General features: G+C 44.1%; 187 protein-coding genes, 8 long non-coding RNA genes, 5 other non-coding genes and 1 pseudogene across 328 annotated transcripts in view; 89 read left to right on the forward strand and 112 right to left on the reverse strand.

Annotated features, from left to right (window-relative positions):
• Positions 1–5,991, forward strand: part of LOC6530018 (tyrosine-protein kinase RYK) — a 24,156-nt gene extending 18,165 nt beyond the window's left edge. Inside the window, exons 8-11 of the mRNA XM_002090928.3 lie at positions 2,024–2,463; positions 2,527–2,667; positions 2,769–3,065; positions 3,170–5,991. Coding sequence (XP_002090964.1) covers positions 2,024–2,463; positions 2,527–2,667; positions 2,769–3,065; positions 3,170–3,281 — 990 coding nt within the window. The 3' untranslated portion in view covers positions 3,282–5,991. The remainder of the gene's footprint in view (positions 1–2,023; positions 2,464–2,526; positions 2,668–2,768; positions 3,066–3,169) is intronic.
• Positions 5,992–11,716: 5,725 nt separating this feature from the next.
• Positions 11,717–12,223, forward strand: LOC6530019. Its single transcript, XM_002090929.4, has one exon. It carries the CDS (start codon positions 11,752–11,754, stop codon positions 12,088–12,090), a length of 339 nt encoding a protein of 112 aa, XP_002090965.1. The 5' UTR covers positions 11,717–11,751; the 3' UTR covers positions 12,091–12,223.
• A 2,007-nt stretch (positions 12,224–14,230) lies between these two features.
• On the forward strand, positions 14,231–14,762 carry LOC6530020. The gene has a single exon (XM_002090930.4). It carries the CDS (start codon positions 14,292–14,294, stop codon positions 14,628–14,630), a length of 339 nt encoding a protein of 112 aa, XP_002090966.1. The 5' UTR covers positions 14,231–14,291; the 3' UTR covers positions 14,631–14,762.
• A 5,063-nt stretch (positions 14,763–19,825) lies between these two features.
• LOC120321153 lies at positions 19,826–20,469 on the forward strand. Its single transcript, XR_005560739.1, has 3 exons — positions 19,826–19,992; positions 20,056–20,244; positions 20,332–20,469. It is a non-coding gene; the product is annotated as an uncharacterized LOC120321153 (long non-coding RNA).
• Positions 20,470–54,351: 33,882 nt separating this feature from the next.
• LOC6530021 (protein suppressor 2 of zeste) lies at positions 54,352–65,572 on the reverse strand. The gene is made up of 6 exons (XM_039372152.2): positions 65,259–65,572; positions 62,414–62,662; positions 61,971–62,226; positions 61,645–61,885; positions 57,659–61,061; positions 54,352–56,506 (listed from the first exon to the last, which is right to left on the reverse strand). The coding sequence occupies exons 2-5, from the start codon at positions 62,601–62,603 to the stop codon at positions 57,666–57,668; spliced, it is 4,083 nt and encodes a 1,360-aa protein (XP_039228086.1). The 5' UTR covers positions 62,604–62,662; positions 65,259–65,572; the 3' UTR covers positions 54,352–56,506; positions 57,659–57,665.
• Positions 65,573–67,651: 2,079 nt separating this feature from the next.
• On the reverse strand, positions 67,652–68,531 carry LOC6530022. The gene is made up of 4 exons (XM_002090932.3): positions 68,484–68,531; positions 68,274–68,429; positions 68,041–68,208; positions 67,652–67,979 (listed from the first exon to the last, which is right to left on the reverse strand). The coding sequence occupies exons 1-4, from the start codon at positions 68,529–68,531 to the stop codon at positions 67,824–67,826; spliced, it is 528 nt and encodes a 175-aa protein (XP_002090968.2). The 3' UTR covers positions 67,652–67,823.
• A 357-nt stretch (positions 68,532–68,888) lies between these two features.
• Positions 68,889–69,796, reverse strand: LOC26534723. Its single transcript, XM_015197348.2, has 4 exons — positions 69,749–69,796; positions 69,539–69,694; positions 69,320–69,487; positions 68,889–69,258 (listed from the first exon to the last, which is right to left on the reverse strand). Exons 1-4 carry the CDS (start codon positions 69,794–69,796, stop codon positions 69,103–69,105), a joined length of 528 nt encoding a protein of 175 aa, XP_015052834.1. The 3' UTR covers positions 68,889–69,102.
• Positions 69,797–85,489: 15,693 nt separating this feature from the next.
• Positions 85,490–100,895, forward strand: LOC6530023 (polycomb group protein Psc). The gene is made up of 5 exons (XM_002090933.3): positions 85,490–86,427; positions 88,330–89,267; positions 92,187–92,277; positions 96,405–96,608; positions 96,741–100,895. The coding sequence occupies exons 2-5, from the start codon at positions 88,391–88,393 to the stop codon at positions 100,384–100,386; spliced, it is 4,818 nt and encodes a 1,605-aa protein (XP_002090969.2). The 5' UTR covers positions 85,490–86,427; positions 88,330–88,390; the 3' UTR covers positions 100,387–100,895.
• An 11,621-nt stretch (positions 100,896–112,516) lies between these two features.
• Positions 112,517–114,078, reverse strand: LOC6530024. The gene is made up of 4 exons (XM_002090934.3): positions 113,952–114,078; positions 113,257–113,648; positions 112,951–113,112; positions 112,517–112,889 (listed from the first exon to the last, which is right to left on the reverse strand). Exons 1-4 carry the CDS (start codon positions 113,956–113,958, stop codon positions 112,590–112,592), a joined length of 861 nt encoding a protein of 286 aa, XP_002090970.1. The 5' UTR covers positions 113,959–114,078; the 3' UTR covers positions 112,517–112,589.
• A 1,265-nt stretch (positions 114,079–115,343) lies between these two features.
• LOC6530025 lies at positions 115,344–117,347 on the forward strand. Of its 2 annotated transcripts, XM_015197062.2 has the most exons (3): positions 115,344–115,449; positions 115,861–115,893; positions 116,399–117,347. In XM_015197062.2, exons 1-3 carry the CDS (start codon positions 115,446–115,448, stop codon positions 117,253–117,255), a joined length of 894 nt encoding a protein of 297 aa, XP_015052548.1. In that variant the 5' UTR covers positions 115,344–115,445; the 3' UTR covers positions 117,256–117,347. The 2 variants fall into 2 exon arrangements, with proteins under 2 accessions (XP_015052548.1, XP_002090971.2); XM_002090935.3 differs by lacking the exon at positions 115,861–115,893.
• LOC6530026 (protein transport protein Sec24-like At4g32640) lies at positions 115,346–119,745 on the forward strand. The gene is made up of 2 exons (XM_002090936.3): positions 115,346–115,449; positions 117,853–119,745. Exons 1-2 carry the CDS (start codon positions 115,446–115,448, stop codon positions 119,277–119,279), a joined length of 1,431 nt encoding a protein of 476 aa, XP_002090972.2. The 5' UTR covers positions 115,346–115,445; the 3' UTR covers positions 119,280–119,745.
• Positions 119,746–122,065: 2,320 nt separating this feature from the next.
• Positions 122,066–128,100, forward strand: LOC6530027 (multidrug resistance protein homolog 49). The gene is made up of 8 exons (XM_002090937.3): positions 122,066–122,212; positions 123,111–123,279; positions 123,345–123,538; positions 123,600–123,845; positions 124,240–125,801; positions 126,049–126,494; positions 126,555–127,163; positions 127,247–128,100. The coding sequence occupies exons 2-8, from the start codon at positions 123,178–123,180 to the stop codon at positions 127,994–127,996; spliced, it is 3,909 nt and encodes a 1,302-aa protein (XP_002090973.1). The 5' UTR covers positions 122,066–122,212; positions 123,111–123,177; the 3' UTR covers positions 127,997–128,100.
• Positions 128,010–131,588, reverse strand: LOC6530028 (Usher syndrome type-1G protein homolog). Of its 2 annotated transcripts, none has more exons than XM_002090938.4 (6): positions 131,387–131,588; positions 129,935–130,010; positions 129,702–129,845; positions 129,419–129,640; positions 128,354–129,349; positions 128,010–128,276 (listed from the first exon to the last, which is right to left on the reverse strand). In XM_002090938.4, the coding sequence occupies exons 2-6, from the start codon at positions 129,955–129,957 to the stop codon at positions 128,111–128,113; spliced, it is 1,551 nt and encodes a 516-aa protein (XP_002090974.1). In that variant the 5' UTR covers positions 129,958–130,010; positions 131,387–131,588; the 3' UTR covers positions 128,010–128,110. The 2 variants fall into 2 exon arrangements, with proteins under 2 accessions (XP_002090974.1, XP_039228136.1); XM_039372202.2 differs by having other exon boundaries at positions 131,380–131,588.
• LOC6530029 lies at positions 130,053–130,831 on the forward strand. Its single transcript, XM_002090939.3, has one exon. The coding sequence runs from the start codon at positions 130,159–130,161 to the stop codon at positions 130,762–130,764; it is 606 nt and encodes a 201-aa protein (XP_002090975.1). The 5' UTR covers positions 130,053–130,158; the 3' UTR covers positions 130,765–130,831.
• A 400-nt stretch (positions 131,589–131,988) lies between the features above and the next one.
• On the forward strand, positions 131,989–134,292 carry LOC6530030 (DCN1-like protein 3). 2 transcript variants are annotated; one of them, XM_039373133.1, is made up of 5 exons: positions 131,989–132,189; positions 132,254–132,744; positions 132,823–132,960; positions 133,024–133,357; positions 133,416–134,292. In XM_039373133.1, exons 2-5 carry the CDS (start codon positions 132,570–132,572, stop codon positions 133,771–133,773), a joined length of 1,005 nt encoding a protein of 334 aa, XP_039229067.1. In that variant the 5' UTR covers positions 131,989–132,189; positions 132,254–132,569; the 3' UTR covers positions 133,774–134,292. The 2 variants fall into 2 exon arrangements, with proteins under 2 accessions (XP_039229067.1, XP_002090976.2); XM_002090940.3 differs by having other exon boundaries at positions 131,989–132,744.
• Positions 134,293–134,437: 145 nt separating this feature from the next.
• LOC6530031 lies at positions 134,438–137,566 on the forward strand. Its single transcript, XM_002090941.3, has 5 exons — positions 134,438–134,847; positions 134,920–135,077; positions 135,153–136,728; positions 136,789–136,928; positions 136,988–137,566. The coding sequence occupies exons 1-5, from the start codon at positions 134,780–134,782 to the stop codon at positions 137,161–137,163; spliced, it is 2,118 nt and encodes a 705-aa protein (XP_002090977.1). The 5' UTR covers positions 134,438–134,779; the 3' UTR covers positions 137,164–137,566.
• A 271-nt stretch (positions 137,567–137,837) lies between these two features.
• Positions 137,838–139,798, reverse strand: LOC6530032 (zinc finger protein GLIS2 homolog). The gene is made up of 2 exons (XM_002090942.2): positions 139,342–139,798; positions 137,838–138,700 (listed from the first exon to the last, which is right to left on the reverse strand). Exons 1-2 carry the CDS (start codon positions 139,722–139,724, stop codon positions 137,956–137,958), a joined length of 1,128 nt encoding a protein of 375 aa, XP_002090978.1. The 5' UTR covers positions 139,725–139,798; the 3' UTR covers positions 137,838–137,955.
• A 4,379-nt stretch (positions 139,799–144,177) lies between these two features.
• LOC6530033 lies at positions 144,178–144,984 on the reverse strand. The gene is made up of 2 exons (XM_002090943.4): positions 144,494–144,984; positions 144,178–144,419 (listed from the first exon to the last, which is right to left on the reverse strand). The coding sequence occupies exon 1, from the start codon at positions 144,890–144,892 to the stop codon at positions 144,494–144,496; it is 399 nt and encodes a 132-aa protein (XP_002090979.1). The 5' UTR covers positions 144,893–144,984; the 3' UTR covers positions 144,178–144,419.
• Positions 144,985–145,095: 111 nt separating this feature from the next.
• Positions 145,096–150,578, reverse strand: LOC6530034 (eukaryotic translation initiation factor 4 gamma 2; the record flags this gene model as incomplete). Its single annotated transcript, XM_002090944.3, has 3 exons — positions 145,096–145,963; positions 146,032–147,866; positions 148,006–150,578. Coding segments are annotated over 3 exons (4,587 nt in total), but the record flags the coding sequence as incomplete, so codon positions are not given.
• A 43-nt stretch (positions 150,579–150,621) lies between these two features.
• LOC120321191 lies at positions 150,622–153,114 on the reverse strand. Its single transcript, XR_005560781.2, has 2 exons — positions 152,846–153,114; positions 150,622–150,865 (listed from the first exon to the last, which is right to left on the reverse strand). It is a non-coding gene; the product is annotated as an uncharacterized LOC120321191 (long non-coding RNA).
• A 17,669-nt stretch (positions 153,115–170,783) lies between these two features.
• Positions 170,784–185,528, reverse strand: LOC6530036 (protein vestigial). Its single transcript, XM_002090946.3, has 8 exons — positions 185,378–185,528; positions 183,632–184,514; positions 178,539–179,019; positions 177,430–177,807; positions 172,355–172,446; positions 171,956–172,149; positions 171,814–171,875; positions 170,784–171,453 (listed from the first exon to the last, which is right to left on the reverse strand). The coding sequence occupies exons 2-8, from the start codon at positions 183,725–183,727 to the stop codon at positions 171,395–171,397; spliced, it is 1,362 nt and encodes a 453-aa protein (XP_002090982.1). The 5' UTR covers positions 183,728–184,514; positions 185,378–185,528; the 3' UTR covers positions 170,784–171,394.
• Positions 185,529–185,577: 49 nt separating this feature from the next.
• On the forward strand, positions 185,578–187,737 carry LOC120321227. Its single transcript, XR_005560814.1, has 2 exons — positions 185,578–187,124; positions 187,253–187,737. It is a non-coding gene; the product is annotated as an uncharacterized LOC120321227 (long non-coding RNA).
• On the reverse strand, positions 187,628–190,577 carry LOC6530037 (aspartate--tRNA ligase, cytoplasmic). Its single transcript, XM_002090947.3, has 5 exons — positions 190,446–190,577; positions 189,956–190,056; positions 189,551–189,876; positions 188,279–189,303; positions 187,628–188,051 (listed from the first exon to the last, which is right to left on the reverse strand). Exons 2-5 carry the CDS (start codon positions 190,034–190,036, stop codon positions 187,888–187,890), a joined length of 1,596 nt encoding a protein of 531 aa, XP_002090983.1. The 5' UTR covers positions 190,037–190,056; positions 190,446–190,577; the 3' UTR covers positions 187,628–187,887.
• A 336-nt stretch (positions 190,578–190,913) lies between these two features.
• Positions 190,914–193,608, forward strand: LOC6530038 (protein lifeguard 1). Of its 3 annotated transcripts, none has more exons than XM_015197063.3 (5): positions 190,914–191,061; positions 191,598–191,691; positions 192,031–192,356; positions 192,423–192,671; positions 192,729–193,608. In XM_015197063.3, the coding sequence occupies exons 2-5, from the start codon at positions 191,652–191,654 to the stop codon at positions 193,086–193,088; spliced, it is 975 nt and encodes a 324-aa protein (XP_015052549.1). In that variant the 5' UTR covers positions 190,914–191,061; positions 191,598–191,651; the 3' UTR covers positions 193,089–193,608. The 3 variants fall into 3 exon arrangements, with proteins under 3 accessions (XP_015052549.1, XP_015052551.1, XP_015052553.1); XM_015197065.3 differs by lacking the exon at positions 191,598–191,691 and adding an exon at positions 191,519–191,544 and having other exon boundaries at positions 190,937–191,061; XM_015197067.3 differs by lacking the exons at positions 190,914–191,061; positions 191,598–191,691 and adding exons at positions 191,104–191,176; positions 191,519–191,544.
• A 109-nt stretch (positions 193,609–193,717) lies between these two features.
• On the forward strand, positions 193,718–195,540 carry LOC6530039 (protein lifeguard 1). Of its 2 annotated transcripts, none has more exons than XM_002090949.4 (4): positions 193,718–193,927; positions 194,492–194,598; positions 194,758–194,859; positions 194,923–195,540. In XM_002090949.4, the coding sequence occupies exons 1-4, from the start codon at positions 193,909–193,911 to the stop codon at positions 195,427–195,429; spliced, it is 735 nt and encodes a 244-aa protein (XP_002090985.1). In that variant the 5' UTR covers positions 193,718–193,908; the 3' UTR covers positions 195,430–195,540. The 2 variants fall into 2 exon arrangements, with proteins under 2 accessions (XP_002090985.1, XP_015052554.1); XM_015197068.2 differs by lacking the exon at positions 193,718–193,927 and adding an exon at positions 194,231–194,437 and having other exon boundaries at positions 194,516–194,598.
• A 78-nt stretch (positions 195,541–195,618) lies between these two features.
• LOC6530040 (beta-alanine transporter) lies at positions 195,619–197,906 on the forward strand. The gene is made up of 4 exons (XM_002090950.3): positions 195,619–195,882; positions 196,028–196,343; positions 196,410–197,471; positions 197,530–197,906. The coding sequence occupies exons 1-4, from the start codon at positions 195,770–195,772 to the stop codon at positions 197,851–197,853; spliced, it is 1,815 nt and encodes a 604-aa protein (XP_002090986.1). The 5' UTR covers positions 195,619–195,769; the 3' UTR covers positions 197,854–197,906.
• A 1,433-nt stretch (positions 197,907–199,339) lies between these two features.
• LOC6530041 (transcription factor BTF3 homolog 4) lies at positions 199,340–200,518 on the reverse strand. Its single transcript, XM_002090951.4, has 2 exons — positions 200,368–200,518; positions 199,340–200,295 (listed from the first exon to the last, which is right to left on the reverse strand). Exon 2 carries the CDS (start codon positions 200,293–200,295, stop codon positions 199,786–199,788), a length of 510 nt encoding a protein of 169 aa, XP_002090987.1. The 5' UTR covers positions 200,368–200,518; the 3' UTR covers positions 199,340–199,785.
• Positions 200,519–201,081: 563 nt separating this feature from the next.
• On the forward strand, positions 201,082–211,421 carry LOC6530042 (probable pathogenesis-related protein ARB_02861). 8 transcript variants are annotated; one of them, XM_002090952.3, is made up of 5 exons: positions 201,082–201,349; positions 201,417–201,557; positions 210,551–210,680; positions 210,740–210,811; positions 210,876–211,421. In XM_002090952.3, the coding sequence occupies exons 2-5, from the start codon at positions 201,455–201,457 to the stop codon at positions 211,033–211,035; spliced, it is 465 nt and encodes a 154-aa protein (XP_002090988.1). In that variant the 5' UTR covers positions 201,082–201,349; positions 201,417–201,454; the 3' UTR covers positions 211,036–211,421. The 8 variants fall into 8 exon arrangements, with proteins under 8 accessions (XP_002090988.1, XP_015052558.2, XP_015052560.1 ...); XM_015197072.2 differs by lacking the exons at positions 201,082–201,349; positions 201,417–201,557 and adding an exon at positions 202,297–202,390; XM_015197074.3 differs by lacking the exons at positions 201,082–201,349; positions 201,417–201,557 and adding an exon at positions 203,797–204,042.
• LOC120321009 lies at positions 208,475–209,233 on the reverse strand. The gene is made up of 2 exons (XR_005560555.2): positions 208,658–209,233; positions 208,475–208,589 (listed from the first exon to the last, which is right to left on the reverse strand). It is a non-coding gene; the product is annotated as an uncharacterized LOC120321009 (long non-coding RNA).
• A 220-nt stretch (positions 211,422–211,641) lies between the features above and the next one.
• Positions 211,642–212,776, forward strand: LOC6530043 (antigen 5 like allergen Cul n 1). Its single transcript, XM_002090953.4, has 3 exons — positions 211,642–211,947; positions 211,998–212,392; positions 212,450–212,776. The coding sequence occupies exons 1-3, from the start codon at positions 211,825–211,827 to the stop codon at positions 212,721–212,723; spliced, it is 792 nt and encodes a 263-aa protein (XP_002090989.1). The 5' UTR covers positions 211,642–211,824; the 3' UTR covers positions 212,724–212,776.
• LOC6530044 (antigen 5 like allergen Cul n 1) lies at positions 212,764–214,023 on the forward strand. The gene is made up of 3 exons (XM_002090954.4): positions 212,764–212,938; positions 212,991–213,379; positions 213,634–214,023. Exons 1-3 carry the CDS (start codon positions 212,810–212,812, stop codon positions 213,932–213,934), a joined length of 819 nt encoding a protein of 272 aa, XP_002090990.2. The 5' UTR covers positions 212,764–212,809; the 3' UTR covers positions 213,935–214,023.
• Positions 214,024–214,263: 240 nt separating this feature from the next.
• LOC6530045 (antigen 5 like allergen Cul n 1) lies at positions 214,264–215,364 on the forward strand. Of its 2 annotated transcripts, none has more exons than XM_002090955.4 (3): positions 214,264–214,429; positions 214,485–214,939; positions 214,982–215,364. In XM_002090955.4, the coding sequence occupies exons 1-3, from the start codon at positions 214,292–214,294 to the stop codon at positions 215,289–215,291; spliced, it is 903 nt and encodes a 300-aa protein (XP_002090991.1). In that variant the 5' UTR covers positions 214,264–214,291; the 3' UTR covers positions 215,292–215,364. The 2 variants fall into 2 exon arrangements, with proteins under 2 accessions (XP_002090991.1, XP_015052561.1); XM_015197075.3 differs by having other exon boundaries at positions 215,003–215,364.
• Positions 215,365–216,156: 792 nt separating this feature from the next.
• LOC6530046 (odorant receptor 49b) lies at positions 216,157–218,330 on the reverse strand. Its single transcript, XM_002090956.4, has 5 exons — positions 218,063–218,330; positions 217,234–217,742; positions 216,795–217,177; positions 216,535–216,744; positions 216,157–216,410 (listed from the first exon to the last, which is right to left on the reverse strand). Exons 2-5 carry the CDS (start codon positions 217,664–217,666, stop codon positions 216,309–216,311), a joined length of 1,128 nt encoding a protein of 375 aa, XP_002090992.1. The 5' UTR covers positions 217,667–217,742; positions 218,063–218,330; the 3' UTR covers positions 216,157–216,308.
• A 113-nt stretch (positions 218,331–218,443) lies between these two features.
• Positions 218,444–220,248, forward strand: LOC6530047 (probable cytochrome P450 9h1). Its single transcript, XM_002090957.3, has 2 exons — positions 218,444–219,219; positions 219,387–220,248. Exons 1-2 carry the CDS (start codon positions 218,500–218,502, stop codon positions 220,221–220,223), a joined length of 1,557 nt encoding a protein of 518 aa, XP_002090993.1. The 5' UTR covers positions 218,444–218,499; the 3' UTR covers positions 220,224–220,248.
• A 28,703-nt stretch (positions 220,249–248,951) lies between these two features.
• Positions 248,952–250,083, reverse strand: LOC6530048. 2 transcript variants are annotated; one of them, XM_039372948.2, is made up of 3 exons: positions 249,654–250,083; positions 249,464–249,599; positions 248,952–249,058 (listed from the first exon to the last, which is right to left on the reverse strand). In XM_039372948.2, the coding sequence occupies exon 1, from the start codon at positions 249,985–249,987 to the stop codon at positions 249,769–249,771; it is 219 nt and encodes a 72-aa protein (XP_039228882.1). In that variant the 5' UTR covers positions 249,988–250,083; the 3' UTR covers positions 248,952–249,058; positions 249,464–249,599; positions 249,654–249,768. The 2 variants fall into 2 exon arrangements, with proteins under 2 accessions (XP_039228882.1, XP_002090994.1); XM_002090958.4 differs by lacking the exon at positions 248,952–249,058 and adding an exon at positions 249,242–249,407.
• Positions 250,084–254,802: 4,719 nt separating this feature from the next.
• LOC6530049 (protein scabrous) lies at positions 254,803–268,169 on the reverse strand. The gene is made up of 4 exons (XM_002090959.4): positions 267,302–268,169; positions 263,789–264,182; positions 257,037–257,567; positions 254,803–256,862 (listed from the first exon to the last, which is right to left on the reverse strand). The coding sequence occupies exons 1-4, from the start codon at positions 267,838–267,840 to the stop codon at positions 255,897–255,899; spliced, it is 2,430 nt and encodes an 809-aa protein (XP_002090995.1). The 5' UTR covers positions 267,841–268,169; the 3' UTR covers positions 254,803–255,896.
• Positions 268,170–284,985: 16,816 nt separating this feature from the next.
• LOC6530050 (zinc carboxypeptidase) lies at positions 284,986–286,620 on the reverse strand. The gene is made up of 5 exons (XM_002090960.3): positions 286,426–286,620; positions 286,220–286,356; positions 285,690–286,165; positions 285,329–285,625; positions 284,986–285,264 (listed from the first exon to the last, which is right to left on the reverse strand). Exons 1-5 carry the CDS (start codon positions 286,585–286,587, stop codon positions 285,068–285,070), a joined length of 1,269 nt encoding a protein of 422 aa, XP_002090996.1. The 5' UTR covers positions 286,588–286,620; the 3' UTR covers positions 284,986–285,067.
• Positions 286,621–287,903: 1,283 nt separating this feature from the next.
• On the forward strand, positions 287,904–289,041 carry LOC6530051 (nascent polypeptide-associated complex subunit alpha). Its single transcript, XM_015197076.2, has 2 exons — positions 287,904–287,922; positions 288,208–289,041. Exon 2 carries the CDS (start codon positions 288,214–288,216, stop codon positions 288,865–288,867), a length of 654 nt encoding a protein of 217 aa, XP_015052562.1. The 5' UTR covers positions 287,904–287,922; positions 288,208–288,213; the 3' UTR covers positions 288,868–289,041.
• LOC6530052 (diacylglycerol kinase epsilon) lies at positions 289,010–291,089 on the reverse strand. The gene is made up of 4 exons (XM_002090962.4): positions 290,820–291,089; positions 289,754–290,761; positions 289,373–289,690; positions 289,010–289,319 (listed from the first exon to the last, which is right to left on the reverse strand). Exons 1-4 carry the CDS (start codon positions 290,976–290,978, stop codon positions 289,200–289,202), a joined length of 1,605 nt encoding a protein of 534 aa, XP_002090998.1. The 5' UTR covers positions 290,979–291,089; the 3' UTR covers positions 289,010–289,199.
• A 48-nt stretch (positions 291,090–291,137) lies between these two features.
• On the forward strand, positions 291,138–291,555 carry LOC6530053 (cytochrome b-c1 complex subunit 9). Its single transcript, XM_002090963.2, has 2 exons — positions 291,138–291,392; positions 291,459–291,555. The coding sequence occupies exons 1-2, from the start codon at positions 291,261–291,263 to the stop codon at positions 291,492–291,494; spliced, it is 168 nt and encodes a 55-aa protein (XP_002090999.1). The 5' UTR covers positions 291,138–291,260; the 3' UTR covers positions 291,495–291,555.
• LOC6530054 (39S ribosomal protein L18, mitochondrial) lies at positions 291,505–292,281 on the reverse strand. The gene has a single exon (XM_002090964.4). It carries the CDS (start codon positions 292,134–292,136, stop codon positions 291,576–291,578), a length of 561 nt encoding a protein of 186 aa, XP_002091000.1. The 5' UTR covers positions 292,137–292,281; the 3' UTR covers positions 291,505–291,575.
• A 46-nt stretch (positions 292,282–292,327) lies between these two features.
• Positions 292,328–295,682, forward strand: LOC6530055 (tafazzin). Of its 4 annotated transcripts, none has more exons than XM_039373243.2 (5): positions 292,328–292,754; positions 293,956–294,295; positions 294,572–294,808; positions 294,879–295,267; positions 295,340–295,682. In XM_039373243.2, the coding sequence occupies exons 1-5, from the start codon at positions 292,632–292,634 to the stop codon at positions 295,382–295,384; spliced, it is 1,134 nt and encodes a 377-aa protein (XP_039229177.1). In that variant the 5' UTR covers positions 292,328–292,631; the 3' UTR covers positions 295,385–295,682. The 4 variants fall into 4 exon arrangements, with proteins under 4 accessions (XP_039229177.1, XP_002091001.1, XP_015052565.1 ...); XM_002090965.4 differs by having other exon boundaries at positions 292,330–292,754; positions 293,953–294,295; XM_015197079.3 differs by lacking the exon at positions 292,328–292,754 and adding an exon at positions 293,455–293,628 and having other exon boundaries at positions 293,953–294,295.
• Positions 295,683–295,754: 72 nt separating this feature from the next.
• Positions 295,755–297,571, forward strand: LOC6530056 (serine/threonine-protein kinase mos). Its single transcript, XM_002090966.4, has 3 exons — positions 295,755–295,971; positions 296,027–296,240; positions 296,294–297,571. The coding sequence occupies exons 1-3, from the start codon at positions 295,845–295,847 to the stop codon at positions 297,045–297,047; spliced, it is 1,095 nt and encodes a 364-aa protein (XP_002091002.1). The 5' UTR covers positions 295,755–295,844; the 3' UTR covers positions 297,048–297,571.
• Positions 297,188–336,693, reverse strand: LOC6530057. Of its 6 annotated transcripts, none has more exons than XM_015196540.2 (9): positions 336,158–336,693; positions 326,975–327,716; positions 314,218–314,416; positions 310,634–310,702; positions 302,274–302,326; positions 301,145–301,214; positions 299,266–299,814; positions 298,454–299,206; positions 297,188–298,389 (listed from the first exon to the last, which is right to left on the reverse strand). In XM_015196540.2, the coding sequence occupies exons 2-9, from the start codon at positions 327,007–327,009 to the stop codon at positions 298,120–298,122; spliced, it is 1,998 nt and encodes a 665-aa protein (XP_015052026.1). In that variant the 5' UTR covers positions 327,010–327,716; positions 336,158–336,693; the 3' UTR covers positions 297,188–298,119. The 6 variants fall into 6 exon arrangements, with proteins under 6 accessions (XP_015052026.1, XP_039229173.1, XP_039229174.1 ...); XM_039373239.2 differs by lacking the exon at positions 336,158–336,693 and adding an exon at positions 332,178–332,194; XM_039373240.2 differs by lacking the exon at positions 310,634–310,702.
• Positions 336,694–341,685: 4,992 nt separating this feature from the next.
• Positions 341,686–342,530, reverse strand: LOC6530059. 2 transcript variants are annotated; one of them, XM_039372972.2, is made up of 3 exons: positions 342,416–342,528; positions 342,004–342,363; positions 341,686–341,945 (listed from the first exon to the last, which is right to left on the reverse strand). In XM_039372972.2, exons 2-3 carry the CDS (start codon positions 342,263–342,265, stop codon positions 341,794–341,796), a joined length of 414 nt encoding a protein of 137 aa, XP_039228906.1. In that variant the 5' UTR covers positions 342,266–342,363; positions 342,416–342,528; the 3' UTR covers positions 341,686–341,793. The 2 variants fall into 2 exon arrangements, with proteins under 2 accessions (XP_039228906.1, XP_043062894.1); XM_043206959.1 differs by having other exon boundaries at positions 342,004–342,530.
• A 7,460-nt stretch (positions 342,531–349,990) lies between these two features.
• LOC6530060 (epimerase family protein SDR39U1) lies at positions 349,991–351,326 on the forward strand. The gene is made up of 4 exons (XM_002090970.4): positions 349,991–350,137; positions 350,197–350,639; positions 350,698–350,928; positions 350,984–351,326. Exons 1-4 carry the CDS (start codon positions 350,101–350,103, stop codon positions 351,179–351,181), a joined length of 909 nt encoding a protein of 302 aa, XP_002091006.1. The 5' UTR covers positions 349,991–350,100; the 3' UTR covers positions 351,182–351,326.
• A 465-nt stretch (positions 351,327–351,791) lies between these two features.
• Positions 351,792–352,688, forward strand: LOC6530061 (general odorant-binding protein 67). Its single transcript, XM_002090971.4, has 3 exons — positions 351,792–351,868; positions 351,925–352,131; positions 352,197–352,688. Exons 1-3 carry the CDS (start codon positions 351,821–351,823, stop codon positions 352,578–352,580), a joined length of 639 nt encoding a protein of 212 aa, XP_002091007.1. The 5' UTR covers positions 351,792–351,820; the 3' UTR covers positions 352,581–352,688.
• Positions 352,689–352,827: 139 nt separating this feature from the next.
• On the forward strand, positions 352,828–354,015 carry LOC6530062. The gene is made up of 2 exons (XM_002090972.3): positions 352,828–353,250; positions 353,306–354,015. The coding sequence occupies exons 1-2, from the start codon at positions 352,887–352,889 to the stop codon at positions 353,941–353,943; spliced, it is 1,002 nt and encodes a 333-aa protein (XP_002091008.1). The 5' UTR covers positions 352,828–352,886; the 3' UTR covers positions 353,944–354,015.
• On the reverse strand, positions 353,954–356,246 carry LOC6530063. Its single transcript, XM_002090973.3, has 3 exons — positions 355,728–356,246; positions 354,991–355,174; positions 353,954–354,932 (listed from the first exon to the last, which is right to left on the reverse strand). Exons 1-3 carry the CDS (start codon positions 355,798–355,800, stop codon positions 354,077–354,079), a joined length of 1,113 nt encoding a protein of 370 aa, XP_002091009.1. The 5' UTR covers positions 355,801–356,246; the 3' UTR covers positions 353,954–354,076.
• Positions 356,247–356,650: 404 nt separating this feature from the next.
• Positions 356,651–362,859, forward strand: LOC6530064 (nucleoporin Nup188). Its single transcript, XM_002090974.3, has 8 exons — positions 356,651–356,786; positions 356,849–358,086; positions 358,152–358,261; positions 358,321–359,285; positions 359,342–361,415; positions 361,477–361,631; positions 361,689–361,902; positions 361,963–362,859. Exons 1-8 carry the CDS (start codon positions 356,761–356,763, stop codon positions 362,791–362,793), a joined length of 5,613 nt encoding a protein of 1,870 aa, XP_002091010.2. The 5' UTR covers positions 356,651–356,760; the 3' UTR covers positions 362,794–362,859.
• Positions 362,860–363,250: 391 nt separating this feature from the next.
• On the forward strand, positions 363,251–372,270 carry LOC6530065 (glutaminase liver isoform, mitochondrial). 13 transcript variants are annotated; one of them, XM_039372643.2, is made up of 8 exons: positions 363,265–363,347; positions 363,454–363,638; positions 366,824–366,930; positions 369,126–369,155; positions 369,718–369,957; positions 370,027–370,400; positions 370,455–371,485; positions 371,645–372,270. In XM_039372643.2, exons 3-8 carry the CDS (start codon positions 366,848–366,850, stop codon positions 371,816–371,818), a joined length of 1,932 nt encoding a protein of 643 aa, XP_039228577.1. In that variant the 5' UTR covers positions 363,265–363,347; positions 363,454–363,638; positions 366,824–366,847; the 3' UTR covers positions 371,819–372,270. The 13 variants fall into 13 exon arrangements, with proteins under 13 accessions (XP_002091011.1, XP_015052571.1, XP_039228571.1 ...); XM_002090975.4 differs by having other exon boundaries at positions 363,251–363,638; XM_039372642.2 differs by lacking the exons at positions 363,265–363,347; positions 363,454–363,638 and adding an exon at positions 363,762–363,881.
• A 519-nt stretch (positions 372,271–372,789) lies between these two features.
• LOC6530066 (plasma membrane ascorbate-dependent reductase CYBRD1) lies at positions 372,790–383,031 on the forward strand. Of its 5 annotated transcripts, none has more exons than XM_002090976.3 (6): positions 372,790–373,153; positions 375,053–375,208; positions 381,768–381,991; positions 382,059–382,281; positions 382,342–382,506; positions 382,646–383,031. In XM_002090976.3, the coding sequence occupies exons 2-6, from the start codon at positions 375,090–375,092 to the stop codon at positions 382,785–382,787; spliced, it is 873 nt and encodes a 290-aa protein (XP_002091012.1). In that variant the 5' UTR covers positions 372,790–373,153; positions 375,053–375,089; the 3' UTR covers positions 382,788–383,031. The 5 variants fall into 5 exon arrangements, with proteins under 5 accessions (XP_002091012.1, XP_015052578.1, XP_039228583.1 ...); XM_015197092.2 differs by lacking the exons at positions 372,790–373,153; positions 375,053–375,208 and adding exons at positions 377,316–377,414; positions 377,858–378,121; XM_015197093.2 differs by lacking the exons at positions 372,790–373,153; positions 375,053–375,208 and adding exons at positions 381,176–381,593; positions 381,647–381,704.
• Positions 383,032–383,553: 522 nt separating this feature from the next.
• On the reverse strand, positions 383,554–386,950 carry LOC6530067 (arylsulfatase B). Of its 3 annotated transcripts, none has more exons than XM_002090977.4 (7): positions 386,567–386,950; positions 385,508–385,630; positions 385,281–385,440; positions 385,138–385,225; positions 384,694–385,085; positions 383,839–384,583; positions 383,554–383,774 (listed from the first exon to the last, which is right to left on the reverse strand). In XM_002090977.4, the coding sequence occupies exons 2-7, from the start codon at positions 385,613–385,615 to the stop codon at positions 383,573–383,575; spliced, it is 1,695 nt and encodes a 564-aa protein (XP_002091013.2). In that variant the 5' UTR covers positions 385,616–385,630; positions 386,567–386,950; the 3' UTR covers positions 383,554–383,572. The 3 variants fall into 3 exon arrangements, with proteins under 3 accessions (XP_002091013.2, XP_039228580.1, XP_039228579.1); XM_039372646.2 differs by having other exon boundaries at positions 386,894–386,942; XM_039372645.2 differs by lacking the exon at positions 386,567–386,950 and having other exon boundaries at positions 385,508–385,816.
• A 224-nt stretch (positions 386,951–387,174) lies between these two features.
• Positions 387,175–390,119, reverse strand: LOC6530068 (zinc transporter 9). Of its 2 annotated transcripts, none has more exons than XM_002090978.4 (8): positions 389,801–390,119; positions 388,870–389,746; positions 388,676–388,802; positions 388,212–388,618; positions 387,832–388,160; positions 387,705–387,779; positions 387,531–387,644; positions 387,175–387,466 (listed from the first exon to the last, which is right to left on the reverse strand). In XM_002090978.4, the coding sequence occupies exons 2-8, from the start codon at positions 389,738–389,740 to the stop codon at positions 387,422–387,424; spliced, it is 1,968 nt and encodes a 655-aa protein (XP_002091014.1). In that variant the 5' UTR covers positions 389,741–389,746; positions 389,801–390,119; the 3' UTR covers positions 387,175–387,421. The 2 variants fall into 2 exon arrangements, with proteins under 2 accessions (XP_002091014.1, XP_015052023.1); XM_015196537.3 differs by having other exon boundaries at positions 388,676–388,817.
• A 305-nt stretch (positions 390,120–390,424) lies between these two features.
• LOC6530069 (methylglutaconyl-CoA hydratase, mitochondrial) lies at positions 390,425–391,739 on the forward strand. Its single transcript, XM_002090979.4, has 2 exons — positions 390,425–390,835; positions 390,898–391,739. Exons 1-2 carry the CDS (start codon positions 390,514–390,516, stop codon positions 391,473–391,475), a joined length of 900 nt encoding a protein of 299 aa, XP_002091015.1. The 5' UTR covers positions 390,425–390,513; the 3' UTR covers positions 391,476–391,739.
• Positions 391,740–394,864: 3,125 nt separating this feature from the next.
• On the forward strand, positions 394,865–402,269 carry LOC6530070 (proton-coupled amino acid transporter-like protein CG1139). Of its 2 annotated transcripts, none has more exons than XM_015197096.2 (5): positions 394,865–395,191; positions 399,212–399,330; positions 399,594–399,825; positions 400,785–400,906; positions 400,970–402,269. In XM_015197096.2, the coding sequence occupies exons 2-5, from the start codon at positions 399,212–399,214 to the stop codon at positions 401,928–401,930; spliced, it is 1,434 nt and encodes a 477-aa protein (XP_015052582.1). In that variant the 5' UTR covers positions 394,865–395,191; the 3' UTR covers positions 401,931–402,269. The 2 variants fall into 2 exon arrangements, with proteins under 2 accessions (XP_015052582.1, XP_002091016.1); XM_002090980.3 differs by lacking the exon at positions 394,865–395,191 and adding an exon at positions 397,954–398,059.
• Positions 402,270–402,328: 59 nt separating this feature from the next.
• Positions 402,329–406,316, reverse strand: LOC6530071 (chromatin-remodeling complex ATPase chain Iswi). 2 transcript variants are annotated; one of them, XM_015196536.3, is made up of 7 exons: positions 406,214–406,316; positions 405,960–406,107; positions 405,679–405,896; positions 405,358–405,612; positions 403,181–405,296; positions 402,953–403,113; positions 402,329–402,891 (listed from the first exon to the last, which is right to left on the reverse strand). In XM_015196536.3, the coding sequence occupies exons 2-7, from the start codon at positions 406,005–406,007 to the stop codon at positions 402,606–402,608; spliced, it is 3,084 nt and encodes a 1,027-aa protein (XP_015052022.1). In that variant the 5' UTR covers positions 406,008–406,107; positions 406,214–406,316; the 3' UTR covers positions 402,329–402,605. The 2 variants fall into 2 exon arrangements, with proteins under 2 accessions (XP_015052022.1, XP_002091017.1); XM_002090981.4 differs by lacking the exon at positions 406,214–406,316 and having other exon boundaries at positions 405,960–406,172.
• A 362-nt stretch (positions 406,317–406,678) lies between these two features.
• On the forward strand, positions 406,679–407,274 carry LOC6530072 (bolA-like protein 2). Its single transcript, XM_002090982.4, has one exon. It carries the CDS (start codon positions 406,776–406,778, stop codon positions 407,034–407,036), a length of 261 nt encoding a protein of 86 aa, XP_002091018.1. The 5' UTR covers positions 406,679–406,775; the 3' UTR covers positions 407,037–407,274.
• A 134-nt stretch (positions 407,275–407,408) lies between these two features.
• Positions 407,409–408,675, forward strand: LOC6530073 (mevalonate kinase). Its single transcript, XM_039372647.2, has one exon. It carries the CDS (start codon positions 407,414–407,416, stop codon positions 408,584–408,586), a length of 1,173 nt encoding a protein of 390 aa, XP_039228581.1. The 5' UTR covers positions 407,409–407,413; the 3' UTR covers positions 408,587–408,675.
• LOC6530074 (transcription elongation factor SPT4) lies at positions 408,592–409,232 on the reverse strand. The gene is made up of 3 exons (XM_002090984.4): positions 409,091–409,232; positions 408,869–409,031; positions 408,592–408,803 (listed from the first exon to the last, which is right to left on the reverse strand). Exons 1-3 carry the CDS (start codon positions 409,157–409,159, stop codon positions 408,685–408,687), a joined length of 351 nt encoding a protein of 116 aa, XP_002091020.1. The 5' UTR covers positions 409,160–409,232; the 3' UTR covers positions 408,592–408,684.
• A 97-nt stretch (positions 409,233–409,329) lies between these two features.
• LOC6530075 lies at positions 409,330–410,291 on the reverse strand. Its single transcript, XM_015197329.3, is given in 4 exon segments — positions 409,330–409,625; positions 409,627–409,838; positions 409,889–410,047; positions 410,102–410,291. Coding segments are annotated over 4 exon segments (663 nt in total). The 5' UTR covers positions 410,171–410,291; the 3' UTR covers positions 409,330–409,402.
• A 348-nt stretch (positions 410,292–410,639) lies between these two features.
• On the forward strand, positions 410,640–414,191 carry LOC6530076 (muskelin). Of its 2 annotated transcripts, XM_015197097.3 has the most exons (11): positions 410,640–410,706; positions 410,751–410,966; positions 411,036–411,248; positions 411,307–411,649; positions 411,703–411,841; positions 411,896–412,497; positions 412,559–412,777; positions 412,835–413,154; positions 413,207–413,363; positions 413,424–413,553; positions 413,609–414,191. In XM_015197097.3, exons 2-11 carry the CDS (start codon positions 410,773–410,775, stop codon positions 413,851–413,853), a joined length of 2,562 nt encoding a protein of 853 aa, XP_015052583.2. In that variant the 5' UTR covers positions 410,640–410,706; positions 410,751–410,772; the 3' UTR covers positions 413,854–414,191. The 2 variants fall into 2 exon arrangements, with proteins under 2 accessions (XP_015052583.2, XP_039229054.1); XM_039373120.1 differs by having other exon boundaries at positions 410,659–410,966.
• Positions 414,192–414,262: 71 nt separating this feature from the next.
• On the reverse strand, positions 414,263–417,195 carry LOC6530077 (G protein alpha q subunit). The gene is made up of 8 exons (XM_039373129.2): positions 415,934–417,195; positions 415,646–415,830; positions 415,422–415,576; positions 415,143–415,271; positions 414,955–415,084; positions 414,749–414,902; positions 414,574–414,681; positions 414,263–414,438 (listed from the first exon to the last, which is right to left on the reverse strand). Exons 1-8 carry the CDS (start codon positions 416,070–416,072, stop codon positions 414,356–414,358), a joined length of 1,083 nt encoding a protein of 360 aa, XP_039229063.1. The 5' UTR covers positions 416,073–417,195; the 3' UTR covers positions 414,263–414,355.
• A 31-nt stretch (positions 417,196–417,226) lies between these two features.
• Positions 417,227–418,863, reverse strand: LOC6530078 (G protein alpha q subunit). Of its 2 annotated transcripts, none has more exons than XM_002090988.4 (8): positions 418,731–418,863; positions 418,489–418,673; positions 418,273–418,427; positions 418,083–418,211; positions 417,894–418,023; positions 417,679–417,832; positions 417,456–417,563; positions 417,227–417,383 (listed from the first exon to the last, which is right to left on the reverse strand). In XM_002090988.4, exons 1-8 carry the CDS (start codon positions 418,852–418,854, stop codon positions 417,301–417,303), a joined length of 1,068 nt encoding a protein of 355 aa, XP_002091024.3. In that variant the 5' UTR covers positions 418,855–418,863; the 3' UTR covers positions 417,227–417,300. The 2 variants fall into 2 exon arrangements, with proteins under 2 accessions (XP_002091024.3, XP_039229064.1); XM_039373130.2 differs by having other exon boundaries at positions 417,227–417,400.
• Positions 418,864–422,291: 3,428 nt separating this feature from the next.
• On the reverse strand, positions 422,292–430,102 carry LOC6530079 (G protein alpha q subunit). Of its 7 annotated transcripts, none has more exons than XM_015196525.3 (10): positions 429,979–430,099; positions 428,483–429,310; positions 426,378–426,887; positions 426,070–426,254; positions 425,846–426,000; positions 425,587–425,715; positions 424,868–424,997; positions 424,650–424,803; positions 424,219–424,326; positions 422,292–423,696 (listed from the first exon to the last, which is right to left on the reverse strand). In XM_015196525.3, exons 3-10 carry the CDS (start codon positions 426,493–426,495, stop codon positions 423,614–423,616), a joined length of 1,062 nt encoding a protein of 353 aa, XP_015052011.1. In that variant the 5' UTR covers positions 426,496–426,887; positions 428,483–429,310; positions 429,979–430,099; the 3' UTR covers positions 422,292–423,613. The 7 variants fall into 7 exon arrangements, with proteins under 7 accessions (XP_015052011.1, XP_015052016.1, XP_039229062.1 ...); XM_015196530.3 differs by lacking the exon at positions 425,587–425,715 and adding an exon at positions 425,204–425,332 and having other exon boundaries at positions 429,979–430,096; XM_039373128.2 differs by lacking the exon at positions 422,292–423,696 and adding an exon at positions 423,792–423,987 and having other exon boundaries at positions 424,127–424,326; positions 429,979–430,102.
• A 680-nt stretch (positions 430,103–430,782) lies between these two features.
• Positions 430,783–449,266, reverse strand: LOC6530080 (amphiphysin). Of its 6 annotated transcripts, none has more exons than XM_039373122.2 (10): positions 448,800–449,266; positions 435,770–435,905; positions 435,507–435,697; positions 435,341–435,445; positions 435,110–435,280; positions 434,846–434,927; positions 434,660–434,782; positions 432,929–433,636; positions 432,090–432,232; positions 430,783–431,864 (listed from the first exon to the last, which is right to left on the reverse strand). In XM_039373122.2, exons 1-10 carry the CDS (start codon positions 448,866–448,868, stop codon positions 431,763–431,765), a joined length of 1,830 nt encoding a protein of 609 aa, XP_039229056.1. In that variant the 5' UTR covers positions 448,869–449,266; the 3' UTR covers positions 430,783–431,762. The 6 variants fall into 6 exon arrangements, with proteins under 6 accessions (XP_039229056.1, XP_039229055.1, XP_002091026.1 ...); XM_039373121.2 differs by having other exon boundaries at positions 432,929–433,696; XM_002090990.4 differs by having other exon boundaries at positions 430,783–431,843; positions 432,929–433,696; positions 448,800–449,263.
• LOC120321190 lies at positions 435,912–448,033 on the forward strand. Its single transcript, XR_005560780.2, has 2 exons — positions 435,912–447,269; positions 447,466–448,033. It is a non-coding gene; the product is annotated as an uncharacterized LOC120321190 (long non-coding RNA).
• Positions 449,267–449,873: 607 nt separating the features above from the next.
• LOC6530082 (paired amphipathic helix protein Sin3a) lies at positions 449,874–467,534 on the forward strand. 7 transcript variants are annotated; one of them, XM_039372852.1, is made up of 13 exons: positions 449,874–450,027; positions 450,310–450,429; positions 456,855–457,672; positions 457,741–459,026; positions 459,095–460,635; positions 460,969–461,281; positions 461,342–461,717; positions 462,280–462,788; positions 462,851–463,180; positions 463,297–463,503; positions 463,562–463,789; positions 465,817–466,224; positions 466,293–467,534. In XM_039372852.1, exons 3-13 carry the CDS (start codon positions 457,213–457,215, stop codon positions 466,806–466,808), a joined length of 6,174 nt encoding a protein of 2,057 aa, XP_039228786.1. In that variant the 5' UTR covers positions 449,874–450,027; positions 450,310–450,429; positions 456,855–457,212; the 3' UTR covers positions 466,809–467,534. The 7 variants fall into 7 exon arrangements, with proteins under 7 accessions (XP_039228786.1, XP_015052584.1, XP_039228788.1 ...); XM_015197098.2 differs by having other exon boundaries at positions 449,876–450,429; XM_015197099.2 differs by lacking the exons at positions 449,874–450,027; positions 450,310–450,429 and adding an exon at positions 453,749–454,199.
• On the reverse strand, positions 454,136–456,848 carry LOC120321139. Its single transcript, XR_005560715.2, has 2 exons — positions 455,454–456,848; positions 454,136–454,915 (listed from the first exon to the last, which is right to left on the reverse strand). It is a non-coding gene; the product is annotated as an uncharacterized LOC120321139 (long non-coding RNA).
• A 5-nt stretch (positions 467,535–467,539) lies between the features above and the next one.
• Positions 467,540–470,754, reverse strand: LOC6530083 (H(+)/Cl(-) exchange transporter 7). The gene is made up of 9 exons (XM_002090993.4): positions 470,439–470,754; positions 470,222–470,326; positions 469,937–470,138; positions 468,855–469,829; positions 468,625–468,794; positions 468,187–468,573; positions 467,966–468,124; positions 467,829–467,912; positions 467,540–467,765 (listed from the first exon to the last, which is right to left on the reverse strand). The coding sequence occupies exons 1-9, from the start codon at positions 470,682–470,684 to the stop codon at positions 467,643–467,645; spliced, it is 2,451 nt and encodes an 816-aa protein (XP_002091029.1). The 5' UTR covers positions 470,685–470,754; the 3' UTR covers positions 467,540–467,642.
• A 74-nt stretch (positions 470,755–470,828) lies between these two features.
• Positions 470,829–472,560, reverse strand: LOC6530084 (protein stand still). Its single transcript, XM_002090994.4, has 4 exons — positions 472,248–472,560; positions 471,901–472,173; positions 471,655–471,735; positions 470,829–471,487 (listed from the first exon to the last, which is right to left on the reverse strand). Exons 1-4 carry the CDS (start codon positions 472,458–472,460, stop codon positions 471,062–471,064), a joined length of 993 nt encoding a protein of 330 aa, XP_002091030.1. The 5' UTR covers positions 472,461–472,560; the 3' UTR covers positions 470,829–471,061.
• Positions 472,561–473,061: 501 nt separating this feature from the next.
• On the forward strand, positions 473,062–473,943 carry LOC6530085 (adenylate kinase isoenzyme 6 homolog). The gene is made up of 3 exons (XM_002090995.4): positions 473,062–473,228; positions 473,292–473,443; positions 473,502–473,943. Exons 1-3 carry the CDS (start codon positions 473,183–473,185, stop codon positions 473,829–473,831), a joined length of 528 nt encoding a protein of 175 aa, XP_002091031.1. The 5' UTR covers positions 473,062–473,182; the 3' UTR covers positions 473,832–473,943.
• On the reverse strand, positions 473,840–476,857 carry LOC6530086 (probable cytochrome P450 301a1, mitochondrial). Its single transcript, XM_002090996.4, has 7 exons — positions 476,276–476,857; positions 475,574–475,724; positions 475,314–475,426; positions 475,066–475,259; positions 474,793–474,994; positions 474,571–474,736; positions 473,840–474,513 (listed from the first exon to the last, which is right to left on the reverse strand). Exons 1-7 carry the CDS (start codon positions 476,539–476,541, stop codon positions 473,944–473,946), a joined length of 1,662 nt encoding a protein of 553 aa, XP_002091032.1. The 5' UTR covers positions 476,542–476,857; the 3' UTR covers positions 473,840–473,943.
• Positions 476,858–477,450: 593 nt separating this feature from the next.
• On the forward strand, positions 477,451–478,413 carry LOC6530087. The gene is made up of 3 exons (XM_002090997.2): positions 477,451–477,965; positions 478,040–478,207; positions 478,264–478,413. The coding sequence occupies exons 1-3, from the start codon at positions 477,735–477,737 to the stop codon at positions 478,411–478,413; spliced, it is 549 nt and encodes a 182-aa protein (XP_002091033.1). The 5' UTR covers positions 477,451–477,734.
• A 500-nt stretch (positions 478,414–478,913) lies between these two features.
• On the reverse strand, positions 478,914–513,683 carry LOC6530088 (neogenin). Of its 3 annotated transcripts, none has more exons than XM_015196520.3 (10): positions 512,904–513,683; positions 484,798–486,000; positions 483,531–483,738; positions 482,815–483,097; positions 482,540–482,749; positions 481,145–482,475; positions 480,842–481,086; positions 480,601–480,781; positions 479,817–479,950; positions 478,914–479,739 (listed from the first exon to the last, which is right to left on the reverse strand). In XM_015196520.3, the coding sequence occupies exons 1-10, from the start codon at positions 513,001–513,003 to the stop codon at positions 479,510–479,512; spliced, it is 4,125 nt and encodes a 1,374-aa protein (XP_015052006.1). In that variant the 5' UTR covers positions 513,004–513,683; the 3' UTR covers positions 478,914–479,509. The 3 variants fall into 3 exon arrangements, with proteins under 3 accessions (XP_015052006.1, XP_015052005.1, XP_002091034.1); XM_015196519.3 differs by having other exon boundaries at positions 483,531–484,164; XM_002090998.4 differs by having other exon boundaries at positions 483,531–484,191.
• On the reverse strand, positions 479,980–480,572 carry LOC26535891. Its single transcript, XM_015197446.3, has one exon. The coding sequence runs from the start codon at positions 480,456–480,458 to the stop codon at positions 480,045–480,047; it is 414 nt and encodes a 137-aa protein (XP_015052932.1). The 5' UTR covers positions 480,459–480,572; the 3' UTR covers positions 479,980–480,044.
• Positions 496,350–512,895, reverse strand: LOC26536205. Its single transcript, XM_015197471.3, is given in 4 exon segments — positions 496,350–496,390; positions 496,393–496,494; positions 496,547–496,795; positions 496,798–512,895. Coding segments are annotated over 4 exon segments (531 nt in total). The 5' UTR covers positions 496,937–512,895.
• Positions 513,684–519,770: 6,087 nt separating the features above from the next.
• Positions 519,771–521,931, reverse strand: LOC6530089. The gene is made up of 3 exons (XM_002090999.4): positions 521,746–521,931; positions 520,632–521,683; positions 519,771–520,575 (listed from the first exon to the last, which is right to left on the reverse strand). The coding sequence occupies exons 1-3, from the start codon at positions 521,858–521,860 to the stop codon at positions 519,922–519,924; spliced, it is 1,821 nt and encodes a 606-aa protein (XP_002091035.1). The 5' UTR covers positions 521,861–521,931; the 3' UTR covers positions 519,771–519,921.
• Positions 521,932–522,158: 227 nt separating this feature from the next.
• Positions 522,159–523,822, forward strand: LOC6530090. Its single transcript, XM_002091000.3, has 3 exons — positions 522,159–523,252; positions 523,314–523,447; positions 523,499–523,822. The coding sequence occupies exons 1-3, from the start codon at positions 522,276–522,278 to the stop codon at positions 523,681–523,683; spliced, it is 1,296 nt and encodes a 431-aa protein (XP_002091036.1). The 5' UTR covers positions 522,159–522,275; the 3' UTR covers positions 523,684–523,822.
• On the reverse strand, positions 523,798–525,698 carry LOC6530091. Its single transcript, XM_002091001.3, has one exon. It carries the CDS (start codon positions 525,638–525,640, stop codon positions 523,826–523,828), a length of 1,815 nt encoding a protein of 604 aa, XP_002091037.1. The 5' UTR covers positions 525,641–525,698; the 3' UTR covers positions 523,798–523,825.
• An 80-nt stretch (positions 525,699–525,778) lies between these two features.
• LOC6530092 (homeobox protein Mohawk) lies at positions 525,779–529,450 on the forward strand. Of its 5 annotated transcripts, none has more exons than XM_015197106.2 (9): positions 525,779–526,357; positions 526,911–527,042; positions 527,106–527,641; positions 527,701–527,849; positions 527,941–528,324; positions 528,414–528,515; positions 528,573–528,700; positions 528,766–528,939; positions 528,996–529,450. In XM_015197106.2, exons 2-9 carry the CDS (start codon positions 526,928–526,930, stop codon positions 529,112–529,114), a joined length of 1,707 nt encoding a protein of 568 aa, XP_015052592.1. In that variant the 5' UTR covers positions 525,779–526,357; positions 526,911–526,927; the 3' UTR covers positions 529,115–529,450. The 5 variants fall into 5 exon arrangements, with proteins under 5 accessions (XP_015052592.1, XP_039228923.1, XP_039228924.1 ...); XM_039372989.1 differs by having other exon boundaries at positions 527,112–527,641; XM_002091002.4 differs by lacking the exon at positions 525,779–526,357 and adding an exon at positions 526,732–526,826.
• A 749-nt stretch (positions 529,451–530,199) lies between these two features.
• Positions 530,200–547,393, forward strand: LOC6530094 (probable beta-hexosaminidase fdl). Of its 2 annotated transcripts, none has more exons than XM_015197108.2 (6): positions 530,200–530,718; positions 544,393–544,575; positions 544,638–545,146; positions 545,212–545,947; positions 546,015–546,333; positions 546,433–547,393. In XM_015197108.2, the coding sequence occupies exons 2-6, from the start codon at positions 544,412–544,414 to the stop codon at positions 546,685–546,687; spliced, it is 1,983 nt and encodes a 660-aa protein (XP_015052594.1). In that variant the 5' UTR covers positions 530,200–530,718; positions 544,393–544,411; the 3' UTR covers positions 546,688–547,393. The 2 variants fall into 2 exon arrangements, with proteins under 2 accessions (XP_015052594.1, XP_015052593.1); XM_015197107.2 differs by lacking the exon at positions 530,200–530,718 and adding an exon at positions 532,510–532,657.
• On the reverse strand, positions 533,714–540,126 carry LOC6530093. The gene is made up of 3 exons (XM_002091003.4): positions 538,991–540,126; positions 536,808–536,958; positions 533,714–535,257 (listed from the first exon to the last, which is right to left on the reverse strand). Exons 1-3 carry the CDS (start codon positions 539,374–539,376, stop codon positions 534,151–534,153), a joined length of 1,644 nt encoding a protein of 547 aa, XP_002091039.2. The 5' UTR covers positions 539,377–540,126; the 3' UTR covers positions 533,714–534,150.
• On the reverse strand, positions 547,147–559,445 carry LOC6530096 (diuretic hormone receptor). 3 transcript variants are annotated; one of them, XM_015196516.3, is made up of 12 exons: positions 559,036–559,445; positions 552,221–552,628; positions 550,496–550,613; positions 550,243–550,444; positions 550,086–550,182; positions 549,938–550,031; positions 549,719–549,879; positions 549,551–549,661; positions 549,292–549,477; positions 549,100–549,224; positions 548,845–548,895; positions 547,147–548,341 (listed from the first exon to the last, which is right to left on the reverse strand). In XM_015196516.3, the coding sequence occupies exons 2-12, from the start codon at positions 552,458–552,460 to the stop codon at positions 548,245–548,247; spliced, it is 1,482 nt and encodes a 493-aa protein (XP_015052002.1). In that variant the 5' UTR covers positions 552,461–552,628; positions 559,036–559,445; the 3' UTR covers positions 547,147–548,244. The 3 variants fall into 3 exon arrangements, with proteins under 3 accessions (XP_015052002.1, XP_039228927.1, XP_002091042.1); XM_002091006.3 differs by lacking the exon at positions 547,147–548,341 and adding an exon at positions 548,399–548,566 and having other exon boundaries at positions 559,036–559,444; XM_039372993.2 differs by lacking the exon at positions 548,845–548,895.
• LOC6530095 lies at positions 547,673–548,447 on the forward strand. The gene is made up of 2 exons (XM_002091005.3): positions 547,673–547,814; positions 547,888–548,447. Exons 1-2 carry the CDS (start codon positions 547,770–547,772, stop codon positions 548,215–548,217), a joined length of 375 nt encoding a protein of 124 aa, XP_002091041.2. The 5' UTR covers positions 547,673–547,769; the 3' UTR covers positions 548,218–548,447.
• Positions 559,446–559,978: 533 nt separating the features above from the next.
• LOC6530097 (neprilysin-1) lies at positions 559,979–562,128 on the reverse strand. The gene has a single exon (XM_002091007.4). It carries the CDS (start codon positions 561,972–561,974, stop codon positions 560,073–560,075), a length of 1,902 nt encoding a protein of 633 aa, XP_002091043.1. The 5' UTR covers positions 561,975–562,128; the 3' UTR covers positions 559,979–560,072.
• Positions 562,129–562,186: 58 nt separating this feature from the next.
• LOC6530098 (25S rRNA (cytosine-C(5))-methyltransferase nop2) lies at positions 562,187–565,287 on the reverse strand. Its single transcript, XM_002091008.4, has 3 exons — positions 565,093–565,287; positions 564,030–565,030; positions 562,187–563,969 (listed from the first exon to the last, which is right to left on the reverse strand). The coding sequence occupies exons 1-3, from the start codon at positions 565,187–565,189 to the stop codon at positions 562,359–562,361; spliced, it is 2,709 nt and encodes a 902-aa protein (XP_002091044.1). The 5' UTR covers positions 565,190–565,287; the 3' UTR covers positions 562,187–562,358.
• A 453-nt stretch (positions 565,288–565,740) lies between these two features.
• On the forward strand, positions 565,741–568,200 carry LOC6530099 (augmin complex subunit dgt5). The gene is made up of 5 exons (XM_002091009.3): positions 565,741–565,908; positions 565,976–566,253; positions 566,310–567,534; positions 567,601–567,788; positions 567,855–568,200. Exons 1-5 carry the CDS (start codon positions 565,760–565,762, stop codon positions 568,124–568,126), a joined length of 2,112 nt encoding a protein of 703 aa, XP_002091045.2. The 5' UTR covers positions 565,741–565,759; the 3' UTR covers positions 568,127–568,200.
• Positions 568,201–568,367: 167 nt separating this feature from the next.
• Positions 568,368–580,923, reverse strand: LOC6530100 (lachesin). The gene is made up of 2 exons (XM_002091010.4): positions 580,057–580,923; positions 568,368–569,548 (listed from the first exon to the last, which is right to left on the reverse strand). The coding sequence occupies exons 1-2, from the start codon at positions 580,592–580,594 to the stop codon at positions 569,007–569,009; spliced, it is 1,080 nt and encodes a 359-aa protein (XP_002091046.1). The 5' UTR covers positions 580,595–580,923; the 3' UTR covers positions 568,368–569,006.
• An 804-nt stretch (positions 580,924–581,727) lies between these two features.
• Positions 581,728–596,934, reverse strand: LOC6530101 (dystrobrevin beta). Of its 10 annotated transcripts, none has more exons than XM_039372532.2 (11): positions 596,701–596,934; positions 596,390–596,521; positions 585,999–586,361; positions 585,847–585,932; positions 584,960–585,786; positions 584,313–584,898; positions 583,836–584,027; positions 583,488–583,559; positions 582,858–583,172; positions 582,389–582,432; positions 581,728–582,115 (listed from the first exon to the last, which is right to left on the reverse strand). In XM_039372532.2, the coding sequence occupies exons 3-11, from the start codon at positions 586,331–586,333 to the stop codon at positions 582,050–582,052; spliced, it is 2,523 nt and encodes an 840-aa protein (XP_039228466.1). In that variant the 5' UTR covers positions 586,334–586,361; positions 596,390–596,521; positions 596,701–596,934; the 3' UTR covers positions 581,728–582,049. The 10 variants fall into 10 exon arrangements, 9 of the variants coding, with proteins under 9 accessions (XP_039228466.1, XP_039228467.1, XP_039228468.1 ...); XM_039372533.2 differs by having other exon boundaries at positions 596,865–596,883; XR_005560640.2 differs by having other exon boundaries at positions 582,756–583,172; positions 596,390–596,934.
• On the forward strand, positions 592,610–593,559 carry LOC6530102 (loricrin). Of its 2 annotated transcripts, none has more exons than XM_015197110.3 (2): positions 592,610–592,992; positions 593,060–593,559. In XM_015197110.3, exons 1-2 carry the CDS (start codon positions 592,772–592,774, stop codon positions 593,469–593,471), a joined length of 633 nt encoding a protein of 210 aa, XP_015052596.1. In that variant the 5' UTR covers positions 592,610–592,771; the 3' UTR covers positions 593,472–593,559. The 2 variants fall into 2 exon arrangements, with proteins under 2 accessions (XP_015052596.1, XP_002091048.1); XM_002091012.4 differs by having other exon boundaries at positions 592,903–592,992; positions 593,043–593,559.
• Positions 596,935–597,369: 435 nt separating the features above from the next.
• LOC6530103 (transmembrane protein 18) lies at positions 597,370–598,281 on the reverse strand. The gene is made up of 4 exons (XM_002091013.4): positions 598,121–598,281; positions 597,944–598,061; positions 597,722–597,870; positions 597,370–597,658 (listed from the first exon to the last, which is right to left on the reverse strand). The coding sequence occupies exons 1-4, from the start codon at positions 598,178–598,180 to the stop codon at positions 597,530–597,532; spliced, it is 456 nt and encodes a 151-aa protein (XP_002091049.1). The 5' UTR covers positions 598,181–598,281; the 3' UTR covers positions 597,370–597,529.
• A 285-nt stretch (positions 598,282–598,566) lies between these two features.
• On the forward strand, positions 598,567–602,961 carry LOC6530104 (ubiquitin carboxyl-terminal hydrolase 35). The gene is made up of 4 exons (XM_002091014.3): positions 598,567–599,929; positions 599,992–600,323; positions 600,591–601,413; positions 601,472–602,961. The coding sequence occupies exons 1-4, from the start codon at positions 599,123–599,125 to the stop codon at positions 602,048–602,050; spliced, it is 2,541 nt and encodes an 846-aa protein (XP_002091050.1). The 5' UTR covers positions 598,567–599,122; the 3' UTR covers positions 602,051–602,961.
• A 285-nt stretch (positions 602,962–603,246) lies between these two features.
• LOC6530105 (probable nucleoporin Nup54) lies at positions 603,247–605,898 on the forward strand. Of its 3 annotated transcripts, XM_015197111.2 has the most exons (6): positions 603,247–603,263; positions 603,335–603,464; positions 603,886–604,392; positions 604,454–604,820; positions 604,873–605,434; positions 605,503–605,898. In XM_015197111.2, exons 2-6 carry the CDS (start codon positions 603,410–603,412, stop codon positions 605,842–605,844), a joined length of 1,833 nt encoding a protein of 610 aa, XP_015052597.1. In that variant the 5' UTR covers positions 603,247–603,263; positions 603,335–603,409; the 3' UTR covers positions 605,845–605,898. The 3 variants fall into 3 exon arrangements, with proteins under 3 accessions (XP_015052597.1, XP_002091051.1, XP_039228471.1); XM_002091015.3 differs by lacking the exon at positions 603,247–603,263 and having other exon boundaries at positions 603,270–603,464; XM_039372537.1 differs by lacking the exon at positions 603,247–603,263 and having other exon boundaries at positions 603,270–603,464; positions 603,889–604,392.
• On the reverse strand, positions 603,471–603,882 carry LOC26536242. The gene is made up of 2 exons (XM_015197476.2): positions 603,662–603,882; positions 603,471–603,595 (listed from the first exon to the last, which is right to left on the reverse strand). Exons 1-2 carry the CDS (start codon positions 603,736–603,738, stop codon positions 603,487–603,489), a joined length of 186 nt encoding a protein of 61 aa, XP_015052962.1. The 5' UTR covers positions 603,739–603,882; the 3' UTR covers positions 603,471–603,486.
• Positions 605,899–605,974: 76 nt separating the features above from the next.
• Positions 605,975–607,446, forward strand: LOC6530106. The gene is made up of 2 exons (XM_002091016.3): positions 605,975–606,589; positions 606,648–607,446. Exons 1-2 carry the CDS (start codon positions 606,572–606,574, stop codon positions 607,350–607,352), a joined length of 723 nt encoding a protein of 240 aa, XP_002091052.1. The 5' UTR covers positions 605,975–606,571; the 3' UTR covers positions 607,353–607,446.
• Positions 607,354–608,878, reverse strand: LOC6530107 (deoxyribose-phosphate aldolase). The gene is made up of 3 exons (XM_002091017.4): positions 608,573–608,878; positions 607,926–608,509; positions 607,354–607,866 (listed from the first exon to the last, which is right to left on the reverse strand). The coding sequence occupies exons 1-3, from the start codon at positions 608,622–608,624 to the stop codon at positions 607,459–607,461; spliced, it is 1,044 nt and encodes a 347-aa protein (XP_002091053.1). The 5' UTR covers positions 608,625–608,878; the 3' UTR covers positions 607,354–607,458.
• Positions 608,879–608,912: 34 nt separating this feature from the next.
• LOC6530108 (putative ATPase N2B) lies at positions 608,913–610,801 on the reverse strand. Its single transcript, XM_002091018.4, has 4 exons — positions 610,244–610,801; positions 609,587–610,189; positions 609,279–609,530; positions 608,913–609,213 (listed from the first exon to the last, which is right to left on the reverse strand). Exons 1-4 carry the CDS (start codon positions 610,643–610,645, stop codon positions 609,091–609,093), a joined length of 1,380 nt encoding a protein of 459 aa, XP_002091054.1. The 5' UTR covers positions 610,646–610,801; the 3' UTR covers positions 608,913–609,090.
• A 1,045-nt stretch (positions 610,802–611,846) lies between these two features.
• Positions 611,847–613,916, forward strand: LOC6530109 (luciferin 4-monooxygenase). Its single transcript, XM_002091019.3, has 5 exons — positions 611,847–612,043; positions 612,108–612,315; positions 612,373–612,559; positions 612,619–612,735; positions 612,794–613,916. The coding sequence occupies exons 1-5, from the start codon at positions 611,903–611,905 to the stop codon at positions 613,746–613,748; spliced, it is 1,608 nt and encodes a 535-aa protein (XP_002091055.1). The 5' UTR covers positions 611,847–611,902; the 3' UTR covers positions 613,749–613,916.
• Positions 613,917–614,350: 434 nt separating this feature from the next.
• Positions 614,351–617,903, forward strand: LOC6530110 (annotated as a pseudogene).
• Positions 617,904–626,661: 8,758 nt separating this feature from the next.
• Positions 626,662–630,193, forward strand: LOC6530111 (4-coumarate--CoA ligase 1). Of its 2 annotated transcripts, XM_002091021.4 has the most exons (5): positions 626,662–627,499; positions 627,569–627,776; positions 627,834–628,020; positions 628,076–628,192; positions 628,251–630,193. In XM_002091021.4, exons 1-5 carry the CDS (start codon positions 627,359–627,361, stop codon positions 629,203–629,205), a joined length of 1,608 nt encoding a protein of 535 aa, XP_002091057.1. In that variant the 5' UTR covers positions 626,662–627,358; the 3' UTR covers positions 629,206–630,193. The 2 variants fall into 2 exon arrangements, with proteins under 2 accessions (XP_002091057.1, XP_039228472.1); XM_039372538.2 differs by lacking the exon at positions 628,076–628,192.
• LOC6530112 lies at positions 629,985–633,779 on the reverse strand. The gene is made up of 2 exons (XM_002091022.3): positions 632,957–633,779; positions 629,985–632,649 (listed from the first exon to the last, which is right to left on the reverse strand). The coding sequence occupies exons 1-2, from the start codon at positions 633,372–633,374 to the stop codon at positions 631,658–631,660; spliced, it is 1,410 nt and encodes a 469-aa protein (XP_002091058.1). The 5' UTR covers positions 633,375–633,779; the 3' UTR covers positions 629,985–631,657.
• Positions 633,780–634,699: 920 nt separating this feature from the next.
• On the reverse strand, positions 634,700–635,958 carry LOC6530113 (endocuticle structural glycoprotein SgAbd-2). The gene is made up of 2 exons (XM_002091023.3): positions 635,837–635,958; positions 634,700–635,566 (listed from the first exon to the last, which is right to left on the reverse strand). Exons 1-2 carry the CDS (start codon positions 635,846–635,848, stop codon positions 635,006–635,008), a joined length of 573 nt encoding a protein of 190 aa, XP_002091059.1. The 5' UTR covers positions 635,849–635,958; the 3' UTR covers positions 634,700–635,005.
• Positions 635,959–638,300: 2,342 nt separating this feature from the next.
• LOC6530114 lies at positions 638,301–639,040 on the reverse strand. The gene is made up of 3 exons (XM_002091024.2): positions 638,952–639,040; positions 638,567–638,884; positions 638,301–638,518 (listed from the first exon to the last, which is right to left on the reverse strand). The coding sequence occupies exons 1-3, from the start codon at positions 639,012–639,014 to the stop codon at positions 638,348–638,350; spliced, it is 552 nt and encodes a 183-aa protein (XP_002091060.1). The 5' UTR covers positions 639,015–639,040; the 3' UTR covers positions 638,301–638,347.
• A 309-nt stretch (positions 639,041–639,349) lies between these two features.
• LOC6530115 lies at positions 639,350–639,965 on the reverse strand. Its single transcript, XM_002091025.3, has 3 exons — positions 639,924–639,965; positions 639,550–639,864; positions 639,350–639,493 (listed from the first exon to the last, which is right to left on the reverse strand). Exons 1-3 carry the CDS (start codon positions 639,963–639,965, stop codon positions 639,350–639,352), a joined length of 501 nt encoding a protein of 166 aa, XP_002091061.3.
• A 458-nt stretch (positions 639,966–640,423) lies between these two features.
• On the reverse strand, positions 640,424–641,126 carry LOC6530116. The gene is made up of 3 exons (XM_002091026.3): positions 641,040–641,126; positions 640,656–640,979; positions 640,424–640,603 (listed from the first exon to the last, which is right to left on the reverse strand). Exons 1-3 carry the CDS (start codon positions 641,121–641,123, stop codon positions 640,424–640,426), a joined length of 588 nt encoding a protein of 195 aa, XP_002091062.2. The 5' UTR covers positions 641,124–641,126.
• Positions 641,127–641,541: 415 nt separating this feature from the next.
• LOC6530117 (cuticle protein CP14.6) lies at positions 641,542–642,262 on the reverse strand. Its single transcript, XM_002091027.4, has 2 exons — positions 642,009–642,262; positions 641,542–641,933 (listed from the first exon to the last, which is right to left on the reverse strand). The coding sequence occupies exons 1-2, from the start codon at positions 642,173–642,175 to the stop codon at positions 641,696–641,698; spliced, it is 405 nt and encodes a 134-aa protein (XP_002091063.1). The 5' UTR covers positions 642,176–642,262; the 3' UTR covers positions 641,542–641,695.
• A 1,097-nt stretch (positions 642,263–643,359) lies between these two features.
• Positions 643,360–644,087, reverse strand: LOC6530118 (endocuticle structural glycoprotein SgAbd-3). The gene is made up of 2 exons (XM_002091028.4): positions 643,947–644,087; positions 643,360–643,888 (listed from the first exon to the last, which is right to left on the reverse strand). The coding sequence occupies exons 1-2, from the start codon at positions 644,057–644,059 to the stop codon at positions 643,621–643,623; spliced, it is 381 nt and encodes a 126-aa protein (XP_002091064.1). The 5' UTR covers positions 644,060–644,087; the 3' UTR covers positions 643,360–643,620.
• Positions 644,088–644,931: 844 nt separating this feature from the next.
• On the reverse strand, positions 644,932–648,059 carry LOC6530119 (endocuticle structural glycoprotein ABD-4). The gene is made up of 3 exons (XM_002091029.3): positions 647,918–648,059; positions 646,534–646,661; positions 644,932–645,887 (listed from the first exon to the last, which is right to left on the reverse strand). The coding sequence occupies exons 1-3, from the start codon at positions 647,924–647,926 to the stop codon at positions 645,620–645,622; spliced, it is 405 nt and encodes a 134-aa protein (XP_002091065.1). The 5' UTR covers positions 647,927–648,059; the 3' UTR covers positions 644,932–645,619.
• A 3,257-nt stretch (positions 648,060–651,316) lies between these two features.
• Positions 651,317–655,603, reverse strand: LOC6530120. Of its 3 annotated transcripts, none has more exons than XM_015196506.3 (3): positions 654,924–655,603; positions 654,514–654,868; positions 651,317–654,460 (listed from the first exon to the last, which is right to left on the reverse strand). In XM_015196506.3, exons 2-3 carry the CDS (start codon positions 654,815–654,817, stop codon positions 651,387–651,389), a joined length of 3,378 nt encoding a protein of 1,125 aa, XP_015051992.1. In that variant the 5' UTR covers positions 654,818–654,868; positions 654,924–655,603; the 3' UTR covers positions 651,317–651,386. The 3 variants fall into 3 exon arrangements, with proteins under 3 accessions (XP_015051992.1, XP_002091066.2, XP_039228707.1); XM_002091030.4 differs by having other exon boundaries at positions 654,514–654,873; XM_039372773.1 differs by lacking the exon at positions 654,924–655,603 and having other exon boundaries at positions 654,519–654,631.
• A 565-nt stretch (positions 655,604–656,168) lies between these two features.
• Positions 656,169–657,108, reverse strand: LOC6530121 (odorant receptor 49a). Its single transcript, XM_039372774.1, has one exon. It carries the CDS (start codon positions 657,003–657,005, stop codon positions 656,226–656,228), a length of 780 nt encoding a protein of 259 aa, XP_039228708.1. The 5' UTR covers positions 657,006–657,108; the 3' UTR covers positions 656,169–656,225.
• A 1,835-nt stretch (positions 657,109–658,943) lies between these two features.
• On the forward strand, positions 658,944–659,756 carry LOC6530122 (cuticle protein AM1239). The gene is made up of 3 exons (XM_002091032.4): positions 658,944–659,072; positions 659,134–659,548; positions 659,607–659,756. Exons 1-3 carry the CDS (start codon positions 659,058–659,060, stop codon positions 659,681–659,683), a joined length of 507 nt encoding a protein of 168 aa, XP_002091068.1. The 5' UTR covers positions 658,944–659,057; the 3' UTR covers positions 659,684–659,756.
• A 789-nt stretch (positions 659,757–660,545) lies between these two features.
• On the reverse strand, positions 660,546–663,348 carry LOC26536008. The gene is made up of 5 exons (XM_039372332.1): positions 663,288–663,348; positions 662,161–662,248; positions 662,080–662,095; positions 661,500–661,663; positions 660,546–661,386 (listed from the first exon to the last, which is right to left on the reverse strand). Exons 1-5 carry the CDS (start codon positions 663,346–663,348, stop codon positions 660,945–660,947), a joined length of 771 nt encoding a protein of 256 aa, XP_039228266.1. The 3' UTR covers positions 660,546–660,944.
• On the reverse strand, positions 663,170–666,314 carry LOC6530123 (larval cuticle protein LCP-30). 3 transcript variants are annotated; one of them, XM_039372338.2, is made up of 7 exons: positions 666,169–666,314; positions 665,816–665,861; positions 665,302–665,328; positions 664,785–664,935; positions 664,704–664,719; positions 664,124–664,287; positions 663,170–664,010 (listed from the first exon to the last, which is right to left on the reverse strand). In XM_039372338.2, exons 1-7 carry the CDS (start codon positions 666,205–666,207, stop codon positions 663,569–663,571), a joined length of 885 nt encoding a protein of 294 aa, XP_039228272.1. In that variant the 5' UTR covers positions 666,208–666,314; the 3' UTR covers positions 663,170–663,568. The 3 variants fall into 3 exon arrangements, with proteins under 3 accessions (XP_039228272.1, XP_002091069.3, XP_039228271.1); XM_002091033.4 differs by having other exon boundaries at positions 665,726–665,861; XM_039372337.2 differs by lacking the exon at positions 665,302–665,328 and having other exon boundaries at positions 665,726–665,861.
• A 2,626-nt stretch (positions 666,315–668,940) lies between these two features.
• On the reverse strand, positions 668,941–672,116 carry LOC6530124. 2 transcript variants are annotated; one of them, XM_039372340.1, is made up of 3 exons: positions 671,897–672,116; positions 671,645–671,816; positions 668,941–669,622 (listed from the first exon to the last, which is right to left on the reverse strand). In XM_039372340.1, exon 3 carries the CDS (start codon positions 669,572–669,574, stop codon positions 669,116–669,118), a length of 459 nt encoding a protein of 152 aa, XP_039228274.1. In that variant the 5' UTR covers positions 669,575–669,622; positions 671,645–671,816; positions 671,897–672,116; the 3' UTR covers positions 668,941–669,115. The 2 variants fall into 2 exon arrangements, with proteins under 2 accessions (XP_039228274.1, XP_002091070.2); XM_002091034.4 differs by lacking the exons at positions 671,645–671,816; positions 671,897–672,116 and adding an exon at positions 670,173–671,137.
• Positions 672,117–672,878: 762 nt separating this feature from the next.
• LOC6530125 lies at positions 672,879–673,765 on the forward strand. The gene is made up of 2 exons (XM_002091035.4): positions 672,879–673,567; positions 673,629–673,765. Exons 1-2 carry the CDS (start codon positions 672,947–672,949, stop codon positions 673,713–673,715), a joined length of 708 nt encoding a protein of 235 aa, XP_002091071.1. The 5' UTR covers positions 672,879–672,946; the 3' UTR covers positions 673,716–673,765.
• A 206-nt stretch (positions 673,766–673,971) lies between these two features.
• On the reverse strand, positions 673,972–674,951 carry LOC6530126 (larval cuticle protein LCP-30). Its single transcript, XM_002091036.3, has 3 exons — positions 674,898–674,951; positions 674,333–674,838; positions 673,972–674,280 (listed from the first exon to the last, which is right to left on the reverse strand). Exons 1-3 carry the CDS (start codon positions 674,913–674,915, stop codon positions 674,028–674,030), a joined length of 777 nt encoding a protein of 258 aa, XP_002091072.1. The 5' UTR covers positions 674,916–674,951; the 3' UTR covers positions 673,972–674,027.
• A 1,031-nt stretch (positions 674,952–675,982) lies between these two features.
• Positions 675,983–676,798, reverse strand: LOC6530127 (endocuticle structural glycoprotein ABD-4). Its single transcript, XM_002091037.3, has 3 exons — positions 676,703–676,798; positions 676,431–676,640; positions 675,983–676,317 (listed from the first exon to the last, which is right to left on the reverse strand). Exons 1-3 carry the CDS (start codon positions 676,712–676,714, stop codon positions 676,105–676,107), a joined length of 435 nt encoding a protein of 144 aa, XP_002091073.2. The 5' UTR covers positions 676,715–676,798; the 3' UTR covers positions 675,983–676,104.
• Positions 676,799–677,817: 1,019 nt separating this feature from the next.
• Positions 677,818–678,178, reverse strand: LOC6530128 (integumentary mucin C.1). Its single transcript, XM_002091038.3, has one exon. It carries the CDS (start codon positions 678,108–678,110, stop codon positions 677,880–677,882), a length of 231 nt encoding a protein of 76 aa, XP_002091074.1. The 5' UTR covers positions 678,111–678,178; the 3' UTR covers positions 677,818–677,879.
• A 201-nt stretch (positions 678,179–678,379) lies between these two features.
• LOC6530129 (endoplasmic reticulum metallopeptidase 1) lies at positions 678,380–681,864 on the reverse strand. Of its 2 annotated transcripts, none has more exons than XM_015196505.3 (12): positions 681,781–681,864; positions 681,195–681,705; positions 680,964–681,138; positions 680,823–680,907; positions 680,546–680,666; positions 680,328–680,482; positions 679,887–680,270; positions 679,644–679,824; positions 679,405–679,589; positions 679,208–679,351; positions 678,644–679,135; positions 678,380–678,591 (listed from the first exon to the last, which is right to left on the reverse strand). In XM_015196505.3, exons 1-12 carry the CDS (start codon positions 681,802–681,804, stop codon positions 678,424–678,426), a joined length of 2,625 nt encoding a protein of 874 aa, XP_015051991.1. In that variant the 5' UTR covers positions 681,805–681,864; the 3' UTR covers positions 678,380–678,423. The 2 variants fall into 2 exon arrangements, with proteins under 2 accessions (XP_015051991.1, XP_002091075.1); XM_002091039.3 differs by having other exon boundaries at positions 681,195–681,708.
• Positions 681,865–682,488: 624 nt separating this feature from the next.
• On the reverse strand, positions 682,489–686,128 carry LOC6530130 (endoplasmic reticulum metallopeptidase 1). The gene is made up of 11 exons (XM_002091040.4): positions 685,437–686,128; positions 685,205–685,379; positions 685,061–685,145; positions 684,798–684,918; positions 684,574–684,728; positions 684,126–684,509; positions 683,886–684,066; positions 683,649–683,833; positions 683,449–683,592; positions 682,878–683,384; positions 682,489–682,810 (listed from the first exon to the last, which is right to left on the reverse strand). The coding sequence occupies exons 1-11, from the start codon at positions 686,062–686,064 to the stop codon at positions 682,643–682,645; spliced, it is 2,733 nt and encodes a 910-aa protein (XP_002091076.1). The 5' UTR covers positions 686,065–686,128; the 3' UTR covers positions 682,489–682,642.
• A 730-nt stretch (positions 686,129–686,858) lies between these two features.
• LOC6530131 (endoplasmic reticulum metallopeptidase 1) lies at positions 686,859–690,159 on the reverse strand. Its single transcript, XM_002091041.3, has 12 exons — positions 690,097–690,159; positions 689,560–690,037; positions 689,331–689,505; positions 689,190–689,274; positions 689,004–689,124; positions 688,784–688,938; positions 688,334–688,720; positions 688,095–688,275; positions 687,850–688,034; positions 687,651–687,794; positions 687,112–687,594; positions 686,859–687,061 (listed from the first exon to the last, which is right to left on the reverse strand). Exons 1-12 carry the CDS (start codon positions 690,115–690,117, stop codon positions 686,894–686,896), a joined length of 2,583 nt encoding a protein of 860 aa, XP_002091077.2. The 5' UTR covers positions 690,118–690,159; the 3' UTR covers positions 686,859–686,893.
• A 338-nt stretch (positions 690,160–690,497) lies between these two features.
• On the reverse strand, positions 690,498–694,016 carry LOC6530132 (endoplasmic reticulum metallopeptidase 1). Its single transcript, XM_002091042.4, has 11 exons — positions 693,913–694,016; positions 693,342–693,858; positions 693,113–693,287; positions 692,975–693,059; positions 692,733–692,853; positions 692,520–692,674; positions 692,080–692,463; positions 691,841–692,021; positions 691,598–691,782; positions 691,387–691,530; positions 690,498–691,332 (listed from the first exon to the last, which is right to left on the reverse strand). The coding sequence occupies exons 1-11, from the start codon at positions 693,931–693,933 to the stop codon at positions 690,664–690,666; spliced, it is 2,637 nt and encodes an 878-aa protein (XP_002091078.1). The 5' UTR covers positions 693,934–694,016; the 3' UTR covers positions 690,498–690,663.
• Positions 694,017–694,308: 292 nt separating this feature from the next.
• On the reverse strand, positions 694,309–697,739 carry LOC6530133 (endoplasmic reticulum metallopeptidase 1). 2 transcript variants are annotated; one of them, XM_002091043.3, is made up of 12 exons: positions 697,642–697,739; positions 697,077–697,587; positions 696,846–697,020; positions 696,712–696,796; positions 696,539–696,659; positions 696,329–696,483; positions 695,895–696,278; positions 695,652–695,832; positions 695,414–695,598; positions 695,218–695,361; positions 694,664–695,164; positions 694,309–694,600 (listed from the first exon to the last, which is right to left on the reverse strand). In XM_002091043.3, exons 1-12 carry the CDS (start codon positions 697,666–697,668, stop codon positions 694,433–694,435), a joined length of 2,637 nt encoding a protein of 878 aa, XP_002091079.2. In that variant the 5' UTR covers positions 697,669–697,739; the 3' UTR covers positions 694,309–694,432. The 2 variants fall into 2 exon arrangements, with proteins under 2 accessions (XP_002091079.2, XP_039228140.1); XM_039372206.1 differs by lacking the exons at positions 694,309–694,600; positions 694,664–695,164 and having other exon boundaries at positions 695,273–695,364.
• A 575-nt stretch (positions 697,740–698,314) lies between these two features.
• LOC6530134 lies at positions 698,315–701,611 on the forward strand. Its single transcript, XM_002091044.3, has 5 exons — positions 698,315–699,412; positions 699,468–700,178; positions 700,361–700,755; positions 700,826–701,060; positions 701,128–701,611. Exons 1-5 carry the CDS (start codon positions 698,426–698,428, stop codon positions 701,419–701,421), a joined length of 2,622 nt encoding a protein of 873 aa, XP_002091080.1. The 5' UTR covers positions 698,315–698,425; the 3' UTR covers positions 701,422–701,611.
• An 8-nt stretch (positions 701,612–701,619) lies between these two features.
• LOC6530135 (endoplasmic reticulum metallopeptidase 1) lies at positions 701,620–705,267 on the reverse strand. Its single transcript, XM_002091045.4, has 12 exons — positions 705,167–705,267; positions 704,594–705,110; positions 704,348–704,522; positions 704,206–704,290; positions 703,889–704,009; positions 703,676–703,830; positions 703,219–703,602; positions 702,979–703,159; positions 702,737–702,921; positions 702,538–702,681; positions 701,980–702,480; positions 701,620–701,915 (listed from the first exon to the last, which is right to left on the reverse strand). The coding sequence occupies exons 1-12, from the start codon at positions 705,185–705,187 to the stop codon at positions 701,748–701,750; spliced, it is 2,637 nt and encodes an 878-aa protein (XP_002091081.1). The 5' UTR covers positions 705,188–705,267; the 3' UTR covers positions 701,620–701,747.
• A 421-nt stretch (positions 705,268–705,688) lies between these two features.
• On the reverse strand, positions 705,689–712,083 carry LOC6530136. Its single transcript, XM_002091046.3, has 2 exons — positions 708,518–712,083; positions 705,689–708,449 (listed from the first exon to the last, which is right to left on the reverse strand). The coding sequence occupies exons 1-2, from the start codon at positions 711,977–711,979 to the stop codon at positions 705,939–705,941; spliced, it is 5,973 nt and encodes a 1,990-aa protein (XP_002091082.2). The 5' UTR covers positions 711,980–712,083; the 3' UTR covers positions 705,689–705,938.
• A 424-nt stretch (positions 712,084–712,507) lies between these two features.
• LOC6530137 (fatty-acid amide hydrolase 2-A) lies at positions 712,508–717,499 on the forward strand. The gene is made up of 5 exons (XM_002091047.4): positions 712,508–712,604; positions 715,327–715,620; positions 715,679–715,898; positions 715,968–716,542; positions 716,604–717,499. Exons 2-5 carry the CDS (start codon positions 715,438–715,440, stop codon positions 717,213–717,215), a joined length of 1,590 nt encoding a protein of 529 aa, XP_002091083.1. The 5' UTR covers positions 712,508–712,604; positions 715,327–715,437; the 3' UTR covers positions 717,216–717,499.
• Positions 717,500–717,598: 99 nt separating this feature from the next.
• On the reverse strand, positions 717,599–719,329 carry LOC6530138 (sentrin-specific protease 8). Of its 2 annotated transcripts, none has more exons than XM_015196503.2 (2): positions 719,107–719,329; positions 717,599–718,613 (listed from the first exon to the last, which is right to left on the reverse strand). In XM_015196503.2, exon 2 carries the CDS (start codon positions 718,532–718,534, stop codon positions 717,887–717,889), a length of 648 nt encoding a protein of 215 aa, XP_015051989.1. In that variant the 5' UTR covers positions 718,535–718,613; positions 719,107–719,329; the 3' UTR covers positions 717,599–717,886. The 2 variants fall into 2 exon arrangements, with proteins under 2 accessions (XP_015051989.1, XP_002091084.2); XM_002091048.3 differs by lacking the exon at positions 719,107–719,329 and adding an exon at positions 718,697–718,818.
• Positions 719,330–719,493: 164 nt separating this feature from the next.
• Positions 719,494–720,148, reverse strand: LOC6530139. The gene is made up of 2 exons (XM_002091049.4): positions 719,782–720,148; positions 719,494–719,718 (listed from the first exon to the last, which is right to left on the reverse strand). Exons 1-2 carry the CDS (start codon positions 720,064–720,066, stop codon positions 719,524–719,526), a joined length of 480 nt encoding a protein of 159 aa, XP_002091085.1. The 5' UTR covers positions 720,067–720,148; the 3' UTR covers positions 719,494–719,523.
• Positions 720,149–720,877: 729 nt separating this feature from the next.
• Positions 720,878–720,949, reverse strand: Trnah-gug. The gene has a single exon. It is a non-coding gene; the product is annotated as a tRNA-His (tRNA).
• A 163-nt stretch (positions 720,950–721,112) lies between these two features.
• LOC6530141 lies at positions 721,113–722,160 on the reverse strand. Its single transcript, XM_002091050.3, has 2 exons — positions 722,082–722,160; positions 721,113–722,027 (listed from the first exon to the last, which is right to left on the reverse strand). Exon 2 carries the CDS (start codon positions 721,993–721,995, stop codon positions 721,333–721,335), a length of 663 nt encoding a protein of 220 aa, XP_002091086.1. The 5' UTR covers positions 721,996–722,027; positions 722,082–722,160; the 3' UTR covers positions 721,113–721,332.
• A 237-nt stretch (positions 722,161–722,397) lies between these two features.
• Positions 722,398–722,469, forward strand: Trnah-gug. The gene has a single exon. It is a non-coding gene; the product is annotated as a tRNA-His (tRNA).
• A 737-nt stretch (positions 722,470–723,206) lies between these two features.
• On the forward strand, positions 723,207–723,278 carry Trnah-gug. Its single transcript has one exon. It is a non-coding gene; the product is annotated as a tRNA-His (tRNA).
• Positions 723,279–723,535: 257 nt separating this feature from the next.
• On the forward strand, positions 723,536–723,607 carry Trnah-gug. The gene has a single exon. It is a non-coding gene; the product is annotated as a tRNA-His (tRNA).
• A 123-nt stretch (positions 723,608–723,730) lies between these two features.
• On the reverse strand, positions 723,731–731,244 carry LOC6530146 (Golgi-specific brefeldin A-resistance guanine nucleotide exchange factor 1). Of its 2 annotated transcripts, XM_015196502.3 has the most exons (10): positions 730,786–731,239; positions 730,523–730,721; positions 729,481–730,466; positions 728,442–729,419; positions 728,165–728,373; positions 727,875–728,101; positions 726,589–727,819; positions 725,471–726,531; positions 724,836–725,089; positions 723,731–724,769 (listed from the first exon to the last, which is right to left on the reverse strand). In XM_015196502.3, exons 1-10 carry the CDS (start codon positions 730,885–730,887, stop codon positions 724,086–724,088), a joined length of 5,931 nt encoding a protein of 1,976 aa, XP_015051988.1. In that variant the 5' UTR covers positions 730,888–731,239; the 3' UTR covers positions 723,731–724,085. The 2 variants fall into 2 exon arrangements, with proteins under 2 accessions (XP_015051988.1, XP_002091088.1); XM_002091052.4 differs by lacking the exons at positions 723,731–724,769; positions 724,836–725,089 and adding an exon at positions 725,091–725,419 and having other exon boundaries at positions 730,786–731,244.
• A 178-nt stretch (positions 731,245–731,422) lies between these two features.
• On the forward strand, positions 731,423–735,042 carry LOC6530147 (protein HID1). The gene is made up of 3 exons (XM_015197114.3): positions 731,423–731,474; positions 731,554–732,889; positions 732,952–735,042. The coding sequence occupies exons 2-3, from the start codon at positions 731,647–731,649 to the stop codon at positions 734,220–734,222; spliced, it is 2,514 nt and encodes an 837-aa protein (XP_015052600.1). The 5' UTR covers positions 731,423–731,474; positions 731,554–731,646; the 3' UTR covers positions 734,223–735,042.
• Positions 735,043–735,052: 10 nt separating this feature from the next.
• On the reverse strand, positions 735,053–736,358 carry LOC6530148 (translation initiation factor IF-3). The gene is made up of 2 exons (XM_002091054.4): positions 735,943–736,358; positions 735,053–735,881 (listed from the first exon to the last, which is right to left on the reverse strand). Exons 1-2 carry the CDS (start codon positions 736,248–736,250, stop codon positions 735,491–735,493), a joined length of 699 nt encoding a protein of 232 aa, XP_002091090.1. The 5' UTR covers positions 736,251–736,358; the 3' UTR covers positions 735,053–735,490.
• An 88-nt stretch (positions 736,359–736,446) lies between these two features.
• Positions 736,447–737,045, forward strand: LOC120321228. 2 transcript variants are annotated; one of them, XR_005560815.2, is made up of 2 exons: positions 736,447–736,686; positions 736,736–737,045. It is a non-coding gene; the product is annotated as an uncharacterized LOC120321228 (long non-coding RNA). The 2 variants fall into 2 exon arrangements; XR_005560816.2 differs by having other exon boundaries at positions 736,746–737,045.
• A 549-nt stretch (positions 737,046–737,594) lies between these two features.
• LOC6530149 (spondin-1) lies at positions 737,595–741,634 on the reverse strand. Its single transcript, XM_002091055.4, has 6 exons — positions 741,379–741,634; positions 740,732–741,126; positions 740,460–740,672; positions 740,137–740,391; positions 739,903–740,074; positions 737,595–739,850 (listed from the first exon to the last, which is right to left on the reverse strand). The coding sequence occupies exons 1-6, from the start codon at positions 741,569–741,571 to the stop codon at positions 738,574–738,576; spliced, it is 2,505 nt and encodes an 834-aa protein (XP_002091091.1). The 5' UTR covers positions 741,572–741,634; the 3' UTR covers positions 737,595–738,573.
• Positions 741,635–741,925: 291 nt separating this feature from the next.
• On the reverse strand, positions 741,926–745,243 carry LOC6530150 (spondin-1). The gene is made up of 6 exons (XM_002091056.4): positions 744,822–745,243; positions 744,377–744,768; positions 744,107–744,319; positions 743,795–744,052; positions 743,580–743,745; positions 741,926–743,524 (listed from the first exon to the last, which is right to left on the reverse strand). Exons 1-6 carry the CDS (start codon positions 744,985–744,987, stop codon positions 742,143–742,145), a joined length of 2,577 nt encoding a protein of 858 aa, XP_002091092.3. The 5' UTR covers positions 744,988–745,243; the 3' UTR covers positions 741,926–742,142.
• Positions 745,244–745,380: 137 nt separating this feature from the next.
• Positions 745,381–749,177, reverse strand: LOC6530151 (spondin-1). Its single transcript, XM_002091057.4, has 7 exons — positions 749,161–749,177; positions 748,241–748,440; positions 747,773–748,161; positions 747,254–747,715; positions 747,017–747,188; positions 746,831–746,952; positions 745,381–746,773 (listed from the first exon to the last, which is right to left on the reverse strand). The coding sequence occupies exons 2-7, from the start codon at positions 748,416–748,418 to the stop codon at positions 745,475–745,477; spliced, it is 2,622 nt and encodes an 873-aa protein (XP_002091093.1). The 5' UTR covers positions 748,419–748,440; positions 749,161–749,177; the 3' UTR covers positions 745,381–745,474.
• Positions 749,178–749,487: 310 nt separating this feature from the next.
• On the forward strand, positions 749,488–752,923 carry LOC6530152 (girdin). Of its 5 annotated transcripts, none has more exons than XM_015197116.3 (11): positions 749,488–749,654; positions 749,717–749,784; positions 749,859–750,171; positions 750,236–750,484; positions 750,546–750,706; positions 750,771–751,153; positions 751,223–751,552; positions 751,619–751,853; positions 751,912–752,114; positions 752,193–752,269; positions 752,335–752,441. In XM_015197116.3, the coding sequence occupies exons 1-10, from the start codon at positions 749,636–749,638 to the stop codon at positions 752,227–752,229; spliced, it is 1,998 nt and encodes a 665-aa protein (XP_015052602.1). In that variant the 5' UTR covers positions 749,488–749,635; the 3' UTR covers positions 752,230–752,269; positions 752,335–752,441. The 5 variants fall into 5 exon arrangements, with proteins under 5 accessions (XP_015052602.1, XP_015052601.1, XP_002091094.1 ...); XM_015197115.3 differs by having other exon boundaries at positions 752,193–752,265; positions 752,335–752,426; XM_002091058.4 differs by lacking the exon at positions 752,193–752,269 and having other exon boundaries at positions 752,335–752,923.
• Positions 752,924–753,014: 91 nt separating this feature from the next.
• On the forward strand, positions 753,015–756,653 carry LOC6530153 (sodium-dependent nutrient amino acid transporter 1). 3 transcript variants are annotated; one of them, XM_002091059.3, is made up of 6 exons: positions 753,015–754,430; positions 754,491–754,773; positions 754,829–755,048; positions 755,109–755,486; positions 755,539–756,277; positions 756,344–756,653. In XM_002091059.3, exons 1-6 carry the CDS (start codon positions 754,305–754,307, stop codon positions 756,485–756,487), a joined length of 1,890 nt encoding a protein of 629 aa, XP_002091095.1. In that variant the 5' UTR covers positions 753,015–754,304; the 3' UTR covers positions 756,488–756,653. The 3 variants fall into 3 exon arrangements, with proteins under 3 accessions (XP_002091095.1, XP_039227810.1, XP_015052606.1); XM_039371876.1 differs by having other exon boundaries at positions 753,015–753,269; positions 754,290–754,773; XM_015197120.2 differs by having other exon boundaries at positions 753,015–754,773.
• Positions 756,517–776,127, reverse strand: LOC6530154 (AF4/FMR2 family member lilli). 11 transcript variants are annotated; one of them, XM_039371877.2, is made up of 9 exons: positions 775,378–776,122; positions 762,268–762,439; positions 759,928–760,329; positions 759,054–759,181; positions 758,728–758,971; positions 758,552–758,666; positions 758,336–758,477; positions 758,194–758,267; positions 756,517–757,920 (listed from the first exon to the last, which is right to left on the reverse strand). In XM_039371877.2, the coding sequence occupies exons 1-9, from the start codon at positions 775,543–775,545 to the stop codon at positions 757,722–757,724; spliced, it is 1,644 nt and encodes a 547-aa protein (XP_039227811.1). In that variant the 5' UTR covers positions 775,546–776,122; the 3' UTR covers positions 756,517–757,721. The 11 variants fall into 11 exon arrangements, with proteins under 11 accessions (XP_039227811.1, XP_039227814.1, XP_039227813.1 ...); XM_039371880.1 differs by having other exon boundaries at positions 760,168–760,329; positions 775,378–776,120; XM_039371879.1 differs by lacking the exon at positions 775,378–776,122 and adding an exon at positions 765,050–769,595 and having other exon boundaries at positions 762,268–762,914.
• Positions 776,128–781,934: 5,807 nt separating this feature from the next.
• LOC6530156 (calmodulin) lies at positions 781,935–797,489 on the reverse strand. Of its 2 annotated transcripts, XM_002091062.4 has the most exons (5): positions 797,388–797,489; positions 796,681–796,832; positions 792,076–792,250; positions 786,978–787,220; positions 781,935–782,729 (listed from the first exon to the last, which is right to left on the reverse strand). In XM_002091062.4, the coding sequence occupies exons 2-5, from the start codon at positions 796,681–796,683 to the stop codon at positions 782,701–782,703; spliced, it is 450 nt and encodes a 149-aa protein (XP_002091098.1). In that variant the 5' UTR covers positions 796,684–796,832; positions 797,388–797,489; the 3' UTR covers positions 781,935–782,700. The 2 variants fall into 2 exon arrangements, with proteins under 2 accessions (XP_002091098.1, XP_015051981.1); XM_015196495.3 differs by lacking the exons at positions 796,681–796,832; positions 797,388–797,489 and adding an exon at positions 792,315–792,332.
• Positions 797,490–798,156: 667 nt separating this feature from the next.
• On the reverse strand, positions 798,157–799,526 carry LOC6530157 (V-type proton ATPase subunit D). The gene is made up of 2 exons (XM_002091063.4): positions 798,894–799,526; positions 798,157–798,838 (listed from the first exon to the last, which is right to left on the reverse strand). The coding sequence occupies exons 1-2, from the start codon at positions 799,416–799,418 to the stop codon at positions 798,245–798,247; spliced, it is 1,119 nt and encodes a 372-aa protein (XP_002091099.1). The 5' UTR covers positions 799,419–799,526; the 3' UTR covers positions 798,157–798,244.
• Positions 799,527–801,113: 1,587 nt separating this feature from the next.
• Positions 801,114–802,874, reverse strand: LOC6530158 (dynein regulatory complex protein 10). The gene is made up of 4 exons (XM_002091064.4): positions 802,460–802,874; positions 801,807–802,401; positions 801,600–801,749; positions 801,114–801,538 (listed from the first exon to the last, which is right to left on the reverse strand). Exons 1-4 carry the CDS (start codon positions 802,461–802,463, stop codon positions 801,205–801,207), a joined length of 1,083 nt encoding a protein of 360 aa, XP_002091100.1. The 5' UTR covers positions 802,464–802,874; the 3' UTR covers positions 801,114–801,204.
• A 9,133-nt stretch (positions 802,875–812,007) lies between these two features.
• Positions 812,008–812,825, forward strand: LOC26535649. The gene is made up of 2 exons (XM_015197431.2): positions 812,008–812,292; positions 812,526–812,825. The coding sequence occupies exons 1-2, from the start codon at positions 812,058–812,060 to the stop codon at positions 812,612–812,614; spliced, it is 324 nt and encodes a 107-aa protein (XP_015052917.1). The 5' UTR covers positions 812,008–812,057; the 3' UTR covers positions 812,615–812,825.
• Positions 812,826–813,333: 508 nt separating this feature from the next.
• LOC6530159 (uncharacterized protein DDB_G0271670) lies at positions 813,334–814,309 on the reverse strand. Its single transcript, XM_002091065.3, has 2 exons — positions 813,895–814,309; positions 813,334–813,714 (listed from the first exon to the last, which is right to left on the reverse strand). Exons 1-2 carry the CDS (start codon positions 814,253–814,255, stop codon positions 813,524–813,526), a joined length of 552 nt encoding a protein of 183 aa, XP_002091101.2. The 5' UTR covers positions 814,256–814,309; the 3' UTR covers positions 813,334–813,523.
• An 88-nt stretch (positions 814,310–814,397) lies between these two features.
• LOC26535139 lies at positions 814,398–815,251 on the reverse strand. Its single transcript, XM_039372631.1, has 2 exons — positions 814,902–815,251; positions 814,398–814,844 (listed from the first exon to the last, which is right to left on the reverse strand). Exons 1-2 carry the CDS (start codon positions 815,182–815,184, stop codon positions 814,765–814,767), a joined length of 363 nt encoding a protein of 120 aa, XP_039228565.1. The 5' UTR covers positions 815,185–815,251; the 3' UTR covers positions 814,398–814,764.
• A 330-nt stretch (positions 815,252–815,581) lies between these two features.
• On the reverse strand, positions 815,582–816,270 carry LOC6530160 (uncharacterized protein DDB_G0271670). The gene has a single exon (XM_002091066.3). The coding sequence runs from the start codon at positions 816,017–816,019 to the stop codon at positions 815,645–815,647; it is 375 nt and encodes a 124-aa protein (XP_002091102.1). The 5' UTR covers positions 816,020–816,270; the 3' UTR covers positions 815,582–815,644.
• Positions 816,271–828,156: 11,886 nt separating this feature from the next.
• LOC6530161 lies at positions 828,157–832,860 on the forward strand. 3 transcript variants are annotated; one of them, XM_002091067.3, is made up of 4 exons: positions 828,157–828,370; positions 831,118–831,752; positions 832,121–832,657; positions 832,764–832,860. In XM_002091067.3, exons 2-3 carry the CDS (start codon positions 831,119–831,121, stop codon positions 832,645–832,647), a joined length of 1,161 nt encoding a protein of 386 aa, XP_002091103.1. In that variant the 5' UTR covers positions 828,157–828,370; position 831,118; the 3' UTR covers positions 832,648–832,657; positions 832,764–832,860. The 3 variants fall into 3 exon arrangements, with proteins under 3 accessions (XP_002091103.1, XP_015052607.1, XP_039228569.1); XM_015197121.2 differs by having other exon boundaries at positions 832,121–832,860; XM_039372635.1 differs by lacking the exon at positions 828,157–828,370 and adding an exon at positions 828,409–828,600 and having other exon boundaries at positions 832,121–832,860.
• A 10,133-nt stretch (positions 832,861–842,993) lies between these two features.
• Positions 842,994–843,388, reverse strand: LOC6530162. The gene has a single exon (XM_002091068.4). It carries the CDS (start codon positions 843,348–843,350, stop codon positions 843,042–843,044), a length of 309 nt encoding a protein of 102 aa, XP_002091104.1. The 5' UTR covers positions 843,351–843,388; the 3' UTR covers positions 842,994–843,041.
• Positions 843,389–846,077: 2,689 nt separating this feature from the next.
• Positions 846,078–848,601, forward strand: LOC6530163. The gene is made up of 5 exons (XM_002091069.3): positions 846,078–846,194; positions 846,253–846,486; positions 846,677–847,214; positions 847,344–848,035; positions 848,096–848,601. The coding sequence occupies exons 2-5, from the start codon at positions 846,267–846,269 to the stop codon at positions 848,449–848,451; spliced, it is 1,806 nt and encodes a 601-aa protein (XP_002091105.1). The 5' UTR covers positions 846,078–846,194; positions 846,253–846,266; the 3' UTR covers positions 848,452–848,601.
• Positions 848,602–856,348: 7,747 nt separating this feature from the next.
• Positions 856,349–857,833, forward strand: LOC6530164 (40S ribosomal protein S11). Of its 2 annotated transcripts, none has more exons than XM_002091070.3 (4): positions 856,349–856,436; positions 856,951–857,076; positions 857,150–857,355; positions 857,633–857,833. In XM_002091070.3, exons 1-4 carry the CDS (start codon positions 856,425–856,427, stop codon positions 857,754–857,756), a joined length of 468 nt encoding a protein of 155 aa, XP_002091106.2. In that variant the 5' UTR covers positions 856,349–856,424; the 3' UTR covers positions 857,757–857,833. The 2 variants fall into 2 exon arrangements, with proteins under 2 accessions (XP_002091106.2, XP_039229349.1); XM_039373415.1 differs by lacking the exon at positions 856,951–857,076 and adding an exon at positions 856,658–856,780 and having other exon boundaries at positions 856,403–856,436.
• Positions 857,834–858,340: 507 nt separating this feature from the next.
• On the forward strand, positions 858,341–864,860 carry LOC6530168 (proteasome-associated protein ECM29 homolog). The gene is made up of 9 exons (XM_002091072.3): positions 858,341–858,436; positions 858,559–858,689; positions 858,792–859,672; positions 859,725–860,210; positions 860,273–860,739; positions 860,793–861,155; positions 861,229–861,864; positions 861,929–863,160; positions 863,215–864,860. The coding sequence occupies exons 1-9, from the start codon at positions 858,409–858,411 to the stop codon at positions 864,652–864,654; spliced, it is 5,664 nt and encodes a 1,887-aa protein (XP_002091108.1). The 5' UTR covers positions 858,341–858,408; the 3' UTR covers positions 864,655–864,860.
• Positions 864,753–868,736, reverse strand: LOC6530169 (probable cytochrome P450 6t3). The gene is made up of 3 exons (XM_002091073.4): positions 868,512–868,736; positions 865,330–866,558; positions 864,753–865,272 (listed from the first exon to the last, which is right to left on the reverse strand). Exons 2-3 carry the CDS (start codon positions 866,551–866,553, stop codon positions 864,991–864,993), a joined length of 1,506 nt encoding a protein of 501 aa, XP_002091109.1. The 5' UTR covers positions 866,554–866,558; positions 868,512–868,736; the 3' UTR covers positions 864,753–864,990.
• Positions 866,626–868,925, forward strand: LOC6530170 (probable cytochrome P450 6g2). Its single transcript, XM_002091074.3, has 2 exons — positions 866,626–868,156; positions 868,219–868,925. Exons 1-2 carry the CDS (start codon positions 866,888–866,890, stop codon positions 868,504–868,506), a joined length of 1,557 nt encoding a protein of 518 aa, XP_002091110.1. The 5' UTR covers positions 866,626–866,887; the 3' UTR covers positions 868,507–868,925.
• On the reverse strand, positions 868,829–871,248 carry LOC6530171 (cytochrome P450 6g1). 4 transcript variants are annotated; one of them, XM_039373413.1, is made up of 4 exons: positions 871,079–871,248; positions 870,282–870,746; positions 869,420–870,220; positions 868,829–869,363 (listed from the first exon to the last, which is right to left on the reverse strand). In XM_039373413.1, exons 2-4 carry the CDS (start codon positions 870,744–870,746, stop codon positions 869,055–869,057), a joined length of 1,575 nt encoding a protein of 524 aa, XP_039229347.1. In that variant the 5' UTR covers positions 871,079–871,248; the 3' UTR covers positions 868,829–869,054. The 4 variants fall into 4 exon arrangements, with proteins under 4 accessions (XP_039229347.1, XP_015051979.1, XP_015051980.1 ...); XM_015196493.3 differs by having other exon boundaries at positions 870,282–870,779; XM_015196494.2 differs by lacking the exon at positions 871,079–871,248 and adding an exon at positions 870,918–871,039 and having other exon boundaries at positions 870,282–870,779.
• A 181-nt stretch (positions 871,249–871,429) lies between these two features.
• On the reverse strand, positions 871,430–873,688 carry LOC6530172 (methyltransferase-like protein 25). Its single transcript, XM_002091076.4, has 3 exons — positions 873,311–873,688; positions 873,058–873,249; positions 871,430–872,502 (listed from the first exon to the last, which is right to left on the reverse strand). Exons 1-3 carry the CDS (start codon positions 873,686–873,688, stop codon positions 871,594–871,596), a joined length of 1,479 nt encoding a protein of 492 aa, XP_002091112.1. The 3' UTR covers positions 871,430–871,593.
• On the forward strand, positions 872,586–873,046 carry LOC6530173 (small nuclear ribonucleoprotein F). The gene has a single exon (XM_002091077.4). It carries the CDS (start codon positions 872,705–872,707, stop codon positions 872,969–872,971), a length of 267 nt encoding a protein of 88 aa, XP_002091113.1. The 5' UTR covers positions 872,586–872,704; the 3' UTR covers positions 872,972–873,046.
• Positions 873,588–874,396, reverse strand: LOC6530174 (protein LTO1 homolog). Its single transcript, XM_002091078.3, has 2 exons — positions 874,257–874,396; positions 873,588–874,197 (listed from the first exon to the last, which is right to left on the reverse strand). Exon 2 carries the CDS (start codon positions 874,119–874,121, stop codon positions 873,693–873,695), a length of 429 nt encoding a protein of 142 aa, XP_002091114.2. The 5' UTR covers positions 874,122–874,197; positions 874,257–874,396; the 3' UTR covers positions 873,588–873,692.
• A 138-nt stretch (positions 874,397–874,534) lies between these two features.
• LOC6530175 (WASH complex subunit 1) lies at positions 874,535–876,310 on the reverse strand. The gene has a single exon (XM_002091079.3). It carries the CDS (start codon positions 876,231–876,233, stop codon positions 874,731–874,733), a length of 1,503 nt encoding a protein of 500 aa, XP_002091115.1. The 5' UTR covers positions 876,234–876,310; the 3' UTR covers positions 874,535–874,730.
• Positions 876,311–876,495: 185 nt separating this feature from the next.
• LOC6530176 (protein transport protein Sec61 gamma-1 subunit) lies at positions 876,496–876,913 on the forward strand. Its single transcript, XM_002091080.4, has one exon. It carries the CDS (start codon positions 876,600–876,602, stop codon positions 876,804–876,806), a length of 207 nt encoding a protein of 68 aa, XP_002091116.1. The 5' UTR covers positions 876,496–876,599; the 3' UTR covers positions 876,807–876,913.
• A 1,454-nt stretch (positions 876,914–878,367) lies between these two features.
• Positions 878,368–879,526, forward strand: LOC6530177 (endonuclease G, mitochondrial). Its single transcript, XM_039373414.2, has one exon. It carries the CDS (start codon positions 878,459–878,461, stop codon positions 879,389–879,391), a length of 933 nt encoding a protein of 310 aa, XP_039229348.1. The 5' UTR covers positions 878,368–878,458; the 3' UTR covers positions 879,392–879,526.
• LOC6530178 (T-complex protein 1 subunit epsilon) lies at positions 879,400–882,148 on the reverse strand. The gene is made up of 3 exons (XM_002091082.4): positions 881,927–882,148; positions 880,222–881,203; positions 879,400–880,147 (listed from the first exon to the last, which is right to left on the reverse strand). The coding sequence occupies exons 1-3, from the start codon at positions 882,032–882,034 to the stop codon at positions 879,609–879,611; spliced, it is 1,629 nt and encodes a 542-aa protein (XP_002091118.1). The 5' UTR covers positions 882,035–882,148; the 3' UTR covers positions 879,400–879,608.
• Positions 882,149–885,488: 3,340 nt separating this feature from the next.
• Positions 885,489–890,099, forward strand: LOC6530179 (ornithine decarboxylase antizyme). The gene is given in 4 exon segments (XM_002091083.3): positions 885,489–885,818; positions 888,520–888,676; positions 888,678–888,729; positions 888,788–890,099. Coding segments are annotated over 4 exon segments (804 nt in total). The 5' UTR covers positions 885,489–885,753; the 3' UTR covers positions 889,318–890,099.
• LOC120321248 lies at positions 885,825–887,108 on the forward strand. The gene is made up of 2 exons (XR_005560847.2): positions 885,825–886,190; positions 886,682–887,108. It is a non-coding gene; the product is annotated as an uncharacterized LOC120321248 (long non-coding RNA).
• Positions 886,711–888,137, reverse strand: LOC6530182 (small nuclear ribonucleoprotein Sm D3). The gene is made up of 2 exons (XM_002091084.4): positions 887,517–888,137; positions 886,711–886,990 (listed from the first exon to the last, which is right to left on the reverse strand). The coding sequence occupies exons 1-2, from the start codon at positions 887,833–887,835 to the stop codon at positions 886,854–886,856; spliced, it is 456 nt and encodes a 151-aa protein (XP_002091120.1). The 5' UTR covers positions 887,836–888,137; the 3' UTR covers positions 886,711–886,853.
• A 785-nt stretch (positions 890,100–890,884) lies between the features above and the next one.
• On the forward strand, positions 890,885–891,777 carry LOC6530183 (histidine-rich glycoprotein). The gene is made up of 2 exons (XM_002091085.3): positions 890,885–891,090; positions 891,228–891,777. The coding sequence occupies exons 1-2, from the start codon at positions 891,079–891,081 to the stop codon at positions 891,615–891,617; spliced, it is 402 nt and encodes a 133-aa protein (XP_002091121.1). The 5' UTR covers positions 890,885–891,078; the 3' UTR covers positions 891,618–891,777.
• A 503-nt stretch (positions 891,778–892,280) lies between these two features.
• Positions 892,281–893,158, reverse strand: LOC6530184 (neuropeptide-like protein 31). Its single transcript, XM_002091086.4, has 3 exons — positions 892,900–893,158; positions 892,781–892,840; positions 892,281–892,711 (listed from the first exon to the last, which is right to left on the reverse strand). The coding sequence occupies exons 1-3, from the start codon at positions 892,906–892,908 to the stop codon at positions 892,508–892,510; spliced, it is 273 nt and encodes a 90-aa protein (XP_002091122.1). The 5' UTR covers positions 892,909–893,158; the 3' UTR covers positions 892,281–892,507.
• A 581-nt stretch (positions 893,159–893,739) lies between these two features.
• LOC6530185 (pre-mRNA-processing-splicing factor 8) lies at positions 893,740–902,506 on the forward strand. The gene is made up of 14 exons (XM_002091087.4): positions 893,740–893,888; positions 894,060–894,691; positions 894,747–894,962; positions 895,022–895,234; positions 895,295–895,420; positions 895,695–896,114; positions 896,173–896,390; positions 896,447–897,498; positions 897,560–897,752; positions 897,993–898,566; positions 898,629–898,779; positions 898,841–899,017; positions 899,081–899,372; positions 899,435–902,506. Exons 2-14 carry the CDS (start codon positions 894,078–894,080, stop codon positions 902,377–902,379), a joined length of 7,191 nt encoding a protein of 2,396 aa, XP_002091123.1. The 5' UTR covers positions 893,740–893,888; positions 894,060–894,077; the 3' UTR covers positions 902,380–902,506.
• On the forward strand, positions 895,464–895,640 carry LOC120321272. The gene has a single exon (XR_005560936.1).
• Positions 902,491–903,515, reverse strand: LOC6530186 (dynein axonemal light chain 4). Its single transcript, XM_002091088.4, has 3 exons — positions 903,269–903,515; positions 903,121–903,204; positions 902,491–902,846 (listed from the first exon to the last, which is right to left on the reverse strand). Exons 1-3 carry the CDS (start codon positions 903,332–903,334, stop codon positions 902,682–902,684), a joined length of 315 nt encoding a protein of 104 aa, XP_002091124.1. The 5' UTR covers positions 903,335–903,515; the 3' UTR covers positions 902,491–902,681.
• A 542-nt stretch (positions 903,516–904,057) lies between these two features.
• On the reverse strand, positions 904,058–911,160 carry LOC6530187 (small RNA 2'-O-methyltransferase). Its single transcript, XM_002091089.4, has 3 exons — positions 910,879–911,160; positions 905,305–905,474; positions 904,058–905,213 (listed from the first exon to the last, which is right to left on the reverse strand). Exons 1-3 carry the CDS (start codon positions 911,107–911,109, stop codon positions 904,430–904,432), a joined length of 1,185 nt encoding a protein of 394 aa, XP_002091125.2. The 5' UTR covers positions 911,110–911,160; the 3' UTR covers positions 904,058–904,429.
• Positions 905,815–910,826, forward strand: LOC6530188. Of its 4 annotated transcripts, none has more exons than XM_002091090.3 (6): positions 905,815–905,970; positions 906,729–906,810; positions 906,864–907,271; positions 907,333–907,488; positions 907,545–909,529; positions 909,662–910,826. In XM_002091090.3, exons 3-6 carry the CDS (start codon positions 906,884–906,886, stop codon positions 910,154–910,156), a joined length of 3,024 nt encoding a protein of 1,007 aa, XP_002091126.1. In that variant the 5' UTR covers positions 905,815–905,970; positions 906,729–906,810; positions 906,864–906,883; the 3' UTR covers positions 910,157–910,826. The 4 variants fall into 4 exon arrangements, with proteins under 4 accessions (XP_002091126.1, XP_015052609.1, XP_039229346.1 ...); XM_039373412.1 differs by having other exon boundaries at positions 905,817–905,970; positions 906,726–906,810; XM_015197123.2 differs by having other exon boundaries at positions 906,729–907,271.
• Positions 911,161–911,496: 336 nt separating the features above from the next.
• On the forward strand, positions 911,497–913,832 carry LOC6530189 (protein OSCP1). Of its 2 annotated transcripts, none has more exons than XM_015197124.3 (2): positions 911,497–911,795; positions 912,811–913,832. In XM_015197124.3, the coding sequence occupies exons 1-2, from the start codon at positions 911,759–911,761 to the stop codon at positions 913,647–913,649; spliced, it is 876 nt and encodes a 291-aa protein (XP_015052610.1). In that variant the 5' UTR covers positions 911,497–911,758; the 3' UTR covers positions 913,650–913,832. The 2 variants fall into 2 exon arrangements, with proteins under 2 accessions (XP_015052610.1, XP_002091127.1); XM_002091091.3 differs by lacking the exon at positions 911,497–911,795 and adding an exon at positions 911,820–912,622.
• Positions 913,833–913,883: 51 nt separating this feature from the next.
• On the reverse strand, positions 913,884–916,336 carry LOC6530190 (SET and MYND domain-containing protein 4). Its single transcript, XM_002091092.3, has 3 exons — positions 915,765–916,336; positions 914,567–915,690; positions 913,884–914,459 (listed from the first exon to the last, which is right to left on the reverse strand). Exons 1-3 carry the CDS (start codon positions 916,026–916,028, stop codon positions 914,126–914,128), a joined length of 1,722 nt encoding a protein of 573 aa, XP_002091128.1. The 5' UTR covers positions 916,029–916,336; the 3' UTR covers positions 913,884–914,125.
• A 461-nt stretch (positions 916,337–916,797) lies between these two features.
• Positions 916,798–917,703, forward strand: LOC6530191 (S-phase kinase-associated protein 1). Its single transcript, XM_002091093.4, has 2 exons — positions 916,798–917,076; positions 917,149–917,703. Exon 2 carries the CDS (start codon positions 917,151–917,153, stop codon positions 917,637–917,639), a length of 489 nt encoding a protein of 162 aa, XP_002091129.1. The 5' UTR covers positions 916,798–917,076; positions 917,149–917,150; the 3' UTR covers positions 917,640–917,703.
• Positions 917,704–917,769: 66 nt separating this feature from the next.
• On the reverse strand, positions 917,770–918,321 carry LOC6530192. Its single transcript, XM_002091094.3, has one exon. The coding sequence runs from the start codon at positions 918,215–918,217 to the stop codon at positions 917,924–917,926; it is 294 nt and encodes a 97-aa protein (XP_002091130.2). The 5' UTR covers positions 918,218–918,321; the 3' UTR covers positions 917,770–917,923.
• Positions 918,322–937,277: 18,956 nt separating this feature from the next.
• On the forward strand, positions 937,278–969,473 carry LOC6530193. Its single transcript, XM_002091095.3, has 3 exons — positions 937,278–940,019; positions 964,186–964,346; positions 964,422–969,473. The coding sequence occupies exons 1-3, from the start codon at positions 938,561–938,563 to the stop codon at positions 964,479–964,481; spliced, it is 1,680 nt and encodes a 559-aa protein (XP_002091131.1). The 5' UTR covers positions 937,278–938,560; the 3' UTR covers positions 964,482–969,473.
• Positions 969,474–976,366: 6,893 nt separating this feature from the next.
• On the reverse strand, positions 976,367–976,951 carry LOC6530194 (selenoprotein BthD). The gene has a single exon (XM_002091096.4). The coding sequence runs from the start codon at positions 976,869–976,871 to the stop codon at positions 976,446–976,448; it is 426 nt and encodes a 141-aa protein (XP_002091132.1). The 5' UTR covers positions 976,872–976,951; the 3' UTR covers positions 976,367–976,445.
• Positions 976,952–978,630: 1,679 nt separating this feature from the next.
• LOC6530195 (D-beta-hydroxybutyrate dehydrogenase, mitochondrial) lies at positions 978,631–993,323 on the forward strand. The gene is made up of 7 exons (XM_002091097.4): positions 978,631–978,870; positions 980,937–981,182; positions 991,418–991,624; positions 991,695–991,848; positions 991,914–992,170; positions 992,618–992,719; positions 992,816–993,323. Exons 1-7 carry the CDS (start codon positions 978,847–978,849, stop codon positions 992,990–992,992), a joined length of 1,167 nt encoding a protein of 388 aa, XP_002091133.1. The 5' UTR covers positions 978,631–978,846; the 3' UTR covers positions 992,993–993,323.
• A 1,685-nt stretch (positions 993,324–995,008) lies between these two features.
• On the reverse strand, positions 995,009–1,001,901 carry LOC6530196. Its single transcript, XM_015196489.3, has 3 exons — positions 1,001,515–1,001,901; positions 996,146–996,355; positions 995,009–996,078 (listed from the first exon to the last, which is right to left on the reverse strand). The coding sequence occupies exons 1-3, from the start codon at positions 1,001,899–1,001,901 to the stop codon at positions 995,854–995,856; spliced, it is 822 nt and encodes a 273-aa protein (XP_015051975.1). The 3' UTR covers positions 995,009–995,853.
• A 3-nt stretch (positions 1,001,902–1,001,904) lies between these two features.
• LOC120320447 lies at positions 1,001,905–1,004,995 on the reverse strand. 4 transcript variants are annotated; one of them, XM_039372475.2, is made up of 2 exons: positions 1,004,607–1,004,995; positions 1,001,905–1,001,948 (listed from the first exon to the last, which is right to left on the reverse strand). In XM_039372475.2, exon 1 carries the CDS (start codon positions 1,004,982–1,004,984, stop codon positions 1,004,676–1,004,678), a length of 309 nt encoding a protein of 102 aa, XP_039228409.1. In that variant the 5' UTR covers positions 1,004,985–1,004,995; the 3' UTR covers positions 1,001,905–1,001,948; positions 1,004,607–1,004,675. The 4 variants fall into 4 exon arrangements, with proteins under 4 accessions (XP_039228409.1, XP_039228408.1, XP_039228410.1 ...); XM_039372474.2 differs by having other exon boundaries at positions 1,001,905–1,001,953; XM_039372476.2 differs by having other exon boundaries at positions 1,001,905–1,001,953; positions 1,004,603–1,004,995.
• Positions 1,004,996–1,006,180: 1,185 nt separating this feature from the next.
• Positions 1,006,181–1,006,900, forward strand: LOC6530198. The gene is made up of 2 exons (XM_002091100.3): positions 1,006,181–1,006,285; positions 1,006,342–1,006,900. Exons 1-2 carry the CDS (start codon positions 1,006,265–1,006,267, stop codon positions 1,006,765–1,006,767), a joined length of 447 nt encoding a protein of 148 aa, XP_002091136.1. The 5' UTR covers positions 1,006,181–1,006,264; the 3' UTR covers positions 1,006,768–1,006,900.
• A 793-nt stretch (positions 1,006,901–1,007,693) lies between these two features.
• LOC6530199 (DNA fragmentation factor subunit alpha) lies at positions 1,007,694–1,013,423 on the reverse strand. The gene is made up of 4 exons (XM_002091101.3): positions 1,013,131–1,013,423; positions 1,009,683–1,009,898; positions 1,009,126–1,009,397; positions 1,007,694–1,009,066 (listed from the first exon to the last, which is right to left on the reverse strand). The coding sequence occupies exons 1-4, from the start codon at positions 1,013,173–1,013,175 to the stop codon at positions 1,008,706–1,008,708; spliced, it is 894 nt and encodes a 297-aa protein (XP_002091137.3). The 5' UTR covers positions 1,013,176–1,013,423; the 3' UTR covers positions 1,007,694–1,008,705.
• Positions 1,013,424–1,014,982: 1,559 nt separating this feature from the next.
• On the reverse strand, positions 1,014,983–1,018,981 carry LOC6530200 (DNA-directed RNA polymerase III subunit RPC2). Its single transcript, XM_002091102.3, has 2 exons — positions 1,018,016–1,018,981; positions 1,014,983–1,017,966 (listed from the first exon to the last, which is right to left on the reverse strand). Exons 1-2 carry the CDS (start codon positions 1,018,896–1,018,898, stop codon positions 1,015,436–1,015,438), a joined length of 3,414 nt encoding a protein of 1,137 aa, XP_002091138.1. The 5' UTR covers positions 1,018,899–1,018,981; the 3' UTR covers positions 1,014,983–1,015,435.
• A 189-nt stretch (positions 1,018,982–1,019,170) lies between these two features.
• Positions 1,019,171–1,020,712, reverse strand: LOC6530201 (GTP-binding protein 128up). The gene is made up of 4 exons (XM_002091103.3): positions 1,020,553–1,020,712; positions 1,020,300–1,020,420; positions 1,019,406–1,020,246; positions 1,019,171–1,019,346 (listed from the first exon to the last, which is right to left on the reverse strand). The coding sequence occupies exons 1-4, from the start codon at positions 1,020,592–1,020,594 to the stop codon at positions 1,019,244–1,019,246; spliced, it is 1,107 nt and encodes a 368-aa protein (XP_002091139.1). The 5' UTR covers positions 1,020,595–1,020,712; the 3' UTR covers positions 1,019,171–1,019,243.
• A 200-nt stretch (positions 1,020,713–1,020,912) lies between these two features.
• LOC26536250 lies at positions 1,020,913–1,022,334 on the forward strand (the record flags this gene model as incomplete). Its single annotated transcript, XM_015197479.2, has 3 exons — positions 1,020,913–1,021,351; positions 1,021,669–1,021,797; positions 1,021,856–1,022,334. Coding segments are annotated over 3 exons (723 nt in total), but the record flags the coding sequence as incomplete, so codon positions are not given.
• On the reverse strand, positions 1,021,980–1,024,454 carry LOC6530202 (ADP-ribosylation factor-like protein 6-interacting protein 6). Its single transcript, XM_002091104.4, has 3 exons — positions 1,023,982–1,024,454; positions 1,022,546–1,022,768; positions 1,021,980–1,022,483 (listed from the first exon to the last, which is right to left on the reverse strand). Exons 1-3 carry the CDS (start codon positions 1,024,277–1,024,279, stop codon positions 1,022,381–1,022,383), a joined length of 624 nt encoding a protein of 207 aa, XP_002091140.1. The 5' UTR covers positions 1,024,280–1,024,454; the 3' UTR covers positions 1,021,980–1,022,380.
• Positions 1,024,455–1,024,957: 503 nt separating this feature from the next.
• On the reverse strand, positions 1,024,958–1,030,386 carry LOC6530203 (sister chromatid cohesion protein PDS5 homolog B). Its single transcript, XM_002091105.4, has 14 exons — positions 1,030,130–1,030,386; positions 1,029,719–1,029,821; positions 1,029,275–1,029,660; positions 1,029,004–1,029,211; positions 1,028,777–1,028,945; positions 1,027,972–1,028,713; positions 1,027,650–1,027,913; positions 1,027,497–1,027,590; positions 1,026,589–1,027,434; positions 1,026,387–1,026,523; positions 1,026,246–1,026,325; positions 1,025,919–1,026,184; positions 1,025,555–1,025,845; positions 1,024,958–1,025,491 (listed from the first exon to the last, which is right to left on the reverse strand). The coding sequence occupies exons 2-14, from the start codon at positions 1,029,797–1,029,799 to the stop codon at positions 1,025,399–1,025,401; spliced, it is 3,657 nt and encodes a 1,218-aa protein (XP_002091141.1). The 5' UTR covers positions 1,029,800–1,029,821; positions 1,030,130–1,030,386; the 3' UTR covers positions 1,024,958–1,025,398.
• A 373-nt stretch (positions 1,030,387–1,030,759) lies between these two features.
• On the forward strand, positions 1,030,760–1,032,931 carry LOC6530204 (metallophosphoesterase 1). 3 transcript variants are annotated; one of them, XM_015197125.3, is made up of 6 exons: positions 1,030,763–1,030,909; positions 1,030,971–1,031,222; positions 1,031,287–1,031,402; positions 1,031,463–1,031,725; positions 1,031,879–1,032,359; positions 1,032,420–1,032,931. In XM_015197125.3, the coding sequence occupies exons 2-6, from the start codon at positions 1,031,197–1,031,199 to the stop codon at positions 1,032,605–1,032,607; spliced, it is 1,074 nt and encodes a 357-aa protein (XP_015052611.1). In that variant the 5' UTR covers positions 1,030,763–1,030,909; positions 1,030,971–1,031,196; the 3' UTR covers positions 1,032,608–1,032,931. The 3 variants fall into 3 exon arrangements, with proteins under 3 accessions (XP_002091142.1, XP_015052612.1, XP_015052611.1); XM_002091106.4 differs by having other exon boundaries at positions 1,030,760–1,031,222; XM_015197126.3 differs by having other exon boundaries at positions 1,030,761–1,031,222; positions 1,031,293–1,031,402.
• A 275-nt stretch (positions 1,032,932–1,033,206) lies between these two features.
• On the forward strand, positions 1,033,207–1,035,540 carry LOC6530205 (tyrosine-protein kinase-like otk). The gene is made up of 3 exons (XM_002091107.3): positions 1,033,207–1,033,681; positions 1,033,750–1,034,243; positions 1,034,497–1,035,540. Exons 1-3 carry the CDS (start codon positions 1,033,612–1,033,614, stop codon positions 1,035,229–1,035,231), a joined length of 1,299 nt encoding a protein of 432 aa, XP_002091143.1. The 5' UTR covers positions 1,033,207–1,033,611; the 3' UTR covers positions 1,035,232–1,035,540.
• A 3,276-nt stretch (positions 1,035,541–1,038,816) lies between these two features.
• Positions 1,038,817–1,058,159, forward strand: LOC6530206 (tyrosine-protein kinase-like otk). Its single transcript, XM_002091108.3, has 7 exons — positions 1,038,817–1,039,802; positions 1,045,606–1,045,740; positions 1,045,808–1,045,969; positions 1,053,573–1,054,462; positions 1,055,355–1,056,787; positions 1,056,860–1,057,196; positions 1,057,404–1,058,159. Exons 1-7 carry the CDS (start codon positions 1,039,751–1,039,753, stop codon positions 1,057,494–1,057,496), a joined length of 3,102 nt encoding a protein of 1,033 aa, XP_002091144.1. The 5' UTR covers positions 1,038,817–1,039,750; the 3' UTR covers positions 1,057,497–1,058,159.
• A 9,788-nt stretch (positions 1,058,160–1,067,947) lies between these two features.
• LOC6530207 (glycerol kinase) lies at positions 1,067,948–1,071,153 on the reverse strand. The gene is made up of 4 exons (XM_002091109.4): positions 1,070,951–1,071,153; positions 1,070,768–1,070,896; positions 1,069,346–1,070,711; positions 1,067,948–1,069,213 (listed from the first exon to the last, which is right to left on the reverse strand). The coding sequence occupies exons 1-4, from the start codon at positions 1,071,026–1,071,028 to the stop codon at positions 1,068,996–1,068,998; spliced, it is 1,791 nt and encodes a 596-aa protein (XP_002091145.1). The 5' UTR covers positions 1,071,029–1,071,153; the 3' UTR covers positions 1,067,948–1,068,995.
• Positions 1,071,154–1,071,442: 289 nt separating this feature from the next.
• On the forward strand, positions 1,071,443–1,073,408 carry LOC6530208 (presenilins-associated rhomboid-like protein, mitochondrial). The gene is made up of 6 exons (XM_002091110.3): positions 1,071,443–1,071,602; positions 1,071,662–1,071,863; positions 1,071,929–1,072,223; positions 1,072,622–1,072,842; positions 1,072,897–1,073,096; positions 1,073,161–1,073,408. The coding sequence occupies exons 1-6, from the start codon at positions 1,071,556–1,071,558 to the stop codon at positions 1,073,249–1,073,251; spliced, it is 1,056 nt and encodes a 351-aa protein (XP_002091146.1). The 5' UTR covers positions 1,071,443–1,071,555; the 3' UTR covers positions 1,073,252–1,073,408.
• Positions 1,073,409–1,074,590, reverse strand: LOC6530209 (RNA-binding protein 48). Its single transcript, XM_002091111.4, has 4 exons — positions 1,074,085–1,074,590; positions 1,073,915–1,074,029; positions 1,073,714–1,073,858; positions 1,073,409–1,073,662 (listed from the first exon to the last, which is right to left on the reverse strand). The coding sequence occupies exons 2-4, from the start codon at positions 1,074,005–1,074,007 to the stop codon at positions 1,073,409–1,073,411; spliced, it is 492 nt and encodes a 163-aa protein (XP_002091147.2). The 5' UTR covers positions 1,074,008–1,074,029; positions 1,074,085–1,074,590.
• Positions 1,074,591–1,074,697: 107 nt separating this feature from the next.
• Positions 1,074,698–1,077,122, forward strand: LOC6530210 (ribonucleoside-diphosphate reductase subunit M2). The gene is made up of 3 exons (XM_002091112.3): positions 1,074,698–1,074,898; positions 1,075,045–1,075,293; positions 1,075,948–1,077,122. Exons 1-3 carry the CDS (start codon positions 1,074,848–1,074,850, stop codon positions 1,076,827–1,076,829), a joined length of 1,182 nt encoding a protein of 393 aa, XP_002091148.1. The 5' UTR covers positions 1,074,698–1,074,847; the 3' UTR covers positions 1,076,830–1,077,122.
• Positions 1,077,123–1,077,294: 172 nt separating this feature from the next.
• Positions 1,077,295–1,077,317, forward strand: part of LOC6530211 (beta-1,3-galactosyltransferase 1) — a 2,406-nt gene continuing 2,383 nt past the window's right edge. The window contains exon 1 of the mRNA XM_002091113.4: positions 1,077,295–1,077,317. This exon is cut by the window's right edge and continues 501 nt beyond it. The gene's annotated coding sequence lies outside the window, so the exon portion shown is untranslated.

Genomic DNA, 1,077,317 nt, shown 5'->3' on the forward strand with positions numbered 1-1,077,317 from the left:
ATGCCAATTAAATAAAACGATTTGCTTACGAGCTGCCAAGCAATTCCAATTTCTTCAGCATGAAGTCAAGGACTCCCTAACTCCATGGCATTTTTGCCATTTAATGCTGAAGCAACTAATCAAATTGTAATTACATTTGAACGGGGCTCATTAACGCATTCAGGCACACGTTCTGCCAGAGTTCAAGACATCCCACAAAGGATTCGGGATGCGGTCAGGATGCGTACTGTAAGCAGACACAGGTTCAAGGTCTGGCAGACAATCTCCGGATCTCTTTGCATGTGAATCCCTGAGGATTTATGGCTCAGCCAGGACATGCCCCACCAGTTGACCAATCGCAGCCAGCCACAGGACCTCCTGCTCCTCCTTTTCCTACTCGGTGGAACAGCTTTGATGATGGAGTGCGATATTGTTGCGTTTTAATTGAATTTTCTTTGTGGCCCAGAAGCAGCAGCAAACGCGGTGGCAGCAGCACGACAATCACAATAAAGGACAAACAGCAGGAATCGCAGGCGGGCATCGCAGGACATCGGGGGCAGCGACGTTTCCCCGCAGGAAAGTGGCAATGAAGGCAATAATGAAATGAAATTCACTAACAAAAGGCAGCCAACTATTGTTTTTATTGCCTTTTGTCGCTCCGGCGAATGTTGCGAATGTGCTGCAATTGTGTCGTTTGGCTTCCTCGCGGCGCCCGTGTCCTTTTGTTCTGCCTTTTGCGGGAGCTGTTGTCAGACCACACCAAATAATATAATTCCCGCATATTGCCGTCGGTGGCTTTTAATAAAAACGCCATCCACCTGCTGCTCCTCCTTCTGCTTCTCCTACTGCCGCTCCTCCTGCTGCTCCTCCTGCTCCTGGAAACTGATGGAGATTTAGTGTCCAGGGAAAAGCCACTCGGATCCACTTGAACCCGGCCGCAGTTATGCAGATTTCCGAGCGAGTTGTGCTGATTTTTCTTGTGTTTATTAGACCGAGTTCTGCTCGTTTTTATCTATTTTCTCTTCGGCCAACTGTTTCATATTGTGCGGGAATAAATGTGCTGTGTAGGCTGGAATTTAAGCGGGCGAACTGCGTTCGGCTCACTCCCCATTCCATGAGCGACTTCTGGTTATCTGGCAGCAGACTTTGTTTGCCCAAGACGAGTTCGCAATTTCCTACAGCTGAGCTCCCCACTTCCAGCTACTCCCCAGTTTCAGCTACTCCCCATTTTTCCCCCAACCAACGACGGCTGTGCAAACATAATGCTCGGCGAATTAAAGCTTTTTTGCCAGCCAATAAATTATTCATGCTGTAAGACAAGCGAGCTGAGTGGCGGGGTGAGGGGCTAAATTATAGCTGAAGAAGATGTGGGAGTGCCTTGGAGCGGAAACGGAACTCAATTCATTAAAATGAATGAACGGAGGAGCGCAGCCGAGTGCATGACTAACGGTAAACGGATGCAAGCTGAAAGATGCAAATCCGGCAGCTGAAATTGCTGTTTCTGTTGCCAAAGTTGCCGTTGCCATCGCCAGTTGGCCTTTTTTTGGGATCTTCTCTCTCTTTTTGGGTCCTTAGTTGGCCCAAATTAGATGGGGGCACGGAAATATGGAAATTTATACAGTTTCCTCGACTCAAGTGTCCTGCCACTGAGCAGCTCACTTGAGCGGAAACCCCTTCTCGGCGCATTGGAGTTTGGTAATCTTGATTGCAATATGGGATCAAAGTCACCTTTCACTGCTTATATATTAATTGCTGAATTTATTATTAATAGCCGTGTGTGTTGGATGCAAGCAACCCACATTTTACAAATTCAATGCTTAAATAGCAAGTTGAGTGAATAATTTTAATGCCAATATACACATTCGCTGCGATGTTGCAATGTTGCCTATGAAAAAGAGCTAGAATAATGAAGTGTGTGTGCACTGCATAAATTTGAATCCGGAACAACAAGCAAACATTAATTAGCAGCATAACAATGCCAGTGGTTTGTTATCACGGTTATTTATTCAGTCTTCAATTAAATTCATTTATTTTCGCTTTTTAGCCCTGCAGCCTCTCAACACCGAAGAGCATTCGCAGCAATGGGAATGGCAACTGCACCAGCGGAAGTGGCAGCTTGAGCCTTTTTGGGGGCATCCCCACCGGCAGCACCATCACCATGGCCAGTCACGGCCATGAGAAGGGCAACCAGCGGCTGCGACGGATACCCAGCGTCCAGCCGGGCGCCCTCAGCTATGAGGAGCTGGTCAAGGAGGGCACCTTCGGCAGGATCTATGCCGGCAAGCTGGGCGAGTCCTGCGAGGCGCTGGTGAAGACCGTCATCGATGGCGCCTCGCTCACCCAGGTGGCCTGCCTGCTGCAGGACGCCTCCCTGCTGATCGGCGTCAGTCATCAGCACATCCTGGCACCGCTGCTGGCCAACACGGAGCTGCCGGGTCCGCCGGAGATCGCCTATCCCCATCCATCCAAGGGCAATCTCAAGATGTAAGTAAAGAGGGAGGATCCAAGTGTGAGGATAGACTCGACCTTGTTCTTATGCTATCACAGGTACTTGCAAAAGTCGCGGGAGTCGAGCACGGCATTGAGTACGCGCCAACTGGTCGAGTTTGGGCTGCACATCACCAAGGGATTGGCCTATCTGCACTCCCTGGGCATCGTGCACAAGGACATTGCCACACGCAACTGCTAGTGAGTACTCATGAACATATCCCGTATTACACATTTCTTACTTTAAGCTTTAACTTAATATATAACTAATATCTTACCATTATTATTGCACTATTTTCCAGCCTGGACGAAGAGTCCTATGTGAAGATCTGCGACAGCGCCCTGTCCCGCGATCTCTTCCCGGACGACTACGACTGCCTGGGCGACAATGAGAACCGGCCGCTGAAGTGGCTGTCGCTGGAGTCGCTCCAGAAACGGGTCTATGCCACGCAGGGCGATGTGTGGGCCTTGGGGGTCACCTACTGGGAGCTGGTCACCCTGGCCCAGATGCCGCACGAGGAGGTGGACATATTCGAGCTTACCAATTACTTGGCCGCCGGCTTCCGGCTGGAGCAGCCCGTCAACTGCCCAGATGAATTGTAAGTAGTCCCTCACAACAAATGGCTGAATAAATGCTGAACAGTATAAATATAAATTTCACTCTTTCCACTCGATTCCACTCCTCGTTAACCAACCCCAATAGCTTTACGGTCATGAACTGCTGCTGGCACTGCGAGGCCAAACAGCGACCCACGCCCTCCCAGTTGCTATCGTATCTGCAGGACTTCCATGCGGATCTGGGCATGTACATCTAAGCGAGACGAAGGACTGACGCAGGATGAGCGGTATCCAGGTGGAGTCAAGCGGAGCGAAGCCCAATATAAATTAATTGAAACTTTTGCATTTTAAATGTGAGATTAAATGTGAATTTACCTGTTAGAGTTTGGCGCAAAACCAATTACACTGAGAGCCAGCTAACTTCAGATACGTAAGCACACGCATATACACACACCAGTACACTGGGGTGGACCTCTACCACCTGCATAAAACTATTAAACTAAATAAAAGCAGTTAATAGCTTTACATCTCAAGAGATATCTGTAATGAGGTATATCAACATAAGCCACACGGCGTATAAGCTATTTCAGTTAGAGCGCACAAATGAACATCGAATACTTTAAGGCTACACTGCGTATGAGCAATGTAGTTTGCTGGCCTTAAAGTTCCATCTCACTTCGAACATAGAGCAACTAAGGGCAACACACTGCGTATGCGTGATGCCCTTGAAAGCCGTGCATCAAAGCGAGTCAAAAGTCAAATAGCAACTGAGGTCCACCCAACAATAGAAGAGCTATCATTTTCCAGCCCGTTGACACCAGAGCCAGAGGTCGAAATGACCCCCGGGCAGCATGAGGGTTAAGCGTTAGATAAAACTGACATTTAAGTAGTTAGCAATTGAATAACAAACACTGACACGCAGCGAAACACACAGAAACACGCCGAAACATTGAAAACAACACACACGGACACAGACACGAAACTTAAATGATAAATGAATGTGAATTATTGATGTGCATATTTTATTGAATGTGTGTAGCGTGTAAGCCAAGCCACAGGACGAAGGATTGAGCGGGAAGAGATGCGACAACAGGATGCGGAATCTTTTGTTCACGAATGTTGTCCTCGAGATTGTTACGAATGCGATATATTTATTTACCTTGATTATTATTATTACTATTGCGTATGTCATAAGGGAGGAAGTTCAAAACAGAATCTGTATCAGGTGAAAAGCAAAAAGAGCAAATGTTAAACCGATGGCAAACAACCGATAAACATTATTCACACCCACACTCACAAAACTACACTCGCTTGCATAGAGCTCCCTTAGCACCTTAACCCCAGAATGCCCCACAACTTGCTCGCATAACGCACTAATTCACTTTCGGAGAAACTGGTCGCAATCGTTTCGTTGCTCAATTAGTTCGAAGCCAAAGGACAGGGGAATAATCTCCGCTTGTGACAGCTTGCGCCATGAAATATGCAATTTGCAATATGCACCTGGGTTTTCGCTCAGTGCATTTGTGAGTTTGTGAGTTTGTGAGTTTCACTGCGCTCGCTTCTCAACCTGTCACTTGGCCCCAATCCGAGCCAAAATCTCCAGCTTAAGACGTCCTTGCTGTTCTTGTACGCCTTTTAGTTGAATTAGCTAGAAATTGTTTCTGTTTCCGTTTCCGTTTCTGTTTCTATCTCTGTATCCATTTCCACAGAGTTATGTATTAATTTGCCTTTGCGTTAGCCAAGCCAGGCGGCAACTTAAAGTTGTCAAGCCCCAAAAAGCCCCACATCCCCACAAGACTTGGAAACTGAAGTGGGATGGGAGTAGTTGTGCCCAGAAGACTTTGCAGATGATTTATTTCAATGGAGCAGGAGCCACCATCTTCACCCATCCCACGATATTTTCCAATTAATAAATAGCTAAAGGCCGCCACCTAAACGTAGTTTAAATGTTCTCTGTAGTAATCAAAGCAAAAAAGAAACTGCAAGAAATGCAAATACGAACACAAAAACCAGTCACGCACCGAATTAACTAAGGTCGCAATAGAAAATAGTTCCAAACCAGCAGCTGCTTATTCGTCTAGCTACGTAAGCCATCTTCGATATTGTTTATTCTTAAGCTTCGCACTCGACTATGGAAATGTTACTAAGCAAATACTGATAATACGGAAATACGAAAATACGGAAATACTAAACTGTAAACTATCAAAGCTCTCTGCATTTAATAAATATCCCCAAAAAAGGCTGCCAGGCAGCCAACTCAGCACACTCACAGAAAACAACACCCACACGAAGAGGAGAACTTTAAATATATATTATAAAGCTAAGGAGACGGAGCTCTTGAATCAAAGGAGCAGCCCCACTACTATAACTAACTGAATGTGTTTCATGTTTATACATACATATATGTGTACGTGAGTGTATGTCTATGACTAAACGTATATTTTGTCGTCAAATTGAAAACCTACTGTAAAGGCTATTAAGAGGAAAAGCAACACCAACACTAGCAAACGTGTAAAGCCCGGAAGGAAGCGGCCAAAACACACACAAGCAGACACAGACACACACACACACAAAGCAGAAGCCTAGAAACCACAAAGCAAAACAAGTTGTCATTCACTCTACATATGTCTCACTCCTTAACTCTATATAGATGTATCCCTGTATCCTACTTTTAGATATACTCTAGCGTATGATTGTATGTGTATACAAAAACTCGAAACTAATGTGTTTTCGTCTACAAACGAAATGAAGAAGGAATATCTGCTAAGACACACACACACACACACTCGTAACTCTCTAAATACTCAAAACACACTAACACCTTTGAGACTCACCCCGCCCCACCCACCACCCCCTCTAACTATCCGAACGCTATTCTAAGTGGGCGTGGCACCAGGACAAAGCTAAGAACCAGAACGACAACCTTAAGCAGAAATTCAATTTTTGTGAAGAGCGGCAGCCGGAAACAAAAAGCAAAAAAAAAAACAGAAAATCTTAAAAACTCTGAAACAAAACAAACAAAAAACAAAGCAAATAAATTAAATGTTCCTTTTGAATCATAAACAAAAAGTTGCAAGCGAGCAATCGCAGTGCTTTATTAATCAACTGACGGGTTGTACAATCGAGGGCAGTCCGAGCAAAAAATCAGGATGCATCAAGGACTGGGGGGTGTAACCTCATCCGCTGGACGAACCTCATTCATTCCATGCGAGGGCACGTTCGCACACAACAGGAGCGGTTCAAGGACCCGCGGGTTAAAAGGGGCCCGCTAAATGAACCCACTTCGTATCTGTGCTATGTTCATAACAAACATTACTACTTAATGGCATTTATGGTGTTAAGCTCAAGTGAGGTAAGTAAAAGTGTGGTTCACTGGTAACCTTGGCCTCATGGAACCGCTCCTGGACAGGGCCCGTCCTCCTGCGAGCCAGGAAAACATATTTGCCGTGCGTGTCAAAAACTGAGCGATGCGCATTTGCTGACCCTGCTACCCTTTCTTCGTGGCCTACGCTTGTGCCGCTCTAATTACGAGGGATTTCAGGTCAAGGATACCGACTGTCGGTTACCCTACAGCGGAGAAATAGTAACAGGACAAACGTTAGTAGCTAAGCACAATAGGTTCCTTTGGCTTTTCTCTGAAATTGGTATTTAGACGCAATACGAAATTTGTAGATATATAAAAGCTTCTTATATTTTAAATGGCTTTTTAAACATCCGTGCCTTATTTTGAGTCAACTTAAAGTTTGATTTGGATTCACAGCAGAAAGAGCATCCAAAGGTGCCACATACCCATTGTGTAGACTGTACGCTTCTTTTCTCTTGTTGGGCGCTGTCACTGGACATTCGCTTTTTCAGCCATCCTCCGAACGACAAAGCTTTGAGTGGCAGTCCCCCCAGAGAGTGAGGGGGGCGTGTCCTGCGGGGGGTGCAGCTGCGTTATGTGTTTGCCTTTGATGCGGCAAAAAATGGAATCGGAAAACAAAACAAACTAAATGGGAAAATCCGGCCCAAGTTTGCCGTGGAACAACATCGTTGGCCAGCGTACGGGGAAAACGGAGAAATGGGAAATGGGAAATCGGAAGTGCGGGAAGCGGAAGTCTGCAACGCGGATATACGCATACATCGCACAGGCATCAACAGGTGTCCTTTGGGGGGTTGGGGACTATCCCATACCACTGGATTAAGTTTTGCAATTAGTCGCGTCTGATTGAATTGGAAATCATGTTTGGGAATTAATGAGCAATTAGTTGACGCATTATGGGAGCGTCTGTCTGATAAGATCGCCGTATTAGATGGGGCTTACAAATAAGTTGCTTTACACTCCATGAAGGAGGTGGCTTTAAAAGAATATAAAGATCAGCTATATTATGTACCATTACTTTTATGTAGAAGTAAAGATGCCTACAACTTTAAATGCAACTTTTTTTAGCTTTACTCTTCAAGAGTCGTCAGTTTACATGTTGAATATTTATGATGGTAATGATTGAACGAAACACAAGCATTTATCCTAAAAGTATTTAAGAGTACTTCAAAGTGCAACAGTGCAGGGTAATTTCAGAATAAGGGCATTGCATTCGCTGGGCTCAACAAGCCTATTTGGCAGGCATAAATCAGAATTCCTAATTGAGTTTATCGCTATTTTGCCATTTTAATCTATTTAGCATTTAATTGGCAGCCAGAGGAGCCGCGGAGCCGAGGAGCAGGCATGCAATATGCAAAACGCTTTTTAAATCATTTAAAAGGCTTTATTATTTATGAATTTTGATGGTTGTAGTGATTCTGGTGATTGTGATGATTTGTGGCACGATGAACGCTCCGGAAATCGATACCGCCAGGCACTAAACCAATTATATATGAGTAAACATATCAAGCGGACTTTGCTGGCCGTGATCGAAATGTTAGATTGCAATATAATGTATGTTTTTATGCTGCGGTTTTAACAGTGCATTTTTTACACGCCATTTTCAACTCAATCGGTTTAATTGTTTATGCAGTACGCGTTTCGCCTGGAATGTTAAACAAATTGCGGTATTGCGGGCACATTGCAGTTTTATCTGCTCCGCATTATGTGCACTGCCTGCAGCACATGTGTTTTTTACCGCTTTTAATTAAAATGATGTACAAACCCACATATGTATATGTATGTACTGTATATAGCGATTCCGCAGAACTGCAAAACCACAAAATAAATACACTCGCCATTCGAATGGCAGGAAATCGCACAACTGAAACTGCGATTATGTTTACGAGTTCTCTGGCACCGGCAGTGAGCACCAGGCTCACTGGATTGTTATTACAGCTTCCAGTTATCGCAGAGGATTTTCCATTTGATTAAACGTAAATATTGCACCAAAAACAATGGCCAAAACTACAAGCTGCCAATTGCGATGGCTTGCGAGAGAGTTCATCAATTTGACAGCAAAATGCAATGGCGTGGCCAAACTGGATGTGCTGCTCCTTGTTATAGCGTACAATACTCTGCAGCTGCATTAATTACAATTTTTCACCCCGCTGCACGGCGAGCAACAATAACCACTGGAATAATTCAACTTGAGCGACTTGATAGACAGCCGAACCCGCAATCAAGCACTCGCTGCGCCCAAGATCGAATCTAATGTTGTGTCTGCCACAACAGCAACAGCAACTGCCAACTTATCGCCAGCTGCAGCTCTTGGCCATTTGAGCCACCATTTGGGCCGCCATTTGGGCCGCCATTTGTGGGTGTGGGAAGCGCAGTGCCGACAGCGATGGATTGCAAAATCAGTAAAATAAATCACAGGGCCGCTTGCGAATGACTTGTGTATCACTGAAAGGCGAAACTATTTTAATTTATTTTTATTTAATTGTTACTATAGATCAAATGCAGTATTGTCCAAAAAAAAAGCTTACATTTTTGTAACCTTAGCAAGCTGCTCTTTTTATACACAACTTTTTAAGCGACTTGTTCAAGACAAAACTTTGTTGAAAACATATACCTCTAAAAAACTTAAATTTGTAATATTTTATTTGAATGAAATTCTTACACCCCTGAATCGTAATGCTTTCCATTAGTTACCTTTAAGCTCACAGCTTTTATGTTTATGTTTTTAGAGCTAGCTAGAAAACCGCCAAGTTCGCAGGCCTGCTGCCTCTCGGCTATTGATAAAATAAAATGGCAAAAGCAGTTTACAACTTTCGACCGTTTACAACTAACAAAGGGTCACAAATCAAGTTGGTCGGAGGGAGGGTTGGCTCGTGACTAACCGGAAGTCGCCATGTGCCAGTCATCTCACTCACTCCCCCACCTGCTGCACCACCCCTCGTTTTCCTAGTTGGGCCGCCTGCAGTGTTGCGATTTAATTAAAGCGCCATTAAGTCGGCAATTAACAACAACAGCGGCAGCAGCAACAACAGCAACCCAAACAAAGGGCAAACAACTTTGACGCCCCGGCTTCACTTCACTTCACTTCGCGTCGCTTCGGCTTCAGATTTTCCTTTTGTTTTGCCCGCTTCCGTTTCCGCTTTTCCCGCTCTTCCCGCTTTTCCCGCTTTCATTACGTTTGCATTTGCCGCTGTTGCCGCCGCTGCTGCTGGCGCATTAAATTCTTTTTGCCGTTTTATCGCTTAGAGAATTCATTAGCAATTGCAGGGGGCTCATTCATTGGGCCTCCCTTTTCTGTTCTGGCCAGAAACCATTTTGCATACTGCTGAAAAAAAGCAGAGGGATTCCCCACAGGAGTCACACGTTTGGGGAAAAGCCGCAACCCTTTGATTTTCCCGGCCAACTGCAGCGCACACCTTCGGAAATAAACCCTCATTATTCTGCATTTCTCCCGTTGGAACCTTTGAAATTCCAGGAATGTGACAAGTTCTCAGGGAATAAGTTTGAATTACTTGAATTGCTTTAAGAAAGAAATAGTACGCTTTAATTGGCAATTTAAACTTTTTTGCGCCATTTTTTTACCAACAAAACTAATAAATAAGTTTACAAAAATTAGAGCAACCATTAAAGCAACAATCTAGATTTCGCAGAGAGTGAAAATTAGTTTCCCAACGCGTAGCTTCAAATAGTTTACATTACATTACTTCGTTTAAATGCACAAAATAATGCAATTTTAGCTAAATTACACCTAAAACCCATAATTTGTGTTCGTGTTACAAAAAAAACCCATAAAACAGGTAAACAATATTTTGGTATTAAAACATGTAATAAAATATGCTAAAGTTACTAACGTTATTTGAATATTATTATTATCAATTTCATTGCTCGCCGTTTTGCGCAACTTATTCATATTATTTTGCGAGCATTAAAATGGAAAACAAATGAAAATGTTGTTATGGCAATTTGTCAGTAAAGAATGTACTGAAATATTATTTCAATGGAAGCCCGAAAGTTGCGGGCTTTTTGGCAACTTGAAGCATACTCAAGTGGCAATCAAACAAACACACGCATTTAAAGCCAAACAACATTTTGTGAAAACCACTCCAAAAATGAAAAATTCCTTGAATTTGAAATTGGAGTGAAGTAAAGGAGTCAACCCCATTGTGTGGATTATTATTGCGCCTTTCCATTGTTTAGCATAGCAACTAAACTCGATTTTCCTGCCACTGAAGGGGTGTGGTTTGGGGAGGGTGGAGTTTCTACGGGACAAAAAGCACATTAAAATCACAAAAAAGCATAAAATAAACCAGCCGCTGCTGCTGCTGCCATATTTCCCATTTTTCCTAATATTTGACTTTGTTCTTTGGTCCGACGAGAAAGTTTTATTAGGGGTACGTGTCAGGGTTGCCATGTGTGTCATGGGTGCCATGAGATGTCGGGGGGATGTTTAGGGTTGCCCCGTGCTGTCGGCGGGGTGCGAGGAATGAACTGAAACTGTCAAAAGTGCACATACCGCTCTTGACATTTTGCCAAAGCGCAGCTTGAACTCTGCTCTTCAACTGGAGGAATGAAAAAGAGGGAAGGGGGGGAAGGGCAATTGGGAAAGTGGGAAAGTGTCGTGCCAGCTATCGACATTGAAAGCGCAAATGAAAGGGAAGTCCTCTTGTGAATGGTACTGCCAGCTTGCGATGGAATCCCAGACATATCCCCATCCCCATTACAATCCGAATCCCAATCCCAAGGGGTGGAACCCGCCATCGCTGCAAAGTACTGACGGCACGCGTTCGTCCGCCGACCCCCTTCCCTTACCCCCCTGGGGGAGGCACGGCCCTGACGCCCCCCCACACCCCCTGACAAGCAGTTAAAAAAGGCTAAACGAGGACGAGGCAGAAACCCAGAAATTTGCTCTCTGTACGTTTATTGCTTTTAAATTTGCCAATTGTCGAATCTGGCGATGGTAAGTGCATGTGTGTGCACTGAAAACAAATTGTTAAGCCAACTCATTATAACGCCTTATACCCCTAGATTGCTCAGCATCCTGAATTAATGCAAAGCAAATGGTTTTATATGAGCTTAGAGATACAAAAGCATACAAGTGTTGAGGAAGCACCAAACACTTTCTAGATAAAGCTGCTATTTCTGCTTTTGTTCGTCATGCAAACGGAGATCATCACTTTTTATCAGTTCTTCGACGAAACACTTAATAACTTGCCATTTAGAGAGTACACATTCCCACTTCTTTGGGCCAGATAAGAGCGCCCTGTATAAAAAGTTAATTAAAAGCGCAGCGCCTTGTCCTATAAAAGCTCGGCACTTCCAACTGCTGCCAACAAACGATCCAAGAAACTCAAAGTAACCCAATCAACATGCGTCTCCTGCTCGTCCTCTCCGTTGTCCTGGCCGTGATCCTCGGCTGCCACGCCTACAGCGCCACCTGGGGGCGCAGGGTGAACAACGACTTCCTCCTCTCCCGCACCAGGGAAGTGCGCAATCCCATCAAGAACAACTACTGGAACGTGAACGTGAACTACCCCGCCGGATTCTACAACATCTCCGCGGTGATCGTGTACGACAACTTCAAGAACAACTCCGGCGCATCTCCCAGCCTCTACTCCGGCGGTCCGGGCTACCGATTCGCCACCGTGAATCTCCGTGGCCAGGTCAACCGCGGCATCGACTCCACTGTCGAGGTCTGGGGTCGTTAAGTGATCCTGGGAGTCTCTTGTAACCGCATGGAAGTCCCACTAAAACATAGAAGCTATAAGAAGAGCCCGTTACTTGGAAGAATTCAAATAAAATATGTAAAAAGTATAATTAAAGGGTGAATTCATATGTAAATTGTGTTTTTTTTTGTTAACTAGATTATTTTGATTTAAAGCGACGCAGCAAACCTTCACATTTTATGATCAAAAATGTGAAGAAAAGAATGATCAACTTATGATAGAAAAGTATAAAAAAAAGGAAATGTTGAAAAAAGATCAAAAGCTGTTAAGATAAAGCCCTCTTTTGTTTCACCAATTATTTGTTAAGTTTTCATCGCTTTTATACGGTTTCAATCGTAACGTTAAATAGCATTTATATCATTAATTTATATCTACCTTTTACGATCAAAAATGTGGAGGAAAGAATGGTCAACTTGGGATACAAAAGTAAAAACAGGAAATATGTTGAATAAAGATGTTGTTTTACAAAGATACTTGTTTCTGTAAGTTTTTCACCTTTTTTCTTACAGTGTGCGTCTTTCATGTTTGGGTGAGTCCACAACAAATTGCTTATCAGGCGGGCGCATGTAGCAGTCAAACTGAAAAGCTGAACAGCTGAAAAGGGGCCCTTTGCCAGGCCAAAAGCAAAAGCAAAGGCAAAAGCAGCCCTTAATTTGGCCAATTTAAAAATGGAAATCGACTCCCCCGAGAAGCGGCGATGTGTCAATAAAATGTGATTAACAAGTTGCTGCACAAAATGCCGACACAAACTGCAATCGGATAATGGCAATGGCAATGGGTACATAATGCTCCGCAGACATTCCCTCAGGCATTTGTATCCCGCTGTTTTGTATCTTTCAGATGTCATTGTGGGCTGCCTTCTCTTTTTTTGTTCATTTTTTTAACATTGTATTGGGGTACCAAACATCCTGGGAGCGTGGCGAATTATCCCTTTCATAAGTGACAAATACGTCCACCCTCATCAGCCACGGCTGCTGCAAGTAATGAGATTTTATGCCAAACCAAGTGACTGCCAGCCGTGGTAATTCGCAATAAATATGCAGCCAGGACGAGACCAGCCAGCTCGATAAGGATGCCACCCCAAGGATCTCCAAACTGTGGAACTGTGGAACTCTGATTCCATGAATGCATTCCTTCGCAGATTAAGCCACTCCAAGGACGCAGTGCCACAGGCATGAATGGAATAATCTTTGGACTTAATTAAGGTAGCGGCGAGTTCCGGTTCAAACCATGCTAATGACAGCTGGCAGCTTAGGATGGATTACATTAGGGATGATTAAAAGTTCGCCTTGACACTTTCAGTGGCAAAAGGATACCTGACGGGCGGAATGTTCGACGTAATCATGGCTTAAATCGACAGGCATTTAAATTTCCCACTGTACAGGCACTTCTTCGCCTTGTTATCAATGCTCCATATTGCTTCATTTAACTCACATTTTAATTACTTAGCACTAATTTAATTGCTTATGAATTCACCTCCCGCTTCAGTTGATGAACCAATACACCAAACTAACGACAGCTTCAGAAATACTTTGTATATTTTGGCATACACAAGATTATTGATTATTTATTAAATAAAGGATAATGCATTTTGGTTTCGCTTGCAAAACTAATGATTGCAAACTGGTCAGTTGAGATTCGGGGAATATGGACTGCTGACTAATAAGCGAATGTATGGTATGCAATTGTACTTTCCATGGAAAACTCCGATAAGTGGCCAATCAAGAGCCAGTATCTGTATCTGTAAGCTGAAATCTGCAGCAGAGATTCGTTTCCGATCTTCAATTCCAATTCCATTCTGGAGGGCTTAGCGCTCTGTGATAAGCACACAAAATCTTTTCCAGGAAGGCCAGCCAAAACTGTAGAAGCCGCCTTGTTTTTGCACAAATGCTGGCGTGAGTCAGGTAATCTTATCGTGCCACTTGATTGCCGGGGGGTTTCTTGTGCCTTGATTTCGCTTCGCCAGACTCTCGCCATGCCCATGCCACGCCCATGCCCATGCCCATGCCCACTTCAGGGGCTGCGATAAGCCCGCCCTGTAACAGAAGTTAATTAAAAGCGAAGCGCTTTTGTAAACACTGCCTTACTCATGCGAAGCGTTATAAAAGCTCGGCCATTCGCGGCACTTGATACCAAACGATCCACGAACGTCCAAGCAAACGTAAGCAAACGATCCACTCAACATGCGTCTCCTGCTCGTCCTCTCCGTTGTCCTGGCCGTGATCCTCGGCTGCCACGCCTACAGCGCCACCTGGGGGCGCAGGGTAAACAACGACTTCCTCCTCTCCCGCACCCGGGAAGTGCGCAATCCCATCAAGAACAACTACTGGAACGTGAACGTGAACTACCCCGCCGGATTCTACAACATCTCCGCGGTGATCGTGTACGACAACTTCAAGAACAACTCCGGCGCATCTCCCAGCCTCTATTCCGGCGGTCCGGGCTACCGATTCGCCACCGTGAATCTACGTGGCCAGGTCAACCGCGGCATCAACTCCACCGTGGAGATCTGGGGCCGTTGAGTGATCAAACGAATCTGTTATAGCCGAATGAACGTCGCTGGGATACTAACTGAAACATGTTTCTTGTGCAACTCAAAGCAGGAACTTAAATTCTGAAAATAAAAGCAACACAATATATGTGGCAGTATTAAAGAGAGTTATTTTCAATTAAGCCTTCAGCTTTCAATATCAGTAAGACTGTGTTTCTGCAGTAAACAAAATAATTCCCAACTTGCGAAAGTGTATCTAATCACTAAAATTCATTTACTTATTATCCAAAAAAAAGTTATGTGTAAATATAAGAGTCTTACTTATACAAGGTCGTAAAAAGGAAAGAAAAACAATTATTTCGCAAGTTGTGGCAAATATCACGGCAAATATCAAGATAAAGAGGCCATGATAATAAATATTTGATACCGAAAAATGCTGACATTAACAAACAGTTGAGTGCGCAAAGTGGAAATCGCAAATCGCAAAAAGTGTATCATATCCAGGCAATAAACGGTGGCTTTCCCTATCACTGTGTGCTGTCAATGGGAATAGCATATTGATGTATCCATCTCTGCCGGACTTTGCATAATCGCATATTAGCCCGGGGCCAATCCCCAAAAACTCCGTGCAAGTTTCGAATTTTCCCTTCACAAAGGATGAAAGTAGACCGCCCGAGGAGAGCGGAAACTTTTCCTTTTTGCCCGCCAGAGGCGTAGTCATCTAGCAAAGGAAAACATTCAATATTTAATAAACATCACTGAGTGTGTGTGGGTGTGTTTGTTGGCAGGAGTAAGTCGAAATTAAGGCTGGGGATAGGACTACTGGCCACAAATCCTGCAATCCTGTGAGGCCCAGACAGACGGCGAAAAGGGCTAGAGGGCTTAGCCAGCAAAAAAAAAAGAGAAGATGGGGAAAACTGGAGCCCAGCGAAGGGGAGACAGACTTATTGGCCTTGGCTCATTTGATTCCCGGGGATGGTGTAAAATTTGTATTTCAAATTGCCAAAAGCAGCCCCAAAAAATGAAAAAGCGAAGGGGGTCGATATGTTAGGCTGCACGGTCAAAAGGATGCGCCGCAGTCCCTTTTTTCTGTTCTGTTCATTTCTCTTCTCTTCTTTCTATTTCCGCAGTTTATGTATCGAATTTAAATTTCAATTTTAAACGTCTTGAGGCTACGGATAGGGATTCGCATAGCTGCCACCAATCGCCGGCGTGGCGGTAAATATTTGCACAGCGTGCACAAATGTTTGAAAAGTTGTCAACGAAAATGTTTCACTTAGTTAATATGCAAAGCGCGGCCGTTCGGCTGCGATGCAAAGCCCCGGATCCGGATATGTTTACGGATACGGCCACGGCCATGACTACGACTACGGATACAGCCGGCGGTCGGGATTCGTACCCCCCTCGACCCCCGACCCAGCCAAAGGGAAAGTTGTTCGATAAAAAATTGCCCCCAAAAAGTCACGTAACTGCAGTGTTCAAGCAAAGAGAGAAATGCCAGGAGCAGCAGCTGGAGCAGCAGGATCAGCAGGAGGTGGTGTTGCATCCGAATTCGATTTGTCCTGCTGCTCCGGGCTGCCCACTTTAAGAACTGCCAAATGCGACTGCCAACTGCCGAGTCTCGCTTCCGGGCGCATTCACTTGACATAACTCATACGCCGCGTGGCCGCCACAACGAAATGCCCAACGTAAGCCGCTTGCCGGCTAAGCTGACCACTACATCGGTGTCCCCGGGTAACCAGCCTGCCACACACACTCCCCCCCACTTCTCCACTCATCCAGGACCTTGTGTCACTCCCACTCACTCCGCCGCCCCCTTTGTCAGCGGCAACAGCTTGCCGAGCAATTACTTCGGACTGCCCGGAAATGTCGACCGAAAACCAGCAGCGACAGCAGTGGAGCTATGGCAGCTGCTTGGAACAGCTCCTGCCGGAAGCCCACCGCCTTCGCATTGGGGGTGTGGCATATGTCTGGCATATACGCTGCAAGGACAAGCAGGACATGCAGGACAAGCGTCGGCATCTGCTTACACTGGCCGCCGTGGCTGCGGAACATCGAAAATACCCGCCTCAAATGGGATTTCAATTAGCAGCGAGTGTCTCACACCAGCTGGCGATTGTGTTGTCCAGTGTTGCGGCTCACCCTGCCACGTGGACAGGACACAGCCAGGGTGACCCAGGTACACTGTTAAAAATGGAGGCAAAATGGGAGAACTCCTCTTTTGTTTAAGATAGGTTTAAGATAGTAACACGTACTAGTTTAACTATGTTGCTGGGCAGGAAATGTGTACATATTGCACTCATTCTTTGTAGACATAGAAGTTTTTTTTAATAAAATTACTGTAAGCTGTAAACATCTATATATTTAGTAAGTAATTTAAAAGCTTCAAAGCGAACCAACATTGCATATTTGTTTGGAATGAAAATAAAATATATGGCCCAAAGGCTAGTATTCAAGAAGAATACATGTGTTTCATGTACACAGAAGTGCTTCAATGAACTAATAAATATTATTTGCCAAAGCTGCCACCTTTTTTCTGCCAGTGTGCGGGGGAGGTGGTGGCAGGTGGTGTCCAAAGGACACGACATAAAAGGGTGTCGGACATGCTGTTAAGGCTGCTGAAATTGCTGATTTGCTGTTGCTGCTGCTGCTGCTGCTGGCGTTGTCGCCGTCCTTTGCGATCACGTTGGTGCCACGTTGATGGTCGTCGGTGGCCAGCAGCATTGATTTTTAATAAATAGCAATTTGGCAAACCAATCTGGGCTGTGATTATTTTAGCTGGCAGGTGGAAAAAGCATTTCAAATGTGCAGCGGACAAGGCCAAAAGCTGCAGCTAATGTGCATCCCACACACGGCCATCGACCGCAGGAGCCTTTGCCAAAGGTAATGAAGTATTTATGATCGGTGTGATGGTGTGTTGCATGGTGTGTGGCATGGTGTGTGGCATAGTGTGGTGTGGCAGGACTTTCAGGATATGCAGGACAGGCGAGGTGTCGCCTCGGCACCTCAATTTACGTTTTGACAGCCGCTGCTGGGGATTTGTGGCATAACAAATTTTCAGCGGCTAAATTGTAAAATACCTCTGCACGCAGCGCCAACTGGAGCAACTGGAGCAGCAGGACTCTGCCATCAATATTGATGATGGTCGGATCGAATCAAAGGACTACGTCGGTTTTGCATATCCCATATGCATTTACCACTTTCAGAATCAAAAACTGCTATTACAGCCATTTTCCACACAAAATCAAATAGAAATGCACAATTCATAAGTGAACTTTAAAATGTACTTCTTGGACATGAATTATAAAAGAATAAATGTTTATGATTTCCATATTGCAGAGTTTTACCTTCAACTATACCAGTCATATAGTAAAAATATTAGTAAACACAAATTGTGTTACAAAAAAACATTTGGTAATGTTTTAAAATATTTAACCATTTAAATATGTCCGAGTTTATTAACATACCTACTTTTAAATTACCAAAATAAGCCAATTCATGACTAAACATATAGTAATAATAGTAGTATTAATGGTAGCTATAATAAGAATAAACACAAATTGTGTTAAAATACATTTGATTATGGTTAAATTTATTTGTTGCATTTCCAGCATTACATAACACAGAATTCATTTACTTAGCTACTTTTAAAGTACCAAATAAATCAATTTCAAGGCTATACTCGAATGTTTAGCCTTGAAATTGATTAATTTGGTACTTTACTTTAAGGTAAATATTTGAGCGATCTATAATTTAATTCCAATTTAATTCTCGATCCTAAAATGGCTTTCATTTTTGCGAAATTTTTAGAATTGTTTCAAAATTAGCAGAGACTCCAACCATATAAAAGAATGTACTGCTTCAAGAAAAACCACTGCTTTGTTAGTTTGGCTTTCGGTGTATTTTACGTGGCAGCATATGTTTACGCGATTTGACACTGTACATACATAATCTGCTTTATTGGTTTGAAACCCTGATATTACAGGATTGCTTTACGTGTAAGTATGTTATTATTTTACATGCACATGTCTTGCTGGTTACTGCTTGAAAACTGCTTGTTGGCGCTAAAAGTGAAATTCAAATAATTTAATTTATTACTACAAGTTAAATAACAGAAAATTATTGCATTCATTCAATTTTAACCGAATAAATATCCAAGAATATTATAAACAAATATTTAAAAAAGAAGAAGTATAAAAACATACCTAACAGACTTATTTTGCCTTAACAAAGTACGTGCATATTTTTTTCGATATTTTTTTCAATTCTGAGCATTTCGCAGAACAGATTTTCTTCCACACAAAATTGTGAGCACCCATTTCAACTGCAACCGAAGATGATATTCTGCAGATACTTTTTCCTACACCGTTTTATTTGTCGCAGGACTTCGCCCAGTGCTTCAGTGCCTTCAATTGCCGGCGAACAACCCCGAAAATGCCACGAGCTGTATTATACATACACACGCAGCGACGGACGGATTTTCCCTTTGTTTTGACTACTCTTTGCTCACTTTGTTTGAAAAGATATCTTTCCATATGGCTGACTTTGAATGGAAGTGGTTTGCTTTTCTTCCCTGTCATGTTCGCCAAATGAATAATGAAGGGAAGACGTGTAGGTTTCGCTTTGGCCTTGAATGCAAAAAGACTTGGCATTGCAGACCTGGCTTTAATCGCAGCTCAGGTCGGCCAGGCACAACTGTACTTGAGCCACAGAGCCGGCATTAAGCCCAGCTCTCTGCTGGCATTTCAAATTCATTACCTGTCCATTTTCCCGACTTCCAGCGCTGCTGATGTATTGCTTGTTAATTTCCTGCTTATTCACCTCAACCACCCATTTGGCCCATCAATCAATATTCCACTTAGGCTGGCCCGAAAAGTCGCCCCCAGAAAAGGCAGAAAAACAACCACCCACCACCCAAACTTGGCAAACGCCCAAAACGAATCGAATCGAAGCCGTAAGCCAATCATTGAATCGAATTGCGATCGGCTGCACTCGGCTAACTTCGGCTCGCCTCGTTTTCCGCCAATCGGGTTCGCCCCTCAAATCCGACCAATCGCATTGCTTCGCTCCAACGACTCGATTTCGCCGCACGGCTGCTCTCTTCGGTTCGTCATCGGAACCGGTTTTCGCTGCGTTCAACGTTGTTTTCAGCTCTTCTCTCTCTCTCTCACTCTCTCGTTGAATTTTTTCACGAACATTGTTAGTTTGAACTTTCTATCACAATTTTTGATCTTCTGACTAATAGAAATTTGTCTTATAAAATAAAATATTATACAATACATTATATATATTAACTTTTATTCCACTATACACTACTTGCAATGAATGCAATTGTGCAATGTATTGTGTTGGTTTGGTATTATATTCAGCACGGATTTAGTACTTGGGAAATAGTAAGTACCACTATTTCATATACCCAATACAGGATTCGGTTAAAAATCAAATTGTAATTATAGATTTTAGCTTCCTGGAAAGTGGTTGTTTACCTCTCTCTTCTCTCTTTCGCGCCGCGCCCTCCTTCATTTTCCTCTAGCAAAAATGCGCTGCCTGTACTTTTTGCAGCGGCTTCCATTTTGAACGGCTGAATGCGAAGAACTTCTTTTTGGAAAATGTATCTCTTCCGCGGAATTCAGATCGATCTAGCGGTAAATATAAAATATATTTTCGAATTGCTTTTACTATGTAGAAATCTTGGATTAAAACGAGTGTATGTTGATAATGTAATATTTTAGTGGTGCAAAAGCAAAGAATTTTGTATATTCGACTTGGTAACGTCGCCAGTTTGCCATTTTATTTTTGCATCATAGGCGTAGTACTCCGATATAAGAACATTTTGTAACATTTATGTCAAATAAAATGTATTTTTAAAAAGATAATTTTTATAATCTATTATTTTGTCACTGGGAATCGATAACGGTTAGTCTTAAAAGCGATGTTGGTTTTTCTTAAAAGCGAGATTGCTTTATCTCTATGCAAAATTAGAGGCAGTCATTCGCAAACTGAGAATGGTTCGATCTCGATCTGAGAATGAGTCGAAATTGGCTAGATACTGATATTGATAATTACATACATAATTATGTTAATAAAGTTCGTTAAGAAGGTTTTCTTCTCTGATAGTATGTATCATCGTAGGCAGAACTTGAATGCCTGGTATAAATTGCAGCAATTATTACCCTGGAGCAATCCAGCAGATCATCCCAATTGAACTTCAGACTGTTGTCCCTGCTCCTGATCTGCATTGGCTTTGGCTGCTGGGAGCTGGCTGCTCTGACCACGCTCACTTTCGACCATCCTTCCGAGTGGCTGGCGAATGTATCTGACAGCTTTGCGATGCATGTCATCCGCCTCCCGACTTCTTGCGCCACTCCGCTCGCCCCTTAACCCCCTGCAGCCCTCATTTTGGGGTTTATGCTCGTTGGCTGTCAATCTGAGTTTTAGGATTCCGCAGTCGGTTCGAGTCGCTGGTTTTTGCGAGCCAAACACTGCCTGCCTGCCTTTGTGCCCGCTTCATTTTCTGCCACTGACTGACAGGCCATAAAATGGCTTCTCCGCCCCCGCTGCTCCCCCCCTCGGAACCCCCCGCTGATGCACGTCAGCGATGGCAGTTACAGCTGCTTTTTACTGCTCCACCAGCCGCCCCGCTGCAAATTAGCATTTTTGAGGAAGTGGCCTGTCGAAAGGAGCGATTTATTGAGGCTCCCGACTTGCGACCTCAGATTGGCGAAAAGTGCGGTAGTCGAGCTGGGGGCGTTTTTAGAGAGTACTGTACCTGTGTGCAGTTACTGATTGTTGTTGATGATAAAAACGGGGAATTGTCTGTAAAACGTCTTACATAAATTGAATTGCCTTCGTAATTCATCAAACTTTTTCTATTATTGATTAAAATAACTTACAGAAGAGTTTTACAGACAGAAAGTAAAGATACAGCATCCTTTAGATACACCAAATACTAGCAGATCGCTTGTTTTATGACAGCACTTCGTCTATTGTTATCTACAAAAAATACAGTAAGGTTAGTGAAACCCAGAACATTCCAACCATAGAAATCTCTAGAACTGCAGTTACCTGTGGTTGCAAATATTAAAAGATTTTATTTGAAAAGGTGAGGCAAATGTATTTGTAAATGTATATAAATGTATATCTGACAATGATGAAATTCAAGTTTAAGCTGATTTTCGTTTACTTTGTGGTGAGTAATGGTAATGGTATGGTAAAGAAGTTCTAAAATGCTCTAATCAATCTTATAATAAAATAAACTGTTATAAAAATAAGAAAATGTTTCGCTAATACCTCTCAAAATTAAAATCTGCAAGACGCTGTGCTATTTCTTGTGGTTTCTAGTTTTTCGGGTATTATTATTTTTATTTTAGCATTTTGTTATACAATGAATGAAATTCCATATATAGTGAAACTGGCTATCGATTTCGATTGCTGACGTCGATTGCCGCTCGATGAAACCGAACCGTCGACCGCAGAAAATGGCGTCAAAAGTGTTGGTCAGAGGGGGTTGTGGCTGCGGCATCGATTGACGTCACAGCGCCAGACGACGCACCCACACACTCACCATCTCAAACCCACACACACACTCTCAGCCACATGCATGGCAACCAACTGTAATCTCGAGAAACGAAAAAATCAAATATAATCGGGCGAAAAAATTGTTTATTCGCTTTAATTGAAAGCATAAATGCGCAATCGAAATGCGAAAGCGTCACGCAAAAAGTTCTATATTTAAATATTACCCAGGGCCGATCGCTCGAAAATATTTATATTTATAAATAAATGATGTAAGCAGAGAAAACGGGTGTGCAAATTAAATTATTGCAACGGAAAAGTGCGGTAAACTCATGGGGGGCGGCGAGTGAAAAGGGGGAAAACGGAAGGTGCCGAAGGACAGTAAATGAAAATCGAATTAAAATTTGCCAGCAGGTTAACTTAATAATCGTCATAAATGGCGCCAACGCGTAGTTCGTGCCCTGCAACCACCCCTTCGTGCCATGCCACTCCCACCGCCCAACGCCCCTTTTGCCAGTTGTTCGTTTTCGCCATGCTACGTAATAACTGAAAATCGGCAACAGCGCTCTATTAAAAAACCGAATTGTAGTAAGTGCGTTTGTTGGGTGTTCGTTTGTTGGTGTGTGTGTGCACGCTCGTAACGACTGACAAGATATTCGAACTCAATATTTTATTCGAAATTCGAATACGTTCTCCCTCTCTCGTGGCATCACAGCGAAAGCGAATTCGCCGCGCTTTTAGCCGGCTGTTGTGTGTGTGAGATTTCGAAATCAAAGCGAGAGCGCACGAATTCGGAGAGCATTTGCTCGAAAAACGCGGAAAATTTCACAAGCTTCTTCTTCGCTTCGCTGCGCGCCACTTTTCGTTTTTGGTCTTGCCGAAGTGAAAACCGGCAACGTCGCTTAGCAAATCCCATTTTCAGCTCCCCCCCAAAAAAAGCGAGAAAAAACCTGATGCGAGAATTCCGTGTTTTTCGGCTCCCCGCCAATGTTAATTGAACGTTTCGTTTCGAAACGACGCAAAAAACAGGCCTCCAAATGTGTTTTTCCCTCTTAATTTTTTTTTGTTGTTTTGTATCACGACTCCGCTAATTATATTTTTGCTGTGCTCTTTTTTGCTGCAAATGTAAGGGGGCGCAATGATGTTTTCGGCTCATTTGCCGCCTCAGTGGCCAAGAGTCCATTGTTTTTACCGCCCGTCTGCAAAGTTGGCAAAACGAAAAAGCCAACGAGCTCTGCGCCGTCTAACAAATTGGCCAAAATGCGGGGGAACTGCGCGATTTGAAAGGCGCCCGTTGGGGCAGAAAGAAAGAAAGCCTTTGGCGCTGACAAACTTCGCTCCCATTTACCACTTTCTCCGAATTAGCATGAATAGAAAACGGGAAATTCAACGCCAAACTTTTGCAATCCCAATGCTAAAAAGTGTGCAGACGCAGATACAGATGTCGTAAATTAAAACTGCACACACTCAAAAGTTTTTCCTTCAACTTTTGATGACAATGAAACAAAGCATTAACGGCAAGAAAAATATATAAATTATACAAATAAAATGAGATGTCTGTCTCTATTTTTGGAAACTTCTGTCGGCAAGGTGAGCTTAATGAAATTATATTGATTAAATAAGATGTTAAGCATGCAAGCAATTTAATTTTTCATATCAAAGCTGATCATTTAAAGGTACATAGTACTAATCTTATCTGCCATCTTTCCTTGAATTTTGTTACCGTTCGATTTTATAATAACCATCAACCTCTTTATACAACCTCTGTTTAACTGAACCTCAAGGTACCCAACAGTTGATAAGGTATAATGGAAAAGTTTTGAATTTATTAATTAACAATTATTAGCATTTTATGAAGATAAGAAGAAATAAATTTCATACAAGTAGCGAAAAATTACAATAAACTTTTTTCGTAAATGGGCACTTTTCTATCCACAACGTTAACAATTTCAACTCGACTGGCAGTATCTTCCCGAAAGATCGTTTTGGCCGTCTATTCGGCTAAATCCGAGGACGACAGCTCATTAGAAGAAGCTTCATATCGGGGATAGATTTTCAAAACCGTTCAGCATTCAGAATCAATAGGAGTATAACCTTTTCTAATGAGTAAATTTCCAAGCCCTAAGACTGTTGGAAAAAAGTACTATTTTCCGATGAAAGCATGTTTTGCATTTACGAAATCAAAGAAGAAGTTTTGTTACGGAGAAAAAGCGGAGAGGCTAAGTTGCCACCGTGAAATATGGAGGAAGCGGAATAATGTTGGCAAGTGGCGTCGAAATCTTCACATTTATCGAGTCAGTCGTGGATCAAGGACTCTATACAAACATTTTGAAAAACAATTTGAAGCAAAGTGCTGTAAAATTAAGATTGAAAAATGAATAATGGTGTCAGCACACTCATTAAATACAAAGCTTTGGCTGCTGTATAATGTCACAAATAAGTTGCGAACACCTCCCCAGAGTTCTGATCTTAATCTCATCGAGCATTTCTAGGATCTTTTTGAAAGAAAAATTCGGAAACAGACAATAACATAAAAAAATCCAAAAGAATTTTTTTTTTGGAGTCTAATACCATGGTTTATTTCATGCCGAAACGCCTTACCGAGGTTTTGCAGAGAAAATAATGCCCTACTAGTCATTAAAAACAGTCTACTTGTGGGTTTAAACAGTAAAAAATTTCGTTAAAAAATAAAATATTACAAAAATGTTACTTTAAACAGTTTTCGGCCACACAAAACATAAAACTTATTCCGGTTCAGGAAACTGTAGATCATATCAAAATTCCAGATGGATCTATTTGTATCTGCATCTTTAACTATCTGGCTACACATGTCTATATGCCCTTTGATTTTGCATCTGCCGTTCTTACAGTAGCAGACTCTATTTGTCTACATTTTCACTCACGCAGGAATCACAGGAATTTGTCGAAACTATTCTTTTGAGCTGAAAACCATCAGACAGGCCAACAAAATTGTCATATCCTGTGACATTTTCACAGGTGCCATCCGCCATTGGCTTCTATTGTGTCATCACCTTTCACAGAACCACCATCAGTAGACTTTTTAACAATGAGAACATCACCACATCTAGTCCCCATGCTTCTAAAGGGTTACCTTTTATTATTTTTCGAAATAATTAAAGTACCTCCAAATTTACACATGCTGTTTGCAAATAAAGAACAGTGCCCATTCTCTACCACAAATTTGTGGAATTGACACATTTTTGATTTTTTTTGTACAGTCTTAAATCTTGTTGCATCGATAGGCTCATGCTCGAAATGTAATCGATTAATTAAGCAGTTGAGAAAAAGGAACAAAGAAGGGGAATGTACACAAACCCGTTGAGTTATTACTAGATTAAGGATTAGATGATCTGAGAGTTTCAGTGTGTTTCATAGGTTTAAGGTTCTGATAGTGACTTTCATGTTTATATTCGAAAACGAGTAGCGGTATACACTATGAGGTAAACGTCTTTTATACGAATTTTTTTAGATAATCAATTAAGCTTTCTTTCCAAGGGGTTTTCGAGTAGTTCCTGATTGAAAAATTTGGGTTATTGACCGACAAGTTGGGAACTGTTTATAAGCTTAATCCTCTTTTTAATGTTACTCAATTCGCTTGGGCGTATTAACATATAAAATGTTTTTGCCTCAATTCAGAAGATAAGATCTTTTTTTCGTAAAACAGGGACATTACAAACATCGCAATGTAGCGCCAATGCAAGCGATTAAAAGATTAAAAAGCATAAAGGCCTAAAGTATGCACAAAAATATGTACATATGTATTTATTTATGTATGTACATATTTAAGTAAACTAAATGCTCAGGCACAAATCAAATCACAAAGAGTAGCCGCAAAATACGCACATAAATTTTGCGTTCATGTAAATGAATTTTTCGAATTCCGCTTTGCGTGGCTACTTTGCTGCGGCGACGGCGGCAAAGAGAGAGTAAAGTGAAAAAGCTCAAAGAAATAAACAGAAGCAGCGGCAAAACGCTGATGTTCCAATTCAGCGCAACTTTCGCTAGTTGTCGCCGCTGGGGCTTAAAAATGAGAAAGGGGGGAGGGGTTGTGGGATGTGGTGCGGTGGGGTGGGGTAACGGGCGCTGTGCAAACGTCATCAACATAATTTTCATCACTCAGAAATATGCTGATGAAAGAGGCCGAACCACGACGACACGAAGCGAAATACGAATGGCACACGAAGCCGAAGTCGCAAGCGAGAGAGTGGGAGAGCGACAGAAGTCCGAAAGAGAGTGTGTAACGGCGCAACTACACAGCAAGAAAATTAACGTTTCTAGGCTGTAGGTTTAAAATTGCCAGGTTATAATAGGGGTTTGCACAATAAGAATGAGTCGTAAAAATCAATAAGACAAAGTTATTAATTCTAAAACTGCAAAGTTAAAGCTTGTTGACCCTTAATTGATATGGATTTATTCTTTCTCCAGTGCATGTGGGGCGGCCGAGAGGCAGAGCAGAAGGCACAATGCAACGGAAGCAACTCATCGTGGCACAATGGGCAGACCTCGTCCGAGGGCGCCCCACCACCCCTCCCCTCACACAACAGCACACCTTTGCTCCCTTGCAACCGCCCTTCCCCCTCCCCGTCGACAAGCGAGTCTTTGCCGTGACACTCCATTTTTATTTTCCGACGCTGGCATGAAAGCAATTTCTGCAGCTACACCCATGCACACTCCACACTCTCCACCCCCCTGACCCGCCACTGCCCCACTGGTCGCCACACTAATTGGAACACATGATAAAGTAACTTTTGGAGGAAACACTGAAGTTCCAAGAGCGTCTGGCGCAGCACACAAATAAACAGGAAGAAAAAGTCCAAGATTGTGCCCTAAATTTGCAGATAAAAAAGTTGTTTAATATTTAACTGCTTTAAGAATAAGAAATTTATATATCCCCAACACTAATGATGGGGATTTTAGTTTCTACACACAAAGCTAAACTAATGTTTGGTTTTAACAAAAGACTGACTAGTCTTTTTATTTCAATTTCATCATTGTAAACAGATCTACATGGTTTTCAACTTTAAATAGGTTTAGCATAAGAATCTTAAATGTATGTATATATAATCTATTATATTAAAATATTATATTATATTCATGTTTTATCGAATTTAGAAATAAATGATGGAAAGGTCAAAGGCTCATTTAACTTCGTGCATTCCGAAACATGTTTAAATACAATAAGTTACATTTCTTTTTAAGCCCATAACAAAAACCCAAACCATATTCGTATGCATAATAACATTATAACTTATTAACTATATAAACTCTACTTTCTATAATTTTTAGTTTCTATTCTAGCTTAATGATATTCAGCGAGTTTTCAACATACCTACCTACTAAAAATCTTTTTAATTTAATGCCACTTTTGGCTGAAATGGTTTTAAAGAAACCTTCGAGCTGACACTAGTTTTAACCATTATTGCATAATATATTAGTTGAGATACTTTTTCAAAAGGTTTTGATAGAGGTCGTGAGTCATTACCGATGGCATTATTTTTCTCCGTGATGCCGCCCACGCAAAATTAACTTCCGACATTTGTCACGAAGGCTGCCAACTCCACTCGCTTCCTTTTGCCAGGCTACCCACTCATTTTGGGTTTTCTCTCTCCGGGTTTTTGCGCAAAATGTCAAAATATAAATCAATTAACTTTCCGGAAAAACTTTCGGGGGAAACTTTCAAAGCAAATTTATCGCTGCCACAACGAGGTGCACTTCCCAGCTCCCCGCTCCCTGCGAATGGTGGTGCACCGTTATTTATGCGGCGAGAGAGGGTCATTTGTGCGCCACGCGGAGTGATACACATGTGTGGTATCCTCAACCACTCGGTGGGTCGTCGTTGCCTGTCATTCTCCATTTTGTTGCTCGAGTGCTGCGGGCTTTCGAATTATGGAGTTATTTAGCCAAAAATGCCATTAATGTTGCTTTAAAATGGCTTTTAGATCAAACTTTTCACATAAAAGTGCAAATACTGTATCTGTTAGTTTGAAATATTAACTAGAAAAGGACTAAAACTCGTTGAATTCATGACCTTTTTGATTGCAATGTGGGTTATCATACTATAACTTAATCTAGATATCATTTGGTAAATTCTTAAATACCTTACAATGTTTGTGAAACTATTTTTCCGTTTGTTCAGATATGTTTCTACCAAGTCGGTTTCCACTACCCAAAATGGTGGAAATACCTGTTTGACACACGACGATCGTGGACACAAGGAAGCATTTTCATTTCTATCGCCATCGGCATCGACATCGGCTCACTGAATGTCTGTTATTTATGACACAGATCATTATCAAGAAGACCATAAAACGCTTGATAGATCCATCAATTCGCGGCCTTGACTCGTGCCAACTTTCATCCACAAACAAACAAATCTGAGCGCCGCGAAAGTTCATTAATTTCGACCATGTTCGGCCATAGAAAGTTGATCAGTGAATCGAGCGAGTATCGCGAGTATCTGTATCTTCAAAGGCCTTCATTCGCCAGCGCTGTGTGTATTTACAAACAAATACGAGGCACACAGTTATGTGCATTTATATTTGTTCATAATCGTAATTATTTCAGGCCCAGCAGTTGGACGCACTGAAGTAATGATAAACAAAGGAATCATTTCAAGCCCATTTTCAAGGCGAACGAATGTGTTTATGCGCAGATATGCTGCGATATTATGAGAGAAGTGAGTGCGAGATTGGGAAGTGGCAGAGGAAGTATTTAATCAGTGGAATTCATTAAGTCGAATGGAAACGAAAACATTGATATAAACAAATTGAAAATGCGTCTGGTAATCTCTGTGTCTGTGTTGATCTCTCCGGAATGCGAGCCCCTCAAAAGTGAATAAATTACTTAAAGATCTAGTTGATCGTATACTATCAGCTTCGTCGCAACTAATCTTATATAATGTCGCCTTAACTTTGTATCTCAATCTGGCTCCCAACCATTTTCGTGCTATTTGTTCATTTTGTTTGATCTCCCACTCGAAATTCGATACTTTTTGCCAAGGAGAGGAGGCAATCAAACAAACTAGCAAACTGGCAAACACACTCGCACAAACACTCGAAATCTGAAAGATACCCGGGAGAATTGGCAGTTCGAACCTGGTTTGAAATTGCGAACGGCGACTTCGAATTTAGATGCCGATAAGTAAAATGTATCTGCGGCCAAAGCTAAAAATCGAGGCGCAAAATTCAATGCGAGAGCGGCAAGAACAACAACTACAACAAGCCTCTACTAGGCACAATACGAAAAGCAGCAACAAACATCAAAAACAGCAAAAGCAACAACAAAAGCAATAATAATAGCTTGCATAAATGGAACCAGTTTTGAGGCCGAGGAGCCAAGCAAAAGTCGAGACTTTAGTTAGCGTCAGCTTTTGAGTAAATTTATGCGGCCAGTTGCCAGTTGGAAGTCGGCAGTCGGCAGTTGGCAGTTGAGAGGAGACTGCGCAGCCGGGAAGGGGCAAGAATTGTGGAGAATCTCGGTGGAGAATTCGGGGGCAGCGGCACACACTGCGACTGTGACTGCGACACAGACAGAGACAGACAGACGGCGGCCTCTGTTTAGACATCCAACTTCGGACCGGAGAGCCTGAATTTCAAACCAATTCCAGCGACTTCGTTTGAGGCCTCCGAGCCGAGGAAACACACGGCGAGAAATAGAGTCGCAGTTTTGTGTCTAAGTAGTATCTAAGAAGCTTTCTACATCACTACAAGATCATACGAACATGCTTAAGAATCTTTGGAATCTTTTCCAACACCATGATCTCACTATGGAACTTTTTTAGGATTATACAAACATGTTTTTGAATTGTTCATCCATCAAAATGGAATCGAATCCAACTGCTTGAAGTATTTTAGAACAATTTTGTTACAAACCCAAATATTATAATGAAATAAAAGATATTCCACAGCCAAATTATAACGAAATGTTAATTTAGCCAGTAAATTCAGAATCATTTGGTTCGGCAGAACAGAAGTACAAACCCATTTCGTTCTGAAAATAACCCATTATTTACGAGCGAGTGCAAAACCATCAGATTGCCTGACTGATAATAAAAAAAAGTTTGAGGTGCAACATAAATTATCCGAAAGTGAATAGCTGCTGGATTATGCACGTTTTTTTTACTGTGCAAAAACGACATGTGAATATTAATGCCGCCGATTCGGATCGCAGTGCCAAGTTGTGGTGACAAAATCTGTAGACTGTTCTTCCGCCTCGTCTTTCTTCTGCTCTCTCTCCCTATTCTTCCTGCATTTTCGTGCGCAATTTTAGCTTTTTCCGATTGTGCAAATCGCAAATGAGAACGTGAAATGCCAAATGGGATATGCAATGCAATGCGATGGGTTGGGATGCGTGTTAAGGATCAAACGGGTTTCATCCACAGACCATGTTGCAAAGACTCCGCAGTGCCGCTTGACAACTTGATAAAGATTTCATGCCTTTGATTAATATGTTAAGTCTCGACAAACGGCCAAACGGGACTCGCCAGCAAGAAGAAAAAAAAAAATAACACAGTTAAAACCACAACGGGGAAGGAAAAGTGGGGAAATTCAGGCAACACGCACGATGCCAAGGTGTCCGGAGTCCAGAACATGACAATAAATCAACAGCCAGTTGCAGTCGAAGGGAAAACGGAGGTGAACGGAAAACAAGGATGTTTTATATGGCAGTGAAGGATAGGAAAATAAGAGGGCTATTCGGAAAATTCAATTGATCATCGACCACTGACAATGCAAACATCTCATTTACCTTCGTTAGCCCGCAGGCGATTTCACTAGAGAATTAGGCCTAATACCCAGTTGGTTCCAGCAATCAGGAGGCACAGCAGTACTGCAAGTAATTTAATATTAGATTTTCATTCAACCTTTCATTTATTTTAACCAAGAATTAATCAATTTTTGCCATAGAAAAACGAGAAATACTTAAACCCGTCCAACCTGCAATAAACTTGCCTTTAAGTTTTCATAACAGCTTCCTATATTTACTTAAGCCACTCAAAAGTAGAAAAGATAAAAGTTATTATTCTTTCAAGAATTATCAAGAAAAAACTAGTATGCGAAAAATTCTTGAAAAGTCAAACAATTTGTGGAGAATCTAACTTTTGATTCCATTTTCCGGATTAACATTTACGTGTGCGCCTTATGTTATTTTTCCATAGTTTTCTATTGAAGCGCAGAGAACCAGAAATGTTTATTCTTCGAAAGTCCACAGTCCCGTTTGGAAATGCCCACTAGAGCATTGGGAAATTGATCGACCGGCGGAAAAGTTTATTTTCCGAAGCAGTCATTAACTCGCCTAATTGTAGCTCAGGGGATTCGCCCCTCGGCGGTCAGTGGTTCGCTCGTTTGGTAGAAGAAATCCGAAAATATCTATCGTAATATAATCAAATGTCGAACGTATAAAATGGAAATGGGAATGGAAATGGAAATAAAAGGAAAGGAAATTGAAAACGGACCCGGGCGCACAGGGGGTGCAAGAACCAACCCCAAAGTGCATCCAGCAGGGCATGCAATAATGTCCTTAACACAAAAAGTCAAAATCAAGCGAGAGCTGTCCACGTGGGTGTAGGTCTCTTTTAATGGGTGGGTGTGCGGCTGTGTGTTTGTGTGGGTGAATGCGAATGGGAGCAAGAGAATGCCTGAAGCGAAACAAGCAAACGGGCACAAAGCACGCGTCGAAAAGTTTCGTGTGCCCAGCCTCGGAAAAACAGCAAGCACACACACAAATACAAAGCACACTTACACACACACACACACACTTAGGGAGCGAGCAAGGAACAGGAACAAGGACAACTGCGAGGACAGCGCATCAAAGAGAAGGAAAAGTTTTTGCTGCTCTAACTTTCTGTCGCACTTGCTGTTATTGTTGTTGTTTCATATCCCTTCCACCCAACAAATCCTCCACCGCCCCCTCCACTCCCACGCCTTTCTCATGGGCAAATATTTAATTTTTATAAAGCCCTCGTGCTCTCTGCCCTCCTTCTGTCTCTGTGTGTGTGTGTGTCAATGTGTGTGAGCTAGAAAGGCTCCCTGGGCTTTAAAAATATTAAAGGATAAACGGCAAACGCACATAAAGTGTAAACTTTATGACACTGCAGAGGATATCCCGAAAGCTTAGCTCAGGGATAAAATGGACCCAGCTGAGGGGGAAAATTCGAAGGGCAGAGGGGTGGTGGTGGTGGCATGTCGTTCTCTATTAGCTCCAGTCCTAAATAAGTAAAGACCCTGAATAGTAGGGCCCGTCGTAAAATGCATGACTTGCGAGTTGCTCGAGCTTTACGTGCGACCTGCCCCTTTTCATTGACAGGCATAGCAGGTAACAGCCCATTTGCTAAGGGCTGTGTGCCTGCCAGTGTGACCAGCTTGGAGTAACTTAACCTTTAGTTGCCCTTTACTGTATGAGAAGAGGAAACCACAAGATAGAGAAGGGCATGCTTTCAAAGGATACATGAAGTTAAAAACAAGTAACACAAGAAAGGCAAAGGGTCGACGCATAATTCTGTCTTTAAACCGTTTCCATCTCACTTTCAATCCTCATTAATTTGCGTAAAAATTATTCAAAAGATGATTTACATATTCATTGAATTACTCCACCCATTCCTTTTCGAAAAAAAAGGTTTTCCAACACTTTGAGAGCTCTGGTCACCCTAAGCCGCCGCTTACAAAATGGAGTTCTGCCCTCCTGGCTCCCTGCCTTCGTACGTGGCGATGATGCTTGGTATTTGTGAGCGTGTTTGAGTCTACCAGGGGCTTGACTGGCATTCAAATTCATGCCGTTCAGCTCACTCGTTTTCGTAGTCCTATACCTATACCTCCTACCTAGGAATACAACCTATGCGAGAAGTAAAGCCACCCGAGCTCGAGCTGGTTGTAGTGGGGCAAGTGGAAGGGGCACTTTTGAAAAATGCTAAAAGGGGTTCCGAGGACGAGGACAACAAAACGGAATCGAAGGACGAGGCCGAAGCCACGACGAACAGCGGAAACATGTTCAATTATCTGTATTGCCGCCGCTACTACCCCGTTCAATATGACCGTTTATATGGAGTCAGTCCACCAAAGAGCCACATCCATAGCCATAGCCATAGCCATGGAGAACAACTGAGAGCGAGTCCTGGATCCTGGCTCCTGGATAGTCGAAATGCTTCGGGGTTACGCTAAATTCATGCAATGCGGTCGTCCTCGTTCTCCACACCCCTTCATCTGGATCTAGGCTGCGTGGTGGGTGGAAGGATGGCTGGATGGATGGATGGATGTATGGATAACTGGATGGGTGGATGGATAGATAGTCGGGCAGTCGATGGCTTAAGGGGTGCGGAGTGAGGGAAGAAGGGATAACGGGGAAAGGGGCTGACAAGGACTGTGTATGCAACATATGGAATTGGCGTGTCGAGTGTGACGAGGTCGTTCTGTGTGGGTGGGTGCTCCAAAAGTGGGCTGAGCAGACACACACCAACACACAGACACACAGACAAACACACAGAGCGACACACACGGACATAAAACACTCAACACGGCAGGGAAATCGGAATGGTTTGCCCACATGGAAAACACGTCACTCGTGAGCCGTAAAGCGCCCCTGGGAATTCGCCAGATATAATTTATTTTAAATCTCGCCCCGTTCAGTCGTCCGCTTTAAATGGAAATCATTTATTTATGCCCGCATTCCCCTTTTCCACCAACAACAACAACAATAAAAAAATGTTTCACAAAATGCTGGGGAAAATATTAAAAACGTTTTACACACAGATCCTAATTAGCTGGCGGGCTGCCTAATTGGCAAGGGGAAAATATATTGTTGTCGGCTTCTGGGCAATAATCGCCCATTTCTACATTAAATGGGTTTATTTTATGAACAGAGCAAGTTTAGCTGAAATGTAGAAGTGTTGAATGGATATTGTTTGAATAAGCAATTATCAGCAGAAGACATGTTTTTAAAATAACAACTGTAACATTTTAGGTTGACTATGTACAATTGGTATTCAGAACACTTTATTAACTTTACAAGGTGTTATATGGATATTAACACAAGTTCCAACTGGTTATGCACGAGGAATAACCTATACTGAATATGGTTAACTTTTCTTAAAACAATTAATTTTTAATAAACGATTTCTACTAATCATCCATCTATCGTTATTTTAAGATCTCGCATGAAATTAAGTAAGAAGATTTTATGACCATCTTTATTACAACTTAGCAACCAAGTAAAATGCGCAAGATGGAATTTTACCTGAAACTCCTGATTAAGTGCAGACTGTCATTATATTTGGTAATAATTTTGAAGTAAAAAGAAACCAATTATATTATTTTTTCGCATCATTAGGCCCATCTTAACCCCCAACAAGCTTGTGGCTGTGAGTGAGGTCTCGACCTCAGCATCCCGATTTAAATGATGATTTAATGTTTATTTTTTTCAGACACATCTACTAACGAAGTGGGATTTGGTGCTGACCCGACGGCTTAGTCCGGCTCATTTTCCGCCGTCCGTATAATCCGGAAACCCGTGAATGTGAATGTGAATGGGTTGTGCCACAGTCGCTGCTGTTTTTCTATCGACACAGCAGGTTTCCAGGGAGAACAACACACCACACACACACAATGGACGGGGCAGCCTGGCAGTTGACATTTGGCGTTGCCCCTTAACCCTCCACTGGGTTTCCCCTTATATTCTTTCGTGTTTCTTTTTTCTAGTGGCAGTCAGTCGGTGGTGCAATTAACCACAAAAGGTTTCCTTTTGTCACTCATTCGCTGGCACTCGAAAGAATGGGTTTTCTCTATTCGCTTCAGCGGGCACATGGCCAAGAAACGTTGGGTTAGCGTGGTTATCCGCCGCGTTTTGGCCACATTGCTTTAAGTCGCGGCATAATAACGGGCCTTTGGGCCACATAACTTTGGGCGGCATAACTTTAATGGTAGTGTTATTAACTTTCGTTGCGTCCGGAAAGTGCCCCGCCATCGGATTGATTGCTATTGTCCTTCCGCTGGCAACTCGACCTCTCCTCTCGCTTATCGCTCAACATGATTATTATTATTATTCGTTTATTTTGTCCTTTCCCGTTTGGCACTCGGGTAGCTCGACGGTTTTTCTCCGTTTTTCTCGGTTTTTCGCCGTTTTTCGGCGCTTTTCCAAACAGATTGCTACTGTCGCAAAAAGGAAATCAGGTTTATTTGTCAAGTGGGCACAATGCGCCCCAACGGCGGTGACTTCGCCCTTTGTTATTCCCCTCACAAAAAGGGGGCTTCTCTGCAATATTGCGCCAAACAAACAAGCCACTGCATGAGTTGTATTCTATAAATAATAATTGGGAAATATTTTTCGAGGGTACCTCAAAATAGGATTATTTGAGGGTCGCAACGTTATATTGTCCGAATTACGTTGAATTTAAAATGATCTTGACAATAACTGACGATGCTGAATGTTACAGCAAAAGCTTAACTTTTTTATATACATTATGTATTTTTTAGACTATCGGGAAAGCAAGTATTTTTGTATACAATTCTATTCTCATTGTAAGTATCTGTAAACACACTGTAAAGTGTCGCAATAATTTATATATCATATCTTATTGGTAATCTAAAACAATGTAATATAAATATAAAAGTTGAAAATTTGTTGAAAATCTATAAGAACTTAACTTCCTTACTTTTTCCTCATCTTTTACCACTCGTAAACTTCTAACAACCTTTGGAATATTCATAAATGGCGATGCGAGTGGAGGAAAATCACGAAATTCCGAGGAAGCACCATCAGAATCGTAGGAATTTCCCTTTCACACAATTAAATGGCAATTTCACTGCGGCAGCGGAAGCCGGGCAATTCGAAAACGATTTCGACGGCACTATTCTGGCCAAAGTATCTCTATTTACGAGTATGTATCTAATCGACGACGCTTGCCAAGTTTTTCAGTTGCCGAGGAAATGGACTTTTTGCATTTTATTTGCGGCCTTGCCACCGAAGCGAATCAATACAAATGCGAAATGGAATTGAAATCGAGTATTTGTATTTGAGTATGGCAAACATTACCTAATCAGAGTGTCAACAGACTGCCGATTGTGGAAATTATCAGTCGGCAATCAATAATACCCAATAATGCGAATTGCATTTGTGGAGCGAAACGGTCCATAAAACTGAAACGGTTTGCAAAAAAAAAAAAAAAAAACAAACAAACAAAATGCACAAGTCGTAAAGCGAGAAGAAAGTCATAAATTAAATAATTAATGCAATAAAATTTTATAAATACGGCAAATGTGTGCTTTAGTTGCACCCAGCGTGAGGTGGCAGCAACCAGTTTATGGCGGCGCAAAAATAAAATGCAAATGCAAATGCAAAAAAATGAAGAAAAAATGCAGATACACGAATACAGAAATACAAAACAAGGCGGCGTAAATAAATGCAAAAGGCCTTCGTTTTATTTGCAAGTACAACACAACAGCCACAACAAATGCGAAATTGAAATTGAAATTGAATTCGAAATGCAAATTAAAACGATCAATAAAAACGCGAATATGTCAATAAAAGTCAAATGCTAATTTGTTTCATGTTTTGAATGCAGCCAAAGAAACCGAAACGAAACGAGATGGAACTCAAATCCCTGGGGCGAAAAATTCTGGGAAAATATAAAGTGATTAAAACGTAATGTTGGAAAATTCATAGTTGCAACACATTAGACCAGACATCAAGTGAACTTGGCATTTGCCAAATTATAGAGAGCATCATACTGATCACTTGTAGTTGAGTCATCTGAAAAGCAGCGTATAAATAGCACTTTCGTTTCCCTTGACCATTTCCTATCGGCCAACCGATTTTCATATCAAAATACTTCTATAAAATTTATAGAGCTTGTCTTATCAGACTGTAGTTAACTCAATGTAGGCGTGTGACTTAGTTTTTAGTTGTAGTGATATCAGTTCTGATTATCGATCATTTACTCACTAGATTTACAATACAAAGAACAGCATTTTTAAGGTGGGTTGTGTTCAAGAATTGAACTTGCTTAAAAAATAAGAATTTATAAAAGTATTTTGGTTTACATTAAAAGAAAACTAATAACAATGCGTACCAAGTGCAGTCCATAAATCGTATCGATCAGCCAGCTGTAATTGAGTCTCCTCTCATAGGAAATCATAATATTTTAAATTTATCAGAAATTAAAGTCCAGAAGATAAAGAAAAACTTTTTAAAGCCCTCATTTATTTTGAGATATCTGGCCAGTTCTTTTGACTTATTTTTTGTTACATCTTGTTCTTGACTTCTTTAACTGCTGTAAGACTGCGATATTAAAGAATTCTCAATATCACGGAATCCAATAAGAAAACTAATAAACAGAGACAGGAAAGCGTAATGCAGAAAACCCAAAGAGAACCGACCATTAACTGATTGCAAATTACAGGACATTTTCCCGAAGCACCGGGTTGCAACTTCCAATCAAACGTGCCCATTACGGGTGGCATTCGAACCGCAATTCAATTTAGTTGGCTCATGGGCAAACCTCCTTAACCTCACGTGCTGGTGCTTTGGGCTCTTGGCTTTTGGGCCATCCCAGCGCCGAGAATCGAGAACCGAGGACTGAGAATCGAGGACCGAGAATCGAGAATCAAGAACTGAGAAACTGAGCAACGAGTGAAGGAGAAACCGCAGTGAAGCCTGGGCGAAACGATCGATTTGGGTGCAGTGGCGCCGTTTTCTGCGGCACAGGAATTTCAATGAGCTCTGTTTTATTTATTTATTTATTTTGGCTTTCTGTGCCCGCCGCGGCCCCATGGGTGTTAAAAATCGGCAAGCGAATAAATTTCCGTGTATGTATGTACTATGTGTGCAGAAAGAAAAAAAACGGGGGGTTCATTCGTGCAGTGCATTCCCTGCAGTTGTAGCGCCCACTTAGCGCAGATACAGATACACAAGATACGCAGATACATGCGGCGATATGTGTCTGGACCGGGCTAAAATCGAGCGACCAGGGCGACAGTGGCGGAAAGAGATGGGGCGAGTGCAACAGAAAGAGAGGGCCGGCAATCAGCGTCATTAGCAATTGGCGATGTGGAAGTCTGCCGACTTCTGGCCACTTCTGACCACTTCTGGCGACTTTGGGCCACTTTTCGCGTAGGCAGCCGTTGCAAATGGGGCAGTCGTCGCGTCGTTGCTAATTAAAAAATGCTCGCCACAAAATAAAACTTAATTGCGATTTCAATCGCGATACCAGCGAGCGGCGAGAGCAGCAAGCAGCAAGTTGCAAGTTGCAAGCCGCAAGTCGCAAGATTCAAGATTCGGTGCCGAAAGCCAGTTGCCAATTGCGACGGCACACGCGGCGTATGAGCGACAATTGCGGACACAACACAACACAACATCGCACAATATAAAAACTTGCCTCAAAGTTGCACTATAAACAGGTTTTTCCTTTTCAGCTTCTCACTGCCGGCGAGCTTGCACTTAATAAAGATTGATTTACACACATTGCCGTCTGCTGCTGACGGTGGGGAGTCGTCCCGTCCGTCCGCGAAGTGAGCAAAAAAGTCGAAAAGGAAAACTGGCAAACAAAAAAAAGAAAAAAAGGGAAAAAGTGTGCGAAAAAGCCTGGCTAAGTCCAAAGTTATTGCAAATGAAGCCCGCTCCCTGGGATTTCTTCCAGCCGGACAGCACAATGCACCGAAGCCACCGAAGCCACCGATGTCTCTGCCTCCAATCAAGCGGCTGCTGGCGCTGTTGCCATTTATGGCCTTGATTTATGTATCTCAGCTACTGGATCTCTAATGCGCACACAGATACTCCCCACACACACACAGAGACACACACATGTCGGCGGGGAGTCGCATGCATAAAAAACGTCAGCCAACAGGCATATTGAATTTATTTGCCATTTATTTCATTTCCTTGGCTTTTCGGCTGACTAAAAATCACGGCTCTCGAACGGAAGCCTCGGAAAGAGGAGAAGTATTGAGTGCATTTCTAAGTGTGTACACAAGGAGAAAAGGTTCAGCTACCTAGAAATAAGTGGATTCAAGGATTTAAAACAGTTTTTATGCCTTTACATGCCTTTTTCGGTAGATGCCATCGCTTAAATCGCACTATATTCCGGTAATAAGCCATCCTAAGAACCCGGAGCCCAAAAGCGGATAGCCAAATGGGCAGTACGCAAATGTGCCGCACTAAATACCCGCTTACGGTCATAGCTCAGTGGATTAGATTGGCACATCGTTAGCCGCCGTTTAGCAACCCCAAAACAAACCCTCTAAAATACCATGCCCTCGCAATAGCAATCGCAATCGAACAACCCCCGAATCGCTCAGCAATAATCGCACACAAAACCAAAAAACCAACCGAGTCGAGGACATTTTCCCGGAAGAGGACAAAGCAAATTGAATTTGAAGAAACCGATTCCAGATAGCCGAGCTTCAGGCTTTGAAGTCCTGTCTCCAAAAGTCGCCATTGTTGTGCAACTCCAGATATTCAGATATTCAGACGTCCTCTTTACTTGTTTTCATTCGGAGAAGGAAATCTGATACTTGATCAATGCAAATGAACCAATTGGGGAAAGGATTTATAGGTTTTTTAGCACTTTTACTTAGCACACCGATTTGTGGTTTTAATACATCTAATAAAACAATGTCCTATGGCATTTTACACCTTGCTGTTTGCATACACAAACATTTTATTTTAGAAGTTCCATCTACTTAGCATCTAGTGGTTTTAGAAGCAAAGTATTTTTTCATCACGCTGCCTTTTCTGTTTGCTAGTAATTTGGTGAGTCCACTCTGAAATTCGGCCGTTTTATTTTTGGTCAATATTGTGAGCCAAGCCTGGGGCTACATATTCCGAAATTGGAAACCATTTACTGAGAACAGCAAAAGCACTCCAAGCCCCGAAAATAGAGTTTGCTTTGCGCTCGAATATCGGGCAAACATAGTTTATTTTCGGTAAAGTCTACAGTCAACTTCAGTCTGCTTTTTCAGCACCCAAACGAGCTTAATGAGTGCAAAGTGATTTTTATTTGTGGCGCTTTTATCGGCATTTGCAAGTGGGTGCGAGATGTGGTGATGTGGCAAGCATTTGCGCACATATTTGCCTATTTTAAAGCGAAGCAGCTAAATGATGGAAATGCTTAGAGCTGCAAGTTCTTATCCGACTACTTTCCACTTCAACCTGTTCGGAGAGCGGCCTTTGAAATATGGTCAAAGTACGTGTGTTTCTATGGCAGATTCTTTAGATTGCAGACGCGCAGAAATTGCTTTGGAAAATTTGTGCCATCTCATGGCATTTAACGCGCTCGGAACAAAGCTGAAATTTTCTCCACCGGACGGGCGGCAAAAACCTCGTGATCCCAGAACCCCAGAACCCAAGCCAAAGAGTCGAGATCCGAGATGCGAGACCATCACCAGAGAAAAAGCTGCTAAATAACATGGCACGGATGGGCCAAAAGCAGGGGGATGGCCAAAAGGAGGGCACAAGTGGAGGTGGCTGAACAATGAAAACGCCAGAGTACAAAAAGCGAACGAACGAACTCAAAACGAAACTAAGGCAGCCACTAAAACTAAAAGCATACAAATGAGCATCTGGCTGAGTATATGGCTATGTAAATAAGTGCCCACAGTTGCGGTCAGCTGAATTGCGAAAAGGTTTATGGTAATGAATAACGCTTGAATGGCGGTCACAAACACCTTAAATAGTTAATGAATTTGCTTGACAAGCACCAACTAGTAAGTCACTTAAAAGCCACAATTCAGCACTGAGATGCCTGTAATGTAATACTAATTTTAACGGGAAATCGAGAAAGACAGTTATCTAGAATAGAATAGATTTGGATACAATTATAAAAACCCGTTTCAACCATACTTCTAGCCACATTTAGCATCGAAATAATAAATATATTTATTTGATAGTGCTATTAACTTGACCCCAATTGTATGTGCGAAATTCAACCGACGCGCGCGCACAGTGTTTTGCGGGAGTAAATAAGTTTTTCTATGGCTTTATTTTTATTGCACGACATTGCCTCAGGTCTAAATAAAAACCAGCCAACAACTGTGCGAATTATACGAAAAACAGCAGCTACGTAAAACTTTCTTATCTTTAGTGCCCTGCCGAAAGTCGCAAAAAGCTAAAGCAGCCGAAGTCGGTGGAAAACGTTGGCGGAAAAAGGGGAGCCGAGCGTTAAGTCGCTAACTAGCAACATGTCGCAAAGAATCTGAATCCGAGGTGGAGCCTCAGCACAATTGGCGCCCTTTTGAAAGGGAACACTAGTTTGCACAGAAATCCAAAACAACTATAAGAGGTGTATTCCATCCAGAGCTAGGAGAGTTATTCTTACTGAGCACTAATTGACACGTTGATATACTCCTAGAATACAGTTTGCCTCTATCTATGCATCTTTTCCAACACCTTTTTATTTTTTAGAGCGAAGCCTACTTTACTGTACTATTTTGAGTACAGTTTCATTGCTAAATAATAAAGGCCTCGTCCGTAGAGTTCCGCTTCGTCTGTCCGTATCTTTGTCCGTTACATTGATTCACTTCCCAAATTTTTAGGGCAAGCATTGGTTACGCTGTCTACCAGTCAGTAAATAGTTAATATAAGTTCCTAAAGTTTAAACTTGCGTGTCGTTGTCCGTTGGACTGTTGCTATGCAAGCAAGTCTCACATCTTCACAATTTGAAGATATTAGACAGCCAATAATAGTAGTGTGTGCATTCAAACTATAATAAACTTTTACAATAGAAAGATTTTAGATGTAGAGGTGTCGTTTGGGTACTGTTGAGGTAAGTAAACTTAAACTTAGCCTAAACTTTGTTATCCCAAAGCTGTTTAGAGGACAACTTAAACATAGTAAAATGGAAAAGTGAATACAATATAATCAGAAGTAGTCTTAAAAAGAGTTTTGTACAAATGTATATTGGTGAACCTAGCATTACTGCACGGGAACTCCAAGCTATGGTCCCCAAGGTCCAAAAGATCCAATCTGCCCTCTTGCTTGAAATCTTTTCGTACGCTTTTTTTGTGGGGGTTTTAATTTGCTTCTTTTTATCTCTGGGTCTTAGTTTTTTTCTTGTTTTTTATGTTTTCTTCGCACACTGAGCCCACCCACAAGTGTGTGTCCGTCCGAGTTTACCTGTCGTCGTCGTTAAAATGAATACATAAGTGAATGAATGAATGAATGAATGGGCGAGGAAGAGCGACAGCTGTACAACTCGCCTCTTCTGGCCGCCTGCATTCATTCGTTCTACTTAACGTCTGATGACTTTGTCGGGGTTTCGGAATCTTCTCATGAAATGGTATGTATAGTTTGTATATATGTGTATATGTGATGTGTGTGCGGCGAGTTCTACCTGCGAACCACTCCACTGCACTCTATTCCATTCCATTCCACTCCACTCGAAACAAGTAAACGGCGGGCGGTGGCGTTTTTATGGCATTTTATCTCCCGAAAGCATTAACACAGCAGCCAAGCAGCAACAGCAACAACAGCTACAACAACAACATCAGCTTTGTTGCAAGACCTCGGAAAGTGTGGATTTTGGTAAGAGAAACGAGCCACAGACCAGCGTCATTTGCTGACGCCATTTTATGTGGCAAAGGTCGAGGGGAGATGTTGCTCTATTGAAATTTGACGATATTATCCGGGGACATTCAAAGTTTCGCCATGTGTGTATCTGTGTATGTATGTGTGTAGTGGGCGGTGGGGCGTTGGGGCTGCAGAAGGTGTGGTGGTTGGTGATAAAACGTGCCGATTACCAGAGCTTTACGAGTGAAAATGGGCACCATGCATATCTTAGCAAATGATGGCAATTGTCGGCAGAAAAGGTGTTGTGGAATTACACTCGTCGCTTTGGGGATTGCAAATTGTGAAATGTGCCTCTTGAACGAACGAGTATTGAATTCACATTAGCCCGGGAATTATTATGCAAAGTGTCAGCATTTATGGGTTTTATGGTTCTGTTGGCTTTGGCCGAACAGGAGAAAAAGAGACATTTCTGGGGAATTGATATAGGGATTCGAATGAAAGGTGTGAAAAAAACTTGTGTGTGAAATGAGCCATAACAATTGCGATAAATTATGCACAATTGCCACCTGATAGCATTATTAGCTTGTGCTTTCATACAAGACATTCAAGGTTTTCCATTGAAAACAAGAGCGATGAAAAGCTGAGACATGCTAGTACCCCAAATCAGCGACACTGAATAGGAGAAAACATGTTTCTACTCAATGTTAATGAGATATCCATTTGCTAATAGCCTCGCGTAGGAAATTGACACTGTAATTATGTAATTATTATACACATACACTTTTTTTATAAGTCGTAGGCCTCGGATGGCCTTCGAGTTTGCCTGAATATCAATTCATTAAACTTAATGAATGTAATGAGCAGAGCACACACTCAATCACAAGCGGTGCCTGGTTTATTCATCTGAGCTTATAAGGCAGTCCAGCAATTTCAATTCCAATTTCGAGGCCTCTTTCCGCTCATCTCGTCGAGCTGAATATCAATTCGATGGACTTGGGGCTTTTTTATGGATATTCTGGCTGTCGCCAAATTGAATGCTTTCGGTTTCTATATTTGTCATAACTCAAGCGTTATGGCCAATAAAAAACGTCTCAAAATGGCCGCAGCTGGTTTTCATGTGCGTCTTCACTAAAAAGGCGCGATTTCACAGGCCGTCATTAAAGAAAATTGCCGTGCCGCACTAAATATGGAAAGATGTGCTGGAATATGAGTCTATGTGATAACCCGATACCCTTTTCAAGAGGTACATTGCATATTTGATTGGCAATTTGAGTAAACAGCGCCATTCCGTTTACCTGCTTTTCAATTGCCAACGGGAAATATGAATATGAATCACCTTCGTTTCTAAGTTGTGCTTAAAGATTCTTATTCTTACTTTATAAAGTACAAACATTATTACTACTGATTCAGCTTCAGCTGCTCAAAATTAAAATATACTTCACTACACCACCGAAAGCCTTTAAAGCTATTCAGTTGAAAAGGTATTCATATTCAACTGCCCAACATATTGCTATTCCTTTTGATTTGCAATATGATGTGGGTGCAAAAATGTGCAAATTTGATGGCCACGTCAGAAGTTTCCGTCTTGACCAAAGCCCGTATAAATAAGCCTTGAAGAAGTTCCGGCTTCCCCTCTTCACTTTTCAGGGACCTTAACAAGCTGTCTGCAACACAAGCTAACATTTGAAATAAGAAAAGTTGCCGCAAAGCTTAAAGTTAGCAAACTTGCCACATGTATACACTCACGCCAGTTCTGTGTGTACATTTAATATGCGATATATATGGATATAGAAGCGAAGAACAAAGCTCATAAAATACTTTTACAGATTTCAAAAATCAATTTCAGCGCAGCGCAGGGTGAGTAAATCGCATGCATAATTGAACTTCCTGGATGCTCAGATACTCAGATACTGGATGCTGGATGCTGGATTGTGGCAGATAGAAATACAGATGCAGCTGGATAGCGACGGCGGCGGCACCTGACTGCTGCACCTGATGTCCGACGCTCCTTTGAATGCCAATCAAATTGGCGCACGTCGCTCCAGGGGGCTATGCAACATTATGGTTTGCTTTGGGTTCTGGATCGGAGTCGGGGATCCTACGTGCTCGAGGCACCATCAAATGGCTGTCAGGAAGGAAACGAACGCCGGGCTAATGCGGATGCGAATGCGGATGCGGGCTGTGACGCCATTTTCGCATCAGTCTGCAGCTGCAGCAGAGCGGCACCAAACTTATTGCGTACCTTCCGCCAATTGTAATCACATCAATTTCAGTTTTTATCGCATCAATGTCGTATAATGCAGACCAACTTTGCGGATTAAAATGCCATTTATCCGTCGAGAAAGAATAGATGCAATGATTTTCAGTTTAAATAATATGGGTAAAACTGGGACTGGCGCACTTTTCAAAGTCAAAGTTCAGGGAAAACAACTAATCATAAAATCATTTTAATAAAAAGGCAATTTGGTGAGGAAGATTTTCGCAACGTAAATCGAATTTACACAACTTATAGCATTTAATAAATACATCTGAGACAAACAATGCAGCTACTTATTAGAGATATTTTCTAAGCAAAATAAGGGAAATATATCTGTCAAATTCTGAAATTGCTTTTTGCAAACATTTTGGTTTTTTTATGAGCTCTATAAATAAAAAACCTCTTCAATAAATAGTGTTATTTTAAATTAAAAAGTTTTGAAAAAAATGTATTCAAATATTGTAACAAAAATATGGCTTACAATTAAACTACAGTACGCATTGCGGAGTGCTAGCAAAAACTTGTATGCTAAAAATAAGAAAATACTTGGTATCTAAGAAGAAAACGAAGTTTTATAGTACATTTCCATAAATTAATGTGGAATTTCTTACCAAATGGAGTTTATATCTACAAGAATAATAGTTTAAAAATTGTATATATAAAGTGACTAAAATGTTATCATTGAACTTTTAGTAAAAAATAAGTTTTGCAAGAAGCAATAACCTATTTAAGTATAAATTATGTTCACAGTGACTGTAGATGATTGTTTGAAGAACACACATGTGTTGCGGAATAGGTTTTTCTCCGCTTCACTGAGTGAGAAAGTCGTTTGAGCCACATTTGCAAAGGGCCATCGAGGAGGAGGGAGGAGCGAGTAATTAAGCAGCGAACCCAGACACTAATTGCATTAACACTTGCGGTTAATTTGAATTTATGAAATGCTCTTCAAATGCTGAATAATGAAAAGCTCGCGGCAAAGTTAGCCCATCAAGTTGGGAGAGAAAAAAGGTGGCGTGGAAAAGGAAACTTTACGAATATAATTAAAACGATTTTCCATGAAATTTAAAATGAAATTTCGCTGCGCAAAAAGTTGCCAACAATAACAATAACAAAAGCGCGAGGTGAGGAGAGGCGGCGAATAAAAAAATAAATGAAATGCCAAATAAAGCGAAGCCGTTGGCTGATTACACACACCAGCGCAAACGGGCACACGAACACTCAGTCGCACACACCACACATACACACCTATACAGTACTCGGGTTGCTCTCCCACTCTCCATTCACCCCACCATCGCCCACCACCTACCCATCCAACAACAACTCAAACAGCCAACGAACTGCTGGCGATGAGAGTTGAAACGCTAGAAATTTGCCAAGGAGAGCGGGCTCTCTTGGGGTACAGAGCGAGAGAGAGAGTGAGAGGGGGAGCAGCAGCCAAAGAAAGAGAGCAATGAGGTTAAGAAAGTTGACAAGGGGGTGGTGGAAGAGAGCGGGTGGTGGCAGCAGCGGAGAGAGAAACAGTTTTGCTGCTAGCATTGCCACGTTTATGCGTCCCCGAATGAAACTACACGTCGTTCGAGTTAGGCAATCACGATATACATATACACTGATTACGTGTACAGCTCATATGTCATCCATGAATAAAAAGGTGAAACAAACACTTTTGGCTTGAAGCTGAAATGAGATGAAAACAGAAAAGCAATCGTAAATGTGGTTGCCCACCACTACAATTCTAGAGATGAAGAAAAATATCACCTTTTTTTCAATATATACTTACCTTTTTACAGCCTTTTGGAATCATTTACGGTCAAATGTCACTATTTTAGAAATAAGATTTGGGATGCCTTATTAAGCCTTTTATTATTTTTTTTAATGAAGATCAACTTAAAAGACAAAGCGACAATTAAAGTTTTTTAAGGTAGTTTTACTAGATGTTTAGATCTCTCGGTATGTTTGTCAATAAAGTAATTTTATAAATTACAGAAATTCTAAGTATAAAAAACTAAAACTTTTCTGTTCGGGATTAATCTTCTTTAGATCTACGTTGTCATATGCTTAGTTCTTGAATAAAAAATGGTTTACGAATACTACACAAGTTTAAGAAGTTACGCCGATGCATTTCTGATTCTTGAACCGTAAAACCATCGTGTAAACCGCATTTTACGACCAAAGAACTGAGCAACTGCTGAGAACAGCAAAAGGAATAGGCAAGGCAACGGTTGATGAATGGGATCCGAGAATCTAGCTGGGAAGGGGGTGGATAAGGGGCGTCATGGGGCGGAGTGGGTGGGCAGTAGCAGTAGCAGCACCAGCAACTACAACTACAGCAACAACAAAAGCGACACATGACAAATGGCGCAGACAGCGACGTCGACTGCAGAGCTGTGAAATAAAATGTCTCCGTGCGGGTGTGAGTGAGTTAGCAACTGTTTTGGCCATAGCCAAAAACCTTGAGCTGTGAAAACTCAAATAAAAATACTACAAAAAAAGAGCAGAAGCATAAACAAGAGACAGTAGCAACAGCAGCAACAACACCAACGAAAGGCGAGACGCTGCTCCATTTTTGGCGCGCACTGCAATTTAAAATTGCTGTCAGCCAGTCAGTCATGAAATGAAATACGCCGAACGGCAACGAGCAACAAAAGCCCGGCACTAAAAAACTACAATCACAAAAACAAAAACATAGCAAAAAGAAAAAAGCAATACAATACAACAGCACATCGCTTTCAATTTGTTCATACGAATTTATCGCTTGTCCGAGACGCTCTGGAATTTCGACCGAAACCGAAACTTTTTCGTGTTTTGCTTTGTGGTCGAAGTGCAAAATAAATGTTGCTCGAGAAATAAATATATATAGTATGTATATCTATATAGTGCCAACAAAGCTAACACTCTGAAAAAAACAGCATAAAAAACCGCATCGCTGCGTTGAATATTTCAAAACTTAATTTATCGCTCATCAACGGAGGGTTGCGACCTCGCTGCAAAAAAAAAGGGATGGGAAAATGCAAAATGGAGGCGCGACACTGAATCAAAAACCACATTGTGAATAATATTTATGGAATGGAATTTCGCATTAAAATGTCCGCCAAAATCAGGCAAAGATATTTTGTAATATTCTCTTAAAGCGATCATGTAACAATCTAGTCCACCTGGTTATTCATTATATTTTGCAAAAGTCTCGAAATAAAATAAAATGAAAAATCATAAAATGCCACTGGGCCGTTGAAAATGATTGCAATATAAGTCACCATTTGATTACTGCATGAATAAAATCTAAATACATTTTTTTAGTTCTTATGAAAACAACATTGGCTTGCCAAATTATATGAATTATATATGCTATATTAATTTATTTGCTGATTTAAAATGATGTTTGGCATAAACAATAATCTCTTTATAACTTCAACTTTCGACCAAATGACTAAACCCAATGAAGAAGAATACAACGTTTAAGAACCATCTTCACTTTGCTCATATGCCAAGTTTTAATTAATGTCTAACCGATAGAGATAAAACCTTTATTCGTCTGTTGGGTATTTGAACAAATGGCTAAATGGCAGCTTTTCATCAGACAGCATTTTCCAAAGTGCCCTTGGTAGGAAATGTAGATATTCGGAACAGAAATCAAACGAGAATATCGTAGGTATTGCATATTTCATTGCCAAGACAACATGAGGTCTCAATCAAGAGATTGACTTGATAGCTATGGGGGAATTAAATATGCAGTTGTAACAATCCAACTGGGGAATTTAAATGCAATTAATGCACAGACTTTTGTCCGACATAAATTGAAATGAAATTGACGTTCGATCGAGGGGAGCTTGCTGCAATTGAGAGCAATTTTGAATCAATTAGAAGTGAATTTTAGGAACTTGGAGCGCTGCTTTCAAGTAGCACCGCCACTTGATCGCTGCAGATACAAATACAGCTACAGATACATAAGTATCTTGAACTGATGCCGAGTGTATCTTCTCTCACGCACCGCGAAGCTACCGAGAAACGGAGAGTTCGAGTATTGGAGAATCAGAGAATCCGAGAAACGCCGCGCACTTCACAAATGAGTGCACATCATTTTCGAGCGATGCCGTGGAGCCAAAGCCGCAATAAACCAAAGGAACCAAAGGAATCAGGGGAACCGGAGGGCAACCGAGCGACTCGTATCATCTTCCATTCCCGCTTTTTGAAAAACACGCCAATTGGTCATGACTCCGACCTCCGTGGGGCCACCGATGTGTGTACGTACTACGTAGATATGCATGTATGCGTTGTATCTGTGGCTCGCAGTGCGTGTGTGTGCGCCTATTATTCGATTAACTCGAATACCCCTGCAGCGGCAATATAACCTCTGTACGAGTTACGGAGCTACGCCCTGCTCCGTGCACCATGCACCGGGGCATCCTATCCCGACCCAAAACCAGAACCGTCAGCAACCGTCGGCTAAAAGCCGAAGTTCCGCACAGAGGCAAAAGTTCAGAGAATGTGGCCAAAGAGGAGCGCAAGCGGCGGCAGACAGGTGCAGGCTCCCACACAAACTCACAGAAACCGAATACACACCCACACACACACTCACGGGCATCCACATCAAACAACGAGCTCTGATTGAAACACCTTCCGTTTACCTCATCTCGTCAGCCGTCATCAGCGCCACAGGAGATGCGATGACAGAAGGATTGGGAGCTGCAAAATGAACCCGGAATACAGAGAACCGGAAGCTATGGTACAGTGTTTTGTATTATATTACCTCTGTTTGTCTTAGGAGTAGTAACTAACTATTTAAGTAAATGCAATATATGTATTTGCACGTGCTAACTTCACTCTTAAACCTTAAATATACTTGTGCTTTTCCTAGAGATGCTGCTTTAAAGGCACTAGTTAAGTTTCCTTATTTGTGCTTCTGAATAACATAACTTAAATAACTTAAAAGTATGTTTAAAAGCTGCAGCTGTGTAGTAGTGCTAACACTGCTATTTATAAGAATGAATAAAAGTCATAATGGATTCAAACAAAGTTGGATTCATGGAAAACTACATAAAATTTACGTTAAGTCCAAAGTTATGAGCGATTCAATACTCACAAATGCTACAGAGTTAAACTAAACATTATAAAACATGCTTTTTGGTATGCGTGTAATATAGTATATAAACTGTGAAAAAGGCAATCCTTTAATAAAACCGTTTTCATCATTAATTCATTAATAATTACTTAAATTGTTTGATTTTTATAAGCCATGATGAGCTGATTCCATGTGAAAATGCAAATAAACGAAGTCATTTGCTGAGTGCAAACAGTCACCTCATGTATTGACGCACCAAAAACCAAAAGCGAAACTCCCCTTTACGGAAGGTTCATGGTTCAAAACTCGGCGAAACTGTGGAAAATTTGGAGAGCCGAAAATGCCACGTTCCAACCCCGTTGACCCCCGTCCCACGCATCCAAGTCGCCGCCTTTGGCATCCAATGAAGCCGCAAAACTGCGGTTCGTCCTCCTCGCTCGGCTTTGTACCCGGTTTTTCCAACGCCAACCCTCTACACCCCTCGCCACCCCTTGTCACCCCTCTACACCCCAGTGACTGCCCCTCGTAATGCCTGGTAACCCCTCTTAACCCCCGCCGTAAGCCCCTAGTTCCCAACCCTCGGCGCTGCGCTTCGATGTGTTCAAAATGGCAAATTGCCAACCTAGGCGAGGGGGGATCGGATCGCTTCGGATCGGCGGGAAGGAAGGGAAGGGAAGGGGTTGGTTAGCTTCACGGACTGAACTGAACAACTGATGCAGCGAAATCAAATTCGTTTTGCGTGTTTCGCATAACGTCTGAGCTCCCCCCTCCCTCACCAGGCACACCTTGGTGGAAGGAAATCGAAGCACCGCACCTCTCCCCCCCCTGGTGGCCACCGCCCCAAGTCTCCACAGCCACGTAACTCCTGGCCTCGTGTAAATTCCAAAACGTGCCGAGGATTCGCTTGGTTAACGCTCATTTTGTTGTTCCCCAGCCTTATACGCACATATCGCTGTCCCTTTCGCTCGGGGGCCCTGCATCTCGCTTGCTTGGCTCTTCATTAATTTTAATGGGTATACACGACGCATAATACCTTCTGCGGATCGGGGATCAAAGTTGAGCACTGGCGTTCCTCCTCTTATTTTCGGCACTTATCGCCGCCACCGATCTCGCTCGAAAGTCGCCGCGAAAATTGCCAACGTTTTGCCAGATTAGATTCGGACAATCCGGCTTTTATGGACACTCCAAAACTAATACGTTCTTAATTGGGAGTGATTTACGGCTAACGGGATTGGTATATACATATAGTGGTATATAGCACTGGAAACTTAATATCTTCGGGTGCCTTTTATAAGCTTGGCTACATATTGTAATGGATAATACACATAATAATGAAAACATCTGAAATAGGTTATGATCTAGATAGTTGCTGCTCGAAAAACTGAAACGAAACGATCAGCAAAAGCTGAAGATATCTGTTTTATAAGTTTTTCAGTATGATATGTGTGATATGTGAATAGTATTACAGTACTAAAGTGTAGAAAGCAATAGAAACACATTAATCGGTATAATCATATCACTGATATAGAAAAGTATCAACACTCCATACTTCTTAAAATCGTCAATACGCCTCGGAATATTGTAAACAGAATAGGTTTATGTTAAGAGCAGCTTTGGAATTCCTTTTGGGCTTAGAACTTGAATGAAATATTCAAAATATGCCATTTAGCAACAAGTTATAGATCGATTATATGGCCCTACCCACCCGGCACTAATTGCATATGCATACGAGTATAATGAGTGCAATCCATTAGCATTAATAACCGAGCGCGACAAATTGAAGGCACGGGCTGCGAAAGCTGCTATCAGTTACGTAAGCCAAGTAAGTGGAGTATAAAACACGTGATTAATTAGCATGTTTGTATTCGCGACAGCGCGGCAAATATTTGCGAAATTTGATAGCAAACTCAACTTAAGCCACGTTTACAGCCAGAGGTGCCAGCATTCAAAAGCCCACAATGCGCATTTAGAAACAAAGGAATAGTTTTGGGCATTAGCCGTCTGCCGCGACATTCGTCAACGACTTTGGGCATTAACATTTTAAGGTACTTATCAGTAAGATTGTGTGTTCACTGGCGATAGACATTTGATTAATTGGTTTTTAATGCCAATGCACTGGGGCAAAATATGGCGTAGATATGGGCTTTTATTTAGAAATATTGTATGGTGCTACATGGATCTTGAGAGCTATACATTTCTAGTTTATTGCTAATATTAATCCAAAACCATTTAATCTTAAAACATTATAATCAGTTCTTGTAAGCTAATCAAATTCGTTGTTTCAAGGCAATTTTATATTACACGTTCTTTGGTTTTTATCCAAGTTATTAGCATGCTTGTTACTTAAAACCCATAGAAACAATGCTAACTTGCTCGAAAGCAAACGTAAGAATTACCCAAAATATTGAAAAAACTGTTCAAATTTTAGATTGGCAATATTGTTATTTTATTGTTAAGCTTTTACACTAAATATAATTTAAAAACATCGGAAACAGCATGGTTAAAAAACCGCAAAGAACCCTTTTCTAAATAGAAAAACTTTATAATTAAGTTAGCCATTAATTGAGTTGGCCAGCCAGGTGAGGCGGCATTAAATACTAGTTATTATCGTGTGTCAGCGAATCAGTTACATCAGCAGCGACTGGGCAAATCAAACAGATAATAAATCATAGCGGCTAAGTGTTTTCAATTACCCAATTTACCAATCGCGAATCGCAAAGCCGGCACGTTCCCGCCAAAACAGTCGCAGCAACTACGAGTAATACTTAAATGCCATTTATCAGCGTGCCTTGTGCCGCGCACTAGTGCCTTTCCCGGGGGGTGGGGGGTGTGTTGTGGGTGGTGGGTGGCCGAGGGGGCGGCACAAGCCAAGGGGGTGGTCGGATGGAGCGGTACGGGGCGATGCGGAAAGCTTTCAGCCGAAGCAGGCAGTGGCAATGGCAACAGTAAAAGCAAAAGCAAAGCAAAAGCAACAAATACACTCTAAAGCTGATAAGTCTGTTTTCGCAAACGACGGCGAAAAGTCAAAAGTCCCGCTCCTCCCCCTTTTTCCCACAGCTTTTCCCGGGGGTGCGCAGTAAAGTGCGACATTTTGCTGCTGATTAAGTGGCGTTCGTTTTTAATAAAAGTCCGCCAAGCAAATAAAACAACAAGTTGCCTGAAGCAGCGATGACAGCGTGTAAGCAAATCGCATGAATCGTGAGTGCGGGAAAGTAACTGGAAAGTCTGTAAACTCCATTTTGTTAGGGGAAAATGCAGTGGGTTTTTTAACATTAAACATTTATTTTTGAGTTATATTGCCTTTAAATGAAAATCTTGGTAAATGCTCTACTTAATTACAATACGTACGCTTTTAATTTTGAAACCTTCATAATCCCCAAAATCCATCCAAATATCAACATGGTTTTCTAAAGGACTTGCTATGTTGGCTTAGTGGTTAGAGATGGCTTATAAACTTTTAACAAGCTTATCCTTATCACGCTGCCATCGCTGTTCCGAATTCGCTGCTGCCGTTGACTGGTGCACCTCACACACACACACACACACGGAATACACGGCGAGAAAAGAAGGAGCTCACAAGCTTCCTCCTTCGGCTCGCCTTCGTCCTTGTGCACGTCCTCGTGAGTCCTTGGCTTCGGCGGCAGTCGCCCTTGCAGAAGGTTACGCCGCCGGGCTGAAGCGGCCGGGTGAGGGGGTGGTTGTGGGTGGTGTGGGTGGCGTGGGTGGTGCGCTGGCACGTGTCCCGTTGTGTGGCAGCAACTGCGGCAGGACTCTGCGGCTTTGTGGGGGAGTCAGCGGGCACACTCGCGAAAAACGAATCTATTTGATTGTCTAGCAATCAAATAAAATTCTTGGTTAACTTCCTTTGGACGTGGCCAGTACCAAACGATTGGTAATCTTAAAACAAAATCAAATCAATTAGCTATCTTCTATAAAAGAACCTATGTAAGTACTTTTCCGTTTTGTACAGATGCAAAACTACTATCAGTGAAAATCGTAAGTTTGTTACTTCGAAACTTCAACTAGTTGGCCCCGATTGTTTGCAGTGCCGCCCACAGTAGCGGCGACAAAGGGCTTTGGTTTAGCGTGCTGCCATATGTTTCCGGCAAGTGGTCGCCCACCGCCCACCGCCCATTGCCACCCACTCCTTGATGGGCCATGAAAAGCGTTGAAATCCGCAGTGCCAACAAGTAAACTGCGGGCCAAGCGGGGTTGGCAAGGCATCGGTGATTTGTGGACCCCAAGGCCGAGGATGGGGAACTCACGAGGATGGCGGAGGATGGCACGATGGCACGATGCCACGACGGAACGATGGAACGATGGCTCTGTAATTTGAGCCGACTTCCTTGCAACGAGGGCGACACCTTCTGTCCCTGATTTATCCACAGCCCATAAAAATATAAAGCCACACTCGCATTTGTTATACACTGTGTTCCATTTTTCATGTTTTTATTGTTTTCGAAAATCAGCTAATTTAACTTAGTGTGTGAGGGGTGTGTGTGTGTGTTTGTCTGTTTGGTTTTTGGATTACATTTCGAGCGTTTTTCTAACAGTATTACATACAGATGTGCATACAATCAGATTTCTAAACATATATACGCGTTATATTTAAGTATTTATAGGTTTATTTAGTTAAGGTGTCCGAACAGTACAATAATATTCGCTTAAATAAGTCGAGCCTTTCGTTCAAAGTGCTCGCATATACAACTAGATATACATATATAGTGTACATATATATTTCAATAATAGGAATAAATAAATATACAACAATCAGGAGTCGAGCCAAAGTTGTTACTGGGGAATAGCTGGAGGTCGGGTTGCGTCGATCCGAGGCCTTCAATTTGCTTGATTGCCTGGAAATTATGTTAATTTCTCGCCGATCATGAGGGATGCCGCCAAACGGACGGACAGGGGTTGCAAAAAAGATACGGACAAACAATGGGGTGGATCTGCCACCAATGTACTTAGTCTAGAAATCCAGCTATTCCTCTAACTCATATAGTTCAGGGTTTCTTTGCTCCCCTTATAAACTTTATAATTCTTTCTTTGCTTAAAATATGTACAGACCATATACAAGATAACAAAAAAACAAAAAATATCAGCTAAGAGCAAGTGGAGAATTAATGTACGAAAATCTAAAGCCTTTTTCGAGTGTACGAATATCGTAAATATAAGAAGAAGTTTATCAATATTTGCATAATGCGTGTGTGTTTGCGTTTGTGTATGTATTACTAAATATTTCATTTGGTCGAAGCTCTAAAAAAATTAAAATTCATTTCCAAGGGTGCTGTGTGTTGTGTGCTTTTTGTTTTTGCCTGGCTTCGATTTTTAAATTTATGTACAAAATTCGTGCTGCAATTAAACGTAACGCGCTTAAACAACTAATGCGACAGAGTATCTACAAGATATATATATATATATGTATGCATATATATAATTATTTGGGTATATGTATAGAAATATACGCACTGTGGCAGTGCGAGTTTGTTGTTTTCATTATTCCGCTTTGTTTGCTTTTGTTTATTGTATATGCCCAAGTATTGTTTTGTATCTTTATGCCTGACACGCTCGCTCAAAGCGGCGCAAAATCGTTAAAATTTTATCGCCCCGCTGAGGAACGTGAGTGAGTGTGTGTACGAGTATATCGGGTCGGGTCGGGTATCTGGCTGTATCTTTCGCTATACGCGAGTGTGTTCCTTTCGAAAAAATCTAGCAGCTAGCCCAATACCACCACCGAATTTTCACACTTCGTGGCAGTTTTTCCGAAGGGTGTGGGCCAAGCACTTTCGGCACTGAGTGTGCTGTGTGTGTAATCAAATATTCCTGATGCGATTTCCGTTTTCGTATCAGTTTGTGGTTTTTCCTCTTCTTGGCTTTACCCTAAAACCGTTTTACTATCGCGCATTTGAAAATAATTTCGCTATTTATTAGTATTAGTACGTTTTACTTCATCGTTATTTCCATCGTTTGCACTTTCCCCAAAAAGCAAAAGGCCAAACGAAGATCTATCTATTAAAGGCATGTGTTTGTGTTTCTGTTTCTGTTCGTGTGACCTTATCGCGGTTTAACACATATTTGCTGTTGATATTTTATAATTAATTTTGTTGTTGCTGTTTTGCCTGCTTTCGAAAATGCCAGCGAACGCCAGCGCTTTTGATTATTATTCTCCTCCTCGCTTCTCTCTCTTTCTCTCAGCTGGGTTATTTATTAATGAATTTTGTTGCTGGCATTTTTGAAATTCGCTTGGATTATTTATTTAGTCGCGTACTAATTCGATTGCAAATGTTTGCATATACATATGTATGCAAATGATGCGGTTTTCGCATCCAACAGATACATTCCGCTGTGTAGATATTGCTTAGTGTTGTTCGGGTTAGTTCTAAGGCTTACGATCCATTCTACTGGTTGATTAAATTGCACTTCTTCTTCGGGAGCGAGGTTGTGGAAAACTTGTGCTACAGCAGTTGTTTATACGGCGGTTGTTTTTCATCACCTCAGTTGTTGTCGGTATTTCGCAGATTCTCCAGCGGCGCCACAAGATACATTTGCGTTCCGCACAGCCAAAGAAACGCTGCAAAAGACACGAAAATAGGAAGAAAACGAATGAAAATGTTATTCGCCTTTCTATGGGTGAAAATACAAAATGATGTAATGACTCTACTCGCCCGATGTTCATTAAAAGGCCAAACCAAAACAGAACAAAAAAAAACTAAAACCTAACCAAAACAAAAACAAAAAACGAAAATTAAAACAAGAATGTTTGTCAAATTCCAATGATACGACTACCAGATACTCAGTGTTTGTTATCTACGGGTTTTCTGCATTTTCTGTGAATTCATTTAATTGACTTTATCGTATATTATTATCACATATTTATGCCAAGAAATATGTTTTTGTCATTTGAGTTTCGTGAAAGCAACAGATTGCGTAATAAACATTAGCTTCGGCTTTATAAAACCTAGGGCTGAATAGTAAATAAAGTCCAGATGCTCAAACGGACGGACAGAGTTACGGACAGACATTCATTTCTGTCAAGCTGAAAACGTTTACACGAGTTCAAAATACCTTTAGTGCTCTACGACAAACGGGTATACAAAAAACACAGAGCAAAAGTCAAAACTCAGTGCAGTAACGTCTAAAATAAAAGCAAAGCGTCGTATGAATGACCGACCAAGACCGCTGTCGAGTGACGAACGACAAACAGAGCGAGATGGGAGACAGATAGAGAGAGAGAGGGAGAGGGCGAGAGAGTACGTGGAAGAAGATACATTATTTGTGTATAATGACTACTTGAGAAAAGCCAAAGCAGAAAAGGAACAACACAAACAACAACATCGGCCAGAAAATCGAGGCAAAGAAAACGCAAAACACGAAATGTAATTTGTATAATTTGAGACTCAATTCCATCGAGTGTGGGAAATGCGCCAAAAAGAAAAACTATACAGCCAACTCATAAGGGAAGTGGAAAGCACAACAGAACTAGCCCCATGCTCACAGGTTCGAGGCAACTGGCTCTAACTGAAGAGTTTGTTTTGTTAATGTAGCGTAGAGATGTTTAGATGATGAAGTTTTGAAGAAAATACCCAATACGGGAAGTTCGAGTTAAGTGACTTAAACTTAAGTTATTCACCAACAGATCATGCTAGTTATTCATGGAATGAGGATGACTCCATAGTATGGTTTCCAGACACCCTTATCCAATAGAAATCAGTGCAACACTCACCTTGTGACTAAGCGGAACTCGCCACCGGGGCATTGGCAATCTGTACGGGTGGCTTGGCCATGGATTCCGGGACTGCGGACACACCGGTGACCGCGGCTGGGATGGTCAGCAGTGTGCTGGCCGCCGACACAGTGATGGGCGTCTCCTTGGGCTCTGGCCGCGACGCCAGCGTTGTGGTCGTTTTGGCCAACTCCGGAGATTTGGCCGCATTGGAGCTGAGAACGGGCGGTGCCTCCTCGGCGAGAGCGGCGGCCTTGGCCTCGGCGCGAATATTCAAATTGGCCGCCACTTGATCGATGGTCGTGGGTTTCTTGGTCATTGCCCGCGGCGACGTGGCTGCACTGCATCCAGAGCTGCTGGCACTGCAGCCCGTGGTGTTGGGACTTAGAGATCCCGGATTGCTGGTGGAGACCTTTAGCTTTTCATCGGCACGAACCGTCAACGGTTTGCTGATGCTGGCTGCTGTGCTGGCCGCTGCTGGCTGATTGCGGAAAGCCAAAGCCGATGGATTGGGTATGCTCCTGACCGAGGCATTCTGTGGCCTCACCAGCGCATTGGCATTCTTGGGTTTGGCGGTACTACTGGAGCTGCCACTGCCGCTGCCACCGCTGGCTGCCTTTATGGAGATCTTCTCCCTGGCCGTTGCCGATTCCGAGAGCATATGCAGATTCTGCAGATCATCGCCGTTGGTAGTGCCATTCGGGTTGCCACCGCCAGCAGTGGTGGTCGATGGTCCACCATTGCTGTTCGCCGATATATTCTGTTTGATTTTGTTTAAGGCTGCCTCCAAGCTGTTGCTTGTGCTGTTGTTATTGTTATTATTATTATTCGTGTTGTTATTATTATTATTGTTGTTGCCAGCGGGCGGTGAGTTGGGCGCCAATTTGGCGTCATTGTTGCTCCTGCCCGGGTTAGCTGATAAATCAAGTATATCGGCATCCTTGGCTAACGCTGTTCCTGCTCCTGCTCCTGCTCCCGCTCCTGCTCCTCCCGCTGCACTGGTGGCCGATGTGGTTGCTGTGGCCGTTGCTGTTAGAGCCGCTTGCACTGCTGGCCGAAACTCGCGCAAACTCGTTTTGGACTTGTCCAATGCGGCAGTGCCATTGGTTTTGCCTTGGCAGCCAGCTGCTGGCGGGGATTTCTTTGAATTGGCTTCCACCTTTGGGCTCGACTTTGATGGAAACGAGTGCGGCTGTGGAGCGGCCGTGTTGCGCAGATTTATTAATGCAGGCGGTGATGTGCGATAAGCATTCGAGTTCGAGGAGCTGCCCTTGTTGTTCCTCTGGCCACTGAGCGCAACTGACAGCGGCGGCGACTTGACAATCGCCGGAATCGTGGTCATCGGCATGGGCAGCGGCAGCGGCAGCGGCAACGGCATTGGCATTGTCGGCATTTGGCAGCTCCGCTTGGCCGCACCATGTCCGCCAGCCTGTTTGGGCAGAGCCGCTGGTGGTCCCATCAGGCGGCCACTGGACGATGCCGGCGGGCTGAGTGGTGGCATCGTTAGACCCTTGCCTCCTGCGCTCTGCTTGCTCACCGGCAATCGCACTATTTCCAGCGCAGGCACATGGCTATTTGGCTCCGAGAAGGAATACACCGACGATGGTGTGGCTCTGGGACGCGGCGTAATCGTCACTTGGCCCGAACTGTTGGCCGGGCACAGCAGTGGCAGCGTTGGCTTGCCGCCCAGCTCGGGCAGGCCATAGGATCGCATCTGGGGATTGGGCAGAAAGGCGGCCGCCTGACTTTTGGCCTGGTTGCTCGTCTGCATGTGCAGCTTGGCCGCATAACTGCTGGCCATCGCCTGGGCCTGGCTCAATCGCGCCTGCTTGGCCGGATGCGATTCGTCCAGGGACATGGATCGCTTTGGCATCTTGTTGGCCGCACTGGCAATCGAGCTGGGCGTGGACTGGTAGCGCTGCATGTGGTACATGTTCCGGTGGGTTGGAGCCTGTGGCACCGCAAAGTGTCCGCTGTTCGGCTTGCGATTGTTGTTGCTGCTCAGCGGCGGTTTGGCGGTATTGGTTTTAGCCAGGCTCTGCTGTAGTACAGTCTGAGGTTGATGTGGCATTTGCTGTTGCTTGGATTTTCCGGGCACTGTGAGTGGCGCAGTTGGCGTTGTGCTGGGTGTATACGCTTTGAATAAACTGGGCGGCAGCGGTGGCGATGTGGGCAAGGTTAGCTCTTTCATTTTGGGCAGCAACACAAACTGCTGCTGTTGCTGCTGCTGCTGCTGTTGTTGCTGCTGCTGCTGTTCTGGTTCGGCGGTGGGCGTGGGCGGTGGTGTGGGTGCCCCACCCACAACCAGGCTGTTGATACTCCTCGCCTCCTCGCCGAGTGTGCGATTCAGAGCCTCTGAGGTGCTACTACTGTCCAGTTTCAGCTTCTGCAGGTCCAACTCTCCGCTGGCCAGCGAATGGGAGCGCTTAAAGTCCAATTTATGATTGGGTTTGGCCGTAATCTTCACCTTCATTTTGCCATCGGTTTGCGAGCTGATTTCCGCGTGCAACTTCTTTCGCTTGCCATTCGAATCCTTCGGCTCCTTGGAGTGCTTCTTCTTGCGCTTGCGATGGGAACTGGACGTGCTGGTCAATGTACTGGGATCGGCAGTGCCCATACTGCCGCTGGATCCATTGGTCGAGCTGGAGCACGAGGACATGGGCGAGGCATTGGGACTGTATTTGCTATCGGGATTGGATGCACTGTGCGGTAAAGGCTGCTCAATGGGCTTCAGGCCAATGTTCTTGGCATAGGTCTCCAGGTCGAGCTGTTGAGCTGAGGAAGGTGAGGAGCAGGAGGTATCCTCCAGTCGCGGACCCGCCGACAATGGCATACTCAGCTTGCTCTTCATGCTGTTCAGCTCGATCTTCAATTTGGGCAAATGGCCCACTCCCTTTCGATTTGCCGTCTTCAGCTCGAAGTTCTCGGCATCTACGTAGGATTTTCCGAGTTGCGAGGGTGGAATGCTAACCACGATATTGGTGTTGGCCTCCAGAGGCTGTTGTTCCCGTTCCCTCGGCAGAAGAAACTGCTCCTGTTCCGGCTCGCTTTTAACTTTGGACACGGCGTAATCACTGTACCGCATGTCGTTGCTACGCAGACTTTTGAAGTTGCTCACCGGACTTTCAGGTTCCGTTTCCCGTTTGCTCGTCGTCAATCGTTTGTTTTTCGACGAGGGAGAAACTTTTGGCGGAGTCTTGCACCGTACCTTGGAACGCGGAGAGCCGGAGTCCATTTCCGATTCCAGGTCCTCGGCAAAGGTCACTGATTTGGCCGACTTGGGGCGACGTACCGAGTGCTCTGGTTCAATGTCCTGGTTAATCCTGGATAGGTTGTTCTCATCGTTTTTTGCTTGCTCGTTGTCGTAAAGCAGAATCCGGTAGCAGAAGGCCATGGGCGATTCCTAAATACGGATGCGCGGAGAGGGGAGAAATAGATGGAAAAAGGGCAGGTTGACAAGGGTGGAAAATTGAAAGTGGACATTGAACGCTAAACTGCCGGCACAATTGGATTGGGTTGTTTCCCCTTCCGCAAATCTATTGGATTATTGGGATGAACCGCAAAAAGGGACAATACACCACCGCCCCCCAAACAGAAGAAAAAAGGGCGTATTTAACACTTAAAACTGACCGATAATGATAAGATGGATATGCTTTATGCTTTCAAGGTCCAATTTGGCAGCGGGACGACCGCAGATCGAGTCAGAATTTTCAACCCTGTTTTCTCCCCCTTACTGTTACGTAGTTTTTGTGATTTACTGAATAAAAATAAAATATGTTTCAATGCAATGAAAAATACTTTGCTTACTAAAAATTAACTTTAAGTTTTTAAAAAAGCATTGTCCCTTGGCAGGATACCTTTAGGTGGACTTAACTTAAATTTTTAACCCATTATCTACTTAAGAAGATTCCCAAGATAGTTCTATTAGTATCCCAGCAGCATCTTTCTCTTTGTGAGGGCATAATTATGGGTGAAACATCACTTACCCGACTCCAGTTGTAACAGTACGCCACGTCCATCAGCGTGAATTTGGAGGGCAGTACCTCATCCTTGTAGGTGACCTCCACTTCCACCAAACTGTTGTCCGCCTCTATGTTGTACTTGGAGCAGAGGAACCTTTTCAGTAGCTCCACAGGCAGTCCGGCGGCACATTGCAGGTAAATAGTGGGAGGCACCTCGCCAGGACCACACTGATGCAGCATGGCGGGATGGTATTCCAGGGACAAGCTGTTGAATATAGACAAACAAAATGAGGCAAGAAGTTGATTAGATTTACCATTGTAACCACTACATTCCTTCGGCTGACACATACCTTATGAGTTCCGTGGTGGTGAAGAACTCCTGCTCATCAGTCGTCGGTTCATCCACCAAATCCTCGTGCTGCTCCTTGAAATCAGCCAGCTCCTTGCACTCCCTTTGATAGAGTCCCGGCACCAGTTTATAGATCAGCGATCGCAACGTATCATCCGATTTCAGATTCAACTCATTGATTTCCTTGCCTCCGCTGGCTTTGCAATCCGGACAGTAAACCGCTCGCAGCAGGTGCTTTAGTATGCAACTCCGGCAATCTGTTGAGAAATTAGTGCATTTTGTGTTAATGGTACTTAATACTTATGTAATTCCCAAGTAATGCTAAAGATCCGCTCAGATACTTAACTTGAATGTACATTAATGACAACTAATAATATAAAGTAAGTGAGTGGTAAGTAAATGGGTTACTTCTCCATCAAATTAAGATGAAAGTAGACAACTTACAGGTGTGATAGCAGTAGTCCACTGTGGTTGGTTCGATCATGTAGCCGCGACAAAGTCGGCACGTTATCAGATCATGGAACTGCCGGACATCCCGAGATGCTGGGGATGCTGGGCATGCTGGGGTTGTGGACTCCATAGCGACGTGCGGTTCCACTGGTTTCACTGCGTTGTGCGTGTTTTGCAGGTGCATCTTCCTGCCAGTTCTGTCTGCCTCAATCCTTACTCGTAGCAGCCTCTTTCAATGGGGTCCTGGAAGGGGGGAGGACAAGGATCGGCGTTAGGACTTGGCATATCCATGTTTGGCATGTGCTCAACAAGTGACACAAGTGTGACAACTGATGATGGCTTATCAACTGTTGTTGGGGTCTTTTCCATAATTATGACGAAGGCACGGGGAGGGAACGGGGTAACAATGGCCAAGCGAAAAGTAGCAAAAAGACACCACAACTGTGAGAACCAACAGCCAGCACACAATCCCATCAAAAGCAACATCACCATCACCATCATCGTCGTCATCGTCATCATAATCATAATCATCATTGTTGTCGACATTTGTGGTCGTCGCTCGTCAACAAAAAAGCCACAGAGCCAGATATATCAACCGTGTATCTGTATCTTGTCCCAAAAGATACGGCAACGTCAGCACACTCGCACAATACAGAAAACTTTAGACTAGTAAGGCAGCCATCCATATCCATGAATCGGAACAATGTGCTTGCAGCTCACAAAAATATGAATAAAAAAATAGAATAAAAAGCAAAAGAACACAAAAGTAGCAACTTTGTGGGCGGGTGAAAAGTAAAGCGGGGAGGGGGGTCTCTGGGAGGTGGGGTCTTTGGTCTTTCGTACGCCCTTCGTGCCACAGAGGGCACCTACCGAGAGAAGCCGAGAAGAGCCGAGAGAAGCGCACCGAAAGCGATGTGCACTCGACGGTGTACTTGAAGCTAGTTTTAGCTTGGCGCCCCCCCCCCCCCTGCCTCCTTCTCTGCCCCCTCCCCGCCCATCGCCCGTAAAACTACGAAAATTACGCTTTTGTGCCCTGCACACCAGTGGAAACTGAATTTTCATCATTATGGCGATGCCCTGACGATGATTGCGAGTTGATGGCGCAGGCAGCCGAGAGTTCAGGGCAAAGTTCAGGGCATAGTGGATCAGCAGGTTGTTCGGTTACCTCCTAGGAAACTGGCAACTGGGAACACTTCAAGATACTCTTGTGTCTATTGAGGAACGCCTTGTGTTAGATATAATACAGGACATGGAATATGTAAGTCCATTTTCGCCTACAACTTCTGAAAAGTTTGATTAAATTGTATAACTCAAAACCATATTTTTTGTTTAAATGTACATATTTCCATATTTTTTACCATGAATGGTACTACTAACATAATTAATAAAAAATAAACTTTAAATGGATCAAAAAAACTGCTTTACAAAAATAAATACTTTCTCAAGTCGTACGTTATTTGTTAAATACATTTTATTATGAAACTTATAAAACGATTAATCTCTAGAAAGTACAGCAAAACAATACAATTATCATCAGTATGATAAAGAATTGTGCGCAAAGCAATTTGTTTTGGCTGAATGCTTTTTCTTAATTTGCATTAGAGATTCCAGCATTTGCATAATTAAAAAACGAAATTGCGAGAAACGATAATTTGTTTCTGAAATAGGCCATCTTTATTCGCCTCAGCTAACTGATAGTACGGCATGTAAGTTGAAGATTGTTGAATTGTGACTGAATTCGGCACTGCATTATTCATTATTCAACTAAGTATTCTTCAAATGGAAGCACTTCCTAATCCACAGCCACCCCAGCAAAGGCGCCCATCGCATCGCATCGCATAGCGCAACCAAAAGTCGCATCGCTTCGCCCATTTTTTGTCTCCGTCGTTGCCTTTTGATTATTTTCGTTTGCCGCTCACGCGAAAATGGCACGCAAAGAGGAGGGTGCAATGGTGGGGAGAGCGGGAGGCAGAAGAACGGAGGCTGTGCTAGCAAAACAAAAAAGCAAACAAAACAAAAACAAAAGGCCGAACGGCTTAAACTAAAGTTGGGCAGAAAAGTGGGTGGTTTGCGTTCGTGTGCCTACGCCCACTCAGCTGGAAAATGACAGTCCAATGTTTGCTGACGCTGTTAAATTGATGACGTCGCTGGCGAGCGCTTTTCTTGATTTTTTGATTTTCCTTAGCCCGCTTTCTGTTTATACGCCGCAATTTCGTAAAAGGCGCGCACTCTCACACCAACACACACACACCCACACACACATGGTCACAGCTTGAAAGTATCGGCAATGCAATAACAACAATAACAGTTAGACCGGCACGGGCGCCCGCAGGGTGGCTACACACATACACTTTACCCATTTCTCTCCCACTCTCTATCTCAACAACGTTCGCACACACACACACGCAACAAGCTGGCTGTTCGAAAAATGAACTCACAAAAAAAGTCGAAAACATGGACGAAAATCTACGTAAAATCGCTACAACACTGGGAATACGATTTTTCCGCGGCCGCGTCCAGAGTTCAACTGAAATCCAATTCGAGAAATCCCGACTGCCACTTGCGCGCTCAATTCGCCGTTAAGCGAGAGCGCACGACACACAAAATTGTATCTATTCGCCGCGGCGAGAGAGACGACAAACAAACTTTCTACTTTTGCGCGGGCGCATTTTCGCCGAAAGACGACGTTTTCGCCGCACGACGAAAATTCCAATACGCGGCGAGAATAACACGCACGCACACTAGAGCATTTGTGTTTACAAAATTTTCACCCATACATGTGAGAGGGAAAATTTCATGTTCCCCTTCCTTTTTTGGTTTTTATTTCCCGCATACGTACTCAAAGCAATTGCGTTGTTACTTCAAGAGTTTTCCTCTGTAGCATTTTCCCTTTGGATTTTCCATTAAACTAAATCCATTCGCCGACACCGACACACACGCGCTTTCGATTACTCCACTGCCTTCACGTCTTCTTCTTCTGTCACTTCAGCTGCTGTTATCGATTTCTCGTACACGCACAGATTTTCGCTGCCTCTTTGTCGCACACTCTCGCGCTCTCTCCCTCTCGCACTCGTTTGAGCTCGCGCCACGACAAAAATATATTCTCCGTTCCGTTTCACAAAGTGCACGGCACGAAAAGTTTCCACAGACTGATTCTGATTAGACCTGCTGGCGCTGTCGCTGCCCAAAATCGCTCTGCGTTTTACGTTTACGCGAAAGAGCAAGAGAGAAGCGAAACGAGAGATTCACGAGAGAGCCGCACGAGTGAAACACGAGAGAACAAGAACAACATCCACTGGCCTACCGCATCGCTGCGTGAGCGAGATGACAAGTGAGGGGCGCTCGGCAACAGCAGGCTATCTGCGTCGCACTCGCACAAATTGAGCTTACGCTGTGACTGTGTGGGTGGCGTCGTTTCTAATTGAATCCAACTGTCAAATGAGAGAGATTAACGCACATATTCGTATGTATGTGCGTGCAGTGTGCCCGTGTATTGGCCTTGGCGTTTATAATTAACACAAAAATGCCCGTTTTCGCAGATTTTTTCTCCTTTTTTTTGTTGGTCTGCCGTTCGCATTTCATTTTGTTGAAATCCGCGACGAACCTGTTTTTGGCCATATGCAAAGTGCGTTTTCTTGCATCATTTGCCGCCTCTTGATTTCCGATGCAAAAAAGGGGAAAAACGGTAAAACAAAATAAAAAAATTTGCATCTCAAAGGATTTAGGCATTGTCCTTGAATAATTTTTCACACTCTTCACACAGACAGCTTTTATGCACGAATCTAGCTTAGAGCAAAAAGGGGATAGAAAAAAGTATAGCGATTCATCAAGTGATGAAAATATATGATGATGACAATTCCGCAAAAAACTACCTGTTTTGCACAAATCCTTTCAGGGTAACACCTTCTCTATCTTGTATTTTAATTACGGTCTATACATAACATATATGTATGTATGTATAAACTGGTGTGTTTTACTACGCTTAATTGCAATCGCAATGAAGATCAGTACTGGGAGCAGGGATCAGATTTTTTGCATTTTGTTTTAGCAATTATTACAGATCCTTTGAAAAGAGGAGCTAGCTCACATTTGCTTCAGAAAAGTGCTGGTCGTATCCATCTTAACAATTTTAAAAAACCGATGGGCACTCAACCATTAGATAATCGTTACTCAAGTAGAATGGCAGTAGAAAAATACACGAGCTCCACATTGCTCATTTTTCAAATAAATTTCACACATTTGAAGTTAACTTTTTACTACGTTAATGATAAAATGTGGAAAACACATTGTATGAAACACATACAAAGTGTTAAAACCGTTAAAACCTATACTAATTAAGAAAAAGCTACACTAGATTCGGTGAAAAGTATGTAATAAGTAGAACCAAGCGCTTATGAATATATTCTTGATCAGGACCACTTGCAAAACTGATCTGGTCACGTCCGTTTGTCCGTCCGTATAGAACTAGACCTACTTTATGCCGTTTTTGCTCATTTTTGTTCATATTGGTCCTGCCAATTTCTATCTTTAAGTCAAAAACATTTTGGCCACGCCCATGCTAACGCCCACAAGCTGCAAAATGCAGTCTCGTCCATAATTTTATTATTTCTTTTGCTTCTTTTATATATTGATTTGCTTTGTAATGATTCGTAATGGGTATCTGCTAGTCGAGTAATTCCATTTAGCGTTATCTCGTGTGCTTTTAATAGCATTCATTTGCATGCAAATGCAAATGAATTTACCATTGATTGCATAGATCCACGAAATTAACCAGAACTTACACTCCAATTTTTGTTGAAGACGAAAGGCTTTCTTTTTTTATATAAAGAATTTCTCTTCTGATCAAAAACTTGGAAGGCAGCGAGAAAGTGTAGTTTCCATTCATCTTTAACGATAACTGTTTAGAATTACAAACAAAGATTTCGTTCTTCATACCCATTATTTTCTAAAACAACGCTTATATATATACAAATGTTACAAGAAACAGTTATTTACTAGAAGTATAAAACTGCTATAGATATTTAATGATCCTATCAACCTTGTCGAATCGACTGAATACATATATTCATTTGTTGAATTGCCGCGTTTAAATACCCATAGTTTTATAGTTTTCAGACAATATACCAATATGTTTTATACGAATAAAATTTTTATGATAATTATTAGTCATAATTACATTATCATTTGAAATACGTCTCAGTGTAGATATTTCCGAATTTTAAGCGTTCCGGTCTGTAAATTTTGAATGTTTATACGAATCCAATAATTGAACAGCAATTTATTTCCATTTATGTAGCTTGCTGATCAGATCTTTGCTTTTTGGGGAACATATTTAAGTTTGAGCTTGAGCGGTTCTGTTTCTGTTTATTTCTCTCTGTGTATGCTTAAATTGGGATTTTGGGTTTTATGTGATTGTTAAGTATAATCGAACTATAGCTCGGTTAATGCCATAAGCGATCCAGTTCATTTTTACCATATATACTCCCTCAGGAAAAGGAAGAATTTTGGTTACGTAATGATTAAATTTCTCTGTTGATAGCTTTTCCAGCAATATGTCATGCTGAAAAGGAAAACACATCTAAATCACAAACGAAATTCACAGTTCTTTTCGCTTTACGTACGTCGTAGGGGCAGGAATGGTTCATATTGGAGGCGTCTTTGAAAACACTGAAAATGAACTTAAAAATGGGATACGAGTTCTGATTTTTAATAAATTTGCAGCCATCTACAGTTACATTGTAGAGAAATGGCTTATAGCCACTCAAGCGTTTGTAAATGGCCGCATTCACCTGTGTACATAGGACGTAGAAATGTTAATAAGCTAGAAGGTATGTGTTGTACAACATACTCGTACCTTGACTGAGCTCACAGGAGTTTTGTAGAGATTAACTTTAAGGGAAATGTATTTGTACGTCCGGTTTACGGATTTTATGTGACAGTACTCGAACCCGCAAAAGTTTCTATCCAATGACTCACACTGGAAATTCGTGAATTCAACTAGAGAATGCGCCTACAATGAAGAAGCTGCAGTCGTATTTATCGAACAGTATAATTGAAGCTTTACCCCTTCGATCAGATACATAATGACTAGGAACGCCACGGAAAAATTCATTTTTCTACACACTTTAAAGCGGGAAGGTATATGGACAACTGATCGAAACTTCAAAACTTAGCTTTAAAGTTTGAACTGAATGCTATCAAGCAATAAACATCCAAAAACTAATTACACTACTTTCGGCAATTACCTAAAAGAGCAATTATCCATTGGAAACCGATTACCGATTAAATGGTGTAGATTTATATGTTCAGATACAAGATGGTGTAATTGCCTTTATTTACTTGATATACATATGAGGTACAATTTCAGTCAACGACTTACATTCGAATCACTGAAAACACATCGTCCCAAATATATAAAATATATATACATATGTATATCTGAATATAAAATAGAGCTTCTATGATTTAAACTAAAAGCCACAGTTATTTTTTTTAAATCGAAACAAAATAAGTTGCGCTACAAATTATGTAATTGTGCAAGGGAAACATAGCCTGTTGATTAGGAATTAGTTTAAAAAAAATTAATTTTACGTAGCTTGCCGATCAGATCTTTGCTTTTTGGGGAACATATTTAAGTTTAAGATTTTTTCTCTCTGTGTTTGCTTACATTGGGATTTAGGGTTTTATGTGATTGTTAAGTATAATCGAACTATAGCTCGGTTAATGCCATAAGCGATCCAGTTCATTTTTACCATATATACTCCCTCAGGAAAAGGAAGAATTTTGGTTACGTAATGGTTAAATTTCTCTGTTGATAGCTTTTCCAGCAATATGTCATGCTGAAAAGGAAAACACATCTAAATCACAAACGAAATTCACAGTTCTTTTCGCTTTACGTACATCGTAGGGGCAGGAATGGTTTAAATTGGAGACGTCTTTGAAAACACTGAAAATGAACTTAGAAACGGGATTCGAGTTCTGATTTTCAAGAAATTTGCAGCCATCTACAGTTACATTGTAGAGAAATGGCTTATAGCCACTCAAGCGTTTGTAAATGGCCGTATTTACCTGAAAGTTTGAAATGTTAACGAGCTAGGAAGTATGTGTTGTACAACATACCTTGACTGAGCTCACAGGAGTTTTGTAGAGATTAACTTTAAGGGAAATGTATTTGTACGTCCGGTTTACGGATTTTATGTGACAGTACTCGAACCCGCAAAAGTTTCTATCCAATGACTCACACTGGAAATTCGTGAATTCAACTAGAGAATGCGCCTACAATGAAGAAGCTGCAGTCGTATTTATCGAACAGTTTAATTGAAGCTTTACCCCTTCGATCAGATACATAATCACTAGGAACGCCACGGAAAAATTCATTTTTCTACACACTTTAAAGCGGGAAGGTATATCGACAACTGATCGAAACTTCAAAACTTAGCTTTAAAGTTTAAACTGAATGCTATTAAGCTATAAACATCCAAAAACTAATTACACTACTTTTCGGCAATTACCTAAAAGAGCAATTATCCATTGGTAACCGATTACCGATTAAATGGTGTAGATTTATATGTTCAGATACAAGATGGTGTAATTGCCTTTATTTACTTGAATGAGGTACAATTTCAGTCAACGACTTACATTCGAATCACTGAAAACACATCGTCCCAAATATATAAAATATATATACATATGTATATCTGAATATAAAATAGAGCTTCTATGATTTAAACTAAAAGCCACAGTTATTTTTTTTAAATCGAAACAAAATAAGTTGTGCTACAAATTATGTAATTGTGCAAGGGAAACATAGCCTGTTGATTAGGAATTAGTTTAAAAAAATTAATTTTACGTAGCTTGCCGATCAGATCTTTGCTTTTTGGGGAACATATTTAAGTTTAAGATTTTTTCTCTCTGTGTATGCTTACATTGGGATTTTATGTGATTGTATAATATACTCGAATTACAGCTCGGTTAATGCCATAAGCGATCCAGTTCATTTTTACCATATATACTCCCTCAGGAAAAGGAAGAATTTTGGTTACGTAATGGTTAAATTTCTCTGTTGATAGCTTTTCCATCAATATGTCATGCTGAAAAGGAAAATACATCTAAATCACAAACAAAATTTACAGTTTTTTTTCGCTTTACGTACGTCGTAGGGGCAGGAATGGTTTAAATTGGAGACGTCTTTGAAAACACTGAAAATGAACTTAGAAACGGGATTCGAGTTCTGATTTTCAAGAAATTTGCAGCCATCTACAGTTACATTGTAGAGAAATGGCTTATAGCCACTCAAGCGTTTGTAAAAGGCCGTATTTACCTGAAAGTTTGAAATGTTAACGAGCTAGGAAGTATGTGTTGTACAGCATACCTTGACTGAGCTCACAGGAGTTTTGAAGAGATTAACTTTAAGGGAAATGTATTTGTACGTCCGGTTTACGGATTTTATGTGACAGTACTCGAACCCGCAAAAGTTTCTATCCAATGACTCACACTGGAAATTCGTGAATTCAACTAGAGAATGCGCCTACAATGAAGAAGCTGCAGTCGTATTTATCGAACAGTTTAATTGAAGCTTTACCCCTTCGATCAGATACATAATGACTAGGAACGCCACGGAAAAATTCATTTTTCTACACACTTTAAAGCGGGAAGGTATATCGACAACTGATCGAAACTTCAAAACTTAGCTTTAAAGTTTAAACTGAATGCTATTAAGCTATAAACATCCAAAAACAAATTACACTACTTTTCGGCAATTACCTAAAAGAGCAATTATCCATTGGAAACCGATTACCGATTAAATGGTGTAGATTTATATGTTCAGATACAAGATGGTGTAATTGCCTTTATTTACTTGATATACATATAAGGTACAATTTCATTATACGATTATATATATGTATATCTGAATATAAAGTAACAGTAGAGCTTCTATAATGTAAACTAATAGCCACCGTTATTGGCATTTAATTGAAACAAAATAAGTTGTGCTACAAATTATGTAATTGTGCAAGGAAAACATAGCCTGTTGATTGGGAATTAGTTAAAAAAATTAAATACAGTAAACAAACATCATTATTAAATGAGCTTACTCGCACATTTGGATAATTTTAAAGAGGTCAACAGGTATGAGTTCTGCGAATGAAATAAATTAGGCGTTTCCGACCTTTTTAATTCCGTTTGACACTGTTTGACCCCTCCACTGTAGACGGTATCATAATTTTGGTAAACTCAGTTAAGCACCCCACTGCAATGTGTGTGTGGAAAGTGATTATGTATGCTGTCCCAAAAATGTGAACTGCACTTGCACCTAGCCACGTGGAAAGGCTGGCACTCGATGTTGCTGCGGGTGAATCCCTTGAAATCCTCTGGCAAAATGAATAATTAATGTTGCAACTGCTCTGTGGTTTTGTACGTGCGGTTAGCACAAGTACGAACGCAGCAAATACACTGAACTACACTTTGATGGGTGGGCATTGGGTGGCCAGGGCCTAATTACATTTACGCTTGCATGGGCCCTAAAAAGGGGGTTTTGGGTGATACATTGACCTTGCGGGAGCTTAGAAAGTAATTTACAATCGGAAATAAACACCGAATGGGTTTTCATCGAGTCCTGATACTATGATAATTGAGTGAGGAGTGTCGGACAGCGACCAGTTCATAAATATGCTAGTGAGATAGGATATTTGTTTGGCGAATGAGTAACGACTAGCCAGAAATAATATATATTATACACATATACATTTTTGTGTCAAGAAAGCGTTTTGATACTCTTTCTTTATAAAAAGGTGCTTTAAAGTTGCTTTCGATTTCGTATGTCGCGTTTCATTTTTGGTAATTAAACTTAAAATTCCAGAACCATATAGAGATCTATTAACGCACTTGAACTAGTCCATTTCCAAGGTCGAAAAGCTTTTAATTTTTCAGAGCCAACCCGAGTAAAGAGAGTGCCATCCCGGAAAATGCCTTTCCTATGACCTATTGCCTTGCCACAGCGTGCAGAATCACCTCACATAACCCATGTTGCACACGAAATAATTTTGACAGGTGTACTTATTACGCAGCTCTATGGCAATTACTTTCTGCCCGCCCACTTGGCGACCCACCCTGCCGCAATTAGTCGGCAAATGTATGCTCAAAGTGACATTTATGAAAAAAAAATAAAAGGGAGCATAATTTATGCGGCCGCTCATGTGTGCGAGCGGGAGAGTGAACGAGAGCAAGCGAAACTGAAGCCGAAAAAAGGGGATTCCGTTAAGGGTATGAAAGATGAAAGATCTGAATTGCTAGCAAATCTGTGAAGCGAACTCAAATATATATTTTTCATATTAACCCTCGAAAAAACGCGCACATTTCTTCTCTCCTCTCCTCTTCTCTCCTCTCGCCGTGCATTCGTAATGAGCACTTGCGGTACACGATAATGCGGGGTATAGTATAGTGCTTGTGCCTATTCCGATTTCGAATCCGAGTCTCGACGCTCGAGTGCAAGATACCGAGAGGCAGCAACAACAGCCGTCGCTCACACAGATACTCACTCGCCTTTCGCACACACATACACAACACACATACGCAAACGTCACACTGTTCGCTGTGTTTGCTGTTTTTGTTGCTTTGCCCTGGCTCTTGCCGCCCGTTCATCGTTCCATTTACGACTACGACGCCAGCATGCCATCCACACAGCACAGCACAGCATAGCACAAGCACAGCACAAGCACGAAGTGCCCCGTGTCCAATTCGGTGGTGGATATATAATTGGATAGTTGAGAAACGCTTATGTGCGTGCTTACTCCAGGTACAAACTGAAAATTACTTTATTAATTAATAACAATCAAACGTAACATTCATTTATGGAGCCTAAGTTATTATTATTATTAAACATTAATACTATCTTTATGTGCCTCTGTCGACCACAGCAACTGCGTTTTACAATATTTATTATAAATTAACTATAATATTTTTTAATCATACAAAACTAATTTATAAGAGTGCTTGGTTTTTATCCAGTGCAAATATTTATTTTTACCTCACTTGGTTGAAAGCAAAAGAAAGAAAAATCGAATAAATGGTTTTCTTAGCAGACCAAATGTAAACACTAAATAGTATAAAGTAAATTGTCAACTTTCCTCTGCCATTTCCAACCGGGCACTTTGTTTTCCTCATTTCGCCTTGCGTGACTCGGCGGTGGGTTCGAGCGGGGGACGGGGGGATGGGAAGGGTGTTGTTTGCTAGAGGGGCGGGGGGCATGGCTTTGGTATTGGCATATTTTCTGCCGACGTCGGCAGAGGCGTCGCGTCGTGCGCAAACATGGCGTTGCTTTTGCTGTTGCTTATTCTGTTTTTTGCATTTGCCTGGCCAAAAGTGCGCTTCCACACACACACACACACATGAACACACAATCACTCACACAGAGGCGCACACGAACAATATTTACTTTCGGATTGCAGGCCGGCCAACCCCCTCGCCCAGCCCCCCGCATCCCCTGCATCCACACGGCGAGCGAGCAACTGTCGGGAAATATTTACATTTTGATTGGGAAACTGCTGAGGCTCATTTTACGGCTACACTTGTGTGTGCGTGGGTGTAGTTTAGCATTCAGCTCTTGTCGTTGTCGTTGTCGTTGTTTTTTTCTTGTTCTCCTTTTCCGTTTCGATTCGTTTCGTTCACGTGTGTCTGTGGCCCGCTTGTGTGTGTGTGCGAGCGCTATCCGCTTTTGTCCAATTATAATTTGTTTCGATTTATCACACGATGTTTTATTGAGACACGCCAGCAACAACAAAGGGAGCAACGAGATGCCCGGCGAATGATTAATTAATCGAAGAGAGCCAAAAACTGCGATAATCTTATGACAATCGGCCATCTATTTATTATATCGAATTGAGCTATTCCAAATATTTTCCAAGTGGATAAGCCGCTTTGGGGCAAATGGAGCTTACGTAATCATTCAAAGTTGGGTTGGCATTTCTCATTTTTGTATGATCTTTTAATGGCCTTTGCAATCGTTTTTATATGTATCTATGTATAGGTTTCACTCTCTAATAAGTGCTTTATCATTTACCCCTTTTCAAGTTTATCCTAACATTATTTGCAATTTTTTGAAAACGCGTCCTTTTACGATTTGCAGTTACTACTTTTTTTTAAGGATCTTGATGTTTTACAGCTTGTTTTCAAACATCCGTAGGATATTCGAAAAAACTTGAATCTTTAAATGAGTTTTGTTACCATGAATAGCAAGTCAAAGTCCTTTAAAAGGATCCTAGCTTAATGTTATTCTGATAAAAACTAAATATTTCAATTTAGTTCACTATTCTTACCAATACTCCGTATTAGTATTGTTCTTTTTAAAGCATTATATATAAAAACGTTGTAAACATTGTTTTTTTCATCTTGTTTACAAATTCGATACCGTATAATTAAAGGTATTTTGACCTTTCCAAATAGTTTTTTGAGTATAAGCCTATATTTTTAATTTGACGAATGCCAGATGGCTAACTACTTAAACGGAAAGCTTTAACAGTTGACCAACCAACCATCAGAAATAAACGTTTATTTATTTTCTCCGTCGTCCGACATCTGTCAATCTTAATTTGAAAAACACTCTCGTTAATCGTGAGGCTTAAACCTTTTTTCGAAGCATCCTAAAATTGAATAGAAGCACCCTGAAATCCTGCAAATTTTTAAAAGTACAAATACCCTACTTAAAGTGCTTATTTGTTATAATTTAACTAAGAAATTCTCTTCCAAGGCAATGGGTCTTGCTCCAGCCATTATCAGACTGAACTTGTAGATCCGTGTAATGACAAAGCAATTTTTCATAATCATTGTGTAATATAACTCGGTGCGCCTTTGACAACCTGCGGGATTTGTCACACCCCTCAACTTGGGGGACCGCGCTCGAAAACCAGTCGCGACTTTTGAAATTATGTCACTAATTAGTTTATGCCAGCGATGTTCGGAAGAATTTTAAAGAGGGTTTGGCGGGTGGAAATTGAAATATGCCGCCAAGGACGAGGCAGGACGAGAAAGAGAGTCAGGCCGACTTCTCCACCCACCTTTTGACTGGGCCCTTTGCTTTCCCCGGGGATATTGCGAAATTTGCAATTTAAGGGCTTAAATTGTTGTTTGTTGCTGCAGCTTAATCTCTGACGCTGTTAACTTTAAAATTCCAATTAAAGTGGATTTAAATTGCTCGAGGAACAGGCCTTCTGTCGGGCTTTTTGCCAATACCCGTCGTCGCAAATTTGCATAATTATGGCCCAAACTTTCAATATAAAATGCCCAGTGGTGACTCGACTCGGTTTTCTGCCTTGATCAGCATTCAGCTTCAGTCCAAAGTTGCTTTTCGCCAGCTAATGATAAGTTTACTAAGTGGGTGCGGCTCACGGACTTGTTTTCATATAATGGCGCACATAAAACCATTCCTTACGAATAAAGTGGAGTTCTCTGATAGTTTAAAAACAACTGAACACCATTAAGTCGTAACGGTTGAACATTCTATGTTTATTTTGACTTTTACGTTAAGTTTTCTGGATATTTATACCCGTTACTCGGATACTATTTCGATTAAATAAATATATTCTTGATCTAGATCACAAGGCGATTCGATCTGGCCATGTCCGTTTGTCCGTCCGTATAAACGCTGTGATCTCAGGAATTCTATCAATTGCCTTAATTTCTATCGAGATGCGAAAAACATTTTGCCTACCGCTCAGAATCAGTCAAAGCGGTAACGCCCCCACTATTTTAAAATGATTTCATTTTTATACCCGTTACTCGTAGAGTAAAAGGGTATACTAGATTCGTTGAAAAGTATGTAACAGGCAGAAGGAAGGGTTTCCGACCATATAAAGTATATATATTCTTGATCAGGACCAATAGCCGAGTCGATATGACCATGTCCGTCTGTCCGTCTGTCTGTCCGTCCGTATGAACGCTGTGATCTCAGGAACTACAAAAGCTACAAAGTTGAGATTAAGCATACAGACTCCAGAGACATAGACGCAGCGCAAGTTTGTCGATTCATGTTGCCACGCCCACTCTAACGCCCACAAACCGCCCAAAACTGCCACGCCCACACTTTTGAAAAATGTTTTGATATTTTTTCATTTTTGTATTGGTCTTGTAAATTTCTATCGATTTGCCAAAAAACTTTTTGCCACGCCCACTCTAACGCCCACAAACCGCCCAAAGCTGCTACGCCCACACTTTTGAAAAATGTTTTGAAATTTTTTCATTTTTGTATTGGTCTTGTAAATTTCTATCGATTTGCCAAAAAACTTTTTGCCACGCCCACTCTAACGCCCACAAACCGCCAAAAGCTGTGTTTAAGACTCTCCTTCTCCCTTCCACTAACTGAGTAACGGGTATCAGATAGTCGGGGAACTCGACTATAGCGTTCTCTCTTGTTTTTATTCCATTTGTGAGTTTCTGCCCTTGATATTAGCTGTCAGTTTTTCAAGCAACTGAAAGACAGTGCACACAAACTTCTTAATGTTTTGAGTGGAACTATACTTGTAATTCTTTGTCCTTTAATTAAAATTAAAATTATAATTGATTATTAAAAATATTGTTTTTTATGTAGCATAAGAAGACGGATGCGAACATACAACTTTTGCTTAAAAGAATGGAAGCATTTTAAGCGGTGAATTATTACCATTTGATTGTACATATTAATGGAATGGTAATCAGAAATAAAACATTGTTTTACTGCAATACCAAAAATTTAATACACATTTTTGTTGTTATATTTAGAGTGCACAGTACTCCCACTGAATTGCTCACCGTTTATTGATGAATGTTTCGAATTTTTGGTAGATGAAGATAAATGTAGATGATTATTGATAAGAGAAACACAATCTCATTTATAATGTGACACATTTGAGTATATGATTTTAAAATAGTGCAGGTAATAGCGAGATAATTATATTCCAATTAATTCATATATGGCATATTCATAGCTTGACAATCGCTGCTAATGGGCATTGTAATCGTTTAAATCAAAGTTGCGCGGTGTGAGCGTAACTTAATCTCAACTTTAAGCATTTAAGACTTTCCGACGGACGGACAGACAGACGGAAAAGTATACGGACAGGCAGACGGACAGATAGACATACTGATAAACGGACACAGAGCCGGATAGCTAGTCGATCGGAGAGATAGACGGACATGAATAGATCGATTCGGCTAGTGAGCCCTATTAAAAATAAACGCTATCTCGGTTCTAACAGTTACTCTTTTTAAAAAAAATTTATACCTTTTAATCTACGAGCAACAGTGATAATATAAGTTTAACCTAGTTGCAGTAGTATAATACAAGTAAATTATATCTCAAAATGCCATATAAGTTTATTTACCACTGAAATTAGAAAAAAGTGTACGTGTGCATTTCTCTAGAAATTATTATTTAGACATAGAAAATTATACATTCATTCATCATCGACTCAAAGGGTTCATTTTGAAAAGTTTGCGCTCGGTCTTGAATGGTTTAAAGAATTGGCATTTGTATTTGAAAGGTTCTAACTACCCTCTTTCCCAAAACTCCCTGACATTCAATGTGTAACCCCGAGGCAAATATTCAAAGCATGTAATTGAAATAATCCTCTTATTTTCCAAGTCTTGCGGATCTGGTTTAGAACGGAAATCTGTAGATGTCAGAGAGTTTGATTATCCAACTCGGGTGTGTTTTCATTGCCTGAATGAAGTTGTCTTCTATCTATCAGAGGTATTTATAAAATCGTACATAAAAAGATTTTTTTGGTGTTTTTTTTTTTTAATAAAACAAGCGATACGTTTTTTTAAATTAAACTGAAATTTCAAAACTACTTTACTTTCAATGTGTTTACACTTACAAATATTATTGCAATATGCTTTAGGCAACTTGAATACTTTTCAGTAAGCAAAAATTGGCAGAAATAACAAACAGAAACAGTTAATGGATGGTAAACAGAAACCATGAATATGGAAAAATCGAAAATACAAACAAGCAAATGACAAACGATGTTAGTTTTAAACCGGATATCTTTTAAATGCTACCCCCCAAGTTTTTAGAAATCCGACTGAAGTAGCAACGCTTCGATTTGTTTATTCCGATACACTTTACACTCGCTTTGATGTTGCAGCCCGCATGAACATGTGAATCCATCGCAGGAAGTATTACCTGTAATTCAATAAGCTTTTGGCCAGGAAGCCCAGCATCGTGCTCTTATTTCTCGTCGAGATTTCGATTTAAGTTCCCGAGAAGGTTAACATGCCGCTGTCAAATCCGGCAAATTGATTTTGCATCTTTAAGTGCGTTCAAATCCGCTTTCAACTGTGAAATGGGCTGATTCTACTTCGGCTGCCAGCCAGCCAGCCTGCCATCTTCGAACTTTTGAGACCGGGACCCGTTCTCATTGATCCGCTGCCGGATTTCCCTTACGTGTTGCGTCGCATCCCCGAAAAGGCCCGACCTCCCATCCCCCTACTTGCCCCATCGAGCCGTTTCCTTTTGGGGCAAAGACATCGCATAAAATCGGCGTGAACATAAAAAAGTTGCACGACTTGGAGTGAACTTTGGCTCTGCTTGTTCAAGTTTTTAGGCAACTTTTTCTGTTCAACTTTTGCGACTTATAAATGGTGAGGCATGGAGTGGGAGCTTATGGTCGGGGCAGGGTAAATACAGTAGAGCTTCTTCATGAATGGAAAAGTAATTATCTTGATTTGTTCCTAACATATTTTAAAGCATAATTCCATAATAAAGAGGATTTAATTTTTAATATACTTATACACGCAGGAGGTGCAATACACAGTTCCTAAAAAACATATAGTTGAAATCATAAATAAGCAGTGTTCTATAGGAGCAATCGCCAATATTAGAAAAATGCAGTCGCTGACGCTGAATAAGATGTTTTTATAAAACTCTGATAAATTCATGCATTTTGACAAGTTTCTAACTTTATCAGAACTTTCATTCGGTTATTGACTCCAAGTTTTTCAGAATAGGTTCCAAATATTTAGTTTTCCAGAATCAAATTAAATTAAATGAAAAAAACATAAAATGTAGGAAAATGTCTTGAAATTACCGTTAAAAAATTGAATAATTGGTAAATTTACCGCCAACTTGAATCTACACAACTATTTTTCATTAAATGAAGAAACATATATGGAAAGTATATAATATAACACACATATTCCAATAGAAATTCATCCATTTTATCTGAACGATATTCATTACATCTCATTGGACTCTATGGTAAGATCGACCTGTGTGAGTGAAAACTGTATGCTTTGACTTCTGTAATGAAAAATGTAAAGGTAAGAGGACAGCTGGAATGAATGGCATTTGGTGGCAGTTAATCAAATAATTAAATATGAACCTAAATATTTTTGATTAATTGAGAGCCGGGACGACCGACAACAACAAAACAAGCGGCGGCTACCTTTTGTTTTCATGCTGCGCTCAGCATGGGAACGTCGCTGCCGCTGGCGGCGTCGCAGTCGGCGTCGCTGCTGGCGTTACCCAACCTTTTGGCCCCCCAGTTTTCTCGAATGTTTGTGTCTTATGTATCGGCCGCTCCGCTTTGTGCTTTTTTCCGCTTTGCTGCCCGCATTCGTTGCTGCTCTCCCTCTCCGCTCTTGCGTTCTCTCTCTCTTCCACTCTTCGCAGGCGCCAGCGACATACATACATTTATTTTGGAGTTTTGCTTTGCTTGCTTTTCGCCTTTTGCCTTATGTTTGGTTTTGCTCCCTCTCTCTTCGCCTCTCTCTCGTTCGCATATGGCTTCGCTCTGCCGGCGTTATTTCGCCCTTCTCCATTCCACTCATCTTCGTGCCCTCGCTGGCAACCAGTTTGCTATTGAACGTAAGTATGTACATATGTATGTATGTATGTTCGTGGTGTGTGTATGTACTGGATGTGGCTTGTTCCGTTTGGCCGTTTGTATTTCTATCTGGCATCGCTGGCAAGCTCGCTTTATAATTTTCAACATTATTTCGCATTATGCTGTCCCAATTCCTTCTTCCCTTCTGCTTATTACACCCATGCATTACCATGCCATACCAAGCCATCCCATCCCATCTCATCCTATCCCATCCCCCGTTTTCCGACCGGGAAAACTCGGTGTGCGTGGAAAGTGGTGGCAAAGCGGAGGCGAGAAAACTCATTATTATGCTCGCTGCGACGAAAGCAGCAGAAATTCTGACTCGACTGTTGGCCTGTGTGCTCGTAGATAAAAGCAGAGCGAGGCAATAACAGATTCCAGGGTTGTCGAGGGGCTCGAATAATTGTTAACTACAAAATAAAAAATTTTCAATTTAATTAGTAAATATTATTATAATTGCTAACATGTAATTGTAAAATCAATTTAAGTTTATTTAAAAATTTTCAATAAAATATAAATAAGTTCCAATTCAGTAGGAAACCCCCTTTTCTACATATGACTCCAGCGAGCTGACAACCCTGTTTGCACTATTGGCTGCTTGCTAGCACACACAGTTGCACCTTTTCACACACATACTCTCCGAAACACACACACGCGCACTCTACCGTTGGCACATAAACATCTGCTGTTGCGTTGCTATTGCTTTTGTGGCGATTGCGATGCGATGATGAACATGGTGATTATGACGATGCTGTTGCTGTTGCTCCTGCTGTTGATGCTCGTGACGTCAGAGCAGTGCGTATTGGGAAAACTCAACTGGTACATACAAACGCATGTATATTTGGATGTATGTATGTACTTTGTTGCTTTTGCTTTCGGCATGCGCCCTGAATGCACGACAACAACAACGAATACGAATCTCAAATGCTTGTGGGGATTGGGATTTCTGCTATGTGCGGTTCGTTTAAGAAAGAGGAGGGAAGGAGGACCTAAAGCAGAGAGAGGGAGTGAGCGCGAGTGAGAGAGAGGGAAACGAACGAGTGGCGACGTCGGCGGCACACAAATTAAACTTAAATGCCCCCCATTCACTTGGGATGCTGCTACCGGAGTTACTGTTGTTGCCCCAATCCTATTGTTGTTGTAGTCTCTCTTGCATTCGCTACGTTTAAGTTGTTGTTGTTATTGCCGCTGCGGACACGACTTTGGCTTGGCTCCATCGTCTTTTCACTGAGCGGCTCAAAACTACAGTGATGCCTCGATAGGCCCACACTAATGGATCTATATTTGTTATCCTGGATTCTAAGCTGGAATCCGTCTCTTGGCAATAGAACTTCGCATATTACGTAATAAGAAATGGTGATAATGGCAGACAGAGATGTAATTACTCTTCTGAAAAAGAATTAAATATTGATTTGGTCGTATAGTAACACAAACACTTAAAGGGCATCAAGCAACGCATATCTACTTATGTATGTACATACATACATGTTTTATAACCCTATTGGGTAGGGGATTCACTGTAACATTATATCTCTGCATAATTTCATAATTTCCGAAATTTCGGACATGTTAATATATGGATGTATTAAATCGGGGATGTGCATAATTAGTTATGTTCTTCTCTGGAACATACGTTACTGTCACCAATTTTAAAAGCAGATATAATATTAAACATTGAATTAACGTTGGTTTAATCGTTTTTTTGATTCCTATGATTTCGACTTCTTTAAAATGGGTTATAGCCATATTTTGTGTAAAACCCCTTGGTTATCCCCCAGTGGTTTAATACAGAGACCTGAAAATCTGATTTGCATAACCTTTCTCTTGCGGACAACAAACAGTTTGCCACTTGCGAGCTGGACTGTAGTTTCTCTTTCCCTAGCTGCCACGACTTCGACTCCAAGTCGGAATCCGAGTGCAAGACCGTCGCTTTATCGCATTTATTGCTTCATGGGGTCTCAATTAAGCTGTTAAAACCAGTTGGGGCAATCTATTGCCGGGCATTAAAGCCAATCAATAATTTACGTCCCTGTCTGCTGGAGTGGCACAGACCAGTGTCCAGCGTACAGGATGAGCTCAATCAGCCGCTGATGACGGCCGACTTAAGATGGCGTCCGTATGGGAGTCCAATCTTCTCCGGGTATCCCCAGTGCTCGGATATGCTTATACCCACAGTGGCCCGATGTCCGGCACACGCTGGAAGATTTCTACCAGGGATTAGCGTCAGTTCGAGTGGTTCTAATTGCCCAGAGAGACGGGCAATCGCCGGCGAATGGAATTGATACTCCATACTCCTGATGCGGATGGAAGCGGAGAAATTGGGCAAAAACGCGGGATATTCAATACACGTAATAAAACTCAACGGGGAGTCCGAATGCTTCACCCTCCCAATGCTAAAGGATCGCCTAATTGGATTTAACGACCAGTGCTGGAGGAAAAAGTACCTTTTAATTACATAATATCGATCCTAGTATGGATATTCCATGCTTTTAGCTAGCACAAATTGTAATTTACTTCCTAATTATACTTAAAAGGAACTGCAATTTGGTCAAAACATACTTCTTAACGAAAAGCTATGTATATTACACATAAACTGTGGAAAAACCACAGTTTTATTACAGAGATTACCCGCGAATTTAGTTTAAATCATATTTAAATTGTTTCTGAATCATTTGGCGTAGGTCCTGTAATTTTAACTTATTACCTCAAAACTCATAATTTTAACTAATTGCTGTTGTAAATACATTTTTAAAGTCACAAATATTTATAACATCTTTATAATCGCATATTTCGTAATAGTCATTTTCTTTTCGATCTTCGCACGAGCATTTCGTCCTCTAAAAGTATTACTCATCCAATAAAAATATTTCACTGTTTCTGATTCATAAGTTTACTAACTTATCGCATAGGATGACTCATATAATATAATCAAAGCTCCTGGAAAAAAACATTTTTTTTCAGATAATATTTATGAAGCCCAAAAAACCCCAAAAAAAAGTACGCCTTAAATTAATTACTGAAAGATAAATGGTTCACACATTTAATTGAAACCGTTAATTTGGTAAAACAAATATGTGTAGTGGTCTTTATTTAAGTCGCGAATGAATATTTAGTAATATAAAACTTAACAAATACTATTTTCAATATAAACGAGTAATATTGAATCAAATATTAAAAGGTTTCGGCAACTATTTAAAATAAATATATTTATATAAAATTATGTATATAATATATAAGTTAAATTTAAGTATTGTATTTAAAAACTTTCACTCAAATCTTTTCACCATCGGAATAATGTCTAAAATATTTTGTTTCAGCGGTGAAAAATAACATTGTGATTACTTGACTGATTACTATATGTACATATATTTACATATTGCGATTGTTTCATTACTTGGGTCCAGCATATAGCGCATTGTGGTAAAACCAAGTGAATTTTAACAATATATACGTACATTTACATATATGTTACAATACGTGTAGATATGAAGGAACTGAGGCTACCGAAAAAGAATCAAATTAATACCCGTCCAAAACGCTACTTACTTAGTCCATCACTACTGTAAAAAATGCTACACAAATCACAATACTATTATGATACTGTTAAAGTTGGTTTATTCACGCCAATTCTTTTTTTATACTTAGTTAAATTTTTTATCTAAAGAATTTTAAATATACCATAACATAATATTATAAATTACTATATAATAATATAAGATAATATACCAATAATATCATGTTATTCCATAATTCACAAGTTGTCAACATTACACGGTCGGCAGGTTAAGTATACTTAAGAGTATACTTATGTATACTTTCGAATCCTTAAAAAAGGTGGAAGAAAACGAAGTTCTGATTGAAAAACCAACTTGTCCTAAATCTTTACGGAACATACAGGTATCTCAATTCAATTCACACAATTTTTTACTGTCTTGGTGGTTAAATTAAAAAAAAAATTTTATATTAATGCATAAACATCGTTTTTTGCTTGCCGTATATTACTGCAAAGTAATTCTACAAATGTAACTATGTATATGTTTCCATCAAACTTTTACATTTAAAATTTCCAAACGGCTCTAGAGTTTCTCCCATTCTCCATTTTTAAATACTATAAGACTGGTTGAAGCAGAGGCTGTGTTTAAAATAAAAAATCTTAAAATAGGCTTTGTCTGTACCAAAATATCTTTAAAATAGGTTTATGTATGTGTATATGTATTTATAAATTTGGATCCTTTATAAAGGTATGACATAGCTTGTGGAAGAGGCTTAGACCATAACCAATCAATAAAAGTATTATAACAGAATGAAAAAAAGTTAACAAAATAGTTGCCGTTTTAAAACAACTCAAGATCTACGTACTTGATTTTTACTGCAATAAGACGAAGAGCAAATCTCATAGACGCTTTATCTGCGAGCTTCGAAGATTTGAGAATAATATTTAGTGAGAAAACTACTATTAAGAGGATAGGATCATTATAAATAAAAATATGCATAACGAACTCTTTACTCCCACGGCAATGATATTAATGGTGTTACTTTGCATTGAAAGTATCGTCATGGTACGGTTCCTTTGCTCGCAAATTATCCGTTAGATCTGCATTGTTACGTTACGTAGAGCAGTCTAACGGTTAATTCGCCAAGACGGAAACGAAGTTGCTGCTTTTATTGTTGTTGGCTGCCACTGATTGGAGAGCTCTTTCGCGCTCTCATTGTGGTTGTTGCTGTTGCTGCCGCTTCAGTGGGGGGCAAAACGTAAAAGGCAAAGGGAAAAGAAGCAAAAAGCCTTTCCAATTTGGGGGCAATAAAGAGTGTGAGAGCGAGAGGGGTGCAGATATAGACGTATGTACGCCTACGTGCAAATATGCGATTTCTGCTGACGGAAATTGCAAGTTGCGATTACATAGCCACTCATTCTACCTTGATTGCACATGGTCTTATGTATTCCGAAGTGTTTGCAGATGGATAAGAGCCCGTAAGAGTCATAAAACCTCTGCCATTTATGTGCAGCCCTTTGTTCTTTGTCCCCCTCCCTCTTTAATTTTCCGTTTGTACATAGAGCAACGAACAAAGAAACGGCTGGCAAAGCAAAAGAAAAAGAGCCAAATGACAACGTCGCAGTCGGCGTCGACGCAGGCAGTGGCAGCGAACGACGATGTGGCGACCGAAAAACAGAGTCAGCGAAGAGCGTTTGCTTCAGTGCAACACCAACATTCATCGAGAGCGGTTCGCCGACGCTTTGCGGAAAGATTTCAGAGCGAACGAGAGAGTCCGAGCGAGAGCGACGACGCCCCGCAACGAGAACAACACAAGAGCCGAGTGCGCGTGCGAAAGAGATAGCTAACGAGTTGTCCAGTGAGAGGCCGGCTAGAGCGAGACGGCCGATCAGTGTGCGAGCGACGAAAAAGAAAACAAAGATACTCGCCCAGAGCAGTTGGCTACCTGTCTTTGGCCTGGTATATAAGTGTGTGTATGCGAGAGAGAGTAAATAGCAGGCAACGCAGCAGTACATAAACGAAAAGCAGCGTGGTCGTTAGTCGAACAAAACTTCTCAAAGTGAACGGACGTGCGCGGTCGGTTGTTCCGATACTCTTGCTTTATCGCTATCCAAACAGAGTAAAGCGACCAATATAAATAACGAAACAAGAAACATGTGTTTATATGACAACCAGAGCTCAAAGCTTCAATTACAAAATAATATTTATAATAAATAAGCAATCTGAAGCCAATTTTCTTTGTGTGACAAATGCCGTAGCAGCGACAACAACAAGCACAACTACGTCGGTTGACTTATGTACGACGCGCGCGTTTAAGAGTGTGTGTGTGTGGGCAGAAAACATAGAGCAAAGCATAATACACAATAAAGGTGCCCGCAAAAGCAGAGCAGCCGAAAGTGCCAGCGCGTGTTGGTGTGGTTTGCCTGTGCAGGCGAAGTAGAAAGAAAATAAAATAAAATAAAAGTGAAGTGGAGTGGAGTGGAGTGGATTGGAGCATAGTGAAGAAAGAGAAGCAGAAACGCTGACTCAAAACTCAATTGTGGATTATTTACTTGGATTATTCCTCTTGCCATTGGATTCTATATGTTTACAAGGCGACCACCACGATGCCAATTAACTGGCTGGATTATTAGTGGATTAAAGATTGGATACAAAGGTACATGATTGGCGTTAACCAACACTTCTCTCGACCGGCAGCTGTTGCGCTCTGCCCCCCACCCAACACAGCCCCGCTCTCTGTGTTCCCTTCTCCCTTATGACCCCCTGTTTCTCTTTCTCTGTTTTTGTGAGAATTTCGATTGGACACACGGTAATTGAAAAAGGGGAGCATGAGAATTCGAGTGTGTGTGACTGATATTATTTTTTTACTGCTATTTCATTTGGCAACGTTTTTGTTTTATGCTTATGTACTTCTTTCTTTGAATGAAAGTAATATGCCAAAGTGTGTTTGTGTGTGTGTGTGCGTGCTTGTGAAAGAGGAGATAAAGCCGCAGTCTCGGTTCTGCATTCTCCGAATTTTCGCTGGCTTGTTGTTTTTGCTTTTGCTGTCACAGTCTCGCGTTTCCCTTCTTTCAACTTCCCTTCGCATCCCTACCCACACACATACACAAACATACGCGAGCACATAAACACACGCACACCATACACAAATGAGAAATTCCGCTGCTTTTTTTTATTATCCTTTTCATGTGGTACTCACTCACATTTTTTGCGCGCGCGAGAATCCCTGAGACTTTAAACACGGCAATGGAATGGTTTCGAAAAAAGAAAATAAGAAGGGAAAGGGCCAACAGAAGGGTTCCCTCTTTTGGCATAGCACTTAAAAGTGATGTAAAAAGGATTTAAAGAGGCCTGCTGGCAATTTCCTTGCGCCCTCTCGCATATACAGTCATTCATATTCCATTGCCATATTCTGTGCACAATATACTTTTCCATATTTTGTGTGCCCCCGGAGTTGAAAAAGTTGTTCCGAAAAGTTTACCGTACGTACCTTGACTTTTTACTGGCGCGTTGATGCAAAAACAACTTGAAGTTGTTTGAAATATACATTTTGTTCGACGCCCCCACATCAACCGCCGCCCCACCTCCTTCCACTTTCAATGTACTTGGCATCTGGTTAAAACTCCACTCGGCACTCTTCACTCTCCCCCCTCCTGCACTCCATCCATCCGTAATAAAACAAAGCACCCCTGTGCAGCTCAGTTCCCCCCTTTCGCTCCCCCGAGTGCTGTGCATTTCAATATATTCGACGTAGGCATTCCCATGGCAACTACAACATCCATTATCGAGGGCCCCACATCCATCGACTGATTGCAAATAATAGCTGCCAGATTGCGACTCCTTTCTGTCTACTGCTCAAGTCCCACAAGCTTTAATTTGGGACATCATGTCTGGGTATAAATGCATTTTGATTTCTTTGGGCTTAAGCGTCCTCTAGCGCATGAAACTTTCTTTACATATTTCATTAAAAGATAAAAATCAGTCAAAGCATTCACCATACTCTAGAAGTTAAATGATCTTTAAGTTCAATTAAAATTTGGCTTATTTAAAAGATAGAAAGTTCTTTAGTTTCATTATTCATATTGAGTCAGTCAGCGGTTTTAAATAACAAAAATAAAACATTTTCTAAGCAAATCTGTTATAATTTGTTATAACGATCATTGTAGAAACTTTATCACCATTCCAACTATGCATGCATATTAAAGCTGATTCACGAAGAATGATGGACAAGAGTAGATTGCAGCGAGGAAAAATACGATCCCACCGAGTTCATTAACTCTGCGAGTTTTCCCAGAAAATGTATATTTCCCTTGCTCCATTATTCTTTCGTAAACAGCGAGGGGCGATTGGAGCTTTAAGCTTCTCCCCATCAACGAAGCTACACAGATATATGTAGCTTCAGCTTATTGCTTTCTGCGGCTCAACCGCTGATTTATTAATAATCTTCAGCACGCTCTCGTCTCAAGTCGATTTTCGTTTTCATTTCATTTTCCATTTTCTATGCGCTCGCTCCTTTATTCGCATTTAATTCCAACTTCTGGCATTATCTATTTTGCAGATTGACGCTTGTGCGAAAAACAAAAGCGAATTTTTAGCGGCGAGAGTGTATTATTATTACTATGATGACGCCAGAGTCGAAAGCAATACAGCCTGCAGCAACAACAACAAAGCAAACAGCGGAGGCAACACCAGAAGCAACAGCAACAACAACAATGGCTCACACACAACAAAAGTCGCAGTTGTCAACGTTGGCGAAAGCAACAACAACATCAACAACATCATCGACAACGACAACGAATAAGGCGGCCAAAAGCGTTGTCAGCAATGCAAATAGCAGTGGCAACAATTCAAGCAAAAAGCTGGCTTTGTATCAGTCCCAGAAAACAACAACAATAACTGCGACGACGACAACAACAACACCAGCAGCAGCAGCAGAAACAGCAGAGGCAACAACTAATGCTGATAAAATGCAAAAGCAACAGCAACTGAAGCAGCTACTTTTTGCCGCCTGCAGCATTAAAGTAAAAAGTGAAAACACATTAGCAACTACTGCGAATGCAGCAGCAGCAGCAGCAGCAACAACAGCAACAGCAGCAACACAACTTGCCACGGGCAAAGCGGCAAAAACAATATTAGAAAACGGCATCAAGAAGGAATCCACGCCTCCGGCTGTCGAATCCGTTGAGGCCTCCTCCTCATCTTCATCCTCCTCCTCCTCGTCCTCCTCATCATCGTCCTCGTGGCCGACGACAAGGAGAGCCACTTCGGAGGACGCCAGCAGCAATGGTGGCGCCTCCGCCGAGGAGGAGAAGATGGAGGAGGATCAAACGGGGGCGGTGGCAACAGCGTCTTCAACGGCGACAACGACTTCCGATTTGGCCACAACTTCAAGGCCACGCCCCGTCCTTCTAACGGCCGTCAATCCGCACATCATCTGTCACCTGTGCCAGGGATATCTGATCAATGCCACCACCATCGTCGAGTGTCTGCACTCCTGTAAGTATCCTTCCGCCGATAAAGTTCATCAAATTGTATTCTAGCTGTGACGTGGACTTGCACAAGTCAATAACCTTTGAGTGGCCATGAGATACAGATACATATACATATATATAGATTTTTTGCACTTTATTTCGAACTCCTAATGGTTCTAATTCAAACTACCCTGTTAATGGAATTGAATGAATGCGTTCGTTATTCTTAGTCTCGCATTCATTTCACTTGAGCAGTTTCAAACGGAAACTTTAAGAACTTGGACAAGTTGTTAAAAGTTCGTCTGTACAATTCAGCTTGATTTAAACTATTACAAGTTAATCTATGAGTTTAATAAAATTTATAAATGTTTATATACGTTTGGATTCACTTTAAATGCTTACCGACTAATACGAAAATAATTGCTTTTCGTTGAAATCTAATTTTCCAAAGTTCCCCAACAAGTTTACATAAATTAAGACACAACTTTTTTCATCAAGATATTAAAAACGAGAGCTACAAGAATATGTAAAGCGGTTTTGTCGGTACATTTGCAGCTCAGAGTAATTAGAATTGGTATTTTAGGGGTATTTAGATTTTATCCCATAAAACCATCGCCCAATGTCCAGGGATTGGGAAAAGTAGCAGCTAGTAATCGCTGCGCCTTAATTATAATGCCAACTGCCGACTGCCGACTAAGGCCACCATCCCCGCCAAATTCCATTTCCAATACCCATACTCAAATGTCTAGATGTTCTGCAAAATTGCCTAGACGCGATGAGTTATGTTCGCTTCGGGGGGCGGAGGATTACGCCAGGGCGCGGAGCAGGAGCTGCATGGTGTGGCAGCAGAAAGTTAAGCAGAAGGAGAAGCAGGAGGAGGAGGTGGAGGAGCAGGAGCACGAGGGTTGGGCGGGTCGGGGCAGGAACACAGACGACACGCAGATGTTGCCGGGCGATAAGTTTGTGGGCACATTAATGGTCCCGGCCTCGAAAGTACTTAGCTCGATTGATTGAGAAACTGTTGAGGCGGTTGGGCGAGAGATGATCCTATCCTCTCCCAGAGCTCCGTTGGTAGAAACCCCGGTTGCGTTATCAACGGTACAGATATTAACACAACATTAGCATTCAGGCGGGGGACTAAACGCCATAAAACTAGCGAATGCGGCCATACATCAACAGCCATTCATTCGGTTCTCGGTTCGTTCAGATATTAAAAGTTTTCCCCTTTTTGCAGCGTAAGGTTAATTTCCCATTCAGCCGCTTCATTCTTGTTTTTTTTTTTCCAAACTCTGTTGTCCGTACGTCCGTCCGTCCGTAAATCTGGCAACCAATGTGTTGATAATGGACACTGGATACATTTGGTCAGGCTCATTTAAATCTGTTGGGTCGGCAGGGACGCAGAGATATACATGCTTACGTATGTAGAGCACCCGGGAGTCCCATCTAACTGTCAAACGAACCGAACCAAAACAAACCTGGGCGGAGTGGGGACGCCGGACACTGGACGGTGGACGGTGGACAGTGGACACTGGACATAGTGGACTGTCGGTGGACTGTCGGTTTACTGCTGACCGGACCTGGAACTGGGACCCAGGCAAAAGCAAAAGCAAACCAACGCCGAAACCAAAAGCAAAGCAAAGGCGACGCAGAGCAAGCAGAGCAAACCAAACCAAACCGAAAACCGGACTGTAGTAGCAACAGCTGCCTTCGCAGGGTGCACTGCGAGAAATTGGGAAACTGTTTCCAACATGATTGTAGAACTACTTGAGATGTGAAAGAAAAGACGTTGAATAAATAATATAAATATGTTATATTTAGTTTATAAACAAGATACTAGACTCAGAACATTAAACTCAGCATTACTCATTATCCTCAACCGTAACTGCTAGATGATGAGTATGATGTATTTAGTCAAATATTTTAAATATTAAATATGCTTATTAGATAGTTCATGAACTCATTAAAACTATATAAGAATAATTGTGATCGAGACAAACTTGTAGTTCGAAGTTCAAAGTGTGTTTGCACTTACCATAAGCGTATGGTATTTCTCTCAGTGCCCCGATGCTGCTGCAACTCTTGCAGAATGCTGGCTGCTGTTGCTCTCCCCATTCGAGGCCATTTGGCGGGCAGTAAAACCATTTTTTCTTTTTGCTGGCTTGCACACGCCACCGCCCCAAAAGCGCCCAACTGCCGCCCCACTAAACCGCCTGCTCTTTGTTTTTTTTTTGCCAGCTCAGTGCGAATTTTTGCTTGTATTTCGCTCGGTGTGTGCGTGTTTTTTTCATTATTATTATTTCGGCATTGGACCAAAACTGACGGACAAGCGTAACAGGCGGCGGGCCAGCTTGGACTGACTGGCTGACGGTGCTGGCGACCCCCAGTGGACTGTCCTTCGCCGCCTGCTTTATGCAGACCCCACCCACTGGGAATCGCCATGGTCTGCTGCTGGGTGACAGTTGTAGCGGGCAGGATATTCAGGGGAAAACTGGGGAAAAGTGGCCAGCAATGTGGCGGGGGGACGTGGCGGGGGAGCAGCTACGCAGACACGGAGGGAGAGACACTGCCCTGCCATTGACATTAAAGTCAAAACAACTTTTTTGCTGCACGCGGCACTCACTTTGCCTTGAAGGTTGTGTTTCCATGTTTAATGCTCTGCCCCTTGTTTCATCCTTCGTCCTTCGTCCTTAGTCTTTCGGCTGTTTGTGTTTTTTTTCCCTTTTGGCTTTGATTGCGTTTCCGTTCCATTTTATGGGGTGGTGCTGGGTGGTTGACTGGCTGTGTGGGTGTATGGATAACAGCAATGGTTTTACATCAATCGAAGCATCGAAATCTGTTGAGTTTACTTATTTCGAATGCCGTGTGCATCGTTATTTGCCCATTTACCTATTTCGCGTACCAAAAGCCCTCTAATTTATACTCGTCTTTTCCGCACTCTTTTCAGTCTGCCACAGTTGCCTCATTAATCACCTGCGAAAGGAGCGCTTCTGCCCGCGCTGCGAGATGGTCATCAACAACGCCAAGCCGAACATCAAGTGAGTATATGCAAGTGCTCTTATGTATCTGAATCTGAATCTGTATCTGTATATGTAGTAGCTACAGCTATGTGCTTGTAGCTGTAGCTATGTCGATGTATCTGAATCTGAATGGATGCTCCTCGCAATCGTCTGTCTTTGACAACAGGCGATTAGATGATAGATACATAATGCAAGGTCGTGGGCTGCGGGGGGGCGAAAGGTGCTTGAGATTGCGATTCGTCGCTGTCTGGCTGAAAGTAAGTGGTAGCTGCTCCAGCCAACCATTCTGACAGGCCCAGATGGATCTTTAATGGGCACAGCAGCGATGGCTGATAAAAGAGGGCTAAGTAAATTATTCAAGTTCTTAGCGAAAGTCGTCTGCTCAATATTTTATGCGTTGCAAAGATGACGATGTCAAAGGACGAAATGGGTTTTTGCTACTCTCATTAATCAATTTGCCTGTTTTCATAACCAGTTGACAAAAATGGTAATAAATTAAACCCGGAAGTACACGGTTAGTTGCGCATTATGTGCAGGTAAACTTCGCGAGGTAATTTCACTTCCTTGCCAAATAAAAGAGGATTTAAGCTGCTGGTCCCAAGGTCCACTTAATCCCACTTTTGTGCGGTGTCAAAGGGCCAATTGTGAATGACGTCTTTATTGAGAAGGTGTCTCGTCTCTGCGAAAAGCATTGTGTGTGAGATGATGTCTGCTGTGCTGACTAATATAATCAGAAAATCAGTACAAGATTAGTTCCTTTCATTTTCTCGCTTTTCCGCCGATTTTCCCGCCCACCGCCAGCGTCACGGGCTGTGGAGACTCGCTGTAGCTTATAGCAATTTGGTTTTAGTTCGCTGTGAGATTGATTTTCCCCTGGGGGAAAGGAACTTTTGGACCGGAGTAGTTTCTTCTTAAATGTTTCTTCTCGGACGCCACAACTTTTGGCATTTTGCGGTGGGTGAGCGAGCGGTGACGTACGGTATCAATGGTTTTCCCTCTACCAAAATTGCGAGCGGGGGAAAAACTTGATCAAAAACCTTTGGCCTAAGTGTGCTGGGTGCTGGTGGCTGATGGCTGATTGGGCCAAGAAAATGCCTGCCTGTGCGCTCCTATTCCACCTTTTTGCAGTAAACTTTTCGCCTGTGGTTAACTTTATTTGAGGCAGCCAGTCCAAGCATTTTCGGGAATCTCCAACTGTCTCGTCTGGCACGTTTCAATTCATTCCATTCCATTTCGCTGGGCGTAATGAAAAACACGTTTCATGTTCCGAGCCGAGAGCTGAACCAGCGAATATATCTATTTAAGCCTTGTGGCCCCCGGACAACTTTAATGGGAGTCTGTATAGAAAACCACCCGCTGGCGCTACCCCCGCAGACCCCCTTTGCCCTGCCTTCCTGGTTTACCCCATCCACAGTTCAAGTGGCACGTTGTAATCGCTGGCACACACAAAGAGATAATGAATACAAATTCAAAGAGCGGCGATATCGTGGGCAGAGGGCTGAGTAAATGAAGAGCAGGTGAATGAATGAATGAACGAACCTTTTTCGGCTGCTGCTGCCACTTCTGCCACTGCCACTGCTGGCCAAATGGTGTGAAGTGGTGCCCTATGGACTGGAGCCGGTTACACGGAGATAAAATAATGAGCCATGTACAATATAGCCCCGAAACCGAACTTGCATAATAACTCAAATTAAAGTTGAGGAACAACTTTCCCAAAGCGAAAGATTTGGAATGAAAACGTATTTTTCTTTTTACCTTTCGTGTCCTGATTAAATCAATATGTTGTATTTTTTCTTCAAAAAAAAAGTCGCATTCAATTTGTAATATTATTTCTTCTGCCAAAGTGCTCTTCATTGCTCGAAGCTCTTTAAATAGAAGTTAGATAAACAAACGCATACCGAGAATTATAAGAATCAACAAAGTTCGATTTGGGGATCGCGTTTACCTGTTGGCCCCTTTGCAAACGATCTTTCTTTCTCGCCGTGTAGATATAGTTGTGAAGATATAGCGGGGATTTCGGTGGGTTCTATAAACAAGTGCCCTTTGTACGCCGCTGGCCATGTTTTCCATGAATTTTTAGTAGTATTGTAGTGGAAGTCTCGAGTCTCCAATTAAATTTATTGCAAAAGTTTATTGTTTAACCCGCCGAACGAAGGGGAATCGAGGGGACATAAAAGGAGATGGAGATGTAGAAGGAGATGAGGGCACAGCAGCGGGATCACAAAAGAAAACTGGGCTCAGTTTGTCTTTACAAAGGTAAACACAAAATAAAAGCGCTGCGAAAAAACTAAGTAAAAGAAAAACAAAATGAAATGGAATGAAATGAAATGAAGTCCGCTAAACTGAACGAAGCGAAGCTGAACTGAAAGTTTCAACAGCTCTTTTGTATGTGTGGCAGGGGCCGGCCGGCCATGTTCTTATTGCTTTTACGGCCCCCAAATCAACTGATACTCTACTCGTTCGTATATATACCCTGCAAAAGCCAAGAGAAAAGAACAACACGAAACTGCAGCGACACGCAGTTCCAAGAAAACCGAAAACAAATCCAAGTGCGGCCGAGATAATTAACGGGCGTGTCTTGCTTGGCGATGGCTCGAATTTGCCGTCGGCCAAAAGCGACGACGACGACGACTGGCAGCAGCTGACAACAACAAAAGGCAACAAAAAGACAAAAAAAACAGAAACAGAAAAAAAAACCAGGAACTACCATGATAATAGCAGCTATAACAACAACTACAACTGCTGTGCTGAGTGACAGGCGCGCGAGCGAGGGAGAAAGAGCGAATGCCAAACAGTCTGGCTCCTGTTGAATTCCTTTCCTTACACAGGACTCCTTTTCTTCCTGCCATCCTTGCAACTGGCAGCCAAAAGTGCCAGCCAAGAAAGATAGAATAAAGCGAACGAAAGTCTACTTAGAATAATCGGATTGTTATAAACAGTGTTTTTAAACAATAAACGGAAACGTGTTCAAGGTGGTTTACCCAATAATTGCTCCAAGATAATAGTTCTGAAGTTCTTTATAACCTTATTGCGCGAGCAGGAGTATCTTTATTTGTATCTTATTAAATTCATTCAATGCCTTACGTTAATATAATCATCACAGTGATAAAATATCTCTTATGATCTTACCTAAACTGCGATATTATGTAAACGCATATATTTTACAAGCACCAACTAATTAACTAGATAAATACGTTTTCGAAACTGAAAGTTACTGGAGTAGGATCTCCTCCTTATCGCTCATCCCTCATTTGATAGTTAAATTAATATTATTGTATGTGAGAGCATACGCCTGAATAGATCGATTGGAGGAGATAACCCCTTGCCACTCGGCACTGATCGATAAATTTATGGCCCTGGGTTATGTAAATGGGACCCGGAGCAGTCGCCGTCGTGCCATTTCCACATCCAGATCCCAGATCCAGATCCCGAGTCTCCGATGCCTTGGTCCTCACCCCATCCCCCCTACGCCAGTGCCCATAGCCTTTCATCTTCCTCGGTTCTATTCAAGACCTTTTTCGGTCTGCGTCTTGCGTTATTTTGGTTGAAATGATTGAAGTGAGCGCCTGGCTGCCCGGGGCCGTAGATGTTTTTAAAGACGTCTTAGGGCCAGAGTTGCTCGGTTCCTGTCTCAGTTCGTCTCTGTGTGTGTGTGTGTGTAAGAGAGTAGTGTGTGAGTATCTGGGGGGAAACCACCACCACAGCACCACCACTATCACTACAACGACCATCTACCATCTACCGTCGTCACCAGCGCATGCCAAGGAATACATAGTACCGTCCCTTGCCTTTCCATCACTTCCCTTATTTTTTGTTCGCTTTTTGTGTTTGTTGCGTGCCATTGAAGCAATAGAAAATTGCATCTGCCGCCTAATTTGTACAGACTGTTCACTCGCTGTCCCTGTCTCTTTTCCTCGTGCGCTTTGTGTGCCTCATTTCCGCGCCAAGGAAGTTGCAAGTCCTGTCCCGACTCTTTGGCTTCTGTGTGTCCTCATCCACGGTGACTTTTCCCATTTCCCGCTCGCCTTTGTCTGCGTTCCATTTCACTAAGCATGCACGCAGGTACCCCATCCCGAACTCCAACCCCAATCCTTATTTATATATATAGCAAAACCTAATCCATCGCTCGCCTTCTTCTTTTGCAGATCGGACACCACGCTCCAGGCGATAGTGTACAAGCTCGTGCCGGGCCTTTACGAGCGGGAGCTGATGCGCAAAAGGGCCTTCTACAAGGATCGTCCCGAGGAGGCAGCCTTGGCCACGCCCGAGCAGCGAGGCGATGATACGGAGCATCTGATCTTCAGTCCCTCGGATGACATGTCGCTGTCGCTGGAGTACGCCGAATTGGGGTATGTACCATGTAGCTAATATACTTTATGAAACATATCCGAAAACTAACCCTGTATAAGCGCTAGTCATCATTCCTTTGCACTATATTAATCTGAGACTCTTTTCTTTCTACCCTTTGCTTTCGTCCCCAGGGAACTGAAAACCGATTCCGAGTCTGAGTTGGTGGACACATTGCGTCCGCGGTACCTTCAATGTCCGGCCATGTGCCGTGTCAGCCACTTGAAGAAGTTCGTCTACGACAAATTTGAGATTGATGCCCAGCGTTTTAGTATCGACATTATGTACAAAGTCAAGACCATCGTGCTGCTCGACTACTACACGCTTATGGACATCGCCTACATCTACACGTGGAAGCGGGATGCACCCATGCGGTTTTACTACCGTGTTTATGAGTCGCCGCAGCCGCTGGTTAAGCCGGCTCCTCGTCGAGTGCTGCCACTGACCCTGGAGAAGCAGGAGAAGGAGAATCCAGAGCAACAGCTGCCAGTGGAAGCCTCTTCTACGACGGTGGAACCTTTGCCCCTGCCAGTGGAGCAAGCAGTTAAAGCTTCCATTAAAGTGGAGGAGCAGGAGACCAACAAGGAAGTCGTGAAAGAAGTGGTTAAGGATGCGGCAACCGCACCCACGACGGAGACACTGAAGCTGGTGATCAATCGAAATATGCTGGACAAGCGTGAGAAGAGTCACTCTCCACAGATGAGCTCGAAATCGTCCTCGAAGAGTTCTCCCTCCACTCCCGTTTCGTCTCCCTCGGAGCCCAATATCAAGCTGAAGATCGATCTCTCCAAGCAGAACAGCGTCACCATTATCAATATGTCCGATCCTGAGCGCAGAGAGATAGTGAAGCCCCTCAAGCCCGAGAAGGAGTCCAGGTCGAAGAAGAAGGACAAGGACGGAAGTCCCAAGTCGTCAAGCAGCTCCAGTTCCTCTTCCAGTGGAGAGCGCAAGCGTAAGAGTCCCAGCCCGCTGACGGTTCCTCCATTGACCATTCGCACAGAACGCATCATGAGTCCAAGTGGAGTGAGCACCCTGAGTCCAAGAGTGACCAGCGGAGCGTTCTCGGAGGATCCCAAGTCGGAGTTCCTTAAGTCGTTTGCTCTGAAACCCATCAAGGTGAAAGTAGAATCACCGGAGAGGTCGTTGAACAACAGAGCCATCACCCCGCCTTCGCCTTCGGTGCAACAGTCCCCCTCACCCAAATCGAAGGGTAACTTGGACGACAGCATTCTCATGAAGCCGCCCAGCTGCATGCCTCCCAAATCCATTGCATCATCGAAGAGAAAGAGCAAAGAACCAGTGAAGGCGGTGTCCAAAAAGCCCAAACTATCGCCGCCTCTTCCAACGGTGGACTTTAAGATACGCCTGCCCGCCACCAATGGCAGTTCTCCAGGCTCCGCGTCTCCCAAAATAGAAAAACCGCTGATGCCACCGCCGGCAAAGCCGCCAATGTTGGCTCCCCGGAAACTGCAGCCCTCCACCCAGCTTGCGCCGCCTCCATCGCCAATGCATCATCATGCCGGCGTGCAGATGTCAGCTCCTGGTAACCGGACACCCATCGCCAAACGCTATCAGCCTATTTTACCCAAAGCTTCGCGTCCAAATCCCTTTGCCAATATTCCAAACGATGTCAATCGATTGCTCAAAGACGCTGGTACCGAAATCAAGTCCATTGGTGGAGGATCGGTGGAGAACAGCAGTAACTCTGCCCAAAAGCCACATCTGTATGGACCCAAGGGAGACGCTAAGATGGGACCACCACCGTTGCCTGCAACCACCCCAACTCAGGGTAACAAAAACCTTGGAAAGCAGGGAGGCAACTTGCCGATGTCAGCGCCCAACAAGGGTAACAGTTCCAACAACTATCTCAATCTGGCGCTGTTCAACTCCAGCAAGTGCAAGGGCAAGGAGGCGCCACCTGGCTGCCGCACGCCCATGTACACACCAAATTCGCCCATTTACTCGCCCAGTTCGCCGCAGTATGTGCCCAGCTACAATATTCCCACAATGCCCACCTATAAGTACACCCCGAAGCCAGCGGCCAATTCTGGAAGCGGAAACGGAGGCACTGGGAGCTACCTGCAGAATATGTTGGGTGGCGGAAATGGAAGTGGATCCCTTGGCGGATTGTTCCCATCACCGCCCACCAAGTCGGATCAGAATACCAATCCAGCTCATGGAGGCGCTTCTTCAGCTTCGCAATCTGGAAGCAATGGAATGGCGAATAACAATATCTATATGCCCAATGAAGATGCACCCGAAAAGCAGCAGGTGAAGGTCAAGTCTCTGCTGAACTCGTGCAACATCAATATCCCCTCCTCGCTTTCGATCACCATCTCTCGGGACAACGGCGATTCCTCGTCACCCAGTAATGGCCAGCATCCGAAACACAAAAGTCCGGTCAACAACTACATTGAGATCGTTAAGCTGCCCGATCAGCCACAGGATCAGGTCCAGGCTGCCAAGGAGGCTCAGAAACGGCAGTCACCACCTGCTGCCGGTCCAGGACCTCTGGCCGCAAAGTTGCCGCCGCCGCCACCATCCAAAGCTATTCCTTCGCCGCAACATTTGGTGTCGCGCATGACGCCGCCACAGCTACCCAAAGTGGCCACTCCTCCGCCTCCAAGTGCTCCTCGTGTGATTACACCACCAAAAACATCGCCTCCTGCCAATGCCGCAAAGGTAACGCCTTTGAAGCCAGTGCTCACGCCTACGCAGGCGGATAAGAAGACGCCCAGCCCGGAGAAGCGAACCGCCGCCCAGATGGGCAGTCATTCGCCAACTGCCAGTGAAAACAAATCGCCCAAGGGAGGAGCAGCTGGAGTGGCAAATTCGGCGGCGGGCGCCCAGAATGGAGATCCAGCGGCCAAGAAGTTCCGACCCATCCTGCCCCGCCAGAATGGCATGCCTGAGCTGGCACCGAAGCTTCCCACTCTGGCGCCCTTCGTCGGTTTCAACCCACTGCAAAATGCAGCCGCTGGCAAGAAGGTGCCGCCTAGCAAGAAGTCACCTAATGCCGGAGCCACTGTCCATCAGACCGGCCAGCAAAAGCTAGCCAATGGTGGACAACAGCAGCAGGCGCAGCAGAAAACCAGTCCGCCACAGAAGAATCAACAGCAGGTCAAGAAGGCGACGAAGAATCCTACGCCACCGCCTCCATCCTTGCCGGCAGTCGGTAAAATGATGCCCCATCCCGTGATGCACAGCCAGAATGCTCCGCTAAGTATCGCCTCCAGCGCCAGTGCTGCGGCAGTCGCCTCGGGACAATTGGACCTGAGCAACTTCCTCAAGGAGAACCTGAGGCGGGTGCATGCGGCGCAAGCGGCGCAGGCTGCCCAGGCGGCGGCCGCTGCCAACCAGTCGAATATGATGTACAACCTGGCCCAAATGGGTCACATGACTCCAGCGATGTACAACTACCAGCAGGCATACTTCATGGAGCAGTTGTCGCGGATGCAGCGCGCCGGAAACGAGGTATTCAACGATTACCTGCAAAAGTTAAAGACCGCCACTGCTGCAGGTGGAGGTGGTCCGGCAGAAGGGGAGCTTAAACCCATGCTGCCCACCGTCACGTTGCCCAGTCCAGGAGCCACTCCGCCGGCAGCCAGCCCCAAAACATCACCACTGCCCGCCGGAAAGCTTACGGCAGCGGCCACGGCACCCCAAAGCAAGACGAACAACAGCAGTGGAGCAAATGCACGGCAGCAGACGGCGGCCACCGGCAACAACGGAGCACCAGTATCCGCCGCCTCCTTGCCACCGGCCACCAAAAGCAAGTGAAGCAAGGAGTCGTCGCAGTTCCAGTCCCAGTCCCAGTCCCTCGTAGCTTGTAGCTCTAATTAATTTTTAAAGACCTTGTTTTAGTTATTCATTTACGTTACCCGTTTGTTCGTTGGCGCTATGGCAGAGTCCACGACCAGAACCAATTCCTCGCCCTAATTACGGTGGCACGGAATCCAACCCCTGCACCTGGGGGTGGATTCTCCTCACCCAAAAAAATGTTACACAGTCCAGCCGAGTGTATGCTGCCCTCGGTAGTAAGCCAACGCTCTGTATATATAAAGATATAAACATATTTCTAGATGTAAGAGAGTTGTATTAAAAATAAACGGAGGATAAGACAGCGATTCAGAATCGATATGTATGCAGATATACGAATACGAATTATATTTATTCATAGCCGTAAGCGAAGTTAATCCTAAGTGTACATAGCAGCCGTAAGATAGAATTTGTATAATCTTTTCTATGTAAAATCAAGCGGAAAAATAGAAATCTAATTTATGCGAAAATCGTTGACGTCTTTTACTGCCACTTCCTAATTCCCAATGACTTTAGCTCTCGCACACTTAAACACACACACACACGCACACACGCAGAGCTGGAGATGGACAATGGACTGGTCCAATCCCAACGCTAATCAACTGGCCAAGGTCAGAGGTCGACCTTCCCCGCAGACCGACCGCTGCGTTTCGAGCGTTTCTAATCTGCCAATTCCCACTGAACGTCTGGGCGACGGGGAAAAAAATGTCGAAATGTCTTTAAAATGAAAAATGTCCGAGCATTTTGAACATTCGACCATCGGACGGACACAAAGGGAGTTGGGAGTAAAGATTATATTGGGTTTCTCGACAGCACGGATGCGGACACCGTGAAACCGGGCAGAGGGACGGGAGAGGACGTGCTGGCTGGATTTTCTTGTCGCCGTTTCGAAAAATTCAATAAAAACGATTGGAAATTCTGTGGCCTTTGTTGTTGCTTCGCCCTTCGCCTTTTTACCTTTATCTTATTCTTTTCCTGCTTTTCTGCCGGTTTTTGCAAAGTTTCCGATTTCAGAAATAGGCAATTTTCACGAATGTGTCCCAAAAGAAAACCAATCCGACGTCTCGAACCTAATTCGTATAATGAATGTGATATGATAAGAGGCATTGGGATGAAAGGGATGAACCAAAGATCTTTCCAGAGGGGTAGAGATTAGGTGAAAATTGCTCGCCGCCTTCAGAGATTTATGTTGCACATGCGGTATGTGGTAACGTTCGCAGGCGGGGGCTCCACTTGGCTACGAAAACAATTAACATATGATTCCGAAAAGGAAAGCTATCTGGGGGATCATCATCTGGGCTCCATAATTTATACGATTGTGCGGTTTGAGCCAAAAACTCCAATTACAATAATTAAACAATGCGCCCCTTGGCGCAGCGTTTACCTTTTCTTGCCTCGCAAAAAAGGTGCAAACCGCACGCATGTGCCCCCAATTTCCCCCCTCCGTTTTCCACCAGCTCCATGCTCGTTTTTCCGCCCCAAAGTGGGCGGGGCCCATATGAATACGAGCACCAGCTTAATACGCCCGGCTTTTAGCGCATTAAATGAGCATTTATAAATCATTGGAGATGCGAAAGTGGGCAGCTCAGTGGCAATTAGACATGCAGCATGTCCCTCAGGTAGAAAGTCCCCCCCACGTGGGATACTTCCCATATGCTATTCGAAACAATAACAATGAATATTACATTTCAAGTGCTACGCAAGTTACAACTTCCTCAACGAGCGGGTGAACAAATAAAAGAAACATAACACAATATTTACCAATTTTACGAGATGGTTCCCCAATGTATGATTATTATGCAGCAGTAGGACAATATCTAGCTTAGCACATCATTTTCTTATAAATAATTCAGCACTCGCTTGGCATAAAAACGTTGGCAGGGATGTCCTACAAAACCATTTTTTATTCACTTGAAACTAATAAAATGATGGTATTGGGAATATAAAACAATCTACCGTTTCTTCGGAATATTATAACAATGCAATTGTTGGTTTAGGTTAAAGTGTTTATTTGGGAGCAATCATTAGAAAATTATTTGGAAAATAAAGTTGGTTTAAATGCCATTTACAATTTAATAATGATTTCTTTCTTGGATTAGCCTAAAATATGCTTAGGAATTTGAAATGTTCTTAATTCAGTGCTGCATTGGATCTTCGAGATCCTTTCTCAAAAAAACTTGAAGAAACTTTAACTTACTGTCATGCTCTTTGGTCTGTTTAAAAACGATTAAATTATGAGCTTCGTCTGCACTTTTCATTCATTGACAACCCCTAAAAACTGTATAAAGTATATGAATACAAACAAAATATTTAAAGTGAATCAAAATATATATCTCGCGACTCGCCTGGTGTTTGCATTCAAATTCTCGAGTCTCAAAAGCCATCCACAGTCTGTCGATTTCCAACCAATTTGCGCTGGAAAAAATGCGATTCATTTGCGATAAATAAAAGCTTTAGAATTAAACGAAGCCAATAAATCTAGCGGACACATGGAAGGTCTCACACCACCGAATTCCACTCCCTTCAACATTTCAACTTGTTGAAGCTTGAATCTTGAATCTTTTGCTGGTGTATTTGAATGAATTAATCCAGTTCAGTCGGCTGCATCTAAAGTGTCTCACCGGCAATTTGTCGTTGACATCGAAAAAGTGGCGCAATTCATTGACAGCCCGGCCTCACTTCACTTTGTGGTTCCTGAATGTTTTTCCTGGCCCAGGGGCATAATTAAATTTACACTTGGATAGATTAATAGCATAGGGTACTTTAAGCGGTGGCAGAATATTGATTTTATGCTTAAAGGACATTCCCAACTACTGCGCCGAGGTTATTGCAAACACTAAATAGGTTAGTATGAACTTTTGCCTAATGAATCTCACTTTTAATACACGTAGGTAAGTAAGAGTAAAACTGATTATAACTATAGTCAGAGAACTTTTCTCTACCAACTAATACTGTAACTGTGCTTATGAAAACTAAGTATCTTATTAATGGTGTGTCTTTATTTGTTAATTAGTTTAAGTTACAAATGGTAGAAGCTAACATGCATTCTCCAGTCTCATTAAATCGTTTGCATAATTTTCAAATTCACCTAATTTGTGTCCGTAAAATATCAAAATATGAAACTAGAAACTTGAGCTGAATTTGTAGAATCTTCATGGTAATGAGTTTGTATAACTACAGCTCTCCGAATAGAAAGATTTTGCTCCACTATAAACCCGACTTAGGAACCTAGGAACTCGTTCAACTTGTGTCTGCAAAATTGGAAAATATGACTAGAAACTTGAGCTAATTTCAAATAAGTCTCGAAATTTCCAAATGAGTTTGTATAAGTATAGCTGCTCCACTATGGAACTTGACTTAGGAACCTAGGAACTCAATCAACTTGTTAAGTGGCACATCGATCATCCATCAGTCACTTGTAGCACTCGCCATGGACGGACAGCCGTGTGATTGCTAATTAAATTTCATCTGGCGGGCACTTGAACTTGTCGTTGTTGGTGGGCTAATTTATTGTTATTATATAACAAATGGTAAGCACGTAAATGGCAGTTTAAGAGCACCCAAAACAAATTGCCCGAAGGACGTGCCCAGCCTTTCGACCTGCCGGGCTAAACTTCTGCCAAGTGGAAACTTTTGCCTCCAATCAAAGGCAGTTATGGCCAAGTTTTCTCCTCCTGCAATTTCCATGTGTGCCTAACTGTGTGGCACAGGTTGTTCCGCGTAATTCAATCTGAATTCATTAATCACCAACAGTTGGACAGTTGAACAGAGCATATGCATCTGATCAAAGCAACTGCGGCGAATGGTTATGAGAATGGGTAAATTATCGGAACGAGTCAATTGTTAGTTTAGATTGGTATTAATTTACGCGACAGTTGGCCGCTTCCGGTTGAGAGAGCTCAGGCGTCAAGAACACAAAGATATCAATTACCAGATGATAATCCCGAACTTGCCCCGTTTTGCATTTCCCTTCCCTAAACTCGCAAATTTGTTTAGCAAGTGTCAATGTCGGTAACACTTTTCCCACTTTTCGCGGTCTAATTGAATTCATCAGACATAATTCGGTCGTGTAATCAAATAAAATGCGAGAATTAAGATCCAATTAGTGTGCCATTATGAATATGGATGGCATTCGCACTGCGCAGCTCGAGTCTCAAGTTGGTTCGCTTTCCTCATCCCGCTTTCCCTTGGTCTTATTTTTTTGCGTGCCTGGGCAAAAAATGCGAGTCCCAAAGACTCGAAAAAAGTATCAATTTACCAACGGCGGAGGGCAGAAGGAGCGTTGCGTCAAGGAGACGCCGCAGCTCTTCGACGGACTCAAGACCAAGACGAGTCGCAATCATCGAGAATCCTGAACCGGAAACAGGAATAATAACTTCGAGAGTGCACTGTGGGAATAAGAAGGCTGCCGAAAATGAAGCTCTTGATTGAGGGATTCATTCTTTTGAAACCTTAATCAAAACGGTTGTTCTCCAAACTCGCACTTTGCATCTTAATAATCTCAATCTTAAGAACTTGCTCACTTCTTTTATGAGTTTTACTGCAGCGGTGCCCCATTGGAAGACTTTAGATATAAGGTGTCCTTTGCTGGACTAGAAGATTTGCTACATTTCTAATGCTGATTGATAGCTCCACTGTACAAAATATATAAGAAAGTTGTTTAATATAAAACCACATAGTCTGATGCTATTAATCCAAAAAAAAAGGTATAATAAATGGTAAAATATGATGTTTTTGCTACATTGACAGCAGATACCTTATGACTTAATTTTGGCAGCTTTTCAGTGCCGATTTCTCGCAGTGTTGCAGTTCGGGGAACGGCGCGCGCAATAAGTATTAGTCTTAGGAGGGGGTTTACCATTGAGTGGATCTGAGCACTGCCGAGAATTGATTGATTCGAGTGGCAGGGCCACTCAATTGTCTCAAACTGTTGGGGATTTGGCTTTCGCTTTCGTTTGCCAAAATGCTCGCCAATGCTTAAAAGTCACTTGGCCAAGACAAATGAGTGGGTTTTTGTCATGGGGCAGGGTTGTTGGCTGTTGGCTGCTGAACTGCTGATGATGCCTAATGGCGCCAGCATCGGTGGCTGTTGTAATTAGTTGATTACACAACTGAACTGAAGCGAAGCTCCAGCTCCTCTCTCCGATGGCTTTTTCTGTTTGCATTGCAAATGAAGTTGCCACCGTTCCGTAGTCCGTCGTCCGTCGTCCGGGTGGCGCTCTCTGTGGGTCGAGGGGTTCTGGGTGGCAGATGGATGGGTGGCTTGTGGTGCGCCTTGTGGTGTGGCATGGTGCGGTGTGCTGTTGTGTGGATCCGTGTGGAGTGGTGCAGAAGCTGATGCTGAGACAGCTGCATGACATTGCTATTTGCAGGCTGCTCAGCCGACTGAACGAGTGAGTATTTTTTTTCTTTTTCCCGTTCCCTGACCATAATGATGTCGAGTGTCGGTTGGGTCGAGAGTCCACACAAGCGCAAGGAATACGCCAAACGAACACACAAAGTACTTGGGCTTTTTCTTGTGGTTATGTTTTACCTTACAATCTATATAACCCGAACTTTATCCGAAGGTAAGGTAGGCTGCACTTCAAAGATTTGGGTTCTGAAGTTGTTCCAATTTGAAAGTTTTCAAATTCAAATTATAAGAGAAGAAATACGAAATTTGGTCATTGTTAAACATTTGTTCAGGACTTGCTTTTCATGGCTTAATTTATTCAGTCCACAGTCTTACCAATAATAAAAGCTTAAGCTTTACAAGCCTTAAAAAAAAACGTTAAAAAAGTTTTAAAAAAGCGGTATGCAGTCTAAAAAATGAACAGTATTTGTAAAATTCGAATTGAACCCTGGACAATTCCGTAAATAAACAATTCTTAATCCTCAGAAATGCTTTCCCGCACGCAAATTTTATTTTTTGTCTTTTTGTACATATATTGTCCTAAATAAGTGAAGGCTTAACAGAACACGTTTTGCTACTTATTGTTAAATTTTTTCACCTTGTTTTTCATATAAAAAAAACGACAGCAGGAATGGTTACCCTACGCCAATCCTTTTTTTTTTTGTCTTTAAAAAAGTTGTTCTTGTCTTTCATTTTTTTTATTGAGTAACGAAAAAATGAAAAAGGTCCTCATTTTGTAGCCAACTTTGGAAGTAGGACTGTAGCTACGCAGGAGCGACTCATCAACTTGGGCCTCAGTTTTCTGTTTTTTTGGTGGGCCCTGCTTATTGAATTATCAGCATGCCGCAGCGTTTTGAAGGGCTGTTTTTGTCGGCTGCAGGGGAGTGGTGCGGGGGGGTTCTTCATTGACGACTATGTGAACCACTCAGGCGATGCCGTTCTATGTACTCCGTATGTACAAAAAAGCCAGAAACCGCAGTGACGAAGGCAGTAACGAAAGCAACGCGCCAGTGAGCCAGTGAGCCGTGCGGTTTACATAGGCGATAAGTGCGCTCATATACACACATACACACACACGCACACATTCGCCCGCCCACTTGACGTCCAAGAACAACAACTGGGTAGGGGAAGGGAAAGGGAAAACGCTGAGCAGTTGCACGAAGGGTGCTTTTGGCCACAGGAGCGATTGAAAGTGTAGCAGCGGCAGCAGCGGTACTGCCAAAGGCAGCAAATGAACCTAATTTGATAGCGCACACAGCCAGCTGTACCTAAGTACGTGTGTGTGTGTGTGTGTGTGTGTGTGTGCATGTATGTGTATATACAAGGCAACAACAAAGGCCACGAATATATCACGTTGTTCTGGCAACGCGCTCATTAAATACTCTTTCGGCCGCCGATTTCGTTACGTTACGTGCGGACATTGGATGGGAATTTAAATTGGTAATGCGACCGTTGCCGAACTCTTGGCTCTTGTTGTTGTTGTTGTTGCTATTGTCGTTGTTGTTGCTGGCATTTTCCAACGTTAACGTTGTCCTCGACACTATCGCCGCACACTTGAGTACATAGCATACACAGCATATGCACATACATACCTACCTACCAAATGCTGTACATGGCACTTTGTACATACAAAGTCGCATGTGGCTGTGTATGCACAGCAAACTGCAAGATACAAGATACTCGGCCAGGGGCGCTGTGGCAAGGGGTTTCGAGGTTAACAGGGTGCGGGGAAGAGAATCGATGTACGATAGTATCACCTTCAAATAGGTTATTAATTGGAACTCGCGGTTTGGCAAACAAATAGAATAGAGCGGATATGTAATAGTTTAAATAAAAAAGTTTTTTTTTCTAATTTAAATACCTCCTAATATCTATTTCAAGTGAATTAATTATATACACCTAACAAATCACATGGATTTGCTTTTACATTAACGAAAAAAAATAAAAAAAAATTTTAACAGCACATTTAACAGTTATTATTTTGCTTTTGGTTAGGGAAATGTATTCAAAATAGGTAGAGCATGGTGAATCATATTTCAAGGGATTAAGAACCACTTCTGAAGTGGTACCCCCTGGTCGGCGCCCCTGTGCCGCACTCACTGTCCCATGCCCATGCTTCATGCTGAAATATGTATTTTCGAGGCGCACAAGCTGCGCACATAGTGCCCCCGAACCCCGCTCGTCCCGTTCCCTCTTGCCCACAGCCTCTGTGCGTTCCACTCTGCAGCACCCCCACCCCATGCCCCTGCCCCTTGCCACAGCACAGGCACAGGGTATTTGCGTCTGCCTCTCCGCCTCTGCTTTTGCTCTGCTTCTGCTGCTGGCTGTGGCGCTGCTGCTGCTCTGCTGGCGTCGTGGCTGCCTCGACCGCTATTTTTATGTACCAGCACAAATACATGCACATAAATTGTTGCCGTGGCGAAGGCAGCAGCAGCACAGCACAGGCAACAACAACTTTCTGTTCCTGCCACATCCAGGTTGGAAAAAAAGCAAAGCAGGGTTGCATGCAACATGGAATGGACATGGACATGGATGGTTTTTTTCTTTCCGTCTTCCCACTCTTTCTCTCCCTCTTTCTTTCTCTGTCCCTCTTTTTACGCATATTCCGCTTTGCTCTGGCCTTTCTATTGAGCAAAGACACTTTTCCTTCTTCCCTCTCCCCCTCTCTTCGTACCCCCTCCCTCCCTCCCCCCTCGCTTGTTTTCCTCCCTCTTTCGCATGCACTTCCGCTGCAACGCTGCTGCAGATCTGTTTGTTGTTGTTGCCGATTCACACATTCCTAATTGAATTATCACGCAGCAGATGAGAAACATGTACTATATCACTCTAACCCTCCCTCATACGCACCCGCTGCCCCGCAAATCCACTAAAACCTATTTTTAGACTCCGAAAACTAATTAGAAGAAGCGCAGTCGAAGTCTTCGCTAGTCGCCTACACTTGCCGCAATTAGATAGCTATTTCAAACTTGGATCTTGCATGGCCGAGATACAGCTTTCATTTTGAGTAGATCACATCACAAAGAAGACAATTTCTGAAAGGATTCCAGATTAATTTTCATAATTGCCAGCGATGCACTGCCAAAAATTACATGTACATGGTATCCTAACAAATGTAATAGGACCCACATTGACCTTAATAAAAGATATACACTCGCCAGCTAAAATTACAGAGGAGTATTTATATTTTTTGCGTAACATGCCTTGGAATAAGTCTAGCAATTTGTCTGAGTGTACAGTTTTAAGCGCTGCCTACGCTGGCGTCGCCGCTCGGATCGACGTAGGCGTCGAGTGCCGGGGTTTTAAATTCGAGAAAGGTTTTCGGTTTGGGTTTCGGTGTCGATTTATATACCGAAACGCCCATCGCCGTGCGTTCAACAAAAGCCTCTCATTTCCATTTTATGTAAATTTTTCAGTTTTTCGTTTTGCCCCGTTGTCCGCTAACGAAACAGGATGAAGACCCGCACTGCTGGTCCAAAAAGTAATACCTTCCCGGCAGCGACGTCGGCAGAGCAACCCTCCCTTTCACATCGAACACACACACCACACAACACGCACCACACACAGATATAACGACATCGAATCGCACTTGGGCTTTTCAACTAATTGTATCGCCTTTGTTGTATATAGGAGTTTCCACCTATGTATGTACCACACGGCATATGAAAACCAATGTACATAGGTTGGCAGTGCCCGTCTCCAAAACGGCTTCATTCGTTGCCAGCTAACCGCTGTGCCCTGCGAAAAGATACAGATACCGAGATACGGATACACATATACGGGCACGGATACGGATACACGCATAGAAGACGAGGCGCAGATACTGTGACAGCCCAGAGGCGAAATTTTGTCATTCCACTCGTCTGTAGAAACTGATAGTCGCCCCATCCCGTTGCCGTTGCCGTTTGTTATTGTTGCTTGGGCCCCGGAATGTCGAGCATTTTCACAGTTATTCCGAGGGTTGGCGGTAAAAAAGCAAAGGAGGAAGCTGCGTCAATGGGATGTGGTCTCTGGTCTCTGGTCTCCGATAGCATCAGAGTTGCCTTTTAATATCTCTTCTCCGTTCAAATAAATGCGAGATTTCACGTGGCACTGCTGCCGCTGTATGTCCGTCCGGATTACGAGTATGTGAGTGCGCTTCCTTTGCAATAGCGAAATTAAATTACAAGAATTTATATTGGCCGAGGGTTATTCGCCATAGCCAGGGGGTGGGTCCTTCCATGTCCCACTACCCATGCTCCTTGTATGGCTTTAAAGTTATGACTCTGCCGTTGCAGAGTCGTCTGAAATTGACAGTCGCCTGCAAGGCTGGTGCTTACACTTTGGGGTGTCTGATATTCAAATGAAAAAAGGGGTTTAATAAAAGGGGTAATGTACATACATGGTCAGGTAAAATTATTAAATTGGATTGCTTTTTCTAATCTGCAAAGTTATTTAAGATGTCATATCTGGGGTTATTGCATTTCTCGTTGCTGTTGTTGATATTTGCTATGGAGATGTTTCGTAAAAGGTGGGATCTGCTGGTACAGAAACCAGAAATGCATTAGAACCAAATAACATTTCAAACTTTAAGCAACATTTGTTTGTTAATTGCACTTAATGTACTAAAGATTTGCCACAAAACAAAAAAACATAAATGGATTTTACGGCGTTTGGCTTATGCTCCACTATGGACAGCCTTTAATCACTTGTTTAACTTGTGTAACCTCAAAATAATTTCTATTAAAAAATGCGAAAAAATAATGTTTTTAACTTAGTATTTGACTGAACATTCTTTAACGTGAAACTCTTTAGATTACTTAGCTTCAAATCAAATTCGTTCTTTAATTATATATAGTGTACGTTGAGCTAAATTAAACTCATCTAGACACTTCAATACACTTCATGTGTATTTAATATTAAAATCCTCATATCTAGTGGAATATCTCGTCACTACTTGGGATCCCGTCCACAATGATTATTAGACTTCCCAGTGCAAAAGCTAAATTTGTTTACAAATATTCTGCCTATACCGTTTTGCCATTCGTTTAGACGCAAGTGTGTAAGAAGCGACGGCATTTTGGTCAGCGGCCTACTAAAACCAGTTTGGAGCGGCAAGATTCCTCTTCGAGAATCTTTCGCATGAATATCAGCAAAATAGTACTTTTAAATCTAAAATACACCTTGGACAATGCCGAAATTATCAAGTCCTTGAGGCCTCTGGTGAAAATTAATTGGTAAATGAAATGCGATAGGAAACGCCTTGTCTTGGCCACCTGCCACTTTCAGTTGGCCACGTCCACAGCCTGAGAATTTTGCCACAGAAGACCAATGGAGTTCGCTGTCGGGAGCGGCTTTATTTCCAGTTAGCCAATGAGAACAAAGCGCTGCCGACGACGGAAACTAACGACCAATGGCAAGCAAGCAGTGACGGCGAGCGCGAGCGAGAGCAAACGAGTGCGCCTGGGAGGAAAAAAGAATAAGATATGCGACCCTGGGGGTGTATCTTTACATTAAGTCTACACACCATGTAGAGAGTCAATCGAAAGCTCTGGAAAAGCTTGCAAAACAAAGCATAACTTAAGGTGTAATGAATTTCTGCCTGTACGAGAGCGGTAGCCTTTAATGCCGACATCCATTAGGTCGTACTTATAGGAAATCAGCGGAGCCTAAATATAAAATCTAAATAAAATATATCGAGCTAAAGAAAGGCTAAGATGCACGTTACCAGCACAACCAACGATAAGTCGACGATCTAGAGACCTTAAAGTTGTCTGCAAACCAGTTTACCGACTGGCTTAACACTAAGTGAAACTACAAGAAACTTAAGCTATTACTGGAATAGCACCTTGATTAGAAGCATATTTTATTGCTACCCCTTACAATGTTCATAGCTAAGCCCTTCAGTTGGTGGCTCAACCCTCAAATTCAATTTCTCATTTCTCAATCGCCATGAGTCCGAAAAGCTTTTGTGATATTCCAAAGGTCTGGAGTCCTTTAAACTGGCAGAGAACCAGTCCACTGACTTCCTTAACTTTGAAACTAATCATACAATGATCGATCTACAAGTAAAAGATTTGGTAAGCAGATTCTTCATTGCTGTCATGTTATATAGAATGGACCTGGAATTGTCCTCTCTTTTGATAATTGGACCTTGCCGAAATTGGTCAACTGGAAGTCGAAAGACGTAGTGACCTCGGTTCCTCATCAACTCACGTGGGGCAGCTGCTAACAGACTTTTGCAGCTACGAAAATCAGGGAAGTAGCGTAGGTCCCATTATATGTTCCTTTTCTTTGAAAAAGGACAATGCTGGCACATATCCCTATTAGGAATCTCTAGAACAGGGCTTGCGAAAATCCTGTGCAAATTGTGGCGACAAGAGGAAACTGGCCGAAACAGTTGCTTCCATTGGACCCGTATATGTGGTCATCGATCAAAGCCACAGCTCTGATTACGAGTGTACACATCGGAAAGTTGCAAGCAAATATTGTGGCAAGGACTTGTGATGCACTCTTGCGGTATTAATGTCTATATGCAGATGTTTCAAAGTGCCAATGCCAATGCCAGACTTCATTCCGAAAGACATCATTGTTGGATAAATGTGTTATACTTGGCAGGCAAATATTATTTTCTCAAATATGCTTACGCAAATTTCTTGTGCTTAGCAAGCAAAAGCAAGAAGCTGTCTTCCCATTTCCCATTTCCCATTCAAATTGCGGACATTTGGTTTAGCGGTAGACAGTTTTAATGATGCAAGATGATTTATAAATTAAGTAGTCTAGTAGCAGTAGGAGCTTAGCCCTTGACCAGGACCTCGTAGTGGTCGATGCGGACCTCCTCGCCGCCGAATGGGATGTAGAGGCAGTGGTGCGACTGATGGATCTTGCCGGGAGTGAGGCTGCCGTGGTGGTGGGCACGGCCGATGAACAGGGGCTCTCCGTCGGCAGTGCGACCACAGAGAACGGCATTGCCGGGCACGTTGCCATGGCTGTCGTGCACCCATCCGTATCCGTATCCGGCCAGCAGTTCGTAGTCGTGCTTGACCACCTCACCGCCTCCGTAGGGCACATAGGCGCAGCCCTTGCTGGGGATCACCTGTTAGATAAGTGCAGAAATTTAGTGAGATGTCACGAGCTATACAATGTGAGGTCCTCACCTTGGCCGGCAGCAAATCGCCCTCGTGGTAGGCGCGACCCACAAAGATCTGGTCGCCATCGGAGTCGTGTCCGCCCACCACTGTTCCAGGAACAATGCCGCGTCCGCAAGAGGCTATCCAAGTTTCCGGCTGGACCAGCACTTCATAGGCCTCCAGACGGTGCTGAAAAGACATGTGCATTCGTTAGGTCACAGATTGAAGTGTTCGGTATGCGGTGCGATTCGTCACCACGTGGACTTTGAGCGTTATTCTTGAGGGGATGAAGGGAATCCATCAACATAAGAGCAAAGTGAGGGTTAGACCTACCTCCTGTCCGCCGTAGGGGATGTACAGGCACTGGTGCGAGGGATGGATCTTGCCGGGGGTAAGGCTGCCCTGGAAGTAACCACGACCCACGTACAGGGGCTCACCCTCGCCAGTCTGGCCCACTTGGATGGCGAAGGGCGGTACAGATCCGCCGCTGGCCGGGATCCAGGAGAAGTGATCACCGACGAGCACCTCGAAGTCGTGCTTGCTGATCTCCTGACCGCCCCATGGCACATAGGCCTGCTGCTTTCCGGGCACCACCTTCGCCGGCAGCATCTCGCCATTGTGGTAGGCGCGGCCCACATAGATGGGATCCTGGTCGGAATCGTGGCCGGCAATGATGGCACCTGGGGGCAGGGCTCCGTAAACGTTGGTGCTAATCCAGGTGTAGTCTGAGGGCAAATAAAGTGTATATATAGAGTAAGGTCAGAGGCGATAAGTTAACGTTGCTACGAGGGCCAACTGTACCCCATTAATCAGGCACAGTAGACACGACGACACACACGGTGTTTTTTTATCTGTCCGGGGGTAAAATCGCCGGATCTATGGAAAGCTACCAAAGCTCCGGGGGATTTCGGCTGTCAGGTGCGCGGAGTATCGATGACACTTGGCCACTTGTCACGACTAATTGCGACACAATGCTTTCCTTTTCGACGGAATTATCTTAGTCACAAACTTTGCACTTCAGTTCTCACCTCCCATGTTGTGTGTGTGTGTGAGTTTTGTGTGTTGTTGATTTAGGTCTGGAACGTGGTGCTATATACTCGCTGGCTCCGCTATGTTGGGGCTGACTTCAACGACTGTTCTCTACCCGCACATCGGTTGCGCCTTAAAAGCTGTTGTTCCCTCTTATCAGTCGGCCAAGTTAGCCGGCAGTGATAAGATATCTTAGTCACAGCGGCTTGAACTGTTCGATTGTGTGTGTGTGTGTGTGTGTTAGTGTGTGTATGTATTCCACAAATGTATCCTCATGTCATGCAGTGTGTTCGTCACAGCGACCAACTGTCAGGTGTGTCAGAATGGCCTTTTGGATGATTTTGCTTGGAAATAGCGATTTAAATTTTGTGTTAAACAGGAAGGGCGGCGACAATTACTCCATCGATCTTTTGCATGAGTGTGTGTTTTTGTTTTTTGTTTTTGCGGCTTTTATCTACAAGCAGTTGCCTACGAGTCTTATCGCCGGTAGTCAAAAATAAACTTGATCAATAAGTTCGTAAAAGAGTATAGGTACACGTATGTATGTTGCTGTCCATGGATCAACTATGAGCTCAGGAATGCTTTTCTAGAACAAAAATAATGCCTTGCATATAAGCAAATACCTTACCTTTTTGTGGAATATTTAGATTTTAAAGTTAAGGATTGAGAAACCTTTGGAAAACATCATGTGCATATGTTGTAAAGTGTAAATATGAGTCAATGGCGATATAAATATATTTATTGATATCGTTACCGCCTAGCTGAGTCACATTTAATTATACTTTTTACACACAGCTCTATGCCTTACATATGTTTTTGAAATCAGTTTGATTGTTTTTATAAAAGGGTTATTGTCCGCGAAATAATTGAAAGAAATAATATCAACAACATGTAGATAACAATAAAGGTTTAATATAAACATTTCTTAATCCGTAGGTAATGGAGAATAAAATGCGAATGATCCTTTTTCAAAAAGATAATATTGGGTTTGCCTTATCGCCTCTTCATCGGGGGGATTTTTTTGAGCATGGGCGCTTCAAGAAGGCGTCATAATATTTATGGGTTCATTAAATTGGGGTTCCACCTGTTGAGAGGGCCCAACAACATGATTAAGAACAATGTCCACATGCTTTGCTTTCTTACTCCAAAAAGTACCGCCTGTTTGGGGCAATGATTCATTCCCGATCGATAAAGGGAATGCTTTTCTGGAAATGGAGCTTTCGAGACTGGAAGTTAAGTGTAGTGATATCAATGGTCGCAGTATCAAATTCCCTTTTTTCCTATACAAATGCGAACTGATAGATAAAAGCTCGCTGATAAGGGGCAGTGACAAATCGGTCTGGTTCGGTTTTTAAACGTCAGGCTTTTGCGAACCAATGGTTTAGTGAAAACGCAAACATCAGTCTGTTCAGACGCTTTTTGGAGTCGGGAAAATAAGTAGACATAAGATACAACTTCCCAAAGGAATAACTCTTATCATCAATTAACACACAATGGGTAAGTAGAATGAGTAACCGCAGATAAGTGTAAAGAAAGTATTTTTGCAAGGCCACCGTCTAAAGGTCAAAATTGTAATTTGACCAGAAAGATTTAAAACAATATCGCCTCAAGGACCTAAACTAAATCAACCAAATCAGAAAATATATTGTTGATATGCTTAAGTATTCAATATATTTTTATTAAATTTTTTTTATTTTATTATTTGTGTGCTATACATTGCAAATTAGATATAATAATATATCACTAGTGTGTGGTAGATAAATCCCCATTTACGGGCGAAACAATTCAAAGTGCCGAACAATTCGGTGATTTGGCATTGCGATTTTTTCTCTGTGCACACTAGCCGGAAAAACAGCAAAGAGCATTGAGTGACTTTTACGGTTCTCCGCCTTTCTTTGCTATTTCCAGGCGCCGTGCAGCCAGGAGGAGTTGTGACCGTTGGTAGGACGAGTGCAGTGAGCCCAGGGTGACATCCCTACGCCTCTGTGAAACCCCCAATCCCACTTGATCCCCGCCCCCAGACCACCTAGACCACCCAAAACCCACAAAACCGTACAGCAAATGAAATATGTACACAGAGAGAAAGCTATGAGAGCTATGAGAGTAAGGAATGAATCACTAAGGTATTATCTGGTTACTGATTCGTATCCAATAGGTACTCAATTTATGCACTTAATGCAGGTGATTATTGTTTACCCTTTGAAAAGGTATAAAGTAAAAAATTCTTAAATTGTTCAATTACATTAGAGTAGTGTTGATATAGTCACCCTCTATCAAAACAATATCAAAACAAAAGTTATGAAAATGATTCAAATAATATTGTGCTTAGTAAGTAAATAAAAAAGTGCTCTCCAGGTTTCTCTCTGTGTACGGATAGGTTATCTTATCGCGAGGTATCGAACTTATCGCCATTCTGGCTCTCTCTCTCTCTTCTGGCTCCTTGCAGACAACACCTGGGTGCACTCGTCTCCACACAGCCCCCTGCCCCCTTACGCGGTGATCGGTGGCCATGACTCGGACCGCACGCCCATCTATGTGGGTCGATCCTTTCACGAGGGCGAGAACCTTCCGGCGAAGGTGATTCCGAGCAAGGGATGCGCCTACGTGGCCTACGGTGGTGCGGAGCACAGGAAGACGCACTACGAGGTGCTGGTGGGTCAGGGATTCGCCTGGGTGCCCAGTGCGAGTGGTGGCGTGCCACCGAACGCGGTGAGGAGTGGCACCACGCGCACCGGTGAGCCGCTGTACGTGGGACGCGGACATCATGCCGGAAGCTTGACTGTGGGCAAAGTGCATCCCTCGCACGGCTGCCTGTACATTCCGTTCGGCGACCAGGAGGTGCGCATCAACACCTACGAGGTGCTCATCAAGCAGCAGCACGACGTCTGGGTGCCGGCCTCGCCCAGTTACACTCCTCCGGGCGCAGTGATCGCCGGACACGACTCCGACCGCACGCCGATCTACGCCGGAAGGGCGCTACACGAGGGCGAGATGCTGCCCGCCAAGGTGGTGCCGAGCAAGGGCACCGCCTACGTCTGCTTCGGCGGTTACGAGTTCCAGAAACCCAGCTACGAGGTGCTCACCGGCTACGGTTATGTGTGGACCAACTGCGGCCACCACATTCCGCCCAACGCCGTGACCACGGGTCGCGCTCGCAATGGCGAGCTCCTGTACTTTGGGCGCGGACACTACCAGGGCAGCTTGACTCCGGGTCTGATCTCGGCCAGCCAGCGATGCCTCTACATTCCCTACGGCGGACGGGAGATTCGCGTCAACTCCTACGAGATTCTCTGCAGACAATAAGCCAAGGGAACGGAACCCTACAGATACCACATGCATTTAGCCCCGATCAAAATGTAATCGCACCCAATAAACCGACTGTTAATACCCAAGAATCTGTTTGCTTTTCGGTTCCTGCTATTTTGAAAATACCTGCCCCTTCAAATTTATTATACTGATATGGCATTAGATTAAACCAGGTTCCATATGGATGGTCTGGTATTACTGGTATTACAGAATTTATGAGCTAAGATAGTGGCTTTCAATGAATTTCATTTCCTTATCATAGTGGTCATTTGTAACTTACTTGTTTGAATTCCAGAAGAATTGAAGTAGTTGAAGTTATCTATTCAGAGAAGGTTAACTCCTTTTAAAAAGTGTGAATTACAATTGTGTCTATATCATGTAGATGATAATAAATATTATAGGAAATACTTTTCAGTCATTGAAATAGAAACCACTAGAAATTTAAATTGCATTTTTTATATTAGCAAATGATACTGTAAACCCTTTAGGTTTCTCTGTATTTAATTCATATTTTCAATTATTTTTATTAATTTTATATATTCATACCTACCACATTTTTAAGCTTATAACTAAACCTTCCCCTCTTTCTTCCAGCCTACAAGTGGGTTCAGTCCTCGGCCTACTCCTCCCTTCCCGAGGAGGCAGTGGTGGGCGGCAACGATGAGGACGGCGCCATGATTTACGTGGGCAGGGCGGAGCACGAGGGCGACATGTTGGTCTGCAAGGTGGTGCCCAGCAAGCAACTGGGATTCATTTCGCAGCGAGGAGAGGCCGTGCCCAAGGACATCTTCGAGGTGCTTTGCGGCCAGAACCTGGTGTGGATCAAGTGCTACGACCATGTGATTCCGGAGAACGCTGTGCTCTGTGGACGCACGTCGCTGGACCAGCCGGTGTACATTGGTCGTGGGCACTACGAGGGTCACCTGATTATCGGCAAAATCTCCTCCGTCCACCGGGCGCTGTTCATCGCATTTCGCGGCGCCGAACGTCGCCTGGACTCGTACGAGATTTTGGTGGAGGAGCGCAGAGTGGTGCCCGGCTGGCAACTGCCACCACCTCCTCCACTGGAGGAGCCGGAAAAGTGTCCGCTCACACCGCCGCCACCCCCATCTCCACCGGCAATGGCGCCGCCACTGCCAGCCAAACCATACCCCTATCCGCACTTGGCTGCTATGCCATTTCCTGACAGGCCTCCGGCTTACACACCCACTCCGGATCCACTGCCGCCCGTTGGAGGTGTGGCGGTGCTGCCGAGTCCAACCCCACCGCCACCAGCGGGAGGAGTGCTGGTCATGCCACGACCACCACCGCCAGCGGGTGGAGTGCTGGTCATGCCGCCTCCTCCTCCATCGTTCACTCCTGCTGAGGTCACCGCGGCGCCACCACCTTCATTTGTTCCTGCCGAGGTCACTGCAGTGTCCGTTCCCGCGGGACCATCGTTTACACCCGCTGCCACCTATAATCCCTACGAGGCCGGATGCTCGTCCTACACTCCGGCCGAATGTGCTGCACCATCGGCATATGACGCCTACAGCTATGGCAACAACTACGACGTTTGGGTAACCGCCGAACCGGGCTATTACTACTCCCCCGACGCCGTAATCGGAGGTCATGACAGTAACATGGAGCAATTGCTGGTGTGCAGGGCCCACTACCGCGGTGTCCATGTTCCGGGCAAGGCCATTCCCAGCCAGGGATGTGGCTACATAGCCCACGGTGGTCGCGAAATCATTGAGCCCTCCTACCAAATGCTGGTGGGCAGGGGCAAGTACCACTGGGTGCCATCCTACGGCGGAAACGTTCCGCCCGGAGCTGTTGTGGCCGGCACGACGCCTGGCGGAGCACCGCTCTACATTGGACGGGGTCACTACTGCGGCAGCCTGACCCCCGGCGTCATTGAGACCTACAACCGATGCCTCCAGATCCCATTCGGTGGCCAGGAGATCCGGCTGAGCAGCTACGAAGTTCTGGTCAGGAGCGATATCTACCACGGACAGCAGGCCATTCGCCTGGTTTACTGAAGTCACGTTCAATCTGAGAAGTCCGAGAGCAGCTAGCCCATAAAAAAAACCATATAAAGATTACTTATTCCTGATAATATCTTATACATATCTTTCAGTAATGTGAAAATTATTTATTCCTATAAATCCATGCAATCTTTGTGTATTATAAAAAAAAAAGATTATTTCTATAAATTCATGCACATCTTGTTTAATGTGAAAAAGTTTGCACTTAACTTTTAGATGCATTTTAACTATTAATTACTCATATTTATACACACACTGAATGTTAAATGCAACTATATTTGCATTTACACAAACACCATAAAGTGAAACTACCTCTGGAAATACCAGTTAAAAAAAGGCCCAATATGTAAACTGTTTTGGTAAATAAATATATTGTTTATTTACGAGCTGAGAACTTATGCACTAATTATATTGACTCACTTTTAAAGTTCGTTTTGAAATAAATGTTTTATTTATTAAATGACTTGCGGTTTTGATTCCATTGTTTGTTTTGGTTGGGTTTGTTATTATGTGGGTTCTACCACGCGTAAAGTATATTTCTTGGGCAAGTAATTATGTCATAAAAAACTCTTTTCCAAAGCGTATATGCAAAATCATAAAGTCCAAACTTCTTCCGCCTTAACCCAGAAATTATAATTAGCAGATGATAGCTCAACGATTTGCGGGCACGAGAGTTTAAGGTCAACCCAAAATTGTATCACGTAGAATATAAAACTAAGCTTAATGTGCGGAATTAAAAACGCTGTATTTCCAGCAAAGAACTCCATATGCTCGAAACCTCCTTGAACCCACATGGGGCTTACTATTAGCCAAACTGGCATTTCCCACAACTACCCGTTATTGGCCAACACCAGATTTCCTTAAGCGGTTCTGGTTTTTCGACGTCAACTCGGCACAAGATGAAAGAGATTAAAGAGAAGAAAGAGAAAGGCGAAACAGGTAAGAGTAAATATGAGCGAATGCGTCATAATCGTACTCTAGAAATACACCGTCAAAAATGGAACCATTTCTTGACCTTACAACTTAATCTTTTAGTTGATGATCCTTTTTATATTTAGAAATGTTCTTATGTAATTGTCTACGTATAATTATACTCGTTACTCGTAGATTAAAAGGGTTGACTAGATTCGTTGAAAAGTATGTAACAGGCAAAAGGAGTCGCTTTCAACCATAAAAAGTATATATATTCTTGATCAGTATCAATAGCCGAATAAATGGCCATGTCCGCCTGTCCGTCCGTTTGTTTGCCTGTCTTTCCGCATGAACATCGAGATCTTAGAACTATTGAAGCTAGAAAGTTGAGATTGACAGTTTCTCATTTGTTTTATTATACTTGTAGTTCAAACTATTGAAATACATTTAGGTTAATCATTAAATGCTCGAAATCAAAAAAATTTAAGTTATCATAATTAATGTAATTTTAACGATAACAAATATTGTCAAATGAAAATGCATTGTTGACACGAACAATAAGAAATGGTTAAAAAAATAAAGCCATAAGTCAGATTGAAGATTGCGCATATAAGCAATATGCTTCTGAGTACAGCGACAAATACTTTCGCCAATACTTGATATACACCTTTGTCCAATTTCTTTCCCACGTCTATAAATATGCACGAGTTTTTAGAGTACTAATCTGGTTTGCCATAGATAACACAGGTAATATAATCGCATTGGACTAGGTCCGTAACCAAGAGAACATTTGAACATGTGAATGGAACCGATTTCAATCGCCTGCCAAACTATTTCGCCATCTGATGCTAAATAGTCGAAAACACCAGGCATGGCCTCAATTATCTATTGAAGGAACCTTGTCTAAATTGGCCACAATTCGGCTTATCTGACTTGCAGAAGAACACAGTACCACAGTACCAGATGTGTTAGTGTTTTAATAGCACATTGTATATGTACTTTATTTTAGTGCGGTTATGGACAATAGGAGTGCTTACAACTGTCGATTAGATTGCAAGCGAGTTCCTCTAGGAAAATTTTTGTTTTGCAAATCGTATTGCTTGGAGATACCCTTTAATAGCCATTGAGGCAGTTTCCGTACTGAAATGGTGAAATACGAACCATAAACCACAAGATTGACGCGAAAGAATTGGACCATGCGCCGTACTGAATCACAAAGCAAAATTATTTGTATTTTATCAGACTAAGTAGTGTTTTATATTTGGATTGGGGAAGTCGCTGGGCAGCGTGAGAATGCCGCTACCACGGTTAAGCATCCAGGTATTTCACTGCACACCTGAGCGGCGGTATGAATCACGGTTTTCGCACGCGATACAGATACAAATATAGATACAGATACAGATTTCTTCTCGGTTAGTCCCCCGATCTTACGAATTCAGCTTAAAACCGTTCGAGAGGGGAAAACCATGTGCGCAAATGGATTACGCTTAGTCTTTTTTGTTTTGGCCAAAACCCGACTGCACTGTCCATAGATTTATGGACTTTTACTCGGCGCTGTAGAGTAAACAAATACCGGTTACGCGAGTGATAACAGACTGGCGTAACGCCGTATTGATGGTGCCTGGCCAAACTATCTAATCTGCATCAGCTTTATCGGCCATAATGGCTTTGTTTTGGTTACAGGACTGCGGCCAGGAACCAGTATCGTCCGCTGGCTGGACGAGTGAGTGGCAAGTGGTTGCCGGGGGAATGGGAATCCCGATTAGTTATACGATCGGCTTTATTGCCACCCGAGAACCGAGACCGAACACCGAAGACCGAAGATCCGAGATTCTGGAACCGAGCTGTCGTCGCAACCATTCGATCTTGGGTTAGTCCAGTTCAGATCGCGCACTCGTCGGCTCCAGACGTCTTTTTGCCCATAGAGAGCCAGAGGAAAAACAAATATAAAGTCTTTGGGCGAACGCGAGTTTCATCAGTTGGTTAAGTGTCCACCGAAGATCGGCACGTGCTCCGTAAGTGCCAAGTAGCAAGTGAATTTCCATGAAATTTCAATCAGTTTCGCAATACATTTGATTAGTGCGTTTCCAAATAAAAGTGAATAAGATGGAAACGAGTCTGAGTAGCCAGCCGAGTGCAGCTGAGTGGAGCTGAGGAGTGGGCTATGCCCAGTTCCTTGGGATCTTGAGTGCAAGCCGTTCGCAATTGACAATCGCAATCGACACAAAAATATCTCGCTTTCCAATTGCGCTTAATTTATTAATTTATGGACGCTTTTTCATTCGCGCAATCGAGCTAATTTCCTTAAATTGACTTGGGAAAATTGTTTTTGCTGATTAATCAGCCCTTTGCTCCGCGTCTAATAATTTCTGCGATATTTTATGTAACACGTTAAGATACATTAATTATCACACACTTAAGCGTGATAATTGCTCCCATTTTTATCAACATTACTTATGTTAATGGTATTATAATTACGTATTTCCAAGATGTTGCGATACATCGATTTCCATTTAATTAAGAGCAAGAAAAGTGCAAGTACAAGAAACTTACTGAAACTAATGAAAAATAGCTTGAAATAAGGATAGATTTAGATCATAACATACTTCGTTTTCCGTTAAGTTTTAATGGGCAAATAGTTGCAACATTTTTAAAAATGCAATCTTTCTGTTGCAAATCTACCCAGTAACTTTCCTGGGATAACAAGTTTATCTTAAGAGCACTGAACTCTTATTTGCGAATTTGAATTTAAGATAGTAATCAGACGACTATAGCTCAGTTTGCAGATAAAAAAGCCTCGACAACTGGGCGTGTTTGAGGTTCGCGTGGTTAAGTTCTTTAATTGATGGAGTCTAATTTATAGACCCCAATTTAAAGCTTAGATATCAGGCTGATTGTTAACTTTGTTCTTAGGCTTGATTGCTATAGCGAGTAGAGAGATACTTTACTGCCTTTACTGCAGTATCGCCTCATAGACACAATGGCGAAGAAGGAGGACTCACAGTTGCCCCAAGCTGGTGACTTTCAGCTGAAGGAAAGATCAGTCAGTGATGAGCCACGGAAGTACAGCTACTTTGATCTGGTAAGTGGTGCCTTCTTGTCAGGATCGATACACGTTCTATATCCTTTTTGTTCTCGTTTCCACAGTTTAGATACTCAACCATATGCGAGCGTTGCCTGATGGTATTCAGCATGGTGGTGGCCACCGCTGCGTCCGCATTCATTCCCTACTTCATGATCATCTATGGCGAGTTCACATCCCTGCTGGTGGACCGAACAGTGCTCGTGGGCACATCCTCTCCAGCCTTTGCACTGCCCATGTTTGGTGGCGGCAAGCAACTGTAAGTCCTTGATGATTAGATGGGTATCCAGGATTGTCTTATAACACCATATGTCCTGCAGAACAAATGCCAGCAAAGAGGAGAACAACCAGGCAATCATTGATGATGCGACGGCCTTTGGAATTGGCAGTCTGGTGGGATCTGTGGCCATGTTCCTGCTCATCACACTGGCCATCGACTTGGCCAACCGGATAGCCCTCAACCAGATCGACCGCATCCGAAAGCTCTTCCTGGAGGCCATGCTGCGCCAGGACATCGCCTGGTACGACACCAGTTCGGGCTCCAACTTTGCCAGCAAAATGACAGAGTGAGTTTGAGTTTCAGCTCAACATCTAACTAATGACCATATAATCATGATCTTATTACATTATACAAATTAAAAAAAGTCAGAAATTGAATATTCATTACCAAAACTAGAAAATTACGCAATCATAGTAGCAATGGCTTAAAATGATTGAACCAATTTATGACTATCGCGATTCCCAGCCAATTTAAGGAACCCACCTGCGAGTTTTTAATTTAATTGAATATATCATGTGAAATGCACAATTTATAATACAATTTATTCATTCAAATTTCTTTCAATTGTAAAATGTTGAACTAAAAACTAAATCTGTTGCTCATCATACATATTCTCATCTTTAAGAGTTTTTTTGGTTATTTTGATTTCTGAAACATCTCGATTATTTCCGAATTTGCAGAGATCTGGACAAACTGAAGGAGGGCATTGGCGAGAAAGTGGTGATTGTGGTTTTCCTGATCATGACCTTTGTGATTGGAATAGTGTCCGCTTTTGTCTACGGATGGAAGCTCACCCTAGTCATTCTCAGTTGTGTGCCCTTCATCATCGCGGCCACCAGTGTGGTGGCGCGACTCCAGGGATCGCTGGCCGAGAAGGAGCTGAAGTCCTACTCCAATGCGGCCAACGTGGTCGAGGAGGTGTTCAGTGGAATTCGCACAGTGTTCGCCTTCAGTGGCCAGGAGAAGGAGAAGGAACGCTTTGCAAAGCTGCTTATTCCCGCAGAGAATACGGGTCGCAAGAAGGGTCTCTACTCGGGCATGGGAAATGCCCTTTCCTGGCTGATCATCTACCTGTGCATGGCCCTTGCCATCTGGTATGGAGTGACGCTCATCCTGGACGAGCGTGATCTTCCCGATCGCGTTTACACTCCTGCCGTCCTGGTCATTGTCCTGTTCGCCGTGATCATGGGTGCCCAGAATCTCGGTTTCGCCTCACCACACGTGGAAGCCATTGCTGTGGCCACGGCCGCTGGCCAGACGCTGTTCAACATCATCGATCGTCCGTCGCAGGTGGATCCCATGGACGAAAAGGGGAACAGGCCTGAAAACACCGTTGGACACATTCGTTTCGAGGGCATCCGCTTCCGTTACCCCGCCCGGCCAGATGTGGAGATCCTCAAGGGTCTGACCGTCGATGTGCTTCCGGGTCAGACGGTGGCCTTCGTGGGCGCATCTGGGTGTGGCAAGAGCACCCTCATCCAGCTGATGCAGCGGTTCTACGACCCCGAGGCGGGCAGCGTCAAACTGGATGGACGGGATCTTCGCACACTGAATGTGGGCTGGTTGCGATCGCAGATCGGTGTGGTGGGCCAGGAACCGGTTCTCTTCGCCACCACCATTGGCGAGAATATCCGATACGGAAGACCATCGGCCACTCAGGCGGATATAGAGAAGGCGGCGCGAGCGGCCAACTGTCACGACTTCATCACTCGTCTACCCAAGGGCTACGACACCCAGGTGGGCGAGAAGGGCGCCCAGATCTCTGGTGGCCAGAAGCAGCGCATTGCCATTGCCCGGGCTTTGGTTCGCCAGCCACAAGTGCTGCTCCTCGACGAGGCCACCTCAGCCCTGGATCCCACCTCTGAGAAGCGGGTGCAAAGTGCCCTGGAACTGGCCAGCCAGGGACCAACCACTCTGGTTGTGGCCCACCGACTGTCCACCATCACCAATGCCGACAAGATTGTCTTCCTCAAGGACGGCGTGGTGGCGGAGCAGGGCACGCACGAGGAGCTCATGGAGCGAAGGGGCCTCTACTGCGAACTGGTGAGCATCACCCAGCGCAAGGAGGCCACTGAGGCGGACGAGGGAGCGGTGGCCGGGCGGCCTCTGCAGAAGTCGCAGAACCTGTCTGACGAGGAAACCGACGACGACGAGGAGGATGAGGAGGAGGACGAGGAGCCGGAGCTGCAGACATCGGGCAGCTCCAGGGACAGCGGATTCAGAGCCAGCACGCGACGCAAGCGTAAGTACCAAAAGCCAGAGTAAATAATGGTTTACTAGCCAATGTTTCCAGTTTTAAGATAAAGTGATCAGTTAAAACATATCTTTGTTCTAATCCTATATCTAACGAAGCTTAGTTATCTTGAATTGTTAAGGAAGTATTTCTTTAACTCATTAAGTATGATAAATTCCTTATTTAAATAGAAAAAATTAAATATTAAAAGAAAGTCGTACTAATATTCAGAAATCAATATTCATATAATTTACAGGTCGCTCGCAGCGCCGCAAGAAGAAGAAGGACAAGGAAGTGGTGTCCAAGGTGTCCTTCATGCAACTGATGAAGCTTAATTCTCCGGAGTGGCGTTTCATAGTGGTCGGAGCCATTGCATCCGTGATGCACGGCGCCACATTCCCGCTTTGGGGTCTCTTCTTCGGCGACTTCTTTGGCATCCTCTCCGATGGTGACGATGACGTTGTGCGAGCCGAGGTCCTGAAGATCTCCATGATCTTCGTTGGCATTGGCTTGATGGCCGGATTGGGCAACATGCTGCAGACCTACATGTTCACGGCGGCCGGCGTGAAGATGACAACGCGATTGCGCAAGCGGGCCTTTGGAACGATTATTGGTCAGGAAATTGCCTACTTCGATGACGAGCGGAATTCGGTGGGAGCACTGTGCTCCCGCCTGGCCAGCGATTGCTCCAACGTTCAGGGGGTGAGTTTCACGTTTCAAAGTCAGTTGCCACAGAATCACTAACGTTTCTCCATATTCCAGGCCACCGGAGCTCGTGTGGGCACCATGCTCCAGGCTGTGGCCACTCTGGTGGTTGGAATGGTCGTCGGATTCGTGTTCTCCTGGCAACAGACGCTCCTCACACTGGTCACCCTGCCACTGGTCTGTTTGTCCGTCTACTTGGAGGGCCGCTTCATCATGAAGAGCGCCCAAAAGGCCAAGGCATCGATCGAGGAGGCTTCCCAAGTGGCTGTCGAAGCTATTACCAATATCCGAACGGTCAATGGTCTTTGCCTAGAGCGACAGGTGTTGGATCAGTACGTTCAGCAGATCGATCGTGTGGATGTCGCCTGCAGGCGCAAAGTTCGCTTCCGTGGTCTGGTCTTCGCTCTGGGACAGGCGGCTCCCTTCCTGGCTTACGGCATCTCCATGTACTATGGTGGTGTGCTGGTGGCAGAGGAGCGAATGAACTACGAGGACATCATCAAGGTGGCCGAGGCTCTGATCTTTGGCTCATGGATGTTGGGACAGGCCCTGGCCTACGCGCCGAATGTAAACGATGCCATTCTGTCCGCTGGACGCCTGATGGATCTCTTCAAGCGCACCTCCACGCAGCCCGATCCGCCACAGAGTCCCTACAACACCGTTGAGGTGAGTCAACATTCCAGACCAACCCTTGACCCCTATCGAAACCGGACATTATGTTGGAAACTCAACTTTCATTGTCTTTTCAGAAATCCGAGGGAGACATTGTCTATGAAAACGTGGGCTTCGAGTATCCGACGAGGAAGGGCACTCCCATTCTGCAGGGCCTAAATCTCACCATCAAGAAGTCGACGACGGTGGCTCTAGTGGGTCCATCTGGCTCCGGCAAGTCCACCTGCGTGCAACTGCTGCTCCGCTACTACGATCCCGTATCGGGATCCGTGAATTTGAGCGGAGTGCCGAGCACGGATTTCCCGTTGGACACACTGCGCTCCAAGCTGGGCCTGGTCTCCCAGGAACCAGTGCTCTTCGATCGCACCATAGCCGAGAACATAGCCTATGGCAACAACTTCCGGGACGATGTGTCCATGCAGGAGATCATTGAGGCAGCCAAGAAGTCCAATATCCACAACTTTATTACCGCTTTGCCCCAAGGCTACGAGACCCGGCTGGGCAAGACCTCGCAGCTCTCTGGTGGTCAGAAGCAGCGCATCGCAATCGCTCGAGCGCTGGTCAGAAACCCGAAGATACTCATCCTGGACGAAGCCACCTCTGCGCTGGACTTGGAGAGCGAGAAGGTGGTGCAGCAGGCGCTGGATGAGGCCAGGTCCGGCCGCACATGTCTGACTATCGCGCATCGTCTGACCACCGTGCGGAATGCGGATCTCATCTGTGTGCTTAAACGCGGTGTGGTTGTGGAACACGGCACCCACGAGGAGTTGATGGCACTGAACAAAATCTACGCCAATCTCTACCTGATGCAACAGGTGTCGGGCTAACACAGCGAGGGGGTGATGATAATTAATTAGGCTTTAATTTAGTATGTACACTAGGCTAATTGAACATGTTGAAGTATTACGAAAAAATAGAATGATTAGGCCAACTACTGTCGACTACAGTCGACTGTCTACCAGGGGTCCGGGATTGGCCAGGGCGTTGCGTCTCTCCTGGATGGCGAAGGTGAGTTTACGGAATGGACCCAGCGGCAAGCCAAGTGACTTGAGGTCCGACTCAGTGAGCAGCATCAGGGTCTCCAAATCGATCTCTTGCTTCTGAAATCTGAAATAGTAATGGAACATGCACGCGAGTTTAATATACAATGCATTCCAGTCACATTTTGTGAGCAGCAAACTCACACTGGCAGGTATTCCTCCAGAGCCCAGACGGCCAGGAATCGCTGCAAGGCACTTCCTCCGGCCTCTCGGTCGTCGTCGTCATCATCGCTATAGACATCGTGACCGCCGCCCTCCGAGTCCGTATCATCCGAAAGGTTCAGGTACAAGCGACCCTTTCCACCGCCATTTCGTGACTTTGGTGGATTGCTGCCCGCATTCCGCATCGTGGATGTGGAACTGGTGTCCGTGTGTAGTTGGAGCTGACTCAAAGCCGCAGTTACGGATCGACGGAAGGCAATGCTGCCCAGCATGGTGGGTCTGTCAAAGAGTCCAACAGGCCTCTGGAGTGTCACTTCCTCGCTGAGTGCCTGCGTTAACTCTCCATCGCCCAAAATGTCCGGCTGAGAGAAGGAACGCGCCAAAGCCGAGCTGTAGCCACTGCGGCTATCGCTGTGGTCCAGCTCATCGGCCTCCATGCACTCAAACACATCGCTGATCTTGCCGCGCTTGCCGACACTGTCCTCGTTGGAACTGAATGTGCCCACGTACAGCACTTCGGAGTCTCGCTGCAGACCCGTCAGCGAAGTAATGGTCCGCTTGCCATCCGGCTCCACCTCGCGCACCTTGAAGCCACCGTCTGTGTCGCTGGACACCTTGGAGTGTGGACATGTGCTACTGTGCTGCTTTTGCAGCTGCGATGGTCTCTTTTGCACCGTTCCCGCTCGACTGGCTATCGTGGAGCCGCCGCTGCTGCTGCTACCGCTGCCAACCAGATCGCTGAACTTTGTGGGTGGCGGTGTATCCCTTGATGTCTTGTTTAGATTGCCCTGGCTGGACCAGATCTTCTGCTTGAGAGTGGAGAGCATGTTGCCGGTCTTGCTGAAGCCACTGGGTGGGCTTAGGTCTGAATACTCCGGATCCTGGCGCTGCTGTTGCTGATTCTGCCGTTTCATGTACTCCCGCACACGTTTCTCGCAGTTCTTCTCGGCCAATTCTTTCAGGGCCTTGCATTTTTTCCTGTGAATTAAAGCAGTATATTAGTCTATAAATTCTTGCAAACAAGCGAAAGACATTTCATAAGCTTACTTTTCGGTGGCCTCAAAGTTTGTGAAGGCCACATCCAAGTAGCGCAGGATCTCGTCCCTGCCATTAATAGCCGCCAGATCCTTGGCGCTGTGCTTATCGATATCCAAGGCATAGATGTTTACGCCAAATTTCACCAAAAAGTCCACGCAGTGCAAATGACCCTTGGCGGAGGCCAAGTGCAAGGCTGTGTTCCCGAACTGATCGCATTTGTCGGGGTCGCCACTGATGTGAGAATAGAAGATGATTAGGTAAATAAAGAATCATCAATTTATCAATTACGCACCCCCTGCCGCACAGCAGACGCAGTGCATCCAGACGGCCCTCGAAGGCTGCCCACATGACCGGCGTCATGGAATCACTGTCCTTGGCATTCGTATCCTTCCGGGTGGCTGCTGCCAGCACATCCAATAGCCCATCTTTGGCGGCTCTAAACACCAAAGATTGATCCAGAAAGTTAATGAGTCTTGTGCATTCCGTTGGCGATAAGATAGAGCCAAATTAATTGCATGTACTCACTTGTGAAAGCGATCCGATGACATACTCGTCTATGTTATCTTTCAATCAGGTTGGCGCTGAAAATTCTCGAATCGATCTGAAAGGAATCCAAGGCCAGATGAATAGGCTTTTCATTATATTTCTTAACATCACACATCTAAGATTCTGAAAAGTAGGTCACATAAGCCACACCTACAACACCAGACACATTCACACACAATCCTTGTTTGGTTCAATTAAAAACGATGTCTTTAGAAAAGTTGTCCTCCGAGCTGCATAAGATGATAATCTCAGACTTTCGAATCGAAGGATCAACTTCCCATAAATCAGAGACAACTTTGGGTTCCTACAGCAAATGCAAAGATTCAGGAATTGTAAAGCAAACAATGAAGCAAAAGGTGCTCCTTCGAAAACCAAGGATTCAACACCCCTTTAAAAAAAGCCGTGTCGAAGGACTGGATTGGGCGCACAGGATTCCAGACATCAAGGCAGAGGCGGAATCTAACTGGGCAACCGTCTCGGATAGAAAGAAGGGTTATGATAGTACCTACGACCTTAAAGCCATGATGAGCGAGTGCGAAAATATTGTTGGTTCCGGTAAAGCCATAGACTTGGCAATCCCAAAGGTGGACATGCCACAGGAACAGTTTAATCTGGTCCCAAAGGTTTTTGAAACGGCCTCCCCAACCTGTGAATGTGATAAACTAGATGATATTTTCCCTTATGGAGGCACAGATGCTCAAACCCAAAGTCCCGATGAAGTTAATGTCGACGAGCTGGCCTGCTACTTCGAAAATATGGCCAACATACCCAAGAGTCTATCGCTCAGTGCCGAAATGATGTACACCTGATATTGGGAACAGGAAGTGTAAATTGTTAGATTTGAAGGAATAAAAAGCTTGCCTATTTTGTACTACATTTTAGAGTCATGAAATTTGTTATTAGGGTAGATGCTCAAAGTAAGGCATATGCATTTCAATGTTGGGTGATGTTGTGGATCCATAATACAAATATACATCAGAACATATGTTGCTTGTATTAAATTTAGACATATATTTCACATACTTCTTTTCACATTCAGCTTTTTAATGTTTTTATCGCGTGGTTGGCCAATTAAAATGAGCCCGAAGATGATCCAAATTCCCCGTTGAACAGACCGCCCTTTTTTCTAGCACTTGTAGTACAAGTCTTGTACTAACGTTCACACGTTTCGAATTAATAATCCAAAAAAGAAAAAGAAAAGTGTAGCCGCGGCGAAGAATCACAGGCCCAGCACACACACACACACGCACACAAGGAAAACATTACCCATTTACTGCACACGACGGAGTTTGAGTTTGGCTTACATACCAACGGACAACTACCAAGTTCACTCAACCTTGCTGGCTGGTTTTCGAATTGCCCAAAACAACCGAAAATCGAGGCAGTCAACCATTTACTTATTTACCACGGGTACACACACTTACTTATTACCAGTTAGTTGTCCCGGTTCAAGACCACTTTTCAAATGCAGGATTTCAAATTGGATTTTCCCACTCGGTCAGCCTGACACTTTTCTTTTTAGCAATACGATCCGCAAGCTTTCCTCTGCGATCGGTAGAATATGCACGTTCCGAAAGCCGTTACCCGGAAGCACTTTCTACCGCTCCGACTGCATGTTGTTGAATGAAATTGTTAACTTGGCTCAAACTTCGGCGCTCACATTACGCACAGTGGTCGAGAAAAGTGCATATCCACTGTTGAGATGGCAAGTAAATATCTTAATGAGAAAATTTATGTATGCTCCTATTTATTTTTTAAAACATAAAATTATTAACTTTCAATAAATTTGTAAAAATATAATTGCATCTAATAAAAATTTAAATTTCTTAAGAAAATAGTGTTAAGTAAAGATCAGCATTAGTCGTACTTAAACACCTTTAAAATGTATTTGTTTGGATTTTTTTTAAATGCGAACTACTGTGCTAATTCAACTTTTTTGGCCCACTGTGACTCTCTCTAACGATAGGGCGTTGCCAGACCGAATTCGTGACGACTATCGCATACAAGCAACGTAGAGCAGTGCAGCCCTGGTTGACTAGTGCCGCCCTGGTCCGATTGCCAGAAAAAAACAAGACAAGTGAAAAAGCGAGATAAATCAAATTAAAAATATCGTACAAAATTGTAGTTAAACAAGCGCTGGAACACGGTGAACTGAAAATGTGAATGAGAACCATCAGCTAAGAGAGACGAGCGCGATTTGGTGGCACCAACTGCTGCAGTTGCAACCTGCACATGTATGTGTATACGCGTGAGTGTGCGTTTGCGTAGGAGGCACCAAAATAACAACAGCAATCGCAGTGACAACAAAGAATCGGAATCAGAATCGTACTTGTTTGTACTCGTAAAAAAAGTATTTGGAATCGGAATTGGATTCAGAATAGCCACCACCATATGCCAGAGGAGGGAATCGCAGTGCCAATGCATAGTTAATAAATTCCCAAGGAGCTATACGACCAGCAGACCTCACTTGCAATTGCACGCCCTCGACAAATCACAGTGTCTCAGCCAAAACAAAACTGGAAGCCATCAAGTGCTCCTGTTAAGCAAGCAAGCGACTGCAGGCGGAGCACGGGGGAGGAGAAAGACCTGGTGGTGCACCAAGCACGCCCGCACTATGGGCAATTGCCTGAAATGCTTCCAGTCTGCCGCCGAACAATCGATGCCAACGAACGCCTCGTCCCCCAATTCACACAATTCCAATTCCAACGCCTGCCAGACGGCCACCAGCCTTGCAAATTGCTACGAATCGGTGGGCATTAATCCCAATGCCAACGAGCGCTGCGCCTTAGGTGAGCATTCTAAAGTTAATAACCGCATTCTGATCCAAAGTCTAAGAACCCTCCTTTATTCCGCCCTACGCTTTTTAGAAACCGATGAACTGCTCTCTAGCCGAACTCCACTCAAGCCAGCAAAAGCAAACAATTGTGATACTAAGCGTAATAGTTTTAAGTCTTTAGGTTTGCTTAATGGCAGTGCGCCCACCATGAGCGATATCATAACAACTGGTGAGTTAGCGTTCATCCGAGTGCCTTGGCGGAATACTCATTGGATGTTGTATATTCTAATAGCTGTCAAGGAATCAATGGAGGTGTCGCACCAGACGCTGTGCAAACTATTCGACGCGTACAAAGATCCGGACGACGAGGACATGATACTCACGGACGGCATCGAGCGACTGTGCAATGACCTCAACTATCAGCCCGATGAGTTCGCAATTCTCGTCCTGGCCTGGTGCCTGGATGCCTCGCAGATGTGCCGCTTCACCAAGGTGGAGTTCATTGAGGGTCTGCACAAGATGAGGGCGGACACAATAGCCAGCATCCGTGTGCGTCTGGAACAGACAATCGAGATGCTCAAGGCGGACGCGGAGATGTTCAAGCAGTTGTACCGCTTCACATTCCGGTACGCTGTTTTCACCACATGAAAACATTCAGTATCTAAATAGCATCTCTTATTTCAGCTTTGGTCTGGAGCCCGATCAGCGCGTCCTCTCACTCGAGATGGCTATTGACCTGTGGAAACTCGTGTTCACTGTACAAACACCTGATCTCTTCTCCAACTGGATACACTTCCTCGAAAAGCACCCGAATATTCGCCGCATACCGAAGGATACATGGAACATGTACCTCAATTTTACGGAACAATGTGATATACAAAATTACGATGATACCGAAGCGTGGCCCAGTCTCTTCGACGACTTTGTCGACTATGAGAAAAACCGTGCGCTGGTTTCCGCGGGCATCCATGACGATGACAACAACAACGACGATCCCCTGCAGAGCCACGTGAAAGCCGAGGATCCAGGTCTCGTGTCATAGTAGCCAGTCTCCAGTCTCTTCAGGGCCAAGCAACGTTCAACTCGCCAATAGAAATTAAAGAATGTACATTTTCATCTTCACTGACGACTCGCTCTCTCTTGCTGCTGCTTAAGATCCCCTGTGAACGAACAACCTTAAAACACCCGTGGCCACTGAAAACGAACGATGCGGTGCTGGCGCTGCTTGAGGACGGACTCTCCAACTGCCATCAATAGCCAGCTCTTATTATGGCTGGCCAACATTCTGGCCGGAGCAACAACGGACGCATTTGTTTATGTAATTAAAGACTTATCGACAAGAATTTTGGAAAAGCTCAATCATCGGAAACCACTTGTGTATATAACTAATTGACTTGAAGGCGGAGCAGAAGGCAGACCGTATAATATTTAGCAATTAATTGATGTATTATTTTAAACAAGATTGCAACATTTTATGGCACTTAACTATTTAAATGCATACAATTACATACTTAACTGTAAGTAGTGGATGTGAATTAAATAAAACCAACTAAAAGAGTAATTAAATTGGCTTATTGGATTTGTTTATTATAGCGATAGATAGATATTCCAACATAATAGTTGGTTACTAATGGGGTTGCGTTTAAATCAACCGCCAATTGCCAAGTTTATCGATATCCATATCGGCAGATAGGACCGATAGAAATACGTTGACAATGCAACCGTGACACAAGTACATTAAATTGCTATTTTGGTTGGCCTGATAAAATTATAAAAATCATCGCGAACGCAGGCAGCTGGCTATGATTAAGTGTTGAGTGCACCGCACCTCCGCGCACCCCACTTGACCGAAGCCCCGCCAGGTGGAAATGATAGCCGTCTGCAGTGCATTTTCTATCCAGTGATTCACGGCGTTGACATTGAAAAACAAACGCAATGCCAGCACAGTGGGCGTGAGCAGGCGGAAGGGGTGAAATCGCCAGGAAGGGCAAGGATTCAGCGCAAGGACGCGGTCGATAGGAGCAGCTGGCCAGTGTCCAACGTCCACGATGCCCTGCGAAAGTTGCGGCGTGGAATTCACGGTGTTCCGTCGCAAGCGCGCTTGCTTCGACTGCAAGTGAGTAACGCACAGTGCATATGGTTGTCTTAGATTTCGGGGAATCACCGACATTTGCTAATCCCCCACTAGACGCTACTACTGTGCCAACTGCATTGCGTCCAGGCGATGCAAACGATGCTCCGTATTCGCCCAGCGTCCTCTGTCAAGGACAGATCTATTAAAGCTCAAGCCCAAGGACCTGATTTTCTATCTGCAGTCCAAACACATCTCCACTGAAGGCTGTCTAGGTGAGTTACACATCCGGGGGTACCCTGGTTAGGAAAACTTCAAGCACAAACTACTTAACACAACTTTTTCCACAGAGAAAGAGGAGCTTGTGGGACTGGTCCTCACCCATGTGGCCCAGGTTGACAGGAGCCGAGGCTCAAACGCCTCCTCCAACAGTCCGGGTCGCGGCCAGGCCAATCCCATTGACAGCCTTAAACAGTCGTGCCAAAACTTCTTCTCCAACCTAAGCGATAACATCAGTGATTCGCTAGCCTCCTTTGATTCCAAAGTTACCACAAAGCCGCCGGAGAGCAGGCAGCCGGAGGGTGTGCCCACCCACATTTTCGAGCAGCCGCGAGTATCTACGCGTGAGATTCCCACTTATGCCAGTGCCGTTAACGGCGGACCACAACGCGTGCATGTCCAACAGCAGGCCACAACCACCAATGGTGGCAGTCAAAGCAGCAGCAGTCCTTCAACTTCCACGCAGGCCTCAAATAATCGCGTTGCCAGCAGTAGCAGTCAGGCCCAGGTGGCCCCTCCGGAAGCAAACCATGAGGAGCAGGAACAGGAAGACGCAGAAAGCAAGTCCGACTGTGAGTGCTCAGACGAAGAGATTATGGCCACGTTCAGTGAGCGCGTTTCGTTGTCGCTCAAAACTGACACCAGTGGCCGGAGAGCTAATGCTGCCACTGCCACAGAGCCCAGTCCTGTTGGTCTGGCGACCGGAGAAAATGGACCTACAGGAAACACAGCACCTAGTCCGGGCTTCTCCAAGCCGGGCTCAAGCAGCTCCAAGGCGGATGCCTCCTCGCAATCAAGTTTTGAGGAGCTGGGCGCCATTGGCGGCATCTCCGACGAGAGCAAGGCCACCACAGACACCAACAGCAGTCACCTCGATCAATGGCAGGTGCTGGAGGTAAACCGGATCGACGCTGTGGAAGAGACGCCGACCACGAGTGCCGCTGAGGAGATTTTGGAGGTGACATTGCGCAGCAGACCGGCGGTCGAGGGCGACGAAAGTCAGATGGGCGAAAGCACTCAGACACTGAACATAGAACAGCGCCCGGCAAACCCAAGTCCGGCGTTCATTCCCGCCGTACCGCAGCGCACAAAGAAGGTCACCCGAAGACGATCCGATGGTTACTTGAATCGCCGCTACCACTCCAGCGATGACGAGTCACCTGTGACGCCAGGTGGACCTGGTCTAAGCCTCGGGCTTTCTACGCTGAGTGAACACCCAGAGCACGGCCTGCATCCGCACTCCCATCGCCAGAGCTGCCAGCGCTGCGGTAAAAACAAGACAAACATTCGTCGACATGTTGAGAAAATGCGACGCCATCTGGAGAACTCGCAAATGTCCGAAGAGGACATTAAACGGGAGCTCCAGGAGTTCCTCACGTACCTGGAGCAGCGCACCAAGTCGGTGGACGTCTCCGATGCGGACAGCCACGCGGTGTCACCTCTCAGCGTAGATGGCATCAGTGTGGCTGCTGGCGGAAGGTCACCAGACATGCCAATCACGCCGACAATTGAGTTTTCGCCAACGCAAGACGAAGATATCCGCTGGGACGATGACGAGGGCATTCATGTTTACGCCGCTCCGTCGGACTTCGAGCCGACAGCCGGCATTGACTCACGATTCGTCAATTTGGAAGACTTTGAGGATTTGTAAGTGCTCTGTTCTCTTAAAAATCTATGCATGATTAATGCCTCTTTATTGATTTATAGAAAAGACTTGGAGGGTTTGACAGTGAAGCAGTTAAAGGAGGTGCTCATGCTGCACCGCGTCGACTACAAAGGCTGTTGCGAGAAGCAGGAGCTTCTCGATCGCGTCAGCAGGCTGTGGAAAACCATGCGCGAGTGTCCAGGTGAGCTTTGGACTTTGCACTGTAATTTTGACCTAGTAATCATTGAACCATTTACGCAGCTGTTGAAAAACTCGCCACTGATGAGCTCTGCAAGATCTGCATGGACGCGCCGATTGAGTGCGTTTTTCTAGAGTGCGGGCACATGGCCACATGCACGAGCTGTGGAAAAGTGTTGAACGAGTGCCCAATTTGCCGACAATATATTGTACGAGTTGTAAGATTTTTTAGAGCGTAATGATATGGCTAATGGTAACTGGCCACCACAAGCCGCATCCAGCCCAGGTGTACAAGTGTACAGCAGATCCTGATGATGGGACTACAACGTATATGTTTCCTTAATTGACGCGAGTGCAACAATAATATTAATTTGATTATTTGGTTCTACTATGTAGTATGTTGCCAGTATATATGCCTATATATAGTGTACACCCTGATATCGCTTTCAAAGTGTATTCATCTATTTCAAATGTGAAATACTTTTGCTATTTATTTTGTTCGTTCGTGTTGTTTGTATAAAAAAGAGAGGTTATCTAGATCAACTAACATTCCTATAAACCGCAAAAAAAGATTAAATCTGTTATTAACAGTTGTGAAAAACTCGTCTAGATGCGCATTTAAACAATAAATATTTTCCAATATCCAGCGTTCTGTCGGCCTAGCCATTCGAGTTGGGGATTTTCCCCCAAACAAAGTTGAAGGTATGTCTGGATCATAAAGTCTTATCAAAGTCGATTAGGATTGTTCACTAGTTTTGCGACAGATCTGTCTGTAACTGGGGATTTTCCAATACCTTGAGGTATATTTTGATAAATTCGGTTTACTACCATGACCAGTAATCTTTTTGCCCAGAATCACTATGAAGGAACATAGAACAATCCCAAAGGTAACCCCAATGCCAAACTAGAGCAGTTCAATTACAACAGTCTTTAATCACGTTAAATAGTAATCTAGGTGTGGTGACAAGAGCTGGGAAACAGCACAATGACTAGAAGGGGAAGAGAGACGAGAGGCGAACCGGTTGGCCAGTTCAGATTCGATGGATGCGCAGGTCCAGCGGTGACTCCACGTCCATCTTAACGAAGAAGTCCTCGCCATGGAGGTAGCTATGCTGTCGTTCGCCTAGCCAATAGCTTGGCGAGAATTCCGCATCCTGTTTGGGTTTTAGCGAGTAATCGCTGGGCTCATTGTTGGAGTCATCGTAATAGCGGGCGGAGGAGGAGGAGCTGGTGGACTCCACGCTGCCGGCAGCGGGAAGACACGTGAACGCTGATTCGCTGCTGGCCTCCAGCAGACAGGGTACGCTGGGCAGGGTGAGCGGCTGGCTGGCGATCAGGTGGATGCTGTGCTTGAAGGTTTTCACGTGCTTTCGCAGCGAGGAGGGATCCGTGTAGCGCTTCTGGCAGCCGGCCACCTTGCACATGTACGGCTTCTCCATCGAGTGGGTGCGCGTGTGCTTGAACCGATCCGAGGAGTTCGAGTACGCCTTCTGGCAGCCCTCGAAGCTGCACTTGTAGGGCTTCTCGCCCGAGTGCGACCTGATGTGGATCTTGAGGTTCTCCGCCCGCGAGAAGGACTTCTCGCACAGGTGGCAGCGGTGCGGCTTCTCCTTGGTGTGGGTGCGGGTATGGACGAGCATCTTGTAGCGGGCATTGAAACCCCGCTCGCTGCGCTGGCATCCCCTCCAGCGGCAGTAGTAGAGTCCGTCTGTGAGGCTGGCGATCGCATGTCGCTGGGTCACGTGCTGTGCCAGTGCATCCAAGGTGTCGAAAACTCTGCAAGGATCAAAGGGATTTCGTTGGTTAGTACACTGAAATATTGTGGTTCGATTGCTTATCCAAAATTATTGCATTTGCTGGCCATAAATACAATTTATCTCTATCAATTTGACCCAAAATCATATTATCAATATTGCCTGGTTTATCAGAAAGTCGAGTCCAACTGTTCAACAAATTCCATTCTGCTGGGGTTTTTTCTGTCGAATGCGTAATCAGTTTTAATGGTAGGAAAACTGTGTTTTATATTTTTCTAGAATTTCTCAATGCTTTTTTTCAGCGACTCAAAATTCGAAAGAACTAAGTTGTTGATTGTTCAGGTCTATTTCCAGTTCTAATTTAAACAACAAAAATGGACTTAGCAGGGGAATGTGAAATTTAACCTTTTATAACCATTATTCTCACACTATATTACTTTTGTTTTTTATAAAAACTAATAATCTTTTTAAATTGATTTTTTCCATATGAACATGTTATAAAAAAAATTCAAATTTTACGTTACAATTGGACACCTTAAAATTTTTTTTTTTTTTAATTTTTCCTAATTATTACGGTTAAGTTAAATCCATTGCGAAAGTGCTGGCCCCCTTAGCAAATAGCTTTCATTTTTCCAGAAGTTTTTTGATGATGTTGACTCTTACCTATCGCAATCTGTCCAGTTGCAGATGAAATCGCTGGCGGTGCCGCACTCGCTGCTGCTGCTGCAGGATTTGCTGTCGTCGGGGAACTCCACTGGACTGCGGCAGAGGTCGTCCTGCTGGCCGCGAGCCTTCATTATGACGGACTGGGTGCGGTGGCGGTATCCGTATCCGGCGATGGGACGCGGCGGTGTGATGGGCGGCGTGGGAAACCTGATGTGCTGCATCTGCTGCTGGTGGTGATGGTGATCCGCCAACCAGCTGCCGGAATCCGAGTAGGCAGCTATGTACGGCGGAGTGTTGTACGGCGTAAAGTAGCCGACGGGCGGCTCGTAGATTCCTCTGGTTGGGCCGCTGTTGAAGATTGACTTTTGTACTATATCCATGTTTGTGGTCTGTGGTGGGTGCTGATCGAGAAATTTGTTGCTTTCGCTAACGCGCCTGCCGATCGAATGAGCCGCTCGAATGCAGAGGTTCGGGTAATATGCGAAACTCGGCCGGCGATAAGAGGTCGCCCAGACGGACAGGGTACGCTTATCAGCGCCGAAGGCTGCAGACGGGTCCGGCGGGGGCGTGGCGGCAGAGGGGAGGGCGGCAGACGGAACCAAAACACTGGAGCGCCAAAGAGCAGGTGCGTAGCGGAGCGGTGGAAAAAAGTCCGCTGGGGCAAATGGATCTGGGGCAAAAGCACACACTACGTGAGTGTAACTCCGTGCTGGACGGACTGCGACGTGGATGGTTGACTAGGGGACGACCAGGGTACGGTCTGCGCCCCCTTATCAACAACGCACAAGTGGAGAGCCAGCCAGTCAGCCAGTCAGCCAGCCCACATATGTACACATGCACATGTGTGCGCCCGATGATCGCTCTTTGGGGGGCAAGCCTTATCGCCCGGTGCCGTCTGCCTGCCTGCCTGACTTGCACTTCGTACCGCGTAGCGAATTCCCTGCAGCCCCCCCCACCCTGCGAACCCCACTCCCATGCCACCCCTTCACTTGAACAGGTACGTCAACTCTTAGAGTTGAACTAGCACTCAGCGAAAATGGGTCTGCAAACCCATCTAGGTCTTGTGCCTCAGGATGGCTGGTTCTAGAATCAGCAAGCAGTCTACTATAAGATCGCCTTGCATCATTTCCACAAATAGATTTATTATTAAAACAAAGCCTGGAAACAATTAAGTGTTTTCCTCACTGGCGCTTACAAATAAGCAGTAAATAGTTATAGTTTAGGGCTATGATCAAAAGTTTAAACAATAAGAGTAATAAGTGGATAAGCTTTTTCAAAGCTAGTCATAAAATTAAGAAATTGTAACTCATTTCTGTATTATTTTATGATTACAAAGTTGAAAATAAGCATAAGCTATAAAAAGTTAAGGTTAAATTCTGAACACCATAAAGGATATAAACTCCAACTGTGCATTAGAAAGAGCATATTAGAGAGTGCATCAGTACACTGCAAATAAAATTGATATTCTCTATATGCCGTAAGCTTTGCGAAACCCTTCATTCTCGTTTATAATTTTATCACTTTATCAGAAATAGTAAACCCCCCACATTTGCATGATATGAAGCGTACAATCCGGAACGCAGAAATTCATTCTTGGGTTTGGCCGCCGGTTTCACCTCAGTGTGTGGGCGCTGCGTCTGGAGCGGCGATAAGGTGGTTATCTCACGCCAAGTCAACAGACGCCGCCACATGCCGCCATGGTTCCATATCTTTTGGCCCAAAACTTGCCATGGTGCGCCATGACGCGAATGGCTCGTGGAATGGCGGGACGCAGAGTTGCGGAGTTGCGCTCTGCTGGGTGGTGGCTATGGCTATGGCTATCAGCTATCAGCCAGCTAAAGCTATCGGCGTTATCAGGCGGCGGAGGCGCTGTCTGGGCCCGTGAATCACTGGGGGAGCAACCTTCGCTCCAAGCCCCAGCGCTGCAGAGCCCACACCCGCCCGCGCACCACCCACTGCGACCAATCGAGCAACCCAGCAATCGACCAATCCCCACGACGTAATCCGTCCCTGTGCACGGGCCAACGAGTGGGGTCCCTGGCTTACGTAAGGAGACAACCTGACATCAGGGACTTTGATAAGCCCTTGCCCTCTATCAGCAGTGCGACAGGTGGAGGCGAACGTGGTTGTGGTCGTGGTCGTGTAAGCGGACCCATTGCCATTTACACTTCGCAGTTCCCATCCCCATTCCAGTCCCAGTTCCCCCCCACCAGATGGCGAATCATGATTTATAAATAGATAGGGGGCCTAATCGGAGCACAACTGCTCGCCCAACCAATCGAGTCGCAGTACAGTCGCGCATGGCGAGGTCAGTTCAGCGGAATCTTCCAAGAGCACGGCCTTGGCCACGGCCGTATCGCCTGCCCAAATCGAAGACAGGCGATGAAGGACCCCAGGCGCAACCTAATTTTTATGTTTTGCCAACGGCACTTGCCGGCAATTAAGTCCGCGCAAGAAATGAGTAAAAAAAAATCCAGATTTTCTGGCTGACAGTGTGAACTTTGTATGGCGCGAGCGGCTGTCGATAAGACAGCTCCCATTGTCACCAGAACTACCGCACCAATTCCCCCGAGATTGGATCCCAAATTGTATTTCCCCCTTGGACATTCCCAAAGTCCAGACGCTTCTCGCATTCTTGGCTTCTCGGCTACTCGGATTCTCAGCTTATCAGTGTCAGCATGCTGAAAGGAATCAAAAAAACCAACGAACATTGCGAATTTCCGTTGGGGAGCTGGGAGCTGGGAGCTAAGCGTGTGCGCTTATTAATTTTCCGTGGTCCCAATCTTGGCGTAAATAAAAACAAATCCGCACCCAACTAGGCGGATAGACACTCGATCCGGCGATCCGGATCGAACCGGATTGGCAGGGTGCAGTCCGTCGGGCGCAATGATGTTCAATATTTCTATCAAATTAACAACACTCGACCGATAACCGGCGGGGTCTGGATGGCTGGCAAAGGTGGCCTGGTGGTCCGATAAGCCCTCGCAGCAGATTCGCATTGGGATCTCCGCTCCGAACAGAGCTGTGTTCCGTAGCAATCCGAGCCGCTCCAGCTTGACCGGTGGGCGTGCGCCTGAACCTACGGGTTTATCAGCCAAGATGCACATTTGCAGCAGCAGCTGCCGCGGAGAAGGGTCCACTGGAAGTCCAGCCGGCTTATCGCCGCAGTGGGAACCCACTGGGGGCGCTGATATGACCATGGTAGTCCCGCGGAAGGCTAATTACTTTGTTGCCGCCACCGACAGACTTCCAAAGTCCATGTACCGCCAGCCCGCCAGCCGGCAGGCCAGCCAGTCATCCAAACCAGGGACATGCAACCGAGGCATGGAACCTACATACTACTACTCACATCCCGGGCCAATCCCAAATCGTTTATTACAGATGGCCGCTCGAATTCGGCCGACTGGGATCTATTATTTATAGGGCGCTTATCGCCAGACAGTTTTGATATGGCCAAAAAGGAAAAGTTATTAGGCAACGCCAACTGGGGGAACCAAAAGCAGAAAAAACGGGGGGAGAAAAAAAAGAAAAAGCATTCCAGACATTCGTGGGAGCCCACAGACCCCGGAGCGCAGACCTTCCGGCTGGGGCTCTATTTTTATACCCGTTCAATGGGTGCTGCTATTTGGGAGCGATATGCTATTGTCGCTGTTACCACCACTGATACGCCTGACAATATCTCGTCTAGACTGGGCATTATTATGAGAGGCGAAATTTGTTGTTTCGTACATTGGTGTTCTTCGTTATTGTTGCTGTTCCCCCATTGGGAAGTTTAGCGGAAAAGTTTCAACGGCACCTCCAGGCGGTGTGATCCAACCAACAACCATTGCACAACGCTGCTGGGGGCTGCTCCCTTGTACATGACTGGCATTCTTGGCGGGGGTAATATAGGCGTCTTATCAACCGATTTATATTTACGATTGGCGGGCAGGAAGTGTAGCCACCTTTAGGTCTGAGAATGCCGATAGATAAAGGGCATTATGAAGGTGTTGTTGGAAGGTGTTGGTTATGAAGATGTTGGTCCTTCAACTATCTTTACCTGGGCTTCAAACTTTTCAATTTGCCCACTTTCTGTGACATTCTGAAATACTGAAATGACTTGGATATTTTAGATATCGCAATCATTATAATTGGGCACACGTGCAGGAAGTGACTTCAACTTTTTGTTCGTGAGTAAATAGCAAAGTTGAGAATTCCTATAGCTTCGTTTTAAAAGCAGTCTTTAAATATTTCATTTTATTACAACTTTAACCAAAGAAACTATTTTTAATCACGCAAATCATAAATACAATATCCTTAAATATTCTTTTCATCCATTTAAATTGGCAAATCACTTAGTAAATATATTCACACACAACCACAGTCGTTTAAGTATTTAAGTTTAAATACTTGCCAATCCAAATGCAAATGTCTTTCTAACATCCATTTTTTGAAAGCTTAATTGTTAAATTGTTCATTGAGACAAAATTGATTGGTATTGATTATGGTATTCAGTGATCAAACTAAAATGGCACCCAGTTACAAAACTTCCAGATGGCTTTTACAATCAACCAGTTATTGACTTTTCTCTAAACTCCAAACATTTATACGAAAGGGAAACCGGAACGACGCAATACGAGCAAACGTATGTATATTCGAATTTGCTACGATGGCGGGGAAATCACCTATCAAGCGATCAGTGCAGCCACACTGACCTTCAAATCATTGGGTGGTGGTGAAGCAGCATGAAGAGCATGCGGGTGGCACGCGATCACTCCCCCAGCGGGTGACCTCTTCTTACATTGAGCACCACTATCGCGACACAATTGATAAAGCGTACATACGTCTGTAAACTTACTTAGGGCAATAAATTTATTGTACAAAATTCGTTTCACCGATACACGTTTAAAGTTCGCGCTCACTCGGCCGCCGCATGACGTCTGAGCGGAGATCGGGAATCGGAGATCACAGATCCCAGATAGTAAGCTGATGGAGTGCGTAGAGTACGTGGAGCTGTGTCCGTGGGGTAACCGCCGGTCCCCGAAATAGACGTTGACCCCCACGCGGCGCCATGTCATCGGTATCGCAGGCGAGCCCTGTGTGCACGTGAACCAGAAATAAGTCAGCGATAGAGGTTTAAATTTATGCCACACTAAGTTGTGGTACTCACTCAAGCGAAGTGCTCCAGATGGTCTTGCATGTAGGTGACTAGCGCCTTCTCGAACAGAGGGCCGACCAAGCGATCCAGTTTGAGATTGAGGCTCACATAGAACTGCCGGCAGTAGCGTTTACTCAGTTTGCCGGCCAGAACGGATGAGTCGGTCTGACCATGTCCGCCCAGGATGGTGGAGGATATGGACTCGCTGCTGGCGGGGTTACGAGAAGGCATGCCCACCGCTAGCTCCTCGAAAACCTCCGATTCCTTGGGGTTTATAATCAGCATGGTGCTGCCCTGCATTTTCAGGGCTCGCACGGTGAATTGCGAGGGACCCGCCTCCAAGTGGACGCAATGTGAGGTAAAACCACCCGATTCCTTCGCAGGCACAACATCATCAGTCGCACTCTCCATGAATAGCGAATATTATATACAAACTAGCAATATTTAAAAAGAAAACAATGAAATTGCAAATTTGACCAGCGCAGTGTTGCCAGACAATGAAACGACCATTGCTTTTTAAAATAATCGAAAGTATTATCGATAGGCAGTTATAACGAGCCAAGGCGCAAAATTTAAATTTGCGCTCCCTTAATAGTCAATGAAAATCAGTTTGATTTCGCCGTTCGCAGTGTTGGTTGCATTTATTAAGGCTCTATTTAATGTGGGCGAGTTTTTAATGTTTACGTTTGTTGAGTTTAATACATATATACGATATTTTGTTCACAATTACATTCAGATTTTGTTTTGCTCTCTTCGGCGCGCGTCGATTGGTATTTCCTTTTTTATGTTTATGTTGTCGCTTATATTTGACCTACTTATTTAAATACACAAAAGGAAAATCGTCGAGAGTACCAAAAAAAAGGCAATTGAAATCAACGTTATTCGATTTAAAGATCAGTTCCGGTTGTTATAAAAAAAAAGATGACATTCACTAATTAGTCGTTATGTTTGAAATGTGAATGGTAATTTACTAATTTCGCTTGCAGTTATGATGTATGGATTAAATATCGGTTATATTTGACGTCTATTGCGCTTTATTTATTGATAATTGATTGTTAAAGATCTTTGAATTTGTTGGATATCAAATAATTTTGATTAATTTTTTTTTTTTTGTTTTTCCTTTTTACTATAATTTGACTAAGATTTGCAACCGCGATTTCTAACTTCCATCCTGATGGTATTTTCTTTCTTATTTTGCGTGTTTTGTTAGTTTTGTTGTTTTTCATCATGTAATCATTATCGATTTGTGAATAAATATTGGAAGTGATAAACATATAGCGTTAGTATGGGGGACTGGTGCTTCCTAATCCTCATCGTCCTCAGATTCGGCCTCCTGTAGCCAAGTCAACCAGGCGTTTACTTGGAACAAAGCGGATCCCTTGCCTGGATATTTGTCGGAAATCTCCTCCTTCCACAGGACGAATGCCTCCTCCTCGATTATTTCAGATTCGTAAAGATACTTGAACCAACGACACAGCATGCCTAAAGCAAAACAAAAAAAAATAAATATGAGTAACCTTAAACATTGATTTAGAAAGATAAGCTCTTACCCTTGGGGAAATTTTCATTGTAGCAGAACGTCTGCAGAGCGTAGAGAGCCATCAACTGAAGCTCGTTCTGTCCCAGGAAGGTCTGTAGCATCTGGCTGTAGTTCTCCAGCAGCTGTTGCTCCTTCTGGGTCACAGATTTCTCTGGGTGCTCCTTAGGGTCGAGGTTAGCCGCCAGCGTCGTCTCCTTGGTCACGTATTTGACCACCACGGTCATTAGGGCTTGGATGAAGCCTGGGTCCTTGTAGTACTTGTTGTCAACATTGGCCTTAATCCACTTATAGAAATTATTGGGGTTCGGGTCGCTTTGCAGCTGCTTCAGCATCTCGGCCTGCACCTTAAGCAGCGGATAAAGGAAAGACAGCTGTCGATCCTCGAGTATCTCGGCCAGTCGTTCCTTGTTGCGGTCCGACTCCGGCAGGCTGTTCATTAGATCCACTTTGCTCGCCCGGAATTTCTCCTCCAACGCATCCTTGCCGATGACCTTGACCAGTTGCTGGAGCACGAGCAGGAACAGCGGATAGTGCTGGCCGTTGTCCGTGAAGTTGGCAATATCGGTTAGCTTCAGCAATGCAGGCTCGCAAATTGTCTTTGCCAGCACACTGGCTACAAGACTAGCGATACGGGGATTGAGTGCCTCACGCTCGTTCATCTTGTTGACCAGCTGTTTGAAAACCTCAACCACGATGTTTGGCTTGATATTTGACTGCTTGCGCAATGTTTGCAAAAGTCGCACAGCACGTTCCAGGAAGACATCGTTTACACGGTCCAAGACATCCATCAGCAGATTGATGCACACATCCTTCAGCGCCTTCTCTGGCAGCTTTAGCTCGAGGAATCCATCTACAAGCTCAGCGAAGCGATCTGGAGTGGCCACAGGTGAAGCGGTATCTTCCTTCACCTCCGAATCTTCAACTGGAGCATCATCGGCCTCCTCTGTCTTTGTCTCTTCAATATCTTTGATCTCAGCATCGGGGCTGGCCTCTTCCTCCTCGTCGTAGTAGAACTTATCCTTGAAGTACTGGCTGGCCTTCTTGGACAGTTCCTCCTTGTTGGGACCCTTATCTTTCTTTTGCTGCTTGGCCGAGCCAGCACCGCCGGCCGGAGTACTTGGCCTCTCCACGGAGCCATTCTTGCCCTGATCTTTGCCGTCGTGCGAGCCCTTTCTGCCCGTCTGACCATCTGTATCCAACTTCTCCGCTCCTGATGCAAAGTTCGGCGATGAAGAGGTGGCCTTCAAGCCCCTCTCCTGTTGCACTCCGAGAAGGTTTCGATTATCAGCATATTCAGCGGAAGGTGTTGACGAGGGACGCGTTGGATTAATCAGATGGGATGTGGGCGTGCCCAGCATAGGATAGTGGGAGTTTGAGAGCTGGCCTTGATCCTTGCCCTGCGAGCTGCCTTGGTTGTTGTTGCTGCTGCTATTGGGCGGTGTTGACATGGGCAACGTGGCCGGCAACTTCTGGTTCTGGGAGGCCGCTCGGAAGAGCAAGGAGTTGGCTGCCGGGCGCATTTGCAAGTTCTCCACCGCATCTTGGTTCGTGGTGATCAAGTTGCGTTTGAACCTCGGTGCCAATTCCTTACTACCCAGCAGCTGATTGCCCCCATACTGTCCGTCATTGCGATCCCTGTCGCGATCGTTATTCCTACGTGAGTCATCGCGGTCCCGGTTGTTGGAGGATCCTCCGCCACTGCCTCCTCCATTCTGGTTGTGCTTGTTGTAGCGGTTGCCGTAGTTAGCTCCGCCGCTACCGCCTTGGTCGCGATCCCTGTTGCGATCGCCGCGATTGTTGTACTGGCGATTGTCGCGGTCTCGGTCACGATTGCTGGTAGCGAACCTGAAATACAACAAATAAATCATATGAAATTCTGTATTGACTTTGTAATTAAATATATGTATGTTGAAAAGGCTTCGGAGAAGATCGATACCCGCATAGACAAAACAAACTCTAGCCAGATGACGTTCAGAATACTTACGGCGAGACAATCGGAGATGCACCCGTAACACTCAGTCCGCTAAACATGTCATTGTAGCCGCCGGGCTGGATATTTAGATGGAATCGATTCATCCAGCTGTCCGAGTCGCGATCATTGTTGCGCATATCCCGATTGCGATTGGGGAACGGTGTGCGTATGATTGAGTCATCGTCCGAGCGTATTTGCTTTATGGGGACGGGGCCTTCGGTGGTGCCCAGCTTGCGCGGCACCCAATTGTTCTGGCGTAGTTCAATGACGTCCTTTAGCATGAAACGTATCCGCGGTGGATATTCAGAAGATTTAGACCGACGTTCAAGCGTCTCGAAGTACTGGTTCATCAGCTCTTTGCCCTGTTCTGAATCCAGATTCTTGCCGCAAGTCTTGAGCAGTTGAGCCAGGCATTCCATGTCCTCGCACATTTCCTGCGTACCGGCCGTACGCTTCTTCTTCTTGTCCAATAGCTCCATGATGCACTGATGCAGCACGTTCTTCGCCAGCATGTCCAGCTTGTTGAGCTCTCCGATGAACTTGACGTTGCCGAGCATGCGCTGTTTGGCCAGATGGCGGCGCTCCTCCTCGTCGGCCTCATTTTCGGGCGGAGGTCGGTTGTCGTTCTCGTCGCGCTTTAGTCGGTTGTTGAACTTGTCGCGGCAGACCGCGATCAGCAGGCGTAAGAAGGTGCACGAATTGTTCGGTTCCTTCTCGAATGACGGGGCTTCCTCGGAAAGTCGCTTGCAGAGCTGCGCGTACATAGACGAGTACTTCGGCTCGTCCAATGCCTTGTCGAATATCAGCAATATAACGCCGTTCAAAATGACAATCGAGTTAAGATCCAGCTTTAGAAGTTCATCGCTCAGTTCCTGGAACTTCTCGGGCGTTAGCTTGTTCAAAATACCCCTCACACGCCGAAAGACGGCGTCGTTCTTTTCGCTTTGGGTAAGTCCATGCTGTGGACGCAGCGATGGTGGTATCCAGCGTCCGGTGATTGGTGGCGGAGTGCTTGCCTTGCCCGCCTGGGATCGTTCCTGATGCTGTTGAGAATGAGGAGTGGCTCCTCCCCCTGCCGACGCAGATCCGGAGTTCAGAGAAATGTTCGAAGAGTTGGAAGTAGAGCCAGAAATCTGAGCAGACGCATTGCCGTTACGAAGAGTCGGCGTGCGACTGGATGGGGTTCCCCCGTAACGATCTGCCTCAGACCTGCCGTAGCTGCGAGGTCCTCCGCTGGCTCCTGCCCCTGATCCGCCTCCTCCGTTCCGCTCTAGGCTGTTGGTGTTGTTGTAGCGCTGGTGTGATGGTGAATCCTCGTAGCTGTCGCGGTAGTTGCTGCTGTATCCGCTACTCACGCCTCCATCGTTGCCACCACGCGAAGCCCCATACGACGACTTGCTGTTGGTTGAGCTCGCTGCAGATCCGTTGTAGCCGGATGAGGAGTTGGAGTTGCTGCTGTTGCCGTTCCCGTTGCCGCTGCCGTAACGTGGCTGTGGGCCGTTGCTCCCATTGCCGTTCTCGTAGTTGCGGGCGGAGCGATAATTGCTGCCACCGCTTCCAGAGCCGACTGCCCCAGATCCTCCTCCCACGGAGTTTGAGTTTAGTGATCGATTGTAGCTGCCATCGGAGTTTGAGTGATAGTTGTTGCGACTACCACGATGCGCTCCGCCTTGCTGATCCTGCTGCTGGTATCTTCCAGAGGAGGAACTGCCGTTGTAGCTGTCGGAGTTACCGCTTAAGCCTTGACCCAAAATGTCACTATTCTTTGGATAGTAACGCGACGACGACGAGTCACCCTGGTAAGATCGTCGAGGTCTTGGGCTCACCTCACTGTCGTGTTGGCGAATTTTGGCGGAATTCTTGCTATAGCCAGTGGAAAAGTGTCCGGTCGGTCCACCAGATGATCGGCTGCCGTTCCTGCCGCCCTCGCTGTTGCCGCTTATGGCCGGAGATCCTCCGTTGCCGCCGCCGCTCTTGTATCCTGAGCCGTTAGAGCCGCCCTTGCGGTAATTGCCGCCCTGCGAATTCGATCCCGACGATGGCGAGGAGCCCTTGTCGATCTTTACCAGATTCTTGAGGTTGTTGAACGTATCGGTCGCTGTGGTGATCGGCAGAAGATTGGGACTGGTGTTGAGCAGGGTTTTGCCGACCGAGGGTGTCGGTGGGGTTTGGCCACCGCAGCTGACGCCGATAACGCCGCCGCCTCCGCCACCACCGCGATTGGTTGGCTGCTCGTAATTGCGCTCGATCTCGCTGGGATTGGCCGTTATTACCAGTCGTAAATCGCTGCCGCCGCCGATGCTCGTCGTATCACCGGTGCTGGTGCCTCCCTCAATGATGATCGCTTTACCGCCCCGGAACTGATCTATGATGACGCCTGCCTGGTGCCCGTTGGTGACTCCGGACCAACGCTGCGGACTGTCGTCGTAAGAGTGCAAAAGGGGAGCGGCGTCGTACGTTGATAGAGGAATGGTGGATGCTTTTCTGGATCGACTCGGGGGCGAAATGGGTGCGTGCTTGGGTGGCACGGAGTGGGCTACTCTTGGCGTCTTGGTTGCTTTCCCCGTTTTCTGGGGATCTGGATCCTAGCAAAGGGCCTTAAATCCTTGTCAGCTCTGTTTCTGATGATCCTTGGGGACACTCGACGAAACGCACACAAATCAAACACACACACGCGTACGCACACAGAGACAAGTGGTAATGGGTGACTGGTTATCCTGTTTAAGGTTGGTCTGCTACGGTTCCTTCCGATTTCGGTTCTTCCTGGTCGGTTCCTTCAGGCTAAAAGTAACAAGTCCTGCGTGGTAACACCTGGGATTGGTCTCTCCGTTTCGTTACGTCACACTGGGTATGGCCTTGCGTTTAGGGAATCCTGTGGAGAAATCGGATGGGGAAACAGGAAAGGCCGGAACCGTGGCAAGTTAATAAAAAAGTGATAAGAATATGAAAGGCTAAAATATACAGGGTACACGAAAAATGAATCTACGATCAGACGAATCAACTATATTACGTACAATTGTGACAAAAATACAAAAGAAAACTGATGCCAGTGGTGTGCGTGTGGGGATTATTTAAATGGACGTTACTTGCAAATCTCGTACGATTGTTTTTGTTTACACTCGATTTCACTGCAAGCCAGCACAATAACAATAACATCACATGCCAGCCAAAGTGGAAAACAGGCATTTAATGGAAATAACCTCGGGTGAGCACCTTCAAGTTTATTCCACATCCACTCTCTCCCGCCAATTGAAACGGCACTGCCGCATTCTCCTCAATTACATGTGTGTAAGTGTTGGTGGCATTGCCATTTGAGAATCAAGTGCTGGGAAGATTCTAATTAATCACAGGTTTATACAATGCCAACCAGCTTTTGCCGTTTTTGTTTTATTTTTGCCAAGTTACTTTCGCTTAATTGACTCATTTGCTATGACCTGCCGTTCTTTGTTCCCGCTTTCTTTGTTTGGCGCCCTCTCTGCCTCTCTTCCCCCTCACAAACTCAAACAACACCAACACGAATGCACTGAAAAGAACTAGAAGCTGCGTCCGTGTGTCAGTGTCCTTTCTTTGTGTTGGGGTTTATGGCCTCAGCTTTGGGGATCTCCTCTCTTTCTCCCTCTCTTCCGCTTTCCAGTCAGCTGGCCATCCCGCTCGCACACGATGCTGGTCTTCTGCGCCACGGAATTAAAGTCTCTTGACCCCGGGAAATAAGCAGTGGCGCAGCAAGCAGGGGTTGCAATTGCTGATTAGCTGAGTCACTTCTCCATTCCGCTCAATTTGTTTGGTTTAATTGATTGGCCATAGAACGACGACGTCCTAAACAACCCTGCGATTTGTCTTTGTGCGAGTACCACATACATACTATGCGCCTGCAATAAGTAAGTCTTCTGTTCGGGGAAAGGCTAAGCCAAACTAAACACCCCCAATGCGAAAACCCACCCTCTGCTGCAATGAGGCGTCGACCCCGACCTGAGAAATGAGACCCCCTTTTTCCGCCCAGACCCAGTTGTGGATGATTTTGACCTCAATTCGAGCGTTCGGCTCGGCTCTTGTGCACAAGTGTTTGTCCCTGTCTGCATATTTAACTGGCCAAGTGGCACACCCACATTGCAAATTGTATTTATTTTATCATTTTTTCGGGGGCTTCAAGAGCAAATATCTTGAGTAAAACCCATGAAAAGGCATTCTTCTTTATCCCCCCGATAGTGACAAAAGCACTCACACATGAACTGAGTACGGCAGAGTGTGTGTGCGGGAGATCAGAGAGCAGCTGGAAGGCACACGCCAAAAGTGAAGCTGTGGAAATGGAATGGAAGAAAAAACTCCAACGCCAAGAGAGGGCTGTCATTGCAGGGGGAGGGAGGGGGCACTGCAGATAACTCAAGCAGCGGCAACGGGCAACGTCAACACAGCATTTGAGATTTTCCGACGTGCCGCCGCCATTTTGTGGCGCAAATATGTGTACCTACACACACAGTCGTACGAACAAAACTTTCTTTGTGTTTTTTTCTCTCGAGGTGATTCATACAAATTAACGTTTTGATTGACGAATTTCGACCCTGCTTGCTCTTGAAAATTATTACCGCCGTTTGAGTGACGATGGAATCTAGGTTGCTTTCGAACTTTTATTGATTTCGTTGCTTGACTTTTCGCCGTGAAGAAACGAGGACGTTCACATAGGCACACACTTATACACACACAATTTCGGAATCGGTTTTCTCTGGCACATCGTGGAAAATTTATAGGCTAAAATGCGGAAATTCCACTTGCAACTCAGTAGACTTTTCGTTTTCCTTCTTAGGACAGCGAAATAGCCCTTGCTAAGTGTACTTTTTAAATTATTTTTACCTACCTTTTCTTGAGTAATTTCGTATAGCAAATCACGCAAAGGTTCCACGAAATAGAGCTGGAACAAAAATCGATGTTTGTGTGGTACTATCGGTGTAGCTAGATGTTGGTAATATCGATTTCCGATTACAGCAATCGATTATATTCATTGCGCTAGGTGAAAATTCTTTTTGGTAGGTAACTTAGCTAGGAAATTAGCTTAGTAGTTAGTTGTCAATCCAAGGTGCGAAACTTAGGAAAACATCGATGACTTGAAAAGCTATCGAACCAGCGCGACAACAAAACAGTGCTGTAAAAGGATTTTTTAATTCAGAGTCCGCCAAATTTAAATTGATATTTAATCAGTTACAAACGGTTTTAGAATTCAAAATTAAACGAGTTTAATTTAAACTTTATTTGCATATCTTGTTTTTATGTGTTGTTACTGTCATTACTGAAAACATTCTAACGACACAAATATTTAATTAAGCATTTTGATTATTATTTAAAGCATTGAGGATATTTTCCCAGTCTTTATAAAAATATTTAGAAAAACATGAGAATGAAACAAAGTAAAATTAAAGCCAATAAAAATAAAGAAAACAAATTATTTTATACTATTTTACTTATAAGGCCACTATTTAAAACACATTATTGGTACAAATGCTACTTTCTTGGTATAACCAAAGACATTAGAATGATATCAATTGTATTATATAATATATATGTATATAAATATATATATTATATTGTTAATATAATATATATACATATATTGTTTATTGATCATGCAAATATTTTTTCGATTAGGTCGCAACATGGCCATATATTATGGTGCTATAGAATACAGAGCAAAGTGTATTGTAAAATCTTGGTCTCGTTTTTAGGGATTTAATGAATTAATTTTATAGTCGGTAATTAGATATAAATTCGAGTATCTACGCCCATACAATACAATGCTCGGACTAATCTAGAACTCGATCTTGTGAGTATAAACTTGTTAATTATAACTAATTACAAAGCCCACAAACAAGGACATCATTTTGCTTCCCCGAATTTCAAATGGTTTTCGTCAGCGTTTACAGAGGGTATAGTTTTATTTAATTGAAATGACCGATCGTTAACAACCAGTGACAGATATAGTTTAAATATTGCGACACATATCGACATTGTAGTCCGTGCCCTAGGCCGCACTACTTGCCCGTTTGATGTATGTATTTCCCTGGCATTATCAACGCAGCCATCTACAACCCTTTTTCCCCCAACTCCTTTCTTGTTTTTCACACACACACAGTCGCATTCGCAGGATAACCATGAAGAACTGGGAAACCGAACAGAAGAACAATTTAATTAGTGATGACATGTTGCCATTTAATTTTCTTGTAAAAAGCGTAATTAAAAATGTTCGCCTCGCAGCTGGAGCTGCTGGAAGCGTCAAGGTGGAAGGATAAGGACACGATGGCAAAGCCAAAGGTAAAGGATTCGTAGGTAAACAAGGCAGCAACGATCATATATCGGTAGGTTGGCTATAAATCATATTGCGACTGACTCCGGCGCATATTAGGGCCTCCTAAACGATGAGATAATCTATGGTCGCAGCGACAACAAAATGCGGCCACCGGCAATAAATTTGGAAAATACAAAACATTCTGACAATTTTCCGTGGCCCAAGTGTGTGTGTGTGTGTTTGTAGTAAGTTTGTGAGACTATCCTGGCTGGCTGCACACATCGAGGACAAAGGCCACAGGACACAGTAGTCACGTCAACACTTTCAACTCTTTGGGCTGCCTTTTGTTTCGCCCTTCGTCGTATCCTTTCGGCAATAAAAATTCCGTTTGCTATTTATCTTGATTGTCCCCAAGTCGCCATCGCCATCGCTATCGCCATAGCTATATAGTCCCATAGTCGGGTTTATGTGCAGGACCTAGTCCAAAGCCAAAGTCCCGCGTCCAAAGTCCCGTGTCCAAAGTCCGGACACTTGAATGTTGGTCGCCGTCGCGATGCCTGGACATTTTTTGCTTAATGAAATGTACATAAAACTAAATGAAATTAAGTTTGTGGCGTGCTCGTGCCAAGTCCGTTGGCCCACTCCACTTTGTATTTTAAGCCCTGGCTGCGTGTTTATTACCGCGTCGGGCATAAAATGCAAAGAGCCTTTTCCGCGCTCAAAATGGCCGACAGCAAACCCTTTTCCCGGAAATCGCAATCCCTATCGTCCGTTTCGCATTGAAAATTAAAGCACTCGATGAAGGGGAGGGGAGGGGCACGGGGAAGGGGAAAGGAAGGGGGCGTCGCAAAAGCTCATAAAGTCGAAATTAAATAATTTGTCTTCTTAATTTTCAAATAAATTCTTCATCATACGAGAAAAAGCCCGGCCGGGGAGGGGAGGGTGGAACACAATTGCCAGGCACTAAACAGTTAGCACTGAGCAGTAAGCACCCCTCGGCAAAGGAAAAGCCGACAGGATGGCAAGTGAACTCGGCCAGCCAACCAGAAGCGTGGCGAAATCGCAACCAGCACCCAGCATCGGGCACCCGGCAGCCCCTCGCATCCGCAGGATAAACACTTGAGGAGCTGAGTTTTATTAAATTCGACCTACGCCACCCCATGAATATCCTTGCGCCCTCGCCCTCGCGACAGTTTTCGTATTGTATTTTTTAATATGTTTGCTCATCCGACCGACCGACCGAACGACCAAGCGACCGTCTGTCTGTCTTTCAGTCACCCGGCACAAATAATCGTGTACACCATTAATCCTTATTTCACGGCATTGTATCGTCCTTCGCCCCGCCATCCCCGCGCACGTCCAGCATCCTTGAGCATCCCCTCGCACAAGGACAAGTGGCATGTAAGCGATTATCGCAAGGATATCGCAGGATATCACAGGATATCACAGGATATCGCTGGGGTGAGATGCGGGGAAAAACAATAAATGTAAAAATAAATAAAAGGGTGTCAATGACTCTTGATAATAGGAATGATTGTCCAAAAATGCTCAGATAATATAATATTCGTTGCGAATGCACTGCAAGGAAAATTTGTAGGCAAATTGTGTATGCTTTTTGGGAGAATATGCTTACAATATTACAAGGCATTTATAGGAAACTTATAGAGACAGCTAGTCAAATTAACAGAGAGAACAGTCGACTGAATGTGCGGTATTTAACATATTATTGCATAATTTAAGATTAAAAATCAATCAGAAGTAGAGAGTAGTTTACATGGTACTCCCCTGTTTCAAATAGTTTAAAGCTATTTATCGCCTATGCACTTAGAGCCGATTGAATCGATTTACGGAGCTTATTGTTTATTATCGATTCACTTTCGATTATTTCGATAACTCTATGGTGGACTTACACATAGCTGAAAATATTTAATTGAATGTAGGACCACTAGAACTTTTCTGGCAGTGCTGATGAAATCTCGTTCCAAAAAACCAATAAAGTCCGAAGACAGCTTTCGGCAATCACAAAACGATTTGGCGTACACGCACAGAGCCCGTACACCCCGTACACCCCGTACACCCCATACACCCCGAATCTCCCCGAATGCCCCCGTAACTCCCACGGAACTTCCAATATTCGCAGAGCTGAATGCTGACTCTATATATCTCTCTTGTCCTTTTCAATAGTTTCAGCACGCTTTACGCTTGGCCTAATTGCCGGATCCGGATGAAGCTGCCTGTCCTTACCCCCTCCCCTCCTACAGGACCTCCCGGCCCCCCACCCCGTGGCCACGCACGCTCTGTTTTCCGACTGGAATGTTGGACTTTTCGACATATACAAATTTCGGCAATGCGACTGAGGGACGGGGCTGTGAGCGAAATGAAAAATGACAACGCAGGGTCGTCTGTCCTTCGTCCTTCGTCCTGCGTCCGCCGTTCAAACGTCGAGTGGAGTGAAGACCGCACGCACTTTTGGCAGCAGGAGCGGAATCAGGACTCGCTGTGTGCCGTCCCCGTGATCCTTTCACTGCATATCCTTTTGATGCCGAGGGTGCGAAACGTTTGAATGCGAAATTAAATGATAAAAGCAAGCAGTGACACACGCACAACACACTACACACATACACAACACACACAACAACCCAGTGGCTGAAGGTCGAGCACCTGTTTTATTAAAAAGCAAATAAGAGAATTTCGAGTGGTGGGGGAAGGAAGGAAAAGGACCACCGCAGACAGCAGAGGGCACTGCGTCTGAGGCATTGTTAATAGTCGGATGATGTGGATGATGCTGATGAGGATGAGACTGGGGATGGGGATATGCCGAGGAGAAGGATGGTGGTGGTGGCTGCATGTCCTAGATGAGCTGGAGTACTCGCCCTCCTTCACCCCTCGCAGCTATGCCGTTCTTGCGGACTGTCAAGTGGTTGGCGTAGCATAATAATTGTGCATATTTGGCTTTTTAATAAAATCTAATCGTCATGGCATCAGGAGCTCATGGACACCCGGCCTCGCATCGCAAGGGGTGGCAGTGGGTGGCGCACAGTTCAGGGGGTGGCAATGAAATTTTAATTAAATTTACCCAAACAAATCCATCCCATGAAAGCCGATGAAATGGGGCGCACTGAGGCGGATCAGCCTGAGTTCGATATTGATTGAGCACCACAAACGTCTGGCGCTTTATGAAATATGGCTGCAATGACCAATTACCTCTATTTATGGCCAAATAATCTTTGCTCTTAGCGCTTAAGTGAGGCCTTCGCTGGGGGGACTTAACAGATGGCCAAGTTGGGCTGCAATTCGGGCCAACACAGTCGCATTTGTCTTAATGGGGCTAGAAGGATATAGAAACTAACAACAATGCTAAACTATAACTGAGGCTTTAGTTATAGTTCTTATAACTTGTTAGGACAGTAGATACATAGTGTTTTAAATTACCAGTTCAAACCATTTTGAAGTTTTCCACAATTGTGAAATTTGTTTTTTTTCACATTACATAATGCTACCTAAACAATTTTGACTGCGAGACCAAATGAAATGCCAAACATGAAACTTGGCGAAATGAAATTCAGTTTTTCTTATCGAGTTGGCCCAACAAGCAAACAACGAAACAACCCAGCAAACCAACAACCACACCGGATACTGAGGCAAACGTGATGATGCATTTAAGATTCTTCCGATTGGTCATTATCGTCTGGCATTTAATGTTGGCCTCGTCTTCGACGGACGGCGTTTTTGATTGATCTACTCATTGACGTTGCTGCCCCAACCACTCTGGTCCACTCTGCCCTGGTCCACACCATCCTGCCACGGCTCCTGCCCTTCTGGATTTCTGGATTTCTCTCCTGGAGAAGGAAGGGCCCAGAAGACACAGATGGCGGCAGTCGATAAGCGAAGTGGCGAGCGAGCAAAAAGTGCAATGGCGTTGACAAAATGGATGATGGGGCCCAAGGTTGCGCAAGTGCATCTCGTTTTTCTGCGAGGGATCGCGGTTCAAAGGGGCAGCTACCGGCTACTGAACGACTTGATAGAGTTGTACGGCGAATAGATCGCGAGATCTTCTGATTTTATGTTTATGGGCGAGGAAATTACTTGTTCAGGGATATTGAAAATCAAGGGGCTTAGTGCTTAAAGTAAATGTATCTTTTAGCAGTGAAATTGAACAAAAATACAAAGATATTTGAACAAGTTTTTGGACTCCTACTTTTTCAGAATGAAATAAGCAAAGTTTCGAAATAACTTGTATATTTTTCTTGCAAATTAGTTCCGAAAGAAATAAATGTTCTCATTAGGTTTGGAATCTGTCACATTGAAATGGAATGCTAGTGCTTTTTAAGCACTCCCGAATGACCAATTTTTCTAATGGTTATAAGAATTCTGATTCTCCACCTCTTACTTATTACGTTCCTCTCTCTTTCTTTCATCGTTTCCGTCTCTTTCTTCGAATAGACGAAACTGATCATCAAAAATGCGCGACGTCCAAAGCGTTTTGCAACTTGCCGCAGAAGCAGAAGCAGGGGCAACAACAACGGCATCAGCATCTTGCAGTTGCATACCCCGGCGTACACAGGAGGCATCCCCCCACCTCTCCCCCCTCTACACACACATACACTACAAATATTTTCTATATAAGTAGGTGCTTACTTATATAGTAATATATAGCTAATAGTAAAATATATATGTATTATATTTATATATTATAAAGTGGTTTAGTCACTAATTGTTTAACTTGATGTTTTCCTTTGGCTCTTTTAGTGTCTGGTTGATACGGCCTTTCTTTCAGTGCAGCCCTTTCCCCTGAGATATGGAGGGATATGTTGGGGGTAAACGATTCCCAGGCCTGGAATCGGGAATCGAAGCGATCGTGCGTCATATGAATGCCTCGTGGTTCCTGCAGCTCCTCGTCTGATGTCAAGAAACAAATTTGGTGGCTACTCGTTCTCGTTCCCGTTCCCGATCTCGATCTCGTCCGTCGTCCGTTCGATCGTTCGATTTGGGAGCAGGATCTGGAGGAGATTGGATGGGGGGCAGCCGAGGCAGAGGCAGAGACACAACTGCTAACAACTGCATTCGATGCAAGTTGAAGAGCAGCAGAGAGAGAGAGACAAAAACAACTTAAAAGCATTTTGCAGTTGAGCCGACGCAAGACTTCATCATCTTTGGGGCTGGAAAATGGGGAAGGGTGGGGTTGGGTTAAGAGGATGCGAGGTGGGTTAAACGAGTCCGGGGGGCAACAATTTAATGCTGACGATCGCTGTTGGTTGTTTGCTCCCCGGCTCGTTTGGCCATTTTGCCGACGCAAGGAGATAAGAAATTTCGCGATTTGCTTGGCAATTGGGAAAAACTAGAAAAGCAACAATTTGATTAACAACGCTGCGAGAAAAACCTGGCTACTACATAATTCTAGTCATTAGTTGTATAAAATATAATCAAGGCTTATCTTGGTCTTTTTTTAGTAACTTAGACCCCGACTAACAACAATCTACAGTAGATTATTCATACAAGTATTTGGATATTTGTTGCATTATTATGATATTATTGTTTATGTTTAAATTTAAAATATTTAAAATATATTTAAAGTGCCATTTGAAGGAGCAGAAAGTCTACCTCATTACCTGATTTTGCAGACATAAATAGCTGCTTGCATAGATACAACTGCAGTCAAATGAGTGATTTTTCTCAGTGCACTTGATGCGGCTGATTCGTCCACATGTTCTGGTTCTTCTCAGGAACCCACGGGTTAGGAAGCGCGCCTTATCAGTGCACTGGAGTCCGGGCTGTCGCCGCCGGATCGTGTCCGATACGGGGTCTTAGGATTCTCGTCCTGAAGTTCCTCCTCCTCTTCCTCGTCCTCGTCCGCATCCTCGCCTTGCGGGCTCCCCAAAGATTGGCCATCGTATGGCTTTGTCTTTGTGCCGCCGAAGAAACTTGGAACTTGGACGCTGCACGGGCTTTGCCGCTGGCGGCGGCGGAGAGCGGCAAAAACGCACCGAATATCAGGGCCAAAGCGGAGACTGCAAAACAGAAGCGCGCCCGGAATGTGAAAAGTTGGTTCCCATGACTCCATCTCCCTGGGACAAGGCGCTGTTCAAAGACACCGAAATTCATCGTCTCCATCTTCGCTCCATGTAGCTCTGTAGCTTTTGTAGCTTTTGCAGCTCTTGCTGCCCCGTTTGCCCCTTTTGCCCCGTTTGCCTCTCGTGGGTTTGTCTCTTCCGTCGTCTGTCTCGTTTTGTATTGTATTTGTAGCTCCGGTTTGGGATCCCCAAGCCCCCAAACTACCTCCTTTTCCTTTCCCTTCCCCTCCCCGTGGCAAGCGAACCCCACCCACCGCTACTCACCTCGCGAGTTGTTCGCTGTTTATCAGCGATTTGGAAGCATTCAACACGCTGTTTGAACTAACATAAAAACATATTGAAACATTTGGCATTGCTGGCGATAAGGAGTGGCGGAAAAGGGGGAGTGGCCCAGTGGTTGGTTACACGGAAAAAAAAGGCCTAAGTGTTGATAGCAGTATATCGGTGTGTATGAATAACTAAAATGTTTACTTACCAGCAGTTTTGATACAGTAGCTAATGCTCATTATAAAGATTAATTTTGCTAAGATATTTGGAATAAAAGCAGATTGAGCAATGCAACATAATGTTGAAGTGGCAAAAGTTCCCTAAACATGAAGAATGCATAATGTAGTCTTCTTTAGCAAAACTTGTATAGTTTTTAGAGTTCCGTTGAAGAAAGTTAACTATGTCTATTAAACATAACTCAACATAAGCAATGTATGCTTAAGCTAGAAAAGCATAATACACTTCTATTTCCGCGTGAAATAAGTATACAGATACATTTTCGCTCCGTGCAGGAGCACTCCGTCTTAAGTAGGCACTTCTCACCTCAGGAGTGCCACGAGGATTGGGCGGGAGTCGTCGGGTTGTGGATTTTCGGCGCTGGTGTGGGTGGGATGGCCTAGTAGCTAGCATACTTATGTGCGCATTCGCGTCTACCTCAAAGCAAATACTTCGAAAACATTTTCATTACTCCAATTTGTCGTCGTCATCTCAGCTGCTTGTCTGCTCGACTGCTTGTCTGCCTCGTTGGCTGATTTGATTGTCCCGTCCGCCGTTCATAACTTTCACGGCGGGATGTGGATGAGCGGAAAATCGCAGGCGGCACGCGGCCAGCGGAGGGAGGGGAGGTGAAGCGGAAGTTCAGTCAGACCCGTGTTTATCCGAGTAATGAGCCCCAAATTACCCGTAGTTTCCATGGCAAGCGATTTTCCAGCCAGTTCATCATAGCGACGCCCGCTTGCCGCCGGCTCCTTTCACCACTTTTTGTGCATTCAATTTGCACGGATGTGCAATCGAAAGTTTGTCAAGCTCTTCGGCTGGCCGGGCATTTGACCTTGCGGCACATGCAAAAAATATAGTGTCGCACGGAATGCCACAAATAGGGTTTATTGGTGAAAAATTGATGCTGTTAGCCCCCATAAAACACACATAAACACACACACAAACACACAAGAAGGTCAGGCTGAAAAGCCCGAACAATGCGGCTGGAAAAATGAGAGGGGAAGTGGTATCCCACCTGCCATTTATTGAGTGTCATTTTCCCTTGGAATTCGTAAAGTTTATTCAAAGCGTCTATTCTGACTAGTGGCGTCAATAAATCTAATGAAACCAATATAACACTTATTCAAAGTTCAATAGAACAATATTGCGATTTATGCCGATTTAATAATGTAAAAGAGATATTTTGATAATCTTAAGCATTCTGTGCTTTTAGCCAGCTTTTAATTCATAGAAATCAATTTCAGGACTAATCAACAAATAAATGGATTACATAGTGTACTAGTCAAATAAAGTGAATTCCCAGATATGTCTTAAAACTACTTATTACAATGTTCCTTGTTTTGAATTAATTGAATGTTATTACTTACTGGATAATAAAGGCATGTTTTCAAATAACTCCCATTAATAAGACGCCTTTCACAAAGGCGCCTTTACAGGGGTCACTCGCTAAGTAAAAATCCACTGAAGTGCACGACCAAATTGCGGGATAAGAGGATATCCTACGTACGTGCTGGCCAGCTATCGTGTTCATTATCTTTACATGCCCAGCAAGGACTACTGGCATATTCGACGGCAAATGCCAAACGCGACCAGGCATCAATTTCAACAGCTGCTCCGGGGAATCCCATTCCCATTCCCAAGCCCGTTCCCGTTCCCTCGTCCGTCCACATCCTCCACTTCGGCAGTTTGCCACTTCGACAAACGAGGCGAGTGCTGAAAAATGCAAATCAAGTTTCAAATATTTGAACAATAATATCTGTGGAATGCCACCCAAATTACTCACGCAGCTCGAGGGGAAGAAACAGGACGAGGACGAGGACGAGGACGAGGACATCGGGCATCATACATATTTAAAATGTCGCGTGCTGTTAACTTTTGAAATGCCAAAAATTAACGGAATGAAATGGGGACTCAAATGGGGACTTGAACTCATATATACATTCTAATTAATAGCCGCGGGACCAGAATGCTGAAGAGAGAGGGGGAAAGAGGGAGAGAGGGGGAGAAAAGGATGTGTGCGGCACACACAAAAGGCATTAGAAGCGGTCTAGAATCACCAGATGCTGATCCGCCGATCGGTGGTCCGCGCATTCGGAGCTGTCAAATGAATGCATTATGCATATGGAATGAGCAGGATGTCCCTCCATTTGGACAGCTTATCGCAGCCGAAACGGCTACCGCTGTCCTTAGCTGTCCGTTGCTGTCCGTCGCTTGAGTGCCCCATGCTGCACCTTTCCCGGTCAGCCTTCCACGTTCCACCTTCCAGTCCGCCAACGGCTTACCTGATTTACCTGGCCACCGGGGGCGCCGGCCAGAGTTATCGACGACACATTGACAGGACATAATCGGCACACTTGTAGCGGCTTATCTTAATTGCTACTGACCTGCGCAACGTCCAGAGTGCCCATATCCCATCTCCCAGTTTCCAGTTCCCACTACTCGGTGCCAGTTTCCAGGTTCCCAGCTCCCAAGGTGCTCCACTTCCATCCACGCGGAGGTTTCTCAGGTCCCGCGAGTTATTTTAAATGCGTTTTTCAAGTGCTTGTCTGCTTGAGAGCGCCCACGGTGCTGCACTGAGGGAAAATGAGCCTCACTAGGCATGCAAATAGATAAATACTTTCTGCAAAAATGTCTAAGAAGGCCTTTCTTTAGAACATGATACACTAGTCATGGATCATCAAAGCTTATGTATTTTCCGCACCCAACTCATCTATGCAGTACTATGTTTTCCATTAATCACTTCGATTAAGTTTATACGTTGGCTTTCGAGTGCCCATTGTTCTTTGTGGAGCACCGCGTGTGTCATAATGGTTTGCATATTTGTTTGTTAACTGCTGCCGCTGTCGCTGCCACTGGTGCTTTCTGGTTTTTCACTTGCTTTTCTTTTCCACACAGCTGGCATTTTCGCATTGCTCAGCTGGGCGTTTGTGGTCATTGCTAATTAAAGATTATGCGCTGCGCGTGTCCCCGATGCATTCCCTGGATCAAATGGGATTCCCCGGATGGCTGATGGCTAAAGTTGATGGCCGGGCTGGTTACCTGGTTGGGTGGTAATACGCGCTGCAGAACTCCGCTGGATAGTTGAATGCTTCGATACTTGTACAGCCTGGATACTTGGCTAGCTGGATAGTTGGATAGTTGGATAGCTGGACACTGGATACCCGTATAAATCGAGTGGCTCTGTAAATGGCTGTGGATTGGCGATTGCCTCGGACTTTGCTTTTGTTTTATTCCGCAGAAGTGTAAATTGCGGCTCAATGTGCGAAATTATCATTACCATATCGGGTTGTCAAGAATTTTAACGGCCATTTCGGTGAGTGTGTGCGAGTTATCGAGTGTGTGTGAGTGTGTGACAAACGCAAGCTCATGTAAGTGCTCTCATCGAGTGGATTTACGTGGAATTGCAAGTGTTCGCCCCCTGCGACCCCACTTCTGACCATCGCCCCCCTCCCCTCCTCCCCCGTGCTGATGGATGAAGCTGCCACTCGCCCGCTCGCCGCCTCCCCCTCTCCCTCTCCCGCTCTCGCACAGGTGGACACCCAATATGGCTATTGAGTTATTCACTTTGACATGCCGGCAGCGACGACAGTGGCATTCCACTCCATTGTGAGTCCACTGGGCTGAGCCGAAAACTGCAGCTGGAATGCGTATTAGCAATAACAGGGCGCATATTTCGTGCACTTTTCGTTACTCTCTTTTTGCTTTTTGCCAGTGCGCTGACACCCCTCCCTCCATTACCCCCCATTGTCGACCCCTTCCATTTTTTATTTTATTTCTATGTGTGGTTTTTCGGGTGTGTGCCTTATAGGTGGATGAAGAATTATGACAACATGGCATAGTTGGTGAAAGTATTTAGGAGCGACCTGGCGGTTGCATGCCCCACCGACATTACACCCCCACTCCACTCCCCCTTCGGTTTTAATTACGCCCCTTTACGGCAGTACACGCACATATTTTCGGCAGGGTGCGTTAGTGTGTGTTTGTTGGTAGAATAGTAGGGGAGGGGGCAGAAGAGGGGGGTAAGCTTAAGGTCAGCTGCGAGTCCTGCGGCAAAAGTCCAACCCTTGGCAAAAGATGTCTGCCGCAGCCACTGTGCTGCTCACTCTCACACAAACGAGCGCACACAGGCACAAACGGACACACGCACAGTGTACACTGTGGAAATAAACCGGTTTCCTGAGAGCAAGGGGTTCAACCTCTTTGCATTATTGGGCGGAGACTTGAGCTTGCTCTAGCTCTTATCTCTCTCTCTCGCCGCGGCCCCTCTCCACCTCTCTCGCACGCTCTCTCTCATGCCTGAAATGAATTGTTTGTGCCTTGTGCGAATTATACATCACGCCAGGTCTGAAGTACACTACAGTTGTCTCGCTCCGACGCAGGCGACGGTGTGGCGCGCGAGGTGAAGGTGCGAGCGGGAGGGCCGACTTCCTTGACTTTTGCCAAAATGTTGCAATTGTTCATGGGAGTAGTTAGGCGTGGGGGCGTGAGGGCGCGGGACATGTGGGGGCTGGATCGCCGCCACCCACCTCGCTCTCTATCGATTCAGCGAAGTGAACTGCATTTGCGGCACTTGCACTTGAATGCATTTTAAAGCGCCCGTAGCAGAGAGCATAGCATATTTTTCCACCAAATTTCAACAATTTCAACAATGCCCCGTCCATTTGCCGTTATGAACTGCATATGTATGAGCGTGCCTGTATGTGTGTGTGCATATCGCCAGCAATACATGTGCACGAATTGCAACGACATGCCTCTGTGTGTGCATTATTAACCAAATATTTTATATTCATCTCTCTGCTGCGCACTCTGCTTCTTGCTTTTTTACCGCATTTTCATGCCGTTTGCCTGCCCCTGTGTGTGTTTGTGGCTGTGTATGTGTTTGTGAGAATGTGTGTGGGCGGTACACAGTGGATTCCCTTTTAATTAACTCAATTTCATGGCATTTTCTCCTCTACGCTTCTTTTTTTCAGCACATATTTCATATCCTTTCCGACGATGTGACGTGATGTGGTAATAAGTTGCATTCTTTTTGTGTATTTGCAATAATTGCCCGGCAAATGTAAATAAAACCACGCATTATCGATAAAAATGAACCCTGGTTGGGGTTTTATCAATTGAGTGTTGAAATGCATATTTTGCATTTCGCATAAGTATAATTGAATTTTCACAAATATCCGCAGAAATTAACTACAAAATACATTTTCAAGAACTTGCCGTGAGAATATCGCAAGCATTAACTCCAGCTTACAAAGAGCATGTATGGCATAAAAAAGTAACGAATTTTACAATCTATTAAACAATTTTCTTATACTTTACAACTATTATAATCCACAGAAAAGCTTGATATTTGCATGAAATAATAAACAACATCACTATGTTATCAATCATATGATATACTTTTAAATCTTATATATAAATCGAATTGTAAAAAGATTATATAAACTTGTTTTAATTTTTTAAGCATTTCATTTTAAATCTTTTTAATGAAAACCACTTCTCAAGTACTACAATTCCAATAACATTGTGCTAACTCTTCTTTGCGATAAAACTTTATTACGTAGTATTTGCGGGTAAGTAAGTCTACACCCACTTAACTAACTGGACTTTCTTGGAGCAAATTAAATTAGATGGCGCGGAATATTCCTAATACAGTTTGTGTTCATCCACCGCCCCCCAGCACCCAATCCAAGTTCCGTAGACAGGAGACAGGAGACAGGAGGCCTAACCCGGATCCGGAACCGGAGCATCCTTTGCCAGGTCAAACTAATAAACTTTACTTGCTTTTTTCCCCGGCTATCCTTGGGCCCACAGAAACCTCATCTCGTCTGGGGGAAGTCCTTTGTCTTGGGAGTCCTGGGGCCCCGCCTATAGATATAATTGCTGTTTAAAGGGGCTGTGGAGCGAACGAGCGGCGAGAGGGGAAGTGCAAATGCAGCCGACAACTTCAAGTCGAGCATTTTTGTGAATTATTTTCCCATTATGAGCAGATTAAGTTTATTGTGCGGCCATTGGCAGAGTCCTGAACGAGTCCTGAAAGAGTCCTGGCAACGCGGGGCATTTTCCGTTTTTAGATCTGCGCTGCGTGGAAGTGGGCGGTGTGCAAAATCAACCCGACATCTTGGCAGCTGCTTTGGAAAATTCACTTCAACACACACACCCGCACACACTTACAGACATCCTGCTTTGTTTTGAGGTCCTTGGTAGCTGGAGCTGGAGCCTGTGCTGAGATGGAAAGGACAAAAAAAGGGGGGAAGACGAAAGGGCGGTCGGTAAGCGGAGGAAAAGTATTTTAACGCGGTCTGAATTTCAAAAGTTTGCCAAGGTAGAACCGCTCGAGGCCAAAACGAGTGGCGGAGGAGGAGGTGGAGGAGGAGGAGTGGGGGTATCACTTGACATTCCCAGCGATTCCCTTTGAAGCATTTCGTTTGTATGCAAAATGTTGTTTCATAATTTTCATTCTGTTTGCTTAAACGTGTAAATTAGAAAATACCTCCGAGTGAGGAAGGCGGCCAGGCGGAGGAGCAAGCAGATATCGTACACACATTAATTAGAATATCAATGGAGCATTTGGCTCCATGTCTTTGTCTCCGATACACAGGAAATGTCACCTTGTTCCCGACCACTTTTGGGACGCAGGACTCTTTTCTCTGGTTGGGCACAGACAAATAAATCACAGAGCAAACGCCACACAAACTGACATGACCGGACCAACCTACCAGGCAGTCAAATGGAAAGGAGGAAAATGGAAAGGAAACCAACCAGATGCACATGCAACCGCAGGCAGCCCGAAATGAACCCAAAAACCATGGGGAAATACGGGAAATCGGGTGTCGGGGATAGCGGGGATGGCGGGGTAATCGGGGAATCCGGATTGCGGGCAGGAAAATGATGTATGGATTTTTTAACGCCGCTGATTGTCTGCGCAATCGCCGGAGCCACATGGAGCTCTATGTGAACGCATCACATCGAACAGTAGCCCCGCTTTTCGGGAGGATGACTCGCCTTCCGAAGGATTCCGAATGCGTTGCCTGGCTCCCAGTGCCGTAATCAGCAGCGCCGCATGTGGGGAGCAACGGACCCCCAACATGTGCTCAAAATGTGTTGCATCGAGAACAGCGTTAATTATAAATTGATTTCTGCTCTCATGCAAGCCCACCATTATCTGCATGGCAGCGAAACCATTCGATTTGGCAAACATATTTAGTTCCATCATTGCGGTTGATCCAATGAAAGTGGTTCGATGGCAACATTGATAGTTACAGCAATAATCTGTGGCATTTAGGAGTATCTCAGGTGTTGTCCATTTCAGATGTACTTATCAAGGATACAGCACAGGTACTGCTAAGCCCATGGCATAACTTGAACTTGTCCTAAAAGTCTAAAAATTATTATATTTATAATAATATAATAATTAATAACTATATAATAATTATTATAAAAATTTCATTAAAACATTCCTTGTGCTTCATTGTTATTCATACTATCTGATATCTTCGAAAATATTTATTTTTTGCAAGACTAACCAACTTGGTCCTAACCATCTATCGCCCTATTTCTTCAGCTTCTCCAGCCACCTCTCCTTTTCTCGTTACCCCGACTCCATTCAGCAATTAGCAGCCAATACGATTTGGCCAAATTTACGAGCTGCACCCGGGATGCCGGAGTACGTGCCACCAAAGGTCTTCCATCCATCCATCCGTCGACCCATCCATCCATTTCCACAGCGATTTCTCCAGCGGAGGCGGTGCGATATCTTCTCCCCAAAGACGCTGGGAAAATGTTTTTATTTATATTTCGCGGCCAGTCACGCACATTCGCTGGTCATAAAGTGTCGCCGAGTGGAGTGGAGTCAAAGTTCCCCTATCGTTGCTCCTTCAAATGGGGCCTCCAAAAATATCCACGTGCCACACTTCGCTCTTTTATTATTGTTTTCCCATCTTATTTATTATCCAACTTTGGTTGCGCTCGCCTTTTGTTAACATAACTTAACCGAATACCAAATTGGAAATTTGTTGGCCTCCCATTCTTCTTCTTCTAGCCTCTTGTTTATCTGGGGTAAAATTAATTTCCATTTAATGTGGCAAACGCCCTTGTTGACACTTGGTCCAATAACCCACGCGGAAATTGGGCTCTTGATTCTGTTGGAGGTGCCACTTTTGAGTGCGACTACATGGGATTGATGGAGCTGACTGAACAAAGACCATTACTACCAATTGCATCGTCGGAAGTCTTGTTATATGACTGGGTAAGTACAGATATCCAGGGACGTATCTATGAAATGCTTTTGTATCTTTCAACGAAATAAAAAGCATGGAAGTGAAGGCATCAGCACTTTTCATCTTTCTAGTTCTGCATTACAAATTACCATTTCCTGCATATTTATTTAGATGTATAACATAATTTAACACATAATTTAGCTTATCATATATTCAAGTGGGGTAATTTTTTAATGATTTATTGGGATATGAATTGGTTTAAATTTATATTAAAGCATAAAAGAATAATAGGTAAAAACAGTCAAGCCTTCTATTCGCGACTCTAAACATATGTTTACCTTAGCATTTTAATACTTAAGCTTAAAGCAATCCTTAGGGTAAAAGGTTTGATCTGAAAACTTCTGTACTTCCAATCCGCAACCGAATAGATACAAGACTACAAAGTACAACTTGTCGCTCAGTTGGAAAACATTAAGCTGAGCTTATTAACACACAATGCGGCCATAAACAACAACAAATGCAACCGACCAGAGTGAAAAGTTGGCCAAAGGAAGGAAGTGGAGCCGCCAAACGGAACCATCTGTCCCGATGGCGAAACTTGAGTGACAACGGCAGCAGGATCGGCAATGTTTGGCCAAAAACAAAAAAAAGAACGGAGAAGGCCCAGCAAAAAGAGGTGAATTGAATGAGTTGCGGAGGGAAGTTATTAAAAAGCGATAAACCCAGAGCAAAACGCATTTGGCGAATTGTTGAACACCTTGTGGATGGCCTCCCTTCCCCTTTCCCTCTTCCCTCTCCCCTCTCCTTTCAAGGGAAGGCAAGGCGCAGCTACCGCGAATTATGGAATTCTTATGCTAAAATAATGGACCCACAAGCGACTGGAAGTGAAGCCACCAGGCTAGTGGTTCATCGATCAGTAATAAATTTGTTGCGTACACCGGGGGTACAGACCAAAACAAAAAAAAGTAAAATAAGATAAAAAAAAAACAGAATATGGAGCGGGAGCATGTCGCGCGTTTGTTTCATTTCTTTAATTCATGAGCAGCATGGGTGGAGGAAGGGGGAGGAGGAGGGGGTTTCTGGACCAACTGTTCATGCTCCGGCGATCGAAGGTGAGGTGCGTTGGCCAACTGTGCGTTAAGTCGTTGAAAGTCAATAGTATGAGCCGCCCCTCCCCCCTTTGCCCATTCCACTCTGCCCAGTTGCATTGTATAATAGCGCAAAAAGCAGAAAAAGCCCGTCCATCCGGTTGAAAAGAGTGAAATGGGAAGTCACTGTTCCCGGACAAAGTCACGGTTGCAACACAGTTGCAAGGCAGTCACAGGAGCCGAAGCCTGGCGTCTTATTTATGACTTGTGCCACCACTTGGCTACTATCTCAGATTTGTGTTTTCATTAATTATGCAAGATTCCTTCGGGGATTTCATTTCATATCATTTCATTTAGTTTCATTTCGTTTCTTTTTTAGCTTTTGCTTTGGTTTTTGTTTTGATTCGGGTCGTGCTGGGTCGTTTTGGATGATAAATAGCCCGAGATTAATAAGGCGCCTGGCTAAATGGCGTGGAAAGCATTCAAAGTCGACGATTATGAAATTTGACTGCTTATCTGATTGTGTTTTTTTATTCGGGCTTAATCGGAATGATATCATTAGCAGAGTTTATATGAATGTTATCGTAACTGCTTACCTTTATCGAACCTTTAGAAATGCACACTCAGTTTATTGATTGTATTCAAATTGTGTTTTTTTTAATTTTATTTATCTTTTTTTATTGGGTTTTCTGCTTTGCTTTTTTTCTCAATTTGATTTTCGTTATCCTAGTTTGTTGAAGTTTGCAAAAATCGAAGTTTAAACAAAATAAATTCTAACTTTGTTGTTGCGTTAAGTGTATGTCAAAGTTCGCGTTAACTATACAAGAAATGTCGATTATTAAACGTTACCAACGCTGATTACGAATACCATTATATATGTATGTGTATATTTATATATATAGTGTATATAGTCATTATTGTATGTGTCTAAATTGCTGATATGGGATGCTAAACTTACAAAAACAAAAAGTACGCGGAAAAAATGGTCTCGAATGCGCGACAAATTGTTTGTTTACAAGGTGTTTTAAGCTTACGAATTATATTTTAACGTTAAACATTATTGTAAAATTAAATTAAATTTCAAAATCCTTTGCGTTTGTTATTGTTTTGCTCACACAGAAACACAGACACTGCAGTTTTGCTTAAGAAGCGCTCTCCAAATCCCGACCCAAAGAATCGCACATTGTATTCGATTCGCGGTGTCCTTACGTCTTCCAGGACACGGTTTATACACTCGCCGAAGGAGCTTCCATCGCCAGGTGATGCTTAGAACCAGTAAAGGTCCTTCGACGACTCCTGTACTTGCGCCACCTGCGCTTCCAGGCCTGAAATGTAAATACGATGGGGTTATCAGCAAGCTTGACTTACTGCTTTGAGGTTACTATCCTATCCTACACTGTGAATAACCATGTATAACCTAACCTATGAATAGTCATAAGCACAAGATACTAAGGTATATTGGAACAAAACTTTCTAATGATTAAACACGTTTTATTGATATATGTGTACCTTTCAAACTAAATGTCCCATCCTAGAGATATTATGACTATATTGGACTACTAATATGATTACAATATAGTGGTCATAATACATGAGTATATTAACTATATTAGATTTCATCTTTGACTCTTTTTTTAACCAAATAGCTTTAATTAAATAAACCAAAACCCCGCGCATAGGCTCACCTGCCATTGTGGGATAGCTGGAGTACTCCAGGGCGTGGGCCGTCTGCTGGTCGTGGTGCAGCCTGTAAGACACGAGAAGCCGGCGAGAGGTCAGGACGTGGTCCGTGGGAAGCAGCTCGATGAGGAGGGGGTATCGACTCACCTGGAACCGTGGCTGGCGTACTGCTGCGGCAGCCGGAGGAGACTGCCGTACTGGGCCATGTTGTGGTGGTAGGCGTGGGCGTGGGCCGCGTGGGCGTGGGCTGCGTGGGCATAGGAACCATAGTGGGCAGCATGAGGCACCCACGGATCGGTGGCGTAGCCGGTGTCCGTCGCGGTGCCATACAAGTCGCTAACCTGCAAGCAGATATTCGATCGGATTACAACTTATTTAGCATGGATGGGCAGGGCAGGAGCGCCAGGATCGCCGGCTCCTTCAACTCGTAATTGCCTCACGTTCCGCCAGCAATCGGCAACTGGCAAATGGCAACTGGTAACTGGTAACTGGCTACTGGCCACTTGGAACTGGCACTGGTATTGGCTATGGGACGTGGGTGCTCACCTGGTGGTGTGTGGGCGCGGGTATGGGGTGCACGTAATTGCTGTTCCAGAACGACGGTGGGAAATTGCGATTCGACATCGGGCTGCTGCTCTCTGCAATCGCAAAATGGGAATCGGAATTGTTAAGGGCATACATACATATGTAAATTGATAATGGTTCACAAGTTATTGTTAAACGTGCTAAATTAATGGGGGCAATAAAGCGAACAAAAAGGTAGAATATCTGCTAAAAGCTGATAGCCATCTACATAGCTATTGAACTATTGAAACCCAAAACCAATAAAGTAACTTAACTAAAGTAACATATCATTATGATCATTATTCACATAGTCTTACATTACTTTGAATGCAAACAAATACAAATACAGTATGTATGCATGTATCTTAAGATTCTTTGTAACTAGCAAAAGGGACCATCTTTTACACAGATATATAGATAGCTGAAGAAGTAATCCAGTAAATTGGTAAATTTTTCATTGAGTCTTCGCCACCGAATATAATCACTTAGGGCCAGCCAGAAGAAGGTGCTATGCCCCTGCAACGCGGGGCAATTTCCATTCACTTGCAATGATTACAATGATTAACTGGCAAGCCGGCAGATGAACGAGTCTTGGGGGATTGTGTGGTTTGTTCGGTTACGGGATTGGTTGGGGCCGCTCCTCGGAGGCATCGGAGTCGCAGTCTGAATCTCCGCCTCGGTGGCGGCGCCATGGGCTGTTGCAAATAACTGAGCGGAATGTTTTCGGTTGTCGTGCGTGCTCGTTGTCGCGCTGTTGTTCAGGATCATCACTTGTATTAAATGGTTGTAAATCTACGCGTTTATGAAATCGCGCGACGCCGCCAACGAGATGCAGAAGGAGTTGGAGCAGGAGCAGGAGCCGAGCAAGACATCTCCATTATGTGTAATGGAGCTCCCTCAGGAGACCGGGGCGCCCAAAAATAGCAACTGCAATTGAGCGGCAGGAGATACCAAAAACTTGCATAGGCTTGCATTTGCGTTGACAACATTCCAAACTCGATTCGAGAGAAAAATATCCAACAACTGGAGAGGAGTTTTGAGGATGCGGATGAGGATGAGGACGTGCACGAGGTTTGGAGGCTGGAGGATGTGGCTGTGGATGTGGATGTGCTTGTGGGGATGTGTAATGTTTGTGCTTGGCTGCCGTCGCGATTCGACAACTTTGGCCGGCACGTTGGCGAGTGTGCCATGCATGCTGATGACGACGAGGATGAGGATGATGATGATGATGGTGGTGATGGAGCTGGTGATGGTGATGGTGCGGCTGGGATACCCAATACTGGATACGGGATGCCATGCCGCGTGCCTTTTTTTCCCGAACCAGAAGCCAGCAGCCAGAAGGCAGAAGTCGTCATCATCCCATTGCCATTCACTCACTCGCTCAGCTGAGGCCGTGGAATTCCCATTAATGTGCAAACAAGCAGACTGCCAAAGATATTTCCTCTCCAACTTCAGCTCCTTCAGTTAGCATTTCACTTTCAGGCAGCGGCTTCAAAAGCGAAAGCCGCACTACCTGTCCCCACCTTTCACCTTTTGGCCTAATGAAGAGAGCGTGGCGATTTATGACCCGATAAGGTTCGATCGCCAGCGTTGACGCATAGTGCATAGTTCTACACAGAGAAAACTATTCTTAAGTTGGAGCACTCGCCTCAATAATAATGTTTAAGACCACTCTGAACAAGTAAATAGTTGAAATGTATGGAGTATTCAAACAGAAATGAAATCAAGAGTAGTAAAGATACTTTTATGTTGTTCATTGAGTGTAAACTACAGTGAGTTCCGATTTGAAAGAAAAAAGTAAAGATAAAACTTTGATAAAAATTATGTTCAAACAATGATTTAAGCTATTTAGTAGAGGTTTGTTACTTATTAAGAAAGTAAGTAATAGTTAAGTCTTTCCAGTTATTATAAACTATTTTACTGTGTCCATTAGAGCATTATATTTTTCCCCGTGTCCCTGCACTTGTATCTGTATCTGCAAACGTATCCTCAAATGTATCTGTATCTCTATCTGCTTCGGTTTCTGTTTCTGTTTCTGTTTTGTATTTCGGAAAGACGGTTCTCCTGCCTGCAGCGGGTGCCAAGGAATTTTAAATCGAATTCTTTGGGCATCTAATTAAATGCTCCTCGCGGCTGAAGAACGAAATGAAAATAATACGAAACTCTGCCCTGATGAATCGGGTATTTTTTGATCAAGAAACGCTAACGCAACGGATCGGGAATCGAGGGGAAATCGGGGAAAACAGAGAAAAGTGCAAGCGTGCCGTTCGTACCGCTGCTATCTATCTCGTCATCTTCTGCGATGCCCTCTTTCGGTTCGGTTTGGTTTGGATTCGGTTCGTTTAGTTGGGCTTCACTGTGCGGAGCAGTTAATTGAAATGCATTTTAAAATCGTAATGAGGAATCTATGCGGCATTCGGCATTGCCACCGTCCGACAACAGCAACAGCAACAACAACAACAACAACTGGCACCCAAAGCAACAACATCAGCATCGACCGCATCGCATTCCGGCGACATTTCATAGCACATTCCAACTAGCGATATATACCTACATCTGTATATATATACAAACATATATATACATACATCTGGGAACATAGCACATATATGTAGATACGGCGCATTGCATTACGAAAAAAATGTATATAAATGTTGAATAGTTTTAAGCGCACCAATGTAAATGTTCAACTGTGTGCGCGCTGCTCTCAAATAGACAAATGACCAAAATGAACTTTAAATACCATTAAGCAGACAAAAAAACAGAAACGGGAAACAACAAGAGGCGCAAAAGTAAACAAATTTAAACAAAACCAATTCGCATTTTACTTATTGCCCCCACTGTATTTTAAGAGGCAGTTCTATTATGGGCAATGTGTGCCACTGTGCGGCAGTTGGCAAAAAATGCCAACAGCAGCCTACTGCATTTGGTGACAACTACAAAATTTGATTATTAAATACATTTTTTCAGCCCTTTATTGTAAAAGGTTTTCCAAAAGTTGGGAATTTATAACAAACTTAATAAGGAATTATAATTATTAAAGTAGTATTCAAACACCTGGACCATAAATGAAAGTGGATAAATGGAGTCATATCATCGGTTCATATCTGCATTAATAAGAGCGGAAACAAGTTATTTTCAATAACCGTTTTGAATTTGCCTATTTGTTGGCCAGTTAATTGCCTGCAGGAAACTTTAGTGGCTTTGATTTAAATTTCGGCGAACCAATCACCGTAAATTCGTAGTTAAGCAGCCTGTGGAAAATTTCCAATTATCGCATAACGAATGGGGAATTGAATGGAAACTGAATTTTCGCACAAAGTGGTGGCATTTCCTCAAAGCAGACGGAAATTGCTGAAACCGGAGGGGGGAAATCGGGGCAATGGCAGCCACAGAAACTCAATAAAATCCCAGGTTTAACTGCAATTGGCGGTGTGGCAAAGGAATACGCCACAAAGTGCTTCAATCGAGGGGGCGCAATTCGGGAAATCAGCCAGTGGGCGGGGCGGGGCACGTACAAAACATTAGCATTAAGAGGCATCTACTGCCAACACCTGCTCGGCATTTAAATGCGAGGATAATCAATTGATTGAGCAATGGACATAGAATAGCTGAGAAGCGGAGATGATCGTAATGAAAATCTTCTTCACTTGACAAGGCTGAATTCGTTATGGCTGGGCAAAACTGCAACAGGGCAATTAAAATTAAAAACGAAATCGAGTGAGGCGCAAAAAATAAACACACATGTTGGGGTATTTATACATATATATATAGATATATATATACGGGCACATAGTGTGCAGCAGATAGACGGACAGGCAAAACAGACAGGCATGAACAAACGAAACGTTTATCTTCATTAAAGGAGGTAATTAATTTTGAAATCGAAAGAACAAGCGAGTGGCAAGTGGCAACTTGATTTATTTGTTTTATTGTGCGCCCGTTTTTGGTGTGTGCTTGTGTGCTTGTGAGTGTTCGCACTCGCATTCACATTCACATTCAGATTCACAGACATTTCACAAACTTGTGGAGGGGATAAAACAGAGTGCCATCCTAAAGTGTTTTTATCCTATAAACGAATGGCTGACAATGAGTGTCGGAAAAACGTAAATATTTTGAATAGTTTTCGCACGAAAAGATGGATTTAAGGCGAGCATTTCAATGAAATGTATAATTTACAGAACATTTTATTCGATTTAAATAGCAGAACGTAAATCAAATGATTTGATATAACTAATATTAAGCAAAGCGTTAAACTTTAGAAGCTTGAAGGAATAGTAATTTATCGATTAGTTGTGAAAACCCTCTCATCATTGGAGAAAGGATAAATACTTCCCTAACCATATCCTCACACTCCCAAAGTTTACACACATCAACCGCCATATTCCCCATCGATACTAGGTCATCAGTTGAGTTTGGAGCAGCACAAGAAGTGCTTCAGACATAAAACCACTTCACACATTGAAAATTGTGGATTTTTTTCTAACAAGATTTAGCTAGCTCATTCTTTCCCACACACTAATACATTCCGAAAGGCATAATTTGCCTGTTGTACATTTTCCGAGAACATTTTAATAACTTTGCTGGAACTGCTGGCTCATTTTTCACCTAATTATGCCCCCATTTGGGGGACAAGTGGGGCAGTGCCGCAAATCGAGGCAAACACGCAAACTGACAGCCGGGACAAGTACATGACACGAGCGGTTCTTTGATCACAACTCACTGGAGCCACAAATGAGTTGAAAAACCGGGAGGGAAGGCTGGAAAACAAGCTGATTATCCTCCTGCACTAGCACAAATACGATTTTTATTTTAAATGCTTGCAAGAATATAAAGATTACGGTAATTTAAAATGACGAATTAACAAATAAAAGGTTGTTTTATTAAAGTCCCGCAGACTTGTGCATAAGGAGAGTATATAGCAATGGCGCCCGAACAGGGACTGTAAGTAGATAAGCAGCACAAGAAGGGACTTTCTTGCAGACTCCACTCCATTTCACACTTTTCGTGTGCTTAATAGATATGTTATCAAATTTTGTACAGTGCAGTGCACCTACCTTTAGAATCCTTGTTGTTGTAGTTGAGGGCGCGGGAGAAGTGCTCGTCCACCTGGCTGGCCGTGTCGCCCGAGTAGTTGGTGAACACAACGCAGGAGGCAGATAGATACTGAGCCTGTCCCTGGCCACTGCCGGCCAATCCTCCTCCTCCGCCTCCACTGCCCATCGGCGCCTCCAGAGCTGGCAGATTCTTGGCCCCCGTGCCGCCTCCGTCGCCACCCCCCGAGCCCGTTCCGCCCGCCGATGATGGACCGCCCGTCGCTCCGCCGCCACCGTGCAGCGGATGACTGTGCGAGTGGGCGTGGCGCGGGGAGTCCGGACCGGAGGAGCAGGATGATTCATTATGATGCTGATGCTGTTGGGAGCCCACCAGGCGCGCTGGAAAATCAGACAGCGCCAGAGAAAAGGCGAGCGGAAAAACTATTAAATTATTGCAAAGTAATGGCGAATTTGCAACGGGGAATATTTGATATAATTTATTGAATGCTAACTGGTTTGGAATGCGAGTGCTTCGCCAGAAATTTCAAGAATTTTCAAATTAATTAGCTACGAGTGCACGATGACTATCAAGCTCTCCCCCACTACCGCTTTTCCACTCGTATGAATTTTCATTGTGCTGCCAAAAAATAAATGTTATGCTAACTCTGTCATTGACAATATCAACGAACACGCACATGAAAAGCAGTAAAACACAATGTTTTGAACACGTGCAAACGAAGTATTAAGCAGATTGAATTATTTATTATTTCTAAAGAGTCTATACTTTCAATACTTTAGCTTTTAAGTTCACCTTTGGTGACGAATACTTTATAATGTACTAATTGAAACACTAATGTTTTAATTAGGGGAACGGCGGAGAACGGGATCGATTTATAAAGCCAAACGAATCATCACATCGATTTAATAATTATTTTTTTCCCTAGAAGCCTTTTAGCAACGAACTACTAGTTATAGTAAAGTTAAAACTAAACCACAACTTCTGATATTTTCTAAAAATAACCTTGTAAATGTATTTCAAAGTTCCCTGTTATGGAGTTTTGAACATTTGTATAACCTATTCTAGGGATCCAGATCCTAGATCATAGGTTTCCCCAGTTACCCTTACTCACCTTCAGCTTCGCTGCGCGGCACGATGAGGTCCTCTTCTTTGGTTTGGTGCGTGTGCGTGTGTGTGTGCGAGTGCGGGTGCGTGTGTGCGTGGGCGAGGGAGTGTGCGTGCGTCCTGTGCGAACTGTGCAGCGAGTGTCCCGCCGCTCCGCTCAGCACCGGACTCATCCCCAGCCCTACGCTCCCGACACTACTGCTCCCGGGCACCACATTGCTGCCCAGCAGTCCGCCCGCCGGTCCGCCGCCCAGTCCACCCAGGCCGCCCAGGCCACCGCCTCCGATTCCGCCGGAGGAGCTGGCCTGGTTCGCGGCGACCGCCACCGCCGCCGCTGCACTGTTGTGGGCCGCCGCTGCCACCGCCGCAGCGGCGTTCGCGCTCACCGATGGCGGCAGGATGGGGCTGCAGGGGGAGTGGGAGCTGCCCGAGGCACTCGATGAGGCGGCCAGGTTGACGCCCGACGACGAATACAAGTCCTGGTTGAACTGAAAATGTAGGAAATTATTACATTACTTGTTACAATCATTTTATAAGTAAGGAAAGAGCGACTATATTCCTAATCTAATCAGAAGATAATCTTGCTTATTTAATACTAGAATACTAGAATACTAGATTTAATGAAGTTCAAATAATAAACATTGAAATCTCATTTCCGACACGACTAAACGGATTCTATGTGATAAGTTATTGATTTCTAGAATAGAAAGAGAGAGAAGTGCTACAAATATTGGCGTTAATTAACATTTACAACATAGTATATTTTTGTTTTAAAGAAATCTTTTTAGTGATTTTAGCCAGTCAATTTAAAAGTTGTTTAGGCTAAGTACTAGTTTTTACCAGATTTCATGCGTACTAGTAAACTTCATACTTTGATCTCTGCAATTTCGAATGGTAGTAATTCTTATCTTAGATACAAGGTTTTAATTAAAATTCAATACTTTTTTTTCTTTGAAAAGTTTTTAAGCTGAGTTGTAGTTTGAACAGTTTTAACCTGGCTCCCCTTAGAACTATATTTCTGGATTTATAAGTGGATATTCCCGGCAGATTCCGAGAGGCGAGTAATGAGTTATGAGACGCGTTGCAGCAAATTGAAAATGACACAATAAGGAAATTTATGTTGATGGAAAACGCGAGTGAGGCCATTAAATTTACGAGCGTTTGGCGCATATTATCACGGACTCGGGCCAAGGTTGCACCGCTCCAAATGGGTAAATGGGTTGCGGGAAAAAGGGGGAGGTTCAAGGAGCATGAGCAGAAGGAGGAGGTGAACTGAAACTGAAATAGGAGAGCGGCCAGAAGGCGATAATCACGCCGCAATCTTCTGCTTAGCGGACTGTCAAACATAATGCGGCGCTGGCGACGATTTACGAGCAACACCTTCGAGCGTCCCCCCTTCGAGCTCCCCTCCTAATGAGCCCATTAGTGGCTCCCTAGCCGATAACCCCATGGCAATCGTCGCCCTGCCCCTGCTACGCCCGCTATGCCACATTTGCAGCCGAAAATCGTTCCAAATTTAAGCATTAACTTGCAGTCGAGCGAGGCGAACCCCGCGATCCCCGGCTCCATTTTGTAGGCGCATGCCAATTATGATCGTGTCTAAGGGTTAATAATGGGTTAACCGGGCACGAACCATTTCAAAATGAGTGCAACGCGGGCATGGACAGCAGCCCTGATTTACGAGCTGAGTATCGGGAAGATACAACAGCTGCCCCGTTAGGAGGCATGCCACTTAATTAGACGAAAGCGCTGAGTCAGCCGAAAGATACTTGCTAATAGATACAGATACAAATTGATTGAGATACAGCTGCGGCAAAAGCTGCAGCATCACAGGCACTTGCCGCAAATATGTGGCAGATCGAGTATCTTCATCTGTCACCTGGCTTAAGCACATAATCAATGCGTTCCGCCTTATCGGCCAACACTATCAGCGACGACAGTCCAAATTGGAGGCGGTATCCTCCGGTTGCGGATCCCGAATCGCGAATCGCGAATACCGATTCGCGGCCAAGTGCAGTAGCGTAGGCGAAACAATGCCCAGATACAGATACAAAACGCACGGTCGCAAACGCATCAGCAGATGTATCTGCGCGGCAATCGGCACACGGAAAGAAATTTATGACATATATGCAAGTTTTAAACAAAGATATGTCGCTGTGAAGTGTGCGCTCACAAATTAAATTGAAATGTCAAAACCGCTGTTAAAACATTTTTTATTCTAATTAATAAATTAGAAAATGTTTCAGTACGAAGTTTAGTAAAGATAATCAGAAACGATTCCCCATCTCATCCTCAATCCTAAGCGAGATGAAATTGGCGTAATAAGATGGATAGTTTCATCTAAAGGTCAGAAGTGCAGTAATTAACATGTTCACTTCAATGTAGACTCACTCATTCATTTAATCTATCCGAGCAGCGTTTCATATTAACCCCAATCCGCTGTCGTTTTCCCGGTGTACTTGTATCCGTATCTGCTGCAGTGTTATTAGCTGCAGGCGATATTTCGGTTATGCCGAGCAGTCAGACCTGCGATCACACGGCATAAATCACCGGGCATCGCCAGACGAACCAGCGACAAAATTTCGGAGCCCAGAAAGTTTGGCTTTTTCTTTTCTTTAGTTTTTATTTTTATTTATTTTTTTTGTTTGAAGTCAGCTCCCTGGTTTATCTGCGATCGGTTGACAAAAGGCCCCAAGGATCGAATCGCTATGGTTATGTTATGGCGTTCGTGGGCGAGGAGAGTGGGGCGTGGGCAGCGGGGGGTGGGGATCGCGAGATCGGCAAGAACTAATGGCGATACACACAATAAATTAACCGAGCGGACCAAGGTTTTTGTTTGTTTATTTGTATTACTTTGGGTTTTTGGGGCTGGCCGACGAAAGTGTCGATTGTGCGTTTGTGGGACGAAATAAACCGGTCATCCAGCTGAGGAGCCCGAGCTGCTGACTCAATCTGCGATTGGCTTTCCGTGGCGGAGGAGCAGAAAGGAGCAGCAACGGGCAGAGGGGAGCAGAGTGGAGCAGCCGAAGCCCCAATATCCAGGCGGGTTTATCGCGGTCCCTCTTTATGGGCATGCAAAAGCATAGAATCAGAATCGTGTCGTATCGGTTACTTACATAAAAGGCCAATTTCGATTTGGTGCCGCGGCCTTGTATAATTGGAACTTGCGACACAAGAATTTCTTTGTGCCCCAGCGGCAGCGGCAGCCGCATCAGCAACGGCAACTGCTTCATGGATTTTGGCCGCACTGCCCAGCCGCCTTTTGACCATGGTCGATCGGAGTTCTGGCCCTCGAAACTGGACACTGGGACCCGCGATCGTGAGAACTTTTCTGTACTTGTCACAGAAATCACATCGAAATCTTCGAAATCAATGTTAGCAAAAAGCGGGAGAGGCGAAACAAAGCCAACATTGAGTCGCGGAATTCCTTGAAATGTTGCCCCTTTAGTTTGGCAACTTCGTTTTTATTTTTTTTTCTTAGTCGCTTCTTATTGTTTCGGGTTTCCCAAATCGATTTGCGTTCTGCGTGAATTCTTATGATTTGTTAGAAGCGTCTAATTATTCAGGCTGCGAACCCGTCCAAACAAATTGACGCAGTCAACACAGAAGCTTTCGTTGGCCTTGGCCAAAACGGCAGAGAGCCATCAATCAGCGGTGGCCAAGTGACTCATGCTCGGTAAGCGATGCTTTCCCTGCTTAAAGTGCTCCTCCAACTTGTTTTACAGCAGTTCGCTCCTTTGGCCAAATGGAGACGGACGAACAAGAGGACGAACAAAACGTTTTCTGATTTTTCTGATTTTCCTTATGGCCACTCTGTGTTTATGCAAAGCAGAGCCACTTTATGCAGGCTAACAGAAACTTGCATTACTCAAATTGGATTCCAGTTTGCAATTGTGCTTTCACAAAGAGTCTTCCTTACTCCCAAACTAAAACGCCAGAAATACAAGATATAGGTATTAAATACGCTTCATATTATATCGCTTAGTTTTTGTATTTAGGTAGTTTCCTTTTAAAAGATGTTGTGTGCGAATAACTGGGAATTTCCTTCAAAAGCTTTGTCTAATTAAAATTCTAAGCAAGTTATTTGATTACTGCTGCTCAACAAAAGAGGCTTCTTATCATTTCGAGAATTGGTTTTCCTAAAAAACAGCTATGGCACCCATTTTTACTACCAATTTGGAGTTACAAACAAGTAAGTTTGGAAATTTTTAACACCTTGGTACGTGCATTAACCACAAAAACCGCATCGCCTAAAACTCAAAAATCCCCTCTCCAAAAATGTACAAGCTTCAACTTTGGACAGAAACACTTTTGATGGTCGGTTTCAACTTATTTCTTTGATAGTTTATGAAATTAGCGGGTAATTAGTATTTAATAGATCTTATAAGTTTAATCATCTCTAATTGTTATGATTTCTGAGAGTCGATCCTTATATACTGTGTTGTTTTTCTATCTATTTGGTTATGTTCCTCCGTTATTATTTAGTTTATAGTTCTCACTTCAAAACATTTAATTTTACTTATTAAACAAGAGGTTATCATTGCAACTATGGACTTAACTATGTATCGGTGTTCCGCTGAGATTTTTATGAAAGGGGAAAAAATTAAATTAAATAACTAGATAATTTTTTAGAAAATTAGATCCTAATAAACCAATAGTAGTTCTTAGGTGAATAAAGCTTGATCTCGGATTATCCCTCATGTGTACCAAATAATAAATCATATTACCAATAAGCTATTTTTCGAATAACATTGAATCAGACCTGAATAATGTGTTCCTAGCACATTATACTGGTAAACCAGTATTAGATTAATAAAGTTACTTATCGCTTAAAAGCAAAGGATTAAACAGTAGGCTACCTGAAGCTAAGCCACTATTCTTGCTATGATTGTAAAAATATAAATGATAAACATTTCACCAACTGCTTGGAGTTCTTGGGAATTGAATCAATACAATCTATAAAATAATGTGTTTACTAAGCAATCCTGCTCTACAAGCAATTTTTTGGCTCAATGATTGACTTTTGCTTGATAACCAGGCCAAGAATTCAGAGTTCGAGTGGCCATTGGCCAATCGATGTGAATGGGTTGCGGTACTCACCCTCTCATACTGGTAGAACGATCGACTTGGTCCAGCGCGCCCGTACAGATATGGATAGTAGGCACCGTACATAACTTCGGGGCAGGACACTGCCATTGTCGCAGTGGCAAGCGCACTTGCAACTGCAACTGCCACTCACTCACACACACTGGCACTGGCACTCACACTGGCTCACTGCTTTTGCGGTTTGGCGATGGATGGTAGTTAAATTGGTATTGTCACTTGAGCGCGGAATTGTGATACCAATACGCGTGGTTCCAATTGGATTTGTAATCGTATCGGGGACTTGAAATTGAATGCTCTCTCCGGGGAGAGAAAGATAGAGAGGCAGAGAGAGCGCGCGGAGGGAGAAGGGGACTAAAACTTGGAGTAATTATAAAACCGGCTTTTTAAGTCGAGGCGTGTTTTGTTGTTGTTCTTGTATTTATTGTATTTTTTCCGCAGCAGTTGTAGTATTTATTTCTTTTGTTGGCTGGCGAAATTCCTGGAATGAAAACTCCGCTCGGCTAATTATATTTACATATTGTAAAACACCATCGCGTTTGTATCAGCAGCTATAATTACTATTCGTCTGTTTTTTTGTTTATGTTTCTGTTGTTTTTCGCAAACTTCTTTCTATGCATTTGCCATTCCCATTTCCATTCCCATTCCCGTTCGTGGGTAATTTCCTTTTCTTTTCGACTCCGTTTCCTCCCCGCGTCGCTCTTCGACTTTCTTCACTTGCTTCTTTCTTCTTTGTTTGCTTGTGCAGGCAATTGCAATTATCATTTCCACATTGTTGATTGCTGTTAGTCGTTGTTTTCTATTTTTTCAGTTTTTTTTCCCTTTGGCGTTGGAACGTCAATTTCGTTTCTCATCCGCGTTTCCGACGAAGAATTGCCAACTGGAAGGAAAATGGAGAAAAGTGCAGGAGAAGGCATTAACAATTTGCTAATTGTGGTAAGAAATTCAAAGCTGAAGAGCCAATTTCTGGCATTTATGTTAAAACCGACTTTAATGATGGCACTATTTGAACCAAAAATGCGTGCTGAAAAGTAATTGCATGTAATCCAACCATCATCAAGTTCGAAAATTGTTATGAAAACTCACAAAAGAAAACTTTCACAGCAAAATGAAAACCAATAAATTGCTAGGTATACAATATAAAAGATAGAGAAAGATTATAGAGGTAATAAAAAACTTTAAGAATGTATCCGTCGGAAAAGAAAAAATCATTATTAGATTGAATGCAGTAAAAGCAACTCGAATATATAAAAAAAAAATTTGTATGTTCCGACGGCATAAGAAATAAACTTAAGTTAGGATCCGTCGGGACATAAAAATCAAAAGTTTAATTTCAAAGACGGCTAGCTGCCACGTAAAACAATCTTTATTGTAAAAATTATATCCACTGCTTCACTATTGCCATTAGAAACATTGTCTTGATCTGATCCCAATTTGAATGCGAAATTATTATAAGCAAGCTCACTGTTTTTCATTACATCAAACTATTACCTCTATAATAAATTCTTTAAGTTTTCTAAGCTTTTCGCCTTGTACCCTAAAATAAGTGCATAAAAAAGTAATGGCAACCATATATCTAATTAAGTGGCAATAAAAATATACAGCAATATGATCAATTATTAAAATTACATCAATATTACACTAAAATTATATTTATACGCAAAATACGGATAACTAAAATAAATAATACTGTAAGTCAAATTATTATAATTCTTATAGGAGTCCAATCCAATGTGTACTTACCACTTGAAAGTTTTTAGTGTAATCCAATAAGATGTGCAGCGTTATCAACACAATTCTCGTTACAGTGCACTTTTTGAAAGCATTCAATTTCACAACTCTTAACAAGGCAAAACTTGACTTATTTTTCGTTTGATCGTTTTCTTGTTGTTAATTTGAATAGTAATTAAAGTGATACGCGTTGGGGAATTCGCACGTGAATTCTTGAGATTTTGGCGCAGGGGTTTCGGCGATTATTTTTAACCGAAAGCGAGCAACAAACATTTGGTCGGCGCACTCAATGAAAATATTTTCGCTAAATCCACAAAATGCCGAATTCCATAAATTCTTCGCGGCCCGTTTGTGCGAGAGCGGGAGAGAATAAATAAGTTAGCGGGCGAGCGGAAACGAGATGGAGAACGGCACTATTTTGGCAATTGCAGCATCCGCGGAAATCTCTATTTCTATAATTATTATTCTGCTTTGCGTTGTGGCACTTGGAAAACAAATGAACTACACTTGCCGCGATCACTCACTCGGATTTCGGTTTTGTTTCGTTTTAATTTTTCGATATTCTCGTTCACGCTAAAATCGAAAAACCGAAAATCGAGAATCCCGCGCGGCGGTGAGAGAAAAACACGGAGAGCTCCGGCTGCCGCTCAATCGGAAGAGAAAAAACAAACTGGCAAAAGCAGCGGTAAATCCAATGCATTTGCGGGCAGCGCGACGGCAGCGCAGTCGCCGCTGTATTGAAAACAAAATGGCATTTTCTTGCATCGCGCCATCTCCCTCGCACGGCAGTCATATGACCGCAGCGGGAGCGAGACGACTGGTGTGCGGCAGTTGCCAAGCACCGCCCACTTGATTGCTGCCGCATTCAGCGTTGTGTTGTTGTTTCCAGGTTTCCAACTAACGATGCCACATCGGTGTGAAAATAAAATGGAGTGCGTCTCAATTGTGTCCTCAAGTAGACGAAACTCCTGCTGTTTCTCTCTGATTTTAAAGTTCGACAAACAGATTGAAAGGAATTCGCATTCATCCGGGGCCTTCTACTTCGTCCTTTTGTTCCTCGCCTTGCCTTTCCGCAATGAAAAGTATGCGCCAACTGTGTCAACAGTGTTTGCAGTGCCCCCGCAATCCTTGTTTTCCAGTCCCCTTCCCAGCCCCTCAGCCCTCCTCAACCGAGAAGTTTCCGTATTGATAATAATCTGATTGCAAATGAATACAATTTATTGTGCTGTTCATTCGCCTTCATTTCGCCGCGGATTGTGTGTTGACAAGGTGTGGATGCGAAAAAGTGAAAGACTGGTCTACTACACCTTTAATTGTTAGATTTTTGATAGAAACGTGTAAGAAAGGTGAAAAATCTGTGGTTTATATCGCAATAGAAGACATCGTGCTAGGATGGAAAACAGTTCAAAAACGGCGCTCTGAGGATCTGCACTTCCATTCTTCCATTTTCAAATTCCGGAAAAATCACATGTTTTTTTTGTGACAACTAATTAATTTTGTTATTTATGTTTTTCGCTTTGTCTTTACTAAATATGCAAAACGTGTTTTACGTTAGACGTTAGCAGGGTCTTATAAAATGTTGTGAATAAACTTCTAAAATTAAGAAGGAAATAATGTTCATTCGGAAAAACTACTTAAGAAAAACTTTTCCAGTAACAAAAGACATGGCCGACGGGACTTTAGGAGGGGATTATTTGAGGGATTCTCAAAGTATTTAAGATAGTCAGCCTTATAGATGGTCATCAATACAAATATAAAGGTTCGTAAGAAGCCTACATCAATTTATAGAAATAACTTACTTTGTATGGTCTAAATAATAGATAACAAGTTTTTTTTTAGTCAGCTCTCAAAACAATATAGATTCCCTTTTCTTAATCTTGATTTCAGGAAACACAAGAGGTGAAAACTAAACTTATGACAATTAAATATTATACATACATATGTACATAAAATTATTAGAACTATAATTATTCTAAAAATACATATTAACGAAGCCTAATAAAACGCAGTGAACCAAATTAATCAAAATATTTGTTTTTAGCATTAATTAATTCAATCATTTAACATTAACATAATGAGTTATAAATCTCATTGACCAAAAACATTTTAATAAACTGCAAAACTCTAATCTAAATACTTTTTACAGACCCTAAAACTATGCAACAAAAATATATTAAAAATGAATACCTACTCCACTTTAATCTTATACCTTTTGACCCATTTCTAAATCACAAACCAACAGATTAAAAACAATTATTAAAGTACAAAACATACGCGCAAATATTTATTTTTTACGAGTTTCCAAATAAATTTGACTCTAGGCAGTCTTCCCGTACATTTTTCTCGTTGTTTAACAACTTCGCAGCATGTTAGTCTTGAGAAAAAAAGATAAAACACACACAAAGGGGTTTGGCGTAAAAATAAAAAGAACTGAATGCTTGGAAAGTCACAGGGAAAGTAAAACAATTGTTTCATCGAATTGGATTCAAATCTAAAGAGTAAGTTGCTCGAGTTTGGCGTGTTTAAGGCGTTAATCGTTTGGGGTCGCGTGGGAACATAGAAGTCTTGCGAATGTTGTCCAATCCCAGATACAACATCACCACGCGTTCCATTCCAATACCACCGCCAGCATGTGGAGGACATCCGTAGCGGAAGGACTCGATGTACGCCGCGATCTTGGAGGTATCTAGAAAACAAACAATTATTTAGAATTACGCTATTAAGGGGACATTTTCTTAGAGTAGATAAGTTGGCACTTACTATCTGAAATGTGCACAGACTTATATTAGCACTTGAGATACACATATACTATTTACTTATTGCAATCTAATCTTAGTTTGCCAAGAGAGCTTGTGACTAAGCTGACCTTAAGTTAAAACTTAAAGTTATTTATTATATATGGGAGGTACTCACCAATGCCATGGTGCTTGGCTCGCTCGATTAAGTACTCGGGATCGTGAATACGCTGCGCGCCGGACAGGATCTCCTCGCCGCGCATGAACATATCGTAGGAGTTGGAGTAGACAGGATTGTTCGGATCAGGCATCGTGTAGAAGGGCCGTATCGCTAACGGGAACTTGTCAAGGATGTAGAAGTCAGTGTCGTATTTAGCCTTGACCAGGCGACCCAACAGCTTCTCGTTGGGCGTAGACAGATCCTCCTCGTCGCCCGTCTCCACACCAGCTTCACGCAACATGGCCACGCCATCGGCGAACTGGAGGATAAGTGGTGGCTCCAGGAACTTGAAGGCTTCCACCTTAAACTGCTGGCCTACAGATTCGATCTCCTTAGAGTACTTGTCACGCAGTCCCTTGAAAATGGCCGTAAACGTGTTTCCAATCGTGTGCAGCACCTCGTGGTAGTGGTACTTAAAGGCCATTTCCAGATCAAGGCCTACGAACTCGGTCAAATGTCGATGAGTGTTCGAATCCTCTGCACGGAATACGGCGCCTACGGTATAGACCTTGTCGAAGTCGGCGGCGATGGCCATCTGCTTGTACAGCTGCGGCGACTGCGCCAGATAGGCTGAATCCTTGAAGTAGCTCACGGTGAACACGTTGGCGCCTCCCTCACTGGCCGCCGAAATGATCTTTGGCGTGTGAATCTCGGTGAAGCCCTGCTCTGTGAGAATATCGCGGAACAGACGACATACTCCCGCTTCCAGTCGGAAAATAGCCTGATTAGCCGGAGTCCTCAGGTCAAGCACGCGATTGTCCAGACGCGTGTCCTGGTTCACGCGAATATTCAGACCTTCCGCATCATCGGCGTTTTCGGGGCGCGAGGCATCCTCGATTTGCAAAGGCAACTGAGCCTTGGCCTGGGAAATCACGAATATCTGCTCGACGGACAATTCCAGCGACTGCTCTGTGCAGGATTCAATCTTGCTGGACACCGCCACTGGCTTGGCCTGGATATCGATAATGCTCTCCTTGGGGATACTGAAAAAATATTACAAGTTTTGAGCTTTAGTCGTCTTTAAATAATAATGTTTATCTTTATGTGTGGCTTAACAAATATTCAACCAACAAAAAAAAAAATTCCATAAACCTTCGACTGATTTCACGATATCATCTTATCAATGTATGATGAAAATATCTATATGACCTGCGCAATTCCGATTCGATATCGAAGTTCTGTTTTGGGTTGGGGCTTTTAAAATAATAACTGGGAAAGAAAATTACTTACTTTCCCGCGAATTTGACCATCTGCTTAGAGATGAAATCATTAACAGCCAGGATACACTGCACCGTGCTGCTCTGCTGACGCAGGATGAGGAAACACTGCTTTCCCTTGGCTCGAGACGTGTGGACGCGTCCTCGCACCCAGACGAGTCCTTTGCCCACCTGACCGCTGAGTTCCGAAACTGGGACAAAGTTGCGTTCACTGCGCTTGTCCTTGGATTGGATCATCTCGGAGAGGCCATATTTTCCGGCGGCGTGATCCTCGGCAGAATCTCCGCCAGCATTATTAGCCGCCACGGCGGAGGCATTCTCCGCTTTTTGTTCGGCTTTCTGTACAGAAAGAGATTAGAGCTGTTATCAGAGGTTCAAAAATAACAACACGCCACGTCCCCAAATCAAAGATTCTCACCTTAGCGGCCTTGGCCAGCTTTTTAGCTCCCTTTTTGGAGACCTGCTCCCCATTGGCCACGTTCTCTTTGTCCTCGACCATCTTGGAATGCACACAAACGGCTGTAAGGAAGGAAGGGTTGTATATTTTACAAGAGGGTCACAAAACTAGAACGTAAACCACACAGTTTCGATAAGCGAGCAACAGGCGAAAAAGGAGGAGTATGGTGTGCGTTGCGTCATGGTTTTATAAATAGCACTTGGCGGATGAAGTGCCCCATTTGCGAATTAGTGACATTGCCTTCCGGACTGCAGTTCAGTGACCCAATATCCTCCTCCAATAGCCATATGTCCACAAATATTTCCGGGGACTGAGAAACACTCTTTGTCTAGCGGCTCGCACATAACCTAAACTTTGCGGTCTTTTATCCGATCATTTACCGATGGCATTCACTTGATGTCTCTTCCCTTATTGGTTGTTTTAATTGTGCATTCGAGTGCACTCGACTTACCAGCTAGATATTGCCCTTTTAATACACAAACGAATTGATTTCACGAGCGTCGTGTACTATTGCACATGCCAGCAGCGCGGTGCAGTCTAGAGAATTTCTATGGCGCCTATCGATAGGTATCGATGGTTGCATGCGTACTTAGGGTGGCGTATTTATTAAGCACCATTCTGAACTTGTGACGTCACTTGTTTTATCATCCTAAGAATTAAATTGCGTTTAACTAATCCTTTAAACTAATATTAATGTATGCACAGAAGACTGGTAGGAAATGCAGCAATGGCAAAAATATATGAAGATCGTTTGTATGTGGCTTAAAAACCCAAAAGATTTGCATCATTTCATGAAAGGTTTGTATTTGAAATGTATTCGTTGGTACAATGTAGTACAGTGTAGTACTTTCCAGATAAAATTCAAACGCATTAAAGTTTAAGCCGATGTTTATGAAGTCTATAATTTGCCACCTTCTAAGAGAAAAAGTTCCACCCCCATCGATTGTTACAGCTGCGTTTCGATAAAAGTCAGCAGGCGCATCTCTGTTAATTTATAGAAAAAAACAAATACTCAGAAAAACAAAATTCATTTGTTTGTTTTGATCAAATTGCAACGTAATCCAGAGGTAATAAGTCATACAAAGAGAATAATTTGAATAATAGCAAAGAAATAGGTCACCGCAAAGCAAACTGTAATAGTGTGATTTCCCGGTAATTTCGAGAAGCTGGCAATTTCCAAAAGTGAGTCACCACTTTTTCTACACCGAGCTGCTGTGTATGTATTATTTACGTTGGTGGTGCTCCGGCTGAACCAATTTAATAGCTACGACTAGGTTAATGCGATTGAGCTCGCAGTTCAACGTGTAGGTAAGGTTCATAAATGGCCCTAGCCATTTCCGGAGTACCCACACTCGAAAGCTTGAGAGGCACACGTCATGGGGCCACAACAATTAAAACGGTATCCAAGTTACTCAGGCAGTACTCTAGTGGCAAAGTGATTGATAATTAAAGTTGCAAAGAGTGTGCACATTTCTTAGACGCTAATTAAATTAGCTAATGATTGCTTATCATCTGTCTTTGCAGGTAAAACAACATCGAAACAATGCAAGGTGAGTGGAATAAGGACAAGCCGTTCTAACACATTCTTTTTTTCGGATCTAAGTTTACTCCACAGCGGTTTCGGAATTAGAAATCCCTAGAGCGAAGTCCCTCGAGAATGTCCTGGCAAAGTGTTCCCCAGTATCCCCAATACCAAGGTTCAATCTTCTTAACTTCTAAGCGAGTGTTAAAGCTTACCCGTTTTCTGATCGCATGCTTTTGTTCGTCCCGGAGCTTGGCTACCCGTTGAATGCTCAGTAATTTCCCAGAGCTCATTCATTTCCATTACTTCTCTCTCTTTACATATCGTACTTGTCCCTTCTTATCATGGTTGTATGTACATATTTGCTCGAGATTGTTTCTTGGTATGCGCATCTCTTCGTCATGGCGAAGCGTTTCATTTAGATTTTACAGTTCTTGGTAGACAGATTGCTGTAGCGGAACGTTGGAAGCTCGTTTTTAAGTAACAAACTAAAACGAGATGTCATATTCCACAGATCCTAACCAGCAGTACAACTATGGCGGCGGTTATCCCCCTCAGGGAGGATATGGTGGATATCCGCCTCAGGGTGGTTATCCACCTCAAGGACCTCCGCAAGGTTACCCACCCTATGCCCAAGGAGGTGCCCAACCCTATCCACAACCCTACGGACAGGGGCCTCCACCAGGAGGTTATGCTCCCCAGCCGGGATTCATTCAACCACCACCATCTGCTGGCGGCTACGGTGTCTACGATGATCCGGAGAGCCAGCCCAAGAACTTCTCATTTGACGACCAAAGCATCCGGCGCGGATTCATACGCAAGGTGTACCTGATTCTGATGGTGAGCTTAGAATACTTAGGATACATAGAAAGCATGCCCACTAAACCATCATTTAATTTTCTTTAGGGACAACTTATCGTCACCTTTGGAGCTGTGGCCCTGTTTGTATTTCACGAGGGCACTAAAACCTTTGCTAGGCGTAACATGTGGCTCTTTTGGGTTGCTCTCGGCGTGATGTTAATAACCATGCTGTCTATGGCTTGCTGCGAAAGTGTTCGCCGCCAAACCCCGACGAACTTTATATTCTTGGGTCTGTTTACAGCAGCTCAGTCGTTCTTAATGGGAGTTTCCGCAACCAAATATGCTCCGAATGAGGTGAGTACTTCGATTTATGTACGATATATAGTAAAATAAATCGAAACCTTTTTCCAGGTTCTCATGGCGGTGGGCTTAACAGCAGCGGTTTGCCTGGCTCTAACACTCTTCGCCTGGCAGACCAAGTACGACTTTACAATGATGGGCGGTATTTTGATCGCCTGCATGGTGATTTTCCTCATTTTCGGCATTGTGGCCATCTTCATAAAGGGAACAGTCATAAAGCTGATATACGCCTCAATCGGAGCGCTACTCTTCTCCGTTTACCTCATTTACGACACACAGTTGATGATGGGCGGCGAGCACAAATACTCCATCAGCCCCGAGGAGTATATCTTTGCGGCACTAAACCTCTACCTGGACATCATCAATATCTTCATGTACATTCTGACTATAATCGGCGCGTCGCGCGACTAAGCTCCGCTCTATTTCCAAATATTGTTTACTGTTTAGCCGGGTTATTTTGTAACCTAAAACGAATATCGTTGTCGCGTAATCTCATCGGTGTGCTCCCCCAGTAAAAGGAAAACTTCAACTAAAGAATGGCTCAGAATTGCTGTGTTTGCCAATTTCCCGTTTCCTTCTAGTTCTAAATGGCAGCAAAAGTTATATGAACTACTTACTTGTTATGTATGTTTTATTAAGTTGAGGTGCAAACCAAGTGAATGTTTCCAAATTTTCATCTAAAAAAAAAAATTATATATATGTATGTATACCAAATGATATGCCATTCAGATACGAAAAACAACAATAAATATTTACGTATTAACATATTTATGTGAGAATATACAAATAAGCAAGATTGCTTGCAGTTGTTAAAACATAAAACTTAACCAAGGAATCCCGATTTTTCAACTATGAATCAAGTACCGAACATTGTAATCCCTGCAGCGACACTGAGTTTAAAGTCAACAATAAAGCGCATCTATTTATTAAAGCCACAGACCCCTGCATTGTGGGGCTTCCCTCAGTGGTTCATCCAGTTCAACCAGCCAGTCACCACCAGATGCAATTTTAGTCTGCAATGGCAGAGCGACGCCGTTGGTTGGATTACTTTTAGACTCCAGACCATTATCGTCTGCCTTCTTGCTTTATCATCGCTTAAGTTTACTTCGTTATCTGCACCACCACAGAAAGAAGTCCAGGTGTTTAAATTTCGGGTTGGCCCCATAGCATGCGTTTGACCCGGCCACCTGTTCAGTAGTTCGTGTGAATTCCAGCAGGGCGTAGCTATAAAATGTATCACTACCAGCAAGGTAAGTACCTCGCGGATGGGGCTGAACCAAACGAAATTGGTTGCGGAAAGGTTTTCTAGATTAGATAATCGATTTGGCTATTGTAGAAAGCTTATTGACTGCATCGTTTTCTCTCTGCAAGAGGCTACAAAATATATCTCTCTCTGTGCATTTTCATCTGATAAGACAGCTGAATAGGTTTCAGTGTGAGCCCAAATACTCTGATTCACCCAATCGAAGGGAGAGTGAACAATCGTGTTTAAACTGTATGGTGGCAATATCAGTTACTCACCGACATCAATATACAAATCTTATCTAGAGTAGAAGTGTGGGGCTTTGATAAGAGTCGGTAACCGGCTAATCTCAACTCATACCGACATATGGGGACACCTAGAAAGGGCGATTCGGTTCCATTAAGCTGAAACACTCGCACGTTGCCGGCAGTCAGCCAAAGAGAACACCATTACTTTAGTGACTAAAAGTTTAGTCATAGCAATTTGGTCATGAGCAGCAACGATCATTTTCAGTACGGTTAGTCATTGTATTAACTATCCTGCTTCCTTGAATTGTCTTCCAACCACACAGGCGATGAAACTGGCGCATATACAGATGCGGAAGCGGACAAGAGCTTCGCCTTCGATGACCAGAGCATTCGGAAGGGCTTTATCCGGAAGGTCTACTTGATATTAATGGTAAGTGCTGATATTAATACTGAAAAGGAAAACATGGAACATCTGTATAAATTAGAACGTCCAAACAATAAACCTATTGTATTTACTACTTGTCTACTTTCGATCGCTTTTAACTTATTGACTTCCTGCATCTAATCTTTGATATCATTCTATTTTTAGTGCCAATTGCTGATCACTTTCGGTTTTGTTAGTGTATTTACGTTCTCGAAAGCTTCGCAGGAATGGGTGCAAAAGAATCCGGCCCTGTTTTGGATAGCCTTAGTAAGTTTTTACAAGTTTAATGTTATAAATTGATTAACAATAATCCGAAATTGTAAAAATCAGGCAGTTCTTATCGTGACCATGATATGCATGGCCTGCTGCGAAAGTGTACGCCGTAAGACGCCTCTCAACTTCATCTTCCTGTTCCTGTTCACCGTTGCGGAGTCGTTCCTGTTGGGAATGGTCGCCGGACAGTATGAGGCGGATGAGGTCCTGATGGCAGTGGGAATTACGGCTGCGGTGGCCCTGGGACTCACCCTGTTTGCCCTGCAGACCAAGTACGATTTTACGATGTGCGGAGGAGTGTTGGTGGCCTGTCTTGTGGTCTTCATCATCTTTGGCATTATCGCTATTTTCATCCCGGGCAAGGTGATCGGACTGGTCTATGCCTCCTTGGGAGCATTGCTCTTCTCCGTTTACCTGGTGTACGATACCCAGTTGATGTTGGGCGGTAATCATAAGTACTCCATCAGTCCCGAGGAGTACATCTTCGCCGCTCTAAACCTCTACCTGGACATTATTAACATCTTCATGTACATACTGACCATTATCGGATTGTCTCGCAATTAGACTGGTCATTATGATCCATAGCTTCTATTCCAGTTTTAGAAATGTAACTTAATTTTATGCGCCCAGTGCCACCTTAGCCGCGAAGAAATACAAGCCGACTAACTAATCCAACGTTGTCGAGTGCTCGCTTTGTTTTGGGATTTTGGCTGGGATTGGGGCGCTCAACTAGTTCGAACCTTGTCCACACCGCGGTGTCCAATTAATTAATGCGCACGAGAGGCCATAATGTAATTATGTCCAATCAGCCCCTGCAGCGCCAGCAGTTCCTGGACTGGATTGGATGTGGACAAGGTGATCGGCGCGATCGTCAGTTGCGCGAGCGTCTGGCTAACGGGCGGACATGGATTTCGACGAGGTGCTGCGGGAGGTGGGCTCCTTTGGGCTCTACCAGAAGGTTATAATCTGCTCCGTTCTGTTGCCCGCCGCGCTGCCCTGTGCCTTCCACGCCTACAGGTTGGTCATCCTCTTTTGGTTTTTTATAAAAGGGTGCAGAAAATTAATATATAATTAAAAATACTCAAATGGGTTCTACCTTTTCGCCTCGTACCCTTACTTCATCAGTAAATTTTCGTAATTACCTAACATGATTATTTTCTAGCCAGTTGTTCATAGCGGCCACACCTCAACACTTTTGTCGGGTTCCCGAGCTGGAGCCCTGGACACAGGACTACGTGCAGCTTGTTAAGAACCTGAGCATTCCGCGTAATCGCAATGGAGCCTATGCCGAGTGTTCCATGTACACGCGAAATTATACCGATATAGTGCGCTATCTTGAGTATCGCCCGCCTCCAGATTTGATTCGCCAAAAGGCAGAGGATTTGCTCAAGTTGCAGACGGATACGGCGCAGGTGGTGCCATGTCAACATGGCTGGCACTACGACAAATCCATATACTCTAGTACGGTGGTTCAAGAGGTAGGCTTTTATAATTTATAGGAAACTTATATTATGCCTTCGACTTATTTCCCTTATTTCTTGTAGTGGAATTTGGTGTGCGACCGCAGCTTCCTTGTTACTTTGGCGCTTGTGATCTTCGGTGTTGGCGGATTGCTGGGTAACTATGTGTTTGGATATCTAGTGGATCTGTGGGGCAGGCGGCCTTCCTTCTACGCCTATCTGCTGCTTGAGATCACTGCCTGTGCGGCCAGTGCCTTTGCCTGGAACTATTACACTTGGTTGGGACTGCGCTTTGTGGTGGGACTGACTGTGCCAGCTATTCTGGCGAGTCCCTATGTTTTGGCCATTGAGCTGGTGGGACCGGAGAGGAGAGTTTTTTGCACCATCGTCTCGAATATCGCCTACTCTTTGGGCTTGGTGGTATTAGCCGGAGTTATCTATATCGTCCGTGATTGGCGAGAACTTAGTTTGGCAGTATCCATGCCCTTGCTGATGCTTTTCTCCTGCTTTTTCGTGCTCCCGGAATCACCACGATGGTTAATGGCCGTGGGCAAAACCAGGAGGGCGATGAAAATCCTCAAAGTGATGGCTAGAGTGAATGGTGTGCGCGTAAACAGGGATTTTGTCGAAAGGTTGCAGCGAAAACTGGTAAGCACAAAGGCTGCGGAAACGAATTCTTCTATGACCACCCACTATGGAATCTTGGACTTGTTCCGGGGACCCAATATGCGTCGGAAGACGCTGATCATCACCCTTATCTGGTTTGCCAACACAAGTGTCTATGTGGGACTGAGCTACTATGCTCCTGCGCTCGGAGGCGATGAGATCTGGAACTTCTTCCTGGCTGGGGCGGTGGAACTGCCAACATATTTGCTACTCTGGCCGGGGCTGAGTTATTTTGGAAGGCGCTGGATCCTCTTCATCTCGATGCTGGTAGGCGGAGTGGCCTGCGTGGCCACATTCCTGTATCCAGACATCACACTGCTACTCTACTGCGTGGGCAAGATGGGCATTAGCTCGTCCTTTGTAGTCTTGCCGCTCCTGGCATCCGAACTGTATCCCACGGTGGTGCGGGGACTGGGCATGAGCTTTAGTTCGGTGATAGCCATGGTTGGACCTATAGTGATTCCCATGATCAATCATATGGTGAGTGCGACTAAGGAGGTTACTGTTTGTCTTAATATTCACCCATTTCCCGTTGCAGGGTCAGCAAATGCTCGTTCTTCCGCTAATTGTGATGGGAGCTCTGCTGATCTTGGGAGGTTTTGCTAGCCTTCTGCTGCCAGAAACCCGAAACCGAAATCTCCCCCAGACTTTGGAAGAGGGCGAGGCAGTGCCACTGAGCTTCCTCCTCTGCTGCTGCGTGGAAAGCGAGCGAAAGCCCAACAATATCCGTGTGAGTCCGCAGAAAAGGATTGTTCCTGAAGGCGGAACACCGGTTTTTCATCGTGTGGATACTCCGGATTCTGGTAGAGTCCCTTGCAAGGTTGTTTGCAGCATTTGTAAAAAGGAAATGCGCACACTTTAGTTAGTTTAATGTTGTTTGAATAGAGTAGGTTAAAATAAAGTTCGAAATTGAAATTGATTTGTTTTGATTTTGTGGCGGCATTGTTTCTCTTACATCTGGCAACTCTGTACCGTTGGTATATACTTACATACATAAGTGGCACTTACAGTGGTGTGAGCTATTAAAAACTATAGAAAGTTTGAAGCTTTATTTTACAAGTTCAATCTGTAAAATATGTTAAGAGTACCTATAATTTATTTTAAAAAATATTTTAAATAAGTATTTCCGTAGCGTTAGCCTATATGTTTTTTTTTTGACATCAAAAATATTTTGTAAAGCTTTTATTCATATGTCAATTATTAACGAAGTATTATAAATGCATGTATGTGTATAAAAAGAGTTGGCAGGCCAACCGGCAATTTTAAATGGACAAAAAATCAAAACAATACTCAATTGAACACCCAATGAACATCAATTAAATTGGCATATTTTCAACATTCAACTGATTGTTTTACTCCATACGACCTCGTAACTGATAAAAATACTAGCATTTGTATTAACCTTAATACGCTATAGGTCGTCGAAATGTGATAAGACACCGCAATCGCTTGTTTATGCACATACACGAAGTATAAGTAGAAACTTCAAGAAACATTCCGGTTGAACTGGCCTAATCTCAATTTTAAGCCAATTTAAACGTGACTCATTTCGAAGATTTTCGAACCATATATATATAGATATATTTGTTTGTACTTGTACCGCATGCTATGACTTCCCACCTTTTAATTTGGCCAGATAATTCGGATGTTGCGAACGGGTCAAAGTTCCTTCGAAGGAGGCTTCTGACCATCTGGAGTTTAGACTTACTCACTTACTATTCCCAATGTCAACAAGTTTTCGACTGCCGCGTGCTTTGCGCCGCACCTCCCCTTTCCAACCACCTCGAAAACCTCACACAAGAGCGTTGCTATGCATACACACACAGAGGCCCACTCACACACATGTCGATTATGCAAGCACAGAAAAAAAATAGGCATTAAACTAAAAGAAATGCTGGAAATATGAATGGTCGGTCGTATGTTTTTTACAGCTCATTTAATGTAATGCATGTATGATGGTCTAAAACAAGAGTTTCTAAATCATAAGAAGTGTTTTCAACAATTTTGGTACATGGTTCTCGAATCGTAATTGTGGTCTCAGCTTGTTTACGTTTTCACTTGAGGATTTCTTGAGGGCGGGGTTACATCGAAAAGTCGGAATTTGGGGAAAATCGGTAAGAGCTAGTGCTAAAAATATATTTCTCTGTCCTCGCGACCTGGCAATGAATTCTTCTGGAGTGTCTGCGTTGTTCCCCTAATCACCTCGTCTCAATTCTTCCGAAAACCGTATCATATATATATAGTATATAGTGTATTACGAGAGCGCATATATCTATAGATACATCTATGTGTTTTGTTCTTGGGGGAGGGCGGCAAAAATTAGAATGTGTGTGTTGTTTGGACTGTGGTTTTTTGGTTAAGGAAACGTGCTTTAATCGCTTTGGAAAATACAATTGTCGGTTCCAAACTATTACTATTAGATTAAGATTGAAGGGTTCCCTTAGTATGTTAAGTATAGTTATTATGCTTATGTGTTCTGTTCAGCGCTCACTCGGATGCCTTTATTTTTGTATTTTAGTATAGTGTGTAGCATTACCCCCAAAAAAGTGGCTGAAGGGAGCACGAAGGATGGCCCATCCAGGGCAGAAGCGCTATCAACAGTGCGGAGTGGATCCGTTTCCGATTTGAAACCGGAATGGCTAAATGGTAGGTGTAATTCCGGCATCTGGGGTGTGGGTCCTGTCCTGTATGCCTGCCCCTTCGTCTTGCTCCCTGGCCCCGTATGTTTTGTATGTATGTTTTTGTTTTCGGTGTGTGTGGTGTGATTTGCCTGGGTGGGCGGGGTTGGACCTGCCTAAGCGGAGGCCGCCACCTCACCGGACTTCTCCTCCTTTGTGCCGGCGATGGCCACCTCCTCAAAGTTCTCGACCAGATCGGGCACATCATCGTCACCGGCATCGGCGGCCGAAGAGCCGGCTGCGCCGCCGGCGCCGGTCTTGTTGGCAATCTCCGTGGCCAGCTTCTTCAGCTGGTTGATGTCCTGGGGACCCAGTTGCGTCAGGATGCCGGGCACCATCTCGGTGATCGTCTTGTTCTCGCCATGGCCTGTGATGGCGAACGTGTTCGTCGGCAGCGAGGCCTGGGCCTTCGGATTGTTGAAGTGGATGACGGTGCCATCGTTCTTGATGATGTTCACCTCCTCGATGCCGGGGATTGTGTTCACCGACAGCTTCTTGAGCGACGACTGCAGCTTTTTGTCGTCGGTGGCGGGCGTGGAGTGGACGATCTTCTTCTTGCGGCGGGGGGTGCCCTTGCCGCCAATGCGCACCTGCGCTTGCAACTTCTTCAGCTTCTCCGGGTTCATCTGTTCAATGGAGTACACACAATGGTTGCATCAGTAACACGCCAATCAAATGCCGCACATTCCAATACTCACTTTGATTTTACTATAATTTAGCACAGAGCCTTGCCAGAAAACACGTGCGCCCAGTCGTAGTCAAATGTCAAAAAGAAATCGCCATGATAAAAATGGCAAAAGAGGTATGTATATGTGAGTAGTACTGGTAGGCAGTACTAAACGTGAGTGTGGACTATCGATAGCTTACGAGGTGGCAGCCACAGCGCGCCATAGGAATTTAAATTTTTTTTTAATAATTTATAGAGATATATTTTGAAGACTAATAACCTATTTTGAAGAAGTAATATATTTTCTGAGTATTCAATAAGGTTTTATTTGTGTATTATATTATATTTTTTAGTTTTTAAACGTAGGTAAGTATTTCCACCTTTATTAGAACCCTTTTTTATTATTAAGTTTATTTTATCATTTAAATTTATTTAAATTTTATTGTTTAGTCATTGTTGTATGTTTCTTATTTTAATTCTATAGTTTGTAACCCTATATTTAAGTTAATACAAATATTTTACAAAATTTGATATTGAAAAAAAAAGTTCATAAAAAACATTAAATATGTTTACTGGCGTTAACGGAATCTTTGCATAAAATTAAAAAAAAAAAAACATTTATACCACATATTGTGTATGAATTCTTAATTTTTCAATTCCAATGGTATCGATTGCTGTGTTGAGTGTGCTAGCTATCGCCCGCTTCGTATCGATTGCTCACTAAACACAGCCAACGCAGTCAGTGCTTCAAAACGTTTCAAGCATTATTATCATGATAAATTATATTATTTTCAGATTAACGCTGATAAGATATAGCTAATTCCAATCGGGCTTCAATAACGGCTTTCCGATAGAGTGGTTCAGTGATATTTAAGTGAATTACACTAGTTCTACCAAAAAGCGGATAAATCCGATACAAAAGCAGTGCATTCTGGTGCAATAACTGCAACAAGTGGAAATTTCGACTTTAAATATATTTGTAAAGGGGAATAACCGCTAAATCCTTGTCAAACGTAAGTATTGCACGATGGCTTATCGTCAATGAATATTGCTTTTTAAACATATTACGTTCCTCCGCAGTGGAAGTCTTTGAATTTGACGATATAGACGATTTCGCCATGGATTTCTGGGGCATATTCATGTTCTTCCTGCTCTCCTTCCTCATCATGAGTTGCTGCGGGTATTGTTGCACCACCAGACGCCAGGGTGCCGTTCTGTCCAGTGAGTAACTGTATATATATAGAAGTAGCAACCTAAAATCCATTAATCAAATAAACCCCTGATGAGTCATTCACACGCAAAAAAAACCAAACATGCGGAGTTTAGCTCAAAAGATGAATTTCAGCTGTTGGCCTGTGTGCGTAATACTATACGAAATCCTATTCGTGTTAAGAAGTGATAATATTAATACCATTCAGTCGATATATACATATATAGGGAGAAATCTGAATAATGAAGAGAGAGCTTTTGCAGTTTTTCGGTTTTTGCCTCTCCATCGATTCGTAAACAAATTGAACTACGCTCAACCGTAAACGTAGCTTACCTTATCGACAAGGGCCGAAGTAATTATTTAATTACGTTAATTTATATGATCGTATCTTATCTAAAAATAAGTGGATGGTCTGTCACTGTCTGGCCAAGATTTTCCCAATTTTTAAACATTTTCCACCATTGATTCGGTTTACTTTTAGCTATAAAGTTAGCTACCCAATGTCACAACACTTCAGCTAAAATTATTATTATGATAATAATTTTAAATGATTATAAATGACTCATCTTCAGTAGCGTTTTGATAAGGAATTGATACATTTTTATAGATAAGCACGAGTGACAATTGTATCCATGCCAAAGCTAAGTACCTCATGCAGTATAACTCGAACTTTTAGACCGAACGGCACGTTGGAAAACGTATCTTTAAACAATGGGGGACATCTACTTTGATATATGGTTTCCCATTACAATGGTGCTCTTAATAGTGATTTTAATACTGGTGTTCTTACGAGTTCGTCGAGCCCGCCAACTTCGCATGGGCACCGCAACTGTCGTCACAGCCGGTGAGCGCAGTCCTTTAAATAGTACAACTGGGATGATCGATGGTTCTATCTCCGATTCTGGGAATCGCTCCAGACAGTTGAGCTATCAAAATCTAATCGTACCTATAAGTGCTTCAAATCCAAGTCGCCATTTGCATCGAGCGTTTTGATTATCACTCTAATTTACAAATCATCAATGTTGTTCATCAAACCGAATCGGACTCGTGTAGCCTTTTAAACATTTTCGACAATCTTATTATCTTATATTTGCAAACGTTTGACGTCAAGTCTTGTTTATTCCTATTACCTGCGGCAGAATCATATTAAATTATATTTAGTGTTGTTTCAATTAGGCGATAGGGTGTTGATTAGATGGCCGTAAATAGTTGGGACCATGCTCCCACAAAAACCCAACACGCCAAGAATTTAGTTTTTAAATGGACTGACCAATTTCCTAACTTGAATATTTTGTAGAATGTTTGAATCATTTGGACAACAAAAATAACTATAATAGAATTTTTTTTAAATTAAATGTGTGGACACCTTCTACATAGTTTTTGGAATTACTAGTCGAAAATCACAGTATTTAGCACGTTATGAAGGAATTCATTTATAAGAAAAGAAACTTTAATATTTTAGTAATAAAAAACATTTGACACGTGCACAGGAACTTGATTGTAATTGTAAATGCTGTAGCTACTTTTTCGCTGATTTGTATTAACTCAAGAATACCTGTACTGATTGCAAGCTTAGGATCATAAAATATTAAGATAAATAAATCACTTATCAGCATTTTGTCAACAGTATGATTATTGTCCTTGTACTTGAGACAGACTTTAGCTTTCTTCGTTTCTGCAGAAAGATCGTGGGTCCAACTGTTGACCGGTGAATTTCCTCAACAGCTGTATTGTTTACCATCTCAGATAATAAGCGTTCGATAAGGGTAATTCAATTATTTGATAACCACTGACGTCAGAGGAGATCAGAGATTTGTGAGAATCGTTCAATTGTAATCGCATCGTGTTGATGATCCCACAAAAGTAATAAATTTCAGAATGGAAACCCAATTTCTCATTTGATTGATGTTAACTATTGACGCAGGTTTTAAGCTGTAAAAATAATGTCCACTTGAAATTTGTATGGTTTCCCCCCGATTCTATGCTAGCTTTTGGCGCCGATATCAGGACTATATGGCTTTCCTAAGACGATTAAACGGGCAGAGCGTCAATACCGACACTGCGATGGGTGCTAATCTAATCTTGCCTTTCAAACCACCATTTTAAACTGACTCCGGGTCTGTGGGGATATGCACACCTGGAAACTTACAAAAGCTGGCGAGGAATCGAGTCCAGTTCGCAATTATCGTTCAACGTCTGCGCAATGAACACTGGGAACGCATCGCAATTTCGCATTACCGTGGCGTAGTTTCAATACCCATCAAACAATCCTCAAGACTGCCTACCGATCGAATCTATTAGTTTGTAAACACTCTTGTTGTTGAAGTAGTTCAAGTAAGATGCCGCATGTTCCGGGCGACAAGGATCTGGAGATCTCCACCATCGTCCTGTGCTCCATGTTCGCTGTGATCCTCGTCGGATTCCTGGCGCTGATAATAGGATCGGTGATCCGCAAAAGGAAACAGCGGCTGGCGGACAAGGTCGTGATCGAAGCAAGTTAGTATAGACCGATCCAGAAGTCCTTTCTTGCTGTCCTGTGTCTTTCCGAATGCTTAGATGTCGAAGCTCCGTGTGTAAATTTCGTGTGTGTTGTTTTGTCAAAAATGATGCAGAACAGTCTATTTAACTTTTTTGAAACTTATTTTTATTATTATTTAACATTGCTGTAACACCACAAGATTTCCAAACCAACTGCTTAATAAATTAGAGAAAGTTTAAGAAAATGATGCGGATGTAACTGCAATGAGTCGTTTTCAATATTATTAGGTAGGCTTAAAAAAAAGATAATAAGCTTCTTTTTCAGAGCGTAGCTCTAAAAAACTAAGTGGTGGTTTTTCCATTATTTTATTTCCGAAATATTACTATTTAAGATTAATATTCTGATCCAAACGGTGAATAATCGGGGTTGCTCATTTAGAAACATTCAGTTAGAAGTTTCGGATGTGTGTACTATCTGGATTCAAGTATGACCGATAACAGCCATTGTATTGAAGCTTGGTTTTTTCCCAACTTTCTTTAAAATTTATGGGTTATACATAGCACGATTTTGTATTTTGTGTTATAACATTCTCAATATAAAATGTGTATATACTGTGTATGTGTATTTAAAGTGTAAACCCACATAGAATGTTTCAACATTTTAGTTTGCTAATTCCTTTCGGTTGGATAACAAGTAATTTTTAAGTAAACAAAAAATGCTGAGTACTGAAATGCTGCAAATCTGGGCTCTACTTACATTGGCTACTTTAATAGCAATTCTCTTGATTTTAGTGCTTTTATACTGCATTTTCGATTGTCTTTGTCGAAGCTCTAAGCAGGGTATGTAATCGATTTGGAAAAATTAAGTTTATTATACCTGTTACTCGTGGAGTAAAAGGGTATACTAGGTTCGTTGAAAAGATGTAACAGACAGAAGGAAGCGTTTCTGACTATATATAGTATATATATTCTTGATCAGGATCAATCTGGCCATGTCCCTCTGTCCGTTCGTATGAACGTCGAGATCTCAGGAACTATAAAAGCTAGAAAGTTGAGATTCAGCATGTAGACTCCAAAGACATAGACGTTTACTCATGTTGTCACGCCTCACGTATTTGCTAACTGTTCTTAAGTTGTTCTGTTCTTGTTTTTGTTAAGTAATTTTAGAAGAGAAAATCAGTATAATATACCGACAACATGCCCTTCTGTATTTGTACTTTTTTCTAATCTTAGGGAAATGGTGTAGTGAGTCATAGTAACCTGATACTGGGGAATTCCATTTTATTTACATCGAAAAGCTTGGATTTTTCTCAAAGAGTCAGTCTAAAGAGATCTGAGCGTAGGCACAAGTTTTAAATCAGTTTGATCAGTTTATTCACTCAGTTCGTTGCAGTCAAACGTGTTTACTAGATATACAGATACATTTGGTGCATGACAAAATGCCACATAACTTTGATGAAAATGAATCGCTTACCAAAGATATCCCAGTAAGAACTATAAGAACTATCATAATTGCATTTATGATTTTTTGGATTCTATTCGCGTGCTTTTGGAAATTTTCTTGCAAATGCACTAAGAAAGGTAAGAGACATTTTTAACTTATCTGTACGATAAGCGAACTTCTCTTATTTCCGCACCTATAAACACACATGCAAATAATTGCAGTTTCAGATAGCTTTCTTAGTCTGTAGGTCGCGTTCGCTGTGCCATCATGAATTTTCTTTTTGTGAATGTGTTCAACTCAAATTCATATGAAGAAGACTTAAGTCTGGTCATAGTGTTTGCTGTTTTTATTTTGACCATTTGTGTTGGAGCCATATGTATTTGCCTTCGATTAAAAAGTAAAAAAGAAATTGAAAACTGTAATGGTTAGTAATCCATTTATAAGATATTGTAGTGCTTTAAAAAGAGACACCCACTTAATAAATGGCGAATGTATGTCTATATAGTAAGACAATTACTCATTCTAACAAGTTTCGTGTAGTTAACTCTATAGCGCAAAACCCACTTTGAGCCACTTTGTTCACTCCTGGTCAATTGCCACATGTAAATAGAGGTAAATCTGGGGAACGTGTTTGTATAATTAAATCAACTAAACGATGACGTCTTTCCAAGTTTCTGAAGTTGATTTCCAAGCTGGATCTTAAGAAATATTTCTATCGACTTGTAGAAAACTTATCGCCCCGCCACAAATCCATTTCTTTTTCTTAAACTTATTTCACAATATTGCCAAACCAACTGCTTAATAAATTAAAGAAAGCTTAGGAAAATTGTGTAGCCGCAATAATTAGTATTCAACATTTTAGGCTCAACAAAATATTATTGGCATCTTTTTCAGAGCGTAGCTCTGTTGGGTATTTTCCATGATTTTAGTTAAGTATGGCCGAAGTTTTATGCCAATGGATGGTCCTTATCTGGCTACTTACAGATATACAAATACTTATACCCTTCAAAAAAAATGATTTACCAGTTATTTTATTGAGAATTGGAGTGTAATTCTGACTTACATATTGATACTTAATCATATAATGATGTATATCAAAATCAGACACAAATTTGTTTTGCTGATTGAACAAAGTACTGGTTTTAGGTTGTAAATCATTTCGTTTTAGAACTTTTATGGTGTCTCATATTAAAAACTGTAGGTAAACGGAAAGACAAACGCGCAGTCTGACTAGAAATATGATAGGGTTTATAGGATTTGCTAGTTGGTAATATTTCGGTTAAGCCTAAAAGTACGCTGCGCAAATGAGCACATCGTTATTTTGTTATATTAAACAAAGAGCTTATCAGTCTTAGGGCATTTTTTATCTGGGGATATTTTCTAAGATGCAGAACATTTTTTCTATGAGTGTAGGGAATTTTATTTCATTTACAACAAAAAGCTTTGATTTTTTCTCAAAGAGTCAGTCTAAGGAGATTTGAACTTAGGAACATTTTTTAAATCAGTTAGTTCAGTTCTTTTCCTAAGTTCGTTGCAGTCAAACGTTTCTAGATACACTAGACATTTGGTGCATTACAAAATGCCACATAACTTCGGTGAAAATGTATCGATACCAAAAAATGACCCCTTAGTAATGTACAAGATTATCAAAATTGCATTTATGGTTTTTTGTTTTTATGCGTGTACTTTTGGAGAAGGTGTTGCAGAGGTACTAAGGAAGGTAAGAGACATTTTTATACCCGTTACTCGTAGAGTAAAAGGGTATACTAGATTCGTTGAAAAGTATGTAACAGGCAGAAGGAAGCGTTTCCGACCATATAAAGTATATATATTCTTGATCAGGATCAATAGCCGAGTCGATTTGGCCATGTCCGTCTGTCTGTCCGTATGAACGTCAAGATCTCAGGAACTACAAAAGCTAGAAAAATGAGATAAGGCATACATACTCCAGGGACATAGACGCAGCGCATGTTTGTCGAATCATGCTGCCACGCCCACTCTAGCGCCCACAAACCGCCCAAAGCTGCCACGCCCACACTTTTGAAAAATGTTTTGATATTTTTTATTTTTGTATTAGTGTTGTAAATTTCTGTCGATTTGCCAAAAACTTTTTGCCACGCCCACTCTAATGCCCACAAACCGCCAAAAACTGTCAGTGTTGAAGACCTCCTTCGCACTTTCACTAGCTGAGTAACGGGTATCAGATAGTCCGGGAACTCGACTCTAGCGTTCTCTCTTGTTAACTTATCTGTACGATAAGCCATCTTCTTTTATTTCTGCACTTATAAACACTCACAAATAATTGCAGTTTCAGATAGCTTTCTTAGTCTGTAGGTAGGTCTTTATGATGAAGACTTCAGTCTGGTCAAAGTGTTTCCAAATTAAGAACTGTGATGGTTAGTATCCATTATTATGGTATTGTTCTTGTAACTGGTACTTCCTTTTTCATTGTCATTAAATTTTCTCTTTATAGAGAAACACTCACTAAATCGCGAATGTTATTCTACAATTAATTAATCATTTTAACACTTTGAGTCACTTTGATCACTCTTGGTCAATTGCCACATTTAAGTAGAGGTAAATTTCTAATTTTTTTATTTAAACAAGTACTTGATCACGTCATTTCAAGATTCTGAAGTAGATTTCCAATCTGAATCCTGTAAAATTAGAAATATTTGATCATGGGTATTACCCACGGTATAGAGCTTCTGCTTCCTATCTGCACTGCCACTTATATTTATGGTTGAAATATTCAAGTCATTGTCTAAAAGAAATCGTAGATTGTGTGCGAATTGCTTCAAGTCATCAACTGGATGTGAAGTCTGTTTTATAGGCAGTCCGACTCATTCTTAAGAAATCTTTAAAGAAATGGTATTTCATTTTCTCTCCAAAACGACTTTAGAACATTTTTTTATCGAATATCTTAAACTTCAAGAAGACAAGTTGTGAAATAGACCACCTATCCTGGTATTCAGATGTAGGACTTGGCTTGGAGTGGGTAATGACTATGTGTTATTATTATATTTGTGCAATATATACTGATATGCTGATAACAGCGGCAGTGATTCCCTTCTGTTTCGGATCCCAATTCCAAATGTGCTGCTAAATGGTACGTTTACGCCTAAACGCAAATCAATAATTGGGTATTAGTGGCTAATGGTCACACAAAGGTATTGAGTGTTGACGTACATGGATATCGAAATGCTGGGTAATTCAGCAAATGATTATGAAATCCATTTAGTTAGGTCGCAGGTCCTCACGATGAATGCCACCATATTGGATGTGTTTGAGGACATTTCCCAGCGGCTCCACATAAACTGGACATTTCTGGCATTCGAGGCGGGTATCCTCACGGTTTTGGTTGTCCTTGCTGTGATATATGCCTTGACTCTTGCTCGAGACCTGGAAGACTTTCAATATTTGAACAATTAGTAAATATATTTTCGAAATGAACAACGAAACGCAGTACAGTTTGTTGCTGGAATCGCCTGCACACTCAATTGTATTCATATCCGTCTTGCGAATGACCTTCAAAATACTCATCTTGGTGTTGATCGGCCTGGTTGCACTATATTGGAAGCGTCGTCGGGCTCTCGGTGATTTAAGTAAGTTATGATAATGGTTGAAAGTGTTGTTATCACTGATAAGTGCTATCTTTATGAGAGCGATTGCCCTTTTCTTTGGCCATTACGGGCACTTTTTCGATTGCCAATCCGGCGGCTTTAGTTCCACGCTTTTGTTTAGTCTTTGTGCGCCGCTTATACAGTCAGTATCATAATCATGGATGATTCGGGCATCTACTGGATACTTTTCTTCACCTTCTCCGTATTTTTCATGACTTCCGCGGCGGTTTTCCTGACCCGCGGTCGAACACGAAGAGCGGCGCTCACCAAAGGCGCAGGTGTGTTTTTCGGGGATCTCCCTTTTGTGGCGATAACGCGACCAATCGCTTCCCAAAATGTCCCATTTACAGAAAACCATAATACCATGAGTCAGTTGAAATCGAGAACTCCAAGCTGTAGCACCAGTTTAGTTTGTATTAAAAAATATTCGCGATGAATAATTTTATTATTCCCATCATAGCATTCTCAATCTTCATAGCGATTGCTTCTTTGATGTGCCTCTGCTTCTTTTGCATAGTCAAGAAGTTCAAATCCATGGGTAAATGGCTGCGATCGGGCTGTGTTATTTATGATTTATGTAACTTTGAAGCTGTTTCCTCTTGCCAAAAACCAGTGATAAACAAACTAAAATGAGAGTACACCACCCGCTTATCGTATTGGCCATATAATCGGACATTGATTAGACATGGGCCGTGTGAGTGGGTTTGTCAGACATAGGCTTTGCAGTCTGTTCTGTGTTCGCTCGGAAAGCGATTGTGTTTTTGTTCGAGTAAAATCCTTTGACTTATCGAGAATGTGGGAGTTCTGGGTCGGATTATCTATAGCTTTTACTATATTTTTCGTTACGTCTATCGTGGTTTGCATTAGACGGAAGCAAAAAGCAGCGCGAAATGTTGGCTACACAATCAGCGATACCGCTGGTAATTACATTGACTGAACATTGAAAATATTGACAAAAACACTAAAAACAATTGGTGCCAAGAATTTTTTTTTATGTAATTTGCCTAAATATTACTTGCTGTCTTCTTAGCTGCTTGTGATATTTATATGTTTTATTAAAGTATTCCAAGTGTATACAAACGCTACATAGGCTTGCTATAAACTGTTTCTATAAATAAAACGAGTGGATAAGATTAAAATGCATGGAGAGCAAAAAAAAGCGCATAGGTTACACAAAAAAAAAAAACAAAATGAAATTAAAAACGAAATATGTAATGTTTATTTAATGTGTGGTTGACTTTAATGACTACTTTAATTAAGATTTTTATTATATTATTTTAGATTGTTACTATATTGAATTTTTTTGAGTGCTGAAAAGGGGAATTTTTGTCCACACTGATGAGTTTAATCAAAAGTGGGAGCTTATCGAATCTGCAATTCGCTGTCGGCGATGATTCAGAATTATTGGCCCAGCTATTTTCCGTTTCTAATTTATTTTTTCCGCTCTTGCTCCTTGCAGCGCCCGTGGTGGTGACCTCCGCCACGCACACGGCTCCCGGCGGATATCCGGTCACACAGCTGCCTCCGCCGGGCTATCCGGCGGGCAATGCCTACGTAACTTCAACCTCGTACCCCGCACAGACCACCGGGTAAGTACGGATGTAGAGTGGTCCCGGAAACTATTCTAATGTCTCCGTTTTTCCCGCAGCAACGTGACTGTGCAGATGCCCATGCCGATGCCCCAACAGAACCAGCAGCAAATGCCAATGCCGATGCCCGGGTATGTGGAAACTAGAGCTCCAGCGAAACGCAAATATTAATTGATATGCTTTTATCCTTTGCAGTATGCAAACGCATGGCGTGGCGTATCCTCCGTATCCTGGCGCCGGCGCTGCCAGCATGAATCCTCCGCCGTATGACATGGCCATGGCTAATCCAGGACCCAGTGTTATGCCCGCCGGATATGAGAAGCAGGCTCCCTACAACCCCCACTTTGGCCAGTGAAATCCCACTGTGAGCCGAAAGCGAAACTAGTTTTGAGGATCCCCTTTCCGTCTCGTTATAGCTTTTTTACTCAGCCGAAAACATTACTTTCCATATTTCCTTGTATTAGGTAATTCCCACGGTTGTACTTTCAAACTCCTGGGAAAAAACCAAAGTGAAAGCGATCGCACAACGAGCCATTTTTGTATTCCTTGTGATGTATGTAACGTGTACATATAACTTAAGAGCAACCTTTTATTTATACATCTACGATAAGCAAATCCAAAGCGAAAACAAAACTGAACTACATGAAGTGTTAATTGTAATAAACCAGTGAAGTGCACATCAAATACAACTACAGCATATTTGTTTCGATGTGCACTTTCACAAAACACAAAAACAAGAAATGCAAACATGTTTTCAATTATTTCTGCACTCCATTTCTGCACTATAATGGGATTCTAAAGATTACCAGTGGATTTACATTGCTATTACTGCCATGGAAAGGTTTCATTTTTTGATTGAGTATGAGGAATTATGTTTGGCCAAATCAATTGTTAGCCAGGCAGTTTTAAAATTGATTTTTTCTAGTCCTACAAAGTTTCAATTTTTCCTATATTTGTTTATATTTATATCGCGCAGTGTAAAAACATTCCAGGCTTCCTACTGCTGGAAATATAACTGGGAATAGCTTTATATGCTGAAACATTGTCATGCTGATTCAGGCAGTTAAAATGGATTTTCCGCTGTATAGATAAATGAGTTTTCTTCAAAATATTATTGTATTTCGATTCCACCAATTGACACCAGATGTTGCACTTTCTATCAGTCCTTACATTAGTCCTTCTCAGTCAGGAGGCGTTATCTACGGACTACTGCAACAAGGATCTGTGTCTGCCGGAGATAACGCACATTGCTTGCCGCAATTATGGGGTAAGTTGGTGTTCCCATTGAGGTGGAATGTAACTGTCTGACTTTCGCAGGACTTCGATGAGAGCTGTGGCAGTGGAGCGATCATCATGAAGTTTCCCATGCACCTGCGTGCCCACCTGTTGGCCGTCCTAAACGATTTCCGGAATACAGTGGCTAAGGGCCAGTACCCGCACTTGCGTCCGGCTGCGCGGATGCCAACACTCCGGTGGCACGAGGAGCTGGCAGGATTGGCCAAGTTTGCTTTGAGACGTTGTGACTATATCGACGACTACTGCAGCAATACGGATGCGTTCAGATATGTGTCGTATATATATGGCAGCACCAAGTGGTTGCACCTGGAGAAGGACCCCATATCGGTCTTGGACTTTGTGCTGCAGTTTTGGATGGATGATGTGAAGGGCTGCACGATGGCCCACATCAATGCGGAGAAACCGGCCAAAGACGGGTGAGAGTCAGTCGCACAGTTCCAAGTGAAAAATGTATAGCTGATCCTTGATTGCAGGGAGTGCCGTGGCTACTTCACCCAACTGGCCCAAGATTTGGCCGCCCATGTCGGCTGTGCCATGATGCTGCGCAGAAGCCACACTAGCGGACTCTATCAGTACGGAGTCCTTTGTCACTTCTCACGCGGAAAGATTGCCAATGAGCTGATTTACCGGACAAGTGTTCATCCGGGAAGTCGCTGCTATGCGGGAACCCACTCCATTTATGAGGGGCTCTGCTCACCCGAGGAGCATGTTAATCCAAATGCCCTGCAATTGGGCGAGCTTAATTGATTCGGTCATGCTGCATTTAATAAATTTAGCTTTTAAGATAGCTATACACTTCAGTTGATCTGCTTTTGCCACGCTGACTAGTCGAGATGCAGTTGTGGTATCTGTACCTGTTTCTGATAGCGCTAACCGGGACCTTGTCTTCAAAAGATGATCCCCATTGTAGACCCAATCTCTGCATGAACTCGGAAGTCCATGTGGGCTGCTTTCAACCCAAGGTAGTAGCATCCATTACTCGAGATTGTACCGAAATAACGACAGTTTCTGCAGGCAATAGCCGAGCAATGTGGCAAGAACAATCTGTTTCTGAACGTTAATGGAGCCTTGAAGGCCGGCATCCTCAGCAGGATCAACATGTTGCGCAACTATGTGGCCAGTGGAGTGGGCAACTATTCGGTAGCCGCTCGCATGCCGACAATGGGCTGGGACTTCGAACTGCAGAGGCTGGCCGATCGCCAAGTTCGCCAGTGCGATGAGACGGGAAAATTCTGCGCCAATACCGAGAAGTATCACTATGTGGCAACGACTGAAATCCGCAGCAAGATGAAACGGAACAAAAGCCTCAAACAAGCGATTCTAGATAAGCTGCTGCCGGAGATGTTCCTCGATGTCTTGGGATGCGTCAGGAACAGTCAGAAAATAGTGCCTCTAAGAGAAGGGTAAGTAAGTAAGTGACGTAAAACGCCACCTATATTTCACGAATAGTATTAAAGCTTATTTCATAGAAATCAACTTTATAAATCTTTGACAAAAGTTGGAATAAGTTTGGTTAATTTGTTTTAATTAATTTTATTTTTAATTTAATTTTGTTTTATCTTCATTTTTTTAAAAAGGCTAGTTTTAACAACTAAGACCATATTGATGTCTTACTATTTAAACTAGAGATCATAAGTTCTGGTTCTTTTTACTTCAGAACCTGTGTGGGCCACTATATGCCCCTGATTCAGGACCACGGCTCTCGTATGGGATGTGGCCTTCGTGTGAAGGGTAGGACGGAGGACCAGTCGAATATCATCCTGCTCTGCCACTTTTCGCGGGCCAATGTGAACAACATGGTCCCGTACGAGGAGGGCCACATTCCCGGCGAGAAATGCCTCACTGGACCGAGCCAGATGTACCAGTTCCTTTGCAACGAGGAAGAGGTCGTGGATGCCAACAGCATGGTGGTGAAATCAAAGATGCCGCCCAGCGAAAAAATGATACATGAAATATAAATGTACACCTATAAAACGGTACTTTGAACTTAATATTCCCATACATACTATTCATAAAATAAAAAACTACGAAACCGATGACAGAATAATGGGAGAAATATTTAATAATATTTTATTATTTAAACGGATATAAAGGCAGTAAAAGTATCTGAAATACTACAGAACAGTTAACAATATTTCTCTGTGTACAAAATAGTGTGCCTAATAGTGGGCTCAACTAATTGTTTAACTGATTGGGGCTCAGTAAATGGTCGCAATTGATAGCTCCGCTTGAGCGATAATCGATTTGGCGCCTGCGAACTCTATAAGAGGCAGCCTCGGGTGGCCGGAGCTGGCTAAACTGGCTGTTTCGTCGAGATGTTGGACACCAAGTGGCCGCCGCTGTTGCTGCTGCTGCTGCTGATGCTCCTGGGCCAGCAGCTACAGGCCTTCGACTACTGCGATCCGACCCTGTGTCCCGGACCCGAGAGGCACATAGCCTGCAACAATTTCGGGGTAAGATGAATCTTACGGCTAGCGAGCCACCTCTCTAAAGCATTGACTCCTTTAGGCGCTGGCCGACATCTGCGGGCCGGATGCCCACATTGTGCGGATAACGACGGCTCGTCGCACCATGATCCTCAATGAGCTGAACGAGTACCGCGATCGGATTGCGAGGGGCGATCTGATGGGCTTCAGTCCGGCCACCCGGATGGCCACGCTGCAGTGGGATCAGGAGCTGGCCAGTTTTGCGGAGCTCAATGTGAAACGATGTGCCCTGGTCAACGATCATTGCCGGAATAGCGAGCAGTTCCGCAACGTGGCCCAGGTGGTGGCCGAGGGCGGTTGGCAGGGAAATCCCTTGCCGCCGAGCTCTCCCGATGGCAACCCCAATCCGGAGGCACCAATCACGGTGGAGTACCACACGGAAGATGAGGTGATCAAGGCCACGCTGGAGCAGATGTTCGCCGAGTACAAGGAGTGCAGCATGCGGGATATTATGGCTTTCAGTCCGCCCAACAACAGGTAGGTGGAGGTACCCGGAATAAGTATTCCTCACCTGACCAGAATCCTCCGCTTGCGCGTCAGCAAGTGCATTGCCTACTTCACACAGCTCGTCCGGGATAGCACCACCCACGTGGGCTGCGGCATTCTCCGGCAGACCAAGAACACCACCAACGAGGCCGGCCAGTCGCTGTCCAGTGTCCACCAGTACATGACCTGCAACTTTGTCCGGACAAACGATGTCAATGCCCCGGTCTACCAGAGCGGCGATCGTCCGGCCACCGAATGCCGCAGCGGACGGAATCCGGTCTTCATTAACCTGTGCTCCGTCAACGAGATCTACGACTCCTCCAACCTCGCTGGCCTCTTCTGAAGTGGCGAGCTCTGCAGTTCCAAGGCCAATTAACTTTAATAAACATGAAAGGACTTCCATGATGCATGAGTTATATGAGTTGTTCGGTTTACACTCCTTAAGTGTGGGCGTTGCAGTTTTGAGGGGTTTGTGGGGGTTGGATTGGGCGTGGCAACTGCCTGTTACATACTTTTCAATGAATCTCTAGAATACCCCTTTGCTCTACAAAGAACACTGATTAAAGATGCCAGCAATGAGACTTATGTGAAATGTTTAATAAGTAATGTAGCAGTGAGAGAAAACTTTAGTTTGTTCCGCAAATTGTTGTCAAAGTAGCTCCACTTATTGTCGAATTAGAACTTCCTTTCTACCCCGCGTCTTTCTGTTTGTATTCTTCGTTTTACAACCGAGATTGAAAGTTCAGCCAGTAGAATCGCACCTTAATTCCATCACCATTATTATAATGAACCCGGTTCGCCCGACGCCACTCACCTGCGACGTGGCATTCAAATTGAAATGTGTTTTCCCCGCTCCGTTTTGTCATCTGCCCGCCGAGTTGCCTCCAGGATCCTGCATTCTGCACTCTGCATTTTGCATCCTGCAGAATCCCTGTTTTCGCACCTCGGCGACTGCCAGTCAAAGTCAGCGGACGCAAAAAGTTCGTTGACAACTTTAGCAAACAAATTTTTTATCGCGCACAGGCCACACGTTTTCGTCTTTTTTGCATTTGATTTCAGTTATTTTTTTTAAATTCGGTTTTCATTGTCGGGAAAGTGAAAAAATGGCGAACGCGGCGTGAAATACGCGGCGACCGCAAATAGTGCTCACTGAAAAAATACAAGAAATAAAATGGGAGTATTTCCCACTAACTAAATACGAAAAACTATTTTTTTGTTTTTCCTAATGATTTATTCAATTGTTAAATGTGCTCGATAGTGCCCAGAGTTAATGGTAAATCGTATCGTGAGAGTCTTTGCATGTGCAGTATTTAAGCTATTTAATAAAATATTTCTGTTTGGTCCTTGCTCGCTCATCCGTTCATCCGTACACTCGCTTGAGAACCGTGAAAAACGTATATGTTGTGTTCAGTAGATTTTGGAAAAGCTCCAAAGTAATGGGGCGTATGTTGCCCAGAAGTATCTGTAATTTGAAGCTCAATGTAATAGGTTTTACCAGCGGAAAGGGGAAAATAGACTGCATATTAAGTTTTCACTGCACTTAAAAGCATAGTTATTGTTTAAGGATTATTGTAAGCTGGACTTACTGAAGCTGGCCGCTGGGCCCTCATCATCATGAACAGGATGTTTTTGCGCAGTGGAACATCGAAGGTGAACCACTCCGTTTCGTAGGCTGCGGTGGCCACGGCCAGATTCTGTTCCCTGAGCTCATTTGCATACCAGTAGAGGGCCAGTATTTGGGCCAGAATCATGTTAATGTACATGCAAACAATTATCAACTGACTGGTGCCGCTAACCTATGACAAATGGCACATGCATTAGGTTCCCTTTGTGCACATCTACTCACGATAATCAGCATAAAGAGCAGCGCACAGAGCAGCGCCGAAAAGGCCATCAGCTCGAAGAGGAACATCATGGTGGTCAGCTCGTTGATGTGATCCATGTACTCGATAATGCTCTGCTGGTATCGAATACAGGCTATAATCTCCTCCCTCAGTTCTTGGGGGTCGCGGTCTCCGTGCGGATGCTTCAGCGCCACCTGTCGGAGGCGATGCTGCAGAGCCTTGCACCTTACAATGCCGAACATAATCAAGCCCACAATCAGGCTGGTGTACGGAATGTACATGCAACATCCCATCGGGGTGATGAGCATCTGAAACACGTACCACAACTCGTAGTACGGACTCTCGTACTCATTCAGACCAGGAATCCTACTGCCAAATGGCAACACTGGAAGAAGAAAGACTCCTAATTGGACCACTAATTTCGATTATGTCACAACTCACCTCTTTCGCTTGAGGCCAATGGGTACAGACCAAATCCCATGGAGGTGAGCATGCCAAAGAACAGATTGCCCCTAGCCATCAACTTTCCCACATTGTTCACCTGGCCCAATATTTCCGATATGTACGAATCGTTCAGACTCAATAGATCGTAATACGCCTCGGTTAGTTTCTGGATCAAGGCCAAGTATCTGTCGTGATCGACCAGCAAGAGATAGGCTCGCAGAACCGTATTGATCCAAAGGACGAGCATATATGAGTTTCGAATTATCCCGGTTAGTCCTTCGTTGGTACTCATCATGTAGACGATTTGGGTGAAGATGTGGAATGAGGCCAGGCCGATGCACACGTAACGCTTCAAGTTTTTGTCATATAGCAGGGCCCAGAATCGCAGGATCTTGATGTTCATGTAGATTAGCTGAATGTCCTCAAACATGGCTTATAACTCGAGTGGGCTTTCTTATCGAAATTTCAGCCATCCTGTCAGTGCCTCAACCTTTTATAGCATTTTCCTATAGGAAAATATCAACGGGTATAATACTTTTCAGGAGTCTTTTGCGTGCTGAAATAGCAAAGCCATCAGAACAAAATGCAAAAACTATTATATTTTAATTTTAAACCCTATTTTTAAACTATATTTTCTTTATTATTTTCAAAGCAGAACATTGCAGTTCATTTATATGCCATTTTAGGGTATTTAAGAACCCTTTTCTTTTCGAGTTTGCTATCTTTGAAGGACACGACTTGCGTGGACTCCCAGCTGGTCTCATTAGGCTTCGATTTCTGCCTAAATTGCCAATGATTTTGCAAAATTTTCGCCATTGAATTGTACCATTTATTTGCTGCATTTCACTGGCCACATATTGATTTCTTTTTGAATTATGAGTAAAGGACGACGGGTGGAGCACTGAACGCCATTTATCCAGATTAGAGCACTTCAATTTATTTTTCATTAAACAAATTTCGAAGCCAACTCCGATTGGCAATTTTGCTAATGCGTTCTGCTGATAACTCGACTGCACTTTGGCTGTTTAGTTAATAAAGAAAGGCTAATTGGCATATCAACTCTATTATGTTTACATAGAGATAATGTTTATTGATTTGAGATAGTAAAAACACTATAAGTGATCGACCGATAAGCAAAAGCAGCTTTTGTAAAAAGCTTTCTACAGCTTTTTTGGGAGGGCAGCACATTCTACGCGAAATTAGTTGTGTTTCAGCTCTAGAGATCTGCGGTTCAATTAGGCGATCAATTTGCCGTATGACATCATGGATCAGTGGATGGTAGCACTCGCTTTGTGTGTAGTACTGCTCGTTTTGCTCTACAAGTGGTCGGTGGCCAAGTATGATGTGTTCAGTGAAAGGGGCGTGTCGCATGAAAAGCCATGGCCTCTAATTGGCAATATCCCCATCAAGGGCATGATCGGCGATATGCCTGTGCTAAAGAAAATGATCGAAATGCATGCTAAACACTCGGGATCTCCGGTATATGGCATCTATGCCCTTCGAGAGGCCGTGTTCTTCGTACGAGACCCTGAGCTCATCAAGCTCATTGGCATCAAGGAGTTCGACCACTTCGTCAACCACAATAGCATGCACCACAATATGCAGGAGTCGATACTCGCGAAAAGTCTGATTTCCTTGCGGGATGGTCGATGGAGGGAGATGCGCAATATCCTGACGCCCGCATTTACGGGTAGCAAAATGCGGATAATGTACGACCTAATCCAGTCCTGCAGCGAGGAGGGTGTCATCCACATAGAGGAGCAGTTGGAGCTGTCGCAGGACGGGAGCATCGACCTGGAAATGAAGGATTACTTCACGCGATTTGCCAACGATGTGATTGCCACGGTGGCCTTCGGCATCAGCGTCAACTCGTTCAGGCGCAAAGATAACGAGTTCTTCCGCATCGGACAGGCCATGTCCAGGATTGGCGCCTGGTCGGTGGTAAAGGCCATGCTCTACGCACTGTTCCCGCGACTGATGAAGGTAACTATGTGTACCATTGTCCAGATGTCCTATATACTGTCCCAATGGTCGGTGAAATGTCATTGTTATTATTCTGGCTATAATGCTAGCTTAGGCGAGTAAACTGTTTTAGGAATATGTCCATTTATTTATTGGCCCATGCTCACTTCTGCTTCCGCATCCTTCAGGCTCTCCGCGTCCAGGTGCTGGACAGCAAGAACATTGATTACTTCAGCAGCCTGGTCACCGCCGCGATGCGCTATCGACATGAGCACAAGGTGGTAAGGCCGGATATGATCCACCTGCTGATGGAGGCCAAGCAGCAGAGGCTGGCCGATCTGCAGGATAAGTCGAAGGATGCGCAATACTACTCCCAGTTCACCGCCGATGACCTGTTGGCCCAGTGCCTGCTGTTCTTCTTTGCCGGCTTTGAGATCATCTCGGCGTCCTTGTGCTTTCTCACCCATGAGCTCTGTCTGAATCCCACGGTGCAGGACAGGTTGTATGCGGAGATATTTGCCGTGCACAAAGAGCTGAATGGCCAACCGCTGACCTATGACAAACTGACCAAGATGAAGTACCTGGACATGGTGGTGCTGGAAGCTCTGCGCAAGTGGCCACCATCGATTTCCACCGATCGTGAGTGCCGTGAGGACATTGATTTGTGCGATGAAAACGGTAAGAAGTTGTTCTCCGCACGAAAGGGCGATGTCGTGCAAATACCCATCTTTTCGCTCCATCACGATCCCGAGAACTACGAGGATCCGGAGTTCTTCAATCCGGAGCGTTTCGCCGAGGGTCAAGCTGCAGAGTCCCGGGTTTATCTGCCCTTTGGCGTGGGTCCTCGCAACTGCATTGGCAATCGGATGGCCCTCATGGAGATCAAGTCCATAGTATATCAATTGCTTTTAAACTTCAAACTATTGCCGGCGGAGAAGACGTCCCGCGATTTGCTGAACGATTTAAGGGGTCATGGCCTGAAGCCGAAGCATGGCTTCTGGCTGAAGTTTGAGGCACGTCAATAAAGACTTATGCATCTGAGCCAAGTAATCGACTGGGGTTTTTCAATTAAAGCTCGTATGCAATCGTTCATTAATCAACTGGCTGGGTTTTAAAATTAATTAACGGAGAGTGTCTTAAGGGAATCGAGAATTGTAAGGAAATCTGGTGCGGAAATGCTGGTGACAGGCACTGGATGGGAAAACTCGCTTGCTGGTTGTCCGGTCCACTGACGGCGGGAAAAAAATAAAAACAAAAACCAAAACTCCGGGAAATCGGGAAATAGGGAAATCGGGAGCAGCTGAGGGGCCAAAAGTTTTTGACATTCTCGTTATTTATGTGCTTCGAGGGTATTTAGGGAAAAGTTTTTCGGCCCGCCTAAGCAGTTAATACGATATTGATTTATTCGCAAGTCAACAGCTGTGAGATAATAAATATTATGCAGCTCAAATACATATTTGAAATCTTGCGACTTGTTGTCCAGGGCCAAACTTTCTATTTTGATTCCCAGATTTGATTTATAAAGCGGCCAGCGATTAAGCTTTGATCCAGCCAGACTTTTGGCCAACTTTTATGAGCTTAAAGTTGTTGGGTAGCACATCGCCTAGGGAGAAGAAGTGGCTCCGCGACTTTCCCTCTCGAGGGAAACAACAAAAGTTGGACGGGCGCGGAAAAGTCAAAGTTTTTCTTTGCGTTTTGCATTTTTGCCGCGCTGGATAATTATTTTCCTTGCCACTGACGTTCGACAATTTGTCCAGCATACAGGGAATAAATTAAACGAGACAGCAGCATTTTTAAAAGCTTAAAACTTGGGTACAATGGAAAACCATATAATTGATTACACAGTGTTACCAAAAGTAACATATTCACAGGGTGTCAGTTAAATTCAAATACATAATACAAATCTGGCAATTACTGCTAAAGGGAAATATGATAGGAAAACATAATTTTACACATGACAGAGCGTAATATTTTACTAAGCCAAAATTATAAATGTTCCATTTTATGTTATGCAATCCATTTAATTTTACAAAAACCACCGAAACACACTAGTGTATCTGCAAAACAAAATACACTAGCATCCACATAAATAAATTGCCTGGCTTGTGAGGCTGGCTTCCAAATTTGCTTGGGTCCACCACTTTTTTTAGCCCATAAGACGACAAGATTTCGAGCTCTCGAATGTCCAGTAAGTTGTGTAGAATCTTGCAATTTGCTGGCTTACATGGAAAAGAAAACATGGGTTTGACCATAAGCCGCTCCATTTGCATAATTATTCATTGCGCAGCATTATGAGCATAAATAAAACGATGCTCCACTGCACACACACACAAACACACCCAGGCGAAGGAACATGTGAGGATAATGCCTTGTGGGACATTATAAACCCTTGTAAGCGCGCCAGAGTATGCAACGCTTTTTGCTTCATATTTATTGTTGGGCATTTTTTAGGGCGCCGACTATTTATGGCCCACATTACCGACTGATGCACTTGCAATCCGGCTGCAGTTGCAGTTTACTGCAACGGAATACCAATTGAAATAATAGTGCAAGGGAAGATCCAATCACCCGCATAAAGATTAACAACGCTCAAAGTCGAGTGCTCTCCACATAAAATGTGGTTCATCCATCTAAAGGCAAGTTGCCAGAAATTAAATTCAAAGTTCAGCAAAGCCGCAACTATTCTCATAAAACTGGCATGTCGGAATCTCTGTGCTCGCGCTGGAGTCTCAGATTGTGTGCCGGTGACAAGCTTAACACCGAAATACTCAATTAAATAAAGTTCAGCTCGAAATTGCATTACATTTATGGACGTGAGTGCGTGGCGTCCTGGCGGCAATGTCACTGAGTTTCTTGCAGCAGCCGCGTGTGGCACCAACTTTTGCCACAAAAATGTGCGTATATGAAATCGCATGTGGGGCAATCAGTGGCGGGCCACCCAAATCCATTCCAAGAGCGATAATAATAAAGTTTGCGAAGAATTGCGGCGTGTTTTAGCCTGGGAAATTCTCTTTGACACTAAACTTGAATGTTTAATGTTAGAAAATAGTAATGCACTTAAAAGGTAACTAGATTCTAGTCCGAAATATCCCATAAATATGCATATTGCCGATTTAATTTATGTTAAAAGCCATATTATGATTAATACCTTGCCTTGCATTGCGTCCTCATCATTTTGGGTGACGTCGAATTCCATAAGCGGAAATTAAATTAACATTGAAGCGGCCTAATTGAAATAATTGCATTTAAGGCTTTAAGCCACTTTGAACTCGATGCGGTGGATGCAGCAGGTGGGGCGGTATCTATTGACAACCTGCAGACAAAGCAATTAATTTAATTCACAAAATTCGGCCTTTGCGTATTCCATGTATTCTATGTAAATGCATTTGTATATTTGATATATTTACAGTAACGTTCGCAGATAATATGCAGCCAATTGTTGGCAGTTTGCGGTTTTGCACAGATGCCCAGCTCTCGATGGATTATTCAGCCATGCTGTGTGGCCTTTGCCACTACTTAGCGAAATTGCCCACCGAGAGTCCTGTTCGTGGCATGCCGCATTAAAATTGTACGCAAATAATTTATGTCCTTTTGGGTGGCTGGTGGCTGTGAGTGGGTGTTGGAGAGTAGGAGCGTAGGATGATGATTTCCGAGCCCAGTTGATTTAAATTGATGCATGACTTTATTAGGGGATTATAATCCGAGCGATACAAATTGATGAGTTTATCACTGGCGACCATGCGTTTCGCAGCTTACGTTCTATGTGCCTCGTAGGAGTTCCACTTGGACCTGAATACAATCGGGTTCGGGATTAGTTTCAGCTCTCTTTGGCCATTTTGCCGTTTTATTATTTCCCTTATTTTCCAAAAGACCGGCCATAAATACGCATACTTATACCCACACGCACACACACACCGACATCCTGACATGCCGACATCCTGCGCTTCCGTATTCCGTCCTTTTATGACAGCCCAAAGTGCCTACTTATAAAATCAAAATCATAAAAAATAATGTTAATTTCAATATTGTCTCATTAAATGTGTATAAAACTCCAGCCGGTGAGCATGTGTGTGATGAAAGAATTTTCGTGATGGCCGGATGCAGGGTGCGGGGAATTTGTTCATTTAACCTGCCTCAACGTGATGGGCTAATGCACAGTGGAGCAGAATACGATTAAAAGGCGCCAAAATTACTTTCAATTATATCTCTAATAATCTCTAATCTAATGTCTTTTTATTAATGTGTTCATATGAAAGTTAATATATTTATTTATGTATTATATAAATGTCTGAAATTTCGACAACATTCTTTCTTTAAAGATAAACAAATGTAAAGTTAAAGAGAATCAATGATTATATTTTTATTACCACTTTATTTTTAGGTTACTACAAGAACTTGATTTTATTGCACAATATGAAATTAAATTTATATATGATATTGATATATTATTGGCGTCGTCACACGGTTGCTGGATTTTTACTTCCGCGGAGTGTGGGTGCGTGAAATTTAAATAAAACGTGCGATTGTCGAGCAGCTGTTGCCGTTTTTCTCCGTGCGGACGTCCTTTGTTGGCGGAGTGGAGGGGAGCAAGGACGAAGAGCGTAGGTCGCAGGCCGAAGGATGAGGGACGACAGATCGACGAGACTGACAGTTGAGGGTGACGCACATCCACACACGCAGGGTGCCACGCACACATGTAAGTATGTGTGTATGAGCAGCATCAGGATGGTGGCACACACACACACGAACGCACAGTGGTCGGGAAATGTGACAGGATGTCATTTTGCAACGCATCCGAAACATAAACACACGCTTTTCTTTTGTCCTCGCCCACCCATACATACATATGTGAAAATTATGCTGCTAAAAGGCGGCAAATGCCTGCATTAGTCCCACTTTCCCGCCATACACTCCCCCAATTCGGGGGTAAGTTTTCGGAAAACAAGCGAAACTAGAAAATTTGCATAAGCACCGCTCGTTGGCTGGTCCCATTATTATGGGTTTCCCCGTGTGTTTGCGCTTAGTTATTTAAAACACACGTAATATTCATAATACGACGCAAGTGCGTGTCGCATTCGGAAAACTGCAAATGGTTTTCAGCGCCTGGGAAACTTGTTGATTCCGGTCTCAGGTTTGCTTTAAAAATGTTCACTGCCTATCGAAATGGAAATTTTCATTAATATTTCATTAATGCAAAGCCAATACTGCATCAATAAAACAAATGCGGAATTATGTAAATGGCTATAGAATATAAGAAAATACATAATACAAAAGCATTTATAACCATTTAAGTACTTCCACTAAATGGGCTACAATTTCACAATCCAGTTAGCGCTTTTTTAACGGATTTAATATATTATTGGTTTCCTTTAAGCCCTTAAGCCGAGCTAACCCAAATTCGCAAATGAAATTCGTAAATTTATAATTAATTTCCAGTTTTATTGGATTTAGTCTCCCTGCGGGATTGCCAACCGAAAAAAGAGCGCTAAATAATAAACAACGAAAAGAGTCGACGCTATTACTTATTTTGGCTTTTTAACTTTTGACCACATATTCAAATATGCACACAATTAATTTAAATTGTTTTGGTTTGCTGCTCTGTTTGATTGTGTTTGGCAGGTGCAATAATGCAAAATCAGCAAGTTAATTGAATTTCGAAGGGCAAAGGCAGCGCGTTTGCAAATTAGGCTCAAAACTGCATTTACTTTATCCGATAATTATATCATAACATTTTCAATACACCCAATTATGAATGTATTTATTCACTAAACCTTTTTCTTATCTTCTATTTGCGCAAAAATGTTTGCAATTCAATTCGCTTAATTTAATAAACTAATAAACCACTTCTAATGACAACATTTATATTATATTTTATATTTAATTAGGAAGTGTTACGAGTTGTTTGGTCAACAAAACATTATTTCCGATGTGTGCTAGCTGCGATCAATCAACAATGAGGGCGATAAAAGGACACATCCTTCGCACTATTCCCTTCATTTACTGTCCTTGCGTATTTGGAATTTCAATTAACCTAATTAAATTTAAACTATGTCTGCAGTCAATTGTGTCCAATTGTACACAGCAGTTGTAGACACGTGCTTTCGAGGTAATTTAAACAGTTTATTACAAATAAGTATTACACATTCAGTGATGACAAAGTGACAACTACGGTTGTCAGTTGCTAAAAGGTAAGCTGTGGCAAGTGCAGTGTTTTGAGTAAACACTGTAAACTGGGATTTTAGCATAACCTTGCTTAAAGCCAAATCCACTTATCTATCAGCATTAACCTCCGACGATAAAGTTCTGCAATTTGTCCGTCCCCCGAGGCTTGCCTGTACGTCTGCATGGCACAACTGTGTGGATGTTTAGTTGGCATAATTAAAACAGAAATCAAGCCAGACGATGTCTCTGCAAATACACCCACTAAGCTGAAATTGCACAAATAATGATGGAGTTGGCAAACTTTTGCCTTGCCTGGGATTACCACCCCCGATCCACCGATCCCCCGATCCCCCGATCCCCACTGTTTATGGCCCCATATGCACGAGCCTGGAAAAGTCAACAGGGGAGAGAGCTGTTATTTAAAGGCCCTGGGCTTATTTGCCTCCTGTTGCCGGGGCTTGTGTCATTTGGCCTATTGATTTTTGCAGGTGGATAGCCTTAAATTTGCCAACTCAAGTTTGGGGCCAAAGAGTCTAGCAATCACTCGGGGCAACGTGGCACACGTCAAAGTTTGTCTTTTTGAGGGCAAATAAATTGAATAAGCGCGTTCAAGTTATGCCAAAGTTAGGCCGAGTTGGCCAATTTTATTATGACAGTAAGTGATTTTTCCTTCTTTTTTTGTTGTGTTTGTCGGCTTTTTATGAGGCAGCCACGTAATTAACTGGCCCAGGCGTTGCATACTTTTCAGCTGCGTCCTGGCACCGAAAAAAAGGGGCACAAGGATAAAGAAATAAAGAAATAGGTCCTTGCCCCCTTTTAGCCTGGCGCACCACCATATTTCATTAGCCTTATCGCACTTGTAGTGGTCCGGCCAGAAGGACTAATTTATGGGGCATTTATGGCCACATTGCAGACCTATTAACAATGTGCAGTCAAATTTAATTTTAGCTACAACCAGCAGTCCCCGAAAAAAAAAGCAAAAACATTCGAATTTATGTGACAGCGTTTGAAATTTATTTGCTGCAACGATTACGTACAACTGGCGATGGCGATGGCGATGGTTATGGCTATGGATATGGCCATGGAGATTGGTGTCTGCAGCTCTCTCTATAAAGTTCCATTGACCCATTTTGGCCCAGTATCTGGGCAGGCCGAGAGCCAAGCTTACACAGATACTCACCAGCACACAGGCAGGCAGACACCGAAAGGGGACTAACCCTTTAGCATGCAAAGTTTTTTGCCAGCCACCCAACAATGCGAATGGGTGAATGGGCCAATGTTCCCAGGACGAGAACTAGGACCAATGCACAGGCGATTAGTGCGCCATTTGGCTGTCTTAAAGCCAGTGTTTATGCGGCGACGAAAGTACAGACTTATCCGATGGATAGGGCACTGAAAAGGAGCTATAGTTCTGGATGAACGTCTTGCGAAATATAGATACTGGGTAACAGTGCGTATAAGTGATGCTGTTGAAGGATTATCTGCGTCAACTGAGAAAATCTGCAATTTTCTTTCTTTTTATATATGAGGAATAAAGTTAAATGTAACACACTTGGTCCCCGAAATGATATAAAACCAGAGATTGGAATGCCCTAAATGCATTTATATCTATTTAAGAGCACCAAAATATACAACACCTAATTTAATCGTTTTTCTAACAACAGTGATATAATTTGGCATCTATTCACAGCCTCTTAGCAATTTTCCATCGCATAAACGTCACTTTATGAGCTTCGGTCGACGGCACATATATGGTACACTCTTGGCCCAAAGAGAGACTGGCATGTGGCTGCTGTTATTTACTGTTATTTGTATAGCCGGGTTCCTGTTTATTTTTGGGCTTATTTGTTGCCATTGTTGGCCGTCATTGTTATGTCCGGGTCCACTGAAGGCCGGCCACTGGCTGGATGGTCGGTTGACCAGTTTGTGCCGTCGCAAAATGAAATATTCAAGTGCGCATTAGGCCCGCATGTCCCAGTTGAAAATCGAGAATTGCCGTTGCAGTTGCTGTTGCAGTTGCAGTCTCTGATGCTCTGTTGCAGCTGCATCAGTTGCACCAGTCGCAGTGGCAGCAGTGGTAGCAGAAATACCGAGCTCCGGAGCATCGGGGGTCTTGGTAATTGCGAAATTACCACAAGTCTGCATGCGGCTGCGTTGCAATTGAAATGGCAATGATTTTTGCCCCCTCGCTCAGTGGCCATATGTTGATTTCAATTGATTCTTGCTTTGTGGGCTATCCGCTTTGCTGGTTTCAATTTTGGTTACACCATTATTCCGTTCTGGGGCACAAAGGCATATTATAAATGCCACACTCATTTCAGACGTCCTCCTGCATCGATTGGCTTAAACAGCAGCCATTAAGTGTTGAAGCCATTGTTGTCTGCTCCCGCCTTCACTGAATCCCAGTTTGGCCCACACAGCTTTATCTCTCTGCCCCTGGCCGTACAACATTTTTAAGTTTTTCCATATCTTCTGGCAGTTGCAAGTTTAATGTTTCCTTTTCCAAAAGTAAAGCATCGGTTGTGTCTGCAGACATTGCGGCAAACGAGCATTTAGTCATTCCTGATTTTCCACTTATCTGCGAGGGCTTGGATGGTATGGTACTTAATTAATAAATTTACTACCGGAATTTAACGAAAATAGTTAAATTTAAATACTATATTCGTTGAAAAGTATGTAACATGCAGATGGAAGCGTTTCCGGCCATATAAAGTATATATATTCTTGATCTTCAGGATCAATAGCCGAGTCGATTTGGCCATGTCCGTCTGTCCGCCTGTCTGTCCGTCTGTCTGTCCGTCCGTATGAACGTCGAGATCTCAGGAACTATAACAGAACAAGTTTGTTGCCCCGCCCACACTTTTGAAAAATGTTCTGATATTTTTTCATTTTTGTATTAGTCTTATAAATTATTATTTATTAGGTTGATGTAGTTCTTTAAAAAATAGTTAACAGCACCCCACCCCCGCACCACGGAAATATGGAAAGAGCTTAATATATCTACATATTATTAAAAACATTTATTTTTTGTTTTACAACTCCTTTCTTTCTTATTTTGTATAATATAGGAAGCAGCAATTACTTACACTTTATCAGCGAAATTGCACACACTTCAAGATATGTAACTCTTTAACTACGTTTGCTGTATGCTTAAACCTCCTTTTACGAGGGTGAAAAACACAGAACCAACTGTAGTATTTTAAATAATAAATAAATGGAGCTTTGTTCTCTTTCCTGTTTTATGTTGGACAGCTCTCGAAAGTTTTAGCACATAGTGCCAAAAACGAAAACCAAGCGCAATTACTCGAAAGTAAAGTTCACTTTTTGCACTTTCGTGGGATTTTGTGGTCAGAAAATGTTCGCTTATAATCCAAACAGTTGAATATACGAGAACATAGAACATTCGTACAAAGTACGAATGCCTTGGTCAATCAGAAAACAATAAGAGGCGACATAACTACCTTGCTTACCGCTTTTCTAACGACGAGGAGGGGTACAAATTAAACATTCATTAGTACAAATAAACACAATTAAGTTGAAGAAGCTTACAAAGGCTTTTGGCCTGCTAAATGTTTTCCCAGGCAAATTGAAATAGTTGGGGAAAATGCACTAAGTGCCAACATGTAATGGATGTGGGCGGTATGGCTGGAAAAACTCGACTAGATGGGGTATCGCAATGTAAATTTTGACTGCCAGAGGAAACTAGCTGCCTGCATTGCACGGAATGCAAAGGGAATATTTCAGTTGTGGCATTTGTTGATGTTTATTAATAGTCTTCAGAATTTAAGCAGGCAAATTACTTGCACCAAAATTCGCCACTGCTCAGTGAACAGTAGTGAACAGTAGACGCTCCGCCGCAATCTCCAGGCAGCCAAGAAATATTGGTTTCTTTTGGCCAGGGTCGCTACTCGCTCCTTTTGCGTTTCTGGTCCAACAGCCACATTATTTGAGGTCGTCGGGTTCTGGTCTGCTTATCGAATCGAATATTTTGTTTAATTGAAGTATTCGACATTCGTCACAGTTGACTGCACAAATCTAACGACGTTGCTTCGACCTCAACAATGGCGAACTGCAGTGCGGATAGTGGGATAGTTTGACGGAAAACTCTCCTTCTGTAATTGGAAATCACTGGTGGCATGGCATTAAATGTATAAATATTGATGGAACTTCCTCCGTCTCCGGCGCTTATGTAATAAAGCCAGTGCATTCCTACTCGCTTGCCACTTCCCGCTAAATAGTTTACTCTGCTTTTGGCCATAATTGAAATGCCAATGCCGTAAAGTGTGAAGTGCTTACCCGCAACTCTCTTTCGGCCTTTTGCGAGGGTATATTGCGACTGCGACTAGTTGGGAACATTTTCCTTCACGCTCCAGAGTTTTCTTCACAATCAATCAAATGTTTGACATATTTGGATATTCATGAATTTGGTACTTGGAATTCAACAACAAAAAGGGAACCTTTATTTATTTTTAATGCAAGTTTAATGGATCGACGACTACGTATATAGGAGGTGTAGTGTTTACTTATGTACAAACACAAGAAGCTTGCTTCAATTTATTTAATGTATTGTTATTGGAAAAATAACACCAATAATCACTTATGATTTTTTATTTAGTATTTATTTAATGTATGTACCTATGAAGCAAACTAAGGATAGGACTCTATATACATTTGTTAATAATTCAATCTTATCTTCCGCTATGTATATGCAAGCTTTTGCAGAAAATAACCATTATGTGCTGAATTCCTAATTAAAGCCCCATAAACATACATAACAACTACAGGTTAAAAGGTATTCAATAGTCGATCCAGTGGACTGTGTCTTTTAGTTGCGTTTGTATATATTTCTACTAGAAACCCGACTGCATTATAAATTGCATTCATTGTCGCTGCATTTTGTGCTTCTGCTTTCTGGCTCGTCTGTTGGTTTGTCTACCACCCACCACCCGCATTTTCTCCCATTTTCCGCCACAATTTTCCCCGCTTTCTTTCTGCTTTTTGTATCGCATTGCAGCTGCATCAAGTAGAAAAACCAATTTGCAGCTATCAAAACGAAGCTGTGAATGCAGCGGGCAAAGTGGCACCGATTGATCGATTTGTTGTGAGTTGATGTTTGCGGAGCATTTGAAGTTGCTGGTTGATGGCCATATAATTGCGTGCCGTAAATAGGAAGCGATAATAAGAGGTGGAGAGCAGAGATTACTGGCCCGGATTACGCCCACTTCCGTATCATCGGGTCGCCTGTCCCATTGCGTTCTCCTTGCTGCGAACTTATGACCGCATAAAGCTCAAAGACAAATGCCCAGATGGAAGTCGATAGCACTTGATTAACGTGTGTGATGGGATGGCTGGAGTGGATGGGTATTGGATGGTTGACTGGTTGGGTGGTTGGGTGGCTGAGTGGTCGGATTACACCGGCACACCCCCTCTTGAAAGCTATGTAAATGAGCACCCACGCACTGGGGAAGGTGCTAATGAAGGCGCCGAAGAAACCGCCAACGCCATCGCACAATCACGAAAGCAAATAAGCAAACAAGCCGCCAGGTGAGTCAGCCATTTCAGGTGTTTCGCCTGTTCGGATGTTGGGATGATGGGGATGTTCAGGTGTTCAGGTGTTCAGCTGTTCCGCGGGGCTGAGAGTTTTGTTTGCCGTTTAGCTTATCGCTGCTTAGCTTAATTAAAGCGCTTGACGTTTCGCTTCGCCAATTGGCAGTCGGCTTTGATTTTTCGACCACTTTGCGGTGCGAGTAAACCACATACATACATACCACAAGAGGAAATAAAAATAGTATAAAGGTTCAACATCTAAAGGTTCATTCACTAAGATCATTACCATTCTTATATATATTTAAATAGATTTTTATATTTCACGTTAATATACATATGTATCTATTTGAGAAGGAAGAACATGGTTTGCTGGGCATATAGGCATATGATACATGATGCCACCCACTATCTTTCACTGATGAATATCAACTTCGCTAGGTGTTGCGGGCTTAATTAGTTTCGCTAGGATGGAAACCCCTGCCTCGGCATTTATTTGTTTCACATTCATAGCATACTTTGCCGCGCGACTGTCTATTTTGAAATGGAATTTTCATTCAGATGGCCGGGCATTGTTGATCTGAATGATGGAGCAGGCAGACGTCCGCTTGGCCTCCTTTCGGCTTGGCTTTGTAATGCGGCCGAACAAATACGATGGGGCATAGAGAGTATCATTAATAAAAATAATGCCACGAGAAGAATAGGGCTCATACAAAGCGGCAAAGAGGCAGCAAAAACAGCTTTGCCACTGGCTGTGTGGCATAACGTCTCTAATTGAATTTCTTATGGTCCATTAACTGTCAGGGCCAAAATCCTCCGGCCAAAACGACCAGAACCTGGGCCAAAAGAGCCAAGGTGAAGCCACTGATGGCGGGAGAACTGAATGAGTAAGCAAAGAAAAGCGTAAACGTGACAGTTTTTAACAATATTTAAGATGTCAGCATGATATATCGTTTAATTTATGTATTGCGGGTGGGTGCGTGGGTGTTTTAAGTGGGTGTATACTTATATTTTCCCTCCTGATGGCTCTTCGTCAATGGCAGAGCAAGTGGAAAATTTAATAAAAACATTTTGCAAGCATTTCTTCGGTTCTCAAGGCAGACAGGACTTAAACATGAAAATCTAATTAGAATGGTGGCTGAGGGGTTTGGCACCCAGGATGAGGATGAGGAACAGGAACAGTTACAGAATCAGAAACAGGAACAGGTCCTTGCATTCCATAATAATAAATAACATTAATCAGCAGATAAAACAAATAGGGAGGGACACACGAACCCCGTTTAGCTTCCGATTTGCATAGTTTCTGCAATATTTCCCATTTTCCAGCAGGCGGAAACTGCAACGAAGGACTTGGCGAAACGAGGATTGCAGAAACAGGAAAAATCGTAGCAAGGCGGAAAAGGCCGGTGAGGACTTTGGCCAGGACTTCCTCTTCCTGTTTATGCTGACTGAATTATTTATGCAAATATTCACCGGCTTGCGACCTTAAAGGCACTTTAATGCCATACCACCGTTCCCTTACATTTCCCTTTATCCATTATTTGTGAATGAGTTTTAGCAAGTTGTACGCTCCAATGGCTTCGAATGGCCTGGGAAATGTTGAAGGCATTTTCATTTAAACTGCAGCTGGCCTAATCCTCACCAGGGCAAACGTGTTTCGTGGTTTGCAGCGCTTTTCCATTTCCATTTTTGTTACCAATTCCTAATCCTATTGCCCTTTTCATTTCCATTTCCATTTCCATTGATTTTATTCCATTCCTATTTTTCCTCCACTCATCGCTAGTCGGCGATAATGAAGCATTATGGCCAATTATGGAGAGGCAATCTGGTTGCCTCTCGGCGTTTTCCATTTACCTGTTTGCCAGCCGCTTTGCCCCAGGGCTTACGCGGCGTATGCGTAATGCAATCGAGTCCGGTGTGTCAGTCGCCGCATATTTGCAGAAATCTTAGGCTGCGTACTGCATAATTAGCTTCTCGCTGCAGGCTCATTTCGCTTCCTCCTCGGACACGGGCTTATTGCAAATCCCGTTCACCAGTTGCGCCTCCAGCCAGGTCCGATTCCAGGCACGTACTCCAACTCCCCGACTCCTCTGTTTGTTACACAATGTCAAAGTCACATTGCTGGCAGTCAGTGATGTTCACTAAATACTTTCAAGACACTACTTCATAGTAGCTACTTTCCGGCCAAAGTTGAATCCAAGCATTTATTCAAAATCTCAAACAAAATTGCTTACTACCAAAAAAAATATTTGTCTAATATAGAAACATTCACCAAAATATATTGCAATTATGTGTTTTATATTTTAATAAAATAAAGGAATACTTACTTACTCTCAAGACTATTCTATACAGTACTTCTTAAGAATAAAAGTTTTTAACCATTAAGAATTTCATCTAATTTCGCGGTATGGAACGATACATTTATAAATTATTATATTAAGCAGATAGTTGTACAACTGTAGTTAGCTTTCCACGCTTTCCTAGCCAGATGATCATTCCGTGACAGTGGACAGTTGACCCGCAGGAAAGGGAATCCTGCCCTGGGGCTCAGTTAATAATAATTGCTGGGCTGGCACTGAATATGAACCTTCATCAGACGGCGGATTAGTTGGGTGCCCGATTGCCAAAATTGTCACGTCGTCGCAGGTCTAGCGAAATAAATATATAGAGGTGTCAGCCCGGTCAGTGGCCCAGCCAATAAAGTAGAGTTTTAAAATACAGCTCCCGGCGAGATGAGTTGTTTTCCAGCTCGATTTCTAATGGGGATTGGGGGCGACTTCTTGGCCCAGAGTCCTTGGGTCTTTGATAGTCCTTGGGTCTTTCCCACACGCCAGATGAAAGAGCATAGGGCAAAAGGTTAAATGTGTTGATTGTGCAGAATTGTTTGAGCCAACTTGGGATGGAACAAATGCAATTTGGCAGTGGCAATCAGCCGTGACTTCAGCGAAAAGCATACGCACTTAATTAATTTCAATTAGCTACTCACACAGCCTCTCCATCCACGAGTTTCCATCTCATTTTTGCCAACTTCTTACTGGCGTGTTTTACTAGTTTCCGCTGGAGGGAGGAATTAGAGCTTGTTTGTGGGCGAAACGTCTCGGCTCTTTCGTATACAAATTCTGCGAAGTGAAAGTAATTATGGGAGTAAATACTCAATAAAGAATTTGAGCACAGTGTTTGCTGCCGTTATTGTGCGTTGGTTGGAAACAGAATTGTGGTCTGCTCTTAAAAGTACGTTTCGTGGAACTCCATAAAGCAGGAATGTTTTTATTTAGCAAAATAAATGATTTTATTTAGCAAAATAAATGTTTTTATTTAGCAAAATAAATAGGAGAAACTATGTTCAATATCGGTGTATCAGAAGAAGGTTCCAATCGCCGTGGGCCTGGCTTGATTTAGTGAGTATCTGTAACTCTTGACTCATAAATTATGAGCAGATATGTTCTTGTTTAATATTTAAATGGTTTTTGTTTTCGTTCGAGCAGCAGTATGCATGTTTCGGAGAAAGCACTTTTCGTGGAGGCTTACAAGTGTACATATTTGAATGCCAACATGACTGTGACTGCTGCTGCCTCGGCTCGATTCTCCCAGGACTCACAGGACTCCGAGGACTCACAGGACTGCCAGGACTCTCCGTTCTGGCTTATTTTTATGTGCAAACAAATAACTCTGTGGCTACAGACTCAGTCCCCTTCCCAAGACCCCGAGCCCCACACTTTTCACAGACTTTCTTCTCCGTTACAAGTGCAATAAACTTGCCACTGACTTTGATTGACAGCCTTGGGGCTTGAACCCTCCAAAGGCTCCAAAGGCGGTAACAAAAATTGGCATTTTCATTCAATTTAAATGCATTAAATAAATACCTGTATCAGCAACGCTGGGAATGTGTACTCGAATGCGAATCAAGTTTCAATGTAAAACGCGAAGGTGGAATTCCATATAGAATACATAAAAGCTGCTGATGTTTTTCGATTTCAATTTAATATTAATAGAAATTTTTTTTATATATTATACATAAAGGAGTCTTACACAACAATTTGTAAAGTTTTGATAACTTGAAATGTTAGCTGTAGCTGACTAAGGAACAAAGGATATACATATGTGATAGTTGTAACAGGACTCTTGATAAAGTTTTGATTTCATTCACATCACACGTGGAATCATAATCAGTTTGCAACTAGAAATTCTTGCATCAAAACCGGAGTTAATATGCAAATTATAATTAGAACCCCACAACCGCCCAGAGCCCCACAAATATATCAAAATTCAGGAATAACTGAAACCGAGCTGAAATTGCATGTTTACGTTATGCAAATTGTGCTGTTTAATGCCAAAGCAGCTCCAACTTGCGAGCAAAATGTTGCAACAAATGTTGTGTAATTTTCCTCGTTTGCACGCAAAATAGGGAGAAAGATGAAACTGGGACATTGATCAGCAGCTGCAGTAGATTTTCAATTTCATGGATAAAATATGAGAACGCCGCCTCCGAAATGGTTGGCATCTCTAATAAAAAGGCATTTTAATTACTCATGTGGTTTATGGAGCGCTAAATTGAATTTCCCATAGTTCATCCTGGGCTCTTCTGTTATCCGATTTGAATAAAGATTAATGGCCAACTCCTCTGGGTGCGACTGATATTATTTATTGTCGAGTCAGAGAATTTGTGTGAAGTGTGCAGGATTTTGATTAGATGACTAGCACGGCCAGTTGCCATCTTTTGTCCACTGAGCTCTGCACCCAGCAGTGAAAATAAGCTATTCGAAATGAGTTAGTTTTGGTATAGGCAATAGTAAACTTATTAAAATCGATTCATGTTGTCACTTCTGAAGATCCTATTAAGATATCAAAATACAGTGCTTTGATGCCTGCCTTAAATTAACCTATTTAGTGCTCTCAAATGTTAAGTCACTTGTTAAGTCACAATCGGATATTTCAGTCATTTGAGTGTATTTCACGAGTGTAAGTTGCCTTATCGAGTTGACACTCTATTAAATTAACCCCAAATATTACGGCAAAAGGGGCATGTGAGGTACTGGCGATTGCTGCAATAAATTTGCCAGGTCCGCAGGCCGAGTTCAACTCGAAAACAATTGCAATCGCATCAAGAGTTACTCAAAGTTCGGAAGTTGGTCAAGCATTTTGCAAATAATTCCCCGCTCCACAAATGGCGGCAACTCGAGGCCACGAAGGCCATTCATCTGCGGGCAGGTCGACGGGCTTATTACCTATTCAAGTTATTCAAGTTATTCAAGTTTGGCCCGGACTTTATTCAGGCCCGATGCGGAGAAAAGTTTCCATTAACCGGTCTAGGGTTGGGTAAGTGTTCTAATTGTTCGAATGAGAATGTTACAAATTTTTACCATCGAGTTTTTTCCGCCCCTCGGAGCGAGTGCTTCAAATGGATTCTTTTCGAGATTTTAGCACGGCAAAAGTTGGCCGCTATTGTAATTAAGAAGCGAAAGGTTGAAGGTTATTCCGCAAATAATAACTAAAATAAAAGGCAAATGCAAAACTATGTTTTATTTGAATATATACTTTTGAATATTCCTTAATTGAAAACGGATTGAATGATAGATTAGTATTTAAGAGCATGCCATCAAAAGCAATAATTGGCTAGGAGGAAAGGAAAAGTTGATAATTAAATAATGCCTGCGCATTTAAAGTCAACTGTGAGTTTCATGGCCGAGGCAATCTATTCGCAGGCAGGTTGTAATTTGCGCGGCATTTATTTAATTTATGCAAACAATTAATTATGTAGCTGCACGTTTGCAATTTCATTAAATGCGCGTTTATTAATGTCAAAACAACAACTGCGATCCAGCAACGTGAGCAACTGCAGAGCGCATAATTAATGCCATAAAATGAGAATAATTTCCAAATCTAGGGGGGAATTGAGGCAGCGGATGGAGGCGCGATTTGGGGCATGGGCGTGGCAGGGTCGGGTCGGGTCAGGTGAGTGGGTAATAAATTCCCAAGGCATATGCAGCTTGTTTTTGTATCCTTGCAGCTGTTTCTGTGTGTGTGTGTTTGTGCAAAAGGATTTAAGCTTTAAGCCGCGCTTTATTAATTTCCATACTGCATATTTCAAGGCGTCGCACTTGCCGCCCATAAATCATGCACATTAATAGCTGTTTTCACACACTTTCGGAATGTATATTCATTTCTACAGTGTTTTTTAACCATATATATATATATTTATCTATATTATATGAAGCAGTAGAAAATTTTATTGGAAACAATAGAAAATAACTCACAGCTTCGTTGTTTGTTATTATAAAGTGCTTATTCGGTGTAAATAGTTGTTTTGTTTCATATTTTCTTTCTGAAAGGGTATGCCTTCTTCCTTGTTTTAATTTATTTTATTTTTTTAATTTATTAAATCGAGTTCAACAATTGGCATTTGCTGCAATCATAAAACATTTTACTGGAATCCAGGAACAGCTGCAGCAAAATAAATAAATGCTCGCACATATTTGTTTTCCGGCAAGGTCATTAGGAAATGGAAAGAGGAAAAAGGGCATTTCCCCGGAAAGCAATAAGATAAACCAAACGGAAAAGTGATTGCATATCGTGGCAATAAAAATATTTTATTAAACTTTAAAGGTAGACAATCCAAAAGCAATTTGCGCAATTTCATAAGTATTTCCCGCTTTTTATGTCCTGCAAATGCTCGAGTGTTCTTAGCAAATTGTTTTCTTTAGGTAAAGTCACTCAAAAAAGTGAATTTAAGCTTAAGAAGTTTCATTGAATTCAATCGGTAACAAGCTGTTGTATATTTGGGCCCAATGATGTTTCAAAGTCCTGGCATCCTTAAATAATAGAATATATAACTTTAAAGGTATAAACTGGCTTCATGAGGGCTTCAAGTTATTTAGAAAGTTTAAATATTTACCTTGTACCTTCCTAAGAAATATTGTACATATTAACTAGGTAAAATAAATATTAAATTACTGTTTATATAAGTCATCTTAAACTTTTACTCAGAATTATTCAATTAAGCATAAAATCATGGGGGTGTTGTTAACTAAAAGTGCATAATTAAAGAGAAAAGAGGGTGTGGAAACCCGAGTGTTCTATCATGGGCGGAAATCAATAGGGGTTATCCACATTCCATTTACATGCAGATTAACTACTTGCATTTGTTCTGGCATTTCGGCATTGAGGTACTAACAAGGCTTTGGCATGCAATTAAATGCCAAAAAGCGAATTCCACACGAGTTCTGCTGGCATTTCAACCAGTTTCTCAGCTGTCAAGTTGACCCGCGGGAACAAGAGGCTGTAGGTCGCAATTTAAATCAAGTTGACCGCAACATCGCAGTGAATTATACCGAAGTTACTGGGGGCACTTCCAAGGAACCTCGTCACGCCCCTTTTCGCCTTTCGGCATTAAATTAGTACACCCAGAAGTACACCTTGGACTGTAATAGAGATTTAGAGCAGACAATAAAGCGACTGGCAAGCTCGGCCCATGACATCCAAAGAGATTGCTCCCCAGATACTTTTACAAGGCTAAGCGGATGCTCCTCGCCCCGTCGCCGGAAAACTGTGGCAGTTGTTGTGGGTGGGGATTTTCCCGGAGATAGCTGGGATGTATTTATTCCAGACTCACTCCCGATGCCCATCAAAGCGAGCCATTAAAGTTTTCGCAACATGTGATGGGGCTAATTAAGCCTACGCCTAATGAAAAATCCAACACTGAGGACAAAAAATAAACGAAAAAAAAAGAAGTGGAAAGAAAATAATAAACTTTCCCTTTGCATGCGTGCGGCAAGTTTTTAATTAAATAAAGTGGCAGCCATTTTCTGTTGCAGTCAGGCCCGGAAGTTTTGGCCAGCAATGCGTTTGTGCTACCAAAAACTTGCTGCTGTTGGCCGTAAAGTCGGCCAAACTTGAAGTTCCAGCCCCGACCAGCATTTGCGCCTCACAAAATGAATCGCAATGTCGTTGCTGGAACTGGATTAACTTTAGTTTACTTCATCAAAATGCAATCATTCCCAGAGGGTGGGAAACTAATAACAAAACATAAACAATTTGCGGTTGCCTGAAATCTCCAATTTTTTGGCATTCAAGACCCCCTTTGCCACTGCTCGCAGTTTTGGGCTTGAAAAGATAGGTAAACAAAATCACGTTGGGTAAATATTATTTCATTCGCCCCGTTGCCGCCATTCCCTCCTTTCCCTTCCTTCCCTTTGCCCGTCTCCGGTGGGATTTTCTGGACTTGTTTTCGCTTTTATTAGAAAACAAATTTAAATTTTAATATTTTCTCTGTCTCCACTGACTGTTGTCACTCTCTGTCTGGCCCAAAAATAATAATGATACAAACGGAAAAACCTGTGGAATTTTTCACTCTGGTATGGGACATACTGAAATATTGAAAACGACTTTTTGACAAACGGAGGGGGAAAAAAAGAAACAAGTTGACAATAATATCAGCCAAAAATGTGCATTTCAGCTTGACGAAAATACTTTTATTATTGTACATCTCGAATTGGCCAAATTATTGTAAATTCAGCAATCGCATTTCGTGTGCATAAGCCAGAAATCATAGAAGAGCATTTTTGTGTCATGTCAATATGCTGGCCAAGCACGTTCGGAAAACACCACCCGCTCCTCAGTTGGCGGCCCAAAAACCGCCCGAATCCCTTAACCCCTTCAATTGACAATGCGTAGAACGTACAATATTTTGTCGTATTTTCGATTTTGGCCCCGCTTCGTGCTTACAAGTATTCCAGTCTCCGAGTTTCCGACTTTCCGAGTATTCGACTATGCGACTATTCGAGTTGTCGAGTATTCGAGCATTCGAGCATTCGAGTGGGCATTATGTGGTGGTGTGGCAGCGCAGCAAGGACATCTTACTGTCCAGCCATGAGTTATATTTGGGTATGCCAGCTTGAAAGTCCTGTCGAGCAGCTGTCAGAATGGCTTGTGCGGGTCCTGCCTTCCGACTCCAGCGTTTCTGCAGCAGTTTCGCTCCGGGACCGGCTGCTGCATTCAATTGTCACTTGGATTTCCAGGCACACGTGTGCTCAACTCGTTTATTCTTCAGTTTTGCTCAGTTTTGTCAGGCAGAAGCGAATATGTTCTGAAATAGAAAGGAAAGAGTGCTGCAAAAACGATTGCTAATGCTGAGGATGATGACTGATTGCCAGACTTAAATGCAAATGTGGACAACGTGCTGTGTGGGGTTAAAGAGCAAGCTGGATTTTCAGCAGAGTCTCTGCTCTACGGGCTTCTAAACTCATTATTTTACCCATTTTGACTTTAAAAATGGAGTGGCTCTTATCGAGATTTAAATAGGCAATCATTAAGGAAAGAAAAAGTCACTCCTTACCTACTTAAAGTTTGAAAGTGAATTGTAGATGCATCAATTAGATAATTGGATACTTCAATGATAGGAAAACAAATATTAAGGAGGATTTGCCCTTATACTATTATCATTCTCTTTTTGTTCAACTCGTATTTTACATTAAATGTTACTTGAAGCCAACATAAAATATAAAGAGACATATTTGTGTAAAAATGATGCGACAACATTTTACAAACTAAAGTCCGTAATTGCAACGGAATAAACTGCGCACACGGAGAACTTTACCGGATAATCCAAACAAAAGCCCTCAAAGGCAAGATGTCCTGGCAACTCATGTCGACCCTTGGCCTTGGGTTCGCAGTTCCTTAGGTTCGCAGAGCATTTGGATACGTTCTGGTTCGCCGGTCGAAAGCCCAATACACTAAGCGCATTACACATACGCACCGTTGACGGGGTTCACCCCTTGAGAAAAGGTTTGATGCCACCACCAGTGGAAAGCATATTCATTTCGGTTTTAGATCCCCAATGCCACGACATTCACTTAAATGGGTTTCAGTCGTAAAGCACACTCATACAGAACTAATGCCATGTAAAATGCTTTGAAGCTGTAAATTTCTTTGCAACTGCAACAGCAGCAGAAAAGCAGAGAAAGCGGGAAAAGCGGGTAAATCGGGTAAAGCGGGGAAAGCAATGAGAAGTGAGTGGAAAAGCATCTTCTAAGCTGGAGAAAATCCTTGGCGCTTTACTTTCATTTTGATTGCCGTTCAAAATGCCGTTCGCCAAATGAAGTGCCAAACTGTGGAGCTCAACTGAAAATGTTGCCACAATTAAGACAGACAGAAAGTCCCTTGCAACCGGGAAACAGAACGAGCACAGCACTGGAAACATCTGGCTTGGGTCTTGTAAGCTCGCCTTTGCCTTTGAGCTCCATTTGAAGTCACGCAGCCACTGCCTCCAAGCTCCAAGCTCCATCCTCCATCCTTCATCCCCATCTCGATCCCCATCCTTTGGCGTCCTTTGGCCTGAGTAATTTAAAACTCGATGGCAGTTGACTGTTAATTTTAGTTCTCTGTGAAGTTTCGCTTAAATATTTTATTCGCTCGGTCGACCAGCGATGGCTCGGCGGTGATGGCTCCTTCATAAATCAGCGCCTGTCTGCCGGCTTGTAGTTCGTGGTGCGCAACAAATTGTCGGTCTGTGCGGCCGGTTGATAAATATGCCAGACCCACTGTGCTGATATGCCTGCTCCTCCGTTCTCCCGCGGATACACGGATCCACGGACCCACGGATCCGTGGGTCATGTGGTGCCTTAATTACGGCAGACTTCCTTTCCGACATCGGGCATCAATTTGGTGCAGGCTCTACTTTTGTCGCTCAAAGTCCGTAAGGAATTCGGGCAATTGCGAATCCGTATTCATTTGACGTTCCACATGCACGATAAAACATAAATCTTTGAATGCCAATAACATTTCATTTTAAATTAAAACCAGTAAGCTATAACACTTTCGGCCACCTTCGCTTGACTTTAACATTAATAAACGATATTAATAATAAGAGGATACATTGAGCAATTAAGTAGCTTATAAATATAAATTTAATCATTTGTATTGCGCTTCTTAAATCGCCTCCCTTGAATGGTTTAAGCTGAAACCTTTTTCTCTTCTGGGGCACCTCGGAAAAGTGCCACTTGGAGTTTTTGGCGAGAGCTTATATCCCAGATTGGAGCGGAAGTCCTGCTCGGCAGTCCTCCGGCAAATACTAATGCAGCCGGAAGTGAACGAGACAGGCGGACAGACAGTTGGCAACATAAATTCGGTCAGGTTCACCCAGAAATACTATAGTTGTTGAGAAGGAAGCAGAGGGGGGAAGTGGCTGGCAGACAGAACTTTGAATTAGTGCGAAAATCGTCGAGAAAGTTGAAATGCGCGCCTCGAGAATCATTGTGGCATTTAAAATGATGCCGCGCAGATGGAAGAAAAATGCAATTTAAATCATTTTGAGGAGACTTGAGCGCGGGCTTGCGCCCTCCATTCGAGTGCTAATTGCCGGAAATAAAAATGAAAATCGCATCCTGTACTTCAGCGAGCGGAAATGACCGCAACCGCCATTGCCGTCGTTCTTTCAGTGAATGAATTTTCAATGCGTCGCAAAATTTATTCTCATTTTATCCACCATATTCCGCTGCCTTTTCTCCATTTATTGTGCAGTTTTCTGCTACGTTTACTGCCACCACTTGCATCCACACCACTGGCATAATAAAAACAATAATAATATAAATCCGGGCTATGCTGCGAAAGGGTGGTTGACTCGTATTTATGTCAGCAGTCTGGAAGCAATCATTGCCGCCGCCTAATTTATTTCGTTTGTGCCGAGTTCCCAAGCGCCATTAAGGCTCCTATTTCCCAGTGAAAAACTGAAACTCCCACAGCAACTGGGATTAATTTAGTTATGCATAGCGAAATTCCAACAACATTATTTGCACACGCATAAATGAATACCGAATAGTGGACGTGCACAGTGGAATCATCCCTTGTATACCCTGGAACAATTATATTCCAAGAAATACTAACTCTGAAAGTTAAAGTGCCATTCAGTTATTAATGGGTTATTATCAGTTATTAAACAAGAATTCAATCAAGTAAATAAAGCCAGACTAGAAGAAGAAAGAGGTAATGAACTAACCATGTAAGCCATAAAAAGCGAACTTTAATCTTTAAAATGAACAAATAATTTTATTATACATCATTCGATTGCTACCAGCGTCCATCATACCCCTTGCTACCCTCAGCATCACCGCAGTGCTCATATTGCGTATACGCCGCGGTGGCAAGCCTTTGGCAATCGACTTCCCTGTTGTGATTGCGTGGGGCAAAGGAGTGAGGACTCGCGTCTGGCATACGCTCTTTGTTTACTCAATGCCTAATTGCATGAATATTTTTGGCTCATGCACAATTTGTTTATTATTATGCCAGCCGAGTCGGCGTGTTGATGTTGTTATTCCTGTTGATTTTTCGGCAATACACTATTCAAAGGCCAAATGGTAAATTTGAAAGCGCAATTAAATGAAATATTTACACATCATTTGGCCTTACTGTTTGCCGTCAATTAAATATGCAAGCCTTGTCGACCATTCGAGACGAATTCAATGTGATATTCGGCTGTCATCTAAGCTTTTCCAGCGTCTGCTGCAATAACACTGCGGTCAGCTGGCTGCGCTAAATCAAAAGGGAGGAAAACCCAATAAGAAGGTCGACAAAAAAAGGATGTTCTCCTTAGGTACACAGTCCTGTTCACTGGCCTTCAGCTGAAGTCGAGTGAACATCTGAGCTGCTGCTGCCGCTGCCAGTTACCAGTTTGCAGTTTACTACTGCTTTCGACAGCTGTGCTTCGTCCTTGCCCCTTGTTGCCACCGCCACCGCCAGCTGCTTTTCCAATCTCCCAGTGGAGTGAAACATAAAATGCATTTTCCGCATTAAAAAATTCAACCAGAGGACCCGGCCGACTAACACATGGCCCCCAGTCGACTGAGGGCAACAAATTGCTTCTGATTTCTTATTTTGGCTCGTCTCGTGTATTCCCATCTTCTACCCATATATGTATGTGGAATTTCATTAAAATGATTACCATTAAAGTGTTAAGAGTATGTGGAAAAGTCTGGTACTAAAATTAAAATTACTCGAGAGGGAAAACGAAACATAAAATTAACAGTGCGTGAGATGATTTCCGACGCAGTAACAACAGATGAACGAATTCCGTGCATTTATTCCTCACGTATTTAAGCTAATTTGCGTGGGCGTGCGAATGGTTTGTAACCTCATTAGAGAGCCATATAAAATTCCGACATTTTTAATGACTGCTTTTTGTGTTGCAAAATTACAGCCCAAATGAAATGATTATGCACGAAACGATGTTGAAGTGTGTGTCACCCATCAAGTCCACGAGCCGCGTCATTGTCATTGTCCTTGTCATTTAATTGTTTTTATTTTTTATATAATTTTCCACTCCGCATCTGATCGGCTTTTTCACATTATCCCGCTTGCCCGAGTTTAAAATTTAATGGCACACTTTTTGGGGCACAGTTTAAGGCGTTTGGCTGGGAAGACTGAGCGATTTCATTGCCTTGTACGATGTGCAGCTGTCTCCATGGCAAAGACGTGTCAGCTATCCTCATATGTGTACATACTCAGCTATATACGTAAATCATTCCAGGACATCCTCATGTTTGAGGCAGAGAAAGCCATGCATAAAATATATGTGCGAAGGAACAAAAGGAAGTTTGTCCAAATGTGCGTGGGAACATTGCAAGTACAAGCGAGTACTCGTATATATCGCCTATTTTTGCTTACCTAATTCATTACCCACAATTTGGCGGAAGAAATTGAGTTCATGGGTAAACTTTACAGGTAAACCCCTTGTGCCATTAAAGAATAATATTTTGTAAGCATTTTCAAATGAGCAAATTAAGTTAATCTCGTTTCAATCCCATTTAAAAGACCTTTTGCTTGTGGACAAAAAGTGCTGGTAACAGTGGAGTATTTAAATTTAAAATAAGTAAAGTTTGCGCTACTTTATAAACAATTTTTAAAAGACCCAAAATACTAAAAAGAGGGACTTTCGGAGAACTCTATAATTTTGTTGCTTCTTTCAACTTCGGTTTCTGGCCATCTTCAGCAGTCAGTTTTGGCAACAAACACAGCTTTAAGCCCGAAAGCAAAGAAAGTACAGAAAGTACAGAAAAACTTTCTATACATTCAATGTCGGAGCCTAATTGGCCATCTTTGGCTTGCTGTTTGCGAGTTGGCTACACTTTTTCACTTTTTCGACTCATTATGCCGGTTAAGTTAACAACAGTGACTCAATTGTTCCTCGCCCCAGCTGACAGCCTCCGAAAATCCCCCGAAAACACACCAAAAAGCAAACCCAACTCGGAAGCCAACTAATTAGGCTTCGATTAACTTTGGAACGAGCACACTGGAGCTCTGGGAATACGACAAGCCACAGCAAGCGAAATAAAACAGCAAAATGATTGCGATGCCGCAACTACCAAATCGACAGGATTTTGTTACGGCCTCGAGATATTGGCCGCGATGAGTGCGGCCTAAACAATTCGAACCGTTTTGTAAATAATCGAAATATGGGAAGCGATTCAAGTGCTTTGGCCCAAACTTTTCCCACCATGCACACGTTGTGGCATTATTCCCGTTGAAACTGTTCCACTATAACTACTGTATATAGCCGCCAGGGCCCAAAAGTTCAAGATTGTGAAATTTCAACAATGGAATAAAACTTTTTTATGTTAAATGGGAATTAGAGCCGAGCCGGAAGGGGTGCATAGAATAGTGAGATGGGGCAGAAGCCATCGATGTACGGCAATTTTGATCAAATATTAAATCGACAATTATGAGAGTCCATAAAAGTGTAGATTCGGGAATGGCGAAAGTACCTATTTAAACGGAAACTACTTATTCGTTCAACTTGGGCAGGTTTTTTAGAATTTACTAAAAGATAAAAAGGATATTAAAATATTAAATAAATACATTTATTTTGTTTTTTTTTTCTCCACTTAATTCGTACTACCAGTGAACCGCTTCAGTTTGTTTAAAAGGGCTGGTCAATTTTTTTGGTTGGCTTTGCATAATGGCGAGTGGGTGCTGGCGTTGTCCACTCTTTTTGCCCACGACACTGATGCCAATTTCAATCAATTCAATTAATGCCTCAATTCATGGTTTTATCCCTCATTCCGCCCCCGTAACACCATACGAAATGGGCCAAAATGGGCAAAACCAAAGCAAAAGAAGGCAAAAGAGAAACGTCGAACGGAAATCCCGAACAAACCGCAATGGCCGGCAGCAGACAATGCAAATTGTTTGAGTGCCGCCCTTCGAATGTGAAGCTGTATCTGTATCTGCATCTGTAGCTGTAGCTGTAGTTGTAGCTGTATCTCTGTATATTCACGGGGTCCGTATCTGTATCTGTAACTGCGGTTTCCGTTTTGGCTTTCTTTTTACGTTTTTATTGCATGTGAAGTATTTGAAGTATTTGCGAACTACGCTCGAGTGCATTCATTCCCCTTTAGTTGCAAAAAACGAGATGCGAGACTTTAATGTACTCGCAGTTCATTTTGTATTCATGCACTTTACAATTTCTTGTTTCCGATGCAGCCCAACAAATGCATGGCCAGACCACAATGCTTTGGCCAGGGGACACAGCCTCGGTTGGAGCACAAGGAGCACATGGAGCAAAAGGACTCGGTACTCAGCAGGAGCGGAGTCAGCAGGATGTGCTCCTTCGGCTTCGTTTGGGCAATCATCTGCTCCTGAGTGCTTGAGTGGTCTTTAAGTTATCTGCCGGCTGATGATGGATAGAAAATGGCTGCAGCTCCATTTCTACTTCCAGCTGGGGAATATGATTTATGCTTGCGCCCAGAAACCGCCGAAAGCACTTCGTTCAGTTAGGGAATTTGTTAACCTGTGTAACTGCCAAAAAATATATGCATATTGGTGAAATGCTACACCTTTACCGTTATTTTTAAGGCAAGGCTTCATTAATCAAAATATGATGAAATCACCTAAAAGCCGACATAGTTTCGTTTAATTACCGCAATAATACGGTTTGCATTACAACACTAATTTAAATTTATAAAATAATTATATTCAGTTGTGTTTAGGAACTGAACAAATATTTCATTTGCCATGGTAGCATTATATATATGAATTCAAGAATACACATTCCTCTGTTTACCTAACCAATTGGTAACCATTGGCTTTTGAGGTTTGTTTCGCTTGGAGCCAAACAGTGATGTGTTAAATGCTTTAACATACTTTTGGATATCAGACTTAAATAAGAAAATATAAATATATAAATTTGCATAACTAGGCGTTTAAGTGAAATGCAAGAGAATGAATCAGCTATGGGAAGAGATAGTGCATTTTAAGGATTCGCCACAAGTACTGTTTTTAAATACGCATTTCCGATACCTGCAATCACAGGGGCTTTTCATGGCCTATTTGGCTGGGCTGTGACTTTAAGCACATTTCCATAGAACAACATGGTAACAATGCAGGACCAACGCAAATATCGAAAGGGAAACACGTGCAGGCGGCTCCCGAATGGCGACAATCATTACAAGGACGATGAGCATAAACAACACAGCGGCAGCATCCTGACAGACGGAAACGCAAACACAGGACTCGCACACCCACACCCACTCTCACACACGCTTACACTCTCACTCACATGCACATTATTTACATGCCGCAGCACGTGCGGCTGTATTTGTGGCACCATTTGTAAAGCAGATACATATACATATACATATGTATATATGCGGCACAAAAAACTCCCACATTATGTCAAATGTTTTGTTTGTCCTTTATGGAAGTGGATATGTCAGCGCCCGTGGTTTTCGTCCTGGCAGCAGTACGTGCCTGTTGAATTGGCGTCCCACTCCCACTCCCGCTCCCGCTCCCGAATAACTCGGATTTAGTTCGCATTTTTACTGGCCAATCGAGCACAAATTAAACCCGGATCAGGAACCTGGCCAAAAGCACTCGTTCAGCAATCGCTGGCTAAGCACTCCGGCGACCGTTTTCAACCTGAAGTTTTGTCCAGCTTAACTTGCAGCCAAAGTTTCTCGTTCTCTGGTAAGAGAGAAGTAAGCACAATTGGGTCAATACACAGCCAAATCGCTTGTGCTTGAGCCAGTGGGATTTGTTGGTAACAGAAACGGGATACAGCTAACAGAAATGGCTGAGGGAAAAACTAAGGAACAGCAAAGGGAAACAGAGTGACACTACAAGAGCCACACAAATAACTGCCAAGTCCTTGACTTTTTCAAGTTCAATTTCGTTTGGCGCTGCAACATTGCGATAATTGATGTCTCGACATGGTTAATTATCTCCAAAGATGTTGAAACGTACATAAGATGCTCATTAGCCGCTTGTATTTGTGCTTTGTGAATTTTATAACTTCACCTGTGACGTCTGAATTCCTGACCGAGCCAACCAAGACGGTTCAATTACACTAATGATATTATTTCGCCATTACGCATACGCAGTGTGTGCGTCCAATGGGTGGAAGCTCGTAAAATGCAGAGCTGGCATTAAGATATTATTTGTGGGCTTGCTCTATACAGCCGAGGCCGAGTGCAATTATTTGCAGAATATTTAGTTCGGTGCGGGGTGCTCTTCACATTCGAAATATTCAGTTAGCCAACGGAGCTTCGGGATATATGGTGCTGTTACGCTGTATACAAGTAATTTATCTAAGCAACACATTCCGGACCTAAAATTTAAAGCCACAAAGTGTCAGACTTGACTGGCTGCGGCTGCGGCTGCTGCTGGCAATAAATCTTAAAGTTCATTAAAAAGTTTATTTATATTTCACCTGCTGCGAGCGAGCGAAGGAAGTCTGGCAAGTGTCAAAGAAATAAAAGCTCGAATTGCCGACAAATCTTTGTTAAGCTTGACCTTGACTGATGGCCCCTCATAAGAAGTCGATTTAGGAAAAACTCGGAGGCCCTAAAATAAATAACTTTTGTCTCTTTTAGAAGCAGTAATCAAGTTGCTAAGCTGGTACTTCAAATAAAATGTGCAATAAAATAAAGTATGGCAATAGTATATTTTCCATTTTAATCGATTTATTAATAATATAAAGTTTCAATTTAAATTGGTATTTTATTTACTGCAATAGCAAATATGTGTATGCATGCAGTCACTGTATGTAAGAAAAAAAATCGTTGTGCATTTTTATCAATGAATGCCATTCAGCACTGCGTTAATTAATCATCGTTGCATTTTTTATACGAGTATGCATCCCAAAATATATGCATTCACTAGCTTCATTCAACTAAAAAGTGTTTGGCCATTGAAGAGTCAACCAGAACGCCATCAAAAGGAAGCGCTCCAATAAGTTTGAATAGCACCACAGATGCATCCTACAGATACATCTACATGCCCAAATGTATCTGCATGTGGTGCTGGAGATTGCGCGGCTTCGGCCTTGCTTTTGTAATTGTTAACAATAAGGGAGGTGGTTTCGTGGGGAGGTGTTTTATTCGGCTTTAATTAAGATCCGACTGCGGGAGGCCATGTATGACATGCATTGGACTGCACGCTAGCTGATTGCGAAATAACCAAGCTTGTTATATCACAATTCCAACAGCAGTCCAGGCAAATGAATAACTTTATATATGAATCTGCGAGACGATAATCTGGCTTATACTGCAGGCAAATCAAAAATACTATTACGTACCCAATATTGATTATCATTGGTAAAGTGCTGTAAAATGTAGACTTTGATGATACCTAGTGAAAAGGTGATGAAAAGGTCCTTCCAGCGAAGATCAATCCGTTGATGTTACGACGAGTTAGTTAAATTTGTGTAAAATCTAAATTGTGCACCATTTTAAGTATTTTAATTTCATAGTTGATGGCATACTTACGCTTGCTAAATGAGGAACAATTCCTTTTGCAGGCAAAGCTGCTCCAAAGTAGTGGAAGTTCGATGGCTAATGAACTCCGCCATTTCCGTGGAAGTTTCTGTATCGCCAGGAGCGCTCAATCGCAGCGGACGTCGTAGGAGGAGCACTCCCCGAAGTCCGACTTCAGGGTGAAGTACATGCCCACACCGATGCCGATGACCATGAGGAGGACGCCCAGCCAGTAGACCAGGCGCCAGAAGGGCCAGGACGTGGTCGGCTTCTTGTGGGGGCGCTCGGGTCTCACCTCCTCGTCGACTTCAACTCTTTGTGGTTGGCGGCGCAGCTTGTTTCCCATTTCCCTGGGCCTTTAGCTTTCTCTACGAATTTTCCCCCCTTGGGCGATAATTGATTGGATTTTCCCTAGCAACTCGACAGCAACCGAATGATAACATTTTATTGAAATTACGTGAGCATGTCGTAGGCTGGGATTCATCTCCGATGGCAAAAACTTCTGGCTAATTATTTAAGTTAATTGGCCTTTGTCCGCAAAAGGCCTGCCCAGGCAGTGATGATGATGATGGGGTGGTTGGGCATTGGCCTGAAATATTTGCTCGGAGGCCACAAAATGTCTCGCAAATTTGTTCAAATTACTTGGAACACAAAACAAGAGTCGTCCGCCACTCTTCGAGATCCTTGCAGACCGAGCCGAAGTCCATGCATAAATTTGGGAGAAGGAGGTGCTGGGTGGAATACAAAAGGACTTTGTTTGCGGTCGAGAGATGAAAAGTCATTTCTCTCCATTATTTGCAAACTAATTGGTTGTAGGACTTGTGCATTTATGTTGCTCAAATGTTTGCCCATGGAACTCTGGAATTTGGTGAGGTGTCAAGTGGATGTGGATGTCTGCCATCACCTCGACCTTTTGCTGTCTCAATTAAATGGTCAAATGGCCAAATTGACCAAATGAAGGATGCAACTTAATAATGGCATTCCGTATATGCGCTCATAGTACATATTCGTACAATGCCAGTTAAGCATGCCGTAGATCTTATTCTGGTTCTGGCCATGATTTAAGTGCGTTTCGACCGGCTTTTTCAGTTTTCCCCCGTGGCTGTATCCTTTTGAGTTGAGGGCTGGCGATGCCATTACTGCTTCCATTTCAGTTTCTGTTTGATGTTAATGAAAGTTTCCGTCGTGCAAATAAAGCCAAAAGCATGGAAATCAGTAAAACAAATTGCAATCTGCTTTTTATCGCACGTCGCTGCATGACTGCTGGCAGCCGGCAAGGGAAATTCCTTGCTCCGTCATCGATTGCCTGGCTTTTCCGCGACTTTTCCCTTTGCCTGCCCGCCTGGCTATTGACTTGCTCATTATGGCCCTGATGATGACTGCTCTTGCCTTTGCTCTTGCCACTGCCACATCTACCGTTCGTGTATCTGTATCTGTGTGCTTTGGTTCCGTTCTGTTCCGTATCGTTTTCAATTTTCCTGCAAAGAGCATAGATCTCCTCATTCTGCAACCCGCATTGTGGGCCGGCAATCAGAGCGGCATAAATTGTTAATATATCTTAACGGATATTCAATTTCCGTCAACCAAGAAATGCATTAAATTGGTAACAAAGCTAAGCCGCTTCAACCGACCGATGGCAAAATTGTTAAGCTCCAGCGGGGTATTATTAAAAATTCAAAGTCGTTAGAGAATGGCAAAACTTTGTGCAGTCCGGGCCAAGACATAATAATAATATAGAGCCAGAGTGGAAGGACTGAAAAATAAAGAATGGCCAGGACAATGGGGAGACAACAGGCCAAACTATGAACTGGGAAACTGGGAAACTGGAAAACTGCGAAGCTGAGATGCCGAGATGCCGAGAAGCTCAACTATGCCCAAGTTGGCTGCTGTCCGACTGTTTATTTTCACTAGACTTCCTCTTTCTCTGGGCTTCGGCCTTATTACGCTCGGCGGCCCATCATCTGCATGGCCTTGGGGTGGGCGGGGGTGGCGTTAAGTGGGCGGTGCAGATGGCAGGATAAAGCAGGCAAGTTGTCAACTAAGTTTGCAACAATAATCGCCAACTTCACAGGAGCCGGAGTGACAGAGCTGAGGCAGCATCAACAGCAGCACCAGCAACACCAGCAGCAGCAGCGGCAGCTTTCAGATAAAAACCAGAAAACAATAAGACTCTAGGCCGACTTTTATTCAGTCTTTGAAAGTTCTCCACCTCTGGCACTGCAGCGTTTACCCTCGAAAAAGCAAAGGTCCTCAAAAGGAGCAAACAGCAGCAAATAGGCTGTACTGGCAAGGATCTCTTCAGACTTTCGAGACGTGGCACAAAGGAAAGATTGCTTTTCCTTTTTGTTTGCTTGCCGAGTGGAGATTAAGCTGGATTCAACGGGTGTGGGAATATACTATCAGGGTAAAGGGTGCCTGTGGCATAGTTTTCCTTTGAGTCATGTTTTAAAAACAAATCATACATGGCTATTTTAATCTAATATAAATGTCGCTTTTAATTGAGAAAGATTATAAACGGCTCAGTATAGGTTTTGTGGTGAAACAGAGTTGCAACACACCTTTAGGCCAAAATCCGATTGACAATTATTATCAGTCACTAAATAGTTGCATTTTTGCATTTTCGTTTCATTTTGCATTGAAACACTGCTAATGGCATTTGTTCATATGTACCGTAACCATTAAAGAATTAAAATCAAAATAATTATGCTTTTTATACATATATAAGTATATATATAAGAATTGAAGTGAAATTGCCGTGGATATAAAAAGTTTTCAAATTAAATCAGTTAAATCAGATGTCAACTTTAAAATACCCACAGCATAGTTTGGATCGAGAGTCGCTTTCAAGCATAATCCCATTTAATTAAATAAATCTGTTAGCCAACTTTTTGCTCCACCGAACTATTGAATTAGCCGACTCGCCGGGGGCGTTTGAAAACGTCTATCCAAATTCTGGCATTGTCGTGCTGGTCCTCAAAAAAGAGCAAACGAGCAGACAAACCGGCAAACTGGCAGGATAGTGTGCGTGGCATATGTAAATTTGGAGCTAATTAAAATTAGCATATATTCCCCTTGCCCCATATACAAGTATATATATGGGTAAGGGGTGGTGGGGCCCATTATCTGGCTGCGCCGCAAGAAAACGTGGAAAACTACGCGCTGAGAGCTGATTAAAAGCGAAAGCTAACAAGCGTTTGCTCTTTGCCCCCCCGTGTGGCCCTGCAACATATGGGACCCGACACCTCTCCCTCCCCCTAGAAACTGCACCCACTTTGCCAGGGGGAGGGGGGCTTTTCTGTGTCACTTTGGCTCCGCATTAGGGTCGTAAAAATTTATAGTAACTTTTTTCGGAGCGCCCATGTCTGAGGCAACGGGCTTAAGGCATTATGCCGTTTAATTAAACCGCTGAGATGTGTGTCAGCCATATAATAAAATGGAATGGAATGGAATATAATTTTGCATACATATGCCGTATATATGCATAGATGTGTATAATCGCTTAAATTGTTGTGCTCCCAGTGTTTGAACTGGCTTTGGTCGATTACAGGGCTTCGTTTTAATTATGATAATTATGTGTAAGCGCTGGTTGGCATTTTAATTGCGCATACGCCATGCTGCACATTCCATAAAAAATGCATCCAAAAGGAAAACGAAAGGAGCAGTAGTTCTGAAAAAAGAACACCATAAAATTTCATAACAAACATTTTGCAAATAACAAAATTTAAAATTGCAAAATCCCCTAGAGCAGCACGCATCAATTCGTGGCTGAGTTCACATGGCTTGTTTTCGGAGGATGCATTGTCCTCGCTCAAGTCCTTTGTTAATTGCCGGAAATGCAAATGGGTGGCAAGTTGGATGGCAAGAGAATGGAGCTCTGTCGAGCATAAACGATTTCCACTTTAAATGCGTGCGAACCGCTGCTCCATTTTACCATTTATTTACATTGGAGGTGAGCCAGCTTCCTTTTTGGCCCCCATTTTGGACGCAATTTTCATTTCTTTGGCCATCGTTTGTTCCTTTTTTTTCTCGGGTGGGACAACAATTCGCTTTGGCTTCACACCAAATTTGATTTCATTCGCAAGACGCTCTCAGGTTAAATGGTGCAGAAAGTCCTGTTGACTTCTCGACTGGCTGACCGACCCCAAGTAGGATCTTGGTAGGAAATGAATTTGAAAGCCACTTTTCAGCGCTCTAAAAAGTGTATTCCCCATATTATCAATAGCTCATGCAGATACAGTAGCTTGTTGAGTAGTTTTGGAAAGGGGTTTTATTTAATTCGGCAATTGCTTTTATTTATTCGCATCTTGAAATAGAAATGAAAAATCAAATGAATCGGATCATCGTATAAATTTCATCACTTTTTTTGAGAGAGAGTAAGCAATCGAATGGCCAAATCCCGTTTGTTGTATCTCAATAAATAAATGTCACGAGCTCTACATTCCAATGCCCTCCATTCGCTGTCAATTTGTATGCTCTCTAGCGCATTTGCATAACAAAATTGCCATGCATTTCTCATTCCTTTCCGATTTTGTGCATTTTTTACCCGAATATATATTTTTTTTCCGTCGCCGGCACTTTGAACTTTTGAACGGAGACCAAGTAGCCGAAAGAGTCAGTTATCCATTTGCAGCTCAGCAAGTTTTGACTGCAGAATGTCAACAAAATAAATGCATAAATAAGGGGATCATCGTGTCAGGGGGCAGCAGCCACGCCGCCGTCGACGAGGTCTCAATATAACGAGATGATGAAAAATGTTTGAGTTTTGCATTATTAAAGTTCTTCGCTGGCAGTTGGCAACTTTTCACGTGCTGATAAATGGCCCCCAGCTCTCGTAGTTGCTAGAAAAGAAACGAAACGAAACGAAATAGAACGATAACTATTCCATCTGCACTCCGGGTGCGAACATCTTTCAATTGAAATATATCTCCATTCTCCCCCGGCTACCCACACATATAGCCGTACATAAGTGTGTGTGGATGCATATGTGTTCGTGTGAATGGAAGTGGAATAACTAGTGCATACTTTCTGGCGCTGCCAGGGGCAAGTTGTGCCATTTAAAGTCTACCGACTTAGTTTGGTCTGGCACTTATAATTAATTAAACATGGGTTTCTTGAACATCCCCCTCCACCCCCAGAGTCCATTAAAAGATTGCCTTATCCGTTTGGGTTTTTCTTTTCACATCAATCCATTTATTGTAAAATACGCCGGTCTAAGGGCCAAGCTTTCTGGTTTTTCTTCTTTAGTTAGCTTAACTTACTGGACATAAAATTAATGTATACATCATATAGTTCATAACTTACTCGCTAAATGCATTTTTTAGCTCTCATGGTTTTTGCCCTTTGCTCACTTCATTCATTTCGTTCATGTATTTTTGGTATATGCAAAACTGCAGAAAATAGTTTTCAGTTTCTTGTGTTCGTAAAAACTTGCATATGATCTGTTTCTATTTCTGACTTGATCTCTTTGGCATGCGACTCCATGGGTTGGGTTAGGGAATTCGTTTGGTTTTGGACTGAAGCAGATATTTAGTAAGCAGGAAAACGGATGCGTATACCCTATTATATTGTACAACAATTACAAGTACATTTACCAACGCTAAACTAATAAATGTATACTCATATGACTGATATGGTGACTTAGGCTAGAAAGTTCTCTTCTCCGCGATCCCTTTTCTGTATATTTATTATTTGTCTGAGATGAGCCTAATCGCGATTAGGCCTCTTACATGTTACAACTAGTTAAGATTTCGTTTTAGTTTTGGGGGCAGGACGATTATATCTAGACATTAACTCTGCACTCACTTAAATGATATGCTCTCTCTCTTTCTCTAACTATCTCTCTGTTTCTTTTACTCCCGCTTCAGTTTTTCTTGCTACCGCGGAACTTAAGCCTCTATGAGATCTTCTTGAAAGACCAAAGAATTGAATATTTATACGGGTGAAACGAGGCTGGCAGATGGCAGCTGCCAACTAAATTACGCATACGCCTAGTGTACTCTAAGGCCAGAGTAAGCTCCATTTGAAAGATTAATGCTACGACTTATGCGCTGAGTATTTACAATGGGGGGGAGAGGGGCTCTCGACTTTCGACTTTCAACAATCGGCTTTCCGTTTATTTTATACACTTAGTATCTACCGATCTTTTAGATCCACCTCCCACAGACAAACAGTGGACTCCCAACTATAGTAGGCATGGCTCTGGTGGTTCACTGTAGCGGTTTTCATCCCCTCGGTTTCACGGCGGGATCAGCTCACTTACGCCTGCCCGGCGGCCACGAACTGGACCACACTGTTGTTGGTTTTCGGCGTTACCGTCGTTACCGTCGCCGGCGCTGCTGTTGCTGTTATCGTTTTTGTTGCTGTTGCACCGCTCGACGGCGCAGCATCAGCAGGCGAACCGGAAACGGAAACGGAAGCAAAGGCGCCACTGGCACTGCCACTGGCAATCGCCTGGCACTCGACGGCGGGCAGGCGCTTGACCAGCATCCGGCTTGACTTGACCGCTATCCATTCGTTGCGAGCGGCATCGAACCAAGTCAGGCCCAGATTGTATCGCCCATTGAGATTGGCGTGCTGGCAATGAGAGAACCACCAGCCACCCTCATAGTTAGCAGCACAGTGCGTCTGCGAGATGTCCCGATCGTCATCGATGGCCGAGAACTGCATGCCCTGTTGGTAGTTCAGTGCATCCGACGCGTTGCCGGAGTACTCGGCAATGTGCAGGCGATAGCCGTCGGCTCGCGAGGATATGTAGAATCGCTTGTACTCGGCCACCCAAACGTTGTCGTAGATGTCCTGCATTTGCACCTGCAGCCGACTGCAGTTGTCCAGGGTCAGGTGATGCAGCTGCTCGTTGCCAATCCAGAACTCTCCGCCAGGCGTCCCAAATCCTTGGGCATAGTCCGCCCACGAGCGGTTGAAGTCGGCACTGCCATCGAATCGCCTTTGCACCGTCGTCCATCCATCGGCGGTGCAGTGCGTCATCAGCGGATGCCGTTGGCCGGCGGGCGCAATCAGATGCAGTCCGTCCGTTTGGGTGTGCACCTCGCTGCAGTCGTGCGGCAGCTTGTTGATGATGGCCTCGTACTGCGTCTCCACGTTCTCCAGCTCGCTGACCAGGGTTTCGGCCAGGACGGAGTCGATGGGGGAATCATCCTGCGGCGTCTGTGGCTGGAGATTCTGATGATGCGGTCGCTTGTGGGGCTTGTTCAGGTGTGTGAGCTGTGTGGGAGACCGGAAATAATTGGAAATCTCGGTTAGCCAGGGAACAGTCTTAAAGAGCTTAAAGTAGGGTTCAAAAGCTTTAAGATTTAATAAGGAGCAAAGGTAAATCTACACTAGATACAAGGTGCATACAAGATTTGTCTGATGAATGGCTTGCAAGTCATTACTAACCTTATTCTTTAACTCATCATTGACCAATGACTGCAATCGATCCACATTGGTTCTCAGCTGATCCACGTTCGCAGACAACTTGCGCATCCCTTCGCGCTCCTCCTGCAGGACACTCACGCTCACAGCCATGGCTTGCAAGGATCGTGCCGCATTGGTGCCCTCCTCCCTGATCAGGCTCTGTTCGGATGTGATCTGGGCATTGGCGAACTCCAGCTTGGAGATCTCGTGCCGCAGCTCCGGGATGCTCTTGTCCATCTTGGTCTGCAGGCCCTCCACATCCTCCAGCAGCTCCAGCATCGAGGTGTGCAGCTTGTCCAGCGAGGCAATCTGGCTGCTCAGGTTGAAGTTGGCATTGGCGATCCTGTGCTGCTCCACCTCGATGCTGCGCACCCGCTCGTCGATGTGGTGGAACCGCAGGCCGTTCACCTGTCGACGCAGGTTCCTCTGGGCCAGTTGCAGCTGGTGGATCTGCTCGCTCTGGAAACGGCAATGGCGGCGCTTGTGATCAGCCGTGGATTCAAGTTCAGTGGGCTGAAAGGAAAATGAGGACACATTAGTAAGTTATTACGAAAGCAAATATACAAGATAACTTATGCATTCAAAACTATAATAATATCATTGTTGTCGAAAATGTTGATTCAAATGAAAAACTGCAAGTCAAGGCATCAAGTGTAAAAACTGACCCCACTCCAAACTCAACCCACTTTTCATTATATTCTGCAGTATAAGAAAAAACCATGATAAGGAAGATTCGTGGGTAAAGCTGGTAAGCTGGCTGAGATTCTATTGTTGCTGCGCTGGCTGGGATTATGTGCCGGGAATTGAATGCTAAATCCATTTATTATAAATGCATTTCATAACCAGGCTGGCAGAGCGTGCCACAATAATGTCAGCTGCAGCTACGCAGCCAGCTCAAGCTGCAGCTTTTGCCCAAAAGCGTGTAAATCCCCGGAGCTGCTGGTGGCGTGGGTGGATTTGCATCCACATCCACATTCACATCCGCATCCGCATGCCCACCCCTTGTGTATCCACATCCCCATCGTGCATCTTCTAGCTCTCGGTGGTAAAAGCTGCATAAATTTCCTCAAACATACAATATGCATAGAAATAATTTTGCTGAGTGACAGCAGCGAGCAGCTGTAAACCAAGGTAATGCCATTTGGGTCACATTCAGGCGGCGCCTTGAATGAGTGTGCCCCAACGCCGCAGGATCTACAGAACCTATTCTACATATCCAACCCCCATGCCACCCCAGGGTATCCTTTCATTTATGTTCGTGGCCATCTGTCATAGAAATGTCTCGGGTAATTGACTAATAAAGGATGCTGCCGGGGACAAAAAGCGGCAGAAAGTGTCCTGCTAATGAATTCAATGAGTGAATGCGCAAAGAACCATGATGTATACGATTGAAAAAAAAAGGGGGCCAAGAGCATAAAAATAAAAGCAATTAAGGCTTTTTCTTAAAAACCCCTTTCAATGGTAAATTTTACTTTTCCTTCCATTCTAATCCCAATTAGTCAACCTTACTGTACATTTTTCCTATGAAAGGTGTGGGAAAAAATGCCAAGCGAAAAGGCGTATCGTAAGTCGATTTCAAAGATTTGCTTATTTTTAGAAATCCCCAAATCGATTCACATTTCGACTTAGTCCCAAAGAGTCGATGGCGAATTATATTTTCCGAAGTTTTTGACCATTTTCCGCAACGAATTCAATTACGCTTAGCAAAAAAACGACAAAAGAGGCAACAAAAGTCCACCGAAAATATGGAAAACATTCATGAATATTTATGCCAAAGTTGCGTTTGTGCCTCATCGGCATCGAACACTTTCGGCCGCTGTGAAAATGTTTTCGTTGGTGCCGCAGCCACTGCTCTTCCCGCTTTTCCCGTTTTTCCCGCTTTTTCTTCGCTCCTTTGTTTGCTTTGCCTTCACGCACGTTTCGGTGGTGCAGTGGGTGGTTGGGTGGTTGGGCGGTGGGCGGTTGAGTGGGTGGCAGTGGTTCAGCCTTGGCGTTGTTTTATGCGAAAGGTCACGAACGCGGCTAATACGACACGTTCGCGTTTTATATGAACTCTGGCCGAGACGGGGAAGTGGCCATCAAAACAGAGAAATCCTCAATATATATTCGAGCAAACGTGTTTGCCATAGTGGTGTATATACATATAAATTTCTAAGGCGGAAAGGTGCCAGCACTGGCATATAAATTTCGCCCATCAACGGTATAATTAAATGTGATTTATGTGGCTCAAATTTCCTGGAGACAAGTGAATTTTTTTTGTGCAGTGGCCAATGGCCGATGGCCGCGTTAATTGAAATCGAAATTGAAGCATAAATATTTCAAGTGTTTTCCGTGCAAAGTCATAAACAAAAGGATCAGAACGGAAACATTAACATCAGCAGCATCAGGAGCAGGGAACTAATTAATTTTTGGCCTGGCCGGGCTGCTTGGTGGATTAAAAGTGAACATTTTACATGTTGTACTTAAGTGAAAGCTAACAAGGATTTGCTATTAGCGCGACAGCAATTCCAGGAGGGATGAGGATGGAGATGGCAAATGGAAATGGGGTTTGGGAATGCAGCATGGCGCATGGAGCATGGAGCATGGAGCATAGGAAAAAGAGCAAAAATCTGCTCCTGTTCAGTTGCTGGCCTTCTTCTCCGCAGCGCATTGTCGTAAAAATTTAATAGGACTTTTGTGCGATGCTTGAAAAAGTTGAGCTCACTGCCAGATAGGCGAAGTGGGCTGGCTGAGTCGACGTTGGGCGCCACAAAATGCCATTAAGTTAATGCGCATTTGGGGGCCAAAAACGCTCGTTGCCGGGACCTCAAAGTCAACGTCAACCTGATCCTCTGGCCGAAATGTGGCAGGCGTGTGCATAATTTGAAACTAAAATGTGGCCCGCAAATATGCTTGAGGAGCGTATTTAATTTCCAAGAAATACTGGAAATCTAAGTAAAGGACAATTGTTTCAATAACGACAACTTGACTCCTGAGAAGTGTATTTTGCCGATACAAAGGGTAGAAACCAGCTCGACAACAATCAAACAAATTGCCAGTGGAGAGATGGTGGTACATGATGGTAACATGAAACAAAGGCAAAACAAATATCAACATAAATAAGGTAAAAATGGCAGGCACTGCGGGAAGTTTTGGGAGGTGGGGGGTACGAAAACAGACATACACCCACACAAACATATAGACATAAATATACAAAAGATATTCGAAACCGGATTCTCCGTGTCAGTTTGCCTTGGGGCTGCTGCCATAGCTCCTGCTCCTGCTCGATTCCTTCGTTTCCTTGCTGTCGTTGTGTGCCTGGCATTTGTTTGCCTTGCTAATTTAACAGCCAGTCCCTCATATGTACAATACACTATGCCCTCGACCTGGAAACCCCGGCCAAGATATCGTAGCATCAATAACCAATGATAAACATTTGTGTTTTTCCTTCTTTCGGCTCGAATATCTGGCCCAACTGTTGCAAGTGACAGCATTCATCAAAGCGATTTGTTACACAGACTGGGCCAGCACATATGTATTGTATATACATACATATGTATGTATGCATATGAGTATTCGGTTTTATATCAGGGGGCATCAATCTGCCGACTGTTTGCAATTAGAGTTGGCAAATTATATTTGGCTTTCCGCTGTCACCGGCAGATGTTTTCGATTCAAGTGTTATCACATCTGAGCTCTAAGCAGGGAAATAAATACATAAAGCAAAGCTTAGATGTGCCCATTAAATCAGGCTTATTTTGACTAATTTATCAAGGTGCATTAAATAAGTGTTTGTTTGGCTGAATTATTATGGCCATATGACAATACAAATCTGATATACGCCTCACTTTTAAAGCTTAAGCTACCAAAAGCCATGAAGTCCTATTTAATTCATAGATAAGGTAATACTATCGCCATGGTAACTTTTAGGTACTTGTGTAGCATTTTTATTTGTTATTTTTACTCTTAACGTTTCCGCCAGCAATTTTTGCGAATCCACTGCCTCTGGTTTTCGTTTAATCCCCCAAGGTTTTTTCGGTTTTTGCATAACTTTACCGCTTTTGCTTTGTACATTTTTCCCGGCTAATCAAATAAAGGAAATTTGATTAAATTCAGCCATCCACTCACACACACACAGACACACAAACAAAGGGAATTTTTGTCCATTTTTTGGTATTACTTTTTCGAGGCTACCACCTGTGCAGTTTTATTGTTTGTATTTGTATTTACTTTGCTGGTGGTTATCCTTGAGATGCTTCGCCTTTTCCATCTGCCCTTTTTATTTTCAGCTCCCTGGCCTTTGTTATCAGCTTTTTGCTCTTTGTTCTAATTTAACCTAATTTCTGCTTTGTTGCGCTTCTATAATAACAATTTTCAAAAATTGCTTTTGGTTTTTGGTGATGAGAAAGCTCAGGAACTGGTTTTCTTGGTCAAGAAGCGCCCCCATCCCGCCAGCTTTTTATTTTTTGTGGGAAAGAAACCAGCGAGACAGAGTGAAAAAAGTAATGAAAAGGATCAAATTGTGCCGAAGTGGCGCGGTGGGGGAACCGAGGCATGTGGCAGGGGAACTGATTATCGGAGCACTCGAGAGCATCTGCCGCAGCTCCATCTACTCGACAGCTCCAACTCCTGCTGCTTGCTGGCTGCCAAAACTTGGCAAGTCGAGGGACAAAGGCCTGGTCCGTCAAGTCAAGTCAACCTAAGCCAGTTCCCAAAGCAGCTGGCCAGTGAATAGCCATCCTCCGCTCGTCCCGAAAACCGCCGCTCCTCTGACTCAGGGCGATTAAAAGGTGATTTCCTGCTTTTTGTTTTGCAATTTTCAGCAATTTCGCTTTATTTTTTGGCAACGGCCTGCCCATTAATGCTGTAGCATATATAAAGATACACCCCGGCTCCTGGGATGCGAGGATATATGGATAGCAGTATGTGATGCGTGTGCGCCGAGGTCCGGCGAAAGCCGCTTAAGCTGCTTGGCTGAGCACTTAATCCCCTCCTCGTACTTGAGGAGTCTCAAGGGTATATGGGACCTGCGTGAATTGGAGGCTGACCATGGTCAATTGATCTCAGGGGAATCGGGTTGAATTACTGCAGCTATGTGGACATCTGAATTAATTGAAATCATCCCTAAGCTTCTGTATTTCACATTTATATAATGTAACTATCTCAGTGCTTGAATATTATATTACTTATAGTTCAAAGAAACTGCGTCAGTTTAAAAAAGCAGTTGAATAAAGCCAAAAGTCGACGTCGAAACGCGGTATTTTTCCCTTTGAATTCCCCTATATATTCTTAAATTTCTATTTCGCCCTTTGAGACTCGCAAGTAATTGCGTCAGCTCGAGGAAATTCCCCAGCTTTGTGGTCGAGCGAAGCACATATACAATTTCCAGACAAGCAAGTGAATTCGCTGGCAAGAAGTGTACACAATCTGCTTCTAAGCAAGCAAATTTCGCTTAAGCCAAACTTCAAAGTGGAGCGAAGCAACTGAATAACGCTGCAGGAGCGGCAGCCAGCGAGCAACCAGTAACCAGATAAAAACAGGTGGCTGCCAAACCAGTTTTAGAGGGGGTAGGAGGGGGCAAATGGGGATGAGGGCCCCACTGACATATTTCGTTGCTGGTCGAACGCATCGGCGATGGTTACCGCATTCCCATCTTTGAGCGGTCTGACGCATAATCCTTTTAATGAAGCAACCTGGAACTGGAGCCTGTTACCTGGCTGCCTTTCCTTCGCCACGACTGCCCCCCTGCCAGCTGCCTTTGTTTTCGCTCCATTGTTGAGGTTGCTGCTGCTCCTGCTGCTGTTGCTGTTGCTGCTGGTGATGCTGCTGCAAGCCCTTTATTGACATTAATTATAATTAAGAAGGCGGAAGGGCGTCGAGTCCTTTCAATCCAGCACTTGGGATGTGGGAGCGTACGTGCGTAGTTGGAATCGGGAGTCCCAAAGTCCGAGTCCTTCATATTCAGATCCGATTTCAAGAACTCCCCCCATCATTCACTGTAAGCCTGACATGAGAGCCCTAGTAAGTATGCTGGGATTTTGACGAAAGGATGCCACTGATCATGGCTCCATCATTTGCAGCAATCTCTTTACGAGTCGCCCGGAGGCCTGGAGGCCCGGGACATTAAGGCATTGAACGTGAGGCCTAAGTGGCTGCCAGGGACGGTCGAGTCGGGCATTAAATATTAAATACGACAACGTCCTGCGGTGCGTATGAGTAATATGGCCAACATGTGTGTGTGGCGGGCCGTTAAAACGGCGGGCCAAAAGGCGAATTGCGATTTTGGACCCCCTCGTTAGCACATCGTGCCGCCCACCGACTACCGACCACCACCCACCTCCTATCTGGCACAACCTTTGCCGCTCCTCACCTGGCGGAGGGTTTGGCGTATAAAGTAAGGCATAAAACGGCCAGATAATGGCCCGCCACGTTGGTGGCCTCTTTATGGGACGCACTTAAAGGAGAAACAAAACAAACCGCCGGCTTTCTTTCGGGGCTCATAAAAAGATACACTGGGAGAAGCGGTGACATTCTTTTCACCTTCTCTACAACCAAATTTAGTAGCAGTACAAGCGCAATCAACGATGAATTGAAATTTTTTTTTTAAATATTTTAGCTTTTAACTGTTTTGTTAACAGCCCTTAATTTTTTCTCACATAACTTTTTAAGTTTCCTGAGGTTTTTTGCCAGTGCTCAACTGTTTTACCTTGGCCCTCGCGTGCTTATCCGATGATTAGCATAAAGCAGGTACTCACCTCCTGGTTGGCTTCCTGGCTACCGCTCTCCTCCTCCACGCTGGCGGAAGTTCCGTCCTTGCGAGTCCTCTGCTGCAGTTTGACAAGGGCGTGCTGGAAGTCCTGCTCCTGCTGGACCATCTCCTCGCGGAGCTCCTGAACGAAGACTTCCGTCTGCTGCTGGCGCTCGCGCTGGGCAACCAGATCCAGCTTGAGCTGCTGGTAGTCACTGCGGATGGTGGCCAGATCCTCGAAGGTGGAGCTGCGCTGCTGGACATCCCGGGCCACGTTGCCGGCGGTCCTTTGCAGATCCACCAGCTGCTTGCGGATCTCGGAGATCGTCTGCTGCAGCCACTCGACGGTCAGGCGCTCCTTGTTGCCACTTTGCGAGGAGCGCAGCGCGGCCAGCTCCTCTCTGGAATGGACAAAATTTAATAAGTTTATAATTAGCTGGGAACGGGTAACAGGTAACAGGTAACGGGTAACGCATTAATTGCTACACTCTGGTCAGGAAATCTAATTTAAATTGACATTTTCAGGCTGTCGGCTAACTTAATTGCCAATGCGGCTGGCGTGCGGTCCACTAATGGGATTTCGACCTGCACTCAATCATGCTCTGGCCCCACCTCAATACCGCTAAATTTCCATCGACCATTTAAATTAAGCACTGCGAGATTATTTCAGCAGCCCCGAACATTGTCGGCGAACGGGAAACACAGAAATCATGCGGACAGATGTCCGTTCTGTCCGTTCACAAATGGCGATGGCAAACTTTGCCGGAAAACATACAAAATAAAAAATCAAGTGCGACCAGACCGCAAACAACAAGTGCTGGTGCTGGGTGAAAACGTTGTTTAAATGCTCAGAATGAAAATGAAATGAAAATGAAAATGTTGTAGCACTTGTGGCAGTTGCCAGCAATCAGCAACCAGCTACCAAAAAATAAGAGCAGAATGAGACCAAGACCGAACGAAACGCATTTTTGTGGCATTTCAGACAATTAAAGTAGTCAGTTGGAAGGCGGCGGAAACGGAAGCACAGCCGCAAGAAGCTGAACAAATTCGGAGCGTAGGTAAAAAGTTTTGTTTTTCGAAAGGCAGCAAAAGCAGCAGAGCAGCATAGCAGCTGCCGCTGTTCTTTTATTTTTCACTGTCAAAAGAGCACAGCTACATGAAATTTTCATAAAGAAAAACCCAACCGGCAACAAGACAAAAATAAAGTGGTCCAAAGAAAAGTTGTGTTCTACTTCTTCTGACTACTTCGCCCGGATATATATGCATATACATCACATTCGGTTAGGTTTTTATTCATGCCAGCCTGCGTATACGTAATATTTCAAATTGTTGCATTGTGCGTGGGCGTTTATTGTTAATTTTATGGCTTGCAAAAGTTTTTGTGGTCCCAACCAGACAGACTATGAAAAGTTATGGATTTGTTTGGCTCTCCGCTTTCCGTACAATTACTTAAATATTTAATTAAAACGTGGCGAGGGTCGTTCAAAAGTTCCGGCATCAAAAGCCGTAACTGACCCAGCACTTCCGGAAGTCCAAAGTAAACATGTACATCCAAACATTTGGTTTGGGCAAATACTCGTAGAATAAAAATGTGTTCTTTAGCAGCGGGCTGAAAAACTTGCATTACTAGTCCTAAAAAAGTAACGATTTCTAGCCCTGCCCATTGGCAACTTTTGTAGTAATGCCAAACCAACCGAATTTCCCTTTTCGCCTGGCAATTTTTCGCTTGGCTGCCGTACAGCTTTTTCCGACACAAAAAAACTGACTGTCATTCAAGGGAAAATTGAAAATGCTGTCAATGACAAGCGAGCAAATTGAAAACGCAACATGAACACTGCAAATGCCGAACTTCATCGGACCTGATTTGATGACGTCTGATGGTGTTCGCATTTGGATTTTCGGATTTTTTTGCACTTTAATTACCAAATTGGACGCAGCGGTGTAACTTTTGGAAGCGAATCTCGTTATCAAATCAACAGAGTGGACCTGGCCAACACGCTATTCTGCTCAATCAGATAATGATGTTGTCCGACTGAGCGGAGGCTAAAGCTGATCCAGGTGGGCGGTAAGTGGGCGTTATGTGGGCGGTAAGTGGGTGGCAAGTGGGCGTGGATGTCGGTCGAAGGTACTGTGGTCGGTTTGCTGGGTTTGGGGGCGCAGATAGTGGATCACATAAACCACAACTGACATGACGTTTGACTGGCGTTTGCCTTGGGAGTTGGGAGCTGGGTGCTCCATCTCTTCCGCCACGGACAAGTCCCTACTGCTAAACACACTCCTCATATGTATATGGAGTGTATAAACACGAGCGTGTGCTGAATTATTTACGGTGCCACTGACAAAGTTTACGATGTCCACGACAGCAACAACAACGGACTAACCTTGGCTATTTGTTCAGTAAATTAAGAGTGTGCCATTTTTACGTATTTTTTACGCTGCCACACAAGATGGTATCCTGGGTAAGAGTGGGTGTGGGTGGTGGTGAAACTGATATATGTGTGCGTTCAGCTCGATGAGACAATCATTATTAGTCAGCCCATGACAATGACAACAAAACAAATCACGAATGCTACGCAAACTTGGGCTGGGCCACTGGCTCGTGTCTTTGCTCTGATTAGATGTCTTATCCTGCCGCTGCCTGCGTTGCCCCATCACATATTTGTCTGAATTAGTGGAGCACAATCATGTGCCGCATAGGAATTCTCTTCTTCATTGCACTGGCCTCGAATGAAAAAGTGAAGGAGTCGCAAAATGGGGGAAAAACTGAACTTTGCGCTGTCACAACGGTCGCAAATAATTGCAAGTCTTGTCAAGGGAAGATGAAACAAAGCAACGATAACATGAGGGAACGAGAAAGAGACGACTATCAGATACCCCAGTATAGATACCAAAGTAAAGGAAGTCGTAAGCAAATGTATATATTCCAGAAGCCAAGTCGCTTGGTTAACTGTTTACACAACAGCTCTAGATAGTGCAAGCTGCAAACTAAAAATCAAAACACTTTGCAAATGCAGTGCTTGGAAATAGGTGAAGGGGAAGTTGGCACGGCTACTAATCGTGACTGGGAATATAATTACTTTAAACGTCGGAAAGGTGTCAAACGAATCTATGTTACCCTCTTAAGCTTTTGTCAACTGTCTTAATAACTATCTTGGAGTAAAAGGTGTGAGAGAAAAAGTACGCAGGCAACAAATAAAAAGCATAACAGCCTTGTAACTAGCACACCAATTTGTATGTCCAACTTAATTTCAATGGATTAAATACGCCACTTAGACTCGCAAATAAGAAAGCTCCATTTTCCCCCCTGTTAGAAACTGTTGCCCGCTTCGGAGGGCCATCAATTTGTGGGCCAAAGTTGGGCGACAAGTTCTACGTGACTGCGGGAAAGTTAGCGCCAAGTTTCGAGGCCCACAAATTGCCAGCGAGACAGTTGACCAATGGAGCGGGTCTGTGTCTGGGCGGCGCAAATTAAAAATTCAAATTCGATTTAGAGCAGGTGGGCTAAGCCCGGCCAGCTTACCTGAGTTGGCTCAGTTCGCTGCGCATGTCGGCGTCCTCGCTGTTCGCATTGGTGGTGAGCCGCAGGGATTTGCGCAGATTGTGCTCCAGCATCTCGTAATCCTCGCGGCGCCGCAGCATCAGGGCGTTGAGCTGCTTGGTCAGCAGGCGCACCTGATCGGCCATTTTTTTGCTCTCCATCGTCCTGCCGTCCTGCCGCTCAATGGAGCTGATGTCCTCGCTATCCTCGTCGTCATCGACGAAGCGGAGCAGCTCCACGCTGGATTCCGGCGCATCCGTTTCCTGTTTTGAGTGCAGTACGGGCTTTTCCGAGGTCACCACTTTGGCGTCGCGCAACATGTTGTTCACATCGCTGAGGACTACCCCACCACTGGCAGCTCCACTCACGGATGCCACGGCAATCTGGAGCAGCACCACGGCCAAGAGTATTGGCCACAAAACGTTTGAGCCTGCCATTGTTGCAGGGCAATTTAAATGGTCACGCGAAACTTTACTTTTTGCGGGGGTTGGGGGCTCCGGAAATGTTTGGCAATCTTTCATTCACACCGCACAAAAAAGGGACTCGAGTTAGATGGGCAATTTATGCAAATAACTGGCACGCATGCCGACACACAAACGATTCTCCTCGACTTTCCGGCGCCGTGTCAGTCAAACACCTTATAAAAAGGCGCTGGCAAACAATGCTACAATTATTCCTGGCGTCGCCTCGGGCTTAATCCTTGTTGCTTGGCTTAGCTGTGCTTTTCACTTTTGGTCCACGGCGAGTTCGCTCGCAGCACTGGTCGAAGTGTATCACTTGGTTCACTAGAGCTCCTTCCAAGGGAAGGATGTGTTCAACGCGGCGTTCTTCGAAGGACTGAAGCGGCGCGTCTTCGGCACTTCCTTTTATTCGCCACCATGCCGAATGCTCGGCTTTGTTCGGCCTGCTTCGGCAAACGCGAGAGAGCAGCCGAGTGCGAAGCTGTGGTAAGGGAAGCGGGGGAGTTGCCGAGGAAGAGTGCCATAGAGAGCAGTCACCTGCCCGAAGCATGCAACAAGCAAGTAAGAGAGCCACAAAGAGAACTCAGCGTGTTAAGAGAAATGAAAGATGAATGGACTAGGACTAGATGTGGATGTTAGACATCTGAGGATATCCTTTGAAACCATTGCTATGAAGAGGCAAAGATCATGTCTTTAAGGTAGCAGTTCCCATTCGGAGTTGCAGCTAGGGAACGAGAGCAGCCCAAAATGGCGGTCTAGTTACCTCGTCCTTCTTTTTTGCACTCATCCTCCTGCTCCTGCTCCTGACACATGGCGCGGTTGCGGTGAGACTACAACGAAAACAAACTGCAGCGAAAACGGCAGATGTTTCGGCCCCATAGTCAGACAGACGGACAGACGGACACACCGACGGACGGACGGACGGCGAAGTGCGAAAACATGCTGATGTGCTAGATACTATATACTTCAAGGCGAACGAAAACCAGACGGTGCTATATGTCCCGACTGCGGATAGTTGCAAGGAGCAATGAGAACCTATAGGCGCACAAAAGAATCTGCAGCGGGGAAACTCGCTATTGTCTCGGGATTTCTCGTGGGCACCTGGGAAACTAGATGTCCTGGCTTCAAACAATAAGGATAGGAAATCGGATACTAATAGCTTAACTATTGCCGACATTCGAGGCCGAAATCCATTTAGATCTGCTGTTTTTCGGGACATTTGATTTTAGTGCACAGTTGGTGGGGGAAAATCCCTTTATACCACGTATCTGTATATAAATCTCCCACAGCCACCCACTAGATTTGCTGATAAAAGCCGGAAAAGGTTTTAAAGTGCAAAGTTGGAATGCGACTGCAAAAGTCACAGACTGCAAAAAACGAGCAGCCAGGCAATCGAATGAGTCGTATGCCCACTAACTGCCTTGTTGCAACATGGCTCCTCAAGGGGGTGCATCGCAAGTGGGGGAAAGTGGGGAAAATGTGTGCAAAAAATATGCCAAAAATGCCAAAAAAATATATGCCTTACGCACAGAAAAAAGCACTGTAAGCTATGCATTTTCCTATTTTGTTTTACCCATAAATATACCAGGGGTGAGGCGGGTGAGGCGGGGTCAGCTGAATGGAATGTGCGCTTGGCTGCGCAAAGGGAGGGAAGTTGGAGGGAAGAAGGAGGGGGCGGGGCTAACGACTGGAAGGGCGTGCAACAGTCTGCCATTGTTGGCACTTGCCGAAGCTGTGTTGCAATTTGCCATATTTTCATACCCTTGCGCGGGGTTTTATATTTGCAAAGGTGCGCCTGATGTACTAGACTAGAATAGGTTAACATATAGAGTAAACATATTAAAATGTATAGTTTTGGGACTTATTACTAGAAAACTACTAGTGTACATGGAGGATTTAAATGATTTATTAAAGGATTAACTACTACTAAATAAGTTTAGTATAATAACAGCTTACATAAGTTCTTAATCAATAGCAATTACCATCCTAAAATGTAGTCAATGTCATAAATAAAGAGAGAAAAAGGTAGCCAAGTGTATTTCCACCTTCGGGATTGCGATTCGCGCACTTCCTATTATTTCGATGTCGTTCTCGGTTTTACTTTTTAATGTACTGCAGGCAGTGAACGTTGGTCAGAAGGCAGAGGACAAGCCGGAACTGGTGGCCAGCCCCTTTGTGGTGGCCATCATCAATGGATGTGGCTGCATAATCAAGCGGTGGCCACATGCACATCCATGCCACATGCATGGGACATACAACTTGCCCTTGCCGTCCGGCCGAACTGTTTGCATATTTTGAGTGGACGCAGTTTAGTTTTTAATTTGATGCCTTTGTTTGTTGTCATTCTGTTCTAGCTTGTTGCACACGGCGAGTGTAGTGGGATGGGGCATTGCACCTGGGAGTGGTGGCTGCCACTGCCGCCATTTGCATGGCATTCCCCCAACCGTCGACTCCTCGTCCCCAGGCCACCACCACCACCCCACTGAGCATTTGTTTCATTGTCGCCCGTTATATTGTTGGCTTTTATGCAGGGAAATGTGGCTGGAAATGGCAGCGAATGGCTCACGTTATGGTCAGCATATTAAGGTAATGGCCTGGAAAGTCTGTCGGTGCTCTCCAGTTCACTCCCTGAATTGGTATTAAATGTGAGCGTGGCACGACTCGAATGGAGTTCAAATTTCATTTGCACTCATACTCAAACTCATATTCGTATTCGATGGGGATTTCAACGGGTGCTTCACAATGAAGGCTCCTTTGAGGTCTCGTGCAGGTGCTAAAAGCAGGTACTCTTTGCGATTTGATGGGCCACTGGCATTGTTCTTTCCAATCGCACTTACAGTAAAAACAAATCACTTTATGTAATGGCCAACTCGGATGTAACACCTCGCTGCAGAATTCAAAATAAGGCTAGCACCATAGCTTACGAATTTCTCATAGGTACAGAGCTGACTTTTTAAGAGTATTAATTACTCTTAGTACTCGTACAATAAACTTCCATACATATATCAAATATTTAAGCTACTCACTTTGTTTAAATCAGCAAAGTTGTATAGGAATTCGAGAAATGCAGCTCTAGCAATTCAGCTCCATATGAACATATTTATTTTAATGAGCATCTGAAATTGGATTCAACAATCAATGCCGGAATGCGGGAGCAGGTGTCTCTTATCTGTCCATTGACCAGTTCGTGGCCTTTCTGGCCAGGCAGATGATGAGGGCTCATCGGGTTGGCTTAAGGCATTGTTGATTCTGCCCAGTGTGCATACGCATACAAGATGAGTGCCTGAACCGAGGACAGGTTCCGCTTATGAGGCATGCAACCAAGGAGCACGCAACCACGCACGCGATACATTGCCAGCACAGGCGACAGTTCTGTGCCTTCAAAAGTATCTGGCCGAAAACAACGATCGACAAGAACGCTGCGCAGGCGCAGTTCCAGGCTGCGCACTAATCATCTGAATGACAACGGCTGCCTGCAACAGCTGAGGCAAGTTGGCCGGCCAGTCAGGAAGCACTGAAGCACTGAAGCACCGAAAGAAGACTTCCAAACCGGCTGCAGCCGCTAACGGCAGGTGCAAAAAATTTACCACTCGAACGAAAATTTCCTACCTGATTTAATCTGCTGCTGCTGCTGTTGCTGCTCTTGTTCCTTTTTCCCTTTTTTACTGTTGCAGCGGCTGGTGTTGCTGCTGTGCCAAGGCTTCGCTACGTGTTGTTTCATCAACTTTGGGACTTGTAGCCATTGGCGTGGTGTGGCATGTTGCCTGCACGCTCCGCTGATCACGCACACACACTCTGGCCACAGCACACAGATACACATACACACCAGCAGAGCGACAGGCACACACTCACAGACACTTCTGCTATCACTCAAGGCTGTTGCTGCACGGCTGCCTCCGTTTTAGCCATCCACTTTGGTGGCTTTTTCTTGGCAACACCAACGCAGCAACTCACCAGCGCTGTTTGTGGTCTCCTCGTCATTGCATTCGCACGCTCTTCGCGGAGAGAGTGAATAGAAAGGAAGGAGAAAGCGGAGGCGAGGAGGCAGGGGAGGGCGCACATTGACAGACCATAAAAACAATCCCTAGAAACCATCAACCGAATGGGGCTAATGCTGCCATTGACCAACATAAGGCAATCAAAAAACAGTTGAACCGAGCTGCTGTGTGAATGGACCTGGCAATACCCTGAATTGGTCTCATTAAGTCTTATGTATTACATTTGGAAAAGTATCTTTTACATATAAAACTTATATTTCCTAGCAATATTTATTTATTTGAGATATCCCATTAGGTTGGTGAAGTACAATTGTATACTTATACGATAAGCTACCAAGAAGAATCATTCAAATGGCATTAAAAGTGAGTCTGTATTGCTTTTATAAGCCAAAAATAATTCAAAACAACCCTTCTGAGCCATAAGTACTTCTTGTAAAAGCAAAAATGCCAGCAAGACGAAGCGGAGAAGCATCGAACCGGCAGCGACAGCTGCAGACTCAGATGCAGATGCAGATACAGATACAGATACATCTATCAGATACATCAACATCCCGCAAGCGGAGCTAAGCGCAGCACCAGGACACATCGAAGTAGAAGGAGGCATCGAGGAGAGGAGAGGAGCGGAGAGAAGCGGAGCGGAGAGGAAAAGAGGGCCGACTTCCTAGAGCCCTTTGTGCCTTCACAGCTGTCGTTGCGGGCACTCCTCCCCCGCTCCAATCAACAGATTTCGGTTTTCGGATTTCGGCTTTCAACCACTTGGCCGAACCATATTAATGGGCAGGCCAAAGGACCTCGCTGCAACAGTTGCATCTCCGCTCGTCCCTATTCCTATGCACCATATCCGATCGCCATGCCTGCAGGCGGGCAAATAACGAGGAAAGACAGGCGAACGCGTTGTTGGTGTGCATCGGAGGTGGCAGGACATGCAGCTGGCAGGCTCCTCGGGGCATTCATTGTCCTGCTCATCCTCAGTTCGAGGATACGCATTTGCCATGCACCCTAATAACGGATCCTGGAGCATGTCAGATTTGCAAGTGATGAACTGTGTTAACTGAAAGCCGACAGACGGCCCATTGAGAGTCGGCAGTCTCCCTTTTGTTGGCAATTTTAGGCAAGTATTCGAGGAATTTTCAAGACACCTAATTGTCGGATGGTGTGAGGCACATTTTCGGAGTAATATGCAATATAAAAACTTTGCCTTTCCCTAAATATAGAATAACAACGAATGTACAAGAAAATTCCAAGGATTTTTAGCAAAACTTCGGGGAGCTATTTGGAAATCATAAACATGTCAAATTTGACATGTATTTATGTTATTCATAAATAGCTTTTATTTTAACAGTAAAACAAATCAGATGTGATTGTAATAAAATCATGTACATATTGTTGGTCATAATTGGAATGATTTCGGTATTGTTTACGATATAATAACTTATAGGTCAGAGCATAAAACAAATAAATAAACTATAACAATTGTTTTCGGTATTTGTGTCCGATGTCACAGAAGCTGGGAAAGAGAATAAATTATAAACAACGTAAAAAAGCAGTAAACTGTGAACAAATTTCAGTAAGTCTGTTTCGTGGGCCACAGCATTTTAACCTTGTGGAGATTCCCACACACTTTAAAGTTTTCATCGCCATTTATTACCCTTAAATGGGGGCAAATTGAGGACAATGACAGTCAGTCGAGGAGAAAATTTCAGGGAAAAGGACTCACGAGGTTTACGGCATTTAAGCTATTAGCAGTTTTACAGCTTGGGGCATTTAAATCACGACCCTCACGAACCATCTGAATGCAAAAAAATAAAAGAAAAAAAAACAACAGAACAAAAACAGCGAGAAACATTGCGAAAGAGTTAATAACAAGCTGTAAACAATGCCTCACCGCCGACTCCTCAATCCCAGCAATTTTCGACGAAATATTGTGAACACAAAAAATTGGGAAGGACGGGCGAGCAAAAAATCCTCAGCTGTTCAGCTGCTCTCGATGCTCTGTCCAATGCACAGATGTCGCTCAGACTGCGAACTTAATTGCCCCAGTGCAGGATATGAAACCCCAGGCCAACCCAAGCCAAAACCAACCCAAAACCATACCAATCCAAGCCAAGCCAAAACCAAACCAAACCGAACCGAACTGAAACCCATTCCAACAATAAAAAGTGGAATTCAGAGGGCATCGCGGGGGCAAAAAATAGCACAGGACTAGCCCAAAACTGCAGGCCAGGAAGAACGGCAAAACTGGCCAAAATGTCAGGGTCCAGCAATGCCCAGCACTGAATGCGAAACATTTCAGTTAACCTCCGTTCGAGCCCTGTGCCTTTAAAAAAAAACCCCGTCTATGTGGGAATGTTGAGTTGTGTGCGAGATGGGACTTTTGCATTTTTAAAGTTTCAGCCTGGACCGGAACTGGAATCGAAATCGGAATCGGAATCGGCATCAGAATCGGGCCAATTGATATGGAGCTGTAGCCGTAATTCCCCTGAAATGTTGCAGTTAATAATTGTGGCTTTTAAGGGGCAGGGATTTCACTTACATTGGGTGTTATAAAGTCTAGATTTTTTGCCACATAGCATTGCAATGTTGAGCGCAATGCAGCATAAAACAATTATTGGCTTAAAAAGAAAAGCCACAGTTTAAACTGTACTTTTATATTTGCGATTTTCCAGAACGCCTGGCACAAAAACCCTTCCAAATGTGTTCTGCATTCAAACTCATCCCGGGCTTACATTTTGAAACATATCGATTTTTTATTGTAATAAATACAGCAAGCGGTTTTCCATCTTCCAAAACCTTCTGCCTTTTAAAGTTCGAGAAATCGTTTGCTCTGCGGTCTATTTGCGGCACTTTTATGGGGTGAAAGCCCCTTTATTGAACCAATTTCACCGAGAAGAAAACACAAGCTGTGCAGCAGTTGCTTTTGGCTTAAAGCCCTTTATGTTGTGGGGGTCTTATCGGCATTTGCGGCCTGCTTCAGTGGCTCCTTTGCACTGGCACTCGAAACCTGCATTCGGGCTTTGTTTCGGCCACGTAAATCTTTTCAATTTGAATCAACCTAAGCGTTTGTCATTTTGACTAATGGCTTATCAAACAAACACAAACACAAACAAAGGGGCCACAAAGAACGAAAAAATGTTTGACAAAATTTATTGTATCGTAAATTACGCATAAGAAGGAAAAGTTACAACACTAGAGAAAAAGGAGAGAGCGCCAAGTGGAAGCTGCTAGAAGGCTAAACTTTGCTAGCTTACGGCTCGTAAATTCTTTCGAGAATTTATGCAAACTTTCGTTCCTCATGACGATTGCCTGGGGGCAGGGGCACTCTATCAGCTCCTCAGCTGCCCAGCTCCGAATTGAGGAGGTGATTCGCTGCAGGAATGCCCCTAATGACCCCGCAGCCAGTGGGGTCATGCACACGTATTTAGTGAACCTTTTTCGGGGCGTCATTATAAATTAACAATGGCACGGCGACCAGGCGCAAATATTTCATCGTGCAACGACACCAAAAAACAAAAACGAAAAATACTACGACACAAAAATACAAAGATACAAAAAAACCAAAACCAAAAGCATACAGAGCGCAAAATGATGGAGCGTTTAGCGCTACTCGAACAATAAAAGTCGCCGGCTGAGGAAAAGGAGCTGGATCCAAGTGGAAGGAGCTGGTCCAAAGGATGGAGCCTGGCCGAAGGATGACAAAAGTTTCCGTTGTTGTTTGCCAACCCAACCCACCTTGTTGCTGCATTGTGTCAACTGGTCGCTCCACTTAGTCCTTCTCCGACTGGATTCCTGGCATCCATCCCCAACCCGCTCGGAATCCTCCCACACACAGGGACACCTCCGGTGGGCATATGAAACATTTTCTTTGGGACAAGGAAATATGAATTGCGTGCCAAAGAACAAAAAGCAGCTAAGGACGAAAGAAAAGTTTCGCTCAGCTTTGTTTCGCTCTGTTCTGTTCTGTTCTTTTTGTGCCTTCTTTTCCAGCTTGTTTTCGGGTGACTGGTGCACTGAGAGAAAGAAGCACAACATTAATCTACAAAGTAAAGTACAAACGATTTAAATCGATCGTAGAAGAAGAACTACATTTTCGATTCAAACCTAGATTAAATAAAAAAGTCTGGAGTTTCAATAGGAAAACAATATATACATAACTCCATAGCAATTCGGAGAAATACAATTATTAAATAGTTGCATTTATTTATTTAATATTTAGTAATAGTTACAGTTGGAAAGGCAATCAGTGTTTTGTAGCAATTCACACACCGATTTTTCCCAGTGCAGTCTCGCTCTTATTGTTTTTCTGCCTCCGTGTGCTATTTTGGAGCTCTGCTGCTGGCTCTGCTTTTTGTTTGTGATTTATTTATTTTGTTGTTTGCCGCTTTGTTGTCACTTTACGCTTTTATTGTGCCACCCACCCCCACCCACCGTTCGGCGGCTTTGCTGCCCACATTGAGTATACGCCTCGTTGTGTTCCGCTAAGCAAGAAATCATAAAGTTAAACTTTTCTTATTACCCCCAATCGAGGACCTCCGGTGCGGGCGTATCATTACAGTCATCCGAGGGCCACTAAGCCGCTGGGATAATGAGGAGTCGTTGGCTTGGCTGCTTGGCTGTGCCATGGACTTAACCAGGTAACAAGATAACCCCGACCTGACCCATCATCCATTGGAAGTCAAATCATAAGCCGGAAATCGTTATACATATCACCTGCTGCCAACTACCACAGGAAGCGAAGGAAACAAATGCCAGGATCAGAGCGAAATGTGAAATGTAAAATGTGTGTGTGTTTGTTTGGGGCATACCCCCTGCCACCATATCCGTTCGATTTTGCTAAAAAGCAATGCGGCCGAGGATAACGACTCTCGGCTCCAGGACTTTGAATACTGGATTCCGCATCCCCGACAGTCAGCTGCCAGGTTGGTAGTTTGGTAGCTTGGTAGCTGGGTAAGTTGGTTCAGTTGGTTCAGTTGGTTCAGTCAGACCGACTGAGCATCTTGTTTCCGTTTGCAAATAAAACATATGCTTACCCCTCCCCTTTTTTTCCATCCTGACATTCCCTCTTTGCGCTTTCTGCTCCTTTGGTTTGCATTCACTTCGTTTCTGCATATTTCCTGTATTTATTTCAATGGCTTAAGGGCCCGGCAAGGATTCCGCACCTCCATCCGTCCTTTCAGCCATCCATCCGTCCATCCAACCATTCATCCATCCATCCGTCATTCCATTCATACGGAGCTCACTGTCAAGTGGCTTGATTTTTATTTATTTTTAATTATGAAAAATTGTAAGGAAAATATTGCGTAGTGGAAACAAAGGCAGAACGGAATTGACACAGAAATCACTTTTTGTTGACACTGAACTTTTGATTTATGCGTGAGGTGGGTCGTTTGGGGGCGGGGAAGTGTTCGCCGGGGTGCGGGGAGACCGCACATGCCACGCCAACTTCATCAGTTGAAATCAGTGTGTGCGAGCTGGCAATATTGCAGATTGTTACCAGATTGTATGCCACTCAGAGATGCGAAGAGCGTTTCTCCTCTTAAATGACAATATTAGGTAGAAGGGGAATAAACAAAGGGGAATAAAATATCAAAAGGATATGTAAATATATCCGTGCATCTACACCTGTAGAAATATTAAATATTTTGGGAGTTCGGCGTAGAGACTAACATTTCAAAAATACTATAACTTACATACTAAACATCAATCGATTTAAGAGTTAAAAACTTGGGATAAAACGTGTCTAAATTCAATACATTTTTAGCTTAAGAAGGTTTATTTTCAGTCTGCGTTTAAAGTATTACAGTTCAGCTTTAGTATTATTTATTATACTGAACTTTTTCGGACTGGAAGAAGTATTTGGCATTTCGCATTACACCTGATGTTGCGCCCTGGCATCACTGATGTCAACCCGCAACCCCGACCGCCCATCCACACGCACTGCTGAGCAGGCAAAGGATGCCAGGAGCGGAAAGCTGGAAGGGAATGGGAAGGATGGATGACGGAGGCGGCGAGCCGGCAGCCAGGACATGCAGGACCGCATTGTCCTGTCAGCGTCATTGCGAGTGAAATATGAACAGGAGCCCTGTGAAAAGTGCGGACACTGAACGCCAGCCAGTTCGTGTTGTTCATTTCCAGGATTGCGGCACACACCTTGCAATGCACCCGCCCCCTTTTCGCCGCCCCCTCTGACGTTCCTTGAATGCGTGGCGACGGCAGGCGGCAAATTGCATACGGTGCCAGGCATATGGAATCATTTAAAATGTTTCATCCAAAATGAATCGACTATGCCGCCGGCCACTCTGCTTTTTCCGCCCACTCATTTGTTTTGGCAACCGCAATTTAAACGTTGACAGCCCGGACAGGGGGGCGTGACGGTGAAAAGTGGGCGTTGGTGAGTGGGTGGCAGCTGGTCAAAAAGGATTGCTGGCAAACGACTGAATTATGGCTGAAGTGGACAGTGTGGACAGTGTAAATCGCTATTTAGCCAGCGGCTTCGTCGGGATTGGCTCAATTAGTCGGCCATCCTGGCGCGCTTAATGTCCTTCTTCGTAGATGTTGCCAATTTAAAGCGGGGTTTTCATTTTTCGCTTATTATATTTATACTCTGTTCATACTTCAGTTTTCGTTGTTTTCTTTCCGCTTTTTATTGCCGCCCGCACGCAAAAAGTTCCACTTCGTTAAGCAAAAAAACGGCCAAGCGGGAATTTTATTGGGGTGCCAAAAGGACTTGACTTGTCATGTTTTTCCAGGGGGACACACCAGTTGGGGTGGGGGAGGGGGAGGAGGAGGTTACGCACACAGCAAACACGCAGCCAGTGGAAACTCTGCTGGTCTAGCTTTCCGTACAGTCAATTTCTTGTTTGGCTTTCCCCGTCTTAGCGATTTCCCCTAGATCCCTCCTTCGCATCCTGAAAATCCTGGCACCCTATTTGTTGCTGAGTTACTGGGAAAACTGCTCGTGATGTCCATAAAATTGTTACGAAATAAAATCAATATAATGTGCAAGTTATTCTCATCAAATTTAAAGAGCTTGTTATTCAATTTTCGATTTGACGATGGCTCGATAATAGAATTAATTTAAAATAGAAAACGAAAATGGAAATGAAAATTTATTTGTGAGTTTTCTGAGGAAAGCGTGTAACTGAATTTTGGGTGCATTAACGTTCTTCAACTTGATTTAATACCATTCTAATATTTCACCAGAAAAGAGATCATAATGCTCTTTGATCATGAAAAAGAAATGAAGGGATTTACATTAAGGCCATTATATAAGTATTTAAGTAACTAAATGTTTTATTTTTCATCGGACTGCGGTTAATTGGCGATGAAAAGTGTAAAATGTGAACTCAAACTTGAAGCTCACATTGCAAGTTAATGAGCACATTAAATGATTTATCTGCAATTTTCTGCAATACCCATCCGAATCTGCATAAATATTTATCTTAACTCGCCATAAAAAAATGTCCCTGACAGACTGCACATTTTAAAACGATTTTTATGCGATAATCACCCCGTTTAATGGACAACCATCTGCCGTACAAATACTTTCCAATTTGTATTTTTTTGCGGCTAGAGTTTCATGTGGCAGATCCTATCGCCGAATCCAACGGGTGCTTAATTAAAATGGAGAAAAAAGCGGACCCAGGAGTTGGCAGATCACATGGCCCCAAGGAGCAACCCCTAGCCGAACGAGGAGCAGCTGCTCCCCGGAGCATTGCTTTTGACTTGCTTGAATCCGTACAAAAGTCCCCCTTTTTTTTGGTTTGGACGGGGCAAGCAGATGCGCCTGGTGGCTTCATTAAAATTAACAAAACTTAATTGCAGCTTTCGTGGCACGAAACATGCTGCAAATGCGTGTTCCAATCTGTTTGATGGTCTGCTGCTCTGCTGGCCAGCAGAAAGGGGAGCCCTGCACCTGCTGGTGATGATCGTCGGGGCTGGCTGCCAAACAGTTTGATATATTGCCCCTTGGGGTTGATCCTGATCCTCCGATCCCCAGATCGCCAGATCCTGACAGATTGCAGCTGCAATCGGGAAAACGCATACAAAGCTAGCCATATATTTGTTTTAGCGACTGCTGCTGAACTAAAGTAGCGCAGGATTATTTACATATCGTGCTTTGTGTTTTCTAATTTCTTTTTCTCTTTCATTTCTGTATTTTTCAGTATCATCTCACCTGTGTGCTAAAAACTATTTTTGGCAATGAGATTAGCCTACCTTGCCGTTCTCCGACCTTCTCTGGAAAAATAGAAATAGCCTGTACTTTAGTGCCTTGTTAACTTGGCCAAAGTCGCTTACCTGTCGATGCCCGTAATTTTAGCTGCAATTTTGAACTTTTGGCATGTCGACATTTGCATGCCACCCCGAATCCCCGAACAATTACCCAAAGTGTAGCCAAAGTTCATGGGGCACCGGCGGAAATTCAATTCCTTCGGCCAACTGACATTTGTCGCCGTTTGGCGGGGGCAGTGGCCAAATGTCGGGCAACTTTTGCTAAACTGCCATCAATTTCGGTGGTCAGCCCGGCAATTAATTGGGGTGCCAATGTAAGCCCCACTTGGGCATCCCCGCCCCCTTGCGATCCGAAATCATATTCATAAATTGCGGGTCACAGTTGTGGCCAACTATTAAACAAGCCAGCAGGAGCAGAAGGAGCAGCGGGAGGAGGAGGAGGAGCACACTGCCACCTTGTGTGTGGTCACTAGTCGAGTGTCGGTGGTTGGTGGTCGATGGTCAACTGTCTGCGGTATCGATATCCTGCCAGCGACAGCAGGAGCAGCAGGACAATGGCAGTTGGTGTGCCATTTGTTTGAAGTGTGCCTCCGATAAGCGTCTGTTGTCCAGTTGGCCAGTTGGTCAGCGGCAGTCGGCAGTCGGACGATCCGATCATAATACGTTCCCAACCCAATGCGATCCGGTTTCAAAACAAAAGTTTATGGTTACACTTAAAGCTCACCCATGTGGATGATGATTAAACGTTGGTCGTGCAGGGAAGGAGCCACTCCGCCCCGAAAGCAGCAAGACCGCTCGCATAATTCCCGCATTAATGATGTCGATTTCAATAAAAACAGCCAACATTTTATGCTCCAGCGAGCGCATTTTAATGCGAAACTCAAACATACACGAGATAAAATAAATATAACTCATACGCCCCGTGCTCACTGGCCGGGAACCTTCCAAGCCGAAGCCAGGAGCAGAAGCAGAAGCAGAAGCAGTCGGCAGGAGTCCTCCGCCATCCCAGGGGCAGTAAAAGCAGCAGCTGTCGGGCGGTATATCCACTGCGCTCCGCAGCGGAGCAATGCGTGACCAATCCGAAAGGGGTCGCAAATACTGGCCAACTTCCATGCAAAACTGCTGCAGACACTGCACCAAGTGCACTCGGCGAAATAGTGCAGTCAGTTGGCCACGTTATTCAAATTAATAAACTAGTTTACTCACTTGAGATACAGATGTGCTAGGGAGAGAGTAGTAATAGCTCTCAGTAATATCTCTCAGTAAGTGAATATTTCTTACAGTGCATCCGAAGGAAGAGGAGCGCAAAGCGAACTGGCAGAAGTCCGTTGAGTCCATTATATAAATGCTCTTTTAATAATAGCTCGGCGCTGGCGGTAAATGGTGTCGCACTCGCTGTCTCTGTCTCGCACCGTGTTGCCCTCTCTTTCGCAAGTATTTAAGTATTTGCATTCTGCATAATGTGCACTGACCCAGTGTAATTTAGATAAGCGGATAAGCCCGGTCCAGAGTAAACTAATTAAGGATTACACGTCGGCCATATGCGTTTATGGTTTTTGCACCACTTTTTTTCCTTTTCTTTTCATTTCCATTCCTTTCCGCCAGCCGTCCATCAATCAATCAATGTAGATCAGATCAATTAGTGCCATTAATTCGACATTAATCATGGAGAAGCTGCCAAACATTAGCCATGTTCGCCGCTAGTTTTACCCGCTGGCTGGTTAAATTTTACTAGCGCACTAAGAAGATACCGCTTTCGCGCGAAACCGGAGAATAAATATTTAAGTATTTGCAATTGGCTCATTTTTAAAGTGCATCTTGCTTGTTCTCCCCCTCGGCGGACTGCACCGAGAATATCCCTCCTTAAATAGGTCATTAAAGTGCTGCCTTTAAATCCCTAAATCAGGTTGTTAGAAGGGTACATGAAAACGATTAAGAAATAAGTAGCGGCTTAAGTTGAGCCATAACAAATATGGTCGAAAATTCCTTTGATGCGGCACGAATGAATGGTACTCATACTCATACTTATACTCCCATGCCATTTTTTGTTGGCACTGCAAACGTGACCAGTTAGTAGCGAGTACCCTTTTCGTCTGAGTGTAAATCAAACACTTTTTTTCCCCTCCCCGCTTCCTCCTCATGCCAATCGGAATATCCTGGTCCTTTCGTCTGGTCTTTTGCATAAGCAAATACGCGCGATTCACAAACACGTGACGCTTTTTTCCTCCTGCCCCTACCACCCATCCCGCCCACTGGCCCCAACAGGGGGTTCCCCGCCTCAAAGTGAATGACTGGGTGACTGGGTGAGCAAGTGTGCAAGTGAGTGAGTGGCAGAATGGCAGAATGGCAGAGTGAGCGACTGCGAGAGTGAGTGAATGATGGCTGGTGACCAGTTCATGGTTCAATGACAAGCAACTTTCAGTTTGCGTTCGCTCCTCCGCCGCGTCGTTCCCTTCTGCCTTCTGCCTCGTTTCATTCGCTCTGTTTTGTTTTGTGTGTGCTAACTGACTGAATCCCCCAGATCTGCACACGCCCCCAACCGCCGCGCACTTGGCCAGCGGCTATTTGTCTGCGGTTTTGGCACTGCCCCACCCGAATCGCCCGAGTCACCCACCTGACTGGCCATTTTTATTTCGCTCTGTCCTGCTTTCTGGCGGCACAATCGCTTAATTATGTACAGCATTTTGGGGCGATGGCAGAAGAGCTTATGTACTATGCTCACTCGGTGGGGATTGCCCACAGGACAATTTCAGAATTTGCGACACGATTCGCGGACAAATGTTAAATGTTAAATGTCATATCATACTTGTTGGCTTGAATTTTTGATTTACCAAAGTCATGCTGCGCTTTCCGAGAATGGTATTCGTATACATTTTAATGTGGCATTAAAAATGTATTTCAAACGAATTAATTGTGCGACTTCTGCGCTGGAATTCTTTCATTTGATATTTAAATCTTGTGGGCTGATCAGTTAATTACTTACAAACGTGTATTCTATATCCTATTGAAATGCGAACAGAACTTGCCATAGCAAGGTATCTATCTACAAATTAAGTAGATTGATACTTTTGAATACATTTTCATCAATGAAGAGGCACAATGTGTGATTACAAACAACTCCACTTTGCGTGTTAGTAATGTTAAAAAATATTGTTTGTGAATTCACTAGCATTAAAATGCACTGCAACTTGGCCCTTTGCACTTAGCCAATAATGACGTCGGTATCACAACCGTCGATTACTTTTGAAGCAGCGAATGAATCTAATCTGAAGAGTACTTATGGCCAATATTAACTTACAAGGGCTCGCATTGTTGTCGATTTACCAGTTCCGCAACATTCAACCACATTTCTAATTACAATCGTGATATAAGCTGAACACGACAAGTTTGAAGCATCAACATTTGTTCGATTCGATTGGCGTTGGATTGGAAATCCGAGCTGTGTAATTATCGGAAAAGATATTATTCGAATTGGATCGTGTAAACATAACACTACCGATTTATGGCATAAGCCCGGGGCTTCTCGTATAACAAAGCATTTGCATAATGAGTTGGCCGTTTTATGGGCCCTATAACCTTTGCCGCTTGCCACTTGCCACGTGACGCAAAAGTGTGTTGGGCAATAAAGGTCGGTCGAGTTTTTCCGGAAAATGGGGAAGGACGAAAGAGGTTGAGATTGAGGTGGTGGCAGTTACCCTACGCAGACAAAGTTAATTGAAAATGGCTAAGGTACGGCAAACGAATTCCGCCGACAGCTTTGGCATTTTATTTGCAGGCATATTTGATTACGGGCTCCTTTTCATATCAGGTGTCAAAGGCTTTTCCGGAAGCCATCGCCTCTCGCCGGTAACTTTTTAGCATTTCCATCTCAAAGCATCGCTGGAAAAGCCATTGAGACCCGTTTCGTCGGCTGCAGACATTGCATCAGTTTCCCCCCAAATGCATCTTCGAGTGGCGATATCGGGAGGTGTGGCAGGGAGGCGAAGGATAAAAGGCATCCTGGCAGGTCGCAGTTCTCTGCGGCGGACACGTGAAACCATCATCAATCTAGGAGCACTGCCAACGACAGTTTTAACGACTTCTTGCGGATTACTTCAAACAAAATAACCACTTTGTAGTAGGAATTTTATGTTGGCCCGGTTGGTGTTGATGGCTTTGGCTTCTGCAAAGGAGCGAAGATATTCCGCTGCATTTGGCCAAAGTTTTGCTGCGTGCCGCAAACTTTGTCCATCCCCCCAGTAACCGGTAACCGAGAATCCCAAATCCCATGACCAACTATCCGCAGGGCAAATTGCAAGACCGTCCTGGTCCCGCAAAAACAACAGCCGCAGGAGACGGGCATATAAATATTTATTGATACTGCAGCCACGCGGCATAATTTGCCTATGAGCAAGTGCAGTAATTTCGCTTGGCCAAAAACTCCACTTTCTCCTCCCCACCTCTCAGTGCTGCCTTTTAGCTTTTAAGGGGGGAAGTTCTTGGCAAACTATTAAATAAGTGCTTGTGTGTTGCCAAAACAATCTTGGGCTGCCTAATTCAATTTCCCACAGGAGAATCTTGTAAAAATTCATGTTGAAGCAAAATCAATTCACTTACAACTTTCCTTTATGCTTGTTTATATTCTAAGCGAAGAGCAAGCTCAGTAAAAAATCAATATTATCCAAGGGCAATTTAGAAATAATTCTAACCATATACATACGAATAAAGTAATTTAATAAAATATAAATACCCCAGAAATACAGACATTTACACACTTTTTCCACCATGATGTCCAGTATGCAACTTATTTTATGGAGAAAATCAAAAGAAGGTTTAAAATAACATGAAAAAGCAATCAATCAGTGAAAATACTCATTTGTTCAATAACATAATTATTAAAACTTAACCAAATTTGTATACAGCCAAAAGTAACCTTTTTATTTATTAAACACACTTCGCTAATCTGCACTGTTTATAAATAAAATCATTTTACAAGCCATTTTTGAATGTTCACATATTATTTACAAATTGATTTATTCATTTTTTCGCAGCACCTGCTCTCAAGTTAAAAACATCAAGCTTTAGTCGAAGATGCCCTCCTCGGCAGCCTTGTTGACCAGAGCCTTCAGACCAGCAGTGACCTCGAGGCCCACCTCGGTGATCTGGTTGGAGGGCAGGAAGAATCCGAAGGTGCCCTTGTCGCGCAGTTCCACGGTGCAGGTGAATGGGATGTTCTTCACGCCGTAGGCCCAGTCCTTGGCAGCTCCCGAGACGACATCTGGAGTGGGAGTGCATCACACAAGTTAATATAATAAACGAGAAATATATAGTGGGAAACCTACAGTTCAGCAGACCACTGGCTCCATAGGTGAAGGTGGAACCATAGACATCAGCGGCAGCATCGGAGAAAGCAGCAGCAATGCGCTTCATCTGCTCGTAGTTCGGGGGGAACTCGGTGTTGGAGTGTCCGTAGGGCAGGAGCACGTACTGTCCGTAGGCGTGGTAGGCCATGTACGAGCGGATGTAGCCATCCTCGAAGGAGCTCACAAAGTTCTGCAGCGAGATGATCTCCACCTCAGTGTTGGGCTTCTCACCACCGAACCAGTGATCGCAGGGCTCATCGATGTTCCAGCCGGCACCTTTAAGTAATTAATTATAAATAATAAGCGTAGTTCAGGATGTAGAGGAATGGTTAGACTGTACCTCCCCAGTGGTAGTCAAAGTTGCGGTTCATGTCGATGCCGTAACAATCTCCAGTTTCGTTGCGGTATCCGTTGGGACGACGGTTCTTGCGCCACAAGCGCTCCACTTCGTGGGTGTAAACAAAGCCATCGGGGTTCACCATAGGCACCACAATCCAATCGTACTCCTCGCTCAAACGCTGCATTTCCGGATCCTCAGAGTTGATCAGCTGGTTCAGCAGGAAGGTGACGGTGGCCGACGAGATCCACTCCATGGCATGGATGTTGCCCTCCAGGAAGATGGCCTTGTTGCCCGAACGCTTCGACAACTTAATGCTCTTGATGTCGCGACCCTCGTACGACTGTCCAATCACCTTGCACTCCAGGTAGTCGTGGGCAGCACACTCCTGATCGATCCAATCGTAAATGGTGTCCAGGGAGTGGTAAGTCTCCCATTCCATCTGGGAATCGTCGCCAACTGAGGATTCATCTATCAATCTGCAGGATTGAAATGTAGTCTCTGGAAATGCAGTAACTCATCATAAAACTCACTTCTGCAGATCGTCGACAATCACTTCGTAAACAATTTCGAGGAACTTGAGTGTCTTCTCGAGGGCTCTGTGGAACAAGGGACCTACAATCACATTGTATTTGTGTCCGGCAGCACCCAGTTCGTTGAGGAAGTGCACCTAAAAATGGGTCAAATCATTACATATACTATATGTTTTACAGAAATGGAAAATGTAATATGAACTTACAGAGATGTGCTCGTGGATCTTCTTGAGCTCCTCCATCTGCAAGTCCGTCTCAATGGTCAGCTGGTAGACACGGAAGTGGTCGTACCGCGCAGCCAAGCGACCAGGAGCGGACTTCGCCGCCACCATGGCCACTAGGGCTATCAGAAGGATTGGTAGTTTCATTTTAGAGGTTGGTTGGGCTGAACGTTGCCGCGTTCACTGTGGAGAGCCGGATCCCAGCCAGGGCTTTTATTAGCTGCAGGAGTGGCCACTCTACCGGGGTGTTATCTAATGGCGATAGTGGATCTGTCATCTGGCGTGTGTCTCCTCCGATCTAATCGCCCATCCAACCTACCACAAAGTGGCTCTGGACTTTGGCATCCGACGGATACGTGAAGGGCTACACAAGAAAATTAAATGACATATATTTACTTACATTGAAATATGACCATTTTGTGCAAAATGAATTCATTATTTTAATTTTCAGGCTGTGATAGAGTAGAGAGATAGTAATGTCTACGTTTTGTAAGCTATTGAGTTGTCCCAATTAAAATTTATACAAAATGCTTAATGGCAATATAAAAACATATATTTGACATCCAAACCCCTTTCTAGAGAGTGTTCTAAGATCACCAATAATTTGACAATAAACTGGTATCTAATTTTTCTCGGTGAACTTTCTCGAACAAAGTCAGTGGAGTCAAATTTATAAATGAAATCATGCACCAAGCGTGGAGACACTCGCCTTATCAGGCGTGTTCAATTAATTAAATACTCCTACAGGCGTCTGCGCGTGAAGAAGCACTTCGAGAAGCGTTTGTAGAATGCACTAGCAAACTGAAGATCGCCATCTTCAAGTGACAGACTGAGTGGGGAAGACCAGCTTCGTCAAACATTCGATTGTGAAACCATTCATTCGGTCAATTGTATCATTTAAATAGTTAAGTTATTGCAAGTAACCGCGTAAAGTAATCATACCACTGAGCCTAATCTGTAATGTAACTTTTCTTCCCTTTGAGTTAGCCACTTAAGATGTTGTGGTTTTTAATGTTTATTTTTATTTATGTAGAGTTATACTTGCACTATTTACAAATTTTGCAAGTAAAAGATTGTAAGCAAAGGCGACCCAGGCGTCGAACTAAAAATTCTAAAGAAAGTGTAAACACAATTAAATTTATCAAAATTAGGACTACATGTATATTTTTATTATTCCTTAATAAACTACTATTACTTAAGTTTTATTATTTTTCGTTTTGAGGACCAGACAGTAACGAAAATATAAAAACAAAACTTAATTTCTATATTTTTAGTTCTAATTTTAAAAGTTAAAAAAGCTTCAATAAATTTGAATGCAACGGAATTATAAAACTAGAGTTGCCACTAAGTTTGATTTAGTATATCAGTCGAACACCAATCGCATACGGCCGCACTATCAGAATATATCGATTGAAGTTGCGAACAATCACTGCTAAACGCCGGTCACACTCTGCGCCGCCATATTTCTTTTCTTCGTTTCCGGTGAGTGTGTGTACTCCGCGTTTTTCCACTTAGATTCAATTTATAGCGAAATATCCTTGAATTGGCGCCTTGAATTATGTAAAATATCATATACTAGAGTTAAACTTACGGGGGCAGCCAAGTATCGATGTCATAATCGAACTTGGAGAAATCAATGAAAATTGACCCCCACTGAGACATCTAGCTGCTCATTTGAACCGGCACCAGATGTTTCACCCTTAGCTGAATTCATCCGACTTGCAAAGTAATTACCTAACCCCGTGTTGTCCACTTGCTTCCCGACAGATAAAGATGCCCGAACTGACCGAAATCAAGAGCGAGGCTGCGCCCTCCACCTCCGCTGAGGCGAAACCCGAGGACGTGCGCGTCGAGGATGATGGCAGCGATAGCGACTCCGATGGCGGCATGCCCGACCTGGAGGAGGCTGTTGCGGCCACCACACAGCTGGGTGGTGGAGCCACCGGTCTGCCCATCGACCTCGTCTCGAAGGCCAAGCAGTCGCGCGGCGAGAAGAAGGCCAGGAAGATCATGCTGAAGCTGGGACTCAAGCAGATCCAGGGCGTCAACCGGGTGACGATCAGGAAGTCGAAGAACATCCTGTTCGTGATCAACAACCCGGATGTGTACAAGAACCCCCACAGCGACACCTACATCGTGTTCGGTGAGGCCAAGATCGAGGATCTGTCGCAACAGGCTCAGGTGGCTGCCGCCGAGAAGTTCAAGGCCCCGGAGGCCGCTGGCGCTGCCGACAGCGTGGGCGCCACCACGTCGGTGGCCCCGATTGCCGAGGAAGACGAGGAGGAGGTCGATGACACCGGCGTGGATGACAAGGACATTGAGCTGGTCATCACGCAGGCCAACACGACGCGGGCCAAGGCCATCAAGGCCCTGAAGAACAACAACCATGACATCGTCAACGCCATCATGGAGCTGACTATGCTCTAGAGCGGGCCTCAGCGTTTGCTGCACTCCTGATTTTGTTGTTTACCCGCCTTTCGATAGTACTGACCCAAATGTTGTGTATGCCCCTCAAGGGCAGCATGTTACACCAGTCGAACATTTAATTATATTTCAAAAGATTATTGAGTCTTAATTAAAGTGGATTTCTTTCAAATACCATTTAATGTATTTTTCGACTAGTATCGGTTTTCCACTAGGGGTGTCTTTGATTGAATTGCAACCGAATTCGATTAAGTATAGATTGAGGTTCCAGTTTAAGTACTTTGAGATTGGGGACTGGCACATAAGGGACTTCTATTCTGTATTTGCTATTACGTTCAGGTTGCAGCCAGTTTGAGGACGCGGGCCTGACTGCGCGAGGCAAGGCGTATGTCCGCCGGACTCTGCATCCAGGGTTCGCCATCCGCCTGCATTGGCACGGTCTCCTTGACTTGAAGCTGAAGAAGATTGTTGGTAAAAAGATGTTCGGTTAAATCGCTGCAGATCTTACCCTTATTTGCTTGGCTTGGCCTATTCGCACTGGTTTGCTTATATTGCACTGCAGTTGGGCAATGTGAAAAGAGGAAACAATGCCAAAGACCTCCATCATGCCGTCGGAGATGGAGTTTACAATTCGCACTTCTCCATTGGAGTTGCTTAGCTCGCACAGCTTGCAGCCAGCTCCCCAGGAGTCGATATTTAGGAACACCAACGCCTGCAACTCAGGCAGTTGCACTGGCTTGTTGTCCAGATACAAGGTCAGCTTCTCCTCGATGTGTTCGCAGCCAGGTTGCATCACCTGTTGCGTTCCAAAGGTAAAGTACAGCAGCTGTAGAAAAGTAAATAAAATGTATTGGTTACAATTATGGGAGCATACTTGTTTGTAGCGTACCTTATTGAATATTCGACTGCTGAGCAGATAGAATCGGGATTCCCGCGTCTTGTGGAAATTGTAAGTGATGTACGCATCGACACCAACACTGAAATAGTTGTACACATGAATCGTCTTCGTAGGATGCCTTTGAATAGGTAACCGATAGTGCAGTTTCTCTATTTGCAGGTCATAGCGGTCGAGATTCACGGAGCGGGCTCGCCGTATACTTCTAAGGATCTCCACAGGATCGAGAGAAGAGGGCGGCTCTGCTCCCCAGCCCAGGACTCGCGACAAATCGTTGCCGGTGCCCAGCGGCATGATGGCCACCGAAGGCTGGGGCTTGATATTCAGCGCGTAGATTGTGTTGAGCACCCAACCGATGGTACCATCGCCGCCGGCCACCAGTATGCGACACGGGCGAGGACTGGCTTTGGCGGCCCACTGCAGAGCGTCCTGTGGACCCCGTGAGCCCAGTTCCATCACCTGCAGTGGATGCAGGTAACCGCGCAGCAGGGACAACACATTGGCCCCCGTACTGCTGCCCGACTTGGTGTTGGCGATCACAATAAGCGGCTCCCAGTTCTCGATATCTGGCGGCGTAATGCTGGCCAAGTGGAGCCGCATCGAATCCCTAGTTCGAGCGGCCACAAAGCTGTAGGGCGGGAAGATCATGTCCTTGAACTCGCCAAAGTCGCAGGCTTCCTTGGTGTCAGTGCGGGTGTAGCAATCGTTATGGTAGCACCGCTGACACCAGGCACATCGCCATCCGTACAATCCCGGATCAGTGCTGACATGGTGATCTACCTCCTCGTTGCAGTCGGCACAATGGACTCCCATAGGCAGATTCCCATGCACCCACAAGTGCCGCACGGAGGACTCGTTGCGCAACCACTTGTCCTTGCACCGGTACTCTCTGTCCGCCCTCCGCTGGCAGTGGGGCGTGGCATGGGTGCACAGGCCGCAGCAGTCGCAAAAGAGTCCTGCGGAGGGAGTTAGCAGGATCTCGCACACGTTGCAGAAGCAGGCCTAGGATAAAGGACATGTGTCCTATAGTTCATCTTTCTTGGCAAGGTAATCCACTCACCTGCTCCAAGACTTTTATTGATTTCCAGCTGTGACGTGTTTTGAAGGTGCTCACAAAGTCCTCGGAAAGCAAGCTGCGACAGAAGGCAAACAGGACACTGAGGGCCAGCAAGGATCCGATCAGCGCCTCCACGCTCAGCTCGATAGTGCCTATGTCCATGGTCACCGCAGAGAAGGCCCAATTACGCTAAATATCCTGGTAACTTGGCATATTCACAAATCGTTTGTTTTTGCCCCATCCACCAGTGTGACCGCTTTGAAGACAACAAAAAATACCATACGGCCTACATTAAAAGCTGTTTTGAAGTAAAAGTACTAAAGTAATCGTAGACTTTTCCAACACTGTTTGTCAACTCAACCTAACAAATCAGCTGTGAAATTGGCGTGTGGAAAAAGTTTGCCTTAGAACAAATCGGACGTTTTTAACAAAAATCTAGCCAACATGAAGGTTATCTACAACACCCTGTTCAAACGCACCTCCACCTACGCCGTGGCCATCATCGCGTCGGCCTTTTTCTTCGAGCGCGCCATCGATGTCACGTCGGTTGCGATTTTCGAGGGCATCAACAAAGGCGTAAGTAAAATCCTATTATGTAAGCAAAGTTTCCTGGCCAAATCTCAAGTTTTGCCTTCTTTGCAGAAACTCTGGAAGGACATCAAGGGCAAATACGAATAAATCACCATGATTCGTTGTAATTAGCAATAATAATCAACGTTTATTCTAAACGAAACGAAAACTAAGTGTGGTTTCTTTTGGCTATTTTGATATGGGGGCTTCCAGTGCTTCTTCTGACACTTCCCAGGGCTTCTCATGCCTCTTGGCATCCCAAGGCTGTGCGTTCGGTAGTCGAGAGGGTTCCTTGAAGGAGACACCATTATCCTGAAGGGTTTGCAGCAGCTTCTGCAGCTTGCTACCCTGTACCGCCTCCACGTTGCAGGTCATTTCCGTGATCCCAGATTGCAGGCAGCGGTGTGCAAGCACTCTTCCGAGATTTACAAACGCAGCGGTGTCGTTGGTCTTGTACAACTGCTGTTTGATGGCCCATTCCGAGGTGCTGGCACTCAGAATGGTTCCATTCTCGAAGTGCTTGACATCGGCGCTGACGTAGCGGCCACTGGAGTTGATCTCCAAAGTGTGCCAGTAGGATCGACCGGGTTTCTCCAGGTGATAGCCGCCCGGCTTGTAAGCAATGCGTAATCTTTCCAAGTTCCTGGGATTCCGGTTGATCACGCATTCAGAGCTGGTTTGCGGGGTGCTTAGCGCCTTGATTTTGTGCAGGACACGGGCGGAGGTTAGGGGGCGAGCGCTACGTGACATTTTTGGACTGTAAACCCGAAAGAATCTCGACTTTAATTGATATTTATGTGGGAATTACAAAACCACGATAAAATATTTTGAGCTGCTTTCAGTGTTACCAGACTGCCAGACTAAGTGCTGGTAAACGCTTTATTGGTGCTGTAAAATGTCGAAACATCAGTTGGACGTAAATGGCAAAAAACAGCTGTTTTGGCTTGGTTTATCATAAAATTTCTAGTTTCTTCAGATTCTATTGACCTTGGAACTTTTGCCGCTCCCCAGCACAATAACGACCCCCTTCAGACATGCGCCAAGTGAACTTGGCGCCTCCCGCCCGTACGCCCATGAGTTTGCCGCTGAGGTGAAGAAGTGGCGGTTGGGTGAAGAAGCAAGCAGTGCGCGCGTCCAAAATTGCAAAGTGAATTTTATTCGGCCCACAAAAGCCGGTTATGTAAAGACCGTATAGGCCAACTAACTGCTCACATATCGTACCCGTAAAATTAAGAACTTGTGGAAATGTTGATGGTCGTGTGTTCCAATTTAAGGCGTCCCGGGCACGTGGGCGCCGCATCTGCAGCCCGAAATATAAACTGGCTGATTAGCGGAGGATATACACCGCCTCTCCGGGCACTGGCGCGGGTAAGCTTGATTATAGCAATTAACCCTAAAATGTTCCACCTAAATACACGCAATAAATATAAACAAAATCAGGCCATCGCTTTCCCCTCTTTTTCACCACGTTTCAGAATTGCCACTCGTTCCAATTTCCACCAATGTTGGCGGGAAATTTTAAATGTATTTTAACATTGCTAAGAATTTTTAGGTACTTTTTAGTTAGGGCAGTGAACAACTGATGAAATGATTTTTATACAACTTAATTTTTTAACTGGCAACTTACACCAAAGAATCAGTGAAGGAAAAAATTATTATTTTAAATTGTTTGCCTCTTTAGATATATTTAAGTGAACTTAATTTTACAATATTTGGTAATGAGTTTCTACATTAGTTAGCCTATTCCTAACAAAGGTAAACAAAGCACTTATTATCTTGAAAAATAATCCAGATTGAGCAACTGATAAGAGCACTCGGGTCAAACTCACCACCGTGCACCGACCCTAAGAACCCAAACCCACCACGCTTGGCGCACAAATTTAAATGCTTATCATATCAAACCGAACGAGCGTGATTATTATTCACGGAAGCGCTTGGCTAAGCACTTTTGCTAACTGATAAAGATAGTTTCACAATCACTAGTCGACCACTTGACTGTTGCCTCACTACTCTGGGGCCCTTTCCTTCGCTCGTTCTCGCCTTGTCTCTCTTTGTTTGGGGGCAAACGCCCTCGTTTTATGCGTGCTTTTGCTTTTGAGCTTGTTGCACTTGGCGATTTCAGTGGAGACGAAAATCAGTTACGCTCGAAAGTTCCCGCCGTCCGGATGCGAAAGATTCTGAGGTGCCCAATGTAATATGTGCATCTCGCACCGAGTGAAGGTCGCCTTGGATCTCTGACGACGTGAGTTTTCCTGCATTATTATTCGCGCGAAAATGCAGTGCGGTGTCTCGCAGCAGCAGATTTTCAGTGCGCATGCTGCTAACCTGTGGCACAAAGGCGGCTTTTCCGGGGGTTGTTGGGTTAGTCAAACAGTTGACAAAGGAATTTTTCAAATATAAATCAAAATGCGTAACTCTGAGAGACGTGTGGCCAGACACAAGCACAAAAGGAAACTATTCTTGGGCCCGATAAGATTAAAGACTATCCATGGTCAGCAGTGAGATTTGTTGTGTGCACTTTGTGGACGTCGGTAATTTAATTTCCGCCCTTATCTCGAACCCACAGCAGTACGTTCAAGCTCCGGAGGCGCGGCCAGTGCCCGATGAGCGCTTTCCGGGCAGCCAACAAGATAGGAAGGATATCGCCACCCAGACCGAGCGGTGCAGTCAGTCCAAGGACCTGCGGCCGCCTCCACCTCCATCGCAGTCCCAGAAGCTAAACTCCTCTACCCTTCCGCCCCCAATGTCCGACCGGGATGCTGATTCGCCCCTGGATGTGGCCACCGGCGTGGCGATGCCCTACAACATAGACTGGATATTCCCTAGGCTGAGGAACCCCTCGAAGTTCTGGTACGTGGTCAGCCAGTGCGTCGTCACCGCCGTTGGAATCTTCAGCAAGGTTGTGCTGAGTGAGTATCTAGCCGGCAGAGCCGACCTTACCAAACAACTGGCCCAAAGGCACGTTTATTTTTGGCCAAGAGATTCGACGTTTGCTCTGAGAGCTCATGCCCCTGACCGTGAATGCGAATCCGAATGCGTCAGCGAATCTCTCGATTGATAAACGATGTGTGCGGATGCTGCCGATCTTGTTTAACGAGGTCAAACGTGTGCCGTGCTGTTGATTGGCGCCCCACGCCACAATTATGCAAATTCTGAACTTTCGCCACTCTTTTTCTGCTTTGCAGTGTTCCTTAATAAACCGCGCGTCTACAACAAGGAGCGACTGATTAAGCTGATTTCCAAGCGACCCAAGGGCGTGCCCCTAGTCACCGTGTCCAACCACTACTCCTGCTTCGACGATCCTGGGCTGTGGGGCTGCCTTCCCATGGGACTTGTCTGCAACACATATAAAATCCGCTGGTCGATGGCGGCCCACGACATCTGCTTCACCAACAAGCTGCACTCGCTTTTCTTTATGTTTGGTATGTTTTTCGTGGCGTACTTCCGCGTTTCAGAAACCCAAGGAAATCAGAGCCAATTTTTCATTCGCAGGCAAGTGCATACCTGTGGTGCGTGGCATCGGTGTCTACCAGGATGCCATCAACCTATGCATCGAGAAGGCCGCGCTGGGCCATTGGATCCATGTGTTTCCCGAAGGCAAGGTGAACATGGAGAAGGAAGAGCTGCGACTTAAGTGGGGCGTGGGCAGGATCATCTACGAGTCGCCGAAGATTCCCATCATTCTACCCCTGTGGCACGAGGGCATGGACGAACTGTTGCCCAATGTGGAGCCCTATGTGATACAGCGGCACAAGAAGGTCACCCTGAATGTGGGCCAGCCCTTGGACCTCAACGACTTTATTCTGGACCTTAAAAAACGGCAAGTGCCGGAGCCAACGGCGCGGAAGCTCATTACAGACAAAATCCAAGAAGCCTTTAGGGTAATAATGAATTTACAATATAAATTGATATATTGAAATTTATTGTTATTTTACCTTACATTTATTTTACAGGACTTGCGGGCGGAGACCGAGAAATTGCATAGAGAGCGCAATTAGAACGTAATCATGAAAGAGCATAGCGGCCGACATTTGTAATAATATTTATTTGATAGTATTAAGCCTAAAATGAACCCTCGAAGCCCCTAAGATCCATTTATTATAATTATTATTATAATTATATTTCCGTGTATTGCGGTTAGTTCTTCATGATGTAGTTGCTGGATAGGAACTTTAAGTGAATCAGTGTGCATTATTAGTATAAATATATACAATTGAAACTAATTTGATCCGAGGGAATAAATTGTATTATACAATAAAAAGTATATCTAGAAAATACATTTTTTTTCTTAAAACTTATGTGGTCTTTGCAATGGTACGATTAATATCGTTTTGGATAGTGGGGCAACATTATCACCCCCACTCAGCTGTTTAAGAACTTCTCCGTTATAAGACAGGGACCATGTGGCCTTCTTAAAAATTCAATACTCGCCATAGATCGTATTCAGATGGCTGAGAAATGGGAGACCTTTTATTGAATACCCCGAAGAGAAAGCAATTGCTCAAGGATGGTCCACCCGTACCCACTAGGTGTCAGGTACTCGGACGTGGAGCCTATGGCACCGTTTTCAAAGCTATTTACAGAGGTAGGCAGTAAGACTTAAACATCTGTACATAGATAATTACCAATATCTCGTCTAGATCGCTCCGTTGCTGTAAAGATAATTCGTGCCCAGGCGGCCTCAACTTTGCACAATGAGTCCCATTTGCTGAACCTGGAGCACCGGAATATTGTACGCCTTCTTAAGCTGGAGTCCGCCGCAGATTTCGGCTTGGTCATCATGGAATGTCCGAGGGGCCAAAGTCTGCAGAGGATCGTTGACACTTTGGCTCTACCACTGATGCACAGGGTTTTGTATGCGACGTTATCCCCGCTAAATAATTTTTTATTAACCATTATCTCCTTAGAATAACTCTGGATGTGGTTGCTGCTCTGAGGTACTGTCATTCCCAAAACGTATTACATCTGGATGTAAAGCCAACCAATATTTTGGTTGCCCTGGGAACAAAGTCGTCGGTAGCTGGCCATTCCTCTAAGGTCAAAGTGAAGCGAAGCTACATCTGCAAGCTCTGCGATTTTGGCTCCTCCATTGAGGTGGGCGAATTTTGTGCTAGGCAGGAGCCCACCGTTGCCAGAGGAACCCTGAGATACATGTCTCCAGAAGCGCTGCGATCGGATACTCTTACCGAAGCCTCCGATATCTACTCGCTGGGCATTACCATGTGGCAACTGCAAGCCCGCAGATTGCCCTATCACACGCTCGATTGCAATGAAACCATAGCCTACCAGGTGGTTAAGCACGAACTGCGTCCAGACAACTATCATCAATTGAAGATTCTGGCTTTGGACTCTCCCATTGACTGCGATTGGAGCTTGGCCAATGAAAGCGCCGCCAACGTGATCTGCAGAAGGGCAAATACCTCGGCGCGGCGTAATCTGAGCCTCGATCCATCTTACACCGCCGGCCGTGAACTGAAAAAGAAGCGCCGCCGGAACCGATTAGCACTCCACTTTGATAGTCCGGCGCCGGAGGGCAGTGCGTGCTCGGAAAGCGCATACTCCAAACTATACAAAAGCTGCTGGGTCAGCGGCCCGGAATCACGATTGGGTTCTATTCAGCTGAAGCATGAGCTGGAATTCATTCTTTGTCGTAGCACCTAGGTGATAGTCTAAGTGATCGTGTGTATTTGCATTTTATGTTATTGATTCGTAGTACATACCCGTATTTATGTAAGGTTTTACCAACCCGCCGCGATAATCGAATTTCGAGGGCCAGGGCCCCTGGTTAGGTCAATAATGCATTTTTCTGTAACTTCTTTTTGTTTATTTTGTACTCGCTACGCTAAGAAAATACATTTATAATGTTTATACGAGCTTACGTCTAGGTTCCCTCCTCTCGATCATAGTGCGTTCTGTTCTATGTAGTGTAAGTATATGCTTAGGAATCGGGCTGCTGCGATGAAGTAGTCGGTGGCAGCAGCCCTGAGGAGCTAACTACGGTTGAAGAAGAGCTTGTCATTATCATTAGCTTTAAGAACGACTGCTATTTACAGTTTATTGTTATGGTTGTCGTGTAATGTTCGCTTAGAAACCGTATATATATATATATATATGTATCGTATCTATATATATGCATTCTATACTGCATCGTAAACACCTTGAAATATTTCACCCTTAAATGCAAATGTTCAACTGCTGTTGTGTCTGAGGAGTACTAATCCGGATTAGCTTATGTGGTTAACTTTAACCAAGTCCTACAAATACACTCGACTTGTGCGGAAGACTACAGTTTTGGTTCATCTACTCATGACCATAGCTAATAGTGGTTTGAATTCAGTTTGAAGTCATTCAAAATGTTCCATTTTAGTTAGTGTAACCCTCTGATTTGGATGCTGCAACCGCTGCTCTACAAAATATGTGGTATATGTGGGTATAGAGCAGGGCGAGCTGTTCGGTTTGGTTGTTTCGATTTCTCTCATTGGGGGAACAGTTGGCAGTGCCGCTTACAAGGTAAAACATCTTCAAAAAATTTACAATATACATAAATACTCGTATTCGTACGTACAAAACTCGCCTGCTTCTCTGCTCATCATCATCTTATCATCTTAATGCTTCTGTATCTCGCGGTTCTGTTTTGTTTTGTTTGAATATATCACAATTTAGTCTTTTTAAATCTTTAAATATTTGTTAGCTTGACGATTATTGATTTGAGATTTAGCAGTGCTGGTCTATCCTAACTGGCGTAGGATCTCCGCACGGGAACTGGTGGAGGAATCTTCGATTTTCGCTGCTGCTGCTTCTGTTGCTGCTGTTGCTGGGGCTGCTGACCCGGTGACCTTTGCTGCGGTGACTGCGACTGCGGCGAGGGGGAGGAGGGCGAGGGCGAGCAGGAGGAGGACATCGAGGAGGACGAGGACACCGATGAATGGATGCTCGTTGGAATTCTAGTGGGCTGCGCCTTGGGCAGGCAACTCTTTGGCGGCTCCGTTGACTTCGCTGCCTTCTGAAAATCGAAATCAAAAATTATTCATCATTTTTACTCATCATTGGATGTTTGAATCCCTTACCTTTTTCGGCGAGACAGCCACCGGTGGATGAACCGGCGATGTGACCCTCTTCCAGCCATTGCTCCTGCGCCAGGAGCTGGCCGTCGGAGGCGTGGAGGCCTGCCTGAGCAGCATCCTCTCCTTCAACTTGGTTACCATCCCAGGCGCCGGTGGCACCACCTCTTTGGCCAACTTGTTCATCATGGCACAGCTGATGCTATCGCTGCGCACCACGGTGGACTCCAGTTCGCGGCGTTGATTGTGTCTCAGGATGCAACTGGGTTCCTGCTCCTCCAGCACCGATTTGGATTTCACCAGAACGTGAGGCGGTCGACGTAGTTCGCTCTTGATGATCTGAGCAATACACTGCTGCTCATCCAGTGGTTTCATTGGCGTGCTGCCGACAATCATGGGCACATCCTCGATTTCAATGTCGCTAACCCTCCGCCGGCACTCGTCGATAACCGCGTAGTCCGGTTCCTCGTCCTTCTTTGCCTGGCTGGCGGAGAGTTCGTCCGTTTCGCTGGAGGAGCAGCTGGTCAACTGGGCCCTTCCTGCCTCGCTGGGCGTGGGACTCATTCTGCCAGCGGGACCCACCTGGCTCTCTGAGATACTGGAATCCTCGCCATCATCGTCGTCCTCATCCTCGTCATCCGTCTCACCTTCCAAGTAAGAGTAAAGACTACGCGAGGAATTCGAACGGATGTTGACCAGTTTGTAGAAGTCGTTGGTGAAGTCCGTGCAGGCCACCTCCTCATCCTCGGAGTAAACAATCTGAAATTTTGCGGCAGTGATTAGAAGGGAACCAGGAGCAGAAGAGATGTAAACACTACCTTCTGCTGCAGCAGCTGGGTAATGCCATCAGCCACTGAATCCGTTTCCACGGTGGTGGAGTTGATAAAGTCGCTGGATGGCCACAGCCAGTCGTGATCCCTCTTCCTCCGCTGCTGCTGGAGATGAGGGTGATGTGGATCCCGCTCGTCGTCGAACGTCATCACCGCCAGTTCCTCCTGGGACATGCTCCAGTCCTCCATTTCCGTGGAGCAGGGCTCAGCAGGCAGGAGCCACTGTTCCGGTTCCTCGGGCAGATCCTCCAGATGCCCATTCGATGGCTGCGGCTGCCCACTGCTCATGGTGCAGTAGCCTTCATCCCTGCCCTTCACCGGACTGGCGGACAGGGCAGCATTTTGCGCCTCCAAATCGCGAACCCGGCCCTTCAGCATGCTCACTTCCTCGCGGAGATTGTCCTCTGCCACAATGGCGTCCACCACCTTGCGCATCACATCATCCAAACAGTGCTCATACTGCCGGATTCGTGTGAGCAGGGATCGATTCTCCTGCTGCATCGATTGGAGCAGGCTCTCCTGGCGGGCGAAGCGAGTCTGTAAGGGAATCAAAAGGATCCATAATGATCTTAAGTAATGCCGTCCAGAAACAAGGTTTATCCCGATTATGTATGTATCTCAATTTAATGGTATATGCTGGCTGAGATATAATCTGTTTGGTTTTCACTTAGATAAAATGGAAATGAAAGCTACGTATATGAAGGCTTTCTTTTTATCTATGAATAGAGGTGTTCGTTTTAGATAAGATGTAAATGTAACCATATGGGTTGTAGCACCATTAGCATATTGAAAATGTATATGCCATAGAAATATGAATTCTGCTTTTATTTGACATACTTTCATGGTTTAGGTATAAAACCTCAGATTAATAGATGTAAAGTGACTGTGACCTTTGTACACATTTCATATATGTATTTTAAATGTTAAGACGAAAAGAAGGGACATTCATTAAAGGGATTTTAATTGAATAGTTCACAAAGTTAAGAAAACGATCTATCCATCCAGTGGAAACCTGTGCTGAGAAAGGGCCAACTGATTAGATCGAGTATTTATCAAGTGCTCGGGGCAACCTTCGCCCCATGACAGCTGCCCTGATGAGGGTCACTCGCTGGCACACGGCTCCTCATCCATCAACCGGCTCTTTTTCTTTTGCTTTAGCTTTTTGCTGTAAGTGCTAAGTGAGCAGTAGTTACAAGAGCCCCTCCATACCCATAGCCGATATCCCACTCCCAGTTGGTAACAAATATCCAATCTCGATCAAAGCCAACTTGTTAACTGGCCCGAAGGTCACATGCTTAGACGTTGGACGTGAAAACCTTGGGCTTCATTAGCGGGGCCTTACAAGATTGGGCCAGATTTTGGCTGGCGGGGGCAAATGAGATTGCCAGAAGTTGGCGACGAAAGGGAAAGCACATTTTCCACTCTTCCACTACCCCGCCGCCTGCGGAAAATGGTAATGAAAAGCTGCCACTAGGGCGCAGTGAAGCGTCGCTAATGCCGACGCTCAATCAATTCGGGCAAAAAATGTAATGTGCCGGGCCAAAAGCATTTCCCAACAAAGTCTCGCCGAAGACGACTCCGGTTACTCCGTCCGTCCGTCCATCCGTCCGGATAAGAGACAATTTGTATGCGCCGGAATGGCAGCGAGGGGAGATATTGTTCTTAAAAATGAATTTATGCGTTTATTTATGACTTGACTCGGAGGGAACTCCCTCCTGCTTTCTTCCCGACTTTTCCCCTCCCTTTTGGAAACTCGCGCTGTGCAAATTGATTTTCCACATGCTGCGCGGCTCTGTGCGGAAAAGCCCCTTCCCCCCAACCCTCTCCCCACCTCCTCATCCTCCTTCCATTTCCATCCGATACATACCTGCAGTGCCTTGTGATCCCGACATGTCTGCATTTGCTTGCGTTCTTTGGATTTCATAATGCGATTCATGCTGCGGATTGCAAAGGAAAACGAAACGAAAAAAGGAGGACAAATATAGAAATGCATAAATGAAAAGGAGTTGCAAAAATCATCGCAAACGCAGGGTGCTTTCAGCAGGGAGTTTCGAGTATTGATTACTTATTTGTGAGTGCCTGAATGGCGAATGGCAGAAATGATTCTGTTTGTCGTACTATGGGTACTCCCATAGCGCCAAAATAAACAGCGTACTTGCTAGAAGATAGCAAGCAAGGCAACTTTAAAGCAAACAAACAAACATTTATGACTTTAAAACATTTACGTCTTTAAACGAGTCGCCAAGAAAATAATGAGTAAATAATGTTTGAGGAACGGTACAAGATAAAAAAGACGTATAAAAATTACAACTAGAATAAACTGATTTACTAGTTTGTTGCTTATGAATACAAATAAGTAATCACCAATCGAAATTCCCCGCCGAATTGTGTTCAAAGCGAAACGTTTGCATAACAATCTGCATGGAAATTAGCAGCTAATGGCGGCCATAAAGAAAGAAAGGGCCGAAAGGGCAGTTAAATCTCGGCCTAGACCAGAACTTTGCACCACTTCCAAGTCGCGTAGTCGGTAATTGCGTATTCGGGCCGGCAGAGGGCGCTGCTGCGCGTTCGGTTCGGTGATTGATGGGTTTCGCGGGTAAGCGCTTCCTGCTCCTCCTCCATCCTCCTTCATCTCCATCGTCCTCCTGCGATTCTTGGCAATTTGGAAAATTGCATTCGCAGTGCCGTTAACTTGTTCTGTGCGTAATGGCCAAAAGGGGCCGCAGTGGGCGTGGCCAGTCACGAGTTTTGGTATGAGTTATTTACGTTTGAACGCCTTGCCAAAAGCCAAAAGCCAAAAGCAGCGCGAAAAGTACTCCGAAAATTGCCGGCTAGACGAATTAAATAAATATTTGGCCGGTACTTGGCCATACGCTAAATGGAGCTTGACTCAACTAACAGAAACGGGCAAAGTTCTGGCTATAAGCCTTAATTTCCCACACGATCCGCACGCGTGTTCTTATCGCGTTTAACAATTTAACCTATTTGTCACTTACTTCTCAATTTGTTCGCGCAATTCCTTCTCGAACGTAGGCGACCCGCATTGGCTCTGAAAAGTGCAATTGACCAGGGCACGGGGAAAAAAAGAAAGAAATGGAAAAAAACATTAAATAAAATGCGAAGGAAATTAAACACAATGAATTAGTGCACTCGGCGCTGATTAAGAACGACAATTTAATTGTCCATATCACAGTGCCAATCAGCAGCGTTTTACAAGCTAATGGACAGCGACAAAGGATCCGAATCGTCGAGGGGTTGGTTGGGAATGGGAATTCGAGGGGGGACACCATGCCACAGATACATTAGAACGAGAGCCAGGAACTTGGATGCATGCAACACCATAAATCACCGGAGTCAACAACCCAGACCCCGGCTTCAATATTCCACTTTCCACACTTTTCTCCCCCGCGCGTCAACTGTAATCGATAAAGAATTACATCACGACTTTTTCATCTGTGTGACGTGACGATAAAACACAGCCAGACTGAGACTCATACTCACACCTCAGATCTCAGACCTCAGACTCAGAGAGTTTGTTATAAATTGTTTGCCTTAGTGCTAACAAAATGAATGACAACGCCACAACATTTACGGATTCAAGTGTAAATGAATCGTTGAATATCGCACTATTTAAGTGCCAGATTACAGCACATATGTACAAGTGCCCGTGGAGATATAATCGAAGTAGCCGATATAGATAGCAGTCGTTTCTGTTTGCTCAGTCGAGAGTTTTTCCAGCAATTCCTAACTTCCTTCTGGCTTGCGAGCTGCATTCTTTGCCGCCCCAGCTATTTATCAAATTAATTATGCAGAGACCTGCCTCAGATTCCCAAAATTCCCGGTAGTAAGAACTCTTTGCTCCACTTGGCTACGAATTCCTGGGCTCTGGCTGCCAGTCTTTTGTAGCTCCATAAAATGTACAGACAGAGAAATCAATGACTCGAAGTTTGAATGCCATATTCCGCTTATTTAAATAATGTAGAACAACTATCTTTAAAAAGTGTAATAGTTCACTCTTTAAAATTGTTGCTATAAAAGTATAAACAATGTCTGCAACATTTTATTGTTACTGCTTCTACATAATACTGTATATAAGTTGTCACATGAGAATGTAATATGTATTAGCCACATCAAACTCTTTTCATAGGCATTCCTTGGCTGGCAAGTTCAGAAGTCACCAACAATATAATTTAATATAATTCCAAACTTCTTTGTTGTGTATTGAAATTCGTTGAAAACGCTTTCATCTGCAACAGCGGCAGAAAAAAGGGAGCCACAATAGAAGCTAGTGAAAGGGGGGTTGAGGAGGGGGAAGTGGGAGCAGAGGGAGCGATAAAACGCAGCAGCACGCGCCAATAAAGAAGTCGCCCGGCAACCAACTGCCACCCATCGCACATCACCCACCACCCCCTCATTACACCCCTTGCCCAGCAGCCGTAAAGAGGCAGCCGGAATTACAAATATATGCAATAATTTTTATTAATTCGCCTCCATGCATGAGACGCGGAGACCAATATGAAAATGCCCCTCGCAGGATGGGAATAGGAAAACTGTAGGCAACAGCAGGCGGCAGCCGTTGGAAAAGCATGGTGGGAGGGAGAGGGGAAGGCAGGGGGGATGGCTGGCGGAAAATGGGGATCCCCAGACTGATTGCCGTCCTCAGGCGCCACTTGTGCCGTCGAATGGCGAGGAATGATGAACGTGTTAATAAAATTAGAGAGCCAAAGCGTTTGGGCCATGCCCAAGATTTTCCCACCCAAGGCGCTATTTCGGGCAACTGGTGCGCCTGTCGACAGCTGTTGGCCACTGCACCACCTCCCACCACCCAGCCACCCAGTCACCCAACAGACCCCACTCCCCTTTCGCATTTCCCATTCAAGAGAGGCGACGCGCATAAATATTCATTGTGAATTTCCCCCATAAAAGCGGGGCGAGGGAAAGGCAAGCGGTGCCGACAGCGGAGCTTATTGATGAAGTTATAAAATCAGACATGAATTCTTTATTAATTAATCGAAAGCCACAGTCCCCAAAAACTTTTGGCTACCAAGGCAGCCAGAAAAGTTCAAAACCCCGGCTCCGCACAGGTTTCAATTAGCATGCGGCTTGCAACACGCCGAGGGTGGCCCAAAAAATGATTTAAGGGGTTCGGCGACTACCCAAAACAGAAATTAACAAAACAAATCCCGGCAACATGTTGCACCCGTGTCCTGGGGACAAAAAACAGCCCACCAGCCGGTGGATTGGAAACGAGCAAGGATGGGTGGCACATCATACGGCCATTTGCACCCGCAAACGCACTTCCGTAAGATGTCCGTGCAACCCCACGGACTTGAGCTTTAATTTACACAGTGAAAAGAAAAAGTTAAACCTACCTTAAAATAAAGCTAAACTTTATACTAAAAGTATATGTGAAATACAAAAAGAGATATGCTCTTAAGGAAAGTAAATCTTTAATCAAACGAGGCTTTTTCTCTGTGTATGAATAACAAGATAGCAAATTGCTAAATACTCTGCTGCTCGTAGTAACCCTGTATCTGTATCTGTAGTGTCTCATCCCATAAGAATCATCCATTGTCCTGACGGGGGAGTTTATTAAAAGGGAAACTCCACGCGTGTCCTAACGATCACCCAAAATATGCGAGTTGGGATTAAGCTGAACCCCCGTTTTGAAGAGGAATGAAAAATATGAACACGCTTATTATTAATTAACATGCAGATTGAACGGTGGGTGGCCTGCATCCATTTTGGAATTTAAAAATCCTCCACAACGGACTCTTACCATCTCTGGACCTCGTTATTATTACAGTTTATTCCATGCCGAATGGGATTACACTGGTGAATCCTTAAGTTGTTTTCCTTCTGCCGGTGCACAAACTTTGGGTAACTTCAGCGACCACAAAACCGAAACAACAACCGAGTTGGAGTCCGAAAAACTGTCTAACTGTGGAGCGAAAGGGAGCAAGGGGAGGGGATTGGCTGTCCCCCAAGCGGAATAAATTTCGGCAAAAAGCAAACAACGTAGCGCAAATTAGAAGAAAAAGATATAATTTCCAGGAAATGAATAAAAGAAAAATGCTTTAAAAAAACACGCGACCGTTGGCGAACATTTGTGCTGTTCCCGAATGCCGGCGAAACAATGATAAAAAGCAGCAAAAGGACTAAAAGGACCAAAAGGAGCAGGGAACTGGGAAAACAACCCTCGTTTGGAAATCCTTTGGAAATTCAAAGAGAAAGCGGAAGAGAGAGATGGAGAGAGAGAGAGAGACTGGCGAATTCGCCGCATTTCACCGAGAGAACAGCTGCTGGGAACCTGCTTCCTCTCTCCCTCCCACTCTCGCCACCCACTCCGATCAGCTGCAACTGCCGGCAAAACAGCAACACAGCGTAACAGCAACCCATCAACCACCCCTCGCTTCTCATGCCACCGAAATGCGATGTTTTTTGATGTATTACTCCGAATTCAAGTCACTCGAATTGGCCGTTTTTAATTTAATGAACCGCGACTGCGGGAGTGGCAGCTCGATGGGCAAACAATAAAATAAACATTTCGCAGATGCGAGCCAGAAGAACAACCCTATATCTATACCCCATGTATATATATATATATATATATGTATATATATACATATGTACCCTCGAACTTCTGGTGATCCATTCTGATTGTGAATTTCTCCGCCGCTTCGTCAAATGCAAACACTAAAACGTCACTTGAGCAAGACGAACAGAGAAGTCAAGTAAATACACTCAGCGAAAACTAGCACTGTATTAGAGCATTTCGGCAAATACACACGTTTTCCTACAAATAACTGAACAAGGAATCGCTTTATACAGTATTATATAGTTTAATGTGTGCTATTACTTAGTATTGTATCTGGTCTGTGTATCTTTTCTGGAGTAGATGGAGCACTACTTTCTGCCAGTGTAAGTATGTGAGTGTAAGGGGCGCAGCCATGCCCCTTCCCAATAAAAAATTTCGCGAAAAATTAATTGCATTGCACTTTTTTGTCAAGGGTTCCGAAGAGTCGACCTCCCATGTGCCTCATAGTGGTGGTAGTTCCGAAATTCTCGGCGGGCTGAGGGGGCGTATGAATCATCCAGTTGGCCCTGAGCTTAGCCCTAAAAAAGCGAGTGTGGAAAAGGGTGGCTTCTATGCATTAATGGGCACTAGTTGTAAGTATGTGCAAGCATATTACGCTGCAGAGTGGCTATGACCTACCCTAAATTTATGGCTATATATTCAGCTATGTACATAACTCTAGTTGCGGACCAGGATCCGCGCCCGGGTGGTTGCCATCGCACTGGGAATGGCCATAGGTGGTGCAGCAGCGGCCAAGTCGGCGGTGGTGCCCTTTTTTCCGAGTGAGTAAACCATCAAACGCTTGCGACAGAATTATTAGCAATTCAAAGGCACAAGGAGAAGACTCTGGGCGATGCTGCTGATGATAATGATGATGATGATGATGATGAAGATGATGGTGGGTGGGAGCGAAGCAGGGACACTCCACCGATGTGGATAATAAAAAGTGCCCATGCTGCGACTCCTTTGCCTCCATCGTGCTCCTGGCCCCACTTCGCTCCACGTCGCTCCACTTCGATGGCCCTTGTAAGCGAGGCAAGTGCCACTCAAGAGACATCGTCCGAGACCAGGACCACGCCCCCTTCTTGACAGTTGACAGCGACAGTTTTTCTTTGGCCTTCATTGCTTTCGCAGTACAGTGGAGCTTCTGCCAGGGTGCTTGGTGCTAAAGTGCTCAAGTACTACCACCACAATTGAACTTCCGATTACTGGGAGTTATTGTGTAGAAAACGTTGAGAGCTTCAAATTTTCTTAAATTCACTTGTTCGTTTAAAGAACGTTAACATATTTTGCAAAGAAATTCAAGAAATACTGTGATTCGTTTTGGTGCCCAACTAAGCATAGCTCACTGTACCGTATACGCCCTGCCCCCTCCCCCGAGCTGCCCATTTTCTAAAGCTGAATGCAGCTGAGCTTATTAAAGGCGCAGATTTGCAAGGGCGAGGGGATGGCGGGTGGGTGGAGAAGGTGGAGGCGGTAATGTGGAAAACCGAAAGATTGGAGGAGCTGGCCTTCCATGGAATTGAGAATTAAGAATTGAGCACGTGCTGGCGGCGAAAGTTGTGCATCGTGCATTGTGCATTGTGGATCTTCGCACTCTTGGCCATCCTGCAGCTGCTCTTGAATCAACTCTTCATTAGCTCATGGCAATCCATTCGGATTTGGCTTGTTGATCTGTCGCCTGATTAAAGGCAAACAAATAAACAAAACTTCCGTTTAGTCATCTGCCTTTTCCGACCGTCTGTTTGCCAGCATTTCGTACAACAAACACAAATATTTGAGGGCCCAACGGATTAAATGTCGTGTTGCCATGTGCCATGTGCCCTGTTTGCCCGTTTGCCCGTTTGAATGTTTTACGGACAAGGGCTCAGCTGTTTTAACAAGAAAGAAATTGGATTTGCTAAAAAACGGCAACTGTCAGCAATTTGGGGAGCACGAAGATGGAAGACTTGAGAGCCGCAGCCTAGCAACGAAACCCTTTGAAGGACGCCTTTCCTATCAATTAGGTGGCCATAATCGCAGAGATCTCGTCCTGGGAATCAATTACTCCAAAGTGAGCCCAAACTCTGTAGTACTTGCCAACGAAATGAGAAACTGATGGGAGCGATGATGAAAGTGGCTCTGGAAATGGAATTGCCAGAATGATGATGATGGGGATAGCATGCCGAATCGGAAGATGGATATTCATTGAATCGTGCCATTTATTGCATGCCACATGGCCAACAAGCTGCCTAAGTCCGCCCTCCACCCGCTTCCGCCCGCTTCCTCATCCAGGCCACCCACTTTTGACCTCGGCTTCCGAAAAAAGAATTCTGCAACATTCACACTTTTGGTGGCCCGACTTGTCAATGGATTGCCAACTCCCTCCTCTCTCTATGTACACTGCACTTAAAAACGAGTAATGTCGGATGAAAGTTATAGTTAGATCTGAAATATATATATTTATATTACTTGCAATATACCTTGTGTAATATTTAAGATTATTCTAAAACATTAAATAATATAATGATTTTTTTAATGCCTAAACAAAATGATTGACAATTTGGTTATAATACTGAACTAAACAGTGAACAGTGGGAAATCACGTTCTTGTTCAGAATGTAGTATCCAGTGGTTTCTCTCAGTGCGCACCCCTCCCATTTCCTTTGAGCCACTGATATGCCAATAACAATAAAGTACACACACACATGCACACACACACACACATACAGCCGCATTGTGGGGGAGGGACTTTGAGTAAGTGAAAACGAAAGACAGTGGCAAGAGCGTGAAGAGGGGCGGGGAGATGGGGAAAGGGGAGCAGCGAGCATAGTTAATCGTTATTTACAGACAGATAAAGTGCAGAAATATTGCCAAAGGAGCTGGAAGTTGGGACAGCGCAACGGTAGCTCATGTATCCACTCCGCCCACTGCCCCCCACTCCTGCCAAGCTCCTTGTGTTGCAAGGAAAAAAAAGAGGAGCAGTCGTGTGTGTCCATGCACTGACGAAAAATATGTGTATAGGATTCCATTTAAAGGTACACAAATAAATACGTTTATAGCTAAGACCCATTGCTAAATTGCATTATCCTTATAGATCGCTTCAAGTAATTACTCAACTATAACCATCAATAGTATTGATGAAGTAAAACAAGTCCTATTAAAGTATTTACAACTTTATATTCCTTATAATATATCCAATGATATAAAAGACATATACCTTCTTTTTGATACTTATTTCGAAAACTAAATTTCTTAGAGCGCAGTATTGCGTAAGTACCATCCAGGAAATCAAAGTAATATACATGCATGTATATATAGGAGATGTATAGTTTGGATAGCACTTTCTTGGACTTTCCAGGTAAGTGATCACGACACTTGTTTCTGGTTCGAAGCCGCATTTTTTCCGAGTGCACTAATCGGATTCACGTGGTCCACGTTTGCAGCCTGGCGAGATGATAAGGCGGAGAGTGGGTGGTTGGGGGCAACTGAAACAGCCGCACTCGTAAAGTGTGCTGTGAGCTGGGCCGCCTGCCAGAAGCATGGAAAAGCATAGAAAAGCATAGAAAATCAGGCAATGACCAGAACGGGCCAAAAACACAGCAGAAAGCACTTTTCCACTTTTCCAGTTTTCCACTTTTCCTCTCGACGCGCTTTGTCTCCGCCGCTTCCTGTGAAAATCAGGAACAGCGGGCGGCGGTTGGCCATTTGGCTGCGGAAATCGTTGGCCAAAAAATGTGTGTGGGCGTGGAATGGAGGATGCTGAGGATGCGGAGGCCACACGCTGCTCCTTTTCACACCATAAACTCGCAGCAGTTAACTCGTTTTGGGGCTCTGGCTCGTGCTGCTCCTTCTGCTCGTTCTGCTCCTTTTTCTCTGTTATCAAATTCAATTACCTAAAGCCGGAAATGCGTATGCCAAACCAAGCTCCTTCCGCCGGAAAGTTCCGGCCATTAAACTTTCTTTCGAGCCGACAAGGGGGAGGATGCTCCTCCGGCCATTGCGATGACAGTTTAGATTGTGATTTGCCATTGAGAGGGCTTTGATCGAGTGGACCGAAGGTAATAAACAGTCGGAATTTCCCATCCCCCCAACTTTTCTAAGACGTACTTTCCTTTTTTATGTGAGTTTATGTTGGCCAATTTGCATGGTAGTTCTCAAACGTTTCGATCTGTTTTCTCATAAATCCCCCTAACAAGTTTATCTTTCAAAGGGTATATCGTATACGGTATCTATTTCAAGTTAATGTTATTAAAGAGTAATTTATATAAATGAGTATTCTTCCCTGTTTGGTGCCACTAAAGTAGGGCTTGTCCAGTGCTCTATCCCTGTGCCTCAATGGGCTTCTACTCCTGCTGTCGTATAATTTGATGTCGGCACATATGCATGTAATTTAAGCTTGTAACTTTTAATTGCCCGTCCAGGCGACCTTGTTGGCCAGCCTGACCGCATAAACCGCACAGAGCGCAAACGACTGAACACGATTAATGACCCCCATGTCCATCTAGACCCGGAAGACCCCAGCTCCCCCACCCTCCTATTCCGAATGAAAATCTCTCACACGCTGACCGCACAGGAAATTAAAATGCTTGGGGAATGGGCGGGATCGGGCCGAAAACCCAACTCCGGCGACATCGAATTCAAAGTTCATTTCGAGAGCAATGTCCGGGCCGGGTAATAACATCTCAGAGTCGCAGGACCAGGACCAGAAGCAGGATATGGAGTATAGCGTATGGAGTATGGAGATTGTGTGCATGTACATAGATGGATGGATACACTTCGGCTGGTGGGAGTACTCACTTTCTGGAACTGCTCCTGCAAACGCAGCAGAGCGCCTTCAACTTCAATCATCCGCTTCTCCAACACATCCTGCAAAACAACAGAACAGAAAAACCAAAAACTCAGGAAGCAGCACAAGAAGGCTAAATGCTATGGCTAAGTTCCCATAAACGAAAAGTTAAAGCTAGCTGAATACGAGTATGTGCATGGGTGTATCTCCTCGATTTTCGGTATATATATATGCATATATAAATATATAACTATGTATATATGGCCAGTGAACCAATGAAGTTTTTGGGTGTGAGTGGGTGTGTGACTTTTGAAGCGATTTCAGTGCTGCTCAAAGAATTATTTTTCAGCTTTAAAGGATGCTTCTAAACTTAAATGATGGTTTTAATCTTAGCCAAATATGCAACACTAATTTAAATTTATGTTCACCAACAGTAGCAGTTTGTCTGAATATAGCAATTAAAGTTGTTAGGGCGTGACTATAATATGTGCGCTTAGTTTAATAATATGAAAATAATAATTTAATTATAATTGGCAAGTAACAAACGTTATAGCTTAATCAATAACAGAATCTTTAAAATACAAGTGGACCGCAACTAATTACAAAGAAATAAGTTTAAGTATAGTGCAAATGTGAATAATTTATCACCTCCAATGAGTAAACTTATACTTATAAGTATTTTTTTTAGCTATCAGCTGCGATGACAACACTATTAGCAGCGAAGCGATAAAAATAGTTATAACAGCCCGAAAAAATGGAAAAGCAATTGAAATGAATTTACGATCTTGTCGCAGCAACATCAACAAAAACAGAAAACCGAAAAACCGAAAACAGATTCGAGGTGTAAAAAGCAAATCATTGAACTCTTTTGGACGCAGTCTCGGTCTCGAGTTTCCCAGTGAATGCAACATTGCATTCGGACCAAAGTAAAACACAATGAGTTTCTACTTAATCCGCACGCGATGAGGAGAAGGTCTCGGGCAGGTGAAAAAGTGGCCCAAGGGGGAATGAGGGGGGCAAAAGTGGGGACAGGTGGGCCAGTTGCAGGTGTGCATGGCCAATAATTCACCGAGAGCAAGGCTGACATGCCACAGAAGAACGGTGGCACCAAGAAGCGAGTTTTCGACTCCAAATCGATGAGGAAAAGCCCCCGGGAGATCAGCTACTTAGTGCGCTATTTACTTGTCTCGATTTTTATGTACTTTTATATACTGCACACATGACGGGCAGTCATCGCGGGGGGCGTGGACAGGAAATGGAAATGGCAATTTCAAAGTTTTCCCCTGCCCAAAAATGGCCGGCAAATGTTTCTTGGCTCGAACAGTCAGCACACAAAACACACAGAAATCACAAAAAACAAAAGAACTAATGTGACGCCGCCGCTCGTAAAACAGCAGTTTGCTTTTTTTGATTTTTTCGTTCTATGTTTTATTTTTTTTGCTGCCTTTCTGTTTTGTTAAACACTTAATATTAGTTGTGGAAGTTGTAAAAATAATTTTTATAGCTTGAGGAAAATGGGTTGTGTTGTCTTTCGAAGCATGGGTTTTGTTTGCAGCGCGGCCTTTTTGCGCAATAGACAAATTGATTTTTGTTGTTCTGCCGCAACGAGGGAGAATTCATAAAGATTACGATCCGAGCGGGATTATGAATGGCCAAAAGTGTTGGCCAACTAGGCGAGAATGAATGCCATGATTTGTGGCAGGAAATTATCCAGTCTCGGTCTCGAGTTGGAGCTGCCAGTCTTACACAGGGAAAAAACTCCAGGATCTAGACTACTTATTAGGTTAGCTAACGAGAGCACTCAGTAAAATCTTACAAAGGTTTCTAAAAAGGTTTCTTAAAAGAATCCAGTAGGTTTAAAACATATTTGCTTACGCAGAAACTTACTATATTCCCTGCTTATTCTCGAGCTCCCAGCTCCTTTGGCCGCTGACTTCTCGAAAGTATGAAATCCGCACTTCGCAACTTTTTCCGTGTAAACAAATATAGCAGAAGTGGGATATGTGTGTATATCCATATGCTAATGCAGGCAATGAAATGGAGACGGCGACAACAATGCCAGCCCATAGACTTCTATTCCAGCTGGCGAAACTGTGCGCATGTGCGGCGCGGTCGGAGGATCGGGGAGCTGGAGAATCACAGCCAGAAGCTGGAGCTGCTTCAGAGGATGGCGGGGCAGCTGGATGGAGGGGCAAGTCTGGGCAAACACAGCAAATAAATAGCTGGCAGTTCGTTGAACCCGCCTCAATCACTCGTCGCCAGTGCGAAACTGCACAGTTGCAGCAGCAACTGCGGCAGCGACTTCAAAAAGCACGGCAGCAAGTTATGGGGAGAGAACGTGACTGGGTTCTGATGACAGCCATGGATGCAGTGCATCGGATCCATTGTGTGTGCGCAAATAATCGAGATGCCATTTGGCAAATTTGCCGCGAGTGGGTGTCTGTCGATGGGCAGCTTCAGGCAGCTGGGCACTTGGCAGTTGGCAGTTGGCAGCTGGATGGACTCGGTGCTTGGTAATCGAGACACGCAGCCTCTGGAGCGGATTCGTGGGTTCAATTAGCGGGAGCCGTGACTTCTGCCTCACCAGTGGATTCTGCTTCCCAGAAGCATTACCGCGTCAACTGCCATTTACATGGAGTAGTTACCGCGTTCCCGCGAGTTCCCGAGTTCCCGCCTGGCTTGGCTCACCCGGCTCATTTGCAGCCGCTTATGGACCATCCAGGCACATCCAGGCACATCCACAGGCCGTAACTACCATAAATTAACTGCAGCGGCTGCGCATGCGCCATACTTAGTGCTATTAAAACGTCACGGAAGTCGGAACGTGAGCAGCAGCGAGAATCTGAGATTCGAATGCCATGGAGCCAAACGGAGCACATGGCAGCACATGGGGAGTACCATCGATCCATGGGAAAGGCTAGACCAGTCGAGGCTTGAACGCGATCAATTAGGCCGAGAAATTTGGTGGAGAAATTGTGGCGAAATTGGACACAAATTGCCGGCAAGTGAGCGGCTCCAGTGAGAAGACTCCAGGATGGCGTGACCCGGGATTGACCCGGGCCGGGATTCCGGAGACTCGCATGTCAAGAGGTCATTTGGCCCCTGAGAAGTCCTTCATCAATCTGTGGAACGCCGCTGCGATGTGTCTCGAATGGCACGTTAACGAGTTCAAGTGGCTCAAACTTTAAAGCGCCGAGGAGCCGAGAAGCCGAGTTCAAAGGTGTTTGCCTCGCCGAGAGGCTCGTTTGCATGCCGCACTTTGGGAAAATTCCCCACACGCCAACAATGGAAACGATGGAAAGCGCGCTGCTCTTTTTTGCTTTTCCCCACCGCGCTCCAAAAATTGGGTTAGCCACTCAAATAATAAGTAGGAAAAAACTCAAAACACCAGAGCCGAAGGTTAGTTGTTGGAGGGGAAGTAATGGCTATGTATATACGGGGGCTATGATTTGATTCGAGCTGATTGTCTGTAATTGGATGGGTCTACGTCTATCCCAAAAGCGCTACGTGCTACGTCTCCCAAGCCCAAGAACCAAAAGCCGGGAGTTACCAGTAACCAAGCCTAGGGGCTAATTATGGTGCCAAAAAAACTCACCTTATCACAGCCGCCGGATCCGGAGATCGAGCCTCCATGCCGCTCCAGGGGCAGCGTTCCCGTCTCCGATTCCACGGGCGTCCGCGGCTGGTGAACCAACTGAATCCTGCCCTGCGAGATCTGTATGTAGTTCGGCGGTGGTGGCATGCTGTCGAGCACATCCTCCTTGTCGTCCTCATCGCAATCCTTCTCGTTTTGCCTGAAAGTACAAAGAATGCAATGAGTATGAGTATCTTAGCGCAAAAAGCTTATTGCCCAACCGAATGGCCACCAATTCACTTTATTGGTAGTTAGCATACCTCTCGTAGATTGCCCCATAAAGAAGTGTCAAAATATTTCCTAGTGCTCACGTCGCTTATCGGAAAACTCCGAAAAGCGAAACAAGAGGCAAAGTTATTGCACAATGCAAATATATGCCGCACCAAGTATAGTAAATATAGGCTAAGCAAAACTCATAAATTGATATGTCCGATAGTTGCACTAAGCAATACACTAAACAAATTAAAGCAGAGCTATAGAATTACCAGGCTTTGGTGATGGCTTTTTTGAGTGTTAATAAACTATCACATCGTTATGAGCCAGCAGCTTGAGTAAGTGTAGAGTAGCCACTGCTCACTGTACAGCTCCAATTGATGGGGGCTACCACCTTGGGGCCATTTCTGACACGACCCAAATAGACTGCGACAGAGATATCAATTGTGTTGCTGACTCGGAGTGTGCAAAGTGCATGGGGCACCAGGCACCCAGGCACCTGCTGCTCTTGGGGCCTTTGGGGCACTCGGATGTGTGTGCCTGCACTTAGATGCATGGATGCAGAGAGGTATCCTCAGCGTCCCAGTGCTAACGACGAAAAGTCGCTCGTTATTTCCAATTGAATTTGCAGCTAAGTGCAAATAATTCGATAAAATTGCCACTCGGAGGCATTCGAGTGGGCAAACACAGGCCAAAACCAAAACAAAAAACTCCAACTCCAAAATCACCATGAGGCCAAAATGCTTTCGGCTTGCCAGCTTGTCTACGTTCACATCTAAGCCAACTTTAGCAGCAAAGCACCAAAGCAGCACAGCACCCCAGCCCCTCAGCATCATGGCTTTTGGCTCTTTTAGCCCGGTCCAGCTGCAATCCAGTTTTACACACTCTAACTATCGAGTTGCCGACTGACTGTCGACTGCAGTTGAATAAATGGCCGCAGAAAAAAGAGCTGCAAACAATCTTACAAGCTAATCGCACAAAATGTTTCGTTTCGTGTTTGACGTTGACACCGGGACAAGTGGGCAGTGGCCATTGGCCAGTGTCTAGTGTCCAGTGTCCAGTGTCCAGTGCCGATGGATACACATATGCATCTAATGTGGCCAAATATATGTGGCCAGCATGACGGTGTCCATATCGCGCGTATCGCTTTTCCAGCACTCGCAGCATTCTGCTGCCCACGTGCCGTGCCGTGCCGCAGAGAATTTCCATCCGTCTTTGATTTATTGGCATCGAATAAAGCAATCAAAATCAATTTAACTGTTATCAAGCTGGCCATTGGCAGTCGGTAATTAAGTGAGACGCCAAGTAGCGCATCGCGTGCAAATGCGTCAGCCATCTGGAAATCATCCGCAGACTGGCAGCCATCATCCTGCCGCCGCGTTTGCATTAGATGCAAACCTAATTAGCCGGGTCAAAAGGCCAACTAATGACATTACAGGGCTTTAATTAACGTAGCCCCCCAAATCTCCTCTCCTCCTCGATTTTTCCATCCCATCAATTCCATCCCATCAGCCAGCCGATCAATTGACAGTGAAATAGTGCCGAAGGCGCAAGGTGCAGAGTGCAAACGTTGCACTTTAGGCAGACCAATTTAGCACTGACTCATCCAGCTTATGTGTGCCCAACATGCACTGCGAAAAAAAGGGGGTGCCTGGGCAAACACTATGAAAAGTAGAAATGAGCAAGTGAACTGGGAAAAGCAATATTGGAGCTATGTGTATACCAATCACATATGTACATAATATATATACGTATAAATATGTTCTCTAAAGATCTTCAATAATATCTTATACACTACGTATTAATGTAAAGAAATATAATGAGATTCTCAGCAATTTAATTTACATTTAAAATATATCCAACTTACTTAGATTTTGTTAATCCAATTATCTTTTAGTGGGATAGCAATTGTAAGACTTGACAAATTTTACAAATAAGAGTACCATTTCTTTTCTCGCAGTGTGCGCATTCAGTAGCCACAAGTTACGCACAAGTTTTGCTTGAATTTGCATTTCTATCGAAGTGCTCACCGCCGCGTGTGTGGCTGATAGCTCCCCGAGGGGGAATTGTTCCGGTATGGCTGAAGCTATAGCTTTGCCGATTCCCTATCCAGCGGTCATTCGGCTAAGCCCCCAATCCCCCCAATCCCCATTCCCCATCCCCGATCACCAATCCCGCCTTGTTCTTTTTCTGCCTTTGTGGCACATTCGCTTACTGATTATGCGTTTTTATGCGACGGCCATAAATTTCCGCTGTCGCTGCTCCCGTCCGCTTCCACTTCTCCACTTCTCCCCTCTCCACAGATATCCAGAATATATCCCCCTATATAGTGGCTCCCCAACCCCAACCCCATACCCAGACTCAGTCGCCGGCTGTCCAGCGCTTATCACTCGGCCACTGCAGTTGGCATAAAAATAAATATTGCACAAATGCGTATAAAAAGTAAATAAAATCCGGCAAGTAGCCGTCCGTTTTATACGACCTACAAATAAGCCGCATAAGGCGCTTACTACCGCTTCCGCCCTCCCACACTCCCCCCACTCCGATTTGCTGACCGGGATGTCGTCGGAATCTCGTGCCGTCTTTTAAGAGCGATTTGAGGGCCATAATTATGCGCACAGTGTAATTGAGGGCTGCTCGCTCGAGAGCCGATAAGCCAAGAGGCATAATTGTGGTCTCGGAATCGCGAGATAAGGAGCCATGAGCTTAAGCGGATTCCTCGCTGATGAGTGACCCACTGAGTGGTCACTTTGGCCCGACACTTACTCACACGGGAAACAAAGTAATACATCATGAATTTCACAATGTTGTCGATATAGAAAACAGTTTATATGGAAAGCCACCAGAGAAGTTTTTAGTTTATAGTTTGGAATAAAGACTTTTTTGTGGAGTGCCAGTTGAAAACCAATCACCATGATCTAAAAGCGTGTGTGGTAGATATTTTTGGCCACGTTTAATAGTGGAGTCACGGACCTACTTAGTTGATCATTTCGCTCTGCCTACTGACGTCCGCTAAACGCTCAATTTGCATTAAACACACCGAATTATTAAACAGCAACTGCAAAGTGCATGTGGGAATATTTGCACACATGCTGTTATGAATTTTCCAGCGTTCGCCTGTGTGTTTGTGTGTGTGTATTGACAATGAGGTCGCCAGAGCAAATAATTTACAGTACTCTGCAGTAATTGCCATAATTTTCGACTGCCATTCGAACACACGGCCATGCCCCCCAGCCCCCATCCCCCATCCCCGCCACGAACTCTCCGCCGCCCCCATTCCTGTCATGAATATTGAAAATCGAAGTTAAAGTTGAGCCGCCCAACTGTCCAGCTGTCCAGCTGTCCGAGTGCCTGAATGTCCGACTGCCATAGAGCTCCACTACTCCACCACTTGTGGGTGCCCACTGACATGGGCGTGGGCCGGAAAAAAGAAACTATAACTGAAACCGCAGTGGACACAGAAACAGAAACAAAACACACACTGGCCACACGCAGATGAAGCTGCAGCCTCCTCCAAACGGGGCCGCACATACAGTGGAGCCTCTGGAGGGCGGATATGCAGTTAGCATCAATCATCACATTCAAAAGTTGCTAGATTATCAGCATAACTTATTAAAAGAGCTAATGATGCCTAGAAACACTTACTTGAAAATGGTAAGATCAAATTATAAACTAAATGGAAAAGAAATTAAAGTGCAGGTATAAGAAAATATGTTTTTTGGTATTAAATACTGTGAATTATGTGATTTACCAAGACAGCAAATACACATATGTACTTATGATAAAATCTCCCATTTCTGTATGAAGTGTTTTACCAAGACGTATGATTGCAGCTACCATTTCACAATTGAAAAGATGAAACTTTTTGAAATAAGTTTTTCAAAAATAGACCCAAGTTCTTCTAAGCTTTCAGTTCTCCAGCATGGAAAGTGAAGTGAAAAGCACTCTGTATTTAAAATTCAGACCATTTTATTCCATACCAGCACTCCTGAAATATCATTTTTTAAGTACTACCACACTTAATACTTTCTGCTGAGATACTTTGCTCTGTGGCAACGATCCGATCCGATAGAATAGTGCAATCTTGCAACTTGTAGAGCAGAGCACTACTGTTTGTCGAAGCGCCGGAGTTTTTCGCTCTTTGAATTGCATAATTTATGAGTCTCGAGATCGATTTTAATCGTTGCTGTTGTATCTTACGGCCTTATATGGCCAGTAGTCGCTGGCATAGAACAATGTGTGGTAGGGGGCGTGTTGGTGCCGTTGCATACACATACATATATACATACAGCACATAGATACAGGCACTTATGCATGCCTGTGTACATATGCTCCTGTGTTAATTTATTCATGAGCTGGCGAGCGGACTAAGCTTCCGTTATAAATCCGCGCTTAGTGCACTTTCTGCTCCGCTGCACCGTGGGTGCTGCATCTCGCTCCCAGACTGCACACACCCCCTTCCCCTCTCACTCGCACTAGCACGTTTGTTTGCTCGCCAAAGGGCCCTCGTCTTCGCCTCACATGTAACCCATTTCGCAGCGTTGAAACAAATCCAAATCCAGCAACGCAGCTCCAATGGGTGTGGCTGCCTGTCGTGCCCCTCTTTCTTTTTCTTTCCCCCAGAAGCCTGCTCCAGAATGGGGTCTTCATTCAGGGCTGTCAACTGCGGAGATTTCCACGTCGGATCTGGCCACATATCTTGCGCCATTTGCACTGGGAAGATCTTTATTTGGGCGGCATTTGCTAATGGTGGGTTGTCATAGATAACACAATAAATAGTTGTGTTAAGCTTTACATGCTGCCATGGTAATTGTGTTCTTAGATTTCGCAAGGAAATTGCATTAATTATACATCTGCTTTTAGTACGATGCATTTTTGTTGGGCATAGAAGGATAGACGTCCAGTTTTATTGCTCTTAATTTATCTTCATATATGTAATTTAGTGTTTAACCCAAACTGATTTTAAGTGTATGACATCCGTAAAGTGGTTATCAGATATACATAATTCTCTGTGCTTTCCAACATTTTAGGAAATAATATTTAAAAGTATCAGTTCATTCACTACCATCTTACTAAAGTATTCTAAAGTGATATGGCTGCTTTTTAGCTGTTCAAGCTAGATATTCCCAGCACCACTATCTCTTTTCTGCCCCTTGAATGTGTATTTTGTCAGTTGACAAAGTATGGCCCAAAGTGTTGGGCAAAGTCAAACAAGAGGCCAAAAGTGGGTGCATCTGCATCTGTGCCTGTGCATCTACATCTACATATGCATATGCATAGGGCTTTTGGGTTCAGCTACTCAGCTAAGTAGTTGTGGCATTGTTTCCCAGCGCTGCTCGAAAACTGCTCAAAAAGCGATCCAAAACTGCTCCAAAGCTGCGTGGGCGTGATGAGAAATGCGAGTAGTTGGCCCTTCTCATTTCAACACCCTCTTTTCCAGTTGTTATCGATGCGCCGAGTTGATGACCCAAATCTGGAGGTGCATGTGTGCATATCGCTTCTACGGCTCTTATTTTGATCCCCAAGTGATACCGAGCCCACACTGGAAATTTGCATAATTTGACGACAAGTCGAGTTGGGGATTTATTACACACACTTCATTTGAGCCAAGCCGAACATGGGATATGGAATATGGCTAAAAAGCGGGCTGGCGATAAGCATCATATAATTGTGCCGAACAGGAAATTACGACGACATAATTGAGTGCCATGTTGCCGAATCGAAATGAGATCGCTGCAAAGTAGAGTCCCCAATCCACGGGTGCTCCCCCTTTAAGGGGGCATAATTCTGCCTACATCGGCAGTTCGCAGTTCGAAGCTCCAATGAATGGGAAAGAGGCGCCAAAGGCCAAAACCGAGAGCCGAAAACCGAAAAGCTGAAAGCCGCAGTCATATATGTACACATCTGCTGGTCTGTGTAAATATTTATGCAAATATAAACAAGGGCCGAATGGCTGCCATGTAAATACAATGCTACTGCCAAATGCAATAGATTAAAGCCGTCCAGAGACAGGCCTGTGTCACGTTCCATTCCAGGAACCAGGCAGCCAAGGAATCAGGCAGCCAAGGAACCTCCAACACGAAACGGAAGTCAAGTGGACACTTGCTGCTTACCTGGCCAAACACCTGGGACCTCCGCTGATTGAAAGGCGCAAGCCGATGGTGGCCACTCATTTGCATATTGAGAAAAGCACTCGAAAAATACAGGAGGTTTGCGTATTGTACTTAAAACTATATACAACATACATAAACTTGAGTGCATGAGTTTACAGTGCATTGAAAACAGTTTTCTAAATCATTACTTATTATTAACTACTGTGCTCAGAAAATGCATTCTTTTGCATTTACTAATTGAGTTTCATGTGATTACTCACAATAATGGGGCTAAACAAGGTTTTCTTAACTGACAAGCAACTAATAACAACAACTCTTAATCACTTACTGCATTAAAAAGTAAGTTTTATTAAGCATTTGCATGTTCAACACGATTTATTTAGCTCTTGAGTGGTTTAGCATTTTAGTTTAACGTGTTCATTAGGCGAACAAAGCATTCAATTGTAAGTTTTTATGTTGGCCTCAATCGAATTTAGTCAAGTTGTTATTTACTCTGCAGTGGTGAATGAATGCACCTTTCTGAACTTCAAGTATTCAAGCCTCTAGTGTGTGCGAATTTTCCTCAGTGTAGGCGACAATGACTCCCTGCCTCCAAAAGGAAGCCGTCTAGGTGCAGCCGTCTGTTTGGAAAGTTATTTGCATGCCACGCTTTAAGCGGAGCCGCTCCTCAACTCTCGGGTGCTTTGCATGCAGATTTGTGATTGGCACCTGGCCAAGCGGAAGCGATCAGTATCGCTCTCACTTCAAGGACAATGGCACGTTAATGGCGGGGAGCAGAGAAGCACAAGGAGGAGAATGAGGAGGAGTCCAACCGATATTGCCGAATTGTTTGCCAGCACAACAGCACACCACCACGCACCCTAATGACCCATAAACACTGGCTCAATAGGCCATATCCGCTGTCGTTGGCCAGATAACGCACCTCGACCCGGGCCACCTGTCGCCCCAGTGCCCCTTATGGCCAAAACGGGCACATCTATAACGAATGCCTGGCCGGGCGGGCAATAAACACACGTACCCACACATAAACTCTATTTATCAACAAACATTTTCGCTGGCCCCGCAACAACAATGGCACCTAGTTGGCTGTAAAACCCCAGGTCGAGTCATGTGGCTTGGGGCGGGGTGGCGTTCGTTTTGGGGTTCATTTGGGGAGCCCCACCCATCCAACCTATCCACCCATCCACCCTTTCACCCATCAACCCACCATCACCGACGACCAAACCCAAAAAACTGACTTGCGTTTAAAGCGAACGTTAGGGGCAAACTTTTAATTAGAAAGCAAGTACGGTCAGCTGGAAAATGGCTGGGGAGCAGTGGCAAATACGGAAACTATGCACGGGAATAGTTCATTATGTGTATACCTATACGCAGTACACATGTACATTGTACATATCAATGCACAGAGAGAAATGGCGCGACTCAGAAATGTATGTAATTATAACGTGGAAGGAAAGCATTGCAAGCAAATATCGTCAAATATTCTGCTAATAATTCATAAATGATAGTTTCAATAATCTGAAGATAGCTTGCGAGCTCATAAGCACCTGTATGATTTAGTTGCTATTAGTTTCTATATGTTCTATGCGTTTTTTTCGGTGCATGCGTGTTTGACTGGTGGCACTGACTTTTCCGAGCCAGCGAACTCTGCATGTTTAGGCCCAATAACGGAATTGAACGAACGCACAATAGTTGGCAATCAAGCGAGCTGAGATGGGGTAGGTTAGGGTCATTCCACGCATCAGGGATTGGCTTGATCCCGATCCGAGTGGCCGCCCCCAATTCCCCAAATCCTCATATTCCCATTCCCAGATAATAAATCGCGGGCTGACATCTCCATTGCATCTGCATGTGTCAGCCGCTCATTAAAAAGGTATTCATCATTATGGCGACCGCCGTTGCAGTTGTCGCACCCAAAGTGAAAATGCCGCCAAGACTGGCGTCGAGAATCGGATATGTCGCTATACTCCGATAATATATGTACGTACTATACGTACGAGTATCTTTTGCGGCGGCGTGTTTGCTGTCAAAATGCATTCCCACAGGGGGAAAAGTGGGGCTCCCCAGCCTCAGATGTTTTCATTAATTTCAATGGGGGTAAGGTACGACGACTTTAAGGCCCCAATGATCGATGTGGCTGAAGAGTGTATCTTGGGGATTTTCGCAACTCGCAGTCGTAGCTTTATGAACTGATGGTTCGGCATTTTGGGATTATAAATCGCTTAACTAATTCAAGGCAGCGATAGTAATCCCAAGTAATGATCGTTAGCTTGATTTTATAAACTGTGTTTGGTGCAAATGCTACATTTCCTGGTATTGGTAAAAGGTTATTCCTCTACTTCCAAGTCAAATTCGCGACTTGATCGTTTGGCGCATTATTGATGCTTGATTTATGGCCAAATATGGATGCCAAGGTGGCTAATTGATGGCATAAAATACTATAAAACAAGCTTATGGCGCAAAACGTGTTGTTATGCAAATCTGTAGAGTGAATGTCTATCGTTTGGATGTAGTATAATTGTTAAAAATAAAAGTGATGCCGGTCGTAGTAAGGGATTTAGTTCTGACTGATATTCATTTTCATTTCATCCATTTGTGCATTTTTTCGCATAAGAAACCACAAACAGATTGAAAGAACCTAAGACCTTTTAGTAACTATCAAGTTACGTGTTTTTATTGTGAGAGTATCTCGGTTTCGCTGTGAACTTGGCCATATGTGGCATGTATCGAGGTGCAGTTGTAATTCTCGGGCTTTCTTCTCCCCATTTTATTTTCGTTATTGTGAAATTGTTCAATAATTTTCCTTTTTCTTGTCCCCTCAACGTTGTCATCTTTGGCCCCTTTTCGAGCTGAGATGAGATGGGATGGATGCGTTATGCGATATGTGCGCCACTTTGGCTTATGATGGAATTGACACTTCAGTTTCTGTGACACACGAAGTGCGGGACGCCCATCAAAAACAGACCCGGGGCTCTGATACATAAGCATAATTCCCCAACCCATCCATTCATCCATCCATCCATCGAATCCCGAGTAGAAATAGAGAGATGCCAGATAGTGGAGGCAGACGCACTTGAAATGCATAAGATGGCATTTTCCTTTGTGTGTGCAATGAATGCCTGTGCTTTTGCCGCTTTGGTGGCTGTTTTTTCTTCGAGTGGAGTGGGAGTGTGGATTTTTATGGCCAAGTGGAGTTGGAGTTGGAGTTTTTAGATGCATTTGCTAGTGCTAATGGCGCATTTATGACCACCACGGGGTTGCAGTCGCAAAGCTCAGGGTTGTGTGTTTGTGTGGTCTATCAGTCGATCAATTTGTCCTCTCGTCTCTCGTCACTTGGCATAATAAACTCTAACCCCCAATCACACACATAATAAGTATGTATGTAGTATATGTGGAGTTTTGCAACAGCTGAATAAACCCATGCGTAAATTGTTTTATCATCACGAAAAGTTTCAGTTTGGATTTCCGCTAATTGCCAAAGAGCAGCCCTGAAGTTTGCCTTGGTTTCATTTCATTTTCATTTTCATTTTATGCCTTTTCCTTTGTGTGTAATCTAAGCTGGAAAACAAACGGCGCGGCGGGGGCACTCTATATAGCCTACATAACTGTAAGTTCCCACTGCCACTGCCTCACGCTTTGTTGCACCACATTTCCTTTAACCCATAAAAACCAGGCACATGCGCAGCGTCGAGATGTAAAAGATACATCTGATATGGCGGAAAACAATGGGAACAGGGCGAAATGGGTTTGAAATTGAGAACGAATGAAGAAACTGCCGGCGGATATATCGCCGTTGTTCTTATTGTGGCCGGCGTTGCTCTTGTATGTACATTACTCTTGTCGCACGAACCTTCCTCCCGTATCAATCATAATTAGCAGGCCAGTTTCTGTAAGTTTTTAGGAGCAATCATGTCTTTCCGACTCTCAAGCGCACACACAGGCATAAATCCCAATGACTTTTGGTTTTACGCTCGTGAGAATCCATCATCATCGTATCTTAGGCATACACAGAGAATAAGAATATTTAAATGTGTTCAAATGTGAAAATGGTAAATAACTTTTGAAGGGAGAACGAATTTAAAACATTTATGAGCTGGAAGCTATAAATTAGCAGATAAGTGAGTGCGTTTTTGAAAAAGAGCTTTGGGAAGAACAGAATTCAGCACAATAATACTTTTGATAACAAAATTCTTTGAAATAAATGAAATATTTAAATTTTGTGCATAATATAAATGAAGAAATTTTAAAAAACAATCCAGTTTGTTTATTTGTTTAATTGCTGGGAGTACAGAAATACATAACTGAAAGTTGAACATTAAATCTCGAGAATCAGAACATCATAATCCCACACAGACACTTTTTAAGACTGCCTTTAAAGACTTCCAAAATCAACCGCCTGTAGTACGAATTTTAATCAGGACTTTAATGGGCTTTTTATTTTCTTCGAGTGTTCTGCATGCAGCTGCACTTGCCGCCATCCGACTTTTGGAGCCCACATCCCAGCACATCAAATGTTTAGTGCTTAATAAAGTGTGTTATGTCTTTTGTGTAATTATTTTTAGCTTTAGTCGCGCTTGAATGCCGCCTTAGGAGAGAGGAAAGTCGGGGGGAAACGAACTTACAGGCGTTTCTAAACGAACATTATCGTGTGTGGGCCCCCGAAACACGGAGATCTTAAAGGTTTGGGGCCAAGCTCCGAAAAACCCCCCTCCACTTGGCTTGATGCTTATGTATCTGCTAGATACATTTGTACATATAGCATATATGGTATACATGGCATGTAAATGCGAGACTTCCACCTACAAGGTGCTTTATGCTTTAGGCTTTGGGCTTTGGGCTTGGGCTTTTGGGTTTCTATTTGCACAGGTGTTTTTAGTACCTGGGTTCATGGCTGCCTGATGTGTTTGGGGCATTAGTTATCATCATCGTACGCCTCCGGGGGGCGTGGCACCGGTAAGTGCTAAAAGGCATTCGACTGCACTTTTCTGTAATAATTAGCACATCATGACTTGTAAATAAAGGCCACCAGTGCTGGGCGTCGTTCTCCGTGGGACAAGCTCTACATGCTCCACATAAATCGAGACGCTCTAGATTATGAAGAATGTATCTCAAATGCACTTTTACTTGAAACTGCTCATGTTAATAGACAAATTAGGACAGTCGACTTTCCTGAAGTTAACTTTATTTTGGTCATTTGTGGCCTATGAAAAAGCAATACAAGCTCAGTAATTCAGTTACTTATCTTGTGTTTCATGAACTATTTCTGGCACAACTTTTTTAAATTTATGCACATTGATTAATTACCCCATTCTAAACATAAACTTTGTCATTTTCCCAAGTTTTTCCAATCTCTATGCTAAAACTTCGATAGTTTGGCGCAAACTTTCGTTTGTTTTCCCATCGCAATTGCTTTTCCCACGAAAATCATTTGGCAGATGGCTTTTTGATTGCTCTGGCTGCTAATTTTTGGAGAGGCAATGGCCCGCGAGGCAAACTCGAAATTCGAATCGCATCAAAGCATAATTCAATTTTCGCTTTAGGCCAAATGAAACCGGTCCACAAGATGCTAGCCATCAGCAATCAGCTAATAATAAAGATTTTAAACTAATTGGCTCATTTAACGCTGAAAAAAATCATTATAATAATAATGACGATGACTGATGATTGACTTACTGCTGCTCGCCCGATGAGTCGCGAAATCATGACCTTCGCAAAACTGGAGAGGGAGTGTATCGCAAGTCGCCAGAAATTAATTATAAAAAAGTAAGTTTTGCCACTGCAACGTTCCCTTTTCTCTGCTGTGTCTCTGTAACTTGCCCAGTTTTGTCAGCGATTTTGCAAATTGAAAAGGTTTCCCCACCAAGCCAACACCCCTCCTCCCACGACCAATGACCTTTATCGCGAAAGTCATTAACGAAGGAATTGGGGCATGGCAAGGAAGCAGTCGAAGTCACAGGACGACCAAGAAGGACAGCATTGATAAAGTGGAAGGAAACACATAAAAGCTGCTGGACATAATCGTCTCCGGGGCCGGAAGGGGGTGGTCTACACACAGAGAAAATAGTGAGCTCAAGAAATGTAATGCAACTCCTAAATACTTAACAAGGTTACTTGTTCTACGAATGTGGCTACTTGGAAATGCAATGAAAATCACACTGATAAACGTTTGGCAAAATAATAATAGTTGTTTCGTTTAAACTTGTTTTCAAATTATGAGTTCATTTTGCACAGTCGGAAATGTTTAGTTTGAATAATTCAGAAGTTTTATTGTATCTAGAACTATAGATTCTTCTGAAAAGGAAGATTTAATGATGCAAAATAATACTTTTTTATTCTGTGATAATAGATAAAGGAATTTTTCCAAGTGCCTTGGAGTTTTCTTGGTGACTTACTTGCGTGCCAGGCGTTTCCTTATTCCTGCGAACATTTTGGGTTCTCCTAGGGCAGCTCGCCTTTATCCGCTTTTATGTTCGTACTAATGTTGTATTGTAAATTAAATTGCCGATTTCCGGGGCTTCTCCTCACCGCTCCAGCGCTATCTGAACCGCTCCCGGCCAAAGCAACAAAAAAAAGGGCAACGGAGTACGGCGACACTTAAAATTAATTAAAAAAGCAGCAAAAAGGCGCAAACGCAATTGTCGCGCAGCTTCGTTTCATGTACTCGAACTTGTTGGTTTTCAGTTTGTTTTTGTTCATTTGGCGAGTTGTTTTTGGTGCTATTGTTGCTGTGGCGATTGGCAGCTCTTGGACGCCTCATTGCAAGAGGCGGACGGAGAAGCAAACCAGCTAGCAACAAACAAATGGGGAAAACAGAAACCGAATGAAAATCAATTAGCCAAAGTAGCTGGGGCAGCTGCAACTGTTCGCCGGAGATTTATTTCTATAAACGCGGACGGATTGTAGATTGTGCAATCCGTAATTCGTAACTCGTAACTCGTAACGCGTAATTCCTAATTCGATGGAATTAATAATCCTCAGTTGCGATCGCGATCGAGCATTGCCACTTCCATTTGCCAACCCACAAACACTTTCAATGCACCCGAAATATTTTCATTCACATTCACTCATTTCATTCATTTGCGCTCCACGTTGACAAACTCCTCTGGTTTTGGTCTTCTTTTTCTCTGCGGGGCGCTGAAACGAGAAAAGGAGAAATTCACACATTATTTTCAAATTTATATCCCCTTCATGTGTATCAACATCAACAAGCATCCAAATAAAAGAGGGGCTCTTTGGGAGGGTCACATAAGCGATTTATATAATTGACGTGTCGAGTGACAAATTCGAAGCATTTGCTGCCAACAAGTCGCGTCGAATGGGATTTTAGGTTCCGACTTTTGAGGAGTTTCAGAGTTACAGAGTTACAGCATCAGCAGAAGTGTCGTAATTCTACCCGGGCAAAATCCGAAATTGGAATTTACTACACTTATTCGATATGCTACGAAACCACAAGTGGTAAGTTAAGGGAATATAGATGTATGATGCTGACAGGGTCACGTTTTCGTTCAGTGCCAGATCATGTGCACAGCATCACTATCAACGATTTGGCTTCCAATTATTGCTAAGTGACTTTAAAGCCAATTTCAATTGGCTAAAAAATTATGCTCAAATTAAATGAACATATTGCAAAGCCAATAAGGGGCATACTCCAATTTTAAAATAGATATACAAAACTACTATAAAAGGAAAGCATGAAAACGGATTAGAATCTGTACTTGCTTTGCTACAATGTTCTTTTCATTTGTATTCAACGACTGTAGAAATTCCAAAGCTGGGTTTGCAAATGCTAATGGTGCATACCTGTAGCAATTAGTGCTTATTAATGAACAGAGCTGATTCTCAGCCTGAAAACTTTTAACGATGTTTCGGGCCTAACGATATTGGCAATTAAACGCGGCAAAAACTTCCTTAAACCATTTGGCTGGAAAACAACTGTTACTCTTACTGTGTGAAGGCATTTAGTGGCTCAGCCCGCAGAACTGAAGAACTGAAGACGTGAAGATTTATGGTCTGTGAATTTGATGGAATCGAGGGAGATTTGCAGCGGAGTAAGTATCGGAGTCTGCTGGCGGCGGAGAATGGGAATGTCTGGCATTGCGGATGGATGGCCACTGATAAGGCGGCCGTGCGATCTGCGCCGGAACAGAATGGGTAACATCAATCATGGCCTCAATCTGTGTGTGACCCCCATCCATTTTGGCCAGAACGGATGCAGATGTAATTATGGCCCAGTGCTCCCCGTTCTTTTGGGCCCCCTTTTCACTGCTAATGGCGTATTCGGTTACAGTTTCGGCCCTGCACTTGGCTCACATACGAGTTTCGAGAGTTTTCAGAGTTTCGAGGGTGCAGAAGCGGCAACAGATGGAGCTGCAGCTACCACGCTCATCCATGCATGGCAAAGAACATGGTTTTTTCCTGTGTTTTTCACTATTTTTCACTGTTGCCACCACCGCTTTTCCACCAACCAACTTGCCAGCGAGAGCGTGAAAAAAGCAAAACGCACCAACTTGAAGCTTCTCACGCACGCGGTGGCATTTGTATCTGTATCTGAGACTGTGCATCTGCGAGTCGAGTACTAAATACTGTATCTATTGGAGATTGCAACACGTAGTGTCCCGGTTTCTCTCGCTGCACAGCGAGAAAATATTACCAGCTTTAACGATGGCCAATATATAATGTATATTGCTAGGATTGAGTTCATAAATAAAGCATCATCAATTTGGTATATCTCATATTTGTAATAATGTTATGAAGTCACTCACACTTAATGGTTGGATAAATTTGATAAGATAAGTAATATTTTGGTAAAAGATCCAAGACCGAAAAATGAATGCATTTTGTATGTAAGTATGTAGATACTCAAGTGATTATAATAATATCAATATATATATTAATATCTATGTAGATGATTGTGATGGCTTTATTTTCTTCTGTGTCGCCCTTGTTATGCTTCATGTTCCGCACTTGGCTGTGCCGCTATTTTGGGTCGTTCCCCCTTTTTTTACGCTTTTCCCTCTTATCCCTTCTATCCCGGCTTCCCGCTTTCCCGTTTTCCCGCTTTCCCATTTGCCCATTTTCCCCTGAATGAACAACGGAAACCTGCCGCATACGATACGCCTCAGCGAGCGTGCAATTACCACCGCAAAACAGTGCTTCTGGATCCGAATCCGAATCCGTATACGAATCGGAATCCATTCTCCACCATCTAAATATTGTAGGTTTCTCAAACTCAAAAATAGTGCAATCTCGCCGGCAAGTGGAACTCTTCTGATTTATGGCCCATTGTATCCGACAGATACAAAACGCTTTTACCAACACTCGAGGCCCACAAGTGGCCGCCGCTGCAGTTTGTGCCCCTCCCCTTCTGCTGCTTCCCCTCCCCAATGCCCTCGTTTACTGATTACTTTGCACTCTTCAGCAAGTGAAATCCAAGACTCAACGCCCACAGATTGAACAACAAAGAGTTGCTCAAATTTCTGTGGGATGGGGGGACCTAAGTGCAGGGGGAAAGTGTCACCCACATGCCACAGTCTCGAGATTAGAGAACAATCCCCCTCAACTGGCTAAGGAATTCGCCAGATCGCCTTTGTTGACCCAAAGCTAAAGTAATGGAAATGATTTCTTAATAGAATTCATTTCATTTGGCCCGAGGCACACAGTAGTTATTTGATTGCAACTATGCAACCACCATTCATGTTCCCTGAACATATCATTTGATTGAGCAAAACGATCCAGAAACAAACCAATTTAAGCAGGCATCTAAGTATTAATGAGACCCAAATAAAAGGCCTTCTGACAAGAAAGTGCACAGATTTGTTGCCAAATTTAGCTGAGATAGTTTTTATGCGCCACAGAATCTGTTTCTTGATTTTCGCTGGCAGATGAAAAACGAGGCAAGAAAACTGCGACGAGCAAATGTGCGAAATAAAAATTTCATAACGTGAAATTAGCGCACATAACTCGAATGCAAATGCAATTTGGGCACGTCGTGGCTGGTGGGTTGCACAGGGGGATGGTTATGCACGGGGGGGCTGGTGGGTGGCATGGATACGGATGAGGAGGGGGCAGAAGAACCCTCCCCAACAAGTGAACCAACTGATGCCGCCGATGACGAGTCGCTGATGGGGAATATGGCTGGCTGAGTGCGGTTCGAGTTGCTTGGCTGCCCATAAACGGAGCAGCAGCTGCATGGCAAAACTCCTTTTTCACCCTTCACCCCCCTCTCACCCCTTTCGTTCCCACCGCTTTTCCGCTTTTGAGAAGATCTTGGGCAACGGGATTTATAATTAAACATAAACCCGCCGGATCCGCAGACTCAGCGACTCGCCAAAGGCACGCAGAAGCAGAGGTCCATTTATGCCAATAAGCAAAAGATGGCAAAAGATGGCAAAAGCTGGCAAATGGGAAAGGAAAAAGGAAATAAAGTGCTCTCAAGCAAGCCTCCTTTCCATGCGGTTCGACTTTTTGCATTCCGCTGACAGGGAGGAATGGGAATGTGTCGCCAAGTTGGCTACCTCACAGCCCCGCGAAAATCGTATCGAGAAATGAGAGCGCAGAATAAACAAATCATAAATCTGTGAAAAATATGTTTTATGGCTGTGTACATGACCGCGACCACCCAAAAATATGCCTGATCTCTGGGCGAATATAAAATCATATCGCTGTGTATCTCACACAGATGGGCAGATACATTTCGCTGTGTGTTTTGAAGTTGTCAGAATTTTCGAAACTATATTTTTGTAGACACTTCCCAGTTTTGTGTGTCCAATTAGAGAGAAAAACGGCTGTGTAAATACATGTTCCCCCCACCACCCATACTCACTTGTTTGTTTTTCACAATCATTTTGATGGTTAATCGAGTGAAATGCAATCAAATTTACATTCGCTGCCAAACTGCCAAGTAAACTATTCGCCCCCTTCAAATGCTGGCCATAATAAATGCCAATAAAAGTTCACATTTAACCCATAAAACTCCGATCGGGGAATTGCCGCCCGCCCGTACCTCTTGGTTCTCCTTTTTCTGGCTTCAGCTCAATTTCAACTTTTATTGAAGTGCCGGCAGGTGGGGAAGGTGCAAAAACAACTACGGAAATCCTCTCGATGACAGGTGTAAGGGCGGGAAATACAGGTGTGTTTGCGAATGGGAGCGGAACCAGGAAGCTCTTGAATGTGCTCGAATGTGCTAAAACCCATTTTTGCCATTTGCCATCCAATTAAAATGCTGTATTTGCCAATCCACTCTGGATTAGATTGGCATTACTGATGGGAATGCTTTCGGACTGAAGTTTAATTACTTGGGATGCGTAGCCAAGCCAAATTCATAGTTCTTTGTCAATATTCCAATTCAATCTTTAAGACAATCTAGTTTGTATAAAAAGGGTTTTTATCTCCTTAGGATTGATGTTTAATTAATAGGAATGCCAGGGATGTCAGGTCAATATGCTATTCTTAAATCGGGAACAAAAACAATCTTGTATGAATCGTGTATATTTGTTAAGTTGTATTAATGTAATGTATTCCCTTAAATTTGTTTATTCCCAGCAAGCCTTGTAGATACGACCCTCGTCTTTGTGTTTTGTCAACCTTTACAATTACCTTACATCGACTGGAACTCGTGGTGCTCCCATTCACCAAATCAGTTGGCATCCTCCTCTTTTTACGAGTTTGTCGAACCCTGCTATCTCGGCGATATCCGAAGCTCCATAGATTTATAGCTGTGCAAAGCAGTGTAGGTTTACGTATATTTGTTCACTATCTGCAGCCCGTCGAGCCCAATCAATTGATGGAAAATGGTTCCCGACTTAGCCAAAGTCTCAATTGTAAACCGTCGCGGAAATGTAAACACATTTATGCTAGGCAAACATTTTCCGCGCTTCCTGCTTTCTTGTGACTTGGTGGTGCCTGCCACCCACTCTTACCACCCACTTTTCCCACCCACTGACCTCGATGTTGTAAATCTCTGGGTGGCTTTATCTTGAGCTCTGCGTTTCTATGGACTGCGGCAGTCAGCAGAAACTATGCCAAGGCGAGGGGCTTTCAATGAACGTATTATATGCGTGGATTCTGGCCAGATTAGCCGCAGATAAGGGCCCTGCGAAATGGAGAAGTGGAGAAGGCAGCCATAAAGTTTGGAAGCGGAAGCCTCATTATTTGGTTGGGTAATTAGCGTAAATTGGAGCCACATAAGCTGGCTCAAAAGATTGAGTGAATGGTGGACACAAAGTAATTGTATTAAGTAGCAAATTGAATAATGAAATGAAATAACCAATTAAGAGTCCCAGGAAGTGGCCAAAACCGAATATAGCAACCGCAAGGCAAAGAAAAGCACATATGACACCATCAGCATTGGCATTTTATTTAGCTTTAGCTTTAGCGTCAGCTTTGGTTTTGGTTTTGGCTTCATCATTGACTAAAAACGTACGAGTATATACATATAGTATGGTATAGTAAGCCAGTTACCGGTTTCAAAGACTCGCAGGCGACAAAAGTTCTGTTGCCAAAAATTAAAAGCCAATTCGGGGGCTTCGGGGAAGGTGTTGCCAAGTAGGATGTGGCGCTGTTTGTGTTATGAATCTGAATTTCAGAGTTTCTGAATCAGAACCAGTTCGGCAAGTTGCTGGCTAACACAAACAAAGGCTTAGATACGAGTGAAAAGATACTACTCGCACCGCACCACATTGTGTGGAAGAGATGCAGACAGAGCGAGGCGGCCGAGTGTTGATTTCAATTGTTGACCGTAAAATGGGCTCGAGAAAAGGTGTCAAGCCAACCTTGCCCTGCTTGAAATTCATATAAAACTCAAATTTAAATGCGGAGAAACGACATAAAACGAATCACCATAAAATGCGAAACGTGCCCTAAACCAAACTTTGGAGCAGCACCAAGCCACCGAAAGAGCGGAAAAAATTAGTGCGTGCCTGCTGCAAATGGTTTGCTGCTTTGCCATGAGATTGGGCCCCCTGGAATTGCGAAGAGTCAACAACTACTGTTCTCCACCAGCACCAGTACCAGTACCAGTACCAGCTCCAGCACCAGCTCCATATCGCTATATCTCCATCACGCTGCTCCTGCTCCTACTACTGCTCTGGTTCAAGGAATTTATGATATGAGCCCAAATGAGATATGGTTATGGCTGATGTGTTTGCGTTTTCGTTTGCGTTTGTCAACCCGAATAGGCAGACAGTTGGGCAGACTGCGAGCCCCTGGCAGAAGTTAGGTAGTTAAGATATACAACTGGGATAGCGCCACCACCGCCACCTACGGGTAACCTCCCACCCCATTAACTTGGCCCAAACCCTCCTCTACCCTCTCCCCCAGCCACATGCGTATGCAAATGCCAGCTTATGTGGAGCAGAAACCCTGGCTGTGGCTTTATTTATTTGCCAGCGACACGAGAAGTCTCTTTCGACCTCACTATCTACACTCTGTGCTTTGTAGAACCTCTTTTTTCGATGAATTCCTGTGGCTCTGTTGACAGCCACATTTCTGTAGTAAACGCTTCTTTTCCATATATGCCAGTTCGGCTTAATCCCAACCTGACCAACTCATCCGAGCACTTTTCGCCATTTATTTGTTTTCATATATATATTTTATATGACTTTGTGGCAGAACAATTGTTTGGTATGCTTTTGTTTTGTATGCTGAATATTTTCATCTGCTCTTGTGTTCATTCATCCTTTAATTCTTTGTTGTCAACATCAAATTCTGAATTTAATCTTTTTCGTTTAATTGAGTTGAAATTAAAGCTGCTGTTAAATACAAATCGCTGACCAGTGTCAATGCCACTTAAAAGAATATTAAATCGAGATATCTTTTTCTGCAACCATTTCATTATTTATGGAATTATCTACTGTATACAGTAACCTCACACCTTTCACACCTATTTGTGGTGGATTTTTGTGGCCGGCTGACCGGAAGTAATTGCAGCTTAATTTCATTTGAGTTTAAACTGAATTTTCGCAGAAACTCTTTTCCCCAGCCAGTGCTAGCCGTCTTCATTCATTATGCAAATCAAATAATTTTATACATGTGTACATGTGTAGCCGTGTTTTCTAAAAAACACGCACACCTTTTCGGACGCAGGCGCACCTTTCTGCTTCCGGTTTTTGTGGCGGCAGCACGTGCGTGAAAATTGCGCCAGTTGGTTTTTCTCTAAAAGGGAGGAGGACCCAAGCCCATTATGATTGTTGTGGCAACAGTCGTAATTAAAATGCTAGAAATTACAGTCACAGCCACGTCTTATTCGTACTGGGTGTTGACTTGTTCGTACCGAGTTTTCTTTATGGCAATCGGCGCCTAGGTTGCATAATTCCAAGGTTGGAGAAGAGTTCTCCCACTCTTTCAATGAGTTTTTCACTGCTGCTTCTTGTTGTTTTGGGCGAATGCTTGTGCAATGAACCATCAGCATTTCGCTTAGTCGGCTGGGAGTATTCATTAATAATTTCCAGTGAACAAATGCGGCCCTAATCTTATCAGAAATGCGTTTTCCGCGCGGATGGGGAGGCACTTCTCCACTTCTTCACTTTCCATTACTCATTGAGCCATTGGGGTTGCGAAATGGCTTTGGCACCGAAGTCGGTGGCAATTTGAGCCACAATACCACGATTCCAATTCCATTGGGATTATTAATTGAATCAATGACAAACCGAAATTCAATAAACAATAACCAGGGGAGCCCTTATCGATGGGGCGCCATGTGGCGTATGCGCAATAATATTACGCATACGTTCGCTCCCATAAAGTTGAGCAAGGCATCGAAATGGAAGCAAAGGGAAAGGGAATGAAACCGAAATCAGCAACACTCTTTCCTTTCCGCAAGAAGTCCAAAGTGTATAGTGTATAGCCTGCCAATCGTTATCGCTATCGCCACGGTTATCAGACGGAGATAGCATCGATGACACTGATAATTGACGGCAATCATTGAGCAATTGACAAGTTCATTTAAGGGACAGAGCAAATAAACACAACAAGAATCTTAGAGCGGCGCCTACAGCTGCTCAAATTAACATATTGGTGGTCGATTGACAAGGGGAAGAGGTGATGGTGTGTCGCTGATGACTACAGTCAAGCTTCTCTAAGCCAAATCATCCACTATTATTGTAAATTGTTTTATTATTGAGACCGTTTTAGAAATATACTCATTTAAAAGGATTATTTATTAAGGATTCATTTAAGGATTATTAAAAACTACACATCTAACAAATATATGCATTTTTATTGTGATGTGATAGCAGTTTTTGTAATTCAATTCAAAATAAAAACTTGAAGTTTTGTAACCACAAGCCTGAAGTTGAAAAGTATTGATGTAGAATTACCAACACGTTTACTTCTTTATCTTGCTAATCTAAGAACAGCAATAGGTGATTTAGAATTTTTTAATTTTGGTACCATAACAGTTCGATCCAAAGAAGGTGGACTGAGCCTGAAGTGAAAACGATGGGATGGGGGGCAGTGCGAGATAATTATATGTAAATGGGGTTTTGTCGCCTGTTGTTATCGGGCATTTCGGAGGGGTTCAAAGGGTGGAACTCATTAAGTCTGGCCGCAGTCATTGAACTTGGGCGATAGGAACTCACTCTTCGCAGCTTCTGCAGCTTCTGCTTCTTGTGCGAGGCTCCACTGCGCTGTTTCGCCGGAAAATCACGATTCGCTATCCTGCTGCCGCTTTTGCACTGCCATTTGAATTTGCCCCTTTTCTTTATTTTCTTTATTTTCTGGACCAAAAGCACCGACACAAACAAAAACGACGGCGGCAGCAGGTGTGTTGTTGTTTCTTTTGGCTTCTGCTTCTGCTTTGTTTGTTTGCTGTTTGTTTTGCCTTGTTGTTTTTGTTGTTTGCTGTCGGCCTTTGCTTTGCACTTTTCTGCACTCTCTTTTTTCGCCTTTCGCAGCTGTCAACGCACCAAACGCGCAAAATTATGAGCAGAACGCGCACACATGCTCGTATTCGTATTCGTATCGTACGTATTTTCTACAGGCCGCACACCCACATATGCATTCGCAAACAACAACAAACGATGCCGGCGAAATGTATGAATTGAAAATGCAGCGGACGCGGACCGAAGAACGAAGTGAACCGCGCGCGGCGAAGTTTCGTTAACGACTGAATGGCATTCGGAGTGTGGCTGCCTTATACGCCCACTCTTATACTTGTACAGCGACGCTGCTAACAGGCGCTGTTATTAGCAGCGCTCCAATTCGCCGCAACAGCTGATTGAGAGAGAAGTTGCCGGCAAAAAAACAACAACGTGTAAGCAGCTAAACTGGAAAACTGCATTTCACATTTGTTTGTAGAAGAGTGTTTAAAAGTGCTTTAGTTTTAGCAGAGAGTATAAGACGGCACTTGCGGCTTAAAAGCAACAACATTAAAGACAAGCCAAGTTTAATATCTAAGCCCAGATTAGCTACAAAAAAGGATTCGCTGTTTCTTCTGTCTAAAAAATAATTATTTTCCTCGCCTGCCTTTTTCCCCAATCCCAAAGCATAATCAAATCATTTAGCCAAAAACTTATTCAAAACTCACAATAGCTACACGCTCAAATGCCCACAATTCGTGGCCAAAAGAGAGTGGGGAGCAAAGGGGGTGGGTGGCTGTTCGCAGGACCCTTGCATTGTTGTACACAATCCATCATTATCGCATAGATTTCCGCTCGAAAAGGAAACGCGGGGAGTGCCCGCAGTGCATTTACATTTGCGCCCGTCTTTGCACTCGAAAAATTCACGAACACGATGTTTTCATTTCATATCGATTAAATAGTTGTCATGTAATATGAAACTGCTCGTGGGCTTGGAAATCGGATACTGATGTCAATGTAGGGTATTATATTGGATCAAGCAATTTATGTTTAAAATCAATTGCATTAATTTGTGTAGATTCGCAGAGCAAACTTTGAACATCGTATTTTTTTCCAAATGGGAAAATTCCCACTAATGATTTCCAAAATGGCAGTAAATTGCAGAAATGTAACCCAAGATCTTTAAGTTTTCCTCACTGTCACTGATTGCTAAGCGCTGCGGCCTCACAGTCTAGGTCTCCTTGGATCGTCCTTCTTGCAACACCCACACACACACACGTGCTGACGCACACAATTACAGCCTTCGAACACAGATACACCCAGACACGCAAATTGCAGGGTCGTGAGCACGTGTCTGGCAGCCTTCGCTGCGGATTATAGTCGAGTCGAGGCGAGTCGTTCAGTGAAAGTGAGCCGCCAGGATCCACAGGACTCAGTCAGTTGGTCGTCGTCTGGTCTGGCCAACACTACACCCCCTCTACACCCTCTGCGCCCCCTCCAGCGCCACCGCCGTCTCCCCTCCGAAAAATGTTGCATTCGCCAGCAGTTTTCTATAATTCGTGTTGGCCTTCTTTGGGGGTTGGCTTGACGCTTTTCGTTTTTGGTTTTTCGGTTTTTTAGCTTATTTTTGTTGTGGCGGCTGCGGTTTATGCAAATTAGCAAAGTTAACATTTGCCAAATTGTCGAAAATTTCATTTGGCCAGCTCATCCTGCTGAAGGACTATTTGTTTGCTTTTGCAGGGCAGACATATAAACAAAAGCATATCGGTTACATCAAACATGTGGGCTGGTTTACCTTGTGTCATTTCAAAGGAATTTTAAATTCGTTTTTTATATTTAAATATATATGTATATATTTTGGCAGTAGATAGTATAGCTTTCATAGTTAATCTATTTAAATTTGAGTATATTTATTTAAGTTTGAATATAATTAATTAAAAGTATGTACATTATTTCTTAAGCAAATCAAACTTAAGATGGCATATTTCATATTTCATATTTTTATTTACACTTTTAAACATTTTAAAACTGAAGTATTTTTCAGGAGATTACTTTACTTTAAAAAATCATTTTTCGCAGATTACTTTACTTTAAACAGCGAAATCCACAAGTGGAAGCAGCCCAGCATGCGGAAGTGGGAAATGCGAAAAGCCAAAAGAAAGAGCTGTGAAATCAAAGCATTTTCGGATTCTTTTGATCAGCAATGTGTTAGGATATAGATGTGACGCCCCTCAAAGTTGCTGCCCCGCCCCCAGAACTGCCTATTTTTCCGACTTTATTAAGGCAGATCTTCGGCTGCCAGTCCGCCAAGTGACAAAATGCACCTGCACACGAGTTTTCCCCAAAATAAAAGGGGGGAATTGGGGAGAAAAGCGGAGGAAAAGTGGAGGAGAAGTGAAGGAGTGGGATGAGCTGGGCGCAGCTATCTATCATAATTAGATTTCGTTCTGTGCTGAAATGTCGTAACGCGAACGAAATGCGTGCACATAAATTAAGTGTGGAGTTTTTCCAGACCGCACTTTTCCCATTTCCCTCCCACAGGCACACACACACACAAACACACACACCACACAGCAAATAGAGCGCCTAATAGGATTTTATTTAATTTCCGCCGCCCAAGGATGTTCCTAATGAGTTTTTTAACCTGCCCAGCGGAGATTTCCATCCTTCTTGGGGACTCGAACAGCGCCCAAGTGAGCAGTATCCAGAATATTTGAATAGAGACGAATCCTTCGGATGAGGTGGAGCCAGATCCCAGCACAAACACGACTTCGGTTTGATAAACACGGTTCAGAAAAGGATGCAAAGGCCAGGAATCTGTTTATCCTTTGTCTGGCTGTCTAGGATATAGCCACTCTGCTGCTTGTCCTTCTGCAGATGCTGCCGTTGGGTTTAGCGAACTTGGCTTGGCATTTTCTTTGTGTCTGTCCCTCCATTTTCCGACCATTTCCCCCTCCATTTGCATTATACCCCCTTGTCGGAAAAGTCGGAGACAATGGCTTCGGCCAAGTGAATTGCCCTGGGAGTGCCATTTTTCACTGTATCTTCTGTATTTTCGGTGGGAAATTTATGCTGCACTTGGCTAATTTAATGGCATTTTTCCACAGCATAAAGGCAGGGAATGGGGTGCAATTAAATGCAGGAGCAGCTGATATGATTTGTGTCGCCATTTGCATAAATTTGCATACAATGCGTGCAGTTGCTGCCACTAAACCATAATTAGATAAACACACTTATGCTGCCACCGTTTGTTCGGGTAATTAAATGCATTCCGAGACAGGTGTTTTCGCATAACCACATACTACTGTACTAGGTGTGGGCTGAAAATTCATCAAGTCAAAAAACCCACTTGTAGTGAAAACAGAATCAGATAGTCGGGTTTTTTTAAATTGGCTTGTAAACGAGTATTTATTTTTAGTAATAGCAGTAGTAGTAATGTGGAGATAATTGCTTTTCAATTGATTTTATGCCAACTTCATTTGATTGATTGCGCTATTTTATTTAAATTTGTATACATTTACTCTTTATTAAATACAATTCAGCCCAGAATTTATTTAATTCAATAACAGACACGCAATCAATGAAATCGTTCAACTACACAAATGTGTCTGAATGTACATAAGTACATGTACCATATCCATTCATCAGAATTTCCTTTGAAATTTAATTATAAATTCCTTTCGTTATGCAAAAAACTATTAAACTGTGTAATTATTACTCAATGACAAAGGGATTAAATTCCAAAATATGGAAACAAACGGAACTAGCTCTTTTTGCAATTCAAAATCATTCGAATGAATGGCTTTTAGATCCCTAACCAATTTATGGCTTTTAGAACAGTAACGAATTCTCCACCCCTCACCAACTCCAACTACGCAGTAAATTCAATCAGTGCACGGCACTCCAATAAATGGCGAATCCTTTCGCTTATATTTAAATATTTGACATTTTTTGGGGGCGAAACGAGCACTTGAATCATCATCCCCCTTTTGCCCCTGAAGTTATTATAATGCGGAGAAGATTATGAATTCATTTATAATAATTTAGTTTGAGTTATGCGCGAAACACTGAAACCCACTCAGCTCGCAATCCCATAATGAGCATATTCTATTAGGCGAGTTGGTGTGCCACCCCTAAGTTCTCGGGGTTGCAAATTAACAAAGCCCGAATCCTGGACACATGTTGCATTCAAATGTCTCCTGCGCCGGAGTCTGGGTAATGCCGTGTTGTGACAAACCCCAAATCGCCCAAACTGACGGACGGGGAATCCCTTTGAAGCCGCCAGCCATTTGCACCCGCAACCACCAAAAGCGACAAGAACAACAACTGATATTCTGGTGGCAGTGGGCAGGGGAGTGCTCCACTGCATCACCATCACCATCATCCGACAGGCGGACAGACAGCCAGGCATGCGAAAGGATATGCCAGGAAGTTGCTTGAACGGACATCAAAAAGCTTGGCCCAACTCCCCCACAATTTCCATGGCTTTCCCTTTCCTTTTCGGGCATTGATAACTGACACGCAGTGGAAACTGAAAATTCGGGAGATGTATTTGCTTAGCATAATGGATTTGAGCCACTCGGTGTTTCGTCACTCGGTGATGGTTACTGGGTACTGGGTACTCGGGTAATTGAAAATCGAATCAAATCGCGTGAAATTTAATCAACTTAAGAACCCTGGAAACGCGAGAGCCGCCGGATCGGGTTCACAACTCCCCAGGCGAGCGAGGAAATGGAAAAATTAGCACAAATCCATGTGATAAACTGGCTACTATTTGCTTTGAATCGAGTTACTCCCCAGTAGAGCCCCCGAAGCTCCAGGAGTTCCACCTCCACCGTAGGAGGATTGGTAGTGGTGGAGTGGTGGAGGCCACTAAGCGCACAGGAAGCCAGTCGGAACGGATGCCACAGCTCCGGCCATCTGAACTCTGGACTCTAATGCACGATTAATGCCCATTCCCAGACGCACTGCCTCCCACTCCATGTGCGATGTGCATTTCCTAGTAACTACAGGTGGGTCTAGAGAGCACGACATACGAGGAAACCTATCATTAAGTATTGTAAAAGAAAGTATTAATTTCCCAGCTGAATTCAAGCTGCATAGGTCCCACTGTACTTGACTTCAGATGGCGGCGATGTCGTGGGCGAATGTCGATGGCATGTCCATTTTCAGAAATTAAGCCCTATAAGCGGCTTTCATGGGACTTTGCCCACGACTCTCGCCCATCTGGCCACTTGGGCCATGTGGAGCTATGTGTGTCTGTTTGGCCACTGGAAGGGGAAACGGATTGGAGCTGGAGCTGGAGTCACTTTCGTTGACGACCCTTTATTTGATACCATCAAAGTCATCACACAGTCATATATACTACTGTATAGTATAGTAGAGTATGGTGTGCCGTAAGCAGATTTGTCACTTCTTCACTTGTTGGCGCGACGACGGGAGTTGCCAAAGATGCGCAGGTGCTTGCTCCGGTTGAGCTCCCTGGCTTCCTGTTGGCTCAGCTCGTAGAGCTCCTTCTCCAGCTGCTGGATGTGAGCTGCCATGGCCTCGGGCGTGAGGAGACTAAGTTCTGGAGGAAGTTTTGCGGATACTTATGAACTTATCACCTCGGGAAACCAACCACTCACCATACATCCTGCGCAGATCCTCCTCGCTCTCCGCATCCTGCTCACCGGCTGCCTCCTGCTCCTTGTCCTTTTGCTCGTCCATCTCGGCGATGATGGAGTCCACTTGCTTGTGATCCTGCTGACCTTCGTCGTCGCTCTCGCCATTCGAACTGCCGCTGCCGCGTTCCATCTTTTCCAACTCAAACTCGATGGGGTCATCCTCCAAAGTGTACTCCGCATCGCTGGGACTGTCCCCCTTAATGGACTTGGCAACTTTAGCCATATTTTCGCTATATCATTAAGTTTTCAATAGGCTTCCTTGATGGCTTGTTGAAGTGGGGTTTGCCAGCGTGAAATCGCCTAATTGAGCTTGCCACCTTGCTAATAGAATATATCACAACAGAAGGGACCCAGGAAATTAGCTTTTATGCACCACCATTTGCTGGAATGACAGGTTTAAAATCCGGAATATTAAGCCACCCTCGACGAAAGTTTTCCAAACGCCTAATGAGCTGTGCAAAATTAATTGTCACCGCAGGAGGGTTGCCATCTTCACATCGAATGCGTAATATGCAAATCTCTAGCAGTTGCCAGGGTTGCCAAGGTCAACGAAGGAAGCCCTGCAAGAACTGGATACCAAACATTTGAAAGCGTTTTTCAAAGGACTCGGCTCGGCTTCTTGTAAACAATCCGTCAGCAGGCGTTTTGCATCCCCCAGGAAAAGAATCACCTCTGCAGGCAAGCAACTTTCTTTACAGGGGTGTAGACCAAGAATATTTGAAAGGGGATCTTAACTGTTATATGGTATCAGGAAGATAGTAGATTCCGTAACTAACTATTTCCTATAGATTTTAATAATAAAAATACTAATTTGGTAATATTCCATTATTGGAAGGTCCTTGAACCCCTAGAGCCCCCCTTTGCACTGCCTGCCTTACTACCTCCTTGTCCTTTGGGCGCACGTGTCCGCTTGCTTTGGTGGCGGCTTAGCAGCCGAAGGACTTGCACATGGACATGGAGTATGTGTCCTGCTGGTGACAAAGCGCCGCGTGCTCATTGCTCCCCCCGTCCAGCCGTGTATTGTGTGTGCCGTCTGCTCTTGTAGCTGCTTTATGGCCAAAGTTTTCGGGCAAAGTATCGTTTATGGCCGGGTCCGCGACTCATGCAAATTGAACAAGTTAAACTTTGGAGGGGTCGCGTTCGCCCCACCCCATCCTCTCCAGAAGCGATTCCCCAGGGTGGCTGGACGGCGTTTGTGTCTGTGTAAACAGTGTTTGCACCGCACAATGGGCCCCATTACGCTGCAGTTTATTTGCAAGGATTCGGCCTCCCAGTCCGTGTTATCATCCATCCGGCACGTGCCACTCGCATCGGTTGCAGGAGGGGAGGGGATGGGTGGGCACGTCTGCTGCTGACTTTGATTTGTTCAAATCGCTGCCTAATGGATGTTAACATGATGCAGAACAAGAAACATTTAGAGTTGTGTGTTTTTGCTGATTATATATACTCGTATTTATATATATTTTGATTTGCATGTCCTCAAAGGCAAAATATAATTCTTGGGGATTTCCCTAATTAATTAACTGATTGCTTTATACTTTGCTATAGCACAGGCTTTGTGACCAACTAGATCTAATCATAGTATTTATTTTCATAGATTTTAAATTTAAATGCATACCTATTTTGCCCAGTGCTTCTTCAAAGACGCAGTAACCACTGTGACAAGAAAGCCGCCTGCGGCCCAAAACAACGCAAACAAAGAAGCGTTGTAGTAATAGTGGCCAAAACAAACAAGCTGGCCATAAAGTGAAGAAGATAGAGGAACAGTAACCCAGACTAGATGATTTGTTGGCGGCAGGACATTGTCCCAAATCCGCAATTGACCCCTGAACCGGAAGGGAGGTCCTTTGCCAAACTGCAGCTGCAGCTGAACCGCTTTGAATGGGATTTGATGGCAAGTATTGGCGATTTTAATGAACAACATTTTCGCAGCATTCAGCCATGCAAATGGCCCATTTAATTGGATTAACGCACATTTCCGCTGCGTCGCTGGCCAATTTATCACGGCTTTATGTGTGTTTATGTTTATTTATGCTGCGATTTAATTATGCGCCACAGTTGGAAGTGTGCCATGCGCAGATACAGATACATTTGTGTAGAGATGGAGTTGGCAATGGAGATGGAGATGCGGATGTCTGCCCCGGTGCAACTGCTCTTTCTTTCTTACACATTGCAATCCCCTCCAGTCGCTGGCTTTCCTTCCTTTCTCGCCTCGCTGATTTACTGGCTGATCCATTGTGAACGGCTGTCGATGGCAATCGATACGATCCATACGATCCATACCTTGTATATATACTTTTTAGCACCGACCTCCCAACTCCCCAACTCCCCTGCTTCCCAAAAATCTGACAGCCTGGTGCGAATATCTGATTCGGGATGAATGCGGGTAATTTGAAGTCTTGTTTGCGGTTCGCTAATTTCATTGCTTCAACGTCGATTGCCGCGATTGTTGAGCATCGATAACCGAAACGAGACGGGTGAAAGTAGCAGCCCATTTTCGGCTAAAAACATATTTTCCAGGCTCAAATACATACTTAACTATCGGCTCAAACCACATTATTACTGGTCGTCGAAGGACCAACGAAAACTATTTATGCTTTTGATTGCAGCTCTGCTTTGTTATATGCACAGATGTATGATTATGAATGTATGTGAGCTTTCTATATTTTAGCAGAAAAGCGTATTGTTTATCCATTTTAATAATACAATTTACCAAATCAAAAGGAGACATTTGTTTGTAGAAAGTAGTATGCACACTTAAAATAAGGAAGTAAGGAAATAGAGTAAAGACATATGTATGTAGCTCAGCCCGAATAGTTTTCCGCTCTTCTTGATCTTAGATACATTAATAATTACATGAGACTTACATTTAACTATAATAATGGTAATATATAATGAACTTTAGCTATGGAAAGATTGTAGCATATTATTCCTCTTAATATTGTTTTGATAAAACTGGAAGCGGACCTACTTGGGTTGGAGTTTAAAAAGCTAACGAATATGGTGAATAGTGCGTAGAAACTGAGATACAGGCGCTTTGCCCAAGTCAGGATGTCCTTAGAAATGGCCCCAATCCGATTCAGTGTGTCATTTTCAGAGGGAGATTTCTGTTTCAACGCTACCAATCTGCTTTTCAGCTTAGAAAAGAGTTTGCGAATGAAAGTAGTAACAATAGAATATGTGCAGAGTTACGTTATTATACAGCAATACCCACAATCTGATTACTCGCTCCTGAGCCCCAGGAATTGGGTGGCCTGCCAAAAGCGAATGAAAGGCCTCTTTCTGCTGTCAAGTTTGATGCAGATGAAAAATAGCATGGACCCATGAATGGAGCCATGCCTGCGGAGCCAACGACATGGAAAGTGGAACTGGAAATAGGAAAGGCTTCGGCTCCTGCAATGAAGCCCAGACATTCCGTTCTGGTTGGACATGGCTTAATGTCGTCTGTGCTCGCCGCCGACATATAGTATGAATATTTATAATAGATACTTATCTTGCACCCTTTCGCAGAGTCCTTAGTCCCGAGTCCTTCCTCCTGGTGCTCAGTCCCCTGTCACTCGCGTCCTTGGCGACCTGTCGCCACCAAATGCAAATACAAAACATAAAAGGCATAAATATTAAAAGCCTAATTAATTTCAGGTCGCCGGCACTGGGACTTATATTTTATTACAAAACTGAACGTCAATAATTGCACGTAGGTCGGCCGCAGGTGTGAATATTCCAGTTCACCTGCCTTTTTGTCGCAGGAAAGAGGCGGGTTTGTCACTGGAATACGGAATATGCTGTAAAAATGCCTAAATAATTAAAGCAATTTACAAGGATTTCGGAAGGAGCAGCTGCTGCACGGAAAATTATCATTTTTAACGAACAAAATGTATATTCCTCTATTGGGATATTTGCGGAGCAATTAACTTTGTAGTAGCTAAAAGTGCTTTTAGAAATAAGTTAAATTTTTTACATATTATTTTTAAAAGTTTTTAGTTTACTGAATTGTCAAGCAATTTACTTTTGTTTAACTAGGACTGTTTATTTCATACCTTTAATTTCCCTTAAAGTAACAACCTAAAACCCTAATAAATTTCTTCCTGTGTAGTCACTAACGAGTTTTGGCGACAAGTGAGAGCAGGAGCTGCAATTAGGCATTCCAGCAGCTCGACTTGCCCTTTCGATTGCCTTTGATTGATGAGTGGCGCATTGGACCTCGTCTACGGAAGTAGCCAGGATGTGGAGACCTTTGCCAAAGCTGCAACAGGTGGGTCTGGGGCAGTAAAAGTGGAGCTACTTGCCGCACTTCGCCATCCCAGTCATGTTGCACTCACTTCGACTCATGTCCAAGTGGCCAGAGCCGCCGGCTTGTCTTTCAGCGCTGCAGGTGCATTTCTTGGGTGCATTGAGTCTTAGCCATTCACCGTTTGTGGCTATCAACTATTAGCTATCAGCGATATTGATGGATAACGAGTTTGCGGTGCCGGGAAAGTGGGTGAGCGCCAAGTAGCTGGAGTTGGTAGCTTGTGGCATCGTAATTCGCTTTTCCCATTAATTGATATGCGACCGTTCCGTCCAGTTGCATTATTCATATATAAATGAGTGAAAATCTCTCAGCCATGCCACTCCACTCCACGCCAAGTCCAATCCAATTTCGATTTTCCAGCAGCTTGCCTTTGATCTGCTGGCCGGGTGATCCCGAGTGTCGGAAACGGAAAGAGCAGCAGATCCTTTCAGGCGGCATCCGCTTGACAAACTAGGGCCTTTGAAGTACCCAAGTTTTTGCACCATGATGCAGCTAATTATGGCCGGTAATTGCGGAAGAGCGGAAAAGTGGAAAAACATTGCCACAAGAAAACACATCTCACACACACACATCAACCGTGACTTTCGCTAAGTTGTTAAATTTGATGAGACTCACTGGCGCTCCATGACTTCTGACCCACATCGCCGACTTCTCGACTTCTCGCCTTACCTCGTGGCAAAGAGTCAATGGAGATGCGTCACAGATTCACCATTGGAATGGCTGAATCCAATCCGAATGGAGGATTGGAGGCCGAGACGGAGGCGGAGGCGGAGGATTGGCGACCACCAAGACGATGTCTGCGGCAATCTTTCGCCGGCGCCGCCATTTCGTCTGACCCAGTTTTATGTTTCATGGCAGACAAATTGTCTGCGCGATATGTGTGCTCCGCAGATTGTTTATGATGCTTTTGAACCTTTCTTTAAAGAAGTCGCAGAAAACACATTGTTGAGTCGCAAAAAGCGCGCAGGTCAGCGGAACTGCGAACTCCGAATTCAATTATGGCCAATTTGGATGGGGTGAGCAGGCCAACTAATGTAATGGAGCTAGAGGATAGCTATCTCAGCACAGCATCGCAACACCTTGGCCACTGCCAATTAGTTGGCCTTCTGGCTTCTCCTGGCTGGCCAAATTTCAATTAACGTCAAGAGCAATCAACGAAACTTTCCACCCAGTTTGTATCTGGCCGGCTGGGAAAAGTTTGAACCCTGAACTTTGCTGCATTCTGGGCTTTTCAATTATTTAAAAACCGAAAGACCAGCTGCCGCCTGCAAATTGCATAAGCTATGGTTTGGATATATATGCACTGTGCATTATTTCCAGTTTCTGGATCTCCAATTTACTTATTACTTAATTTTAGTAGGCATACATACTACATTTAAAAGTAGTAGTTTTCATAATTTTTTACCAGTTTATACATTTTTGTGGATTTTGTTATCACTTTCCTAATGTTTTATGTTATTTAAAATCATTCAGTAAGTACACGCATGATATATCAAAAGAGCATATACTTTATTTTGAGTGCACCAAGTCGAGTTCGGCTTGCAAAACTTGTTAGCTGCATCGCAATTATGACAGAATTCACTTTTATGCTGCGCCACCGAGGTGACCAACTGTCAGACGCGGCTAATCCGACCCGATCCGCTCCTCATTCCCAGTTCCGATCGGCAAAGCCCAGTCAGCAATCCCCAATCCCCGCCAGACAACCGCAAGGCGGCAAAGGAGCGACACAAACCGCACATAAAACTGTCACGAAGTGTGTTGTGGTGTGTCAATGGCCAGCGAGATGTGGATGCCAATCCATGCCAGCACCACCCACGTGCTACACAAATCACTCCGGTGGGTGAATGTGGATGGGTGCATTTGGATGCATATTCTGATATTCGGATACTCGTCCATGTTGTGCCATTGACTTTGCAACTTTGCAACGGCTCTGTCGCTCTGTTTGTTTGTCTGTTTGTCTCTTTGCCAATAAAACAAACAAAGAAGTTTCTACCCAAACCGGCAGTGTGCGAAAGATACATGGATACAAGCTGGGTATCCGTATCTGTGTATCTACATTTGCACCGGAAGTGCAACTCAAACAGCGAGACATCAGACAACTTTTTTCCACAGATCCTTTCCATCATCGTTTCCATATTTTCCTTTTGTCTAGAAAGTTTTTCCACCCAGTGCCACTCCTGTTTTTATCACTGACAAGTGTCAGAAGCAAAGGAGCCGTGTAAATTAAAGTTCCACTGGCGGAACCCATCGAGTATCGATGATGAGTGTCATTGGAAAACGGTGAAATACATATTACAGAAGCCACTCAAGAAGCACAAAATGAAGATCCCATAGAAACTGAGAATGCTTAAATTCGCTAGTAACTCTGGGATCCAATTAGCCACTAATTACATATTTGTAGGAGTTTTCAAAAATCACATTCCTCTGAAAACCGCACTTTCAGGGGTAATAATATCAACATTCCAGTGCGCAGACAGTAATAACCAACTGATATTTAGTTTTTTTCCCTCCCAAAACTACCATGCACGCTCGTTGGCCGTTATTCAACTGGCTGTACGTGATTACTGCCTGATTGCAGGACTAGATAAAAGCAGCAGACCTCGTAATTATGGCCTCAGATCCCTTTTACGCCGCCATCACTTCGCCTTTCTCACTCAATGAAGCGCAATAATTGCAGAGCTTAATGCAAATTCCTAGCCCAAAAAGGCCAGCCACGCCCCCCCTAGCTGGCGGGGGAGGGCGGAGAAAGTGGTGGTCGGTTAATGCAAGCCAGAGCACAGTGTATGCAAATGAGTTTCCAATGACTTGCCACGAAAGCAAAGCAAAACGGAGCAAAACAAAACAGCACGCAGGAAAGCGAAGGATATGACGTTGTGTCGCCTGCTGCACTTGAACTTGGCCATTAACTTGGCCCCATGCGTCTGCCCGACGTCTGCCAATATGCACTATATACATACATATATGCCCGTTTATATCTGGAGATACAAGAGGGTCCGCTGGTAGAGTGAAAGCGTCATTGCCACTTGTATTGTACTTGGCTTAAGGCGTTTTATGCGAAACTTGCGCTTTATTGGGTTCTCGGGGTGCGCTCCTTTTAACGCTCAACTTAAAGCGATAAGCGAATTGCGAACTGCAATTTAGGTTCAGTGTCTGCCCTCCATTTCCCCTATCGGTGCACTTAAATGCTGTGCGGGAGTGACACTAAAAGCCTCTCCAGTGGGACACCCAGCAGTCATTGAACACTTACGATAGCAAATCACTTAAGCCCGTTTTTGATTAGCTTTATTGCTGGGAATATATAAAAAGATTCACGACATTTTGCATACTATGAACCCTTGGTCTTCACTTAGCACTGACCCTTTCCTTATTTAACACTTTGGAAAATTCCTTCCAACATTATAAAGAATCTTTAAAAGCCAGCAATTTTATTTCAAATAAATGTTTGCGACAAGAAATCCCCGATAAAGGTAACATGATGACACCATAAGGAACTTTGAACCGCTGTTTTATAGCACACCATACCACTTTGCAGCCGGGACCCCGAACATAGTTCTTAAGGGCTTAGAGTCCTTGGAATCACTTTGGATTAGCTTGTTGCATTTTTCCTGCTCATTTAAAACTTAACTTTTTCGCGCCTTCTTCAAAATAGAGGTGGCAGCTCTCAGCTAAGGAGATCTGGCATCCTTCTGCACATCAGCTGAGATTTGTTTACATTACGTTCTGAGTGTCGTAATTCGGGAAAAGTCGCGTATTTCGTGCAACCTCCTATGATAATACCCAAAATGTCGAGGCATGCCCTGATAGGTACGTTCAAAGGTGTAAGCCAGCAGGCGGAGCCACCAATAACCAGGAATCTCGCTCAGGTGGTGGCACCGGCTTCATTGGTCGCAACCTGGCCAAGCACTTGACGCACAAGGGATACGATGTGACGGTGATCTCCCGAATGCCAGGTGCCAAGCGCATCACCTGGCACGAACTGGAGAAGAATGGTATACCCGGATCCGTAAACGCCGTGGTAAATGCCACGGGCCAGAACACATTGGATCCAACGAGACGCTGGACTCCAGGATTCCAGCAGAATGTGTGGAACTCGCGTATCAACTCCTCCAAGACGCTGGCTCAGGCCATCAAGTCGGCTCCCCAGGTCACCTCTTTCGTGAATCTTTGCGGTGTGAGTCACTATCAACCGTCGGAGTCCAAGGTGTACACCGAGGACGACCAGGTGCAAGGATTCGATTACATGTCCAGGTTGTGCTTGGCCTGGGAGGAGGCTGCCCACACTGGTGCTGAACAGGATTGTAAAACCGTGAGTTGATACTTTGAAGCACGTACAATAGGCAATAAAACTTCCTAATCCTCTTCAGACCATCCTGCGGTGTGGCGCTGTTGTGGGCCATGGCGGCGGAATGATTCAGTCCATGTGGCTGCCCTTTAAGTTTGGCGTTGGGGGTCCTTTGGGCAACGGAAAGCAAATAATGCCCTGGATACACCTGCACGACCTGTGCAGTTTGATACAGTACATCATAGAAAAACCAGTGCCAGGAGTGGTCAATGCGGTGGCCCCTGAAATAACCAGCAATTTGGAGTTCAGCAAAGTAGAAATTCCCAGCATTTCACTGCAAGAAATAACATTAATTACTTTTTTGTCAGGCCTTTGCTAGAGCTCTTCATCGTCCGTGTATCTTCAGCGTTCCTGAGTTTGTTGTCCATGCAATCTTTGGACCAGAGCGGGCAGCTTTGGTTTTAAGTGGCGCCAGGGTCAAGCCCCAGAAAGCTCTCTCATCCGGATTTAAATTTCAATATCCCAGCGTCAAAGAGGCCGTGACGCAGCTGACCCTCAAAGGATGAACTGAATCGACATTGAATGCTGCTTATACGTGTGCTTTATTTAAAAGCGGTCTGTATATTAAATAGATGGTAGTACCAAGCGCAAATTAAACGAATTTCTGCGAAAGGGGGGATTTTTGAATCACACCCTCTGAAAACAGTCCAATTTAATTTGTTTACTCATTAGTTATATCCACCAGTATTTTACCATTTCATCATATTTTGCAAACACATTAAATGTAATCGTTGACTTAATTCGATTTAAAAAAAAATTGTATAAATGTGAGTTACCTGAGGGGGAATCTTCGCGAAAACAACATTTAATTGTGTACTATAAAAATAACATAGTAATCACACCGTGTACCTTAAAAATGGATTTCAAAAGAATTATCCAACGTGTGTGAAAGATAGAAAAAGAGATAAATCCAATCCCTTTGCTGCGTGACTTGCCAATTAATATAATTGTAACCAAAGTTAAATTAATAGGCAAAAAAAAAATTAATTGACTTGCACACGCTGTGAATACGCTATAAAAACCCACATAATCATAATCAAATATCAACGACTGATTTTCTCTTTTTTTACTGCTCGGTGTGTTCTATAAATTGGGAATTCATTTCGGTAGGAGAATCAGTATCGTTTTGCGCCGCCAAACCAAAAATGCTTTCCAGATCGCAGCTATTACTGCTCGTTGTCGGGTTCTGCCTGGTATGATGATTTGGTATCACGCGATTCTAGCCCGGTTGTAACTAATCTATTAACAGAATGCAGCCGTCTCGGCTGACGTGGACTGCTCCAAGCGACCACCATTTGTGAATCCCAAAACCTGTTGTCCCATGCCGGACTTCGTGACCGCCGAGTTGAAGGAAAAGTGTGCCAAATTTGACATGGCTCCACCGCCGCCGACGGATGGGGATGCTAGTGGATCCTTTGAGAGCAAGCGTCGCCATCATCATCCGCATCCGCCACCAGTGAGTACCACTGGAATATATATAATATATATATTTGAGCATGGATAATATTACCCTCCGTTTAGTGCTTCTTCTCCTGCATCTTTAACGAAACTGGCATCTATCAAAACCGGAATCTGGATGAGGACAAGCTGAAGAGCTATTTGCAGGTGATCTTCAAGGATAGTACCGATCTGCAGACCACGGCCACCGAGGCCTTCACCACCTGTGCCACCAAAGTCGCGGAATTCGAGGCCAATTTACCTCCTCGTCCCGGTCCATCTCCACCACCCGGCTTTCCCATTTGTCCTCACGATGCTGGCCATCTAATGGGCTGTGTGTTCCGCAATCTAATGAAGAATTGCCCAGACTCAATTCGCAATGACTCCCAGCAGTGCACTGATATGAAAGAGTTCTTCACCAAGTGCAAGCCACCGCGTGGTCCTCCTCCTTCCGGCGAGGATATGTAAGGAACCCGAGAACCCCTTTTTGTCTGAAAGCCCGCAATGAATTTACTTCTCTACCCAGCTGAACTTTTAATATCTTTCAATTTAAGCCAATAAACATTTAAAGCTCAATATGGTGGCACTTTCCCCTCGCCGATTGGAGCAGCCTTTATGCCACTTATCACCAAGATGCACGTCTGGCTGCGCAATGAGTTAGAAAATTAGGTTTTCCATGGGGAAATCGCTTATCGCGCGCATGTGCGTGGCTAGGAATCCGTCTCCTGCCCAGAAGGCATTCATTTCGGTTTTGTCTGCGAACGTGTAGGGAACATGGCGGAGGAGCTGAAGGTATTCTTCGAAGAGTGTCGTGAGCAAGGGTTTTCCGCTAAGGAAATGCTGACTGTATGCCAACCTTTGATTTGGAGAATTCACTTGGCCAGAATCAAGAAGTGGTGCTTCATTCTACTGCCCTTGGTGGTTATTTCTCTGCTCTGGCTATATAATGACACCTTTTCTTGGTGGTTAAGTGCCTTGGGTCGATTGGTGCTCATCAAGATTCTTCCACTCTGGGATTGGAGGCCCTACTATCATGCCAAGTGCTTAATACCACGTGAGCAAAGTGTCCAGGAGCAGCCACCATCATTGGGTAAAGACGAGACTCTGTGGCAGAATTGTGCTCTTTGTGAAGCTTTAGGTGAGTTCCGCTTTTTATATGTAAGTTACCTCTTTAATATTCATTTTATTTCCAGAGGGAATAGCCGCGGTCTCCAATGTAAGCTACTCCTCCTTGGAGTCTGAGCATCTTGAACGTGGGCAACCGGTGATTATAACAGACACTGGACTGCAAACGGATGTCCCTAAACTCCTGGAGCATATAGCAAAGAAGTCACCTCAGTGGCTAGCCAGTGAACCTTGCGATGTTTCCAGCAATCTCTTGCTGAGGAAACTATTCAACCTAGAGGCGGCTCTCGATAAGATTCATTCATGGCAGGGGCAAGTATCGAATTCCTGGCACCTTCAACTGAGGAACTGCCAGAAGAAGGCTGTAAAGTCCTCCCGACTTTTTCTGGATCGTCCCTACTACTACCCTCTCCACCTGGCTCCATATTACTCCAGCTGGCTATTGGCAGTCCATCACCAGAAGCGAGACCAAGCCGATATATACGTTAGTGGCCTGGTGCTCATTCAGCAACTGAGTGGCCACTTTGAAATGGTTCTTCATCCCAAGAGTCCTTGCAATAAAGGAATATGTCCAAGCTTGCGGATGCGCCTGAATGCAGGAGAAGGCTTGATCTTTACCACGGATATCTGGAGCCTAAGTTATGGTCTAGAAAAACCCCACGGAAAGCAGACCTCCCTGGCTAGCATTTTTGAGATTGACTGGTAGCCGTAGGGTGTTTTAGTTGGCCGAAATTGTATTTACACACACAACTAGATACATGACGAATAGAAGCCTAAAGGTATGAAAATTTACTGGGAGGGATTGGATTGGATTGGATTGGATTAGGAACATATTTATCTTAGGCCCGCCGGCACTTGGCCTCCACCAGCTTTTGCAACGTGGCCGTCAGACTGTTGATGGCATCGATCTTCATGCGCTCAATCCGCTCCTGCTGAACAAGTGACATTTTTTGGATCTGCACCTGTTCGCGCTGCAAACTTCGTTGCAGCTCCATCTTCTCCCGCTCCACTTCCAGTTTTCTTTCAAAGTAGTCCTTCCACCAGATGTCATCGGGAATGCCAGAAGCTTGGTGCGAACCCATGGGTCGTGCCAGATCGTAGAGCTTGCCATTAGCTTCCAGGTGCTGGCTGCTATCGTTGGTGCGTTCCGCCTCCGGCACTTGATCGCCATCGTACTCCATCTTGGGTTGTCGGACTACCTCCGACATGCTGTTGCTATCCTCATCGAACTCATCGTTAGACTTGCTGTCCAGATTCATCTGGGCTTGCAGCAGAACCTGATCCACAGGTGTAATATACGGCTGGCCCTCCTTTGCCGAGGTCTGGCTTTGAATTTGCAGCTGCATTTGTGGTGTTCCAGGCTTAAGGCTCACCGGAGTAGGTTGAAGCTGTAAAGGTTGCTGGGGAACTCCCGGGGTAGGGTTTTGCCCATTCGCAGAAGGTGGAGCTTGTGGGGCGTTTGACGGCTGTTGTGGCAACTGCATATCAAAGTCGGCCTTCTTTCCCTGCAAATACTTGAACATCTCCTCGAAGAACTCCCAGTGAACATAGCCGGATACGTATTTTTTGCTCAGATTCTTGTTGTAGGTGATGAGGATATTATGCCACTTCTTCTGCACCTTAGCGGCGGAGTAGCGAAATCCCAGACGCTGTAGTTGCCGGGTGCAGTGCAGCCAAAGAGCGGTCCGTTTTTGTCTGCAATAGAGTTACTTTTAGAAGGATGTTTTGACCGTTGAATAATAACCTTGCTCACCTGCCCTCTGTAAAGCTGCCCTCCATGGGACCGCGTATATGGATCAATGCTCTGGTTGCCTCTGTAGTCCAAGCCCGCTCGTAAGGACCGCGCCCCATACTATTGGCTCCTCCTGAGGTGTCCGCCTCCTCGAGCAAGCAATCATCATCCAGATCATCCAAGTCATCGTCACTTATTTGATACGCTAAGGTAATAGAAAAGTGTGTTGTTTTTAATTCAATAAATTTGTTTGATTTAACTTTACATTTCTATTAATTATTTTATACCAAAAACTCAAAGCTCATATAACATATCGTTGTATTACTAAGAAATAGATAAAGAATCTAACGAATTCAAGATAGTTCTAGCCTAATCTAGATGTTTTGGCTTACGTTCAAAAACTTGTTGCTTTTTGGCAGCAGTGGCAACTCTGGCGCTCTCACAGCATCCTTTTTTCGTTGTCGTTCTGACATTTCTCTCTCTCTGTTATCCTGCTCTCATTGTCGCTCTCCCGTTTAAGTTACCACCCAACGCCAGGCCAGAAAGCATCCTAGCTATGTCAAAGATGCTAGCTGCTGCTGACATATACCATTTATGATACATACATATACACCTATATCCTAATACACGACACACCATGTATGTATGTATGTATGTATGTCCTTTCACTAAACCTGTGCACACCAACACTTGTGCACTTTCCTGGCAATCACTCAATTTCCTATTCTGATTTCATGTTTGCCAATTGGCAGACTTACGTTCATTATCCTCCACAATATTTCCGTTGCTTGGGGTTTGCCCATTGGCTGCGTTGAGCTGAACTTGAGCCATGCCGGCTGTCAGATTTTGCAAGTTAATCTGCCTTTTCTGCCAGCCTATGAGTGAGTTTTAGACCTTTCGCTTGTCAATAGTTTTCTCGTACTAACAGGACAATTTTCGGGCTACAGCTTCCAGCGCCGTGAACTTCGTGTGCGCCTACTCTCTCCGCGCTCTCTCCGCTCCTCTCTCGCTCGCTCTTAGATCTGAAAAAGATGGGAGGCTGCGGCTAGCCGAGGAGTAGTGGTATTAGTTTCCAAGAAATGGGCCTCTAGAATGGGGTGGCTGGGTGGCTGGGCGGTGCAGTGGGCGGTGGAGTGCAGCATCTGCGCACTTTGCACTCTGACTTCGCAGGTCTGTTAGCCGCAGCCACAGCCTCACTGGAATGGCTTTATGTGAATGGAAAGTCTAACCTAAATAGTTCTAGTCCGGCTGGACTGGAAGTCTATATTGGAATTATCAAGATCTGTATACAGTAAACATGTGTCAGGTTATGCATGAGCTGTCACAGGCGAACCTCTATATTTCAAACCTCTTACCTAAATTACTAAGCTTAATGATAGAATAATAAGCCAAAAATGGTAAGCGCCACATACTTTAAATTATTTAAGCTTATGTTGGAAACCTTTTTTTTTATTTTTAAGAACATACCAATATTTATAAAATTCGATCTTACTGTCATGTCCCCATTTTTAAATTAGTTAGCTAAAGAAAAATGTAAAAAAAGTATAATTATATTTTACTATAATAGAATTAAATTTAAATTATTTGAGTGCGCACTGTATCACAATTTTCTAACGGTCTTTTTAAAACCTGAAACTATCGTTTTATCGATACACCTTATGTGCCACCAGCTGATTGTCCCGGCATTTTATTGTGCTAGGTGGCAACTCCCAAGCCGCGAATTTGCGCGTGGAACAGAATATATTTGTTATTAAATAATTTTTAATTGTAGTTGTTAAGAGAGCCTAGACAATGCCTGCGGTGGAAAAGAACGTCATGTAAGTACCCGCAATACGACAATATTGGATGCCTAAAAGTAATCCTATAATTTGCAATGTAGCACCGACTGGAAGCGCCTGTGGCAGATGGTCTCGGGAATCCACTATGAGACGCCCCAGGACACCGTGCGCGACGAGCTGATGAACGTGGCCTCTGAATTGCAGGCCGGTGTGCTTCAATTCAAGCCCAAGACTGCTTCCAACCTCGAGCTGAGCACATTGCTCAAAGAGAAAAAACAGGAAAAGCTGCTGCCCTTCACCGAGCGACTGCAGGATCTATTGGATCTAGAATCCGCCCAATGCTGGGAAATCCTGTGCTACTACCTCACGCAGGAGTACCGTGGATCGGCAAGTCTCCTCACTCAACTGATCTCTACCGAAACGAATATGGCCAAACTACACGAGGACATACGGCATTACTATTCACTGGAACGCATGATAGTTCTTAAGATTGTTAAGAACCTCATCGTCTTCCACCAGGTACCGAATCATCCCTATCACCACGAGTATCGCGCCGTGGTGGAGAAGATAACTCTCCCCCGCCTTAGAGATTCATACCTAGACCAACTGGAGAGCTTGATTAGCGAACTGCCACCCAGGAAGCTAATGGCGGGAGAGTGCTTCCACTCTGCGGAACGCTTGGTTGCCTGGTCGGAGCGAAACGCCCGTGAGATCAACGAGGTGCTGCACATTCTGCTGTTGATAGCGGAACACCTGCCAATGGGATTGGAGCAGATAAAGAGAATATTTGCCGCCTGCAAGCAACACTCTTTCGGAAAGATACAAAATTATCTGGATGACAGCCAACCCTATCATCAGGAGATTATTCGAAGCCTTACATACTCAGAGCTCATGTTAATATTAAAGTGCCTGGACTTTGAGAAGCCCGAAGAGCACTCCGATTTAATTGAAAAACTTATAGAGGATCTACAGGTGGACATTGCCAGCATGTACCACAGACCAGAGCACGGCCCTCTGCTCCTATCCTGGATGATGCTTCGCTTGCGAGGCACCAACGATGCAGATGACGCCTCCAGTTTGCTCCGCTGTCGGCAGCTTGGCAAGCGAGCCGTAGATCTAAAGTGCTTTGTCCAACTGCACCTGATTACCAGGCATCCTATGTACGCCGATGACTCCATGCTGTCACGGGTAGTCCGAAAAACCATATACAACCAGGTTGGATATATGTGCAACCTCTTTGATGGCGATGGCAGCTGCGCTCGGTATGAGGGCATTTACGAATTGCTCTGCGAACTTGTCTCATGGTCCCACTTAGCCAAAGACTTTTGCAGTCGGGAGGGTCAGTATCAATTAATCAAAATGGCTAAATAATAATTTCAAACCAAAAACTACATATTTATCTAGATGATGGTCCGCGTTCGCTGTACAAAACTCTTTTAGAGAACTTCCCCCTGGAATTAACCCATCTGTCCAAACTGGCACTATCACTAACTAAAGCAGGACAAGGCAACTACGTAAGCCCGTTCTCTTATATTTAAAGGCATTAGTTTAGTTAATTCTACCAATGTTTTAGATCAAAAGTCAACTAGAATCCTTGCCCATATTGGCGCTTCTTTACGATGAAAATCTGCACAAACTCAGAGAAGTGGACACAAATGAATTCGAGCTTCTAGCCAGCGTGCGACCATTTCCGCGAATTGATTTTACCATACCCGCAGGAGCCAGTTGCACAGCCATTCAACATCCGTCCGGCTGCTTCATGCACTTCCGTGTTCCGGTAAACTACTACGACGCGCTGCACCACGAAATTAACTGTCTGCTACGCGAGACGGGTCACCTGCACGGTGACTTCGAATCCAGCGAGCGCATACGCAATGTAGAAGCTGGTTTAAGGTTTTTGGAAAGTGCCGTGAAGCTCAGTCAATCGATATCCGGCATCAGCGCCGAAATGGTGCATCCCACCGAGATGTGCGTTGATCTGCTGCACAAGTTCAAAAGTGTTCAGTGCCCACCAGTTGGACTTCTTTCCAGCTGCCTGAATGTCTGCACTGCTCTGCTGCCCTTGGTAGACGAGGAGATCTTTTCGCGAATAAGCAACCTACACATCCTGCCGACAGTTAGACAGGGATCTCAATACGACTTCAAGATGTATGCTAACGCCAGTGGAGTGGGCTTTGAGTCACGTTTTCTGGGCTCCGTTATTGATAATGTGGAGAAGAAAAGCGAGCGTTACGAATTCTTGCTTTCTTACCTCGGTTTCCTGCGAACGTACACCAAGCTGAAACGGAATCGCCAAATCCAGATGGAGATACCCGGCCTTATTTTCCTGCTAAGGGATGTTTTCCCGCATTTGCACACCTGGCACTTTAGCTCTCAACTTGAGAGAAACAAAATCTACTTCGAGATTCTAAGCTTTATATGCGACATCTTGGACTTGTTTAACACAAGTAAAGAATCCAATTGCAACCAACGCGAACTTTTGCTAAAGGTGTGCGTCTATTCGCTTCTAAATCTGGATAATGGACTGATTCTTTTGAGGTAAGAGCTACCGTAGCCCCAACCAAGAATCAGTTTGAATAATATTTATATTTTAGATTTGTGGGTGTGGGCAATGCTTATGTCCAGTACACCATGGAGCTGGAGACAAATTGGATGCAGCAGCAACCTCACGGTTTAATGATGTTGGTCCGTCTATCCATGCGTATCCTGATGCAGTTGCTACGCCTTAAAGAAAAGGTATACGGGAACAGTGAAACCCTCTCCCCGCTGGAGGCATTGATATACACACAACCCAAACAGCGCGATACTCTGCGGATCATTCCTACTGTATGCAGTTACATGAGCAACATATTTGATAGATGGCTACCGATTCTGTCTTGCCGCCTACTAAAGAGAATAGCTCTCCAGTTCAATATGTCTCTATTGGCATGTCTAGACATGGAGGCTGATCAAATCCGATTGACATTTATGCAAAAGTTGCCTGATGAGCTAGAAAGTGATTCCATAAAGCTAGCCATCCTGGAGCTGGTGGACGCATGCATTGCCAAGCAACCGGGTGTTACCGAGGCATTCTTTAAGGTTAACTATGCCCATGACAAACGTTCCCGCTCCTTTTTCAGTAAGGAGTGTGTGCCCAATATTGGCGAGAGTATTGTCACTTATATGAGAGAGTTTCTGGATGCTCTTCATGTGGAACCACTGACCATTCAACAAGCCTTGCCCACCAAGATCATGAACATCTTCCACTCCCTGTGGAAACATAATCTGCAAATGCTAGTGGATGACCTAGTACAGGATAAACAGTTTTGGCGCAAACTCTGTTCGCCTCTCTTTTGCGAGCTGCAGCCAAATTTACGAATCTACACGCAGCTTCTAAATATTATATCTATTGAAGTCTATACAGGAAATGGAACCAATGCCGCTTTGCTTGACGTAATGAATAAGTTTTTTGAACAGAAGAACTTTGGACCTTGGCTAAATTACGTGTTTAACATGCCCAAAATTCCGGCTGTAAATAACTTGAGTTCTTCCGACGAGCTGCCAGACTGGATCTGTTGCCTGCAGGCTTTTAAGGATCTGATCGTAATTTTGCTAAAGAAGCAGCCCAAGTTCATGACCATACCCGAGTCGCAGTTCAGGCTAATGGCGCAGAAGTGTCTTAAAGTTCTTGTTGATCGCTCTAACTATTTGGAGGACATGCGACCGTTTATCATGCTGGCTGAACTGTATGTGTTCATCTTACTTCAATTTAAGCACGCGTACACGAACAGCTTAGAGGAGGAGCATGAACTAATGGAGCTACTCTTGCAACTGATGAGCCGCATCTGCTCTTGCTATGAGGATCAGCACGTAAGGGCCAAAGAGGCATGCCTGGCCATAGTGACGAAGTGCACACATCTTTACACAGACCTGCTTATCAGGGACTCGTCCATAGCCTTGCGGTTCCTCAACTCGGTCGTAGGCATCATCTGCAGCGAACTGCAACACATGGAGAACTCAGTGTGTCTGGAGAATTCGCAGAGTCTGAATAATTCGGACAGTTCAGACTGCAAGGCATCATCTACCAACTCGCTTATTCTCTGCCTGAATCTGTTGAAGGCTGTCGCCACCATATTCCATAACGATGGTCCCGGAAATTGGGATCTGCCATTTGTGTCGGTTCGTTTGTTTCAACGGCTCGTACGCTGCGTGTCTAGAACGCTTCCTTTGTTTAGCAAACAAGTCCTAAGTGTGCAGCTGCTGGATGTGCTCATCGTTTTTGCCAAGGGCCATTGTTCCGTTGAGTTTCTGCATTGCGATGTGGGAGAGCACTTGTGGCTGAACCTGTTGCCTCCCAGAGAACTGTTGCAGTCCAAATATGAATTCACTAAGCCGGCGGCTGCGGATGGTGAAGGTTGGACCGTAGAACAGTGGTGGCCTGTATACGCCAAAGGTATTGAGTTTGTAACCATTATTTACGAGAAGCACAGGAAGTGCTTCCTTCAAGAAGCTTTCCAATTTGTGGGCATTCATGCTGTTTTTCTGGAGGATGCATTGTTATTGAGCAAACAATCTCTGGAACCGGCAGCCATGCACTTAATTAAGGCAGCTGTTACCTTAGTGGCCAGCTTGACGGAGCACCACAAAGAGTGGAAGCAAGACAACGATCAGTCGCTTGCCAACATAATGGTGGGTTCTGTTTTAGTTGATCATTGAAATAATATTTTAATCGCTTATCTGAAACCCACAGCGTGCAGTTCAGAGTTTGCTGTGCCACAGCTCATCTTTGTTTCATCAGCAACGAAACTTGAAGTGTCTTCTGGCCGGTCGACGCTCGCAGCTGGAAATCCTGCGCAGCACAGAAGCCCTAACCATTGATGATGAACTCATCTCCGCCTGCAATGAGTGAGTTGTCCTTAATAATGGTGTTATACTAGACTTAATGTTTCTATTTTACAACAGCCTCACGGACATCATTATTTTCTGCGTGAAAGCTTTGCTTAGATTCAGTCCGGATTTGGTGGAACTACTGTGCTGCAGTGTATATGAGCCCTCTAAACACTCAGCCTTACTAGATGTAAAGTTTGGTGCACCTAAGTTGAACGAAGACAACTTGACGCTCACATTTGGAATTGTCCTCAATTTGGTTAACATATACGTGAAGGCCTTAAATATGGTATGTATATGTGGCATCATAAGTAGGGTCATTCTCGTCTAATACATTTAAAATCACCAGCAAAATCATGGCTTCAGTGAGGTGCCACTAAACACACTGCCCAACGTGGAGCATTCCGGGGACAACGATGATGCAGACGTGTGTGTAGGCAACCAAACCAACCGCACCTTCTCCAAGTCTCTGTCCACTGCCTCGATTTCAACCGGCAGCTGTCCAGCCAGTGAGCTGCTCTCCAACATGGACGGCCAGCTTTGTATGCTTGCTCTGGAGCATCTGCTCATGCTGGTCGCTTCGCAGGCCATCTGTATAATTCGCTCGCCGAACCTGGAAACGCTCTGGAAGCAAATCGTGCGTCGGGACATCAACAACGAGCTGGTAATCTTCAATGAGTTCGTTCGCCGCAAGGTTATATTAGACTACAAGGATAACCGCAGTCCCTGGCTACGACGAAAACACGGGCTCTATAAACTAAAGTGCGTGGACCCAGCGAGGAGTTTAAGCAGCTCTTCCCGCAGCTCAGACATTGTTCGCCGCAGCAACACAACGAACGAACTGCGGGTTAATGTCGTACGCAGACTGCATCTACAGCAACAGCAGCGCACTCCTCCACCGCACAACTTTGACATGACCAGCGAAATGAGTCCCATTACTCCTATTCAAGGTGCGGCCATGTCGACGAGCTTGGATCCCAGAGATGGCCGAAAGCGTTTGTATCCCGCTCAACAGGCGGGCGAGGCCTTCTTGGAGGACGAACTGGCCGCCATCGACCTGCAGTACTTTCCCCCGCCCACAGAACATGGTTATTCCGAATTGTCGCAGGTTCAAATGGTGGAGGAGGACTACCTCCAGTTGATGTCGGCCCTCTTTAATGTCATGCCCCATTGCGACTGAGCTGTTTAACCTTTGATTGTTAAGTGATTCATGGATTTCGAAATAAAGTTTGTAGACATCGAATAATCCGTGCGGCTATTTCATTTTTTTATTATAGATTAATTTTAATAAAAAAAGAAGTAATTCTATTCAAAACATATGCTAATAACCTCTTAAGTAATAAGGTCAAGTGCTTTATTCCCAGTGTAGCAAATTCATTTGCACAGTTGTGCTAATGACGTCACTGGCCTAGACGGGCCCCCAGCAACGTCATCAGCCTCTCTTTTGGGAGAATACTACCACAGTTTTTTCTCCCCCCCCCTTGGAACTCTGCCCCGCGGCAAGAGAAAGAGAGAGAGGTTTGCCATTTATGTTTACTCACGACCCAAGAAGTAATCGTCGCTGCCTTTTCTGCCGCCAACGTTTTTGCGGCAGCGTTGAGCTGATTATGAGCTTTCTGCTTTCGGCAGTTTAGTACCCAGCGATTGGTAAAAGAGAACGCATGTGCAGACAACGGAGCGGATACGCAACTTAAACGTGAACGTGAACGCAGCGCCCGCAAGACAAGACATCAAGTACGAGCATTAAGGAGTACCCCCTGTTAGGCAGCCGTAATCCAAGATCCTAATCGTCATTAGGGCAACCAATTAGACAAGTCAGTGATTGTGATAATGCTTAAAGGTGTTCCCACGCTAGCCGGTCGAAACCTTCGTCTTCTGACGACCCAGGCACAGGTGCTGGTCCATCAGCGCGCCAAGGCGTCCGCCGCCGAGCCCGTCGAGGAATTTGACCAGGAGACGGATCTCTTGAAGCGCCTCAGGTTCGGACACACGGGCAAACAGCTGCAGCAGAAAATAATCAATGAGGTAAGTTTCGCGGAGCGTTTCAAACCGGGGAGATGAGCCGAAAAACAGCTGACTAGGAACATGATTTGGGCCTAAATTTCGACCGACTATTGATTTTTCATGAGTTACCCCACAAAAGCGAACGCATAATCCGCACAGATGCGCAAATACTCGCCGAAAAGCCAAACAGTTTCCAAAAATAGATCTCGAAACTTAAACAAAGACCAAAGATATGGACTCTGGCCTGGAAGTGATTTTGGGCACGTAAGAGCGTATGACTTTCTTTCCAGCCTGACAACGCCGGAGTTTTAAGTGAAGACGCCGGGCATTAGTTTAATTAGATAAATGAAAGGCGCAGCGTGACTGACGCAATATCCAGATAACACACCCACTGTCCTGTCTCTCCCCCCAAAAAATAGGAAAGATAATTGAGTTTATCTTATCGCATCTGTGATTGCGGCGACTAGACTACCGGGCGAACTAATTGTGAAATTATCATGACAAATTTCGGGGGCTAGGTGCTAATCAGGTGCAAATCAACTGACACACTCATCCTTAATCCCCAAATTCCCAAATGCCACATGTGACATGTGGAACTCCCACTTCGCAGTGCCCGCCGTCAACAAGTTTATAATTTTGTTTATTATAGTGTCAAAAAATCAGACGACGGCGAGACGCCGACCGAGACATTGAAACAATGATTGCGAGATTGGAAATGGGAACCGAGATGGTTATAAGTCAGCTTATTTAATAATCTTTGGCTCGTGAAACAACGGCGCCAATCGCAAGAATTTGTATTCGAATACACTCAGAAAAAGCCGTGTTATGTATGAGTTTCATGTTCCCACCTGCGTTAGATAGATATATGGTTTATTTCCGGCAAAAGAGTCTTAATCTTATTCAATGGAACTAAAATCTTATCAACCTGAAATGATAATTTATGTAACTTTGATAGGGATAACTAGTCTGTTCTATTTTAAAACCAATTGTACTTTGTCAAAGAAGCTGGTTAAAATTAGACACTTTCTTATCGGTGGCATGTTACAATCTTATCCCACACAAGGGGCAAAAACACGACATAAACATTCCACTTTATATGAAAAATCTCATTTATATCTAAATCCTATATATAACCTACTCTGTAAAACGCAGTATAATTTATTTAAAATTTCTTTGTGCATAACTAAGACATTTTTTGCTGTGTATGTGATTCACAGAATCTTGCAGTGTTAAAGTCACGCGAAACTGTCAACCGAAAATAAATAGTGTAAACGTGAACATGGCAACACAAAACACATATTTATGAACAAATAAAGTCGGAGGTGGAATTCAAGCGGAAACAATTATGGATTGGAGTAAAGCTGGCGAAGATTTGGCAAAAGTCCATCACTATTCGAAATTGTTTGCGCTGCTTTTGTTGCCATGGGAGAAATGAAAAAGCACACACACACGCACACATTCATAAATATTTAGCATACCGCGCGTATTATTAATATTTAGCTGCCACAACACAAGAACACAAAAACCAAGCCCCTTCACTCCCCAGTCCCACATGGTCGCTAGAGAAAAGTAGTGGAGTGGAGAATAAGAGAGTTAGATTGTTCTTAAACAAACAAATTGATATTCGCTGAGTGGATATTCATGAGTGGAGTTCATGACATGTGCGAATTTTATTTAAATTCTGTAAGGTATTTCGTTGTGAACAGAAATATGGAAATTTCTAGATCTCACATATTTATTTCTGGAAAATAACCCATAAGGAGTAATTGAGAGCGATAAAATAAGAAATATATTTTATAACTGCGATAAGGCTCTTTCATAAGCCTCATTAAGTCAAGCCCTGTTTTATTTAAATATTGTTAAAGGCCTCCAGTTTCCCTTAAAAGTTTATGGTCTTATAAGTGACAGTAGTGTTAGGGAACTACCACCTACAAGAGTAAATTATATTCAGAAGATCGTTATACAGTAGTTATTACTCGTTAAAATGAGTTCTAAACTTGCGTTTTTTTATTGTAACCATGTTACATTTATTGCAACCCGAACTGCGTAGAAAACTAAAGGGAATTTGTATAAATAAATTGCTGCATTTCATAACACATCGACTTAATCGAAAGCTTTGAGAAATTGCATAACAAAATTGATTTTATGGGGCACAAGATGGGTTTCTGAAATTCCCTGAATACGTTTCTCTGATAAATATAATCCGCATTTCCGCGAGAAGTGTGCGTCAATGTTCCGTCAGCTTTGGGGATCCAAATTAGAAAGGTGCCAAAGTCCCACGCTAATGTGACAGGCCCCTTGAACGGAACTTGTTTGCCCGATATTATATTCTTTTTATCTTCATGGTGCTGTTGTTATTGAGCGAGATATGCGGCACATGACTTTCTTTCGCTGAAAAAGTGTTTAATAATATGCAAATAACCAGCGAGTGCGAAAAACGCCTAACAATGAAATTTCAGATTTTGAAGGCTAAGATCAAGCCTTTTCTGGGAACAAGAAGCCAATTTATGGCAGCGATTTGGGCACGTGCAAACAATTGAAGCTGTTTATCTCCACAAGACTCCAAGGCAAATAAGAAGTAACGAGAAGTATAACAAGTTGGTGGAATATTTTCAATCAATTAGACTGAGTCAAGGAAATTGAGTTTGAAAGGAAAGGAAGAAAGGCACCGAGGCATCTGGTCCGCTGATGTCATGCGGTTAGGTAATCCAATCCAATGGTACTTAGGATCGACGGCAGGACAGGAAGTATTCAGTTGCACTAATGAATGATTACAGTTTCCCCATTAACGCAAATAGAACAGCTCAGAGAGAAATTAGTAGGCTAAGGCAAATATGTATTCCAAATCAATAATGTGCAAGGTTGGCATTGCAGATATAAGGGAAATACTTAAGAGCACCGAACCAAAGGAGTATGATAGCTATTTCCATCCTTGTAAGCTCCAAAAGTGTTTCCGATTTTCGGGGATCTCATAAATGTTTGAATAGGCCAACCAACTTCTTTCTATAAAAGCTGCTCGTAAATGGCATATGTCCATTATTTGCACTTCGATTCAGTTGCGGTATACATTGGATATACCTTGAAAATATGCTAGTACGTGCCATAAAGTTCCCAGTTTTGACATAACTGGGAAAACGTGATACGAACAGAGAATTTCCGATCCAAACAACAGCTGTAATACACAACGAATATTTTGTTCATTTCAGAAAAAACTGCGCGCTCCACCGCTTATGAACTTGGTGTTTGCCAATCGAAAGTTGTCCTTCTACGATACCAGTTCCACGCCAAAGACCAAAGAGGATAATGCCAAGCTGTGAGTACATGATCAACAACTGAATCCTAACCCCACTCATTTTCACTGTCAATATTACATACCACAAGTAAACCGCAAAACAATCCAGAGCACAGCACTTGCACAACTGCATTCAATCGTTCAATCTTCCAATTGGGATTGCAAAATATTTGTCCACTCATTTGCACCTTTCTCGTCTGTGGCTGTGGCTGCTTCTTGCCCACTATTTCCCACGTGGCTGTAACCAAGTGGGTCAACAGCTCATCTGCTGCCAGGCTGCATTTCAAGTACCAATGATCCATTTTTAGAACCGCTGCATTTTGCGATGCTATTCTTAGTTCGGAAAATATTGTTTTGAAAACAACAACCGAAAACGTTGACACACACAATTAACAATCTCTGGCAAAGTCCAAAGAAATCACAAAAATATTTTGATGGCACTTTTTGGGGTAAACATTTGCGAGCTCCCCTTTTGTTTCAAGTAGGAGCAGGGATATTATGGGGCTGGGTGCTCCCAGTGGGAGGTATCTACCCCGATAGCACACGCTAATTGCCGGCAATCTCAATCGCATAAAATAAATTAACATACGTTTATTAAACGAAGATAAAAATCGAATTCGCTCGCTCTTTTTGGGTCTGCTGAATGATTTATATACATATGTATTGGCTTTGATGTATGATGTTGGCGAACTATAAAACCATTGGCCGTTCGCGGACTCGTCTCATTTTGGCGGTGACGGGCCGCAAGTTTGCACAGTGAAAGAGCGGGATATACCTAGTACCTTATCGGAATGATGGGCGATCGTAGTTGGAACCTGCTGCAGTACGCCACCGAGAAGGCGCCACTCCCACTCGACGGCTACACCGCCGAGGAGGCGGCCCAGTTTAAGGACAGCATCAGGCAGAAGATCGTTGACGATCTAAAGTCCATGACGGGCGAGGAGCTGATAGAGCTGGTCAAGCAGAATGCCGCCAAGGAGGTGGAGGAGAAGGCGGAGATTCCGGCCACGGAACCCCTTTCCGGCACCGAAGAGGGCAAGGAACGGGTGCAGGATGATGCGGATCTCATAGATGCCGGCATCATAGCCGAAATGGTCGCCGGACTGTGCACCAAAAGCCAGAAGGAGACGTTCATCAAGGTGATAACGAAGTATATCAGGTAATTGTGAATCATCCAGAGACGCGCCCACCCCCTTATCGGAACCCGATTCGGAATCAAAGAAACGGGGTTCCGCCGCGTGACGTTCTCCTCCTTATCGGAGTGGTTTTGGAGTGGTGCCCATGTGAATGTCTGCTCCATAGTTCCATAGAGTGCCAGACAATGGCCAGTGCCATTATAATGCTATAAATCCAGCCATATCTGCTCCGCGGTTGTGTGTGCTCGTGCCCGCTTTGTGTATAGAGAAAAAGGAGTTAATTAATTTATTTTATTGGCAATAACATGATTTAGAAATTAGCACATTCCGGCCCTGCGCTGCTCTCCGTGGCCCGTACTCTGCTCACCGCCAGCCGCTCTCCGATCTCCGGTCGTCTATCCGTGTGGCTATCTAAGTGCTCCGTTCGCTGGGAGCAGCAAAAATCACACTTTTCGCTAATGTATAAAATGCCAGCGCGCTTACTGTTGTTCCCATTAAACTTGCAACAGCTCAGCGCTCAAGTCAAGGCGATCCGAGTTCGAAATCTAGTATATAAATCAAATATAAATCAGCCAAAGCCTCGAATATCACGTATACGCCGTGATGGTGCAACCAACTGAAATGGAGACGCTGAAGCGCCAGAGCGAGGATGGGGAGACCAAGGAGCGGGAGGAGAACTACAGGCGAGGCAAGGAGCAGGAGACCACGGAGACGGCGGCCATCATTGAGGAGATTATCGAAGGCATCTCGCTGCAGAATCGTCGCGGCACCATAGTGCGTACTATTTCCGCGATAATCAGGTAAAAATAGTGCCGGGAAGTGCAGCCCAAAAACAGACAATCAGGGACAGGGACAGGGACAATATGTAGTATCCACCATTCAAGTGGGTCGTAAAAATAGACTGTGCACATTACACACCTCATATCTATACGACACACCCCCTATATAAGTATATAACCATATAGCTATGCCAAAACGAAAATTGCGTTGATTGACGCTCATTACACGCTCATTTATGGCCAAAATATGGAAATCTAACTAACAATTGCCCTCTGCTCATCCTGTTTATCACTCTTTTAGCACTCAGAGACGCCACTATTCGATGCGGCCGTGAGTAATCGATTGAACTGTTCTGCTTTTTTGTACACTCCCCAGTAGAATTTTGCATTTGAATCAGTTGCCATGCCCATAGCACACCATAAACCCAACGATCTCTTAATCAAGCCCATCTCAACTAAATTGGAGTTGATTGTAGTCTGCGCGAAATGATTTCCAATTGACAGTTCCGAAAAAAGTCCCAATTAATCAAATATAATCAAATCGGCCAACCATGAAGGAAGATCTAAAATTAGAGACGTCCAACTGGATCTGTGCAGTTTTTTTTTGGCCGCGCTGCATTAGATGTCTGTGAGCCAATTAGCACCATGACTTCAGCGCCAGTTGGCTAAAGACAAACCCCCTTTAAAGTTCCCCCCCTACACCTGTACACCCTTAGCAGTAGCAGTAGCAGTATGATTTGTGATTTTTGCCTTGCTTTTCCACACACGCATGCTAAAATTCATTCGGGGATCGCCGCTCAATTAGCAGGTGCCCTAAACCCAATTGCTTTTCTGCGGCTTCGAAACTATTTCGCTAATTTGCCTCTACCAACTGGTCGTATTCCCATTCACAGCCATCGCGAGCAGGAGCAACGAAATGCGGAGGATGTGCTATTCGACATGTTCGCCAGCGAGGAGACGGGCCTCATCTCGATGGGCAAGTTCCTGGCCGGGCTAAAGACCACCGGCATACGCAGGAATGATCCAAGAGTGCGCGAGCTAATGGAAAACTTGAAGAAGGTGCACAAGCTGAATAACTACGAGACGGGCTCTTCGGCGGAAACGCAGCATCTCAATCGGGAGACCTTCAAGGCGTAAGTTATTGCCTTAGCCATCCTAGCCAATCCTAGAGCTCTGATTGTAATCCTTGACCTACGATTCAGTGTGGTGGCCCCCAATATTGTGCTGATTGCCAAGGCCTTCAGGCAGCAGTTCGTGATCCCCGACTTTACGAGCTTCGTCAAGGACATCGAGGACATCTACAACCGCTGCAAGACCAACACACTGGGCAAGTTGGCCGACTACATTCCGCAGCTGGCTCGCTATAATCCCGATTCGTGGGGCCTGAGCATCTGCACCATTGATGGACAGCGCTTCTCCATCGGCGATGTGGATGTGCCCTTCACACTCCAGAGTTGCAGCAAGCCACTGACCTACGCCATTGCCCTGGAGAAGCTGGGCCCCAAGGTGGTGCACTCGTATGTGGGCCAGGAGCCGAGTGGCAGGAACTTCAACGAGCTCGTCCTGGATCAGAACAGTAAGTGGGAAACAAACTAATTACTATTCCAATTATACAATTGTGTCTCCTCAGAAAAACCGCACAATCCGATGATCAACGCTGGTGCCATCCTTACCTGCTCCCTGATGAACGCCTTGGTGAAGCCGGACATGACCTCCGCTGAGATCTTCGACTACACCATGTCCTGGTTCAAGCGCCTGTCCGGCGGAGAGTACATCGGCTTCAACAACGCCGTATTCCTGTCCGAACGTGAGGCCGCCGATCGGAACTACGCGCTGGGCTTCTACATGCGGGAGAATAAGTGCTTCCCCAAGCGCACCAATCTTAAGGAGGTGATGGACTTCTACTTCCAGTGCTGCTCCATGGAGACCAACTGCGAGGCAATGTCCGTGATCGCCGCCAGTTTGGCCAACGGGGGCATCTGTCCCACCACCGAGGAGAAGGTCTTCCGGCCGGAGGTCATCCGGGATGTGCTCTCGATCATGCACTCCTGCGGCACGTACGACTACTCCGGGCAGTTCGCCTTCAAGGTGGGTCTGCCAGCCAAGTCCGGAGTTAGTGGCGGCATGATGCTGGTCATCCCCAACGTAATGGGCATCTTCGCCTGGTCCCCGCCCTTGGACCACTTGGGCAACACAGTGAGAGGACTACAGTTTTGTGAGGAGCTGGTCTCCATGTTCAATTTCCATCGCTACGACAACCTGAAGCATCTGTCCAACAAAAAGGATCCAAGGAAGCACCGCTACGAGACAAAGGGTCTGTCCATCGTCAATCTGCTCTTTTCAGCTGCCAGCGGAGATGTTACGGCCTTGCGCCGTCATCGACTCTCCGGAATGGACATCACCCTGGCCGACTACGATGGTCGCACTGCCCTCCATTTGGCTGCCTCCGAGGGACACTTGGAGTGCGTGAAGTTCCTGCTGGAGCAGTGTCATGTACCCCACAATCCCAAGGATCGTTGGGGCAATCTGCCCGTGGATGAGGCCGAGAACTTTGGCCACAGTCACGTGGTGGAGTTCCTGCGCTCCTGGGCCGAGAAGGCCGATCTGTCCAACGAGGAGTGCAACCCCGAGGCGGTGACCAGCAAGACACAAGCGGATGAGGTCAGTTCATGTTCAAGTCTATGTTCAAGTCCAGGGTCAAGTCCAAGTTCAAGTCCATGCTCAAGTCCAGGGTCAAGTTTAAAGACGGGAAACCTCTTGGGGCAAAATGCAAACAAGCCAAATGACAACTTAAAGCTGAATTCCAATCTCGCCTTCCAGGAAATCTGCAGCACAAGCGATTTGGAGACCAGTCCGACCACCAGTCCCATTCCCACCCCCGTGGAATCCGGATCCAGGGCAGGATCCGGGCGGTCCAGCCCGGTGCCATCGGAAGCGGGCAGTACGGCGAGCGTCGGAAGCAGCATCGATGATAAAACCAAGCCGGGACTATAGGCGCACACAGAGATCCAGGATCCCAGCAGAATCTCTCTGACTAAATTATTCGCACAACCTATTAGTTTATATATGATGTATTAGATTAAAGTTAAGAGTACCCGAAATGCCATCAGTTCACGCTGGCCGGTTAGTCCTATATAATTTGTAGTAGTCATCCCACGTGCAAGTCGTGGTCCTGCGGCATTTGTACTTGTACTTGGTAGTGCTTAGTTAGCCACAAAAATTCCATGTAATCCTACGAGACAATGACAATAATCCTAACGGATATCCAACAAACCCACACAACTTGGGTCTGTGACCCGCGCAAATGTATTGCATTCGTACTTGTCAATTGATATTTGTATGCTTTTGAATGTGTATTGATAATCCTTTTTAAGCAGATCCAAATATGTCTGTTAAGATATACCTGATTGATTGAATATATACATGTTTAGCTGAGAATACACAAATATATGGCATATCGTTACTTAATGGGTCTTTCGCGGTTTTATGGTTAAATACGGTTCAAACCAACACTTAAAAGTTGTAATGAAAGATGTTTACTTACATATTTCTAATAAACAATGGTAATTATACTTTTTAAATCCCATCAAATCTGAAAAATATGAACCTTACATTGTGAATCTTTCCTTTTCTTGAGGGGCACAGACTGACTAAAGTTTGTAGTTTTGTAAGGTTGGCTTGGCTTGTGCTTTGCACTTTAGTCATTTTTAAATAATCCTGGAAAATCGGAGCTGATACATCGATTAATCACCATCCTCAGGAGTTTCGAAATCATCAAAAATTCAAACATCAAGCCATCAATTTATTCTACATTTCATGTACATAACTCGCTCCACTCTACAAGTATGTGCCATAAACTTTGACAGCCGAGCGTATTTTACACGAAGACACGAGACACGAAGCTAGTTTATGGCACCATTATGGCATGTCATCGGTTGGCTTTCCCAGTGCCGCAAGTTTCAGTTCGTTCGCAGCATTCGTGGAGTTCGGACGTGGGTGTGATTGACTCAGAGAGCGTGTGTGTTCCGCGCCGGTTTGTTTGCGGAGTTGGAGTTTCCATCATCCGTCAGCTCCCTTGCAGCAGCTTGCGCCGCACCATCATCTCCGCCGGAGGAGGGATGCACTCCGTTCGCGTTCGGGCAGATGAATTAATTGGGGAAAATTGTTAAATTCCAGCTCGTTGAAGCGGCCACAAATCCAATTAAGCATATACACCATTGGCGGAGAGTTTTGTGCATAATAGAGTAATTAAGTTTTCATTGAAAAGGGTTTTTGACACCACACCGCATCGCACACATCGCCGCACGCCGCACGCCACACGAACTTGGGGTAGGTTCACATTTTCCCGTAAAGACAGTAAATCGAGAGTGGCAAGAACAACAGGAGCATCGTTTTCGTCTTCGTTTCCGTTTCCGCTTTGCTAGCTGCCTAGCTGGCTTCTCATATAAGAGTGCATAAAACACAGATTTCGCCAGACCCAAATCGGATTATTAAGTCCCCGCCACAAAAGGATGTCTATTGTGGGAAGACTGGGCATGGCACAGCCTCCATCCCAACCCATTCCGCCTCCTAAAAACCGATTTCTGCATTTCCCCCCATTGACAATCTCTCTGCACAAGTCGCTGCATATCCGGGCCTCGAAACATTTGGAGCCCTTCTTTTGTGAGTGGATTTTTGGCCGCTCGCTTTGTTTGTTTGCTTCATTTGGCGCAGATATGGGCAGCGTCAGCAGCTGTGGGATTGCATAATGTCCAGCTTCCTCTCCAGAAAGTAGCCCAAAGCGATTGGGGATTGGGAAGTGGGTCTGCCTCTGCCCCCTGGAAACAACGAGATCTTAGATCTAATAGAAATTCTTTATTATTAATTTGGGGACAAGTTCTTAGGAGGTTACCAAAGCTTTAGCAGAGCAACCTAATACGCGTTTATTAATTAAGGAGCAAATCACACAAAGCTATAATTGAATTTTATAGAATGCAGAAATGAAATGAAATATAACGAGGAAATATTTTTTATTTATTTAAAATTAATGAGTCCAACATATGCTCATTATAAATGGTTACAAATTGAAACAGAAATACATTTTCTGCATGGGTGTTACATAGTTTATACTGGTCTTCAGATTATTAATTAAAGTAAACAGCTTTAATAATTTTCATTTTCCGTGCTTCCCAAAAGAACTCTACTTTGTTCCCCAACAGAGTAAATCAAATGACTGAGGGCGAGAGACTTTAGTGATTCGAATCAAAACCGAACTGAATGCACCCACAATACGAACATGCCTCTCTCTCATTTACTAATAATACCCTTAAGTTGGGACCTGTATAATCAGCTTAATCCAGGCGGAGGGAGTGTTGTCAATCCCCGATCCCCACCGTCCAGTTCCGTGGGAACTGGACACATGTGTATACGTGGATAGGGACAGTGCTATGGACAGGCTATGCAAACGATTCGCAGGAATTTCGGAACGGAGGGGCGGACTGTGGTTGCCGGTTGACTGGTTGGCTGGTTGGCAAAGGAAGTTGGCTTCGGCATCAGCAAATGCCAGGCATTGATGTGTCCATCAAGTGTCTCTGCAGCGGGTTCAACGAACCCCCAAGAACTAGAACGTCCGATAATAATTGATTGGTGGGAAAGCAGGAAAAGGGCGCCGAACGGAGCCCACACACAATTCCAAGTAGGAGTATGAGTATCTGAAGTATCCAGAGTATCCAGAGTATCCGGAGTATCTTCGACTTGACGGGCGACACGAATCGGAAATTGGCGCTCTCTGCAGAACGCATTCGGACGTGTGATGAGCCAATTTCACACATGGCAGAGGCGGCTGCAGAAGTACGTGAAATCCGCAAGAAAAAAAAAACAAACAGAGAGCGAGCCAAGTGCAATGCCCTGGACTTCAGTTGACGCTGCACTTTTGCCACCTTGTGGAGTCGCCAAAAATAAATGCCAAAAGCCATTCCGACTTCCCGCCATAAAAAGCGGCTTCCCCGCTTATTATGTTTGCTTTCCCCCATTCGAAAGGCCCATTTATTGTACAGAACTATATATGCAGACATGTAGCGGCGCCGCCATTCATCAGCAGATGAGACCTACACCCCCTATTATTATGCAGAGTTGCGGATGTGGAATCCGAATCTGAATCGAAATCCTGCTGCTGCACTGTTGTTCTCTCTATTAAAGTGCCACATTTAAATGCCGAGCCTCATAAATGTTTTTCTTCTCGCAATGCAGTCGGCGGAGCAGAGGCATCAAAATTGATTGCTTTCACATGGACACGAACTCGGTGAGTCCCCTCCCGCCGATGGAGGAGGCCATGGACAGGGTCAGCGAGAAGTCGCCCCCCGGAACACCCAATGGCATCGACATGCCCCCACCGCCAGATGAAAAGTGAGTTCAGATTACCCAAAGACCAAAAATAGACCGTAAATGAGTGCAAACTCGGTTGCTTTAAATATTTAACCAGCTCTTATATAGAACTAAGTTTACAATGCACGGCCAAAGACTGCCAGAAATCTATGTTCTTAAGTAAAATTTAAAACACTTACACTGCTTATAATCTTCTTAGGTAACTAGGTTATGTTAAATGTTACCACAGTTCAAGGAAAGAATATTAATAAATAAGCCAGATTTAAAATCAACATTGAAATGCATGTTTACGGATATTAGGATCGATTCTTCAAGGCTAAAGCCATTGTATTTCTACATATTAACATACTTTATTTAATTTTACATTTTTCATATGAAAATTTCTCTTTTCTCGGTTACATTTGAAAAGTCTTTTAAAACGGCTTCTCTCCAAAAAGTCTACCGCTCGTCCAATCAATCCCCCATTCCCAGCTAATCAACACAATTTAGTCAACAGATTCCCCAACACATTTGTTTATCAATATTTAAGTAAATTGTGTCACTTATGCATGGCAAACTCGAAGAACATGGAGACCAATTTCCCCGGAGGCCAATTTGCAGCTCTTGTCTAGCCGGCAATTGGCCTTGCCCATCTTCTCCGGTGCGATGCTCATCTGCCAGTTGGAAGCTCTAACTTGGGATGAGCGATATGGAAAACAGGAGACGACTTAGACACCCGGGCATTCGTACGCTGGCTTTAATCGATTTTAATGGCACCACGCGGCGTATGTGTAATATTTACATGAAATAGTGCCCGGGCACGTCAGGAATTGCCCCAAAGACTAATTAACAATGACGGAGAACGGCGAATGTCGACGCCTACACACCCTTTCACAAAAAGGAGGAGGAGGACGAGGAGGAGGTCGAGGTTATTTTTACGCGCCAATTTCCTAATTCACGTATCTTTGAAAGTCGTAAATTTTATTTTAATGCGACCTCGTTGCAAATCACACAAAAAGCCGGGACACATCCTTCCTGTAACCCGTACAGGCCCACAAATTCAACAGTTGATCGCGTGCGCCCAACTCACATAGTAACTTGGCCGTAAACATTCCGCCCCGGAATCCACCATTCTCCCACGTCCTTTGGCCATGTCCTTGTCCAATTTCTGGCACGAAGCTCGGTAAGCTTCAAGTAATTACTGGTATTTTTCCTTCTTTTCCCGGGGACTCAACCTTTTCGCCGCCTCGTTTTCATTTCATTTTCATTTGATTTCCAGTAACTTTTGGGCGCGTTGCCCGCACAATACCCACTTGGCTTATGGGCTCCAAGGAGCCGGAATAATCACCCAAAGTCCCAGGGTGTGTTTGTTGTCCTTACGGGAAAACAGAAGTGGGTATGGGACATCAGGTAGATGAGTGTGTAGGTGGTTTCCCACTAACCCGCTCTACCAGCAATTGCTGACCCAGTACTTCGCTGGGAAATTAGTGGAAGCCCCGCTTCCATAAATATTTGATTGATTCAGGCTGCTGCTGGCAGGTGTTTTGATTGATACTCCTATTTACTCATTTATTTATAGTCACGAAGTATTGTTGACAAACAGGTGTCCCACTAATTAGTTTCCGAGTGAAGTTAGTGTGTAGTTAGCAGACTATTTCCGTCATCTTACGTATATTTTAGTCTATTTCACTTTAAGATGGAAACCTTTTCCTTATCACAGTGCCACTTATTTCTCCCAACAGTTTCCAGTCAGCTGACGAACTGGTCTATCTTTTATCTTAACTTTATTTACCCCTAATCTCAAGAGATCAAGTAGACCATAGATTGCGCAATACAAGGTCGAGTCGGAAAGAAACCAAGCCATAAATAACGCTAATCAAAAAACGTAAGCTAAATAATTAACACACATCTTTGAATTCAAATTTCTGGGCCTGGTTTGTTTCCCTGCTGAAATGCTCGGTTGATGTCTCGGCGATGTTGATTCTTCAGTGGTTTACTTCCTTGCTGATCCACACAAAAGGTTCTGTCAACTGCTTCAAAGCTGGAGATCAGTTGATGTCTCCGCTAAACTATCGCCTATAATCGATCTAAAAGTCATGTATTTTTTTAGCTCCAGAAAGCTTCGAGCAGAAAATTGAAATAAATTTTCAGTTGCCTCTAGCTGATCGCCGCGATCTGATCGTCGTTACACTTCATTTGATAGTAAAATTGAGTGAATTTAATAGAGGATTTTCGTGCGGTTGTTTGTGTTAGTGCGGCTGTTAACAAAAGGAGCTATATAAACAAAAGCATAGAGAAATTTACCAAAAAACACTTTTTCATTTAAAGTGCTTTGTTTATGCTCAACTTGTGTGCTACTTTTCTACATTTTCGGGTGCCTTTTACACGATCGGCCACTTTCTTTGACTAAGAAGTACTTTTTCGCGTTGTTAGCCGAGAATCTAAATTTGCATCTATCAAATCCCAGCTTGATTAAATTCGTTGTGAACCTGCGGCCACTTGAATAGATAACGAACCGAATCCGTCACTGTTTTGGGATCGCCTTTCGGCTCCTTGTGATTGACAAATTAACGCATTCAGATCGATTAGCATCTGTATTCAAGCTGGAAAGGTTCTATTAGCGATTAGCGATTAGAGTTCCCATAGCCAAACTTTGGTGCTCAATTGTCTCTCGATTGTGGCATTTTACAGAACCGATACACAGAGAAGCCCAATTACGCGGAAAACGCATATATAAACGACCTTTAGTTGGGCCATCCCAGATATATTGTATATATACAACTAAAGTATATAAAGCCGATCCGTGACGCACCACGCAACGATTCTAGGTGAAGTGGGTGGCTGTCACAGGCGAGCGAAGCGAAAAACCCAACAAATTTCGGCCCAAATAGCAACACTTGGCTAAATGCGAGATTGCCACTTGGCCAAAATGCCGCGTGGAGGAACGACAACATCGTAAGTCCCAAAATCGAACCAAGAAAACCACCCCCCAGGGCCAGACTTTAGACCTAGTATAAGCAAATTGCGTGCTGTTCTCGAGTGTATTTATTTAATTTAAACAACTGCTGCTTGTGGAGGAAAAGTACTTCGATCGAGCACAGGGGGTACACATGTTAAGTGATAGTGTCAGGTTGTTGTGTAGCGCGAATTCGATTGTATCTGCAAGATACAATTTCAAACCTACATACGTATGTATGTCTGGATGTCTGGGGTTCGCTTCGGATTATTGGATCGTACCCGCACTCCCTTCAGAGATCGCTTCAATTAAACAAGCCGCGACATCGACGTCGTCTCTAAACAAATGCCAGGCATTGTACAGTAGCCCCCCGCCACTTCGAATCGCATCGGATCGCTTGGGATCAGACCAGTATATATGCCGCAGTATGCCGTACTCGTACTTCGTCATAATCAACCCGCAGGATACCCAGAAGTGTGTTGCAGTGTTCGAGTGATTTTCAGCCATGCGTGCGACAGCAAATGCTTTAATTTGCCTCGATCCGCAGACTTTTAATTGTGCATTCCGCGTCAGCTCGTTACTTGTTACATCTGATGGTTTCTTTAATTGAATTGTGCCCTGGCTTCCTGCTACCATTCCACTGCCACTAGGGTTTCCATGTTTTCATCCATCTAGCGGTAGCATTGCTCCACTTTAGGTACTACACAAGTAACTCAAGTTATAGGCATAATTAGCCTGGTTTTATAGAGGCCTTCGTTGAAGTTCTGGTTTCCCTATCATCTGATTAGTACACCTTTTTCTAGATCCACTCTCAGTTGGACATCCCGCTGTCATGGTCATCATAATCTCCATCACATGACCGAGATAAGCAGGTTCCTAACTCATCCCACTGTAGTTCCACGAGGAGAGTTCGCTTATCTGCAGATAAGAAATGTAAAAGGCTTAGACTTGGTTAAACACATTATATCTGTAAAATATAATATTATTTTAAACTTGATGCTCGCAGAAAGCAAATCAAATTTGCATATCTCAGATAGTAGCCAAAGCAATGGTTAATCTTAATCTTAACTGGTAATACATAGATTTTGAAGTTCTTGGTCATATATATTTAACATTTAAATCCCTAAAATGCAGACATCAGGCTATAAGGTTTTAGATTTAGGCTTATCCTACTATTTGCATTTAAAAAAATAAATGTAAATTGGAACTGTATGATAAGTCATAAATAATCATTAAATCAATCGTCGAGGCTTTCTCGGCTTATATTTGCACAAATCATGCAATAATTTGCATTTGTTAAATGACTGTAGGAACTGCCAGATTACGCTGCAAAGTTGATGCGCTTTCTCTGCTTACTCGCCTCCCATTTGCAGTGGGTGCCACCGCCGAGTCAATAGCCTTTCATCCACAATGACCCATTAGCCATGAGTAGCTGCACCTAGGCCAAAAACCCGGCTCAAAGAGTCTGGCTCAGAGTGAGGCTGAAACTGAGGTTCAGGTTCAGATTCGAATGCATGAAACAGGTGGCGGCCAAGAAACGGGTTTTCCATAAAACGAAAAGCTTTTAGCGAAAATTTCTCAGCGCAGCGAGCAAATGAAAAGTGAAAGAGATACAAATGTGCAGCTAAAGATACAGATACATTTACAGACACACCGCACACACTGCCGTGGGCTTGTTTTCCAACAATCTGCGGCAAGTGAAATGTGTGTTAAACCAAAACAGCCACTGCAGCTAAAGCTGCCCCCAACCCCACCCCCCTGCAATTTGTTGATAGCTAAATGCCTGCCCCAACCGCACTACCAATCCCAAGTCCATACCCATACCCATTCCCATTCCCAAACCCAAACCCAGACGCAGCTGCAGCACATCGACATCCACACTCACGTCCACGGCGGCGGAGGAGTGCAACTTGTGGCAGACACTCGTTCATTGACACCGCCATCGGGTGCACAGCAAGAAACGTGATCAATGATCGCCATTAATCTATTTTAAAGGCACATTTATTTAAAGGCATTTGCCAATGAACAAAACGAATTTCTCATCTTCGATTAAAACTATATCGATGCAATCAGAATATAAAAAATTATAACAATCATTGATCTTGATGGGTGAAATAATATTGATTAGCTATTTGAATGTAATCCCTTGAATTGGTTTTGTATAGTATCTGATCAGTAAAGATCTTATAAAAACATATGTAAATAGATATCCTTTTATACCTAGATCTCGAATTGACTAATCGCATCTTAGACAATTAAATTGTAAGCTTTTGCATCACACAATACCTATTAGATTTAGCTTAAATTATCGTATATATTTCATATAAATCCCTGTGGCGTCTCCGCATTTTTTCCCAGTGTTCCGATCTTTTGCCACACCGATCTCGCTCCGCCGTGTCCGATGCGGCATGTCCGTTGCAGTTGCACTTCGCGGCTAGTGTCGCATGTAAATGTAAATTGGAGCAGCATCGGCGGCACCCCATGGCATTATCTTCACATTGCAGTGATGCAAGTGTCGTGAAAGCGAGAGCGATGGCTGGTAATTCGATTCGCTTTTGCTTTCATTATCACAACAGGGGGCTCGCACTATTAATTTAAATAATCGCTTTGTTTACATTCGATACGTTGTTGCGCCAATGCATTTCGGAATCTCAAATGGAAGCCAAGGAGCTGCACTTGGCGATGATTAGGCGCTTGGTTGGCGGCCAGCAATGCGTCTAATTGCGCCGAGTGCACAATGTTTCTACTCCAGTTTGTCTGCAGGCCGTCAGCTTTCGAAAGATCAACAGATGGCTTCGGTTTGGCTGCCCATTGTGTTTTTCTGGGACTTCTCCCACTGCACTATGCTGATGGTGCTGATGAATCCGATGACGATGCTCCGTATCTCTGTACCATTCGGCTGGGTGAGATCATTGCGCCCAGCATCGACCATCGAAACTGTATGTCATACGATCGCACGACAAGTGATGAAATTAATACGACAGACAGGCCGCAATTGGGTGGAAACAATACACTCTTGACTCCATTACCCTTTCCCCAGCTGTCAAAATCATGCCAACAACTAAACTTTAATCCAAAACATCTACACGGGGAGCACATTCACACCAAAGAAACCGAAAATTCCCGGACAAGTGGAGCAATCTTTAATCCACGCATAAGGAAAAATTGGATATTTGCTAGGCAAATGAGATAATTGCGATTTCTCTTAAGCCCACAGTAATGCCACTTGATCCATCCATCCGTCTGTTGTCCATCAATTAGGCCGATTAGCAGCACATTCAACCCACAATTAGCGTAATCTCTTGAGAATCTCTGGCAGAATCTCCATAATTCCAAGGCAGCCCCGGAACCATCATAAATTGTGTTTAATGAGGGGAAGCCTACATACCCCACATTGTAGTTGGACTAGCACTGTTCTTAGAAATCAAAATCTATGGGTTGTCCCTAAAGTATAAGAGAGTACTGGTTAAGGTATCAAATACGATTACATCTAAGCATGAAACCCATTGACGGACCCTTTATAGATGAACTGAACCGCCTGTTCCTTCATCGACCCAACTTTATGAAGACTCGAATTAAAAAGTAATTGTTCAATGCTGCATCATGTGCTTTCATGGATTTCCCTGTGCTCCAATCTCGTTACAGGCGCTATGAGGAGGATCCAGACAACGCCTGGAACTGCTGCTCCTGGTGCGAGTACTTGCTGATCGTCATCCTGTCCACGATCCTGCTGGTGGGCGTTCTGGTGCTGACCCTCTTCTGGGTGATGTTCTACCGCGATGGCTTCGCCTGGTCGGAGAGTCCCAAGCAGCAGTTCAATCTGCATCCCATCCTGATGATCGCTGGCTTCATCACGCTATCCGGATTTTGTAAGACCCTCCCAATTGCTTAGCTGTACCCATCTTAATCTTATATGATATGCCCTCGCCCCATTAGCCATCTTGATCTACCGGCTGTGCCGCTGCGTGAAGCACATCTATGTGAAGCTGATCCACATGTTCTTCCACGCCGTGGCCATTCCGTGCATCGCCCTGGGTTTCATATCCGTCTTCGCTTCCCACGACGCGTTGCAAAAGGTCAACTTCTACAGCCTCCACTCGTGGCTGGGCTTCGTGACAATGGGCATGTTTGTGCTCCAGTTTGTGATCGGCTTCTTCAGGTGGGTCTCGGTGCCATCTCGATGTCCTAATCCGGCATATTAATCACTCTTTTTCGACAGCTTTCTGGTGATGCTGTGCTGTGAGAACAAGACCTACAGCTGCCGCTCGGCCATGGTGCCCATCCACGCCAGCTTGGGACTGGCCAACTTCTGGCTGGCCATTGCCTCATCCGTTACGGGACTGATCGAGAAGGAGCGCGAAACCGTCAACGAGGTGGGCGTGAGGTAAGAAAAGTTTGCTAATCCCCCTGGATAGATCATGGATAGCACAACTGTAGTTGAATGCAAAGCAATTACTTAAGTTCTGCATAGTATTAAGCATACTTTTAGCCAAAAGTGGTTAATGTTTTTAATATCTTTACAGCAGCGAGAACAAGCTGGTGGAGCACTACATCACCAGCGCCATCGGCGTCACCCTCGTTACCATCGGCATCATCGTGACCTTCGCGGTGCGGCGCTCCAATGCGCCCGCCTCGGCCAAGGTCTACGTCACGGAGCGCATTTAGACGGGCCGTCCGGCTCGTCGGAGACTCCGCCGCCGGATTTGGTCCACGGCCAGGAGGGGAAGCGAGTCGCAGCAGGTGTACCCGAGGATCCCGGACCTCGGCGACTTGGACTGGACTTGGGGAAACGGACCAGCGGTGTCCGTTCGCCAGGCTTAGCGCACAGAGACCACGCTTCTGCAACTCTATCCGAACCCTTTGTAACCTTTTATATGCCAAATTAAACCCACTTCATACACTTAGACTACTCCATATGGCTCTAATCAAAACCTTTGCCCACTTTCAATCTCTCAGTAGGTGTGTAGGATTAGGAATCTCAGCAGAAGAGCCGACCAAGCAAGCAAGCAAATCTAATCAAAATTGAAAAGTGTTCAGCCGAACTTACTGATGCATCCAGGCACTCGCAAGCTAGATTAGCCAGTTTTTTGGTACTATAGTAGAATTTTGATATATAAGCCCATGTAACTAGTGTATGATCGTACCACGTAACGCATTGAATGTACGCACTCGAAATCAAAACTGTCGCATTTGATGTTTTTTGTAATCGTGCAAGTATTTGTATTTTCATAATGCGCTAAGCAACCTAAGCTGTAAACCAATTTTACAAACAAATAAATACTTTTGCCCTGTCTAAGGGTCTCATAATAACCAATTTGGTTTACGCAGTTTTTATATCTAAATATCTAAAGGTAAGAATTCCTTTCTGCATGCAACCTACATTCCTGAGATTATATTCCCACTTCCGTACTGTTAAGATCTTCTATACCAATTCATATCATATCTTTATTCTACACAGTCTTGGCCAAAGTAATATCCCCACTGAGTGTATCAAGATCATTACGAGTATTTTGATAGTCCCCAAAGTTCGTCCACGTGTAGTTCCAGAATCTGGGATCGGCTCGAGGATCTGCGGGCTTATTTGAGGGCGGCACAGCGGTGGCATTGAATCGCTCGAGCTCCGTCATCAATGCGTTTACCACTTCGGGATATCTTAAATGTGTTTAAAAAGAATGTAAAACACTGCAAAATAAACTTCACAGATTTTAGAACTTACTGCTTGGCCAGATTGTACTGCTCGCAGGGATCATCGCGAATGTGGAACAGGCACGGAGCAGAGAAGGCGGTGGCCAAGCAACTGGTTCCTTGGGAGGATTGTGCCGGACAAGTCACCGTGGCAGCTGCTCGTATTCTCTGCTGATCCGCCCGACTTGGAAGCATCTTGAGAGCATCCAGCGCTTTGCCCACCCTGCTCTTGGCCACCAGTTGCCAGTCGTACTGGCGGGGATCTCTCTCCCCGGCCGGACCATACCAACCATCCCAACTTCCCCGGTAGTTGGTGCCCTTGACTAACTTCCAATCCCCAACGCTGAGAGCTGCGCTGCCCCATATATCATCGATATTATGGAGCACATTCAGGCGTGGGGACGCCTTGTCTTGAACCAATGCCCGCCAAATGCTCTGGCCATCGATTTGCTGGTTGAGATTAGCCACGGCTGGTGGACCACCTGCTGCCTCCAGGAGCGTGGGCAGCCAGTCGATGATGTGCATGGTCTGGTTGGACACCCGCTGGCTTTTCTTGAGCAGAGGTGACCACATGAGACCCGCCGCTCTGACTCCGCCCTCCCACAGGGTATTCTTGACGCCCTTCAGGGGATAGTTGGAGGCGAAGTTGAGGTTGAATCCTTGGGCTGGACCTCCATTATCCGAGGAGAAGATGATGATCGAGTTCTCCAGCATGTTCGACTTGCGCAGCTGATCCACGATTTGGCCCACAGAGTCGTCCATTTTGGAAACCATAGCTGATAAGGTTATAGCATACATACATAAGTGATAAGGTTTGAAATTCTTAAAATACAAATTGCACCTGTCAGTAGTACAGCATGGGTATTTTTCTGAAAGCAACTCTTACCTGCAAATTTTCGGCGTTTGTAGTGCGGAATGTGCGACATCTTGAGCACATCGTTGTCCGGAACTGGCAGCGGATTGTACGGATTACTCGAGTGGCAGGCTGCATGGGCAACGTAGAGGAAGAGGGGACCCTTGGTGGCATTATGGCTGGCAATCACCTTGACCGAGTGATCGGTTATCACGTCCGTGGTGTAGTGGCCATGCAGGTCATAGGCCACTTGCGTGCCATTGCGCATATCCAGACCCCACTGGTTGTTCTCCACGGCGGTGTGATCGTTGTAGTCCTGGTGACCCGACCAGAATCCCACGTGGCTACTAAAGCCGCGATGCAGTGGAGTGTACTTCAGCTTCCAATGGCCCAAATGCCACTTGCCAGCTATGTGGGAGGTGTAACTGCAAATGGAGATTGTTGTCATAGAGTCGGGGTTATATCACACTGACCTACCCCAACTCATTCAGATACTGGGGAAGTATTTTCTCCTCCAAGGGCAAACCTCTTGGTTCGGCGGCATAAAGAACTGTATGTTGCATTCCTACAAAAGTGACACTAATAATTACAAGAAAAAGAAAAGGATGACTCCAACACACCTGTGTGTATAGGATATTTGCCAGTCATAAGTGCAGATCTGGATGGAGTACAGATAGGTGCCACATAGTAACGATTCAGAATGATACCAGAGTAGGCCAAAGCATCTATGTTGGGCGTGGGAATCTCCGCCGAGCCATGGAAACCCACATCGTTGAAGCCCTAAAATAGCAAAAATATTAAAACTATAAGAAACAATATTAAATTCAAAGTAAGCCATATAACTCACCAGATCGTCAGCCAAAATAAATATAATGTTGGGCTGCGCAGGACGTATTTCCTCCTCACCTGAGATCAAGGTTGGCAGCAGCAGACAGATCAGCCATAAAAACCACATTGTGCACCTGGAAAACTAGAAGATTGTGATTTATAGTCGACACTTAAAACCACACCATAAAAAACAATTAGTTAACTAATTGATGTATTGCAGAGAAGCTCAGTGACACTGATTACGAGAACGAGCCGAAGCCAATTGATTGATCTTCCACCGATTTGAATAGCGTTGAGTGGCATTGATCGTCATCTATGATGGAATTCATTTGCCTGTGCAAATGGAACTGAATCAGCAATTGCACTCAATGCGACCTCAATATGAGTGGATTGCTCTTCACCTGCGCCGAATGAGTTGATTCGCAGTTGCGATTCATTATTCACAGGGATACCCCTAAGAACGTGCGGAATGGGAAACGAGTTTACTCATTTGGCCATTGTTCAGAGCGATTCCATGTGGCACCTAATTAACATGTAAATTGAGTTTGTCGCTGTTTGCACCGTTAATGGGTCAACAAGTACCACTCGGCAATCGGAAAGCTCAAATTAAAAAACCAAATTAGATTCGGAAACTTTTTCTGGGCAGATCGCACTGCGAATGCTCTTATGACATGACCAACATAAATAAAATATATATGAATTAATTATAACTGATCACTGACAAACACTAACGAACTATGTACACACTTAAAAGTTTAAACATTAATATCACTTTTTGTTTAGCTCAGAAACTGTTTAAAGTTATTTAAGTTCCGGTAGGTAAAATAAGTTTCGGTAGACTAACAATAACTAATGTTACTTAGTTTGCAGCACTTTTCACTTTAAATCAACTAGATATTATTTTCTGTTCAGCATTAAAATCTATATTATGCATTTTCAAAAGGTTATATATTGACCAGATTTATGTGTTCTGTTATTTGAAGCCCCAAAATGTTGGCCACAATGTGATCTCTCACATTTCTATGCAGAAATCCCTTTGTTGAACAAACAATTCTATTGTTTGTCATAGGTCACTAACCCGTTATGAGATTCCAAAGAAGTTCGTTTATGCAAAATCACTCAACTGGCGATTGTAATATTTTTGTGGCGATTAGTAAAGTTCACGCTCTTTAGCACTCGAACGCTTATTTACTTTACTCGATTTTGGAATTAATTAAACGGACAAACAAACCGCAGGCAATGCTTACTTAACACATTAACTTGTTAAGGTTTGTTATGCATGAGTTTTGGCATCGATTTTATTTCTCAATTTTATTATTTGTCAATTAACTTCAATATATACACCGATATATGCGTAAATGCTCTGCAGTATTTGTAAATAATTTATGTTCACAGAGAATCTCACTTTGCAGTTATTTATTTGGCACTAAGCGCACACCTACCGCCAACCGTTTTAATTCACGCGCCAAGTCAGACTGAAAAAGTTCCCAAACAGCGGACCCAGAGCCGCGTACTTTTAACAGTGAAAGCAAAACGCTGTTAAAGATCGAAATCTATTCGCACAGGCAAAGAGCGCCGCAGGTCGCTTCGTCCGTGGAAACCGCAGCCAAAGGGGAAAAGGGAGAACTCTTGCTTTCGTTGACCTCTGACCCGTGACACCAGAAAGGCAAAACATTGCACGGGATATTAGGGAATATCTAGGCTCTTTAATTCAACAAACTACTTTAAGAAACAGCTATATGTATACCGTTAAACCACTGGGCTCCTGTCAAGCCTGCGGCAATACACTTTTAATGCTTAGCTCTAAATTTACATCTAGAAGTACACAGTGGGAAATAAATATATGCTAGACAGGGAATAATTTCTTATAGAAAGCAACCAAATCACCCAATGCTTTATGTATTCAACAGTCCCCCAGGCGAATAGAGGGCAATTAGAGTATTTCCAGGTCCACATGACGTATTTCCGGGAATTGTGTCTGTTTAAATATAAAGTGTATACGTTTATAAAGAATAAAAATATTATTATCTATTATAGCTTACCCGCAAGTTCATCTCAATGCGATCAATTTCGCCGCCCATCAGGTCCACAATGTTTTCGCCTTGATCCAGCAGAAAGCTCTCCAGATCCTCAACCTTTTGAAAGCCTCGAACAGTCTGCGGGGGTAAATAAAAACCGGTCAATGACAGGCCCAGAAATGGGTCAATACCACATACAGTGAGCAGTTTTGCGAGATCCTGTTTGTCCAGATACGAACGCGTCAACTCACGGCCGTCAAAATCGAGTTCAGCCTGGGGAAATGAACTATAGTATCGTTGAAGCCCTTTAAGAGCAAGGTTTTACCTTATACCGAACCCGAGCGTTGCCAATATCGATTCCCTTGACATCGTAAATCGCTCTGATCATCACATCAGCCTCCAAAGCAGAATTAATTTTTTCTAGGCGCTCGGAAGCAATGGATATCCCTACCAGCGCATTAGCATTTGTATAAATGATAAAAGAAGCCACAGCGCCCAGAAGAGCACCTATAACCAGTGATCCAGCGGCGTCGAAAATGGGGGATCCTGTGTAACTACTTAATCCCATACAGGCTCCAGCCACCATAACGCCAGTTACAGCTGCAGCATCTTCGCACAGCACCACATTTACGCACGGATCCTTGCCAGAAATCACTGTAAAATAAGATGTACAATCTATTTTCATTTTACACATGAGAAGCTTACCATAATCTTTAAAGGTCATATTGTTTTCCTTGGCCGATCGTTTAAGCTCATTGATGGCTACCACCAAAGTAGCTCCCTCAGAAACCAGCGATCCCATTAAGATGCAGTATACCCAAAACAGATCTGTTATGGGTTCCGGATGGAGAATGCCATCAATACCGTGGTAGATGGACAGGCCACAGCCTACGCAAAATATGCCAACGCCCGAAATCAGCGAGGATACATAACGCATGTTCATGTATCCATAAGGATGATCTATGTCCGGACTCTGAGAGGACTTGTAGATGCCAAAGGCGAGAATTAGCTGGTTGATTAGGTCGGCCAATGAATGGATAACCTCCGCAAACATGCTGTGAGAACCGCTGTACAGCCAGCCTCCTGCTTTGAAAAGCAAATTAGCTGCATTGCTAAAAGGGAAAAATCTTATTCATGAAGGCATCTGTTTGTTAAGTTATATAACTCACATAGCGATGGCGGTGGCAACCACTTGTCCGGACTTCTCCGACTCCTTTCTGTTGTCGAGCATTACTTTGGTTCGAGAACCCATCTCTCTGCGGTAGTCGCGCAACCGCCGTTTGACAGTGAATAGATCTGCGGAGTCATAGACTTTAGCATCCATATTAACGGTAGAACGGACACAGGACACAAAGGCACTTACTCTGCTGGTATTGCTTGCGCTCCACATCCCGCTTAAGTCGTTCCCGCAACAGGTTTTCCTTGGATCCCCACACTTCTACAGCCTTAGCTTCCACATCGCGACGCCAGTAAACAGTCATGGGTGGCTCCTGCTCGTACGGCGATCTTCGCTTAATCTTGGGCAGATTCTCGAGTTGAGCAGCGGTCAGCAAGAAATCGCTGATGGCCCTGTTGGGGGTCACAAAGTTGCGCTCTAGGGAAGCACGATAATCGAAACGTGGTCGCTTTGGAGGAATCACAGGCGCTGGAGGCGTCACCTCTGCAGGTGGGCCTGTTCGACTAGCCTCTCCTGCCTTTTCAGCTAGCACAGCACCAGCTAAAGAATTTTTAGTTGGGCTTGTCACTGTTTCAGGTGGATTCATAATTGAACCAGAGCCACTTCCCAATCCCACAGCACCAGCTGCTACTGCAATGGAGCTGGAACGCAGATTGATAGCCCCTGCGGCCAATACCGGCTCTTTCACCTTGGCTAGCGGTGGCAGATCGGATTTTTCAAACACAATCTCGTTAATCTTGGAGTCCTCGATGGTGGTGCTGATAGAGAGGATGCCCTTTGTTGTCTTCACCTCAAAGTTTTTCGTTTCCTTCTCCTTTGGTTTGGCAACTGAACCAGTGGTGGACTCCTCCTGCAAAGGTTGGTCCTTTTTCGAATCATTGGCGCTGCAGCGAAACTGAAGGAACGTGCTTGGTCGCTTCCACGGTTGTAGTTTGAATGACTCGCCGTCATTCCTCCTCCAGGAGATTCTGGCATCGTGGCGCAAGGTGCACTGGCTAAAAGCCTTTCCGAAGTGATGGTGTCTTCGCTGCAGGATCTGCACGCCGCGCAACAGCATCCTGCACTGAAGAGGAATACATATTAAGCTTATCTCTTCCACGCATATGGTAGTGCTTACACGGCGCGCTGCGTCACTATCTCACTATAGATTCCAATCGGTTGTGTTCTATTGTTGGGGGTGCTCCGTGGTTTCTCTCCTAGCGCAAAACTACGTCATGCGGGCCAAATAGAACGGGTGGAGTACGAATTGCGGTCGCAACTATTCCAAAAAGGGTCGCTCTGTGGAATGCCCCAATCGTTCCTGGGGCCACAATCCTTGGACCGTCGAGGACTTACTTGGAAATGTACTTTAAAAAAACATTGGCGATTTTTTATACTGAAAATTTAACCATCACCGGCTGGCGCTTTTTGCCTGTGCTTTGGCCGTTGATGTTGTGGTTTTCTTTTCATGCCAACACAGTTTGGTCACACTTGCACAGGTTATCACATGTTCTCACCGAGCAGCATACTGAAGGGTCAGAGTGCGAAAATAAATTAACATATGCAAGCCTATAAATTCGAATCAACTTTAAAACATTTAATATAATGTACATACAGCGTCATACCCTTATACTTATACATTACTATTTATTTTAAATTATTATTGTTCAAAGCTTAAGACGTAAAAGCAGTGTGAACAAGCTTTTCAGCCGCCTAGTTCTCCTTAATACTGTTATCGATAGTAGCCTTAAGCTTTTGTCAGCACTGGCCGCAACAGCTGTTTTCTGCCGGTCGTTTTATAATCACCCAATTGCCCTTTTCGCTTTATTTTTACCTGCTTTCAACAATAAAATGTCAATGTTAATAAAAGGAGCGTCTCAATGGGCTCGACAGCTAACCCGGCCACTGGTTGCATCACGCAATTTCGCCGCGGCGGCGCCTTATGGCGATGGAAGTGAAGTTCTCGTGGAGCGTTTGGATGGACCTCGGCAGGGGATCTCAGTTATTGGCCTAAACAGACCAGCAGCAAAGAATTCCTTCAGCCGGGGAATGGTGGAGACCTTCAACGATGTCCTGGAAGATATCAAGAAGGATAATGGATCGAGGGTGGTTGTATTGAGAAGTCTTAGTCCAGGAATCTTTTGTGCCGGAGCGGACTTGAAAGAGCGCAAAGGTTATGTCTTAAATGTCTTAAATTCCTTTAAATAGAGCTAACTTGTCTATTATAAATACCAGGCATGAGTCCCGAGGAAGCCACAGAATTTGTTAAAGAGCTCAGGGGCCTGCTCATTGCCATTGAGCAGCTGCCAATGCCCGTAATCGCCGCTGTGGATGGAGCTGCTCTTGGTGGAGGTCTGGAAATGGCTCTGGCCTGTGATATTCGCACTGCTGCTAGCGACACGAAGATGGGTCTGGTGGAGACAAGGTTAGCCATCATACCAGGAGCCGGTGGCACCCAACGACTGCCCCGCATTCTGTCCCCTGCTCTAGCGAAAGAACTCATCTTCACGGCCCGAGTGTTCAATGGAGCAGAGGCGAAAGATCTGGGTTTGGTCAACCATGTGGTGGAACAGAACGAATCCAAAGACGCCGCCTATCAGCAGGCACTTAAATTGGCAGAGGAAATCCTGCCCAACGGGCCAGTGGGCGTGCGAATGGCCAAACTAGCGATTGACAAAGGCATGCAAGTGGACCTCGCCACTGGGTACTCCATCGAAGAGATCTGCTACTCGCAGGTGATACCCACTAAGGATCGTCTGGAAGGACTCGCCGCTTTCGCCGAGAAGCGGAAGCCCGTATACAAGGGAGAGTAAATAGATAGCAAGCCACTCCCCTAACATTAAGCTGAAAATTGCATTTATAATTTAACCTTATAATGTTAACCTGTTGTAGAAACACTGAAGCGGCAAAGCCCAGTTGAATTGTTTTTATAAAAAGCGTTCGATCCTATCGAGCTGCCAAATAACTTTAATTACGCTAATTGTAGCTAAACAAAATTTTAATACATGCGATGACGCATCTCTATTTAAGCATGGGAATACTAATTACGGCCATTAAATACGACCGATCGACATACACTCCTATTTGCATTGCATGATCACGCCCAGCATAGAACTGCAACTTAGGTGCAAAATCACCTTGATAGTTCTGTCGTCGAACTATGCGGAAATCGGAATTTCTTGAGAATCCCAGAGTTAGAAACTTTCTATTGTCATGCGAGTTGAGTGTGATTGCATGGCAAATCAGCCTACAAGTGGCAGTTTGTATAGCCAGATGAGTGTGCCTTCGTTTGTCATTTGTACAACAGGTAATTTGCATAATGCAAATATGTATATTGCAGGGCGTGCTCCGCCACACTTATTATATTTTTGGGGCCCGCTCAAACAAAGGGGTTCTGTCACCTGGGCCAACGAGAAGCAGAACAGGCGCTAAATAAATTCACTTTGTGGAGCCGCCGTTTAAGATTCAACCGGTTAGTCAAGGAAGTTGTCACACGGATGACTGGAAGCACCCCCACTAGCCCAGATTTTGATTGCGAATCTACGTTGCGTCACCACTCACCATCTCACCTCCATTCATGATCGAAGTTTGCGACTGTGGCCGTAAATTCCAAGTGCGTCGCGGGTGTTTGACATCGAGCAAGGTCAGTGTCGTGGGCAGAAGCTGTGTATATCCGAAATATCGGAATCTAAAACCAAAATCTCAACCGGCAAGCTGCGCAGTGTGCATATTAATTAATCAGTTAATTAATTACTCAGTGCTCGATGCGTCCAATACGAACCGAGTTGACCCCAAGACATGGCGAGAAGGCAGATCCGGAAGCCAATTGCGGAAGCAAATCAATTATTTATTGTTTTGACTCGTTATTATGAACGATAATGCACACACAATGCGGTTTGGACGCGAATTTCTCGACGGGAGTACGTTAAATTTCCATTTCCATTTGCTCGAGCTCGATCAGTTGGTCAGATATAGGAACGCCAGTACGATACGATGCGATGCGCATTGTAATGAGGCAGGGAAGCGGAATTCGGTGACAAGAGGCCTTAAGTATCTTTTCAAGGGAGGGGGATTTTTCTGATTTAACTTTTTCCAGGTATTTGTGATTGTGTTTGAGCTGCCGCTTGAAAATCAATTAGATGGATGAGACGCAGTTCCAAGGCTGCACAATGTATATCAGATGAGTGGGAAATCCCCCAGGGAGCCGATAATATCTAAAGCACTTAAGAGGACCCATCCAGGAGGCTTTCACAATCGATAATTCTCCATTAGGGCGGTACGACTTTATCAGGCTCAACGAAGATAGTCAATACGGGGACAGCAGCGGTAGTAAATGTTTTCCAAATTCCACATCGATAAGGAATCGTAGTGTCAATATTGCTGCGGCTATAGACTAAGTACTTGACCTGCTTCAAAAGGGTTTCAGGTCTCGTTCATCGCAGAACCTCTTAGCTTATCAGTCCATCAGCCTTCCAAGGCTTCCACATGTCGTATACGCAACGTGCAGTTGTCTTGCGTCAATAGAAAACCTTGTTAAACAATACAACACGGCTCGTACATCATACTTTATCAGCTGGTGCTCTGCAATTATAGATACGGTGTTTACAATATCCATTGCCCAGGAGAACTATATCCAATCACCCCCTGAGATACAGTATTATCGCAATTCCAGAACTCGCTTGTCTAACCGATACTTAATTACGCCATTGGCCCAATACTGCCTCCAGATTTAATGCCTCTATAAATCAGCGACAACTGACAATCGATTTGGCTCAACTCTGTCTGAACTCGACGCATTCGAAATGCACATCACGTGGAAAATGCATTTTGTCTACAGCATTTGCCATGCGGCTAAAAATTTTCCACTGTCCCACTGAAGCCACAAACTAACTAAGCAAAAGCAAACAAAACCGATCGTTTTTTCATATTTTATGGTTAGACAACAAAACCAGCTAACAAGGGGAGCTGGCTACTTGAAACAAGTCAATCACTAAACTCTGTCTAAAAGAGAAGCCTCCAAGGCAGCACTAAGTGATTGTTGGGAGGGGCGGCATGTAAAATGGGGGGCTGGGGGTATTGGCTTTGGATCTCCAAGAGCTGCAAGGTGTCGCGCATTCTCGAGCTGCAAGTTCGCAGCATGCATTTGATATGGTGCAAGAGACACTGGAAAAGATATGAATGCCTATCGGGGTTTTATGACTTTATTGCAGTTGTAAAATAATAAGGTTTTTGATATTTATATAATTACTATTGCATTGCTTACCTAAATTCCACTAATTATCTTTTGTTAGCTTACTACGAAATAAACACTAGCATTAGTTCCACTTCAAGTTTAAAATTCTCAGTTCTGAGGGAATGATCTTCTTTAAATCCATTTGTTTTTGTGATATAAACTTCTTAATAAAGCCCTACTTAAACTTTTTCTGTGTAGCATAAAGTCTTTTAGCTATGACAGTAGATTGATTGATATCATTATCATGGAAGAATACAGGGTGATTTGATTGCCATCAGCAGTAGGAGTAATCAGTGAAGAGCTGATGGCCCCCAAAAGTATGCCCAAACTCTGGACTGGAGTCTTGGGAATTTTCCTGAAAGAAATGTGGTCAGATAAGTAGAGTGTGTTCATAAACCAAACAAATCTATTTCGACAAAGTAGCATCCACATACGGCAGATAAGAATCTCCCCTAACAACAACATTGCGCTTGCACTCTGTGAACTGTGGGCACCCGGTTATCCTCATCCTCATCCGCCACTGGCTCCGAATCCTCCAATCTTCCTCCTTCTACTCCTCCTCCTCCTCTGCGGCCACACGGCGTATGAGTAATGGAGCGAGGCAGACTTGTCTGGCCGTCGAATGCCCAATGCTGCGCGATCTGTAGAAAGCACCCATACCCCCAGCACATATATCTGTATATATGTATATGCTCACCTTTTTGAGAGAGAGGCCGACTTCGCCCCACCTGCGTCACGGTAACGTTTATTGTCCATTGGGCTAATTGCCCGAACCGAAACCAAAACGCCTTCGTCTCCGAGCTTCGTTGGGATGTGTGGGGATATACTCATATACTCATGCACATATGTATCTGTGTATCTCTGTGTCTGGCCGGGTTTATAGCCGCTCCGGCGACGCCACCGGAGCAACAAATTAAAGCACAAACATTGGCTTAATATCAGTCACTAAGCGATCGTCCGACAGTTAACAACAAATCGCCAGCGGGATCAAAATCACAACGTAGCGCGCGCGCGAATTTCGTAAATCCTTTCGACACCTAGCAGGTGTTAAAACTTAAATAATTAAACAAGCAAGTGGTCCCAACAGTTAAAGAGTGTTGATTGGTTCTGCAAATGCTGGCATAATCGCACCATCGAGCATATCTGTATTTGTATCTGTATCTGTCATTAACGCGGCTGTGTGAAAAAGACACTTTTTCGGAGTCAATGTCGAGGAGAAACGATTGGATCGGGCGATTAATATAATTTCTCTATAATTTTGCATCAAAGTTCACAGCGAACTAAATCGGGCCAAAGGTAATTATTGTGCTTGGGCAATGAATGGTTTGTTTGCCGTGCTTATTATCGCCTATTTTTTAAGTGCCCTAATTATTTATAATTAATTCCCGCACATCAAGTGAGTTATCAGGCATATTTATCGGATGCATGTGACAATAACCAAAAAGTGCCTCAAAAAAGTGCTCGGAAATCTTCGATCCCGGCTCCTTTTAATTTCAATTGGCCCATTGTGGGCCGCATGAGAAGTGGGAAAAATCATTGCGCCCCCTTTTTTTGTTGCGGTGATAAGCGTCGAATTGGATGCCATAAAAGATTATTGGCTCAGTTTTATCTTGACAGCTACCTTACGGTTCCACTACTCACGGCACAATAAACCTGGCGTTTAATTCAGATTCTCGAAACAAAAAAAAAAGATACCCCCCTTTAACAGCCCACACACAGTTGTCACTCAAAGTCGGCAAGGTGGCGGAGGCACATTATCACATCATCGTTAATATATATAGTAATATTGTTAATGCCCGAAAGTTGAACAATCAGATAGCTGCAAGTTCAACACTACAAAGCTGTCGAACTGTCCCATCAATTATGCCACTCAGGCTCATCCGTTTTGCATATCGAAAGTGGGTGCGATAAGGTCGCGTAGCGCTCTTCCCAACCGAAACACCTTGCCGATCCACCGAGATCGTCTGGCACTGGGCTCCTTTTCCAGCCCGCAACTCCCCTGCACTGAGAGAAATTATCGAAAATTAACAAAATATTAACTGGGATGTTTGGATGACATATGACATTATAAATACCCAAGTTTAGGATAACTTAGTAATCGCATTTACATATTTACATATAAGGAAAGAGCGATATGTTACAATACGATAATCCAGAATATGTTTTATGTTTATTTCGGAAATTGTGTTAATAACTAACTTTAACAAACATCAAAAAACAATCCACAACTTGATTGCTGATTAACTGTTGCACCTGTTAAGTATTAAACTTTTTTTTATAATTCAATTAAACTTGAATTTATTATAAGTTGGATCACAAGTGTTTGTCTCAGTGTTTTGGGGATTAATGAATGATATTGACAGTCTGGCAGGACGGTCATCGGTTTTGCTTTCTGCATCTTTTTGCGGCACGTGAAGCGAACACACAAGCAAAACAAAAGCAGCAAAAAAACAAAGCAAAACAAAACTGAAAACTGGTAACAAAAAGGCAACAAAAAGCCGTATTGGCTTTAATGGAATGCATTGACCCAAAAGAGATCCCACTCGAAATGCCATTCAAAAAAATCGGCATCCAATTAAAGGTACTTAAGGCGGTGCTCGAGAATTGGCCGGGAGAAATTCCTAAAGCTACGAATTACCCATCCATTTCAGTTCAACGCATTTTTTCGCAGTTTATGCAACAGGTGGGAAGGCCGTTAGTGGGGGAGGGGGGCTCATGGAAGCAGGTCAGGGTATAATGCAGTTAATACTGGAGTATATGGCTCCGATAAGGCAAAAACCGGAGATAAAGGTCAGGTTTTGTAATCCAAACACCTTGCTGCGGAAGAATACACAGGGCAATCTACTCGATCAAAACAGTAGCATTCAAAAATCCTCCACCGAATTCAGGTCAACATCCGAAATGCCACACCTACCCACCACTTTCATCGTTTGACGTAGTATTTTGCAATTAAGATTTTATAAATCACTATATAATTGTTTGAGTAAACAACGATTCGACTCGGAATCGTTCGTGTTCCGTTTCGCCCATTAGGAGAATCCCCAAAACCCAAAAAGTCAGTTGCTGTGCCGCGGCACCAAGGCTTATAGCCAATTAGCATATAGCATATTAGTATATAGACAAAGAGCATATACTGCGATGACGCGATCCTTAATTAAATTACGAATATAAGTCAAATGGCGGAACTAATTAATGTAATTGGCCATAAAGCGAATATGCCGCAAGTTTCGGATCGGTTTGGAAACTAATCAATGTCCGAGAGTTCCGATATGATTGAGTATCGTATGGCCGCGTGATGTCGTATAACAAATAACAAATGGGGCCCCCCAGTAACTGGAACCCAATTAGAAGTCGATCATAAAGATTTAGCTATTCGATTTATCGATTTGCGCGCTCCATATAAAAAGCAATTGCTTTGGGTAAACAGCGAGTTATGTCCGATCAAAAGATACTTGGGGCTTTAAAGTCACAAATCAATGGGTTGCTCTCTTTACATAAGAAGTAAAGCACTGGTACTGTGAGTATTACTGACCACTAATCTTATCGGTGGACAGATAGTATTGATAATAACAACGCCTTCCACCACGATTAGTGGTCATTAAACGTAATTATTTGATTTCTTAGATCGTAATTACCCATCAAGGGTCTATAGATTCCCATGATAGAATGAGTAATTAGGCATTCGAAACGAGGTGACTTAAATCAATGGACAAGTACATCATTGTTAGGGGGGAGAGTACTCTTGATTTCAGTTCATAGTCTCCCTGGTCAGCAAATCAGTTAACTGGATTGCGTTCTTGTCTTCGGATCCGATGGGCTCGGTTCTTTTTGGCCTGGTTCGGGCACGATAGTGTTATCAGTTGATAATTGATTTTAAAGGTAGCTCTGAGTGTTTTATTTTATTAGCTGTGAATGTGGCATGCTGCGGGCATTTGTTGTTTATTGATTGTTGTAGCCTGTTTTGCTTTAAGTCGTTATCATATCTGGACATTATTATTTCGACGTTTTCCGACACTTTTCGGCTCCATAGTCGTAGCCCCCGAGAACCAGAACCCTTGCCCATTGGCCTGGCTAACCGATCGTTCAGTTGCATTTGGCCAGAGGACGCGTTCGGTCCTCCTTTCCGCCCCATAACTTTCTCGACCGGAATATCCTAGCTGAAATGTAAGTAGCCGGAAACGTTATGTTACGTATACTTACCGCGCCTCCAAAATAAATCAAGGGACTACGAGTTTTGCAAGCAAGCAGAAACAACCTGTTGTTTAATTATAAATACAGTACACTAATTTAAGCGATTCGCCAAAAATGCATCACTGCACTGTATAATTTTTAAAAACTTGAAGTTCAACTTTATTGAAATTACCGGAGAAATCGAGTCTCAGTTGTGATGAAATTTTAGTGTAAATACTGTCACAACTTCGAAATTTTCCACTCCTCTAAGACTATATGATCGATCGAAGTTAAGAATGCCGCGGGAATGCAGATAGTAATCTCAGTAGTATCTTATTTAATTACGGATACATGAAGCCATACGGAAAACTGTTTATTTTCATTTGACTAAGACTAAGTACATAGTTCGAGATTAAGCTATTTTAGTTAGTATTTACGTATATGAAATTTGATTAGCTAAGAACTCAAGCATGTGACCACCTCTCGATTATTGGTTGTTAAAGAATTCATTGTCAACAAATTGCTGGCCTTCCAAACCAACAGCATTTTCATATTGGTACTATAAAAGATTCATAAATTTTAAAGAAGAGGGTGCACGCCATAAATACAAATGAATCTAAGATTACGCTAATCTCGGTTCAAAGAACATGCCCGAAGTGGATCAGCGGCCCCGAAAGAAGTTCAATTATTTCCCACTGGAATGAATCAACCCAATAGGAAAAATATGTGGTGACTACTACTATATGGACGCTGATTTAGGATCCGATTATATGGGCGAATTACAAGCGCTTTTAGGGCACCATAAACCCGAGTTTTATGAACGAAGTGCCATTGTTGTTTATTTGCTCGACCCCACTCCCAGCTCCATTTCCATTCTTAGCCATTTCCGATAACGATCGGCCAGTGCCAGAAATCTTTCTTCTAAGGCAATTCTAATACTCGAAAGTTTCCAAGAGTCGATAAGATACGCCTGGCTTGTGCCTAGCAACCCTCGAGCGGATTAACCCGAGCCTTAAATGGCCAACGAAAGCGAATCTCGTGCTTCCTTTCGCCGATAAAGCCCGTTCGTGTGCGGCCGCTCAATCAAGTGTGCTAATTCCATTCAATACCAATCGATCCACGATTAATTTAGATTTTTGATTCCAGATGGCAGATAACGAGGGATTTACCCCCGATGGACAGGAGTCCCACCGATCGGCGACACCAATTGAGAGCCCGCCTCCGTACACCAACTCACTGGCCACGCTGAATGACTTCAACTCGAAGTGAGTACAAAAACCTTCTGGTCTATAGATGTTAATAATTTTAGATAGTTTATTACAAAACACAGTTTTCTGAAAACTTTTTGCTTTATAAAAATACTGAAAACTATACATTCTTTCACATATTTGCCTTTTGGACAGTTCCTCTTTTGAATAGATAATTTTCATGATTAATATCAAATTTTATGATCAGCATAGCCTCCAAGTTTATTAAGATTACAAGGATTTATTACAATGTCCTTACACTTCTTTATCCTTTTTCCCAGAGCCAACTTGACGGAGAAAGAGCTTGCCCTCACAGACGATCCCTACAGTCCCTTCGAGCACCGCGATCCCAATGGAGCCAGTGCCGGCGGCGCCCTGGCGCACTTGCTCAAGAGTTCCCTGGGCACGGGCATTCTGGCCATGCCCATGGCTTTTCACAATGCCGGTCTGGCATTTGGAATGGCCATGACGCTGATCGTTGGATTCCTCTGCACCCACTGCGTACATATATTGGTAAGCGAAGTGGTCAAGATTTTAGCACCTGATTCTGGCTGTTGACTCAAGCAATTTGCGACAGACAGCAGCCAGACCAGGTGAGCCGCATAATCCATGGCTGACGTAGTTTTCCGGGGCTTAAGTAGTTCAAGGTGCCCAATCAATGTAGCCAACGAAACACCTTGTGCCCAGATAAGCACTGCAACGGCAGTCCAATCGCTGCACGCGTCAAAAAACCTAGTCCAGACCCACTTGCCCTTATCGGCGAAGATACTATGTGTGATTGTTGGAGTTTTACGACTTCCATTTACGATCTAGTATTTCCGATCCTCGCAAATCCAAAAGACGTAAATTCCCCGAATTAGCTGCACTTCAATTTCCAGACATCGGGAATCGCGTGCCCAAACATTGCGTAAATCAACTGTTTCACATGTTTCTTGGAAAGGCCGAGTCACCGATCATCTATCGGTCATATATCAAAATGCGAGCATACTCCATAAACTAGCCACTCGAGCCATTTCGGACTTTACGCGAGCGCCTTTTTGAGTGCTTAGCTGCGAGCCATAAGATTTACTATTTTCGGTAAAGGTACTCGTCGTGGTACTAGTTTGATATATTTTCCTAGTTTAAAATGTTCTTTAGTTGATTACCCGCCTTTTCATTCGAACCTAATTTGATTTACAATTAAGAAATGACGAGGCAATATTTATAATCGCATTCCGCCGAAGAAATATTAGGCGTCATCCTCTCATGTCTTAGATTATCTCTAAAGTGGAAAAATGGTTCTGGACTTTTAAAGTAAAGTAATCGCAAAATGGAAATATTATATTATATTATTTCTCTTGAATTTGAAGTTTAGAACTTGCCCTAAGGATAATTTTATGTATAGTAAAAGTAATACCCCTTCAATATTTGTATTATTTAACAGATTCAAATTACTCTTATGAACTCGCTACATTACGATTTCACTCTTGCAGGTTAAAACTTCGCACGACATTTGTAAGGATGCCAAGGTTTCGGCTCTGGGATTCGCTGAGACGGCGGAGAAGGTCTTCGAGTACGGACCAAAGGGGATGCGACCCTACTCAAACTTCGCCAAGTAAGTAGAGCTTAAGGATGACTTAGAACAAGATATTCAATGGTAATCCGCTTCTGTATTCAGGCAATTCGTGGATATCGGACTGATGGCCACCTACTATGCGGCGGCGTGTGTTTATATCGTATTTATTGCGACATCCTTCCACGATGTCATTAACTATGATTTGAAAATCAACTGGGATGTGAGAATTTACATCGCCCTAACCGTGATTCCCTGCCTGCTCATCGGCCAGATCCGTGACCTCAAGTGGCTGGTGCCCTTCTCCATGATGGCCAACATCTTCATTGTTGTTACATTCGTGATCACGCTGTACTACATGTTCGACGAGCCGCTGGTCTACTCCGACAAGCCTTTGATTGCCAAGGCTGCCAATATTCCGCTGTTCTTTGCCACCGTGATCTTTGCCATGGAGGGAATCGGTGTCGTGATGCCCGTGGAGAACTCGATGAAGAAGCCCCAGCACTTCCTGGGATGCCCCGGAGTTCTTAACACTGCCATGATCACTGTCGTTTCGCTCTATGCCATCATCGGATTCTTCGGATATGTGCGATTTGGCGACCAGGTGCGCGGCAGCATCACACTGAATCTGCCGGAGGGCGCCTGGTTGGGCGATACAGCCAAGCTGCTGATGGCCGTCGCCATCCTGTTCACCTTCGGCCTGCAGTTCTATGTGCCCAACGAGATCCTTTGGCGCAAGATCAATCACAAGTTCAGTCCCGAGAAGCACAACATTACACAGATCCTGCTGCGCAGTGGCATTATCCTGCTGAGTGGTGGTGTGGCTGCCGCTATCCCCAACCTGGAACCCTTCATCAGTCTGGTGGGCGCCGTTTTCTTCTCGCTGCTGGGCATCTTCGTGCCCAGTTTCGTGGAGACCGTCTACCTGTGGCCCGACCGCCTGGGCGTGTGCAAGTGGAAGCTGGTCAAGAACATATTCCTGGGTGTGTTCTCCATTCTGGCCCTGGTTGCTGGTGCCGTCGCCAGCATTAACGAGATCATCGAAATGTACAGCGGCGAGGATTAGGGTTTCCATATGAACGGGTATGAACCTTCAAACAGACACGTAGTATTACACTAGATGCAGGTAGCTCCGACAATGGAAGCGAGATGAAGGACGAGTATGAGTTCAAAAAGCAGGCATAGCCCCACATCCACATCAGACCCAACTTATGGCCATGTTGAACATGGTTAAGCGGCTCGGATGCCAAATTGCCGATGCCGTTGACTGCATGAACAAGATGATATTAAGTTTAAGTGCCCTGTTACACAAACTAAGCTGCAATTCATAGAATTTATAAATGTTATTACGTTAAGTTGCTCAGCATTCCAAAACATAAAGCGAACAGTACCAAAACATTCAAAACGTCGGCTTTTACTAATCGGGAATAGAACTCTGAATAGAAAATAAAATAACCAGTTTGCTGTGTTGATTCATATAAATATAATGGTTATAGTCTTAGAACAGAATACAATTATTTGGAATAGAATACAGCGGCACGCAATAGTAATATAGTCGGATGTGTAGGCGGGTTTTTAAAAGATATTCAGAATTTGAGGGGAATTGCTTCCGGCGTGAGTTATGAACTATTTATCTATATCGAGTGAATTATGTTTAAGTAATCGCTTGTCTTAACTATTTAACTGCCTAGTGCTGAGTGTAGAGCCGAATCTCAGGAGAATATCTGGTCGCTTTGTCGCTTTACTTCTTCTTCTTTTTCGAGTTGGAACTGGTAGCTACCACCTCGCTCTTTCGCTTCTGATTGGCCTTCGGTTGGGGCGCGGGTGCTGGAGTGTTAGAGCTGGTACTTCCACTTGCAGCGGATACGCTTCCCTTTGGAGCCTTTTTCTTCTTCTCGGCGCGTTCTTTCTCCTCCAGCTCGATGTTTTCACGTTCTATAAGGGTGATCAACGTGTTGCAGCGACGCTGTAGCTCTAGAGCTGTTCGAGATTTGATAAACCAGTCAAAGCGGAATTGCGGAGAAGCTCTAAAAGTTAATCAAAATGTTAAATGGGTTAACTCTTTTAAAAGACAAAACTTCGGCTTACCTTATAGCCGCTCTCAGCTCCTCGTAGACATTCTCCTTGTCGAAGCCCAACTTGTGGAGCATACAAACCAGAAAGCGATCCTCTATTTCAGTGTAATTCTTGCCCTTATTATTGCCATATTGCAGGCGCAACTGATGGAAGGGAGCGCGATAGCGCGCCATCTACAACGAAAATACATTCATATATAATAAAAGATAATCAAAAAGAAAAAAAAAAAAAGAAAACTACCTTTTGATCCAACGCCTTCTTAATAGACAACCGTCGTTGAATCTTGCCCTCCCCACGCTCAATCTGTCCCATGATTCGCTCAATATCCTGCAACTCTGTGCACCTCTCCCAGAACACGGCGTTATACTCGATAACCTCCTCCGGTGTCTTGCCCTCCACGTCCTTGGCAATGTTGTCGATATCATCCCGACCGTACTTTTCGTTGGCCTTGATGAACTGGTTGAAATCGCGCTTGGTCCAAGCAGTAAAGCCCTGTGAGAGTAGATTCTCCTTCTCCTGGATCTCCTCCTCGCTCAGCGGCTCTGCCTCATCGATCTTGCGCTGCTCCTCCCGCTGCACTTTGGTGGCATCCGACCCCAGTTCCGTGTTCTTCGGCACCTTGTAACCAACAGTCTTGCGGAAGTAGTAGATTTCCTGATCGAGCAGCTCAAACAGACGGGGTGGGAAGAACTGAAAGTCTTGAACGATGGGCTGCTTGGGTGGGCGAGGAGCCTTCGGTGCCTTGGGTTCGGAAACACGGAGAGCCTCACGGAAATAGGCATCCACGGCATAGTTTGCTTTGCGTTCACGCTTCGGTGGCTCGATCCAGTTGCCCAGCGCATTCAGCTTTTGCTTCTCGCGCCAATCCTCGCCCTCGAATTGATAAACTGATGAAGTTCCTGCCTCGCCATTTGTGTCCATTGTGAACGTCCGCAGCGAACTCTCGCCCATACTGTCCAATGCTGCCTTCTGCTCGGCCGTCTTGGCCTCTCCGCGCTCCAGAATAACATCGATGTCCTCGTCGGTGATGTCTGTCTCCTTAGAGCTAAACACTTGGTTAGCTCCAAAGCGGATTATATTAAGCATTTCATCCTTGTTCAACTGATTGGAGCGGTTGTCTACCAATCTGCCGCCCTGGATGACCATCTTGTCCAGACGGAGCTTGACCTCTGCTCTCTCCACGATCTTCTCCTCCACTGTACTTTCGGTGATAAGCCGGAAAACGCGCACTTGCTTCTTCTGGCCAATACGATGAGCACGATCCATAGCTTGCAAATCCATCTGAGGATTCCAATCCGAGTCGTAAATAATGACCACGTCAGCGGTAGCCAAATTGATACCCAAACCACCGGCTCGGGTGGACAACATGAAGAGAAACTTGGCGCTGTTGTCCATGTTAAATTCCTGAATCTGCCTATTACGATCCTCGTGCGGCGTCTGACCATCCAAGCGACAGTAGTTGTAGTTGCGCCAATGGCAGTAATCCTCCAGGATATCCAACATCCTTGTCATCTGCGAGAAAATCAGCACACGCGATCCCTGTTCTTGGAGCTTGGGCAGCAGCTTGTCCAGAATAGCCATCTTTCCGGAGTTATACACCAAATGTGTGTCCGTGGTGTATGGTGGACCAGGCTCGGCGCCATCGAACAAATATGGGTGGTTGGTGCACTTGCGCAGCTGCATCAGGATGTTCTGCAGCCGCATCTTCTCCACCTTGCCAGCGCCATTCACTACATCAATGTCCTTAAGCAGTACCTTGGTGTACCAGTCGCGTTGCATCTTAGATAGACCCACAAATATTTTCATCTCCTTCTTGGGCTTCAGACGCTTCTCCACTTCGGCCTTTAGACGACGCAACAAGAAGGGTTTCAGCACGGCATGCAAGCGCGTAATCAATGCATCATCACCTAGGCAGGTGTTTGTGTTGAACCATTCGTCGAAATCCTCTGACGAATTGAACACATCGGGCAGCAGGAAATTAAGGAGGGCCCACAGCTCGTGAAGATTATTCTGCAGCGGAGTACCTGTGATAAGTAGACGATTTGCGGTCTTGAACTCTCGCAGAATCTCCGACAGCTTTGACTTCTCGTTCTTGATGCGATGCGCCTCGTCGATGACCAAATAACGCCAGTTGAACTTCTTGAATACGGACTTCTCGCGGATACACATCTCATAGGAGGTCACGCAAACATCCCACTCGCCCGGCATGAGCACATCCCGAATAAAGGTGTTACGGGTGTCCTGGTCACCAATAAGGCAGACGGCTCTGAGGGAAGGGCACCACTTCTTAAACTCATTCACCCAGTTCTGCAGCGTTGACTTTGGCACGATGACGATGTGTGGTCCAGCTTGATTCCTGCAGGTTAATATGATATTTAGTGTTGTCCTTAAAGCACTTAATGTTTTTTAATACCCACTTAAAATGTTTGAGGTAACCCAGCAGGGATATGGTCTGCAGGGTCTTACCGAGACCCATTTCATCGGCCAGGATTCCATTGATACCATTTTCGTAAAGCGAAATCATCCAGTTGAGACCGCGAATCTGGTAGTCACGCATCTCGCCACTTTTAATATAGGCGGGTGAGGCATCGAAGCGAAAGATCTCCTTGGTGGCCGAGTCCTCAGCCAGAAGCTCCTCATCCTCCTCCTGCTCTGTCTTGCGATGCCGATGACTGTTTAATACGAATGAATACCAATAAATAAAAGAACGGGCTTTTTATATGCTCAGCTGAACTCACTCGGCCACATCCTTTTCCTTATCCTTGTCTTTGATCTTCTTGGGTCTGCCCTTAGGCTTCGTGGGACTCTTAGCGCTGTTGGTCATAAAATGGGTGAAGATCTCCGTCTGCTTAAGCAGGAAATCAAAGCGCCTACTACGATCAGCCTCGATTTTATTGTCGAACTCCGCCTCCTTTTCACCGGACGAACTTGTGGCCGCATCCGAAGTTGTCTCGTTCTGGAAGAGATCACCATATATGTATGGAAGTCCGTAGGGAATCCCCGTCGTATTTTAACTTACCGAGTTCTCCTCGGTTGCCTCCACGGCAGCTGTTTCTGTTTTGGACATATTTGCAATGCCGGCGTCTGTCTCTTAGTGAAATTAATTTTTTTCACAAATTTCCCCTCGGCAATCAATCGTGCTGCACACTGGCGTCGTTAAATTTGCACTGAAAATCGAATGTGCAAACTGTTAGTCACACTTTCAATACAAACATAAACGACAATTTACACAAAACAAAGTTTGTTTCGCTTAAACAAATGGTAAATAATTACATGCGATTTTTTTTTAATGAATGGTGGGAAATCTGCGCGTGCTATCGCAAGATTATGCGATGAATGCGCGAAGTTGGCTGCGGCAGCGAAAGTGGCGGCAAATAGCTCGAGAAAATCAACTATCGATAGTTTTAATAGGCTAGGTTATGTCTGGCAATGCTAGCTCTGTTTGCTAAGAATTGCAGCACTGGCCGTGTGCCGTTATATTTCTACGCAAAAAGTGAAATACAATGACTTAAAGGCGGAAGCAGGTAATGAAATGAGTCTTATAATAGTTTAGAAAGTGTAACTATCAGAAATGATCAAAATGATTAGTACTTCCATTTTGCCTTGAAAGGCTGCCCTAAACTATGAACTTTTGTAGATAAACTTCATATTTTAGTATTTTCACATAAATCGAGCTAAAACATCAAATATAATATTTTCAAATTTGAGTGTGGCCAAGGTCAGGAAGGATAAAAAAGCATCACCCGGCTTTTGTAAAATCTGTTCATACCCGAAGCCCCAAACGGTCACACACCCACTTCATCACCTCGCTTCGTTTAAAAAAAAAACATCCAATATGAGTAAATACGACTCAAAGTACCTCGAGGAGAAGCTGAAAAGGGAACTGCAGACGGAGTACGTGAGTGTTACGGACGAATCGGACGGCTGTGGCGGCAAATTCAGCGCAGTAATCGTGTCGCCAGCCTTCAGCGGCAAGACCCTTCTCCAGAAGCATAGATTAGTCAACTCGACGCTGGCCGAAGAACTGAAAGAAATCCATGCATTCTCCCAGAAATCCTACACACCCGAAGAGTGGGAGAAAGTGAAAGCCCAATAGTAGTACCAAAAACAACATCACGCATACATATAGACGGGCGATACAACACTAGCCGCAAAAACCTGTTGTTCGTTTGCTGGTAGTTGCGCTGTATGATCGCAGAGGTAACGAACAAGCCGAAAAACGGCAGTCGCACAAAGAAAGTGAAAGGGAAAGCACAGGAATCGGCAGGCAGAAATAGGAGTTACCGAATAAACAACGCAAATGATCCACTAAATGCATAAGTTACATAAAGAAACAGCCATAAAAGTTTAAGTACTCGTCGCAGGTCGTCCACTCGAAAGGCATTAGCATTACAATTCGAAATAGCTGATAAACCGATAAAGCAATAGCCAAACGGAATACAGAACACACAATACACGGCGATCATCAGAACAATGCACAAGTTCCAGGTCCATTCTCCGGGCAAGGTCATCCTCCATGGCGAACACGCCGTGGTTTATCACCGTCCTGCCCTCGCCGCCGTAGTGGGTTTGGGCACCACACTGAGATTTCGACAGCTGGAGGCCAGCCAGGTGGCAAGTTTTCAACTGGAGGCCCTTAACTGCACGCTGGAGATTCAGTTGCCTGAGTTCAACGCCTTCCTGGCTGAATTTAGGAGTAACTACCCATCAGACAGCACTGCCAATCTTTTGGAAGCCGTCCGCGCAGAAGTGTCCAAACAACTTGAACGATCCGGAGGCAATGCACCCAAGCAGCACACGCAACGGGCATTTGTCTCCATATACTATTTGCTGGCCGGCGCTGTACTCTCCGCACCCGGCAACACAAAGCTGACGCTGCAAACCGGTTTCCAGGTGCAGGTAGACAGCCAGCTAACCGTGGGTGCTGGCCTGGGCAGTTCCGCCTCTTTCGGAGCCGCTTTGGCCACTACTTTTCTCATTTTGGCCGGACACTTCGATAGAGACAGCTACTTGGAAGAGGCAAACCAGGCGTTGATCTCAACATGGGCTTTCGAATCGGAGCGCGTTAACCATGGCACGCCCTCGGGTCTGGACAACACCGTGTGCACCTACGGCGGAATGTTGCGGTATGTCAAGGGTCAGGGCTTTCAGTCGCTGAAGATCCAGAAACCACTGAACATCCTGCTGGTGGACAGTCGTGTGAGTCGCAGCACCGCGGACATTGTGGCCAAAGTGCGTCATCTAGGAGAGGCCTTCCCGCAGCTCATTGAAGCCATTTGGCATGCGTGCGAGGAACTTGTTACCGCCGCCGTTCCGCTCTACGAGAGCTTCGGCAATGCCCAAGACGATAGCGCGAAGTTCGAGCAACTCGAACGCCTGTTTCAGATTAACAATGATCTGCTTAAGGCCATCGGAGTGTCGCATCCGAAACTGGAGCAGATCTTTACCATCGCTTTCAAGCGTGGCTTCTTTTCGAAGCTGACAGGCGCTGGTGCAGGTGGCTATGTCATCGTTCTGCTTCCTGAGAACTACGAGTGCAACGAGGTGTACTGGAAGCTCAAGGAGGAGCTCGAATCGGCGGGCTTTGGTGTTCATGTTACGACTGCCGGAGGCGAGGGATTGCGTGTTAGTTCGCTGGATGACTGATGCGGTTTCGTTTTGTATTGCTATTGTATGTATTCGTGGTTTTGTTATAACTTAAAAATAAAGATTTATACATGTATTTTGTACGGCAATCTGGTTGTTTAACGTTGACTTCGGTCCCGAGATTTGTAGACAATCCCACGGTTCTTCATGTCACGTAAGGTGGACTGCGGCAGAGTTCCGGAAACGGATATGGCATAGATACCACGAGTAAAGCGGGCTAAAGGAGAATGAATTGATCTTTGTTAGTAATACACTTTCGGACCCAAGTTATTAAGGCCCTACCCAATCTTTGCCACTTGGCCACCCAGGAGTCGGTGGGCGTGGTCAGGGCAATAATTCCGTCAAAGTTGTTGCTCGTGTGATCATAGACATTATCCTTGTTGTTCTTCATCCGCAGGAACTCCTCGCAGTTTTCGCAGCCATCAGTCTCAAATTGATCAAAACTCTGCAGGCGGTAAATGGTTTTAATTAAAATGTGTCGAGCCTAGGTAAAACATAACCTACTTTTACTAGGGAGCAAACGAGGCAGGCGCGTAGTCCTCGCAGATCCTTTGGTATCGCATCAAAGGCCATATTTACTTATTAATTATTGTTATAAAACTAAAAATACAAATTCCGTGCGAAACCAAGCCACGACACTGACAGAGTGACCGTATTCTAAAATTGTTTTCACTCTAAGTTATCGGCGAGTACCGGTTACAACCGACAAAAATTGTCAGACACATTTTCACGAAACCAAACTTTGTATTGGAACGGTATTTTAAAACTTTATATTTCCTTAGCAAGCTATAAGTTATACTATATTGTATAAGAATTTTAAACAAATTTCAACGGCTTGTGCAGTGGCTTTTTCTTTTTGTTCTTGTAATAATCCTCTAGAATTTCAAAATAGATCATAACCAATCCCAAGTGAACTCCTGGATTGGCTCCTGAAAAGTTAAATACAATTTTGTAATCCTGAATTGGAAGTATGGGCAGAGAGACCTCGTCCAAACAAAAGTTACGCGCACGCAAATGGCCCTTTAGAAACATATATATTGTTTACATAGATAAGATTTTGCTTTTAGACGCTTACTCTGTAGGGACAACTGTGGTTTAGATTAGTCCATTCTGTCAAATGGCTCATGGTGTATTTCTCCAAAAAATTTCGCTGCGTTTTACTTTTCAACAATTGGCAAACATCAAATTTAAATGTAACGGCAAAGGGCTTATACAAGTTTGAAGAATCCTTATAGAATACTTCTACAGTCATCTGAAAGTTGTCTAAGTTATTGTAATACTTAAATTAATTATTCTTCTCACTTTAATATCCGTTAATGCGTCCCTTATGTCGCAGTCCATGTTCATTACCGATCGAGTCCAGTTTATTGGCTTCAAAGTGCAGGAGACATTGCTGAAATATGCTCCGTTTGCTACGCACTCCGTTTTTCTGATTTTGAAAAAGTATCCATTGCAATAGAACTAAAAACTAAAATATTTTTGAAATCTGTTCTTTATACTGGTTTTTTGACGCACAATGAAGTTGAGAAAGCATAAAGAAACGCCCAAGTATATACAAGAGATATCAATCCACTTTGCCATCATCAGAGCAAATAAACATAACCCACAACCTAAAGCAAACGCTAACTACACTTTAATAACTTTGTACACTTTATAAAATGGCATCACGGATGAGCGAACAAACAGCTTTTAAATAAATAATCGATTCAACCCGATACACTTATCTACAATTTAGTAAATAGATCGGTTAAACTAAAAAGTACCAGAATGTTCAGCCGACCGTTAAAAGGCAGTTCTCTATTACCAGAAAACAATTATTATTCAAAACTATGGTAATTTTTTTTTCTGTCGTCACTGATAACATAATTTAATAAAACGTAGGTCTTGAGCGATAACAACATAACTTATTTTTTGCATTTGCAATTGAGTTCAGTTTACATTTTATTTAAAATCCTTCATGTTATATGTTACTTACACAATGTAAATTGTTCGTTTCCAAATGTAATGTTAGACAATCGGTTAATCGGTCCCCTAATCGGCTACGCCCCTGGCGATCAGCTGTTACGCGGTTGTTGTGGGTGTGGAACAGGGAAGCACAGAAGCGCGGACAAGAAAGAAAGGTAATAACAGCTATAGCCGAGCGCCGTTAAACTTTTACCGCTAGGATCGTTGGAATAGAACTCGCCATGTCCTCCTCCTCGACATCGAGTCCCACGGACAACAGTTCGCACGGATCGGTGGCACTGTCCTCGGCCCTTAATCCGTCTTTGAACCCGGTCTCCGGCACAAATACCAGCAGCCAGAAGCCTTTTTCCCTTTCCGAGCGTTTGAACTTTGAGATCTACCGTTACTCCAGCTACTCGCCAAACTATCTGCCCGAGTAAGTTCTAGTCAGGAAAGAAAAATGGTGGCCCCGCATTTCGTAATTGGCATTCCATTCGAATCGTAGAAACGTCCTGGTGGACTGTCCCAACGACCAAACATCTAGGTGGTCCGCCTACACCAACAGCCCGCCGCAATTTCTCACCTTGAAGCTGCGCCGTCCCGCCATTGTGAAGAAAATCAAGTTTGGCAAGTTCGAGAAGTCGCATGTGTGCAACATCAAGAAATTCCGTGTTTACGGCGGCTTGGAGGATGAGCACATGGTATTGCTGCTGGAGGGGTAGGTCATTAAGCTGGTTCTCCAAAATGCATTCTTTTATAAACCTCCCATATCCTAGTGGCCTGAAAAACGACAACGTACCGGAAGTATTCAACCTGCGCTGCCTGACCGAAGACGGCGCGGAAAACCTACCAATACTGTACCTCAAGATCGTGCCGCTGCTCTCCTGGGGTCCGTCCTTCAATTTCAGCATCTGGTACGTGGAACTGCACGGCCAGGACGACCCTATGTACACCAGTGCTCGCATGAAGAACTACAACTCGCTGCGCGAGGTGGAGATCATCAAGCTGTGTCTTAAGCACTTCCGCCAGCAGGGCTATTTGAGTGCCTTTGGGGCGCTCCAGGAGCAGACGAATGTGCAACTGGAGCACCCACTGATTAGCGAGCTGCATAAGTGTCTGGTAAGTAAGGAATGCCCAGTATAGATCAAAATGTTTTAAAATGTTAATTTTAGGTTTTGCAAGGAGACTTTGAGAAAGCTGAACGTTTTATAGTCGAGTGCATAGACGAGGGTCTCATGGATGAGTATTTGCATAAGCAGGACTACAAGCACAGCTGGCATATGAAGCTTACCGAAAGTGACCTGAAGCCTGGTAAGTATTTCCGTGTCGAAACAGAAATCATAAGCTCAACTTTCTGCGTTTTAGGCAACCGCGGTGGACACCAGCTGGTGGTGGATGCCAAAAGGAGACTTATTTATCTTTACGGTGGCTGGGATGGTTACCAGGACCTAAGCGACCTTTGGGTATTCAACATCGAAGATGATCAGTGGACGCTACTGTGCGAAAGGTCAGAGCTTTCCAATGGGCCCACACCGCGATCCTGCCACAAAATGGTCTTTGACCCCATCAGCGAAAATGTATTCATGCTTGGTCGCTATCTGGACAACTCGATTCGAACTTCGGATTATATAAAAAGCGACTTTTACCTCTACGATACGAGGGCTGGAAACTGGATGCAAATATGCGATGACACCAGCCAAGTGGGTGGTCCTCAACTTGTCTATGATCACCAGATGTGCATGGATACCGATAAGCGTACAATTTACGTTTTCGGGGGCAAAATACTCACGCCTCGCAGTGTCAATGCCACTGCCGCGATAGAACCGGAATATTCGGGGCTGTTCTCCTATCACATAGCAACGAACACCTGGGCTCAGATTCTGGTGGACTGCCACCATGCCAGTGCTTCTCTGGCAGATGTGATGTCCATTAAGTCTAGGATCACTCACTGCATGGTTTTCCATAACGTAGGTTAAATATACTTAAAGAGTTATGTATGCACTTATATGTATTTCTTCCCTACGTTAGAAACATCGAAAACTGTATATATATGGCGGACAACGAGGCAAGGAGGATCTTGATGAGTTTCTCAGCTACGATGTAGACACCCAGGCCATATCTGTCCTCAACAAGGAGCATCCTCATCACGGAACCACCGCAGGCAATGAAGCCAAATTCGAACCTTCTTCTGGCTATACATTGCGCGCGACCATTGACTGTGAACGTGATGAAATTTATATTTTTTCTGTGAGTACTTCTGAGATTATTTCAGCGCTTATATACATATAATTGATTTATTTTTAGAGCCTAAGTAAGGTTAAGGATCGTCGTGATATACAGCATATTGATGCATCAAACTCCTTTTGGGTGTACTCCTTGCGCAGCCACAAGTGGTCAAGGATATATTACTGTCGCCACAGTGGTCAGGATGCAAACTCCATTAATAGCATGAATATTTTGGGCGCCAGCAAGGGGGATGGAACCCTAGAGCCGTGTCCCCGCTATGCCCACCAGCTGGTGTATGATGATGTGACTAGTACCCACTATTTGTTTGGAGGAAATCCTGGTATCTGTCAGCAGCAGCAGCTTCGCCTTGATGATTTTTGGCTTTTATGCTTGGAAAAGTATATAAATAACTAGCTGGGTGTAGCCGTAGCTAATCGACTTATATTTTAGGCCCAAAAGGGAAGAGATCCTGAAGCATTGTAGGTTTTTGGTGCGTAAATTGCGCTACGAGGAGATGACGCGTCAGGATCCATTAAAGGCAATGCAATACTTACGACATCATATAGCTGATGTCATTGACCATAGCGATGCGGAGCAGTTAAATAATGTCTGTCCAAAAAAATACTTCAAATATTTTAACTTTTTTTATAACAGTTAAATCTTTCAGTTCCACAAGCTTGCGTCTTTGCTTTTCAAAAACCATGATGGTAACTTCGAAAGAGAATGCACCACACCCGCATTGTGTGCTGATGCTGATGATCTCGAAACGGATTCCGATGTATCGGCAAAGATTAAAGGTTTTATTAATCAATGATATTTTCTTTTTGGAATACTGAGCTTTAATCTATACAGAGGAAGTGGCTGATGGACCCGCTAGCGAGAATAACTCCCTGGAGTCGAACGAGAGCATGATCTCTTCTGGCATCTCGGACAATGTCTCTAGTCCGAGCTCCTCCTCATGCACCAAAAGGGCGCGGACGGATTGCACTCCCGAGCTGAAGAATAAACGAGCTTTCCTGTTCAACAAACTGGTGCAACTGATGCCACCGAGCATGGTCCAACCTGAACGCAACCTTAGCGACTTTGTGGTCATGTGAATGTCCCAGTGCCAAAACCGATTCAATACGAGCCCCCATCCAAGATTATATTTAGCTTATTAAGTGTGTGAGAGTTTCGTTTTAAACTGTTGATCAATGTGATGTTTAATTCGCTTGTTTGCCTATATAAGGTTCTACGGTTAATGCAAGGCATGACATATATATAATATGATTTTATTGTGATAGTTCACGTGTACTGAAACCCCGGCTGAAGACAGCTGGATTCATAGTTAGTGCGCTTAGCTGAATAAGAACAGTATGTAAACCGTGTTATATTTAGTGGATTGTATATGTAGGCATAAGCCTGAAATAAAAGTTTTTTTAACGTCCAAAAGCAACAGTCGGCTTTCAGTTAATAATATGGGGGCAAATATAGCTTACAAGTTATTCAACAAAATCTTTACTGTCTTATATACATTTATTCCATTTTTATTTGAAAAATTTGTTACATTGCAATTGAAACGCAAACCTTGTTACTCATCAATATATTTAGAAAACTAGTTTACAGCAAATTAGTTTCTTTTAAATGCGTTTCTAGAATTGTGTCTTTAACGGCAGTGAACACAAACCTAATGTTGTCGGTATCTAAAAAACAAAAAAACAAAAAATTGTGAAATAAGTGCTTTTGTTGCGTGGACACGGAAAAAAATTTAGCGAAAATAATAGGATTTTACAAAAATATAAATCACTAAGAAAAAGTGATTCCGACACTGTACTTACTTGTAGCAATGGTGAAATGAGGATAGATGTACTTGTAAGGATCAGAATTCGTGTCAATAAACATTTGCAGTATGAATTCTCGGGCTGCCTTGGCATCCTTTTTCGGACCTGTTTAATAAGAAGTAGAATGAAATTTTGTTTGGGTGGAATTAATTTCTGTTTGGGGACCTCTAACCATTGTAATCAGGAAAATAGTCTGCCAAATGCGTAGATTTTATTTTCTCCTCAAATAAATCCTCCTTGTTTAGAAACAGAATAACTGACGATTTTTGAAACCACTCCCACGAAATAATATGTCCAAACAAAGCCTTAGACTCCTCCATCCGGTTCTAAAAAAACAATTTGCTCATTCATTGCCGAAAATGGAATTTTCAAAAATACATCATTCTTCTCTTCAACCAAGGATAGATCAAATTCGGATAACGCAACCAAAAACATAATCGATGTCACGTTGGAAAAGCAATGAATCCACTTTTGTCTCTCCCCTCGTTGACCAGCTACGTCCACCATTCTGTACAGTAGTATTTAATAATAGTTATTAATCCACTATAATTAAAACAAATAAATACCTTATCAGAAAGCCGTCCAATTTGAATGGGTACTCAACAATATCGGTGGTTGGCGCTCGAGCATAAAGAATATCCTGATCAGTTGCCTGGTAATCAGTCTTTTCAATTCGACTTAAGTGCTCCAAAAAGCTAATTGGACGAGAAAAGAAAAGATTTATTTGAGTAGCCTGTGTTTTCAAGATATGGTTTCTTAGGCATAGATCTAGTATTACACATACAAAAATAATGAAACCTCTGTTTTGCTTCAGATATTGCGAAGTATATCAATGGCTAACTCACTATGCAGTTGAATCAGTCAGCTGGTATTCCCTACGACGATCATAGCACTCCTGGATGCCAGCGTCGGTCCAAAGCGTTTTGATGGCACTCATGTATGGGGCCTCCAGCCTGGTAACAGTCTTGTAGTCGATGCTCTTCACCAGATCGGCAAGTATCTGTGGATCGTAGGATGTAGTTTGTCGTTCGAAATGAAGTGTTCTTGATTATATTCACGATTCACTTACACTATGCTCCTGCTGACCGTAGGGTATCTTCAGAACATCCATTGCACTGATCATCGACTGCATGGCCATGAATATGTTTTGAAAAATATTCTCGGTGAACTTTTTCCGTTCCTTGTCCGAAAAACCGTCGCCGTGAATAAGGCGCATTTGTTTGATGAATGTGGTCTTGCCAGATTCGCCTGTGCCTGAAAATGTGGAATTATTGGATATTTGAATATACTTATGTACATATATGGGCCATCAAATCAATTAGGAAGTGTAATGATTTTATCCACCGATTTCACTTACCCAGAACCAGCAGTTTGAGCTCGCGCCGTGCTTTTTTCTTTTCCGCTCTCAATACCTTTTCAATATCCCTACTGACACGCCTTGCCTCACGATCCTCTTCCGATAAGCAGCAGTCCATGCAGCCCATTCGCGCAAGCATATTTCCCCCAGTGGACTCTGTTCCTTGAATATTGAGAGCCTGACGAAGCTTTATATATTGGGTGAAGATCGTCAATAGATGAATATAAATATGCGTGGCAGAGTGAAAGGGTATAATTGGTTCGTTGAAAACATGTAACACGTAGAAGGAAGAGTTCCTGTCCGTCCGTTTGTCCGTATGTCCGTATGTCGTGATCTTGCAAGCAGATTCCAGTGACGCATGTGTTCATTCTTGTGACAACTCTAAAATGTTAAATCGGCTTCTCATGGATACATATTTGAGGCGATTTTCTAATACCGTCTTACTGGCCTTGAACATGACCATATATTATACAGCGTGGTTTGTTATCCGAATAATATTATCTTCCATGAGTATGGTAATACATAAACACTCATGCCTAAATATTTTATGAAATTTATGGAGACCACATTTTTGTATTGTTTTAAAAGATAATTAACTGTAAGGCATTGAGAGAATATTTACAAAATATGTTATATCTAAATTAAGTTTTTAATCTGGTCATTCGAAATGATTCACTTATATAAACAAGTAGCTTTATATTCAGCGGGCGTTGTACTGATAAAATGTTATATAATAACCGACTTACGTGTTTTGCACAATTTTTCTTTCTAATTTTTATTCAAGGTCTCAAATTTATTTCACCGATTTAACAATTTTGTCTTGTAGGGCGTTTCCTCTTCGTGATTTATAGGCTCGTTTTTTAAGTGATGAAACGCTATTTTGAAACTTCGTCACTATAACTTCTTTCTAGTTTTATATTTAAAAATTAACATTTAATTATGTTAAAGTTTTGTGAGTTATATTTTCCCCTTATTTTTTGTTTTTTTTTTTTAATTTATTTTTTAAATTCTAAACTTTCTCATTTCGACTAAGCTGAATATTTAGAGCATATATTCTATGTTGAAGATTTTTTTAAGACTGATTGTGCGGCGCTTGGCGAACTTTAATTTTTATCCGCATTATGCCGAAAATTCTCTGTACTGAGGCTACTTTATCCGTCATACTGACATCACAAAGAGCAGTTTTAAGAGAATTTTTCCCTTATACTGACTCCACTGATCTATACAGTGGAAATCACTTTAATGTACAATTACTTAATTTTTAATCACAATAGCATCAATAGATCAAGAGGGTAAGATAATGCAAAATAAACATTTATTTGAAAAATGTACTTTGTAAAAGTAAAGCGGGGTTATTTTGAAAGTAATCAAAACAAATTACTTTCCTTTAGGTTGCATTGCAAAATGGTATCCTTAACTGCGGCGAACACAAACCTAATATTTTCCGTATCTAAAAATAAAAATGATCTTTATTACGTGGGGCTTATAAGTCATTACTTAGCTTTTAATTAGACTTACTCACCTGTAGCACAGGTAAAATGGGAATATATCCTTTTAGGTGTATCTGAACTAACGTCTTCAAACAAACGTAGCACGTATTCTTGGGCAGCATTTGCATCTTGTGGTGGACCTAAAATAATATACCTATATTGAGAGTACTTAAGGATAAAATATATAATTAAAAGGCAAACCTTATATGTATAAAATAAATAAATAATAAATAAATTACGCTTCAGAAGGCTTACCATCGTAATCAGGAAAATAATCTATCAAATGTGAATACATTATTTTCTCCTCCAACACGTCCTTCTTGTTTAGAAAAAGGATGATTGAAGCGGTTTCAAACCATTCGAATGTTATAACAGTATGAAATAAAGCCTTTGATTCCTCCAATCGATTCTGCAATTATCCGATTTTATTATTTCTGGAGATTGGGCATTTCAATGACTTTTATCTGTACTTCGTTGTCGGATTCCATCATGAACTCATCGTATTCCGATAGTGCTGCCAAAAATATTATTGATGTAACATTCGAAAACAAATGAATCCACTTTCTTCTCTCGGTTCGCTGTCCTGCGACATCCACCATACTGTCCATCAACGAAAAATGTCTTATTATTTATCCTAATAAAATTCAATGCGCATATACCTCAGCAAAAGGCCATCCAACTCAAAGGGATACACCTGAATATTAAGTGTCGGCTCTCGGGCACACAGAATATCCTGCTCGGTTGGCAAGTAATCAGCCTGTCCAATTCGACTTATGTCGCTCAAGAAACTAAGTTTAAAAAATATTTGAAAAGGCGTGGATTGCCGTCGTCCCTGGAGAGGCAACTCACTATTCAGCTGTGTCGTTCACCTGATACTCCCTACGACGAGCATAGCACTCCTGAATGCCAGCATCGTCCCAAAGCGTTTTGATGGCATTCAAGTATGGATCCTCGAACGTGGTAACGGTCTCGTAATCGATGCTCATCACCAGATCGGCCAGTTCCTGTGGATCGTAGGATGTCGATTGTCGTTTCAGATGAGGATTAGATTCCGGATTCACTTACACTATGCTCTCCCTGACCATAGGAAATCTTCAGCATATCCATGGCCTTGATCATTGACTGCATGGCCATGAATATGTTCTGAAATACCAGCTTGATGTAGCCACGCTTGTCCTCGTCCGAGTAACCGCTGCCGTGGATAATACGCATCTGTTTGATGAACGTGGACTTCCCGGACTCGCCCGCCCCTGAGGATATACACACATTGGATCTTGGATACATCCCGATAACCCATTTCCACGTACCCAGCAGCAGTAGCTTAAGTTCACGTTTCGACCTCTGCTTCTCCAGTTGCAACTGTTTGTCGATCTCCCGATTGATACGCTTTTTTTCCCTCGACTCCAAAGAAACACAGCAGTTCATTTCCATGCTGAATTTTTGTATGAATCCGTGAAACAAGTTAACGCTTTGCTGCTTTTATCTCAATTAAGTATCCGAACTTGAATGTATCTTTTGCTGTATTCCACCGACCAGTTTACCGTCTATGCAAAAAGTTTGTTAAAAGATGAGTTTTTCTCGGATCGCCCTATCCTTTTTTGTATACCTAAAACCGTACTTTTCCATTCTTCCGCCGCTCAAAAACACATCCGTACGCCGGCGAGAAATGCCGAGAACTGATTTGCAAAAAATGTTAAAAACAAAATTACAAAAGCACTTGAAATTTCCGCGCCCTATAAATTTGAAATGTTCTCTTGATAAATCGCATCAGAACTCCCAGAGAAATATAGTTCAGACCATCCCTGGGGATCGCTAGAACTCCCAGTTCCCAGTTGGCGGGTATCCATTATATAATCCAATCGAATTTGTTTGAGCTCACTTACGGAACTGTTGAGTTCGTTTTTAGTTCCAATCGAATTTGTTTGAGCTCACTTACGGAACTGTTGAGTTCGTTTTTAGTTCGAAATCAGCTATTTTCGAATTCCGTTTTCCAGGAGGTAGGAGATCGTAGTTGCAAGAGCAGAACACAGTGGAGGTCTTTTCAATATACTTTTATTTATATTATATTGGTTTTTTCATTAATATTAAGGTGTACATAGATACTTTTAATTATCTAAAAAATTTGTTTAGTTACAATTGCCACGCATACAATCGCCGTCTGCTCCGTCAATATGATTTGTATGACAAATGTATAGACACCCAGGAAAACCCCGTCCGTCCAATATCAATTCAATCAATTCAAATGCTACAGTTATCAATAGTCGGCCCATGGACATGTTGGACTGTGTCTGTCACCAAATCGGGGATTCTGCGTGGTTGGTTGGTTGGTTGCCTTAATCCTAGGCTAAGCATGCGGTTCCAGTGGATGTTTCATTAGCTTCTGATTTACACGTATGTACGAGTATACACTCGTATGCTTAGGTGTGCGATGGAGAAACTAGAGTCGAATGTTACTATTTCTCCCTAAAGTCGCCCGAACTCACAACTAATATTTCTTACTGCTTAGCCCGATGCTGAGTTTATGGGGTTTTGTTCTAAGCCGAAAACATCGGCTAGCCATTCTTATTATCGATAATGTAGTTTTCTTTTTAACGTCAAGGGCGATTTTCATTTGGGATTCTTTTCAATGTTTTTTTTTGCATTTTTTTTTTGCTTTTTAAGCTTTCTTATGTGGAATGTGGTCATTCTTTCATTTACATACATAGTTAAAGTAAAAACTAGCCACCGAATGCCATGCCTAAATGGTTGGTTTTCAATTGTCTGAAAATCGTGGCCATACTTATCGAGTATCAGGCCCAAAGGATCAAATTGCATCCTTTTGCTTTCATTCCGCTCTAGATTTACACAATTACATAAATTTCCCATTTAAATTGTTGTCCCTTTTGCTTGCAGTTCTGTTTGAGTTTGTTGCTTAGAAAATTTCTTTTTACTTTTGTTTACTTTGTTATTTTGTTACTTTGTTTAATCTTAATTCCTTACAATACAATCTGAAATTCCTTTAGCAATCGTCGGATTTGTGTATTATGCACTCGGCTTCTCTATATTGGAAATACATATCTAGTAGATTCTTCTGCGTTACTTTGGTTTTATCATGTAATTTTAGTTATTAATCGTAACAATTGTAAGTGTAATCAAAATTATAAATTGTATATAAAAATACAAAATACATACATTAATGGTTTATATCAAATTCTCATTTTATTATTATATGTAGTTCACTTTGAGTTTAATGTACACTTACATACACATGCTCGATTATGTGGTATATCTCAGGAGGCTTTCGAATGCCCCTGCGAGTAATTTGCCAAATATTTACATACAACTGTCTGACTATCGGTGCGTATCATAAAAATAGGGAACCAATCTATCAACCCAAAGCACAACAATCTGGCAATACACACATGCTGATAATCTGAATATTTTGGGGCATGCAACAGGCTCCAGTTCGGCTCGGCTCCAGTAGTGGTGAAAAGAATCGAGTTTCGAGTTTCCCACTGGAGTTTGGAGTCTGGAGTCTGTCCTACATAATTTATGGGATTTATTATAGTGGAAAGGCACAAAATGCTAGGGAAATCATACCGAAATCGACCAATTTAAAGTGTGTGCGTATGTGTGGCTGCAAAATCGGAACATTTGATCATTGAAACCGCCGAAAAACTCTTGTATTTTGGGAAGAACCAAACCGGAAAGAAAGGATCAAAGTAAATGGGAGACTTTGTCTGCTCGCTGATGCTGATGCAATTCATTGGACGGAAAACTATATATATGTATGTCAGTGTGTGAATGTCTATAATGCATAATGCTGTGGATATAAAAAACGGGCCAGGACGAAATGGTTCGGAGCTACCAAATTGGATGCCAGCTGTGAGTTTGTATTCGCATCAAGAACCTAAACCGATTCCATATCCATTCCGAACCCAATCGATCATGCATGCTCAAAACTCATTAGCATCATGGCTCTGCGTTCTCTGCTACATCTTTTAAAATACACATTGACTTATTGAAGCTTTTTAAAAGCTAATCCATTGGTTAATCATAAAAATGGTTTAATTACTTTACTTTTACTTTCACTTTCACTAGATGTGGTTACGAGGATTAAAGCTTTATACAACACACTGTTGAATCGTACTTAAACTAAGATGCGTCTTGGTTTTTGGTTACTCGCGGTCATAGGTTATAGGTCGTGGGTCATGGGTCATAGGACATAGGACATAGGACATAAGATTCTCAAATCTCCACTGCCATGGCAAAGTATCTATTCCTCTGTGCCCCGCGTTAACTAAACTCCAAGTGATGAGTTGAGGGGAATCTCGGTTGAACAAAATAAGTGTAATAATAAATTATGAAAAACATTTTGCATCATATTTATTTTACATACATGTACGTTTTTGAATTGTTTTCCATTTTATTTATTTTTTGTTTCCACATATGCGTAGAGTAGAATTGTTTTTATTTGGATTTTTACATAAATAATTTGTTGATGGGGTTTTCTATTTATGTGCGTCTCATTTAGTTATCCTTGTATATTAAATTAAACTAAAATTATAAAAACAAAAACAAAACACTGGACCCACTTGGCTGACTTTGCCGTTTTGGATAGCCGCAAAGCGAGTCCCTTGTTGCATACATTAAGATCTATAAAATAAGCAAACAACTAACAAAGTTAATGTAAAAAGTACGAAAATCAAGCTATTTTTGATAACAATGTTTCGACTGAAATTTTGATGGCAACAAAAGTATAGTACGTGAGAGCAAAACTTTCCCTTCTGATAGTTGTGTTTCTCGACCAGTGGTATATCGCATTTGATTGGATTTAACCTGATGTCTGATTAAATATCAATAAGTTGTATGGATTTTGCTTTTGCATGTTGCATGTTGCATGGGTGGTTATCGACATTTTTACAAACACGTATTTAATGAATGCTCCATGTAAATGTTTCTGGCGTTTCTCATACAAATTTATCTCCTATATCGTTTGTATTGGTTTGCATGCTTTTCATTTCTTTTTTTTATTCTCATGGTATTAATACGAATCGTAATTTACAATGAATGGAGCTCCCGCAATGCAAATTAATCAATTTTTAAATTGTTACATATGCGTTTATGAATTATTATATCTGCTTTCATGTATAGTTAAATATTCCGGTAAACAATAGTATCAATAGTTACGGTTTACGGTTTAGCTTAATAAAAAATACGCTATTATCTGTGATTTCGTTTTCATTCATTTTATCAGCTTATCATTTTCGGTTTATTATTTTTACACGCCTATATGCCCTGAAATTCTAATAAGAAACTTCTTGCATATATAATTCTTTGAATATATATATTTCGGGGGTTTTTACGCAAAAGTATGTTTTGTTTTTTCTGTAGTTATTTAGTAAAATGTTGCTTTATTATGTTATGCTTCAGTACGACAAAGTTGTTTCAGTTTGTTGTTCCTTATCAAGCTTTTGATTAAATTTACGTTTCATATTTTGTGTTTCGGATTTTATTACAAAAGTTACTATAGTAATAAATTTATTTAAATAGTACAGCGTGACAACAACTAATTCGGCCGATATTTTTGTATAAAAACTTTTCAAGGAAATCATGTTTCTTGTGTAGACAGGAAAAACTCCCGTCAGTCTTTCGGACTTAAATCCGAAATAGCTGGCCATTTGTTCAAAACTAACCAAAAACTCTATCGATTGGATCCCAATCATTTCTGGCAACTGTCTTTTTGACTCCCAAGGGGTTTCCTTTTCGAAACGCTTATAAAATCACACAACGTTTTCTGAAAACTTTGCAGTTGAAAAGAATACAAATATTCCAATATTAATTATTGTGTTACGAATCGCCATATTCGTAAGGTAAAGCGAGAAACTCTGCCCCGATTATTTGTTGTCACACTGTATCAGATTTTGTGTTATTTTTCTCTCAAATTAAAATGTATACATATTTTCCATCAATCTGTTGATGCGGGTTTACCATCTCAGTTTAGTATTCTATTTATGCTACAATTTTCGGTTCCTGATGTAACAAACGTAAGAAACTTTTTCGGGTCTAATTTATGCCTAATTTTCGGCCACATTCGCTCGCTTCTCAATTCTTCTTTTATATTTAGTAAATATGCGAAAAAGGAATTATATGAATGTGTATGTGTGTTTGTATAAAAATCACAAAAATAGTTTTTCGATCCAAATCCAGTTTAGACCAAATTATATTCCTTAAGGTTCGATTGCAGAATTGTGTCCTTAACAGCTGCAAACACAAACCTTATATTTTCCGTATCTAAACAAAGAAAAGAATAAGTAGTTAGTTGGTTTTGTCAGCAAAATCGTTTGATAGTTAACTGCACACATATTCCATTCACGATATTTAACAGATTTAACAGACTATATTGCAATTTTATTGAGGGACTTTGAAAAACAAATCATATACATTATAATTAAATAATTCATTTGCATTGCCACTTTTCCTGAAATCCGCACTGCCCGCATTAGCCCAAATTGAATTCCTTAAGTGCATTTTGCATAATTGTATCTTTGACAGCGCAGAACACAAGTTTGATGTTTTCGGTATCTGTTTACCAAGAGATCGTTGTTTTTGTTAGAAATCAATTCGTTAGGTATACAAATTTGACTAGCGATACACTACACTCTACTCTAGATCAGCGGCAGAAGCAAATGCAAATGTAAATGTTTTTCACACAAAAGTTTACCTTTTGACCAGTCCCTCCTTTAGGCTGAAAACTAAAATCACATCCACACGCATATTCTGACCACAAACCGAACTGGTAACTGGTGAACTTACCTGTAGCACACGTGAAATGAGAATAGATAATTTTTTCGGAATCTGGATTTAAATCTACAAACATTCGCAGTATAAACTCTCGGGCCGTTATTGCATCTCGCTGAGGACCTGTTTCGATAAGAAGGCAAATGAGAGGTTACGTCTAGCGTGGTTCTACAAGTAGCAAAATAATAAACTAGCAAATAATCTACATATGATATTGGCGATTTGAGGCAATTGCATAGATCATAAGTACTGGCGAAAGTAAGGTGAAAGTCCACCTGTGGCCGTTGTGAAATGCGAATAGCATTGACGCTCTGGATCTGGATTGCAGGCCAAGTACTTTTTCAGAACGAACTGTTTGGCCGCAGCGTGATCCTGTTTTGGACCTGGTTCATTGCCGCACAAAATCGTACATAAATATGGCCACCATTACCAATCGGAACACTTACCATCGTATTCAGGAAAATAGTCTACCAAATGCGAATACATTATTTTCTCTTCCAACAAGTCCTTCTTATTCAGGAAAAGAATAACTGACGAATTTTGAAACCAAGGGTATGTAATTATAGTACGAAATAAAGCTTTAGATTCCTCCATTCGATTCTGTGAAAGTGTATATTTGATTATTTAATGGAAAACATACTATATATTCAAGTGGAAATCATACCTCATTATCAGATTCAAACAAGATTTGATCGTACTCCGACAGCGCTACCAAAAATATAATTGATGTCACATTCTCAAAGCAATGAATCCACTTTCTTCTCTCGGATCGCTGACCTCCGACGTCCACCATTCTGTTTATTAGGAAAAAAATACATTATTGTAGAAAAGTTAAACAGCAAATTAACTACATTTAAAGCCAAACATACAAGCATTTAATTCTAGAGCGCAGGCCACGAGGTAGTAACTAAAATGTAAGACATCGTCTTTTACTAGCTTTACAACAACCATTTACATTTCTAGCCTTGTCGAATTACCAATTCACATTTTAAATATATACCTAAACACAATGCCATCCAAATCGAATGGATACTCAAGAATGCCAGTTGTCGGCACTCGAGCACGCAGAATATCCTGCTCGGTTGGCAAGTAATCAGCCTGTTCAATTCGAGCCAGATCGCTCAAGTAGCTAAATTAGACAAATTAGTACACTTTGAAAACAAAGAACGGAACCAAAAGCAGTGGCAAATTTAGTTTTGCAGCCCGTCTCAGTCCACCAACTTCGCTGAAGGCCCTAACTAGGTCCCTACATTTAATGCTTGGAAAGACATGCGCTAAAGAAAATCTTAAGTATTTAGATACAATGTACAAATAAATTTGAACCATAACCAAAAAAGAGGTAATGTACATGCAACGAGGTAAGGTGAGAAAGATGGTATGTACCTAAATCTGATTTCTTCTAAATCAAAGGGATACTCAATTATCCCTGTTGTCGGCACACGAACTCTTAAAATGTCTTGCTCAGTGGGTAAATATGCAGGTTGAGCCACACGATCGAGATCCTTCAGATAACTATACATAAACAAGATCATTGATTTAGTTTGTATAGTCGTTTCAGTAGTTTCAGTCTGTTTCGTTCGTTTCTGGGTCATTTTGCGAAAGAACTTAATCCGTTCCCTTTGCATGCCAACGGGTAACTTACTATTTGGCTGAATCAGTCAGCTGATATTCCCTACGACGATCATAGCACTCCTGGATGCCAGCGTCGTCCCAAAGCGTTTTGATGGCATTCAAGTATGGATCCTCGAACGTGGTAACGGTCTCGTAATCGATGCTCATCACCAGATCGGCCAGTTCCTGTGGATCGTAGGATGTCGATTGTCGTTTCAAATGAGGTGTTCTTGATTAGATTCACGATTCACTTACACTATGCTCTCCCTGACCATAGGAAATCTTCAGCATATCCATGGCCTTGATCATTGACTGCATGGCCATGAATATGTTCTGAAATACAAGCTTGATGTAGCCACGCTTGTCCTCGTCCGAGTAACCGCTGCCGTGGATAATACGCATCTGTTTGATGAATGTGGACTTCCCGGACTCGCCAGTGCCTGGGGTTATAGGATTGGAAAATATATAGCCATAAGCGGCGGGCGTACAATGAAATTAGCGAGGCGGCTTCAATTGCATTAAGCCAGGCTAAGTGCAATCAAAATGGGCCATGCTCCACTTACCCAGTAATAGCAGTTTAAGCTCGCGGCGCGCATCTCTCTTGTCTCGGCGCAACTGCTTCTCGATTTCCTGATTGATGCGCTTTTGTTCCTTGGCCTCCTCCGATAAACAGCACTCCATGCTAACTAGATTTGTAGACGCTTTCGCGTGCTGCTGCCACTACGCTCGACAGGCCGTTCCGTATATAAAATGTATGCTGTTTGGATGGTGGGATGGTCTCCTGGACTCCCTTCTCTGGACCCTCTGACACCTAGCTAATTGGTTGTGTGGCGGGCGCTGAATTCACCCGTTCCAAGTTACAGATTCTGTTTCAGTTTCGACTGGTGCATTTGTACTTCGGCTTTGCTCGCTCTGCAGACCTCCTCCAGCGCGCTTACGATCCAGGCTCTCTTTGGCTATTGCTATTGCTAATTACGGGTCTACGCTAAGTTCTTGACCAGATTTCGGTGACTTGGAGGCTGAGAGTGATGGCTACTAATGAACAAAGACCACATTGAACGATCCAAGAACATCTGCAAGGAGACAAAGCTTTGATTTAGTACTTGCATAACCAAAACTGTAGGATCTATGCTACTATGGCTCTTACGGACCACCACAGTTGTTGGCCCAACGAGAGTTCGCCGCGTTGTGTCCCGAGCTGGCAATTAACATTTCATATTTGCTAGCCTGCCCCACTAGCTGGCGACGTCGATGACGACGTCGGATATAGATGGCCCATGGCTACCCATGACTACCCCTGGACTTCCTCTGACCATGGCATTGGCTTCGGTTCTAGGTTCTATGTTTTAGGTTCTAGGTTCTGGGCCTGCTCTCTCTGCGCAGACCTGGGATCGCCCTCTACCAGGTGGCTATAGATTGAGGAAGCGTTCGCCCAATGCCCCTCAGCCAAGTTCAATGCAAGAAAGCTGATTTTGGAAAATATATGGCTTCGCTGCCCACAAGTTCGCGAGAGTGTTCTCCAATTGGGTGGACCCAGCGAGTCGATGGAAATGAAGAATTGGATAGCAGTTTACTTTGAAATATAAACAGCCATCCAAAGAATCTTAGAATACATTTAAACAAGTTATGACCTATGATCATTGAGTCGAATTTTACAATGATTCTCACTTTATATATATAATAGGTATAATTTTCAGTTTATCTTGTAAAGGTATCAGTCCACCCGAACTCGTAGTTCATTCATGGGTTCAGCGTAGGGCATGCCTATAGAATGTAGCCTATAACCACTGCTGCTATTTCCTCTCTTTTCCAACCCCCACACCCTGTTTATATATCGAGTGATGGCTAATCCAATTTCGTTTGGCGAACACATTGACATGGGTCGAGGTAGGGCTTTCAGCATGACCACTACCAAATATCGATGGAATACCTAACAATAATTTTGACAAAAGTCCGAATAGGGGAATATGGAGATCTGTATAGTGGCTAGTGGCTAGCCGCATAGATTTCGGGAGGATTAGAGGGCTGCACTCGGAACACATTGCTCGCTGAGCAAAGCCACAAAATCTAATTAGCAGTGGCAGTAGCAAAATTCAGGGGCAGGGGCACGCAATTGGCGCAATGAAGCGTTTTTTAGCAATAGTTTGCCAGATATATCATGCCACCAAATCTGAGGGAGAGTTTCCCTTATCTGCCTTACATTTGCATATTGTATATGCTTATGATAAACCACTCAGAGATAACGTTTGATTTGCCTTCTTAATCTTTGAACGACTAATGCTCTTCTGAAAATCACAATTCTAATGCAAGCTAATTCCAAAAACCGATTCTGTGTAGGTCGGAAATACCTTCATGTTACTCATGCGGTTCCTTATCGCATCCTCACCCTATTTTCGCTGGAGTATTTATGAGCTGATATTTCAGATACAAAAGTACCCTTTCATTATAAGCTACAGCATTTGTACAAGATCTAGCAGTTGGGACGGCGTGGCTTTTACACAAACTAAATATATTCAAATGCAGTTGAATGATGGGGAGAATAAGCTTGCCAATTGACTAGCTCTTGGGTTTTGATTTTTGGCCAGTTATTGGGGCCAACCAACAAGTGGTCGAGTCGGAAATAAAACCAGGAAATTACGATTCTTGTATTCATTTTAGCATTACTTACTTAACAACATTACGGAGACACGGGACTAAAGTTATTCAGACGAGATTCTCCAAAATGATGTTCCGGTTATCGTCTCGATTTGTTTTAGCTACCACTATGTTATAGAAAAAATATTGAATGTCGGGTTTTAATACGCCGATTGAAGTTCTTCCGGATTGATCGGGTTTTGTTTTTGTTTTTGTTTTGGTTCCCTGCCGATGTTCGGTCTGTTTTAAATATTTTTAGTTTTAGTTTAATCGTTTAATCACGCGATTAGCTATGCGTTGCGGTGCGTTGGTTGGTCTTACGTTTTTTTTTTTTTGGTTATCTTAAACTAATTTCAAAAGCATTTCGTTTTTAGTTGGTTTGCGGTTTGGAAAACATTTGTTTTTAAGGAACGTGTGTAGTTGGTTATATATTTTTACTGGTGCTTTGTAATATAAAAGTTACGATAACGTCTGTTCGGCTTCCTTTTAATGTAAATGTGATACTATTTATATATGTAGATATATATCCATATATACACATATATACTATATGATATATAAATATATATGCAATTTTCCCTTTTTGCTTCTAGTTTTCGGTGTGTATGAGGGCTGTTGTTGTTGGTTTTTAACGTTTCAGCTTGTTGTTGTTTTCAAACACCAGTCTGTAAATGCAACGAAGTTTCAACAAATATTCATTGTAGTGTAATTGAAACGGAAAAGTATGTACGACGACGACGACGGCGACGACGAGCGGTCCTCAAATTGATTTCACACGAAACACTTAGTGGCTCCTTTTGTATTTAATTTTCTGCATATTTTATGCTTCTTGTATTTGTTTATTTTTCTGTATGCAGTGGAACTGCAAGTAAAGAAGAGAGACAGAGAGATAAGGAGAAGAACGATGGGGGGTGGCATGGGTGGTGGTAAGGTAGGAATATGCATTCCGGAAAATCATCATCATACTGGCTAAGGTAAACACACACGACCCCCCAGCTCCCATTTTTTGCTTTTTGGTTAGCCCACCCGTTTTAAGCCCAAAAATATGCACAATCCACTAGGTATTTCCGCGACCCCAACTTAATTTTCGGTTAGGCGCACCGTTAAGTGGCAAAAGAAACCACATTAGCTTAAACAAACTATTGCTTTTTTAAATTTCGCAACTTTTTTCCTATTCGTAGTGTTTTTCTCGGGCAAGCAGTGCGACCTGCTGCGCACTGCTTTACGAACGAATACACACAAATATAAGCGAGGGCGTTAACGAAACGAAAAAATTTTGATAGCAATGCGATTCGAAGATTTCGCGATTCCATTCCCCGTTTGTTTAACAATTATGGGGGGCCTTGCCCAATGGCCAGCACTGTTTTGCGAAAAAACACACTTTACACTGGCATTTCGGGGAACGTTTTCGGTGCAGATAAAATTTTTTTGTCGAGGGGGGGATTTTTTCGGGTGGCTACCAGGCGGCTGCGGATGGCGACCGCTGGCTGGCGGGGAGTCCGTTTGACGGGGATCTTGCTCGAAACTCACAACATATTCGATTTGGCATCGCTCGCTACTCACAACATATTTAATTTTGCATTTTTCGCTAACGTTGACGCACGACCCGACTTTCGATAGCAGGAGGCGTTATTTGTCCGAACCTATCGGGCCTATCGTTGTTCGATATCGATGCCGGAACCTATCGTGTGGCCTTTGAACTAGTGGTGGCCAGACATCGATGTTGGAATCGATGCTTTAAAATCGTAGCCTTCGTCGCATTACTTAAGTTAGATTTGTTAATTGCAGCAGCATATTTATTTAATTTGTTACTAATAAATAAAAACGGATTTTCCGGCCCTACGGCCCAATTTAAATGTAAGTACTTTCGATATTTTTGAGTTGCCATCTTAATTCCAAGTAGGTCGAGAGCTGCCATCCCGATTTCTACACATGTGTATCAATACAAACTTAGGAATTGTGATGGCAACACCCGGCATTCTTAACAAATAAAGTGGTAGCGTCCGAAATCCTTAGAAATCAGGATGGCATTATAAAACATTCTCAAAAATCATAATGGCAACACCCGACAGCTTTAAAAATAAATAGGGTGACCTTTTCAGTGCATGAAAGCAAATAAATTTACTATGGCTATGATCTTTCAGCTTCGTTAAGCTGTGACACGAACCCATCACTATGTTCATACATTCCAAAAATAGTCAACGTAATAGTACTAAATATATATATATTTAAGTGTATTTCAAAATTTTTTTTCCTTAAAATATTCCCAAAATAAGCACATGATAATCAGAATTGAAATCAGAAGGTATTGCCCGCCAAATCAAAGAGCTTATATTATTTAATCTATGTTTTATTGGCTTTCTGTAAATTATTATCATTTGTTCAATATGTTCATGCGATAAATAAGTGTTTAAATTAATTAAATAAAATTAAAATAATAACTTTACAGTGTGTGCACAATTTAAACAATTATTTCGGGTTTCGTGTGATTTACAATCGAGTTAAATAAAATAAAAACATCGAATCGATCGGTTAGTGACTATTGGATTGTGTTCGCGTTATAAAGCTGTAGCTAGTTCGAGTCTTTCAAACGAAAATTAAAAACCAAAGTACAAATTAAGATACACGTAATCGCTAGACGTTAATGTTGTTACTTGAAACAATTTCCAAAACTAAGGGGACCACAGAGGAATTACATCTGGCCTTTTTGCATCGCCCCAAAAATACATTCAATTGACTATAAAAAACTCGTACTACATATTTGCAAAACTCACAAATTACAAAAGGTTCAGGCTATCTCCTCCGACTTTTGATTTGTTTAACAATTACTCTGGCTCGCGAGTGATATGTTTTACATTTGTGGTTTGCCTTCAACAAATTACAAATTAGATACGTTTTGTTCGCATTAATTATGAGCACAATAATAGGATTAACAAATAATATATGTATACGTAGGTTTATGCTTTAGGTTTTGTTGAAACTTAGAACTAAAAAATAATGTTTGAAACATTTTCAAAATATTCTCTCTGCGTGTTCTTCTTGTTGTTGTGTTGTGTGGTTCTCGTTAACAATAACAATTTATGGTTGGAAGCACTGCCCGAACAATCGCTATAAATGGATTGCCAGTTCCCGAATACATTTCACAAAACAAGAATTTAATAATTGGACAAAAACAAAAGCAGCGCTCACAAAGAAAATTTGGCCGAAAGTTTGTATTGGATTTGGACCTCCGTTTGTATAGATTTTTATGGTTCATCTGAAGCTGCTGATGGTTCGTTGCTAGCCCAGTTGCTCCCCAGCTCACTTCAGTCACTTCAGATGGGACGCGTGAAATTGGCGGGGAAGAGTCCCTTCTCGTTGGTGCCCTCCTTCTGACCCATCAGCCAGCCCTCCTCCTGTAAGTTGGCAATAAAGAACTGAACTCAATATAGACAGGAAGTGCGGAGATCTGCATTTGGCGCGGAGGGGGAAACTAGCGCGTGCAAAGCTCGAGGATATGTGTATCTCCGGATACCGAAGTTATACCCTTGCATATGATAGTTGGTTTACCTAAATATGCTTATAAAAGTATGGAAATCAAGACAGACTTCACTATTGCACATCATCTGCAAGGGTAAGGCAACCCAACAAAACGACTTTACCTGATCCTCGGGATCGTCGTACTCAATAACGCGAATTAGGTCCCCGATCTCGAAGCTCAGTTCATCCACATCCTCCTTGGCGTAGCCATAGGTGGCCTTCACCCGGTAGAGAACTCCGGCCGGCAAGTCAGCAGTGTTGGCATCTGTTCAGAGAAATAAATGGATTCCATTTTAAGATCTATTACTGCCAGTTCTGGACACCGAAACCCTCAAAGATTCGTACGTCACACAGTGTACATCGAAAGTTGCATAACCGAGTTTAGTAGACGAAGGCACGCAAAGAACAACGCAAACGGAAACGCAATCCTGGCCAAAAAGGGTTAGTGAGTTTAGCGCTTTCTCAGGCTTTTACATTTTTGGGCTGTTAGTTGGTTGTCGGTGGGATGAGCAAGTTGGGCAAGTTGGGCTAAAACCAACGGATAAACGACTGAAGCAGCGAACGTGCAAGCAATGTTGGGTTTATGGGTGATTATTATATAGATAGTTGTACGATAACCTGAGTGTTGGCGTCCCGAATTAAGACAACATTAGTCCATACTATAGGTACTAAATGAAAAACGAAGATAGGTGCAGGTGCACAGCCCAGGAAATGAGTTTGCGATCCTGCCATTGTGGATGCCCCACGCAGCATGCCACACAATCGATTTACAATACAATACCAATACAGTGATCCTCAATTCGGTTTAGACAACAATCACACACAGGAACTAAAGCTTAGATTACAGAAAATTAGACGTGATCCTTCGGAGGATGTGAAGAGATAGTGTGGAAAATACTACAGAGTGAGACATAGGAAGCGAGCTGGACACCCAGTGGACTCGTTCTTGAGGTTTACTCACCAGCGGGCACCTCGTAGATGCGTTCGTCGTCATCCTCGAACGGATTCTTATTAAGATTGTTTACGCTGTGCCTATTAACTACTGGTACTGGTCTACCTTTCTGACTAGTGCCTGTGCTGGTCTTAGTATCTTTTTTATCTGTATCTGTATCTGATATGGTTACTATATTATCTGTATCTGTTGATGTAACTGGGTTGTGCTGGGTGACTGTTACTGTTTCTGTTTCTGTGGCTGTGCCTGTGACTGTTGTGTCATTACCTAATTTCTTCTGCTTGTGCTCCTCGATGGAATTGCCATTGTTGGCCGCCGCCTCGGCAGCAGCTTCTGCATTGGATGTGGTGGATGGCAGCTCCTTGGGCTGTTTGCCACCTTCCTTGGCTATCGAGGGCTCATTGTTGTTGCCGTTGATTTGGACAGGTGTCGCTGCTGGTGGGGCAGGTGTCGCAGATGTTTCTGCTGCTGCTGTTGCTGCTGCTGGTGCTGCAGCTGGAGCTGGCGCTTTTCCCTCAGTTTCCGATGGCTTCACTGCTTCACTGACCACCACCTTATCCTCCGTGGGCGATGTCTGCGTGGTTGTGGTTGCCTTGGCACTCGCATTCAGACCACTGAGCTCGGGACGCTCCAGTGATTTGGTGGTTAGCCCATTCTCCGTGGGACTGCTGGGCGTGGCCGCTGCTAGTGCTGCTGGTGGGGATTCCGGGCGTGGTTCTGGTGTTGAAGAAACTGAATCAAATCGAGGCTCTTGCAGCGACGAGCTGGTGGATGTCGCTAATTGTTGTGTCGTTTCGCGTGTGTGTTTTATTTTGGTTTTTGTTTCATTTTATACGTTGTGATGTTGTTGATTGTCGAATGCATTTGTTTTGTTGCATCATTCAATTGGGTTTCGTATTGTTTTGTGGTTAGCATCATTCCAAACAAAAGATTAAATAAATAAAAGAGAAAAACAAATCAAATAAAACTCAGGACATGCAAGTTAGGGCAAAGGAAAAACTCAATCGGAACTTTCAAAAAGCAACAAGAACATGCAACATTCCATTTGTACGGGGAGCCAGTCGATAGCAACCTGGGATTTCTCATTTAGATGGCTTCCAATCTCAATCTCTCTTTTATTGTTGAAATGATAGAAAGAAGGTTACAATAATCAAAGGATCCCTTACACATTTAGATTAAAGCTAACCCAGATCGCCATTTCGTGTTTATTTACAAGCCAATTGTCTACAAATGGAATGTTTTCGCTATGCCAAGGATACTTTTGGTTAAATTTCAAAACGAGTAGTTAGGGAAATTAGTTGCCAAATAATAAATCAAAAAATTTCTTATAAATTGCCAAAAACTTGAGCGAAATCATCATCATAGAGCAATATTCCATTGAGTATATACAGAGTTTATGGTGCGAATATAAAATATATTATGTCGTATATAGTTGTATAAATATTTTAGATGTTGTGAATCATATTCAGCTCTTTTTATACAACACATCAAATCATAAATATATATTTAAACTTTAATGGAGTTGTATGAGATTGTTTGTTTATTATTTGTACAGTTTTGAGCAATTTATAATGATTATTTTTTGTTTGTTTAACCGGCCGTTAAAAACGTAGAAAATCAAGAAAAAGCAAAAGAATATAAAATTCAATAAATAACAAAAAATACTTAGGCTTCTTGGGCAAGAGATATAAAGATATTTATATACGCAGATAGGGAAATAAACCGCGTAAAAGGACTTACGGCTGTTTGCCAAGCTGGAGCCACCGTTTGTAGTGATTTGATTCTGATAGTTGCTGTTGATGTTGGCATTGTTTAACTTATTTACTGGCGACTGCACTGGGCTCGATGTCTTGATGGGATTGCCTGTGCGAAAGTAGAAACTATAGTTACAGTACTTGCTTTGCCATTACAGGCTGCACTCCCTACTTGTTTGCTTGCGTAGCGTATTGGAGCCGCGCTGCGATTCTGTGGCCAATTTGTCGACGATTGCCTCCAGTTCCGAATAAATCTGTGGTCGCAAAGATGAAAATGGGATTTGCCATTAGTGGGTATTTACATACAAAGTGGCGGTCATTTGACAATGGTTTTAGTAACATTGAGTTAGGAATCTTCTCTTCAATCCACTGTTTAAGTCTATGTTACTAGCAATAGTATCTTATGGAAATGCTGAGTTCTTAGTTCCAAACCCACCTTGGCCGTTTCGTTGTGGAACACTTGCTCTGTGGCGAAGAGCGTCTGCAAGTTGGTGACCAGGAACAGTATCCTAGAGTCGTATAAGGCGGGCAGCTCGTCGTGCAGTTCCGTATTCAGGATTTCGTAGGTGCGTCTGGCTTCCTCCAGCTGCTCGCGACCTTTGGTTAGCTAAAAAGCATAAAGAATTACTTTTAAAACCTCTAACAATTTCCCAGTTAAAGTACTCACTTTGACATCATCTTTGCGTTTGTTGGCATTGGCCTGCAGATTCTGGAAAGAGTGTCGTTGGCCATCGTAGTCAATCAGCTTGCGGTTGCGCTTCTCCACTTTTTTCTGTAAAATATTCAAGACATTGGATGACTGATCTCCATATTTGGGTCTAATCATGTGCCACCTTCATTTCGGGAAACTGTCCGGTGTATGTGTTGAGCGGTATGAGGACTTGATCCCCCAATTTGTGCGCAAAGTCCGCCCACAGACTTTCCGAGGCACCCGTCTGTGCTTGCAGGGCATCGTAGCCGCTCCACTGTGGCTCGTAGATCTCGCAAACGGAATCCATCAGAGTCTTGGAGGCGGCTTGTGCGGCTGTCGTAATATAAAATATACATAAGATTAAATTTGATTTGCATTTGCAGGGAATTCGATGGGGGAACTTACCGCGAACACATCTTATGTAGTTATTGAACTCCTTTTGTAATCTGTTGGCACTCGCCTGCTGGCGATTGAAGTTGTTCAGGTGATCGTCGAAGATTTCATCTGCAGTGCGATCGACTTTGCCCAAGTTTTGTAGAATCTGTTGGGAAAAAACGAAACCGGGGATAAGTAATCTTTGAATGTTGAATAATATTTGCTACTATTTTAATAGTTTGTTTTCAGCACAGTTATAGCCACTCCACATTTGGTGTTGCACTTTTTCGTAACACAACTGAATGAATTTCGAGTTCGGTTTGTTTGTGTGGGCAAAGCAAGGTCGGTCAATAGCAGCATTTTGAAGTCAAATATGTTTGGAATGTGGGCAGCGTTAAACTCGGCTTGAAATCGCTCACTCATTCATTCTGCTCAACGGAACCGCAAATGGGCCAAAAGTTTGAAATAAAATAGAATTATTTGGCAATTGTTGGCGGCTGTTTGTTGTTTGGTTTTTCGCTCGTTTCTCGTTTGGTGTCGGAAAATAGAAAAACTCGCTAAATCTGTTGGCACATGCGGATCTCCGCAATCTATCTTATCGCCGGCGAGGGGTTATCCAATGTGTGTTAAAAAGGCCGCTGTCAACGGCATTTGGGTTGAGAACGATGCTATACTTATTTCTTGCCTCCGGTCAATTTGTGGCACTTATCCGTGCCACACTTAATGGCTTTTCGACGACCAATTAAAGAGCAGAACAAAGTGCGCAGAGATGGGGAGCGTGGCGCAGAGCACAGGAAATGCTTTGGGGGCAGGGTGCCTATGGAATGTGGCTGTGGTGTTCCAACACGTTGACATCGCAGCCTTGTAACCATTTCCATCATCGTCTTTACCGAATGACACCCACGCACCGAAACTCAGAGCGACTTGCTCTCGGCCATCTGTGCGTATACGCAACGTGCTCGCAGATAGCCGGTGATAAGCGGAGAATATACTCTATTTGCCGAGATTCAACAACTGCTGGCCAAATATTTGCAGCCTTAGCAGTCCTATCTGAGTTGGCCAAAAAAAAGGAAGATAACAAGGTTGGCTAATTGAATTTTGCGCGCCACTCGGCAGATAAATAATTAGATATACCTGCAGTTATTTCTCAGGTGTTTGTGTCCATTTAAATAGATGCACAGCAAGAAATTTGCATAAAACTCTTAATGGATTCATAAATAATGTATTTGCTTAATAAATTATTTTGAGATTCCATATATTTTTAAAGTCGTTTTCAAGTATTTTTAATCTTTAACAGTGAAAACTTTTTTTTGGTGTGTAGCCATGTAACATATTTACCGACACGGTCGGAAGTTTTGAATTGGACTTCCTCCGCAGTCACATTAGTGGCTTTTTCAAACCATTTTTTGACCACTCGCCTAAGCCCCGTTATGAGCGATTGTCAAATGAGCCACGACATGTGGCACGCATACGGAATTAGCCAAGTCAAAACATCGAAGGCAACGAGCAGCCAGAACATGGAATGCCCTTACACGAGCATATCTTATCTGAGAGTCATTCCAGACAGTTACGAGTGTTTTATGGGCTAGTTTCCTGATGTTATGCTAATACCTAAAGTACTAGCAATCAGTAGATTTGGATTTATAGGTGCTTAATCTCGTTGTGCGACTTATGAGCCAGTCAAAGTTCTGTCTTCGACCAAGAGTATGTCGCACACACATCAAGCTGGTGCAGCTCCACCGCATGAACCATTTAAGGCCACACACTCAATACCTCTGGCAATATGGCTTAGACAACAAACTGGTTGCCCCCTCAAGACATTATAATGACCATTTTCGTAATTGAAACCAAGCGGTTCGGTTGACAAGAGTTAAGGTCTTTGTTTACTTCACTTCCCTACTTGGTTCGATCTGAAGTGAGCGGTGTGAGTCAGTCACTAAAGTCACTTTCGGCTGAAGATTGTCTTATTAAAAGTTATTATCAAACGGGCGGACTGTTAACCGAATAGATATTGTGATTCTTTTGTTGCCAAGGCTGGAGTTCTTATCAGTTCTTTGGGCTGAACCCAACAAGGACAGTTGTGGCTGGTCACTTCCGTTTTGGGGCGTTCTCTCTAGTTTTATGGTGGCCATGTGTAATGTCTGTCACAGTTTGCGTCACCGAATTCTGTTCTTGGTAATTTTCATTTCATGTGTATATATTTAGAGGCGCGCACATATAGTCTCTGTTTGTGTGGAACGTCTACCTCTGCCTCTGCCTCTGCAGATTTTGTCATTTATTTAAGAACTGACGTCGTTCCTGCCCGCCTTCTATATCTCTGTTTTCTCTCGCGATCTCTTGCCAAAAATCATATTCGTACGCCTAGACTTGTCTATATACATTTGTGTATTCCTATTTCGTCGGCAACCACCCATGCAACATGTGCGTTTAACTCTTCTACGCGGGGGATCCCGACCACAGCCCAAAAATGGGTCAAAAGATCTTTAAGTTTAGGCCAATAAACGTGTAACCACGAAAAGGTTATTCGCCCAAACCATGTTAGTCAGAGATTAATACCATATGGTTAAACTTCCCACACAGACTATAAAAGAGGTCTTCACGATCATGAACGGTATTTTGCAATCGAGTAAATTTACAGACCAAAAGTTAAAGCCTATTTGTTAACTGTTTAATAAAACATTTCATTAAAGTTACCTTAAACTCTGATTTATTTTTAGCATTTAGCACAGTAAACACACAAATTTCTCCATTGACTTTCTAACCGATATTTAAATATTTTTGTTGAGTGCACCCATTCAAAACCTGCAGTTAAACGTGGGCTAAACATTAGGTTAACTTTCGGTTAACCAGTTTGGCTGTCTGGCAAAAGAAGCAGAAGCAGAAGTAAAGACCAGAAAAAGCAACATCAACGACCTCGACCACAGTGGAAAATGTCTCATTTTGGTGTGTTTTATGTGCAGACTTGGGCGTAGGATGTGGGTCGTAGGATGGCTGAAATGGATGACAACATCGCACAGCTGTTCGGGATGTGTTCGGAGCAGGGAATCAACTGCAATCTAATGAAATGAAATGAAACGGAACGTTCAGCGAAGTGCAAACAAACAAAAGTTAAGTGCACATCGGTGGGGGAAATGTGGGGCATGTTCACTCGCATTTGGCCATAAGCAGACGTTGGCCCAGTTTGCAAGGAATGCGCAGTGGCAGACAGTGGCAGTTGCAAGAGAGACCCACAAAAGCGCGCAACAAGTCTGGTAAGCCAATGCGACACCTATTATGCTCTACAATCATTACTTTGCTTACTTATGGATAGGGATTTTACTATCTATCAGTTTTAATTGCGATTGGTATTCATGTCGCTTTTGAATTATGTTTATTTCATTCCCCAAACAAATATAAAAATAATCAAGATAAAAATCTTAAAAATTTAAAATTTTATTATATGATTTACACCTTACACAGACTGCTTACATATTCTAATTTAACCAAGCGCTTTGCCCCACGTTGGGCGCCAGTTCTGTGACTTACACTCGCGCCAAAAGTTCTACAAACTCTGCTAGCTATGCAGGTATTTTTTGGTTTTTTTGTGAAAGCCCCCTAGGCTTTTTATTCTCCGACTTCTCAAAGTTAATAATCTCCATTTCTACCCTACGTAAATCACAGACAAAAGAAGGTTTAAAAAAAGTAAAAGAGTAGGTATACAAGCTATATGCATCCAAGTATCTACAAGTATCTAACCATGTATATATCTACATTGTCTACTTATACTGAGAACAAATAACAGACGCAGAACAATTGTGAAAAAACTTGTAGAAATTGGCATGAATAATGCGCCCGCCGGCGAAAAGCGAGAAAAGAGAAAGGGGCATGGCCGGCAGGAGGAGAAATGGCCAGAGAAATGTGGAAATGTGCCATGACTTGGGTGGGAAACGAAAGGGGCGAAGTCTGTGGATCAGTGTGTCCGCAAAAGACTTTTTAGTCGGGCCAACTCGGACTCTCTTGCCTTGTGACAGTGGTGAGGCCGCCCAGTTTATTGGCATGTATCTACTTATAGAAAGATACGTTTTTTGAAAAATAACATAACCTTAGAAAATAATAAATAAAGAAATAGTAGAGTTAAATAAAGCATAAAGTTACATTTCAAGTATTCAATAATGCTTCAAGTTTTAAATCTAATAAATACCACTTCTTATTGTACTTGACCTGTCCATCATATTTCCAAATCGAGCAAAGCAATGCTTGCACTGCGATAAAAAGTTTGTGTTTCAGTGTACACTCGCATTTCATTCCAGGTCTTCGAAGCTATGTGTGTCTGTGTGGGACAAGCCAAAGACCTAACCTATTACCACAAAAGTACATTTTTCTTTGCCCACTTTTTTCAGACTTTTTTCTGACTACTTTCAGAGTTTTTTCCAACTTGTTGCCCCGTTTGGTTAGCGGTGCTTATTGAGTCGATGATGACAGCAAAAAATTATTTGTGGGCAGTAACCGGTTTTGGCACCTTGTCCAGACTATCCCCCTTGCAAAAAAATAGACACAAACACCACCCCCGAGAGTCATGTGACAGAGAACTGACATATGGTTATGGTAATTGCGATTAATATTGACTTCAAATGGTTGTTAGGTTCGCGTAAAGATTGAGATGCAAACGCAAATGGACGGAGTTTTCTCATATGTTAAGTGAATTCCGTTGCGCAACATCGATGAGCGATATCAATTCCATTCCCATTTTGCATAATCTTTGATTTGATTCGAGCTCTCATTTCTTTGATGCCTTTTCCATCGCTTTCTTTGGTCAAATCGGCTCAGGCAAGTGGAAAGTGAAACTCGTTTGTACTCGTAGAAAGTTCGAATCGGCGAAAGAAGGGAGGAATCGGCGCAAGAAGAAGCGGCAGCCGTAGAAAACTAATATTTATCCCACATGCATGCACGGATCGGAGAATATGAGCTCTTTCCAGCCAGTCTTGTCATGTGATTTATCAATTAGCATTAGCCGTTGGCCATTGGCCACAAAGCCGAAGAAAAGCGCTGGCCTGCGGTTACTTCGCTGGATTCTAGTCAACTTGGGGAGTTGCTTGCTAATTAGTAGAGAAATCTCTCGCCAAACGAGTTTGGGAGCTGGGAATAGTGGCAGCCAAAAATGCATAGTTTGGAGCTTAATAAATCAACCTTATTATCAAGTTTCCCAAAACTACTGCTCTTTTGTACATCAACTGAATTTTGCATTTATAGCTCATACTAAAGAGTCTGTAAACCTTAGTTATAATTTTAATGGGTTGTTGAGCAATCTGTCAATACAACCTACTTATAATAGATTGGTTAATAAACAATCTTCAATGCCAAACTGCAGATGCAGAATATAAGACCTAAACAGTTTTTTCTGTGTACTACTAGCATCGTTTTTCATCTGGCCGATAAAAATATCTCAGCAGTAGCTGCATGTTTCCATCATTCATTCCTTAATATTATTATGAGATCTTTTTCTCTGGTACTTATTGCAAGGTGAATAGATAATGAACGTTTATGTTAATTTACTTAATTGAGCCCGATTATAGAGACCTTTGTTTTGATCCCAGCACTTTCATTTGGCACTGCATTTGAAATGAAAAGCGTTTTCACTGAACCAAGCCAAACATTTGCACTCCGTTGTTATTTCGAAATAAATAGAAAATAGAAAACATGACGGGCTAATTGCAAGTGGAATACGAATGGGCTATGTAAGTAAACAGAAGCGGTCAACTGCTGAATGATGAAAAGCCAAAAAACGTTTTACAAAGTCAGCGGATTCCCCGCCATCAAAGTGAAAAGTTTTAACGACCGCAAAGCGAATATTGGTTAGATTCAATCGAATGCAATTAATAAGTGAATAACTGAGTAAGTGAATAAGAGGTGCTCTTAACCGGATATTCAAGCGAGTGCCGGGGAAGTTTCGGTTTTGGGGGGATTGTCCGGGGACAGGTTTTTATTAAATTTTATTTCATTATCGGTTTTATGCGATTATTAAGAAAGAAAAAGCTTCCGCTGAGCACGCATTCGGCGACAGTTATTTAAGCTCGTCTCGGCCTCAGCTGTGTGTATCTCTCAGATACTCAGATACAATTATAGCTAGACAAAAGCCGCACAATAATTGTCGTTTCAGCAGCTTGCGAGATTATTGCATGGCGACAGGTTTTTGCGAATTGTTTTCAAGTGCTTTCGCTTGGCTGTGTGTGCATTACTATCTGGTTATGTAACGTCGAGAATTTTTCAGCGATTTTGGTGATCACGTCTCGAAATGTATATACCACGTGTGTATCTTGAAAAGTTTCAAGTAAATAAATAGTCAGAGTGTGATAATTTGGAAACTACTTAATTAGTCATCTAGTTTCTTCATGAACTACAATAAATCTCGATTCATCTTAGCAGTGGTGACTAATTCAGGTTAAAACCAAAGCTAATGATAACATTTGTGTACTCTAATCGTTCGCTATCATCAAATCACATTATTCAACATTAACATTTGTTGCTTATGTTAACATTTGTTGCTGATCTTATTTCGACTCGATCATTTTACCTTCAACTTTGAGGAGAACCCTTTTCGGTTACACAATTATGGCCGTATTTGTGATATATTCATGCTAATCGATCGCAAGATATCGAGAAAACCAAAAGCACACATTGAACATATCTGAGAGATAGCCGCAAATGTTCTCGTAACTCACAAATATTTGTGAATGCGGTCAAATCATGAGCGAATACTTAGCACTAGTATCTCCAAGTGTCTCAACCGCATGTAGTTGGTATCTTTATCTCGGAATCATTGTATCTTTCCGCCTGCCTCGTTTAGCATTGAAGCGCAAAGTGAACTCATTGAAGTGCCTGCCATTAGAGATCATTGAAGAAAAACTCCACGTGATTTGCATAGACAAGCCCAAATAAAAATTTAGGTACTTTATGGCACGTGACGAACCATGTAGGATAGTGTGGGCAATCTTTAACCAGATCGTTAGCAAATCGTCGGCAAAATCACTGGGGTATGACAAATAGGTCAAGAGCAGTAGAAATGGAGTAAATTCAAATTCGAGCTTTGAAAAATTTCCAGCATTTGCCCATTCAACTATAAAGTGCTCTGCAGTTAAATCTGATATCAAATTGGTTTGTTGCATAACATGGTCACGGCTAAACCGCACTCTTTCAGCTCTATTTCAATATGTGAATGAACGCCGAAGAATAGAGGAACCAAACAAACCCATTTCGCTGATAAGAAAGTATATAGTATATTGTATAAATGGATGGAATTTTTGCGGGGGTGGGGGTGGCAAATTCCAATTCGTTACAGAGCCACTGAAACGAGGGCTTATCAGGCCCCATTAACTTTTTCCTTTGGTTCCATAATAGTCAAATCTCTACGATAAGGGTATGAGTTTTCAATTATTTTTGCCACAATCAATTGCGAATATCACGCATACGTCATGTTGAGCAGACTTAAATTTGGAAACATCATAAATGCGTAGGAAACTCATTTATACCGATACTGATACGAAATAGATTCGATGGCAAATTGAAATATAATGATTAGTGCGGAGAAATACAGCAAAAGTGAAATGAAAAGCTACAGTACGCATCAGTGACGTTTGACAATTTTTCCAAGCTCCCTGGCAATCTCTCAATCTTCTTTATTTTCTCCTCGTGTATCCCCTTTATCTGTTCGTTTTTACACACGTTTCGCAATTGCAAACTGTGCAAAAGTCAGTGAACTGCTTTTAATTACAAATCCACGCAGCTGGCAGGCAGTACATTATTACAAAGATATTTACAAAACGCTGAAAAACTGAATTTTCCACTTGATCGAAGACCAAAACAGCTTCGAAGAAAATGCGCTCTGGAGATTTCCTACAAACAACAGCCGAGTAATAAACATTTTTCTAATACATTTTAATTCCTCGGGCACTCTTAATGCGAAAACTTTTCGCACATTAGTTTCGGAGATCAAACAAAGCCCACCAAATCACCAAATTGCATATATGTATGTATGTACATATGTACACTTGCCGTGCCCCAATTCAATTCAATTCAATTCAATTTCCACTTGCACATTCTGGAAACGTTTGTTTTCTAAAGCCATTTCGTGGCAGCCTTTAATGCATTTTTCAAGAATCCAGATGAACATTATACAATTAAAATGATAAACAACAAATGAAACCGCAGAATACCTCTTATTGCTAAATTATGCAACTGACATTGAAAAAGTCAAATGCATATGAACGCCGCAGCCCTCTGAAAAGCCAGTGCCGTGTAAATCTCATTGAAATTAACTACATCGCCCGACTGCAGGGGCATCCCCTCGACCACCTGCACCTCTTGCAACTCGCATTCGGAAATTGCATAAAACGCTTCCAGAGCGCTGGAAAATTGCTCATAACCTCGACCAGAGCGGCGGGAAATCATCTGCGAGTGCATTTTGCCTTGATGGACAGGGGGGCCGAGGCTGCGGGGGCGGGGGTGGTCTAACAATTGTCCCTGATTGGGCAATAGCAAAAAGTCGGCAATAGCTTTGGCTGCAAAAAATGGAATCAAATGCGAAGGCTTTCAAGCGAGCGGCGCGAATGCGCCCCCTGCCGGCCCAGAAATGAAATACTGCAGGTGCTACAGAGAGAGAAACGGTGGGTATTATCACAAAGTATATATAGGCAACTGAATGGAATATGAAATCTGGGGATCGTAGATCCTCTAAGTCTAACCGAGCTTAACTCAAATTCTTTGCATACTCAATTGAGAAAATTTGTATAATTTCTCTCGGTGTAATGTAACAAGGGGGATTGCTTTGGGGTTCGAAGCCGATGCAAATTTTGAACTATGCTAATTCCGATGCTAATACCCAAGCACTGACACACCAGCATCGGATTCATTTGAGCGTAACTAGCGCGAAAAAATCACCCAAAATGAGAACGAAACAATTAAGCTGAATAGCAACCAATATTTGCGTAACATATTCCCCACTTTTTCGGGCGATAAAAAGAAAGCTTTCACATCGAAAATTGTATGCTGTCCACTGCATTTGCATTTCCATTAATATTTAAATTTATAAACTATGTATGTATGTATATCCCACTGATTGCGTAAGCTGAGACGCAGTTAGGGTTCGCTGCCAACCGGTTTTGCAATCCACCCAAAACAACGGTGGAAATAAAAACAATTATTGTAACAAGTTAACTAACCGACAACACTTTCGCGGTATGAGAAGTGGGTTCCCATGCCTTGGCAGTCGCCTTATTTTTCCTATTTTTCCTATTTTTTCTATTTTTCTACATTTCTTTTTTTTACTGCACCTGTAAGTAGAACAACAGCCACAGCAGTAGCAAATCGCTTGCTCTGTATCTGCGTTGGGATCTGTTTTCCGATCTACTACCTTTTGTTCTAGACCCCCCCGCCCCCTTTCCTGGCTTTTCCCATTTTCCCTTCCCATTTCCGCAAGCGAATATGTAGTTGAATTAAATCGGATACTCTGTTCCCTCTGACACAGTCGCCAGATGCGACTGCAGATGCCCATGTATAATGTGCATAGGCATAGGATGCGACATACGTCTTTGCCAGCAGCTTGGAGCCCAGATAGCGCAGCTCCCCAAGTGGGGCTCGGATGTGGAGCAACAGTTGGGGGTCAGACAGGTAGACAAACACACTGCTCTGCGAGATTAGCCCAGTGTCTTTCTACACTCTACAGAAACACACATCCCACTGGCTGGCATTTAACTATCATATGAACAATTAGATAAGCTCAGCAAGCTCAGATAAGCTCAAATCGACAGTAATTGACCTTGCGTCTTTTCACGCGCCACACTTTTTCCAAAAGTTTGTTTTCGTTTTTCTTCTGCTTGTGGTTGTAGTGGTTGTAGTGTTTCGTCTTTTCTTTTTTGGGTTAGACAACAAACTGCAGCTTTAAATAGAACTCTTTGGGGTTGCGTTAGTGACTAACACTTGAACTTCACACCCAATGACATGCGTTATCATTCTGCTCGAACATCTTAGCGAACTGCACAATTGTGCATTAATGAGCCAAAGTGAGACGCTGTGAAGTAATTCCAATTGTTATGCAATCAAAAAGTGACACAAAGACTCTGTTACTCCGTCTGTTTCCTTTACTTTCATGCACGATTGTCGGCAATTTCAATAATTGAGCACTCTTTTCTATAATAAGCTCCGGAGTATATAACTTATAACAATCACATCTGTCGCATTATTGTGTGAGTATCTTTATTTGATATCTGCCTCTGACTTGTAGATTGCTTCACGCTCGATTAAATAGAGCTATTGAATTGAATCTATCTGTGGTCAGTACTTTTGAAAACGCCCCTTGGATAAAAGGGGCGTAAGGCCAGACTGCAGCACTCGATCACTAATGGGGCCCATATCTACGTACATATAACGTGATATATGATACAACCCCTCGAAAGTCTTAAAGTGCAATGTCAGATATTTACACCACCTATATGTAAACATGGCTTTTTCTGTTCTTGTTTTCGGCTCTTTAAGTCAGCCGCCAAATGTTTCCACGTATTTGAGAGGGGTTAATATACATATATTCGCTTTGAATTTCGATCCCTTTGGGGTTAATGCGAACTTGTTTATTCGCGAAAGCCGATAACAAATTGATTGTGTATTGATGGGATCAGCATTAAAATGCTCGATTTTTTGTGCAATTACTGGAAGGGAAACCAAAGAACTGGTGGGAAGTGCCAACTGTAGCAAAACTTTATATATTCATTTATTACTTAGGTATTTCTTATTCCATTTCAATCTGAGAATATCGCAACTAATCAATAGAAATAGGAAATTAACTTAAATATAATCTGCAATTCAACGAGGCGATAAATGAATTCTGAATACTGAACTTCCCAGGCTTTTAGGCCCAATTGTCTAAATTTACCAGCTAAGAATTCAAGTGATTACAATTAACAGCGAATTTCGCATTGATTTTGAACTGCGGACAAGCGAGGTGTATAAATAAGAACCCAAAAACAGTTGACATTTCGTCGGCATGCAACAAGAAGTTCAATAAGCAACAGGCAAGTTTGGATCGACTACTGCCAATAAAATGTCAATCGGTGCTGATGCACTGCATCGATTCGAATCGAGGGGCAGATCGCCGAGGGGTGGGCACATTTTGGCAGCTGTTGTGCGGTGCCGCATAAAAATAGACAAATAGCCAGGGAGCGAGAAAAGTGGGAAAAGCTAGAAAAGCGAGAAAAGCGGCGCGGGCGAAATGCTGTGTGCTTTCCCTTTCCCCATTGCGCTCCACCCATTCGGCAAATAGAAAACTTAGAAAAACTAAAAGCCCAAGTGTGCGTAGAGTTATAAAACAAAAGCCCAATACCCAGCACACGTCGCACACATTTAGTACGTTCAGTAGATTCGGAAAAGAGCGAGATCTATTTAAAGATTGACTACTGCCAGGAAGAGCGACGGCGACATTTTCCCGCGGCTGACTGGGCCGGGGGAAAATTCAACACACCTCAAATAAAAATGTATCTAGGCATCCGCAAGATGCCCAGTGTGTGTATGTATGTGTTTGTGTGTGTGAGTGTGTGTGTCTGCAGATGACAAGTTTTCTCTGCCGCCGAACAGCTCGATGTGAAAAATCACAAGCAGAAATTTCGAAAATTGAGCACACGCCATGCGAAATAATAAAGCTATGTGAATTCCGCCCAGAGAACGAAATTTGTTAAAAATACATTTCATTTTCACATTTCTAGAGGGAAAATTATGAAATAAACTAGACCGACCAGAGAGCCGGGCGAAAATCAAGCAAACTCGGAAGTTAACTAGGTCTACATATATGCGTGCATCGAAGATCTTGCTACTTAAGAGCAAAGAAACCTTAAATTCTAAAATCGTTTCACAGTGACATTTAGTGGGGGAATTTGTGGTACCAAGTTTAATGACCAACACACGCGAGCATCAGGTCGCATCCCAAAAAAAAATTAAGAGCTCAAATACCAACGAACTTTAGAAATCGGTCCCAAATGCCAACTCACACGGATGGATATACATAGAAATCAATAGCTCTGGCTGAGATTACAGCACTTTTGGCTGAACCACCAAACCACCGAACCACTCTGGAGATCTTGGAATGCGCCCGACCATCCGAAGTAAAATGTGAAGTGAAGTGAAGGCATCTAAACCCGTTTTGGGTCAGCTTTTACACGTTGTTTGGGCCGCTTCATTGACATTTCGCCGCATCGAACGCAGGAAAAACAACAAAATACAACAAGATACCACCAAATACAACAATAAACAAAGACAATAATGTTAATAAGACAACAACACAACTTTCACTTGTACGCATCGGCGGAAAGATGAAAAACATTCAAAAATCCTACAGACGCATCTCATGAATGGGAAAGATGAAAAGCATCGGCGGAGCTGGGATTGGCCTAAACTCGCGACAGGTGTCACACACATTCTCCACGTCTTCTGGGTGATTTACTCAATGGAAATCTTTGTGGGAAGCTCGCAATCTAAAGTCCATTGCTCAAACTAACTTATTGCAATTTGTTGAGAGTTTATAATAATTAAAAGAGAGACAGTCCAGGTGTAAAACTTTTAACTGCGCAAGTGATCATAAATAACTTAGTCACATAAAATACATAATATATATATACATTCATATGTATGTTTATTGTTGTATAAGTATATTCATTGATTTGCAATCGCTGTTTTCCATTTCGGCTTTCCATTTTAGCTAAACTCTTATCACTGCAGGATGTACTACGAACAAGTTGTTTAAGGTATTGAATATGTATGTTTCCATATTTTTCTGACAGTTGATATAGGAATTAAAAAGTGTGATTTTTATGTAAAAAAAACTGAAGTAGGGCCGTGATAACTGGCCTGGAAATTGAGGGAAATGAGCAAGAGCAGGTGACCCAGCTGGAGAAGTAGGACAGGGCCACGACTTGGACTGGAAGGGATTGGTTAACGAGGTAGCGGGAACGCAAAGGGGGTCGGTGCATTGGTGGTGGGTTGCATGACCTTCCCGTGTAGCGTGGGCGTGGGCGTCGCAAAGTGCATCTGGAGTCGAACTCACCTTCTCCTTGGCACGTCCAGCGTGTTTTTGAACTGATTTGGCCAGCATGATGCCTTTATTTTCGGACATTCAGCGGTGTGTTGAACGGCGGATTGCTATTTTGATTTAACTTGATGGACCAATAATCTTTGTAGAGATGCACTTTTCCCCTTGCTAGTATTGGCACAACTGGAAAAAGCACAGTTTTCCGTTTGCGGGAAACTTTAAATGCACGATAAACAACCGAGTGTTGTGTTTATGTTTCAAACAAAACTAAACAATATCGCTTCGAAAACGGCCCCCACACACTTGTTAACGATATTATGTATATTTACGGCCCCGATATATTTTTTGGCAATGCGACTTCTGCGGGCGCGTCGAATTCGCTCGGAATATTCAAAACAAATGGCACAAGTAGTCGACGGACGAACGGAGAAGAAAAGGCGACGAATGTGCGTGGAAGACGACGGCGATAAACGAGAGAACGCGACTTCAGCTGCGGCAGAGCAGAGCAGTGTGGCTGTGCGCCCGAAATACCGCCCTACTAGGTTCCTTTAAATAGCCCCTGCGTGCAGAGCTTGACTAGCGGTAAGCAATGTTTCAAACCAAGTCGTGTTTTAAAACTATCAGCAACGCCAAAAAAAAAGGAGCTATCCATTTTTGTTTATTTATATCGTAAAAGGCATCATACAAAATTGTCTTTCAGTGGAACTGTGTTCATTTTCCGTTTACCTCTACTACGTTTTTATTCGCTTTATGATGGGATTAAAATATGGCGATCTTGCATTAAAAAATTTTTAATATTTTCTATACACGATGAAGATGAATTTCTTTCTTTTATTTGTAACAATAACAGCAATATATAATTATTTTGCCTTATTTTTGTAAATCCTATTTTTGACAAAATAAAAAGCATACTTTAACTACAAGCTGCTGGGCTTTAAGCATTTCCCTTTTTTAAGTTATATTATTTAAACGCAATTGCATATGACACCATTGCTACGATGACGGGAAATCGAATGAAATCGAAATAAAATGCCAGCTCTGAAGACCACCCACGTCATATCGATATCGATTGCTCGATAGACGCCGCATACAAACCGAGTTGGGATTTCGTTGTAATTGCTGGTCATTTTTCACGGCTGTGCGACTAATTTAATTTAACAAGAGAGCCTAAATAAATAAATGTTAAAGACCAGACGCAGCGCGCAGTAATTAAAATCATCTAGAAGATCTCGTCAAACAAAATGTAAATTCCTGGCGTGGGGTTGATCATAACGCATACATATGAATATGTGTACGTGTGTGTTCCATTGTAATCTAAAGCACGAGTGAACTTGCGTGCGATAAATTTAAACAAAAATTAAAGAAAATAGTAAGAGATATTGCAACAAAGGCAGTATTAAATCGATTTCGGGTGCATGTGCTTGTGTGAAGAGTGTTTGCATGTGTCTGTTGCAAATGTAAGAAGAAGTGGCCACTCACGCGCTACTCTCTTCCTTTTTCTCTCTCCACCCCCTTCCCCTATTAGCTCCACAAGCAGCTGAAAGTTGTAGCCGCAATACATTCAAAAGTTTCCAAAAGTCTGCCTGCTGGCAGTAGTAAAAAATAAAGAAGACTTAAAAACAAAAACATCAGTTATTTCAATCAGGTATGTATAGAAAAAAAGTGCGCGCCCTTGTATGCATGTGCGAGTGTATGTGTGTGTGTGTGAGTGGGTGCCCAGAATGCGTTCGTACCTAACCTCAATTTCCCCCAACTGATTACGCTAGGCGGCAACCACAACTTCCACTTCCAGTGGGATTATTCATTTCAAAATAATGCATTTGTGACTTTTTCCCAACTTAAATATTCGCCTTTGGGAATCCTAGTTTGACTTTTCAAGCTGAATCTTCGATTAAAGATTTGCGAATGTGTATATTTATGGAAATCGGTCTTATCGCCTTTTTGTATATGTACATATAAACAAGATTCCGCCATCTGTTGGCACGTGTGCATGTGTGGCTCAACATATTTAATTACCTTTGGCTTGATAAAATAAATTTAAAAAAAAGAGTGAAGAGCTTCAGAAAATAAATAAAAATAAGAAAGGAAGGTATTGAGAACAGCAACAACAATGACGCAGTCACGCACACTACGGAGGCATTAAAAACAGCTATATGTGTGGCTGTCTAAAAGAGGCAGAGCGCGTTTGCCGCGCTCACCTTTTGTTATTGTTGCGTTCATTCGCTCCAGAACTGCCAACTTGTTAGGATGTTGAAACCCTATGCCTGAACATTTAGTACACTGAACAATTCTTATACCAATGCAATTTTTTGTTTTCTAAAAAAAAATAAAGAAATTTTTAAAGGTACATTTTTTTTAATATAACAAGGTAAAAGGTTAAAAAAAACGCTACAGTAAAAAGTATCCACGTGAACAATATGGAAATAATTTGATTAAATCGATCAAAAAATCAGTTGGCAGCACTGTCTACCCTTTTGGTGCATGTGTATGTGTTATTTGTGCACAAGGTGAGCGAGACAGCAGTTTCAGCCTTCAATTTGCTGGTTTACGTTGATTCTAATTAAATAATTCGTTGAAATCGGGCTCACTGCTTCTGTGAGGTCCAATTGTAATGCACACACACTAGCACATTCTCAGTGCTTTCCTCGTTTTCCTCAAATTTTCTTTGTGAAGCGCCTCAAGTTTCGACTGGCTTTTTAAGTCTGGTTTGGTTTTGGCTGTTTGAAAACTTGAAAAACAAGTTACTTCTGAACTCAAACTCCCCAGTTTTGGCAGTCTCTCCACACTTCTCTCGATCTTTCTCCCAAGAAAAAAAAACACTTGCCGCGTCGCCAACCAATTGTTTGCAATTCGCAATTGTATTTTTGCCAGAGGCCAACGAACAAGTCATGAACTTGATGGTCGGAACGAAGTTGAAGAGTATTAGACGTTGAACACTTGTACACAAATTTAGTTGTAACTTGCCCATGACTTCGTTATTATATTATTAACATTTTAGTTCAGAGTCATACTGAATGTTTGTATATCATATTTTTACATTCAAAAAGTCTAGGTTGTAGTAAATATCGTTCTTAAAAGTTGAAGTACTAATTTAGATCTCTACAGTAAATCCTTTGTATTAAATCGTATCAACCTATTCCCGAAAGAATAGTTATAAGCTTAACTTAACAACTCCATTCCAATTACTTTTCATTATGAAACAACGTTTAAAAAAAAACAATTTTACCGGCGCAGTTGTATAACCTTTCACAAAAGAAATAAGGTTCTCTAATGCGCAATCGGATTAATACAGTTTTGATGAGAATTAATTTTAAAGGTAAAAGACAGTTTGTTTCATATTTACATTTCACCTCAGTGTATAAACGAAATAAATTTTTCACTAAACCAATTAAAAACAGGTCTACCATCTATATTGTGTTAAACTACAATTTGTAGGACCGCCAAACAATAAATTACACAAGGTTTTTCACAATAAACATCAGGTGACTCAAAGGTGAATAAAAACTATCTGATAATTTGCAGAACACGTACGAATATCAAACTAATTGGTTTTATATAAATATGGATCCGTGTGACAGGAAGCACTTTACAACATTTTAGATTTTACTGAAGCTGATCAGCTTAGAATTCTGTAAACATTTCCTAGTGCCGCATTCTATGCCGTCGATCTGAAATTAGCACAGGGATAATTAGAACATGCTAGACCACCACCATCAACAGAAAAAACGTCAATAATACCCAATGGAAGGGCAAACAAACCTTCCTGCGGCGCCTGGAAGTCGGATAGTTTGGTTTGTGCCATTTTTTTTTTTGGTCCGGGGACTTCGGTGCACCTCGGACATGCGCTGCACCCAGTAGTTAGTTGCATATGAACTTTGAACTTTTGAGCTGGAAAGTGGAAGGCGGATTTGCATTTCGTATCGCTGCAGGTGCCTCAGAAAGAGAGAGGCTCTCTTGTATCCGCCGCCCCCGCTGCATTTTTTTCATTGCGCAATGAGCGAGACGAATCGATAACTGCAAGGTTTCCATGTTTTAGCAGCTCAACTTTTGCGCGTATACAGATTTTTTGCCTGTATTATTTTATTTTTTAAAGGAGCTGGCCGCCGAATTCGCTTCGATTTAAGATGCGAACATGTGTTTTTATGGTTCCGCCATTGTCATGGTGAGATGCACTTGCTTTTTTTGTCTTCATATTTTTTACTTCCTCTCTCCGCACGCACGCGTCTGTGTGTGAGTGTGCTGGCGAGCGAGGTGGTGGAGGAGTTCATGAGTGTGTAAAGTGTAGCCGTGGCAGAGTTGTAGCTCGCTAGTGGTCCGTTTGGTTTCTGATTTTCGGTTTCGTCGATTTCATTATGTACTGCAATAGTCGGCTAAAACGCTCTGCCGACGTCGCTATCCGCTGTATACTCGTTGCGCTTGTGTTGGTGCGCCGCTGTCACTGTCGCTCTCTTTGGCGCAAACAGGGTGTCTCAGCCAGATGCTCTGATCATCGCATCCACCACATGGCTGGGTGACAACGGTACACCCTGTTTCCCAAACAACTTGTTTTCTCTCTCCCCAGCGTTGTTGTTGGTCCTCGCACTTACGTAAGCTTCACGTATTTCGTTTCTTATCCAAATTCTAAGCGCCATTTTGCGACGATTTGCATGCGGTACCGCTCACCGCTAATAAAAATAAACGCTGATTGTGATTATTTGCTAATAGCTAATGGTAAATAAAATATTTTTTTAGCTGCCAGCTAACGCAGTGTTTTCAATGCGCGCGACGGAGGATTTTAGTTGTTGCGCCGCTGAGTTGCCACCCTGTTTTAGCTGTAGTAGCAGCAGAAAATGAGTTCCAAAGCAACACTGCGCGCGCGCGCTCTCCCGCTCTCTGCTTCTGTCGCGAGCGCACAAGGTCCCGCTCTCCGCTTTACACTCTTGCTTGCTCTCTCTGCTGACTCCGACTGACTGGCCATCGCGTTTTGCCTTTTTAATCGAAAATGTTTGCGGCGGCGTTAAGATGTACGAAAACGTTTTCTCGCCAAAAATTTGTGAATAGAATAGCAGTAGCAATCTACCGAGGAGAAAATGTCTTAAATTCGACCCGTGTGATCTAGTTAAGAAAAAGAGCCAAGTGCAAAGTGATCGAATTAAGCGTAAAACTAAAACTTATCTTGGGAACGGAGCCCCAGCTACTAGAAAAAAGAAAACGGTGAAAATTAAGATTTCGGTGTGCGAGTGAGTGCGGAAATTGTAGTTGCCAGTGCAAAATACTGCGTAAAACGTGAAAGTTTCCAATAACACCACAAAACCAACGGCAGTTTTGTAGTAAATATACATACGCGCCTAGTACATATATACATACATTTCGAATATACATACACACAGCCGAATATCAACCGACGAAGCTAACTGCTTATTGCTTATTGCTGATGTAAGTGTAATATGGGCGGTGGGCGGTTGGAGGGGCGTGGAAAGTGCAGAGTAGCATTATCCTTCAAGTGCACTTGGAGCGCGGACTCGGATTCAAACAATATTCTCGTTCGTGCCACTAAAAACTTGTGAAAAATACAACATTTTTAGGTTAGGTCAATTTCAATTGGTTTATATACACACGCACGCACAAACTCACACACACAACAATGGCATAGCGAATACATATAGAAGGCGCACAGACAAAAAGTCGTCGACGGACGGGGACGTGGTTGTTGTTTGTGTTGCTGCTGCTGCCTCTTCTGTTTCTGCTCTCCTCACACACACTTGAACGAGGGTGGAGAGGAGAGCCACACACATACACACGCTTTGAACCATTGCTTTTGGTTCGCTTATGAACTGACTGTATTTTTTCAACGTAGTGTCGTTTTATTTTCGTTCGTTGATTCGTTCTTTGCTCAGTTCGTGCGCTTATCTCGACTTTTGCTTTGATGCGCCATTCGCATGTACTAGCGAGAGCAGCCAAGTGTAGTGTGAGTGTGCATTTAAATGGCTCCCCAATGAGAGCATCATTTTGTGGCCCTCTTTATGTTCACATCTTCCTCCTGCTCCTCTATTTCTTGCTCCCCATCCCATCCGTCGTTTGTTGTTCTTGCTCCGCCTGTTTTTTTTCATTCGGTTTGAATTTACACAAAACGTTTGCCGTGCTTCTTCATGCTGAAATAGTATATATGTATGTGAATATATTGTACATATTTCTCTACACATCCATATGTTTTATTTGCAAAATTTATTAATAGCGCAGCGCCACGCTGCGGTTGTGTTAGTGTGTCAGAGTGAGAAAGTAACACAAAAAACTAAATATTAATTCGCGATGATTCCGATTCGTATTGCAGTTGTTCAAAAACCGAGTGCTAGTGTTCAACAATTTTTGCATATTTTCCGCTGGCTGCTTCTTGTGCTTCGTATTCTGCTGTGCTGTGTATACACATAACAAAACAGATAAGATAACATTATACGTGTGCACGTAATAGAGCAAGCTGAACCAAACAAAAAAAAAAAATGGAGGGAAAATTTGCCCACATGTCTCCCCGAAGCACACACACGCACACAACGCCCCAATTTGGAGCCTCTCTCGTCAAACACTCACACAAGCAAGCGGGCAAATGTGTTTGGTATGCACTAATGGCGGATCCAAAAAATACAATAACAACAAAGGCAGTTGGGAGAGCTGAAAAGAGCGAACTTGTTTTACCTTCTTTTATTAAAGGATAGTTGGTGGTGGCAGAGACAGGAGAGTGAAAGAGGGCTGAAGCTTTTGTGCGGCTGTACTGAGCTCCAATATTTGTTTACAAATGCTAAAAGGGGGCAGCTGTTGGTTCGATAGGGTGTTTCAATTAGTTGGAGCAGGATGATCCTCTAGGCGGTTTCCATTCACCTAATATTTGCTCACTCTTTGGTCTGCGCAGCGTTTGCTCTCTCAATTTCTGGCGCTCTCTCTCTCCCGAATGCCCGCCAAATGCTTGCTGCGTCCGCGTATGTGTGTGTGTTGGGCCCCAAACGGGTGAAATACCTTTTTGAACAAAAAATCAGCCATATACTGCGCCTCAACAACAAATGCGGCTCTCTCCGATTCTCTCTGTGGCTGCACCACCACCACCGTATCCGCACCACCACCTTTGCATTGTTGCGTTTGCTGCTGCTGTTACCTCTGACTCTTCTTATTCTTGTAAGTTGTAGATACAGAATATGTACCAGCAGTACTCATACCCCATACCACCCGCCCGGCCCCTTGGCGGTATCGATATATAAATATGTTCTTTGTGTGCGTCTGAATTCTATGCAAGCCGATGTCGTGCATGGGGCATTTGGCACCTTCCACATCCACAAATACTGAACTTTATACACATACACGCACTCGAAGGTGTACACAGAAAGCTCGCTTAGGAAGTTTTTACTGTACCGCTTAAAGCAATAACAAAGCGCGCGCCCAATTCCGGTTGCACGTACACACACTAAAGTGAACTACGCGCTCCTCCTTTTGCCTTGCACTCTCCTCCAAGATTAAACTTCCACTCCACGATCTCCTTCCCGTCTATATGTACCATTCTCTGGCTGATGTTGTTGTTATTGCTCACAGCTCCACCTTCTCATTCCATTCCTATTGTCCCCCCACTCTCCTCTCCCGGGTCCAGAACCCCCAATACAGAGATACCGTTTCCCACTCTTTAGTTTTTGTGATACGGCTAAATGAAGAATTTCCCCGTGTCTTTTTATTTCATATTTTTTTTCCTTGTTGGAATGTGCAATCTTCTCGAAACCTGTGAACATGTAGACTGTATTGATCAATCAGCTGTGCTATATTAGTGAACCTGTTTTGGGAAAAGCAGTCAAATTCGTGGTCTAGTATATGAAAAAGAATATTTAGAAGAATAAATGTGGAAGCAAATATAACTTCCATTTTAAATGTAATGCAAAATTGCCAAAACCAGTGGCAGTCAAAAAATACTAGTATTAATTTACAATATTTTTCCAGTAATGCAGAAATAGTTATTCATAATAAAAATATGGTCCTAAACGTATTTCTTTGGGTTTTTTTTTTTACATATTTACTGTCGACATTGTTGTATGACCGTTTCCATTCTCTTACTTGCAGTGATATTCAGAAAGAACTCCAAAAGCTACGTGGCAGAGACGACTCAACGGCGCAGCAACACCAGCTGCAGATAACCAGTAGTCAGTCCAATTTCTCTACCCTAGAACTCGAGCGCATTTGCCGCTTGCGGGGCGACCAAATGCATAGACAACATATGTCGCATCCACGAGCAGTCCAAGACCAAGAGTTGCGACCCCGACCGTTTGTTGCATATTACATACGCTCATAGAGGGCGGCCACTCACCTAGAGCAGCCAGAGTCCTTGCACTTGGGCAGGGATCCAGGGAAGAACAAAGTGCTCAGAAAGAAGCATCAGCACAGGATTATACGCTCCGCCGAGAACAGAGCAACAAAAAAGATGATGAAACGCACCCGCGTAGACGAGGTGCAATTCAGTACACGACCCGGTCCTCCGACATCCGGTGGTGTGGGCGTTGGTGTCGTGGGCGTAGCTGGAGGAGGGCCAACATCCGGCGGCGGTGGCACGGCTACTGTGGGCGTCAATACGACGGGCGTTACCATTGGCACCGTTGTTCCCAGTGCTCATAGCGCCACCATCAGCGGGATTGGTTCCATTCACCATCGCATCCTCACTCCACAGCATGGAGGAGCACAGACCATTGCCTATTTGCCGTCCACCACGCCGACGGCTACGAATTTGAAGACCACAAGCTCAATTGTGGATAGCACTACAGCTGGAGGACCAGTAGGAGCAGGAGCCCAGGTGGCCGTAGGAGGAGTAGGCTCAGCAGCCGGCGGAGGAGGCGTGGTGGTCTCCACAGGGAGCACGGGAACGCAAACATTACAGTATACAACATGTAAGTAACCTATTTTAAACCGTGACGAAATGCGTTTTACATTCTAATGAAATTGTTTAATCCTATAGCTTATAGTGTGGCATCGATACAGGCTGGTGGAACTCTTAAAGCTAACACAGCGGATGGCGCCAACACAGTACAGATTCATGTGACAGGAGGAGGTGCTGCGAACACTCCTGCCAGTGCACAGACTGTATCCAGCAGCTCACAAACAGGCACAATCCGCCAGCGTACAATCAGCGGCACCCAGACAGTGGCCACTGCCGTGGGCAATCTAGCCACGATGTCCCAGCAACCACCAGTTCAACAGTCACCTTTGGGCACGGCCCAAACTCCTCCATCGTCCGTGGTTGCCAACAGTATCCCAGTGGGTGGAACCACCCCACCACAAGGACAATCGGGAAATGCCACGCCACGCTTAAAAGTGGAGGATGCTTTGAGCTACCTGGACCAAGTAAAATACCAGTACGCGGACCAGCCCCAAATCTACAACAATTTCCTGGACATCATGAAGGAATTCAAGTCGCACTGCATCGACACACCCGGAGTGATTGAGCGAGTCTCGACACTCTTCAAGGGGCACACTGAGCTGATCTATGGCTTTAACATGTTCCTGCCTCCGGGTTACAAGATCGAAATTCATTCGGATGCTCTCGGCTGCTCGGTGCCGGTGGTTTCGATGCCCTCACCTCCGGGAGCGCCAACGAGCACAGGTACGGTGCACATGCTCACCGGAAATAGTTCGATGTCAGGTGCCGGACATATTGCCATCAAGACGACCAATGCTGCATCTTTGACACCGGCAACGGGGGCTGGAGCAGCGGCCGCAGCAGCAGCAGTGGCTCAGATTCAATCCGCTGGAGCTGTAAATCTAATGACGCACGGCGGAGCCTCGCTTACCCAGACTACTATTCACGCCTTGCAGCAGGCGACGCCTCCTCAATCACAATCTCCAGGTGGTGGTCATGTCCACGTGAGTGTAACAAACTCTCCGGCGACAAACGCCGTAGTGTCAGGTCAACAGCCAGGCATCTCCGTATCGGCACACAATGTACCGCAGAATTACTCGAGAGATCGAGAAAGGGCCACGATAACACCTACGGGGCAAGTGGCTGGAGCAGCGGCAAACGTGAATGCAACGGCTAGTATAGTTGTTGGTGGACCTCCAACGCCCAATTCTCTAAGTGAGCTTAGTCCTCATGGAGGAGCAGGAGGTGGGCCAGGTGCGGGAGCGGCGCAGCACAATCTGCATCACATCCAGCAGGCGCATCAATCGATTTTGCTTGGGGAGACAGGACAGCAGAATCAGCCGGTGGAGTTTAATCACGCCATAACCTATGTAAACAAGATCAAGGTAATGTCTGCTCAGCATCTTAAACTCTTCTAGGTTACTTACAATCTTTTTATCTCTCTTATAAACAGAATCGTTTCCAAAACCAGCCGGCCAAGTACAAAAAATTCCTCGAAATTCTGCACGCCTATCAAAAGGAGCAGAAGGTAATGAAGGAGGGCAGCCTAAACCAGGGTAAAATGCTCACCGAACAGGAGGTGTACACTCAGGTGGCTAAGCTTTTTGGCCAGGATGAGGATTTGCTTAGGGAGTTTGGCCAGTTCCTTCCTGACGCCACCAATCATCAGTCCGGGCAGTATATGTCCAAGTCAGCGTCTGTGCACAATGATCATGGCAAGCGTCCCACGGCAACTTTGAGCGGTGGTGCTCATATAACCATGTCGTCTGCATCGCCAGCGCCAAGTGGATCCCCTTTGCATTTGGGCGCAACGACTCTTCCGCAGATCGACAACAGTGCCCATGCAGCGGCCATAGGAAACCTATCGGCGGTGAACACCAGTGTCAGCATTAAGACGTACAATAACAATCAGCAACAGCAGAATCATGTGATCAGTTCAAACCTAAATGCGACCAGAAACGATGTCCTCTTTGAGAAGGATTATCACACGGGTCTGCAGCAGCAAGCACATCAGCGAGGAGCTGGAGTTGGAGGCCATCATAATTTGGCCGGAACAGCAGCCGGCGCCCATATCGGCCGGTCGGGAGTGGGATGCAGCGTGATGGTGGGGTACGAAAAGGAGCATCGAAATAATCATCATGTGCAAAAGTACGTTGGCCACGCGCCAAACCAGAATCTAACGCATGGCCATAATGCAAAAAAATCGCCTAGTTATGGCATCCCTTCGGTGATTGGTTCAATGCCGCACATTTCGGACAATTCCCTCGATCGTAGTTCGCCGGGAATTAGTTACGCCACGCCACCATTGCCCTCTGGTCACCATGGACAGCATAACTCTGGTTCAGGTTCGAGGAGACCGGGTGATGACAATTTAGTCGGACACTATGCTAGTGGAGCACCGCCTGCTAAGCGACCGAAGCCTTATTGCCGTGATGTGAGCTTTTCCGAAGCATCAAGCAAGTGCACCATCTCCGACGCTGCGTTCTTTGATAAGGTGCGCAAGGCCTTGAAGAGTCCAGAGGTCTACGACAACTTCCTCCGATGCCTGGCTCTTTTTAACCAGGAAATTGTCTCCAAAACGGAACTTCTTGGTCTGGTATCTCCGTTCTTGATGAAGTTCCCCGAACTGCTAAGATGGTTCACCGACTTTCTGGGACCGCCCTCGGGTCAACCGGCTGGAGGATTGATTGATGGCATGCCTTTAGCCGCCACGCAACGTCAGGGAGGTGGAAGCAGTAATAGTTCCCATGATCGAGGCAGCAGTCACCAGAGTGCCGCCGAGTACGTCCAGGATGTGGATTTGTCTTCGTGTAAGAGGCTGGGTGCATCTTATTGTGCTTTGCCGCAGTCCACCGTACCGAAGAAGTGCAGTGGGCGGACGGCTCTCTGCCGGGAAGTGCTCAACGACAAATGGGTATCTTTCCCAACGTGGGCCAGCGAAGATTCCACGTTTGTTACATCGCGGAAAACGCAGTTCGAAGAGACAATTTACAGGTAAGATGTATTCCTTTAACCTTATATTTAACGATCCCACCTAAGTAAGTCACGAGTCACATCGATTTTACTTCATTGGTACTTTTGTTTCCTTACCGTTTTCATTTGAGTTTGATATCTGCGGTCGAAAAATCGAAAAAATGGTTGTTTAAGCCCAAAAAATTCAAATTCTTTATTTATTATCTACCTAAATGTAGATTTCGTTCCATCTTATTTTTCTTAACCGCATCTATATTTTACTCTCAACTTACACATCTATCGTTTGTTTTGGATCTTCTGTTTCTTTGGCTTTCGTTTATTTCAATTAACCAATGCGCACGCTCTAAACAAAAGGAATATTCACAGAACGGAGGACGAGCGATTCGAGCTGGACCTGGTCATCGAGGTCAACAGTGCCACGATTCGGGTGCTAGAGAATGTACAGAAGAAAATGTCACGAATGTCCACCGAAGAATTGAGCAAATTCCATCTGGACGATCATCTGGGCGGAACATCCCAAACGATTCACCAGCGGGCGATTCATCGCATCTATGGCGACAAGTCCGGAGAGATAATCCAGGGAATGAAGAAAAATCCCTTTGTGGCGGTGCCTATTGTACTGAAGCGACTGAAAGTCAAGGAGGAAGAGTGGCGAGAAGCGCAAAAGGTAAGTGAACTCTCTCATCGCTTTACATTTATGTAAATTAAATGAACACTTCTTTTACAGACCTTCAATAAGCAGTGGCGGGAACAGAACGAGAAGTACTACCTCAAGTCCCTCGATCACCAAGCCATCAACTTCAAGCCCAACGACATGAAAGCCCTGCGCTCGAAGAGTCTGTTTAACGAAATCGAAACGCTGTACGATGAGCGGCACGACCAAGAAGACGACGCTATGGAACCGTTCGGGCCGCATCTGGTGCTGCCGTACAAGGACAAAACCATTCTGGACGATGCCGCCAACCTGTTGATTCATCATGTGAAGCGGCAGACTGGCATCCAGAAGCAGGAGAAACAGAAGATTAAGCAAATCATTCGACAATTTGTGCCTGACCTTTTCTTTGCACCACGACAGCCACTAAGCGACGACGAACGCGATGACGGTAAGTTATCTTGGACAAATCAAAATTAAACTTCATAAAACTATGTAGTTCACTTTCAATAAACCTCCAACCTTTTCATTATTTTTGTTGCGCCTGCACTTTACCTTTAATTAAGTAGCTTCTATAACTAACATATATTTCAAAAAGATGTTTAAGCCTTGGCTTAACTTTTCATCATCCGTGCACATACTAACATTATTTATATTATTTTTTTTTATTAAGGAGTATTGCTTTGTGAATTTGAAACGTTAATTAGTCATGTAAAAACACTAGAAATTTACTTGACTAATTTTCATTCAATTTATAAAGTTTCTCTTTAATAACTTTTGCCCGATTGTATTTTTTAACATAGTGAATGTTTTTTGTTTCTTTTTCTTCTTTTTTTGTTGCAATTAATAACAAAACGAAAATAAACGAATAAAAAATACAAATTTTTAACGTAACCAAAATGCAATTAAAAAAAAACAAAACTGGACTGCAATGCACCAACACCTACACACTGACCCCTGAACTGCATCGAATATCCGAACATATGTGTTGTGCACACCGTTTCTCTATATAGCCTTTCCATTTTTGGTAGATGACAATACGAAAATGGACGTGGACTCGCCACTGGGTCGCACGGAGTCGTCGACTCGAAATGCAAAGAGTACGCCCAGTGAAAGTGCCTCTCCGGCACGTAGCAATACCAGCAGTAGCAGCGGAACACCGACGGGAATTAAGAAAGAGACTGATGACTCAAAAGCGGCTACTGGTTCTTCTGCACCAGCGTCCACAGCAGCGCCATCTTCAGCGACGCCTGTGGACGATGCAACGCCATCAACATCCTCAGCGGCAGCGTCAGCGGCATCGTCATCAACTCTATCAGGATCCGAAGGCAAGCCAAAAGATGACCTCCTCTCGTCGCACAAAGAAGAAGGAGCCAGTAGCACCACCTCTGGAGTTGTCTCGAGTCCAAGGCAAGCCCAAGACTCTGCAGGAGCGGGCGTCGATGTGGAAATCAAACTGGAACATCCTGCGGAATTTTCCAATCCAAAGCTCCTACCACCGCACGCACACGGGCAACACGAAGTACGTAACGCAACGCTTTAAATGGAATATGTATTTTAATATAGTTTTGTTATTATAAACAGGACGAATCCTACACGCTGTTCTTCGCCAACAACAATTGGTATTTATTCCTGCGGCTACATGCGATACTTTGCGACCGTCTGCATGTTATGTATGAACGAGCGCGATTGCTGGCCATCGAGGAGGAGCGCTGTAGGGTGAATCGAAGGGAGAGCACAGCCACGGCGCTGCGACTAAAGCCCAAGCCGGAGATTCAAGTTGAAGACTACTACCCCACCTTCCTTGATATGCTCAAGAACGTCCTAGACGGCAACATGGACTCGAATACGTTCGAGGACACGATGCGAGAAATGTTTGGCATTTATGCCTACATTTCATTTACGCTGGATAAGGTGAGTGTTTAAACGATATACAAATAGTATACCGGATCGATGGATCGAAAACGTCATCTATATAGATAGAAATAGTAAAAACAAAATAAATATTCACCTCATTTGTTTATCTTCAGGTTGTCTCGAATGCTGTTCGCCAGCTGCAATATTGTGTCACTGAACGAGCCGCACTGGATTGTGTGGAGCTGTTTGCAACGGAGCAAAGGCGAGGCTGCACAGGCGGATTCTGTCGGGATGCTCACAAGACATTTGACAGGGAGATGTCCTATCAGCGGAAGGCGGAGAGCATTCTTAACGAAGAAAATTGCTTCAAAGTGTATATTGTAAGCCGTACAAAGTAGCAGCGTTAATGAAATGATCTAACAACAGCTTCATTTACAGTACAAAATTGATTGCCGTGTAACCATAGAGCTGCTTGATTCGGAGCCCGAGGAAGTCGATAAGCCGGCTGCGTTGAAGGCCCAGAAGTTCAGCAAGTATGTGGAGCGGTTGGCGAATCCTGCGCTCGGCGGTGGTGGGAACACTGCCGGCTCGAATTCGGCGCTCGGCAATGACAACGTTGTAGAGGCATCCGATATCAAGACGGAGGAGGACGAAGATACTGCCGAGGTAAGTGTGCTAAGGCAGCGATGAGATGCTCAGCAGCCGGAGCAGCTATGTGTGGTGTGTGCTTGAAGAGTGGTTAACCATGTTGTTTGTGTATTTCGTTGTTCATTTCGATTATGTTTACGTTTTTGACTCCCTGTTCTACTCATGATTTGTGTTTCGGTACTTCCACTGTACATACAAACCTGTCACCTAATTTAGACGATGGACAAGACATCCCACCTCCTACAGTACTGTATTCTGTATATATAAATATATATATATATCTCAGTTTTCGGTTATCTATCTTTTGTTACCTATTAACTTTTGCCGCTGCACTTTCTATTATTTATCTCCCTTTCGTTTCGCCAGCTGTAACTTTATTTCCATTATTGTATCTTTTCGTTTTGGTATCATTTATCAACATGCCGCCAACTTATTAATCGCCCACATTTCGTATGCATACAAAAGAATACGCTGCTTGCATACGAGCAAAGAAAAAAATAAAAAGGACAAGAAAATATTCACTAATTAATGCTTTTTTGCATTCTTTTCTCTCATTTTTTCCAATTTATTTTTTCGTACCAGGTCAATACCAAGGCTTGAAATAACATAGTTTTGATAATTTCATTGAATAAGAAGAAGAAAAAGTCATATTGCAAAATGAAATAGTAATAAATGAATTTGTTTTTTGATTACCAAAACCGGAATAAGAGAAATTGAAACACCAAACCTTTTCACCCACCACCACCACCACTACCACGCTCAACACCCACCACCGCCACCCACTCACACACATTAAATGTAATGCATTATTTGCTCAGAGACACCAAACAATAACCTGCAATAACCAGCGAAGAAACAAAACCCAAAGTACACACCTTAATTAAATGTAGTATTCCATCCACAAACATGCATAAAAACAGACATTATGTAAAATAGTAGATGATGATAACAATAACGTAGGCACGCGCTTGTTGCATTCCCTTCTGATTTCGTTATGCCTTGAGTTATTCAAGAGTTATATATAGCGATAGAGAGTTTAATATATATCGGGTGATCGAAGATCCGGCACCTGGAAGTGATGATGTGATGTGAGGGCGTAAATGAAGCAATCAAAGATGGTAATGGTGTGGTTGGGGTGTGGTGTGTGTGAGTGGTGCTTCTGATGATAATCAAATTATTGCGTTTAAATATAGGCCTAAATTACACCTGACACAAATGTATATATTAATTAACGTGTTTTAACTGTACATAACGTAATGCTAATGGTAATCGGTTAATGTATGTATTATTATGTGTAAAACGTATAGTAGCTAATTTTGTAAAGGAAGCAGCCAAATGTCTTTTAAATTCGGTAAACATTTTTATATCTAGGCATAAGAACACACACACTCCACACACTCAATAATTGTAAATTAAATAGCACACACAATCACAACTGTGGACATTACTGGAGAGTGAAATTGAGAAATATATCTGGAGCAGCCCATTAAAAAGACATGTTCAAAGTTATTAAAACAGAGGGATGGGCTTGAGGGGGTTGGGGTTTTCATTTTTTCCGGGTTAGAGCCACAATCGAACTCAGTAATTGCCACACAAACTTAAGCTTAAGCAAGGTAAGTCATCATCGCATTGTGCAACTCTTTGTTTCACTTAGATTAAGCTTAATATTTGTTTTTGTTCTTGATGGTACTGGTAGTTGTGATTGATTTTCGTTGCGTTCCGACTTTCATCCTGTATTTTGTGGACTTTGGTTTGCGTTTGTCCCCTTGTGCGTGTGAGTCTATGTCTTCGGCTTTGTGTTTGTTGGCCTGGTACCTCCATCCTCTTCGGTTCTTTATAATTCCCTTAATATAATAATCTAACTGTTCAGTAATGCTACAATACACAGCCCACACATCTCAGCATTCCCAGCTTTAAGTATTCTCGTAAATTCTGTGAGCATGTTGAATTGCCGCCGTGTTTCAAGTGCTCTTGGCTGCATTGCCGCCGGCAATTGTCGCAATTACTCACAATAAAGACTAACTTTTGCATTGCTTTCGTTTCAGTTGCGACACAGAGGAGGTGGAATCGGGGGAGGAGCCCGCAAGGCACGCTTTTTGCTGCGCAACAAGCGGAGATCGAAGCTGCACGAGGAGCAAGTGCGTCAGTTGTTTGAAAATAAGCGGAATCGCAGTGAGCTGCACGGTACTGCGGCTGCAGTTGAATCCATCTCCGTCGACAATATCATTTCGAGCAGCAGCACCTCAGGCGGTGGTAGTAATAATAATAATAATAACAACAGCTGGGGCGGCAAACGTCTGGAGAGGCTGGGCGCCCCACAGGTGGGCCTGGCGGAGCAATACGCCTTTAACGATCGCGACGAGATCAACACAAATTCCAGCAACGGGCGATGTTTTGTGACCAGCAAGAATCTCAAGCTACTTAAGTACGATGCGGTGCGTCGTGCCAAGAAGGTGAGTGTTCTTTTTTTTACCTGGCATTTAGGATAAACAGCTTTACTAATTTGTTTATTACTTTGCAGAATCATTGCCGTGTAACTCAGGCAAAATACGCCCACTTCCAAACGTACGTTAACAAGTGGCTTCAGCAGCATGTTAGCGAGCAGTTGCAGCAAAACTGCGTCGACTGGTTGCTGGGCAAGACGGCAGACCAGATCAATGCCAGCGGCTGGGGATCCGCCAGCAAAACCAGGACGGTACAGCAGAAGGATACTTCGAAGACCCCGTATCGCATCTACAACAGATACAGGGTGGTGCAGAGTGCAGGAAGCGGTTTGATGAGTGGCACAGCTCCACCTCCAGATGGGTCAGTTCAGGCGGTCAACTCTGCGCCAGGCTCAGGTTCAACGGTGAATAATGTGCAGGGTTCGTCGGCAGTATCCTCGACCTCCCACTCGATGTGCAACAGTAGCATTTTGTCCGCGGACTCGACCACCAATACCAATGCGTCACCCCAGCAGCAGCATTGCAATAGCGCAGCATCTGCGACAACACCGAATGCAGAGGCACTGCAGCAGGTGCGACCCATGGAGAGCTAACCGGCATGAATGGCAGCAACAACAACAGTGGTCGCTGCATGGCCAGATTCGTTCACATGACGACAAAGAGAAGATGTGGGATGAATTGCCTGCATTGAATTAAATAGTTTTTTAAATGTGATACCAGTTCCTCGACGCGCGGTCATCGAGATTGGAGCTATACCAACCCGCAATCGACTGTTATATGTCCGGCATGGCATTGGGCTCTGGAAATTGATTGATGAACGAAGGAAAGCTGTTTTTCATTTTGTACAAAAAGTCATTTAATATTAGGCGAAAGTGCTCCTAAATAAGAATTTTATAGTCTTACGTTGCATAACTTTTAAAATTAATTTTACCACGGCAGCGTCCTGTTTTATTGATGCGCTTTTAGAATTAGGAACTAAAGTCTAAAACTCTAGAGCCACATACACCTTAAACACAATCGCAAGACCACAATTAAAGTCACGTATATTTTTAACGATTTTGCACTAGAAACCGATCGAGACAGTTGTGCTAGTAACTAGGAATCAAAACACGTCTGTTTAGTGGTTTAAGATTTTATAATACCAAGCTCTTTTACTTTACCATAAATGTAACTTATTTTTAAACAAATCAAACAAAACACCCACATACAAACCTTGTACAATTCCTTGTGAATACTATTGATTATATTTTACGCGTTTAAGGTTATTAGGTTAAGTTGTAAAAATGTATTGCGCAGATTAAAACAAAAGTTTATCAAAAGTGAATGGAATTATTTCATAAAAAATATTTATTTAAAAATATTTGGAATCAATTTGATTAGACTATTGGCATTCTATAAATATTCGTAAAATTGCATTGGATGCAAAGTTATTTGTAAATAAAATCCCTCCTCGTTATAATGCCAGCAATGCGATTCTCATTGTTGATGACCAACAAATGACGTAATCCCAAAGCGCGGAAAATCTGAAAAATCCTAGGCACCGAATCGTGCTAGGAATAATTTTGATAATTAAACAGTGCTTTTGGATGTTTCAAAAATTCAACATTACTCACCGGATTGACTCGAATAGGTGATGGATTCATAAACATGGATAAGTCCACAGTGTAATTGATTTTATTATCTAGCTTCCGAACACTCTGGAATGGGACTTTAAATATTTTCGTTAAGAATATTTTAGCCAGCTCAATACCTTGATTGATGGATAACGTGGATAGACGTCTCTGAAAGTCTGGATAGAAGTTTCTGGCAGCCAGAATCGTTTGTTTTCCACATACAGGGATTTAAGCAAAATAACTATCAGTTGCGAGCGCAAGATGATGCCACAAACGCGACCCTCCGATCGCCGATCCTGCGAGATTGCAATGTTAAATTCTCAGAATATGAAGTTATACGAAATTTCTTTGATCTTACCCCGCTCACATCATCGACCACGGGAAATCCGTTGTGGTCGCATTTCTTGAGCATCTGGTATATGTAATGAGCGGAATCGCGAAGCTTGATGCAGACCACAGGACTACTTAGGATTTCGCGAGCTGTCAGTCCCTTGTATTGTGGTAATGGCTCCCAGGTCAGCATTGGCACATGATTTACTTGGATCTGTGTATCATAGATGCCCTCGTTGAAGTAGTCACCCACCCACTTGGCGCTGATAAGTGCAATGATAAGAGGAAAGAAGAAGGAAGTCTCCACGCCAGTGGTTTCCATCAAAATAACTGATAAGCTAATGGTCATCCGAAGCACTCCACCCAAGTTAGCTGCAGCTCCAATTAGAGCATATTTTCCGGGATGCAGGAACTCCTGAAAATAGTGGATTAGTGTATTGGTAATGGCATGGCTGACATGGCATACCGCTTGTGGAAATGCATAGTAAGTTAGCATGGCTAAAAGACGACCCCATGCTGCGCCGACCAGGGCAGTTGGGATGAACACGCCCAAGGAGACATTGAGCCCAAAAGTGGCGCAGGATAATACATAGTACACAACTGTAAACAGGGCTAGCGTGAGGATCTTATGGGATCCTAAGAAACCAAAACAAAAACCATTAAAATAATTAAAAACAAAATATTTTAAATTCTCACCTGGAGGATCGTGGAACAAGGATCTGACTGTAGCCTCTGGCGTTTGAAACCACAGGGCAGCCACGGCATTGTATTCGTTGTCCTCGCAGAAGAGCTGTACAGGATTGTTGGTCGGATCGTTGCCCAGTGGCCGACAATCGTTAATAAAGTAGATCATCAGACAAGCCAAAGTTACGCCCATCATTGCTACTACAACAGCTTCGATAACTTTTCCGATTTTCCAGGGGATGAAGCGCTTCCGAAATTTATTGATTTTGGTATTTAGAGAGTTCCAGGCGGCTCCAAGTAATCCACCAGTTACTCCCAGTAACATGAAGATTGGCAGCTCAAAGTAGTCGAATTTCAAGGGCGTATCAAACTTTCCCAAGTTAAAGAGACCCGTGAACGTGAAATCGTTTAGGCCATGGTAAGCTGATAAGACGATGTTCAAGGTGAATACACTGATAATGGAGGCCACCAAGGTGCGCCAAATAAGATTCTGGTTCCAAAAGCTGGCCGCTTCCTCCAAAGAAAATAGCATGCCTCCAATGGGAGCTCCAAAAGCAGCTGAAACTCCGGCAGCTCCGCCTCCAAGAACGAAATCTCTTTTCTCGTGATCATCCCGGAAGGCCTTAAATATGCGAAAATCCTTCACAAACGTGGTGCTTTTGCCCTGTGAAATTCCGGCGGCGACCACAGCTCCAGCATGTATCATTGGACCCTCCTTTCCTCCGGCCAACCCACCCACCACTGAGGTTATTACTCCGATGGCCTTCACAGCCAGCGTTTTAATCCTTACGATTCGCGGTATTTTAACGCCGTTCAGGTAGCTCTTCACCTGTGGAATACCACTACCGGCGGTTATGGGCTCAATGTAGGTGACCATGGCGGCTCCAAAGGCCACAGGCAAAATGCTGAAGAGAAGCCAGTAAAGATAGGGAATCAGCAGATCAGATCCATCGGCCGCATCGCTTAGGGGTACATTTTTCTTAACAGCTGAAAGTACAACAATAAGTATGCATTAATAGATTAAAAAATTCCATAAAATAGATTCAAATTGATTTAAGCTACATTTATCAAAAAAATCAAACTAAACGACATACAATTGTAGAGAAAGGTGTACTTCCGTTCCGACAGCTCTTCGATTATAATATCTATAGTGCAGGCTATCAATGCGGTGATAATGCCAATCTGTATAAAAATGATCCATCTTATGATGTCCTTGCGCAGAGAGAAGCGCTCTGTTAGCCTTTTTCGCTGCTCATCCTGGAAGAGCGTGTTCTCGCATACTTCGTAGTCCAAGCTCTGTAAGTGCATACGTTTTAGATAATCGTATCGGTTCAAACTCCGCCCCATATGGGTACATATGTACATATGTATGTACGTACCTCGTAATTGGGAGTGGATGCGGCTGCTGTGCGGGATCTTAGGTGGAAGATGGGCTCGCTGCTGTTGATATTCCTATTCGAGCTGCCTGCACTTCCATTAATTGGCTTAAAAACAAAGCGCGTAAGGTAATAAAATTAATATGAGTGGCTAAAGATAAGCCCGCTCAACAACGATGATTCATTTTAATTAAATCACATTAGTTACATGGATACTCACAACATTGGGAGGCAATGAATTGTCGCCCAATAGCGGCGGCTGATCATCATCCAAAAAGTGGTTATTCCCCGAAATATGCGGCGCAACTCTACCTGCGGCGGCACTAGTTGATGGTTCTTCGCTTTGGTAGCGTCCGAAATCCTGCACAGCTTTGGAAGCTTGACCTGCCTCCCTAGGGAGCAAGATTGGATCTTCATCAGCACTTAATTCGTCATTTAAGGCAATCAGTGCCTTCCTATCGTCCATTATTTAAAACAATAATAACACAAATGACCGATAACAAACATTAAAAAGCAACAGAACAAAAGCCAAACTAGAGTAACCATTCGCGGGCATCTGAGAAATACCAAAATCTCAATGGCGCGTACATTAAGTATTTTTTTACAGATGTTTTTGAAAACAAACCTTTAGAGATACTTTATTGAAATGGATGTGGAATGCAAAATATAACCGTTTTTAGAGTTGTCCTAAATCGGAAACTTAACTTAACGAATCTCTAAGTTTACAATTATATTTAGTACTGCTTAGTCCATATCAGTGGAATGGTTGTTTTTAAAAGTTTTAGGATTTGGTTTAGATTCAGAATCTGGAACGCAGTCTAGCTGACTTTTTCAATGACCCACTTAGAGATTGGGCTCAAACTGAAAATTCGGATTCAGATACTTGAACTTTGCCGCCTCCAACAGCATTCGGTTGTGCTCGATGCGGTTGCGGCAGTGCAACTCCTGGCTTATTTGGGCCATTGAGCGCTCCAGGCGCTGCAGCACGTCCCGCTGAGGCTGCTCCAAGAAGTGGGCCATGGACAGCGACTGTGAGAGGGTCTGAGAGCGTGAGTACTCCATGGACACGTCCTCCATCGATGAAGCCAGCGATCCACTAGATTTACTCTCGCCCTGCACTGGTGGAATCTGGCTCAAATCAATGGCAGCCGGCTGATCAGACAGGAATAGGGAACCACTACCTTGCTCAGGCTTGACGGGACGACCCAGAAGGGAGACACTGGCAGGAGTCGAACCAGAGGGCAGTGTTTCCAGCGAGATGTTTGATACCTGAAAAAATCCAAGTTAAGTGAATGTTAATTCTTGCTGATTAATTCTTTGCTATATTCGTATTTATATATGTCCAACACATGAAGATCATAATTTGTACTATAAAAAATCTATGTGTATTTAAAATCTTTAGCGAGTGAAGGACTGTACCTATTTGGAGAACTTACGTTTTGAACGACAACTCCTAGGTTCTTGGGGATATTTGGTAGATTCGCTTTGACGCCGTTATCTGAAGTGGAATCTCCGGACTGGAAAGAAATAGAGATATGAGCTCACCAATACATGTCCAAACGTTCATTGAGCTATTTCGCCATCCGAACAGATACAGTGTATGTATGAATACGGTTCGATTCTAACGGTTAATGGTAAGGTGAGAGATGCCGACATCTCGCTCCTGCCCACGGCAAACATACCTTGCGGGTGGCTCCCTCCTGCTCTTGCTTGTGGCGCTGGAACACCGTTTTGATCTTCAGCTCGTGGCTTTCGTTTCCCGCCGGAGAAGAAGCTTGCAAATCCACAAACACTCCGGAATCGCTATGCGCAGCTGTACTTGCGGTTGCAACTGGGACCGGCGTCTTCTTGCGCGGCTTATTAAAGCGTCGGTTATTCATGATCCGATCACGGCGTTCCGCCAGGGCCGCCACCTTCATTTCATAAAGTTTGCCCAGCAACGAACTATGACGTCTCTGCGCCGGAGATTATAAAAAAAAAAACATTTTAAAGCTTCCAATTACCCAAAGCCAATGGTTGAAGTCCCTACCTTTATGTGCATGTGGAAATTCCCGGTGGAGCGGACACTGCCGCGATAAATCCGATCCGGCGGACAGTAGCAGCACTTGACCGTAACATTGTCGCCCACCTGGTTCTCGATGCGATATAGTTCTCCGTTCAGGATGTAGGGCACATGCTGGCGCTTCTCCGGATCGTTTTTCAGCTCCATCTTTTCGTCCGAACTGTCCAAGTTCGCGGACATTTTTTAGTTTCAGAAATGGGAATGAACCTGCTAGCTTTCGAGAACTAAGACGAAAGGAGGAACGTCAAAGCAGAGGAAGAGATACAGATTCTCTCCTCGCAAGGTATGAAAGGGAAAGGAAGAGAGAATTAAGCAAAAGCAACGGTTCTTGGCGAAACGAAGATAGACAAAAAGAATACAAAAAGGCCCCTGTGTACGTATAAGGTTGGCACTATTTTAAGTGTTATAAAATAGATTGCGACGTAATATTTATCTTTTAATTGCTCTAAAGAATAGCTTAAACGGATCAAATACTTTTTTTCATTGAATTTTTTTCGAAATGGACATATATGTAGGCTGATGAATACATTTCTCTTTATTAGGGAAATCAAATCAATCTTGTTGTGTATAATATAATTTATTAAAATTGTTTAAAGATTTAAATCATTAAATAAGTATTATATTGGATTATGTGTATCTCACTTGTTTTTTAAATAAAAGTACATATATAGTCATTTTGCGCCAAGGCAAGGTTAAAAAATACGCGGGCTAACAGTCTGGCAGCTCTAGTCTGGCTGTGAAATATGGTGGCATCTCTACGAGGTGCACAAATGAAAGAAAGTTGGCAGCTCCGGTTCTAAAATATAAACAACTTTTGTGCCTCACGTGTTGAACTTTATAAAAAGCCAAAATAAAACTGATTATATCTGATCTTAAATATATCTAACTGATTAGCAATCGATATGTCGGAGCCAGAAGCAGATGCCAAGCCCAATATTTTAATAACCGGTGGGTTTTGCTGCCCCTTTAAAACATTGAAGTTTCTACGTTTTACATACTTCCTAATTTTAGGAACTCCTGGAGCGGGGAAATCGTATTTATGCGAACGTATAGCATCCGAACTCCAGTTTGAGTGGCTAGACTGCTCCAAAATCGCGAAGGAGAACAATTTTGTTGAGGAATATGACGAGGAGTACGATTGTCCCATTCTGGACGAAGAAAAAGTATAACACATTTGTATTCCCCAATATATTTAATATACATATATGTGGAACTATTTAGCTGATGGATCACTTGGAGCCCCTAATGGCCAAGGGCGGCAACGTCGTCGAATATCATGGCTGCGATTTCTTTCCAGAGCGCTGGTTTCAAGCCGTCTTCGTGGTCACCTGTCCCAATACAACGCTCTACGATCGTCTGAAGGATCGCAACTACAACGAAAAGAAACTGACATCCAATATTCAGTGCGAAATATTCGGAACCATATTGGAAGAGGCCCGCGATTCCTACAAATCGGATATAGTATTCGAACTGAAGGGCGAGACGAAGGCAGACGCCCATATAAGCTTAAAAACTGTCAAAAACTGGTATCGCATGTGGAAAAGAAAATAAACGGGCGATTGGTAGTGTATTATAATCTTATGTATAAACGCTTAAACGTTTGTTTGTAAAGTGCCTATTATTTACAACAGTGTGTATAAAATCGAAATCTTAAGTCTACAAATTAAACTCGTGTCATCTTAAAGCGAAGCGGTCCATCCGGCGCATACATGAAAGTGACTGCGTAATCCAATGGCTTGTGGTTGTACTCCAATTTGTAGTTTCGCAGTAGCTTGGCCAGCAGTATTTGCATCTCCAGATCGGCGAATCGACGACCCAGACACATCCGAGCTCCATAGCCGTAAGGCAGCGAGGCGAACGGATGAAGTTTGCCCGGAGTTCCACCATGCTGTGGTTTCAGCCATCTTTCGGGCCTGAAAGTGGCTGCATCCGTGACGTACTCCTCCATATTACCGGTGACAATAGTCGGAAAGACCGCCTGCACTCCCTTGGGCACCTGGTAGCCACAGATTACACTGTCCTCCATGAGAGTTCGTCCGTTTCCAATCACCGTGCTGTACATGCGGAACACCTCCTTGATGAAGCCTTTCAGGTGGTGCATCTGATCCAGCAACGCGATTGTGAGCGGTGTGTTTGGATCCGGAAGCAGTCGCTTTAATTCCTCGTGAACCTTTTGCTGCTCCACCGGACGAGTGGCCAGTTGGTACAACATGGAACAAACTGCCATGGATATCTGCAAAATACATATCAGTTGGAATTGCTATGTTCTTTTCTATTTATCATATCTGACCGTATCTATTCCGACAAGAATCAAATCAAGCGCCATTATGGTGGCTATTTTTTCGTCCTTCTGCGAGAGGATCACCTTCTCCACCAGCGAGGGCTCGCCGGCACGCAGACTGGGATCTTGGGTCTTTAGTCTTTCGGTGGCACTCTGAATGTACTTCATGCAGACACTGCAGTGCCATAACAGTTATTTTTTGTTAATCAAATGTTTTAAAGTTGTCTTTACCCCACAAAGAAGTTCATGTTCTTCACGTAGCGCGTCCACAGGGGCGTGGGAAAGTATCTCCAGTAGGGAGCTTTCAGCTCCAAAGTGGCCACGTTGCGCAGGGCATACTTGGCTGCGTCAATGATTTGCTGGGGCTCCGAATCCGGCTTCAGATTCGATTCCAGACAGCCCAAGCGAGTGTCCAGGGCCACGCGACCAATGCCTAATGATTAAACAATCAACATTGTGAGTTGTGAATAAATATTTAAATAAATATTCACGAGGAATAATTACATTCCAGCGACCACTTGTGAATCTCATTGTCGAAATCTTCGGGCAGCTCTTGGTTTTCATCCAACAGGTTTTCGCAGCGCACCAGGAAGTCCTCGGTGATAACCTCCAGGGGCTGTAGATACCGGCGAATGGTGGACAACTGCAGCACCGGCTTCTGGACACGCGAACGGAACTCCCGCCAAGGCTCTCCGTGGCTGAATTAAGGTAGAATAAATTACAAGCTGAGCAAATATGGCGATTCCACTTACACTCCGACCACGCCGCCCAGCTCCCCAAAGAAATCCTTGCGCACCACACTCTTGTATTTAACCAAACTGGGCATCGAGGGACGGAACGGGGTGGGTCCCTCGCTTCGATAGCACTGGAAATTCATCAAATTGCTTTAGCTTAATATCCGACAACTGAACGCCATTTATACGGTGCCAGAAATGTGTGTAATGGCTTGGTGCCTTCGTGGTTCGTTGGTCATGCGGAAAGTCCCAAGCCGCTGGCGTGTCTTAAAGCTTACCTTTTCAATTTCGTCGGCATCGTAGATGAACAAAAGATCGGGCCGTCCTATGAGACCTCCAAAACGCACAATTCTGCCATAACGATCGTGCAGCAGCGATGATATTTTGGCCACATCGGAGATGGTGTATTGACCAATTATTGGCATCAGTCTATGGAATAGTCAAGGTTAAACAAACTCTCCACGACAATGAAAGATGCATTGACTTCGTTCCAAAGGCGCAAAAATATGATTTGTGAGCAAAATTCGTCAGCATGCAGCAAAACTTCACACGTTATTAGGGCGACCTTGAATTTAGCGCTAATTGAACGCTAATTTACTGGATGACGTGCCATCGAACGGATTGTAACTTAGAGTTTGGGATTGGACAGGTGTAAATTGACGGAATCCCACACGCACATTTAACAAGAATCGTTAGTCAAACTCAAGTTCCCCATAAATATTTAGTTAGCATACATAATTTGTACAAATTGGGATAAAAACTAGTCGGGGTTGCGTGTTTTTTGCACAAAATCCAAGCAAATAAACGAACATCATGATCATGATTAATTCAATAAGTGTTGAACAAGCTGGCCAAGTTATTTGGGTCAAGTGAAATGGATAGTGTTTGGTTTTATTGCAATTGCAGTTAGCTTGGAGAAAGCGAGTCAGTTCGTGTCTTGAGTCTTTCGTTTTTGTGATGATGGGTTTTCGTTTTATTACCTCCAGGTATTGCCCAGAATAGGAATGGGCTTAGGGCCGGGAATCTGATTGTAGGGCAGAGCGTTTTGCCACTCGGAAGTGGAGTGTATTCGCGGTGCACTGGGCTCCTCCGAATCCGCCAGATGCGGACATGTTGCCACGCCCGTGGAGCTTTCGCGGCTCCCCAAGCGGCTGGAACCTGCACCAACGATCCTCGGCACACATGGTCGAAGGCTGGGGACACAGGAGGCTGTGGAACGCCAAGCTTTCAGCGACAGATTGTTCATTTAAATTCAAATCAGATTTCACTGGTCGTAAGCCTCGATTTCCAATTGTCTTTTGTTGACGTTGACACACTGATCTCCGCGGGGCAACGAAACTGGCTTCTAGCGGGAGCCGCAATCAAGTTCCACACTGAACGGCTGCCTGGCACAAACTACTGGCAGCTGAAGCTCCGACGATCCAAACAAGCTGCGTTTACGTTTCGAGCTGATTCTCTTGGCTGTTTTAAAAGAGAAAGTGCTCTTAACAATTGGCGGCTTGCTTTAAGAACTGTTGAAATGTAAACAATTGTTTCGCATATTCTGTAGAGGATGTTTTGAACTTTAAAACCAACCTTAAAACCAATTACCATATCTTATTGCTTCTAGGTATTTGTTTTGTCTTTATGTTAAGCAGATACTATAAAATAAAGTATTTACGTTAACTAACGATTATAATAACCTCTTGATGGAAGCAAAGTGACAAAATGATTGTTTGCTCTATATTTGTTGAAGACATAGGAATCACTGTAAAGGGCAGTGCATTTATTGAAAAATGTTTGTTTGCATTGTTGTACTCCAGAGGTGCATAATTTCCTGACCTGCGGGTCAGGCAGTTTCCCTCCCGTCGCTCAGTGTAAACAATAACTGGGATAGGCGTGTGCGGCCTGACACGTGCGAACGAAAATCAAATAAGCCGCGTTCAACCGCCGACGAAGCAATCTCTCGCTGCGGAGCTTATTTATTGCCTTGAGACAAATGCTATATATGTATATTTACACCGATAAAGAATACACTAAAAAAATGGTAAGAACGTTAAAATTTCTGCTTAAAGAGCCCAACCAACTTTCGCCACTAATAGTGACTATAACTTAGGCTAAGCATTCGTTATCCCGATAATCAAATGCCATCCAATAATCAAAAGGCTATATTCAAGATAAGCCCAAAAGTATACAGCAAGCTTAAGATGAAACGCTTGAATTAATCTGGAAATCAAAATAATATTTACGTTTAAAATTACCGTTTTCTTTGTGGGTGGAGAAAATCAACTTGTTTGCCATAATGCTCATTACAAATCATTACACGCTAATTATAACAACATTATTTGACAAACGAATTACGAAATCAATGAGTTGTAGCTAATGATTTTCAATTATTAATAAACATTAGTATTGAACCAAAAAATAGCCGCTATTGCAACATATAGTCCATTTGCAAAAATGATGGCACTTGTATCCAGGAGATTGCTCCTAATCACCGCTGCTATTTTGTGCAGCTTGAGTTTAAGAATCGAGTGCAGGTCGAAGTCCCGATTTACCAATATGCTGTGCGAGTCCTACAATGATTCGTATGCAGATTTTAAGAAATGTAAACTTAATTTATTGGGAAGAGGTCGCGTTGGAGCCGACATATATGTAAAGCTGTCTGAACTGCCCATAGACAACAGTTGGGTGAGTTAATATGGTTTCAAACTACATAGTCTTATTTTCACTTTCATTTGTAATGTGCTCGAAATCTGTCCCAGATTAATTGGTCCATTTACCGCCGCTACAATGGATTTCGTCCGTTTTTGTACAATGTCAGCACAGATCTCTGCCAGCTATTAGAAAACTCGAATGTTTTGTCGTTTCAAGGACTCGTTATGAATGCCATTATGACGCGATCAAATTTAAATCACTCATGTCCATACAACGTAAGTTAAAGATAAACGAAGTGCAGTAAAGATGACTTATTTTTACACCCATATAGCACGACATTATTATTGATAACCTGGAGTTTTCCGATGATTTCCTCAAGAATTTGCCTCTACCGCAAGGCGTCTATAAAATACAACTTCGATTTGCAACATACAAAGTTTGGAGGGTACAGGTAACAATGTTCTTTGAGAGAGCAGAATAAAATTTGTCTAACTATTAAAAATCAAGCAAAACGAGACTTCTTTTCACATATTTTTTATATATTTAGCAATTTTCTTTTGATTACAAATTTACGTTCAATACAATAAAAATTTCACAATTCGCGAATGCCTTTCTTATGCATTGGCGTTTTTTGAAATGTTTTGCTGAGTTTAATGAGATGGTTGTGCAAAGCAATGTCAGATACAGTGTTTTTGGTGAACAACGCATAAAAACAGTAAACTTTCTTGGCAATAAAAACTTTGAACACATCAAAATCTTTTAAAAAAGTTTAATTACTCCCTATGTGGTATAACAGACAATGCAATACCACCTTTTGATAATAGTATAGTTTAAATCGTAAATGCTTTGCTGGCTTAGTCTAGACCTTGACTTTATAGCTTAAGTAGTTGTGTTGGATTGGCGTCAAATCATTAAATGGCACGTATCAAACTCATGCGTATGAATGGACAAACAAAATAGAAGAACACTTTTGGGGACAAGTCTAGATAGAATGATTTTGATTGTTTGATTGGGTTATAATAGCATAAAAGTACGTTCTTAGGGTCTTTACTAGTATGAAACTTAGCTAAGATGCTGCTTGCATATGAATATAGAATGGCATATGTATGTAGACTTAGACTATCCGCTCTCGTTTGCGGATTAAATTAAGATGATGCAGATTGATAAATATGAAATGTCGTGTGACAGTTTAGAGACAGAACCGGTCCTGCACAATAGACAATGTTCGTCTAATTTCTTACTTTGTTTTCTGTCCCCGTTTTTACACTCTTCTTATTTGATAATTAACTATGCCTAATTTATATTTATAGGTATGAATGTGTGTATCTAGACTTAAAAATTTATATGGCGGCGTCGTTCGTATTTACAATTCTTTCCGGTCATTAATATATCGCACATTTGATTAACTTAAACTAAACGGACCTCTCTGGAGGGGAACACAATTCAAGTCGGTTCACTGCAATTCACAAATTCGAGTTAAATTAATTAAATAAAACAGAAACTAAAAAACAATTAACATCCACTGTTTGACGACTAATACTTTCAGCCAGCCGGACATTAGTAAGGCGGCTTCAGTGTTAACACTCGAACTCGTTGGCCGTGATTGCGCTCAGATCCTTCATGAGGCCCTCCAGATTGGCCATTTCCTGGTTAAGCTCCTCGGTGGATGTGCTGGGGGCAAGTCTTTGAATCTCATCGGTTGAGTGCACTACCGAGCCACCGCCTTGAAGCCGATTGGGCGTGGCAGCCGAGAATGATGGTTTCTTGTAGGGCGATTGGTTTTGTGGACGTATTGTGACGGCAGGAGCTGAAGAGCAATCATTACGATTAGTCATTGTACATCATTTCAAGTCGATTTCTAATTGGGCTGTTACAAATACTCACTATGCTTGTTAACGGGTGTGGCACCGCCAGTGGGTGGTGGACCCGGCACACTGAAGCTCTTTAGAGGATGGCCACGCTTAGAACTTTCAATGGTGGACACACAGCCATTGCCTGCAGCCGCGTTGCCCGCGTTGCTGTAAAATATATGCAAAATAGGATACTATTTAATGGGAGAATTTATATTTATTCAAAACTTTTGGGTGCTACTAAACAAAAACCAAGACTGGTTTAAACAATAATAGGACATTGAAGACTCCTCTTGTTCACCGACCGACCGTTGTGGCCCAGAAAGCGCAGCTTCCGCGAATGCTGAATTTGCTGCGCCAAGCGGGCCAACCGGATGTACGGCTGGCGATCGGAGACAGACATCACGTTCCACGTGTAGGTGGCCAACTCGGTGATGGTGGCCGCGGTGCGCATGCTGTAGACGCCCTTGTACTGATGGTTAATCAGGATCTCATCCAAGCGGAATTTGTTCATGAAATTGAGGAACGGTGACGGCGAAGCCATTAGCAGGAGCTGCTGCTCGACACGCCGTGGCAGCGTTTTCTTGTCAAGCTTGATTACCCTGCTCGACGATCCATGCACCAAGTTCACCTGCAAATTGGGATCGATCCGTCCCCAACGCGTCCTCGAGCACATTCTCGTAGCTTGGTCTTCTTTGCAGCGTAGATCAGAAACTGGGGGAATTTTGTAGAATTTCTATCTCCGAAATGTGTTCACATGCCAATGGGAGAGCTGATAACTAAAAAAACCCAACTAAAGCACCGCCCACTTTTCTTACCAAAAGTTGGCATCGTAGCCTCCATAAGGATGCTCTGGGGTCTGAGCCATCGAGTTGCTCTGCGGCTGGGTGAGACTCTGCTGCGAGAGACCAGCCTCCATGGTCATGTGGGATCGATTTTGGTGGCTATATTGGGTGCGCGGGTACTGAGGTCGCTCCATCGTTCCGTTCATTGAAGTGGCTGTTGAAAAAAAGTGGATTTTATTTTCAGTCACCTTACGAAGAGTTAGCTGTAACTCACTCATGTATCCTGGCACGTAGGACCGCTTGTCCAGGGAATTGGCATGACCTGGCACTGGCGTCTCCACCTCGTATTCACTGTGCACCACGGATCGTGGCAGGGTGAGGGCACCACTGCTCGAGGCGGCATCGCTGCAGACGGGTGTCACTGTGTGCAAGCCCTTGTCTATGTTTTTCAGCTCCATTTGATCGTGGTGTATCCATAGGTCTGGTGGTTTGGGCACGCCCACATTGTTCTTTTGGTAGCTGCAAATGCATCAAGATAAGTTAGGGAATGTTGAAGATATGGTTAAGAGAAACCCACCTCTTCTTTGTGTGTTCTGGAGAAGATTGGGGCTTACGTCGGCATAGCAATAGGACGCCCAAGAGCACTACAAGTAACACTACAGCAGTAGCTGCTATAATAATGTACAGCAGCTTCTCGTTGTCGATTCCCTTGGCTATGGTGTCGGGCTCCTGCATGGTGACGGCTGCACTTGTGGTGTATGATACCAGAGCCGAGAAAGGAGCATTATTAGTCCCCTTGGTGGTTCTGGCCTGAACCTTAAAGTAGTAGGTGGTGTAAGGCTTCAGATTGGGTAGCATGAGCATAGTTTCCTCGCCGGCAAATGCTTCAACTGCCCAGTCGCGATCTCTCTTCGTGGTGTCGGTGGTGTAGTAGATATTGTACCCGGTAATCTGACCAAGAGTATGTTTCGGAGGGATCCACTGCACGATCACAGTGGGCGGATTCAACTCATCCAAGCGCACAGTAACCTCACGAGGCGGTGTAACCGGTACATTCTGATACGTGCTATTCAACACAGACATCGACCAGGAGGACTCTCTGCGTCCTTTGACCACCTTAACTGCAAACTCGTACTGCGTATTGGGTCGCAGATCATTAATCATGCAGTTGAGATCCGTGGTATTGTGGTAGCGATAGCGATTGGATCCCGTGATGCCATAGCTAACCGTATAGTGGCGATTGTCGGTTACATGCTGATTTTTGTTCAGCATCGTGTCAATCCAGTAGACCACAATCGAGGAGCTGGACATGGTGATGGCTCGCAGACCCACTGGAACCTCTAGAGGAGTCGGCGCGTCCACAGGCTCCTCGTCGCGTGTCTTAATGTTGTCATAAATAGGCGGACCATCGCCCTTAACATTTCTAGCCCTCAGCGACACCACATAATCCATATTTGACTCTAGATTCTTGAGTACATGATAGCGCTCAGTCTCCTTTAGCTCGATGGTGTTCTCATCGGGAATTCCACGGCCCCAGCCCAGCACGTAGTTGCGTATCTTGATTTCCGGGTGCTGCGGGGGACCCCAATGTAGCGCAATATTGTTGGCTCCAGGGTGAATGCTTATCCAAATGGGTTTGCCCGGAACTTGGGTCTCGTCTAGATCGTTTTCCAAGGTGTTCGTACGATACCATTCTGTGAAAGGTCCCGATCCGTTCACAGTCATTGCAGCAATCTTCACCTGGTACTCGGCATTGCGGTCCAAGTTGCTCAACTCAAAGTAACGAATATTGGCAGGAGTACTCTTCACCTGGGGAGCATCCTTCAACTTGCGATAGCGAATCTTGTAGCCCGTAATCTGGCCATTGCGATCTTCCTCTGCAGGCGGCTCCCAGTGGACGGTTATGGACTATTTTGGAAACAATATTAATAAGTAAAATGTATTTGGACTTCATATTTGCATATCTACTTACGCTGGAGCTGGTCACTTCCAGAGTAACATTATTTGGGGGTTCCGACGGCGTCGAGGAAAACGTCTTCACACGGATCTCTGCTGAGGAGTCCCCCATTCCGTTTCGATTAAAAGGCACTACTGAAATCACGTAATCCGTGTTGGGACGCAACTCGTTAAGAATGGCTTCCAGAGCAGTACTATCGTGATATAAGTCAGCACCACTGTCGTTCTGTAAGTAAGAAGGTCGGAATTTAAGCTTTATGTTTATAGTATTTTTAGTTTGGTGTATCTCACCTCGGAATAGTAGACTCGATACTTGAGTATCTCTCCATTGGTAACCGTGGGCTCTTCCCATTTGACGTAGATTTCCTTGTGACTGCGGGCATATCCTTCAAAGTTGCGTGGTGGACCTGCTATGTTCACCTCGGGTTGCGTACTAACTTCTAGTGGAGCAGAAGATGCGCCGCTACCGAAATTGGTATTGGCTTCCACTCGGAATTGATAGGTTCTGCCGGGCAGCAGCGATTGAATATTGACTTGTTGATCGTCATGCGACTTGGTAACCATTTTTTGCTCCCTAAAATAGTTAAAAAACATTAAGTTATTAATTTTCCATATTATTGTGATTAGATTCAATGATTAAAAATATGTGATCTTTAATTCTCAATAGAATTCTATTTTGCTTATAAGCCATATGACATCAAATTTTTCGGATGTATACTCTAATAAAGAACTTAATTTTTCTAACAGAACTGAAGTTCAAAATTCTTCTATCTCATTTACATTTCACACTTAAACACTTTGTTTAAGGGCGGTCCGGAAATGGCCACAGGATGGAAGCCAGACAGAAAGTTGGATTCAATCGAAAGCAAAGTCATTTCCGCTTCGCTGAGGAGGTGAAGCCGTTAGGCGATTGGCTATCTATGCAAACAGGGTTAATCTCTGCTAATTGCTGACTAATGGAGCGGATGATAATTATGTGGGTAATGCAATGATTTCCCGCCACTCACCTCTCGCTGTTGTTCATCTTGTAGTATACCGTGTAGTAGACCACATCGCCGGCGTTTTGGAGTGGCTCCACCCAGCTAAGGGTCACAAATCGGGACTTCACTATCTGGGCAACAAGATCGCGCGGCTGGCTGGGCAATCGAGCCTGGAGTCCGCTGTCCAACGGCTTGGCACCTGGATGCGGAACACTCGGATCCTGTTCGGGGGAATCTGGGGAAGCAGGGGATTGTTTTTGCTGCTGGGATTTCTTGCTCTTGGCCGGCTGCCAGGAGTCCAGTATTTTCTGTGCGTCCTCGCCCTGCTTGTAGGCCTCCAGCAGGGCCTCCTTAGCTGGATCGTCTTCGTCATAGTCGTCGTCGTCGTCCTCGTAACTTTTGGACTGGTTCTCCAGCGGCAAAGCACTCCCCGCGTTTAGTATATTGAATCTGCGGTCGTTGAGCGGTTGCTCAAATTTGGGAAGCTTTCCGGAAGGCATCCGTAGTCGTGTCGTACCATCGTCATCGTCGTCTAGGTCATCGTCCTCGTCCGGAAAAGGAAAACTGCCGCCGGACTTGGTTCGCAGTTGCTCACCCGAATTGAAGGGTTTGCGACGCTTGGTCAGATTGTCAAAGGTCTGGAGGGATTTGGTGGAGTGGCCTTGGGATTTTCGTTTTTTGATTTTCACTTTGGGAGTGGGATTTGTTAGTGGTTGGATGGTTGTGATTGGGGTGATATTAAATGGAAATGAGGCGAGGATAAAGGAAATAAAAGAACAAACAAATTAAACAATAAGTTAATAAATTATATTCGAAATAAATAAAATTCATTTCATATGGTTAAATATTGATAATGTGTACTGAAATCTCGCTTGTGTGCTCAATAAATAATTTATTCACTTCACTTAAGCCGATTGACTGTTTAAATGGTTTAAACCTATTTAAACCAACTTTAAAACCATATAAACAAAGAGTACAAAACTTTATTAAGAGTGTTACAATTGTCGAACACACACAAAAGAGATTTTCATATTTTAAGACAAAATAATCGAGTAATGTAATTTACCACTATACAAACAATACACACATAGACGCATAGGAAATTATTTTACAAAAGCAGGATGAATGAAAGGATATTTGTACAACAAAGTGAGGCAGGGGGAGCTGGGGTTTCGGCATTGAATTTCATTGGGTCAATTTACAGGCCTTCAAGAGGCGCCAATTGTTTAAGCTGCACAAATACTGGACACCGAGCTAGTTCTACTTTGGCTACATCTCCAGAAATTCCACTCACCTCCTTGCGGAACAACACGCAGACGAGCTGCAGCATGGACACTGCCGGCGGCATTGGTGCCCACGCACTGGAACATCCCAGCATCGGAGTTCAGGAGTCCGAGGATCTTCAGATTGTGCCCGTCCACCAGTTGCATGTAGTCATTGGGCGTTATGAGGTCTCCGTTCTTAAGCCACCTAATAACGGGCTTTGGCTTTCCCCAGATATCGCACTTCAGTTCCGGTTCGTCCTTCTCGTGGGCCGTGGTATCCTTGGGCGCCTTGATGAACTTCGGTGGTTCCTGCACCTGCACCGTGGCCTGAGCATCGAGCGAATCCACCGTATTGCTGGCGCGGCACTGGTAGTTCCCAGAATCAATGTCCTCGGCACTGGAGATTTGCAGTGAGCCTGTTCCAACGATGGAGAAACGCGAGTCCAGGTCGTTAAAGTCCAGATCCATGCCATTTCGCAGCCACTTAATCTGCGGCTTTGGCACTCCGTTGGCCACACAGTCCAGGGTGACGGTGTCGCCCTCCCGTACGGTTTTGGGTGAAGGTCCCACAAGGAAAGATGGGGCCACTGAATTCTCGGCACCCGGGTCACTGGGCTTCTTGATGTTCAAGTTCGTTTTGCTGCTTAGCCGGGAGGAACTGCCCGATGTCACGTTGCACTGGTAGGCACCTCGATCCGATGGGCCCACTTCGTCGATCTCCAGCGCTCCGTTGGGCAGCACCACCATGCGCAACTTGTCAACGGGCAGAGGCAGGTCGTCCTTGAGCCACTGCACCGAGTGCTTAACGCCCTCCTGCCAGTTGGCCTCGCCCAGCATGCAACGGAAGTAGGCCGTCTGACCTGGCAGCAGGTAGGTTTCCAGGAAGTCCTGATTCAGATCTGGCTGCCGAGCAATGGCCACCAGTGCGGGTCGACTGAGTATACTGCCCACGCCCTCGGCCGTCAACAGGCACTGGTAGGCACCCGTCAGGCCACGATTCTCCTCGACGGAGCTGATGTAGAGTGATCCATTCTTCAGTTGCGTGCGGAACGTGTCGCCCACGATGACCAGGTCCTGTCCATCAGGTCCTCGCCACCGGATGCTTACTGAGCTGGGCGAGCTGGTCTTGCCCTTGCCTGCGCGTCCCGCGGATGCAGTGCCCGCACACTGGAGCAGCACGGAGTGGCCCTCGGGCACTACGGCATCCTGTGGCTCCAAGGTGAACGAAAGCGCTGCAAAGAAGAGTGCCAGAGTGGTTGATATTAATGCACTGCCAGAAAAAAGGTGCTAGAATATATTATAGAAAGCATAAATGAACTCTTCTAAAATATTGTTTTGTTGCTTGACCATTTACTATGGAATTATGTACGTTATACGTTATATGTATATATACGTTCAATTAATATGCATATTATATTGTTTATATATAGCTACTCTATTCAAGACTGAAACAATCCAAATTGAATGATGTAGTCCTACAGCTTTTATACAATTCTAAACAATGTTACCCAATGCCTTATGGAACTAGAATACTACATTTTTTTCCCAGTGGCGTGGGCACAGTCGATTGGGGTTTGTGCTGCGGCTCAAGTCGGACGCCCCCAGTTTACCGGAGTGTGCCTCCACTCGAGGAACGGCAGCTTCTGCAATCTGTCAACTTGTAAACATGGCTGAATAATTGAGGCTACAAAGGCCAACTCTCTCTCGAAGGCATGCAGCTCCAGAGGCAGGGGCAGAGTCTGAGGAAATTGCAAAGGGGTCGCCGGAGGCACGCAAATATTTGCATTTCCACTTTGGCTGGGCTCGACGGGATGGAGGAGCATGAGAGGGTGGCAGGACCTGCCAATGAATAACCCAACATGGCTGAAAGAAAAATCGGGTAACGCAAGGGGCTCCTTGCCTGATATCCTCAAAGGCTTAGATGCCGAGGATAAAGGTGATACAGACAGGCTGCAAGAGCTAGTACTTTTAGCTATTAAAAGCTTAGATTATTAGCCAAGAACTGGCATTAAAAAATTATATTTATTTGGTTCTAATTTATCTGGATTATAGGACATAGTGTACATACACGATTTTCAATGCCCTAACTTTATTTTAAACACATATTTTCGAGCTGTGTAAATATTCAGCGATAATCTTTATTCGAGCTAAATAATGCAGCAATGCTAAAAGCCTGGATAGACATTTTTTGAGTCATCACTGGACGAAATAAATTATATATAAATGGGAACAACCTTAATTAGACATCGAGTTTCGACGAACAGAAGCGTGAGTTAAATGCCGCTGGAATGATGACTTAATTTACGAGATTTATTCAGCTGTACAAGCGACTTTTGCGTCATGAATTACACATTACATTTCATTGCAATTTAGTGTGCGAGGAGTCGGGCCTTAGGACTCAGGACTCGGCCTTTAGGATCCAGACTGCACCTTCGCTGGACTGCCGGACTGTTTCCCCTGCGGATCAGAATCACATTTCCATATTCCCGCTGACCGCCCGTGAACTTACGCCTTTTGCCAGGAATTTCACAGAAGTATGCCTGTCATTTATTCGCTCTTCTTCCGCCTCTCTACTCATCCTGTTCCACCAAGTGGCCTGCAATTCTAAGGCAAAGTTGGAGCGAAGTTATGCGAACCCTGTGCAGTGGGTTTGGGCTTCCATATTAACTCGACTCAACTCTATTAGGGTAAACTACTTAACGGACCTGGTGGTGCCTCCACTTCAGTGTTCCTTGTATTTCACATTTTATTCGAGTATTTCAGACTCAACGTGTGGCTTTTACGGTTATTGCTTTTGGGGTCTTGGTTTGATGGAGCAGAACCTCAACTCTTTTTTATTTCCTTGCACATTTCACTTGATGAAATTGTGCTTTTTAAAGCATTTTCCCCCTCTCTCCCTTCGATATGCCTGCTTTTGTTTATGGCCAGCTTTTAGGAGCTGTTAAGACAAACATGCAGGCATAAAGACAAGAAATGGGTGCGTAATTGATCTATATAATGTACCATATAAACCCTGTTATATATGTATAGCTCTTTTAACCCCCGTCAACTGTCAAGGTGAGCTGCATAAAATCTTGAATTCAGTGAATATACTTTCAGACAGCTGCAGCTGAACTGCTACCTGCACTTTTCACCCCTTTTTTTCTGCATTTTTTATGCAACTCAATTTCGAGAAACATACCCGCATTTTGGCCACGGGGTTGCAATATATTCATATGAGGAATTTTTAAAGCTTATTAAACAATTATTCGGGTAGAATGTCTGGTCCTAAATCAAATGGAGACATCTCGCTACTATTCGGTTTTTATGGCTTCTTCGCAGCAGCAGGGAGCTGAATCCAATTAAAAACTTTATTGCTCGAATTGATTTTTATTGTACGCCTCTTTGGCAGCAGATAAATAGAGAAAGGGAGATACAATTTCGAAAGTCGGAGGGGACAAGAGGCTATCGCTGCTCCCAAAAAAATTGTGTCAATTGGTTTTATTCCCTCTTTCGTTTTCAATTTTTTAGTGCCGACTTTCCATCCATTTTTCCATGTCTCGTTATCTATTGGATGTTTTTAATTATGACAGTGGGAGTGGGGCGGTGCGGTGCCACGCCCGTGCACTCACACACACGACCGAAAAAATGCATAATTAATAAATTAAACCAATTATATACAAAAGGCTCGATTTGAAGTGGCATTTCATTAAACTGTAATTGCAAAGAGAAATATATTGCCTATCGGGATGGTGAAAGAGCTCAATTAATTACAGAGTTGCGGATTCATCTGCATTATTATTATGATAATTATTCCGTACTTGAAAATCGAGACTCTTTGGCTCACACAAAAGATAATACTTTTATGAGAATGCTTGGAAGCTTAGGAAATGCACATTATTATTTCAGGGTACACTTTCTATATTAAGGTTTTTTGTAAACCTTACCTTATGCATTTTTGTCAAACTGTTGTTGGCCTTTGTCTGCTGAAACAAAACAAAAAACGGCTACAGGAAACGAACCCTTTTTGCATTATTTGAAAAACTCCCCCAACTCAACACCCCACCTCAAAGTTTTTACTGACTTTTTCATCATGAAAGTCCTTTTTTGTGGCGGGTAAATTTAAATAAAAACAAAAAAAGGGGGAAAACAGCGAGTTAAAGCTGAAAAAGAGTTGATTTGCTTTAATTGAGCAAACATTTTGTACAAATTTTGTTTTTCAATTGAGTTTGCCATTTCCGTAATTACGCTCGACGCGTTCATTGAATCAAATTAAACAATTATATTTCAGTCAGATTTCTGCGTTCGTTTTCCTAGAAATTCCACTTTAAAAATTGGACCTCTACGTCCGAAGATGGGAAAATGGGGAAAAATGGCTTAATTGAGTTTAATTGTTGCACCGGATCGACAAACTCAACTCGACAAGTCACGCAGCAGGCATTTACATAAGATTAACGACAATCAACAAAAGGAAAAGAGAAAAATTTGAAAATTTCAAAATGAATTTGATGCACTTTGTTGAGGCTGTTTGAGTCAAAAGTGATCCGCATCCGTGGACGCAGAAAGCGAGGGAGAGGGTATTGGTACATGAATATTTATGACGCTCCAATGAATTTGCATATTTTACGATTTTCGTTTACAGACGATAAGGCCCAAAGAAGGAGCAGAGTAGGCTTAGATGGCGACAGTTTCAGTTTCCCCGGCTCCTTTAAAGTTGAAACACAACTCGCTTTTGCCGTATGCAAATTGCAGTGTGTTGGTCGATAAAAAATTAGCAGTTCGCTGAAGAGGACTTTGTAAACATTGGTCTAGTGAAAAATGCCTGACCAGGAAAACATGACAGTTTTGTGCAAGGTGAGGAAAAATTAGATGCACTGAAAGAAAACTGCACTTTTCGTCTTGGATTTTCGTACCAAGAGAGGATAGCTCTACTTGTACTATTATAACTCTTTTTCTTTAGAGTTGTAAAGAAATATGTTTAAACCGAATCAACAGGCTGCTGTTCGCCTGGGAAAACCATCTATTTAAATTTCAGTACACTCACATGATTTCCAATCAAACAGCAGAGCCTGCGGAGCAGCCAATCAAATTAGCATATGGCCGAAAAAGGAGAAAACTCCCTAAAAAGGAGCCAACAGCACGCAAGAGAAGCGCACAATTAGCCAGAAATTTCCATTTGCCAGTCAGGCGATTCCGGGCAAACAGAAAACAAAAAGCAGAAAATATTTTAAGAGACAAACAAAATGAGAAAAATTTCGCATATCAGCGGACCACGATCGCAGAGGGGAGGCCATTAGAGCCAGCTAATGGTAGCACCTTTTAAGGTTAAATTGGGCAGGCCGAGGCTCCAAACTGGCCACCTTATCGCTGGCCAAATTTATGCACAGCTCGCAAACTAAGGGTTAAATGTGCCAATAAGCCAAATGCGGGCGGGTGAACCCGAGTGACGCAGCTCACCGAGGAACAGAGAAACGAGATGGGATGCAGGATAAGGCTCCAGCCTGTCCTAACGAGAAGGTACCCTATATTCAGTACTTGAAGCGAGAATTATATTAACAGGAATTCCTTTATGATAACACTCAGAAAGCAGCATAAGGTAACGGAAGAACTTCGATGAATTGGAATCGGCTCAAACTATCGCAAAAAACACAATACCCCTTTCTCCACTTGGAAAATCCAGGGTACACTAAGCCGAAAATCGCCAACTAAAATCTGTTAGCTTCGCAGCAGTTGGCCGCATTTGCATTTTGTGCCCCCTATCAAAAAGCGCATCGCACGCTCACGCGACTCGAAAAAGGCCCACAGGCTGCACTCGCCACTGCAGCAGCGCCTAAAGTCGCAACTGCAACTGCAGCCGCAGCAGTTGCAGTTGCAGCAGCAGCAACATCGACTTCGGGCGAAGAGCTGGGCATCCGTCCGCCATCGATTGGCTTGCCAATGTTGATTTTCCGTTTGGTTGGTTTCAGCTCCCCCTTAAAAAAAAAGGGAAATGCGCCTGCAAAATAAGAAAGAAAACGCAAATGTATGCAAAAAAAAAAAACAACAAAAAGCAGAAAAGGAAAGAGTAAGGGAAGAAGAAAAATAAATAAAATTGCTGCGAACGGAAACTGCATCGCCAACGACTGCATTGACCCCTTTTCCACCCACGTGCGTGTGAATTTGCCATGGAGGCAGTTGCTCCTTCCTTTTACCCAGCCCAACTCCTGCTCCCCTGCCCCACTTGACGGGTATTTTATTGCAGGAGTTCCCCCGAAGGAAAAACGAAAGAAAATCGCATTGCTCACGTTGGCCAAAGTGCAAAATGCGCAGAGGAAACGAAAGCAAAAAATTAAACCAAATTGGATGAATATTTAATTGGCTAGCGAGGATCGTGGAAGGAGAAGATTGAAGTGTGTAGCGCTCGGAATAGTAATGCATCCTCAGGCTTTTAAAAGCCTTCAGAGGGTTAGGGAAGTTTCCACATACAATCGATTAAGTTAAAAGGTCCAAGTGGTAGAATAGGGTTCCAGTTGGCCCGAGTATCCAATGAATTTGAATGCATCTTGAAATTTCCACTAAGAGGGCTGGATATTAAACACTCCGATCCCAAACGTGTTATTCGTATTCTACCTAAAACCATCAGAAACTATTTCTATTTACCACAGTTCTCACAGATATTATTTAGACTTCCTTAAGCTTTTCATTGTGATTACCTAATGGATTTGTAAATTTAGTTCACACATATGGTTTGGACACACAATTTTCTCTTTTGATCATAAACCAATTCGCACCTAAGCACAGTATTCTGCTCCATTGACTGTCACTTTCTTCGTTTTGATTTTGATTAACACCTTATGCGACACTTTTCACTCGGCCCACTAACTAAGCCACAAAACGGCAAGACCAAAGAGTGATAGAGAAAAAAATTAAGTGAAAATCCGCCCAGGGGCTGGAAACCTTTTATGTTGAGTGGCGGTGTGTAAAAAAATAAAATGTCAGTCAGACAGACAGACAGATGGAAAACGTGGACCGTGACTTTGAAGAGCAACAGAGATTCAAATGCAAGAGCTACAGGATAAAGTCAAAGCCGCACTGCCACCAATGCCGCATCCTGAATCCTATTTCCATGGCACCCAGGCAACCGTTGTAGGTCCGAAAAGCTGCACAAATATAATTATAAACGTCTGCTCGGCCATTAGGTTCTGCGTTGGAAGGCCCCTTCCTCCTTCCACCGCTGAAGCTCTGAATACCAAAACATCCCCCAGTTTCTGCTCCAATTTGGCTTGGGGCGTGGCTGTATGGCTGTAGCCACCCACCCATCGACCATGTTGCCCATTAGATGGGTCTAAATTTAGACTGGTCTGTCGGAGCAGGTTCATGGAAATTGTCGCATCAAGTGAAAACATCAATGGAGATTTTGAGTGGAGCGGGTGCAGAGGTGCAGAGCAGAGCAGCTTTGATTTTGATTCCATTTTTTATCTGCATGGCGCTTGACATTTCATGCCCTTTCAGTTCAATGGCCAGGCAAAAGGCAATCAAATTGATGACTTTACTTTCCACCCCAACCCGGTTTCTGTGGCTACATTTCAATTATGCTAATTACAAGCAGCCATCAAACACCTAATGGCAATGGGGCGAGCAGGATTTCAGGATTTATGTAAGTCCAACCCCAATTTATCCCCACCACTCTCTTTCGACTGTCTCTGTGCGCTTTGTCATTGAGCTATTGCGGTTTGGCTGCTAATTTATGGGCTTGCAGTGAACCCATTCCATGGCCCCTGAGTGCCAAACTTCTCCATCTGTAAATAAAACATACAGCTCTGGGCCTGGAGTAGAGTAGTTTCTTCCCCTCTGAGGTTGTAAACATGCCGCACACACAAAAGATTCCCACCTTCTGTTTTTTTTGGCCCTGAAATTCTGCGCAAAACTATAGAAACGAAAGGAACAGACAGGAGACTTGCTCCTTTTGTCCTGGAAATGAAGTACTCAAATTACAACCGGAGTGTGTATGTGAATGCCATAAAGCTGTCTGCAGCAATCCGATAATCATCTAAGGGCTTGTGCCACTTCATTTTGGTTTTGGAACAACAAATTTTATTATGCAGAAGAGATTTCTTTGCCTTTCAGGCTCGCAGTTTTTCCTACGTTGCGTGTGAAGCGCCGCCACAAAATAGGATATGTAGATGGCTAGATATGGTGGCATTAAACATAAACTATTCCTTATTGTTCGCGCTCCTTGGCAGCAAAAATGCCGCAGGCTGTGAAAGCCTCCTCACAAAAGACTTGCTCTGCATACACAAAAAACCAGTGACGATGACAGCAACTCTGTTGCAGGTTCCCAAGAAAAATATACCTTCTTCTGGCTCTCCCAGAGTCTGCAGCTAATTTGCTGCTGGCTATAATAATGCTTAAGCCAAGTAATAAACGCGGACTTTTTTCCAGCGTTTGGCAAGCAAAATCTTGGCTTCACTTTTGTTTACTTTGGAGGGCAAACAAGGAGCCGTTCGCTCCATCTCGATTCATTCCTCAAGTTAATTAAAGTTTTATCAAGCCAAGAGGTAGGCACGCAGACTTCTGGAGGCATTTCCTGGAATGCAGTTTCAGTCATCTCAGTCATCTTCGCTACCCCTCAAAACCTCATGTTTTATTCAATTTCAAGTGTTGCTTTTGCTTTTGTTGTTCTCGACTCTGTGTAACTAGCCAAAGTCGACTTGTAAAGTACGAGTGCCATTCGCAAAATGCCTTTCAAATGCATTTTGCCTTAAATGCTGCTGGGAGTTGGCCCAACTTATATCTTCGTCATCATCATCATCATCATTATGGCCAACATGGAATTCAGGTTGTGTCATTCCACGTTTACTCGTTACCGTCTTCGATTTCAATCAATGTGCAGCAGCTTATTGAGATCTTTCCATCTCTCTCCCATTTCCCATTTTCCCGTCTCATTTTCCTTTCAGCGCGGTCTTTTGTTTTCCCTAACCTGCGAGTTTTTCCAAAGCACCGACTACAACAAAAGAAAATTCATTGAATGGAGAGTACAGAGTTAAGCCTTCAGCAGTTTATGACGCGTCAGATTCAATGAGTTCGTGCCTCAATGGATCCCTTCTTCTATGAAGGCGATGATGATGATGATGATAGCGTTGCAGCAGCTGTCGAGTGGAGATTAAATGGAAAATCGTTTGGAAAATGTATGTGCTTAACTAGCAGGATCAAGTTCACTCGACTCGCAGATTAACTTGGCTTTCCACAGCAATAAAGTTAAGGTTTTTTGGTTTTCTAAAAGTTTATCTCATATACGTGAAAAACTTTAAGCTATGTTTGTATATAAACCTAAAATTGATTATGTCCAGGTCAAAAGCCTATGCCGTTTAATTGCGTACCTGTAAGGAGAAGAGCGAAATACAAACCAATTAGTAATTGATACACATACATAAAATTAATTGGAAATAAATGTAATATGGGCAGCATAACCTCGATTCCTATATGTTAACGACTTCCCCAACCACCAGTTACATGGAATCGATAAACGGTGTTCGATTACATGCTCGATAAGATATGATATAGCATAGCTATGGAGACCACACAGCACTCGGGACGGTAGAAAAGCGGCACAAAAGCTGTGTATTGATAACTCTGCCTTATCGATGTGTGTCAAAGAGCGCGGACTGCCATTGGAAATTATAAATCAATTTCCAGGCATTCAGCGCCGATCGGCCGTGATAAGATTGCCGGCAAGGGAAAAGGTCGGATCAGGGGGCTTTAGCATAATGACGAAACGTGGCAGCCGCAAGGAAAGGGCAACTTAAGCGGCTTACCCAGAGGTTTGACCACGTCTCAAGTTGTCCCCACGAACGACTGCCTATATGTTGGTGCCTCTCTGCTTCTACATACTCCCTATATACGAGTATGTGATGTTTTAATTAAGGCAACCGACGACGACTGCGACTACGACGACTGTCCGGTCGGAGCGTCGCCAGTTAGCAGGCACAACTATCGGTCAATAACTTGGCCCAGGCACGCGCCACATACAGTGGAGCCTCAGTAAGCTAAACGTTAGATAACCCTAGATAACAGTGTGATGGGTTTTTTAATCCATTTATAGTTACAACAGGCACATTTCACTTCAACTGTAATTCATTAGCTTTCTGCTTTTCTAATCAATTCAAGAAGACTTGTAGCTATGAAATTTTATGAGATTCGAGCGCAACGAAGTTCCACTGTGCACCTTCGGAGGTCCGACTATGTGTGCGGTGGTGTTTATTTAGGGCTGAGGCAAGAGTCAGCGCATAAAAGAGTTGCTTGATTGCTGGGCAAACGGAGCCGAAATTGAATTTTACTCGCCATCTAACTGGGCGAATGTTCAATTATGCGAGGACAAACGAGTTTTTTGCATGACCATCGCAAAAGGCCGGAAAGAAATGGGTAATCTTGGGAGCGGCTGCCTTGGTATGCTTCGGTCTCCTCGGTCAGCTCATCCATTCCGTTTTCCTGGCACATTTAATTGCAGCAATCAAATGGCTTTTGGGGCGGTGGCCACCTGGGAAATTTCCACTGGCGCATACATATATCATTTCATTTGCCTTTAATTTGACACATGACGTGGGGGCAGGGGACCTCGACTTCCTCCTCCTGTTGCTGCCATTTGCAAAATGGCCGCCCTAACTGTTGTTGTCTAACAAAATGGCCGCCTTACGTCTTCCGCTCAACAGCCTGCACACAAAAAAAAATAGAGCCCATATACTCCCACACACACCCAGCCGGAGAACCTAGAGTTCATTGGTTTCTGAGCGGCATTTTTCTCTTGCTCTGGCAAATGACTTTGGCCACATGCTGGGTCCCGCTTCTCCCCACTGACTCCCACATTTTCTCGCATTTTCCCCGCCCGTGGCAAGTCGCTAAGCTGGGCTAAGTTGAGCGCTTTTCCGCTGCCGGCGTTGCCTTTTCTTTGTCCTTTGGCATCCAGCGACGTTGCGAGGACTTTCCTTGTTGCGCAGCAAAAACTTTTGCATTATGAAATTGTAAATGTTAGCCGACAGACAATCGGAAAGTAACACTCGTCAGCCAGGTGGCTGTAATATTTATCTTCTAACAAAAATCTGAGAATTATCTCAGTCCAATTAGAACTAAGCTAAATACCACACAAATACTTTTAGAGAAATTTAAAAATATATTTCGTTTTCAAATATTAAGTATTCGTTCTGAATTAACCACCTTAAGCTGACAGCAAGGTCACACTTTAGATTCTAGTGTTACCAACTGAATTAATGAAACAGTCTTACCCAAGTCCAAAATGTATTGTCCTTTTAATGCTTGAAACTAGTACGTGTTTAACAGTGTAACTACGCACTTCGGTTGCCCCGAGCTGTCCGAACGTTTTAGAAAAATCGTTTGCAGTTTGCCAAGGAGAAAAACAAACTTTTCACCCCTTAAACGAATTTTCATCTATATATATTTGGTTTGTGGTGTGAGGAATTAAATTCTTATCTTTTGTGCAAAGTTTTCGCAAAGCATTTGTTTTATCAACTTATGCTATTTCCATTGCTCGACTTTAGTCGATTTCTCCCAGAACGAAGGCAAACAAATAAATGAAGCTTGTATAGAATCTTTAACAATTTTATTTAATTTAATTTTGATTATCCACATTGACGTCAAAATACGTATTAAGGTGGCCATCTCAATACTAAACATGTAGTTTTCGATTGGAAGGGGAATTCTCGCGAACATTTGATCGGTCAAAGCAAAGTCCTTTACAACTATATCGTGATAATAAAAGTATAGGAGGAATGTGTTGCTAATAAAGACTGATAGAATAAATACGATTATTATTTACGTTATAAGGACAAGAATGATTGAAGTTACTAAAGGGCTTCAAAGCGATGTGAAAGTAATGGACAATATTTATAGGATTGGGATGTTTCATATAGTGGCATAAGTCCACCGTGACATTGAATAAAAACGGATGATATCCCGACAACTTCTTATAGACAGCAAAGTTAACAGAGATTTTTTGAACTGGTAGCTTCAGGATTTTTATGTACACGTTCTCTGCGATTATACCACGACCCAAACTTTGAGATTACAAATAGGGAACTCTACGAACGATTTGTCCAATACTTCACACTTGTCGTTTGTATGTCGGGTAATACTTTGTCCGCGGAGCTCCAAAGCCAATAATAAAGTGCAAAACACTCTAAACATTGTAAACCTCATTACAGAAAGACTGCCGTATAAATATTGTAAATTACTCACTATCTACTTTTTTACGTATTAATAAAATTAATATGAAGTCATGTTAAATTGTTTTCTAATTCGTTTCTAATTTGAAAGTAATTTGTTTCCGCCATTAGAGTTATCGTAGTGTAAAATCTCTTCATGCTCACAGTGTTTTGTAAACTAGATTATTAGTTAGTTTATAACTTTTTTTGGCCCGACATTTTAGACATTTTATGATTTCTGCACAAATAATATTATACGTGTCAATGAACACATTTGGTCGGAGTTTGTGTATGGAAAATATTCCCCAATAAAGGTCATCCTACTCAATCTATCAACATCTGACATACGTGAATCAAAGTGGCTTTATTACGAAATGTCTGGATTTTGCTATTCATCCCGATCTGGATATATTGTTTCACTTCCAAAGGGGCAAATCAGTTTCCCAGTCGCGACAGGGTGATTCACTGATGGGATTGCCTGGCGATGGATTAAAGTGCATTTTCCGAGACTCATAATGATCCGGGCCCTATGCCAATTTCCCTTTTAAAGGGTAGTTTTCCTTCGGGGACGTGTGCCACAGTAGTTTGTGTAAATATCCCCTTAAAATTTTCTCTTTTTTTTTTGCCTGTTTTCCGATTCTAGTCTGCTCTATGAACTTATGCATCGCTGCGCTTTGACAAACCATAATCCCCTGGCAGTAAAAATATGGATTTCATTTCATGTTACATATTTTATGGGCTCACAGCGAAATGAGAACGATGGAAATGAGAAATAGTTCGCCCCAGTGCTAATGGCCAGTTGTTAAACTTTCAAATTGATCCATGGATTTCACAGTCGGATGCGGCACACATTTTCCTGCCCCTCGTTTGAAGTTTTCTTGGATGCATATGCGTAAAAAAGAAACACTGAAGGCCGCTCCCCCAAGAAAATCGGGTATAAATCGTAGTGTCAAAGAGCGCTGGAGAATATAAATTTATGATTTATCGAAAGCATATGCGCTACCTCCTACAGGAAGTACCCAGCGAGACTTTGTAGTGGCGAGTTTTCCCAATTATTATTAGCATTTTACAATCGCTTGGGCCTGTTTTGAATGGTTCTTTAGCGCACATCGAAGATACCACGCCCCCAAGAAAGTCGGGGAAAACACCGACAGATGTCCCAGAGAACAGATGTCCGTTCCTGGGGGACCTGTCTGGGAATCAACTTCGACTTGTCCAGGTCCACGTCGATTGACAAGGATTTCAAGTAGGAAGTTTGCCGCAAGAACTAAGGATGTTTATGTATGCGTATAATTCAGCAATTGAATCAAAACCAAGCGGAAGTTGGCAGCTGTTGTTGTAGGTGTCGGAAGCACTCTCCAAAAATATCCACAATATCCAGAAAATTCAGAAATAGTGTCCGCCCGCCCGACACTGACTTATGTGCAGGTTAAGTGCCGCCGACAGATTTTGACACATTGCGGCGAAATGCATATCCCGGATTGTGTCGAGTCACCGCGGTTGCTCTGATTAGAGCCAAAATGCAATGTGAAAGCGGACTCGATTGAGTTGGCTGAGTTGGAAACAAACACTTCTTTAATTAACATATGTTGCTGCGTCCTGTTGTTGTTTGTCTTTTCCAAACAGCTGCTGCGGTCTGCAACTTTTCCCAGGCGGTTTTTGTTGTTTCGGTTACCGTTTATGCTGTCGGTGGTTGTCTAACAAATTAATTTCGTATTACCATCGCCCGCTTATGTTCGCACAGCTGCGGTCAAAGTGCTAGCTACGTCTGCCATTCATTTATGATTTACAGAAGATTTAAAAATTCACTTTGTTTACTATCATTACATTACCTAATTAATTTTATAAAACACTTATTATAAGAAATGTAACCCAAAAGAAACCTCAAAGTCAGATACAAATATTAAACTGATCTCTCATTTAGTCGTATATATTACATTGACCTTAGCTGTGCGTGAACATAAACTCTGGCATTGCAGTTCATTTGCCACTCGGGTTACATGTGTGCGGGATGGCCGACTGAATGGATCCTATCCTATGCCTATCCATCCTATCGTTTCCAAACCCAACCTATCCCTGCTTTGGGAGCAGTTCCAATTGAAATTAATGTTTTATGGTTTCTGCAACGACCGCACACAGCACAATGACAGAGGAGGGGAGAATAGGAGAATACGACAGCTGGATAGCTGGACATTGGAGAAAGGAGGAGTAATTTCAACAGTTTTCCGCCTTCTGGTATTTCAACTCGCTTTTCCTAATGCCAATTTGCCATGGAGAGTTTCCTGTAAGTGACAAAAGAAAATGCCAATCCTTGGGCCAGACTTTCTTTCCCCTTTTCTTGTCCGGGGTTCTTATTTCTTTCGGCTTGTCGCCGCTTCTTTGTTTCGCTTTTGGCCATGGCAAATTGGACATTCTTCTTCAAATTTCCTGTTTATGCTCCATAAAATCCATCGAAGCGTTTAATATTGGCAACTTACGTTGGATGGAAATAAAGGAAGCGGCAGGAACAACGCGCCAAGTACGTGGTCTGGGTCTCAAATTGGTTTGTTGAGGCATCTACTATGTATGTATGTACGAGTATAATGTATGTAAAATAGGGTGCTGGCGTCTGGCATTGAATTTATTTTCCACTGTCTGAGTCAGAAAATACAGCTGCTTGGATATCCAACTTATCTGCCGTGATTTAAGTGAAATGTGAGCGATTTGAAAGCATTTCAATTTATCTTATGCCATAGTTGACAGCTCTAATTTGAAGCGACATTTCCCTAATTTTCCAACAACAGGTAGACACCAATAACTCAGACCATTCGCAGTCAGAAATGCGAGGTAACTGACAAGGAATAAATATTTCATCAGCAAGTGCACAACCTTGACAAAAATGACATTTAGTTAGTGATATGTCTATCTAACAGGTATTTCGCTTCAAAAGAGGTTCGACTGTAGTTTGCGGATAATAATTTGGAGTGAACAGCCTGTCAGGCAAAAGAGAGAGTGGAGCTACCATCATAATCAAAGCTCTTTTTTTGCATATCAGTGCAAGTGGGTTTGGCTCACTGGGATTATGCAACTCGTCTGGGGCAGCTGGAAAATGCAGTTGCATTTTTGGGTTGCAGTTGCAATTGCAGTGGCATTTGCAGTTGCATCCCACGCACGAATTGGTCGACTGGCACTGGCGCCTGCCCACGTTTAGGCTGTTAATTGAATTTTTCGCCTAACGATATGAGCTTCATAAATAAGCGTGTACAATAATAATAATAACAGCCCATCGAAAAACGTATGCCAAAAATGAAACGGGTTTCATTTCGATTCGATCAAATTTATGTCAATTTCAGAAAGTGTTAATTGCACTTGACGTCGATTTATGTGTCGCATAATTTTATCGGGGATAATGACAGCCAACCGCAATAACAAGTGCATACTTAGTGGGGCATAATCGCGCAAAAAGGAGCACTTTTTAAAGTTTAGCTAACCGAAATGCAAATTTAAATTGGCAAATGCAAATGAAGGGGCGCGAAGTTGGGCGGAATATTTCAGAATAACAGGAGATTACATTTTGTTGATTTATATTTGATGAAACCCAAATTCAAAATCGGTATCTGTCAACCGTTTTGTTATTTATTGTTCGATTGAATAATGTTATTTTTCATGACTTTGATTGGATTTCCTATTTTCGTTTTAATGTTCTATTTTATTGGAATTCAGACATGCAAAGAATTCACTCGAAAGCCATAAAAACTTAAAATAAGAATATTGATCGCTCAACTTTTCTTTCATTAACATTTCTCCATTTGAAACTTACGTGAGCGGGTGAGAAAATGTTGTTTGCACATTTATCATCATAATTTTCTCATTATCAAATTTACTTTCGTTGCTTTGTGCACTCACCTGCAAACGAGAATGGAGAAAAGAGAAATCCAATTAATGAATAATGAGTTCTGTAGTTTTTCTCATAAAGCAAGTTTTAAGCAGCCCATAATTCAACCTGAGTGCGTTCACACCTCCGAGCAGACACACACTTTGGCTAACTTAATTTTAAGGGCATAAAAGTTTTACAAATATTTCCCCCCCATTTTGTTTTGGCCCAAACACCCACACAAAAAACGGGGCAGTTTTTGATAAGACAGAATAAAAGCCAGATATTTGTGCGCTCCAGTTGGCAACAAATTATGAAAATGAAAAATGCCATCAAAGCAGCGTAAATCATCTGACTTTGACATGCATTATTATTTACGACCAGGGTCGCCCCTAAAACAAAAGAAAAGGGGAAAAAGCATAACTCTTGTCTGTTAAGTACAAATCGAGTGGCCATAAAGGTGTATAAAAAATTTCCGATAAGTGCGATTTTTGTTCAGCTGACAGCGTTTAAATCACATTTAACTGCCTAAATATTGTGTATTGTTGTCTGTATTTAAATATGCACCGCAAATTTCCCCACTACGCATAGTGTGCCCATTATGAATCATCAGCATTCAGCAAAAAGATGAGCCGGAAAAGCAGCAGGAACAGGAGCAGGAAAAACCGAAAGCACTTGCCATTTGACTTCTGTCCCGGGTCCCCGCTTCAGAATTTTATGGCATTTTATTTTAGCTCAACTTCAGCCCAATGGAAAACCCACCCCACTCGGAAAACCCACTAACTCCCAGGCCCTCTGCCACTTCTCCCGATGTCTCGGCGTTTGGCCCCGTCAAAACAACATTTCTGCGTTGGGCAACCGCAGAGAGTCAAACAAACAACAGATCCAGCGACAACGAGTGCACTTGGAGAAAACATCCATTAATAGTGCTGGGCATATGGATTGGCTCAAGCTACATCCATACGTAAGAAAAGAGCATCTAGTAACCACCCATCAAATTTTGTTTGGGAGCACGGCTATCCATTGAGTTAATGTTATTAAGTCAACACACCCATTCATTTTTCTTTTTTTATTGAAGTAAGTTATGTAAGCAATCAATAAGAGAAAAGTATCATTAGATTTCGAAGACTGAAAACTACTTTTTAATAAGGCAGCATTTAAGGCATCTTATGTTAAACATGAATACTTTTCATCATCATATTAAAACAATCCTATTTCCTATACCCTTCTCAAAATATTTGTTTTTAAACCAATAAGTCTTATATCAGCGTATTATATTATTTTTGAATAGGTGAATTAGTTTTTTCTGCCCAAAAACGCCAGAAATATGTTCTTGTGCACGAAATACACTATGGGGTATACATATATAATAAAGTGAAGCTGTTGAGAGCCGCGTTAGATGACGATGACGATGCTCACAACTTGTGCCGAGGGTTGGGGATCTGGATGAAGGGCAGGGGTTGAGCAGGCAACCAGAGGAGTGCCACAGAACGAGGGTGCGGGAGGATGGATGGCGGGAATGCTCTGTGTGGCAAGCGTCTGTTGCAAAATCGAAAAAATATTGTGCGTTAAGAGGGATGCTCTCTGGTGGACTGGGCCAACACACTACCAACTACCAACAGCTGAGAACGGGACGAGGGAGGAAGGAGGTGGTGGTGTATGGTGGGTGGTGGGTGGAATTGCGTCTGGAATGGGGAGGAAAATCGATAAATGCCTCGAACATATGAATTATGTGTCTGTGCGAGTCTCAATCCCCATCCGCCAATCCTTCTCCGATTTCCCACTCCGAGATTCAGCTGCGGTTCTTCATCGGGTTAAGTTCAAGTGGCAGCTCATTGCACTCCGGCCAGAGATACATTTTACAATTTCGCATTTAATTCTCCAGAGCCATTCGCCCGGATTGGGCTTTATGGCCTGGCAGCAATTGGCGCCCACACACGCAGATGCCATTGCCGTTGCTGTTGCTGTTGTACTTGCTCTTGCAAAACTGGACAACAGTATCTGGTGCCCTGCCCACGATGGCATGGCGCTGCACTGACCGCATTAGATAGGAAAACCCCTCTGGGCCTGCCTGGTTGCCACCACTTCCACCACACCTCTGCTCCTCCGCGCTCCCATCCTGTCCAATGAATGTTTTTGGCAACTCATATGCAAATATGTTGCGAATGGCCGGGGGAAACTGGCAACTGGACTCTGGACACTGGGAACAGGTCGAGTGCTGCTGGGTAAATCAATGAATGTGTTTGGACAAGTGGCAGCCTTTGTATCTCCCTGAATCCCTTACGCCATCCACCGACAACACTGGGCATTAATCCGTAAGATACGAGTGCTTATACATTTTGCTAGAGCAGTTTAGACTTTATTTCCAATTCATTACTGGCAATAGAGATGATCACCTCTTGGTCCCAGGAAGGGAATCAAAGAACCTTAATACTACTCTATATTATTTCTACACATTCGTGAGATTTCAATTTCTATTATGTACATAAAACTTTCAAGATGCTGTAATGCAGCGTAAATTATTCAGTTAATTATTTCACTTAATTGATCTTCATTAAGCTCGCCTCTGCCAACAGATAGGTACATCACAGTACATTATGACCATCACTGGTCATAATTTTCGTACTCCCATTTTGCAACCGCAAGCGGCAAGATTTATGCTGTAAACAAACCCCAAGACTTAATTAATATTGATTGGTCCAACTCTGGGGGAAATCGTTATCTCGTTTATAAATTAGGCGGCAGAGAACAGTTGAACTTATAACCCAAAGCTGCTGGAGTTGCTGGCCACGAAAGCAATTTGGCCCGGCCAACTGGTAACTTTCATAAATAGAAAGCGTTTCTGGGATGCATTGCATATCCAATTGGTAAACGCTGATACGATTGTCTGGATTGTCTGGCTGAAAATAAGAAATACCCGAAAACCGAAATAAAAACAAGAAACACACTGAACAATAAATTTTTCATGCTCAACACAAACGCACCATGTACGTACACATATTTATTTATGACAGCACGCAGGTCGCAGCCACGACTCCAAGTTCAAATCGGAATTGAACCCCGAAAAGTTATCTATAGATCGCCGACGTCTGCGGTTTTCCCCCGCACTTTTCCTATACGTACGTATGTACGTACGTGCGAGCTGATAAATGGAAATGGGAAATCTAGCGCAACGTCGCGTCGTCCCAGTCGATTTTGATTCCAAGTCGATCCGATCCGATCCGATCCGATTCCAAGCTCCAAGTTGGTGATAAGGCAATCAATAAGGCAAACATAAGGCTCGAGGTTTATTGAACTCCCTTGGAAAATAAGGAAAACCTCCACTCAGTCCTATCAGCTGGGCCAAGTGCAATTAAGTCGGTTTTCGGTCTGCATTCGATTGCAGTTTTGTTTATTTCTTGCTTAATGGTGATTTATGTTGCGGTTCATTGGCTTTCGGGAGAGGCTCGCCTTTCGAAGGGTTTGGTAAATTGCCAGTCGAATATCTCAAATAAGTTTGTTTAGGAATCAGTTACAAACATATTTAGATATGATAATGCGGTAAATATTTGCGGGCGAATCAGAGGCCCCAGAAAAGTCAGAACCCCAACTCAGTTACCTGAAGGCTGGGAGGTTAGGAGGTTGGAAGGTTGGGAGATAGATGGGCACATACACAGGCACTCACATGCGACTGGGTGTCAAGGAAAATATTTGTAAGACAATATTTGCCCACGACTAATGCCACAGATTCGGGGTGAGGGAAAGATTTTGACAAAAATATTTGTGCGTGTCAACAAACCACGATGATGGTGCTCTCCTCGCCCTAAATTGATATTCATTCCACGTTCTCGTGGAGCGTGACCGATCCCGATCTCTATATAAATGATTTGATTGACATCAATAATTGCATGTACATACATTTCCATGCATTTGGCAGATGTCGTAGGTAAGTTGGCTACCGAAAAACTAAATGGGCAATACTCCTGCTAGTCGAATCCGTATCAATTTGCATATGTCTCTAGTGACAACGACGGTGTTTGCATGAAAAATAAACAGAGCTCTGCTGATTGACGTTCAACGTTCCCCTCCCGAAGCATAATTAAACGCATTTGATGTGCTTGTTCTGCCAGGGGAATACCATCTAGTTGAAAGGGTATAAAGTGTTGGCTTGCACAGGAAACAGAGTACACATTTCCATCAATGAAAGTATGCTTACTATTTTATATCTTAATATTTAGATTGGTTCAGGCTTTAGGAGTATATCTTATTATTATAAGTATTATTATTAGTATTATTATAAGTATTAGTATATTAGTATTAGTATAAGCTTCATAAGAGGTTGGCCGTTTCAACTTTCCTTTCCCGACTATACGAGGTATTAAGAAATCGTTGCTGTAAAAGCCCTACGGAACTCTTCATCCATTCCGTCGGCTGGTTTCTGGCTATTCTCTTTCGGATCTCGTCTCATCAATCACGTTTTGGCAGCTCCACATGCTTTCCATCCAGCTCAGCCCGTACGTATGTACGTATGTACTTCCCTCTCTATTCCTGTCTACGTGACTTCCGTCACTTGGCTTGCCCATTTGTCCCGCGAGCTTCGAACTTCCAATCCCAACCCATTCCTTCGCTTCCCTTCCTAGTACCGACTATACCACGATTTCCAACCTCTTTTCTCTGCGGTGCTGGGGGCTTCCCAAGCTTCCCCAGCTTCTCCTTGCAGTTATCTACTTGCTGTTGTCATGTCAAACACTCGGCACAAAAGTTCAAGTGCGGGTCCGCCGCCCTTTCCCCATTTCTGCCAGCAATTTCACGCTTGTCAGGTTGGCGAAAAAGTTTTGCCTCTTTATTTTTTTAGCGCTACCTGGCGCTTACCTGCAGCCCACAGCCCCAGGAGTGTGAAACATCAGTAAAGTGTCGCAGGCAACACAAAAGCTCATTTGTTCGGCGAAAGTAAAATCGGCTTAGAGGCCAAACTATGCAGCGGTGAGTGGGCTAAGTTCCAAGAACTTTATGGCTCTGCGCACAGACAACTTAATTAGATAAATGCTCTTCGATGTCAGTTTTCTAATTTTCTAGTTGTAAAGTGATCCGAACGCCCACATACTACACATACTGCGCCCTAACTACAGTCAACATTATCATCATTATCTCCATCATCATTGTGGAGAATACTGAAGAGGCCCCTTCCTCCTCCCCGCATTCTCGCTATCTCTTCTTCCTCCAGTCAGCTGACATAATTTTATGCTCGACATTCAATTAGGAGTAGGTGTAGGTGCCATCATCCCCACCGAAACTACGGAACTCTGGCAAATGCAAATTGTGAGCAGACAAAAGCAATTTGTGTCATTGCCAGCAGCCATATACATAACACAATTGCGGTCAGAATAATAGCATCAAGACATGTAACTTCTTGAAAGTGACAGCAATTTAGCTTGTAATTGTGACACGTTGGTGATGGAAATATACACATTGATATCTGTTTTTGAGATAAAATTATAGTTTACAATATCAGCATAAAGTCAGTAAAGTCAAAGCATAAATCAATAATTAAATTATTAAGAGTACATCTAAGAATATTTATAAAAAAAATTGATTAGAGTTGAAAGTTATTACCTAACTACATATTATTAGAAATATTAACTTGGACAACACTGTTTAAGGGTAGAAAGGGACGCAACCGCAAGAGGGAGACAGAGCGAGAGAACTTGTATTTTACCACCTCATTACAAGATTTGCATATTTGCATCTGCCATTGTCTGAGTTCCGAGAACAAAAGCCAAGCACAGAAAATGGCTTCAACTCAGCTCAAGGATATTTTCGCACTCAGAAAACAAGACCTAAATTTAGAAAAGCGGAGAGAAACAGTGTCTCAAAACATGACTTCCTGCCACAACTTTCGCGAGTCAAGTGTTTGCCACTTCTGAGTGGCTAAGCTAAATCTTAAAAGCCACGGATAACAACTGTGTATCTGCTGCAGTTGGTGTTTTTGGGTATTAGTCTCCACTCACTCGTCAAGTGTGCGCAAGTCCTACATAAAGTCGCTTACCTAATGGCCACAGAGCTGCAACCATCGCCGCTTGGTTGCATTTCACAGGATTTAATGGCAGATGTGCCCCGCCATCCGCTCGGCTCCATTGACAGCTCAATCCAATCCATGCCACAGAATGTGGAAATAGAAACTGTGCGGCTGATAATTGCCATTAATCAGCCGAGTCCACACATGGACATGGCACGTCATAAGCCGCACACAGCACACTACATCCAAACCAGCGTTTGCCATCGGTACAAAGAACAAAAAAGTCCGGTCTTGGGGTTCAACATCTGGATGGGAATGCAGTGGGACGGGATGCGAGAGGCAGGGATTGGGATTGGGCCTGGGCACTGGCATGGGCATGGGCATGGGCATGGCCATCTATGATATATGCAGCACTTAGTACCTACTTAAGTTGCGCGAACGCGGACAAGGCTTCAGATAAGATCACACACAGCTGGCAAGAGCAGAGGCAAAAGCGGATTGTGGCTTAAAGCCACCACAGTGGAACAAAAACATAAGCTGGCAACTATATTTTTTAGTGGATGCATTTCAAGCGTTTGCAATTTCAAAGTGCTCTTTATGTTTAATCCTCGCTGAAAGGCAATCCACGTAGTGACGAGGAAATAAAATACTATGACTTCATTTCCCAAATAAGAGAAAACAAATGGCATGTACAAATAACATTCTATTAAATAGCAAAAAGTACACAAAGTTTCCAAGAAACTGATAAATAAAGTGTGAAATGATGAACTCATGAAATAAACAGTTGCTGCAGAGATTTCTGCTAATTCACACACTTAGTTTAAGTAATCTTTGCATCTCAAAATCCCACCCACTGTACCACTCTCCACAACCAAAACTGAAACTGCAACCACACGACTTCGACAACGACGTCGACTACCGTGGCTGCAGACTCGTACTCGTAAGTGGTATAAAGTACGTGCATTTTGTAGATAATAATAAAATAATAGCAGCGGCTGCTCATTCAGCTGCAGTCGACTTCGAGCTGGTCGTCTTGGCGCTTGGATCGCAACGGAGCTGAGCGGATCGGATCGGATCGAATTGATTCGAATCCGATTGGATACCACTGGATCGGAACAAAGCGAAGCTGGTGACTTGGTCTTGTGGCTGTTGTAACAAATTACTTTTGGTTGGGCCCGTCCACTTCCCTGCTCCTGCTCCCCCGCTCAGATCACCAGAGTGATCTTGCCCAGACAATGTCGTCGCCATTGTAACTGCTCGTTTTTCATGTTCTATTTTTCTGCGGCAATTGCAGCCAATAGATTAGCTCTCGAGATAATTGCACAGAGAAAAGCGAATCGGAAATGATCAGACAACATCATATGCTTGCTTTTAATACACTCAAAAGCTAAAAACAAAGTTAGAGACTTATTTGCGTTAACTTTTCGTAGTTGCAAAGTATAGAAAAAGCCAGATGACTTGAAATTTACATCGCCTAACACGAGATAACAAAGTTCCTAAACTCTTTAAAAGTAACTTCCATGTGAGACCCAATCAGTAAACTTATTTTTCCGAGTGAAAAGCGGCCAGACAAAAGAAGGGGCGAGCCGCAGATGGGGCAGGCGCTTTTCCGTCGCCAATCAAGCGATCGATCTACTTTAAGGCAGCCATGGCCACAGTTTATCGCAGACCGGCGACTGCATTTTGTTGACCGATAAGTCCGAAGGGGGTTAAGCACGACGAGCGGCACGAGTGGGCAGTAGGGGGTTAAGCGTGAGGCGAGGACGGAGGGGAAGGGGGCCGTGGTCGTCAAGTAAGTTCCAAAGCCAAGACCAACTTCATTTGCTTGCCAACCAAAGCGAGCGACTTTTTCAATTAATGTAGCCCATGGGCACGCGAAACCTGAAACCAGAAAATGCTTCAAAAAAAAGAAAATAAAAGTAATGAGAGCCCGAAGAAGCGAAGATGCAAAGGGGCTGTGGAAAAACAATGCAAAAACTTTGTTTACTTTGCCAGCCTGTCTTATCGCTCGCTCCACTGGCCACAAAATAATTACCGAAGCCAGTTCCAAGCTCCCCAAGTGGAGAAAATCATCCGGTAGAATTGAGTTCTTTTGGCCAGGGCGTGGTGGCCAGCCCATATCACAAATCTCGGGGGCCTAGAGAGCTAGAGAGTCGGGTATTGCCCATGGCCAGCACTTTGGCACTTCAGCTAAATGACTGCATTTAAAAAACTGTTGCCGACTTCCGTTTCGGCCGCTTCACTCCTTTGGCATCTGCTCGAGGTGATTAAGTGCGATTCGAGGCGTGGAGGCAGATAATTTCTGATATTTTATAGCCCCGGTGGTGTGTGGAGCGTCGGGAATGCTAAATGGGCAAATGGAGGAGCCCCCAAGTCCGTCCGTTCAGCGAGAGGTGTGAGATTTGCGAGCCAGGCCAGGCTTGTTTTAACGGCATTTTAAGCCACTCAGCCGAACAAGTTAAGAACGGAAAGATCGCTTTTTCTCAAGTGGCCTGAATGCTATTTCTTCACTGGAATCTCTAGCCATGTCCTTCGCTGTAATGCAGTGCCCCACCTACGGAACACCCACGCATCTATGCAAATAGACCTTAATCCCTGAGGAAACGCCCCCACGGAAAGTACAGTGTGCTAAATGCGGAGCGAGATACATTGTTGCCAAGATGCCTTTATGGTCAGAATGATTTCCTGCAACTGCAGCCAGATCTCTTCTGCTTCTTCCAGATTCTACAGCGAATCTCCCTTTTTTACTTTAGTTGGTCAAAATCTGGATTTGCGGTTGCGTGCATTGAACTCTGCGAACATTTCGGGTTGCAGAATCAGTTTCATCTCGTTGTTGTTGTTCTTGTTTTGGTGTTTGTGGCGGGTTCAAGTGAATTATTCATGTTGTCATGTCGAATCGGCGGAAGGCGGGTAGGTTCGAGTTCGAAGCTGCAAACGAAATTGCATTCTGCCAACGCAGCAGAGTTACACAGAGAAAAATGTGCCTTAGTTTCACCAGCAACATCTTTAACTTTTTCCCTTCTTCAATAACAATGAGGCACTATTCCTCCTCATTCACTAACATTTGGTGATTCTCTGCTGGTTACTTTCACAATTATTCAATATAAATTCGTTATTAAACATTTTTTCTCCGTGTCGCAATTCTGCTGACTTTGTGATAGCTTTGCCTTTCAGTTTATTTGGTGTCGAATACGGTTCCTCCTGCTGTTTTCCATAAAAATTCCCGCAACATGAGTTTCCCAAAGTAGATGCAACATCTACACGCTGTTTCTGCCTCTGCTTGTAAGGAAACAAATATAACACAATATTTTTAATTAAATGACAAGACCAACTTTTGTTTAACCGCACTTCATTGGCGAAACTTTATGTGCTGGCACAGAGGTTGACATTGTTGGCAGATGAAAAGCATGGCACAATGCAAATCTATTGAGAAAGAAACCCAAGATGACAACTCGCATCGACCATCAATAAGTGCCACAGAAGTGGGATATTTCCGAGTCCTTCGAGCGGCACTTAGTCATCTATATATGTACCTATATATAGTATACATCTTAAAAACCCAGTACCTTCGAAAGACAAACAATTTCCGCCGCTTTGTCAACACTTCAGAGTGACGTCCGCGTTTTAAAGACCATTGAGGGTCTTTGCATCGGCTCGTAATTAGTCTGCATTCAACAGAGAAGAAGTGACCTCATTCGAGACCTCCAAACACTCTCTCCCCGAACGAATGTGCCATTCTTTTTTCCCTCTTTGCTCTTTGTCACATTGCGACACAGAACCCCGGGCCATAACCACCATATGGATATGTTTATTTTGACAAGCGCACCCTCTGGAGGAAGCGGAAAAAATGTGTCCAGGAACATGAAAAGGGGTGCGAAATTAGAATAACATGTCACTCATATATTGTATCACGTAATGCGGCTAAATATGCTTCTGGCCACGGGAAAAAGCCAGTGAACCAGCCGGCAGGGTGAGGCGACTCGCCCAGGACACCAAACAATTGCCACAATTCCCAGGCTAAGAGCTAGGAAATATGACCAGAAAAGTGAAAACAAAGAGCGCCAGCAAATAAACACGAAAACGGGAACAGCACCTCGCACGTGAGTTTTTGGTATACGGTACACGTAGGATCCTTCTGTATAATCAACTAGCTTGTTTAGCAAGATAGCGAAGACGTAAGGAAGCCTTTAGTCCGCAGATCTAAAGAAGTCTTTGAAATATAATCTTTAACTTTTAGAAATATGCATTATAAACTGTCAGAAAAATTTGGTATTTCAGAAAGAATGTACCATTTTAATAGTGGTTAATCACCTTAATTGATGCATTTTTATAGGGTACTAAATGGTCGAGAAGCCACGTAGGTCCGTTGTCACACATTCTTCAGCTAGTTACACCCATGTAAGTAAAGTTTTTTTTAATTACATACCCACCGCATAAAGCTTGAAGTTATGTGAGGGAATGCTTTTAATTAAATCTGGCATTAAGTCCTGCGACTTATGACATGCCATGACCTAAAAATTTGTTCAAAGATTTTTCATTTCATTTGCATATGACATGCCCGACCATTTTTTACGAGCACTTTTTTTTGGGGCCCTTTCCCTTGTAACTGGCATTGATAAATTTCGCAGCTGATAAGGCGGCTCCCCGTTTTTCCACGACAATTTTCACTTTTAGGGGTGGCTTTTCTTTCTCGATTTGGAGGGCAAAGGGACGAGATTCATCGCAGGACATTTAATTTGTTTGCATTATTTGCGCTTTTTGCGGGGATTTCCATTATCCCTCCCTCATTTCCTGCGATTGTTTTGTTCCTCAAGCCGAAAATTGAAATATGATAAGCCTCTAAACCACCCCGGCTTAGTTTTCCAACCAAATCAATCAGTCCATGTATTGTGCAGCTGCCTACCGATTCTATCTAATCTTCTTCTGGGACCCTAGACTCGAACTGAAACTGTGGATGATCCTAAAACCTAATTGCATTTTGGCCTGCACTGGTTCTACCTGCCCTTACCTGAGCCTTAAGACCACTTGTTTCCTGGGTTTGAGCTAATGATAATGACTCTAACGTCCACCATTTTGTCTGGTCGTATTTCTTCGATTTCGGAATACTTTTTCACAGGAAATCGTGTTTGTTATGGCTTAAATTATCGTAAACAAGTGCGCAGGTTTTCAATTCATGTTGTGCAGTGTTTAATTTATCTCGTTTCAAGCGAAGCTCATTAGTAATGTTCGAGTTTGGAAGCCCTGTTGGCGGAGATAGCTGTTTCACAACCTTCCCATCTCGAGTTCTTATCTTCAGGTGATACGGTGGGTCGCAATTACGCTGAATTACCCCCGGTGATTGGCACATGTGGTTTGAATGGGTAAACATTTTCGAAAGGTCCTCAAATTTACGAGTGCAAAAAGAGCGCGAGGTGCGAAATATGACTGCTTATCGGCTCGGCTCGCCGTTGACATCACCTTTTGCACATGAGGGCTTTTGGGGTTTCAGTGCCAGTTTCGTGGCTCGTCGACCAGACACTCAGTCGCCAGAACTGTACTTGCATTCATACTTGTTAAAATGCCGATATCGAACTTTATGGTCCCGAATACACAACATAGATAGGGAATTGTACAAAGAGTAGAGTACAGATAGTATCATGAAATATGGCGGATGAGTGGAGTGAACTGAAAATTGTTGGAGTGACAAACCTCGTCGACTGTTTACGGTTACCCGACTGGTACTTAATTTATATATATGTAATATTTATTGAGTTGTAGTCTTACTTTTTACCACTCTTTAAACATTTCCTGTATATCATCTAATCTACCGAATTCGTACAACTTTTTAGATTGCTTTTGCTGTCGCAGAGGCAATAAAGCCACAGCCCAAGAATTATAGTTATAGTTATAGTTATACATACATACACAAATATTTGTATATATTTTATAATCTGTTTATTAATCTATATATCAATGTATGTACATAATTTGACAATATATTTCTGTGTAAGCAATTATTGAAATTATAGATTGGCAAACTTTAACTTGAAGTTTTTTTAACTTCACATTTTGATAAGTCCCTCTTTCACAGTTGTTAAAACTATTTTAGCAATCATTTCAGATGGAAGTGCTCACCTTGACTTGCCCAACTACTTCCAATCAGCTGGAATATGAGACAACTGCTGACCAGCCAGTTCGAGAAAGTCCTGCTGCTTCTGTTTGTTGTGATGGCCATTTTCAGTTTGATTTTCCGCTGATTTGGCTGGAAACCGTCGTGTGCGATCGGAGGTAATTTGAATGGCTCAGGTTTATTTGAATTTTTCGATTTGTTTACAGCATTTTGGCTCTTGATTCTCGCCAATCGCCGATTGCTCCTCCTATTCGTATCCTTTGCACCCACACACACTCTTTCGTTGGTACGCGACGCAAACACTCACACGCGACTTTTGCTCACTCCACTTTTGTTGTGTATTCTGCTGCGATTATTGCTTTTGATTCCCTTGTTTTACGCTATTCGCATCAATCGCTTACGCGTTTTTGTTTTGCCGGCAATCGCCGCGTAGTTTTGTTGTTTTAGGTCTTGTTGTTGCTGTTGTTGCACGCCTGCAAGCAGAGCATTTTTACAACAACAACAAAAAAATACTATCAACAAATTGCACACACACACCCGAGTAAGTAGCGTCGTCTCGCTCTAACCTTCGGCAGGCATCAGGACTTGCAGCTGCAGTTCTTTTTACATCACATTTTCATTGGGTTTCTGTATTAATTGAGTGACTCCTTGTTTTATTTTCAATTCTGGCTGCACTTATTTTAATTTTCTACCAAATATCGATGGATTTTACTATTGGCAAACGCGTTTTCTAGCCACTGAAATGTATACATGCGCGCAACGACCTCGACGACCGAAAAAAAATCCGAAACTGTCGAAAAAATCCCTAGCTGCGCGGGAGATGCGAAAACACATCCGTCATCGAAGCTTATCGATGTGTACTGCTATCGATATGGGACGATGAATTGACTTTCACAATACAAATATGCACTGTTCATCTCACATATTATTTATATATTATAATTCTACCATGAATTATTTTATAATCAAACAAGAAATCAATGTTTAGCTAAATGTAAATATATTTTGGTGACTGTAATCGACTTTAAAATGCAATCGATGGTTAAGTGCACACCACCAAAAACGCGTTAGGGACTGTTAGAGAGTTTATACCTATTGGCGCGAAATTTGAAAATATTTAGTCTCTAACTAAAAATTAAAACGTGAATACTAAGTTAAAATAAATTGTCGATAGGTTTTTATTGATATATTTATTGATATTGGAATGCTCTTTTGCATTTAGGTGATTTTTTATACATCACATAATACTTAATAGATATATTTATAGCTTGTATTTAATGTATTTTCATTTTTACATTATATAACATAAATATAAAATATTTATATGAAATCTCACTAGGCGATCATAAGCATCTATTTTTATAATTTGCCTCAAAACAATGCAAATGTTAATGGCTACTCAACTTTTTCCCCGACTAATCTTGTGCATAGTAGCGTTATTTTTATAAAAATCCTTTGGCACAAAACTTTATGCCCAAACCGATGGGAAAATAGCCTGTTTGAAATGCATTCTTTGCAGTTTTTTTATTGCCACCCCGAGCAACCAACGTGCAGACAGGTTGTGGTCAAAATATGTGGGTCTAAAAAAATGCATGTGGCAAAGGAACGCTCATTTAAAAACCGCCGACCAGCAACCAGGAACTTTAAAGACTGAAAAAATGAACATATCAGTTTTCGCCTCGGAGAAATGTGAACGCAATAAAAACTGCGACCAAGGCCAACAATTTGTCAGATGGGCGGGGGGCGTGGCGTGGCGTGGAAATGATAAATTTCACATTAAATGCCAGTGCTTAAACGAAAGCGTCGTAAAAATAAACGACGGGCTGAAAAAGAAGGGGGAGGCTTTTTTGGGACTGCCAGGCCGCAAAAATAAGTGAAATGAAATTCCCTTCATTAGCGTATCATCCGTATGCCCCCAAAATGTGGGTCAAGTTTCGAGGACTTATCAAATTACCAGGACCGGAGATTTTTCGCTGCTAATTGCAGGTTTTTAAATGCGGCACACATTTCCCTGCCAGACGCCACTGCAATCTTCAGTTTTAATTAATTCGAGCTACCCCCTCTACCTCTTCTCTATCCGTATCTGTATCTGCATCCGCATCCCTGTATCTGTTCTGCTAGTTTGAAGTTGGTGGCGACGGACTGGGAAACTTCTGGGCACCCACGACTGATGGTGATTTGGATTCTGGCTCGGATGTGCCTGCCATTCAAAGCTTTTAGGTGCCGACATGAAAAGGCGCTTAAGGGAATTAAGCCGGTGTGTGGTAATATATAAATTAAGGCGTGCACTTCGGACATGGAAATTGCTTAAATATATAAAAGGTTTGCGGGCTCAACTTGCTAAAATCATTGGTTTTAGCGCTAGTTAAAGACTTGCACTGCATTTCGCTGGCTAATAAATTGGTTAACTTTGGTAGAATCAATAAACTAAAGATTTGAAGTCATAATTTATATTAATAAAAACTGTTGCCAGCAGGAAGTTCAGAATGTTTAATAAAATAAGTTTTACTTACAAATATGGTGTTTTGTCATATTCTTGAGGTAATACAAATAAATTCGATTTGAAATGAGTTTTATATAGAGTTCAACGTATTTCTTGTTTATTTAAACGTAATTAATCAGGGCTTGCCATTATTTATGTGCATTGGTTTTCAGACGGCCAAAGCCGTTGGCCATTTCCCCAGTTAATTGGCGGCGACAGGCGGCGCGGCAGCAACAACAATGCTTAGTAATGGCAGGCAAGTCGGCGAGAACAACAACAAAGTAAGTTAAATTAAGTTAGCGTCTGCAGACAACAAATCTCGGCTTGTGTGCCTGTCCATATGCTCATTGCGCATAAATCAAAATCAACTTGTAAATTTAATATGTCGCTGTGTTTTTCTCGTTTCCACTCCTTTTTTTTCCATTTTCTGTGGCGCTTGCCAGAGATCCGCCGATGATTTATGCTGATGTATTTTGAGCGCCAACGAATTGCCGAGAAAATACAACAAAAAAGTGGTGGGGATTACAGAAAAATAATCAATTGAATGTGCAAAAACAAGAGAGAACGCTATGCTCGAGTGGCTCGACTATCAGATACCCGTTACTCGCTGCTAGTGGGAGTGCCACACAGGAAAGAATACAGTTGTCCGTTTGAGATGGCATTTTACTATCGTAGTGATCCTGATCAGAATATATATTCTTTATATATTAGAAAAACTGGTGTTACTTTTCGACGAGCCTAATATACCCTGTTATTCCACAGGGAACGTGTATTAAACGAGTTGGGACTGAAAAATATAATTAAATTCGAGTTTTTAAGAACACTTGCATTTAATGGAAATTGTAAAACAGTGTCAACAGCAAAACGACAGACACCTACGAGATTTGCCAATGATCAATCATTGTTTAAGCAACATAAACTAATTCTTCTTGTGGTTTTCTTGTTAGGTTAATTTCTATAAACTTTCTTGCAAGAACAGCTAATAGATATGCAGGACGGGCATATCCCCAAAAAACATCAATATAATTGTCACACTTTAAAATTAATTGGAAATATCTTTGAGAACCTGAAACCGAGTCAATAGATACAGATTTATGCTAATTTTGGGCACTGGTGACAGTTTGACACTTTGTTTTCGATGTTTTGATGTGGATCTGTGGCTCGTGAGTTAGGGATCTGTGGGAAAGGCAGTTAAAGTTTTCCCAAGGAAAGCCAATATTTCGTGTTAGGTGAAAAGCATAAGTGGAAACGAAAGCGAAATTAGGTTGTCTTTAAAAGAGGGGGGACTTTTTAAGTGAGATTGGGGGACGTCCAGTGGCATAAACAGATCCAGATCCCCATCCACGCCAAGTGCAAGTATGATGCATGTGGGGCTGTCTCAGTTTTGAGTGCAGGGAGCAAAATAAATGAGTTTGTCAGCCGGCAGCGACATGATTTGATAATTGGTTTTAAAAGAAATTCGAAAGCTGAAGTTGCAGTTGCAGTCGTGGGGGCAACAGGAGGAAATGGAAATAGTTTGGCAAGAGTTTTTTGACAGTGAAATGATAAGTTCACTTTTAGTAGCAAATTGAAGAAGGCGATCGGTTTAAAAACGAATCTATTTCATCCAAAATCGATCATCATAATTTGGAAATATGATTTAATGGCAAACGTTTATCCTTAACACAATTTACTGTCCAAGTATCCTTTATAGCTTTGACCTATACTCGCAACTTCGGTTTATGACCACAAAACTTTTGGCCAATGACACTTGAGCGTTGGTTGGGTTCCGCGAAATTGGCTTAAAGAATAAATGGAAATGACTTGACAGGGTCGAAAGGCTGACTCACAGAAGTTTGGGCCTTTGGGTGGGGCGATTTGGGGGCACTCACTCAGATTGCGAGTCATTTTCGAAGTTCGATACGGTTATGTAAGACCACCACTCCATTCCAACTCCAAATGACGCATATTTGGAAAAGGGGAAATAAAATCAGCATAATTCCTGACACTCTGGCGGATGGGTGACGAAATTCCCAAACAGTTAAGTGGCACATCTTAATTGCGCGGTCCCACAAATTTCATCCTAACTCTCAATGGGCATTCATCCGTCCCTAGAGCGCCCATAATAGACTCATTAACTTGCATTTGACTGGGTAGGCTGCTGAAATGCAATCCGTCTGTCCGCGCTCGTTTTGTGCAGTTTTGTATCTCGTGTGCTGCATGTTGCATGGTGCATGTTGTACGCTCACTGCTCATTGTTGTCGTTGGGGCGTGCAGTCGCACTTGTCGGTGGCCATAAATTAAAGTTCTGGCTCCCCTTTTGGTGGGAAATATTTGTCGCATGCCAAAAACTGTACAAGCGACAGCATTTTCAACATGTTGGCGGCAGAAAATGCATTTCATGGCCTGTCTGGGCTGCAGGATGCACGTTCCCAAATTAAATCCTGGCAGCTGTTGCCCAAGCAGCTGGATGGGTGGGCATATCCTCGGCCATGGTCAGTCAAGTTCAAGTCCAGGCTAAGGATAAAAAGGAGCGTATTCAGTGGAGCTCAAAGCTGGCAGCAGCTGGCGACTAAGAGCCAGGAAAAACTTAAGAAAACTCCTTTTTTAAACTGTTTTAGCTTAAGGTGCAACTACATTTTGAACAAATTTAAGTATATGCCTTAGAAAACTAAAATCGAAAATTAAAATTGATAAAACGCAAACTTTTATAGAAAGTACAATCCAACTTTAATTTTGGGACTTTAAAGACACCAAATATCCAAGCATTTAACTATTTACGGTAAAGTTTTTCCCACTTTCACATGTTTTTGCTATTAGCTCGCCTGTCGCAAAGAAATTAATTAAGAGCATCCTGCTGTTTTTCGGCAATTGCAGGAAGACAACTTGGGGCCAATAAATCCTTCAGCCTGTCACAAAATTTCTTGGAGTCCTGCGCCTTTTGACAAGCTGGCAGCTAGCAGGTAGCAGATAACCAGGAAGAAGCTCACTTCAAGTGGCGCAACAACTCCCTTCGTGACGTAGACAAATTAGTGCAGTTAAAATTAGCAGGCGACTAATTTGATTACGAGCTGATGAAAAATATCTCGTCATGTCCTACAGATTTTAATGGGCGGCAGAGCATTTTCAGGAAAACTCGGCTGCAGTTTGCACATAATTAAAACACAACTGGAAACGCAGGCAGACAGATGGGTGTACAAAAGAAAGCCAAGTTTATGTTCACCAAATGGAGAGAATATGTCTAATTGCCACTGGAATGAGTCTGCTTTACTTTGTCAAAATTTTCGCACAAATATTGACAGTCGCAGACAGAGATTTTGATTGCGAAATGCAAGAGTTTCAATGGTTTCTTTCAGCCACAGGCCAAAAATGTTGAGTAAATATTTGGCCAGCAAACAATAATGACTTGCTCTAAATGGAAAACGAAATGGAGGAGAATGTTGTTGATTCAACTTCTGGCTTAATTAAGTGACACAGTGAAATATTCCCAGGAAAGATCTACTATTTCGAGGGCGAAAGTGCATTAAAGCTGGCCAAAGATGAACACCAGGAAACCCTAATGACCGTTTATTCCGTTCACACATAGGTAAGCAATACTCGGCTCATCAATCATGCGCTGTGTGAAACTTGTAGCGAAAACGTTTAAACGTGACTTCCGATTTTGGGGTGCAGAATACCTAATACCTAATACCTAATACCGAGTACTGAAGCCCGAAACCCCCAAGTCCCGAAATCGTGTGTTGATGCTAGCTGGCCACTAAGTGAAATATTTATTACAGCCATGTGTTTCTATCTATGCCAGTGCAAGGTGCCAACGCTTGTGGCCATTTCCATTGCGGGATTGGCCCCCAAAATCGTCTCGTGAACCCGGCATAAATCAATTATTTTGGGATAGCCGTTTAACGGCCCGCCGGCCGCATTCATAAGGTAAACCACCTCATATCTGATGCATTCACATGCTCGCCTGCACTCGTAAATTGCATTGAACCCTTTTAAGCGGACCGCAAATTCGATTTGACCTTTCGGCTCAACTTTTTGCCTCTGCTGCTTTTGCAGCTTCGTTTGGCGGGGTAAACACGTTTGCCAGGGCCTAATTGTCCATAATGGTAGCATGAACACTACGTAGTTTATGATTAAGTTTCACAAGATATTTTGATATTTTCAATTACGCAAGCGTTGCATTTACCCCTGCCACATGTAAGCGCTCAAAAAAAGGTGTAAATATTTAACTAAAATAACAGAAGATTAACGAATATAAATGTTTATTACTTTAGAACGTTTTATAAACTTAATTTAGAGATAATCTATTCCACAGGACTAGGTGGCGCCACCTAGCGGAAACAGTGCTGCCCATCATGAGAACGCAAAAGGCGCCTTTTTCAAATGGGAAATCCCTCGAATAAAATAATACTTTTTCAGTAATACTAGTTCAACAATCTTTATCTTCTTGAAATAATGCTGCATATCTTAAGAACGGATACGTTTGATACAAAAGGAGTGTAGGAAACAAGATTTTATCACTTTGGATTGTAATGTTTTCGATTTTCAGCTGTAGTCTTATTTTAGTGAGTGACCTTGCAGGTTGCTTGGTGGCGTCTCTTATCACGTCGCTGGCACTCCACGCTGCAGTAGGAGGCAGTGAAGCAGCAGTTGAAAACGGCCTCATCCAGGCAATGGTAGCACCACTGCTTCCTCTTAACTGCATCCAGCTTCCTTTGCGTGGCTGAGAGCTCCCTTCGGCACTTTAGGAGATCCTCATGCGCCTGCACTATTTCAGCGGTTAGATTATCATACGCCACAGAGTCAGTAATCCCACGATTGGGCACCGGCGATGGGGTATCAGAAGTGGTGTTATAGAGCCTTCGCTTCTTTGGAGCGCCGGGAGTGGCCGGAGTCGATGGCCGCCCTCGTTTGCCGGACGCACCCGTTTCCGTGGACTCCGAGCAATGGGACAGAGCCACCTTAATGAGATTCTCGGCGACGGTGGGATCTGCATGGAAGCCGAATAGCGAGGCGGAATAGTGGGACAGCATCATGTGGCACTGCAGTTCTCTTAACGCAGCGCTCAGAGCTCGGGAGTTTCGTGGTTTGATATGCGACTGAATGTCCGACTCTATGGGAGTAATATCACGTTCTGAGATGAGGGCTCGGGAATGAGTGCCGCCGAAAAAGCGGACGTCGTACTTGATAGGCTGACGTTTGGAGACGCTCATCACCTGGAACAGAATTAAATATATGTAGACATATTATATATTGTGTAATATCTACGCACCTTTGCAGGCCACGGTGGAAAGCCCGCCTGCTTTGCAAATACCAACTCGTGCCGCTGAAGACATGGCTTAGCGAACCAGAGATCCGACAGGCTGGCCTCGTTGGAATACCTGTAGCAGTCAGGGCATCGACGGATTTCTCGGATGTCGTGCGTTACATCTCTCAGCAGCCACTTGGTGGCATTGTACTCCACGCTCTTGGGCCCAAAGAACACGGCTATGTTGTGCTGCAGATCGAGCAGATCCACCAGGAACTCCGTTAAGTACGTATACTTCTCCGCCTCAATGTTTCGCTCGATGTCGCCCAGACCCAAAATCTTTGTCTTGAAGAGGATCCGCTTAACCAGGGCCTTGTCGCGCTCGTTCCAGTGCTTGGCCATGTACTTGGTCACATCCATGGAGATCCAGGAGTAGTGCTTGTCCCAGGAGTACTTCAACAGGCAGCCCAGCTCCTGCTTGTCGAGCTGCGGTGGGTTGTGGAGAGCGGCCAGGGCGAGCAAACGGCAGTGGGTGCAGCGCTCCAGATCGCTGCCTTCATCGCTATCCAAGCTGCTCTGGAGTTCGTTCTTAATCCTGGGCAACTTTCGCTGGCGGGCGCCTTTTTGTTCGCTCACAAAGAAGACGTCGTCGTCCCACTCGGTGGTCTCGTGCTTGAGAATATCCGTGAGTGAAGTCTGATTGATGTTGCTATTATGATCAAGCAGGGGCGTTGGCGTTCGGGGAGTTTCCATGTTCTGAGTGTTGTTAAGGGGCAGATTGTCCGATTCGTTGACGGGAAACTGGTAAGGTTGACCCTTGTCCGAGGGAACAGAATAGTTGGGCTTTTCGGGATCCTGGCGCTGGCAATTCTCGTGGAAGGAGCGATCGCAGGATATGCAATTCTTAACGACTCCGGGCAAATGGCACTCGAAGCAGTATGGATCGCATGACGAGCTGGGCAGCCTGCTTACTTTTTGGCAAAAGGTGAGGGCTAGACGCTTGGATTTTCCGCCCCCCGCTCTGGGCACAAGAACGCCTCGCTCCGTGGCATTTTTCACTGACAAACTGGCTGCCTCTGAAGAAGAGTTTCAGATGTTAACGCAATGTTTTGGATTGGATATGCCATGGTTCACTTGCCTGCACTCATAAGATTCAGCAGAGAGCGCTCCAGGACCGTCGCCGGCTGCCCAACGCCCTTCTTCAGCTTGTGCATCCAAATTCGGATGGCTGAAGGCGGAAAATCGCTTGCCATTTCATTTGCGTATCAAAGTTTTCTTGGCAATGGAATCAATTTTTGGCCAACTGGAAGTGTTGCCAGACGGCTGGATTGGGTGAAGTCGCGTTGCCAACCACGTGCTGCCACCTCGCAGAACTGTAAATTAACATACAATTTTAAAGATATTTTCAGTCTTTACTTAAAAGTAAGTTTGTAGTTACTTGCAGCTTTCAACCTATAATCATATATAAAACCGAGCAATCGAGCTTATTTCAGTGACACCATGTTAGGGATTCCAGTAATGGTATTCCTCGACGGCATTTTAACACGGATCAGCGACGGTAACACTGTTAAAAACAAAAAATATACACAACTTATACAATCCGACACAATCGCGCAGCAAAGGAGCTGTGTCTAGAGCAGCGGAGGACGCGCAGGTGACCCACAAGTCATGGCCATGCTCACGCGATTGACCAGCAGCGGCACCACCACGGTGGCCGGAGCACCCGGATCACCCAAGGGTCTGCAGCGTTTCCAAAACTACATCTCGGCCTTCTTGTGGCCCGGAACGCAGCGGCAACGGAGGAAGTCCACACAGCTCGACCCCATGGACTGCTTCACCAACGACCTGGTGACCAGGAAGACCCAGAAGTGGGAGGAGCTGCGCGACAGCCTGATTAAGAGGCCATCGTCCGGAACCCTGGAGGCGGATGCTAATTGCAATGTGGGAACGCAGGGAAAGGCTGGTAGTACGTCCACCAGCTTTAGCCAGAACGTGGGTCTCATGTCCAAGGGCATGATGAGTGATCTCAAGGCGCTGCGCTCCCCACAACTGGGACTGGATATCAGATCCCTGTCGCAGGCTCAGCTGGACAACCTGCTGATGGCCACGTTGGAGATCAAGAACAAGCTGGACTTTCTCTATCTGATCCGCCAGTGCATCCGCTGCAACCTGTTGCCGTCCAACGAGGTGTTCGTTTCCTGCTTGAAGTATCTGAGTGCGCAGCGCAAGCTTCAGCAGTTGGAAGCACTGGCGGAGACCTGTCGGCAGCTGGAGCACCCCTTCTCAAAGACTTACGCGGATCTGGCTCCCTTCCGGGCCATCGCCCTGTGGAACAATGGTAACGCCGACGTGGCCCTGATGACTCTTCACCGCGGCTACGGGGTAAGCATGACTTCGGAGGAGGGCAGGCGGATGGCGCGCACCGCCTTCCGTACCATTTCCGAGGAGACTTTGGCCCAGAAGAGTGAGGCGGTGCTAGTTTCGCTTCTGGAGGTAGCGCGTGCCATTCACCGTGAACACAAGGACATCTTTGTGGTGGCCTGTGTGTGGAAGCAATGCTTCGCTAGCGATTGGTTTTGCGATCAAAAGTCGGCGGCAGAACTGTTTGAGCACTACAAGGAGTTGCAAGAGCTGGTGGAGAGGAGGTGAGGCGGTTGGATCTCAATTCAAACTGAAGTTTTAAGCATAATGTAATATTCCTTGCAGAGCCACTTCTTTGTGCTCATCATTCCTGGCTCGCAACAATGTTGATGCCGTGCATCGACTGATCGAGGCGTTTTTGCACCACCAGCATCGATCGGCTTGCTCCAGCTGCCTCAGCCTGCTCTTTAACTATCAATGTGAGTCTATACATCCCCACCGAATATTGTGTAACTCCCGTCTCGTTTTAGATATGCGGAAGGATCTGCGAGCCTGCGCTGAGATTGTCAAATCCTGCAGTGAACTAGAGATGCCGCTAAATGAGCTGCAGAACGAACAGTTCCTCAGTCTGTTCCTCGACCAGAGCGATCCTGTGGAGTCTTCGGGAATGGCCAGCAAGTACAAGGCTCCCAAGTCTTTCCAGTACAAGTTCTAGTCCCCAGTTTCGAACGTTAAGCCGTTGTCATCGTAGTTATAGCACAAGTGTTTGCACCATTGAGCAATACTGCAAGCATCCCCATTTAGGCCCCCACAAGGAATGTAGCGTCTCTTCAATAAATGTTATTTAATATCCACGTTCAGGTGGCCCCTTCATCCATCATGTTGCCTTCGGGCAGTTGGCCAGGCAATATGCCCACGCATTCGTAGCACCGCGATATCAGGTGATTACCGCACCGATGCTGCAAGCACTGTTGGCACCGCGTTCGGGATTTAGTGCCTCGCTTGTTGCGAGCGCATGGCTTGCACCTGCGATGCTTCTCCCCGTACCGACTTGCCAAGTTAATGCCCACCGGCAGGCTCATCTTATCGGGTGTTAGCACGCCTACGCTGTGAGTTTGTTTCGCCTCGCCGGTCGCCTCACTAAGAAGCCGCTGACTGGATTGACCCAGGATCTCGCAGATCTGCAGTCGCATGACGAGCGAAGTGCTTGTTGATCTTCGCTGAAGACGTCGCTGTAATCTCTGCTGAGTGAGGAAGAGTCCCAACTGCCTTTGGAAGTCGCGCTGCTCCATAGCAGCATCTCCCTTGGGCGAAAGTCGTAACAGGATCCATGCATTTACGGCAGCCGCATTGAGGACGAAGTGAAGTAGTTGCAGAAAAGGGTTGAGCTGCTTTTTCAACGATGCAGGCGTGGCATGGGCTGTGTTGAAGCGCTGAGAGAGTTCGTGGAAGTGCTGACAGGCCTCTGAGGTTTGTTCATATGCCTGGACAACGTCTACTTGGGAGCTAAGACCGCAGCAGTATACCGCTTCGCCATCGTGCGGAATGAGCTTTGAGCTTCCACTAAACAAGTGTGATTCTGTGGGCCACTGTCGCGGCCAATGTGGCGAATTGGCCTCCAGCTTACCCAACGAGCTTATTTGTCGCTGCGCCAACTGCTCGCACTGGGTCAAGTTAAGATACCGAGATCCCAACGTTACATTTCTACCCGTGGTCTTAAAATCGCAGATCAGTTGCTCTACATCCTTGTCGGGACATCTCTGGTTTCTGCTTACCACAGCATTGACCATGTACAGCGTCCTGGCATCGCAGCAGAGGGTCATCCGTGACTTGGCCACCGAGCAGAATGTCTCATCCACGGCCAGCCAACTGCTGCAACCGTAGTAGGATCTGCAGTTGATTATAAGCCGCTGCCAGAGCTTTAGGCCCTCGGACCAGCCGCAATTCCCCGCCAGACACTCGGAAATGCTTTCAAAGCGAGCGAGTGACATGGATGCTCGGAATATGGCATTGCCCAGCTCCAGGGTCCACAACTCATCCAATGGTCCATGGTACCGGGCATTTCGAAACACTCCACACAGGTAGCTTAGACCCAAGAATGCCCGCAGCTCCACAACGTCTAGTGGTCGCTGGATATTTGTGGAAGTTCTTCGCTTACGCATCTGCTCATTTACATGGCGCAGTAGAGATCGCAGCATTTCATCATCGAAGAGCAGCATCCAGGCTTCCACTGCATTGGAAACTGTTCGGGCAGGTCCCTTGCCACAAGCTTGTTGACCCAAGACAGGAAGATCATCTCCAGATGCATCCGGGTTCCTGGACACGCTCCATAGCTGCCCACATGGGGATGTGTAGTTTCCGGTATTATTAGGTGGACGACCACGTCCTCGCTTTGGGGCAGCAGGCCGGGCGGGGTCCTCCTTCTTAAGCACCACGTCAGCCAGTTGGTCTTCGTTCATCAGCACATCGCCGTCCTCGAAAATCCAGGGAAAATTGCAGGCTGTTTCCTGTAGCGGATCGGAGTCATCTCCGTTGAAGGAAGCACATTGGGCTGTAGAATCGGCCGGTGGCAACTGCTCCTCCACCTCCATCTTTTCGCCATCCTCGTCTTCCTCCTCCTGGTCACTACATTTTATATTGGCCAGTAGCTCCTCGTCCAGAACGCATTCCATGGTTTGTTTATAATCTTGCAACAAAACAAACCTTATAGGTCGCCGATAGGTTTGGACAATAACATATCCACATATCGAGAATTTATATTGTTATCGAAAAATGTACAAATTTAAATTTAAGTCTCATACTTAAAACATTATAAACAAAAAAACATTTACTTGTTTTATTTAGAAAAACGTATTCACAATGTATTGTACTTGTTAAATAATAGTTTTATCTTAACATATAAATTCATTTTGAGTCCGGGAAAATAAGCAACGAGGACAACAAAGAAATAAGCTATATCGGGGGATAAAAATGTATGCTTAAAGTTATTAAACAAATAATATTTAAGCAAATTTGTTAATTTGTTTTTGGCGCCACTGTTTAAATTTCGGCTACGTCTGCCAACTGAACTAGCTCCCCGATGGAGCCCATCCCTGATTTATCGCACCTGGGCGGTTATCGGATTTCTTTCGCCTCTAATTTGTTGTTGTTTCGCACGCAGGAAGAAAAATAAATAAAACATTTGAAAATCCGTGCTAAAATTGCTTTCCCCCAACGATCCATTTAGTGATAATAGTCCGCGTAAAGAGTCCGTCGAAATGGCAGCGATTCCACGGTTTTAACGACTGCCCCGTCACTACGGTTTGCGGAGGGTAGTCCCGGGTTACAACACAGGAAAATCCAGTGTTCAGTGCAATGAAATGATAGTGGCACATATTCGGAAATCGCAGGTGAATCCCCGGGAGCTGAAGTTGCCCGTTATTTGGGCGCGCAGTGAATTTGTCAAAATATTTTGGCTAAAGTGTCAATTTGACATGTTATATGTCATGGTCTCTCGTGTCCAAGTGCGATGTTCGTGCGATAGTTATCGATGGTTGGCCCCAAATTAATTTTATTTAAAATATTTTTTAAACTTTCCCTTATTTAAAACTCATATTCAATACGTATGCTGAATGCATAACATCTAAAAAAATGCAGCGATCAAAAATCTATACAAGTAGACCGATTGGTGATAACGTTTTCAAACAATCGAATTTGAAATTCGTTTTTGAGCCCTAGTTGGCCATGACTTTGGAGTCTACAGGACTTGCCTGCCCTCGAGAAAAGTTAGTTTAATCTCAAAGTCTGTGGTGACAACACATAAAGTTTTCAGCTCACAAAGAAGCTAAATAGTGAAATTTTTCTGGGTTTTCAAAAATTGTAATTGATGTTTCTGTTTTTTTTCTTCAAATAATTGACATCTATTTTCTGGCCGTGTTTTAATGAACTTTTTGTTTTCCGAAGCTTAAGCCTGAGCTGCAATGATCTCGCCGGAGCAAGAAGAGGTCAATATGGTCCTGGATCGCCATGTACGGCAGAATATCCAGGACATGATGCACGAGGCTCATGTCCAGGCGAGCCTGCTGGAGAGCGAGGGTAAGTTTCCTAAAACCTGGCGGATATCCGACTTATTCATGTCGGTTTCTCTGCACACGTCAGCTGCAGGACGTGAGCGTTTCCAGTCGGACTCGAGTTTGGACCAGGACTCGCTTCACGCCGATGATTCCATGGCTGTGATGGACTCCTTATCCGCCGACGGCATCGTCGAGGAGGATCTTACCACGGAGCAGGGCGCTAACCAGGTGCAAAACTACCACGACATGATGGTGGACACTGATCACCACATCGACATCAATGGATCGCTGCGCAAACGCCGCGGAAATCTGCCCAAGCACTCTGTAAAGATTCTGAAGCGTTGGCTTTACGAGCACCGCTACAACGCCTATCCGAGCGATGCGGAGAAGTTTACTTTGTCGCAGGAGGCCAATCTGACGGTGCTTCAAGTGTGTAACTGGTTCATCAATGCCCGTCGCCGTATTCTACCCGAGATGATTAGACGCGAGGGCAACGATCCCTTGCACTTCACCATATCGCGGCGTGGCAAAAAGGTTACCCCCAACTGCTCGGGATCGAGTGCATTGGGCCAAAACTTGACTGGGCCGAATCCCGCACATGGAAGCCCCGCTTCCGAAGTGGTGCGTTGTATTCTGGGCAATGATTTTACTTCTGAAGTAATCCGCTTGCTTGTCTCCAGGTCGTTGGCGCCACAGAGGAGGTGGACGGCGCCGGTGAGATTCACGAGGGCATCGCCAATGTGCTGACCAACTTTGAGCAGTATGTGCAGGGACCTAACGGACAAATGGTCAAGATGGAGCCAGAGTACGAGGACAGCGTCATCTACAGGTACCTACCGGTCTTTCTGACCTGCCTCCCTAGTTGTAGTCGCTTCTATCTCCTTTCCCAAATTCGCCCATACTCCTTTTCCTCTTCCAAGTTGGCAGCAGGCCATTGCAAACAACCCGATGGGCTTTCAAAGTCTCCACTCCTCGCTTCAAGCAACCATGATCGATAAAATTCAAAACTATCAAATGCGCAAGGCTGCCGCCATTGGGGGTCCTACTGGCTCTGGTGGTGCTGCAGGATCGAGTTCCAACTCCAATTCTGCCACATCTATATTGCCATACAGTGTTTTTGGCCAGCTGCCGCCAGAGTTCGATGACGAAGAAAAACCAAGTCCTCCGAAGCGCGTCAGAAAGCGGCAGGCTACCGCAAAGACGCCCGGAGAGAAAAACAAGCAAGGAAAGCAAAAGACTGGGAATAAGCAAGAAATCATGTACTGCTATCAAGATGCGTTCGGCGGATTCGTGGTGGCTCCTAGGTACAATTTCTGCAGCCGCTGACTGAACTATAGTCTTACTCCTTTTTCAACGACGACCGGTGGTGCTAAGAATTTACTTTTATCCCCAGGTCCGAGGGCGAAGAGAGTGCTCAAGGATACGAGTCGTGCGAGCAGAACAGCGAGGAGGAAGTACGCTTTGAGACCTCCGATGATTGGCAGAGCGTGATGAAGTGAGTAATTAGGAGGATGTACTGAGAAAGTATTGTACTGTTCTGTTGCAATTCCAGAACTGTATTTGGTACTGAGGAAGTAAGCACTTCGGCTGCCAATAATAATCATGGCTCCTCTGGCTCTAAGGAAGCTGCTCAGAATACCGCCTTCTGGAATCCCAATCAGCAGATGGCGAAGCGTGACGGTGAGTAAACTCTGCTGATTTACTGCTTGTTCCTTTGTTAATGTTCAACTATTGTACTCTTAAAGTGAACCAGCAGTTGGCAGACTTTAATAACGAGTTGATGCAGGCTTCAGAACTGCAGACTATCGAACCAGCCAGTTCCAACCAACAGGACATCGGTGACAATCTGCAGGCAGACGAGGTGTTCACCAGGGCCGAAGCAGAAACTGGCCAGAATCAACTATCGGCAATATCGCAGGGTAACATATTTATATTTTCCTTTTTAATTGGGTAATCTTCGATAATCTCGCTATAGGCACCAGTCCAGATGAGCGTGACAAGTACAAGTGTCTCTATTATCTAGTGGAAACTGCCATGGCTGTGCGCCAAAACGATGACGTCCAGGACGACGATTTTGTTTACATGGGAGACTAGAGTCCCAAACCAAATACCCCACACAACAAATTCAGACTTTCCGATGTGCCGAGGCGTGTATATATATATTTACATATATTTAAGTAATTTAATTCAACAGCAGCCGGAAATCTGGCTCTAACCCCTGGTTTTGCGTTATTTGAGTAGGTTACTAACATAATGTACAAATCTTAGATCAATTCGCAATGCAATCGCCCAGTCAACTACCCATATTCACACCAAGTCAATTCAAGAACAAATCAAACCTGACAATTTTAAACTAAACACGATTGTTTATACTACTGATACTTGAATAAACCAAAAACCCACGCATTTGCAATACACTATACCATGAAACTGTTGGTGTATTTTATCTAAAGGGCTGATTAGAGGCGTTGTATTTTTAGGTATCCAATAATTATGTACGTACATAATAATGAGAGCCTCAGTGGTAAATGATAGAACCCATTAATATTATAAATATATTGGTATAAATTTGATTTGCTTAAGTTATTTCGTTCCACTTTGATTACTTTGGGGTGTTCTGCTGAATAATCTACTAGTTCGCTTCGAGTAGTTCGAGTATAAAAGCAAGCAGTATTTTGAAATCCAGCTCTATATAATACCAATGGTAAGTGACTATCTGCGAATAAGCAACAGTAAGCTTTGTATAGGATTTACTTTTAGATGATGATCGCTGAATTAGGCAGCCCTCTTTACGGTGGCAAAGATGAATGCTCTATTTGTGGTTGTCCCTGGTGCTCAAACTACTAAATGGACATCGAAAAGGATTCCCAAAAATAGTGTACCTAAATGTAAATCAAAGTTTGTTGCATAAATTATTTAGTAGATTGACAACAACATCAAAATGTATAATTGTGATCTAGAAAGTCTCAAAACATGAAAAGAATTGTTTTGTTAGAAAAATAACTTATTTCGTTTTTAAATATTGAATTCGAATTTAAATTAACCTTTATGTGACGTCACACTTTGCAATGGTATTTCCCAGCATTCTTATTTCTTTTAGATACTGACACGTCTTCGGTATTTTAAAAAATGGGACTGGTGTGACGGTATTTCAACGCCATCCTCGCACGGTCAGTTGCCGATTTTGTTTTTTGTTGTTTTTTTGCAATAAATGTTTGCCCCACACGAAAAGTAACGACGCCAATGGCAAAAGCGGGCCGTGCAATTGTTTAACTACTGTCCGCATGTCTGTCCAGCGGCAGACCGTACCCATACCCAAAATACTGGATGCCATGCAAGTTTGTTCATGTGCTGACCGAATTTCCGCACCCGTTATTCGCCGTCTCGCTCGCACCCACTGCTCCTGTAGTCGTGGGCACTTTGTGTAAATTACATTGCAGCACAAATAAGTCGCTTCTCAAGTCAAAAAATGTAACGCCAGTCGCCGCACAAAGTCGCAAAAGCAATAGGACATACACGCCACATAGGCAGCCATTCGGGGGCGCACCTGCCAGTTGCACGCTTATCTGAACCGCACCAGCAACACCCTAGAATCGCAGCTAGCTACCCCGCACCCCGACCCCATTCGGACCGACCTCAGTTGTCCTGGCGACGGAGGAAATAAGGACATGCAAAGAGCATTTCCGAACGCAGTGTGGGTAAGTCTATAAGTACTTGGGTGAGATGTCTGTATGTACATCGGTCCGCAGTATCTACGTGTATGTGTGTCTGTGCTCGGGCAGAGGCTTACGCAGTGGATTTGGGAGGGGCTCAAGCCCCAAAGAGTAGTGTTGGCATGAACGCCAGGAGCCCGTTTAGAGCTTCTCGTTTCGTTGTGAATACTCTTTTCCGTCCAGAGTCGAGCACATTATGATAAGAGTACTTCTGAAACCCATATATACGTCTGTTTGTAATCTATATACGGCTTGAAATACATCTTTATATAATTGCTGCTGTATTACAAGCCTTTGGTAGCAACATACATACATTGCCTAAAAAAAGAAAAGAGTATTGAATTCATACTTTTTGCTGGTTCGCAAGACCTCACAAGAGCTGTATACTCCTGTGTACTCCACTCAATCGCATATCTTTAGATACAAGATATTTTTTTTTTCGGAAACGCACCCCTTCTAGCGTTATATCCACATCACGCCACTGATACTTTGTTAGTACGTGTACTGCAATGTTTTTTGGCTATTCGCTATTTGCACTTTTACTTTCGGATCGCCTCTCTCCTTTGTGACTTGGCCCCATTGCCTCATGACTGGCTCAATTTTTGCGGCCGTAGTCTTGTCGCATTCGAGATACTGTGTACATATTAATATTACATATTATAATGCCCCCTCGAGAATTCCAGCTGACGATCGGTTGAGCGGAAGCGAGATATGTGAAAACGGTCTGTGGATTCTCGATTGGTGAGAAACGATAAGCACAAAAAAAGATAGCATATGAATTTATTAAAAGATTGAAGCTTAAAAGCAATTTATAAGAATACTGTAACTTTAAACAATTAATATATGCTATCTTAAGGAAACCATCCCATTTCTATTTAACATAAAATGCTAAAAGGAATCCTAAGGAATCCAGATATGAATGTTTTGTGCATAAGTAGCCATGTTTTGTTATTTAATTGGGAATATGTGCTACATTGCGTACTCTCTTCAAGCCACCATTCTCCAAGAGCACTTATGATTCTGTGCTCTCTTCGAACTGAATTTTTGGGTCATATCAAATGCCAAATGGTTTATATTTAGTGACCCAATGGAGTCTATTTTTAAGCACGTGCCTGGCACTCCCATGCTGATGACGCTGACATCGTCATAAGTGGCTCGAGTAGTTTGGCCCGATGCCCCGGCAGGAACACAAGTTTTTAAGCGGCAATTTGCAGCAATTATACATACGAGAGGCTGTTGGCAAAGTGCTTGTGCCCACACCTCGCAATCCATGCCATCAAGCCAGAAATTCGCCATTCGCCCATTCGGTTCACCCTCGTCTGCCTGCTCTGGTGTTATTAATAAATCGAACGGGTTGAGAGGGGCCGGGCTGCGATGGAAAGGGTCAAGCGGTGCTGCGCAGTTTGCGATGCCACCTCGAAAGCCCCCAGATGCGCCCGATTCCGCCCAATGCCGCCCAGTTCCTCCCATTCCAAGCGCGAGTTCAGCTGGGTTCAGTTTCATGTTCAGCTCTCGTTTGCTCTATTTTGTTTTTGGCCTCCACACATGCACATTAGCTGGCGTCTAGTGCTCTCTTTTCTATCATTTTCCCACCCATTTTCCGCCCGTTTTCCCACCCATTTCCCCTCCTCCCTTCCACATCAGCTGCGGTTGCCAATCGACGGCGGCTGCGGCAGCAGCAGCAGCAGAAGCGGCAGCAAAAGCGGCTGCGACTTGTTGTGCCGCCGTCAGCGGCAGACGCATCGCTTTCAGTTGTTTGCAATTACCAACAAAGCGCGCTCCTCTTGGCCGGATCATCGAAATTGTGTTAATACGTGGCCCAGAAATCGCGCTGGCATGGCCATAAATAAACCAAAATTAAGTTATTTCTATTTATTGCCGGTGCTAACGTGAAAAATTCAAGTCAAATGTTGCTGACACGACGGTACGAGTGTTAAACAAAATCATTCTTAAATGCTCAGAGAAGCCAGTGGATTTAAAATTAAGACCTAAGCATTTGTTCAATAATAAAGAAACCACGTTTGGTAACCTTTGATTGGGATTGCACTGGCTTAAATGTGATCTCAGGTGTAACTTACATGCATAATTACGTTCCCCACATTATCCAACCACCACCCACTTGAGCATTTCAAGGTTGCATAAACGCCGAGAACTGGTTACCCCTGCGACGGCAGTCAAATGAAATTGTGCACAATGATGGGAGCCAACTGAACAAGTTTCTTGTTACCATTTCCATTGCAATGTGGCACGAGGGCAAAAGAAAAAGGTAGCTGCGGCGTAACAAGGGTTCTGACCCCTCTCCCCTCGCGTTTGCCATCGCTTGACCACACACGAAAACATAACCCAAAATTGAAAACGATTTATTTTCTCCCACAACCCTTCATACCCTTGCCGGGCTTCAGTTTAACTGAAGTGGGCGAACGGTGCGTATACTTGATGCATTGTGAAGCTGTGCTATTGGCTGATACACATTTATACTTGATATTTTAAGCAGTTGCATGTGAACGGAGTATCTAAAGCGGGCGAACTGTGCGTATGCTTGAAATTTCTCAATGCTTACCGCGTGATATTTACGCATACTTGACATTCTGGGAACTTTTGACTCTCAAAAGTGTTTTAAATATAATTGTTAGTTACTTTTCCCCGTGTCGAAGTAAAGCCGCTAATTGCTTCGGTTAGAGAATTACGTAGCCGACCTGGTGACACTTTTCTCCCTTTCTAATGCGAATGATCTAGGCGAAAAGACAGACACATAAACCCCTTGGCTGTGGTGGAAAAAGTGGGGGTGGGAAATGGGGTTAGATTCTTGCCGCTTGTTAGCCGTTGTCTTTGGCGATTTGTTTGCATGCCATTCCTTGCTCTGGTTTCGTTTTTTATCATCTCGTGCGTTTCCCGCCCCCGTTTTTAATACAAAATCAATCGGATTGCGCCCAGCAGAGCATTCTAAACTAAAAACTGTTCGTGTGTAATAAGGCGAAGGTTGCGGATTGAGGTTGCTTATTAAACCGCTTGTTGCGTTCAATTACAACTTTTGATTTTATTGATACGGGTATCGACACGAACATTTACAGGGATATGCACTGGCTTAGCTCTAAACATTTAAACGTTAAAATTATTGTATTCCGTTTTGCTTAAAATGTTATTTCTCTTTACTGAGAGCGTGATATTTTCGTCAACTCTTTCAACTCAAAAACGCTTCCATTAAGTGGGCTATTCTTAATTTACCATAAAAAGATCTTTTCAACTTCTTAGTTGGTTGAGAACCACTGAAATAGCTTAAAACTGAATTTGCTATGGATTCCTCGGTAATAAAACGTGAATTCACCAATCTCAACCCATCTTAATCATAGTTAAAGCACGATTGTGGTTTCGGTTTTGATTTGCAGCCGTACAACTAATGTGAACTGCTCGTTAGGCTCACACATAACCACTGGACTCCAGTTTGATGGCGCCCTCGTATGTGGGCAGGCCCGATCCATCGATGATTTTGCTCATGTCCATGCTGATGATGCCGTTCTCGTTGATGTTGTCCAAGTCCTGCTCCTCCTGCTTCTCTTCCTCCTCTTGCTGCTCCTGCAGCCCCGTGGCCAGCTCAACCTCCTCCAAGTGCCTGTGAGATGTGGCTGGTGTGTCGGATGTTGATGGTGTGTCCGATGTTGCTGCGTTGTCATTTTCATCGTTGGCAGCGGTTATGGGAAAGAGCACGGCATCATTTTGAGGTGGCCCAATAGTGGGTGCCAGAAAATTGCCGTTGGCCTCATCCTGCAGATCATCACCAGAAATGTGGTTGCCATTGCCATTGTCGATGTCGCTGGGGCAGGGGCAGATAGACGGCCCCTCCTCCCGGCGCCCACCTATGTTCAGACCGCTTTCCACGGACAGAGCGGTCAGTGGCTCATCATCAGCCTCGCCTTCATAGCGGAACTTGCCGCACAGCGGACAGCCACGCCGGTAGTGGTTTCCACTATGCTGATGGCTCTGCTGCAAATACCGCCGCCCGAAGGTGTTCAATCTGATGTTCTGCGCCGGCTTGCGGACCTGCAGCGTCTCCATTTCCAGGCAATTTCCGCTGCGTGCTGCCACCGCCGCCGCAGCGGCGTTCCACATGCTCTCCACCTCGGCCCGCTGCAGCGAGCAGCAGGATTGGGCATTTAGGGCCAGTTGCAACTGCTTGTTGACCAGCAGACCACCGGATCCGCCTGGTGTGGCCACACTGCCACTGGCCACCGCATCCACACTGCCATCCGGTGTGCCGCGACCGAAGCTCGTTCCCGACTGGCCGCTGATGTCCAAGGAGGATCGGTATCCTGGCGGCGGCGAGACGCGTTGCATCAGCAGCTGCTGCTGTTGCTGCAGTTGCAGCTGCAATTGTTGCTGCTGCTGCTGCTCCAGCTGCTGCTGGTGGAGCTGCTGCTCGTGCAGCACCACTGCATCGTACGAGGGCGGTGGTTCGTGGTGCAGGGCGGGCACGGCGGACAGGCCGTCGGTGGAGTCGCCCAGGAACAGACCAGATGTCTCGTAGCACTAAGGGATTAAACGTACAATTAAACTCTATTAGCAGGGGGATTAATAAAAAAGTGGCATGAAATATAAGGTTTGCTGTTCTAAAAACAATGCTTTGCTGGAATTATCAAGTTGGAACTAAAAAGTTTTGAGGTTGTCACTGTTCCCTGAGATGAAGCAACTGGTTTATAGCCCTCAAGGTCGTGAGTAATTCGCGATCTCCGCGTGGCTGCTTTGTAAATAACTTTCTTAATGGAGAGGCGGTGGACAAGTGAAATTTACGCGATCAAATAAAAAGTTTAAATTGCACACATCATAAATTTATTTGTCTGTGCCTCGCAGTCTGCAAACCCAATCCCACTCCCATTTCGCGTGCTAGAAACTCGCCTTCTTCTGTCCGCAGTTGACATCTGTGCCTGGCCAGGCTAACGTTGATTTACGTGGAGCCTTTGCCGCCCCTTTCCCCCTCCGCCGCCGTCCCAGCGGGCCAACAAACAACAATGAACTGAATGATGGCCTATGGGGTTGGTGGGTGGTGGGTGGATTGTGGATTGTGGGAGGCGAATTGGGAGGCGGCTCGTAACCTAATAAAGAGCACGGCCAAGTGAGTGCGACTTCTGGGCCACTTGCGCTGGCTACACGAGTGGAATGGCCAACCGCAATTGTCGCGCCCTTTTGGTCAACTGAACCCACTTTCCCTCGGATGTGGCACCTGTTAAATGCGGCGCATAAATATCCATTACACTTCTGCTGCTCCATCCTCCATCCTCGCCCCCCGCTTTCTGTTTCGACTTACTTCGAAAAAGGACAATTACGGCCGGATTGTGGGTTGTTTTAGCGCCCGAATGGCTAAAACATCAGCCTGCTGTTTTTATTATTCGCATTGTGATTTCAGCCACTAATTGGGAAACTAGGTTGATTTGATTGAAGCTCAAATCGAAAACTAAATGGTTTGCGTGGAAAGTTTGTTGTGTAGTTTGCTTAATACCACATTTGTTTGCACACTTTTCAGCCAGCACTTAAACTTAATAGTCGCTAATTGATTATTAGCATTCGAACTATTTGAACGATTTGAAATTGACAAAGAAAAACATTTGCGTTTTAGGGGTTTTGCATTCATATCGACTATAGAAAATTGACAAGCCAATCACTGATAAATTGCTTTTCATTGGGGTTTGAGCACGCTTTGCATTTAGTTAATGTAAGCCTTGAACTTGTTTAACTTTATTTATTTAAGAGTTTACTCAATAAGCCATAGTCTTACTTTCTCCCACTTTTAGAGTGTGTGCTTGCCTAACTCTCATGCTCAAATATTTTGTCCTAAATTTCCTAGTTATTTATTTGTACCACGAATAAAGGGCAAGTAGTACACACTGCCATTGGTAGATTTGATTAATAAAATTCTGGTTTCCTCTGAACGAGCAGAGATGTCCGTTTCCATTGTGGCCTAACTGTTCAGTTGGAATGCCGTTGACATCCGTTTGTAACTACGGCTGGTGGACAACAAAGCGCTCTCCTAAAACCCCGGGCACCGATGCATGGGAATTGAGGATACATTAGCTCCAACTCACCTGCTCCACGCTGTATATTTCCATGTTGGGATCGCCCTCGAGCCACTGGTGCTGCTGCTGCCTGTAGGCGGCCTCCGTCCGCTTTTTGATGTTCCGATGGCAACAATAGCAGACCACACACAATATGGTCGTCACCAGGGAAAGCATTGCTCTGCAACAAATTAAATCGAACGGGGATGTGAATGTGAATGTGAATGACACTGTGAATGCGAATATGAATGCAATGTTATTCCAGCAAACATCGGCATACATTTATATTTGCCTTGGCTGGCGACACGAAATTGATTGCGGCCCTTCGACAAATGATAATAACGTATTAATGCGCATTCGGTATTTATTAATTTCGCCATACAAATTGCCACTGCTTGTATGTTTATTTATTTGGGTGCGCTTTGCTTGCATATTGACAGCATAAATTGACCACAAAATGTTGAACCCAATACATCATGGTAGCGGAAATTACCTTCCTTGACTTTTGGTTTTAATTAGATAAGTTAAGGTTCTTTATTTGGCTCCCGATTTATCTGCTAATTCTAATGTTCGTATTTCGCAAGTATGAAATGTAGGGCATATTGCCAATTATCTCGAGTTTAGTAAGCTGCCACACACGCACTTCAAATCCGCTTGGAGCATGTATTCCACATTCTGCCTTTTGTCTAATGAGGTAATATTGGGTTTCAACCGCACTTCTAGTAGAACTATCAAATTTTAATTGTCAGTCGTTAAGTTGCACAGATTAGGCAGAATATGTCGAGTGATTTCCCTTATTAAACAAACACAATATGCTCAAAACATGGTTAAGGTATTCCCTGTAGCTGGTATCGGTAAATTTGAAAAGGTGTAGCTACAGCCATTTCTTAATTCGTCAATAAATCCGAAATGACCCCACTATCAACTGGATTGCCAGTTATCAAATTTTGCTTTTAGCGCTGTCGGCCAATTTATGTCGGTTTATTGAAACCCACTGGTTTATTTAGTCGGAAATGGTTTCGTGTCGTGTCGTGTCGATTTCGTAGCTCCAGGCATTTCCATGACGTCACTTAATCCACTTTAGAATGCAACATTGTGTTCCACTTGTCTGTCCAGTGTCTTCCCCAGCCCCTCGTCCGTCCTCCAATTTTCCTCTCCCTGTGTTTTTTTTTTTTGGCTGTTCACTTTTCCCGGTTCACGCAATTTCTCGCATGTCAACAGTTCATTAGGGCCCTTTTTTTGGGCCAAGCTTTTCCGAGCCTTCCCACTCCGGGACGACGAAAAGAGACAACAGCGAATTTCCCCATCTCCAGTTTTTTATTCGAGCTATTTTCAATGAACTGCCCAAGACAATCGATAAAAAAGTAGTTAAAATAAAGTTTTCGGCTTGTGTGGGCCGCGCGTGATGTTTGCAGACACTAAGAAACCCCATAAAACCGTGTTGACAAAACCTCTTTGTTGCTCTGTGGTTACTCCGAAAAAATGGAATAAAATAGGAGAGCTCGTGTTGCACACGAAAGTACATTTTATTAACAAGCAAGTACGATACTAGGATTTCGACGAGGGAAAGCCGAAAGTAAAAAATGCCGCGGCACAATTATAATTATGATTTTCAGCGCGGAAAAGCGGATGCCTGACATCTCCGCTGGCTGTTGATGCTTATTAATTCGCAGCTCCGCCTCATAAATCAGGCGGTGCCAAGCACTGCGAGTGTGATCTATGAGAGTATCTTGTAATATGCTTCTTGAATGTTTCTACAAAAGGGGCTGTTGGTGCATTTCACACGAATTTAAAAGATGCTGCTGGTTGTCCAAGTAAAACCTAGTGGTTAGCTCTAATTATTGAATGGCAAATTTACTTTTGGGACTAAACTATTAGCTACAGTGATAACCGCACTTCGTGTGAATTATATATATGAACTGATTGCCGAATCCTTTCTAAGTCCTTACGAAATTGACGGGTGGAAAAGAGCTTCTCTAAAATGTAAATACTTGAACAATTCCGTTCTCGTTAGTTGCGAAGCCAATTGTTTTGGGCGAACTTTCTTGGCAACTCAAATTAATTAATTGCCAAATGACTGAGGGGAGTGCTCAGTTATTTGCCGGAACTTCCAGCCACTCTTTCGCATTTCCCACGGGCGAATGAAAAAGGTGACTTGGCTCATCTCTTGAACTTGGCATCAGTCAGTTGTTCTAACTGGCAGGCGAACTTACCCGCCGAGTAGCAGATTCACATTGCCGTTGACAACATTTGCATACGTCTGGGGTCCACTAGGTCCTCCGCCGCCACCCACGCCGGAAATGACGGCTCCTGAGCCACCGCGCTGCTGGTGATATTGCCCCAATCCGCCGGTGTAGTAGGTGGTGTGTGTGACAATCGAGGATGAGGAGGAGATGTGCTCCTGGGACTGCAGCTGCTCCTCGCTGACGAAACTTCCAAATGCTGACGACGACGATGATGACGGCGATGGTGGTTCCGTTGTGGAAGCCACCGATATTGTTGTGGCCCGAATTGTGTGATTCTGGTTCTGATTTTGATTCTGGTTCTGATTCTGACTTTGACCGAAGGCCAGCAGAGTTGCATAACGCTTGAGAGACATTTCACTGCGAGTGGGAATCGAGCCACTTTGATTGCATAACGATTAGCGCGGCGCACTCATTACATGGCCATTAGCACGCACACTTCAGCCCCGAAGGAGGCGCATCTAGCCTGGCTAGCAGCGAAATCCTGGGCTCTAGACCGCAGCAGGGACGAACGGCGACTGCCAGGAGCTAGCCCTCGCAAGCGACGAGCCGAAGGCAACGGCAACTTTAGCACGACAGCAACACCGAGTCAAACAGAAAACTTTGGGCTAAAACTAACACAGGCACTACACCAAAGCCAAGTTGAATACTTTTTGATACAAGTAGCCTTGGCTTTCTATTTGTTTAAATCTTTAATTTTTTACAAATGGAATGTAGTAATGTTTAGTATATTTTTCATTAATATTTTCTTGATAAAAGATTTAGAGATATCCTTCAAATTTGCACAGATTAGAGACTAGCACATTTTGTTATAGCCACGTTGTTTGCATAACTCTATGCATTTTCAACATTAAGCCAGGACAACACTGTTACCAAGATTTTTGCTAAGTGTAGCTGGCAGAACGATCGATGGCCAAGGCAAGTCTATTTCCGTAACTCTTAGTTTTGGCCGCGAACCGCGAGTTGTGCGTCTGGGCAAATGCGTTGCGCTGCTGCAACTGAGCTCCGGCTTGACTTGCTGACTAGTTTACTGGCTGGCTGCCTTGCTGCCTGGCTGGTCGTCCTGTCCCGAGGACTTTGGCTTGGCTTATCCTTTTGTTGTGAACCCGACGAAGTTGCCTTGGCAACCGAATGGGCCCGACTTCGGCTTGGACTCACGGCACTTCGGCTGTTTAGCTGCTGATGGCTGAGGTTACTGGTCTCTGTGTTCTGATGCTGCTTTTGCTGCTCGCCTGTTACAAGTTGCGTTGCCCATTTTTCTGCGGCTTTCCCTCTCTGGCTTTTCGGGTTTGGGGTGGTCCGCCGCTTCAGTGGTGGGTGGGAAAAGGATATGTCGACGACAAAGGACAGGCAGTGCTATTTGTATTGAGCTTCCCTTTTGTATCCCGCGCATTCGGACCCCAAGTTCTCCTTCTGTTCTCCTTACACGTTTCTCGTCAAATTGAGCGCCAAATGCTTTTGTATGCCCGTATGGGTTGTCATTATTGCTGCTGTTGCGATGTTGCTGCTGTTGTTGTGGCAACCGTGCATGCCATTTGAACAACACTTGTCACCAACTGACATTTTTCACGGCATGCGGCCATAAATAATAATCCGACTCAGAAGCAACAGTCCATGCCGCGCATATTGAGCATGCAACATGCTGCTGGACGGCACACGCTGCGTATGCGTGATGCGGCGAAAAATTCACTCCAATTATGTTGATTGAGAGTGTTAAATGGTTGCATTTATGCGTATTCTTAAGAAACAAATTGGTTGAGAAATGGGAATGAATTGGTTTAGGAATATTTATCATTAGAAGTTCAAAGAAGGTCTATTATAAAGTGCTCGCTTTCTCAAATGTAAATTTGTAAATTCTACTAAACATCTCCATAAGAACGGTGAACGCATGAAATCCACTTAGCACAATAAATCGTTAAATACAAAATTATACCACAATCGTTCTTGATGTGCGCCATTTATTAAACACCTCAGCGAATGCAAACAGCTTCCCAAAAATCCGGCACAATTTTGTTACATTTTCCGCATAATTGCCAATGAGATGTATACCATTTGCATATCGGCCACATTTTAAGGCAAGCGAATGCAATCATCATCATAATTGCCAGCCGTTAGCAACTAATTGAAATGCACGAATTATTTCGGCATATTTACTTTTAATTTATGACGCACTCGCCTCGTGCAAACATTTGAATGCCTGGGAGTGCCCAATATTTGGGGCGGCAGTGTGATTGCTCCTGCTTTTACTATAACTATAGGTATAAGGTATAGTGTAGGTATAGGTATAGGGACACCCATGCCAGGTGCATACAATCGCAGGCACTGTCGCCCGTCGGATTCAAGAACATATGTAAATAGTTGCACGCCATTTTGGCCGCCCGCTCTTTCAGTTCCATGTTCTCTACTCTGCACTGAGAAAAATAATACCCCAGCTCAGGAAAGCGTTGGTCAACACAGATAACGAGAACATGCAGAATATCAGATTGAAGTATTTTGTTAAAATCTTAAATAATAATAAATTAATGTATAAGAATGTATTGAATGAATGTAACATTCATTTTAGCCGAGTTCAATATGATGAATTAATTGTTATATGCAGTGCTTATTTTCACTTCGCTTAGAAAATGCTTTGGAATTGCCGCTGCTTTTTTCCAGTGCACCCACCCCCCCCTCTTCGCTGCGAGTGTGTTTTTGGCCGTGCCAACTGTTTGTTGACGGCGTCGTCGGCGTTCGAGCGTCTTGAAATCCGCGCTCCGTCGGCGGCTTTTAGCCATAGTTGGGCCGTAGTTGTTGCCAGCGCCGAGTGTCGAGTGTCGCGCGCGCTCAAGAGCACGTATTTCTGTTGTTCTTTCTTGCTATTTGGTTTTCACGACGGCCGTGAACGCCGCACAAAAGTTGCCACCATTTTAGTTTTTCATCTGTGGCATAATTTTAGATTTGTGTGAAAGGAAATTTGTCAATTCAGGACAACCAGCTACACAGCCAGCCAGCCAGCCAGCCATCCAGTTGGCAGGAGGAGAGGAGCAGCGCGAACAGGCGACAGTCGCCCTTTTGTGTGTCACGCCGCCCCTCAACAGTTGGCAGCTGGCAACGTGACTCATTAGAGCTAGCTGCCCAGCTGGTGCGGGGCTAACGGGGCTAGTGTTCCAGGGGCACGGAGCACCGGGCACCGCGCCCCCTTCAGGGGGACATGAGGTTGCGCCCACCCACCGGTGGGCCCTCTGATGATGGATAGTTTCGGGCGCTTCTGGTCACTTTCGAGCGCCGCTCTGCGCACGCGTTACGGGTAAGCCACGGACAGCAAGTCTAACTATCAAAATCTGAAAGCAGCAAAATGGTGATTTCCATGGGGAAACTTTAAATGGAAAGCAATCGGGTGGAGGTTGATGGGATTGATACATAACTTTATACAAGAATATCTATTTCAATATATCCAACAATTTCAAAACATCTCTCTAATGTAGTAAAACTTTAATATTTACCATTAATGCAGGCTGACATGAGAATAATGCTAATCATTAAAAACAATAATTTGATGCTGCTCATAACATTTTTCTAGGTATTTGTCATTTAAGACACAACTTCAGCTTACAATAAATATGTAAACAGAAGTGGAATTATCTTTGTAGTTTGTTAAGCGAAGGCAACAAAAACGCAGCAATGTATGCTACACTTTTGTGCAAATATTTTTGACATTCACATGTGCGCTGTGTGGCAACTAATGAGGCTGTCACATTCAAGCCATCCTTTGCTCCTTTTTGCACTCCTTGCCTTTTTACCGAGCATTGGCAGCATTAATTATGCATGCCTGTTGATTTATTATGCACGACCATCAAGGTAATGATGGGACCAGGCCACCACTAAGAGCACGTCCATTGCATTGGAGCACCAGCTGCCACCTTCCACCTCCTGCGCGTTGCCAGTGGCAACTGGTAAAGGGTCTCGAAGTCACCCGTGTTGCATGACCTGCGAAAGTATTTCATATTTTCACATGAAGCGTAATGAAAATTTTAAGGTCTCACCCATGCCAGCTTCGATTGTTCCAGTCGCACGCAAAGGTTGCAGGTCCTTTGCTGATTTTGCCACTGCATTACAGGTGTGTACCGCCCACCACCTACCACCCACCACCCATCAAAATCCCCCACCACAAGGGAAAGCGTCACGATACCCGGCACCAGGTACCGTGCTCCATTGCTGGCAAGGTCTCGCCCTCGTAGTTCGTCTATGCAAACTTTAAAGGGAACACCCCTAAAAATATAAGAAATCAAATTTGGGTTTAGGGATACTCCACTCATTTGTTAAGTAATCTGATTTGAAATCGATGAGGAAGCATAGAACCCTAAATTATAGGTTACTTTGAAAAGTTGATTGGGATGGGGAACTCCAGAAATATGGTGTTAGGGGTTGACACGAAGGTTTCACTTCCCGAGTTGAACACGTCGTATGAAGGGAATACGTTAAGTAAATACTGTAACACAAGCTTTAGTGAAATGTTTAATCATGTTTATTATAATAACATTGGATAAATTTTGCTGAATTAGAAAATATAATACCATATAAGTTGCTTTTTCATTTAACAAAACATTTAATGAGTTAGTTATTACCCCTCCCAATTTAAAAGCGGAATATCAGAAGATGGCGCTTAATTCCTACAATTTGTGTTCAATATTCCAATAAAGTGGGCAATACTTTTGAACTCAACAAAATTACAAGTCTACAATTTTCAATAAACTATGGGATACGAAAGGTACGGAAGAAAGGGAGCTAAGACGTCGTGGTTTCTAATGTTTTTATATGGCACTATCTTCGATTTTTCATTATGCTGCCAGCCAGGCGCCACTGGAGACCCAATTCCCAATTCCTGCCTGCGACGAAGGTGGATGTGGATGTGCCATGTGTGCGTTGGTTTTAGCGTGAGGACATCGCGGTCGCCTAGGATAAACAATTGCCACTAAATGGCATGTGGCAGAGCCCGACTCCTCGGGTTTCCTTTGATTTTACGCTCGTCAAGCCCAAGTCGCGAGCATTGATTAAAGTTCGATGTGTCCTGGCCCCCATGACAGGGTGGGCGGAACGGCTTGGGGGTGTGGCGGTTAGGGGTGTCGATATGGTGGCCCATTTTCTTGCGACACGACCTGCTATTGTGCATTATTGCTTAACTGCTTTAGTTCCCTAAACCAGCTGCCAGCGGGCAGGCGGCCAAAAGCTAGATGATGTCAACTGGTGGGTGGGTTACAAAGGCAAAAAGTGGGTTAGATGTTGAACAAGGGAGTTCAGTTCCATCTGGAGGTATTCAGGCTTACAGTATTTAGAATTTAATTAATATATTCTATGAAAGTCGTATAGCTTATATCTTGTCATCTATTTTCCAGCCTACGCTATCTCTATAAGATGTCCTTGGCTGTATCGCTGCGCCGAGCTCTGTTGGTGCTGCTCACCGGCGCCATATTCATCCTGACGGTGCTCTACTGGAACCAAGGAGCCACCAAGGCCCAGGCTTACAATGAGGCGCTGGAACGCCCCCACAGCCATCACGATGCCAGTGGCTTTCCCATGTGAGTGCAACATGCCAATCAGCTTGAAGAGTCATCCCACTAATCACTCTTCGTTCTTGCAGACCCGTCGAGAAGTCCTGGACGTACAAGTGCGAGAATGACCGATGCATGCGGGTGGGCCATCATGGAAAATCCGCCAAGAGGGTCTCGTTCATCAGCTGCTCGATGACGTGCGGTGACATTAACATTTGGCCGCACCCCACCCACAAATTCCTGCTCAGCTCCCAGACGCACAGCTTCTCCGTGGAGGATGTGCAGCTGCACGTTGAGACGTCGCATCGCGAGGTGCGCAAGCAGCTCCAACTGGCTTTTGACTGGTTCCTTAAGGATCTGAGGCAAATCCAGCGGCTGGACTACGTGGGTAGTTCATCAGAGCCGACCGTAAGCGAATCCTCTTCGAAGTCACGCCACCATGCAGATGTGGATCCAGCTGCCACGCTTTTTGGTGCTACCTTTGGGGTGAAGAAGGTTGGTGATTTAACCAGCATACAGGTCAAGATCAGCGTGCTCAAGTCCGGAGACCTTAACTTTAGCCTGGACAATGATGAGACCTACCAGCTTAGCTCCCTAAGTGAGTATTCTAATACAACTATAAGAGATAAACATCAGAACTTGATTTTTCCTACTCTTGAGCAGCCGAAGGACGCCGCCTGCAGGTGGAGATCACCGCAAACTCCTACTTCGGAGCCCGGCATGGACTGTCTACGCTGCAGCAACTGATATGGTTTGACGACGAAGATCACCTGTTGCACACTTATGCCAATAGCAAGGTGAAGGATGCCCCCAAGTTCCGGTATCGAGGCCTCATGCTGGACACCTCTCGCCACTTCTTCTCTGTGGAGTCCATCAAGCGCACGATTGTGGGCATGGGCCTGGCCAAGATGAACCGCTTCCACTGGCACCTCTCTGACGCCCAGAGTTTCCCTTACATTTCGCGCTACTATCCAGAGCTGGCCGAGCATGGAGCTTACTCGGAGAGCGAGACGTACACGGAACAAGATGTTCGCGAGGTGGCCGAGTTCGCCAAGATTTATGGTGTTCAAGTCATACCCGAGATCGATGCGCCTGCCCATGCGGGCAACGGCTGGGATTGGGGACCCAAGCGTGGAATGGGCGAGCTGGCCATGTGCATCAACCAGCAGCCATGGAGCTTCTACTGCGGCGAACCGCCGTGCGGACAGCTGAATCCGAAGAATAACCATACCTACCTCATTCTGCAGCGCCTCTACGAGGAGTTGTTGCAACACACAGGTCCCACGGACCTCTTCCACCTGGGCGGTGACGAGGTGAATCTTGATTGCTGGGCCCAATACTTCAACGATACAGATCTTCGCGGATTGTGGTGCGATTTCATGCTCCAGGCTATGGCTAGGTGAGTAGCATATAACTTCTTTAAGTTCTTTAAGACACACCAAATAATCTCATATCTGTTTACGCAGACTAAAACTGGCCAACAATGGAGTAGCGCCCAAGCACGTGGCTGTCTGGTCGAGCGCCCTGACCAACACCAAGTGTCTTCCAAACAGTCAATTCACCGTCCAGGTATGGGGCGGCAGCACTTGGCAGGAGAACTACGATTTGCTGGACAACGGCTACAACGTAATCTTCTCGCACGTTGACGCCTGGTATCTGGACTGCGGCTTCGGTAGCTGGCGGGCCACTGGGGATGCCGCCTGTGCTCCGTACCGCACTTGGCAGAATGTCTACAAGCACAGGCCGTGGGAGCGCATGCGATTGGACAAGAAGCGAAGGAAGCAAGTAAGCATCATCTAAATTAAACAAATTACTATTAAATCAAAGATATCTCATAGCCCAAGTTTGCTAATAACTAAAAATACATTTTATGTCGTTGATTAGGTGCTCGGTGGCGAAGTGTGCATGTGGACCGAGCAGGTGGACGAAAACCAGCTAGACAACCGGCTGTGGCCCCGAACAGCCGCTCTGGCGGAGCGCTTGTGGACCGATCCTAGCGATGATCACGATATGGACATAGTGCCGCCAGATGTATTCCGCAGAATCTCACTGTTTCGAAATCGCCTCGTCGAACTGGGCATCCGGGCTGAAGCGCTGTTTCCAAAATACTGTGCCCAGAATCCCGGCGAATGCATTTGATATTACCTCTAAGAAGTAAAAGTAATCTCCTACGAACCCAATCCCGTGATCCCTCCCAAAATGTGCGTTAGTTAGTTGATAGTCTAATTGTTATTTTATACGAATACCTTGGCTTCGTTTTGCAAAGAAGCAGGCGACTGTTTGAAATGGTTTCTGGCATAAACCACTAATCGAATTTCGTTTTCATAGAACAAACATAAAACCACACCCATTACTAGTACAATCCATCTCGGAATATAGCGCACACAGACATTGCAGTTGAATTAGAGAACGATTGGAAATGACCTAGTAGGGAATCAAGTTGAGGTTGACATGCAGGTGACGTTGAACACTAGAGTTCATAGATATAGTTGTAGATTTCATACGCATCAATTCACAGACACAGACATAGGCTTACGGTACATTTATATATTAACAAGTAGCTTTAGACGATAAATCACGATTAAGAAATAACAAATATTTTGATATTTTTAAAAGCTTTATTCGCAGAATATGAATTATTTAGTTTAGGGTAACATCCAATGATCTTTTCCTCTTCTTTTAATTTGATGTTCATTTAGTTTTGTTTTAATTTCCCGTTGCCTTAAGTTAAAATACGTTTAATTACATTTTCAGTGATATAACAATGTGACCTTAAGAATCAGAAAAGAAACAAAAAAATGCTAAAAGAGTAAAACTTAGAAATAAACTTAATATTTAATCGTTATGAAACATTTTTGCACGCATTGGCACATAACTGACACTCGACTAGTAAATTAGTAGCTAATTTAGAATGTACACTTAAATGGGGGAACAATTGTTGGGGTATTCACAGTTTGTTTGGTTTAATATTTCTACATTTGGAATGATTGATAGGATCCTTATGCAACTTGTTTTCGTACTTAAGATTTTCAAAGAAAATATCAACAAAACAAAATCCTGAATTCTGAACCAACATTAGTTATACAATTTCTGCTGTAACTCCAAGTAACTCTTGAAAATAAACTAAAAGTCCAGTCTAAGCAGGTTCCTAATCTTATGACAAATTTTTTGGGTGGCCATAGTTCTCAATATTGTGACACAGAAACTCTGGAACATACTTAATGAGACGATGCCAGACAATTCAAATGATGTTCCTCTGTTTGGTGGTAAGTTGTGGTCCACTCTTCTCGAGTACCTGTACCTACCTATGTATATACCTATCTGGCTTACATTTTGCAGATGAGAGTGCGAGTAAGTCATGAGCGGCCGACGTCGAAAAGGCTATTGGAACAAAGGCTGCAGGCAGACACCATTGACGTGCTCCGGAGAATACCTCGCTCCGATGAACCGGGTCCGGATGCCAAAGGCGATTTGAAGCTGTTGCATGCTCCCTGCGAGTTTGACTTGATAAGATACGCATCGATTAACTACTTTCCCAGTTATTGCCAGTCCGTCTACACAAATCGCCACGTGAACGAGGACTGGTATCGACTTTATAGGACCTACGACACCGAGGGTTTTGTTTTCGGGCAGTTCTACGAGCGGCTGCAGCGTTACGAGTTGGACTGAATAAATGCCCTTTGGAAAGAATAAGATCTAGACAAAATCTGTGATATCGATGCTGTGGTAGCGTTGCAGAGATCCCAATCGCGTGTGTGGCGAAGGACGCAGACAGATAACACATTCCTCCGTGCTGAAAATCAATGATAATTAGTCGTAAAAACCAACTAAAAAATGTAAAAATGGCCAGTTGGTTTATAAAAAATATAATACTTTAATCTGATCTCTTAAAAGGTAAACTATCATGCAATACTTAGGGGCGAACGGGTATGCTCTACATGTATGGTGTCGTATACGTATATTTGTGTGTGGTGTTCATTCATAGTGTCCAGTGGGAATAGGACTTGTTGATGTCAGTCTACAAGAAACGATAAACAGAAAAAGAAAAACCCCAATCAGAAACATAAGAAAATAAATAAGAACAAATAGGATCTAGGATCTAAAGCCAACCAGCCATGCAGAATAAACCGAAAATCGAGAACTCGTGTAAGAAAATGCACGGTTTTGAAAGAACACATTTGTTGGTACAGGTGTGTTAGTATCTTTGGGGAATGGGTGCAATTTAACTTTGGGATTAGTTGGGTGGGTGCATGTCTGAGAGAAGAAAGCATATACATGAGCATTGCGTATACGCACCGTAGACTTTCGGTTCGCGATCTCAGCGAGTAGTCTTTTGAGGCGCGATGCCTGAAATGGAAATTAATTGGTTAAATGACAACAACGACGACAACAGCGAACAACTACAATATCAGCCATAGCCACATCAACAAAGTAGTGCAAATAGTGAGAAGCCAATATGTCGACAGCCAGGGTTATACTTATAATCCAACAACAATAATGTGCTAGAATGCCAAATGAGTGCAGTCGCCAATCAATGACTGGTTAGCCCACCTGCGATTCTTGATGGAGCTGTTCCGATGGATATTCCTGCTCTCCCGCCACCGAGTGAATCGGTGCCTCAGCGTCTGGCGCACCTCTGAGTTTAGGAAACAGTAGAACAAAGCCACAAAGAAGCCCTTAAAAATGGATTTTCGAAGTTGGTTTTGGAAGGGTTATGGTAAGAGTTTCGCTTAATCGGTATACCTGTGTGCTTATGAGGAAGGCTCTGATGGCCTCGAAGAGATTGCGACTGATACCCTGTTCCGGCCCAGTTAGCACCAACAGATAGGTAATGCCGAAAAGGGGTATCAGCACCAGTAGCGCCTTCGAAGCCTTATAATACTGCCGCGTTTCCAGGGTATGCGCGGAACGTAACTTAGTGATGAGTACCTGTACGATATAATATGATGATATATTGCTAGTTAAGATGGCTCACTTAAGTCAGAAGCCAACAGAGACTCACCCACATGATGCGTATGAGGAATACTAGATTAACCAGCAAAGCCAGTGAAGCAGGTACCTTGAATATCCAGTCAATATGAGATTCACGCATCCATGCACAGTCAATTTCCAGCTTAGAATGAATCAGAAAAGGTTAGAAAGGATCTTTAAAAGGTAGCTGCTAGCCTACCCCATTGAAGTGCTCGTTCTCGAGATGTGGGGCAAATGCCTTGGCTATGGACCACACCAAAATGCATACGGCTGGACAGCCCCAGCCGATGAGGGCGTAGATTATAAAGCTAATGTTATCACTGGAGAATGTTTGCACCACCAGCGTGTACAGATAGAGGCCTGTAAAAAGCAAATGATAAAACCCAGCCAATTCAATAGATGCCGCCTTTGAACCCACCCTCCACAAACATCCAGAAAAAGTTGGTTAGGTAGAAGTATTGAAACATGATTACCAGCGTTATGCAGCCAGCCTGACTAGACTCTGTGGTTATCTAAGTGAATAATTAATTAGTGGCGAGGGATGAATACTTTTCGGCTTAGCTTACCACTTGCAGAAACAATGTGAGTATCCACAGGAGTGCTGATGTGATGTAGGTGAGGAACAGATTGGCATGAATGGTGTTTCGCAGACAACGAAGATCTCTGCGGATTATTCACTTGAAAATGATGTTATCTATGTGTGGCACTGCAGCTACAACTCACTTAAAGCTTAGGAATATGATGAGGGCCACCACCAAGGTGGCAAAGCTCAGGAAATACCCGCAGGCATATATGATGGCGGGCAGTTCCACGTTGGGTGAAAAGTCGGGCACCACTGGTATGGAGCCCGAGTTCTGGTGACAGCGGTCGTAGTCCGAGTAGTGATCCCAGGTTCCGTTTGGAAAGCAATAGCGGGTGGCATTGTCTATGGATATATTGTATATTTATAATATCTAGCTTAGTCTGGAATACCCACCTGTGGTGTCGTAGTGAACGCCCTTGAATTCCTCGAAACAGGGCAATACCGCCAGGCTGCCGGCATTTGTTCGCGGCCAGCAAAGCACCGAATCGAACGAGCTGGGACATTGTAAAATCTGTAAGAATAACAACCAATTTCAGACTGGGCATATACAAAGACTGACTGGCAAGGAAAACTTGAGTAAGCATTTAGCGCATTATAATTACGCCTGACCTAGCCCACAGCACATTAAATCCGAGTACATAAGATTTATGCCCCGTATCTGAAACGATATAATACTGATTTCGCTGTGGATCCTGAGCATTTATAGCTCTGACGCATGATTTCCTTTAATCAATTGAGCTTCCAAATTTTATGCACATACACAGCGTGGCCATCCATCGGTGTAGTCCCAAAAAAAATGAAAGAATCACCAGCGGCGCGGCTGCCGCTTTATTTATATATTTGCAATGGCGTGCTAAACAATCTCATGCATACGGATACACAAGGTATATATTAATGTTAAGTATACGACCCGGCGATTGTTTACCCAGCCCAGCCCAGCCCGTACCGTACCGCCAAATTAATCGCGACGGGCGATGGTGACGGTGTTAGAAACAGAGCTCCATTGATATTTTTATTGAGCTTATCAGGTGACGCCGACAACCGACAACCGAGAGTCGAGAACCGAGAACCGAGAACCGAAAACCGCGGACTCGTCGAAGAATTCCACAAATTGTCAATTCTTTTATGGCCCAAACTGATAAGCCTAAGCTCTTGCGACAGTTAATGGAGATCGGACTTAGCCACGCGACCTGTGAGCTGTCAACGAATAAGCCAAACACGACTGGGAACTCCGGCAATATTTGTCTTTGCTCTTCTGATTTTCACTCATTAGCCTATTCATTTGGGCACAGTCAAGGAATGTATACAGTTTATGACAATTTTCGAAGAATAACGCCCTTGATCGTGTATTTGGGGTAAACAAATGTGGCTAAATGCAGCCTCAAGTGGGTTTCCTTGGGTATAGTTTTGTTTACAGCGGAGAGGAATTCATAAATAAATAGCTGCTGCATTTTCCGGAAATAAAATGCCAAAGTAATTCCAAAAATAATTTAATCCGAAAGCGATCGACAGTTCACTCGCCTGATTTTTCGCATTGTACCCAAAGTGAGAGATATTCAGCGGCGGATGGATTGAAGCCAATTATTTCGGAACTGAAGATGGATCAATTAACGGGTACGATTAATTGGAAAATTCCCAAATCGACCAAATCGAAAGAGATGAATTCGTTCGCCAAACAAATGCTAATTAGGAATATTTATTGGCCGGCTCGCTTTTTATTTGAATTGCCATACAAAACGTTAATGATTCAATTAAAAATGATGGATTGATACTCCTATAAACACTGACACAGTAGAGAAATCTTCAGCTGAGAACATTACTATGGCATATTTCCGCTATTTTGGGTAAAACGTACTAATTTAAAAGCAAACTGTTATAATTTATTAAATAACTTGTAATGTACTTTGTTGGATATCGTGGACAACCAGCTAAAACTGCTTAACGTATCGACGTGCAATCAAGTACATTACGTGGTTTAGTGGGGCATTAAACAACTGAGTTGTTGGATTGACTAACATGTCAATTAGTAATGAGTACTAAATATTTCATTGGCGGACGAACCATGTTGGTGGAGTGTTTGGATGGGGATCCAACCCATCCCCAGTCGTCGAGACTCACCCGCTTGACACCAGATGTTAGGGCCTCCAGGGACGCCTGCTCCTCCTCCCTCTGCTGCTGCTGCTGGCACTGTTGCGTGCGGTTTTGGAGCAGCCCCCCACTGCTGCCCTGCTGGACGCCAATTAGGGCGCTGGCCCGCTGCAGCATGTCCACGGAGAAGTTGGCGATGACCTTGGCCAGGTCCTCCTGCGAGGCGTCATCCAGGCTATCGACCAGTGCCCTCAAATCGTCGTCTGCCATGTGTGGGTGCCTGGAAGGCCTGACTCTGTCCTCTGATGGGTTCTCGGTGAGCGCTGGTGCAATATGGAAGACGGCAGGAACCTGTCAACGAGGCGTCTCCGCTTCTGAACTCTGGCACTTCACGGGCACTTTCTCCCTCTCCGCCGTGCGATGCGCAATTAAACGAATCTGCGCAAATAAGCCAAGAAAGAAGTACTCGTTATCAGTTCAAATAAAGAGTCTTCGCCACCGAAAAAGTAGCGAAATCAGATTTCCAGTCCACAACCCAGAACAGCCTCCATTCGCTCATATGGCTCTATATCTCTATAGATATGCTATATATTATAAAAGGCATTTATTAGCGAGGTGGTTAAATATTTTCGGTTGCCGTGACTCAACAAATTATCCAGAAGGCCGAAGCCCAAGGATCCATATTGTGTTGATTGAAGAATAATATAAATTCACATATAGGAATACAGGAAACTACATAGTAGAGTGTTTTTGGAAAAACACTCTTCATTTCAGCGATTAATGGTCTTCGCTTTTTATGCTAGTGTATACAAGTTATAAAAAATCTGTATAAATAATACATGCGAATATCACGTGCCCTTGTGGATCTCTTTTATGGGAGTGGCTTCAGATTAAATCTAGATAACTGCGGCGCAATCTTTATGGACAGCGTAGTGGGTTTGTCATGGGCAACCAAAGGGCAGGAACACCGTGAAATACTTTTCCACGGCCAGAGTCGCGGAATTGAATCGTTTTATGGCACACGGTTCGAGAATCGTTCCAACCGACTGCCATTATATTTGGCCACACACCCACGATCAATTACTGGCTCGTCCAGACATTAGATCCCCATTAGCAGCCATAACTCTTTCCCGCTCGATAATGTTTGCTGAAAGCTGTCGCAATGGAGATTGCATGCCAGTGATAAACATTGCGATTCGCACGGGTGGGAATGCGATTGGATGGCTTTCGTGGGATACTTAGTTGGAGATTTAATTGGACTTGATGGAGCTGATAATCAGGGAGGTGGTAATCAGAGCAATTAAATCAAGTTTTAGTCGCAAGCCAAGATTGCCAAGTTATCCAAGTTTTGCATTCAAAACTTTGACAGTTAATAGTTTTCAAAGGAATAAAGCTTTATCACTTTGTGGAAGAAATACAAACGCCCGTCACGCACAATCATTACATGCAACAATTAAGCAACAAAGTAATTAAACTAGTCCGGCGGCAGTAACTTTAGCCAGTAATTGTGGCAGGGTAGCAGGGGCGCCTGTGACAGATGTGTAAACTAGGTGCATGTGCGTCTCCACCTGGCAACGTACACCCTCCGACGAGGATGGAGATGCCCTGCCCCTCATCCACGGCACTGTGATTAAAACAAAGAGTGTCAAGTTATTTATTAATGAACAAATACCATGGCAGCGAGCTGTTCCCCGGGTCGCCGACCCATCACATCTCATCCCACCCCGCACCATCGCATCTCATCTGGGCACGACTCACGCACAGAGCTTTAGCCGCTTTAACAGCCGGAGGCTAATGAGTGGGCCAGGAGCTTTGTCAGTGTCAAGTTGGGAGATATGATAACGGCGGCCCTGGCTGGAGACCCATGCACACCGGCACATGTGCTGGACCCATATCTGTTCTCGGTGCACTTGAATGGGCCATCTTGGCCATGTCCGACCGACTAATTACGCCCTATAAATAGCCTCCAACCACTTTGATCTCGAGCACTGGTAGGTTCTGGTAGGAAATAGCAGCTGCACCTGCACCTACCAGCGCGTTGGAGGAATCCGCGGAATCAGCGAAATCCGCCCGAAAATTTTAGGCACGCGTACCTTTCCCTTTCTGAAAAAACGTGCTCCTTATGACCTTTAAACTTGGAGAAAAATATAGCATTTATCTTTGAAAGAAAACATTTTCTTGACATGCACTTTAATGTTAATAAAAATCGTTCTTTTAATCAATAAAAAGACATCTTATTTTGTATATTCATTTAACATTATTTACATATTGCAATCTGAGTATTTAAAGAAATCAAAATGTAAATTTAAATACTGATTTTTAATGGAACTCGTGTCATTGCTTGAGAAATCAATGAAAATGAAACTATTGCTCGAGAACATCCCCTCTACCTATACTTTCAATGCGCTATATACAGCTTTATAAAGGAATTCATCGGATATTTGTGTTCCGTGCAGGGATTCAATTAAAATGAAAGCAGATCCCGAAAACGACCTCCGTTTTCCGCCTCCCTAAACGGCTCTAAACCGCTCATCCCACGCCGCCTTTTCAGTAGGCAAATATTTGCCTTCAATCCCGAAATGGCCAAACATCTGGCATAGAAGTCGTCATGCCACAATCTTAAGCTCTCCATCCAAAAAAGAAGCAGCGATTTATTTATGGGCTTGGCAAACAAGCGCATTATTTGGACGAGCGCGTGCTTGTGGTTATCGCCGTGATGATGATTATGATGGCGATGATCGTAATCATCAGCATCCGTGTCATTTGGAGCCAATGGTGGGGCAACTAATCTGGCCCCAAATGCGCCACAATTAGCTGCCCAGCAGTCAAATAAACATTTCGACTGTTTGACCAATGTAAATAATAATAGCGCCCAGTTTCAAATGAATCCAGTGCTTGCGGCTGGTGCAACAGGGCGTATGCCTAATATTCACTGGCCACTGCACACTGCTCTCCAACATTCCTGTTCCACTGCTGCTCCGCTGCTCCTCCGATGATTTATGGAGTGTCAAAACAAATGAAAATTAATTGGCAATCGGCATGTGGGCAATGGAAAGGCCAACGAAGACGGACATGCAATCCGTAACATGCGCGCTTGGCCATCAAAATGGGCCGACTAAGTGCGAAACTATGGCCATGGAGCTGCAGGAATTGTAGAATACAAGAAACTTCCCGATGTTTTACACATGGAAAAACGCCCAACTCATATGCCTTACTCATAAAGAGAATAATTTTCATAATTGTCATCATAAATCAGAGAGTTCTCATGAGCAGCAGGATTGCCAAAGTACCATTCGCATATTTCATGTACTTATCACTCAATTAATGCCGGAAAAACAATCATTATGTTGAAACCAAATTAGCATATAACATATGCAATTCAAATTCTGAATTACCTTTGGCAAAAACATATGCTTCTTTGACAATCTAATGCACATAAATTTAAGGTATTGATGTAGTAACTTAAGAAGCTTCCTGCTAAAGTTTATATTTAATAAATAATAATGTTTTCAGATACTTCATGGCATTGGGTTTCAAACATAAATGTTAAAGTTCAAAGTTAAATGGTGAGTTATCTTGGCATTATGGAGTATCCATTGGTGATACTCACTTCCAGCCTGCCTTATCAATGAAATTCGCCAATGTGCAAGTTCTACTATCTTCGCATCAATTAAAAGACATTAAGCCAGCGCCATATGCCAGTGGCGGAGCGTGATAAAAACCACGTAAATTAAATGTGCTGAGAAAGACGAGCGGCAATAAAAACTATGGCCAGCAGGAAGCAGAAGGCAGCAGCTTTATGAATGAACGAGCCCATCCAGCGAAGCGTGTATAGAAGTGTAGAAGTCAGAAGTCGACGACAACGACAACGTCAGCTGGCGGAAGAATCAAATCCAATCGAATCGAAACGAATCGCATTGAATCGAGGCGAATTAAATCGAAGCCAATGGAATGGCAGACGCAGTCAGGCGGCATCATATCGATATTTATGGTTTTGCCCGTCCGAAGGCAAATAAATAGATGGATGAATGGCCGGGCGGTTGGATGGATGCCGAACATCGTCATTCGCCTCGTCATCCTTATCTTCTTGACCATCACCACGTGAGACAAGGTAGTCTACGGCCAAGCAAAACACACAGACACCCACACGGTCCACATGGACACGGCTAAAGTTTACAAATTAAAAGAAAATTGAAACGAAACCAAACACACAGACTGGGAGATGGAGCAGATGGAGCACGGAGCACATGGAGCACGGAGCACATGGCGTATGAGCAACTGGGAGCGATTTCAAGCATACGCCGCGTTGCCAGACGACTTCATTTCACATGCTTACCAATTTTATTGGCTTACAACGGCATAACAACTTCTGAAGATGCCTTGAACTCGCAGGACGCATTGGATATGCGGGGGGCAACGGTGTGGAATCGGAAATATGTTTTAATGCCCTGCCAAAACAGAAAGTTGAATAAAGTCGGCATGAAACAAAAATACTTCCCTTTTCATTTGCAATTTTCACACAAGTTCGGCAACAGAGCTGCGGGCATTTTATTGCCTGTTGCAGAGCAGGTGAGTTGGAGTAGAAGTTGGAGTTCAAGGAGCAGAAGCCATGGAGATACCCAGGAACATGCATAGTAATTCCACCCCGTCATGGACACACGCCCAGATACATAAACATGATGTAATTTTAAAATTTCATGAGTTCATGCAAAGTTTGTTTTATCTGCTTTATGGCAGCAGCGCTTCAGGGGCACTGGATGCAGAAAGGGTACATGGATAAGGACCACCAGCATCATGGAGGGCAAGCCAGGAGCAGCTGCTAGGGGAGCGATCAATACCTATTAATATAATCAATTAGCTAACCGCGACAGCCACGAGAACTATGTGCAAATAGTGACTAAGTGGGGAAATGTAAAAGCAAATATCTGATTAACCATCCATTTGCAAACTCAATTAGCAGCCTTTACGGGTCTCCAACTCAGATAGTTTTTTTGCATTTCAGAATCATCTTTTAATTTGTATTTTCTACACTTGTAATTACATTTTATATTGGGAAAAAGACTATTAAAATGGTCCTTGGATGGCCAATCACTATTGAGTCTTTCAATTGATGATATTAATTATACATAAATCCGATATTGTGTATATTTATATTGTGTTCACAAACATGAGGGAATTACAGCACAAAATTGTCTTATTTGGGAGACATATGATTAAAAAACACTCATGTGTTACTGTTATAACCCGAAATTTGTCTCGGTGTAAAAGGATTTGAAGGTTGAAGATCGGGAGGGAGCTCACCGAAAGGGTAATTGAACAAAGTCAGTCACTTCCTAACACAAAACACACAAAATGCATTTAGAGTTAGTAGATCGAACAAAGGCCACTCGAAATGGGCGTACTTACACTCGAAAGCCATTTGCTAATTTTAGCCCCAACCACCAAAAGTTTTCGCCTACCTACATTGCCGCCCGCTTCGCCTTCTTACAATCGAGTATAATTAAATTTTCGTATTTACTTAACAATTCATATTGGAGAGTCGCAAACAATTTGCGCCCTGCTGAGTCCCGAAGACAGTCGCGATTTCGTATCCCCTGTTTGCCTTTTGGGGACCCGGGAATCGGGGGCCTAATGAATCGGGGACGGGGAGTGCGGGTGATGCTGGCGCATATAAAGGGTGAATATTACAAGTGTTTATATTTGCTCAACAACAGCAACATCGCGTGAGTGTGAGTGTTTTTGTGTATGTGTGTGGGCGTGGGCGTGGCGCACATCTGAAATATGCATTAAAGCACAATTTTCAAATGCAGTTCGGAAAAAGCTGGAGGATGCCCATCCCGCCGGATAGGAATTAATTAAAAAATCCCACTGCAGGATGCAGGAAGCAGAGGGTGGGAAGAGCAGGGGGCAGTGGGGGCTTATAGAGGACATGATGTCCCCAAGCACCTCAAGGCCCCTTTATCCGGATAATCCGAGTCGTAAACATGCAAATGGAGCAAACACATTTGCATATAAGATATAAAATCGAGGGTAGGCGAGACTGGCAAACAATTCAATACGTTGTGGAGAAGACCATATTTGTAAGAACATTCAAAACTATTTATAAGGCAATTAGTCTTCAAAAGCATTGAGCTCACACTTCACATTCACACGTGATTCCAAAGTTTTACGCAATTTATCTATATTTATTTTTTATTTGTTTTCTGCTTCAGCGTATCAGTATCAGCTATGATAGTCCAAAAAAGTTAGACACAGAATAATGGAGATATGTCTTCAATAAATAGAAAGACTATTTCACATTGCCAAAAAAAACAATAAGGATTCATGCCAAATAAATTTGAATATTAGTTAATGAAGTTAATAATATTTGGTTCGTAAGCATTGGTTTTTTTGGGTTCATAAAGAAGTGTATATAAGAATCCCTCAGCGCCACGACCCCCCGTCTTCACCATGGAAATTTGTTTTTCGCTTTTTGTGATGCTGGCAGCGGATAATCCGACGGCCATTGAGTCTAATCAGACGTTTATTCTTCAATTTAAAGTCTATTTGCGGACTTCTCCATTGTTTGCTAATGGGAGCAAGCTGCTAAGTGATCATCGCCACTTGGATTTTGATTTGGTTGCGAATTTGGACCCCGTGCGCCACCCGTGGCGCTCTTCGGAATGTTTTTGTGGCCCCGGGCAGCCCGGTATTTGCCCAATTTGTTATGCACCGGCCGAGGAATGGATCTTTTGGGCTGGATCTGGATGTTTGGCGTCGTTCTGGGGGTCAGGGTCTCCCGATCTCACGCCCTATCCCGAGCTAACTGCCGAATTCGCGAATTAGCGCCCCTCCTTCGCACTCACATGGGCTTTTCTTATTGTTTTTTTGCACCTCTTTTCTTGTGCGGAGCTTTAAACGTTTATCGCCTTTTTATCATTATCATTTATTTGTTTGCATTAGCTAACACACTCGCACGATCGCGAAATGACACATATTAGGAACATGGGAACCCGTTTTATTTTAAATGACATCGAATACTTCCCGAATACAACGAGCGAATCGAAAAAAACAGAAATAACACCGAAATTAAGACGGAAAACAGAATTAAGCCTGCGGCGCTCGTGGTGTTTTACGCGGATGCTGCGCTCTGTGCGAGATGCCGAGATGGCGAGATAATCGGAGGAGCACCAGCCGGGCCAAGATTATGGGTAGTCGAACGACAGACACGGCGACCTGGCACACGCGTCCAAAGGCGGCCAAAGACAGCGCCAAACTGCGGCCAACGGGGCGGATGAAAATGCGAGCTTTGAGGAAAAGCACACCTACACAGCAATCAGGGCTCCCACACACACACATGCACAGGATACAACACCAGTTGAACCGAAACTACCGCAACAAGTTGAAAAGCTCGAGCAGAGAGAGAGAGCGGCAAGAGAAAGTGGGAGAGGCAGTGAGCTAAAAGCTCGCTGTGAGACCGGCATTTTCTGCGGTATTTGCATTCAATTGACGATTGCAACGATTTTGATTGTGATTGTGATTGTGATTGCGATTCCGATGGCCTGTCAGCTGCAATTGACACTCAGACTGAATGGCCCGCCAAATCGGTTTTGTCCACTGCCAACAGGAATAAGCCACCGAATACCCTGGAACTCGAACATCCCTCACAGCGATTTAGAATACTTATTTAAGTGTCTAGTGTGTGTTTAAATATTGCAGATTCAATCATTATAGGAACTTATTGGATAGTATAAAGTCGTTTCTTTGTTTGTATATTTATAACATCGAATTTATTTCTTTTTTCCAGGGTATATCTGCATAAAATGTTCGATGCAATAGAAAACAAATATCAATAGCAAGGCAGCCCATTTGATCACAATATATTCCGTGTTACATTTTAGTGTTATGGATGCACATTTCGATTGGAACTAGCCTCCTCCCTTGGGCGCCACATTTCGCAGTTGGTCGAGTGACTCGTTTCGCAATTGAAGTCGTATGCAAATTGACGCAAATTGCCCACGCTCACGTTCACACGCTCATCGTCCCGATCGTGGGCGATCACCGGCGGCAGGGATCCGCAGAAGAACTGGGCGTAGCTAAGGTGGAACAGCTGGGGCGCCGTGAACTGCCGCTCGAAAGTATACGGACGGTACTCGAACTTCCGGGAGTCGTGGTCCAAGCCAAAGAAGGAATCGTAGGCCAGTTGCAGGCCATTGAGATCCGCCAGGCGTTCTTTCAGCGAGACGAATGGTGGCTGCTCCGCACACTTAAGTGCATCCCGGAAAGTCTGCGACTCCCGGATCTCCAAGCCCACAGGTGACTCATTTCCGGCGGCATCGAAGAGTATACCTTCCTGTTCGAAGGCGTGGTTCATCTCGTGGCCCATCACTGCTCCCAATAGACTGTGCTGGAAGATGGCGTGCTGTCGGTGATCGAACAGAGGCCACTGCAAAAACTCCATGGGAACGGTTATGGTGTTTCTTTCGTTCTCATAGAAGGGAGAAGTACGGGCCTTGCGCACGTTGTCGTTGACATAGTAGTGCCGCAGATCCACTCGAGAATCCCTTTCAAGCAGTCCAGCATTCTGGAGACGGGTTCGCAAGGCCAATGCTTCAAGGAGATTGGCCAGAAAGTTTGTCATGGTGAAATTAGCACTTCGATAGTGATTGTTATAGAACTCGGGGAATTTCTCCTCTGGTAAATTTCCAATTTTAATCTGAATACCTTTTAACTTTTCTCTTACATAGGCCAACTGGTCGGGCGTAAGTTGCAGGCGATTGGCATCTAAGTATTTCCGAAAAGTTGCCTTTAAGTTGGATAAAATCTCCTGTAGCTTCTGGGTATCCTGCTCCCGGTTTTGGTATATAAATCGATCATAGATGTAGTTCATGCCCAGGGGAAGATAGGCACGCATGTGGTGAATGCAGCTCCTTGGGTTCCGCTCCCTAGGCTCTGACTCCTCAAGTAAAACATACTGGCGTGCACGAATATAGGTGTCCTTAGGCTCACTCGAGAAATCCCGTAGGAAGCGAAAACATTCCCGCAAATACTCCACATCACTCACCTCGAAGGTCAGACGATCGAACTCTTCAGTGTGGTTCCCACCCAATAATTCAATGAAAAAGGAATGTGGAATGGGGATTTGCCGCCTTAATTCACTGTAACTCCATGTATATACCAAAGGATTTTCTGCACGATACTCAGCCTGAAGCTGATGCATTTTCTCCACCAGTTCAAACACTCCCCACGTGTACCACTCTTCTTCGTAAAGTCGCATGAGCTGCAAGACCCGCAGGTCACTATATTTGGCAGACGGATCGGGCATCTTAATCTGAACAACCCACCCCATGGAATCATTGGCGGCCACATCAACTCGCTCATCAATGAACACACCATTCAAGCCGTCCACGAGGAACTTTTTAGGGTGCAAGGTCCAGTGATTAACCAGTTCTTCTGGACGGGGATTCCCGTGAAGCGTTCGCGCATCCGCCGTGCAGGCCTTGTAGTACAGTCGCATTTGTCCTATGAGTCGGGGTGCCAGTGTATCGTTTTCTCCCAAGTGGCTCTCCATGAACTCCACCATGGCACTGGCAAACTGATCCTCGACACGTTCGAAGTTGTCCACATATTCAGAGGCACTGGAGAAGCCACCGCAGGCAAAATTCCAGAAATTCGTGCATGGCGATGTTGTTCTGTTCAGATTACTGTGAATATCGTTCGCCGTTGCAACGTTGATGTCCACTAGCGCCTGGATGGGAATTAATAATGCCACCAGGCAACAGCACAGCAAAAGTAAACTGCCCATTAAGCTCGCTCGATTTATACTGAATAATTAATGAAACAACAGATTATCGCAACGCTCTGCTGAGCTTGGACACCTTCGATCTGGCGATCGAGCTTTGGGACTGATAGTGACAACTCGGTCAATACTAGATTCCCTTTTGAAATGTAGACCAATTCCCCGCCTAATTAAATGTAGCTGCCACCTTTACAATTTATATAAAACCGCTTGCTGACTACATTAATCAGAGCTTAACGTTTATTGAATCTTAATTACACCACTGTTGTAGTTCAAAATTCAATCGTTCGCTAAGACAGTTCGCAATATAAAACAGGTAATCGCGTCGGGACTACCCCAACTATATGTCACAAGCTTATAGTCTACTTAACCAAACTGGATCTAAGGTGTTCACTTCTTGAACTTTTGCTTCTTTCCCGCATTCGCTCCCGCCGTGGACTTTTTCAGCTGGCCAATCTGTTTGGATTTTTGCTTCAGCTTGTTCTGCTTCTTGATGGGCTTCCCTTCCAGAATGGGCACGTCGTCGATATCCACTCGCGGCGCCTTGGCCAGCTTGGCGCTTGCCTTGGCCGGCTGTTTTCCTTTCGGCTGTGGCTTATTTTTCGGTTCCTTAGCTGCTGGTTTAGTAGGGGACTTTGTGCCATTGACCGTCGGCTTTTTGGCCTCAGGTTTAGCTGGTGAAGCGGATCCATTTTCCTTGGGTTGCGTTGCTTGGTTCTTTTTATTTAATGGTTTTGCATCTGAATTGGAAGCTGGAGTTTGGCCGTTAGTTTGGTTTTTTTTAGGTGTTGGTTTAGAAGGTGCCTCGCTTCCATTTGTTTTCTCGGCTGGTGCCTGGGCTTTCTTCTCTTTCTTCTCCGCCGGCTGTTCTGGCTTTGGCTTTTTGGGCGCCTTGACGGGCTGCTCAAACACCTTGGCCACATACTTGGTCTTGCTCTCTTCTCGCTTCTTCTTTTTCAGCTCCTGTTCGATTTCGGTGAAACTCGGTTTTCCGGCACGTTTGCCCAACAGCTTTCGGGGACCCTTCTCCTTTGACGCTTCCTCCTCCTCCTCAGGCTCAGCAGCCGCTTCAGTAGTGGCCTCCGCCTCGATGGCCTCGTCCAGCTGCTTCTCATCCTCCTCCTGCTGCTCCTTAGTTATAGGTATGGTGTTAGAGAATTTCTTAAGCTTGGCCACGTAGAATCCGTCCATGTTGTGGGTGTGCGGGTAGTAGCGCTTCGTAAGGTTTAAGCTAGGATGGAACCGATGCTGCCGGAACTTGGTGAAGCCCTCTACGCCGAAGTCCAGACCAGTGGGCACAAGTTTGACATTTCGCTTCTTTAATGCATAGTCGATAACCCATTCGTTCTCCTCGGGCAACACTGAGCAAGTTGAGTAGACAATGTAGCCGCCAGTTGATGACTTCGCATCCGTACAATCAATGGCAGTCAGCAGGAGCTTCCTCTGCAGGTTGTAGCACCTTTGCACATCTACTTCCGACTTGGTGGTCTTCACACTGGGATCCTTGGAAACGACGCCAGTTCCTGTGCAAGGAGCATCAAGCAGGACGCGGTCGAAGCCAGTCATTATATTCCGGAACTTTGTGCCGTCTTCGCAGCTGACCACAGCATTCACAATTCCCAGGCGATGGAAATTGGCAACAATGGCCTTGATGCGATCCCTGTTAGAATCGTTGGCGAAGAGCACACCAGTGTTCTTCATGATACTTGCGATGTGGGATCCCTTTCCACCTGGGGCCGAGCACATGTCCAGGATGCGTTCGTTCTCCTGGGGGGCGAGTGCCATTACAGGCAGCAGCGAGGAGGCGCCCTGAATCATGTAGTGGCCAGCCAGATACTCTGGAGTTGCACCTAGCGGCACCTGTGAGTTAAAGACAACCAATCCCACTTTCGTCCATTTGCCAAGGGGATCCAAGTTGACGCCACGATTGATCAGAGCTCCGGCCAAATCCCTACGACGTGTTTTTAGAGTATTGGTCCGTATGGTCAGGGGACGAGCAATCTAAAAGAAAACATATTAATTATTAAACATTTGACTATAATTTTTATAAAATAAACTAACCTCTGAGGCCTCCAGATATTCCATTAGCTCTGTCAGCGGCAACATGTCCATCAGCTTCTCCATCAAAAACTCGTTGTAGCTGTAATACAAACACAGATCCCTGCGCAGCAAATCGATGTACTCCCCGCGAGACCTATCCGCCTGGCGATACTTTTTAAAGTCGGATAAAACCAAGCTGACGTCCTTAATGCGCTGTTGCACTTCCTGCAGGGTTAGGTCCTTCTCGGTTTCTTCGCCTTCGACGGGTAGCTGGAAAACATCCTGCCTGTCAACGGTTTCCAACATTTCGTCGTCGGCCAGTTGGGCTTCCTTAGCCTCGCGCTTTTTGAGTTTCTTGTTTGCCCGTTCGATAGGCAGCTTGTCATCATCATCATCGTCGTCCTCATCCTCCTCTTCGTCACTGTCTGCCTGAACACCATCTTCCTCGCCTGATATATCAAAGTCATCGTCGGAGTTGACATCATCATCATCGGAAAGATCGGCCAGCTTGCCAACCTGAGCGGTGTCGTCGTCAGATTCGTCCTCTTCCTCGTCTTCCTCCTCTTCCTCTCCAGATTCTTCTTCTGCTTCCAGACCACCGTCGTCGTCAGAGTCGTCCTCCAACTCATCTTGGGAGCCGTTCTCCGCCTCCTCATCCTCATCCTCATCCTCCTCCTCGGACTCCGTTTCTGGCTGCTTTTGTTGCTTCTTCTGTTTTTTCGGCTTCAGCCAGGCATCGTTGTCATCTGTAAAGCCCTTGGGAGCTGTGGATTTCTGGCTCTGCGTGGCCGGCACCAGTTGAGGCACCTCCTCATCGGAGGATGCAACCTGTTGCTCCTCTTCATTGTCCTCTGGATCGCTGTCGCTGTTGTAGGCCGTCTTCCTTTTAGCCGGTTGCGGTAGCTTTCCCTTAGCTTTCTTCTCCTGCAGTTTGGCCTTTTGGACCACTTTCTTCTGCTCCCGCTTCACAAATCTCTGCTTCTGTCGGTGGGAGAGCTTCTTGTCCTCCTCTTCCATGGGAGCTGTGAATTAAAACATTTGAAATGAACACCCGAACGATGGGGTAATATTGACCAGCACTCACCAAACGATTGTTTGCGAAAAACAGGCGGTCCTTGTTTGCGGGCCTTGCGTCCAGGTCCCTTCTTCGGTTTGTCACTATATTCCGCTTTCCGACCCATATTTTTAACTTAATTTATCCGGTTTTTTGGAGCAGAATTTAGTAAAAACGTGAGCAGTTCGATTTTGCTCCACGTGCGCCGCTCAAAAGACAGCGAGTGTTTTCCAGCACTGGTCACAGGGAACTGCTTAAGCCAGTGCTGGCGACTTTTTAGCTATAACTACCTGGGAACTATGTTTTCTATCCAAAATATGGTAATTAATAAACTATTTATAATTTACAATATTTTTTTCTCGGATTAGGCTTGATTGCGCTCGAGCTAATTAGTAAGGTTACGTATATAAATAAATATAAATTTGTTGGAGACAAATCCAAGTTTTAATTTAACTTTTCTAGCTATTCGCACTCAGCTGTTTAGCAGCACTCAAACCTCAAAGAGGTAAACTAAGGGGCAACATAAATTAAAGAAATCAGGAAAAAAGGATTTTATGAATACATTTTGTGCTTATTGCCATCAAATATTAAGACAATTCGAAAATTGAATTTATTTTAAATAACTGTTATGGGGGCTGCCAACTTGATACGAATCGCGGTTCATTGGCAACCCTGTCCGATTTCATTGTGTTGGTGAATGCCCGTTTCAAATGACTGCGCCTTTTTGCGAAAAATACAATTAGTTGCAATTATGGCTTACCAGGACAAAATAACAGAATTTAAGCACTGGGCCACTAGTCTAGGATGCCCGCCCACTGCCCTGCCGACCGATGATGCACTCCGAAGGTAAGTTACATCTGTATTATTAAAATCACCTACTATTCATACTTAAAACCCGCCTATTGCTGCACAGGATTTTTAAGTCTGGCTCTAGTTTACTTTTGGACCAGCTGCAATCCCGCATCCAGCCGGTGGAGTACGTGCGGGAGGTGCGCGAGAACCTGCTGATTGCCCAAGTGGCTCGCTATAAGGATAAAATGGTGCCGGTGGCTTCCAGGAGCTTCCAGCCACCGGAGCTCCAGAGGTACCAGAAAATACAGGAGCTGAAGAAGTACAAGGAGAAGGCGAATCAAGAGCTGACGGAGGCCCGGAAAGAGTATCAAAAGGTATCCGCCGTCATCAAAACCAAGAGTGGGTATAAAATTAACATAGCTAGACATTAATCTCATCCGGTGAATCCCCCACAGACATTCAAACCATCAGTGCCGAGAACCGAAAGCAACTGCTTGAATCCAAATGCAATATCCTTGACCTAAAGCTGGAGGCACTGAATAAAAACTACGACCAGGAGTTAAAGAACAAGGTCCAAATCTTGGCCACCACGCCTGTGAAGCTGAGTGCCAAAAATGCTAGCGAGGCGCAGGCTGCAAGGGCTGTGGAACAGGCTCTCAAGCAGCTGGAGACCTTCTACGCAATGTGTGACGAGGGCAATGCGGTGAACAATTTGGCAGATGCCAAGCAGCGTTTGTGGGATGAGATGCGGAGCACCTTCGCGGATATTCCCAACGCCCTGCTTCTGAACGTTGTGATGAAGATCAAAGAGGAGCAGCTGCAGCACATCATGAAGCTGAATGAATCCAAAAGCAAGTGCACAAATGCAAAGCCTCCGCTAAGTAACTTCGAGGTCAAGTTACTAAAAACCAAGGCGGATATGCTGGGTCTGGCGGCCAAATATTTCGGGGCACAAAAGGAGCTGGAGCAGAAGGAGGAGCGCTTTTGCCAGGACTACAGCGTCTTTGTGGACAAACTGCAATCGAAGGTATACAGTTTCAACAGCATTAGTTTGGGCGACGAAGAAAATGCGGATGAACTGATCAGCGACTATCTGGTGCAGTACAACATGAGCAATTTCAATCGCTCCCAGAACGAATTCCTTCGCGAGCAGATTGAGCAATTGCGTCTGGAACTAGAGGCGAGTGCCAAGCAGCTGGAGAACCACGATCTAAAGCTAGGCTCTGTGAAACACGTTTACGGCGAAATAAATGTCAGCATCAATCGTATCCAGCGGGACATGGTGCAGCTGTCGCAGATCAAGGAGAAGATCCTCTTTTCCCGAAATATGATGAAGAACCTGCTGGACGATATGCAAGCGGCTACACAAAAACAAAACGCCAAGTCCCAGCTGATGAGCACCAAGCTAAAAGTCAGCAATATGTCCATCTTAGGAGCGGAGAGTTTCTGTCTGGCTAATGATAGCGTGTTCTCCAGCACCAAGGTGGAGTTCGATGGCAATTGCAGCGCAATAAACTCAACGATGCGTCGCAGTTTTGACAACAAAACGTTACTGCCGGGCGGAGCAGCCTCCACCACACTGCTGGCTGCATCCGGAGCCACGGTACCCTCGCATTTGCTGGAATTCAATACCTTTTTGGAAATACCGCTGGAAAAATTCAGTTGTACGCCGCGCGCCTGGTGAGAACATTCCTTCGTTGGATGTGCTATTTCCAATTAATCACGAGTTCATGTTTTTTCCGACAGCTCCTTCCTGTTGTCCGCCAATCCGCTTATCGTCGAGGCTCAGGAGTTGGTCTCCACCGTTCAACTGGCCCCAGGCTATTTGCTAACACCCTTCGGCGCCCTGCAGGAAGTCCGAAAACGCATTTTGTGGGCGTCAGCAATTGCCGCACACACGTCTGACTTGAAATTGAATTTGCAGCCGTTAATTGGTAAGCTCGATTCCGACATTTTGTCTCATATCCGCCTGATAGGAAACGTATCCCCTTGCTTCCCAGTTGATCCACACGATTTGAGACTGAAGGCGGTTCGTCAGCACGAGGAAATTGACCAATTGCTGGACAACCTGATGGCCATTGGGGTGAAGACTCAGTTACAGCTGGATAGGGCCCAGCGCATCTACCAGTTCCTGCTCGAGAATCCCTTGCGACGCTACGTTCCACCTAGTAAACGATTCAATAATGGCAGCTTTGCGGACTACGAGTCCGAGTTCAATCTCTACTATCGCATGGCCACTAATGAGAGTTCGATTCGGGCGCCACCTAATTAAGTGTGTTATTTATATTGTGGATACTTTAACCCATTCAAATTTAAAATTACATGAATACCTTGTTAGAATGAAAAGGCGACCTTTTTTGATTTTTTAAATATTTTTATTCATTTTTTTTTTGTTAATTTTGGTTTTCTGTTTTGTCATTTTTTTTGTTACAAAGTCGAAATTGATTTTACTCACACCCACACAAAAATTTGGGTAAAAATGTCTTGTTATTCAAAAGAATTTCTCATTGTGCTTATGAGCTAATAATGTACACAACTTTTGTTGCCTTTTATTCGAATATGGATTTTGCCTCGATTATGGGGTTGAGATATTTTTTGGGGAATAGTGTAGTGTGTCGAGTTGATAGATTTGCGTAACGAAAATACTTTATTATTATTAAATAAAAATAAAATATCTTCTCAATCGTCGAAGCAAAATCGGAATGCTTGTGATGTATCTTGCTTAGAGTAAAGTATTTAAAACATATACAGTGCCAGATGAGAAAGCAAAACGGACGGGATCAAGGTGAAATGCATCGTTTACGGCTTGAACGGTTTGAAGTCCAATTTCGGATTGAGTTCGGCTCTAAGGTGCTAATAAATTATAGTCTAGTTATCGTTGGCCCTTCGCTTATCATACTTAACTTAAGACATAATATTGGACGTACAAAAATGGGGCTGGACTATACGGAAACGGAAGCAGAAACAGAAGCTACAAAACGAACTGAGAACTGGATGTGGGTAGGTGTGTCCGAAATCGTTTGAGACATCTATTGCGCGGTTACACGATGTTTGTTTTTGATATATCTACTTTATATATGTTTATGCATTCGAGGGCTGGTTGATGGATTGGACCTGAAGCGCTTGGAGTCGGCGGCCGTGGGCCCATTGGCTTATCTGGCGAAGAGCAGTGCCGCCAGGATGCCCACCAGAGCGAACGAAGTGGCGGACACATCCTCGGCTCCGGCGATGTACGCCTGTCCACAGGCCGGTGGGCACACGGGGATGATCGTCTCGAAGAGGTTGACACGTGCCTCCGCCTCTCCGAAGCGATTGGTGGCCTTGCACACATAATCTCCGTACTGGCGCTTCTCAACGGTGATCACACGGAGCGTCGAGTCGGTGTACTCGTCGGCGGTGGCGAAGTGCGAGATGCTGTAGTGCTGGTTGTTGGCCAGCTGGATGTCGTCCTTGGTCCACACGATGGCCGGTGGCGGGTAGGCCTCGATGTGGCACTCCAAGTCCATGTCGTACTGCAGGGCCTGTCCCAGTCGCGGACGCGGCACGGTGATCACCGGGGCGAATTCCACCTCCACGTTGATGTTGCGCCTGTCGCCCTTGCTCACTCCGTTGTCGGCCACGCAGTAGTAGGTGCCGCGATCCTCCTTCTTCACCGACTTGATGCGCAGGGTGTTGCCCACATAGGTGGCACTATCTGAAAGACAAATTGGTTTGGATACGCATTAGTTATCTGGCTTATTGCAATTACATATATAGCTTTTAAGCTTCCTGTTACATTAAGGACTGACTGTATTTTAGAAGTATAATATATTGTACTCTTGTATATAAATATTTTATTTATATGTAGCTTTGAGTGTGAACTAAACGTGTTGGGATATTTAAAATGCCTAGTGATATTATAGTTCACTTGAATTCCATTATTCTTCGAATCAACATAGACAATTGCCCTTTTGAATGTGGTGTAACCATCGCCATTATAAGTTTAATCTTATCCGCTGTTTAAATGACGCGCGTTCAAGTGCGAACACATCCACTGGCCATTAATGGAGCAGCTCTAAACGCTCTCGGGGCTCAATCTATTGTGTTTGTGCAGCGGGGGCTGAGTCAAAAATCCGATTTTAATGAGCCAACCCGGGGCACATCCGTTGCCACTTGCGGGTGACCTTTTCCAGTTTTTCACTGTCCACGGACATGCTCTGTGGAAGGTGCCTTCGCCCAGAGAAACAATGGCAGCGTTAATGACCTCTAACAAGTAAAGCATTTTGTTTGGGCCTCTGCTCGTTTGCACTACCAACTAATTTTGAAAAACGGAGTATGCCAGCCACTGCACTTAGCCATGAGTGCTCTAAAGGATGGGGGCAAGTCCATGGGTTTGGGTGTGCGCCGAGCAACTGAACCGTGAACGTGAATGGCAATGGAAATGGGAATGGGAATAGGAATAGGAATTGCAGTACGAATGCCAAATGCCAAATGCGAAAGGTGCTCTGGGTTCATAACCGGAAGTTGGCTTAGCTCAACCAGGAACGAGGTGGTGGCTAGGGGGTGTGTGCATACATAGATATATGGTAGGTATACTGTGGTGTGTGCACGATGCAGTGGAAGCGAGTGCAATGAGCCTAGGGATCTGCTCCCTGCTCCACGCACACAGATACTCCCGGTTATGTGTGCGTGTCTGTGGCTGCTCTTCAAACATTTGCCAAAACAATTCAGGCTCAAACAATTGACACAAACTACATGGAGCAGAAGTACACAGCTAAAAACACTTGACACTTTATAAAGGAAAATTTGAGACCACAATATAAAAGCTAAACTAGGAGCACTTAAAGTGTATTTAAAGTAAAGCCAGATGTCATATAATTTCAGTAGATCGGCAAATACTTTAATTTCAAAGCATGAATTTATGGTATAACTGTTATGTTTCTTTGTTAAGCACTTTTTCTCAGTGGCGAAAAAGAGTTGGAATCCGATGGGATGCGGAGGAGCCGTAGAAACATCAGGAGCATTGACCAAAGCTCCGGAATGCCCTGAAAATATGTTTTGTGCGAATTGCACATAAATGCGGGCCAAACGCCGAAGGGGGAGAACTCGAGTGCGGCTTGTGCCTGCTCAACTGAAACATTTCAAATTAATTGCGCCTGGGAATCGAAGTAACACATTTCATTAAAATTGGATTGACAGCCCATGCCGCCCATTCCCTTCCACTCTAAGCCCATCACACTATGTGATGGCAATGGGTTAAGGCGGCGGCCCAGCAAACAACTGCATCGGTTGACGAACGTGAAATGGCATCATGATGCGGGCATCTGAGAAACCAGCGACTCACCAACCAACTCATTTCAATATTAGAAAAGCACACAGCAGCTGAAATAAACTCCCAAGCAATGTATGCATCTACTACTATGCATATAAATCCAAAGCAGACTTTATAAAGCGGGTGAAGCGCTGGAGGGGATTTGTTTAATTAGTCCAATGGAAGATGATTCACTTCGTATGGCAGTGTCGTGACAGAAATACACTTGTGTTCGTACAACTGGACGCCAGCACAGAGTAGATCCAGATGGTCTTTCGAAAGTGGAAATTTTGGAAGGATCAGGTACACCAACTGCAATCTGCTCTCAAAGCTATAGAAAATATCTGGGTAAGCATACAAAGCACCTACTACAACTTAGGCCCGAAATAAAGCGCACTCACATCAATAAAGACGCCAGTAGTTAAAGTTAACTCTAGTAGAATCAGTTGCGTTTGTAATTTCCGAGCGTTTACTGTGACTGCCCAGAGAGACCGGGCCCAAAACAGGTTCTTTCTGTATAAGTCTAGCCCAGAAGTCATCTCAGTGGCTGTTTGCTGTAGTTTTGTTTCTGTTTCTGTTTTGGTTTCGGTTTTTGTCCTATTCTCTACCTTGCAGCGAGCTGCGAGTTCAGCAGCCTGGCTGCAGCTCCAGATACTTTATGTATGTGTGGTGCACCAGCAGATAGCAGATAGCCCTTGATCGAATGCAGTTGCAATGGTTCACAGGCAGGGCACAGCCCACGCGAAATACAAATGCGCAGTCGCAACACGGTGTTAAATGCTGCCACTACTTTTTATTTCTTTTATTTCATTTCAGCTTTTGATGGACTACCGCACACTCAGCGCAGCGAACTGTGAAATGATATGCAAGTCAGGTAGGAAAGAGCCCAGGAATTTCGGAGCTTCTAACCTTTTCCCAAACATTTGTCGCCTGTAAACCGTTTTACCGTTCGAACAGCGAAACATGTGGAAACTATGAAAACCCCTTTTCAGTGAAGTGGAGTGGAGAAGAGTGGAGGTTGCGCATGCGCGTAAGTGGGGCGTGTCAGAAAGTGGCGATATTTAATTGCTAATTAGCTATGCGACACAAACAAAGAGCCGAGGGAGGAGAGCGAACACAGCTGCCAGTTTCTTGAGTACGAGGCATTTCTCATTCTCGGCTTGTACTCGTAATTAATGCAGAAAGAATGCCACGAATTGACTCCAGACTCAGACACAGACTCGAAGCTCGCGACACTTTTGAGGGTTCAAATTCATGAACTGGAGCATTGAGTCATTGAAACAGTACACCCCAAATGGAAGATGAATAGCTGGGTTATTCGAATTTGAGATAGTCAAGAGTCGAGGAATCGAAAACATTGTTGTAGCAGCCGAGCGGTCGAGTTACGAGTACCAGACTCATATATCACTCGCAAATGAGCTCAAGGCAAGGGTTCAGTTTTGGAGGATTGGATCTGAATACCTTCGTCGATGCTATTTGAACCCTGGTGTTTATCCTCTGTTTGCTACGCAATAATGGGCCGTTTCAATAACCAACCATTACGGATTGACAAATTAAGAGTGAATTTCTGTTCAATCAAACTAATGAGCGAGACTGCAGCAGCAAAGAGCCCGCATCGCAGGGACCCACAAAAGATGCATATTCCATACAGCATACAACATGCAGCATGCAGCATGGAGCGGAAACAGCTCGCTCCTCCGTATCATGCCAGCCATCATCCATCACACGGAATGGTGTGGAGTAATTTCAGTTACTAATGAGAGAATTAAAAACACTTTGCACCGGGCAGGATGGTGATGGTGATGGTGATGATGGTGCGTCCATCTCTGACTCGGCAATCTCTGACAACTAATGAAAGGAAAACAGAAACAGAAACAGAAACCGAAACAGGAAAGATGGCAAGATGGAAACTCAAAAGGTAATGAAAACCCCGACTTGGCAGGCGGGCGGGTCCACATTTGTTTTAGGCCCTTCCTTCGGGGAAACCTGTCTGGAACTCTCCATCTCCGCCTGCCCATCATGCGAAATGAAAACAACGTTGCTAACGCAACACCCCTTGTTTCTGTAGCCTGTAGCCTGGATCCCTCCGCTCCCTGGCCAAACAAGCAGAGAGATAAATTGTCAGTTGAAGGCAACGAAAAAAGAGCCAAAGAAATGGGAAATTGTGCAGAGGCAGAGGTGAGAATTCAGTTTGTTCTGTTGGGCTGGGAAAAAGGTGAGAAATGCAGGTAGATGGGTCCTAAAAGGATGCAACTTCGTTGCGCCGCTGCAGTGAAAACGGAAAATGGGAAATGCACGGAACAGGTGCAGGTGTAGGAGTAGCTGCATGACTATCATCCATATATGAACCGGCAAGTTATGAAAGTTCGGGTCTCCTGGCTTCCTGCTTGGATGACTTTCAATGAGCGCTCGCTTGGAAAATTGGTGACAAGTTGGGTTCGTGGAAAGGGTTGCTTGTTCTGCTACCGTTTCTAATGTTTCATAAACTACTTAAAGCGACAAAATACAAAAAAAAAAATAAGCCCGCCGCCGAACGCCATTTTGTGAGGTGGCAGAAACAACCACCAAAAAGGACTGGAAAAATGGAAATTGAGTGGCATGCAAAAAATATCCGCACCAATCACAGAGCCAGACGCTGTTTTTCAAACCCTCTTTTTTCCTCCCGTGGAGCGGGAAAACGTGTGACGACGGGCAACAGCAACTAGCCGAAATAACATTTGATGCAAGGCGCTTTCCCTTTCCCAGAAAGTCTAGGCCCGCGGCCATATTTGTTCTTTCCCCATTCAATTTCCTGCAATTTGGCCAGCAACTCCGGCGGAAAGTCTAAGGAAAATGCAGGAAGCTTCAGGAAAAGCCTGTCTCTCGCTCGTCTCGGTCTCTTCCAGGGCTCTTCAAATGTCAACTGATTCCATGAACCGAACGTTGCCATGTGGAAATTATGAATGTTAATGCAGCACGTCAACAATGTGTGACTCATCATAATTTAAAACACGGACTGGCAAAGGCAACAGCAGCAGCAAAAGCAAAAACCAAATGCCGAAGCGGGTGCGCTTTTAATGACGCTCCGCATTACTTGCGCCTGCTGCACACATCCCAACCGAAATGAAAAACCCAGTGCCAGGAACCCAAACCCAATCCCAGTTAGAGTTTCAATCCCAATCCCAACCACCCAACATATCATGGCTCCCGGGCATGTCACAGATGGGTCATGTCCCCCGTTCCCCTGCCATCCATCCATACGTGCCATCCAGTTTGGGTTGGCAAAAATCCAATTAAAAGAGTGCACACACTGTTTTGATTCTAACACGATTTTCCTATTTTTTTAGAGTAGCGCTCGTGTATCAATGGATGCTTCACTTAAACGGGGATTGATTGCATTGTGATGTGTGTGCATTGAAAATGCTTGTGCTCAATCAGCAAATACCGAATTGCAAACTGCAAACTGCAAGCTGCAATTGCAATAGCGTGCGTAAAAGTTGATTTAGATGTTTTATGTGTTATGTGTGCTCTGTGTTTAGATTTCCCTTTTGCAACCGTAAAATACACATATACCAAATTTAAGAGCGAAACCGCTGGTAGCAGTGCAGTTACTTGGGTTAACTTGGCTATATATTGTTACGGAGAACCACTTCACCAACTTTCTTTTATGACTATTTTTCCTTCCCCAACGAAATGAAGTGCTTTCTTGGCCCAGAAGTCAAGTGGTTTGAGTTGATTAAACCCACGAAGAGCTTTAACGCAGCCCTTTTCCCCCGCCGCCGACAGCTTCTTTCATTGATTGCCCAGGAACACCTGGTAAATGCAGAAGCTGCACCCAGCGGCTGCACTGCCTCCCACTTTTGCACTCTTGTGGAAAAATTGCATGGCTCTGCAAATTTGTCGCCTCTTCCTGTTTTGTCACCCAAACTCATCACGGAACATCAACATCAACTTGGTTGTGGCATGATGTGGAATGGGATGGTATGGGATGGGATGGCTTGGATGGGTGGATGGGCGGGGAAAGGGCTTCACTTGTTCGGGCTGATGCCGCTGTAACCGCCGTGCTGCACATACTCGCACATATCGAGCATATAACAAGCTCTTGAGACATGTGAATGCACCCACTTTGGTGGGCCTTCGCCTTGAAACCGCACCGAGTGACATGGATCCACCCTCCGTACTTCGATGCCCGGAGTCCGGACAGCAAACCACCCACAATTCGCAGTGTATAGCCCACCGAACGACAGACAAAGCCACAGACGCTGTGTTGTTGACTTTTGAAAAGTGATTTTCCTCCTCGAGTAGTACATTATAGCTGGCCGAGAGTTATGCCGCCTGGTATGCCATTTATTGGATTACACTCCACTCCACTGCGCTGCACTCCCTTCTTCTTTCTCCTTTCTCTGGCACAAGGGCAGTCAATTGCAGACTGTACTTGCTCCGGCTGGGAATCATAAATCAGGAATTGTAAACCAGGGAATTGTAAGGAAAACTATTAAAATAGCAATTATGCCAAAAAAGAGAGCTGCAAGAAGGCTGACCGACGTAAATCCCCTGTGAGCCGAGTGCCTAAACAAATATTGGCTAAGTCGCAGGGCAAACAATTCTGATTGCAGGGAGAGGTGAGTTGGGTTGGAAAAGCCGCGTGTCCTTTTGTGTGAGAATGCGAGTGTGATAAGGATTAAAAAGCCGGTCTGAAGGTGAAACATGCAGCCAAGAGTGCTAAACAAATAAGGGAATTGCCACACCAGAAATGTATGCAAAGTGAAAGGGATTCTCGCAGGGAAAACGGATCTTGGGTGGTTATTTATTCAGTTCGAAATACTCGTATCTACGCTGCTTTCGTAGATAGGAGTGTACTTGTATACATATTGTACTCGATGCTAGTTGATGTACATAGAAGTAGGACCAAATGGATACCCTGTTATCACGGGGCTTCGGTAATTCTACTCTTATCATGTACCAGGAACTTAGGCATCTAAGAGACAGAAAACTGGGTAGAAACATTCAGACAGAGGGAAAGTGGGACGATTTGGTCGTGCACTTCGACTATTAACTAACAAGTTATTACTTCGAGCTGAGTGAGTGCCGCAAAGGGCTGGCTTCTCTGGCGATTCTCCGCTTTTTGCGGCTGACTGAAAGCCGCCAGTTGGCCCCATGAAATGGCCATGTTGACCAAGTGGTCGTTGCCCCAGCAACCAACATTTACAAACAGGTTTTCCTGCTACAACGCTGCTTCTACGTCATCGCCGTTTATCGTTCCATGTTTCATGTTCTCGTTTCGCCATTGCCTTTGACTTTGAGTTGGCCATAAACAATGCAGCCCACTGCAAACAGGAAGAGGAAACGGCAGCAGGACAAATAAAAACAGGGCCACCATCAAAGGATTCGCCTCCCTTCCCCGAGTTGCCACTGCCACCGCCAGTGCCACACCCCGCTCCTCTAATTGCGAGTGTGCCAAACCTAATTGCTTGCAAATATTTTGAAACTCAAACACACAGCTGCCGCCGGTGGCCTGTGGCATCTGAGGAATTTCATTATGCACAGCAAGCGAATATGCATGATTTCCATTATCCATCAATTTTAAGGGGGCAACTAATCTCGTGCACGGCCTGTTGAGATCTCGAGTTTAGCATCAATTGCGCATCGAAATGTTTAAGCATAAATACTATTAACATTAAGATTGGCACCCTTGCGTTTGATGGCGAAATTGGAGTACTTGATCTCATGCTCACTTGAGTCTAATTCGCAATTTGCCAGCAAACGCAATTTGCATGAAAGTTAATCAAGAATTTTCGCCGAGGGAGAGTCATCCGGAGCCATTCGATCCCATTCCCCATAGAGTTGGTTCAGGTTCAGTTCCAGGTTCAGACACCCCGAAATGATCTGCGCGAGATTCGAGGCAGCAGTTCACTACGCTCACACATAATTGAACAATTAAAGTTAATTTAGCATGATCCTCGATCCCTCGAAGAGCGATAAGCATCTGAAAGATTCTGCGCTTCCGTTCGGAACAACAATGCCTCAAAACGGCGACAGCTGCCCGCGTTTGAAAATTCAGCAAAAAGTGAATTCAATTTCGAGTTGCTTTCTTTGCAGCTATCAGCTATAAGCTATCTGGTATCTGCTATGAGCCATCTCTTGTTTTATTCGATGGGCCAAGGTGAGGTTTATTATGGCAGCGGTTTTTGCATGGAGCAGCACATATGGCGGATTGCCCCTGGTGCGGGGTTTTCAGGTGCCAGGTGCAAACACTGCACATGTCTGTGTTTACTCAATGGCCATCTACTACCAGCTTGGTTTGGCCATTCAATGTAACATAGCTGATACATACATGGGCTTAAAAAGTGAAAAATAACCAATCGATTTGCATGGCAACGCACAAATTGGCATGGACCCGGGTCCCTCAACACTCCGAACAGAACGCAGAACCAACCGGTGGACTGCTGAACGAGCGGAAACGCTTGATTAGGGGTTCCTCGCCGGGCAGCACCAGCCTGGGCGGGACGAAATGGGTTTTCCAACTGATGGGCTCATGGGCTCATGGGAGAGATCAGGGGTTGTTTAGATGGAGGGGCGCGGAAGGGCTCGAACCGCTCGCGGCTTGTTTGTTTGCATCTCTTACATTGTACTCGCCCCGGGAACCACCGACCTTTGTTTGGGTTACCTTTTTAGCTTGTAATTTATATATATTTTGTATACTTCGATTGTATTTTGCCGGCTATCAAAATAAGAATTATGTAGCCGTGAATTCGAATAGTAGGAAGGGGAAGGGGTGTGTTATCCAGGGCTGTGGGCCTGGGAGTTCTTTTCCAGGGGGCGCAGCCCATTTGCCATGCTCTCAGGATCCCTTTGTTTGCGTATGTTTGCTGTTTACTCGTTCCACCTCAGAGTTTCGTTTTTCAGCTTTTGCATTTTTTTATCCCACCCAAAAGCCCAGACCGTGTCTGATGTGTAAGAAACAGCCCTCTGCCGCCGCACCGTTTTTGCACGGGTTGTTTGTCCGGAGTCGCAGAGCCGCAGATGAGGAGACCCGGAGACCATCAAACGGTCCGTGGAACGTTTTCAAGTTGCGGAAGCAATTGCGCGTGCTGAAGTTGTCGAATGCCTCAGCAGCTCGAATGGGAATGGGATTGGGAATGGAAATGTGAAATGTGAAAAGCGGCACAAAGGCCGTGCAGTCGGAGCTCCTCGTCACGCCCACCTCTGGGTACACCTCTATATCCTATGGCCATGGAACTGCACCTCCCACCCCCCAATCGTGTGATGGCCCTTGGAAAACATTTGACTCGGCTCGTTGGCGCATTTCAAAGCGCTGCTGGACGTGGAACTGTGCTGCTCTGTTTGCCTAAGCGCTTTAAATTAGAGCGTGGAAAAGTGTGAAACTCCTGGCAAATACTGGACCTCAAACCCAGGGCCCTTTGATTTATGGCGGAATGAAGTTAAGCCATTCCTGGCCAGCCGTGCCGTGGAGCGTATCCAACTGGTTGCGGTTGGGTTTTATAGCTTGCTCGCGGGCACGCCTGGTTTTTATTTCAATTTATTTTTTGTTTTTAACCAAAGAAGGAGCCCTCAATGTCGTGGCAATTAAAGATTGCACAAGCCAGCTGATAGATACCAAGCCGCGGGAATTAAGCTGGCTATCGGATATACTCGTATGTAGTGAAGCCAGGTAGGGTGTGTCCGCGAGTCGGTTCTGGGTAATGAGTAACTGACGGATTAGTTACACTAATTGCTTTCCAAATGACGCTGCAATCTTGTTAAGGACAGCCATTATGTCTGCATGAGGGTCAGAGTTCAGGTAAAGATCGCATAGTGATCGCTGTGGAACAGCAGCACCTGTATGGGATTAACCTAGCGAGCGGAGAGGAGAAGGTTCTATTGTTCCATCTACCTGGGCACCAAATTACTTTAGTGTTTTATTAGCTTTCCTCTTCCTTTCGAGAATTTCTGGGTGGACAAGCAAACGCAAACAATTTGTAGATAGCATTTGCACTTGTCCGAAACGGAGTTTCCCAAGAAGAATGGACCGATTTCTTGGAATGGGAGGAACATAAAGAAGGTGAAGAAAAATATATACATTATTTTTGGTATATACCCGCTATGTGAGTTTTTTTTAAACTCGACAAGTGCACGGCTCAGAAATTTCGTTTGTGCACTGTTTTGCGCAAATGACGATAACACATTTTTCTGATCATTAAATGAACATGCTTTTATTTATAAAAAATCCAAATATTTGCATGTCCCATACGCGTGCTAGTTTCTTCACAAATAATGATTAAAAATTGAATATAAAATCGAAAAAGTTAGAAGTCAATTCCTTATACTCGTGTAGTATGTATGCTATAACAAATATCAATCTAGCTTTTCTTCCATAACTTAATGTATTCTTGAGCTAACAAACTGGCTAAAAATTGGGTTTTCCCTTGTTATTTGCTTAGAACCCTTTGCGAAACAATCTTAAAATGGCAAAACAGGTAAACAAAGGGTAGCATGTGTGCTTTTTCGAACTTCCGAAGGCGGAAAACGGCCTAAAAGGCAGCGCAAAAAGAAAAATCAATCTGCTGTTGCGAAACTCAGCCCTCGAAACAGGTGGGGTGTGAGGTGTGGGGGGTGGCAGGGCTAGACCCCGTTTATAAGAACAGGCAGACCAAGTCGAGTAAACAAAACTGAAAACTAAGGTGACGCCTGAGTGAGTCACGGTCACTCACACTGGAGACCAGAGCCCCCAATACCAGTTAGAGCCCCCATTCCCAGCCAAAAGCCAAAGCGGGACGGACAGAGCGACCTGCCCAGAGAGCGGGCGCCCATGGAGCGAAGAGAGCAAAGAGAGAGAGCGAGAGTTGGAAAACGCGCCCCAACAAACGAAAGCTGACTTAGCCAGCGTACCCAAGATAATCACGAATCACCCACAAATAACTGACGAAACTCACCAGTTGGCAGAATGGCATTGTTCTCGCGCCTCCAGGTGATGGTGGGTGTGGGATAGCCGCTGGCGTAGCACTCCATCTGGACCTCGCTGCCCTCGCTGGCCACCACCGACTGCGTGGAGTTGTCCGAGATGACCGGGGGACGGCGCACAGATAGCTTCACCTCGGCGCTCACTTTGTGGACGGTGGATATCACCACTTGGCAGGTGTAGGTGCCCGCGTCCGTCTCCTGGATGTCCTTGATCTGCAGCTTGTAGGTGGACGAGTTGGGATCGTAGCGCAGCGAGAAGCGCGAATCCTTGATGACCAGCGTGGAGCCCGTGGAGAGGAAGACGGGATCGCTGTCCGTCTTCAGGAACAGCACGTTGTACTCTTTGGCATACTGTACAGAGCAATCGAACTCCACAGTGCCGCCAATATCCTTGATCTGCTCCTGCGTGATGTAGGATATGGTCGGGGTTCGCTGGGCCAGCGTCTGCTGCACGAAAATGGCCAGGAGCAGGGTGCTCCACACGCAGTTCGAGATACTCGGGCGCCACATCTCAGAAGTTGACTTTTAGCACCACACCCTGCAAGCGCGCGATTCAATATATATAGTTTCCCAAGAGCTGCGCTCCAAGATCTCAATCTTCTCCAGAGAGGGCGAGAGCGCGGCGAAGACGTCTCCAAAAAAACCGAAGACAACTATCGCCGTTTCGTTCTTGTGCACACCTAACGCGGATGCTGAACTGCAGTCTCCACACTTGTCTTCTCGCTCTAAGCTGGTTTCAGACTTCTCTCGATCAGTCACGAGTTTTGGCCAAGACGGAGGTAACGCGCCGGAGAGTCAACTGCACAGTTCGAAAGTCGCGAAACGAATGAATCTCAGGCTTTGAAAAGTGCGCCCTCAAGAGCGCGAGTCGCCTGGAGATGGGCACTTGAAATGTGCCTAATAAAGGCGGCAGTGTTATCGGTGCGGAACTCTGCTAACATCATAGCGCAGACTCAAATCGTCGATAAATATGGTTGATATATTAAGTGGAGACATGCACCCCCAAATCAAGTGGCAGCCACAGTGATCAAATGGCATCCTCAAATTAATTCGAAATTTCAAATTTGAATACAGAAATTTTTTTTTTTTGTGATTGTTTAAAATGCTTTTTTATTTAGTTTTCTCCGTTTTGTAATTTTATTCAGTAGTTATGTATAAGTTCTATAAATGTCGGATTTTCTCTATGTCGTGCTCTATGCCGTTACGATTATATGGTATAACTTTTCTTGTATGAATGCATATTATAAATGGATAATATATATAAATCGTGTTTAGTTTTTCGTTTTAGTGTTCAACATTGGGTTTCTCTTTCATGTGACTCAAATAGTTGTTGGCTTTATCGTATCTCAAAGTGTATATAATGTATAGCATTTAGAATTTGATTTTAGGTTCTCAACAAGTTGCTAGTTATTAAGTACATAATATGTCAATGTCTATATCGTATTTGTATTATGCATTACGTGATTTGATTTTCAATTTGTTATATTTCTTGGTAATAAATAACCGCACGCGCGGCGCGGGCGCTTACAAAATCTAAAAGCCAATTACGAAATCGCGGAAACCTAAAATGAAAACACCATACCTTCTATTGCCCTTTAGCAGTACGTAAAAGTATCGTAAAAGTTTCAACGAGATTCAAAGGATTTGCGACTTCGAAGAGCAGTGCAACTGCAAGTCTTTTTTATCAGCTATATTCATATCTTTTGCTTCAATAAAATAATCATATATATGCATATATCTGTTTACATACAATGTTTCCGTGTAGATACCAATCCTCAAAGTATAAATTATAATGATTAAGGTAGTGTAGGCTACGGCTCAGTAAAGTAATCAATAAATAAATTGCTCTAAGTCAACGTATGAGTTAAGGTAAGGTAGAAAGCTAAGCGAGAATTCGTCTTCATCCATCCAGCTGCCTCTGGAGATTCCCAGTCCTGCGGTAGCCAGTCCACTGGTAGCCACGTCTTAGTTCTTTTGCGAATTAAGACTCCATTGTGCAAACTGTTCCTGCCATTGGCTATTCGCATTTGCCTGTGGAAACATAAGACGCTATATTAAAAGAAGTCATCGAAACCACCTGTAGTCTATTCAATCGTACTCAAGATAAGTCTTTGGCATGCAAGGCAAATGGAAAGTGGCAATCACTACACTAGCTACAGGATATATAGATATACGAGTATAGTTGTATTATTTTTGGAATATCGAGTGCATGTACAGAGAGAAAAGGTAAATAAGGATAGACACAACGGCAAGAAACAACATCTAGATCAACAGTGAGCAGGATTTCTTGGCGAAATCCTTTACCTTTTCATTCCACTCTTGGTTATACGATTGAGATTCGTCGAAATCTGAAATTGATCAAGTTTGCGGTGAGCATATGTATTATCTGTATCAAGGCTCAAATCAAAATCAGACAATTTATTCGAATCCTTTGAGTCAAGCAGCCAACGTGAATCAAATCTAGAGACTAACTAGAATGAGCTGACTGAGATTGCTATAGAGAGACGGTTGAGAGTGGTGCAGCAATGATGATGAGCTATGGTAGTAGAACTACGGAAATAACTATAGATAGATCCCCGACTTCAAACTACCTGAGGTGGAGTGGAAATTCGTGAGTCGAGCGAGCTAAGATGGTCTATACTGTAGAGGCAGTAGATTTTGCATATTTTACCTGATCGCAGAGTATATAACCTACGACGAACACTTTATAAATTCAGACTATACTTCATGATATAAGCGTGCATGATCAGCTGCAGTTCATCGATTGTCTCACCGATCTCGTGCAGTGCCGGGAAACCGGCCTGGTCATCGTCGATGAACAGCTCCGGGTGGTTGCGGTAGCCCAGGATACGGTTCACCTGGGACAGCTCCTCGCCCTGCCCGAAGGTGTAATCAAAGTGGTCCTCCTCCTGAACGCCAGTACCCAGTACGGGGTACCTGGTGTATGGATCCCCGAATGGAGCTGCAGCTCCCTCGCACTCGAGATCCTCGTCGGTGCGGAACACCTCCTCGTACTCCCCGCACTCGCAATCGTTGCACTCGCACTGACTCGAGTCCGCGGACTCGCCACCCTCGATGTGTCGGAATTCTTAATCGGATTTTTTGGGCGATTTTGTTTGTTTTGGTTTGGTTTATTGGATGGGCAGGGTCCCCCGATTTAACATACAGAAGAAATGAGCGAAAATTATAAAGGGCAACTAACCAAACTGGGAGGAGCTCAATATTTCAATATTTGCAGCACTTTTTCTTATGCCGTCTATTGGGGTAATAATCTAAAATCAAATGGTTTGAAAAAACAAAGAAAACAAAACGGAAAGTTGGTCGCTTTAGAGAAGTGGGAACCAGCAGGAGTAGGAGAAGCGATTCAGATCGGATCGGATCGATGCAGCCCGGGACAACTTACCCAGTGGCATGATGAAGCGAGCCTGCGGCAGGGAGCTCGCCGGCTGGGGACCCAGATGAGCCCTTCCCCGTCCTGGAAAAGGGCCAGACCCAAAGACAATACGCACACCGAAAAAGAACACGGATAAGCACAGAGTGAAAACATTCCATTTGGAGCTGGGATTGTGTTTGGTTTGGTGGCTCTAGAAGCGGTGCTACTACGAAATCTACGTGCTGGTGCAGTGCAGACCACCATTCACGGGCAACTCTGGGAAAGCAGGAGCAGCAGATGCAGATGCAAGACGCAATTGCAGTTGCAGATTTGGAAGCGTAAGCGGTTGGTAAGATGGGATCGAATCCAACGATTTACCTGCGTTCAGGTCGCTGACCATGTGGGAAATGGCCGACGTTAGATGATCGGCAGCCTCATTGAGCTCCGCGTCGGGATTCAGATTCGGATTCATACTCTGATTCTGATTCGGAGTCGGAATCGGATTGAGGCTGGGAATGGCACTGACATTGGCAGTGGCAGTGGCAGTGGTGGTGCGCATTGGCGGTGGCGCTGCGAAGGCGAAGCGATCAAGAAACGAGTGTGTTTTTGGGCGTGAGAGCGTGTGTTTTGGGTGTTTGGTCAGGTGATATTCGTTTGGGATATTGGTTTTTGGGTGTGTGTTTTGCCAGTGGCGGTGTTACCGCATTGTTGAGCGGAGTATACGATTAATATCTGTCTGAACCCAGGCCTAAACTTTCGCGTTAACCAATTGCACACAGGGAATATCAGAATTTTGTCATGAACGAACCTAACCGAAGAGTAACCCAAGGGTCTGACCCGCCAATCCCTACTCACTTGCACTTCCGTTGGCGGCGAAGGCGCTGCGCATATCGCTGCTAATCTGGTTGAGCTGCTCCAGCTGACTCTGGCTGAATGGCCCGTGGCCATGAGCCTGCTGCTGCTGTTGCTGTTGAAGGAGTTGCTGCTGGCTGGCCCTGACTCCTCCTGCCATCGGATGTTGCTGCATCTGCTGGGCGTGCAGCGCACTCATTGGGGAGGTGCCCAGGATACCAGCTCCTCCGGGCATTGGTGGGGATTTTCCGGAACGAGGACTCGAGTTGGGCGTGGAGCGAGGCGATGCTGTCTGCTGGTTCTTCAGCATTCGCATCAGTCCCTCCAGTTGCTCCATTAGCTGTCGTCGCGAATCCTGCAGGGCACCCAGGTGGCCCTCTAGTTCTCCTTTCCGCTGCCTTAGAGCACGCAGTTCATTGATTAGCGCCGGATTCTCGGGGGCCATTTGCTCTGTCTCCTGCTGACGCCTCAGGCGCGCTATCTCGCGCATTATCTCCTTGTTCTTGGACTCCAGTTGGGCAATAAGCTCGCGTTGGGCTCGGGAGTTATCTGTGCCAATTGGTGTGGCATTGTCGGGCAAGTTGGATGGCTGTCAATTGCATAGCAATTAAAAAAGGACTTTAAAACTTGATGGTATAAGGCTTACTCACCGCTCGGTTTTCCTGGGCCAATCTGGCGGCATAGCGGGCAATCAGGCGGTGCTCCTCGTCGTTGGCAGATGCGGCGGCCACGCGAGACATGGTAGTGCCGGCAGTGCCACTGGCGCTGTCCAGACTGCGGCCTGTGGCCCGCGAGTCGAGCGTGCTGGAGCGATCGAAAAGGCCGTGCTGGCCCGGAAGACCCGGATGGGGGCCGTGGTGGCCATGTACGAGGCCCGAGGGGTCCGAGAAGCCGTTGTGCGAGGGCAGCGGCGAGGGCGGCACGATGTGCGACAGGTTGAGCGTCTTCTCCGGCTGGTCGGGGAAGCGGGGGAGCACCTGCACCGTCTTCTCGGGCACACAGCGGAAGCTCTTGCGCAGCGAGTGACCGATCTGTTTGCTGGGCGACTTGTAGCTCGAGTACTCCTTGACCTCGTGATCGTTCTGGTGGTTCAGCGATGTCTTGCCGTGCCAGAAGCACTCCTGACACAACTGGTAGGCGTGACACCGCTGACAGCGATAACGAAACCCGGTGAAGTTTTCCTTGTGGCAAACAGAGCAGACAGTCGGATGCACAATGGTCTCCACGGTGGCCAGCCGGTGCACCAGCGGCAGCCAGACGAGGCAGGACGGCCCCGGCTCGGACATCAGCGTGGCCATAAAGTCGTTCACCGTCACCTTGTTCTCGGCCGGGAAGATCTCCTCCTCGAGCCCCTCCTTGTAGTGGAATGTGGGCGACTCGTACACGGCCGCCGGCAGGGCCAGCACTTCGCGCAGGAACTCGCCCAGCTTCCAGGCCACCAGCTGTCCAGCGCCATCCGAGATCTGCGAGAATATGTCTGTCCAGGGGAAAGGGGAAATCTAGTTTATTTGGAAACCACATGGTGTGTGCTACTCACATCTTAGTTTGTCCACCAGTTTGCCAGAGCACATGGTGGCCAGGGCCACTTTGATGGAAAACACGCGAATCTTGCCCGAGTTATCACTAGAGATGATAAAAGTATTTGAATATTGTAAAAGGCTTTTTACATTTAAGATTATGGGCACGCACCTTGTGTACGCAGCCAACAGCCAGTTGAGCAGCAGACCCGCCTTCGAGTCCACGGGCACCTGCTGAGCGGTGGGCAGGCGCTTGTTGAGGTTGTGGTAGAGGGAGGAGACCAGGGTTTCCAGCCTGGCTACGCTCACCTCGCTCTGCGGTTCTAGCGTGTTCAGCCCATTCTCGCGGAAGGCCTCGATCACATTCCATATGTCCACCAAATGCAGATTGGTGGACTTCTGTATGTAACGCAGCTTGGAGGCGGTGCGGTAGGAGGCGAATCGAATGGAGTCGAAGGTCTGCAGGCGCAGGTCCTGCAGTATGGCCACTCGCGGCTCCAGCTCCATTCCTGGATACTATGTGGTGGAAAGTCGCCTGGAATTTAATTAAAGCGCAAATGCATTTTGATAAGCATAATCGTTAATAGTTATAGTTATGCAGTAGCTTCCAAGTGGGTAGGTCTCAGCGGTGGGAGAGGAGGATTTGGAGCAGACCACACCACCTCTGCCCCAGCATAAGGATTTTGTGTCTGCGTAGGGAACCTATTCATTCCCCTTTGTACATATTCCATTGTGTTTGGCGCCTGCCTACGACAAACCGCTTGCCAGTGCACTGGGAAATTTAAGTACATTTCTGACTAGATGTCCTGCTAATAGAACAATTTTTCTTTGCATCATTTAAGCAGGTTAATAAATGTATATATGTCCCAACTTGATCCAAAAGAAAATAATTTAGTTCTCAACAATAGATATTAGGGTTTCAAAGAGTTTAAGTTTAAGTTTAAGTTTAGTTAAAAAGGCAACGGACATTTCCTGAAGATAATCATTGTACTTAAATTATCCTTTATAAACCATAAGCCCATAAACTTATGATTATATTTCTTGGAAACTGAGCAAGCGATTGGCGACACTCCCTCCTGGTTTTACAATTTTCGCCAGTGTGGTGCCATTGTCTGGTGGCTGCTGGAGTGGGTGCCCCGTGCTGGCGGTTGCCGGAAGAGGAAGTGAGCAATCGAGGGTGGCAGATGGCGAATCCCCTGCCGCTGATCCCGCCGCAGCTAGTTAGTGAAACAAAGCGAATTTAATAATCCGCCTACGCGCTAAAAGTTTCTGCTATCGCATAAACCGCTTTACCAGTCCAATTAATCGAGAAGAATGCCACGCAGCTTCCCCTTCCACCGGTGGAGCATACTCATCATATCCTTGAAGCATAACTCCACGCTAGAAGGGTGTCGACAACTTCAGAAGTTGCTGTCGCATCACGCTTCTCGTTCCCAAGTTTTCGCAATTGATTTTCCATCTTTCACGAGAGGGAGCGAAAAAATGTCCTTGGAAAAAGGCGAGCAGACGACTCTGACTCATCGTACGAGAATAATCAGAGAACTTTTCTGTGCGGATCTGGTTTCCATTTCTGGCTCACAATGCCAGCATACATATGTACGAGTATGTCCCATCCTGTCCTGTCCTGCCAGCCTGCCATGTCCTTTCATCACCCAGAGCCGGCCAATTTAAACAAGCATTCTCATTTAAATGCCGCTTCCTTTTCCTGCTGCCCTCTGTCAACTAAATGATAGTGTTATTACAAGACGGGGAAAATGCCGAGGGGAGGTGAAAGGAGGTGAAAGGGCGCCCAAACTGAAATTCAATTTCAAACTGCAAACTGCGAATGAAACTGGAGCTGAGATGAAGAAGTAGATGACGGGAATGGGCTGTACTGCAAGAAAAATCCGTCCGAATTTGTATTACAAGATATTCTAGAAAGTGGAGTTTTGAAAATCCCCTAGCACTTTAAAATCTAAGGACGTAAGTGGTATGGTTATCCGGATGTTTGGGGATTGGGGATGATGAGTCACAAGGCACCAGAGCTCCTCTAGTCCTGCTCCTCCACTTGGTCGCACGTAAATAGAGCAACTACAGCCATTAGGACATGTAGATATAAATATGCGCACACACCCACTTACACTCACACCCTCACATCTACACCCACACACTCGTCCTCGCACTAGCACACTCACAAATTCTTGGGGCACGAGGCGAATGCTCTGCAAACATTTGCGCTGGAAAGTATGCAACAAGACCTGGCTGAATAATTTCAGCTCGGCCCGGAGAAGTGGATGTGTGGATGTGGACGGGGACGGGGACAGGATTGGCACGAGGAATGGACCAGGGATGACGTGGATGGGAATTCCGCATTGCCAGCGGCTGCTGCAGTTTTGATGCTGCCACTTGCCCCGAGCGTTGACATACTGCTCCTGCATCCTCCTCTTCGCATGAGCATCTGGCAAGTGGCCACCCACCGATTATACGCACACGGAAAGAAATTATAATCGCTCTAAAAACTACGCCATGAATTATTTTAGATTTGTATGGGATCATGGAAATTGGACATTCCTAGTTGTGCAGCATGCGTTTTATACTAAAATGTATCTTTTGGCTCTGAAAGTGAAAATGCACCAGGGGTTCTAATCGCTCTAAATGTTATTTTCAGTGAACAAAAATGGGGCTAAGGAGGTTAAGGGGGCGTGCAGCTCTATTCGTGTCATTCGGATATCTCGGCACTAAGAATTCTCTTTTCGCCCGTGTCGACAGCATATTAAATTCCATTGCAAGTGTCCCTGTCCCAAACACCAACTCGTTCTTTGGGGATTTGTCCAATTGCAACCGCAATTGCTGGCAGCTCTTGTTGTGGTCAGCCAGCAGCTCAATGCCTTGTTTCACATATTTCAATTGTCTATTGTTTATATTTTTCCTGCCATTTGTTTAGAAGTTCCTCTCTAAATAACCAGCCAGCTTGGCAAACTTTTCTATACGGATCTGCTGCCTGTGGCACTTCTAGCGACCACTTTGCTCGGAACTTTAAGTTGAAATCATTAAACTCGGTCTGTATGCCAGAAGTTTGCACCTCATTACCGGCGAACTGCCTCAAATGGGAAATGGGTCGAACTGCAGGATGCAGAAGAGGAAACGCAAATTCAGGCAACATTTATTTTGGATATAAAGTATTTTAAAACTTTGGCAGCACGCGGCATTTCATTAGGAAGAAGTCAGAATGGCAGGCATTTCTTGGCAGTTAGATTATCTATTTCTATTTACATGGAAAAGGAGTAGTATCCAAATGGCCACAGCTATAAAGCAACAAAAGAATAAATGCATTTAATTAGCATATCAGCAAAGGTGGATAAGTTTCCCCTATGCGGCGAGAGCATTAAATCAGCAGGCCAAATAGCCAGCCATCCGACCATCCATCACCTGCCTGGGTGACCCCAGGTGAACCCAAAAAGAACTCCGGGGACAGCTAAGTCAGCCGGAGCGCACGTTGATGCTCAATTTACTAACTGAGCTGAAAGAAAAACGAAAAGAAAAAAGCAACAGGGAGCTCGAGGGATGGGGGACGAGGAGCAAAGCGGAGAAACCGCATGGATGAAATATGAATAGCAACAAGGACGAGAACGAGGACGAGTACGAGTACGATAGCGTGTCCAGGACCTGCATCAAAGTTTCCCCTCCGCCACCTGCCACCTGCCACGTTTTGCCTTTGCTGTGCGCTTTTCCCGCAAAGCAGAAATTAAACAAGTTTCCAGCTGAAAGTCCTCCGTGTCCTGGGATTCCTCGCCGAGTCCCGTGAGCTCCCATGAGTCCTGGGTGCTGCTGTTTTATGCCATTTGCGTGCCAGGGAAATCAAAGCCAAACAACTGGCTCCAGCGATGATAACTGGGCACATAATTTGCAATTCCAGAGCGCGGCAATGGAGGGCGGGTAGAGGCGGTGACTAGGATTTATTCCGTGTTAATTCCGACTTTTCCGTTTTTGCAGCTACAGCAGGACAGGAGATTGCATGTCTGCCCGAATTGATCAGCACAAATCGCTGGCCGAGGCAATAACCTTTTGTCCACGTCCGAGGGTCGAAAAATGTATGGCCAAAGGCAGATGGCATAAAGCTGGCTGCGAACTACCAGGTAAGTTAATTGAAAAATCGAGCCAACTGTGGATGTGCATATGCTCCATTTGGCATAATTGATGGGCCTGCCTGCAAAGGAAGTCCCATAACTTGGATGTGCTCATTTGTGCACTGGGCAAAATATTGTGCAGCGCTGCTATGGAGCAAGTACAATCGTTTCCAAGAAGGTAATATATAAAATATAAACATTATGGCTAAGAATTCGCTGGTTATTGCACACATTTTATCCCTAAAAACCTCGATAATCAATATGAAGCGATTTCTTTTTCACCGTGCTGCAACCATCAAAGGCGAACGAAATTAGTCCATGAGCACGACAAAAGCTGGTCACAAGCCAGAAGGAACACGCGCTCCCGGTGGAAGGAAGTGGTGTCCCAGTTAGACGAGGCAACTGTCATCAGCCTCGTCAGAATGCGCAAGCGGAGTAATTATGTGTACAGCTCGCAATGGGGGCAACCAGGAAGGGGATGGAATGGAGCTTAGTGGAGTGGAGTGGAGAGGCAAGAATGTGGGGCGGTGGCAGGATCTGTGCCACTTACTACACGGAACTCAACGGGCGAAGGCGGGAGCGAAATGCACATTCCTCGGCAACACAAAGCGCCATTAGTTGTCGCCGCTCAAGGATTTCCAAAGGGATTGAGCCACCATGGCACCAGGCAGTTGGATAAAGTGTATACCGAAGAGCTTAAGAAACGGAGCCATTCGCATCGTTTGAAGTTGGAGTGGCAGCTGACGCACTCTGCAGAGTTTACTGTGGCCATAATCCCCAGATCCCGGGGCATTACCTGTCCGCTCTTTGTTCTCCCAACCAGCCAGCCCAGCCAGTCCACTAAGCCCATCCAGCAGGTGGTGGGCAAGAAAGTGCTGACAGCAATGCAGATGATGGGCCCCCCGGCCCGGATCGTGTTTTCCCACAGCCACCTGCCCAAGGTCATGGGGCAGATAAGGCGCTCTCGAGTCACCTGGATGGAAGAAGCCTTGCATTGTCTGGCTTTGATTGCATTTAACTTAAAGTGTCAGCAGAATGTGAAACATAAATAAGCAGTTGAATTTAAGGGGATTATTTACTCGAGAAAACAACATGATTAGATTAGGTGCATTTCCAATATATATCGAAAAGTGATATGTAGGGTATTGTAGCGATATTATGCTAAGTAATTAAACACATGTAAAACCAAAAGGAATCTTAGCCGAGCTAAATGTTTAATCAATTTGCAGTACAATTTGCACAGTGTTTACTGCAACAATCAATGCAAATGAAGTGCAGAAGCCGCATGACAAGCCGAAGGGTAAATTAACATTCCACGGTATGAACTGCATTATTCATTACTCGGAATAGTAACCCTTGAGCGGTTACGCATTGGTTAAGTGACCCGCACCTGCAGTCGACACCCACCGCCCACAGATTAATGAGCAGCATCCACACACGCTTACAAACAAATTCCTAGCGCAATATGCAAATTCCCGGCTGAGCAATTCGCAACTGATTGCAGTGGTGCAAGTGGAGAACCCAAGCTGCGGACATATAGACATTTACAAGTAGATTCCGAACTCAGGGTGTGACAACCGTTTCAACACCAGACATGATCCATCGATGACAAGCCCCAGTATAATTAGCACAGATGAGCAAACGATTCGCAGTAAATATTTTCCACTTTATCACCCGAGTCACGCCCTATTTTTGGCATCTGAACGTGCGCTTTGTGCGCTTTGCAGCGGAAAATCGAGTGGAAAACAAAACCTAAGGTCGAATCGGAACGAAAACGAGCATTTGGGAACCAAAAAACCAAGCTGCAAACGTTCTCAATGGCCAGCTAATTGGCCAAGCGAGTCGAGAATCGGCAGACAGAATGTCGCTCCAAGTGGGCCAAAGTGTTTTGCACGAGGCCACTAAGAAGTGGGCGAACTTCGTGGGTGGTGTTATTTCCATTTTTGGCGGTTGTATGTTGTAACCCAATGTGGGCTACCCACGCACTCGGAATCTCTGGCGAAATAAAGGGCAGCCGCACAGAGACACTGAATTAGGCATTCGGTGTGGGCAGTTTTCCTCATTTCACGATCCATTTGGACTGCGTTCCACTATCTCGGCAGCGTAGATAACGATCTGCAAAGCAAACAGACTGTAGCCGATAAGATATATTCAGCTAAGCCGTGCAAGACGCGTCTGGGAGCTGTAGAATTGTGCAACTGGTACTGTTTCCACTTTGGGCATGTCAACGGCACAAGGCAAGTCAATCAACTGGAACTGCAATCGAATTGGGAGTGGAAATTGGAATTGGAAATCGAATCCCAAACGAAGAGGTTGTGGGAAAGGGGGAAACGGCGACAAAGAAAGCCCCACAAATCAATGCAGACCAGGGCCAAAGTGGTCAACAATCGCCTCGCATATGGAAATCGTGGGCCAGTCTGCACGTTTGCAAGTCGGCTGCCTTTCTCCGGGCTTTCCTCCCGCATTTTGCATAAATCTATAATGAGATTTGGAATGCAACTGTCACACATAATGGCATTGCCACGACGACCAGCCATCTGACCAATCAATGCAGCTTAGCCAAAGGCCACTGCGATGATATAAGCAGGTTAAAAGTGCTCAAGGCGTGCGATTGCTAATATTTAATACCCGTACAAATTCCCTCTTTAGTTACTTCGATTATTGTTCCGAATGACCGAAATATCACCATAAACTCAAATACCTTATAGAAATACACAGGCTATTTCGGCAATTGCTTTTCAAATATATTAAATAGGCAGCGCAGCGCAAGCGTAAACAATATTTAGATTATGCCCCCCATTCGCAAAGCGGAAGTTGGGTGCCCAAATGTTTATTGGCCATGATCACTGTTTACAAACAAAACACGCGCCAGATAAAACAAAGGCCATATATTCTCCCCCACCGCTGTCGATCAGTTGGCTCCATAGAATGCCGTACTTATGGGCAGTCTAGTTGGCTTTTCGGCGTTTTATGGGAAATTACGAAGCACTTGTTGGAGGCGATTATCGAAATTGTACCGAATAGAGAAGCTTGCTGGTCGCGCACAGTGAAGTCCAGAATGTGAGTAGTTGATATTGAATGCCCTCCAATTGATGGACCTCCGATATTAGCCAAAGATCATGTGCAGCTGCAGACAGTTCAATCCGTTCTACATCGGACCCTATCCGGAGCGTGCCTGCGGGGATTGTCCGTATGGCCAGTACTCGGGCTTCACCAGATGCGGATGGAGTGGCGGAAACGGTCCCTTCGGCACCACCTTCTGTGATTCCCGCTACGGTGGAGGAGGAAGGAGATGTGGAGGCGGCTGTGGTGGATGTGGAGGAGGAGGTAGAGGTAGAGAAGGATGTGGTGGATGTGGAGGAGGAGGCAGAGGTGGTTGTGGTCCATCGTGTGGTCCCCGTAGTGGCGGATCGTCCTGGTGTCCCGGCTATTCCCCGTACTATCAGTCGCCGTGCGGAGCGGACAGCTGCATGATGTGCTCCAGTGGATTTGGCTGCTGTGGCCAATCCTGTCGCACATCCTGCTACTCCTGCTGCTGAGTGGTCGTCTCGTGGACTCTGGACTTCACTGTGTGCGGTTAATTGGTTTCTTGAGTTTTTTTGAGAAAAATTGATTGTAAAGCAGGAACAATTATGGTTAGCCCTTTGGGTTTATTATGGGTTGGGTCTTAAAATAACCAGATGCTTCACGCTCCAATCGCCAGCAAATATCCCCCGTAATGGAATGCCCACACATGACTGCCTCTTGGTTGTGGAACAAAGTTGTCGCCTCCGATATATGTACATCCATACATCCCATACATCAAACGAGGCCACTGCGGGTGTGGAAATCCAGGCCAGAATCGGAGAGGAAAGGAGGTCGGCGCCGCTAAATGCGATTACAGCATAAACGATTAATTTTATTGCAGTTAGCAGGGACGCTTCCTCCATAAACTAATTAAAGCATGGTGGAAAGTGGGCAGAGAACAGTGGACCGTGGACAGTGGATACAGTTGCCGTTGACTTCAAAGAAAGGGTTAATTGTGCGCTAGTGCCCCGCCCCACGGAATTCGCCCTCTTTCATTCCGCTCTCTTGGTTTTTCATTCTTCCTTTGTTCGCCGTTGTTTCCGCAGACAACTGGACAGTTTTCTTCGTTTTCTAGGCCGAAATTACTCCATGGCTGGAATTGGTGGGCCCCAAGTTCTTGTTCTGCTCCTCGCCACTTCTATGGCCATTGTTGTGGCGGCTGTCATGTTGTGGGTGGCCGCACTCGGCTCTGTTTGTTTGTTTTCCATGCTGCGCTGGCTGTTTGTCGCTTTGCTCTTGTTTCCCTGCGTTATTTTTTCGTGTCACGCCTCATTTAGCTTTTCACAACATTTCCACATTTCCACCCACCCGCTCTACACATCACACACACCACAGCACAGCACACCGCATCGCATCGCATCGCAAGTAGTCTCGGAAATATGTGGGGATCTGGAGCAGTGGTGCCTAGTCCTCTGCACTCTCGGCTCTTAGCACACATCGAAATTAACCGAAATAACTAGTGGGGTGTGTGTAGATGCGTGTGTGTGGTTTGTATCTGTGAACTAGATCAAGCTGTTTCGTCTTCAGATTGGAATGCCCCTCGTAATGAGCCACAATATGTTCGAGTTAATTGCATCTGATCGAAGTTGCCGCGGGGAAATATCAACAGATAGGCAATAGTCACGGTATGTTAGGCCTTTCAAATATCAAACATATTTGATTGTAATGGTTTCATTAATTATTATGGAGTTAAGGAAAGGCACCAATATGCACAAGCTTTTGAGAATAGCTGCAGTGAAACTACAACTTAACTAGTTTTGAGCTTTCAAGCAAAGGTATATCGCAATTGAGATTACTGCTTTAATAACTTTGTGTGTTCAAGAAACTTGACTCTTGATCCATTCCTCATAAAAGAATAGCTGTCATTAGCTATTAACGACTTGCTTTACATTTCCACACCTCCTAACTACGCTGATTTATGAAATCGTAAAATTAAAAGATCGTCATAATGCCTATGAGTCGTAAAAAGTTTGGCAAACTTCAAGCGCACTTTTCCAGATGCGCTGCCATATGTATGGCTTCGATTTATTGCCGTGTTGAAAGCAATGCGCTTTATGTGGAATCGAGTGATTATTAGTATAAAGTAGTATTATAGTAGTATTACAGAAGTATTATAGTAGTATTACAGTAGTATTATAGTAGTATTTTAGTAGTATTATAGTAGTATTTTAGTAGTATTATAGTATGTAGTAAAGTAAAGTGGCATTATGAGTGGAGCCTCGAAAGTGAAATTCACTGATATCGCAAGAGCGTTCGATCCATTTCAGTTGGCGACTTGTAGGTGTTCGGAATTCCGAATGGCTTCGGGTTTGAGCTTCGGTTTGAACTTCGGCTTGGCGCACCTGCCCGTGTGCTTGCCCTCTCCTTTCCTCTCACTCTTACTCCCACTCCCGCTCCCGCTCCCAGCCCCCTCCCTGGTGGCCTCTCTTTCGCACCTTCGCGCTTGTTGGTGGGCCGGGTGAGCAGCCGCCGTTTTTCAAATGCTAAAATTGGCGATTAGTCAAAATGATGTCACCGAGTTATTTTGATTGTTTTTTTTTCTGTGATTATTTGTATGTATTTATTTCGCTTGACTTTGGCATTTTGGCGACACGCTGACCATAAATTCCGTATTATTGTTTTCCCCATCGATATCCCCGATTGCCAAAGGTGGCCTGCGAAATGAAATGCTCTGACCCGTGCATCCATCAAGTAGCTGGTAGCTGAGTGTGACTTTTCATTCGCACGGCGCTCAATTATTCGCTGAGCTAATCACTTCGCCGATTGCCATATGGCGGTATGTGATCTAATCTCAATGAGCAAAAGGTCTGTTAATTAAGAAATGCGGCTCAGTGTGATATGGAATATTTTCAACTATGTGAACCCGAAATTCATTAAAAGGGCAATATTATCATTGCCCTTCAAACTTATCTCATATAAGGCAGTATAAGGAATTTAAGCTTAAAAACATAATTGAATCAGTTTCATAATTTCGTAAACGAAGGAAAATGGGGCGTGGCGTAACCAAGAAGACTTTGCAACGGCATGCAAATAGTTTAACTGCGGTATCTCACATCACAAAAACCACCAAATCCGCACTTTTCTTCAGCTATCCACAAACATATTTAGTTGTAAACTAAATTCCAGGCGCAACCACAAACGGGCTTGGCCTAAAGCGGAAAGGGGGGTACTTTGGGCAAGGGGCGCAGGGGGCCAGACGCTTTTTATGAATGAACACTTTGCGCTGCGTCGCCAACGCGTCACTCAACCGAGTTTTCCTATCGCGAAAATCTACTACGCATTTCAACGGGGCAAGGGGGTGTGGGTGGGAGGGCAATCTTAGCAACATTTTATTGGTATTGTTTATGCCCGGGAATTTGGTAATAGAAACCGCACAGTATTTGTTGTTTACCTTTTGTAATTAGCAACCTCTTTAATGCGTCACTTTTTGTTGGGCTGCGCGGAGTTGCTTCTTCTTCGTGCTGCTCTTTCTCCTCCTTCTTTCTTATATTTCTCCCGACTTATCGCGTTTTATTTTCACCTGCTGTTTACACACAATAAACGGTAAACGGAGTTGCAAAACTGGCGTTAGCGAACGGGATAGCGATACAGCGGAGAGATAAAGAGCGAAGATGCTGCGCCCTTTTGGCGTTTGGTAAAAATATGGTAACAGGAAAACTTATTTTTTCGGGCTACGCTTATGGGCTCAAAACACATACACACCGTTGGCACAAACGCACACACACACACACGCGGGCTCACAGGAATCGGAGCCTGGTTTTAAACCGCAATCGATGCTAAACGGTTTTTTGGCTTGCCAACGGTAATTACGCCGCGCGACTCGCGATTTACTTCTTGCGAATATCTTATCAACGAATTTTGTTTACCCAGAAACCACTTCCAACATTGCGCCGCGACACTGCTTCGACACCCACAAGCCAGCAACAACAAAAACGTCGCACAGTGTTACCAGACGGTGGAGGCTCCTAATTAAACTCGTACTAAAATATACCACATATCCAACGAGTTTCTAATTTGAAATTACAATCTTTGAATCGCACACAGATTTGTAATTGATGAAAACAGCAATCTGAATGAAAAAATACTGCTTTCTTTCAACTTAATTTCTTGAAGAATTGCAATTTCAAAATGATTTTAAGGGATATATCTTTGATATATACAAAACATTAGGTGACTGTAAAAACTTCTGTAACCGAGGTGGCAACGGGTAGTAATAGGATTCTCTTTTTAACATAAAGTGCATGTGCGGTGTGTGTCTTCACTAAGTACTGTAACTCTCGACAAAAATACGTGGATTTTACCTAAAAGAAGCACAAATACAAAAAGAATATCGCTTTTAATGACATTCTGAAGATGTAAAAATAGCCGACATTTTACAAATTCTATAAGTTTGTTTATACTAATTTAAATTTATTTTGAAGCCGAGAGCTTTGCAGGAAACTAAATCTAGATGGCAGCAAACTCCATTTAAAGCATTCAAATTTCACAGCTCTACTTGTGTTTTTAACTGCATATAATAAAGGCTTAAGTTCTATTCCGCTTTTTGGTGTGCTACGGACTCCGAATCCGCCTTGGTTTGACGTTCCTTTCGAGCTCGCTCCTTGAGCTGCGCTGTTTTTAGAGTCACCATCAGCTGCGTGGAATTGTAAAGCCAAGTGCCCTGCAAGGAAATATAGATAGATAACTACACATTTCCCGCAGTGAACGAAACACTTTTACTTACAATCAGCAGCATACAGTTTAGCAAAATGGGAATTGAGAAAACTGTCGAGATAAACAGGCCGTTGCTATCGAAGTATTGTTGTCTGGAGAAGGAACTCCAGTTCTGGGCTGCAAACTCATTAATGCTCTCGGTGAAATAAACCGCCAGCACTGCAGAAGATAAAACATGCAACAAATCAGAGCCAGTTATCGGGAAGTCAAGGAACCTGCAAAGTCCACGTACACAGTACTAGAAAGAGGAAAACCTGGAAGTTCGTGTTGTTTCGGCTGAGAAGCGCTGTTGTGGTGGTCAGGATATGCGCTAAAAAGAGGCCAATAAGCCACGGATCCTTCCAATCGATCTGCAACATAGAAGTAACATGCCGGATTCTTTTCTTAACTGAACAAGTATGTGTCTCACGCTCAGCAGAAATGTCCAATAGCCATTGATCTCGTTGACCTCAATTTGCCCAGGGTGCATCGCGCTGATATTTGTGAATATAGGTGTGTTATCTACAAATGGTTTATTTCACGAACTATTCGAAAGCCGAGTCAAAACAAATATAAATTGCCATTCGCAGTGAGCAGCTGTCGTTCACATGGCAGCACCATTAGGGGTCTATGTACGCTCAGACCTCTTTAATTTTGCCTGGATCTGGTAGCTCTGTTTGCAGGGCCTAACAAACTTTTGTAGGAGCTATAATAACATAAATTAAGGTAGAACATTGTCTATAATTTCTTTAAGTTTGTATAAGTATGCATAAACATATAAATCTAAAATAAATGCAATTCAAATATTTTTGCCGCCTCATTCCCACCCCTTAATGGTCATGCAGAATCGCTCTGCCCGTCATGCAGTCTGAACGTGTCGATAACGCTTTCACTGACTCAGTTGACAACATTAACAAATCCGAAAAATATCACAAAGAATTCGTTAAAAAACAGTCAAAATTGTAGTTTTTAGGGTGAATCCCATCTATCCGGCTAATTTAGTCGAACGGGCAACGTGTGAGCAAGTAAGCGAAGCTAAAGCCGAGCAGGGTAATCTGAAAAAAGGGGCGCCTTAGATGTGGCACGGGCCACCGACCCTACCGTGCACCACATTAATCTAGGACTCTGTTCTGAAGCGCTGGTGGCGGGGGCGCAGCTTCTGGCCGGGATCGGGCAGGGATCGAGGCGTACTCGAGACCCGTCGAAAGGTCGCAGTCAAATCGTAACGACGACACGTAACGGAGCGCGTTTCAAGGACACGCGGCTCAGACTCCTCGCTCAGAGTCGCAGACAACGAAAAAGCCGCTGTGTTCGGGCGTTAGGCAAGCCCACGCCTCCGCCCATCGGCATCTGGAAGATCCAGTCGGCTCTGTGGTCCACAAGCCTTCGTGCCGCCCACGTCCACGCCCACGCCAAGCGAGTGCAACGAGAAATGGCCGTTAAGCAGAACAACAGCGAGGCGGGAGACGCCTCGGATAATGCCGGAGGAGCTGGCAACGGCATCCCGCCCAACACCAAACCTATGTCCTCTAACGGACTCAAGAACGCCGAAGAGAACGGAGTGCCTAAGGGCATGGACACGGGGTCGCCCGCTGGCGAGAGCCTGAACTCCAACCGACCGGGCAAGCGGGACATTAAGGCTCTGCTGGCATACCTCCAAAGCATCGATATGCCGGAGCAAGGTCACAATGTGATGGCCATATGCGAGAGGGTTATCGTGGACTTGGCCCGTCTGCAAATCCCACGAGGCGCATCCTGTCCACGGCTAAAGGAAGACGTGTGCCAAGTCGGCGCCTTTTTGGCCACGCGCAACGAGAAGTTCCACCAAATGTTCTACCTGCGTGTCGTCTACGAGCTGATCACCAAGTCTCCGTTCGAGCCACCGCCCTCGTGTGCCGTGGCCATTGTGTTCCAGCTGTTCGACTCCACCCAGATCCTGGAGGCTGTACACTCGCTGCTGGAACAGAATGTGCAGGACTCAAGCATCCGGAAGACGGTGAACCTGCTGTGCGATTGGATCACCTACTGCACCTTTTGCAGCACTCTTAATCTGTGGGTGCTGGCGCTTCTCAAGGGTCTGCGGGATCAGGGCAAAATGGCGTTGCTGGACGAGATTGCACTGGACAACATCGAAAAGCTGTTTCACGTGATGATGTTCCCGGCGCTGAGACAAAAAGCCGCTCCGGTTGTGTTTCACATGCTGTCGACGATTAATCAGACGCCAGAGGTTTTTCACAAAGTAAAGTTCGCTTAAATAGAACCTTCGATTTTTTTATTGACAATTGGATGTAATTTTTTTAGATCTTGCCAAGGATCCCCCGAGTCCTCCAGTATGTGAAGAATCAGTCGGCCACCATGGACGAGATTGGCCTGGAAACCAAGAAATGTTTGCAGCAGTTGGTCGATCTCACCAGCGCCCTAATGCTACGCTTCTACGATCAAGATGAGCTCTATGTCGCCGCGAAGAAGGCCCTGCAAACCTATGAGCCCTCTCCGAATTGTGTGGCTCTGGCGCGAGCAATGCACGAGAATGCCCAGCCGTGGGGTCGGCGGAATGCGAGGGTCGGACTCGTTAACCTGGGAAATACCTGCTACATGAATAGCGTGCTTCAGGCGCTAGCCATGACCAGCGAGTAAGAGAAGACTAAATTGTTCAGTTCAATTGTAATTTCCCTAAAATAGCAACGCAAAGTAATATCTTTGCTTTGCATTTACCTCTTATCTTATGATAAATACTGGGCTCGGTATTGTATGCGCCTTTTGTTTACAAGTTCACTGCTTATAAACGGGTTTTAAATGTCAATTTCCCCTAACGAAAATGATCAGCAAGGCCGCTTATGCGCTTTATTTATATTTCTACAACTGAATAATAACTAACTGCACCCATTTTCCTTTTGCAGTTTTAGCAGGCAAATCCTGCTTATCGAGTGCAGTTCAGTGCTGCTCATGAAAATGCAGCAGCAGATCGCCCTGATGCACCACTCGCTGCGCTACGAACTGACCCCTTCACGAGTGCTGAACGCCACCCGACCGCCTGGTTTCACGCCCGGCCTTCAACAGGACAGCTCCGAGTTCCTAGGATATCTGCTCGACCTGCTGCACGAGCACGAGATCAATAGCTCCTCAGCCACTGGTCACAGTGTTGGTTCTCCGAAGACCAGCAATGATTTCGACGACGTGCCCGCACTGCTGAGCGAGGATATATTGACAAGCGGCGTAATTCCGTATAACAGCAAGGATCACGAGCTCAGCAGTGGTAGCAGCAGTGACAATTGCAACCACAAGCCCACGCCGACACCTCCCGCGACTCCCACCAAAGGCACAAACGGCCAGCCGGTGACTCAAGGGAAGCCACCATCTACCATCGACAAGACGTTCGCTGGCAAGCTTTCCACTACCTACCGATGTCTGAGCTGCGGGTGGGAGAGCCGGAACGAGGACAGCTTCCGCGAACTGCAGCTGTCTTTTCCCGATGATAAGGAAGACTGTGGAGCCACCAACTACTCGGTGCAGGATCTGATCGAGTACTACTGCTCGCCCGAGAAGCTGGACGGTGACAATCAATACTTCTGTCCACAATGCAAGAAACTTTGCGATGCGGAACGTCACATCGGGGTCACCCAGGCACCCAGGAACCTAATTCTCACGCTTAAACAGTTCAAGTACGATCAGAAGTACCACTTCCGCACCAAGCTCATGCATAAGGTGTTCCACGATGAGAGCGTTAGTATTGCAATTGAATTTCTTTGTAATAAATTTCGCTAACCATTTCGCACCCTAGGTCACAGTAAAAATGTCTGCAACGGACTCGCTGCAGGAGATGTCTACTGTGCACTACGATCTGTATGCCGGTGTCGTGCACGCCGGCTACAGCATGGATTCCGGCCACTACTTTACGTTCGCGTCGGATCAAGCTAAGAATTGGTACAAGTTCAATGATAACGTGGTTACCCACTCGAAGCCGGAGGAGATGCACAATCTCACTTCGCCCAACACGCCCTACATCCTGTTCTACAAGATGTGCGGTCACTCCAATGAGTCTAATACGACTGCGGCCAGCTGCAGCACGAGCATGGGATCGGGAACGAATGACCAGGTGGTCTCAGTGCCGATGTCGCCGCCTTTAAAGCTGGAGGAATTGCCGCGGCGACTCCGCGACTACGTAAGAAAGGACAACCATGTTTACAATGAAGAGTTGAAGTTGCAGCGCTTTAAGCGAGGCAGCAGCGGTCACGGCAATGGGTTTGTCAGCCGGCACACCTTTGATGGCGATGGTGACGAGGACGACAAGGCGCCGCCGCCGCCCGGAGGATGTGGAGGCAATGGACTGGGCATGAACATCAACCGCTTCGTATTCTGAGAAAGCGGCAGCGAGGCTAGCGAGCACTCCGGAGGCCACTAGATCATATACTTGTCTACTTTATGAAACACGCGCATACTAATCGAAATGTTACATATATATATAGCCAGTTCATAACCAATCCGAGATATATACGGCTACGTATATCGAAGTGTATGAGAATCGCTGGCCGCTGCGCTTACCGATTGCTTGTTCGCTACCTCTTTCCGTTGTTGTCCATGTTTTCTAAATTGTTTCCTTCTTTCCTACTTTATCCTTCGGTCCTTTAACCCAAAAATCATTATACTCATCCACTCATACAAACGCAAACTATCAATGTATTTCCATTTACAAAATTGTTATAATTTTTTTGTTTTTGTTAACACAAACCTAGTTGTAGAACGTGCATATATGCGAACACTTACATATATAATTATAAAGATTAAAAACATCTGAATTAGCCAGAAATAAGAGCGATATACTCGAAACCGAAGACCACTAACTTCCAAAACACTAAATCAGAAATGTATGCACTCTAGTTTTTAACACACAGCTCGGAGTAAAATCATATCTCGAGTTGCAATCGCACTAGCAAGAAGCTACAAAATAAGATCGTCGCGGCATTGACTTGTATAAACAGTTGGCGATAGCGAGATCGAAATCGGGCTATAATCCTCGGATCGTATTATTAGTTTCACTGTTAATTTTTGCAAATTTCAAAAAATTTGCTAATGTGCGACACGAATTTGTAATTGATATATATAAATGTATCTCTTTGAATCTGGTGAGCAGAGGTTGCGATGATTTTGAATGTTATTGCAATTAAATTGGAATAATTTCAAGAAAATTTGTATATGGTGTATGTCTATTGATAACCAAAATCTATACTATGCTATGCTATAAGTGTATCAATAAAGAAAAGAACAAGCCCACAAAAAGTGTAATTACTAGAATGTAATGTACGGTTTCAACACCTCAAATGAGATCTCTTTATCTCATTAGGTAATATATCAACAATTTCGGTAAAGATTAGTTATATTTATTGGAGGTTAACTAGAATAAACATCTAGATGGGATCGTTGAGGTAACCGCCAAATTTCAAATTAAAATGTACTAACAATCTGATATCGGGGGTAAGACTATCGATAATTTAGTCCGCTCGGTAGTGTTACCAAACTATTTAAGTCAAATTAAGTGTTGTTTTGTGCAACGGAGAGAGCCCGTTTACAATCTGGTAACACTGCTAGAAAGCGCCAAAATTTTACGTTTATTAGGATTAAGACTAATTTTATTACAACAAAATAGAGATATACAAAGTCGGCCCTTAGGAAAGGCAATCCGAACTCTGCGGCAAAGTATCGTCCTTGAGAATTCCGCATCATGTCCTTCTTCGGAGCCAACACGTCGCTTGGAGCAACAAGCACGCCGACCAAAAGTGAGTTTCCGTAAACAAGACCTCATGCCCTTTTTTCCAGGTATTGGTGGGGTCCACTTCCACTTGGCGGAGGCTTCAGCAGCTTCTTGGCGTCCTGCAGGCTGTGAATGCGTATGTCCTTAGGATCGATGCTGGATGTGGAGCAGGTTACGGGGTTGCAGCGTTCTTTAAGCGTGTGGATAGACAAAGATGCTCACCCCTTTTTGTGGACCACATAGGCGACGTATCCTACGAAACCCAGCACGAGGATCAGCAATATGAAAACCAGAGGCATTTTCCACGACCAGCAGGCAACCAGTGCTTGAAACAAACTAAGGGCAGCTTAATATTTGGGAACCCGAAATAGCAGATAAGAGTCCAAGGCAGAAGCATAGCTTTCAAAACACTGACCCATTTACGGTCTTCTTATCTCTTTGCTCAGCAGCCGGTGGTCTCTTCGGATCGCCGTTTGGCGGCACCCCTGCAGCCAGCCAGCCAGCACCCGCTTTCGGAACACAGGCCACATCAACTCCGGCTTTTGGCGCCCAACCGGCTGCATCTGCCTTCGGAGCAGGTTCCGCCTTCGGAGCAACCGCTGCAGCCCCGGCTTTTGGTGCCGCCACAGCAACTTCTGCCTTTGGCGGCTCCGCCTTTGGCAGTGCTCCGGCCTTTGGAGCGGCGACGACCACAACAGCGGGCACGGGTCTTGGAGGAGGCGGGTTTGCCGGCTTTGGAGCAGCTCCGGCAACGAGTCAGGCCAGTCTGTTCGGCGCTCCATCGACTAGTGCAGCACCACCTGCATTTAGCGGATTCGGCCAACAGGCAGCTGCGAGTACAGCGCCCGCAAGTGGATTTTCAGGCTTTGGAACAACCACAACCTCGGCACCTGCTTTTGGCGGTTTCGGCACCAACCAGTCCACTGGCTTTGGGGGCGGAGCCTTCGGATCCAGTGAGTTAAATAAGCCCATTTGTTTTTCTGTGGTATTCCTAACCTGGTTTACGATTCACAGCCTTTGGAAAACCAGCTAATACAACAGTTACGCCGGGATTCGGTGGATTCGGCGGCACCAGCTTCATGCTTGGACAACCGCAACAGCAGCCAGCGCCCATTTCGGCCGACGAGGCGTTTGCCCAATCCATTCTAAATGTGTCCATTTTTGGCGATGACCGGGACAAAATAGTGGCTAAATGGAACTACTTGCAGGCTACGTGGGGCACTGGGAAGATGTTCTACTCCCAGAGTGCGGCTCCGGTGGACATTACACCGGAAAACGTGATGTGCCGGTTCAAGGCCATAGGGTACAGTCGGATGCCGGGCAAGGATAACAAGTTGGGACTGGTGGCTCTTAATTTCTGCAGAGAACTGTCAGCTGTTAAGTAGGTTTTTTTGCGCTTTTTGACTTCATGGTATTAATTGATTTCATTTTAGGCCACACCAGCAACAAGTGGTTCAAACGCTTCACAGTTTGTTTGGCAGCAAGCCGAACATGCTGGTTCACATAGATTCCATCAAGGAGCTAGAGAACAAGAAGTGCCAAATGGTTATCTACGTGGAGGAGAAGCTTCAGCATGCTCCCAACGAAAGCAAGCGTATATTGGCCACGGAACTCTCAAACTACCTAAATCAGGCATCGTTGAAACCTCAGCTAAATAATCTAGGGGTTGTGGAGGCTTTGGCTCTGGTATTACCCGACGAGGATCAATTAAAGGAGTATCTTGAAAATCCACCCCGAGGCGTGGATCCGCGCATGTGGCGTCAGGCCAATTCCGATAATCCAGATCCTAGTAAATTTATACCAGTGCCAATGGTGGGCTTTAACGACTTGAAGTGGCGCGTTAAGTGCCAGGAGCAAGAAACGGACACGCATGCATTGTACATTAAAAAAGTGGAAGGTGAGCTGACAGAACTCAGGCAGCGTCACGCCACGGCTACAGCGAAGATTCTTGAACATAAACGGAAACTGGCCGAGCTTGGTCATCGCATACTAAGGGTAAGACAAATAGTTAAATTCCCTGCTTAATGGTTTTTTATTTAGAAATGTATATTCTTCTACGCCAGATAATAGTGAAGCAAGAGTGCACCCGCAAGGTAGGCACTTCCCTGACGCCCGAGGAGGAGGCCATGCGGACCAAGCTTCAGAACATGCAAGCTGTCGTGTCCGCACCCACCCAATTCAAGGGCCGACTCAGCGAGCTGCTCTCCCAGATGCGCATGCAGCGCAATCAGTTCGCCGCCAACGGAGGAGCCGAGTATGCCCTCGACAAGGAAGCGGAGGATGAGATGAAGACCTTCCTGACCATGCAGCAGCGCGCAATGGAGGTGCTGAGCGATACCGTCAATAAGGACCTGAAGGCACTGGATGTTATAATTAAGGGACTGCCCGAGTTGCGACAATCGTGATAGGAATAGGAATGAGCTGATATGTTGAATAAATCCCACATATGTTTAACACAACCCAGTGATTTTCGATGATCGAGTCAACGAACAAGTTGTGGCCGTTACACTTTTGCTATAATGCTGTCGTTTAGCATTTCCTGCAGCTTTGAACTTGCACTTTTACGGGCAATGAGTCGAAACAATCGAAACGGGTTCACACATTCGTCCCCAAAGCTGCGGAAATAATTGTGTGGGTCAATGCACTGGCACCGCGCAGCTCTTGGACCGCCCGACTTTTCCCTGGCCACTGCCTGAAATTGGACAATTTCGACGACTTGGCAGGAGGCAATCGCTCGCTTGGACTCATTATGAGTGGCAAACGGTTCGTCTCTGGCGGTTCCAGTTTGTTCAACTCCAGCATCGGTATCACCATTGCTGTTACATTAACATTATTATGCGCTCGGGCATGTGCATACATGTGCAGTCTAGTTTGGCTCGTTACATATTTATTTCTTGTGTGGGAAACTAGTTTTCTCCCAGCCAACCAGAGTCCGTGCAGGTTTTTGTTGGCCATTGATGGCGGAGACTTCCGAGCTTCCGTTTCGAGTACGTTGCGCCAGTATAAATGAATTGGCCTGCTCCAAGGAGGCCTCACATCGTTTCAGATCTAAGAAAGTGAAGGTGGTTGATTCGGAGCACTGCCTATGAAGAGCAGAAAGTAATTCGTTCAGAGCTATTGCAATAATTGGACATGAATGGTTTACTGGTTGTGAGTTGCGTCCCACCACTCAGTGAAAAAATCGGACTAAGTTTTCCCATCCTTGCAGTTATTGTTGTGCGCCTTTTGCTGCAGCGTGGTCGCCAAGCCCCCGGCAGCTCGGCGGGCACAGCTGCATGACGATGTCCAGCTCATCCATCCACACATCATCACTATAGAGCGTTTAGAGAGCCTACTCCGGCGTGCTGGGGAAATCTTTGCCCCGGCTCTAGAGGAAGATGCCATGGCGGAGGCCAGCAGTCAGGTGCAGGAGCAAGTGCAGCCCCCACAGCGAATGTTGCCGCCAACGGAGCAACCGTATAACTTCTATTTACCGCTCTACGACTTCGTGGAACCCAAGCTGGATGCCAAGAGCCGAATGCTGGAGAAGATTGCTCCTCCGCCGCAGAAGGCGGAACACAACTACTACGCGGAAAAGCCAAAAAAGAAGCCAAAGAAGTTTAACGCAGCCAACAAGCACATCAACCTCAATCTCAAGTGGCTCAACACCTACGAGAGGGCCATGGGAGGCGCAACTGCGCCCAAGGCCATGTATCTGGAGCAGGACGAGCGCAACCGAATAAACTTTGACGACTCTTTCTTCGCGGTGGACATGCAGGTAAAGATTCCGGACAACCAACCTCACAAGGAGTCCGCTGCGCCCACAGAGCTCTTGCAGCATGGTGAAGAGCAGGCCGAGGAAGATTTGATGGCGGCTCCTGCGCAGTTAGCCTTTAACTACAAGTCTCCAGTCCAGGATGAACCTCGAACATAGATTGGTTTTTTTGTTTGTATAGGTTTTAGTCAGTTATATAAAAATGCTACAATAAATGCACTCAGAGCGAGTAAAGTCCAGGATACAAATTCGACTAGTTGGCCTCTTACTTTTTGCGCAGCTCCTTGCAGAAGGTCTCGGCAGCAGCAGCCTCGCGAGACACGGGCACGGTTTTCTGAGCCTCCTCCTCCTCGAGTTTTTTGACACCCTCCCGCACAACACGTTCAATGTCGTCTAGCAGTCCGGAAGCTCCAAAACGGAACCTCTCAGGGCGCAACCAGCGGATGCCAAGAGTTTCGTTAACCAACGTCATCCAGGCGATTGCATCTCGAACAGTCTTCACTCCCCCGGCTGGCTTAAGGCCCACAATCTGGCACGTGCGTCTTTTGAATTCCTGAATGGCAAATATCATGACCAGGCCAACGGGCAGGGTGGCGTTGACCGTCTCCTTGCCAGTGGAGGTCTTTATGAAATCCGCTCCGGCCATCATGCAAACCATGGCTGCTTTGTAGACCTGCATTAAGAACTGCATTAAGAACACTATTTCTAGTGATTAGGCGACGTTGATCTTACGTTCTCCATGGTTCCCAGCTCCCCGATGGCAAGAATAGTTTTAAGGTGAGCCCTTTGTCCACAGGCACTGCGCATAAGGACCACCTCGTTGTACATGGCCTCCCAGTCGCCAACAAGGGCCAACTGGCGATTGATCACAATATCGATCTCTGTGGCACCAGCCAGGATGGCGTGGCTGATCTCCTGCAGACGGGTCTGCAGGCCATACTGGCCCGTGGGAAAGCCCGTAGCCACCGCTGCAATGGCCACTTTATCCAATTTGTCGTACTGCTGTAGAGTGGTATAGGCATCCTTTACCCTGGCCGGATAAACGCAAACGGCTGCCGTGTGCATCTCTGGGATGAGAGCCCGGTCAAAGAACCTGTCGAAGAACTGCGGCTCGAAGGGATAGCATGCGCGGAGGCACAGTCTGCGGACATTGGCCGCCGTATCATCGCCAGCCAAGGTGGTCAGATCCGTCAGCATCAGAGCCCTCAACGCCCATGCGATTTCGTTGGCTCCGCTGACATGGCACCGCTGGGACACTGTCATGGCGATCTCCTCGACCTGGCGCAGCGAGATGTTCACCTTAAGCAGGGAGGGGTCTGCGAAATATATACATGCATACTCGTTTATATTTGAGATCGTTGTATGGAGTGATTTCTTACCAAAGGGCAGGGTTTTGTTTACTTCCAGTTCCTTCACATCCATGCTGCCCATTGCTGTCAAACCCGTTTATTTACCGCACAAAATTTCACTTGAAGATAAAATCTTTCGATCGCTAGCGACCTCTAATCTTCTCCTCAACCTCAACCGAAAAACATGGGAGAAATCTTATCAATTTGCTTGTTGGACAGCTGATGATGGCGTTGCCAGACCGCTCGTATTAACTGATAATTTCTAAGCTGGATTCCGTTAAAAGATCAACGATGTGAAAAATTATTTTTTATTCATAACGTACGAAGTAAAACTCAACAACTGAGTGTTTGATAAAGGTAATCGCATAGGTAACTTTGTCTACTTTTATTGCTTTAATACTTGCAAGTTGCACCTATTCTTAATATTGCATTTTTGATATGAAAGTTGTAAGTACAAGATATTCTGGATGTTAAATTTCCGCAACACCGAGGTAGAAAACATATAATTTAATAGCGCTAATTGAACTACTGCTTTGTGACATAGGTATTCATCGATGTTTGGCCCACTGCTCCCAGTACTCCCGCTTCTGCATTTCGTAGAGCCGAGATAGTGTGCGATCGAAGGCGAACAACTCTTCCTCGCCGGTGAAGAAACTGGATTTGGATTCGTTCTGTGAAGAAGAAAGGGTTGATTTCAATGGTGGAAAAATGAGTTAGCTTAAAATGCGTCACTTACTATTTTTAAGTCGTCCATTAAGGTCCGTTCAGAATCAGATAGAGTTTTGGAACCTCCAGAAAAGCTAAACAAATTCTCCAGTGCAACATCGGACGATATCACCACACGCACACGGTTATTATAAAGGGTATCTATGAGCGTAATAAATCGTCGCATCTGCGCCTTCACATCGAGGGTCAGTTGGGGCACATCACGGATGAGGACGGTGTGAAAGAATTGCGATATCTGTAAAAAATCACTGCCAGCCAAAGGCTAATGCGGGAAATGTCATGAGTATGGGCCAGATATTATATTAATCCTTTGCTTACGCGATCACAGAGTTCCGCGAAGGTGCTGTCCAGCACTTGACCACAAGTGCGATTGAAGGTCAGATCTCGTCCAAAATGAGTCAGGGTTCGCGGCCGGATAATATCGTTTTCCTCGGCGCACAGGATCTTGAACATGCGATTCATACTGCCATCCGCATCCGTTTGGCCTTTGACGAAGTAGTTGGTGTCGCCAGACTGGGCTATCCGTCGGTAGTCAATGGAATCCAATTGGGACACCTTACAGCGACGCTGAAGCAACGCAATGAAGGGTAGAAAGTTCGTGCGCTGCAGTCCGTTCTTGTACAGATCCTCTGGATGCCGATTGCTGGTGGCCACAACCACAATGCCATGGCGGAAAAGGTGGGTAAACAATCGCTTTAGCACCATGGCGTCGGCTATGTCCGTTACCTGGAACTCATCAAAGCATATCAACCAGGACTCGCTGGCGATCAAGTCGGCAACCGGTCTTGTGGGATCAAAGGGTGCTGGCTTCTCAGAGTTGAAGGCCCGGTCAACGGGTCCTTGTCTTTGCTTGGCCTCATGGATGCGGGTGTGAACGCTGTTCATGAACGAAGTGAAATGGACGCGCTGCTTGCGATCAATCTGAAAGTCACGCTCATGTGAAAGGGGCTTGAGGAATACTCAATTAGCACTTACCTGTGTGCAGCAGTCGAAGAAGAGGTCCATCAGAGTGGTCTTGCCGACTCCCACGCTGCCGTACAGGTACAGGCCCTGGGGAGCGTGACTGCCAGCGTTAGGATCATCCTGATCGTCGTCTTCGGGGGAGGATTTCCTACCGAAGAGAGAGCTGAAGAATCCTCCGCCTCCACCGCTGCCCGACCTATAACTGGGTTTATACCCCTGAATCTTGTGATACAGCGCATCCAGCTCCTTCATCGTCTGCAGCTGCCTGTTGTCGGTCATCAGTTGGCCAGAACTAACACGCTTCTCGTATTCCTTCAGCGGACTGAGACCGCTCATGTGGCAGGCGGGCGCCCAAAGGAACAGCGGCTTCTGCCGCGCGCAGCGGACCACCAGCCCGAGGTGGTAGGTGAACATGGCAGAGTGGGACAATTAGCGCAGTTCTAGGAGATAATTCCGCGTCACCTAAACATTACATAAAACTAAAGACCTCACTTCCGCGAATTTTGACCGCGAATTTCGGTTGTTGGCCGTGAAATTTTCCCAAACCAGGGCTAGCGACAAAAACAGCTGATCTGACAGCTGCTCGCACGGATGCCAGACGGTACCAAGAGATGCCAGATAATTTGGATCAACCGCATTTTAAAATTGAAATTGCACATATTACATTTGCTGATAAAAAGAAGTGGAGAACAATAAATTAATGTACTTAAGCTGATTTTAAAAATTGTTTAATAGAAGATTTTTAAATCTATCAAAATAGTATACAAATCTAGACAGAGCTTAAATTCTGCAGAGCCAAATTATTGTTGAAAACTTTAAAAAATGTTTGAAAATTGCTTACTAATCAGAATAAAATATAATCATACGGTGGTATGTTAATAAATATGAGTTCCTACCGATCGAACAACCGAGTTAATAAACCCTGAACGACAATAACAAGACTTAGGCTACTTAAACCTCTAATCAGGAATGCGAGGTAACAAAAGGATTAACAACCCGTAAATCTTGTCATGGTGTGTTTTAAATCTGATGAGTAATTGAAACTGGCACTGATCGAATTACTGTGGCACTTCCTGCAGTATTGTTTAGGTTGCGTGATTTGTATCACAGATACCAGTCAGGTGTTTTACTTTGGCAGATTTTTCCTATTAAAACGTACATATATATTTGTTATTCAGTGGTTAGTTGGGATTTTTACTTGCTTCGGTTTAGCATTGAACTAGAAAGATTAGATAGGTCATTTTCTGAATGCCACTTACATATTTACTCCACATTTAAGTATGCCCTAATTCCCTATAAATGCAGTTGAGTGGATTAAGTATGTGGTATTAGCGGGAATATCAGTTTAAAAGGTGGTTTAAGTCTGCTGGTAGGCTATCAAAACAATGCATCGGATTAATGCATTAAGATTGAAGATATGGGTTTCCTCAAGACTCTGGAGCAGGGTATAAAATAGTCAGGGCCAGGGGCGAATCTATTGGTGCACTATCTTCAGCAGGCACAGATAAGATGGTACAGGTGTTAGCCACTTGCAGTGGATCCACTCAAGGTGTCTATCGAGACTGCAATCCCGGAGTTCTGGCTCCTTATAAATAGAACTGCACTCACCTGCGTTCACCACAGTCTACTGCATTTTGTAACGGCTAAAAAGTTATATGAGGTAACCACAACATGGCTATGATACCCACCACCTACAACGAAAAGGATAATGTCTGGAGCGGAGCCAAGCGCAACTCCATCTACAACTATGACACCTCCGTGGGCAAGATCATCTTCAATAACATGAAGAACTGGCCCAAGAATGTGTGCCAGGTGAGTCTGTGCGGAAACGATTCCCTATATATTTAGTATATATCAACAAATCCTGCTCCTCCAGATATGTGATATAGATGGAGTAACTGTCACCTTCGAGCAAGGTCTCACCTGGGCCATCCGGATTGCCCAGTACCTTAAGAAGAGGGGTCTTAACCACAAGGATGTCATTGGAATTGCAGCCAAAAACTCAACTTATGTTATGCCTCTTGGAGTGGCCTGTTTGATGAATGGCACCCCATTCCATTCGGTCAATCCGGTGCTAGATGATGGTAAGTACAGTCTAAGGAAAACTAAATAAAAATGTAATAAATTTATTTTTTGTATAGCAACCTTGTTGCATGTGTTTTCGATCACCAAGCCCACACTGATATTTTGTGATGGACACGAGTACGACAAAGTTCATAAGGCTACGGTAGGATGGCATCCGGAAATCTTTACCCTCACGGATCATGTTGAAGGAGTCCAGGCCATCGAGACCTTGTTGGACCCCACAACCACAGAAAAGTTTTATCAGTAAGTATGAGAGTGGTTGGAACTTTAAAAATTCAACAACGTATCGTGTTTCCCCGTAGACCGGAAGTGTTGAAGGAAGGAGGTGATCAAACCGTAGCCATCCTCTGCTCCTCTGGAACCACTGGCTTGCCCAAGGCAGTCTGCATTTCCAACAGCATTCTGATCCAGGACAGCATGTGAGTCCAACTTCATAATGTACCGATTGTATAACTTAAGGGCTATATATCCTATCAGGTTGGTCACCAGTCAGTCGGTTATCTATGTAGGAAGCTGTCTGGACTGGATCACGGGTTTGTGGGCTTTTGTGTTCAGCACCGTATTCGGTTGCACCCGCATTATCAGCAACAAAGCCTTTACTCCGGAGTACTTTGTGGGGCTGGTGAAGAAGTACAAGATCAACTATGCTGTGCTGCCGCCGCGTCACCTCTCCGCTTTGATCACCTGTCCGGATGCGAAGCCGGATGCTATGGCCTCCATCACGCACCTTAACTACGGCGGTGGTTCGATATCGTTGGCCACGTTGCAGCGATCGCAGGAGCTCTGCAAGACAGCCATGTTCAACTCGGGATACGGGATGACAGAGGTGGGCGCCATCACGATCAACATCGGAATCAGCAACGTCTCCTCGGCGGGCAGGCCTGTGCCGGGCATTAAAATACGCATCGTGGACGAGGATGGCAAGAGCTTGGGCTACAACCAGGTGGGAGAGATCTATGTGCACACGGGTCAGGCCTGGAATGGGTACTACGGCAATCCAGTGGAGACGCGGCGAATGCAGGACTTTGAGGGTTGGTTCCACACCGGCGATTTGGGCTACTTCGACGAGCAGAATTTCCTGTACATAGTGGATCGCAAGAAGGAGATCCTCAAGTACAATGGCCTCCACTACTGGCCAACGGAGATCGAGACCGTTATCGCGGAACTGTCCCAGGTGCAGGATGTGTGCGTGGTGGGAGTCTACGACGAGCGGGAGGGTGATGCGGCCGGTGCACTGGTCGTCAGGAGCAAGGGAGGCACCATTTCGGCAAAGGAGATAGCGGATCACGTGGCCAAGCGGTTGCCCGCAACGCAGAAGCAGCTCAGAGCAGGAGTCCAGTTCACCGACAAACTGCCCGCCAATGTCAATGGCAAGACCATGCGAAAGACGGCACGCGACGTGTTTGTCGCCCTGCGCGTATCTGGAAAGTGAGATACAAGTGATCCACGCGATCGAGAATAGTTTTAATCACAAGTGCTGGGAGATAATTGAGACACTTAAGAACAGAAACAACTTCAGCACCATGGCTGAGAAGGGCCCTCGACAATAAGGTGACCTTTGGAACCCAATAAATTGTGTAGTACCTACGAAGGGTTATAATCCCCATTTTATTTTTGTTCGTTCGGAGGCCGTGAAGAGTAGTTGCTATAGATTCTATGAGCTATGGGTTCACTGTGATAAGCGTAGTCACGAGACTTACTTTTGTTGCACAAATATAGTCAAATATAGTGGAAATTCGATTAGATAGAATTCACATATGATTCATACACGTGTCATTAGCATACGTCCATTTAGTGAATGGAGTGTGTTCTTATCTTATCTCGTTTTATTTCCAAGGTGCCAAACGTTTTACAAAAACCCATTTAACTTGGAACACACTGAAGCTGGTTAAGATAGTGTGAATTTTAACCACTAATTCTTTTATAAAAACTGATAAGATTAAAAAATGCCGAATAAGAGTTAATGTTCTGTTTGCTTATTTCTATAATAATCCAATTATAACTCGTAATAATACAACTATAACTCGTGACACTATTATATTGATTGAGATAGGGTGAGATAAGACAGTTGATGAAGGTCTTCTTTTACTGGAAGTTTTTGAAGTTCCCTTCCGCTATATATACCGTCTTTCCCATCTCCGACGGACAGAAGTACTTTTGATTTCGGCCGAAAAGAAACGCCCCAAAAATGCAGGGACTGCCAACAACTTACGATGCGAGGGACCGTATCTGGAGTGGAGCCAAGCGGGCCAACACCTACACCGATGAGACATCCATTGGTAGTGTAATTTGCAAAGAGATGAGGAACTGGTCCAGAAACGTTTGTCAGGTAAGTCCAATCGATCACAATGATTTTTCATTACAACTGCTTTAATAACACTGCCAACCACCTCAACAGATAATCGATGTGGATGGTGTGGAAATGACCTTTGGGCAGGTAATCACTTGGGCCATTCGGATTGCCCAGATCCTGAAGAAAAAAGGACTTAAGCATACAGATGTAATTGGGATTGCGGCCAAAAACTCCACATACGTAGCTCCTGTAGCTGTGGCCTGCCTTTTAAATGGAACACCCTTCCACGCGGTTAATCCCGTGTCGGACGAAGGTTGGTGATCAAAGGGCATAAGCCATTACATAACCACATAAATCTTCCTGATTTCAGCCACTTTGACACACATTTTCTCGATAACCAAACCAACTGTGATTTTCTGCGATGGTCAGGACCACGAGAAACTCCGTGTTGCAGCTAAAGGATGGCAGCCAGAGATTTTCACGATTACTGACTCTGTTGAAGGAGTGCCCCATATCGATACCTTTTTGGAGCCAACTACCACAGAAATGTTTTACCAGTGAGTGTTCAATATACATATATACACAAATGGGAAAATAATACTTTTTACCCTAGGCCAGAACCTCTGAGGGAAGGAGGTGAACAGACCGTGGCCATCTACTGCTCTTCGGGAACCACTGGCTTACCCAAGGCTGTCTGTATTTCCAACAGAGCTCTCTTCTTGGACACCAAGTGAGAATTTTTGATACATTATTTTATAAGGTTCTTCATCGCTAATTTCTCTGACAGTATGCTGAGCAGCGAATCGGTCGCATTGGCCGCCACTAGTCTGGATTGGTACAGTAGCCTATGGTTAATAATCTGGAGCACTGTGGTGGGCTGCACCCGGATTATAACTAACAAACCATTTTCACCGGAATACTTTGTAAAGCTTGTTGAGAAGTACAGGATCAACACAGTTATATTGCCTCCTCACCATTTGTCTACTCTGACCGCATTTCCCGGGGCAACGAAAGAAGCCTTGGCGTCCATTCGCAGCGTGGCCTATGGAGGCGGATTCACGTCCATGACCACATTGAAGAAAATGCAAGAGCTCTGTCCAAATGCAAAGTTGGTTTCAATATACGCATTGACTGAGGTAGGAGTTGTATCCTATAATATCGGACTCGGAAACGTCAACACTGCAGGCAAGCCGCGTTCGGGCATAAAGATTCGGATCGTGGACGATGATGGCAAGAGCCTGGGTTACAACGAGCAGGGAGAGATCTATGTGCACACTGGCCTTCCCTGGAAAGGATACTATGGTAACCCAGTGGAGACTCAACGAACTCAGGACGACAAAGGATGGGTTCATACCGGCGATCTAGGCTACTTCGATGACCAGAACCAGCTCTATGTGGTGGACCGCAAAAAGGATATCCGCAGGTACCAGGCAGAAGACTACTGTCCCTCTGAGATCGAGGGCGTCATCTCAGAGTTGCCCAACGTGGAGGAAGTTTGCGTCATCAGCGTCTCCGATGATCAGGGCGATGCTGCTGGTGCACTGGTGGTGAAGCGTAGTGGTTCCTCAATTACCGCCAAGGAGATTTCTGATCATGTGGCCAGGAGGCTTCCCTACTTTCAAAAGCAGCTCTATGCTGGCGTCCAGTTTACGGATAAGCTACCAGCCAAACCAAATGGAAAGACACTTCGACGAGTGGCGCAAGAGGAATTCGTTGCGAGAAAGGGTTCTATGAAATAAGAATTCAATAACACACCTGGTAAAATTCAAATATTCTGGTTTATACCGAGTCGCGAGAATTCAAAGTCGTCGTATAAGTGAACTGATACAAATGAGAATTAAGCTGTTCTTCTTTTGTGTTTCTTTCTTTCATACTTAATAATAAACTTTGACAATCATGTTTGTTTAGCTATTGAGTTGAGCCATTGCCGAAAAACGAAGAAGTGACAATTGGCCGGACAGACAGCCGAAATGCAGCGCCCGAGCTTAATGTAGGTAGATAACGAAGAGGGAGTAGATAACAAAGAGAGAGAGAGAGAGTGCGATGCACTATGGGCATCGCAAGTGCTATTAATGACTATTTCGGCTTACAATATTAAGAGTATAAAACAAGAGAGAACGCTATAGTCGAGTTCCCCGACTATCTGATACACGTTACTCAGCTAGTGGAAGGGAAAAGGAGAGTCTTAAACACAGTTTTTGGCGGTTTGTAGGCGTCATAGTGGGCGTGGCAGAACGTTTCTTGGCAACTTTCTTCTCAACTTTCTAGCTTTAGTAGTTCCTGAGATCTCGACGTTCATACGGACGGACAGACGGACGGACAGACGGACATGGCCAGATCGACTCGGCTATTGATCCTGATCAAGAATATATATACTTTATATGGTCGGAAACGCTTCCTTTTGCCTGTTACATACTTTACAACGAATCTAGTATACTCTTTTACTCTACGAGTAACGGGTATAATTAGTCTACTCCACAGCTTTGGCCGCTGCATGACCCAACAATGTTATTTATTTAAAATCTAGCGGATTGCTTTCTTTATTAGCAATGTAATTAAATTTGTATTATGTATGCATTATGGGATTTTGACAATTAAAACTATTTTTTTCTAATTAAAACTAGACACGCCAAACACATTAATTAAGATATGTTACTAAGATATCTAGGAGACATTTCCATCCACGTTTGAATCATTTATAAAATCATTCATTTCGTTGTGTACGAGTGTGGTTTTGAAGGTATATTATATTCGGAATGTGAAATATTATATTTGGCTAGGTGGACGAGGATTGGGCTACAACCAGGTGGAGACGCGGCGAATGCACGACTTTGAGGGTTGGTTCCACACCGGCGATTTGGGCTACTTCGACGAGCAGAATTTCCTGTACATAGTGGATCGCAAGAAGGAGATCCTCAAGTACAATGGCCCCCACTACTGGCCCACGGAGATCGAGACCGGTTTCGCGGGCTGTCCCAGGTGGTGGGAGTCTACGACGAGCGGGAGGGTGATGCGGCCGGTGCACTGGTCGTCAGGAGCAAGGGAGGCACCATTTCGGCAAAGGAGATAGCGGATCACGTGGCCAAGCGGTTGCCCGCAACGCAGAAGCAGCTCAGAGCAGGAGTCCAGTTCACCGACAAACTGCCCGCCAATGTCAATGGCAAGACCATGCGAAAGACGGCACGCGACGTGTTTGTCGCCCTGCGCGTATCTGGAAAGTGAGATACAAGTGATCCACGCGATCGAGAATAGTTTTAATCACAAGTGCTGAGAGATACTTTGGACACTTAAGAACAGAAACAACTTCAGCACCACGGTCATTGGAACCCAATAAATTGTATAGTACCTGCGAAGGGTTAGGTTAGGTTAGGTTAGGTTAGGTTTTACCGGCCGTCGGTTCGACGCACGTAGACCATTAGATTTTCCATTGTGATACCGTGTATGTTTTCCCCTTTTGTCCGTCGAGGTTCGTGTGAAGTTAGCAGTTTCCCCAGCCGGAGGCGCTGGTGAATTTTTGTGTCCGATGTGGATCGGTGTCGGACAGGTCTATCAGGAATCTTCTTCCTAATTGAGCAAGTCTTTTCGCTTGCAGTGCAGGGCATTGACATAGTAGATGCTCTACCGTTTCTTTCACTTCTTCGTCCCTACAGCTAAGGCAGAAAACGTTATACCGGGCATTTAGTCTTCTGGCATGGGTGCCTATCAACCAATGCACTGCGATAACTCTCATAGCAGTGCTGAGGTTTGCTCTGGTCAACCTTAAAAGTTTTGACGTTCTTTTTCAGCTTATTTTTGGCCATCTTGGCCATCTTGTGGTATTTTCCCATATTGTCTGTTTGTTTTGGTATAGGTTTTACATGTGGCTAAAGGCATACTCATGCCCTCCACCACTAGTATGAGTGGAGTGCCTTCTCGAGCTAGTTCATCTGCGATGGAGTTGCCTTCTATGTTCCTGTGTCCGGGTACCCATATAAGGCTGATTACGAATTGTTGTGTCATCTCGTGTAAAGATGAGCGGCAATTCGATACTGTTATTAAGTGGCTTCTGATTGAGCCAATCGATTTGAAAGCTGCTTGGCTACCACTGAAAATGTTTACGTGTGAGCTTTCCGGTTTTTGGTTTTAGGGGCCTGTTTTGGGGCCTCCCTTATTGCTGCTACTTTAGCTTGGAAGAGGCTGCAATGATCGGGGAGTCTAAACGAGATTCGTAAGTCTAGCTGTTTGGAGTAAACTCCTCCTCCTACTCTGTTCTGTTGTTTTGACCCGTCCGTATAGGTGTCTGTGAGTTCCACTCGTCCCTCTCTGGGATAATTGTGTTGAACGGTGTTTGTATGTACTCCGTTGGAGTGCAGTAGTATGTCCTGGAGGGGACTATTTGAATGTGTTTGGTATCTCTAAGCCTGATTGCCGCTGCTGTAACTGTAGCTCCATGCCAGCTGGATCTGGGCTTGGGAGGTTGAGAATGGCATTTAGGTCTTCGTTTGGGGTGGTGCGTAAGGCACTGCTGATGCAGAGTGCCGCGGCTCTTTGCATCTTTGCTAGCATTTTTATGTTGGATTTCTTTTTCAGGGCCGGCCACCATACTACGACCCCATACAGTAGTATTGGTCTGACGATGGCCGTATATATCCAGTTTACTATATAGGGAGTCATGCCCCATTTAAGTGCTATTGCTTTCTTGCACGTTAAGAGTGGTATTGAAGCTTTTTTCTGAGTCCACCCAAAGGTCTGTCAGGGCTCCGGTAATCGCGGTTGGAATGACGTTGTTAAGAGCTCCTTCTATATCCAGGAAAGCTACCAGTGCACATTCCTTTTGGGACATTGAATTTTCTATCTTGGAGACGAGAGAGTGTACTGCTGTCTCTGTCGATTTCCCATTCTTGTAGGCGTGTTGCGTGTCTGTGATGAGACTTGGATTGAGAGTTGATCTCAGATGCAGGCCGATGATTCTTTCAAGGGTCTTGAGTAGGAAGGATGACAGACTAATTGGGCTGAAATCCTTGGGGGTCGTGTGTGATGGTTTCCCTGCATTGCGGTAGGTGTCCAAGAAGTAGGGACCTTTTAAAAATGTCTAGAAGCCAGTTTATGGCTATATTTCTTGCATGTTGGATTTTTGCGGGTATGATTTTGTCTGGACCTGCAGATTTGTATGGCTTAGAACTATGTATGGCCCAATGGAGCACCTTTGGGTGTATGTACAGTTCAATACTTGCCAGTGTGGCGTTTGTTTGTTGGGAGGTGAGAGCGTTTTGGCAGTTTCCTGGGAAGTGAGTGTCTAGAAGTATCTCCAGAGATTTCTCACTCGTGCTGGTCCAGGAGCCATCTGCTCTTTTAAGATAGCCTAAGGTTGTGGCCGATTTGAAGAGTATTTTTCTAAGTCTGAGTGCTTCAGTTGTATTTTCCATTTCTGAGCAGAAGGAATGCCGCTATCGCTTTGCTTTCCTGATGGCTTTTTTGTAGTTTGCAAGGGCTTTCTTGTAGGCGGTCCACAGGGTCTCCCATTTCCTGCCATGGCCCTGTTAAAACGGGTTCTGCAGTCCATTCGGAGGGGAGATAGTTCTGCTGACAACCAGGGAGGTTTTCTTTTTCTTTTGGGCTTGCTATTGGGGCAGGCCTTTTTAGTGCATAGTTGCAGGTTTCTGTGAAAATTGAAACTAGTTTGTTTAGACTAGCAATTGTTTGAGGGTATGAGGGGGTATCCATTGGGATTTTTTCCCTTAACATATTTTTGTATTTTTGCCAGTCTGTTTTCCTTTGGTTTGAGAAAACTGCTGGTTTTGAGGGGTTTGTTGTGAGGGTCGTTTCTATATGCCTGTGGTCCGAGAAAGAGTGCTTATCTAGCACCCTCCAGGGAGTTACTGTCTCTAATATTGGCTTAGAGACGAGAGTTAGGTCTATTACCTGTGTTCGGTTCTTAATGGTAAAGGTGGGGTCATTACCTTTATTGCATATGACGAGATTTGAACTAAAGATAAAGTTGCAAAGAGACTCACCGCGGTCGTTTGTGTTTGTGCTTTCCAGGATGGCCTGGTTTTTTGGCCCTTCCATCTCGTCGACCTTCACCACTCGCCAGTCCGAGGTGGGAAGGTGCGGGTTGCATCGCTGCAGCATGGTGAGGATCTGGTCCGGCGCCTTGATGGATGCCGGGATCCAGATCCTTGCACGGGGTCGGCAAGGTACGTCGGACCAGCTCAACGCAAGAAGTCCGGCACTCCCATACACCTTCCCCAGCTCCTTTACTGCGGCTTTGTATAGCTCCGCAGGGCGCTAGTTACCAAATTGCCCTAGGTCGTGGTGGGAGGCTACGATGTGCAACCATACACATACATATACAACTATTTGTACTAATATGATATTTTTCTTATATTATATTTAAATGTAAGGACGATTTTCTTTGCGACTATTAAAACGATCGACTGTTCAAGTAAATGGTACAACTCAGAATGAAAGAGGTTTATTGGAAAAATAATTATGTATGTGTCGCAGATTTACTTTTAATTTCAAATATAACGACCGTTTTCTGCTACTTTGTGTTCGCCTCTTTCGTTTTGCATGTTCTTAGAACACGCATTTTCTACTTCGCAACAGCGTGGCAAATAACTGTTTCTGCCGAACGTAGTCTGGTCGCGGGCGTGAGCGAGAGGGAGAGAGATATATTCCCGCTAATAACGGGACGAGCAAGGAATAGACAAAATTGCCAGTATGTGTGTTGGTATTAATGTATGTGGAGTGAAGTAAGTCTCCAAAGTGTGTTGGTATTGCGTGTAGACTCGGGTTCTACGCATTATTGCAACATTTGTTCTTCACATTAAGTTTTTGATCGCCGAAGAAGTTAGACATGCCTCGCTCCCGAATTAAACGCGCGGCCAGAAAACGTTACGCTGACGCAGTGGAAAGCGATGCAGAACACGAAAGTGATCGCGATTCGACATCAGAAGTGGGATCGCCTACTCCTACTTCCAATAGTGAAAATAATTTACTGACAATTTTGGAGTCGCAAAGTCGCCATTTTTCTGAACTGTTAAAACAAGTGCAAAACTCACAAAGAGACCCAAAAAACTCAAATGCTGTCGTATTGCCAAAGTTTAATCCCGAACGCTCAGGCTCAGACGCTCAATCCTGGTGCTCAACGGTGGATTATATATTTTCCGAAAATCAACTGGACGGCAGCGCTCTTGTGATGACCCTCAGCAAGTCGCTGGAAGGGAGCGCGTCCCATTGGCTATCTCAGACGTGCTTCCCTGGCATAACATGGACTCAGTTCCGAGAATTATTTTTGCAACATTTTGCGGGAACAGAGACATTAGCTGCAGCGGTTATGAATCTGCTACAAGGATGCCCTACGGAAGGAGAGTGCCTGTCATTATACGGAAGCCGAATGGTTACTTCGCTTATGGCCAGGTGGAAGTCGCTGAGTGTGGAACAAATTGCAGTCTCCGTTGCGCTGGCACATGCAGCTGGAATTGACAGGCGTTTGAGGCGTTTAGTTTTTACCACCAATATCGACACTCGGAACGAATTACAACAAGAACTTAAAGCTTATTCGTTTGATGCTAGACCGAGCCAGCATTCCAACAATACATCAGCGCCGCCAGGAAAACGAGCTAAGCTCTATTCTCACATCAAGTGTCATAATTGCGGAAAAACCGGCCACAAAAAGGCGGAGTGTCGCTCAAAACCAGTGGCAGATTATACCCAGCAACCCGGCCAACAACGCCCTGGTTACATGGGAGGAAGAGATCGGTCTTCTGTGACCTGCTACAAGTGCGGAAAAGATGGACACGTTTCTACTGTGTGTCCTGATCGTCAGGAGCGTTCGTCATCTAACAAAACCCATATCGTAAAAGAAGTCAACATCTGTACTGTCCTTGAGCCCGTTGGAACTGTATCGCAATCTGGTGAGTCGTTCCAATTCTGCTTCGATTCCGGAGCTGAATGCTCACTCATCAAAGAAGCCGCCTCGCAGAGACTATCCGGAACTAGAATAAGCAGCGTAGTCATTTTAAAGGGTATTGGTAGTAATACTGTTTGTAGCACTTTACAGATACTGGCAAATGTTATGATTAGTGAACGTTCATTTGAAATATTGTTTCATGTAGTGTTAAATGATTACATCAAGTATGACGCTCTGATTGGTCGAGATATTCTGAGCCAGGGAATCGGCGTGACAATTACATCAAAGGCCCTTACTATGTTTAACGAAAAATCTATATTACCCATTGAAGTTTCTGAATGCAATCCTGATTTGGCTACTGTTGACACCGACGTGCATGGATCTGATAGAGACCAATTGTTATCAATTTTGCAAGAATATTCGGGTTCATTTATTAGTGGAATTCCACAAAGCCGTGTGTCTACAGGACAGCTAGAAATTCGCTTGATCGACCAAAATAAGACGGTTCAAAGACGCCCGTATAGGTTGAGTGTAGACGAAAAGGCAAAAGTTCGGCATCTAATTCAACAGCTGTTAGAATCAAACATTATAAGACCTAGTTATTCCCCCTTTGCGAGCCCTATGTTGCTTGTTCGAAAGAAAAATGGTACAAACCGCCTCTGTGTGGATTATAGGGAGCTTAATGCAAATACAGTCTCGGAGAAATATCCATTGCCGCTTATTTCAGATCAGATCGCTAGGCTGAGTGGTGCCAGGTTTTTCAGTTGTATAGACATGGCAAGCGGGTTTCACCAGATCCCAATTCACCCGAATTCAATTGAGCGGACGGCGTTCGTTACCCCAGAAGGCCAATTCGAATATTTAACTATGCCATTCGGACTCAAAAATGCCCCTGCTGTGTTCCAAAGAGCCATTAATCGTGCCTTAGGTGATCTTACCCACTCATACGCAATTGTCTACATGGATGACGTAATGATAGTTGCACATACAAAGGAAGAGGCGCTTGATAGGCTACGAGTAGTATTGCAAACACTCACTCAAGCAGGATTTTCTTTTAATATTGAAAAATGCTCGTTTCTTAAGTCTTGTGTAGAGTATTTGGGTTTTGAAGTTAGAGAAGGTGAGATTCGACCAAACCCTAGAAAAATTCAAGCCCTTGTTAATCTGCCACTTCCGCGGTCCATCACTCAGTTGAGACAATTTATCGGACTCGCCTCGTATTTTCGCCAATTTGTACCAAAGTTTTCACAACTGCTCAAACCTCTTTACGCTTTAACTTCAAAGAGCAAACCATTTGTGTGGGAATTGGAGCATGAGCAAATCCGGCAACAAGTAATATCTATTTTAACTAATGAACCTGTTCTCACTATATTTGACCCACAATTTGATATCGAGCTTCACACGGATGCTAGTGCCGATGGCTATGGCGCTATTTTGTTGCACCGAATTGAAAAGAAGCCTCGAGTTATCGAATATTTTAGCAAGATGACGTCATCAGCAGAATCGCGTTACCATTCATACGAACTGGAGACTCTTGCCGTATACAACTCCATAAAACACTTCCGTCATTACTTGCATGGCCGTTATTTTGTTGTGTTCACCGACTGCAATTCGCTTAAGGCCTCTCGTACAAAGATAGAGTTAACTCCCAGGGTTCATAGGTGGTGGTCGTACATGCAATGTTTTGATTTTGATATAGAGTATAGACCTGGACAGCGTATGGCCCATGTTGACTTTCTGTCCCGGAATCCAGTTCCAGAAAGTGTTAGGAATTCAGCAGGTATAGTGGAAAAGCATATCAATCTGACAGAAATATCTGATGGTTGGTTGTTGGCCGAACAGCAAAGAGACGAAGAAACCGCTCTTATTGTGTCTAAATTACGTAATGATGAATTGCCCGGAGATTTGGCTAAAAGCTACGAACTACGGTCTGGGACTCTGTATAGGAAAATCCAAAGAAACGGAAAGTCTCGTTGTTTGCCTATAATCCCAAAGCCATTTAGGTGGTCTGCTGTCAACAATGTCCACGAGTCAATCATGCACCTTGGTTGGGAGAAAACTCTCGAGAAAATGTACGAGTTTTATTGGTTTGATAAAATGTCCAAATACGTTCGCAAATTTGTGGACAATTGCATTACTTGCAGGTTGTCAAAGCCCCCGTCTGGCAAAATACAAGCCGAACTGCATCCCATTCCTAAGATTGACATCCCATGGCATACAGTTCATGTCGATATTACCGGGAAACTTAGCGGCAAAAATGATCAGAAGGAATACATAATTGTGCTAATAGACGCATTTACCAAATTCGTCTTCTTATCCCATACCATAAAGCTAGATACTATAAGTTGCATTAAGGCAGTAAGGTCTTTAATATCGTTATTTGGTGTCCCTTCTCGATTGATCGCTGATCAAGGACGTAGTTTTGCTAGTTCAGGGTTTCGTGATTTCTGCTCTGCTCAGAAAATAGAGTTGCACTTAATCGCCACAGGTGCTAGTCGTGCCAATGGCCAAGTAGAACGAGTTATGAGTACTCTCAAATCCATGCTAACTGCGGTTGAAACTGGCCAGGGATCTTGGCAGGATTCTTTATGTGAAATTCAACTGGCTCTTAATAGCACGCCCAATAGAGTGACCAAAGTTAGCCCGTTAGAAATACTCATTGGCAAAGAAGCAAGGCCGTTTGGTCTAACACCTATCATAAATAATGAAAATACTGTCGATGTGGAAAAAGTTAGAGAAATAGCAAAACGTAACATGGAAAAAAATGCCAAAATTGATAAAGAAAGATTTGACAAGAATAAAGCTACTGTTGTGAGACACAAGGTTGGTGACCATGTCCTACTCAAAAATGAAGAGCGGCACCAGACCAAACTAGATCCTAAGTTTAGAGGCCCATTTTTGGTGTCCGAGGTACTACCAGGAGATAGATATAAGCTCAAAGCATTAAACAATAATAGAACTTATAAATATTCTCACGAATTTTTGCGAAGTATGCCTGAGAAGGGGATTACCACAGAATTTGAAGATGAAGGCGCAGAAAAAGACGCTGTGAATCAAGCCAGTGAGGGCTGTGATGAGGATCAAGCCAGTGAGGGCTGTGATGAGGATCAAGCCAGTGAGGGCTGGGACCTTGAAATTGATTAAGATTTTGTAAACCTTCGGATCGATTCGGGAGACGACTTTCTCTTCAGATGGGTGCCCGAGTTAATGTGGTTCGCCATTTGATTGCAGATTAGTTCGAATCCCGGAAACGATTGTTGGTGCTGGTTATTTGGCTGGCCTATAGACTGCGTCAACCGTGTGCCATGTATGTTGGCCGGTTTGTCGAGTTGTAAGCTGTGCTCTAGGCTAATAAGAGTATAGACTGGCCGGTTTGATGAACCGTGCGCTAGTGGAAGAAAGTAATGTAATGAACTAAGAATGTAAACGCTCTCAGAGAAGCACTATGAATATGGTATGTTCTGAATAAAAGTTGGTGGTAATCCGGATCTCATGGCTTAAAATTAAATGATAAAACTAAGAAATGAAACTTGGAAGAAATGTGTTAAGTTGCTTAAAGAATTAACAGAAAATAATAATGATGTAAATGAATTGAGAAAGGAAAATGCGTTATGAATTATTAACCCACGAGGACGTGTGTGAGGTCAGGAAGGCCGTGTCGCAGATTTACTTTTAATTTCAAATATAACGACCGTTTTCTGCTACTTTGTGTTCGCCTCTTTCGTTTTGCATGTTCTTAGAACACGCATTTTCTACTTCGCAACAGCGTGGCAAATAACTGTTTCTGCCGAACGTAGTCTGGTCGCGGGCGTGAGCGAGAGGGAGAGAGATATATTCCCGCTAATAACGGGACGAGCAAGGAATAGACAAAATTGCCAGTATGTGTGTTGGTATTAATGTATGTGGAGTGAAGTAAGTCTCCAAAGTGTGTTGGTATTGCGTGTAGACTCGGGTTCTACGCATTATTGCAACATTTGTTCTTCACATTAAGTTTTTGATCGCCGAAGAAGTTAGACATGCCTCGCTCCCGAATTAAACGCGCGGCCAGAAAACGTTACGCTGACGCAGTGGAAAGCGATGCAGAACACGAAAGTGATCGCGATTCGACATATGCTTCTATGCCAGAGCTTTTTATCTCGTTAGTCGACGGTCGCAGAGTAGAGACGAAAGCTTATGGATGTTTGTAGGGGCTTCATAGAACAGAGGGTCGCCAGGTACTCTGAGCTCTCCGTTTGAGACTGAGCTATTTTGTGACCCGGGCCCTCTGTCAAGCTGACTCTCGGCACGGGTCGAATGACATCTTAGTCCGGAACGGGACGCCCAACTACCATTTGCCAGCATCCTGCAACGTGCAATTAGCATACGTTCATTTGATAAATGGAGTGTGTTCTTATCTTATCTCGTTTTATTTCCAAGCTGCCAAACGTTTTACAAAAACCCATTTAACTTGGAACTCACTGAAGCTGGTTAAGATAGTGTGAATTTTAACCACTAATTCTTTTATAAAGACTGATAAGATTAAAGAAAATGCTGAATAATAATAATAATAATCTAATTTAACGTGACACAATTATATTCTCATTTATTCGCATTCAACGAATTTATTATTCTTTTTGCTTACAGAAATACTGCTGCAGAAATACTCTTGGCATTAATAAAAAATATTTTAATAATTGGCATTTATACATCATCTTATCACCCACATACTCGTGTTAAGATAGGGTGAGATAAGACAGTTGATGAAGGTCTTCTTTTACTGGAAGTTTTTGAAGTTCCCTTCCGCTATATATACCGTCTTTCCCATCTCCGACGGACAGAAGTACTTTTGATTTCGACCGAAAAGAAACGCCCAACAATGCAGGGACTGCCAACAACTTACGATGCGAGGGACCGTATCTGGAGTGGAGCCAAGCGGGCCAACACCTACACCGATGAGACATCCATTGGTAGTGTAATTTGCAAAGGGATGAGGAACTGGCCCAGAAACGTTTGTCAGGTAAGTCCAATCGATCACAATGATTTTTCATTAGAACTGCTTTAACAACACTGCCAACCACCTCAACAGATAAACGATGTGGATGGTGTGGAAATGACCTTTGGGCAGGGAATCACTTGGGCCATTCGGATTGCCCAGATCCTGAAGAAAAAAGGACTCAAGCATCCAGATGTAATTGGGATTGCGGCCAAAAACTCAACATACGTAACTCCTGTAGCTGTGGCCTGCCTTTTAAATGGAACACCCTTCCACGCGGTTAATCCCGTGTCGGACGAAGGTTGGTGATCAAAGGGCATTTGCCATTACATAACCACATAAATCTTCCTGATTTCAGCCACTTTGACACACATTTTCTCGATAACCAAACCAACTGTGATTTTCTGCGATGGTCAGGACCACGAGAAACTCCGTGTTGCAGCTAAAGGATGGCAGCCAGAGATTTTCACGATTACTGACTCTGTTGAAGGAGTGCCCCATATCGATACCTTTCTGGAGCCAACTACCACAGAAATGTTTTACCAGTGAGTGCTCAATGTGATATATACGCAAATGGGAAACTAATAATGGTTATCCAAGGCCAGAACCTCTGAGGGAAGGAGGTAAACAGACCGTGGCCATCCTCTGCTCTTCGGGAACCACTGGCTTACCCAAGGCTGTCTGCATTTCCAACAGAGCTCTCTTCTCGGCCACCGAGTGAGAATTTTTGATACATTATTTTATAAAGTTTCTTCATCGCTTATTTCTCTGACAGTATGATGAACAGCGAAGTGGTCGTATTTGCCGCTAGTAGTCTGGATTGGTACAGTGGCCTAAGGTTATTTACCTGGAGCACTGTGGTGGGCTGCACCCGGATTATAACTAACAAACCATTTTCACCGAAATACTTTGTAAAGCTTGTTGAAAAGTACAGGATCAACACAGTTATATTGCCTCCTCGCCATATGTCTAGTCTGATCGCATTTCCCGGGGCGACGAAAGAAGCCTTGGCGTCCCTTCGCAGCGTGACGTATGCAGGCGGATTCACGTCCATGACCACATTGAAGAAAATGCAAGAGCTCTGTCCAAATGCAAAGTTGGTTTCAGTATACGCATTGACTGAGGTAGGAGTTGTATCCCATAATATCGGACTCGGAAACGTCAACACTGCAGGCAAGCTGCGTTCGGGCATAAAGATTCGGATCGTGGACGATGATGGCAAGAGCCTGGGTTACAACGAGCAGGGAGAGATCTATGTGCACACGGGCCTTCCCTGGAAAGGATACTATGGTAACCCAGTGGAGACTCAACGAACTCAGGACGACAAAGGATGGGTTCATACCGGCGATCTAGGCTACTTCGATGAGCAGAACCAGCTCTATGTGGTGGACCGCAAAAAGGAGGTCCTCAAGTACCAGGGAATCCACTACTGGCCCTCTGAGATCGAGGGCGTCATCTCAGAGTTGCCTAACGTGGAGGAAGTTTGCGTCATCAGCATCTATGATGAGCAGCAGGGCGATGCTGCTGGTGCACTGGTGGTGAAGCGTAGTGGTTCCTCAATTACCGCCAAGGAGATTTCTGATCATGTGGCCAGGAGGCTTCCCTCCATTCAAAAGCAGCTTCATGCTGGCGTCCAGTTTACGGATAAGCTACCAGCCAATCCAAATGGAAAGACACTTCGACGAGTGGCGCAAGAGGAATTCGTTGCGAGAAAGGGTTCTAGGAAATAAGAATTCAATAACACACCTGGTAAAATTCAAATATTCCGGTTTATACCGAGTCGCGAGAATTCAAAGTCGTCGTATAAGTGAAGTGATACAAATGAGAATTTAGATGATCTTCTTCTTTGTTTCTTTCTTTCATACTTAATAATAAACTTGGACAATCATGTTATTTATTTAAAATCTAGCGGATTGCTTTCTTTATTAGCAATGTAATTAAATTTGTATTATGTATGGATAGAGGTATTTTGACAATAAAAACTAATTTTTTCTAATTAAAACTAGGCACGCCAAACACATTAACGAGTGTGGTTTTGAAGGTATGATATATTATATTATATATGGCTAGGCGGCTGAGAGTTAGCTGTTTTATATTGGTGCGAATTTAATTAAACGTATTTTATTTTCCAAAAATTTGATCGATTCTAATCAAGAATATATATAGTTTATATGGTCGGAAACGTTTCCTTCTACACGATACATAATTTTCAACAAATCGCGTAAAATTAATAATTTCTACATACAAACTTATTTTAATAGGTAAGCTCTTAAACTTTAACCATTTCAAGTGATTCGCACAATGGTAGGGTGTTGAAAAACTGAATAATACTTAAAAAAATACTTAAATAATATTTAATAGTTCGTTCGACGGCAGAAATATATTTGTGTTTTATTGGTGTGTTTTAAATTAAATGCGTCTTTAGAAACTGCTATAAATTTAAAAAAATGAGACTGCCTGATTTAGTGCTTAGTGCGATATTGTACAGAGTGAACGTATTTACTTCATCTTTCTTTTAACACTACCAAATCGAACTTTACAATGCTTATCACCCGAGGCTCGTTTTTGAAGCTAATTTTTTTGATGGTTTGTGTGGGCATGGCATCCTCAAAAGAAAAAGACTGTCCTGAAGGTTTTAAACGCCATAATCGTTTTTGCACTTTTCATTACAAATTATAAAAAATTGATTACACTAAATAAATAATTTCTGAACATTTAGTAGAAATGGTTGTTTTTACTATAGCATGAAACTAAGGAAACTCTTTCTCGAAATAGTTTTTTTTAATTCCGTAGTTCGTATGGATAACTTTCGACTTATGTCTCTTGAGTGGTTCCGAAACTGAATTAGAAACCGAGAGAGATCCGGAAACTGAGACTCCAGTATTTAGTCTCGAAAGCGCTATTACCGACTTGAATCCAGACTCAGGGAAATCGAGCGAGAAATGGTGCCCAGAAATCGAGAAAATTGCAACCAAAGGTGGGAAAATATTGCTTATTAATTTATTAACAGCAAACGCAGATCCATTTTCCTTTTGCCAGGACACACCATTGCTCAGAACCCAGCTGTCATCTTTTCAATTTGAGGTTTCTTTCTCGTTTAGAAAAATTCCACATGGGTGAGAATGTGGCTGTCGTAAATAAAAGTAATCATAAATAATTGTTAAGTTTTGTGAAGCTTCTGCTAAGATTAAAAATTAATCTGGAATATATGTATTTGGATTTTATTGTATTATCTTTATAATCTTAAGCTGTTAAATTATATCACTTGTTTGCTAGTGGCTCTCAAAATTAAGCATCGTCAGATATGATCCAATCGTATAAATAGATACGGTCACGTAGGGTTTTTTATTGCTTTAATTTTTATTGCTGACGCTTGACTGGTTAGATATGAAAATATTCGTAGTAAGCGTGATGTACACTCGATTAGATTTAATTTACTGCTAAATAAGTGTGGTTCAAATGTAATTCATACGTTTTTCTAAACAATAATTATCATCGGTTAAAAAGATGTTGGGCTAAAACTGTTGATTTTGTAGGTATAAAGTTAAGTATTGTTTTTTTTTTTTTTTTGTATTACCGCACCCCGCACCCCACCACCTGCACCTCGCACCACGCACCCCGCAGTGACCAGGAGATTGTGGACCATGTGGCGAAGCCCTTGCCCGTAAAGGAAAAACAACTTCACTCTGGGGTCCAGATTACTGAGAAACTGCCAAGCAATGCCAATGGAAAAACTTTACGAAAGTAATCGCGCAACGAGTTTCTTATCAAGCTCCAACACTTAAGTGTAACGCGTTTTATAACTAATAGTATTTTTCTGTGAATGAAAATGTTAATCAGTAAATCCATACAGATAAGTTATAAGCATATGATAATAAGTTATCATTTTTTGATTAAGACTTACTTGAAGTCCTATGAACCTACTAATCGCAAATTTTATTGCAGATTAAATTTACGCTTACCTTTTACTCAAAGAATAAAGATTATTCTATATTCATTGAAGTATATGAAACACATTATCTTTGACAGTAGAGCTAACCAAGTTGACTCATCTATTTTCCACCCAAAACAAAATAAAATAACACCTTACGTGAATTTCATGTGTTGGCTTAGGTTTAATTTTTAAGTAAGTGTAGTTAGCGAATAGCCCCTGAGTTGTGTTAATGTTAAGTGATACTAAATCTAAATATTAATTTCTGGCCGGAAGCTCCAACCTATGACGAGGAGCACTGCAAGCGTGCCAAGTGATCTTCGCGAGGAGCCGGATCCGGTGCCGGAATCACTCGGTATAGCCGGTTCCGTTGGGTGCATATCCATATCTGCGTCTGGTATCTCCTGATCCCTCGACACTTGTTCCACCTGCGGCCGAGCATGACCAGGACGTATCTCCACCTTGGGAAGTGGAAAGCAGTAGACCCTTTCGACCTCCACGACCTGGGGCACAACGCTGTCGGAGGAGAGCGAAGTTTCCGAGACGGTGAGAGGCACACATATGGTCGGCTCCTCGGAGGCATTTCGATCCTCGTACGGGATGCCCACCCGGGTAATATTCAGCGGCGCGGTCTCTGGAACGCTCAGTTCGCTGTGCATCTGGGCGGAGTTCAGAGAGTCCTCGTAGTACTTGTACTCGTCCGCAGGATCAGAGACGCTCTCATCGCGCCGGTCAATGCTCCCCTGAAAGTTGCCATCTATTCTTTCGGTGCTCGCCGTTAGGGAGGTGCTGTCGATGAAATCAGTGGGCCAATTCAGTAGACCCGCAGTGGATCGAGTGGCCTGTGTGGGGGCCGGTGGGTGTACCACTGAAGATTGCATAAATCCAGGAACCATGGAGCTCGTTGCAGGAGGCGCTGGCATTGTGGTATCGTAAGGATACGGATACGGCAGGGGCAACCAATTGTCGTCCGCGGAATTCTTAGAATTTCTTCGATTGTCCGTTGTCGTCTCTACGGACTCGTTGATCTGCTTGGAAGTTGCCTTCAATATGGGTTCCGAATCGTTAACCCTGGACACCGCGAATTGTTGTGGCGCCTGCTGAGTACTGATGCGTCGGCGCCCATATTTCTCTGCCGAGCTCTCTCGGCTGACTGGACGGGAATAGACAGGATTCTGATAGCCTCCAGGCGCAATAGGAGCTACTTGCTCTTCGCTGGAACTGGATGGCTTGGCATCAATTGCTGTGGTATAGAAGTATTTTAGATATGAGCCACCGATTTCGAAAAGAGACTACATTAAACTCTACTCGAAAATTTAATTACGAAAAATATCTTGCTGTGGATATATCTTTATCATTAATTTATATCACAGCATTATATTTTAATTATCTTTTAAATAAACGACTAAGCAGATATTAAAGGCACGCCATTTTTCAAATAAGGTACATATCTAAGGATTTATAGTTTTATTAACTTCTAGCACGAGTGTTCGCATGCTTTAAGTGATGATAATATCAAAGAAAATTCATATTTGCACCTAAAATCTTACCATCTGCCGGTAATCCCATGAGCATGGCTTCCAAGCGTCCGTAGACCCGCTCCCTGGGCTGCGGATCCGACTCGATTTTCGTGTCCACCTCCTCGGGCCTCGCCGGGTGCTCTGGCTTCCAATTGCCGTACACCACCGCCTCCTGACTGGGCGTGGCCGGCAGGGGAGAGCTCTCCTCGCGCCACAGTGGAATGTGGGTGTGCACAGTGGAACTGATGGGACCATCAGCCGGCACATTTGGCCAGTTTCCCAAGCCCTGAGCAGGTGCCCCGCCTACTGAGGCGGGATTCTGCATATCCGCAATGCGTATACGCCCCCTGGGACGAGGAGGACCCTGCAGCTGCTGTGGAGCAATTAGCTGGCAGGCACAGAGGGCTAACAGCAAGCCCAGAAGACACCCTTTCCAATGACTAACCATATTCAAATTGAAAAGTCTTTCTGTTTTGATGATTTACTTCTTCTTTTTTTTGCAGATGCTGTGCCACTTTTCAAGTTTACGGTTAGTTTTTATAGGTTTATTGATTCATTCTCGTTTTCAGCAGCCACAATAACAATCTATTGTTTGATTTTTGGTTTTTGCTGCTTTTTCTTTGACGGAGTTCCGATGTCTATGAAATATTCACATCTATAGCTATTCACATCTTCGCTTTTCTGTCGATCACCACTTCACTTCCCCATTTCTTTTCACTCCCCACAAACAAATATTGGTACTACCGCTACCAGTTTTCGGTTTAACGCTCTTGCGAATTCGATCTTCAGCTTTCTTGTAGATATTGTATGGGAAGTATCTCTTTTGCTGGTGATTTGCGATCTGCACGCGACGGCTTCTAAACGGCAACTGAGTTGGTCAAATCAATTCCAGCGCCGCGCAAGCCCACAAGAAAAATTCTTTCTAATCACGGGCCATAGAAATTTTTCTTTGTTCGGCTTCGTTATTATATGGTTTTTTTTCGTCTTAATTATGCGCAAGAGCGTTGAAACTTAATGGCGAATAAACATTCTTCGGGGCCCCGCTTTTGGGGTCTGTTTCTACGGCGGTGGTGAAAATGCAGCGGATTTGATTTATCTTTAGCAAGAAATAACCGCATAGTATAGTATAGTCTGAGTATTTACGTTTTATGCAAATAGGTGGTCAAATCGTTTGCCGTTTTGTGGCCCAAAAGGTTATTCGCTTATTTGTTCTTTCAACTTGATGACAGTGGTTTTTGGTTTCTGTGTTTATTTGCGTAGCTAAGGGCTACTCTTTTCGAAATGCCAAACGGTAAAGGTAACCTACGTTAAATAATTGGCAGAACGAAGTGGTTTCTCGGCGGGAATCGGGGCTACGCCAGTAACCCATTCGCGGACCACTTCAACTAGCTTCCTCAGCCTTCCCCCGTGCACTCCCTGCCCCCGAAAACAAGTCGAATGGCACTGGAAAATCTGTCGTAATTATGCAACTGGCAACCAGTCGAGAGACTCCTCTCGAAAGAAAATTTCCATGGCGGCGGTGTAGAAATATGGAAAATTGGAAAACCCAACCTGCATGGAATGGGATCAACAAACTAACGTAATTCGATCTGCGAAGTAAACAATAAAGCAACGAGAGATGCGAGATGCACGGGTAAATGGGGAAACACTTTGAGAAAATAATGAGGACCCGGACCCATAAACGCTTTGTCACGTTTGTCTGAACATCGTGGATATGGTCAGCTGTAAAACGGGAAAAATAATGCTAGAAAATATGGTAAATCCATCATCGAGTCGGTTCGGCATAATGGAAACGTTAGTTTTCTTTTATTGTTTCAAAGCAGCGAAACTTTCACACTCGTTAATAAAATATTATTAATTTGATTGAGCGCCCCTGTCTGTTGGTTTTATGGTACTTAGTGGGAAATTTAAGAGTTATTAAACGATTATCATTCAGAGTGGTAATGCGATTTGGAAGAGCTTGCAGAGTGAAATCACAGTCTTGTTGTTGTTGATATAGAATGCGAAGGAGTCACGTTTCCAGGATCATCGGTTCGGTGGGGGAATGGAATGCGGTTCTATTGGGCGGATCTATTGGCTCTATTGGTTCTCCAGCAGACCGATGTACTGGCCATTCTGGTTGGCCACGCGTCGCTCCTCCAGTTTTCTCGCAAAGTCTGGATCTGACTTGGCCCTCTGCTCCAGACGCTCCTGCTGCAGCTTAATGCCGGCGTAGATCTGGTCCAATCCCTTCTGTATCTCCTCGGGAATGGCCGGCGGAGTAGGAATGTGATCGCCAGTGGCCCTGAATCCATTCTCGTCTGCCGTGTACTGCACATTCACGAGAGTTCCCTCCGGAGATTGGTAAGAGTACTGGCCATGCTGGACCAGCACTCCATTTGGATTAGTGTCGAAGTCCTTGAGGAAACCGGTTTCCTCATGAATGATGCTATTGCCCGTCTCGTATTCCGTCTTGTAGCTTCCATCGTCACTCTGCTCCTTATTGTACTTGATTATGGGTATCCAGGTGCTGGTCTCTCTGAGATCTTCATGGCGATGATGATCTGGCTTGTCATCGCGTGGAATGTTGTTCACATTTTGGTGCTGGTGCTGATGGTGGTGTTGTCCTTGGCAGGAAATGGCCAACAGCGCAAGAAGTATCTGAAAGGATAAGTTCAGCTGAAGCTTACAAGCACATGTATATAACTTAATGACAACCAAATCTATTCTCTTATAATACGCATAATTCGCATAACTTATTTCCAAACAAAATAATCACAAGGTTAATAAAATTAATAAAATACTTCGGGAAGAATTTCCCTAATATCCTTTTGATGCGATGTCGACTATTAAATTTCAGTTTAAAGAAAACCGAACTTTTGCTTTGTTTGCTCTTCTGGAACCACTTGACCGATTATGTGAACCACTTACGAGCACTTTCATTTTGCAAGGAGTCTCTGCCGCTTATCCACTGTATTCCACTGATTTGGCCCGCTTTGTCGCCCGTTTGGCTGGCACTGATCGCACTGTCTAGTGAAAGCAGCTCCGTTAGACACTGTGCCAAGCGCGGCCCTATTTGGGTCTTATATAGGCGATTCGCTCTGCTCCGACCCGATCCGATCCTCCTGTTGCACTCGTGTCCATACCCACACAGATGAGCCTCCATGGGAGAGCGTGCATTTGCTATTTCTGATAGAGATGGAGTTTCTAATGGAGACGGAGTTGCAGATGGAGATGCAGTTGCAGGTGAAGATGGGGATGGGAGTGGAAGTGGAATTTGCCAAAGAAGCTCTTACTTTTTTTAGCTGTCTGATCCGACCGATCGGTAATTGTTGTTTGTAGGCTCGTCGACGCTTAAATGCTAAAATCGTAAAAAAAACACAATTCACTGTCGCTCTCGTTTGAGGCTGTTGCAGAGGCTGAGGCAGTACGAATTCAGAAGGAATTCCAGAACTAATATAAATGATTCGGAAATGCTTTCATTTTTTTCTACAATAAATGTTGAGGTTTGATACTTTGTAATCCCTTTTCGTAAAATTAGATTATTGCGCTTTTTGTTGTATTTATTACACCTGCATAATTTGGTCGTTTCCCTTAAAGTTCGTTTCCTAAGTCTTTTTCCATTAAATAAAGAATACAATTTGCGCGCAAAGTGAAATTTCTTATTATTTATCAAAACACCAAATTAGCTTTAAAATATTTAAGTTTAATAATTTCTGACCTTTTAGAGCTTAAATCTAATCTTAGGATATTTTGTGGAAACAACAAGTTCGTTTCCTAAGTCTTTTGCTTTAACACATGGAAATACTTATGAAAGCATATCAAGTTATTTTGCTGTAAAATAGCTAATATAATAAAATGTTTGTTGTCTATATATTACATATGTACTTATAAAGACGACTTTGATCTTGTTAAGCCCCTCTATTGCCGGCAGCCACCCTAGCCCGGCTTATTGTCGCTGTTCGTATTTGGCCCGCTCGTAGGCCCGGCTCAAATGTCTGCGAAATGTCTGTCCCCCGCCAGCGCGTCCGGTCGTTCATCTTCGCAATGCCGTTATTTAGAAATAAGCCAGAACGAGTTTTTTTTGCTTTGCTTTCGTTGTTGACTTGGCCAAAAGCGACAGTCGGGTCTCTCTCTCTCTCTCGCGCGGCTGAAGTGCATTTGAAGTGCATCCAAGATGCTGCTCCCTCACGTCTTCGGCTTCGGTTTCGGATTCATTTTCAAATTCGCACTCGGACTCAGACTCAGACTGAGATTCGGATTCGCATTCTTGTAATTGCGGCAGTTTGGCGGATCCAATACCAACACCAGCGAAGCGCGAATTGTTGTAACAGCCAAAGTGCCTGGCAGATGAGGCAAGATGATAATTGAGTTCAAAGCGGGCCCGTGTCTTGGCAAATGTTAATTAGTTGCCAAACAATTGGGTTAATCTCCAGCGCGTTTTCGGCCAAAGAGAACAAATAAACAAACATCAGTTGTTGCAAAGAAAAAAAGACAAATTTAATCATAGAGGAGGTTCAACTTGCAAGGGACAACATCCAGCGGGTGCAACAACCGACGAAGTGCCGGCAATAAAGCCCGAAATGCTGCCAAACTCCAACGCCTATTGCGACAAACGACTTCTCCTCCCTCTGGGCCATCGTGTTTTGGCCAACTCTTCGTCTTCCGCACCCACAACTCCAAGTCGAACGCCCGGCAAGCCCCCGGTTCGCAATGTTGCTGCCGTGTGTGGTGATGTTGCTGCTGTTGCTGCTGTTGATGGTGATTCATTGCAGGTTGTGCAACTCTTAGAGTTGCAGTTCCACGCACGGGCGAAAATGAAAATAAAAAACGAAAGCTGGGCAAGGTTAGCTTTCGAGTGCACCACCACAGATGAGCAGGTCCACCGAGCAACCGAACCATCCCACTACCAACTGTGCCCCACTCACACACTAACCTGTTGCTGCCGGCACAGGGAAATTGCAGCATCTGGAAATGTCAAACGATTTCACCCTTACATTCTTAGCATTTGTCGAGCTGCTGCCGATGCGACTGATGCTCCTATTGCTGTTGCTGCTGTTCTTATGAACAACATGAACAACATTTGACATTTGGGTTCCGTTCCATTCCGTTCGGATTTGGCTTTATCGCAGAAAGCCAACTTGGCTAACAGAACCACGTTGCTGGCCATAAATATTCAGGCTACTGCCGTGCCGGTTGTGAAATGAGATGCCTTGTCGATGCGGCCAATCTTGAGCTTGACTCGTAAATAATGCTCTAGTGGCGATTTTGAGGCAATCGTCAGCGGAACTTAGCTTGACATAAAGATCACGTACCGCTGGGGTGACAAGTGGCCTGGCCATAAAGCACTTGATTAATTCTTAAGCGGTACAAATTGCCTTAACGACTCATTCTATCTCGATTTAAGCCGCTGTTTAAACACATTTTATTCACTTTAGTTGATTAGGTAGTCTTTGGTTTCCTTTTGATGGGATCAAACAGGAATCCAGTGAGACTGGTATTAAATAAGTGCGTTTCGGATGTGAGGAAATTCATTTCGATTTTAAAATCGGTCTCTGGCAAGAAAGCTGGCAAATTTTCGGCAATATTGATGTTTGGGTAGACGTAAAGGCCCTGGAAAACCGTGTTAGAAGGGCTTTTAATATTAAATGTCAGAATTACCTTGGGATGCGGACACTTCAGCTGAGATCCCTGCTTTCCGAAGGCTTTAATTACGATTGTCATGAATCTGTGACCATGAATTCCTTTGGCAAACTGGCATATGTCCACATTCACATCAATTACTTTCTGAAAATTGCGGGACGGCTTGCGAGGCATAAACAGCTTAAAAGTGGCATTGAATTTGGTAACATCCTTGATGTATTGCAGCTCAGTGCTGATCAGCGACTTCTCAGGCTCTATAATGATGCATTTGTGTTCGGAAATGTAGTCCGGATTAGTGACGCAATCGAAAGTTCTCCACATCAGTTTCAGGCGGGCCTTTGTAAATGTCTAAATAATAGTTAGTCAGAAGTGTTAATCTGAATATTATAACCATATAAAAAACCTTGGCTGACTCGCATTGGCTAGCCAAGAATATGAGCAGAATCAAAAATTGAAATTGAGCCATGGTGTTGTAATTGCAGCTCTGAACAATTATTACTGTCTGTTTTTAAAGCCCGAACACGGACAATAAGTGAAAATAGTCGCGAATAATGGTTTTCAATATTATTCCCCAATAATTGATCATTTTCGTGATTGCATTTTAAGTGGAACTTTGTATGGCAATTAAGCTCACAGTTCTAAATAAACAATTAAGCTTTTATGTCTTCGTTTGTGGGCGCTAAATGCGGTCAGTTCGTTAAAGTAGTCTATGCATCATAGAAATGTAAATATTAACCTTATACTTATTTTTCAGGTATAAATAACACAATAAAACGAAACAATTTTGTATTCATATACTTGTTATTCAGTGATCTCTCCTCTCAGGCTTACGTTCAAGTACAACTGACGGCGAGAGTAAAAATCAACTTGAATAAACAACTGGGAGGAAGGCACAAACATGGGTAAGGCCTCTTCGATACTTATATTATGGTAGTAAATGGTACCCTGTAAAGTTAACATTAGAACTCCAAATAAAATAAAAATCTATTATATATATAAACCTCTTTGACCGGACACTTTCGTGGTTGGTTGCTCGACTTGACGACTGCATTGAACATGTTCGACACCATGGTTCCTTGAACCATATCGGAAATAACACGACACCCATCGAAGGTAATGTCGAAGAATTTCCGGTACAACGTTGATGACTTGAATCTCGTTGAGATCTTGATGTAAACCTTAATTTTATCCAGTTCCGTCAGCAACTTCAACTCCACATTCAACAGGGATCGCCGAGTCCCTCCAATTTGGCATGTCATCTGATCAGCATACTGCGGTCCCATCTGACAGTCGAAGCAATCCCATCGTAAACGCCTCTAAAAATGTTTTGTTTTATTTACTCGTTTAAATACTCAATTTATTGCCAATGCCGTACCTTGGCTTCGCTATAATGGAACACGTGGACGAGTATTAACATCATCCGTAAGCAGCTTAGCCCTAGGTAGAACATTATTGTCGACAGTCGGTGGCAAACTAAATTGGGCTGTTTACTGATAGATATTATATCGAAATCGGTGCAATTACCAGCTCGAAACATAATTGCTTATCTGAATAATTTAAATTTCCAATTGAGCGAAACAATTCATTTGAAACCATGGCTTCGCTTTGGTAAAAGTTAACTAAATGCAAAACTATATACTATAATAGTATAGTCTAATTTCTAGGCCAGATATTTACAATTCGCGATTATTGCTAAAAACTTAATGCCCCAAAGTATGCAGAAAATAAAATCAAAAGCCGTGTAACATGGCTGTAAAATTGTGAAATGTAAAAATTATGAGCGGTAATTCCAAAAAAAAGTTATATGTGTATAATCAAAAAATGTATATTCATTTATATATTTATTTATTTATATATATTTATTTGCAATAAAAGTTACAAGTATTTCTTTCGCCTGTGCCTTTCCTTTGCCACCTCATATAGATGCCCATGCAAGGTGACATTCATGGCAATGGCAACCTTGGGTATAAAGAAGTCCAAGTTCACATAAAACTCAGACTCGGTTAGCATTGGCGGCAGATCGGTGACCGAAATGTTTCTCGATTCATATTTACCCTGTAAGGATGGGTTTTAAATGACTGTATATTCTTTTAAACCAATTAATTACCTTTGGAAAAGGACATCTCCAAGTCTTTGCGTTGCTGTTCTTCTCCAAAGTGTTGACCAAAAGATCGATAAGGATCTTCCGCTTGCGTTCCCGCAGAACCTTGCACACATCGAAGGTGATGTCAAATATCTGGGTTATGACCTTTTTGGCATTGGGTATGGATACTCGAAGTACACCGCTGAAGGCACTCAGCGGTTGCATTATTTTCACAGAAGCCTCCATGGTCCTGTTCTTAGGAGGTGTGATCTTGCAGTACAGGTCGGCGAAATAGCTGGGATTGCCCACGCATTCCATTTCCTTCATTTCTATATAGTAGCCCATGTTCTGTTCAAAGGAATGCTTTATATTGAGGTATTCTTAGATTAGATTGATTTAAAAACCGACTGGAATCAACTTGGCCGTATCTGTAAGGTGTATACGCAGTGAACTGCATACTATAATGCCGCACCACCAGGTTATTGGCAACATTCCAGTGTCTCAATGGTCGATCAACTGATCCCACGATCGGCCCATATTACCCGCTGACCAAGTGGCATAATCCACATCTAATGACAGTTTAATCATACCCATTATTGAGTAATTAAACGACTTACGCGTATGAGGCACTTTGGTACGCCCCATAGAGTTGGGCAAACACACTTGATACCCAATTCCTAGCCGTATCCATATCGGCATCAATGTCATTCGGATCTGTGGGCTTTTACCATCGCTGCGCCATCAGTGTAAACAAATCCGGCAGTTGGCTCATGACCACCAGCACCAGCATCACCATCCCAACCCATCTGATCTCCACTTGGGGATCATCAGTGTTAACCACAAGCGTGAAGGGCAATTTGGCAATGTAATGTTATAGGCCACGCGAGGCTGAGAAGTAAGTTCAGTTCAGTTGTCGTTTTCATTATCGTTTCCAATATTTATTTCGGTGTGTGTTTGCTTAAGACTAACTACGGAATGTAGGCATTTCAATTTCGTATGGCATTCAGGCAGTGCATAATACTTTCAAGCCAAATATTACAGGGGCTCTATGGACATATGTAAAACTATTGAGGGGCCACGGGCAGATGGTCACCCTCCGGCTGGAATCCATTCTCATCGGCCACGTAGCGCAGGGTGATGAGGTTGCCATCGGGATCGCTGTAGCTGTAGGATCCGGTCTGAACCAGCACTAGCTCCTCGTGCTCGTCGATCACCTGGCCATCGGAGGTCTCGGTCTTGGGAACGATGATCTTCTTCAGGTAGCCAATGTTCTCCACGCGTATTCCGTTCGAGGTCTCGTAGCTACATGGTTTGGAAGAGATTGGAGTTACATCGTGACCTAATTCCCCTCAGGTATAAATCATCTTTGTAGCTCACCTGCTGTTGAAGCTGCCGTCAGCGTTGTTCACATTATCCTGCTTGACAATGGTGGCAGCTGTGGTCGTGGACGTGGGACTGGCCGCTCCGGCACGCTGATCCTGGGGCCTGGCCAGGACATAGCTGAGCAGCAGGGCGGAGCAGACGAGGAAGACGAACTTGTACATATCGAGGGGGTGTATATCCTGTCACGGAGTGATAAGTGTTAAGTGTGTGGGCGGTATCCAGCGAGCGACTGTTGACTGCCCAATCGAGAGCCGGGCTTTTTATACTCTGTTCCGTGACTTCGGCTGCTTACGATTGCCATTACGATGGGCGCACTAGATAAGCTTCGAAGTACTCGCAGAAATTACGAGCGGGCGCTGTGGCTTCTTTTCTTTGCTTTTTTGCTTTTTTGCGCTTTTGGGATTTTGGTTTCGGTTTTATTGCCCCGCGATGAGTAAACATCAGATCGCACCGCCAAAAGAGATGAAGATGGAGCGACGATGTCAACAGGTGACAGTTTACTGCCCTCCACCCCGCGCCACATATCGCTACATATCGCCAGATCTGGACAGGCTACGTGATTTGTCTGAGCAGAATATAATTCTTCTGGGAGTCGAGCCGACTCGGTTAGTTCCGCTGGGTCCACAGCCAGTTCCTGGGGATTCCGTTAAGGATTTGAGTTTAAGCAGCGGTGGCACACCTGAAAGTTCTCCACAATTTGTCAAATGTTTCCATAAGTCATATCGAATGCCTGATTTTGCAATCCGATCACGTTTCAATTAGGCAAATATTTGCCGGCCGAAAAGCTAACGGTGAACGCAGGTGGAGACAAACAGGCCATAAAAAATGTAGAGTATTGTTGGCCATAAATCGAATTGATAACACTGCGAACTTACATATACCCATATAATGGCTATATGCTGCGAATATTAACCACAATTGTGTCATAGAGCCTAGAAATCTGCGGGAACGGAATGGTCAATGAACTTCGTTAGAATAAGACCAAAAAACAAAGAGCCAGCGACAAAAATTTCAATTCTTCTTTGATGCATATCTGATTAATTTCAGGCTAAAAGAAATGTTATCCAACCTTTTCCCGGAATCCCTAACGTTCTTCATTTGTTTGGCTTTAGAATTATCATATTATTGTAAATTAAAACGAGTTAAACAATTCCGATTCACACTTTCAGTTTCTGAAGGGCTTGCATAATACCCATTGATTTTGTCTGGTCGGAGTTCTGATGGCGCTGCCTCTCAATCTGAATCTCACTTAAACTGATTTCGGTTACGGCCTTGAGATTTTTGCCACTCTGCTTGGGCTTCACTTGCTTATTTAACAATTTAGCTTTCAATTAGTAATTGTTTAGCGAGATGGCCAGCAAGCCAAAAACTGCTAAGTAAGGCAAATTTAACACACATTTTGGCACACATGACGCAGTGGCTCTTCGAAGTGGGGATCTCTGCCGAGCTCCAGCCCTGAATTACTCTTTCATTATCGCCGAAATGTATTTGAACTCTTTTGTTTCCGGTTACCCAATATTTCGAGCTGTTGTTTTTAGACATCTTTTAATGTTTTTCTCAGTTCTTTTGGTTCCAATCACATTCTGGCTTATTTCTAGCGGGATGCTTAGTGCTTCTTCTCGGGCGTCTTGTACGGATGCAGGCGGATGTACTCCAGCGCCTTCAGAACGGACTCCGGCGTGGGTGGAGGCGTGGGCAGGTGGTCACCCACCGCCTGGTATCCGTTCTCGTCCGCCGTGTAGGACACGACGTAGGTCTTTCCATCGTCGGCCACGAACGAGTACTTTCCATTGACCGACTCCCCGTTGTGATCTGCATTCACGGTCTTCAAAACTCCATCCTGGGTAGCCTTTGAGCCGTCTTTGAGCTCATAACTGGGTTAATAGGGTGTGGATTAGTCGCAATGGGGCTCCAATCAGACAGTCAACTCACTGGTAATGGTATTTGCCATTGTACTCCACATTGGATTCCTGGGAAATCGGGTCATCGTTGTCCGTCGCCGAAGCAGCGACCGCAAACAGGGCAATCAACATTAGGTATTTCATGTCGGGATCTCTATTCCGCTCTATCGATATCACTGCACTGCAATCCAAACTGGTGTCTCGTTTCGACTGGTGATCCCAGCGGTAAACAAAGACTCTTTTATAGGCAACGGAATTAGCGAAGTCTTGAAGCCATGACAGAATTCCTGTACTAAAATATTTAACATGAAATTAAAATGTGACCAATAAATAATATTGAACTTGTTTTGCCCAATCCGTTTGCCCCATTCCGTTCGCCGCTGGCCTTTCGAAAATGGGTGTGAAATTTGGTGCAGACGTTTTCGACGTTTCGACGATTCCGGCCTGCCCCCACATTGTTTCTCAAATAAAAATAAATATAAAAAAAATAATAGTAATGCGGTGCCATCTTCTGTAGGCACTCGTCATCGGCATCACTCCTATTCTGGTTCTCGGCGATTCCTAACCAACTTGACCACATTTTGGCCAGCCGCGTCTGGCCACTTTGCATAAGATGAATCTATCACAGCCAAATCTCGCCTTGAAGTGCAAAACCGTATGGGAGAATAAAACAAGATGTTATTTTCGGGCAGAGTCTATGAATAGCCTTTCGATCTAAAGTCCTATGTAAGCTATATTCTCAATGTGTGTGCATCTGGCCAACCAGTTCTGTGAATGCATTAATTCCTGTCAGCGTTTGTCATCGTTGCTATTTGGGGAATTGTGAATCCAGATTTATGACAAACACAGAAGCTCCAATCCGCGAGATTACCAAGATTAGTGGGAGTGTTATTTTTTTGATGCCAAAGCTGTTCTGAAACCAGGTGCTGGCCATTGCGACTTTGACTATTAGGGATATTAGAGGCCGTTTGGTGTCCAGATTCGGGCATGTCCACATAATTAAAACACCTGATTTGTTTACTTTTCGAAAGAATCTTTAATTCTTTATTTGCAGCTAAGGCTAAAGAATATCATCATATTTCTTCACAAGAGTTTTTATAATTCTCGACGCGACAAGGTGACTCCCCGCTGAGTCCTCATCGACATCTCGGCTAAGACTACGTGTAAATGTTTCTAATTTACCGACTATTTACACAAAGTTCGCTGTTGATAATATTCCTGTATATTATTTAGGTAATTTCTTGTTTGCGTGTATTTTTTTTTACATTTTCTTTGTTGATTTCATTGATAAATCGACGATATCACATGAGTCCGAAAATGGCAGAGTTCCGGCGACTAAAAGATCTGAAGAAATTCGCATAGAGTAGAGTTCGTGGAAGAAAGCAAGATATCAGACTGGGCTATAAGTTTCATCGTGTTGTTGTGTGGTTTTCGTGTGGTGTTGTCCCTCACATCCGTTTGAGTGTGTGTTCTTCAGTCAGTGGATTTGGCCGACCTTTGACCTCCTAAGTGTGAAAAGAAGTAGGTGGAGGCGGAGGTGGCAGCCCTTGGCTTGTGTCTTATGTGTGATTGTCTAGGGATCGGGATTGGGGTACTGGAGGATTGGCAGCAATCGACTTGCAGCAACAGCGCAGCATATACACATCGTAATCGAGGTTGGTCAGAATCGTTGGTCAACTAGGTCATCTAGGAGGTAATCCTCTCCTAACGACGCTTTGCCGGGGGCAGGCTGAGCAGGTAGTCCAGAGCCTTCTGGATCGCTGGCGGGATTGGTGGCGGAGTGGGCAGATGATCGCCCTGTGGCTGGAAACCGTTCTCGTCATCTGCGGAGTAGTTCAGTGTGATCAGGTTGCCCTCGGGCGAGGTGTACGACACCGATCCCCTGGCGATGATCACGTCACTGGAGTCCGGCGAGGTGGCCTTCTTCAGGGTTCCTGTCTCCTCAGCTTTGATTCCATTGGCCGTCTCGTAGCTGCAAATATATATAAAATATATTTAAAATCGAAGGGTCTAACCGTAATCTCCTTGGGATCTTGCGATAAATAAAAAATAAAAAACTTATAGTCACCTTGTTTTTCTGCACCATTCGACTGGCGCCAAGCAAATCAAATTAAAATTCAATCAGTTGTTTAACTTTTAGCATTTCTGCGCAGACTTCTATTTAAATATGGCTCACTAATCCATATTTCGTTAGCTTTATTAGCATATTCTGTTTGATTTTAATGGAAACCAATAGCTGGTTTTGCTAACGGATTAAGGGAAAGTGGTGTTGGGGGATCTCTTATTAGATTTAGCTTGGTCACAATCACAGATGAATCAACTTTAATTTGTAAGCCACTTTTAGGGGTTTCTCGTAAACTAAAATTAAGGAATTTATTCCCCAAAGTATGCTTCAAAATGTTAACTTCTAGCAACAGACAGATCTCAATTGCTATAATACTAAGATGGTACAAGCTTGGTTTTTAACTATGATGAGTTTCCGAGGCTTGAGTCAATTAAAGGTTGAAGTTCAATTAACGTGTAAATAGCTCATTAGCAAGTATTGTAATTATTGCTTGTTATATTTCTCAACAATGGACGTCTCACGTTAAGACTACTCAACCATTCGGATTACTTACGCGTAGTTGTAGGATCCGTCTGGCTCAATGTTGGACTCCTGGCTGATGATGGCGATGGGCTCATCCGCTTTTTGGGGGGCAGCCTGGCAGCAGCTCATCAAGGCGGTGGCCAGCAGACAGAGAGCAAACTGTCGAAGGCAAAACGAAATTGAAATGGAGAGTTCCGCAATGTTAACCGAGCTAATAAACATCTTGAAATCGTGCCCGATGCTATGAGTGCTATTATGCAACGTCCCCGAGTAACGAGATTTATTGCCTTAGCTATCTTCGCTAGTTTATTTGCTGTTCTCACATACCGGGCTTTTTAGACACCTTTTGAGGTCGCCAAATAGATGCCAATTAAATATTTTCCACATTTCCACACTCACACACCTAATGTCGACTGACTCAATTAACTTTTACACAAAAGTGCTTGGAAATGGTGGGGCGTGTTCCACTGCCTCATCGCAGTTAACTTGGCCTGACTTCTTATTTTTTGGACACTTTTGAGCTCACCCCAGATCGGCTCTTGTGCAATTGGCGCTGAAGCGAGCTGAATGGGTTTCGTTTTCCGTCTGGGACTCCAATTTCGTGTCTGAACTTTTCAGTCCGATGGACAGCTGCCAGGTGTTGGTCCGTGGGTCTGACTCTGACCTTTGCGTGGCGAGCAGGCTGCCTCGGAATCTGAATCCGCTAATTGCCTTTGGCTTTTAAGCCATTCAAGCCATTGAAGCCATTCAAATGGCAAGACGTGTCTGCACCCGTTGGCAAGCGGCAATGTGCTATATGTTTTGCACCCGCCTTTACAGCCGGCGAACATCGAAATTGCGGAAGATTTGGCCAAAAAAGCATTTCAAAAGGGCCTTGCTTTTTTCCTGAACCTTAATAAATGCTTCAAAAGCTCACTTTATGCGACTGATTTACGATGGCTTTTACTGCCGGAGCATGTCTGGTCATATGTCTTATGGGAATTGGTGGAAGATGTGGATTGCCACGGAATTTAATATCTCACATTTTTGTAGAACTCGTCTTGTTTGCGAAAATGAAATTTGAATTTCTTACAACTGGGGCTTGATCTTTGCCATCACTTGGTGTGGGTAAATCTTAGGTATAGGCTTACTATTGCTTGGCTGATTTGTTAAAAGTTCGCTAAAATATGTTTTATAGGCTCAATGGTTTAAACTAGTCTTTGGGAGTTTCTTGCATACTAACCAATTTCTTGAAATGCCCTAAGTTAATGTCTTGGTGACAATCACTGCCTTAATCACTTGTTTCACCAGGGGTTACATTACTTTCCACAATGTATGCCTAATGTTGGTTGCTCGTTCCTATCCTTATTAGCACTATTTCTATATGTCTGTTCCATACCACTTCTGACCACTCGACTCCTTTGGCACCCACTTACGTTCTTCATCTTGTTAGAAGCTCGGTAGTGTAATCCAAAAGGCAAAAGTATCCTTTCGTCTGGGTCCTCAGCACACTGCAGTTGTTAATTGAACGAACGTTTCTATTTAATGATGCCCAATGCCGGCAGGTGAGTCTATTTATACGAAAATTGCACTGGCGAGGCTGCAAACAATTCAGTTTCAGTTGGCAAAGCGTCGCACACACACACACACACACACACACAGTATAGCCAAGATGCAAAGCTGCGACACGAGTACGGCCAAAACCAACAACGAACAACTAACAACCAACAAGCAACTTGGCTAGTAGGGGGGTGGGTATGGGTGCACCGGTAGGTGGGTGGGTTTGGGTTGGTGGTTGACGAGGTGGCTGGCCAAAGAGAGGAGAAAAACTAAACTAAAGATTCAACGCCTAAGTCGCAGTCGCATTCGCAGTCAACGTCGACGTCGCCGTTTCCAAAGAGCAGCAGAAGCAACGACTGAGGCGGAGGCCCAGTTGTTCTGGGCTGCAAATAAAGAACCAACTCGGTACTAAGTACACGTAATTTATGCAATTGCTTCAGGTTTTTGCAGAGCGTCTACACCATTTAAATCTATTGCTTCGTAATTGCATCAGCCGGCGGAAATAGATACACAGGGATACAAATCGTTATACGTAACGATTATAATATCTAAATATTTGATGCTGCAGTTATAGATAATAATAAATATTGTAATATAAATATATTTGTATAACCAGTTTTAAATTTATTTAACATAATTTGCTTACTTACTTAGGGGTAAACTTGATAGGAGTATTAAGATCTGATTTTTACTCAATACAATAGTATTGAAAATGGACTAAATACAACTACAAATAAAGATAATTGCTAGCTTTCAAATCTATGAAGTCTATGCTATCTTCGTTCTGCTCGAGAACTGCTTAATTAAATAGAATTCAGCTTGGATGGGTTTTGAGATAAGGATGGTATCAACTAATCTCTTTTTTAAACGATTTCAAAGCAAACCGTACCGAATTTTTCAAATATAACTCTGGCTTTAATGGAAACTAGGTAATTATAAAATCAAAATACTTTGTTAGTTGAATTTCCTTCAGTGTAGGCGGCCAGCAAGCGACGAAAGAAGAACGGCCGATGGATACGCCCCAGATAAATGATAATTATAATAGCGATGATGATACCGATCTCGGCCGCCGGCGTTGCCACCTGACTCGAAATGGGGCAGGCCCATTGATTTTTGGGGGGTGAACCGTTGCATTTAAATGCGCTGCATTAATCGGCCATCGCAATCAAAGTCAAGCAGCCATTGAGCGGCAATACCCAGTACTATGCAAGCCGGGCATCCAGTACCCAAGACCAAACCCAAACCTTTACCAGTACCCATACCAACACCAAAACCCAAACCCATGGGCAGACCTCAAACTGAAGCCGTGCACGGGGTCAAAATGCCAGAAATTGCTAAACGCCAAGTTGTTGCCGTCGCTGCCAAAGTGTAGGCGCGTCTAATGAATAGCTTTGGGCCAGCAGATGGGGCCAGACTCTTAGACTTTGTCTGCCACTCCGGCCCAAGACCCCCATCCTCCGGCCCCATCTCCATCTCTATCTCCATCCGCTAACTGCAACTGCGACACAGACGGCGACAGAATTTCGTGACAAGATTGTCCCAAAGATTGTGGCCGTATTGTATTGCTTTTGTCTTTGGCAACCGAGAAAAGATCGACAAAAAGAAGAAAACCCATATAGTTCGAGTACAAACTATTGCCGAACTTACGTTTTTTTCTCTCTAAGCAAGTTAAAGGCGAGGTGGAAGTCAAAGTCTGTGGCCATTGCCTTAATATGATTAAGCCTTTTTCTTAGCTGTTTGCTATAATTATGAAGACATTTCTGTGCATTCATTTTAATATTTAATGTACTACCTTTAAATGTGCTTAATATATTTCCACTTAACTGGCTGTCTAATGAGATTTATGTTCTCAGCCGAGCATTTCCCATCTGGCTTATTATTCGGCGGCGGAACCTTGAATTGTTACGCATGGCTTCTGCGATCGGAGAACCCGGTGCCACAAAATGTCAGTTGGCTCTGTGGGTATATGGCTTTATGGTCATATTCTGGTTGCCCAACCTGTTCTCGCCCGCTGTCCACTTTGAAGGTCGCATCGCGTTCTTTACGGCAGACAGCGTAATTTGTTTTAAAGACGTTTTGAGTAAAGTCTGCAATCTGATACCCAGCAAGGGGTCGGGCATGATGGCCACGCTGTAGCGCCTATGCGAGGTGCCAGCTATTGTCTACAGCTCAAACGAATTTCACGGCTGCATACAATGTATGTAGTTCTATATTTCATTTGAATTGTGTCGTTCAGTTGTTTAAATGATGTAAGTTGAAATTTAGATTTAGACTAATAAAATAAGTAATAATATGGATAATCATACTACTTAACATTAATTTTAGTAGCCTTTTACTAATTTTTAAAATTTTCTTAATTTTTATATATTTTTTCTTTTATTCAAATTACCTTTAGCTGCTTTTTTGAGGTCGAAATTTTTAGTTTGGCTCGTAATCTTTAACCAAAGTTCAAGATATTTTTGTGACACACAGACTGACTCAAAGCTTTTAAAATCTTTTTAAGTCCGAAATCCTTTTCGGCTCAAGATCAAATGTTAATAACCAAGAGGCATCTCCCCACCAGCCAATCCGTTGCGTTGGCATCTCTGTAAATCGGTTGTCCGCATTGATTTAGCGGTTGCGTAAGAAGCTAGAGCCGCCTTTTGGCCAACTATTGGCCACGTCTACGGTCCAGCCTGGCATACTTTGCACTGGCTAATGCTAATGTCAATGCAGGCATAAATAAATAATTGCCCACCGCAGCAGAAGCCACCAATGGACGCGGTGGGGAACCAGTTGCTGCGGTTAAATGTCAGTGGTTCTGGTCATGTCGCGATCCCAGCTACTGCACTTTAGTGTTAACAAAGTCTTGGAGAGGGGATTGATTTTGGTGGCCCATTCATGGTCAAGGATGGTCGTCATATCTGCTCTGCTTTGATCTGCGCTGCTCTGAACTGGTTCGTGTGGTCAGGAACTGGAGCACACTGGGTGTCGGAATGAATGAGTCACCACGTGGCCTTAAGCTAATCCGTCTGGGCATTCGAGATTCGCTGGGCTCAGTTTATTAATGTGATTTATGCAAATTGACAGCCATCTCAAATGGCAGAGGGATCGATCTGCAGCACGTGGGCGTCGTCGCTTACAGCTCATGGCTAATTAATGCAAATCGCGGCCAAGACATTTAATATGCGGGAGTGGGTATTTAGGAACTCCCCCTCTCTCAGCATATTTAAATTTGTCACGCCAATGTTCTGACATTAAGCTAAACACCCCTCTTAACCATAAGTGCCAAGAAATTACTACAAATCTCGTTTTATTTCCATGTGTGTTCTAAAATACATTATAGATTGTATTCGCAAAGACATCTTAACCGAATCTATAGTTAACGAAGTCAAACATAATTTGCAGCAACAGATCCACAAAAGAGCACAACATGGTAAGTACTATGATATCCGTGTACTTCAAAAACGTATTTCGCATTAAATGTATGTTTTCGGAAGTTGTAACGCCAAAGAACATTGCGCATAGGGTAAAATTGATAAGCAGCTTACTGATGAACTCGCAAACTCTTTTGGCTCGAGACATACGTGGATACTTGACGGACTCCCTCCAACTGCCGGTCACAGGTTGCCACAGCGACCAATTGATCCATAACATCTCGAAGTTCGTCGTAAATCGATTCTTCCAACTGTCGAACATTCGCACATCTCCCTGCCTATAGATCAGCGTTGAAGACAGCAAAAGTGCTCTTTTCTCCAACCATTGGCGGGCTAAAAACACCTGCGTTTCACCTGTCTGGATGTTGGTCACTTCGATGCGGCGCAGGAACCATTTCGGAAACCGGCCGGCGTTGTTGTGGGAAACCATTACCGTGGTTGGGATGCGGATATCTCGAGTTCGTACCCAAATATATAGTGTCGTATTCGTCTTGAGAAATATGTGTTCAGGATCCTGCAAGATTGCGATATGCCGAATGGGTTGTGATTTGCCATGGAAAGACAAGTGCACGGAAGCTGTGGTTCCCGCATTTATACGACCTCCGGTCCTCAAGGAGATTAAAATATCATGCAACTCTCCCGTTGACTCGTCGTCCAGTTCGAACTTCGGAAATAGGATAGTCTTACTTGGAAGTCTATTTCTGTAAGCATACAGCCACAGAATCCATATCAGTATAATTGAAAATATAGCGACGTAGAAAAGTATAATCAAAACATTCAGCTTTGCTGCATGGAAAACACCAATGGGAACTTCCACACCAGGAATATAGTGCAAATAATTAGTATAAGTTCCGAGGACATTACAAGTGCAACGAATACCCTTCTCCACGCTGAGATCCATCGTGGGGTAGCACCCATAATGCAACCACTTCTGATTATCCAAGTTTGCGGAATACCGCCATGTGTCACAGCTGCGAATCTGGAATACAAAAGCAAATCTTGCGGGTCCGTTCTCTATGGGACTATTGTCAGTCTTATTTATCGAGGAATTAGCATAAACTCTCATTGCAATATATGCACGTTTAGGTTTATGACAGTTATTTCGCAGAAGCAGCGTGGTATTCGTTGTTAAAGCAGGAATTGTGCACTTGGAGTCGGAGATTTCGCGGAAGGAGGGCCTATGACTGGTCCTCAGTACCACCTGAAGTTTGTGAGTGGATGTGGTGAAATGAACTGCCAGCAGTGTGTGCTCCATTAGAACCATGCGGTACATCCGGACCTCCTTAAGGTTCTCAAGAGTGCCTTTTCTAAGGCAGTTTTCTATCTCGGACGTGGAAACGAGGATCGCTCTTGGGGATTTCCCTCGACTCATAAAACTATTGTTGTTCTCGGCTGTCATTGCGGGGTCATAGGTTATAAAAGTCTTTGTGTGAATTTGACTCCGATTCAGTGGTATATGCACCGTGAAATTGTCTTCTCTTTGAAAAATTCGCACTGAAAGCACAAGAGTACTGGGCTTCTTGTAAATTGGGTACCACCAGTTCAGTTTCAGTTTGATAGAAACCAACTTGAGGCATACTCTGCCCTTATCCGTTCCAAGAACTTCCTTGAGAACTGCTTGCCCGAACAAAACCATATGTATCTTATCACTTGTAAGTATGCGAACGATTTTCTTGGGAAAAGTGTTGAAACATTGAACTTCCAGAGCAACTTCTGTGGGCATTGCTTTTTTCTGGTCACCAATATCGGAACGTTTAATACCACGATGATAGTTTAAATGACGATACAGGCGCTCCATTTCCCAAGTGGAGTTCAGCCAGATAATCCAAGGGAAATTCGATTTATCGTTTCCCAGCTTCTGGGTCTCATCCACCAATTTTTCAACAAGCGACTGATCCAATTTTCCAGTTGAAAATGCCCGATAGTATTGATTGTAAACTGACAATGGGGGACGAGGAGACCTTTGGCACAACCTCTTTATTATTTCATAGACCTCTCTGCACGCTAGTCTTAAGTTATCAAATGGCTTTTCCATGATGAACGTTTCTTCCTCATTCTTGTTTATTTGCTCAAAATTGTCATTAATTATCTTGACCATCATCGTAATTAGGGATTCCTTTTGATGAGCGACGAAATGTAACCGGTGTGCCAGAGTTAAGGTGAGGTTAGCTAATCTTGCGAGGGAACTCCGCGACTGGAAAGGAATGTTTGTTAGATTCCTGGTAAGAATTATTCCAGATTCCGGTTTAGTTATGTGCGATGCTGCAGATTGAATGGTTTGCAAATACCGATGCACAAGTCCTTTCTCCAGCAGGCCACGGACATTGTGGGGAACACTTCTCAGGGGAGTGATCTCAACCTTTATCCAAGTGGTGCGGCATGCCCATGCTACATCACATACGAGCACCTTTATTGAACTAGTAACAGGTAGATACACCTCGCAGTTGCAGTCCACACAACTTCCTACCAGAACGGACCCGGCATAATACCAATACTCCTTGGGACCATTCAGGGACACGAAGTTTTGGCAGCACGGATAAAACGGCGTGATTGCCTCGTAACCTTGGCTTGGATAAACCGAACACAAACCGCCTCTGGGACCCGTATTTCTAACCAGGGTTTTTACCTTCCGTCCATAGATGCCATACTTTGAAAAAACAATGAGCTTAATGCGGATTTCGTTTGCTGCAGAGCGTATGTGCAATGTTAAATCGCGACTGGTGACCAACAGATGACCATCGATATACCATTTGTATCTGACAAGTTGACCTCCGCAATTGGTGCAGCTAGACCTTAGATGAATCTTTGCGTTAGGAGTAAAGAAATCGTTTCTACAATTCCTTACACATTCTATCGTTACTTGTAGTATTTTATGATCTATCACGGTAATACCTTGAACTTTTCGGGATGAAACATTGGGATTGCCATCTCTTGAAACTTGCAAACGAAAGGTATATTTGCAGCCACTTTTAAAGGAGTTGGCCGGAATAGAAAACACCGCAACTATTGTAAAAACATAATAAAGCACATATTTATGGTTTGGTTAAGCATCTCACCCGACGATATGTTTCGGTGGCAAAATGGATTAGGGACGTCATCAGCGGAATAACAGTTCCAATTGTATTTAGAGAACTGGATATCTCCTCTCCTTTTAGAGAAATCGTAGCTCAGGGAGCCGTTCATCAAAATCGTTTCACTATGTCGGGCCAGTCTATTTGGACCACCAAGAATTACGGCTTCGACATAACCCATAATCGATTTCAGATAACATCGCGCTGCGAAATGCAAGCCATTCACCTTTCCCTCGACTTGTAAAAGATACAAATTTCGCCAGGGCTCATAGGAAGTGGGAAACCTCATTGTAAATGCAGGAATATTAATGAAAGGACCATCTGTGGTATATGATGCAAACTGTGCTGTGGAAAGGATGGATAGAGAAGGTGGTTTGCTACACTGAACTACTCACTTAACCCAACAAAATCTCTGAGACTCCAGTGATATGTGGCCTTTACTGAAAGGTTACAAGATTCCAGAAACAAGGCATTGATCAAAATGCCACGAGTGATCAGAACTTTTCGTGGTGATTGGGGATCTGAACACTTAAGCACTGTCAATTGCGGTGAACAACGCGGGGGCAGACTTACTTTGATGGGAACGGATATATTGATCTCATATATCCCCTTTAATTTTATTCGAGCAAGAAGCGTAAGAACCGTATCACTGACTGACCAAAAAGTTGCGCTCAAATTGGCAATGAATCCCTGTTCATACTCGGTTGCAGTTTTCGACTTGATTCCAAATATAGTCAGCTCTTCACTGATTGATGAGGTGCTTTTGAAGCTGGGACCCATTTCTTTAGCTACATCTCCCAACTCAAAGAGGGCCAATAGGTAGCTGGGAGTACTGAGCCATATCGTTACTTTGTACTTAACAGGAAGACGCTCCATGGCTATGACGATATTAGTACGCTTTCCGTAGGGCACATTGTCACTGCAATACACTTTGATATTCGCTTGTTTTAGTTCATTCGCTTTTGCAATCTGTACCGTCAAATAAAGTAATAGAAGGACATGTATTTTTTTAATTTTAGACATAAAGTCATTTTTAACAAAATTGATAGAAATCTCAGTGATACATAGGTAATTCCATCAATTCCATTTGAGAAAAACTAATTTAATAACTTAAAATTAGTTTACTTTTCTACAGTTTGCCGTATTACAGCGAAGAATCGGTAAGTGATGGTCATCAACTACAAACCAATAGCCAAGTTGTTATTAATTAACTCTTACAATGTCATACTCACTATTTTAAAGGAATCGCAAGATATGATGATTATTCCTCTGGCTGAAATCTCGAAAGGGCGTTGAGCCTGTGTCATTAGAATAAGTATTTCCTTTTTGTATCGCAGCGATCCTTCATACCACTTGCTTTCGTAGGCAGCCTTTGCTATATTCGTACTCTAAAAGCTAATTTTAAGAAGGTGTCCTATGATCCAGAATATCATACATCTTACCAAATCTATTAACATTTGTCCTTGTGAGCTGACCATATAAAACTGGGCTGCTACACTAACAAAGAGGGCCATATAGGAAATGCCCTCCCAATTGAAACCCTGCACGACGGTATAATACGCTATGCAGCAAAGTAAGCTGGCTGTGGTGAACAAATTAGAAGCCAGTAAAAGTCCAAATACATGGTTTACGTCCTTGTGAAGGCTGCAAAAAGTAATCTATAATGTTTTTGAATATTTTTTACCAATTGGGTAGAGTTACCTGAGCATTAGTTGATGTCTCCTTACGATACCGGCCAGTAAGTAACAATCTTGCTGTTCCGTTTCTGGACTTGGACGTAGCGAGGCCAAAACATTGGCCAGATAGGCCAAGTGCATCGATATTTGACTTGAGATGCACATCATCCAGAGATCCGTGCCCAGGCTCACATTCACTATGAACTGACTGTATGTGAAGTCTATAACGTAGGCCACCACATAGCCCAAAGGGTTTTCGGAGTCGAAAGTGAGGCGAGTGGGATAAATGCGTTTATAGGAAAACTCGGCTTTTCCGAAGTCTACAATGTACATAATGCACGACTGAAGGAGGGGTCCCAGTGCCATGACGACCATCACAAAGTAGTACGCGTACAAAACGTATTGAGTGGAGCGAGATAGGTAAAATCTATTCACCTCGTACCTCCTTTGACTTTGCTCTTTATGAGGATATAACTCTTTCAAGTGATTGCTTAGCTGCAGTAATCGCTTGCGATTTATCATGAAAGCAACAAATTTTACTAGTGCACTCAACATGTAGAAGAAGTGCAGACCCTGTCGCATAATTTTGGAAGGACTGCCGGCCAAGGATTCCCACTGAATGATCCGTATCGTCACCATGGAAGCCTCGTAAAAGCTGCTGGCCGTGCACAGAACGAAATATCCTCGGAGAAGCAGGTTGCTGCACCTGGATCTGGGTGTATCGAATAGATCGTAGCCCAGGGTCTTGAACATCATGTTGGCCATATAGATGAAATCCGCATAGGAACGTAGCTCTGCCATGTTTAGCTTTGTTTCTTGTGCTCACACCACGGCTCTTAAAATTAACTGGGTTAAGCTTTCGGAAAGTAATACATTTATAAGGACTGCCCGGTCCAATTTTAATAAAGTCTCTGTTTAATAATTAATGTTGTAATTGTTGTGTCACCTAGGTGCTAAGCTATTTGTTCTCTTCAGCAACTCTACATGCCTTCTGTATTTTCGAGTGTGAGAAGGTGATTAATAATTTAAGGTGCGGTTGCATTTTTCCTACCGCTTGTCAACGATTGCCTCAACTGGTATTATATGATATTTAAATTACTGGAGACCGACTCAAACGGAACCCCTTGAATGGTCTTGATTACAAGAGAAGTCTGCTGTTTCATAATTTATCAAGAAACAAGCCACAGTGAAAAAGTTTGGATACTTCCAAACGCTGAAAATTAATATTTAAATTCAAATGTTAAATAAATCCGAGCCAATTAATTGGTTGACAAATTTTCAGCGGCTCGTTTATGCAAATGACCCAATAAAGATCTTTTGTCCGCTCCATAGGCAGATCTTATTTAACGCATTCCGCAGAGCGGAGACTTCAGATTCGGAACTATAAAATATACGAATGGCCAGTATTTGGACATTTATAGATCCAGATGTGGCCGAAGGCGGGACTGTTTTGAATAGATATCGCATTTGTTTGGGTATACTCGGATTGCCCATTGATCTCAATTTGTTTTGTCTCAGCTAGCTTGGCCATAAAAATGCTAATTTCAGCGGCTAAATAAATAGAATTCTCGTTTTAAAGGCGCACATAAAAGGCACCAATTAATAAAACGAAAACCCGACCTGACTGGCACGTGACTTTTGCTGACTAGTGTAGACACAATTACGTTGCTATTGTTGCACTCGTTGACTGCTGTCAAATCGCACGCGAAATGTGAAGGCCGGCAATGCAATCGAGATGGCTTCCCCCGATCCTCCCTTCTTAGCCTCCTCCTCCTCTCCAATATTCATATCTTCTCCACAGCCAACTTAATTCCAACTTCATTCATATTCATTCATGTGCCCGGGTCTCCGTCGCCCATTCATGCTTTATTCACCTCAATCTCTGATGGAAACAATAAATTATATTCGACACAATTAAGTTGCGGCAACATAAATATAAATGTAGTTTCAAAATTGGTAAACAAACCATGGTTTACATAAATGAGCACATTTTTAAATTGTAATTTAATTTTTTATAGCAGTTACGTCTAAGTGTACGGAAAATAACGGCGGTGTAAATGAAATTAATTTATTCCCTGACTACTCAAATTTCACTACTTAATGCAAAATATTTTTACAACCGATATTAGCATTTATATCTTCATATGGTTGAACACGAATAAACACTTAGCGCCCCCCAACTGTGTTTTTTGATAGTTTGTCGGCTACTTTCAGGCCATCGCAAAGTTGCCCTGAATTATACCCTTTAATCGCAAAGTAAAAGGCTATACTAAATTTGTTAAAGAGTATGCAGAAGGTAGAAAATAGCGTTTCAGATCCCAAGGAGTTGAAAAATTCCTGTTGAGAATCACTATCTTCGTTCCAATCTTCCTGTCCCTTCACTCATTAGTGTGTCAGTATATCTATCCGTAAAAACGTCATCCGTGGTGTCCGTGATCCGGATTGCGTTATAAGTGTGACTATAATGACCAAGTTGGAATGCTGAGGTATTAAATTTCTGCTTCCTACAGGACTTTGCTGCTTTATATCTTGGTCTATCTAAAGCTCCACTACCTGAATAACGGGTATCTTATAGTCGCGCCACTCGACTGAAGCGTTCGCTCTTGTTTTAATTATACAATCAAAAAAACGCGAATTATAATAAAATCCAATCTAAATTCTAAACGGAAACTGTCAAGCTCCCTGGCCCGAAAGTCTTTTGGACCGAATACAATAAATTTTATGGACCGAAATTTGATGCTTATGCAAAATGGTCAGGTTGCGATTCCAAGTTGGTTATAAAATGATCCGAATGCCTCGGAAGCTGTTACAGTTCTGTCGGACAGATCATCGTTGAAAGTTGCCAAAACCGAAATGTCTTTGAAGCTGGTAAAACCATTTAGTGATATATCGAGCAAGTGATGTGATCTAATTTTGCGAGTGCTTTCAGTTCTCCTGCCTTTTTGTGCTCACCCTGGCTGCCATCGCCTGTGAGGGACAGTCCCAATACAATCCCTACCTACGCAACCCCTTCTACAGGGACCTGTACTACAAGAACCGCGATCTTTATAATCTCCGCCGTTTCTACGATGGCTTCTATAAGAAGTACAATCCCTACATCACCGCTGCCCAGGCTAAAATTGTGGAGCAAAACAATGATGCAAACTACGGAGCGGGCTCCTATTCCTACGAATATGAGACGGAGAATGGCATCCATGGCGAGGAGCGAGGAGTGCCAGTGAGCACTGGCAACCAGCAGCAGGAGGAGCAAGTGGAGGGTGCCTATTCCTTCATCACACCTGAGGGTCTCCGAGTGGGAGTCAAGTACCTGGCTGATGCCAATGGTTTCCGTCCTGTGATCACCTGTACGTATCCATTCGTGACTCTATAAAATAGCTCTGATATATGATACGTTTCTTATAGATGATGGCGTGAACTCCGCTTTTTATGCCGGTCAACCAGCGCCAGCCAATGTGGTCTATACGAAACACAAAGTTTGAGTTTAAACTATTCCTAACTAGTGGAGTGAAAATCCTGTATGTTCAGCCTTCCTAATTAAATCTTGAAATACTACATTTGCTTAAGGACGAGTATGTTTTTTCTCAGGAACGTTTGGAGTTTGCTTAGCTTACTATTTTTTTTACTAACAATGTGTTAAAATATCTTCCTGGTAGTTCTACTATGTGAGTAGGTCGTATCTGATAGTCGGTCAAATCGATTGTAGCGCGCTATATTGTATCTTTTCCATAGTGTATATTTTTTCATTGCTTAATGTTCATTAACTTTTATCATCTTACGACTTAAAAGCTCTTTTTAAAAACCGCCAGCGTAAAAGTGTGCTATACAAAAAATTCAATCTAAAAAACAATACTTTAAAAATATTATTTAATTAATGGGTAATTAGTATATTTATTTCACACAATATTATTATAATTAACGTTTACTCCTTTAATAAGAACTTGAAACTTTGTAAATGAAAATTGCGGGTAATGTCTTATAATCATTACTGTACTTCAGCCAGCGAGAGCAAGGTCAGACTTAAAGAAATTGGGTCAATTCCTGCTTATCAGAAATGTGTCTATAAGAGTATATTTGAAATGTAGATTGCGCCTACCGAGAACAATTACTTAGATTAAAACTTGTTTTTTTTTCGCTCGCCTTAGCGGGTTCAAGAAACCCATTAATTTTTAAACGCTGCCCGTATATTGTGCATTGAAAATGTTTAATATGTATACGAATATATTTGGCAGCATGTCAGATACTTTCATTACCAACTGCGTTTCGGCCTTTGAAACCGAAAATGCCGTTCAACTCAAGGGCCTTTGGTGGTCTTCGAATTCCTCAACATAAAATTCTTGGTAATTTATAACAAATATTTAGTAGGTTTTATTTCAATATACGATAATAACAAATTAATTATCTTATGCATAGCAACACCGTCAAATTCGACAGTTCGACACTTCGACAGATAAATAAATACGAAATAACATGGGATCGGACTTATGTGCGAATATTCTCCGGTTGCCACTCGATGCTGACATCTTCACCTTCCTTTTGCTTTTTTTGTGGATTTTTTCGGTATTGCGATGGCTTGTTATAGGGTTTGCCCGTGGATCACTCGGCAAATGCATGGGGAATGGAGTTGGGTGTTGGATTTTGGGGTTTTGGGTTCTGGATGGACTAGGACTGTTTCTGGGGGCTTGGGTAGCGGGAACATATGGCTGTGAATGAGGGTAGCTCTGGGTCGGCACTTAGTGGGACTTAGTGGGACTTGGCTGCCTCGCGGAGACGCTCCAGGGCGGCTTGCTCCTCTCGCTCCTCCTCCTCGGCGAGCTCCACCTCGTGCTCCAGCATGTGGATCTGCTCGGTCAGCTCCTTGGGCATCTCCTCCAGATGGATCGCCTTGATCTGCGCCTTAAGGTCCTTGGTCATGTGATTGATGCGGAATCCACGATGATCGAACTGAGCGCCTCCGTTAATCTTGTGCTGCTCCTCCACGTACTTGAGGGCACGGACAATGGCGTCGGGGATCGGGTGAATGTGGTCCCCCTGGGGCATGAAGCCACCATCGTTGGAGGCGTAGTTTACACGATAAAGCTTGCCATCGTCACCGGTGTACTCATAAAAGCCCTTGGCATGGGTTCCTCCGGTGTGGTGAAGCTTGGCCTGCTCCTCACCGTAGATTCCATTCTCGGTCAGGTATCTGTGTGGTGTCAAAAATTCAAATGGTTAAAATGGTTAAAATTCTAATAGCTCTCTTCATTTTCATTGGTATTACCAAAATGAAGACTGAATAATCATAGGACAGAAACTTACGAGTGGTCGTATTTGTCCTGCTTGCGGACCTCTTCCTTGTGCAGGATCTTGTGGCGACCCTCGTCATCGTAGTTGAAGAGAATATTGCGGGGCGTGGTGGTGGTCGTGGTGGTGGAGGTCGTCGTCCTTTTGGTGGTCGTGGTTGGTTTCTTGGTGGTCGTGCTCTGTGAGTGTTGTTGTGGGTGTTGTGATCATTGGCGTTGGCTTGGGTGTTCTGATCGGGCGTGTGTGCATGCGAGTGTGTGGCATGGTGTTTGGTGGCAAAGGATTTTTTTGGGGGTCATGCGGGATATCAGGATACCGAATGTGGGGTGTCATGTAGCGCGGAATGGTGGTTTTTGTTGCGGAGCCGAAAAACATTCGCATTTTTGCTTGGATTGGTTATGAAAGCAGGGGGTTTTGGGATTTGATTTTGGGGGTAGGTTTCGCTGTGTTGGCCGGATGTTGGAATACGATGTTTAGGATTCTTGTGGGATCTGGTGGGATCTTAGTACTGTGTGCTCGGTTGGTGATGGGGTTCATGATCGGGGAAGCCGTACTCCAAGGGGATTTCTGGTACGTTAAACTCGGCGTTACTTACTGTGTACAGGTCGTGGCTGAAATGGTCATAAGCACATGATTTAGAACACAATACTCCATCGAAATCAGTTGCGTCACTCACTTGTAAGGCCTGTCGTCATGGACATAGGGAAGATTCAAACCAGCTCTGATATATGATACGTTTCTTATAGATGATGGCGTGAACTCCGCTTTTTATGCCGGTCAACCAGCGCCAGCCAATGTGGTCTATACGAAACACAAAGTTTGAGTTTAAACTATTCCTAACTAGTGGAGTGAAAATCCTGTATGTTCAGCCTTCCTAATTAAATCTTGAAATACTACATTTGCTTAAGGACGAGTATGTTTTTTCTCAGGAACGTTTGGAGTTTGCTTAGCTTACTATTTTTTTTACTAACAATGTGTTAAAATATCTTCCTGGTAGTTCTACTATGTGAGTAGGTCGTATCTGATAGTCGGTCAAATCGATTGTAGCGCGCTATATTGTATCTTTTCCATAGTGTATATTTTTTCATTGCTTAATGTTCATTAACTTTTATCATCTTACGACTTAAAAGCTCTTTTTAAAAACCGCCAGCGTAAAAGTGTGCTATACAAAAAATTCAATCTAAAAAACAATACTTTAAAAATATTATTTAATTAATGGGTAATTAGTATATTTATTTCACACAATATTATTATAATTAACGTTTACTCCTTTAATAAGAACTTGAAACTTTGTAAATGAAAATTGCGGGTAATGTCTTATAATCATTACTGTACTTCAGCCAGCGAGAGCAAGGTCAGACTTAAAGAAATTGGGTCAATTCCTGCTTATCAGAAATGTGTCTATAAGAGTATATTTGAAATGTAGATTGCGCCTACCGAGAACAATTACTTAGATTAAAACTTGTTTTTTTTTCGCTCGCCTTAGCGGGTTCAAGAAACCCATTAATTTTTAAACGCTGCCCGTATATTGTGCATTGAAAATGTTTAATATGTATACGAATATATTTGGCAGCATGTCAGATACTTTCATTACCAACTGCGTTTCGGCCTTTGAAACCGAAAATGCCGTTCAACTCAAGGGCCTTTGGTGGTCTTCGAATTCCTCAACATAAAATTCTTGGTAATTTATAACAAATATTTAGTAGGTTTTATTTCAATATACGATAATAACAAATTAATTATCTTATGCATAGCAACACCGTCAAATTCGACAGTTCGACACTTCGACAGATAAATAAATACGAAATAACATGGGATCGGACTTATGTGCGAATATTCTCCGGTTGCCACTCGATGCTGACATCTTCACCTTCCTTTTGCTTTTTTTGTGGATTTTTTCGGTATTGCGATGGCTTGTTATAGGGTTTGCCCGTGGATCACTCGGCAAATGCATGGGGAATGGAGTTGGGTGTTGGATTTTGGGGTTTTGGGTTCTGGATGGACTAGGACTGTTTCTGGGGGCTTGGGTAGCGGGAACATATGGCTGTGAATGAGGGTAGCTCTGGGTCGGCACTTAGTGGGACTTAGTGGGACTTGGCTGCCTCGCGGAGACGCTCCAGGGCGGCTTGCTCCTCTCGCTCCTCCTCCTCGGCGAGCTCCACCTCGTGCTCCAGCATGTGGATCTGCTCGGTCAGCTCCTTGGGCATCTCCTCCAGATGGATCGCCTTGATCTGCGCCTTAAGGTCCTTGGTCATGTGATTGATGCGGAATCCACGATGATCGAACTGAGCGCCTCCGTTAATCTTGTGCTGCTCCTCCACGTACTTGAGGGCACGGACAATGGCGTCGGGGATCGGGTGAATGTGGTCCCCCTGGGGCATGAAGCCACCATCGTTGGAGGCGTAGTTTACACGATAAAGCTTGCCATCGTCACCGGTGTACTCATAAAAGCCCTTGGCATGGGTTCCTCCGGTGTGGTGAAGCTTGGCCTGCTCCTCACCGTAGATTCCATTCTCGGTCAGGTATCTGTGTGGTGTCAAAAATTCAAATGGTTAAAATGGTTAAAATTCTAATAGCTCTCTTCATTTTCATTGGTATTACCAAAATGAAGACTGAATAATCATAGGACAGAAACTTACGAGTGGTCGTATTTGTCCTGCTTGCGGACCTCTTCCTTGTGCAGGATCTTGTGGCGACCCTCGTCATCGTAGTTGAAGAGAATATTGCGGGGCGTGGTGGTGGTCGTGGTGGTGGAGGTCGTCGTCCTTTTGGTGGTCGTGGTTGGTTTCTTGGTGGTCGTGCTCTGTGAGTGTTGTTGTGGGTGTTGTGATCATTGGCGTTGGCTTGGGTGTTCTGATCGGGCGTGTGTGCATGCGAGTGTGTGGCATGGTGTTTGGTGGCAAAGGATTTTTTTGGGGGTCATGCGGGATATCAGGATACCGAATGTGGGGTGTCATGTAGCGCGGAATGGTGGTTTTTGTTGCGGAGCCGAAAAACATTCGCATTTTTGCTTGGATTGGTTATGAAAGCAGGGGGTTTTGGGATTTGATTTTGGGGGTAGGTTTCGCTGTGTTGGCCGGATGTTGGAATACGATGTTTAGGATTCTTGTGGGATCTGGTGGGATCTTAGTACTGTGTGCTCGGTTGGTGATGGGGTTCATGATCGGGGAAGCCGTACTCCAAGGGGATTTCTGGTACGTTAAACTCGGCGTTACTTACTGTGTACAGGTCGTGGCTGAAATGGTCATAAGCACATGATTTAGAACACAATACTCCATCGAAATCAGTTGCGTCACTCACTTGTAAGGCCTGTCGTCATGGACATAGGGAAGATTCAAACCAGCATAGGGTCCATAGCCACCATCATAGGGATAGGGAATGTGATGGTAGATTCCAAGCTCACGCTGATCGCTCACATGCCTATAGGGAATTGGCATGTGATGATAGCGACCTTTGGGAAGAGAAACAAAATCGGAAGTTAGTGTGCAGTTTCGATGGTTTAGCTACGGTTTCTGTGGGTGTTCGGGTGAGTGACGTGCGATTAAGTTTCGAAACTATTCAAGTTATTCATATCCAACATTAGATATTTACACAGTTAATTAGTTTCTCATTAGGTTTTTGTACAAAAGAGGCAGCTGGGTCTGAATTGGTTGCAATTTGGAGTTAAACTACAGTCGTTAAACCACAGTCAAATCGAATTACAAGTGGGTATTCTAGTATTCTAGTGGATATTCTTTGGAAACTGCTTTTTGTGTGAAATGATTTCTGTTTGTGTGATTGTGAGATGTATCTTTTGCTCATTCTTTCAATAGTTTACCTAGACTTTCTTGCGAACCACTCCGGCCTATAGTATGAGTATAAGAAAGTGAATGTTTAATATCAGAGTGCTTAAAGTAAAAACGGTTATTTGGTTAGTGATAGAAGCTCGGCTCAAGGCCCGAATAATCTGAATTTTTTTTACAATATCGCTAATTTCAGACGTCAGCCTTGAGCTTGAACTTATTCGAGAGTCAGCGGATTTTTCGTGTAGGTGAGTGTGTGTTATCGAAGTCGCCGGGTATATATACGCAGATATACATATGGGGTATAGTATGCATGTTAGTATCTGGGCAAGTCGTTCTTGCTTCTCGATTGATTCACATTTGCTGGGGGTTAGTGGGCGTTTGCAGCGGCATGCAGTCATTGGGCGTGGCAGTAGGCACGATATTTGCTTTGCTTATTAGGTTGTCTCACGAAAATACCTTCGTTCTGCGTATTCGCATGGTACCTTCCATCGTCGCTGGGGCGATACTTGCCATCGCTAGAGGATTGCTGTGGAACCGTATACTTGCCATTATCATCCGGAACGGGACTGGTGTGGCAGACAACGAAGAGGGCCTGCGGAGGAAGAGGTGGTGGGTTAATAAACCGATTTGCATAATGCGCTCAAATGTGCCAGGAAGTGGCGGTTGAATGTACTCAAACAGTTGAGTTTCGAATTTATCTGCGGATGGCAGTAATGATTTGAGGCTTAACAAAAGGTGCAGCAGCTAATTAATTGTGCTAAAACTTGTTGGTAAACAAACAGTCTTGGCCAATGAAATGATTTCAATGAAATACACGGTTCCTTTGGCACGTGAGTAACACTTGGGGGACACAACACTTCGTCACCGAATCAGGACCTTTATCCTTTTGCGCTACTCACCACGACCAGGCAGAAGCTCAGCATAGACTTGGTGAACATGTTTGCGTTGAGTATCCTGCGGGGGAAAGTATCCTTTTGAGGTGAGATAACTGAGATGGTAGTCCTGCTCGAAAGGCGACTGCAACAGGAATGTTTGGTTTCCCTTCCAGTACACCGGATTTATATAGAAATGTGCCAGGTTCGCAGTCGCAGCGCTGCTCTCAACGCATCGTCGCGCCTAAAATTCTCAGAGCGGTGATGGAGATTCGTCGGTTCACTTCGGTTCATCAGCTACATTTCTTGAAGAGTTGTACACCGAGCTGCTCCCTTTGGATTTTTAGACAGAAGATGAGCCGAATTCTTCTGGTTCCACCTTTTGACTGGTTCTCTCCGCCTCTTCCAGCTTAATCGCTCTCCGGAGCACAAACTTTATGGCGTATCAATGTCACAAGTAAACGTAATTTCATTTATTACCAATTAGGCAATTTGTATTTTTTGACAAACGACTCTTAATCGAGTTCTAGAGCCAAGGATATGGGACTTTTACTGACTCATCAGAGTTATTTACTCTAGTTGTAAAGCAGAAATTCCCATGTTTTTCAGAATTGTCATCGGAATTCGTCTGAGTAATAAGAGCGAATTATTTTGGAAGCAATTTCATTTTGATGATAATCGAAGGTTGAGTTCAGGTCGAAGCGGACGTCACCGCGATTAAAACAATAAACACCATATAGGTAACATTATTTCGCGTTCTGTTTTTCTGTGTCATCGACGTGGGAAGAACTTTTTATAGGAAAACCAAATCAAAGTATACACACTTTTTAAAAACACATAAAAATTACAAGATTAACTTACACGATGAACCCGTGGAGAAAAGACTAAATGGTATATTTACCATAAAAAAAACAAAATGATATATTTCAAAAAAGCAGAAAAATGTTACGCATGTGTACCAATACTTTGGAAACTTAAGAGATAATTATTCATGTTTCCAAGTAAAAATCCTGGTTACAAGTAAGGCTTAAAAATAAAGCGATTAAATTCTTTGAACCAACTGGTCGTATACTGAATCTTTCCCATTTACAGAGCCTCTTGACAATTCACGCAAGGAAGCAATATTCAAAATAAGCCAATATATAACCCCAGCAATCCCTGAACGACGTCTGTTAACTTCCCAGCTGGAGTCCGAAGTTGACTAGTCGTGGCAACTGATGACAACATCACATCGCTGGCATCGCAGACTCGGATACATCGGATACCCAACTACCTGGAGGCACTCGGAAGCGCCATAAAAGTGCCGTAATGAAATCATAAATTACGCACCGGCGGAAATACAGCAAAAACTGTGCAAACAATATAAATAAAATAAGAAACAATTCAGACAATGCGCACGCCACTCGCACTGCGAAATGCATTAATATCGGAACTGAAGCTGAAGATCAAGCTGGAGATCGCATGGTAATCGCATGGAGATCGGTTGGAGATGCGGATGAGGATGGGCTCTCGGTCTGGGGCTGGGTTTCGGGGCTCGCAGCATATGTATAACCGGAATCGGATGGAACCGGCAGAAGAAAAATGTTGACAAAAACGAATTTAATTGTTCGTAGCAAACGTTGACACCGACGCGCTGACAGTGACAGCTTGGGGATCGGCTCGGAATGTGTCCTTAACAGTTGAGATGAGTCTGGAGATGCTGTCGAGATTATGGTTGCTACATAGCGGTAAGAGGTGTGAAGGGGCTGATCTGGCTATTAAAATATTCAAAAAGAGAATTTCCTTTTGTTAAGGACGGTTAAATGGCCAATAAATGTATTTCTTCCAAATGTGTTGTTACCATTGGAACTATTTACATCTGTAGTGGGCTGTTGTGCTGTCGACATTTGTTGCTACCATTGGAGCTATAATTATGTTGTATAGTTGATAGCCAGTCATTTCGATATATATATTGTAATCTAGTGCCACTTAAAAAATAGTTCTAGTTAAGTTATGTACATTGTTCAGCATAGTCGGATCTACTGCGGCTTACAGAAATGATTACGGTGCAAACTCGGCTCGGGTTGTGATTGTTTTCAGTGTATGGCGCCGTGGAGAATGATTACCAGCGCACATTGCCGGGCATATGCCGATTAATAATAGCAATCCGCATAAACTGTGATTAAAACGCCGCGTCTTGTGAGCGCCGAGTATCGAAGCACCGGACACCGGGCATCGGAAGCTGGATACTGGATGCTGGATACCGAGTACCGACCACCGAGCACAAGTATCGATAATGCGTCACAGTCAGTGCACTCCAAAGGTCGTACGCTGAACCCAGATCCGGGGACCCAAGACGGGGGATCCAGTGCAGATCGGCGGGGAGGTGATCAGCAGATTGTTGTGTGAATCACGGCGCGTGCTGTTATTGTTATATCTGCCGGGGCGTTTCGATTTCGGCCTTTTGCCGATATCTATATGGGGGCATTCATTAAAGTCACAAATACTTAATAAGTATTTAAATAAAATGACTTTTTAATCAATTACAAGTTCGATTTGTGATGTTCGGACGCTTGTCACTTGATTTGCATGCCGTTCGCATCAGATATCACATCTTCACGCCACAGCAGTGCTGCTGGTGTTATTTTATTGGTCCGGCTTAGAATTTACATATAGTATGTTTGGCATTGACCTTGAGTCCCAAACTGGCCAAATGTCGCACTTTCTTCGATGCGTCACATGCGGCCATACAATATCCCATCGGTCAGATGTAAATCTGTCAGGTATTTACGATCCATATCCAATGTCAGAACGAGTTTGTTTGGGTTTATTTGGTATCAGTGACTTTATTGACAAGGTTTCACCTTTGAAAACTGTCGCACATAAATCATTAATCTGCTTAAAACTATATTTGTGGCCTAGCGAGTTCCGGAAACTCGTAGTTTCTATTCATACAAACATATACCCGAGAACACACCCCAAAAAGTGTCGCCGACTAGACGGGAAGAAGGATTTTGCCAAAGGCCACGGCCAATAAGATAAGCACCAACGGCAACCGGAAACTTGGTGGCGAAACACTTCCTGAATTGCACAGTTGTCCACGGCAGTTGCAGTGCATCCTTCCGTTCTCCCTCTTGCAGCCCTCCGGTATGTCCATCACTCGAAACTGCTGCACCCAATGCTTTCCAATATAGTCGAAGTACAGGTCAACCTGCTTGGCACAGCCCCTCCTCACCCTGGTCCACTCTTTTCCATTCACCATTGTGGTCAGCATAGTAGTCGAGCACATGGTTGAGTTCGGACATTCTCGCACTCTCCCCGGCGAATTATCAGCAGAGCCGCACGACGTCTCCAGATCGAGGCACTCAAAGCAACGAATTACCTCGCCAGTCGCCAGACCCGCGATCAGCCAGACCATGCAGATCCGTAGTGGGAGCGCAGATCCGCTGCCCATGGTACTCGGACGCAGACTACCCAGCCAGCTTTCGAAGTTTGAGGATTGCTGTAAAGAGTATGTTCGAGTTTCAGTGATTAAGCCGGGGAATACACAACCGCCCCATCCCCAACTGATACGCCAGCGAAATGTGAGTTTATCTCAACCGGCGATGTGGTCTCTTACTTTTGGAGCGCGTTTTCTTTCAGTGCTGTGAATTGGATCATTATGCTAGTAAAGCATGCTTTACACTGACGCAATCTGTGCGGCACTGTAGCCCTGATTTGTTGCTCGTTCTAGCTATCACATAAATTATTTAAGAGTTAGTTTTCACTGTTTCACATAAGGAGCGTACTCAAACATTGATAAGCGACCTAAGTGAGAGTTTTTTTTAGCTTATAGTTATATCTTTACGTACATATAAAGTGATTAATATACATAGTTTGTTGATTTTCTATATAAACTTGGATAAACATAATATAATATTTGTGGGATATTCCTTTTCCTCCAGTTGTATTAACATTGGTTATTTGGTATTTTACATTACAACATTATTCTTTTGAAGGCAGAACGTTCTTATTAAAATAAATATATTTAATAAAACTTTGTAGCTACACACCTTCGAATTTCCGCAACCGTTAAGGGGCTTTTGATGCATTCGAGCAGATCGCAATAAGAAGCGGCGTTATTTTTTCAGCATTCCTGTTTGGGATCTCGAGACCTCTCCGCCCGACTCCGCGTATGATTTACGGGAATCTTCACCTGCTAAATCTTCTGACCGTCTTTAGCATTTGGCGCACAACAATTGAAATCTTTATAGGCTGTGCATTCTAACAATGCTCATAAATTAGTCTCATTTTCGCGTGGGCTTTCGCACACATTTCGCTGTCAATGCTTCGAGAATCATTTTTCTCCGCTCAGATTGCGTTTTATTTTAATCTCTTTTGTTTTGTTTACTCGACGCTTTCGATGCTGAGATTGCTCACCCGGTTTGGTTGTCAGGGAATTGTTTAATTATCATTTGCTCTCCTTTTGGTTTAATTAGTACACTTTGTGGCAGCGCGATGTCAGCTGCTGTGAGCGAATAAATCAGAATTGCACATCTATAAATATTGGTAGCAGATGAAGCCAGTTTAGCCACCGAATGCCCAAATAGATGGATCGCTTTTGGTAGCACTCGGCGCATTCACATTTTAATCGGCGCCATTAAATACCAGCGATTTATGCCATTGATTGCTGGCATTTGTTTTGCCCAACGGATTCATTTACAAAACGAAATTTTGCTGCTATTTAGTGGCCCAAGTGACTCGCCAAGTGGAGCAAAGGCCCAGAAACAATGAAACAAATTACCAATCACAATGAGTCGTAATTAGATACGGGTTGGATGAATAAAAATTGAAATTCCAAAACCTGGTACACGACACCTGGGACACTCGGGTCTCGGGATTTAGGGCTCCAAATAACCAAACAACCAAATAACCAGAGTGTAAGCGAGTTCAAAGCTCTCGAATTACTGATCAATCCTGCACGGGCATCTCAGCTAAATCTCTTGGAGGTGCTAAATAAAATAAATTTGAGAGCAATTTCAATGCGGCTCTTGTAAGGAGATCATAAAATAAATTTGTATAAAAGGGAAAAGTCGCGTGCAAATAAATTTCCAGGTTGACAAGTGCGAAAAAGAGAAATGTGATGTTATTTCACCAGCGCCCCGATGATCAAGATGAGATCAGCACAATGGAATTTTGATATTTTGCCCAGCGGACTGCCACTTCCACAGAACTCCCTACTATATCCATTATTGCCATATAAATCCAGTTGGCCGGACAGCGGAATTGTCGTTAATATTTAACTGCAGGCGCCGTCTGCTGGCAACAAAGTCCGTGGCTAAAATCAATTTATATATGGCCGCGTATAGTTGCCAATTGCCACTTGTATGTAAGTGGTGATAATTTGCGCACTCGCATAAATTGCAGCTCGAAGGACGATTTGTACAAAAAATAATGGTTGGCAGGGGAGTTTGTATTCAAACAAGATTAATTAATTACCCGCATAACACCAAATTACGCACCATATTGCCAGGGGCAGTCTCACCTTATTTATTTCAGATGAATAATTTAAAATACTCGAAACAAACCAGACTCCACAAGTTACAATGCGAGTTGGAGGGGCGAATAGAGGGGTGAAAATTGCTAACCTGTTGGCTTATCAACAAGTTGCAATTTTAATAGAATTCTTAATTCCCCGTCGATGATCCATCGATTGTCTGGAATCAATTAATTGAGTGGCCGGGGTTTCTTAACCCCATGAATCATGGAGCATCATTCACTTTAGTCACTTCCTTACCATGATCGAATAATCCAAATATGCACAAGGTTCCGCAAGTTCAAGAGTTAAATTTTATAAACGTTGTTTTGGGGGCGTGACTGCCTTTTATTCCTCACATCGTTTCAATATTCTAAAAACTGGGATCTACCGCGATGTTGTGATTACCAAAATCATCGGTTAGACAACTGATTAATGAATATCGAATTGGATGAATTGATTGATGGACAGCCATTGTTGTTATTAATACTCATTAAAACAAAACGGGCGTTTCATTGTTTATGATGCGGCTTAAATTTGATTTAAGCGACACTAATTACCTTTGATCCTATTGGATTTGCTGAAATGTAAACAAATTGAAACTCGTCTGGCCAATCGATCTTCGATGAATGGAGCAGTTGAATGTCTTTTTCGGGTATCATCTCTTCTGGGTTCGGAAAGCCGATTCACAAATCGCTTAATCCAGAGGTGAATGACTGCCGTGCAACGATTTCGGGCGGGTTTCTAAATGAGAAGGTACCTTTTGAAACAATAAAGAAGAAATTGCAGAGATTTGTTGTATACAAGACTATTCCAACATATATACTATTTAGTTAAAAAAGGTTTATGTAAACAAAAGAGTTGATTTTACACACATGTTTTGAATCAATCGAAGTATATCTTAATGCATAACTAATTATGGTATTTTAATATACATATATATATATTTAATAATGCCATTTGTCTCCTGCAGATGTCGCCCCCAATTTTGAACCGGCTCGCGCCGACTTGCATCTGAGAAAGGTTAAAGGCGATCCGATCCGCCGCTACGGCCAATGCAAACTAGTTGCCCACTAAGTCGTTTCCAAACGGCTTGTTAGTATGCAAAGAATTCTAGACGGATGAGCTGATATCGATTCACCAGCCACCGAATCAGCTCGCGTCGCGCCCATATTAAAGCCATCTAAACGATGTCGTCTTGGGCGTAAAGACCGCGATTTATTATCTGAGCAACAATCGTCGCTGGGGACATGAAACTAAAATGGCCAGCGGGTGCATTGGGGTCGAATCAGACGTAATCAAGTAGTCGATATGGACACACGCTTGCTGACTGCACTGTTGCTCATCGCGGCTTGCAGGGCCGAGGATGCAGATCTGGATCAGGATCAGCCGAGGGTCACGTTTAAACCAGGCCGATATGTCCCCCAACTGCACGGTGCCACGGGTTGGTATATTCCTGATAATAGTGGAAAGTATCGGCACGATCCCAGGCCCTATGACGGCGGCTACGGAGATCGTGGAGTTCCATATGACGCCGACTTGAGCGGCCTTTTCCGCAATGTCCAGCATCAGCTGGAGGCAAAGGTCCATGAGGCCGGAGAAGGGGTTACCCTTGGCCCACGAGATCATCTGCGTTTTATGATCGATTTTAACTTCAATGGCACCGGCTGGCAGATAATCCAGTTTCAATGGGTGCGAGATGGCGATGAAACCCATCCAGATACCAAGGAGTACAGCTACCTGACTGAGAACAAGCTGTGGGAGTCGGATCAGGCCGCGGAGTACCAGGACCCCGACCCCGATAGCTGTCATGTGAACTGTGAGCCACAGACGGAGGAATACCAGGGAAAACCGGAGCCTGTCCAAGAGCCAGTTGTGGAACCAACTCAGGAGGAGCAACGGCCAAGAACGAACATCAATTCGGAGCAGGACGTAAGTAGTCGCAAAGCTGGAAAATAGTAAAACTTTTAAGTAATGTATTGCACTTCTTTAGCCTGCCAAGATTCATGACACCATCAATGAGGTCCTGGAGTACATTCAACAACGAATCCTGCCTACATTGCCAATCGAAAGGAAATAAACTGGTTCCCAGACATTCTGAACATTTAATAAATAATTACAGAAAATAAACAGTGTGATCATTAATCTCCAGGTACTCAAAAAATTCCGGATTTTCTGAAGTCTTGTTCACAGCACAAATATATTACAGACAAAGCCCCATAACGACCCATTATGACCCACTATAAGTTAGAACTGGTATCATTAAACCAATTAATTGAAAGAAAAAATGTAAATTTATTCAAATGATTGAACCTCTGGATTGAAACACCTTTAAATTCCTATGGCACAACATTTATTCAATTTCAACTTTTTGCACTTGCAACATCCACAATTATTTCTTCGTCTTGGCGTTTGCTTCCAAGAAGGCCAGCAACTTTTCCACATAGGGCGGTGGCGGCGGTGCCGTGGGCAGGTGGGCGGCACTGGGCACAAAGCCATTGTCATCCGCCACGTAGTCCACACGGTAGAGGATGCCATCGGGTCCGGTGTACTCATAGAATCCCTTGGAGCGCAGTCCCTCCTCCTCGGTCAGCTTCTCGATGCGACCACTTTCCTCGCCCAAGATGCCGTTCTCCGTTTCCCACCTATGGTGTACGGTTTTAAAAGCAGTCATATTGAAAGTCACACAATACCCACAGATAGTGATAGCCATCCACCTCCACATCGTCTTCCTGGCGGATGATGGCCCATCCATTGCCTCCTTCGCCGGTGCCACGTCCCTTAGGAAGATTGGCAGTGGGATCGATAATCGCTGGCGGCGGCGCTGTAGTGGGTCTTGGTTGTGGCCTGGCAGTGGTTTTCGGTACAGCTACGGCCGCACCACCACCACCACCACCTGCCCCGGATCCACCACCACCACCGCCTCCTCCGCCTCCACCACCCCTGTTCTTGTCCCCCACGTAGCGCCCTGCGTCGCCGGAGTAATCGCCACCAGGACGATCGTCATGCTTGTACTTGTTGTCCATATGCACGTAGCGTCCGTCGTTGCCACCAGAGTATCGTCCATCACCCCCACCACGATAGCGTCCATCGTTACCGCCGCGGTAGCTCCCATCTCCGCCACTCGCCCTTGTGGGCGGAGGACGATACCGCCCATCGTTTTGGGCCAGAACGGCAGCCACCAGGGCTATAACTAGAACGATCTGCATGGGAGTGCATATTGAACTTTAAGGCATCTGTATGCAGTCACAGTCCAACTCACCGATACGCGCAGCCACATCGTCGAAGATAAGCAATGAAAAGATCTAGCCGTCGGCCCCAGCTTTATATCTTTCGGATGCACCCCCATACGCCCACATCCACATCTCTAGCCATCCAGCATCCACTCCGAGTGGATTGCTGTGTCTAATTGCAACTGCTCCGACCGGTGACTTGATCAATTAAGCGTCTTGGTTTACGAGGCGATTAATTCATAATTTGTTGGAAGGCTGCTTTTCGATCTGATGGCTCAGCGGGTGAAGCGATTTAATGGAGATGTATTGCTGCGTTGTCAAGCGACACACTGCCTGGAGCAGGCAGCCGTTGAAACTTCTTGGAGGTACTACCACGATATTCGGACATTGTCCAGTCTTCGGAAGATTATGCATGTGCAAGCCACTTCAGCTTCACTTACGCCAAATGCCTAAAACTAGGCAACATAATATTGCGTGCCCTGTAATGATCATTAGAGCTGAGCTAAATGGATAAAGATGCTTTCCTTATTTAATCTAATTTGCGCGTGGGATGGAGTTACACACTAATTGAGGAAAATTATCAGCAAATTTATCAATTTACGAACTCAATGTTTTCCTTTAAATATCAGGTTGATCACCTTCACGATTTATTACTGATGCCATATTATACATCTACTTCCTTACCTACCTACCTTACTTACCTCAGGCTGGTGGCACCTTAGACTTTGCAAATCTTATCTAGTAAAATCAGGCGGTTTTACTATCCCCCTAATAACGACCAAGTACAAAAAAGGTTTTCCCATACACATGCGATTAAACCATAAAATCAGAATATTCAGCACATATACATACATATTCACAATGGTAGGGTCAATCACTTGGACCCAAGTGTGTTAAAAAACTTATCTAAATAATGGCAATTTTCAATATTTTTACAACCGACTTAACGGATCGATCCGTACACGAATGTAAATTGGACATCAATACGTCATTAGTTCAGATCGCAAAACGGCATCGTTTGATTGCATATCTTTCACTTGATTAAATTTATTAAAGCCATTATGAAATTCCACAGCTAAATCATTCGCTAATCATTGAAAATCCACTCTGCGGTTGTTGTTGTATGGCCAGTTTTATTGTTCATTTGCACAGGTTTTGTAATTGAGTAGAACCAGGTAATTCGATTGTGGAAGTGTAGGTGGAGGTGGTGGTGGTGGTGGAGATGAAGATGGACACCTAACCGCGTCGGTTGTTGAACCCGCCGGGCTGCTCTTGCGGCGGCGGCGGAGCGGTGGCCAAGTAGGCCAATGCCTTTTGGATCGCCGGCGGGATGGGTGGTGGCGTGGGCAGGTGGTCGCCCTGCGGCTGGAAGCCATTCTCGTCCGCCAGATAGGTTATCCGAATAGGAATGCCCTCGGGTGAGGTGTACGAGAAGGAGCCCTGCGCGACCTTTGGAGCGGGAAAAGGGCAAATACAAGTAGTTAGTGGGAGCTCATTTGGAAAACTGGTAGCCAGCAAATGCCAGGCACGACTGTGAAAGGAGTTTCCCCTGGAGTACCCACCTGGCCGGCATTGTCGGTGCCTGGGTTCTTGAGGTAGCCCTCCTCCTCGGCGTTGATGCCGTTGCCCGTCTCATAGAGATACTTGTAGGAGCCGTCGAAGTTGACCTCTTGCTCCTGCCTGATAATGGGAATGGGTTCTCCCTGGGCCTGACCTCTCACTTGGGGCCTGGCCTGGGCCAAGCTAAGCAGCAGGGCTGCTATGAGGAGCAGCTGAAAACATGCGGATGCGATATCAGCATGGAGTATCCTCGAGTTGCTCTCTTCCACCTTACTGTGTATTGCATGTCGAAACGAAGTGTATCCTGTGATCCTGGTTCCTGGGTTTAGGGTTCTGGGCTCTGGGTCCTGGTCGTCTGCTTCGAGTCCGTCTCGATCCGTTACTGTGGCCAACAGAGGCAACTCTTTGCATATTTATACTAAATCGCTTGAACTTTACACACAGACACTATTGCAGCTGGAGATTTACGAGTGAACGCCTAGCATTTTGAAGACCCGCCGATCGGAAGCCTCTTAGCTTAGGTGGCTCTTGGCGGAGGCCAATACCAGCTCCCATGGAACGTTCATGAACCGGACCGAACCGAATCCTCCCACTAGTACACGACCCATCCGATTTGCTGCAATTTGTCGAATGAGTTGTATGCATGACATGTCGATGCCACAGTGGGCACTCTAATTGTGCGGAAATCAAATTAATCATTTTCGTGGTTTAAAACGAGCTTAGATCTTACAATTTAAAACAAGCAAAAATATGGTTTAATATAAAATCTCACAACAGTTTGTTGTTATGTAGATGTTAACAATAGCAAAGTTGCACCTTGCTTTAAGAACTGGCTGACCTGATACTAGAAACTATCCTCGGTAGCCATCGGTTACTGTGCGCCTTTATTCCGAGGGGCGTTGGAGGCACTATGATCATCTCGGATCGTGTTGAACATGACCAGCTTGGCATTCATAACTCTTTCTCGACTGCATGAGAGGAACAGGGACGGCCTGCTGCATTCCTACATCAATTTGTCAGCGCAGTCATAAGACATTTGAATCAACGGCTTGATCATGATGATCATCATTCGGGGGAATTATGACTGCCACCTGACCATGATCATGTCTGGCCAACTGACTTACTCACCCAACTCGTCTAACTGAATGTGGCAAGTGCCGCTTGACCTTTGCGGCAACGGGGCAGCTGTTTCTTGAACAGGTCCCCGTCCAAAAGGCGGTAATGACTGGGCTGGGGCGTTCCGTTGCCAGTTGAGCAAATGTCAGTTACCTCCAAAGTGGAAGTAGAACCCCAAATGTCCCGCTGCCCAATGCTACGTGCGATGGGTTACATCGATTGTGGTATTGTATGAATGCAAGAGACGGCGCTTGTTTGTTTTTGGTGTTTTTATTTGGCTATTCAGGTGATGAGGATCGTGTCAAGTGGCAGCATCGAGGTTCTGATGGGCGGCTCTATCCGGACTTCTTGTTGAACAGCAGGGACAGGATCTGCTGCTTGATGGGCTTCGTGGTGGTGGTGTCCGTGTAGGTGGAGGTGGGGTAACTGGGGCTGGTGGTGTAGGTGTATGTCGTGGTCGAGGGCGAAGAGGGCGTGCTGGGAGTGCTGGTCGGTGTAGTTGCGGTAGATGCCATTGCGATGGCCAGGACAGCGGAGAAGCAGACGAGGACAGCGAAGAACTTCATGTTGATTGGATTTGGAGGGCGTTTGGTAATGCTTGCTGTGGCTTGTCGACGGAAGAGCTGCTGAACTCTGAGTGTGTCTTTTGGTGGTCCAGGCCTCACTATTTATATCCACACTTTGACTGTAGTCGCTATGCCCTGTAATGTTTGCACAAATGGCACCGTTACCGTTTGCTACATTGCTTGCTCTTCCCCCACCAATGTTTGTTGAGCAGCCCATTGTGAAATGCATCCAATGTTTGATCCCCTTCCATTTCCAAAAAAAGTCTTCGTTTTGGGAGTGTCAATGACTTTGTATTCTTATAAGCTAACTATCCTAGAATATATGCCGTTCGTAGCTACTGGGCCACTCCATCGAGAAGGCAAAGTCCGGAACTGTGGCCAGGAACTGCTGGCTCAGCGCGTCCCGCTTGTCATGTGGACTGACATAGTGTCCAGACACGCCCATTTCGAAGACGGGCTCATCGAAGTTTCCATTGTCCTTCTGCAAAACAGGTGATTAGTATGGTTAGCAGAACGACCCTTTAAATACGCACTGAAAGTTCCACGAAGAATTCGATGGGAGTGTTATCAATGCCGTATGTTAACATGACCTCCAGAGGAGGCCTGTAAGTGGCTGGATTATCCAACATTGCGGGCGCAAACGTCCATCGAAGCAGCTTTACACCGTCCAGTGGCTTGAAGAACAGTCCCATATTCGGGGGACCAGTCACCCGGAACTCATAACGCACCTGATAGCCACCGGACAGAACTGTCTTGCTAAGGAAGTCCAAAACCGTAGGATACGGCAGCTCTACGGGCTCTTCTCGAGCAAGCCAAAGTGCATGTTTGCGGGCACTACAATACCGGTAGCAGGGAATCCCGCACATCAACTCGGAGTCGCAATCCTCGCCCAGGCGTACCAGGTTGGTCAGATTCATGTGATCCCGAAGGGGGGCCTCGATGTTTCGATCCCCCAGGTGGAAGTAGTAGCCGGAATCCTCGAGGCTGATGGAACCATTGTACTCAAAGAATTTGCGATGTACTTGCTGCTCCGACAAAGAATCATTCTTAGTCATCATAGTAATCCGTATAATGATGCTTATTAGTGGCATACTCACCATGAAGTCGGCACGCATGACATTCGTTTTGGGGCGGTAGGGGAATCCAACATCCGAGACGGTAATCATGCTGAATATAAACATGACCAGTGCCAACCCGCCCAGCATGCAGTTGGGTCGACGAAAGACATTGATCAGGGGAGCCTGTGTGGGGCTGATTGAGTAAACTAGTAAATAAATGTGAGAAACTATCTTACAGCAAAGGATAACGCCAGAATGGTGCCAAAAGCACAAAGTGCGCTTATTAGTAAATCCGGATTGGTGGAGACTCCAAAGCGACCAGCCATCGGGATAAGAATAAGTATAAACATGTGGAACAAGTAGGCATGGTAAATGAAGGGTACTATCTGGAAAACAATCAGCACCAGGGACCACAGATAGCCTATAAAAATGGCATAAGTCATTAGAAGTTCCCACGAATATAAAGATAACTTACCGCGACAGTGGAGGCGGGTCAATAGATTAATAATTAGGGCAGCAACGTAGAAAATGAGTGAGATCAGGAATAGATAAGCACTGCGGTACTTAAGAGCCGTTGTGCCTAAACATAAGATGGCTAAAAGGACGCAGTTTGCGTGCCCCACAATATGCATGTAGTAAGTGTGAGGGATCTTATTCTGCAGAGGATAGCTTAATATAAAAAACTAACTTCATTAACGTGTAATATTGCATTACTTACACACTTCTTATGCGACAAATAGAGAGTCATTGGCAGGACAAGGCCAATGACCGATGGGCAAATGTACAGGCCAATGACCAGCCAACTGTTGCTGTAATAGGTTAACGTTCTATTTCCCCAATCATAGAAGGTGGCCATCAGCAGGGGAAAGGCCACGGCGAGCAGCACACCAGCAAGGGCTAGAAGGAATAGGAGTCCGAAGACTCCGGCATAGGTGCCCATACTCTGGCCAGTTACCCGGGACATTTTCCACAATGAGAGGCAGACCAGGAAAATGGCACCGAAGGAGAAGGAGAGATTCAGGGCCAAACTAGTCGACTCCTGGTAATGGACAAAGAACAGCCCAATAAAGTCGAAGAATACTGCATGTCCGGCAGCGTAAGCCTGTTGAATAGTTACTATGAAAAATGTACGAAAACCACTCGAAAGGGGGAAACCCACCTCTGTGTCGTACATTTCCTCAGCATTTGAGATACTCCTAACCAGAGCCAGTAAGTTGTCGCCGGAATTCTGCAGTGAGTCCCGACTTATCACCGTGTAGCGATCGAATTTCGTGTGATAGACGAATCCATTGTACACGCCAGCCATATCCAAGCCTAAAAGGAAAAAGCTTCTAAGTAAAGTGGTCAAAGAGCATAATTCCCCCCGGAGACTCGCACCTGGCACAACTCCAAAGTCCCGAAATATTCGGAAATCGGTATCCGATGGTATGATACCAGCCTCGAACATCTCCTCGGCCGTTGTGGTGGCGAACGGGTGCGGGGCGCTGTTTCTGTAATGCTGAGATAAGGCGAAAGATTAGATTAATTGATCAGCAGCCAGACGGGTGATATAGCCCATATCGAAAATGCGATCAACGCATTGCCAAACAGATGAATCACCGAAGGCGTTGCCGACTTTCGGGGTGTTTTCTGTTGCCCAAACAGAGGATCTTACCTCCATTAGCCAGGGATGATTGGGACCGCCCTGGAACAGCAGATCACGCCCACCAGCACCAGCGGAGTCCAAGTTCAGCAGGGCCCTGAACGGAAAGCAGATTAGAGATTCTTTTGACCTCCGCCTGGGATTCAAACTCACTTGCAGTTGGCAGCCCATCTGTGCTGAGTGATGAAGCCATGTGAGCCCTGCATTGGCTGCTCTTCGGCACCATTGAAGAGGAATATAATCGGATGCAGAAAGGGATCCCCTGAAATGGCGACCAGTCGCAATACCTCTAGCATCACCACAACCATGGCAGCGTCATCTCCGGCACCTGTGGGTAATTGGTATTGAAGGCATATCCGAATTGCAGTCCTCCATGAGACTCACCTGGTGACCCCGGCTTGGTGTCGTAGTGACTGTTGACCAGAAGGTAGGAGGTGCTGTTGGAACTCTTGGTACTCAGCCTAACGATTACATTCTGCACACCTTGATAGTGATTCGTTAGGCCTTTAATCAAGTAGGAACCGGATGCCCGTTGCACCTCCACCTCCATTTGATAAATATCGTCACGCATTACCTGGCGCACTTTTTCGATTTCGTCGAGCAGTAAATTCACAACGGTGACTTCATTATCAACATCACCCACCACACGGGGTCCCATTTGACTAATTTTCAGCAATATTTCCTGTGCTCTCTCGGCCACAAATCGTCCCGGTTTGTCCGCCTCCTCGGAGATCTTGATTCCGGTGGGCAACGCTTGGAAAAGTGGATAGATGACGGCGAAGAAGAGCCCCACCCAGAACAGAAGGTAGGCGGGGGCAAAGTACCAGGAATACTGCTTGCAACGGATCTTGTCCTCGTCGACCTCGATTATCAGGTTGGCAGACCCCGAAAGGGACTGCTGTCGATAGGGAATATTGTAAATGAAGTCTTTAGTTTATCTTAACAGATAAGTCAGTCTGAAGTCACACACCTTGCCATTCCTAGTGGCTCCCATTTTCTACGTTCGAGAGATTCGAGAACCGTCCAAGCAAGAGCACCTTCCACGACTCCCGACGCACGACTAACTCGCCGGACATCTCCATCCGCAATTTAAAGTTGTGGCTCGGGTTTATGGTGCGATATGGTTGATATCTTCAGCATAGTATAAAGATATTCGATATTTATGGCGTAATGGCGCGTGTTATTCACGCTTTCGTATCAGCATGCGTACATACCTAACACTACTTTCGGCTATGCCATCGATAAATTCGAAACCCACCGGTCGGTCTTGTGAGGCCCTCGATGGGCTAACGACGTGATTACCCAAAGCAAACCAAGCCAAACCAAACCAAAATCATAACCGCTCACTTTGCCCCATATTGTAATCGCACTTGTTGACTATTGCGGATTTATTCCTTTATTGTGTCGCATCTGGTCGGCAGTGCCAAAAGCTAGGGCTCCAATTCCCGCCCCTTTCAATCAGTTTGAAAGGTTTATAGAAGCCATTCGAATACCGCACCTTCGTTGCCCCAAAAAAAAACACCAATTAAAAATAAAGGACTTCTGCGGTGGACATCCTAATATTTTGGTATAACATTCCGTCCACAAAGGAAAAGAATATGTGATTACTCATGTCAATATCATAAACGTGACTTGGTCGAATTTCGCTTTTCAATTAAACTAGGTAGTTAGTAACAGGTTTATTTTTTATCGTAACCATTTTTATATCATTCCATAACTTTTTATAACAGTTCATAACTTTGCTCAGTAAATAAGATATGCACTCAGAAATAAACCAAATACATTCTCCATTGATTTGATTTAACAAATTTGTATACAATGTAAGCTAGATCTCAGAATATATATCTTTCATAGGAACTTGGCCACTCCATGGGATGGGCAAAGTCCGGCAGATCCTCAATGAATTTTTGGGTCGTCGCATCGCGTTTACTTAGATGGCTCATGTAGTGCCCAGAGATACCCAGCTCCAACACAGGCCCGTCAAAGTTGCCGTCGTCCTTCTGCAATACAAAAGTACAAATTACAATATATTGTATATTAATTAAAACTTATCATATTGCTACTGACCGTCATTTCGAAATAGAATTCCACCGGCGAGTTGTCGCTGCCGTAACCGAAAAATATGTGATATGGCGGCTTGTATACCGATGGATTGTCCAGCATTCCCCTGAGGAATGACCAGCTCAGCATCCTCACTCCATCCCGCGGCTGCACGAAGAAGCTCATCCTTGGTGGCCCTGATGACACGACGAAGTTGTATCGAACCCTTGGATCAGATGCAGTTCCCAACACAGTCTTGTTCAGGAACTGCAAGACCGGAGTACCAGGCAAATCAACGGGCTCTTCCCTAGGTAACCAACGGGCGTCCTTCACGGTGCTACACCAACGGTGGTTAAAGCACGGCAAGCCGCAATACATCTCAGTTTTGCAATAGTCATCAACGCGGGTAATTCCAGTGAGATTGATCTTATCCAGCAAGGGGTACTCCAATCGCCTGTCCTGCAAGTCGAAGTAGTAACCACTGTCCTCCAAGCTGATGGAACCGTCGTACTCGTAAAACTTGCGATGTACCTCCTAAAAATGCACGAAAGCCAACTATTATAAGGAAGCCTTTGATCTCCTCTTCCATTTGACTCACCAAAAAGTGGATACGCATCACGTTTGTTTTAGGGCGATATGGAAAGCCCACATCCGAAACAGAAATCATGCAGAAAATAAACATTACTAGTGCCAATCCTCCAACCATGCTCTTTGGACGCCGGAAAAGATTCAGCAGAGGAGCCTAAAATGATGTGTATGTCACATAATGTCCTCTCATACAATATGGTAGTTCCCTACCAGAAACACCATTGCCAGAATAGAGCCCAGGGCGCACTCCAAAGCGATCAACAAATCGGGATTAGTCTCCATGCCCTTGCGGCTCGTCATCGGAATGGTGAGAACCAGAAGAGCATGGAACAAATAGGTGAAGTACAGATAGGGAAGTATCTGGCAAGCACAGAGCACCAGAGACCAAAGATAGCCTAAATGAAACGAACAGAAGTCATTAAAACTTTTATCTCATTCCGACCTTACCTTTATCATGAAGTCGGGTGGCTAGGTTGATGATCAGAGCTCCCAAGTAGAAGAATACACACATCATGAAGAGATATGCAGTGCGAATGCCAACAACGGTTAGTATAATGCAAAGCACAGCCATGAAAACACAGTAGGCATGTCCAACGATTTGCAGGTGGTAGGTGTGTGGAATCTTCTCCTAAGAGGAAAGAGCAGGTAATCATCTGTAACCTAGTGTATAAAGCACCGGCCACCTACGCTGGGTCTCAGGGACAAGTAGAGAGTCGGGGGCAAGACTAGACCAATAATCGAGGGGCAGATGAAGAGGCCAATGAGCAACCAGCTGTTGCTGAAGTAGGTCATCGTGCGATCGCCGGCATCGTAGAACACAGACATCAGCAATGGAAGTCCGAGGGCCAGCAGGAATCCCAGAATGGCGAGGAGGAACTGCATCCCGAAGGCGCGGGCGTAGGTGCCCACACTCCTATCCGTAACCCTAGCCATGCGCCACAAGGAGAGGCATATAACCAGAATGGCGCCCAATGAGAACGAGATGTTGAGGGCTGTGCCCGTAGACTCGGTATAGTAAACGAAGAACAGACCCAGATAGTCGAAGAAAACGGAGTGACCCTTGGAGTGAGCCTGTAGGCAAAGAGTGAGTGAATGTATAAGGTGCCAAGACTCTCAAATAATTTCCGTTTCTCACCTCTGTATCGTACATTTCCTCGGCATTGGAAATACTGCGGACCAAGGAGAGCACATTATCGCCAGTGTTTTGCAGAGCACCTCGGGAAATAACCTTCAAGCGATCGAACTTGGTGTGATATACGAAACCATTATAGCAACCAGCCATGTCTAGACCTGGATCGAGATATACAGACATACAGGTGAATAACCTGGTTGAATGTGCACAATTATATAGGATCGCACCTGGCACCGGTCCAAAATCTCGGAAGATACGGAAATCTGTGTCGGAGGGTATCAGATTAGCCTGGAAGATTTCCTCGGCCATTGTCGTGGCAAAGGGATGCTTGGCACTCTTTTTGTATTGCTAAAGTGAAAAAGAAAGCGATTTTTATTGGATATCGGATCGTAAATGACGATAAGATAGGCGCGCCCGTAAATGCGCTTTCATGGCTTTATGGCTCGGTCGTTAAGATAAAACTGAAGTGGAATGCGCGATTTAGACTTGCCTTCATTAGCCAGGGATGGTTGGGACCCCCCTGGAATAGAATTTCGCGACCGCCAGCTCCGGCCGAGTCCAGGTTGACTAACGCCCTGATTTGGAATTGCCACATTATCAGTTGCCATGGAAGGCCCAATAATAATCCACTCACTTGCAGTTCGCTGACCATCGATGGTTGGATATAAACGAATGGGATCCATGGAAGGGCTGTTCCTCAGCGCCATTGAACAGAAACACTATTGGGTGCAGAAAAGGCTCCTCGGACGTGGCCATCAAGCGGAGTGTCTCCAGCATGGTCACAATCATGACCTCAGCATCCCCAGTTCCTACAGAGAACATAACATTAAATCCTTATCACTTGGAAGATGACTTGGATTGCTTACCCACACTGCTAGGCTTCGAGTCGTAATGACTGTTGACCAATAGGTAGGAGGTGCTGTTGGAACTCTTGGAACTCAGTTTTACCACCACGTTTTGAATGCCCTGGTACATGTTAACCATTTGCCAGTGCAGGAAAGATCCACTGGAGCGCTGTACATCCACCTCCATTTCATAGAGATCGTTCCTCATCTCCTCCCGCACCTTGGATATCTCGCCCAGCAAAAACTCAACCATTTCCACCTCCGTCACGTAATCCCCTGCAATCTTGGGACCCATGAGATCCAGCTGGATCAGTATGCTCTCCGCACGCTGGGCCACAAAGGTGCCCGGTAGGTTGGCCTCCTCCTCTATCTTGACTCCAGTGGGCAGGTAGTTAAACAGTGGATAGCACACTGCGAAGAATAGTCCCACCCAGAAGAGCAAGTATGCGGGTGAGTAGTACCACTCCAGTTGCTTTGAGAATCTGTCTGGTTTCTGCTTCAATTCGAGCAGAGTAACATTGCTGCAACCCTCTTCAGGATCTATCCTTTCAGTAACCAATTCGAGGGTATTCTTTTTGTTCTCAGCATACGATTGTTCGGAGTGCTCCGAAAGCTTATCCTCTTCGAAACCTCCATTGTGCTGCTCCATATCGCCGGCGCACCGCGTTTATCAGCATCAAATCACAACGAAGAACCGCGCGCGACTGAGCAAACCTCTCCCGTGCTTATCAAATTTAAACCATTTTAAGGCTGCTTTGGGATTGATATCCAACTTGCAGCCCACAAGACCCAGTATATTTATGGTAGACTGTTTAACCAATTTTATAGTCTTCCTGGAGTCAAAGTCTTCTGCAATCTTCATAAAGCGATTTAGTTTTATACCGCGGCATCTGAAAAGTGCTCCCTAGAGATGTGCATCGAGAATATAGGTCCGTAATAATATTAATACCTATAACTTTGCTTTACATCATAGCAAAACTTTACCACATAGAGCTTATCTATAGTAACGAAATTGAAAGCTTTCCAATCAGCAAATCAAGGATAGTTTTTATGGTTCAATGGTAGAATCTCAACCTAATTTTGCCCTTCAAGCATTTTCCAATGATAGCAATATACAAATTTTTATAGCAACTGAAGACTCGTGAATTTAAAAGTTATTGCTATATAGGGATAGTAAAATAACACAATCAATTTTGCATTAATTTTATAAGTCCTAAATCAAAAACGATAAAAGAACGTATCAAGATTAGATATACAATCAGTAAAAGTTTTAGCCGTCCTACCAATAAAAAGCACGTATTTTTGGAAAGGTTATGGATAAAGAAATATACTTAATTCGTAAAAAGCTTTAGAAATGTCTAGAGCCTTGAGACATATTCCACCTACACCTACTTACAGTTTAATGGACAACTGAAAATTAAGATTTAATAATCAATACGCTGGAAATGTACACTTTATTAAAATTTGATTGAAATTTTCTAAAATATATATCCTTTAAAAAGCGAGGGCCATTCCATTGCGTGAACGAAGTCAGGTAACTCGGCCAAAAATTCCCGAGCCTGTGCATCCCTTTCAAATTCGTAGCTGACAAAATGCCCAACAACTCCTAGTTCGATGATAGGACCACTAAGATCACCATCGGAATTCTGTGAAAATAGAGGTTTTAGAAATATTCACTTCGGAAATGATAACGCACCGTCAATTCAATAAAGAACTTCAGAGGACTGTCGTCTATTCCATACGAAATATACACAAAGTAAGGTGGTTGGTACGTATCCTCTAATAACTTTCGCTCGAAGGACCAATCCGTGACCCTAGCAACTCCCACTGGCTGGATGAACACGTTCATTTGGGGCGGTCCAGTGAGCTCCAACTCAAGTCGAGTGGTGTTGCCGTCCGGCAGTACCGATTTCTCCAATAGCTGCAAGGTTATGTCACCGGGTATGTCCACAGCTCGGGGCAGCCAACCAGCCCTTCTTCGTCCCCCACAAGAGTTGAAGCAAGGAGCGCCACACATGATGTACTTATCGCAATCGGGCTCCATTGAAGTTAGTCCAGTCAGGTTGACATGGGAGTCCTCTAGCGGAGTTAGACCACGTCGATCCTGGTATACGAAGTAATATCCAGAATCACTGTGCGTCTCGGCGCCTTCGTAGTCGTAAAATATGCGTTTGGTTTGCTTGAAAATAAAAGGTTATCTTAATATCATTATGAGGCTTTTAGAAAACATGTTACCATGAAATTGACTCGCATGACATTGGTCTTAGCCCGATAAGGAAATCCCACCTCCGAAACAGCAATCATGCAAAAAATAAAGGACACCACTCCCAAGCCAAGGAGAATGAGCTTTGGCCAGCGGAACACATTGATGAATTGAGCCTAGAGTTGCATTGTTAAAAGAAAAATGTGCCTCACTTACAGCAACAACACTTACTACAAATCCCATTGCAAAGTACGTGCAAATGCCACACAAGACAGCTATAATCAGATCCGGATTTGAGCTTATTCCGTTTCTTCCAGTGATCGGAAAAAATACCACGAGCAACATGTAAAACAGATAGGAAAAGTAGCAAAATGGGATCACCTGAAGAGATACCACAGTAATGGACCAATAGTAGCCTAAAGTGTATTTAACAAGTTAAAACCAGTTTTTTGACTAATCATTACCATATCTCTTACCGCGGTCATGCAATGTACTTATCAGATTTATCAACACGGCACCTCCATAAAAGATCAATGATATGAGGCACAAATATTGGGAACGAGTACCCAATGCCGTCAAAATAAGAATTAGCAAGGCCAAAACCACGAACTCCGCGTGCAAACTCATTTGGATGAGATATGGGTGGCTCAGTTTATCCTAAAATTGATCGAATAAGCTATGGCATGCATATCAGATGTCCCACAAATTGTGTTACGCTGGGCAGCAGGGTGAAGTAGAGGGTCAACGGGAGTACTAGACCGATGATTGCGGGACACACGTAGAGGCCAAAAACCAACCAGTTGCTAGTGAAGTAGGTCAGAGATCGGGCCCCAGCATCGAATAGAACGGCCATCAGAAGAGGGAGGCAAATGCACAACAAAAGTCCCACCAAGTGCAGTACCAGGATTATAAGGAACCGGATCGAAATCTGGGCAAGCGACATCTTCTCCGACTGGCGGGACATCCTCCAGAGGGAGCACCCAACCAAAACCAGACTTAGCACTCCAATCACGGAGTTCAGTATAATACCAGTGGACTCCGTGTAGTACACAAAAAACAGTCCGAGGAAGTCAAAGAAAACGGCATGGCTGTCATCAGTGTTCTGAAAATGATTTGGTGATTGGTTAAAATGATTTTTATGAAATAAGTATATACCAATTGTTACCTCTGGCTCGCTCAATTCACTGGCATTCGCGAAAGCCCTCGCAAGTGCAAGAATGTTGTTCCCAGTGTTCTGTATGGAGCGTCCTGGAATTACTTTGAAGGTGTCGAATGCAGTGTGGTATACATATCCGTTGTTAGCCTGCGCGATGTCCAAGCCTGTTAGTTTTAACATTACTATTAGTACGTCATTTATAGTTTAGTTTATTGCAGTAGAAGCCTACCAGGCACGCTTCCGAAGTCCCGAAAAATTCGGAAATCCGTGTCAGATGGTATAATTCCAGCCTGCCACGTTTCTTCGGCTAGTGTAGTGGCAAAAGGATGTCTCGCATGCTCCCTGTAGTACTATATATTCAATAGATGCTTGGTATTAGGAATTATAATAAGTTTATGTGCTACTATGACATTACCTTCATCAGCCAAGGAGTATTGGGTCCACTCTGGAATAAGAGATCACGCCCACCACTGCCGCCGGACTCAAGGTTTATAAGGGCTCTTGAAGAATTATTTATAACTACATTGATTGGAAATTACGCCAAAATTTGACTTACCGACAATTCGGGGCCCATTTGTGTTGCGTAATAAAGCCGTGGGCTCCCTGAAGGGCGTTTTCCTCGGCGCCGTTGAACAGAAAGATAATTCCGTGTTGAAATGGTGTTTCGGATGTGGCCATTTGTCGTAAGACCTCCAACATCACCACAACCATGGTGCCATCATCGCCAGACCCTAGTTACACGGAACATAGTGTCTCTATATGGAACTTGCACTGCTCATACTCACCTGGGCTCCCTGGCTTTGAGTCGAAATGGCTGTTGATCAGCAAGTAAGAGTCACTTTGCGACTCCTTTGTACTCAACTTAACGATGACGTTCTGGATGCCTTGGTACATGTTCCACATACCGGCGATCAAAAATCCACCGGAGGGCAACTGGACGTCCACCTCCAGATCATAGAGATCGCTGCGCAACTCCATTTTAATCTTTTCCACTTCGCCCAAGAGAAACTCAACCGTTTCCACCTCATTCGCTCGACTGCCCACAACTTTGGGTCCAATTCGCTCATAGTCATGCAGCTGCTGTTCCGCCCTTCCCGCCACGAACTCTCCTCGCCTAGAGGGTTCATCTGCGATGGTCACCCTTTCCGGAAGTCTGTTGTACAGTGGGATCACGATGGCAAAGAAGAGGGCCAGCCAGAGGAGCAGAAAGGAAGGGGCATAGTACCAAGACAATCTTCGCCTGCCTTGGGTGTCTTTCTCCGGCTCATAAGGAAAGCCACTTAACTTAAAAGTATCCTGTTCCTAAGTTCACTCATACTCACTTTATCAATCTCCTCTCTCATGATAATATCTTGGGTAAGTCGAACTGCTTTGATTGCAATATCATGAGCAACTAAACGTTTGGTCTGCAAAGGCAATGCATTAAAGTCTCCCAAGATATATGGGCTATAAAGATAAAATTGTGAAAAATTACCTTATCAGCCAATATTTTCCGACCTTAACATTTTTATGTTTTTTTTTATCAGCACACGCGGAGTAATGGATAAGGATTTATTATGAAGTGGTCAATGGTTAATGATTAATACATGTGGCCAAAAAAAATTAAAGCTTACATTTTTTCTGCAATTAATAGGTAATGAACCTATTAAAGCTTCAGTAGAGTAACCGCTAACCCATGTTATACCACAAATTCCCTGCCCCATTAATATAAACCCATTTGTTGTAAGTTTATGGAGCTTTTATGCAATCACTTCTCGAACCCTTCAATATACCATAACATAAGATCTTAACCGAAATATTTAACAATTTGTAACTAATGGAACCCTTTGGAAGGTGATGGATGGAGTATATTGTACAATTGTAGGTGGAATCCTATTGCTATGTAATACCTAAAAAATATATCGCTTAAATATAGATGGCCATTCCATGACGTGGACAAAGTCGGGGAAGGCGGCCACAAAATCTTTAGCCTCTGCATCCCTCTCGTACTCGAAGCTGACCCAGTGTCCCACAGCTGCGAGTTCCAAAGTGGGAGTATCAAAACTACCATCAGGTTTCTCCATATCGATGAAGAACTTTAAAGAGGTGTTATCAGTGCCATAGGAATGGAAGATCTGGTACGGCGGCTGGAACTCCTCCGGTTCGTCTAGCATTTTCCTCACAAATGACCAGTCATCCACCTTGGCGGATCCCACCGGCTGGATGAACAAATTCATGTGGGCCGGTCCGGCCAACTCGAATTGGTAACGAGCGACTGTTCCAGACTCCAACACCGTATATCCCAGAAAGTCCAGGGTAAGTTCGCCGGGTAAGATCACCTCCGATTCACGAGGCAACCATCCATCCCACTGGCGCCACTTGCACCAGCTGTAGTAGAAGCATGGAATGCCGCACATCACGTAATCATCACAGCTATTGGCTACCGGTTCCAGTCCGGTCAGGTTAAGTGCAGAGTCCTGGAGTGGGTCGAATGCCCTCCTATCCTGGTAGTTGAAGTAGTAACCGGAATCACTGCGACTCACGGAACCATCGTGCTCATAGAAGATGCGGCGAGTGTGCTTTAACCAGTGGTCCATTAGAAATTGAGCAATCATTATGATATGGTAACTTACCAAGCAGTTGGCTCGCATTACATTCGTCTTGGCTCGGTAGGGGAATCCCACATCTGAGACAGCTATCATGCAAAAGATAAAGGTCGTTACTCCCAATCCGAGAAGTATGAGCTTTGGCCAGCGGAACATGTTAATTAGCTGAGCCTGTAGGATTGAAGTTATAAATCGAGGTGAAACAATCCAAAACCCAAATATCTTAGGCAAAACCAACCGCATATCCTAGAGCAAAGAAGACGCAAACACCGCACAGTAGGCCAACGATAAGGTCTGGATTTGTACTGTAGCCATTCCTTCCCAGCACCGGAATGAAGATCACGAGAAACATGTAGAACAAGTAGCAGAAGTACGAAAACGGTAGCACTTGCAGAAACACCACAATCGGGGCCCAATAGTAGCCTGGAATATAAATCAGTGTCACAAGACCACTCAGAGTAATCGCTATACTATAACTTACCACGATCGTGCAGCGTGCTTACTAGGTTAATCAGGAGAGCCCCTGCGTAGAAGATCATCGAAATAAGGCACAGGTACTGCGATCGGAGGCCCATGGCGGTCAAGATGATTGCCAACAGAGCCTGGACTACCAGGTGAGCGTGCAAACTGAGCTGCAGCTGGTAAGCGTGGCTTAGTCTTTCCTGTAAATTAAAAATAGGTCAGCTCAGGTATGATGGATATTAAAAGAAGAATACTTACATTGGGCAGCAGGGTGAAGTAGAGGGTCAACGGGAGTACTAGACCGATGATTGCGGGACACACGTAGAGGCCAAACAGCAACCAGGTGCTAGTGAAGTAGGTCAGAGATCGATCTCCAGCATCGAATAGAACCGCCATCAGAAGAGGGAGGCAGATGCACAGCAGAAAGCCCACCACGTGCAGTCCCAATATACTGAGGAACCAAATCGAAATTTGAGGAAGAGACGCCTTCTCCGACTGGCGGGACATCCTCCAGAGGGAGCACCCAACCAAAATCAGACTTAGCACTCCAATTACACAGTTCAGGACAATGCCAGTGGTCTCTGTGTAGTACACGAAGAAGAGTCCGAGGAAGTCAAAGAACACTGCGTGGTTGTCATCACTCTGCAAAATCCTTATTTTAGATTAAAATTCGTGTGCTAATATAGGCATAGACTCACCTCTGTGTTATACAACTCACTGGCATTGCTGTAAGCACGCACCAGAGCAAGGACATTGTTTCCGGAGTTCTGGATGGATCGACCAGGTACGTTCTCATAGGTGTCAAAGGCTGTGTGGTAAACGTATCCGTTCTCAACCTGGGCAATGTCCAGACCTTTGGAATGCCAAGTGGTTATCAATTCCCATACAGAATGAGTGACTCAACTACTCACCAGCTATGTTACCATAATCCCGGAAAATTCGAAAGTCTGAGTCAGAGGGTAAAACCCCACTCTGAAAGATCTCCTCCGCCATTGTGGTCGCGAACGGGTGCTTTGCGTGCTGCCTATAGTACTATAAAGTATACGGTTTAGTATATATCAGCTATCAACCATATCAACCATAAATTCGGCCATAAAGTGTATAGGGTAAGTCTGCCATAAGCTGCTTTTTCCTAAGAAATAATAATACTCACCTTCATTAGCCAAGGATTATTCGGACCGCTCTGGAATAATAGGTCACGTCCTCCGCTTCCGCCCACTTCGAGGTTGATAAAGGCCCTAAAGTAAATTATCGTTGCAGAAAGATAAAAAATGCCGCATTCTCGACTTACTTGCACTTTTCCGCCCACTTGTGTTGCGTAATAAACCCGTGGGAAGCCTGAAGAGGATTTTCCTCGGCTCCGTTGAATAGGAAGACAATAGGATGCTCGAATGGGATCGGCGATATCGCCATTTGGCGGAGGACCTCCATCATGACCACAACCATTGTGCCATCATCACCGGAACCTAGGGACCTCGATCAGGACATGGTACTTAAATTTAAAACAGGAGGGAACTCACCTGGGCTTCCTGGCTTTGAGTCGAAATGGCTGTTGAGCAAAAGGTAGGACTCGCTCTGGGAGCTCTTCGAACTCAGTTTGACGATCACATTGTGAATGCCCTGGTACATGTTAACCATGTCGTTGAAGACGTATCCACCCGTTGGTGACTGGACGTCCACTTCGAGGTCGTAGAGGTCACTACGCATCTCTGCACGGATATTTTCTGCTTCGTTTACGAGAAACTCCACCGTGGTTACCTCGTTCGCATAGCTGCCAGTTACTTTGGGTCCAATGCGGTCGTATGTGTACAGATATTGCTGTGCCCGTTCTGCGACGAATTCGCCTGGCCTGTGTGACTCCTCGGATATGGTCACCCTGTCCGGAAGTTTGTAGTAGAGCGGGATCACAATGGCGTAGAAGAGCGCCAGCCAGAGGAGCAGGAAGGAGGGGGCATAGTACCAGGACAATCGCTTCCTGCGGGCGTTTACTTTCGGCACCGAAAGGAACTCGACCAGTTCGGTGTCGATGGGATTCTCCTGATAAGTACGCTGTAAATCCCATCTCCCACATTCACTTAAATCAAAACTTACTTTATCAGTCTTTTCCTCCATGGTAAGATTGCCGGGTAGTGGGAGCCAAGTCAAACCCTTCTAATGCCCATTCAACGCATAACTGAACGTCTGCACCCCGAGCATATCGACTCGAAGCCTTCCGTTGTACTAGAGACCATAAAGATAAAGCCGTGTGCCGCTTGATACCCCGGTACCCTGATACCCAGGGGAATGTTTTGTCTTAAGGCGCACCAAGGCGGCTGGGACTGAAGTGAACCATTGCCATTGCCATCGCCATGGTATCTAAATTGGACGGGTTTACGACTTTATATAAATATACATAAGTGGCGATTCCGACGCACGCGAGGGGCAGCTGCAAATTAAAGCTTATTCATTCACCGATGTCTGGCAGATTAAGGTGACGATTGATGGGAGTTCAGAGATTAATATTATATTTATTTTTCTAACAGCCGCCGGCTTATCAAGTGCACTATCAAAGCACTTGGGATTACCGAATCTATAATGGATGCAAAACGAAATGAGCTCCAGGAAGTGTATCCTAGAAGATATAACGCATAAACAGAGATGGCCATTCCATAGTGTAAACAAAGTCCGGCAGATCAGCTATGAACCCAAGGGTAGTTTCATCCCTCTCGAAATCCTGGCTTACGTAATGTCCAACAACGCCCAGCTCGAAAATCGGTCCATCCAATTGTCCATCGGATTTCTGAAAGGTAGAAATTTTGTAACATTTCGTATAATCTTTAAATTATTCCAGGCTACAGCTTACAGCGAAGTCGATGTGGAATTTGAAAGAGGAGCTATCCACGCCGTATGAGAAGTATATCTGATAGGGTGGTGAGTACTTTTCTGGCTTGTCCAGCATTGTCCGTATAAAGGACCAATTCTCCACAGCCACTCCATCCAGCGGTCGTATATACAGGCCCATGTGCGGTGGACCAGCCAGCTCAAACTCGAATCTCGCAGAATTTCCCGATTGCGAGAGTGTTTTATTAAGAAGTTTCAGTTCCAGGTTTCCGGGCACAGCCACCTGCTCATCGCGAGGCAGCCAGGCAGCACTGGAGATCCCCCTGCACCAGCTGCTCCAAAAGCAAGGTATTCCACACATTACGTACTTATCGCAATACGCATCCACTGGTGTTAGTCCGGTCAGGTTAACGGCGTAATCTTTGAGTGGACGGAGAGCTCGTCTGTCCTGGTAGTCAAAGTAGTACCCCGAATCGTTGACGCTAAGGCTACCATCGTATTCGTAAAACATTCGACGTGTTTGCTTTGATTGATTTAAGTGTAATAATCCATTTATAACAAACTATATAAACTTACCAGAAAGTTTACGCGCATCACACTGGTCTTGGGACGATAGGGGAAACCAACGTCCGATACGGAAATCATGCTAAATATGAAGGTCACCACGCCAAGGCCAATCAGTAAAAAGGTAGACCAACGGAACATGTTAATCAGGGGAACCTACTAAGCACGATAAACGATCTGATACGAGTAAGTTCCAGCTTAATATTACCACAAAGCCCAGGGCGAAGAAAGTTCCCACGGCACAGATCAGCGCAATAAGCATGTCGGGATTAGCGGAGTCGCGATTCCGGCCCATCGCCGGAAAAAATATCACGAGAAATATGTAGAAAAGGTAGCAGAAGTACACGTATTGAAGCAGCTGGACTATCTGCACGGTTAATACCCAGTAGTATCCTGTAGGATGCATATTAGGTTTAGGTACATGGTACAAGACATGTTCTACTTACCGCGATCATGCAATGTTGTCAATAGATTAATGAGTAGGGAGACGACATAAAGGAGCAAGGAAATCATGCACATATAAGGAATCCGCAAACCAATGGCAGTCAAAACAATTGACAGAAGAGACAGCACCACGCAATGGGCATGTAAGCCGACGTATATCTGGTACGGGTAGCCAATTTTATCCTGAAGTAAATGTAAGGTTAGAATCTTAATGTTACTCATAAGACATACGAAACTGCACTCACATTTGAGCAGAATGAGTGGTAAAGTGAGGAGGGTAGCACCAGACCAATGATCGCCGGACATATGTAAAGACCAATCACCAACCAGTTGTTACTATAGTAAGTCATTGTTCGATCGCTGACGTCGTATAAGACTGACATTAATAAGGGCAAGCCAATGCACAGAAGACAGCCCGCAAGGTGCAGTGCAAAATGACTGGCAAACAGAATCGAAATCCTTCCTGCTGAAACCTCTGACACGCAGGACATCCTACACAGCGAACAGCCAACGAGAAGAACTCCTATGGCGGCAAAGCAATAGTTTAAGATTGTGCCAGTGCTTTCCGTGTAGGTCACAAAGAAGAGTCCCAGGAAGTCAAAAAAAACAGCATGTCCTGCACTATGCTCCTGTAATCGTTACAAATTATTTCGTGATATGTTTCTTGAAATATACTCACCTCAGTGTTATATAGTTCACTGGCATTGGACAGAGCTCGAGCGAGGGATAGAATGTTTTCTCCTGTGCTCTGAACCGAACGTCCTGGAACAACGTTGAAGCTATCGAATGCCGTATGATAAACGTATCCGTTGCTAAACTGCGCTATATCAAGTCCTTTAAATTTACTGAATTAAGATACGAGTTTCTTAGGAGATGCCAAATGGCTTACCGGGAATGTTTCCGTAATCTCGAAATATTCGGAAATCTGTATCAGAGGGCAGTATTCCGAACTGAAAGATCTCTTCCGCCAATGTAGAGGCAAACGGATGCTTTGAGTGCTCTTTGTAATACTAAAGTAGACAACATATCAATGTAAGCTATAGGTTGATATCTCATACTTACCTTCACTAGCCAGGGATTATTTGGACCACTCTGGAACAGGATATCTCGACCACCATTACCACCAACTTCCAAATTGATAACTGCCCTTTGGGTAATAGTTTAGACAACACTTTGAACTGGGATCTTAAACTTACTTGCAGTTCGGTGCCCACTTATGCTGGGTGATAAAGCCGTGGGATGCCTGCAGGGGATTCTCCTCGGCGCCATTGAACAAAAAGACTATTGGATGCACAAACGTGCTCCCGGAAATGGACATTTGTCGAAGAACCTCCAACATGACTACAACCATTGTGCCATCATCTCCAGCACCTGCAAATTGCTACTAGTAGACTATATGTGCTGCAAATTCATTTAAGCCAACCCACCGGGACTTCCTGGCTTCGTGTCGAAGTGACTGTTGATTAGCAGATAGGATGTGCTATTTGAACTCGCAGTACTCAGCTTTACAACCACATTCTGAATGCCCTGGTAAATGCTGGTCATGGTGCCCACAACATAGGAACCCGTTGGTTGCTGGACGTCCACCTCCAAATCGAAGAGGTCTCCGCTCATTTCGCCCCGAATCTTTTCCACCTCGTTTAAGAGAAATGCAACCGTAGTCACCTCATTTGCTGTGCTCCCGACCACTTTGGGTCCGATACGATCCAGTTCGTAGAGTATCTTCTGCGCTCTCTCGGCCACGAATTGGCCCGGCTTAAGTGGCTCGTCGGCCATTGTGATTCGGTGTGGAAGCCGGTAGAAAAGCGGAAGTACGATGGCGTAGAATAGCACAACCCAGAGGAGCAGAAAGGAGGGGGCATAGTACCAGGGCAGCCTTCTCTTCAGCTCCTTTTCCTTCGACAAGACATGGTACAGAACGGTGTCCGAAAAGCTTTCCTTAATAGTTTTATGATAAACGTAAATTGAAAATGTTTATTTATATGTACTTGCTTTATCGTCGTCGACCTGCAGTCCCATTTTTCCAGCTTGATTCCGCGGAATGAGAACTGTGTCGATGCCCAGCAGTCTCGCTACTGAATGTTTGTAGTACGATTGCTACGGGTCGACACTCGATCGGCACTCTTAACTTTTTAAAGATAGCCCACAGTAATAGAAAACCAAGAACAAAATGAAAAAGCAATCATTCTATTGTTTAGATTAGTGATAATTAAAAGTTTCCTCGGTGGTCAGATTGGATCAACACCAAATATAATCACACAATCTACACACGCGACTCAGCTCAAGAGTTCGATTAATGAGTTTGTATGGTAACAGGGAAAATTCCATAACTCAAATCATTGCGTTTAAATATAAGACTTAAATATAGACTTTTAGAGCCACCAGAGGAGGTGCTGGCCAAGCCAGTTAAATTGACCGAGGTGTTCTCCAATGGGTAATAGAGACGACGGTCCTGGAAGTCGAACAAACAACAACGTTATTGGCGAAATTGAAAAACAACTACAACTCGACTCTATGCGCCTACAAAGCGCAAACAAAAAAATTCTTCAAAATATGTCAAAACAGTAAATGAGCCTTAATTTTTTGAAATAAAATTTAAATTCTGTATGCCGTTTTACAGCACTGATTAAAGTTTACTGAATGACCAGGGCTGCAACGCCCTGCCAATCGATAGCGCCTCGCCTTATCGATCCTTCTAGCGGCAAGATATCGAGAATTTTCGAAATTATTTTCGGTTTGACGCTTGTTATTTTATTCGCGAACGGATCGGAACCGAATGGCTACGCTACGGAACCACAATTCGGCGGGCGGTGGGGGGAACCACAGCAACCACAACGGCCAGGACTCGCCACAGGCGCCCCAGGACGCGGTCGCCACGCTGGCCATCGGCTATGTGCGGGAGTTCAGGATGCGCGTGGCCACCTTTCAGACGCAGCGGTCCGAGGAGTCGCTGGTCTACGTGCAGCGCAGCGTGGCGTTGCTGAGCACCAAGGTGCAGCCGGCGCACTTCGCCCCCACGCCGGGCAACCTAGAGCTGGCCCGCTTCTACGTGGATCTGCACGCGCTGATGGGCGCCCTGGAGAACGAGGGTGCCGAGGACGACGTGCTGTGGGCCTGCGTCGGGCTGGTGCAGTGCTGCAGCCGGAATTTGGAGGCCCGTCAGGCGATCGTCGAGAAGTTCTGCTTCGTGCCGCTGCTGGGAGTGCTCATAAGGCGGACCAAACGAACGGAACGGGTGCACCGGCTGCTGGTGCTCCTGCAGGACCTCACATACGGCATACACATCGCCTGGGAAGAGCCCTACCTGGCAGCGCTGATCGAGCACCTGGTGGGGATCGTGCTGAGTACGGATGATGGCTCCAGCAGCGCGAGTGGTGGCTCCATTCGCGACGACGACGACTCACAGGCGCTGCTCGCCCTCTCCGTGCTGGTGAACCTCTGCTACAAGAACTTCGCCGTGCTGTTCCTCTTCCTGCGAAGCGTCAATATATCCGCCTTTTGCAGCCGCATACAAAACTACGGCCTGCTGGCCTACAAAATGCTCATCATCCTCTCGGAGGATGTCTACGCCTTCGAACAGTCCGAGCTGTGCACATTCCTGCGCATGTCGTTCGCCGGCATCGAGGACTGCCTGAAGCACTGGAACGTGGCCCAGCTGCGGCACATCGTTGACTTCCTCTTGGACTCGCAGTGCCACGCCGGCCTGCATCGGGCGATGCTGTCCCATGGCTACTTCTGCACGGATGTGGAGAAGCTGCTGAACGTGAGTTGCGCTAGATATTCTGCTTATAGCACTTCTTACAGTTTCCTCCTCTCAGCAAATCGACGCACGCAGCGGCATGGACGACTCGCAGGAGGAGACGCGCAAGCACCAACAGATTTCCCTGGGCCTGGTCTTCCGCCTCGTCAGCTACATTCTGCTGCTGTCCGAGGACGCCAACAGCTGCATCAGCCTGGACGCCATCACGCCGCGACTGTATGAGATGGTCGGCGACTGGCTGGGCTCCGATCAGTGCGGCGTGGCGGCCATTGAGCTGCTCTGCACCCTGTTGCGCCTGGGCAAACGGGAAGCGGTGGCCCAAATGATATCCCGTGATCCCTCCCACCTGGTCAGTTTGGTGGCCAGCGCCGAGCGACCGGACACAAAGCCCGGCCAAGTGTTGGCTACTCTGCGTCTGCTGATCGCCCTGCTCCAGGAGACGAAGACCGAGAAACTTGTGCTGTCAAAGGTGTCCGAGTCGTACTTCGATAAGATCCTGGCGGCACCGCTCGCCCTCGTCCCGCAGTTCCTCAGTACACAGAGCCTTGCGCAGTCCGAAGTGGAAAAAGCTTGCTTTTGCCTGCTGCTCCTCGTCAATGTCGCCGGCATCGCCAAGAAGGCCTATCTGGACAAGTGCTGCACGCTGCTCGAGCAGCCGCAGCTGCAGTACTGCTTGGCCCGCGGTATGGTCAGCAGAAGCGAAGCGTTGGTGGGTGCCGTTCTACAAATTGCGCAGTTCGAGCACTTTCCCAAGGCAGCTGTAGCTAAGGTATGCGGTCTGGAACTGGCATTTTTTGTTCTAGTCTCTACAACCTTTTGATATTTTTTGAATGACAGCTTGTTGTCTACGTACGGCTGGCTGCATAGCCTTGAAGCCAACGTAGATTTGTAAACATCTACATATAATGCAACATACATATAATGCATTATCACCTCTTACTCCTTTTAAAGCATGTGGCTGCAATCACCTCTAGTCCCAGTGGAGCGATGGCGGGCGCTTCAGCTGCCTGCAGCGACCAGGTCGAGCAGTGGCGCAACCTAAGCTCGATTCTCAAGGGCCATCGCACCTTCACCGACAAAGATATGGCCCAGCGGGTCAACGCACTTCTGGACAGTATCGGAGGTATTGTGCGCCGCAACGAATTGGCATCGGCACCCGTCTCGCAGGTGATCGAGCTGTACAACCATCGCATCGACAGCCTGAACGGCGCCGTGGTGAGCCTGCAGCAGCGCCTGGATCAGGCTGGCCAGCAGCTGGTTAGTGGCACCCAACTGGCACACGTGCAGAGCGCTGAGCTCGAACGCTTCCAGTCTACCAACTTCGAGCTGCTCATCAGCCAAGAACGGTATGTGCAGTTAAATCCCGATCTTCTACTTGGATTACGTACTTTAGTTACATTATGTTCACATTCTTAGGCTGCAGACTCAGTGCAAAGATCTCAAACAGCAGACGGTCGAACTGAAGAGCAACATGACCAACCTGCTTAAGCAGATGTCCGAGAACTCCGTCCATTTGCAGGCCAGCGAACGCCGATTACTCGTGAAAAAGTCCGAGATTGCCGAACTGCAAAAGGACTGCGAGGAGCTGCGAACGAACCTGAGTGCCAAGACCGAGGAGCTCACCAAACTGGAGGCTCACAACAAGGAAAACGTAAGAACCGTAGTATAAGATTGCCAGTATTAGTATTGACCCATGCCTTTTGGCACTTTCATTGCAGACCTCTCGGATCGATAAACTCAAGAAGTCCATGGTGGCCTACGAGCAGGACATGACGGAGAAGCTGCGCACCATCGGGGAGCGGGATCGGGAGTTGGCCAAGACGCACAAGGCTTTGGAGGAGCAGCGGGAGGCGTGCAAGAAGTCCGAGGACCTGATTTCCGTGCTGGAGACGCAGCTGCAGGAGCGCAAGGATCAGATCGAGAACCTCGAGATGGAACAAAAGGAGACGGAGGACTTGCGGAAGACGATAATGAGTCTCATGGAGAGCAAAAAGCCGAAACGGAAGGCCTGAGACTCAACTGCAACTCATTTTTAATTTAGTTTAGACTAGCATCTAATGAACTTCACAGCCGGCATCAAAACGTTATTTTATCATATTTATATACATTTATTGCGTCTTGCACTGTTTAATGCAAAACATTGTTGCCGTGCAAGGTTCCATTCCAATTCCAATTCAAACAAAAATACAAATATTTGAATAAGCCATGTGTAAGTTCTCTATGCGCAATTTGGGACTTGTGCGTTTAATTATAAGACTTAAATCTAGACTTTTAGAGCTAACAGAGGCGTTGTTTGGTGCAAACAAAAGGTAGCAAGATGTGCCATACGTTCACCAACTTAAAATATGTAACGTTCATACAACGTCGGCCATTCCATAACGTGAGCAAAGTCGGGGAAATCGGATATAAACTTCAGGCCAGCAGCGTCTCGATCAAAGTCGTAGCTAACAAAACTAGCAGCAAACCCCAGCTGGAAGGTTGGAGTGCTGAAGTCACCCGAGGATTTCTATGAAGAAGAGCGTTATTGCAACCAATTTACAAGTAGGTATCTAGGAGGTGGTGGAACTCACTGCAAAATCAATATGAAACTTTAAGGGAGAACTGTCCTTGCCATAGGCAAAGAATATTTGATATGGCGGTGAGTATGTGTGGGGTTCATCCAGCATGTTCCGAATGAAGGACCAATCCTCCACCTCAACCCCATCCAGAGGTTGAATATATAGGCTCATGTGCGGTGGCCCCGACATCTCGAACTCAAACCTGGCCACCTTTCCGGAGTCCAAGACAGCTTTGCTAAGCAGCTTGAGTGACGTCGCTCCTGGAATGGTCACCTCCTGCTCGCGAGGCAACCAATGGCTCTTGGTGCGAGTCTTGCACCAACGGTGATTGAAGCAGGGCACTCCACACATCAGATACTTATCGCACTCAGAGGAGGTGCTAGCCAAGCCAGTTAGATTGACCGAGGTGTTCTCCAGTGGATAATAGAGACGACGATCCTGGAAGTCGAAGTAGTAGCCAGAATCACTGAGACTCACGGAGCCATCGTACTCATAGAAAAGGCGCCGAACGTGCTGAAGAAATATGAGTGTTATTGGGAATGGACCTGGTGTGCATTGGAGCATACGTACCAGGAAGTGAATTCTCATCACGCTGGTTTTGGCCCGATATGGAAAGCCCACTTCCGAAACCGCTATCATGCTGAATATAAAGGTGACTACTCCCAATCCGAGCAGTGCCAACTTGGGCCAGCGGAATATATTTATCAGAGGAGCCTGAGTAACCATGAATTAGATGCATTCTTAGCTCATGACTAGCCCCATTTCTTACCACAAATCCCAGTGCAAAGAACGTTCCAACCGCGCAGATCACAGCGATCAGGAGATCGGGATTGGTGCCGTGCCCAAAGCGCCCCAGCATGGGAAAGAACACCATGAGGAAAGTGTAGAAGAGGTAGCAAAAGTACAGGAAGGGCACTAGTTGCAGGACCTGCACCATCAGCACCCAATAGTATCCTGCACGTAAATACTAGTTACCAATCTAAGTGGGGGAGTTGTTTCGCCAGGACTTACCTCGATCATGTAGAGTACTTAGAAGATTGATCAACAGAGCTCCTCCGTAAAACAGCAAGGACATCATGCACAGATAAGGAGTCCTCAGACTTATAGACGTGAGTATAATGGCAATTAAAGACAGAAGCACACAGTGCGCATGGAGGCTCATATGTATGTGGTTGGGGTGGCTGATCTCGTCCTGCAACGGATGTCATAAAAGGTAATATGTATTGGGTATGGCAAGTGGAGGCAACTCACATTCGGTTTTAGGGTATAGTAGAGAGTCAAGGGCAGAACCTGCCCAATAATTGCTGGAACGATGAACAGCCCAATCACCAGCCAATTGTTACTGAAGTATGTCATGGATCGGTCTCCGGCATCGAACATAACTGCCATCAGCAGAGGCAACCCAAGGCTGAGGAGCATTCCCAGCACATGAAGGCCCAGGATTATGGCGAACCACATGGACACTCGGCCAATAGAGGCATCCGACTCACGACCCATCCTCAAGAGGGAGCAGCCCACCAGAACCAAACTGACAACGGCAATGCAACAGTTGAGGACTATGCCAGTGGTTTCAGTGTAGTACACAAAAAATAATCCCAGATAATCGAAGAAAACGGCATGTCCTTCGCTGTGATCCTGGCAAATCAAAACGATTAGTATCAATAATTACAGATTTGCGTGGTATTTCCCAAAACCATAAATGACGCACCTCTGGGTTCCGCATTTCGGAAGCATTGGCAAAAGCCCGCACCAGAGATAAGGCATTCTCTCCAGAACTTTGTAGGGAATCAATAGGCACCGCCTGAGCATTATCAAATATTGTGTGGTATACATAGCCATTGCTGATTTGTGCCATGTCTAGGCCTTTAAGCAAAACGTGTTTAATGAGGAAAGCAGAAAGGCATTCGCGTGACCAACTCACCTGGCAGTTGTCCGTAGTCGCGAAAGATACGGAAATCCGTATCTGATGGTAAAATGCCAGACTGAAATATTTCCTCGGCCATTGTGGTGGCAAACGGATGTTTCGCATTCTGGTAATAGTACTATGGGGAGTAAATAAAATAAATATGCGTTTGTCCATAAATGCCGCTTTCTTCAAAGGCAATTTCATCCCGCCATCATCAATTGCCGTCATTAACCATTGGAAATTCGATAAACAAATATGATTTTGAATGTATATAAACTGATAACCGTGAGAATGGCAAAAAGCTTTCAAACCAGTTATGGGTGCATACATACTTTAATGAGCCAGGGATTATTCGGTCCGCTCTGGAACAACAGATCACGACCTCCGCTTCCGGCCACTTCCAGATTTATGAGAGCCCTGCAGAATTATCCTTGAAGTTATTTCCGCCAAATTTCAGGGTATTCAACCACTCACTTGCAGTTTCCCGCCCACTTATGAAGGGTAATGAAGCCGTGTGACGCCTCCAAAGGATTCTCCTCAGCTCCGTTAAACAGAAACACAATGGGATGTTCAAATGGCGTGTCCGATATGGCCACCTGGCGAAGAACTTCCAGCATGACCACAACCATAGTGCCATCATCGCCGGAACCTATAGGCAGCAGTAATTACTAATAATCGTTGATCCTTTTTTGAAGAAAACAGCAGGATGTGAGAGCTTACCAGGACTGCTGGGCTTGGAATCAAAGTGACTGTTGACCAGCAGGAAGGACGAACTATTGGAGCTCCTGCTACTAATCTTGACAGCCACATTCGTGACGCCCTGATACATATTCACCATCTGCCAATGCATGTAGGCGCCAGAAGGGTGTTGGACATCCAGCTCCAGCTCGTAGAGATCACTGCGCATTGCTGCCCGGATGTTCTCCACCTCCTCCTCGAGAAAGGCCACCGTTGTCACCTCATTCGCCACACTACCCACCACCTTGGGCCCGATCCTGTCGTACTTGTAGAGCAATCTCTGCGCCCTCTCCGCCACAAATTGGCCAGGCTTACTCGATTCATGCGATATTAGGACGCTGTCTGGCAGGCGATGGTATAAGGGATATACTACTGCGTAGAATAGGGCCACCCACAGGAGGAGAAAGGATGGTGTGTAGTACCAGGGCAATCTGTGCCTCTGCTTTTGCTGCGACAAAACATTGACCAGGGCCACGTCCGATTTACTATCCGCAGAGCCCTGAAAGGCGATAATTGCTTAATTGCCACGGATTGATTTCGTAAATCAAAATTTACATTCTTTTCCCTCGACTTCATGTCGACTATGTGTAGTTTCTGGTCGGTCGCGGAAGTTGAACAGTTCCTTTGGCCAGTCGGGACTGAACTGAAAGTGCCATTGACTTGGGGCAATGAAAGTTGAAGGTGGACGGATATTATCAGCAGTGATTCGCACTTTGAATCCCATAAAGATAAATCGGTTTATGCATGCAATACTCGTATAGCGTTCGATGCTAACGAGAATGTGAGTAACACCCCGGATACTTTCCAGTTGCTTCCCAGTTGGTTTTGCCAGTTTGGTATCTAAATGGCAAGATTTATGGACTACTATCTTTATATCACTTTAAACTATTTGAAAATTGTTTTTGGCACGCTTGCTTACCCAGTCACTGCCAGTCCCTCGAGCGGAAATCTAATCTTTATGTCCATATGAGGTTGCTGCACATATTCTCGTCTTGGGCTACTTCAGTACCACATCTTATTGAGACCACAAAATGGCTAACAAGCTCCATATTAGGGTAGTTCAATGAGTAATCAGAGTAATCAGTTATAGGTTGAGATGTTTATTTTTTTTTTTTTTTATTTAAGGACATGGTGCAAACTTAAAATTCTTATTCGCTTCTTACAACAAAATTAAGCGGTTGTACATTTCGACATAAAAAGTTACAATTCTCATTTCACAGTCTAGTTAAACGTCCATTACAAAAATTCATATTATAAAGAAAAAAAAAACAATTCTGTTATAGCTATCCTATCAATTTGTACTTGATCAGTATGAGTCCGTCCGCGATCATTGTCGCATCGACTCCATCAGCTTCTCCAGCAATTCGGCGAGATCTTTCGCATAGGGAATGCCTGTGTATTTATTCATTTTCTGCGAGTAAACCACCGACAACTCCACTCGGAGGCCAATCAGCAGTTTAAAGAGCTTGGTGCCGCGTAGCATACCCTTATATTTGGCACCAAAGCCGAAAAGTTTCCACAGCATGAGGACAGCTAGGCGGTGCTCTTCGAAGGAATTCAATTCTTTATCTTCCGAACTGGGTTCTTTTTGGACTTTCAGTTCCAAAATATCGCGAAGCAGGTTGATAAAGTCAGCAAGCTCCACGAGCTGGTTGCGATTGCCATTGAAGAAGCACATGTTGCGAAGTATACGAAGACACAGGATCCGCTTCTGGTTCAATGGCGGAGTACGCCGAACGGTGTTTATAAGGGATTGAAGATGGCAAGCTTTACCTCCCACGTCGTACCGGGAAAACACCTCCCAGAATCCGAGCCATGCAATCAATACAGGTGGTCGCACTTTGGTGCCATGCGTGCAGGATTGACTTGCAGGAAGGATTGTGTCAAACATATCCAGCAAATTCATTTTGGACAAACTCAGTCGACCCTCGGCGCAGGAACAGCAGTTTCCCATTACTCTCAAAGCGGGAACCATATTCAGACTCGGCTCTTTGTTTGGGTTCTCCTTCTTGGTGGTTTCGAAGTCAGCAACGCGAGCCATTAGATGTAGCAGGGATTGGGCATGTCCTGATTGCAGCAGCGAAATCTGTTTACACATTTCGAAGGAGTGTTCCGTAAGGAACATAATCAGCTGGACGGTAATCTTCTTCAAGTGCTGCGAGTGCGATAACCAAGGCCAAATGCGGATGATGATTCTGACCATTTTCGTGGCCATACTCGACTGGGTGATCACAGAATTCGGCGAACTATGCCAGTGGGATAACATGTTAATCAGTACCAAGAGATTACTTAGGATACTTTGCGCCTTGTGGGCACCCACTCGCTTCACATAGACGGCGGCGTTTCCAATTTTTTCGTCATTGAGAAAATTGTCCAGAATGTGCACCACGCGGTCCAGTAGCTTCAGTTGTCCGGATGCTTTCAAGGCCCAGGGTGAGACCTTGAGCAATCCACCAAGTGCTTCACAAACCTGCACCTGACCCACTACAGGGGTTTCCAAAAAGTTAAAGCTCTTGGATAGATAATACCGGTCAAAGAGTTGGTCCAAGCGATGGTAGATTAGGATAGCCGCATTGATGGTCTGGGACGCATGGTTTGGACTCTGCTTATCACCCTCCGAGTAGTTCGAGTCATTCTGCATGCATGGCGATTTAACTTGCTTCTTGTTGGAAACTAATTCGTGTTTGTTATTCATTCCAAAATCTTCCTTATCAGTAGGTAGATCGTTGTATGGCAACTCGTACTGCTCCAACTCTCTTAGCATGCTTTTATTATCCGCAGCTGTTTGCGCTTTGATGAACACAAGCGCTAGAGTCGAGAGTGTAAAGCGCTGAAATGACGAATCTATAAGTATCACATGCAGTCCAAACAAGAAGAAATCCATAAATAAGGATGGCTGATTCTTTATCTGGTCGATAAGAAATGAGTTCGAATTCGAGTCTGTACAGAATATCAGAAACATCTTAAATAGTGGAATCACCATATATTCAGGACATTCCAAATTCAGCACATCGTTTATCAGCGTTAGATAATTCTGCATGAACACGGAGTCCCGACAGATGGTTCTCTGAAGGAACTCAAAGTTATCACTGTAGAACATCGAGTACAACTCACAAATTTGTGATGCACACAGTTCCACAAGGGGTATCGAACAGGGGACCTGGGACTGGAGTGTTTTCATCACATCACTGAGACCAGTCATGAAGCTGTGCCCGCACAGCGTGGCACACCACTCAGGGTTAAGGGCCACCATCTTGGTGCATATGGCAACATAGCAGCTAATTACTTCACACGAATGCCGCTCTCCAACTGCCTCCTCGAACATCCAGGGAGTATCGTGAATTGCTTTAATCGAGTTGTAGGCGGTTTTCAGGAAGTCATGATTTCGCAACAACTCGAAGCTACTTTCAGCACCAATGATCGGCATCAGCATGACAAATACTCGTCCGGCCAATTCCCTGACTAGCATCTGTTCGTGGACATCCATCAACGTGGTTAAACAGCAAGCTGGCAGTCCGCCAGGAAGAAAGTCCAGGCGAGGCAGAATATTTACTATCTCTGAGCCACAGCTAGTAATCCAATTGGCCATCGACACCCAGGACAATGCACGCACTTCACTGTCGCCGTGCCCGCACAGTGTTAAGAAATAACGCACGACCTTATGCGAAGCTCCGACTTCGCTCGTTATACTGGCCTTGGTGGTGGCCTTGGGTTGCTGATATAGTAGATGCATCTGGAGCTGACAGATAATGTACAAGCAGTCCCGCTGCCACTCTGCCCCGGTTTGCGTTGAGGTCCGCAAATTGCTGGACAACTGGATGAAATGCTGAGAGTAGTTCTGCGGCCAAAAATTCAAAGTAAGATATCAATATTTAATGATGATGATGAAGAACTTCCAGTACTTACGGTCAATTGAAGATCACTAAGTTTCAGATCCCGCTCGCTTAGCAACCGCAGGATGCGAAGCATGCAGCGAACGTGCTGCAGTTGGCGCAATTCAAAGTGCGTCTTGGCCAAGGCACTCAGCTGCATAAAGAACTTGCCATGCCAGTTCATCGGGGCATCACTGAGCTCGTTGATGAGCAACTGCATCAGGCACTGGCTGATCAGGTACAGCTTATCAAGCGAGATGAGGCGATCGTGCAGGAGTAAGTGGAAGCTGTGATGATGATCAGTTTCAAGAGCGTAGTTTAGTCCTGCCATAACTTGCGGCTGGCAGAGGCGAATGCATGTTACGCACAGGTCCAGCAGCGACTTGTAAAGCTCGCCATCCGCTTCGTTGCCCGGCGCCACGCGGATGTACTTATGGATTACCTTCCACAAGTTCTCGGCCACCGCCTCACTTATTGAGTTTCGCAGAACCACGAGAAATAGCTGAATAAGAGTCACGATTTGTTGCAGATCCTCGTGATTGCTGCAGTTCTCGGCTACTACAAGCTGGTAACCCAGCTGCTCGTCCAAGTCAGAGGCTCTTACTAATGCCAAGTCAGGCATTTTTATCTTAAGGGACTCCCTGATGTCCACAGCTTGCACAGACGATAAAGTAATTCTGGATGGGCCCTGGCAAACGCGATAGGCCGTATACAATCGCCAATGCTGTGCAGCTCTCACCTTGTCTCCCCCGAAATGGGTGTCCTCCAGCTTTTGCTGCAAGGCCAATCCTTCGGTAGCAGCAGTGGGTACGACTTTGGCTTCCACTTCATAGGTGACAGGCAAAATCATTGGGCCAAAATCCACATCCAACACCAGTTTGTCCTCAGTGGAGGTGATAAAATTGTGGAATAGCATTTGGAACAGGCATAGACTGACATCCTGGCGCAACTGTGCCTCATAGGGGAGCGTGAATAAGGCCCTAAGCAGGCACATGTATACTTCAAAGGTGTTCGCAACTTTTTTTCGGAATCCGGCGTCATAGAACAGAAGCTTCATCAGGATACTTACGGTGGGCAGCAGAATGTCTGTAGGATTACTATCGCTGTCTTTCTTCAGAGCGTTGTGCAGCGTCTCCAAAATGAGTCCATATCCATCATCCTTTGTCGAAAAGTCTTCACAAGCTCTCCAGTTTTGGAGCAAGACATTCAATTGAGTCATCGTTGACTTTCGGATATTTGGCTTTATGTCCTTGGCCTGGAGCAATCGGATCAGGGCATCCAAGCTGCGCTGACCTTGAAACTGTTCATCAGAGCATTCGATGAAAATGCTTTTATAACTGACTGGCGGCTGAATCAGGCAGAGATCGTTGGCAAGCTGCTCAATCGGAACGTCGTTTGCGGTGGGCTTATATCTGTTCGCGTTGTCCTGACATTGCATCACGTAAGCGATACTAGTGGTGGCCTCGCTCCTAATCTTGATAATCGGGTGGAACATGAAGAAAACGTACCCGCGCAGCATCAATGGTGGATCCAAACGACTGGTGTCTGGCTCGAACAAATACCATAATACGTTGTGCAATGGCTTGTTGGTAACCGACCTGCAGATCAGCAAGGGCAGCACGGGGAGAACCAGCTGGAAAGCGGTGATGAAGTCCTGCGCAGGTAGCATAGAGATTACCTTGATAATCATTATGGGAAAGTCGATGCACCACTGCTGCATGTGTTCCGATGCCTCTGTCTCCCAACTCTGAAGTATCACCCTGCGTAACATCTGGTCGTTTACTGGCACGCCTAAGATGTGCTGACGGACCAGATCCGCACTGTTGCACCCCGTCACATAGTCTGTCTTGTTCATAAGAGATTGAAAGTGGGCCACGTTGGATCGTAGCATTAAATGGTATACCAATGTACGAAGCTTGTAATCAGGTAAATCAATGAGGGTGTAAAGCAGCACCTCCGCATCATTTCTTAGCTTCGTATTGTCCGCGTAAAAGGAAGTGCACTCTACGATAGCGTTGAAGAGCTGCTTTATTAATGTCTCACTGCCCAGTTGGACGATTACAAGGCACACCTGTCTGTGCTTCTGGATTAGCAGCGATCCAGTCACTTTCGTATTTTGGTTTAGTTGGTTGAGGGCTACGCTATAAGCCCGCTTCAGCTTGATCAACTGCTGCTCGTCTGCTGATGGTTCAGAAGACAAAGACGAAATCAGACTGCTTAGCGACTTCATGCGCTCGGGCATGCAAGACAGGTAAGCGCTGTCCAAAACAATAGGTTGGATCAGCGATTTGGCGTAGCGTCGGTCCAGGTTTGCGTCATAAGTAATATTTAAGGCCATCGTATCGTGTAGCAGGCCGTTAAAGATCAGCGATTGCAGGCGGGGAATCCTCAGCGAGTTCAGCAGCTGGGTCATGTTGCTGCCTTCTACACTGTTACAGTACGCCAGCAGCTTCTTAACGATGTCCGCGATCCGCGCAGTGCCCACGGAAGAAACTTTTGAGCTGAGAACATCATAGGTCCGGACAACTTCCACAGTCAGCTCCATAATGTGCCAGTTGTCGCTTGTGCAGCTGAGCAGTATCGGACTAATCAGAGTGGTGCAATTGTCTAGCAGTATTTCCAAGGCGCTTCCTACCTTCAGTTGCTTAGGGCGTGTAGGAGGATCGAAGCTGGCCGCGTAGCTTAGAGTATTTCGGCGCAGCAAGATGCGTTGCTGCAGCTGTCTCAACCAGGCAATTAGTGCCCGGTTCACCTGTAGCAAGCAGCCGTCTTTTCTCATTTGCAACTGAACCAGGTGCAAGAATATGAACGGTGACTGCAGAAAGTACTCAACTGGGTAGTCGCCCATCCGGATGATCAGATGGGTGAGCTGCACGTGCAGCTCGAGAGCATTGGTGACGCCATTTCGTGGCAAATCGATCATGCTCTTCATGGTGGCCACATCGTCCGGGCCCGGACGCGACCAGGCGGGCTCGTAATCTTCTGGCTTCAGGTTGGCGTACATCTGGTTCGAGCTGATGGCTGCCGAATCAGTTTCCTGACTGGTGATGTTAATGGAACTAAGGCTGGAGGCGCTCGGCGTCACCAGGTCTATTTTGTACTTCTCGAGGAGCAGCAGGCTCAGATCGTCCAGCAATTCGCAAATCCGCTTGGACTCCAGATTGCGTAGCACGCGGCGCACCTTCTCCAACTCGGTCTTGAGACGTTCGTAGGGAATCTTGCGAATCACCGCCGGGGCGTACTCGGATCGGAGCAGTTCCATAATCATGGCCAGCACACGATCGGGGACCAGTGGAGGTGTGTACCCGAACCAGCGGATGAGCTGTTTCAGCAGCAGCACCGGCTTGAACTGGATGGGTTCGCCCAGTTGCAGGCACCGGATGAACCTAGTCTCAATCTGGTCGAGCGCGCGCAGACGAATCTCCTCCGAATCGCTAGTCAGCTTGGTCAGCTGCGCCTCCGCCAGCTGGAGGGCCAGACTCTGTTTGATGCTCATTTCCTTAGACTAATACTACCCGACTTTTAGTTCTTTTTCACTTCTCTTTCAGGCAGCAAATGTTTTAGGATGTCATTTTTAAAAGCGTCAAACTCGAATTTTGGCTGGCGTTGCCAAACTTCTTCAGTGTCGGTTTACTAAAAAAGGCTCTAAAAATACTAAACCTATTTAAATGGTATTTCTCCACCTGGCGGCGCATCTGCATCAAATATTCCTCATAAATCTTTGATTCCGCTTAAAGAATTACATATGTTTGAAGAAGAATGATTATAGTCCAGGCTAAAACAATTTAATAAATATTTAACAATAATAATAAATAATTTAATAAAACGCGCTGTCTTCTTGAACCTTATTTTGTATATGTTGTAATTCACGTACTTATATTTAAGTTAATACATGTTATTTATGTTTCTTAATTATGTGCTAGTTTTGTATTGATATTATTATTTAGTCTCTTCTTTAATAAAAGCAAATTAACAAATTAGTAGTAATAATGCCATATTTGTTATCGATAATTCGGTCGCAGCCGATTCAGTTTTTTCCCAGAATTGCCAGCACGGTCACACTAGACCAGTAGGTTTAAAAAAATCGCCCATCTGATCGGACCTGAAGTTGTGCTTAGCGGGTAAATAATAGTGTTTGTTTGGCACTGCGTTGGAGAACTAGACTCTTCTGTGTGTGTATATCTGCTTATCTCGCGCTTTATATCCCTTTGTTTACGTGCCGCTCCAAAGTGTGTGTGCGATTGTAAATACACCCTAACCGGTTATTTCGTTATATGCAATTTAAACTTTGATAATGTGCGAGTCTATACTATCCTTATCCTTAAAAAACTTAAAAACATAAAGGCTCTCTCATGACGTCATCGGTTGTATTGCTTCTTGTTCTGTTAGGCTTCTTTCCTTTTCAAGAAAACAAACTTTACTCACACATACTTGTGCACATTGTACACACATAGTGGCAAATGACACTTGATGAATTTGTGTTGCAAACAGAGCATATGCTGGAAATGAAAATGGAAATAGCGAAATGATGTCACTGGCGCACGCCCGGGGAATTCCCTCGCCCCTTTACCTCCCCCGCCTTCAAGTCGTTTCGCCGGTCGCAACCTTCGCTTTTCCACCTTTTGCGTACACATGCAAACATATTTACGAGTATGTGTGTGTATCACACCATCCAGTTGGAAATCAATGGCCCGCCGAGTCTTTTCTAATTAGAAATGTCATGCAACTGGGATTGACATTCCAATTGGACATTGCTCTGAGAAGCGAGTCATTTGAAATTGAATTTTTGGCTACTGAGCCAAAATCGAGCTAAGCAACAAGTACACTATTATTTATGGCTAATCTTATCGAATTGCCCACTTAAAGGCCCGATTAGGGGTTCATTATCGTCCCGCATCTCCACCCGTTGAACTTCGACCGACTGAAGCGAAGCAGATTTATATTGCAGCAGGAAAATCTTTTCCATTTGATTTCTTGCGATCAATCAGTTGCAAACTTTTAATGGCTTATAAAAGCAATATATCCTATATCCTATTAATTAATACATTTACAATAGCTTTGAAGACAATTCAAGAAATATCTCTAAATATCAAGAGGGAATTCAAGTGAATGAAACACCTTAAAGAATTTATGTAATGAATTTAAACTAAAATTAAGTTTTTCTTTGTTATCTATCAAACTCTGCTCTGCTGATCTTTTATTGCATTTCTGGCCAAAAAACCAATTTAAATCCAATTTAAAACATTTATTAAACAGAGCACTTTGAACTTCATATAGCATGCTGTAAGCAATTTTATCCATTTATTCGTTTGTTATTCAAATTCACGGGCGTCACAGACAAATTGGCACCCTCCCCTCGAATACTCACCTCACCAGCAATTTGAAAGTGCGAACTTGATTACAATGCACTCCCTGCATTCGAGTGTCTGGCAGTTCAATTAGCAAACTCCAAATAGAATGATCAAACCCAACAACATATTGTTATTATTGTTATGTAGATAAGCGCTAAGCAATACGCAGTGGGAACTTTGAGTTCACCAATCTTTCACGAAGCTCTATTCGGATTGCGCAAATTATATAGTTTAATGGTTGCTTTTTTTGTGGCAAACGAGCAACTGGCATAAACAAACAGCTGCGACCTGTGACTCACTTTGCTTATCAGTTAGTTTGCGAGTACTGGTGTGGATATACATGTAGTTAACGACCTGGCTGTTCAGTGAGCTGGTGGGGATCGGCTTTTGGGCTATTCACTCTCCATGGTCTGCTGGAGGCTCTTTGTGCCATTATCTGTTCGTGGTTAAGCAGCGAATTAGCTGTCTGAGGCACACTCCTGATAAGATAGTGAAGTAAATCCCGATTCTGGCCGAGCATATGGCCCTTGAACATTATACTGACCCGATTCCAGCTCTCTATATAAACCATATATCTGAATGTATTCGGTACCTTAAAAGTTTCCATTGTTCGTTGCCGTAAACAGCGAATTGTTTACGGCTCGAACAGTAGAGTCGTTTATTTAAACAACCTTTTCCAGAACAGCGAAGTATTAGATTTTCCTCGCCATGGAGCACCACACGTTTTCCCCAATACATATTAAGTCGTTATTTGCCGACATTTAGCGAACTTTCAAGTGCATTTGTTTGTTCTGATCCAATAGAAATGATTGCGGCTTCCTACTCATATGTATGCACTTTGGAACAAAGTTCTCGGGTTTGAATATTCCAAATTTCTGCGCTGCTTTTATGATTTCGTCCATCCATCCATGAGTCAGACCCAGGTGTGGACTCGGCCTATCTGGAAATGGGACACCCCAGTTAATTGCCGGGCTATTAAATGATGTGTCGGCACAGACGCAAATAAATCGATTGCCCTCAGACGTGTAAAAAGCACTACAACTAGAAGTTTTTATTTTAATAATCCCAAAATCAATTATTATTGTAGATAAATAATTCTAAATCATGGGAGTTGGCAGTTTGACTACTCGCAATAGTGATGATTTTAAACTCACATAAAAATAGAACTTTTCCATTCTGGTTCATGGATCTATTGCAAAGGTTGCGTAAAACTCATTATATCCATAAAGGTAATTGCAGCTTAAATTACTGAATTGCCAAGCATAAATCCGGAACGTGGTATTTTGACCCACTTCTATATTTCAACCGATTTGTGAGTGTTTTTTCCTATTGCTCGATAATGCTTTATAAAAGTGCACAAAAGATCTCTGATAAACCGGTTTAAATTTACTTAGTGCCTCCCTGAGTTTTATTTAAGCATATTTATTTAAGCATATTTAACATGAATTTTGAATGCATGAATGCCATTTTTGTTCTCGTTTCAACATTCCAGAGCAGTAACACATGGGCCAGAGCAAAGTGCACGCCTACCAACACCCGCAGATCCAACTCTGATTCCAAGTAGTTGAGCTTCTTCAGGCGAACATTCCTTAGAACACGCGAAATGGCCCAAAGTGCATCAGTTGGCCAGGCCATTGGTGGCTACATTTTCGCCATTCTGCAGACCTGCATTCGATTCGTTTTCCGACTGATTTATGGCCAAAAGGGCGAGAGTGTTCCTCCGATCACAGATGCCATTCTGCTGGAGCCGGCCACATCGTTGGCGAGGAAAATCCGCAGCCAGGAGGTGAGTGCATGTAGTAGTTGGTTCTATAAAACACCTAACACAATCTCATTGTGAGCAGCTAAGCAGCGTTCAGGTCCTGGAGTCCTTCATTCGACGCATCAAGGAGGTGAACCCCATTCTAAATTGTGTCGTGGATGAGCGCTACGACCAAGCTCTCAAAGAAGCAGCCGAAGCTGATGCCCTGGTCAAGTCTGGCCAATACAACGCAGAGGAGCTGGAAAAGCAGAAACCCTTCCTGGGCGTGCCCATCACCACCAAGGATTGCATATCCGTTAAGGGTGCGTAACTCTCATGAGCTTTTTGTAATCAGTACCATTACTATTAATCACCCATATATTTGAAATCAGGCATGCTTCACACAGCTGGACTTTTTGAACGTCGAGATGTACGAGCTGCGCGGGATGCGGACGCCATGGCCTTGATGCGCAAGGCAGGGGCCATTCCCATCGCCCTCACAAATGTTTCCGAGGTGTGCATGTGGTGGGAAAGCAACAATACGGTGCACGGCAGGACAAGGAATGCCTACGATACGAACCGCATTGTGGGCGGGTCCAGCGGTGGAGAGGGCTGTATACAGTCGGCGGCTGCCTCTGCCTGTGGCTTAGGCTCTGACATTGGCGGCTCCATTCGCATGCCAGCCTTTTTCAATGGCATCTTTGGCCACAAGCCCAGCAAGCTGGTCGTCTCCAATGTGGGCCAGTTCCCAGCGCCATTCAGTGCAGAGCAGAACTCCTTCCTCGGCCTGGGACCTATGTCACGATTTGCCGAGGACTTACGACCCATGCTAAAGATTATGGCGGGCGAGAAGGCTGCCCTGCTTAATCTGGACGAGAATGTGGACCTAACCAAAATGAAGTTCTTTTACCAGGAGTCCGATGGCGGCGGTCGCTTGGTTTCCGCCGTTGATCCTGACTTGAGAGAGGTAAAGTTTCGCTAGTTTCGGTGCTATTCAGATTCTATCATTTAACTTCTTTTTGATATAGGCCATGAACCGCGTGGCGCAGCATTTGAGGGAAAAGTTCGGCAATCAAAAAGTAGAGCGTATCCAGCTGCCCCACTTCCGTCAGTCGGCGGCTATCTGGTTCGCTAACATGCGCGACGACAGTGGCCATGGATTCGCGTACCAGCTGGGTAACCTGAATCATGACATCAACACGTACCTGGAGCTCTTCAAATGGTTCTTCGGTGCTTCCAAGCACACGTTCATTGGCCTGTCAACCGCAATCATGGATAGTGCGCAGTGCAAGCATGGATCTCCAAAGTACGATCACCTGGTGCGCAAGCGAAATGAGCTGAGGGCAGAGCTGCAAAGCCTGCTGGGCGATAACGGAGTCCTCATCTACCCTACGCATCCCACGGTGGCTCCATATCACAATGAGCCCATCACACGACCTATTAACTTTGCCTACACTGGTATTGTCAATGTGCTGGGCTTCCCGGCCACCGCTGTGCCCCTGGGCAAACTGGGCAGCGAGGGTCTGCCGCTGGGCGTCCAGATCATCGCCAACTTCAACCAGGATCGACTTTGTTTGGCCGTTGCCGAGGAATTGGAGCGTGCCTTTGGTGGATGGGCCAAGCCCGAAGTTCGGCTCTAGGACAAGTCTCAACTTTTTGCATACCTGAAAGTATGCAGCTTAGCTAGCTTTTAGATAGTAGTGGTCAGGTGAACCTCCTAGACTTTCCACCCTGTACTAACTCCCCACCCACCCGAGCATTCGCCTGGCGATGAAAGGTATTCCTTGTGTACTCCAGTGCCTCATTGTAATATCAATTTTCGATGTGGATTTATCTATTTTGTATGTTTTTAAACGTAATCTAATCAAAGATCCGTGCGGATCCGTTCCCGTTTTTGCATTTATAATAAATAATTGCAACTGAAGCTACTTTCTTGTTTTACAATCGTTGATTTCACGGGCGACAGGCGCCCCTTGACAAAACAAATCGGGAAATCAGAATGCTGAATTCGAAGCCAACGCGCTTTTTGAGTAAACAAATCTTTATTTGAAAGACCAACCTTAAAGATATGCCGGCGCACTGCCTCCAAAGCTTTTGGTTTGCTTAGCGCCTGGCACTTATCATCAAATAAACATTCTCATTCGGCAAGGGAAACTTAACCAACTAATACTAGCAATAATATCATGGATATCGTATTCACATATGTAATTCCGATGGCCCTCTCTTCCTTCGGCAAAGAGTTACATTCGTAATTTGGTCACTTAAAAACTAGTCGGCTGTGGTCGGAAGTCCCGGCCATCCCTGCCAGCCTTTAGCCCTTGCCGCCCAGCGACAGGATGAGTTTCAGCAGCTCGGTGCGCTTCGCCTTCACGGTGTCGATGTGCAGCGTGGGCAGTCCGTCAAGCACCTCGTACCTGTTCAGGTAATCGGCGATGTGGTCGGTCATGCAGATGACGTGGATTCCGCAATCGTAACCATTGGCCTGCTGAAGGCAGCGCATCGGACGGAATTTGGCCATTCGAGCGCCCAGCAGCTCCTTGATCTTGTTCATCAGCTCCAAGGAGTTGCCTGTGTTGTTGTTCCCGTACGAATCAAAGTGATAGAAGGTCTTCTCCGGCCGCGAGAAGACCAACAGTGACCAGTGGGTGCCACCAGCATCGGTGCTCTCGTTATCGTTCAGCGCAAAGAAGATGAAGGGCTTCCCAGTGGTGTTGCTCTGATCGAGGAGCTGCTTCAGCTCCTGGTCACCCATGTACTTCATGCACTGAGTAATCTCCGGCGCGATGAAGTGCAGATCCGAGTTCGTCTTGTACTTCATGTGCGCCAGGTACTCGTAGTAGAAGCTCAGGATCTGGTCGTTCAGCCAGTGAGGTCCGTGGAGCAGCTGAACATCGGACATCCGCAGGCAGGAGTCGTGGAAGGTCAGCGAAATGGGGTCCGCCTTGGAGTTGCTGCCCATTCTGGTGTGGTAGTGATTGTTGCTGAACCTGGGGCGGCGAGGATTCGTATTTTGGTTCTGGTTCTGGCGTGTATGTTGCCTGAAATGAAAATGGGTGGCAAAAATTGCTTTAAATCATGTAATTGCGACTAGATTCGTGTAGTTCCAGCTGGTGACTGTCACCTCAGTATTTTCCTATCGTGGGGCATCATTTTCACAAACAATCCTCGCAAAAACTCGGCTGAAAGAACTTTTTCCGGAGAATAATACAACTCCAGCGTTTCAAAGTCAACGCACGATTGACGTTTTCGGTTTCTTTTTGCTTTCCCTTTCGTTTGCCGACCGGCAAGTACTGTTGTTATTGTTGTGGTTTCACAGCAATCAGAAATTGCTCATGCACAGCGCTTCTTAAGTGCACTTCATTTGCATTTTTAAATTAAAACAAACGTATCGAACGTAAATACATACTTTTTTTAAAAAAAACCGCTGTTTTGTTTTTGTCGTTGAATGCGAAAGGGCGTAGCAAAACAAAAAGGAAGACACTGCGGGGGTGGGGGTGGTGCTCAGTTCCACGCATATATTTTTTCACTCACCAAGTAAAATGGCTTCGCCTCGATTTCGTGACCACGTTTTTAGTCCGTGCTTTGGACACTCCTCAGGTATTACCATTTATTTGGCTGTTTGGGGGCAAATAACTTGAATTACCAACTGATATTTTCACTAATTTAAAAAGTTACACAACACTCTGAACTGTTTTTCCGATTTTTCCGCTCGAAATATAGTCGCCGAATTCTCTGCTTCTCGTTTTCGAGTTTGAGTTGCCACACCGCTCGCTAAATGTTTGGCAGCGCTGACTGTAAAATACAGTGTTGCCTAATGAGGCAAATTTACAGAACAGTAATTTAAATATGTAAAAAATATACATTTTTTTTATTCGTTGTAAAGAGTTAGCATATCATTTATAAAACACCCAGCACATAATTTTAGTTGAATTTATTAAATTTACATTCTTAACATTTCTTGCAGTTTGGCTTAAAATTTTCGGGGCAAACTTCTTTCTCAATTACGTTCAAATTCTCAGCGGGAGTTGTGCATTTAGTTTCTGAAGAAGTCTCGCTGGATTCTGGAAACTGAGCACATCCCTCGGCAGGACTCCACGTTCCTCCTCGCAACTGCTCGTCCAGCCACTTAAGTTGCTTGTTTATCTAGAAAATGACATTCCTTTAAGCTTTTTTTCAGATACGCACATATGTAAGAAAATCTATTGCCTTTTCTACCATCTCCTCGTCCCTTTCGCTAACAAATAACTTGGCTGCAAATTGGTATATATTCGATGGCCGTGCCTTAACCGCCTCGGCTGTAATGACCCGAATTATGGCTCGAATTTCCGGATGGCGTTGCAAATATGTCCAATCGTCCTTCCGCATGTTTCTGGAAATATTCCCAATAGTGGCATAGAATTTGGATACGTTTTCGTGTAAGTTCCTAGCATGGCTGGTGTTATTTTCCGTGTTATCCGTTTCCTCAGCGCTTGATGTTTTGGTGATATCCATTTCAAATTGTCAGAAAAACGTTTATTTTAAAATGTAAAATATTTTGAAGTATTTGGCTTAACGATGCTTAGAAAGTTAAAACTCAATGGGTTCTCAATACACAAAACTTTATGCAAAACCTCATAGATTACTCGTACTATTAGAGAGATAAATATATATAAAACAAGAGAGAACGCTATAGTTAAGTTCACCGACTATCTGATACCCGTTACTCAGCTAGGGGAAGTCCGAAGGAGAAATTTTAGCACTGAAAGTTTTTGGCGGTTTGTGGGCACTCGAGTGGGCGTGGCAGCATGGGTCAACAAACTTGCACTGCGTCTATGTCTCTGGAGTCTGCATGCTTAATCTCAACCCTCTTGCTTTTATAGTTCCTGAGATCTCGACGTTCATGCGGACAGACAAACGGACGGACAGATGGACATGGCCAGATCGACTCGACTTTTGATCCTGATCAAGAATATACATACATATGTATGTATGTACATATATACATACATATTTAGTAAGCACAAAAACAAAGTAAAAAGAAACTAAAATAATAATTATTTAATAAAAAAAATTTTAATTTGTAAATACAAGTTTTGTACTATTTAATTAAAATCGAAATCTTTTTTGTCTTTCAGATTTCCGTTTTTACTTATTTATAAATAACTTCCTCACTTGGGGGGAAAAATTACGACGCAAACTATTTCCATATGAGAATAAGAGATAAAACTTTCCTATATTTAAAATTAAGTATATCTAGATAATTTATCTTAGATAATTGTAATAAAAAGAAAGCCCGACTCCGTGACAATGTTTGTTTCAACATTGCCGTGACCAGGATTCGAACCTGGGTTACCACGGCCACAACGTGGGGTCCTAACCACTAGACGATCACGGCTATGTCAGGCGTTCCAAGGTCGCTGCCAAATGATTGTTTTCACCGCCGTGCGCAGATAATCTTAGCAAATCAAAGTTTGCGCATACCCAATTTATGATTACCTTGCAAGTTATTTGAATCAAATCGGAACAAAATCTTAGTTAAAGCAATTCATAAATTAGTATTTAAGTATCTTGAATAATAATGAAGATCGAAATTTTTTAATTTGTATTTTCTTATAAATATTTTAACGTAGTGTTCTATTTATGAATCTACCTACATGATATGTGTATTTGGTTGTACCTGAGTGTGCCGAGCTACCAAAGCAGCTCCCCAATCTTTTATTTCGTCTAATGGTTATACTTCTACATTCAATGCTTATATAATCTTATTGGATAGTAATACTACGGTTTTTTGGCCTTCACAACTCCCTTGGTTGGTCCTTTCTGGGTGCTACTGGCTGGAGATGGAGCCAAGGAGGATGAATTGGCACTTCCACGGTCCCGACGCTGCTTGAGGCGCTCCCGGAACTGATTGCGGAGTGTTTCCATGGAGGTGTTGAGGGCGAAGTTCATGTCGGGCAGCTGATAAGTGGCCAGCAGGAAGTTGCAGCGAACCCGTTCGTTGGCGATTCGCTTTATGAGCTCCTGCATCTCTTCGCTCTGTACCAGATTTCTGATGGCCACGCTCACCTTGTCCTGGGCGACCGTGGCTTCCTTCTCCATCTTGCGTTTCTTAGATGCTTTGGATCCACCGGCTCCTAGCTCGTCCACAGCAACCGACTCGAACTGGAGGTCAGCACTTATGCGTCTGGCGCCATGCTGGCTCTTCCTTGACCTCTGGCGTCCAGTCTTACTAGATCCATCTGTCGCAGTGCTCATCGATGTGTTTGTTTGGGCCAAGGAGCATGTATATGCTAATTCAGGGTCAAGTTTATGGAACTTTGTTGTTTTGACACCAAGGTCGTGAGTTGTCTTAGATTTTTCACCGGCACTTTGATTCGGGACCAGAGTGTCTCCAACCTCGCTTGAATCGGAGTCTATTTCGATGGCCCTATAGCTGCTCATTCTTCCCAATTGTTGTCTCCAAGCTGCTGTGACTGTTATAACCCTAGTCAATCATTTTAACTGACCATATTCAGGTACAAACTTACCTTAATTCAACATTATTAGGCTGCCTGTTTGCTTGGGCTTATTATTGGTATCGATAGAACGATTGAACGATAACGACCAAATAGTGCTGCGTAACGAAATACTTGACTCGCGCCATCTAGTGTTCGATGTTGTAGACATATTTTTTAAATACTTTTTATGTGTGCAATTCTTGAATTATTAAAGAAAATCCGATTAGCTTTCGTGTTTATCAACTGATTGCTTGCAGTAATTAAGATTTATTAATTTTCTCTGCCGTTCTGCAACACTGTGCCTTAGATTTGGATTCTGGCTGGGCATTCCCAACACCCCGTTGTAGCCGTGATCGTCTAGTGGTTAGGACCCCACGTTGTGGCCGTGGTAACCCAGGTTCGAATCCTGGTCACGGCAATGTTGAAACAAACATTGTCACGGAGACGGGTTTTTTGTTATTTTTATATTTAACTATAAAAAAATTTAGAAATATTGTGAAATGATAAAAATTTCTCCTATTTAAACCATATGATTGTAAATTTTAATCTGCTGAGGTTTGCATATTTTAGTTTTTAAATTAATATGTACATACATACATATGTACATAATATGTACTACATATTTATGAATGCATACTCTGAAGACAAGGTAATGAAGGATTAGGTATGGTGGATTCGATCCTGAAATGATATTTGAAGGTAATGAATGGTCAATGTATAAGGTAGATAATAATTGCGACTTAAATACTCTCGTGTTAACGTGAGATAGAGTTTCATCGAAAATGTTGTCAGATTTGTTTATGCACATGTGTTAAAAATTGTTTGTAATTGTAACATTAGTGTATATGGATATGTATGTGCCAAAGATCGAAAAGTGAGAGGCACTCGTACAAGCTTAGTGAAAGGAAAGTCTATTTCTAATTACCAAAAAAAATCATGTCTTAAGTGCGGTAAGAAAACTTGTTCTGTTTAAAAATAAAATTACTTTTGATATACTGCCAGTTTAAAATTGTAAGAGTAGTAATAAATAAATAAGACCAGTAGTATTGTTACTATTTATGCTATTTAGAGCAACATCGCTGGCATTAAGATTGAAGTTAAAACTGATTTGACTTAAAATAGTATTTTGGCAGCTGCACAACATCACCCGGTGTAGCCGTGATCGTCTAGTGGTTAGGACCCCACGTTGTGGCCGTGGTAACCCAGGTTCGAATCCTGGTCACGGCAATGTTGAAACAAACATTGTCACGGAGTCGGGTTTATTTATTTTATTTTTAAACTTTTAAACATTTTTAAAATTATATATAAAATTTGATATATCTTTATTGAAAACCATTTATTTAACTACCCATTAATTACACCCCGCTAACTTTCAAAGAATCTAGATGATACTTTTACTTATTTCGGACTAAACTCTTTAACCATTGATGACCATAAGGTGACCAGCTGGGATTTGGGAAAGCTTCGTCCGTCAACCCGACGTAGCCGTGATCGTCTAGTGGTTAGGACCCCACGTTGTGGCCGTGGTAACCCAGGTTCGAATCCTGGTCACGGCAATGCTGCGATATGCATTGTCACGGAGTTGGGTTTATTTTTTGGTACATTGCAATAGCCGCCAGCTACTTTTTTATCCCAGAAAGCTTTAAGATCTTTTCAATTTCTAAGACGCGAACGCTTGATTTGTTTTATAGACTTTTAATTTTGATTATTTACAGTTTGCCTCTTTGCATAACATACAGAAGATATAATTATTTTATTAATATTAATTAAACTATTTGCATTACTAAAGCTTATAGGGGTTTCTGCCGGACTTCGCATCTGAATCTGTGATTTAGTGTTGTTTTTCGGTTAGCTTAATAAACACACGCCAGGGCGGAATGTAGTTCTACTTTAGTTGGGGGAGGCATAAATAACAAAAACAAATTGACACAATTTTATAGAATTAACTACGAAGAAAGCGCTTCTCTACAACACAGGGTACAAAATTAAAAGGTCAGGTGGATTGAAATTGAAATACACTTTCAACGCTCCTTTTCACTGCTGGCCGTAGAGCAGCTCCGATCCGGGCGGTATGCTACTTGGGTCCACATTCACATTAAAGTAGTTGGCTGGCGTGGCAACGGCGGGAAAAGCGGTGGCCATTCCTTGGGCCTGCTGTACCTGCTGCTGCTGCTGATGGTGCTGCTGCTGGGGATTCTGCTGCAACGTAAGGTTGTAGGGATTTTGCACATATTCCTGATATATATCCGCTGCTGGGCCAGTTCCACTCGTCGCCGTCTGGCTTTCGTAAACGGGTGCAAAGCTGTGCACAATTGATGCCTGCGGCATTTTGGGGAGCGAGGGGTACGCATTTCCGGCCAGCAGATGGCTAATTGGCACATTGATGGCAGGATCGCTAGCTTGAGCTGGCAACGGTTGCTGCTGGGCGTGATACTGTTGATAGTACTGTTGGTAGAGCACTTGTTGCTGCTCCTGCTGCCCAAACTGTTCCGCAGTAGTGCCCGGTGCCATGGGCACCTCAATGGCGTAGCTATTGTACGTATTGTTGGTGGTTACGATGTTGGTCTGTTGCACTATTGAAGCCGGCTGCTCCGCCTCCAGCGTCGGGGACGTCGCGGCTTGCACGGCAGCAGCAGTTGCCTCATTCACCAAATCCGGCAATAATGTGCTTGGCATCGGGTCTGTAGCTGCAGGCTGCTGGGGTGGCACAATCATGGGCTGTCACGTACACGAAAAATATTTAGTTTATATTAAAAAAAGTATATTTTATTTTTCTAAACCCACCTGAGCGAACACAAAGCTTGGCGGCTGTTGCAGTGCATCTGCCACGGGTGGCTGCAGTATAATGCTCCTCCTCGGGGACTCGACGGGAGAGCCAAGTACGGGTGTTGCTGCCGGCGGAGTGGGCGCGTTCACCACTAACTCGTTGGCAATCTGGGTTTGCCTGGGTAAGATGGTCACCGCTGGTAACTGTTGCTGTGGAGCGACAGCTACAGCTGCCAGAGGAGCTGGGTTCGTTAAGGTCTGAGCTCGCTTGCCTGCAAAATTGATCACATTTATTGTTACCATAACTATTTGATTTGTAAAAAAATATAAAGACAGAAATGCAGGATTGGGACTTAAAAGGAAATGGAGAAGTATTCAATTCTTTTTGCCAACTTTCTTTAGCAACTTTAGCTTGGATCTGAACTTGGCCCACGGTTTCTTGCGCTGCGTAGCTGGAAGGGTATCACTTTTGCCCGTGGTTATTGAGGAAATCTTTGGACTATAGCCATAAAGCGGCAGGGTCAAGGAATACTCAGTTGTGCCCGGAGAAGGGGCGAATCTAATTTGCGTAAAGTCCAGCGAGATCGCTGGAGTAATTGAATCTGATGGTAGGATAAGAGGTTAGGCCCATTCTACAACACTGCGTTACTCACCCTCATCGTGGAATAGCTCATCCTTTAGGTTGGGCAAAAATTCACCAATGCGCCGCCAAGTTAGCTCCCAAAGAGCCTGTTGTAAGCTACCATCCTGATTGTGGAACACACGGACTGAGTGCATAACAAGCAGCATGTTCTTTAGTATCTCCTGCATCTGTTCCGACAACGTGTCCGATCCCACCTTCATAAAGCGCTCAATGTAGTCCAATATATCAAGCCACAGCTCGTTAAACGCGTTGCCTAACTCGATGAGCGTGGTAAGGTGTTGTAGGAACACCTTGGACATGATGGTGGCCGTCCGTATACGCGACTCCTCAAGGAGCGAGGCGTCTAGCTGTCCGGCTGCACTGCTTTCGGGTAGCAGTTCGTTTAAGAGGGGGAACAGCACCTGGTGGAAGCAAGAGCACCATTCTGTTCCCGACAACGTCTGCAGGTCATGCACCAGCAATGCCCGCTGCTGCAGGCACGAGATGGCATGGGTGCGCACCTCACGCCGCCGATCCATGGCCAGCCTGGCGATGCCCTGCAGCAATGGGCACCAGCCCGGTGACCACAAAGCTGCCGACTGCGGCACTGTGCATCCTTCTTCCGCCCACCATCGGAAGATCTGTGCAGTTCGCGTGTACAACGTATACATCAGGTCCAGCAGTTGAATGGACAACTGTTCGTAGCGCTGGGCCAGGTCCTCCTGTTCTGCCGCATTTCCGTTTATCTGGTTGTCGGCCGGGTCGCCCGTCAGAAGAGTAAGATTGCTGCTCGATGCAGAGGACGCCATGTCCGGTTTGCGTTCGCTGCGCTTCTTGGCACTTTTCTGCTTAGCCGCCGAATCCAGCTTTCGGCGCTGGCGTATACCTCCATCCCGGCAAGCTTCCACAAAGATGCGGATGCATCGAACGCAGGCTTCAAAATTGTAAGGCGTAATGTGGGCAACACTGCGAACGATAAAGGCCAGCGAGTCCCAGCACTTGAAAAGGGCAAAAGGTGCGTGGTCCAGTAGCTGGCAACTGTAAACAAGTGTGTTTATTGCAGGAGCACTCAAGCTTGGCGGAGATTGAGGTCTGCAAAACCAAGTTTGATGTTGAATGAAGAGTTTAATAAGTTAAAAAAAATCTCACCTGGAGGCCGTAGTTAACTCACTGTCCTTGTTATTGACCAGAATCCAGTTTTCAGCACTTGGACTGGAGGCAGCCGGTGCTGCAGATGCCTTGGTGATCTCCGAATCGGAAGTGTATCCACGTTCTGGCACAGGGGTTGCGTCCTCCTCGCCACTTATAGCGCCATCCGACTTTGCGCTTCCATTGGGTGGCATGGGCAACTGGGCATCATCATAACTGGGCGGCACGGCTCCGGCTCCCACGCATTCAAGTAGATTGAAAATAATCTGCCAGTCCTGCTCGGAATGAATATTTTGGGCCGACGTCTTGAGCAGCTCGTAGATGCCAATAGAAATCTGTTTAGAAATGCGCAGCAACAAGGCTGGCTTCAGCATCAAAAGCATCTTGAGAGATTGCAATACAATCGGACACAGCTCTTCGTTTCGCATCAAATAAATTGCTAGTTTTAGGACCGCGACAATACATCGGTTGAGTAGGTAGTCGTATCCACAGGAGGCACTGCCCATAAGAAGTAGGTACATTTGGTCTCGAACTGCTGGCCACAGCGGTATCATTCGATCCCTATTATGAACCACTATCTTGACCAAAAACTCCATCCAGAAAACAGTTTGATCTTCGGCGTACGGTAGGCCAATGGATTTGTGCCCCTGAGGAGCCTTCAGTAGCGCCAACACGCATTTGAGCAACTCCTGTAGCGACTCTAGTTGCACAAACTTTGATTCCTGAAGCATTTGATCCAGCTGGCACTCCTTAATGCACTTCCGTCCATGCTTGATAAAGTCCTGCTCCTCGTACGTAGGTTCTCGCTGACCCTCCGAGCTAATAAATGAGTACAGGCTAGAAAATAGTCCTGATTCCTGCTTCTCGCGAGGCTTTTCCAGGATTAACATGGCCTTTCCGTTCGCCTCACAAAAGTCTTCCACTTCGATCAATGATTTTGGGAGCAACTTAAGACGGAAAAGCTGAAGGTATAGATCCAAAATGTGTTTCCAGCTCTCTCTTAAGCAGTCGCCATAGTCGTGAACCAATAAAAACACCGTGCGCATTGCAGCCTGAGCCTTTCCGTTCAATCCAAAGTTCACAGCTTGTTGGATTTCATTGTTTGCCGGAGAAGGCTCATGTTGTTCTACGCTGCTCAGCAACGTTGTGAATTTGCAAAGAGTTAAAACGAGGGCATCGAAGTCCGAATGCAGATTATAGTGCGCAGATATGGCAGCGGATTTGCTGAATCCTGCAATGAACTCGTAAACTAAGAAATTAATTTTAAATATGACATGTTAACGTACCTGCAAGGGTTCTTTGGTAACCCGTTTCAGTGCTCTTATCAAACATAAAGCTTAGGGCGCTGAGAGAAGCACCCCACACAATATTGAAGATGTCCACGTCGTATGATGCGTCATGCACATAATGGAAATGTCCATCGTGGGTGTCCCCTCGACGAAGCAGTACTTTCCATTGATAGTTTTCACGTACCAAGCCCGTTTGCTCTGCTGGCATCACGATCTCTTCGTTCCTTTTATAAGAAAAAATCGAAAATATAAGCGAATGCGGACGAGTTATATGTAATTAGGCTTACTTGATTGCATTAAAGACTTGAGCCAACATTTCTTGATCGAAATCTTCGCCACCATTTAGACCACGCAAGTTCTTTGTAAAATCCTCCAGGGTCATTGGAACATTTAAACGTTTTGCGTTAGAGTTATGCTGATCCATGTTCAGCATGATTATAGCATAGGCCAAGCGGAAAGCAGCATCTACGTTGGCAAACGGGTCTTGGTTTTGTTTCTTAATGGGGGATAAATTTAAAATTAGTATCTTAGGCTCCAAGTAGCAGTTTTGGTATATATGCTTACATGCCAATGATCAGAAAAGTGTTCCAGCACCAAAAAAATCAATGGAGCTTCTCCGGGCAATCTGAAGGTCTCCAAATAAAGACGCAATGCTTGATCCACTCGAAGACCAGTAAAATCAAACGAGTCCACAAAATTAATTAGAATCTTAGAGTCGACGTTCTTCTTTTTCGAGATGTATTCCCCAATCATTTTCTTATCGAGCCCGGGATTTTCGCGAAGGAACAGGGCCACCTGCATGGGATCAAGCTCGGCATTAAGGATACCGTGTTCTTGCAGATACTGGATGCCTTTCTCTGGACGCTGATTGAAGCGCTCTGTGCCCTGAGATAGCAGGCGCTTCTTCTGTTTTACATTGGCCAGCTGCTCAGTGGTTATTCCCACTCCCTCGCCGCCAGATTGTAGTCGTAGTCGCTGTGAGCTAGCGTTTATAAAACTGGCGATGTTCTCCACTTTCTCTTCTACAGCTGCACTATGGCCAGAATCAATTACGATTCCCTCCAAGCCGCTGTTGTGCCGAGAATGGCGACTTCCACCTGTTGCTGGCGCAACTTCTTGCAAGGACTCCCTGTTGTTGCTATTCTTGCTCGCGGCACAGTTTCTCTCGATGCTGTCAATCACACTTATGAGGGTGTCCATCGAGATAATGTGGGTGCTATAAACTGCATTGGTTGCTGACAGCGTGTACTTGCTCAGTAGGTTTGTCAGACTTTCAAACATATCCGTGCAGTACAAGTCACAATCGTAGTTGATATACAATTCAGTGACGAAGCCGGGGATACGCCACAACTGCAGAAGATTGTCCAGAGCAAGTTCTCTCATTTCGTAGGGCGTCTTGGGATTGTCGCTAGCAATGATCTCGCTCAATTTCCTAAGGTAGGCTTCAAGCTGAAACTTTAGATGTCCGCGGAGACTTTCAAAGAGCAAAAAGCAGAGCTGCAGGTCGGCAGCAAAAATGCTAAGCCGCTCCGAACTGAGGAGCTGCAAGGAAAAGCAAGGGTTGGTTCCGCAATGACTAAGTGAGGAATTTGGAGTCCCTTACCGATATCAAGTTTCTGCACAGGTCGTCCTTTACCAGCTCCAGCAAGCCCTCATACTTCCCAATATTATCGGCTGCCACCTCAAAGGCTACAGTAAGAAGGCTAAGTCCCGTGTGCATCATGCTATCCGAGTTCTGCTTATCCAGGGGATTGCAGAGGATTATAAGGAATCGGAACAACTCCTGGATGAAGGGCAGGCCATAAGGGGAGAGAGATGCGACATCATGATCGGTAGACTGCTGTGTGAATCGGACTCCCACCGAGTTGATGTACTCGCTACTATTTGCCTCGGCCAGAGTGCCGGCTGCTTCGCCCGTTTCGCCGTCCAGCAAGGGCTCCGAATCGGTCGACTCTACTTGAATAACAGGTGTCTCTGGGACAGGGGTTTCATCTTCCCCCGTGTTCGCAGTTGTTGTTGGTGTCTGCGTAATCTTGCCCTGCATGTCCAAAATGTTTCCCGCTGGACTGGCGGGTGTGGTGGCCAGTATGGGCGCCTTTAAATGCCCGGGAACTGTCAGATTGGCAGACTGTGGCGTCTGTGGCGGTTCCTCTACTGCTGACGATTTCCTGGGGGCAGCCGAGACGTGGGTTACCGCCTTACGTTTCAGTTTTTCTTGTGTAGCTCCGCTGGCAGCATCTCCGATAGTAAACCGCTTTTGAAGCATTGTGTCACTTCGCTCTTCGGTGAACTGGGGAAGGCGCATGAAGAAGAGCAGCACCATGTCCTTGAGCGACTGTTCCGCCGAGCGACGCAGCAGTTCACTTAGCCTCGGCTCGAAGCAGATCTTGAAGCAGCTGAGCATCACCTCGCACATGGACTCATTGCTGACGGCAGCTCCCTCGGGACTGCGGATAAGTGTGTGCAGCACCTCAATCACTCGCATAAAGGTGACACCATCAGAGGACTGATCGGTGCCCATAAAGCGGGCATGTGTCACAGCATCGGCAATGCGCTCCACGATGTCAGCTAGATTTGGAGATGTGGGATCTGTGGATAGGTAGAGAATGAGCAACTGTAGAGGATTAAGCACTAACCTAATTCACCTATTAGCCCGTAAGACAAGAATTTATTAACCGAGGACAGAGCCAGACTAGTTAACGGACCCGTGGTGTCCGCTGTTCGAATCACCTCTAGAAACGGAGCCAGGAAGACCTGGGGTTCGATCAGACGCAGGTCCTCGATCCGATTTAGCTCAAGCTTGAGGTCAATGAACAGCTTTAGCAGCGAGTCCTTCTCGTCGTCCTGAAGGTGGGGAAAGGGGGTAATTTACTTTCTACTCCCAGTGAGCATTAATAGCACTAGTTACCACGTAGGCGGTGGCATTCCAACGCGTTCCACGTCGCATGGCCGTCATCAGGGTGGCCATTTCGCCCCGCACCACATAGATGCCATTGCCTGGAAGCGCCATGGTGTCCGGGTGTCCTCCGTTGTGGCTCTCTGACTGCAGCTAGTTGGCTTCCAGTTCCAGGGCTAGCGCAGAAAATTGCAGTTTTCGTGGGGCAGGGCAGCTCCTCCTCCCTTCCGACGACCTTCGCATATGTTTTGGCAATCGCCACTAGGCCAATCGCACACTCACGCAGCCTGGACGAATCTGGGCGTGCTGTCTAGTTGGACATCTCTCACTAATCCTAACTAATCGAACTGAATAGCTGCTTATTTTTGGTGACGTTTACGTGTCGTTTATGTTCTTGTGTGCAGCCCGAATATTTTGCACTAACGTCTTCCAACACCGGCGCGGCAATTCGTCGCTTCGGAGCACTGGCACAGCTGTAGATGCCAACTTGATGCAGTGATTTTAAAAGATTTTAAATAAAATACAGTTGCAAACTCATGAAATATATGAACTTGTTTTTCAAATAAAATATGTTTCAAGTACTTAAATCGATTTAAAAACTCGTTATTGAAATATGAAGACCAAAAGAGGTGAAAAAAGCAATCACGCACCCATCTCTATTCGTGAGCGTCTAACCCACCTCTAAGTTACACTGGCAATTGGTGCGTAGGCGAATTTCTAATTGGAATTGTTCGAATTTTGAAAAAGAATCGCATTAAATGCAAAGCACTCTTTTTCCAGACTACTGCAGAAACTTGCATTGAGGCGACCGAGCACGGGGCAGGTGGATTTACAGGACTCAGCGATACCAAAGCAGCCCACAGGCCGAACAATATGGGAAACACGGACTCCAAGTTGAACTTTCGCAAGGCGATTGTGCAGCTGACGCAAAAGAACCAAAAGATCGACCCCAGCGACGAGCAGTTCTGGGAGCAGTTCTGGCAGGGCCACCAGACGACCCTGGAGGATGTGTTCGCGCTGGTCACCTCAAGCGAGATTCGCCAGATCCGCAACGAAAATCCAGCAAACCTGGCCACCTTATGCTACAAGGCGGTGGAGAAGCTCGCCCAGGCGGTGGACAGCAGTTGTCGCACTCAGGCGGAGCAACAGTGCGTCCTGAACTGTGTCCGCCTGCTGGTCCGGTGTCTGCCCTACATATTTGAGGACGAAAAGTGGCGTGACTTCTTCTGGAGCAGCCTGCCGTCGCAGGATAAGACCATGCCGCTGGCTCAGTCACTGCTTAATGCCACCTGCGACCTGCTGTTCTGTCCCGACTTCACAGTTACGGCCACGCGCCGTACCGGTCCGGAGAAGGCCGAGGAGCTGGCGAACATCGATAGTTGCGAGTACATTTGGGAGGCGGGCGTGGGATTCGCCCAGTCACCGCCCCACAACGCCCACATGGAGCGCAGACGCACGGAGTTGCTGAAGCTATTGCTCACCTGCTTCTCGGAGCCCATGTACAGATCGCCCCAGCAGTCCGAGGAGCCCAACAAGTGGATAGCATACTTCACCTCGGCCGACAATCGCCATGCCCTGCCCCTGTTCACCTCGTTTCTGAACACCGTGTGCTCCTACGATCCTGTGGGCTTCGGTGTGCCCTACAATCACCTGCTGTTTGCAGATACCACGGAGCCACTGGTGGAAGCGTGCCTTCAACTGCTTATTGTCACCTTGGATCACGACATGGTGGTGCAGCAGCAACTTACACAGCCCGGACAGGCGTCCTACGACGAGGGCAATTGCGGCGACAACTTGTTCATCAACTATCTGTCGAGAGTTCACCGGGATGAGGATTTTCACTTTGTGCTCAAGGGCATCACCAGGCTGTTAAACAACCCACTTGTCCAGAACTATTTGCCCAATTCCACAAAGCGACTGCATTGCCACCAGGAGCTGCTTATTTTGTTCTGGAAAATATGCGACTACAACAAAAAGTTTCTGTATTTTGTGCTGAAGAGCTCCGATGTTCTGGATATCCTGATTCCTATATTGTATCACCTAAACTACTCCCGAGCGGATCAATCCCGAGTGGGCTTGATGCATATTGGAGTGTTCATACTGTTGCTCCTATCGGGTGAGTCATATGTGTAATTTTGTGCGTGAAATGAGTACACTTCAACGAATGTTTATTGATAGGTGAGCGAAACTTTGGGGTTCGCCTTAACAAAGCTTACTCCGCAACGGTACCCATGGACATACCTGTGTTTACTGGAACCCATGCGGACTTGCTCATCACAGTGTTCCACAAAATAATAGCCACTGGCCACCAGAGGCTGCAGCCGCTTTTCGATTGTCTGCTGACCATTCTGGTCAATGTCTCTCCATACCTGAAAACCCTCTCGATGGTGGCTAGTGTGAAGATGTTGCATCTCCTAGAAGCCTTTAGCACTCCCTGGTTCCTGCTTTCGGCACCCAGCAATCATCATTTGGTGTTTTTCCTGCTGGAGATCTTCAATAACATTATACAGTATCAATTCGATGGTAACTCGAATCTAGTCTACACCATTATTCGAAAGCGTCATGTGTTCCACGCCATGGCGAACCTCCCTACCGATATGGCGGGCATAGCAAAGTGCCTGAGTGGCCGTAAATCAGGTGGAAAGTTCAACTTGCCGCGAGTACCGCAGAGGAGAACGGCAGCTGTGTCCCAGGAGCTGCCCTCGGCTCATGTGCCAGAGGAGTACAACGAAGAAGACGAGGATGAGGACGAGGAGGAGACAGTTAATGAAGAGCCCAAGGCGGAAGAGGATCTCGAATCTGAGACAGAGTCTCATGAGCGATCTCAGGCAGGGGAGCTGCAGGCGGACATTCTTACAGCGCAGCCAGCCGAGCCAGGAACACTGAAAACGTCCTTGCTGGACACCCCGGGCATTAGTCAGATGACGGAGCGGGAGCAGGCTCATCCAAATGACAAGCCACAGGTGGAGGATTCTACGGACATTGTGCCCTACGACAGGTCAGCCGCATCGACGCCCACTGACGAGCGCAAGTCCACCTCACCCACTGAACTGTCCCGTTTGTCGGTGGCCCATAGAGCCAGTATTCGCATGGTGCCTGGCGAGAGCGATCGTTGGACGCCCACGCCCGAGTGGATCGTCTCCTGGCGCTCCAAGCTGCCACTGCAGACCATCATGCGCCTGCTTCAGGTCCTGGTACCCCAGGTGGAGAAGATCTGCATTGACAAAGGACTGACCGACGAGTCGGAGATCCTCAAGTTTCTGCAGCACGGCACTTTAGTGGGCCTCCTCCCCGTGCCGCATCCCATCCTCATCCGGAAGTATCAGGCCAATGCGGGAACAACAGCATGGTTCCGCACCTATATCTGGGGTGTCATCTATCTGCGCAACGTAGAACCCGCCATCTGGTACGACACGGAGGTCAAGCTCTTCGAGATTCAGCGCGTCTAGGTTAGTATGTGAGTGGATACACAGCCACGCAGCAGCGGCCAGTAGCTTACACGCTTTGGCATTTACTGTAGTTAATTTATTTAGTACATATTTCATTCCAAATGTCCTTGTGGAAAATCAGAGTGTAATAACTACCTTTTCCATATGTTTGCGTATCGGCACCACAAAAATGAGGCTTATCAGTTACGATGTGGCGTGAGTTCAATTCAACACATTTGTTATCGGCTTTTATCATTGATATTTAATTGCTTTCCTAATGTATTAATTTGAAGAGTTTTTTGAAAACAGTATAAGCACAAAGTGTTTTTATTTTAGTTAAAGGCTAAATAATTAAACAACTCATGTTTTTGTAGTCTGTGACAGAAAATGTTCCTTGTGCCGTATTTTGATTACATGGCTTTATTTATTTATATTTTAAACAATTTGAATGTTTCCTGTTTTCACTTATGAATTTTAAGGATTCACTGCTATATTCGTAAGCTTTTGCTGCTGATAACCTTTTAATCAATTTTATTAAATTACTTTCGCTCAGCCACTCTATAAACGATTTGCTTTATCTAAATTATTTTGTAGCTACTCCTATAGACACCATTAAAAGCTTTACGTTCTCTTGTAATAACTAGGAAACATTAGTTGAGTCTAGTTAACTGCTTCGTAACTTTAATTATATCTAGATATTAATTATAGAACCGAGAAAGTGTAATAATTTACTGTCTACGTGTGCTTATAAACAATATACACAAACTCAAACTAATCTTATGACAACTATACAAGTCAGTTTATAAAAATCGTGTACGAAATAAACCAGAACCCAATAGAATAAATATTGGTTTTCATGTCATAAATCGAATAGCATCTTATATTTTCATGGCGAGTAATTTAAAAAAATGGTGAGTTGAAGGGCAAAATGACAGTTACTAAAAAACAGTTTAATATTAATATTATTCGCTTTTACATTCTTGTAGCTTGTGATCACGGTAGACAGAAAGAACATCATCCTTTCTTTTCCGCTTCTTCAGTCGGTCTTCTTGCTCTCGTTTCTCCAATAGTTTCACCAAATGCTGATGCCAGTAGAAGTATTTAAAAAAAAATAACAGAAGCAGTGCCGAAGTGGTGACAATGGATGCGGCACTGATCTCGACGGGCCTCTCGCGTTCCTCTTTCACTCTCTCCGAGAATTGGCGGGTGGATATTCTAAGGCCGAAATTGGGTTTGCTCGCTGACACAGTGTGCTGATCCTTGAGCACCCAAGGCAGCAGCGGTAGTTGTCACGACTGGGTTGGGTTGGGAGTGGATGAGGATGGGGCTACTGGTGGCGGAGCTACTGGAATAATAGTGAATTTGATGAACGCGCTCTTGCTGCGCCTCTGCACTATTCTGCCAATTAATTGTGGTTCCTTAATGGTCTGTTCGATGGCTTTTACTATGCGCTCGGCGCTGCTCTCGTCCGATCCACTGGCATTGCCCTGTATGAGGATGCGAACCTCGTGGCGCTTGGCCAGCCACTTGACAATATTCTTGAGTCTGGAGGAGAGATCGTGCTCCGTGATGCGCGCACCAATGGTTAGGGATTTCTCCGTTTTCTTTTCCCTAACTTTTTCGCTGGCTGATCTCGACTGCTCCGCATCATCCGACAGCATTTCAGCTGCAGTGATTAGTCTGCAAGGTATAGCAACATTATACCAATGACAACGACTCGATGATCTACATATATACCCACTTGAACATGGCCCTTCCCGTTTTGGCATCTGCTTGCTCCAAGCGCAACAGGTGCAGCTCCCGTCGTTTGGCCAGCTTCTGGGCCTCCTCCAACGTGGTGATGCTCATCGACTGGTTCTGTTGGATAAGGGTGATTTTCTGGACACTTGCCTTCGGACTCCGGGTGTCTCTGGTTCTACTTTCTCCTGGGCTTCCACCCACCGGCTTTTGATTCTGGGCCAAATTCCAGTGGATGGACAAAGGACGCAGGTGTTGCTGCTGAATCGCTGCTGCTGCAGCATGGTTTAGCATCAATCTTATGCGCTGCATGTTCGTCTTTGAAATATGTTTATGTTCGATATCCTTTGGTTATTTCCGATTTTCTTTTGCTTGTGCAATTTTTTGTCTAAGAGTTGTCAAGCTATGTGAAGCAGTATTTTCTTTATCTCTGGCGGAAAGTATCAGCTGACTGCTGGAGTTATCGATAGCTCAAGCCGCCGATAACCATAGAATTAAAAGAGAAATTGATTTAAAAGAGAATTGTTTTATTTCAAACGGATTAGGTGACAAAACAGCCAGGTTCAGACCAATTCATAAAATTTCTTCAAAATATAAGATCTTTACCTACAAAAAAAGCGATAATAACAATGAAATTCGATTGCTCGCGTGACACTTAAAATTTAAAATTTTTAAGATTAGGTGCTTAAGAAGCCGAGCTTTGGAATCGACTTCAGTTCAAAGAAGAGCCTTCACGATGAAACTACAAGTGAGCAAATTATTTTGTTAAAACAATTCAAGCATTAAAAAAATTCAAGCATTCTTTAGTTGTTCCTCCTTACCTTATTGGTTTGCTGTTTGGTCAGCAATGCCTATGCATATGGATATGGATATGGATATGGATACCCCGTTTTTTGGTGTACAATTTATTATTGGAGAGAACAGGATAATTGCTGTGTTGCATCACTTATACCTCTAAGTTATCCTTGCCGAATTGTAAAAAGAGAAGCACTATGTGGAAGCTTTTTCCAATATGGTTGAAAAAATATGGATATACAGAAAATGTAAATCGGAACATTTTAAAATTAGTAACCAGAATATAACATGTCGTTATTGTGTTCTAAGCAATTGTTGTGCAGTATAAAACATGTGAAAGTGGGTGCCTGAAAAATCGTTTTTGCGGGGAGTGTTACTTAAATATTTTAACTTTGCTCTATGAAGACCCGTGCCAAACTCTTCTGGAGTTGTCCACATATGTAACTTGGATTCCACTTCTCGACGGTCATATAACCCTCAACGCCATAGGATTGATGTGAACAACTCTAGCGTCATCTTTCGTAAAACGCTAATAATATAAAAAGTTTTAGGTTGAGAGAAAAGTTTCCTTAGAAACAGACATGGTTGGATCGAATTGGTCGTATAAGTTAAGCGAATAATGAGTTGAGAGGAAAAAAGTCAAAACTTTCTAGTTTACGCGGACTTTTTCTGCTGCTGAGCTTATCAGCGACCGGAACTCACAACCAGCAAAAATTTCATAGTTAGGTGCAAAAAAGCTCACCGAATGAGTAGAAATCATTATCAATAAAACAGTTTCGAGCTCTAGTAGTTCTATACGGACGATCAAGTACATATACATAGATACTTTACGGGCTCAGAAGTTTAGCTCTCTTTAATAAATTTCATTCAATTGACTGGGAAATTTATTCAGTGAAATTGAAAATAATAAGATAGAAACAATACTAATAAAATAGTGGTGTACTATCGGCAATGCTGACCATTTCGTTTTCATTTGCACGTTTTAAGTTTTTAATTTGAAAACTTAGTAAAAAATGTCCCTTTGCAAAATCATGGTTTTCTATAAAAATCATGGGGCCTTTAAATATAGGATAAAAAAGGATAACATTTAAGGTGAATAAAAAACCCTGCATGTAAGGGTAATATTAGTACGAGTTGTGGAGGCTATACTAAATTCGTTGAAAAGCTTGCACAGGTTGAAGGAAGCGTTTCCGACCATATAAAGTATATATATGGACGCCTTGATCTCGGGAAGTTGTGATTAAGCATGCAGATTCCAGATACATAAAGGGTCATTCTTACAATGTTCAAAAAATGTTTTAATTTTTTAGCCATTAGCCGAGTAAAGGGTATCTGATAGACGAGGAGCCAGACTACGATGTTTGTCGACCTCAGAAATGACATTAAAATTAAGGATCTAGTTGCGTATGGATACATTGTACATATATGTATGATTTAATATAAATAAATTATTATTTTGGCGTATTGCTTATACATGAACAGAAGTTGCACTGCCCATTTGTATACCTTTTACTTGCACAGTAAGAGGGCATATTAGATTCCTTGAAAAATATGTAACAAGTGGGGGGTGATATATTTTTGATCAGGATTTGTGCGTTTGTCTGTTTGTCTTAATTTTGGAAACTATAAGTGTTTGAAAATTAATATTAAGCATCTGGTGACCAGACTTGAGAAAAACTTTTATACACATTTGGCGTATGTACATGTGATCAAATATTACGTTTAAACGTGGCATGCAAATGAGTTAACATCCTCATGTAACACAACGAATGTAAATTGAGCGCATAGCTTATTTAAGTGGTAAGGGTTTGAAATATCCGGTTAGTAACTAAATGTAGCATTAATCTCTAGTTCGATGTCTATAATCGCCATAGTTGCGTCTGCGGCTTGATGCACCCTTTTCCTCCCGAGCCCGCTGCTCTGCCCGCCAAATGGCTCGGAAATTATCGCATTGGGGTGAATTGGCGTGCTCCTGCTGCAGTGCAGCCATTTCTGGTTCACGGCACTTCTCGCAATCCTCCCACCGCCTAAACTTGTTCACATTCCGATCGCAACGGTCCGCGGCATACAGCATGCACTCGTTCGCACAGAAGTTGTAGAACCAGAACTGACCCGTAATAGTTTGATCGTGGCAACGTGGCTGAGCCGTCTGAACCATTTGGAAGCAGCGGTGGGACAGCGAGGAGTCCACATCTCCTCCAGGTGAGTACTTGTCCTGACTGCCAAAGTAGTTCGTCCTTTGCCAAGGTTCCCTTGGCGAAACCTTTTCGGGGGCCTCTTCAATGGAGCCGTATTTGTTGGAGGGCCTTTGACGCTGCCAGGGAGCTCGTTCCACATCCTCCAAGCGAGGAACATCGGAACGTGGCCAGGTGGGTCGTTCAAATCTTTCTGATTGCTGACGGACACCGTCGTAGTTTGAGGGCCTTAGCGACGGATCATCCCTACCCAAATTTGACTGCCTGTTCAAGGCCCAGTTGCCAGTGTTACCCTTAAGATTGCCCACTTCAAATCCACCAACTGCTCCATTTCGTGAGTCATCGTAGTCCCCGAAGTTTTCTGCCTCTGGTTCAGGTTGTGGTCCATACATATTATCTCCAATGCGTCCTTGAGATGAACCATACGGATTATTCATGTCATCGCCGTAGGATCCTGGTATGCTACCAAGACAGGCTCGGCCGGAGCATTTTCTCGTTTCCTGCAGCTCCATGCGATGCACACCCTGGCATTCCAATTCTGCTTGAGGATTAAGGTACTGCCTCTGGCGCATCTCGTAACCATCCCCACAGGTAACACTACATGGGCTCCAGCTGCCCCAGGAACTCAATTGGCATTCGGCACGGATTTGTTGTGGCGATTGATAGCCATTCCTCCTGGGGTCTGGCTCCAGGTCCTCAAATTCCTCGGGCTCCCGCATGAGATTATTTTGACCACACATCTCGCCCTGGCACTCGCGCTCCTCATACTGCGGCACATTGCAATTGTAGACCTTGGCGAGCTCCGGTTGCTTGTAGACACGTCTTCTATACTGCATGCCGACCCCGCATTTGGAGGAGCAGTCGCTCCAACCGGACCAGGGATGGGTGAAACATTCACGGGGCACATCGGGATCGTTGTTGGCTGGGAAAGTGATATGGTTTGTTAAGGTCTTCCCAACTAAAAGCCATCTTACAGTCCTCATCTGCACATCTTCTCTCGTAGATTCGCTGCCGCTTCACCCTCAGAATGGCCATGGGTTTCATGGGAGTTCCGGATTCATCATAGAAAGGAGAGCGCGGATCGTTGGGAAAGTCGGAACGCATGCGTCTAATGACATCTGGCGGAACCTGCGGCTGATCGGATGACTGTCAAATTAAAGGTGAGTTTTGTTGTTCTACGGTGCAATTTCATTTTCATTTCCAATTACCGTATAGCTGGGACCCGAATCTGTGCCCACATCCCACGGGTAAAGGTTGATGACTTTTTCCTCCATCCACGTGCAGTTGCGCAGGCACAGTTCCAATCCAGTGACGCCCACAATCCAATCCGGCGAGGGTTCTATCTTCGAGGCAAAGGACACCATGTGGTGAATGGGATCTACTCGCACCGAGGCCATCGTCTTGCTGCTCATGTTGGGGTACGATGGACCCCGTGCCTTGATAATCGTCCGTATTTTCTGATCCTGTAAAAAGGGAGAAAAACCTGTAACATAGAGTACTTCATTTCAGCCTTTTTCCTTCGTGGAGTCACCCGAAAATTGGTGCTGAACTCTCTTTCCAGTAGACGCGAACTGCAATGTTCCGCATATTCCTTTAAAGCTAAGCTGGCCAGTGCACCGGATTCCCAGAAACGATAGTCTGAGCTGTGGGCGGCTCCCAGAAGCTCACAGAAACGAGTCTCCCAGCCTCGAGCAGGAAAGTCCTTGGGATGCAGGTTCCTGGACCACACGCCTTCAAATATAAGCTTATGGAGGGAAGATTGGAGAAGATAATTGAGGCTTTGGCAATTCCATACGGGCTCACCTCATAACGCGCCTCATCGCATGCACAGCAGGGAACATCCACTGCCGGAGCAGTTGGCTGGCTCTCCACATCATCGGTGGACTCCTCGCAGATGCGTTTTGTCAATCCGCCATCATCCATGTGCCACACTTCCCGATGCTGCTGAACTGTAGCCCGGATCAGGATGCAGCCACTGCCCGGCTCACTGGGCGCCACCCAGGTCAAGTGCATGTGCGTCTTGGAGTTCGTGTTGGTGTTCTCCACCATGTTGATGCAATTGGGACTGAACCGGGTCTCAATCACGTCGCTTAGCTCAAAACGACCCAAGTCGTCGTTGTAGCTGAAGTCACCATTCTCGTTTTCCAGAGCCATGATAAAGCTGATGTAGCGGTGGCCATTGAAGGCATTAAGGGAGACTAAAAAGAGAAAAGTCGAGTCGAGACGAGTTGAGTTGAGTCGAGTCTCAGAACATAGAACAATCAAAGCCGGGCCCTTATCGGCGACCTTGAATTGAAACGAATTTGCAAAGTTTCGTGATAAGCCCCTCTTTTGTTTACCAAACAATAAACATTGTGCGAATTCCGCCTTAGAATAATCCGAAAGGCCTATGCCCGCCACAATCACCCACGAAGTTCAAGCGCAAGGCCAGTGAACCCATCCACACTTACCGTTGTATTCCTGGCCGAGAATGTACGTTTCCGGATTACCGGACACGCTTATCACAAAGTTCTCATCCACCGGGGATTTGGGAGAGCCCGTGTTCGCCGGGCGGCGCGTGCAGATCAGGGAGCTGACTCCTCCAATCACCAGGGCCCCAAGCAGCAGAAGCTCCACGAGAGGAGCAGCACTTGACCACCACATGCTTTACTATGGAAGAGCGTAGTTACCATATAGAACCATTCGACGCGAGCGACTGTTGCAAACTGAGCGAAGATTCCGAGCAATTAGCTTACCAGAAGGCGAGAAGAGAGGTTTCGGAGCCGACAAACCCTCCGATAAGACAGAGCGTATTGTTTTTCTGACCCACTGATTCAAATAGTCTGTCGCAGCTCTTATCGGTCGAAGATGCAGGAAAGCAGGAAAGCAGAATTCAGCTCTTAAAGACCGACTCAGAGCGAATTCAACCCATAAGATCTCTTGGAATGAAATTGCATTAACAAATATTTTGCATCCACTGACAGATACCCTTAATGCAATAATGCACGAAACATGGAGTAAAGTTAATCATAGTAATACAATAACTTAATTTTTATTCTCTTCTACTTTATATATTTGTAATGCTTTAAATGGTTCAGCCGCCATAGCGACCGCGTCTGGATGAGTCGTATCTGCTCCTGGTCTGAGACATGGGTTCTCCAATGTCGCCTGCTTCTCTTGTTTGGTCATCGGATCTACTTCCTGCCAGATCATAGGACCTTCCTACCGGACCTTCCTACCTTCCTCTAAATAAGTCAGAGGACCAATTCTCTGGTTGGCCATAGGATCCACTTCCTGTTTGCTTATAGGAATTACCAGCTGCTTGATTATACGATCTACCAATTGTTTGATCATAAGATATACTTCCTTTTTGATCATACGGTCTACTTTCTGTTCGATCATAAGTTGTTCCACCCGTTTGATCGTAGGGTCTAGCTCCCGTTGGCGTTTGGTCATAGGATCGACCTCCGTACAAATCCATGGCATCGTTTTCGGTTCGCTCCATGTTTATTTGGGGCTGCAGACAGGTGCCCTCGCAGGCCGCCAGGGTGCGGAATCGGTTTCTATTCTGATCACAGTTGTCCGTGGTGAAGATCTTGCACTCGTGATCTTCGTGGTCGTAGAACCAGTAATTGCTCTCCACTATCGGCTTGGCGAAACAGCGACGCGTCGAGGCATATGGCTTTTCAAAGCAATAGTCTTGAATCACATTATAGTTGCCGTTGCCATTATCGTTGCTGGTGCCCTCCACATCCTCCTGCTGACTGGGATATCGACCTTCATAGGGAGAGCGAGGTGTGACGCTAGGAGTATTGTAATCACTGTAGGGGTCCTTATTGTTATAGCCCGGATTAAAGTCATTGAAACCGGGTCTATTGCCCACAAGCTTGTCATTGCTGTAGCTATTTGTCGGAGGAAACGTCTTGCCATAACCACCCAAGTTGTCTGATGGGTTATAACCAGGTCGCTGTGGATTTTCTATCTGATCGAACGGTAAGTTTGGGGACTCCTGCGCGTTATCTCTGGGGCTGGAAGGAGATTTATCTTTCCACATATTGTAGGGTCTTCTATTCCACGCCTGGTTGCTCCAAGATGGACTTTTACCCATATAACCGCCCTGATCAGCCTCGCCGAACACATCTGGTTCCGGTAAGCCATCGAGTTCGCCATTATCCGGAATGGTGCCACCACAATCAGCTCCATTGCACTCTCGAGTTTCCTCGAGCGGTATACGCATCACGGACAAACAGCGCTGCCTGGCCTGCGGATTGTAATAGTTCCGGGTGCGAGTGGAGGATCCTCTGCCGCATGTCTTTGAACACGGTGACCACTCGCCCCAGTTGCTCAGCTGGCACTCGGCCATTGAGGCACCACCTGGTGGATTTTCCATGCCCAGACCAGGCTCCTCTCCTTCCACTTCCTCCTCCGCTGCCCCGCACTGGGTTCCCTGGCATTGGCGGAACTCCTCCAAGCGCCTATCGCAGTTGAAGTTGGCGGCTAGATTGGGATTCTTAAAGCTGCGCTGACGTTGGGAGTAGCCCTGACCACATCGCGAGCTGCAGTTGGACCATTCGTTCCAAGGGTGTACGGCACACTCCAGCGGTCCTTCCTGGGGAACTAACGCGAAAGATCACCAACGGTACTTACTAGGATTACCATAACACTCACTTACCCTCTTCGCACTCCCTAATGTACAGTTTCTTACGGGTCAAGTAGAGCGTGGCCAAGGGTTTCATTGGGGCACCGGTGTCGTCGTAAAATGGCGAGCGATGGTCGCTGGGATACGACGATGTTATACGGCGCACCACATCCGGTGGCACTTGCGGCTCATCTGAGGACTTCATAAGGCGATAAATATATAGTTCATACTGAGCTATTTTCAACTACCATGTACGAAGGCCCCGAATCGGTGCCGATGTCCCAGGGATACAAATTCAACACCTTTCGCTCCAGCCAAGTACAGTTGCTCAGGCAAAGCTCCAGTCCAGCTACGCCCAGTATCCAATCGGGTGAAGGATCTATCTTGGCAGCCAGCGAGATCTGATGATGCACAGGGTCCAGACGAGCATTGGCCAAGGTTGTGCCAAATGTTCTCAGTCGATGGGGAATGCCAGGAGCCTTTATAATGGTCCTTACCTCGCCATTCTGTGAGAAACTTCAGGATGAAGCGAGTTTGTAGTGAGCTAATTGGATACCAACCTGAGTGTTCTCCCTGATCTCGTTCTCCAGGGTACGTGTCGCCCCGTGCTCGGCCATCTCCTTCATGCCCCGGCTAGCTCTTCCTCCGTAGGCCCAGTAGCGATAGCTGTGGCTATGCGAAGCACCAATGACCTCACCCAAGCGTGTGCGCCAGTCCTCAGCGGGAAAGTCTTTCCAGTGCGTGTTCCTCGCCCACTTTCGCTCCAGAACGATCTAAGAGATTCGTCACTTTATATACAATATCACCCAGGGCTGAGGAGATGTTACAACCTCATATTTCGCTTCATCGCAGGCACAGCAATTTTCCAGGGGTGGCGTTAAGCTGTTTAGTTCGTCGATTTCCTCGGGACAAATCCGCTTGGTCAGGAAGCCATCGTCCAGAAACCACACATCTCGATGTTGCACCACACCAGCCTTGATCAATACACATCCGCTGTCCGGATGACGCGGCGCTATCCAGGATACCGCGATGTAGATCTTAGCATTAGTGTTTGTGTTCTCCACCATGTTCTCACAACTGGTACTGAATCGGGTGTCTGCTACTCCCACCAGTTCAAAGTGACCGGTCATATCCTGACCACTGAAGGCAGCCGACGGATCCTCGGCCTCGACAACCAAGGTGAAGCTCACGAATTTCATGTTTATGGGGCAGGATAACGAAACTTTTAATGATAAATGCTGAAGTGAGATCTTCAAGACCATTCGAGTCTCTCACCATTGTACTGATGCTCCGGCACATAGGTCTCTGGATTGCCGTCGATCAGGATCTTGAAGTTATCATCCACAGGCGATCGTGGGCCACTGGCTCCCTGGGGTATCCGATTGCAGACTCCCCTAACCTCGGAGGACAGCAAAATGAGGACCAAGATATGGCAGAGCATCTCTTCTCAATCTTAAAGATCCGTACTGGGTGGAGGCTCAACGACGACTGACCAAAGTTGGTGGGTAGCCGTCTCCATTAATTGAAGAGCATTTTCAATTTATCAATTATCCCTTAAATGGCGCTCTCGGCGTCGACAGCTTATGGCATCTTGATTGAGTTGCCATCAATTAGGAATGGTTTGTTTTTATGGCAAGCTCTTCAATTGGTGAATGGCGCCCGGGTTCTTTGAACTTGCAACCCGGCGAAAATCACTCGTAAACTCGCCACAGTTTTTCAATAGATCTGGGCCAAGGTTAAACTGAATCGGAATTGGAATTACCACGCGAACACAATTCTGTTTTATTTTTTAAAAATTCATTTTTAATCTGTGGCGGGGAAAACTAGAGGTAGGTAGTCCAGAAAGTTTCATATATTTAATGACATCCATTGGTAATGATTACATAGTTGGATAATAACTAATACTTGTAGCAGCTATGTATGTATGTTTACCACCGCTCCGGATCATCGTTGCTGGTCAGGAGGCACGGCATCATCACGCACTTTTCCATGCGGACGCGATCCTTGCACTTGAAACTCAGATCGGTGTTCATTAGGGTTCTGGTGCGCTGGCGAACGGCATTGTCGCCACAGGTGGCTGTGCACGGTGTCCAGGCGGACCACTCCGAGTAGCGACACTCGTCCTGCGGCTCCGGTTGCGGAGCTCTCACCACATGCCGCCGTTCTCCGAATCCCCGACCACTGATGGAGTACATGTCATCACACCGCTGGTAGCAGCGATCCAAACGGACCAGGTGCTTGGGACACGGCTTTCCGCCGTACTTCGGAGTACGGAGCACGCGACGCGTTCGCAACTGGAAGCCATCGCCGCAGGAGGCGTTACAACTGTGGGAAACCCAGTCGGAGACCTGGCAATCAATGGCTGGAATGCCATCGTGCTGGAGCTCCTGTTTGTGGCGCGGCAGCCGACATGTCTCCTCGCACTCCTCCTTCGACTTGAATTTGTTGCGATTTGTATCGCAACGGTCCGACCAATAGATGGCACACTGGTCACTCACATGGTCGTAGTACCAGAAGTTGGCCACATCGTTATCCCGACAAGGACTGTCGGTCAGCTGGTCGTAGCAGAAGCCGGGAACAATGGTATCGCAGCTGGGATTGGTGCAGTTCACCTCCTCGTGCAGCTTGATGTGTCGACAGGGATCCTGCCCATCATCATTGGGATCAGTTACTCCATACACCTGGTTGTTATTCCACACCTTGCGAATGCGTTGCCGCTTTCCCTGTCCACCGCAGGGCCCCATGCACGGCGAGAAATCCGACCAGGGAGTGACCCCGCAAACCGGTGGTATGTAGTCCTCTCGATGCTGACTGTAACTCTCGAAGTTGCGGAATATGGAGCGTTTCTCAGCGGATCCACCTCCGTCGCCGCCGTCCTGTTCCTCCTCCGGCTCTCCAGCACCACCTTCGTTCTCAATGTCGCCACCGCATTCCATTGCCTCGCAGATTTTGGTCTCATGCAGTCGCACCTTGCTTGCCTTCTGACACTTCTTCTTGGCCTTCTTGTTAAGATAATGGCGGGATCGGGTCATCTCGCCAGTACCACAGGTCACGGTGCAGGAAGACCATTCCGACCAGTCAGACAAACCGCACTGCGGATCGTCACTGCTGCCTGGAGGAGGTGCCACCTCCGGCTCGCCGCCTTCAGCTGTCTCCTCATTGAAGCCTGCGCACTTGTGTCCCACGCAGTTCTTCTCCTCCCGCAGGGCGTTGTTGCAACGATGACGCTAAGGTGTCAGGTTGGCATAAGTAACAATCTATATTCTATATTACGCTTTAATTACCGAGGCCAGTGCTGGGTTCTTGAACTCTCGGATCCTGTACTGCTTGCCGGGACCGCACTTTGTGGTGCATTCATCCCACCTGGACCACGAGTTTGTGGCACACTCTGCTGGTACCTGTTCCGCTACAGGATTACCGTATATAGTATATATATTCGAAACAAAAATGCTTGGTTACATTTCACTTACAATCGGAGGACTCGCAGTTTTTCTCGTAGAGTCGTCTTCGATTGATGTGCAAGGTGGCCAGAGGTTTCATCTGGGCGCCAGTGGGATCATAAAAGGGGGAACGGGGATCGTTGGGGAAATTGGACTTGATGCGGCGAACAACATCTGGCGGCACCTGTGGCTGGTCAGCGGACTGCAAAATATTATTATTGCCTATTACCAACTATGAAGAAGACTAAATTGAGTAAATCATCTCACCATATAAGATGGCCCACTATCGGTGCCCGCATCCCAGGGATAGAGGTTGTGCACTTTGTTCTCCACCCAGGAACAGTTAGGCAGACACAGCTCCAGGCCGGAAACACCAACGATCCAGTCTGGCGAGGGATCCACCATTGAGACGAGGGAGATCAAATGGTGGTTGGAGTCCACGCGGAAAACGGCAAATGTTTTGCCCGTTACATTCGGATAGGCGATGCCCCTCGCCTTGATGATCGTGCGGATGTGTTCGCTCTGATCCTTCAGCTCACTCTCCAAGGTCCTTGTGGAACCATGCTCTGCCACCTCGCGCAGCCCCTCGCTGGCCAGCTCTCCATACTGCCAGAATCTGTAGTCCAGAGTGTGCGAAGCCCCAATGATGTCGCTGAATCTGGTGCGCCAGCTATTTGCTGGGAAATCCTTGGGATGTGTGTGACGCGACCACTTGCCTTCAAAGGTGAGCTATGGAAGAAAGTGAGGTTTTAATACCATATACCCGATAGTAAGAGAAAACCCCACCTCATATTTGGCCTCGTCGCAGGCACAGCAGGGATCCACGATGCTGGGCTGGGTGTCAATGTCGTCCACCTCCTCTTCGCACATTCGCTTGGTGAGGAAGCCGTCATCCATGAACCACACATCCCGATGCTGCATCACTGTCGCCCTCAACAGGATGCAGCCCTGTCCTGGACTGGAGGGAGCCACCCAGAACACATCCACGCGTGTCTTCACGTTCGTGTTGGTGTTCTCCACCAGATTTGGGCAGCGCGGACTGAAACGGGTCTCGGCGAGATCGGAGATCTCCCAGGTGCCCAAGGCATTGGGGTCACCATCGCCGTCACCACTCTCCAAGTCCAGGGCCAGCATAAAGCTTATGAAGGTCAGGCCCGAAAATGCACTGAGGCTTACTGAGGATAATTAGGGAATATAAACCAGAATCTAGAAATTTGTAAATTCAATTTAATGCAAAGCAGCTTTATCACTCACCATTATACCTTTGGCCGGGCACATAACTCTGCGTATTTCCGTTCACGGACAGCACATAGTTATCATCCACCGGTGACTTGGCTGCTGTGACTCCCGGTGGAACCCTACTGCAGCCCTCGATCCGGGGAATATATCTCGTGAGTGCCAGCACAATAGTAAAACATGCCAGAGCTTTCATTTCAAAGTGCTGCAATGCAAAACTGAGTCGGAATACAATGTTACAATCATTTAGTGCAGCCACGTGGTTGGGAAAAACTATTTCTGGCTACTTCTAATTGTCTTAATTATCCGCAGTGGTATCGAATGTCAATGGCAACCCATGGGCATTAACTTCCAGTTTCGAATTGAACTTGAATTCGTTCAATTAAATGACTTTGCGTAATGTCGCACACAGTGCATATTGCTATTTTCACAGACACTTTCCATTTCCTTTGAGATCCCAACTATGCCAGCTCAATTGCCATGCGGAACTTGAACTAGGCGGGCAGTTGGTTGTTTACCCCTTGAAAATCGGTTCGCATTGCGTATGTATATACTCGCATGTACATACATATATGTATATATACTATATAGACCGTCTACGTCACTGATTAAATTCAATTGAAAAACGCGCCGACTGTCTACAGCGAATTCGAGCAAAATAGCAGTCGCTAGAGGGTGACAAAACCCCATTTCCCATGGATTTAATCATTAAAGTCACTTTTGGGGCTTCACCTCAGCACTGCACTTGTATTGTAGAACCCACTTTCACCAGCACAGCAATTATGTTACTCCAGTTGACTTAGTTATTTCGAGATTATAATTCAGTAGCAAGGTATTTCGGATTGTTTTTGGAACTCTGGTCCCTGACTTTCAATAGATCGTAAATGAAACAATCTAGAAATTATGCTTTCAGAGGGAAATTCGAACTAAGAACTTACTCGCTGGGCGCACGAACAGCAACTGAATGCAAATTGGCCCGAGTCGATTATTGGATGGACGATGTGCATCATTCGGGACCGACGAATGGATGACATGTGGAACCTCAGAGAGGGCGAAACTGCGCTCTACTTTTCCTCCCATTTAGCTTAGTTTTCGTTTCTGCCAAAGATTCGCATTTGTTGATAGAAACCATTAGTGTTCATACGCTCATTCTAAACAAACAGCCCCCAAAACACCGGCTACACTGAAACTGACTTGTCGAAAACAAAATTTCGTTCGAAGTGTGCTTTGAGTTTGAATTCAGGTTACTTTCACGAAACAACACGTTGGATCGATCAGAAAGTATTTTTGTACCATTTACACTAGACGTAGTTCCACTTGAATTATTAAGAAATAAATTTTGTATATTGTTTTTTGTCTTTTTGATCAAATAAGTCGTTGATTTCCAAAACTTGAGCAATAAATAGCACCGTGATGCCGCATCCTGTTCGTGGTAAGTGCAGTTTTTCAAACGTCATACGAATGAGGGCTCCAAACATGCGTTATTCTGGCTAGGTAACAAAGCTTCCTTGCTGAGGGCAACTGGAAAGGTGGAAAAGCCAGCCCCTAGCACTGCCACTTGGGTGAGTGAAGGAAAGGGGGAGGGGGAGGGGCGTAGGGTTTTTCCCAAGGCATGAATACTTTTCATTTTTCCCAGGCCCGCACCACCACACATGGTGGTGTCTTCTCCACACCTCCTGTTCTCTATGGCGATGAGAGTTTGAGCAGAAGTTTCACGGCAAGTCGCATTCCAGTCAGCCGTAGAACGAGTCCACAAAAGTCGGTTGCCCAATCGCGAAACACTTCCCCGGCGCGGATTAATCCTGTGAAGAAAGCTATCCCGTGCATCAGTGCGTGTTCATTGCCAAATCGACGGGTCGAGCCGGAGCAAAAAGTGACCGAGAGCGATCGGAAATCTGTGGCTGATGAAGTGACTCCCAGGCGGAACGTGGTTCCAGCGCAGACATGCGGTGGGTATCCAATCCTCTCCTGGCCCCCAAAGCGTAGACCAATTCTTGGTGTTGCCGCCCACAGTGCCTAAGCAAATCCCAAATACTAATAAGAAATCGCATCGCCGGGTCCTGGAGCTGAACAAGGTCCGGGTCTTTGAGACGCAGAAACAGAAACTGGGGTGCTTGCAGTCAGAGTTTATGGAAAAGATCCGGTCCATGGGCCCAGAGCTCCGGAATCAAGGGGTCTTCAAGTTTGTGGCACTGGCCGTTAACGATGAATGCAAGGTCGTGGTCCAAAATGATGATCTGCTTCGATTGCCCAAGAATATTCGTAAGCTTTTTAGATTTACTGCTTCTATTAGCTCCACTTTCAATTGCATACTATTTTTTAGCCACCGAAAGTATTGGTGACTTGAAAAACCGATGTCGTGCGATTGTAGATCAGGGATTTTTGATGATCTACGACTATCTACCGAACATTCAGAGGGCTAAGACCGATTTCGAGGCTCGTGAGATGCGCGAGGAAATTCGATGCAAGTTAGCTGCGTTGCTGGTAAGATTTCTGCAACCAATATTATTGGTATTATCAAGCCGAAACTATTTTATTGTGCCATTAGGACCGAAAAATGAGTTCGGTTGTCGACGAGATCGACGAGTTGTGCGGTCCAGGCGCTAATAAGTCCGATTCACCCAACAAAACTCTGTACCGCGAGTTGGCTGATCTGCGATCCCAGAAGCAGGTAATGGAGAGTCGTTACTTTGACGCCAAGAAGGAGCACAATGACCAGATGAACCAATTGCGCACCGAGTACGACGCCAAGTTCGAACAGCAGCTGGGCAGCCGGGATCATGCCATCGCAGAGCTGAGGAAGAGCCTGCGGCAAAGCGAGGAAGTGGTCAGCGAGCAGTCCATGCGATTGGCCGAGAAAAATTCCAGGCTGGTGGCCGAGGATTGCACCATCGAGGGGCTGCGTTCCGAAGTATCCAAGCTGAAGAATGCGTATGTTAACTGCTCATCTCACTGTTTAAGGTTCTTAAAGCTCTTTATATGGCGATTTATCGTACTTAGAAATCAGCGGTTGATTCACCGCCTGGAAGAGGCGGATATGGGCCTGGAGCGTGCCCGTAATACCGTCGATAAGAATCTGGGACAGATCGCCTACCTGGAGGGAGAACTAACCGAGGCGCGGGAGCTCATCGTCCATCTGCAGAAGCGACCGGATGTCATGGACAAGGGCATTATGGAGAAGGACCTCATAATTGCCGATCTGAAGCTGCAGCTGCAGAATCTCGAGCAGCACAAGAATGTCCTGAACAAGCAGGTGGCCAATGCATTGAAGCAGCACGCCGACTTCGAAGAACTGAGTGCAAACTATAAGAACGCTGTAGGGCAGATAAGGTAACCAGTCTGCTCAACCTTTTTGTAAATTATGTTAATTAATTTATCTTTTGCTTCGATGACCAGCGATCTAAAGGAGGCTCTAAGTGCTACAAATGCCAAACTGGATCTTCAATCTAAAGTCGAGCAGCAGTTGCGGCAGGAGGTGTCCAAGATGCAACAGCAAACGGAGCTCGATCGCAAGCTGCTGGAAGCTCGCGGCGATTTGATCTCGACACTGCAGAAAAACGAACAGGATAACCGCTCCAAACTAGACCAAATGTACTATCAAGTTAGCGAGAAAGATACGCTGATCAATCAGGTCCGCCGAAAAAGGACTTGGCTAGCCCCGCTTATGCTTATCCCCTTTCCTCCTGCAGGTAAACAACCAGCTGAACTCGAAGGAGGAGGAGTTCCGGAATCTCTTCGGGACCCTCGCGCACAAACAGACGGAAGTGAGGAGGCAGGAGCACGTCATTAAATTGCTGAAGGAGCAGAATTCACGGGTATCCTTGTTGCGAGCCACTCAGGACGAGCGGAATGCCTCGATGGAGGAGGAAATCAAAAATCTTAAGAACACCCTGTAAGTTCATCACCCACACGAGTTTGAGTAAAAGTTCGCCAGCCTGCAATTACTTCACACACACAATCCCCCTGGCAGATATTCCATAACGTTAGGGCCATATACCGTGGAATGAAGACCCAGTTTCAACTGGCCCAGTTTCCAAGATATTGTGAGTAAGTGATAGCAATGCAGCGAACTTTTTACTTTTGAGAGTCAATAAAAATGAATACAATTTTAGCCGTGATTATGCCAGAGTAATTATTGGCAATAATGGTCAACATTTTTTTGAAGTTGTGCCAGCTGGCGAAATGGAGGGCATTAGAAGCAGTCGCCACCGCGAGCGAGTGGACTCTTCCAGCGAGTCTCTGCAGCATTCCAATTTGCAAGAGCAGGAGATGTCCAAACCACGTGCCCGCATCTTTGAGCCACTGCAACATCAGCTGTTTCCCCACGCGTCACCATGCCTCATTCCTCGGCGTAATTCTCCCCGGCATTTAATCCGCTCGCGCTATCAACTGCAACATCCGCGTATCCGTGCCTCGAGTCCTCAAAGAGATGCGAGTTCCCAAAGAGTAGCGAGTGCCCAAAGAGTAGCGAGTGCCCAACCACCCCAGCCTCCTCAGCGATTGCGACGACACCAGCGATCCCGAGACCAGCACTAAAGAACCAATTGGAATAACCAGAAGAACAGGAAACCCAACCGAATCCCAAAGGAGACCGCGCAGCATGGAAATTCTAAAGATGCACAACCAAATTTATTGTAACCGTTGGCCAATGGCACTATTTTTTGTACCCACACCCACAGTAGTAAGAAGTAATTCCAGAAATCTGGTTAAGTCTCGTTTAGGGCGGCGGCTTGATCAATCGCTGAGCTACGATTGGTTTAGGAGTCTGAAACTGGCACGCTTAATTGAGATGATTTGGATTTTCAGGGCAGGGTCGAAGTTCCATATACATTCATAGGAATTAAAAACATGCGTACTTTTTCATTCAAATATTTTGAATACTGGTTCTTCAGGAACCATGTATGGATGCTTTTTCGTTATAAGAATCAGCTTGTGCCGCTGCTCTTAAGTGGGTTCCATAGGTTTCCTAGTAGATTATCTGGTACATGTCGGTTAGTCGCATCAGGCAGCTCGTTAAGAACGGTTCGTTTTTAGGAGTCTAGATTGTGTATGTTCCCGAGGTGCTCATAAATTTATTGTGGTGTTTTAGTGCTGGTTGCAGATCAAATAGTGCGTTTTTAGAATGAGATAAAAGAAATTCTTCCCACAAAATTTGGCTATATACCTTGATCCCGGCCAATTGTGATAAGGCAACCCACATATGAAGCACCCAAATCTTTTTCAAGAGCTTGTGTCAACATTTTTCGTCTGGCTGTTAGATTTGAATTGGGTTGACGAACCGTGTGTAAATTTGGCTCCTAACACTTTGCAGCCATGCATTCAGATAAGAGCTTCATCTGGCAATTCTTCGGATTCCACAAATATTTGGACATATGCACCTTGGTGCCAGAGCTGCAGAACATGGAAGACATGTCAAGTGCTGTGATTTGTGGTCGCGTTGAACTGTCGATGATTGCCATTTTTGCGATTTTGCCTATCAGCCAACTGCAGCAAGACTCATAAATTACATTTTGAGATAGGTATAATTAATTCGGATTAATACAGATTTCTGATTTGTATGAAAGTGATTTGACAACCAGCTTGGTATGCTATTGAAGAATAAATGAGCTGTGATATCTTGTCAACAAGGTAGCAAGCCTGGCTCTTCATCAATGACTAGATATGCAAATTTCTGCCGATAACGGTCATCATAAATGGGGATTAAGTTCGAATTTCTATTTTTGGGCCAGCTCAACGATCAAAAGCTATAAAATTCAGAGTAAACAAATTCATAAACTAACGAATTAACGAAAGTCACCTGTTGTCAACGCTTGACGTTAGCTCCACATTGTTAACCAACTAGTTTTTGGCGAACTGGAAATTGCTTTATCGCGTGTTTTGGTGACGAGCCCTTAAGCGCCATGATACTTGATATACTGATTACTGATCCTCCGATCTATATAAACTGAGCTATTGTGCTCCAGCCTGTCTAGTGTTTTGTGTCTTGTGGCCGTCCATCCGGATGCATTTGAGCTTTTGTGTTGTCTGCTGCCTGCATTTCATTTTGTTGTCTTGTACCTCAAATTAGCCGTAAACCTAAATAATGGACGATGCTGCAGAATACCAGAAACTCCGGCGAAACATGCAGGTAGCTCAAGGAACGAGTGAAGTACATACAGGCTTACAGGATGGCATCAGTACTGTGGTGTACACCGCGGAGGGCGAAGAGGTGAGTGTCCTGGGAGCCATTGGACGTAGGACTTGCATAACATATCCTGCGCCTCAAAAGCTTACCATAAATTGTGAGGCGGAATCGGAGTCCTCCGGCCAGCGCGATCAGTGGAGCAGGGGAGTGGAGTTCCTCTTCTCCTGCATCGCCCTATCCGTGGGCCTCGGCAATGTCTGGCGGTTTCCCTTCATTGCGCTGGAGAACGGCGGTGGCGCCTTTCTGATACCCTATGTGATTGTGCTGCTGCTGATTGGCAGACCGGTTTACTATCTGGAGGTCATCATTGGGCAGTTCTCGAGCCGTGGCTGCATCAGGGCCTTTGATATGGCGCCTATAATGAGGGGTAACTTTGATGGAATTTATTCCTGTGCTGGTTGCTATTTCTGTCTTTCGTTCAGGAATTGCCTATGGTCAGGTGTATTCCACCGCCTTGGCCACCACCTACTACGCCTGCATTATGGCCCTGACCATCAGGTATTTGGTGGCCAGTTTCAGCGAGGTCCTGCCCTGGACATATTGCCTGGTGGAATGGGGCAAAAGTTGTGTGGCCACAGGAGTCACAGCTGCCAATGACTCATCCATTGTGCAGGGGGTTTCCTCCGCCGAGCTGTTTTTCACGTGAGTTTGGAGGAACGTTCTGAAACATGGTATCCTTAATTACCTACCCAAATAAAACAGGCAAACGGTTCTAAGGGAGCCCGAAACGCTGGAGGATAGTGGACTGGGTACTCCCAGTTGGGATCTGGTCCTGTGCCTCTTGGCCACTTGGGTGATCATTGGCACTGTTTTGTCAAAAGGCATTCGCAGTTCTGGGAAAGCTTCCTATTTCCTGGCCCTATTTCCCTACGTGATCATGATCGTACTGTTCATCCGGGCGGTCACTTTGCCAGGTGCCTGGCAGGGAATTGTGTACTTCCTGAAACCCCAATGGTCCCAGCTACTCAATCCGCACGTGTGGTACGCGGCCATCACCCAGATGTTCTTCTCGCTGGCCATCTGCTTCGGAACCCTGGTCATGTACGCCTCCTTCAACGATTTCAACAAGAATGTACACAAGTAAGCTCAGATCGGTAATTTTAGATCACTTTTATGAACCATGCCTTTCCAGGGATGTGATAATAATCACCACCATTGACTCGCTAACGTCCATTCTGGCTGGTTGCATCATCTTTGGAATCCTGGGCAACCTGGCCTTCGAGACCAACACCGAGGATATTTCGCAGGTGGTCAAGGGTGGAGCTGGACTAGCATTCATTTCCTATCCGGAGGCCATTGCCAAGTTCAAGTACCTTCCCCAACTGTTCGCCGTGCTGTTCTTTTTCATGCTGCTGGTGTTGGGCATAGGATCGAATATTGGAATGGCCTCGGCTGTGGTGAATGTGGTTAAGGATCGATTCACCCACTTGCCGCATTGGCTGCTAGCCCTGGGCACTTCGATAGTTGGATTCCTGTGTGGCCTGGTGTACATGACTCCGGGCGGACAGTTCGTACTGAATCTCGTCGACTTTTATGGCTGCACCTTTATAGCCCTGGTCTTAGCCATCGCAGAGTTGTTGGCCGTGGGCTGGATTTACGGCGTGAAGCGCATCTGCAGCGACATTGAGTTTATGCTGAATGTGAAGACTGGCTTCTACTGGCGCATCTGCTGGGCCCTTGTGGCACCTGGGCTGATGTTCCTGGTCCTCGTCTACATGCTCTTCAGCTACGAACCGCTGACGTACAGAGGGGTTGAGTATCCAGCGGACTACTATATGGCTGGCTGGATTATCTGGGGACTGGGTGTGCTGCAGCTGCCCTTCTGGGCTTTGGTCACGATTTTCCAGCAGCCAGGGAAGACTTTTGGCAGTGTAAGCAAACGGTGTATACATGTATCTTTAGAAATATAAATACAACCTGTTTCTTAAACCCCACAGAAATTCCGAATGGCCATGCAACCCACTGCCAATTGGGGTCCGCTGCAGACGCAAAAGTTCGAGGCCTACATACTCCATCGGAAACGCGAGGCGGACTTTAAGAGCCCACGTGGCGGATACTTGTTCGACAATATCTTTGGCTAATGGCTAATGGATAATGGCTAGAGGACCAGTTTAGTGTATTTCAGTGTTACGCTTTATTATTAATGCTAAACGCGCTCCAAGCTTGCAGCTCAAGATGTGACAAAAAATTTCGAACATTTGGTAATTAATATATTCTTAGGCTTTAGGCTTAGCATAAGCATTGAGAGTTATCTGTTTTTTGGTTATCTAAATAATTGGATTTGTTTTGGAAAAAAAAAACCACAGTGAATATTCAATGTTAGCTAAATGATATTGTCTTTGACTGGGTCAAATTAGGTTCTATGGCTGGGACTATCCCTATTCATGGGTTTCATTATGTTCTTTGCATTTGCGGCTCTGCTCGGCTTTAGTTTAATTATCACAGCACTTTTTGATTCTGTTGTTATTGTGCAAAATTATATAATTCTCAAATATTTGTGTATTCGGAGCAAAGACTATTTACAATTGTCATAAATGTATGCTTTTATGTACGGTTTAAGTCCTAAAGTGTAAGTGGCAAGCTGCAGCCAAGCAATAATTAGTCAATGTTTTGATTGAAAATCTTATTTGGCTTAATCATTTGCTTAGATATATAAAATTTGCAATTTTAAACAATTGTTTGACTCAAATTATGTTTAGATTTGCTTATATCTTTGGCAGATTTGTGTTAGATTTGGGCAAAGTTAGCTACATCCCCCATCCCTTTGATGAAACCCTTTCAATTGCATTCATTCCCCAGCTCGACAATCTTTTAGGTTTTTTAATGCTAAGAATTGACTCTTGGTTTGCAGATTTCATAGCCTACATTTCAGCGCAAAATTCAGCGTTCAAATAGGTGATTTACTACTAGGATATATCGGTATACATATATATAGTTCCCACTGAATCTCTATTTGTTGGGGCTAAAATGGAAGTTCTTCGCTACCAACTCACACTAGATATGGTCCTATTAATTGGGCTTGCCTCTATATGATTTATAGAAAAACCTAGCACACGATATGAAGTTGCCTTGAGTATATTGTCTACTACTTAAGTAAGATGCCTAATCGCGGGTTCCCTAGCAGCGCTGATAATGCCGACTCTTAGTAGAGAAAGTTGAAAAATTTGTATAGGCCTAGTTAATATCGAATTAGAATCACGTAACAGGTGCAGTTTCCTTCACATTGCAGTGCTTGTTTCGCATTAGCTATGGCTTAGCTCCAGATCCGCTATGTACAGATACAGATAGAAAAATACGTGGCTCCGGCGCTCTAGACTAAAAGGCCTGTATTGGTCGATAGAGTCCGGTGTAGCCGCACAGCCGCGCCCGCAGCGCCGGAATCAGGAAGGCGGCCAGCGAGATGTCCTTCAGCAGCTCGGCGCACTCGCACACCAGCAGATACATCTTGTCGCCCTTCTGCGAGGTGCTCTTGTGCAGGGCGATGCGCCTCAGGCCCGCGGCACGTGGCAGGTACCTGAAACGAGAGTGGAGTGGAGCGGCAGTCAGACTTCGTATAAGCGCCACATGCAATGGTGTAAAGAACATTTATAGATGGGAACTACACAAGGGGAAATCATTGTCTGCAGCGGCATTTGTGTTAGTTGCAAGCAAGGACTTTAGACTCTACAGAATCTTTGGTTGCAAAGGAAATCTATAAGTGCCATCTATAAGTGTATCTCAAAATGAAAACATTATGTGAAACAGCTATCAATATATCCTCATAGAGACACTATTTCTTCAAGTGTACCTGTACAACATCCGGGCTCCAGTCCAGTAGAGCCAGTTCTTTTCGAATCGTTCGCCATCGTCGCCCTCGAAAACCTGCGGAATTAAAATTGAATTTTTCATGATGGAACCCAATCCCGCTTGGACTGCCACTACTATCCCACCTTGAACACGCTAATAATGTAGCCGGTGGCCGCGGTCTGCGATTTCTTGAAGCTGCCCACCTCGTTGGAGGGCAAAACCAGCGGCGGGCGGCAAATGGCCGCCACCTCGCTGTACAGGTCCAGTGTGTGGGCGGCAGTGTATCTGGCAATGAATCGAAACATTTAGATTGGCGAGATTGAGATTGGGCAATTCAGAGCCCGGATTGGAGCACTCACTTGAGAGCCTTTGGCTCGAACTTGGACAGCGAGGAGACGCGCAGGCCAGCATAGAAGCTGGAAGGATCCGTCTGCAGCGTGTTGATCAGGTAGTACGAGATGAAGGGGAATTCGGCTGGGAAAAGTGTAATCAATATGAAATGTATCTAGAGTCAGATTACCCAGGTTGCACTCACAACTCTTCTCCATGTTGGCCAGCAGCATTCCGCCCACTGCCGTGTTGGCCTGCTGCACTTCGGTCACCAATTCGGCGGCAATGGAGCGCTGCTTGAGCAGCGGATGCGCGAGTGGCGACTCCATCACCGGATCGATGGCCTCCAGAGGACTCATCAAGTGCACCAGGATGCACAGCTTCGGATCGGAGACTTCCAGGACACTAAGAGGGCTTGTGGCCTTACCATCGGCACTTAAGGCGGGCAGCTGCAGAGGGAGTCTATACATTAGTCCCAGCTCAAATCCAATTATTTTAAACATAAAATATAAGAAGAAGTAAAATACTCACAGGAATGCCAGCTGGCAGGAATCGGTCCACACTGTGTACGGGAATGATGAAGCAGTCGCGATCCAGGGTGGCCAATGAGATAGGTTCCGCTCGTGTGACTCCCGAGTTGGCGCCGCCACCAAAGTTCACTGTAACGTACAGTGAGATACTATTAGTAGGGCCCTCGAAAATGCAATGCCACAACAGTTAGCCATTTAGTTATAGAAATATTCAAAAAACGTTTCAGCTTTCGGCAAGCCCATGATGATCGAGTCAAAGCGTAGCCTTAAGATCCTCTTTCAGGCTGCGATTAATATGCGATTAGCTGGAGTTAAAGGATGTCGATACCAGAGCTCTTGTTGTGGTGCATGTGAATCCCCAGAAGCTTGCGGCGAAATACTGAAAGCGTGGCGTCTCTGAGAACGTGTCTAGCTTTCAGTATTTTCACTAGTTAATCACCAACATTCAGATGTGGAAAACGGGAAACACAAAACAGAAATGAAACTGGAAACGGAAACGGAAACAAGACAGAACTTGCAACAGTGGAAGTAAAATTGAAGTATTTGTAGAATATCCGGCTTGGAAATCGGAACTCTCGAGGGTTAGCTACGTGAAACGTGCAACAAACGTTAATTGGGGAAACTTGGGGTGGTATTAGGGTGTTTTCTTTTTGGGATAGGGGGTGCAACATATAGGGTTTGTGTTTGAGTGTGTCAGTGTGTTTTATCTCTATGGTTTTTGGGGTGAGCTGGCTGGCAAATGACATTAATGTTGATCAAGTTTGGGCAGCAACAACAACAACTATAGTTGAGATCACATCAGATCGCATCAGATCGTATCAGATCGCATCAGATGGGGCTCTCAATTATATTTCGATTTCAGGGGGGACTCAAACCTTGCCGCGTGGCTGCAGCTGCGGCCGCTAGCAATGTTGTTGTTGCCGTGGCCACTGTTGCATCAGCGTACCCCAGTGTTGTTGCTGTTGCTGTTGCCAATAGATGTTGCTGCTGCTGCTGCTGCATTTGCTGCTGCAGCTGCTGCTGCAGTTGCTGCTGTAGTTGCTGCTGCTGCTGCTGCTGTTGCAGGCGGATCAAACTGTTACTGGCGCTGTTGCCGTTGCTGTTGCACTCCGTACCCGGTCCGCTGCTGCTCCAGCGCATCAGGGAGACGGACGGCCGCCGGTCGACCAGCGGCTGCGGAATGTCCAGCTCGTAGGGCAGGTTGCCGGGCAGGGCCAGCGAGGGGGCGGTGCTCGAGAGCGGGGTGCTCGGGATGCCTGACAGGGCGCTACATCGTTCTGAAAATTGGAGGCTCTCGATACTTTATATGCACACAAAGAACACAAAACACACACAGCAAACAACACAGAACAACAGAACAACTGGAAACCTAGAAAATCGGGCGGGTGTGGGGAAATGAGGGTGTGTTTTTGGTTAAATCGTAATCTGTGTTTCGTTTGTTGGATATGATGGCTATTTTATATTTGTGCACTCGAGAAGGGACAAAGGCGGCTTAAAGGATTCTCTGAAAATATTTTAAGTTTGTCCGTTATCCCTATTTAAAAGAAAAAAGGATATGCTAAACTTTTTATATTACACTTTAAATAATTTATTTTATAAATATTTACAAGAAAAAAGTTCTTTAATAATTTTATTTTTTAGGAAACCGTTTGAAGCGTTCTTAACGTTGCCTTGTATATACGATTTAAAAATTAAACGCTTTTAGAAGATTGTTCCTAATTAATACATTTTAAGTGGTATATTAAATGTAACTGGAGTTCAAAGACATTTGTAAAATATTCCATGGATACAGTATAGCCACCGTAATCTTCCCGTTTACTTTAAAAATGAAGTTCCTTCTCGTTTGCTGATATTATTTACAGTGTGCTCCAAAACTAGACACATTCACCAGTTACGTGGGTTAGTAGGCTCTGCTGCCAAAGAACTCCACGGACCTTGCGTTTTGGCCCAGATTCAAGGCCATTGCCAAAAGGGAATGGGTGTGCAGATATTGTTATAGAACCCAAACTTACATACGCTCTTGCCTTTGCCTTCTGTGCGAGCTTAGTGCCCCCAAGCCAAGCCAACTGTAAACTGCAAGATTAGCTGATGCTGGCACTAACACACTCACCTCTTCACACACACTCTCACGCACAAAGTAGCACGAATGTAATTAAGTTCCCTTAAGTTAGTAATGCATAAAATATTTAGCAACAAATAGGAAATAACAAGTGTTTCATTTCATTTGTCTTCTAATCAAATGTTTCCATATAATTTCATATTACTAACAATAAATACCAATTTGAAATAATCTTTTTTGGTAGTTATTATACAATTTTTAACATATCTAATGCCTGATCTGTATACTTCAGAAAGGCATAAAGTTGAATCTTAAAGAGCTATTTATATATATGACAAAATTAAAAGTTATTATCTAATCTCTGCTAAGGGGCAAATATTTGTTATTGATTATTTAATAGTTCGTTAATGAACACGTTGAAACTTTGCCTTACCATCAATTCAAACTCAATAAGGCACTTTTTCCCACCATTCAATTAGTGACACACTCAGTCTCACGTTATATAAATAATATACCACGCCCCTGCTAAACTGAGCCCCAATTAGGGCGCCATAATAAATGGCCCCACCTGTCAGGAGGCCGTTTGTGGAATTGATAAAAACATTTCAATTGAATGCCCTGATGCCCTGCAATGGCTGAAATGCAAATGTCTGGTTAATGGAGCACAAGTAACTGAGGGCCAGGCTCAAGCGGCTACAAAGGACCAAAGTAATGGGGCGGGACAGAGACAGGGATAGGGGTGGAGGTGGAGGGAGTGAGAGGAATAGTGAGCCATGTTTGTGCATGATTGAAATGTACGCTAGGTTTAAATGCCGACACTAAGCAGTCGAAAGAGTGAACAGGGCGACTAAATTAAATATCATGAACAAAACTGGGACAGCCTTTTTGGTGTATTTAGAGCCAGATTTTACTAGATAGATAGTAAATGAAATGGGGAAATTAATAACTGCTACATATAACTGCATAGGACAGTATATAAATATAAATATATAAATATAAGCTTGTATCTGTTCATGTATCTGTTTTGTTCCACTTCATATAGTAAGCAATACACGAAGTGCGCTGTTCACCCTTTCGACGCTCTACTGTACTCGCAATGGCGTTGTTGTTGCTGCTGCTTCTGTGCCTGCGTTGTGCAAGGCAAACGACAATTTACCTTCGCCCACATCGTAGCCAGGTCGGTTGGGCGAGAAGAAGAGGTGGGTCCTGTAGTGGATCTCCTCCGGCTGCTGGACGAGTCCCATGTCCCGGGAGCGCTTCGTCCTGTTGGCCTTCGACTGCAGCTTACCGCCGCCGCCGCCCGTTTTGCTGGCCCCCTCGCGAAAATTCTTGCGAAACATTAAATTCATCGTGAGTTCGGTGGCTCAAATGCGTCTGGTGGGGTGAACTTGTTGATGTCGGTGGGTGGTGGGTGGTGGTTGTTGGTTGTTGGTTGGTGTACGGTGGATGGTGGGTTGTTGGTGGTGCTGCTGCTGGTGGGTTCTCCTAATTGCTGACCGCTCGGGATGGGTTGTGTTTATCTGTGTGCGTGTGCCTGCCCGCTTTGTTATCTGATTTGTCGTTGCGGGGTTTTCATTTGAATTGCTTTCGCCGAGTGCCTTTTTGTTTGCCCTCCTATTTGGGGCGGTATTAAATTTAATTTCTGTTTTAGAAGACCCGCAATTTGTTTGCATTTGGCAAGGCCACACAGTCAGAACGAAGAGACAGTTAATTATTTATATTGGCTTTGCGCGCTCGTTATTGAAGTGTATTTGTCGACAGACTATATTATTTATCTTAATAACAAGCAATAGTTTTCTCTTTCTATAATTATAATTATGTCGTGAGTTATGGTGATATTCATCTTTGAACAATTTTTTTCTCGCCATAGTCTTGGCTTTCTAACTCGACCCGCACACGCGAATTCACACTTAGCCCGTCGAGTTCGTTGACTTGTACATATATTTGGCCAACGAAAAGGCAGCAAGTCCTTTTTGGGGCTAAGTGAGCACACACAAGTGTGTGTGTAAGTGGACGCGAGTGTGGCAACGGCAAGCGGAAATTGCCAGTTTCCGGCTCAAAATTACTTAGCCCAACCGAACCGAGTTTACTTGCAGGATACGCGAACTCGAGCTCAAGTTTCCCTACGACACGTAAGAAGCGCAAAAAGTACAAAAATATAAAAGGGGAAAAAAGGCGAAAAAAAATCGAAATGCTCTGCAATTACTACTGTGTGTTTGTGCGAGTTTAATTAGTTCAAGACACGGCGTAATTAGTTTTATGGTCGCTTATTGATCGCCCTGGTGCGATAAATTTGGACAGCTTTTCGCTGAAACAACGAAGGGGCGTGGCAGGACGCGTGGGCGGGCGCAAATTGAAAAGTGCTTAGCCAACAATGGGTTGGTAATTTATAAACAGCCTGCTGGCTTAAATGAAGCATTAAAAAGGAAAAGCTTAACGGAAATTTTGTAACAGTCAGCAAAGCAGAATTAGGTGAAATATAACTTTTCCAATAATACTCTTTTCAATTAATTGAAATCTTTGACAGCTGGCATTACTTCAAAAACTCAAACTAAAGCTTCAAATATAATTACGAGCTAAAGAAGTCATAATTTATTCAACTCAATGTAATATATGCCATATTGCATTTCAGTTCATCTTTATACAGTCACCAAATGATTAGACCATAAAGTTCAAGGCGAATAAACTTATTATATTATCATTATATTGCTCATACGCCCCGTGGTGCCTCTACTTAAGCTGCCAAAGGGTATTACTTGAGCATTATTCCTTTTGCACACATTTGGTACCCGATGATGATGATAGCCCAGCTAAATCCATTAACTAAGTCAATCGCGTAGGCCATCAACTCACGCGAAAATCAAACGCAGAGCCACAAGGAATTCGATCGTAAACATTTTTACACCACTCTCAAGTGGCTGGGCCAACTACGAGTATAATTAATTCGCTTTACGAGCCACAGCAATAATGTCCATCATTAAGTGGGGCCACATATCACATTGAATCATAAAGGCGAGACAAGTGTGAGAGGTAATAACCCAGCCGAGGAGAAAATTGTGCGGAATTTTCTGGCCAGAAATAAACAACTAATGACACACAAATTTTGCGTTTTGTGCATTTGCCAAAATACAAACCGAGCAAGAGATAGAGCCACGAAATTTATAAAATTAGATTTTCATTTGGGGGGGAATTGCGCGTGCTGTGTGTTTTTTTTTGTACTAGGTCATGGGATTTACGGCCCTTGACCTTGGCTACAATTTAACCCTACAGCTGCATTGTGTTTGTGTGCATATATTTCTGCTGAACTATTTCGTGAATGATAGCGAATCGTGCAGGATCTGCGTATAGCCATACATACATATAGATACATCAGCCCGTTTATGTGGAGCTAAACAAGCTACAAGCTGAAATGGTAAATTAGATCAAAAGCGTTTTAAATTTATTATTTAGCATTCCATATTTCCTTGCTTTAGCAACTGTATCTAAAATGGTGTGAGCTTTTTTGTTTTCCGCGTTTCAATTTCACTCAGGTATTTGCAGTGTTTTTGTCACTTGACCGACGAACACTTTACTCGTAGTTATTTTTGCTTCAAATGGGCACTTATCAAGATATATATCCTATGCACATATATGACATTTCTTTTGCATTTTCATTTGGCCCACATTTGTGGCTCTTGGCCCACTGACCAACCAGTTTCGACTGGTTTCAAGTGGCCAGAAGCGAAAACCCGAGCGTACACAGGACACAGTGACACCTTTGTTGTTTTGTAACGAATTTTTATTTGTATTTGCTCGGGGCGTATGCGTAATATTCTAATTAGTTTAATATCTCGTTCAAATGCCTAAAGCGCGACACTTATTTATGAGTCATCCATCGTTCAATAAATAGAGCGATTGATGGACCTTATCGGCCATTAATGCTTTTCCAATATACACACGCTCTTTTCGGTGACCCGCAGGGTATATGAAAACCATACGAAATGTGAAAACGTTTTGCCTGCGACGCGACAAGAAATCAACTGGCACTTGGAGAGCTTTTCCGCTTTTCCGCCGACGCGACTGCTGACAAGGCGATGTGGTCGATGTCAGATCGCTCATCGTTCGCTGGGCGAGCATTTTTCATTAACTTTGTTCAACTTATGAAATTTTACAGCCAAGAGACATCGCAGCACTGCGAAAAGCTCCTGTTCGTCACTTGTTGCGTATACGCCGTGTGGGACGGACTTTCAACGGACGCTCCGGCTATAGTTTATGTTGTATATTAATCAAATATTTATTGCATTGTATATATTTCATGTGTGGCAATACGCTTTATGTCCTCACGGCTCGACCAATTAACAGCAAGTGAAAATGAAATCGAAAATGCTTCTGAAGCAGAAAAATAAAACAAACACAGCGAGAACGTAAAGCTGCCCACAAATAAAAACCCGCAGACTGAGTTCTCACTTATTTGGGCATTGCTAGAAGTTGGCGGGCATATTAGTTTTTCAACGGGTTCGTTAAAAAAACCGAACATTTAATAATATATTTTTGTTGCTTAAAGCAAAAGCTGAAAATGAGATACCCCATCTTACATATAAAGTTAATAATACATTGGGAATGGGTACTTATTATTTCAATCCACAATTGGCTAGCTTTTTGTTTTGTTGCTTTCCGTTTCTCTTTTTATACCTTTCATGGCTCCTGTTAGCCGCTGAGTCCTTTGTATTGGTGTGTTGTTTTTGTGCTGCGTGCTCTGTTCTCCGCTCGACTTTTTATTGATTAAGTGTTGTTCCTGTTCCTGGAGTTCCCCCACCCGCCAGATATTCCTCCCCCTGCCTAAAAGTTCGCTCAGGGAAAAGTTTTCTCATGGCATCCGGAAGTCATTTGCTTTTTGCTGTTCGTCCTGTGGCTTCAGCCTAATTGGTTGCTGACTGTATAGGGTATATATAATTCTGTACGGTACCTAGTTTATTTTCCAACAGTTTGGTTTTTAAAATATAATCAAAGTTTATCGACACCAATTTACCACCAGACTCTGTAAAGGGGTTTTGACATTTTCCAAATACCCGTAATTAATTTGAAGGATATTTTTGGATACATTTGTTACCACGATTATCTTGGACCTTGAAAGGAAGCCTTGAATATTTATTTCTTGTTTTAGACTTATGCCTACGGCAAAGTGAACCATAAATTTGGTTGGAATTCCTTGTGCAGCTGGCTAAATCCCAAGCCCAGGTGCATCCGCATTTGAAAGGCTTTCATTTTTGTGGCTTCAACTGGCAGGAGAGCTCGGGGGACTTGGTGTGATTTACATGTGTCTAAGCCGCCTCCATTTCCCATTTCCCAGCGCCCAGGACACCGGTCACCGCAGTTGTCATGCAGTGGGGCTTGCCTATGTGAGATGACCCTGCCACAGACCAAACTGTCTAACCCCCGACCATTTCCCGCTGCATGCAACATTACTGCATTTTGGACTGCGGCAAACAAACACGCAACTTGCCGCTAAGTGCTCGGCAAAAACAAAGTTAATCAGCCAAAGAAATGCAGTACAAACCGCAATGCTGCACTCAGAAAAATGGAGTTTATCTTTACCATTGTGGTCATTGAAATAGTGTATACCTATATATTTTTTCCACCTTGTGTTTCTTTTAGAGATCCTTTGTGGTTTAGTTTTGACCCAAGTTTGATGACCACATAGATATTCTCCGCGGACTTGATTTACTGCTTTATCAAATAGCGAGGGGAACGAACATGTTGGCCTAGTGACACGTACTTAAACCTGTGCTCCAAATGAATTTCCACGCTTCATAAATTTAAATGAATTCCGTTTTCATGGCCCACTTGAGTGGTCCTCGTGGGAGGAAGTGTCGCCATTTCCCGTTTCCCATCCATTGTGAATCTTTAGTTGGCTTTTAAGTTGCCCGTTATGAGCTGCTTAACGTGTGCATAAATTTGCTGCTATACGAGTACAGTATTCATATGTATGTATTTCCCAGCCTTTTAGTTTTATTTGGCTGTGCGTTTAAGCGGGTCGTAAGTTCTTGATTTTCCCCAGCAAGTTGGTGCTTGGCACGTAGTTGTGTCTAGCTATTTGCCCCAAACTGAAATTCCCCCGGCAGTTCAACTCTAATTTAGTTTCAGTGGGTTGAGTTGGCTTAACCAGGCAAATGTTATCTTAATTGTTAGTTATGCTGTGTGGCTTCCATTCACTCAGCCCACATTTAAATGGAAATGAAAGCGCTGTTCCTAATTTATGACATTCGTTTAGACAATGTCTAGTTTGGTTATTAAATCTGCCAGCGATGACAGTCACAACATGACTCCGTCAACCGATGTTTACTGGGTGTCGGGGGGTGTGCTCGAATGCTGATCATTAGTCTAGATGGATGGGCATTTCATGTTAATAGATAATGTGATTTATTTTATGAATTGCTACCCACTTTAGCTTTACATTGGTACAGAACGTCTAGTTAGATATTTATGTGTATATATAAAAAGCTTTTTACGACATAAACAACGTTAGGTATTTGAAAATTCGAGGCAATAATCTTTATACGTATTTAAAGACGGAGTAGAGCCAAACCTTTAACATTTAATTTACAGATCGAATCGTCCTTGAAGCGCTTTTTGAGGTCAAGAAGGTGTCCTAACACCTACAGCTCCACTATTTATTTTATGACTAACAATCACATGACAACTTCTTTGAAAATTTCTACTCCGCTGCGAACAGCCAGCCATCATGTGTCCGAGCTGTCAGTCCAGATAAATGATAAAAACGGGTGTAGCTTTCGTTTTGATTTTGATAAGGGACCGTCAGAGATATGCGATTGATGGGCAGGGAAACTAGGAACTAGGAGCTATTGGCGGTGGATGGGAGCTGGACGAGGGCCTATCGATCTATCACGCAGTAAATACCAATCAAATCCCTGGGTATCCCCGATGTCAGCTGCCGGGTAACTTTTTCCCCCATTTACGGTATGGAATTTAAAATTCCATTAACGCCAGTCACCACAAAAAACTTGGAATAGCATCGGGAAAATGGCAGGCAAATTGCAAGTAAATCTGTGTCAGCATTTTGGCTCTGCCTGCATCAGTTTCAATTTTCGCAGCTGCTTTCGTCACTTTATGGCCAACATCAAAGCGGCAAGGATAGCAAAGGGAGGCAAAGGGAGGCGGAAAAATGAAGGGAAATGCCCGGCACAAAAGGCAGAGCATAAATAACGACGTCATACCATTTCCGAGCACATAAAATTGAAAAATGCTGTGCAAATTACGTGTAAATACCAAAAGGCAGCCGAAACCAGCAGCGAAATCGCAATGAAAATGCGCGTAAATGTTGTGGCCGGAAACTGTTTGTTCATCTGCGCCTGTGTACGTGTGTGTGTGTGTGTGTGGGTTTCCTCCCAGTTTGTCTGCCAGTGTATGTGTGTGAGTGCGAGTGTCTGCGTGCTGGCGATGTCTGTGCGCAGGAGGAGAAGAAGGAGGAGGAGCCAGAGGAGGAACTGCAGCGAAGTTTATGGCGACACTTGCTGATTATTCTCCCATTTGAACGTGCTGCAAACTTTTATGGTAAACAAGTTTTCTACTATTATTTATTTGTGGCTATAAAACCGACAAGACGGATACAATTTAAACATACAACAGATGCACATGGCTTTTTGGGACTCACTCAAGCCACCCAACCGGATAAAGATTCTTTTAAACAGCTTGTCGATTGAAAATATCTCATGAAAGTGTCTTTAATATTATTGAAATGTAAATGTAATTGTGCGTTTTAATACATAGAATGAAATTTAAATTATCAGTTCAATAGTTTCGTATTTAATTCTGAAAAATATACAAAGAATTAATGCTTTTATCAAAAGTGAAATAAAGTGTCAGGATACATGGATCCTTGAGTTGAATTATAGGGAGAAAATATGAATGACTTAATAAGAATCATATTATTTACCAGAAAAAGTTACTAAATAAATAAAAAGATGTTACTCTTATAAATATTATTAGCCAGTCATTAATCTATAAAGCAAATTAAGTAATTAAAATTATATCTTTCGCTAATCTAATACCAATTACTCAAAACGGACATATAATATTAGAACAACCAGCCATTAAAAGGCACTAGATCATTGTCAATTTCCATTAGCCGCACTTCCTTTGGCCAATTTTCCAATCACTGGGCCAGGATATTTGCCATTTGCATAAGATTTGACCACAATAAAGTGGCTCGCATATGCAATTATGCCGCACACACATGGAAATTGTGGCATTAAACGCGTTACACACTGGCAAGAGCCAAAATGCTGATGTATAAATAAATCCCTATCATTCTACCATTATACGGGATGCTGACACAAGTGGCCATAACCTCCCATAACAAACAGTCGGCTATATGCGATCCCGAAATGATGGCAAGTGGCCAAGAGCACGCACAAAATGCGAAGGGTCGAGGGGCGAGGGTAGAGGAACATTTTCACAAATTAAACGAAATCGGTTTGCACTTAGAGGCAAATAGGGGGTAAACCGAATATATTTCCGAGTTAATGTGCCACTCACTCATATAGTCGCACTTCAGGGGCTCCGGGGGGCATTCGTTGAGCTTTTTGAGCCAGTGCATCAGGTTGGCCAATTTGGTGCGCTTCGTATTGGTTCTTTCGCAATCCAGAACAGTTGGCTCAAAGTCCATACTCAGCTGGAATTTATTCATCTCCCACGCTTTTTGCACTGCCTTCTGACACATTCTGCACTTCTTCGCGAACTCTGAACGGGAACTGAGCCACAAACACCTTAACCGCCACCTTTTTGCCTCACGTAGCCACATAAATAGGCCATAAATTAGCCTTAAAATAGCATTTTGTGTAAAGCCTTTTTCGGCCATAATCGCTGATATGAGACTTTGAGACTTGTCACTCAGCTGCGTTTCATTCTGTCCGTTTCATTGTTGTGTGACAAAATGAAATCCCCAACTAATTTTTACTGTCATTATTCATACGCAGCGCCGGAATCAAGACCCTGAAAACAAGGGAGCGAGTGGATATTTATGTGGCTGCCGTTGACACATCTTTTGGGCCACGAAAAATTACAGCCCCCCAACAATACAAAATCAAAAATTGAGAAATTTATTATGCAAAAATGGTTGCTCTGCTGTGGATGGCGTACTTTTGACACCATAAATCAACCACATCATTCATTGGCTTTTAAATTTATATTTACTGCTAAATTGTATTAAGCTTGCTGTTAAAAAATAAATCTTTCAAAAAGTTACAGACCATTTTGATGAGTGTTGATTGATATGTGAAGGTTTTGAGAATAAATCATAGAAATATGAATGGCAGGTTAGTATTGATCTTTTATTTGGCATATAAAGCTATCAATAAATATGCCCAATTTTTAGAGTACAACCAAACTAAATTAGAATAATCGTTCTCAGTCTGCACTTTTCCTATCAATTTTATACACACAGTCGTTTAATTTTTTTTTGTTTTTAAGCTGGCATCATAAATTCCATATTTTTATGGGAATCATGGCCTTGACTGGCCAAACACACCCACTCCGCCCCCCGTCTGGTGTGTGGTTCTTTCGGAATGGTCAACTGCTGCTAATTATGGTTATTATTTATGCGCTTGTTTTCCAAATTTGTCAATTTCCGCTGTAATTTGCGACTAATTTTTTTACTGGCCATACATACTGGTGACCAGGAAAGCCGCAAAAAGCAATTAGATAGAGAAAGTGGTGTAGGATATGGATGTGGTTTCTGTTTGTTATGGTTAGGTTTGAGTGTCCATGCGATGTCCTTCATCGATTTCTTGGGCTATTGAAATGAATATGAATCTTTCCGGGGCCATCGTGAAGTATTTATTTGCTTCAGATTAGCTGAAAAGCCCATTAATCTCGCCTAACGGCTGAAACAAATCAATTATCCCACAAGAACTGAACTCTGTCCTTTTCAAGGGGGAACAAATTCCACTATCCCTCGTCCTACGTCCTTCGTCCTTGGCCAGGCTCATTAGAATGGGTTATCACCAGCGCAGTGATGAATGTCGAAACTTTGGCGCAAAACCAACAAATTGTGAAACCCCAATTCCGGAAAACTGGGTGTGCAAAATCGAGTGAAATGCTTTTCAGAGCGCCGCCCTCAGCGATTTTTCATCCTAACAGCTTCGCATTCATCTCCAATATGCCTGCAGTATACGAGTGTACACATATCCTTCCATATATCCTTGTGCTAGCCCATGCAACTTGAAAACTCAATTTTGTTTCGTCTTGCCTTGCATCTATATTGCATTTGCATGCCGTAGAGCAAGGAAAAAGCATAAATAATTAAATAAATTAGAAGCATCGGTGGGAGGAGAGCATGATCCTGGCTTAAGGACTCTCCCAGTTGTTGGCTTATTTTTGCATGACACCATTTCAGGCACAATTTCAAGACATTTTCCGACTTGGCTCAAAACTCATTGAAGCCCGTAAGTTTTCGGGTTAGTCGGTAAAATTGAAACTATGTTAGCCAAACTGTTGAGCTTATTTCCTACACAGAACCAAATTTAGTTGTAAGTTAGATAAAACTTAGTTAAAACTTAAGAAAAATATATATTTAAATTTCCTATTTGATATTATTTGTTGCCACTGTATGAAGTGTACATCTATGTATTTATTGTAAGTTGCATATTCATTATCTAGAATATTCAGTTCTTTTTTATGCACCCCAAAGTCCGACCTTTATTTACGTGACTTTCAATTGAAAATGGAACATAGAAGGAGGAAGGAAAGTTTCAGCTAGGAGGAAAGCCATTCCTTGGCATTCATTTCATTTGCTCCGTCCTTCATCATTCTTCCTCCATAAGGAGCAGCCATTGGGGGCGTGGCCAGCCCATAAATTCCACGTGAGCGTGTGGTGCAGTGGGTCCTCGCTGTAATCCGCCATCGTAAATGCAGACATTTGGAGGCTGGATGGCTGAAAAGGGTTTTATGGTGTCCTTAGCCGGGCTTCGCGAAATGCCGCGCCATATGCATTAACGGTTTTTATTGCTAAAATAAGCGTACTTATATAGGGAACATCCAGCATACTCCTTTATGGGATTCTTGCTTTCCGCATAAATCAGAGCGTGAAGAATAAGGTTCGCAAAGTGGATTTAGGAGGAAGAACGAGGAGAAATTGTGAAGAGTTGGTTAAGCTACTTAAGTGCCTAAAAGGGCATGACATCGACGAAGAAAAAGTGCCGAAGAAGAATTTTAAGTTTCGAAAATAAACTCATATATTTTATCGCTTAGTGCACCACAACTAAGTCTTAATAACACAAGCATCCTGCTTGTTTAACTTATTTTAAGTTTACAGTTGATTCATGGAAGAGCTTACGATTGCTCTTATTCCATCTGATCCCCAAAGCCCCCAGCATTTGGCTGCCGGCCACCAAACACAATTTATCCCCATTGAGATTTAATCCGACTTGCCATCAAATACGAGTGACAGCAGCCTTTGGCTGCCCAGCTGTATTTATACTAGATACATCTAGGACATCCGTGTCCTTTCCTCTGGAGTCAGCTGTAATGAGCTCGACCTTAGCCCTGCTTCGGGCGGTGGGTTTTGCTTGTCAGTGACAATCGCTGCCAAAAGATTCAATTCAATTCCTGACCTCTGCTGCAAAAGTCCAAGGCTAAGACGATTCCGGCCAAGAAAATTAAAAAAAAAAAAGAGAATGGCGTATCAATTGCGGAAGTTGGCCAGAGAAACAGCTGCAGTGGCCACACAGTGGCACAAATTACCACGCGAATGTTGGCAGAGTCATAAATTTTGATAAATGAAGTGGTCTGCCATGTCGCCAGCTACTTATCAGCGTTGTCATTGTCCAGGTGGCTCCTGTCCTCGTCCTTTTGCCACCGCACCCACACCAAATGATTCTGGCGTTTGGCAGGCTTCCAATGACTGTTGCTCTCGGCTCGAAAAAATACCCTGAACGGCGGGTAGGTAGGCATTTAAATGGGTTTTCGTATATTGAAAGTACTCGAGGGGATTTGCGTTCGGTGGCTGTGGCTGTCCACTAGATTTCCTTCCTTCTGGTTGGCTTTTCAATTTACGGTTTTGTTAGCCTTTCGCAATTCGCATTGTTATGCCGTTCTATTTGTACTCCCATTTCGCTTCCACCGCCATAAATTTGTTCTGCATTTTTTGCGGCTTCGCAAAGGCTGCTCATGCATATGCAACAGCTCCTGGAAACGCTGCATAAATCATACGCAGTGTTGGCCGTCGAGAAAACGTCGACAGAAAAGCGCTTTCTGTTTCCTACTTTGCGGGAGAAGGACGTTCATATTGACATTTTCTAGCCGGCTGGGCAAATATTAATTAACCCTCCTGGGTGAGGGGAGGTGTCCTCTATTAAATTCCAGCCACAGACCCGTTCAGTGGGTCAGATTAACAACATGTATCCATCCGTATCCGTATCCATGAATCGCCCGTCTCAAGTACTTGTACTTTGTGGGTCACTTTGAGCATAATTATAATTACGAGCAAGTGTGCTTACAACATTTTCCAGTTTGCTGCATTCGCTCAGCTCGCTGGCCGTTTTTGTTATAGTTGTTATAGTTGTGGGCCAAACTGGGTGCTCTGCTTTTCTTGCCGGGCGATGGGACCATAAATTTTAAATTAAGTTGCACTGCCGTTGGCGGATTTCGTTGTTCTCGGCTTTGCATTGCTTTATTTGCCATATACGTAAGGCTGCGTGGACAGCTGCAAAAGCTGAAAACTGCATTTCCCCTAATTGTGAGGGATGGGAATGGGATATTTACTGGCACTTCATTTTCGCACATTATCAAAATAAATGGAAACGCGTCTAGATCGCTTGAAGCGCTCATGTGGATATAGGGCGCAATAATCAAACTACGTTTGTTATTTCTGAAACTTCTGATTGTATTTCTCGTCTCAGCTGAATTGGAACTTAAACTAATGCTAAAACTTTTCAGATAAACGCTAACTGTTTAGGAAGGCAACCTAATTGTAAGTCCATCATATAAAGTATAATACCCCCATATTTATATACTAACAATTAGGTTTTAAATTATAGGTATGTGAAAAAGTGACTCATTTATATTACACCAATGTTCTGCTTAAAATAATGTAAGTAAGCTTGTTCTTACGATGACTTTCGGTTACTTTCAAAAGAAATCTACGCATATAACGCGAAAGCATATTTTGCTTATACCAGAATTAGATTTTTGTTTTGATTACTGGTCCCACAACTTCGCTGCATTCTATTTCGGTTGCATGCAAATCTAATTCTGCGATCTGCAATAGAAATTCCTGAGCTTGCCGGGGACTTTCCTCTATATCGCGTTGTTTGCAATCAGCGCTGACAAATTGCCAATCGATTTGATGCGCCAGACATCGGCGTCGGCCTCTGTCATCCATTTTCCCCGCTCCCCAGCAGTTTTTCCCAGCGTTTCTTTAAAATCGAAAAATTTCTGTTTGCGTTTTGATGATTGCCGAAGACAATGAAATGACAATCAAAGTCACGTGCCGCCCAACGCCAGCTGCAAAAAACTTGCATGCAAATTTGTGCGAAGGAGGAAAATGAATCAAAGGGAATGGGACGATCGTTGGAAAGGGAAGGGATGGGAAGGGAAGGGTGAGCCATCCAAGGTGAAAATAAGTATCATTCGAGAATGATTCGTTTTGATTGCCAGGGCCAAATGCTTCGATTGCCAGTCTCCTTGTTGAATACAGAATTCAGAACCCTGCGGAACAACTACAACAATTACATGCAAACATTGTGTCCCCACACGCTCATTAGCCCATTAATGCCAAATGCTTATACAAGACATTTTCCCAGACCTGTGTCTTTGTTCTTAGACCATATAGGCTTAACCCTCTAACACCCACATTAAAATAGGACCTTAATCGTAAGGTCTCTTAAAAAACAACAAAAATTGTGGTAACCTACTCGGATTATAGGTAAAAGTATAGTTGAGTTTTTAGAGGCAAGTAAAAGCTACCTATTTTAACTTGACCTTTATAATTATTTTAAAAGTGTTTTTAATGTATCCTAGTAAGTAATTAAGGACACATGTAATTTCTTGTTTACTATATCATTCCGAATAGACCTCTAAAGTCAAATTAATAATTAAAGCCCGAAACATTTCGGTGGCGTGGGGAAAACTTCATGGGTTGTGCAACTCTTTAAAGTTTCATAACGTGGAAAATGGAGCAAGGAAGAGCTGCATCGAAAGATACCCGACCTTGGTTGTTAGAGGGTTAAGCAGAGTGCACCAATCGGTTGACCCAAGGACCTAGACTAACCTTTTGTGCCGGGTCCGTTGGCCGTCTGCAGCGAGGACATCGGGATGGCCAGGCAGTTGCGCGGCGGCGGCGGAACGGCGAGCGCCAGATCCTGCGGCGGTTCGGAGCGCGGACACGGCGTATACGCAATCTTGCTGCCACGTCCTGGCGTTGGACTGACGCGAGCATGCCGCCCCCCCGTCACCGCTCCCCCGCTGCCCCGTTCGCTCATCTCTGCTGCGTTTCACTTTACTGGAAAATTAAATGCATTTTCTTGTTGTCGGTTGGCAGGCACTTCCGCTGCTGCTGGCGCTGGCACTGGTGCACCTGCAGCCTTGGTTGCTGTGTTGCTGGTTTGCTGGGCTGTTGGTTTTCCGGGGCTTATGGCATCTCTCGTTATCCGGCGATTGTGCGTCAATACCCAGGCCCTTTATGCTAATGCAAATGCACGGATTGCAAATGTCTCGGGGTTATGCTGGCTTCTAGTCCCCTGCCCCACACCACCACACCACACGGCTAGTGCATTCAATTGGCTCTCGGGCGGGCGACCGTGAGCAAGGCTAAGGATGCGGCAAGGACACGCAGACGACGACGACAACGACAACGAATCGAAACTTTAGCAAGTCCGCACAGTAACTTCACGTGCCACTGCAGAAGCAGTAGCATTCAGAGTCACACGAGCAACAACCACAGCCGAGTTATCGCAAAAGCGCGACCACGCGACTTGCACTGCTCGATGTCCTGCTGTCGACTGAGCGGAAAAGTGGAAAGTGTGGCGAGTGGCAGGAGGAAAGCGACAGCTTCTCGTGCGGGCAAGCATAAAAATAACACGATGCCAAAGTGCCGACGACACACAGCAGCAGAAGGAGTGGCAGAGGCAGTGGAAACAGCAGTAGCAGCAATAGCACTAGCACCAGCTACAACGACAACGACAAAGGCCGAAGCGCAGCGAAATCAAAACAAACAAAATCGTTGGACTCAACGCGGCATATGCCAGACCTCGTGCTCGGCCCACAAGAGCCCTCTCGGAAAAACAACCAGCCCAAAAACCAAAACCCATACACCACCCATCGCCCACCTGCCACCTCCCATCGCAGACTTCTACTTTCTCTCTGCGGGAGCATCTTCAATGCCGCACCGCTGCTGCTGCTGCTGGTTGCATTGAGCGAGCTTTCCACTTCCTGGTGGAGTAAAGCTCGCCAGCTCTAGCTTTTTTCATTCACAACAAGAGAGAACGCTATAGTCGAGTTCCCCGACTATCTGATACCCGTTACTCAGCTAGTGTAAGTGCGAAGGACAGTTTTTGGCGGTTTGTGGGCGTTAGAGTGGGCGTGGCCAAAAGTTTTTTGGCAAATAGATAGAAATTTACAAGACTAATACAAAAATGAAAAAATATCAAAACATTTTTCAAAAGTGTGGGCGTGGCAGCTTTGGGCGGTTTGTGGGCGTTAGAGTGGGCGTGGCAAAAAGTTTTTTTGCAAATCGATAGAAATTTTCAAGACCAATACAAAAATGAAGAAATATTAAAACATTTTTCAAAAGTGTGGGCGTGACAGTTTTGGGCGGTTTGTGGGCGTTAGAGTGGGCGTGGCAGCATGATTCGACAAACTTGCGCTGCGTCTATGTCCCTGGAGTCTGTTTACTTAATCTCAACTTTCTAGCTTTTGTAGTTCCTGAGATCTCGACGTTCATACGGACAGACAGACGGACGGACAGACGGACAGACGGACAGACGGACAGACGGACAGACGGACGGACAGACGGACATGGCCAAATCGACTCGGCTATTGATCCTGATCAAGAATATATATACTTTATATGGTCGGAAACGCTTCCTTCTGCCTGTTACATACTTTTCAACGAATCTAGTATACCCTTTTACTCTACGAGTAACGGGTATAAAAATATGTGCGAGGAGTGCTGCCAGATCGTTGAAAGATTATACCAGGGCCTAGCAGGCGTATGCGGAATATTTCTCGGGGAGAGTTACCAAAGGTTAAGCAGTATGCTGTTGTAATCAAGGAACCAATGCTTCAATATGTTTATTATTATAAAAAATTAACCAAATTAAATGAACATTCCGTGGTAATACACATAGGTAATGTTTTGCCAAATTCTTTAGTTAGTTACTTTTAATATTGTTCACTTTAAACTGATGATTAAGCACACATGTAAAAAGCCATTTTACTTCGATATGTTCTAAAACCAGCCAGCCTGTCGAAAAGCTTAAAGCACATTTAGGACACTCGTAAAATAGATAAAGGACCCTAAAGCTTCTAAAAAAAAGTAACTGTTCTATTCTAACTTTTGCATGCAACAAACGATTTTTTGAATTCAGAAGAATCACACATTAACTTACCACAATTCCTTTATGTAACTTATACTTAACCTTTGTAAGGCCAAAATAAATAACCCACAGCATTTAAATTGTATATTCTGCTTTTGTCTTTATTTAGTTGTTTTCCTGTTAAGTAGAATAGAATTATTAAAATGGTTTTATATTCGTTTCCTTTTTGCCTGGATTTTGCTTCCGATTACACATATTTACGTTAAAGGAATTGGTTTTGCATATTGCACTTTGCATTTGCTGTGCAGATTGGTTTGGGTAGAGGTGATACCATAATACTTGTCACCTTGTCACCCACCGGATTGTTCTATTTAATCTTGTCTCAAGGTTGGTTGGTATAATCAGTTTTACAGTTTGACGTTTGGAAATTCATCTTCGATTAGATTAATTACAATTTATAGCTTAGAAATTACAGTTCTCCATAGAGTCAGTTGTTGTCCTGCGGATGAAATTTAGTTTTGATTAGGTGATCTTGCTTTGCTACAGTTTATGTCTGCTGACGCACAGTTGCACTCTCATTTTGGTAGGTAAAGCTTTGAATATTTCGTATTTTGATATATGTATAATGTTTAACATTTTGCTTGCTTAAACTTAGAACATTTTGGTATATATCTCAAATTTCAATCGATGTCTCGGAGCGCTGTAGCTGCTATGTTTGTTCTTCTGTTCGCAGTCCACAACAAATTTGTTTTGCAAAAAACTCGGAAATTGTGTTCAGTGTATGTGTGGTGTCTAAGTATGGCTGTACTGATAGATAAAAATACATGTCTACTTTTCGGCTGTCAAGGAAACGTGTACTTAAAGTAAATTAAATAAAAATTCAAAATATATACAACTTATTTTCCAATACAAATTCATTACAAATCAGTTAAAAACAGAGTTCCAGCTTTAACTATCACTTAGCTGTATACATTGTTTTATATTCTAGGCGCAATAATTCTAATAAATATGTGTATGTACCATTAATAATTTGAGTTTGTTCAAGGCCTACATCTGCATTTGCATTTTACGCAATTAATCTATGACAAGACTAACATCCATAGTTTAAAGTACGGAATTACTTGATTCGATTCAATATTTGAAAATATATTGGTGGTTACAGCAATACGAGTATTCGTGGAAATCGGTTATTCTCATAGACATACAGTGCGGTTCCGAATCAAATCGAGGAAAATGGGTGCAGGAACGGGCAAGTAGAAGTTGCCTGGGTTAAAGGTACACTTGGTTATGCTATATGGTTTATGGTATATGGTATATTGGACATCAAGAATAACTTGCACACTCGCTATACATATATTCCTAGGCTTTCTTCATTGCGATGAAATCTCTTAATAGGTGGTTTTAGTGCATACATTCAATGTATAACTTGTTAAATTCTTATCGGCATACTGTGGGGCATATCTCTCGGTTCGTGGAGGTTCCGGTGCAGTTCCAGGTGTCGTTGGCTGGCCGCAGTCCAACCACTAAGATCGGGATCAGATCGGCATCCTTGGCAATCCGCTGGCTGTACTTAATCTATAAATCAACTTGACTCGTGGAGCTCATGGATCCAAGATCCATTACAGTGGGGATAGCATATCCTTGGGGGCCGAATTGGACCAATGTTTAGCAGGGGAATGGATGATTGATCGATTGATCGGTGTGTCTGTGAGAATGTAAGCCAATCCAGGAAATTTGCGTGAAAAGAAAACGACAATTTTAGTTTTTTGTTCGAGGTTTTTAAAATGTTTGTGTATTTTTTCAAAGAAATTTCTGTATGTTCTTGTTTGTTTCGCTTGTTGATGCTTATAGTTTTTCTTCATCGGTTTTTGCAATTTTTACAATATTCGTAAATATAACTTTTATATAGCTTTATTCATATATATTTATATATATTTGTTTGCATATATAGATAGAGGCGCGAGTTCTTTGTTTGGTTTCTTTGCCTGTCAAAATATTGTAATTTGCTAAACACTTTTAGCATATTTTAACAAGTTTTTTTCTGTTTCTGTTACTTTGCTTTCCATTTCTTTGACTGCCTTCTATGCAAACGAAGATAAATATTTATGCAAGTTTTGATTTGGAAATCGAAAATCTCTGTGAATCCGGCCTCCAATGCCACAACTGACGCACTTCAGCAACCAATTTGAATTGGAAATGCTCCATCATTTGACATTTTTGAAACGGGAAAATTCGGAGTGACTACATTCCTGGAAAAGTGGCCGTTCGAAAAGTTTACATATTCATTTGGACTCGACTGTTTTTTTGGGATTAGAAAAATTCGTCAGTGTCAATTGATTAGAGTTAAATTTTCATTTCTTTAAAACATTGCACAAATTTCGCTACAAAATGTTTTCTTCTTTTTGTTTTGTTTGTTAAAAAAAGTTTTAGAAAAGTGTTGTTTTTTTTTTTGTTGATTTTTCATTTTTTATCTTTAGCGCAAATGGTGTTTTGTTCAAATCTTGTCGTTGCCCTTCAGAGTTTTCCCTCCAAAGTCAAGCAAAAACAAAGGAATTCTGCCGTAGAAAACACGCAGTGGTTGCCTTGGTGTTCCTGCATTGTTAAGTTATACTCACAGTTTATTTTTTGCAGTGGAAAAGAGTTAGAGTTAGCATGGGAAAGATCGGAGATGTTGTGAGGTGTGCGTTCGAATGGGACCGGGTGTATGGTATGGTATGACATGGATAGATCGGTTAGAAGACATCACGACATCAACGCGTTCGTTACAGTTACAGTTACAGTTGAAGTTGAGAAAAGGAAACAGGGTTTTCGATATGAAATTAAATTAAAACCAAGTATAGAGTGCGGTTCAGTTAGCATTTGTCGCGCAGACTTTCGTTTCACAATCAGTTGGTTAACATGAACTAGGCAGCAGTGGACACAGAGGAAAATAGATAGTTCGTAAGACAGATAGACAAGTTGACAGATAGTTAGATAGTTTGGTGGTGGTCGTGGTGGTGGAGGCAGATCGGATGGGTTAAAGCTTGCGGTTGCTGTGGTGCCAGGAATTGCAGTAGCTGCTCTAACTTCAACTTACACCATTAGGTTCGTATATTAATTTAAGTTACGCTTAGCTAGCTCTCTCGCTTTTGTCTAAACTTTGCTTTGGTTTTCGTCTTGAATCGTCTTGAATCCACGCTTGATTTGCTTACACTTAAGACAATTGTCTTTGCATTTAGCTAGTTTAATTCATATGTATAATTTATTTATAAATATATATATACGTTAATATATATAACTGTTCCGATGCTGAACCGCTGATTCTCCACATCGTCTCCACGTCGTCTCCTGCTGTTAAGAGTCGTCCTCCTTCGCGGGAGCCTTCTGCGATGGTGGTGCTGCTCCATACTTCGTCCTTTTCCTTCTTATATATGTGTGTGTTTGATGAAATCTTCTCCTTGCTTCTTCGTCCAGCTCTTCCTCCGCTTCGTCTCGCATATAAATATTTAATTTTATATTTCTTTATAATAAAATTATATTACTTTAGACTTGGTTTTCCTTTTGCATTAAGTACATTAGGTATTTATATGTATATATATATATAGAGTTCCTTCATATTTATATTTGTAATAATAATATTCGGTTTACTGCTTTTGCTGCCGCTTATGTACTAGAGAAATGTGTTGCTGTTGTGTTTTTGTGGCGTTTGCATTGTTAAATGTTAAATCTGCTCATATACACGTATTCATATATATAGTATATATATTCAGATCGCCGTGTGGTGTCGCTTAAGTTTGCTACAAATAGTGCCGACAAAAAGCTGCCTTTCAAGGACCTTTTGGACTGCGGTCCTGCTGGTCCTCGTACAGCCCCCAAAAATATGCCTCATCTTCTGCTGCGCGCCACATTTTTGGTTTTTAATTTAATTTTATATCGAAAATGTATTTGTAGTTGGTTTCTTGTTTTTTTTTTGTAATTTTTATTTGTTTTATTTTTTATATTTATTAATTTTAAATTTAAATATAATTTAATAAGAAGAATTTGTTGTTGTTTGATTTTACATTATTTATAATATATATATGTTGTATTTATAATATATTTTATTTCTGGTTTTCTGACATGTCTGTGTGTGGGAGTGGGTGTTTATGTGTATGTGTATGTGTGGGTGTGGGTGTGGGTGTGTGTGTATGAGTGTGTTCGTGTAGCGTGTCTATATAAACTTTGCCAGTTTGCAAAAATTTCAAATAGTTTTCTTTAACAGTTTTTGTTTTATTTGTATTTTTATTTTTATTTGTTGTTTGTTTAGCTTTTATTTTTATTCTTCTCGCAACGAAATCGACAATTTTTCATTATACTTTAAACACAATTTGCTAGCTTACAGAGTCGGGTTTTCATTTACTTTTTAGTGGAAAACTGTCAAACAAAATGCAGCCGTTGCGTGCCGCCGTCGCCAGGTGGCGCGCTGACCTTGATGCGCCATGGGCGCCATCTATCGGCAATACTGGTGGATGCTGCTGCTGCTTCTTGCTTCGCCCTCTGCTTGCTCATCTTCTCGCTGCTCATTTTGTTTCAGTGTAGTGATAGACTTGTTCTAATTACTCAAAACGATAACATGCGATTCTTGTTTGTTGCTGCTGGTTGTTCTTGTTGTTGTTGTAGTTGTTTGTGGTTTTAAACGGTGACTTCATTAAGTATGCTGCTTGGTTTTTGTAGTTGTTGTTGTTTGTTGTTGCATTAAAATTATGTTGTTTTCTCGTTAAACCTTCTCGCTCAGTTTAATGTAATTCCTTCCCACTGAATTCGGTTGTTTCTTTTTTGCTTGTTTAAATTTTCATTTGCTTTTGCGTTTTTTAAGTGTAAGTTTTATTTGTTTTAAAGTTTCTTAAATGTTTTTTGCTTCTTATTCTCCTTTATGTTGGTTGTTTTTTGCTTAACTCTTTGTTGTTTGTTGTTGTTTTTTTTAAGATCTTTTACTGGGGTCCATAGCAACAGCGTGGCGCGATGTTATTGCGCACAGCTACAGTCTTCGTCAACATCTTAAAAAAATAGAAAGGCTTAAAAAGAAATAATTTAACGCTTCACTTCGATGTCATCATAGTCACGAATTCTGCAAAGAGAGAAGGGAAAGCCAGAATTAGTGTTAGGTTCATCTCATTTTGCAAGCATAATTAAAAAACTTTGAAATTAGAAGCTAAATACGGCTAAATATTTAATTAGCAGTCTCAAGTTGACACAAAATGAAAAGATTCACACGACAAATCAAGTATCGCAAATAGCCGACCGCTGTCATTAACCTTCTACTAAATTAAGACGCCAATTAATCAATAGCAAACGAGCATTACACTGCGGCCAGCTAATCAATAAGATAAACGAGCAAGTCACGAGACGTCTGATGAACACTTGCCGCACAGGCACACTCACACACACAGCCGTGATTGAAAAAAAAAACCATGTAGCCGAGGAAAATTTATTGAGTGCAAAGACTCAGACAGTCAATCGCCAGAGATTATATACTCTCTTCGGTTCCTCGGCCAAAAATAGAAAGCAGAGGATGCTTGCGACGTTGGCGGCGACGCAGGCCAAGTGCAACGAAGGCATTGTTCTCGAATTAATGGGTGAGATAACGGGAAAGCTAGGCCCGAACGTCCAGACTAGTATATACCTAGCATCGATAAATGCTCCTGCGTACATTGTATCAAGGGTGGCTTTACAGATCGTACAAGCAAATTTTGTTCTGATATTTGAAACATCGATAAAAAAAAATAAAGTAAAGTAAAAATAAGTAAACTCATAAATTTCCGGAATTAAGAACAAGTGAGATGTTCCGAGTATTATACCATAGATACAGGGAATCAGGAAGTGTTGTTTCTACCGCCTGTGTTGGTGTCCCCAATTTATCAGGTGTTTGCCTGCTTCTATTTTTAAAGGGATAAACCAATTCTCTTTTCTTGCTGATTGCACCGCATCATCTCCCACCTGCTTTCTCTTGGCTAGGGTGATTGGCTTTTTATAAATATTTAAGCACGACAACAAGAGGGGGCACCAAAAGTCACAGATAGGACAGGCGGATTGGATGGGCGTGTAATTAGGTGGATTTCGTAGGAAGCAATGGTCAAGAATTTGCAAGTATCGATGGGATGCAAAAAAAAAAATGTCTACAAACCCCCAAATTCTTGGGAATGTACGAATAATGAATGGTCTAATTATTTATTTATTTGTAGGTAAAGTTCAACCGAAATCAAGATTTGACTGCCGTACTTTAACAATCTTATCGGTTTTCTAGCTTACTCTATAATCTATAGACGAAACGGTCTAGCCATTGAATTGAGCCATAGATTGCTATCAAGCTTTTGGGAAATCAAACGCAACATTTATAGTTATTTTTCCAACTAGCGGCAGGCCAGCACTCAAGTTGCCAAACACACCTTTGATAATAAAACTAAACCCTTTCGAGGCCGTAAAAGGCTTCAAAATAAAATGTTATTTGCCCAAGAAGTTCAGGCAACGCCCGGAAAAGGGCGAAGTCATGTGTAAAACAAGCTGGCCGCGAATCGAAGCTCCTTTGGGCAGCCTTGACATTTTCCCACATGCAATGCTCAGAGGTTAACTCCTTTGATTAAATCTTCGTCCACAAACAGCACTGCTCCTAGTTCTGCCACGCCTACTAGATGACCAGTGGTTTGCACTGAGCAAAATAAGATGCCTTAATGACATTTGCTTATGTTTACCAATTTATTTCATATTTAAATGGTCTCTTAGTCGCGCTCTAAAGTTTCTTGATGACCTTTGGCTAGGCCAATTAAAATGAAATTAATACCGATCGATTTTCGTGCAATTCGTGCAGCTGTTCTTGGTCAAAAAAATGTTTTAGCAAAATTTTCGTGCATTTTGTTTTAGAGTTTCAGCGCCCCGCCCCGATTTAGCCGCATTGCCCCCCTCATTACGTCGTTTGTGGTTCTGCTGTTTATCTTTCGTCGTTTTGTTTACATTCGCCAAACTTACTTGTTCTACTATTTCTACTATATCTGTGCAAAGGTGTATTTTCCACATTTTTGTTCGTTTTTGCTAATTTTGGAATTCATCTCCGCTGCTCTCGCTCACACATTTTGGGTTGTGTTCATTTAATTTGCTCCGCTTCGTGTGCTGATGTTTAATTTGTTGTTCTTTGTATTTTGTTTAACATTTTATTTGATTTTCTACTTGTTCTCCTGGCTGGCTCTCGTTCCCTTTGCACAACGCTTTTCTATCTGGTTGGCACTTGGCCAAAGTAAGTCTCATCTCATTTTCATTCTCATTCCCATTCCCAACCCATTTTCAACCCATTCCCCAATATCTTTCTCTGCAAATTCATTGTTTGCTCCATATAATTTTCACTTGCAAAATTACCAAAGAGAGGGGGCTGGGTGGTGGGGGCTATACCCGGCACACTGTATTGCCGGCAAGACAACAATAAAGACTTTGGTTAATTGGCAATAAGCAAATATATATGGCAACAATGCGCATTTTATATTTACGTTATGCTGATTCCGCTGACTGAACGAAAAAACACGGCCAGGCGAAATGAGATTCATTCGCTCGGTCAATGTTCATGCCATCTCATCTCATCGCATCTCATCTCCTCTGTATTATAACACCACGATTTTCCCGCAGTGCGCGGTGAGCGGGGGAATTGAAGAATATTGCACAATATTTATATATTTTATTTTAATTGTTCTTTCCCATCCGCACTGTTGCCGTGCGCCGCGGACTGTATGCCTCTGCCTCGCGCCTCTGGTTGCCTTTTGCCGGGCGGGTTAATCATTTAAGTGTGGAATTTACGCGCGACATTTATTTTGGCTCTTAAAAACATTTCAATTTCGCCGGCAGGAAAGTGGCGAAAGGCGTAAAAAATGCTGATTGGGAGCAGGCACAGGAAAGTATTAATGGCAAGTGAAATATGGCAGCCGAATGATGCCACGAAATGCTTTAAAAAGCTCTTTTCTCTGTTGATTTTCCACCAATTAAGGGATTTACAAAGGCAAACTGCATAAATCATCACGCATATTTTTTTGTACAGTGCAATATTTTGGGAACAAACCACTTGACAGTTTTCATTATCGCCCGATTTCATCTACTTGAGGGTTTTGCCAAACCCGAGTTCCTCGTAACTATAAAATACCGTACCACTTATCTGACAGTTTGAAGCACCTCCTTACACTCAGCACTTCCTTAGTACCAACTAATCCTACGTTGCTTGTACTCTATCTATCGGTGTTTGCTTTTCTAGAAATTCTAACTTAGGAACATACAGAAATTGAATATAAATGTAGATCACCATTCTTCGGCTTGCTTTGTTTAAACTTTTCGCTATTTTTATGTATTTTGTTCATAAATTACTTGTGATTAATCTATTTGATCCGAGAAATGCCTCGGCGGCAGCCAAAAACGATTTCTATTTGAACTTGAAGATCAACATATAATCGTGGGATAGGAGAGATAGGAATAGATATAGGGGGAAATACTGTCCGATTTTAATTGCTACTTTTCCCGGTCGCTATGTGTGTGTGCACAACAAAGGGAAATTCAGAAAAGAGCCAAGAAAGTGGGAGGATATGCCATAGTAAATCTGCTGAAAACTTATAAGGCTTTTTCGCAATTTCAAACTCGTTCCATTTTCTATTTTATTGTTTTGGCTTTTCAATTTGATGGCGATTTCTTCTCTCACTGCTGGCGCTGTTTGCTCAATTGAAAAATCAATTTTCGAGCCATTAAAAAATTACCAAGAACACAAAATACGAAATTTTCGTATAAAACTGCACTGCACATGGCGAGATATTTGTTTTAACTGTCTATATATATATATATATATACATATAATGTACATGGCTAGCACTGAAAATAAGTATTACTATAACAAACAGGGGAAAAGCGTTGAGAGATCTGGTTATTTAGCAAAGCCATATGACACAACCAACTGCCAATTGTGACTCAAATGCGACTCGATGCCAGTGATTCAATCATTATTGCGTTTTTTGTTTTAGTTTCTCCCAGGTGCAGCAGACAGATCCAATTAGGCAGCAACACGCGACCCACAGAAAACACCAAACTATCGCGCCTTTACAGCGAAAATTGCGGAAAACGACACCTCACAAAGTGAATTGGTCGATGCAGATTATCGGAAAATTACCGCATTCAGCATTTTCATAGGCAACGTCTTCAAGGAAACCTATTGATTCTGCCTTTTCGTAATACCTTATTTCATCATGCGGAATTCTTAGGTTTCAAGTGTTGAAAACTGAATTCCTAAGCTTTTTTAGTGCTTTTTGAATATAAAGAACAAGTGTTTTAGTAAGATGGTTCACCACAGATCACTTACCTTCGTAATTGACCTGACCGTCGCCATCGATATCAGCCTCCCGGATCATCTCATCGACCTCCTCGTCTGTGAGTTTCTCGCCCAGATTTGTCATCACGTGACGCAACTCGGCCGCGGAGATGAAGCCGTTGCCGTCCTTGTCGAACACTCTGAAGGCTTCCCGGATCTCCTCTTCGCTATCGGTGTCCTTCATTTTGCGTGCCATCATTGTAAGGAATTCAGGGAAGTCAATTGTGCCGTTGCCTGTGCGGAAAGAGGAAATCATAAAGAATAACAATTAATTTCGTTGCATACTTAGTGGGTCGGATTTCGGGGATTCCAACATCGCATCCACTCCCACCCACTCCCATCAATTTAAATTCCTTCCCCGGGGCGTTATAATAAATTCAAGTCAGGGATAAAAAGGCAGCCGGCATTTTTCATCATTACGGCCAAGTTTGCTCTCCATTCCCAACGCCATACAAAATGAATATCCACATCCACCCGGGGCCTGTGTACACTACTTAAAGCTTTTCCAACGCGTTGCCTGCCCGCCTGCCTTTTCGACGCCAAATCCCTGGGAGGTGGTTCGTATATAATCGAGCATATTTTCATATTTGCCTAAGCCCCAAACAAACTTTCCTACAAGGGAAGCACCGTACCGAGAGATCCACACCCACACGTGTGAGGGCCACCCAACTTGCGGAGTGCGAGAGATAAGTCCGCCTAATCCCATTTCTGCTGAAACACTCTCTTTCCTACATTTCTTATCGGGCTCCTTCATCGCCGGGCGCAGAATGGTGCAGCCAAGTGGAATGAGAATTTGTAAAAGAATTTGGCCAAATACATTTCCTTGAGGTTATCCCATAAGTGAAACGCAAATGAAGTGGTCCAACCGAAATTCTTGTTATACTAATTGAAAAAGTTTCCTTGAGACTTGGCTTGGTTTTAAGTTGAGAATAGTTCTTGTTTTTTAGGGGCCGCACATAAAGGCAGCAACAACTTTTGGCCTTAATTGTTATTGACTGACTTTTTCAAGCCATCCCCAGCAGTCCAGAAGGCAGAAAGAAGAGTCTTTTGTCCATTAAATGGAACAGTATAAAATGTTTTTCAGTTTTCTGTTTGCTGCTACCCTCAAAACCAAATGGAGCGTGGTTCATTGTGGGGCTATCATTTTGTTTCTTGCGAATTGAATGTGTTTTTTATTACTTTGCTGGAAATGGGTTTTCTCCAGAGGAAACTCGCAGTATATGATTGCTAAAAGGCAGAGGTTCGAGCCCTTTTGAACTTCAACAGGCAATGATCTCCTAAGGGCAATCTAGATTTACTGACAAAGAGTTAAGCCTTTTATTTGGCTGAATGAAATGAACTTTTACTTTTGTACTCGACTCGAATAGCTCGTATAACATAATGGAAAGAAAGATAAATAGTTTGCTTCTACGATATGGGGCCTTCAAGTAAATCTAAACAGTAATTCTGCGAATTAATCGATTTAAAATAAATAAATATTTTTCTGGCACTCGAGTTGAAATGGATAGAAAAAATCTGGAGGCAATTTCATTTCAAAATAATGTGCATTCAATTCGAAAATTAGCCAAAAGAAAAAAGATTACACTTTGGGCTAATTTAAGTATTATAATTATTCAATTTGGCCGCATTGGGAACCAAAAATATATTTTGAAAATAGCAAAAGAACATCAAATAAAATATCGACGGGTGGCTTTAGTTCATTTCAATTTCGATTTCGGTATCGGTTTTTTTTCTTCTTTTTTTTTTTGTTTTTTTTTGTTGCTTGTTGTCTTGCCTGCGTTTCTGTTTATGATTCTATTTAAAACATTTGACGCGATTTTCTGTTGCTTTTGGCTTTGTCGATAGGATTTCCCCAGCCAAAAAAATAGAAAATCAGAAAACAAATACCAAGGAAAGCCTCTGAACTCACACACACACTCACAGAAACGGGGGACAGATGAGCGAAATGGGCACTGGGAAATTTGTTGCCATTTTTGTTAGACGCTTCTTAGACTGGCCCGAGCGCCTTTGACGAACCCGCGCAGCCCAATTATCATAATTATGAAAATGATGATGCTCATCGCGCTGCCAATGGCGATGATGATGGCCAGTGTCTGGCGGGGATTTCGGTTTCCATTACGCCGTTCCGCCCATCCCCTCCTCCTGCCCATCATCACTCCCACTTTCCGATGCGCAACGTTGAGCGCAAAATTTTGCAGACAATTTAAAATTGTAATAAGTTTTGTCTTTTTTGGTCGGCGCGCAGTGGCATCGCTATATTTAGTTTGCGGGCATCTTCCATCGCCCTCATCAAGTATAGCGAACTTTTATTCAGATTGACTTTATAGCAAACCAGAAAAAAAAGGGTTCTGCTAAAAGTGTTTACCATTTACCCATGATAATTATATATGTATATCGTTCTATACCGCGCTTTCGAGTTTATTCCGCTGGACAATCCCCTACTCCCCACCAACCTCCGATCCCCAACTAATTTCAGTCGTTTGCATGCAGTTCAGAGACCGAGAAAAGCTGGCACTTTTGGCCATCGCCAACTGGCTGCGACGAGACGCCGACGAAATTTTAAGTAATGAATGTTTAATGTTTCCGTCAGATTCCTGACTGCCTGCCTGATGTGACCAACGTGAGTGGGCCATGTGAGTGGGCGACTCGGATGGCCAGGCTAGCTGCTGGACAGAGAGTACATTCCATTGCGGAGGATCGTAAATTGGAGGAGTCAGCAGGGAGCAGGGAGTGGAAAGTGGGGAGTGGGAGCCACTTTCGAGTTAAGGGGGGGGTAGGGTTTTGAGGGTTCAAAAAAAGTGATTTTTTTTAATTGCATATTATGAAAGTATAGTAACTCAAGATTGTTGTCTGTAAATAGGAAGTCAATCGGAGCAAAACTCACAAAGATATAGCTTTGGAAGTAGGCGGGTCTCGATCGACAACCTGAGTAATCCCTCAGCAGGGAAGACAGCAACAAAAACTTTAAACACGTTTTTCTCAAATCGATGTTTTTTGAGTCGGTGCACTCTGTATCTCAAAATCTATTCAACCGATCGTTCTCAAATTTTTTACAGTATTTCCTTACATAATTTATGAGGTAACCCTGTCGAGATTTTTTCGTTTTTGATTTTAATTTTTTTATTATTAACAACAATAGTCATGAACTTTGGCCAAAAATCGGTATTTTCACTTTCAAGTTTTGTAAAAAGTTCAAAAATTATAATAAATGGAAAAACTCGACAGGGATACCTAGAGGGACATAAAAATTGATGGAAAAACGTTGGGTATTTCATATCAGATTATCCAGTGCTGAGGTATGACGTGCACCGCAAAATGTATTTTTTCTGAGGCGCCTACGAAGAATTGCTGCCATTCGGTCAATTTTCAATATTTTTCAACCAATATTTCACAGAATATAGTTCAAATACTACTCTTTAATGTACAATAATCAGAAATAAATTTACTTTTACCGTACGCCCAAAAAAAAATCTGTAAAAACCTGTTTTTTTCTCCCTTTAAAACCCTACCCCCCCCTTAAAAACAATTTTTGCAAGTAATTTTGAATACTAAACGTTGCAAAATAAAGTGGCCAAAACATTTTGTTTCCACTCAATGTAAAAGTTTGGCACATATGCAAATTCCAGCAAATAAAGTTGGCGAACTGTGCTGGACTCACAAGTGGCGACCCCTTGCCACGTACCAAACTACTATTTTTAGCCCTGATAAACAGTTAGTGTGCGCATCCCACCCCCTTTCGCTTGGCCAAAACCTCCCACTTCTTCATGATTGCAACACTTTAGTCCCAGCAAAAAAAAAAAGGAAAAAATCATGCAAGGGTTTTCAGGGCGCTTGCGCTAGAAATTCTGTGCAGGACGACTTTGCAGATGGTGTCCTGGATATTTTCGACAACATGCGCACAGAATTTCCACGTGCAAGCGCAACAGCAGCAACAACAAGCAGCCGAGAAAAGCTGGCAAAGAAAATGGAGCAGCAACGAAAACAAATACAAATTGGGCGGGGACAGTTGCAAAACTTATAAAAGAGCAAGTGAGCATACTTTGTGCCACGAAGTTCTAATGCTTTAGTTGCTTCATTTTATCCTAAGGAAAATTTACCCATCGGTAATAAAAGCAGAAGGAAAAGAGCCTTCTTAATTTAAAAATCTTGTAATTTGCGGCACTCTAGTTTACCGCCAAAAGGTGAAAAACCTCTTACTATTAAAATGGGCGACACATTTTCAATTTAGCCACATTTTTGGCGTGAGGCGTGTGTCGCTCGATTTCCTCTTGCATCGAAAATAAAATTGGATCTTCCTCGTTTCCCGAAAAAGTTTAACAAACTAAAACTTGTTCGAGATTTCGAGCTAAGCGAACAACCACCTTTACTTAAAAATAAACAAAAAAAATTAAATACCAACCGAAAACAAAAAAAATAAGAAAGAAAGAAGAAAATCTGACAGCAGCGGCTGCCAAAGACAAGACACGGGAAAGAGCAAAAATATTTTAGTCATCTATTTTTAATGCCTATGACGTGTTTTTGTTGCATATTTTTAGCCAAGAAGTGATTTTGCTTTTTTCTCACCCATTGTTTGTCGTACAAATGCTGGTCTGATCTATGTCTGTCTGCGAAAGGTGGAGAATGGAACGAGTGAGAGGGATTAGGCCCAGAACACCAATAGATTTGGGTAAACAAAATTAGACACCTCGGGATCGGGTTAAAAGGGGTTCTCATCAGCTTATTTATCGCGGCCACTGAGATGCCCGACTAAAACCATAGCAAATCAGCTCATTGGCACAGAGTCGTAAGCTCTAGAGTCTGACTTCATCGCCTAAATGTTGTAGGTCACAGAATGTTAGGCCAAATTCACTATTTGCTTTAAATATTTAAGTTACGTTTAGCGAACCGTCAAGTTAGAATACGCAAATTGCATATTGTAGTCTCTTCCGCGAAATATCATATTCTAAAAGCACTTATGGCATGGAAAATGTGAAAACATTAAAGGAATCTGACTTGATACTTTTTACATCGCCCAAAAACCGTTCGATCCCGTCCATTTCCCCCTAATGCTCCCCATCATAGCATTCATCGCCCAACTACCCCCACTTACCGTCGGCATCAACCTCGTTGATCATGTCCTGCAGCTCGGCCTCTGTGGGATTCTGGCCCAGGGAGCGCATGACTGTGCCCAACTCCTTTGTTGTGATGGTGCCATCGCCGTCTTTGTCGAATAGCGAGAATGCCTCTTTGAACTCGGCGATCTGTTCCTCTGTCAGCTGATCGGCCTGGAAAACACAAATGAATCGCACATTAATTGGATAAACCACAGCGAAAGGACCAGACACACACCATGCTTTAAAAAATAAATATTACAGCTAGATATGGAGTTCTCTAGTCGACCTGGTTGGTTTGTGAACTACTTTTCAATGACATCTCGATGGCATTTCAATGTCAACACGGAAAACTACCCAAGAATACAATCAGGAACATCAGAATAACAAAAGACGAGCAGGGAGAACAATTGTGTTTAATTTGAATAATTTTGCGTATTGTTTGCTCGCCGCCAGCAAGTCCAGATACAATTGTATCTGTATCTAGGTATGTTTACAATATATATCTGGTATCTTGAAAAAGGTGTTAAGTTTCCGTTGAATCAACAAAACCTGACGTCAGCGGCGACTGAATAATCAAGAAAGCTAAAGAAAGGCGAAGTGGGGATGGAAATGTTACCCAAAACCAAAATTTATTATTGTCATGCGAGTGATGTATATGTGACAAGAGACGTGCGAGTTGTCAGTTTTCAGGAGCCGGTCATTCTGGCCAAAAACGATTCTCGGGGTCTAATGTTGCAGCACCAAAACCAAAAACCGGGCGTATAAAATTCCCGTCTACCTCTTGCTGTTATTGTTTTACGGCCAGGCCAAATGAATGTTTATTTGCAAAACTCGCTCCCCGCCGATAAGCCCAAGAATTTAACGAGTATAATATAAGGCCTGGTTTGACTTGCGATAATTGTTATTAATCATGAAGCAAAAATGTAAAAGCAAACTTCGCCTGCGTCATAGGATGACTTATACTATATATTTGCTCAAGCTGATAACTGCTGAAAGCTTTGCTACATAGAAATGCTATAAATATACTATATACAATTGTTTGTTGAGCGATCCTATGTAATTACAACCTAATTTGCTTCGTTTAATTATAGCTCCTACCAATCTAGTCTATGGTTATTATTCTGAACTGTTGAAAATCAAGTTAACTTATGTGAATTTCCCTAGCACAAACCAATTCGGCTTATCTAATCGCCTTGGTACCATCAAATTGAGCACCTCAACTTGAAGGCCAAAAAGGGGTTTCTGAAAAATGGCACACCAACATGGCTCCCAGACATGTGTTGACCAGCCTTTATGGACAACATCCGTTGCCCAGGGAAAATGTGGAGAACAGAAAGCCACTTGCTTTAAGCCAAATCAGCAATTGGCATTGGAATTATAGCGCCCTGCTTGACCTTATCTAATCGGGGTAATTTCGGTGAGTTTAAACAGCAAGTACGAGCACATTCGGTTTGCTGCCGCGTTGGTGGCACCTGTTTTATTTGCACTTTTTGTCGCGTTGGCGTTCAATTGAATTTGGCCAGCTTATCTGGACATACTCTGGGCAGATAAAACGCTTTTCAACTGGGTTATGTCATTGGCAGGCGTGACTAAGCCAGAAACAGAAACAGAGTCAGAAAGCGAAACCGAAAGAGAAACACCCGCTGAAAAGCAGATTGGAGCCCTCTCTTTAAATGGCGACATTTGCAATCAAAAACATCAGCCAGCCCCACCCACCGATGATATCCATTAATGGCAGTCAATCGGGCGGGGTCGTTAATCGAGTAGGGGACTAGCTAATGCCTAATTGGTAATCCATTTGTATGCACAATCAGACGCCCACGGCGGAGTCCCGAGAAAGCTTCCATATCCAAGGCAAACACAGTACACAGTGCCTTCCGAAATTGTGTGCCTTGGATCAGGACTCAAGCTGTATGTATATTCATCGGAATTTTTTCCATAATTTTTGAGCAGTGATCCAAGATCAAGCAGAGCTAGTCAACATCTTTCAACTTTTCACTTGCAAATAATAAGATATGGGGTTTTTTTTATGAATTATGATTCATAGATAATGTCTTGAGTACGTTTTGATTAATATAATTTTAATATAGTTGGGCTTGAATCATTTATAAATTGTAAGAGTTGTAATTTTTCTCGCAAACATGTTCTGCTGAATAATACAATTTCTCCCAATAAAGTTCGACGGCAAAACACAACATAAAACAGGTCTTTGCTGAAATTTTGAGGCTTTATGTTTAGCCGGGTTTACCGTTGCATAGCCGACGCTTTTTTGCCGGTCTCAACCGGTTTCATGGAGTTCAGATTGGTTTTATGAATGACGGGATGATGGCCAGGTTGAGCTTGGTTTTTGGGTACAATTTAAGTGCAGCCGCACCGGGTTCCAAACAACTATGCTAACTGAGCCATAATCCAGTCATTTGCCAATATTAATATGCCGCTCACATCATCAGGCATTCATCATAAGCCATATGATCATATGATGAAGTCAGCTCAGGAACACAGTGACTCATTGAAATTTTTATGAATGTTGGCTAATTTTCAACGGAAACAAATAAGATACACAGGCAAACGTATCTAATAATTAGCCGAGGTAAAGATCAACAAACTTTGAAGATCAGTCAGTAAAACCCTTGGCAAATGTTTGCTTGTTTTCTTCTGGGCCAAGTTAGCAGCGTTGAATCACTGCAACAAATTGGGCACATAGAAAGCGTTGCGATATATTTTAATTAAAAGCTGTTTGCATTCTGCGAGAGCTGTAAAATCGCTAATTAAATTAGGCGACACCAGATGAGGCTGAAACGAGGGGTGGGCGAGGGTGGGGCATCGCAGTGGGCGTGGGGTTTTCTTATCAAAAAGCAAACGAAACGAGAGAAGAAAGCGCAAAGAGGGCGACAAGAAAATTGGATTATGTGGTTATGCGGCGTCTAGCAGGAATTTTTCTTCATTTGCAGCGCTCCTCCTCCCGCACCATTCGCCTGTGCCGTTACAATAAAATTCTTGTGCGAAAAGGCAAAGTGGAACAGGCAGCCGCCAACACACACACACCCATACACTAACCCACACGCAAGCACTCATGTACACACGCACACAAATACGGCGAGCCGAACGAATGAACGGCCGAAGCGGACGAACAAAGGCGAAGGCGAAACAGCAAAATAACCGCAATGCGGCAAATGAAACGGTTATGGAAGAAAACAAGAAAGGGCAGGCGCCGATAAAAGTGACAAACGCAAGGCGCAAAAAAAAAAATGAAATGCCGAAAGAAACGGAAAGAGAGAGACGCAGCACAAAACGGAACTGATAACGCAAACGAAATAATTGCACATAGAGAGAGACGCGAAAGTGTGTGAAACGGTTACGCGAGAGAGCGTCGAAACGGTTAAACTGAGCGTCCAGTGCGCAAGAGCGCAAAAAGAGAACGCATTCTAAAGAATTTTTTCACCATTTCCATGGGGCCGTGTCTAACCTCAATTTTTGCGGCCAAGTGTGCGGTAAATAAAAAATACAAGCAGAAAGCATAGAAAAAGCGAACAACGAACGGCGGGGCGAAGAGAAGAGGACAATAATGCCGGGCCCGGCGACTTTGTTGTTCATCATCAATATATATTCACACATTTTCCACTGATAAGCAAAATGGAGGGCGCTTTTCTATTATTTGTGGGGATCTTTGAAAAATTGCTGATAAAAGTGCCGATGGCAACTCCGGTATATATATATGTATGCGTGTGTGTGTGTGTGCATAATGCTTAACAAATTGGCTAAAATCACATTGATTTATGAACCAAATGGAGGGCAGAGGTTGAAAAATGAGGTGTTGCTTGAGATGCTGATAAGAGCTCCCACTTTTCCACGCCTGATTGGGTTTCCAGGGGTATTTCTGCCGAACGTCATGGAATTATTATAGGGCGAACCCGATCGAGTCAACATTCCGTGTGCGGCAGCCTTGATAAAATAAATAATAATTTTGACGAGTGACGTGACATGTGTGTAAATTCTTGCTATTGGCATTGCTATATAATTGTTCTGCTTGTTTTCTGCGACCCCCGGGGCCAAAGTTGAACATTTGATTAAGCCAGGTTAATAACATGAGAATCTTGCAACTTATTTGCAAATTCATTTCAAGTCTAAGCTAATTTATAGATTTCGATTAGATTAAATGAAATTTAGCAAGTATGAGAAGTGAAGGGGTATAAACTATAATTTTTTTTGGGGGATGCATATTGTTCGCTGTTTCTTGTTTCTAAATCAACGATATTGGGTTGTAGAACAAACCAGTTTTTTCTACCCGTAGGTGCGATATATTTTTGGGGTGCAAAATGTAAACGAATTTCCCGGGGACAGCTGCTTTTCGACGGGGTGGTGTTTGGTGTGCTGGGATGTGTGTGTGAGCGAGTGTGTGAAAAGCCGTTAAAACCATATAAACAACGTCTAATTGGAAGCGATTCGCCCCCTCCCGCTCGCACTAATGGCAATTGCCCTGGAGGCCGCTGTCTGACTTTGATTTTTCGCAAAAACTGTGGAAATTTCAATGGAAAATAATAGCCGCAGGTTGTGTAAACATAAAATAAAGATGCACATGTTTTCCAGCCCCATAAACTTACCATTTTTGTAGGTGTTTTTTTTTTCTGTTTGTTGCTAGAGTGACGAAGTTTTAATCCGCTGCGGCTACTGCTGCTGCTGCTTGGGTGTTGGTATGTGTGCGAGTGGAATTACGGAACGCGCGGTAAACTTTATTTTTTTACTTATTAATACACTGCAAAAGAAGCAAGAAGAGGTTTGATGGGTATTACTTTCGGGGTCAGCTGGAGGTGGAAGAGGCAGAGGGGGGAAAACTACTGCCAGCTTGGAGAGAAAGAAAAGCGTCCAAAGCACCGACGCCGACGCTTTTTTTCCTCGCCGTGGCAGTTTCTGAAATTCTGTAGTGTTGTTGCTTCAGCCGAATTTAATACAAATTTTCGCCTTGCGTTTCTTCTTTATTTTTTGTGGCTTTCATTCGGGGTTTTTTTTTTCATCTATTGTGCGAAATATGCCAAACACACGCGCGCACACGGCAGAATTCTCGTTTATATAGTAGATATGTGGCGGGGAGAGCTAATACATATAAGAGTTGCTCGAATTCGGTTTTTATAAAGATATTTGTTTCATTTTTTGTTCGTTGGTTTTCTTGATTTTTGGCTGGCGCTGAGAAATTGGCTTTTCCGCGAAACTTTCGCCTGGTCCTGGGTGTGTGCTCTATAGTTTTTTTTTTTTGTTGGCCCAATACTGCTCTCTATATGCAATCTCTGGTATGTTTGTTCTGACAACTCACGATCCTAATCTGAATTTCCGTCCGCAACGGTCGACGACTCAAAACTTTGTGTTCAAAATAGCGCTGCGTCGCCATATATACGGTTTTATTTTGCCAGCAGCGCTAAGCTCTCTCGCTCTCGCGAGAACGAACCGGGTAAGTTCGCTCGTGCAGCGTCTGCATGTGTTTCTGTTGCCTTCCCACTTACCTTCGTAAACCGAAAATAAGTTTGATTTCGCCGTTGTAACGGTCGCGCCGGCGCTTTTGGCGAAAAGTGTGGGGAGTGGGTCCGATTTGTTAGGCGTGAACAAAAATATATAAATTTATCATAATTTAAGTTACCAATTATAAAAGAAAAGGAAACTAGCTCCGGCAATCACACGCTTGCATATACACATACTTAGAGGTTTGGCAATTAATATACCGAATATAGTATAAAAAAATATAAGTCTGAAAGTATTAATTAATTTTATGTAATATGTACATATATTTCTTTTCTTTACTTCACTTTCCGCACTTTTCATTTGCCTCACGAACTTCAATGATCGTAGAAACATTTTTATCAATAATACAGAAATAAAATCGCTATTTACATATGAACGGAAATTTTATATATATTTTGACTATATTTTTGGAAGATGTAAATGATTTAATGAGTGTACATCTTATTGATTTGGGTGTTTATACTTTATATGGTCCAAAAGTCTCCTTTACTGCGTGGCAAACTTTCGCCTGAAATCAATATACACTCTAGGAGGGTGTGCAATTATCGATAAAGCTATCAAAGCTATTTAAAGCTACCGGAGATTTATTTGACAATTGCAGTTTTCGAGATTACTTTGTGATGATAGTGCAGCTAGAATTTATTTGTAATTCGACTAACTCTCCTTGGGCCCATCATCATCTTTTTTTGACGCTCCGCTGGATCTGGGCGCGGTTTCCTGGGTTTCGGGCGCAGAAGAATCGGACTTTCTATTAGACACACTAATGGTGGACCTCCGTTCCGGCCCAGAGGTGGAGGAGAGGAGCATCCGCTTGGTGCTGTACAGATCCCCACTGCTGGCACGTGGATCTCTCTTGCGACCAGCAAAACTGAGCGAGGCGCCATGAGTGGTGATGAAGGATGTGGGCGGCGGGGGCTCGCCCCGTTGGAGGGCCTCCTTCTTCTCCTCCTCGCGGCGCTGCTTCATGGACATTCGGGCCTCCCGCATCCGCCGCTTCACCTCCCGCTCCTCGAACTTTTCCTGATCGAAGGGTGTGTCGACCGCAGGACGTGCATGACTTATGTTCCGCTTTATGTAGGTCTCCAGCTCCTCGTCGGTCATGTTCTTGGTCTTGATCAGCTCGGTGAAGGCCATCTTGGCCTCCAGCTGCTTCGCCTGGGAGCGCTTCAGGCGGTAAAAGTCCTCGCGCTCGAACTCCTCCAACTCGCCGCATATATAGTTGTAGGTATTTTGCAGAACGGGTATTACCTTGGTGAATTAAATCATATAGATCCCCACATAAATTTGTTATAATTATAGTTACCACATGCTCCAGGGCATTGACCCTCATGTTGGTCTGCAGCGAGGCCGCCTCCAGCATGCGCACTTGGTATTCCAGGGAGGAGAACTCCACGAGTGCCTTGAGTGCCGTCGTATAGCAATCCCTGATCCGGTTGACCTGCATCCCACCACAACTGAGACCCGTCAGCGGAAAGGCGCCCACGCCCTTTGCCTCCAGCTCCAGGGTGTTCAGTTTGACGCCCACAATTTTTATCTCCGTTCGGCGGAGGGATACGGATGCCATATGGCTGCGGCTCACCATCTGCGGCTTAAAATCGGCGCCCAGGAGATTGGCCTTTGCCATCGAGAATATGGCATGACGCATCGTCTCATCCCCAATGATGTCCTGGTCGAAACGGATGCGCCGCAGTTCGCGCAGCTTCATATCGATGGCGTCCCGCTTCCGCTTCAGGAGACCCACGCCCCTCCTCGCCGCAAGAACCCGCTGCTTCATGATCACCGAATTGGCTCGGGAGGGAAAGACGGGCAGGATATCGCGTTTGGCCATGGTGGTAACTTTGGAATTGGACTCAGTTTACGAGGGGCTTGAATTTGGCCGAGTTTTAGACTTTGTTACAAAAGAATTACTGATCTGAGCTTAAAAACATATGTTTTTTTTATCAGTAATATCAGGATTTTAAATGCCTTTGAAATAATTATGAGAACAATGGAAGAGTGATATGGGTGGGATTTTATGACTCAATCTCCAAAGAGTCAACAAATTTACTGCCATGAATTCTTTTCGAGCTTATCAAAACTTTTGTTTTCAGCATGAATACACAGTGATTAACGTATGTTTTGAAGTATTTTTTATGAATATGAAGTCTGTACTTATACATATTCTATTTAGAAATTATAAATAAATGAATGAATGAATAATTAAAAATATGTTACGACAAGTTTCCTGACCCGCCAAACCCACTTTACGTTACTCATACGCACAGTTGCCTGAGGAATGATCACCTTTGACAAAATTACGCATACGCAGCGTTGCCTCATCAATGCATAGTATTCAAACCGTCGTCTTTATTCAGCTCTACCTTAAAATGTGCAATAGAAATGAAAAATGGGACCATTCATATATAACACATTTTTTATTTAAACTCAAAGATAACGTCTACAAATCGGTGGTCAGCGAATGCGTGTTTGCAATTACAATGCGGAACGTTGGGCCATTCCACTGGGATTTCGCATTGGGCATTGGATATTGGACATGGGACAGTTGGCCACTGGACACCATTGGTCACCATTGGACGGCGATTTTGCGCATTTTCCAGCTGCCGTACGATTTCCTTTGCCGCAGCGAATTGTCGCAATGTGGCGCCGCTTGGTGCAACGTTGCAGCCTTGGCGCATTTGCAACGCATGCCAACAAGTTAAGTATGTTAACCTCTGGAAAATTAGACAGGCCACAAGGGTGGGCAATGGGAGGTGGGTGGTTTGGCGATGGCGACGGCTAGGTAACGAAAACGAGAATGAAAATGAAGTAACAATGCAGCAAACATCGGGCCAAAAGAGCGTTTGTAGTTGTCGTAGTCGTAGTCGTAGTCGTAGTCGTTGTCGCTTGGCGACGACAGCAATGCGCCATTTTTCGTTCGCCCCGCAAGACATGAAAATTCGGCTTTTCCCTCCTCCTCTGTGTGTGTGTGTGCGTGTTGGGTAAACATTCTGCCAGGCGTTTCCATTCTCTCTTGGATTTTCGCAATCGCAGGGAAGCCCCACAATTCGCCCCTTCACCCCATCAAAAAAAAAAAAACGTAGACAATGTCTTAGGCGCAATTTATCGCAGTTCGATAAAAAATCCTATCAAACTGGGTTTAATTTTATGTTTTCAATAAATTTAAATGTACATTTGCTTAAATGACAAAGTAAATAATTTAAGTAACTAGTCCTAACAAAAATTCATTTCATTCCTCTAGATTGTATTAGAAATGCTAGAAAGTTTCAGTAAGCAAAAGAAAATTCATATTTCTGTCCAACCGCTGTGTTTTGTCAAGTGCCAAGTAAACACGATTTAATTGCGAGTAAACATTTGCCTTTTCTCTTATGGAAATATTAATTTGCATACATGGGTACTTATGCATGCTTTGTCATTTCATGCCACAAAAGCTGGCAAGTCAAACTGGCAAACAACATTTAAGCTGTAGCAAACATGACTTTTTAACATGTGACAGTTTTTGAAAAATTGAAACAGGACTTAAAAGTTAGTTGTATGTAGTAGAAGGTGGGAATATATTTGTATTTCTACATATAAATCGTACAATGTAGAAATATATAGAGGTCAGGAACTGGACACTACTTTCCCTTCTTGCCCTTGCCCTTTCCTTGGCGCTTTCTCTTGCGCTGATCCTTCTTCCACTTGCGCCAGTATTTTTGGATCTTGGCCGCCGCCCGGTTCATCATGAAGATCACCAGCTTCTCCTGCTGGATGCGACGCTCCTCCTCCTCCCGCTTGACCACGATGTTCTTGTAGATGCGCTCTTCCTGCCTGAACTGCACCATGAAGTCGTCGAGGACCTTCTTGGCGGCCAGATACTGATCCTCCGCCACCAGATTCTCGCGCATCTTTTCGCCCAGACTGGTGTCGTACTTCTTTAGCATGCTCTGCAGTTGCAGGAGCAACTTGTTTCTGCTCAGGATTATCGGCATGCATACAATTACTTTGCTAGATAACTCAATTTGTAGCCTACTTTTCGTTTCGCAGCTCGTGCTCCTCGGCGAGGTGCTTCTTGGTCATCTTTTCGTAGCTGTCCCGGGCATTTACCAGCTCCTCCTCCAGTTCCTTCTGCCTATCCATGCTGCTCTTGTGGTAACTTCGCATCGTGCGATTGCACTTTTCACTGCAAATTGGAAAATAAACGATGTATACAGCTTACAGTACTGAAAATCCAACTTACATTTCGTTCTGAATGGCCACGTTGTTCTGCCACTTCTTGTTGGCCAGGTCCTCCTCGACCTTCATCAGATAGATGCCCTTGGCGGCCGTCTTCCACTTGCCAATCACCTTCTGGAAGGCCAGGCTCGCCTTCAGCTCCTTGATTTTCTTCTGTATGTCCACATTCTGGTGATAGATGGCATGCAGCTTCCGCTCCTTGGTGATCTCGCTTCGCGAGGATCGGTGCAGATGGACGTGGGCGCTCTCCAGAAGGAAGTGGAAAGCGGCCAGCAGCTTTCGATCCCTTTCGTTAAGGTTCTTTTTCAGATTCGGAAAGAATCGGTGAATACTATGGTTGACCAGGAAGAAGTCCACGATTCGCATGGTGGTGTGGTCGTGTGGCAGCTTGGAACGTCCACTCTGCTTGCCGAGGTGGTGGATCATGTCATCGATGGGCTCGAGGACCTCCTCATAGCAGGTGCCTTTAAGGACGCTTTTCAGCTTCTCGGGGTTCTCCAGCAGCTTCGGAATGATCATGGCTATCTTGATGCGCTCCTGGGACATCTTGAGCACGCGTTCCACTCCTTCCAGTCTCACCTGGCGTTCGGCGGTGGTATCTGGAATAAGGATATGGCTTTAACTGGCGTTACCCTATAACATTCAATTTATACCAACCCATTTTTAATTGGCAGCTTTACGGATCTTGGCTTTTATAAAAATCCTCATTGAAATATTTTCGTTTTTTATACCTTTTCAAAGTTAACTTATTCGCGATATTATGTATTGTGTTTCAAGTCCTTTTAAAATGTAGAAATTTAAATGACTTTCGGAGTACACAGGAATTTTTAGCGGTCTTGTTATGATATTGATTCTTCATATGGTAAACAAAATCACAAAGTTAAAGCAGATTGGTGCTGGTAACTAAAGCTTTCTCCATAAAATGCAGGGTATTCCACGTATTTGCATAAGCTCAACCTCTATGCTCCTTTTTTCAATAATTCCCGATTTATGTTTTTGGCTTTTCTAGATATGCTTGTGTCGAGGTCTTGTCGAGTTCTGAGCCGAGTTTGTTGATTTTGTTATTGTTTTTAGGGATAAACAAGCATGGCTTGCTGTGTTGACCGTGTTGCCTGGTTGCAAAGCCAAAGAATATACCAAATAGAAACCCTTTCGATCGAGGAGCAACTGGAAAAGGGGGCGTGGTGAGGGGGTGGTAAATTTGAATGGCACTTTCTCATGGCAATGCCTGGTAGAAACTTTTGCCAAGTGCAGTAGTCGACAACGAAAAGTGTGGGTGGTGGGTGGGTCGGTGGTTGTTGATTGTCTAGAGGGCGGTGGGTGGTCGCCTTCAGTGGGTGGCTTGTTGCTTGTGTGTGGCCATGTCGCATTATGTCAACTGACGTGGCATGAATGAAAGCTGCTGCAGCAAAGCAAACGAGGGAAAATGCGATGCAGAGGGGCCTGCTGGGAAAAAAGAAAACCATAAGGGCATGAAACGAACTTGTGAATGCAGAACATTGTTGTTGGGTGAGTGGGTGGTGGTGAAAAGTTCCTCACTCAGGTGGAAAATCTACCTAATGAAACTGGCATGAAAGGGGGAGCCACAGAGTAATCTGAAAGCCCTTCTGTGCGTTCTGCCAAAAATGGGATTCACTAGTACAGTGGTCTCTCTGTACTTCCGACATAATTTAACGTTAAATTGAAGATCAAAGATCAAAGCGCCGTATTTTGAATACTTAAAAGCAGAAACACTACAATATTTAACGGTGCTGAATTAAAACAAAGATTTTGAAAATAATTAAAAGAATTTTGTTATTTTAATATGATAACATCATTTTTAAAATTAGTAACCTTTTAGAGGGTACCTACAATATGTGAAATTCTTTAACCTTTTTATTTATTTTTTATGACTACAATTTAATATTTATCCCCTGCTTTCAAAGTATAATATAAAATAATCAAAATAAACTCAGTTGCCATTGCATAAATTAGCTAGCAAAAGTAAGCGTAGCCATTCCATTCCCATTCCGTTCTCATATCGTTTCACCATTTTTTCGTCCCAGGACGAAACGCAACAAGTAAGAAGAAGCATTCGCGGCGAGGCCAAAAAGTTTTCCAGGCACCATCCCAGCCAAAAACAACAAGCGCAGCAACAAGGACAACAGCAGCAAAAACAATAACAACAGCAACAGCAAAGGCGTCGATGACAAAAATGAATGGCGAACATTTGCTGAAAACGTCGCAAAGCCTTCCCTCTGTCCTCTCTCTTTTAGAGAAAAGAATGTGCTCGCTTGTCTGCGTAAAATGCTGCAATGCGAACCAGCAGAAAAAAAGGGAAGGGCAAGATGAAAAGGAAGAAAAATAAAATTGAGCAAGAAATAATATTTGTTGTTGCTTCTGCGTTTGCTTCGTAAGAAAAGCGATGGACGATAGGCGAACGAATTACTAGCCAAAAAGAGAGATGGGTGAGAAAAAGCCAAAAGAAATGACGCATAAACAAGCGGAGAGAGCAAGGAGAGAGTGTATGCAGCAAAACGTGAAAGTAAAAAGAGAGAAAGATTCAGAAAGAGAGAGAGGCAGCGCCTCAACTTATGCATCGAAATTTAAAAAGACAGGAGTAACGGGAGAGCGCCTAACAGTATGCAGCCAAATAAGGCAAGTCTGCAGAGAGAACGAAAGAGAGAACGTATGCTCCGCATACGTATACGTAACAAATGGCCATGCAAAGCACAAAAGCAGAAAACCGCTAACGGTACTGCAAAGGAGGTGCAGTTCAAAAGCAACAATCCAAAGCCCAAACTATTCGCTCTCGCTCTTCTGCTGGTGGCCCACATTCGCTCAGCTGAGCTCGGTTTTACCGTTAACCGATTAGAGACTTACCGCTTACCATTTACCGTTTCGGGCCGTCTGGCCCTGGCTCATTATGTCCCGTTGCCTTGGCAGTATTGTTGTATATTTTTATAGTCGTCCTCACTCGACAGTTTCCTTTTGAGTTCCATTTCTCCATTTTCCCTCCCATCCCCTCTGCACATCCACTCACATAGATTTCACAGAAATGTGGGCCCGTTATGCTCGGCCTGGCCGCATTGCAGCTATAAATTTGTTTGTGGTTCACATTTGCCTTGGAAGATTACTTTCGGCCATAGTCGTCGCGCAGAACTGGCGGCAGAGAGGAGAGAGCAGCGGAGATAACGCGGAACAATGGGCTCAAGGAAAGGGAAACGAGAAACAAGGAACGACTAACTAACTGTGCTTAATGGTGGGTGGTGGTTCGAGGCTAGGGAATGCTGGTTGGGGAATGGAATGGAATGGGGTGGAAACCCCATAAAGAACCTTTTTGAGAAAGTGTTATTATAATGCTTGGGCTGCCATCGGGAAGGTCACCAGCGGAACCTAAGATATGCTCCTGGGTCTGCCTTCGAGCAGCATGGTTTGATAGTTTCACGATTAAGTTCTGCTTTTAGGAAAACAGATATAGATTTGTTTTAGGATGTGGTAGCTTGAGATGGGATTGTTTTTAGTTAAAACAAACTTGTTTTATTTATAATGAACTATTCAGATTTTCTTAAATTCTTTTTTTCATTCTTGTGAATGTATATTAGTATCTTCTGAATAATAATTGGTTTCTCATTAAGAGCGACTTGTCGAGTTAACGCATCCTTATGTAGGCGCTTTACCGGGCAAATTATGGCCATGGACAGGATTATATGGCACCGGAGTACAATACAGTTATAGTTTCCCCTTCCACAAGTCGATTGTGCTCGGAAGGCATTCATTTGCCGGGCAGGATCCATTTGGCCGGGCACCTGGTTTTGTCACCTGGGCGAGGACCAAAGGAAGCGCTCGCACTGCCAAATGAAGTGGCACCCAGCCCAGTTGCCGCCCCATTGAATCCTGCCGCCCACCTGGGCAAGTTTCTGCTGAATTTTTCATGGCTTTCTCAGGCTTTTTTTTTTTGGTAATTTCTTTCTTTTTGGGTTTTTCCCTGTCTTGTTTCCGTTTGGCAGTTACACTTTTGGACTGTAGTTTTGGGTCTGTTCCGAGGCAGTCTGGCATGTATTTTGAGTTGGTAATGTTTGGCACATTTTATGGAGCAACTTGCACTCAAGTTGCCCCGAGAACTTTTGGCTTTTGCTTCCGTTTGGTTTGACTTGCCAACCTTCTCTGTAATTTGAATGTTCTGAACTGTGAAGCGAGCGACAGAACAAACTGTCGTTCAGGGCCTGCAAAGAGTTAACTTGGCTAACAAAGTGTATCCAGCCAAAGCCAAGCCACCCAAATCACCCAAGCCATCCAAACCACCCGGCCAGCCTACCCATCCACTCGACTCGGTTGTTTCAAATTTTTGTTGCTATTAGAAAAGTTTCTGTTCGCTTTGGCGAACATTTTTTCTCATTTTTTTGTAATAATTTAATAAACTATCAAAAGTTGGGAAAGATTTAGCTTTCGCTACGCTTGGAGAACAAACGAAATTGAAATTCAAGCAGCAAATTCGAATCAAGGATTCCAGGACCTTGGCAACTTTATCAAAGATTTCTGGGCGAACAGTTTCACAGAACTTTAATTGGATCAGCTGTAGATATTGGCATTTCTTATAGCGACCCGTAGCAGCAATGCGAAAGTAATTACGTATTTAATACTTACAAATAATATCCAATTACAAGCATTTTTGCATTGGCTTTCAAGATTGCTTTTCTGCACTTGCTTATATATTTTCATCACGCAACGTTTCTGTAGCTTCTTTTTCTCTTTATAACCTTTGCGGATACTTAATTATGATATAAGAAGGATATTTTATTTCGTACATATTCAGCACGTGCTGACTATCGCTTGGCTGGGATCATCTTCAAATATTATATTTCTTATATACTTTCTGTTTGACCAAAGTCAACAATAAACGACAAAATGACCGCACGTGCACCGGGCTTGTTTGCCAAACCTCACTTCCGTTTTCCTGCCCGCTCACATCCCGACTTCCCTGTTCAATTTAGGCCAAAAGAAGCAAATGTCCTGGCCAAAATGATTGATGACATTGCGTTGCGAAAAAAGCGAACAAATGAAATTCACTTGTTAGTGGTAAACCAAGCCGCTTACGAGTACTTCCATCCGAAGCCTGCGAAAATCTCTTCAGGCCAAGTTAATAAATTGTTTACTGTATTTGTTGCATTTAGCGCCTACACAATTTGGCAAACTTTGTAATGAAGTCGCTGTGGGAGCAACCTTTATCAGGTTGTTTGCGGTACAGTCAAAAATAATACTCGAACCAAAATGCCAGCAAAATTATGTTTTAGGTAAATGTTATATTAGGTTCTGCCTTTACCAACATAACTTACGTGATTATTGTGTTAAAAATGGTTATGATCTCGTTTCTATTCCATTCAAAAGCTAGAACTGAAGTTTGTGCATAGTTTGAAGCTCTTGGTTTTGGAAGCATTTTTTTGTATTAATGACATGTTCAAAGTACCGATTTTTTACTGTAGTGAACTCTACGTTTGTTCTCTGGCTTTCGTCATTTTCCCGTTTCGGTTCTGTATGCAAGGCACGCAAATTTGTTGCCAATAAGCGACCGAAAACAATTTTTATAAGGCTTGACTGGGAAGATGACTGGGTTAGGGAGGCAGGAGCGGAAGGGAAAGGGGGGATCACAGGACTACCAGCGGGGAGTCCTTTTTCCTATGCGTGCTGCGTGCTTTTCTGTTCCTCTGCTTTTCCTGTGCTCTGTGCTCCCCGGACTTCCCGCTTTTTTGGATGAAGCCCAGGGTGAGATGGTGGCTTTGAGACCCTGGAGTTGCTTAGCTACATCGTCGCCCGGATCCGGAATGTAGGTCATGTTGGACTCTGTTTGAAGGGGCGGCCACTTCGCCAAGCGAGAGAAAGAGAAGGAGAGAGAGGTATCGCACTCACACGCTCGCACGCACACACGCATAGAACCATTTCCACCAACCAATACACAGCCAGCATTCATTATACACACACAGAGTTTTCGGATGTTGGAGGGGAATGTTGCGGGGAAAATGGAGCAGGAAGGAAAGCAACACTGTTTCCCATGAATACGTTAGCCTGGTCGGTAGGTGGGCGTGGTCTACAACCTCCCATGACTCGGATATGTGCTTTATTATAATAAAAATTTCATTAGAAAATTGAATGTTGACGTGTCGCATGTGCCGCACTTCCTGTTTCGCCTTACGCACATCATTACATAAATATTGCTTTAATGCGTCCTACATTTCTGCTGCATTCTGGTAGTTACTTTTTATAGCTGCTATGGTTAATTCGACTCAGTTCAGAATTGATCTCTTATAATATTCAATACAATGTCACGGCTTAAAAGTACCAATTAATCTGTGTCGATTCTTTTCAATTTAAAGAGCTTGTTGTCTTTAAATTGCACAGCATTTACCCATTACCAATGGGTTGGAAAAGTAACCCTTTTGAAGGCAGGCTAATCATCCTTGGCCACAAACTTTTCCACTTAACTGTGTGGCCAAGGCCACGTTGCGTATACGCGATGCGGGCCAAAAGGACCGGTATCAGTCCGGCAATCCCTGTCCCAATCATCCTAGACAAATGAGGGTCCTTGTCAATATGAGTAATAGCTCATCAAAGTTTCATTTTCGAGCATTTCCTTTTTTATGATACCCCGTGCTTTGTTGTTTTTTTTTTCCCATCCTTGCCGTGCATGCAAATCATGTAGAGCAGTGGGAAAATCAAATGAAATTTGGAACTTTCGACAAACCATTTAACCCAAAGCTGAAACTATGACAGAACAAAGTTTTATTTATTATGGCAGGATTCGGGGGTTGTGAAGCTCAAAGGCTTGTTATATACACCAGATATGTATATTTATGGTTGTTTGGGCTTTTTGTCACCCCAAGAGCCGAATGAAAGTTGTGACACATGCAATAATTTGATTTTGCTCGCAAATAAATCGTAAATCGCAAAGATTGGTAAATCAACAAAGTGCAAACAAGTTTTGGGGCCAGCTTTCGTTTTCGTTTTCGGGTTTCATTTTCGATTTTAATTTTCAACATGCCTCCGACAAAAACACAGGACCTGTGTCTGCCCCTCACTTTTGTTGTGGGCGTAATGAGACAGAGTCCACCTCACTTCGCCCATGAAGCATGTTTTATCGATAATTCGTGAGTGCGACGCAGAAAAATCACCCACCAGCCCAGAGCTGAGCCACTCCACTCCATTACAGCCACCCAGAATCACCCAAGCCACCCAAACCACCCACACCACCCACGCACTCACATCCATTTAGTCGGTATAACAAACAAATGTTTTTTGTATGTGTCAGGCGCCGGTTTCCCTTATTTTCCTTTTTTTCCTTTCCCTTTTCGCCTTTCCCCATATTATTATTATTTTTATATCTCTTTGTTTTTTTGTTATCCAAAAATTGGTTTTTGCGGACGCTCAACTGACACGAAACTCGGTGAGTATATACATATTGGGGTAAACTGCGAAAAAATATGATCCTTAGTAACAAGGCATACAAACATCTTAGGTAGGAAATTCGTTAAAGTTTATATATTTTTTTTGCAATATTGTACTATTCATACATCACTTGTTGAGCATTGGATTCTTCGCCAAGGAAATGTTTAGTTTTTGCAAGTGTACTCCAGCTTTCTTCAGGTTCAATTCAGAAGGTATTGACAGGAAATTGGAACCGGTGCTCCCTATTCCGGTTGATTTCTGAGCCCGGGTGTCATGTTCGTGTCGAATATGGAGACATGTGCCCAATAATCGTCCCATAAAGCTAAAAATAATACGAAATTTATTGCTGTAAATGACAAAACTAAATTTACATACGCTACATGTCTACCCATTTGATTTATTTGTTTACCTACGACGACGGGATTCTTAGCATCGATTGATTGGCATTAAGTGGGCCATTAATGGGTTATAGTTCTATGAAGACTATGTGTTATATGGAGGTTCACAGGCTGACTCAGCTTCATAAATAAGAAATCCTCGAAAGTAGGCTATGAAACATTAATTTTCCGCCTGGCATTTAAAATTCATTGGTATGGTGATACTATTACCTATTAATTATACGGTATTATTATTCAATTAGCGTGACAAATATGGCTCATGCATAATGCAGTGCAATGAAAAGTGTTGGCCAAGAAACAAGAAATGCAGCCGAAAGCATGCAAGCCGCAATGGAAAAGTCTTAAGCTTATTAATAGCAAATGGGGAAAAGTCCGGAAAAACAGCGCAAAATGACAGCGGCATGTTGGAAAGCGCATTAAGCAAGTGGAAAGTGGAAAGAGCGGACTGCTTGAAAAACAAGGCGCGAAAAAGTTAAATGAAAATGGAAAATAATTAGCAAACAACTGCAGTGAGGGGCCTTGTCTGGGCTCGCCTTGCATTATTGTTATGTTAAAAATAAACTTTTTATGGTTTTTCATTCGTTTTTATTATTATTACCCCCCTGCTTGACCTTGTGCTGTACCGAAAAGTCAGTCCAAGCTTCTGAAAGGACGACAGAAGCCGCAAATAGCGATAAGCATGCCATTCGCAGGACATGCATTCAAAATGCGGCAACTAATTAAAGTGCATTTCCCAACCGCCATTTTCCCTGCATTTCCACCTTGGCCTAATCATTCTTAAGCTTTTGCATACTTTCGGCCGCAAGCCCGTGGCATGACAAATGCAATTTATTCAAAAAAAGTAATCGTACTCGTAACCAGAGCTTAAGCTGCACTTTATCGCCGACTAAATAGAAAGAGGTCAAAGGGGAGGCTTGCGAAGGTGCGATAAAAACTGAAAAAATAACAAACGCATGCAAGCTACCAAAAACAACAGCAATCAGCAATAAAAGTATGAAATATACATGCACAAAAAAGGCTGACCACCTGAGCCACGAACTCCGTATACCCTTTCCAACACAGCCATATGTGGCTCAGAATTAAATAGCTTACTGAACACACAAATGGCACCGAATTGCGAGTGTGCCTTAATCTGTATTTTGGAGTTTACTTGGAAATGCAGTGAAATGAGCTCGTGACATGACATGCCAGCTATGGAAATGTGAGGTGGAAAATGGGAAAATGAAAAACGGTGGGCATTGTAAGTGCACTGAGGAAAACTCTCTACGAAGCGGAATAGCTTCAATAGCTAGGAAGTGGTAGAATTCAGCATGAACATTAAACATTATTCCAGTCTATATTTCTTTTTCAAAGCCTTCCCTTTGCTATTAAATAAAAATACTTTTTTAAAACTGCAATTTGGTCTTTGAAATGTAGCTTATCCCATTGTATGATTAATCCTTTCAGTGGCTTGATTTATGCCAGTGTTTTCTTTTAGTGAAGGTAGCTGGGGACTTGAAACTCGCATGATGGACGGACAGGCAGAAGACTGATGTTTCTGACGCATGGAGTGCGGGAAAAGCGAGTGGCAGCCACGGCGATAGGTTTTCTACTAACGAATACTCACTGTGGCTGGTCCTGCATGCGGATCCTGCCAAACCGCCTCTTGGTAATTGTATTCCTCTGGCCTATTCTGGCTCATTTTGGGCTGGGGTAATTATATAAGCTGTTTTCGGCATGTTCACGAAATTTGTACATCAAGGTCATTTTAATGAACAAAATAACACTAATGTAAGTTAGGAAAGTTTTAATGGAATGTTCTGAAAAATGAGTTTATCCACGCTTGGATAGCTTTCTATAAATTAAACTTATTAAAGTACCTAATTGTTTTTCCATTCATTTGTTGAAGCCTTTCCATTCATTTGTAAGTTAAACCGAAACGCACCTGCTACAATTTCTCCACAAACTGTGGTATTTATCCATTGGCTGATTGACTGAGCGCTGTCACCTTCTATTTAATCGGGCAAACATTTGGAATTGGCTTTGGCTTATTCAACTCCAGATTTTGGCAAGAACAAAGCTAACAAGAAAAAATCCTATTCTAGCAAGCCGAAGTTCATATACCCTTGTAGTAACTATTACAACTTATACATACCTGCAAAAGAAAAACGATTTTTGGATGGACGGACGGATGGCTATATCGACTTGGCTGTGAATGCTGACTTTATATGAATGCTATACTTTATATGATAGCAATTGTCTTCCTTACTGCTCTCCCAATTAATATACTCTCTGGAAGTGTATAACATAGTTTAGGGCCTCTTTTCGAATTTTACTTTCGTTAATATCAAATATTTGCAGATCGCAAACAAATGGCAAAGGTAGGTACTATAAAAACGGGTGACACATACACCTTGAGTCAGTTAAAGATCAACCTTCGATTTAAAGCGATTGCCACTATGAAGTTCCTGGCTCTTTTTGTATATGCCTTCGTGATGTTGAGTTTGGTTTCTCAGCTGGAGGCTCGGCAGCGTTTCTACTGCCTTTGGAGCACCAAAAGGACCTGTTCGAAGACCACTCCCAGATGCATTCGACTCCAAACAGGCGTTGATTCACAAAGTGCTGCGGTGTACACATGCAAGTACTATCAAAATGATTGCCAGTACCTCCTCGACAACTGCAAGGGTAAAACAGGTAAGCTGTAACTATATTTAATAACACCTTCACAATTTGCTTATATTAATAAGCTCCTAGTAATAAGAGGGGAAAGTGTGCATTCATATCTACACATTTTATTTTATAAGTGCATAATGAAGTGCATTCATACTACCTAAAACATATATTTATGACATTCAAGCCCTTACTCTGGATCTAAAAATTGAAAACTTAAAAATTCTGTTATTAAATATAGTATTCTTTATTTGCAGCTTATGGCCAACTTGGCACATCAGTGAATGTGCTTACGTATTGCATTACAAATAATATCGCAATTGGAGGAACTGGAGATTGCACATAAGAAACTTGTACTTATTGCTCCCTTATACGAGTATATAAGTTTTTAATTAAAAGTTGTTCCTTTTTATAACTTCAATCCTGTCTTATTGATGCAAGGAACTGGAGATTGCACAAAAGCTAGTTGTATTTATTGTTCCCTTATATAAGAGTCTTTAATTAAAAGTTGTTTTATTTAAAACTCTAATCCGGTCTTCTGATGCAAGCCCTCTTATTTTTTATTTTTGGATTTTAAGCCACAAAGTGATTAACTGAAACGTTTTTGTGGGCTTTGGCAACTGTCGTTTAGTTTTAATGGCTTTCATATCCGCATGATGTATGCTTTAACATTTTCGCTTTTTTCGCTCTTTTTTAATTGCAATCGCATAAATCGCACTACTTGACAGTGGGAAGAGCGGGGGTAAAACGGGTTGAAAAGGGGGAAAACTGGGGGAAATTATGGTTATGGCCACGCAGACAAGCGAACAAGCGTACACACACATACACGCGGACAATGTAAATTTATGGAGCATCGCTTTTTAGTTTGCAATTTTTCGCCATTTCCTTTTTTTTGCGTAGTGCGGATGTGAATGGCGAACGCCTGCGGATGCAATTAGAATGGCACAGTGAACACTCTGCGCACGCACATAAATAAATGTTGGCATCCCCGAAATATAGGTCATTACGAAACGTTTCGGCAGTGAAAGTTCAAGTTATTAGCATAATTTAGGAATAAATCTCTTTAGTCATGCTTTTATGTGATTTTACAATGCCATTGTTTTGTAGGCGAAAGTGCAAAAGACTTTAGGGAAATGTGAACTTTATATGCAGAAACAAACTTGTTAGTTAGTTCTCTAAAATGTATTTATTCTTAAATTCAGCAATTCATGTAGCACAAAGAAAAAATCGATTGCTTATAATGTAATAATATATGTCAACCTCTTCGTATAATTATGGGCGTGACCCTCGAGGATGACGATGATGATCCCAGAATGGAGGAGAGTATGCTGGCCAGTTGTGAGTTGGAAGTTGAGGTCGATGAGGATGATGAAAAGGTGCTGGTACAGGTGCCGGTATTGTTGACAGCTATGCTCGAACAGTTGCCCAGATTAACCACATTCCAGCCTGTTAAAAAGGTTTGAAATTTATTGTTATCTATAATTGATAAGAGTCCTTTTCTTCTCAAAAGTTACTCCACTGCATACCAGGACTTTTGCATATGCTAGTCTCAGATATGTAATTCAGACAAGTATTCTGGCATTTCTAAGATACTTTTGTATCTAATGGGATTCAGCCAATACTCACTTGAAACGGTTGTCCGGCAGTTGGCCCGCTCCATGAGGCACCTGTTCTTGAACCGATGACACCTGCGACTGGAGCTCCACCGACCGCAGACATTGGAGTTGGCATAGCAGCTTGTGGTAGTTGTCCGGCATCGGGAGGATGGGGTGGAGGTGCTACTGGAGGAGGAGCTACTGCTTCCGTTGCCAACGATGATCACGGATCTGCGGCTGGCGGAGGCACGCCTCCTTGAGGTTCCAGCTCGGGATTTCCTGGACGTGGCGGTAGCCAAAGTCTTGGCACTCGTCCTTTTTCGATTCCTTTGGGCATCGGTGGCCATGGCGATCAGAGCCACCAGCAGCAGAAGCGCCAAAGCCAAACGCATTTCAATATCTAATTCACTGACGATGGCGTATTGCCACTTTTATACGCTGCAAGCTTTCATATCTCTTGGCGACCTTGGAAGATGTTTACCATCTCAATTTTTTCCATGTTCTGATGTGCAAAGAAACATATTTCTATTACCTGGTTTTTGTTCATTCCGCATATCAGTTCAGTTTGCTCGCAATTGTGTAAATATATCTTAGTTCATATAAAAAGTGAGTAAAGCAACACGTGAGCTGTTCGGAATTTTAATAAGTTTGCTGTTCAAATAACATGTGAGCTTCGTGTTTTCGAAATGTTTCGAAAAATATACTTTTAGGCTGTCCCTAAATTGTGAATGATTATTATGAAGCGTTTCCGACCATATAACGTATGTATATTCTTGATCGGGATCAATAGCCGAGTTTATCTCTTAGCTTTGCCCCTAGTTATTTTTAGTTTAAGCATTAAATTATAAGGTTTATGTAGTTCTTTAAGAAATAGTTAACAGTTTTTTTTTCTTTCAAAGCACTAGGATTGCCCACTTCCGCAGGGTCGCACGACATCGATGGGCAGGCCTCGACAGAGGACCAGGTCAACCTTGCGATAAACTGGGATGGAAATGGTTACTTAGGGATATGTACCCCCTGCTCCGTAGTTTCACTCACACTTTTTGGAGCCACAGTTGCTCAGTTGGCGTTGACAGTCGTTCTTGAAAGCCTGGCAAATGTTGGCCCTTCCCAGGCGACCGCAGGTCTTCGTGGAGGAGGAGCAATTCTTCTGGACACTTCTACGGCAGGCTTGGGAACTGCGAGACTTAGATTTAGAACGGGTCATGACGATACCAACTGGAGAGTCAAACCCTTCCTCGGTGGAGCTGCTATTGCTGCCGGAGACGTTCAGAATGAAGACCGTCGTCAGGATGAGACACACTAACAATGATGCTTTCATCTTGCTTTCAACTAATTTAAATGCGCTCTACTCATCTGGGCTTTTATACCACATCTATGTTGTTTGTATCGCGAAAAAAGGAAAACAGTTCGTTCTACTTTAGTACCTTATAATGCAAATTGACAGCTGAGCTAACAAATATTAATAATTTGCATTGGATTTTGGGTCTCTAGCCTTGAGTCTATAGCTACCGTATTATACGGTTCATCTATAATTTTGAAAAGCAAAACCAATATACATAAAATAGAACAATGGTGTATTCACTCTCCAACACGGAAAGTATTTAACTTATTTAGATAACAACAAAGAAGTCAGTCCCAGATTGATAGGGAAGCATAAATGTAAAAGAATTGGTATTATAATAACGAATTTTAATGAGAAGATAGTGCCAAATTATTCCGATGACTAATTTAAACGTAATAGATTAAAAATATTTTATTTTCATGAACAGGAACAAAAATCAGCCCCTGCGTATGATAATGGGTACAACGTTTGAGGACGAGGACGAGGAAGAGGAGGAGGACGACGATCCGCCGCAGGTTCCACGGGAACCCACGCTGATCCCGGAGCACTGGGACAGACTGACCGCCGTGTAAGTGGTGGAGCCCACGCAGGATTCGTATCGCAGGGTGCAGCTGTTCTTGAAGCGATTGCACAGATTGGAGCGTCCATAGCGGCCACAGGCATTCGTGCTGGAGTTCCAGTTGCAGTTCCGCAGGACACAGATCTTGGGTGTGGAGCTGCTGGTACTGCTACTGCTACTGCTGTTGGCCAGGACCACACAGGCGTACGACAGGATCAACAGCACTGTCGACAGACTCAGAGGGCTCTTCATTTTGCTTGGCTTTAAATCGTGAACTTAACTGGCATTTCACTACGCAGCCGGAACTATTTATAGTCACTCGACTTTCAAGGTTTCGACCCAGTGAGTTTGGCCAAGACCACAGCACCTGTGCAAACATGGTGAGAGTTTGGCGTTTGGCATTGGCAGATGAACAGAACGCCTTGGGAGCTAGTGGTCTATTGCCATTACGCACGTTGCCAATGAATTATGGTAGCAAGATGTTGGTCAAGTACGTTACTGAATCTACCTTTAGTTGCCCAAATTAGTAGTAGCACTAGCAAAGTTGGTACTTGTAGTGCAAAGGCTCATGCCTTTACTTGCTATACATTTTTGTTTGCCTAAATAAAAGATTCAAATTTCGTCTTCCATCGCCGAGTATTTTTTCACACTCCTCCCAAAATTATGCAACATATAGATACACCAGATTCGTATCTTTACACAAATTCATACACGTAATTTACAATTTCATACATTTTCTTTATGTCACGTTAATTTGTTTAATTTTTAATACCTTAATAATATTGTAATAGTTGTAAATAATTATAGTATACGTTCTTTAATCTCTATTCAAAAACGTGTTGTATTTTTTAATGTTAAAATGTTTTTTTATTTAATTGGGCTTGATTTAATTTTGAACATGTTCAAACCGAATGAATCTGATAATTAGACGCAATTGTTGTTTTTATTAAGCTGTGCTTGTTTTTTATATTCCACTTAGAAGTGCGTGAAGCACAACATAGCAAAAACTATTGAAAATATTCGGTTCATGTGCACTGTGTACTTTTTGCTCTGTGCGGCTGAGTGCTTTGTTGTATTTCTGATCGCCTTTTGTTTGTTTACTTATTCCATAAACGCATTTTTATTAAATGCCGTTGACGGCATTGTTAAGTGGCTTTTGGTCAAGGCCGAAAATCAGCTTCGTTAATTGGCTTGGGATTGATTTTCTGAAGAGCACTTACATTAAACCACTTCTTGGCTTCATTTTTGGAGTTACTTGAAAGAATATGAGTGGTTTTCTAAGCGCAATCAGTCGAGTATTTATGCAAAGAAACCGTTTAGAGCTGGCAATTTGCGGGCTGGAGTAATAATGCAAATTTATGTATGCACTTTGTGAACAATTTCGTGTGTGCGTGACGCCCAGTGCTTACCATTTTGGCCTCCGGGCTCCGAGCCAAGTCAAGCATCCATTTGGGCCAGCAATTAGTGGCCCGTTGAATCGATAACCCGTCCAAGTCATCATATTCATATCGCAGAATTCTGCTTGCCTGGCCAACTATGTCAACTATGTCAACTGTGCATAATGTGTGGGTTGTGAAAAGTTTGCCACACTTTCTATTGATTTGATGTGAGTTCACCTTTTGAATGAATCGCCGCGTAAATGGAGTGTGATTGAGTGCTGGCTGCATTAAGTTAAATTAAGTACAGTAGACACATTCGGGCTTTAGGTAGTGCTTCTGATGCGATGAAATAAAAATATCTGACTATTAATTTCATTCGTGGTTTATTGAATTCCCCGATACTACATTACCATTTTGTTAGTATTGTTTCTATCTTATTAATCCCAAACGGCTGGGTCTTGCCAATTTCACTGAATAAATTTCGCAGTCAATTCATTAAACATGATTAGAGGAAGATGAATTTTTGAACCTTATGTACATCCCATTAAGTATATACATATATGTATGTATGTATTTCGAGCTAGACAAGCTACTAGAGCTCGAATCCGTTTTTAGGATAATGATTGCAGTGACGCCTTCGGTGAAATTATTCGCATGGAATTTTTGCTAGTTGCGAGTTGCGAAGGTCGCTGATAAGCTCAGCAGCAGATAAAGTTCGCGTGAACTAGAAATTTTTCGACACTTCCTCTCAACTCACTAATCGCTTATCTTATACGACCAATTCGATCCAACCATGTCTGTTTCTAAGGAAACTTTTCTCTCAACGTTAATGTTTTAATATGTTTTATTCTTCTACTAAATGCTGTACATCAGCTTAATTTTTACTATTAATTGACAAACTTCATTTGTATTTTTATAAATTTATAAATGTTCCGATTTACATTTGCAATATTTCCATTTATTTTTAACCTATTGGGAATGGCGGGTTTCCCTGCCATACTATACCATGTCTGACCGCTAAGCAAATCGATAAGGTAATCAGGAGCAACTAAGGGATAAAAACACTTAATGCTTGAATATTTTTCAACAAAACAATTCACTCACTTGTAGTTTCATCGTGATCGCTCTTCTTTGAACTGAAGTCGATTCCGAAGCTCGGCTTCTTAAACACCCAATCTCAAAACAGCACAAAAACAAAATTTTAGAATTCAAGTGTCACGAGAGCAATCGATTTTCTATATTCCTATCAGTATGTTGTTGTTGTGTTGTTTTTTTCATAAAAACTAGAGAGAACGCTATAGTTGAGTGCCACGACTTTAAACGAATCTAGTATACCCTTTAAACTACCAGTAACAGGTATAATCATATCGGTTTTATTTTACTAAAGTAAACCCATATTGAAGTGATTTTTCCCTCAGGGAGCGCCATGATTAGTTTCGGGTACTTTTAATGAAGCTACTAGCCATTAATCAATTCGCGAGACTCAATTATGCTATAGACTCTAACCGGAAGATTATATAATGCGGTCCAGTGGCATCCCGAATCTGATTATATTAATAAGCCATTTCGATGAGCACAAAGGCCGCAGCAGAAACTACGGATAAAAACAGAAATGAAGTACACAGAGACAAAAATCAGAGTGCGTAGTGGTGAAGAGTTGTGGCCTGAAGATGCCACTTGACGTTGCGGCCAACGGGTTTGGTTTTCGCTTTTTGTCGCATTGCAGGAAGCTGCAAGTTGTCAGCGAGCTGGCCGCATTTGGCAATGCAACTACTACGGGATTGATGACGATGATGAGATGATACAGGGTATGCTGGGGTATATAGGACGGACAGAGATATTCGGACTAGTAAATTCGATAGGAACTATGCAACATGATATGACGTAATATGAAAACCCATATCATTTATATCATTGTTTTAGAAGTGACTAGTAAATTTGGATTTTAAGGTGTACTATAGCGTACAATGACGCCAGAAAACGTATCCGCCGCTAGATGGCGCTTTAGGAGAAATTTATTTTGTTTGTAAGTTTAGAAACGGTCTTCAACTAAAAACCGAAGCTCAATTAAAACTTAACTGTATTTGCAAACTTTTTATGTGTACTACCAGAGAATGGAAACATAAACTTTTGATGGCTTAAAATTCAGTTTGGCCAATTCAGTTCCTGCGGTAAAACCACTGCAATGGTAGTGTAAAAACAGTTTAGTGCACAATAATTGACCCATGATAGTGAAAATGCAATATAATTGGTGGTAAAATGGATATCTATTGCTTTGCATTTGAAAGTGCAGCGACTGCTGCCGTCAACGGATCTCCCACTTGACGGCTGTCGCAATCAAAATCAAAATTATTTAATTCGGATGCGGCAAATGAATTTGCAATTCGCAACTCTCGTGATGCTGCAAATGCGGCAATCGCCGGGGACTGCGACTGCGCCCCCGTTTAACAGTAGATCGCCAACAACAACAAAACTTTCACTTTCGGCCGCCTTTAGCTGAGTCTCGTTTCATTTTGGCCAAGTCCGTCCGTCTGTCTGCTTTCTGTTTCTGTTTTCGGGCAGGTCAGTTTCGGCCCGATTAGTGGAAGTTGGTAGCATACTGTTGTTAACTAACTGCTTCGGCTTCGATTCGCTGGATGGTTGAGTGCATTTTCGATTTGGTCTCTCTCCTGTAATCAGTGGGCTCTTGTTGTTGTCTAAGAAAATGTTGTAATATAATTTTAATTTGTACCCAGAAATGATTGCCAATTGCCGCTGCCTAATGCTGATTATACAATCTTATTTTTTTCGTTCGTTTTCATTTTCCCCAAACGAAAGTGTTTCGAGCGCTTAAAGCGCGCCTAATACTTAGCCCACACAGATTTGAAACACACAATCTGTGTAATTATTTTCCCGAGTCTTTTGGCCTGGCGTGCACCATTAGATTTTTGGATCCGATTGACCTGGGGCGGATCCGCGAGCAGGGGCATTTAGCGTGTCCATAACCGATGGGTAGGCCCCACATCGAGGGTACGATGTCTTTGAGCCAGCCCAGCTCGGAACGTAAACAATGGCTGATACCCCAAAGCCAAATATATGGCCTAAAAGCTACTTTGCCGTTTAAAACTATCATGATTTGTTCCACAATTCAAATAAGCATACAATTCAATGTTTTAATATTTAATAGGATGGTTATATTTCTTCACATAAGAATATTAGAATAAATCGCTAGTAATACATTAAATTCATAGATAATATACGTTAGTATTAACATTTTCTTGCCGTGTAATTGGGCTATGGACTTGAGCCCCGAGGAAATCCCAGCAACAAAGCCAAAACGAAGCGCGCATGCGTGAGGTCGTCGGCGCTCTTGAATGTCAAACGGTTCAGTGCTCTAATGAGAGCCTCCGAGCCGGATCCCCTGCCCCAAGAAACGAAATAAGTCGAGGAAAACCAGAGACCCCTGTCGAAGATTGGTCAATTGGATCTGGCCAAGAGGCGGTGAACGGCTGAACGGCCGGCCCGGCCAAATCTGCTCGCCATTTGGCCACTGACTTGTACTTGTCGCAATCGTGTGGCAAGAAGAATGACCAAAACGAGACACATTTTCAGCCTGTCCAATTTTTACAACTCATTGCGATAGAGGCGGCGTCGCAGATATTGCCACGGTAATTAATGCGATTTCTGCTCGAAGCTAATTAAGCTTACGGCTCTGTTGGGCAGACACCGTGATAAAAAGTTAACATTGATCGGGAGATTACTTGAGTTTTAACTAATTAGTTGGGATGGGGAGGTAGAAACTTGGAATGACCTGACCGACAGTAATACCACTTGGTATCATTTACATTATTTATATATTGTATCTTTGTATCTGTGCAGGTGCGCAGGTGCTGCTGGATCAAATAAGTTCTCACAGCTCCTGCTCTTTGCAACATGTTTGAAATCGAACTTGGCCGATGAAGTGACCCCAGAAATTTTATTGCTGTCTTGCATGCAAATTGAGCGATTGTTGCTTTTGCCTTTAAATTATGTTTCTGTGAAGCTTTTTTTTATTTATTCGTTGCTTTGTGGTTTCCCTTAACCAGCCTCGTCTGGCTGCCAAATTTGTGCGTTTAACGGTGTTCGTTTCTGTCGGAGTGGCCGACAATCGTTATTGCCATCTATAGCTCCATAGCCTCCAAATGCCACAAGAACCCAATGTATGGACGTGTCCAGTTTGTTAATTGCCACACAAAATCATTCACTCTTTGTCTTTTGTAGGCCACTATTTTGCGATTGCAAAACTTTAGCAGGCGGAGGAATCGGAAACGGAATATTAATAAATATATTTTTATTACAGGGACATTCGTCGAACTTTTTTTCTTATGGTAAACGAACGAAAATTTCCTTTCCATTTTCTCTGAAATTGATTAATAAGTAACATTTTAGCACACGCCTTTTATTTATTCGCTAAGGTTAAAGATAAGTGCTGCAAATGGAGCGTTTTTTATGAGCAGCTCTATAAAGAATGGTATCAAACACCGTTAGTATTCGCCTCAACACTTGCCCATAGATGTGAGATAACGATTTGTTTAAAATTCCTCTCCTAAGTGCTAATCAAAGCAAATTAAAATTTGCATAAGCCCAAAACGATTTCCTTGTATTCCATTCTACCGATCGCAGCTGTGACTTCATGAAAAAGGTGTTTGGACTGCAGCGATTTGGTAAAACTCAATATAATAATGACGATGATGATGACAGGGAAAAATTCACACACCATTGACAAGTTCGTTTGTCTTCTGTTTACTTAGGTATTTATTTTCGAGGCAAAGCAAATAAAATCACATTACTGGTGGTAGTGGTAGTAAAAAGCACAATGCATAAATACAAATAACTCTATACTTTTTTATGTCGCAGTGTAGGAAATGATCATAATGGGTTAATAAGAAATAATAAACACAAAGATTAAATATTATGGCTTGCCAAATTATGGGAGCCTTGAGTGAATTTGGACAGCACTACTGTGTGCTGTTTTTTGGACAATTGGCCGTCAGTGTGTTAATTACATTGCCAAATGCGAAACCTAGAAAACTACACCAATAATAAATAAGTTGGCCAAGATGAAAACTCTGTGTGTAGTGCAAAAAAAGTGGACTAACTTATGCAACTAGTCAAGTGCTTGGAATTGCATTTAGGGGATACAGAAAACAAAATATGCTTAGTAGTGAAAAACACATTGATTAAATCTTATACTTGGAGAGGGTAATTGCCTTTCAGTCATAGAAAACAAAATCTATAGTATTTGTTTATCAATGTCAATCAACAAATTTGTGAATGAATATATCTTTGTTATGCAAAAACGGATCAAATTTTGTTTGCAAGCGGAAGCAAATGGAAACGCGTTAAAATAAATTGATGAATTGGATTTTGATATGGTAATTATGTTCGGCAAGTTTGGCCGTTAAGAAGTAGTCGTTAATTCGGATAGAAGTTTACCTAATTATTACCAACTCGATTTCAGTAAAAACTAAGTAATTTAGATCATCAGTGCTATTATCTCCCCTATCATTTGCGATAAGGCGGCATTCAATTTCAATTAGTAAGCTTTCCATGTAATTACCGTCTAAATTATGCACACTCAGCTCTGTCCGAACACCATGTCGTATGTGTAATTGCAGCCGCTAATTAAAACAAGAGCTCAAGCTCAATGCTTAATGCAAACAATGCAAATTGCGCATACGCCGCGTGAGCCATTGAACTTGTCGTCAGTCAGTCCGTCGTATTCAAATCCCAGCACACGCCATCTGCCGGGGGTTTCGATAATTACGAGCAATACCGGGCTGCTGCCCAGGGAACCCAAGGAATCCCGCTTCCCAAGTGATGATGATGAGGCCTATCGTGCAATCATAATTAATTAAACATTGTTTTTAACAAGTTTCCGTGTCAAGATTGGTTGCTGGTAAAAATAATGGTTGCTACAGCAAGTTGATGGTTTCCTGTGAGAAAGCAAATTTACTTGCCTACCACCTAGGAAATAACATTTTCTAAAGAAACTCATTCTAATTAAAAGGGTTCTAGTTTGTGTACTTAGTTATTTTTTATTTAGTAGTTAATAACTTATACTTACCATATTGTTTTACGTAAATAAATATATTCTTAAGAATCAGCTTAGTATTTTAACTATTGTTTATTTTCGAGGTCATATTCAAAGCCAACCTCTTTTCATCTGATAATTGTGGATCATAATCAACTCAAAGGCATCCGCTTAATCTAGTTTAAGCTGGTGGTTTCATTTTCAGAGTTTGGTTTCTAATTTTCGCCTGAAGTTTCTGCGTTTCGTGGAGCATTAATTGATTTAATGATTTTGCGGGCCAAAAACAAATGCCCTGTCTAGCCTGAAGCTAGCGATAATAATTTTAGTTGCGTTAACGAAGCGTTAAAAATCACCAAGCCAGCAGCATAAGTGGCAACAAACTGTTGGCGGCTTTCGAGCAAATATTGTCCGAGTATTTAAGTATCTTTTGGATAGCAAGAGCTTCACGCGTGGCAAACTTTTTTCAAGTGCAGCATGCAATTTTGCAATATTAAGAAGAAGAGCTCGGAAAAAAGTGAAACTCGGAGTATCTTGCAGATAGTCGAGCATAACTGTAACCATAATTACCGACAGCAATGAAAAGCGAAACAAAATTAATGAAGTGTGTGATAAGCGCCGAGGGAAAAACTAAAAGAAAAGGAAAACCCCCCATTCCGGCCAAGACAATGCCTTTGATACTCGGGTACTTGGTTCCCCCGGCGATGTTCATATGCACATAAGTATCTCGAAGCCAGTGCCATGTATCTATGTATCTTGTGCCGACACGGAAGTGCGGGAAAAAATATTTCGTTACTTGGCCAAAACAATGCACAATGTACTCACGCGCAATTGTTTGTTTTTTTTTTTTCTCCCCGCAATACGTTTTTGTATCTTGAACTTGAGGCATCATCGAACAAGATGTACTATCTGTAGGTGTATCCGCACTGCTTTTATTATATGTGGGTTTTCTTTGCAGGCGTGTTTTTGGGTTGGGTTGACATGAAAAACTGTTTTTGGAACTGCTGATTTGGAGAACAACTCCTGCGGCTGTGAGTAATAGTTGTCATGCTATGCCAATGATGGAAAACTATAATAGGAAATCAATTGACAACTGGCAGTTGTCATATGTATTATAAACAATTATACAAATCACTTTTTAAAAAGAATGAAAACCACGAGGAACGATATATTAACTTTTGTAAAATAAACTAATTTAATAAAAAGCAGAAAACTAAAGCTGAACTTTATTCTAGGTTTATATGTACATACGAATACAAGTAAACAAGTAAGTTATTATGATATGACTTAAATCTGTGTCTTAAAATTTATTCAATAAAAAATCCCCTTGATAAGAGAAGACGCTTAAGGCAACATAAACATGAACAAAATCCACAAAAACAATAATCAAGAGAAGGCAGTAACTATTTTGGCCAAATTATGTCAGAGTTGCTTCCAAAGATGTCTAGCTCTTGTGATAGACTTTATTTTGCTGATTTTTTCTGAGCTTTACACACATAGGTGGATTTTCGTTAAGATGATTTGTGCCAGTGCCACTTGAACTGTGCGTCAGCAGTGATTGAAGCACATGGAGCCCGAGATGAAGACGATGTCGAAGATGGAGATGGAGGCGATAGAGGCGATGGAGGTGATGGAGGTGGTGCCTGGCCCTCGGCATGTCAGATGTCGATGGTGATGATGCTGCTGCTGATGTTCATGTAGTTCGTCTTTTATCTTGTGGTTTTTTGCTGCCCCGATGTCTGCCTGCAGTACTAGGCATTATTGCATCATCAAGCAGATTGAGCAATGAGTGGATTTAAATACAAATTTAATGGTTTCAGTTATGGCTCATTGTGTTGCGTCGGGGTTGTTAAACCGAACCAAAAACTGGCTTATCGATACGATTTATGGCTGAGAACAAATGTTGCCAACTGACTATAAACCAAAATAAATGTGAAACTAAAATTGAATAACTGTAAACACATTTAAAGGCATTTTTGGCACAAATATTTTAACCTAAACACCCAAATTTAAGTGAACGCTTTTAAAGAATGAATACTATCATTTAAGTACGAAACAAAACAACTTATTGATGAATCTCAAAAATACACAAAAATATTTGGAGAATACTGAAGTTTTCGAGTCTAGTTTATGTAATTATCATTCAAAAGCGTAAAGATTTTAGCAATTATATAAAAGTGATTGCTATGTTTAATCTTTTTAAAAGGAAACGAAGCTGTTCCCTAATTTGAGCTTTCATTTGATAAGTAGGACAAACGAAACACATTTAGGAAATTCTTTTAGGCTTTCATATTTCGGCTTAAATGATTAATTCACGTTTGAATAATTCACTTAAAGGCGGATGCAAAATGGTTGGGGAAGGGCTTTTTACAAGCTGACAATGGTCCCGAGTTCGGTAAAGGAAGCGAAAAAAGCGTTTTGCTGACACACCAAATGGGAAGCACACAATTACCGGCCATATTTCTTCCCTGTTTTTCTGCCATTGGGCCGCTTTCCTTTTGTGGACCGAACACGTGCAAAATGTCCAACACGGTGGCCAAATGGGGCTAGGGAAGCAAAAACGCCATAAATGCCCAGGTCCACTTACAATTATTGCCCCAATGGCGGGAGAAGTTGGTGAGTTGCAAAAAAGCCTCTACTACAGAGGCTGCCAGCTATGAAAAATCGAAAGTGGCAAGCCGAGTGACAAGCGTAGAGCAAAGAAGTAAAAAGAGTCATGTGCTATGGGCTATAGCCATTCGATTCGGTTTAGATTCGGATTTCGTATTGCTATAGCTAGTCGTATTGGTATTGGTACTGGGATTGGGATTGGGTTTGGGATTGGAATTGGGCTTGGGTGCAGCGCAATCTGCGACTCAGCATCTCCAATGCTCGCTGCAGCTGTTGCCAATTCACATTGGTTGTAGTAAACGAAAAAACCAAAGTGGGATAAAGACATTATAAAATGCATATGCATAAAATGCATAGTAGCACTATAAGTGTAGAGAATTCAAAGAAAACTCCTATGCATATTATATGACAATCATTAATTGTTCAGAAAAATATATTTGCACTTAATCGAGTTGATAATATTAGATGAAATTAAAAAGCTTTTCTGATGGCAATTCGTAAATTTCTTAAAATGGTTCCAAATTCATAGATGTCACAATTTGTGGAGTGTTCTTACCATTATAAAATAAGTTTGCAGTTTTTCCTTGCAATAACCAAGAGCACGATGCACAATGTCCCCGGTGCGAGTATATGAAATATACCGGCGAAGGAGTAGAGCACACACACGTATTGAAATTGGAGCAGAGATCAACGAGTCTGCCGCCAGTCAAAGGCAAACATCTGGTTGCGGCACCGCCCCCTCACCACCCCCGGAAAATACACCACCTCCCGCTGGGTGGCCAGGTGCAGCCGGTTTCCTGTGCGTTTCCACACTCTGCAACGTGTGCTGCAAGTCCCAATACGGCGTTCGCCATTAAGAGCGGCAAATTGCTCTGGAGCCTCTGAATGGGGCCAAATAGTGCATATATATTGGGGTTCTATGGCAAGGAATGTAGGCCTGATGAACTGCAGGGAGGCTAGATGAACTGAATGGATGCCTAGTGAGGGAACAATTTGCGAAACCCTCGTGACCAGAAATCCAAATAGCATCCGAATGCTGAATGACATAAACTTGCAGGGCATTTCATTTATAGATATATTTCTAGCTAACTCTTACAACCCCTAAAAATTGTTTTATCGCACAAAAATATTCTGAATTATTTATAAGACATTTGAAGAATTTTTAAATAGTTTGCAAAATTGTTCAAAGAGTATAACAACAAAACCAGTTGTCGTTTTCTAACAGCTGTGGTCGCTGAGATTGCGTAAATCCTTTAAAACCCCCAAACAATTATTTGTTAATTGACTTTTTTTGGCGACACATGTGACCACAAAATGTGGCCCACTTTAGCTGGCTTAATTGAATTGTTTTTGGTCTGGTCTATGGGCCATCAATTGATTGTTTGCACTCGACACTCACCGCAAAAGGAAATAATAACTGACCTGACTGAATAAACACCATAAATATCGGCACGACTTTGGGATACCACAACAAAAAACCAAACCGCCACCGCATTGAAAGTGAAAGCTTTTTTAAAGGTTTCAGTTTTTTTCAAACATTTCATTTTATAAATACCTTTTGGTAGCTAACGAAAAAATGCATAAATTACTTGGGACTTGGCCGCTGGTGATGGGAAAAGTCTCGAATGAGAGATGATGCTCATCACCTGTTTTCTTTTCATGAATTCAAAGGCAGCGAACATTGCTCCACCCAAAAGTCGGTTCAAGTTGAAGTTGAAGTTGAAGTTGAAGTTGAAGTGATGCAATTTCTCTCAGCAACGATTTCAATTTCTTTCCGCAGGAAAAAAGACTTGAACTTGGCAGCTGCTTTTTGTAAACCACTTACTCTTGCAGTGGTTATGGTCACTTTGCGGTTAGGTTAAATGATTTTGGAAAATGATTGTAATTTATAAGTGCTATGAATCAGCTAATTTTTCAAAAGTGATGACAGCTCAATTTACAACTTATACATTTTCACTACCTTTCTAGATACATTTCTTAAGAGCAAATCCCATTCGTTGAGTAATGAAACCCAGTTTTTCTGAACTACGAGTACGAGTATCTTTGGCATTTCCCTGGCGCAGCCGCATTTCAACGACTCACAAATTTGCATATCAATGTGACTTTGAGTAGCTCTGCGACTGTGACATAATCACGAGCTGTCATTTTAATTTACTGCTAATTAATTTACAGGCCGCCCGAAATTACATCTAACCAAAGACATAAAGACTGAATGGGATCTCTGATTAATTTTGATGGAAATAGGCAAACGAACTTGTGGCCATCGCAACCAGAGGATCAAACCAGTTCGAACATGCTGCCAGGCAAGAGCCAAAGACTTGTAACTTGGCTCAAACCGCTGGCCAAAACAGTTGAGCGCCGGTCGAAGAAGCGAACACAACGCGGTTGCGCATGCGCGTGGATCATGTGCGGATCGGACGTGTCTGAAATTCACAATACAAATATTGGCTAAAAGGGGGTTCTATGCCCATAAAAGTGTTCTACCGCAAGTGACGAGTGACAAGTGACCGACGGCCAAAACAAATTCACATTCAAATTGGTATCCCCTACCAAAACCAAAACAAGGTGAATGAAACTGCCGAGCAAACTGTGTCAAAAGCAAAGAAAGTTGCGGTTTTGTGAGTGGGCAGGTCCCAAGACCTTTTCAGACGTATCTTCGGCTTTGTCTGCTGTTTGTTTTCAATCTTTTGCGGGTTTGTCGAGACTGAGATTGATTATCTGCGTGGGTCTGCGCCTCATGAATGCGAATGCATCGCAAGTGTAATACTGATCACCATCTAGGGCACTACGCCCAGGTATGCCAAAGAACTGTTCTTCTCAGGTGATTCATCAGCGAAGCTTCTGCTCGTCTTGGAAATTTTTCAAAGGTGCGGCAGAAGCGCCTTTTGAATTCATTTCAGCCTGCTCTTGATTGGGTTGATGTAAATCCGCCTTTGGATGATATCACTCGAATAAATATTTATATTCGAATACTTAGCAAGGTCGATTGGCATTTGGCAAACTTGTTTCCAGTTATTTTGCATTATAATTCGATGTCGAAATATTTACCTTATTTTTTGCATAATTTGTGCTGAATGAGACATGGTCAGGTTGTTAATTATTACCTTAATTGAAATATTCGGAGAAAACCAATCATTCAAATATTTTAATGGAGGTGTGCCAAAATTGAGTACGCAATTTAATAAAGTGGTTAAAATGAATGTGTGTTTTACTTTGAGCATTAGAATATTTTCCAAGTATTTCAAGGAAGAGATTTTTAGTTTGGTTCTTTATTCTTGAATATTTATGGTTTAAGAATCAGTTATTGTTAATTTAATTGAAAAATAATAGATTCTGCTTAAATGTTAAGTTTGTTCAATGTATACCTAACCGAAATCTGTACTTACTTGCGGTTGCTGTCATCCGTCTTAATAAGTATTCCGGATATCGACAAATATTGATAGCTGTCTTTAACTTCGAGCTCAACTCAGGTGGCAAACCACTATCAATCACCAATCGCTAACAAGCCTGACTGATTACACAAAGTAACTCGACGCGAACTTGACACATTTGATATGCAAATGGCCAGAAGCCAAAGTCAAAGCGGCAATTTCCGCAGAGATGAGTCCGAATCTGAAACTGAATTTGAACCTGAGGTTGACCATCGCAATCAGCCAACCGCAGTGGAGCCGTGGAAGTGCCGGGCGAGGATGCCAATTAATTAACAGGGCTTTTGGGCCGTAAGTGGTTCCATATCCACGAATGTGTTCGCATATGCATCTCTAATTGCGGCTAAACACTGCGCATGCAATTAACTTTTCACGGTTAAGGGCCACGTGGCGCATACGTAATGCGAGTTTCACCAGCCAAGAACATTTATTGTTCTTATCAATTCATTCATCAGCTATCAGCTATCTAGAATAACAACTGAATATCAAATGCAAAATGCAAAATTCGTAAGCCTTTCATATTTGCTTTGTACTTCATACAAATGTTGGTATTGACTGCATTTTTGAGTTCCTTTAAATAATAAATAGCTCAAAAAACAAGCCCTTCACCATTTTCCCTCGCGTGCAAATCACTGTAACTGCATTCAGATGGGCTTGTGTGTTTATTTTGTGTTTGGATATATGCCATAAAAAGTTTATAGACCCTGAAAGACCCGCAGATACACGATTTCATTTGCGTGTCACAGCCAAGTCACGTTGTTTTTTTTTTCCTCGGTACAGTTTGTGAATTTTATAAATTATACTCCCATCTGAAACCTTTTTCTTGTTAAGCCCATGCAAATGTAAATCGATAACCGAACAGATTAAAACAAACCAGCTAAAACAAAACCAACACAACATTTTTATGTAAATGCACAAATCACAAATGCCTCGCAAAGATTGCGCAAAACCTTTTTTCAAATGGGCGTTTAAATGAAATATCTGAGGGGAAAAACCTAACAAAATTACCAAAACCAATGAAAAGCACAAGCCTTAAAAAGTTTGGTAAAAAATTAGCATTTTTTTTTTATTTATTGCTGATGTATTAATAGTATTTTCTGTGACTATTCATGTTTTTCATTCAGATCGCAGTAGAGATTTAATCGAATGAAAGAAATGTAAATCGTTTTTCGCTTATTAAATGCTGATATTGTCTTTTATGTTAAATAAACTCTGAAATGAATATGGAGTAAAAAACTCAATGATTTCCATATATTTATTTATACAATGGAAAAACTCGGTGTACTTTAATTTCATTTCGATAGCACTGCAACTGACAAACCGATCAAAAATCTAGTTAACCTTCTCGGCAAAATGGAAATTTGTGTATCTTTTACAGTTGCTGGCGGGCTCCATTTCAGATTTTAATTAAATAGTTGTTTTTATGATATTTGATAAGTAAAGCAATTTGTTTTTGATGCCCGAAACGGGTGGATGGGTTTTGTTAATTTTCCTTTGACGTAAACCAGTTGGTTGGCTAATGGAATAACGCGGCTTATTGGCAATTGGAATGCCAATTGATTGGCCATGCTAAGTTATGCAGATCCATAAACCGGCTAATGGTTGCGATGTGGAGTCGTGAAGTGTAACACCTGCAAAAGATATAGCCGATATGTGCGATTTAAGCCGGCATTAATGCCGCGGAAAATTCGCGGCCACCGCCACCGCTATCGAAGAACGGGTTCGATTGGTTGACGGAAGAGTTTTAGTATTAGCCACAAAGTGCGTTGCGTAACCAACCAGTTGATGCACTTGCTCGTGGCTTTCCCACACACTCACTCACACTCACCATCTCCGCATTTCCCAGCTAATATTTATGTGTTTTTCTCTGCGAATTTCTTGCAGCATGCGTGAACGCAGCCAAACGACCCCAAGAAGGCGACGAGCCGGTCCAAAACAGGCCTTGCCCGGTAGCTCCTCCGAGGGAGTGGGCGCCCTGGAATCTCCCTACTACACCATTGACAACACGGAGGACATATACGGCACCACCTTGCTGCCCTCGCAGCGCTGCTACGTGGATCCGTGGGATCTGGAGAACTATGATTATGTCCGCAAGAAGATCGAAGATGTCACCGGTGGTGGTGCTGGTGGTGGTGAAGCCATTGAACCCGCCTACGGTGGTGGGGGCAACTCGCTGACGCCCAGTCCCACTTACGGATACGGATACGGTGGAGGTGTGGGTGTGGGTGTGGGCGTGGGCATGTCGGCCACAATGCCACGCCCCCACACCCAGAGTCGCCGGGTGTCGCGTGCCCAGTGCCAACTGGAGTGCTGCGTGCCCCAGAGGACTCGTCGCAGGAGCCGCAGCGCCCGCAAGGAGCCACTCTACACGGCCAGGAGCGACATCTACGGAGTGCCCAGTCGCTACGAGGACTACATGGCCACCATGACCAGGCAGCTGCAGCTGGACAACGGCGAGGATGAGGAGCCCGAGGATCTTTACGGCGAGGAACAGCGGCAACTTTACAATGGCTTTGGAGGTGCGTGCAAAACTCAATTTCAAATTCATACTCCCTTTAGCCCTCTAGCTTTTAATTAGAAATTACTTCATGTATTTTCGGCTCAAATTTATCGTTTAGATATCATCTCCAATTTCATTTGATTTTTTCAATTTACGCAGTGCGTCTTTTATTGCCATTAAAATTTAATTACACATCTCTGGCTAAATAATTGCATGCTGAGTTTGACTATTTCAATTAATTTATAAGGAAATTGGTTAGAGGTTTATATTCATTACTAAACCTTTTGAAATATATTTATGAGCTGACATGTAAAATATCAAAAGTGTATGAACTTGGATACAGTTCCGATAGCCATCTCTAATGCAGTGTAATCCCAAACCTTTCAGGCTTCTCCAGCACCAGTTCCACGGAGCACCCCTCCTCGATTGGCGACGAGCGGCCCATTCCCCAGCGACGGGCGGCCACCCTCCAGCGCCGCTCCGTACCCAATGAGATTCAGAGGAGCAGCAACATGGCCGGGGGCTACGGAACTGCCCCCCATCCGCGGCGCAAGCGAAGCGGCAAGACGGCGCCCCTGGCCGCTCCGCCGCAGATCGAGTTCCCCGCCCCGCCGCCACTTTCGCCCGCCTACGACTACTGCAATCCCTATGCTACACTGCCGTACTGCAGCATACCGGATTGCAGCGAGTGCCAGCAGCAGATCTACGCCGCACCCTCCACGCTCTACGGAGCAGCTGCTGGGGATGGCAGCCGGATCAGGGGCTCATCGCCCCACCACTCCAGCGGAGGCGACTCTTCGCTCTACTCGGGAATTTACGCCCGTAAATTCGGACTGAGCAAGAAGGGTCTGCTGCAGATCGACTACTCCTGCAGTTGGAACGATCTGGACAGGGTGATGCAGCGCCACTTCTGAGATCCACATGGTGGGTTTGGGTGCTTGGGTTAGGCTTACTACCACATCACGTTTGCACCAATCGATTGGAATCGCGAACAGAAACATTATTGTACTTAAGTCATTTTCCATTACAGATACACACACACTGAAGACCAAATAGCTGAACATGTTTGTCGTAGATTTATAGTGTTTTTTATATACATGCTTACTGAATAAACATTTTGAAGTCAAGCATTGGGGATTTGTCGTTCTTATGGAAATTTCAAGGTACAAAACGTTTGAGTTTCAAATAAGATAAGATAGATATAGACTTAATTATAGTAAAGTCTAAGTGCTATTGGGTCCTGCCAAGTTTAATCCACTAATTAGGGAAAGCATTGCAAGGGGAAACTTGACTCGGTGACAAAGAAAAGTTGCCTATTTTCCACTCTAATTAGTTGTGACGTCATGGAACGAGTGTTTCATGTTTGACAAAATGTTTGGGGCAAATGAGAACACGGAAATGGTTTTAGCGCCGGACTTTGATGAATGTTTTGGGGATTGTCAAGCCCAAGTTTGTCGAACAAATGCCAAATGTGCAGGTGTGCGAACGAAAAATAAGTGGTAGCAAGCTACTTTTAAACTTTTAAAGCACACCTTTCGGTGCTGCTGCTGAATGGAGGAAAAATCCATTAAACTTTCCTACAGCAAAGTGGGAAATGCAACTTCAGCTCGATTATCTCAGCCGGAGGTGCACAAATACATGGGGCGACCTGTTCAAAAGGGAAAATCAATAAGGTAAATAAAACGGAAAAGATTTTCCTCTATCTCCTTTGCTCTTGCCCCTATTTCTCACCGCCCCTCCCTTTTGCCTCTGAATGCGATTTCAATTTCTCAATCCAATTTACCTTTGCAACAGTGTATACACATCAGTGCACAGTCAAAAAATGTGGGCATGCTTTAAATATAAAAGAAAATGGCAAGGCTGCAATAGAAACAAATTTCAAAAATAAATAACAATTTTGCTGATGATGTTAATATTTATAAATATAAATTACTCAAATGATTTTGGGTAATTACTGCAGTATTAATTTAAAAGTTAAGCAAATTGAAAAGTAGCTCATTTGTTTTCCGTGTATCAATTCCAATACCAACACAAACACAAATACGAACCAAAGTACAAACACAAAGCACAAGTAAATCATAAAAAGCAGCAACAACAAGCCTCTGCAAAGCGAAAATCTGAATGCACAAAAAGAAATGGGAGGAAAAATGTTCCAAGTCGAGGGAAAAAAGACATCAAAAATGAGGAGCTAAGGTTTTTGCTATGCACATAAAAGCGCAAATATTTGCGCAACATTTTCGTCGTCGTCGTCGTCGGCGACTTGGCGATAAAAATCGAACCAGAAAAATATGCAAAAAGCTCGAGCAGCCGGAGGGGAAATAAAAACGTCGCAAGAATAAGCCCAAGAATATAAAAAAATATATGTATATATGATGTGTACATTAGTGTGGGTCCCTCGCTTTTTTGTGCCGGGGATTTGCCTTTATTATTGTATAACGTCAAACATTTGCATGCGGCGACGCCTAAATGTATGCCACACTTTGTTCACCAGCTGCCACACCCCCTTCGAAAGCCCCCAGCCCCCTTTCCCCCAGCCCCCTGGCCACTTTTTGCCACTTTTTGCATTTGCATTTATGTGCGGCGCCAATTCGAGCTGCCACGCCTCCGGCCTGCCCCTGCCTACCCCTGCCTGCCCCCCAAACAAATGCAAATCGCAGCGAAAATATTTCGCACTTCCACGAAACTGAGTTGAATACCTGACCAACCAACCACCCACCTGCCAAACCCAAAGGCCCACCTGCGATTCCTATCTCGCTGCGAACGAGTGCTCGAATTTGGCCTGGAAAAGTGCTCCCAATTTGGCAGGCCCCTCGACTGCAGCTAAGCAAGATGAAAAGCCCTTTTCCGAAAGGTGGTTTGTCAGGCAATTTGGCAGCGATCTCTGGGGAAATGCCTATTTTTTCATACACATATATGTAAAAACAATTTAAAAATACATGCTTTAAATAGGAAAAAAATTAAGTTTTTAAAGTTTAAATAAATCTATACGCTATTTTTATTAATTTTTCATTATTTTGTTTGTTACATCTCTTTATGTTTTTAAGGGCACCCAAAGGCACTTAAACACAAGTTAATTTTTCATCATATTTAAAATAGGTTTATTTCATATTTGCATAACCAATTTTTAAACTTTTGTAGCCTTTATCACTGCAATAGAAATTGATTATTCAAGAACAGGCAATATAGAATTTGCCCACCTTTTTTCCCGCCGCTTTGTCCCTTTTTTTGCGCCATTTTCTTTGTTGGCTGGCTGAGCTGAAGCTGAGAACAGGGGAATAGATGTGAAATGTAGAAAATTTGCGATTTTACGTTCTATTCTCCCTGGCCGACTTGAAAAAGGGCCAAATTGTCAGCGACAATTGTAAGTCGTTTGCACAAATTGCAAGTTAAATGGATCCTTGCCGCCGGGTCTGCCGCTCCATTTGCTCCATGCAAGAATGGTGCAAGGATGGCAGGACGACAAGATGGTCGCATATAATGCGACTGACAAATGCAAATGAGCTGAGCGGAGCGGAGCGGATCGGGCAGCTGACAATCAGATGAGTATTATCCTTTTCAGCAAAGGCAGGAGGCAGCTGGCTATACAATTCCCTCGAGCAGTCAGGTGCATGAAAAGAGGATTTGGCTGGAGATTAGGGCTGAGATCGTGTCGCATTGATAGAAAATCTAATTTAAAGTTGCAGTGTAGGAACTGCCTGAAAATATGATTGTCAAAAACTCAGCTGGGCAAACTTTAATTAAAACTATATTTAAGCTTATCAAATGCGAGGTGAAATGCCACGAACTGTAGCCCCCATTATTTTTGGCCCTACATCATATGTGTGTTGGCCAACTTTTGAACCAAGCTTCCATCATGAGGGACAAAATCTGCAGCTAAATGCCCTTATAAATTACAGGCAGCTGTCAGAAGTTACGGTTGCTGGTTTGTGCCGTTTTGTGCTGTTTTGTAGTATGCAAAATACTCGAGTTAAAAATAAACCAGCAACCTGAAAACTTAATTAAAGTTTTTTTCCTTCTTTGTTTCTGGCGATGTTGGGGAAACAACAAGTAACGAAACGAAGCCCAGAGGTGCCGGAGGAAAAGGACATACCAAACAAACAACAAAACGCAGTCACTTACTCACTTCTGCGTGTGTGTGTGAGTGTGAGTGTGCCTGCAGCTGTGTGAGTGGGCGTACTGGTGTCTCGTTAAGCCAGCAACTCAAAATGGCGCCCGAAGTCCTGCTGCCTTGTGTTCGCTATGCAATTTGCCAGCCATTTTGCACCTTGCAATGAAAATGTTTTTTAATTAAAAACAAGAAAGAAAACTTTGCGAAGGCTGTTGGGAATAGTTGGTACTTACGACCTCAGGTATACTCAGTGTAGTCGTAGTTAATTATGGGTTAAGTAACCTGTTCTTGGAGAACAGCAACTTGTAGCTTCTCTAATTGTGTTAAGATCAACTTGAATCAATGGTAAAATATTGGAATGTGTATTTAGGATGATACAAAAAGAGCTTCCTGAACATAAGTACGCTTCTTGTACATATACATTTAATCTATTATTATGACCCAACACTAGTCGCCAGACAAACGGATATAGACGACATTGCGCATACGCAGGGTATGCCAGCATAAAAGACAGCTTAAGTCGCACTAAGGTGTAGAAAGTGTCTGACATTTAGCGCCATTTCAAAGGGCTACAAACAGTTTATAGACATAAGCACACAAAAATTTGCATTTATCTGTGCTACGATGTGCCAGAATGTATACGCATACGTATACGTTTGTATATGTTGTGTTTAAGACGGGACCCCGGGCTGCCATTTGCTAATGAATAAGTTAATTTCATTCTGGCCTCAGCAGGGAAATGCGGAACAGGACGCTCGTCGTGTTATTTATGTGGCCGCTGCCTGACTGTCGCCCATTTTAAAACCCTCAAAGTGGTCATTAGAGACTTTGGCTCAGTTGGCAGTTTCAGTTTCAGTTCCCGTTTCAGTTTAGTTCAGTTCCAGCAGAGGGCCTGCACTGCGTATACTTAATTTATATATAGGCAACGCCCCCATCCGCCCAGTTGCACGTTCAACGTTCAACGTTTCACGTACAACAAAAGTGGCCACTAAAAGTGAGTGAGAGTGCGGGGTGTAGATATATACGTACGTATATAAAATGTGTTCGAGGCCCCCTCAACTAAATTTAGTTGCGTACGTGCACAGTGTTGCTGTAAATGCAAATTAAGTCTTTTGCAGCACAATATACTCGTATACTCGTAGCATGGAGTAGCAGCAAACACCCAGGGTGCGGAACATTGGGATATCGTGGGTTGGCTAGTGTAGCCCAGTTGGCCCAGTGCCGCATTACGGCCAGGGTGTTGGAGTTACGTAAGCTCGAATCCATTAGTTGGAGCAGCTTAATTAAAATAAAGGACTCACTTGCTCCGATCCAGGGGAATTACGAAATCAGGGGGCGGGGATGAATTGGCTGTCAACAAGTGTCTAGGTGCGCCATTAATCTGCATTTCTGGGTAAATTCAATTTACGAGTAACGCGAAAGGCTGCTTTAACCAATCAATACTGTGGGTGTATCTTATCTTTATGCACAATCCCGATTTATGTTGGTCATGTTCATAAGTGTCAAGTGGACAGAATGCTCAAATTGGTAACCCTAAAATATTAACAAGCAACATTGAATTATATAAATGTGCAGTAAGGGGATTTAACCTTGAACATTCAAAGTTATAAAGGTACAAAAAGCTCAGTTAAATAATTAATTTGAAAATTTCCTTTTCGCCTTGTGGAAAATGTGACAAATTTCGAGCAATCAAAAAGTGGAATAGAAGCCATCTCACAACCAAACAATCATCCGACAAGTTGTCCAAGAAACCAACAGGAGAAGTGCTGAAGGGGGGCGAGATGCATGAACAGCATTTTTGCATTTGCTGCCAAGGCTAATTGACATGAATAAATGTTACGCAATCAGCAGGATAATAAATTCAATGGAAAAGCGGGGCAAAATTTTCATTCGCCAGCGACGACTTTGTATGCGACGAGATAGCATTTACTGGAAAACCTCCTCGCACCAGCTATACCTCTTCTAGGATTCTTGCCAGGATCTAGTCAACTGTATATCATCTCGCAGTCGTGGTTACTTGGTGATTCCCCCTTTTTTCGGCTGACTGTGAACTCCTTTCGAATGGGAAGCTTTATGGTCCTCGCACACACACACACACACATACACACATATTCGCTCCAAAACGTGACGGGTCCTGGCAGCAAATAAATTTCCACCAGCATCACGGCTCCTGTTGCAGCCTGCTGCTGCCTTTGCTCCTTCGGCTCCATGGGCATCAGGGGCTCCTTTGGCCCGTTCCCATCCTCCTGATGCCGCTTTTATTGCTCGCCGGTTCAGTGTCAGTGTGTCAAGCAGGCTGCGATGTGGAATAATTCGCAAAATGTCATTATTAGTTTGGATTTGGCGCAACAGCAGCAGGGGGGAGCGGGGCATGCAACAAAAGACAGGAGCAGTTGGAGGAACACTGAGAACAAATATGTGAAAACAAACTGGTTCAAATTCGAACAGCATAGACATAGAAGCCTTTTTGTTGTTCTAAGCAACACAATACATAATATTACTGTATATGATTTAAAAAAGTATTACAAAAATATATTAAAGGATATTTTCATAATTTGTTTCTTAACATAATTAAAACTAATTTATTGAGTAATGATTTGTGCCAGTGTAGGCGCACACGCACATCGAAGCCCGTCACGTGCCCTCTGTGTTCGTGGATATGGGTTGAATGATAATGCCGACCCAAGGTCCTTTTACCCATTCTTCGTGAACACAGAGCCCCCTCTTTTCAGTCGTACATCATCATCAGGAGGCATCAGGGTAAAGTTTATTCGACTGCCCTTTGTTATTCTTGCCGCCGTACCTCTCCACCTGCAGGACACGTAGAACATTTGATGGAACAGCCTCATTTTACACACCCACTTCGCATTGTGTGGCATGTGCATAAGTAAACACTGAAATTGGTTTCCCCTTGGAGCCCGTGCCCGGCAAATACAAAGACACAAATGTATCTTACCGTCCCACTGAGGACTCCCTATATCTTCGCTATATACCTATATGCCGTATGATGGATGGCGGTTTAATAATAAGCAGATTTTAGGGAGATCAAGCTGATTGACTGATGCCCAATAGAATTTACCTTCGGTAAAGGGAGCCACCAAAATTAATTGGATTCTTTATAAGGGTTTCAATTGAACGGTACGTTTTTTTATGCTCTGCCATCAAAAGATAAATTGATTGGCCGTATTTTCCAGAGAATTTTATAGTAGTGTGAAACAGTTGTGGGTTTTGTGAGAAACATATACACATATGAATATATGATGATGTTAATACATACAAATAAAAGGAAGTTTCTTGTTTCTAATTCATTTCATTTTTCATTTACATTATCAAACGGACTTGTTGTGGTCACAGTTTTGTGTATGAGGGGATACCCAAAGGTGGTAATCGATTGACTTCTGTGGTCGAATGAAATTACTTTTCACCTGGACACAAATGTGTGACTTTCGGAGCTGGCCCACTAAATTAAATTACAGTGGTTACCTACGAGTATATCCCTCTCCCAGTTATTCACTTAGTTTGTCAGTCATTCGGCTAGCTACGTATGTACAAATAGTGTGTATTTGTCATGGGCACGTGTCAGCTTTTGTCATCTAATAAAGTGTGCTCCAAATTTAATCTGCATTTATTATTGGTTCACAGAACGAGGGGTAGTACCTTTTCAATATACAAATGTTCGCATTCAAGCGTGTAAACTCTACTCATTTGGGAACATATATATTGATCGGCTGAAAGTAAGCCCAAATTTGGGTATTTCAATTAAGCTTATGGCAGATCATATTTTTAACAAGATTCTGGGTGATGTGCTTACGTTTGTTTGCCTTGCTCGCAAATGCGATTACGCTGATTGACTTCAAAGTGTCTAAACTTGATTTCATTTTCCCTGAAAAGGAAATTGCTCTCGAAAAAACGAAAGCCAGCCAGGAGGAGACAGTTCCTAATTTATGCTTAATAAGACTCCAGTCGTAAATCTCCGAGGTGGAGCTGCATGTGAGTATGTGTATGACCGCCCTTGGGGGTCATAAATAAAGCACAGAAAGCAAAGGAAAAATCTGCACATAAATGGAATGCACCATCTCTTTTTTCAGCCACGACACAGCCTGCATTTTAATGTCCTTCGTGACTGGTGAGCCTAGCGAAAGGTCAACATAACGCGTTATCCTGCGGTGGAATCGCGAATAGCTTTACGCCTCTACCCCCTTGACATTCCACAACCACTTTTCCCTGCGGTCCTTGCAACGCTTCGGACTCAACCCACTACAGGACATGGCTAAAATGAGATGAAAATATGGCTGCAGTTGGCTAGTTGGCCATAAACATGTTACATGACGCGCTGCCAAAGGGGAAACTAGGGCCAAAAGCCGACGAGCTGCACAGGGTTGCCAAGCAACCAGAGTTCCCAGCTCATTTGCAAGGCTGCACACACCTGAATTAATTGGACTTTAAGAATAGATGAGGCTTGGATAGGTGAGCTGCCATCACTTACATGCATAATGGAAGCGCACATCTTAATTATGATGTTGCTAAGGATGATTTCAAAGGTTTGGTACTAAACGTTTAAGCAAACTACAAACTACAAACTGCAGAAGAAGAAGTTCTGAAAATAAATTGAATTATATAGATCTGTTCATAAATCCATTAGAAAAGTAGTACACAACTAAAATTAAAAAAAATCTGTTTGAGTCTATTTATATTTATATTTATTATAAATAGTCTTGTTGCGACTTAATGAAAGCCACTGCTGCCAGAACCCATTACGAAATTTGAGCCACTTTGCGAGGAATGTATCGATTGATGGCCATAACTTGTCCTGCACTTGGCAACCCATATTGGGGCCACCCCCAAAGGGAGGTCCGTCCATTCCTGTGAGTTAATTCCTGCAGCCAAGGCCCGGGAAAAATCAAATTACTCCATTTGCATGCAGAAGGTTCGGCGCAACGTGGGGCAAAGGGAAATCGAGTTGGAACAGAGTATGTACATGCATAAGTAGTTTACGGCTCACATTACCGAATCCTTGCTGTGCACCACGTGGCGTATGAGTAACGCAACGCCTTATTAAGCCGGACAACTTTATGAGCGAACTCACAGCTTATCGAGTACCAGAGCAGGGCATAAAAAATGCCGCTTACGCAGGCAAATTATTTTGCTTCTCTATTGCTTACTTTTATTCCGCTCCATTTTCGCCTGCCTTTTGCTGTTTGACACAAAAATGTAAATGAAATTCACTAAACGAATTTTCTTGTTAAACGTCACAAATGACCACGCCCCCCATGCCGAGGCGTTCTGGAGTGCAGCGGGGAGGTGTGGGCGGTACTGGTTCAGGGGGTCTGGGTGGACAAGCCCAAATGCTTTTTCTGGCAGCGGCAACTGGCGCCACATTTCCAAATACACTTCGAAAAACAGGGGACTTAAGTTGGAATTTAAGCCTAGACAAAGGCATGACATTTACAAAAAAAAAAAATTGTAATTCTTTATTCTATAGTTTACTTAGTAAAAATATAAATAGATCTTTTAGTTTGGCATATTTTTGTGCTGAAACGAATTGCGATTGGCGACCAGTTGACAGGCAGAGGCTCGAAATGCATGCAAGTCCTTTGCAGCCCGGCTCCTTGTCCTGCCGATGTTTTCGTTGTTATTGTGGAAGGACAACGACAACGCTCACTTGGCTGGCCTTTTGTTTTGCAAACAAAGCAAAGTGGGGGCCAAGCGACAGGAAGGGCGGAATGGCTGGGGAGGCCACGGCGGCAGCAAGCCATAAATCAATTGGCAGCGTAGAAAAATTGCAGAAAATTACTTGATATTTACGGTCACTGAGCACACAATAGAGCCCGGCCCCTCCCACTTTTCGCTCTTCCGCCCAACGCCCACAGAAAGCAACAAGTATTGCCAGGCATCCGTGACACTCAGGGACAGCGACAGGACATTTGCTGGCTATAATTACACTTGTACCTTGCGTCGGGCCACATGTCGTATTAGTAATAAGCGCCAAGGCCAAGGACGTTGCCCAATGGGGTTACGGGTTGTCTTTTGTTTATTTAATAAACTACTGACAACTGATTTACGGACTTGGCTGACTTTGAAAGTGCAGACTGCACACTTTTTTCTAAGCGAAAATAGTTGGAAGAAAAACAGGAAAGCTAATAGGTCTGCACTTTGAACTGCATTTGTTTGAATATTTTTTGTTTATTTATTTGATATGATTTAGTGGCTATATGATTGCATTGCATTGTATTAGAATTATCCCTACTCTTAGGCACCGCCTGCCTAGAACCAAGTTACAGTTGTGGGAAGTTTCCCAGATTGCCATGGCAAGGATCCCCTCTGGTACGCACCCATGTACCGCTCGGTATGATGCACTGCTCTGCCGACGCTCTCCAGGAACTACTTCCAGCTGGGGCACTAAAAGCAAATGAACTAGGGGCCTGGTGGCTCTGCATGTAATTATTCTGTCATCCGAGGTGTGTCACCCAGCCGGAGGAGCAGGAGCCCGAGGAGTTGCCTAGAAGAGGGCTGGCCTGGATGGATGACAAAGGCAAGAGGCAAAAAGACAGGCGGCCAGCTGGCCTTGCCCTCTGACCCGGAGCCGTGTTGTTTATGGCCACCCAGTGCTGTACATGTGCCGTAATTGCATTGTTGCCGTTGTAATTACAGGCAAACATGCAGTTAATTAAAATCATTAAAATGCCTTTGCCTTCGTCTTTTGCCATTGAGCCACTCAGAGGAGGTAGGCGACTGTGTGTGTGTGTGTGTGTGAATACCTAGAAGACAGCTGGGAGGAGCGCATTAATTTCCGCTGGGGGGGGGGAAAGGATGTGCCTTTCCAACTGTCACAGCGTCGAGTGTAAATTATTTTGGATTTTTCCAGCGTGCCTGGCACAGACTTTTGTTTGAAACTGTGAAGGTCGCCTCATGTCGTCGTCTGGCACGGTTTGGGGCAAGAAGGAATCCTTGGATTGATTTTGATTAATGCTCCGGCAGTCGCAAGTCGAGCAAATCATTTTTACGCTTGCCAAAACATACCCAAGTGACAAGCTCGTGCAAAGTCAAAATCAAATACCGAGTATATATTGCATACATATGTGCGCATCAATGGCGCTCAAAGGACCAACGCGTCAACTGCAGACATGGCAACCGTGTCCCTTAAATTCTTAATTGTTATTGCTTGGAGCTTTATTTCCTCACGCTTCATCAGTCATGAACTCATGCTATTTCGAATGGCACCTCGTACGAGTCGTACACCACCAGATGAACCTTCTCCAGCAGCGAAAGTCCTTTTAGTTGGGCATTCTTCTCGCTCTGCAAGCATAGCAGACCCAGTTCCATGCGGCACTTGGAACAGTGCAGGTTCTGAAACTGCTCCCCATTCGTCTCCCGGATCTTATCCTCTTGGATCAGGTTGAAGGTCCTGCTCAGGAGCAGGTCGTAGGGCGTCTCATTCACTTTGGCACTCTTGTAACTGACGATATTGCCACAGTAACGACACGCGTAAGCAACTTTAAAGGCAGACATTTGAAATAAGTATGCTTGGTTCCTTGATCACACAAAATGTGAACTGGCCTTAGGCATTTGCTTCAAATAATTTTAGAAAGCCATTACAACGCTTTTTATATATATACTTAATGGCTATAAAGGTAAAGAGCTGTTCTGGGTTTTTTGTACTGTATAGATGATAAATCCCAATTTGACCACTTAGAAGTGAAAGCACATTGGAAAAGCAGTTCCCAAGAAACATAAATACATAAGCCGAACTATTGATGGCAAATCATTTGTGCCAAGTCGCCCCATCATTAAGTACGAACAATCGAAGAGCACATTAAGCATATTTGATGCTCGGCGGCAAAGTTGATTGCCAACACAATGCTGTATTCATGGCCGGTCACGGCACTATGTCCTGCAACCTGCGTCCCCCTCCGGGATCCTTCTTAGATTTTTAGATAATTAATGAGTTTAGGCCGAGTTCTGGGATGGGGTTCTGTGCCTGGGAGAAGTGTTGCCATCATGGTCATTTGCTTATGCGTCTGTTTGCAGCTGTTATTTTATTTAGGCTCTCGCCTTGAAGATAATTTGGGCACGTGCTTTAGATTTGCTAGGTGTGTGTGTGTGTGTGTGCGAGTGTCCTTGTTTTGGCCGGAAACCGGAGTGCGGTGGTGTGGGTGCACAAGAGGCACACGCACCCACTTTATGCTCGGATAATTGCGAGCATTTGTCTTGGGCGTACAGCCGAATCCAAATTCAAGCCAAATTACGGACTCGGATTTCTAACTGGCGCCACAGCAACGGGGCCAATTAAAAATGTATGCTCCCTGAGTGCCAAAATGTGTTATGCGAATTCAATCAATAAACTTCAGCTGCTTTTATTTGGTTTAATGGGTTTCCATTTATAACCCTTTTAATTGCCGCAATGCAAACAAAACGGGTATACCAATTGAAGCAAGCTTTATCAATAGGAATTTTAGAATATGTATAATAAAATGTAGGAAATGGCATTAGAAACGCGTAACTTAGCCATTTAATTGGCACAAAAATAACCAATTGAATATGATATATGATGGATACAGAACTAATGTATCAAATCAAAACCATTTTAGCTAAAGGAGCCAAGAGTCCAAGAAATCCGATCGACTTAATGGTTTTATTTTTGCGCGTATTTCATTTGGTGAAATGTCGATCTGAAATTTTATACCTCAACTACATAGTTATATTTCTAGTCATTCGAGAACCAAAAGATTAAGCCAACTTTTTACAAGTGGTCCAACTAGAACAACAAATTAATGAAAACTAACTTGAACATTCCCAAGTTTCGCAACTTTTTTCCCTCTCTTTCGCTCTCTGTCTAGCCTCTCTTTCTGTTGCTTTTTGACTTGTTTTCGGTCTTGTTGGAATATACAGCTTTAGAAGGCGCCCATATCCACCATTTTCCTCCGACCGAAATTGATGAAAACGAAATTGATGTTGACTCCTGGGTGAAGGGGGATGGAGGAAAGGATGTCTACGTCGATGCGGTTAGAGCTGCCTTTTTGGCCAAGTAACGTGGACTGGCAAACGGAATTTTCGGAATGGGGAAAGCTTTTAGCAGATACTTTACGCAAATCCCAAGGGAAAACATTGGCCCACTTTCTGCCACTCTCAACCACTCTCTGCCACAGCGGCCCCATCATTAAAAGTTAAAAAGGATTTTCAACGGATTTACGAATTTGAAGCTGAGCCCGAAAGACAAACAAAGCCATCAATTTACATATGCGAGCAGGTCAGAGCTGAAATTATCAAATCCTGAGCTCCCAGACGTCGCTCCCTCGGCAAGAAACAGAAACAGAAACAGAAATACAGGAATTCAAGAAACACAATTTAAGATGCAGCCAGCGTCTTGGAGAAGGAGAAAACTGGTGGCGCCTCCATTGCACAGAAACAAAGCCGAGCCAAGACTGTCAAGTAGTCGTCGTCGTCCCGCATCCACTTACGCCAGTCCCAGTCGCAGTTCGAGTCCCTCGTCCACATCCTCACCATCGTCCTCGGCCATTTCCACTCGTAGTCATCGTCGCAAGGACCTTGAGTTGTGCCTTCCATGGCTTTTGCCTTTGTTGTGCTAAACTTGTGGATTAGCTAAATGCAGGCTGGGCATGCCACGGCATGCAGGCGGCTTCATTCCGGTAAGTCAACCCGGACAACAGAACCTCCCATCCAACCTGCCGCCACCCAACCACGTCGCCATCTCCTCCATGAGGACGCCCACTTAAACCTAAACATTTCGCCTTGTTGGGTTTTTATGAGCTGCTCATGTTGGCGTTTCGCTTTTCTCGTATTCCTACTCGGTCTTTCATTTACTTACACCTGATGTTTGGCCTATTCTTACGTGCTCCTTGAAGAAGTCCTGCCCTACCCATTTCTGAGCACCCTTATAATTCCTAATGACAGAAAATGTGCGTTATCATTATTTGGAAAAGTGGACGGCAGTAAATTAATGTCTTGCGGGCATTGACTGTTGAACTACGGCTTTATACAAATTATTATATTATTGAAAATCTTTGCGTTATCATTACTTAAAAAAGTGAATGGCAGTAAACTAAAGACCTACGGGGATTGACTGTTACTATTATTTTATTATTGAAAATCTATCCGTATTCAAAAATCTTTTCTTATAAATAAAATCTTTTCTTATAAATAAAATATTTTTGAGACTCAAAATCGTGTGTATATGGCCACACTATACATCGATTGCCGGTACAACGGTAACGATGTTGATGTACATTCAAAACGATTTTAGAAACGGTAACATCCTTTTTTGGCAGCTGCAAAAAATCAGCTGGTGACGAACCCGCCCCTAATAACTCGACTTGAAAATCAGTTGAGCATCAGGTAGCAGTCACTTTTAGCAGTCTTTTTGCATCTCCTTAATATACATACAAAATTGCAGCGAAAGTCGCAGCTATGCAATTTTTTATTGCGCTGACATTGATTTTAGTCTTCAGTTTGGATACCACAAATGGAAGCTGTGAGGGATCTTTGGATTTGGAAAATGGACGGTTCTTCACTCGATCAAACAACTTAGTGATTTTCCAATGCAATCGGGGATTTGTCTTGCAAGGAAACTCAATACACACCTGCGATCGGGATGGTCGCCTGCGCGAGAAGAAACCATTTTGTGCCAGTGAGTGTTGACAGTGTACACCCTTTAAGATCGAACTAACCTAATCTAAATAATACTTTTAAAGTAAATTTCATAAAATTATCCATACTAGTATCAACAAGATGTAATATTTTATCTTTATTTTGATAATTTAAATTATCCATACTAGTATCAACAAGATGTAATATTTCATATTTATTTTCATTTTCAGGGCGAGGATGCGAAAAGCCTGAGGATCCTACAAACGGATATGTTTTGGATAATCCCTTGAAGGCGGAAATCGTGTGTTTGGACGGTTTCGTTCTGTATGGTAGTCGCACTGCCTTCTGCGATGGAGATAAGTGGAGCACGCAGTTGGGAGCTTGCCGGAGGAGCAACCACACAATGGACCACTCCTGCGACTTCGAGAGCGAGGACCAGTGCGGCTGGTCAGCGGAGGAGACCATCTGGTTACCCTGGAAGAGGATCAGTGCGGTGACCGACTTTCACCACCCCAGCACGGGACCCCGATACGATCACACCATCGGGAACAGTTCAGGTGGACACTATATGCGCATGGAGACCCAGATCGAAGCTTATGGCAGCTATCACTTCTTATCACCGATCTATCCGAGATCCCTCTGTTTGAATGCCGCCTGCTGCTTCCGGTTCCACTACTTCATGTTCGGAGCTGGAGTGGACAGCCTGGTGGTGTCTGTGAAGCCAGCGTCGCTGCAAGTCGACGACATGTGGAACAGTTTTAGGTCCAAGTATGTTAAACAATTTATTTTAGTTTCGCTAGGTACTATGGATAAGCTGTAAGCCAGGAAGATATTATTAGATTTGCATATCTACTTCATTTTATATATGTAATTTTAATTTTTTTAATTTTTCTTCAGTTCCAGCAAATTTGAGATAACTGGCTCGCAGGGAACGCATTGGCTGGAGCACACAATCACCATCGACAAGATGCATGAGGACTTTCAGGTGGTGTTCACCGCCACGGATGCGAGGTCGCAATTCGGGGACATTGCCATCGATGACGTAAAGCTGATGACGGGCAGCGAATGTGGAGTGGGTGGATACACTACCACCACCACCACCAGCACCACAGAACCTGCATCTTCAGGGATGTCCAGCAGCGAGGAGCCACTGGTCTACGACATGATGAGCTGTTCGTTTCGCTGTGAATCCGTTAGTCCGGGAAGTCCACTTTTTTCCGTTGACGGTATTATCATGAGTTGCGGGTGTGACGATTCCTGTATTCTGAACAATAATTGTTGTCCCAACTACTTCGAAAAGTGTGTGAAGGGGTTGGACATAGGGTCAAATGTTATTCTGAACTCAGCGACCACATCAACTACCCCGAGATCGAGAAATACAACGACGAGCAAAGTATCAAGCATTTCTGTAACAACAACGAGAGGTTCCACAACTCCAAGGACGATTACAAATTCAACAACATTACCAAGAACTCAAATAAGTACTAAAAAGTTACTGACCACCCTGGAAACTTCAACAGGAAGAACAACACCCACAAGAAACCCAAGGTTGCCTGAACCTTCAACAGTTAGTAGCCAACACATAACAGGTAAGCATTAAATACATTAAATATTAAGTCTTTAGGTATATTATATTGAAAATCCTGCAGAAACCACTACGACTGATCGGTCCAGAAAGGATTACCAGCAGGACAACGCAGGTCAGATGGACATGAGCATAAATGTGCCGCATCCAGCTTTAATAGTGATGTACCTGCTCATCGGCGTAATCCTGGTGATAGTTGTAGCCAATCTCAAGCAGCTATGTAAGATTCTTTCCAAGAGCTCGAGCCGTAATAACGAGAAGGTAGTCAGTTTCAAAAGGGCATTCGAGGGTCTGAGAAAGCCGAGGGGAATGTCCCAAAACTACACTGGCATGGATCAGCATTTGTGCAGTGCCCTCGACGAGGATTTGGATTACTTCGAGGACATGGACATGAACATACGCATGGTGACTGATTTATGAGGGGCTTATAAGGTTCCAATTCCTTACCCACGACGAAACTTGAAATCATATCAAATCAATAGCATATCATTGTGACAATAGTATTTTTAAGTAATCGATTGTAATCTGTGACAAAATAGATAATAAATGAGATACATAAGAATTTGAAAATATGTTTGCCCATTTGTTTGTTAGGAGAGGTGGAACCAGAGAGAGTGCTATAGTTGAGTTCCCTAACTATAATTTTCAAAAGTGTGGGCGTGGCGTTAAATTGGGCGTGGCAAACAGTTTTTTAGAAAGTCGATGGAAATTTACAATACAACATGGGTCAAGAAACGTTATATTTATATTATATTGATAACCTAAGCTATTTGCCAAACAATATAAATTTTCAAAATATTTGGCCATCTATATTAGTGAGGTTATTCGTCTTCTACCTGCTAGAAAGTTAATTAAAGTTTCTTTATCATTCAATAAGTTCACAAGGCATTCAATCCATTTAGTGCGCTAAGAATTCCCCACCAAAAACAACCCCTTCCCAATTACCCCCCACAATTGAAGGCATTTAATTAAAATACATTTGGACAAACCCCGCGGGATTGCCTGTCCATCTGTGTCGCCTAATGAGACCTTCGATGGGCGGCCCATTCCGTTTCCATTCGAGTGCACCCAGTCACGCAAGGAGGTGGGCGGCACCACGCCCCCAAGCCCGAGCATCCAAGGCACTTGAATGCAATAGGCTGGAATAATTCGAGAGGGGATGAGCTGACCCCTGACCCCAGACCCAAGACACGATGCCCAAGAAGGCGCTACTCAATGGGGCGTTAATGAAATAATTAACGCATAAATACAATTTGCTGGTCAGAGTTCAAGGAAACAAGAAGCGACCAGCAAACGGCCCAAAGGGCCAACAAATTCACCGCAACTGCTACAAAGCCATCAATTTGCCAGTCCACTTTCCACTACACCCCACAGCCCCCCACTTTTCCAAGGATCCGATGAGGCAGTGAAGCATGCAATTTGCTGCCTTATTTATGGGGCCCAAGATGGTCGCGCTGGCCAAGCACAAGAAGCCATGGGAGCTACGAACCGCCCAAAAATCCGGCCTTCCGACGCGGAAGCATGAGCAAAACTTTTGCAAAATAAAAGTTTTCCGCTATTTGATTTGTTGGTCATTTGGTTTTCCAGTTCAGCCCCACACACAAAAACGAAATCAAAAAAAAAAACTATTGAGCCACAGCCAAGCGAACCAGTTAAAGGCATTAGCCGGAGATCGGAGTAAAAGTTACTCCCTCGCAGGATTCACAGCGACATCCACTGGCTGCATCCACTGACAATAAAATTCAGCAACTGTTTGGCTTGCACATCCTGCTGCGCTTTTGTTTGTCGAGCAGCGAAAATTTACAATTTCTGGCTGGCGGTTCGCCGTTTGCAGGATGTTCGCCGTTGGCCAGGATGCGCTAGAAATGGCTTCACTTCCTCCTTCGCTGCCTTATGGCCCACAGCCGGAATTTAAGGGCGCCTTTAAGAGGCACCTCCTTCTCCGACCTGCACTGCCCCTGGATTCACGTTTGATGTGATGCCCGGCCCCGGATTGTTTTGCCAGTCAAACGAGTGGCTCTAAAAATACCCAAGCCCAGCTACCCGTTTCACTTGTCAAGTGCAGAGATACACAAGCACTCCTTTAGAGGTTTTGGGGCCATTCGTGTCCTTTGTGCGGATACACAAAGAAAAATCTCCACCTCAATTTTTGATATTTGGACAGCGGAGTTAACTGAGGAGTTTTTAAGCATGGATCCTAAACTAATCGCTCTAGTGAAAATTATACGTTAACTAATAACGAACATGTAGAAAGTGGACTTTTAAAGATATACAAAAAATAGATTATACCAATAAAAATGCAACTTATGTAGCTATAGACTTTTCTCACTGTGCACAAACAAACGCTTTACTCCATCGCCAGAAAGCATACATATAATAAACATTATTATGACTGGCACTGTCCGAGTCCGTGTCCAAGTCCCGGTCACATTGTGCTGACTCCAAGGGAGGAAGCAGATGGCTCCGCACCAGGGAGAGATGGAGGCCCAGCTAAGGGGCTGGCATAAAGTTTCACGACGTTAAGTGGATGATTATTTGCGATATCCAGGCAAAACCAGGATACGAACACGGATATGAATGCGTATGCGGGCACATCCTTGATGCGAAGGACACTCGCCGGTACACACATGGCTGGATTCGCTGGCAGTTTAATGAAGGTCCTTCGGATTTTACTGCCCCTTCGGCGCCCACAGACCGCCACTTGATTTTTGCACACCGCCTTGGGGCGATGATTATGTGTTAATGGTCATCGCACGCGTATTTTTTTTATATCGATTGCCAAATTGGCTGCTAACAATTGATGTATGTTGGCAATTACAAAGCAGGCATTTCTCATCCAGTTTGCGAGTCTGTGCCAAAGTTTCCTCATAAATGCGACTCGTAAATCTTTGTCGATGCTTACAATAGTTTTTCCTAGTGCTGCCCTTTTCCCACCATGCCCCCTCCCTTTCCAACCCATTTCAGTTTTTGATCGGAGGGCAGCTGACCAATCGAGGCATTCAGCAGCAGCCAAAGCCATAAACATGGGCCACCATTGTCCGCTGTATGCGAAACGCTGGCTCTGACTGTGGCTCTAAATGCGGATGTATCTGGGAACGAGGATGTGGCTGTATGGATCATTGTGAACGGCGGATGCGGAGGCACAAATTGCTGTTGCCCCAGTTTCGGTACAGTCCAAGTACAGTCCAACCGAATTGCACACGCTTCAATTGAATCAGTGGGTTTACTGAAAGCACGAAAAATTTACCTCTATGGCTACTGAAAGTAATACAAGAACTCAACAATGTGATGTATAAATCTTTAATGCGGTGCTGCTTCGTTTTACCTTCTTTTAGTTAGCAAGGTCACACTAGTCGCATTAGTGTAACCTAGACAAATAAAATAAGGTATAAATATGTGCATTTCGTTGCCATTACAACATTCCTAAACTGATTTTATTAACTGGTATGAGGCAAATTCGTTGATTGGACACTTTAATATTTAATATTTCTAAGTAATCCCACATAAAGCTTAGATCAATAAATTTCGATTATTGCGAACAATGCCTGCGATGAAAAGCAGAATCCACTTAATTTTAATTTACACCCGAATTTGAGATAAATCATGGCCACGTCATGCATAAATTTACGACGAACAATGGCACAGAAGCGCCTGTGCCTCTGTGCCTCCCTCCCCTTCACCATTCATCGAGTGGGAAAGAAGGATACTGATACAATATAAAAGAGCGTGAAACCAGACAAAAGGAATCGCTCCAATTAACGAGCACAAGCCCAACATAGTACATGTACCATGTAGGCAGATTAAATCGAATAGACCTGTTTAATCAGTTTCAGGTTCGCATGCCAATTTCTATGCTTTTCCTTCGCTTCGATTTTTTGGATTGCCTGCCCGTTTTCCGCACCACTTTGCCATAAAAAGGAAACGTAATCTTCCACTTCCCTGGGCGTCGTTTGTCTGCTTCGGCGACGCTTCAATTTAAGAAATTAATGCGAATTTCGTCTTTTTTACGGCCTGCCAGCGGGCGCGGCCAATAAATCCACGCCTCACATGCCCCGCGGCGCTCGTAGGACGCGGAGATAGACCAGGAGCAGGGCAGATGACCTGGCTCCGGAGCCGCCCCGCCCAAATTACGCCAAGCCCCGGGTCTGGCCTCCAGGGCCACGGCAACGGATGCCAGGCACATGGTTCTGCCAAAAAATACACGTTAAAAGCGTGTTTCGGCTAGCGACAGGTCGTGTTTTTGATGCTCTATAAATTAAAATGCCACAAAGTGTCAAAATATAGAAGGATAAGCGTTGAGCAAAATTTCTTTAAGCTAAAGTTTATTTAGGTGCCTTCCCCATGTGCAGTATTCGCTGTTGTCTGCATTTTGAATTTAAACTTCAGTTATACAAAAAGTTTCCACGGAACACTCGGCGTATCCGTAATATAAACAACAGAGCTCCGTAATTGAGAGTGTTTAACCTTAAAAAACTCTGAACTACTTTTAAAGTACTATAAAAATATTTATATATTATACAAATTATTTTATAAATATTTTGTATAAGCTCTTCCCATTGTACAACGAATATACATCAAAGTTACGTCCCTACAGACTTAATACTCATTCGCCTTTAATCAAAAAATATTTTCCGCAATATTTCGTAATTCCATTGAAACGAAAATGTTATTCGCGCGAAAAATGCCCTCTGATATGTAAGCGTAGCTTCAACAGTTGGCGTGGAATTCTACTTTTCATGCAGGTCCTTTTTATTGCCGCGCCTGCCATTGTTGTTGCTCTTTAATTGCGAGCGTCAGGACACAGGCGTTTTACGGCCTTTTGTGAGGAACCCGAAGGGCAGAGGAGCCCATGAACAGGAGGAGGAAGAACCGAGTTTCTGGGGCGATAAGGAGGATAAGGAGGCGACAGGAGCCTGGCAACGAGCAATGCCTATAAAACTGAGGCGAGGGGCATGATGCAGTGCCTCCCGCGGACGAATCAGTGGGTGGCACGTGTTTGGGGAGTACGAAAGTTTTTCAATTAGTCGGCCGGAGCGGGAAAATAGAGTGCACGACTGAGGTGGATACAACCTTATAGCTCCGAACGCTGGACAGGCTTCATTAGAGTTGTTTGCCGGGTGATTTGGGAGCTCTCCATGTGGACGCCACTTCCGATTAGGCAGTCAAGTAGCGTTATACGCTTGTTTCTTCTTAATTAACTAGAAATCTGTTGGTTGTTTCGTTAGCCCTTTGAGGCGGGTATTATTGTTGATTCCAATAACATTATTATGCCAATAAAGTTCTTAGGATAATTGACAAAAGCGGAAATTGACTTTGCATTCTCTGGCTAATTTCCGCACAATCTGTCACTTTGCCGTTCCTCTCAGCCAATAAATGTCCGAGGGCTTAGTCGCTTTTCTGGGTCCTGACAACCCGCTGATAGCGAACATTTTCATCAACTCAGACTTGGATTTTCCAGAGACCCTTGCCTCTGGAATTTATCTGCAAATATTTGGGGAATGTTACAAATACGGAAAATTAACATAATTACAGCCGGCAACCCCTTTTTCTAACGGGGGTCTGCAGGTGTAGTCAAGGCAACGCCCTGCGCAAGGCCCCAAAAATACGGCATCGTAATAATTTCTTTGCATTCGCATTTTACGAGGAGCCAGAGATACAGAAAGATAAAGGCAGTTGGGGCGGCATCGCACACCCATCCCATTTCCCCACGCGCAACGCATAAATTTACTTGCTTAAACAACCCAAAGAGCAGGCAGCTCCACTGGAGGGGTGTTTTTTGGGGCCATCAATGGGGTGGGCGGTTTTTCATGGAGGTTTTCCAGACCCAAGCCCAGGGGCTCAACCGCAACCCAGCTGCTGCTCATCAAAATTGCATGGGCTCGGAGGTGGGCGAAACGATGGCGAAAGTAAAACCAAACAAAGCATGCCAAAAATTATCTCGGTCACTTTTCAAATACACGTTCTGAACACCAAATCCCCAACATTCTTTTTTTGGTGGTTTTGGGGTTAGGTGGTTTCTACACACGAAGAAACAGGTCCTTATAGCAGAACAGTTCATTAGAAAACTTTATATACAAGAAAATAAATTAAATAAAAAAAGGTTTTAATTGGCATTCAAAAATTCATCTTCACAAAGAACCCTATTGAGCCTGAGAGTTAAACATATCAATTTCGTGGGCTACGTTTTTGTCGGTGCCTTGGAATTCCTGGTCCACCGCTGCCACCAGAGATCCGCGTTGTTCTCTGTCGCTAGTTCAGAGTTCAGTTTCCCCAAAGCATTTCCCATTCATGGGGTCAATGGTTCCGTCTCGCGACGCCCCCACCCCATTTTTCCGCTTTTCGATCCACTTTCAAGTAGTAAGTGTATGTATACAGTGTTGTAGAACCCATACTGAAGCACGAACGCCCCTGGCCCCGCCCCTCTGCCACGCTGGACAAGTTGACAACACTGTTTACCTAATGTACCGTTAAGCTGCGCACTTGATGCCGTTATCTTTGCGCTCTTTGTCCCTGCCGTCAACATGGAAATTATATTCTTAATTTCAGGGCAACATCCAAAACTTTTGGCCCCGACTTTAAAGAGCCTAGCAACATTCGTTAAAGTCGAGGTTTTATAGCTTAAGATGTAGTTTTCTTAGTGGTAAAATATGCGCATGGTTGCCATAATGATTTTAGTTTTAATATTAAGAGCTAAACAATCATTAAATTTATATATATTTTATTATTATTTATTATTATTAAATGTATTTTAGCATCAAGCAACACTTTCCAAACGTAAATGGCCAGGAAACGTCCTTGTTTAACACATAACTCTTAACATAATATTCCAAGATTAATTTTCGATGGCCAAATGATGGTTCCAGAAATGGGTACAGGTCATGATTTTCCCGAAATCAATGGTACCATTGAGTTTCGACGCTGTAACAAATAAGCCAGCATCGATTTTAAACTGTTGGCTGGTTGAACTTTGGCAGTTGGAAAAAGTTTTTTCATTTGCACGGGCAAACAAGAGTAACACCACACCCGAAATGGCAATGAGCATGGAAATCATAATAATAAGCGAAGGAAACCAAAGCGAAAAAGTTGTAAACTTTTTTACTGCTGTTTATGATGTCCCGGACTTATTTAATCGATAATGCCGAATGATGTCCTGGGCGCATAAGGCGCAATAGTAACAGGTAACAAACCAGTTTCATTTACCTGAGGAAATTCCTCAAAGGACGAGCAGGCGGGATGAAATGGCCTTGATGGGTGGCTATGGGCGGTGGCAGCAGCTAAGGGAGGACTGTAAAGAGATTTCGTTGCCGTCACAGAGCTCGGCAAGGTGAAATTGCCGAGCGTGGCGAGCGGCCGACTGGGAAAACCTTCGCCAGCTTTACACGCATGCCACGCCTAATGCAGCTCCTCCTGCCCCTTTTTGCAGGTTAAGGTCATCACCAGCAACAGCAGCAGCAAAGCGGCAGCAGCTGCAGCAATGTTTGCCGCAATTTTATGCTGCAGACAGCTGCATTAACAATGGCAATGAAACGCAGGCAGAGCCCAGCGAAAGCCCAGCCCAACCCAGCATCCTTCGTCCTGCGTTCTTCTTCGCTACATCCGTGACGTTTAGCCGTAAACGGATTTATAGCAGCTGGAAAGGCTGCCGTGGCTGCTGATTGCGCCTTGAAAGTGGGCGGCATTTCAAGGCCGCTCTTCTGGCACTCGTTTACGTTGTCATTACTTTTAATCCGACGTATTCGTGGGGCATGTGGAGAATTAGCGCGGTAGGTATGCGCCTTAAATGCGGGGCGAGTTTGTGTGCCACTAAATAAAAGAAAGCCCACAAAATGCAGGCACAAAGGCATTTTTTGGCGTTGAGCACTATGTGCTTAAGTGGTGCTTGAGAAAAACATGGCTTGGCTTGGACGAAAAGATGAAGGTCAATAGCGGCGACAAACTATCTGAATCAGCAGATATGCAAATTCGAGTGCGCCAAAGAAAATATTCAAAAACTTAACACCCCACTTGCACAGGTGCGCCATCTTTCGGAATTCGTTTGTGGATTAGCATAGCTTTCAATCATGGTTTGGGTATGTGCTGCAAAACAGGGCTGGAATGTATATCTACTACTGTTAAAATAAAGTAAGATAAAGTAAGATAAACTTTTCAAAAGTAATACAATTACAACAATTTTAGACTGGAATATAAGCAAAACTATTCGACGAACAACCACTGCATGCTAAGCAATATTTTACTAATACAATCAACTGTGCTGATATGCCTAACATTGGGCTTAACAGAGTCTGCATTACCGCCTTCGTTGGATTGGTATTTCGGCATTGCTCTGCGACGGTCCCACTTGCAGCGCCCACGGCAAACGGTCACTCTGAATCGTTCTTTCCTTTTTCATCAACATGGCTGATCAGGTAAGATTCCACGAGAGTGTGCTGAATAAATGAAATACGCGGGTTAAACGGCGGATGCAAAGCCGAAGCAAAATGCCCGATGAGGTGTAAGTGACGAGTGAGTGGACAAACCTATGGAATAGCGAGCAAAAGCCCTGGGAAGCGCAGCCTGGACCAGCTTCGCCCTAACCCCACTTTAGCGCATGGTGTCGCCAATAGTGAACACGAAATGTATATTGCAGCAAACCGAACGCTCGTTCCGCAAGCAACACGCGGTGGTCGTAGTGCGTCGCAAGAGCCCCAACTTGAAGAAAAGGCCCCGTTTCTACCGCCAAATTGGCCTGGGCTTCCGCGCTCCGGCGGAGGTAAGAGGAACACGAACAAACCACGACTAATGTTGCGCCCCCTTCGTTTGTTTCCTTTTCACGTCACCCCACGCACGCTGAATGTTCCCGCCCGTGCCTGCCGTCTGCCTGTTGCTCCGACACCACCTTGAACCCTACACACGATCCCAACCGACCGACCAACTAACCAGAACGAGCGCGCCTTCCAAAAACAATTCGGTGTCAACCTAAACCGCAAGGTCAAGCCCGGCATCACCAAGAAGAAGCTGCTGCGTCGCTCCCGCGATGTGGGACTCGGTTTCAAGACCCCCCGTGAGGTGATGCCCAGGATATAGCCCTTTAAAGCCCAAGAATTCCCTCACTAACAACATTGTGTACTCCATGTTATAGGCCATCGATGGTACCTACATCGACAAGAAGTGCCCCTGGACCGGTGATGTGAGGATCCGTGGTCGCATTCTGACCGGCGTGGTCCGCAAGGCCAAGATGCAGCGCACCATTGTCATTCGGCGCGACTACCTGCACTTTGTGCGCAAATACAGTCGTTTCGAGAAGCGTCACCGCAACATGAGCGTCCACTGCTCTCCTGTTTTCAGGTAAACATATCAATGAAGCTATAATTAATTACGTTTTCCCATCTTCATGTTATGCTAAACCAGAAAATGATTTAGTATATTTTTCATTGAAGATGTGAAAACGAGACTAAATACCTTATACTCTGATGATAAAATCATGACGGTCTTCATAAAACAAATTGCTGAAAGAACTTGACTCTTTTTACTAAAAGTAAAAATACTGAAACTAAGCCTTCGGCTACCTTTGTGCTAATCCTGTACGATCTTTCTCTAATCCGTCCAATTTCTTAACTTGCAGAGATGTTGAGCATGGCGATATTGTCACCATTGGTGAGTGCCGTCCTCTGTCCAAGACTGTGCGCTTCAACGTCCTGAAAGTCAGCAAGGGTCAGGGAGCCAAGAAGAGCTTCAAGAAGTACTAGAGCGGACAACTACCATTCGGGCGATAATATTTGTAGCAATTATTCTTTCTGAATAAAACAAAAAAAAGTAACTTTAACCATTGGTTTTCCCCAGTCTCCTCTCATTTTCCACAGCATTTCAGCAGCCGTGCAACCAGCTATTTCATTAAAAGGTGTGTAAAACATTTTTTTTTGTAAGACATCTATTAACTGGCATTCTGATGATAAAATCATGACGGTCTTCATAAAACAAATTGCTGAAGAACCTTGACTCTTCTCATATAAAATGAGAATACTGATATTTATCAAAGAAACAGCCTATTGAAATGAATGTAAATATTCCATACTAATGATATGATTTTTTACTTTTCACAGGATTAAAAATGGCCCAAGGTACAAAGGACTTATATTTCATAGTGCACACATTATTAATATGATTTTTTTTAATAAAAGTTTATTGATGAAAAATTATTGTTTTTTCTATGATTTGTATGGCGCGGCATATGTTGTGGTTCTAGCTTTCAGTGAAATTTTTAAATTTCTTGGCGGGCTTACTTCGAAAAGTTTAAGTGTTGGAAAAGCTTTCGAATGAGGCTAAAAACAAAACTTCTGTGGAATATTAAGCACAATAGCTGGTAACACTGAAAAAGGGAAACAAAAATAAAGCAAAAAAATGGAAACTGGACCAAATGCAGAAATTGGTAAAAATTACAATTAGCATTGCATACATCAAACTATATGCTTCATCAGTGAAGAGAAGAGATGGGCTAGATAATACATCAAAGCTGTTCCAAACAAACTGATCATATTCCGTCGATTTCAGAGCTTCTGGAGCGCGTCCTGTTGCGTCTGGGAAATGCTGACTCGGATGAGAAGCTGGAAGCCGCTGTGGGCAAGTTCCTGGCCCCAGTGATTCTCAAAATAAACTCGCCCCACAATGCGGTGCGCACAAAGGCAAGTGCATGGCCAAACAATGATTAGCTGAGGGGTTTCCCACACCCTCTTGCATCGTGACACTGCAAAATTGGCCGATTGACTAATGCAAATTTTGTTTAGGTCGTAGAAGTGCTCACCCATATCAAAAGGCGTCTCTCGTCGCGGGGACAGGTGCAAATACCCGTGGAGGCACTGCTGGATCAGTATGCCGCCCAGGATAGCAGCACCTTCCTCAAGAACTTCGCCATCATATTTATTGCCATGGGTTTTCCGCGTCTTGCGGTGGAACAACAGACTGCGCTGGCCAGCAAAGTGGTGGGCTGCGAGGACAAGCTGGAGAGCTACCAGGACAAGCTATTCGCCCTACTGCTGCCCGTACTGGCGGACATGAAGATTCCCGATGACCCGGCGCAGCGCTCAAAGCTACTTGATCTTGAGGACAAGCCAGTCATCGGTGCCAACTTTCTGTCACTACTCCAGGATGTGCTCCTCCTGCCCTATGGCATCACCCAGGAGCAGGATGTTCCACCTGGCCTCAGTCCGTACAGTTTTAAGCGCATCATCGCCTACAACTGGCGGGCCGAGGAGCTGGAAAAAGTCAAGAAGGGAATAGTTCGCTTCCTGTGCGCTAGTGTGTTCAGTGATGTGCAAATCTTCGTGCCGCTGGTGGTGGCTTCCGCGGACACACGTTTCAGCGTAGCCACTCCAGCAATCGCAGAGCTGAGCAAGCTCTGTACAATGCTGGATTTCAGCAGCCCAGCGGTGACTGCTCCGTTGTACACTCTGTTCGCTGGCAACCAAAACAAGTTGACTGACCGCCAGACACGTCCTTGCTGCGCCCGTGTGCGCCAAAAATTGCTGCAGTATCTTATCAAGTGCCGTGGCAAAAGCATAAACGTGACCAAGGGCCTGCAGGTGATCTTCGATGGCTTGTTTGGGACAAACACCAACCAGAAGTGCAAGGTCCTGGCGCTACAGTTTGTAGAACTGGTCCTCAGAGAGTAAGTTTAACCGAATTGCAAGCACATATAATTATTCTTGTTTCCTCCTTAGTGGCCCCCGCGAACTGGTCTCGAAGGTTTCCAGGGTAATCCTTACCGGCATCACCAAAGTTATTGGGCGGGACTCCAATGAACCGAATGATGTGCAAAATACAGCGTATTCCGCATTGGCGCAACACGCTCGCAGCTTTCCGCAAGACGTGAGCCAGGATTTGAAACTAGTCCTTGGGTACTTCAACAACCTGGCCAGCTGTGCACCAGAATTGCATTCGTCCATAAGGGAAGCATTGGTTTCGATGGCTCCCGCATTCGCTTGGAAGACAAAGGAGAAAAGCGATGCAATGGAGGTTGATGAAGACATCGATTCCTCATGCGTGAAGTTGGATGGCCAGCAGCACCTGCTATTGGCCATGCTGCTGGACAATGCAGAGTCCAAGGTGCAGATCGTGCAGAATGTAACCAGTGTTTTTCTCACCAGCTGTTATCCCGAGTATTATGCACCAGCCAGATACCTTTTGCTACTAATCGCGGGCGAGCGGTATGTTTGCTATAGATTTATGGATTGCAATTTTTTTATAATTTATCATTTGCATCCCTCAGGAATTCCCTACGCGAGAATGTGACCACTTACTTGTACGGCACATCGAAGAAGGATCACGTAAATTACAGCATGCTCTCTTCCATCGATCAGGCCAAAAACCGCATAAGCAGCGAATCCATAAGTGACTTCAATCACCTGTCCCTGGAGCAGCGTAGAGTCCTGCTACCCAGCTTCGAGGTGATGATGTCGCACGTTCATGAGATGGCCGATAAACGCCTTAAGAAGAATACGTCCTGTGTGGTTGTAGGTCGTACAAAGCTGCCCTACAGCCTGGAGGTCTACGAAGAGCTTCTGGACTATCTGCGTCTATGCCTGTGGTACTCGGCTGGAGTGGTGGCCGCTCCCGGCGACGAGAAGTACGCCCACGAGCTGCGCAAGTACATAACCTTGCATTACGAGGAGAAGGAGGACAATGCACTGCATCAATATGTGCAGTTTGTACAGCGAAGCGTGGAGGCCAAGAGAAGTACGTTAGCTTCGAGCTAGCAATTGAACTTGATAACGATTTTGAATTCTTAGGCGAATCCAATCTCATCTGCCTATATGACTTGTTGAATGCCGCTCCGGAACTCTTTGCTGCTAAGCAGCTGCATCTGCTGGAACCACTTGGCAACACTTTGAAGGATGTCTCGGAGACTATGCGTATTAATGTGGCCCAGGTCTATGGTATTCTCTGGGCTTTTGGTCTCTCCGATGAAAAATTCGATGAAGAAGTGGGAGAATGTTTAAATAGCCTAACGCAAAAAACCTTGGAGCACAAGCATGGCTGGCTACTGGTGGTGGGTCACACCTTTAATCGCAAAATTGCTATGCTTAAGCAGGAGAATAAGACCAAGGACATTGCTGCTTGGTCGCAGTTTGTTAATGCGGTAAAAATAATCTGTAAGTTCACGCCTTGATATTGATTTTGATGTATGACCTGAACATAACTGATAATAACTTCGATTTTATCCAGCAAAATCCCTTTGTGAGTCCCAATGGTTGCTCGTGTCGGCAGCAGTGAAATGCATCTCCATGATCGGCAAGGCGGTGGAAATACCAAACGTTACGGTGGAGATCCAAGTTCCATCAAACGATGGAGACGACGACGAGGAGATGACCGACTATACGAGCATAGATTCCTCCACCAAGCTGGTTATCTTTGGCGTCGTCTTTCAATTACTGCGAAGCTCTTCGGTGCGCCAGAAGATTCGTGAGGAGTCCGCCAGATGTCTCGGTTACCTGGCCATTGGCGATGGCGAACACTTCACAAAACGCAACCTGGAGAAGTTTCTCACCCTGACCAAGATTCAAAAGGATGCTGCTCTAAACATAGCCATTTCGGAAGCGATCGTTAACACACTTTGTGGCTATGATGTAAACAAGGGGCAACCTGATGAGAAGTTTGTTAATAAGCACTGCAACGACGGCGATTTTGAGCAGTTCCTGAACTCGTTAATTCGTCTGGTCACCGAACCCAATCCGCATTCCCGTCAGGCAATTTCTGTGTGGCTTCTAGCTGTGGTGAAACACTGCAGCCAACGTCCAGCTGTCTTGGCCAAAAAGGAGCTGTTGCAGTTCGCTTTTACCGAACTCCTTTCAGATGATAGTGGTAGGTTTTTACCGAGTTCTATATTTTGTGCAAAAGTGGTAAACTTGTTATATTCCTTTAACAGAGTTTGTCCAAGACGTTGCTTCTCGTGGCCTGGGACTGGTCTACTCGCTATCCGATTCTGGAAGCCAAAGTGATTTGGCAAATTCGCTGTTGGATCAACTAATTGGGGGAAAACGCAAAGTCAATCAGGTATCCGCAGACACTGAACTGTTTGCCGAAGGAATGCTGGGGAAAACCCCAACGGGCGGAAACATCACCACCTACAAGGAGCTTTGTTCCCTGGCATCCGATCTCAACCAGCCGGACATGATCTATCAGTTCATGCAACTGGCCAATCATAATGCCACTTGGACCAGCAAACTGGGTGCTGCTTTTGGATTGAAAACACTCTCTGCGGAATCCAGACAGAAGATGCAGCCATATCTGGGCAAGATCATTCCTCGCCTCTACCGGTACAAGTATGATCCCACTCCCAAGATTCAGAACTCGATGATCTCCATCTGGGACACAATTGTGAGTGACTCGAAAGAGGTGACCGAGCGTTACTACTGGGAAATACTGCGCGAGCTGCTGGACAATCTCACTTGCAAGGAGTGGCGAGTGCGAATCGCGTGCTGCTTGGCAGTAAGAGATCTCTTAAAGCGTCCCAACGGCCTTAAGCTACGCTCGGAGGAGCACGTTCGTCGGGTTCCCACCGCTAACAGTATGGATGTGGATGAGGTGCCTGAGCCGGAACTCAAAGAGCTTTGGTTCCAATTGTTTCGTGTGATGGATGACATTCATGAGGGCACAAGGGTCACTGCCCACGGAACTGCTTCGTTCCTCGGCAAATTGTGTGTCATCGCCTCGTCATCGGACCATGGCAAATCCGGGACAGCCGTAGCATCATCGACATTGCCGTTTCTTCTAGAAACCGGAGTTGGTCACAAGGTACCCGAGATACGCAGAGTTAGCATCAAGACCATCTCCGACATGATAGATTCCTCAGGAGCGCTCATTGTCCCGCACCTCGCCACCCTAATTCCCTGCCTGCTACGAGCCACTGGCGAGCTGGAGAACACTAAGCTCTCCTACGTATCCACTCGCTTGGGGGCCGACAACGAGGCCCAGGAGGCGGTGGATACATTACGAGCGGAGGCTGCTAAGTCACATCATACCATGGAAACCATTGGGAAGTGTGTCCGCTATATCGATTATGCCGTTTTGGAGAAGATGACTCCCGAAGTGTTGGAGCTAATGAAGGGCAGTGTTAACCTCGGAACCAAGATCGGCTGTGCACATTTTGTGTGTCTGGTAGGTGTGCGAAATATGTGATTTAAAAAGTTTACAGTATCGAATTCATTACAGATTAGCATCCGCTTAGGCAAGGAGATGACACCTTTGGTGGGAAAGTACATTCGTGCCTGCTTTGTGGGGATCAAGGATCGCAACGCCACCGTACGCAAGTACAACGCAAGTGCCATTGGCCACCTGTTGGGCTTGGCCAAAGAGCAGTCGATCAAAAGTCTTTTCACTAAGCTGGACGAACTGTATGCAGAACAGCCAGGAAATCGCTCTATTGCACTTACTATTCAGTCCATCAACAAGCGTCACCATGAACTGCTCAAGGACTACATGGACAGTATGTTGCCGCTGATCTTCTTTGCCATGCATGAAGAGCCCAATGAAGAGACGAAAGCTAATGTTGAGCTGTGGAAGGAATTGTGGATCGACGTTAGTCCGGGGGATGCCGGCATCCGACTCAATCTAAATGTGATCATACCCAAACTGGAGTCATCTCTCACCGATGCAAGCTGGTCGCGAAAAGCCCAGGCAGCGAATGCGATCCAGACAATTGCCACTCGCCTAAGTAGCTCCTTGGATGAACCCGACCGATTAAGGCTCATCAAACTCCTCCTAAGCGGTCTGCAGGGACGCACTTTCGAGGGCAAAGAGCGGCTGTTGCAAGCGCTGGCCGGACTTACAAAGGGATTGGATCGGAATCATGAAATCTGTTCCAGCATTATCGACGCGGCCATGAGGGAAGCAAGAAAGCGGGAACCCGTTTATCGCACCAAGGCATTGGCTTCTCTTGGCGAAATTCTGGATCAACTGGAAGCGGATCGTTTTGAAGAAGTGTACAATATGAGCTGGAACCTGCTGGAAAAGAAGGAGCTGCGCAAGGAGTCGGACGACGAGGACGAGCCCAGCACCAGCCAGGAACTGTCTGCCGACGAGCGCAACAAGAGAGCTCAAACACTCAATCGACTGAAGGAGGTTGTCTGGGAGACGTTGGGTAAATCCTGGCCGCGCCACTCCATCGAGACGCAGCACCGCTATCAACTCTTTTTTGCTGAAAACTGCACCAGCATTCTGGCGGAGAGCACTCGCCCAGTACAGGTCAGTCTACTAGCAGCACTCACAAAGTACATCGAGCGGCTCCATGTCTTCGATGAGTCTGCCCAATTGCCAGATCTGCCGCAGATAAACCAGGAAAAGAAGATCAAGACGGAGGCTCCGGCTCCAAAAACCCGAGAGGCAATCGTCGAGAAGATTTGCACAGATGTTTTGGCTGCAGTGGCTCTAGCCGCTGGGGTTCCTCATTCCGGTTTGAAAAAGGAGGCCCTCAACATCATTCTTATGCTGATCAAGCGACTGAGTGGAACCAAGAACCAGCAGCCACTGAGTTTGATCAGGCGAAGCTTTGAATCGAATTTGGAAAAGTTCCAGCGCGATTCGGCGCCAGAAATCCGGTGTCGTATCAAGGACATCGAAGAAAAGCTAAGCAAGTTGAATCCAGAGAATTAAGTCATATTAAAATAAGGATTTCACTTATGTGTGTGGCCAAAAAACCTGCCTTGGGTAGATTTTATAAAGGGGGTAAGCGTTAAAATAAAACATCTAACTTTGGCAAAAATGAATAAGTAATTTGCATGCAGATAATTTAATATTGTGATTCATTGAAGCGGGTGTCTAGGAAACCTTAAATATAAATCATAACCTTAAATCATAAATAGTTTTGGCTTCGTTTTCAATTGAATTTTTTATGAGTACTAAGGTAAGGTTCTTGTAAGATTATAGGAACTAAGGTGATTAAATATCATAGCGTATAAGTCACAGCCGATCGTTTTTGGTTTCTTACAACTACAAATTACTGCTGCAGAATCGTAAGTAAATCTCATCCTGAGACTCCAACATGAAGGACTTTGGATTAAAGCGAATCTCTGAGACTGTTCGCTCACAAACCTCAACCCAATATTGTTTTAAAATGTGGGCTATACCCAGTTTCAGTTGTAGAACGCCCAGACGACTACCAATACAGCCATGTGGGCCAGCTCCAAAAGGTATGTAGGTCATCGGGTGAATGTGCTTAAAGCGCTCTGGAGCAAATCTCTCGGGATTAAAGAGGCCGGGTTCCGGCCAATACTGGAATTTAGATTGCCATAAGTAAGTTGGAACAAGCAGCTGCTACTCTTATCATACCCTTTCATCACGGTGGAGACCGAGAATCGAGATGTACGCTGGCATTCCTGGTGGCACTACGAAATCCACATGCGGCTGCAGAGTGAATCCCTCGGGTGCCGAACTGGTGCACTCTCTGTTGACGAAGGCAGCAGCCGGATAGAGACGCAGTGCCTCCAAGCACACCATCTTGAGGTAGGGTAGCGCCATCAGTGTGTCATAGCTTAGGGTAGCACTGGAGTTAAAGACTTCCCTTAGCTCCCTCCTCAGTCGGTCTTGAATATCCGGTGCCTTGGCCAGTTCATAGAGAGTGAATCCCATCAGAGCCGAGGAGGTTTCAAATCCGGCCAGCAGAATAATCCCTGCCTGGGAGGAAACAAAATCCGGATGTTGGGAATAGTGGTTGGATGAGCGGCTCAACTGAAAGTGCTGCAGTTGATTGATGAGATCTCCCTTCGTGGGCTCTTTGTGATCCTCCACCAAGTGCCTCATATACCGCGCATAGTCTTCGGTAAAAACTTTTGGCTTGAGCAGATTTGTCCACTTGGGCAGAAAAAACACACTCATGAAGTCCAGAACCTTGCGGGGATTGGTGTTAAATAGTTCTTTGGTTTTCGTAAGCAGCTCAGACCGCCCACGACGCAATCCGCCGACATTCAGACTATAGAAGAGATTTCCCGTCACGTCGGTGGTATACAACTGGCACATTCTTCCCAATGGGAGGACACGCTCCAGCCGATCACCCAGCTTCCTATTGAGGTAGTTCTCCAGGTCAATTGCCACATTCAACATTTGGCCATACATTACATCCCGCATACGGCCGCTGGTGAAGAGCTGGGACATGCACTGCCGACTCTCTTTCCACTGATGGTACTTGGCCAGCGGCAGCGTCAGTGCACCCATGGGATCTCCAGCGTCCGCCGACTCGTATCGGTTGAGGAAGCTGTTGAAATTCTTGATCAACACCAGGCGGATCAGCTCCGGATCTCGAACCATAAGGGCCGGCGTTTGAAAGATAAAGAAGCCAACGATCTTCGCCTGGCCATTTCGGGGATCTGCGTAGAGCTGCCGAAAGAGATCGCCGAAAGAAATACGCAGAAAGAGGAGTTGCCCCAGATTGCCCATTGGTGACCAGGAGGAGGGTGCCAAGTACGGAATCCCGCGGCTCCTAAAGTAGTCGTACTTGTGCCTCAACCAAAAATTTAGCGACACAATAGTGAGCAACAGCAGCCAGAGGAGCAGCATGGTGTCTAAAAGGAAATTAAAATGTATATAAAATTAGATAAATTATAATTATAGTTTTAAATATATAATGCTGGTAAAGAAAGCTGCAATTCAAAGTCATATTTCTGAATGAAGAGACCTTGTTCACGACCGCCAAAAAACGCATTTCCATATGTATGAATTGAACCAGACCCACTTAACATCTTGCCCAGCACTTCCATTCACAAATCGATTCATTCACAGCACTCGGGATCATCTTGATGATCCCATCGTAGAGTTTCCGCTATCCAAAGCTTTAACCCAGTTGTGCTGACACTTTTTTCGCCAGTTGGACATTTGGTTTGGTGGGGAGAACATGGAACTGCTACTGCTAATCCTCCTGGTATCCCTAATAGGGATAGCATACGTGGCACTGCAGCAGCACTACTCCTATTGGCGGAGAATGGGAGTACGCGAAATCAAGCCCAAATGGATAGTGGGCAATCTAATGGGACTGCTCAACATGCAGAAAAGTCCCGCGGAATTTATATCCCAACTGTATAACCATCCCGATGCGGAGAACGAGCCCTTCGTGGGCATCCACGTGTTCCACAAGCCGGCGCTGCTTTTGAGAGACCCCGAAATGGTGAGGAATATCCTGGTCAAGGATTTCGGTGGATTCTCCAACCGGTACTCGAACTCTGACCACAAAGCAGATCCTTTGGGATCCCAGAACATATTCTTTCTGAAGAACCCCGCCTGGAAGGAGGTGCGTTTGAAGCTATCGCCCTTCTTCACCGGCAATCGATTAAAGCAGATGTTTCCCTTGATCGAGGAGGTTGGTGCCAGCCTGGATGCCCATCTTCGCCAGCAGCCGCTGCATAACGAGCGGATGCGCTGCTTCGACTTGGAGGCCAAGGAACTGTGTGCTCTCTACACCACGGACGTGATAGCCACGGTGGCGTACGGAGTGAGAGCCAACAGTTTCACTGATCCGAAGGGCGAGTTCCGCAGGCATGGACGATCTGTGTTCGAGTTTAGCCTTCTGCGGGCGGCGGAGTTCACTCTGGTGTTTTTCCTGCCCCACCTGGTTCCGTTTTTTGGATTCAAGGTGGTGCCGGCGGGAGCCACTAGTTTCCTGCGCAAGACCATCAACTATGTGATGTCGGAGAGGGAGAGATCTGGAGAGAAACGCAACGATCTCATCGACATTCTCATTGAGTTCCGGAAGAGCACCCAGCAGGCAAAGAAAGCTGGGCTAAAGGATCAGTTTGTGTTCGAGGGCGACATCCTGGTTGCCCAGGCGGTACTCTTCTTCACCGCCGGCTTTGAGTCCTCCTCCTCGACCATGGCATTCGCGATGTACGAGCTGGCCAAGGATGCGGATGTACAGCAGCGACTGAGGGAGGAGATCAAAGATGCCCTGGTCGAAAGTAGGGGTCAGGTGACGCTGAAGATGATCGAGTCACTGGAGTTCATGCAGATGATTATACTGGAGGTGCTGCGCATGTACCCGCCACTACCGTTTTTGGATCGAGAGTGCACTTCTGGAAAGGATTACGCGCTGGCTCCATTCCACAAGTTCGTGGTGCCCAAGGGAATGCCCGTTTACATTCCCTGCTATGCCCTGCACATGGATTCCCAGGTGGGTTAAAGGGATCCCCTAGAGTTGAATAAATATAGGTTATTAATTCAAGCCATTTTCAGTACTTTCCTCAACCCCGCAAATTCCTGCCGGAAAGATTCTCCCAAGAGAATCGCAAGCTCCACACGCCCTACACCTACATGCCCTTTGGCCTGGGTCCGCATGGCTGCATCGGCGAGCGATTCGGAATTCTCCAGGCGAAGGTGGGTCTGGTGTACCTGCTGCGCAACCACTTTGTTACCACCTCCGAGCGCACTCCACATCGCATGCAGCTCGAGCCCAAGGCGATTATCACCCAAGCCAAGGGCGGCGTCCACCTTCGGTTGGTTCGCGATCCTTTGGGCGTCTAACTCACCTGGATACCTTGGATAGCTTGGATATTTTTGATACTACGGATAGTTTGGGTATGTCTTTCGTGGGAAGGGGCCTATGAAGCCTACAACAACTGAATGGAAACTAAGCAGCAGAGTCGCGTGTTTCGGGGTTTAAAATTGAGCTGGTGTCGCATCTTAAAGGCAATTTGATTGGCAAATTGCGTGTTCCATAACCGGAGAAAGGGAGTGCTTTACCTTCCATATATAATACATATGTAGATCTAAGCCCATCTGTATAGACCATATTTATGCCCTGGACTTGAGTCATTAGGTTATTGATACATTTGGGAGATGCCTATGCACTGAATTCATAATCAAGAAGATTACATTTATTTATTGGTGGCGCAATTGATAATAGCTTCTCAGCACGCAGATTAAATGTAATTTTATAATGATTCTGTTTTTATTTAGTAGACTGGGCGCCGCTTCTGACACGGCCTATTGTATAATGTGCCAGCTGTCAGAAGGCGATTACCCCGTCAATTAATCACACTATAGATCACAGTTCGTGGGATTCGTGGGATTCATTGGACCGATTGGGCGCTCTCCTCGTAGAGACGATCGTTGACCACCTCCAGATGGATTCCGCCGTCAGCCTGGAGCACGAAACCCTTGGGATCGAATTTCATTTGCTTCATGGTAGCCTCGCAGTCCCGCACCGAGTGATTCTTCAATAGGCTGACCAGTCCGAGTTTGCTCTGGAGCAGGCCAATCCGGCTGCCAATGCAGTTGTGTGGTCCAGAGCCGAAGGGTTGGTATGCCATGGCCACTATGGACTTGCGGTTCTCGGGAGAGAAGCGCTCTGGGTCGAACTGGCTGGGATTGGTCCAGTACTAGGGATAAAAAGATAGTCAATGGGGCTTATGTAGTTCTTAATGGCATCGAATACCTTTGGATCATGATGTAAGGCATAGATGGGTATAAACACTGGGGTTCCGTTTTCAAGGGTATAGTCGTAGTACGGCTTCAGACTCAAATCCGGCTGTCCCTGCACACTCTCGTACTCGCGGTCCAGGAACGGCAGCACCGGATACATGCGCAGGACCTCGTCCACCACCATGGACAAGTACTCAAGGGACTGGATCTTCTCGTAGGTCAATGACCCACCGCCCTCCAGCAGAGCTCCGTTGATCTCCTCGCGCAGGCGATGCTGCATCTCTGGATGCTTGGCCAGCTCGTACAGAGCAAAGGACATTGTCGAGGAGGAGGTCTCAAATCCCGCCGTGAAGAACACTCCGGCCTGGGCCACCAGGAAGTCCTGGTTCCTGGCATAGTGAGGTTTCGAGGGCTCGGCAGCCGCCTCCTTTCGCAGAGCCACCAAAACATCTATGAGATCGTTGCGGAGCAATCCTGATTGCTCCCGCTCCTTCATGACGTGACCAATGGTGCTTCGCAGGAAGTGGGAAAAGTCCGGCGTGAAGAACTGGATGCGCAGCAGCGACACCAGCTTGGGCAGGAAGAAGGCCACAAAGAAGTCCTTGGCACGGGATATGTTAAAAGTAAACAACTTGCGTCCGTAGTTACGGAACTCTGCGTTGGGATTTTCCAGGCTGTTGGCACGGATTCCAAATGCAATGGTGGCAATGCTGTCCGTGGAGAACTGGGCGCAGATCTCCTTGATCTCCGTTATGAATTTCCCTGAGCTCTTCTCTCCATGTCTTTTCAGTGCCAACTCCAAATCATTTCCAATCTGCAAAGCAAAAACGTTAATTATTCTATTAGGAATAAAATGGATTATGAGGAATCCTTACCTCTTGCATCAAGGTGTACATCTGCTTAACCTTTCCGCTGGTGAAAACGGGAGTAAGCTTGGTGCGAATGTCCTTCCAATGGGCATCCCGGACGAAGAATAAGTTGTTATAGCCCAAGGGATCGCGGTGGGGATCACAGCGGGCGTAGCGGTTGTGGAAACGATTGAAGTCCTTGATCAAAATTGATTTGATCAGTTCTATGTCGCGAATTATCAAGCCGGGTTTGTTCATGGAGTAGATCCCCACCACAGCCTCGTCCGTCAGCCGAGGATCGTTGTATATCTCCGAGAGGTGCATGCCAAAGGAGTTCTCCATCTTGAACACCACCTTCGTGTTTCCAATGATTGGTGTGGGTGGGACATAGGGTATGCCCTTGCGCTGCCAGTAGCTGTGGTTGCGCTGGAACCACGTGTAGAGCGCCACCAGTACGGCGACCACCAGGAAGAGGACCTCGGTCAACACCATCTCGGGGATGTCGATGTTACTGGATCCTCCACTCTGTAATTAGTCGCTTAATTTAATAATCGAATGTCAGGCCCCTCAGCGTTATCTTATTTCAATTACATTTAAAACAGGCAATGCTATCAAAGTAATCTAGAGTGTTTTGCTAGACTTGTTTACCCAGATTCTACTCACTCTAACGCGAATTACAATTAGTTATGATAGGGGCATTGCATCCAGAATTTATAATATGCTTATAATTATTCCTGCCTTATCTACACAGTTGGTTTTTCCAAGGAGATTTGATTATCTAAGATTAAAATATCCAAACTTGTGACCCGAATTTCATTCCGTACTTTGAATATACACTGCACTTTGATGCGTCAAGGCAGACGACTTATTTACAACTGCACTAATTCGCAACAAGTTTTTCCAGCAATCTCAAAGAAATGTTTAGTGGATCTATTAAGTCTGAGCTCCCGAGCACACAACCGACAATTAAAGCTCCACGCACTACACTTGGGGCGATTTTAAATGTTGCTTGCGTTTTTATACTCAAAAGTCCTAAAAGTTTTGAGATAGCAATTTCCAGTGCTTATATATAAATTCAGCTGTGTGATGGAAAAGCTTTAAAATACGAAAAACAAACCTATCGTAAGAATCTCAAAGCAAAACAAGCGTGAGACTAAAGTAATTACAAGTCATGATTACATTTATTAAATGATTTTTACTTTAAACATCTTGTTTAGCGTTTGTGTATTAAAGTGTAGAGTACGGTTTCAAAAGCATTGCGTGCTTTAATCTACAGATAATTAATCAGAACCGACTTCTCTCCGTCAAACTTTTGATACATTTGTGAATGCCCCGATCGTTACGTCAGTGGCTTTATAGAAACAATTGCAAAATGCCTGGGCGAAATAACAGGATCAAATAAATTTATAAGATAGCTGCGTTTATAGCCAAGTTCCTTGAGGTAGAGCAGGCGATCCAAGAGAATTAGACTCTCCAGTACCGGAGCAAAGGACATACGTAGCAGATAGAACAGATCCAAGTAGTGCTTGTCTACAGCATATTCCTGGAGAAGGGATTGAAGCTCTTCTTCCTCGACAGCTGCCAACCAAGGAGCATCCAGTTTAGTGCTACACTTTTGAATGTACTCCTGGAAACTGTCGAACTTTCGGACCTTGCCCACCTGCAGTTCGTTCTTCAACTGCGGGGCATGGCGGCAAACCAGGATCTCCAAAAGAGCTCGATAGTAAAGCGTTACATTGGGCAGCTCTTTGGCATCCACGGTACGTTCAATTGACTGGGCCGCCAGCATCCGGGCATTGCGACCCATCCGCACTTTTCGCTCCTGGAGATACTGACTCAATGGGAATCCGTAGTCCGTTTGCAGGTCCATCAGAGCCTTATTGCCAAAGAATTCCTGCTGCGAGTAGCGCTCCCTCAGCAGATGATAGCAGCAGCCAACGTTACATAGTAACCGGCAGTCCGCTTGGGCATGGAAAACCTGAAGACAGGTGGCCGCCAAGTTGCCACACGTATGCAATCCAGTAAGGCAAAAGTTTGGACTGTCTTCCGGACCTAACTGAGTGAAATGCTCCGCCAGCAAAGCGCCAAAGTTAAGTTCGGTGGTTATAAACTTGGCCGTTGTCTTATAGTTTTCTAAGGCTGGCGCACTCTTTGTGCTGTCCCTGGCTGGCGACTTTTTACCCCGTCTCTTGGGCGTGATTCCTTGGATTTGCAGCTCCGCTCGTTCCGTGAGTCCGTTCCAAGCGCGCTGAAATTAAATAAAAATTCAAATTAGGCGGTTATGAATGGTTTTCCAACACTGTTCTGCTATGCCATTCTTCTTCTTGCTTTGGTATATTCTAACAGCGGAGCTGCGGTCACACTATACTAAAAAACGCGAAAGCCCGGCGATTTTCGGCACGCTTGTTGTATTATTTTGCTAAGAAACCCAGGAAAATCAAATAAACACAATGTCGGCTGGTATGCCCATCAACCCCAAGCCGTTTCTGAACGGCCTGACGGGAAAACCAGTGCTGGTGAAGCTGAAGTGGGGTCAGGAATACAAGGGCTTCCTGGTCTCAGTCGACGGCTACATGAACATGCAGCTGGCCAATACGGAGGAAGTGATCGAGGGCTCCGTCACCGGGAATCTCGGCGAGGTGCTCATCCGCTGCAACAACGTGCTGTACATCAAGGGCATGGAGGACGACGATGAGGAGGGCGAGATGCGCGACTAGCCAATGGATCCACTTACAACAACCTTACTTATAAGTCTACAAAAGTAACCTAATAAAGCTAACTTTATTTTGTAAGCCTGGCCTACCTGCAGTTTGCGATTCCGACTCAAGGCGTTCTGCGTGTTTTCAGCGTTCGCATCAATGCCGAGCACACGGTGACCATACTGGAGCGCCAAGCGCGAGGAAAGATAGCCTTTGCCATCGCCAGCGTCCACAATGAAGCCGCCTTGACCGAAGCTCTTTACAAGATGGTCCACAAGTGCGGCTGCTAGTTCCACCTAATCGGAGAGATTAACATATTTCTAATATTATTTTTTTTTTAAGTAAGAGCTTACCTACCTCATGACACTTTTTGGCGCTCATAAACTCTCGAATGCTTAGCTGTGTGGAGTTCTCCTGCACCTCAATAAGTTCCTCCACTCTGGTCAGCAATTCCGGATGAAGCGCTAGGCGTTCCTGATTGCTCTTGCCAAGGAATTCTCTCCATGCCGTAAACCTTACTGATTCATCATTTTTCCAAAATAGGTCTTCTATAACCAGAGCCACGTCTTCACTGCCAGAGATCTCACTTTTAAGGGTTTCGGAAAGAAAGCAATCCCAGTGTTGGTCAGTCAAGTAGTTTACCATGTGGCAGTTGACAAAATCCCAGTGAGGATTGAGGAATGCCAGTAAAGTATCAAGACGCCTCTGCAACTGCGCGATTCCCACTTTCGACATGTTCCTAAAAGCTGTAGTCTTTATGATCGACAGAATTTGTTTCTGGAGGCGCTGCACCAGGTGTTTTTTTGGATCCAAGCAAGGCACGTAGGCGACGATGGGAGGATCGAATGTCCTGCACTGCACCAATTATGTCCGCCTGCGGATCGTTGGTGCGCGGAAACTCCTCGATGAGCGAGCGCAGCTGCTCCAAACTGCGGCGCACCTTGTCCGTGTGTTTTAGTTGCTGCTGAGCCACAACCTGGCCCAGAATCTTGCCAAGCTCCTCGCCGAGTGAGACTCCCTGGGCGTAACCCAATTTGTAGCCTTCTTCGTTGCCCTGCTCCTGGCCGTCTTTCAGTCCCTCCTCGTAGCCCAAACGTGCTTCCTTCTCCTCGGTCAGGACAATTTCGTCAAAAAGATCGTTTATATCTCGCGACGGACTTGTCATCATATGTGGATTTTCCTGATTGCTTGTAAAAGCTATCCTCCAGCGCACAAGGAACCCTTGTCCTTTTCTCTGATGAATACTACAAGTAATTGGTAACTTTCAAATTTAAATTCGTTTGTTATTTCAACTTGTTTTTACCCGAAATGTGATTCTCTTGCGGTATTTTACAGCACTGGCAGTGGGCACACAACAGCGCTGTTATGAGGATTTAACAGGGGGATTCATTGATTTGAAATAGGAAAATACCTCGAATCAACTCGATTTTTTCATAGTTATAAATAATTTTTTTAACATTTAATATTGAATTTATATTAGTCAGTATAAACAATTGTTTTGTTTTATATGAAATCACAAAATGTTTAATTGTCGATGTTAATATTTATCAGTTCATGTTTTTAATAAAAAAAAATTTCACATTTTTGAGCTATTATTTTTATTTAACTGGTTGACTTTGACCTAATTTGGCATGCTCGCTTGGGCACAGAATTTGGAATTCGTTCTAGTGATTGGTATGCTTTAAGCTAGGTAAGCTAGTGCTTTAAGCCAGCTAAGGCACTTAAATCGGTGCTAAAGGTAAATAAACGAGAATGATGCTTATTGCTCCGGCATTCACTAGTTCCACCCATCCTCGTCATCCTCGGAGTGTGCTTCATCGCTGGACTGAGATCCCTTGCGGGGCTGCACTGGGGGCGGAATAACGCGGGAAAGCTGCTGCATCAGGGGATTGCCAGCGGTGGCCTCCCCGGGATTCTGGCTCCCCGAAATTCCCTTGCGTCGAAGCATTAGCTTGTTGTGAAGGTCCGCCATCAGATCCCCCGTGGCTGCGGCTCCCGCCTTGGAGCGAGTGTTGTCCACCACGTCGAGTGGAGCAGCCGCCGGCGACCGCAGACGACCACCGTGCACTCCGCCTGCGTTTCTTATGGCAGCCATAAGCTCAGATCGCGGATCTTCAGTAGCTGGAGGTGGAGGCGGCATATTAAGAGGTGTTGATATTGACGGGGAGAGCGGTTTCACAGCTCCTTTTGTGGGAAAGGGTGGCGGTGATGGAATTCCCATTGTCTGGGCTGGCGGAGGAGGTGGAGGCGGCGGTGGTGGCGGAGGAGGCGGTGGTGGTGCCGCCATAACAGGCGATGGACACTGTCCCAGACTCTTCTTACGCGCAGGCCCTGGAATGTGCGTCCGTGCCGCGATGGCTTGCACTGTGATTTCCTGCTCCTCGAGGCCCAAGTCGGGCAGCTCCGGTAAATCACCAAACTGCTGGGAAGGGGCTATTGGGGTTTTCTCCTCTACTGGCTCATACTGCAGGTCATTCGCAATGCCAGGTAGATCGGGCAGGTCCAGCGGAACATCAATGGCGGGTGCAGCCATGGCAGCAGGATTATAGCGCAGATCCCCAGCTGGAGTCGCGAGTTTGGTGGTGCCATGGGCCAGCGAATGGGGTGCCGGAGCCAGCTGCTTCTCGGCGGTTAGTCTTGCGGACTGACTGGCAACGCGTCGAGCATTTTGCGGTGGTAGCGATCGCTTCCAGGCATTCAGATCCTCGCCGTAAGCGAACTCATTGGTGTTAAATCGCATAAGCGATGGTACGGAGCGCACTCCACCCACAGGAAGGCTTCCCAGGCCAGCGGTCCGATTGGTTACCTTCCGCTCGGCGACCAGAGGCGATTCCTGCTCCCGGTCGTCACGTACGTGAAAGAAGATGTCCGCATCATCCTGCTGCTGTTCCGCGGGACTGTGGCTGCTGTACGGCCGCTGTGGCTGTTGGTCCACCTGCTGCTCCATCAGCGGATTGGCTGCCACCTGTGGAAAGGTGGCTGGCAGCGGGGCCAGGACGTCGCTGGCCGGAAAGCGGGCGGGTGCAAAGATCTGGATGGCCCGCTTGGAGCCAACGAGCGCATCGATTTTCGCCTGGGCGCGCTTCACACGATTGTTTATGTCCTCAACCTTTGAACCATTTCTCGCCAAGCGGGCATCGATTCGCTCGAAAATCGAGTTTATGGTTTTGTGTAGACAGTCCAGGGACTGGGCTGCTTGGATTATGGTGTCCTCGTGGTGCAGGTCGGTGGCGATAATAGCCACCTGGTATGGGCTGTGCAGGTAAGGTGACTCCTCCATTTTTTTATCGCCAATAATTACATATTTATTGCAATTCTGCTGCTGTTACTGCTGCGATAGTGTGACCAACAATAGGAGCTACTCTAAATGAAAAAAAGGAGAGTCAAGTGATTTGCTTCAAAATAATAATAGCAAGAGTTTCATTTAATATTAAGCTAAAAATTAATTCAAAAATCCAAATACATATATATATATATTTTTTTAAGAAATAAATAGAATGTAAAAACCAACCAGAAGAAAAGCGTCCATTTTAAGTCCATTTTTAAGAGTTCAGAATCTGGTAACACTGCAGGAAACGACACGGCAGCAAAATAAATATCAGTTCACTTTATTGAAAATTCTTGATTAAATACTCAAAAATACACAATGGACAAGGTTGTTAAATTCGCGGAACCCGGACGCGCCTTCGCCAAGGACTCGATCCGCCTGGTAAAGCGCTGCACGAAGCCCGACCGCAAGGAGTTCCAGAAAATTGCCATCGCCACCGCAGTGGGCTTCGCCATCATGGGCTTCATCGGCTTTTTCGTCAAACTGATCCACATTCCCATCAACAACATCATCGTGGGATCCTAGAGAGCGGCAGGTGGCCCTGGGAATGGAAAGAGATTACATGTAATTAACGATTCCACGCGGATCTTTAGCGAAATAAAAAGCACCCTCTTCGGATTATACACACACAATATGCACATATCTTTGTCTTGGGGTTAAGATAAGAAGGTCTGGTTATAGTTTGGGTGTTAGGAAGGTTTTGGAAAACCGTGTGAGGTTAGTGTCTACATTGGTTTTGTGCTCAGGAGTTTGTAAATACATTTCCGAGCACAGCTGAGCTTAAATTTAATTGTACCAGGTTAAATATTAAATCTATGCTTAGCTTAGTGTCATAAAAACATTGTTAACATTTAGTGTTTTTAACATAAATATTTAATCATTTTATATTTTGCGTTTTGCAGTAGGACAATTTTATGTGTTAAAGCGGAATATAATATAAGGAGTTACGGATTACTAAATGTAGCGTGGTTATTGTTAGTAAAAAAGACATGAATAAACATTAAACTTGTCTACTTATAATTACGATTGGGTTGGGGCTTACAATTCTTTCTAGTGTTTGCAGCACATAAAAGTGACAAATTATAATTTTGTAAAAAAACTAAAGAAAAATGAAAATGTTATTACCTATATACTTTACTTTGGAATATACTGGTTTAATTACTAGGATGAAATATGAATTATAAATGAGTTCATTAATATTAATAAATAAAGATTTTTGTTTTATATTAGGATTTTTATTCTTTTTTGACCACTTGAAATGAACATTTAAGCCATCTTTTTGTTCTCTAAAACACAATATTTTTAATTAATATTCCTTAAATAACAGAAGGAGCGATATCTTACAAAATAATTAAATCAGTAAGGTCACACTTTTCCTTTTTGCTTCCATGGTCACGCTGCATATGGTTATCGAGTATATTTTAAAACGTGGCAACGCTTGCTGAGTGCTTTGATTTTGAACGCAGAAGTGCGAGATTTTTGAAAAATGGAAAATATGCTTGAAAGGATTTCCTTTTGCCAAGGGAAACAACCCGCAACGCGGAAAGCTCATAGGCACGAAGGGCGCCCTGAACCTGGAGGAGGCAATTTTAAATTGCCAGGGCAATATTATGCAGTTCGAGGCGCCTCTCTTCCCCATGGTGGAAGAGGTTCTCGTTCGTCAGTTCCGGATGATGTTCATCGTGGCCAAACGGAGGACTTTTTGTTTACGAGGCCAATCTATTTGGAAATGGTAAGTACCTCTGCTTGTCCTGTCAGATCACCACCAACCGTTCCACCACATGTAGACCGCACCTGTCCCAATACGACCCTCAAAACCCCCATAAAATTCTTTTGTTTTTTAATAAAACCCCCAATCTGATGCCAAGTGCACTTTTGAAGGGCAGCACTAATAGAATAATTATGTTATAAATCAATACAATCAATAACAATTGTATAGTATTTCCATCTATATCTGAAGTTGCCTTGCTGTTATAAATATATTGAACATTTAAACGTTATTAACTTACTACAAGAGACCTTAATTCGCCAACATAAATTTTAGCATACAAATACTTATGTCGTTCACTCTACTTCGTTTGCCCTCTCAAAAGTTTGGTCACACTAAAGTACCTGAATTGTGCAATAGCGGTCGTTATCTGTTCGTATTGTGCAGATTTATAAATAAAACCGCTAAAATGAATGGTCCACGAGTGGGTGGCGTATTAGCCCTGGGTGCCACCGCCCTGGGCGCTTTTTACCTGGGTACCCACGTTGAGCGCGAACGACGCCACTATGGCTCCACAAGTGGCCTCCCGCGACTGCCTGGTCTGCCCACTTTTGGAACTGTTTCGGCCGCCAGTTTGATTCCCGCCCAAGAGAGCAATGTAAGCCTAGCGGCAACTCCGTCGCGGATCGGTCAGATCATGAAGTACGGTTTCCCGGGACTCGATCACGTGCGCTCCCACTCGGACTACGTGCTTTCCTACGATCGGAGGAACCGAGTGCCCCACTGGGTGTTCGAGCACCTAACGGCAGAGTCAGTAGCCAAGAACGATGCCGTGGACAGGTCGAAGTGCGATTTCAAGCAGGACGAGAGCATCCACCCGTTCTTTAGGTCACAAAACACGGACTACCGCCGATCAGGCTATGATCGCGGACACATGGCCGCCGCTGGAAATCACCGACTGCACCAGAAGCACTGCGACGAAACCTTCTACCTGTCGAACATGGCGCCACAGGTGGGCCAGGGCTTCAACCGAGATGCGTGGAACACTCTCGAGGCACACGTGCGCAGACTGACCAAGACCTTCTCCAATGTGTACGTCTGCACGGGTCCACTGTACCTACCGCACAAGGAGGACGATGGAAAAACGTATGTGAAGTACGAGGTCATCGGCACTAACACCGTGGCTGTTCCCACCCACTTCTACAAGGTTATTGTGAGCGAATCCACGGACCACAAACTCCACATGGAGTCATACGTGATGCCCAACCAGGTGATCAGTAACGACACTCCCATCAGCGTGTTCCAGGTGCCGCCAGAGAGCGTGGAACGTTCGGCGGGGTTGCTCTTCTTCGATCAGATTAATCGCAAGCAACTGGCCACCATCAATGGCAAGAAAGTCTAGTCGATGTCTTAGTTTCGTTTAGTGTATTTGAACAGGGATAGCCCCTTGTTTAATGTAATTTTCTTCTTTTCCAAAGAACTTGTGGATTAATAAAATTAAACAATTAATACAGATGTACATAGAGATGAGGCTTAACGCGGGTGTTGTTCGTGCAGAGATAGCGAAGCGAGGGGGTGTGAATCTGAAACTAGATCTGATGTGTGGTGCTTGGCGGTCGTTACATGCCGCCTTCGTTCTTAGAGCGCACGTCGTCGATCTTGAGTATCATCTTGACGAGCTGCGTGGAGAGCAGAATCTGCTGCTTCTTCGAGTGCAGCGACTCCACCACGTTGTGGCTCTTCATGTCCGAATCACCAGACAGCATGCAGTCCACACCCAGGCTGGCCTTCTTCTCAGCCACCTGACTGGCCTTCAGCTCCGACAGCGTCTCGATGGGATGCAGGCCGCTGTTCTCCGCCAGGGCCAACGGAATGCTCTCCAGGGCCACGGAGAAGGCGCGGAAGGCGTACTGCTCCAGGGTGGACAGTTGGTCGGCCTCCTTGGCTACAGCCAACGAGCAGCTTATCTCGGCAGCGCCTCCACCGTAAACAATACGCGAGTCCTTCACAAGCGAACGCACCACGCAGATGGCATCGTGAATCGATCGCTTAGCCTCCGCAATGATCATGGCGTTACCTCCTCGCAAGAAGATGGTCACAGCCTTGGAGTTCTTGCACTCCTCGATGACCAGCATCTTGTCCTTGGATGTGCCGAATGCTGCAAGAAGAAAAGTTATTTAGGAATGGTTCGTATGTTATGTGAACTAAATTAGACTATTAACGAAAACGTACCCATTTCGCGAACGAGTCCAGCAACACCAAGTTTCTCAGGGGTGAGCTCTTCGAAACGCGGCACGATGCGTCCACCGGTAGCGATGGCAATCAGTTCGATCTCCGGCCCGCCAACCCAGCGCACGGCGGGTAGCTCCTGTTGAAGCAACAGGTGGTTGGCCTCGTCATCGAAGCCCCACTGGCAGATGGCAAGGGTGGCGCCGGCGTCCTTAACCTGCTTGACCATCTGGGTGAACTTCTCCTGCTCGTACTCTCGCAATGCCCTGTAGTCCTCCGCGGAGGTAACATCGAGCTTATGCTTGGTCTTTGGCTTCGGGGGCTCAAACGGGCAGGTGAGGATGGCCAGCTTAACGTTCTTAAGCTCTTTGGGCATCTGCGAGTGGCTGAGGGTCTTGTCTACGATAACACCCTTAACTAGCATCGAGTCCTCCATGCGACCGCCCACCTTGGTCTCGATCTTGATGAGCTCGAAGTTCACGTCCTTCTTCTCGATGTCGGCCACATTCAGCACGGCATCCACAGCCATCTCGGCCATTTGACGGTGACACTTGTTCACGATCTTGCTGCCCAGCGTGGTCATCGCGATCTGGATCAGTGGCTCCTTGTTCTTCGGGTCCACGGGGAAGGGTTGGGCGATCGCGTCCAGCTGCTTGATGGCGCACTGGGCGGCCAATTCAAAGCCATCGGCGATGCGAATGGGATGAATGCCCCTGTCGATCAGTCCCTCGGCCTGCTCCAAGAGTGCTCCGGCCAGAACAACAACGCCGGTGGTTCCATCGCCGATCTCGTCGTCCTGCGACTGCGACAGCTGCACCATCAGCTTGGCGATCTCGTGGTCAACCTCCATAAGCTTCATGATTGTGGCACCGTCGTTGGTCACAGTCACATCGCCGTCGGGGCTGACCATGATCTTGTCCAGACCCTTGGGACCCAGCGAGGTTTTCAGGGTGGAGGCGATCTGGCGGGCGGCCATAATGTGCGTCTGCAGGAGAAAAAAATTGACAATTAGCAAGTACTTGGGGTCATAATACAAATACTTATTATCAATGTGGCTATAGTAGAAAGTATTTTTAAATGGAACTTAGTTATTTCTTTAGAGTTGCGCTAAGTGAATGTTTACGTTTCCTTTTTAATTTAAAGTTTAAATCAAGTTTGACTTATATGATATTCTTGTTGGGTTCTAGAATATACTAATAACTGAATAAAGTCTAGTGTAAATTTATACACAATAGGTTTCATACAAGAGCAGTAGAATATGCAGCTGCTGAAGGAAGTCTTTTTTGTCTTTTTGGACATTTCAGTAGCTTTTCATCCAAACATCCGAAGTTTTTGCAGTGCGCGTGACTCAGCCGGTAATGAAAGAAAAACATCTGGGCGGCGTTTTAACCTCAAAATCGGCCAGACAAATTGGTTTTCCCAAATGCATTGTTTATCAGTGCAACTGAAGAATGAAAGCTTTCTTGAAGGAATAGCTCACTATTTAAGAAGGATATGCTCAGCATTTTATTGAATATTACCAGCAGACAGTCTATTAAAAACCGGCTTTTTAGAACATCTGGAATGTTCCACAGACGATGCGTCACTCCTGAGACTCATTGAGCAAAAAAAATGGAGAAAAGGCATTTGCCTGCGAATCTGCTCCCAATCAGATCGTCCATGATACGGAATCCACCGCCAGGAGCTGGTAAATTGCGGTTTCATTTACCTTTATGGCATCTGTTCCTGTGATGCGCTTTTGGCGCTCCTGGTCGCGCAGGATGATGAAAGGCCGACCATATTCGTCGAACGCGAACGTACCGGGAAAGGCGCTCATGGTTTTTTAGTTGAAAGGATGACGGATTCGCACGATTTTCCAAGATTTAATTCCCGAGTTTATTTTATTCCAACGAACGAACGAACGACAGATCCTAAATTTGACCAAGCGCGTTGGGGCTAGGGATGGGAGAAAGACCAGAGTTATATCGATACTTTTTAGATTTGTTGTGGTTCTATGTATGTAAATAAGTAGGGTATTCTCTTTTATAATTGATGTTTTAGTTAGGTTATATATCTAACTTAAATTAACACGTTATTTTAGCTAATTGGCTTTTCATATCGTTAAGAATTTTTTATTACGACAAAATTAAAATTTTGACACAACAATAGTTGATCGTGTTTTATGATTTCAGTTCATAACATCTTCACAGAACAATTGTGCATCATATTCTCGCGTGCATATAAAAATATGAAGAGTAACAGTTTGTTGTTTCCATACATGGATTGCATTCTGTTATTGCAGCTAGTGTGCCCAAACTCCACCGGCTAAGATGCCCGGAAAAAAGCCAGGGAATAAACTATAAAACGAAAGCCACGGCGGTATTTTCTTCAGTTTTATACTAACTTTTGAGTACATCAGTTCACAAATTGCTGGGAGGTTTGCACCCCAATCAAAGCCAGTTTTACCACAAAAGTCAAATTTCGTTCGACTCGATTTCTTCTCAGTGCGTTAAGTTGCAACCATTAAGTGTGAAAATGCCATCCAATATGAATAATAAACTGTAAGTAATGGTATCCAAATTGGTTGCCATACACGAGGAAAAAAAGTGAAAAGTCGATTTTGTAGTGCGAAGAATGAAAAAAAAAGAAAAAGAGAAATGAAAATAGTGCTAGGGAGTCCACGACCCCTTTCCATTCCAATTGGTGGCAAGTAGGCTTGGTTGTAATGGTTTGTAGTGCAATAGTTTAAGTGTAACCTGCTAACAAATCGGGTAACGGTGTTGGTTGATTTTCTCACTTACGCAGACGCACATACGCACACATCTAACCAAGTGCAGCTGTGTGGGTCCGTATGTTTTTTTTTACTGTAAAGTCATCTGTGACGCACACAGAGGCAAAAACAATAAGCACGACGGAAATAAATAATGAAAATTGTGGCCATGTATGTACATACATATGTGTGGTGGCACGTTTCGTAAGTAAAGTAAATAATTGATTTCAGCCGAGAACTATGAAATTTAATTTTTTACTTTATTATGCCTTATTTATTTACTGTTTTGCCTTCTGTTCAAGATGGCCGCCACGCAGCGTTGCCACTTGCTTTGCGCTACTTAAGTACTTTTGTTGATTGTAAACAGAAATATATAACAATAATCTGCTTGCATAAATGCTTTCTTAATACTTCTGTTTGCAGGCCATGTTTATTAATTAATTAGCGCAAGCGACACATCATGTTTGCGCATCTGGCAACACCATGGCCCCTCATTTATTTACAGTTTGAACCCCCTTCCAATTGGAGAACCCATAACATCTGTGTGTGTGTGTATGTATTTTCTCTATTCTTTGTTTACCTGTTCCTTTTCCATCGGAAATGGCATTTGGCACATTCGCTTTATGCAATTCAATTGGTGAGGTACGCGGTAATAACCGGTATTTCTTCCGTTCCTTTTTTGTTTTATGCGATTTTCCAGAGTTTTGTTCAAGCTTTTCATTTTTTTGTGGGCTTGCATCTTGGTCGGCTTTCATTATGTCATACAACAACAAATACAAACGCACGCACACAAGAGTAATCGCTATAAGCAAGGGAAAATTCCACTCGCCATTGCAGTTTCGCCTTGTTGTTGTGCGGCAAGTGAGATAGGAGAAAAAAGGATGGATATATGGACTTGCATATATGTACATACATATGTATGTAGAAGAGCGATATTGGGTCATCGGCGCTTTTCTAGCAGCTTCTTCGGTCCCTTCCACTGCTTCTACCGCTCATTCGCTCTTATCTTATCTTACGGAACCTAACAAGATCTTATCCCTTATCTCGCCTATTGTTCTCGTTATACCATATAACAATTTCTAGTGCCCGTGTGTGCTTTATGACATCTTGCTTTTGTCTAACAATCCTCCTGACTGTTTGCTTAGTACACTTCGTTTTTTACGATTGTTTTTTCACTGTCGAAAGATTGTACCTGATCCCCCAATATTTGTCCAAGAAGAACGACCAGTTTTGATGTTGATTACACAAGCGCACCAATTACGTGCTCTTATTGCCTACTTTACCTATTTAGATCTAACTTGGATGGAGATCTATGTATGTATATATGTAGATCTATGTATGCATAGATGTAGATCTGCTTTGCCTTTTTTACTTCAACTGGGGTGCATTGCAGTTTCAGAGACAGTTTAAAAGCTTAACACATGGTTTTCCTCTACAAGACATATTGATTTCCCATTATATAGGGTAGTTCCTTTCTTATCGTTTTGTCACGTCGACGACACGTGATCAACAATGAAAGATTAGCCAAAGAATAAGCGATTGCCGTAAGTTACTACACCAAAATATGGCAACGGTACTGGTACACGTTTTTCTGGCAAAAATGTGCTCATACAGTTTAGGGCACATAAATAGATGCGTTCATATTATTATATTTGTCTACGCTATAACATAAGAGCTTTTTTGTTCAAAATCTGTATAAATATTCTATGGAAAAACCCTGTGAATATACCACATTACCTAATTTTGTTTATAAAGCTTTTTACCTGGTTTATTGATCTCCTAAAGAGGGTTATTTGTAAGGCTGCAAAAAACACATAAACCTCCAGTTTATTGCCGTTAATGGTGATTTTTATTAGTATTCGTTTGTAGTTATTGAGATGACCTTAGCTGTTCGTTTACATACCTATATACATATATATATATACATATACATATAAATGAATAAAAGATAGCTCGTTACGTTTGTACCTTGTTTTATCCCCTGCTTATATTAAGCCCAACTATAGACTTTTTTTTGATGGCAGCTATCGCCAATATTAATTAGCCGTTCGTTTCGTTTGTTTTGGTAAATTTGTACGAAAACAACGGCAGACACGTGCAGCCGAAAAAATGTGGTGGGTTTTTTGACTGAAATAACGCAAAAAAGAATTTCTCTTAGACTTTGTATATTAATTTTTATGGATATTTATAGACAGAGGCTCTCTCCGTTTATTTTGTTTGCCCATTGGGACTGTAAATGCAAATACTACGTCTGCCGGCATTTTTGCTTATAGTTATTTGCGCCTTATTTGTTTAGCGGTTCACCACTATTTTGTGGGCAGCAGGGGCTCCATTTAACCTTGGGCTCTGACTCACCCCTCGCCCCAATTCAGACCCATATCTTCTGACCGGTCTACGGTACACGTACCCTCTGTTATATTTGTATATCTCTCGGATAGAACTGGGCTATGCAGCTATATATCGTGGGGGCCTCCTAGTCGCTGCTACTTAATCAGATAAATGATGCCGCCACCGTTTGGATGTCGTCAGTCGCCAGACAAACGCCTAAAGCACAGCACCTCACAGATCAGCGAGCAATCTCCATATCCCAGCGGAGGAGAGGCACGGAAACCAGGCCACACTACATACAGATCCAATCGCATCACATCTTTTCGATGTGAGTTCCAAGTCCCACCGAAGGACCGAAGCAACGCAACCTGTGATAGATAAGGAGCACATACCAGGAGACAGATAGTAGACTGCAGCTGTGATAAATCTCAACCGGAGACTAAATATTTAACTTGGCAATGACGACGTCAAGCGATGTGGTGGCGCAGCCAGATAGCCGGGGACATAGCCGAAACCTCTTGTGGTACGTCAGCAGAGCCCCTTTTTTATTAATTGCGAAAGCATTTTCAATTGGCTTGCACGTGCCATCGATTCGGGGAATTATTACTCTGCCCCCATAAATTGCATCCATTAAGCATTGAACTGTGTACGTACATGTGTATGTACATGCATCCATCTGGTGGTCACTGTTCCCATTCAGGCCTCTATTTCGCTCAGTTCACAGTGCTTTGCCAAGTGCGCAGTTTGTTGATTTAATTGGCTTGGCAGAAAGGAAAACACCAACACAGCAAACAGCAGAACAACAAAATGCCTGGCATATTTCGCACGAAGTCTGCCGGCAAACAATACACAAATGTACATACGACACGATATATAGGAGGCGTTTATAGTATAGGTATTTTTATATTCTGTATTCTTGTGCCGTCCTCATTGAATGTCTGATTAACACCTAGAACAAGTCGAGTCGAATCGAATCGAATCCATATGCGAATAAGTGAATAAAGAGAGCTGTCCGTCGACAGTCCAGAATTCATTTAATATCACTGTCATGGAATTGCTCTCTTTGTATAATATTCGACGATGCGCTATGAGGCTGACTAACCTAACCACTAAACCCAGCTTGTCTGGCCTAACCTCTTGTCCTGTCTGTCCTGAGGCGCTAGCACTTCAGCTTTCCGCTTTCAGATCCCCCACGAATAGTGAAATGAAGAGAGCTATCCGTCGACAGTCAAGTTAATACCAATTGTAATACTGTCATGGAATTGCTCTCTTTGTATAATATTCGAAAGGCGACGATTAGATTATAGATCGAACTGGTGTGCTTAATTTTAAGCCAAACTTGTGAGCGTCCCCTGGTTATGGTGCCTAATCCTTTCCACCTTTCAGGTGATTACTTAGACAACAAACAGTCTGCGTTTTCAAATTCAAGTTTCTTTGTATTCTTGGCTTCTCTGCCTGATAAATACTTTACAAAACATCTGGAGAAGTTCGACCCGCCCGCTAATAATATAGTGCCCGCAACTTAGAGAATAGAAATGCGTTGTTCGGTAGGCAGTTCCTACAGGCCGCCGCGTCCTCGACCGCCGGTGGGTCCTCCCTGCCATGCTCCACGTCCGCCGCTGCCGCCCGGAGCTCCTGGCGGTCCACCAGTGCCTCTTCCGCCGCCCGGAGGCCCTCCTCTTCCTCTGCCACGAGCTGTAGGGGATTTCGGTATTAATATTCGTAGTTGGCTGAGGGATCACACACACTGCAAGGCTGTCTTCATATCATTTTTTAGCTCAAACTTTTTAAGAATAAACGTCTACACTACTCACTGCCTTAATGTTTCTTACTTAACACTACCTAAAAGTTGCTTCTAAAACTTTAAACTTTAAAAGCCAAATAAAACGATTAGTTTTAACGAGAACTACCAACTCAGTTTTAAAAAACTAAAACCTGCACTATTATATTTTTGGTAGCACACGTTTCAAAATATATTGGTTTAAAAAAAAACGACTAATTTTCTACTTTGTTCACTGCTAGAAAAAATGTAATATATGTGGTTTTAAAAATTGGGATAGAAATGTTTTACTTAAATTATGTGAAACTTTAAATAAAAGTAATTTTCTTTGAGCTTTACTGGAAGTGCGTGTAAAACACAAAATATTTTTGTGTTTTTGAAGACAGTCGTGCAGATTGTGTGTATGTTGTTTGTGTGTGTGGGCCAAAGTGCCCGACTCACCCTGTGCGCGCAGAATGGCCGCCTTGCCCCGTCCCGCCGTCCCACCAAGTCCCTTGCCCGTCTGCTTCTTGAACATCGGGGCATTTTTCAGCATGTCGGGCAGTATGAGGAATCGGATCTTGGAGCCGCGGATGTAGACGTTCTCCAGGTTGGCGGTGCGTCCGTCGCGGTAGGTCACCGTGATCTGGGTCATCTGGCAATTCATGTTGTCCTCCGCCTCGATTAGTTTGCCGCGGTACACCTCGCCGGTGATCGTTTCGCAAGTAATTATGTGGCCCTCGGCCTCGTGCAGTACTTTAATGGGAACTCCGATCGACATGTTTGATTGGTTCTATGTTATTGTCTGTTTTTGTTAGTTTACTATAGATTTTTCACTGTTTTTTCTCCAAACTGCTAAAATACTTCTCCGCTTTTCTTTGCGCAAACGTTTACGCCGAGTGTCTGTCTGTGTGTGTGCTGCCGCTTTGACAGCTGCCGGCGGCCATCTTGTGGTGAAATTAACGCGTGAGCGCAGGGCTGCATTCGCTGCGTGACTATCGGACACAGCTTATCGGGTTTTCGATGGGACGCGCGCGTATCTAATCGCTTTAAAATAAACAACTGCAATTTGGTAACGTCATAAAGGGGAAATAATTTAATGGCTGATAAGCCTTTTGTTCTGCCTTCGTGGCCATCAGTTTGTTAGCAGCTTTTGCGACGTTCACCCACCAATTGAGTTTTACTCAGCATTATGTTGTGGTAACTGTTTGGGAAGATTTCGCGATTCAAAAATCCATCCAATTCTTCAAATTAAATGTATATTTAGTCTTTTCTAAATAGTCCTAGGTTTGGTTTAATGGAAAATAATCTTTATTCCGATATGCGAGTATTCGTTATATGTTAATTATTATTGGATAATATATTAACTTTCAATCAGTTTGAGGGGCGCTACAAAATCGATCAGCCACATCCCATCCCGTTCGATATGGGTTTCTAACTAAATAACCAATTGCCCTTTCCACAGCGACCCAGTGTTTAGTAGTGGCTTCGTTAGAAGAGAATTTAATGACAGCGGAATTGCCGATGGCAAACTCCGCACCATCTCGACTTCGTCTTGCGCCACGACCATGTCCTCGGAGTCCTACCGCATCTCTCTCGGCGTAGGGCCTCTGTGGTGGTCCTGATGTCCCGGTCCACCACAGAACAGATCACGATAGGGCATCGCTCTTAGCGGGTGAGTACGAACTATCCATGAAAAGACTATCATTCTAAGACATGTTATTTCCCCCTAGGCTTCAGCCGTAAGTCTTCGGTCGACTCGGCTGGCGGCAGCCTGTACCAGGCCAGCTCCCGGGCGTCGTCGTTGTCGTCCTCCCAGTCGGATTGCTCCGACTTGGAGTCGCAGCCCGACATCCACTCGCTGTGCTCGGAAGATGACTGCCAGGAAGTGCTGCGCCAGATCTTGCAGCACGACCAGCCGGTGCAGATCACCATCAAGCTGCATGTGACCGAGGACCAGTACACCAATTGGAACACGATTTTGAACCCAGTCAACAACTTGTTGTATGTCGCTCTGCCGAAGGAGCTTCCTCCGGCTGGCTCCAAGCAGACCTTCATCTCGCTTTTGGAGTTCGCCGAGGAAAAACTGGAGGTGGACGGCATCGTTATGGTCATGCCCAAGGATCAGCCGGAGCGGGCTCGCCTCATCGAGGCATTCCTGTTCATGGGCTTCGAGCCACTGTCTAGGAAGGCACCGCAGGCACCTCCGACTGCCATTAACGACAACGAGAACCACTACTTCCTCTATAGCATCGAGGAGTAGTTCGTTGGCAAAGGGGACGATTTTCGCAACATAAACGACTAAGAAGAACTAATATCAGCAGAAATCCAATATTTTGGTGTAGTTTCCGCCAATAACTTTTATTAGCTTACCGTAGATCCAATGACATATTGACCCCAATGTGTTCAGTGAAAAGTAAATCAACCCTTTTTGAATCTTCGCGTTTTTGTAGTCGAAAATCGTTTGGAATTTGTCTTCGAAACGGCTTCAGTTTTGGTAGACTTTCAATTATGGCCAGCCACGTTAAGAGCCTGATCGCAAATTACTATATTAAACTATATAGAAAAAATCGAACGAAAATGTAAAAAAAAGTAGAAAACTAAAAAATGTCAAAAAAAATGTATTAATCCTAAGTTTATTTGTGAATCAATATTTTGTATTTATGTTTTCATTTTCGGTCTTATCACCATAAATATTTTTCATGTTTTTCCGTATCTTATATTTAAGCTTATATATGATGTATTGTAATCCCAATTTGTTCGCACTTTAAAATATTATATATATTTTTATTCACTTTTTGTACGCCCAGAGCGACGAGAATTGCAAAGTAGAAGATGTGGAGGATAGAAAGGGAAAACGCATATGCATAGAAGCTAATTACATAGACCAGCAAAAAAGCCATATACACTGTATATCCAATATTAATAAACTTATTAATCAATAGATTCCACACCAAGCAAGCAAACGAAAGCAGCTCTTTTATTTATTCCACTTTGTATGTATAATTTTTTGATTCCAATAATAAAACACATGACTTAACAAAATTATTGTACTGTCGGCCTGATTATTAAAATGTTTCGTTTATGACGCCCACGTTTAGTGCGCATTATTATTGTTTTTTGAAAGTATCTTGAGTGGAATATGGTCGAGACTTCTGATTAAATTTATAGCTCAGGTTTCCTTACCTTCCTTTTGCAGATAGCAGGGATGTCCGATTTCTTCGCAGTTGAAGTGTTTTGAGTTCTACTGTTTAAGAAGTGATTCAATATGATTGTGAGAGATAACAATTAAGGGTGCACAGTCTGTCTTTGAACACGTTGCTTGATAGGTAGTTATCGGAAAAATGGGGGATTCTGAATTAATACAAAGGCGAGAAACTTGACGTCATCGCCAATATCAATTACAATACATCAGCTATTGATTGTTGGGCTCTGAAAAGGAGAGCCAGTTTTAAAATCGAAGTGTATTGCTCACATTAAGCCTTAAAAGTAATTATTGCACATTTGGCTTCAAAGCAGAGCTACATTTAAAAAGAAGTTTAACAAGGTGATGGTCTTATATTATCTAATGCATATATACTAACTCAAACACTCAAACCTGAAAAAAACAAGTTGCGAGTCTTATCGCAAGAATAGGGTCAGTGATACAACATTTACGTCTGATTTGATGAAACCGATGAATGGTACTTTTAAGTTGGTAAGTGTACCTCAACATAGTGAAAAGCTTAAGGAAACTGCAAGGCCCAAGTGCTATCCCAGCTAATCTCGTCTTGGAAATCATCCAACAGCTGTTCACTCCACTGTGCGTCTGCCCCCTTAATGGGCGATAAAACTTGCCGCACTCGAAAGCGAACCGAATATATACCCATCTATGTGATATGATGGCTAGGGGCACACGAATGAGGAGATAACGATATAAACGGCGGCGGAAGAGGCTCCGAAAAACAGTCGAGACTGGAGCGTCGCTGAGTTTACACGATCGAAAGCTGAGCAAGTCCACGGAAGTGAATATCCCGGAGTTATCATGTTAAAGTCGGTGAGTGTGGTGCCAGGTTCCAAGGGGCGGACCTTATCTAATCGCCGCTTCAGATATGACAGTGCTTCAATTTAATTTACTATCAATATCAATCCCTTTCGATTCGGTTTGATTACCCCGGATGTTGGCCCATGCAGATTATCGTTTTTGCCACTATCTTGGTGGCCGTGGCCGTGGCCATGCAGCCATTGGAGGACAATGAGAGGAACCACCATCTGAACCACAAGCGCCAGTTGTCGCAACACCACCCGAAGCTTCAGGAGTTGGAGCATTCGGCTCACGATAACCTGAAACATGGCAAGGAGCTGCATAAGGGCGGCTCCCACACAAAGGAGCACCTAGCCCATGGACAATCCCACCACTCCCAGAGGAAGGTTAGGCAGAGCCACAAGGAGCCGGGTCACAAGAAGAGTCACCACCAGAAGGAGCGCCGTCCGCAGCAGGACAACCACTCCCGAAAATCCCGATCCCACTCGAAGGGCAGCAAGCAGCATCACAAGCGGCACACAGGATCGCGCCGCCACTAGGATAGTCCAAGGATGTGGCTGAGATTTATTCTATTTAAAACCATTCGTACTTTTGCATGTTAGAGACAGTAAACCCAATCTATTTAAATATATAAACATTTACTGTGACATAAGCCATGACCAAATAAACTCACATTTTATAAATGATATTGATCCACAAGCAGCTCAAACTTTCAATCTAGGAAATGGATACATGAACTCGAATCAAAATATCATTTAAAAGATTTAAATGTATGTACTTAAACTTGAAATATAGGTAGAGTTTTTGAGAATTTTTCACAAAAGTTGCTCTTTTTAATAGTCCTTCCTTGTTTATGAGTTGAAAACAGCTTATGGCCCTTACTTTTATCTATAGTATAATTTCTTTGAATCTTTACAAAGAGATAATCCTATATATAAATAAACCTCAAACTGCTGGCTGATATCCAGTGTATAGCCCAGCTTTCTTGTGACCCCGTTTATGGCCCGAAAATTGCCCAAGTGGATCGTTAAAGATAGGTCCATGTAAAGGGTCAGATGGTTAATTACTCGGCTTGGCCAACTCGGAATTTTGGTGGATGTGCGCGCATGTTACGTTGGCCGCCTCAATTTCTTCGGAAACGCCGACCAAGTGCCAAAAATCCGGTTTCGGACAATTGAAATTTGAAAATAATAAACCGCACATGCGAGCGTAGTCGTACACAAAGTGTTTTGTTTTTTATTGCAATAAAGCCGGTCTTAATTGCGGTCTGGGGTCAAAAACTCCACTGACGTCATCGTCGTGGTTGCAAGACAGTGAAAGGGTTACAATTTTAAGGGGCTTGTATGGTTTCTTTGGTCACTGGTGCGATTACATAGGATTTTCTGGGTTAAGGAACGATTGTAAGTTTGGCATCGTAATGAGGCGTCATTTAGCCCCAAACTGGGTAAATCCTGGGACGATAGAAGCCGCCTCCATAGGAGCGAAATCCGCCGTAGCCCCCATACCCGGAATATCCGCCGTATTTGTAGCCCCCTCCATATCCACCGTAATAAATGGGCGAAGGAGCTGCATAGTATCCGTAGCCAATGGAGTCCGCAGTGGAGAGATCAGCCTCCTCTGCAGGTTTCTTCTCCTAGTAAGCGATTGAATTACATAGCTTGGTTGTGAAACTCAGAACTTATAAATATGATATGCGACCTACCTCTATAGGACCTGCACTGATGGATCCGATGATAACCAAGCACAGAAGGATGGAAAATAACTGCAAATTTTCACAACATTTAGTTATTATGATAGAACAACTTGCTTTGTAAGCAATACCTTTGCCATTATTGATCTTGTTTGCGAAATTTCACGGGGATGCACTCTAGATTTAATATTTTTCTCTCAAATTAGCAACTTTTCCCGATCGTGTTCTGGCCAGAAGCGTTGTTGTCCGTAAACTGTGATCCCCATCGACCCACCGAAAATATTTATAGTGGCCCAAACGTCCCGGAGATCGATTTCGCACATGATCATTGATTGGACAAACATTCTGGAGTCTGGGGATGTCGTTACCCGATGCGCAATGAGGTGTCCCATATCGCAAGGCCAGGCTGATGACTCGATGGGATTTTCTAATTCGTTTAAATGAACTTCTTAGATACAGTAAGCACTAGCCAATGGTCGAAGGAAAATTACCTTCTTTGTCAGCCAAAGTATATTGTATGTTCTCATTTTTACCAGTAATCAACAATAATATTGACGCACTACACAAAAAAGTTCCTAATTATTACTATTAACACATTCGTTGACAAGCTGATTCATTTGATTTAATTACAAGGATTTAGCCTGAATCAAACGTGCTAATTCTTGATATTGTTTATACAAAATAATTAAAGGGCGTAAGCTTTTGAGTTTTCACAGATGTAAATAAATCACCATTTTGGGTTAAAGTTCATTATAAGATCATAATCCCACCTACTATTCCAAAAACTTACATTTATAAATATGTGAAACGAACAATTTGGTTGGTAAATTCACTCTTTGACGAATTTTTGGAAATTATATCTTTTTTAATTTACTAATTTTGAATATAATCGCACACTGCGTTGTTACCTTGACTGCTTGTGCCACCTCTAGTATTTCACCTAAGCCTTCGATAGACGATGAACGCCGATTGCGCAGTGTGGCCGTTCTACCATTCTATAAATGGCTGCCGCATGAAAAAATAAACCTCTCGTTTTGCAAACCGGAAAAATTGTGAATTGCGGCCAAAGAAAAGTAGAAAAAGTGCCAAATAGGCATCAAAGTTACAAGTTAACTGACAGGTAAGAAATTCAACTAAGGATTAGCTGTGGGAAAAGCGAAATACACGTCTTTTCGCGGCGTGGTGAAAATTGCAAAAGACCGCGACGTCGGCGGCGGCATTTCGATTTCTCCCCCTGAAACAAAACGTGTCTGTGTGTCGTAAAGTGCATGTTTCTTCGTTTATCGATTAGGATAAGTACAGCGGAAAGATGTCCATTCCGCCGTACATGATGCCGCAGAATGCGTGGGCGGCTCAGCTGATGGCCCAGCAGGCCTACGCGGCGGCCCACGCTCAGCAGGCTCAACTGCACGCCCAGCAGCAGATGGCCAACCAGATTCAGCAGATTCCGCCACCGGGTGCTCCGCTGCCGCCGTCCAGTGGCCACCCGAACGGTATACCCGTCCCAGCAGGAGGTCAGGGCCCAGGATTGGGCCAGATTCCCACTCCCAAGCCGGACATACTGACCGAGGAGAAGCTACAGGAGAAGGCCCTCAAATGGCAGCATCTGCAGTCCAAGCGATTCGCTGAGAAGCGCAAGTTTGGCTTCGTGGATACCCAGAAGGAGGACATGCCGCCGGAGCACATCAGGAAAATCATTCGCGACCACGGAGATATGACGTCGCGCAAGTATCGTCATGACAAGCGAGTCTACCTGGGCGCCCTGAAGTACATGCCACATGCAGTGCTCAAGCTGCTGGAGAACATGCCCATGCCATGGGAGCAGATCCGGGATGTCCAGGTGCTGTACCACATCACAGGAGCCATCACCTTTGTTAATGAGATTCCCTGGGTTATTGAACCTGTCTACATTGCCCAATGGGGGTAAGTTGACTCAGCTTTTTGCTGTGCACCCAACTGACGCTACACATTTCCACAGAACAATGTGGATCATGATGCGGCGAGAGAAACGTGATCGTCGCCACTTCAAGCGCATGAGATTCCCGCCCTTCGACGACGAGGAGCCGCCTCTGGACTACGCCGACAACGTACTGGACGTGGAGCCCTTGGAAGCCATTCAAATTGAGCTGGACAATGATGAAGACAATGCCGTATACAAATGGTTTTATGACCATCGTCCTCTAGTGGATACGCAGTGAGTTTAAATTTGGCATTTTAGTTGATCTTGATTTGATAAATATATTACTATCTAAGGTTTGTAAATGGCACTACCTACCGAAAATGGAATCTTTCCCTGCCACAGCTAGCTACGCTGTATCGATTGGCCAACCAATTGCTGACGGATTTAGTGGACAATAACTTTTTTTATCTGTTTGACCCCAAAAGTTTCTTCACCGCCAAGGCTCTTAATATGGCCATTCCAGGTGGACCCAAGTTTGAGCCCCTCATTAAGGATCACAATGTTGGGTAAGCTAATGCATGCTCTGAAAACTTGGTAAAATTTTATCTCCACTTTTTCGTTTTTAGAGATGAGGATTGGAACGAGTTTAACGACATAAACAAAGTCATTATCCGACAACCAATTCGCACGGAATACCGCATTGCCTTTCCTTACTTGTACAACAATATGCCGCACTTTGTGCATTTGAGCTGGTAAGATCCCACATTCCTCCAAAATTATTATTCTAAAATACTATTTACGTGGTCAGAAACGTTTCTAAGTGAACAGCCTCTCTGGAAATGCTTCATGCCGCGTCAGAAAAACGACGAGCTTCCAGGATACTGTCAAATTTGCGATAAACGGGAGCTGCAATGAATATGTTCGTGGCGATTGTTCAGAATTAATCGTGACTGCTGATAGTTGCATACATTTAAACTCACATGTATCTAGAGGATCCACATAACCGATATACTTTGTCTACTTTAGGTATCACACTCCCAACGTGGTCTACATTAAGACCGAAGACCCCGATCTGCCCGCATTTTACTTTGATCCGCTCATCAACCCCATATCCCATCGCAATGCTAACTCCAAAATTCAGGAGCCCCTACCAGATGACGATGAGGACTTTACTCTTCCGGACGATGTGCAACCGTTCCTGCAGGACACCCCCCTGTACACTGACAATACTGCAAACGGAATTGCATTACTGTGGGCACCCCGCCCCTTCAACATGCGCTCCGGCCGCTCCCGACGCGCCATCGATGTGCCGCTGGTCAAGTGCTGGTACAAGGAGCATTGTCCACCTGGCCATCCGGTTAAGGTGCGCGTTAGCTACCAAAAATTGCTCAAATACTACGTGCTTAATGCCCTAAAACACCGGAAACCAAAGCCCCAAAAGAAACGGTAAGTTTTACTAAAGTGAAACTATAGAAACGTCTTAAAGTGCAACTTTACTTTGCAGCTACCTATTCCGTTCGTTTAAGGCCACAAAATTCTTCCAGACTACAACTCTGGATTGGGTGGAGGCTGGATTGCAAGTTTGTCGTCAGGGATACAACATGCTGAACCTCTTGATTCACCGAAAAAATCTTAACTACTTGCATTTGGATTACAATTTTAACTTAAAACCTGTTAAAACTCTGACAACTAAGGAGCGTAAAAAGTCGCGATTCGGAAATGGTAAGTACTTTAATTTTTAAAAATTTCCCGTTTAACAAATCCTTTCTTTCTATTAGCTTTCCATTTGTGCCGTGAGATCCTGCGTCTGACCAAGCTAATCATTGACTCTCATGTACAGTATCGGCTGAACAATGTGGACGCCTTTCAGTTGGCTGACGGACTGCAGTACATATTCGCCCATGTTGGCCAGCTGACTGGCATGTATCGCTATAAATACAAGCTAATGAGGCAGATTCGAATGTGCAAGGATCTGAAACATTTGATATACTACCGCTTTAACACAGGACCTGTGGGTAAGGGACCCGGATGTGGCTTTTGGGCGCCTGGATGGCGAGTCTGGCTGTTCTTTATGCGCGGCATCACTCCGCTGCTGGAACGCTGGCTGGGCAATCTACTGTCGCGTCAGTTCGAGGGTCGACACTCCAAGGGTGTGGCCAAGACGGTAACTAAGCAGCGTGTTGAATCCCATTTCGATTTGGAACTGCGTGCCTCTGTAATGCACGACATTGTGGACATGATGCCTGAGGGCATCAAGCAGAACAAAGCCCGTACCATTTTGCAGCATTTATCGGAGGCATGGCGTTGCTGGAAGGCGAACATTCCGTGGAAGGTGCCCGGACTACCCATTCCCATTGAGAATATGATCCTGCGTTACGTGAAGATGAAAGCCGACTGGTGGACGAACACGGCCCACTATAATCGAGAACGTATCCGACGTGGAGCAACTGTGGACAAGACAGTCTGCAAAAAGAATCTGGGGCGACTAACGCGTCTTTATCTAAAGGCGGAGCAAGAGAGGCAGCACAACTACTTGAAGGATGGTCCGTACATATCACCGGAAGAGGCCGTGGCTATTTACACAACCACGGTTCATTGGCTGGAGTCACGTCGCTTTGCGCCCATTCCTTTCCCTCCACTTTCGTACAAACACGACACCAAGCTGCTGATTTTGGCCCTTGAGAGGTTAAAAGAGGCGTACAGCGTTAAGTCCAGACTAAATCAAAGTCAGCGTGAGGAGCTGGGCCTCATCGAACAAGCCTACGACAATCCTCATGAGGCATTGTCCCGCATCAAGCGTCACCTGCTCACGCAGCGAGCCTTCAAGGAGGTAGGTTATCTATATTTCTGTTTAATTTATATCGATATTAAGACTTGTATTAATATCTTAGGTGGGCATTGAGTTCATGGACTTGTACAGTCATCTGATTCCAGTGTACGAAGTGGAACCCCTGGAAAAGATCACAGATGCATATTTGGATCAGTATCTGTGGTATGAGGCTGACAAGCGACGATTGTTCCCGCCATGGATCAAACCAAGCGATACGGAGCCGCCACCATTGTTGGCCTACAAGTGGTGTCAAGGTATAAGTCTGAACAAGCTTCTAAATAACATTTTTCATGGCGTTACTGGGCATTTTGGGTGTGTGATTTGTAGCAAAGTGATATGTATTTGATCATCCCCTTGTTGCAAACCTCACGCCAAAGGTGACCTGCGAAATACACAGGGATATGTAAAAAAGACAGTGCTTTTTAAGGGATATAAAACCCCTTTAATACATTCCAACCTCTTATTTAGATATACTGTATTCTTCTTCTTAACAGGAATTAACAATCTGCAAGATGTTTGGGATGTGGGTGAGGGCGAGTGCAATGTGCTGCTGGAGTCTAGATTCGAAAAGCTTTACGAGAAAATTGACTTGACGCTGCTCAATCGTTTGCTCCGTTTAATTGTCGATCACAATATCGCCGATTACATGACTGCCAAGAACAACGTTGTGATCAACTACAAGGACATGAACCACACGAACAGCTACGGCATCATTCGCGGTCTGCAGTTCTCATCGTTTATCACGCAGTACTATGGACTGGTGCTAGATCTATTGGTTTTGGGTCTCCACCGATCCAGCGAGATGGCTGGCCCTCCCCAAATGCCGAACGACTTCCTCACGTTCCAGGACACAGTCACAGAGACGGCACATCCTATTCGCTTATACTGCCGCTATGTCGATCGTATTCACTTGTTCTTTAGATTCTCGGCGGAGGAGGCGCGGGATCTGATCCAGCGCTACCTTACCGAGCATCCGGATCCGAACAACGAAAATATTGTGGGCTACAATAACAAAAAGTGCTGGCCACGCGATGCTCGCATGCGTTTGATGAAGCACGATGTTAATTTGTAAGTCTCCTTTTACTTAACATTTTAATAGTGAGTAACGAATAATTTAATTTATTTTACAGGGGTCGCGCCGTCTTCTGGGACATTAAAAACCGTCTACCTCGCTCAGTGACCACTATTGGTTGGGAGAGCACTTTCGTCTCGGTGTATTCCAAAGATAATCCGAATCTGTTGTTCAACATGAGTGGATTTGAATGTCGCATTTTGCCAAAGGTTCCTTTAGTCACAAATAAAACTTAAGATCAGTTTATAATTCAACATTTTTTTCCCACAGTGTCGCACTCAGAATGAAGAGTTCACCCATCGTGATGGTGTTTGGAATTTACAGAACGAAATCACCAAGGAACGCACTGCTCAGTGCTTCCTGCGGGTGGACGATGAGTCATTGGGTCGGTTCCATAATCGTGTCCGACAAATCCTGATGGCTTCTGGGTCCACTACGTTTACAAAGGTAGGCTTATAAACAAAATATCTTCTTAAGATTTTAAAGTAAACCGAAAATGTTATATTTTAGATTGTGAACAAATGGAACACTGCGCTTATAGGTTTGATGACCTACTTCCGCGAGGCTGTGGTCAATACTCAGGAGCTGTTGGATCTGTTAGTGAAGTGCGAAAACAAAATTCAGACTCGTATCAAGATTGGCCTCAACTCTAAGATGCCTTCCCGTTTCCCGCCCGTTGTGTTCTACACTCCCAAGGAACTGGGCGGTCTGGGAATGTTGAGCATGGGTCACGTTTTGATTCCGCAATCCGATCTGCGTTGGTCCAAGCAAACGGACGTGGGCATAACCCATTTCCGCTCCGGTTGGTATTTGGCAAATACAAGTACTAGTACATATGCTAATTTGCTTTAATACTTCTTACAGGTATGTCCCACGATGAGGATCAGCTTATTCCCAACCTGTATCGCTACATTCAGCCATGGGAGAGTGAGTTTATAGACTCACAGCGAGTGTGGGCGGAATACGCATTGAAGCGTCAGGAGGCGAATGCCCAGAACCGTAGGCTGACACTGGAGGATTTAGAGGACAGCTGGGATCGCGGTATTCCGCGTATCAACACATTATTCCAAAAGGATCGTCACACTCTGGCCTACGACAAGGGCTGGCGCATTCGTACGGAGTTCAAGCAATACCAGGTGCTAAAGCAAAATCCCTTCTGGTGGACGCACCAGCGTCACGACGGCAAGCTGTGGAACCTGAACAATTACCGTACAGATATGATCCAGGCGTTGGGAGGAGTGGAGGGCATTCTCGAGCATACGCTGTTTAAGGGCACCTACTTCCCCACTTGGGAGGGTCTCTTCTGGGAGAAGGCCTCCGGTTTCGAAGAGTCGATGAAGTACAAGAAGCTGACCAATGCTCAGCGATCGGGTCTTAACCAGATTCCGAATCGTCGATTCACACTTTGGTGGTCACCGACTATCAATCGAGCGAATGTGTATGTCGGTTTCCAGGTGCAGCTGGATCTGACTGGCATTTTCATGCACGGCAAGATTCCGACACTGAAAATCTCTCTGATTCAAATATTCCGAGCCCATTTGTGGCAGAAGATCCACGAGTCGATTGTTATGGATTTGTGTCAGGTCTTCGATCAGGAATTGGACGCCTTGGAAATCGAAACGGTGCAGAAGGAAACCATCCATCCACGTAAGTCCTACAAGATGAACTCATCGTGTGCCGACATCCTGCTCTTCCCCGCCTACAAATGGAATGTATCGCGACCATCACTGTTGGCCGACACCAAGGACACTATGGATAACACCACCACCCAAAAATACTGGCTGGATATCCAGTTGCGTTGGGGCGATTATGACTCGCACGATGTGGAGCGCTATGCCAGGGCCAAGTTCCTCGATTACACCACGGACAACATGTCCATCTATCCCTCACCGACGGGTGTGTTGATTGCCATTGATTTGGCCTACAACCTGCACTCCGCATACGGCAACTGGTTCCCCGGATGCAAGACCCTCATTCAGCAGGCCATGGCCAAAATCATGAAGGCAAACCCCGCGCTCTATGTATTGCGTGAGCGCATCCGCAAGGCGTTGCAGCTTTACTCTTCGGAGCCAACAGAGCCGTACCTCAGTTCGCAGAATTACGGAGAGCTGTTCTCAAACCAGATCATCTGGTTTGTGGACGACACCAACGTGTATCGTGTCACCATTCACAAGACGTTTGAGGGAAATCTGACAACGAAGCCCATTAACGGAGCCATTTTTATCTTTAATCCGCGAACGGGTCAGCTTTTCCTTAAGATCATCCACACCTCTGTGTGGGCTGGCCAGAAACGTTTGGGCCAGCTGGCCAAGTGGAAGACTGCTGAGGAAGTGGCCGCTTTGATTCGATCACTGCCCGTGGAGGAGCAGCCAAAACAAATTATTGTGACGCGCAAGGGCATGTTGGATCCGCTGGAGGTGCATTTGCTTGACTTCCCCAACATTGTGATCAAGGGCTCCGAGCTTCAGTTACCGTTCCAGGCTTGCCTCAAAGTCGAAAAGTTTGGTGACCTCATTCTGAAGGCAACCGAGCCCCAGATGGTGCTTTTTAACCTGTATGACGATTGGTTGAAGACCATATCTTCATATACGGCTTTCAGTCGACTTATCCTCATACTGCGTGCTCTCCACGTCAATACGGAGAGGACGAAGATCATTCTAAAGCCGGACAAAACCACCATAACGGAGGCGCATCACATTTGGCCCACTCTGACCGACGAGGAATGGATCAAGGTGGAAGTGCAGTTGAAGGACCTCATTCTCGCCGATTACGGCAAGAAGAACAACGTAAATGTGGCTTCGCTCACTCAATCCGAGATCCGTGACATCATCCTGGGCATGGAAATCAGTGCTCCTTCAGCGCAGCGCCAGCAGATTGCCGAGATCGAAAAGCAAACCAAGGAGCAAAACCAACTGACGGCGACCACTACGCGTACCACAAACAAGCATGGTGACGAAATTATTACCTCAACTACATCGAACTACGAAACGCAGACGTTCAGCTCAAAGACAGAGTGGCGAGTAAGAGCTATCTCCGCCACCAACCTGCACCTGCGAACGAACCACATCTACGTGAGCTCGGATGACATAAAGGAGACCGGCTACACCTACATCCTGCCCAAGAACATACTCAAGAAGTTTGTCACGATCTCGGATCTGCGGGCCCAGATAGCTGGCTACTTGTACGGTGTGAGTCCACCGGACAACCCACAGGTAAAGGAGATTCGCTGCATCGTAATGCCACCGCAATGGGGCACCCACCAGACGATTAACTTGCCCAACGCCCTGCCCACACATCAGTATCTCAAGGACATGGAGCCTCTAGGCTGGATCCACACGCAGCCCAACGAGCTGCCCCAACTGTCACCGCAGGACATCACGACGCACGCGAAGATCATGCAGGAGAACTCCAACTGGGATGGCGAGAAGACGATCGTGATCACGTGCTCCTTTACTCCTGGCTCCTGCTCACTTACCGCCTACAAGCTGACGCCTTCTGGCTTCGAGTGGGGCTCCAAGAACACAGACAAGGGTAACAATCCCAAGGGATACCTGCCTTCGCACTACGAACGCGTTCAGATGCTGTTGTCGAACAAGTTCCTTGGGTTCTTCATGGTGCCAGCGCAAAGCAGCTGGAACTACAACTTCATGGGTGTGCGCCACGACCCCAACATGAAGTACGAACTGCAGCTGGCCAACCCGAAGGAGTTCTACCACGAGCTCCATCGCACCTCGCACTTCCTGCTCTTCTCAAATCTCGAGGACGGCGGCGATGGTGCCGGCGCGGATCGGGAGGATGTGTATGCGTAGACGATGCGCATCCGGAGTCGTAGGGTTCTCGTTTTAGTGCATACAAACAATTTTATAAGCCTGTTTTGAAAATGCTAGCATGTAGGATACATTTTGTAATAAAAACCATTCTTTTCCCAACAAGTCACATCGTTGCCAGGGGATTTATTACTCCGCCTCCCATACTAGGCTTAATATTCATAACATTCGTTAACGGTAAGTGTTCTGTATGTATGACTAAAATTAATGCTAAATTTTTGTTTGGTTCGGTTTTGGTTCCTGTTCCGGTTTCTAGGTACGTTCGTGTCACTGCTGACCCGCATTCAGGAGCACTTCCACAGCACGATGGCCAGGTTGCCGGCGAAGAACAGGTAGAGAATGTTCTCCGTCTCGTAGGAGACCTCGAAGCCAAACCCTTCGCCCACAACCACATGCCAATAGATGCCGAACTTCTTGTCCATGTTTTCCTTGATGATTTTGGCAGCGTGCTGGAAGTAGATGAAAAGTATTAAGTTGAGTCTCTTTACCGTCCCTATCCTCTTCGTCTCATCCCTCATCATTGGACAAATAAATAATTAGAAAAGGGTGTTAATTTCAAAACAGACAAATCAAGTGGAATATTAATTATACTTTGGATTTCAAGCTCAACAAGCCTAGATTATACACTTTATTCCTCTTATCAAGTGGCATTTAACCATTTGGATGAGAACTTCTCAATTGAAAATAATTGCTGTCCCAGTTCAAAAGGTTTCTTGTAATTACCTCGTAATTGGATGAATATTTTTCACAGGCGGTAATGGACAGTTCAATGGCCTCTATCCGCATCTCCTCGTTCATGTCAGTGTGCTTAGATCGGGAATCAAACATCAGCAAATAGTCCGGAATATGCTTAACTCTATACTTAACCAACCTTAACCAGAGGATAAACGTGCACGATTTTCTTCTCGCCCTCCTTGCCGCCCTCCTCGTCCGCCATGTCTGCGATTCACCAACGACTGAAGGAAGGACTATCGCCAAGCAAGCGCTATCACGGAGCCAGGCTAATGTAATAAAAATCGAGTTAAATTCCTATTTACATGTGACACACAAGTCAAGGTAAAGGCAGTACTGCCGTAGCTATATATGTACTATGTGAATGGCAGGTGAATGTTTATGAATTCTCTGTTTTTGCGCTATTGTCACGGCAGTTTGGCTGCTATGGCAATTTGGTTTCGGGCACGGTTTCGCTTTCGATTGGCCTGCCAGCCTGTCAGGAGCGAGGTTGACTTGCAACTAACGATGGCTCTGGATCCGCCGGCTCCGTGCTGACGCCAACTCCATTAACTGGCAACCACAGCCGGAGTTGCTGGGCCGGGAAGGGGGAAGAAACTTGTGTGAGCCGGGGAGTTAATAGCTACACTTAGTGTGCGCTGCGTTTGCGCCAAGTCTGCATGCTAGGGGACGTATATACGTCTCCTGCTCCCTGCTCCCTGCATCCTGCATCCCCTGATTTTGTTGCAAACAAAAGCAATTTCCGTGCGGGTGCCACTGCGAGACAGACGAGGCGGCGTCATAGTCATCATCTTGGCGGCAAGGCAACCCCAATTTTCGCAACGATTTCTGCACTAAAAGTGGTCAACAGGGGAGGAATGGTCACCCATGTTCTGGGAAACCCACCCGCACCCCCGATGATGCACTCAAAATGTCAACAGCTTGTCAGTTAGCATAACTTGGTTTATCGTTTATTGTAAACTCTTAAATGGAATTAATGACCCAAAGAAATAATGGAGCAGTTAGAAGATTTGCAAATGTAATTCACATTCTAAAAGATTATTCTAATATCATGTAGAAGTTCTTACGCTGCTTACAGAAATGATTTAATTTGAGCTTAGGTAATATCATTCGAAACATATAAATATATTACCTACCAATCTTCGGTTTGTCAAGAATTCATTAATAACTATGTAAATTACGTGAAAACGCTTTTAAAAATTAAATTTGTAATCCACAAACAAGAGTTTCCACACAGAATCGGTATCCATTCCGACCGAACTATAGTTTGTTAGAAATTTGGAGCTTTACATATGGTAAGTTACGACTCTGGACTTTGATCCCAGCATTCCTCCTCTCGCTCCTGGTCGACCAACACGCCCTCCTGGGAAAGACGATCTGACAACTCGTAGGGATCAGACCAATCCGATTCCTGGTCCGAATTATCTATAAAGACACACTCGTTCTCTACTTTTAAGTTATTTTCCTGTATCAGTTCCTCGATAAGTTCCTTAGTAGCACCAACGTGCTCTAGGCGATCCAATAAAACAGCAATAGGCATACTACAAGTGTCCTGGCAAGTATCCACCTCAACCTCACAAGAGTTGAAATGTCTTTTAAAACGCTGAAACTCTATTTGTACTTCAGTCCAAATCTTTTCCTTCTCGGTACGCGTGTCCACATAGAATGGATATTCCACGGAATGAATTAACTTGTAGGGAGTGGATTCCTTATCAATATTGGGTTTGCTAACCAAAGGGTTAACCAACTGCATCTCCAGCAAATCCTTGCGAACAAATATGGCTATCTGTGAGACGTGGCCCACGGATTCGTATTCCTTGGGCGGATTACCCACTCCCGTTAAGGAAAACATGTAATTCGGGTACTTCTCCACAATACCCAAACACCAGTTCTTAAACTCTTCCCGAGTCCATTCGAACTTGTGATCCTCGTGGCGAAAACCATTTGGCAACAGGGGATTGAACCGTGTAAATATAACGTTGAAGTCCGAGTTTGGTGTGCTAAAGACTACCAGTTTTGGCTGCATAAAACCAAAAATATTGACTGGAATTTTAGCCAAAACATCGTCGTAAACATGCTCTATTCTGAAATAAAAACATTTGTTTATAAATGGGAATCGAAATTATCCACAATTTATGTGTGCTTTATACAATAAGAAAACTTATTAAAACCTACAGTTCTAGTGCGACTACGGCATCTGTGTCCCTTAATTCTTCAGAAGAATCTGCTACACTTCCATGAAGAATTTGAACATTTAGAGGACTCACGCGTCTCCGTATGTAATCGGAAACTAATGGGTTAACGCTGGTTACGTTTCTCATGAGCAAGGGCTCGTCAATGTCCACCTGCAATTAAATTGGGTATTTAAAAACAACCGCCACTTCATGGAAACAAATGGGAATGGAACGAGCCAAATTGAATATTTTAATTCACGCAGTACTGAAAATTGAAATGATAACTTACGAAGGTGTAAAGTAAGGGTTTAAATTATTTTAATGCTGAAATGGTGAATTACTTTAAATTAAAATAAGTGCACTTAATTTTTTTTACTACTTTAACATAAACTATTTTATAGAAATACAAACACAGAATTTGAATTATTATAAAAATGTTGTTTTGCAAAATACACCTTTCCCACATTTAAAGACTACGGTCACGCTTAAAAGTATATTTACATCTTCCCCAACGGTCACACCACAAAGCTGAGTGCCTGTGTGTGTGTGTGCGGAGCAGTGCACAGGAAGAATGTGTAATTGTTACGAAAAGCCAAATGGAAACGAAATTGTAGTGCAAAGCATGTTGTGAGAGTGCAATAGTGCACCGTTGCACCAAGTGAAAAGTGTAAGCATTGCAAACCGAGCTCCTAAGCTATCGAAAACATTAAAAAACACCCAAACACTTGGAACGGGTCAAAAGAAAACGTAGAAAAACAAGAAGAAGAGAACGGGTAATACGTGAGAAAAATACATACTGAAAAATCAATTCGACTTAACAGCCCAATAGCAAATGGTTGGCGGGAAATCAAAGGGAGAACGCTGTGCAACTGAATAAATATGCCAGCATTTAGTTCTTTGTTTAATAATGCCGGCCAGATAATCGATTTTTTTCGGGACCTCGGTATGTTTGTATGTCGTGTTGTTTGTGTTTCCAGACATGGTGGTGCGTTCGCGATTGTTTGTGTTTGTATTCGTGCCCCCGGACGCGCACCAAAGGAGATCGCTTTGCAACACTGGAACATAACACAAAACCTAAAGTATCCGCATGAAATTCAATAAAAAAAAAAAAATAAGGGAATAACATATTCCAATAGAGCAATATGCAATAAAAAAGAACTCTTGCGTGATCTGTGTAATCTTGGCGTGAACTCATACCATAAAAATAACTATCCCCCGCGTTGTCCAACACTGCAAGGGAAACAATTAAAAATTATTGTGATAAAGGCGGACTCGAGACAAATGAAAAAATCCAAAAAAAAAAAACAAAACAACGATAATCGCTCGCAAATTTGTCAGCTTTAGTTTGAATAGAAGCCATAGTACAATACTCATAACTTAAAAATAGATATTTAGCAACCATTAATCTTCTCCTTTCATCAGCAGTTGAAAGAGAATCACAGTCGAAAGCGGAATCGCACAAAAACAAATCAACCTTCGCATACAATAACAGGCAAACCTCTTAAGAGTGAGTATCAAATCACAGAAACTAAGGAAAAGTGCCAACAAAAATCGCCCAAGGACCATCACCAGCTGCCGCGATGGGCAAGCGGCTCCAATTGGAGCGCCCGACCACGGATCGCAGTGCTCGCAAGCGAAAGCGTTCTGCGGCCAAGGCCGCCGAGAAGTGCCAGCGCTTGAGCGGTGGCTCCAGCACCGCCAATGGCTTCGAGTTCCACGAGAACGACGATGAGGAGTCCTGTTCCTCGTCAGGCTCTGCTGCCGGCACTGAGGCTGATCCCCCTACACTACTGCACACCCCGCAGGCACGCAGTCTGCTCTTGACGGGGGCCAGCATTGCCAGCGATCACAACAACTCCAGTGTGATGGAGTCACCGCGCCCGGTCTACACGCTCCGACCCTCTGTGGTCAACGGAACCATTCTGAGAGATGTGCTCTCTAAGGCCTGGCGCTTGGGTCGACCCATAGGTAAGTGCACTACACAAGCAAGTTTGGTTTTAGGAGAATAAACTACCCATTTGTTTTTCAGGAAAAGGCAACTTTGGCGAGATCTTCCTAGCTTCGGACGACACTGTATGCCCTGCCAGCTCGGAGACAGCCAAATACGTGGTCAAAATTGAACCGCATTCAAACGGACCTCTGTTTGTTGAGATCCACTGTCTGATTAACACATCCCAAAGCAAGGGTATGCTGTAGAAAAACTCTGCATCGTCACATTTGTATCATTACACATTTCTTTAGATTTATCAGATGTCGCAGAAGATGCTGCAAGCCTGCCAGCCCTACAGACGCATGCCTTAAGCAGGGGACCGCCCTCTGGAATACCCAGCTTTATTGCGTCGGGCACTCACTATTTTGGAGACGTTCGCTACCGCTTTCTGGTGCTGCCGCGCTTTGATCGCGATCTGCACTCGCTGATCAAGAACTCAAGGGTGCAGCAGAAGTCACTCTTAGTGCTCGCTGTACACATCATCAATGTCCTAGAGAATCTGCACGATAAGGGTTATTGTCATAATGATATCAAGGCGCAGAATCTGATGGTGTCCAAGTGCAAGTACCTTAGGAGACAGACAGTGCCCAAGGGTAATGGCTACGAGGATCACTACGAGGAGAAGCAGCAGACCACGGACAGTGGCAACAGCTCAGAGCAGGAGACCAACGATGATGAATACTTCCTGAAGAGCGAGAAGTTCGCCTTGAAAAAGATTGTCGATATTAAGCAGGATGAAGACGAAGACGACGAGGACTTTGATGACGGCGCCACATCGAACAGCAACAATAGCAACAGCCTAGACGTCTTCCACACTCCAGTGAACAAAAAGCGATCCGTACGCAACCCAGTTCAGTTCAGCGGCTCCAATCCGGTGCGTTCTTGCCGTCGCGAAAAGCGCAACTCCATGTACGAGGAGATGGTCAAGTCGCACTATTTGCGACCCACCAAGCGGATTAGTTATCGCGAGGAGTTTAACGAAGACGGTTACCCCAAGAATACGGCGGAAAACAGTGATGAATCGGCTGAATCGTCTGACAACGAGTCGGATGAATTCATTCCCCCCTCCTCCCGTCGCACCGCTAGCAAAAGAGGCAGAAGCGTTCAGATAGCGACTCCAAAAAAATGCCCGGTTTCAACGCGGGCCACCCGCCACCAGGAGAAAGTTAAGAAGGAACCGAACGGTGATCAAAAGGCTCGCAGCAGGGGCAGCAAGCACTTGGACAACAACCCATCAGAGTACAAGTTTCTGCCCACTGAGGAGGAACATGTTTTTCTTATCGACTTCGGCCTGGCGTCTAAGTTCCAGGATCGCGGAGTTCATCGCCCATTTATTATGGATCAGCGAAGGGCGCATGACGGAACGCTAGAGTTTACGTCCCGGGACGCCCACCTGGGTGCCCATTCGCGACGAAGTGATCTGGAGTGCCTAGGCTACAACCTGCTGTACTGGTCCGAGGGTTATCTGCCCTGGAAGGACGTGGCGCAACAGCAGCAGCAGGAGAAAGTGCACCGCGCTAAGGAGCTGTTTATGACGGATGTGCCGGAGATGCTGCGACAGTTCTATGGCAAGCAAGTTCCTAAATATCTGGGAGAGTTCCTGCTGCAGATCGGTCAGCTGGCCTACCAAGAGCGACCCAACTACGAGCGCTACCGCAAAATCTTTAAGCGCGAGTACCAGCGCTTGGGTTACGATCCCAGTCAAATGCGTCTGAGCAGCGATGAGATTCTCCGCACCTGTGTCTCCGCCAAGGACGTGGTGGATGGCAGCAAGTGTGACATCTTTGAGCTGAACAACAAGGCCGCCGTGAATGTGATGCGAAACTCAGCGCTAAGCACTCCGTTCCAGGAGCACTCACTCACGAACCGCGTATCGCCCAAAAATCTGCGTTCCAAGTCGAATAAGAAAACTACCAAAAAGAAGTTTTCGTGGGCGGAGGTCCTATCACAGGATCCTGATCAAATAGCCCGCGAAAGGGCAGTGAAGGAGTTTGAGCGGGAAGAGACCATCTGCCCGCTAGAATCCCGTCTTCCAAGGCGCTACGAGGGTAAACCCACTTACGCGATACTAGATATGGAGCAGAGACGTCGCGAAAAGGGTTTGGTTGTCCAAGAGCATAATGAGGAGCGGGAGGAGGAGGAGGAAGACGATGAAGAAGATGACGATGACGAAGAGAACCAGGAGGCACTGGATGAAGAGGAGGATGAAGAGGCGGCAGATAGCGTCGAAGGCGAGGTAACATTCATGAAACTATATATTAACTTATCTAACCTTAAAAAAAATATGTGTAATGTGTCTTTTGGTTAGACGAGATTTGTGTGAAGTTTTGAAAGAGCTTTCATAATAATGTTTATTTATTTAACACAGGATGATTCGGATAGAGCAATGGAGGAGAGCGACTACTCCGATCACTCCCAGAAACGTGCGCGTGGCCGTCCCAAGGGCACCACTAGGAAGCGAACCACCAGCAGGCAGACCCAGTCCCAACAGAACCAGCCGTCGGTGAAAAACCATCGCGGAGTGGGTCGTCCGAGCAAGAACTCGGGCGTCGTCAAGTTCGCCGCCGGAGCCGTAAGCAAGAACCGCTCTACGCCGCTATCGGCAGTGGCCAGTAACAAACGTGGCTGCGCCACACGTAAGGAGAATTCCACTCTGGCATCGGCCACCGGCGAGGGAGAGCAAAAGCTGAAGACAAGCCGTACGCGCAGAGCTCTTTATAAGACTGAACCCAAACACGGCGAGCACGATGCGGAGAATAACTCGAGTCTGCTCCTAGTGCAGAACCTGTACGGCGAATACGATGACGAGAACAACTACGGCAAGGGGCGGAGTGTCCATTCGTCCAGGCACTGTCGCAAATAATTGCCGAAGGACAGTTAGGAATAGAGACTATAGACGATCAATAGGAGGTCGTCGGACGGCTAGGGAAACACGGAAACAGAACAGATTAGATCAGAAGAAACCTAAATTCGCTTTCAAGTATTTTTAGTGGTAATTAAGGTACGAACAGGACAGAACCTACTTATAATCATACTTCGGATCTGCCGGCAAGCGAGGCATGGACTCGAACTAGTGAGACCGACATCATGTTGTGTAATTTTGGTTTTTAAACAGTTTATCTTTAAGTTGACATAAGGTTATTTGATTGGCACTCTCAGCTCCATAGGGAAGATGTTGTTGAATTATCCATTATACCATGTAGTCCCCAGACGTAAGCGATGTTTATATGTTTAGTAGGTGCGCAGGAGAAGTGCGCCATTGGCCTTGATAGGAAATCCTTGATTTTTATATATTTTAACTTTATTTGCGAGTTTTGTGTTAGTTTCGTTAGGCTATCTTTCATATTATAGACCACATGTACGACTCGTTTCACCCACATTTCATGCAGCCAGGTACATACTCTCCTCAAAAAGTATTTAATATAACTAGATAATGGTTATTTCATAAAAACAATACAAGTCTAAGCTAGGATATGCGTGTATAAACAGCAGCGGATATAAATAAACTAGAATTGTATTTCCTTAACAATCAACTTATGCTATTTTCATTTCTAGTCTAAGTCTAGTCTCAGCCCAAGCTCTTACCAGTCCAATGTGTTCTATGGTCTCGATGCGACGCATTAGCTGGAAGAAGCGCATCTCGGCACAGCCGAACTCCACGACCTTACTAATCTGATCCGTCCAGCGGGCGTCCTCCAGGATCTGGATCGTGGCGCAGTATCGCTGCTCGTAAACCGGGGGATCGAAGGTGATGCCGGTTTCAGTCATTTTGGTCAGGGTTTGGAAATCCCCGCAACTAAACTTGTGTGAAAACATTGCGCGTTTCGTTAGAGTGACCACTGTAATAGGTGACGAAAATCTTACTGTCGCTGCAATTGGCAAATTACACAGAACTTTGGCAGCCGCATATCGATAGTTGTTTCTTTCAAAAATGGGCGGTCTTTTTTGAGGCACTGAACTTCAATCGGGGGTCGAATCTATTTGTCCTATTTGGGTTAAAACTCTCCAGTTCCTTGAGCTTGGCGTCTTTGTAATGATCCCATAAAGCTCTTCTATATACTATTATATGATAAAGACTTGAACAAAGGTATTTGGAAATGGTTGTACCGCCTAGAATCCAGATCGATTTTTTCGATAGTTTCTGTTTTAATATTTTACTAAATTAAATGCGACAACTGAGCTTAGGCCATATACATATGTACATATCTTGACGAATACTATTTATAAAAGCGCTCTTTTCCAAATGCTAGGATTATGAACTTTATGGTAATCAGGGTAGCTTTGTGGCAGGGGAATCACGCAATTTCCGGCATCCTTTCCGGACGACCTTCGCTGCAGGTGCTCGCCTCCCATTTTGATGGTAGACCCCATCAGCCATCAGCCACCAACCACTCCACCCGACCATCAAATTAGCAGACAGGTCTGCTGGTCTACTGGCCGTGGGAGCTTTCCATCCTGGTGCTAAATGCACATACATATAATCAGTGGCTTCGACTTCGAATGTGAGTAAACGCTTTAACTTTTCAACCTGCTGCCATAATTTCCAGGCTAATTGCCCTGCGCTTGAAATGGAAATTTACAAATCAATAAATTCAGTGGCCGGCGCTGGTGGAGGTTCGTCCTTCCCCATGGTTGCCATAATTATACACGGCCTGTCCTGTCGCCACGGACTGACTTTCGTTATTGTTTGCACTGAAAGACGTTGCCGAGGCCCTCATAAAGCCATCAAATGCAAAAGGACACTGGAAGAAATCCAAGTGGATATATGTCGTAGTGGTCGTAGCATATTATTTATATGTATTACTTATATGTATTACACGAACCAAGTTAAACACAATGGTTTAGCCTACCAACTAAACCCATATATGTATATTGGTTTTCTTATTGGTAACCTAAAAAAGGAAGCTTATAAAACAAAACATACACTCAATCACATAGCTGGACAATTTTAGAACAGAATGTATTCTGAATATGCCCAACAATCCAGATAGGATCTTAAGCTACTTATAACAGATGTTATACGAAACGATTTCGTAGTTATTTTCCGTGTAACTGGGGGCCGGTAGTCCGCACGGAAACCGAAAATCCAATAACGGTTTTGGGTGCCAAGCCTTGCGTGCTCCACGAAGTCATCGGTTTTCCAGTTTAGTTCGCCATCGCCACCCGTGCCATCAAGTAGCCCGTCAAACGATGGCCAACTTCAGTCCGCACCAGCTGTCGAATCCCCGGGCCAACGTCTTCATCCTGGTCAATCTTGGGTGCGAGATGCTCTACGTGATCGATCAGCGGCTGAAAGCGCAGCAGATCGCTCAAGACAAGTCGGTTCAGGGTAAGAAATCCCGGCAAGAAATATGAACTTAGATATCACATTTGAGATGCTAGTCGTCCTTGCAAGCTTTTGAAAAGGTTAAATTCTAAGTCTTGTCGTCTTCTATATGACTTTATGATTAAATTCAAATGAACAGCTAAACTTATAATTATTATTATTAGAAGATAATAGAAGATATTCTTCTTCAGTTATCCACGATGTGACTACAGTACTGCTCGAACCGAAGTTTATAGACTCGCTTCTGAACGGATCGAAGCACAATAGTGCGCAGCTTTTGACCGCCGAGCACTGCAAGTTTATGCTGAACGACATAGCCACCTGCTCCTTGATGCGACTCGACGAGCAGTCGATGTCCAAGCTGTGGAATCTGATGACCATGGTATACAAGTGGCAGCTGTTCGTATCCCGCCATCAACACCACCTGCTCGAGATTACCTTTCGGCACTTGGAGGCGGTCAACAGGTTGTATCCGGATGCCAAGCGGCACATGCTTATTGACTTCACGAAGAACACGCTGCTGGACTTTTGGAATGCCAGCGGGGAGGATGCGCAGCTGTCTATCTACCAGACGAATCGGGCCTGGCTGCAGTGCTTCAACACAAAGATATCGCTCCTGATTCGCATGGGTTTTCAGGCCATGGACGGGAGTTTCATCAGGGACGTGGATCAGGATTACTACGCGGAATACGTTGAGTCGGCCGGGGATAATATCTATGCGAAGAGTGCCGAGCAGCGGGAACGCCAACAACGGGAGCCCAACAGCATGGATCAACTGGCAGCGCAGCTGAACATAAATCCGCCACAAAGCGAGGATCTGCAGCCCATCAACGCCCGCCAGTTCCAGCAGCAATTCGAGCAGGCCTTCGGCAATGTGCTCTTCACAGACACAGCAGGCAGCTCCTCTGCTTGCGAGTTTGTCCAGTTGCAGCCCACGACGGCATCCTCGGAAAAGGTGGCGCCGACAGTGTCCCGGGGAGGATCCTTGCTGAACCAGAACCTGCTCGACTTGTACAGCAAAATGCCTTGAAGCCAAAGTCACTTCGGTTTGAAAATATTGTATTTCTTGTTCAGTTGGTTTTTGTAAAATAATTATAAAAACACCGTAGGTTGCATAGTTCTCTTTTGTTTGTTTGTTTGTTTTTCTTTTGTTTTCATCGAAGACATTGTTGTGATCAAAAAATAAATCAACGTTAGAATTTTGAGCTTGCGACTTGTTGTGAACAACTGTGAAGTGTGAATAGTGTGGTGGGCGTGTGTGGTGTGCGGTGCAGGGTAAAATATAATCAAAGGTCGAAATGTACAATTACAAATATAAAAGTTAAGGGCGTGCTCCTCATCGCGCTGCTGCCTGCGCTACAGACTTATGGCAACAACATGTATACTCAATTACTCTCCTCGATTTGTGTGTCTCGCTTGTAATACGCTGTCTCCAGTCAAAGTAAGCAAAGGAAAAGTTCGTCCGTGTTGGTGGTGTGGGGTTGGTTCTTCAGCGGCAGGATCCGATTACATCTTCGCCTTGAGCGGCACTGCGTCCACCATGATATGCAGAGCCATCTTTAGGCACTCCTCCGCGGAGCTAATCTGCTCGCACGGATAGGCGGCACCGTATTGCGTAAGGAAGTCGCAGTACTTTCGGTAGTTGCTCACTGCGAAATCGTAGTTGTAGGAGCCCAGAGACATTTCCGTGTCCTCGGTTACCGACGGCACCGTCGCCTTGTGCGGGATCCGTCCGAACATGGGGTAATCCAGCTCGCAGCCCTCGCACTTGCAGTCGAAGCGGTACTGCATGGACAGCGTTTTCAACCGCTCCTGCTTGCTGCAGATGGCGAAGTGAGCACTGAAAAGTTGGTAGTCTATTAGTTCTAGTATTTGGAGAGAGCTGGAGTGATTTAACGTGAACGGAATACCCAAAATAGTCCTCCTTTTAATTTGGTTACCACTTACCCGTAGTTGTCGTAGAGCACATTTCCCGCCTTTATAGGCCGCAGGACAAACATGTACGCCTTGGTGCCCTCGTATATCCTTACAGTATTTGGCGCACACGAGTGATTTATGAGCGAGAGGAAGGCGTACGCCCCGGACGAGTGCGTTTGGTCGTCCTTGGTCTCGTTAACCTGCTCGACCAAGTCGATGCCGTGCATATTCGAGGGCGATGTCTGCAGATGTCGGAACAGGAGGTCCGTGAAGAAGTTCATGCCTTCTTCGCCGCCCAAATGGTCCTTGAGCGGTGTGTATTCGATTATGAAGTGCTTGAGTACAGCACAGACCACGGAGCGCTGGAAGAGATCGGAGACGGAGCGCAGGTGCTGGTTGGTCACCAGTCCATGGATGGCCCGGTAGTGCTCTTGCGGCGACAGCTGGCTGTAGTCGAGGTCAAAGGCGCACTTGTGCTGGTTCTGTTGCTGCTCACAGAAGGCCATTAGCTCCTCGATGCTGGGATAGAGATCCAGGGCGGTTAACGTGGTGCGCAGGGCGATGCCGTGGATCTTGTTGAACATGCGGTGCAGAAAGTCAATGATGGGGCACTCGAAGCGGTGAAAGGTGGACATGGCCTGCTGCTTGCACTCCTCGGAGCAGAACATCGCGGAGCAGCAGCTGTCGCAGGGTATGAGGGTCAGGTAGTTCTCCCGCTTGCAGGTGGCACACCGAATGTATCGCATGGGCGGCAGCAGTGTGGAGCAGAAGGGCTGCTCCACGGCCACAAGATCCCCAACGACCAAATCCCGATTGGTCACCACAAAGCGACCCTCGTCGGCGGATTCGCGCAACTCCAAACAGTCGGCGATGAAGGGCACCTGGGCGTGCGGATTGAAACTAAGCTTGAACTCATAGGGCACCACATCCGGCGGTTGCTGATCGAGCAGTTGCTGGCAGTCCCTTTCCCGCTTGTCCAGTTTGTGGCTCAGTCTCGCCGGATAGTTGGCCTTCCTTGCCAGCTCGATATTGGCGAGGCATTGCCGGTAGCGCTTCCACTCGAACAGAACCGCCGACCGGTTAGCATAGCCTATGGACAGGTGCTCCGAGTTCGGTTCGGCATAGCAGATGCTTTTGTTGTACAGCTCCAGAGCCTGAAACGGGTTGCAGGAATTAGCTAGGGACTAGAGACCGGGAGACGTTTAGCCATTGAGGGGACGATGATTACCTGAAAGTATTTCCTGTTCTTGAGTGAGAATTGCTCGTTGCCCAGCATCCGGAACTCCACGCTCCGCTTGTTGCACTTGTCCTCCCGGAGCGTAACATTCAGGAATATCTTCTCAATGTACTTGAAGTCAATAAGAGCGCGCATCACGAAGTCAACCTTGCGATGGTTCTCCTTCAGCTCGTTGAACTTGCCGGAGATGATGCCGATCAGCTTCCAGTCCTTCAGCTTCATCACCAGATCGTCGCTCACGTCGTACACGTCCATCTCTTGTGCGGGACGGTCGAAAGTCGTCAGTGTCCTGGAAATTTCTACGGATCGGATCGGATAGCTTCGGATCCTTTGGTTCGGTCCGCGTGTCGACGCCGCCGCCTGTTTTTTTCAGCCGGAAAAACGGTTCGTTTGGCCCACTGACGGTGCCGCGAATTCTTTAGCTGGCGCAAGTGCTGACCGCTAATTAGCGATTTCACGGTCGATTTCAATTCGGCAATATTGCAATTATTCACACGGCGATTTTAATGTTATTTTTTGCCAATCCGCTGAAAGCAGTGTGGAGTATAGCCTGCGAATAATTAACGCTGCATCGTGTGAAATGCCCTAAAAAATGCCGCAAGTAAACTGCTTGCACTAGCCGGGACACAAACCTTAGGGCTTGCTATTAATTTTTTACATAACTATTTTTTAACTCGAAATTAAATAAGAGTTAGAAGGATAATAACTAACAATAATCTCAGTGTCTTGTAGTTTTCTGTTCAAAGGACACAACGTCTCGCACGTAAATACTAAAGTGTTCCATGGGATAGTTTTCTATACATTCGATTGAGAATACTTATACTTGCAACATTAATTAAAATTAAATTTAAAAGGTTATACGTTATTATGCATTGATTAAATAAAAGAACATAAATTATAAGTTTGCATATTTAAAGGAAATATAACTGAGCTTTTATATACCGCTAGTTGGCACAGTGTCTCCACACCGTTAACCGAAAAGGGCGCCATCTTTGAATACCGCTGCAGAGGTGGGCACACTGGCAAAAGTTTCGCTTCCAATTTCCTCTTCGATCCGTACGAAGTTCTAGTTTTCTTAGAATCCGGGGAATTATTGGCAGCCAAGTTGTTTGTTTAACAAACGCCCTGCTCACAGACGTCCGCCGCACCAGTCCGGTTCAAGTTGAAGGCAAGGGAATATTATTTTTAGCTAGTAGGCCACAGCTAAGTGGCACCGTGTTGTGTCTAAAAATTTTGTTTGGCTGCGTCTGCAAATAAATCAAACCGTTTTCGTATCAAATCTTGGGAACCAAATCAGCGAGAGGTGTGTATGAATGGAAATAAAATATAAATATAACTTAAAAAGGGCGTGGGCCGCAATATGAATTTATTATAGAGATGCCCATCATTCGGCTGGAGTCTGCGGACAAGGAGATCTTCGACACGGATCAGGAGATCGCCAAGTGCTCGGAAACGATTCGCATTGCACTGGAGGATATGGGCGATGAGAGCGACAACAGTGTGCTGCCCTTGCCGAATGTCAACTCGCTGATCCTGAAGAAAGTGCTCCACTGGGCCACCTACCACAAGGACGATCCCATGGTTACCGAGGAGGATGAGAACAAGGAGAAGCGCACGGATGACATCTCATCCTGGGACGCCGACTTCCTTAAAGTCGACCAGGGCACTCTGTTCGAACTGATCCTCGCGGCTAACTACCTGAACATCCAGGGTCTGCTCGACGTCACCTGCAAGACGGTGGCCAATATGATCAAGGGCAAAACACCGCAAGACATTCGCGACACCTTCGCCATCCAGAATGACTTCTTGCCACAGGAGGAGGAGCAGGTGCGCAAGGAGAACGAGTGGTGTGAGGAGAAAAATTGAAGAAGATTGGCTAATGCAGCGGCTAGGCGAATCAAATCAAATAAATACTATAATGTTAACTTACCATGGCAATTTTTCTTATTGAAAAACATTTAAATGAAGCGTGATGTGAATAAATTAGACAAATCAATTGGGTACCAAACGTCAAATGTTATTTACATAAATTTGGAGGTATCAACATTTGATTTACTTAATGTAGCTTAAATGCAGTGTGGGCACCTCCACAACCTTGGTCACGATGGAACCCGCCAGATTGGCCACTACACGCGGAATGGCAAACCGTATTATTGTCTATTGAAAGTCTCTATTAAGCTTATCAGGAATCTGATGACAAGTAGGGCGATAACCACCTTCAGGACTGGTTTCACCAAGCACAGCACCATCCGGAAGAGAGAGACGATTGCGTAGCTCGTCGCCACCAGGAACACCACGTATAGGATCAGATCGCCCATGGCAGAGGGCATGGACGCGTTCCTGTAGACACAGTCAAGGAACAGCATGCCGCATTGTTCGTCACTCTTCCAGTGCATTCTCCCGTACTGTTCCAGGATGCCGACACTTCTGCAGTTTTGCTCCATGGCTAGATTGGCGAATGTAGTGGACAAGCTGGCGTGGACCTCTGAAGTTCAGTCTGAACAAAACAAATCTTCCAATTGCGAAAATCAGCTGTCTAGTGTGACCGCATTGCGATCGTAGTGGCAGCACTGCAAGGTGTGAAAAGTCGAGGGATGGGAAGTGGATCAACGTTTTTGCTTAATGATTTTGAAACATATAAAAGTTGATAGCGGATATATAAAGAAAATAATCTGCCACAGCTGCAATTAATCGTACCCTAGAGCAAAGGGACGAAAATGGGGTCATCAATCATTTTTGCAATTATACATACTTTGTTCTACTGAACATGTAATCCTTTTTATTACGTTTCAATATTTAAATACCTGCAATTTAACAACCAAAATCATCGTTTGTTTTCAAACTACAGTGTTTTAAAGCTAGCCTAAAAATCTAAACGGCGACCTTTCCACTTCGGCGCTGTGCATTGAACCGGCAGAAAATTTGTAAAATCCCTGCGATTCCCCAGGGAATTGCTGCCTCGCAAAACGATACCTGAAACTGACGCTTCAAACAAAAAAAAAAAACAAAATAAAAGTACGACAGGCGAACAATAAGCAATTTTCTTGTTCTTAGGGCTCATTCGGTTCAACGTACTGCACCTACTATTATTTGCGGAGAAATTTAAATAAATTGAAATAAATGGCGCCAAGCAGGGTCTTTTCATATATACTTCATGTACTTCCCACAGACAGTGGGTGTGAAAAGCATGAGAGCTCAACTTAATATGCATGAGCTCATGGCGATTTCACCAAAAATTCAGTTTCATTGTTCTTTCTGTCAACCTGCTATTAGCCATGCTCCTTGTCCGCCGCAAACCGGCATGACATGAAAGAGTGGACACTGGGCACTGGACCAATGCAAACAGATGTCCAACTGGGCGGCAGCTGCACTCTGCACTAGAAACGAAACATCAGGGAACTGAACTCGACTTTATGCAACTGACAGGCTGACTTTGACACAAAGCCCAGGAGGACGGGCTCTGGCTCTATAAATAAGGCACGACCCCACAACCCACGTCCATGTGACCGTGTGTTGACAGTGATGCCAACGCACTATATAATTCATTGGGTTGCACAGTTGCATGTTGAATAGTCAGCTAATAGTAGGGGTCACACTGGTTTCCAGTATACAAAGTTCATCGTTTGTTGTGATCTAGCATGTAACAAAGATCAAGAAGTTTACACCGCACAACATGCTTGTACATGTTTAATATCTTTTCAAATTGTGTCGAATAGTAGGCTTTAAATCCTGCGTCCTAGAAAGAACTTCGTTAAAACTATCGAAAGTTTCTGTACATCAGTAGAGATTCATTCATGTGGCCTTTGGATAATGGATTTCTTTGGATTTATTACAGCCTTTTCGTTTTGAGCAAGGATCTAAGTGGGCATCTCTGTTTGCTGACCCAATGCGAGTTGGTCTGATTCTGTGTGTTTGAGGGTGTTGTAAGTGCAACAACTGTGTCACGCCTTGTTTCTGTGGACGACAAAGCGTAGAATAGTGCACAAAATACAGAATATTTCATTCCGAGTGCAACGGGGAGGGGGAGAGTGAAGAATGGCCACAATCTGCTAGAGCCAGCTTGTTATTATTTCTGCCTTTTGTTGCTGGCCTCATAAAAGTGTTGTCTTCTGCTGTCCACGTGTGTTTGCCTCTTTGTCTGTCTGTCTGTATGTTTGTTTGTTTGTTTTCTCGGCACTTCCTGTTGCTCGTTCGACTTCTGGCTGAGCGTTTCCGGTTCCTTTCATTTGCTATTCCACCCGTGAACGAACGCCCGCTTGCGCTTCCACTTCATTTTTGGCCCGCTCTGGATTTGCCTCGCTTGGCAGCTATTTGCTTGACAAATTCCTAGAAATCCCCAAATATTTAACAAATTCGCACCGTCAGAGCCAAAAGTATTTAAAGCACAAGAGTTCCCGAGCAGATTTTCTCTGTGGTCTCGCAGAGAGTCGACCTACAAAAGTGGGTGGGCATATGCCAGCTTCACCTGCCATTTTCATCGGGAACACTGTGTCGCGTTGACAGCTTTCGTTGTTTTTCCATTAGATTGGTACACTGACAGAAAATGTCGGTTAAGTTTCATAGGATATTTAATATTTAGGATATGCACTTGAAAGTTTGCCTAAGGTTGTCAGTTGGACATGATCGTCTGTAAAAAATATAGTATTTTCTAAAAATAGTAGAGCCAAGAGTATGTTACAAAGTGTTGAAGTGTTGTAACAATTTCTTGCAGTGCTCCTGCACTTTGCCACCCATTTGGCCCACTTCACCCGGGCGAGCGACACGTGTCACCTGTAAAGTGCATCGGATCCGGCAGCCACATCTTTAGCAACTAAGAGCTGACCTTTTCGCGACGGAAGACTCTTGAGTGCCGAGTATCCAAGTATCCAAGTATCCGAGTCTGTTGCTTGCCGGGGGCAAAGTCATTTGACATAGTCAACTTGTCTTTAATTAATGAGCACGCCGAAAAAACGCGCATAAAATTGCTTTGCGTCCCGGGCGAAGAGCTTCAACTTGGAGGTGTAGGTGCAGGTGGCGGCAAGCAACAGGTGGAACGGGTGCTCCCCCAGGAAGTGGCCGTAAGGAGCCACTCGAAAGTATTCGAGGAGCAAAGGAAAGTTTGGCCCATGAAGTAAAGGATGGCTGGCGGGCATAGGAAAATAACAAAATAACAAGAAGCCTGAGAACAAACAAAAAGGCCACGGGCCCAAAGGATACGAGTATCCTTTTTGGGCTCCGACGCGCCTTTGTGTATGCTTAATGGATCTACCCGAATCATTTGACCAGAGATCCATCCAAAAGGCCTTTATCCGCGCTTAAATGTCAGCGCGTTATGAAATTATGGGCTGAATGAAATTATTCACAAATAAATGAAATTGCGCAGTCAACGGGAATCATTTATGTATATTATTTTTACACTCTCTTTTTTTCCTTATTTCACTTTTTTAATATTTTCAGTATTTTCATTCAATTTTAAGCTGCCACTCTTCACCCCCGCCTGAAATATCAAAGGTGAGTCGGCGGAGGAGTAGTTTTCCAGGTGAGGGATGTCAGGTGGCCTCCGCTCCGCTTCGTCGTGTCAATTCAATCAAGCCACCAGTTCACCAGCTCACCAGCTCACCTGACGCACCTGACTTTACCCCACCTGGCTTTCTCCGACTTAATATCGATGTTGTTGGGCCCGTTGTTGTTTGGTTATACAAAATGAGAATTTATTGTACGGCACACATAAGCTGACTATAATAAAATTTCAATTTGCCCGACAAACGATGTCGTCGACACTCGTTTTCCCGCAAAAAGCCAAAGAAGACGCACAAAGCAATCGCAGTTCCCCCCAGCAAAAGTGTACGCAAATATCGTTTATGTTCGAGCAAATATTCACGCTTATTGCGATGTGAAAGTTGCAGAACCCTTGGCCAACCGCTTAACTTTTTAGTTTGAAACGCGTTTGCTGGAAATTCGGCAAACAGTTGCTTATCTAGAGAAGCCAAACAGAGGCATTTAAAAGAAGAAAAGTAGTTTTTTAGGAAAGATTCGATTGAAAGTGCAGCTATGAATATCATATAACTTATATGGAGTTTTATTCGGTTTGCTCATTGCTGCATTAGGAAGTCAAGGATTAGATCTCAATCGACTGTCTAAGTATAAAAAGTATTTGCAATAAAAATAAATGAAGTGAAATGAAGTTAAACTCCTGTAAAAATACTGTACCCTCCTAAGTACGTTCGTGTTCTGGCTGGGATTGGATTTCTCAGAAGAAGCCTTTCCTAGTACCCGTATTATAGCATATAGCTTTTAAGACACAACATATTTAATACAAAGAATATGTGTGTTTGTCTTATAATCGCTTTAAGGTTTTATACCAGGCAGCCACCGAGTTATGGCAGATGTCTTAAGGGGTCACGACCCGATCGAAATAAACCATGTCGTTGGGAATGGAAATGGAAAGGGCTTTCACGTGCTTCAAGGGTTGGGGGCAGGTGACATAAAAGCACAGACCACATCTATCGATATGACATTTGCCGGTCGGGGACTTCGAGTCCCCAATGACGTCACCCGGGAGCAAATAGGTTGGGAACAAGGAGTGAGCCGCGGAGGTCACGTACAACACGCTCGTTAAAAATTGACGAGGTGCATCAGCGGGTGGCGATGCGGAATAGCTTAGGCCAGGTGATGATGTTCCAAAGTTCACTCAATTCAGTTCGGTCGGGCTTAGCACATATCTGGTTGGTGTGGTTAACCACGTGTCTGGAGCACTTAACCCATTGACGACCGCGGGACCACTTCTGCGTCGAGCATTTATCGGAAAATGTATATCGTGCGGCGTTTTCAGCATTTATTGCATTTTAAAGCCGTCGCCTTGACTGAACCTCAATTCGCATCTCGCATCTCAAAAGCCATAAAAAACCGGGCCCACCGAAGCCAGGCCCAAGAGCACCCAAAGGACATCCAGCATACACTTACTGGCTCCCATATACATACTCGTATATGCATGCATATACTCGGTATGTTTGCTCATATATGCTCATATAAATATCTAAATGTTTTGCATACTGCATGGCCCTTGACACGCCGCCGCCTTTTAGCCCTCGCTCGCCCAGATATAAATACGTAATGCATGTCAGTTTGGTTTTGCGCTTTGATTTACCAGCGTTGATTTATGGCGCCCGCGCTGAGAAGTATGCTATACTTTGCTATGCCATGCGGGCGCATAAAAGTGAGCGTAAAAATCCACATTCGCGTGTAACCCATGGCCACAGTGAAAGCGGATTTAATTAGTGGAAAGCAGACGAAAAGTGGGCTGCATGCTGTACGCTTCGCTGACAAGACGAGATTAAATTAAATGGGATGAGATAAGATGGGTTGCGTTGGATTGGATTGGATTGGATTGGGTTGGGCTATATATGGCGATGACGCTCAAAATGGTAACGATGATGCCTCCATTAAATTGCCAAAGAAATGGGCATGTGAAGCTTTAAAAATCTATTCGGGGCGAAAGATTCTGGCAGGTTGATAGTATCCAGGTTATTCACACATCTTGCCGGTCAAAAACTTTGCTTGCTTATATCAAATTAATGTGAGGGCCGGCGATGGAATAACGAATAACTTTGACAACTTGCATTTATTCGGGATCAAGGCGAAAAAGTTTGGCGCTCCTCTTTGGCACTTGCTAATTAAGTTTGCCCAAGCATTTCATACGCCATGTGGGACCATTCGCCGCCCAACTTGGTAACCTTTTTATTTGGTTCAATAAACAGAATGCCTCTGCGAATGCGAATATTTATTTGTATAAACACATATAAATATTTGTGTGCCCCTTACGGAGACGGTGCCTACAGAACGTAGGTCGCCTGCTTTATTTGCCTAACATAACATTGCGTATACGCAGAAACAGGGGATATTCATACGAGCGTAGGGTATGCGAAAGTGAAAGGAAAGAATTGAGAAGCGGAGGTACCCACGTGTTTTCCTTGTTTTTCAGAAAGCTTTTCATGCTAATAGAAAACTCAATATGTCTAATATGTACTTATATAAAATACTGCGCGGGTGGATGTGCCAGATTCGCCCTCTGCCTCTGGGAAGAAGTGCATCGGTAATGTACTAAGTATTTATCCTATTTTACGGGCACCACATGTGGCCATTTTTTGTTTGAAACCTGTCCATATTGCCAAAAACAAAATGAATCCGATATTTCTATGAACCCTGAGCTGCAAAGGCCTTGAAAGCGAGACATTTAAATGCGGCGCTTGGAAGTATTTACTTGACAAAATTAATTACCGAAATGCTCTTCTCTGCTAAATTATAAATAGCCAAGGGAGTCGCATAAACAACCAGCAGCAAAAACAAAAACAAGAGCAAAAACAAAAACAAAAACAGGACCAACTAAGGTTGTTGACAAAAAACAAAAATGTGGCCAGGAGATGGGTGTCAGTGGGTGGCGGTGGGTGGTGTAAAGCCGCCCCACCGTTTTGCGTTGTTCAAATATTCATGACAAGACGGCACAAAGTGCTCAAGTTTATTGCAATGAGAACAGTAAACGAAGGCGGCGACTGTTGCTTTCCCTTACTTTCCAATTTCCACTCACCACTTTCTCCTCCTCCTCCTCCGTCTGTCTGCATCTGCCGCCTTTCCCTTACGTTTTCAGCCAATCTCTTGATGCTTTATGCGAAAATATGACAAATTGTTTACAGGACTGTCAGACATCAGAAATGTCCAGGCATCGGCATCATCAGTAGTTGGCTGCCTGAGCAGGTGGCTGTGCATCCATTTGGCCATTTGTGCATTTGGGCCAACAACTATTGCATCATACGCAAATGCTGACGCATGCACTTGGACTTTCGACTCCGGGCCATGACATCACTTTACACGCACGATTTGTGGCAAATGCCGCCATAATTTCTGCCCTCCGCCCGCTTCCGTGATTTTTGGGATCTGTGCCCCGGGGAGGAGGACATCTGCGAGGAGCAGGAGGCTTCCAACGAGTGGGCGCAGGATGACCGAGCGCAAGAAGATGGCGACGACTTCCGCACAAACGGAAGCCACATTCCGCTCTTTTGCTTCCTACTTGCCATTGTCAACGTTGTGTTCTTGGCCCACACGCACATAGCAACCGATGCAGACACACACATAGATACAGATACAGATACAGATGCAGATACAGATACTATGATGCATCTACACTTTTGGCCAACATCCAAGAGCTGAGCACAAATTTTTCGAGTACAGTCAGCAAAAAGCGCATTTTGGCATGGCAACATGGCGAACTCAAAAATCAAACCCACACATTCAGCGGCAGGACACCTTTGTGGAAGTTCAGCAATTAGCGCACTGAACTGAACAGGTGCACGTATATTTCAGTGGATATAGGAATATGCAGATGTGCATAGGGTAGATTGCACGGAAAATACTGTTGCTGCATAATTAAATTTAATAAATATTTTTCTAAAGTCTTAAATACTTTATGTGTTCAAATGGATGTAGAATAATTAGTATGAGCCATGGCAGGGTATATCCTAAAAGTACTAGGGTATTATTGGTTTATCCCCACAAATACTTATCATATTAATGACTTTACTAATAAAAGTAACGATTGATTTGCAGGCTAATCAAGTTGAAATGACATACGTATGAAAACGATATTGCAATTAGCCATTGCTGCTTGAATTACAGGGGTAGATTTCAATGGAAGTTAATGCTGCTTCAGCTTAAACATGCAAATGCCCAAATGAAACCTGCGGCGGTCAGCTGTAATTATAAATATTTGCGTAACACTAAAACTCACAAGCAATCAACCGGAATTGTCATACCTGCACAGTGCGGAGGTAATTCCTTCAATTAACGATGTTTCCAGAGACAACAACTTTCCCCGAACTATGATTATACAAGGCACTTCCAGAATGACATCGCTGACACCGACAATTATGCCTATGCTGTACTAAAATGTCTGGGGATTAACCTTAACTACCTAAAAGTTAAGAATATAGTAAAACATATAAACCAGTTGGTTTTAGTTTTCCATAAAATCCTTTTAATTACCCTAGATAAGTGAATACCTGTATTTCAAAAGTTCGCAACAATCAGTTAGCTGTCATACCCTTAGGAAGAGCGTGTGTCGCACCGAAATCGTATAAATGCCTAATGAATGAAGGTGTCCTCGGTTTCCGGGAAATCCATGCAAAGTGGGTTATTAAAACAGTTTACGCGCCCTGCTGGCCGCTAAAATTCCCACTAACTGAGCAGTTGACATCATGGAACCTCACGGCACCACCGTGCATTCGGTCAGATATACACATATACGCTATACTCGTATATACGCCATAAAACTGGCTTGCAATCTCCTCTGAATGGAACAATGGAACAACCGAATGGGGTGAGACTTTTGTGGCTGGGGTTGCATATTTGCCGGCAGCATTTTTGGCGGCAAACGCCTACGCGCCGTTGTCGTTGCCCCAAACCCACAACCCCCAACCCAAGACCCACAACCCCCAGCCACTAACCCACAATAAACTCGATTTGTCCTTGGCTCCTTGGCGTTAGTGTTGCTTTTGGCCGATTGGGGCTTGAAAAATCATTCATTGAGACACACACACTATGAAGGGGTGTGTGTGCGTGTGTGTGAGAGTGGCTAGTTGGCAGTCAGAGAGTCGTAGAGATTTTTCGCGTGGGCGTATGCTCTGTTGTTGTTACTGGCCGTTGTTTTCATACTGCAAATATTTGTAGTGGGAAAATTCTTGAAAAACTACTACCAACGAACGAGTCTATTGAGCTTTCTCACTCTCCCTCCATCTCTTTCTATCCCGCCAACCGTCTCGCTTGCTCGCCATTAAGTTTCGTTTTATGACAGTGTCGCTGTCTTTGGCCAGAAACAGTTGACGCAGCAGCTCCGCTTTCGAAAAAGTAGACAAAAAAATGAAAAAATGAGGAAAACGAAAAGCTGAAAATTCCAAGTCAGCGTGGGCGTCAAATGCTTCTAGTTTTCCACCACCCTCCCACCACTGTGGTTTTCCCTTATTGTGTATGCCTGTCGCGCTTTGCTGATTTTTCTTAATGGAATTTATGCGAGTGTGAAATTTATGTTTGTGCACAGATAGAGAACGCAGAACTATTCTTAGTTTTCGCTCTGGCGCGCCATGGCGGGTGGAAAAACACGCGCGTTGCCTACTTATCTGCGCAAGGACACTGCATACCCCTAAACAGAACTACACACACCGCCAACAGCCCACCACCCACCACCCACTGAGATTAACTGCAGCGCGTGCGGAGTTGGCCAACACACACTGATCGCCACACTTCAGATTGGCATTAAGCTGTTTGTCCTGCGGTAACTCTTACATGTCTTACATGTCCATTAGCCGTCAGCGGAGGCAGTGAACCAGTAGGCACGAGGGCGCATCGAAAAGCCAGCTGGATATCGGTTGGGATACCCGAACGTGGTACCCAATGCGACTGTGAGTCGCTATTGCAATATTGCACAATCGCTCGCAGTTATGAATATTTACTGGCATCCTATTTTCTGCGTGGCCCACACACATTACTATATTATGTCAATGCGAGTGTGTGGGCGGAACAAATTGCTTTTCAATCAATTGAGCATGCAGTTATTGCACTCGCCCAAAGGTTGCGATGTACATATATGTGTATATTGCTCATACGACCCGTTCGCCCGAGGAAGAAAAAGCCAGCGGGGGTGATAGAGGCTCATTCATGTGCCGCTCTCTGCGACTTGTGCGCCATTGACTGGCAAAACGCCGTCGAGAAGTCTTCCATTACAAATGGAAATTTCCTGACTTTTGCCAAAAGGGGAAAAAAACTTGAGAAAGGACTCTTTGTAAGTATCTGAGTATTTGAGTTGGCGCGGGTGTGTGAGTGTGTGTGCGAGTGTGTGTCGCTGGCATATTTATGATTCAGCTGATAAATGAAATAAATTTCATTTAAAGTCCATTCCAGCCGCTAGCCGACTACTTGAGTCCATAATTTGGCTCGTAAATAATATTTGCCTAAACAGTATCCGCCCCCAAAGCCAAAAGCGATGTGTGCCTTCTAATATTATGCAGTAGACAGGCCGTCGATGCAATCGGCTGGCTGATTGCGGAACTTCCTGATGTGGTTATACACTCGTATTGCAGATGCCAGGGCGTTAGGTGTTCCATTTGCTAATCCTTATGTCAGAGAAATTGCATCAGCAGCCACCTGGCCGCAGAAGCTGGTTAAGTGCCTGATGCGGCTACAAAATGCCAGCTACTCCCTTCTCCTTCACCTGGACACGTACTCCGCCGCCTCATCCATGTTGATAAACTGAGGCACTCAGTCGGAAAACGTTTCGGTGGCTGGGAATGACTGGCGGTGATGGGTAGCAGCTGAAATGGCCACTGGGAATGGCAAAAGTGGGTCGATCCCGAAGTTGAGATATGTCAAAGGTGTGGTAACTCAAAACCAGAATGTGTTTGAAGGCCCATCAGTTTCAGTTAACGAAATTGTTCGTAAATGTGCGGATAAGAGTGCATAATGAAGCTGCTGTCTGAAGGATATTAAAGCAGGGCAGCTTCAAAAAGGCATCGCAACACCTGTGGGATGACAAACGCTTTTAATGAGTTTCAAAGTGTGTATTAATGCTCTAGTGTGCGCTCCACTGTGCATCTATTTACTGGCCCACTCATTTGCGAATTTACGCTGGGAACGTGGCGGCCAAATTATGACAAACCGCTGGAAAAGTTTCAAAAGCGTTTTCAGCACACACTTAGCGCTCACCTTCACGCCCCATTCCGCCCACTTTGCGGTTCGCATAGAGGAGGAGGAGCCAAAATGACCAAAATGTGAAAAAATGTGGAAAAAACCTGCTAGAAGTACGTGCCAGCTTAGTGCACTCAAAAGTGACTGACCACGCCTCCTGCAAAACTTCGGGTTGATTAAAGTGCGAGCACGGTGCGGAAATTCACCGAAATGTATGGAAATTTTTCAGGCTTCTCCGGAATTTTGCTATCTGCCTTTTGGCCCTAACTGAAGTCCATAACTTATGTTTATGCCGACTGGACTTCTGACTTCAGAAGCACTCTTCATTTCGCCGGCTCAATCTTTATTCTCTGCTCGCTTGTGTGAATGCCAACTGATGCATTATCTCGGCACTGCAAATAATCGGGGATAGAAATGTAAATACACTCGAGGTCCCAAAAAGTCGAGAAAAATGTATTTTTAAGAGAACGTAACAAAGTACATGAAATATATTCTATATTATAGGAGAGATGGAGCTTAATGGTAACTGCCTAAATCAAGTTCCTACTGCTTATGTCTACAAACTATTCACAATTATTTTTGCAAGTGCATAAACCCGAGCTGCCCAGCTAGACCACTTGCTTTCCGGCTTTGGGGCTGGGATTAGTTAATTTTGAGATAATTCGAGTGTTAAGCATGTGGCGCAGAGGCAGGCACACACAATTGCAGGCCCATTCCCAATTAGTTGTCATCATGCGGACCGCTTGTAGCTGCTTTGGCGGTGCGTCCTGCTGGGCAAAGGACACAGGACATTGGACACAGGACATGGGACACGGGACACGGGCAGACAAAGGATGCCAAAACCGTGTCGCCTGCAATCAGAGCGTATGAGCGGATGAGCATATGTGTATGTGCTTGTGTGATAAACAAGTCTAATTAAAGCTAACGAGATTTGGCCGGCCCAAGACGCACTCGAGCACAGTTTTGGGCTTAATTAAATCCCCTGTCTGTTCGTTCTCAACTTGTCAATTAGCCGGCATTGGGCAGAAGCGGTAGAACACACGAGTTTGGATACATAATCTTTTGCCTATTTTCGAATGCTGTCTAAAAATACGCGTTAGTTGCGCATTTGTGGGCGGTCCTGCAATGCAAATAAGCAAGTGTTTGCCCATGAAATCGATCAACGGATTGGGACCTCTCATATGAATGATAGATTCGGTGGGCGGATTTTGGATCCCCAGCTCAAGTGGCTAGCAAATAAGGGTCTAAAAATAATCGAACACACGCACATAGGCAATCCGATAAGCGACAGGCGTTAAGAAGCTTTTTACATTTATAAATATCTGGTTTACGAAAGTCAACAAGAATTGTGGTTGGAGGACATAATTTGGCAAAGAAGATGGGGGAAAATTTTTGTTTAAAGGAAGCTGTACCTACCTACTTTATTTGCCATGGCATTGAAACGAATAAATGTGATATTTGCCTTCATTTAAGGTGTAAATAAATGGATATCATTGATTACACCTGTGTATTTTATTTGCTTGTTTGCACAGCGCCTTTCTACCAATTAAATAAATCAAAGTTGTACTTTTAACCAGAAACTCTTTGGTATAATTAATTATTGACTATCTACCTACTTTAAAACTATTTTAAGCTATCTGTATTCTAAGGAAAAGACTATTTTATATATTCAATAAGTTTGGTTGGCCTTGTTGCCGCTCATTAGAATCAACGCTCAACGCAGATATGTCTAGTAACTCATCACATTGAATTTTCAATGAACAGCAACGACATTCTCTGGAGTCTGTAACCAAATATTTGCCTGGATTTGTGAATTATCGAAACCGAGTTGAATTGGAAATGTATCTAATGAGAGCCCATTATATGTTTAATGAGCTGCGGCTCGAATAACTCGAGGTCTGGGCTTTTTGGGCGGGCTAAATCGAAACTCAAGTTCGATGGAAAGTGAACTTCAAACAGGCGCCCACGTGGCGGAAGGTAAACATTTACTTCTAATGATCTATGTGCTTAGTTTTGGAGAGAAGTGCGGATATAATGATGGGGTTTGGGTCTGGGTCTGAGTGGGCGTGGTCTATGCCATTTAACCAGGCTGAGTGAGTTATGTTGTTTGTTCTTGTAATTGCCTTCCGTTTAGGTTTTGGCCATTGATTCGAAAGGCAGTGGGGTCAAAGGGAACGTTTTGTCGTCCGTCAGATCGTGGGCGTTATTAATTTATGAACCCATCTCTCATCATCATCATGACGAGCGGAATCATGTTAATTTACAAGTTTGTCCTTGGCCAAAAACAAAGTGTCTAGTTGCCGGGGACAATTATGATGTGACACAGAGGTAAATTTGGCAAACAAACTGAGACAAGAAACCGAGACAGTAACAGTAACAGAAACAGAAACAAAAACAAAAGTTTCCCAAAGTTTGCTTTTCGTCATCAAGAAGAAATCAAGCAAACGACAGCGCAAACAAATAAATATCAGACTCATCAACGTCATCAAAATGGCGGCAGGCTGACCATCAGCAACGTGGCCAAAAGCGACTTGGCCCACCCAGATATGGCCAAAAGCAACGGCAATCCTTGGTAATGACAGTAATGAAATGTAACAGTTACATTGCGCATCGTTAAGTCGCACACAAAAGCCCGCCGACGTTGCTAAGTCGCGTGGGAAAAGCTTGGGAAACCGAAAAGAAAATCGGGAGTGGCGGTAAAAGCGGTTTTTAACTCTTAGCAACGAGATGAAATGTGCCCCATTTCGAGATGGTTTCTTGGGCCAAATAAAAACCTGCTAACTGCTGGAAAGATGCCCTGTTTTTAATATATAATTAATTGCTACAAAAGTACGAATATGTTAACATATGTAAATTATTGATTGCTAGCCTACTGTGGTACTCAACCACATGGAATTCCATATGGAATTATGCGATTTCAAAAAGTACTGAACTAAACTTGTTAGTTATTAAATATTTTCGGGTGCTTTAGCCATTAAAACCCTTTTTGAAATTCCCAGAAATGACTGCAGTGCAGCACTGAGCCTGATAAGCGGACTCCTTGGAAAAGCAGACAAGGAGCAGCCACATCGGCCACACAGAATTTGCATAGAAGGGCAGATTGTCGGCATTGTCCTTGCCGGCATTTTCTCAAAGCTGCAGCTGCAGCTGGAGCTGGAGCTGGAGCTGCAGTTGAAATTCGATTAGGCCCCCTCCGTGTGCCCCCATGAACTGTATTTTAACAAATGCCAGCAGTAGTTCGGTGGTTCTGCTCTCTCGACTTTATTTTCTGTCGACCCAGTGGGGGAAATTGCATTCGTTGATTCGGTTTGCGCTTGAAAAGACGTTAAAGGAATGCAGAGAAAATAAAATGTGGGCATTCAAGCTCGGCCGAATTAAATTAGTGGGTACAGCTATTTACATATCGCTACGATTAATGGCATTGCACGCTGAAAAATCGAATGTTTATCTTGAATCTTGATCATCATTCGCCTTGGGAACATCCAATCCCCCCCTTTTCTCCAGCCCAAAACCAATCCGTTAATCCCAGCCAGTGCCAATCCTTCCCCACTTAATATTCCTAATTGCAAATTAATGGGGCGTGGGTGTACTGTTCAGGAGTGGAACGCTGAGAATGCCCCTACCACTCCGGTTAATTATAAATTATTTGAGGCGAGCTCTTGATGTGTTTTCGTGGATACAAGCCCAGCCATGCTAAATTATGCTCTATGATATTATTTAAATTTTGCGCAATTTCGCGGCCAGGGAAATTTCGAATATCCTGACATTTATTGCCGACTCCGTGTGCGTAGGTCCTGATCCAATTAACGTCTCGCTGGCGATTAGGCAGCTGATTTGCACAAATCAATGCAACGAGCCCCAAGGACACAGGCCAACCACCAACCCCCACCCACCCACAAAGCACTACTACAGCCTTATTCAGGACCTGTAAGTATATAGACCACCGGTCGGCGGTGAATTGAATGAATTATTTTACGGCATACTTTATTGCGGCGTCATAGGCAAGAGAAATGTCGTTTTGATTACTCGCACGCGCCATTGAAATCGGGGGCGTGGGGCATGGCTTATTGATTTCCCGACAATTATTTGTGCGTAGCTACAAGTACATATCTCTATCTGTAGCTGTAGCTGTATCTGTATCCGTCTCGATTTGTTGCATTTGGTAGATTAGAATCTATTGCTACTCGGCTATTTGGTATCGTTTTGAATCGCATAATTATGGTCTGCAGTTAACGGGTCACTATTTTATGGCCTTTCAAATGTCAACCACTTGTCGTCACAGTCGACTCCTTGTCACCCACTTGGTAAACGTTGTGGTACGCCCCTCAGCTCTAAAAACGACAATAACATATAGTTCAAAGCACCGCCTTGCACTGTCCCGAAAATCGAGCCTGTTTATTCGGGTTAAAGTCCTGCATTTGGGCCTCAATTCATGCCACAAATGCCACACAAAGTACGTAACAGTTGGCATTGAAAGTGACATTCAAATTTGGTAAGCGTTTATTTTTGGCCTATGCGAAAATAACTTTTTTGGTGCACTGAATAACTCTTCCATAGACTTGCCATGTTTTACACTGAATTATAATCCAGAATAAAACCATAGAATGATACAACTCAGTTTTTGTCTGTCTGTCAAACTGAGCAGCTTATCACAAATGAGGTACTTAATCGTTTTTAATTTGCTTCAATTTCTTGTAACTTTAAGCATTTGATAACTAGGAGGCTAACATCCTTTAGCCTTTGGAAGATTGGTTTAAGGATACCCTTCTGCATTCATCTCATTATACAGCATCTGATTTTCAAGTTGGTCCACTGCAACAAAAATGTCCACATTTCCAGTTGAATGGCCGAAAAGAAGCGGCTTGTAGCATTCTTCGCCGGAAACTAATTTAGGAAATTTCTTGGAAGCCGGCAGTGCGACGCAGACATGTTTTACTCGAGAATCGGGATTGAGGAATTGTGGCATTGAGGTAGTTGTGCCGGTGGGAGGTGGCTGGCATAAACCCGATTTGCCATTTGAAGCGGAAGTGACCCTTGAAGTCTGATTTTGTTTGTGCGCCCATTCGTTGGCAACGAGATTTTCCTCCGGCCAGGAGTCCACTTGCCACCTTCCCCCCAGCGGTTGTATCTATTTATTTGCTCCTATTGCGTTGTCGCTGGGCTTGCTGTTCAATTTTTAATCAACGGCTTTGATGGCGTCTTGGCAGCGCCTCGTGGAATCCATGCAATTTCCTGTTTGGCTGTGGACGAAGTCTGAAAGACAGGCGGCGCAAAAAGGAAAAGCGGCTAGCGCCAAAAGGAAACTCTGCTCAACTCGGCTGGTTGTCTATTTATATCATTTTGGCCATATCCCACGGAATTCAATGTCAACAGCACAGCCGGCTATCCAGCCCGATGTCAATGGGTGGTAGAGGTGGAGCTGGGGATGGAGTTGTAGTTGGAGCAGGATGTGGAAGTGGATGTGTAGGCGGTGGTGGAGTTGGCCAGGATTGGAGGTCGGATGGCGGAGTCGTCATCCGCAAGTGGCGACTTGAGCATAAGCAGGCGGACACTTCAGCCGATCTCCATCATGGCCCATCAGTCAATCGATTAGGGTCCTGTGCCCCACCAAAGTGCAGCATACTTGCGGGGGTTGTAATTGAACTTTGTTCTCTGCGGGCAATTAAAGCCACATCATAAATCACGACAGGGGGCGTGGAATGGGGGGCGGATGACATGGGGTTATTGCACAACCAAATACATTATTTGAAACCTGTATTGAGGTATCGAAATAATAAAGAAGATTGCTGCGATTTAAGCTTAGAAACCATCCTTGTACTTAGGAGAGGCACTATCAGGCACACTTATATATATATATATCTATTATATTATGCGCATTATATTATATCCTCTGTAATATATCTTTGTTTGTTTCATTCTACATGTTTGAATTAGTTTATTCCTCTGAGAACTGAATTCTGTTAGTATAGTTTGCATAATTGCAAACGCCTTAAAGGTACCAAATTAATTGCCTAATATCATCTGCATTGTAAATTAGATATGATGTACAGAAAATGCTTTCATGTTCATAACATTTCATTATTCAAGGCATTCCTACACCAGCAAACCCCTCTCGACTCGCCAGGTTCCAAGTGCAAAGGTGCAAGGCACCTGAAAAGGATCAGTGTGAGAAAGGACAACGCCGAGGTGGCCATGTGACGAGCCCAACTGTGGAATCGCCAATGAATCGCCATCGGCCAGGACAATGGGGCAAGTCTGCATTCGCTTAGAGCTTCGGCTCCTCGCTCGGAGGTCCTGCGAGCCTGCTTACGTCACAGAGCTGCGTAGGCGTCATCGTCGTGCGGCGCACCCATCGTCCTCGTTCCGCCCCCCGTTTCTTGGCCAAACAGTTTCCCGATTCCGCGATTCCCCGATTCTTCGGCTTCTCGACAACGACGACGTCGTCCGTCGAAAAACGACGCCAGCCAGGCGCTGATTCTCCCCAAATGCCCCAGCTCCTCGAAATTTCCCCATTCCCAAGCCCCTTACCATATCCATACCCCTTACCATACCCATGCCACCGTTTCCATATCGCTGCTCGAGGGCTCGCGCTCTGGTTTCCCCATCTTTCGTGGGTGGAGGGGGCTATCTCCTGAATGAAAATTCGCCGATTCGATTTTTGTTGTTGACGTAGTCGTCGCCTCTTGAGTTTGCGCCTGCGCAATTCTGGCGGTAGAATCATCTGTTGTTGTCCCCCCACGAATCCTTCGAGTCCTTCGCTGGTCTGTGGTGCCAGCAAGTGCATTTGGCTTGTGGTAGGACCGAGTTGCGGGCTAGGCATTGGGGGAGGGGAAAGGTCCTGGCCAGGCTCAGCTGTTTGCCGTCGCCTGTAGAGTTTTCCAAACGAGCCGGAGACTTTCGGGCCGTGCAACAAATTGAGAGTCCAAGCCGGCTTTTCGCATGGAGACTTGCCTCAGATGAGACTCGGCTTGGAGATCAAATAATTTTGAATTTAGTAATATTACAGCTTTAAAACCGGGGACTTATTGCGGCATTATGATGAAATGCTAAGTATCCAAGTTTACTGGTGTACATAGAATTCATCGCATAACTTTTTATGAATAATTAAATAATTACCTGTTTAAAGTTGACTGCCGACTTTCGGACTTGATTGATTATATTTCGCGATGAATGACTATTCTGGCTGTATTCTCACCTTCTCTTTACGTTCGAGTGCGAAACTTTTTCGATTATACGAGCTGCATATTCACCTTTTCGTCCATTCAAAACTCTCCACACTGTGGGCCAAGTCCATTCACGTGGCTCGAGCTCTCGATTCAACTTCACCTTGGCTCGGAAATCATTACGTTGGCACGGCGAATATATTATAGCTCGCTCGTAAAACGTAAAAGCCACAGACATTGTGACGACAAAAGGACTCGTCTTCGTCCTCGGTCCGCCCAGCCACGCCTCCCGCCACCAGCTACCCGCCCCTGCCTTCAGCTGTTTGTCGTGTGCAACAGCAAAAACAATGGCAAAAGTCGAAAAACGAAAAGCGAAAAGCGCGCTGCAAGCAACGATGACGCCTCTTCCACAGGACATTCTCCTTCATTCATGTTGGCTTTCACCCGAATCGAAGGGTCCTTCGGCTCCGCGTCCTCCCTTTTCCCGATTCGGGTTCGGCTCGGCAGCTTTAATGACTTGCAATCTATGTGCTCAATTTTATTCACAATATATTCGCTGTGCTGCTGCGAAAGTTGTACTTTGGCACTAGATGTATGTATGTACATATGTGTGTCGCCAGTGCGGTTGTCAACGTTTTTCGATGTTCGAATTTCGAAATGTAGGGGAAATGTACCGTTGGTTCGTTGGGAAGTCGATCCACACTTGTTATAAGGAAGGGGTTTGAAAATATCGCGAAAATGACAAAATGATCCCAAGTTATGACACCTCATTTGAGAACATAAGGAAAAGATCGAGTAGCTGGCTGGCATGATCAAAATTTATTGTAAACGTAGTAAAAATTGTATATCGCGATTAAATGTAGTTTATTTTGTTTCCACTAGTCTGCTATGACTTGTGCAGTATTACTTTATTCAATTAAGGAAATTAAGGAAATATTTTATAATATTTTTATAAATTAAACATTAAACAAACATTAAAAACTGGTACAAAATATGGAAAAATGTAAGATTTCTTAAAAACATAGTTCCTAAAAGGGTTTATAATAATTATAATTCAAGCAATTGAAATTGTTAAAGTAATAGAACAAATATCTTCTGTTACATAAGTCTTACAAACCCTCGACAGCATTTGGCCAAGTGATTTCAGTGAAATTCCCATTAGTTTTCCTTTAATGAACCACAATCCTTATCTCGGGAGAAACCAGATATGTGGTGTCACTTAATTTTCCCACAATTGATTTTTCCGACAAGAAATAACACAACGATTCCGGGTAAGCCCAGCGAGAAGTGCATTCAGTGATTGAATCCTCGGGTGTACTTGGGATTAGGGCAGCCACAGCTGATGACAGCTAAATGGGATTACCCAAATTCGAGTCGAACTGGGGAAATGCCCCGCCAGCACGAAGGACTCCGATGCGGATGTTGGACAACCCACGCAAACTGGCGACCGCAAATCATATGGCATCTGGGAAATGGAAAACAGGGAGTCGGTGATGCCGGTAACGGTGCATAGTGCGCAGTAGCAGGCACTCTCTCTCACTTTCTCTCATCCCGTTGGACTTCGGGAAAAACTCTACACATGAGGCTGGTTGAAAACAAGTGGTTGAGCGGCCACAGCGCTCAGTATAGAGCGAACAGTCGTTTCGAGCTCGAGTTTTTCCCGCTGACCGAGAGCACACAAGCTGGAGCTGAGGAAGCCCAGAAGCAGCAGTAGCAGTAGCAGCCGGAGCAGGAGCAGGAGCAGGGAGCCAGGAGCACGGAGCCAGGAGCACGGAGAAAGAGCAAGGAGAAAGGAGCAAGGAGAAAGGAGCAAGAGAGAGCGGAGAGTAGCGAGCCCAGCAGCCAGCGGTTCGTCCGAGGAGTGAAATTCGAGGCGGGGCGCGCAGGGAGTGGGTGTACGAGTGCGACTACGACAACGACTGCCACATAAAGTGGAAATCCGAAACGCCTTGAGGAGAGGCAGCGACGTCGACGCCGGCAGCAACAGCGACTGCGACGCCGACCGAGGCAGAGGCAGAGGCAGAGGGACACGCGTCAGGCGACCAAGCAAAAGGCAGACAAACAGGCAAATCCTGCTGAGACGACACGACGAGTCCTTGCTCGTCGGTTCAAACGTGCGGAACACTTTTGAAGCCAGGCGATAAAAAAGAATATAACAAAAAAATATATACAAAAAAAAAACACACACACTAGAAGCAAAGCTAGTCCACTAAACATCATTCACCCAGAACAAGGGAAAGTTTTCACACCACAAAGAAAGCTGAATAACAACACAAGAAAATTATATACCCAAGAAACCAAAGTGCCGCGAAAAAACTAACTAATAAGCCTAAGGTCTATATCGAAATAGAGTGACTGGCCAGTGAGAAAACGCCAAGTTAAGTGCCCGAAAAAATAGAAAGTTAATATCGAAAATTAACGTTTCAAGGCATCTACAAAAAGCAAAAGAGAAAAAGTTAAACAAAAAGAAAAAAAAACACAAAGTTCGGAAAACTTCGAAAAGTTTGAAAACTTCGAAAAGTTTTGAAAACTTCGAAAAAACTTCGGTGCAGGCCAGTGTAGTGCAATGCCAGGCTTAGGCCGGCACAGTGTTGGTCAGCGGTGTGGGGCCTGAAGACCCACAAAAGCCGTGTGTGCAAAGCATCGAAAGCCCAGAGAGAAACATTGATATCGGGACTTTCCCTCACCACCACTCACCACTCACCGCTCACCGCCACCAGTCCCCAAAAACCACCTGCCACCTGTCTCTACAACTCCCGCCCCCCCCCAACACCAAACACCAAACAACGAACACCAAACACCAAACACCACCCCCCGGACTACCAAGCTATCTGTATTTCCCCCTGGTAAACCCAACCCGAAACCGCCAAGATAAGCCGTCTAATCGAGAAGCTGCGCCAGACCAACAAACGGAAAATGTTCTGCTCGCTGGCCCAGACGCTCTTCTGCGTCCTGCTCATCCAGGGCGGCCTCTACGCCCTCCACCTGAGCGGAAACGGAAATGGCAACGGGAACGGCAACGGTAACGGAAACGGTGAAAAGTCGCTGGGCGAAGGTGCCAAGGTGGTGCAGGTGCCCAGTCATCCCGTGGGACCCTCGACGGGGGCCGCCGCCGCCTGGCAGACCGCACCCTCGCAGCAGCAGCAGCACCAGCAGCATCCCGGAGGATCTCCGCCGGGCGGTGGATCCTCGCCACATGGCCATCGGTCCGCCGCAGCGGCCGCCTTCGATGCCACCACCGTGCGGCTGAACAAGGAGATAGCGGACATGGCCCAGCTGGAGCGGGAGCGACTGATGCTCCTGGCCCGCGCCAAGCAGACGGCGGAACAGCCGCCGGCGGGTAGCAATCACCGCGGCCATCCCTTCATCGCTGGTCGGATACAGATGCAGCCCAGCGAGGAGCTGGACGTGGGCGACTATCCGGCGCTGCTGCAGCAGGCCGCTCGTGGCTACATTTTCGGCAATGTCCAGAAGCAGCCGCCAACGCCGATTACTCTGGAGCAGGATTACGAGCAGCTGAGGGAGCTGGAGAACAGACCCGTAAAATACTACGGACGGGTGGTGCAACCAGCGGAGAGGGAGGAGCAGGCGGAGGCTCTTTACGAACCGCTGCACTCGTTCGGCGACTTTGATGACTTCTCGGAACTGGAGCAGGAACCCCAGGAGCCACACTTGGGAGAGGATGAGTTGCTGCGGGAACTGGATGCCTATCAGTATCACGGCCTGGAGGACGAACCACTCCCGGAGAATCCCTACCGCACGCTGGAGCAATTGGAACTGGGTGCACCGGACTCCTTGCAACAGCTCTTCGAGCAGGAACAGGAGCAGCGAGACGCCCCCTTCAAGACGATGCACTCCGGCAAAACCCACAACCCGGGCAACTACAACATACGGGTGCAGCAAAAGTGGGCCAGGAAACGAAATGGCCAGGGAATCGCCCATAATTCCGAGGCTGAAAAGCAGCTGCAGCGCCAGATCTTCGCCCAGCACTTCAAGCCGCAGCGAAGTGGCAAACTTTCACTGTCCGCCAACTCGGAGGCCACGGCCAGCAAGCACCTGAAGCCATCCAGTCGCTCCGGCTCCAAGGATAACGAGAAGCCACATAGCGAGCTAGCGGGCAGTGCATCCTCCGCCGTCTCCTCCTCCACTTCTTCCTCCGGCAAACAAACAGCCGGCGATGGACTACCTAAGCAGCAGGTGGAGCAACAGTCGCAGCAGGACAAAAAGGATCCCAGCCACAAGCGATCCGGATCCGGATCCATGGGATCGCCAGGAGGCGGCTACTCCGCGCAGCCACCGATTTCCCACAGCATAGCCAGCCAGCTGATGCTGCGCACCGCCCGCGGGCAACGGCAGTACGATGTGCCACAAATCGGTGAGTTCCAAATACAACTACATCCAAATTCCCATTATATGGCGGCCTAAGCTGGGGATCCCATGGTGAACTATTGGGGAGCTGGCAGAACCTACCCTACTTCCACTGTGACCTTTAGCCGACTGTCTGGCATTAACTTGATCCCATCAAATGTCCACCTTTAACATTGAAGTAAACCTTTAACGAATCGTAATTAGAGTGAACTTTCTAGATTCTGAAATAGTTTCTCGAAATTGAAAGCAGCAAATAGTAGTTGTAACATAAGCAGACAAGTTCTTGAAGTCTTCAAATCAGGAGTATAGCTTTATTGTTCAACCTACATTTGGTATTTGATATTTTGATTTCATACCCAATACGGATGGCTATTAAATCAAGTTGAATACTTCGCAATGCTCTGTATTAAGCTGCAGTGTATTGTAATTACTGCGGCATGGTTAATTTACAAATGCGTGTTACATGCCCCGAAAGACAACATTTACCCACAATAGACGGTCAATATCTTTCCAATATCGCTGCGTTTCGTGCTGAATTGAGTCGAGTGAAACGCGCTCTTGACCCCCTAGTACACACTACAAACTACACACTACACACACACTCACTCACTACACACACACACACATACATATACATATCCACTGCGAGTGTGAGTGCTTTCTTTTTTGGGTTCAAAGGGCCAGAGCAAGTAGGGCAGGTCCCGAAGGACATGCCATAATCGCTCTATTTCCGTCACCATTTCTTTTGCGCCAGTTATTAATGCGTATAACTTTGTGTGCGGGTTGTATAGACCCGTTTCATTATGGCGGCTCTTGTTATTCCTGGCGAACTCGTGCATATTTCATGATCCAAGGTGCTGCAGTTCGGAAGTTCGGAAGTTCCAACAATTTAATCCTTTTAGCCGGATGACGGGCGACCTGGGTTATCAATCATCAATCAGCCGGCGTTTAATACATTGTCACTAAATCATTTGTCAACAATGGCCGAAGCGGAAAACTTTTTGCAGCTATTTTCGGCAGCTTGGCCAACTTTGCAGTCCGTTATTTTTGGCCATTGCATTTAGCAAATTAGTCGCAGGACTTCGGATGGAGTGCGGCTGTGTGGAAGTTCGTCCTTGGCTTTCATCCATTTGGGCCGTTGTTAATCACTTGGCTGGCTAAATTACTTTACAACAAGTTTTGATGGTCGCCATGAATACGGAATGTGCTTAGAGAAAGTTGGACCAGAATCAGGACCCGGCGGAAGATGTCTGCCTTGCTCTCGTCCCTGCAGACAATCAATTTTAATTTTTAATTAACACTTTCAAGTTTAATGGCGACATTGTTATGGCCGTGAGCTAAATGCGATTTCATTGCTAGTCTACCAACAAAAGCTGGCACTTGATGGCCACTTCTCGGCCAGTTTGAATTTTCCATGCGGTTCTTAAAATAATCCAAAATTCAAATTACTCTTCCCGCCATTTGATATTCTGGCCAATTTGCCGTAACAAGAATGTCTCGTACCTACAAAGCATTTATAATTAAACTAAATGGAAACTAATTGATTGATGTGAAATATGGCTATCGTATCAATTATTGCACTTCTAAACTGTTAATTAAGTTGAGTTTGTGTTTTTTTTGCTTCTCTGTGATGTAATTCAAGTATTATTGGTTTATAATAGTTTTTTTTGTGTTCTTTTGTTCTACGATTACCTGTACTTTATTTTACTTTTTTATACGCAACGGTTCTAACTCTAAGTAAAGCGAAAGTGGGAAAATTTCGTTGAAACAGAATGGCCAATTAAATTAAATTGGATTAGTTTACTGGCAGAAGCTGCGCGGCCTTCTCCGTTTTCTCTGTGGATTTTCCCATCTGCGAACAATTGATTTGGCAAGGTTTTTCCGAGATTGAGAGATGTAGCGAAAATCCAATATGCGAAGACAATCAATGAGTTTTCATTTTATGCGCATGTTTGCACAATTTCCCTCATTGTTATGGCCCTCGCTGCTTTCCGTCTCCCCCCAGCACTTTCCCATTTCCAATTTTTCCTTGCCAGCAGCTCGCTTTTCCCACATTTCTGGGTGCGTATGTGTCTTTGTTTATTTCCGCATAACGTCATCAAGTGTCTGCTGTGAAAACGTCAACGCTCCTCACTTCACACCTTCGCTGGTTGTCGGGTGGTTGGTAGTTGGTAGTCGGTAGTCGGGAAAATTACAATCGTCTCCCTAAGTGTTTACACTGGAAAACGATTATACGGATAAGGAGAACGGCGTGAGAGCCGCACACATGTGTTTTTAATAGCCCTGAATGGTAGCTAAGGATCCTTGCACTTCAATCACCCACATGAGAAGACCCAAAACTTTAAACCCTTTCAAATGAATATACAAACATATACTTCTTATACAATTAGCGTCTTTCGCAGTTTTTCCCACTGTATCTACAGTTTATTAAACATACCTGAAACTTTTATGTGCGTACATTTTTTAGTGAAATATTCTAAAAGCCAATCTTACATGCCATCTGAGTATGCCATCAAGTCCCACTTCAGTTGCCAGTCCCTGTCGGCCAAAAGAGTTTGCTCCTGTGCCGAGCAAAAAGGAAAACGTTGCCGGATAAAACATGAATAACCCCGTCACTAGCATTTTCCCGGGAAACCTGCGGCTGCGTTTACAACTTGACATCATTAAAACGCGTTCACAATTTACGATCCTGCTGGTCCGGTTTCCAACTAATTTAGTAACAACACCCCGGGGGTCCGAGGCGACTGGACAGGACGCCTCCGTTTGACAAGTCCTCGCTCCCACGCCCACATCCTGCCAGCTCCTGTGGGTGTGTATGTGTGTGTGCGGCTGTGCGATAGTGTGTGTGCGCACGCCTTTGCCTTTCCTTCGCCCGCTCAAACCAACATTTTCATACGCCGGCGGTTGATTTAATTTGTAATTTGAGGACCGCTCGGTCCTCAAGTGGCCACTTGGCGGCAAAAAGATCATCGATTTGTTCGGACGGTGGACGTCGGACGGCGGACCTTCCCCATCGACGTATCCTTGTAGTCCCTTGCTCCTGTCAAATATTACGCAAATTAGTTGGAAATGGATATTGGAGATGCGTCTATCACTCCATTCGTCTGTCTGTCTGTCTATCTGTCTCTGTGTCAGTGGCCGCCCTCGTCCTTTTCCTCGCCCATTTTCCGCGTCATGTTCGTGTGGCGGCTGCAGTCGAGCGGATGGAAAATTTTACCACAGCGACAGGTTGTCTGCCACAACTTGTAGGTTCCACCTCCTTCCACATCGGCGGCTGGATGCCTCCATAATCGGGCATAGATATGCAAATGACCGATTTCCAGGACACTCGAGGAGCGGCGACAGATCAGACAAATTGGGATACCAGGGGTTTACTGGTTTTGGCAGACAGATTGGTTGCCTCGGAGATCCTTAACCCCGCTTTAGCCTTCGGATTTGAATTTGTGGAATTTGATTGATTTATTGAATTGTTGGAAATGTTCTTGGAAATTCTTATGCTTATAGGAAAGGTTTCCAGAAAACGTAAGCTTAATATCTTAAGATCTACTATATGAAACCCATTTAATTAATATTTTAGATTAGAATAAGATCTAGACTATTTATTTTTTTCCGTTTAGTTAAAGCTTCATTATTTTTATGGAATATTAATACAACTATTGACTTTTTGCCTCAAAGTTCTTATGGATTTTTTGGCATTTATTTTGGGGACACACTGGTTGCGTACGCAGCATGCCCTTTGACCTATAGAGATTTTCTTCCAACATTTTACAATGCCATTGGCATGGCACACTTTTGACATTTTCGTGGGGCGCCCAAAAATATTCAAGCTGCCACATCGCCCATTCCCTTAATTAAACGTTCCTGCATTCGAGTCTCAAGTCTACAACCTGGCCGATGGCCCATAACCCATAGCCCATGGCTAATTAGGAGGACGACCCCAATTTCCACTGCTGGACAGGATGGTCCTGGCCAGACCTTGCCAAATGAACTGGAAGCAATAACGCCCCGGTCACGCCCACACACTGAATTTGTTAATGAGGTGGACTCTGTTTCGGCCCGGCAAATTAGCCTTTTGACTTAATGCACTGGCCAAAAATAAACAGAAACGTGCTGAAAGTGGACATCGTGGCTGTCAGCCAGCGGATGAATCAATAAACAGTGACATCATCACCAGCATCCACTCATTCACTCAGTCAGTCATTCAGTCAGTCCGACAGTTTGTCATTTGGCCAGTAGATGAGGGAGGAGAGAGGTGATTTTACAGCTTGCAGACGAGGAGCTTAGACCACGCAGTATCTCCTCTTCTGGGGCTGCTGCATATACAATTGTGGCACAGGACAACAAGGAGGCGGGATGGTGCGGGGTGGGGTGTGAAAATATTTACATTAGCGTAAGCACGAGGGACAAGGGGATGCGGTGGGGCGGGGTGTCGGGGTGTCGAAAGGGGATCCACGCGGCCATTGAGCGGGCCAATTGTCTGGGTGAGAGTGTGCGTGATGGTGGCTCATTCAGCCAGTTTGACGACAGCAGCCCAAAAGCTGGCCAAAGTTTTGCTTTCTTCTTACGTCACAGAATGGGACGGTTGTCTGGGATCCAAGAGACTGACACACTTATGCCCACACACCACACACCATGCACAACATACATACTCGTATACTATTTCTATATATTTTCTATTTCGATGCGATGCGATGCGATGGCGAGAGCAGTGTATGAATCTGGCCAAAGTGGCTAAAGGATTGTGGCATGCTGCTGAATAAACATGGCCAAGCAAATAGCTGCGGGCACTGCATAAATATCAACTATGGGGCTATAATGAACCACACCAAGACGGAGATTTTTGGCCAAAATCTATAATAAGACACTGGAGACCGCACACATACTCGTACAGCCATGCTACATAGTATATCCTATTTGGCCAGTCAGCTCTTAGTCATCCGTAATGAAGAGCGAAAAGAAAAACAGAAAACCCAGTAAAACTCTTCGGCAAATAAATGTGGCTGAGTAATCGGGTGAGTGTGTGAGTCGCTTGTGTGTGTGTGTTTGTGCTAGAATTTTTTAGTCAATGAAGCGTCAAGGACTTTTTGCTTATGATATATTTACCCAGGGGGGCGGGAGCGGAGGGGAGCGCAGGAGAGCGAGGGAGCCGGAACGAGTCCTTAGCCACAAAAGATGATGCAATGCAATCAGGAGGCGGCTGGCAAGTAAGTGCGGGTAGTAGTGGCCTAGTAGGTATCCTTGTTGTATCCTCGGCGTGCTTAATGAGTTGTGAGCTGACGCGGAATTTATGAATGAATTGCAGAATATGTGCTCACACAGGCACTAGGAGAACGAGACGGAGAGCGAGTGCGAGCGGGAGCGGGAGAGCGAACAGGACGAAGGCAATTTCTGAAATCCCCATCACCAAGTCCTTTGGCATTGTTTTAGCTCCAAGTGAGCGGAAAATTAACCAAGTGTTAGCAGCTTCACGTAATTGGGATGCTTTGCTTATGAATAATGCGTTATTTATTGGCTATACTTAGAGGGATTCTTAGATACGTATATTTAGAAGATGCCTGGGTGCCGTTTTTGTGCTAATTTGCATTTGAGTAATGGTATATTTATTCCTGTCCACCATTTAGAAGTAAACAATGTAGCATGTAGGGCATGTTTGGAAAATGTTCAAAATGGATATTACTTTAAAATACGAAATATCACCTGCAGACAGCAATTATAAATGCAATTTTTGCTTTAAACATTGAAATAAGGTACTCATGTAGGTTCGGCCACGCATTTTGCTATTTAATTATACACTATTTATTTGTACATGTACATCAGATGGGCTTAATTGGTACTGGAAACCTGTGTATTTTAATTGGTTCATCGTCACGTCGCCAATTGCAAATGACGCATGCTGGCAACGAGATAAATAAATAAACTTTTTATGGGCTTAAAAAATTGATGGGCACCAATTTAATTACGAAAATACTCTTTCATGTAGGCGTTGAACTATCAAAAAAATGCTTAAAATTAAGCATGCACTATTGCTTTAATGATAAGTTGAGTAAGAGATTTATACCTAAACTTAGTGCGATTTTCGGGGATGATTGTGCATTGTGATTGTTTCGAAAAGGAGTTGATTGACGTCCTAGGACACTTAACTACGCAGATACGCATTCGTCCGTGTCCTTGAAAATGTCAAATGGAAATGGTCGATTGGGTGGCGGACCCAAAAAGAAACCAAGAACAATTGCGAGTATAAAAATTTAGCTGGGAGCCGAGCCGAGGTCTCAATAGCGCACACACAATCCCGAATGACATATGCCGCCGGTTTTAGATGGGTACTTCGCCCCAAATGGGAAACCGGAGGAGCGGGGATGTCTGCGCCATGTGCGTCACAGGTCATGGAAATCAAACGCAATAGAAATCAGCCAGTGAAAACTGAAAACTGGAGCAAGCCATTCAAGAGTATGCCCCTGTGCGCATAGTTCATGTGCATGTATGCAGACTTTTATAGACTTATGGCAGGCACTGCACACTGTACCATGCAGCAAGTGCATAGTCATGCTAATGCAAATTATGGCTTATTTAAGCCGACAGCATCAGCAGGACCTACTTTAAGGTGCTGGCTGCATCACTTCAGCATGTCGCATGCATGGCACAACTAAAAACTGAAATTCAAAAAAGAAGCAGCGAAACAAGAAAACTTGTGCGGAAAAGCCCTGGAAACGTGGCAAAGAAAGCGGAGAGCTCTTGGCCAGGCCAGGTCGGACTGGGCAGGGGGATTGGGGTTAGATGGGGGAGGGGCGACGGTTCGGGAGCTGCCTACTTAAAGGCTTCCGGGCCGGCAACTCGCAGCAGCCGTGCATAATGAGGCTGGCACTCACATAGCTGCATGCATAATTTAGCAGCACCCTGGCCGCTCTAGAAAGCAATGTGGCGGAAGGGTTCCAGGATGGGCCAGGATGAGCCGGGATGAGCCGGGATGTACCGGGGTGGACCGGGATGTACCGTTTCCACGGCAGAAAAAGAGCGGAGAAAGCTGGCTCCGCTGGCTCCGGTGGCTCCGGTCTTTCTTCCCGCAACGCTGCCTTTTGCTGACCTTTTGCCAGCCCATCGATCTAGCCGCTCCCAATTTACGCATAATCATCGTCATCGTCGTGCAACAATGAGTGAGATGGGTATGCTTTTGGGGGCCGGGTCTCAAATTATGCAATATTTATGCGGGGCTTTGTTTATTTTAATTCGCACAGCAATTTGGCTGAATGGGAAAGGGGGAGGTATTATTATTATTATTTCTGCGCCGCCACACATTTCACCCACGCGCCCACAAGCTGCAGACACTTTTCAATCAATCATTGTCTCGTGGTGCTGTGTGTGCTGGTAAATTATTCTCTGTTCTCAGTGCACTGCAAGAAAATATAAAACCAATAGCTGTTAGAGGAGCTATTCCTTGTAGTTAGTTTTCAACAAAGTCAAATGCTTTACACAAAAGTTTGAAGGTACTCTCGTTTCTTGCCTCTGCCTTTTTAAATATTTCACTTAGAGTTTTTTCTCTGCGTATGCAAAAGCCAGGTGGCAGCAAGCAAGGCAAACAGTTTCGGGAAAACGTGAAAATTGGGAGCTGGGAAAAGCCAGAGCGACACTTGTTGCCCGCCGCCGACCTACGGAAAACTCAGGGCCACACCTGTCGCCCTGCAGAAAATGCCTGGGAAAAGGGAAAAGCCGGAAAGTTGGTGGGGAAAAGCAGATGAAGATGGGAGTGAGAGAGAAGGACGATTTGAACACTAAGGAAAAGCAAGCGTTCAAATTAAATTGTCCACTGCCAGTGGACAAATAAATGCTGCAAGGATTATTTCCATGGTCAGCGAATCACTAACGAGGCCAGCTGACGGTATCCTTAAGCTCGAGCAAATCCAGCTGAAAGCTTAAACCAGAGCAAAACCACAATGGCTGCGGTGCGAGGAACGTCTGGCGAATAAATGTCATTCTATGTCACCGGCTGATTTCCCACGCCAGCAGAGGGCTTTAGTGGAAATTGGCAGCTGGCTTGCAATTAAATAAGATTTATATGCGGAGAAAAGGCCAAAAGGCCCAGCCAGCAGCACCGGCACATATCTCCATCTTCATCTCCAAACCCATCAGAATCTCAATCTCAATTTTCGCCATTCGGCACTCGCAATTCGCAATCTTAGCAGCATGGAAGTTTCTGCATTAATATGCCAGTAGGTGACTCCACCAAATGACCTCGGGCTGTCAATTCGGGTCGTGTGCGTACGGAGGAGATAGCAAATATAGCCACGAACTTTGCTAATGGATGCACACCATGTCAAATTGAATTTATTTCGAGGCAGCCTAAGAATAATACGCCAGTAGATTCCTCATGTTTAATTTATCGTCCGTCCTTGGTCCTTGTCGCTTCACATTAAGCAGGTGAGTTGACAAAAGACCAGCAGAAGAAATCGCTCGGAAGGCTTCATGTTCGCCGGAGGGAACCCTACAACGAAATCCTTCGTTCATGGCTGAACAAATACTCCGGCTTTGGTTTGTACCCATACCTCTAGAATGTACTTATATACATATATTCCTCGATGTCGTGACCAGCAACAGTGTCCTTTTTGAGGGGTATTTGTATCGCTGCAGCGCTCAGATTCATTATCCTTGTGACAGCGAAGAAGCGCTGGAGATGGACTGGCAGGAATAAATCTCAAAATGCCTTCTTATCTCTGGCACTTTTAACTTCATCTCTTTAAACTGTAAGCTATTCTATCCGTTTGGCTGGAAAATAACTTGTCTTTGTGGTGAAAATGCCAGTGCCTTCAGGTATCTGACCTTTTGCAGAACATAAACATTAGTACTACCTTGACCAAAGGTAATACGCATATGTTTTTCTTTGAGTGTTGCGGCCCAATGAGGTCAATAAAAGTGCGAATACGCAATTTCCCCGTAATGCTGGGCGAACTCAGGATTATATAATTGAACTGGCGTACACTAGGCCAAATCATTTATTCTCGGCCCGCCAGTGACGTGTCCGATTCGATAACTATTCCAAATCGAGTTTAGGCATCTGAAGAGCCGTCCAAAACGTCCTGCCTTCTGGAAAGTCCCCCATCCGGACGGACACCCACTCATTCAGGCGCTGGCATTGTTTTCCAATCAAAAACTAAACAAAACGCAAACACAAGACCCAAACACTTGAGCCACTGCGTAAGCCATAAACAAACACGGCAGAATGACAATGTGAATGGGTTTTGGGTGGCGGCACCCAGTGGCACTGGGTGTGGATGTGGGCCAGGATTTCAGCTGGACTGCTGGCTCTGGCTCTGGCTGTGGCTGTGGCTCTGGCCCCATGAATGGGACTTGGCCTGGCTGTGACAGTGGCCACAATGCGAGAGCTGCCAGCCCAACAAAAGCCAGCCGGATTGGAATGGAAAGCAATGCAAAGCGATGTCCATGAATGGACGTTGCTCGGGAGGTGTGGAAGGGAGGTGGAGGTGGAGACGGAGAGGTCAGATGGTGTTGAGGGGGCGGAACGGGCGGGAAGGCTTGTCCCTGTTAAGGATACAAACAGGCGTGGGACATTTGAATCCCACCAGGACTGGCTCACCATTCACCGGACCGTGATTTCCAAAGTGCGACACCAGCAGTGGCATTTGAAGTAATCGGTTTACCAAAATCCTCTTCAGTTAGGCGCTTGTAAAGCTACTGATGTGTTAAAAATCGATGTGAAAGGCAAATAATCGGCTTACTAAAAATATATTGAGTTATAGAGCTCACAAGCCCAATTGAATAACAAGCAATATATGAATTTTATGAAATTCAATAAAACTGATGACTTCATTGCCTTCATCGACCTTAATTAAGTTATCTTGTTTCACTCTTTTTTGAAAATGCAGCAAAACACAGACATCGATATTTCGAATGTTCTATTTGTTTTAAATGTATCACACTTTCAATATTCAGAATTCATTTATGTAATTGGTTGGCAAGTCAGTGAAAGAAGTTAACAGATTGGCAAGCTAATTCACGTACAGCTTCCTTTTCGTTTGACTTTGCTTTCAATTTGGAATTGCTTGTGAGCTGACTTGTGCAACCTAAACATGTGGTTACACATGCCACTTCAAACTGCTCAGTGACCTTTGCTCCAGGAATCCTTGTGGCTTTGGAGAACTCAACCACAATTCGGTTACCAAGTGAACTATTCTCCTTTGTCATCCAAATAACATTGCCTCGTATTCGTTCGAGTGTTTTCTCAGACTAGCCGGGTACAATTCGAAGTGCTCTCATCTCTCGGTTTCCCTGTTTGCAATTGTCTATTTCAAGTCACTGCTCCCAGTCACTGGTTCCAGTCACTGTTCCCTGGCTGCCTGGTCTTGCCCTATATCAGCCGGTTAGCATCTTGTTTACCCATTTGCTACGCCTGACAGTTTTCTAAAATATGCCAAGGCAGGCGGCGGCGTGCGGCAGTCTAAATCCAGCTAAGGTCAGAGTTCAAATTGAGTTTGGCCAGGAAATTAAATGGAGGAGGCTGCCGGCGATGGCGATGGCGATGGGGATGCTGGATGCTGGATGTGGCTGGTGGATGGTGAGTGTGGTCCTGGAGGTAGAGGGAACTGGCAGGCTAATGAAAAGCCCTGACTGCTCTTGGGGTTGCTGCTCAGCTTCATCTCGGTGCGGTGGCCCTGCTGCCATGACGTCCCCTCGTCGTTTAGGCAACCCTTTCTGAAGGTGGATGCTTGCACTTGTCTGCTGCACTTGCCACATCCCTACGTTCCGTGCAATATGCAATGCCATGCCCATTCCCTGGCCCGGCTATTAATATTGCCAAAGGTGCGCACTCTTTGGTACTTAAGTGGCTGCCGTCTGGGAACTGTCAACGGGGGCTGAACTCCCCTGGCATTGTGTCATTTGACAGTCGTCGTCTTGGCTGCACCGTTAACCCCAGGACCCTCTGCTCCCTGGGTCTGGGTCTGGCCTGGGTAATCCCTGTTTCGTCCCCCGGTTCCTTTTGTTTCTACCTTCTTGATGGCAGAGTAGACCTGTTCCAAGGCAGAGACTTGGCAGAGTGCTGGGGGATGTCGCGCGGAAATTAAGTAACTAAGTAGAGCCGGGGATTCCGCTTTTTTCGGGGCATTCGAGCATAATCAAAACTTCTGCTGCTGAAAGCGGCGAGTAGAGCATATTTCACAATAAAAACCTGGGGTCCATCGTAAATATATATGAAAGCATTAAGCGCCCAGGTAAGTTGCGTGGCTGGGAGATGGAAAAAGAATGCAAAAGTAAAAGTTTTATTGTCATAGCGCCCAAACAAGGCATAAACTTGCCTTAAAAGTTTAAGCGGCCTTCGTCCGCTTTTGCGCCCCGACTTTTATGCCATTTTCTCATATATTTCAGTGCCTATTTTTAGCCACTCATGGCGAAGCTGCGCAGAAGTTTCCCTTTCCGAGGGAAAATAAAAAATGTGCGCAAAATTACAGTGCAACTTTTCGACCAGCTACAACAATTTTAATGAAACTTTTCTCGGCTCTAACTCACCTTCCCATCCTTGCGCTCCTTTCCCTCGTTCTCATCCTGGCCATACTACCCATCTTGGCCATCCTGCCCATCTTGGCCATCTTGGATGTCCTGGTGTTAATGAAAAGTCAGGAGCTAAGCAGACTACGTGCCCAGCAGCGGGCGTCTTACCTGGAACTCTCGTAATATTATTAATAATGTGGGTGAAGTGGAGGAAACGTGTCAGCTGAGTGGGGGGAAATTCAAGCTGAACTTTTCGTGGAAAGTACCATACTACATAGTAGCACTAGACTGCTGCGATATTTGTGCTCCTTCAGTTGGCCCGATTTCAGAACTACCCCGAAAAATCCATGCACAGCAGCACAGCACTAAAAATGTCAAAAGTTATAAATAATTTTCCATATAGAAAAGTGATATGTTCAAAACATGTTGTCAGTGCACCGCAGAAAGTCCGAGCCATGTGGCCGCCAGGATCCCTAATCCTATCCCTATCCCTATCCCTATCCCTATCCGAATCCCTTCGGGATGCCTGTCCCAGTTTGCAATTTGCGAAAAATTGCCAAGGCAAAAACTTGAAAGTAAACAAACAAACACATCACCAGCTGCCAGCCAAAAAGCAGCAGATCGCTGGAGTTCTGCGGAGTCCGGGAAACTTCGGGACGTTGGGTTGGATTGCGCCGGATGGCTGGCAGGAGTTATGTTGATTTGCACATGTTTATGTCCAGTTAGGAGCACCTGCAAGGAGCTCCTTGTTTTGGCCATATGAGTTTTGGCAACGGAATACGGGGCGGAAAACACCGGCGAGCGAGCGAGCAGCAGCGACATGAAATTTTTATGGCCACCAATGCCAGGAAAACAATTGCGAAAAGTAGTTTTACCAAATGCGTCCGACACGTACACGTCTGTATGTATATAATGCTTGCCCCGGGAAATTAGACCAAAGTGCCACGGAAACAATGGGGATGGGGATGGAAAGCAGTGGGGATGGACACACTACTGAACGTACGGAAATAAACGCCAAATGTATTTAGAATTTTTGTATAAATAACCTCAGACGGCAGTGAGTAGAGAGGGCAATTTAAATTATTGAGCGGCATTGATTGCTGACCTGAAGGACCTGCTGGAAACCCAGCAGGGGCTTAGGCGGTTGCCTCCTGGCCCACTGTCGATATACTGACGCAAATGCCGGGGAGCCACCGAGCACCGAGCTCCAAGCTCCATGTTCCTTGCTCAAAGTTCCAAGTTGCGGGCAGGATAATCATCATTAAAAGCAACCGCAGGCCCGAAATTATAACCATTACAGTTATAAATAAAATGCGGCGCGGCCGAGCCCTCCAGAAACGCCCTAAAAAAGGGGGCGTGACCGGGGCACTTGGCAGACTCACTCGCCTGTAATTACTTTGATTTGCGCCAAGGACGCAGGCCCCAGAAATTGCATGATCCCGACAAGTCCTGAATTTAATTTGCTGCTGCTGCCGCTGCTGAAAAATCTAATACGAAGCGTCACTTTCCTTTTTCTGCTGCTTATTACTTGCCTCGGTTAATTTCCATGACGGCCAGTGGTTTTTCCAAGACCCGACAGCAATAGCAACACCAACGTTGGAAATCCTGTGAGGATTACGCGGCTGACGTCATAGGCAGACGGCCTTGAGGCAGGAAAAAAGCTGGTGGTGGTCGCCTTGTGGGTTCGAGTCGAGTCGATTCGAGTCGCTTGTCAATTAGCAATTGCCTGGGTGTGAAATTATGGGTTATACAACGTTTGGGGGAATAGTGGCCGAGCCCAATTCGTTTTCACAGTCGACTGCATGGCCGGCAATTAGTAAATGGTTCCCAATTCCCGTCTTCCACGAAAGCGAAAGCAGAGCGGTCAATCGTCCATCCTTTCCAATCCGATTGAGTCTCCGTGTTATCCTTGCCGCCCATTAATACCTCAATAAGTGATTCAGCAAGTGCAGCTTCCATTGACCTGCTCAATTCGAGCAGTGGTCCTTTTATCGCACATCCAGCTTATCTCTAGTTGGTCCGACTCCATTCGGTAGCAATTACCACTGACAGCTTTAAGCTGATTTCATTACATGTCCCCTCGGGGCTCGAATTGTAGCGGAAGTGTGGATGTACTACCACATGACCAAAATCCCCAATCGCTGACTTGGATGCCCTCCGGTTTAATTAGATATTAATTGGTTGAGCCGCAGCCAACGCTCAACAGGTGCCGCAAAGCCGAAGAAAATTGAAAAACCTTTCCACCACCAAAACAAAAAATAAACCGAAATGAATGAAAAGAAAAACAAGAAAATGCCAGCAAAGCTCACCCATTTATTCAAGGCGTCAAGCTAAGCGGAAATGACGGGATCGCAAATGGGGGCGCGGTGCCCTTTTATCCTTCTCATTGTCGCGGAGCGGAGGTTTAAGCCTTCGCGGATGTCAACCGCAACACAATTTGTTGCTGCACAGTGCGTTTAATGAGCGTAGCTCATCCTGTGGAACTCCATTTCGGGGCTGGTAATTTAAGAAGAAAGTTGTACCTTGTAGTACCAGACATTTTAAAAATATGTATCCTTCTCGTTTGAATTTGTATTAAAGGTACGGCTAATAACTTTTTGCACTACAAGTATTGTACTAATAGCAAAGGAAATTTGTACTATTACATACAAATTGTACTAATACATGCACGCTTGCTTTATATTTTCGTCGCGTACTGTATGCGCGTGCTTTACACCGCCGCGAAGTGAATGCCACATGCTGTAGACAGCAAAAAAATGGCCCAAAAATGGTCCCCCAGCTTTTCTTCTTTTTCCACATTTCCACATTTCCGTCGCGCATTTTGCCGTGACTTAATTGGTGTGCGCCCCTCTCTTTCACTCCCGATAGCCCCTCTCGCTCTCTCGCTAGCTGTAAGTGTATGCGTATGCATAATGCAAATCCGCGAGTTTGACGCTTTTCGACTTTTCTGTGTGCGCCGCCGAGCCTTTTGCCTCCTTTTGCCTGCTTTTTTTACTTTTTCTTTTTATTTTTATTTTCAGCGCCCTTCTTTCGCTGACTGCGCTTTTATTTAAAATATTTTTTGTCGTGTTGCTTTGTCGCATTTTAATCTGCACGGAGCACGCGATTACCTTCCCCTTTTAGGCCCTAATGTATGTGAGAATTCCGGCAGCAGTCAGGCGATTGCGTGGGTGTGTGAGTGCCTGCACTGAGAGAAAACAGGGGTTCCAAGACAGTCACAAACTAAACCGTTCTGAAATCATTAAAATCATTCGAAAACCTATGACCTCAAGCTTAATTATTAAGAAGGCCACAGTTATCCTTTGATTATATCCATAGTTATATGCCCTACGTGGCCATGGTAAACTTCCCATAAGTCCTGCACCATTTCGCGCAGTGCATGTTTTTTTGTAAGCCTGGCATTGTCGCTGGTTAAGAGCGATTTACATACAAATCGCTGCCTTTTGCTGGCTCTTTTTTGTCGGTCGACGTCGACACATACAAAAATAACGCGACTTTGTTTTATTTTTAACACACCGCCAATTATAAACAATATAAATACGCGCATGTGTTCGTGTTTGCTGCGGTAGTGTGTGTGTGTGTGTGGATGTTAGTGTGTAGCTAAGTTTAGTCATTGTTGAAATTAAAATAAACGGCTGCCTGCAACAAAGGCAAGTTAATTTCACCGCTTTATGCAGCGTCTTCGAGTTTTATGCAAGCGCTGGCGATGCAATTTAAATGCAAATTCAAAATTCACATATAAAAATGGCATTTCTGGCTTTAGTTTGGTCGAAAATTTATGCACAGATTGGCACAGGGCTATAAATAGCCAACACAGCCGTCTATAGAGATTGATGATGAGCGATGTGGCTGAAATTCAATTTGATTTATCCGCCCACATGTTAAGTGTCAGCCATATCGCATTTCAATTACGCCAAAGCCTCATAATTAAGCCCATAAAAGGGGGCAGTCACTTTTATTGCGGTTCGAATTACCAGTCAACGAGATTCGAGCAGCAGGAGCAGGATCTTGAACTTAGCCATCATTTTCCATAAAATTTAACAATGCCACAAGCGCCAGGGCCCTAGTTATTTTGACCTAAAACATCAGTTGGTTTAGGCTTAAGCCAGAAATGGACACACAGAGAGAGAGAGAGAGGAAGAGAGGAGAAGTGAGAGGTACGACAGGTTGAAGGTGCGTCCAGGGGTCAAGCTTTCCGCCTCGTCCTTGCCCGGGAATCCCCTCACACGCCCGGCTACGTCAGCCAAAACAAAGAGCAAAAATAAAACGTAAACACATAAAAATTTGTTGCTGCGGCCGCAAAAAAAAAAGAAGAAAACTCACACACACACCAACACAGGAATAAGAGCAATGCGGTTAACGAGCGCAGATGAGAGAGGGCGGGTAGGAAGGAGGGGTTTTTGCCCAGATACTACGGTGCGGTTTCAAAAGATCTGCGACCAGTGTGCCAAAGGCGACTCAAGGGGTCAGGTGGGCGAGGTCACAGCGAAAACAGACAGTAAAAGTCACCGGGCGGAGGACAAAGCGAGCGAGATAGTCTCGCTGCACGAGATGGGCAGATGAGTCCAGCCCCCAAAACACCCAAACACCCAACCACCCAACCAGCCTTCCGCCCACCCCACCCACTTGCCTTTGTTGTCATTTGCAGCATGAGACCTCCGAAAGTATGCTGTATTAAAATTGTAGTGTGCCAATTGTGTGTGCTTTTGTGTTTGTGTGTGTGTGCGCGGCTCTTCGCTTTCAATGTGTTGGCCTGGCACGTAGCTAACTGTATATGTATGTCTGTGTGTGTGTGTGTGCGCTTTGTAATTGGCGTTTTAGGCCTTTGACGTCAATCCCAAATAATAACCATTCGCACTTTTGTTTGCTCTTGCCTTAACACTTCTGTGGCCAATGGGACTTCTCCATGCGGTTTATTTTGTTGTCGCAAAACCGAAACACATACAAGTACACAGCCCCTCTCCCACACTCACACACACACACAAATGTGCCCTTTAACGGTGCAATTAAAATAATTACAATTTCACTTTACAATCGACTCGGTCTGCACACTTAGCTTACCCGGCACATCATTAATTTATAAGCCCAAACAGAAGATGAACGTTTGCGCTTGTTGAAAGTCTTTAAATAAATTTGTACACATTTAGAAAAGGAATCTTGAAATAGAATAATTTATGTAAAATATGTATTACTTTGTCTAAAAGAGTAGATACCTCTGGTAGTGTATTTCTGCTGGTGTATTTATTTCTAGAAGGAAGTTTTCTCAAAACTTCTTTATTTTTTAAATAGAATTTTCTGCATGTATAAGTGTTCTGTGTTGCCTTCGTTACTAATTTGAAATGTATCATGCCGTGTAAAAGCACTTCTCACTAATTATGGAAAATATCCCAAAATCTCTTTATGAATCGAGACCGAAAACGGAGAAAGCGTCTGTTTTTGGCCACATTTGAGAGCTACAAAACTTTTAATGGCCTTCATTTTTCTTGGTCCTGCATCTGCCTCTAACACTTTTTAATTGCCAATTAGGAAGTTTTTTCTCATTTTCGATTTTTGCATTGCCCTTCGAGGGGAGTTCTGTGACTTTGTTGGCTGGCCAATCGATCGCTTTTTGACGACACGAGGCCAATTTGATGCGTGAAAGGAAAAGCCAACGGCGGCGGCATAAAAAAGTACCAGCACGCGTTAACAAATTCATTTAATTTGGCCAAAACGGGAAAGGCAGACTGTGAGCGAAAGTGAGAGAGACCGAGAGAGGGACAGAGAGAGAGAGAGAGTGAGACGGAGAGCAAGAGGCGCCAACAAAAATATGAGTTTTTATTACTCTTGACGAAATGCGAAAGGAAGTAAGCTGAAGAAACCACCGAAAAGGACGTACGTAACAAATGTAGACACACACACACACAAAGGCATGGCTCACACCCACGGGCGCACACAGATACGCACCAATACCGACGCTCGAGTACAGGAGCTAAAAATAGAAATGCGCCTCCCGGCACTCCCTAAAAAGTGGCAACACAGTGGCAACAGAGACAGCCAACGAAGACAAGACAAGATTACAAATGTGTAAGCAGCAATTCCCAGAAGTTTTCCTTGTTTTCCTCGCTCTCCCCGCTGCCCCTCACTTATCCGCCGCTTTTCCCGCTCTCTCTGTCATTTTTCCTTTTCACGGAGAACAGACGTCGCATATTAAACTGTTGATGGTTTGTTGCTTCGTTTATTTGTTGCTATATTTGGCCATTTACCTCTGCTTCGCTTCTGCCTTTGCCTTTGTCATTGTTATTCTTTTCTTATGTTTTCTGCAGACGAGCCTCAGCCGTGCCCTTTAACCCTCGACCTCCTCGCACACCCGCTCTCTCCTCATTCGATGGGTGTGTGTGTAAGCATGTGTGTGTTTGCTGATGGGAGTTAATTAAAATATATAAACCAAAATTAAATGGCATAACCGTTGAAAGGGCATTTGGCACGCTTCTACGCAGATTAGTCCAATCTTAATTCCATCTGCCAGTTGTAAGTTTTGATTCGCTTTCGAATAACAAGTTCCTTTGAGCCGCATGGAGTCGTTTGTCTTTTTTAATTTCTGCTACTATATGTGTGCGCGAATGTGGTGATTTTAGATAGCGTTTATCTGCTAGATACCAACGTAATAAATTGCTGACAGAACTTGGATAATTAACAAGTATCTGCAAGGTGTTTTATGGCATTAAAGTCAGACAATGAAATACGAGTATTAACTATTTAGATTTTTTTTATTTTATATTTTAATCAATATACAAAATAATATCAATTGTAAACAGAAATACGTTGTGGGTGTAGCAGTTTTCATCAATTAGGGGCCACATGGCGTATACGTGACATTAGGTTTCTCATACAGCGAAAGGCTGCCCCAGCTCACAATGATTAAACCTAATTTGTGTTAAATCTGTTGCCATCATCAGCAATACGTAGAACACATATCGCAACTCAAAAGTGCTGACTTGACTGGGAAATAGAAAAAGTTACAGCATAAACGGGCCATAAAACTATGAGAAATTGCGAGAAAACTGCCCGAGGTCGTGAATGCCAACAGAAGAGTGAGCATAAGTTATGGGAAATTTTAAATGTTCTGGTACAATATGCAAAATGTTGCGCCAGTAGAGGCAGAAAGGCAGAAGGCTGTGGGGCGGGAAGGACATAACATTTGCATATAAACTCAAAACGAGGGGCAGTTCTGGTAACTGCTCGGCCAAAGTGTTTATGTGGCCTCCGATGCACCATCAACTAGTTATGAGGAGAGAAATGTTGCGGCGTGTCCCGGAAAATTTATCACTAAAATTAAAGCGGAAAGTGCCTGATAATTAGACGCCTGGCCTTCCCCTTTTGATACACGACACTGGGGCCTGCGGTGGCGTATCCGAAACCAACGAATCGGATCCAATGTTGCCAACAAGAGCATTGCAAACCACTTCAGTGGGAAGTATTTTCGGGGCGAATGCCTCCTAAAAGGTTTCCCATGTCGTCAGCCGTTAGCCGGGCCTGCTGCCAGTGGGCGTGCCTTTGTGGTAGTCGGTAGTCGGGTGTATGATTTATCAGCTATGAATATGAAGTGACGGGAAAATGCTTTTCGCCTACATGCAGAAGGCGGAACGGACAACTAGCTTGCAGGCAGCGTGTAGTCCCATCACATTTCGCTGGATGTGGTGGTGAATGTGGATGAGGATATGGATGTGGATCTGGAAATGGATGTGGGAAAAGTGAGCGTGGAACGTGGAAACGGGCTTATTAAATTACAATTGATGCGATCCGAAAACAAAATGTACCTCAAGGGGCAACACACACACACCACCACCGCCACCACCAACGCGCCACCTGGCGGCGGTTTACTTTTTTTCTTTACGCCCTACAATGCAAAACAAAGCGGCAAAAAGGAAAACAAAATGAAGAAAAGCTAACCTGCGGCAATTTGTTGTACGTATGTGCTATGCACGTACGTGGGTGTGCTGGTTGAAAAACAAAAAAAAAAATATGCTAAATTAATTGAAGCGAGGCGAATGGAGAACTAGATGCTGGGACCTGCTACCCAAAAAGCTAAAAAGGAAAGGCGATCCCCGGCAACAGAAGTCCTAAAATAATAGACAGCGAAACGGAAGATTTTCGCCTGGCAGATACATTTGAGAAGCAAATTTAATCAAAACGGAGAAAGGCAAACAAATTATGACAGGACTTCTTATTTTATTCGGCGAACACCTCAATTTGCTGCTGCCGTCCGGTTTTTCGTGTTGAAACTTGACAAACGGTGAATTTATTTTTGATAAAGGACAATGCCACCAACACACAATCAGGAAGGAAAATGGGTCAGCGGCCTCAGCTATGCTGCTGTGCCTAAGCTGGGCCCAAAAAGTGAAATTTGCAAGACGACAAATTGGCAGGATCTCGGGATGGCATAGAATCAATGGAGAGGTTGTCGCAAAAAGGAAATGCCCATCAATTTTGTAGTTGTCATTTATAAATTTGCTCAGCCTTTTGTTTATGCAATGCCTTTTGCTATTTACGGCCGTAATTTGCAGGAGCAGTGGGCGGATACAGCCGGAAGAAGGCGGAAGCAGGCGGAAGCAGGCCGCAGATGAACCCGTTGCCTTTGTGTGTGGGCGTAAGGACGCGACTTTAATGTCGTCCCAGGACTTGCAGCCCACCGTCCTTTGCCGCCTGCTCCTGTTTATGTGCGCCACATAAAACTATCAATTTATTGCTGCAAAATCGTTGCGCGCTGCTTCCTTTGGCTGGCGCTTCCTGCACACTGACGCCCTCACACACACGCACTCACACACACAGCTATACACTCAGATGTATGGATGGACACAAGCACGGAGTGCATCTGTGTGCAGCTTGGTCTCTTTTCGTGGGTTTTGTTATTATTGTTGGCAGCCTTTTAGGCGCCGCGCTGACGAGACAACAGGCGTTTGCAGCTCTCCTTCTCCTTCTTGTTCTCTTTCATCGCCATCGCCACATCCTTCGTGCATCTCTATATACATATATGTGTGCGTGTGTGTGTATGAGTGGGAGCAAAAGGTTTTCTCACTACGCGAACTTTGTTACAAATTTCTGCGACTTATTTTTCGCCACGAACTCTACGCTACGAGCTCACTGCTCCTGCATTACGTATTCGCCACGTATACGTCTGTCGTGCGACGAAAATAGCATCGGTTGGCACTTTTTGGCCAAAAAACACCCATCCATCCCCCATCTGCGAGTATATGGCCATCGCCATTGCTCCTTGGCTTGGCAACAGCCAAATCCTTTTTATGCTTTTGATTTTTTGACACCCCACGGGTTGTTGTTCTTGTGGCTTGCTAGCTAGCCATCGTTGTTGTTGCTGTTGCTGTTGCCGGGTGTCTTAGTGTCAACATGCGTTGATTCTCCTAAGCCCTCCCTCCTAAGCTGCTCTGCTTCTAAACTTTGGGTACAGTTGCCACCCGAGGCGGTGATTTGCATACAGAGATGCACTCGAACGTCATAAGAAGTTTCACAATCTCCATCGCGTATTCCGAGTGGATATTGTTGACATGTGATTATATCGCCTCTGATGTGTTGTTTTGCAGTCGCAGAACCCTGTGCAAGTAAATCTTTTTATCCTCTTATCGTCTGGGATGGAAATAGAGTGGCTTGTGGTGATTTCTAGAATAGAATGTCTGTAGTTTTTAGTTGCAGTTTCTCACAAGCAAAGGTAAAGAGGTAAAAATTTATTTAAATCCTTTGGTTTTCCAAATGTTCGTTGACTACCAGGTATCTTATGGGTAAAATATGAATTAAATATTTCGTTCACATTGCTTGTAAGCTTAAAAATAATATTGTTTCGAGACAATACCCTTTTATATAAAACTATTATATTTAGGCACTTTCATTTCCATGATGCACCATAGGAATCTATGAGTGCAATTGCACAGAAAACTTATTTCTGCACGAATATTTTAGGTGACACAGTAAAGTTTGATTGCTTAACGTTCAGTAATACATGTATAAATCAGTTTAATTTGGCCCGTCGAACAGAAAGTAGGCCATTCACCCTGTTCCAAGCAGAACTTATTTCGATTTATTGCAACAACGATAAGCACCACCAGAGGCAGAAATGGAAGCACTGGCAGTAGTTGTAAGCACCACCAGAAATGGAAGAAGAACCAGAACCAGAACTAGAACCAAACCAACTCCCACTTCCACTTCCACTTCCAGCTCACTTGCACCCACCGGTTAGTTGCAATTTGAGCCACCCGCCCGAAGAAAGGAGACGAGCAAAACTAGCAAACAAGCGCAAAAATCAATTTAAAGTTCAATAGCCTCAGAAGCTAGCTATCCGACTGAGTGGGCGAGTGGGTTTGGTGGGTTCAGTGGGTGGTGCAAGGGGAGAAACTTCGCTGACTTGGCCCGAAAAAAAAGAAAACATAGCCAGCCAGCAAATGCGACCGAAATTTCCCTCGAACTTTACAACGTTGCTACAATTTGCAAGTTATTTGTGTGTGAAATTAAGTTCAAAGTACAAAATGTGGGTTGCAGAAACACGCAGAACAGCACAACAACTGGTCGTTTATGGCAATAAAACTAATGGAATTCTTGGTTCCGCGATCACATTGCGTATGCGTAATGTATGCAGAAATCTGCATAAAGCTGCGTCCTTTTTGGCCAAAACCCTGCAACGGCGCCCTCCCCTCCCCTCCCCTGCCCTCGGTAGAATGTTACAACGTGACCAAGTGTCCTTTGATGCAATTATGCGGCGTCCAACGAAGTTGATAAATGGCAATCGTGAGAAGCGCCTCCGGCTGTGCGACATTGTCATCGTGGCTCACCATTCGCCATTCGCCTTTTACCATTCACCATTCACCATTAACTGAATCATCGCCGTCATCTTCATCATCATAACCGTAGCCAACGTGCCGCAGAGGATGTGGGTGCTCTTCAAAATGCAAATGGCCCTTTGGCACGCCACGCAATTGGAGTCGAATCCATTGAAGGCAGGTTGGAACGTTAGCCAGGTGCCTAACGAAGCGAGCTTTCAGCTGGAGAAAGAGACACACCATCATCAATTGATTTCCCGCTGACAGCCGAAGAATATTCCGGCGCGGAGTGGGGAATCCCGAGAATCCAATGGGGAGGCACTAACATTCGAGTGTCGGGTTTCAGCCACTGCAGGTGCTGCACACATTTATGCTTTGTCAGGTGATTTTGCAATTGCAACAATCGCACACACCTGAAATGCAAACGAATGGAGACGGCGATGAAGGGCAGACAGATCAACTTAATGAATGGAATGCACTTGGCACGACTGGCGCGTGAGCAAAAGAAATAAAATTAATTTAATGTCAGTTCACAGCAGTTGCTGATGGAATAGCTTATTGCAGGACGGCAAAAAACGGGAGTACTTGAATATAATAAGTTGGATATAAAAAGCGCTTAGAGTAAACACTTTTTACTCTTTGTAACCGTTGTAAATACCATATCACAACGTTTGCAAATCTGGATTACCAACATAATATAAATAATACAAATGAAAAAACAGACGTTTATGGGAAAATTATCAAAAAATATGATACATGACATATGTTCTTTAATATAAACATTTATTATAATTTATTAGTAAAAATTGATAATATAAGTGCGAAAAATGGAAAGCATTCAGATATATTAAAACATCATTTCTGGTGGGAAAAAATTAATGAATGGAACATATGTACGCTTAGCCGTTCTGCAGCTGCGCAAAGCTCGAAACACCTTTTGATTGAATAGCCTGGGGCTTGCCAAGTGATTTTCATTTCCGCAATGAGAAACATAAAATACGGAATTATTAAGTGGCAAAGCTGGTCGCGTGGCAAAAACCAGAACGGCGTAGAGCAGAATAATTTTGGATGCAGCCAAAAATAGCAGAGGAAAGTTTTGCGAGAGCAAGTTGAACGGCGGAAATGGCAATTGGGAATGAGCGGGAGCGGGAGCGGGGACAGGAGTTGGAAAAGTGGGTGGTGGGAAAACCCATACGGACAGCTCGAACAGCCGATCCCAATACACAAACATGCAACCGGCACACACACACATACACACACACACACACATGCACATACCCATATAAGCAAAGGCAGGGAAAACTAAACCGGAGGCGCCAACATGTCCTACAAGTGATTTATTTTTATGTATTTGTTGGTGGAAGGCAGTGCAAACGAAAAAAGATATGGAGGAAAGGCAAGCACAAAGTGAAATGCCACAAAAAGTAAAGTTTGTATTTCAGTTTGTTTTTTTTCTGTTAGACGGCGGTGGCGGCGGCGTCGGTGCAGGCGAAGCCAGCCAAGCCTGGATTTTCCCCAGCCATTTTCCTCATTTTCCCCCCTTTCAGCCGCAGAAAGTACTAAAGTAGCGAACGTGAAACTATTTATAACAACAAAAACCTGCTAAGCGGCCACACACACAATGAAAAAAATGCAGTATGGGCGGGGAGGTGGTGAAATATCCATAGCATACTTCTATGCGCCGGCTGGCAGTTGCAACGTTTAGACGCAAATCATGGCAGACATTAGCGTGTGCAGAAGTTTTTCACCGAACGATTTATGGGAAAAGTTCGGGGCTTCTTACCTGCTTTTACCTGCGCATCTTCTCCCCCCGCCTGCCAAGAGAAAGCCATTTTGACTGACTGTCACCCGTTTTTGTTTGCGTTCCTCTTGCAGAGTGTCCTACCGCCATGGATGGCATGGAGCGATTCGCGTGCCCCATTCCCGATCGGCAGGGCAGATACCGCTGCATAGACGATCATGTGCTGTGCGATGGCTTCATCGACTGTCCCGACGGCGAGGACGAGGACCGAAGATCCTGCATGTTCTACAAGACGGTGAGTTCGGCGCGCACCACGGCGTATACTTGATGTCATCATTCAAATGCCATTCTTGTTGTCCTCTCCTTGCAGACGAAGGCCCATCTGGATGTGTTAGCGGATGCGTTACTGCGATGGGCGCGAGGGCGTTAAGCTCCACCCACCCACCAATCACACACACACACACACACACACACACACACACACACACACACACACACTCTCTAATACACACGACACCTAAACACCCACACACAAACAGAAAGTACACCTAGAGAACTCACATTGACAAACAATTAGTTTTAAAATGTCGCCCCAAGTAAACAAGACCCCCGTTAAGTTAAACATTATCCAGGAACCAGACACACAGACAAGCCAACCACCCGCCTATCCCTTGACATGAGAAAGATTCCCTAGAGAAACCCCAAAAACAAATTCCCAGCCACACAATGCAAAAATGCAGCTCGCAATGGGCTAAATGGACAATTGCCAAGTAAGAAAAGCGAAAGCTATGATTAAACGCAAAATAAGGCAGAAAATGTGCTTGACGAAAGGTATGATTATTATTACACTATTATTATTAAAAATTATCTTAATGAAAAGCCCAAGCAGAAGAAGCAGTTATACATACTAAAGCTAAATTACAATTCAGCAAAAGGACAAAAAAACGATGTTTTTTCATTTTTAAACTTGTTTCGCAGGAACAGAAAACATAATGAGGAAAAATAAAATTGGGCCTAACTATTTTTAGTATATATTAAATAAATATATTATAAATATATCTTACTATATGAAATATATTTCGTGTACATTATTTAATTATACGTGTATTAAAGTTAAATAATGTTAATGTTAAATAAACCAATGAAATGAAATCAAAACGAAGCAAGCAAAAAAAAGCGATAAAAATAATGATGAGGCAGCAAGCAGAAGACGAATGAATTATATATACATATACACAGAAAAAAACCGACATTAAATATATATTAATAGTATACATATACCAATAACAAACAATTATACAATTGAAGAAAATATTGCATTAGGTTTTATTGCTGATAACTGAACAAGCTAATGAGTGCAATATAATATACTTATATACAATGCAATAACAGCAAGATTAGCGACAAAAACAAACATTTACAACTTATGAGAATGAAGCAAACATTTACATAAAGAAAAAGACTTGACTTCATTGAAAACCCACTTAAGTTTCTATAGTACTCAGATACTTTTGGTTTACAGTTCTCTCGTTGTTAAGAATACGTTCGCCATTATAGATGATTTGCACCGATTCTTTGTCCTTCATGTTTGTAAATAATACTTTCAATTATCCTTTTCGTTTGCCCGTAAGGATCTCTCCCCCTCCACACTAGATTTTTTGATTTCGTTCATGAGTGACAACAGTTCTCACGGAAATGGCAGCTATCTGTAGTTAAGTAAATTTATTTACATAATTGAACTATGTTTAAATAACAATGGACTTATAAATATATATAAAAAGATAGGCTTATAAGCGAAACGAAAAGCTTGTACAAATGCTAGCTAACACTAATCCATTCTCGACCTTTTTTGAAGCCACAAGTGTTTATTCCTAATCGACTTTTGCATTAGTTTTTATTCGCGCTTTTCTCTCGATTGGAAACGCTGGAACTCAAACTTAAAACACAACCAATAATGTTCTGGTCCATGAAAATTATTCGCTATTGCTAAGGCCTGCTAAGCGGCCAGTTTCCAACACAATCAATCAATTATGAAATACAATCAAGCAAATTTTTAAGCCGAAATTTACAAATTACAATTTTAAAACGGTTGTGTACGCAAACAAATGACATCGGCAAAATAAGCGCAAGATAATTCCAATGGCGATTTAACAATAATAATGAATAATGAATATTCTCTAGAGCGATTTTCACATACTGCATTTTCCGCGTGTTCCTCTTAATTTCCACATTGATTTCCGCACTTCATTCACTTGAAATATTGATACAGCAAGCAACCGTTTTAATCGCGATTGACTTTGTAAACATAATCAATCGATAATTGGTGTCATTTATTTTTTGCACGTATTTGCATGTTACTAAATCGATTCGTGTGAAATCCTAAAAATGTTGAATTATTTACAACGGAATAACATATGAAATTGCGAGCAATAAAATTTCATATCTTATATACAGTACGTATAAAAATCGCAAACAAATTATATAAATCTAATTGAGAATACGTTTACGAATAAGTTTTTATTTCACATCGAACCCCAATCTCCTGCCCTCCTATATCAACGATCTTCGTTATTAACCGAAAGTAAAAGTATAAATAGGAGACAACCTAGGTGTTTTCTTTTAATTGATTATTGATTCAGTAAACGTTTACATAAATAACTGCAAAATAACCCACCTTTAAATATAAATGGAAGTAAATTAATAATAGCAATTTCTATACCATACGGAAATCCTATGCGCAGTATAACGTGTGTATAACTCTAAGTAAATGATAACTACCACTAAATGATAACGAGTACGAGTTCGAGTACGAGTACGAATAATGTATGTATATGCAATTTATTGTAATCCTTGAAATTATGCACAAATCCAATGAAGAACGACAAGAACAAATGCGCACTAAACAACTAAAAACCAGAGGACAAAACCCGAAAACAAATCAAAGACGAACTAAAGTTTTAATCACATTTTTTGAACGAACGACAATTGCGGTAAAGGTATAGAAAACACACACACACACACAGACACACAAATACATATATTTTTGGCCTATTTTTCTATAATCCTAACAAAAACAAGAACGAAATTTTAAACAAGAAACGACAACTTCCATAAGGACAAGCCCAAATGAAAGTACATATGTTCGACTGTAAATAACAAAAGCGAAAGCGCAATTTCCCCAATGATTTTATATTCCAATTCCAATTGAACGAAGTACTAACGAAGATCGTTTAATAATAATTCAATTATTTTCGGTTTTTTTCCCCTCCTTTCAGCCTATTTAAACGTTTTGATTTTCTAATTAAGCCTTTGCGTCTCGCACGCACTCACAGCAAACAGTATTGTGTATAAAAAGAATTTGTAAATAAACATATTACGTCTAAATTAGTGAAACGTTTTGTATTTCCTTTTTTAGATGTTTTATAATTGTAGAGTATTTAGTTTAACAATTATTTTTGAAGTACCATAAAGTAGGAGAAGTCAACTTAGCGAGCAAATACAGAATATGAAGCTGAATAAAAACAATTGTTGAATGTTAAAAGATACATACACATATACACAAGCAACCATAGGTACATACACACACACAGACATACAAGTATAAACGTACACCTAAGGATATATAGTCAGCCCCCAAACTTGTATTTATTTGTATTTGTATATTTGCAGACGAGAGAGAAATCATCAAAGAGAAAGATGGAGCATATAAGTACTATGAGTAGCAAATGGCGCATGCCATTCGCACAAATTATCGAACAAAAACACGGTCTATCCATTCTAATGATTTCGTCTAACCCGAGTCTTATTAATTAATTAGTATTTGCTGTAAATAATTTTGCCTTCCTCTTTTTTATCTCGCCGAATCTCTGTCTCTCTGTCTCTGTCTTTCTCACACTAATTTCGATTGCGTAGGAGGTCTAGTTTTAGCATAATTCCCCTTTTAATTTAACGAAAGTTTTCTTAACTACTTATAATAATTAATTATATATTATACGAATATATGATAAAGAGGGAAAAAAACATGAAATTACACAAAAAACAAGGAAAAAATGAAAACAAATACACAACTTAATATACACTGAAAACGAAACCCAAACATGCATTTTCTGATTTTTACTTCAACTCTTTCACAAGATTACAGAATTCTTTACTACTATACATATACATATGTATATTTTCTCTTCACCAAAACAACGACACCTGACAACACTCACCAAGAACAAAAAGTAAGTTTACTACACCTACACACGCAGTAAATCAAATTCCAAATTATAACTTTCTCATGGATCTGCAACCACAATTTGTGCACTATTATACTTAGCCTTTTAAGTTTGCAAATCTGCTCATAGTTGTAGAGCAAACCAAGAACATATTTTCAAGGGCTTTTATATTCCCGCTGAAGAACACCTGAAGCCGCAAACTTTAAGATAATCCCAGGATCCGTGAATCCTTGTAATCCTTGGTAAGTCCCGACGGGCGACCTTAGCATCCGTAGTCCTTTGGCCACATGGAGCTCTTCACTTGGCGGTCAGACAAACTTTTCAACAAGGTCTAGAAACTAGTTTTACCCTTAAATTATTGCCCACGTAAAGTACACGAAAACAAGTCAGAGCACAAACGTCAACTCTAATGAAAGTAAATGTTTAATGTTTGAAGATAGATTTTGAAGAAAGGGAGATTTTTAAATTGAAATTGACACAGCTGATTAGCGGCCTGCGAACGGAACATTATAAATATATTTAAATGATTAATATCCACGTAAAAACTAAAAACGTACGAGTATAAATGTTAGTTGTGTTATGTGTAGAACCGAAAGAGGTAATAGCGAGTATATAATTTAACTGCTTTTGCTGAGCACAAAAGTGTCAACCATCGCCCAAAAATACTATTCAACAAGTACCAGTAAACTATATGTATTTGATGTATATCCGTGTTTAGTACGCTCTAGGATTATATTTGAAAGCCGCGTTTGAAAAGTTTGAGTACAAAGAGTGTGGCCAAAGACAATTTATCGAGGCATTGGAGGCTGCATGCAAGCCCAAAACAACGAGCACGAGCATTATTAAGCCGGAAATAACAGACTTGGACCTAAAGTGACCTTCAATGGGCATCAGGTGTTGTAGTCATTGATTCGGGTCAGCTTTTTATGACCTTGCCACAAAAAGCCGCAACTCAATGTAGCCAACAACCAGAGCCACTGGTGCAATTCAACGCCACTTTAATTCCACTCCCAAGTGAACATATGACGCTGACCACTAAAAGCAAAAAGAAAACTATGAGAACTTTCTAACAACTTGATTTTCTAACACAGATATTTGAGTATGTTGAAGGGTCTTGCGTGCAAATTGCTGAAAATAAATTGTTGGTTACGACAATTTGACCGGAAAACGGAGAAGAGCTTCACAGTGTTTTGTAACTTCAAAACTTTTTTGTTAAATGGATTCAGTAATTTCAGGAATATTATAGCACAGACCTAAGGATCCGTTTTTTTTTTCAATTTTTCCCTAAACATTTCAAGTATTAAACACTTTACGTAAGGCCCAGCTAACATGTTTTTAATTACTTTCAGCCAAGCGTACATTATAATTTCAACCTTAATTGAACCCATCAAGTATTCATGCAATTCATTACAATTACAAAATTATAAAACAACAACACAACCTCACACACACGAACACTCGCCAGCCCTAATAAATTATGTTCAATTGAAACAATTAGCGGGACAAATTATGACAAACAATTAGCATTAACAATTTTGCACTGTTGCACGTTTTATGTGATAAATAATTATACCAAATCAAAACGAAAAGCATAATTTACGAGTATATGTATTAAAATGCACCACAATTGCACTTACCTACAAATTATTAAGCGAGGAACGAGGACCTGACCTCCAATTCGCATTAGAGCCTGATTAATTAGTGATTATATTTTGTGTGCATCGCTGTTTGTAGAAATCGCACGTATCAGCACAAAAGATACTCCGAGCAGTGGGGAAACCAATCCCATCCAACTGCTTCGGATCAGATCGGATCGAATAAAATCAAGGAGCAATCCTCGAGTTGGTTGGGCCAGCAGATCAGTCTTCCACGGCACCTAAATCCCGAATTTCAGACATCAGTTCACCCTGGTTTAGCTTTGGACGCACAGGGAGCACAGGTCCCAATCCCAGACATCAGGAATGGCCACTTTTAATGGAATCAAAAGAGTATTTTCGAGCTATAAACATAAGTAGTCACAAGTACCTTAATGCAAATCGAGATGTTATGTACGAGTATGTGGAGGAGGCTTCGGGGAGTTGGGACTTCCGAGGGCCACGCCCGCTCCACCACAAGGACATACATTCCCTAATACATGCACACAATCAAGGCTTAAAAGCAATCCGTCCTCAATTGACACTTTTGAGCGGAATCTCCACAAAACACTCAAGCAGGCCGAAGAGTTCGACTCTAACGTTTACATTAGGTCTAAACTATCTGCACACTCACCTCCCGACTCCCGCCCCTGACCACGCCCACGCCCCCATGCCCCCCATCCCACTATGGGAAATTTGACCACTTTTTCTGGCCTAAATTAATAACTCCAGAACGGGGAGAGATATTCAATTGGTGTTTTTTGTATGGGGTTACACTAGTCCATATCTTTTATGGTACCAAAAATTGTGGGCGTGGCACCGCCCTTTCTATTTTTTGTAATTTATAACTCCAGAACGAATAAAGATATTTAATTTTTTTTTTTTGCATTAATTTGCACTAGACCATATCTAAACTTACCCCAAAAACTGGGGACGTGGCACAGTCCCTTATATTTATATTATTAATTTTCGTAAAGGCTTTCTCTCATTTTTTATGCTTTTTCTAATCTCAGCAAAAACAACTGATTTCGTGATAAAGTTTATATACTTAATTATTTTACAGAAGCCAACAACAATAGTCCTAATAAAAATAACGAAACAATTCAGCAACCGCCTTGTTTAACTCCCATTTAGCATGAGATTACTCTGAATTTGGAAAAGTAGGGTTAAGTCTAAAATCTATAAGTTCTCCCAGAATCGGTAAAAGTGGTTTTTAAAATTACAATAATCTGAACAAGAATTAAATAAGCTACAACATGAGGTATATTTTATTGATGCAATCTGCTGCAATCACTTTAAATCTCTATTCAAAGTTAGGCATTATAAAAAAAAATACTTTTGTAAAGCAACTAAGATTTTTACTAAATTTCTGGGACAACACTAGTTTTTTTTTTCTATTGAATGTTGCAAACGCCTAATAGAAGGCCCACTGATTAAAATACTTTTTACAGAATGAAAATTAACGCTTTGGTTCCAAAGATATTAGAACTTTTGTAACGAAAGAAAAACTTAATGTTGCAGATTGTTATTTTGTGTACGCGCAACAGCTGTTTTAAACAGCTGATTTCTTTGTTGTGGCGCCATCTATTAAAATTTCTAGTACGCAGCACTAAAGATTGGTCAATTATGAATGCGTACACTAAATATTATTGTAATATTGCGACTTTCAGAAAATGGGTTTTGGCCAGAAAAAGGGGTCAAATTTCCCATAGTGCATCCCATGCACTCACACACAGGCGCACATGCACACCTGCACACGCACGCTCACATACACTGACAAGCAAATGCACTTAAATTGTAAATGTTGTGATTATATAGCACCGCCTAAAAGTATGCACCAAAATTTTTGTAAAATGTATTTTTGCACTATTTTTAAATGCACAGTGAACAGCCCAGTTGAAACTAAATTAAACTAAATGTAAACGTATTTTACCTAAATTAGTTCATAAACGTTGAATAAAATATAACCAACCGCCTGGAGAGGGGTTTTCCTGTAACGTTCTTATGTTAACTTAAACCAAAAGTCAAGAAAAGTCTGCGAAACATTTTTTTTTAATCGATATGCAATGTAAATACAGAACAAAGAGGATTGCTATAGCGAAGTCTAAGTAATTTAGAAATTGTCACTATGTAAATAGACCAAAACCGAACAAAAACAGAAGCAAACAGGACGAACAGGACATCATAGATGAGAACAGAACAGAACAGAGCAGAACCGAACGTACCGAACAGGACAAGGATGTAGGATGTAGGATGTAGGATGATGAAGGATGAAGGATGAGGCGACAAAGAAAGACGTTTTTAACTTTAATTAGAAAGTGTTTTATGTATTATGTACGTACGAGTATGGTAGCCCACACAGGAAGTCCTACTAATAATTTCTAAGCCATTTAACTTGTAAATTATTATGGTTATAAATGTATAATGTAAATGAAAGCGAGTCGGGTGTGGAATATATATATAAAGATGCGGGTGCTGCCCCACGGAGAATGACAACTGCGACTCCGGCACGAACTACCGGCTATATAGATGTGAGCATGTACATACATCTGTGTGGTCATGGTTACAATTGAAAACCTACTTCAGTTTGCCTACGAGTCTAAATACTACATATAGTATTTACATAGATACATAATAGCAGATAAATATCTCCAGCTGGTGAAGCAAAAACCGGATTCGAGTTCAAGCAAAAATGCCCTAAAAACAAATAGAAACCGAACGAAACAAAAAACGATACCATTATTATTATTGAAATTTAATTATATGCGTTTGCGGCATAAGGAACAAATGTATTACCAACCAAATCTCTATATATACACAACAAACTAATTTATGAGATTATATATATACATATGACAGCAACAGAAGTATATGTAAAATTAAATAAAAACGAAGCCTCAGTCAGTATAAAAAGTTCCATGTATTATTTGCATTTACACTCAATCGGAATTGAACGCCCAATTGTGGCAATGGGAAAAACAATTTTATATCCAGCATCAGGTAAATTCGCGTTGTGCATTTCCCATCATTTGATCTTACAGCAATTACGGATTCGTTGTCTATCATTATTTATAGAACGGCAATACTCAGCGTAAGTTTTCAAGGTCAGCCATTTGAATGCCCCAACGAAATTTATATTTTTTTCTTTAATGGGCTTTCGTTGTCTTAATTAGCCAATTTGGATTTAATAAACAACTTAGTAGTCACATTGCAAGTGCTTTGGCTCTGGAAGGATTATTTATAGCGCCATACCAATTCCATTTAGTTTACCAACATTTAAGAGCCAAATCCGCAGGGCGAGTTAAAACAGTGAAAATATTATTATTATTATTGTGTGCCCTAGCTTTTTGATCCTCTGATTAAGCTTTTTAATGCCAGTTTGAGCCAGCGTAAACTTTTGGGAGTTATGCGTGAATATTTAGCAGGTAAAGCGGGTGTCGTAAATTTTAATTAGCGTTAGCCGAAAACTAATTTCATGTTAATAACAACAGCAACATCGTGGGCGGCCCCAAGGTCGTGAGCGTTTGAATTTTGGCAGTGGGCTTGATGGCCGTTACATTGCATCCGGGAGTACGCGACGAACCCAATTTTGTGGCTGCCAATTTACGCTTAATTAGATGGTTCCCCGTCTCCATTCGGCCTCAAGGAATTATCACCATCTTCGGTTGGAAAGAATGTGGGGGCGAACCGAACCTTTTATGACCGCCACGCATGGAAATAAAACGATGTTCCCGAGTGAAATAGGTTAAAGGTCAGGAGGGCACAGGAACGAAAAAAAAAGCCTGTGAAAACTGGCTGTTGGTGCCTGACCTTTACTCCCATCCGCAGCTGCTTAATTAAGGTGTGACAAATGCAATCTGCAGGCCAGTTAAGCGTGCAATCAGCCAAAGGCCAATCCAGCTGGCTCATTAAAAGGGGATTTGGCCCGGTTAACACACTCTCACACACACTCACAGACACCCACACACACACACCCTAACGCGGTACAACACACACGACCTTCGAGTAGGCGCGGTAAAACAACTGCAAAAGCCTAAAATGGCAGCTTGTGGCATTTGCCATTCGCCATTCGCCTTCGCATCGCTGCTAAATAAATGGCTCTTAGGATCCAGCTGCAATTTGTTGCAGCAATGGGTAAGGGATATGGCACATCGAATAGGGCACGTGGGATATGTAGGATGTGTGGGATGTATGATATTGGCTAGATACTCGTATGTTAGATCGATAGATTGGATAACTGGAACGTGTCTCGCATCGGAGTCCGGATACCGGAGGAGCTGGATTCCTCATCCAGCTGATTGCATTTCAAAAGTAAAACACAGAATTTCGGTTGGTTTGTTTGTGCCATTTCGCTGCCATTCGCCTGCGTGGATTATTTTTACATCAGGCCGGCAGTGGCTGGCATTGCCAAACTGTTTTTGGCCAACGGACAAACGGTCCAACGATCGAACGGGCCAACACCCACTTTTTGGCCGGGAATCGTAGTCTCGTACTTTTGCACACTCTAATGCAAAATGTTGCGGTCTGTTTGCATTAAAGCTCCTTTTGCTCGGCTCTTGGCAATCGTCCTGGCTTATCCTTGGCGTGTGGTTTCCCCTTCGATATCCCTGTGACAGCTGACACATGCATCCACTTCCACCTCTGGCGAAGCAGCTGCATGCCCAGGGCCGTTCTCTCTCCTCTGCACTGGACATTAACCCATTTCCTCCGAATACACGAATAAATTGTGACACGAAAAAAGAAAAGCGACTCGCTGACATCTCTTTGTGGCCGTCGCATAAAGTCTGTGGAAATCATTGGAATGCCGCGGGAAAATTTTCCTTTTCGTTGTCATTTTCAACTTTTTTTTTTTTGTTATTTCTGGCTGCTGCCTGCCCGCCATTTTATACAGCCATTATATTAATATTAATGACCTGCGCCACGGATGTTGCTAAATATTTTGAATGTTGCCTTTGTCTGACGGTCAAGCTAAAAAGCGCTCTGTAGTTTCTGGGCGAACATGACGTATGCGTGATATTCAAATTAGTCTTTGCACCGAGTTAGAATCGTGGCTGGAAGTCAGCCACCATAACAGTCAATCAAAAAACCATCTGTAAACCAGACTAATTTGCATTTTGATCCGGACTCCGGAGCTCTGGAGCTCTGGAGCTCTGGAGTTGCGGATTGCGGATCTGGGAAAACTCTGGTGAGAATCCGCAGAGCCATAGTTTCGCATTTGCACACATGTAATCATCAAAAGGATAGAAAATCCTCTTGTTTTTCCGCTGCAACTTTTCCCGCTGCCTTTGTAGTTTTAATGCTGGAACAGGATTAGTCCCAAGGGCCAACTGGAAGCATTTCCCATCCTCGCACCCTTTGGATTCCTGGTATTTGTTATTGTCATTGCTGTTGGAACACAATGTAATTTGGTTTGGATTTTCACGACTTGTTGGCTTCTCTCCCCTCGCCAGTTTGCAATGGGAAATTTGCTTGTAAATTGCTGTTGTTGCCCTCAGTCGATGGTTTTTCGGTTTCCCAATTTATTTATTTCCAGGCACTTTCCTAGCTAGCTGCCCATTATGTTGCTGCCACATTGCAATTTTCAAATACAATCGCAATGGATTTGGATGTGGCTGCTGATTCTGTTGCTCTTTTTGGAATGCTGCTGTGACTAGGGGTTTGATTAAAGTCCGAAGGCAAACAACAAATGAAAATACTATACTATTATTCTGGCACTTTATTTATGTAAACCAACTTGGGCGTCATGCTGATGCGAAGGCAATGTATAGATTGCACTTTCATTGTATGCAAATACTGGATAAAACTGCATAACAAATTTATTCGCTTCATGTTCCTGTTTGCCAAGTTCAACACTTAAAGAGATATAGTTTTGTACTGCATAGACTTAAGAGCATTTGAAAGCCGACTAGCACAACCGTGCCCTTTATCTATTGTTTCAAATTCAGCTTTCAATTTAAATTGTTTGGATTAGCCGTCGTCCATTGTGTGTGTACATTGAAAATGTGTTTCGGGGTATTTATTGTGTCAACACCAAGTGAACGAGATAGTAGCACCCACTGCACACTACCCACTACCCACTACCCACTAGCCACCACAAACCACATGCCCCGATTTGGTTGCCCTGATTCTGATTTCTCTGCCAGACAATGGGACGTCGGTAATGTCGCTAATGTCCCCGCGCCGTAACCGTAATTAAGATAGATATATAAATCGTGTGGCTGCTAATGTGCCAGTATTGTATTTGCTTAATTATTATGGTCGATTTAAGCATTCAACTTTTGAAAGGAGCTGTCAAACTGTGATGTCAGTACGTCACCCCAACATCCCTGACATCCCTGACATCAACAATACGAGCAATATTCCGCACACAAAAGCCAAAGAAGAATCGCACTAATCGCCGAGCATTTCGCCCGTGGGTGGATGACGTCTTAAAGTTGCTCCAAAAGGTCTCTGGCTGATTGTTTACTTTTCACGCCATGTATTAGCCATTGTTATGGTAAAGACTTTATAATAATTCAGTGAACAAAGTGCTGCAAATGTTTACATGTCCTCCTTCTCCTCCTCGTCATCGGCCACGCCCACCGCCTTGTCGGGATAGAATTTCTTGAGTATCCTGTTGACGTCGGGCACCAGTGCCTCGTACTCCAGGGGGAACTTGTCCCGCCGTGGCGGTCCCTTCTCCAGGCCAGACCACAGCAGGTGCTCCGAGGTGCGGGCATTCTGCGAGAACGTTATCTCGAAGGCTCCTTCCCGGGGAACCTGGCGTCCGTTTCGGTTCTTCACCAGCTGGAACTTGCGCTCCGGAATCCGCTGCGTGAAGAATGACCCACACTCGTCGGCCTTGGTTTGGAAAATGGGGCACTCGTACGTGTGCTCGATGTAGATCATAGATCGATCCTTGGAGAAGTTCTCATCAGCGGCCCAGTCCACATCCTTTTTCTTTTTTCCCGGTTTCTTGGGCGGCATTTTCGCAATATGTTCACAATTTCGAATTTATTTTGTCTATAACCCAGGCCGATTGTGTTTCGAATGTTGACAATCCTACAACTCATAATTGCTTTGATTGATTGCTTCTTGGTCCTCTTATGATTCTCTGGCAAAGTGCTGTGTACCATAAATCTTCTTTCGTATATTTAAAGTGCGCAGCGATGTCCAGAATATTTTGGCTCTGCCTATTTTTAAAATGCATGACAATCCGAAAGAGTCAACAACTTTTGGGGGCACGCATACGAAAAAAGCGTGCAACAACCATTCGTTGCTCGGTTGTTAATTTGGCTACATTGACTGACAACGCAGCCGCCTTTGAAAAAATTACAAAAAAGGAATTTGAATAGATGCACAGACAAATGCTTCCATTGGCTGGGTCGCAACATTTGTTCATTATATATAGATTGGGGTATTTATATTCCTATATAGACGTCAATTTATGGCACTGTCTATATTCATGCAGAACAGCTACTCAACAAATTCTATGCATAACAATAATATATTGTTGGAGACGGAGACAAACATGCATAAACAATAAGGTAAAAACATAAAAATCGAGTATTTAAGCAAGAAAATTATATACGTATATGGGGATAGCATTTCGCCGACTATCAGATATCCTTTACGAATTCCATTTCATTTAACACAAATATGGGCTTTTCACTTGGAAAAAATAGATTACATCGCTCAAGATGAACATACCAATATAATGTTTTTAGATCCCATAAAATAAATTTGGACAACACTTAATTTGAAGTCCTCTAAAAGGGTTTCAAGGAAATTAAATTGGCCCGAATTTAAGAGCAAACAAATGGTTCTTATATAATTTGCGCATTTTTAATTGGAATCATTTAAATTTTTATTTTGAAGCATAAACATGATTGCAACACTTTTATTTGCTTCATTTTATTGGTTGTCGGGACGAGATTGCAAATGGTCATTTATTGCATTTTATTTGCCCATTTCTCGTTGCTGAAGCTGAATGATTTTTTACCCACAGCTGCCCAGCTGCCCACACGTGGCCCGCATTTTCCTGAGCCCCGTCCCCCCGATCTAGAGGGTCATGGTTTATTTATGCAATTTTCCAATTTTCCCAACATCGGCCCACAAATAAAACCAAAATGAATGCATACAAAATGCAGCAAGAGCTGGAAATTTAAGAAAAAAAATGCATATGAAAATGCAATTTGCAAATTAACAATAACGCGAATGTAAACAACGGTGACAATGACGTCACAGTGAAACACACAACAAAAACCTATTCGTTGGGTTAAGAATGCGACTTTTGGCGTGCACACATATTTATGCGCATAAACTGTCTACTTAAAATAGGGCCATTTTGAAGTATTCAAATGAGCCAAAAAGAATATTTGAACAAATGTATCTGTACACTCGGAGTATCCGAATGTGGCTTTTCTGCTTTCCGCCGTGGAAAAATAATCATCGATGTTGCGGCTTCAGTGGGGCAGCGCCAAGAGCAACAAATTTAAATATATTTATTATTCTGAATCTGAATAGGCGCATATGTGTATCCCTCACACGCATGTCTGCACATACTTCAGATATATTTTTAAAAAATCAAAACGACATTTGCCTGCAGCATTTTGAAATACAACAGAACTTGACGTTGACGTTGCCGTCGACGCCGACGCCGACGTTGACGTCGACAGCAGCAGAGATCGGCAATCGGCGAGCGAAATTTTTCGGCGGCTGCAGGCAGCGCCACTCGATCGTACCGCTTAGTGCCACGCCGTGTCTCAGAGCGCCCAGGCCACGGGCCCCGCAAAGTACCGAACCATACCGCCTAAAAACATATACATATATGCAAAAAATCTGCAACTCGAGCACCGGATATATTAAACGCCAAGGCTACTAGAACTCCCCACTTCCTTGGGAAAGTCCGCGAAAATCCCCATTTGCCGAACCAGCCCCACCACCCCCATCAGCATCCATCATGCAGGTCTTCGATAACAATATGGTAAGTGAAATCTAGCCTGCGGCAAAAAGCCATTTGTGTGTTTACGCAGGCCAAATTTATAGTAGCCACGTTTGTGTATACCTTATACCACACTTGGCCCTGTTAGCCCTGTTAGCCCAGTTAGCTTAACCCAGAAATGCCAATACACAAACTCCAGTCTCGCACAGCCACGCCCATTTTGGCCGCAGAAAAGGATATTCCGAAGGAGCAAAACGGGGGGAGAAGGGGGAGACAGCCTAGTCAGGAAGTCATGCGGTGTTCAGAACGGGCCGCCAAATTAATTACAAAAATTCACTTAATGGCCACGATCCAAGTGGGTCAACGTACGTGCGAGCCACTAGAAATTGAAACATGCAAAATGCTAAATGCAAAACTTAAGTGTTCCGCCAGAGACTTGTCAAAATTCTACCGCTTGTCTGACATTAAATGCATCTTAAATGGCTATAGTATGTCTACATTACAGTCGGATTCAGATTTGCACAATAAAAGTCTTGACATTGAGGCAAACGATTATGGACATTCCAGAATGGATTGGATTTTTTCCAACCGAAATACACATTAAAACATTTTCAGAATGACCAGAGCCAGAGCAAGAATTTTTGCAACGCCAGAACTTTCCATTTTCCATCCAATCCATTTGATTCGTCCGCATCATCTAAAAATAAATATCCATATCTTTATTAATAATAAAAATGAGCTTGGGGACATATACCGATTTCTTGGCAGCTGAGCGACCCCATTAAGTACATAAATCGTACATAAATCGTACATAGACACCATACGATTAGATATATCTGAACCGGCGAGTGCATATATATCTACATATATGTACATACGGGTCGGATCGAAATTGTCGCCCATATGTAGGCCACTTACAGAATGCGGCATTAGTCACATACTCGTACACTCACGTATCTGTGGCAAACTAAGTCCCAAAATTGGTGGCAAGGTCGCCGGATGACGAAAGCAATCCGAAATGACATGGTTCGGTTGATTTCCTTTTGATATTCCAGACAGCACTAGGAGGTATAAATAGATCCGGCGATTTTACAAATCCGGCGCAGGCAAAATAGTCGGAGGAGCTGGAAATGGAATTGGTTTATTTTCAGGCCGAATAAATCAATTGGCTTCTGTATTTATGCAGATGCCACCATTTGATTATTTCGCACTGTCGTTGATTTATGGCCAATGGCCAAAAGGGGGCGGCCAAGGGAGCCTCTTTCCCATTCATCCATTCATTTATTCATTTGCCACCCACTGCAACCCACTGTTGCCCAACGCCTCCCATTTTCCCTCCCACCCACCAGCGACCATTTTCCAGTGGCTTTCCCTCTTTTTCGAGAGTATTGTGCACGTCATGTGTAATTGCTATACGTCAATGTCAATGTGTGGGTTAGCGTCTGATAAATGCAAGCATATGCTGGTGTAAGTGCTTGCGGTCGTTTCGGGATCCTGTGGCTGCAATTGGTTAGCTTTAATGAAATGGCTGATGATGTATTGTTGGCAAATATGTGCTCGACCATTTCATCAGCCACTGAAGGGGCAGAAATATTGAGCAGAAGTATTATCGATTTCAAAGTGGGCCAGCCACAAATGCTGAAGTTCTGAGTCAATAAATTGTACGAATTGTACATTTCGCAAAATACTCTCATCAGCTTTTGTTGATTGGCGAGCAACAGATTGCTGCTCAGAGTTTTCAAGCGAATTCCGGCTAATCCAAATAACTTCACAGCTTGCTTGGGAAATTCAGGAAAACTCGGGACACCTGTCAAGCAGAAGAAAACACATGATGCACTTCTGCGAATATTTTCAAGTATTTCGAGTATATCTTTGATTTTGCGCCATGGAAATGAAAACAAAAAGTGCGTGCAATAATTTGCATATTCGTCTTATTTATCGATCAAAACACAAACAAACAAGCTGCCGCAATTGTTTAACTATTTCCCAAACAAACAATGCGCAGCTATTTTGCCTGGCTATTTATAGAGCAGAAAACTGAAATGCTAATTCGCTGAAATGAAACAAATAATTAAATCGAGATATTTTCTATATTTTTCATCCTTTAGCGCCGCGCCTCGCGACGTGCCTCCTTGCGGCGAGGATCCATATCGGCACTGCCGCAGAAGTCGCACGAGATTCCCTGGGACATATTCGAGCGACTCTTCATGCCCTTCCTGTTCTGCCAGGCGGCGGCCATCATCACATCGCACCTGTTCCACGTCCTGGACATCTCCAGCATCTCGACCTTCGCCGTGTTCGTCTGGTTCGCCCTGGCCACCGTGGGAGCCGTGCTCTTCTACCATTTCGTCAAGGTACGTCGTCCCGCTTTGCAGGCTTTCTAATCCTCAATTCTGGTGGGAAACCGCAGAACGGATCGTAGTGTCTTGGCCTGGGCTGAGGATTGGGATTGGAATTGGGATTGGGATTGGGTTTGGGGTTTTCGGTTTCGGTTTCAGAGCCACGGGCGTCCATAAGTTCGGGGTTTTGTCTGCCGGGACTGGTATTTCTTTTTGCCTTCCGTTTTGGCCGAGTACAAGTGCCAAGACAAAACCACAAGTGACGACGGAGGGTCTCAAATACTAGGCAAAACAAATCAGTGGCACTAGAAATAGTCGTCGGGCCAGCAGAGAATCCATATCCACAAAGTGGCGGAAGGAGAGGGTCTTGCGGCAGGCACGTCGTCAACTTATGCTTAACCAGGCTGGAGAAGAAGCAGGAGGAGGAGGAGCAGGAGGATGCACAGGAAACCCTTGACTATGGATTTGGCTTCGGATTTGCGTCTGGTATTTCAGAGCTTATACTGTGCCTGGCAGCCAGCCGGGAAATGAAAATGAAAACAAATAAATAAGCAGGCAGCAGTCCTGGTGGGGAAACCCGAGCAGAACTTGCTGAAAGAAAAGGGTTTGGTAATGAATATAAATTCGCAAGTAGGAAAAATGTGGAGTCCTGATTCACTTGAGACCAACCGAAAATTGCCGGCAAGGAGCTATTTAGTAAATTGTAAGTCATTTCAATATACTTTCAAACCTTCTTAGACTTTAAGGTTTCTGCAGACAGTCAATCATATTAAATTGCATTGTTCTTAGTCAGATTTTCTAAATCTTATACCACTTATTAAAATTAACTATCAATTAATTAACTCAGTTGAGCGTTCATTGAATGCTCCTTGCAATCGGATTATCCAGGCGAAAATTTCCATTTTGCTTGTACACCAACTTTCCAGCCTTTCCTTTGTGCATAACTTAAGCCACGAAGTTACCGAGTCATCGCCTTCCTGTAGTTTCAGTTCCTACCATGATTCGATATTAAATATTAAAAGCCTTGAGGGCTCTATTTCAACATCCTGTTTGCCGGCGCCTGCTCAATTAAACTTCTAAGCAGCTCAACCGAAATGCTCCTCAGGTCATGTGTGCCCCCATTGGATTATTTGCCCTAATATCCTCGCATTAACTGCGCACATTACCACAATGCGTATACGCAGAGCCATCAAATCCAATTAGTTATCTCTCGATTTCCCACCATTTGCTTCGATGCACATCCATGAGCATGGCATCGACGGAGTCGGCAGATAATTCAAATTTGCCTGCACTTTAATTAGCATCCTTCGGAGGAGCAGCAGGAGCGACACTGGCCATTTGCTGCCTGGCAATTACAGGCGGATAAGAGTTGCGTGGATAAGAGACCGTGGCCACCATCCGTGGCACGTAGCCGTCGTCCTGTGCCCGTCCGCCTCGTATCCGTATCCGTATCGGACGGTCAGTGGACAGGGATGCAGGTGCCGGGATGGCATTGTCCTGGCAATTGCAGGCTGCTTGTGCCGCACTCAACGCGATGCGAAACGCGACATTAAGGTAATAAGCACGACGGCAGGATAATTAACAGCAACGGTAGCAGATGCAGTCCGCAAAACGGGGACACGAGGACACAAGGACTGGCTGCAGAACTCAGCTGTCTTGTTTCAGCAAGGATTTGTCAAGGATAATGCCGGCACTGCAATCAGCTTTCATGAAAATAGGGAAACCCAGTTAAGCGGACGATAATGAAATTAGCTGGTTACTGGGAGAACTTTTATTTGGCAGCTCTTACCATTGTCCTTTGAAATTTCTAAAAGAGTTTCCCAGAATAATTCTATTTGGTTTTATGATCAATGCAGTGTCTCGAATATAACGAAGTAGCTATTTAATTAATTTCTTGAGAAAATCTCAACAAGTTAACTTTTCCTCAGCTCATCTGTGAATCCTTCGCGAAATCAACACTGGGTTTAATCTTTCCATTTCCCAGAACTTGTAAACACAAAATTCGCCCTCAACTGTAACAAACATCTTAAAACAGGACCTTAAATGGCTGATATCACTGACATTCGATGGATTATTTGCATAACAACAATGTGAACGTCCTTCAGAAAGGAACTCGCCATCTATTTTTAGCCACGGCAACAGCACACCGTTTTTTTTTTTTGGGCTGAAACAAGAAGAGGGAAAGGACACGAATATCCTTGCCTTTGATTAGCTTTTCGGCATGGCCAGACCTCAGCTATTAGCCCGATTTCTGTTGTCTGCTGCTGTTTCGCATTAACATTTACATTTACATGTGCGGAGTAGATAAAGTTATTGGAAACATTGCTGGACCCTTGGACACATCCTACATGTGCGATTTGGCTGCCGTCGGCTGTTTGTCCTTGCACATCACGTTGTGCAATTCATCTTTATGGCACGACCATCGAATTAAATTACACGCACGCACACAAATTTGCAGCGATTCGGAGGATGTGAATTCGGGGCAGGATTGGGATGGGCATTGGGATGGGTTGGATTGGATTGGGTTGGCAACTGTTGATGCGACAGCACGAATTGGGTGCAATGAAATGTAAATGCGCAGCTAATGAAATGCTCACCGATGACGGCCACGCCCACGACCACGCTCCCGCCCCCGTGGGAGTTACGTAATTCCCTTATTATGACCGCCTAAATTGCAGCTGCTAGGAGCAACTGCATCCGAGGATTGCAGACGGCGGACGGCTGACGGCACTGGATCCGCTCTGCAACGCAAATTACACCCAGCTTAATATGCATAATTAAGTCGACAACCCGCTCGTCGCCCACTCGATCCCATTCCACTCCATTTGCCCCATCTCTCCTGGGGTTCTGGGCGCTTTCCTCGGGCCAAGCGCAACAGTTTCCCGGAACAAGACACGAGATGGGCCATGGGCGATGGGTGATGGGTGATGGTAGTGGAAATGGAAATGGGTGTGCGGCTTGTCAGTTGCCAGAAACAGTGTAAATAATTGAATTAATAGCTTCGTGTGAGCCACGCTAATGAGCAGTTGCTCAACATCAGCAACGCCCACTGCAACACGCCCAAGCCTCCCACCCCCCTCATGTCCTTCCCACCGCGAAACTCCACAACCAATTCCAATTTTCAAATGTAATTGAATGTACGGGAATCTTGCCTGCTACTGTCCATCTCAGCCAGGTCAATTCGCAGTTGGTCCACACGTTTTTTGGTTAGCACTTAGTGATGATCAAGTCACCCAGTTAGATGATGACGGATGTTTGAAAAACAGTTACAACACTGTAATAATTACTTCTATCCTTCATTTAATTCTTTAAAAGCAATGGAAGTGCAAATTATTTTTACATTTTTACCTTTACCTTTTTGATACCTTACTTCTAAACAGCTTTGTTATTTTTCATCTCCCAGCAACTATACTAATTTATGCTTTAAAATAAGTAAAATTAAATGAACTTTTTATAATATCAAATTTGCACTTTTGGATAAAGACATTTCATAGAATTGGTTCATATACTGAACGCTCTATTGCTTTGTATTTCTAAAGCAGACCCTTTACAAACGTTTTTCCCAGTGTATGTGGCAGTGGCATCTGCAACAATGTCCTGCTGCCCGGGTCCTGTTTATTACCCAGCAAACCATCTACTTAGCTCGCTAGGTTCTCGTACATTCCCACTGCAGCACACTTTGTCGCAGTTACAGCTCCATAAAACTTTGGCGGTAGACAAATTTTACGCTGATTCGTGTGTTGTGCACGGAGAAAAAAGTGGCGTAAGAACTGCTTTGTCAACGGGAGCGAGTGCATTCGCAATTAGGAAGTGGCGATGAAGTTGGTGCTGATGATAATGATGATGATGATGGAGGATGATGGTAGGGACCCAGCAGCTGGAAGCTGGCTGTTGGCAACTGGCAACTGGGATCCCTGGACACCAAGCTCGGGACCACAGAAGGCTACATAAAGGACGGTTCTGTGCGCTCTCTAACGTTCGCTAGCAGGTCATAAAAACTCATTATGTGCCAAGTTGCGTTCGCTTGTTTTTACCCATTGGTGGCCGTACTGCGTTCTCCTTTGTATCCAACGGATACATATACTCGTACTCCGCTGTTTTCTGTTTCGGTTTTATGGTGTTGCGCGTGGCCTGTTGATTCACACACACGAATACAAACACACACACACACATAAATACACTGAGGACATTCAGAAATGGCAATGGCGTGCTCGGCCTGACAATGGCTGGAAATGAAGGACGCGGCAGATGGGAGCTTCGAGCTGTGAGCTGGGACATGGGACATGGGACATTGGACATGGGATTCGAAAACGCGCATTGCGTTTCTTAGAATTGCACACCATTAAATCGCCTTGACAACTCACGCTGCTTCCTTACCCCTGACCCCTGACCCCCGACCCCCTGGAAAAGTTCTTTCCTTGCCTTGCTGCGCACTTTAGTTAAATTAAAAACCAACTGCAGTTGAGGCAGCCGTGCATCTAGCGCGCATCGCACATCATGCTTCGGCAGCCAAAAGGTCGGAGGTCACCAAATGTGAGTGAATTGCGCACAAAGCTGCCGCACAATTGATTGGCAGCCAGGTCATTTTGCATTTTACGTTCTCAATTGGTAGGACATAGTTTTCCTGCTACAGTCAACAGCCTAGGCATTCATTAGCTCAAATGGATTTCCAACTAAATCAATTTGGAATCTAAAACTCTTGCGAAATTCCGTCAGAGTCAAACGAAAAAATGCATAGTAAATCTACTATAGTAAATAGCTTCCAAAGAAAGTATCCAAACTTCCAGAATTTTTTATGAAGCTATGACGCAAAACTATATCAAAACTTCTAAGTTTTAGTTACGATACTAAAGGTCGTTAGACTGAAGCACACCGCTATATGATTTTGTTATATTTTTACCCACTTATATTTTTAACTGCATTGACTTTCACCATCCCTCTATCCTCTTCCCCCTTCTGTTTTTCCGATTTCTTTTAATAGCCTGGGAGTATAAATAGTACCCTGCTCGCAATCCAGTTTCAGTCCTTGTTTTCCTACTGCAGACCTGCTACACTATATTTTAATTACCAGGCATTGCCAGGGGCATCATTTTTCGACCGGATACAATGGGAATTTAAATACAGATAAATTTCCATACGGCAGAAGGGTGCTCCGTCTAATCCTTCGTTTAAACACCCGGCCAGAGATGTTGGCTAACAGGCTGAGCTGCCATAATGGCTGGCTTGGCACAAAGTCAAAGCTTTGCGTGTTGCCTGACTCACACACACACATACTAACGCACGGACGTGTCCTGGCACCCACACACACAAGGCAGTGTATGGCATGGGTGTATCTGTCCCACCAACACAGGCACACGTGGGGCGACAGGAATAAGGGAAACAGGCTGCAAATTGGCCTAGGTCTCCTTGGGTACAACGGTACAACGGTACAACGCGTGGTATGCGCAATGCGAAAAGCCTTAAATGCCGATGCCGTGAAGTTGGCGGAGGTCCTGCGCCTGCCGCACGCCAACAGGATACCTCGTGCGTGTATCGGAGTGGATCGGCGATGGTGTGCAGGAAAGCAAAACACAGAAATGGTTTTTAACTTTCCGGTTAATTAATTTATTACAGCCTAATACGTTCAATGACTTTTGGCGCCCGTCTTTCTCTGTCATTTATGTTCGCCAAACGCCAACCGCCCAGCGACCACCTCCGTTTTTTAGTTAATTTATACTTTTGTGTGGCGCTGTTGGCCCCTCGAGTTTTCGCCCCCATTTTCCCATTTTCCCACTTTCCCTCTCCGTTGGCCGTATTTTATTCGCTGTCTATTTTTAGCCACTGATTTAATATGCGTGCATGCGTGTGCGTGCCTCTCTTTGTTTCGCATTTCTTGCTTTTTCTTTTTGGCCACATTTCGTCGCCTCGTTGTTCGTTGTTCACAAAGGATACCCCGCCCAGTGGGTGCGAGGGGCGTAAGAGGGGGTAGATGCTCACCCAGAGTCCTGGGAATGGTGACACAGCGAGGACAATTTGTATGCGGTTTGTTTGCCATTTTTCACTTAGACTCCATCCGACTCCCACTCCGCCGAAAATGCACCATTTCGCTTATGTAGATTTATTTGGGGCCTCTTGAGCGGTCAAGCGTGCCCCGTTTTCTTGAGAGGTTTATGCGTCTGCAAGGATAACGCAGGACACAGAAGAAGCAGGACGCGGGAGGTGGAGCGCCAACGACAATGGCCGGGGGATAAAAATAAGATAATAAAACCAGAGCCAGAGACAGAACTAGAACCAGAACCAGAGCTCTGGCCACCGATAAGCGACCATCAGCCAGGCTCGTCGTCCGACAACGAAGGGGTTCAATAGTTCCTGGGCACGGAATGAAATCTGTTTACTTCGATACTCATTCTATTTATTGCGAACACTAATTCCGCCCCGGAAGTACAATAATAAAACTGGTTTATTATTTCACTTCCTGGTTATTTATTCAGTTTATGACTGGCCAGTCAAAGTTTTTCAATTACTAGTGAGCATTGGACCCGAACTGCGGAAATATCACCCAAGCGAAAATCAGAATTTTTACTGTTTTGCAATTGAGATTCAGTAATGATTAATATAAGTAAGCTACCTTATATACGTTTTTTTCTTTTCCGTAATCCAAATGAAGGCTTAAAAGTAGTTAAATAGGTTAGTAATCTTCTACGAAATCCGACGACAGGCTGTCATTTAAATACCCACCTACATATTGATCCTGAGCAAGTGGAGTAGCTTCCGGTCAACATATTCTCACAACCCACGCTTCCGCATTATCCTCGAAATAGGAAGCGGTGTTTTTCGCACCCCTGGACAGTCATAAATTTATTCACGCAAATGAAGACACTGTTGGCATGTTCATGAGTCTGGGTCGGACTCCTCCTATTGTTGTTTACATTTTACACTCGTAACTTTCAGCTCGCCCACGTTGCCACACGTGCCACGCCACCAGCAGCAGATGGGGAAATGGGGTAAAGAGTTCCTCCAACACTTTCGCCGCTGCCCCCTCATTTGATGGGGCTTGGAATTCCCTGCCACACAGAGGCCATGTCTGCTGACTTAGAGCAGTTTGCACATTAACTTCCGCGCAGGAGACATAGAAGGCCCTTCGGCTTGGCCAGCATAATGCATTATATAAATATTACGCATACGCCGCGGTGTACGTAAGCCGAAATCGGAGCCGGAGCCGGAGGTAATGAGCGTACGGAAAGCAGCTGCAGGCGGTGAATCGCGTGCCCCGCGACCATTTATCATCGCCGTGGCTAAAATTGCGCGTAAAAAGCTCCGCTTTTCGGGGTAACACAGCCGCAGATAGCACCTGCTGCTCCTGGTCAGCGAATAAATCTTCCACTTCCAGTTGCCTGCAATTAAAATGCAATAAAGGATGCATTTAAATTGCTAAAGCGCAAAGTACAGCCGAAGGATATCTGCTTGTGTGTCTGTGTGTGCAAGGAGAACGGAAAGGGAAAGGAAGAGGGATCCTGGCACGCCTCCTTATTGACTTACTCGCTTCCAGTGCTCGGCATGCATTTCCGACCCAAGTGCTCAGTTAAACGGAATGTCTGACATGCACCTGCCACCCATGTGGCCTTCCTCTCCGCCAGTTCACCCCAAACTTCCACCGCGCTCTATTTCGGGGTGCATGCAACTTGGGTTCTATTTCGGGATTGCTTTATAAAAACCGCAAGCCGTCGTGTTCGCCCAGAGGTGCGATGTCAGGCGCTGTACAAGGTGGCCAAATGGGCATGTGGCAGGTGGCAGGTGGGAAGCGGAAAGTGGCAAGTGGCAAGTGGCAGGTGGCAAGAGGCACGCGGTTGCGTCAGGACGGTGACTCTTTCATGCCTCGCACGTAGTCACTGCACTGTCGAAATTCCCTCTTTTTTGTCGGTATCCTTGTTGAGCACCAGGAGAAGCTGTTAAAACGACCCGCCAGAAGTGAACAAATGTTGAAACTGGGTGAATGGCCACCAGCCACCAGCACGAAATCCATTCAGTGGGAGGTTTTTTATGATGCACTCAGTAACCGTTGTCATTTTCTGATTTTAACACAGTTCAAACTTTAAATGTCCGATTTTCACACTGTTCAAACTCAATCTGAATGTCATATCTGCTTTAAACCATTATGAACATCATTTATAGATCGGAATACAACAAATATACTGGGATGAATTACACTTTTTAACAGATTAATAAGTAATCCCGATTATTAAGTTTACTCTTATTGCGATAAAAGATATTCAAGCATGTCTGTACACCTTCTTGCCAAGCTGCATTATATACAATTTAATTTACTTCTTTACGTGGATCTGAAACTTTTAATTGAACTGCCCTTTTTGAAAAGGTCAAAGCTTAAGCGGTCGGTAATTAAATGTTTTTCTTGCAAAAGTTATAACTGCTTTGATAATCGGGAAGCGTAGAAGTACAGCAGCTTTCCCGCTTTCCCGCACTCCTCGATAAATTTTCTTTGGAAACGCAATCCCTTTTTTTTCCATCGCATTTCTTCTGAAGAAGCTGCCACAATTTCTGGTTTCCCCCAATGCACTTTAATAGACTCTAAACATTTAGCTGCTTGGGTTTTTTTATATTTTCGCTTTATTGCAGCTTTTTGCTGCGCTTTAATTGCTCAATTCCGTTAAGTCAGTTGCTGTTTTTAGTTGCAGCAAAAGTTTAAAGTAATTTGTGCTGAACCGCAATAAATTGGGGTGGCAGGCAAAGGAACACAGAACTCAGGACGAAGAATGCTGCGTGCATTTTTAGTGCTAAAGTTGGCCCAAAGTTTGCATCAGCGTTGTAGTAAGAGTACTATATCTAAAGTAGATTCCCGTAAAAACCGAAGGGACATAACTTGTGGGAAACTTTGACAGGATTCTGAGGGTGGGGGTGTTGTGGTCTGCCAAGCCAGGGCGTGAAGAAGCCAAACGCCCACTGTCGAGTGTTTGTGTTTTTATTAACGCCAAACAACGGCCAACAGATTTCGATAAGCCAAACACTTATGGCCACAATAAAATGTCGGCCAGTCTTAATGGGTGTCAACAGCACGGCCAATAATAATACACCCGTGCTGGCCCGATTCCTCTTATTTTTTTCCACAATTTTACGAGCACTTTATAACAGTTTAATAGCCCGAACAATGAGTAGCCGTCCAACCACCTCCTGTTCCTTCTTCGAACCCGATTGACGCACACTGGATCCAACCCCACTCGAATCGAGGCGAACTACATACATATTGGGTAATGGCATGCTGGATACGACACTATCCCCGCCAGTATCACAGTACCTCCCCCCGAATCCAGGAGACGGACCGAAAGAAAGTTGACTGACTGGAGCGCGTGTCTAAAGCGGATGTCCTAGTGAGCACACGTCTTCCTGTTCTACCACTTCAACTTTCCATCAGCTCAGCTCCATCAGCTCCATCAGCAGCATCAGCGGCGGCGTCTCAAGCCGTGATGAACTTAAACAAATATCTGCGACAGCCAACCCAGCTCTCACAACCATCCATATCCCCATACCCATTTCCATCCCCAGATGGGAGCCTTCCCACCCCAAGGACTCGTGCCGTTCAACGCCGGACTTTCGCTTTGAAATCGAAAGCAGGACGCTCCTCGTGGGCGCGAACTCAAAGCGACTCAAAGCGACTTAAACTCGACAAAGTTGCCAGCACGCGGACGTCTGAGCCCAGTTTGTGACAGGACTTTTAAGTGAGCGGCCTTAAAGCCCACAGATGACGCCTCGGCTGGGCCAAAGGTGAAACTTCTGAGACCACACCCAACCAAAACTTGATACTCCATCTCAAAATCAAACAGAATGCCACGGCTCAATTGTCAGCTAATTGGCGTCATAATTATCGAACATTAATGGTCTGAAGAGTTGAACGTCCCAAAAAAGGGTGAACGCATTACCCTATGCTTCGAATATTTATTTATTTATTTATTTGTACGAGCAAATTATTATATATTAAATTATTATATAAGCTAATTATATTTAAAATTGCTACAAAAAGATTAAAGCTAAGCACAAAATATATATATTTATATATATAATATATATATATATTTGCCATCTTAAGCTTTTGTTTATCAAACATATCGCATATCAGTGTTTCGTTGGGGAAACATTTCTGATTGAATTCGCTTGTTGATACAAATAAATTAAATTCCATAAAACAAATTATACTAAACTAGAACAACACATTTAACCATACTTAATCTTTGCCGTCCTTCTCTCTTACTTACTTACAGGTTTCGGCTTCGGGCAAAGGCGTACTAATCACTGGCTGCGAGGCTCCACTGGCCTGGTACTTGGCCAAGAAACTGGACGACCTGGGCTTCACCGTTTACGCAGGATTCAACACGCCCATCGAGGAGTCGGACGAGGCCAAGATTCTCAAGGAGGAGACCTCGGGACGCATGAAGCTGCTGCACTTGGACGTCACAACGGAGAAAACCGTAAGTCTACACTGGCGGCAGGTCCTGAGCTTTTAGCCGAGTTCACAACCAAACCAACTCCATTGCCTAGATCCTGGAAGCTGCCCGCTATGTGTCGCAGCACTTGCCCCACGGCGCCGAGGGATTGTGGTCTGTGGTGCACTGCGCCCACTGGATAGCTTTGGGTGAACTCGAGTGGATTCCATTTGCCGTGCTTCGCAAGAGCTTGGACCTCAACCTTTTGGGTAAGTATAGCGCCACTCTGCCACTCTGGATGTGGGGCACAATTTGAATTTTAAAACCGTTTTAGGTTCCGCTCGCCTCACCCAAATCTTCCTGCCCCTCGTACGTCGTGCCCATGGTCGCGTCGTCTTCCTCACCTCCGGCCTGAACCGTGTGCCATCTCCCGTCCGGGGCATCCAGTGCGCCACCCAGGCGGCCGTGGACTGCTTTGCCGCCTGTCTGCGCCAGGAGATGCGCACCCGGGGAGTGGACGTGTCCGTGGTGGCTGCCGGAGAATTCGCACCCGGCAACGGCTGGCTGAACGAGACCGAGCTGCGTGACCAGGTGAGGACAAAATAATGACCCCATTGCTCTGGGATGCAGCTACTAATGGTCTGCATTGGGAAAAATGAGACATCGATGTGGGACCATTTTAAACCAAACCCATATAACACTACATAAAACATTACACACGAAGTAAAATTTCTCAAGCAAACCAAAAGTATACATGTACATATATTTCACTACTTTTTTAAATAGGTATTAAACAATTTTTTTTATTTTATAACTTGATCATTAAAAAAATTCATGTTCAGTATAAAAAAAAATACGGCTTACCACAAAATCATGACAGTATTTTCCACGTGGATCAGCGCCATTTCAAGCTTTCAGTTTTTTACGATACAAAATACGATAACTGTTCCCAAGCAGAGGGGACTGCTAAAACAGTTTGTGGAGAACTCATTAAGTTGGCTTTAACCCATCTTTTTTCCCCTGGCATATTTTCCGCAGGCCAAGCAAATGTGGAACCAGCTTTCCTCGGAGCAGAAGAAGACCTACGGCGAGGATTACTACGAGGCGGCCATGACATCGGTGGAGAAGTATTCGCGCCAGGTGAGAGTTCCCACCCAACCCTCCTCCCTCTCCCCCTCCGCCCACCGTGTGTCCGGTGGCTAACGAGTGTTTAATCCGCACCTTCTCCCATTCCAGGCAGCCGATATCCAGCCCACGCTGCGCGTCCTCATCGATGCCGTGACCAGGACCTTCCCCATGGCGCGCTACACTCCGGTGACATCCAGCGAGCGGCTGCAGATCTTCCTGGCCGAGCACCTGGCCCCCTCACTCTACGAGTCGCTCTACGGGGAGCAGAAGAAGTTCGTCTACTGACCACATCCTCCGCCTGCCGTCCGCCGTCCAGCGCCCAGATAAGAGTCTCCATCGAAACGGCCCGATATTGTAATTTGGAAATTGTTATTCATTTATGATTTGCCCCGAAATCCATCTCCTGCTCCTTGGTGCGCGTGAAGGACATCCAGAAAGGAACTGAAGCCAGGAGCACTGTTCAAGGAGCTCCGGCAGTCGATGAGCATTTACGTCCTTCTCTCGATTATTCTTATGATTTTCCCTTAACGGAGGCGTCTGTCTGCATAATATTATTTTCTTTAGTTCCTAGAACGAATTGTATAACGATGAATGAATAAAATGAAAATGGAAACAATTGATGTCCGCTTTCACTGGACCAAATAAGGGAATTTCCATTGAATTTGGAAAGTTAATACAAAAAAAATATCAATGTGTATTTGGTTTTTTAGGAGTAATGCAGTCGAGTGAGTGTTAAAGAATACCTCAAATGTTTATACAAACCAGAGCAGATTGAAATTTAATTAAGTTCCCGACCAATCAAAGACGACTTATCGCATCGCATCCACTTTCTCAAGTCCCTCGTTACGGGTTTCTTTCGCATGGAAGAAAGGATTTTTCGAATCCTGTTAATTGCTTTTGATTGACACTCGCCGAGTGGCCGGCCTTAGGTCCTGTCATTGCATTTAATGGGGCGATTTGTGAGACATCAAGCTGCATAAGCAAACGCCATCCCCTCGGAAAACCCCCTGGAAAACCCCTGGAAAACTAAGCTTAAGTGCAGTGGATGGCGAGCAGGAGCAGCAGAGCAGAGCAGAGCATCGTAGAGTCAACCAAGTCAAATGACATGGCCGCCAAGGAACACGAAAGACGGAGACGAGCTCGTAAAAATAAATTCAATAAATTTTTAATGTGTTTGATTCAAAACAACAATGACATTTTCGCCGCAACGGAAGCCAAGGACATTCCGCGCGAAAAGGAGCTCAGGTGTTCCAGAGGATTCCCCAACCGTCCAATGAGCTGCTAAGGCAGCTGTAAGGAACACCAAGAAGTGCATAACTGCCGCATAAATCTGCCATGGTTGTTAATGTAATCCGCAACTGGCGGATGGCTGGTGTACCTGTATTCCTGTATACCCATTCACACTCTTACCCATCCCAGGTGGCACGTTCGAACTTTTTAAGGACAAACAAACGGTGGCAAAACAAAAAGTTGCATGGGAAATGAGCTGGTTAGCTCAAAATACACACCATACATACCATATATATATATGTATATATCCAGCCAGCCAAGGGCAGCCAACTTTGACCAATGCTTTCCGCATTTGGCTGGCATTCCCTGGGTTTACTTTTGGCTGTCAGATTTGCCGGTGTTTTTACTCGAACACATTATATGCAGCCATGTGTAACACTTCCTGCGCTTTTGTCGCCAGCCCAGAAATTATCCGCATTAAGAATTTCCCGCATTCTGTGTGTGCGAAGGATGCCCAGAGGTCCTGGCACGGCGTCCAATACGACTGATTGTTTAATGGAAGTTCCATCTCATTTCCATTCAAACTTCGACGCCTGGCAGGGATTCCCGAGCACATAACAGGATAGCAGCCGGAACTTTAACATGGAAATAAAACCGGGACTGGCCGGCGGGTGATGGGCGATGTGCGATGGCAAAACTATGTTTACCATGTTTGACATTGTGGAATCCTTCCTATCTGGATTGCTACGCCTTTTGCCATCTGGGAGCAAGCTTAAATTTGAGGAAGCCCCAGTAAGATAATGAAAGCAGCTGAATAAACACACTTTAAAATAGTTTTTGCTTTCAATCACAAATGCATCAGTGTAATAGCTCTTAAAATTGCAGCAGACCCACTTTAGGCAGCTAAAGGTATTTGAAAATATTGAATGAAAATATCTCTGAATTGAAGTGATACGTATTGGCATTCCGCAAAGCAGGCAAATAAAAGGGATTACTGTGGCACAAGTTGCTTATCCTTGAAAGTGAAAAGTAGTTCCACTAGACCGCAACCAATCCGGACAAGAATCGAAGTCGGCACATAAAATCGCATTTTATTGTTTCGATAAAAAGTAATTTTCACACATTTATCCATTTATTTATTTTCCCTTTTATTGTTTTTTTTTTTATAGTTACAAATTACGATTTCCAATTGATTTTTGCGGGCACAACGTAAATGTAAATTGAATTAAATTCAGGTCTCTATAACCTTTGAGTGGTGCAGCAAATGGTGCTTGTTCAATGATGCAGCATAAATACAAAAAACAGGCAAAAACCCTTTTGTGCACCTAGGGTGAATTCATTAAATTCTAGGTACGAGTAATTCATTTAATTGAGATTCAGTAACATCAAGTACTAGTTGCTCCCTAATAACCCAAACTGTATTGGTATTGGTATTGGTATTCGTGTGACATTCACAAGGATTCTGCTATGGAAAATATATACTCGTAGTACTATGTTTTATATCTATTTGCCTAGATAAAATCTACTCTGCAGCACGTTAATCGTCCGCTGAGTGAGGTGAGGTGAGGATAAGGTAGTCCAAGAGTGGAGATCGGCCTTTAAGGCACTCCACGTTTTGGCTCAAACACGGATATTGGTCTAGGAACAATTAGCGGCTGGCTGATAATAGACATTTGGGGTGAGTTGCTCTACGACAATGTGGGCTCGAAAAATACACAACTTTCAGATCTACGGTTAGCAAGTTAAAACCCCAGCATACAACCATCCAAATATCGGTCGCATCAAGTGCCGTCATCAAAACTTTTTCCAAAAATACTCCGTCTAGCCATGTAAACTCGTACAAATTCCCTATATACATCCCAATTCACACGTTTCTTAAGCTACAATAATTCGTTGAGGGAACTCGTTGATTCCCCTTAGCAAGACAATTCCGTAGATAGCCGGGCGGCATCGCTCCTGGCTGAGTATTCGTTGTCCTTGGGCTCCCGACCCGTGATATCCACCAGGGAGTTGGGATCCATGTTCGACAGCTTGTCCAAATCATCATCGTTCATATAGTTTGGCTGGAGTTTGCTCACCAGCTTCCGCAGACGCTGTGCATCCAGCGATGTGCGACGCAGATTGGCATTGTAGTCGCTGGGCTGTGGGGCAAATGGAAGGATATATCCAGGATAAATAGAAAAAGGGATAAAGGGCTGAACAACTCACATCGCGCCACTGCTCGCCGGGAAAGACGGCAATCAATTCGGCATTTGGCTCCAGAGTGCTAAAGTACTCCTCATCGTCGACCTCGGTGCCATCGCAATCCAGGTGTATCGCCGGCTCAGACCTCTCAAATTTTAGCGACACCTTCGCTCGCAACTCCGACAGCGTGGTGGCCACAACAGCCTTGCGGATGTTCCTCGTGATGTCCTTGATCTGAAATGGTGGCGACGGATTACTAGGAATTTTACGCCGAATTCACTCTCAGTATTGCCATTGACATGCCGGAAATTGCATAGCTGTGATGGCAGAAGGCTTAACTAGTACACTGCCAGAAATGCCTACGCCAACGGTTATTTGCATTTAAGGGTTATGGTAAGACTTTCTATGGTAATCATAGCGCACAACCTATTGTTAAACGGTTGCATAGAACATAAAAGGTTTATATTACTAGATAGGACACTACATTTCCATAGATTACAGTGTAATAGCTGACTCTTCTTATAACAGAATTTCTCAAAAGAATTTTTAATAAAAGCTAAGGACACCTTTTGCCGAACTAATTAGCTTTGGAATAAATACCATGCCAGACCACTTTCTGCACAACAATTCGAGGTGCGACTTGGCTTTTGAGGTAAATATGCCAATCCGGCTTCAAAACGTAGTACTTACTTACATTGCGATAAGACGTTATTTAGAGCAATATTATTTCACAATCGCGATGTGGGGGTGAAGCCGAAAGCGAAATGTTTACGTAGCCAAAAATGTTTGTCGTAGTCAATTGTTTAGCCCTCACACATTTTATCTATTAAGCTATAGCAACACACGAACGAAAAGCCCGCAACATCTGTTTGCTTTAATTTGCGAAAAGACGCCTATGGCACCCATTAAATGCTGTCGATAAAAACAATATGAAGTTAACGAAGCGCGGCGACAAAGATACGAGCAAGGAATCGAAAAGGCGCAGGTTAATTGCGATGAACATGAATATGAATTTAAATGTTTCGAGGAAGGTAGGTGGAGGTGCAGTAGCCAGCAGCTAATCAATTTATCATTTGCCATAACAACAAAGCCAACGAACAATAGGAAGGTCAAGGCACAAGTCGGCACATTCAAGCGATTATATTTTTCAACCATTTCTGCTTTTTCGTCCAGAGCCCAGTCTCTTGTTGGGCCTAAAAGATTGCTACTAAAATATTTAGGGCATAATGCTGTCGATTCCAAACAGGCTGTCAAGGTCGAGTATGGATGGATGGGTGGATGGATGGGTGGGTGGGTCAGACGAAAGGTGAAAGAAAACAAGGAGAAAATGGTCAAGCCAAAGGGAGAGCTCTGTCGAAAAGTTGCCAACGCCTCCATTGTGATCCTTTTGGGCACTGTGTTGCGTATACGCCCCGTGTACATACATACGTACATATACTGATGAATTGCCACGGGGGTGCGGTTGGTTCTGACAGATCTTCAGGTGTCTCCAGTTGACAGCCAACTGTCAAGCGGTCTGTGGCCATTTAATCGCTGCCTTCACAGTGTGCATTCAAATGCAGAGTCATCAGGCCCAAAAAAGTCCTTTTTCTGCCATCACAGGCCATCAATCAATGTGCTAAACCAATTATACGATGGCTGGGATGCTTAGCGAATCCATCAAATGGCCAACGCCATTCCGTCTGGCGGCAGTCTGGAGCTCAGTTGGTGGAAACCCAAGCCAAAGCTACAACAATGAAACTTTATCACGCGTTTAATGCGAATTTCATTGGTCTGTGGGTCTGTGGGCGTGCAGCATTAAAGCCAAGAACACTATTTGGTACAACGAACAGTGGCGATTGTGTTCATTGTGGGAATCTGCGACCACGCACATACCATTCAATCTGAACCCCTGCCACGAAGTCTGGGCCAAATGCCAATGTCCTGCGGCTTTCTTTGCCTGTTACCACTTTTTCGCCTCGGCTGCTGCCAGAAAGTCGTTATAACTTGGCTTTCTTAACTGGCTGAGCCCGAAAAAACACAATGTGAATTCTCCCACTTTTCGAGTGGCCTCCGTTGAACTCTGACTTTTTGGTCAATGCCTTCAATTTGGTAGCTGCCAGGCAAAATGAAGTGGGGCTCATCCTGCTGCGCTTAGTGTCTCGACCTGATTTGCGGTTTCACTTAGCCCGAATCGTAGTCCCTGCTATAGAGAGTAGCAAATATTTATCCACCGTGTGGTCGCGCCTTAGGGCTGTAGAGATACCCTCGAATTTCTGTTTGCCGACGAACAGCGTCAATATTGCCCCTGTAAATTCATAGTTTGCGTAGCAGGAGACCATCATTAGAGCAGGCGACAAACAAGCCAGAAGTGTGGCAAGGACAATGCGCAGGACTCTCGCAGGGCAGCCATGAATTCGCCATGAGGTATCTGAGATGTGGCCTGCTCGGGAAACTGTTGTTCAAATAGCACTTAGGGTCGGTCAGGAAATGCAAATTTCGCAGGATGCTCGCAATTACGGCATTCGAATTTGAGTCCCTCGAATGCGGAAAACCGATTTGGGGGCTAGGTAACGAAAGCCGCATCAATTTGGAACGGCTCATGCTCACGGCCCCCACAAATTGCTATGCTGTGCCTGCGGTGCCCATTTTCCATCTCATGGTGGCTCCACTCGCTTCACGGAGTCTATCGGAGACATTTGGGAACTAATTGCCCCTGATTGCCATCTAAATGTCATAGCAACACATTGTCTTAGGCACTGAAACAAAGCGCTCTTCAAGCATTCTACAAAAACCCAGAATTATTGGTTTGGTTTTTGACTCTTTCGAGTCACAAGGAACTATGTTACAAACTCCACGTTCTTTACACATCCTAATTTTAAAATTACATATTCATTCATGGCTTTTTTGTCAGTGTTCTGCTTTGTTCGGAGGAAATCATAAGCATCGCTCACTCATTCGAGCTCCGTGGGCCATGATGAGTTTTCACTGGCTGGAAACTCGTTGTCGCATTCGACACTTATGAGTACTTATTAGCTTACTTAAGTCGGAGGACAGCGGGGCGCTAAGTTGCACGCTTGTCTGGACACGAAGAATGCCCCCGTTTACTTGGCTTAATGCGCAACGTGGCGTATACGCAATGCCTTAGTCACAGTGCGGCGTATTCTGAGAAATGTTTGCTCTTCATTTCTGTTTGTTTATTTGCTTGCCTGTCTCCTTGCTGATGTCGTTCCATGCGGCATGTCTGGTAATTTAATATTCGACCCACCTTTCATGTAAGCCTCGCCATTCAAATGGATCAGACTTTATTTTTGAACCATTTGCATTTGCAGACCCCCACGGAAAGGTGCAGTCCGTCGGCGGACTGTGGACCTCGAATGGCTGTGACATGAAAAACACATTTGCGCGTTACACCAGTGGGGCAACGGGAAGCTGGTTTTTTCCTCTTCCAATGAGATTTGTTTTACAGGAATCTAATTTTGTGCCACCACACGATTTCCTTAAGCAAAATACCAACTAAAACAGCATGCAAAATAAAATAATTTACCACACAGCCATCCGATGTCTCTGGCAGTCACGGTTGCCTATCCAGCACTTTTCCCGTCAATTTTTACTTAAAATGCGTAAAATATTTAATACATTTATATATATTATACAAACTACGGCTTTCTTCTTAGCCCTTATATCTGAGATTCGAGTTTTTTCAAATAAATAACTATTTTTTTGTGGAAACACTGCTATTGGAGTTTTCAGTTGAGGCACCGATTGATTTAACCTTCTGAGTAAACCAAACTACAAATTAGTCACGGTGATATTAAGCACTTTAAGCGGGAGAGATGCAAATTTTTTTTCACCCATTCGAATCTAATGACCAATGAGTGAGCACAGTATCAGTAATCTAATAAACCCAACCTCACACATTCATGTGCTGGCATATTAATTGGTATCTTTGTAGCTAAGGACTTTACCTTAATTCCTACTCGCATACAGTTGCTTTTGGAATCAGGCAAGGAATGGCAGTGTTGTTAATCAGGGTCTGACAGTTTCCCTTGAGAACTCGATAAAGAAGGTGCCCGTGTCAGATGGCAGACAAGATGAGGGCTTATTAATTAGCTTGAATGCGCATGAATTACGCATACGTCACGTGGCCCACGCTCACCCATCATCGTCATCACCAGTCGGAGGCCACTGACAAATGACATCGCGTTTCGGCCACGTCAAGCCGTCAATTAATTGCTTTCGCCCAGCAAATTTACAGCCACTTGATAGCTCGTAGTCTCGTAGCCGATCTTTGGCCAGTTTATATTGTTATGGCGGCGGCTTTGATGCCGTTAGCACACAATACATCGATTGAGTGTGCAGCTGGCGTGGCCAAGACACCCAGACACCTCCTTATCGTTATCGCTGCCCACAGACGCCACGAGACGGCTTAGAAGTGGGCGTGGCACTGGAGGCGTTTGGCGGAATGGCAGAATGATTGGCCAGCTGGCTGGCCCACAGTGATATACAAGCACTTGGGCACCAGCACGCTGATCCCACTACTCTATGCAGCTGAACAGTTTGAACATTTTAATTAAATTTCTATTGTTGGCCAGCCGCACACAGCCAAAAAATAGGTAAGAAGCTGGTCTGAGCAGCGGGTAAACTATGGTCTCTACTATATTGTACTATTATATGAGTAGTGTTGGTAATTCAAATGGGTAATTTGATATAACTGCGAGCATTTTTAACAACATTTAAACCATCAGTGCAAAGAATTTTAAGTTCAATTAAATTAAATAATTAAATACCAAACAGAATTGCTGCAGTTTTGAAAGTTTAAACGTTAAGATGCAAAAAATTGGAAAAGGGTAAATGGATGCGTAAATTGCTGCGCAAAGTTAACCAAATTGACATGGACTATTTGTGACTCTAATCATTTCTTTCTGTGCTCCAAATTGGGCAGTTCCACGCAATCTTCACAGTCAAATAGAGTTTGCCATGGTGAACTCCCATGGCATGGGAGTGAGCTGATGGGTGGGCAAGGAAACAGCTCTGTTTTCCCGGAATTTTACCCGCACCAGCTTTCGCAGCGGATTGAAAAGTTGGGCGAATGCTTAAAGGGCGAATAAAGCATCGGCAGCAACACTTCAGCAGCAGTGCCAATGTCGATGATGCCACTCAACGCCGAAGGCTTTGAAGTGGCCGTTCCGTTGGGGAACCCTTCACTTTGTTCGTGCTGACCGTCAAACTTTTTCCTCCACTTTCATTCTTCCAGTTTAATTTTTGTATTTTTTTTTTCTATATACCCATCAAGCGTAACAATAGCACCGCCGCAGTAATCACTTAACGAAATGCTGGCCCAGGTAGCATGGCTAAATGCCACAAAGGACATGAAGGATGTGCAAGTGGCGAGTGGCGAGCGGAATACCCACCTTGAAGGGCTTGCTGTTGTCCAGCTGGGCGAAGTCCTCGTCGGCGGTGGTGGGCGAGGGCGTGGGCGTGGTGCTGCTGTGCGGCGATAGGGCCAACTCCAAGGTGATGCTATCCGCCGCATCGTCCACGGCATCGTCGGCATCCAGCTCGATGTCCTCGCAATCCGCGTCCAGCTCGGCCGTCCTGGTTAGAGTCCGCTGCCTGGGCGGAGGAGCCACTATTCTGGTCTCTGGATCACACTGCCCCTCTGCAGATGCTGCTCCATCGCTTGCCTGCTTGTGCTCCTTCTCATTTTCCTTCTCTGGCTCCTTCTTCGGCTCCAGCTTCTCCTCAGCTCCTTGAGGCATTCCACCCTGCTTTGTCTCATCCGCATTCATCGCTGTCATCTATTTATCTCGTCTTGAGAGTTGGTACGTCTTGTCTGGACTTCTTGCTGCACTGGTTGGAAAACATGGTCGGGTGGGAGATTTATGACGTGCAAAACAAGTTTAGACGATAATTGAAGTATTCTGTATGGCATTCGGGAATGCTTCAAAGCAGAGACAAGCATACTAAAACTGCCAGACTGTGTGTTATTGTTTTTCATATGCGTGTGTACGTTGTTTGCATTGGCCGGAAAATGTATAACGAAATCGTTGTTTGGCCTTAGTTTTGGCTTTGATTTAAAAAAGTTTTTCAATTGCTAAAATGGCTTGACCTTAAAGCCACATTGATACATTACAATTTCAGCATCGACTCTTTAAATGGTCAACAGTCTTACCAAGAGAGCTGTTTATAAAACTACTGACAAAATATTAAAACTTTTTTTATATTTAAAAAATCTGCGTAGTTGCAAAATATCACTGCTTTATTTGTAGTATTTAATAGTGTGCAATTTAACTTAATTTTAGTTTTCTAGGCTAATGTAATTTGCACATATTTCTTTTCTGGTGTTCCGTATTTGATGGTAAAGCTCAATGATGCAAGAGAAACGTGTTTAGAGTTTTTCAAACGAATATAATTGGCCAACTTTTTTTATTTGCTTGGTAATATTTTATATAAATATTTTGGCAATTAAAACTCCACCAGAATATAGTTTTCATGTCCTTACTTGCTTTTTAGCTTAAACGCTGAACTAATTATTTCTCACAATTTACACGAGCCTTTTAATTAAAAGGTAGTTGGTTCGGTTTAGTTTCTTATTACCTTGCACTTTAACTTATAAACCAAACACTTTACATTATCCGGCAATAATTAAAATACGCGATTTTGGCCGAGATCGCGAACCGACTACTCACAGCAGCCAAGTGCAACAAAAGCCGGCCGAACTTGGAATAAATTGCCAGACGTCTGTGCGTGCTGTATTTAAACGTGGCAGGACTCGTCGAGTTTGCCGACAGCCTCGGCCAGCGCAAACACACACGGCGCAAAGTCAGGAGGTCCTGCAAACACACAGCAAAGTCTAACCTTCGCGGAGCTTTGGCCGTGAGAGCAGGACACTCGCAGAGAGCGGCGAGGAGCGAGAGAGAGCGCTCTGTTAAGGCGCTGTTAGCCAGGACATGCTGGGCGTGCCGGCCAAGAAACATAGGTTCCGCCGGATGAAGTAATGTGAGCAAAAGAAACTCTGGTCGGGGATCGGGATTCTATGACCTGAGAGGTGGGAAAAGTTTACTGGAGCAGCTGCAAATAGTGCTGCTTGGCCGGGACCACAAGAAGATAAAAACGAAGACAAACAACACACTGAATTTGCGTATTTGCGGGGCGTGATGGCAAATATAAATATTTCAGCCTGAACTTTCGGCGCGCGTAAGGGCAAAGTTTAAAAATGCAATAAAATAAAGTTGGCAGTTTGGTCGAAAAACTCTTTCGGGCAGCTGAAAAATGTCACTTCGGCATAATGAGACTGCTGCTGGCTGCTGACTGCTGGCTGCATAATTAAAGAGTAGGAGCCGTAGGCAAAAGTTTTCAACAAAGGTGCATTGCCATTGAGGGCGAGACAAAAGCCGAGATTTATTGGCATTTGCATTGGCGGCGTAATGTTTAAAATTCATGAGAATCCCCCTGCCGCTGCACGCATATCGAATTTGTTCGCATTGGGAACAAACAAAGCCACTTAGCCGCATTTATCACAGAGCTGGGCTTAAATGGCTAAAATATTGCGCATACGCCGCGTGAGCCAAGGTTAATTTGATTGCGCTCTGCGGAAGTTCGGCATTGAACATCGACTGCGCACGTAATTCCGGCTGCAGTCACGTGATGGATAACAATATATCTGTGGGTCTGTTATCTCGTTTACGCATTTGAAGCCTGCCATTGTGCCACTACCTGAAGTGCATACTTTGGGCCCTACGTTGACTTTTGGCTAGCTGGGCGAATTTCGCTCGCTCATCTGTTTATTCGCCCTGCTGGGCATTCATTTCCGCCCGCCATTTTCCATTTCCCATTTCCATTTTCCCCCGGCGGCGGGCCAAATAATTTATGGGCCATGGTCCGCTAATTGCGCATTGAAGCGCGGCGCGAACAACTTTTCGCATATGCAGCATGCTGGTCCCGCTGCAGGATGGAACAGGATGGAGCATCGTTTGCATCGCCATCAATTTAAATGCATAGGTGCAAATTGAAATTTATGCGTCTGGTCGCGAAGGTGAACTCCCTTCATCATCAGCTGCCATGTTTAATTGCGATGCCCGACCTTCGCAGTCTGGCCAGTTAGATTAATTAAGTCACATGTCGTCGCAAAGGTCATGCTGCCGTGGCTGCATGTGGCGATGATAAATGGCCTCTGATCCTGCACCATGGATATGTGGCACTTTTTGCCAAAAACTCGTCAGGCCAAACAGCAGACCAGTGGTGCGGGTAAATGCCAAATATTTGCGCCTGCTGTCAGCAGTCTAAATGAAATTAAATGGAAAAAATCGCATTTCAATGCGGGGTAGAGCAAATACAACAAAATGGCAAACATTTTAATTAAATTAAAATAAATGTGAAATAAAAAATGGAAAATAATGAGAAGAAACAAGCACTGACATCGACCTTGCTGGCATGTTACAAGCAATTACATTCCCTCTTAATGGCATACTTCATTATTTTGTGTATTTTTATGGGTACCTACGTGTGGCTGGCTATAATTGGTTTAATGGCCGGCAAGCCTGTGCGTATTTGCACTATATCGGTTGCTGCCTTAATAGCGCGACTTGGCATCAAACATGCAGTACAGTGTGCAGTCGAGCTGCTGCTCGACCTGCTGACATTCACCCAGCGGATCCACCACCAGGCTGCCCCTCTCCGCGAGGCAGTCGTGGATGCACGGACTGCTCCATTGATGGGCCAGCTCCCCTTGCAGCTCCTTCAAGCTGGCTGCCACATGCGCCCCCTGCTGCTGCGGCGAAAGGTCAACCGCCTGTGCAGCCAGCAGAACCAGCAACTGCATCACGATAAACAAAACGGATAATTTCATATTTGTATTTGCCAAACCTGCCCGAACATTCATTACTGACAGCTTGTTCAGTGTCCCAAGGCTTGCTGCACTGAAGAAAAAAGTAGCAAGCAAAACTTGAATTTCTAAATAGCTTGTTGATTTTCTCTTCAATATCCATGTACCTTTAATATATAATATAAATAATAACACAAATTCTACCAGCCACATATGCTATCACTTAGTTATTCCGTATGCTATCACCCATAGTAATAATGACCTGGTGCATCAGTGTGTGTGTAATGAAATTTCATAATTTCTCATTTGCCTAAATAACAACCACTAATGATTTCCTCGGGTGTAGCTGCACATACCTATATCCGCAGCCGTAATGACTTCCGGATGGCGAAAGCAAACATCCAAATGAGGCAATCTAAGCACCAGTTTGCGGCTGCCAGCGGCTCTAACTGCACAATTATGGTCCGCCCCCGCCGCCCACAGAGCCCGTTGATTTCCCCCCATCCCCGCAAATTCACTCGCAAATATGGGCAAAAGTGCCATGGGGCGCATTAGTAATGCCCTCTGCGGCGTCTATTACACAGCGTCTTGTTTATGTGCAACACACACACACGCTCTTGGATAAAAATCAACAGCCCAGGGCGAGTGGAAGCCACTGCATCCCCCTCACCTCTCCGCTAGGACATCCTGGCCCCCTCGCTACCCTATCCTTGACTTTTATTTGGCGGAAATGTGTGTAAAGTATATATGCGAAAAAGGCAAAAAACTGCTGAGAATTATGTCCTCGTTTGGGGGAAAGCAACTCGTTAGTAAGACGAGCCAAGCAGGACTTCATTCGATATGTTGTTTACCCAGCCACGCCCACATTCCACCGTCGCCGCCTCTTTCTTGTGAGACGCTTGACATTTGTGCTTGGTGGATATATGTATAATTCTCGTTCGTTTGTATGTGGATGCAACAAGCTTCGTGGACGTGGGATTTGTGTATATGAATGATGGACGAATGCTGGCGAAATAAAGTGATGCATAAACTGATAACTGACTTGATTTCCTCCGAAATTAATCCAATGCCGAGTGAGTCCCATGGCCACAAAAGCCCATAGAGCTCAAAATTATCAAAATTTGGTAAAACATAAAATTTGAGGATATTTCAAAGATTTAGAAGGGTTTAAGGGCCTGAGCCCCAAGCCACCAGCCTGGAAATGTGAGATTCATGAAAACCCAGGACCCATTGAATTCAATTGTCTTACTAAAGCACAGGCAATCCGTCAGTCACAAATATCCACTTCTACGAATTACACATACTGCCGATAAGACGTTGAGAAATAACACAACACAATGAACCACGAAACTTTTACGGTGAGTATAGGCACACCACATATATAGGTGCATAGCTATTTCACGTAATTGAATAGTCACAAACCTCGCCTGAGGAAGGGGGTCCTCCACTACCGCCATCACCTGAAAACGTTGAGGAAGACAGGGAAATAGTCGAACAGGCTCAAGAGTTACCCAAGCTCCGCAGGAGTCAGAGGATTCTAAATCGGGAAAATAAACTTAAGGAGCTAGAAGCCCAGTCTTCGAGCACCGTGAGTGCGGCAACAAGCAAAAGGGGAAAGCTCCACAGACCGAGAAGGACTCTATACGCAGAACATACGGTCAACTGCCGCAAGTGCGGAACTGCCACGATCTTTTTCCCGGCTCGCACCAAGTTCTTCTCCTGTGCCGAGATAGATGGTCGATTGTTTAAGGTGAAACGGATCGCGGCCAAGAAGGTGCTGGGTGGTGCCTATCGCAAAGAGCCAAAGAAGCGTCCTGCTTCTAGCAAATTTGAGCGTTAATGAATTGAATTGCAATCTTTTCGTTTGTTTCTTCCGAATTTTTAATAAGTATTTAATTGTTTTCTAAATTATTCGTACCAGAGCTTGTTATATAAACAATATTTTAAACAAGCTGAATTGCTTGGCAGCGAAACTGATTATTTTATTTGAAAGGAAAACATATGTGCGTTTGATTCTGATTGCTTTCGATTAAGTTTCCATTTCCTCTTCCTTTCTGCAGGACAACATCAAAAGAATTACAAACTCAAGTGCGTGCGACAATTGCGTAGCCAGGCAGCCCACCGCAAATGCGATTGCACATCAAAAGCAGTCACAGCGGTTTCAAGTTACATTTTTAATATTTTTGGGTGCTTTCCGCCCCATGATTTCTCATTTTCCCCACGTTTTCAGCAAACGAAATAAAGCTGAATGGAAATCGCCGAGGGCGCAAATTAAAAGAACAAGGAATTGGAGCCCAAAAGGGCTGTGCTGTGGTAATAGGGCGTATTGAGTATGCAAAGGCCACAGGAGGCAGGATCTGATTCATCAAAGCCAGGGCCACGCCCACAAAGAGGCCGTGGCTGAGGGGCGCTGTCGTCACGAATTTGGGTCACCCGGGAGCTTTGAACTGTGTTAGTAGGGCATCGCAATCAGCTAGCCAGGACCTGCAAACGTCATGGGGCAGTGACGTCACGAAGAAAGTTGAATGGCAAAAGAGAATGCCGTCGAGTAATGCAATTATATGGCAGCAGCAGCAGGAGCAGCAGTTGCTGGACTCCCACTCTCTCGCTCTCTGGGGAGAAAGAAAGGAAGGAGCGGTGAAGGAACGGAATCTCTCTTTTGCCAGTGAAAGAGCAGGATGCAGTCCTGCTCGCCCATACGCCCTGTTGCACACGCTTTGGCGTTGCGCATACGCCCCGTATGCCACATATACTAGTTCAATCAACTTTAGTTTAATAATCATCTTTTTATTACTTTGCTTTCGTGTATATAGTTTGCCTCGGGGTTTTCACTTGCATTTACTGTATGCGTTTCACTATATTTAATAATTGTTTTCTGTTTGCATTTGGTTTAATATTTCCTTCTCCCTTTCGTTTTCGTTTACGGTTTCCCTTATTGCTTATTTGAATTGTAGACAGTTACCAACTTTGATTGGGCAATTGCAATTTGCGTTATTGTGTTCCTTTATTGTTTAATTAGCTAACAATGTTTGCTGTCGCTTAAATTCATTTGGCTATGGATTCGGGGGCGGGAAGACGGGGATTCTGGGAGGACAGGGCAGCAGCGCTGGAGGCTTCCATCCGATCTGTCCCGAACCGCTCAAACCACGAAAAAACCTATTACACATAAATTCAGTCAGTCTCAATTGGCCTTTAACGAATGACATTCACAATGGCATTGGTCTAAAAACAATTTTTGATGTGCGTTTCCATTCTACCTACTATTCGTAACACAATTTACACGGCAAGCAAATCAACAGTTTCCTGGGACTTCATCCATCCATACAATTTGGGGTTCGCTCTGGTTTTGGGATTCTACCTCAAGTATAATACTTATTTCGCTAACCTTTGATTATTATGCGTGACTCGTGTATATACGGTTAAATACGATTCCGTTGACTGTGATTGCTAAAAGACTCTTCAAATCTGCGTGGGCCGTGACCTCTTGTGTCTGGTGACCCGGTGTTTAAATCTAGTACGTGTATTGTTCGTTAACTTTCATTTGCTCTTAGATACTATGAAGCATTCTCCATGACTTGATTTTGTCTCCGTTTCGTTTTCGCTGATTTCGCTGGTTTCGCAGTGCCTAATTACATGCTACAAATACGATTTATGTTAACCCAATGTTGCAGGACTGATGTCTTCGGTATATCCTCATGGCTCTTGATTTTGATTTGCACACCCAGTTGCTTTAGTCCTCCGTCGGCAGACTTCACCTTAGACTGCCCAGAATGGGCAGTCAGATGTCGCCGTTGGCATTTGGGTTTCTATTTGGATTGGCATTGGCCTCATTGGCCGCCGCTTCGGCAGCGGAGGATCCCATGGCTGCACTGGCTGCGGAGCACGTGGTCGTGGCCTCGCCCACCGTAATCGTTATCGTCGTGTTCTGATTGTCGCACTGCACCACCTCGATGGTGCGGGTGTTGCTTGTCGTTGTGGTGCTCATCTGTCCGCTCTCCGCCTCGTTCAACTGGCGTCCAATCTCCCGGTCAATGGCCTCCGCATCCTCTGGGTAGCGTTCCGAGCAGAAAATGGCACCAGCTTTCAGAAGCTTCAACAGATTTAAGCGATCCTCGGCATTTCGCTTGGCACACAGTGGCCTAAAGGGATAAATCATGCTACTATTATCTGTTCTTTGGGAAACCCATTTCCATCTCACCTTCCCGCATCCTTGAGCTGTTCCATAAACTCCTTTCCCGTGATATCCACCAGCGAGTTGGGATCCATGTTGGAGAGTGAGTCCAGGTCCGCATCGTTCATCACGGACACGTTGCAGAGGTTGTTCTGCAGCTGACCCACCAACTGGCGGATGCGAGCCGACTCCGAGTTGTTGGCATCGGTGGTGTCGCCCTCGCCTCCTCCGTTTAGATCCCCGTTTCCAGTGCCTGCCTCGGTGCCATGTGGAGTGGTTATCGTCACGTAGTGGGTGGGCTATAAACAGAGTGTGGATAGCATTTAATTTAATCTCTCTGGCTTTGGTCCCATGTACATGGAGCTCTTTCATGGCATTCCAGAAATAATGCAATTAGTCATTATGACAGATAAAAGGAGGGATATATAAAATGAGTTATCCAATTAAGTGGTATTCACTTGGAGCAAAGAAAATTACACAATCGCAAATCGAAAATAAAAAAGGATAATTATATTTAAGTGCCTGGGTCCTTTTCAGCTGCCTTGATTAAAGTACTTTATGGTAATACTCCAAGGGCTACTCACATCGATCCAATGTTCTCCGGGGAAGACAGCCACCAGTTCCGTGTTCTCGTCGAGGGTGCGGAAGTACTCCTCGTCGTCGATCTCCGTGCCGTCGGAGTCCAGGTGAATAGTGGGCAGGTGGTCGCACTTCTCGAACTTCTCCGCCACCTTGCTGCGGATCTCCTCCAGACTGGAGGCACAGACAGCCTTCTTAATGTTGCGCGTTACGTCCTTGACCTGCCCGTAAAAAGAGGACAGTGCCGGGAAAAGGGAATAATAACACCATTACACGTTTGCAATTACGGAAACAGAGGCTGTAGCAGTTACATTTGGCCCCGCTCATCAAATGAATAATATATTAATGTCAGATGGGTACCAACTGAGTCCCAATAAAGTATTCACATCGTCGGCGCCCAAAATAAGAAAATGAGAAAAACCCTGAAATGGGAAAAGTTGTAAATTTTCCTCTAGCGGAACCCTTTTTCTTTGGACAATAACGTGAACTGAATGGAGAAACTATGGCAAGTTTCCGCATGATTTATTCATTTTCCTCCCACTTGCACTCAGTTATTTAGTCTGTTTATCCTTTCAACGCAAAGTTTGCTTGCTTTTATAGTTATTTAATTAGCCGCTCTTTAAAAATTCCATTAAAGAAAGAGAACAGATAAACAACAGCGCAAGTGGCTAAATAATAAATAAACAACCGCATGTCGAGACTGATTGTTTTCCATGCCTCGAAAAATCGCAATGAATAAATGAACGCAATATTTGCGAGCACGTCATGTCCTGCTGTCAAATGTCCATTTGCTCTAATTGAGATTTATGGACGGCTTTTCCCCGGGAGGAATGTCACCTTAAAGTGCCTCCCACAGCCCGACTTTGTGCATATTCCAGTTGCGATTCAGTTGCGAGTGCCGAGTTCTATGAGCTCCTACTTTCGCTCGAGATCTCGAACGCAGTTTGACATGCACTCTAGCAGCTGTGGTGCAAATATTTGTCGTTTATCCCCCAGCCCCCGATTCCTTGTCGTAGTGTATCCTTTTAAATTTCTTTTTATTTGACAAGTTATGCATGTCAGCATTCTTCATGCTGCACGCTGCATGCTGCATGCTCCTTCGCGAATGCCATAGGTTGGATCTCTTCGCTGGGTGCAAGGACGAAGGACGAAGCCTTTGGCTCTATTAAACTTGCATGCGATGTTAAATGATGCCTCAGCACTAAGGTTAAACGAAACATAAATTAGACCCGTCCATAAACGAGAGCACGGAGGCGCAAGGAGCCTTTAAAGGAGCAAACGGCACGAGTGCATTCCACCCAGAATTTATAGCCCCGAAACGTCGTGCAACGGCCAACTCCTTGAGGTCCTTCATGAATATTTGAGAGCGCCGTGACTAAATGAAATTGTACTTGAGTTTGCATTTCGAACATTTCATTTACTCGTGCCTGGCTCCTCTATCATCCCAATTCCATTTGCCCAGTCAGCGCGCAGGTCGTCCCTAAATTATCTTATAAATGCTTAAAGCCAGACAACTTTCGTGCTGCGAAGCGCCAAATATTAATCATATCATGAATGGGGCGTGTGGGGCCAGAACTTTGTAACAATGAAAACTTTATCCAACTACGCGGCCATCTGACAAGTGGGAGTCGCGGCAGCTTCGAAAACAAGAGCATAGTTTTTGTTCGGAAACTTGTCAAAAGTTTTAGTTGATCGCATTAGTTGATTTTCCAAGAATTGACGTCGATTTCTCTAGCGGTGGCAATTCAATTATCATTTTATCCAATTAGCCGCAAAATGATACAATGCTTATACCAATTTAAAAAAAAAGATTACTTGAAAGGTCCTTATTAAGTTGGTTTAATAGGAATTACTCAACCTTTTTGTGATGCAATTAAATTATTTACAAAAGAACAAACTTATCCATTATTATCAAATTATTTAAGATATTATATTTCTCCTATTTTTTCTTTATTTTTATCATGTTCCCAACCGACTTTCAACGAAATACAAAATGCAGAAGTTAATTCCATAGAAAATGTAGTGAACAGAAATGGTCTTTTGTTTAACTATACACAGAAAAGTCTTGGCTCACAGTGGTAAGTGAAACGTTGTTTAATAATATTTAAGTATTAAGACTGATAAACTGCTTACTAAAATTTCCAAACTAGCATCACTACCAGTTTAGCTTGACTTATGTGTAAGACTAGATTAAATCAGTAAAGTGTTTTCGAAGATGACCAGTTATTCAAATCGACTTAGGCAGATTGGCCAAGAAGCTTCAAACTGATGGCTTTTAAATCTCAACTAACTCGAGCTGCTCACCCATCAGGACCCGAGGGTCCTGGACCACTCATACATACGATGACCACGTGAACGTGCAACGACCTCCGGCGTCTGGCTCCGTTTAGGACCAGCCGAAGGATACGTGCCAGGGACTCTATCATCTGCATCTAAGTCCAAGATGCGGGCGGATTCCACAAGTCGCTGGATATTTTAATATTTGATGGGCGTAGGCCGCAGATTTCCGAGTCGCTGGGGAAATTAGGCGACAACTTTAAATTGCTTTTGAACTATGCCGTGGCATTATGTAGATTGTTTAATAAATTATTAACAAAATGCCCGGAGAAGCATAAGCGTGGGCGTGAATGTGGGCGTGCCTGTTGGCTAATTACAGCGACATGTCGGGATGAAAAGTTTTCCCTTTTAATGGCACTTTCATGGCTGTCATGGTATTTGACAGCTTTTAAGCCGATTTGCGTTTGGTGGTTTTTGAATTAATTATTTTAATAAGCAGCGGCATTTTAATGGATAAAGTGGAGAGGGAACTCCAACTTCTACAGACTATCTGCAGTAATGTTTTACGAAAGTTGTTTTCCATGTTCCGGTGACAATTTAAATAGCTTTGTGGTTTATGGGGTTCCTTTGAGTTGTACTTTTAGTTGTACTTTTAAGCTTGTACTGCCAGTGGTTTCCTGCAACCTTAAGCACGTTTTTTACATCCCTATAATACTTTAAACAGCTTTCTGCTGTTTAAGCGGCAGATAAACAAATTAAACGGGAAACAAAGGCCCAGCAGTCAAGTAAAACAAATGCCAAAAGCAAACAATTCCCAATACTCGAATGCAAAAGCAAATGTAAAGCAAGGCAATCATGCAAAAAGGACAAAGAAATAAAGTCAAAGTGTTAAAGTGTTGCTGAATTTGCAAAGTCAAATTACTGAGCTTTCGCCACTCTCTTAACTTGAGCTTTCGCTCTTGTTTTTGCTGTTGAGTTCTGAAGTTCAACCCAGTTTCCATAAAAATCCCAAAAAAAAGGAAAAAAAAAGTAGCGAACGCAGCACGCGGCCAACAACAACAAAGGCGAAACAACAACGCCCAAAAATGCGCAAAAAGGCCAGGAAAATAATGCAAGCCTAGAATTCCAATGCTCGTCTGTGGCCTTAAGTGCAATTTTAATTGCAGAGAAACTCACTTTGAAAGGCTTTTTGGAGTCGCCCGAGTTCGCTGCAGTCTCCATGGCTTTGATTGCTTCAACTAACTTATTAATTCACTCTAACTATGCACTTTACAGCCAGGCTTAATTGCTCCACATTAAATGACTTTTCTTTAGATCTGATAACTTTTCAGTTGCTTCTTGCACTTGCACTCGGCGTTCAAACAAACAAACTTGAAATTTCCTTCCACAAGCTGCACTTCAAATGGGAATTAACTATATTTTCTCGGCTCCGCAGCGGAGCTTTCGATGCGATGAGCGCCGGTTTTGAAATGAGCGCGTTCTGCTCAAAAGCACTGCTTTTTATACGCAGAGAGGAGTGCTTTTAAACGAATGTTAAGTTTTTACTTAACGAATGTTAAATGGTGACTGTTAACTGACAGACCCTAATAATATTCGTTTTATGTTCTATTATCATTTATTCTTTTTTAAGATTATAAGTAGTAAAAATTAAAATGATTGTATCAGTTAGTTAGTAATACGTTTAAACAAAGCTATTTTTAAAATACATATCAATTAGCTTATAAGCAAAGTATGAGCAAAAATTTAAGAAAGTAGATTAGAAACTTTGAAAATATTTAAACATAATGCTTACAAACAGAAAAAAAGGTCCTAGGAAACACAAAGAGTTTGCGGGAACAATCCTGGCTAAAAAGTCTAGGTGAGTCCAGCAATCTAATCTGTATTTCAATCGGAAGGCACCTTCGGATTCAATTAATCCATTGGGGAAAGGGCGCATTATCAGCCCAATGATATCCGGTGTTGTCAATCCAGAGTTCCCTTCGCCCGCTTGGAACTCGGCCAAAAGAGCAGTTGGACCGCTTAACTTTCTACTTAAATGACCAACACCCATTTAAATCTATATACATCTATTGCCATGCACACATCAACGAACCGTCCAGATAAGAGGAGCAAAAAGCAAGAAGCAAACTTTTGACAAATGGCCAAAATACATGAAAGGAAAGCCAAAGCCGGAAGGTGCCCCCAGATTGAGTAGAACTCAGTTTATGCACAGCGAAAAGTAACACATTCTACTTGCCTACTTAAGTCCTTAATAAAACGTTTAAAATTGTTATTCAGCTTTGTTCATAGCAAATAATTTATTGCATACTTATCAGCGTCTAATTGGGCTATTCTTATATATTTTTAGCCAATTACTAAGGTATGTGGGTAGAATAGGAAACACCACCAAAGAGTTCATACATTTTAAGGGAAGTTTGCGTTTAGACATATGAATATTCACTTCGTGTACATTAGATTCCTTAGTTTTTCCCCGTGTAAAACGGAACTGAATAGCCCGGATGATAGGTGGATACACAAGTAAGGGGGACCAGAGATGGGGCAGCCTTAAATTGTCATCCTAGTGTGCACCATTGGTTCCTCGGACGCTGATGCTCCTTCTGCTGCTGGCAATGTGCCCCGTTTGCTGTCATTGCACTGCACATAGTAGGAGGAGGACCAGCAGTCGGAGGTGCCGGGTGGTGGCTGCGACTATTTTAAGCGCAGGTCACTCGAAAGGACGCACAAGGACATTGCCTTGTGTGGGTGGCTGTGTCGGCAGCAGTTCGCAGGTCACGTGCATGCACCGCGGTGCATTGACCACGGAGAAGTTGACACATCGGCCGGAATCTGGGTTGAGGCTCCACTTCGAAGCCAGGTGACAGGTAATTGCCTCACGGGGAATCGGGCAATAGGCAATATCCAGGGAAAGCTATAAATCAACGCCTGGCGATATTTGATTGACGATATTGGTTCAACTGAGCCAAAACATAAAATATTGCATTTACAAATTGGATAAAGGATTAAAGGGACAAAGAGCACACAAAGAACATAACGAATACCAAAGAGACATCTTAACAGCTTGCCTGAGTTTATTTGCCTTTTGTCCAGATACAAACGTTTCAAATTGGGCCTACCAAAAACAACAATGACAACTAATTATCCTTTGCGCATTAAAAAAGGATAACAGAAGCGATTTAACACGGCTAAGTCGCCTCCCTGTAAACGAACGGAAAGCTGCTGTGCAAAGGACCTCGTTAAAATTCAAGAGGACTTTCTTGCGCTGACTTCGTTTGAACCTCTTCATTTTGACATTTGCAGCTCGCGGTCACGGGAACTCAATGAATGCTTAGGATTTTTAGCTTTGCCAGCATTTTCACACAAATTTTTGGAAAATATTACTTATTTTTGTTAAGTCTTTTTCTTGTACACCATTCAGCATGTAAGCACATCAAGGATTATTATATGTAACAATTATTTTATTCGGTTTCAGACCATTTCATCGTTAATAGTTTTCTAAAATCATTTTCGGTACCACATTCATGCTGGTCAACTCCTGGAAGAGCAATTTGCAGGCATACGGCATGGATATCTTAGAGACATTGGCCGACGACTGGCAGAAGTGACACCAGGAGCAGTACGCCAGCCTGCCGCAGGTCCTGCAGACATCCACTTCAAAAGCATCCGATGAGATCATCAGGCGCTCCATGATGAGCATACTAGCTCCGTAGGAAATGAGACAATCCCGCTCCATTTCACCCAAACGAAGGCCGCCCTCGCGACTCCGGCCTTGCGTCGGCTGACGGGTAAGCACCGCCTTGGGTCCTCGGGCACGGGCATGCATCTTGTCCTGCACCATGTGCTTCAGCTTTTGGTAGTACACGGGACCCGAGTAGATGTATGCCTCCAGTGGTGTTCCTGTGATGCCGGAGTAGAAAAAGTCCTTGCCCACGTAGTTGAATCCGTGGCGCTCCAACTCCGCCTGAATATCTTCCACCTTGGAGCCCCCGAAGGCAGTTCCATAGTGGAACTTGCCCTCCAGGAGACCAGCCTTTCCGCCGAGCAACTCAAGGGTTTTACCCACTGTCATACGGGAGGGAAATCCGTGGGGGTTCATGATCATATCCGGGCAGATGCCGAAGTCATTAAAGGGCATGTCTTCCTGTTCAACAATTAAACCAGTCACACCTTTCTGACCGTGTCGTGAGCTGAACTTGTCCCCGATCTCGGGAATACGAGTCTGCCGCAGCAGGATCTTGATGAGAAAGTCCTCCTCGGAATTGGCGGAAACCATCACGCGCTCGACGTAACTGGGCTCGGGACCCTTATAACTAATGGGCACTGCGGTGTAGGGAACCTGCGCAGACTGACCCTGCAGCGGATTCATCGATGTTACCGCCGGCATCTCCTTGTTAATCATAATCTGTTTGTTTTGAACCTGCTCGCCTGGAGCCACAATTCCGTCAGTGTCTAAAACGTCGTGCTTGAAGATAACCTTGTTCGTCAGCGCATCTTTCATGGGACCCATAATTCTGTCGAAAGTCTGATTCGCATACCGTTTAACAGTGCACTTTGAGTTTTTGTACACCAGACAGCGTCCATATCCCCGATCTATTGAGGCCTTGTTTAAGATCAGCGCATCTTCGATATCGTAGCCAGAGTAACTCATAACTGCCACAGTGGCATTCTGACCAGCAGGCAGTTTGTCGAAGTTGGTAAGCTCAATAGTCTTGGATTTCACCATAGGAGCATGGGGATACACCAGATTGTACATCAGAGAGTCAATCCTGTTCTTCTGGTTATAGCCAATCATTCCCATCGCCTGCTTACCCATAGCACACTGGTAGGTGTTCCTGGGACTCTGATTGTGATGAGGGTAGGGCACTAAACCAGCACAGACTCCCAGCAATGTGAAGGGCTCGATTTCCAAGTGTGTAGTCCGATCCTCTATTTGGTCCTCGTTCCAGGCGATAAACGAATCGTTCTCCTCGTTGACATCTAAATACTCGATTAGTCCGTCCAATAGGAAGTCGTCAAACTTGCGAATTCCACGGTTTAGCTCGTTCAGGTGATGCTGCTTCACCAACGGTCGACGGTTCTCTACAATTACATAGGGGCGGCACAGACGACCGCCATCCGTGTGGATGTAGATGCATCGCTGGGTGTACGATGTGTGCACAGACACGTAGCTGCCCATCCGACCCTTTCTGCGCATGTAGCGAAGGTTCCGCACCAGGTGCTTGTGGTTCAAGGTGAGGCCCAGAACGTTACCATTGATGAAGACAAGGAATACATTCGGATTATTGATGGGGTTGCCGCTCACTTCTCGTATGTCCTCCACGCCAGCATTGAAAGCCACTATCATAACTGGTCGCTCTTCCACCTCGGTGGTGATGTGCGTCATCAGAGCCAGATTTTTGACCAGACCACAGGCCTCACCTTCTGGAGTGTCCGAGGGGCACAGCATACCCCATTGACTGGGCTGCAGTGATCTTGGCCCGGACACCTTTCGCGTCTTCTCAAACTGCGAGTTCACGCGGGTCATCATTCCCAAGGCTGATATATAACTTAAGCGAGACAGAACCTGCGTTACGCCAGCACGTTCCATCTTAAATCTCTTAATGGTCCAGTTTCCGGAACTGATAGCAGACTCCAGTCCCGCGGTGATTTGTGCTGCCCTCATGTGCTTGACCACATCGAACTGCGCCGCCTTCACCTTGGGTATATTCTTGTCGGCAATAGTCTTAAGCTCCCAGTTCATGCGCTTGAACAGATCCTCGAACATCATGGAGAGCAAGGAACCTGCCAGCTCCAGTCGCTTGTTGCCGTAGTAATCGCGATCATCAAAGAGCGTTTTATCAAGCTCCGCGGCCATCACACGACGCACCATCAAGGACACATAGATGGCTTTCATTTGCAAATTAAAGTTGTCCACGGGCACGTGCGCCAAAATTGTGGTCAACAGCAGCTCACGGGCCTCTTCCGAGGGCGTTTTTGTGGTTGCACTTTGAAATCGCTTGACCACCAACTTGGAGCCTAGAAAAGAAGAGACTTAGAGCAGGCTTCACGTAGAGTAAAAACTTACCCATGTACTCCAAAGCCCTTTGCTGTGTGAAAACCTTCAGGTTGTAGGCGTCTAGAAGAGAGGCACCGAATCTATTCTGCGATTTGCTGTCTATGCCAATAAGCGATTGAATTTCCTGATCGGAGACTACGCCAAGAGCTTTAAAGATCACCACAATGGGTATGTCGTCCGTCATCGAGTTGTGCTTGAGGTAGTACTTTCCATGCTTGCTCAGCACCAAAGTACGCGACTTTTTTTCGTGTGTGGAGGAGGTAACCTGGCATTGCACGACACCGTTGAAGTCCTCGGTGAGCATCTTGTTCCATGACAGCTGCTCCTGGATAAGAATAACCTTCTCCTGGCCACGCACCACAAAGTAGCCGCCAGGATCGAGTGGACACTCATTCAGTTTGGACAGCTCGAACTCCGACTTGCCGGTAAGGGCGCAATTGGAGCAGCGGAGCATGAGGGGCATCCTACCGATTAGCAAATTATTCCGCTTGATCCGCTGGGTGCCCCTTGTGTACTCAATGTCCACGGTAATGGGGGCGGAGTACGTGGTGTCCCTTAGGCGGCATTCGTGCGGCGTAGTCGCCTTGGTGATGTTGAAGCCTTCGTCGATGTCCGGCTTGCCCACGCGCACATCCAAGTACTTTAGGTAAAACAGAGGATCCGCTCCACTGGTCACCAGCTCGTTGGCCTTCACAATCTTTTTTATGTCCACGTTGATGAAGTGATTGAATGAATCAATGTGCTGCTTCACTAATCCTTTTACTTGCAAGAATGCCGGCACCAATTTCCACTTCTCCGTCAGTGGCTTTATGGGCACCGACCAGTCCTTGCTGTCGCCGGGATCCCAGGTGGTGGCCTCCACGTTGTGATCGCCCATCTTCAGCTCCACCATTTCGCGTTAATAATTTTAATATAATTGTCAACAAAACAGCGTGCTATAAGTTTCTTCGATATGGGTCTCCTTTAGCTATCGGGTATCGATATACTTGGGCAAGTGCTGGTAAAGTTATTCTGATAGAGTTGGCAGCTCAATAATTCCCGCCAAATCTAAATCTAGCTATAATTTAATTCAATTTACTCTGTGCGCGCCAATTGAAAGCTTTGATAAAAAGTAAAATGACGGGAAGTTTTTTAGACTACAGTCATCTTAAATCCACACACACATAAAGCACATTCGTTTTTTATTTTCGAATAAAAAATGCCATCAAATAATCAAAGTGTATTCGTTGCACAGAGTCTAAACCTTCTTCACAATCTGGACCACATCCTCGTCGTTGAGAACGTGTTCGATGCCCACCTTCTGCGGCTGATGCTTCACAGATGAGCCCCAAACCAGCGCACTAAGGAGGACATAATTGTTAATGACCAAGGAAACAAAGGGGATCTTAATCGCACTTACTATTTAAACTCCTTGGCAATGGAGCGATGCAGCTTGTTGCAGAAATCCTCAATGCTGGTGCGCTCGTTGTGGAGCACCACGGGCGAGTTGTAGTCGGGCAGCTGGCCCTTGGGCTTGGTGTAGATGCGCTGTAGCCGCAGGTACTCCCACATCAGCTCCAGCAGATCGTCGAAGTTCCAGTGATGATGGGCCGAAATGGGCACGCAATGCGGGATCTTGTAGATGACGTCCAGTTCCTCGATGGAGATCTGATCGATCTTGTTCAGCAGATAGATGCAGGGTATGTAGATGCGGTTGCCCTCAATAACGTCGATCAGATCGTCACTAGTGGCGTCGTATCTTAGGGTGATGTCCGCATTGTGGATCTTGTACTCGGATAGAATGGTCTTCACCAGATCCGTGTCCAACTCAGACTGCGGAACCATGCTGTTCAGATTGATGCCACCCTTGTCCTTCCGCTTGTAGTAGATATTTGGTGGTTTCTTGTTAAGACGGATGCCGAAGCCCTCCAATTCATGCTCCAGGAGTTTCTTGTGGCCAAGCGGTTTCAGGCAATCCAGCACCATGAAAATGAGGTTACAGGTGCGAGCAACAGCTATCACCTGACGACCTCGACCCTTGCCATCCTTGGCGCCCTCAATGATACCGGGCAGATCCAGCAGCTGGATCTTGGCGCCCTTGTACTTGATGCATCCTGGTACAGTGGTCAACGTTGTGAATTCGTAGGCCGCCACCTCGGAGTAAACGCCAGCCAAGTTTGAGAGCAGTGTGGATTTACCTACAGAAGGAAATCCGACAAATCCCACACGGGCATCTCCCGTCTTGGCCACCTCGAAGCCAGCTGCAAATGCATAATGATTAGTAATTGTGTGAATGGTATACCCAAGAACTCACCTTCGCCGGTTCCGCCGCCACCTCCTTTGGGGGAAATCAGCTCGCGCCGCAGCTTGGCCAGCTTCGCCTTCAGCAGACCCAAATGCGCCGAGGTGGCCTTGTTCTTCTGGGTTCGGGCCATCTACGATGCCATTAAGGAAGTGGTCCAATAACCCGGTGGAATAGAAGGAATCCCGGGGGGAATCCGCGGGGTAAATGGATGCGAGACAGGTTAGTTTCTGTAAGATCGGCAGGTGCTCCGAGTTGCACTCACCTCCGACTCGATGGCCGAGATTTTCTCCAAAATTGTGCTCATGGCTGGCTGGCAGTTAAACGCGGTTCACAGAAAACCCCAGTTATCAACAAATATGCATGTAAAAATAAAAAATATAAAACTCTCGCGTGGACAGTTGGAGGAGCAATCGATATGTAGTCGATACAATCGATTTTTCCAGCAATGTGGCAACATCATGGTTGGTTCAATACGTTAGCCAGCACTTAAAAAATATAATAGTATTCCTTCAAAAAATGTAAATGGTCAGTCTGATTGGAATTTAGCCGTTACAATTTGATTTCTATAAGAATGTTCGCGAAATGTTAAGTCCAGCCTTTAAATACTCAGAAATAATCAAAACTAACAAAAATTAAAACATTTTCAGTTAAGCCCAGCACCCCTCTGGGTAACAGCCAAGCCCAATTTAAGAGCCAACTGGCAAAAAACGCCTCTCAACTGAATCGCAGTTTTCCAACAGCCGAAAATTCGCGCAAAAAGAGCAGCCAATTGCGGCAAACTAAATTGGCTGTGTGTCGTAAGGATAATAAACTGAAGTACGAAGGTTTCGTTGAGCAAGCTGCGGAGATTCGGCCCAAAAAAGAATTTGTCTACGTTCCAACACCGAATAACCTGGAAAAATCCAGTTGCAAGGTCTCAGTAAAAAAGGAAGCGCCAGGGTTACCAAGCTCCCCGATGTTAAAACCCGGCCGAAACTTAATTAGTTTAATCGGCCGCGTGGATTTCTGTCTTAAAACCCACAAAATGTATCCGGATATTAACGCTATTTGGAATGTTTATGGTGGGTCTAAACACTATCTTCTTTATGCTTAAAATGAAAAAGCTCTCATTGTTAAACGAACAATTTTACGAAAATTATTATAAAGATTTTCTTGTTTTAGGCATTTACTTTAATTTGAATAATACTTGTAAGATTTTAAGCCTTTGAAGAAACTTCTTTCTTAAAACTGGATTTTTTAAACGAAATTTGATCGTAATTTAAATTTAAATCAGAAAGGGTTTACCGTTTCTAAAAAACAAAACTTTCTGAATTACTATATATGTATTGCTGAAACACTTTTAATTAGCCAAGTTAAATTATTAATCCTAACTTTTCAGGACAATTGCTACGGATCATTGTGGGAAAACGTGGAGAGCACACACTGCTCGTGCGAAACAAAGATTCGGGGCCTGTCCTTCAGGGAATTTACTACGATTTCGAAGGCGATATGAGTACTTGGAGCCCAGGTAAAATGTAGCGAACTAATAACTGATAATACTAAAGCAAACTTTGATATTTTAAAAGGATGCTTTGTCCATCTCGTGGGCCAATTTATTGGCGAAAATCGCTTAAAGACATTTAAGATATCCCAGGTAAGCGACATTGACTGGCAACAGCAATTTATGCGCATTGAAAATGTGACAACGTATATTCTAATGCAAAACACTGTGCACAAGTAATTTATTTTTTAAGGATATGGATATATATAATATACAGTTTTCTTGAGATTTTTAGGCCAGACGATAGTGTACTTTTCATTAGGTACATATATGCTAGCCTAAGCTTTTCGATCGTGGCCTCTAATCAACAGTGAAATGTTTCATTTTGTACTTTTGTAGTTTATAAATCATGAATAATTTATGCATTTTGTAAGTAACTTATAATTGATATACCTAGGAACTAAGTTAGCTTCAAAATGCCCCCTGACGTTTCTCTCCAGGAGCATTGCACAGTTACAAGGACTACAATAAATACAAATTCCAAAGTAGGCGTATAAACTCTAATACTGGTGAACTTATTTAACTAATTGGAAGGAAATGGTTTTCAGTTCTACGAGTACAAATCAAAGTACATGAAGACCGTGACGAGAAATCCACAGAGCAGGGCGCACAAGTAGCCCAAGTGCAGCGAGGCGGTCTTCTCCTCGCGGAAACTGCAAAATTGAAGAATCCATGTTAATAATGGATAATTAAAGGTGATTCCCCCAGAGCTTACCGTTTCTTGGAACGCGGTGTAAAGGGCGAGGGCGGGTTGACGCCGGGCACCGCGCTGTCCAAGTACACGATTCCATACGCGAAAGCGGCCACGAGAAGGCCACACAGCAGGGGACTCAGCCTGGAGCCCAGCTGGTGCCTGGTGGCCCACACCAAGGTCTCGTTCCACCCACTCTGCACCTGGTGGCTCAACACCTGGATGGAATCGCCCGTGATATATGGCACTGCAAAGAGAACGCACAAAACTCGTTAGTATCTCAGTTTGAGTGTCGTTCTATTGATTTCAGTGTTATCAGTCTTGGCATGATAAACACGTCAAAATGCTGGGTTTACAAATAGGGTGCTTCGAATTTATTAGCCAGAAATGTACTCTATTTGGAAATGAAAGAAATTTGCCGATTGCACAGTAGAAGTGAGCCAAAAAGAACATTAAAATGTAGAGAAACCCATACGTTAAACTATAAATACCAAGGTGGCGCTTTTTATAGACTTGGATTGCTCTTAACGTTTGGAAATAAATATTCGTTTCGTTTTCGACAATGCATTAAATTCGTGTTTCACTTATTTAAATTTATATTTTGAGACAATGTTTGAAATTTGAAAAGTATTTAAAAATTGATTGTTAAGTGAACATATTTGGTATGAAAATTTACCACACTTATAAAAAATTAAAATATTAATATTCGGCTACATTGATTAAAATGTTATATTTTGTCTTCACTTTTATTAAATCTTGCGGTTAAGCCAAAAATTGTTTTTTGACCCTGGGAACAATCTGGGTAAATTAAGTTTAATGTCAATTGCAGCAATGTGGCTGTTAAATGCATATCTAGTTTTTTTATTTACCCCATTTATGATTGAAAGCTTGTTAAATTTGTTCTTACTTTTTTGGAGCCACCCTAATGCAAAATCTGCGGCAAATTGCTAAATCGTCAGTGTATAATTCGTTATTTTCCTGGGCTTTCTAGCGGTACCTCCCAAGGTATCTATGTACATATGTATGTACATATGTGTCATGACGAAAACGTAGTGCTAAATACCGTTAAGCTCAGCGTAGACGAATAACTAATAGCCGCTGGGCTAACAATTAACTAACTAATGACGTTCCGCCATAGAGATGAAGCAACTTATCACTCAACGATATTTCTAACGCTTTAAATACGCTTGTATGCAAATGAGAAGGCTAATGCGCATCAAACAGTTTGCCTTCCTTATATAGACGTTTCTCGCTGTTTGGAGGGTTTATGCAGGGGGAACAAACACCACCGCTATGAGATCACACGAACTTCAACTATTTTTAAACGCGAAAATATAAACAAAGCGAGCAAAGACGACGCAACCGACAATTTCAACCTTGGATTTCCACCCCCGCCACCTCCGGCGAGGGAATATTCAAATAAATAGAAATCCAATAAGCCACAATCTTGGCACACTTACTGGTTAGGATGACGCTTTTGTAGCCAATGATAAGAATCCCAAAGAGAAGGGCCACCTTTTTGACCAGCGGATCGAGGGCTGTTACCACGCCCACTCGCCCCTTTTCCGTGGGTTCAGCTACGCCCACGTAGTGCTCAAGTTTCGGATGAGAGGTCTTCGGCGTGGAGGTGTATTGCGGTCCGTTCGGTTGCCCGATTTTTTTACTTCTGACTGCCGTCGAGAAAATCCCATTGCTTTTGTATTTCTCATGCTGGCGAAGCGTGACGTCACAGCCGACGTCGGTTGGTTCAACCTGCATTTTGATGTTTTGCCGGCGCAAGCTTTGTTTGGAACTGGATTCCGGTGTTCGAACTGCGCCCCAAAGCACCTATCAGTGCGTATGAAACACGACAATTGTTTGGTTTATGTCACAATAGCACAAAAACAACAATAAAAACGTCACACCCCCGAAAAGAAAAACAACGCAGATAATGCAATTGGAACTAGTGGTGGGACAATTGATGTTGCACCCTGAACTATCGACAGCCTTTTATCGATAGTTCATTGGCTATCAGAATTCATTTGATTTAACCCTTATATTATCCACTTTAAAATTGAAGACATATTTTATATTAAATTTTCAGATCATCCGATAAAAATTACCGAATTGAAATAATTTAAACTAAAAAAATACTGAAACCCATTTTCGTTTTCCATTTTAACATTTAAATAATAATCATATTTTTATTTGTAATTGAAAAACCATAAAAATAGTTTAATGTACATGTTTTATGGTTTAATGTGTGTATTCAATATATTTTTATCTTTGTTGTTTTCTTTTCAATTCTTACGTTCTTAGGGTTTCTGTTTGAATGCATTTTTAATGCATACTTGTTGAATCTAACGAGATAATTGTATGTATTATGATGATGTTACATTAACTAAAAATTAACTGCGATCATAGAAAAGTTAATTTTAATTACTTAATAAGGCTCTGTTTACGTTTTCATTACTTTACGTCGTACTTTAACTTATGCGCGATATACTTTCCTTTTTTATTCGATATACAGTAGTCTAAAAATAAAAGTAAAATCAATAAATCAAACACTATAAAAGAACAGGATAAAACATTTTAAATGATAAATAATTACTTTTACAGAGGTGCGGTTAACAGATTTTTCGACACATTTTTTGATGTTTGTGTTTTTGGTGTATCTCACAAAATTGGTATTGTACATACTGAATGCGAAACCGAACAATCCGAGTTCTTGGGGTTTAGATGTGAGCTGCATGGTGTGGATAAAGGTAGTGTCGGTTTAACAACTATTGTGGTCTTTCCTACGTCTTAAATATTTAGTTAACTTAGGCGCCTAGACTAAACATAACTAAACTAACAAGTATGCGCTCTTTCCACCTGCAATCTGCGCCATCCCAGATCCTATGATTTGGCTGAAGCGGCTCCTGCGCGCGTTCGTTTGGCCATGGGCTCCGTAGTGTCAGCCGCTCGTATGTTGTCAAACAGATTGTTCTCCTGAAATTAATTTTGTTAAAGGAATTAGATTTATATTTTGTATTTTCCAAACACCTTACTAACCTGCGGATTCTCATCATCCATGATTGACTGTTCCGCCGGTCTCTTTGGAGCCACTGCTGCTCGCGACGCTGTCATTGCTGTTGTCGCAGCTTTGCTCGTAGATTTGACTCCCAACGTATACACGTCCAGCGGTATATAGACGTCATTGTTTTGGAAATTCGCAACGGCAGGCTGTTTATAATACATTTCTGGCAAAGCCAGAGGCATGGAGAAGGTGCTAGTGTTGGCATCAAATGGAGTGAATTTGGAGTCGATAATGTACATGGCAAGATCGCAGAGCGCCCACATTTTCTGATAAGCGAAATAAAAAAATAATATATATATATAAGAACAGGGCACCTAGGAATATAATAAAGTTACATACATAGTTGTCGCGCTTGTCCGAGCCCAGACTGAACTCGCGATGCTTTATCAGCTGCAGCAGCTGCTTGTAGAAGCTGTGGACAAACGTTTCGCGTTTGGCCATCAGCGGCTCCAGAATGAAACGCAGGCATTTCTCCATTTTGCGCAGCTGTACGTAGTCCTCATGATTCGTGAAGCGGGGATCGTGTACCAGCACGGGAATGGCAAAAGCCAGCATATAGTCAGGTAGTATGTGTAATGATTGTGACTCTGTTGAGCTGTCGGGAGCTGGAAATTTATGGTTAGATGGTTAAAGTAGACAATGAAATTCCAAAAGTAAAACACCTACATGTCATAGCCACAGTCTTCAGATATTCCCGCCGTTTGTTTACATCTGTTTCTGCATAGTGACGCACAAGGTCTTGCAGTCTGTTAAAAATAATTATCAATACTTTTACAAACGGATCCGATGGTTGCTTGAAATACTTACTTTCTGTCAGTCTCTAGACCTGCCAGCACATACAAGCCCATAAAGTCCAGCGGCAAACAGTTTCTGGGCAAACTTCTGCCCAATCCTTTGTGTAGCTTGCGAGCAAAGATTTCCCGAACTTCTGGGACCGGATCAGCCTACGGGAACACCAAGATAGATATTAAGACTAATTTCTAAGCACGAGAAGGATTGGTCTACTCACCATCAGTTGGGAAAGCTGCAAATACTGCTCAGCACTGTACTGATCACCTACGCCCTTTTGCTCGCATACCTTGAGCATGGCGCAGGCTGCCCCGAGGCGCAGCCAGGATTTCTCGGCACCGCAAAGACGGTTCTGGCCAAGCAGATCGCCACGCTGGTTAACGAACGCCGCTAGCATTCGGAATGTTTTCTGAGCAGCGTGTTCGTCGGTACGCAGCCCCAAAAGCCACCGGGCCATAGCCTTCAGCGCATCCAGCTTACATAGAGTGTCCGGTGGTAGTTTCTCTTGGGCACACCAGTCGCTGTCCTCAGGCAGTTCGTAGTCCCGCTGCGCCGGAACTTCCTGGATAAGCAGTTCTTTGACAATGCGTCGCGCAACCATGTTCTTAATGGGCGTTAGGAAGGCCTGTGGCATATTGTAGGCAATGTGACCCAAGGTCACAATCTTGGTGCGCTGATGCTCACAGTTTGGTGTCAGTTTTAGACGAAGCGTTTCGATGATCTCGTTGAATATGGGATGCACTGTTTGGGTAGTTGTGGACGCACTTCCGGCTCCACTTGTTGTTCCATCAGTTGCAGCCGACGACTGGCTATTCACGAAAATACATCGCACTGCGTGCTTTGCTTGCTTGGGGGTTCCAATGAGAGCGAAGTCCTTGCACACCGGAGCCAGCTCGTCGAGAATAGCCGGTGTAGGGTCGTCAACAAGTGGCTGATAGCGCCCCAGATGAGTTAGTGTCTTTAGCACCAGTGGTGCAACATAATCTTGCTCGTAACTTAGCAGGGAAATTAAATGACGCAGCGAGGTATCGGTGAAGAAGTGGGCGGAGAAGACGTATGAAAGCATCTGCAAGTATAAAGCAATCATGTGGATTTATTTATCATAACTTCAATCATATGTACACTCACGGCTAACAACTTGAGTCCGCGCTCTCCCGCTTCCTGCGCCGAAATTCCGATCTCTTCACACATGGACCCTTTCTCAATGCATTGTTCAATGAGGCTAAACAAATAGATTAACCATTGAACTCTGGGAATAAAGGGCGCTTGCAAGCGGTTTACCTAATAAGTACGCCAATGGATTCCTTGTCTACCATGACTGATGCCACGCGCTCAATTAACATCTTAACGGTGTTGTAATACAGATTCGATTGGACGTGGACGCCAAGCTTTTTCAGAAGAACTCCCATCGTGTCAGCACACTCCCGGCAGCTTACATCGCGCTTTAGGACAATGTTAATGCAGCGTAGGAGCTGAGCATCCTTTCGCAGGTTGTTGCTGAACTGGGTTAGGTACTCCGCCGCTTTCAGAGGATCTGGAAGCAGTCTGGAAAGACACATTACTGGTTACAATTTCTTATATAAAAACAAAAAAATACACCTACTTGGCGATGTTGGCCTGTTTGGCGCTGAGCTGGGTAAGCACGCGCGGCGTGAACTCCTTAGAATGGTGAAGCTTAATCCAATCACTGACTGTATTGCGTGTCTTCATTTGATTTTTCTGAAGCTCGACGAAGGCCTTGGTGGCGTTGGCGTCGAGATCACCAAGCAGATGATATAGCTTCTTCATGCGCTCTTCCGGAGCTAGTTTATAGGGCACCAGGCAGGTGATAAGTAGACGTTCCACAAGCAGGCGGTCTTCCAAGCCCACTTTGTAGTATCCGTGCAGTATCTTGTTCTTAATCCAGTCAACCCTGACCTTAAGGCCAGTGCTTAGATCGTTGGGTTCGCAAATTGCGCGCTTGTAGATGTAGGCCAGACCATTCATCGCATCCCTGCGAATTTTGTACTTCTTATCTAGCGTCCGCTCGCGCACAATTTCTAGTAGATCGGGCGCTTCGAGAACGAGGGTGAAGTCGCGCTTAGCAGTTTCCACAATAGCCATTACCACTTCGTGGCGCACCACTTCGTCCAGATCGTGATTTCTAAGCCGCAGTTTGTCGGTGATATCGGTCTGAAGACTTGGGTGATTGAGCAGGAAGTGCATGGACGACTGAACACACTTGATGCGAACTGGTTCGGTTATGTCACAGAAGCGCCCAAAGAAGATTTTTAACAGGTTTGGGTACTTTTTTGCTAGTTGCGAATCCTTTTCGGAGAACATACGAGACAGGAGAGTGGTGGCCTCTGTAGCAGCGAAAATAGGTTTATCAATATGCAAATAAAGGTAGGTGTTAATAAATTACTCACTTAGCCTCTCAGCATCGTCTGTGGACAGCAGTTTGTTCTCCAGTTGCGGCAGCACTGAACACAGCAAGTCTGCATTGATGCGGTTAAGCTCATAAATGATATCATAGATTTTATTTGTAATGGACAGTTTTGTGTTTGGCTTATCCATGACCAGAGCACGGTTAAAGAACTGTAAATCAGAGATTAGCTTGAATAACATGGAGCATTAAAGATAAACGAAATATTACCATTTTGATGGTAGACTCAAGAGCATCGCCCGTTTTAGTGAGCAGTTGTTCTGTTAGTTGGCAGGCAAACTTGTTGTTCGATTTATACGGCTCTACAATGTTAATCAGAATGAGATCCAACAATTCCACCGACAGATTATCGGCTTCTGTGATCAAAGGGCTTAGCACATCTAGGAAAAAATTAGTAACCTTGACACTGTGCTGGTCACTGAAAAATTATATAACCTGTGAGTATATAGAGTTCCAAGGATAAAGGAAGAGTTTGACTTACTTAACAATCTTGAATATGGTACTAAAAAGGTCTTGGAAGATGTCCTGGCAGTCCTCCAGTTCGAAGCACATATTAAAAGACTTGACAAAAGCAAGATTCTCCAGCAGATAGAAGTAACGCTTAAAAGAGGGATCGCGCGGATCCTTTAGACCGTGCAGTTGCTTGATAAAAAACTTAAATATAGTTTTGATTTGATCTTGCTCCTTGTAGGGTGCTTCGGGCGCATAAACCCGCAGGACATCCGCTACACAGCATGCGATTAAGAGCTGGACATCACGGGAAGAATGTTGTATAAAGAAGTCGTCCAGCAGATGGAGAGCCAATGGTATGTATTGCTGGTAGAGATTGTCGTCCTGGTCCATGGTCTGCAGGACATTGGCGAGGGTCTGTAAAACATAATTATTCTCAGTAAAAAGTTTTGTTAAGGGAACCAGCAGGACTTACCTTGAGGCGCCTTATCAGCTCGTCTGTGCCCAAATCCTCGACCAGCGGCCGGCATCCGGTGGGGTACACTATGTCCGCCATCCTCACCACCAATGGGAGCTACCTGCAAGTCAGGATTTCAAGGATTCAGTTGCAGGTGCAACAATTCCGCGCGACATCAACAACAACGTAAGCGACCCTCAAAATAACATTGAAAAAGTGGAGGAGGGTGGCATCACGCACACACGAGCACGAAGCCCCACACACGCACGCACACACAGTGGCACCAGCACACGCACACACAATGGCCAATATTGTTTGCTTATTTCTATTTCGCAAACAACAGCGCCCAAAATGTAGTACCCTACCACCTGCAGTTACCCAATGTTTTATGCTAAACGGCGGCGCAGTTTTTGGCACTTGCAATCTTACTTTTCACAACGGGCAGGAAGCGGCACAATTTTTTTGCAATTTTGCGAGCCCCTGCTTTTGATGACCGCTAAGTGCGCGCCTCCTACGAATCACTGCACTCTGGATGGGATTGTTCCTGTCCAGCTATTTACACATGTTCGGTTATAAAAATCTTTTGCGGCGCGTATGTTGTTAAAAATAAGCAAAAACCGAAGAGCATTTAGTTGGAGTGGCACGCCATTAATCCACGCACGAAGCGTTGCCAGAGGTTGTGGGTAAGTGTGACCAGGTTCTACACCGATTATTACTTGATTGCATTTCAGCTGATTTGCCGTGACGTGTTGTTGGGTCTAGTGATGAGAGCGAAAGTAGTCGTGTCACGAAATTGGCTATATAATCGAAATAAAATCGGAAAATAAATTACTTTTAAGAAGTATATATATATATAAACATCTAATTTCATAGATCTTTTAACTAAAGAACACAATTTCGAAACTCATACTCTTATGAATTTTGTTTTGCGTTTCATCCTTATTGTGTGTATTAACGTACCACCTCTTTTTTCCACGAATTTATTTAATCCTATGCAGTAGTCCTAATCACGACCCCACCTCCACATTTGTTTGTTGTGCTTGGCAAACAGCTGTGGCGTTGCCACATTGCCGTTGCGGCGCAAGAAGTGCAAGCATAGGATAAAGATAATTGCACAATTATTGGCACCTGCAGCCGGCAAACGCCGTAACGGAATTGCCCGCGTTCAAAAGCCGATGGCGCGCATTGGCGAATCAACGGAGGAGAGTGGTAATGGGCGCAACACAACGTTCCGGCCGTTCTAGATGTTTTGCTTTCTAATCCAATTAAGCGTGTGCCCTGAAACCGGTGATGCGGGCTGGTTCTGGTCAGATGAGCGCCGTCCGTTGCAGCAGCTCCACATTCCCGAAAATATGAGCATTCTTACGTAAATATTGCATGGGCAGTGCGTATAAATATAGATTATATATGGATGCAATGTAAGCCAGTTGCATTTGCCAGAGGACAACCGAAAGTATTAATCAATCAATCCAAACCGATGCGGCATAGCCGGGATTATGGCTTCCTTGCGCGTCGTCAATAGGTGGGTGGAAATAGGCGTTACTTTGGTTGACCAAGCTATTTAATCCTTCCGTAATCCCCGAAAGAAACAGATTAGTGTGCCGTGGCTTTGTAGCTCTTACGTTGCTGCTGGTCTTCTTCAACGAGTTTATAGTTTACTACATGGCCCAGTCCAGTTGGCAGCCAATCGATTGCAAACTAGGTAAGCTGGAATGCACTTTTTGAATCGAAACAATACACCTTTTTTCCCACTTACATGTAGATAATTGCACACGCCTTCTGCTCATCGCTGATCCCCAGATATTGGGAAACTCCTACGACCGATCGTCGCACAGTCCTTTGGCCAGGTACGATTCGGATAGATATCTGGCCAAGACTTTCGAGCGAGCTCTGGCCTTTACACAGCCTCACATCATAGTGTTCCTGGGCGACCTTTTAGACGAAGGGAATATAGCCACAGCTCAGGAATACAAACAGTACGTTCAGCGGTTCAGACGCATTTATCAAAACAAAAACTATAAAAAAGTAAGGAGAACTACAAACATATTTTCCCCTCTTCTTTTGCTTCACCTATAATAATTTCTATTTAAAGTTTTCCCAAAAACGATTATAGAACTTTGCAAATGGGATTGACCCCTTTAAACCTAACAGTTCCGCATGATCTCTGCCTTTTTTCAGCGCGTCCATGTGCCTGGTGACAATGATATAGGCGGCGAGAATGGCGACTACATTTCTAACTCGAACCAAAGACGCTTTGAGAACGAATTCATGAGCGAAGACCTCTTCGACTATGACAATCGATTACGCTTCTTCAAGATAAACCGCATGCTGCTGGATTTTAGTAATCCCGATAGGGACAACAATGCAGATCGGCTAAGAATTGGCGTCTCCCATGCCCCGCTGCTTATTGGCGGAGGACCCCTGTTGAGAGCCATCATTAGTGACTTAGATCCACATATCATTTTCTCAGGACACTGGCATGAATCCAGAATATTTATTTACCCCTCCACCAAGGTGATCAACTTTTATGAAAATGCCGTGAGGCATTTTGACTTAAAGGCCCTAAAAGAGCAGGAGCACAGCTATCTGGAAATAATGGTGCCCACTTGCTCCTATCGTATGGGAAAGTCCAAGATCGGATTGGGCTACGCCGTTTTGGGTGAGTTCGCTATAGGTGTTCTATTTTCCAAGAAAGTATTGACCCTGCTTTTGATTTTAGAAAACTACAATCTGAGCTACACGGTGCTGTGGCAGCCAAATCGCTTTGTCCTGCTCTTCACCTATGTATTTTGGGGACTTTTCGTAGTCTGTGGTTTCGTAGTCTTTAAGATGATGACTCGTTGCCCCTTCCGCGTGGCCAAAAGGCAGACGCTTTATAACCGCGTCTCGACTATACCGCAATTTTAGACTGCACTTCCACTTGTCATGGACAATAAGCCCAAGATTCTCAAGAATTGCTCGAATATACAACTCAAAATGGAAAAAAAATCGTATTTATAGACAAGTAGCTTATATTCGGATAGTATAAAATATTAATATTATTTATAGTCCAAAGTGCTAACTTTGTTTTCCATTTAGCAAAAAGGTGTAACCCGTGTCCTCCATCCTAACCATATTTAAAAATTAAAAACTTATTTATTTAATTAGGCCCTAGCTGTTCAAATAAAATTTCATATTGGTTCATACATATACAAGAGCTGTTAAATTTAATAGATAAAATTCAAAAATAAACAAATGTCTTTCATTAAAAAAACTTTAACGCTCTGGAGTTTTTAGGCGGATGTTAGTTGGGATTATTCTATATATAATAATTAGTATTATAGAAGCGCACCTTTAAACGTATACTACTCATTTCATCGACAGCAACAGCAAAATGTAGTAGGTCTGAAAAGGTAGTTTCAGCAATGTCGCTCTCATCTATCGAGAAATACCGGGAAATACTGGGTGCAGTCCAGGGCGCATGTGCGAACCGTGCGCCGGCTGCCAGCGGTAAATTAGCCCGATGCGGCGTCAGTAGAGTTCCGAAACTGAACGCGGAAGGTTGTGCCCTGACCCTGAGACAGCGATACCATCAGTGGGTCTCCCTGAAACCGAATCGCTCGCAAGATCTCCGGGTTCTGCTTCTGCTTTTGCGGCAGGATAATAAAGCGTGACGCGTGTGCGTAACATAAAAATAACCATAAACCAAATGCTCTCCACTCCGGGCGAAGTAAATGAAGTGAGGTGAAGTGAAGCAAGGGGAAAACCGAATCCGCATCCGAAACAGAAACTGAAACTGAAACCAACGAAGGCAAACGGAATTCCTTCAAAAATCGGCAAATAAACAAGAAGAAAAGAAGAGCACACACCGGTTTTGTGCGAAAGAAGCGAAGGAAGTACGAAGTGAAATCAAAAGAATTCTTTACCGCGAAATGGGGCTGAACGGAAGACGATTGTTGGGCTGCGGCCTGGGATTCTTCTGCCTGATCTTCTGCTCATACGGTGAGTTAAGTCGGCCGACTGACTCATCTTTTCTCATTTCTATAACTCCTCCACTATCTGCCCCTCAGCCGCGCCGTCATCATTTGAGGATGTGAGCATCTCAAAGGGTCCTCAATCCCCGATTACCATCAAGGAACAAAGCTCCTTGCAATTGCCCTGTGACTACCAACTGCCGGATGGGTATCTTCAGAAGCACAGCGTCATTCTGCGCTGGCGAAAGGATAGCAAAACGCTGCGTCAAGTGGAGCTGGGCAGGATGGACAGCACCACCAGCGAACCACAGCTGGAAACCATGTTGCGGGAGGATTCCCGAGTAGCCCTGAGCAAGGACACTGGCTCCCTGCAATTCAACAGCATTCTGGCCAGCGACGCCGGTCAGTATCAGTGCCAGTTGGTAATCGACGGCTCCGTGGCTGCCAGCTCCAGTAGTGGAATGCTCATGGTTATTGAGCAACTGAAGTTCGTGCCACAGCCAACCTCTAAGAATTTGGAGTTGGGATCTCTCAGTAAGGTCCACTGCAAGGCACAGGGAACGCCTGCTCCACAAGTCAAATGGATGAGGGTAAGCACTAACTACTAACTATTATTTTATTGCTTATTTGTGTATTTGAAAACAAGTATTTTTTATCGTTCTTACAAATATCGTAATATTTGAATTCCAATAATGAACCTTTTTGAAGATAGAATTTTATTAAATCATGTTAATAAATATATATCACGTGTAGCCCATTAAATGCTAAGCAGTTTGTAGCCTTATGTGTAGTTAACTTATAATCAACTCTCCATTTAAAACCAACATAATTTATTCCTTCCAGGAAACCCAGCTACCTCTCCCTGCAAACGTAACCGATCACAATGGCACGCTGATTTTTAACCAGGTCAGCAATGAGCAGCGGGGTCAGTACACCTGCATCGCATCAAACAGCCAGGGTCAAATCACAGCCACCGTGTCCATCAATGTGGTGGTGGCTCCAAAGTTCAGTGTTCCGCCGGAGGGACCCATCGAGGTGGCGGAGGCCGGAACTGCCGTGATCCACTGTCAGGCGATTGGGGAACCAAAGCCCACGATTCAATGGGACAAGGATCTCACCTATTTGAACGAGAACAACACGGATCCGGAACGGTTTTCCCTGATGGAGAACGGAACTCTGGAGATACGCAATGTTCGATCAGAGGATGAGGGGCGTTACGGCTGCACCATTGGCAGTAGTGCGGGATTGAAGCGAGAGGACGTCCTCCTGGTGGTGAAGTCAAGTAAATCCGCGTCAAATTCGATTGTGACGCGGATTATCATTGTGATCATTTGCCTGGCCTTCCTGTACTTTGTGCTGGTGCTGGGCCTAAAGGTGTGGTACCGCTACCGTCGTCACCTGGGCAAGGTCCAGCTGGAAGATGGCCATGCCAATGGGCCCACCGATGGCCAGGAGCACGACCACCACGAAAACGAGCCCTGCCTCACGGAGGCCAACTCCAGCAAGAATCTGAAGAGCAAGCTGAGGGAGAGCACGATCCTGGAGCAGGAGTCGCAGGTGGCCGACGATATTGTGTGAGGAGCTGTACTCCTCCTGCGGAGTCACTTTTCAGCCACTTTCCATGATCTCGGTTAGCATGCTAAACATGCCCCTCGAAAGTTACTCCGTTCTGTTGTTGAGAATCAAAAAGGAACTTGTGAAACCCCCAGAAATCTATTTGTATTTATATTAATCTAGTTCATATATATATATATATACATATTTGTATTTATATATATATTATATGTATTTATGCATGTGTGTCTGTGTGTATATATCCCATGTACAGTTATTTTTTAGTAGAATAAATATTTTATGGCTCTCATAGAGCCCCATTTTATAGCGCAATCGTTTCAATCTCCTTTTTTGCGGCGGGCAGGCGTTGTGCGGGGCTCGTAAATTCGGAACCCACTTGGCACGGCCGTAAAGACCATGGAACCCGGATGAGTGTTCCATGGCTTTTTATGTGCTTTTTATGACGTACAACTTTGCTGCACATTCATAAAGGCAACCACCCCCCGATAAAAAGTCGTAAAATAGCTCGACATTCTGGCGTTTCTTCGCTCGTTTAATTAAAACAATGAAAGTTTCTTGATGGAAATGTTAGTTCATCAGAAAATGTATGTATGTATAATCAGTATATTAGATAGGCCATCTTTTTTTTGGGAAATGTAAAAGGTATCCTTGATACCGACAATTTGCGTTGATTATTATAATAGTTTGAACCATGCCATCCCATGAGGTAGTCATCACATCACCCTCCTGTGGTACCATTACTCATCCGGGCACCCATCTTGCAGTGAAGTTCCCGCATTTTCAGCGACAATTTCTCTGCAATTGCCAGCGTCTGCACTTAATCGCTTCATTTCCATGTCTATTGGCATATTGCTGCCTGTACGGGGCTTCAATCGCAATCGCAATTGCCAGTGTGCTTTATGCATATTTTACGGCTTTTTATAGCGCTCGAATAAACAGCGCACATCAAAGGCGATATCCAAAGGCAACTACACATGCGCAGGTTACTCCGTCACCAGGCACCAGATAAAAAAGTAAGCGGCAAGTGCAATTAAACGACTGCGACTGCAACTGCGACTACGACCACCCCTGCCTGCCTTTCCACAGGCCCATCAAACAGAATGCTTCACTATGGTATGGTATGGTATGGTATCGTATGGTATGGTGTGGTGTGGTGTGGTATCCTAAGCAGCACCCCAACCTCTCTATATGTACGGTGCACCTACATACATATAGACGATTTGCCTTTGATCTGCAGCGGCGACGACGACATCGACATGCATTAAAAACTTGTTGTTGGGGCCCTTCCGCTGATGTTTTTCCTCTTCTTCGATTTCCCCCCTTTTTTTTGGGTACTTTTTCGCTTTATTTGTTTATAGTAAGTGCGCACGGGGCCTCCGCCCCAAAAACACCTTCAAACGCTGTGTACTATGTTTATTTTGTTTAGTCTACGCAAAGGCCGCGTTACTAAAATTTATTTTAATGCCTTCAAATGTTTGATGTTTGCTATGGGGAGCATTCCGATTTGGATTCTAGCCTGAATCCGTTGCAACTTAGGGATGCTCCATAAAATTATACGATCGTGAGGCGTTGAGTTACGGTAAGCAGTTCGAAATAATAACTTAAACATATATGGTTGTAAAGCCGAAAGTTCCTAAAAGATGAAAAGATTCCTGGTTTAGCAAGGAATAAGTTGAAATGTTACAACTTTTTAAGAACAGAACAAACAAATTTCTTAAGAATTACCAAAGATTACTAAAGACTTCCGACAATGAGTCTAATTTCGAAAGAAGGAACCTACTGATTCGGCAAAGATAAGTTAAAGAGGGTGTAATTTTTTTTAACAAATGAAGTTGTGGCATCCTGTGACTTATCCAATTAACATTTTACCCCTTCGCAACCCCTTTAAATATGAAACGTTAATACAATATTATTAACACACCATTTGCAGCTTCGCTTGCACCCCAAAATCAAGGGAGGCGAAAAAGAACCAAATTCGAAACAAGGCCCATAATAAAACATAAGCCCTACATTCAGGCAGGCCATGGCATAAATCTCCAACTTTATGACATCAATAACTGTCGTTCGTCCAAATAGTCGGCGAGCATTGGGAAATGGGAAGTGGAAAAGCGCACTGGAGGCCCAACTTTGGATGGTTTGGATGGTTTAGATGGTCGGTCCCTTGGCCCTTCTCTGCATGGCCATGGCCAGCCTTTGATAACCGCACACACGCATTTCCAAGCAGATATAATCACAAAGGGCCCGGGCTGTTAATCAGGGGCGGGGTTGGGTGGAGCGGGGAAGGGGAAGGGGGTGGCCACCACCCCTCTCGGATATATGTATAGTTTATACAAATGGCAACGGCAGTTTACGACTCTTGGGTGTCAGTCAACGCCGGCTAAAGGATCTGCTGCAATTGTTTTTGTGGCTCTTGGGTTGGTTTTCCATTCTGCGGGGTTGAAAGGCCTCGTAAAAAAATCAAGCGGAAAACTATAAAATGGAAATCCACACACTCGCCTAGGCCCTTGCTCATAATCGCACAGTAGCCATGGACTGTCTTAGATGCACAGCAATATATTTGATCTATTAGGCTTTATGAAAAGGTTCAAGAGTGTTCTGAATACCAATCAACCAATTTTGTGATCCTACCATCTATAATGTATAACGATTATATGAAAAAAAGCCCAAACTTGCAGTGCAAAGGATTCAATTGAATGTAGAAATATGAGTTTTTGTTTCTAAACAGTTAGGATGTTTTAAGACAACTTTTATTTCAGCAGTATTACATAACAGTTTGACTTGCCGTAATAAATACGAATCTAATGTCTTTCATATAAAAGATTCCCCAATTTAAGTATTCCTATATTTTTCAAGTGTGGAAGTGGAATTACGAGTATCTTGCAGCTTTCCCGAGCCACGCGCATATATCCGCTCGTAAAAGCAGCAAGCCACCAATGGAGTTTCTCCCACTGCCGCCCGACCACCCCATTTTAGCTGATTCTTGGTTTGGTCATTAAGACGCATTATTGTTTGGACTTCAAATCGGGGGAACGGTCGGTTGATGAGACAGCGGGCGGTTTGCATAGTGACTCTGATCTGATTGCCGACAACTGATAGCTTTATTTCATTATATGAAACTAGGATGGGTCAGGTTCACCTAGGGGAAAAATGTAGTAAATTTTTCATATAGCAAATTAATTATTCATGCTTGAAATAAGCTCATGGAAAAGATTTTAATTTTTTAATCACATCTCAAAGATATCTATTTAAATGAGATGTGTTTGCTATAAAAATTTCATTCCTTTTACTGCATGATTTTGAAGCGATGCTGTCCCTTAAATTGTATGCTCATCAGCAAAACACAAAATTGTTTATGTGAATTAAATGAAAATTATGAATCAAGCCTTCAAAACTCCACTTCAAACTTTGCGCGCGTCATGCGAATGCTTGCAGCTCGGCAACACTGTCGGAAATACAGGGCATGCAAGGAATACTGGTCACGACTAAGCATATTCCTTCGGAGAGAGCGCTATCTGAACCCAGTATTTTCCGCTGAGAGAGCACCAAAAGCCGGTTCCCACCAACAACTTCGAACAGCCGGCGGAGTTCAGTAATAAACAGACTTCGAACGCGTGCAGTTCAGATTCAGGTTCGATTGGATTCGAGATATCCAAGTGCCGCTCCGTTCTTTTTCGATACGTTCTGTTTGTATTTGCCCGAGTTTGCCCCGACCAAAAATCACCCACCAAAGCCGGTTCGGTTCGGGATGCGATGATGCCAAGGATGCAGCTGATGCAGCCGGGCTCTTGTATCTTTAAGATACAAATTAAGTTGATTTGTTGCGCTCGCGTTCTCTTGGGTAATTGAACCCCAGTTGGGCTCTTTGTGTCCTCTGCCGCGCGGCCCTCGGTCGTCAAGCATTTCGTTGCATTTTGTGTATCTAGATACCTTTGTCGGTATCCGTATCCGTCGCTTGTCAATCTGGTCGCTGATAAAAAAGCAGACGCAAACGCAAACGCAGCCACGAAACATAAAACAGCGTCAATGGAAAATAAGAGTAAGAAGTAACAAACAGCAAGTGGCGTATCAGTTCGTGTGTTCGGTGATAAATGCATTTCATGCGTTCCAACTATGTAAATAGCAATTTAATTTGAGTGTCCACAGTAAACATCAAAAAACCGCCCTGGACTCCAGTCACCAATACCACCACCAACACCACCACTGCCACCACTACCACCGCCACCCCCGGTGGATCCCAGTGATCCCAGTGAAACCCCGGTAAACCCCTGAAAAGGGCAGTCGTAGTCATCGTCGTATGTCTGTGCCATCCAAATATTGAATATTTACAAATGCGTTGAGTGCATTTTCGAGTGCCGGCACTTACAGTGACTCTCTGGTGGATGTGCGAGTGTATTCATCGGATTGCCAGCCCTATAAAAACTCCGTTTCCGATACCGATCCGATACGCGAGTGCTTATATTTTTGTGTCGCTAATTGAGAGCAAAGGTGTCAAAGTGCTGCGGATACATACATATATACGCAGATGACTGCCAGGATGATCTCAATATACGGCCTGGTCTTGGCTTCGATGATGGGTAAGTGGTCTGCTACTATTATGTGGGCAAAGTGAGGGGTTGCCTTTTCCCTGGGGGTTTTTTGCAATCAAATTCATTTCATTTGCTTAAGGGGTTTTCAATTCGCATTTATTTGCTTATTTCGATGTCGGCATTTGGAGATTGCCTTTGCGACTGGATCGCCCGGAACTTCAAAGGAATCACAACATTTGTATTGCGCTAAATATTCGCAATTCCATCTTGGGCGAGACCACCCATAATGTGGACTCTATTAACCTCGGGGCTCTGCCGTCCATACAGAACTACTCCTATTACCTTATTCTTCGAGGGCTATTTTGTGTTACAAAGAAAAACCGAAAACCCAGAGAGCCTTTGTCTCTGGCAATTCAATTTGAAAGGCAAGCGGCGTGCAAAATGACTCAATTAAAAGTCAGCCAGGAGCCACCAAGCTGGCATTACTAATTTGGAATAGGAGAAGGAAAGCAGCGGGAAAGGAAGCCATTTGGAAAATTATGAGTCTCAGTTCAGAGCCCGGTTCAAAATGAAGTCGTTTCGGCAAACATCAACAGCCAGCGAAGAAAAGCAAAAAAGTGACAGGCTACCATTGAGGTCCTTACAGCCAGGTTATTATTATTTTCAATGACAGATGTTGCTCATTAAGAACTTTCCTCAAGATAAAGTAGTCAATTTAAAAATACAACTTAATAAAATACTCTCTTGGAATTTAGATAATATATTGTTTCTTTACCATCTCAATATACATTCCATCCTTTCCCCTTTACAATTGTATTTATAAATTAGGTATTCATTTCCAAACCGTATGGTACACGATTCCAAATATTTTTTGCCAGTGCTAGAACACACACTCTTGAAATAAAAGGACTATCCTGCCAAGGATCAGGATACCCACTTGAAGTGAGACAAGCGACGCCGAAATTTCGGCTAATCAAATATAGTTTACGGAGGGGATTACCAGAGGGATAAGGATCGAACCCGGAGAAGAGGGATCTCGGGTCTCAAGAGGGACACGATTATGCAAACGGAGGTCCTTAACAACGCATGTGTGTGTGTATGCATGCGTGTGTGTGTGTGAGACAGGACAGAGCTGAGAACTGCTGACTGTTAAGTAGCACAAAGGCAAACAGCCGCTAACAAAAGCCAGCCGGCAGACAGCGAGGATAGGGGGATTCGGATTCGCATATTTCAAAATCTGTGCAACACTACAGAGGTCCATTATTTGTATGGCAAATAATGTGGCTGTCAGTGTGTGTGTGTGTGTGTGTGAGGGTGAGTGTGAGTGTGCGAGTTCCTTTTGTGTGGCAGTCATAATTTGTTATTCAAGCATGCAAAATGCTGCATGCAACATGCCAGGCCAGAAGCAAAACCAACAGCAAAAGCATCGCACATCCCACATTAAGGGCAGCTGTGGCAACTACGAAACTCCCCTTCACCAACCTTTGCCACAGCCACACCCCCCGCTCTCTCCCTTCCGCCTGTCTGCATCCTTCGGCAACCTTAAAGACTTACAGTCGAAAGTTCTCCAGAGAGCTCTCTCGAAAATTGTATGAACTAGTCATGCATTTGCTGAGAAAGCCAGGGAATAAAGGGAATTTCAGGGTTTAATGCTGCCTTATAATGAATCCAATTTATTAGGCTGTGTTCTATGAACAACTGGTTCACGTTTGAAATACACTGAATGCACAGCATCCTAGTGGTTTTCTACTATACTGGATTGGTTTACAAAGGTGCTAATCCCAGTGCTTAAGATCTCATCTTATATAGTGCATTGTGTTAAACTTTATCTTGTCAGCTTGATATTTCTTATTGAAGGCGTTCAAAGAAAAAATATCCAGAGTTAAGAGTTTTGATAAAAAACAAGAGAGAACGCTATAGTCGAGTTCCCCGACTATCTGATACCCGTTACTCAGCTAGTGTATGTGCGAAGGACAGTTTTTGGCGGTTTGTGGGCGTTAGAGTGGGCGTGGCAAAAAGATTTTTGCAAATCGATAGAAATTTTCAAGACCAATACAAAAATGAAAAAATATTAAAACATTTTTCAAAAGTGTGGGCGTGGCAGTTTTGGGCGGTTTGTGGGCGTTAGAGTGGGCGTGGCAAAAAGATTTTTTGCAAATCGATAGAAATTTTCAAGACCAATACAAAAATGAAAAAATATTAAAACATTTTTCAAAAGTGTGGGCGTGGCAGTTTTGGGCGGTTTGTGGGCGTTAGAGTGGGCGTGGCAAAAAGTTTTTTTGCAAATCGATAGAAGTTTACAAGACCAATACAAAAATGAAAAAATATTAAAACATTTTTCAAAAGTGTGGGCGTGGCAGTTTTGGGCGGTTTGTGGGCGTTAGAGTGGGCGTGGCAAAAAGATTTTTTGCAAATCGATAGAAATTTTCAAGACCAATACAAAAATGAAAAAATATTAAAACATTTTTCAAAAGTGTGGGCGTCGCAGTTTTGGGCGGTTTGTGGGCGTTAGAGTGGGCGTGGCAACATGAATCGACAAACTTGCGCTGCGTCTATGTCTCGGGAGTCTGTGTGCTTAGTCTCAACTTTCTAGCTTTTGTAGTTCCTGAGATCTCGACGTTCATACGGACAGACAGACGGACAGACGGACGGACAGACGGACAGACGGACAGACGGACAGACGGACAGACGGACGGACAGACGGACATGGCCAAATCGACTCGGCTATTGATCCTGATCAAGAATATATATACTTTATATGGTCGGAAACGCTTCCTTCTGCCTGTTACATACTTTTCAACGAATCTAGTATACCCTTTTACTCTACGAGTAACGGGTATAATGACTTGTAGGGACTTAGTACAAATACATTTTCATTTTGTAGAACATTATTTATTTTTTAATTTTGTTTGAAGTACAAAGGAAATGTTTCAGAGAAGCTCGACTGTCATTAAAAGGATAAATCCCCGAATAATGTCTTGTGAGTGATTAGACATGCTGTAACCTTTAAATTCAATTCCAACTCTATCAAAGACCATCCAGTCCTTTCCTGGCCATTTTTACCCCTGAGAAAACCTAGATCAAACGTTTGACGCGTAATTGTCAGACACAATTCCACTTTTCATTCAGTGCTTGTCTGTCTGTTGACTTGCAGTTTTCCGGCATCGCTTTTCCCAGACAAATGCCAAACATTCCAGAGTGACAGTTCAGTTCTAGCCCCCCCTTTCCATTCTCATTCTCATTCCCATTGCCACCCCCCCGCACACACAAAATCAAATCAAAACGCCACCCATGGGGCAAGTTCAAGTGGCTGCCACAGTGGGTTGCCTGATTATTACTACAATATTTCGCATTCATTGTGCTTAATCGACGAATGTTGCCGCACCATTTGTGGCAGTCAAAGTTGGATCTGTATCCGCATCTGCGTGGTATCTGAATCAGAACCAGAATCTGAATCTCAAGATGCTGATGAGCAGGAGGCCCCAGCAGTGGGTACTCGTAATACTGCCTGCTGCTGACTTGCTGATTTCGGTTATTCGAGCCAAACAAACGAACTAATTATCACACACACACACCCGCTAAGAGGGTAAGTGGGAGAAAGGAATAATACACTGAGAAGATTTTCTTGAAAATAGGCACGAGTTTCAAAAGAAGACTTTAGAGTTCCAAGTACATACCTTAAAGTATATACATAAGTTACAAATGTATCACATTATTTACTTTAATAAGTTCTTCAATAAATCTATCAGTACATGTACATATAACCAAAGACATTAGAATAATAATAATAATAATTATTATAATGTCTTTGATATAACGCATGAGGTAAAAGGATTCACATATTTATTTATCTTCTTATCTACTAGTTTTTAACATAAGCTGTATTATTTGTCAATACATGAGTTTAGTTTTTGAAGATGCTAACCAAATGGGATAAAAGTAATGGTATTAATAATATTTCGTTCAATGAATCAAATGAAATTCTTTTAAATTTGGAAAACCCCACCCGGCAGCCCTGCTTTTCGCCAGTGTATATCTACAGACAGATCGAGATGGGCAGTTGGGACCGGGACTGCCCGCTGCTCCGTGGTTCTGCCGCTGATGTTTGCAGCATCAACACTTTTTCAGTTTGCTGCTCGGCTCCTGCGCCACCAGTGCTCCTCCGCGACTCCACCTCCTGCTACACTGGTTCCCCACCTCGTCGTCTTCCGCACCCTCACGCATTTTTGTGCCCACATCAGCGCAATCAACGGACTGCGGAGCGGGACGCATATTTCTTTAATCGACGCCCAGTAACTGACTTTGTTCCCTCGTCTCGGTCTCGACTCCACCCGACTCGACTTGACTCGAATCGACTTGACTCGTTTTCCGCACGGCAAATTAAATCGATTCAGGGGAGGATTGGGCAGGGGCCAGGCTTGAGCCCAGCCAGAGGAGGGCATCCCGGTGCCTGCCCAACTGCCTTTTTGGTTGGGCCTTGTATCATAACACGTCTGCCAGCGATGTGACTGGCATATGAAACCCATGGAGCCCCTCCTCCGAAAGGCCAGTAATGGTGTTGTAGCCGTTGTTGTGGGCCTGCTTATTGATTCCTCTGCGCGGTCGTGCTCTTGGCCAAAAGGAACTGCGCCCGGGCCCCACAATCTGAGGTGTTGTCTCAAATTGCTCCAATTAGTGGCCAAATATAATGGTGGCCGTTTTGTACTTCTTGTTCGGGTTCTTGTTCATGTTTCTGTACCTGCTTCCCAACTCGTATAATCAAAAATAATTGCGTTTGAATTGCTTTTCGTTTCGAGTTTCGAGTTGCGCGTTGCGGTTGCCAGCTATCTTCTGGTATGCTTACTCACTTGACTTTGTAGCCTCGTATGCGATATATGGCGCCACTTGTGGTCTGATTTAAGCCCCTTTAAACTACTAATGTGAAATGGTCCTATCAGTTGAATAAGTTGCTTGAGTTTCTTGCCAGCTCATTTGGTAATCACCATTAATCGCATTCATAATTGCCACACCTGACCAGTGAATCGCATTTTACGAGTAAATGCAGCAAATTGCATTCGCGGCTGTTGATTTAATATAATAACCGAATTGCATTCACAAAATAAAGAGGAAAATTCAAATTAAATGAATAAAAACATTTTCCTCTGGTAATGCGTTTATTTTTGCCTGGTTTTTATATACGCCTTTCCTTCTGGCTTTTAATTATATTGGTACAAAACTCTGAATGCGTTTTTGTTTGTTTTTTCTTCATCCATATATTGTAATTTTGTTTGAGGACACGCAACTTTGGACGGCAATGGTGTTGTTTTTTCCGAGATGGTTTTTTATGATACTCTATAAAGGGTATTTTTTGAAATTTAATTGAGAAGTTACTACCCGTTTAACTTCTTAAACTTATACAATTAAATGTTTTGTGAGCCATGTTTCACAATTTAGTTTTATGCTACATAATAAGTACCTTAATCATTGAAGCCGTAGAGTATTCAAAAAATTGTTTTTTGATCTCCAAAAAATCCTCTGTTTTTTGTGCTTCCGTCCTTTTTTGAGTATTTTGTTGCTGGTGTTTTTGTGTTCCTGCCCTGGCAAAGCGCTTTACAAAATTACATTTGCGTTAAACACTGTAATTTAAGCAGCTTAAGCGCATTTAATTTGTTTAAACCACTTTAATTAAACGAAATTATGGTTAATGCACTTTTTCAGTTAATTACACAAAATTGTTTGATGAGGCTTCGGCTGTTTAGCTTAAATTTAAAGGAGTTTTGCAAAGCTACAACTCTTCTCTTTCATCGGGATAATGGGTGACTGTAATGAGATTCAGTTTACTAATTTCCCTCGCTTATTTCTGTAATTACAGCCTCCGTTTTGGCCAGCTCCTCGCGATTCCAGCGATTGCCCCAAAGTCAGTCCGTGGTGGAGAACGAATCCGTGAAGTTCGAGTGCGAATCCACCGACTCCTACAGCGAACTGCACTACGACTGGTTGCATAATGGTGAGCAGCGATTTACATATCCCGTGGACGCGCATTAAGCATTCGCCTTCCTTGCAATCCATTCCAGGTCATCGGATTGCGTATGACAAGCGTGTCCATCAAATCGGCTCCAATTTGCATATCGAGGCGGTGCGGCGCACAGAGGATGTTGGCAGCTATGTTTGCATCGCGACAAATTTGGCCAGCGGCGCCAGGGAGGCGTCTCCGCCCGCCAAATTGAGCGTGATATGTGAGTAGTTACCCCAGCTCCAGCTCCAGTCCCAATCCCAGTACCCATGCCACTCCAACTCCCAGACCCACAATTGTTCGCAATAAGCAAATTGACTGATGGTTAAGGGCGACAGCAAATCTGTCTTTGCTTGTGCAAATTAACAAAGCGAAATTGAATTGAATGTGGGGAGTTGGGAGCACTGGAAAATATTCGATTGATATTTAAGCAAATTGTACTCTTAATATACTGTAGTTAGAGCTTAAGCAATAACATTTTAATAGAGTATTCAATAGAGAACTTACCGATATGATTGTAGCTGCTGCACTCTCGAACTGCTCGCCGGTTTCTCCGCGTGTAATTGCTATGCATAGGGCAAATTCATTTGATTAATGCTGCATTTAATGGTATTCCAGCCCCCTCTCCTCTTTGTCCACCACCACCACCACCACCCCAGACCCTTTTTAGATACGGGCAAACCACAAGGCAACAAGAAAAGGTAAAGAGGCATAAAAACGCAACCGAAGCGAACGGAACGCAGCCCAACAAACCGATGAAAGATAAAAACCGAAAGTTTTGATGTACATGCGTCAGATCCCATGCTAACCAAGCCCCTTTCCTCACGCCCCCTTGCGAAGACCCCCTCCCATGACCCCTCGCCCAGAGCTACAGGAAGTGCAGTGCAGTGCACAGAATGCATCCCATGCATCGGACCGTGAAGAAGAAGACCCTGCCGAAGAAGCAGCACACTGAAAAGGATCACTTGGTTCTTAAATCAGCTCTGCATTCCACCTAAAAGTTACCTTTTTTAACGTGCTACCATCCATAACTGAGATAAGCTTCTTTTTCAAAGGGTCAAGCTATATCTGCATCTACAAAACTCCAAGTGTTTGGAATACCAACAGGTTTAGATAAAATATTTCTCAGTGCATCGCTGACTGCCTTCAAGTAGCAAGTGCAGTTGCAGTTCTTGGCCTCGGGCTGAGGCCGCGGCGTCACGTGATTGATGTTCATTTAGTTGCAGTTGCCTTTAAGCAGAAAAATGCATAAATTTACCAAATAGCTCCCCAACACACCCCTACTCCTCCGTCTTGCTCTTTCATGTAAACAAAACGCGAGTTTTATGCACAATCTGGAGTGCATGTGTTTGGGGGCTCTCCTATATGGGAGATATATCTGGTATCTGCTATCTGCAACTGCATCTACATCTGCATTTGTATCTGTATCTGTAGCTGGGCTGTCAGCACGGCCACGGCATCCGAGCTGTGATCAAAGCCACCCAACAGCAAAGGCATCTTCCCTCCGCCATCGCTATTTATACACCAGCCTCATCTCAAGTGTTTTTAGCTAATTAATTAACTAATTAATTTGTAGTTTCGGGAGTTGATTTTAATTGCCACAGCTCCCCCCGCAAAAGCAGCTGCTGCTGAAAAGCGTGCAGCGTATATATATGCTTTTGTATCTTTAAGCGATGGAGGGGATATATCTTGGCGCCAGCTGAAGCTAAGTGGGTTATGTGATTACCACCGCCTGCCCAGCTTGCATCCATCTCATAATTCTTGAGCAGCAGACAAAAACTATTAAAATATGCATGGAAGTTTGGAAGTTAGGATGGAGATGGTTTCGTTGCTCCTCAAATTTTGGGTTCGGTAACCATTTTATTCAGGAGCCGTCGTCATTGTGTCCTGGCTGCATTTTCTTAGCCGGGATTTTCCCGTCTGCACTTTTCTCGGAAATAAGTGTTCAATTAAGCGCGAGAAAAGTGTCATTTTCATTTGCAACATTTAACAAATTTGCAATGGGGATTAAAAAGAAGAAAAGAGAGTGGATGAAAAGACAATCTGCTAAAAGCTCATTAGATAGAGGAATATGTAGTTCTGCTTCAATAACAAAACCAGAGATTTATAACATTAGCATTTTAGATGAGAAATAAAAACAAGTAATCGAAAACACTATAAAATTTTATGAAAGGTCGGGAAGATTTAAAATAAACGTATATTTCAAGAAATGTTTTAAATTTCTTAATATATACTAAATAAAAAAAAGACGGTTGGTTACAGTTTTAGTACAAAAGTTAATCTGAATTTGTTAAGTTAATGGGAAAACGCTTTAGTCAATAAAAGCAAATGGAAATCCCAGAAATGGTTGCAATCTTAGCGGCCAAATCAAGTAAACCTCTTTTCCGGGATTCATAACAAACGGGAAGGCAAATGCTGACAGTGCCCGGCGACTAACCGATGACTACAAGGAATTAAGCAGACAGCGAAGAAATTATACAGACAGCAATAAAACCAGGACCCAGAAGCGAGTCACAGCCAAAAACAAGTACCAAGAAGAAAGCAGTCGCGTCAGACCAAAACCAGACGACTGGCTCCTGGAGAACGATGAGTCGGGGGAAAGGACATTCCAAACATTTGCTCAGCGAAAGGGGTTGTTGGACTCTCAGGACTCGCAGGACTCGCAGCTCAGTACTCAGGCAGGATACACAGACTAACCAGAGAACAGCTGAGCGGAGCTGGTGGCTAAAACCAGAGGGAAATGTGTTTGTGCGCTGAAATGTATGGGGGAAATGAAATGCAACATTAACACGAAACATAAACATAAAATGAGAAATGGCAGCAGCAACAATGGCAACCGAACAGCCAGCAAAGTCATAAAAACCAAACAAAATGCAAAGACACACCAAGGACGAGGACCAAGACGAGGACGAGGGCGAGGTAACCAGAGCGGGATTTGCCGGGTAATGTCAGGACGAAAAGCAACCCTCAAATCGACCGCCCAGGCACCCAGGAACCCAAGCACCCAGGCACCCCCATCACATATAGACTTCTGCCCGCTGTTGTATCTGTGCTCTAGACACAAGTTCAAGTTGACTGCAGTTGGCAAGTTGGGTTTTTATTTTACGGATACGGCGGGGGTGAAACGGGATGCCCGGGGAGTCGCGCGGGCGGGGGGGGTGGAACCGGATAATTTTCATTTTGTGAATGCCGGAAAAACGCATAAAATTTTACGAGCCGAGCTCGGAGAACATTAAAGGGGACGACGACAGACAGACCGAAAAACAGAAAAACAGACACGAGCTTGCAAACAGAAAATGTAGCCAACTTTTTGGCGCGCTATCCTGCGTCCTCTCTCCAATTCTATTACTCTCTACACAGCAAGGATAATACCAGTTCTCATTTATAACTATAAATAAGGATTTTAACTACTAATTCACTTTGGCAAGCAAAGAAATTGTGCATTAGTTTCACATATTTTCTTTTAATTAAAGATTCTTTGAAATATATCTTAAAGATAAATTTCCACTAGCAGCGACCAATTTTCTCCCTGTGCATTCCGTTCAACCACTCTTTTCCTAACTCTAGGATTTTCTTTATATTCCTTTTTGGCATTTATTTTACTTTTAGCTTTTCTGTGCTGTTACACGAGTTGATCATTAGCAACTTTTGGGGAAAGCATTACAGGCCAAGGGCAGCAGGAGCGTAGTTCAGGGAATCCCCCTTTAAAGCGGGGGCTAACTGCCCTCGCAAGAGGGCAAAGGTCACAGCAGCTGAAGTCCCCTTTTCGCAAAGCCACTGCGAAACCAGAGGGCAGACAATGTGCGATAATCGAATGTTTAACGTTTTAATTTGAAAAACGTTTGGGGTGCTGAGACAGCGGCTGGCCAACTTTAATTAAAGATCCGACGATAACGCTGCGGAGCAGGACACATCGAATGTGCTCCGGTCAGTCGTTGCCATAAATTTTCCATAAATATAAATGGCCAAAATGGCTGGCCACTGAAATCGGAGGACGGGGGAATTGGGTAGGAAAATCTGAAATTCATTGATATCTGAAATCCGCTGATGAAAGCCACTCATCGATTTGTATCTGCGGCAAACGATCTGCCAAATAGTTCATTTGTTGAGTAAATATCTGCAAAAAATTTTGATGCATTTCCCTCTTGCAGCTGCGCCAATTTGTGAAATGGGTCAATAACTTGTAAGCCGCTTTGTGCACCGCACACACAGAATGCCCAGCCAATTGAAATGGAGTGGAGTGGCCACTGGCCAGTGTCCAGTTGGACAACTGGATAGATGGAAGCAGGGAAGGGCTGCGTAAGTCCATTAACGTTCACAATTACCGCCGGCCACTTCAGAAACTCAGCCACTTCTATGGGCTCCCATTTCCATCCCTCCATCTTTCGCTGGACATGGGCCACTTGGGTTTATGACAGCGCTGAAAACCCTTCCACTCGAGCCCGATTCCCAACTCGGCCCGCCCAAATAATCTATTTTTGATTATCAATTAATTATATTTTCATAAAAGCGAGCGATAAAAAGAAGTGCAGCACTGCACGACTGCAGCTCCAGAAAAATGAAACGAGCTATCTTATCGGGAGGAGCGGACTCACAGTTGACGAAATAAGACGCAGTCGGCACACTTATTCCGCCTTTGGGGTCTTTGGTTCTCCAATGGGGGAGATGGAGAAGGGGAAGGGGTTCCCAAGACCCAGGCCGATAAGAACGATCCGCTCGGGGGAACTGTCAATTTCGATATCTATAATTCTGCCCGCCTTTCGACGTTTACTTCCACTTTGTTTACCCAAGCCGTCTCTATTTTTTTATGGCTCCTACTCACACCCCTCGGCATTCCGGCAATTGTTTACAGCGATTGTGGTTTATGCTCCATCCATGGCCAGCGAAAAGTTTAACAAATTTATTTTGTTTCGGAGTCGTGTTGGTTTACATCGTCTTATTTTCCTCGTTCCGTTCCCAGTGTTTAGTGTTTACCTCGACTTGCACGCTCAACGTGTGAATGACGGCCGCCTTCCGACCCCTCCTGTAACTCCGATACCCCTCCCCCCTAGTATGCACTCCCTCCCACGCCCACAGGTATATTTTTGTATAGTAGATACGACTACATCCCAGAGGTGTCAAAAGATCTGCTGCCTCTAACGATGCATGCATCAGTCTAGTGAGAGCTTCTTAATTAGCGACTCACGGCTTGCTAGTAATTGAAGTTACAGCTAGTCCTGTCTTTCTATAGGAGGCTATTAGATACAATAGCTCCAAAGATCACAGAGCTATCTCAACATGACGCCGAAAAGAGATAAAGATTTAGCACGAATAACGATTCCAAACAAGCTATGTATCTTAAAGATGCTTTAGAAATCTACTAAGCTACTTTGAGTCAAGGGATGTCAGTTTAGTACGATTATGTATGCTTAAACGTGGTTCCGGAAAACACAACTTTTAAGTCCGCTCCATCTTTATCTCTGGTTTTTGTATGGGTACTAGCACTTCTAATGCTAAAACTTACCCATCAAAGATTGTAATCTATTACTTACGAACCATAGTAAATGCCCAACCTGTTTAACCAAAATACGAATATCATTAGGCAACATTTCCCCACTTCTATGTTAAAAGGCCTACCCATCAGATACTTCTGTGTTTACCTGTCGAGTGGCGAGTTGAATCCGTTCCACACTTTACCCGTTGCACACTTTGCCGCCCCTCATGTTTGGCCATCCATTAGATACTTTTGCTCCTCGGCTGTCTAAGTGCCAATTAGTTCACTCTACTGTCATTTTAGTCGTAACATATACCAAAACTTTGTGCCACAGGCCCACGGAGAATATCCATCGCTACGTACCACCATACAAAGTCGTCGTCGAGCTGACGGACGTGCCCCAAGAAGAGCAAATATACAAACACATTTCAAACTTTTGACACTTCCCCAACGGAGACGAAGACAGGGCTCTGTTTATTGAGTTGTTGCTTTCGGTTCGGTTCGGTTTGGTTCTGTTTTTCCATTGCCTGCCACCAAATAAGTGTCTACAAATATTTAGAGGCATTTTTTGTTCACTGACTCTGCGAGAAGCAAACAAAGTCGGTGCCCAAACAAGATTTATGTGCATATGTAAATTTTCTCTAACACGGCCAGCAAACCGCAGCCATCCAGACCTGGCAAACATTCAGATAGGCAAAGAGGAGAAATATCCATAAAACATACATCATCCATTTGCCTAGATCTCTGCTCGCTCCTTCGGGCCGCAGATAAAAAATGTTTTATGAAAATTATGGCACCATCTCCGAAGGCTGTGGCAATCACATATATACGGAATACCAAAGTCGGGCAAATAGAGAATCTAGGAAAACAATTTGAATAAATTATTTGGGGGGGATACCAAATTAGAACTTTAAGGAGCAGCATCGCTTGGCATCCGACAATTATCGCTCCGAATACAAAAGTATCTCATTCACATCGGCACAATGGGCTGCAGATACACGATTGCAGCTCCGAGATATTATGGAAGTCCGGTCATACAAAAGCCACACACAGAGAAAATCTGTTATGGACAAATAATATGAAATGCACACTTAATTTGATGATGAAATATATTTTAGATTTAGGGAATATTCAGCAGATATTTCATATAACTAAGCTGCTATTTATTGTTTGTTATATACTTATATGACTAGTATTTCAGTCGTAGCCATATTAATGAATATCTGCCATTCTTGGCATCCAAGAACACCTATGAGGTTGTTCTCTGTGCAGCGATTGTGTATGCTAGCGTGTCTGCAACATGACTGGCCACGCCCCTTGCGCCTCCGGCTGCCACTAAAACATAAATTAAACCCTATGCCATGGCAGAGAGTTTAGAGAGCAGCGCATTCTTCTTTTGGACTGCAGTTTTTTTCCCCCATTTTTTATGCGCTTTTCTTTTGCGCCATAGAAACTCTTTTCTCATGCGGCAATTGTTGGCAAGTACCGTTCCATTCCGTTCCGTCTGGCCAAGAAATGGAAGAAGACCCCGGCGGGCAGGAAAACGGGGGGCATGTGAGCATTTACATATGGGCAGCAAGGTGGGGTAGAGGTGGCATCGAGGTGGGAGCGAGGTGGAGCCTTCTCCTGACTGACTGACAGTTCAATTTATGCTTCCTCGCCACCTTAAATGGGCTGCCAGGCTGCGCCGATAAAGACAAAGATTGCAGCGTCGTGTTCGGCGCTGAACTGACGATAAAATGCACTTAATGCCGCGCGAAATACCCGTACTTTCCAGGGGAAATAAGTATAACCAAAGGGCCCCGGCATGCGGAAAGCAGAAAATCAGAAATCAGAAGAGGGAACAAGCGCAGCGAATTCGCATAGCCAAGAAAACGCATTAAGGCTAAATGTATCTTCCGGATATATTATGCATATTTATGGAATGCCAGCCTATTCGGTTTCACCCCGGCTGATCAACAACTTTATGGGGATATTCTCTTTTCTCTGACATCGAGCATTCCTTTGGCCGAACTGCTGTGGCAACCCTCGGCCTGCGTCTTGCATTAATTCAATTAGTTTATAGCCCACACTCATTCCACAGCTTCAATATCCGCATCTGCTGCCTTTTTTACACGGTCAGAAAATAGCTGTGTCATATTTTGAATTTAGCCATAATTTTATTAATATTAAAAAAAGATTTTAGTCCTTAACATTCTTTCACTTACTTTTACATGAGTATTATTTAAGAGGTAGTGAGTTGATAATTAATATAATTACTTGAGTCGAATAGATATACATTATAAAATAATGACATGTATGGTCTGTGTATATTAACGCTAAATAACACCATCATACCCATCCCTTCCTCCAGATATTGAATCCGCCAGTGTCCAGCTTCTGGGCAGCAACCGCAACGAGCTGCTGCTCAAGTGCCACGTGGAGGGCGCCTCAGGAGATTCGGAGCCGCTTGAGATCGAATGGTATCGCAACAGCGAGAAGCTGAGCACCTGGAGAAACGTCCAGCTGGATCAGCACCGCCTGATAGTCCGACAGCCGGGAAGCGACGACGATGGTCTGTACCGCTGCACCGCCTCCAATGCGGCGGGTCGAGTGATGAGCAAGCAGGGCTACGTCTATCAGTCCAGTGTGAAGTGCCTGCCCAGACTTGCCAGGCGGAAGAGCCAAAAGGTGATGGAGTCCTGGGATAAGCAGACGTTTCTGTGCCGCGGCAAACGTGGAGGAGCTGCTGGACTGGAGGCACTACCCGCTGCCCCAGAGGATCTGCGCATTGTGCAAGGGCCCATTGCTCAATCGATTATCAAGGAGGGTGAGCCCACGGCTTTAACCTGCCTCTATGAACTTCCCGACGAGCTGAAGAACCAACGCATCCAACTCCGCTGGCGCAAAGATGGCAAACTTTTGCGGCAAGTGGAACTCGGTGGTTCGGCGCCAATTTCAGGTCACTCCTTCGACTCCGGCAAGGATGCTCTGCTGCGGGAGGATGCCAGACTTGTGCTGCACAAACAGAATGGCACCCTAAGCTTCGCCAGCATTATTGCCAGCGATGCGGGCCAGTACCAATGTCAGCTGCAGCTGGAAGCCCATGTCCCGGTTAGCTCATCTCCTGGCGTCCTGGAGGTCATCGAACAGCTGAAGTTCGTTCCTCAGCCCACGTCCAAGAACTTGGAGCTGGATGCAGTGGTGGCCAAGGTTCACTGCAAGGCGCAGGGCACTCCAACGCCCCAGGTGCAGTGGGTGAGGGTAAGTAATCCAGTTATAGTTAGTGAGATGCTTATTATGCTTTTTGAAAATTCCCATTTCGTAATAGTCAACGAAAAAAGCAGTTGACATCCGCTTGTTCAGTAATTGCCCGGGCACTTCGGTCTTCATTGCAACAGCTTCCAAATGGGAATGTTAGACATTTCTGACACTTTTCCGCCCACTCCGCTGCAATGATGGCCACATGTCACTGACAAATTGAAAAACGCGCAATGCGCCGCTGGGCAAACTTTTCCTCCAAACAAACCGTTTCATATGCAAAACTCTATTGAGTCTATCTGGCCTAAGCACCCTTCTGCTATCTCTCGAATATCCGAAAAACGAACCCACTCCATTCGGCGGTGGCCATTGAGCGTTTTGTGTTGCCAGCTGTTTGCCATGGCCAACCAATTTCGACAACTGTTTGTCTATTTGGGAATGGGAATGGGCCGAAAAAAGAGGAGGAAACCCTTTCAAAGAAAGTTTTTCATTTGGACGGAAAACAAACCTGGCTCAAACCTGTTCAAAGTGTATTGCGTCCTTTTTGCCTGCTTTTCTGCATTTTTGATGAAAACGCATGGCACACGTTGGCAAATTGGTTGGTAATGGTTAGCTGTCTGTTTCTATTCCTCACAGATACCGGGCCAAAAATGTTCCATTCAACTTTGATATTAACAGATTGAAATTGCATAATAAATTTGCATGTGTCTTTGATATTCAAATTCAGAAATATGGCTATGCCTCCGAAAACACCAGTGGTTTGATATCAAATACATACAACCAAAACGTGGTGAAGAAATCAAGGGATACACCAACAAAAATACTTTAGAATTTTAGTTGTAATGATATATCCTCGTAAAATAATCTAACAAAACATAAAACCAACTCTCTGCAGGAAGGGGAAAATAACACTTTACCCGACCAAGTGGAAGTGGATGCCAATGGAACACTGATTTTTAGAAACGTGAACTCGGAACATCGCGGCAACTACACTTGCTTGGCCACCAACACCCAAGGTCAGATAAATGCCACCGTGGCCATAAATGTGGTGGTCACTCCCAAATTTAGTGTGCCCCCAGTGGGACCCATCGAGACTGCGGAGCTGGGAACCGTGGTGATTCACTGCCAGGCGATTGGGGACCCCAAGCCGACCATTCAGTGGGACAAGGATCTAAAGTATCTAAGCGAGAACAACACGGACCGCGAAAGATTTAGGTTCTTAGAGAACGGCACTCTGGAGATACGGAATGTCCAAGTGGAGGACGAGGGTAGCTACGGGTGCACTATTGGAAATAGCGCTGGACTTAAGCGAGAGGATGTCCAGTTGATAGTGAAGACGACCGGTGACGGCTTCGCTCCAGAGGAATCCGGTGGTGATGGCTTCCTGGTCACCCGAGCTGTACTGATCACCATGACGGTGGCCCTGGCCTACATTGTTCTAGTGGTGGGTCTAATGTTGTGGTGTCGCTATCGCCGCCAAGCCAGAAAAGCCCGTTTGAACGATCTGAGCACTAAGGAAGCTGGCGGGGATCAGCCGGATGCCACTGGCAATGGTAAGGGTTCTGAGCAGGAGCCCTGCCTCTCTAAGCAGCACAATGGCCACAGCAAATCCAGATCCAAGTCCAGTGGAGATGCCCAGAAATCCGATGACACTGCCTGCAGCCAGCAGTCGAGGGCTTCGAAGAAATCGGCCCACATCTACGAGCAACTGGCTCTTCCAAGGTCCGGGCTCAGTGAACTCATCCAAATTGGACGCGGCGAGTTCGGGGATGTGTTTGTGGGCAAGCTTAAGGCTACCTTAGTCACCTCGCCCTCGGACAAAGATGCGGATACGGAAAAGCAGCACAGCAACAGTGAAAATGGCAGTGGAGGCAGCGGAAGTGGAAGCACCACACTGAGTACTCTAAACGAGAAGCGTCGCTCCAAGACCTCCATGGACGACATTGAGGAGATCAAGGAGGAGGAGCAGGAGCAGCACAATCAGTCGGGTCTCGAGCAGCTTGTCCTGGTCAAAGCCCTAAATAAAGTGAAGGATGAGCAGGCCTGCCAGGAGTTCCGGCGACAGTTGGATCTGCTGCGCGCAATCTCGCACAAGGGAGTAGTACGTCTGTTTGGCCTGTGTCGCGAAAAAGATCCACACTACATGGTGCTGGAGTATACCGATTGGGGCGATCTCAAGCAGTTCCTGTTGGCCACCGCCGGCAAAGTGAACACAGCCACCGCAGGCAGCTCCTCGCCGCCGCCACTCACCACCAGTCAGGTTTTGGCCGTGGCCTACCAAATCGCCCGGGGAATGGACGCCATCTACAGAGCTCGGTTTACCCATAGGTAAGTTATTCATGCAGCTTTGAAAAAGAACAGCATTCTTATGGATTCAATTGGCAATGCTCTACCTCACAGGGATCTGGCCACTCGCAACTGCGTGATCTCCAGTGAGTTTATAGTGAAGGTATCCTATCCGGCTCTCTGCAAGGACAAGTACAGCCGCGAGTACCACAAACACCGCAACACGCTGCTCCCGATCCGCTGGCTGGCGCCCGAGTGCATCCAGGAGGACGAGTACACCACCAAGAGCGACATCTTCGCCTACGGCGTCGTGGTGTGGGAGCTCTTCAACCAGGCCACCAAGCTGCCCCACGAGGAGCTGACCAACGAGCAGGTGGTGCAGCGTTCGCAGGCAGGGTCCTTGGAGTGGTCAGTGGCGGAATCGACGCCCGACAGCCTCCGAGAGATACTGGTAAGCATTCTTATAACCAATTCATTGAATGCATAAGAGCATTTGCTTTACTATCTATTATTGTTAATGGTAATGGATACCCATTTCTATTGGTAATCTGGAGCATAATGATTATCAGGAATTTATAAACATATTATAATTTGGTTTTTACGCTTTTCAAAAATAAGTGAGACTAAGGATCTAACCATTTCCTCCCTCCTCTTCCAGTTGTCCTGTTGGGTGGCCAATCCGAAGGAGCGACCCTCGTTCAGCCAACTGGGAGCTGCCCTGAGCAAGGCGATGCAGAGTGCCGAGAAGTAAGGCCAGACTGAAGGCTCGATCATGCCAAAAAGTAAAAAGTAATTCGTAGTATTGTCTAAGTGTCTGCCCGGGTTTTCTATCCGCTCAAAAACCTAGTCTTAAGCTCGAAGGATGTCTGCGCCTGTTCAACATGCGCACTTGATGTCCTTGTGGCACACACAAGGACCGATGGCTAAACTTAAGGAGTTACTGTACAAACACACGACATACATACATATATACACAGTGTATTGGAATGGGAATATCTTCGATAATAGTATTGCGTGGTGCTGCACATAGGTATGCAGCTAAAATGTACATAATATCTGCCACAAATATGCATTTAAACCAGTTGAAGCATTTCTAGGATTAGATCATTTTAACCTTCGTCAGCATTTAATAATCCACTTCTAAGCTAAATTGTTAGGTATAAACACACAAACATATGCATCACACAAACAACGAGCGATTTCATTGTTTTCGAACATTGATAAACTAAGCCAAATTTTAAGTTTAGCATTAAATATAAATCACACCACACACCCACATATTTTATCACAAGCCTAGTTTATACACTTACATATATGCGTAAGAACAACCAGCCGAAACAATTTTATGACTAGCCATTTAAGCTTTGATGCATGTTTACAAAACATTTAAATAAACCCGCATAAATAAATTTAATCAGAAAGCAACATTTTAAAGTCTCGGCCTTATTTCGAAAGAAGACCGTGGGCTACTATTTTTTATGGCCATTTCATTTGGCATGGCAAATTTGTTGAGGGTCCTTTTGGGCCTAAGCGGACTTGGCTCATTCACACTTCACTTGATTTGAAAAATGAGCGCCTATTGAATGTGGGGCTGGGCCCGTCTTGCCTCCACGTCTTTTCCCAAAACGATTGACAAACAAACATGGCAATAAACCGTAAAGTTGCCTTGGCTTATTGGGGCTTAAAGTCGCCGCACTTCTCGATTTTTTGCCCGATTTTGCTGCTCCGGAAGTTCCAGCGCCTACGTAGCCAACAAAGTTTCCTCGTGCGAAAACTTTGGCCAGGACCAAATCCAGGCAATATTTGCATTTGAATCAGCAGCAAAAACAACACCGTTACACAATGAGTTGCCATTTTCCTAGCCTAGTGGATAGGCTGCTTAGCTTTTCCTGGCACGTACAAATATCTGCCTGTCATGAATATCAAATGCCTCCGAAAAAAGGTTGATTGAACAGTTGGTAGCAGGAAGTGTGGCAGGAAAAAAGGAAGAGCATAAGGGACATGTCGGAATGGGTTGGTAGCAGATTTGATACTCTATTTGACAAGGAAAACCTTAAAGGAACCTAAAAAGATGTTTGCATCAAAAATGTATTTATTTCCCTATAGGCCATTTTTGAAAACGAAAACTTCTTGATAACTTGTAAACTAAAAAAAACGCATTAGCAAACGAGATAAATGGTACCTCTTCTCTTTGCTTGCGTAACTCAAAGGCTCAACTGCATTTGCAATTTGTAAAACTGCCAAAAATAAAATACACGCCCTGCCGCACATGGCGTATGCGCAATATTTGCAATGTTTGTAATGGAACGACAGCTGTGCAACAAAAGCCTAAGCTCGACAGAAGGAAAACATAAAAATGCCATTTCACATGGCTTTCAATTTATTAATATTTTATACGGGCCACCGGCAGAAAGGGAATAAATAGAGAGAACGCAAATGGCGGACGGTAAAAATGGCTTTGGCAATTCAGGCGTAAAATGTGCATTACTCATACGCCGCATGGGCCAGCGGCTGATGATGGGATGACCTACACCACTTTGTTATGCCTTTTACCTGGGCGCACGCATAAATTGTACATCACATTACGCATACGCACCGATGGCCAGGACAAACGCACAAATAAATTACGAATTACATTTTTCGGCTACTGTTTACAGGCACAGCGGCAAAGCCATCAAGTGACTCGAAAGCCAGCAGATTGATGGTGCAACTCGCTGTCGCTCCCGCTGCCGAGTTGCCTCATTATGGAGTCCCCGAAAACATATTTTCGCATTCATCACATGGCAAAAGTTTTTGCAGCCGCAAAAGTGGAAAAAGGGAAACCTCCCAGCTTCCTGGCATCCTGGCATCCTGGCACATAATTGAAGCACATCGCAGACTCGTTTATAACGCAGTCATCTCCATGGCAATCCTATGGCTGCGTGTATTGCAGAATTTTATGGATTCTCCCTGCTTTTTATGGCGCTTTCATTTGCAAAATTTCTGCACAATTAGTGAGAGGGAAACTTTGAATTGTGTTTTTGGGGCATGTTGAATGTGAGACAACTCAAAAGGGAAACCATAACTTACTTAATTAATTCAAGCTGACTCAGAATGCGGCAGCTTTAGTTAGTGTTCACTTCAAATTCGGGAAACTAGACACTCTTGATTGGTAATAGTTTCGTAGGTCTCTTTGAATACAAACTCCTTTATGGAAAGGTCTAAGAAATTAAATGTACCACTTAATTACATGGCAAGCTTTTATTTGAAACTTTTTAATTGTGGTCTAAATATTTTCTTTAATTCAACGCCCATTTCAAGTTCGCACTTGTGGGTTCTAATAAGACAACCAAAATTACATAAATAAACATACAATATTTATAAACTTTAAGTCTTCTCCAAATATGTAAAATATTGTTGTACCAACATCCTTCCTAATTTCAAGTTCAACGAAAAGGACAATCGGATGTGATCACAGTAATTAGGGATAAGCGAAGATATGCCGTCCTGACACCTTCCACCTGAAGTGATTCGTTTGAGTCAATCTGCGAGATGGGAGCCCTTAAAGTCGTGCCAATACTTTGCTCTATTTGGACAAGGCGTGGCGCAACAAAGGCGACATTGAAACTCCAGCCACCCACTGAACCACCCAACCACCTGAATGGGTGGTGTCTGAAAGGGGTGGAACATGCATTAAACAAACAGCTGAGCCTTTTGTGTTGACTCATTAACGCACAGGTCGGTGTAGAAAGGGGAAAGGGGGGAAAGTAAGTGACAGAGCCAGCGAAACGAGAGAAATGAAACATCAGGCTGAAGCTTCCTCCCTTCCGCTCAGTGTAATAAATACCCCACAGTCGTAAAAAGCAAACAGCAACCAAAACAAAGGACAAGTTTAAAACGAGTTGCCAACTTTTTTCAAGCTATTTTTGGCGGAAAAACAATTTGAAAAAAAGCTGCCATTTCAAATTAAATGCTGAATATATTAGCAATACAAGATGTCCAGTAAAACAAAGAAGGCGAAAAATTTTCACATTTTTATCTTACGCAGCTTAAATTGGTATGTAATTTGTTTGACTTGAATATTGCCATTTGAATCTTATAGATATGAATCTCTTAGATTAAAAAAAATACGGTTTTAGCATAATTTGCTAAATAATAAAGTTTTTATACAATTTGAATTCACTTAACCATTACCAACTATTGGTAATACCGAATGTATAGAAAAACATATTCTCAAAATTGTATATTGTCCTTCCGGAGATTTGGCTTTTTTTCGATGAATTGTCAGCCGTCTGCGCTTTCACCTCTGGGCCAAACAAAGTGCCACCCCCTGGCCACGTCTGGCAGTCGACACGACACTCGACTTGGCTGAAATACGGGGCATGGGATTCCGGGGGACAGGCCCGCAGTTAGAGCCGGATCCGGGAGTCGACCCGACAGTGAGCTCGCTTGTTGTGGAGTAACAATTTTCATTTTCAACGCCGAGCGTAGGGCGCAAAAAACGCATAAAATTTTACGAGCGCAGCTAAGCAGAAGGGGAAAATAGGGGAAAACCCGGGGATAAACCAGGAGCACCGAGGAGGCATGGGACAAGGACAAACTGGCTCCCTTGCGGGGTTACGACTCCCTCGGCAAAAGTTTAGCTTTCGTGTTGGCCATAAAATGCCTGACAGGGCTTAGGAATGCAGTTGATTTGGAATGGAATGGAGTTTGCGAGAGCCTTACGCTTCAATGGAGTCGGATCTGGAGTCGGAGTCAGCAGTCCATTGGGGGACTTTGCGGCTGATGCTTCAGTTTTCAGTTTTCCGAGCAAGGGTTAGGCGGGAGCCCAGGTGATGTTGCCCATCGCTTATTGAGTCGCTTTGCGTTAAGTTTCGGAATCTCCTTTTTATGGCCATAACGGTTAAGCGGCATTAGCTTCCACTCCGACTATTGTCTTTGGCCAAAACGAGATTGCAGCATTGTGAGAATTAGCGGTAAATGAGCCAGGTTAGTGGGCTGAAACACGGCCAACATGAATGTGGATGGGAGGGTTCTTGGAGATAGAGACCGAAAGGCGCAAGGAAAACTGAGGACAAACTTTTCTTTTCCACGGGGCATTTAAGTTCAATGAGGTGGGCGGGGGACAAACATATAAAACAGGTAATGGAACGTTGGGTAACTGCCAGCTGTGAAATGGAAAATTCAACGACGTGGAGTGGGGAAAGGAATCTCTGAAATAATTATAAATAATTGCAAACAAAATATTATTAAACCAAGCTCACAATAACAAAAGCATTGATAAATAAGATTGCCTCTTTGGAAAATAAATTGATTTATTAACTCAAATTAAATCCAATTCCGTTTCAGGAGAATAACAATCCGTAACAATTACGAAGGAACAGGTAAGGCAAACATCCCAATTTAATGGGTTATGTCCTCAGTGCCTTATTCATATTGTTTGATTAGCCGCAAATCCTTTTTCACAGTCTAACGCTCCAACATATTTGACTTGAGCATTAAGCGGGCTTTTGCCCTTTGCCCCAAGCAAATATGCCGCAGAGAGAGTGGAAAACTTTAACTACACACCCACAGACAAGAGCGAAAGTCGGAGAAAGTCTAGCAGAAGGGCAAACAAAAGTAACTGAAAAATTTAGCGCTATGTCAACACATTCCAACAGGCAGCCAGGAAGGTCCTTGGGCCGAGCTTTCTACCCGTTTTCCAGAAACGAGCAGCCATCCGAACAAAAGGACAATGCAACTCAAGTGCTCAGCCAAAAAAAGCGAGTTGTAAGCTCACATGTGCTCAAAGAAATGCCAAATGCTTGTACTGCTCAATGGGCCAAGGGGAGATTTTAATAAGTAGCCTTAACTTGTAGTTGTCCCCTCACTGACTTCACTTTTTTTTACAAGGAGAATGAATTTTCCAAACTATTTTCCCGCCGTGCGGAAACTTTGCTTGTACGCTCGCCACCGCATACAAATGATTTTGGCAAAAACTTCTAGACCGACTGAAAAGTATTTTAAAAACTTTCCCAAAACCCACTCCATTAGGCGGCGATTGTCTTGTGTGAGCTGAGCAAGCTGCTGGATAAATTAAGACGCAGCCAGGACCACAAATCATTGAATGGAACCGCAGTGCGACAGGATTCCTGGGGAATCGGGGGGAGTCATGGGTATCCGAGTAGGAGGAGCTGGCACCCGCGGGCTCAGCTGCCATTTCCATCCAATCCCAGCCATCGATTGGCCCCTAAAGGCGACACATGTGGCTGGAGCCCTCGGAAGTCCCTATCTCAACTTCCTTACTTATACCCGATTCCGCTCCCCTATTCAATATTTTTGGTAATACAATTTCATGGAACTCCTCGGGATTCTCTTTCTGCGGCTGCTGCTGCTCGTCCTGAATTTTAATAAACTGATTCGTAAGAGGAAGGGGATGAGTCCAATAGAAGCCAAAGGGTTGTCACAACCCGCACGAACTTTGGTCGGAAAAAGTTGTCGCTTAGCAAATTTTATCAATAATAAAAATTCAGACTTTTCCCCTCATTTTGCAGCTTCCAAACTCCTGGCAAATTATCTTGTCAAGCATTTTTATAGTCTACTGCCGTCTTGGTTTGCTCTTCGTATTTACTTGGCAATTACTTCGAGTCCGGATTTAATTGAATGCAAAGTAGAAACTGCAACCCGAAACATTTTACTTTTGCGGAGAAGCACTGAATGAACATTTACACTCTGGAAAATTGGGAGCTTGTGGTAGAAGTTTTTCATTGAATTTAAATTGTAACTACTTTGTCAACGTGGATAGGGTCCATCGCCTAATGCCTACGCAACTCAACTGCTTTGCAAATGTATAGTAAACCACTTTAAATCCAACTTTTTCGTCTGTTGTTCCTTATTCTTGAGAATAAGTTTCGGTCTTCCATACATTTTTTTCCAGCACATTCGTAGAGACGTCCTCGAGGGCGAGTGGGCGCCAAGCCACAGAGGAGGCAGCCATGTGAAGGAGGTGGGTGGATGGAACTAGGATCCGGAGACGCCTCCAATCGCGCAACGAAAACAGAACGCTGCAGCTGATATGGCAACTGAGAAGCAGCCAAGGAGTAGGGATTGTGTGTGGTTTGGTGTAGGCCTCCACGTCTGTCTGTCGCCCATTTTCAAGTTGCATAATTTTGTTTTCCTTTCACAGCGAGCCAGCTCATTTCTCGCGTCCTCCACAGGCGAACATACCAGCCTTTCACCCATCCAGCCCTCAACTCCACCCATCTGGTGTGCACATTCTTGGTTGCATTCATACTTTTTCACACCCTTTAGGATTATTTCGTGCATGGCATCTCAGGGCTGGCAGCTCGAGAGGCTGTGCTCGCTGCTTCCAGGAGGAAAGTCCTGGCCAGGAGCTGCTCCTGTTGCCATTTGCCCTGAATGGAACTCGTTTCTGTTCTCATTTCGCCCATTCAGTGTGCTGTGCACCTGCTGTTTTTAAAGCAATTTAAATTAACAGCAATGACGACGACCAAGTCCTGCCGCAGGACCAGAACAGTGAGTGAATGCGACTTCGTGTGTGTTTGTTTATGCCCCACGGCATCCAGAAGGTGGACTTCTAGGGGTTGAGGTTGGGGTTGGGAATCTGGGGTCTGGGGTATGTGTGCGTTCCCGACATGCAATTGGAATGCAATTTGTTATGGGAAGTTAAGTCTCCACTTGTCAGTTAAGTTTACGCTTGGCTGTTTGCCCGTTGTCGTCGTCCTCGCAGGTTGCCATGCAGTTATGGCCCCGGATCATGGCACTTGGCCTCCTGCTGCTCCTGCTGCTCCTTCTACTCCGTTTTGCCCACCCTGTCTGCGCCCGTCCTTGTTGGGCAGTTAAAAAATAATTAAACTCTTTAAATATTTAAATTAATTTGTGCTGTGCCATGCAGTTGTGCACAAGAAAAATAAACCGAAATTCCGCACTTAATTGGCAAGGACTGAGCTGCTGCTGACGGGGCGAATGAGTGATATTTGGCGTTTTGGGAGGGGTAATTCGTAGACTTGCCACTGGAAACGTATCCTTACTAATCACTCACTTGATGAATAAAGTAGAGAGCACTTTAGAAATTTAAAATACTTCCCAACAAAAATGGTATAATTAAAAATCTAGTAAAAACACGCAAAGCAAAAATATGCAGAAAAAATTTTTAAAAAAATGTTGTACAAAAATACCGCCAGACAAAATGACCCACGGATTAATTAATCTCCGAACAAATAAACCCCCACCAAAAATTTCAGCATGCAAACTAAAGCCCATACAAATTAATCGCCAGACTACTAAATTATCAAACAAACCAACATCCGGATAAAAAACATAAGGACAATCTGACCTACGGAAAAATAAAAAAATAAACCTCAGACAAACTAACACCTGGAGAAATTAACCCTTAGATAAACTCAGCTGCGTACAAACAAAGATTTCATAAAGTTACCAACATATGAAGTAATCTATAGAAAGGTTAATTTTTCAACAATAAGTTATATTCGAAAATTCCGGAATCAACATCGAGGCAAAAAACCTAATCAATCGAACTACTGCAAAAACTAACCCCGACTTATACAGACAAAGCGAGACGCCTAAGTGTACTTTCAGATATATATGTCTTCATTTGTAGATGGTATCAATACGATTCTTGTGGACACTGAATTTGTGGAATAGACCTCAATCAAATCGACATTATCACGTCAGTTTTCTAGTTAACCAAAGTGCGGAATATGCTGACCCAGATGAACAGCAGCTTTTTGTTCTTTTTTTTTCTGTTTGTTTATTGTCATTTGGAATAACATATATAACTATAACATAATGTGTTGATCTTGTTGTTTGTTCGCGAAGTTTTATAAATATACTATACTATTTTATAGCAATATTAAAAAGATTATCGGATAGTTTCACAATAAAATGGTCTGAAGATTAACTGATCACAGAGCCCTCATCCGATTTTGAATAAACTAAAATCGACATTATATTTTGACAAATAAATAAAAAATATTAGAAAATCAATAATAATTTCGTTCTCTTTGCTCATGAATGTTTCGGTATATAAACGTGTTTTATTTTTTATGCGTATTCTTTTAATGTGTAATAACGGCAAGGGAACATAATCTTGGGCAAGACAAATTTAGTTTCCTATCTAGTTTATACTTATAAATAATATAAATTTTTAGTTACTCAAAAAATTAGTTTTCTCTAAGTTAGCGAGTATTGGATATTTCTTTTACTGTACCCAGCTATAAAAACAAGGGCCGACTAACAAGCTAAGTAAACACCACCAAAACAATGTCCAGAATCATCCAAACGCAGAGCACGCAACTTTTGACTACTTTTGACTACTGGCGCCAGTTTGGATGCCCCGCCCATCCACCGCCCACTTCCCGGTAGTTGGGCCTTTATAGGCGTTTACTTTGACATATCGCCGCCGACTTAACCAAGACGCCCGGCCAACTAATCGAGCTGAAGGCTTAACAACTTTGGATACTTTGGTACTGAAAGTACTGCGAGCTGTGGGAGGAGCGCCTGAAATTATGCTACACACAAGCGGGCTGGAAATGGACTCGGAAAATCAGACGATTTACATGCAGGCAAAATGTTGATTAGAAAATTAATTAAGGCTTTTACGATGGCACCGAGCTCTGAGCCCAGTTCACCACTGGAAAACTTTCGCTTCAGCGAATTTACGACATTTTTATGACGGGCTGTCATGCGAAAGCGGGTTTTCGAGGTTTTTCTGGGTGGGTTGCCTCGTAAAAAGTGCGTAAAAAGTTGCTGTCAGTGGCAGGAGCTCCTTTTCCAGCTCCAGCTGATAAGGCAGCCTGCCGTCAGGATATTCAATGCTCCTCCCGCGCTTATGCAGATGGGCTCCGGCCGTAGAGTTACTGGTAAATTTCGACCAATAAATAAATTGTGCGCCCAATGTGTGAAGCCTTTCAGTCGCTGGCTCCTTGTGGGCGTCAACATGCCCACAATTTATTATTGGGGTTTGGGAGGTGAATGAACCCGTACAGGCAGACAAATGTATGTACGAAACCCTGCCAAAAAATGGGATTGTAAAATACAAAGAACTAAAACTTACAAGAGAATTGGTAGCTACGTTTCTAATCAAGGCAAATGCAGAGTTCTATATTTAAACTGAATTTCAGTGGTTTTTATTTATATGAATAAAGGGTTTTTAATTTGTTTATCATTATTATAGTGTCAGATAAACTAAAGAAGTGCTTATAACTCTCAAGGCTATAGGGATCATAATAATATTCAAATGTAATTATACATATTATTAAAAGTTTTACTTTAAAGTGTTCGTGTAGTGAAAGATAGGTTTTATTTTTTCTGTGCAGTGTCGGCTTAAGCTTCGAAGCTCGATTGGTGCCATCCAGGATCTACCCAGTTATACAGATCCCCGCCAGGAACCCAGAAACCCAGGAGCTCGAGCACGACCAACCCCCATTGAGTGCAGCAAACGACGAGGGGAGGATTTCTCGGCTTGGGCGACTGCACAATGGCAAAGAACTTGACGAAATCATTACTTCGCCCCGACATTTATTGATGCCATAAAGTTGAAGATTTATGCGTTGTGGCAGTCGCACAAAACAGCCAAAAAGCACCCGCCCAGGAGCATTGCACCCACTCCGGGGGCAAACCGCACGGGGTGAACGAAGAACGGAAAACGGGGAACAGGGAACGTGGAACCCACCCGACCAGGACATCGATACCCAGTTCCCCTCGACCTGGAATAGCCTTCTCGCTACGTGGGCATGTCAAATGCTTGCTATTTTGGCATATTGCAGCACAGTGGGGCACGCTGGAATAACGCATTTGTCCTGCGGATTTGATCGGAAGGAACACCACTCCTTATCTGGCCCATTCAGATACACACTCACACACCCACACAAGAGCGTGTTAATTTATTTAAATTGACTACGTGCAGAGTTTACTTGCGTCTTGGGCACCACCTCCACACCTCCCCACCTTGGAAGGAGTTTCGTGGGGGAACTGTCTCACTGTTTGCACAAATTTCACATTTTACTGCGCCAGTCGACGTTTTTGTCTGCAAATGCAAACCAATTCAGCGGACTGCGGCCGGGAATGTGTGACTGAGATTCACGGCATGGTTGTAACCGACCATCTCAGTGAGGTACTGTGGGTAATTCAACGACATTTTTATTTAGAAAAAAATATACTTTTATTCAGACAATAAATTATATTGCAAATTGAAAGTCTATGTTTTCATTTTAGATAATCAACTAGCTTTATTTTAACTTCTATCATTTACGATTATACATTTAAATGATAGTAATACTTTCTTAGAAACAGCAGTTTATATGTCGTACTGCGCTTCAAATTCAATAGTTATCTAAATTCCTGACTATAACATTAAATTCAAGTAGTAGTAATCCCTTTTGCAGCATAAGCAATCTGGCATTTTAATAAATAATTAAGTACATAATAGTATCCTTCACTAAGTTAGTAGTAACCGTGCTTTAAACATTCTGTTACAGCTCGCAATGGCAAATGATAAGCCTCACTCATATTTTCGTAGGGCATTTGGCAACACTCGTGCATAAAAACTCATTTGAAAGAGTGCCTCACCAGAGCGACTCCCTTCGCTGGACGACAACGCCAAGGGTGCTCCTCCATGGCTCCCATCGCACTCCTTCACCAGTTCCGGGGGAGGCGCGCTCAAGTGCACATTGGCTGCTGGCTGAAATGCACGGGCACAGCTGCTCCTTCAACAATTCGCGTGTCAACAATAAGCGCAATAACTTAAGCCTCATTCAATGTTGGGAGCTGCGGCCCGAGGCAAGTGATGAATGCCTCTCCACGAGGAAGAGACCACCAAGCTAATTAACCGGCAAATGGATTTCATCTGGCGAACACTAGGCACTTGTGCTTCGCTTTCTCCACTTGTAAATCACAATCTTAACAGCTTGCTTTCACATTCACCTGGCTATCATCTATGGCGCATGCAGGATTTCACTCTTTTGTGCTTAACTCTTTAAAGCTTTAACAATTGTCCTGGTTTGCGAAAGAAATGATTAACAAATCAGAACATATGCTTAAGAAGACTTGTATATCTGTAGTGGTGTATATACGTGAATCACAAATATTTTGATCTACAACTCGGGCAAAAAACTAAATGGATTATATATACATATAAAATGAACTATATAAGATTACATGCTAAACTAAACAATAAATTTTAATGCACACATTTAAACGTGTTTGGTTGACTAGATAGAGCTGCCGTTTTCCCTACTGCTTCCTTCTGTTACTATTTCAGGGGATTGTTCTTCAAGTAGTTAGCCAGGAGGACCAGAGCAAATGATGAAATCAGAAATGCACTGCCGGGTATAGAACGCCTAACAGGCAAATTGGGATCAAGTTCTCGCTGAGCAAACAGCTCGACATCAGCCTCGTACGTCTCATAGTTGTTCCAGTGCAGGCATTTCTTAACCGCATAATCCCAGCGCCTGTAGAGCAGCTCTCGACCTGGAAAAAAAATATAGTTCTGTATATTTGAATTGCGAAGTATTAGTAGGAAGAGCACAAAACTCAGGATTAGATTTGGAAATAAAAAAAGAAAAGATGTTATTGTGTTGCAGTGACCTAATTACCACTTACGATTTTTGGTAGTTGTTGGCGAGAAGACATCCGTGGGCGGGGTGTACATTTTTACGGCATATTTCAGGGACACCACTTTCATCGTGACGCCCGCGGTTATCATAACGCCCAAGCCAGCAGGCGAGGTGGTCTGCGGCCGCTCCAGCATGTAGCCGATGATGTCCGCTATGAACTGCACCAGATGCGAGTTCTCGGCATAATCGCCGCCGAAAGTAAGCACAGGCTGCATGCAGGAGCGGTCCCAGTTGGGTGTATCGCGCTTGAACGCCTGTAGGACTTCAAAGATCTGGAACCCGGTGGCCTCGTAAGCAGCTTGGGTGATGTTTTCCGCTGTGGTCTGGCTGGTAAGTCCCAAGATTATGCCCCTGGCATCGTGACGCCAGTAAGGAGCGTACAAACCATGAAATGCCGGCACAAACGTTATCTCCGACCTCTTGGCCGCCAGACCACACTCGGCATTCAGCATGGACGAGGAACAGGAGGACGAGATCATCGAGTTCTCGCCGATGAATGTATTCAAAGACTCCACCACATTATCATTGGAATTAATCTCAGTATTGATTTGCAGTTTATCCCTCAGCCATGTTACAGTTGAACCGGCATTTGAAATGGCTCCCTCAAGTGTGTAGTTAGTGGGCTCTTTTTCGCCCAGCTTGTGCGCTATGCCCGTTATCAATCCATTTGCAGAGTCCAGTTTCTCCCTGCCCGTGTTAAGAAGCACGAAACAGCTATCGTCCAGGGTGCAGACATTTTGACCGGCCTTCACGCAGAGCTGACCCAGCAAACTTGCTGGCTGCTCACCCATCATGGCCGCTATGGGAATGCCCAGCAAAGGACCCTCCAGCACGTAGCCGAAGATTTCGGAGTTGGATCGTATGCGTGGCAGTATGTTCAGGGGCAATCGAAAAAACTGGCAAAGTTTGGGATCCCACTGCTCTGTGGACATGTTCAAAAGGGAGGTGTAGTGGGCATTGGTGAGGTCCGTAGAGTGCACACCAGTCTCTACGCCGCCGGTGAGGTTCCACAGAAGCCAGGAGTCCAAAGTGCCGAATAAGCACTTGTTCTCTTCAATGGCCGTGGCCACAGAAGGAACGTGATCCATAAGCCAGCGTATCTTTAGGGCACTGAAACAGCTGCTTAGGGGCAAACCACTGCGATACCTCACGTAGTCCACATTGTGCCGAACATTATGAAGCAGGCTCTTCAGGATAGGAGTACTGCGGCAATCTGACCAGCCGATGGCATTGTGCAGTGGCTGTCCCGTCTCCTTGTTCCATAACACCGAGGTTCCGCGTTGATTTACGATGCCGATGGCAATAATATCATGTGGATTGATCTCCAGTATAACCAGGTTCTTATAGGCGGTCTGCAAAAGTAGTTAGATTAGGTGCCGCATGATGATATAACCCGGTAATTAGGCACCTCTATGCACTCCTGTGTGTTCTTCCATATCTCGGCAGGATCGTACTCCATCCAGCCCGCCTGGTGGACAATCTGACGCAGCTTGAGCTCATGGTAGGCCAGGACCTCGGCATTTTTCGTTGAGTAAATCTATAGAAATAGAATCTGAGTCAGCGGCCGTTTTCGGCTTTTGAACCTTCTCACCAGAAAGCGGCAGTGGGTGCTGCTAACGCAGGCGACACCGATGAGTGCTCCGAATCTCCCGTAGCGCCCGTTGGACATCTTTGGCCTGTCCGGTGTCCACGGACACGTGCTAAATGGTGTTAGAGCGCACTGGCCGAGCAAAATAACCAAGCCGTGTTTTGTTGTTGTCGCTTTTGGAACGCCAATTGTCTAGTGATGTAAGAAATCGTTGTTTCATCGTACATCGATGTTAGCTATCGATTTCTTAGCGAATACGCCAACCGCAGGTTGCTGTACAATTTCCATCCTGAATAGGTATTGAGACTATTACTACATAACTACTGAGGTAGACTTTAAATTAGCTAACCTAAATAAAAGAAAACTAATTTAAAATAATGATTTAAAAGAGTTTATATATTAAAAGAAATTGTACATACATATTTCATTTATCAATTTAAAACTGGTTTCAGCTCAACATTTGTCGCATTTTACACTCGGTAACCCTGCCATTTTTGGCTTTGCACAATCTGGTCACACGTTTAATTTTCCGGGCCCTTCTCTCCACGAAGCAAAATAGAAACAAATTTCACATATTTCATGCTAAATTGGCGCAGATCCTTAGTACCATGCTCATGAGTCGAGCGCTCTGCCGGAGCTGGCTGCCCCAGGTGGCGTAAGTAAGCGGGCGGCGACAGAGTTCCGTATCCGGAGTAACCTAACTTAAACTTACAGCCACAGATGTCATTCTAATGTGAATATACCAATCCTGCGGATAAACTCTGGTCATCCGGCGGCCAGGTCATGCCGGCAGTTTCACAGAAATCGAAAAGAGAGCAGCAATCTTAAGCCGGCGAGTGGGGAACCCCTCGCTGCGGAGCAGAACACCACGGTGCCGGTGAACAATGTGATCAAGGCGGTGGCCTTCACGGGAGCAGTAAGATTGAATTATGTCCAGCACTTAAACGGGATTTTCATATAGCCCCTGATTCATATTTGTAGTTTACGGTCGGCTGTTTTGCTGGTGCCACTATCCTGGAGTACGAGAACACACGTAGCCTGATCCTGGAAAAGGCGCGGCAGGCAAGATTTGGTTGGTGGCAGAGTCGTTCACTGGCGGACAAAGATTACTGGACACAGCTCAAGCAGGAATTCCGACGACACTGGGACTCACTGACGCCCGGCGACAAGATGTTTGCTCCTATCTTACTCTGCAATTTGGTGGCCTTCGCCATGTGGCGCGTGCCAGCTCTGAAAGGCACCATGATGACCTATTTCACATCTAATCCAGCGGCAAGTAAGTGCTAAAATCCAATATGAAATGACGTATTTTAAATCACTAACGAATAGATTTGTAAACTTATCCTTGGGCATTTAATATATATGTGTGGAATTGGCCATTATCACAATGTATCAGATGAAACACATTCAATTATTAAAAGTGCCTAAAAATAATATTTTAATCAAATAATATTTTTAATCACATCACACTTGAAAATAAGTAGGTGTATCTCGTACGATTTGAGCATCTCCGTTTGAGGATCCCCGTTTATTCCATATACACTACTAATTGAGACATAAAGTTATATAAAAAGTGGTCGCATTTGTTGTAATTGTGTCAGATTCTTTTTTATTCAGGCACTATTTTTAAACAAATGGATTTTTAAACTAATAAGATATATGATCTTCTCGCAGGAGTCGTCTGCTGGCCCATGTTCCTGTCCACATTCAGCCACTACTCGGCTATGCACATATTTGCCAATATGTACGTGATGCACAGCTTTGCCAACGCTGCGGTTCTGTCGCTGGGCAAAGAGCAATTCTTGGCGGTCTACCTCAGCGCCGGCGTCTTCTCCAGTCTGATGAGCGTGCTCTACAAGGCGGGCACGAGTCAGGCGGGGATGTCCCTGGGTGCGGTAAGACGGCCTTTGTTCAATGTAGTATCTATAAACATAAAACTCTTCCTTTAGTCCGGAGCTATAATGACACTGTTGGCCTATGTATGCACTCAATATCCGGACACGCAACTTAGCATTCTGTTTCTGCCCGCATTGACATTCTCCGCCGGAGCCGGTATTAAAGTGCTAATGGGCATCGACTTTGCCGGCGTCGTGCTGGGCTGGAAGTTCTTTGATCATGCAGCGCATTTGGGCGGCGCCATGTTTGGCATGTAAGTTTAGCGTGTATGTTTTGATCATCCCTGGTTCTCTTACTATTTATGCTGTATTCGACAGCTTTTGGGCCACGTATGGAGCACAGATATGGGCAAAACGCATCGGTCTGTTGAATTACTACCACGACCTGCGCCGGACGAAGCAGAAATAGTACAGGAGGATTGAGGGTTGGCCAAGTGAACGGAAAGGGAGTTGAGGCTAGAGAGTGATAGCAACTAGCACTCTGCTGTGGCGATAATAGTGACATCGTTCTGCCTTAGAAGTTCATTGAAATCAGTTAAGTTAAATAAAGCGTTAACATCCTGTAATCATGTGTCTTCCCGGCACTTCTTCGGAACTTGGGGTTGATCCTTCTGATTTTTCAGAATACGAAAAGCCACCTCATTTCTTCGGTGCTGCATCTTCTCCCTAAGTTCCTCGACTGATTCCCGTTCTGGAGCGTAGGATATGTGTAAGGTTCCACCATAAAACTGTTGGGCATCAAGCATCTTCTTGGCTCTTCTGGCCACTTCTAGGCGCTCGAATTTTACTGCGAACACATCTGTAAAAGCTTCCAGCTCCACTAAAACATAAAGAACATTGTAAAAAAGATCTTGAACAGGGATTAACATACTTTTTGAAGTCATCTCTGAAGTTATGGAAATGCACGATTGCACTTTACCAAATCCCTGCAGTTTCGCCTTGAGATTAGCTTGAAGGTTTATTCTAGGTACACCGAAGATCAGCAAATGCCGAGACTCACTAGCCACTGTATAAACCTACAAATGATTGAAATTTCAATAGCAAAGTAAGAAAGCAAGGTTTTATATCCCACCTTGACCGCTTTTAATTCTCGGCCCTGACGGTATTTTAGTCTGGTAGTACAGTATTCCAGACGCTTGTGGTGTTCCGAAGAAGAGGCTTCCATATTTCAGCGTATAAAAAGTAATCTATAACCAAAAAGAATTGTTTACCAATATTCGAGTCCCCGATTAATTTCATTACCTATCGATAAATATAATCAGTCAGCTGTCATGTTATTATTCTGTTATTAACATAAGGTGCTGTAATGGAATTCACTCAAAGTTGTTGAGTTGAGTAACTTAAGCACCTGTTGCATTTCCAATTAATCCACGATTCACTAAAAGAAGATTTTTAAGACAATGTTTTTGACAACCAAATATATACAAGTTTGGTCTCTCTTTTTTTTGTATCTTATCGTATCAACAAAGGGGCCAACACTTTTCACTCAAATCACTGATTGAGGCCTATTTGCCTTCAGCTGTTGATTTCTGGAATAGTCTAGGGTTGTCACAACGCTTCAATATCGCGTACAATAACATTTCAGAAATGAATTCATTATTGTTCATTCGTAGAAGCTGCGTGGCTAAACTTCAAATAAGTGCCCTTAATAGGTGCAGTAGAGAGAAAAATTAGTGAGAGTTTTTTAAATCTAAACAATATCTTCTTACCTTTGATGGTTTAAAAAAAAAATTATCACCCAGAACTTCATTACCCTGAATTTCTTAACATCTAGCTGCAGCTCTCGACAACCCTGCTTTTCCATAGTTTTCCCATCACCGAAAATGGCGGCAAATCGAAACAGTTTGCCGCCCGGCATAAAAACCAAAGTAGCTGCGGCTCCCGTATCATTTGCCACACAAATTTCGAACTGTACGCTTAAAACGCGGCGTGGTTATAGTGAATTTCACCAGAGAATCAGAGAAGCCAATACCTGCTAAATATACACCATTCAAAAACATCTCAAATGGCGTCCAAGGAAAACATTGCGGACAACATGGAGAAGTTCTCGCTTAAGGTAATTGACACGCAAATAAATTCGGAAAGTTCACAGCTATACATAGACGATCAGTGTGTTTGTGTGGATTTCCCCAAGGAAAAGTGCTACGCAGCGGAAAAATACTCATGCTTTGGTTGGCCTTCTTTGATTTTTGTTGTTAACAGAGCCCCAGCAAGAAGATTCTGACGGAGAGCACCAACAACGTTCGCAAGATGTCCATTGGCCACGAGGTGAATGGCCAGTTGGCCAAGGAGTCCTCCGCCGAAAATGGCATCGGCAAGTCTGCCAATTCCCTCATGGAGAAGTCCGTCACCCCCTTCGACCCGTCGCTGGAACCCCTTCTGCGCGAGAATCCCCGGCGCTTCGTCATCTTTCCCATCCAGTACCACGACATCTGGCAGATGTACAAGAAGGTGTGTATACCATGCAGCAATAGTTTGTCCATTTGCATTGGTGGTGAAAATCGTTTTTTTGGGCGGCAAAATTTCAAAAGGGCGGGCATTTCGAGATAAAGCGCGCCAAAAGCCGGTCACGTACTCAATGTGGTTGATTACATGAATCAGACTTTATGATAGCTCGGTTGTTTGGCTAAACAACCCCTCCCACCGTTCTCGACTTTCCTCCCCTTCCGCTGATTCACTGCAATATGTGTTACCCAATGTCAACACTAGCCCTCGTTTTTGGCGGGAAAGTGCACCACAACGATTACACACTATACTATTTTATGTAGCCAGTTACATTTCCCGCCATTTAATTGCTTTTATTCGTTTACTTTTTAATTGCATTGACAAGCTCGTTGTCCGAGATGACTTTAATTAAACCCCTGATAACCCCTGATATTATATTATAAATATCAAAATAAAGACAGTTGTTTACTTTACAAGAGTGGAAAACTCACTTAAAAAACAAAACAAACGCAATTACAGATAACATTTGTATAAATATGGTCCAGCCTTTTGAATGATGTACCTTTATATGAAGCTAAAAAGTACATAAACGAAATGTAATCCATCAATTTCTATAGTAATAATAATCTATTTACATTTTAACTTGATTTTAATTTTCAGGCTGAGGCCTCTTTCTGGACCGTCGAGGAGGTGGATTTGTCCAAGGACCTTACTGACTGGCACCGCCTGAAGGACGACGAGCGCCATTTCATCTCGCACGTGCTGGCCTTCTTCGCCGCCTCCGATGGCATCGTAAACGAGAATCTGGTGGAACGCTTCAGTCAGGAGGTGCAGATCACAGAGGCACGCTGCTTCTACGGCTTTCAGATTGCCATGGAGAACGTGCACTCGGAGATGTACAGTGTGCTGATCGACACTTACATCCGGGATCCGCACCAGCGAGAGTACCTGTTCAACGCTATTGAAACGATGCCGGCTGTGAAGCGCAAGGCAGACTGGGCCCTTTCCTGGATTTCCTCTAAGTCGGCCAATTTTGGGGAGCGCATCATCGCCTTTGCCGCCGTGGAGGGCATCTTTTTCAGCGGCAGCTTCGCCTCTATTTTCTGGCTTAAGAAGCGCGGTCTTATGCCTGGACTGACCTTCTCCAACGAGCTTATCTCTCGCGACGAGGGCTTGCACTGCGACTTTGCCGTGCTGATGTTCCAGCACCTGGTGCAGCGACCCAAGCGCGAGCGCATCATCGAGATCATCCGCGACGCAGTGGCGATTGAGCAGGAATTCCTCACCGATGCCCTGCCTGTTAATTTAATCGGCATGAATTGTGACCTGATGTCCCAGTACATAGAGTTCGTGGCGGATCGTTTGCTTGTGGAGTTGGGCGTTGGGAAGATCTACAACACCAAGAACCCCTTCAACTTCATGGAGATGATATCGCTGGATGGAAAGACCAACTTTTTTGAGAAAAAGGTGGGAGAGTACCAGCGCATGGGAGTGGTCAGCAACCCCCTGGACAACGTGTTCACCCTGGACGCGGATTTCTAGGGCTGGACCCGGTCATCATTGTCGCAATTTAAACCTATCAAGGGCTGGCTTCTCATCTTTTATATTTTAATTTGACGGCATTTATATGTAGTCCGTTTTAATTTTAACGTAGGCTAAGAACGATCACAGACCTTCAACACATTCACCTAATCATTACTTGGACCTCCAATTACGGCTCAAACACTGCAATTTTCTACACACTTGACTATTACGAGGAGCGTACCTTTTCCGAATTCATTGTACATAAAACATTCTAAATAAATTTATGCATAGACAATTATTAAGCACTAAAATGAAAAGAGAGTTTTATTATTCTGACAAATTCTTCGAACAATTCAATTAATACGCAAATTAAAATGATTTGGAAAATTTTATAATTCAAATATTTACAACTTCAATTAATCGTCGCAAACTGAAAACGGTAGGTAAACATATCGATAGTCACGAGGTCTTTAACATTGCAATGCTATTCTACAATCAGCTGAACC

This window comes from Drosophila yakuba, chromosome 2R (genome assembly GCF_016746365.2).
Source record: "Drosophila yakuba strain Tai18E2 chromosome 2R, Prin_Dyak_Tai18E2_2.1, whole genome shotgun sequence".
Taxonomy (NCBI): domain Eukaryota; kingdom Metazoa; phylum Arthropoda; class Insecta; order Diptera; family Drosophilidae; genus Drosophila; species Drosophila yakuba.

Excerpts from the sequence above, each read along its gene's own strand:
- LOC6530019 (XM_002090929.4), top strand. The coding sequence starts at position 11,752 with ATGCGTCTCCTGCTCGTCCTCTCCGTTGTCCTGGCCGTGATCCTCGGC.
- LOC6530020 (XM_002090930.4), top strand. The coding sequence starts at position 14,292 with ATGCGTCTCCTGCTCGTCCTCTCCGTTGTCCTGGCCGTGATCCTCGGC.
- LOC6530021 (XM_039372152.2), bottom strand. The coding sequence starts at position 62,603 with ATGCACCTGCAAAACACGCACAACGCAGTGAAACCAGTGGAACCGCAC. Across the intron at positions 61,886-61,970 it reads ACCACCACGGAACTCATAAG|CTTGTCCCTGGAATACCATC; the intron begins GTATGTGTCAGC and ends TATATTCAACAG. Across the intron at positions 61,062-61,644 it reads ACTGTTACAACTGGAGTCGG|GAATCGCCCATGGCCTTCTG; the intron begins GTAAGTGATGTT and ends ATCCGTATTTAG.
- LOC6530022 (XM_002090932.3), bottom strand. The coding sequence starts at position 68,531 with ATGAATTTTTCCGTGGCGTTCCTAGTCATTATGTATCTGATCGAAGGG. Across the intron at positions 68,209-68,273 it reads CTCCTGTGAGCTCAGTCAAG|GTGAATGCGGCCATTTACAA; the intron begins GTACGAGTATGT and ends CTATGTACACAG. Across the intron at positions 67,980-68,040 it reads ACCATTCCTGCCCCTACGAC|CATGACATATTGCTGGAAAA; the intron begins GTACGTAAAGCG and ends TTTCCTTTTCAG.
- LOC26534723 (XM_015197348.2), bottom strand. The coding sequence starts at position 69,796 with ATGAATTTTTCCGTGGCGTTCCTAGTGATTATGTATCTGATCGAAGGG. Across the intron at positions 69,488-69,538 it reads CTCCTGTGAGCTCAGTCAAG|GTAAATACGGCCATTTACAA; the intron begins GTATGTTGTACA and ends TCAAACTTTCAG. Across the intron at positions 69,259-69,319 it reads ACCATTCCTGCCCCTACGAT|CATGACATATTGCTGGAAAA; the intron begins GTACGTAAAGCG and ends TTTCCTTTTCAG.
- LOC6530023 (XM_002090933.3), top strand. The coding sequence starts at position 88,391 with ATGATGACGCCAGAGTCGAAAGCAATACAGCCTGCAGCAACAACAACA. Across the intron at positions 92,278-96,404 it reads AACGCCAAGCCGAACATCAA|ATCGGACACCACGCTCCAGG; the intron begins GTGAGTATATGC and ends CTTCTTTTGCAG. Across the intron at positions 96,609-96,740 it reads CTGGAGTACGCCGAATTGGG|GGAACTGAAAACCGATTCCG; the intron begins GTATGTACCATG and ends TTTCGTCCCCAG.
- LOC6530024 (XM_002090934.3), bottom strand. Across the intron at positions 113,113-113,256 it reads TCCCCTACGGCGGACAGGAG|CACCGTCTGGAGGCCTATGA; the intron begins GTAGGTCTAACC and ends ATGTCTTTTCAG. Across the intron at positions 112,890-112,950 it reads GCGATTTGCTGCCGGCCAAG|GTGATCCCCAGCAAGGGCTG; the intron begins GTGAGGACCTCA and ends CTTATCTAACAG.
- LOC6530025 (XM_015197062.2), top strand. Across the intron at positions 115,894-116,398 it reads AGGAGGAGTTGTGACCGTTG|ACAACACCTGGGTGCACTCG; the intron begins GTAGGACGAGTG and ends GGCTCCTTGCAG.
- LOC6530027 (XM_002090937.3), top strand. The coding sequence starts at position 123,178 with ATGGCGAAGAAGGAGGACTCACAGTTGCCCCAAGCTGGTGACTTTCAG. Across the intron at positions 123,846-124,239 it reads TTTGCCAGCAAAATGACAGA|AGATCTGGACAAACTGAAGG; the intron begins GTGAGTTTGAGT and ends CCGAATTTGCAG. Across the intron at positions 125,802-126,048 it reads AGCCAGCACGCGACGCAAGC|GTCGCTCGCAGCGCCGCAAG; the intron begins GTAAGTACCAAA and ends TATAATTTACAG.
- LOC6530028 (XM_002090938.4), bottom strand. The coding sequence starts at position 129,957 with ATGTCATCGGATCGCTTTCACAA. Across the intron at positions 129,846-129,934 it reads TCATCGGATCGCTTTCACAA|AGCCGCCAAAGATGGGCTAT; the intron begins GTGAGTACATGC and ends TTTGGTGTTTAG. Across the intron at positions 129,350-129,418 it reads AACTTTGAGGCCACCGAAAA|GAAAAAATGCAAGGCCCTGA; the intron begins GTAAGCTTATGA and ends TTTAATTCACAG.
- LOC6530029 (XM_002090939.3), top strand. The coding sequence starts at position 130,159 with ATGTCTTTAGAAAAGTTGTCCTCCGAGCTGCATAAGATGATAATCTCA.
- LOC6530030 (XM_002090940.3), top strand. The coding sequence starts at position 132,192 with ATGTGTATACGCGTGAGTGTGCGTTTGCGTAGGAGGCACCAAAATAAC. Across the intron at positions 132,745-132,822 it reads CAACGAGCGCTGCGCCTTAG|AAACCGATGAACTGCTCTCT; the intron begins GTGAGCATTCTA and ends TACGCTTTTTAG. Across the intron at positions 132,961-133,023 it reads GAGCGATATCATAACAACTG|CTGTCAAGGAATCAATGGAG; the intron begins GTGAGTTAGCGT and ends ATATTCTAATAG.
- LOC6530031 (XM_002090941.3), top strand. The coding sequence starts at position 134,780 with ATGCCCTGCGAAAGTTGCGGCGTGGAATTCACGGTGTTCCGTCGCAAG. Across the intron at positions 135,078-135,152 it reads CTCCACTGAAGGCTGTCTAG|AGAAAGAGGAGCTTGTGGGA; the intron begins GTGAGTTACACA and ends CTTTTTCCACAG. Across the intron at positions 136,729-136,788 it reads TTGGAAGACTTTGAGGATTT|AAAAGACTTGGAGGGTTTGA; the intron begins GTAAGTGCTCTG and ends ATTGATTTATAG.
- LOC6530032 (XM_002090942.2), bottom strand. The coding sequence starts at position 139,724 with ATGGATATAGTACAAAAGTCAATCTTCAACAGCGGCCCAACCAGAGGA. Across the intron at positions 138,701-139,341 it reads AACTGGACAGATTGCGATAG|AGTTTTCGACACCTTGGATG; the intron begins GTAAGAGTCAAC and ends TGATCCTTGCAG.
- LOC6530033 (XM_002090943.4), bottom strand. The coding sequence starts at position 144,892 with ATGGAGAGTGCGACTGATGATGTTGTGCCTGCGAAGGAATCGGGTGGT.
- LOC6530036 (XM_002090946.3), bottom strand. The coding sequence starts at position 183,727 with ATGGCAGTGTCCTGCCCCGAAGTTATGTACGGTGCCTACTATCCATAT. Across the intron at positions 172,447-177,429 it reads CAACAACAAGGATTCTAAAG|AGAGCAGCAGCCCGATGTCG; the intron begins GTAGGTGCACTG and ends TTGCGATTGCAG. Across the intron at positions 171,454-171,813 it reads CAGCTATCCCACAATGGCAG|GCCTGGAAGCGCAGGTGGCG; the intron begins GTGAGCCTATGC and ends TTTACATTTCAG.
- LOC6530037 (XM_002090947.3), bottom strand. The coding sequence starts at position 190,036 with ATGGTCGAGGACAAAGAGAACGTGGCCAATGGGGAGCAGGTCTCCAAA. Across the intron at positions 189,304-189,550 it reads ATGGTCAAATTCGCGGGAAA|TATCCCCAAGGAGAGCATTA; the intron begins GTAAGTAATTTT and ends ATATTTTTTCAG. Across the intron at positions 188,052-188,278 it reads AGCCAAGCACCATGGCATTG|ATACCTCCAAGATCGCGGCG; the intron begins GTGAGTACCTCC and ends TTTGTTTTCTAG.
- LOC6530038 (XM_015197063.3), top strand. The coding sequence starts at position 191,652 with ATGTCCTGGCAAAGTGTTCCCCAGTATCCCCAATACCAAG. Across the intron at positions 191,692-192,030 it reads CCAGTATCCCCAATACCAAG|ATCCTAACCAGCAGTACAAC; the intron begins GTTCAATCTTCT and ends CATATTCCACAG. Across the intron at positions 192,672-192,728 it reads CCAAATATGCTCCGAATGAG|GTTCTCATGGCGGTGGGCTT; the intron begins GTGAGTACTTCG and ends ACCTTTTTCCAG.
- LOC6530039 (XM_002090949.4), top strand. Across the intron at positions 194,599-194,757 it reads AGGTCTACTTGATATTAATG|TGCCAATTGCTGATCACTTT; the intron begins GTAAGTGCTGAT and ends TTCTATTTTTAG. Across the intron at positions 194,860-194,922 it reads CCCTGTTTTGGATAGCCTTA|GCAGTTCTTATCGTGACCAT; the intron begins GTAAGTTTTTAC and ends TGTAAAAATCAG.
- LOC6530040 (XM_002090950.3), top strand. The coding sequence starts at position 195,770 with ATGGATTTCGACGAGGTGCTGCGGGAGGTGGGCTCCTTTGGGCTCTAC. Across the intron at positions 195,883-196,027 it reads TGTGCCTTCCACGCCTACAG|CCAGTTGTTCATAGCGGCCA; the intron begins GTTGGTCATCCT and ends ATTATTTTCTAG. Across the intron at positions 197,472-197,529 it reads TTCCCATGATCAATCATATG|GGTCAGCAAATGCTCGTTCT; the intron begins GTGAGTGCGACT and ends TTCCCGTTGCAG.
- LOC6530041 (XM_002090951.4), bottom strand. The coding sequence starts at position 200,295 with ATGAACCCGGAGAAGCTGAAGAAGTTGCAAGCGCAGGTGCGCATTGGC.
- LOC6530042 (XM_015197074.3), top strand. The coding sequence starts at position 203,886 with ATGCCGCATGTTCCGGGCGACAAGGATCTGGAGATCTCCACCATCGTC. Across the intron at positions 204,043-210,550 it reads CAAGGTCGTGATCGAAGCAA|CGCCCGTGGTGGTGACCTCC; the intron begins GTTAGTATAGAC and ends TGCTCCTTGCAG. Across the intron at positions 210,681-210,739 it reads TACCCCGCACAGACCACCGG|CAACGTGACTGTGCAGATGC; the intron begins GTAAGTACGGAT and ends TTTTTCCCGCAG.
- LOC6530043 (XM_002090953.4), top strand. The coding sequence starts at position 211,825 with ATGTTGCACTTTCTATCAGTCCTTACATTAGTCCTTCTCAGTCAGGAG. Across the intron at positions 211,948-211,997 it reads TTGCTTGCCGCAATTATGGG|GACTTCGATGAGAGCTGTGG; the intron begins GTAAGTTGGTGT and ends TGACTTTCGCAG. Across the intron at positions 212,393-212,449 it reads GAGAAACCGGCCAAAGACGG|GGAGTGCCGTGGCTACTTCA; the intron begins GTGAGAGTCAGT and ends CCTTGATTGCAG.
- LOC6530044 (XM_002090954.4), top strand. The coding sequence starts at position 212,810 with ATGCAGTTGTGGTATCTGTACCTGTTTCTGATAGCGCTAACCGGGACC. Across the intron at positions 212,939-212,990 it reads TGGGCTGCTTTCAACCCAAG|GCAATAGCCGAGCAATGTGG; the intron begins GTAGTAGCATCC and ends CAGTTTCTGCAG. Across the intron at positions 213,380-213,633 it reads ATAGTGCCTCTAAGAGAAGG|AACCTGTGTGGGCCACTATA; the intron begins GTAAGTAAGTAA and ends TTTTTACTTCAG.
- LOC6530045 (XM_002090955.4), top strand. The coding sequence starts at position 214,292 with ATGTTGGACACCAAGTGGCCGCCGCTGTTGCTGCTGCTGCTGCTGATG. Across the intron at positions 214,430-214,484 it reads TAGCCTGCAACAATTTCGGG|GCGCTGGCCGACATCTGCGG; the intron begins GTAAGATGAATC and ends TGACTCCTTTAG. Across the intron at positions 214,940-214,981 it reads TTCAGTCCGCCCAACAACAG|AATCCTCCGCTTGCGCGTCA; the intron begins GTAGGTGGAGGT and ends TCACCTGACCAG.
- LOC6530046 (XM_002090956.4), bottom strand. The coding sequence starts at position 217,666 with ATGTTTGAGGACATTCAGCTAATCTACATGAACATCAAGATCCTGCGA. Across the intron at positions 217,178-217,233 it reads ATTGGCCTCAAGCGAAAGAG|TGTTGCCATTTGGCAGTAGG; the intron begins GTGAGTTGTGAC and ends TTCTTCTTCCAG. Across the intron at positions 216,745-216,794 it reads TGCTCTTTATGCTGATTATC|GTTAGCGGCACCAGTCAGTT; the intron begins GTGAGTAGATGT and ends CATTTGTCATAG.
- LOC6530047 (XM_002090957.3), top strand. The coding sequence starts at position 218,500 with ATGGATCAGTGGATGGTAGCACTCGCTTTGTGTGTAGTACTGCTCGTT. Across the intron at positions 219,220-219,386 it reads TGTTCCCGCGACTGATGAAG|GCTCTCCGCGTCCAGGTGCT; the intron begins GTAACTATGTGT and ends CGCATCCTTCAG.
- LOC6530048 (XM_039372948.2), bottom strand. The coding sequence starts at position 249,987 with ATGGGAAACAAGCTGCGCCGCCAACCACAAAGAGTTGAAGTCGACGAG.
- LOC6530049 (XM_002090959.4), bottom strand. The coding sequence starts at position 267,840 with ATGAAAGATTGCCAAACATTTCCGGAGCCCCCAACCCCCGCAAAAAGT. Across the intron at positions 264,183-267,301 it reads AGCGAACTGAGCCAACTCAG|AGAGGAGCTGGCCGCGCTGC; the intron begins GTAAGCTGGCCG and ends TGTCCATTCCAG. Across the intron at positions 257,568-263,788 it reads GCCAGGAAGCCAACCAGGAG|CCCACTGAACTTGAATCCAC; the intron begins GTGAGTACCTGC and ends TTTTCCTTTCAG.
- LOC6530050 (XM_002090960.3), bottom strand. The coding sequence starts at position 286,587 with ATGAAACTACCAATCCTTCTGATAGCCCTAGTGGCCATGGTGGCGGCG. Across the intron at positions 286,357-286,425 it reads AGATCCACGAGCACATCTCT|GTGCACTTCCTCAACGAACT; the intron begins GTAAGTTCATAT and ends ACCCATTTTTAG. Across the intron at positions 286,166-286,219 it reads ATTGTCGACGATCTGCAGAA|ATTGATAGATGAATCCTCAG; the intron begins GTGAGTTTTATG and ends TCAATCCTGCAG.
- LOC6530051 (XM_015197076.2), top strand. The coding sequence starts at position 288,214 with ATGCCCGAACTGACCGAAATCAAGAGCGAGGCTGCGCCCTCCACCTCC.
- LOC6530052 (XM_002090962.4), bottom strand. The coding sequence starts at position 290,978 with ATGGACATAGGCACTATCGAGCTGAGCGTGGAGGCGCTGATCGGATCC. Across the intron at positions 290,762-290,819 it reads CAATAAAAGTCTTGGAGCAG|GCCTGCTTCTGCAACGTGTG; the intron begins GTGAGTGGATTA and ends CCTTTATCCTAG. Across the intron at positions 289,691-289,753 it reads GCAGTCGAATATTCAATAAG|CTGCTGTACTTTACCTTTGG; the intron begins GTACGCTACAAA and ends ACTTTTCTACAG.
- LOC6530053 (XM_002090963.2), top strand. The coding sequence starts at position 291,261 with ATGAAGGTTATCTACAACACCCTGTTCAAACGCACCTCCACCTACGCC. Across the intron at positions 291,393-291,458 it reads TCGAGGGCATCAACAAAGGC|AAACTCTGGAAGGACATCAA; the intron begins GTAAGTAAAATC and ends CCTTCTTTGCAG.
- LOC6530054 (XM_002090964.4), bottom strand. The coding sequence starts at position 292,136 with ATGTCACGTAGCGCTCGCCCCCTAACCTCCGCCCGTGTCCTGCACAAA.
- LOC6530055 (XM_002090965.4), top strand. The coding sequence starts at position 292,632 with ATGTTGATGGTCGTGTGTTCCAATTTAAGGCGTCCCGGGCACGTGGGC. Across the intron at positions 292,755-293,952 it reads CTCTCCGGGCACTGGCGCGG|CAGTACGTTCAAGCTCCGGA; the intron begins GTAAGCTTGATT and ends TCGAACCCACAG. Across the intron at positions 295,268-295,339 it reads AAATCCAAGAAGCCTTTAGG|GACTTGCGGGCGGAGACCGA; the intron begins GTAATAATGAAT and ends TTTATTTTACAG.
- LOC6530056 (XM_002090966.4), top strand. The coding sequence starts at position 295,845 with ATGGGAGACCTTTTATTGAATACCCCGAAGAGAAAGCAATTGCTCAAG. Across the intron at positions 295,972-296,026 it reads TTTCAAAGCTATTTACAGAG|ATCGCTCCGTTGCTGTAAAG; the intron begins GTAGGCAGTAAG and ends TATCTCGTCTAG. Across the intron at positions 296,241-296,293 it reads CCACTGATGCACAGGGTTTT|AATAACTCTGGATGTGGTTG; the intron begins GTATGCGACGTT and ends TTATCTCCTTAG.
- LOC6530057 (XM_015196540.2), bottom strand. The coding sequence starts at position 327,009 with ATGTTCGCAGGAATAAGGAAACGCCTGGCACGCAA. Across the intron at positions 302,327-310,633 it reads TGCAGGAGCAGTTCCAGAAA|AGCCAATGCGGGTCGCCTAC; the intron begins GTGAGTACTCCC and ends TGCACTTTTCAG. Across the intron at positions 299,207-299,265 it reads CCCAGCTGCTGCAGCAGAAG|ATTGTTTACTCCGAGGATGA; the intron begins GTAGTGTTTACA and ends GCAAAATTTCAG.
- LOC6530059 (XM_043206959.1), bottom strand. The coding sequence starts at position 342,265 with ATGGCTAAAGTTGCCAAGTCCATTAAGGGGGACAGTCCCAGCGATGCG. Across the intron at positions 341,946-342,003 it reads GGATCTGCGCAGGATGTATG|AACTTAGTCTCCTCACGCCC; the intron begins GTGAGTGGTTGG and ends AACTTCCTCCAG.
- LOC6530060 (XM_002090970.4), top strand. The coding sequence starts at position 350,101 with ATGATAATACCCAAAATGTCGAGGCATGCCCTGATAG. Across the intron at positions 350,138-350,196 it reads GTCGAGGCATGCCCTGATAG|GTGGTGGCACCGGCTTCATT; the intron begins GTACGTTCAAAG and ends AATCTCGCTCAG. Across the intron at positions 350,640-350,697 it reads CTGAACAGGATTGTAAAACC|ACCATCCTGCGGTGTGGCGC; the intron begins GTGAGTTGATAC and ends AATCCTCTTCAG.
- LOC6530061 (XM_002090971.4), top strand. The coding sequence starts at position 351,821 with ATGCTTTCCAGATCGCAGCTATTACTGCTCGTTGTCGGGTTCTGCCTG. Across the intron at positions 351,869-351,924 it reads TCGTTGTCGGGTTCTGCCTG|AATGCAGCCGTCTCGGCTGA; the intron begins GTATGATGATTT and ends ATCTATTAACAG. Across the intron at positions 352,132-352,196 it reads ATCATCCGCATCCGCCACCA|TGCTTCTTCTCCTGCATCTT; the intron begins GTGAGTACCACT and ends CCCTCCGTTTAG.
- LOC6530062 (XM_002090972.3), top strand. The coding sequence starts at position 352,887 with ATGGCGGAGGAGCTGAAGGTATTCTTCGAAGAGTGTCGTGAGCAAGGG. Across the intron at positions 353,251-353,305 it reads TGCTCTTTGTGAAGCTTTAG|AGGGAATAGCCGCGGTCTCC; the intron begins GTGAGTTCCGCT and ends TTTTATTTCCAG.
- LOC6530063 (XM_002090973.3), bottom strand. The coding sequence starts at position 355,800 with ATGGCTCAAGTTCAGCTCAACGCAGCCAATGGGCAAACCCCAAGCAAC. Across the intron at positions 355,175-355,727 it reads TATTGTGGAGGATAATGAAC|CGTATCAAATAAGTGACGAT; the intron begins GTAAGTCTGCCA and ends CTATTACCTTAG. Across the intron at positions 354,933-354,990 it reads GGCAGCTTTACAGAGGGCAG|ACAAAAACGGACCGCTCTTT; the intron begins GTGAGCAAGGTT and ends ACTCTATTGCAG.
- LOC6530064 (XM_002090974.3), top strand. The coding sequence starts at position 356,761 with ATGCCTGCGGTGGAAAAGAACGTCAT. Across the intron at positions 359,286-359,341 it reads AATGGACTGATTCTTTTGAG|ATTTGTGGGTGTGGGCAATG; the intron begins GTAAGAGCTACC and ends TTTATATTTTAG. Across the intron at positions 361,632-361,688 it reads CTCATCTCCGCCTGCAATGA|CCTCACGGACATCATTATTT; the intron begins GTGAGTTGTCCT and ends ATTTTACAACAG.
- LOC6530065 (XM_039372637.2), top strand. The coding sequence starts at position 363,444 with ATGCTTAAAGGTGTTCCCACGCTAGCCGGTCGAAACCTTCGTCTTCTG. Across the intron at positions 363,639-366,823 it reads AGCAGAAAATAATCAATGAG|AAAAAACTGCGCGCTCCACC; the intron begins GTAAGTTTCGCG and ends TGTTCATTTCAG. Across the intron at positions 366,931-369,717 it reads AAAGAGGATAATGCCAAGCT|CCATCGCGAGCAGGAGCAAC; the intron begins GTGAGTACATGA and ends TCCCATTCACAG.
- LOC6530066 (XM_002090976.3), top strand. The coding sequence starts at position 375,090 with ATGGACACGAACTCGGTGAGTCCCCTCCCGCCGATGGAGGAGGCCATG. Across the intron at positions 381,992-382,058 it reads CATCACGCTATCCGGATTTT|CCATCTTGATCTACCGGCTG; the intron begins GTAAGACCCTCC and ends TCGCCCCATTAG. Across the intron at positions 382,507-382,645 it reads GTCAACGAGGTGGGCGTGAG|CAGCGAGAACAAGCTGGTGG; the intron begins GTAAGAAAAGTT and ends ATATCTTTACAG.
- LOC6530067 (XM_002090977.4), bottom strand. The coding sequence starts at position 385,615 with ATGTGGTTTTTATGGCTGATCTGTCTGCTGCTGCCAACCTTGATCTCA. Across the intron at positions 385,086-385,137 it reads CAGTATCTGAATGAGTTGGG|TTACACCTCCCACATAGCTG; the intron begins GTAGGTCAGTGT and ends CTCCATTTGCAG. Across the intron at positions 384,584-384,693 it reads CAAACGCCGAAAATTTGCAG|CTATGGTTTCCAAAATGGAC; the intron begins GTAAGAGTTGCT and ends TAACCTTATCAG.
- LOC6530068 (XM_015196537.3), bottom strand. The coding sequence starts at position 389,740 with ATGCTGTTGCGCGGCGTGCAGATCCTGCAGCGAAGACACCATCACTTC. Across the intron at positions 388,161-388,211 it reads TATGACCTTTAAAGATTATG|TGATTTCTGGCAAGGATCCG; the intron begins GTAAGCTTCTCA and ends CTTATTTTACAG. Across the intron at positions 387,467-387,530 it reads GCATTGAGATGAACTTGCGG|ACACAATTCCCGGAAATACG; the intron begins GTAAGCTATAAT and ends ATATTTAAACAG.
- LOC6530069 (XM_002090979.4), top strand. The coding sequence starts at position 390,514 with ATGTCAATGTTAATAAAAGGAGCGTCTCAATGGGCTCGACAGCTAACC. Across the intron at positions 390,836-390,897 it reads GGACTTGAAAGAGCGCAAAG|GCATGAGTCCCGAGGAAGCC; the intron begins GTTATGTCTTAA and ends TATAAATACCAG.
- LOC6530070 (XM_015197096.2), top strand. The coding sequence starts at position 399,212 with ATGGCAGATAACGAGGGATTTACCCCCGATGGACAGGAGTCCCACCGA. Across the intron at positions 399,331-399,593 it reads CTGAATGACTTCAACTCGAA|AGCCAACTTGACGGAGAAAG; the intron begins GTGAGTACAAAA and ends CCTTTTTCCCAG. Across the intron at positions 400,907-400,969 it reads CCCTACTCAAACTTCGCCAA|GCAATTCGTGGATATCGGAC; the intron begins GTAAGTAGAGCT and ends TTCTGTATTCAG.
- LOC6530071 (XM_015196536.3), bottom strand. The coding sequence starts at position 406,007 with ATGTCCAAAACAGAAACAGCTGCCGTGGAGGCAACCGAGGAGAACTCG. Across the intron at positions 405,297-405,357 it reads GGTTACCTCAAACATTTTAA|GAATCAAGCTGGACCACACA; the intron begins GTGGGTATTAAA and ends ATTAACCTGCAG. Across the intron at positions 402,892-402,952 it reads GAGCTGAGAGCGGCTATAAG|AGCTTCTCCGCAATTCCGCT; the intron begins GTAAGCCGAAGT and ends ATTAACTTTTAG.
- LOC6530072 (XM_002090982.4), top strand. The coding sequence starts at position 406,776 with ATGAGTAAATACGACTCAAAGTACCTCGAGGAGAAGCTGAAAAGGGAA.
- LOC6530073 (XM_039372647.2), top strand. The coding sequence starts at position 407,414 with ATGCACAAGTTCCAGGTCCATTCTCCGGGCAAGGTCATCCTCCATGGC.
- LOC6530074 (XM_002090984.4), bottom strand. The coding sequence starts at position 409,159 with ATGGCCTTTGATGCGATACCAAAGGATCTGCGAGGACTACGCGCCTGC. Across the intron at positions 409,032-409,090 it reads TCGTTTGCTCCCTAGTAAAA|AGTTTTGATCAATTTGAGAC; the intron begins GTAGGTTATGTT and ends TACCGCCTGCAG. Across the intron at positions 408,804-408,868 it reads GGCCAAGTGGCAAAGATTGG|CCCGCTTTACTCGTGGTATC; the intron begins GTAGGGCCTTAA and ends ATTCTCCTTTAG.
- LOC6530076 (XM_015197097.3), top strand. The coding sequence starts at position 410,773 with ATGTCCTCCTCCTCGACATCGAGTCCCACGGACAACAGTTCGCACGGA. Across the intron at positions 410,967-411,035 it reads TCGCCAAACTATCTGCCCGA|AAACGTCCTGGTGGACTGTC; the intron begins GTAAGTTCTAGT and ends TTCGAATCGTAG. Across the intron at positions 412,498-412,558 it reads ACTGCATGGTTTTCCATAAC|AAACATCGAAAACTGTATAT; the intron begins GTAGGTTAAATA and ends TCCCTACGTTAG.
- LOC6530077 (XM_039373129.2), bottom strand. The coding sequence starts at position 416,072 with ATGCTTGCGCGAATGGGCTGCATGGACTGCTGCTTATCGGAAGAGGAT. Across the intron at positions 415,831-415,933 it reads GCTCAAACTGCTGGTTCTGG|GCACAGGCGAATCTGGCAAG; the intron begins GTAAGTGAAATC and ends CCACATTTTCAG. Across the intron at positions 414,439-414,573 it reads TCATTTCACCATTGCTACAA|ATACCGACAACATTAGGTTT; the intron begins GTAAGTACAGTG and ends TTTGTTTTTTAG.
- LOC6530078 (XM_002090988.4), bottom strand. The coding sequence starts at position 418,854 with ATGGAAATGAACTGCTGTGTTTCTTTGGAGTCGAGGGAAAAAAAGCGT. Across the intron at positions 418,674-418,730 it reads ACTTAAGCTACTGCTGCTGG|GGGCGGGCGAGTCCGGGAAG; the intron begins GTACGTGGAAAT and ends GTATATCCTCAG. Across the intron at positions 418,024-418,082 it reads TTGGATGGCCTTTTGCTGAG|TATGGTGGATGTCGCAGGAC; the intron begins GTATATGCGCAT and ends GTTGATGGACAG.
- LOC6530079 (XM_039373128.2), bottom strand. The coding sequence starts at position 426,495 with ATGGAGTGCTGTTTATCGGAGGAGGCCAAGGAACAAAAGCGCATCAAT. Across the intron at positions 426,255-426,377 it reads GCTTAAACTGCTATTACTGG|GCACTGGCGAGTCCGGGAAG; the intron begins GTAAGTGGAGCA and ends CTATAACCCCAG. Across the intron at positions 424,804-424,867 it reads TGTTTGAATCTGATAATGAG|AATCGAATGGAGGAATCTAA; the intron begins GTATGATTTCCA and ends ACACTTTCACAG.
- LOC6530080 (XM_039373121.2), bottom strand. The coding sequence starts at position 448,868 with ATGTCCGAAAATAAAGGCATCATGCTGGCCAAATCAGTTCAAAAACAC. Across the intron at positions 434,928-435,109 it reads TCCACAACGAAACGGCCAAG|ATTTATTCGGAACTGGAGGC; the intron begins GTGGGTTTGGAA and ends TTGCGACCACAG. Across the intron at positions 432,233-432,928 it reads CATCTACGAGGTGCCCGCTG|ATGCCAACACTGCTGACTTG; the intron begins GTGAGTAAACCT and ends TTCTCTGAACAG.
- LOC6530082 (XM_039372852.1), top strand. The coding sequence starts at position 457,213 with ATGATGAAACGCACCCGCGTAGACGAGGTGCAATTCAGTACACGACCC. Across the intron at positions 457,673-457,740 it reads AACATTACAGTATACAACAT|CTTATAGTGTGGCATCGATA; the intron begins GTAAGTAACCTA and ends TTAATCCTATAG. Across the intron at positions 460,636-460,968 it reads TTCGAAGAGACAATTTACAG|GAATATTCACAGAACGGAGG; the intron begins GTAAGATGTATT and ends TCTAAACAAAAG.
- LOC6530083 (XM_002090993.4), bottom strand. The coding sequence starts at position 470,684 with ATGGACGATAGGAAGGCACTGATTGCCTTAAATGACGAATTAAGTGCT. Across the intron at positions 469,830-469,936 it reads GTACACCTTTCTCTACAATT|CTGTTAAGAAAAATGTACCC; the intron begins GTATGTCGTTTA and ends TTGTACTTTCAG. Across the intron at positions 468,574-468,624 it reads ACTATGCATTTCCACAAGCG|GAGTTCCTGCATCCCGGAAA; the intron begins GTATGCCATGTC and ends CACTATTTTCAG.
- LOC6530084 (XM_002090994.4), bottom strand. The coding sequence starts at position 472,460 with ATGTCCGCGAACTTGGACAGTTCGGACGAAAAGATGGAGCTGAAAAAC. Across the intron at positions 472,174-472,247 it reads ATTTCCACATGCACATAAAG|AGACGTCATAGTTCGTTGCT; the intron begins GTAGGGACTTCA and ends TCTCCGGCGCAG. Across the intron at positions 471,488-471,654 it reads TAGGAGTTGTCGTTCAAAAC|GTATCAAACATCTCGCTGGA; the intron begins GTAAGTTCTCCA and ends GGATTTTTTCAG.
- LOC6530085 (XM_002090995.4), top strand. The coding sequence starts at position 473,183 with ATGTCGGAGCCAGAAGCAGATGCCAAGCCCAATATTTTAATAACCG. Across the intron at positions 473,229-473,291 it reads GCCCAATATTTTAATAACCG|GAACTCCTGGAGCGGGGAAA; the intron begins GTGGGTTTTGCT and ends TCCTAATTTTAG. Across the intron at positions 473,444-473,501 it reads CCATTCTGGACGAAGAAAAA|CTGATGGATCACTTGGAGCC; the intron begins GTATAACACATT and ends GGAACTATTTAG.
- LOC6530086 (XM_002090996.4), bottom strand. The coding sequence starts at position 476,541 with ATGAACAATCTGTCGCTGAAAGCTTGGCGTTCCACAGCCTCCTGTGTC. Across the intron at positions 475,260-475,313 it reads CTGGGCGGCGTGGTCGGAGT|CCACGGAGAGCCTTGGCGGG; the intron begins GTAAGTGGAATC and ends ACCTTAATTCAG. Across the intron at positions 474,737-474,792 it reads AACATGAACTTCTTTGTGGG|TGTCTGCATGAAGTACATTC; the intron begins GTAAAGACAACT and ends ATGGCACTGCAG.
- LOC6530087 (XM_002090997.2), top strand. The coding sequence starts at position 477,735 with ATGATGGCACTTGTATCCAGGAGATTGCTCCTAATCACCGCTGCTATT. Across the intron at positions 477,966-478,039 it reads TGCCCATAGACAACAGTTGG|ATTAATTGGTCCATTTACCG; the intron begins GTGAGTTAATAT and ends AATCTGTCCCAG. Across the intron at positions 478,208-478,263 it reads ATCACTCATGTCCATACAAC|CACGACATTATTATTGATAA; the intron begins GTAAGTTAAAGA and ends ACACCCATATAG.
- LOC26535891 (XM_015197446.3), bottom strand. The coding sequence starts at position 480,458 with ATGTGCTCGAGGACGCGTTGGGGACGGATCGATCCCAATTTGCAGGTG.
- LOC6530088 (XM_002090998.4), bottom strand. The coding sequence starts at position 513,003 with ATGGCCATCACAACAAACAGAAGCAGCAGGACTTTCTCGAACTGGCTG. Across the intron at positions 484,192-484,797 it reads GCGTGTTGTTCCGCAAGGAG|TGAAAATCAAAAAACGAAAA; the intron begins GTGAGTGGAATT and ends CCACTCCCAAAG. Across the intron at positions 482,476-482,539 it reads TGGAAGTGACCAGCTCCAGC|TCCATAACCGTCCACTGGGA; the intron begins GTAAGTAGATAT and ends TTTCCAAAATAG.
- LOC6530089 (XM_002090999.4), bottom strand. The coding sequence starts at position 521,860 with ATGGCAAGCGATTTTCCGCCTTCAGCCATCCGAATTTGGATGCACAAG. Across the intron at positions 521,684-521,745 it reads GCTGAATCTTATGAGTGCAG|AGGCAGCCAGTTTGTCAGTG; the intron begins GCAAGTGAACCA and ends ACTCTTCTTCAG. Across the intron at positions 520,576-520,631 it reads TTCCACCGTGGCCTGCAAAG|GTGATGAGCGTCTCCAAACG; the intron begins GTGCGTAGATAT and ends ATTCTGTTCCAG.
- LOC6530090 (XM_002091000.3), top strand. The coding sequence starts at position 522,276 with ATGGCCATGCTCACGCGATTGACCAGCAGCGGCACCACCACGGTGGCC. Across the intron at positions 523,253-523,313 it reads CAAGAGCTGGTGGAGAGGAG|AGCCACTTCTTTGTGCTCAT; the intron begins GTGAGGCGGTTG and ends TATTCCTTGCAG. Across the intron at positions 523,448-523,498 it reads CCTGCTCTTTAACTATCAAT|ATATGCGGAAGGATCTGCGA; the intron begins GTGAGTCTATAC and ends GTCTCGTTTTAG.
- LOC6530091 (XM_002091001.3), bottom strand. The coding sequence starts at position 525,640 with ATGGAATGCGTTCTGGACGAGGAGCTACTGGCCAATATAAAATGTAGT.
- LOC6530092 (XM_015197106.2), top strand. The coding sequence starts at position 526,928 with ATGATCTCGCCGGAGCAAGAAGAGGTCAATATGGTCCTGGATCGCCAT. Across the intron at positions 528,325-528,413 it reads GGATTCGTGGTGGCTCCTAG|GTCCGAGGGCGAAGAGAGTG; the intron begins GTACAATTTCTG and ends TTTTATCCCCAG. Across the intron at positions 528,516-528,572 it reads GATTGGCAGAGCGTGATGAA|AACTGTATTTGGTACTGAGG; the intron begins GTGAGTAATTAG and ends TTGCAATTCCAG.
- LOC6530094 (XM_015197107.2), top strand. Across the intron at positions 544,576-544,637 it reads GATGCCAGTGGCTTTCCCAT|ACCCGTCGAGAAGTCCTGGA; the intron begins GTGAGTGCAACA and ends TCGTTCTTGCAG. Across the intron at positions 546,334-546,432 it reads ACAAGAAGCGAAGGAAGCAA|GTGCTCGGTGGCGAAGTGTG; the intron begins GTAAGCATCATC and ends GTCGTTGATTAG.
- LOC6530093 (XM_002091003.4), bottom strand. The coding sequence starts at position 539,376 with ATGTCTCTCAAGCGTTATGCAACTCTGCTGGCCTTCGGTCAAAGTCAG. Across the intron at positions 536,959-538,990 it reads GTGAATCTGCTACTCGGCGG|AGCAATGCTTTCCCTGGTGA; the intron begins GTAAGTTCGCCT and ends AATTTGTTGCAG. Across the intron at positions 535,258-536,807 it reads AAATATACAGCGTGGAGCAG|TGCTACGAGACATCTGGTCT; the intron begins GTGAGTTGGAGC and ends TTAATCCCTTAG.
- LOC6530095 (XM_002091005.3), top strand. The coding sequence starts at position 547,770 with ATGAGACGATGCCAGACAATTCAAATGATGTTCCTCTGTTTGGTG. Across the intron at positions 547,815-547,887 it reads TGATGTTCCTCTGTTTGGTG|ATGAGAGTGCGAGTAAGTCA; the intron begins GTAAGTTGTGGT and ends TACATTTTGCAG.
- LOC6530096 (XM_015196516.3), bottom strand. The coding sequence starts at position 552,460 with ATGGCAGACGACGATTTGAGGGCACTGGTCGATAGCCTGGATGACGCC. Across the intron at positions 550,614-552,220 it reads TAACATCTGGTGTCAAGCGG|ATTTTACAATGTCCCAGCTC; the intron begins GTGAGTCTCGAC and ends TTATTCTTACAG. Across the intron at positions 549,662-549,718 it reads AGAACGAGCACTTCAATGGG|CTGGAAATTGACTGTGCATG; the intron begins GTAGGCTAGCAG and ends ATTCATTCTAAG.
- LOC6530097 (XM_002091007.4), bottom strand. The coding sequence starts at position 561,974 with ATGGGCAGTTTACTTTTGCTGTGCTGTTGCCTGGTGGCATTATTAATT.
- LOC6530098 (XM_002091008.4), bottom strand. The coding sequence starts at position 565,189 with ATGGGTCGGAAAGCGGAATATAGTGACAAACCGAAGAAGGGACCTGGA. Across the intron at positions 565,031-565,092 it reads TTTTCGCAAACAATCGTTTG|CTCCCATGGAAGAGGAGGAC; the intron begins GTGAGTGCTGGT and ends TTTAATTCACAG. Across the intron at positions 563,970-564,029 it reads AATATCTGGAGGCCTCAGAG|ATTGCTCGTCCCCTGACCAT; the intron begins GTTAGTTTATTT and ends GTTTTCTTTTAG.
- LOC6530099 (XM_002091009.3), top strand. The coding sequence starts at position 565,760 with ATGCCCGTTTCAAATGACTGCGCCTTTTTGCGAAAAATACAATTAGTT. Across the intron at positions 566,254-566,309 it reads CGCCGTCATCAAAACCAAGA|ACATTCAAACCATCAGTGCC; the intron begins GTGGGTATAAAA and ends AATCCCCCACAG. Across the intron at positions 567,535-567,600 it reads AGTTGTACGCCGCGCGCCTG|CTCCTTCCTGTTGTCCGCCA; the intron begins GTGAGAACATTC and ends TTTTTCCGACAG.
- LOC6530100 (XM_002091010.4), bottom strand. The coding sequence starts at position 580,594 with ATGTGGCGCCCGAGTATCTCGAACTGCGTGTGGAGCACCCTGCTCCTG. Across the intron at positions 569,549-580,056 it reads CAATGCCATTCTGCCAACTG|ATAGTGCCACCTATGTGGGC; the intron begins GTGAGTTTCGTC and ends TTTGTCTTTCAG.
- LOC6530101 (XM_039372532.2), bottom strand. The coding sequence starts at position 586,333 with ATGGAGCTGGAGCCGCGAGTGGCCATACTGCAGGACCTGCGCCTGCAG. Across the intron at positions 584,028-584,312 it reads CGCCGCCAACGGAAGTGCAA|CGCCACCGCCAATGCGCACC; the intron begins GTGAGTAGGGAT and ends TCGCCTTCGCAG. Across the intron at positions 582,433-582,857 it reads CCCGGCACTGCACGAGATCG|ATTTCGACGAATCTCAATCG; the intron begins GTGAGACAATCG and ends GATCAATTTCAG.
- LOC6530102 (XM_015197110.3), top strand. The coding sequence starts at position 592,772 with ATGATCACTGTTTACAAACAAAACACGCGCCAGATAAAACAAAGGCCA. Across the intron at positions 592,993-593,059 it reads CGCACAGTGAAGTCCAGAAT|CTGCAGACAGTTCAATCCGT; the intron begins GTGAGTAGTTGA and ends GATCATGTGCAG.
- LOC6530103 (XM_002091013.4), bottom strand. The coding sequence starts at position 598,180 with ATGCACCCTGGGCAAATTGAGGTCAACGAGATCAATGGCTATTGGACA. Across the intron at positions 597,871-597,943 it reads TTTCCTCTTTCTAGTACTGT|TGCTGGCGGTTTATTTCACC; the intron begins GTACGTGGACTT and ends TATCTTCTGCAG. Across the intron at positions 597,659-597,721 it reads TAAACTGTATGCTGCTGATT|GGCACTTGGCTTTACAATTC; the intron begins GTAAGTAAAAGT and ends ATTTCCTTGCAG.
- LOC6530104 (XM_002091014.3), top strand. The coding sequence starts at position 599,123 with ATGGCCGTTAAGCAGAACAACAGCGAGGCGGGAGACGCCTCGGATAAT. Across the intron at positions 599,930-599,991 it reads CGCCAGAGGTTTTTCACAAA|ATCTTGCCAAGGATCCCCCG; the intron begins GTAAAGTTCGCT and ends TAATTTTTTTAG. Across the intron at positions 601,414-601,471 it reads AGGTGTTCCACGATGAGAGC|GTCACAGTAAAAATGTCTGC; the intron begins GTTAGTATTGCA and ends TTCGCACCCTAG.
- LOC6530105 (XM_015197111.2), top strand. The coding sequence starts at position 603,410 with ATGTCCTTCTTCGGAGCCAACACGTCGCTTGGAGCAACAAGCACGCCG. Across the intron at positions 604,393-604,453 it reads GGGCGGAGCCTTCGGATCCA|CCTTTGGAAAACCAGCTAAT; the intron begins GTGAGTTAAATA and ends TACGATTCACAG. Across the intron at positions 604,821-604,872 it reads AGAGAACTGTCAGCTGTTAA|GCCACACCAGCAACAAGTGG; the intron begins GTAGGTTTTTTT and ends ATTTCATTTTAG.
- LOC26536242 (XM_015197476.2), bottom strand. The coding sequence starts at position 603,738 with ATGCCTCTGGTTTTCATATTGCTGATCCTCGTGCTGGGTTTCGTAGGA. Across the intron at positions 603,596-603,661 it reads TATGTGGTCCACAAAAAGGG|CATCGATCCTAAGGACATAC; the intron begins GTGAGCATCTTT and ends CTCCACATCCAG.
- LOC6530107 (XM_002091017.4), bottom strand. The coding sequence starts at position 608,624 with ATGGGCAGCATGGATGTGAAGGAACTGGAAGTAAACAAAACCCTGCCC. Across the intron at positions 608,510-608,572 it reads AAACAAAACCCTGCCCTTTG|ACCCCTCCCTGCTTAAGGTG; the intron begins GTAAGAAATCAC and ends TATATTTCGCAG. Across the intron at positions 607,867-607,925 it reads AGCTGGGAACCATGGAGAAC|GTCTACAAAGCAGCCATGGT; the intron begins GTAAGATCAACG and ends TTCTTAATGCAG.
- LOC6530108 (XM_002091018.4), bottom strand. The coding sequence starts at position 610,645 with ATGTTCACCTACCACCTCGGGCTGGTGGTCCGCTGCGCGCGGCAGAAG. Across the intron at positions 610,190-610,243 it reads TCTTCGACTGCTGCACACAG|ATTGATCGCAAGCAGCGCGT; the intron begins GTAAGTGCTAAT and ends CGTGACTTTCAG. Across the intron at positions 609,214-609,278 it reads TAATGGACGACTTAAAAATA|AACGAATCCAAATCCAGTTT; the intron begins GTAAGTGACGCA and ends TCTTCTTCACAG.
- LOC6530109 (XM_002091019.3), top strand. The coding sequence starts at position 611,903 with ATGGCTATGATACCCACCACCTACAACGAAAAGGATAATGTCTGGAGC. Across the intron at positions 612,044-612,107 it reads GGCCCAAGAATGTGTGCCAG|ATATGTGATATAGATGGAGT; the intron begins GTGAGTCTGTGC and ends CTGCTCCTCCAG. Across the intron at positions 612,736-612,793 it reads ATTCTGATCCAGGACAGCAT|GTTGGTCACCAGTCAGTCGG; the intron begins GTGAGTCCAACT and ends ATATCCTATCAG.
- LOC6530111 (XM_002091021.4), top strand. The coding sequence starts at position 627,359 with ATGCAGGGACTGCCAACAACTTACGATGCGAGGGACCGTATCTGGAGT. Across the intron at positions 628,021-628,075 it reads ACCACAGAAATGTTTTACCA|GCCAGAACCTCTGAGGGAAG; the intron begins GTGAGTGCTCAA and ends TGGTTATCCAAG. Across the intron at positions 628,193-628,250 it reads GCTCTCTTCTCGGCCACCGA|TATGATGAACAGCGAAGTGG; the intron begins GTGAGAATTTTT and ends TTTCTCTGACAG.
- LOC6530112 (XM_002091022.3), bottom strand. The coding sequence starts at position 633,374 with ATGGTTAGTCATTGGAAAGGGTGTCTTCTGGGCTTGCTGTTAGCCCTC. Across the intron at positions 632,650-632,956 it reads CATGGGATTACCGGCAGATG|CAATTGATGCCAAGCCATCC; the intron begins GTAAGATTTTAG and ends TCTATACCACAG.
- LOC6530114 (XM_002091024.2), bottom strand. The coding sequence starts at position 639,014 with ATGGCTCAATTTCAATTTTTGATTCTGCTCATATTCTTGGCTAGCCAA. Across the intron at positions 638,885-638,951 it reads GCCAATGCGAGTCAGCCAAG|GCCCGCCTGAAACTGATGTG; the intron begins GTTTTTTATATG and ends ACATTTACAAAG. Across the intron at positions 638,519-638,566 it reads TGAAGTGTCCGCATCCCAAG|GGCCTTTACGTCTACCCAAA; the intron begins GTAATTCTGACA and ends ACGGTTTTCCAG.
- LOC6530115 (XM_002091025.3), bottom strand. The coding sequence starts at position 639,965 with ATGTTAATACTCGTCCACGTGTTCCATTATAGCGAAGCCAAG. Across the intron at positions 639,865-639,923 it reads TCCATTATAGCGAAGCCAAG|AGGCGTTTACGATGGGATTG; the intron begins GTACGGCATTGG and ends AAACATTTTTAG. Across the intron at positions 639,494-639,549 it reads GAAAGTGTCCGGTCAAAGAG|GGTACCATTTACTACCATAA; the intron begins GTTTATATATAT and ends TTAACTTTACAG.
- LOC6530116 (XM_002091026.3), bottom strand. The coding sequence starts at position 641,123 with ATGTTGCCAATAACCTGGTGGTGCGGCATTATAGTATGCAGTTCACTG. Across the intron at positions 640,980-641,039 it reads ATACGGCCAAGTTGATTCCA|AACATGGGCTACTATATAGA; the intron begins GTCGGTTTTTAA and ends TCCTTTGAACAG. Across the intron at positions 640,604-640,655 it reads GGAGATGTCCTTTTCCAAAG|GGTAAATATGAATCGAGAAA; the intron begins GTAATTAATTGG and ends CCATCCTTACAG.
- LOC6530117 (XM_002091027.4), bottom strand. The coding sequence starts at position 642,175 with ATGTACAAGTTCGTCTTCCTCGTCTGCTCCGCCCTGCTGCTCAGCTAT. Across the intron at positions 641,934-642,008 it reads GACGGCAGCTTCAACAGCAG|CTACGAGACCTCGAACGGAA; the intron begins GTGAGCTACAAA and ends CAAACCATGTAG.
- LOC6530118 (XM_002091028.4), bottom strand. The coding sequence starts at position 644,059 with ATGAAATACCTAATGTTGATTGCCCTGTTTGCGGTCGCTGCTTCGGCG. Across the intron at positions 643,889-643,946 it reads AATGGCAAATACCATTACCA|TTATGAGCTCAAAGACGGCT; the intron begins GTGAGTTGACTG and ends CTATTAACCCAG.
- LOC6530119 (XM_002091029.3), bottom strand. Across the intron at positions 645,888-646,533 it reads GACGGATCCTACAACTACGC|CTACGAGACGGCCAATGGAA; the intron begins GTAAGTAATCCG and ends ATATATTTGCAG.
- LOC6530120 (XM_002091030.4), bottom strand. The coding sequence starts at position 655,551 with ATGTCTAAAATTAAAAAAATACATGTCCTTCTATTACTTTATTTGACG. Across the intron at positions 654,874-654,923 it reads CAGAGATTTTGTTGGGTTAA|CACAGTTTGCATCATATACC; the intron begins GTGAGTAGTTCA and ends TCCTTTCCACAG. Across the intron at positions 654,461-654,513 it reads CCACCGAAACATATCGTCGG|TTGCGGTGTTTTCTATTCCG; the intron begins GTGAGATGCTTA and ends TTTTTACAATAG.
- LOC6530121 (XM_039372774.1), bottom strand. The coding sequence starts at position 657,005 with ATGGCAGAGCTACGTTCCTATGCGGATTTCATCTATATGGCCAACATG.
- LOC6530122 (XM_002091032.4), top strand. Across the intron at positions 659,549-659,606 it reads TTTCCGTCCTGTGATCACCT|ATGATGGCGTGAACTCCGCT; the intron begins GTACGTATCCAT and ends CGTTTCTTATAG.
- LOC26536008 (XM_039372332.1), bottom strand. The coding sequence starts at position 663,348 with ATGTCAGCATCGAGTGGCAACCGGAGAATATTCGCACATAAGTCCGAT. Across the intron at positions 662,249-663,287 it reads GTCCGATCCCATGTTATTTC|CGGAGTTCACGCCATCATCT; the intron begins GTATTTATTTAT and ends CGGCATAAAAAG. Across the intron at positions 661,387-661,499 it reads CAGGACAAATACGACCACTC|ATACCTGACCGAGAATGGAA; the intron begins GTAAGTTTCTGT and ends GACACCACACAG.
- LOC6530123 (XM_002091033.4), bottom strand. The coding sequence starts at position 666,207 with ATGTTCACCAAGTCTATGCTGAGCTTCTGCCTGGTCGTG. Across the intron at positions 665,329-665,725 it reads TGCGAATACGCAGAACGAAG|GCCGGAGTGGTTCGCAAGAA; the intron begins GTATTTTCGTGA and ends CTCATACTATAG. Across the intron at positions 664,011-664,123 it reads CAGGACAAATACGACCACTC|ATACCTGACCGAGAATGGAA; the intron begins GTAAGTTTCTGT and ends GACACCACACAG.
- LOC6530124 (XM_002091034.4), bottom strand. The coding sequence starts at position 670,211 with ATGCATCAAAAGCCCCTTAACGGTTGCGGAAATTCGAAG. Across the intron at positions 669,623-670,172 it reads ACGGTTGCGGAAATTCGAAG|CAATCCTCAAACTTCGAAAG; the intron begins GTGTGTAGCTAC and ends TACTCTTTACAG.
- LOC6530125 (XM_002091035.4), top strand. The coding sequence starts at position 672,947 with ATGGACACACGCTTGCTGACTGCACTGTTGCTCATCGCGGCTTGCAGG. Across the intron at positions 673,568-673,628 it reads ACATCAATTCGGAGCAGGAC|CCTGCCAAGATTCATGACAC; the intron begins GTAAGTAGTCGC and ends GCACTTCTTTAG.
- LOC6530126 (XM_002091036.3), bottom strand. Across the intron at positions 674,281-674,332 it reads GTGGATGGCTATCACTATCT|GTGGGAAACGGAGAACGGCA; the intron begins GTGGGTATTGTG and ends CGTACACCATAG.
- LOC6530127 (XM_002091037.3), bottom strand. Across the intron at positions 676,318-676,430 it reads GCACCGACAATGCCGGCCAG|GTCGCGCAGGGCTCCTTCTC; the intron begins GTGGGTACTCCA and ends CCCGCTCCAAAG.
- LOC6530128 (XM_002091038.3), bottom strand. The coding sequence starts at position 678,110 with ATGAAGTTCTTCGCTGTCCTCGTCTGCTTCTCCGCTGTCCTGGCCATC.
- LOC6530129 (XM_002091039.3), bottom strand. The coding sequence starts at position 681,804 with ATGGGAGCCACTAGGAATGGCAAG. Across the intron at positions 681,139-681,194 it reads CACCAAGCCGGGGTCACCAG|GTGCCGGAGATGACGCTGCC; the intron begins GTGAGTCTCATG and ends AATTACCCACAG. Across the intron at positions 680,667-680,822 it reads ATCATCCCTGGCTAATGGAG|CATTACAGAAACAGCGCCCC; the intron begins GTAAGATCCTCT and ends GCCTTATCTCAG.
- LOC6530130 (XM_002091040.4), bottom strand. The coding sequence starts at position 686,064 with ATGGAGCAGCACAATGGAGGTTTCGAAGAGGATAAGCTTTCGGAGCAC. Across the intron at positions 684,919-685,060 it reads ACCATCCCTGGCTAATGAAG|CAATACAAAAAGAGTGCCAA; the intron begins GCAAGTCTAAAT and ends TTTTCACTTTAG. Across the intron at positions 684,067-684,125 it reads ACTTGTCCCTGAGACCCAGC|GAGAAGATTCCACACACCTA; the intron begins GTAGGTGGCCGG and ends CTTTCCTCTTAG.
- LOC6530131 (XM_002091041.3), bottom strand. The coding sequence starts at position 690,117 with ATGAGAGAGGAGATTGATAAA. Across the intron at positions 689,506-689,559 it reads CTCAAAGCCAGGGAGCCCAG|GGTCTGGCGATGATGGCACC; the intron begins GTGAGTATGAGC and ends CCGTGTAACTAG. Across the intron at positions 689,125-689,189 it reads ATACTCCTTGGCTGATGAAG|TACTACAGGGAGCATGCGAG; the intron begins GTAATGTCATAG and ends TTGAATATATAG.
- LOC6530132 (XM_002091042.4), bottom strand. The coding sequence starts at position 693,933 with ATGGAGGAAAAGACTGATAAA. Across the intron at positions 691,783-691,840 it reads AAGCACGCTGCACGATCGTG|GCTACTATTGGGCCCCGATT; the intron begins GTAAGTTATAGT and ends TTTATATTCCAG. Across the intron at positions 691,531-691,597 it reads TCTTTGCTCTAGGATATGCG|GCTCAGCTAATTAACATGTT; the intron begins GTTGGTTTTGCC and ends TCAATCCTACAG.
- LOC6530133 (XM_002091043.3), bottom strand. The coding sequence starts at position 697,668 with ATGGGACTGCAGGTCGACGACGATAAA. Across the intron at positions 696,484-696,538 it reads AGATTACGGAAACATTCCCG|GACTTGATATAGCGCAGTTT; the intron begins GTAAGCCATTTG and ends GTAAATTTAAAG. Across the intron at positions 695,599-695,651 it reads GACAACATTGCATGATCGCG|GATACTACTGGGTATTAACC; the intron begins GTAAGTAGAACA and ends TGCATCCTACAG.
- LOC6530134 (XM_002091044.3), top strand. The coding sequence starts at position 698,426 with ATGGCTACGCTACGGAACCACAATTCGGCGGGCGGTGGGGGGAACCAC. Across the intron at positions 699,413-699,467 it reads ATGTGGAGAAGCTGCTGAAC|CAAATCGACGCACGCAGCGG; the intron begins GTGAGTTGCGCT and ends TCCTCCTCTCAG. Across the intron at positions 700,179-700,360 it reads CCAAGGCAGCTGTAGCTAAG|CATGTGGCTGCAATCACCTC; the intron begins GTATGCGGTCTG and ends CTCCTTTTAAAG.
- LOC6530135 (XM_002091045.4), bottom strand. The coding sequence starts at position 705,187 with ATGAAGTCGAGGGAAAAGAAT. Across the intron at positions 704,523-704,593 it reads TTCCAAGCCCAGCAGTCCTG|GTTCCGGCGATGATGGCACT; the intron begins GTAAGCTCTCAC and ends TGCTGCCTATAG. Across the intron at positions 703,160-703,218 it reads ACTATACCCTAAAACCGAAT|GACGAGATCAGCCACCCCAA; the intron begins GTGAGTTGCCTC and ends CATCCGTTGCAG.
- LOC6530136 (XM_002091046.3), bottom strand. The coding sequence starts at position 711,979 with ATGAGCATCAAACAGAGTCTGGCCCTCCAGCTGGCGGAGGCGCAGCTG. Across the intron at positions 708,450-708,517 it reads TTAGTGATCTTCAATTGACC|AACTACTCTCAGCATTTCAT; the intron begins GTAAGTACTGGA and ends TTTTGGCCGCAG.
- LOC6530137 (XM_002091047.4), top strand. The coding sequence starts at position 715,438 with ATGGCCCAAAGTGCATCAGTTGGCCAGGCCATTGGTGGCTACATTTTC. Across the intron at positions 715,899-715,967 it reads GGATTGCATATCCGTTAAGG|GCATGCTTCACACAGCTGGA; the intron begins GTGCGTAACTCT and ends ATTTGAAATCAG. Across the intron at positions 716,543-716,603 it reads TTGATCCTGACTTGAGAGAG|GCCATGAACCGCGTGGCGCA; the intron begins GTAAAGTTTCGC and ends TTTTTGATATAG.
- LOC6530138 (XM_002091048.3), bottom strand. The coding sequence starts at position 718,725 with ATGATGCCCCACGATAGGAAAATACTGAG. Across the intron at positions 718,614-718,696 it reads CACGATAGGAAAATACTGAG|GCAACATACACGCCAGAACC; the intron begins GTGACAGTCACC and ends TTTTCATTTCAG.
- LOC6530139 (XM_002091049.4), bottom strand. The coding sequence starts at position 720,066 with ATGGATATCACCAAAACATCAAGCGCTGAGGAAACGGATAACACGGAA. Across the intron at positions 719,719-719,781 it reads ACGAGGAGATGGTAGAAAAG|ATAAACAAGCAACTTAAGTG; the intron begins GCAATAGATTTT and ends GTCATTTTCTAG.
- LOC6530141 (XM_002091050.3), bottom strand. The coding sequence starts at position 721,995 with ATGAGCAGCTATAGGGCCATCGAAATAGACTCCGATTCAAGCGAGGTT.
- LOC6530146 (XM_015196502.3), bottom strand. The coding sequence starts at position 730,887 with ATGGCGCTTCCAGGCAATGGCATCTATGTGGTGCGGGGCGAAATGGCC. Across the intron at positions 727,820-727,874 it reads TTACCAAAGAACCCTTGCAG|GATTCAGCAAATCCGCTGCC; the intron begins GTACGTTAACAT and ends AGTTCATTGCAG. Across the intron at positions 726,532-726,588 it reads GAGTTAACTACGGCCTCCAG|ACCTCAATCTCCGCCAAGCT; the intron begins GTGAGATTTTTT and ends TTGGTTTTGCAG.
- LOC6530147 (XM_015197114.3), top strand. The coding sequence starts at position 731,647 with ATGGGAAACACGGACTCCAAGTTGAACTTTCGCAAGGCGATTGTGCAG. Across the intron at positions 732,890-732,951 it reads CATACTGTTGCTCCTATCGG|GTGAGCGAAACTTTGGGGTT; the intron begins GTGAGTCATATG and ends GTTTATTGATAG.
- LOC6530148 (XM_002091054.4), bottom strand. The coding sequence starts at position 736,250 with ATGCAGCGCATAAGATTGATGCTAAACCATGCTGCAGCAGCAGCGATT. Across the intron at positions 735,882-735,942 it reads ACGGGAAGGGCCATGTTCAA|ACTAATCACTGCAGCTGAAA; the intron begins GTGGGTATATAT and ends TATACCTTGCAG.
- LOC6530149 (XM_002091055.4), bottom strand. The coding sequence starts at position 741,571 with ATGTGGTGGTCAAGTGCTGCTCCTCTCGTGGAGCTTCTGCTGCTTGGG. Across the intron at positions 740,075-740,136 it reads ATTCGGGTCCCAGCTATACG|TCATCCGATCAGCCGCAGGT; the intron begins GTAATTGGAAAT and ends TTAATTTGACAG. Across the intron at positions 739,851-739,902 it reads AAGATGTGCAGATGAGGACT|CCAACAACGATCCCGATGTG; the intron begins GTAAGATGGCTT and ends TCACTTTCCCAG.
- LOC6530150 (XM_002091056.4), bottom strand. The coding sequence starts at position 744,987 with ATGCTCTGCCATATCTTGGTCCTCATTTTGCTGTCCTCCGAGGTTAGG. Across the intron at positions 744,769-744,821 it reads GCCGGAGCATCAGTACAATG|TTTCGTTATCCTGCCCCATA; the intron begins GTGAGAGACTCG and ends TATCATTAAAAG. Across the intron at positions 743,746-743,794 it reads ATTCGGGGCCTTCGTACATG|TCCTCAGATGAGCCGCAAGT; the intron begins GTAGTTGAAAAT and ends CGCCTTATGAAG.
- LOC6530151 (XM_002091057.4), bottom strand. The coding sequence starts at position 748,418 with ATGAAAGCTCTGGCATGTTTTACTATTGTGCTGGCACTCACGAGATAT. Across the intron at positions 748,162-748,240 it reads GCCCGGCCAAAGGTATAATG|TAAGCCTCAGTGCATTTTCG; the intron begins GTGAGTGATAAA and ends AATTATCCTCAG. Across the intron at positions 746,774-746,830 it reads AGAACCCAGCACTGGCCTCG|CGTCATCGTTGCAACAACGC; the intron begins GTAATTAAAGCG and ends CTGACACCTTAG.
- LOC6530152 (XM_002091058.4), top strand. Across the intron at positions 749,785-749,858 it reads CCCCTAGCACTGCCACTTGG|GCCCGCACCACCACACATGG; the intron begins GTGAGTGAAGGA and ends CATTTTTCCCAG. Across the intron at positions 751,854-751,911 it reads AAGATACGCTGATCAATCAG|GTAAACAACCAGCTGAACTC; the intron begins GTCCGCCGAAAA and ends TTCCTCCTGCAG.
- LOC6530153 (XM_015197120.2), top strand. The coding sequence starts at position 754,305 with ATGGACGATGCTGCAGAATACCAGAAACTCCGGCGAAACATGCAGGTA. Across the intron at positions 754,774-754,828 it reads TATGGCGCCTATAATGAGGG|GAATTGCCTATGGTCAGGTG; the intron begins GTAACTTTGATG and ends TCTTTCGTTCAG. Across the intron at positions 755,487-755,538 it reads TTCAACAAGAATGTACACAA|GGATGTGATAATAATCACCA; the intron begins GTAAGCTCAGAT and ends ATGCCTTTCCAG.
- LOC6530154 (XM_039371877.2), bottom strand. The coding sequence starts at position 775,545 with ATGCTCGCGTCAGTCCAACGCCAGGACGTGGCAGCAAGATTGCGTATA. Across the intron at positions 758,667-758,727 it reads GGCCAACATGGAGAAGAGTT|CCGAATTCCCCTTCATCTCG; the intron begins GTGAGTGCAACC and ends CACTTTTCCCAG. Across the intron at positions 758,478-758,551 it reads TTCGAGCCAAAGGCTCTCAA|ATACACTGCCGCCCACACAC; the intron begins GTGAGTGCTCCA and ends ATTCATTGCCAG.
- LOC6530156 (XM_002091062.4), bottom strand. Across the intron at positions 787,221-792,075 it reads CAACGAGGTTGATGCCGACG|GCAACGGCACAATTGACTTC; the intron begins GTAAGTGGGGGT and ends CTTTCCGCACAG. Across the intron at positions 782,730-786,977 it reads CGGTCAGGTCAATTACGAAG|AATTCGTGACTATGATGACA; the intron begins GTAAGTGATCTG and ends CTCTCTTTGCAG.
- LOC6530157 (XM_002091063.4), bottom strand. The coding sequence starts at position 799,418 with ATGGCCAAACGCGATATCCTGCCCGTCTTTCCCTCCCGAGCCAATTCG. Across the intron at positions 798,839-798,893 it reads TCAATGCCCTGGAGCATGTG|GTAATACCCGTTCTGCAAAA; the intron begins GTAACTATAATT and ends TAATTCACCAAG.
- LOC6530158 (XM_002091064.4), bottom strand. Across the intron at positions 801,750-801,806 it reads GTGGCCATTCAGAACGAAAT|TGAAAAGTGCAATCGCACGA; the intron begins GTAAGTTGGATT and ends TCCAATTTGCAG. Across the intron at positions 801,539-801,599 it reads CACGAGCTGCGAAACGAAAA|AAACAAGTTGCTCCTGCAAC; the intron begins GTAGGCTACAAA and ends AATCCTGAGCAG.
- LOC26535649 (XM_015197431.2), top strand. The coding sequence starts at position 812,058 with ATGAAGTTCCTGGCTCTTTTTGTATATGCCTTCGTGATGTTGAGTTTG. Across the intron at positions 812,293-812,525 it reads CAACTGCAAGGGTAAAACAG|CTTATGGCCAACTTGGCACA; the intron begins GTAAGCTGTAAC and ends CTTTATTTGCAG.
- LOC6530159 (XM_002091065.3), bottom strand. The coding sequence starts at position 814,255 with ATGCGTTTGGCTTTGGCGCTTCTGCTGCTGGTGGCTCTGATCGCCATG. Across the intron at positions 813,715-813,894 it reads CTGCCGGACAACCGTTTCAA|GCTGGAATGTGGTTAATCTG; the intron begins GTGAGTATTGGC and ends CCTTTTTAACAG.
- LOC26535139 (XM_039372631.1), bottom strand. The coding sequence starts at position 815,184 with ATGAAAGCATCATTGTTAGTGTGTCTCATCCTGACGACGGTCTTCATT. Across the intron at positions 814,845-814,901 it reads CAACTGTGGCTCCAAAAAGT|TTTATCGCAAGGTTGACCTG; the intron begins GTGAGTGAAACT and ends TTTCCATCCCAG.
- LOC6530160 (XM_002091066.3), bottom strand. The coding sequence starts at position 816,019 with ATGAAGAGCCCTCTGAGTCTGTCGACAGTGCTGTTGATCCTGTCGTAC.
- LOC6530161 (XM_015197121.2), top strand. The coding sequence starts at position 831,119 with ATGCGTGAACGCAGCCAAACGACCCCAAGAAGGCGACGAGCCGGTCCA. Across the intron at positions 831,753-832,120 it reads ACTTTACAATGGCTTTGGAG|GCTTCTCCAGCACCAGTTCC; the intron begins GTGCGTGCAAAA and ends CAAACCTTTCAG.
- LOC6530162 (XM_002091068.4), bottom strand. The coding sequence starts at position 843,350 with ATGTCTGCCTTTAAAGTTGCTTACGCGTGTCGTTACTGTGGCAATATC.
- LOC6530163 (XM_002091069.3), top strand. The coding sequence starts at position 846,267 with ATGCAATTTTTTATTGCGCTGACATTGATTTTAGTCTTCAGTTTGGAT. Across the intron at positions 846,487-846,676 it reads GAAGAAACCATTTTGTGCCA|GGCGAGGATGCGAAAAGCCT; the intron begins GTGAGTGTTGAC and ends TTTCATTTTCAG. Across the intron at positions 847,215-847,343 it reads TGGAACAGTTTTAGGTCCAA|TTCCAGCAAATTTGAGATAA; the intron begins GTATGTTAAACA and ends ATTTTTCTTCAG.
- LOC6530164 (XM_002091070.3), top strand. Across the intron at positions 857,077-857,149 it reads GTTTCAAGACCCCCCGTGAG|GCCATCGATGGTACCTACAT; the intron begins GTGATGCCCAGG and ends TCCATGTTATAG. Across the intron at positions 857,356-857,632 it reads CACTGCTCTCCTGTTTTCAG|AGATGTTGAGCATGGCGATA; the intron begins GTAAACATATCA and ends CTTAACTTGCAG.
- LOC6530168 (XM_002091072.3), top strand. The coding sequence starts at position 858,409 with ATGGAAACTGGACCAAATGCAGAAATTG. Across the intron at positions 861,156-861,228 it reads TAATGCGGTAAAAATAATCT|CAAAATCCCTTTGTGAGTCC; the intron begins GTAAGTTCACGC and ends GATTTTATCCAG. Across the intron at positions 863,161-863,214 it reads GTGCACATTTTGTGTGTCTG|ATTAGCATCCGCTTAGGCAA; the intron begins GTAGGTGTGCGA and ends AATTCATTACAG.
- LOC6530169 (XM_002091073.4), bottom strand. The coding sequence starts at position 866,553 with ATGCTGCTCCTCTGGCTGCTGTTGCTCACTATTGTGTCGCTAAATTTT. Across the intron at positions 865,273-865,329 it reads GTCTCCACCGTGATGAAAGG|TATTGGCCGGAACCCGGCCT; the intron begins GTATGATAAGAG and ends TCTAAATTCCAG.
- LOC6530170 (XM_002091074.3), top strand. The coding sequence starts at position 866,888 with ATGGAACTGCTACTGCTAATCCTCCTGGTATCCCTAATAGGGATAGCA. Across the intron at positions 868,157-868,218 it reads CCCTGCACATGGATTCCCAG|TACTTTCCTCAACCCCGCAA; the intron begins GTGGGTTAAAGG and ends AGCCATTTTCAG.
- LOC6530171 (XM_039373413.1), bottom strand. The coding sequence starts at position 870,746 with ATGGTGTTGACCGAGGTCCTCTTCCTGGTGGTCGCCGTACTGGTGGCG. Across the intron at positions 870,221-870,281 it reads TGTACACCTTGATGCAAGAG|ATTGGAAATGATTTGGAGTT; the intron begins GTAAGGATTCCT and ends TTTGCTTTGCAG. Across the intron at positions 869,364-869,419 it reads CCTTACATCATGATCCAAAG|TACTGGACCAATCCCAGCCA; the intron begins GTATTCGATGCC and ends TTTTATCCCTAG.
- LOC6530173 (XM_002091077.4), top strand. The coding sequence starts at position 872,705 with ATGTCGGCTGGTATGCCCATCAACCCCAAGCCGTTTCTGAACGGCCTG.
- LOC6530172 (XM_002091076.4), bottom strand. The coding sequence starts at position 873,688 with ATGTCGAAAGTGGGAATCGCGCAGTTGCAGAGGCGTCTTGATACTTTA. Across the intron at positions 873,250-873,310 it reads GCGCCAAAAAGTGTCATGAG|GTGGAACTAGCAGCCGCACT; the intron begins GTAGGTAAGCTC and ends CTCTCCGATTAG. Across the intron at positions 872,503-873,057 it reads GTCGGAATCGCAAACTGCAG|CGCGCTTGGAACGGACTCAC; the intron begins GTAGGCCAGGCT and ends ATTTAATTTCAG.
- LOC6530174 (XM_002091078.3), bottom strand. The coding sequence starts at position 874,121 with ATGATGACAAGTCCGTCGCGAGATATAAACGATCTTTTTGACGAAATT.
- LOC6530175 (XM_002091079.3), bottom strand. The coding sequence starts at position 876,233 with ATGGAGGAGTCACCTTACCTGCACAGCCCATACCAGGTGGCTATTATC.
- LOC6530176 (XM_002091080.4), top strand. The coding sequence starts at position 876,600 with ATGGACAAGGTTGTTAAATTCGCGGAACCCGGACGCGCCTTCGCCAAG.
- LOC6530177 (XM_039373414.2), top strand. The coding sequence starts at position 878,459 with ATGAATGGTCCACGAGTGGGTGGCGTATTAGCCCTGGGTGCCACCGCC.
- LOC6530178 (XM_002091082.4), bottom strand. The coding sequence starts at position 882,034 with ATGAGCGCCTTTCCCGGTACGTTCGCGTTCGACGAATATGGTCGGCCT. Across the intron at positions 881,204-881,926 it reads CAGGAACAGATGCCATAAAG|ACGCACATTATGGCCGCCCG; the intron begins GTAAATGAAACC and ends TTTCTCCTGCAG. Across the intron at positions 880,148-880,221 it reads TGGACTCGTTCGCGAAATGG|CATTCGGCACATCCAAGGAC; the intron begins GTACGTTTTCGT and ends TTCTTCTTGCAG.
- LOC6530182 (XM_002091084.4), bottom strand. The coding sequence starts at position 887,835 with ATGTCGATCGGAGTTCCCATTAAAGTACTGCACGAGGCCGAGGGCCAC. Across the intron at positions 886,991-887,516 it reads GGCCATTCTGCGCGCACAGG|CTCGTGGCAGAGGAAGAGGA; the intron begins GTGAGTCGGGCA and ends AATCCCCTACAG.
- LOC6530184 (XM_002091086.4), bottom strand. Across the intron at positions 892,712-892,780 it reads TCAGTGCAGGTCCTATAGAG|GAGAAGAAACCTGCAGAGGA; the intron begins GTAGGTCGCATA and ends ATCGCTTACTAG.
- LOC6530185 (XM_002091087.4), top strand. The coding sequence starts at position 894,078 with ATGTCCATTCCGCCGTACATGATGCCGCAGAATGCGTGGGCGGCTCAG. Across the intron at positions 894,963-895,021 it reads CGTCCTCTAGTGGATACGCA|GTTTGTAAATGGCACTACCT; the intron begins GTGAGTTTAAAT and ends TTACTATCTAAG. Across the intron at positions 897,753-897,992 it reads GGCCTACAAGTGGTGTCAAG|GAATTAACAATCTGCAAGAT; the intron begins GTATAAGTCTGA and ends TCTTCTTAACAG.
- LOC6530186 (XM_002091088.4), bottom strand. The coding sequence starts at position 903,334 with ATGGCGGACGAGGAGGGCGGCAAGGAGGGCGAGAAGAAAATCGTGCAC. Across the intron at positions 903,205-903,268 it reads ACGTTTATCCTCTGGTTAAG|CACACTGACATGAACGAGGA; the intron begins GTTGGTTAAGTA and ends TCCCGATCTAAG. Across the intron at positions 902,847-903,120 it reads AATATTCATCCAATTACGAG|CACGCTGCCAAAATCATCAA; the intron begins GTAATTACAAGA and ends ATCTACTTCCAG.
- LOC6530188 (XM_015197123.2), top strand. The coding sequence starts at position 906,884 with ATGGGCAAGCGGCTCCAATTGGAGCGCCCGACCACGGATCGCAGTGCT. Across the intron at positions 907,272-907,332 it reads GCGCTTGGGTCGACCCATAG|GAAAAGGCAACTTTGGCGAG; the intron begins GTAAGTGCACTA and ends TTTGTTTTTCAG. Across the intron at positions 909,530-909,661 it reads CAGATAGCGTCGAAGGCGAG|GATGATTCGGATAGAGCAAT; the intron begins GTAACATTCATG and ends TATTTAACACAG.
- LOC6530187 (XM_002091089.4), bottom strand. The coding sequence starts at position 911,109 with ATGTTTTCACACAAGTTTAGTTGCGGGGATTTCCAAACCCTGACCAAA. Across the intron at positions 905,475-910,878 it reads CCATAGAACACATTGGACTG|GTGGACATTGACGAGCCCTT; the intron begins GTAAGAGCTTGG and ends ATTTAATTGCAG. Across the intron at positions 905,214-905,304 it reads GCCGTAGTCGCACTAGAACT|AATAGAGCATGTTTACGACG; the intron begins GTAGGTTTTAAT and ends TTTTTATTTCAG.
- LOC6530189 (XM_002091091.3), top strand. The coding sequence starts at position 912,484 with ATGGCCAACTTCAGTCCGCACCAGCTGTCGAATCCCCGGGCCAACGTC. Across the intron at positions 912,623-912,810 it reads TCAAGACAAGTCGGTTCAGG|TTATCCACGATGTGACTACA; the intron begins GTAAGAAATCCC and ends ATTCTTCTTCAG.
- LOC6530190 (XM_002091092.3), bottom strand. The coding sequence starts at position 916,028 with ATGGACGTGTACGACGTGAGCGACGATCTGGTGATGAAGCTGAAGGAC. Across the intron at positions 915,691-915,764 it reads AGAACAGGAAATACTTTCAG|GCTCTGGAGCTGTACAACAA; the intron begins GTAATCATCGTC and ends AACCCGTTTCAG. Across the intron at positions 914,460-914,566 it reads GTGCTCTACGACAACTACGG|TGCTCACTTCGCCATCTGCA; the intron begins GTAAGTGGTAAC and ends CCAACTTTTCAG.
- LOC6530191 (XM_002091093.4), top strand. The coding sequence starts at position 917,151 with ATGCCCATCATTCGGCTGGAGTCTGCGGACAAGGAGATCTTCGACACG.
- LOC6530192 (XM_002091094.3), bottom strand. The coding sequence starts at position 918,217 with ATGGAGCAAAACTGCAGAAGTGTCGGCATCCTGGAACAGTACGGGAGA.
- LOC6530193 (XM_002091095.3), top strand. The coding sequence starts at position 938,561 with ATGTTCTGCTCGCTGGCCCAGACGCTCTTCTGCGTCCTGCTCATCCAG. Across the intron at positions 940,020-964,185 it reads GTACGATGTGCCACAAATCG|AGTGTCCTACCGCCATGGAT; the intron begins GTGAGTTCCAAA and ends TTCCTCTTGCAG. Across the intron at positions 964,347-964,421 it reads CCTGCATGTTCTACAAGACG|ACGAAGGCCCATCTGGATGT; the intron begins GTGAGTTCGGCG and ends CTCTCCTTGCAG.
- LOC6530194 (XM_002091096.4), bottom strand. The coding sequence starts at position 976,871 with ATGCCGCCCAAGAAACCGGGAAAAAAGAAAAAGGATGTGGACTGGGCC.
- LOC6530195 (XM_002091097.4), top strand. The coding sequence starts at position 978,847 with ATGCAGGTCTTCGATAACAATATG. Across the intron at positions 991,625-991,694 it reads ACGTCACAACGGAGAAAACC|ATCCTGGAAGCTGCCCGCTA; the intron begins GTAAGTCTACAC and ends TCCATTGCCTAG. Across the intron at positions 992,720-992,815 it reads TGGAGAAGTATTCGCGCCAG|GCAGCCGATATCCAGCCCAC; the intron begins GTGAGAGTTCCC and ends CTCCCATTCCAG.
- LOC6530196 (XM_015196489.3), bottom strand. The coding sequence starts at position 1,001,901 with ATGACAGCGATGAATGCGGATGAGACAAAGCAGGGTGGAATGCCTCAA. Across the intron at positions 996,356-1,001,514 it reads ACAACAGCAAGCCCTTCAAG|ATCAAGGACATCACGAGGAA; the intron begins GTGGGTATTCCG and ends CCACCATTTCAG. Across the intron at positions 996,079-996,145 it reads CCGGCGAGCAGTGGCGCGAT|CCCAGCGACTACAATGCCAA; the intron begins GTGAGTTGTTCA and ends TTTGCCCCACAG.
- LOC120320447 (XM_039372475.2), bottom strand. The coding sequence starts at position 1,004,984 with ATGAATGTTCGGGCAGGTTTGGCAAATACAAATATGAAATTATCCGTT.
- LOC6530198 (XM_002091100.3), top strand. The coding sequence starts at position 1,006,265 with ATGAACCACGAAACTTTTACG. Across the intron at positions 1,006,286-1,006,341 it reads TGAACCACGAAACTTTTACG|TCACAAACCTCGCCTGAGGA; the intron begins GTGAGTATAGGC and ends GTAATTGAATAG.
- LOC6530199 (XM_002091101.3), bottom strand. The coding sequence starts at position 1,013,175 with ATGGAGACTGCAGCGAACTCGGGCGACTCCAAAAAGCCTTTCAAA. Across the intron at positions 1,009,899-1,013,130 it reads ACTCCAAAAAGCCTTTCAAA|GTCAAGGACGTAACGCGCAA; the intron begins GTGAGTTTCTCT and ends TTTTACGGGCAG. Across the intron at positions 1,009,067-1,009,125 it reads CAGCTCAAGGATGCGGGAAG|GCCACTGTGTGCCAAGCGAA; the intron begins GTGAGATGGAAA and ends TTATCCCTTTAG.
- LOC6530200 (XM_002091102.3), bottom strand. The coding sequence starts at position 1,018,898 with ATGGTGGAGCTGAAGATGGGCGATCACAACGTGGAGGCCACCACCTGG. Across the intron at positions 1,017,967-1,018,015 it reads AAGGGCTTTGGAGTACATGG|GCTCCAAGTTGGTGGTCAAG; the intron begins GTAAGTTTTTAC and ends CTTCTTTTCTAG.
- LOC6530201 (XM_002091103.3), bottom strand. The coding sequence starts at position 1,020,594 with ATGAGCACAATTTTGGAGAAAATCTCGGCCATCGAGTCGGAG. Across the intron at positions 1,020,421-1,020,552 it reads TCTCGGCCATCGAGTCGGAG|ATGGCCCGAACCCAGAAGAA; the intron begins GTGAGTGCAACT and ends ATGGCATCGTAG. Across the intron at positions 1,019,347-1,019,405 it reads ATTGCCAAGGAGTTTAAATA|TGCGCTGGTTTGGGGCTCAT; the intron begins GTAAGTGCGATT and ends TGTCCTCCTTAG.
- LOC6530202 (XM_002091104.4), bottom strand. The coding sequence starts at position 1,024,279 with ATGCAGGTTGAACCAACCGACGTCGGCTGTGACGTCACGCTTCGCCAG. Across the intron at positions 1,022,769-1,023,981 it reads CAAAAGCGTCATCCTAACCA|TGCCATATATCACGGGCGAT; the intron begins GTAAGTGTGCCA and ends TTCTCTTTGCAG. Across the intron at positions 1,022,484-1,022,545 it reads ACACCGCGTTCCAAGAAACG|TTTCCGCGAGGAGAAGACCG; the intron begins GTAAGCTCTGGG and ends TCAATTTTGCAG.
- LOC6530203 (XM_002091105.4), bottom strand. The coding sequence starts at position 1,029,799 with ATGGCGGACATAGTGTACCCCACCGGATGCCGGCCGCTGGTCGAGGAT. Across the intron at positions 1,027,914-1,027,971 it reads AAACAGGCCAACATCGCCAA|ACTGCTTCCAGATCCTCTGA; the intron begins GTAGGTGTATTT and ends GTGTCTTTCCAG. Across the intron at positions 1,026,185-1,026,245 it reads GAAGACTGTGGCTATGACAT|CTCCCGACAGCTCAACAGAG; the intron begins GTAGGTGTTTTA and ends ATAAATTTCCAG.
- LOC6530204 (XM_002091106.4), top strand. The coding sequence starts at position 1,031,197 with ATGGCTTCCTTGCGCGTCGTCAATAG. Across the intron at positions 1,031,403-1,031,462 it reads GCCAATCGATTGCAAACTAG|ATAATTGCACACGCCTTCTG; the intron begins GTAAGCTGGAAT and ends ACTTACATGTAG. Across the intron at positions 1,032,360-1,032,419 it reads ATTGGGCTACGCCGTTTTGG|AAAACTACAATCTGAGCTAC; the intron begins GTGAGTTCGCTA and ends TTTTGATTTTAG.
- LOC6530205 (XM_002091107.3), top strand. The coding sequence starts at position 1,033,612 with ATGGGGCTGAACGGAAGACGATTGTTGGGCTGCGGCCTGGGATTCTTC. Across the intron at positions 1,033,682-1,033,749 it reads CCTGATCTTCTGCTCATACG|CCGCGCCGTCATCATTTGAG; the intron begins GTGAGTTAAGTC and ends TCTGCCCCTCAG. Across the intron at positions 1,034,244-1,034,496 it reads CACAAGTCAAATGGATGAGG|GAAACCCAGCTACCTCTCCC; the intron begins GTAAGCACTAAC and ends TATTCCTTCCAG.
- LOC6530206 (XM_002091108.3), top strand. The coding sequence starts at position 1,039,751 with ATGACTGCCAGGATGATCTCAATATACGGCCTGGTCTTGGCTTCGATG. Across the intron at positions 1,045,970-1,053,572 it reads CGCCAAATTGAGCGTGATAT|ATATTGAATCCGCCAGTGTC; the intron begins GTGAGTAGTTAC and ends CCCTTCCTCCAG. Across the intron at positions 1,057,197-1,057,403 it reads ACAGCCTCCGAGAGATACTG|TTGTCCTGTTGGGTGGCCAA; the intron begins GTAAGCATTCTT and ends CTCCTCTTCCAG.
- LOC6530207 (XM_002091109.4), bottom strand. The coding sequence starts at position 1,071,028 with ATGTCCAACGGGCGCTACGGGAGATTCGGAGCACTCATCGGTGTCGCC. Across the intron at positions 1,070,897-1,070,950 it reads GCACCCACTGCCGCTTTCTG|ATTTACTCAACGAAAAATGC; the intron begins GTGAGAAGGTTC and ends CTATTTCTATAG. Across the intron at positions 1,070,712-1,070,767 it reads ACACACAGGAGTGCATAGAG|ACCGCCTATAAGAACCTGGT; the intron begins GTGCCTAATTAC and ends CTACTTTTGCAG.
- LOC6530208 (XM_002091110.3), top strand. The coding sequence starts at position 1,071,556 with ATGCTCATGAGTCGAGCGCTCTGCCGGAGCTGGCTGCCCCAGGTGGC. Across the intron at positions 1,071,864-1,071,928 it reads CGGTGGCCTTCACGGGAGCA|TTTACGGTCGGCTGTTTTGC; the intron begins GTAAGATTGAAT and ends TCATATTTGTAG. Across the intron at positions 1,073,097-1,073,160 it reads GGCGGCGCCATGTTTGGCAT|CTTTTGGGCCACGTATGGAG; the intron begins GTAAGTTTAGCG and ends TGTATTCGACAG.
- LOC6530209 (XM_002091111.4), bottom strand. The coding sequence starts at position 1,074,007 with ATGGAAGCCTCTTCTTCGGAACACCACAAGCGTCTGGAATACTGTACT. Across the intron at positions 1,073,859-1,073,914 it reads GAGAATTAAAAGCGGTCAAG|GTTTATACAGTGGCTAGTGA; the intron begins GTGGGATATAAA and ends AATCATTTGTAG. Across the intron at positions 1,073,663-1,073,713 it reads TTCAGAGATGACTTCAAAAA|TGGAGCTGGAAGCTTTTACA; the intron begins GTATGTTAATCC and ends TTTATGTTTTAG.
- LOC6530210 (XM_002091112.3), top strand. The coding sequence starts at position 1,074,848 with ATGGCGTCCAAGGAAAACATTGCGGACAACATGGAGAAGTTCTCGCTT. Across the intron at positions 1,074,899-1,075,044 it reads TGGAGAAGTTCTCGCTTAAG|AGCCCCAGCAAGAAGATTCT; the intron begins GTAATTGACACG and ends TGTTGTTAACAG. Across the intron at positions 1,075,294-1,075,947 it reads TCTGGCAGATGTACAAGAAG|GCTGAGGCCTCTTTCTGGAC; the intron begins GTGTGTATACCA and ends TTTAATTTTCAG.